General features: G+C 41.5%; 68 protein-coding genes and 7 long non-coding RNA genes across 123 annotated transcripts; 37 read left to right on the top strand and 38 right to left on the bottom strand.

Moving 5' to 3' along the window:
• Positions 1-5,893: 5,893 nt before the first annotated feature.
• Positions 5,894-6,577, top strand: LOC306972904. The gene is made up of 3 exons (XR_013793538.1): positions 5,894-6,000; positions 6,088-6,351; positions 6,465-6,577. It is a non-coding gene; the product is annotated as an uncharacterized lncRNA (long non-coding RNA).
• A 3,770-nt stretch (positions 6,578-10,347) lies between these two features.
• Positions 10,348-11,031, top strand: LOC306972442. Its single transcript, XR_013793502.1, has 3 exons — positions 10,348-10,454; positions 10,542-10,805; positions 10,919-11,031. It is a non-coding gene; the product is annotated as an uncharacterized lncRNA (long non-coding RNA).
• A 1,532-nt stretch (positions 11,032-12,563) lies between these two features.
• LOC306972601 lies at positions 12,564-13,295 on the top strand. Its single transcript, XR_013793517.1, has 3 exons — positions 12,564-12,700; positions 12,814-13,071; positions 13,150-13,295. It is a non-coding gene; the product is annotated as an uncharacterized lncRNA (long non-coding RNA).
• Positions 13,296-13,492: 197 nt separating this feature from the next.
• On the top strand, positions 13,493-17,198 carry LOC306972224 (fibronectin type III domain-containing protein 7-like; the record flags this gene model as incomplete). The annotated part of the gene is made up of 7 exons (XM_079568772.1): positions 13,493-13,745; positions 13,814-14,083; positions 14,178-14,429; positions 14,505-14,768; positions 14,979-15,260; positions 16,859-16,913; positions 17,017-17,198. 6 exons carry the CDS (start codon positions 13,493-13,495, stop codon positions 16,873-16,875), a joined length of 1,338 nt encoding a protein of 445 aa, XP_079424898.1. The 3' UTR covers positions 16,876-16,913; positions 17,017-17,198.
• A 575-nt stretch (positions 17,199-17,773) lies between these two features.
• prpf38b (pre-mRNA processing factor 38B) lies at positions 17,774-21,646 on the bottom strand. The gene is made up of 6 exons (XM_079568589.1): positions 21,221-21,646; positions 20,639-20,707; positions 20,367-20,518; positions 20,222-20,282; positions 19,038-19,273; positions 17,774-18,947 (listed from the first exon to the last, which is right to left on the bottom strand). The coding sequence occupies exons 1-6, from the start codon at positions 21,419-21,421 to the stop codon at positions 18,290-18,292; spliced, it is 1,377 nt and encodes a 458-aa protein (XP_079424715.1). The 5' UTR covers positions 21,422-21,646; the 3' UTR covers positions 17,774-18,289.
• Positions 21,647-22,091: 445 nt separating this feature from the next.
• On the bottom strand, positions 22,092-25,481 carry LOC306972434 (EEIG family member 2-like). The gene is made up of 11 exons (XM_079569033.1): positions 25,279-25,481; positions 24,482-24,602; positions 24,313-24,342; positions 23,937-24,053; positions 23,713-23,759; positions 23,288-23,391; positions 23,122-23,217; positions 22,858-23,059; positions 22,634-22,770; positions 22,469-22,532; positions 22,092-22,377 (listed from the first exon to the last, which is right to left on the bottom strand). The coding sequence occupies exons 1-11, from the start codon at positions 25,422-25,424 to the stop codon at positions 22,335-22,337; spliced, it is 1,107 nt and encodes a 368-aa protein (XP_079425159.1). The 5' UTR covers positions 25,425-25,481; the 3' UTR covers positions 22,092-22,334.
• Positions 25,482-26,141: 660 nt separating this feature from the next.
• Positions 26,142-28,995, top strand: LOC306973347 (mitochondrial adenyl nucleotide antiporter SLC25A24-like). Its single transcript, XM_079570258.1, has 10 exons — positions 26,142-26,516; positions 26,671-26,797; positions 26,889-26,976; positions 27,048-27,159; positions 27,531-27,689; positions 27,780-27,932; positions 28,019-28,126; positions 28,200-28,367; positions 28,441-28,588; positions 28,733-28,995. Exons 1-10 carry the CDS (start codon positions 26,346-26,348, stop codon positions 28,912-28,914), a joined length of 1,416 nt encoding a protein of 471 aa, XP_079426384.1. The 5' UTR covers positions 26,142-26,345; the 3' UTR covers positions 28,915-28,995.
• A 1,465-nt stretch (positions 28,996-30,460) lies between these two features.
• prkab2 (protein kinase, AMP-activated, beta 2 non-catalytic subunit) lies at positions 30,461-33,447 on the top strand. Of its 2 annotated transcripts, none has more exons than XM_079568629.1 (8): positions 30,461-30,575; positions 31,957-32,149; positions 32,212-32,369; positions 32,444-32,537; positions 32,724-32,754; positions 32,865-32,998; positions 33,081-33,149; positions 33,220-33,447. In XM_079568629.1, exons 2-8 carry the CDS (start codon positions 31,991-31,993, stop codon positions 33,295-33,297), a joined length of 723 nt encoding a protein of 240 aa, XP_079424755.1. In that variant the 5' UTR covers positions 30,461-30,575; positions 31,957-31,990; the 3' UTR covers positions 33,298-33,447. The 2 variants fall into 2 exon arrangements, with proteins under 2 accessions (XP_079424755.1, XP_079424754.1); XM_079568628.1 differs by having other exon boundaries at positions 32,640-32,754.
• Positions 33,448-34,479: 1,032 nt separating this feature from the next.
• LOC306972674 (myomegalin) lies at positions 34,480-67,700 on the bottom strand. 7 transcript variants are annotated; one of them, XM_079569374.1, is made up of 48 exons: positions 67,510-67,700; positions 65,320-65,363; positions 65,166-65,233; positions 59,290-59,400; positions 55,773-55,849; positions 54,750-54,873; positions 54,477-54,622; positions 54,250-54,406; positions 53,818-53,871; positions 49,386-49,523; positions 49,183-49,302; positions 49,016-49,108; positions 48,717-48,941; positions 48,487-48,645; positions 48,312-48,413; positions 48,034-48,171; positions 47,783-47,962; positions 47,498-47,692; positions 47,242-47,418; positions 47,079-47,174; positions 46,932-47,012; positions 46,751-46,857; positions 46,506-46,648; positions 44,813-44,928; positions 44,630-44,739; positions 44,222-44,450; positions 43,659-43,863; positions 43,478-43,594; positions 43,118-43,371; positions 42,824-43,038; positions 42,597-42,714; positions 42,411-42,528; positions 42,289-42,340; positions 41,226-41,464; positions 41,047-41,139; positions 40,274-40,510; positions 40,059-40,190; positions 39,862-39,978; positions 39,521-39,704; positions 39,309-39,430; positions 38,988-39,212; positions 38,766-38,867; positions 38,418-38,632; positions 38,207-38,350; positions 38,000-38,138; positions 37,873-37,919; positions 37,672-37,723; positions 34,481-36,805 (listed from the first exon to the last, which is right to left on the bottom strand). In XM_079569374.1, exons 1-48 carry the CDS (start codon positions 67,557-67,559, stop codon positions 36,687-36,689), a joined length of 6,486 nt encoding a protein of 2,161 aa, XP_079425500.1. In that variant the 5' UTR covers positions 67,560-67,700; the 3' UTR covers positions 34,481-36,686. The 7 variants fall into 7 exon arrangements, with proteins under 7 accessions (XP_079425497.1, XP_079425495.1, XP_079425499.1 ...); XM_079569371.1 differs by lacking the exons at positions 53,818-53,871; positions 54,250-54,406; positions 54,477-54,622; ... (4 more) ...; positions 65,320-65,363; positions 67,510-67,700 and adding an exon at positions 50,380-52,230 and having other exon boundaries at positions 34,480-36,805; positions 41,226-41,410; XM_079569369.1 differs by lacking the exons at positions 53,818-53,871; positions 54,250-54,406; positions 54,477-54,622; ... (4 more) ...; positions 65,320-65,363; positions 67,510-67,700 and adding an exon at positions 50,380-52,229 and having other exon boundaries at positions 34,480-36,805.
• Positions 67,689-71,684, top strand: LOC306972679. 2 transcript variants are annotated; one of them, XR_013793521.1, is made up of 5 exons: positions 67,689-67,822; positions 68,694-68,838; positions 68,911-68,986; positions 70,418-70,500; positions 71,546-71,684. It is a non-coding gene; the product is annotated as an uncharacterized lncRNA (long non-coding RNA). The 2 variants fall into 2 exon arrangements; XR_013793520.1 differs by lacking the exon at positions 68,911-68,986.
• LOC306972677 (uncharacterized protein) lies at positions 68,607-70,300 on the bottom strand. The gene is made up of 2 exons (XM_079569379.1): positions 70,036-70,300; positions 68,607-68,931 (listed from the first exon to the last, which is right to left on the bottom strand). Exons 1-2 carry the CDS (start codon positions 70,250-70,252, stop codon positions 68,690-68,692), a joined length of 459 nt encoding a protein of 152 aa, XP_079425505.1. The 5' UTR covers positions 70,253-70,300; the 3' UTR covers positions 68,607-68,689.
• LOC306972678 (uncharacterized protein) lies at positions 71,552-73,440 on the bottom strand (the record flags this gene model as incomplete). Of its 2 annotated transcripts, XR_013793519.1 has the most annotated exons (3): positions 73,196-73,440; positions 73,085-73,131; positions 71,710-71,835 (listed from the first exon to the last, which is right to left on the bottom strand). XR_013793519.1 is itself a non-coding variant. In XM_079569380.1 (2 exons), the coding sequence occupies exons 1-2, from the start codon at positions 72,276-72,278 to the stop codon at positions 71,552-71,554; spliced, it is 516 nt and encodes a 171-aa protein (XP_079425506.1). In that variant the 5' UTR covers positions 72,279-72,355. The 2 variants fall into 2 exon arrangements, 1 of the variants encoding a protein (XP_079425506.1); XM_079569380.1 differs by lacking the exons at positions 73,085-73,131; positions 73,196-73,440 and adding an exon at positions 72,047-72,355 and having other exon boundaries at positions 71,552-71,835.
• Positions 71,755-81,135, top strand: LOC306972676 (transmembrane 6 superfamily member 2-like). Of its 2 annotated transcripts, none has more exons than XM_079569377.1 (10): positions 71,755-71,848; positions 77,037-77,137; positions 78,799-78,896; positions 78,992-79,095; positions 79,163-79,245; positions 79,416-79,540; positions 79,615-79,716; positions 80,209-80,301; positions 80,459-80,578; positions 80,656-81,135. In XM_079569377.1, the coding sequence occupies exons 2-10, from the start codon at positions 77,056-77,058 to the stop codon at positions 80,863-80,865; spliced, it is 1,017 nt and encodes a 338-aa protein (XP_079425503.1). In that variant the 5' UTR covers positions 71,755-71,848; positions 77,037-77,055; the 3' UTR covers positions 80,866-81,135. The 2 variants fall into 2 exon arrangements, with proteins under 2 accessions (XP_079425503.1, XP_079425504.1); XM_079569378.1 differs by having other exon boundaries at positions 71,821-71,863.
• Positions 81,136-81,784: 649 nt separating this feature from the next.
• LOC306972135 (neurocan core protein-like) lies at positions 81,785-110,359 on the bottom strand. The gene is made up of 20 exons (XM_079568624.1): positions 109,944-110,359; positions 99,873-99,949; positions 96,887-97,090; positions 96,614-96,796; positions 96,115-96,289; positions 95,115-95,242; positions 94,576-94,860; positions 93,648-93,782; positions 93,234-93,323; positions 93,005-93,156; positions 92,788-92,935; positions 90,710-91,666; positions 87,897-88,019; positions 85,388-85,501; positions 84,248-84,299; positions 84,000-84,106; positions 83,817-83,899; positions 83,535-83,679; positions 82,928-83,110; positions 81,785-82,764 (listed from the first exon to the last, which is right to left on the bottom strand). The coding sequence occupies exons 2-20, from the start codon at positions 99,940-99,942 to the stop codon at positions 82,661-82,663; spliced, it is 3,438 nt and encodes a 1,145-aa protein (XP_079424750.1). The 5' UTR covers positions 99,943-99,949; positions 109,944-110,359; the 3' UTR covers positions 81,785-82,660.
• A 13,353-nt stretch (positions 110,360-123,712) lies between these two features.
• On the top strand, positions 123,713-144,294 carry LOC306973207 (uncharacterized protein). Of its 3 annotated transcripts, none has more exons than XR_013793552.1 (4): positions 123,713-124,013; positions 130,708-130,791; positions 137,208-137,950; positions 144,233-144,294. XR_013793552.1 is itself a non-coding variant. In XM_079570069.1 (4 exons), exons 1-3 carry the CDS (start codon positions 128,726-128,728, stop codon positions 137,416-137,418), a joined length of 438 nt encoding a protein of 145 aa, XP_079426195.1. In that variant the 5' UTR covers positions 128,663-128,725; the 3' UTR covers positions 137,419-137,950; positions 144,233-144,294. The 3 variants fall into 3 exon arrangements, 1 of the variants encoding a protein (XP_079426195.1); XR_013793553.1 differs by lacking the exon at positions 123,713-124,013 and adding an exon at positions 127,663-127,865; XM_079570069.1 differs by lacking the exon at positions 123,713-124,013 and adding an exon at positions 128,663-128,868.
• A 2,472-nt stretch (positions 144,295-146,766) lies between these two features.
• Positions 146,767-151,038, bottom strand: slc25a42 (solute carrier family 25 member 42). Its single transcript, XM_079569630.1, has 8 exons — positions 150,724-151,038; positions 149,967-150,123; positions 149,530-149,641; positions 149,396-149,421; positions 149,049-149,215; positions 148,855-148,971; positions 148,618-148,769; positions 146,767-148,542 (listed from the first exon to the last, which is right to left on the bottom strand). The coding sequence occupies exons 2-8, from the start codon at positions 150,045-150,047 to the stop codon at positions 148,220-148,222; spliced, it is 978 nt and encodes a 325-aa protein (XP_079425756.1). The 5' UTR covers positions 150,048-150,123; positions 150,724-151,038; the 3' UTR covers positions 146,767-148,219.
• Positions 151,039-151,671: 633 nt separating this feature from the next.
• Positions 151,672-153,809, bottom strand: armc6 (armadillo repeat containing 6). The gene is made up of 7 exons (XM_079569434.1): positions 153,507-153,809; positions 153,303-153,382; positions 152,675-153,230; positions 152,430-152,575; positions 152,216-152,347; positions 151,982-152,119; positions 151,672-151,895 (listed from the first exon to the last, which is right to left on the bottom strand). Exons 1-7 carry the CDS (start codon positions 153,667-153,669, stop codon positions 151,683-151,685), a joined length of 1,428 nt encoding a protein of 475 aa, XP_079425560.1. The 5' UTR covers positions 153,670-153,809; the 3' UTR covers positions 151,672-151,682.
• A 17,833-nt stretch (positions 153,810-171,642) lies between these two features.
• On the top strand, positions 171,643-177,598 carry LOC306973356 (transcriptional repressor p66-alpha-like). Of its 4 annotated transcripts, none has more exons than XM_079570273.1 (10): positions 171,643-171,888; positions 173,151-173,280; positions 173,347-173,475; positions 173,555-173,614; positions 173,682-173,801; positions 173,960-174,130; positions 174,440-174,695; positions 174,808-175,217; positions 175,295-175,421; positions 176,601-177,598. In XM_079570273.1, exons 1-10 carry the CDS (start codon positions 171,779-171,781, stop codon positions 176,738-176,740), a joined length of 1,653 nt encoding a protein of 550 aa, XP_079426399.1. In that variant the 5' UTR covers positions 171,643-171,778; the 3' UTR covers positions 176,741-177,598. The 4 variants fall into 4 exon arrangements, with proteins under 4 accessions (XP_079426399.1, XP_079426397.1, XP_079426400.1 ...); XM_079570271.1 differs by having other exon boundaries at positions 175,295-175,556; positions 176,601-177,597; XM_079570274.1 differs by having other exon boundaries at positions 176,584-176,769.
• Positions 177,599-178,061: 463 nt separating this feature from the next.
• Positions 178,062-179,323, top strand: ndufa13 (NADH:ubiquinone oxidoreductase subunit A13). The gene is made up of 5 exons (XM_079569417.1): positions 178,062-178,196; positions 178,647-178,725; positions 178,797-178,868; positions 178,949-179,018; positions 179,104-179,323. Exons 1-5 carry the CDS (start codon positions 178,103-178,105, stop codon positions 179,221-179,223), a joined length of 435 nt encoding a protein of 144 aa, XP_079425543.1. The 5' UTR covers positions 178,062-178,102; the 3' UTR covers positions 179,224-179,323.
• Positions 179,324-180,760: 1,437 nt separating this feature from the next.
• On the bottom strand, positions 180,761-184,504 carry LOC306972197 (cold-inducible RNA-binding protein A-like). 8 transcript variants are annotated; one of them, XM_079568730.1, is made up of 8 exons: positions 184,350-184,504; positions 183,664-183,773; positions 183,470-183,576; positions 183,147-183,291; positions 183,067-183,086; positions 182,909-183,033; positions 182,781-182,821; positions 181,551-182,405 (listed from the first exon to the last, which is right to left on the bottom strand). In XM_079568730.1, exons 2-8 carry the CDS (start codon positions 183,761-183,763, stop codon positions 182,392-182,394), a joined length of 552 nt encoding a protein of 183 aa, XP_079424856.1. In that variant the 5' UTR covers positions 183,764-183,773; positions 184,350-184,504; the 3' UTR covers positions 181,551-182,391. The 8 variants fall into 8 exon arrangements, with proteins under 8 accessions (XP_079424854.1, XP_079424856.1, XP_079424859.1 ...); XM_079568733.1 differs by having other exon boundaries at positions 183,168-183,291; XM_079568728.1 differs by lacking the exon at positions 181,551-182,405 and adding an exon at positions 180,761-180,847 and having other exon boundaries at positions 182,909-183,086.
• A 555-nt stretch (positions 184,505-185,059) lies between these two features.
• On the top strand, positions 185,060-196,042 carry cbarpa (CACN subunit beta associated regulatory protein a). Its single transcript, XM_079568941.1, has 10 exons — positions 185,060-185,287; positions 187,796-187,867; positions 190,804-190,949; positions 191,079-191,140; positions 191,232-191,394; positions 191,459-191,639; positions 191,711-191,848; positions 192,637-192,835; positions 192,920-193,118; positions 193,195-196,042. Exons 2-10 carry the CDS (start codon positions 187,820-187,822, stop codon positions 194,933-194,935), a joined length of 2,877 nt encoding a protein of 958 aa, XP_079425067.1. The 5' UTR covers positions 185,060-185,287; positions 187,796-187,819; the 3' UTR covers positions 194,936-196,042.
• Positions 196,043-196,426: 384 nt separating this feature from the next.
• stk11 (serine/threonine kinase 11) lies at positions 196,427-205,404 on the bottom strand. Its single transcript, XM_079570257.1, has 11 exons — positions 205,212-205,404; positions 203,757-204,571; positions 201,116-201,199; positions 200,933-201,022; positions 200,585-200,717; positions 200,363-200,499; positions 199,806-199,933; positions 198,864-198,921; positions 198,574-198,767; positions 198,019-198,235; positions 196,427-197,540 (listed from the first exon to the last, which is right to left on the bottom strand). Exons 2-10 carry the CDS (start codon positions 204,032-204,034, stop codon positions 198,033-198,035), a joined length of 1,305 nt encoding a protein of 434 aa, XP_079426383.1. The 5' UTR covers positions 204,035-204,571; positions 205,212-205,404; the 3' UTR covers positions 196,427-197,540; positions 198,019-198,032.
• An 809-nt stretch (positions 205,405-206,213) lies between these two features.
• On the bottom strand, positions 206,214-397,319 carry sugp1 (SURP and G patch domain containing 1). The gene is made up of 15 exons (XM_079568749.1): positions 397,314-397,319; positions 209,790-209,824; positions 209,312-209,480; positions 209,138-209,244; positions 208,795-209,031; positions 208,528-208,651; positions 208,340-208,440; positions 207,917-208,040; positions 207,545-207,834; positions 207,231-207,337; positions 206,984-207,161; positions 206,800-206,906; positions 206,588-206,733; positions 206,378-206,507; positions 206,214-206,293 (listed from the first exon to the last, which is right to left on the bottom strand). The coding sequence occupies exons 2-15, from the start codon at positions 209,806-209,808 to the stop codon at positions 206,267-206,269; spliced, it is 1,866 nt and encodes a 621-aa protein (XP_079424875.1). The 5' UTR covers positions 209,809-209,824; positions 397,314-397,319; the 3' UTR covers positions 206,214-206,266.
• Positions 210,046-213,937, top strand: rnf126 (ring finger protein 126). Its single transcript, XM_079569396.1, has 9 exons — positions 210,046-210,229; positions 210,896-210,954; positions 211,035-211,101; positions 211,184-211,422; positions 211,513-211,581; positions 211,662-211,731; positions 211,811-211,904; positions 211,993-212,108; positions 212,731-213,937. The coding sequence occupies exons 1-9, from the start codon at positions 210,155-210,157 to the stop codon at positions 212,878-212,880; spliced, it is 939 nt and encodes a 312-aa protein (XP_079425522.1). The 5' UTR covers positions 210,046-210,154; the 3' UTR covers positions 212,881-213,937.
• On the top strand, positions 215,440-238,136 carry LOC306972351 (potassium/sodium hyperpolarization-activated cyclic nucleotide-gated channel 2). The gene is made up of 8 exons (XM_079568940.1): positions 215,440-216,853; positions 218,526-218,949; positions 221,746-221,907; positions 228,308-228,526; positions 231,635-231,781; positions 231,896-232,136; positions 232,207-232,371; positions 232,654-238,136. Exons 1-8 carry the CDS (start codon positions 215,808-215,810, stop codon positions 233,598-233,600), a joined length of 3,351 nt encoding a protein of 1,116 aa, XP_079425066.1. The 5' UTR covers positions 215,440-215,807; the 3' UTR covers positions 233,601-238,136.
• Positions 248,869-253,234, top strand: LOC306972574 (spindlin-Z-like). 3 transcript variants are annotated; one of them, XM_079569237.1, is made up of 5 exons: positions 248,869-248,986; positions 249,640-249,679; positions 250,500-250,759; positions 251,590-251,823; positions 251,975-253,230. In XM_079569237.1, the coding sequence occupies exons 2-5, from the start codon at positions 249,660-249,662 to the stop codon at positions 252,178-252,180; spliced, it is 720 nt and encodes a 239-aa protein (XP_079425363.1). In that variant the 5' UTR covers positions 248,869-248,986; positions 249,640-249,659; the 3' UTR covers positions 252,181-253,230. The 3 variants fall into 3 exon arrangements, with proteins under 3 accessions (XP_079425363.1, XP_079425365.1, XP_079425364.1); XM_079569239.1 differs by having other exon boundaries at positions 248,949-249,085; positions 251,975-253,234; XM_079569238.1 differs by having other exon boundaries at positions 248,954-249,090; positions 251,975-253,234.
• Positions 260,218-264,950, bottom strand: LOC306973335 (fizzy-related protein homolog). The gene is made up of 14 exons (XM_079570240.1): positions 264,798-264,950; positions 263,881-263,954; positions 263,514-263,633; positions 263,292-263,355; positions 263,030-263,160; positions 262,829-262,914; positions 262,571-262,754; positions 262,429-262,494; positions 262,247-262,349; positions 261,860-262,044; positions 261,519-261,752; positions 261,289-261,393; positions 261,125-261,217; positions 260,218-261,038 (listed from the first exon to the last, which is right to left on the bottom strand). Exons 2-14 carry the CDS (start codon positions 263,947-263,949, stop codon positions 260,997-260,999), a joined length of 1,482 nt encoding a protein of 493 aa, XP_079426366.1. The 5' UTR covers positions 263,950-263,954; positions 264,798-264,950; the 3' UTR covers positions 260,218-260,996.
• On the bottom strand, positions 266,811-269,888 carry plekhj1 (pleckstrin homology domain containing, family J member 1). The gene is made up of 6 exons (XM_079570211.1): positions 269,543-269,888; positions 268,475-268,542; positions 268,324-268,390; positions 268,168-268,258; positions 267,594-267,657; positions 266,811-267,512 (listed from the first exon to the last, which is right to left on the bottom strand). Exons 1-6 carry the CDS (start codon positions 269,634-269,636, stop codon positions 267,420-267,422), a joined length of 477 nt encoding a protein of 158 aa, XP_079426337.1. The 5' UTR covers positions 269,637-269,888; the 3' UTR covers positions 266,811-267,419.
• sf3a2 (splicing factor 3a, subunit 2) lies at positions 270,148-272,325 on the top strand. The gene is made up of 8 exons (XM_079570068.1): positions 270,148-270,225; positions 270,617-270,861; positions 270,943-270,989; positions 271,071-271,180; positions 271,259-271,308; positions 271,385-271,525; positions 271,761-271,829; positions 271,906-272,325. The coding sequence occupies exons 2-8, from the start codon at positions 270,664-270,666 to the stop codon at positions 272,155-272,157; spliced, it is 867 nt and encodes a 288-aa protein (XP_079426194.1). The 5' UTR covers positions 270,148-270,225; positions 270,617-270,663; the 3' UTR covers positions 272,158-272,325.
• On the bottom strand, positions 272,825-276,640 carry LOC306972223 (uncharacterized protein; the record flags this gene model as incomplete). The annotated part of the gene is made up of 5 exons (XM_079568771.1): positions 272,825-273,163; positions 273,563-273,654; positions 273,727-273,970; positions 274,086-274,114; positions 276,553-276,640. The coding sequence occupies 5 exons, from the start codon at positions 276,638-276,640 to the stop codon at positions 272,825-272,827; spliced, it is 792 nt and encodes a 263-aa protein (XP_079424897.1).
• On the bottom strand, positions 290,508-290,975 carry LOC306973343. Its single transcript, XR_013793565.1, has 3 exons — positions 290,921-290,975; positions 290,785-290,838; positions 290,508-290,632 (listed from the first exon to the last, which is right to left on the bottom strand). It is a non-coding gene; the product is annotated as an uncharacterized lncRNA (long non-coding RNA).
• Positions 304,958-339,188, top strand: lingo3b (leucine rich repeat and Ig domain containing 3b). The gene is made up of 4 exons (XM_079570270.1): positions 304,958-305,351; positions 334,575-335,178; positions 335,278-336,021; positions 336,564-339,188. Exons 2-4 carry the CDS (start codon positions 334,630-334,632, stop codon positions 337,131-337,133), a joined length of 1,863 nt encoding a protein of 620 aa, XP_079426396.1. The 5' UTR covers positions 304,958-305,351; positions 334,575-334,629; the 3' UTR covers positions 337,134-339,188.
• onecut3b (one cut homeobox 3b) lies at positions 347,745-357,322 on the bottom strand. 3 transcript variants are annotated; one of them, XM_079569020.1, is made up of 3 exons: positions 356,052-357,322; positions 352,248-352,336; positions 348,498-348,713 (listed from the first exon to the last, which is right to left on the bottom strand). In XM_079569020.1, the coding sequence occupies exons 1-3, from the start codon at positions 357,094-357,096 to the stop codon at positions 348,615-348,617; spliced, it is 1,233 nt and encodes a 410-aa protein (XP_079425146.1). In that variant the 5' UTR covers positions 357,097-357,322; the 3' UTR covers positions 348,498-348,614. The 3 variants fall into 3 exon arrangements, with proteins under 3 accessions (XP_079425145.1, XP_079425146.1, XP_079425147.1); XM_079569021.1 differs by having other exon boundaries at positions 348,621-348,713; positions 352,243-352,336; XM_079569019.1 differs by lacking the exon at positions 352,248-352,336 and having other exon boundaries at positions 347,745-348,713.
• Positions 368,744-370,586, top strand: LOC306972900 (solute carrier family 22 member 4-like; the record flags this gene model as incomplete). Its single annotated transcript, XM_079569607.1, has 6 exons — positions 368,744-369,088; positions 369,187-369,290; positions 369,687-369,841; positions 369,980-370,151; positions 370,227-370,368; positions 370,479-370,586. 6 exons carry the CDS (start codon positions 368,744-368,746, stop codon positions 370,584-370,586), a joined length of 1,026 nt encoding a protein of 341 aa, XP_079425733.1.
• Positions 376,520-392,044, top strand: tcf3a (transcription factor 3a). 7 transcript variants are annotated; one of them, XM_079568719.1, is made up of 21 exons: positions 376,754-376,848; positions 376,945-377,065; positions 378,957-379,053; positions 379,275-379,344; positions 382,989-383,056; positions 383,269-383,344; positions 383,886-383,926; positions 384,024-384,159; positions 384,266-384,315; positions 385,250-385,351; positions 385,555-385,701; positions 385,776-385,926; positions 386,178-386,236; positions 386,333-386,411; positions 386,843-386,919; positions 387,024-387,197; positions 387,285-387,387; positions 387,470-387,593; positions 389,090-389,346; positions 389,650-389,778; positions 389,868-392,044. In XM_079568719.1, the coding sequence occupies exons 3-20, from the start codon at positions 379,000-379,002 to the stop codon at positions 389,769-389,771; spliced, it is 1,890 nt and encodes a 629-aa protein (XP_079424845.1). In that variant the 5' UTR covers positions 376,754-376,848; positions 376,945-377,065; positions 378,957-378,999; the 3' UTR covers positions 389,772-389,778; positions 389,868-392,044. The 7 variants fall into 7 exon arrangements, with proteins under 7 accessions (XP_079424847.1, XP_079424850.1, XP_079424849.1 ...); XM_079568721.1 differs by lacking the exons at positions 376,754-376,848; positions 376,945-377,065 and adding an exon at positions 376,520-376,612; XM_079568724.1 differs by having other exon boundaries at positions 376,752-377,065; positions 385,250-385,349; positions 385,571-385,701.
• uqcr11 (ubiquinol-cytochrome c reductase, complex III subunit XI) lies at positions 392,674-396,333 on the top strand. Its single transcript, XM_079569628.1, has 3 exons — positions 392,674-392,738; positions 395,126-395,256; positions 396,137-396,333. The coding sequence occupies exons 1-2, from the start codon at positions 392,689-392,691 to the stop codon at positions 395,244-395,246; spliced, it is 171 nt and encodes a 56-aa protein (XP_079425754.1). The 5' UTR covers positions 392,674-392,688; the 3' UTR covers positions 395,247-395,256; positions 396,137-396,333.
• Positions 396,464-401,058, top strand: mbd3a (methyl-CpG binding domain protein 3a). The gene is made up of 6 exons (XM_079568753.1): positions 396,464-396,642; positions 398,104-398,257; positions 399,072-399,209; positions 399,302-399,392; positions 399,838-400,015; positions 400,794-401,058. Exons 1-6 carry the CDS (start codon positions 396,629-396,631, stop codon positions 400,942-400,944), a joined length of 726 nt encoding a protein of 241 aa, XP_079424879.1. The 5' UTR covers positions 396,464-396,628; the 3' UTR covers positions 400,945-401,058.
• Positions 401,059-402,492: 1,434 nt separating this feature from the next.
• On the top strand, positions 402,493-409,753 carry LOC306972160 (RNA-binding protein MEX3B). Of its 2 annotated transcripts, none has more exons than XM_079568652.1 (5): positions 402,493-402,643; positions 402,784-402,912; positions 403,379-403,904; positions 405,001-405,242; positions 405,319-409,753. In XM_079568652.1, the coding sequence occupies exons 3-5, from the start codon at positions 403,430-403,432 to the stop codon at positions 406,507-406,509; spliced, it is 1,908 nt and encodes a 635-aa protein (XP_079424778.1). In that variant the 5' UTR covers positions 402,493-402,643; positions 402,784-402,912; positions 403,379-403,429; the 3' UTR covers positions 406,510-409,753. The 2 variants fall into 2 exon arrangements, with proteins under 2 accessions (XP_079424778.1, XP_079424779.1); XM_079568653.1 differs by having other exon boundaries at positions 402,529-402,702.
• A 985-nt stretch (positions 409,754-410,738) lies between these two features.
• On the bottom strand, positions 410,739-438,620 carry LOC306972786 (protein unc-13 homolog A). The gene is made up of 41 exons (XM_079569492.1): positions 438,232-438,620; positions 432,437-432,466; positions 431,887-431,986; positions 430,588-430,705; positions 430,006-430,129; positions 429,138-429,208; positions 428,984-429,038; positions 428,601-428,630; positions 427,746-427,959; positions 425,737-426,801; positions 424,656-424,758; positions 423,836-423,879; positions 423,277-423,382; positions 423,006-423,080; positions 422,606-422,825; positions 421,708-421,935; positions 421,484-421,625; positions 421,206-421,375; positions 420,800-420,915; positions 420,556-420,719; positions 420,309-420,462; positions 419,999-420,067; positions 419,793-419,882; positions 419,551-419,685; positions 419,340-419,467; positions 418,779-418,864; positions 418,573-418,699; positions 418,403-418,499; positions 417,053-417,196; positions 416,904-416,981; positions 416,227-416,304; positions 416,053-416,141; positions 415,827-415,970; positions 415,611-415,734; positions 415,109-415,165; positions 414,905-414,985; positions 414,676-414,823; positions 414,466-414,522; positions 413,678-413,764; positions 413,144-413,300; positions 410,739-412,801 (listed from the first exon to the last, which is right to left on the bottom strand). Exons 1-41 carry the CDS (start codon positions 438,251-438,253, stop codon positions 412,513-412,515), a joined length of 5,616 nt encoding a protein of 1,871 aa, XP_079425618.1. The 5' UTR covers positions 438,254-438,620; the 3' UTR covers positions 410,739-412,512.
• A 400-nt stretch (positions 438,621-439,020) lies between these two features.
• On the top strand, positions 439,021-442,870 carry btbd2b (BTB (POZ) domain containing 2b). Its single transcript, XM_079568715.1, has 9 exons — positions 439,021-439,579; positions 439,644-439,763; positions 440,039-440,195; positions 440,343-440,448; positions 440,526-440,723; positions 440,798-440,990; positions 441,128-441,215; positions 441,678-441,824; positions 441,915-442,870. Exons 1-9 carry the CDS (start codon positions 439,059-439,061, stop codon positions 442,074-442,076), a joined length of 1,692 nt encoding a protein of 563 aa, XP_079424841.1. The 5' UTR covers positions 439,021-439,058; the 3' UTR covers positions 442,077-442,870.
• A 77-nt stretch (positions 442,871-442,947) lies between these two features.
• On the bottom strand, positions 442,948-448,192 carry eef2b (eukaryotic translation elongation factor 2b). Its single transcript, XM_079568716.1, has 14 exons — positions 448,037-448,192; positions 446,872-447,086; positions 446,522-446,703; positions 446,241-446,452; positions 445,962-446,140; positions 445,784-445,889; positions 445,447-445,699; positions 445,178-445,373; positions 444,965-445,088; positions 444,619-444,861; positions 444,104-444,457; positions 443,854-444,036; positions 443,634-443,766; positions 442,948-443,549 (listed from the first exon to the last, which is right to left on the bottom strand). Exons 1-14 carry the CDS (start codon positions 448,037-448,039, stop codon positions 443,356-443,358), a joined length of 2,577 nt encoding a protein of 858 aa, XP_079424842.1. The 5' UTR covers positions 448,040-448,192; the 3' UTR covers positions 442,948-443,355.
• A 3,539-nt stretch (positions 448,193-451,731) lies between these two features.
• Positions 451,732-459,816, top strand: LOC306972207 (cyclic AMP-responsive element-binding protein 3-like protein 3-A). The gene is made up of 10 exons (XM_079568751.1): positions 451,732-451,816; positions 451,926-452,027; positions 453,107-453,386; positions 455,161-455,291; positions 455,652-455,762; positions 455,962-456,068; positions 457,990-458,058; positions 458,845-458,929; positions 459,235-459,328; positions 459,401-459,816. The coding sequence occupies exons 1-10, from the start codon at positions 451,796-451,798 to the stop codon at positions 459,559-459,561; spliced, it is 1,161 nt and encodes a 386-aa protein (XP_079424877.1). The 5' UTR covers positions 451,732-451,795; the 3' UTR covers positions 459,562-459,816.
• A 5,377-nt stretch (positions 459,817-465,193) lies between these two features.
• Positions 465,194-468,222, top strand: LOC306972727 (relaxin-3 receptor 1-like). The gene is made up of 3 exons (XM_079569433.1): positions 465,194-465,719; positions 466,721-467,164; positions 467,590-468,222. The coding sequence occupies exons 1-3, from the start codon at positions 465,513-465,515 to the stop codon at positions 468,193-468,195; spliced, it is 1,257 nt and encodes a 418-aa protein (XP_079425559.1). The 5' UTR covers positions 465,194-465,512; the 3' UTR covers positions 468,196-468,222.
• A 4,688-nt stretch (positions 468,223-472,910) lies between these two features.
• sirt6 (sirtuin 6) lies at positions 472,911-479,006 on the bottom strand (the record flags this gene model as incomplete). Its single annotated transcript, XM_079569491.1, has 8 exons — positions 478,869-479,006; positions 478,495-478,622; positions 475,605-475,787; positions 475,265-475,324; positions 474,599-474,694; positions 474,448-474,528; positions 474,250-474,373; positions 472,911-473,198 (listed from the first exon to the last, which is right to left on the bottom strand). The coding sequence occupies exons 1-8, from the start codon at positions 478,932-478,934 to the stop codon at positions 472,911-472,913; spliced, it is 1,026 nt and encodes a 341-aa protein (XP_079425617.1). The 5' UTR covers positions 478,935-479,006.
• Positions 479,007-479,898: 892 nt separating this feature from the next.
• cdc34b (cell division cycle 34 homolog b) lies at positions 479,899-482,204 on the bottom strand. The gene is made up of 5 exons (XM_079568901.1): positions 481,497-482,204; positions 481,311-481,397; positions 481,085-481,182; positions 480,709-480,843; positions 479,899-480,628 (listed from the first exon to the last, which is right to left on the bottom strand). The coding sequence occupies exons 1-5, from the start codon at positions 481,680-481,682 to the stop codon at positions 480,421-480,423; spliced, it is 714 nt and encodes a 237-aa protein (XP_079425027.1). The 5' UTR covers positions 481,683-482,204; the 3' UTR covers positions 479,899-480,420.
• A 614-nt stretch (positions 482,205-482,818) lies between these two features.
• Positions 482,819-487,963, top strand: cactin. The gene is made up of 10 exons (XM_079568994.1): positions 482,819-483,118; positions 483,435-483,963; positions 484,039-484,134; positions 484,273-484,418; positions 484,515-484,677; positions 485,834-485,948; positions 486,021-486,213; positions 486,291-486,413; positions 486,486-486,808; positions 487,213-487,963. Exons 1-10 carry the CDS (start codon positions 482,844-482,846, stop codon positions 487,701-487,703), a joined length of 2,454 nt encoding a protein of 817 aa, XP_079425120.1. The 5' UTR covers positions 482,819-482,843; the 3' UTR covers positions 487,704-487,963.
• A 72-nt stretch (positions 487,964-488,035) lies between these two features.
• LOC306972694 (semaphorin-4E-like) lies at positions 488,036-492,155 on the bottom strand. Its single transcript, XM_079569394.1, has 14 exons — positions 491,833-492,155; positions 491,601-491,746; positions 491,340-491,402; positions 491,173-491,271; positions 490,966-491,065; positions 490,761-490,871; positions 490,538-490,689; positions 490,247-490,425; positions 490,018-490,174; positions 489,691-489,913; positions 489,143-489,258; positions 488,915-489,072; positions 488,777-488,829; positions 488,036-488,660 (listed from the first exon to the last, which is right to left on the bottom strand). The coding sequence occupies exons 1-14, from the start codon at positions 491,939-491,941 to the stop codon at positions 488,074-488,076; spliced, it is 2,253 nt and encodes a 750-aa protein (XP_079425520.1). The 5' UTR covers positions 491,942-492,155; the 3' UTR covers positions 488,036-488,073.
• Positions 492,156-493,590: 1,435 nt separating this feature from the next.
• Positions 493,591-497,572, bottom strand: stap2a (signal transducing adaptor family member 2a). Its single transcript, XM_079570239.1, has 11 exons — positions 497,297-497,572; positions 496,606-496,677; positions 496,408-496,527; positions 496,272-496,328; positions 496,011-496,162; positions 495,801-495,932; positions 495,631-495,700; positions 495,409-495,511; positions 495,232-495,327; positions 495,035-495,163; positions 493,591-494,460 (listed from the first exon to the last, which is right to left on the bottom strand). The coding sequence occupies exons 1-11, from the start codon at positions 497,402-497,404 to the stop codon at positions 494,405-494,407; spliced, it is 1,095 nt and encodes a 364-aa protein (XP_079426365.1). The 5' UTR covers positions 497,405-497,572; the 3' UTR covers positions 493,591-494,404.
• A 1,257-nt stretch (positions 497,573-498,829) lies between these two features.
• Positions 498,830-506,905, bottom strand: LOC306972208 (endophilin-A2-like). The gene is made up of 8 exons (XM_079568752.1): positions 506,668-506,905; positions 505,280-505,348; positions 502,917-503,133; positions 502,667-502,800; positions 502,336-502,494; positions 501,556-501,659; positions 500,845-500,978; positions 498,830-499,664 (listed from the first exon to the last, which is right to left on the bottom strand). Exons 1-8 carry the CDS (start codon positions 506,710-506,712, stop codon positions 499,477-499,479), a joined length of 1,050 nt encoding a protein of 349 aa, XP_079424878.1. The 5' UTR covers positions 506,713-506,905; the 3' UTR covers positions 498,830-499,476.
• Positions 506,906-507,332: 427 nt separating this feature from the next.
• Positions 507,333-519,514, bottom strand: LOC306972344 (nuclear receptor ROR-beta-like). The gene is made up of 10 exons (XM_079568933.1): positions 519,086-519,514; positions 513,837-513,922; positions 513,609-513,750; positions 512,666-513,157; positions 511,779-511,900; positions 511,558-511,690; positions 511,010-511,117; positions 509,943-510,053; positions 509,475-509,587; positions 507,333-509,395 (listed from the first exon to the last, which is right to left on the bottom strand). The coding sequence occupies exons 1-10, from the start codon at positions 519,090-519,092 to the stop codon at positions 509,234-509,236; spliced, it is 1,476 nt and encodes a 491-aa protein (XP_079425059.1). The 5' UTR covers positions 519,093-519,514; the 3' UTR covers positions 507,333-509,233.
• A 13,070-nt stretch (positions 519,515-532,584) lies between these two features.
• On the top strand, positions 532,585-534,059 carry LOC306972433 (lysophosphatidic acid receptor 4). Its single transcript, XM_079569032.1, has 2 exons — positions 532,585-532,663; positions 533,155-534,059. Exon 2 carries the CDS (start codon positions 533,166-533,168, stop codon positions 534,015-534,017), a length of 852 nt encoding a protein of 283 aa, XP_079425158.1. The 5' UTR covers positions 532,585-532,663; positions 533,155-533,165; the 3' UTR covers positions 534,018-534,059.
• A 1,562-nt stretch (positions 534,060-535,621) lies between these two features.
• LOC306973154 (semaphorin-6B-like) lies at positions 535,622-564,850 on the bottom strand. Its single transcript, XM_079569983.1, has 17 exons — positions 564,270-564,850; positions 551,293-551,416; positions 550,321-550,432; positions 549,721-549,781; positions 549,566-549,628; positions 547,979-548,077; positions 547,575-547,665; positions 547,288-547,407; positions 546,371-546,459; positions 544,523-544,740; positions 543,348-543,479; positions 542,547-542,696; positions 542,292-542,468; positions 541,365-541,505; positions 540,971-541,048; positions 540,277-540,338; positions 535,622-538,934 (listed from the first exon to the last, which is right to left on the bottom strand). The coding sequence occupies exons 2-17, from the start codon at positions 551,411-551,413 to the stop codon at positions 537,928-537,930; spliced, it is 2,721 nt and encodes a 906-aa protein (XP_079426109.1). The 5' UTR covers positions 551,414-551,416; positions 564,270-564,850; the 3' UTR covers positions 535,622-537,927.
• Positions 564,851-565,643: 793 nt separating this feature from the next.
• Positions 565,644-571,364, top strand: abhd17aa (abhydrolase domain containing 17A, depalmitoylase a). Its single transcript, XM_079569368.1, has 6 exons — positions 565,644-565,819; positions 566,416-566,495; positions 567,086-567,567; positions 567,740-567,934; positions 568,539-568,718; positions 568,813-571,364. Exons 3-6 carry the CDS (start codon positions 567,089-567,091, stop codon positions 569,036-569,038), a joined length of 1,080 nt encoding a protein of 359 aa, XP_079425494.1. The 5' UTR covers positions 565,644-565,819; positions 566,416-566,495; positions 567,086-567,088; the 3' UTR covers positions 569,039-571,364.
• A 1,271-nt stretch (positions 571,365-572,635) lies between these two features.
• LOC306972125 (uncharacterized protein) lies at positions 572,636-577,099 on the bottom strand. The gene is made up of 13 exons (XM_079568607.1): positions 577,001-577,099; positions 576,592-576,711; positions 576,457-576,508; positions 575,493-575,562; positions 575,112-575,215; positions 574,941-575,027; positions 573,900-573,971; positions 573,760-573,822; positions 573,490-573,580; positions 573,349-573,405; positions 573,195-573,288; positions 573,000-573,107; positions 572,636-572,779 (listed from the first exon to the last, which is right to left on the bottom strand). Exons 1-13 carry the CDS (start codon positions 577,039-577,041, stop codon positions 572,749-572,751), a joined length of 990 nt encoding a protein of 329 aa, XP_079424733.1. The 5' UTR covers positions 577,042-577,099; the 3' UTR covers positions 572,636-572,748.
• A 3,022-nt stretch (positions 577,100-580,121) lies between these two features.
• Positions 580,122-654,414, bottom strand: ptprsb (protein tyrosine phosphatase receptor type Sb). Of its 8 annotated transcripts, XM_079568746.1 has the most exons (35): positions 654,220-654,414; positions 636,317-636,529; positions 630,411-630,556; positions 628,929-629,070; positions 620,713-620,901; positions 613,212-613,322; positions 609,068-609,337; positions 606,469-606,848; positions 603,570-603,771; positions 602,516-602,652; positions 602,152-602,296; positions 599,893-600,210; positions 599,599-599,792; positions 599,434-599,460; positions 599,168-599,285; positions 598,428-599,081; positions 597,646-597,740; positions 596,885-597,138; positions 596,668-596,755; positions 596,285-596,500; positions 595,266-595,423; positions 592,801-592,812; positions 592,279-592,391; positions 590,383-590,480; positions 590,002-590,125; positions 588,180-588,355; positions 587,943-588,062; positions 587,260-587,414; positions 586,652-586,937; positions 586,001-586,179; positions 585,547-585,673; positions 585,339-585,464; positions 584,452-584,606; positions 584,221-584,356; positions 580,122-581,778 (listed from the first exon to the last, which is right to left on the bottom strand). In XM_079568746.1, the coding sequence occupies exons 2-35, from the start codon at positions 636,453-636,455 to the stop codon at positions 581,710-581,712; spliced, it is 5,859 nt and encodes a 1,952-aa protein (XP_079424872.1). In that variant the 5' UTR covers positions 636,456-636,529; positions 654,220-654,414; the 3' UTR covers positions 580,122-581,709. The 8 variants fall into 8 exon arrangements, with proteins under 8 accessions (XP_079424872.1, XP_079424865.1, XP_079424867.1 ...); XM_079568739.1 differs by lacking the exons at positions 598,428-599,081; positions 599,168-599,285; positions 599,434-599,460; positions 599,599-599,792; positions 599,893-600,210 and adding an exon at positions 610,428-610,442 and having other exon boundaries at positions 592,801-592,815; positions 630,408-630,556; XM_079568741.1 differs by lacking the exons at positions 598,428-599,081; positions 599,168-599,285; positions 599,434-599,460; positions 599,599-599,792; positions 599,893-600,210 and adding an exon at positions 610,428-610,442 and having other exon boundaries at positions 630,408-630,556.
• A 2,380-nt stretch (positions 654,415-656,794) lies between these two features.
• On the bottom strand, positions 656,795-659,860 carry fem1a (fem-1 homolog a). The gene has a single exon (XM_079569099.1). The coding sequence runs from the start codon at positions 659,696-659,698 to the stop codon at positions 657,845-657,847; it is 1,854 nt and encodes a 617-aa protein (XP_079425225.1). The 5' UTR covers positions 659,699-659,860; the 3' UTR covers positions 656,795-657,844.
• A 1,443-nt stretch (positions 659,861-661,303) lies between these two features.
• Positions 661,304-663,414, bottom strand: LOC306972713 (C2 calcium-dependent domain-containing protein 4C-like). The gene is made up of 3 exons (XM_079569416.1): positions 663,133-663,414; positions 662,008-662,737; positions 661,304-661,914 (listed from the first exon to the last, which is right to left on the bottom strand). The coding sequence occupies exons 2-3, from the start codon at positions 662,713-662,715 to the stop codon at positions 661,363-661,365; spliced, it is 1,260 nt and encodes a 419-aa protein (XP_079425542.1). The 5' UTR covers positions 662,716-662,737; positions 663,133-663,414; the 3' UTR covers positions 661,304-661,362.
• Positions 663,415-682,270: 18,856 nt separating this feature from the next.
• Positions 682,271-685,530, top strand: LOC306972693 (phospholipid hydroperoxide glutathione peroxidase-like). The gene is made up of 7 exons (XM_079569393.1): positions 682,271-682,337; positions 683,621-683,709; positions 683,796-683,940; positions 684,040-684,191; positions 685,020-685,044; positions 685,121-685,180; positions 685,258-685,530. Exons 1-7 carry the CDS (start codon positions 682,272-682,274, stop codon positions 685,288-685,290), a joined length of 570 nt encoding a protein of 189 aa, XP_079425519.1. The 5' UTR covers position 682,271; the 3' UTR covers positions 685,291-685,530.
• Positions 685,531-686,028: 498 nt separating this feature from the next.
• Positions 686,029-703,532, top strand: LOC306972783 (phosphatidylinositol 4-phosphate 5-kinase type-1 gamma-like; the record flags this gene model as incomplete). The annotated part of the gene is made up of 18 exons (XM_079569489.1): positions 686,029-686,358; positions 689,072-689,100; positions 689,281-689,370; positions 689,511-689,641; positions 689,873-689,990; positions 690,805-690,957; positions 691,571-691,870; positions 691,944-692,152; positions 692,218-692,301; positions 692,468-692,516; positions 692,683-692,767; positions 692,849-693,007; positions 694,320-694,476; positions 694,576-694,644; positions 694,730-695,330; positions 695,678-695,752; positions 696,286-696,369; positions 703,341-703,532. The coding sequence occupies exons 1-18, from the start codon at positions 686,271-686,273 to the stop codon at positions 703,530-703,532; spliced, it is 2,673 nt and encodes an 890-aa protein (XP_079425615.1). The 5' UTR covers positions 686,029-686,270.
• Positions 703,533-705,189: 1,657 nt separating this feature from the next.
• LOC306972105 (ephrin type-A receptor 4-like) lies at positions 705,190-725,278 on the bottom strand. Its single transcript, XM_079568585.1, has 19 exons — positions 724,953-725,278; positions 724,362-724,429; positions 721,140-721,337; positions 720,961-721,071; positions 720,494-720,848; positions 713,114-713,269; positions 712,085-712,597; positions 710,859-710,983; positions 710,574-710,733; positions 710,205-710,316; positions 709,495-709,553; positions 709,259-709,372; positions 708,989-709,174; positions 708,744-708,805; positions 708,454-708,663; positions 707,642-707,818; positions 706,451-706,638; positions 706,163-706,348; positions 705,190-705,975 (listed from the first exon to the last, which is right to left on the bottom strand). The coding sequence occupies exons 1-19, from the start codon at positions 725,251-725,253 to the stop codon at positions 705,858-705,860; spliced, it is 3,399 nt and encodes a 1,132-aa protein (XP_079424711.1). The 5' UTR covers positions 725,254-725,278; the 3' UTR covers positions 705,190-705,857.
• A 9,500-nt stretch (positions 725,279-734,778) lies between these two features.
• LOC306972782 (C-C motif chemokine 20-like) lies at positions 734,779-735,559 on the top strand (the record flags this gene model as incomplete). Its single annotated transcript, XM_079569488.1, has 4 exons — positions 734,779-734,848; positions 734,927-735,041; positions 735,249-735,326; positions 735,406-735,559. 4 exons carry the CDS (start codon positions 734,779-734,781, stop codon positions 735,557-735,559), a joined length of 417 nt encoding a protein of 138 aa, XP_079425614.1.
• A 249-nt stretch (positions 735,560-735,808) lies between these two features.
• LOC306972692 (uncharacterized protein) lies at positions 735,809-736,574 on the bottom strand. Its single transcript, XM_079569392.1, has 4 exons — positions 736,445-736,574; positions 736,240-736,348; positions 736,081-736,155; positions 735,809-735,994 (listed from the first exon to the last, which is right to left on the bottom strand). The coding sequence occupies exons 1-4, from the start codon at positions 736,518-736,520 to the stop codon at positions 735,922-735,924; spliced, it is 333 nt and encodes a 110-aa protein (XP_079425518.1). The 5' UTR covers positions 736,521-736,574; the 3' UTR covers positions 735,809-735,921.
• Positions 736,575-739,575: 3,001 nt separating this feature from the next.
• LOC306973333 lies at positions 739,576-740,189 on the top strand. The gene is made up of 3 exons (XR_013793563.1): positions 739,576-739,747; positions 739,839-739,953; positions 740,049-740,189. It is a non-coding gene; the product is annotated as an uncharacterized lncRNA (long non-coding RNA).
• Positions 740,190-742,423: 2,234 nt separating this feature from the next.
• Positions 742,424-743,316, bottom strand: LOC306973304. Its single transcript, XR_013793560.1, has 3 exons — positions 743,057-743,316; positions 742,865-742,979; positions 742,424-742,786 (listed from the first exon to the last, which is right to left on the bottom strand). It is a non-coding gene; the product is annotated as an uncharacterized lncRNA (long non-coding RNA).
• A 12,763-nt stretch (positions 743,317-756,079) lies between these two features.
• LOC306972204 (ephrin type-A receptor 3-like) lies at positions 756,080-842,539 on the top strand. 2 transcript variants are annotated; one of them, XM_079568748.1, is made up of 19 exons: positions 756,080-756,286; positions 776,447-776,511; positions 783,781-783,981; positions 784,634-784,741; positions 785,177-785,528; positions 804,055-804,210; positions 805,421-805,756; positions 806,830-806,942; positions 809,837-809,999; positions 812,536-812,644; positions 825,876-825,943; positions 827,102-827,227; positions 827,319-827,504; positions 834,413-834,474; positions 837,764-837,973; positions 839,890-840,039; positions 840,122-840,315; positions 840,529-840,666; positions 840,750-842,539. In XM_079568748.1, exons 1-19 carry the CDS (start codon positions 756,175-756,177, stop codon positions 840,847-840,849), a joined length of 2,949 nt encoding a protein of 982 aa, XP_079424874.1. In that variant the 5' UTR covers positions 756,080-756,174; the 3' UTR covers positions 840,850-842,539. The 2 variants fall into 2 exon arrangements, with proteins under 2 accessions (XP_079424874.1, XP_079424873.1); XM_079568747.1 differs by having other exon boundaries at positions 756,081-756,286; positions 840,526-840,666.
• Positions 842,540-917,317: 74,778 nt separating this feature from the next.
• dnah9l (dynein, axonemal, heavy polypeptide 9 like) lies at positions 917,318-940,535 on the top strand. The gene is made up of 90 exons (XM_079569262.1): positions 917,318-917,436; positions 917,502-917,692; positions 918,192-918,387; positions 918,483-918,582; positions 918,673-918,884; positions 919,191-919,424; positions 919,503-919,670; positions 919,830-919,946; positions 920,032-920,169; positions 920,240-920,364; positions 920,438-920,633; positions 920,718-920,822; positions 920,916-921,107; positions 921,422-921,622; positions 921,697-922,032; positions 922,118-922,195; positions 922,266-922,321; positions 922,385-922,505; positions 922,572-922,741; positions 923,005-923,227; positions 923,303-923,419; positions 923,614-923,700; positions 923,788-923,946; positions 924,028-924,111; positions 924,191-924,349; positions 924,460-924,582; positions 924,662-924,784; positions 924,891-925,115; positions 925,179-925,397; positions 925,479-925,646; positions 925,724-925,849; positions 925,925-926,032; positions 926,099-926,230; positions 926,310-926,470; positions 926,827-926,983; positions 927,045-927,190; positions 927,230-927,373; positions 927,475-927,613; positions 927,759-927,851; positions 927,924-928,118; positions 928,194-928,271; positions 928,420-928,552; positions 928,693-928,820; positions 928,887-929,035; positions 929,108-929,258; positions 929,367-929,498; positions 929,582-929,755; positions 929,840-930,044; positions 930,114-930,279; positions 930,360-930,462; positions 930,828-930,965; positions 931,037-931,138; positions 931,215-931,376; positions 931,466-931,549; positions 931,948-932,057; positions 932,187-932,349; positions 932,441-932,564; positions 932,627-932,769; positions 932,845-933,006; positions 933,079-933,138; positions 933,223-933,396; positions 933,468-933,614; positions 933,708-933,821; positions 933,897-934,040; positions 934,193-934,375; positions 934,567-934,668; positions 934,773-934,907; positions 934,982-935,155; positions 935,233-935,365; positions 935,439-935,541; positions 935,647-935,769; positions 935,837-936,041; positions 936,127-936,291; positions 936,440-936,580; positions 936,659-936,829; positions 936,898-937,020; positions 937,097-937,290; positions 937,383-937,531; positions 937,707-937,834; positions 937,915-938,052; positions 938,205-938,294; positions 938,365-938,556; positions 938,630-938,749; positions 938,918-938,977; positions 939,063-939,245; positions 939,407-939,589; positions 939,668-939,783; positions 939,871-939,983; positions 940,081-940,221; positions 940,287-940,535. Exons 1-90 carry the CDS (start codon positions 917,407-917,409, stop codon positions 940,532-940,534), a joined length of 13,113 nt encoding a protein of 4,370 aa, XP_079425388.1. The 5' UTR covers positions 917,318-917,406; the 3' UTR covers position 940,535.
• Positions 940,536-940,646: 111 nt separating this feature from the next.
• Positions 940,647-948,791, bottom strand: map3k20b (mitogen-activated protein kinase kinase kinase 20b). The gene is made up of 11 exons (XM_079568583.1): positions 947,592-948,791; positions 946,675-946,762; positions 946,083-946,184; positions 945,938-946,003; positions 945,845-945,873; positions 945,629-945,766; positions 945,285-945,371; positions 944,397-944,471; positions 944,200-944,306; positions 943,025-943,202; positions 940,647-941,989 (listed from the first exon to the last, which is right to left on the bottom strand). Exons 1-11 carry the CDS (start codon positions 947,748-947,750, stop codon positions 941,051-941,053), a joined length of 1,968 nt encoding a protein of 655 aa, XP_079424709.1. The 5' UTR covers positions 947,751-948,791; the 3' UTR covers positions 940,647-941,050.
• Positions 948,792-948,886: 95 nt separating this feature from the next.
• Positions 948,887-968,259, bottom strand: LOC306972104 (rap guanine nucleotide exchange factor 4-like). Its single transcript, XM_079568584.1, has 29 exons — positions 968,014-968,259; positions 962,852-962,994; positions 962,620-962,708; positions 961,620-961,766; positions 959,020-959,092; positions 957,998-958,050; positions 957,316-957,422; positions 957,119-957,240; positions 956,527-956,710; positions 956,292-956,376; positions 955,560-955,620; positions 955,396-955,472; positions 954,530-954,676; positions 954,229-954,323; positions 954,013-954,098; positions 953,831-953,913; positions 952,557-952,703; positions 952,382-952,470; positions 952,275-952,302; positions 952,125-952,200; positions 951,785-951,931; positions 951,581-951,678; positions 950,888-951,013; positions 950,629-950,807; positions 950,455-950,545; positions 950,320-950,370; positions 950,157-950,244; positions 950,012-950,076; positions 948,887-949,935 (listed from the first exon to the last, which is right to left on the bottom strand). Exons 1-29 carry the CDS (start codon positions 968,079-968,081, stop codon positions 949,753-949,755), a joined length of 2,988 nt encoding a protein of 995 aa, XP_079424710.1. The 5' UTR covers positions 968,082-968,259; the 3' UTR covers positions 948,887-949,752.
• Positions 968,260-971,003: 2,744 nt separating this feature from the next.
• Positions 971,004-979,848, top strand: LOC306973153 (uncharacterized protein). Of its 2 annotated transcripts, XM_079569982.1 has the most exons (21): positions 971,024-971,102; positions 971,183-971,236; positions 972,377-972,483; positions 972,577-974,183; positions 974,743-974,875; positions 974,941-975,061; positions 975,130-975,234; positions 975,319-975,409; positions 975,477-975,617; positions 975,699-975,752; positions 976,153-976,253; positions 976,414-976,542; positions 976,623-976,719; positions 976,786-976,837; positions 976,900-977,036; positions 977,121-977,359; positions 977,648-977,713; positions 977,785-977,989; positions 978,144-978,242; positions 978,340-978,528; positions 979,404-979,847. In XM_079569982.1, the coding sequence occupies exons 4-21, from the start codon at positions 972,588-972,590 to the stop codon at positions 979,596-979,598; spliced, it is 3,750 nt and encodes a 1,249-aa protein (XP_079426108.1). In that variant the 5' UTR covers positions 971,024-971,102; positions 971,183-971,236; positions 972,377-972,483; positions 972,577-972,587; the 3' UTR covers positions 979,599-979,847. The 2 variants fall into 2 exon arrangements, with proteins under 2 accessions (XP_079426107.1, XP_079426108.1); XM_079569981.1 differs by lacking the exon at positions 972,377-972,483 and having other exon boundaries at positions 971,004-971,102; positions 972,579-974,183; positions 979,404-979,848.
• Positions 979,849-980,026: 178 nt separating this feature from the next.
• itga6b (integrin, alpha 6b) lies at positions 980,027-989,964 on the bottom strand. 2 transcript variants are annotated; one of them, XM_079568900.1, is made up of 26 exons: positions 989,723-989,964; positions 985,820-985,947; positions 985,657-985,736; positions 985,278-985,533; positions 985,072-985,203; positions 984,783-984,996; positions 984,516-984,709; positions 984,351-984,448; positions 984,110-984,237; positions 983,948-984,037; positions 983,703-983,764; positions 983,452-983,606; positions 983,224-983,364; positions 983,019-983,134; positions 982,659-982,815; positions 982,501-982,581; positions 982,335-982,414; positions 982,174-982,248; positions 982,005-982,107; positions 981,760-981,930; positions 981,591-981,680; positions 981,408-981,518; positions 981,236-981,334; positions 981,047-981,172; positions 980,885-980,959; positions 980,345-980,481 (listed from the first exon to the last, which is right to left on the bottom strand). In XM_079568900.1, the coding sequence occupies exons 1-25, from the start codon at positions 989,893-989,895 to the stop codon at positions 980,894-980,896; spliced, it is 3,126 nt and encodes a 1,041-aa protein (XP_079425026.1). In that variant the 5' UTR covers positions 989,896-989,964; the 3' UTR covers positions 980,345-980,481; positions 980,885-980,893. The 2 variants fall into 2 exon arrangements, with proteins under 2 accessions (XP_079425025.1, XP_079425026.1); XM_079568899.1 differs by lacking the exon at positions 980,885-980,959 and having other exon boundaries at positions 980,027-980,481.
• A 5,489-nt stretch (positions 989,965-995,453) lies between these two features.
• On the bottom strand, positions 995,454-997,887 carry metap1d (methionyl aminopeptidase type 1D (mitochondrial)). 2 transcript variants are annotated; one of them, XM_079569414.1, is made up of 10 exons: positions 997,839-997,887; positions 997,168-997,331; positions 996,846-996,995; positions 996,632-996,780; positions 996,515-996,557; positions 996,280-996,443; positions 996,109-996,206; positions 995,993-996,040; positions 995,789-995,867; positions 995,454-995,694 (listed from the first exon to the last, which is right to left on the bottom strand). In XM_079569414.1, exons 1-10 carry the CDS (start codon positions 997,873-997,875, stop codon positions 995,607-995,609), a joined length of 1,020 nt encoding a protein of 339 aa, XP_079425540.1. In that variant the 5' UTR covers positions 997,876-997,887; the 3' UTR covers positions 995,454-995,606. The 2 variants fall into 2 exon arrangements, with proteins under 2 accessions (XP_079425540.1, XP_079425541.1); XM_079569415.1 differs by lacking the exons at positions 996,515-996,557; positions 996,632-996,780.
• Positions 997,888-998,436: 549 nt separating this feature from the next.
• Positions 998,437-1,005,795, top strand: LOC306972190 (electrogenic aspartate/glutamate antiporter SLC25A12, mitochondrial-like). Its single transcript, XM_079568710.1, has 18 exons — positions 998,437-998,661; positions 999,257-999,310; positions 1,000,484-1,000,629; positions 1,000,842-1,000,957; positions 1,001,326-1,001,465; positions 1,001,569-1,001,715; positions 1,002,431-1,002,569; positions 1,002,654-1,002,747; positions 1,002,836-1,002,920; positions 1,002,998-1,003,079; positions 1,003,155-1,003,313; positions 1,003,386-1,003,438; positions 1,003,864-1,003,944; positions 1,004,027-1,004,167; positions 1,004,246-1,004,384; positions 1,004,494-1,004,652; positions 1,004,726-1,004,816; positions 1,004,893-1,005,795. Exons 1-18 carry the CDS (start codon positions 998,650-998,652, stop codon positions 1,005,104-1,005,106), a joined length of 2,052 nt encoding a protein of 683 aa, XP_079424836.1. The 5' UTR covers positions 998,437-998,649; the 3' UTR covers positions 1,005,107-1,005,795.
• A 126-nt stretch (positions 1,005,796-1,005,921) lies between these two features.
• Positions 1,005,922-1,011,232, bottom strand: LOC306972191 (dynein, cytoplasmic 1, intermediate chain 2a-like). 5 transcript variants are annotated; one of them, XR_013793488.1, is made up of 18 exons: positions 1,011,093-1,011,232; positions 1,010,206-1,010,314; positions 1,010,005-1,010,122; positions 1,009,537-1,009,672; positions 1,009,178-1,009,240; positions 1,008,870-1,008,991; positions 1,008,703-1,008,792; positions 1,008,415-1,008,577; positions 1,008,246-1,008,345; positions 1,008,048-1,008,173; positions 1,007,824-1,007,970; positions 1,007,629-1,007,742; positions 1,007,412-1,007,545; positions 1,007,188-1,007,332; positions 1,006,961-1,007,101; positions 1,006,774-1,006,899; positions 1,006,178-1,006,700; positions 1,005,922-1,006,146 (listed from the first exon to the last, which is right to left on the bottom strand). XR_013793488.1 is itself a non-coding variant. In XM_079568711.1 (17 exons), exons 2-17 carry the CDS (start codon positions 1,010,311-1,010,313, stop codon positions 1,006,599-1,006,601), a joined length of 1,935 nt encoding a protein of 644 aa, XP_079424837.1. In that variant the 5' UTR covers position 1,010,314; positions 1,011,093-1,011,232; the 3' UTR covers positions 1,006,012-1,006,598. The 5 variants fall into 5 exon arrangements, 4 of the variants coding, with proteins under 4 accessions (XP_079424837.1, XP_079424838.1, XP_079424839.1 ...); XM_079568711.1 differs by having other exon boundaries at positions 1,006,012-1,006,700; XM_079568712.1 differs by having other exon boundaries at positions 1,006,012-1,006,700; positions 1,009,537-1,009,621.
• Positions 1,011,233-1,011,983: 751 nt separating this feature from the next.
• On the bottom strand, positions 1,011,984-1,013,483 carry LOC306972899 (uncharacterized protein; the record flags this gene model as incomplete). The annotated part of the gene is made up of 4 exons (XM_079569606.1): positions 1,013,422-1,013,483; positions 1,013,301-1,013,345; positions 1,013,038-1,013,186; positions 1,011,984-1,012,688 (listed from the first exon to the last, which is right to left on the bottom strand). The coding sequence occupies exons 1-4, from the start codon at positions 1,013,477-1,013,479 to the stop codon at positions 1,011,984-1,011,986; spliced, it is 957 nt and encodes a 318-aa protein (XP_079425732.1). The 5' UTR covers positions 1,013,480-1,013,483.
• Positions 1,013,484-1,015,495: 2,012 nt separating this feature from the next.
• On the top strand, positions 1,015,496-1,020,165 carry pcyt1aa (phosphate cytidylyltransferase 1A, choline a). Its single transcript, XM_079568932.1, has 9 exons — positions 1,015,496-1,015,854; positions 1,016,948-1,017,061; positions 1,017,180-1,017,279; positions 1,017,368-1,017,484; positions 1,017,558-1,017,709; positions 1,017,786-1,017,864; positions 1,017,939-1,018,081; positions 1,018,159-1,018,347; positions 1,018,455-1,020,165. Exons 2-9 carry the CDS (start codon positions 1,016,948-1,016,950, stop codon positions 1,018,701-1,018,703), a joined length of 1,143 nt encoding a protein of 380 aa, XP_079425058.1. The 5' UTR covers positions 1,015,496-1,015,854; the 3' UTR covers positions 1,018,704-1,020,165.
• Positions 1,020,166-1,022,003: the final 1,838 nt, after the last annotated feature.

The raw sequence follows: 1,022,003 nt of genomic DNA, 5'->3' as shown, positions 1-1,022,003 counted from the left end.
ACTGTTAAAGGTTATTGTAATTAATAATGATGTTAGTGGCTTACATTTCATTGCACTTTACTAACCTGAGCTGACAGGCTTCTCAAAGTCCGATGCTATTGTCATTATTCATTTACTCCTAACTCAGTGCTGTTGAGCTGCTGTTATAGCCACAGCCACCTTGGGCAGACTGACTGAAGCGAGGCTGCCAATCTGTGCCACCAAACCCTTCGACCACCACCAACTCACATACCAGATTCACACATGCAGAGAGTGAAGTGTCTGGCCCAGTGACACAACAATAGTCTGCAGGATTAGCGCAGTGCAGTGCAGTTAGAGTTCATTGACTGAAGGATCTTAGTGAAACATGTCCTTGTCCTTTGCAGCTCTTGTTGATGTGTCTTTACGTAATGTTTTTATTGTGTATGTTTTACTGAATGAGTTTTAATGTGCTGAAAGACACATTTCTGCTCTATTGAACAGACAATAAAGGTCTATTCTATTCTAAAAGCACCCAAGTTCGTAGTAGTATTAGGAGTTATATCTTAACCATCAAGAGTACATCCTACTGACATCACCTTTAGGTTTCATATAGCTTGAAAATAATGATGTACTTGTAAGGTTTTTCTTTTCTTTTAAGTACAATACAAGTGCAGCAGTCACTTCCGACCCAAACACTGAAATATCCATCTGACTCGCTCCTCATTTTGCAGACATAAACCCAGTCACAACCTTGTCACAAGAGTACGACTGCACCACTGCCAAGACAAAAGTAACATGGGGCCACGTGTTCGGTGCCAACTCCTATAGGGCCACAGCTGCGGATGGCTCTGGGGAAAGCCTTAACTGCACGTCAAACTCCACCAGCTGTGACATTGGCATGCTCAAATGTGGAGAGGTGTACACGGTCCGTGTCACTGTGATATCGGACGACTGCAGCAGCACCTCCACCATCAGCAAAACATTTGACACAAGTAAGTTTCACCCCACACACTATATTTCATTTTCTCATGGCAAATAATTATTCAAAGTGTTAAATTTGTCATACACAGAATTGTATGTAGATCAGAATTGTAAGCAGGTCAGTCCTGAGCCTGTGTGGCGCTACAATGGACAACCTGATCTGAAGTAGTCTACACAAAATCTGCACAGGCAGTCACAGAGAGAACGGGCAGCATCCGTTTCAGAAATTGAATCTGGGACCGTCTTGCTTTGTCAAAATAATAAATGAAAAACAACACTTCAGTCCAGGTCATGAGACTCTATGTCCCAAAACAAACTCTAATAGAAATATTGTCTCACTCAAGCTACAACACCAGTAAGCCTCTAAACATTATTGTCGATAGATTGTCTCAAAAGTCAGTATCTGTCTGAAGAACTGACAAGATGAAGGAAACCAACAGAATCTCAAATGAGAAATGTAACAGCTCATGTAACTGCAAATCAAACTAATCCTCTTTTTCTTGTTTCAACAGTGCCCTGTGCCCCAGCAAATCCAACGGCATTTTACACGCCGTTTGAGAGTGTGATTGTATTTCAATATGAACCTACAAACAACACCATATACTATATTACTCAATCTAGAGACAAGAATGACGTGGTGAAAGAATGCAGAACAACAACAGATTCATGCTTCTTCACCGATGTGACCTGTGGGCAGATCTACACCTTCACTGTGCAGGGCAAAATGTCAGTGACCTCAGAATGCACCAGTGCATTCAGTGAACCACAGGTGGTCATAACCGGTGAGTAATATACAAACAAACAAACATATTTAATTCTAGCTTTTTTGTCAATAAAATACAGACACCAAGTTTAATATGATTTTGTCATATCTTTCCAAGCTCCTTGCTCACCAACACAAGTACAAACATCATCAGAGTGCACTCTTGGAAAGCTGATGACCTCCTGGGTTGCTGCGGCTGGAGCTGAGAACTACACAGTGAATGTCCTCGGTAATATCGGCAATTATAGCTGCACCACTTCAGACACATACTGTGAAGTGACGGGCATCCCATGTGGAGAACATGCAACTGTGAAGGTCACAGCCTCCAATGCAGTCAGCACAACCGATGAAATACTGGCACCGCCGGGTGCGACAGGTGTGTATTATTACTTAACTAGAATTAAAAAGGTACTTGATGACAATTCTTGAGTACTGAGCAACAGTTTAAGTGTTAAGTTGGACTTATTAGTGGTAACTAATTTATCGAGGTAACAGGACAGACAGAATTTCTAAATAATTCCATAGAAAATATATAAATATACGGTAATTATTTAGATTATACACACTAGGGCTGAGCAATATGGACAAAATTTAATATCTCGATATTCATGCCAGATATCTCGATATCAATACCATGTGATATAACTATGGGTTAGGTGAAAACCAAGCATTTTTCAGAAAAATAAAAACATAGGCCTATTAATGTTTTGAATTTTCATTTCTCTATATCAATACGATATATCTTTCAGCCCTACACAAAATGAATTTAAGTTAAACTTAGTCCCTTTTATTTGTCATGAAGGGAAGAATAGTGCAATCAAATGATGTGCTTAAAGTTATTGTTACTGTTCAAAAATGACATTAAAAAACTGTTACAAGATCTATTAATTACTGATTCTTCTTTTATTCAATCAGTCCCATGCACTCCCATCAACGTGTCTGCTTCGATTAACTGCTCAGACAATGCCACCATCAGCTGGGGCACCAGCAAAGGTGCAATTTATTACATAGTTGTCACAGAGGATTCCAGTGGGAGTGAGTTCAACGTTAACCGCACAATGGAAATCGACTATGTTCTTCAGAATCTGGCATGTGGAGAAACATACACAACTACGGTGACTGCGTCCAACTCTCAGTGCAACAACTCGGACATTGCCAATGCCACCTTCACAGCCGGTGAGTTAAGTTTCAAGAGGTCTGTTTGTATAATGCTCGTGTCTTCAGTTGCTGTTATGGACAAAATAATCTAAACAAAACTTATACAACAAATTAAAAACTTACTCATTTCATAACATGATCACTTAAAACCCTCGATAGCATAGGTGTCAAACTCTAACAGAGAAGGCACTGAAAAAGTGAACAGGCTCAATACAAAGATCTAAACTAAGTAAAAACTGCACCTATAGTAATCCACAAAACACAATGATGCTTTATGTGTTAAACAATTTTCTCTTGTAGCACCGTGTCCTCCCACAAATGTGGCTGCAGAAACAGATTGTAACAACAACCAGGCTACAATAACATGGGACCATCAGGCCACCACAGGCTCGTACATAGCAGTCCTGGAAGACAGCCAGAGTGGAGACAAGTTCAACTGCTCCAGCACCAACACAAAGTCCTGCATAGTCTCCTCTGCTCCATGTGGAAAAACATACGAAGTCACCGTCATCTACGACGACGGAAGCTGCCCATTAACATCTGCTGCAGTTAGCATGGTTTCAGGTAGTAGAAAAGATGTTGGCATATGTTTGCTTTAATCAGTTTGTGTCTAGAATCGTAGTCATAATGTCAGATGGAGGGCGGGGAAATACTGGATATCTCTGCGGGAGATTCACTGATTTGAAAGACAAAACCAAGCAGAAAATCCAGAAATGTTGAACTCAGTCATTATTTGTTAGAAACTGGTTTGAAAAATTTGCAGACAGAAAAAACAGAACATTTAAGAGATTTGAGATTGAGATTTGAGCCATTTGAGAGGATTTCAAAAATTATATGCATTTTTACACTCAAAAATATGTCTATACAAAAAAGAGATGCATCTTTCTTTTCATTTGACCTTAATCATCTGGGGACCCCACCAAGGCCTCGCGACCTTTAGGAACCACTGATGTAGACTTATCAAGGATTATCTTTTGTGCTTTGACACTACTATTTTGAGCTCATTGTCGAATGTGGGGCCTTGTCCATGTGTGTGCATATCCCCCCACGACTTTCTCTCTGTTGTGTCTGTTATTCATGTTACAAATTAAATTAGAAAATGACATTTGATTTTTCTGTGTGATCTAAAGTATTGGAGCTCTTTACGTTCTAGGGCCATGTGAGCCTGCTGGAGTAACTGCATCTCGCAACTGTTCTTCTGGCGATTTCACGATAACCTGGCAGTCCAGTGATGGAGCAGATGGATACACCGCCACTGTGACCTCAGGCAGTGGTTCAGAGACCTGCACATCTACTTCTCCTACTACTACATGCACTGTCAGCCAGCTGGCTTGTGGACAGAACTACCTTGTCTCTGTCACTGCCTCAAATGCAGTTTGCAGTGTAACCTCTTCAGAGTCAGTTACTCAGGCCACAGGTAAAAAGAAAATCTTATTGTATTTGTTAATGAAATGTATCTGTTGTGTAATGCTGAAAACTATCATATTTTTTATGGAAACTTACATTTCTTGTAATCTGTGTGTTTTGCAGCTCCGTGTGCTCCTACCAATGTCAATGCAGTGATGGACTGTACCGCTGAATCAGCAACAGTAACCTGGACCGCAAGCGATGGGGCAATTGATTACACACTGACAGGCCACAGCGCTCAGGAGACAGTTACTTGTGACGACTCTAGCCTCACTTGTTCTCTTACTAATGTTCAGTGTGGCGCAGAATACTCCCTTCAAATGGTAGCTTCTGACAGCGACTGCTCAAGTGATCCAAGTTCTGCTGTTACACTGACGACTGGTAATAAATATAAATGTACAAAAAATATTTCATCTTGTGGTATCCAAATATAATGTTACATATTTTTCGTTTTTCTAGCTCCCTGTCCACCTGAAAATGTGACCGCCATCATTGACTGCGAAACAAATGACCTGACAGTCTCCTGGACGCCCTCGGCTTATACAGAACGTTACTTGGTTTCAGCCTCAGCTCAAAATGGAGGTTCTGATGAGGCATGCAATGTCACAAGCAGTCCATGTTCTATTAGCAGTGTGTCCTGTGGAAAAACATATATTGCCCAAGTCACCGCTGTCAGAGGCTCCTGCCACAGCCAACCCAGTGCAACTGCATCAGCCATCTCAGGTGAGATCTCTTAATATCACTACTCAAGTCTCTCTCCATGTATTTACTTACTTTTTATACATCGGCCAGCCGATATAATCTATAATCTGGCGCACTCCAGTTCCATGTGTGCCAGAGAATGTAGCGCTACTTTGACTTGCAACAATAACTTGTCACAATGTAAAACCAACAGCGGATGGAATGAAAACACGTTACTTAGAGCAGGACAAGGATACAGATTTTAAACAATTTAAAGGATTTCCTTTTCAATGTGGAATCATTTATTTTGCAGATCCAGCATGTTTCACTGAAACTTTAAACTAAAATACCCTTGTGTGTGTCCAGAGCCCTGTGTTCCTCAAAATCTTGCTGTGGCCGCCTACACTGTGGGTGTCGCCCAGGTGCAGTGGAATGCAGCAGATGGAGCTGCCACATATTTAGTTGTAGCTGTGGCAGATCAGAGCACCTCTGTTTCCAACACCAGCACCAGTCCTCCAACTGAACTGTCAGGGCTGGTCTGTGGTAAGACCTACAACATCACTGTCACGGCCAACAATGACTGTGACCCGGGTCCGACTTCTCAACAAATACAACAAAAAACAGGTTTGTATTGGTGTTTTAAACAAAACAGTCAAGATGGTTTTGTTTCATCAGTATTTACTAACTTGAATTTAGGCGCATCGAGTTGCCTTGTGTACGAAATGCGCGGTATAAATAAAGTTGCCTTGCCTTGCCTAATTTGATTTAATAATTTTACCCAGAGCCCTGCCCACCCACCAATGTTCAAGCAACTGTGCAATGTGGCCAACAGAGTGCAATTGTTTCCTGGACTTCAAGTGAAAATGCTGAAGGTTATGTTGCTTTTCTCCAAAACCCACAAGGACATAATATTGTCTGTGATGCATCAAGTGCAGAGAGCTCTTGTGAGGCCACAGGGCTGCAGTGCGGTACAGAGTACACTGTCTCAGCTATAGCTATGGGCAATCCGTACAACAGCTCATCAAGCAGTGAATCTTCTGTAACAGCAGGTGAGATATAAATTACAGTATGAAATTGGAAAGAGCAGAAAACTGGCAGCTCCAAATGGGAACTGAAAATGTTTTTCCTCCCTAAAGAACCTTGTGTGCCAAGTAACATCAACATGTCTGTTGATTGTGAGGCTGGAGTTGCCACCGTATCTTGGCAGCCCAGCGAAGGAGCACAGTCATATGTGGCAGAACTTGGGTCATCAGACCACCTTGACACCTGCACCAGCAGCGGCAGCAGCAGCAGCTGCCAGCCGAGCCACTTACACTGTGGAGAGGAATACAATGCCAGTGTAACGGCTGTGGGAGAAAGTTGCAACACCACTGGCTACATGGCAGCAAACTTTTACACAGGTGAGCATAGTGAACATTTAAAATGTTAAATAGATAAATAATTATATGGCTAAAATGCCACAGACACAATCTGGCTTAGGCACATTAACAACTCTGTTCTTGCATCTCTTCAGAACCATGTGAAGTCACAGGTGTCACTGTGAACTACACAGTGGGTAGTGCTGTGGTTGAATGGGATTCTACCAAAGGGGCTACTTTATACTCAGCCGCAGCAGTGACTGACCAGGGAGCTCCTGCTGTGTGCAATAGCTCCAGTTCAACTCAGTGCACTGTGAGTGGACTGCAGTGCAGTGAGCTCTATAATGTGACTGTGTCAGCGCACAACCAGGCCTGTGACAGTCAGGGAGTCACCTCTGATACTGTGCAGGTGACCACAGGTGTGGCATACAGCTCACTCTGACCACCATTCACTACACACTACACCCAATTCAAACTGACATGTTTTTACTTTTTATTCAGAGCCCTGTCCGCCCACCAATATCCAGGCTTCAGTGGCATGTGGACAACTTCAAGTCACCATTTCATGGGATCTGAGTGTTTTCGCAGTAGGGTACATAGCCTTCATAGACGACACACAAGGTGGCATCTCTCACTGTGAGGGGGGCAGCTCAGACACCTCTTGTGTGATCACTGGACTTGTTTGTAGCTCAATCTATAGTGCCTTTGTTGTAGCAAAGGGGACACTGTACAACAGCTCTGACAGCAGTGTAATCTCTTTTACTTCAGGTAGGCATCGGCTTCATTAATGTTTTCAACCAACAGCATTGAGAACACACTAAGCTGTGAATTTCAAGCAACATTGTTTTTCCAGAACCGTGCTTGCCTCATACCATCGATGCTCAAGCGGACTGTAACTCTGATGGTGGAACAGTATCCTGGGTTGCCAGCGCTGGAGACAGCGTTTCTGTGTCACATGAAGTGAATGGGATTCTGCAGATTTTGTGCACTTCTGATCAAAACAACTGCGTTGTATCAGGTCTGAGCTGTGGGCAAACCTACAGCTTGAGCCTCGATGTCACCAACACTCAGTGCACCCACCCCACGCAAACACCGTGGAGCCTCAGCACGCGTAAGTTCACTGGTGCATGGGTCAGATTACCGCAGGAAAGTTTTATTATGTCACTTTTTTTTTTCCGGTTTGGCCCAACTACAATGTCAAACTATGATAAGGTTTCAATAGGTTTCCATAACCCACAAAGGTGCAGCTATTATCAGTCGCACAATTTGAGTCACAGTGTATAAATAACAGTAAACAACTGTGATCTTTGAAATTCTTTAGATTTGTTCTTCCTCTGGTTGCTGCCAGATGTAGACCAGGGGTTCCTAAACTGTTTTGGCTGGGAAACAGCCACTGGGAAACTGGGAAAATTCACACAACTCGAGACCCCATTACATAAAGTTATTCCCTCTTATGCTACTTTAGGGCAGGAAGACTACTTCAACTTTCTTCTCATTTCACCTTAATCATCTGGGGACCCACCCAAGGCCTCATGACCTACCGCTGGGTCCCGACCCCCCCATTGGCACCACTGATGTAGACTTACTTATCTTTTGCCCTGTGCAAAAGATGCAAGAAAATGACATTTGATTTTTCTGTGTGATCTAAAGTATTGGAGCTCTTTACGTTCTAGGGCCATGTGAGCCTGCTGGAGTAACTGCATCTCGCGACTGTTCTTCTGGCGATTTTACGATAACCTGGCAGTCCAGTGATGGAGCAGATGGATACACCGCCACTGTGACCTCAGGCAGTGGTTCAGAGACCTGCACATCTACTTCTCCTACTACTACATGCACTGTCAGCCAGCTGGCTTGTGGACAGAACTACGTTGTCTCTGTCACTGCCTCAGATGCAGTTTGCAGTGTAACCTCTTCAGAGTCAGTTACTCAGGCCACAGGTAAAAAGAAAATCTTATTGTATTTGTTAATGAAATGTATCTGTTGTGTAACGCTGAAAACTATCATATTTTTTATGGAAACTTACATTTCTTGTAATCTGTGTGTTTTGCAGCTCCGTGTGCTCCTACCAATGTCAATGCAGTGATGGACTGTACCGCTGACTCAGCAACAGTAACCTGGACCGCAAGCGATGGGGCAATTGATTACACACTGACAGGCCACAGCACTCAGGAGACAGTTAATTGTGACGACTCTAGCCTCACTTGTTCTCTTACTAATGTTCAGTGTGGCGCAGAATACTCCCTTCAAATGGTAGCTTCTGACAGCGACTGCTCAAGTGATCCAAGTTCTGCTGTTACACTGACGACTGGTAATAAATATAAATGTACAAAAAATATTTCATCTTGTGGCATCCAAATATAATGTTACATATTTTTCGTTTTTCTAGCTCCCTGTCCACCTGAAAATGTGACCGCCATCATTGACTGCGAAACAAATGACCTGACAGTCTCCTGGACGCCCTCGGCTCATACAGAACGTTACTTGGTTTCAGCCTCAGCTCAAAATGGAGGTTCTGATGAGGCATGCAATGTCACAAGCAGTCCCTGTTCTATTAGCAGTGTGTCCTGTGGAAAAACATATATTGCCCAAGTCACCGCTGTCAGAGGTTCCTGCCACAGCCAACCCAGTGCAACTGCATCAGCCATCTCAGGTGAGATCTCTTAATATCACTACTCAAGTCTCTCTCCATGTATTTACTTACTTTTTATACATCGGCCAGCCGATATATTCTCTTACATTCTCTGGCGCACAGTTCCATGTGTGCCAGAGAATGTAGCGCTACTTTGACTTGCAACAATAACTTGTCACAATGTAAAACCAACAGCAGGTGGAATGAAGATAAGATATAAGATAAACCTTTATTAATCTCACAAAGGAGAAATTCACTTGTTATAGTCGGCGTTACTTCACAGTCTTATTGTACAGTCTGACAGCAGTGGGGATGAAGGCTTTGCGGTAGCGCTCCGTCCTGCACTGAGGGTGTCTCAGTCTTCCACTGAGAGAGCTGCACAGCTCTTCTACAGTCCCGTGCAGTGGGTGGGAGGTGTTGTCCATGATGGAGGTGAGCTTGGCTAACACCCTCCTGTCCCTCACGTCCTCCACAGAGTCCAGGGGGCAGCCCAGGACGGAGCTGGCCCTCCTGACCAGCTTGTTCAGTCTGTTCTTGTCCCGCTCTGTGCTGCCCGGGGCCCAGCACACGGCAGCGTAGTGGAGAGCAGAGGCTACCACAGAGTCATTAAAAGTCCTGAGCAGAGGCCTGCTCACTCCGAAGGACCTCAGTCTCCTCAGAAGGTGGAGGCGACTTTGGCCCTTAAACACGTGAAAACACGTTACTTAGAGCAGGACAAGGATACAGATTTTAAACAATTTAAAGGATTTCCTTTTCAATGTGGAATCATTTATTTTGCAGATCCAGCATGTTTCACTGAAACTTTAAACTAAAATACCCTTGTGTGTGTCCAGAGCCCTGTGTTCCTCAAAATCTTGCTGTGGCCGCCTACACTGTGGGTGTCGCCCAGGTGCAGTGGAATGCAGCAGATGGAGCTGCCACATATTTAGTTGTAGCTGTGGCAGATCAGAGCACCTCTGTTTCCAACACCAGCACCAGTCCTCCAACTGAACTGTCAGGGCTGGTCTGTGGTAAGACCTACAACATCACTGTCACGGCCAACAATGACTGTGACCCGGGTCCGACTTCTCAACAAATACAACAAAAAACAGGTTTGTATTGGTGTTTTAAACAAAACAGTCAAGATGGTTTTGTTTCATCAGTATTTACTAACTTGAATTTAGGCGCATCGAGTTGCCTTGTGTACGAAATGCGCGGTATAAATAAAGTTGCCTTGCCTTGCCTAATTTGATTTAATAATTTTACCCAGAGCCCTGCCCACCCACCAATGTTCAAGCAACTGTGCAATGTGGCCAACAGAGTGCAATTGTTTCCTGGACTTCAAGTGAAAATGCTGAAGGTTATGTTGCTTTTCTCCAAAACCCACAAGGACATAATATTGTCTGTGATGCATCAAGTGCAGAGAGCTCTTGTGAGGCCACAGGGCTGCAGTGCGGTACAGAGTACACTGTCTCAGCTATAGCTATGGGCAATCCGTACAACAGCTCATCAAGCAGTGAATCTTCTGTAACAGCAGGTGAGATATAAATTACAGTATGAAATTGGAAAGAGCAGAAAACTGGCAGCTCCAAATGGGAACTGAAAATGTTTTTCCTCCCTAAAGAACCTTGTGTGCCAAGTAACATCAACATGTCTGTTGATTGTGAGGCTGGAGTTGCCACCGTATCTTGGCAGCCCAGCGAAGGAGCACAGTCATATGTGGCAGAACTTGGGTCATCAGACCACCTTGACACCTGCACCAGCAGCGGCAGCAGCAGCAGCTGCCAGCCGAGCCACTTACACTGTGGAGAGGAATACAATGCCAGTGTAACGGCTGTGGGAGAAAGTTGCAACACCACTGGCTACATGGCAGCAAACTTTTACACAGGTGAGCATAGTGAACATTTAAAATGTTAAATAGATAAATAATTATATGGCTAAAATGCCACAGACACAATCTGGCTTAGGCACATTAACAACTCTGTTCTTGCATCTCTTCAGAACCATGTGAAGTCACAGGTGTCACTGTGAACTACACAGTGGGTAGTGCTGTGGTTGAATGGGATTCTACCAAAGGGGCTACTTTATACTCAGCCGCAGCAGTGACTGACCAGGGAGCTCCTGCTGTGTGCAATAGCTCCAGTTCAACTCAGTGCACTGTGAGTGGACTGCAGTGCAGTGAGCTCTATAATGTGACTGTGTCAGCGCACAACCAGGCCTGTGACAGTCAGGGAGTCACCTCTGATACTGTGCAGGTGACCACAGGTGTGGCATACAGCTCACTCTGACCACCATTCACTACACACTACACCCAATTCAAACTGACATGTTTTTACTTTTTATTCAGAGCCCTGTCCGCCCACCAATATCCAGGCTTCAGTGGCATGTGGACAACTTCAAGTCACCATTTCATGGGATCTGAGTGTTTTCGCAGTAGGGTACATAGCCTTCATAGACGACACACAAGGTGGCATCTCTCACTGTGAGGGGGGCAGCTCAGACACCTCTTGTGTGATCACTGGACTTGTTTGTAGCTCAATCTATAGTGCCTTTGTTGTAGCAAAGGGGACACTGTACAACAGCTCTGACAGCAGTGTAATCTCTTTTACTTCAGGTAGGCATCGGCTTCATTAATGTTTTCAACCAACAGCATTGAGAACACACTAAGCTGTGAATTTCAAGCAACATTGTTTTTCCAGAACCGTGCTTGCCTCATACCATCGATGCTCAAGCGGACTGTAACTCTGATGGTGGAACAGTATCCTGGGTTGCCAGCGCTGGAGACAGCGTTTCTGTGTCACATGAAGTGAATGGGATTCTGCAGATTTTGTGCACTTCTGATCAAAACAACTGCGTTGTATCAGGTCTGAGCTGTGGGCAAACCTACAGCTTGAGCCTCGATGTCACCAACACTCAGTGCACCCACCCCACGCAAACACCGTGGAGCCTCAGCACGCGTAAGTTCACTGGTGCATGGGTCAGATTACCGCAGGAAAGTTTTATTATGTCACTTTTTTTTTTCCGGTTTGGCCCAACTACAATGTCAAACTATGATAAGGTTTCAATAGGTTTCCATAACCCACAAAGGTGCAGCTATTATCAGTCGCACAATTTGAGTCACAGTGTATAAATAACAGTAAACAACTGTGATCTTTGAAATTCTTTAGATTTGTTCTTCCTCTGGTTGCTGCCAGATGTAGACCAGGGGTTCCTAAACTGTTTTGGCTGGGAAACAGCCACTGGGAAACTGGGAAAATTCACACAACTCGAGACCCCATTACATAAAGTTATTCCCTCTTATGCTACTTTAGGGCAGGAAGACTACTTCAACTTTCTTCTCATTTCACCTTAATCATCTGGGGACCCACCCAAGGCCTCATGACCTACCGCTGGGTCCCGACCCCCCCATTGGCACCACTGATGTAGACTTACTTATCTTTTGCCCTGTGCAAAAGATGCAAGAAAATGACATTTGATTTTTCTGTGTGATCTAAAGTATTGGAGCTCTTTACGTTCTAGGGCCATGTGAGCCTGCTGGAGTAACTGCATCTCGCGACTGTTCTTCTGGCGATTTTACGATAACCTGGCAGTCCAGTGATGGAGCAGATGGATACACCGCCACTGTGACCTCAGGCAGTGGTTCAGAGACCTGCACATCTACTTCTCCTACTACTACATGCACTGTCAGCCAGCTGGCTTGTGGACAGAACTACGTTGTCTCTGTCACTGCCTCAGATGCAGTTTGCAGTGTAACCTCTTCAGAGTCAGTTACTCAGGCCACAGGTAAAAAGAAAATCTTATTGTATTTGTTAATGAAATGTATCTGTTGTGTAACGCTGAAAACTATCATATTTTTTATGGAAACTTACATTTCTTGTAATCTGTGTGTTTTGCAGCTCCGTGTGCTCCTACCAATGTCAATGCAGTGATGGACTGTACCGCTGACTCAGCAACAGTAACCTGGACCGCAAGCGATGGGGCAATTGATTACACACTGACAGGCCACAGCACTCAGGAGACAGTTAATTGTGACGACTCTAGCCTCACTTGTTCTCTTACTAATGTTCAGTGTGGCGCAGAATACTCCCTTCAAATGGTAGCTTCTGACAGCGACTGCTCAAGTGATCCAAGTTCTGCTGTTACACTGACGACTGGTAATAAATATAAATGTACAAAAAATATTTCATCTTGTGGCATCCAAATATAATGTTACATATTTTTCGTTTTTCTAGCTCCCTGTCCACCTGAAAATGTGAACGCCATCATTGACTGCGCAACAAATGACCTGACAGTCTCCTGGACGCCCTCGGCTTATACAGAACGTTACTTGGTTTCAGCCTCAGCTCAAAATGGAGGTTCTGATGAGGCATGCAATGTCACAAGCAGTCCCTGTTCTTTTAGCAGTGTGTCTTGTGGAAATACATATATTGCCCAAGTCACCGCTGTCAGAGGCTCCTGCCACAGCCAACCCAGTGCAACTGCATCAGCCATCTCAGGTGAGATCTCTTTATATCACAACTCAAGTCTCTCTCCATATACTTACTTACTTTTTTCTTTTTCTCCGTAGCTCCCTGCATGCCTCAGAATGTTGCAGGGATCATTGACTGCGTGAGAAACTCTGCCAGGGTGTCATGGAATAGCTCTTTGGGAGCAGATGGCTACACAGTGTATGCATTAGGAGAGCGAGACCTCAGCGCAAACTGTACCACGTCTACCAATACAACATGTGAAGTTGAATTGGAGTGCGCAACACACTATAATTTTACCGTTACGGCAACAAACAGCCAGTGTGAAGGTCCAGCAAGTGCTCACATTGATTTAGAGACAGGTAATCTATTTGAATACCAGAAATATGCATGTTTTTATGTCAAATTCATTATTTTGTTGCTGTTGTAGCTCCATGCTCCCTCACTGGCATCAGAGCGTACACCCAGTGCCACAATTCAACCATTCTCGTTGAATGGGATGTTGAGGACGGCGGCACAGGAGACACAGTGTATACAGCCACTGCCGAAGATAGCAACAATAACAATATTTCCTGCAATAGCACCGGGACCAGCTGCTATCTCCGAAGTGCTCAATGCGGCCTCCGTTACACAATCATGGTATCTGCCACATCAGACACATGCAATGACCTGAGGAGTCCACCGCACCATATTACTACAGGTACAGAATTTAAAGAAAGCTGTCTGATGCTTTTACTATACCACTATACTAACAGTGAAAAACAAACAAAAACTTTTCTGTCTTGTCTTTGCAGAGCCTTGTCAACCCGATGCTCCAGTCGTGGATGACAGTTGTGGCGACGCACAAGTCTCCTGGACCCTCTCCCCAATTGCAGAAATGTACCATGTGTTTGCAGTTGGAGATGATGGACATCAGCACACTTACAACACTATATACAATAACTACACTTTTCAACTGCACTGTAACGAGCAGTATATCCTGTATGTGATTGCGAGCCACGAGAACTGCTCCAGCCTCGCCAGCCAAAATGCCACCCTACACACCGGTAATGTGCTCTCAAAATGGTAATATTGTAATGGTGCGCTTTTTTATTAATTTAAGCTGTTTCCATTGTGACTAGGTCCATGCAAACCGGACAATGTATCAGCAACATATTACTGTGACGATTCCTCTGCATTGCTCACATGGAATGGCCAAAGTAACGCTGCATCCTACTATGCTTCTGCGGAGACTGAGAATGGCACAATATTGTATCGCAGCAGCAACACTCCCAACTGTACTTTTGATGGTCTTCAGTGTGGAAGCAAATACAATTTTACTGTGTTGGCCACAGATGGGACTTGCAACAGTTCCTACAGTGACCCTATTGGCCCTGTTGGTGCAGGTATTGAAGTGTTTTTTTAGGGCACACACCACTGAATATTACTATTATTTTTAAACATGAAGAAATGTAATAAAAATACTGATTAGAATGTTTATGATGCTGTTAGACTTTTTAGTTGTTGTTTGTTTTTATTGAGAAGCACTCAAGATCACTAATGAAGGTATATATCACAACTAAGAATCACTCATTTTACTTCTTTGCTTTGTTCAGTTCCCTGTCCTCCACAAAATGTCGCTGCAGATATGTTGCCGGATAACCAAACACTGTCTGTGAGCTGGTCGGCAAGTGGCTGCAGTAACCCAGAATACCTTGTGGAGCTAACCGGAAGCATGATGGGAGATTCCCTTTGCATATTTTTTATGTCATCTTATTGGACCAGAGCGACCTTCTTTGAGCTGCCTGTGCCCTGTGGCTCAGAGTATAGTGTCACTGTTGAGGCCAGGAACAGTGCTGGTACAAGTGACCCATCCGCCGCCATCAATGGGTTTACAGGTAAACATGTTTCTGCATTTGTTGACATTATTACAGGGGCAGGGTCAAGTCATGCCTGGGAACTTTTAGCAGACAATTAAAAAAAGCATTTTCTTCTTTCTAAGCAATACATCTTTATATTAGCTGTCATAATCCATTGTGGAATACAGAAATATGTTTTAGAAGTCCCAACTGTACATGCAAAAAATTGTTTAAACTTCTTTCTTTCTGTCTCGTGGTTTGAGTAAGAACAAAACGTTTTAAATATATGAATAACTTCGTTTTAAGGTATCTTTCCAAGCTACTTTGTATTCAATAATGCAAGTAGGCTCCACACTAGTCATAATAGTGAAAAATGTATAACATAGGAAACTATCATATTGTGCAATGCGTTTTTCTTTTGAGCCACTTCCGCCAAAAGCATTGAAGCAGAATGCAAAGTCACACCAGAGGTAGAGAAGCCAAAATATTTACTCAAGTGTAACGTTATTTTAAAAATAATTTTACTCAAGTAACAGTAAAAAGTACAGGCCCGAATATTTACTCAAGCGAGAATAAAAAAGTACTTGGAGTAAATGTTACTTGAGTAGAGTGAGTACTTATGGTCCAGTAGTGACATTATGGGACACAACACATGTGAATAATGCGAATACTGTGAATAATGCAATATTCTCAAAGAAAATACATTAAAAAGCATAGGCCTATTAAAAGAAATTAAGAATTAAGCAAACAAAACACAAAATAGATCTATTTTACTTGTGAAAATGAAGATTTGTCTTTTTTTACTCAAGTAAGAATACAGGTGGGCTACTTCATTTTAATGTTACTGTATGAAACAAACTACTTGCAAAAGTACAGTTACTTCAAAAAGTTACTTGAGGACATGGTCTTGAGTAAATATAGCAGAGTACTACCCACCTCTGAGTCACATTAATAACATTTCATACAGGTAAGATGGGGTCGTTTATCGCCCAAGGACACAATACTGAGTTTGGGGATTGCAATTGTTTTTTTTCCCACCCACATGTGAAATGCAGTTTTGTTTAAATCAATTTGCTGCTTCCCCAATAATAACATTGCAGAATCTATGCTCATCCACATTCAGTGTAACCGGGTATGATCAACCTGTATGTTTTTTTGAAGGAGGTTGTGCTTTTGTGCTGTCCACTAAGCTGACTTAGCGCCTGAACAAGAACCTGGTGAGTTGTTGTTTTGATGCAAAGGTCATAGAAGAAAGAATTTATTTTAGACCAAGTTCAAACTTTGCACCGATTATTGAACTTTGTACTTTTACCCCAACAGTTTCCCAGATGGATTACGGACACCAGCAGCCTCTTCAAGACTCGCTCTTGTTTCTGCAGTGGATTTAATTTTGATACACAGTAACATTTAACTTGCATTTCTGCTTTTGTATTTGTATAGTGGGTCAAATGGCAAATATGTGATTCTTAACACAAAGGAATACAATACTGTGCAATGTGCTATGGAATAAACTGAGAGTATGCTTCCACTTCTAATAAAACAAGCCAAAACACATGAGTCTGTTGCCTGTGATTGTTATTTCTCCCCCAAAGCAATTAAACACATCCTGCTTTAACAAATTCTTTCTTTTTATCCAGCTCCCTGCCCCCCCTAGCTGCCAGAGAGGAGAGGTCAGTGCGCTCACCTGGACTGGTATGTGGAGTCTTTTTATAAGCCTTTCATTGACTTACCATAGACACATTGTTCATTTGAGTCACTTGGACAGGGTCTCATTTTCCACTGTTTTCACCCACAGAGGAAGCCAAGATTCTTCTTATTGCAAAATGACAGTATCTCCGCTGAAACACACGGATACCTGGTGCAAGGTGGAAGCTCTGTCCTCTTCTGTTCCTTGTGGCTGCACTGCTGGATGAGGACACCAGGGGCCCCGAGCCGGGCGCTCCAACTGGATCTAAATATTTAACTTTGGTGCATGGTCACCCCTAACTATGTGATGATTTCTCAGTGTTTTAAATTAAGTTTGTTTTCCAATTAAATGTCAAGTGACAGCCTTCATTTACACTTTATAAAATGAAGATGCACAAATGTCTGTAGTGCATGTAATGTGTGTAATGTAATAATTAGCTTCATCAGTAACAATACCTAAATGCTTGATCTAATCTAATAGGCAACAGGTTGTCTTGAATGATCTTATCCAGACTATTTCTCTGTGCTAAAAACCTTTGTAATTTTAATGTAGTTTATAATTAATATATTAAGATAATTTAACAGTAAATACGGAGATGTACTATTATCTGCTGGTGTAGCCTTGCATTTTACTTTGAAAATATTATCAGAATAAAATAAACTTACAAAAGACAAAGCCTTTTACTGTCTCGTTTCTAGTCAACAGCAACCAGAGAAAACCTTACACTAAATGTCCATGTCTTTCCCCACAAATGGAACATAAGAGATATTTACTCAGAAAACAAGTTGGTCCATAGTTTGTTTTTGTCTTTTATTAGAAAACAAAATGGGCAATAATTCGGACACCACAATTTAGTTTAGTTGTGTACTACAATCTACCCTTTGCAGTTTGCTTTTGGAAAAAACATTCTCAGGCTGTCAATACACAGTAATGGACTGAATTGCAGTGCATCATAAATATAATGTATTATAAGATTAAAGATTCAGATCATGCCCAATTAAAGCGTCGGGGATCAATATCCGCACACACAGGTCTTCAAATATTTTAACCTGACATTACAAGGACTGCTTGAGGGAACAATTTTAACAATCCTTCATGAATATAAAAATACAGCAGGAAATGCAACTCAGACCACTCTAGAGTCAACAACCCTTTAACGTTATGTACAACAAACCCATGTCTTCCTTAAACAAACTGTAAACATTAAAACAAAACAATTTTACAGTTTTAAAAATAAACTTAAATTTTAGGGGCAGACGAATTGCAAAAATAAAGAGCAACAATCCACTGGGCCAAGACATTTCCAGATGTCTGACAAGCTAAAATTACAAAGGTCGAGAGAATGGAGTAAAAACAAAGAAAGATTTCCCGGGAACACAATTCAATTAATGCTCTGACTCCTTCTGCGTTCGCCGTGTTTACTGTATTCATTATTAGACTCGCGCTGATGATGGGATTTTTCTTTGCTGTGGCTGCGTTTGTGAGAGCGCGACTCTCCGTCTCGGCCTCGTTCCTTCTCCCGGCTGTGGCTTTGCTCACGTTTCCGACTTTTTTCTTCGTCGCTCTTGTGTCTTTTTTCCCTGCTTCGACTTTTGCTCCTCTTAGCTTTTTTCTCCTCTCTGTGCCGCTCCCTGTTGTCTTTATGTCTACGATCCTCCTTGTCCTCCCTGTTCTTCTTGTCCCGGGATCGTTCTCTCTCAGATCCCCTGTCTTTGTGAGTATCCCTGTCTTTCTTCTTGCTCCTCTCATCTCCTCCATCCCTCTCTTTGTCTCTTCGCTCCGTCCGCCTGTCCCGGCTGCTGCTGTGACTTCTTTTGCGCTCACGGCGGTCTTGGTTTCTGTCTTGGTTTCTGTCTGGGCTCCGTGACCTCCTCCTCTCTCTATCTCCCCTGTCTCGGTCTCGCTCTTTCCTTTGCCGGTCCCGCTCACGTTCTAACTCGCGGTCAAAACTGGGACCACGGCGTTCTCTTTCACGATGATGGCTCCTGCTTCTTGAACGTTTCGGTGACTTTCTTGGACTTGGTGACCGACGTGAAGACCTGGCAATATTAAAAAAAACAGATGTCCAGAGGTTTGGTTTGTTTAAGAATGACAATATGTTAAAAGCAGCGTTTAGTGAAATTTAATACCTAGAACGGTGACGTTCCCCTTGTCTTCCTGTTTCTGCATCTGTTGCCTCTTCAGTCACTGCCTCCTTCTGAGCAATCTTACGAGGCCTACTTTTCATCTGTTGATCTATATTCTTCTGCACAGGCACTGGGATACGCGGAAATAACGTGGAGAACCATTCCAATTTGGTAAGGAAGGAGCGGAGCATCTCTCCAATGGTCATGACACAGCCACCTCCTGCTTTAACATCAAGCTCCTGAAATTCAAATGAAGATAAAATAAGCAACTAAATGAATACAAACACGTTTTTATGCAAATTGATACATTTTGTGATGTTCAAGTACTGAACCTTCACCTCTGTTCATGTAGCTTAATATCACAACAAATACGTAAAACTTAAATGTATGCATTTAAGAACTGTTTTGCAAATTTGGATGTTGTGGATTCTGTGTTTACAAAGTGAGCCTTGAAAGCACACGAAGAACACGGACACTATTGCTGTTCTTAAATGTGCCAGGGAACCAAGTGTCACCGAAAAACTTATTGGGTTCAACACCAAACAGATGATTGCAGAGTAATTAAGAAATGCCCACATTGTATGCACAGAGATAGATTGGAAACATGTGCACACGATGAATTTTAATTTAAATAGTAGAGAACAGCGTCTTTGCACTCACACACACAAACCAACAGTGCTGAGATACAATATCCAATTCACCTGCAGGACAATGGATATCTAAAGAAAAACAAACACGGGAATTAACCATGTGGGAAGAATATGAAATTATTTGTTTAAAATAAAAGTAAGAATAACATTAAGGCCTGGTTGCACAGCTTAATGCCAATTGTAATAAAACTGTGAAAACTCAGTACACAGCATTAACAGACTTCATATTGGGATCTTGAATGTATAAATTCTGTGTTGTGTGCAACAAGTCCTTAGAATAAATAAATGCATGCTTGCTACAAAACTAAACAACAAGGTTAACTCATATGCTACTTACCAAGATAAATAGCAGGGACATAGCAGAAAGTAACCTAACTGCTTTAGTTTAAGGAAACATTGGAGACAATTAAGCCAAATGAAGGCAAAGGTGAAAATCAGCTATGAGCATCACAAGGGGTATGTGCTTAAGAATGGCCTGCAGCTCTATAAATAAAGGGAGGAGAATAAAATTTAATTGTATTACCCGAGTTGACATACCTCCTCATCATCCAAGAAACCATCATACCACTCAATCAAATCAGCTGGGGGCTGAGTGTACCTGGAAACAAAAGATTAAAGTGTTACTAGACAACATTACAAGCTGAAACATAAGTGTTTCGCATTCATTCAGAATAAATCATACCTAATGTACATGAAGCCAAGCGCTCGAATGTAAGGGGAGTCTGAATGTGTGATGAGACCCATCAGCTGTTTACGGGTGAGTTTCAATGTAAATAGTTTATATAAAAGACAGAAAGCAGTTGACACAATTCCACCCGTTCCAACTCCACGTACCTAAAATCAAAATAATGTAAACAAATTTAAAATACATTAAGCAATAGATTTGATAAAAAATGTATGACAGTAACGGGATGGCCTTTTAGGTATTACAAAAGGACGTACTTCTTAACTTACCCCTCCGCACATTCCAGTTTGGCCTGCGGTCTTTCTGCTTCCCTTTTCCCAAGGTTCAACATGAGTTACCTAGATAAAAAAGATGCATTTAATACACAACATACACAAGTGTTGACAAAGGAAAAACTACATACGCAACGGAAGTGCTCTCGTGGATTTTCATCAAACTCTACTTTGGCTAAAGGCTAACAACAGCTATTACACGATCAATCTATTTCCTTTGGAAAAGCATAATTCGCTTACAATAATTCTAGAAAAAAATGGCACATATTGTATTTTGTTTAAAAATGGGCCACTTCCGTAAGTCTACCCCAGGGTAGCTGTAGCCACTTATGTAGCTTACCACCACAGTATGGTGAGCATGAATCATAAACGTGATTGTAAAGTGACTTCGAGCGCCTAGTAAAGCGCTAAATAAGACTAATGCATTATTGTTACTATTATTATTCATAATACAAATCTTACGTCGATGGTACACATTAATGCATCCGACTCACAGTCATAAAAGTGCGCTAGCTACAACCAGTGTTACCTAATCGTGAGCAAACCTAGCATGCGGGTTAGCGACTGTTGTTGGTTTACCTTGAAATAAATTTCATCTACAACTTCGTGGTACGTCTTCAGCTCATAAAGCTGAACTTTGAAGTAGGGCGATGACAGCACATTGGTAAGAATCATTGGGTTTAGGTTCATAGTCTTTTCGTTGCCCCACAGGGGCAGTACATTTCCATGTTTTCCTGGCGCAGTTTTGCTCACGGCCTGTGCTGGTTGCTGGTTAGCCATGATTCTCGAGTCCCACGAATGGTCCCACGCCGATAGCAGCTCACTTTGCAGTAAGGGCTGTTTCCAAATACTAGTCCATATATGATTCAAAACGATATTTCTTTCAACCGCAATTGAATATTAACCAGACTTCAGCTAGTTGTAAAATGTATCGATGTCGATGAAAACAACTTCCCGCCGTCGTTCGTTACAGCCAGCCAGCCTGAAGTCCTCGTTAAACAGGAAGCTGAACCGGAAGCAGTGAACCACAAGAAGTCTGTTTCAAAATAATATATAACAAATAAAATATTTCTATGGAGCTCAGTGATGTCATTATGGGATTTGCAGCAAAAATAAACTATTTTTATTTTAAAAAGTCGTAGGGTAAAATCCAGTAGTGGTTGTTCACATTAAAACACTTACTAGTGTAATCACTCACGACTAACGGAGTTGTTCCGCCGCTATTTTCTTCACTTTTTATACTGTTTTTGGCTTGTTTGCCTTTTACGTAAAATCCATTGGTAAAGTCACACATTATCCAGAAATCAACTGTTTGACAGTGGTTTACAAAACAATTACTAAAATAACATTGTAGTGAATGAATTGCAAATGGCAATAAAATATGAGCTTATTTTATTTATCAACAAAGTTTACACACACACGTGAACAAGCTTGTGCACAGAGAACAGTACAAATATATAAATAATTAAATGTGGTCCACATGCAAACCAGCTATGTATAATTTAACATTATAACAGATGTATTCAAGTTTGAAAAAATAAAAATCATTTACAGTAACCCAAGACTGCCCACAAGAGGGATCCCATGTTTCCAAAGAAAGAGAAATGTCCAAAGAGTGAAGCTTAAGCAGTTTTCAGTGGCACTTTCACTTCTGTCAATTTTGTGACATTGCTTATATATGCCTTCAGAAAGCCTAGCGCTGGATCACCACCTGTTCAAAAGCTCCAACTGCAACTCTGAAACAAAATATCACAATAAATCACATGGCTAATTGAATATGGACAAGACTTACTGATACAGCAGTTTCATACTTTGGAACTCACATACCGTGTGTATTGACTTCCTAAGGTTGTACTCCCATCAGGTCCAACAAACAGGCTCAAACCTTCTTCTATAGAAACAGCATATACATCACACATGTTGTCAACTAGACAACCATAGAAAAAAAACTCTTTATTCTTAAATATTAAGCAAAGTATGTAGCATACACACCTTCTGCACTGGAGTCCAACAAGCCATGACTAAAATCCTGGCTCTGCAGGATTTTCTCTATTATGTCATCCGCGTTCACTCTTGTGGCATCAACTCGCTTCAACTGGTTCTCCACAGAGCTTTGCTTTACAGGCTGCCTAAAAGAGGAGCATATCGTTTCACGTGGTAGTAAGTTATCTGGCATTTCATTCATTTAAATAACCAAAGTGATTTATTTTTTTTACCTTGGGAATTTATTGGGAGTTGAGGGGTGTTCGTGATCTTTAAGACTTGAAAAGGTTTCAGGGAGTGCTGTTTTCCCGTTACTTCTATCTGAATACTGCTCACTGGGTTCAACAATACTCCCAATGCCTGTAGAGACTGAATCTCCAGAGGCGTTTCTTTGGTGACTAAGTTCTGTTAAACTGGAGTGATTGGAACTGTAACCTGGAAAGAAAGAAGTGTCAAACCGAGAGGGAATATCTTTTTTATCACGCACCAGATCTTACCAGAGATTTTTGAACGCTGACTCGCATGACTTGGAGTTCTGGAGTGACCATAAACTAGAAGACCCTCAGGGACAGAAACTGACTTCACTGGATTTTCTAAAAGTTAACAAAACATTGACAAACTGATTTGGCCATTCTATTTTGGAGTGAATTTTTTAATGCTTACCTTTTAATAACCGTGATATGTGCTGGTCCTCACCCTTTCTGTCATAAAGAAGGCTCTCTGCTTCAGCCTGTGGAATCCCTAGTGTCATAGCCGTAGATGGAGGACTGCAGGCAACATGAAAAGCACCACAATGAGTAGTGCAGCTTATTGGTATTGTTATAAACTTTCAGTGAATGGAAACTTATGGGAGCTTTGAGAACTCAATCATTGCCCTAACTACATTTACAGTACAGCACATTCTGTGGCAGCTCGTATGATGAGAAGTTCAGACTTCTTTATGTGTATAATAATGATCATCAGTGGATTAACATTGTATTAGTACTAGTAGTGTGCTTTTAAAATCGAAGCTTAGTTTGAAATATCCTTCTAATGCATAATATGCAACATCAACACATGTATCTACAATTATAGTTCAAGATTATTACGTTTTAAAACAAGGGTCTCCAGACAAGAGCTGTGTGTTGATGACGACCTGTAAAAATAAGGGGGGAAAAAACATTTTCAAATTGCATAACAGCTTCTAATATAATTTAGAATGGTTACTATTTGATAATGTTACTATTATTATTGAATGTTTATCAATCCATGACAGAAAATGTTAGACAGGTCATCAGCTTTTACCTCCATGATTACTTCTAAAATGTAGTACCTTTAATATTGAATTGTCCTGTCTGGTATGCTTTGTGTCATAGCCTTCAAGAAGACATCGTCGAATACTGCTACCAGACCCAGCAAATTCAGACAAGTTCAAGTCAGCAAAACCCAGCTGTGAATTTGGGACAGAATGAAACAAACAGCTGTCAATAAAGCACAAACATTAAAATCTTAACAACATGTTCTAAATTCACAGCTAAATTCACAATGAGGCTCAGAGATAGCAAAACCTAATCTTTAACAGAAGTTATTCTTTAACAAAGGAAATGACATTTGAAGGTAATCAAACATTACCTGACCTTGGAACTTAAACATGAAAAAGAAGATTGTCTAATATGGATAAAACAAACTCTGGTAGCTTATATCATTACCTTTGTGAAGCTTTTTCCACCCTTCATTTCCTAAAAAAAAGTCAAACAAACACATATTTAGTACTTCACTATTAAATCATTTAAAAAACTTTTTTTTAAAAATAATTTTGTATGAAAATGAAAGTCAACAGACGTCAATGGAACATGAAAATAATATTGGCTTTTATACCTTACGCACAGACACCCGAAATACACAGGGGTCCAGAACACCAGTTGCTGTATTAGCACTGATCTTGCAGACTAAAGAGAATCTTTTACACCAGCGAACACAGTTTGCGTGGACAGGTTCACTGTGGAGAAATCAAAATGTTTCATCATAAAATCAATGAGTGACACAGTAGTGGTACGGTATATAATAATTCATAGTCTAATTAACTTTTCATCCGTTGAAAAACAAGTGATTATGAAACACAGTAGGACAAATGGCTGTTTTCAGATTAAAAAATAGATGGCCTTATAGTTTGTGTTGTATTTTCAAAAGATATGAAAATAAATTCTGTGAAATATAAAATCTATCATTTAGTGACAGGGTCTGTCATCTCATTGTACAGATACTGCACTACAGGGTGTGCACATCTCTGTTAACCCTCAACATTGTAAAATCAAACAACAATTCAGACTCCTCTGATTTGACTCTGTTGCCTCTATATATACCATTATATATAATATGAAATAGTATGTTATGTTAAAAAGTAATTGAGATCGTAAGAAGCAGCAGGCTGCTGTGTTTGCAAACTGTTGTCATAGCAAAGTGTTGGCAGCCCGAGTATGACATGTGCTTAGCCAAGGACTTTTTTCCAAGTGAATCACTGAGATAATTATGCATGGCCATGTTACCACAGTGCTATAGCTTAGAGGCAGAATGGTGACTGTGGGTAACTTTTTGATTAAAAACAAAAAAACAAAAACCGCATTACCAATAGTTAATATTAAACTTTCACTCACACTGCAGAACTTGTTACTTACCGGGAAGACGCTTCAGAAAAGCCTCCATCAAGGAGTCTCACTTTACAGAATAATACTCCATTTACAAAGGGAACAGACGTTAGTTCCTCGAGGTCAAAGTCTACTTTAAATTCAAATCTCTTCTTCTTCTTCAGGAGAAACGACATAATGAGGTGTGGTGAGAAGGTGACAGACAGCTAGCACTCTCTCACAGCTGCGCACTCACTGTGGACCTCTCGATGTTGCAAGTTCAAACTTTTTTTACCCGCCCACAACACCCATGACTTCACCACAACTACGCCAACTTCTCACCAGCTGTTTTGTTGAAAAGGTCTCCCTCTAGTGGCCATTTGGGATATTGATTAGAACCAAAAAAGAATCAAGAGGAATTAAATTATATCCTCCGTTGTCCTTTTTTTTAACCTATCGTGTTATTATTATTATTATTATTATTATTATTATTATTATTATTATTATTATTATTATTATTATTATTATTATTATTATTATTATTACTATTATCATTATTATTATTATCATTATTATTATTATCATTATTATTATTATTATTATTATTATTATTATTATTATTATTATTACTATTATCATTATTATTATTATTATTATTATTATTATTATTATTATTATTATTATTACTATTATCATTATTATTATTATTATTATTATTATTATTATTATTATTATTATTATTATTATTATTATTATTATTATTATTATTATCGTCGTCGTTGTTATAAAATCATATGGGATTTTTTATTTTTTACATAGAATTATATACATTTTTATTTCCTGAACCAAGAAGTGGGCGGGTCTTTTGAGCTCCATTAGGCTACGTAGCCAAACTAGTCCCGCCCTTCAGTACTGCAGTTCCCATCGTGCCACCACCACCGATCACGCCTTTGCAAGGGACACCTTATTTAAAAACAGTATCCCTATTGCGCTTGTTTCCATTGGCACATCGACTATACATCTGTGTGGGATACTTGCGCAGTTCATGGATGCATAATGTGTGAGTGATCGTGTAACATCTGGGATTTGTGCAAGGAGACGCAAGCTCTATCTCTATCATGTTTGGAGCGGGTTTACTACGGACTGCTCGCTGCTTGGATGCCGACAGCGAGAGGTCATACCAGGACTTGTTTGACAGACTTGATACTAATAAAGATGGCAAAGTGGACATCGCGGAATTACGCGCAGGACTCAAGGCGATGGGCATTTTCCGCCACGGAGCTGCACAGGTAATGATACAGTATGAGGGCATGTAGCTGCTAACATGTCACAGCCTGTTGGCATGAATTTCCTCTAACGGGCTACTACCACAGCATAATAATTGTGTGACTTCTCTCTAGTGGTGAACTACTGAACCACTATGTTTCCTCCTCCTCTCTGCAGAAAATTGTCTTATCAGGTGATCAAAACAACGATGGGACTCTGGACTTCAATGAGTTCACTAGATATCTCAAAGAACATGAGAAGAAGCTGCGGCTCACTTTCAAAAGTCTGGACAAAAACAATGACGGTATTATTACATTCACGGCACGAGCTATGCAACAAGGACATGCGGAAAATGTCAAGAATGTTTACAAAACCACCACTCTGTGTTTTGCCAGGGCGCATTGATGCCTCAGAGATCCAGCAGTCCCTAGAAGAACTGGGCATTCATGTCAGTAAAGAGGATGCGAGGAAAATCCTACATAGGTTGAAATATTACTTAATACATTTAGTGATTGAGTTATCTCCCCCTTGATGATGTATGTTTGTTTCTTTAGCATGGACATTGATGGCACTATGATGGTGGACTGGAATGAGTGGAGAGAGCACTTCCTGTTATATCCTGCTCACAACCTGGAAGAGATTATTCGCTACTGGAAACACTCCACAGTATGTACTGTGTAGGCAGATCAGTGCCTGTAATATGGTAACAAAAATGACAATCTACCATAATGCAAGCCAACCCAGGGCTTCACTGATTTATAGAATATCCAATTTTTTGCGGAGGCACAAGAAGCACTTTTTATAATTAGGTCACAGGCTTGCAGTGACATCATCAACACCTGCCCTTCTGTGCAAACAATTGCTCTTCTCCTTATAATACCTTTGTGTCAGTGTTCAGGCTTATATAGGTAACATCTGTCATGACTTCTTTGACATACGGAGTTTACACCATTGCTTTCTGAAATGGATTACTCTAGATCTCTTAATCCCCTTTTCAACACAAAGAACACATTTAAAGACATTGAAATTCCTTCAAGGTTTTGGACCTTGGTGAAAGTCTTGCCATACCAGATGAATTCACAGAGGAGGAGAAGAGCTCAGGCGGCTGGTGGAAGCAGCTGATGGCCGGTGCTGTGGCAGGAGCTGTCTCCCGAACTGGCACAGCGCCTCTGGACAGAATGAAAGTTTTGATGCAGGCAAGTTTGTGAATTTGAAACCTTTTAAGAGCCAAAACATCTCAGCTCTAAGTGCTATTTAAATTAATCTTTTTTTTCTTTCAAACATAGGTACATTCTTCCAAATCCAACAAGATTGGTTTAGTAGGTGGTTTCAGGCAAATGATCGCCGAAGGGGGATTGTCTTCACTGTGGAGAGGAAATGGTATCAATGTTTTGAAGATCGCCCCAGAGACGGCGATCAAGTTCATGGCTTATGAGCAAGTACGATAATATATATGATTCTTTACATCCATGGTCATTGGATATATTTTCTAGAAAGATGCATTTCTTTTCCTTTTTCCCCCCAGTATAAAAAAATATTAACAGCAGAGGGGCAAAAAATAGAGACACACAAAAGGTTCATGGCTGGCTCACTGGCCGGAGCAACAGCACAGACGGCTATCTACCCTATGGAGGCAAGTTAGCCAAGCTACATTGTAATGCATGCCATACAGTTTATTTATTCATTTTCTGGCATTTACATAATAGGTATTGAAAACTCGACTGACCCTACGAAAAACAGGTCAATTCTCAGGAATGTTAGACTGTGCCAAGAAGATCCTGAAAAAGGAAGGGGTCATAGCTTTTTACAAAGGCTATATTCCAAACCTGTTGGGGATCATCCCATATGCGGGGATAGACCTGGCCGTTTATGAGGTAAACTAAAGTTCATTACTGAAAGATTATCGCCTACAGCACAAACTAATCTCATATTTTTATACCCCCTTAGAGTTTGAAAAATACTTGGTTGTCATACCACACAGACTCCACCAACCCTGGTGTGCTGGTGTTGCTGGGTTGCGGCACGATCTCGAGCACTTGTGGCCAGTTGGCGAGCTATCCACTTGCACTTGTTCGTACACGGATGCAGGCGCAAGGTAAACATTGAGACAACCCCTCTTCAAAAGGGATATTGTTATGGGGCATTGTTTAAACTTAAACATCTGTAGAAATATACATATGACTCATTGCAAAGTGAGCTTACGCTGTACTGAAAGTTGCACCTTGTTCCTTTTGTCCAGCCTCTCTAGATGCATCTGACCAGCCTTCAATGAACACACTTTTGAAGAAAATTGTGGCCAAAGATGGTTTTTTTGGACTGTACCGTGGCATTTTACCCAACTTTATGAAAGTTATACCCGCTGTCAGCATTAGTTATGTTGTGTACGAGTATATGAAAACTGGCTTGGGAATTTCTAAATGAAACACATTTTTTTTCCTGTTTTAGTCAGAACAATCAACTGAATTGAAGAAAACTGAGATATGGTATATATATATATTGCATTTGTCTTAGTGGATGGAGTGGGTATGGTTTGCTCCCATGCAAACGCATATGTAGCTAAAACAAATAATACGCATGCTTTACTACTGATAAAATCCAAAGTTGAGCTGATAAGAGTTCACTTATTTTGATAGTAATTTATTCACTACTGAAGTCCAAAGCTATATTTTATACGCATGTAAAACTGAGAAGCATTCACTCAAAGTCACTGTATTATATAAAAAATTACGAAACTGTGACCAAAAAACGTGCACATATTATGCAAACATATTCTGTCTGCTACGTGATAACTGTATCATCATACAGACTGTGTATGATGACAGATCACACTTCTGTAATGTGAAATTGTATATACTCCAACTTAAGTTATTTTAAAAGATTGTAATGTGCCTTACTGCATGTACCTGGTAAAGAATGCGAAACTATGGATGTTAGCACGCTGTTTGACATACAATCATTGTGCATGATAAATTCAATTCAATCAGCTTTTGTCAATTCTACTTCATGTGCCGAGAATCGAAATGTTGCTTTCCTCAATCCATTGAAAAAACAAAACAATAATTCACAGAACAATATCAATTAACTTATGTGCACAATAGGGGTCTAGGAGAGGGAGGGAGGGGGAGAGTTCAGCCTCCTGATACTGAACCATACACTGAACCCAAGGTGCTGAGGGTGATGCAGCCCCCACGGTGGACAGTTTGTGTATTGCAAGAAATATTAATAAGCACAGATAAAGCATTTCTGGGAGCAATCTTGTCCCTCAGCACCTCTAACCAATATACATTCCCACGGCTCAACATCCCGGTGGATGAAGTCAATTGATCACTGATAGAGAATCATGGATTTTTAAGCTCTTGAGTCTCAAACACAAACCTGTTCATTATGATTTTAAAATAATGAAATCAAGAAATCACTCATCATGTGCACTAAATGTATGCTTTAAGTTATTTACACACAGGACCCTTCGCTATGTTGGCATTATAGATTGTTGGCATTAAAGGGACTATACGGAGTTTAAAAATGTTAAAATTAAGTATTTTCCTCCCCCTACATGTTCCAACAATTCCCTAATGTGTAGAATGAGCTCAGACCTGTTCACCACAACTGCCTCTAATATCCTGCACTGTCAGGAGGTGTTACTTCGGGTCCGAAGTGTCATGCACGAGCTTAATATAGAAGGTGCAGTTACACGTATGACCTGAGGTGGCAGTAGAGAGTATAAAATCACAAACTTGCATCTAGCCCCTTTAAGACCAGGGCCATAGAGTGGAATCGCTCTGTGAAACATCCCCATCTGGTGGACTAAACGAACTGACGAAGCAGGGCCTAATGTACAAGTATGTAAATGTAAATACACCTATAACATATAAACCTATTCGATCCTATTTACTTGTTGCTCATTTATTATCATTAATACAGATCCTGACGTGACTGCTTGAGATGATTAATGTGTTGTTTGCTATAAAGCGACGCCGCTTGTTTTGTCCTTCTGATGCGCCGTACGGGGGGCACTAACTCCAGTTGTCGTGAAAGAGGCATTTTGCTGAGAACAAACTGCACGGAACAGACAGCAGGCTTTGGTAAGTCTGAGTCCTCTGATCACGGATAGTTTTAGCTGTAATGGTGGTTAATCAAACGTACAGGGCTGCCTCTTCGAAACTAACTCTTTACACAGAAAGCTAAAAATATTCCCAGAGGTGAGAGCAGAAACACTTGTGGTGGCAGTGACAGCTCGGGTGGTCTGGTCTGGCTACTGTAGGACATCCATTTTAAATGACTCACCGTTTGATTTAATATGAATTTAGTTGAATAATGATGCTGAGTAATGATCCATAATGATCCATAAAGATTCATAATGCATTATTTATTGCACAGCTGAATGGGTCTTGGACCATTATCTGAGTCTATCTTCTCATGATGATGCAATTATTTAAACATTTCACATTTTCAACAAGTTCACATTTGGTCAGTCACTGTTTTTATAGTTTTAGGAAGGCTTGTCTTTACTTGCGTTATGACTTGCAAATTATCCAGTCAAATGTCTCCCTTGTGCATTTCTCTTCTATATTATTTTCAAATAGCCTCTATCCTGTTAAAAAGAAACAGACTTGAACTGACTACAGATTGAACTGACTTAAAATGTGTAACTTATGTAATACACAGTGTTATGATGCATTACTTATATTATGTATTATATTTATAATGATTTTGTAAGGAAGAAATAAAGAAATAATAGGCCTATTTATAATTTAGAATAGTTCTTTATTGTCATTGCAAAATTAACACACAACACAATTATCTTTGGGAGCACACATCTCTACACATATCTTAAAAGTAATTTCAAGTGCTGGCCAGTGATTTATGCCTTGGCCTCATGACATGCCCTTCTCGCGGGGCTTCACTACCCTGTGGAAGAAGCTCCTTGTCTCTCCTTCTGGGCCTTGAGAACCCTAAGATGGCCAGAGGGAAGTGTTTCAAAAGGGCGCTGTCCTGGGTGAGTGCGTCAGTGAGAGGCTCTGTGGTAGAGCCCTTCATGTCAGGTCTTCGGAGAGATGAACACCAAGACTTGAAGCTCCTCACCTGTTTGACCTCTTCCCCATTGATCCACAGACTAGTCGGCAGTTCTTGCGATTCCTAAAGTAATTAACCAGCTCCTTTGTCTTGTTTGTATTCAGGAGCAAGTTGTCGTCATGGCACCAATCTGTGAGTGCCCGGACCTCTTCTCTCTCTGTAGGTGCTCTCGTCATTGTTCGTAATTGCTCCACCACGGCTGTGTCATCTGCAAATTTATACAGTATGTGGTTGGATATGTGAATAGGTTTACAGCCTGAGGTGTAAAGGCAGTACAGAAGTGGGCATAGTACACTGCCTTGGGGGACGCCTGTGCTGATATTGGTCTGTAGGAGAGGAAGTCTTTTCCAATGGCAGACATTTTTAAACATAGTGTTCATGTCTTTTCAGGTCAGCTGCTCTACAGTATAAATAGCGTGACACTATGGGCAACACAACGGACAGAGTGGCTGGAGATCGCCATGGAGTCAAGGCTCAGCGTTCAGACAGCAGCGGCAGCCACAAAGACCAGGAGCCCAGCAACAAGATGATGGACAGCACTGACGACCCCAACATCTTTAACACCCACGACCCAGAAAACAAAGTAAAGAAAAACATCCTAATTCTTTATTAAACCATAAACTAAAACTCACCTACATGTTTTAGACTTCAGGAGACAAGGAGTATGCTCCTGATCTGGATGACCTGGTAAAGACCGGTCCACAGGCTCGGCCCACTGTCATCCGCTGGGCTGGAGGAGGGAAAGAGGTTTACATAGCTGGCTCCTTTAACAATTGGAGTACAAAGATACCACTCAATAAGAGGTAGACATTTCAATCCTTTGGATATTTTCTGTCACTGTTCACGAACCTGAAATGACCCAACGTCTGCTTTGAAGCCATAATGACTTTGTAGCAATCCTCGACTTACCTGAAGGAGAGCATCAGTACAAGTTTTTTGTTGATGGCCAGTGGGTCCATGATCCATCTGAGGTATTTATTTATTATTTATTTCATTAGTTGCAACATTTTGAATACCTTTTAAAGAGTGCACACATACACATTTAAGTGCATACATTTTAAATTCCTTTGCAGCCCGTTGTAACGAGCCAAATGGGAACGATCAACAACCTGATTCACGTCAAAAAGTCTGACTTTGAGGTTTTTGACGCTCTGCAGGTGGACTCTCTGGAATGCTCCGATTCTTCAGGTCTGCTCCATCAGGATATTCGTTATTCTACATTATAGGAATCACTTCATATCGCTTTATGGCAAAATTGTGACCCCATAAACAAAGCTGAATAATAACTTTTCTTTCAGATTTGTCCAGCTCCCCTCCTGGACCATACGGGCAGGAACAGTACATATTTAGACCAGAGGAACATTTTAAAGCACCACCTATACTCCCACCACATCTGCTACAAGTTATACTAAACAAGGACACCAACGTTTCTGTTTGTTTATTTCCTCCCTTTTATAATTAAATTGGTGCATTAATGAATTTTATTTCTTTAATAACTTGTTTCCTCTTTACAGTGTGACCCTGCTTTATTGCCTGAACCCAACCATGTCATGTTGAACCACTTGTATGCTCTGTCAATAAAGGTAAGTGTACAGGAGTTGTCTGACAAACTAATATCCTTTTCCCCCTGACTCATAGTATTTGTCTTTGTAGGATGGAGTGATGGTGCTCAGTGCCACTCACAGATACAAGAAAAAATATGTCACCTCTTTGCTCTATAAGCCAATCTGACTCACCTCAGATCCTTTTATTATTTTTCTGTCCAATCTGTTTATTTAGCCAACTCATCTGCAAAGTTTACACTGAAAGTAAAAGCACTTTGATTAAAAAAAGGTTGCTCACGTGATCTAAAAGGGCTCAGAACCGAGTGGTATTGTGTAGGAGTAAAAGTATTATGCTTTGATTTTGACATCTTTACAGAGACTGATCGATTGTTAATTGCTGTTTGAAACAATTTGCATGTGTTATAATATGCATATACGAATGACTTGACCACTCTTGGCCTGTTGTATTGTGTTCCTTGTGTCATTTTGTCATGTTGGACTCCACACAGAGCAAGCTCAAGCTCTTCTTTGCCTTCTGCATGTAGGGCTGGAAATGTGCATGTAAACTGCCTACGCTGTTTTACCTCTGTGTCTTCTAAGAGATAAATGTGTTTATGAAAAAAGGCCTTTTATCACAGCATACAGATTTTCTTTCGGAGCCTTAGATTCACTGTTAGGATAAAGACTAGTAACATTTCATGCCTTTTTGACACTTTCTCAAGCACTTTACCATCCGTGTAGCAGGAGCTTCGATAAGCTTTGAACTATGCAGTCGACACCTCTTGTACTGAAGATGCATTTTAATTTATTAAGTTTGTGTGTGTGTTGTATTTATTCTACAGTATAAGAAGTCACTATTTCATTGAGTGGTTGGAGTCATGACTTTTGCAGTTTGTGGCATAGTCTTTTGCACTGATCTGTGGACTTGGTGTTTTATGGTCTATAGCTTTGGGAGAAGTATTGTCCTCACTCTGATGTGTTCATCCAAAGTTGTATTATGTAAGACGTTTTTTAAAGGAGTTACATGAATATATCACTTGTACCCACACATTTTGTCTAATGTTTTTAGATAAAATGGCAAGTGACGTGTGTGTGTGTGTGTGTGTGCGTGTGTGTGTGTGTGTGTGTGTGTGTGTGCGTGTAAACAAACCTTGATTTTTACAAGTGTTTTCGAATGTTTCAAATGCTTTGCTGAACCAGTGTGGAAAGGATTTTACTTGTTTTCAAATAAAGTGTTACTGTACGTTCCTAGATCCTGTTTATTACCCCTATTTTTTTTGTTCATCTTCAACTGTAGGATGGTAAAGGGTTGTGTGTGTGCGTGTTACACAGTTCTATGCACAAAATGTGTTTTAAATGTTTTATTTCTTATAGCAACATTGTCTCAACACAACACACTTTCATCAGAAGCGGGACCTACATCCTGCATCAGTTTCTAATTTCTTATGCAAAAACAACATTTTTATACATGTCACATAAAAGCTGTATATACAAACGCAACTCATGACTTGCTGCAGTACCATGTCCTTACTAAACATCAAAAAGGTTTTGTTTACGCTCTAACAAAGTGCTTAAATTCCCATTTTCATTCAATTAAATAAATTGCAATTATTTGGTATCTAGAAAATCCAACACTTTCAGTGAAATGCTTTGCAACAGTCATTACTGAGAAAACTTTGAGCGCAAACAAAACCAGACTTGGTAGCTCTGATTGACGAGCACCATTTCAAGGCAACTTCACCTCAAAGCTTGATGAAGCAGCTCTCCAGCTAAAAGCTCAAAGGCAAGCGAAGCAACATACACCAGAGCTTTCTTTAAGGTGGATATAGGGTAATATATTATGCGGTATCTGTGTAACATGAAGGTTTCAAATGTAAAAGACACACCCTATATTACACTTAAAAAGTGTACATTCCTACCGCACACTGCATATGAATCACATGGATGTAGCATGAGGAGATAGATGCTTAAAATAAAACCCTAACCAGCTATTGCACTGCTACCCAGGATATCAACTTTGCCAAAAAGCAAATGCTGTAAAAACACTCAACTCACACTCATTCCATTATTTACAACAAAAAAGGCAACAAAAAACAAAAACAGCTCTCACTTCAATACATGGTTACATGAGGACAGTGATCCCACCAGTAGTCTGCCAAAGTTTGTGACTTTTGAAAACCCACCTACATTATTACTTCCACAGGAATGCTTCAGTTTGAACCAAGAGAAATAACTCATAACGACAGTAAAAGGTTTTTCGGCCAAACACATCTTTACCACTAATCATTCCTTTAAACTCTAGGGCTCTTGGTCCAAAAAAGATCATTTTGATCCATTATATTTTGAAAAAACAAAAGAACGCTCATGTCTAACAGTTACCGTCTCTGGTTCTGCTTGTGTGTCATTCACATGGATGCGGCATGTCAGTGAGAAGTTCAAAGTTCAAACTCTGGCAGCTACTGGCAAGCCCCTGCTCCATGGTTTACCCATACTTTATCATGCATGGACACTCTTTGAATCAAACAGTGATGGACTCCATAATACTGTGATAATAATGAACTTGTGTCAAGGCAAATTCTAGTGTAGTTAAACAAACTTGTGGTGCAGCATAATAATTCATCAAACATAATTATTGCACATGCTCATATGAAAACTCCTTTAGAGAAGATACAATACGCAAGAATTAAATGCAACTGTTTTGCCTACGATGTTTTTTCAGCTCTCAAGCAAATATTTTAAGATAAATCTATGCATATGTTGTTTTTTGTCTCAATGCCAGTCAAAAGGAGACCAAATTGGCTACTTCTTAATTAATTAATTAACAATTGTCCTTTGGCTTAAATCTGTCTTGTTTGTCCCCCACAAATACATTTTCAAACATTATATATCAAGGATCTGACCAATAAGCAGTGATAACGAACAGACATTCCTTCACTGTGTTGTAATACATTAGGTTGTCATTGCATTGAATTTGCAAAACATTGTCCTTTTTTAATATATATAAAAAAAGCCAGAGAAAACTGCATTTCTGTGGCAGTCAGCCTTGAGGTTGTCTTTGAGTGGTCACTTTCACACATTGTATAGTTTGTTGTTGAGGTGGTGTGCAGGATTCCTTTCACAAGCCACTTGTAAACATGCACGAACATTCCATCCACAGGCTGGCTGGCTCTCACATGTGGGCAATCCTAGACAACTCTGGGTTTGGTAAGAAAACCTTTATGCTTACATGTTAATGAACCCAGAGTAACTTCAGGAGCAACTCCATCCAGCTCCTTGCATAGGACGTACGTCTCTGAAACCATCTGAGACACAAGTCAAACACTTTCTTTTGTCACTCTCATGGCAAGGCAAACTGCTGACTGATCACTCAAAGACAATATGGCTGACGTGGCATGGTAAGGCTTGCAAACGCAGAATATACTGGACGTGTATTGCCTGTAGGGACAAAGGGAAGAGAGGAAGCTCTATTGAGGCTATAAATATTGAACTGTTTGTGAAGGGTTTGCTGGTGAAAACCCAGGGAAATAATGGCTGTTTTTTTGCTTTAGAGGTGATAGCGTTGAGGCTGGTTTAAGTCTAAAGCAGGCATTGGCTGGTACGCTTCCTGGTAACCATGCGTCGACTGGCAGGAAAACTGGAGGTCATGACACCGCAATCAGTAGACCATTGTCCAGCGGCCTCTCCGAGCTCTTCAGCTGAAAAATATTAATTAAGCTTAAGTTCATTAACATTGTACGAAAATATGCATTTTAATTAATATAGTAAGCTACAAACCATGTTACAGTATTATAAATAGTGTTCCAAGATGCAAAACGGAAGATGAGTGATTAGGAAAGCAAAAGAGATTCTGCTAGACCACAGCAACCCAACCACACATGTGCATTATGCTGCCTATGCCCTACTACACTCGTGTATATTATTTACATGACCATGTAATACCAATACCATCAGACCTGAAGGTCAATTATTTTTCAGGTCTTGAGACAAGAACACAGTGTAGACTGAACTTGGAAACTATGCCATGAATGCACTGTGGATTTCAGCGACCAGTGTTATTAATAGCTAGACCTTTAAACTGAGGACGTCTAAACAACACTATGTTTATCTATGAGGGGAGATCAGGCCTTAGAAAACACCTTCAATCATAACATCATTTAATGTGTGTATGAGTTAATTGAATTCAGGCAAAATTATTACTGTACTTCATTTTCTCTGTATCAAAATAATACTGCTGATAAGGTAATGCTGAAATCCTTTCAATGAAAAGAAAACAATATAGGAAACAAAAAGAGCTGAATACAGAATCATGTAAATGTGTGTCAACACCACAAAGGCTTTTGGTAAGTCTTAACACAAATCCAAACATGAGTGAAAACACAATGAATGTGGGACTACAATGATAGTATGTTAAAGCAGTGAATCCAGCATGGTTAGACAAAGCAGGTCTATAAATGGTGTAAAAATAATCCAGAGTATTATTAAATCAATGATGTCCCTTTGCTTTATGAGTGAATGGCAGCGAGGACAACACTGCACAAGACACACGATGCCAGACAATTACCAGAGTAAGGAGAGGAAGAGGAGCTAAGAGCAGACAGTCTCAACTCGTTCTTCTGGGTATTTAAGAAACACAGTTTAAAATGAAGAAGGACTGACATGGATTCACAGAGCTACACCAGGAAACATTAAGGACAACACAACTCTGACAATTTAAAATGTAATTGATAATACACTACAACATATGCTTTTAAAATGTTATTACCTCCAAATTTGTCCGTGCTTTCTTCAGCACATCCCGAGTTCTTGACACTGTAAGAAATAGTCATAATTTGAGTACGGTTGAGTAACGGTACAGACCTACATTCTACAAGAGGGTCACACAAACTTACATTGACTGACTATGAAGTGCTCCATGCTCTCTTTAGTGCGACTGGTGCTTCTCAACCTTTGAATTGTCCCTTTAAGCACCTCTTCCTGCTCAGACACGCGCAGTTTGAGGGACAGAATCTCTTCTTGCAGGCACTGCTCCTGAACCAATGAAGCAACATTTTCACTCACTTTTTCACAAGCATTATCACACCCTGCATTTCACTGACCTTCTTAAGGCTGTGTAGAGAGGCATCTGTGCTGGGCAGAGCTGCTCTCCAAAACATCTTCAGCAGAGACGTAGTCTCCTCAAAGATTAGTCTCAGAGTTTTAGTGTTGGTGAATAAATTCTTAACGCAACTGTCGTCCAGGACCTGCAGAGGAGATATAAGTGTATGAGAATATCCACATCACCTTCATGGGGAATATTCGGTGCCTTACCATTTCACAGCTCTGTGTCTGGTGTTCTTTCAGTGAAGAGCAAAGGCAGGACTGTATTGTAGACTCTATTTGATGAACAAGACTGCAGCCCTCCAGAATCTGCTGCTGCAGAGCACTAAAGTCATCCACATGTCCGATGACGTGTCGGCCATTACGATTTGCAAATGATCCATCAGGGGCCTCTCCCTCCAACTCAGCATGAGGGTCAAATGTGTCTGTTGGTAAAAAAAAAAAAAGGGGGAAGTCATGATTTGAAATTGTAGCATATTTACAACTATTTGCATCAACTACAGCTTTTATTAATAACTTGTGAGTTAAGCAGCATGCGGAGCAGTATAAAAATCACACCAATGGTAGTGCTATGGCAGTCCTCCAGGTCTGTGTAGGGAGGACCAGGGGATCCACAGTTAAACAGACCAATGTCTCTGACTGGTGGAGACGGAGCAGGGTCTGTGGAGAACATACACACACACACACACACTCTCAGAGCAGGCTAGAGTTAGGCACACTGCACTAACAGACCACAAACAGACGATGCTGTTCACTCTGCGAGAGGCATTAGTGTCTCACCGTGCAGCAGCTGCCGTCTGTAGAAGCTGTCTCGCTGTGGGCTCGCGGTGAGGGCACGGAGCATCCGGGGCGAGCCCAGCTTCTGCTCCAACTGTTTGTGGAGCTCCAGCTGCTTGAAGCTGCTGTTCTCCTGGATGCTGTTCTGCAGTTGGGCACGAAGACTCCTCACCTCCCCTAACAGCTCCGCAAGCTCCACTGGCAGCATGGGAAGCTCAGACAAGAAACCTGTGCACAGAAAGATAGCTCCAAAATTTAATTGCCACCACATGGCACCTTTGTGTTTCAAGCCAACGAACAGAAAATGAAAGGATTTATAATTACCTTTGTTTGTCTTTGTCCTGGCACACACTTGGTCATAAACCTGCAGTTCACTCTGCAGTGAGTGGATGAGCTCCCGGCTTTCACAGAGCTGCTGCTGGAGAAGAGACACGTCATGCTCAAGTCTGAAAATAAAGATGACAATGTCAGGCCAGAACGCGATTAAGGCAAACAGCATTATAAGTCTCTCTGAGTCTAATTTTAATCAAACAAACTTGTTGGTTTTCTCGAGGTTCATCTGTCGCTCCTGTCTTAAGGCCTGTAGCTGCTGTCCCTGCTCTTGACTGTGAATCTGAAGACGCCTCAGCTCCTCTCTCCACTGTTCTGCCTCCAGTTCTGCTTGTTTTAGGCGAGCACGTGCTGTGAATACTGCATCCCTCAACTGCCTCACCTCTTCACCTACAAATAGAAGCAAAAAGATTTAACATATATATAGATTTACCATAGACATAACAGATACATAGATTTACATAGATTTAACAGATACATTTAACAGCATCTAATAAATATCTCAATCTCTGGTGTTAATGGTTGATGTTTGTTTGAGCAGTATTACCTGTGCTGGCCTGAAGACGTGACTGTAGGCTCAGATTCTCCTCTTTGAGGACTCTAATCTCATTGGACAGTTGAGTAACTGTGTCAAGTCCTTGAATGTAGATGTTTGTGGGAGCTCCTGGATAAAACAACATTTGCATGTTACATATGAATAAATATTCCTTAACATTGCTCAATAAATGAAGGTGGCATTAATACCTCCTTCACGCCCCGTGCTGGCCAGCCTCTCCTCCAGCTGTTGTCGAAGTCTCTCGTTTGTTCCTATGGACTCCTCTAAACGCTGCCGTAGGCACTTCACCTCCTGTAAGTGCTCCTCAATCAGATGCATTCCTGAAGAAAAGTTTCACTTATTCAAATCCATTTCCATTATCATCAGCTCGGTCACAGTCACACAGGTGTAGAACAGCTCTTACCTGCTTGGCTGCTGATGGCATGTCCTGGCAGATGTCCTGTTAATCCAGAGTAGCTTCCAACTGGCTGAGACATGCTCTCCACGTCCCACAGAGTCCCTCCTGTTACTAGACCAGAGTCCGTCTTCAGTGAATAGTCCTCTGGTATACCTCCCAACTGGTACTGTTGAAAGGAATGATGGGATAGCTGGCTGTAGTTGAGGAGGTTCTGTTGGTTGTGGTCAGCGGGAGAAAAGGATCCTGTAAACATTAAGTCCATAAACAATATCAAACGAGTTAGTCAAGTTTCTCTTGTTATTTTAACTCCACTCTTTGCCCCTCACCCCTGCTGTGTTCATTCATCTGTTTATATAGCACATCCAGCTCAGGACGAACAGCAAGGACAGACAGAGCCCTGGGCCGGGGGCCAGAGGGAGAGGTGAAGGAGAGCAGAGGCAATGGGGCTGGAGGAGAATGAGAATGACAGTGGGTGACGGACAAGAAAGGCGAAAAAGATAATTGTTTCTAGTACTGTCGGATAGGTCTGCATAATATCAGGTTATTTGATATTCATGTTTACTATTGCCATTGGGATATTATTTTCAAATTACAACTCTAAATTCCTAAATCAAACTAAGATTGGATCAACATGGTCAGAAAAAAAGATCTTAATATCTTTACAATATTTTTATGGTTTTTTTGCTAAACAGAAATTGTTTTGGTTCACATTGTGATATCAGTAATATTCCAATATATTGTGCAGCCCTTCTGATGGTACGTCTTTGTAACGACCATACCTCCAGCAAAACAACCCGAAGGAGCAGAGCAAAGCATGTTGGGACAGCTGCGGGAAGACTTCAGGGGGCGGTGCGAATAGGGAGATGGGAAGACTACAAGAGGGGAATGGTTTGGGTAGTATAAGAAAGGAAACATGTAACTGAAAAAGAGTTAAAGATGAATACTATTGTTGCAGTACCACTTTGCTCTGACGCTGGCGGCAGTGTGCGCCCCTCCTGGTAGTCCTGTCCGTCCGCCTCCGAGCACAGGTCCAGGTCTTCAGTGCCTCGGAACTCGTCCGACACCAAAGACGTCCGATCTGACTGGTCAGTGGTCTCAGACAGGGCATGGCAGCTGGAAGGAGTCTCTGCACGCTGCTGGAGCCTGGAGTGGAGGGACTCGATGATTTTATCTTTTTGCTGAAGCTCCTTACTGAGTCTATTTGGGGACAAAGAACAAATATATTAGCTTTAGGGTAACAAATAATAATATCCCCAACACCCCAACATCAAGTTTGAAATGTAGTCAAAAATAAACCCGAGACAAATGTTAACGCAGACAAAAAAAACTCCAAAAGTTAAATTCTATGTGTAAGAGGTTCTTACTGTTTCATTTTCTGATGCATAAAGTCTCGGTCTTTCTCTAACAAAAACCTCAGCAGATTGGCCTGCCTGATTTGGCTTTGACTTGAGCTAGTTGAAAAAGACCATAAAGAGTCTCTGTAGATCGGACTGCTCTTAGAAATCATGGTTTTCCACAAAGGAGCCATTTAAAAAGCAAAAATACCCTAGAAAAATGCACAACAAAAATTCTCTTGTAAGCAGTAAGTTGTTCCCACACAATCTCGCTGAGCCTCTTAAGCTCCACTGTGAAGCACCTGCAAGCAGTGCGTTCACCTCAAGTGTCTTAACTGTAAAGGATTCAAGCTGTGGCCTGTGAATGGATTAGCAACAATCCCTCTGGCTCTGAGCGCTGCAGGAGGCCACATGGATGGGCACAAACGTGCAACACTGTGTCACATGACAAGTAAATCACTTGTCCTTTAAATAGGACCAGCTAAAGAGTCATTGCTTCAACAAGGTTGAATTATTTAGTACAGATACATACATCATTTTAAAGACCCAATGTAATTGAGCTTCTGATGAAATTTCATAAAGAGCTAACTATGTTTGGCCAGACTTTTACATTCAGTCCAAGTTTGCTTTCTAAAGGGGCACTGCTGTCATTTAGGCAATCATATCCTGAAAATATAAATATCTCACCTTAAGGCAAGAAGTGTGGCTGTCTTATCATCACAGCCCTCTGAACAGTCTCCTGAAAGCATCATAAAAAGTTAACATGTATTCATTTTAAGGACAGTACAGTTTTGCGAGCGCTTTCTTACTTCCACTAATCTTTGCAACAACTCTCTGTGCCAGAGTGGTGCTTTGGGAAAGCTGCTCTCTGAAACTTTGGCCCATGTAATAGTCAATGTCATTGGAACGAAGTAGCTCTTCAAAAGTCTGTAAGTAAACGAAAAAAAGAGATAGTAAATGAGTCATTTATATTAAATAAATGTGACTGAGTGGACCTTTGTGGTGTCCCCCAAGTGTTGGCTGAGAATATGGCAGACTCCTTGGCCTTCTCTTATCCTCTGCCTCAGGTGGGACAGCTCGCGAGCTTGGGCCTGAATCAGGGAGTTGTACTTCCTGACAAAAAGATCCAACACAGGATTAGTATTTTCATCGATTTAAGTAATCACTGAGACTTTTTTATTCATTTATATTTGATCTTTTTTCTGTAGTTGATTGTGTTTACCCCGGCCATGTGGCACATTTTGTATCTTCTGATTGTCCCTTGCCGTCCTTCCTGGAGTTTCTCAGCTGTGTCTCCAAAGATGCCACTCTTTCCATTAGTTCTTGAAGCTCTTTGCTACGTTTAGACCCAGAGCGAGTTCCCTGTGGATCGGACATCCAGCCTTCATCCTCCTCCACTCCACTTGGGGCAGGAGATGTAGCCAATGCCCAGTTTACCTAAAAGAGGTAAGATCAGCAGTAATTAACTGTTAAAATAAGTGAGACTGATAAAACAGAGCAGATAAAAAGGCGACACCTTCCGTGGGGTTCTCTCGAGGCTGGACGCGTAATCACTTGTGGCTGACAAAGAGCGAACTCTCATCTGCAGCCCCCGAATCACTTTGTGACAGTGGGTCAACTGAGAGCGCAGATCCTGGACCAGATGCTGCAGGGAGCTGGGCTCGCCTCTCGTTTTATAGGACTCTGTATTACCATCGTACCAACTTCTGCTGTCTCCTTCCAAATCCTGATGCTGCGACAGCGCTGTGCACATCTCAAGGTCATCAAACTCTGAGAGAAAACATGAAGATGACGAAATAGCTCACAGAGTTACATAAACACTACTAAATAATTCTTATTATTAGAATGAATATATAAATTTGAAATTGCACTGCACCTGGACTGCTGGCATCTTCTCGCTCTGCCTCGTTCTCACTGCGACCACAGGTCTCATATCCCAGATCTTGAAGGTCCACCTGCACATGCTTACTGGCCTGTTTGACTGAGGTCTCAGCTGTAAAAACATAACATTGCATATTGCTGATGATGAGACGGAAACAGACTTCATTAAAACTCACTGAGCAGATCCCTGTAGTCTTTCAGCTGTTCGGCCTGAGCGTGGACCGTAGCCTCAGACACCATCAGCCTCTCCTGCAGCTCTCTGTTGTCCTGGCAACTCAAAGTCAGATCAGCTCGCAGACGGGACGCCTGTTCCTTCAAGTCCTCCGCTATGTCCTGCCAGCACTGATACGGAGTATCACTGCTGGTAGCAAGGGCTGCCCCCTAAAGGAAGTTGCATTTTTAGAGCATTTCACAAAAGATTAATTTAAATTTGTTTGTAACTACAGCAAGGGGGTCATTTATCAAGACAGTTTATAAATAGTGAGTGGGAGCTGGAAAATAGCATATACCGTAGCTATTTGTGGGCATGTTTAACCAAATTTATCATTTGAAATTGCATGTATTATAGTTTTTGGATCCCAAATCTGATATGTAAATGAGTGAATGCTGCGTCAGTAAAAAACTTTGTAAATGACTCTGCTGCTGATCCACTTTGACAGTTTTGCACAAGAGCAAACGATTGGTAAATGACCTCCTTAGGGTATTATAACATCTGTAGTAAGTAACTTTTAGCACTTACACTGACATCAGACAGATGGGAACAAAGGTTCAAAGTGTTGGGTCTAATCGCACTAACAAACGGAGATTGTTCCTCTGCATGATCCTCCTCTTCGTCAGTCTCTTCCTCTTCCTCCTCTGTCTCCACCTCGTCTTCAGTGTCCTGGCTGCTCAAACGCTGCTCTTTGTTGCTCTGGTTGTGGTCCTCTTTAAGGGCACAGTTTTCTTGCTGTAGCTTCCTTAATGTACTCCTGTAACCCAAATGAAAAACATGTGTCAGAGACGGCTTCGCTATTTCCATTTACAAAACAAACATTGATAAGAAAGTAGGCAGACGACCAGTATTCTGGCTCCTGGTTGCAATCATATTCTATATACTGTAACTGGAATCAAATGTGTAGCTTTGACCAAGGCTGAGTTGATGAAATACCTCATATGGGCCAAAGAACTAAACCCATCCCTCTCCAGCTGTGACTGAATTTCGTCAAGTTCGGCTTCCAATGTTGTCCGCTCTTCTTCAAGCTGTTGTATATCAGAAGCCTGTTAAGAAAAATAAATTTGTTAAGACTACTGTGAATAAAAATAACACATTGAATATAAATTAAAAAAACACCTGGATAGATGTAAAATCGTGGCCAGTCTCTTTGCAGTCCTCCTCTTCTATGCTGTCTGTGAATTCTTCGCTGCTGCAGTCATCATCACCGTCTTTGTCTTCATCTGAGCTGAGATCTAAAAATAACCAAACAAAAATGACCAGTGTTATTATTTTTCATGAGTCGTTCTGCGCAATTCTGTGCAGTGGTTTTCAATCCGTTGCCTCAGCTGTCCCGCCCGAGACTCACAGTAACATCATGGGGCAGAGGAAATGTTATGTCATGCACTAAACAGCAGCCAAACATATTTGAACCAGAGCTCAGTTATTTTGAACAGAGGTTTCTCTGTGACGAAAGGGTTGTGCACCCTTCATGTGTTCAACATTTCAGTGTTTTCAGGTTACTGAGCAATAAATGATGGGGTTAAACTGGATGTAGGAACACTGCTTAGGAGGGTTAAGTTTCAAACATAAAGTGTGACATATATATATGTCAAGGGAAAATAGTTAAAGGAAGGGCATAAATGTCAGCATCCTATAATGAATGCATGTGTGTGTGTGTGTGTGTGTGTGTGTGTGTGTGTGTGTGTGTGTGTGTGTGTGTGTGTGTGTGTGTGTGTGTGTGTAAAGGCCTGTTCACATAGCAATGTGCCGTTTTGTACAGCAGGTGCCTAAGGGAAGATATTTTGTGTTTAACATAAAAAATAGCCATGCAAACATGAAAACCATGCCGCAGGTTCATGCATGAACTAATAATATCTAAAGTTGTAGAAATAAATGTTAAAAAATTAGTGCATTTATTGTTAATATATGCTGTGTAGTGTACTTCGTAATGAGTACTGTTTGGGCGCTGGGACTGGGGGGAGGGGTTCATGTTCAAACACAAGTAAAATCAAAAACAGTGCTTTTGCCACAATGCCAGCACATTTATTGCAGTTTCATTTGTTGTACAGTTTGTCTAGGATTCCACTTCATGTTAAATGAGGACAAAAACAACCCCTACAGAGCGTTAATATTCATTGATTACGAATGATCGCTGTTTAGAACTATCTGAGCAACAGAGAGCAAGAGGCATACAGCAAAACTATGTTGGATCATTGAAAAGGACGCACACTTTTATGTGAAGTCGGGTAAACGAATGTACAATGCTAATGTGAGGGTGAAGACAGTGGTGAGGCAATAGACAGATATGTATTTGTTCTGAGGTTTTCTTTTTTTTGTTTGGTTGCTATGAAGATAAGAGCATGGTGAAGACCACATGACATGATGAACAGACAATTCACTAAAGGCATGAACTTTGCCCACAAAAAGAGTCACATCAGTGAAACACAAATTGCAAATACAGAACAGTGCAAAGCAATAAGCAGGCAGTTTTCTTTAACTTGTTATAAAATGTTCACACCACACACATAGATAGTTATTATAAATAAGGCTGAGTGGACTTCAAACTGTATTATAGGGGTTAACAAACAGTTTGGTTAATGAGAGTAGTGCTTGTGCAGTTTGGATGAAGCTGCCAATAGAATAACAGTAGGAATATTTACTATATTTAGCACACTTATGTACAGTATAAAACTGACTGTCACCACATACAGGCAGCTGCATCTTACATAACAAGTGCCAGTCTCAGCCTCAGTAATGCCGAGTTCAATTCACACATTGTAAGTGACAGAGGCCTTAGAAGGCACAGACTGTGGACCCTGTTCATCCCCACCTCCTAAATCAGCTGGCCTTTTAGCTGCTCTTTCCAGTGTTAAGGCCATGCTACGAGTGCGCGCCAGAACCTCCTCCAACTGGCCACGCAGCGCCTGGACAGAGTCAAGCTCAGTGTGCAGGGCCTGGACCTTCTCTGAGCTGCTGGGAAAAGAAAATGTGTTGGAAGGAAACAATACAGACAGAAATTCAATAATAGATCACAAACAAAACAGACAAACAAACACATAAACACAATCACTTTACCTGTTAGCCATTGCATGAATTTGGCTCAGACTTTGGTATAATCTCTTCTCGGCCCTCAAGGCATCATTAAGTCTGTTGTACTCTGACAGGAGCTGATCTAACGCACACTGTATGAACACAGCCATGTATACATGATTACTTTATAAATATTGGCACATTTTCATTAATGGGCATTCTCTACCTGGTAATTACTGGTGTCTTTGGATACAGAGTCCTGTGCCTGCTGTTGACCAAATGATAATCGCAGAGCAGAAAGCTCCTCCTGCAGAAGATATCACACATGAGATAAAGTGGTGCCATAAACATATGTACAATTACAAATCCATACCCGAGCCTCTCTCTCCTTCTTCAACACAAGCTGCAGTTCCTCCTGCAGAACTGATGTGTCTTTTGTAGAAGGCTCCTCTTGGCTCTGAATAAGCTCCTGGTGAACAACATAAAGTTAAGATCATTCACACAGAGACAGAATTAGTTGTATGTAGTAGTTGAACCTTGAAGAGAGATTCCTTCTCTTTGAGCAGACTCTTCAGATGATCTGTCTCCAGCCCAAGCTCCTTGTCTTGTTTTAGTTTACAAAGTTCCTGCTCTCTCAAAGACAACTGTTTGCGTATTTCTTGCAACTGGCCAGTTCGCTCAGTAATCACCAACGACATACGGTATGAATAGTCCTGTGAAAACAAGAAAAATAGCTGATAAATGCCCCATACTCAAATGCAGCCAGGTCTCTTCATTACAGGCAGGACATACTTGCAGATACTGGTCTTTGCAGCTGATGGTGTTGAGCAGGTCTTGAATCTGAGCATGATGTTCATTTGACTGACAGCTGCGATCTGAGAGCAGCTCCTGGAAGAGCTTCTCTTTTAGAGAAAGTCGGGCCTTTAACTCCTCGATGACTTCATTGGGGGCAGTTTGAACTCGAGCAACAAGAGCTGCAGTCAAATCCTACACACACACCCACAAACATAAGCCTCAACGGGTTTTCAAAGCTCTCATCACAAACTCAACGCTTCATAACACTAATATTTGTATTACCTGCGTCTCCTGGAGGCGTGCATGAACAGCTGCTTGTAGCTGGCTGATGATGGAGTCTCTGTCTCTCAGAGAGTTTGTGTCCTTCTCTTCACAGTGCTGTTTCAGCCACTGCAGGTTTCTGTAAGCTTCTGCTGCCTGCTCCAACTCCAAGTCTTTACTATGCACCAAGGAATCCAGACTCTGACACACAACAGAACAGGTTTTAAAAGTGCACCACTGGAGAAGGCTCATTTTGACTGATGTAGTAGTACCGTGATGGTATCTTCATTATTGGACAGGATGCACCGGAGCCTCTCGAGGTCACGCTCTTTCTCCCTGAGAGCCAACTGAAGACTCCTCACTTGCCCCTCATGCTCCTCTAGACAATGAAACTTCTCATCTATGGAGTGCTGTTGGACGAGAAACATAAAAAAAACATTGAAATAAAAAGTAACACAGACAAATATGTTGATGCTTACATACAGTATAATTAACAATATATTATAACAAATATTACAACTTGTCACTGTTTAAATATTCAGTATTTTACCTCAAGAGCTTTATCTCTTTCTTTAATTCGTTCTCTTAACTTCTCCACAAGAACATCTCTCTGTTTGCATCTCTCTGACGATTCCAACATCTCAGAGTACTCCTGATTGGGTTCATTTTAGAGCGCATGAGTACAAAAGTACATGTTTAAACAGACATTTGCCTGAATTTGTTACCTGTAACTGCCTCTCCTTCTCCTCCAGACACCGTTTGAGCTGTGAAATGGCTCTTTCCTTTTCTTGCACCACACTGTAATGTTCAGCCTCAGACTCTTTCACAGCAGATTCTTTAGCTTGAAGCTCAGAACAGGTTTTTCGTAGGGTGCAGTGGAGACTCTGTAACAAAAGCTATTCAATTAAATGGTAAACTTTCACAGCTTCTCTCACAAACAAACTACCCGACAAACCTGGTTATGTTTTTCTGTGACCTCTCTGTGCTGCAGCGCTTCTTGTAGATCGGAATTGAGTCTGTCTTTGAACCGTAGCAGGTCCGCCTCTCGCCTCTGGCTCTGCCTCAAACTCCTCTGGCTGGTCTCTAATTCAAGACCAATTGAAAACAGCGAGTTCTGCACTGCCACCAGCTCATCCTGCAGCTGGCCCACTGCCATGCGCCCACTGCTACCATCTGGAGCCTGGAGAGGAACAGACCAAGGTAAGTAGGTCTTGTCAAGTTAGACGAGAAAAGGTTTAATGGACAAAACATCACCTTGCTTTGACTCATTTGATTGCGTTGCACTATTTCTCTCAGTTTGCAAAGGGTAGTATTTTGTCCCTCAATCATCTGGTACAGCTCTTGAGCCTATGGCAGAAGTTTACTTTTTAAAACGAGTGATACCCATACAAACATATTTAAGCAGGAAAACCGAAACCGACCTCATTATCCTTGGTGTTGATGGAGTCGTTCAGGCCCTGGATCGTTCGTTCCTGGCTCTGGGACGACTGACGAAGTGAACGTAGCTCGCTCTCCATCTCGCTCAGCTTCTCCTGCAGTTTCTACAGACAAAACTCAACAGTGTAGCAGCTATGCTGTTTGTATCTATGTGTGTGTTTATCTCACACAAGAGACAAAAACATACCATGTTATTGGCCTCGCTCTCGTGGAATTTGGCTTGGAGGGACTGAACCTGGAGCTGGGCCTTCTGGAGTTCACTGACGCACTGCCCGGCAGCACACTCATACTGGTTCAGTTGACTCTGCTGCTCCTCCACAAGGCTCTGCAATAAGGAAAATGCCTTACTATTAAATGCCTATTTGCTTTCAATTCTTGATGCCCTTATAGAACCCTTCCTTGGCTCATACATACAAGCTATGATGCAATGTATGCAGTTCTGCTTTTCCTGATGATAACACACATACAGTGAGCCTCAGTGCTGGTGTGCAAGGCTGGAAGTGGTTAAAGTGCTCATTACGTAACTAAACTACAATGCCAACCATTTGTCTTGTTGCTGCTGGCTGAGTGTCTTTGCTCTCTTTCTATCCTCAAATTTCACCATTACAAACTTTAAATAGGCTCTCAATCGTCCAGGCCTGTTTCATAGTGGCAAAGATTTTAAACTAAGTCATTTGAACTAGGTAATTTAGTTGGAGATTTATTATCTTTCAGAGGCTTAGTCCTTTTTGACAATTTCTGAGGACGTTAAATAAATACTGCTCTGAAAAGTTCAGACATGATGCTAACAACTGTATACGATTAGACAGCACTATAGCTGTCCTTAGTGTATTAGACACAAATATCATGTCCAACAATCGTCCTCTAAGAGCAGTATTTATCCGGCTTCATAATTAACATTAGAACTGAGACAATGAGAGTCTTCCAAATAACCAAGTCCATATGACTATAAAGCCTTTGTGATTGTTATTGGTCTAACATGGCATAGTTCCTTTTGCCTCAAAGGCACAGACTGAAATCAGCGAAGCAGGCTTCTTTATCTGCTACCCCCCTGCATCTGACCTATTTCAGTCAACAGAAGATCACACCACTCTGAGGTTGTTTATAACAAAAAAAAATCTCCATAAAAGCTCGCCAATAGTCACGTTTCATCCAAGAGGTTTCTCCTGCTTGATTTATACCTGATGAGGTGGTGGCTGAGGATATTCTTTGTACAAATCCTCCAATGACTGCCCTAAACTACTGAGGTCTGCATCTATATCAGCCCCAGCATTCAGCCTGATGACCGGGAGATCTGGTGTTGTCATACAGTGTTCATGTTCTGCCTCAGGAGTGGTCGGAAACATTCCCAAAACAGAACTAGTTAAAGATATTGGCAAGTCTCTGAAGCCTGGGCTTAGTTTGACCAGCACTGGCAGTTTGCTCCCTTTGTGGCTGTGGACGGGTCTGTGGACAGCATAGGTCTGCAGCAGTGATAGTGCCTGAGAGAGGCTGTGGCCGTGTGCAGCTTCCATATGCTCCTCTAAGAGAGAGTCAGATATCAGCTCGTCTCCGGGGTCCCGCGGGTTCCTCAGTGCCTCTGTTGGCTGAGTGCAATCTTCAGTTGGCTCTAATGATGCTACAGAGGGGCTAGAGCTAGCTCGTCCGGCCAGAGTGCGATCACTGTCTGAAGTTCGGGATGGGGCTTGGGAGCTCGGTACTAAAGTTACAGATGATGGGGGTTCATCTGTATCTTCCATGTCTTTGTCTGGGTCCTCTGCACCTCCTGCCATTATGCTGCCTCCAACAACACTGGCTGAATATCGAGTGGAGGGCCCACAGGAAATGCTTCTTGCCAGTTTCCTGGGAACTTTGCAGACTGCCTCATAGTCTGAGTCTGCCACTCGCAAATGGGAGCATCCTCGACACCTCCTGGACGAACAGCGGTGTGAGCCGGCTGTGGTCACCTCTGACCCAGAGTTGGCTGGACACTGTGACTGCTGTTGATGACTATCAACACCATCTTCAGCCCAGGATTCGTAAAAAGAGTAAACCAAGTCCTCCTGCAAAAGTGCACAGTACTTGGCATGGGTGAGGCCTGAAATGTCAACAATCCCTTCATTTTCCTCATTTTCAGCAGTAATTGTCAGGGTAGCCTGTCCTGAATTGTTTTTTCTATAGAGTCCACCAATGCACTGTCTGAGCCTATGTTTCTCTTGGAGAAGTCGCTGCAGCCTTTCAATGGAGAGAGCTTCCACGCGTGCTATCACTGTGTCAAAGCGATACATCCGATCCAACATAAAAGTGCATTTGGAGCAGGCAAACTCCCCTCTGCCATCGCGCATCACCTCTTGTCCCAGAGCATGAGAGAGCAGCACCTGTAGGTTGAGCTTTGCTGTGGGATGGAAGATCCATCTGCGCTGGTTACCGCAGAGTTCTCGTCCACAGATGCGACACGTTTCCTTCATTTTCAGATCAAGCATGGCGATTCAGAGACCAGTAATGAGCTCACTGTTCAGAGGACAGTGTCTTTAGAACTAATGTGTCTCCTATTAACACAAATGTTGACATTTAGTTTCAGTATCATTTGTGATCATCTTTTTCTAATGCAGGTGCTCTGGAAATATGGCGCAAGTCCCACAAGACGCAGAAGGTCTTTTCACCACGAATAAACTGCAAAAAAGCACGTTTATAGTAATGTCCCCACGGTCAGCGGCATCTCTCCATCAGCGTCTCTGCACCATCTCACGGCGGACACACGAGCCAAAGGCTTCAGAGCAGCAGTGAGTCATGATGACCAGAGAGCAGCATTATCCGGGACAAGACGGCAGATAATTCCAGCTATTGTCCTTAAAACGATTCAATGTCAGTGCCGATGTTCCGATGCCGAGGGAGGATGTCTGAGCGGAGTCGCTTCGTGGTGCGGGGAGACAGGCTGCTGAAAAAACCTGCAGCGATGGAGTCAACCATTCAAGAAAGAAAGGGGGGGAAGGGCCGGGCCCGCGCACTGCAGATCTCTCCAGTTAAAGCACACCCTTTCATATAGACCTAATTCAACATTTAACAATCACGCGAGTATCCAAATGGGTCACGTATTTTGTCTTTCTCTCAAAATTGTGAATAGCATAATGATGACGTATCGCTACCGCCCCCGCTTGTCGCTTATAGCACTGGTGCGCTCGCGCTCGCTAGTCGGTGAAATGCTCAGTGGCACAGTCACATTAGTGACGCTCTGTAAAGTGCACACACGAAAGAGAGCGGTCAGAGATTCTAATCATTCATTTAATATAATACCGATTCCAATGACAAGATTAAACTGTTCAAAGATAATGAGAACCAGCTAATTTGCAAAACACAGCAGCATAACATAATCGTCCATGAGAACAGCAGTAGTCACGATTCAGTCTGGCCATTTTGTTGTGCTAAATGGAGTTGCCATGGCAATTATTTCACTGTAAAAAAAAAAAGGCCTCATTCACGTATTCTCTTTTCTGAGGGCAGATCCAATGACCTCAATTGCTTTTCTAAAGGCACTGAGTGAAAGGACCCTAGAGCACAGGGAGGTAACCCTGATCCTACAGACAAACTGCTGAGGCCATTAGGCCCACCGAGTAAACAGCAAGTGATCAGGAGATATGAATGCAATGTAAAGCACTGTACATCTTGGGAATGTGCTGCTGTACAACCACATACACAGCAAAGAAAGTTGGTGGCACAGGAGTGTTTACCATCGAAACCAAAAAGAAGATGCCACAACATTTACTGTGTACAATGCCCTACTCTGTTCTGATAATGATGAAGTCATATGATAATTATTACCCAAGAATGTGAGACTCATTTAACTTCATGGTGTGAATGTAGGTTGTGCATAGACTTCTACAATGGGGAATCCAGGGCAGACATGTATAGCCTCGTTCCAATATTTGCATCCCTCATGCAAAACTGATTTACAAGTGAAAACATCAACAGAGCCAATAGACTCAGCAAACCCTTGCAGATACAGTATACGGAAGTGCAGCATACTATACACAGAAAAAACTGCAAACATGACAGTAATATATTGTGGGTGGACAGAGCCAGTGTCATGGCTCCATTTGTGGCTTTAAATCAGGCCCAGGAGAGTCTATCCTTGGGGGTGTGAGAGGTAATGAGACTGTGGTACTTAGAATGATGAGGTAAAACCTTTTACAATGGATAACCATCCCTTGATGCCTTCCTTTTGTACAGCAGGAAATAGAGCAGTTTTGAGGTTAGCATTAGTTTTAATGTAGCTGCTTACATTTCACGGCTGTAGTCTTGCATAGGTTGTATCTGTTTCTATTTTTTTCTTTTTGAGTCGCTTGCAGAAGTGTAAGAATGAATTAAATTTGGCAATATTTCCAAGCCCCTCCTCAAACTGTCAAATTAACGTAGTGGAGGGGTTTGAGCACCCGAATGATCAGGGCCGACGGCTGCCCCCACCGCCCGGCAAAAATAAATAGAAGAAGAATGGATGGATATTTCCCAGATGTATTACTGTCGGTAGTTCTAAAACCATAAAATGACAGGCCGACATAGCACTGATACCAGTGTCCTTGTGCTCCTATGACACTCAGTGGAGAGTTTTAAAATTGCAATGCTGAAAAAAATGTTGTTCATACCTGCATCTCTTCCTCAATCCGTAGCCTCTCGCGACCAAGTTCCTCCTGATAGAACTATGTGAGAGACAGAGAAAATAACAGCTCCTTATCCATGGTTCAAAGGATAAGAAAATAAACAAAATAATAATAAAGTAGTTTTTTAGTTTTTGCTTGAAAATATATAGACACGCATATGTGAATCTTGCTACATCTATGTGTCTTTGTAGAAGGTTCATACTGTCTTCCTTAAGTTAAGTCTATTACAGTTTTGTTTCTTTTAGTAAGACAGAGGGTTTAGTTTTACCTGCTTGACTAGGTAGTTACTTGACTAGTTTTTAGATAAAACTAAACCCTCTGTCTTACTAAAAGATACATCTATATGTGTAACAAGGGAAAAAAATATACATATTTACATATACATATATTTATTTAAAAAAGATAAACCATACATACATCTACGTCTTTATCTTTTTGAAGCAGTGTAGAAGACAGCTCTTGGACCTGCCCTTCGAGATCCCCCACTCTGCGTGTGAGGGAGCTCCTCTCATTGGTCAGCTCAGTAATGAGAGCCTCCTTGGCAAGAAGCTCTTTTGTCAGCTCTTGTATCATCCTAAAGAACATTACACATGCATTATGAAGCTGCTAGTCATAGTTTAGGTGACCGTATGGCCTGTGCATACCGGTCTTTGCTGGTGTTGGACGGGGTCCACTTTTCCAGTGAACTATCCTCCTCCGGGGCGTCGTCCATAGGGGTGTCGAGCGACAGGAGCGAGGCCTGGGACTGACATTCAGTCCGATCGTCCTTGCTGCGTACTAACTGGGCTTCCTGGTGCACAACGAAACACACACACTTAATATTTGTTTGTCTGTGCAAACATCGGAATAATCTTATATGAGCCTAAACAGACAACAACCTCTATTTCTTTAAAAAAAAGTATGTCTGATAAACCCACCTCCTGCAGGAGCTGTATTTTGGTCTCGAGCACTTGCTGCATTTGGTCAATTTCATGCTGCCTCTCCTGACATCGTCTCTGCAGCTCTGCTTCATTGTGATCCGTCAAACTCTCAGCTGTTTTGCTGTAAAGTTAAAAAGCATCTCACTTTACGACTAATATAAATGTAATCCAGCATTACATTCATCATGCTTTTAAACAAACATCTTTTTAATTCCACCTGCTGACTCTAGCAACATTTGTAGAATAATTAACTCATCACTCAAGTACAAGAGTGTTACAATTTACTTGTAACACTTGGGGGGTGACTTTAAAAACGAATGAGCATCTGATTTTCATACTTGGACAGTTGGTTTCCCAGATTTAGTTCTCCCAGAATGGCACACGCCACTGTGTCGCCATCGGTTCTGTTCTGGACACAGTCTATGTATGTTTTTAACTCTGACAGACACATGCACAGCTCAAATAACTGGGTTATTTTGAATTGCTCTGAGTGATGCAAATGTTCAGCACGACAAATGTACAATGGGAGAACAATGAAAATATCTGCAAAACAGAACAATATTTTGAAGCTTAACTTGCATTTACTTTTCTGTTATTTCATTTCCAATTTTGTAAAATTAAACAAAACTAAATTTACAGGAGTAATTACTGTTTTCAACTATAGACAGGACACAGACTGCTGAAAGCCAAATTGATTTGTTAAGTTTTTCTTTTACATTTTTGTTGTTATTTATGGTATATTTATAGTATCATTGTCTATTTTGTGGAAGCCCGTCGTTTGTTTGTCATGACTCTGAGGTCTTTCTGTTCATCTGCAGCTGCTGCGTGACACATGAGCTAAAATAAGAGGTGTTGCTGCCGTGAAAGCAGGTCTGTGGGAAAAAAAACATTGCCTGTGTAGGCGTACTGTAGGTATATACTTTAGTGCAACCTCAAAAAGATTGGCCTAAAACTACAATTTATACACTAATAATGCACATAAACAATAGGGCGTTCTTTACATTTTACCAGTGGACTTACAGAGCTTTGTCGAGAAGCTGTTGTTTCTCATGGAGCTCCTGCTTCAAACTCTCTACTTCCACCTTTAGCTCAATGTTCTAGGTAAGAAAAAAGACACAATTAATAATTATAAGTCAAACAACAGCTAAAAAGGATCTATAGATTTAAATGGAGACAGAATAAACTCTGCAAAGAGAATCTACAACAGTCAAAAGTCAGTAAAAAATGGCTTACATTACAGAGGCGTCATAAGTGGGACTAGACAATATAACAACAAAAACAGATTGTGATCAAATTCGTGCAACAATTTATCAATTTGGAGAGATTGTCATATTGTGATTTAGTGGTTTTGTGTTTACTGCAGCTTATGCCCAAACAAACACTCATTGTTACCTTATTTGTCAGTCTCCATCATACATTAATCGAAGAAGTGTAAACATTTCCAAACATTAGCTAATGTAGAGTAAACACTCTGAAGCAGTAGATGGCCACTGAAACCTCTAAAAGGCAGTTCACAGATTCTAATGGGGTAATCTATCAGGACAGGTGCTCAATAACAACACTGTAGCCACTGCTGAAGGACCAAACACATCTAATTCATCAAAGTTCACTAGTTTTGAGTCCTGAAGTTCTGATGTCTCATTAGGTTGTGAACGCACTGTACCAAATGTACCTTTCAGAGCCTCATGTTGAACTGTCATTAAAGCTCTCAGTTACAAACGAGAAGCTCACACTCAGCGCTGTGTATCATCCGTGCAGAACATGTGAGAGCACCTTCAGCGCTCTGCTAGTATTTTTAGATCAGATATTCAGGGCACCTCAGACACGTTACCCCGAGGCCACGGCTCCTGCTTCACGTTTGTTTATGTCCTGGGGTTCAAAGGAAAACTGAAGGCCAAATATTACTTGTTTAATCATTTTAACTCTGAAGGATTAAAAAGCACAAATTCTCTAAAAGTCAGGAACTTAAGATTGAATACCTGCAATCCATATTTATCTTTCTGTCTCTCTATCATGTTAGTTTGGCTTGTGTTTACTTACAACTGAAAACCGATGCGCGATCTGCAAGTACTTATGGCAGCGTTTTAATATCCTCTTTCCATGAGAAATTAGCATTAATGCTTCAGTTAAATAGCTAAGAGGCACATCTGTACCGCACAACCTTATTGCAATCAAACTGAATCAACAGATTGACTCATGTCTCCTAATTTTGCTAAAATCTTCACAGGCAAAATAAGAAACTAACTGTTTAATTTTTCATTAAAACAGCTATAAAAAGCCGATCACAGTGCCCCCGCTCTTCTAGCTCCAGCTTGACCGTAGCAACAGAGCCACTTATAACCAGGCAGATGACTAATGCATGAGACTACCACGAATCACAAGCACTGCCTCAAAACGTTCAGACTGGTCTAAAGAATAGAACCAGAAGCATTGCGACCATTGAATTTATAACACATGTGATCTGCGATTTTACAAAGCTTCCATGTAAATATCCTAAAATATGAATCACGGCGCAGTCACAAAGTTAGTCCAGGTTAAAATAATCCAAAACACAACGTTACGCCACAAAATAATAATGATACAAATAAAACAACAGCAAACATTTGCAAATAATAAAGAAAAAAATACTAAATCATCTTGTATCTGTAAATGCTATCATTGTATTTCATCTACTTTATATCCAAACAACTAACCATTGAACAATACAAATGGAGCCGATTCTGGAATGAATAAATAAATGGGTCAGATTATTACACAAATTGTAACCTTGTAAACCCAATATCTTATTACACTTAAAGGGGCTAGATGCAAGTTAGCCATTTTATACTCACTACTGCCACCTAAGGTCATACATGTAGCTGCACCTTCTACATTAAGCTTGTGCATGACGGCACTTCGGACCCGAAGTAACACCGTTTTGAGTGACTGCAGGATTTTAGAGGCAGTTGTGGTGAACAGGTCTGGGCTCATTCTACACATTAGGACATTGTTGAAACATGTAGGGGGAAGAAAATACATAATTTTAACATTTTTAAACTCTGTGTAGTCCCTTTAAGGAAACTTAACAGTTTCAATTTCATTTGACAACAGCATCCTACAGTCTAGGGGCGTACTAGATAATAAATCAGTCAAACACTCACTAATTGGAGTAAAAGAGCTAACAAATACTAACTCCATAACAAATAAAAATCCACAGACATGTCGCACTCTAAATAAGGGTTAGTAATAAAACAGATTAGGGTCTGAGAGACGGCGAGGGCGATTTAGAGTCACTTGTTTGTGCGACACAGGCTCCGTTTACTCAGGCACTTGAGGAATGCAGTAATTGTCGGGGATAATAAATGTCAGCATTAGAATATCCAGTTATCAAAGAGGTGCTGATCATGGGCTGAATTCAAAGACAAGTGACTGGAGAGTTTAAGCCTGCTCTCATGCAAACAAATACCAGCTGATATGAGAGATAGCGGTGTACTCTCGGTATGAGCCAATTCAAGCAGGGGACGGGGCCACCAGCAGCAAGACTGGGCGTGGTTAACTGGAAGACTAGCACCAACTCGATTCAAAATGACTGAGCATTGCACTTTACATTTAAATAACCCAAGACAAGTGCTTTCCACAAATCAGTCAAATACCAATGACAGCGTACATGTTATATATGACGTTCCCAAAGAGGGGTCCGGGGCCCTTTGAAACAAAATATTTTGAAAGGAATAATTCATTTATTTGCTATAATGTACTACTGAAGACCCGTAATCAGTTTACAGTCACTACCAGATGTAGCTTTTAATATTATTAAAGCAGTAAAATAATAACAAACTCCTTTGAATAAAGCAGGCAGTAGGGAATTACATGGTTGCATATCAAATAAATGAAATACGGATAATAAAAGTAACATGCAACACTAATAAATAATACTGTGCGCTCAACATTTGAACAAAACACACCAAAGTTGTCATAATTTCATGTCACATAGAGCATGCAACTTAAAACATCAGCACAGCAGGCAGAGCTCTCATCAAATGTAGTATGCATTTGTCTCTCACATTTAACAAGCCTTTAGTAAAACAAACGCATGGCCACCGCAGACATCACCTTTAATGAGATTAGCACCACAGCAGCTGGGTCAACAATGGAGTAAAGCTTCCCTTCAGTCTCTAAGTACACAGTGTTGACAATCGCCTCGCCAAATATGTATTCAATTTTATTAACAACAGCCTCAAAAGGGTGTCACTGTGGTGTTTCAAAGTAGGACTGCACCAGTCATCATAATCCCATCAAAAAAGCAACTATTAAGGCAGCATAATGTCCTCAGCAATCAACAAAATATCCAGTCTCCATGAGGTCTTATTAACTTTGCAGACCCTGCCGTTTAGTTTGCTACAGACATGTTCAGTTCATAATTCAGTATTCTCTCAGATGATTAGATTCATTTTCAACGTCACGCAGCCATCTCCCAAAACCTCCCTTGATCACAAACAAACATAAGCAAGCCAGAGTACTTATTTAGGCAGATAAAAACTCAGTTACAACGACTCACCGAGCGGTAGACGTCTTCAGTGCTCTCCTCATACTTCTGTTGGATTCTCTCCTCCAAGAAGTAGATCCGGAGCTTCAGGCTGAAGTTCTCCTTCTTCAGGTCATTCAGATGCTGTGATAGAGTACGGTAACCGTTAGACATGACCGCTATAGGGCACGGACTGCTCCTGACATGTCCCTTAGAGGTCGAAAAGTCCTTCTCTCTGTTTTTTCAGTGACAATTCATCTTCACGGACAGCGACACTGTGCATGTCCTCTGAAGATCACAATTTTCCTCCATATCAGCAAAAGGAAAATACAGTTCGCACAGAGACATAACTCACACACACACACTAAAACTAAGACATTCACACAGTCCACACACACACGGGTTTAGAGACGCATCTTCAGTGCAGAGGGTCACTCTGCATCGCGGCCGGTCAGAGAAGCAGCCATTGCACCTCCATGGTGTGCTCCGGACTGCCGCGGGACAAGCACAGGGGTTATTTTACTGTGAGAGATATCCCAGGAATCCCACACTGCCAGGGGAGATGGGTGGAAAAGGAGAGGAGGCAGGAGAAAAGGGGGGAGGGAGGGCGGGACGTGGGGTGTGGTGGAGGCCGCAGACTCACAGCCACTTGTGAAGTGACGGGAAATCTCACACAAGCGATAAAGCGAAGGGAACAAACAACACGCGGACAAGAGGGCACAGCATAGGACCCCCTTACACCACTGTCTGCATTTGGAATTCATTAATAACTTTTTGAAAACTATTCTTGCATGGCTAAGTTTGTGTCACCCTGTTGTAATAAGCGAAATAAACTGTGATAAGTTCATCCTTGCATGGCAACGTTCTCTCAGCAGCCGATTTATCTTCAGAGTTGGACTCCGGTGATCACTGACCAAATTATCTGTGACATTTGCAATATCCTCAAATCTTCTTCTAATGAACAAATAATGACGTTGGCATGATTGTCTAATTAAGACATATCTCTTGGTAACGCGGTAGGATGATGACAGAAACAGGTGAAGAGAGCGGAGTCGGGTGTAATTCAAGCACAGGGATCACTGAGGCCCAGCTATTAATAGAAAGGCACCCAGGACAGGACAGAGCAGTGATTCCCTGCACATGAGAGGAGACCACAAAAATATGAATCAGAAAGGACAACAGGTCACCTAGGCTTGTTGATTCACTGGGCCATAGCCTAACAAAACATTAACGATAAATAGAGCAAAACTAAACCAATTCACGTCATATTCCATACAACAGTCACAAAGTTATATTTACATCATCTGCAGTCAATGGTTTCAGTCAATGTGCCCATTAAAGTGTCCCGTTACATCCTGCTGCTAAATAATTCAGGATAAAGATAGAAGAGGCGCCAAAGCTGCGTCTCTATGTAATATTAGGGATGACATCATGGACACGGTGTGTTTTACAACATATTCACACATAGTCAACACTTTGTCGCTGACTTTATTTACAGTTCACAATAACAAAAGGAAATCAGGGCAAATACGTTATTATCTTGTCAATATTTTGAGTGAGATAAGAAAAACCTTTAATAAAATCACATTCTGCGAGCAGCTAAGCCACACATGCTTCGCTCTTCTATCTCTACTATTGTTTAGGCTAATGGACGTTAATTGGAGAATTAAACGGATTAACTGCTGAACTCTTCCCAGAAGATGGTGAAAGACTGTTGAGCTGTGCAGGAGGAAGAGGAAGGAGGAGGTGGAGGAGCTGACAGGACACCACGCTCTAAAATAGGGACAAACCCAGGAGGCACTGCACCGTTTCAGAGGAGGACTTAAAGGGGGTATTATGCAAAATCGACTTTTTCAAGCTTTACATCATGTTTTTATGTCATTCCCTCATTAAAAACATGCCTGAAGTGTTGCCTTGGCACATTCATGTATTTTTGAGTAATCGGTAAAAACTCTGGGGACAGGTTTGAGTCCTGAGTCCTCCTAGGAACGCCCCCACCTCCTGGAGACGCCTCCGAGCTTTCGTCACCAGCCGAGTAACCAACCACTGCTCCTCAGCAGAACCCCCTCCCCACTGATGCCACAGACAGCGTGTGGAGGGGGCGTGTCGGAAAGGGTCAGAGATTCTTAAAGAGACAGAGGCCTATTTCAATTCATTCGCTACAGCCATTTTGAGAGAGACATTTTATACAAGGCAGTTTACAGACCAACAGAAGGTTTGGTCATCATTGTCGTGTGCTATAGACTGGTGCTGTGTGTGGGGCTACGGTTTCTCATACCTCCAAAAACATGCTGATCAGGTTTTGTCTGGAAACTAGACTCACCGCTGTACCAGTGATTGAGTCGGGTGACCGTGACATCAACTGAATTTCCACCGAGGTACATACGCAAGCAAACAGGAAGCGAAGTAAATCAGTAATCAGTCAAGGGCGTCTGCTGTTGATGTGGTGTTATTAATATTCGCACAGGATTATGAATCACGAAACTCACCTACTGTCTACTGTATTTATGGGCATTTACCGCCGATTGGAGAACACAACAACAGCAACACAAAATATGCTCCTAATGACCTAATTCTTGAATCAAAGAATGGATTTGTGTGAGGACCTAACCCATTTAAACTCATATTTGGCTGTCTTTAGTCAACATCTCCATGGAGACGAGCTGGAGTCGTTCCAGTCTAGTCGGGTCTTAGGAGAGATGAGCCGCTAACAACAGAAAAAGATGTTTGCTTTTTTTTTTAAACGAATTTTCAATGATAAACATAACTGTAATAAAATAAATCCTTGTATTTTTTCTGTTTATTGGGTGAAATGTTGCGCGGTGTGGCTTTAGCTTGACTAAATTGGAAAAACCCCTTGAATAGAGCCGGCACAGTTATCTGGACTAGTCATGCAAAAAGGAAAATAGGCTAAATACAATACTTCACCTGATTGACATAATAAAGCGTTTTTGAGAGAGGCCTGAATATTAAAAAAGGTTTAATAAAAGTCTAAAAAAGTTCTAAAAAAAGTTCAATCTGCACCTTCAGGCTATTTTACAAAGCACAGTTGAAGTGTGATTATCACACATTTTCCAAGACAACGGTGGCCTACAGGTACATTTACTTGAATAGAAGTGTGTTAAGAACTCATAAGCAAATAATGTAGACTGATTATGTTATTCCCTAAACCTGCGTGTGTTCAGTCAAACTAAAGCGCTGCCTTCCCCGGCTTGTCTCCGCTCTGGATGTGGCGGAGCTGGGTGCATGGTGGATCATTAGAGGCTGTCTTTTGATTAATTTAGCTTGCGCTTCCCTCTGTCCTTCCATAATATTTCAGTGGTGAGAAAATTAATCTCCTTTATTTTGCACTCAAAGCCACGTGAGTGCAAAATGTTGTGCAGCTGACACTGTGGACAGAGCTGGATAAGGACACTGATAAGTTTTGCTGCCTGTCTGAGTTATTGTGCCTTTGAGTGGGTACGTCCACGTGACACTTGCACGCCTGCACTCCTATTGATAAGGTGATATATTAGTAGTAGTAGTTTTATTCGGTCAGTTCATTCCTTTAAACGTAAAAACATTTCCAATTCTTTGTGTACAACACGACCGAAAGGGTTTAGGCTGAAGTGTAAACGCCTAACCCAGTTTACAGACTTCCACGAGAGAAAAACAAAACACAAACATTAATAATGAACAATATCAAGTGTCAAACAGAAGAGAAATAAGCATGTATCTGAAGTTAGTAACATAAATTTCAATATTCCAACAAATATGTATACATACATTTGTTTTATGTTAATTTAGTTGGAACTAAATCATGTCATCATTATTATTTTTTATTTTTCTTACTTTATTCATCCTAAGCTTATATAATGTTGAATTTTAGTAGCTTTAAACAACTTTTTGAAAGCTTTGACTGTTTGGGACTGTTTTAACTGATCTTCCAGGTCGTTCCACAGATTAACTCCTCTTACAGAAATACATCGACTCTTTTTGTTCTTTTTAGCTTTTGCTTTTTTGAAAATAGCAGTTCCTCGGAGGTTATACTGACTTTTCCTGTGTTCAAAAAGCTCCTGGATGGGAGGAGGGAGAAGATTATTATATGCTTTGTACACAATTACTAACGTATTTAGATCAATAAGATCATGGATTTTCAGTAGGCTTAGCTCTACAAAGACAGGGTTCGTCGGTGCATAGAAATCTGCTTTAGTGATAATTCTTATTGCCTTTTTTTGGAGTAGGAAAATAGGATGAGTATTGGATTTATAATTGTTTCCCCATATTTCCAGGCCATAATTTAGGTAAGGAAGTATGAGGGAGTTATACAGTCATAGAAGAGATTTTTTATCGAGTACAGATTTCAATTTGCCAATTACAGCAATAGTTTTTGCTAATTTTGTTTTTAATATACTTATATGCGATTTCCAATTATTCATAATTATGAATAATTATTCATTATTCATAATTTTTTAAATATCTGATAATTCTTGTTAATGCCCGAACTTTTAAGACACAGCCTGGGTCGGGCAAAAAAAAAGTCTGGTCATGATTCTGCAGCTGCAATGTCCCATGTGCAAAAAAACAAAACAAAAAAAACACCCGCTGAAATATAAGGCAACTAAAGGCTTCCTGTAGCACTTAAAAAGTAAACGTGTCAGATATTCCAGTCACAGAATAAGCTTTTCATGACAATGTCCAGCAACGGCAGCTCATGAAACGAGTCTTAGTACCTTGGCTTTGAAAGGGGAAAAAAACATCATGCTCCACTATTTTCTACGGCAAGACGAGATCAGGAGAATGAAAGCAATGCTTGCTGATTTATGTTTAGGACGGGGCTTTGCAAAAGGTCTTGTAACAAGATGCTCAGGACAATTAATGATACATTTTATTTACTCTATGATTACTGTGCTCTCCAACTGAATGCCTCTCCTGGCAAAGTGCTCTTTACTTATTCTGCTTCAGGAAATGAACATCCAGAAGTACATTTTTGAACGGCAATAATGCAATCAATATAAAAACCCAAGTAAAAAACCCCAAATAAACTTCATGAATAATATATACAATACAACACACTTTAATCTTTCTATTCAAAAACGTACAGACTGGGACTCGTGGTCAACTCAGTGGCTACTGATGGGGGTAATTGACAGGTGGGTAAACGAATCAGAAAAACACATGGTCCATCCATTTCAAAACAAACATGGAACTTGCAAGAGTACGAAGGAAAGAAATAGAACTCTTAAAAATCACACAGAGAACAAATAAACCGGCTCAAAGCACTGTTAATCCAATGTTAATAAGAGCAATTGTACAGATTGTTCTGGATGACAATCATAAGCCACATTTAGTCCTTATATACTGTGACAATTTTTCTATGTAGTTGCTCTATGACACAAGCGCAAAATACTGTGTAAAACATATGTTCTTTTCTTAGGAATGGCACGCAACTAAAGCCTAAACACTTGGCCTGAAGTCTGACATGTGCTGGCAAACAGGCTAAACTTTACTACCTGAGAATCCCAGAAATGTCAAGTATGTGCTCAGCTGCACACTATGACACATGGCCATAAGCTGAACAATACTACAGCACATTCTAATTTACATTTACAGCATTTAGCATGAGATAAATCACTACTATTTCCAAATGACAGCAGCATTTCTCTTACTACAGTGACCTTGAAAAATCTTCCAGATCCAACTAAATGAGGAGGCTTGGAAATAGGTCAGGTTGTAGCTACAGTCTGGCAACACAGAGCCTGCAAACTGATTTTCCTTCTAACAGCTAAACAAAGCGTAGTTTGTTCTGATCTCACCAAAAACCGAAACAACATCACATTGATACAGTCATTTATGAAACCACAGGAGAGCACTGTAGGGGACCAAAGTGCGACGTTTCAGGCTTATTTACATCATGTAAAAGCTCGTACCTGTTCAAACTGCTTGAGTGTGTGAAGCTGGAGAGGAGGACCATTGTCTTTTTCATCGCCACGCAAGTCTAGACGGAAACAGTTGGTTTAATTTCCACGTGGAGGAATATTTACATAAATGATCATAGGGGTTGTTAACTGCATTGATATTTACCTGGCATGTGACTTGTGATGTTGGTTGGTCCCTCATCCACAGCTCTGTAAACATATAGATTTGTCAATGAGTCAAATTAAGCAGGAAGAAAATCAGTCAGAAGAATTTGTGTTATTTTATGTGTATTTAATTTCCAGGCAAAACCAGTGTTAATTTAGACAACATATTTTTATTTAGTTTTAGTTTTAGTCTTTTGACGAAAATGTAATTCGATTTTAGTCTAGTTTTAGTCAAAAAAAAAAAATCTTCAATTTTAGTCTAGTTTTAGTCGACTAAAATTGCAAGTAAATTTAGTGGACTAAATTTAAGACGAATTTTGTCGACTTTGCATTGATAATATTGATTATAATCATATTTAATCTTGTTCCTCTGGTTCATGGAGCTGCTCCACATGAACAAAGCTCAGAGCTGATCATTTGGCAGAGAATTTACATGATCTGAGGCTCTTTCAGACGCTCAATAGAAGTTTGGATGATTTTAGTCTCTCCTTTTCATTTTTATTTAGTCTTATTTTAGTCGCCTAAAATATCTGGACATTTTAGTCTCATGAAAAACTTTTAATTTAGTTTTAGTCCAATTTTAGTCGTCAATAATAACACTTTGACTAAAATTAAGACTAAATATTTTAGTCGACGAAATTAACACTGGGCAAAACATTGCATTTGTAACAGCGCTATTATTATTGGCATCCAAAAAGTGATATAAGCTACACTCAAAGGAAAAGGGCTCCTGAGTGCTTAAGAACGGGCCATTAGAGGCTGTAGCACTTAAATCCCATTTGCAAGTCTTTGGGCAATTCAAAGTCCCTGGAGAAACTCAGCAGGAGAGAAGGGAGCATTTGTTGGAATGGGATGAGCCCTGGGGGTCACAGGTCATAATGGTAAATGGACTCAACTTATGTAGCACTTTTCTACCGTCATCAGGCCCAAAGTTACAGTAAGGAGCCAGTCACCCGTTCACACTCTCATTCATACACACTGGAGGCAACGAGGGTGAAGTGTCTTGCCCAAGGACACAACGACGGTGGGCATTCAGGTCATAATATTGAACAATCCAAACAAGACAAGTTACCCTTGTTTTGATTATCTGATTAAGGGTGTAGACAAAGGCACTGCAGATTAATTGTTATGCAGTGCTAAGTTAATTGCAGTGCAGCAGCTCTGTCAGCGGTCTGTCACATTTGGGATGCCAAGAGACAATTGTAACAAAAATACAAGTTTGTTTATGTCTAATCTGTAAAGAGCTGCAACCAGGGGTAATTAGCTAAATAACAGCCACGCCAAGCCCTAAACCAGGACTAAATGAGGTCAAAACAAAGACTGACATCTGATAAGACCCGGACCAATGCCTTCACCAAATCATCTCCACTCAAAGCCACTGAGTCCCAGAGCAAGAGCTGCGTGTGGCTGTAAAACCATAGGTTGCAGATGCCTCAGCTGTCACTCTTTGCCACCATTAGCTCTGACATGGCAGCTGCAGGCCTATAAGGAGCAAGTCAGGTCTTTCAAGATTCTAGACACAGGTGGACAACGCGGTCACACAGCAGGTTTCTGTGACAGAGCATTTCACCACTCCTTTGTCATCCCTGCCACACCAGGAGGAGGGACCGGCTGTAGCAGTAACCTACATGCAGTGTGCCAGATGGGAGAATGCATTTTTGTTTGAGGATTCACAATCATGTTAAATAAAAGACAATAAATCTGCTAAATTCTGAGAAATAGCAGGTTAGTGTTTTATACAGGCGTTCACTGCTCTAGGTCTCCTTAATGCTGCAGAGTATGCTACACTATATGTCACTGTAGTAGCCTATGTCTCACTGTATGTCCTAAAAGCCTGAACGGACGGATGGAGATAAGAGGCACTATCAACAAACAGTATGCAAAGAAAGCACTGGGCTGGTTTGGAAAGCGTGTCAGAGCTGACCTCGATAATACCCCAGTACATGGATCAATAGTGCAGTGACAGCAGCCCAGTATGTCCTGATGTAAAGGCCTTGAATCAAACACACATTCACGAGTTATTTTCAAAGGGCAATAATCTAAGACTCGGTACATGCACATCTGTTATCCGGCCTGAGAAGCATCACCCCAAATTAGCCTCCACACAGCAAATGCCGCGACAGTGCATTGTTGTAGCTAACATCCAATGAGCGCATCTGTTCCGCTGCGGTGTCCCCTCAGCCACACTCACCTCTCACTCTCTCCCCGCGTGGGCTCCGACAACGCCGAGCTCCAATCCATAAGGCTTATCCTTTTGTCAAAAAATAGCCATATCCACTACCTCCAAATCATCCGTCCATTTGTCTTTACGCAGTCCCCGAGACTCGCGGTAACACGGAGTATGTCCGACTGACGCTCAGGCGCGGAGGGGGCGTGAGTCTGCGCACCTTCACGCAGCAAAACCTCCTCGAGGGTCCGGGGCCCCCGGCGCTAATGTGATCTACATCAGAGCTCAAAAGGTGATTAAAACATCTGATTAAAAGCACAACAACTCAGTGTTGGTTGTAAGTACTTCAACCTTATCTTTGACATTTCATAGTTTCATTGTTTTGTAAGAAAGCGTGGCTTTCTCATTGATTAATGGTTGTCCTGGGCCTAAACTAAAAAAGAGGGAAAGAACTGGTGCAGGTAATGGGATTAAGCCGATATGATTAAACCGACTGAAAACAGCCAAACAGATAAGATGACGTCAGTCTTCTGAGGAGATTATTATTCTTTCACACAGAAATAAAATGTTTTTCAGTGTTAAAGAAACAAAGTTCGGCCAATTTTCAGCGATAAGAAAGAACAGACCGAATCTGTCTCTGGCACCGGCAGTAACAACGTACTTTGATCACAGCACCAGTAGAGGGCGCAGGAGAGCTATAGATATACAGTATGTCCGTGTGGTTTGCTGGCTAAACTGTATATCATAGACATGCTATGGGCAACAACAGAATGACTTAATCATTTTCACTTACCTTTTTGAGTCATGTTTTAATAATAGTAATAATTATAAACAATAATAATAATAAATTCGCTTTCGATTTTTAAATTACATTAGTAAATGTTTGTCTTTGTAAAATCTGGAATCTTATGTTGGTTTACGTTGCAGCACTACAATGGGAACAAAGCGCAAAAACAACACAATAGTCTGAAAAGGTTTGATGTGAACTGTTTTAATAATTATAATGGGTTTCCACAACATTCACCCTTCTTAAAAAGAAGAGAAAAAATCATAAAGTGTAACTTGCCAATTTAGAGACAGAACTGATCCAAAAAGTAAGACAAGTGACAAATCTACTAAAGAGTGGAAGATAAAGCAAATGTCAGTTTTAGTACATATAGTGAGTATTCACACAATTGTATTTTTTTTTTTACTCCAGTTTTCTTCAGGTCCTCTTCCCAAACACCACACGAGGTGAACTCCTGCCGGACCGCGCTTCAGGCATATCTGGGATGACCCAGATGGCTGGAGCCCGGAGAAAGTCTTTGTCCAGTGAATTTTTCTCTTCAGCCCTGGCCATGGCCTCCAGCTCAGGTGACGTGTCTGGACACCAATCAACCATGAACTTATCTTTTGCTTCACAATAGTTGATCTCTATTTCCTCAGGCTGAGCCCCAAATAGCCAATCTGGATGTATAAAAATGTACAAAGTTAGCAACGGAAATCCCCTTCATTTACAGAGGTGGGTAGAGTTTGCAGTAAAATGTTAATGGTCTAAACTTATATAGCGCCTTTACCCAAAGAGCTTATCATCAGGGAACCACTCACACTCTCATTCATACACCAGTGTCCTCGGGAGGCACGATGGGTGAAGTGTCTTGCCCAAGGACACAATGAAAGTGTTAGCATTACTTTAATATTTTTTTATTTTTTTATTTAGTTAATAGGGACAGTGCATATGCATATTCATTCATTTATTTCTCCCCGAGGGGCAGTTCATTTGCAGCTTCCCAGCCAAACATTCGTCCATCTCATAAATACAGTACATAGAATAATAGGCCTAACATAGAAATAAATAAAATAAGTCAGCAAGATGACAAAAAGTTGGAGCCTTAATTGACCTAAGACGACACATTAAAGATTAAATGATTATTGAACCATCTACTTAAAAATTGGACTCAAGTTGAAGTAGGAAGTAGTGACTGTTTGGGCATAAAAAATGTAATTATAATATAATAGCCTATGTATTCATGTTGATGTAAGAAGAGGACTGGAAAAACATAAAATAATGTGAAATTCCATACATATCCAAAGAATATACCATGAAAATGAAATTAGAAATATAATTCATCAAAGAGAATAACTACATAATGATTCTGACAGTAGAAAAAGATCAATCTATCAGAAAAACCTCATATTGTTACTCTTAATCAACCAACATGGGGAAAAAAAACATTGTGTATTGTGTATTTAATTGTAATTTAAAACACTAGTAAAGTTCAAATTAAGTAAAATTCAATATGTCGACATAAAGCTTTTGTCACATCAGACTCACAGTGGAAAGAGTGCCGAAATAAAACTACTCTGTCAGGGCCGTCGACATGGGGGGGGACAAATGGGTGTGTTGGACCCCAATGAAGCAGCCCTTATTTCTATTATGGGGTGTGGGAGGGGGTCACTATGAAACCTTGTTGCTCCGGGCCCCAGCAAATCTCTCGACAGCCCTGAGTACAGCTATTTCAAAAGTACATGTAACAACATAACGCTTCTGTTTATTAACACTCGACTCACCTGCGAAGTCGTGCACGAGGTCTTTGATGAGGTGTCCAATGATGGCATAAAGGACGCCCAGCACGACGAACACCGCGATGAGCAAGTACAGGACGTATGTCGGCATGTGGACGGCATCTCGAGACGGGGGGACGTAGCTCTCGAAAAATACTGTCCCGTCCTCTTCTTTGAAATGGACCTTCAGGTTGTTCACCGGTACTCCGAGGGTCTCCGACATCTTTGAAAGCTCCGTGTTTTAAAATCCCTGAAAAAGACACGTTGACAAACTCCTGACAAACTAATGAGTAAGGAGAGAAGCTTACCCACAGTTATGAAGTTGCCTCAACGTTTCATTAAGTCTAAACCTAGAACATGAATCAAGCTGTTACATTTTTTATTTTAGAGCTTCCAGAGCACTCTACTATTGTGCTCATCGAGTCTGCGCAGATGGAAAAAGATAAGCCCCGACTACTGGGAGTATTCAAGGTCAGACAATCTACACAGTGAGCAACATTCGCCTGTTAGATTCTGATTATCCTACACTTCAATGCATGGGTACTTTAATACTTATGGAGTAAGGTTTACTAAATCAATATCTGCTTAGATATTCATTTTATATATTAAATTGTAACAATGTTTTTTCCTCTGTTGGTTGATTAAAAGTATCAATATGAGGTTTTTCTGATAGATTGATCTCTTGTTTCACCAAGATCTTTTTCTACTGTCAGAATCATTATGTAGTTATTCTCTTCGATGAAAATTAGACTATTCCCAGACCCAGAGAAACAAATACGTTGACTTAGTCCAGTCGTTCCATCTCATGACCCATATGTTTATAGTAAGTACGAATCGTTCTCTATCAAGTGCATGTAGCTTGATTATTATTACCAACGTTATGTGGCTCTAATGATTATGTCTCTATGATTGTAAATACAGTTAGGAAACTTTCATGTTTATTAAGTGTAAGGAAGCAATCCAGAGCATTTACAAAGAAGGTCACAGCAAATAACCCGAGCAGGTATTAGAGAAAGGTAAGATGGATTAATCACAGCAGACAAGCCTCAGTGGTGTTATCCAATTGTTTACTGAAGGGAAGATTAGTCCGACACCAAAACAGGTAAATGACAAATATTTTCTGTTGGAAGACATTCAGCATCTTACATCAAGCTATAGCATTTAGACCCTACACCACATGTAACCACAACTCTGGGCTTCATGTTGTTCAAACAATCAGTGGGTTCACTATTCACACACCCCTATTTTATGAATCCTTGTTATTATATTGAAATGTGTAATTGTATAAAAACTCAGGATTATACAGAAGCCGTAGCCTTCTTTATTGTGGGCAGTGAATGGAATTGACCATAGAACTTAGGGTAATTCATGTAATTTTAATTATTTAGCACTAATAATAGTAATAAAGGTCTACAAGCGCTTTGAACCCACTGTAAATGTTTGACATACAACTATTTGTTCCTAGGCATCATCACTGCATGGATACAATGTAATACAACAGGGTTTGCACTGGCAGGTGGACTCAGAGAGAGGTCGCCAAAGGGCCGGCTGGGACAGCGAATGACACGCTGTGAGTGGAGGCGCGCTTGGATGCAGGGTACGAGGATATGGCGCTCCTCAGGGGCAGACCGGGAGTCGGCGGATGCTTCTGACCGGCGTCTTCGTAAGGAAAGCCGGGCAGCGGTCCGGACATTTCCTTCTCTATACACACAGGGCTGTTGTTGTTGGACACGCTCATGTGACGCTCCTCTTCAATCTGTCCCATCTCTAAATCATCCTCCACTGGTTTGGGACCAAAGAGCCAGTCTGGGGGGTAGAGGTAAAACGACACAGTGTAAGTGTATGTTTTCATCATCACATTAGAGCAGGATGGTGCACAGTCAATCACCTCATGGATAGGAGCACTGTAGGAAGGGTATTGATGCCTTACATAGCCACACAAACAATAATCAGTGACGGTTCTGGGTTCAAGGTCGGAAAAAAGTCAGAAACGACAGCAACCACCCACTGCTGTTACCTGCCAAGTCATGCATCAAGTCTTTTATGAGGTGCCCCACTATGGCGTATGTGGCCACTATAACCAAGACCGCTCCGACCACAATATAGATAACGTTGGGTGGGAGAGAAATGCTATCTCTTGCCGGTGGGATGTAATCCACAAAATACGCATCTTCCGGGTGTTGTTTTGGCAATTGCAGGAGCTGGCGGCGGCGGGACAGGGCATTCAGGGACACGCCACTTGGGTCCATAGTGAAGTTTTTTTGGGTTAGAGCTGGAATACTCCTTTATGACACTGTGGTTGCGAATTATGGGGTGCATACAAAGGAGGGGTGGAAGAAGATTTACAATTTCATTCAGTTTGGCGGATTGACAGATGAGAATTTGATCAAAAGTCATTATAAAAAAAGTCTGTTTGACGTTTCAAGTGAACCGATGCTACTTCTATGCTGCACAATATCAAATTGAAACTGCAAGTAGCATTATTTGTATTTGTAAAGGTCTCTGATGTTTAAAGCAGGCTCAGTTCTGAAATGTGTATGATTCGTGTGTTCGTTAAGCAGTTCGTATTTCAATCTTTTCTCAAATATTAATGCAACAGAAGTTATTCAAAATGTGCATTGTGAACCGAGTGTACTAGCCTTAGGAACTAGTCTTTTGTCTAGACTCAATCGGGCATTGTTTTCTTGCACAAGTTTCTTCGGGAGCTTGTAGGGAGAAACCGTAGAGGGTTTGAATATAGGACAGACACAGTTAATAGGATTGAGTCTGTCACAAAGCAATATCAGCTTTCCATCTGTAGGGATTAGAGCTACGGTATGAGTGAGGTGAGGTGGACAGTAATGCTGCAAAGAGGCTTAGGTCCTGTGTAGCATTTACTGTATCACAACACATCGAACGCACCTTGTTACCGTTACAACGCGCTATCAAAACATCTTAAGCTCACATTAGATTTATCACGAGACATGAGACTATTTTGAACGCTTACATCCATCTTGATGAGTAAACCATCATTGTCGAACGCATATAAATACATATAAAAGCATCATTTATTTACCTTGTATTGAGGGTTGTGACTTTTCAGTGAATTGCTCTGACTTGTTTCTGCAGATAAAAACAAACGCATCAACATGGCACTTTTTGTGTAATGACAGAGCAGAATACATACCATTTCTGTGCCGTGGATTTGTTAGCAGTTATCATTTGCCTCCAGATGCTCCTGGGTTGTTCTCAGTCTTTGCGTCCTTCTCTGCGACTGTGCTGCTCAACCGTCTAATCTCTGAAACAATAAACTGCCATTCGATAAGAGTGATGGCGACATTTACAATAAGGATGAACCAGGCCATAGGGTGCATCCCCAAGTACAAGCGCTCGTGTTCGCCCCATTGATCGGCCATGATGCAAGGAGTTGTGTCTCAGTGATGGGGCGGAGGGGACTGTTTGGGAGGGTGGGACGCTTGTGCCTATGTCTGTCAGTCTTCTGCATAAGCCTTGAAAAGATTTAGGTGACACACGCCAGTGTCACGCTTCATTGAGTCAGCAAACTGTAGACCTGTTGATCTGTGGCCCAAAGCTTATACTTTTAAACAGGATGGAAGATGTTTTTTGTTTTTGTTTTTTCCAGTTCTATGCTCGGCATTCATCTCCTGCATGTGTTGTCTGGAAACATTTGTGTATAGGAAAACTATGGATAAGCAAAACACATGGGAAGCCACTAGGGTTGCACATTATTGACAAAATACTGTTATCACTGCATTAGCTGGTGCAATATCTAGATCATGAGCATTAAGAAAATACTACAATATTCACACTGCTTTTTTCCTAACAGTTTATAAGAAAACTGGTAACTTTAATTTTAAACTTTTATTCCGTCTTGGTTCTGTTTAAAAGTAGTTTTTAAGTAGATGGATTCGCATTTTTGTTTAGCTTAAAGAAACTTAAAGATATTGATATTTGAGATATTGCAGTTTTCGTGCAGCTCAACTGACCATATCGATAACATTGAACTTGGAATACCTTGTGTCTTCGGGTTCACTCACTTCAGTAAAAAAAGATAATTACTCTTGGGCTCCCTGTCCAAGTCAGACGAAGCGAAGAAAAAAGTTAAGACGTAGACTAGTCCTATGCAGAAGAAAACCTAAAAGCATTGAAACGCTCAGACTGGCAGCTCCATAGAGTGTCCGCTAGGCCGCCGGAGTCACCACTTTCTTGGGCTTGTCCTCAGGCTCCACCAGCCATTTCAAGTAGGCATCGCCCAGGAGGAAGGTCCAGTAGAAGATGGTCAGAGAGGTATTCACAGTCACAATCCCAATTATTAAAGGGTTCAGCATGATGACAGATTGAGCTAAAAGTGTGTCACCGCAAAAAAAAGCTGTGTGCCTGTGTTCCGCCGTGTGTCCGATTGGAGCTCACGGGTCGTCTTGTAGTCCTCCTCGGCCCACCCCTCGCTGCGCTCTGCTTTCCACTGGTCACTAAGTTTCTGTGGCAGCAGAGCCATAATCCTCTTTGTTACAGAAGATAAAGGTAGGATAAAGTTGCATTATATGTAGTTCCTTTCATCACCATCCAGTGTCGTGTTGCATAATAATATATCACGCATATGTGCCATGCTGTACGTAAACATGACATGACATGATGATCTATAAATAGCCTGGCGTGTGTGGAAAAACATGAAAAAAAAACATTGAAGAAATTGTAATCTTGCAATGGACTTTATGCTCTGTCGCAAATATAATCCTGAATTTAATCATCATTGGCACATGACATGAAAGAATTAATCTGGAAATAAACAGTGCAGATGGCTTTGTTGGAAAAACTTCTGGGCCACAGCAGCCGCAGGGCTCGACATTTTGGGTTGGTTGCACCGGTGCACCCAAGTTTTTTTATTAGGTGCACTGAGACATGCATTTTTGTTAAAGTGACCCTGAAAAGTGACCCTGCAAGTTGTGAAATGTGCTGATAAATTTGGATGCTACAAATCACCACCACTACCATATTAATTTAGTGGCTTCCTCTTTCATTGTTTGCAATCAAAAAAATCAGGTATAGGGCCTTTACTAGACACAAATAAGAATATCTTATTACTAGACGATCACTCTAAACCGGGGTCTCCAACCTTTTTTTCAATAGGCGAGCTTTTTTTACACAACAAAAACGCTGGAGAGTTACTTATGCTTCAAAGACACTTAAGTAAGATGTGATTTTGATGGAGTTCACCCTGCAGAATTAGTAGCTAAGGTGAAATGTTTATGTAACACTTGACATAACTGACCCAAATGTAGGCAAACTGTGTTCAGCTTGTTCAAAACAAAAAGAAAATGCATTAAAATGAGAGTCATTAAGCATATGTAGAAATGTAGAAAGATCCCTGCTCTAAACTCTCTAAATTCAAAACATAGCAAGTCAGAACTAATAACTATACGACTGGTCGCACGTTTGTATTTAAATATTGTTGGTACAATGGGCTCAGGGAACTTATGTACTCCCAGGCTTAGTATGTGAATCATCAATAAATGGAATTAACCACAGAGCATAATTGTGATGAGAATCAATAGGTCTGGAGTTATAGTGTTTGAATACTTGTATTTTCCTAAACATTTTTTTTAAATCATCAACGGATTTTCAGCATGGATTTAATTTTTATGTAATTTTTTGCCAATAGAAAAATGAAATGTATAGTATTTTAGTTTCAGAAGACCAAGAGACACATAGCTCTGAACCAGCAGGTGTCAGTATAAGCCCTAAATAGTCCACTCTTTATACTATCAAATCAAGTCCAATACTTCCAGAAATTCATATGATCATATATGAACTCTATGTTATAATAACAATAATAATTATTATTATTATTATTGTTCCATAATAGATTAATAGTTAATCATTGACGCAAGGGCGGACTGGGACTGAAAAACAGCCCTGGACTCTGACCAGTCTGGCCCAAATTAGCGTAATAGTATACTTCCACAAATACATATTTTAACCTCTTACCACCCGCCTAAACCAAATGCATAATGTCCTCTTTTGGCTGTGTAACACCTCATTTTTCCTCGCGCTGTTGCTGTGTTGTGTCACCTTTTGTATGTTTTTTTTTTTCTTTTTCTTTTCTTTTTTGTTACATTTTTGTTGAATTTTTGTCACATTTTTTTTTAATTTTTGTCACATTTTTGTTGAATTTTTGTCACATTTTTGTTGAGTTTTTGTCACATTATTGTTGAATTTTTGTCACATTTTTTTTTTAATTTTTGTCACATTTTTGTTGAGTTTTTGTCACATTTTTGTCACATTTTTGTTGAGTTTTTGTCACATTTTTGTTGAGTTTTTTTGTCCGTGTTTTTCTCATGTTTACATCCTTTTTTTCTCGCTATTATGATACTTTTCTTTTTAGCTTTTAGATTTGGGTGAAGCTCGGTGGAGGTGGGACTGGTGGCCCTCGAGCCAGTGGCCCTTCTGTGCTCTTCCAGAATGGACATATGGCCAGTCCGCCCCTGCATTGACGTGTGGTTTAGTCCCACTTTAAGATCCGCTCTCTGATTTGAACTTTGAGACCGAGCCAGCAGATAGTGGCCTGTTTCGTCACATATCAAAGGCACATTCCAGGTTCTTCCTTTGGAGTATAGGCTTCAGCATGTGGCAGATTGCCGTCTAGTTGGGAATAGTCAGCTCTGGACTTTACTTTAATATCACACCTTGGCCACAGAACACTGCAGGATGAGGCCCCCGGCTGAGTTGTGTGTTTTTCTGCTTTCTCTGTCAGCGCCTGGCGTCTTGTACATCATGAACAATGTCACGGTTCTTCAAGAGTAAGTGTGTCATTCATTCTTTTAACTACCTGCACTCGTAAAGCCTCACAAAATCCGTCTGGGCTTAGATGAAAAGAGTCCTAGTTCTTGTATAACCACATTTAAACATAAGGATTACTGTGGCCCACAAAACAAGTGTGTGTGTATGTGTGCATGTGTGTGTGGTGCTTAAAGTTAGATGGCTTGACAGAATGGGATCTTGTCTCTTAGACCCTTACCAATCCTGGGAATGGGGATGGTTGTCCTGGGATCTCTCCTGCTTATCCTGCTCCTCATTGTGCAGCATAAGAACGTGGACCCATTATTCTATGGTGCGTCACACAAAGTAACACTGACCTCAGTACGTTGAACTGTGGAGTGCTAAATTGTATTGTAATTGTATTTTTAGGCCCGAGCGGCCTGCCGTCGCAAGGGCCTATTGTAATCGCAATCACAGCGCAGTGCGCGCAGCGCACTGAACCTAAGTGCGCGGAGCGCACAAAAACAGCGCGAAGCGCTGTCCCCATGTCAACCGTAAACTCACCATGTAAAACAGTGAAGCCCACACCAAAGGTGTGGGCCCTTTATACTTATTATTGTATTAAAATTAATGGGGGTATATAGTGTAAATGGGGGTATATAGTGGATGACGAGCGCGAAGCGCTCGTCATCCACCCAGGAACCCCACGGATGCGTGCGGATCGCTTAGAGCTTTCCAAAAATGTATAATATGATATCGTCGCGAAAGCGACGATATTGTTTTTCTCGGAAATATTATTATTCTTTCTTCTTTCTTCTTCTTTCTTTCTTCTTCTGCTCTTTGAGCAGGAATTTGACCCCCTGAACATTGTCGAAAACTCACCAAACTTTGCCCAAAATTCAGGTTCGGTGAAAAATTAATTAAAATGTGTGTTTCATATTGGGGGAAAAAAAAATGGCGCGATAGCGCCACCTACAAAAGTGAAAATACATTACGCCAATGGGGGGGGGGCCGAAGTAAACTTTGTCGTAGAGCGACGAGATTCGGTACAGATATTCGTCATGTGACGACAAAAAAAAAATATTATTGTGGCCACGCCCCCTGACAAACCGGAAGTCCGCCATTTTGACAGGAAGTCCGGAGAATGCTGAGTCAGCGTTTTCGCTGACGTCGCATTTTAACGAACTCCTCCTAGGGCGTTTCACCAAATGAGCTCAAAATCGCTCCAGCTCATGTCGAGATGTGGGGCATCAAAAGTTATCCAAATTTTTTGGCTATGTTTTACGGTTTGTTTGCGGCGAAGCCGCAATCTTTCCGAAGTATTTTGCGATTCATCAAAAACTAAAAATCGCTCCCATTCGCACAAACAAACTCCGATAAAAAATCGGAAATATACATTTTATTGACCTTTCAACCCTGGACGCAGCAAATGTGAAAAAGTGACATTGGGCGCGATAGCGCCCCCTCCAGGTGCAGAAGAAAAAATGCATTATGGGAAAAAAATTAGTTTGTCGGAAATGGATGAAATTCGGTACAAAAATAGTTGATGGCATCCCGATCCAAAAAGCCAATGAGACCCATATCGTATTTTGTACGGTGTTGCCATGGTGACGCCCGGGGCCCCCCATGTAATTCTAATGGGGCTGACACATGAATCTCACATTATGCAACATTACAGCGCGTTAGCGCCCCCTGTCAGGAGCTTGTGGACAGTGGTCATGGAAGTACGGCCCGTCAGGGCCGTCTGATGCTAATTGTGAAATGAAAAAGATTACGGGCGTGCTAGCGCCCTCTGCAGGCTGGAGCCATTATTCACATGGAGAGGCTAAAAATGTTGTTTTGATGTTTACTAACAAAGATTAATGGCACATGGGGGCAATAAAATGCAGTGTGGCAACGCTGGCGCCCTTGGTAGGGTTGTGGCACGGATAGATAGAGGCGCTAAAGGAGGCACGGCCCGCGAGGGCCGTTCGATGCCGCTTGCGGCTTTAATGTGTATTTGTTTTCTGTTAGTTTTTGCTGAATTTGCCTTTACCTGCATGGTGGGTCTCACGAATGCCCTGGAGCAGGATGGATACATCTCAGGCTTCATGGCTTTTTACCTCAAAATGGTGCAGTCATTACATATATATTAAAACATGATGGTTATATTGTGCTGCCTTACTTGTGGCTATAATAACTCAAACCTTTGTGCTGTTCCATATAGGGTGAACCACATCTGAGTGCTGCCTATGCTGTGATGATGTCCTATTGGGAAGGCATTGTCCACTTTCTCCTGTTCATAACAATTATTCGCCGCATGTTTAATGGGTATTTAGAATTTTTGTCTATTTACTTTGCTTATTTGATGTACTGATCATTTCTACTTCCAAAACAGGAAGTCCTACCGCAGCCTCGCCCTGCTGTGGGCCGGGTCCTCCATCGCCCATCAAGTCGTCCATGTCGCGGGAGCTGTCATTGGTGAGAATTTGCGTTTCAACTTCTTTGCTCTGGTGTCTGCCCGTTAACCGTCTGTTGTCCAGACCTGGGGCTGTATCTCAGACTTCATGATGATAGTGCCCCACAACATCCAATGACAAAAATAGGGGGATTATTTCAAGAACTGACTATTCCGTGTCACTCTATCACAGGTAAATACGGCTCTAACATCAGACCTGCTTTTTGGAGGAACACCCCTTTCTTCCTGGTACCCTTTGGGGCTGCCGTTGTGCTCTTTAGCCGACCCAGAGAGATTCCAATTGTCACTGCAGACAAGGTATTGTTCTGAACTAAGTGTGAAATGTGCTTGATAGACAACACTTTATTAAGCTCTTTTGTTTATGTGTCTAGATTGCAGCGGAGCAGAAAAAGAGCCTGCTCTTTCGGCCTGTTGACTTCATTCTGTCTGTTCTATTACTGGGATCTATAGCCTTCACTGTATTTAGAGGATTTGTAAGTTAAAACATACACTACAAAAAGTAAATATCAAGCATTGGCTTAAATGACTTGAATTGAGGAAATGTATCTTGTTTTGAGCGGTCTTCACTCATTTAGACACTTTTCCTGATCGTACCAAGTTTACTTTGCTTGTTTGAGGACATTTCAGACCAGTTCTAGGGTAAATCTCACTTGAAATAAGAAAGTAAAATTGCCAATGAGATAAGACCAATTTTCTTACCCCATTGGCAAAGAAAATTACCTGAAATACGGACGAAATGTATGAAAACGAGTCAGAAACATCTCAGAACAAGTGAAATAATCCAGGACAAATGCCCAAGAACTTCTTAACTAGTCAAAACAACTAAAATTTGGATTATTATGCTCAAATTGAGATGTTTATACTGATCTAGATAAATACTTTTTGCAGTGTACTTCATTCTTCTTTATCACTCCATGCAATATCACCTATTACTAACTTCTGATGGTTTTTCTCTGATGTTGTAGGTGGTCTTGGACTGTCCTCTAGATGCCTGTTTTAACTACATCTACCAGTATGAGCCCTACCTCAAGGACCCAGTGGGCTTCCCCAGAGTTATGGTTAGACTTGAACACTTATTCTTGCTGCAGTTTAATTTCTATAATGCAACCACAACCTTGTAATGTCTTTACAACTTTGTATAGAACATGAATATGTGTATGATAGTTGTATTAACCACCTGTCTATCCATCTGCAATAATGCTGTTTTTGCAATAGATGCTGATGTACCTATTCTACGCTGTTCCTATGATGGCCGCTCTTATTTATGGCCTGACCTTGCCTGGCTGTGGCTGGATGCTAGACTGGACTATCTTCTTCGCCGGAGCCATGGCCCAGGTATTTAATGCGGTCCTTTGTAACTTATCCCACTGCTGTATGAAAAGCAAAACTACCTCCCGCTCCTCTCCCACCAGGCTCAGTGGTGCCATATCGGAGCATCTCTGCACTCCCGCACTCCCTTCACGTACCGCGTCCCGTCAGACAAATGGTGGCCCGTTATCAGCCTCAATGTGCTGCTGGCTGCCGTGCCCTCTCTCCTCGCCCTGCGCTGCCTCGCCAGCCCGGCTTATTTTATGAAACCTGTTCTCAAAGGACAGACCAGCAACGACAAGAAGAAAAAGTAGACCGCACAGCAAGCACAGGACATTGGAATACTACGCTGTTGCTGTGTGCAATGGGAAGCCACTTTGTTTCAGCCAATGCACTCCCTGTTTTTACTGTTGGACTATTGGACCCTGATAGAGACTGTTGATGAAGATCAGTGAGCTCAGCTGTCAACGAACCAGGCCGCAGATCCTGTCACTGTAAATGGGACTTCTGTAAATCACTGCTCAGGGCACACTTTGATTACCAAACTTCTGTGTTGTGGATTTAAAAGACATTTGTTGCATTAAAAACAGTAGTGTTTGATCATTGAGCCATACTGTGTAACATTTCACACAGTAGAATAAAAGCATTCATCGCATGACGTTTTCATTGGTAAAAATAATCTCAAAAAATGCAAGTCTCTCCTGTGAACGTGCTCAGCTCTCCTCCAAACTGATTGGTAACTTTGCTGGGAGCAGTTCATCACCACCTTGTCTCCATGGAGATGTTGCTCCTTTGCTTTGACTCTAAGAAATTAGTCATCAGCTCCTCTTCCAAACGCTTTACTTTGATAATCCACCATGAAAATAGCATTATTGGATGTCTGGCTGAGGTTGATATTGCGTTTATGTTTATGTTTTCACTTATTTGTGATGTAGCTAAACGTAACCTGGAATGTTCAGCAGTGTGGCTTTAAAGGAGGTTTGCTACTGGAGCAGATTAAATGTTTATCAGTTGTCTGTGGGTGAAGTCATCACCGCCGTCAATGGCCTAGTTCCCTTCAGCTCAGAGTGATAAGAAATGAACCCTGGCTCTGTGTGACCACAGACACAGCACAAATGACACATCACACTGGCATTAGTTTATATGGGGCTGCAGTAACACCTATTGCACATCTTCACTCAGATAATACCAAACTCAAACGGAGACTTTCAATGTACTTCATTATGCAGAGCATTATTATTCAAAGTCATGTTTATTTTTTCTCTTTATTAAGAATGAAATACAACAACAGGACAAAAAGTCTTAAGAACACCAAAAGTGGACGATGGTTCAAATATCAAAGAGTCAAAGACAAAGAGAAAGTGACATTCTACTTATTGTGTAAAAAGCCGTGCAAAGATCGAGGGGGTTCAGCCATTCAATTACAATCAAGTGGTTATCTCAGCACAGTATCACATAATCTGATCCAGACTATTATTCTGAGATATCTTATAGGGATGGGGATCTATCAGATTGGACAAGGTCCATCTATGGATAAGAGCAGCCAATGACAATCAACACAGTATTTACAAGATAAGGAGAAGCAATAGTTAATTACGTCAGATTGTTGAACAGTTCATAGAAAAATGATGTTACATCTTGTTAAGTAAAAAAGAATGTACTAGCAAATGATTTGAAATAAATAGTTCACAAACAAAGCAATATTAGAAAAGCATGTCAGTCATCGGGATTTATGCTCTTTTGAAAAGCAACACATGGAGGACACATGGAAAAGCCTAGAGTTAGCCATATCTGAATGCTATTTGCATCAGTAACATCTGTGCTTTGTGAACTAAGAGGAATCTTACAAAAAGTGACTCAGCAGTTCGCTCTTCCGCACACACAGTCTGTCAGTCGAGGGGGTTAGTATCAAAGGTTGGGATCTTATAGGATGTAATGAACATTAGTGTTCATGTGGACCTTTGTTAAAACAGATAACAAAAAATCGAAAACAGTGAGAGGAGTTTGTGACGAGCAGGAACTTGTTTCAAAGCAGGAACATAATGACTGTTTAGTGGGTGGTTTTCCTTTATGGGCTATTGTTAGCACCTAGACAGTGTAGTATTTGGTTCAGTAGTAGCTGTGTGGATCGTCCCGAGCCCTGTGGCCATCTCCGTGCCTCCTGTGGCCGTGATGGTTGTGATGGTGGCGTCGATACCGGTGCGATCGTCGGGCTGTGGCAAGGAAGAGCAGGTTAGTGTGCTGATTACGCATGAAAATAAAATATGATCCTTTTATGTAAGTTTGTTTGGGGAATCAATGACACAGTCCTGCTTATGAACTAAAATGCAGTAGTTACAGCCGCTCACGGATTAAATAAAAATAATAAAAACTCACACTTTGTGCAGATGATTCTGGGCCTTTCCCAGGTGCCATCTGCCCGACACCGAGCCGTGGGAATGTGGCGCTGGTAGAAGCCCTCTACACACTGGTAGCGCACCACGGCATGAATGTCGTAGTGAGATTTCCTCCGGCCAATTAAATGAGCATGCTCCACAGCAGGCGGCGTCCCACACAATACTAAAACACAATTGAACCATTGATTTAAAATCCACATGAACTACATCGGCCTAACACCATAGTTGACCATATGCCTGTAGATGGCAGCATTGTACACGTAGGTAAGGAACACGTTTTATTCACTGCACCAAATGTCCAATATATGCATAAGTAAAAATCATTACACATAGCACAAAATAATAAACCAAATCATGTTTATATTTGTGATAGCAGCTGGTGGTTACAAGTTTGTGATCAGCCGGAGATATATTCTACACTTAGAAACATGTTGGGACTGAACAGGCAACAAGGATCTCCATTTAGCCTGAATGCTGTCCATATATTTTTCAGCCTCTGATGGTCAAAAGTAGTAGGTGATTTTAATTATCCTCAACGTAATGATCTATTGCCTTTCAGCTCCTAAAGCTCAAGTCAATTTTTGTACCTGTGCCTTTTTTGCAGATGTAGGGCAGGTTATAGTTGCAGGGCACATCGTTCCACTTGCCGTCCTCATGGGCGATGGTCACGACACAGTCCTCCCCGCCCGCAAAGAAGTTGTCAGGCTGGCTCTCCCTCCAATTCTCATACACCTGCACAAAGAAGGTTGACATGAAAACAGACAGATAATAAAAACTGTGTAACTCTACCCTGGCATTGAAATGTCAGTGTCAGTCGTTTCCCAAACATGACGAGAATGTGAACTATGCAACAATGACGGAAACATTACCAAATCGTTAGTATCAGTCCACTGGAAGTCTTCCTCCACAGTGCGGTCATTGAGGCCAATCCAGGCATTGTCGTGACCCAGGCCTGTCAGAATATCAGTTCACATATTACAGCATCCCAGCATTATAATGTTGCATCTCAAACCTGGCATTGAGTTATTCAACAGTACAAAGCAAGCACATACCATTGATGAACTCTTGCTCAGTGGCTGATATGATGCTGGAGAGATGGGCGCTGTGCTCTCTGCAGTCTTTCTCCGCATCCTCCCATGTGTGTCTGTGGGTAAAGTACCTGCAGCGCAGCACAGAACATATTCATTCCAGTTTTATGGAGCTTGACAGTGTAAGGCAGATAATTCCAGAATAACGCACATCTGTGAAATACCTCTGGAGGTGAGTCTACGTGTATAGTGGTTTGATTTATTTTTCCTACCTGTAGCAGTGGCCGTGGAACTTTCTCCAGCCATGCTCACAACCTTCAATGTCTGAAAGATGAATATAGAGAAGATTTTGAGTGGATGAAGGCAATTCTCTGAAGTGCTTATTTGAGCAAAGGATAAGATTGTCAAGGGACAGCAGAAAGAAGAAAGAGGTGCCCATTGCATTTGAAAAACATAATCTGTCTTTTGGGCAATAACTATAATATTGGCATCTTATATAAGGTAAATGCATTATGTGTTGCATTGTGCATGTTTTCAGCACATATGGCCTTCTTCCCTGAAGCCTGCACCGGTGGTATCCATTAATAATAGCCAGACCTGTGGATTCATTTATAACCACAAAGGTTAGGTCTCCATTCATTCTCATTACTCCTGGTCCAATGCACCACACACACAGTGGAGGCAGAGTCAGGCTGCAGGGGCTTGGGCTGATGATTCAGCAGAGCATGAGTTTGAGTGAATGTGCCAAAAGTGCCACCTACAACAAAGATCCAGTGACAAAACAGGATCTCTTCAATGAGAAGTCCTACTGTGTTAACAGAGATGGTTTATATGTTAAAAGATTTGTAAGTAATTAGTGAGTATATAAAGTTATTTGCATAGTCGTCCTCTACTTCACAATGTAGAAACGATGCTTTTACAAAATATGTAGCAAAAATGTAGCAAAACCTGGTAAAGTACAGGCTATTTTATGTTTCTTCACCACTTGATGGAGCTCTTCTAACCCATGCTCAATAAAGCTCAACACCTATGGGTTCAGGAAGAAAAAATCCATTTCATTTCATTTTCCATCCATACGCTATTAAAAAACAACAAACAAAACATATAATATTATCAAGAGATTAAAAGAATAACTGTGGCTAGTAAGCTATGTGGTAAGTCACATATTCATTATGTGACACTTTTTAAAACTGAAAAATATTTTGCCATATTTTCAAATATTAGTTCAGTCTTTTAAAATATTTGCTATAGTTAGTCGTTATCACAGTGCTGATTAGTGTCTGCTGCGCCTTTAAATTCTCGTATTCTTTTTTCTACTTCTGGACTCTGAGCTGGATTCGAGAAAATGTGGGCTTTTCCATAAGAAACTCAACATTGCACTCCTTACTGCCACATAAGCGCAATAATCTTACCTTTTTCACACGTGTCACCCCCGTAACTGGGCAGACAGAGGCAGAGGAATGAATCAATCTTGTCGACGCAAGTGCCTCCGTTTTCACAAGGCTCGGACTGGCAGTCGTCAACATCTGTGTGAGAGAGAGCGGCAGAACGATGAAGAAGAAGTGTGGCTGCCAATCTTATCAGGACAAACTGAGAAACAGTGTACACCGTGTAGAGAGATGTGGGTGTTTGCCATTCAGACTGGAGCAGAAACCTTGGCTGCGGGGAATTTGGGTTACTGTACTGTAGTATCTCGCTTTAAGCATGTAACATCTAGTACTTCTTTACATTCTAGCTGTAATACTGATAACTGGGTTCATATTCAAAAGCTGATGATGCCAATAATGTCGGATGGACTACAGACAGTGCTCGATGAAAATCAATGGGAGAGACCAAACATGCCAAATTACAAATCTTATTAATAAAACTACCAGCTTTGTCACATGGATGAAAGCCCATTCTCTGATACTGCCTCAATTGTGGAGTGACAAAAGCAACCCCAGCAGCTCTGTAGATACCGCCAACAGGCAAACTCTCCATCCCCAAAAATCACCCGAGAGGAACGTTTTCCTCCTAAATCAATAAAGCATCACTTTATTGTCATGAGTGGAGGGCCCGCGCAATCTTCTTTTCTTTGCTGTGGGGATATTTCTGACCCGGAGTAAGAGCTTTACCCCAGGTCTGCAGAAATCTATTAGCGCTCACAGTCGGAGGGCTCCAAGAAAGCCACTTAAAAGTTTCAACTTTGCCTCAAAGTCGTCTCAGATTGGGACGGTTTTCTAAGCAAAACGAGGCGAGCCTGGAAAGGTCACTAGCATCACTGGCTTAAAAGTTGACCGACAAATCAAACCGCAGTAACCTTTTAGAGCTGCAGAATATGACACAGTCAGAGCCGCATTGTCAGGTCTGTTAAATACCAGTTTATTCCAGAGACACAAGACGCTACCTTGGAACTAAATTTAGTTTTCTATCCTCAGAAACACCACTTTTTGATCAAAACTTCCTTTTAATGTGACACAAAGAGTCTGTTTGTATGTCTAAAAATAGATGGAAACAGTGAAAATGTGAACGGTTCTTTCATATCATGTTGCTGATGCTGAAGCCGAACACACTGGGAAAATAGAACTAGTGCTGTGGAAATATCGGAGCACAATGTTTTAATCACGATCAACACAAAGCAATCTGAAAGAGCAGAACTTGAAATGCAGAGGCTCATCCACTGCCTTCCACTCAATTTCCATTCTCTTGTACAATCGATAAAAAATAATCTAACTATTCAATTTTAATTTCCTATTTATTCTCTTTTCTAAACTCCACGGTTAGCCAGTTTAATTCTTCATAAAGCTCAATGGAGAGATATAACTGACCCTGACTCTTTTATGACTATTTCATACAATCTTTTACATTTTCATATCACAAATTAAAGATAGTACAACCTGCAGCAAAAGCAGATTTGAAAACACCTCAGACGACCTTGTAGCTCCGAATCTCCATCTAATCTATAGCTAATAACCCACACCACAAAGTTCCTCTTAAAAGCAGCCGGTCTTTGTTCCTTGATTAAAAACAGCCTGATCTTGTTGTGCATTTCATGCATTATTCAGAGGGTGAGTTGCCCCTTTGAGAGATAATACTGCAAATTCTGCAAATCCATACTTCAAGCAAAGTGACCCAAATGAAGCTTGGAGCTGTCAGTTTGAACACACTGTATCTTCTTCTACAGTGTTCATAACAGCACAAGTGTGAATTATAACCTATACATATGCAGTCTTCGTACTTTTTATTTTTTGCACATAAAGAGTTCTTCCTAATGAGCTGAGCAGGTGTTAATGGTTGTTACGGCTGGTTCATGCCTCTGTGTCAGAACAGGGAGCAGTGTTTAGAGGAGCACAGGCTTCGCTTCACACTTGCACTGTTATACATAACTGTCTCACAAATGTCACTGCAGTGGAGCTAAGCTGAGCACTTCAAACATAATAATACTAACCTTATCCATTGTACAACACACATTACTTAATTCATGGAATAATGATTATGGGAGAGCATATATATACATGTACATATATCTCATAAATTACATGAGGACAACGAAATAAGTAAATGAGTAAATCCTTTTGGGATGTTTTTTATGAGGGTCTTTTGCGTTAATGCTTAAAAGCCATAACCAATACTATTCATCACACAAGTACATTCATATTTCCCATCAATATCAAAATCATCAATAATTTATGTGGGTCCTTTAGAGTGGGCCCAGGAAAATGCACTGGCATTAAGTTGATGAAATGACTGATTTTGCCTTGACTCTTTGACAAATGTCAGTCTGAATCATTGGTCTGACCACACATCGATTGCTATTCAATCTGTCACTGTGAGGAATAACATGACCTCTGACCTACCAATGGGGCGACTGGACACCTCACGGGGTAAAAGCCCAGATGGATCATGTCGGAGCGTGTGGGACGTATGGTGGGAATCACTCACCGATCTCACAGTTCTCTCCCGTAAATCCTTGTGGGCAGTAGCAGCTGTAGCCAGTGCCCTGAGGAAGGCACTTCCCTCCATGCAGACACGGGTTAGTCACACAGGGCTCCACCTCGGCCACAACTGGGACAGGTGCAGGGAAATTGAGGAGACAAAAGGATTCAAGGTCATTAATAGTGTGCTAATGATGTGCTTTTCAAAATTACATGACAGACATTTTAATTCATTTCTAGTATAACTCACAAAGAAAAACATCAATATATTACTCACATGGAGGGATTCACCTCATTGAGCAATGTTTCGAGAATATTATGATGTATTTAATCGTAATGCTCTGGAACTATTATTCTTTTGATTGATGAGAACTTTTTATTAACCATTGGAGAAGCATTTGACTAATAACTCATTTTAAGCTTGTAACTTAATGACATCTTTTTAATGTTTGTTCAACTCTTTCTGCACCCGGTTTCGCAAAACTATGTCTGTTGGGGAATCACAAACACAATACCCTTCAGGAGAGAAAAGGCATTTCCATCTGATTAAACGCAAATGTCAGCCTCATTTTCCACCTCAGCCGCTCAGCAGCATTTACAGCACACGTAGTATCCATTCCCTCGGCTTCCTTTCAGAGAGATCAGAAGCCACACAGACCCAACCTCGCCTCCACTCAGCGCCTCCGTCGTCATGGTAACCATACGGTAAAGCCGGCCTTGGCTGATTGGGCCGGGCGTAGTGGGCAGTGTGAGAACTTCAGACATTAGGCGCCTGGATAGAAACGAACTATTCAACGCCTAAATGTGTGCATGTGTGGTCCCCGCCGCACAATTAGACATTTCCATATCAATTGAAACATCACCATGTGTTTCTCCCCTCCGTCGCTCATTAGTGCAACTTGAGCTTGTTCTGAAAAGCAGCAATCGGTCGTTTGGCCCGCTGAGCTCAGCTGTGGGTGTCTTTGTTCCCTGACACCAAGGAGCATTTAAAAAGAAGGGGAGGCAGCGGCTCAAGAGGCGCAGCAGGTTGGTATGTTTCTGTTTACATGGTACAATAAGCAAAAATCAATGCACCGCCATATTACCCTGGAGGCAGATCCTGTCCAATAACTAACCCCAAGCACACATCAGAATTATCACCGCGCTGGCAGCTGGATCGAACGACAATGAAAATATGCTTCAGCACTAAAAGGAAAAAAACATCGAGATAAGGCTCCCAGGAGTGTGTGACTTTGAACTTTAAACTTATTATAAATTCCCCGCGCTAATCCTCCCCTCGCGCTTGGAGTTGTGCTGAAGTCAGACGCAGGAATCAGCCATGCATTTCATTGGATGCACATCAGTCCGGCGCGTCTTCCGCCCCAGTCAAGGTCACGGTCCATACCAGGCAAATACGGGGCATTTACGACAGCCAGATTGAGAACTGTGGCTGGAGGTGAGTGTACGTGAAAGATAAACCTGGTCCGATTGGTCGTTCATTAAAGCAAGTGGTACGGAAAAATCAATAGCGTGTAGAGGGAGCGGACAGGCCAGACAGCCCCCCCCCCCCCGCTCTGCTCCTGACACAAGCAACTGCTAACAATAAGCCAACGACAGCCAGATCCAACAACAAATACTAATCCATATATTACAGGCAGCCTACTGATGGAGAAAGCACTAGAAATGATGTTTGAACTTTGTCCGGCCTAATTCAGCAAAAGGTGAAATCTTCTCCGAGATTCGCTTAGACTTAATTTATCCCAGGAGATCTGGTACTGACACATGTTGTTCTCCGTTTAGACAACTCTAGCCCTGCCTTAATCTCAGTTTTGTTAAAGCCTATATTCAAGTACGTCAAGGCGTAAAGTTGTCTATTAAATACTTGTTAATGTTACCAATTATGCATGTATGTTGCTGTGAAAATTGTTTGTCTTTTCTAATCTTACATGAGACCACAGTATACATGTGTGTGGCACTTATTCCAAGTGATATCATTTCCCTCTAACTCAGGCTGTAAATCGTAAAGCCAGTGGTCTCTACACACTTAGCCTTGGCTTTGTGCTGACACAGTTTCCATCATCACAACAGAAAGGCAGGTGCCATCGGGACAAAGATAGTATGGTTCAAAATCCCTTGGGCGGAGTCCACAGACCAGAGATAGGACGCTTCATGGGTATGTTCTCATTATCGCGCAGAAATAAGGGGTAAACCAGGTGGCCAGCCTGAAGCCACGGTCCTATGCGGGTCCACGCAGCGGACTTCATCAGCATATTGCGTTCAAGGACTGCAAAGTGCACTCACGGCGAGAATAATGCAACATGGAAATAGGAATTAACATAGTCAGTGGCCAATAGACAGCACATGCCATGTAGAATGAATAAACTGTTTATTTAAGGGGACAATTGCCAATTTATTTTATTTAAAGACTAAAGGCTAAGAGATCTATTATGCTGACCTGTTGGTGAATGCTATTTTGACATTGCTTAAATTTTGTATTAGCTGATACAAAAGTCACTGAGTTCTGACTGAAATCTACACATTCTTTTTACCAACAATGCCAAAAACAAAAAGGCATGGTAAGTTACAAATGTGAAAAAGTTCAGTGCTGGTCACAACCTTCCAAATTTAGCTCCAGATTAGCCTTGTTTCGGTTCTTGTTTAATTAATTTGCAGATCATTTTTGTTAACATTTGTTGTGTTAAAATGATATAGTAAAATGTTGCTATAATGCAGTTATTTTGCGAATATTGTCCAGCCCTAAAAAATCGAACTGATATTGATACGCTTCTGGGCTGCTATCAGTGTTTCTGGGTTCATCGGAACAGCATTTATGTCACTCACCTGTTGTCGGACTCAGCGTAATGGCACTGATGTTATCTGCTCCTCTCCGACTCTCCTCCTCCACGTTGCCAGGTAACAGGGCACCCGACCCGACGGCATGAGACCAGGCGGGATCTTCCTCATAACGCGGGCTGGGCTGCACTGAGGGGGGGTTCTCCTGAGAGCTGTTTAACTCTAAAGCGTTCACCGGGACCCATTCAGGAGAAGTGGTGCGGTCTGTGGATGAGCTCTGGACGGGGGTGGAGGAGGGAGTGGTGGGCTGTTGTTCAAAAGTGGATGACCGGGTGTGCGAAGTGGAGAAAGATAAAGATGTTGGCGATGTTTCAGACAGGGAGTGGTGTTTTGTAGTCCGGGAGAAGGTCGGGGAGCTCGCGTCGGCTGCAGTGGTCGACATCATTTCAGTCTGTTTGCTACTTTCAAATGTTGACAAGTGTGTGCTTTCTGACCAATTAGTGGGCTCCTGCGGGCTGGTGGTTGTGGTGGCAGTGTTTTTGGTGGAATGCCCTCTGCGATGACCCCTCTCTCTGTTCCTCTCCCTGGACCTCTCCCTCGGTTTGCTGGTGCCCGATGGTCGACGTGACATTTGGATCTCACCTTTCGCTTCAGCCCCCGTGATTTCTCCACTGCCCTCTTCCTCCGCTTTGGCCTTCTCTTCTCCCCGGTGCTTCTTGCCCCTGCCCCTCCCTCTGTGCGCTCTCGTGGTCTCCTCCCGCTTGGTGCTCGATGTTGTGATGATGGTGTCTGGTTGAGTCTTGGTGTCCCGGGTGGAGATGGTTTCCTGGGGCTCGGGACTGGGGGTGGTGGACATGTGATTCTCTGTAATCTCTATGTGTTTGGAGCTGCCTGTAGTTAAAGGCTCAGCAGAGCTGGACAGATGAGGAGGTGTTACTTCGCTGGACGGTGTGGGATCCTCACTCGAGTGACCACCGAACCATAAACTTCCCCAAGAGAAGATGCCTGCAGAAATACAGAAGAATGTATACAAACAAAAGTGGAGTCAGGCAAAATGACAAAGACAAAAGTCAGACAAAGCCAGAAGCAACAAAGAACAAAAGCTGTTTAACTGATTCAAAATGATTTGGCAACAAACTCTTGAAGAGTCTCAACTCTTTGTCTTTTGTTAAAACATGCGATGGGAACAATGGATAAAGAACAGCTGTTTATAACAATTTATTATAAACAGCTTTTACCACAGCTATGTGAGCAGTGGTGATACTAATTTAATATCTTTGTTCATATTATTTTTGGAAATAATTTGCTGCAGGATGTTACCATAGTGATGGTTGTCATGTGACACATATCAGTCGCACAGTCATTGATACAGTACCACCAGTCGGACACATATGACCATGTGATGCTAGCTGAAGTGAACTTTATGATCATTTAAACAGCAAATGATATAATTTGTCAGAGTAAACTCTGGTCTCCTCTGTTCAGTGTAATGGATATTTTCTAAAAAACTTGAAAAACTGTTATTACTCTCGCACTGACGATGGTGTTGCTGATGATAAGTGCATTGGGACTTTATTTGTGCTGAATATCTAAGAGCAGATGGACGCTGAAAACATGAAAAAATTCGGCTAGTTTGTTCACTCCCTATTTACTGCCAGGTTGGATAACAAGAACATTCTTTTAGGGAGTACTTGGACATGTCTTTGGATTAGGAGCTGACAGGGAGCTGTCACACCTCTGTCAATCTCAGCTGGTTATGAGGACATGACGAGAGGGAACAGCGCACTAGGAAGCTCATGCTACTTTGTTTTTATAATGACATTTAGATTTCATTCAATCACTGAATAACTATAAACAAAATGATGTGTCAACCAAAAATACCATAGCAATTACCAAGATAATATCACAAGATTACACTCAATATTGGTGTAGCTCATTTCCTTGTTGGAGAAAATGTGGTTAATGAGTCAATTAGGTAAATCATTCCTCAATCTTTACTTTCTTTGTAACATTTGAAATGCTTTGCTACATTTTTGTGATGAGACGACAGTCCATAGTGATATATTGGGGCTTCTTGCGATACGGATATTGCTTCAACACTAAATTGGTAATATATTGTAGCGCACCTGTTGATGCAGTGGGTTCTTCAGACTCCTTTGCTTTCGTGTCCTTTTCCTCTGCTGGCTCTTTAGCCTCGGGTGCCCCTCCCTCATCCTCACCCCCCAAAAGGTAATTCCACGGCTTCCACATGGAGTTAACGATTTCAGACATCACCTAAACAAATTCAAAAACATTATATTAGACACTTAAAGAAGCATTTTAATGACTATTTCTGATGCCAACCTTTTTCTCAGCTGGAGTGGGCTTCACAGGAGGTCTGAGAAACTCCTCTGAGTCAGGCCCGGGCTCCAGCGGCTCCCCCCAGTCCAACTCAGCCTGTCCCGGGACAAACTTTAGGGTAACAAACGACCCTGAGGATTCTTCAGACCATGGATCTGAGAAGATGACAGCAGTGGAAAAGGCATCATCTGACTGATGTATTTAACATGCTATTACATACAAGACGTCTTACAGGCTTCTGAGCCGTTCTGTGCGGCCTCATCCTCGATTTCAACCAGTCCGGTCCAGTTTGTTGTTGGCACGTCACTTCTATCAAATGATGCTTAGGAGATGGAAAAAAATGCATGACTTTATTGACTGGTTATTCTGAATAGTGGCACATTGCTTTGAATAACCAATGGGTGGTGAAACACTGGCGACTATCAAATTAGTGCTCACATAAACATATAAGACACAATAGTGAGTTAGATACATATTATACATATATCACCAGTAGTAACAGCTGCTTAGTTTGCATTTTTATACCAATTTGGCCAATGTAACACCTGGGCATTGTTACTCCCTTGCCACAAACACGGTGAAGTTTGCCTGCAAGATTCAATTCTTTGGTGCTTGATTCTGTTCTTTTTGTTTTTGTTTTTTTTACCTGAACTTGTGGCAATGCTCTGTCTGGTCACAGCAGGGCTTGGAGTCCCAGCTTCAGTGGCGCCCGTGAGGTAGCTCCAGGGCCTCCACAGGGAGGAGTAGATCTGAGAAATGGATCCTGAATCCTTCACTTTACCTGGGACACACACACATGGAAATTTAGATGTTATTCTGCAGAAACCTGGAAGCATTGGGCTCACTCAACATAACTGGTATGTAAAAACTATAGTTTCAAAGGAATCTCTCTCACTATATGTGAACAGTCACAAACCTCCAGATCAGAGTCAAAGAAAGTCTCTTTAAGTTCATGATTAATTTAAAGATGCATTTTGCAACTTTTTCTGTGGAAAAAACCCAAACCTTTATATTAGTGTGTATTTGACCTTTTAATGACCCAGCGGCTGCATGAGTGGTTAACATGGCGCCTTTAATTTCCACCAGAGAAGCTCCAGGATCAATGATTTTTTTTTTTTAGTTTCTGGTAGGTTTTCACTGCTGACGGAACCTCTCACCAAAAAACCTACAAAACAATTAATCCTGGAGCGCTGTAGAGACCACTGTGATCGAAAGTAAAGGCACCGTGCCCGTAGAGCCATTGGGTCAATTCCGCACAAATATCAAGTTTGTTTTTTGCAAAAAAGTTCCATAATGCACCTTTAATGTTTTCTGTATCTAACAATTGTTACTGTTAATCGTTTCATCAATAAAACACATATTTGTACATATACACCTCATATCTGCGGACACAGACAACGTCTGTAAACTACATCCATCAGTGAAATCTGTGTTGCCATAGCTACAACAGAGACATTTTTGTCACCACTTCAGCACTAAAGGCTCAAGGTTCCCACAGCTCCAACATCACAAGTGTGAAAACGCATTGATCTAGAATCCACTTGGAATAAAAGATTGGTTTTGGCCTGACTTGCCTCTATAGCAGTAAGCGTCATATAATGCCGTGGTGTTGTCCATGGTGCTGTTGGGGGCCACTGTGTGCACTCCGGGTTGGTTCCCTCCGCAGTTGGGCCGGGGCCAACTGACGGGGTACCGCACACTGCCGTCAGACAGCCAGCCTGGGGCACAGCTGTCCAGGCCGGCCTTCCACGCCAAGTACAGCTGCCCCACAGTCGCCAGCTGCCCCCCCAGGGACACGCAGCGGTCTGAGGCGGACGACAGCGACAGGCGGCCCGGGACAGAGGAGTGGAACACCTCACCTGCAACAGAAAGGTTAGATAAATGCAACATGGGGCTATGCTGGACATGTCAACTCAAAGTGAAATGCATTCAAAATCTTCTATTTTACTGTGATTGGGAAAAAACATCTACGAAACCATCTACTTTCCATGTAAATTGAGATACTTGGTCAGTCACAGAGCAAAACCTTCACTCTTCCATTCACTAACAACTAAAAAAAAAAATAATAGTAAAAATATAAAATACGGATCATCTTCAAAAAATCTGTACATACCATCAAATTTCTCTGCAAAACAGTAAACATCGAACAGCTCTTTTGGATCCCTCTTCCCATAGTTCCTCACGCCCGCCGAGTACTCCTCGTGTCCATAGCAACCAAGCTCTGGCGACTGGACAGAGTAACTGTGAAGACATCAGGGAGTCATCCAAAGAGATCCACCTACTTAGTACTCAAGTCATCATCACAAGAAACACGACTGATTGTAGCAAAGTGCCCATGCCTATGGTTCAAGTTTAGTCTCGTGTACTCCTGACTTTTTACCATCCAAGACAGACAGTGCTTAAGTCGTCGTCTGTGCTGTTGAAGTTTCACCTTTCACCTCAAGAGGCTTTGTCAGCATTAATGATCTTTTAGCTGTGGGCTTAATGCATACTGATCTAATAATTGATGACACTCATTTTTATTCCAAGAAGCCTCTCTAATCTCATTCAATAGACTATATTGTATCACAACCCTTCCCTACTAGACTGGTTTATATTGAGGCTTCTGATATCATCAATAGAAAAATTTATTCACAAGTTTATCAAGGCTGGCTGACCCTTCTTTTGCAGCAATAACTGCTTTCCTGTAGTTGCAGATTAGACGCTCACAATGATCAGGATGAATCTTGGACCATTCCTCTTTACAAAACTGCTGCAGTTCAGCCATTGACAGTGAGTTCAGCGAGATTCCTGGGTTCACTTACTTTTTCCTCCCTGTCCTGTGAATGTTTGCATGTTATGGCCAATAAAAATATAATAACATGCAATTGTTTAGGTGGTGTTAGTTTAAGCAGACACTGTTTACTCATTCTAATGATTTTGATGAAGATCAGACCATATTTTATGACCAATTTAGGCAGAAATGTGAGAAATTCCAAAGCGTTCACATTCATTTTCCTCCCACTGTAAAACAAGGCAGTTCTCAAGTTCAAATCAATTATGATTTTCCAGCTGCAATGCTCAGCCTCATAGAGCTGTCTGTAAAGAAACACATAGTGAGACAATCTCCTCACCGGACTGTCTGATCCTCCAACCAGCCAGCTGCACAGCTGGAGAAGCCATCGTAATAGGCTGCCCACAGCTGGGCCGCACTGGCAATATGAGCGGAGCTCTCCGCGCAGGCCTGTTGTGCTTCGGTGAATGACAAGGCGTATCGTGTGCCGGGAGCCTGATAGTGGAACACCACACCTACAGAGGCAGACAGAGGTGTGGGATTTCTCTATTCAGGATATTTAAAAGAGTCAATACATCGGTGAGGATGAAATGTCACTGCAAATGGACCAATCCAGCCCCGTGTGAGTTTCAGATGGAATTTCACACTTGAACACTTCTGAAATGTATTATTGACATTTGAAGAATAGAAAAATAATTGCAGTGGGACTGAAGTGGAAAACCAAAGACAGAGCAGTGTCAGTAAATAGTGTGCAGACCTATTGCAACACTAATGAAGAAAAAATCATGGGAACAACTCTAATGTATTATAATGAGCACTTTTGCATCTGCAGAACGTACCAGAGACCACCAGAGGCACGGTGTCCCTCTCATAGGCGTCTCCCTTGACAACCTGACAGTGGTAAGTGCCTGAGTCGTTGGTGCGGAGACTGGAGATCTCCATGGATACATTCAGGTGACTGGCAGTGTATCCTGGCAGACTGACACGGCCACTGAAAGCCTTATTCACCTTGATAACATCACCTTTGATAGATAAAAGAAGTTGATTTAGGCTCAAATGAATTAAGAAATGCTGTTTAAAGTTTGCATAGCGTTGTTGGGGATGTCTATTACCTTTAGCGGTGAGAACCACCTGCTCCAGAGGGGGACCTTGGCCATCGGCTGGCAGCCTGACTCGAGTCCACACGAGGTGAGGAGCATCGTCGCTGGAGCTGGGCTGCAGCGTGAGCACACAGGGCAGGACAGCTTTCCCTGCCAGCTGCTCTGTTACTGTACGATGAGTGACCCGCCTCATGTTTACGACTGTAGAGACGGCGCCTGAGTAAATAAACACATTTACTGTTATTATTATTTACTTTAAGTCAGCAATGCCAGTGTGTCTGTGTGATAAGTGGAGCAAGTGCACAAGAAAGTGGACTGTAATGAAAGTTTAGTTAAAGTCCTCTAACAAGTCTCCAGGGATTTAGAAGCAATTAATTCACATAAGCAAGGCAACAACAGCCAAAAAGCGGCAAACCATGCTTAGAGGTCATCGCGCGTTATTTTGACAGTAAACCCTAAGCTCTCCTCAGTGGACAGTGTAAGACTGTAAGACAGTCCTGTGCATGTAAAGTGTCCAGCTACTGGTCTATTGTTGATGGATATGGATGAGTAGGGAGTCTGATTGTTTTTTAAACACAGAAGGTTTTCATGCTTGGCAAATTTGATCAGAGATCTAATAAAAGTCGGGTTCTTGGAATCATGCAGAATTTATAAAAAGCCCAAATGGATGAACTCTACTGGATAAGACACGGCATTTGATTTGTATTTCATCTGAAGGCAGCGAGCAATGGTGAGTGTGAAATCACAATGATGTTGTTTATATAAGCCAGTCTATTGAAGACTGTTTTGTTCAGCTGTTGAAGCAGAGTGTGGTTTTGTGTCAAATCCAAATCATAATATTGAACATAATGTATGTTTATGAAAAGAAGCAGGAGGTGGGAGCTAAAATAGTCACAATGTTCGGTATCCATAACTCAGCATTGGGGGAGCGGTTTTCTTTATTTTCACACTCTCGTTAGCAACTGCCTGGAGTAAATGAACTCCAACACAGTATAACTTAATGAAGAACGTTACAGATGCAATAACGGTGTGCTGTTATCCAAAGTAGAGCTACCGAACGCTGATTTTTACTGCAGAAGATAACAACAAAATATAAAACTTAAATCTCTTCGGTCTAACAGAAAAGGCGAGGCTAAATCCCTGGTCGAAATTTCCATCTGCATTTAGATGGAACAGCCTTCACTAACAGAGCCTCTTGAGAACACCTGTGAGTGCGGAATAAATCCATTGCGTTTTCTGAAATCAGATGTAATCACAAAACCACACATACAAACTGAGCGACTACAAGGGAAAACAATGAGAGCAGCAACACGAGGCATGCAAAGAGAAGCAAAGAGAAGCAAAGAGAAGCAGAGGGAGAGAGAGAGAGAGAGAGAGGAAGAGAGAGAGAGGAAGAGAGGGAGAGAGAGAGAGAGAGAGAGAGAGAGAGAGAGAGGAAGCGGTGGGATTTGGAGCTGGAAATTGGGGGACTTTGTATGACAAGTGTGGCCTAAAGCGTGGCGCTGACAGATGGAAGTGAAGAAAAGGCTCTAAAGGAGGAACAGAAATCTGCACGGGACATGAAAGGACACTCGCTGTCACTCACACACACTATCTCGAACTGTCCCCTGAGCCGCCGTATCAGTGCAGAGCTGACACAGGGGAGCAGGTTTCTTAAAAGGACTTTGACTTTTTACAGCAGATGTTGCATTATCTACATCAAACGATTTACAAAATAGGATTCTTTTTCTTCTTAGTGACTAAACCTAACAAATGCAGATCTCTGACCCAGACTCATACCGTCAAAGTGCGAGTTCTGGAGAAAGTTAATTTTATTTCCATGTAAAGTATCTCCACTAGCCAATCTTTGTGGCAATTCCAGACCTCACTAAATGCTTTATTTAATCAGAAAGGGCATCAACAATAACAGAAATCACCAGAGGAAAAAGATGTGCACAATCAGTGTTACTTTGTTGAGTACTGTGGTTTTACAAAACATAGATTCCCAACCTTTTTATGCCGCGACCCCCGAAATGACTATGCAAACATCCCAGGACACCCACAGTAAAAACTAATAATATAGATAATAAGAAGCAAAAAACATACAAAGGTGGTTTAGATGTGTTTTACATCCTTTGCTTTGTTATTTGACCTGAATTGACATGTTGTTTTCAATAAAAGAATGAATATTTTTCTGTTTTATACCTAGAAATCATCTTCCTCCGCTCAGTGCTCCAGCCCCTACTTTGGGAACCACTGATATAAAAGGAAAAAAAAAAGGTTTCCCTTGCCCCATCACTTGACAGGAAGTGGATATGACTCTTACTAACCAAATTTATCCTTTTCATTAGGCCCATCCTTCCTGTGTGCAGCAGTGCATCCAGGGACCAATCTCCAGACCTTGAGCTCTTGTTTTGCACCCAGAGGTGACCCACCCAGACACAGGGAGAACATGCAAACTCCATACTGAAAGCCCAGGACTCTTATACAAGTCAAATGACTGCGAACCCTCAGCCATCATCTTGTTAACAGGATAGAAAATCCAGCAAATGTAATTAAGGACAGGACTGCACTTTTTCCAGACGAGACATTGACACCGTACGTCTTGTGCATAAAATTACAGGTTTAAGAAGTTGATATAATGCTGGATTTTACGCTTGTATTATGCGTGCCTGTATAATTGAACAGATGGCTGGGGAAACGGAATGGGTTTGGAGAAGTTGGAGCTCGGCCCCACTGAGCATGTCGGCAAACATTTCTGTGTGTTGTTGTAACACTTAAAGCCACACTGCGGAACATTCCAGGTCGGATCAGCCAAACATTAGTGCCGTAGAAACAAAGCAGCAACATCTCCTCGGAGTTGAGCTGGCGCTGTCCCGCTCCCAGTCAAGTTATGGGTCAAGTCTGGGGTTGTTTTCACACCCGTGAGGAAATAACTGCTCACATTTTAAGTTTGTTTTTTGCTGAAATGTGATGCGTTTAGTTCAGTCTGAAGCAGAAAATGTTTTATAAAACTCACCTGTGTCAAAACAGATCAGCAGCAGAGACACAAGGACACGGTGACCTGCAGCAAACCGGCCTCGCCACATCCTGGACCTGACGCAACACAAAACAAGAGGACTGTTTAAGAGAGTGTTTCTGTTCCTTTTTGAACATGGTCTTAATCATAACAGCGTCCAAAGAAAATGGAGTGGAATCAGGGCTAATTTAATCTGCAACGGGCATGTGCTTTATGTGCTTCATGTACATTTCCCACATGCATACATTTTCTCAGGACACTGTGGGCTCTTTGTCTCGTTTAGGACAACACATTTTACACTTCATAATTAAAACAAATACCTGTCTTTTACTGTTTTCCAACTGTTAACAAATATTATGTTTTGGAACTTTCCATTCGCCCTTCTGTATATCCTCAACACTTAAACGTGTGGAGCTGCCGCACACGCTCGGCTTCACTGCGTCTCTTCAAATATCTCCACATATTTGGTCCATTAAGTGTAGTCAAATCTAATCAGATGATCTCAAATGTGCAGCAATGAGAACAGACTGCATTCCTTCAAAAAAGACAGATGCAAACCGATAACGATAAAGGAATGAGCAAACGCGACACTTTTCTTCATCAACTCACCAACTTCTCAAAAGGATCAGCCTCAATATAGTGGACTTACAGTAAATGAAGTAAGTGGGACTTGATAAGGACGTTCTGGCCGACAACTTTTCAAAATAACACGCATTTGATCTATTTGTCAATTCTGGAGCACTGTGTCTAAATGTAATGCTGTAAAATAGGTCTCCTACTACAGTGACTCTCAGCCCGGATTGCTACATTTTGGCACTTTATAAAAGGCTGGTGCCTGACAGTCAAACACATTTCTTCCATGATGAATATAACATAATTTCAATAAATTATATCCACAGCTTCAGTATACAGTGTTAGTGTATTCTAGCTTGGAGGTTGGGTTTCTTGATTTATTCATTAAAAAGTATAGGAGACTGGGTTAGAGAAGCTGCAGCAGAAAGTAGTTTTTGTTTGACAGGCAGCAAAGCGTTACATTTGTACACATAGAAAACTTTGTTGTTTATGTTGTTTCTGCAACCTGCTACAGCATATAGTCCTATAGGCTCATAATTATTAATTAAGGTTATTTGTTATGCACTTATTGAACTTAACCTGTGAAAACATACAACACACCGATCCGTTTTTGGCACGTGAACCAACTTTTCCTTATTTGTTGACCACACAGACCATTTTGTGGCTTGGACCAATTTATCTTGCTTCTCAAACTTGCTTCACCCCAAACCCCATAGCAATCCCTCTGCTCCATTAAAAAAACAAAAAAAAAACATTATCTGTGTTTTTCATTTGATTGGTGATAATGCTACGCCCTGTGATTATGCATCTATCAATACATTTTGAAGTAAATATGAGCCAGAGTTTCAGGTCCATCATGTGCGTCTTCTACAGAGGGACAAAAGAGAGCATCCTGTGCCAGCACCGCATCCTGCTGAAGAAGCTGAACTCGCTCCCTGCCCTTCATCTGCTTCAACCTGCATTCGCAAACTGTGCTCCCCTCTAGGACACTGAACTTCTCCCATTACTGTAAATTGTGCATATATTGTGTGCTTATTTGTAGATTTGGCTCTATGCTGTTGGCAATGAGCGATTAACATAACTGAACTAACTTTGACTTGACTTTTAAGTGTATAAAGGTATAGTGTACAACATTTGAGTGTGATGCAGTGAGCTGATTCTGGTGCCGGCTTTCACAATAGCACAGTGTGTGGAAATGCTTGCTCACATCAGAGATGAGCTGCTGACTTTGCCAGAGGATTTGGCTCAGGTCCTGTTGTTCTCGGCTCAATAGCAAGACGCCTGCGACAGAGTTTTATTGGCCCCGCGCTGGTATGAAGCGCAGGAAGAGAAAACTCATGCTTTGTGTTAAGATGCTCCACATTGGATGGATCTGAAAGAATTCTGACAATTTAAATCAGACAAGGAATCATTTTGTGTCCAAGGCTGAGAGATAGCTAAACGCTTTGGAAATCGGAGGATGCTGGCACAGCAGTTAAACTTTTTTTGTTGTTGTTACATAAAATTAATTATTTATCAAGAAAAACAGCCTCTTAGCATTCACCAAGGTAACTACAGCTCATGCCAACAGCATCTCTGACACTGAAAAAAAACATTACGCAACTAGCCTTTATAAATGAGAGGAATAATGGCGGCTTTCTCTCCGGAGCTTGTGGAAGCTCAGTTAGACCTCGACCTTTAAAAATAGTTTCTGATAAAAAAAAAACACAGCCAGCAATTCATTAAACCATACTGAACAAGATTTCCGGAGTGCTTTGGATGTAAGCTGATGACTTACAGAGGGTTATGGCGTGGGTGTGACCCTGGCCCGCCACACACTCGGAACAGGAGTTAGGACCTGTGATGGGCCATGACAGATTGGGGTCGAGGCGCTGGACTGTGGGCTTTGGTGCACACATTTCTAAAGGCCTGGAGAGGGTCATGACACTGAGGAGTTTGCCCAGTCTGAGGCAGAGCTGAGATCCTGGGACTGGATGGGGCCCAGCTGCCACAGAGTGCACCAGCAGAATACAGAGCTCAGCCTGTGGACATAACTGCGGACGCTCTACCACCAGACAACAGCGCGTCCTATAGACAGCACTCTTTCAAAGTTTAACCAGAGGGCCTTTACAGCACACTACAGTGGTCATCCCATAGCATCAGTCGCATATGTACGCCTCCCTCTATAAATCTCCCCACCGGTCCTGACAGGAAAGAGCCAGAAGTCCCACAAATGCTTCACTGAACATCAATGTGCGTCCATTTGACACATCTTCACTGTGCGGCTTGAATAGGACACATTCCCGGCTCATTGTAAACACCCGTGGTGCAGTGACAGCGAGGCAAAGAAAGCCAACAGACCTGAATCTCCTCATCTGCTAAGGCACCACGTCAGCTCCTCCCGCTGTGACTGAAATGGTATTTATGAGGACACTGATATGACAGCTTTAGGCCAAAACGTGGCACAAATAATAAACCTGGACGGGATACGTTTGTCTGTAAAATAAACATCATTCTACATTCTACAATCCAAAACATGCATCTCAATACAAAACACAGTACATCCAGCGGGCCACCTGTTGCAGGGTCAGTGTGATGTTAACATTTTGTATTGCACCTCACACTTTGTTCGCCTGCTCACCTCGGCAGGTATAACTAGCGTTCTTTAGTGACTAATCATTTGGAGCGGCTCATGACTCATGCAAGCGTCGTCCGGCCGTCAGATGTGAATGGGATGGAAAGGACGCTGCCTCTCACAAGAAACCCTACGCACTTTTCTCCTCTCACACTGACACCATTGATTCCACTGGGCACAGGGACAACAGGGGTTATTCAAACCAGCTACGTAACACGCTCAGGAGAGACACACGATGGGTTCGGTTTGTGCGCAGGGGACTGGGACTGGTCTTTAAGTCTGGACATTTGATAGACACGGTTAGGGGAATGCATACAAACAATCAAAGTGCAGAGAAAATTGTAAGTCTGATGAGATTGATTGTACAGAATCAAGTCAAAGGAAAGTAAAAGATAAAAAATCCAGCTTTGAATCAGACTAGTCAGGCACTTGTGCTCCAAAGTGCCCATTAAAATGATATATTTCTGACACAACATGATCGTGCCACTGCAGGTAAGAGCAGAGGTTTGTAACAGATATCTTTTGATGGAAATAGTAGCCTGGCTGCGTGCAACACCAGAGAGCGGCTACTTTGGAATCAGGCAGTATTCATTTCTGTCAGGCATCACAAAAAGATCAAATAACAAAAGGCGGCTTCAGTGCGTTTGTGTGAGTAATGTAAGAGGGCAATGTAAGAGGGTTTACTTTACATCATTGTCATTCAAATGTGCCATCATACATGATAACACAGCAGCAAAGAATAATATATGTCACAATTTCTCCAGGCAAAGCGAATGTTTGTTTATATTGAGAATAAGCCTCGATTGTGTATTTTGAGTAATATTTTGTTAGTTCATGTCAGAAAAGTATTACGAAAGAAAATCGAGAGTAAATGTAATATTTCTGTGGATTTAAAGCAGTACTAAGTAACTCATGCCCCTAGAGGCCATAAGTGCCACTGCCACAGGTGTCATAGCATGTTGCGGTTTTTTACTCATTAATTGTCCATGAGAGTAAATACTACGCTGACAGAAAAGACAAAAGGAGAGAGGGACATTGTACCTCCAGTTACACAATGGAGATAATGTTTTTCACTCAAACTTGGCTGTAAACACTGTTTAAGTGGTGCTAGCCCACAGTTAGCTTTGCCCGTTAGCCTGTTAGCTTCTTCTTCATGATTCCATTGTGAAGTTGCAATTGTGGTTTTCTGGACAGAGACACCAGGTGGAGATGAAAGACCTCTTAATCATCCCATTGATACTTGTATTCCCCCCAGAGAAACTAAAAGGATTTATGAAGGTAAACAAGTTACTTAGTACTGCGTTAATGTTTAAAAAGAGCATTGTACAAAACTCAGCTAAATCCCATTTTACTGAGTAGAGTATGTATAATTTTGCAAATAGTTCGATTAAGGACAGAATGGAGACATATGGCAGTGTAAACTGAACTCTTATGTCGTCCTCGCAGTAGGTTAAATTAGCAATACGTAGGGAAGCAAATGTTTGCTGACTGGTTGAAGTGCAAGTCGATCACTAACTTGCAGTTTGAATAGGGCTGCTCTTCGTCCATTTATACAATTTTCAGCCTGAAACACTTTGGGTGACTTTTGCACTACAAATTGCGCTACCAGTGCCTTCACAAATACTAGTATTATAGCGTTTTACCCCAGTTTTATATAATAAAAAATGTGCAATATACAATAAGCATAAATGATGCAGGTGAGGCAAATAGGTGATGCCTTGTTTAAACATTGGATATTTACATACACTTTAAAAGAACATGTAAAGACATTATCTTTAAAAAGTATGCTAGCGAAGTATCATAACTACTATTACATTCTTAGACAGGCAGACACTTGCGTTTTTGTGTGTGGTTGCCTGGATATGAATATGAAAATATAAAGAAAGTTAAGACCCTAAAGCATTATTTTGCATCGACTACAGTAAGTTTTGTGCGTTTGGAAATCATTTTGTGTGAACTCAAAGTGAGGTCAGCTTGTTAGTTCAAGTTTACATGACAATGGACAAAACACATGTTTCCAATATGTTCATGGATTACATATACGTATGTAAACTTCAAGGATGTTTACATGTCTTTTTTCTTTCCCTTTCCCTGTCAATCTTAAGTGAATGACTATGGACAGATAGTTTCTATTTCTACATGGTTATATGGAGCTTGTACATTTGGGTATAGTTGGTATAGCAGGGCTGAGCAATATTATATATATTTTTGTAAGATCAGAACGAAAGATCATACAAAAAGCCTTGGTATAACTCTTATGTACCATATGGTGTATTTATTTATTTACGACTGTAAATGATAAATCCTTTATTTTTATTTTTTGGTAACTGTAAATGATGAAATTCTTTGACATTTTGTACGGTCATAAACGATTTATATCAACATGTAAGAACAGACTCATGCATCGGTTTCCTGCATGAGTATAGCGGAAAATTAATGTGATGATTACTTGAATGTGAGATAAGGGGTAGGTTTACTATAAGTTCTTTGAACTTCTTCCTACTCCTTTTGAGCACAAAGTCTTGTTTTGTATTTTTCTTTCTGTAAAATGTTGACATACTTTTCTGCTCAAATGAATAAATAAATGAAATTAAATGAAATATTGTGTCTAATCTTTTCAATTCACGTGAAATAGTGTGCTTGCGTGTATAATGTGAATTTTATTCTTTCTTTGTTTTAATAATGTTCAGAATAAAATGAACTATGAAACTATAGCAACCATCCCCTGCACAGCCACACCAAGGACAGCTCGCACTCTCCACATTGTTGAAATTTCTTGCAGATAGCTCCATCTCTGCGCCGCTTCTTGTTTTTGTCCTTCATTAACATGTACCAATTTCCCTTGGCATAGCATTGGGCATGTCTCACAGAAGCCTTATGTTATGCACTTATCAATAAGCCTTTTCCATGTTGTCTCATAGAAACCTTGCTGTCATCCCTGGTTCTTTATATGGCCCTGCTCCTTTTTAAACCTCCATCTGTTGAAGCATACCCAGACTTAAATACCACAGCATGATGAGAGTCTTCACATTCATTTCTCCAACAATATTATTATTACACTGATGTCTTACAATGTCTTGAATCCTTTTTGTGTTCATTGTTGTGTATCACTTAAAACAATGTATTTCTTTAAGTATACAGCTGTATTGCAAGAAGTATTGATTGATAGGCCAAAGGTGATGTATAAATTACATGAGGGGGCGGCTGTGTTGTCTAAATGGTCTCTACACCCGCTGTGAAAGATCATGGGTCAAAGGTGAAAGATGTGGGATTATTCTGAGTAACAAAGCCAGTGATGGATCTCTGTTTTAACCACATTAAAGACATCTTTCATGCCTCACAGTGTTTGCGGCTGACCGCTGAATGTCGGTCTCTACCGAAATAGGTGATGATCAGAAATTTGCATCTGTAAATGAAAAGAGATTATGGAGGCAAACAAAGCTGCGCTAGAGGGGACTTTATCCAAGAATTTCTCGTGTTTAATGATGTGCTGAGTTTGCTGAATATCAACTAGGCAGCACTGTCCTTCAGTTTTTATTACTGGTGTCAAAGCAAGAATGGCAATGCAATGTTAATAACAGCATATATGAGTTAATTTCGTCACCACCTTAAAGGATCAACCGGTCAAAGACAAAGAGGGGGACCTTCCTCTTTGTGTTGTCATTGCGTGCTGCGGTGGTCTCATGTGCGCTCATAATGATTGGTCTAGTACTCCGCTTAAGTCCCTCCCAGGCTAAACAATCAACTTGATGGATAGATGCGTCCATCCAATCTGTTTTGAGTTCTGGCCGGCTGGAGATTTACTCGCCGTGGAGCAAAAGAAGGAGAGAAGGAGAGAGAGAGGGGGGGAGAGAAAGAAAGAAAGAAAGAAAGAGAAGGAGAGAGGGAGAGAGACAGGGGGAAGAGAGAGGGGGAGAGAGAGAAAGAAAGAAAGGGAAGGAGGGAGAGAGAGGAGAGGAAGAGCGAGAGGGGGAGAGAGAGAAAGAAAGAAAGAAAGAAAGTAAGAAAGAAAGAAAGAAAGAAAGAAAGAGAGAGACAGGGGGGAGAGAGAGGGTGAGAGAGAGGGGGAGAGAGAGAAAGAAAGAAAGGGAAGGAGCGAGAGAGAGGGGGGAGAGAGAGAGAGACAGAAAGAAAGAGAGGGGAGAGAGAGGGTATTTCTATCACGGCAAACTTGTGCTGCTGTTTTATCCTATTTGTTAAGTGCATGCTTCTAAACACACGCATTGGGCATCCTTTGTCACACTTTTGTACTCACAAACACTCATTCATCTTGGCCTATTGTAGATGTTTTTAAGTGGTAGGTGAAATGTATGCACACCCGGGGGAGAACATGCTTGAAAAACACCATGGAATCAAACCTAAAACATTCTTGTTGTGAGGCAAGGGCACTAACTGTTGCGCCACCTTACCACCTTTGGCATAAGTGAGTGGTCAGGTTATCAGAGCTCTGGGAGCTGTCCGGTGCTGAAAGTGTGGACGGTCAAAACCCGAGTCATTGTTTGTCCTTTTGTAAAGTTTGTGAAGTTTAGAAATGCCACGAAAGTCTAGGTTCACCCCAGAGCTTTGTGCACTTTCTCATTGTTTGAATTCAAATGAAGAAACAACAATAGAAGTGCCTCATAGCTTTGCTGCAGTCTCTTTTTCCTATACATTTATTCTAGGAAAACATTACGGATAAAAGAAAGTGCCGGTGGCTGCGTCTGAGGTGATGCTTTTCTATTCAAACCTGAGTGCTGTAGGTGAGAGCTGGCACTTATTTGCATTTATATAGCGCCATTCTGTTCACTATTAGCACCGTATTAGAGTGAATATACCCGTAATCACCTGAGTGACACATTACGCAGGGCACTTCCACAGCGCACAGGGCAGCATCAAAGACATATTGAGCATTATCATTACTGACAATACAGAAAGATACTGTACATCCAGGAAATCAAGACAAAAGCATATGTGGATCAGTCCAAGCATCTAATAAAACATTATTCAAGTAAAATGACTACTGTAGACAAGTAGTCAGCGTGATCGTCTCAAAGCACTCGGGTCCACGGGTTCTTCCAGTTTTACTCCAGTGTATTTGTGAGGGTCTATCTTTCTGAAATATGAGCAAAAGGCAAATTCTCCAGCTTGGTTCTCCTGACTCTGGATCTCATAAAGGTTTGTCTGAGGACTTTCCACAATCCTCAAAAGATGGCAGAGGCAATAAAGTATTCCTCAAACCTTAATGCAGTCTATATTTCCAATACAGTCATATAATGGGAAAACAAACCCACCACAGGATCACATGATGACCCGATTCAAGGCATGAATGGAGTGGTGAGGTTCTGTTAAGTGGATGACATCAAGCAAACAAGAAGATATGATGAGATGTTGCAGAAATCTGTTTCCCCGGACAGTTCATGAGATCTTTATTGCATGTCCACAAGGTGTCAAGGCGAAATAGGAACATCACAACATACTGAACACTATCAAACTGGGGTTGAAAGTGTATCACATCAAAGTCGTTACTACTTTTGCTCTTGTCCAACTAATCAATATTAGATATCGCCTGCAGTGCTTCATCGTCTGAAGCGTCTCACATTACTCTTGGCCCGTCTTCCCCCCCCCCGACACACAAACCCACCGCTAGGATTGCAGACAGCTCAAAGCCAGACTTGATAAACAACGCTGAGGCTGATTGAGAGCACTTTCAGCACAGCGAGCCAACTCTTCTCCTCTATTTTAGCATCCGCCATCCCTGCTGCCGTCATCTACATGCATGAAGGCACCAGTTTGTCAGACTTGTAAAAGCTTGGACACACAACCGGGCGACATGAAAAATGCATGCTGTAAACTTTCAGCTGGTCTCCTAACCCAATTTCTCACTTTTCAGCCCACAGTTCTTCATCTATAGCGCGAGGTGTTGCCTAGTTAACCCCAGCTTGCTTTATGAGGCTGACACACAGTGGGGGGTGGACCCGCTAACAAGGCCCGCGAAGGGGGGAAGAAAAAAAAAAAGGGACTTGAGAAAAGCCCAGCACTAAATAGTAACAGAAACTGGTCTCTTTTAAGAGGCAGCAGGGGGCTCTCATCTCCTCGGACAAAGTGGCTCGTTTGTCAAGGTGACCCAAAGTGTTCTCAGTGATTTGTATATGCCCATGTTTGTTTAGAGCATGTGTGACAGACGTATTCACCTGAGACAAGCCATTAATCATTTCCAACGCGTTTTTTTTTCCCTCAAAGTTTCACAGGAGATGCACAAGCCAATACATACCATTCATTTCAAGTCCTTTTTTTTTTTTTTTTTTTTTTTGTGACTCTGCACATGCTGACCATATGATTTACCCTCCAGCTTGTCTCAACATCTGTGTAAATACTGCAAGACAAAAACCCTACTGTCTATGCCGGCCTTGTGTATAGAGAATGCACTTATGGAGGGGGCACCTGGGTATATTTGAAAAGGGAAAAAAACCCATACGTGGAGATGTTCTCTCTCCTGGGCCATTTTGCAGCCGTGACCTGGATGACAGAGAATCTAAAGGGAACGCACACTGGAAACTTCTCCACATGCAGCAATGACTTATTATGGATACACGCTCAAACAAGGTTACTTCGAGAACTGATGATTTATGTATGCTCTAGGCACGGCTTGTGACTATAGACCAATATTAAAAGCTTTGACCTGTAAATAATTCACGCTTTCGTGAAACGAGGGCGATTTGTGCCTTTCAGCTGCTTCGCTTTTGTGACTGTATTGGAACCGGACCGATGATTGAAAACTGACCAATCTGCAGGGTGGAAAAAAAAAAGGCTGATCACTTGTAATCGCAGCAAGTCATTAAATCATTATCCTCCCTCGAAGTAACCAGTGTTTCACAAAGCGGCATTATACAGCCATTCAATCTTACCCTGTTTGATGCCACGAGGTCGTGAAGAAGAAGAAGCCTGTCCGCTGGAATGTGAGAGCAGGAGCCCGGTGTGCAGGTGCTGAGGCGCAGAGGAGAAAGACGCCAAAGCCACAAAACGCAGCGGAACAACGGCGTGAAACACTTTGCGGGGAGACACGAGGCGAGTGGCCGGGTTTGAACGGACTTTACGCTGCTTCCTCTCTTTCCCTCCGCTCTCCTCCTCACGCAGCAGCGCCGTTCATCCTCATCTCAGACGCCGATGCATTAATGTGGCGAATCGGAAGAGACGCACGGAGACGCAGGGCGCAAGGTGCTCGGCTCGCCCCCTTTCCTCCCTTCCTCGACAGAGGCGACACAGTCAGAGAGATGAGGGCAGAGTGAACAAAGAGGCAAGCGATGACAGGCAGACGGTTTCAGCGCCCCGTTTACAAAGGAGGGGACTGGGGCTGGAGGTGTGGGGTGGGGGTGCACCAGAGAGGGTGTCCTTTATGGGTCCATAATCCGATTCGTCCATAAACCTACATCGTTGATCCGGTGTGAATTAAATATAGACTTAATGACAGTCTGGGGCCACCCCCCACAGCAGAAAAGCCAGTGGTTCTCTATTCACACCAAACATCACCTCGTTAAATATTTCATCTTCCAGGTTCCACCGGGCCTAGATTGAGATCAAATCAAGACTAAAATTGACCTAAATGATTGAACTAATGATGTCTAAATGGAATATAAAGTTTGTTAACATGTCTAAGCCAGAAACACACCAAACTTAAATCCAATAGACTATTAAAGCATAAATGTAATCATGATACGTAAAAATTGAAAATGCCTGAAGAAGCCCAAGTACCACCAGTGGTACGGACACCGCAGTTTGAGAACCACTGGGCTATAGCATAAAGCCTCCTCCTCTACTGCACTAAAAGTAAAGCTAACTCCTCAACTCAGTCCAGTCACTTGTGTTAAGGCGGTACAACATCAAGAGGGAAATATTTCTCAAATCAAGGCTTAACAGGTCTATAGGCACAGAATGCTTGCACGCCTCCACCAAGGCACTAACCCCTTGATCCCATCCTTATATGTGTATACAGTGTTTTCAGTGGCTTTCATATTGTCTTAAAGGGACTATACGGAGTTTAAAAATGTTGCTGTCACTCAAAAAGCACAAAAAGTGCATTAGACGGTTATAATGCCCGACGCGGAGTCAAGAACACCACGACGCGCAGCGGAGTTACTCTGCATGTTACTCCGCTGTGCGTCGTGGTGTTCTTGACTCCGCGTCGTGCATTATAACCGTCTAATGCACGGCTCCTCGTTGTTTAATCCTTACATAAACATTATAATGCATTATCTAATTGTAATTATGCCATAACATTTGACTGATGGCTCATCCATCCTGCAAGCAGCACATTCAACTTCACCAACATATCTGGGCGCATTGTAATCACAAAAGTGCAATTTGTTGTTGATGATTTCCTGACCACAAATATCAAACTTACACTGATCGTCTGAAATATAGAGAAAACATATAATTTAGCTGTAATTATGCTTTCAAGGACCATGCATTTGGATGTTTGCACAAACAGGAACCAGGCTTCGATTTCCTGCTTATACTAGATCAAAAGACTTACCACTTTGAAAATTTTAATTAAAAGCTTGAATACTAATGACATAATCAATGGAAGCAGCTCCTTAGTGTAACACCTTCCAGGCAACATGTTTTCATAGTCCATCTATATTACGTACAATAATGTTGATAGATCAGTCAACATTACTCTGAATATCAATTTACAATGCTATACGCCGGAGGCCCAACCCTGGAAAAGGCATTTTGATGCACACGGCACACTTGAATTTGTCATATTCCGAATCAACATTGTAGCATTTACCATCTAATCCCGCTGTGAGTCGCTCCTCTTGGCTGCACAGCTTTGGCATGCCACCCCATCCCAGAGCTAAGACTGAAGGATGAAAATCTATGCAAATTGCAGCTGCTGGTGCACAAAAGAGAAGAGACTTAAGAACAGAAATACCAGTAGTAAAGCAGTTTATTCAGACGGCATGTTTACTATGCAGGCAGATGCATTTATACAGGCCAGTTTGAGGATGGGGCCATGGGAGTGATGAGGGAAACAGAGCACTGGGGGATTGGACTCATTTCTACAACATCTGTGATTCCTTCAGAACTGAACGCATTGAGGAGTAAAGGAGTGTTTTACTGTATACAGCCTGAGAACCACAGGGAGCGGCAGCATCGCGGCTCTAATACAAAGATAAAAACACACCCACAGATCAGACGCAACGTGAAATAAATATGAGATGCTTGTGATCTGTGGTGGTGGTAAGACATTTACTCTAGTTCCTACAATTGTCTACATTTCTGCCAACTGAGCATGTTCTTCAGAGTGTATTTCAACGAGATAGACTGTCATTTGTCAGCCCCCTTGGCCTTTACTCATCATCTCGCAAACCTTTCATTCAGGAAAATGCATCCTGGACACACATACGACACATACATGTAAACACGCCACGTCAGATCGAGTCACTGCTGCCCATTTTCACCATCAGTCTAAACTTCTCCTCCACTTCGGAAACACCCGTGTCTGGGGAAGAGATAAGAAAACCTGTCTTACTTTTTTTCTCAAGTAAAGATAGTGAATATATTGTTGATCTGATGCTAAGGTTTGAGCTGTTGGGCCGCAGACCAAAAAGCATGAGATGAGTGAGGAGTTCGGTTTCAGAGAGACTATAGGGGATAGATTTAGTTGGAGGCAGAGGGAGAGGAAAATGTATGAAAATTCGCAAATAGTGCATGACTGAGAGGCTCACCGAGCTAAACTTTATCTTTCTGCATCCAGAAGAAGGACTGCATCACATCGACTTACACACAGAAAGACATAAACATTTTCCCAGGCTCGGTGCTAATGTGAGCGATGACTTTTTCCAAATGTCAGGCGCCTCACCAAACACGCACACACTGTCAATCACCGAGCGCGCAGCCAGCTTCTTCACACAATGGAGAACGCAAAACTACACCGAGGGAGCGGGATAAGCATGACGGCAGAAAAATGACTTCTACCAAGCCATTATAAGATTCTAAAGGGGGACAAATTAGGCAGTGCTCTCAATGGGGAACGGAGAGTGCAATGGGGCCTTCAGAAGCCTCAGTTCCTCCATGCTGCATTATTTGGAACTGGCTGTGTCAAATTTGGAAGGGCTCAAATAACCTGTCCCTCAGAACACATCGGACAGTATTTACTTTTATTTTGTAGGAGGGTTGTGGTGACATATATTTCATGGAATCTCAACGTCAAGTCCAGAATCAGGCTGTAAAATTAAACTCGCTGTAAGAAATACTTACCACCGCCATTTGGACTGATTCACCAAGCTTCAATTTTCACACGAGCCATACTTTGGACACCCCTCCATTAGTGCATCATGTACACTTTGTAAAGTTATAACCCCCAGTGATGAAATATGATGACCATATCATAGCAATGAACCTGTTATCAGCCAGTTTAGGGTTAGCAAATGACTCAATGACGCCGCCCAAGAAGTGACTTCCTGTTTCGATCCAGAACACCAAAATAAAAGCACTATCTTATTTATTAGTTCAACTTTCTTTCTGAACAACTATTAAAGCAGTACTAAGTAACGTGTTCGTAACGTGTCCCTGTGGGGGTAATACAAGTGTTTATGAGATGATTGGAGGGTCTTTCATCTCCCCCTGGTGTCTCTGGCCAAAAAACCATGTTTGCAACTTGACTGCCACCGGTGCGGAGAAAGCAATACACACTAATGGAATCACGAAGAAGAAGCTAACATGCTAACGGGCAAAGCTAACTGCGGGCAAACGTCACTTTAAACAGTATTTACAGCCAAGTTTGAGTGAAAAAAAATATTTCCATTGTACAATTGGATGCACAGTAACCCTCTCTCCCTTCGCCTTTCCTGTCAGCGTAGTATTTACTCTCCAAGACAATTGAACAATTAAAAAATTGTAACTTGCTACTACACCTGCAGTTGCGCTTATGGCCTCTAGGGGGAAGAGTTACTTAGTACTGCTTTAACAGACAAAACACTTAAAATGTGTGTATTTAATTAAATTCTTGTACTGTATACCTGCTGAACTAATCTGTGAGATGAGCTGTGTGCTTTTATTTTGGCATGCTGAAAACAGGAAGTCACTATTTGGGAAGCGTTGTTATGATTTGAAGTTATACACAGAGTCAATTATGCATAGCCAACCCTCAAAGTGTATTGAGAGTTGGAGAGCCAAGACCTTCTAGTTTCTTAAAATAAGTGAAAGTCTGTGTGAGTGAAGCACAACTACATCATATTTGCCGTCCCTTTTACCGTCCATTATCATAACCAACCACAACCACTGACCCTAACCCTACGTCCCTGTGTTTGTTCAGAAGTGAAAAGTTGAAAAGGTTTTGTGACTGAAACCCCTTTTCAAAAGGCAGGACATCCCTATTTTGCTCCTATGTGTATAACCAATGACTTGTTAAAGAAACTGTATGACCACATTTTCGTAGTGCTACTTTTAAAGAGGGAGATAGATCAAACGGGCCTTTACCCTGGCCACATGAGAGGAGAGGAAATGCTATATTTCCCTGTAGACGGTAGCCCAAACTAAACTTTATAAAGTTGACTGCATGTGCTGATGAGGCAGTTATTGGGCCGCCACGCAGTGTCTGAGTTCTTCCCAGCCAGAGGGGCCCCATCTGGACTGCAGCAGGGGCAGTGGTGGAGGAGGAAGTGCAGGAGACGCAATGGGCACCGGGACTAAACCACCTCTACACTGTCTAACCACAGGGCTACTCATTTATGTATGCTTTGGCCTCCTTTTTCCATTTAGTGTGTCTAAAATTCATGGGGTCTTTTCACAGGAGTCTCCACTTACTGTAGATTGTCATTAAAGGCACAGTGTGTTCAGTGTCTTTTGGTTTGAGGCTAAAAAAGGGGCTGCTTGGAAACGCTGACATTTGTTCCATGAGGGAAGCAAAATGCTGAATAAGTGCAACGATTGTTGTCTTAGAATTCCAAGACAGATCAGAGTCCCATGGCAAAATTATAGACGTACATTTGTGATGTAGATCAGTAGCTCCCAATCTTTTTTGACTTGTGTACCCCTTAAGTCATTCATGTATAACTCAAGTAGGTTTATGCCTCGAGAGTGCTGGCTGTGATCAACTTCTTCAGATGTATTATAGTGTTGTGTTCGAAAAAAAGAAAACACTTTGAACTCTGAAAACATCAATAAAACTCATGATCAAAACGCTGTTCAGTTCCACTCTCTTTATCTAATCTGAAATAACTGCTCAAAGTTAAATCCTCCATCAGTCCCAGGGCAATTGTGACTACATCAATGGCTTTCCACCACTGAGTCTGAAGGGAATGAATAATAACCACAGTGTAGTGTGTTGAGAAGCTTGTTAAGCCTGTAAAATGCAGAACAAGATCTCTTTATTTACAGGTATCTATTCATTATTTCGTCACCACTTCAACCATCTGCTCCATTTCTATACTGCAGCAGCGGGACCATAAGCCTCCTCAGTCATTCCATGCACTTCTGTTTACCATTTTCTCTCATCTTTGAATGGCCATAGTTGATCTATTCAATGAATTGTTAGGTTGTTTGTCTGTTGAGCCTGGCCAGAGGACATTATTCTATTCTATCCCTATATCTGCATCCACTCGCTCAGTTAGCCAGGTGTTTGAAATTCAGGTCATGTGTGAAAGAGCAGCTGTGTGTGCGCTGTTGTGGATAAGTCTCGTCAATGGGACGATTTCTGATTTATCTTCAAAGGGAGACAGTAATTTGGCTGTGGTTGTGTTTTTGTGTGGGGCATCAAAGTAAATAGCAGTATCCTAAATGCAATGTAAGAAGACTTGAGAACGCTTCAAATGAGTCCTCCAGCGCAGTGTCGCAAGTTTGGTCTTATTATCTAATGTGGTTGGCAAAGAAAACCCTGTTGTTCTAGCAACATGCACATTTGATATACAACATGCCAACATTACAAAGAGGCACTGAAATAACAAGCAGACAAGTGAGAGTGAGGTGCTGATGACATGAAATGGATTAGGTGACATGTTTCTTTTGCTGCTGGTAAAACGTGCCCCGATTGCTTATGATAAAAGCCTTTGTTACAGTCTGTGTCCTCGTGCTGTTTTATAATTGATCTAGATCAGTGGTTCACATATGGTGGTCCAAAAGTAGGTCATGGGTAAGTTGAGGAAACAGCCTCTATAATCATAGTTTTTAAACGTTATTATGAGAACGTATTATGAACAGGCAGTGAAATATAACTTTGCAGGCCACAGAAAAATAATTTTGATCCCAATTTTGCACTTATGAACCACAGTGTGGAACACCTTTAGGTACTGTCACATCGTGTCCCATGCTATCCAGATCGACTATATTTATAATGTAGCCGACAACAGCAGTTGCTTAATACTGCTGATTTGATCTAAGACAAACAAATGTATTGTCCAAACCGTCTGCAGTGAAGCCAGTCAACACATGACCACTGTAAGATCCTTTATTCTGGAGGATTGAGGGCGTGCACAAACATGTAATCATTTTGAATACAAATACACTTGAATGGGAATATTGTACTAAAGTGCCAATAAAGAATGTCACAAGTGCTCAGAATTTTGGCCATAGACTAATGTGCATTGTATCAATGTTCCGGACTGAGTGTCAAAACATATCAATCAATTTGCAGAGTGGACCCTCATTTGACTTCTGTTGCCATGCTGTTGCTATGACATCATCTGCATGAGACCAGGCAATAGCTACAGCGGGAACCAAATATGTTTGCATACTTCATAGAAACATGAAACCAGATTTATTTTTCATTTTTTTAAGGTCAATTAGAATTTATAAAATTATTTATATTTGTCAAATTCCAGAAGAATGAGATAGAATTTTCTTCTATTTTTTTTTACAAAAAGGTTTACATACATTTCATTAATATTTTGTAGCATTGCCTTTAAACTGTATATTTTGGGTCAAACTTTATGGATATCCTTCCACAAGCTTCTCACAATAGTTGGTAGGAGTTTTGGTCCATTCCTCCAAACAGAACTAGACACATTTGTAGCCACCTTGCATGCACATGCCTTTTCAGCTCTGCCCATACATTTCAACTGGACTGAAATCAGGACTGTGATGCCCACTTCAAAACATTGACTTTGTTATCCTTGAGCCACGTTGTAACCAGTTTTGCAGTTTGCTGAATTGTCCATTTGGAGGACCCATCTGCACCCAGGCTTTAACTTCCTGGTTGATGTCTTGAGTTGTTGCTCCAGTATTTCCACATAATGTTCCTTCTTCATGATGTCATCTATTGTGTGCGGTGCACCAGTCCCTCCCGCAGCAAAACAACCCCACAGCATGATGCTGCCACCCCCGTATTTCACAGTTGGGATGGTGTTCTCAGACTTTTTTCTCCAAACGTGACGATGGTCATTATGGTCAAATGTATTATTTTTGTCAGACCACAGGATATATCTCCAAAAAATAAAGTGTTATCCTTTTTTCATTTGCAAACTCCAATCTGTCTTTTTCATGCTTCTTTTGGAGTAAGGGCTTCATCCTGGCAGAGTTCCCTCTCAGCCCATAATGACAAACTCTTCACCAGGTCTTTTGCATTTGTTTGATGTTCACATTTCAGACCACAGCAGTTCATCTCTGGGAAACAGAACCCGCCTTCTGCTTGATCTGTATGATGGCTTGACATTTCCATCATTGTTTTAACCAATGGATGTGGCATCTACAAGTGTCTTGAAATTTCACCCAAGGATGAACCAGACTTGTGCTTCCAAGGTCACGACATCGTCATATGGGCTTTCCCAAAAAGAGTAATCTTAGTGTATGCTATGTAAACTTTTGGTTTTGTAAAAAAGTAATTCACAATTCTATCTCTCATTCTTCTGACATTTGAAGTAGAAATGATTTTTTAAAATTCTGATTGACCTAAAAAATAAAATAAATAAATCTATTTTCATGTAAGACAGTGAGAAAAAATGCAGGTGTCTTTTTATGAAGTGTATGTAAACATATGGTTCTCGCTGTATGAGCCTATTTACACATGTCTGTTTTTGCAACTTGGATAAAATAAAATATATAGATATGTTTCCCCCAGCACTGCCAGGACATTCTCTTCTGCACTCAAAGTCACCATCACCTTGTCCTTGGACGTGATGCTCGGAGGCAGAGACAGAGCGCATTATTGTTTTCCGTTTGTTTGACCTCCACACGCTGACGCACCGGAGTGAGCCTCTGCTTCCTAAACTGCTGGATAAAGGTCTGGCTCTAATTGAAACCCGGCCAGTGCTGAGATTGTGCTGAACTGTCACCCTTATTCCAGGTCGTGCCTTTTCACCCTCTGGGTCCTCCCTCTGCGGCGCAGGACTTTTAATGGTTTCAGTGCTTCAGTGCAACAGCTGAGACTCAACAACAAAGTCCACGGTGGGCTACTTACTTGGGTTTGAAACGATTTTTATTTCTTTTTGCTTGGTCGGGTATGTAATCAATAACCTCTTGAGTGATACAGAAGGCGTGGGAGGCTAAATAGAATATAGGCAACCCAGTCCAGTCGACCAATTACTGTGAGCTGCAAGAGAAAGCTTTAAAGCGTCGTTGCATGACTTTAACGCCATCTAGCGGGTGAATGCGGTGTCACAAACAGCACAGAATTTTAACACGAGTGACAGTAAAGACGTCAAATATGGAGGCAAGTGAAGTTAGGCAGCCAAAAATAATAATATTATTAATAATGTTAACATTTATGATAATGATGATAATAATAATAATAATAATAATAATAATAATAATAATAATAATAATAATAATAATAATAATAATAATAATAAATAATAATAATTTAAAAAATAAAGAAGAAGAAGAAGAAGAAGAAGAAGGAGAAGAAGAAGAAGAAGAAGAAGAAGAAGAAGAAGAAGAAGAAGAAGAAGAAGAAGAAGAAGAAGAAGAAGAAGAAGAAGAAGAAGGATGACCCATTTAACTACATCATATTTGTATCAAACTGATAAAAATACTTATGCACATGTCTTAGTCTACAATATACTAAAGGAGGACAACACATATTTCTAAGCTACTGACAGGAAGTGACATAGCAGACGGTAACATGCCACAGCAGTTTGACTCACTCATTTCTCATTGACTGCAGGTTGCACGGCAACAGCTTAAAATTATTTACCTTCTTTTATGTCACTTCCTGTCGGTGTTCAATAAGGAAATGTAACTATAAACATCACAAAAATGGCCAAACTAAAGAAATCTGGGTACAATCTTTAGCAAAATCTTAAATATAATCGTATTAACTATGTTTTAGCAAACATTGTGTCTAATCTGTCATATGCACTTTAAAGGCGTACCGGATTTAAGATAGGCTATCTAATCTTTATCTATATAGTCCACAGACTGTTGCAGAAAAACATGTCTACCCTTGTGTTTAAGAGATGTCTTCCAGCAGGGGTCGCCTTGTTCCCTGCACACGGAGCTGCGGTCTCTCTCTCATTCATCAATCTCCATCCTTTGCTCCCAGTGACAAAAGAGACGTCACGTGAGAACAGTGGGAGAACACGACACCGCATAATAAGGCATAAACAACTAGGCCTTTATTTATTCTTATCCTTTCCCTTTTTTGTGATAGGAATGTTCCCTAAAACGTGTTAAAACGATCACACAGTCGAGCTTATTTCAAGTCTTTCCGAATCTGCATCCGCAGCCAAATATTTCATCTGAAATCAAGTGTCCCCAACAGAGTGACTGCTCCGTGGTTCCCACCCGAATCAAAAAGGCCTCCTCGTGGGGGGGTCATGTCTGGTCACCTCTCCTGAGAATAAGGGGGCCTGTGTCTGCCCCTAACCCAACGGTCCTCCTCTGTCCCCATGGCAACCACTGAGGAGGCTGCGGGCCCAGACTGGGGCGTCCGAGCCGAGCAGATGCCCATAATTAACATGGCGGTGCGGAAGTGTCACCCCGCAGTCTGCCTCACACAGGCCTCTCAGACCTGTCAGCGGCCCATCGGCGGCTGAGAAATGATGGCCCCGAGGTGGGATCCCGTGAAGTTCCTCTGTGTTGCGGGGTGCGACCCATGTGAGATTTTGTTATGACTATGATTAAAGAAAAAAAAAGTGTAATGCTTTCAATCTTGTTTGAAATGAATGAATCAATCAATGGGAATGACTGACCAGAGCAAAAGCTTAAGCCACTGTTTTCTGTGTGTGTTTTTTGACAAACACATAAATACATTTTGAAAAAGACCTTAGTCTAAAAACTAAATATTGAGTGAGAAATATTTGACAAAGAAAGCATTAGTGTTATGTTTTGTATCTGATATTTCTTTTCAGGGGGTGGGGGGGCCTGGCCCTACACAAACCGTCTGTGACACCGACTGAATGTCTGGTTTACACGGCTGACTGAGGCTGAGATTACACTTAATCATTCATTACATTCAGCCTTATCAAATATCAAGTCTAGACAGGAACTGTGGTGCTCGACTTTACGATTTCAAATTTCCCCAAGTCATTGCATATGTATCATCTAATTTGTGTAGACGTAAAGGTGCATAAAGCAACTTTTTATGTGAAAAAAAAGTAGTGGTAGACCTTGTAGTGACTCAGGGCTGCATGAGTGGTCAGCATGACGTCTTTACTTTCGATCACGGTGGCCTTTACAGCGCTCCAGGATCAATTGTTTGGAAGGTTTTTTGGTGAGGATGTGAAGGGGTCCGTCAGCAGTGAAAACCTTTAAAAACAACTGATCCTGGAGCGCTGTAGAGACCACTGTGATCGAGAGTGAGTGAGCAGCATCACCACTCATGACAGCCGCTGGATCATGATCAAATATGGACAAATATCAACAACTTAGCAACTTTTTCTCATAAAAAGTTGCGAAATGCACCTTTAAAGGGTGCATAAGACTTTTTTTTTTCTTAATTGTCCCATTAAGCATTAGAGTTTCTAATAACAATAATGTTGACATACAAAAATCTTAGGCTGTATGTAAAAGTTGTTTCTATTTGCATTTATTGTTTTGGTTCTCAGGACAATTCTCCAATTGAAAATCACAGTGAGACCTATACACTTATGTTGCCAAGTCCTGAGACCATCTTCAAATGAACATAAAAAGACTCTTTTCATGTTCTTGCACAATCTGTCCCCAGTTGTGCAGCTTCTTGCTCAGTGAATTCAGGTGGTGCTTTCAAACAAGGAATGGTATGTTCACATGATGAAACCAGTGCTTCTGTCTTCATGTGCATAAGGCAGTGGTTCTCAAACTGTGGTACGTGCACAGTCATTTTTAATCAGAGATTATTTCATTTATGATTTAAAAATGCATTCAATTGAGGTATTTTTTTCACCCAGTTCAGACATAATTTATTCCAATTAGGGTCTATATTAGAGCCTATTTAGACCCGGTTTAGTCCTGATTTAATTTGAATCTATAGGTCTGGTGATACTTGAAATGTCAACATTTTTATGAAGTTGTACTTGGTGTGAAAAGTTTGAGAACTACTGGTCTAAGTTCAGTTGTAGCTGTCGTGCCCTTTTCTAAAGCACTGAGAACATATCAAACATGCCTTTGACACATTTAGCCTCCCCACGGACAAGTCAAGGGATCAATATTGGACAGAGTATAGACGCGTGTGGGGCACTCGGCCTCCAGAGGTCACCTGATGCACTGACCGAGAGTCCATGAATGTGTCAGCAGCAGCCTGTGGTCATCGGCACGCTCCCCTTCACCCCTGACCTCTGACCTGGCCGGCCGGCTAAGTGGCCACAACACTTCCTCTCATGTGGATCTATCAGCTTTGAATTGGGCAGACTTTATTGGGTCTCTTAACACCCCAGACCACAGTGGGGTCAGAGAAGGGGAGCTGGTAAACCTGCAGAAGAGCTTGTGAATGCACCATAATCCACGACCAGTGGGTTTAGTGGATAAGCACTGAATTATGAGAATACCTGCAGTCTCATATTTCAATTCCTCGTTCCAAAACGCAAAGCACAAAATGTGATTTGCAGAGGTGCATAAGACTGGGAATTACTATACTTTGTTTTTGCACTATTATTTTGAAGAATACTCTTAAATGCAAGTGTGTCACCTCATCCCACTCCATGTGAGTAGCCTTTCTAGACATCATTTACATTTTTTTGTGGTTCATTCGCTTTAAATACCAGGATTGATTGTTTGTATAACATTATTATATCTCAGATCATTCCTCAAAATGAAACAGTGAATCCAGAGATTTCATAACTCTTCATTCACTTTTTGCTTCACTTCAGTATCGTTATTTTTTTCGATTTGTCACTGCTCTTACTTGAGGCAACAACAACAACAAAAAAACATATTCTTGTGCCTTATCAAATGTTATATCTTGAAAAGTTGCAATTTAAATTAAGGATGTTTTACCTAAATTTGACTCATTTTAACATCTGAGAGTGGAATGAGTAATATTACAAAAAAGAGAGAGAGAGAAACATCTTAATAAGTAAACTGAGATGAGATACTGTTTCCTTTTTTTAAGTACAAAAATATTAGTTCCACGGCAGATTGTTTTCATTACCTACTCAAATCAAATATTTCACTGTGTATCACACAATGTATGACTTTAATAACTTTACTGTTCCTAATTTTTGTTTGACTTGAACCCACCATGTACTTTCATCTACAATAAATGCTGTGAGCAATTTGTTTATTCAAAGATGCATAATCTAAATGTGCCACTTAATGCTCCCATTTAAATGATCACACACAAATCTAAATCCTTACATTTTGAGCGAGGGTGTGATTCCCACAGGGTCATGGGATCAGTGAGCCAGACACCGGTTTATGAGCTGAAGGGCTGGAGCATGTGGGTGTTGTACGAAGGGGGAGTCTCAGTCTGAGACGGCCAATTATACTATGACTAGACACATCACACTAAACATACATGTGGGAATCCTCCACTTGGGACGTCCTGCAAGGACTGAGCTGCTGAGCATATGCACACGCACCAGGCCACATATAAAGAGTTTGAACAAAGACTGGGCTCAGCAGAGAGAAAATACTTTTAATGCAAGACAACTTCATGCCCAAGCTGTAAAATACTCCAAGATTACTCCATGGCCATGTCTTATATCAGTGAGCTTAAAGCCATCCTCTTAATACAGCTTTCATAAACTCTCCTTCTTTGCTTCATGTTTGTTTGTTTCGTGCCCTCTGTAAAGCATCTTTGAGCATCTTGAAGTGCTATTCGACTGTTAGTGTTTTATTATTGTATTATTATCATAGTTATTGACATATCGGGCATAGTTTTATTATTATAACAAAATGGAAATATTATTTATTAGACATGCAATATATTTCTTCAGGGATGTTTCTTTGACATGGGAATTTTCAACATCTAAGTGAAGGTAGTTTGCAGAAAACTATAATCTATAACATATATTTACTATAACCGAGTATATGATGCATATCAATAACGTGAGGGGCATAAGGTTTTACAAAACAGAAAATGATTAAGGCCAAAAACTCCCTAAAAGGCTTTCTGAAGAGATGAGGCCTTTCGGCTTGTTTCAAATCTTCCATCTTTCTTACTTTCATTTAACTGCGTGGCTAATGACAATGGGCCTACCTAAGGAGGCCAGAGTGAAGTTACCAGCAGCAGCTGCTGTGGTATTGGTTCCTTTAGTAGCCAATAGGCTAGTGTGTTAGCCTTCATTCTCAGAAAATCCATGCATTTCCGTGTAATTCGGTGTTGCACTGTGAGGACACAAAATAGTCTCTCCCTGGGCGCAGAGCACTTGCCTTTTTGGGATTAGCCACGCGGCACGCCTCGCATATTAATGCGCACAGGCATTGAGCTTGAACTTGACCGGAGGAATGCGGCTCGTGGGAACGCAGGCTGTGGCTGTCCGTCCCTTTCATGGCGCACAGGTCGGTGGTCGGTGTCAGCGCGTATTTGCATAATGCCCACCCGCCTCAAATGAAGAAACGAGCAGCCTCGTTCCCTCTTTCACTTCGGGATCAGCAGAGGACAAGTCTGCCCATTGCTGCTGGTAAGAATCTGCTTCATTTTGCCTTTACAGTTGATACAGTTAAGTCTATAAAGTTTGGATCAAGTAATTACAGCCTATTATTGTTTCGTTCAAATCCGGAAAATAACAAAACAAAAATAGCCAACTGTCCAAGAGATTTGGAAAAGTTGGCGGAGGCCGGATTTATTCCATATTTTAAGACAATGTCCAAAGGACAACAGAGCCTGCAGTTCAGTTTTCTTCTCCTTCACCAAAGCCTTTTTTAAACTTTTAATATTTTAACACGAGCCATGTGAATATGCGAATACATTTGGGATAGAAATTTGGTACTGGCTTTTAATGAAATCCCCGCAATGGTCAAATAGCAGAGTATAGGCCCATATGATACAGTAGAGCTGCGAAATTGTGTGTGACTGTGTGTCAAAGTTTACCTTCAGGTAAAACACATTTTTATATGTGAAGAAATTGATTAAAAAGAAAAGGCTTTGCATTTACAGGAAGATTAATGATTGGATAATTCTGAGGGAAATTAATTAGGCTTTTTTTTTTTTTTTTTAATCCTTCCAGGTTGTTACTAAAGGTTGGATTAACATTTATACATATGTTTATTCATATCAGTGAATGAAAATGTAACAGTAATTGTAAAAGTAACATGAAATTGCCTTTGTCCAACTTTGGTTCTTCAGTAAAGTTTATAACTTCACAAGTTACAGGCCGCTACAGCTCCCACAAATCAACCTACACTTAACAAGTTTAAAATGAAAAAATAAAAATTACTCTGAAACTTTAAACATGAATTGCTGGTTTCTATGAGGACTAAATACTTTTCAAACCATGGAATTCACCAAAGTGAACTTCAACCATCAGCATTCTGCACTTATGAGAGCCGGGCTCGGAATGCTTAGTTTCATTATAAATATGTATTTTTTCTTATCATTCCAATTTTCAAGTTTATAGCAAAGGAAATCTAGAATTAAAGAGCTATAATTGGCCTGAATGTCTGAATTCTTCCTTAATTCATCGTATATGTTATTAACAATCTATAATGTTTGTTGTGCCAATTATTTGATTTAATGAACTTCATAATATGCCATGCTGGCTGGTTGATGTATTGCCTTTCCTATTTTTCTTCTTTTTTTGGCAATAAATGGACCAGAAAGGCAATTGCATTTTCCTCACTAGTGCCTCAGTCTCACCAAAGAGTGTCGCTGTTCGTCCTGTGACTGATTTGACTGTAACTCCAAAGCACAGGTGCATTTTAAAAGGAGCCTTGCTGCGGCATATCGTTAATGTAAGGTTCATATCGTTACAATTCATCCTCTATCGTTGTGCGTGCCTTTTCTCCTGTAAATGGCCGGTCCGACAGCCAGTCAAACCTGCACTAGTGTCATTGTAAAACCGTACACACACAAGGCACATTTTATCCAGAATACGACTCACTGGTTAGAAAAATAGAAGCTAAACAAAAAACATAAATCAAAACAAAATGTGCTTGGCTGTCAGTGAACTGCTTCCTTCGGGACTGGGTCATCTCTGCATAGTGCGCGTGCTCCGGCACAGCGGCCTGACTATATTTATGCTACACGCGCAAGCGTTCATCCAAACACGTGATCAGTGGCCTAGTGAAGAGTTGGCAATGTGTAGCATTTAACAAACGTATGTATAATATGGCATATTTGTGTACACTTAGAGCAAATCTAATTAAATATGCCAGTGCGTAATTCAGCCTGGGCCTACCACAAATGAAACCTACAATAAGCCCATGTGTCATTGGACTCTTTATGCCTATGCAGTTATAGTAACGGTGCATAACCCAACACGGTTATCTGTAGCCTAATGTACATATTCGGGTTTACTCATCTTATTGGGCCATAGATCTGCACAACCACGTGTCACACAGAGGTAATGTTGCAGCAAACGCGCGGGCTAATTTTGGACGTCGGTGGCCTCTCAATCGAGTTTGGAATAATGCAGCGCGAGGAATATTTAATGAGTGTTGGCCGTGTGTGCTCATCGCACAAGTATTCATCTCGCGGTGTAGTGGAGGGAGGAGGCGGAGGACAGAGGCCCCGGGCAGCGCTGCAGTGCAGAGTTCAGCAGGGGATATTGTTGTGAGCCTGGGAAAGTGTAGCGGGGATGACGCCAGACTCCGTGAAGCGGGCTTGGGGGGACGTGGGGGATCCCAGACCCGATTGTCATGTAAATCTTACTCTGGCACGTTGTTGAACTTGATGTTGACTTCTTCTTTTTTTTTCTTCTTTTTTTTTTTTTTTGAGGGGGTGGGGGGCCTGGGGGCGACTGCAGACGAGGGGGTAAAGTATCCCTGTCACTTGTGTGTGGGAAAGTCTGGGCATTAGCAGCACGCCTAACTTTGTTTTAGCTCAGCTTTGTTTGTTTCGCACAGGCTTAGCCTCCCATTGTATGAGGTGTCACGTTTACTTCAAATTATAAGCACAATATTTATATTCATGTATTTGTTTTCATTTGAATTTAGGATTTCTTAATGTTGTGGATGGGAAATGTCCTCGTGGCTTATCACTAAATTATTCAAAAGAAGCCTTAGGCACACCATCTTATTTTTGGACTGGTTAGGCCTTTTTAGATGTTAGAGCAGTTTAGGTTCAATTACAGCACGATAGCAGCAGGGGCCAGCGCAGATTACATCTGTTTATAAATGATGCTGAGTTGAATTGGAATCCGAGTCGAGTCAGACCTGTGTTGCAGCCTGACAGGAGAGCCACATCTCCGTGATTCTAACAGATTGCCCATGCGCAAAAATCAGATATGTAGCCTAACGCTTATCTGATGCCAGCTTGGTTCGGAAATCCACAGCAGGCCTTCTCTGTTATTGGTTTACCTGCTCCCATGCTCAGACACACCAACCTTTAAACATCCTTTCAAACTTTGAGAGATATTACGAGTTACTATTGGTTGCTTGTCTCTGCTGGCTTATTCTTATCACACGTACTATCTCATCGTTTGCGCCCAGATAGCACTTATATCTCAGCATCACTTTGGATAACACAGCATATAAGTGGAATTGCTGGAATGGCGAGGCACAGCTTCTTCTGCACTGAGACTCTGTAAGCACCTTAAGACTGTTGTCTGTGCTGCTGGTTTTATTATTTTTATTATTATTATTATTATTATTATTATTATTATTATTATTATTATTATTATTATTATTATTATTATTATTATTATTATTATTATATAATATATATTATTATTATTTTAATTCGACTCAGTCACTTATGAACAAAAGGACACATAGGCGAGTAGCGCGTGCGTTATTATACCATTTCCAAACGAATGACGTTCACAAACCCTAACCTGAGACCATTGCCCAAACGTGTGGGCTCGTGTTTAATGCACTAGTGCCTTTAATGGCCAAGGTTAACTTATTTTTTCCAAGCCTCAAAACGTAAAAGTCTCAAAGAAAGAAAAAAAATCTTCCGAATTTTTGGCAGCAGAATTTTACGCATGTTTTACGCACAACGTGCTGATCAGAATTATAGGTGAATATGGTCTAAACACATTCATTTTCAAAGTACTTTCATGGTGCTATATTCCCGCCTCTCTCGCTCTCCCTCCCTCTCTCTCTCTCGCTCTCTCCCTCTCGCTCTCATTCACTCTCTTTAGGGCGGGGCTACCCTTACATTCGCCGGCACACGCATGGACGCGCTGCACTTGTCAGTCGCAGTCCGCGTGGGTGAAGGCAGGACTCAACATACATTGTGTTACTTTTTAAATTTCTATCTGTTAACTTTGACAAAACTCAAAACCAACTTGAAGCAAAGAACGGCGTGGATTTGACGGATATAGCCTTGTGGACATTGCCTATAGTCGAGAGGAGTTTAGTCTGCTGTTCAAGTAAGTGAAACATGGAATTGTGTAAATGAGCAATCTGTGCTGGTTTGGGACTGCCCGCTGTTCAGGCTACGGTCTTTTTGGTAGATCGTAGTAGTGGAATCAGAAAGTACTGCGATGACGTGGAAGGCAATTGAACCATCCGGATGAAAATCAAAAGAACCATTATGGATTGGCTTGTTTAGAATATATATATTTTTTGAATTCTTTGCTGGTTTGTTGTCGAAACTTTTGTCCTATTTTAACATAGGCCTCACGGGCAAAGGTTCAACAAAATTAGGCCTATATGGATGGAGGATGACCAATGCGAAACGTTTCTTTAATACTAACAGTTTTATTGGTAATTACACTGAAAAAGAAGAGACTTTTATGCGACATCACAACCCCATTGGTCTGAGGGAGGGGTAATATCCTACAGCGTTTTGTAAAGTAATATTGTGCGTTATTGCCTGTCACTGTTGAGGTTACAGAAGAGTATAGGTTATAACGATGATCTTTCACTAGATGAGTATTTCAGTAATAATAGTTTTTTTTTTTTTAAAGTTAATTTGGGGTCATGCAGTTGTTGGCTCAGTTTATCCTCGTTTCTCCAGCCTGTGCGTATGTGCGTGTGCGTAAGAAGCGGTAAGCGCAATGTGACCAGGCAGGCAAGCAGGCTCTCTCCCTCGATGCTTCCCTGTCTTCAGCCTCTCGTGCGAGAGTGAGCGAAGAAGCGGCCCCTTTAAGAGACCATGGCTTAGTTTGTGTCTTTGGTTATCTAGCTGTATGAGTTTTAATTTCATAAAGCTAGAGAACCGAAAGTACGAACTGCAGCCGACCACTTCGGAAACAGGGGCTCCTTTCGGCGTGGCGGAGAAGGAGAAATGCCGGGACTGAGCGGAGCCGAATGGATGATGCTGGGGATGCACCTCGGAAAAGAAGCTGAGCTGGAGCAGGGAGCATTCCGCGTCAGCCCGAAACAACAGCGGCGTGAATGTAGTTCATCTGCACCTTTCATCTGTCCCGGGTTTGTGTGGACATATCCAGAAGAGCCCTGCTTAGCCGCGAGGGCGTGAATGTTGATGCATTTATTTGTGCTTTTGGCATCGCCGTGATTCTGGGGCCTGCGGAGGAACGACAGAATTACAGTTCGCTCAACTTTATGAAAGACGGGAGCGATTTTAGAAAAGCAATTTCACTACAGGATACTTGTCACAACTGTGTGGGTGTACAAGTGTAATATCTGGAGGGTAGAACAGAAATAGTTAAAGCTCTCCCGTGATTGGCCAGTTGAAAGCTCACGTGACGGCGTCAACGCTGGAGCTTTCGATGTACATTGGTATTGTTACTTTTCAGTGGTTTTAGTGTCTAATCAACAGCCAATATGCTAGAGTCATTTTTTAGACCTCTGTCTATTTCATATCCTGTATTTATCCTTTTGGATTTGCCCACTTTTACTTCCAGACTATTATTATAGGTCTTACCTGGACCAGGTGGGGCCACTCTGTGGAGTTTGCATGTTCTCTCCATGTCTGTCCTCTGCCACTATACACATGCACAGTACAATAGGGTTAGGCCAGAACGACCCTGAAAAAGAGATTCTCAGTGGGACCTTGCTAAACAAATTGTCTTAACATTATATGTATTGAGAACAACACAATGTTTTTTCAAACTAATCAATTGTCTCTCAAGAAAAATCACATACCTTTGTCCAAAGCTTGAAGATTCTAAGCCATTCACACATAATACTGGCCGTCTTCACAGAATCAGAATGTTTTTTATTGCCATTGTTCAATTGTTCAATTGTGCAACATGAAGTGTCTCGTGCTTAGTGCAGTTAATTGCATAAATGGCTCAGGTGTATAAAGGTCTTATAACCAGAAGATTGTCAGTTTGATGCCAGCTCCGACCTATGCAAACGCTCATTGTGTCCTTGGGCAAGACACTTCGCTTTTACATGAAGTGGTGAGACTGAGAGACTGTTGGTGCAGACTGACAGCCACATTCTCATCAGTCAGCCCCAGGGCTGTGGCAAAAGTGTAACTTACTGCCACTATGGACGGTGAATGAATGGCCTAGCGCTTTGAGAAGCTTGTCAGAATTAAGTCAAGTCATTTTTACCATCATTTTTTGTGTGCATTCTGAACATTTTGAGAAATGCTGCTGGAGCCTGAATATTACTTTCCAATACAAAACACTTGTCAGTTCTGTGAGATCTAAGCTGGATATGGCGAATGTGTTCACATTTGTGTTTTAGTTAAGGTGAAGTATCTTGAGATTGGGACTAGATAAAACTAAAATAGGACAGCAGCTCTGAGTTTGATCTATTCTGGGAGCCGAATCAGCAAGCCTTAGAAATGATTGAATATCCCTGATGTCCCATGCTCTATTTAGACCGTGACTGACAATATTTGACGTGAAGCGTTAAACAACATCTTGAACGGTGTGTAACTGTGTGCCTATGTGTCCCCACTCATGCTATAGTTTATCTCTCCCCCATCTCGAAGATATGGCCTTGATGTCCCTAAAAATACTAATAATACAATAAAAAAAACATTGTTGCTCTACATTTTTATTCATCTTTTGTCTTTGTGCTTCTAAAATAACCCATAGATTTGTTTTTCATCCATATTAAGTGTTATACAGTGCACAAATATGGAAAAACCTTGGACTGAAGTACAAAAATAATGAGGAGTGCCTAAAAACACCAACTTAAAACATTGTTGTTAGTTACAAGGTCAGCTTGATGCACTTTCCATTCTGTTGTCTGTTCCGCCTCAAAGCTTTTTAAAGTAATGCTTGGCGTTTTATTCAAATGTATTTGTGCTTTTGCATTAAGATATCTTTCCTTTTTTTTTAATTTAAGGAATGGTGCGGACTTCATCGATGTTGCAGCTTTGGTCACAGACATACTCAGCACAGACCTGTCCAAACATGAGCCCATTTACAGGTAACTAAAACACATGACACATGCAGTTATTCAAAATCTGGTCAAAATCTCAATTGGCTACATATCCTGTCTCTGTTGGGTTTTAGCCATTCATGTTTCAGTCTCATCTCAAATGTTAATGCTCCTGGACATGTTTAAAATGCGCACTGTGGACAGAAGGACTTTTGAGTGCAAAGGGGACCATTACTTTCTTACTCTCACATTGTTGCTTTATAGAGATTTTTATTGGCACGACTACAGTACGTTTTATGTCACGCTGAATATGTGTATACATTGCACTAGCCTACAGAAACATATTAAGAGCAAAGTGTGACCTCCTTGTTCAATTCCATCATCCCCTCTTTGAAGTATTAACCTTTTTTTTTTCTTTTTTTTTTTTTTTTTAAATTGTACAACCCACATACCCCTCCTCTTCACACAGACCGCTCTCTTTCATTCTCATACAGAGCTTTTTATCCCTTTAAACACTATGATCCTATTTGTCAGGTAGAACGTGTGCTAGGTGCAGGGGAGGTGGCCGTGTAATCTTGGGTGTGCTTGCTTTATCCCGTTACAGCACAGGGCAGGCACCCATGGGTTTGCCCGCCCGGGGTTTGGGAGCCGCTCATGTGGAAAGAGCGTTTGGGTGGCTCTGTCCTTTCAGACCCTAAAGCCCCACCAACAGTCGGGCAGCGCCTCGGGATTATTGAGAGTACGGTTGTATTTTTATGCATATAGGTATGACAATATTGCAAAGGCAACGGCGACATAAAAATAAAAGAGAGGACGACCTATGTATTGCTGCATTTGTTATGTAATACGACTTGATGTTATACTATCTCTTCTATTCCATTTGAAAGACATTTGTTCAAAAATACAATAGTCTCAAACATTTTTGCTAATTTGTAAGCCCTAATTAGGCCACCGAGAGTTCTTTTTTATTGTTACTTGCATATTTATCAAGGCATTAATGCTGCTTAATATAATGAGCTATTCTAGATTTTTTTACATTCAGAATGAATCAAAGTAAACATCCTTTCACGCTTTCACCGATTCTTAGTGAAATAGTGCTGTAATTTCACATTGTCATTGTGAGTGCACTGTGTCAGCGAGGTCACATCTTTGAAACTCAGTTTTTCAAATTCACTATGGACTTCTTTGAATCGTCCAGATTTTCCCAAGCTTTATATTAGCATATGCAAGGACTGGCCTGTGCTGCTGATTTCTAAAGTGGATGTAAATTATAACCTCAGTATTATATGGACTGATGGGAGATAAATCTGGGCAGTAATGTATTGCAGTGAATGGGCGAGGGTGCAGGGGGGGGTCTGTGATGCGTGTGTGTGTGTGTGTGTGTGTGTGTGCGCGTGTGCGTGTGTGTGTGTGTGTGTGTGTGTGTATGTGTGTGTGTGTGTGCATACTGTACAATAGATGGTGGCAGATGGAGAGGATTTAGCATAGAGCTTGCTTAAAATTTTGTCATTACAGGTTTGCATTTCGCAGAACACAGGGCTGCAAAACCTAGCAAGATCACTGAAATCAGCTCCGTAAAGTAAGCGCTCTCACATCTTTTTAAAACAAATATTAACAGAGGGAGATTACGAAGTCGAATTTGCTCTAAGGGGCTGAGGGGCTTCAAGCTTCAGGAGCAGAGTGGAGATCTTTTTGGAATCCCTATGCAAACTAGGACTTGAATAATGAGATGTATTTATGAAGCACAGGGAAGGGGGTCCCGCTATTGAAAGCTAGTAGTTTTGAGCCTGAATGGGACAGAATAAGAAGGGAGGGGGTGAGCAGGACGAGACGGGTGTGTGCTCAGGGGGCCCCCCAGCAGACCAGGCCTCAGCCAAGGCAGCTGTGAAAAGGGCTCCCGTCTTTTTCCCACGCCCAGCAAGACGCGAAACAGTGCCGCAGCCCGCGAGGGTCAAGTCCTGTCGCTAAAATATACACACACACACATATACATGCATGCACGCACACATTACGTGCGCGTAAGAAAGTGCAAATTAACAAGCTGTCTGGGAAACGCGGTGACATTGGGGGACACCTGCTAGTCCCCCAGAATGCCACACTTATCAAGGACCAGCGAGTTTGATGGGACAACAAATAGGTCATAGCTTCAACTTGAACTTAGCATCGAGTATGGGCTCACAGATTCACAGATAAACAATATTTGAGGAGATTTATAAACATCATAATCTTTACGTGTATTTTGAGTTGGAGAAAACTTGGTCTTGAGCTTGAGCTTAGACCTTGACGTTCATAGATGTCTCTTCTATGTAGATGTTCCCAGGCAGTTTCATCCAACGGATACAATAATACTGAATAAATATAAATAAAAACAAATGAGGAGGTTTAGGGCAGAGCTGCGTAGGCCTGTCACAATAACAAATCTGAAGTTCGATATATCGAGGCGGGAACGTATCGCGATAAACGATATTATCGACTCTAGCGATACTAGATACTGTCACCTCTCAAAGGCATAAACATGGCAGTAAACCATTGTTCTAAAAGTGCATAATCATATCCTAAAACACCACACAAGCTGCTATAATCATGAAATATTAGGAAACTCAATTTGCTTCAGTTGAAAATCAAAGTTTTACTAAGGAAGAATGAGGGAAAATGCTAATAAATGTACAGACGATAAAAATCGAGCCCAAAAATGTATTGTTTATTTATTTTTCATTGAACGATAAGTTAATATAGTATTTATCCTGACAGCCCTAGAGCTGCTTAATTAATTTCAATTCAATCTTCACCACAAGTTGAATTGTTGCCATTAACCAATTGCAAATACTACAGTTATTTAGGGATGATATCCTTCTAAAATCTACTAAATATCCTGGCTCCATATCGTCTTCTTATGTCTACCACCTGCTAATCCTGTAGTTTAAGCCTCTACAAACATGTGCTTCTTGGTTTCGCCGTTCTCAATTGACCCTGAATTGCTACTGCTCCTGAACATGTTCCAAAATTGTCCATTGAGCTGAAACATCATAAACTGCAAATCTAATCACAATACAGTTGGACCAGCCCCAGCTTGAGGTGATTAGCTGACGACAGTTATAAAACACCATTACCATCATGCGCTGCTTCTTAAATGTAGACAAAGTTGCTCTCGTCGCTGTTGCCACTCCATCCCGGTTGCCTCTGCTCCAATCACATTGAAGCCGCTCTCGCCTCAGTCCCACATTACGAGCCACAGAGCGGTGTCGCACTTATTCGAGTTCCCCTTTCCCGCGCAGCCGCCTCTCTCTAATTCCACCCTGAAAGACTGTGCCGCTGTCTCTCTTTAAGTTTATTAGCAGCGTCCTTTCTTCTCTTTCTCCTGACCTGACTCCCATTGCCGTACCCTCTCCTGCTCCCAATTCCCTTGCTCCAATGTGGCCCATCCCGTCTCTGGCTCGCTCCCTCTTCATTATTGGCGCCTTCCCTATTCAGATGAGCTTTAAATAGAGAGGGGACCTTTCTAATTAGTTCTGTAAAGATGCTTTGTTGTGGTCAGTGTGGCCACCAGTGTGTGCATTGAGAGGGGATGTGTGACAACTGCTGCAAGCATTGAGAAGATGTCTATTGGCCGTTAATGAGGTTTGTTAGCCGAGTGTGGGTCCTACTGTTTGAATGCGGCCTCGGACTCCTTTGAAGGAACAGAGATGAAGAGAGAGCTGTGGCAGGTTACAGAATGCAGATGATGCATTGTGTTCTCCGCGGTTGTTGGATTTCGCCAGCGCGAGTGTAGCGGGAGTGTAGCGTTAGTCGCTTGTTGTTCATGGAAAAAAGGTCATCGTAGCGTTTGGTCTTTATGATGATAAGGAATATGAGATACGAAACCGAAACATTGTATAAAAATGCATGGTTACAAGAAGTGACACACTATTGAGCTTCTTTTTTTTTCCAAAGCTTTTCTAATTTCAGTCAATCATTTCTAAATATGTAATTGCATCATTATATGTTGCCGTAGTAACACTGTCTGGTTATGCAGGGGCTCAGAAAAGGATTTGTTCAGCCACTTTTGTGCTCATAAACAAATGATGGGGATTGTAAAAATGATGATTTAAGTTTTTATCAATGCTTTACAAATGCTTAATAGTACGCACGCGTTCTTGTTACAAATGTTTTTCAGGAATTACCGCGGCATACAAAATGCAAGCCTTAATGTCTGTGACTATTCGTACTATGCTTCATTTTATCAGCTGATATAAACTGTACTTCAGAATAATAAAAGAGAGACTAAAGCATAAAAGCAGTGGCAGAAAAGGGGAGATTAGAAATAGCTGGAGTCAGATGAGAGCCGGAAATGTGGGCTGAAAGATGAGAAATAGGTTAGGAAATTGTGGAAGGTGTAAAGCCAAAACGGCGTCCTGCTGGGCCTACCTGCTGCCTCTGAAATTGTAAACTGTCACTCAGGATGCAGACAGACAGGCGAGACAGGCGTCATTTGTCCATATTATGCTCAGCTCCTGCGCGTAAGCCCAATGCCCATCTTTCACTCAGGTCTAGCACATTTTTGTCCGTGCACTTGCATGCGTATGAACTCCCTTTCCATATTCCCGTGTACTTACAGCTCCTCTGCCTCTGTCGCCTGGGCGTTTGTCACTGATGAAATGAGCCAGCTTAAAAGAGACTCTGGGCGCATGTTGGATGCTTGGTTGGCTCTCGGCAGGAGGCGCCAGTGTTTGGTCTCATTCCCTGTTTTACCAGTTTACCAGCGTAATCCTTTACACGGGCACAATGAGCTCACCGTCCAGCCACAGGATTCTATTAGGCTCCCAGAGAGACACTGGATCTCCATAAACACTTCCCTCCTACCACTGTTCCCGGGCCGCTTTACCGCTGTGCTGCCTCATCTCCGCACGCTGAACCACCTCTTCCCCTTGTACATTTGAAATCGCTTTGTTCGCCTGACACGAGTGTAAAGATCTTACCAAAGAGAAATCCTAAACCTTGTTAACCCGCGCTCACGCAAAACCCCCCCAAGATGGTTGTTTGCGGAAAGGGAGGTGAAGCATGTTTGTTGGATTGTAGTTGCGGTTTTTAAAAGCCACAGTGCGCAACATTTCACCAAGCGAGCAGAATTAATGTCGTTTTATGTTTACATTGGTGAATAAAAGCTCGAAAAACCGGCCTTGCCTTTCCCTCAGACCTGACACTCAACTTTGTTAGTGGGACATCACCAGCTCGTCTCCATGGAGATGTTGCTGTTTTAACTATGTGCATTGTGGGTCCTTGTGACATTGCTGTATATAATCTGGACTGTTGCGCTGTGTGGCTTTAAATTATTAATATAATTTTTTCATTGAAATCGACATGCATGAGAGTTCACTAAATTGTTGTTCATCTGAAATGCGAAATAGGAGCCAAAACATATTCTCATCTCTCATTGAAGACTTTTTAAAACACAGAAGCTGTTATATGCGTCTAATCATTTGAATAATAATAAATCACTGGGCATTCCTCAGCACTGAGCTCATAATTTAAGCCTTTTGGGTGTCTACGCCTCTATGTGCTGTGTTTGTGTCTGTTTTGTTCCTCAAGTCCAAAGCCATGGGTCACAGCCAACCCCCCCCCCCCTCACCCGCTGCCCTCCTTATAACATATTTCTTTATCTCCCATTCGTCTCTGCGCGCACCCCCAGCCATGCCTCTCCTCCCATCTTGATAATGCAGCTCTATTCTCTTGCTGGATGGAGGGCTGCCCTGAACTAACATTGTCCCCTGCGCGGCGCTAGTGGGGGGCCCCATTGTGTGTGGAGGAATGGGGAGTTAACACCCATGTCGGAACCCTCTCAAAGGTTCCATTGTGTGTGAATCTTCCTCCAGCTCGCCCACTCACCCAGCGCCGGGTTCGGCACAGGCCACGCCATGGGCTTCTCGGGGCGATTCCATTATCAGTGGAAAAACCATCTCCCAAACAAGACCCTGCTACGACTGACCCGGGACTTTCTGACTCCCTAACTCTGTCTCTGGTTTATTCATTTCTCACAACAGCATGTTCAAGTGGATTTAAAAGCTGAGAGGATATGCACTTGTGGGTTTTGAGGTGCTCAAAGAGGCGCATTAATATAATAACAGGGCCAACACACCGAAACAACTGCGCCAAAATGAGTGTTGTTCTAATGAGTTCTTAATTCTTAAAAAAACAAATATTATCGCAGCGCAATACAGGCTTCATGCAATTATTTGACAAAAATGTTACAATATACGCCCCCGATAAATATGTTTGTGCTCCCCACCATAGGCTGAGCATTTTCATTTGTTTTTGTATCGCCGTGAGTGCCTTGGGGCAGGTTACAAAAGAGCAAGTTGCTGTTTTCTTCCCACATATTTTTAATCAAAGTGTTAGTGTTTACATTTGCATTTGCATGGAGCAGAGGGAGGCTGAATGCCAAAGGTGAGATTTTGAAAAACATTGTGTGTTTTCCTTTTTTTTTTCAGATGGAAACGAGGGTGGGTGGTTGGAATGGCGGATAAAGGCTGGTGGATGACTGAACTCGGAGACCTGGTGCGGCTCATCATCATCGCCATGGGCTCTACATGCTCTGCCTCTCCTCCGTGGCCCATAACTCCATCCAAGGGTCTACTGGAGCCAGTGAAGCCCGAGCAGGCAGCCAGTGAGTGGGCTGGGAAGCACGGAGAAGGTCCCTGAAGGCATGAAGCACCTCTAGAGCTACCAGCTTTCAGGAGAAATCAATACGAGGCAGCGAGCAGGCATGGCTCTGGCTGGGGTCTCTGTGTTCGTCTGTGGCCTTGGGGCCCGGACCTCCGAAGGACTAACTGTGCCCCTCTGAGCGGACCTCCCAAACCCCAACAGCTGTGTGTGGTTCTTTCCCCAAATAATCCTCGAATACTGAGACTGCCATGAGGGAAACTGCGCTCTTCTGTTGGTTTTTTTCCCTTCATAAGATTGACATACCCCCCACCTTCTGCCTCTGGCTGTTTTAACACTACACTGGAAGTTTGACTTTAGACTCCCTCTTCATACAAAGACCCGCCATTGTTTATTCCCAATCCAGTTTTTACATTTGACAAAGACACAGAACCATTTTTTTCTCTACTTTCTCGCTCGGGTGGCTGAGTGCATCTGCTAAAACACACAGTCCTTGAAGTGCAATTGTTGTTATTAGTCCCTTTTAAAAATGAACCCGTGGATGTTAAAGCAACTGAGAGAGGGTGAAAAGGCAAGTATCTTTTTAGGACTAACACATTACTGTCATTAACGGTGCCCCACTGTATAACATGTATGCATGTGCACAGGAAATCATCCCCATCATTCTATGTAAATCGTGTTAGATTTCGAGCACGGTAGAGCACAGGCGCTGGTCCCGTGTTGTCTGTACATTATTGAAACAAGGATTTGTGTGCATTTGAATGGGTTGTAGAGACCCACTTGGCCTTGAATGCCGCCTTCCATTGAGTTACAGGAGAGTGCACTATAGAGCCCCACTCTCAAAACTGCTGCTGTCGTCACGGGAATGCAGTGTACTTGTTTCCAGATGGGCACCGGCTCAGACAAAATGGCCGACAGTCTCCCTTTGTGCCAAAAACACGTCAAGCGTGTTTTTTTCCCCCTGTCGTGTCCGTTAGCTGTCGTCGGATGCAAATCGGCGCTAATTGCATTTGCATAACCGCGAAACCAAGTGTCTTTGGCATGTGATGATAATTACATCTCTGAAAGCGATATTGTTACGCGGCGAAACTGGGATCTCGAGAGTAATGCAGATTTCTGTTGATATTTGCCGTTTAATGTGACATAAATCTAAACATACCTGATTGGCGCTCACAGGAAGGCGTGATGTGGCCCTGTACGGTGCCATATGGTGCATCTGTTCGCATGCGTTGCTCAAGTCTCACATGCAAATGCGGCACTGTACAAAAGAATACGCCGTGGCTTTTCTAAATCAGATGGCACTTTGTCACACACGCGCTGTTGTGCAGACATAAATGATGCGCAGATGAGGCATTTGGCAAACAAAAGCGGTGACTTGGAAGACTCTAATTAAAGAGGGATGCATAGGCCCCACTAAGTCCAGACAGACAGGCTTTAATAGTCTAATTTTTATGCGCAAGGGTGTCTGTGTATCAGTCACTGACCAGCGTAATCTCATTTAACGGCGAAATCAGATATCAGAATCACACAAATACATTTATGTACTAAAGATATCCGTTGAAATGATCATAAACCCTAATTGATAGAACAGTGGGACTTACTGACGGTTAAGTGAGTAATTGCATTTGTGTATAACTCATTTCAGATCTCACAGCCCTCAGCCTATTCTTTTCTTATCGCGACAGCGTTGATTTGGGATCCTAATAGATGCGCTAAGAGTTGTTTTAGCCACCGACTGAATACGCATTTGCATTGTCTGTCCACGCAGCTGCCGTGCCATACAGTTGGGTCTTTACAGTGGGGAGCAAAATGGCGGTCACGCAAATCATAGGTCTGTCTGCATGTCGTGGGAGCTCGGGGAGAGGATAGATAGATGGGGGGGTTTGAGAGGGGTGTCTGATTCGAGTGGGTTTTCGGGTCTAGACTGTGGAGTCGTTTGTTTTTGAAGGGGGGTAGAAGATGGGTTATTATTTGAGAGGGGGGGGGTGTCTGGATTTAGAAGGAACCATTAATGAGGGACTTGAAAAGGGGGGGGGGGGGGGGTGTCTGCATTTGCGAACATGTGTCTGTGCGTCTGACATTTGCATAGAGCAACTGGGGTGCCCATATGCTCTTGTCTATGTGGCAGACAGGCAAGTGCAGCTCTCCAAGTCCAAGGGCCCGGCTCACTGACCGCGTGTAGCTCACACCCATGTTTTCTGCCCCAAAACCCGGGAACACGCTCTGGATTACGTGTTTCTCGCAATAACATTTAACACTGCTACTACTACACTCGAGCCTCGTGTTTGCTACATCACCATTTCTCTACATTAGACTGGCCAATGAGGAAATATGAGGCTGCTTGGGGCCAATGGCAATAGGACCGAGAATCAGGAACAGGAAGGAGGTGGTAATCGTGGGTTTACCCTTGATGTGCCGGCTAGAAACCACTGAATAATAATGGCCGATTTGAGCATTTGGAAAGTGACATGTCAGTGGTGAAAAATTAGCAAATCCTATGTGCTATTTTTGGTCTTGGATTACCACAGCAAGAGTAAATGTTTGTAGAGATCGAAACTACAGGTTTTAGACACAATTTTAAGACAGAATTGAAATGTGAGACTTGTTTGCAGATAATACATGACCAAAGCAATTGCTGTCTTTGGTTTTGATTGTGGTTCGTTTGGCCGCCCTACTTGGGACTATAGTACATAGTTGTAGCTTGTGAAATCGTGGCTGAATTTTTAAAATGTACCAAATTGTAATCATTATTTGGCTGCATTTCTTCATTAGGCATGGCAAGTTTATTGGTGTAGTACAGTATAATTCATACACAATGTACACAGTAATTTAAAGTGCTTTACAAAATTAAAAGTGAAGAATGCAGATAAAGTACAGAGCTGTCAGAGCCGTTTATTTCTTAATGAAGACGGTAGCTGACTTTAGAAACCTAAACACAGCCTCGTCGTGTTTAGTCCTGACACTGGTCACAGGCAGGAAACCATTCCCTGAGATTAGTGAGACAATAAAGGAAATGTGGGCTATTATTCTGCGCTGCTTCTGATAAAGCTGGGTCAACTAAGTCAGACGTCCAGACACTACCACATTGCACTTTTGCATAATGCCCCCCATGAATGCCGTCGTGTTTAAAGAGCTCATCATTTCCTAGTCTGGAGGTCTGAGTGCGGAGCGTGGGAATGGGTGGAGAACATATGTAGAAGGGTTAGGCCACTGGCGAGACGGCGCTGCAGCCTGAATGCAGTTGTAGCAGGTGAAAGAGGAGCCTAGAGTTCATGGGTCAAGGCCAGTGGAGGGGCTGTCTGGCACATATGTGTGGGTGACTGAGCAGCCGCGCGGGTTTGCTGTCTGGGACTAGCCGGATGCTAATGAAGTTGCTAGGCTGTTTGATAAGCACTGCTGCCTTTGGTTGGCTCAGTCTGGGATGCTCGGAGAAGGAGCTGGTGTGTAGGCTGCGACTTGGACATCACAGACAGACAGACAGACAGACAGACAGACAGACAGACAGACCTCCCCTGCTGAAAGTGTGATTGTGTTGTCGGAGAGCCCCCCCCCCCCCACATCTCTGCTGTCACTGACATTTCTGCTCTGACTGACGTGTTGGCTATGACTCTGTAGCACTGTCTGCCTTTGTTTCTCTCCAAACTTATGTAGCGCATCTCACTGACAGCCAGCGGTAGAATCGCTCCAGGGCTGCACATCCAGGACAGCAGCATTGAAATTGTAATGTTAGTGGTTGCAATTAGCAAATCGCAAAGGCTGCAATTATTTTGTTTGCATAAAGGGATCTAACACAGCACTATTACCTGTCTCCATTGGGATGTATGAAAAACCTGCTAATCCTGTCTTTTAGACCCAATGTTTGAAAACATTAGTTTAGCAGTTCATGTTTCAGTCTTTACTTTAGTGCTTCTGATCCTCTGAACTGATTTGAAAACATAATATAACTGCAGTCATGATAATTAACAGAAAAATCGCTATTAGTTCTAAAATTATAAATGTAAAAATGTTAAGAAGCACAAAACATAACAAACTGCTACTTCTTTGTCCTATATATAACCAGCAAAGTCTAAAAACCCAGTTCCAACTTGACCGAATGAGTGTGCAGGTCCCGATATATTCAGTGTAAAGATCAAAATGAGGCTATATATGGAACTGAACTAGGAGGAACGTGTCAGAAACAGAACTTGAACCAAAAGTTTCAGCAAACTTAGGACCTCAGTGTATGTTTTAGCTTCATGCGATAGGGAAATTACATCAGCTTCTTTTGCGATAACAATCATTTGCCGATAAATTGCGCAGCCCTATATGAAAAAGCCATAGTTTAGTTTCCAGTGTTTTATTTTGCATGCTAATGGTCTTCTAAGGGCGAAAGCATTACCTCATCGGGAGCAGTGTGAGGAGAGGAAGCGTGTGAATGGGTGACAGAGCACAGGGCTTGCTCGCAGCTCCTCAATGCCTGAGGGCGCAGGCTTCATTAGCTCTGCAGAAAGGGACCGCTTCTCCCAGACCTTCAATTGTCCCATAGACCTGTCCAACCGCTTCAGTCCAAAATGTTGCACTTGGGCCTGTTGTTACCAGATGTATTGTGTGTTTTAATGACGTATAGTTTGGCAGTAAGAGGTTTGAATTTGATGGGTATTTTTTTAGCTTCATTTTTACACAACACCCAACTAAATACAAATCAGAATTTAGCTGAGGACTTTGCAAATCACTCAGCACTGCAGAACCTCCAATTACGGGGTACTCAGAGTATAATTGAAAGGCTAAAGGGGTACGCAAGACAAAATAAAAGGTTGGAAACCACTGGTCTACGTCAAGAAGGATTTTAAGTGCACAAAATGGCTCCTCATTATTAGAAATAAACGCAGCAATAATAAGCTTGTGTATATATGTATTGTTACCGCATCTTCCTCCGGGCATGAGAAAAAGCTCGTCTGTCTCCAAGAAGTCACAATTCTTAGCTTAAAATCCGTTGGTATCGTTTGATTCAAAATATATTGAGTATGACTGCTTCACAGAATTAACAAGCAGGGCCTTAGCTTGATCGTAACAACGCAAAACATTAAACATAGCAGGAGATTAGTGAGACAGGAGGGGGGCATTGATATCTCACTGGTCACATCTCGAGGGTTTCGCAACTACGAGCGGGTGAATGGGGGAAAAAACTTTGCTGCACCCAGGAAGAAACAGCAGCTTTGCCTCTGAAATGGAGAGAATAGATGAAAGCACAACACTCTGCCCTGGATTGTGGTTCCAGAGGGACAGGGACACTTTTCCATTTTGTCGACAAAATGAGAGCTTTTTATAAAAAATAAAAAAAAAGCACATACACCTCGCTCCCTCCCTCCTCCTGCAGCGGCCTGAGCTGTGTGTGTTTTTTTTTTATATTTCTATGATTTTGTTGTTGAGGCAGCAGGAAAAAAAGCATTGGCCCAGATTCGGTGCAAACCTCGTTCACAAACTGTTAACACACTTGAACTTGAATTGCCTTTAAAAAATAAAATAAAAATCGCCCCTTTCATTTGTTCGCCGCAGTACAGCGCACACAATATATCCACATTGTGCAACAGCGTACACATGTAAGAGACAGCGCGCCCCGTGACCCCGTCCCACCGCGAGGCATTCATTCCCATAAGCCTGGAGCTGCTGTCTATTGGTGTAGTTGTCGCCCGGCCACCCATTCAGGGCTCAGTCATGGCCACTTAGAGCGCAGCAGACTCAGGGATTCAGAGGAGCTGTGATCCAATGACATGTATTTATAATGAGGGGGCTGCGGGGACGTCTTTGTTGGACGGACACAATGTCGGCAGAGTACGGGAGTGTGAGAATCGAGGGGGGTGTGGGGGGGGTGCGGGGCGGCCTTCTTCAGACCACTCAGCACTTCAGATTCTTTAAGTTTCCATTAGAATCTGTGAAGCCCATGACTTTAGGATATTGTTGTCGTAGCGCATTGTCTGAAGTTAAAGAATGGGAATGAGGTTGTTTTTAGTGTGATATTTATAGACCAACTTAAATAACATACAAGTTATATAGGCCTGTTTGTAAAGGGGCACAATGGCTATTTGGTAATCTTTACAGAATTGAGGGCACACTACTTGTATTTCTGGACCTCCCAAGCTTTAAATTGCTCCCCCATTTTAATGTCGATTGTAATGTTGTATCTTGAGAGTTCCCCCCCCCCAGCTCACTATCAAATATTGACTTGTTCTTTACCAGTGGTTTCTAGACGTTAAGTGGCTCCTGTCTCAGTTCAGCAGTGGTTGGGGCAATGCAAGGTCCTCTAGAACACCCATATGTCATCTCTCCCACCTCCTACATGGGTTCAAAAAGTTTCCGACCACCTAAATTATTTCTATTTGATTATGCTGGCTGATGTTGAACTCATATAGTTATTTTTTCATATTGTAAAAAAAAAAAAAGAACCTCTGACATTCTTCATCTGCAGGCCCAGTCTATTACCCTCTTTTTGAACATTGTCCATGATACAAAAAACTGCGGCCTCTAGATCAACATTTTTAGTATTTCTTCACTTCAGTATGTGAGGGGTATAATACTTTGAGAAGTCACTCACTGTAAGAGACCACTGTTTTCAATGCACTGGTTTAACGTCATAGGGCACTATAGGAGGAACCTCCTCATTCATGACGCTGCAAACAGGACTGTCCTGTCCAGGCCCTGTCCCGGACACAGCCCTGAGGCAGGACAGCGCTTTCGCAGAGGTTGGAGGACAGACAGTTGACAGGACCAAAGACCAAAACCTCCTGCCTCTGTTCAAACCGCAGTGTCCGAAGTTAAAGGTGGTTTATATGGAGAGTAAAATGTTAATTTCCTTGTCTTTGTTTTTGTTTTACAGATGGAGCACTGGACATTGGGAAAAGGCAAGGAATTTGCACTGACTTTTTACTCTGGTTGTTTAAAAAGTATATTATTTTTAAGCTTTTTGGGCACATTTTTATGTTTTGCGTCTGTGATGAGTAATTTACATCTTTGGAATTACATTTTAATGCACTTCTTTATACTTTTGTGTATGAACATACTGTATGTTTTTATTATAAATGCAGTTACTTGAATGTATTTACAAAAATGTTAATATTGTGTTTTATGAAGATAATCTGGTGTTTGCAGTTTGTGAATAAATAAAAATGGCTTCTCATTCACATTTACTTCTCTGCTTATTTATTGTAACATATGTTTCATATGAGTTCAAATGCCACATCAGTGTAGTTTGGGCCTATACAAACTAGCCTTGGGATTGAGTTTCTCTTGCAAAAGGAAATATATTCATAATAGATACAATTTAATTTATTAACACTTAAAATAATAATAACAAAAACACCAAGTACAATGGGAACAAATCACTGAATACAGTTCATTTACGAGAATACCATGCGGCCCTTTGTAATGAGCAAATATTTATTTATTTATTTATGAGACACAATATGGTCAGCATTTACAAAAATACTGTATTTTACTGATGTGTCTAAAACACAATAATCATTAATAACTATGCCTCATTTTGCTTTTTTAAATCTGTCTAAATAAAGTTAAAAAAACAACAACAACAACAACTCACAAAAACGGATTAATTAATAAGAATCTCTTCTTAAAAAGCACAAAGGAATAAAAGAAAGAACTTTCTGTTCTTCTAAAATGGCATTTAAACGATTGGATATTTTAATTGCAACATTATTCAACACATATGATACTTTAGGTCTGAATCAATTAGGGACTATATTATTATTTAGGGATTTAATCTTGAAAATTCACTTAAATTATGACCATAGCCTGTTGTTTTGTAATAAATAAAAAAAGAGCGGGAGATGGAGAGATCCTCCATCTGAATAAATGTAAATTGTGTGTGCCTCTACCTGGCATCGTGCCAAGTATCTATAGCAACCACATCTTCTTCAACAGCCTCACCCCTCCCTCCTTCACACTCTAATTAGACCTCTATCCTCCCTACAGCCCTTTCTTCCCTGCTCTTTTCAATTCTCTTTCTGCCACGTTCCCAGAATATATGCCATCACACAAAGACTTGACTTCAGTCTAAGCTAAATTAAAAACAACCAAATAGTAGGCCTTCCTTTTTCCTCTCAAATAACAGTTAGGCTATACAGTCAGAAAGACTATAATACAAATAGGTCCCTGTCGCCCATAGGCTGTGATATAATTTAAATGTTCGGTGTATTCATTGAGTTTGTAATTGATTAAATGTGTGCTCTCGCTGACAATAAAAAGGAGCGGGAAACAGAGAGAGCTCATTCTTGTATATCGATGCCATAGCGGTCACGGCCAAGTTCAACGCGCTCTGATGCTCTGACGCTGAAGACTTTTGCCCCGTGTGGCCCTCACGCGCGCGACTTCAACACTGCCCTCTGCCGCCCTCTGCTGTTCAACTGTGTGTAACGTCCTCTGCGCTCATTAGTCCTATTTGTTTGAACGCGGCGCCATCGTGTGGTTAACATGGGCTACGTCAACTCCATTTCTCAGCATTGGCCAATACAGGGAAATAAACTACAACAAAGGCAAACCATTTAGGGTGATATATAGGCTGACGTTACAGAAAATACAACGCATGCTATTAATTTGTGATCAAACTTTTAATTTATTCACTAAAACTGCCTGTGGACTTCCAGTCACAATCAGAGAAGACATTAGTACATTCAGTTGGCACATATCACTAAAATTAACAAAACGCCCGTTTCACTGCAACAAAACAAATGAGGTTATACAGCATATAAAGAGAGTTAATACAAATGTGTCTGCTGAACATGGGTGACGACACTTGCATTTGTCATATTTCCAGGCTCAGCTTATTGTACACACATACACAAGTCCAGACCTTTCAAGTTTTGGTTCTGGCATGATTGTTTTTCACTCTTACTCTCTAGTGTTTAACAGCCACAAAGGCCAGAGTTGCTCTTTATTCAGCAATATATAGAAAGGCAGTTTTATGCATAAGATATTCAGCCTGATTTCACACATTCAGTCAGAACTCTAAGATTGAACAGTTACATGTTAAAAAGAAGTAGCTTAGTCATAGTAAAACATGATCTCATTAGGCACTTAATAGTTAGTCCATCGCATGTTCTACATAGCAGCACATCTTGGGCGCTTGTCAGAATAATGCCGTTGTTTCATGTCTCCTACGGAACTATGGGGATTTTAGGACTATATTAACTGTCTCCCTACGAGACATCACAGCTGTGAACTGGCGTGAGAACCAAGGCAGGCTGCTCTGTTACAATGGTTTCAAGTCCATGAGGTGAAACCAGTCACATAGTTCTTTGTGAATGATCCACATCTGGCCAAATACATTGTTAGCGTTATGTGTCCTTAATGTGCCAGTGCATAACATTGTTCAAACTCTGTACTTGTATTATTAGCTTTCTTTCTTTTTTTAAATAAACAACTGTGTTCATGAATTAGCAATTAAAAAACATAACGTTTGTAAGAATTAATTTAGAATCAATAACAGGATTTGCCCTTGTGTTTTTTCAGCTGCTGTTGCTGGGCCTGAGATGCTCCCTGCTTTTGTGGTCGGACATTCTTCAGTGCCCTCTGCTCCAATTGGCTACACACACAGTTTGTGCGGCCTAATTATAGACTATTGACACTCCTCTAGCCCCAACGACCATCAATACAGACAAGGTTCTGACTTACATTTAATATCTGTCCAAACACAGATAATGAGGTAAAATGCTACACAATGTTTCCACATTGTTTCTGCACGTACGTCAGTATATGTCATTGATAATGGAAGAACATTTATGTAACATTTATGTTCTTACACTAATAGTGAAGAACTACACACAAAAGTTACTGATAGTACGATGTAGCCCATACCTTTACGTCAATAAAGTTGACTTATATCACTGTGGCAGTGTTTTTTTACTCCCATCAAGCCCTGGCAAATATAGGCTTATAAAAAAAAAGTACCTTAAACCACCAAGTTACTTAAAACTAGAGTAAAACTGGACACTCCTTAAAGGCGCTACACCTGATTTTTTTTTCTAGTAATGGAACGAAATTTGTTTTGTCCTCCTTTGGTATATTGTGAACTCGGACAGTGTTTTCCCCCCACAATTGTCGATCTCGTTGTAAAGCATTTCTATAAATTTCATGAAACTGCAGGCCAGTTTTCTAGCGTTTCTGTGAAAGTGACCCTGATAAGTGACCCTGCAAGTTGTGAAATGTGCCTATAAACTCGTCTTTGTAAAGAACGGGGACGCTACAAATATGTTAGGAAGGCTAGGAATAAGTTGGGACCACAAATATCATTTTAATTTAGTGGCTTCCTCTCTCATTGTTTGTTATAAAAAAATAAAAAATAAATCCGGTAAAAGGCGAGTTGGCACAAAATTTGTAATTCAACTTTCGTATATCATTGACTTTAATATATTATTTGCTCTCACAGAATGCACTTGGATTGGGGAGAAAAGGCAGCTTTACCAGAATGCTAGGTTAGACATTTTATGCTCAAATACTCTATCTCCCCTCATACTCCTGCAAGGACATTGTAAATAAAATAAGCATGATTCCGAAAATGGTCGGGAAGGTGTCGGTTTGAAGGCAGTGGGCACGAAATCTCTGCTGAAAAAACATGGAGGCGCCACACACCGCAGTGATGACTTTGGCATATTGCACTTGCTTAAAGATACTCTGCTCTCATATTGATATGGAACAAGCATCACTTTAGCGCACACTAATAAAGTGAGGGAATACATCAACAGTATCCATTGCTCCTGAGCCAAGGTGTGCTTTCGATTAGTCACTGTTCGATCCATCAGAGGGAAAGGATCATCTTGTGCTGTAAATTCATGCTTCCCTTCACTCATCCTTATCTTGTGTAACCCAACTGATGGAGCTTCCTCAGAAGATTCTGAGTTAAATCAAAGGTAGTGAAGCTGATTCCCACTGCTATAGGCCCCTTTACCCAGTTCATACTGAGACCTTTGTAGAGTCCACGGATGACCCCTTCTTCGGCTACAATCTCCTTCATTGTGCTGAGGATGGTGCCATAGGTGTGCCCTGTGACCCCTGCCGTCTGCATGCGTCTTCGTACCACATCCAGGGGGTAAGAGGCTGACTGTCCGATCAGCCCAGCACAGGCGCCAAAGGCCAAGCGCTCATAGGAGTAAGGCTGAGTTCGCCCGCTGTTCTCTGTAAGATAGAAGAGCGGCGTTTATTGTTTCAACAAAGACGTACTGGCTAAGCGGAGCAGAATGAGGGCAGTACCTGCATGTAGCTTTTTTAGTGTTTCATAGGTGAAGAAACTCAGACCAGCGTACGGCACAACTCCCAGCAATGTGGGGGTAAAGCCTCGATACAAAGTCTTCAATCCCTCTTCTCGGGATATCCGGACAAACACGTGTAAAATGTTACTGTACCTGAACAAAAGATACATACAAATATCAAACTATTTGCAAAATGAAAAAAAGAAAAGAATGAAATGAAAATGTTCACAGGCCTTACATTTCTTTTGGTGTGACTGCCATTCTGGCACGAACCATGTCTAGAGGATATGTGAGCATCGCTGCAGTCGTCCCAGCCATCGCACCAGCCAAGAACCTTTGAACTGGAGGCAGAGCTCTGAAATTATAAGGCAAGGTATTTACATGTGCTTGAGCCAAACGATTGCAATTATGTAATAATTTTAAAGTACTTACTTCCCCTGGAAACCATAATACCCTCCCAGCAGTCTCTTGTACTGCTCATGCGCACAGAACTGAATGGCAGCGTATGGTATGACTCGTACCATAGTGGCAGAGTTTCCTCTCCACAAACTGAAGAAGCCATCCTTCAGGTAAGTGCGGTAAATCAGCCTGTAGGCTTCCTGAACACAAAGATAAATTATGATGTTGGCTGTATTTACAAGCATAAACTAAACCAAATTATGCTAGAAATTATTATTTTGAGCATACGCTAGTCATTGTGCATCATAATGCGATAGTCAGGCTTTTTGTTTTTATTTTTATTATTAATGGAAAAAGAAATAATGCAAAAGATGGCTCACCTTGGCTGAAAATCTTGCTGAGGAGACTGAAAAACAAACCATGTGTGGTATTACTAGAATGTTATTAGAGTCTCACACATACTTTGGAGAGATTCTTATTTCTCGAAAATCCCATGGGATGCAACACCACTTGCCTTGAAAGATGATTTTTGTTCTATCCAATGGGGCCACAGCCGTTTTGGCCACTGCCCCAGCCAAGGCCCCAGAAAAGAGTGAGTTGAGCACAGAGCGGGTCTGCTTTAAGCCCTAAACACAGTGGACAATAGATTAGATACAAAACCAAGATCTGCTGATGAGTAACTAGAGTTATACTGGATCACTAATCACATATGTGAAACCATTAAACTAGGGCATAGACAAAGCACTGATTATCTTTAACTGTAAACTTGTACAACCTGGAGTTCAGGACCAAGGTAATTTTGGGGGAAGGGTGGCCAGATCATATGGGAGGCATAATTTCTATGTAATTTGATTGCAATACATGCCCTGTGGGAGAAGCGAACCACAGCGACTCTAATATATTAGGGTTTGCGACAAACAAGGTTCAGAATAACTGGATGAGATAACTTGCCTCGGATGTGGAGGAGGAAGCCAGTGGTAGCACTTCTCCTTGAGTAAGTGATGTCCGCTGTTCCTGAACACCAGTCCCCATCTCTGCAGACTAAACACGGCAGACACTGCAGGTGCTCAGCAATTCAACAACAGGAGCCCACACACAGGGACTTGCACTGCAAAGCAAAGCAAAGAATTGGAGGACTTCAACAGCAAAAATAAAGAAATACATTTTACAATGTAAATTCATTGGTTAATCAATTGCAACTCTATTTGGAGTAACTGATCTTAGTGTGCTAAGTAGTAGTAGTAGCAGCACCTTTTTATGGCACAAAACAAACTAGGGCTAAGTTGAGGACTTGCAGGTGAAAGGTCTTAGCCTCAGCAAACCTTGTGATACACACTACATTGCAGCTACACAGATACACAACAAGAAGAACTTGGTCCAAACAGGCAGATTTGGTTTAGATTATTATTCGGCAAAGCTCTATGGTTTGAGTGAAACCTTTTTACTAATAATAATGAGCAAACCTATTTTCTCATTTAACTCCACCCACAGCAGCTCTTTATTAAAAACGTTGTTACTAATATAAGTAATAAGCAAATGTGTAGAGGAGCCTGCAATGGCACACACTGTGAGTGATGGCCAATGCAGCACGTTCAACTCCAATAGTCATATTCTCAAGGGTCAGCGTGTCCCAGGGGAACTATCGTAACACGGCTGCCCTGAACAGCCAAAAAGTGTTTGTTGTCTGAGAAATAAAGAGATTTCTTACCTTGACGTTTGGGTGTAAACATAGATTTCTTCATCACTCCAGAAATGTACTAAACATTTTTGACACTCGGATGTTTTAATTACACGAGGATAACAAGTTAGATAACGTTTGCTAACGGCTAGCCACCATAGGGTTATAAACATTTAAGAACTATTATTCTTTTCTGAAATAACCTGAAGGCTTGTAACAAACACTTGACTCCACCACTTTAAACATTTTCCTCATTTTGACGAGACTAGATTTGTTTATAAGAAACTGTCATTGTAGGTGCTGTTTGGGTCGAGCTGTAGGCTGTCAGCAGCGCCCAGCCGCGGCAGCTAACCTCCTGCTTTTTTGACAAGGGCGAGCGCACGGAACTGTGGGTAATGAAGTCCAAAACAATGTGGGCACTTTGATAGGTCCGCGGGAGAGGCGGCGACAAGAGGGCAACTGAACGTGTTAAAGACAAAGTCACTCACTAACTTAGTTTGTTTTTACTTCGCCAAAGTGGTGCCAATGATTGTGGAACAGGAACATGTCTTTTTTTCCTATGTTTTCGTATCTATCTCTATGTGAGTGTAGCCAAATGTCTTGATAGTGAGCACAGCGTTTACAAAAAACACAAAAAGTTCCCCTTTCTTTCCCAAAACATTCTTTTGTCACACTTAACAGGAGTGCCAAAGTTTCTTGATGCACAGATTGTAAGTCAGTCACCATCATTTTATGTATTTATTTGACAGAAACATTTCACAATGCACAATTCAGAGATGGCTACAAACTAATCTTTATCAGTGGTCCCTGGGCAGAAGCAGTGACAGCAGGTTTACAGTGTGCTGGTAATCCATAAGAAAGTCCATGCAACTAACTGGTAAAAAAGCAACCAAATAACTTGTAAGGCAATTATGCATTTCGTACACAAGGTAACTCAATGCGCCTGTAATGTAATAAATTTGTGAAAAATTGTGTACTTCTTTTATTACTCAGTTAGTTATGCCACCATGCTTGCCAGTCCACAGCTCCCGTAGCTCTACGTGGCAGCCCAAATCTCGAAGTGCTGCTTTACCAACATCACTACAGTCCTGATGATTCTGCAGGGCTTGGGCTATGAGTGATTCTGCTCCCATCTCCAGGATTGGTTGGCTATAGTTTTGCATTCGTGCAACAAGGTTTCTCAGTAGCATACATGATGATTTCTATGATTGAAAAGAGAAGGAAAAAAAACAAAACAAATAAGGTTGGGAATGCTCTAACCTGGTTCGTTTTACCAGACAAACTTTACCTGAACATTGACCACTTTGGGATGTGTCTTCATAGCTTGCACAGCAGCCATGGCACCACCATCTTCCATGATGATTTTACAGTTGTTGGGCTTACGAAGAGCAAGCATTGAGAGGCATGCACACCCTTGCTCGCACACCTAAAACAAATTGTTTGTAAATGCAATCAAATCAAATGTAAACAGCCTCTTTTAAAGACGCTCTTGATAAACAGTCAATGAAAATGTTACACTCACCGCAGCGTTGCCCATGTGTCTGTTCATTGCCATGACAATCAGTTGCACTCCACCAGCATTAGCAACGGCATCTTTTACATCATCATTTCCTGCAATTGCTCGAATTGCACTAAGAACCTGTCGAACCAACTCCTAAATTGGAAGGTTAAAACAGTGTAAACATAGCTGAAAAACACATTGATTACAGCATTTGGCTTTTTTAATTGAAGTCTACCGGTGAGTCATAATTGTCCGCGATCAAAGTCATGATGAGTTTCAACCCTCCCAGGTCACAGATGTCTTGACAAAACTCATTTCTTACAGCCAGACGAGACAAAGTTGCACAAAGTTCACTCAGTACCGTGGTATTATTGATGTGAGCTATCAATAAAAAGAAAGGTAATCATATAGCTGACCAGTGCAAGTTAAAAAGCACACAACATAGCTTTCATTCTGTTGTTGGTTCAGTCGGAGCCTTACCTTTTGCTGCATCTATTAAAACCTTTAGGCCATTATGCTCCAGGACAATCATCTTGGCATGTTCATGAGCATTTCCAAAGGTAACTCGGACATCATCATCAAAGGTCATGACCCTTAGGGCTGCAGAAGCTTCTTTCAGGAGTTCAGCACATACACTGTGTTGTGTAATTGCTCCAGTGAGTAAAGGTAGAACACCACCTTTGATCAGGTTCTGTCTGTTCTGCTCATGTTTCAAACAGCAATGACGTACAGTCCGAATAGCTGCACACATGACGGATGAACTGTCCTGGTATTTTTTAAGGATGTCCAACAGGAATTGATTTCCATCTACATCAAGCAGGTCTGGTTGTCCATCAGTTAGGGCAGCTAAAGCTAAAAGACCGGCCTGTATTGCATCTTGCGTTTCACTATTTTTACAAAATGAAAGAATGACAGCGTAGGCACCTTTTTGTGCAGCCAGGAACCTTTGGGCAAATCCCAGGGAACACTGCTCTGTGAACAGTTTAATATCTGACAGTATCTGCAAGTCATTTCCAATGCGGATGGAGTCCAATGCCTATATGTGGAACAGGACAGCATGATGTAAAGTTTCAAATCTTTGAAACCTAAAAATGACAGTAACACAGACCTGTAACACCTGGTGGTCTTCTTGCTGGTCAACAGATGATTGTGCTGGTACAGCCTTGACTATACAGCTAAGGTCCACGCCTGCATCCATAAAACAAGGAAATAAAAGTACTGGACAGGCAGGTCTAATTAAAGCATCCTACACTCCTACACAACGCAAAATGCAATCCTAACATATCACAGCATTAAATTCATGCGTTACTACCTTGAGACTCGAACTGCTCCACAGCTTCATTGAGCGCCTCAGTGGAAGCCATCTCAAACTCCTCCATGTTTTCCCTCACAGCAGCATCAAAAGTCTCTTGAGTAATTCTTCTCAGCGACATGTTTTTTCTCCACCTTAAAATAAAACGAGAATTAAACAGCATTCACCTTTTCTCCAGAATGATAATCGCTGTAACATTAGCCCAATTCTGTACGTAGCATGCTATGAATGGGGTGATGAAAACATGGCAAACATCTTGCTTTTATCTCAAACTGAAAAGATGCGCGCACAAAAAACAGAAAGATGCTTAACTGTTGCCACCGCCCTATGTCAACTGGCTCTTTATTGACTGAACTGCCACCACCACACGCTCTTTGCGTTAACTAGTTTGCTACACAAGCCTTATCGACACGGGAAATTATTTCCGTAACAGCGTTTGTAAATAGCAAACCATAGAAATATTAGCAAACCCGGAACAAGCTACGCTTACTGGTTCTACTTGTAAAAGCGTCCGACCAGAAACAAATAGTCCTTCAACTCGATGTCAAAAGTGGTTAGAATCACGTCCCGTGTCTGGATCCAACGCAAAATATCACATACATTTTTTGCATCGATTTTTCGACAAATTAAAAATATTAAGAGTTAAACAGCACGACAACTGCAAGTGTTTTCATTTGGCTTTGCTGTTGCCAAGCAGGAATTCCATCTGCATAACCTCTCTTTAAAGTTTTACTCTGTCAGTTTGCCTAATAAAACTGTCAGGTGATCAGTGGTTCTCACACTAAGTATCGGGACGTTTCAGACGGTGTGGGCTCCTCTGGAGATCATGTTTAATTCAGAAACCAATTTACTTTTACTTTGCATTCTTCTAGAATTATTATTTTAATATCCTATTTTAGACCTGATTCAGCCTAAGTTGGTATAGTATCACTTGACCGGCTTAAAATATTTTATAGAGAGTACGGACATGATGTCTAACAAAACCAATAACCCCCCCTGGTGTCCAGGGCGACTCCAAAAGAAACCTTTAAAAATGGATTCCAATGGAGACTTTACACCTCCCAAACACAGCTTAAAGCCCACCTCCTAAGAGTTTTCTTTTTTCTAAAGATTGCTATGACCCTTGGGACAATGCTGGGCCAGGTAGGCTATCATATTTTTACCCACGCTGGTTTTTGTTGTGTGGAATTAAAAGGTTTAAGCCTGTGGCTTTGATTGGCCCTGGAGCACTGTGGAGGCAGGTTGTTGCCATTGACTGTCCATTGAATCAACTGCAATAGTTGCTGCTCACGGGGGCGGAATTTTCCTTTTTTTCGAACATGCTCTGTAGGAGGAGCCGGCATCGTGGATTTTCTTTGAATGGAGTTATCATGCCGGGGGAGCTGACGTTGCTGTAGTGCCACCCCCTGATGGCCTGGGGCGATCCAAAAGACACTTGGTAAACTGCATTCTTTTCCACTTTGACCTTCCCTGGCACTGTTTAAAAGCCTGGCTCCAAAGAGTTTTATTTTTTCTAAAAATCGCTATGACCCATGTGAAAACGCTGGGGTAGGTGTCATATTTTTAACCACTGTTTTTTGTACATTAGCACTCAAAAGTGGAAGCCTTTTCAGTGTTCCACAGCCTGATTGACAGGCTCTGGAACACTGTGGAGGCTTGTAGTCAGTACTTGAGTAACTTTTTGAAGTAATTGTACTTTTGCTAGTAGTTGTGCTAGTAGTTTTTTCTGAACGTTTTACTTTTACTTGAGTAGTATTAAAATGAAGTATCTGTACTCTTACTTGAGTAAAACCAGGGGGTGGCAAGCACAGTCAAGGATAATTTCGGGGGTGGCAACACATTTTACAATGTCGAATGTTTATAACGGGGGTATGCAAGTAAGTAGGGGGTTTCTAACTCAGGTAAAACTTTAACTTTTGTGGGGGAAAAAAAGAAAAACAAATGATCATCTTGGGAGCCACAGGAGTTGGCACATGACTCCTTGTTTAGCTATAAAGTTGTTATAATTCTTTGTCCTGTCAATACATATAATAACTGAGAGAGCCTCTTTAAGCACCCAAGTAGCTTCTAGAGCAGATATGAGACATAACATTGGACCAAAAATACTATTAAATGAATCAGGCTTTGAAGATCTGGATTGCAAGAAGTAGTCCTTGAAACAATGCATTTATAATGTGCCAGGTTAATTTAGAATTTAGACAGTTCCAGACAAGGACAAAACCTGGCTGAAATATATGCGGTAGCAGCTGGGGTGGCAATACCTTTAAATGGGGTGGAAGCAACCCCCCTGCCACCTCTCTAGATCCGCCCCTGAGTAAAACAAATAGTAACTCATGCCACTGTGAGTAAATCTTTAAGTGAGAAATCCTCATTTTGATTCTCAAAATTCAAATTCAAATTCAAATTCACTTTATTTATCCGTTAGGAACTTCATTTGCAGGAGAAGTGCCAGTACGGGCCCGATAAAAACAATACATCCACAGACATTCAACAACATACAGCAATAATAAATACATTAAAAAACAATATAGTGGGCCTTTGATAGACCAAGGTCCACACAGTCATTTATTCAGCAGGCGGATGGAGGTCGGGAGGAAAGTGGAGGTCGCCCTCTTTGTCCCCAGAGGGAGGGACCTGAACCTGCGCCCTGACGGCAACAGGGCGTAGTGAGAGTGTAGAGTGTGTGAGGAGTCTGTGGAGATCTGGGTTCCTTTCCTCAGAACTCTGGAGTCATAGATGCTGCTGAGTGAGTCCTGCTCCTGACCAATGATTTTATTGCTGATTTTGATGATTTTATTGAGCATGTTGCGGTGGGTGAGAGTGAGTGAACCAAACCAGACAGTGATGTTGAATGTGAGGATGGATTCAATGAAACAAATATGTATGCCCTATGCCGTCAGACCTTGGAACCTAAGTAGGGAAGTTCCCATTTGGGAACACCAGGAAGCCTGGCGAATGGAGTGAGTGAGTGAGTGAGTGAGTGAGTGAGTGAGTGAGTGAGTGAGTGAGTGAGTGAGTGAGTGAGTGAGTGAGTGAATGTAAAGCGTCTTTGAGGGTCCAGAAAAAAGTGCTCTATAAAACCGATGCATTATTATTTATTAAATTATTTATGATTATTTCTTTTTATAGGTTTTTGCGGTATTTCCTAACATGAATCAAACTTTTATGCTCAAACAGTTACTCAGTAACTGTTTGAGCTGCAACTTGTCACATCGAGATGGTCCCTTTCTGTGTAGAGTTTGCTTGTTTTAAATTTATTCATTAAAAATCCATATCAACCAGTAAAGATTTAAATTTTACAGGAAGTCCATTTTGTACCAGGAAAAAATAGACCTATTCATGATAAAACTGGAACATGCAACATATAGGCCTATAAACCACTAAAGTACCGTGGTCATTGAAGTGACCGGCTCCATACAAAAAGCAGCTTTTTTTCTCCACTTGTGCTCTATTGTAACCCTTTATGGTCACTTTCCGCTTCACTTGAGTCATAAACTCAGTGACCTCAACTGCATGAATACAACAGATTGTTTTCCTGCCATTAGAAAACCTCAACCACAAAATATTACACTTGTGCACAATATGCAATTTCAGATTTTGAATATGTGAGTGGGATATCATATGAGTAAAAAGTGAATAAAAAATTCTGACTGTGTCTTTTGTTGGCAATTAAGAGCATACAGCCATACTACCACATACCCTTAAAATATGTGACTTTCTGACCAACAAAAGCTCTAAGCCCAGGTCTAAACTGGTCAAAACCAGGTGTAAAATGGATCTAAATTAGGATTGTACAATATATTGTCAAATTATCACAATATTAGATGAGATTTATGCCTTTTTTACTGTTACTTCAAAATGTACACAACAAATAGTTCAAAAGTAGTCATTTGATACAAGAAAGTAATACAAATTGAAATTAATTTACTTAAGTAGCTACTGAGTAAATGTAACTGAGTACTTGTCTCTGCTCCTAGTCGTACAATCAAATAAATCTTGTTCATATAAAATGTTTAACTATGTAAAATGAATAGCCTATTATTGTCATGTCATTTATGATATTAATAATAATATATGTGTAGAATAATGTCATAATATTATGACATGTGTCATAAATGTCATATTAATCAAATGCCGTAATGTTAAGAATGATGCAGGATGACGTCAATAGGAGCTGAAGCAGTGCACTGCTGTTGGACTTCTCAATAAACAATTTAACTGATTCAGAGGACACAGACGACAACTTATGACCTCAGATACTCGGCACCACCTGTCACAGAATAAACTGTTGTTTGTCAAATAGCCCATGTCTCATGTGTGAGAGTGTCTTTACTGTTTGTGGATAAGAAAGGATTAGTTTAGCTCACAGAGATACTTAAAAAAAAAAAGGATGCAAGCCCTGTCATGAGAGAGACAGCCATCTGGAGCTTTTTGGATGGTGAGCCTATTGTGAAACCTCTGAGAAACCCTGTTGCATAGAGCCACATGACCTTGTAACTCATCGTAACTAAAAGTGACTATAAGTGTTTTAAGTGTAAATGATAAGTACAACTGTGGCTCAGATGGTAAAGTTCAATCCTAGCTCCCACTAATATTTTTATTAGGCAATTTGTGTCTTTTAGTTGGCTGACGGTGTTGGGCAAGTTACTTTAATAATGCAGTATTGTGGAGAACGAAGAAATAGACAAGTTGAGTTGCTCAGTCAATTTATTATTTCAAGATTCAAGTTTTTTTATGTGTCAAACCATGTGAATGGTTTGAAATTATATTTCTCTCATCCTTGATTATGGCGCGGGGGGAGGGGGAAGAATGTGGGATGGAGGGCAGGGAGTTCAGCTTCCCAATTGCCTTGTGTATGAAACTGTTCTTCAGTCGACTGGAACTGACCCTTAGATTCCGCAGTCTCCTCCCTGAAGGCATAACCTTGAAGAGACTGTGATGGGTTCGAAGGGCCCCTTGCGATTTTGACGGCTTTCGGGTGAGACGGATGGAGTACATGTCCTCAATAGAGGGGAGGGGGCTCCACAGATCTTCTCCGCTGCTCTCACGATGCGCTGGAGGCTACTTTGGCAGGAGGCAGTGCTGGCGCCGTTCCACACAGTGATGGAGCTGGTCAGGATGCTCTATAGACCCTCTGTAGAAGTTGGATATAACGGAGGCTGGGACTCATAGAGATGCTGATTACTTTTCTTGACCAGTGATGTAGTGTGCATGGTCCAGGAGAGCTTCTCTGTGATGTGCACACCCAGGAACTTAGTGCTGGTCACCCTCTCCACTGCAGCACCGTTGATCGTTAGAGGCCTTTATGTGACACTTGTTTTGAGACACTTGGTTGACTTAATCCAGTAACTTTGTTTTGTGCACATTTTGGTTTTCTTAGGTTTAGTTACCTTCTTTAAAGTTGTATATATTGTAAATAGCCTTTGTTTGGTTATTTTTGTTTCACTCCTTTACCTTTTACACTCCTCCTTAAATCAAATTATTGTTTTTTGTTGCAACTTTTATCTAGCAGAGCCGGGTCGTAACACAGAGTGAACAGGAGGGGGCTCAGCACACAGCCTTGGGGAGTCCCCGTGTTCAGTGTGATGGTTCTGGAGGACTTGCCGCCGACTCGTACAGCCTGTGGTCTCCCCGTCAGGAACTCAAGCAACCAGTTTCACAGTGATGTGTTGAGCTCCAAGTGGAACATTTGTGTATTAGCTGCTGTGGGATTATCGTGTTGAATGCTGAGCGAAAGTCTAAAAGGATTTTTCTAACGTAGGAGTCCTTTGTTTCAAGGTCAGTGAGGGCTGTATAAAGAGCTGTGGAGATGGCATCTTCAGTTGAGCAATTGGACTGATAAGCAAACTGGTATGGGTCCAGGGTGGGAAGGGGAACAAACTTGATGTGGTCCATGACGAGCCGCTTGAAGCACTTCATAAGAATTGGAGCGAGTGCTTCTGGGCGGTAGTCAATAAAGCAGGAGGGTGGTGACTTCTTTGGCAGCCTGCTGCAAAGATGTGTTAAAAATGTCTGTGAAGACTTCAGTGAGTTCATCAGCGCAACCTTTCAGCACACGACCTTATGTTGTCTGGACCTGGTGCTTTGCACGCATTGACCACCACACAGGCCCCCCTAGAACACACAAAAATGTAATGCAATATAGGGGCTGTCACTGTGTGAAAACTTAACCTCGCAGTTATTATTATTATTGCGGTATTTATTTAAAGTATGTCAAATATGTTGAGAAAGCATTGATCATCCTACACAAACTGTTGTTGATTGTTTCGAGGGTATTACATGTACTAATTATAGCACCAGAAATGTGTTATAACATTTTTGGACAACTAAATAAACGCTCTATATCAGGAAAACATTGTCCACAGTTTGTGTCCTTCCAGTTTGCTTTGCAGATTTGGGAAAATGTCATCAGACAGTAATCCTTGTTAAATTCATAATAATGTGGCGAGCGAGAGTGAATTTATTCTTTGCAATCTGTCCCCTGGGAGCCCCGTAATGCATTGTGCCATTTCAATATGGAGGCATCTGCGACACGGCTTATATGCTGGCGCTGGCACTGCGACTGCACTATGGGGCAACTCGTTGCTTCTCCCTCAACCCAAAGTCCCCATATCATGCATTTCAGCTAAAACTTAATTGATTCAAGATTTTAGTTTTAACTTTTAGCGCGTTTCACAGTCAAGCTCCCAAATATGTCTGACCTGCTGTGCCCCTACTCCTCTGGTCGCACCCATAGGTCCTTGGGCCAGAACCTCCTCACTGTCCCAAGGACCCGCTTTAAAACCAGCGGAGACCTGTCCTTTGAAGCTGTTGCTCCTAAATTGTGGAATGACCTTCCTCTGTCGTATAGCCGACTCTGTTGATTCTTTTAAACAACAGCTGAAGACATGGCTGTTCGGACAAGCTTTTATTTGACAAGGCTGTAAACTGTTTCTCTGTACTTTTTTCTGTTGATGTATTTTGTGAAGAACTTTGTAATTTTATCTGTGAAAGGTGCTACATAAATAATTTCTTCTTCTTCTAAAACGTTAACTTGCATTGGCTATAGAGTTGTGGGTGCCGATCATGCAGATGAGTCATGAGGTTCAAAGTATTACTGCATTTAGTAGACACTTTTTTCCTGCACATTCTGAAAATGAATAACTGTTTTCTATCAACTGTCCCTCAAAATTCTTAAAATACCCAAAATATGCCCATACATCAGACTTGGTCCTCTTTGAAGGCTGATAGATGTCCTGTGCGCTGTCATCTCCTCCTTCGGGCATGAGTCCAGCTTCGAGAAAGTTCTGTTTTGGTTGTAACTGTGCCTGTACGGCAACTTCAGCAGATGAGACGGCTCCCGTCCTCCTGGAGCACATGAGCAGGCTTAAAACAATCCACAGAAACCCTGTCCTGGCCATTCCCCATCTGAATCAGGAATGAATCAGGAAGGACTTGTGCCCTGCTTCCAGTACATGAAAGGGACCATCATAAGAGGCCTGCAGTGGAGAACAGTGTGCATTGTGTCAGATAAAAAAATACTTGGCCAACATAAGGTCCTTGGGGATGTACGACTGTGGAAGACAGTGGTGCGCTACAACAGGAGAGAAAAACCTAGCCTCCCCTTGGACACCAAACCTCCTGACAACACCAGGACCCAAACCCGAGACATTAGGCAAGAACTCCCCTGGCACTCTCAAGGACTGACCCAGAAATAACTGAGCCGAAAAGGAGTGCAGGTCCTCCTTGGAGATGGAGCGCAGGCCCAACAAAACCCACGGCAGTCTGTCCACCCTGCCAATGACCACTGGAGACACACGGAGGGCGGCTTTCATAGTGCGATGAAACTGCTTGCACAGTCCGTTGGCCTGAGGATTGTAAGCAGTGGTCCGGTAAAGTTTAACCCCCAAACTCCCAACAACCCCATTCCACAGCTCCGAGGTAAACTGCAAGCTCCGATCAGACATCATGTCCAAAGGCACATCGAACCACGACACACACGAATAGAGGAACGCTCAGGCCACCTCCGGTGCAGTAGTAGATGACAGGGGAACCGCGTCGGGCCACTGCATAGTTCTGTCGAAAATGCCTCTCAGGAATGGAAAAGGGATCTAAAGGGACTTTAATGTAATGCTGCACCTTAGCACACTGGCATGCCACACACATAGTGGCCCACCAACTTAACGGAAGCTTTAACCCAAGACGTGGAGAGCATTAAAAACGCATGTCGCAAAGGAGTCTTGAAAATGTACATCCTCCAACTTCAAACTAGAGTCAGCTGTGTGCAGTCCCTGCACTTCCAAATCCGTCAGCTGGTCCGCTGCTCTCTTTGCGTAGTCTTTTCCTAAATGCCTAAATGCACAGTAGCAACCGGTATATGCAAAAGGCCGTCCATGACCAGGTTGTTCTTCCCAGCCACGTTTTGAATGTCAGTAGTAAACTCGGAAATAGCAGAAAGATGCCGTTGCCGCCGAGATGACCGTGGGTCAGAAGTTTTAGCCATAGCAAATGTTAGAGACAAACGCGGTGAACTCCCGGCCCTCTAAGAGGAACCTGAAATGGTGTGTGGCAAAGATGAGGGCCTAGGGTTCCCTGTCCAAGGTACTGTACTTTCTTTTAAAGGTAAGCAACTTTCTGCTGAAAAATGCCAGTGGCTGCCAGTGTCCGTCCGACCACTGTTTGCAAACTGCACCAACAGCATAATCAGACACATCACTGGTGAGGGCGATGGGCCAAGAAGGCAGCCTTGGCAAGCGCCGTTTTAGCTTCCTCAAACTTTTAGGTCAGCTTATGCTCGTTTCCAGGAAACACGGTGGGACAGGGCGGCATTCCTTCATCCATCGCGACAACGGCGACATCCACATTATCCTCGCTATCAGGGATGCATGGCAATAGAGTACGTATTAATCTGTGGGTAGTGGCCGAATCCAAAGCAGCGGCAATGTGAAAATACTCCATGTTTTCTGTGGTGATGCCACGCAGGTGGAACTGAGCCTCAACAGGGTCATGTTGCCAGAAGTCTGGGAGCTAAACAGTAGCTGCGAAAACATCAGTGCAGCTGCAGCGGGAGCAGACGAAGTTGCGTCGGTTGGCATGAGTTGAGTTGCTGAGTCTCTGTAATTTTGCATTCTTTAATAAAGTAAAGTAAAGCAGGAAAAGCTTGCACCAGTATCATAACGGAAACCTACGAAGCTCAGTAAGGGACATGAATGAGATTACAAAAGGGGGTAATTATGTCGGGATTCCGATTTAGTAAGTCGGGGGCATGAGATAGTAACTCGGGGCTCGATATTTAAGTCCATAATTAAGTCAGGTCCCGAGATAATTAACTGATGGGAACGAGATACTCGCCCAGGCGGCTGAACACCTGTGCACTGTGTAGTGCACAGCGATCTGCAAATATGGCTACTTCAGGTGAAGAGGACGTTTTCTCATTTCTGCAAATTCAGAGAAACATCTCAGACAGTGTCATCAATCGACTGAAAGAAGACAAGGCAAAAGACAAACGCGTAATGTCCTTACATTGGAGTCCTAATAGAGCTTGATTTGCTCATCAGTCGTCATGTTGTCGTGGATGCTGCTTGAGCATTTGACGGTGGTACAACAAGTTGTGTCTCTTTAGGATCACTATCTCAGGCCCCGACCTAATGATCTCGACCCCCGAGTTAATTACCCCCCCCTTTTTTTTTTTACATCTCATCCATGGAGGACGTTGTTTGTTATGTATATAAGTAGTGACACACCACAGTATATTCTATATTAGTAGTTACAGATTTAAATGAAATGAAATAATATGTTTGTATTACATATTACTGTTTCAAAAATGTAGCTGAGTTACACTACATTGAGTAACTTCTGGCAAAATGTAAACTGTGCCAATGCAAAGTACAGTCACAGATTTCCTTTTTCGTAACTTTCCCCATTCTTCCCCATCCAACTTGAATTGCTTCAAGCACATTTTCTCCAGTTTTACCCAAATCTAAAAAGCTTCTCAACCTCTCAGCCTACAGACTATAGGCCAGTGCAACATATCTTTTGAAAGCTATGATTTATTTGGGTAAAAATGTAACTCAAGTTACAAATGCATTTAAATGGTTTGCATTGAATGAAAAAAAATCCAAACTCTCCCAAAAATAAAATGCAGCACCAAATCAAGTTGGATACTAGTTTATAAGGTCTGCAGTTTGTTTGTCGTTAATGTACTCAAAACACACACTGGAGAATGGGGAAAGTTAAGGAAAAGGAAATCTGTGAATGTACTTTGCATTAGCACAGTTTATATTTGTAACTGGTTAAGCCACAAAAATTTGATCAAAACGTGTAAAAAAAAAAACACAACCAAAAGAACGAAAACTTGACGATCGTAATGAGGAAGAAGCTTATGGGTTTTATTGGTCTTAGCTTTCAAATGAAGCTGTAAGCGGTGGAGAAGCTTTTGGATTTGGAAAAAGACAAACTGGAGAAAATACACCCTGTGAAGGTGGGGGTTAGAGGGTAAATTGTAATGACTAATGTGTTCCTCACTCAGTTACTGAAAAAAAGTATATCTTATATCTATTTTTGTAACTTGTTTCTTTTATATAGTAGTACGCTGCCCCCTACACTGATGGCTGGATTAAAAAAAGTTTTCCGCTAGTTTAAGTTTGATTACAAATCGTAGAGAACCGACCTCAGCAAGATTTTATAGGCTAATTAAATAAACTGCCATAAAGACATAGAGGTCTAGCCATCCATGTGGAAGCTTAAGTGATGCTCCTCAGAATGGTGATGCTGTTTTGGCCTTCATTTTAACCCTACTGATATGAGTATGTCCCTAAGGTGAGGGCTGTGGGGACACGGGACACTCTTGCACCCTGACAAGCCTTGGCCTGTGTGGTCAGTGGGCTCCACAGTGTGATCCGGTCGCCCTGGTATGCCGAGGTGCGCATGCCCACGAAACGGACGCAGCGGCTCCATGTGTGTTGAGGCGCATTATTTGGCAACAGACGCGGCAGTGGGGAGGGCCGAAAAAAGAGGATATCCCTGGATTTCAAAAAAGCAACGATTTATCGAGGTTAACTACAGATTAAACAATCCGTGATCTTCCATCGGCGAAGAGGAGGTGACAAAGCGACCGAGTAAGTTGACTCAAAGGAACTTGAAGTTTTTGTGAGTGGAACGAGGGAAGCTTTTTATTCGGACGCGTCGAGAAGAGCCAGGTCTTCCTCCACCTATCTGTGACGATAAAGACGCTGATGGGCTGGTGAAAAGTAACACTTCGCCGCAGAGCCAAAGGTCGAGCAATGGGAGGAGAGGGGGCTTGTTCTGACACATTTTTTATATATTTTACGTTCAGTGCCCCCTTCTAACTTTGATGTTAGGACTAGATGTGTTTCAGTCGGGAAACGGGGTAAGGATTAGGACGTGCCATCACCAGCGGCTCGACGGCGGCGAGCTCAGTCCGTGGCCCAAAATATATGAGTTCCGAAGCAAAGGTTTTACCTCTGGAGGGGAAAGCCAGGTAAACAGTTCCGCTGGTGTCTGTCAGCAGCACTTTATGGGCTTAAGGGGGAAAGTTTGCAGCTACCCTTTACGAGACGGAAAATGTCCCCGCATCACGGGGCAGCCAGGTCAATGATTCGGGCTCGGTTCTAGTCTCGTGCGGGTCATCCCGGTACAGAAGCTGGGAAACACTTTTGATGGTCTATATTGGCTGAAAGTCTATAGGAACATTTATTAATGAGCTGTAACGAGTGCATATTCAAGCCAAATGAGTGTTTTTGTTTGTACGATCCAGCTAATGTTAGCTCGCTAACTAATAACATGCGGAGCCCTCTTGAGGCGGTGTCAATAATAAAAAGCCGGCTGGCTGCACATGTACTGTGGGCTGGCTCAGCTTTAAAGGGCTGGCTCGGGTCTAGATGTTTGCTTGTTGTGTACAGAGTGGGTAACGGTGGACGTGGCTGCCCGCTGCCCGCCTGAAGCCCCGTGGCACCAGTGTTGGTGCTGCTATCTCGGAGCTAATCTTCCTACTTCGCTATGTGACAACCGTAGTCTTCCTCCTCTTAAAGCTGAACACACCGAAGACCAGAGCGCACACTCCTCCAGCCCAGACAGGCACCCACACACACACTCAGCCATTCACCGCTAGGGCCCAGCCAGAGCGCAGTAGTATAATATAATATTATTCTATAATATCATAATAACATCATATTTGACACAATGTGGCGGTGACATGCGGCGAACTGCAAAAACAGACCTATTCCAGAAATGAGTTTAGACATAGACATGTTAGTTGGTAAAAAAGTGAGCTTATACGAGACACACGAGTCCTCTGAATTTCTCAGCACTGTCTAGTTGTAGTCATTACACTGTAATAATAAAACAATCAGCAGTGATATCTATTTGTACTAAAGTTTTGATAATGACTCGCCTTGTCATTCTTCTTCCCCAAATGACACAGTTCCTTTGTATAATTTAATGTGATAGTCTGTAAGTTTGCAGGGTAAGGAGAGTGAAATCTGAAAGTAAAGGCCTTCCTAGTTTGCAAAATGAGCAGTGTAGGAACAGAATTTTCAAGTTAACAATCAAGCTCCTCCCTCTTCTCTCCTGATTGGACCTGACAGCCCGGTTCACTGGAAAAGCTCGTCTCATTGGTCAACGTGGTATCCCGGGGATTCTGATTAGGTGCTGAAATCAGCAAAGGGAGGGACTTTAGAAAAAAATATTATTATTTGATAATACTTGCGTTACCTTACATTTCAGACCCAGGCGGTCAATTATACACAATCTATTAAATTTGTGAAATATTTAAACTTACAGACTGTCACTTTAAGAAAACACATGTGCCACTGTTCTGTAAGGTGCTGGCCACTTTTAAGCTGATGCACATGACTAGACGTGTCACAGGTCAAGTGTTTGGTCAAGCCTCTCTGACCTTATTAAAGACAGATCGGTGTTATCTTGTTGCCCTTCACAATCTTTCTAGGGTTATACATTATGTTAAAGTCTCAAGACACTGACATTGGTACTGAATTATACTTCAATTCTAATAATGTCTATTAGGTTTGTGTGTCCGTGGCAATATTAGGCGACTGTGGGAGGTAATGCGGTGCTCATACACTGTGTACAAATATGTTTTGTGAAGGTATAAAGGTCTCTCCGAGGGTAAATAACCGACTCAGCACATGAGGCTCTGAGTCTGTCGGCTCAAATGAGGGGTAACTGACAGTTGACTGTCCATGAGCTGCAGACGTATAAAACCACATGCAACATGGAAAACAAAAAAAGTTTGGGAGAAATAACTGTTTATATTAGTAAGCTTTGGGGACCACTAAACCAGAAACAGAATAGCTGAAAAAACAAAAATCCTACAACCAAGTGTCCCTAAATTTTAAGGGCATCCATCTGATCAAGATTCACACATTGTTGACAGGTTGATTATTGAGATTGACCAAATATTTGATACAAGAAAATTATTACTTGCTGAGCCCTCGGGTTCGGCATATTTGTTAAGCTACATATGTGTAGGACAGGACTAGAAGCAGTATGTGCATTAAAATGTATTCATTAAATTGTAAGTGACTGAAATATGAGTTGATGTTTTCAGCATGTAATCCATCATGTGGTAATAAAACTGGTGTGATGTTTCAACATGTAGAAAATATATTTTCTGCCCCCGCTATGAACAGAAACCTGGCTAAACCATGTTACTATCAGGGTTTCTGGACCAATTGTCCAGAAATGTGATACTATTTAAATCCAAATGACTTAACAGAAGTATGATGAAGATTAATTTTTTGCTTTAAAAGAATATAGCCAGACATTGATAGGGGCATGAGATTGGTATACATATGATTTGTTTACTGATACTGTTCATATGGATTCTTTTTATTTTACCTTACATACGGAACAAGACAAATGTCAGCATGTGGTCGATGTGTACAGTACAGTTTGGAAGTTTGGAAACGCTTTATTATGTATTGTTTTTGCTAAGCACACTTTTGACATTTTCTCAATGGGCTTCACAATATAGACACCAGAAATGGTTTGGACCTCACAGACTGCAAACCATTTGAGATGACTACTTTACGAAGCTTGTTCAGAAAATGCCAAGAATAAGGGTTGGCAAATTTGAAGAATTCAAAATGTAAAACATACTAGCTGTAACCTCCGCTAGTCTTCGAGCTTATGAGTTATTACAAAAAAATGTCCACCCTAGTCCTTAACCCGTCATTCACTATATCAGCCCACATTTCAAAACAGAAGAAACATGGCCAATGGCAGTGTTATGTACAAGAACCTTTTTCCTCCAACCAGGCCTGGAAGGGGCGAGGGGTGTTGTGGGGGGGTGAACATTTGCATTTGTTTTGTTGGTGTTTACGGCCAAGCAAGTGCTGACCCGTGCCACAGCTGGACTGGCATAGGCTACATCTCTTTCTCTCGAGACTTGAACATTGTTTAGCTCATTGTAAACCACGCCTCAGTTGACCTAAAAGTGACGCCCTCCTGCAAGTGGTGCAGGCACATAACGCAACAGCAGCACCACTCGCAAGATATGGTGCGTTCCATTAGTCTGTTATAGTTTGACTAATGGAAGTTAAGTTATTTCACCCTTTTTTGTTTCCTACATAATCCCATGCGTTCATTCATAGTTTAATGTCTTCAATGAGAATCACAGAAGTGTTATATACAGTACATAATCTACATATATATCACCCACCAGGCCTTCTCCAGCTCTTCTCTGATTACCATTCTGTCCGTCTGTATCTGGAAGTCCCACAGGATCGGTCATTTTCTGTTTCCCACTTTGAGCCCATACTCTGCACACATGTTCCTGTACATTATACCAGCCACTTGGTTATGGCTCTCCATGTAAGCTTTCCCTGCCAGCATCTTACACCCTGCAGTTATGTGCTGGATTGTCTCATTGGAGTGAACGAATAGTGCAATGTAAAGCGTCTTTGAGTGTCCAGAAAAGCGCTATAATTAAATAACATTATTTTTGGTCTTAAAATCTATTTGAAAATAATTTAATTTCACAATACAAAATGTGCAGGAGTCATTTTCTCCTACTTGAAAAAAATCTGATAATGGGCCTTTAATGTGGAGGAATGTCTATGTTAATGTTTGCTCCACATTTATTACTTATTTTTTAGGCTACTTCTGGTGCACACAGTCATTAATTTTTAACTTGCTTAAGTGTTTTTTACTTAACCGGTTGCCGGTTTGAAGGTTTGTGTGCACGGCATTGTACATTAGGACTGCTCTATATAAAGACTTTTTGTCTTCCGGTGTTTCCTTGAGCATCTCAAGGGTTAAAACTGGCTTCAGCTATGTCTCAGTCACACACACAAACACACACATAAGCCAACCGGTGTGAGCCAGTTCTCCAGCAAAGTGCTTTGTGTGTCCAACTGATTCCTGGGAAAGGTCATGTCATATGTGTCTGTGATGTCAAGAAAAGAAACTTATTCAACTTGCTGATATTAGATGATTGGCTAGCAGCATCAGGACTCTGTATGATGTGCCTATAACGTAACACAGTGTGCTTTGTTTGCCTTCAAAGCTATGTAGAAAACAGGAAGGGGAGGGAGCACTGCAGATGCACGTCAGTTAAAAGGGTTAATAGTGGCCCTTTTCCCCCAGACTCAAGTCACTTGGCATAATGTTGTTTGGGTGTTTCCAGTATAAAGTGGCCTGAGTACATTGGGTCGATGAACTTCAAAGCAATGTCATAAGATGGTGTGCGCCTTGTGAGTCAACATTAAGGGTGATGTAAGGTAAAATGGGCCATCAGGCAAAATGGGCCATTTAAAGTTGGAGCCCCCTGGCTCTTAAAATATTCAATCCCAGTGTTTGCAAAAGGCTCATCTGTCCATAACAATGTACAAACATTTGATCGGTGTGGAGTGGATGATGTGGGCGGGACAATGGTTTTAGACGTAGCCTGCAGAGAAGAAGGGTGTGCAAAGTGGACTGGCAGACAAGATATATTGTACATAATATTGCTGCCTTAACCCATAGAAATGATTTTGTGTGTCTAGTATTCTCATTCTTTTTGATGGTGGTCCAATTTACCTGAAATGGAATCAGGTAAATTGGGCCATGCCTTTCAGCTAAAATGGACCATCATTTTTAGTTTACAAAACTAATTGTTGCATGATTATGGGAATGATAAATGGCATTTAATTGCATTTGCATGCATATTGTTGGAGATAACATCATAGATCAAAGCCTGGGAGTAGCGCCATTTACCATAGAAATAAGTAGCTGTTTCCATTGTTATAACTTTCACTGCCTGCTTTACACTTACTTTTTGAGTCAATACTTTAGACAGTTGTCCACATAGTTGGGTCATCACTTTTTGCAAAAACAAGAGGTGTGCAATGACTTTGCCTCTTTTATTGCATTTTCCCATTAGCAGTAACTGGCACTGGAGCTTATCTAAGTAACTATGGGCCTTAGGTGGGTGTCCTGAACATGTTCCCAAAGCTGACAACCAACCCAAGATCTGGTGCTGGTAAAACTAGGCTTTGAGGACTTGGTTTGGTCACTGCTATGAGATGTGCAGGACGGGCTGCAGGAGCGGCTGAGCAGAGCCATTTGTGGGGTTCGGTTCAATGGGAACTGTGCATAAACAATTTATTATAAGATGTTCATTTAATGTGTCATATATTCATACAGATAAATCTGTGAAAATATGCTCTCACTTTAGCTGATGAGTGGCCCATTTTACCTCAACACATGAACCGATTTGCCTGAAGATGATTAATTTAAAAAATGTGAAAAGGCGAAGTTTTAAAAAGGTTTAGGGCCTAAACCATTATATTTTAATCGTCAATTTCATTTGAAAATATATGTAATAGTCCATGTTACATATTATGACCCCATTCAATGCCATGCATTGCTTTCCTATACTTTCCCCGGATGATTTTCCAAAAAGTGGCCCATTTTACCTGACATCACCTACCATAACCTGAGTTACCTTTGCTTGAAAGAGAATCTTCTCTGTAATAGATCTGTGCTTCTAAGGCATTTTGTCCAACTGATACAAAACAGCAATATACTTAGCCTGGGGACCCGTCTTCTGAAATTCCACCAGGACAAGAAGAGTACCTAACTGGATGGACAACAAATATATGGCTATGACATAGACACCAAACTTGAGAATGGGGTTCATGCTAAGCATTAAAAAATATTAAATGAAATGCGCCATAGATAAGCCTTACATTTCAATAAAAAAGCATTATCATGGATTTGTTGCATTTGTGGCATTTCAAGTATTGTTTCTTGGCATTTAAAAGCATTAAATTACTGCTACCTGCATAAAACTGTCTAATTTATGTGTAAATTCTTTAAAAAAATGTGATATGGTGAATTGCTGTAGATGTCAGATTAAAAGCTGATCTTTAGTCCTGGAATCAGGCTGTGCCCAAACTACCTGACTTACAACAACATTCAAGAACTCAAAATAGTAATACATATTTTAGAAAGTACTATGCAATTTTTCTGCGCAAAATAACCCTTCAGTCAATCATAAAATAGTTTTTATAATCTGATTAATATTGTGTCTTTCTGTATAGGGGATGTCTGAGGAGGCGGCCCGCCAGACTCGCAGCCAAAAAAGGGCGCTTGAGAGAGACGTCACTTGTGCAGAGTCTTCTAATATTGACAATGAAAGCAAAAGGCCTAAATTGGACTCCTTGGACGCTTCGCCACAGACACAAACAAAACACAACTGTGAGTCCCGGGACGATCTAACTGAGGCCCAGGACAGTCACACTGAGCCCCAGGACAGTCACACTGAGCCCCAGGACAGTCACACTGAGCCCCAGGACAGTCACACTGAGCCCCAGGACAGTCACACTGAGACCCAGGACAGTCACACTGAGCCCCAGGACGATCGCGCTGAACCCCGGGACGATTGCGCGGAGTCCCAGGACAGTCACACTGAGCCCCAGGACGATCGCGCTGAGCCCGGGGACGGTTGCGCGGAGTCCCAGGACAGCCACACTGAGCCCCGGGACGATAGCGCTGAGCCTCGGGACGGTTGCGCTGAGCCCCGGGACAGTTCTGATGAATCCCGGAACGGTTGTACTGAGCCCCCGGGTTGCGCAGAGCTGGTCACGGAGCAGAAGGAAGAGCAGAGTCGCACATCGTTGTCTTTACTTTTACAATTAGCTCATTCAGGAAAGAAGGAACATCCACAGAGACAAATAGATGAAGCCGGCTCAGACAAGCGGACTGAAAGCAAGGACACCCCCTGCAATGAGAGGACAGAGGTCACAGGTACACAGACCCGGGTGCGACAAATGGAGCCAAAGGCGATTGGTGGGATATTGGCTGCAGGGGAGGTTGAGGCGACCATAAAGGTAGAAGTTCAGGCTCCAGACCAGCCTGTGGATATGACCACGTCTAAAGGGTAAGGAAAAGTGTGCTGTGAGTGAAAAATGTCAAGTGGCCTGGTAACCTAACCAATACTTTTCAGCGTGGCATGGCCAAAGATAATTCCTGACTCAAAAACATAGATCAGAAATAAGATAATTTTGTTGTGTAGCTACATGTGTACTTCTCCATGTCAAAGGCAACATGTTTTTTTTTACACTTTTTCACATACAGTGGGGAAAAAAAGTATTTGGTCAGTTTCACATAGACATTCTATTGGATTTTGGCCAAATACTTTTTTTCCCCACTGTATTTGTAAGGAGGATCTGCTTGATCTGTGGACTTGCAATGTGGCAAATTGTGTTTTTTGGAGAAACTGGTATTGGAACAACACTACCACCCATATAGCTGCTTGGTCAATTATTCAATTCATTATTAATTATGAATCAGTTATTATAAAAAGTCTAAACCCAACTGGCCTTGGCCTCAGATAAACATTCCTTTTCCCATATTAAACATTACTCATGACATCACACCTGACTTTGGCTCTCTGGGTTTCCTCGCACTGCAGGCTGGGTAGTTTTGGGACTTGGATCTCAGGTATGATAGTGGGGTCTATAAACATGAAATTTAACTATCGTTCCCCTACATTTCTCTCCAAGTCACTCCCTGAACCCCCAAAACTTCCCAAAACACAAAATTAAGCCCTGTGTCACAAACTGGTTCCAGACGGTCGTTACCATGGCTTCTACAGTGGAAAGAGCTGTGAGTGGAGAGAGTAAAAGTGAGTGGTCACATGGCGATGATTCCTGCATCACGTGACTTCTGTGGAAGAGTAGTGAAGATTAATCCTCAGGAAGTGATGGCACTAAGCCCCAAAGAGAGTCTTCAGTGCACTCACAAACACACAAAAACGAAACATCAACACTCTAGATCGTTTGTCTATCATTGGTGCAAATTTGTTGTACAATATTTACATGCATGTCATTAGTAGAAGTTAAACAATCAGACTGAAAGTTGATATAGTGCTGTGAGGTATACATATATATATATATTATTATTTTTGTGTGTGCAAAAAGTTTGGATGACATTTCCATCTGTAAAACAAATAATCTTTGACTACTGTCAAGCTGCAACAAACTGTTTTGCCAGAAAATGTGGGGTCATGCCTTGTTTCGTGATGCTTTTTCTGCACTGTCGAAATCCATGATCCAATACCAAGGCGTTTCAAACTACTAACATATGATTAATAGTTTAAAAAAAACTTTTTTTCATAATTATAAATTATTTCCCTTGTAGGATTAAGAAAGAGAAACGGCCTCCACCCCCCGAAGATGATGATGTCATCATTCTGTCAGATAACGACTCACCAAGCCCACCAATGAACGGACTGAGCCACTTGAAAGAGTTGAACACAGATCTCCTAATGGTGAGCACTTTTGAGTTATTTGTCGAGAGTCTGCTAATACTAATGTTATGACTTTTTTGAGTATAGAAGAGTAGTCCGGAGGAAAGGGAGCACATCATTAAACAGCTAAAGGAAGAGCTGAGGCTGGAAGAGGCCAAACTGGTTCTACTAAAGAAACTCAGACAGAGTCAAATACACAAGGACACAATTCAAAAGGCAAGTTTCCATATTAACTTTATGTATCGTTAAAACATATATTTCGATAAATTATTGATTTATTCTTTTTCTATTCCAGTCCTCTGCTCCTCCTCCTTTGATTCGAGGACCTATGACAGGCAGCAAAGGATCACAGCAGGTAAATGTGACACGTCCCCCTTGCTTTAGTCACGTATAATTAATGTGTAACTCTCACATTGTTGCAGATTTTGGCAGGTCGTAACTCCGGCACTGTTATCCCACCACCACTAGTGCGAGGTGGGCAACAGACATCATCAAAACACAGCTCCCAGGTTATCATGCCACCTCTTGTGAGAGGAGCGCAGGTGAGTTGACACCACATTATTACCAGGATAGCATATTTTATTTGGCAGATGTTGTGACTTGTTTCATTATTGAAGCTGCTAAACACTCTTGTTATGTCCTTGTCCTCCACTGTGTGTTTGCAATGTTCCTCTGTGATGTCCCTGTTTTTGTTCCACAGCAGATTCAGGCTCTCCGGCAACAGCAGCAACAGCAGTTATCTGCTGGAAACTCAGGCTCAGGGCCCCCTCCACTGCTGCTTGGTCCTAGAACCTCAGTACCAGCTTCACAGAATCAGAGGGGTGTGGTCCAGTCCGGCCTCATCAGAGGGGGTGGTAACATCGGTGTATTGGTAAGTTTTTTTCATGTAGAAATTTTACTGGCCAGACAAACAAGCAAAAGAAGCTGGATAAAAATATGCAGTAATGAATTGAGTATTAATACTCAAATATCAAAGTGCACAGAAAGTTTAAATAAGAACCATAGTTATTCTATGGTAAAGGTGCTCTTTGTTGTTTGGGCATCAGAAACTTATGATAGATTCTCTACATTAAAAGCCTTCATTTAAAGGGATTAGTCAATCTAACATCTGTAAAGTATAGTGTGCACTCGCTTGTCTCAATACAAATATGAGTTATTTACCATCCCACATGTTTTTCAGGCCTCGTCAAGTTTGAAAGTCTCTACTTCAGGAAGTGGCCTCTCAGTGATAAGTGTGAATGACTCTCCTGCCAGTCGCCAAGCTGCTGCCAAACTTGCTCTGAGGAAACAATTAGAGAAGACTCTCTTAGAGATACCTCCTCCAAAGCCTCCAGCCCTGGAGTTCAACTTTCTGCCATCAGCGGCCAATAATGAATTCATCTATCTAGTGGGACTTGAAGAAGTAGTGCAGAATCTGCTTGATACTTTCCACAAAGGTATGCATTCAGTATACTTTTTCAGTTGTTTTGATATAGATTACATACAATCATATTTAATCAATAAATGAACAATTTTATGTCAGTTAATTGTCTTTATCTTCCCAAACAGGAAAAACAGGCACAACATCATTCAGACCTATCGTCCGAGACCCCTTCATTTGCACCCAATGCAAGACTGACTTCACCTGCCGTTGGCGTCTAGACAAAGTTAAAGGTGGACTGGTCTTTTGTGAAGACTGTATGTCATCCAATCAAAAAAAAGCTTTCAAAACTGAACATACTAATAGGCTGAAAGCAGCTTTTGTCAAAGCCCTGCAGCAGGAGCAGGAAATCGACCAGTGTATTATTCAGGCCTCACCCACATTATCCCATAGTAGTTCTTCATTATCATCATCACTGAAGACGGGGCATCTTGCATCTCAGCAGTTAAAACAAGCTCAGGCCAGAGTGTCATCCTTACAGCACCATCACCAAACAAGTCGTACTGCCAACCTGGTACAACATCACTCCATTAAGCAGGTGAAACCTTCTTTTTGAATAAGATAAATATATGCAAAGTTAGTATTATTTATTTACTTTGTTTTTCCTTTTTGCAGAGTTCACACAGCCAGCTGTCTCATGGCAGTGTGTCCTCAATCAGTGTTAGACGGATTCCCCACTCTTTCTCGTCCTCCTCTCATCTCCAGAGTGCAGTGGCAGCCGCAGCTTTGGTCAGCAGGCCAGGTAAGAGTTCTCAGGCTTCTCGTCCCTCTGTCCAGAGTACAAAGGTGCACAGCAGTGGAATCAGCGGCGGCAAGAATTTCAGCGGTGGTAGTGCATCATCCACTGCATGGAAGAAGCAAAGCAACAGGCAAACAGGTATATCTATAGTAATAGCACAACCATGAACCTGTCAAATTAATGAGTTGCCCAAAAGCGATCCTTAAAGGAATAGGCCACCGTTTTTACATACTAAGATATGTTCTTACCTCACTTTAGACGTGTTAATATATCCCCGTCTGGTCTTTGTCCGTGCGCTCTGTCACGCAAACGGAGCACATACGCAGCCTCTCCCACATGTCACATAGCTCCAAAAAAGCTCACGATAGAAGCTACCAAGCTCTTCCACGTGTTCCCTATTTAAATAAAGTTACGTGAAGTGTTTTCATGCGAAGTATATTTACACAGAAATGTAACATGTCGATTTTATAAGCAAATAAAAAGGGGGACTATATTGTGAGGCGTAATGATACGAGGAGCACAGCGTCCGCGTAGTAACTCCTAAAGACTTCCCCCGCTCACTTCCGTCAATAACCTTTAGGAGTTACTGCGCAGACGTTTTACTCCTCGTATCATTACGCCTCACAATATAGTCCCCCTCTTTATTTGCTTATAAAATCGACATGCTACATTTCTGTGTAAATATACTTCGCATGAAAACACTTCACGTAACTTTATTTAAATAGGGAACACGTGGAAGAGCTTGGTAGCTTCTATCGTGAGCTTTTTCGGAGCTATGTGACATATGGGAGAGGCTGCGTATGTGCTCCGTTTGCGTGACAGAGTGCACGGACAAAGACCAGACGGGGATATATTAACTCGACTAAAGTGAGGTAAGAACATATCTTAGTATATAAAAACGGTGGCCTATTCCTTTAATGGTTTAGTCTGTAAGACTACACTGACTTTATACTAGATGCCATTAAACACAGCTGAGCGTTTACATGATTTCAGACAAGGCAATGCCACTTCACTGTGCCGGCCAGTTGTAGAGTAGATGTTTAGTGTGGTGACTTTCCTTAGGTTCACTGGTCACCGTTTCTCCTGTTACTATTCTAGTAACATGCAGTTAATTTTAGTTTGTGCAGTTACATGTAAATAGCCATACTGCTGTTTTTTCACACAGCTCTTGGACATTTACAGGAGTCACTATGGCCTACGTAAACCCAAGCTTGACGGGACACAAGACCTCAGCATCTGTGGATGCTCGTCAGAGGGAGTATCTGCTGGACATGATCCCCTCTCGCTCATCCATCTCCCAAACAGCCAATACATGGAAGTAATAAAAACAGCTGTGAACATTCAATTAAGGATTTTTTTTTTGTTAATAATGTGGCCAGCTACAGCCCTGGACAATTAAGATTTACAATCCTTCAAAGTTATTTTTTTGTATGTTTAAGTTAAGTGATCATCACTGTTGTTGGCACTGCACAGAAACCAGTAGACTTTGACTGTGGCAACCCATGTAAACTACTTGAAGGGCTTCCCTGGAGAACCTCCAGATGGGGTCCTGAAGTGATCATTTAAAAAGTCAGTTTGTAAAACAAGAACTCATTTGAGAAAATGTTCTTTGATTGTCCTTTTTCTACCATGTGATCCCAAAATGATCCAAGATGTTGATGCTTGAACTGTTAGTCATTCTGTTTTAATAAAACAAGTAAACGGGGTTGTAGAATTTTCAGTAACACAGTATCAGTAATTTTGCAGTAAGTTATTTTATATTGACAGAAGTTTAAAGATACTCTGTGAAATTAAAATATTATTTTATTTTTTGTTTTTGGCATGCGTATCTTAAACCCGTTTTGTCCCTTTTTTGCACCTTAGCTGATTATGTGTGGTGCTGTTTGTTATTATTCAGTAACTTGCTAATTTTATATCAACGACAACATTGTAAAAGTTTTGAGTGTTATGTTAATGCTGATAATTGATGCTACTCAGTGCAAATGCAACCCTCAGTACACGACTGAACCCTTACTGTCACTGCAGTTCACTTAAAAGTTACATTATGTTACATATTCTTTGGCTTAGCCTACTTGTTTTCTTTGCTCCATGAGAAAAAATAAAAATGTACACCCTGACACCATGACTACTTTTCTCTCACAGTTACTTGTTAAAAGAAAACAATGTTATATTTCACAGTGTGTTTAATCCAATTAAACCACTGAAATAATTAAATTTTTGGTGAAGTTACAGTATTAGGCTTTCTATTTTATTATGGTGATAAATAAAAATAAAAATCAAGGACTTTTGACCCATGTAGCGTTTATTGTGGCACCTTGCGATATGGCTTGGAAAAACAGAACCAATTGGTTTACATTTGGTTTAGGCAAAGGGTTGCAGAAAACAAAACAAAAAACATTGAGTGACACATGGCACAGACATTGGAGACACAATCTGGCTAAACAGATATGAGATCTGATGAATCAAATGGTGGCAAGGTAGCTTAAATAGTGTTTTTTCACGTTACCCTTCTCATACCATTGCTCACTCTTTCACTTTGTGCTTATAAAATCACGTTTGTGTCATTCTGTTTTATGGCACAATGTAATTTCATACTCGATACAGTAGGTGGCAGCATGCGCCATACATTGTCCAGTTAAACTAAAAGAAGAAGACGTGCTGTGCAGCCTGGAGCCTGGAGAAAGATGGCGGGGTCCAAGGTGAAGCAGGACATGCCTCCACCGGGAGGTTATGGCCCAATTGATTACAAAAGAAATCTACCAAAACGGGGACTTTCTGGTAAATGTGTGCTCATGTTACGTCTTAATTTTTTGGTCACTTTTAAGCAAAAGCACGTCTGCAGTCAGCCACTTAATGACAGCAGCTAACTAGCCATGCTAATAACATACAAAGCCACACAGAGCTCACCATTTGCCTACATGTAGCGAGAAATGATCGTGTTATTTAAGAAATGGCGTGTTTGTAATCCACAAGGCGGGAGGAGACCGAGGATGCTTGTTTTGTGAATTTGGTTAGACATCGTTAGTAAAGGCTCTCATTCGTCCAGGAAGTATTCATCGTAGTGAGGCTAAATCGTCGACTGGACTGTGTTGATGGAGTTGAGGACTTTTCGCTTCTCAAGAGCTAAGAAGAAGCATCTGTGAATAGAAACAAAACGTCGACGATTTAGCCTCACTACGACAGGTTAGGCATGATTTGTGCCTCTTATACATTGTGTGTATTTGACAGGATATAGTATGTTTGCCATTGGAATTGGAACCATGGTATTTGGCTATTGGAGAATTTTTAAGTGGAACAGAGAAAGGAGGTGAGTTATGAAGAAATAAATACTTTATATTCCATCTGTAAGTTGAGTCACTGTCTGGTTGTTTTTTATAGGCGTTTGCAGATAGAGGATTTGGAAACAAGAGTTGCTTTAATGCCACTCCTACAGGCTGAAAACGACCGCAAGTAAAATGCGATATAGTTAATATCAAAAGCACCAGTCAACATTAACCTTTTGCTTTAACTGAGCTTTTTGTTTTGGCTAGAACTTTACAGAAACTACGGGAGAACCTAGAAGAGGAGGCAATCATCATGAAGGATGTCCCAGGCTGGAAGGTATTCTTTAATTGCTCTGTTCTGAATGTCGAAACAAACGATATTCAAATTTGAATAATATACATTTACTTAATCTCGTGCCTAGGTCGGCGAGAGTGTGTTCCACACAGACCGCTGGGTCACCCCTCTGCCAGATGAGCTGTTCAACCTGCGGCCAAAGGAAGAGCTATTACACAAACGTTTTGGTTTCATGTTTTACGTTTAGAACTTTAAAGGCTTTTCCACACAGTCCCAGTGGACCTCAGTCGTTATTCAATTCCTCTTGTAAATGGTACATATTAAAGTATATGATTTTCTGTACATAAGAATTGGTTATATTTTTGAGTTAATTGTAAACACAGCACAAAAATGTCAACAGATTTGACTGAGCTACAGCAATGATCCAGCTATTGATGTCTCAGAGCAATTAAATTGAACCAATCTGACACGGTCAGTTAAATTCTTTTTATGGGGATAACAGGGACAACTGGACTAAACCAGGTCTAACCTATACCTTATTGGGAATGTTTAAATCATAATTGTATGGTAACGGCAGCAGAAACAAAAAAGTCAGGTGAAATGCATGAAAGAAACAAATTAAAACGGTCTAAAATTACAGATGACTGAGTACCACCAGTAACCTGGCTAATGCCATGCTGCTGTGTGCACTCAAATCATTTTGAACTGTACAACTTGTGATTTTAGTCTGGCGTCAGCCCGGCTATACCACCAGTGGAACACAGGTTTGTCCATGTAGGTGACTGAGCAGAGCATTGCGCCCACTCATGTCAATAAGTGGTGCTAAAGTACTTAATTTCATTATTCCTAGTACAGAAATCATGACTTAAGGACCAAACTTTTCCTTGTGTAACTACCTGTACAGCACTACTCGCTGTTCTTTGTGATTTAGGCTTTTAAAATTAAGACGTGAATCATATTCATGGCCCTTTTTGAAATGTAAAGTTGAAAGTTTTTCAAATTTACAAATCAGATTCAGGGGGTGGATGGGAAATATTTACAATTAAAGAAATTTTACTATTTCACATCTAGCAATGACTAGGCTAAATACTAGTTTTGAAATGGTACAATAAGGCTATGACAAAATATCGGATCGGACTTGGATCGCAATACTTTGTGTTGCAATACCAAGTTAATAGATTATCGCAGTACTTTCAATACTTGTGTTTAGAGGCATTTTTTAATCACATTCCTTTCCAGTTAGTTACTTTAATACTTTCCAGTCTTAACAATTCAGTAAATGGCATTCGTTTCTATGACTTGACACATTACTAATCGCAATACATATCGGCCCGAGTATCGTGATGCGTATCAGGTTGTGACAAAACTGGATCACCCCAGCCCTAGCAAATAAATGTATCCTATCAAATCAATTTTTAAAGTTCTGGTTTTGTAGATAAGGTTTGGGAGCCCCTCTATGTAGTAGCTGGGGCTCCCGGATCCCACTTTGAGAACCACTGCACTACTTTACATTTACTCAACCTGTGGGAACACTTCTGTTCACATGTCTAGTCTCATTGGATAGAAATAATTTGACAACCACAATGATTCAGAAAACCACTTTAATAAATAAAAATGAATGCAACCACTGAAGGAACCGTGTGAACTAGATGAGGCCAGCTCGGGCAGTCATGAAATCTCTCGATCTTCACCAGGCGCCATTGAACAGAACCAGCTTAAACCTAAAGACAGTTCTCTTATTAATATAAGACCACTAAACAAAAAGGGCAGAGTTAGACGAAATGTATTACCAGTTCTGCAACAATGCCACATTACGGGCTGGTCTTCTGGACTTAGGAAATCCGGTAAAGCTGTAGGTCACCTTGCTCATCCTAAAAAGAGAAAACCAATTAAAACTTGTCCATGTGTCAATATTTTACAGATAAATGCATGCAACAGAGAGGTTTACATATCACCCCTGATGGTTCTAGAGCAAATGTGTATATATTTATATATATAAAAAAAAAAAACTAGGCACCTTGCATTAGAGTCCTGAAAATATTGACACTAATGCAGTGAACAGTGACTTATCCATAACTGGGAAAGCAAGTCCCTGGTGAGCTTTAGTGGAGGGAGAAAAATGAGCCCAGAAACGCTCCTTAAATGCTTAAGGATAATCGATATGGCCATGGCATATTTTCACTGAACACCAAGGCTAGAGAACTTCATGGAGTTAAAAAAAATGGGAACTTGGTTGAAGGATGTGAGCAAAGCAAAAGGATTTACCTCACGTGCATTGGCCTACTCTCCACATTTGATATAGGCAAGAGAGCAGCTTTCATCTCTGAGCAGCAAAAGTTGGTAGGCGCAACAGTTCACTCCAAGGACTTGTAGAATTGAGATGCAGCTGAATGTAATGAAGGATTAACATGACCATACACCAGTGTTATTTTCGAGCGGCTGAACCATTTACGTTTAACTTCAAATATCGTTGGAAATACTATATCGAGCAAGCTTAATCAGTACATTTCGTCAAAGGGCAGAGCAGTGCTAAGGCCCATGGCAGTTTTATCGACAGTCAGAGAATCAAGATCATTTTCCACAGTCTGTTTAATGGGCTCCATGAAGCCAAACTGACAAATAAATCGATCATACAAAGAACATAAAGTACAAAACGGTTCCCGGTTTAAACTACTTTGAGGAAACTAAGTTACATTTTTTTTTTGGAAACAAGATTCATCCATTTCACAGCACATTTAAAAATCCAAATGTTGAGCAGAGCACAGGAGATACCTTGGGCAAACTGTGGCAAGGTGCATTTTGCAACTTCATTACGGCCGGCCACTTCGGATGAGTAGTTCACCAGTCTGAAAGGAATTCACTTTTTTGGGAAATTGAACATATAGGACCCTCAGCTGCTTAGGTTCAGGAAGGAAAAAAAAAAAAAAAAAAAACTGCCATAAAATCTCTCAAGCCCGTTTCGAGTGTCTTTCCTCAAATGGTTTAAAAACAGGACGGACATAATTCGGGGAGGGCGGGGGGTGGGTTGTAAATGCCCCAATATTACAAATTAGAAAACCTGCAACTTTGCTGGACAAGTCGTCAACAAATGGGGCTTTTAAGAATGTGGAAACGTTAATCCGATAACTAATCAAAGTATTGAGTCACAGGTATCTGAGGAATGGTGCCTTATCAGCAAATTTAATTGAATGGCCATGCGGTGGCCTTTAAAACATGGTTAATTTGTGCCATGTCAAATCGTTAAACATGGTTAGTTCAGGAATGACCAGTATGTATGGCTTTAGTCTTTAGATGCTTGAACAATTACAACAGAACTACAAACTAAGGTCAGCAATAACATGTAGACATTTTTTCCATGAGGAGCGCATCTTTGCAATACAGCCAGCCAAGTGATGATCTTGAATCAGGGAGTTGTTTACTCGTGTGAAGCTGAGGATAAGAAGTGGGCACAAGTAAAGACACTGAAAAGTTTCCAGTCAGAAGAGTTCACAACAATTCACTGTACCCATCGTGAAACCCTCCCTCACTTTCGGAAATGACCACTTATCAATGTCAACATAAAGCGCTGGTGCTTCTTGGGGCATGACAGGCTTTTAGTCCACCAAGGAAAAGGGCGGCGCAAATGACATTCAGACTGAACCACATGGACGCAAATATGTATTTCTACATATGTTGGGGCATAATTTGTATTGGCATGGCAGGATACGAGAAGAAAAAAAAAGGCAGCTAAGTGAGAGCTGGTTTAAATCCATCGTTGTGACTTACGGCCCCAACATAAATGTTTAAATTTGTTTTAATACTTACCATAACTGTCATATCCGTCACGGTATGATCCGCTCTGCCCCCTAACCATTGTGTAGAAACAAAGAAAATAGTGTAAGTATTACAATGCTACAGAAACGAGTGAATAATTAAAGAAATTGTGCTAGTACCTATTGTCCCTGTAGCTACCGCCACCGGAAGAGTAACCTCCTCCACCACCACTCCTGTATCCGCCGCTGCCGCCGCCGCTGCCAAAGCTCCTATCGCCACCACTAAAGCTTCTTTCACCATAGCTCCTTTCGCCGTAGCTCCTGTCACCACCATAGCTGCGCTCCTGGTATCCGCCACCTGGAACAGAAACACGAGTAAACAAGAAATTCACACATTCGACACATCATAAATTACGACCTCTTGAGAAGCCACGTCCACCTCTTCCTCGTGAGCCACTGTTGAATCTGCTTCCACCGCGAGGTCCAGAGCTGAATCCTCCACCTCCTCTGGATCGATTTCCCTTCCCAGCTTCATCTACGCGAATTGCCCGACCATCAAGAGTCTAAACAGAGTGAACATGGGATAGTAAACATCACAGCAACTCGAATTATGGTTCAGCATGACCATCTCAAATTGGATGTGCGCCAATTACACAATGGTTGAAAAAAAATAATAATAATAATAATAATAACAAAAAAAGACTAACGTAATAACGGTACGCTTACAACACGAGCATTTACCTTGCCGTTCATGGCGTCCAAGGCGTCCTTAGCATCTTCGACATTGTCGTACTTAACAAAGCCAAATCCGCGGGATCTTCCCGTCTCTCGGTCTCTGATTACATCAACTAAAAGAGAACAAAATACAAATTTAGTGTCAATTGCCATCGTTCACTGCCATGCCCACGCAATGGAGTCCAAAATGGAGTCCGTACCTTTTTCAATGGATCCATATTTTCCGAAGGCCGCAGCCAGGGTGTCCTCATTCGTATCGAAGCTCAAGCCCCCGATGAAAAGTTTTCCTTCGTCCGACATCGTTATCGTTCTAGAAATAAGACATCGATTTACAATTTATTCAACTCGCTGCAGTCATATTGGATGGAGGCTGCAACACCCACAGAGAGCGTGGTCTGCCACAGAGAAGTAGGTCAGTAGGACCTAATTCCAGAAGAACCAAAACACAATAATCGTGCACGAACCAACTCTCGAACGTTTGATTGAATCTGTAAATGCGGTGGTATTAATAACTTAATATATAAATGCAAAGCATCCAGTCGATTTGCGGCCTCGGGCCTCCACGCGTGGTAACAAATGGCTAACCGTTAGCTTTTTATCTTCGGCGCCATTTTACTTATGTCGTCTTTTCTTCACCCAGTCACTCGATAAAAACACAGATCAGAGAAACGTTTCGCATTATCGATTCACAAGAGAATTGTTTGCGCGGCTTCATTATTTTCTCTATTCGTGCAGTTTAGCGACATGCAATCATTTTGGTCCCATTTCATCGCATTAAATTAAAATATTACAATTAACGATCGTAACGTTGTAGCAAATACATCAATATTTCAATATACACAGGTTCATGGGCTAAAATCAAACCATAAACCCCAAAGAGCTTTACCGTTACTCTCGCTGTGGAGCTGCGCGGTGGAAGGAGGGTTGAGTGGAACTGGGACGAGCCTCGCGCCGCAGCTGCTTTTATTTTAACACACTCGCTCTTCTCCTCCCTTTGTTCTCCACCATGTGCCCACAGCGCCACTTACCGATGAGACACAGTATTACAATTTGGACCTGACCAGGCGAGCCAGTAGCCACGACCACCTCAGTTCAGGGGTGCACAAGGGCTTTGCTTATTTTGATATGTTTACTTTACACCCACAGCTTTAACTGAATAACTTTATTTACAAATGATCACAGGCAACATTCTCAAACGTTTGACACCAAGTTACCAAGGCTATACCGTCTCAATCAAATAGTTTGTCCTTCCACCAGACCCAGATCATCACTAACTAAAAAGGGTATTGGACTAAATAGGTCGAGACACTGTCTTCAAAAACAAGGCCAAGGATCAACGCTGTGAAACAGCCCCTGTTGTTTATAGCCTGTGATTAGAACAATATTTTTCAGTGCAACACTGACACTTTTTGGTCAAGCTCTGTATTACACAGACCACAGCCATCAGCAAAACGCTCTCACAAAGCCGCAGCTCCATGGTAACAAGTATTTCTGCAAAAAAAAAAAAAAAAACTGCCTCTGTATCGCGCCTCCAATCAGATTACAGAGAGCTCCATTCATGAGTGTGTGAATGAGAAAGGGCCGGCCCTGGGGCCGACTCCCACACACCACCACCACCACCACCACCATGATCAGCGCGGTGCGTGTGATCACGTGACACGGCGGGAGCAGGGCGGTGGGAGTGTCTAAAGCGTGTGGGTTCATTCATAACTATACAGTCTTCACAGGGCTCAATTTAAAGTATGCGGACTGGTGTGGGGGGCGCGCGAAACGGAGTCTGTCACCACAGGATGGTCCTCGTTTAGGCCTCACTCTCACACCCAGGTAAGATCGTCACTCTCTCCTGTTACTATTTCATTATGTAAGATGTGAGACAGAAAGCTGACACAGCTGGCTCTATATCATTATCATCTGAATTCGCGAGACACGGTGCGCGTGGAAGTTCCGTGAACGAGGTGTAAGGCTGACTCTGATTTATAGCCCGCAGGTTGAGAACACCGAACAATGATTGCAGGGTTGCGCTGATTATCCGTGACTTTTCTGTCAGGAGGAGAAATGCTTCTGCTGTGAAGAGCCGCCAGCTGCTGCTCGTCGGTGCGTAACCGTACACACAGCAAAGAGGTGATCCTCTACACCGCGATACCCGTCCATGTTGAGACGTATGAGCAGCGGTCAGTCACCCTGCTGCAGGCGACGTCTCTGCACATCCTTGACCGTGTTCCAAAACAGCCATCGGCGCGTTATGTCGAGATGGCAGAGTCTAATGTCTAAACATGCAAGCGCACGGGGATCGGGATTAACAGGGAAGGGAGAACTACATACATGGGCCGGCTGTTACACTTTTTCCTCCCAAAAACGACATTTTCTAAAATCAGTCGCCAAAGCCTACAACCCTGAGTCATAGCTGGCATTAGATGACGTAGGCTGTGTATCTTTTTCCGTCTAATAATACCAGCATTTAAAATATATTCATATATGAATAAATAACAGCATTAAAACTCGAGCACAAAAAACAAAACAATCCCACTTTTTAACGTTTCAAACTAATGAAACAAATTCATGATATGTCCCAGCTATTTGTTTATTTTTTACACTTTATTTTTTACACTAATAATGAAGATGTGCAAGATTTTGATTTTCCAGAACTCACCCACAGCTTTGAGAACCAAAAACACTCAGCCTCACAGAAAATATAAATATAATATTTTTTTTTTTAATAAGAAAAAATATTAAGAGATGGGGATGGAGGGTCATTTACCAAGACAAGTGCTAAAACCACTGGGTGAGGATAGTGCTTCTCTTTGGTCTTCATGGAAGGGAGCTGACATTGCTGCAATTCCACTGGCCAGGGGCAACTTCAAAAGAAGCTTTTTAAAATGGAAACCAATGGAGACTTAACACCCCCCAAAGCTAAAAAAAAGTCTGACTCCAAAGAGTTTTCTTTTTTCTAAAGGTTGCTGTGACCCACATGATAACTCTTGGAAAGGACTTTTGGAATGAAAAAACTTTAAGCCTGCGGCCTTGATTGACAGGCCCTGGACTGTGGAGGCTTGTAGCCGGTCTGCCTTTTATATATGCTAAATATGCTCTTTTGGAGGAGTTAGGAGCGCCATGTTAATGTTACAGACCACATGGCCCCATTAAGTAATGTATCTGAATGGCTATCATCTATGTCCTGTATATAATACTGTATCTGTGCCTAAAACGCAAGTAGTGGGCATCATGCACCAAATTTACAATTTGAAATTGCCAGTATTCAGAGGCAGGTAGTCAGCAACATTTTGAAGTAATGTACTTCTTAGTGTAGTTTTACCTGAGATACTTTTTACTTCTACTTGAGTAATATTATAAAACAGTATATGTATCTGTATTCTGTACTTAAATATAATAGTTACTCTTTCCGTGGTGAGTAAATCTCTCAGTGAGAAAAGCTTCATGTCACAAATAAAAATATTTTTTATTTGACCTTTATTTAACCAGGAATGTCCCGCTCAGATAAGAATCTCTTTTTCGGGGAGTCCTGGCCCCAGAGGGGAACCTATTGTACTTGTTTTTTTATTGATGTAGTTTGTGTTTCATGTACTTTATTCTTCAGAAAAAAATATTTTTGTATATTTCTGTGGCATTTCTTTTTTGTTTTTTCATAATTTATGTCACTAATTGTAAATCAGACTTTTATTCTCACAAAGGTTCTCGGTACTCACAGTACTAGCAGTTTCCCCAGCTACCTTTTTACTCTTGAGTAATAATTATATAGTTGTGTTTGACCACCAGCCTCCCTCTGCATGTTTTTGTTATGGCGACAGATAAGATCCCTGCTGCTTTTGTAAATATTAACGTTGTCTTCTGACTCACTGAGTCTTAAATAAACAAAATAACAATGAGACAAGACAACAACATGTGTGTGACTGATCATCTGTTTACGAATAATATATTATGAATAGAAAAAACTAATATATGCATCACGATAACTTAGCTAACTAAGCTACCAAGTGACCTTAAAGGCCCTATACTTGATTTTCTGATAACAAACAATGAAAGAGCAAGCCACTAAATCGAAATGTTAGTTGTACTCCCAACTCATGCCTAACTTTCCTAACATATTTGTAGCATGCCAATTCTTCTCAGGGATGGTTTTACAGGCACGTTTCACAGCTTGCCAGGCAACATTTCAGAGTCAATTACACTGAAACGCTAGAAAACTAGAAAATATGCTTTATAATAAGATGCACAGTGCCCACAAATGGCCAAGTTCTTCAGTTTTTATTTTAAATTATATAATTATTATTCTATTATCTGTTACACAAAGAATACTCTTGTGCCTTTGTGCAGGGCTCCCTCACATAAACCTGGACCATGAGCAATGATTTACCGGTTCTGAAGAGTCTGACTGAAAACTCCACGGTGAGTGTGACACCACCCCACCCTTTATCCATCCTCTTGGCCGAGCATCACCTCATGCACCTACTAACACTTTACTGATTAAACTGAAGCTCAAGCAGTGTAAAAAAAACCAAGACTTGTGACCTAAGTGAGTGGGCGAGGTAGAGTGTGTCGCGACCCGGCGGGTGTGGGTGGGCGGCCACATCTATTTTTGCTAGAGCACTGGTTCTCAAACTATTCACACCAAGTAGAACCTCATACAATAATAGCGCCAGTGTTGGGCAAGTTACTTTAAAATGTAATATATTCTATATTAGTAGTTACAGCGTTAAAAATGTAATATGTTTGTATTACATATTAATGTTTCAAAAATGTAGCTGAGTTACACTACTTTGAGTTACTTCTGAGTTACTTTTGCCTAAATATAAACTGAATAAAGTAATAATGACACAGAGTAAAAGTACAGTCAAAGATTTCCTTTGCTGTTGCTTTGCCCATTCTTGTGTTTTGTTTTGGTGATGGTAACATGGTGTGTAGTGTGTATATATACACCAGTATCCAACTAGATTTGGTGCTGCATTTTATTTGGAAGAGTTTGGTATTTTTTGGTTCGTGCATAAATACAAACCATTTAAATGCACTTGTAGCTTGAGTTACTTGAATTGCAATGACAAATATACTACAGTATCATGTAATATGTTACTTTCCTTAGTTACTGAATAATGCAATATATTTTTGTAACTTACTACTTTTGTAATACGTTGCCCCCAACACTGAATAGCACCTCATATAGTAGGTGACCTCCAAGTACCAGGCCTCGATCAAGATCCAATCTAGATGAATCCGGGTCTAAAAGGATCTACACTAGACATAAATTGGAGTGGGCCTAAATTATGGATACATTTAGTATAAGCCAAATCTGCTCAAGAAAAATACCTATTACTAAAAAAAAAAAGAAGGCCATGGATTTTCAGAAATACTGTTCTAGAGTAGGGGTCGGGAGACACTGAGGCGGGGGTGGGGGAGATGTTTTTTTAAATTCTTAACAATGAACCTGATGGATTTTTGATTTAAAGCAGCATATTTTAGTGAAATGTCGTGCACCTGAATTTAGGATAGGATAGGTCTTTAATGTCATAGCGAAATTAATCACAACAAAATTCACTTTGAGAGCACTCCCTCGTAAATACTACAGTATTTATATTTTACAGTGGGGGTCCCGAGATGTTGGTCTGGAACCCCTGTGCTGGAGGCCAACTGTATATGTGTGCATTTGCATTGAGAAAGGACTATAGTGCGCAGCCTCTCTACTCGAGTCGAGCTGATTGATTTTGTTATTGTTGCTGTTCAGCTGAACTTGTAGAAATAGCAGATTTTGTTAACTAACAAACTGAATCGGTGTGCCCTGCTGTTATTGAGGCAGTAGTTCAGTTCAGTTCATTACAGCCGTAAACAAAGCATTGCTCTGTGCCATTACAATATCAGTATGTTCCTCACATGATTTTGCAACCAACAGAACAAACGTAAAATGCTTCTTGCTTCTACCTCACTGTCACTGATTAGCTGAAGGGATAACATGAATTGACTGGACAGGAGGAGCAGTTTTATTTCATTTGGACTTGGGTATAAAAGACATGTGTTGCATTTGAGAAAGTAATTGTGGCATCATCACATTGTTGCTGTTGGGTCTTGATTGGCTTTGATAGAGGTTATGCAGATGACATCCCAGCATTGTTTTGATGCTCAGTCCGGAATAGTGAGAGTTCTGTTTAGAATTGAAAAAAAAAAAGGCCTTTATAAAAGATGGAGTTTCCTTGTGCAGCCAATTGAGGGTAAGCGCATACATCAGTTTCATTCTGAACTGAACCCTAATCATTTTTCGTTTCATGACTGATCCGTGCCACTCAGACAAATTTTGCCTTCCACAAACTCAATTTTTACCAGTTCACTTGTTTTGTAGACAAGCTTTAGGGAACGATAAGGCTGCTGCACACTGAACAGTGCTCGGTCCTCAGTGTTGTCCCGGCATTTATTATTTTTTGATGAATGTCTGTTCTTACTGTTAACCCCCTTTCACCCTTTGCTGTCCTATCGAATACAGCCTATGGACCAAAAAATCCTTTAAAGAAAAAAAAGGGGTTTTCAGTGATTCCAAACTCTAAAATATCTCAGAAAACAGCTGCTGAATACACCCAGCCAATAAAGCAGTTTTGTGCATTTGATTCCCAGCCTTTACTTTGGCACTGTATGACTAAATATTCAAATGATCAAATAAAGAAAGCATTACTTTCATAGGTTATTTTATTTACTAAGATTGTATTGCATCACTTCCCTGCTCTACATCATGAGTTAAGACGAGTGACCTTGAGTCCTCTAAAGATCGTAGTGTGGTTTGTGTGGCGGTTCTTATTGAGTTACTTTGGTAAGTTTCCACATTATCATTGATTATACAACACTAAATGATGAATATTCAACCAGAGACCGTAGCTCTTTCCAATCACTTCCACTCTCCACTAGAGAGAGTGGTGATTGGAGTAGAGCTGGGAAAACCTGGTGTGGGGATTATATTATTACTCGTGTGCATCTCTATTCTCCCTCCCCCTCCCTATGAAGCATTTTAGCTCGCAGTGGCTCTCATTCTGAAGAGCTAGGAAATTAAATTAATAGTCTTTCGATTAGCATCCTCACTCACAATGAATAATCAACCAGAGAACTGAGGAGAGCAGTGTTGCGACACGCATCACGGCTTGTAGTTGGTGAATCTTAAAAGGACAAGTTACAGTACCTCGAGTGCTAAGCTGTCAAAGTGATGTCTGCCGATTTAAACCATGTCAAGCATAAGGAAACCAATAGAGGCGTTCTGTTGTGTAATCATGATACATATGCATGCAGCCATGGTTCATTAAATGTGACTTTTGTCCCATTCTAATGCACTGACACTGTCTTGCTGTTGCCAGGATGTGCCAGTGTCAGCGGGCCAGGTGGACAACTATGTGCTGTTGCTGGTGGTGCTGAGTGTGTTTGCTGGGGGCAGCCTGGTGCTGGTGTCTCTACTGTTGCTCTTCTGTCACCGCTGCTGCATGGGGGGGCGCCGCTACTCCCGGTGAGGACCCACTAGAGCCCAAGATTTGGAATAAAGCCCTGACATTTTGGACCTTAAATCTCAATGTTGTTGCATAATGTCAATGCATTTTTAGAGAATGACAAAAATGATTACTTATGTGTTGTACAGAGCGAGCGATGACCCTGAAAAGACAAACACCACTTATGTAGAGGATTCTCAGCCCACCCAAGGTGAGACGAGAGACATAACTTTTGTTCTTCTCTGCTGCTGATACCAACTCCTTTATGGCTTTACCTTGTCCTTGTCTCCATTGCCTCAAAGAAATCACCATTCGTTTGGATGACTCAGACGCTCTTTCAGCTTCAAGCTGTCACGATGGGGACTCGGAGCGATTTGTTTCCACAGCCACCACTGGCCGTAGAGTTTCCTTTAATGAATCTGCACTTTACGAACAGGAGAAGGCTTCTCAGGACAAAGGACGGAGGTGAGGTTACAGCAGAAATATGTGATTGTTAGTTCAAGCAGTTCATGAGGGTCTTGTTCCTCAGATATACTCTGACAGAAGGAGACTTCCATCATCTAAAAAAGGCCCGTTTGACTCATCTGCACTTGCCTCCAGCTCCGTGTGATCTGAAGATACTGACCATTATGGAGTGTGACTCAGCTGAAAGCAGCACAGTGAACATTAATGAGGCTCCAGCTTCTAAAGTGCCTCTCAGCATCTATCAGGTCTACACTTTAACTTCAAGTAGGATCTCTCCTCATGTAATACAGATCTCTGAAGTACTTGATCTCTTTAGTTAAGTGAGAGAAGAGTCTTTGCGGATCCTCTGGACTGGGTTGGCGGTTTGCCAGGGGACCCTCATCACTCTGTCATAATGGACCAGGGGACACGGTCTTCCTTAGTCAAGAGACCCCCACACAGACGCTCCCAGACAGTACGTGCACACTCTATCCAGACTGTATTGATTGTTAACTCTGCACTCTCAGTTTTAACCGTCATATGTTTGCTACATTTATCTTTAAATGTAAGGCTAAAAGTTTGCGGAAGACGAAAGCTGTATTCATTCAAACCTTTATTTAACCTTGTTCACGCTCACCTGTCCTGAACAGGTCTCAACAGCTTTGTTCTCAATGCAAACAACCCAGTACAGTTGATGGAAAACATTTGGGCTTCTGGGCACAAACTTCACACCTATTATTTTATTTAAAGGTCACTGCGTAACATTTTGGACTATACTGTTGAACATGCTCCTAATGACCAGCTCAACACAGAAAATGCTATTTCTGCAGTGGGTAATCAAAGAATGGAGAACCTCACCTGTTCAAATCTCAAATTCTAATGCCTTTAGTCACATCTCCATGGAGACGGGAAGGAGTCGTACCCTCTCCCGGTAAAGTTACAGTCATGTCTTAGGAGAGGTGAGCCGCTCACAGCAAAGGCACATTTGTTTGTACATTTATGAGGTATTTTTCAATGATGAAAATATCTGTCATATAACAAATGCTCATATTTCAGTTTTATTTATTGGGTAATATTCTACGCAGTGCAGCTTTAAAAGAACATCATACTGCATGAAGTAGTCTCCATGGCACAGTATGCAGAACGTTCAGACAATAAACTAAGACACAAATGAGTGTCTTGAGAGCTTATTTTCTGTTCTCTACCTTATTCACACAAAAATGATCCAATAACACCTACTTTGTTTTACATTCATTCTCACAGATGGAGACTTTTGGGAACAGGGGTGAGCCAGAATCTAAAAGAGGCCAGGAAAGTGCCTCATTTCAAGTCCTGGGGCAGGCATCAGTTCTTAATTTCTTCTCAAAACTGCGGCGCCATGCTAGTCTGGAGGGGGCGGGACCATATTTTAAAAGATGGAAGTTTGACTCAAGCCATCGGGCAGCAAGCCTTGATGATAAAGGTCTGCAAGGTTTTTAATTTTATTAAACATATCAAATCATATAATAGCCATATGTGGTTTAATGTAGCTTGTTTTTCCAATTAGGATCACCCAAAAGACGGCCCTTCCAGAGACAACGAGCAGCAAGTGAAACAACTGATCACACAGAGGACTCTTCCCTTAGAGATGACACAATTGAATCTTTCCCACAGTCTCCCATTGAGAGCAGTGGACTCCAGTCTTTGTCTGCAGAGTGTCTGACCCATCCAACTACTGCACCCACCCCACCAGTCTTCTTCAGCAGGTACAGTATGTCACCTTCCACAAACTTTCATGATCAACCAGTGATGATCAACCAAGTTTCATACCCCTCTATGCAGGCTCAAGTTGGAGGCCATGATGGAGAATGGAGTAACTGACAACACAAGCAGAGAAAAAGTCTGCTTGTTTCCCCATGATGGGGGACAAGAAAAGGCTCAGGTGAAAGATGAGGAAACAAACCCTCTTCAGACAGCCGTTCACACGGAACCTGCTAGTGTAAGGCATGACTTTATTGAAGAGGATGACTTGTTTGAGTTACAACATGAGGAAACAGTTCAAGAAAGTATACTCAAAATGACAGATGGACAGGAAAATCTAAACAATAATCAAGCAGAAATGGTAGATGGAGATGGTGTGCTATTGGGAGCTATGGTGAGGCAGCGCACGCACTCTGATTCATCGCAGTCATTCATCCACCAGGAAAGCACAGAGGCACCCCCCTCCCTTTACAGAGACATCTGGAGTTTACGCGCCTCTTTGGAGCAATATGCCTCTTCAGACCAGAGTAGCACAGACCGGGAGTCAATCCGCAGTGACGCAGATAGCGTCTCATCATTTGGAGGAGCGGGTGCTCGCCCTGGTCTGGACACAGGCTTGTCCCAGGACCTGGACGATGAACCAGAGGGTGAAGGAGTGGGGGAATATGGAAGGCCCAAAGGTCCCAGTGGTAACAGCGATATTAGCAATGGAGCAGTGGGAGATGGAGAGTCAGGAAACAGGAAGCTGCTGCAGATGGACAGTGGATATGCCTCCATTGAAGCACCCGCCAGAGCCCCTGAGGACATGAGGCTTTTTGGAACATCTGGGGCATCACGGGGGAAGACCGCATCGGAGAGACGATTGTTCTTCACAAACTCTGGACGAAAGGGTTCAGTGTGTGAAAGCGTGGAGGCCAGGCTGCTTCAAGAAGAGCTAGAAGACGACCTAACAGAAAGCAATGAGATGCTACAAAACAGCTCCAGTCAGTCAGCTGCTCTACAAGACTCTAATACAAAATCCATTCATCCACAGGTGCCCGAGCCTCCATCCCATCTTGTGTCTACAGTAATGAAACCGCAGCCAACAAGTCCTCATAGGCCTCGCCTCCGTCGCCGTGACTACAGCATTGATGAGAAGACAGATGCCCTGTTCAATGAGTTTCTCCGCCATGACCCGAGGTTTGACCAGCAGGACTCTCCTCTGCGCACAAGGCGGCGCTCTCGAGTCCACTTGAGGAAACAATGGCAGAGACACAAGCAATACAGCGATCCAGGGTCCAGTTCAGGAGGAAGGTACTCGCCATCTTTGGAAAGGCAGAGGTTCACTCCACTGAGGCGTGGGGACAGTGCAGGATACCCCCTTGACACTCGATATCACAGCACACTTTCAAGAATAGCAAGTGCTGCCGATGAAGAAGCCAGCGAGTCTGCAACCAGTGAGGAGGCAGCAAAACAGAGCAATGAGAACAAAGAGCCAGTTGTAGAAGGAACTACAGGGGAAATAGGAACATCCTTAGAAGATGCAGAGGTGACGGGATGTGAGGAAAATACTGAGTGTGTTTCTTCAAACATAGACACTGAAAGCACAAGCAACTCACTCTTGGCCACAGACCAAACAAGCCACATCAACCCAAGAGTCAATAGAAACAATAACAGCAGTCAAGTTATTCTATCAGAGAGCAGTCTGGCAGACAAACTGGTGGTGTCAGTGGAAGAAAGACTCTATGGTGGTCTGAGAGGCAGAGAGAAGCTTAACCAGGGCAGGACCGAGGGTGCTGTAGCAACTGCTCAGACAGCCTCGCCTGACTTTAAACCCATATGATATGCTTCAACATACTGTATACAAACACTCATAAAATGTGTGTGGTTATGTTTACACAATATCAAATGCTCATATCAACATCCCTAGTATTGTTTCAAACTTGTGCTGTGAAATGTTACGGCCCTTATATTATTTCCGCCATGATTCATTTTAAATACTGTAGTTGAATACTTTGAATGAAAAAAATATGTTTACTGTGAATTTGCAGCATGCTACCGTATGTGACTGTGTATGTCAATAATGTACAGTTTTAACTTAAAGCACTTTGAGGGGAAGAAACAAAACACTGGCAGTGTCAGACACTCATTATTCCCTTGTGAAATCATTCCTTAAGTGTCCTTTTATTCCACCATCAGGGTATGAATATGTATTTGGTCAGGGAGCATAATAAGAATTGTGAAGAGAATTTTGACAACAAAAACAGAGTGGTAGGGGTACATCAATATTTTTTATATTCATATTTGATCTATTTTTGTCACGTTTGCCTGTTGGCCATCTGTCTCTGCATAATTAAAGAGCTTTAGCAATAGATTGCCAAGCAAAAACAATGTAAAACAGGTTAACATTTTCAATATGGCACAAGCTTATACATTTCAGTGATTCTTGTGAATGACCAAATCCTTCCACATCTCACAAGGTCATGTCCGTACCGAAGACGTCAAAAACAAGTCTGAATTATTTTAGTTGCTGAAATCAAAGCTAAAGCTCTTTTTGTTGTGCAATACCACAAAACCTTTTTAATTATGCCAGCTTGTTCCAATTCAGATATAGAAACTGATACTGCATTCATTACACATTTTTATTGTGGATAATTTAGATGCATGTTAAAGCTAGAGAATTTCTGGCATTTGGAAAACTACAAGTAATGAAGATAATTCATGGGCACACATTCAACATCTCTTTCCTGCACTACACTGGTCTGGGACCATAACAGATCACTGCCCGAATCTACATAAACTATTTGTGTCAGCTCTGAACACCCATGGTGTAAATGCAAATGTCATGCAGCCTTTACGAAAGGCAAAACAATTGCCCACCTTCTTTTATCATCTCTGAATATTTTTCAAATAAAGAGAAGCCGTATAACTTGTACAACTTTTTCCTGTCATTTGTGCTAAGCGTTGGGAGAATACTTGTATTCATGGATTTAGTTACAGAATACTTGCCTCAAAATGTATTTAACGTTCCGTTACTTTGTCCAATGAGAGTACTGTTGACTTGCATAATATTAAAGCATAAAAGCGGTGTTTGATAAAGAGGTTTAGGCTGTATTTGTTGCACGCCTGATATGAACTTATTTACCACCATTTAGGAACGAAAAAAGCACTTTGCAAACGCCCACAGCTCAGAAGGACAGAGCTAAACTTTACTCAGCTGTTTTGATCCTTTCTTTCTCATTGTTATGAATATGAAACTTAAATTTAAGGATTGAGTATATGCATTGCTTTGATCTCAATAAAGTAACTGTATTCTAAACACCCTCAAATGAAAGAGTAACTGTACCTGAATACAGTTACTCAAAATGAGTATTCTAAATACATGTATTCAGTTACTACGCAACACGGTTTGTGGTAGCTGTTGAAGAGAATGTGTCAAGCATATCTATTATTACAAACCCCCATTGTGACGCAGAAAAACGAGCTGTGCCTTTCTTTTTAAGTGGAGAACCTCACAGTGGACCTTGCTGACGCAGGAAGTGCTACTCCCTCCTCCCTCAGAGCTGTGACTCACCTGCTCTCTGATCTATTCCCAGCCAGGGACTGATGATGCGTAAGAGGAGAGGCAGTGCTTCAGTGGATGTGATGGGCACAACAAAGAGCCTTCAATGCTGCTGCTGCCTGCATCCCACCTGCATTAGCTCCAGATACACACCAAAGCTCTGGGCAAATCTGCTCTGAGCAACCACCCACGGAAGAAAGTACAGGACTCAAATGTCAAACACCAAGAATGACCACATAACAGTAAATAAACAACTGACTTGTATTGCTTAACAAAAATAGACTCAACTTAAATGAGTAGGATCATTCAACAAAACGACCTGATCGGGACACATTTTATATAAATAATAATTAAAAATTATTTTTTGAAAAAGAAAATATCTAAATGGAAATTAAAAGCAGTGGATTTCAAGGCTTCAGTTGATCAGTCTCTTCACAAAGCAAGAGCTTTCCGGCTCTTCAGCGCTGTACGGCATGCAGTGTTGGTTGATGGAAGTTAAAAGGACTATCATCATTTATCAATGATTTAAATAGAGAATTTTAATATTTTTCTTTAACTGTTATAACATCAGAATATGTTTAAAATGGTCATTAGGGTTCTGTAAAAAACAATGTTGTAAAATAAACAAGAGTGGGTTGAACTCAACAGTGGAGGTGAAACTTTAAAGTCCGGAGCAACACTGACTTTGAAGAGGATGCAGAGTTGACTGTATGACTGAAGCTGAAGGAGTCCGTTTACGTTGGGAGAAATAGGTTTTTCCAGGGTTTTAAACATTGTACGTTGTCCTTTCATGACTGAAATGTATGACTCTGTACACTGGTAGTCCACAAGGATTAAGCGGGAACCAGCGTCAGCAGGCTCATCTCCAAACTTGGACTGGACAGATCTGTGGAAAAAACAACAACTTGATAACAAAAAACTGAGAACTAATCTATTCTAAATCGCAGACGAGTCATTGGAATAAAATGATGGATTAAGTTTCTAATAAAAGGACACCAACTCCAGACTCTGTTAACAGAGCAAGGTTAATTGTTCGTGTTGTGTGTGCACATTTGAACACATTAGCGGTGAGTCACGGCACTGAGTATAGACCTCAATCCTTAACCTATTCAACAGCATCATGTTGAGGTTGTTTGAGGTTCAACTAGAATTGGCGAAAATTCTTGATCAAATAACCAAAGAACGGTTTGCTTAAAGTCCACCCTCTTCTCCTATAACTTCAACTAGAGTTATTCAGTTTTTTTTACACCGCTATATCAAAATGTTTTTTTTGCTGGAATAGCTTGAAAATAGACCTCACTAAAAAGCTTAAAAAGCTGTCCCTATTTACAGACTGGTGTCTCGTCTGAAATTCAAACACTAACCGATGGGTTAGGGGTCACTGTTGTTTGCAGGTGGAGAGCTTGCGAATCTTGCTGGCTGTGGAAACCCCTTTTCGTGAGGGGTTTGATGAAGAGGATGATCTGCGTTCGGCTTTGGCTTTGTTGTTGAGAGATACTCCTTCTGTTCCATTTGCACAAACTGGTTTAGCCATAGCAGGACTGTGGTCTGCTTGATCATGATCTTCATCAGACACTTGTCCTACACAATTATAAAAAAAAAGCAATGATTCAGTTGAGTTATAAACAAACTGTTCACATATCACTTAAAAACACTATTGTGCTATTACAACAGACTTAAGCACATAAATCTAAAATGAATTGTCAATTCAGAAAATGTAATAATCATTCATACTCTCCCTGCAAATCATTGAGTGTTTTTGACCTTCATCCACCGACTTTTTAATATAGATTGTTGCCAAGCAACAGACAAAAAATGGAGACAGAACTCAAGAATAAATGAAGGTATTAGGGCTCTAGTTTTTAAAGATAGAAGCTGTGCTGATGGCATAGAAGGTAGATTGTGGCATTATTATTCACCTGGCACTGTGAAGTCCTGAGTGTATATGATCTCATCTTCTCCATCATAGAGCTCGTCATCATCGTCCTCTGTGTAGCCGTGCAGGTCCTCCAGATAGGGTACCACAGTCATACTGCGCCAAGGGTCTCTGCTCTCAGCGCTGGCCGGGATAGGCACCGGGCGCTCAGATGGGGGGTGTTTCTTACGCACCCAGCTATGTAACAATTAAGAAGCGAAATGCACTCAATGACAAATTACGCACTATAGGGCGATGGTCAATGTTTGTATAGGTAAAAGTCAAACGACTCACTTGTGTTGTCTAATGCTCTGTATAGAAAACCTCTTTCCAGGATCATACTCCAGCATTCCTAATAAACAGGTTTAAAAGAGACAAATTACATTTAACATTTACTCACCAGTCTTCTGAATGTTGTCTTCTCATGCTACAAGGCGCAGGCTAAATGCACGAGGCCAGTCCTGGGTGCTAATTTTAATACGAGCTAATAGTGTTGTATACATATGTTTTGGTGAATGGTCAGCAAACAACTGATGCATCCTAGCATCAAACGCTGTTTTTAAAATGACCATCTATCTTTTACAGCACAAGGGAAGCAATGTCCCACTTGTTAATTTTTTTTTTGGCCAATCACATAATCATTTAATACATTAATGTGTGAAGCGCTTTGGGTGACTTGGGTGTCATGTGAAACGCACTCTACAAAAAGCTACCATTCCATTTATTAATGGACCAGATGTGATGACATTGCAATCACTTATATAATGGACTTCATTTATGGGCAGGACTTATTTTGGCTATGCAATTATGGAGTTACTGTATCATATGAACATCAAAAACATTTCCATTTTATTAAAATGTAAGTTTTAAGAATTGATGTTTGGATTTCATCAATGAGATGAGTTGTATTTTTCATCCTTAGGCATCAATGGATCCTCCACACAGACAGAGCTGTGCTTGAAGCACTTATGCTACTGCTGTTTCCAAATAAAGTTTTCAAAATTCCTCGTTTGTGAACCTGTTCAGTTAAAATGGCAGTAAAACCAAATCTGATTCTGATCAAAAGTTTTTCCAATGTTTCATAACTCAAGACACTTTGGTGTTATGGTGCCACCTGCTGGGCCTGTTCCTCAAAAAGGTTTAAGTAAGAGGTCTCTTGACATCTTACTTTTCACCATTCATACTGTATATGTGGAGAACAAATGCTTTGAAACATTGTCACAGAGGCACACGCACCTTGTAGCAGATCTGAAAGCAGAGGTCCGCACTCCTCGGGAATAGTGTAATCTCCTTTTCCAATGTTTTCAAAAAGCTTATAGATATTGTCACCCTCAAATGGATAAAGACCTGTTGTAATGTTGTATCTGAATGAAAATAAAACAAATACTAGTAACCAAACATGAAATTACACCCCTTTTCTGAAACATCCTGACAAAAGAAAACAAAGGTCTCTCATTCGGACATTTACGGCTAATCCCTTGACAATTCACTATTTTTAGACTAGCAGTTCGGGTCGCAAGTCAATCAGAGCCAGAGTATAAGTCAAGTAGTGTCTTTTTGAGTGACTTAAGACTTGAGCCGAGTCAAGGTTGGCTCTAAGGCTTCAATAGGGCTAGTTTGAGTCCAAGACTCAGTAAATAAAATAGTTGGTTTTGAGTAATGAACATACTATTTGGACTCAAGCTAAGTAACTAAGCCACAACTCCAGATTCCTTAAAGAACAGTTTAACTACTACCTTTGAATCCTCAGTCAGTATCATCACAATAATGCGTTAGGATGCTACAATACTAACAGTGTTACTCCTGCAGACCAAATGTCCACTTTAAACCCTGAAAAGGTATCCAGCCCATTAGCAATTTCTGGAGGTTGGAAAGCTGGAGAGCCTTGGCTGGTACGACATGTGTCATCCTCTGCAAATGGGTGAAGAGCCTGCAAATAATAAAAGTATTTTTGTAATACATTTCATAAATACATTTCATATGAAACATATAGATAATAATTAAATATTTCTTACTTCTGCTACACCAAGATCTGAGATCTTTAGTGTCCCATCAGTGGTCAAAAGCAGATTGCCAGGTTTGATGTCTTTGTGGACAATTCCCTGGCTGTGCAAATATTCAAGGCCATCGATAAGTTGACAAAAATACCTGCAATTAGTAAAAGTTGTTGAATAAACTGGAGACTCAACACTGGTAGTTCTAATCAAATTCTTGAGTCTTCAGACTGGTTATTTCAACAGTAAAGGCTGTGGTGTCTTGAATCTAAATTTGGGCCTGAAGCAGAGACTGCGGAGTGAGTTGGACTAAATATATCCAAAGGCCAATAGAAAGGCTGGGGTGAGGGAGAAAAAGGAGACACTTACCCGTGAGCTTGAAATACTGGAAACCTTTTCTCGGGGACACTGTCCAACATTTCCTGCATTCCGCAAACGCAATACTCCATCACCATATACGTATGATTAGTCAAGGAAAAAAAAAACAATACTTGTGCACATAACAAGAAAAATACAGCCAACATGCCACAGCAAAAAAAATTGCAAGGATATATTTTTTGTTTCTCCTCATTGTAGAGCACATCTACGAGCTGAATCACATTCTTGTGTTGAAGTCTTCTTAACAGCTGAATTTCCCTGTGAACAACACAAATTTTCATATTTGCAAACAGATTACACAGAGTTGAAAAATAGTTAAATTATGCATTTTCCTCCCCCTACATGTTCCAGCAATGTCCTAATGTGTAGAATGAGCCCAGACCTGTTCACTACAACTGCCTCTAAAATCCTGCACTGTCACTCAAAAAGTTGTTATTCGGGTCCAAAGTGCCGTCATGCACAAGCTTAATATAGAAGCTGCAGTTACACGTAAGACCTGAGGTGGCAGTAGTGAGAATAAAATGACCAACTTGCATCAAGTCCCTTTAACAAAATTGAAAAAGTAAGTGCAAAACCAACATGTATTACAGTGTGTAGTTACACACTACATTAACCAGGAAAGCATACAGGGAGTTGGACTGGTTCAGTAGGGATTAAGTGGGAGATAAATGTAGTTTTGATTATGTAGCCAGTTTGGTTAAAGAGATGGCATTCTTTGACAAATTAAATTACCGGAGTACAAATGCAGTTTTGCATCATATAAAACACAGAAAGAGTGTTTTACACAGTGTCATTTTGAAACTATTACTCAGGTGCCACTGTTAGGCGGTAGGAGGGATTTATTTTGGCACACACGAAAAACATATTTTACAGATACTTCAAAATACATTATTAATATTTTTTTTATTTTTATATAACAATCTAATCAATTTTGGAGTAAGGCTGCAACATAACACAATATGGAAAATAGTGAAACTAAATTTATATCAGAGCCTTGTTATAAAACATTAACACAATGTACTTTACATTATCAGTTTACTTAGCAGCTAGTTGTTCATTGTATCGATGCAGATGTATAACATTGTTCCCCACAAATCCAACTTTTAAAGAAAAAATATATAAATAATGTTTTGCTACAATTTGAAGGCTGGAAGCCAATACCTTCCACTGCAAGGTATTGTTGTTTGTTGTCTTTATTTACAGAGAGAATTAATCGAATTGCATTATTGCCTACTTGTGTTTTGCCTCAAATACAGAATTTTCAATTTGCGAGAACAATTAACAGAAAATGTTATGTGACGATGAAAAACGGATAAGGCAGAGATTAGGTGCCTCAATGGGCACATCAGATGGGCAGTCACTCAGATTGAGGATCAGCTAGTTTCTATGGCAACCTTGAACGAACTTCGTTTCAAAATTATTGTCAGTAAACATTGGAAAAGACCATAGATTATGTCAGAATAATGTATCAACTCACACTGCAGTGGAGAAGCACTTTTCTAAATAAATTAACTGGTTGCCTAAACAAATTATTAAGGGATGATTAATCATTAACCACAAAAAGTAATTATGTTAAGCCAATATGGATTTTAAAATGTAAGTGTCCACACAAAGGTATTTTGATGCTATTTTAGAATTTTGTGCAATGTTTGAGATTCAAATTCAATCTCTGTAGAGCAGTAAGATTCACTGCAATGAAATGGAAATCGTGAATGGTCGCAAATTACTCAAGTAGAATATTATGCTAGCTACTGAAAAAAAAAAAAAACTACTCAGCTAGGGATTGATCAGATGTAAAACAGCAGAACCTCACTATATACACGTTATAAAATGCATGTACAAATATTTTATAACATGAATATAAGAATGAATGAGAATGTGTTGCCATGTGTGTGCCAGTGTGAGTGATTGGCAGCCACAGTCCTGTGCAGGGATTTCTGTAGAGATCATCAATACGTTGTTAGATGATGAGGTCATTGCTCTACTTCCAGGTCCAGGGGAGCTTTAACCCTCTTCACTATGATGGAATTTTGTTGATTTTAACCTGCTATAGAGCTGACTACCAGGCTCTTTTCAAACATCTGATCACAAAGAAATATTACAGTTACTCTGGATTTTCATTAGTAATGCTTTTCTGGCATTAAAAATGGTGAGCTATATTGTTCAAATTAGGTGTAAAACACTTTTTGGCATTTTATCTATTGTTATTTCAGCAGGAGATTCAGATAAAGTTGCGTTTTTTTTGCTGTGTTTATCAGTGGAACTCTCAACAGTTTGAACCCGGAAGCAGATCATTATTGTGTGTGATGTCCCACTTAACAAACGTATTTTAGATCATGTTTGTTAAATATTTGGTTTAGTCAAAAAAAAAAAAAAAAAAGTTTTTCGTAATAGTAAATAACTCAAACTTACAATCGCTAAAAATAAATATTTCATTTGAACATATTTAATTCATTTTAAGGGAATGCAGAGAGGTAATGTTTATGAAATGATAAGACAAACTGCTTTAATCTAATAGAGGGTATGCAGGGGTTAGGTTTGAAGCAAATGGTAATTTCACTGTACTCACTTGCCTCTGTTTGCCAATGTGATTTAAAACTCCACAATTTAAGCTAGAAAAATATTCAAAAATGCTGACGCTTCAACGGTCATGAAGTGGTAGAGTAGTGGCATAAGCCACTAATGTAAAAGAAAAAAGATACATAGACTGATTACTTCAAGTGAAAGCAGTTCTATGTCACTGAGCATTTACTTTACTCCTGAGATGATGTAATCAGCACTAGTCAACTGAATAGTCATAACACGTTCTACTCACTTTTTTACATTAGCTTCTCCATTTGGAATTCGTCTCAGCTTCTTCTTCTTCAGTATTTTAACAGCTCTGCGACAGAGCGTCTCCGAGTCCAACATTTCTTTCACTTTGCCATATGATCCCTCACCCAGTAGATCACCCATAAGATACTTTCCTATTAGCTTAGCCCGCTTGCGCCGTGGCTGGTAGATCACCTCAGTGGAGTCAATACGGTGAATAAAAGTATCCATCAGCTCATTTTCATTGAGATAGTCCAGATGATGCACCTCACCAGTACTCATGGCAGATCACTTCAGCTTCAGCATTCAGTGTAAAAAAATATTTGCTGCAGGTAGTTTTGATTGCCACTGGATATTTCTCCTGTGAACTTTGTTTTGCAAATGGTTTATCCAAACAATGGAATGCAGGCAAAAACAGAAACGAATAGACCAATGTGACTACTGGTGCCAAATTCATCCAGACTCTTTTAGTTAGAGAAACGCTGGATAGGCAGGTTGGATCCTGTTCAGCACTGATTCAGCAGGATCTGCATCCTTACAGGGAAAACAGATGAAAGAGTAAAGTTTGCTTCTGTTTGCGCTATTCCACTTGCAGATGACTAATACTTGTCAGCTGTTGAAAAAGATGTACAGCACATCTTTGAGAACATGCAGCAGTGCATTTCTTTCAAGAGTTCATGCTCCACAACACACTTTTCCTTATGGCGCATTAGTATGTTGTATCAATCTGTATCCGGACAAAAATACAGCCAGACCATTCAGGAATCAGGTCAGCTCCTGTGGGTCACTGTTCCATAATGGTGCATTCTCCAAGAGTACCTAACAACATACAAATGAATACAGAGTTTTATGAAGCAAGCGTTATTAGAACAATGAATCAACAATCAATCAATGAATCAACGTGTAGGCAAGCCAATATACCTTTTGCAGCATAATGTGCACTACAATTGATGAACATTGAACAAACATTTCTAGCACTACTGATGAAAGCTATTAACTAGACGAACTGGTGTATCAGCATTGATTTTGTGATATGTCTGCATCAAACGTTGGCATTACAGCACACACTCATGTGTCACTATCAAAGCTGTCTTGTTAAAAGTTTGAGAGATATATGATGAACTGTGACGTTCAGCAATCGCAGCAGCGGTGTTAGCTTCTTGGTGATAGGCAGCTGAAGCTAATCAACTTTGGGTTTGACGTTACCATTACTATTAGCCTTAGCTAACTTAACATGCTATCACTGGCTAAAGCTAGCCATAGTAACAGTTTCTCGGATGGAGTTGTTTTTTCCCAGCATGACCACGAAATATCCGAACCTGCCCGCATATAAGACACCATCCCAATGTTTCAAGCTAGGTTATGCTAACCGGGCTGTTAGGGTTAGCAACCGCTCAGAATCCCCTGTTTAACTGGAGGCTAATGCTAACGTAAGTCTGTAGTTGATGCGCATACATACCTACTGTTGGATGTCACTTTATTATCATTCACGATGAAAGCTATATGGATGACACTGATAATGCGAACTAGTGTTTCTGGATTTTTGCTTCGCTCTGCTACTCAGGTTGTCGCCATCTTGTTTACCTCCCCTTCGACTCTGACAGCCCCCACGTTACTGCGTCAATAGTTCCATGGTTAGCCAGCCCTGGTCAAACCAGACTTTTTGGGATGGGATTATGGAACTATTATGAATACTTCGATGGTAGGAATGTAGGCGTGACTATATTTTTCATCAGTCAAATGCATCCAGCTTACTTCACAATAATATTCTCAAAAAGAGTGCAATTTGTAGTCGCGTTGCATTTCTGCTGGATTCATTAGTGAAAAAAGGTGTCATGGTGTGCACGACAGATTCAGATTGAGACGTAATTGTCTATTCTAATTCTGGGGAAATGTTGCGCAAGCTTTGTCTTCACTGTACATGTAAATTGTGAATTACTTTATTGGGTGGACTGCAGGGGTGTCCAACATGTTTTCATCGAGGGCCGCATAAATGTATAGTGTGTGGAGCCAAAGATCCGTGATAAGTGTGGTGAAACATTCCCCCGGATGGTTCAAACCGTGCCCCACACCTTTATTTAGGCATGGGACCAAAATGCCAGCTCTGTCTCACAAGAAGATCTTTGAGATCTGAATTGTATGGAATAATGAAACTTGCAGTACAAATACTATCTCTGGAGATGTGTGCCAATTCAACAAAAAGCCTAAGGGTCACCAAAAATTGGTCTGAGGGCCGCACTATTGGGTACCCCTGGTGTAGAGCAAATCAGTTCATGGAAATTATAAATATTTTCGTTCTTTTGTTTTGTCCTTTAAAAAAATAAATAAGCTAATGATACAAACATGCCACCACTAGGCATAAAGGCAAAATAATATTGCAAAGTCAATAACTGAATTTTAAGAGTAGAAAAAAAGTAAAAAACAGTGACAAAAACAAAGAAGATACATTTTGAGCAATCCAACATTTATTTTTTACAATATGAACTTTCTTGATTGACTTTTCTATTTTCAAATTCAGTAATATGGTCTCCGTGGATTGTTCTGTGAAAAAAGGAAGAAAGACCATTATTATAAGTAAGTCTTTCTGTTGATGCGACAGAAAAAAGGTAAAAACAAATAACTTACAAGTGGATTAGGCCTGAAGCGATAGGCAAGCATCATTCTCTTTCGGAACGCATCATATTCATCATCACTTTTGGTGAGCTCTGCTGGACGGTCAATTCCTAAACCCGCTCCATCTACAGCTACAGTTCCCCTTAACGGAAATACATAAACACCGTTAAAATAACATTTCACAGTATAACAACTAATGCTTTAACCAGTATTTTTAATTACTTGTTCACTGGAGCCTTGATTCCTTGCCCCTCACTACCAAGACCTTCTCCTTCTTTCCAGCCCATCTTCATAAGCATTTGAAATCCAAGATTTTCCACTGTCAACTTAAACTCCTTGTATTCTGAATAGTCAGGATCTCGACCCTCCTGTGGACAAAGATATTTTATGTCACATTCACAGAAAAAATATATAACTAAAATAAAACACGCAACCTTCAGTGCTTTGAATGTTTCCATAAATTTGTCAAGCTCCTCTGGAGGCAGAAAGTCCCCTATAAAGTGTTTCCCTTTGCCCATTTCAGTGAGAGACTCGGCCCACTCTAAGGAAAGGAAACATAATTGACGCAACTTAAAACATGTTCACCAGGTTCACAAGCAAATTAAGCATTTGACTAACCTCGTGTTTTCTCCATTTCCATTTTCCTGAGGCGATGTTCCCAAGTACCTTCAGACTGGTCTACTTCTTCATCACTGTCATATTCATGCTGATGATCTCTTATAGCTTTCTCCCACATCGCCTGCATGTCTGCCATTGCACGCTTGTGTTTCATAATCATATCATACATTTCTTGCATCTATGAAAGAAACAGTTGCTCAAAATGTTGTATGTTTAGTCTTAATGATGTGTTTATTAATATTTATACTTCTTGCTGTTCTTTTAACTGTCTCTTCTGATCTTCTGATAATTCAGAGACTCCAACCAGGCCAAGAGGCTTTCCCTTGTTATAACCAAGTCCCTTTAGCTCTTGAGCTAAAATGGTAAACAGTATAGTTAGTAGTTGTGTTGAATTGCATCATACCGTTTGTTTGAGACAAGTTTATTTTATAATAGTCAACTGGTTACCACTAGCTGAAACTGAAACGTTAAGGGAATTAAAGATAATGCCAGAGGGCGCACCTTTTAAATAGTCAATATGGGAAAAACAGAATTAAAACACTGTGTACATAATTTTAATACCAGAGAGTGAAGGTATGTTGGGTTGAGGGAATCCTACATCTTCTGGAATAACAATGGGTGGAATGGGCAGTTGGACTTTATCATCTTCAGAACCCCATCTACTCTTTCTCTTTCGTTTGGCAGGTGGATCTGGATCCTGACTGGGATATGGGCCATTCGCAGCTAGTGGAGGAGTTGGAAGTTGAAGCTCTGTTGAGGCCAGTGATGATGTATGGGAGGCTGCACCACTATGCTCCAATAATTTCTCCTTGTAAAAGCGATAGGCTGGACTTTGATGATCATACAGAAAACTGGAGAAAATAAACTGTTCACTAATGGTACAAATAAGATTTGACTTTGATTTTATAATTTCCATTTGTGACTCTGACTGACCTGAAAGCCGGGTTGTCTCTGTTTCGTTCCACAGCGATGGCTTCTACCTCTGGTCCACCTTCAGCCACAAACCTAGCCAGCTTCTCAGCCACTTGCTGGGTTTCTGGGTCCACTGGGGGGGAGACTTTAAGCATCCTATCAGTACTGGACTCAATTCACACTCAAATACTGCATCGTATTGAACTTGCTCTCATACACCACCATTCTAGAGCCAATAGAGTATAAAACAAGGAAGAAGTCTGGTAAATGGGCAGCTGTTTTAACTAATATAAAAAGCTTTCTTTCAATTTAAATTCCATAAGTAGACCCACAACAATATATGAATACATTTTTCCATCAAGCTTCTGACATACAAATACAACAATTGTACGAAAAAGTAAAGAGAAAACAAAACAAAAACAGAATGTTCAAACTTCTACTTACCACTATCAAAAGTATTGTCTGGTTTTTGCACATTCCTTTGAAGTTCAGCCACTTTTCTTTTAAAGTACAGATAGTCTCTGCTGTCTTTATCATATAAAAATCTTTAGGAGGCAAAAGCAGAGATAGTCTTTAGATTACAATAAATGCTTTGATTGCTAATTTTGTACAAAATCGACAAATTGACATACGAGAAAACCGGGTCATCCTTATAATCTTCTTTAGCTCTTCTTTCAAGCTCTGGTCCCCCTTCAGCCACAAAAGAGGCCATCTTGTCAATAATGAGCCTCGTGTCAGAATCCTCTGGAGGAGAGACTTTAGGCAGGCCATCAGAACATTTGTTTAGGGCACCAATATACTGCCAGTTGTGCCACAGCAGTATTGAGAAGATGCAAAGAAATCTCTATGTCTTCGAGGATACCCAAATAATGCAAAAAGCACAGGTATTATTGAGTTACCTTTTATTTCTAAAAATCTTGAGTAATCTGCATCCTCATCCTCATCGTCTGATGAACAAAAGGCACTCGGTCTTTGATTCACAATAGGGTTTTTCTTGGACTGAGAAAAGCTCTTGTATTGACTAATCATGCTACTGACTCCGAGTCCTGGGCGCTTGCCAAAAAGAATACTCTTTTTTTGCTGTATGTTTCCCACAGCTGAAGCGGACGCAGAACTGTTTATCTCGCTTGGAGGGCCTAAAAACATGTCAACGTCAATTTATTAGATGGCTAATTCCTCTGCTTTAGATCATGCCCAGGAAACCTTTGCATATTTCTTATTTGTTAAGATGAATATACTGACCAGAAATAGTGGTAGCTTTGTCTTTCTGCATCTTCATAAACTGCTGAAAAAAGCTTCCATCATTTACAAACTTGTTTGATGAGGCCAAATCAGGTATAGGAGAACGACTGAAAGACAGAAAAAGTAAATTATGCTCACACTTCCATACAAATTAGTACCTGAATGGCTTCTTACCTTGGCTGTAGTGACTTGTTAGATGCTTGTGCATTCATTTGTGCCTGTCGTGCCAGTTTTTCCTCAATTTCCCGTTTTTTCTGTGCTATAAGCTTTTCTTGTAGGAGGATATTCATGTTCTGTTTATTTTTCTGTGCCTGAAGAGATTTAGACTTCCAACTTCCACGTCCTAAAACGAATTACATTTAACGTTATATGCCAAAATATGTCAGATGCATGATACTACGGTTTGATATTGGCCTGTGCGTGAATTCTCTCCGTGCAACAAAAAAAAAATAAAAAAAAAAATAGTCAGAGCTTTTTATGTGTAAGATGGATTTATTGAAGGCTGAGATAGAATGCTAGCAAATGAGCTAGCACTGCGTTATGCTAAATACTAGTGCGGCTATTTCAATTTCCAACAGTTAAGGTGAATTGAGCAAAACGTTTTAAATGTATTAACAGATTTGACAAGTCATCATTAATTAAGGCAATTTACCTGCATCGCTGGAGTCCATGCCTTTGCTTGTAAAACAAAACAAATGGTCCAGGCCTTACGCTGTCGATTGACACAACACAGTCACAATAAAGCTTCCGGTGAGCTACACAATTACAGCAAAATAAAAGTAGCTAACGGTACGTTTTTGAAGCCCATTTATCTTCGTGGCTATTGGTCTTTATATTGATCATAGATTAAATAGATGGGATAAAACTATGCCAGTGTGATTTGTGAACTCCTAGGTGACTGGAAAAGGTCCTGTTGACGGTTTCCCGTTTTCGCCATACGTCTTCTCTGCGCTCTTTCCGAGGTTTGTTGACCCTTGTTGCTATCCGTAGCGTACGAAAAAGAACTCCCTGCTAAAAATGGCAGAAGCTCCCCCTCGACCCAGCCGGTTCTTCTGTCACAGATGTTCAGCAGAGATTTGTCCGCGATTACCGGTAAGAATGGCATCTGCTATTTAGCATTTTCTACCAAGATGAGTAAACTGAGCTTACTTGAGTCGGTAGTAGCGTACCTTTGGTAACATTGCTGTAGTGAGGCTATGCTAATTAGCCTGCTCCATAGACAACACGAAGGACAGTCGTGCCATTGATGTGTAATGTTATCTATTTTGTTTCAGTATACTAAATAGTAACTTCTACTGTGTTACCTTATGTGAGTGGTTTTGTTTAGGGTGGTTTGCTTTCGTTATATGGCGGACTGTTGCGAAAACAGCGTTTGTCACAGCATCTTTCTTTGATACGGATTGAAATATACATAGTTCTAATGTTGAGTTTGTGTTAAGGAATGAAACTTCCCACACTGCCATTTTTTCCTCCAATAGCATCAAATCAAGCTACACAATTAATTGGTTGATCAAATTATGCCTTCTTGTAATATAAAGTAACAAAAAAGGTTAAATAGAGGAAATAAGTTGTATGCCTTAAATAAAATAATCAAAGTATTTCACCATAGTTTTATCAGAAGTTTGTACAAAACTGCTTAGGATGAACAGTTCAAGGCCATTTCTGTTCTATCAGACACAAGGAAAATATAGTCTTAGGGGAGCAATAGATCAAATGTATGCAAAGGTGCATTTAAGCAATTGTTGATTGAACACACAGGATTACACCTGTCCAGTGTGCGAGTCAGGGTTCATTGAAGAACTACCAGAGGAAAGGAGGTATGTGCAGAGAGACTATTAGTTTATGTATTATTTTCAACCATCATACACAACAAAATGTGGTACTATGTTTTTTGCAGTACTGAAAATGGGTCAACGTCTTCATCCTCTTCCTCCTCCAGTGACCAAAACCGCCCTATCTTTGAGGTGAGCCATACTTTTGTCAAAAATATAAAAAGTATATTATAAAATGTCTATTAATTGATTGTTTGTTTTTATTTAACATCAGCATATGGATCACCAACACCTTTTCACATTTCCCTCTGGTTATGGTCCATTTGCTCTTGGTATTTTTGATGAAAACTTTGATCTTCGAACACGACTTCCACAAGAAGACAATAGAGAGACTGAAAACCGTAGAGAGCGGGAAATGGCGTCACGGCAACGATACAGTGCTCGGCAACCACGTGGCCGACATGGGCCTCGACGTCAGGGGGCGCGCCATGAAGGTGTACCTACATTAGAGGGGTGAGGCTTTTTAATTGGTTTCAAGCCCAAACTGCCTTCAGTCTTCTGACGATATGGAAGCAAAAATAACTCTTTTGGTTTGTCTTGCAGAATTATTCAACAGCTAGTTAATGGAATTATTGCACCTACGGCAATGCCTAATATTGGTGTGGGACCTTGGTGAGTAATAATAAAACATGTTGCGCTTTGCTTTTCATTTATTTGAAAATGTGTTTTTTTATATATACTCCAATTTGTAGGGGTATGCTACACTCAAATCCAATGGACTACGCTTGGGGTGCCAATGGACTCGATGCAATAATTACTCAGGTATTTGTGTGTGTGTGTGTGTGTGTGGGGGGGGCGGCATCATTAATTTGTTGAGTCAATACCCCCATTTTTCTCTTAGTTGTTGAACCAGTTTGAAAACACTGGACCTCCTCCTGCCGACAGGGAAAGAATAAAAAGTCTACCGACAATTGCCATAACTGAAGAACATGTTGGTAGGAACATTTACATTTTCTGATAATTAATAATTAAAATAACACACACACATTGTCTTAAAACATTATTTGTTTTGCCCCTTTTCAGGTGCAGGTTTAGAGTGTCCTGTTTGTAAAGAAGACTACAGTGTGTCAGAGAGTGTCAGACAACTACCATGCAATCATTTATTTCACAATGACTGTATAGTACCATGGCTGGAACAGGTATGGATTTGCCTTCACATCTGTATTCATTCTCTAATGTATAATAGTACCCATCAAATGTTTGGAAACGCTTATCTTATGTGTTGGTTTTTCTTTTATTTCAAGGCCATTTACATGTAGATTCTCAATGAAGGCATTCATTTATGAATTAACACAAAATTGAATTAAGTTTTAAACAAAAAAAGTTGAAATATATTCTTTAAAATAGTTTTTGCTTTGATTACTTGCTTTGCACAATTTTGACATTTTCTTAATTTTCTCTAGTTATGGAGTTTGAATGAGACAATAGAATATTTTGTATTAAATGATACTAGAGGAAAGCATGTTTTGTTGTTGTTTGAGCTGAGGTTTGTATAAAAGATATGAATCAGCCACATATTATTTTTTTTTATTATTAAAAAAAAAAAAAACATAAGATTGAAATTCGAGATTGAGCAGTATGAGAAAATAATTGTGATAAAGCCCTAATAATAAAGAAATGCCAATACATTAAAAGTGTTTCCAAGCTTTTGACAGGTACTGTACATGACAGTCATTAAAGATAAAAACGGTTACTAAATACTGTACATCTGCAAATGTTCAGAATCCTAGATGATGTTTGCTTGTTATTGCCTTCTTGCAGCATGATACATGTCCCGTGTGCCGGAAAAGTCTTAGCGGACAGAACACAGCCACTGATCCACCAGGATTATCAGGAATAAACTTCTCTCCCTCATCATCATCCTCATCTTCCCCCAGCTCACCAAGCAATGAAAATGCTGCCAATTCTTAGTTTCTCATGACAGCCTATGCCTGATAAGAACAGACTTAAACTGCACTTAAACCAAGAGCGCTATCTTGTCCTAAGGGATGTGTCAAGATGGAGCAGTTACCATTCCTTGTGCTGGACTTGTGGATGGTTCAGCCTTTGCTGCTGATGCTGCTTTGCTTAAGTATTCTAGAAGGTGGGGCAATGGACAGCTCAGAAAGCTTGTGAATTTAAACTATGGACTGGGAGTGCTCAGAAATGTTTATGTCAAAGACAAAATGCTTTTAAAACATTGCCTGGGTTAATGCAAACTGAGATGAGACCATTGACGTGCTATAGGTTGCGTTCATGTGACATCAGAACATTGAGGTGGAGGGCAGCTGAGAATTATATGGCATAACTAACTGTCAAAATGCAGATTTCTAGTCTTAGTTTATTGCCTATTTCTCTGTAATTCCTGGGCCAATTCACATAAAACAAAACTGGTACTAAAGTTCAAACTCCTCTCTTCCAGCACATGGACTATGGTCTAATTATTGCCTCATAAAGGCATATAGACAATATTCAAAACGTGTGTGAAGTTGGCCAGTAGACTTTAAGCCATACGAATGAAGTGGCAGGTTTGTGAATCCAATCACTATCAAATAATGATCAGGGAAAACATTTGGACATTTTCTTTTGGGAAATTTCTTTCCAAATCTCTTCCTGTCCCATAGAGTTGTATTGGCCCCTGTCCTCCCAATGAAATGGAATTCTGTAACATGAACGCAACCTATTGGGTAGCCATGAGAGTGTATGCTTATCTTATTTATTTGCACATTTGTTTTTTTACTTTGCACAAAATGTTTTGTTTCATGTTAAAATAATAAATTCCCATAAAAATATTTTCAAATGTTAAACTATAGCTTATAAAAATGTTTTATGATCATTTCAGTAGTTTTACTTACAAATAATGCAGTAATATTTCATCTGCCACTTAAAGAGTAGTGAATTGGCCAAATATATTTGAAGACTTTATTTTGACTTGAAATGAAAAAACAAAACAACAAGAACATTAATAGCAAAAATGGGCATTTACTTGGTGTTTTAATCTGTGCTCCGTACAAAGTACAGTATAATCGGATTAATATATATTTTTTACAATTAGTATAATACTAAAAGTAACAGCAAACCAAAAGTATCAACAATAATCCATGAGCAGATGTTTCCAGGGTGCTGAATGTTCGATTAAAAAACAACTTGGATTATATGATTCCTTTTTTTTTTAATTCCCACTTTATGATTTCAGTGTATTTTAAATCCTAAATAAGTCTACATTTCATGTGATAAGATAATGTATGGTAATTTATCAAACTAGTCTTTAAAATACACAAATAAAAATCAATTATCTATTTGTACAACAAGTTTCCAGACTTCTTCTTATCCTAGCAGTATGTAGATAATAACCTATTACTTCAATGGCAAGAAGGGTGTGAAATATAACATTTCTGAAGAATATGAAATTTAATCTGTAAACCAACCAGATGGTTTAGTTTATTTGAGCACATTCTTAACTGTTCACATTACGCAGTTATAGAAGCTCAAAATGAAGCAAGAAAGTTTATATACAATATGTCTACACCTTGTCACTGCAGACTGGTGTAATTTACAGGACAATGTCTGAATTGATCATAAACTGAACAGAAAAGCAGCATAGCTTCATGATACACAGGGGCGTAGTACTCTGCTTCATTTACTCATGTACGAGTACTTGAGTAACTTTGAAGAAATTGTACTTTTTACTTCTGCTTTGTAAAATTATAATGAAGTATCTGTACTTTATCCACTGTGAGTAAATATTTAAGTGGCAAATGCTTCATTTTGATCTATAAAATGGACAGAGGTGGGCAGAGCAGCCAAAATAGCAGCCAAAGTAACGTTACTTTGAAATAATTTTACTCAAGTACAAATAAAAAGTAATAACCCAAACAATGACTCAAGTAAAAGTAAAATGTACTTGGAGAAACTGAGTAACTGTTTGAGTGAAGTCTGATTTATTTCAATGACGCCATAAATTGTGTGAAACAAAACACAAAATGATGTGGAAATTTGCACCCTTACTTGAGTAAATATCTGGTCACTACTTTTTACTTGTACTTGAGTAAAATTATTTTAAAGTAACGTTTTTCTTACTTGGGTAAATATATTGGCTACTCTGCCCCATCTTGTTTCTGAAAGCGGTAAGATACCAAAACCAACCATTACTGATAGTCACAAAACATCAGTTGGTTCACAAATGAAATGATCTTGCACAATAATAATAATAATAATAATAATAATAATAATAATAATAATAATAATAATAATAATAATAATAATAATAATAATAATGATAATGATAATGATAATGATAATGATAATGATAATAAAAGACTATAGGCTATACTTAAAAACGATTTAGTCACCAGCAAACAATTGGTCAATTTGTCCAAGACTTTTTCGTATGCTATATTTTAAGTGACCACTACGTGTCGCCAAAGATTAATCTAATAGCGAATCCTAATAAGATGAAGGTTGTCATTGAAAACACCCTCTAAAACAAATGACATCATGCGAGTGTTCATTAACACGTGGTGATTAAACTTATTTTAGTCCATTTTTCTCCATAAATGTGTCCCCTTGCAATAAACCGAGGAGCGTTCTCTGTCTAAGCCCAACAAATCCAGATTGGTGAAGCCAAGGATATAGTTTGGTGACATTTGACGTAGAGTAATTTAACTTGAGTGGTGTTCGTTCGAGGCTTTATGACACAGTCTGTCAAACTATAAATCATTGGCTATAGTTAGCAAAGAAGTCACGTCCAACCCTCCCTCTCTCCGATTCTCTCCCATATTTTTTCTGCCCGTCTACCCTCTGTCTCTGATTGGTCTTCCCCAAAGATAATTGGAGGTAATTTTGAGGTGCTCAATGTCATGGAAAGGAATGAGCCATCGCTGGCGTCTGCTGTTGCTATGAAAAAGAAGACGGTGGGCGGCCACATCAGCGCGTCCAAATGCACGAGAAACAACAGCAGCCAGAACTGTGTGGACTCGGCGTCTGCGGGGGCAGCCAGCCCTAAGCAGCCCGGCGTGGCCAGCAACGTCGTGATGGATGAGACAGACGACGGAGACGAGGAGTGTAAGTTTGCGCATCCACGGCCGCGCCGAGCAGCGGCGAGTGGAAGTGGCAGCATCAGGATGAAGAACTTTACGCCTGGGCCAGGAGGGGGAGCCGCGTCCTCTGCTTCTAGGAGAAACTCAAGCAAGGAGCCCATCCTTACGCACGCAGAGGACGCTACCGCCGCCCCACGGCCCATTTCTGCCTCCAGAGCCTCGGATTGCCACACACCCTGTACGGGCGATGCTGGCGAGCGCGCAGTCAGCGCCAAATCTGGGCTGGAGGTGTTGCAGTCCGCGGCAGTGGCCGAACCCATGAGCGCGGCAACGGCGGATGGTCTGGCTCCCATTTCAAACATGAAATGCACCAAAAACGGAGAATGCAGGAGGGACTCTGGAACTGGCAGCCTGCGCTCAATCATCTCCAAAGGGAGGGCCGAGGACGCCGGTAGTGCTATGCGAGGTGCCCGAAACTCGACCACTGCCAGCATGGACGGCTCTATCACACCAGGTGGCTCCTTGACCGGGGGCCATGGAGCAGACGGAGGTGTCCCCGAGAAGAAGGACTCTAAGGTGTCCTTCTCCAACGCACCAAGCAGGAAAGCCTCTTCCCAGGCACAGCAGCCCAGGAACTCAGTCACTTTCCAGAAAACTGAAGATGGCTCGCAGATCGTGCCAGCTGAAGATGCCGAACCCAGGGGTAGTCAAGCCAGCTTCATGCAACGACAATTTAGCAGCATGTTACAGCCGGGAGTCAATAAATTCTCCTTGCGCATGTATGGAAGTCAAAAGGCGGTGGAGAGGGAGCAGGAGAGGGTGAAATCGGCGGGGAACTGGATTATTCATCCTTATAGTGACTTCAGGTAAGAGCAGGAACTTGTGGCTGTAAAGAGAGAGAGGTAGGTCTCTCACGTACCACTCACTTTTCAGGTGGTCAGCAAAGAGATTGAGAAATATAACACTATCTTCAGTATGTATGAGGGGTTATAACATGCAGCATTAGGCCTATGATTTCTTCTAACAACCTGTTGTCAAAATAATGGACTTTTCAAACATTGTTCTATAAAAGTGGTAAACAAACGCTGCTCAAGTACAGCACTATGTTTTGGATGCTCAACAAGCCTGGCCTGCTAACTGTCTGCCCATAGCTACATCTTAGTGGCGTGTTTAAACACTGCGTTAACATAGTTCAAACGCTTTCTTCAAAACCCACGGTTTAACAGCACATGTCTTTGCCATCACAGCCAGGACAGGATGTAGGCTAAAGGTGTGCGCGGCTCTAACGGAATGTCACCTTGAGCCAAGTGTGCGAAAACCTCAAGCATGCTCACTGGAGACATATTCGCCCGCAGACGGCTCCGCACCCTGCACTGTCAGTGACGGATATGCTGTGCCTCAAAGCCTGCTGATAACAATCTCTGGAGTCGTTCTTGTGGTTGTAATGTTCAGTTCACCAAAGCTTTTAGAATTCGTAAATTTAACACTTCAATCCTTTTTTATAATTATGTTTTTAACTGAGACCAGATGCTCAATCAGGGGCTACTTTTGGCTGCGTGGTTTCAGCACCACGGACAGCGCCAGCACATCCACACAGAACGGTTTGTATTTGGCCCACTCTGTGGACCACAGGAATTAAACTTGAGCTGTACTGAACAGGTGGATGTAATCTGACCACTTTGGAGACCTTTTTTCATCAGTCTCCCACTCAATGAAGACCCTTGCAAAATCCTCCTGCTTAAAGTCCTGCACTCCATAGCCAGTTGAATGCAGGGGGATTTTGATACTGTTTTAAACATTTTTTAATTATGTCTTTGCAATTAAAGAAATTATATGATAGCCTTCATACACTAGGCTATATTTTCTATAATAATTATTCTATAATATGTTTATGTTGTCAAAATGTATTCACATTGGTAAGAGAATGGTCATATGAGAAGATTGCAAAATTTAAAGCATAAAAGTGTGCATACATCAGTAATTAATTTATATCTCCGATATTTAAGAAACTCCTAACACCTTTCCAGGTTTGTAGGAGTCAGAGCGCATGTTGCATAAGTCACAGGAGCAGAAGTGAGTCAGCGCTGCACCTGTCCTGCAGAGAACTCTGGGTTCAGACACCATGACCTTATAACTGTCTGCCCCCACCCCCCAAAATAAACATCAGGTATCAAAAGCCACAAGACCTGTAGGTGAGAAAAATCTAGTCTACTTTGATCAGTTCAATGTAATGATTTAAGAACATTTGAGAAAGTCACAGCCAAGGCTTTTGTTAATGTCCTTGTCTTAAGGCTGGATTTTCAGTCTGACATGGTAATTGTTGGTAAAATCGAGAAAAAAAACAACCACCCTGTTTTCCTTTTATGATAAATTATCCAAATGCAAAGTAATACTTATTTGGCGATCTTTCCAATTTCCAAGTTTGTCTCTTGTGGCTATCTCATTTCCAACTCTATTGTCTCATCTGACTCTATTTTTGTCTTTTACCCCCACTCCCCCTTCCTATTTTCCGTCCCGTTTCAAAATCACTTCTGCCAGGTTCTACTGGGATTTCACAATGCTGCTGTTTATGGTGGGCAACCTGATCATCATCCCTGTAGGCATCACCTTCTTCAAGGAAGAGACCACCACGCCCTGGATCATCTTCAATGTGGTGTCTGACACCTTCTTTCTCATGGACTTGGTTCTTAACTTTCGCACCGGGATCATTATAGAGGACAACTCTGACATTATTTTGGACCCTGAAACGATAAAAAACAAATATTTAAAAACTTGGTTCATTGTAGACTTTATCTCTTCTATCCCAGTGGATTACATTTTCCTCATTGTAGAAAAAGGAATTGACTCAGAGGTATACAAGACTGCTCGAGCCTTGAGGATCGTCCGATTCACTAAGATCTTAAGTCTTCTGAGGCTGCTGCGACTGTCCCGATTGATACGCTACATCCACCAATGGGAGGAGGTAAGGCTTACAGTTTGCACCAGACTTTTATTTGACCAATTTAAGGTTTGGATTCTAGATTAAAATCTCGACACTCTAACCTCACCAACAGCCGTTGATTATTTGCACCATGAGTTTATGGCCCAATGAGTATTAACAATGCAGCCTGTAAATCAAAAGAATACAATGAATGAAACAAACAAACAAACAAACAAACAAACAAACAAACAAACAAACAAACAACAATGTGTCATGTTTTGAAGAAAAAATATTCTTAGGACCATTTAACTGTCTTCAACTTCCTTTTCCCCCAGCAGAAATTGTGTCTAATCCATTGCAATGCACTGCAGAGACATATGTATGTGTAGAGTTCAGGATGGAATGTCATGAATGTATTGTCACCATGGAAATCTCCATGTTAGGGGGCACATGTCATATCTGTAGACTAATGTAAAAACAACACCGCTCATAACTCCACTGTTTTACATGTTAAAAACTCCACTGGCATTTTATTTGACATCGTCTACATACCCTCCGTGAAGGGTGATTTGGCCTTGTTTTCTGCTCTTAGCCGCAGACAAAGTAACAGCCAGTCTGGAGCCAAGAGGCAGAGAAAAAAAAATCTCACTATTGTTTACAATCTGCTGGTGCTGGCTCCGGACCAACCTGAGGCCTCAGTAGTGTCTCCTCCAGCTGCCTGCCCAATATGAATGCCCTCACGTGCCGCTTCCCATTGAGATCCATGTGAAGAGAGCACACACGGCACAAGCCTCTACAAACTTGATGATGGCTAGACAACTAGGTCAGAGCAATTCCAAACTGCAGCTTTGGTGGAGAGCAAAAAAATCAAAATGTAGCCATGGAAAGAGTGATGAATCGGCAGCTAGTGACGCATGTGGGCAGTGAAGGCTGGCTCATGTGGTCCGCTCTCTAATTGCTGAAGCCGTTATATCTGTTTGCGATAGAAAAAATGTTAACTTCCACTAAAAATAAGTAAAACATGTAGATATATGACTTCCAACGCAATTGGTGAGCATGATTATTGTTTTAATGGGTCATTGGAAAACCTGTTGAATGCTTACTTTGCCTCTTATTTATCATTATCCAACAACTGTACAGCGAAATTTGTCCTCTGCATTTGACCTATCCCTCGACGCCACTGGACGACCCGTGAGGAGCAGTGGGCAGTGCAGCGCCCGGGGAAGCATCTCCAGAATTCTTGCGTATAATATTAAAAATATTTAAAAAACTGGAGGGATGAAGTTTGTTTAACCATGTTCCCACCAACCACGAGTCTTGCGAGAAGTAGCCAAAGAGGTGAGAGGTTCAGAGGGGTCATGAGGTCACCCGACTCCCCATTTGTGCCCGTGTATGTGGCATTTTGCAGTGGTGAACTGTGCAAAGGGGGCTCCGTTGCGCACTTGACCTTTGGATAATTGGATTTCTGAAGATATGATGTGATGCGTACACATACGGACTCTGAGTGGTGCCTGATGGGAAGTCAGACTTGGCATACAGTGAGTGAGAGCTAAGACGCAGGAAGAAACACATGCGACAATGATCCAATGTGTTTTTTCTGGTAATAACCCCAGTTTGACCCCTGGCTGGAAACAGTGAGAATAGCAGAAAACACAGGATTTGGAAGGACTTACTTCTTGCAGCTGGAGGAAAAATACTTGTTTGGACTTTTAACACAATAATACAAACAGAAAAAAACAGGTCTTTTATCACCCTCACTTTCTATTTTAACTTTATCACTGTCCATAGTAAGCATTTAGGTTAAGATATTTCACTGTCCCCCATCTGCATTTGACTCATCTCCAGATCAGTTAGACCTACCTTGCTGGAAGATTCGCCTATACACCTCGCCTATACACCCGCAGCTCAGGGCTGCAAATTCATGTTTTAAAGAGCAGGCTCAAGACCCACCCTTTTAGCTTAGCTTCTAATTGACTAATCTATTTACTTAATCCTAATATATAATATATATATGGGAGGCTGTGCCAGGCGTATTGTTTTGAATGTTGACTTTGTGATACCTCTCAGTATGAAAAGCGCTTTATAAATAAAGTTTGATTGAAGTTTGATTGATACACAGTATACGGTTTGAGTTGGAACATGCTTGTAGTACTGTAGATGTTAAAATTCATACAAAGTACTTTATCCAAGTTAAGACAAGGTAACCAGTCTTGGCAGCTCAGATGACAAGCTTGTTTGTCGTTCTTCAGCTTTTTTCATTCGTAAGGTGAGATAATATTTATAGACAGTTACTGAATGTGTTAGCAAACATATTTAATCCATTCTGAGCACTCCTTTTGCCTGTGACCTTTTGAATCACTCCTAATAATAGCTGGAACTGGATGCCCCCCCCGACCTGCGTGCTTAATCAGACATCCCTCATTGTAGAAGCAGCGTGAAACCAGTAAGGTGATTGGTGCCTGACCAGAGCCGCTGTCCCGTAGTCTGCTGTGATTGATGTGCGAGGCGGCAGAGACTATCAGTTGTTAAGCGCCATGACTATGTCTGTCTATCACTGCTCCTGAAGTTGTGTGCGTGATGTGGCCCCGGGGTTGCGTGAGCACCTCTCTGTATGACTGAACCATGATTGATGTCCGGACTCTGAATCTAACAAATACTTGACTCTGCTCCCGTAGAGTTTGCTGAGGAGATGATGGCAACCTGTCTGTCCCATTAATCAAGTCACCCAGAGCAGGGTGGCTCTTAAAATATCAACAATGATTATCACGCACAATTGTAACTCTAAATTTCACCGTATTCGCCAACCTGTCTTATATCTGTGTCCACTCTGTCTGCCAGATCTTCCACATGACCTATGACCTGGCCAGTGCCGTGATGCGGATTTGTAACCTTATTGCTATGATGCTGCTGCTGTGTCACTGGGACGGTTGCCTACAGTTCCTGGTCCCCATGTTACAGGACTTCCCCTCTGACTGCTGGGTGTCCCTGAACAAGATGGAGGTATGTGTCAGTCTTCTTCTTGCCCTCAGACTAAATTATGCCTTTTGTTTTTCTTTCATTTGAAAGGGGATTACCCTGGTCAGGAGCTATCGATAAACATGTTGTGACACTGTTAGTCAATAGCTCCGGGCCATAAAAGGTTTTTGCATGCACGTGCGCACACACACACACACACATGCGCACGCACGCACGCACACGCGCACACACTCACACACTCACACAAAAGTCTTGAAACACGTGAATTATTTAGGTCGAGAGATGCTCTAAATAGCAATATAGACAATAAATGCAGCCCTCCGGATAATACTGATTAATTCATTATGTTTTCGTTATTATTGAACAGCTTTCACCATCAACCTTATTGAAAGCTATTTGTCAGTTGGAGAGAAGCACTGTATGCTGTTAAGGAACTTACCATCTCCTGCACAGCCTTTCAGAGACCCTCTCAGTGACATTCGTGGAGGTCAACCCCATTTATGCCCGGCATCTTTATGTCGACTTTCTCCTGGACCAATCTTCATCTGTTTTCTAGCCATAATAACATTGTGTCACTGAAGCCTACAGTAACAATAATATGCCTTGACCAATTTGCATCATTCAAGCCTTTCTGGCATTTTTGGCTCGATGCCGGTCTTTTCAAACCTCCTTATGTGGAAGCATGATTAGACTTCAATGTCCAATGCCACCACAACCACAATTATGTTCCGGTTTCATGCCTGCGTTGTTTGACTCATAGGAGATGACACATTTCTTCAACACATATAAATGAACATAAAATGTGCAATGTGAAACTTCTCCTGTGGATTACTGACATAAAATGTATGTTACCCTTTGTTTTTTAAAGGAACAGACCACCGTTTTTCCATACTGAGATATGTTCTTACCTGAGCTTAGACGAGTTGATGTGTACCTGTCTGGTCTTTGTGGGTGCGCTCAGTCATGCGAAAAGACCAAAGATGTTGTTATCATTTAGCCTCTCGTTTTCTTTATGGGGCCAAATGGGTTGAAGCTCTTCCACGTTTTTAATATGGTTACATGTATAGTTACACGATCCAAGATGTACAATATCCCTCTCTCCCTTTGTCAGTGTAGTATTTACTCTCACGGACAATTAATGAATGTTAAAAAAACGTAGCATTCTACAACACCTGCAGTGGTGCTTATGGCCTCTAGGGGCACGAGTTACTTAGTTCTGCTTTAAAGGGACTATACAGGGTTTAAAAATGTTAAAATTAAGTATTTTCCTCCCCCTACATGTTCCAATGATGTCCTAAGGTGTAGAATGAGCCCAGACCTGTTCACCACAACTGCCTCTAAAATCCTGCACTGACATTCAAAAAGGTGTTATTTGTATGACCTGAGGTGGCAGTAGTGAGTATAAAATGGCTAACGTGCATCTAGCCCCTTAAAGAAGCAAAATCTCATGAGAGAAAGGGGAAAAAACAGGGCACTCTTCTGTATCAAAATTATTATTATTATTTTTTTACATTAACTGATTTAAAAGGCTTTAAATAATATTGCATGCTGAGTTTCCCATGCGTAGCGCCCGACTTCCTTCTTCAGGGTTTGTAGACCCTGAAGAAGGCAGTTGGTTGGCTGCTTCATGTGGGTTTAATTTGTTGGCATTAGATACAAAGACTTTCTTCATTGGTTATTTTTGGCTTTGAGTGAACTAGGTTTTACTTGGGGGGAATCTGTAAAAACTCAACTTTGAAGGAAATAACCCAGGCAAGAACTTAGATATTGACAAATCCCTCAGAAAAATGCATGAGAAAACTACCCGTGAAGTTGATTAAAGAATATCCAGGTGAAAGCTTAAACATGTTGTGTGCTTGCAGTTTCTCCCATTTAATAGAATTTACCTGCCTCAATTGTGTGGCACTAAACAAGTGGGCAGGATGGCAGAGGAGAGCCACTGAACAGGAGATTGGAGCACACTTCTCAATGCTCCTGGTTGGAAGGGTGATGACAGAGAAGATAAAAGGGGAGGAAACAGAGGGATGGGAGGGATGGCTTGGTGTGGCAGCTGGGCCCTTTGTTGCCATGTCTTTCTCACAGAGATAAAAGCTGCTTGTTTATAGGTCTGTCTGTCAGTGTAGCTTTTTACACAGTGAGGGGAGAGAGCCATAACCCAGGCAGGAGGCACGGGTCCAAACAGGGTTATAATTGAATGCACTCGGAGAATGCTGGGCCAGATGAGATGGCATAAATCCGCAGAAAAGTGTAGCACGAGAAAGGACTGGAGCTATTACATCTCTTTTTATAGCTGTACAAAGTAATTACTGACTGTAAATCGTTGGAACTGGAATGACAATATTATCGCTTTATTTTATTATATAATTAACCATTTCAGCAGTTTGTTCTATTCAATTTAAACAAAACAAAAAAAGAAAAGAGTGTTTTTTTTTATACAGTGTAGCTTAGTAATATGGATCATCAGCATCTAATATTACAATGAGCCCTACTTTATTCCAACATCAATGGTAGTATGTAGGGGGTTACTTTAGCACTCCAGACATCAGATCTCCTGTACTCCTGCTATTTCCCACAAGGTTCCCAAAATGTATTGTAAAATATTGTGAGTGAATAATAGTCTGATTCTATGCCTCTGAAGGTCTAGATGTATAGACAGACATTCTGTTGCATGGTGAGTCCTGCCTTTTGGAAATTATTTTGGGATTATCTTCATAGCAAAGTCTCTCCACAATTTTGCTGTTGAACCGCATGTCTCTCAAATGACATCTCTGATCAAATATCTCTCAGCACAAACTCCTCTCTCTCCTATCTACCTATGATCAACAGTGTTTTGTTCTTTTGAATTGGCATTCCACGCCATTTCTCAGTTCCTTGTATGTTAGCATAGGCTCACAGTCGTTCTGGACCTTTCCACTGTAGTAGAGTTTTAATATTGTTGACTGGACTGGACCTCTACAGGTCGGTGGGGAGTCCTTACCTCAAGTGGAGGAGTTCAAGTATCTCGGAGTCTTGTTCACGAGTGAGGGGCGGATGGAGCGTGAGATCGATAGATGGATCGATGCGGGATCAGCAGTGATGCGGTCGCTGTATCGGTCTGTCGTGGTGAAGAGGGAGCTGAGTCGGGGCAAAGCTCTCGATTTACCGATCGATCTACGTTTCCACTCTCATCTATGGTCATGTGATTTGGGTCATGATTGAAAGGACAAGATCGCGAATATAAGTGGCTGAAATGAGTTTCCTTCGCAGGGTGGCTGGGCGCACCCTCCGAGATAGGGTGAGGAGCTCAGTTACCCGGGAGGAGCTCGGAGTAGAGTCGCTGCTCCTTCACGTTGAAAGGTGCCAGCTGAGGTGGCTAGGGCATCTGTTCCGGATGCCTCCTGGTCGCCTCCCGCGGGAGGTGTTCCAGGCATGTCCTAGTGGGACAAGACCTCGTGGAAGACCCTGGACACGCTGGTGGGACTATGTCTCCGAGCTGGCCTGGTGTCGCCTCGGGGTCCCCCCAGAACAGCTGGAGGAGGTGTGTGTGGATCGGGAAGTCTGGGCATCTCTGCTGAGACTGCTGCCCCCGCGACCCGGCCCCGGATAAAGCGGAAGAAAATGGATTGATGGATGGATGGACTGGACCGGGGTGATTTACTTCAGAATGTTTCACTTTAAACTTCGGAAGTTTCTTTTCGGTCTCGTAGTCAAATGTCAGGCTGGCTAAGCACACAAGCCTATTTAAATTCTAGGACTGCCATATCGCCACCAACTGCACTTCTTTTGCAGAGTTACTCTAATTTCAATAGCCATTGTCCTGGGCTGGGGAGACAAATTGTGTCTGAGGCCATGCCCATGATTCAACGCAAGTTTCTCTTGCTAGAATTCATACCTCATTGTCATCAAATGTATAGTTAGTGGCTTTAAGATAGAGGTGTACAAGTGACTGTGGACCACAGCTGCCCCCCTTAGACGTTGGCACATCCTGTTGAAAAGAGGCTGCTTTGTTTCCACTTGGTACTGCTCACTGCACTCTTACTTACAGTTAGTCTAATACACTACATTGTCCATCATTGTTTGTGACTGGGGGTCTTGTCTTTTGAATGCTTGAATGTCTATCTCAAAGTGTTGAAGTAAACTGGGATTTTGTTTTGTCTAAAAACCCTCTTCCCCTACTCCATGCACATACGGGATAGCCACGCCCTTTCTCCTATAGGCTCACTTTTTTGACTCTTTGGGGCCTTTTGTACTTGAGTGTCATTGCTCTGTCCCAGTGTCTAATCAAAGACACTCCCGGGAGAGCTGTCAGTCGTCCTAGTCTGTGCAGCCCGAGAGCCACCTGAGACCACTCCCCTTTTGAGCAGTCAACAACTTGTAACACTAGCTATTGTGCTGTAGCCTGGCGATCAATCACACCTTGCACCCTTACAGTGGCCCTGGTACAGCAGAGCCTACGGGCAGGAGATGTGGAGGGCGTCCCAAGTACTCCCAATGACATCCACTATATCAGTAATTGGACTTTGTGCAAGTTGTAATACCTCAAGGAATTTGTTTTTAAACAGCTCCTGGTCATTACTTTTCCTGTTTAGTATTAACTGGCTCAATAATATTTGAGGAGGGTGACATAGTGTTCATGAGTCAGGGTGATAATAGCAGTGACAACAGTGCTAACTGACAGACAATATATAGTTTCCTCTGTAATTACAGTGTGTGCACTGCACAAACTGTACACACAGTGTACCTCCCTATTATCCTGCTGTGACACCCGCACGACCATGCTGCCATGGGAGAAGATAAGGCAGTAATCACTGCGTAAAATTAAACCCAATGCACCTCATCTAACCAAACACTATCATACGACTTCTGACATACAGTTGGTTCAGGAAGTATTAATACCACTCTATTTGAATTTGACTATTTGATTTTAATTTGACTATTCCAATGCAAAGTCTGATACAAATAATATGCACAATTTGTAATCCTGAAAAAATAAAACATGGATTTTACTACAGATTAAAATGGGAAAGAATGTGAATGTTCAAAAACAGCTGTGATCAAGAACATATGTACAGGTCTGCAGATATATATTATATACGGTCTGATTACTGTCACTATAAATATTATATATTTTTTATCTACTATTTTCCCAACACTTTTTATATATTAATATATGATTATACTAGGAGGATAATGTGCAGAATTTCTACAATTACAAACAAACTGCACAACCAAATGTTTAAGATTTTGGTACAGGACAGCTGCCTATTAAAACAGAAATAATAATAAAAAAGTTTGACAACATGGTGACTTTGATTTGAGCAACTCGCCTGTAGACGAACAAGGTGAATGCTACTGTCCCAGCTGTGTAAATCACTACCACTGGTGTTTGTTTCTCGGGCGAAGACAGTGGATTGTGCGGATGTGATTACACTAGTCCCAAAGGAACCTAGGTGTTTTTAGACTGAGTTAAAAGCACTGCAATAACATCCTCTAAAAGCGCACTCTGACGCTCCATTCACTGAATATTTTTTCAGTCATTGAGCTGTCGTAGAGGGGCATGGGGTAGCAAGACACATTTCTTAAGTCATTGCATATTTTAGGCGTAGGGCACATTGAGCCTACCATGAACAGATTAATAACATACTACACATCATTAAGAACAATCACAGTTGGCAAGGAAGAAAGGCACGCAAGTGTGAAACTGTAAACCCCAAATTGACTTTTCTCAACTAATGGAGACCATGATTAGTAACAAGCGGTGGATAGTTCCCAAACAAAAGTCTCCTGGGGGAGCTGTTGAGACTTATAAGGCTGGACTCCTTGTGTTTTCCTGTGCTATTTCAGAATCAAAGTGCTCATCATTCATCTATTATTCAATCTGTTTCACTCTACTGTTTCTCTGTCTGTTTTCACATTTAGTCTTTGCCCACTTGGTGGAGCTCTGCTTATTTTCTTTGCTTGAAGTTTAAATTATTTTTTTTTACCTCAGTCTTGCTTTGTGTTTATCAATGGTATTTTTCTGTCATTTCTTTACAAAATCTAGCCTGCCATCAAACCTTCAGTTTGTATTGTAGTTAGCATACTGTGGTTATATATGGTTATATAATTATTTGGTGCAATTAGCCTGTGACTGTGGGCTACTGTCAGACTGTAGTAGATTCCCATTCACTCAGCACTGAAAGGGTATACTTAATGACCTCTCATTATCATTTTTCTCTGTGGAAATAATTTTCAAACCACTTCTACTTTTCCTGATTAGGCCTCAAAGGATTCCCCTGGTGTCGGTTCCTCTTCCTCCCATTATTTTGCAAAGCAGCTCTGTCCCAGGAGTTCTAATTTGTATAAGTGCTATTCATGACCCTGCTGTTTCCAAAGTCGGTACTAGCTCTCTCCTTTGTCCTCCAGCACATTTTAACTCCTTGTGTCCCTTGTCTTTTCTCTGCAGAATGATACCTGGTCAGAGCTCTATTCCTTCGCTCTGTTTAAGGCCATGAGTCACATGCTGTGCATTGGTTATGGCCGGCAGGCCCCCGAGAGTCTCTCAGACATCTGGCTCACCATGCTCAGTATGATCGTAGGAGCCACATGCTATGCTGTTTTCATTGGCCACGCCACAGCCCTCATCCAGTCCTTGGACTCCTCCAGAAGACAGTACCAGGAAAAGGTAAGCTCAACATTTCTCTGTCACGTAAGACTGGAGCCACTCCACAATGTACATCAGTGAATCGCAATAGACAAACTCGTTCACAAACAATTTGACACATGTTGTCAGAGGCTACCCTATAGCTAAGCAGTTAAGGGCCCTCAGGTTCATTCCCAAACATGTGGGCCTTTCTGTGTTTTCATGTTGTTTCCATGATGGAATGGGTTTCCTTCAGGTGTTCCCCAATAGACTAATCTTCAAGCTGAACATTCCTGACCATGAACCCAGCTCCAGGTCTGGTGATGGGTTCCCTGGCACTGCACCGCCGCAGCACACTGCTCATAACAGGTTGCCCTGAAGGCATTGAAGCATGGGTCAAATGTAGAGGACAAATTGACTTGAATTGACTGAAATCTGTAACAGAGGATGGCACACACTACCGTAAACACTGGACTATGAAATTTCCCACCTGTTGTTAACTTTTTTTCTCGAAGTCCTTTAAAACCTAGAACAATGACAGGTTGTATTTGGGCTGGCTCCCCAGATGCAGTATATACAGTAGACATTCTGTCAGGACCTGCTCTTAAGAGGTGCAAGTGCCTCGAACTCTGGAACAAGTGGAGTGGAATGAAAAGTCCTGAGAGCAGCAGGGAGACATAGATCGCACTCTGAGTATCAAGGTTTCCTTACTTATACTTTTGCACTTAAGTATACAAAAATGTATAGTGCTATGGGAACATGAAATGTAATTGACAAACAGAACAATCAGAAATCTGTTGCTAAGTTATACCACACTTTCTCATTCTTGTAATAATACATCTTGTGTTCCAAATTCTATCCATTGTACTTTCATTCGTATGCAGTGATCTACACTTTGAACACTTTTCTTGTGGGATTTATCGGATTTTCTTTCAGCAAATGTCAGTCCAGTCATGAAATTGAAATGTGATGCAGATGCAGAAGTAATGGGGAGCAGTGGTGGTGGCCTGTAGTGGTTGTCAGTGAGTGTAGCCGCTCTGTATCCAAGCAGAGTCTCACCGGCTGGAGAGTGAGGAGAGCAGCCAGCTCTCATTGGCCAATCAGAGCATGCTTTTGTGTTGGGCCAGGTACAGCCGCGTCGCCATGGGCCGGGGGTATGAGGAGGGGCTGATGTGGGAAACAGAGAGCAAGACACAGGCTGTGTGCGGTTATGTCCCCTTGGGCAGCATAGAATTGATGAGGCAGCAGACCTGTGTGTCCTGCCAATGTCATCCTGAAGGTGACGTAAGCACCAATGGCTGCCTCTGGTGCTATGCTCAGGATCAGCTCACTACTCCTCTACAGTCTCTGCTTACATCCTGACCAATCAACTGTTATTACATATCTACATTTACTGCCTCTTGTATGGCTCTCTTCTCTATGTCGGATCTTTTTCTCCCTTGTTCTCTGTCTGCCACTGCAATGGTGATGTCCTTGAGAGGTGCAATGGTATACTGCTATGCTAACTGGCTGCCACATCATTGGAGCTGAAAAAGAAGCACACAGAAGGGAGGGGGAACTCATGGAACTGTGTGCTATTACCTATTTCTGACAAAATGTTCTTTTTAGGACAAAGATGCTCCAAACCATTAAACCAACAAAAAAAGACAAAGGATATATGCAGACTTCACATGCATGAGTTGGCATTGATTTACAAATACAATACAGACAGTAACATAAAGAGCCTAAAGTAAACAAAATCTATTTCATTTATGCACTGCCCTGGTCAAAACAGAGCAACAAGTTGGTATCAGCATAAGAGTTTGTGTTAATATTGCAAAGATATTTTTTTTTAATTGAAAAAATATATATATAAATATATATATATATATAAATATATGTGACCCCCAAACTGGAGGAGTGGCTACAGCAGATCCCAGGAAATACATCAGACATCTCGGTCCAGAAAAGTGCAGTTCTAGGAACAGCAAAGATACTGCACAGAACCCTCAAGCTCCCAGGCCTCTGGTAGAGGACCCGAGCTTGGAGGAAACGAGAAACTAGAGAAATACCAGGGGCTCAGAGAAGAGCTGGAGAAAATGGTCATTGGGGGACTCGGGGAGACCGCCCGTGGAGGGTGAGGAAGAGTTGTTGTTTTTTATATAGTTTAGTATATTCATCCTCTGGAGGAAATGTGCAAAATGAATAGAGTCTTCAATTGTCTGGTCACTAATGCACAATAAATTCAGCTTTCTATTTGTGTCTACATTTTGTGTGATAAGGCTATGCAAAAGATATTTCTTTTTCTCCACCGTTTGCTCTGTTTACTAACAAATCTATCACTCTGTCTGGAGCATTGCCAGGAAACTTTGGCTTTCACAGTGGTTGCTTTGGACGGTTTTCTATTTAGATAACTCTGTAAAACACTACATGTTTTTTTTCAATATTCACAAGCTTTACACGTTCAATAAAGAAAGAATGACTGTGTCTGGCACATTGGCCATGTTTGTTCATGTTGAGCGGAGACTGAGCCAGCACATTTTTTGTATGTGTAAGAAATTGGGCAGCAAGGTAGCGCTTGTGCTTCACAGCAAGAAGGTCCCGGGTTCGATTCCCACCTGGACGGGGCCTTTCTGTGTGGAGTTTGCATGTTCTCCCCGTGTCAGCGTAGGTTTCCACCGGGTACTCCGGTTTCCACTGGGTACTCCGGTTTCCACCGGGTACTCCGGTGTCCACTGGGTACTCTGGTTTCCACTGGGTACTCCGGTTTCCCCTACCATTAAAAACATGTACAATAGGTTCTCCTCTGAGGCCAGGACTCCCCTGTACTTTACAAACACAACAAAATTGCATCAGGCATCAGTTTTTCACGGTGTACTCAATACATGAAAATCAAGTAGATTTAGTGAAATGGGATCAGCCTCATTAAGGTTTGAATTGGCTGTAGGTCTGATGGATCCTGTGTTGTAATATCGGATTTTTTTTTTTTTTTTTAATATTTTGTCAATTTTTAAAAATTACTTATTTCTCAATTTATAATAATAATTCATTTCAAATCAAAACTACTAAGTTGAGTGGGGATAATTAAAATTCATGAATTTATTTTTTTGAGTATGTTCAAATAATACATCTCAAATCAGATGAACAATACAATGTTATATCTTCTTACAGTATAAACAAGTGGAGCAGTACATGTCCTTCCATAAACTACCTTCCGACTTCCGCCAAAAGATTCACGACTACTATGAACACAGATACCAGGGCAAGATGTTTGATGAGGAGAGCATCCTTGATGAACTGAGTGAGCCGCTTCGCGAGGTAATACTTCCGAACAAAAAACATTTAAAAAACATTTAAAAAACATTTAACAATGTGTGATTATGTTTTTTACACATATATTGTTAACACTTGTATAATGCCTGTTTATTTCAGGAAATTGTTAACTTCAACTGTCGCAAACTAGTAGCTTCCATGCCACTGTTCGCAAATGCAGAGCCTTACTTTGTGACAGCCATGTTGACCAAGCTGCGGTTCGAGGTGTTCCAACCTCACGACTACATCATTCGAGAGGGCACCATTGGGAAGAAAATGTACTTCATCCAACATGGAGTCTGCAATGTCATTACCAAAGGGACTCTGGCGATGAAACTCTCCGATGGTTCCTACTTTGGAGGTGCAATATTATTTTGAAAATGTGTATTAATTCAGTTGCGACATTACTTTGAGCTTGTCTTTTTGTGTAGAGATTTGTTTATTAACCCGAGGAAGACGCACTGCCAGTGTCCGAGCGGAGACTTACTGTCGCCTCTACTCCCTGTCTGTGGACCACTTCAATGAGGTGCTAGAGGAGTATCCCATGATGAGGCGAGCCTTTGAGACTGTTGCCATAGATCGACTGGACCGTATAGGTGGGGAACAATACATCACATTTTGTACAGTAGATTCAACAAGGAAACATGATTTTATGGAAGTTGTATTGTTTTTAAAAGATTACTATTATTGAACAACTGTGACAATGCCCAGGGGTTTCCCTTGTGGATCAGAGCTTGCAGTCCGTGCAGTTCATCTGTCACTAAAACCGGTATAACATGCCAGAAAGAATGAGTTTGTTTGAGATAGCGGGACAATGGATGGAAACTAGAACTTGCAAGTCTGTAATTTTCTAATTTCATGTTTTGCTCTGTTTTCAGGAAAAAAGAACTCCACTCTGATGCACAAAGTTCAGCATGATCTCAACTCTGGAGTCTTCAATAACCAGGAGAATGAGATGATCCAGGAAATTGTGAAGTATGACCGAGAAATGGTGAAGCTAGTGGATTTACAGCGGGAACGGGCCATGTCTATGACACCATCCATCGGTGGGATGTTTGCCCACCCTGGTCAGGCGCAGGCAGGATCAGCTATCGCCACCCTGCAGCAGGCTGTTGCCATGAGTTTCTGCCCACAGATGGGAAATCCTCTGGTGGGTCCTGGGAACCTACAGTCTCCTCGCATGGTGCGGCGCTTCCAAGTGATGCAGAACCTGGCCAGTCCAGTGTCTATGTCCCCTCTCCAGGCTCAGCCCCCTCAGACTTTTGGTGGGGCGTTTGGCTCCATCTCCAGCCCACCTGTTCAGAGCCCCCTTGCAGCCACTGGTCGGACTTTCCCCTACTTGGCCAGTGCAGGACCCTCTGGCTCTCAACTGTCCTTAGTGCAGCACCATGTCCACAGCCCCACACAGATGCAGCAGCGGCCAGCTTCTCACAAAAGCACCCACTCCCTCCACACAGGCAGCCTGAGCCAGGACACTAGAGCTCTGTCTGCCTCTCAGCCTTCACTCCCCCAGGAGGGAACACCACAGGCTGCCTCTGCTGTTGCCAGTCCGTCTCCCTCCACACGCACCTCCAACACCTCCATTGGCCCCTCGCAGTCCCCCCACCCAAGTGTGCCTGGGCCATCAGGAGTGCCAGGGCCCTCAGGGGTGGGGCGGCCAGGAGGCTCTCAGCAAAGGGTGGCTTTTGCCTCAACGCCGCCCCCTGGTGGACCAGCGGTGACGGGGGCAGTAGCACCTCCAGACTCTGGAGTCCCCAAAAAAGATTCAATTGTCAGCCTTCCAGAGCTAGACTCTGCTAGATCCCGGCTGTCTTCCAATTTGTGACCCTGGTGAAGTTCAGGAAAGAGGCCTTTTAGTGAAGATTCTTAGTTCTTGGTCTGTCCAGCTGCTCTGTCAGTAAGTGACCAAAAAAGTCTTGGTCAAGCCACAATTGCTCGACGCCAGGATGATGCTCAATATTGGTGTCCTTACAAGCAAAATGAAAGTCTGACATTTTGGTTATAAGAGGAATCTATCCAACTGACTTTGTGACTTAAGGTTGAACTGGTTCAGTCAGCTGGGCCAGCACCCTTAGTATCACTCAACACTGCTTCCAAACACCTACTGTATATTGCTGTCTTGTAAAGATACGAAGAAACATACTGTGTAGAATCCATGCAATGCAATCTAGCTGGAGCTGGAATTTCTTTGAAAATCAGGGATGTGAGGTTAAATGACAATGAATTTTCAAGTGTTTTGAGTGTATTTTTCCATACAAGCTGACATAGCAAAAGAACCATATCATCATATTGTTTTAATGTGAGCATAGTGTTGCAGACCGCTGGTCGATCTTACATAGAAGTGTACATAATTACTGAGGAGAGAATGAAGGATATTATATTCATTGTATCTATTCAAACCAAAGGTGAGCTTAAACACAAAGTCTGGTTGTGTCAACTAAAAAAAGAAAGAAAAAAAAATAACATGAAAGAAAATGCCATTTATTTAACTGCCTTGATTCAAAGTTAGAAGCCATATATTTGGTTTGTGTGTATGAGAACATGTGGGAGTGTGACTGTATGGGAGTTTATGTTATAATTTACAGAGAATGGACTCATGCTCACTGCATTGTTGAGCATGACTGGTCTGACACAGTGACCATGAACCATCCAGCAAACATTCCTTTGTTTGCTCAGCGCACTGATTGTAATCCCTGGAGATGAGGGTGAACTATTGGGAGGCAGTAGGTGATCAGAGCTTTATCGAAGGGATACATTTACAGCCCATACTGTATACTTGCTTGTTTTTGTCTAGGTTTATATTGATTAACACATGCAATATAATTCTGCAATACTCTACCCTGCCTAAATATAAGATAAATAAATATAAATATCTATACATAATATGCTGTACAGGAAAGTGAACTTTTCCATTTATCTCTTCTTGTGAAATCTTCAAGAGTCCAGCAGTTTTGTGGCCTCATCTAAGGTTTTGTCATCCAGTGACCATGTTGCTAACCAAAAGCATTGTGAGAAGCAAAAGCAATTTAAAGTCCTAAAAGTGTCACTTGAAGAGTAATTTTTACAATGTGACATAAGGATGCAATTAATCTGGGCAACATGGTACAAGAATGGCTGACTAGTGTAATGTACTCTACAACGTACAAATAAATCTGCAACTTCCTAGTAACATCCACAACTCAGATGAATGTGGCAACAAATACCATAACATTTGGGGTTGTGTTGAAGATGGGTTAAACCTTCTCATCTTCTTGCTGAATGTATGCTATAAGAGAACTGGAAAGCCAATCAGAAATAAACTGCCATGTACCTAAAAGGACAGCGATCCTTTTATGATGCAAAGGGAAGGGTTGTGTGTGTGGGTGTTGTTTATTCAGCTGGGGGGGTCTGATTGATTTTGACACAAAAACCTACCATTATGGAGGATACATAATTAGTGATTTTTAAAAGGTAGTGAGTGAGTTGTACAAACTCTGGACTCCACAGACCAAAGCGAGCACTGAGGTCATGCAGTAAAGCACTTTGTGATGCACTACAACCTTCAAAATGAAAATCAATGTACTGTTTTCTCAAATGGACGCAGCACATCTTACACTATCTGGTTAAAAACGAAAACACAAACAATAAAAAGGAGACTGAGGATAGGTAGCTCAATCCACTTGTCAAATTACAAACGCTACACCCAACTCTTGGGGCGATCCAGAGCTAAACTGTAAAATCAATGCGATGGACATTTCACTCAGGTTTGATACCTTTACAGAGGGTTTAATTGATTGCCGCAGCATAGTTTTATATTGATTTTAAGAGAAACTGTCTCCTCCAACTTGTCTAACACGCTGTATGATTATCCTTGAATTTGATTGGCCTCGAGAAGCAAGTATAATGCGAGTCTGAGTTTGTTGCTATCGTTTTGAAGTGGTCACTTTTCCTGAGAGCTGTTAAACTCTTCTACATAGTAAAGGTGATTGTTTTTAATAAGGGCTTAAGTGTATGGCTTGTAACCCCAGCTCCTGAACATGTTCATTTTCATAGATGCACTAAACTTGTTCTTTGTCTTATGTGGGTCACAGTGCTGCGACCCGAGTCATCAGCAACACAAGAACTCTATACTGCTTTTTTCCTATGGGAAAGGTATGCCAAATGCCAATATGATTGTGAATGAACAAACTCTATTTGAATCAATAGCTGTTGTATGTCAATGCTGTTTCAGTGCAATCAGTTGGTCCTATTCCAGTTCTTTTGTGCTAAAACCAGAGTTTGCCCTAATAAGCTGCTATCAGGACTGTGCTGATATGGTTTTAATGTGTCCACAGTCAGTGAAAGCAAGATGGAGAGAGTTTAAGAGCTAATGTTTCAGGCAATATCAGGCACATCTCTGTTCACTGTATTCTAAAGTTTGTTGTGTAAGTCATGCCCGCTCAAAGGATGGTCTTGTGGGCACTTTGATCAGTCCTGCTCTGCCATAGACCGATACAGGCGGCTAAGCCCATAGACTCTGTCAGTCTGTTCTGTGTCCACGTCACAGTTTGTTGGCTCGCAGCCTCACTGACATGTTCTACAGGGCTGCCTCTCCCTGATGGCAGGAGCTTAGTGTGATTGTTTTATGGATCTTTTCTGGACCTTGTTCTAGAGTGGGTCTGGAATCCTGCGTGCATGTTCGCCACTGACTGACCTGAAGTGTATGTCTGTTTCAAACCTCTCATTTTCACAGTACCAGATATAAAGGTACAGATTGCCTTGGTGTGATATGTTAGCAAATCAGGGTATATTTTTTGTTTTTATGTGTCTTTGTATTGACAATAAGTTTGTTTTTTGTTTATACAATGTGCCCATTGCACATAGACTGTATATACCTTGTGCCTAGTATATAGTTTCCACATAGTCTATTTTTGTGGTATGTATGTGCCTGTAAAAATGCAGATAAGTGTTTTTATTTAATAAATTGCAATATATATGTAACAAGATTAGATATTGATTAGTGAATTAAATTGACAATGTCAGTAAATATATTTTCCCTCCTATGGGAAACACAAAATTGCACATTTTTGTTGGTTTGAGCCTTCCAACATCATCCGCGCTGTATGTCCATGTCCTGTACATATGGTATACACAGACATGTGGGGCACATTGTTGCGTTTTTACCACTAACTGCTGTATAGAAACAGTTCATACCAGGAGAAGTGAGCTATGACGGCTTCTGGTGGTTTCGGCAGTTTAAATGTTAGCTTATACTATTAACCTGCTTACTGCAACAAGCCAAACATCAAAATAACAAAGTGATAATGTGGGGTAATGCACATCTGTAAGCAACATTATGGTCTGAACATGAAGGAGACTCTTTATAATGCCAAATGTTACACATGTCTTTAACTCTGATGCTGGTTGCACACTGTCCTGGTGTCTGCCTTTGAGAACATTTTGGGGCCGGAGAACACCTCACTGAAGTCTGACTCCTGGTTGAGTTACCCTGGCAAATAACAGCAGAGTGCATGCTTGTATTTTCTTATTTAAGCAGAGTTCTGTGTATATTTCTTAGTGGGACCTTCAAATCTAGACATTGTTGTGTACAATGATTTATTTAGTCAGTTAACAGTTATACCTTTGTGTCGTAGCTACTGTAGCCTGCTTAGCTTACCTAAGCCTTCTCTGCTTCAGGACTCTGTCTCTTGTGTGCTTGAGTTTGTGCGTGTGTGTTCCTGTGCCTTTCCTTCTATAACATTGGTCCCACTGGAGAATATAATGCCATTAAGGGTTTGGATCCCACATGAAGCCGAGAGAGACGTTGGCACAAGCTGCAAACAGTTACACTCACCACTTCATCACATCTAAATAAAATGCTAATGCTCCAGTAAAAGACTAGCACATCTCCATACTTAGTAGCATTCCACAGCCTGCACCAGCAGCGTCTGGTGTGGGCCAGACAATACCAGCACCATGTGGACTACAGCACAGATGTAAGACACGTGTACTAAAGTCTGCCACCATCTCAGGCTTGACTTTTAAAGTCTTTCAGACCTCTGACTAGACCAAGTTGATGTTTATCAGTAAAGCTCAAATCAGCTCTCCGCCTGAGTGCAGCAACCAGCTCTGAAAGAATCAAAGTGACCCTTGAATATTGATAACAGGAGATACATTTGATAGTTTAACTATCCGGCTGTTGGCCGTGCGGGCACTGAGCTGATTTCGACTTTTTCCAAAAGGCTGTCCACCCCTCAGCTAGCTGAGAACATGGAGCCACACCCTGGTCTCTCTCAATAAGCCGGTCTGTCAGTCAATGGCAGTGTTGTTTAAGCATCAAAAGATGATACATTGTTGTGCAATAAAAAGACGAGCGCATTGGCATACTAACATTGTGTTGAAGTGAATTTATTGATCTTACGTAGTACGTACTCCCAGCTACAGACTACACGAATGCAACGGTGGGTGTGACTCACACACAATACAGAACAAAAGTTTTAGAACACCCCCAAAAAATATGATGTTTAATTAATGTCTCATTGTAGTAGTAGAACAAAGAACCAAAAATATTATAAAATAACTCAATGTATAAACCAAAATATATCCTAAACCTTGGAGAGAATACAGCTGAAGACACTAAAGGCATTCTGTCTACACTGACAATATACTACACTTAAGCACGCCACACAATGGTATAAACCTGATCCAAATGAGATACAATGTGTCCAGTCAAAACCGTGTCCCACAGCCAGCCTCAAGACGAGATATTGTGCAGATACAGGCTCTGCATTTCATATGAGACATCTGAGTGCTCAGATTGAGATAAACCCACAAAGTGGTGCGTATATATACAGCACCTTCTTACAATCATGAACACTAGTAGTGCTCCACTAACTCTGGTCTGAATCTGGGACTAACTGAAGGCGTGCAGGGTGTGTGTTTGTGCATGAACGGCTCGGTGGGTGCGTGCGTCACAACAGAGGGCAGCCCAAGGACACTCTCCTCTGTCCTTCTTTCCTTCACACAGTCTATTTAGTCACTCTATTTCATTAGTTCAGCGGACATTGTATCGACTCCTATTCATTTTCTGCTAACTAACCTCCACACCATTATCCGATAAAATAGTGTCTTGCTATGTTTCTCCAAATGTCTTTCACTCACATCATTAAGCCTCACATGTTTAGTCTATTCTTTGTACAGTTTATTTCTGCCGATTGTGTAAGATTGTAAGTTTATCATAGTCAGTGATGATGTAGTGTTCAGTACAATCACCAGTGTTGGCAATATGACTCATGTCCCCATTAAGTAACGTCTGCCGCTCACACCGGATTCTTGGTGATTATGCATAGTGCAGATAGCAAGATTAAAATTACTTTGAAGGTGGGGATTTGAGGTGAACACCACAGCATTGGCGTAGCCTCCCTATTTCTGGCACAAATGTGGGTGAGGCCATCCGCAGTGCGTTCAGTCTTACCTTGATGTGACATAATGTCCTCTCTCTCTTGTTCAGTTTCCTCCAATCTGCTGTTAAATGTTCACATAATGACAACGCAAACTCGACTAAAAGCACTGTACATTCTGCTTATCTTGTATAGTATGGGTTGTCCTCCGTTCCATTCCTCTAGTCCCGGTCCTCTTCAACGTCCCTGGCCGTCCTACTTCAATTAATCATATCTCCTGCCTCACCCCCCACATTGTTGGCCTCCAGAGGGCAATTTGCTTATTTAGCTTCTTCCTGGTATACTCAAACCGTTCCCATTAATCTCCACGCAGTTTTCCAAGCCCAGCTCTGGGCAAGCCCAGCTTTTGTGTCCCCCAGGTGTTATACAGTAGGTCAAATATGCTTTTTCAGTTTTGCAGGTGCACTATGTTTTTGTTTTGAATGCCTTCTCCAATTATAAATGTTTCATGTAGGCTGTCTGGACTAAGGGAGAAAGACACACGCCAGTAAACAAATGATCCTAGCTTAGAATAATCAGATAAATTGGCAAAAATGGCATAAATACAGTGAATTATCCTGAAACCATGGAGATATAAGATAAGACACATGAGGGATATGGAGTTCAATACATTTCTGCATTTTACCGTTTCATCCCTGACAGTGTGTTGTTTTTTCTCATTAGGTCTAAAACAGTTATCCGTCTGTGCCAGATCAATTCAGTCTTTACTCAAGGACGCTCAGCGGTTACAAATCATGTGACCCTGACCAAAGTGTATTTCAATCTGCTGTTAAATGACACACACTGGCTGCGCACAATAAGGACCAACACACATCAACCACAGCATTAACGCTCGAGCCCCACTACGGCTAAAAATCCAATCAAGGGCAGAGCAAAGTAAAACAATCATTTTGTGCTCATGTGAATATGTGAAAGCATAAGTCATTTTCAAGAAAGTATCTGTTTCCAGTACATGACAGTAGCCTTTTCTGCTCTACAACAAATTATGTAATGGACAGCATCCTCTTGGGAAAAAAGAGGAGGAGGAAGAGCGAGAGGAAGATGAAGAGGGCAAAGACAGAGCCAGCAGCAGAAACATGCCGTGTTTATGTAAATCATCAACCCTTTTCCAGTGTTGCTACATGCGTGTGAAAATGAGACAGAAAAGACAGGGCGGTCTAAAAAAACAGAACAACCCATTGTCAACTTGTTTTGTCATTTATGTGGTAAAGCATTGCCTGATGTTTGTTCAATGTTTAGTTTTGTTCAGAAACTTGTTGAATTCTCCAAAAGTGGTGCTATAAGGAACTGGCCATGTCTTGATTAGCCTTGGAGTAGAGATGTCTTTTTTTGTTTGTTTTTTTGATGCATACTGGAAGTTAACACGCTTCTCCCACCTTTACGTCTCTTGCCCACTTCCACTGATTATATTTGCACTGGGCTGCCACAGAAGTAATGAGAGCGAGGACAATGCTGTGGCTTCTGAATCATCTCATCTGTTCTGCTCCGTCAAGGTCTGCACTCGCTGACATTGTGGTTATTCATCAGAGACTCGCGTCCATAGAGAGGGACAAAAATATTCTCCATCTGAACATGGATTTTTTTTTTGTTGCTTTTTTCCACTGCTAATAAAAGGACAATGTCTGGCTTTTAAAAAACTTTCCAACACCTTACTTTCCTTAACAGCTATTATATTTCAAAAGTTCAATAATGTAAACTGCAGATAAAAATCTTGATACCCCACTTTTCCAGGTTCAAAGTTTAAATAATGTCAACCGCTACTACAATAACTTCAGAAAGTTCTTCTCAATTCCATAAACATGTGCTACTTGTCGGTTGTTTTGCTTTCATAAAAACACCAGTGAAACAGAAACACCATATGAAAAGAGGAGGAAAAGCTTTATGCCAACGCAGCGGCTGTGGTTTGACATGCCTTTCCCGAGCCCGGGCATTCGGATCAGAGGAACTATACGCTTCAATAAACTGAAAACACGGACGCAATAAAGACAAATATTAAAAAAATATCCAGGAGAGGCAGGCGGGATGAAGGCGGGGCCAGGTTTGCATTATGTGTCAAGTGTCAGAGAAAGGTAGTAAAACATTTCCTTCCACTGTCACCAAACTACAAGCTAAGAATCAGGAATTAATAAGGTATTAATAAGCATTAATAATGAATAGGCCATGAATGTGATTGTATAGAAACTAATAAGATGCTTATCGATTAACATACTAATAATAGGCTATTCATGGCCTACCCTAATCCTAACCATTACTTTAATCTGAAAAAGTTTATTAAGCTTATTACGAGCACACCTTAATATAAAGCAATACACACATTTCATTCACAACTTAGTGCTCAACAACAGAGCGTGGGAAAAACCCAGAGGTATCGCGCAGCAGTGGCTCCTCCTGAAGTGAACACATGCAACGGTTTAAAGCGACCAAATAGAAGCATTTTGACCGGTTAGCGGTGTACGCACCTTTAGCTCTGATGTCGCACTGAGTAAAGCCGAAAGAATGGACTCAACAACATTCAGAGAATTGTCTTTGTCATACAAATAGACAATAAAAAGACTCTGTGACTATGGAATGTAACAGAGAACATGTTCAGAATAAAAGCTAAAGCCGTAAAGCGGAGAGTTCATAAAGCTCAAGCTGTCTGTTCTAATATCTAATAAAAACTGCTGTTGGTGTCGATGTCACCAAAATTACTAATATTACAAGTGGTGCAAAGAGTGTCCATTTTTAACAGTGTCTAGCTGTGAGTGCAGGGTCACAATTTCCCAGTGGTGATTTTAAGTGGCCTTAGAAATAGATGGATGAGTTTGTGAAGCAGGCCTTAGTCTCCGAGTGTAGAGGAGAAAGGCTCTGACAGTTTAATTGTCAGGGGGATTGGGAAATCCCCACCGCATCCATCACCTTCATACAGACCAGCATTGCGCCGCTCCAACTCTGGGCCTTTTATCACTATAGGACCTAATGTGTCCATTATCTCCAAGAGAGAGACAGATATTTGGAAATGGGTGGTTTGCACTCACAACACAAGGGAATTCATAACATATTTTGAATAGTTTAAGAAAGTGGTCACAATTGAAAATGGATTAAGCTAAAAAGTGCATTCTGGATTTACATTTGAGTTATGCATGTTATGTACTTTGTACAACCATTAAAATATACTTCCTTTTACAACACACATTGCATTGGCTTCACCATTGTGTAAGCTGTTAGCATAAGAACATATCAGGCAAGTGTTAATTGTTACTGTACTGCAGATGATACTATTGTCTGAGTTGTAGTTGAGTTGTAGTCAGTAAAGTTTTTTGTGACCCTACCCAAAAGCACCAGTTTTTGACCCGTTGCACACTAGCGCCTCTCCCCTTCTACTATTCTATTCATTGTCTTCCGCATTAAGTCCCAGAGCACACAACTGGATTGTGTGTTATCTGGAATGTCAGAATACCCAAGGCTTCGCTCTCTTCCTCACATATTGCTGCATAGTCTATTTCTGTCCTCTGTCTTTCTTTGCTTTCAGCGAAGTGCCTCTGACGTCTCCAGGCAGTGATGAGTTTGCTACGGAATATTGGATAGACGCTTTGACACTTCTCAAAATATAGTAATTATAAGAAGACAGCCTCTTTTTGGTCCATTTTCTCCTAATTGAAAGTCATTACGTCCTTCTTCAAAAGCTATTAACTAATGAGACATTCATAATTATGTCACGTCTGCAAAAACAGGGCCACAGGGGGATAAGAAGTAAAGAGGGGATTATTTACAAAATTCATTGGTGAAATTGCTGAGTCACTGGATGAGCTAGCAACGCAGCGCACCACCACTTTTCAGCTCCTTCTGTCTCCTCTGACAAACACAGCCACCCCCCCATGCTGAGACACGCAGCTTGTCCACAGCCGATGCCGTCATCACCACACACACAAGGAGGAAGCAGGAAGTCTGTTACTCCTCGTGACCCTGTGGAATCGAAGCAGTGCTTTCGTCATAAGCTCAAAGAGGGAGAGTGCATGAAGAAGAAAACTGGGCACTTATTTACTACTGCAGCAACAGTTTTGTACCTGTGACGTCAGCGCGGTGTACTGTAGCATGAGCAACATCCCCCCAGATTGGAAAGCACTGCACAACACTACAGTCACCGCCTGTTTTGTCTATTTTGTTTTCGACTTGATCAGACAGTGTAAGGATGTTTTGTCCTGCCCTTATCTTTGAATTGTCAATGTGATGTTCACAGTATTATTTATGTGTTGAAATAAACTAAATATATAATAAAGTATATATAACATGAGTGAGGGCCATGTATTACAAATATGCATCAGTACATGCACTATGCAGATGTAAGTGGACTGATGAGTACTGTGGCATGTCTGGATGTTTTTTAGGATAGCACATCGTCAGTCGAACACTGCTCACACAATACACTGATTCTTTTGAGAAATTCTATTGGGAAATATAGTTTTTTATTATAAAACTATATAAATCTTCAACTTAATATGCTTTTCTCACCAATACGAGTTACTTAATAAATTGTAATATGACAAGTATGACACACTTCCCCTCTTCCGAGCTCTCACTCCCCTGCACACAGCCTCATAATCACATCTATTTCCCTGTTCAGTGAGCAGAAAGCATTTGTTTGCTTACACTGAATTATGGTGCAATGTGCACAGTATACGATGACTAATTGAGAAACGTTGATGACAAGTTACAGGACATTTTGTGTGACAGATATATTGTACTAATTGAAGATCAGAATTTATGCAGCCATTATCAAGCTCATGGAAAGGAAAGGAAACTGGAGCTGTAACTGTACACAATAATACTATAGGCAGCACTATACACAATGAAATGTAGTGCATCCAGTGTCAATTTTCATATACTATCATCTTGTGTGTTTCAGGGCACAGTTTATAACATCTATTTCAAAGCTGTTTGCACTATAATTATCTCCAGATTTGTGTAAAAATAGCTCATGTTCCTACGGAGAGCATATCACATGCACTTCCATGTAAATGAGCTGCGATTTCGACGAGTGCAGTACCTCCCGCTGTCTGCGCCCTGGCGACGGGAAGAGCACACTGGGGAGAAATACAGAGGGAAGAGCAGTCTGATACAGTATGACTCAGGGCGATGAAGTCACAGTGGGTTTATGCAGAGATTAAGGGATTGAGGAACAAGGCGAGAGAGCGTGGGCACAACTACTCGCCACATTTACGCCGGACTCAGAAGTGGCTCTTAAGACGACTCGATTTGACACGTCATGTGGAGAGGTCAAAATCAAGAGAGGACACATTTGATCGATACCATTTCTATTTGGTGCCATAATGTGGTGGGCACCTGTCAACTAAGTATTCATAACAAACTCGCATAGCAACATCATAGCAACTAAAGTAATAACCGTTAATGAGTTATGTTATTCATTATCATTTGTTTTGACAGTCAGTCCGCAACATAGAGAGTTCAGTTTAGTATTAAAATGAAGCCACATTTTACCATAACAGCTCAAGGTGTAATAAAATGTTACGTTTTTTTGTTCTTATTACAAAATGTGTTTTTTCATAGAGAAGAAGTAGGGAATTTTTAATTACATTTTTAACTGTTACGACATAATACAGTGTTATTACTCTCTTGTTGTCAGGTTTAAGCGCACTCGCTGCTGCCAGTAAGCCAACAACTCACAGTAACCAATAAGGAAGAGCGAGTGTGTGCTATCACTGATGTCACCAGTCTAAGTATTGTCTGATTTGTGTACGTCAATAAAAACTAATCCATCAAATCACACCTTTGATCAGTATCGCAACCAAACACTAAGACAGACGTGTTAGTCCTTGATCACACCACATTGTAATCACAGTTAGAAGCCAGATTTGAGGGTTGCTGAGATCAATATATTTGTCGGCGTATTATCTCAGTGGGGAAACGGAGAGCTTCGGTGCTTGTCTGCGGCGTCCTGTGGTGGCAGCCTCGTAGTGAATGAGCCTATCCAGTAAAAAGACAGTGTCAGATTGCATCTTCAACACGCCGTCGTCAATAGCAGGGGGCCGAGTGCCCTTGACAGGGTGCGTAAGGGACCAAAACGGACCATTACGTCCCAAAATATGACCACTTTTATTGCTATTATTACACGCACATAGAGTTGTATAACCGCAGCTGTCTGACTTGAGTAATTTATACGCTCTTGACCTTATATGGTAGTTGTGTGGACTAGATTAACCTTCTGGAAACTGCATTGCACTATTTATCGATATATGATTTATATGATATAGTCATTTAACTCTTTTGCATCGTACTATTGTGGGCAGTGTTGGTTTTTGTGTCAGCTATTGGGCATCGTACCCTGTCTACAGCTCAGTTGCAAAGAACAGTCAACAGTCCTCACAGAAACAAGTGGTGAGTAAGGTTTGGTATATTTTGTCCCTGTTCCTGTAGGGAAATTTGTCATTTGATCCATCCTTCAGCGCCACTGGGGACCTGTCAGGAGCAATGGGCGACCGCAATGCAGCACCCATCTCCAGATTATGGAAAAGTTTTGATCAGGCCTATACCTGACTGAAGTATTTAGAGGGTGTGCACTTACATAATTTTGTGCTAAATCATCATTCCGGACTGAGTGGCAACATCATTGACACATTTAAATTCAAAACGGATTTTGCCATTTGCTGCAAAATCTTATGGCATCACGCGCATGCCCTCTGTGCATTTTTTTTTTTTTTAGATATTGCGGAAACCGAAGCCCCCGGAGGGAGAAAATGCAATCTCCACATAGAAAGGCCCATCACAGTCCGGGAATTGAAACCCTTTGGCTTTTAGCACAAAAAGAGAAACAAATATGAAGCAACAGCTACAGGTGCCAAAGACAAATGTATAGAGTGGGGTGTGGAAGTTGTAATCTATTAATTTATAATCTACATAAGAGAACAAAATGTGAGAGCTTTATGATGATAGAAATGCCCAGAGTAGACATCTATGTACGCAAAACATTTCCTTCATTCGGTCACACTTGGTTAATTGAGGTGAAAGGATTACGTACCATAGGACAACAAGGAAAACTAAATCCTTTCCGAGATTCTCTGCAACAGTTAATTATAGCTAAGTATAAATTATGCTCAGCTCCATTCTTCAGGTCAATTAACTGTGACTGTAACAGCCCCATGTCCTTAAGCCCAATTAATGAAGGGATTTACTTACTACCACACTGAATGAACACTTCCAAACACACACACACCACTTAAGCATGATAATAACATTAAAATATTATGTTGAGTGCGGATTCTACAACTCCCTTCAATGGCAGAAAACAGTGGGTCGACTAGGGATTTTGTCTGAACGTTTAACCTGATATGGACCACCTAATTTGACTTACTCTCATCAGGAAAAATGTGACTGTAATCTCCAAATTAAAAAGTCTATTAAGACTAGAAAGAGCTAAGACATACCTGACCTCTCTCCTTACTTCAAAACCTCATGTGCTCCTGACAGGATATGAAATATGCTGACAAAGGCATTACTTACGGTCAGCCAAAACATCATAAAAAGCCAGAACAGGAAAACCCTCAACTGGCTCATTATGTATAGAGTATGCAATGAAATAGTCAAACTGGAGACGCTCAAAGTGCCAATGTTGATCTTAGCATCACCATAAAACTCAGATGGATACAATAAAAGCACCAAAAGAAATTGCCCATAGAGCTCCACTAAATCTGTTTTCTCTTCCTAAGTAGCATTTGGACATTAAAGCATGCTCACGATAAACTGCAGAAACTTGAAACACATTTTGTATATTCATTGTTCAACATAAAGCGGTGATCCATGTTTTTGAGTAGACTCTCTGAAAAGCCTCTTTGTGTTTTGTTTGATCCATGTTCTGAGGTGAACTTAAAGGAACAGTCAGTTACGATTCAGGAAACAAAGCGGCTCATCATGGTTCTTGAAAGCAATATATATATGCTATCATTGGATTTAACCTACTATATAGCTCAGGTTGCATGGAGGATGGACAATCAATGGACACTCACAAGACTTTCTTCATCTGTCTTCTATGTAAACCTCTCTGGAACACTTCGCAGCTCTGCTAATTATTTGTCTGCATGATTAGTGCATGTGCTCTTGTTCCATAATGCAAATCAAAGTAGATACCTGGAAGAGTGGGTTGGAAGTCCTCTATTTTTGGAGGAGGTATTCTCATGATGTCCCCGGACACCAGGCCACCGTTGGGCTACCCTGCTCCGATGATGAGTCGAAAAAAACTAGAGTACAGACAAAGCATGGATAACTCTTGCTAACAATAAAGGGAGATATTCTGGGTGGTGGAGTAAAATTCAGGTAAGTAAAAGTCCACACTAGCTCTTAAATTTGAAAAGGTACACCAATTAACTTGATCATTTTCAACAGTACTTTGTACTGTTGTACTGTGCCTTTCCTTTTTTCAACATGCAGGTTTCTGTTGCTGTGACAACATGAACAAGAGGAGAAATCCTTGGATGTGGGGCTGATTTGAGTAGGTAAAACGCCTTTCTAATAGTCTGTATGTAAGCAGTCAGAATTGAACTTGTCTGTTTAGCACAAAAAAAAATGCATTGTCAACTCTCTCTCAGGACTTTTACAACAAAAAATTGCAGGTAATTGGGCTGTCTGTGCAGTGTCGGAAGTGTCTGTGACATGACAATGACAGTTTCAAATTGCATTAGTGATTTGCAGAGAAAAGACGCTCCATTTAAACAGCTATACGGATGAGAGAAGTTTTTTACCAAATCTAGAATGAAGCTGAACAACACAAAACATATCTAAGTGTCCCAAAATCTGCTATATAAATGAATACATAAATCATCCTCATTATTATTATTATCTACATCATCACAATAGTAATCAACAAATCAAAGCAATAGCAATAGCTTACAATGAAGCATCGGCACAACGCACTAAATCAGACTTGGCACACGATAAAACAACACTTTCAAGCGGACAGACAGGCACCCAAGGGTACAGCATCACTCACTCGCTGCACGGGCCGGGTTCATCGTCAGATGGACGGCTGCAGACAGAAAAGAACTGTGTTTAGTGTGACATCTTGTGGTTAAAAACAGCACAACACCATAGACTACACATTCTCACATACAAACAATAGCAATGCAAATTATGCACACACACATTTGCAATATCGCTTCTATTAATTCACAATTTCATAAAGTAGTAGGTTGTTTCAGAACAGAAGTAGGCTACTCCTTTTGTTATCACCTTATTCCGGAAGTTCGCGTAGGCGCCGCCATGAATTGTGCCCGCCCCTTTTCTCCTATCTGTTAACATGGGAATAAATAAAATCAGTTACTACACGAAAAAAAGCCGTTTTTCAGCCGTGCAGAGAAACGGTGCAGTGTTGACATGTTGGTGCAAGTGAACATTGGACATTTTACACAAATCAATCGACTATACATCAGATTTGAAACGATCTTCGCGCTCGACCGGAAGTGTCTGTACAACGGAAGTGCCGAGACAAAGCAAAAAGAGGCAAAAGTGGGCGGGGCGGGATATGGTAAATAATGTAGGCTAAGCTTAAATTTAGTAGATTTTAATTGTCCAGAGCACAAAAAGACTATCCCTCGCTATAATGCCTAAACATTTTGCATATAGAACAAACGCAGAAAAATGCTATTTAGAAAACCTGGACCTTTACCTTTGTATCCCGTCGTGCTTTGCAGAGTCGAGATTGCCTCTGGTAGTTGTAGTTCGCTCCTTGGTCATCATTTCCGTATCCACAGCCTTCAGTGGAATCTGATCTGGAAAGACAAACACATGTGAAATAATTGATCAGGTAGGACAAACAGCTGATCGCGGTGGTCTCGAGTCCTTCACAATGGCGACTGCATTCAAACCTTGATATAATCGTCTTTCGTCGGTCTTGTTTTCTCTCGTAAGGTACCTTGTTACAAAATATACGCTTACATGGCGATGCGTTTTCTTTTGTTCGGTTAGCTTATGTCTACAAATGCAGCACCCACATTCTTCGGCTTTTTTTCTGAACCCTTTTCACAACTGAGCCTTTTTTTAACAAACGTGTAAGATTCGAGTGCATCTGTTTTAAGGTTTTCTGTTTAGATTTTTCTTGATCACATATGTGTATTCCTGTCTTGTACGACTGTCTCTGAACTTTGCTGTTTTAGATTAGCTAGCTTCCCTGTAGATGCACATTTATTAGCCGCATAGTTATTTGCAGCTATAGATACAGTATGTAGCCTAACCAAGAGTGGGCTACGTTAGCGTGTTAGCTACGTTACTTAGCATTAGCATGTTGCCAATTTGTTTACATCCGGTTAAAGCCAAATACGTGTCCATCAATTTTCTACTGCTATGCCATTTGGGTTGTGTTGCAGGTTTCTTGACGCTGGCCCTGACAAAGTACATTTTTGTAGTGTGTATGTTCTGTGTCTTATGTGCCATACAAATATTTGTTTTTCTTTTTTCCAGTGCTGTGAATTTATGGGAATATGTCAAAGAAACGGGCCAGGTAGGTTCACCCACAGACCTACATGTCAGTTCATTATTTATCAGCATAGAGCTAGTAATGTTTTGCCTATATTGGTCGTTTTCAATATTGCGTACATTGATATCTAGGCCTGTCACGATAACAGATTTGAAGTTCGATATATTGAGGCAGGAAAGTATCGCCATAAACTATATTATTGACTCTAACGATAATAATAATAATGCATCGGTTTTATATAGCGCTTTTTTGGACACTTGAAGATGCTTTACATTGCATTATTCGTTCACGCCATACTCGGTGGTGACTCGAGGCAACCAGTCTGCGCCATCGGCCCCTCCGACCACACTCACTCACTCACACACTCACACACTCACACACTCACTCACTCACTCACTCACTCACTCACTCACTCACTCACTCACTCACTCACTCACTACAGTCACCAAGGCTTTCTGGTGTTCCCAAATGGTCTCCCATTCAAGTACCGAGCAGGCCCTTCCCTGCTTCGCTTCCAAGGTCTGGCGGTATTGGGCAGAGCAAAGGTGGTATGGCCGATACTAGATACTGCCAACTTTCAGGCATAAAAATGACAGTAAACCTTTGTTCTAAAAGTGCATAATCAAATCCTAAAATACCACACAAGCTACAATAAACATGAAATATAATGTAACTCAATTTGCTTCCGTTTGAAATAAAAGTTTTACAAAGAGAAAATAGGGGGGAAATGCTAATACATGTACAGACGATAAATATCGAGCCCAAAAATATATCGTTTATCTGTCATTTATTGAACGATTAAGTCGATATAGTAATGATCATGATGATTGTCTGCTGCTTTCAGAAAGCGTAGCAGTGGAGAGTTGAGTGAAAGCTCAGCATCAACTCTGAGCCCAGACCCTGACAACCTCCTGGGACGCAGGATCCAACACACCTGGAGAGAAAAGGGCAATGTAACTAAGTGGAAGGGTACAGTGCTGGAGCGCCTCACCGTCAACACTTCCCTCTACATGGTTAAATATGACGGCTTTGATTGTGTCTACGGCATTGAGTTGTTTAAAGATGGACGTGTATCAAACCTGCAGGTCCTTGCAGAAAAAGTTGGTAAGTTATCATTATTATGTCCAACCCATGTCCCAATAACTAATGAAATTAAGCAGGTTAATCATTTGTGTATTTTTTATTTTAGTTAAAAAAAACACACACTTAACCCACACCTTAGCAGAGTGCATTTTCTCCAGTTCAGCTTTATAGACCAGTGTAACGCCTCATTTGAAAGCTCACAAAACTGATTTTTCCTTGCGTTGTTGCCGTTTTTTCATAATTTTTTCAGTCACCAGTTTTGCTGCATTTTAGTTGCCTGTTTTGCTGCTTTCTTCAAGAAGCTTTCAGATATGGTTGAAGTGGAACTGGAGAACATTTGCTCAGTTAAGGCAGGTTAAGAGGTTAATGTTTTGTTTTGCAGAATGTGATGTGATATGATGTCAACTGAAACTTAGACTGACGCACATCAAGACACAAAGACACACATCTAATCAAAACCTACAGCATAATATTTGCAACCATGAGCCTCCAAAATCATAGGCTGTGTTGTTGGACTCCCATTTTAAAAGACTAACTGTATCATAAACATTCTTATTTCCCCTCAATGTGCCAAAATGTTTCTACTATATACATCATAGGCTTTTTATTTGACATCACTCCTGATTAGTGCATACGCAATTTCAAACCTCATTAGATGAAACGCAAGTACCATTTCTGCACATTAAAGTCGCTTTCATGAGTTATGCCCCTGTTGCTCTGGGTTGGTTCAGGTGGGGAAATTTAAGGCCATTTTTAGGGTCAAGTGGGTTGAGTTTAATTTCATTGGGTAGATTTGGACCGTATTTTGCCACTGCTTATGAATGCATTTTCTGTCCTTCCCTCTTGTATAGTGAACAATAAAATCAAGGTACCACCTGGGGCAGAGGAGCTGGTGGGTCGAGCAGTGGAGCATCTGTTTGAGAAAGAGGATGGTGAAAAGAATGAATGGAGAGGAATGGTGCTGTCCCGGGCGCCCATCATGACCCACTGGTATTACATCACCTACGAGAAGGACCCAGTGCTGTACATGTACCAGCTCTGGGATGATTACAAGGATGGAGATTTACGTGTTCTACCAGAGTCCGGTATGTCAAGTTTATGTTCACTATAAAACTTCAGTATTATATTGTGTTTGCAGACTTCACTTACATTGAACATTGAAATGGTAGTTCACCACCATCTTTGATGCTGCATTTACTGTTTAGTCTAATGCCACCCCCACCTTTCTTTCTTCAGAAAACAAACATTTGCTTCCAGCGGACAGGAAACCTGGTGAGGAGCCAGAGAGCCTGGTGGGAAAACAGGTGGAGTATGTCACAGATAATGGTCTGAAGAGAACGGGTTTGGTGATCTACCAGGTTCCAGCCAAACCTACTGTGTACTACATCAAATACGATGATGACGTGCATATCCACGTGTACGATCTGGTGAAGACCACCTAAAACTGAACAATACTGGTCCTGACCAGTCGTTACCTGACTTAGTGTTAAACTTTTTTTGAAGAGCAACACCAAAGGATAAAAATCCTGATCCTGATCATGACCAGGCAATAGTCCACTAATTATGAGATTTAATTTTGCCCCAACTGTTAAGCTCTTACTGTATATAAATAAGGTCCGAGACAAGCTGTATGCTTAGCAAGTGCGTATGGTTCAAATTCAAACAGAAATATTTTGTAAACCTTTGTCAAACTACAGTAATCAGCTTTCTGTTCTCTATGTTGTACTTTTATTTTTATATACCTGTGATATTTATTTCAGCCACTTCACTTTTGGATAAAGTATGGCTTTCTTTCTGTCATCTGCTAGGCCTCTGATGGGTTATAGAAATAATCATTTGAGCTGTGATATCATATTTTGCCATTCAATTCTGTTTTTAATTGTTTGCCTAAACAAAAACAGTCTCACATTGCCAGTGTAACTATACTTGTATATCTTCATGTAAAAGGCATCTTTTTACATTGCGTTTATATTTCTAATGTGATGGCTGTTTAGCTGGAGTTTGTGCTACACGCTAATGCTATCTTAAGAAGTTTTTAAATTGGCTTCAAACCATTTTGAACTTGATTTTTTTTTGCCAATGCGTACTGAATTAATGTACTATAATATATTGAGGCCTCAAATTTTGTTGTTTGTGACTCATTTTGTAAATATAATCCTAAACATTTTTATGTGTGTAAACAAAGATGTTTAAAATATGTGTTGAGTTATTGTGATTTACTGTATAGTGATTTGTCCTGCATTAGCATGATCTCAGTATGTGCCTGTATTCTCCTGGTGATCAGCTTAAACTTACATTAACCACAAAATAGGCATATTTCACATAGGTAAGGAGCTTATGTCTGAGGGCCTCACAGTTTAGATTGAGGCCCCTACCTTTTTTACCCTGAGCCACTTTTTTACACCAAAAATGGCAGAGCTTCTTAAACAGTATACTTCCAAGATACTTGTGTGACTGAGAAATGGGTGGTTTTCAGCTTGGAGATTAGCCCCCTAAGATATTTAAAGCACATAATTAAAGAAAATGACTTGGGTGTCCATTTTATACTCTTATTGGTATTTACATTTGTGTTCAACATGTTCAGAGCAAATGTAGAAAGTCTTAGGGGAGATACTTGTATATCACAATAGGGCCTGACCGATACTGATATTGGTGTGATTCATTTTTTAATGAATAGCCCATAGTTAAACATTTATTATTATAGTAATGGTTTCATAAAACCATTATATGACTGAAACCATTACTATGACCTCTCCTAGGTCATTCTAGCTGTCGGGTTTTACTGATATTTCTGGCCAGAAATATCCCTGAGGCTCTTATCACTTTCGGTTCCGGAGATATCGATAGCCGATATTGTTCACTCCCCCCATATCGGTCGGGCTCTATATCACGTTACAGAACTTACTGAAATCTGGTAAAGTCATAAAACACGGTGTGTTTGATTTTAACCTATTGTACTTGTTAAAATTAACAGACAGGGTCTTGGTGGCAGAATTCCAGCCTTTGCTTCAGGAGCTATTGGCCTATTCACGTGGACAGCAAACAACAATTTTGAAGTCAAAGAATGAACATATTTTAAACCAACGTGAAGCACTTTGGGTGACTTATGTCATGCTAAAAGTGCTATAACTTCCATTGCAATGTTATTTCTTTGTTTGCTGTAGGGTTCTCAATGTAGTGGCACAAGTAATAGGCCTAATCACAAACTTGTGGTGCGGTAGACTATCCTTGCAGGTGATCCCATCTACTGGGAAAGAAAAGCATAAAAACCTGTAAATTCAAAGCTTGATTGGTAATTAAAGGTTTGGTGCTTGTTTTATGAAAAGAATAATGATAATGAAATTGTGCAATATCATTATCATCACTATTCTTTTTTAGCTACATGACAACTACTTAATTGTCATGAAGCTACTGCTTCTCTAAGACAGTCATGTTTGCTCACCAACAGCACCCTTGACCACACTTGCAGTCACACAGAGAGGTCGATTGTTGGTTTGCGAGTTCAGACATGGGGAACAGTTGGCATACCATAACGCTCGGCTAGATGCCCAGTGATAAGAAGTGAATATGTCCATTAGTTCAGGCCTGCACTGCCTGATATTTTTCACATGTTGTGCACTTACTTTGCACATCATCTGTGTCTGTTTCCATTGTTCAGACATAAGAAAGGACTCAACTATGTTATACTGAGCTTTGCTTACAAGGTCATCACACTGGTTCATTGAGTCTCAGAGGGAACTATACTATATTACTGTTTTTCTGTGTTATCCTACCTGAAGCAAATTAAATATTTTAACGGCCCTTTGTGCTATTCTGCATGGCCTTGTAGGCTAGTTGAGAAGTGTCTTGATATGTGACATTCTCAGTCAATAAATAGACAATGCTGCATTCAATAAAATCTATGCATATATTGCATTGAGTGAATAATAATAATAATTTTAAAAAAAACTACAATATAAGGACCTTCAGCAGAGGTTTGAAACTCTATCTTCTGCAGTCTTGGCCAATAAACAAATGCACTTGACTCTTTTGAGTTGCTTAGCAACACACACCAGCCTCTGGTCTTATATGAAAAAGCTGCGGGCTGCCAATCAGAGGCTCAGAGCTGTGATTGAGAGCAGACATCAGGCATGGCTAATTAAGTCACTGCATTTATTGCTGTTTCAATAAGTGAAATTATGATTTATGTATTCATTTTTATTTGACTTGTCATCAGCTTAAATAATTGTTTGAAAATTTAAATGTTTTATCAATTTAATAGATTTCTAGAATTTACCACCTGGGTCTGAAATTTGACATAATGTGTAATGTTAAACAATAATAATTTTCTGAAGTCCCTCCCTTATCAGAACACCTGGGCATCATTTTGACCAATGAGACAAGCTTTCCTGTGAACCTGACTATGTGGTCCAATCAGGAGGGGAGGGGAGGGAGCTTAATCATTTACGTTTGAAAGTTTGTTTGGGGGAGAGACTTATCACTTTGGAATATGGAAGCTTATTTGTATGCCGCTTATTACATGACACAAAAATCACCCAAAGCGCTTGTGTAGGGGATTTGTTATTCATTCACTCCACACACACAGTGGTGTTCAGCTGTAGCCACAGTTTCCCCTGGGCTAGACTGACAGAAGCGTGATTGCAGATGCCTTGAAGAGTTTGTTCAAATCCTGAATGTCTTCTCACTTAGACTTTTGACTGACTGTTGCTCCTGTCATTTGCCAGGTCTATTTTCAAAATAAATTTAATCTTAGAAGAAAGGTAAAATACAAGCATGTATAACGTTGAATTTGGGCAGAAACACAAGAGAAGAGTTCATTTGTTTCAGGTCTAAAAAATGTCTGTTCCCGCTAGATTCTTTACTACTACATCAGAGTGCATCACCACTGCTCTGCTTAGACACTCTATTAACCACGCTATATTTGGATGTTACACCACTGACATTCATAAGCATAACTCATAAGCTGCTGTGTACAACAAGTTTAGCTTGCCTTTCACAAAGAGACCTTCAGCCTCTTCAACTCCCACATTAGTGGAAATAAGAAACTCTTTGAACGAGGCTTTTGAAAGCTGAACAAGGTTCTCTGAAAGAAATTACTATTACATTAAGACATCAAACTCATGGAGCTCAGGTCAGTGTCTCTGGCAGAGGGCATCTCATCGAAGAGTATATACTGCTTTTTTGGGGTCAGACAAGTCATATTTTTGACTGTATAATAAGTTAGACATTGGTTAACAGAGATTTGGGATGGAATATACACTGGCTTCGGGCTTACCTCTTCTGAGAAGGATTCTGATCAATATAAGCTACGGACTAATTTAACATTATTTTTTGAGTTATTGACAAATACACCAGAATCTACTTTTGTTGTTGTTTATTTGGTTTGGTAAAAAGTAAACAAGCAAATCATATCAGCAGACAATGAATAATTAACATAAACGTTTTACTCAGCTGGCATTATTTATGAGTAGTACACCATGATAGTATAGTGCTTGAAAACAATCATTGATCCAACCTTGAAGTACATGAGTCAAGCATGAACCCGGGCCAGGGTCCATTGTTGCATCTTTAAGCGTCGTTGGAGAGCTGTGCAGCAACATTGGAGAATATTATGTGAACACACGCAGACTGATGAAAACTTGTTTGTGCTGAGAGGCAGACTGGGACTTGTTGTTCTTTGATCAATGTCACAACAAAATCACTAGTCTTCCATTCAGCACTACCAAAATATTTCCTCCTGTGCCACAAATGCATCCAGCCTGTAAAGAAAGAGGCAGAACAAGCCCATAGATAGTACATAACTTGCTTTCGCCATATTCGGTGTAGAGACATGTCACAGGTGTTTCGGGTAAAACTCCTAAAAATTCCAATTATATCCAATTCCCATCTCCGTGTCTCTCATCTCTGTGAAGTTTGTTGACATTCCATCCTTCCTTTGTTGTTGTAATGCCAACCTTTCAAATGCTCTCAAAAGCTGGAGACAGCAAGAGGAGGGGAGCGAGAGAGCGCGAATCACAGCCACAGCACTTAGAATAAACCATATGCAATGAACAAAAAGCTGTCACAATAAGCAGTGCACAATTTGTAATTATACTCAATTTGACAGCGAAAACACATAATTCAAATGCATAACCGTCATCTGGGTCATTTGTGTTGTCTCTCCAATAAGTCACATTTGGACTGGAGAGAGACGGCTGTCCTGCGTCTCCAGTAAGAGCTGGTAGCTATGCAACAAGACTGGAGTCAGTGGAAAGAGGGGGGATGGGTTAGGAATAAGGGGACAGTTTAGACAGAGGGAGCGACAAGGGAAGGGTCTTCGGGAGGAGGCAAGTTGGAAGCTGATTACAGGGGGGGGGATGCGTTTTGACCAAGGAGTGACCCCATTGAAGATGTTAGGGTCATGCACTTGCCTTGTATCCATGATTACACGTCTTGTTGTGCTGTATTCTGATGTAGTTAGCTTTATATGCGCACAATGCCACGATAAATACACACACACATACACATTTTTTTTTCTCCTGGTACTGTGGTTTTCCCTTCTTGCAAAAGGGGGAGCTGACAGGGAAAACTGGCAGTGGGAGCTGTCCAGCGTCCCTCGGTGCTGAATGACGCCCTACTTTTCGCCACGTCCCTCTGAATCTCGCCTTGATTCCGGCCTGGGAGAGAGAGAGAGAGAGAGAGAGAGAGAGAGAGAAAGAGAGAAAGAGAGAGAGAGAGAGAGAGAGAGAGAGAGAAAGAGAGAAAGAGAGGGAGAGAGAGAGAGAGAAAACATGCCACCTGTTGCTACACTGAAGTTTGGTCTCACTAGGTTTGAAACGCCTAGATTTTTTTTTTAATCGCACGCACAATAAAATTAAACTAAATTTGTTTCTGCAGAGTTTGTGTTTTCTTCTATTTTTTCCCCGGTCGCAAACACAGCAACGTGACGACATGATAAACATTTCGCTCGGGCGAGGCAGGAAGCGGAGCGCTAGAAAAAAAACGTCTTAATTGTATCAAAACCCTCTTTTGCAATTTGCTGCGAATATTCCTCGTCATTCTTTTGTTCTGAAATGAAGGGATAAGACAGGAAAAGGGCTACTTGCGCGCTGATGTTATAGATAACGCTAATGGCAGTGGAAGACTCACCATTGAGGGGCGAACAACAGGTGAATCCAGGGTGATGCGCTGCCGGAGGATGAGAGGAGGCGAAACCTCTGTCACCGTAGTGCTTTTTTCCTCTCCCTCAGAAATCGGCCAAAATCTGAACCCGAGAGCCCGCCCCATCACTCTTTCACGTAACGCTGGCGATGATGTTACTGGGTAGGCTGGAGACAGATGGGTCACTGTGTTTATATACGTCTGCTGGCCGGAGGAGACGAGCAGAGGCGGGTCCGCGGCGAGTGACGACACGCACGGGCGGCACTTTACGTGATTTTTCGCCTAGAATTGTTCTGGGTGCGGCCAAGTATAAGGTTTATAAAAGCATTGAGTTCAGCTATTGATAATTGCCGAGGCGTGCGGGGTTTGACCGTGGATCAGCGTGGCATGTAACACCACAGTGCATGCATCGCCTGTCTGTAACCTGTTGCATGCAAATGACTCTCCATCCGGCAACATATAGGCTGGATTTGAGCAGATTTCAAACAACCTGGTGTAGGGGGGGGGGGGGGGGGGGGGGGTTGCCTGTAAACTAAACTTGAAGAGAAGTCAACATTTCCTGTGATTTCAAACATCCCAAAGGTTTTCAGAAAGCCACAATATAACCCAAAAAAAAGTCTAAAATTGCAGATGACCCTGAGTGCCACATAAACGTATAGGCCTACGCGTCACATTGTGAGAACCTACACAGTGATTTTTTATTCTTTTTTCCTTTTAGATCTGGAGGCGACCCATAGGCCTGCCTTAACATTTTGCTTCAAGTGTAGTCAGAAGAACAAAACAACAAGCTTTACACATTCCCAGTGAATTGATGAAGCTCTGTTTTGGATATGAGCAATCATGAAGCAATAACACACAGATGCTTGAATCTGCATGACACATAAATGCCCAAATCAACAGTAGGATTGAGACAGCCTTATACAAATGTGCCTTTTTCATAAAATAGCTTATTAGTCACATGATCTTTCATTAATTGTGTGTAAGTTTAAATCATCTCTAGTGTATACTGTATTTGTACAGTATACTGTCAGCAATGCATCCGGTGACACCTGCCCTTTGAGAGCTTGTTGTTACAATGTACATTCTGCGGAAGAAACTCTCCCTTCCCCCATCTGTGCGAGCCCCTGTTCGGCTGAGTGTCTTTTTGTAAATAACTTACACACAATACGTGACCCTCTTTGTGCTGAGGTCCTTCTGACTTAATAACAAAAAAAGAGCCTGGGTGGGCAGAGTTATTATGTGCACAAAACCTCTACTCTTTCATATTCCTCACAAATACAACTCAAGAACTGAGCTTAGGGGAGACCTGAGGAAAATCTTGCTCGCTGCCTTGTAAAAGCTTTCATTGTATAATGAACATCACATTCTGTGCCTCTTGATAGAAACATCAGGAGGTAGGATTATGCATATTAGCTGTCCCTCTCTGCTCTCTCCTCTTTCAGAGCTTAATGTTAACATCTGCCCACCGAGATGAGCTAGAACACTATTTCAATGTCCCCATTCAATTCATTTATCTTATTATTGTCATGGACCTTGCATGTTATTTAGATTACATTAAAATGGAGTGTGGAAGAAAAAAAGATGCTTCATAATGCCTTGAATCTGAATCTGAAATCCAGGTAACAGCATTTCCACCAAAGAGAGTAACATTAAAAATCTACGCATCCCTATTTTAAATGTTAAAGGCAAACACTTTTTGCTGATATATTTTGAGCCTTTTTTTTTTTTTACTGATTCGTTGGATCATATTGAGTTAGGCTGGGATTGAAAGCGTAATTTTCCCTGCTCTGGATCAACACTGCTTGGTTGTGCTTGTGAAGAGATGGAAGTTCCAGAGGATGTAAAATGTAAGAAATTCATTTTTAAAAGCCTGACTTAATGCAGTCAACAATATTCTTGAATAGTTTTACAATGAATTGTGTGCAATATTTCATTACGCTGTCTTTTTTGTCAGGTTTATTGACTGAATATAATCTTGGAGAAGCCCAGCCTAACAATTTACATGCAGCAACATATGAAATAAAAACTATATACAGTATTTATAATGTACATATTATAGCTAATATGTAAGCCTCAGTCAAATGATGCCTGATGTGGGGAGTCATTTGAGACCACATGATTTCAGTGCGTGTATCCGCACCCTCTAGTGTTCAAATACGGTATTACACAATGTTGGCTCGTTCATTTAAAAACACATGCTCATACTCAGTGTCCAACCAACCAAAACCTCAAGTCACAATAAATGATCCACTTGTGCTTCAGCATCTGAAACTGACAATCACATCTGGCTCGATCAACTGGAAATCTTAATATTTAGACATAGATCTTTTGTTTTTAACAATACTGTTTTTTACTTTACTCCCTCCCAATCAAGGTTTGTCTGTGAACCAGGCCAAGTGCAACTTGCTCCTAAAATGTAATACTCCAGTTCTACATTGAGCCACGTTACTACGTGGGCCACATTGTTCTGATATTCTAGTTATCCAAGTCAAGACCTTTGCTAAAATCAAATGGTAAATGATACATTTGCATGTACATTTTTCAAATAAATAACACACCCTCGATCAATTTTAAAAATCCTTTACAGATTTTTTTTCACATTAACATCACGTAATACTTGCATAAAATAAATGTTCCATAGAGATTAGGTCTATTTTGCTTCAAGTCTTCTTTACATATTGGCAGCTCTTGTACACATTGTTTCAGCTGTTAACACAATTAGCACTACAAAACCCATCTCTCACTTAGAAACCAAACATACTCCACAGACCAAACCAAAAACTCCATTCTCAAAATGTATATTTTACATCAACTTAGACGCACTAGATTAAGAATAATAAAAACAAAAATAAATAGACAATCAAATGACAAACGTGATATTTGGCAGATATGCACAACGTTAGTCTGTAAACATAACATTATTGTGCCTCTTTTTAGGCCACTGTGTACAGTGGTTCCATCACTGATGTGGAACATTGTCCGCCCCAGCTACAACTTCGCTTCACATGCGTGGTCCTCTGATAAACAGCTGAGTACTCAATGAAAGCCCATCAAAACCCATATTACTACATGTGTTAGATCTTCAAACTGTTAACCACAAGGCCAGAGATCTTGCTCACTACCGAATCCTGGTGAAGAGGTTCAGCACAGAGACTGACTCCTAAGAGAAAGAAATAAAGGAGATATTCTGGTTAGCATCTACAAATACGAAGATATAGATGAACAAGTAATAAAAGCATAAAATACCTTTGTTGATCTCATTTTACTAAAAACATTCCAAAAGCGAAGTGTTTCATCCCCTGCTCCAGTCACTATAGCTTCACCATCAGGGGACATGGCCTGTGCACAGATTTAAATGCATTTATCATTTTTGTTTATTTATATTTCAAACTAACAGTAAGGATACTGACCAGGTATAGTACCCTGTATGAATGTCCTGTTAGTTTGGCAACTTGGGTAAGAGAAGGATATTTCCACACCAAAATCTGGTTTTGGGAATATCCATGTGTGCTAACCTGCAAGTGGAGCAAAAAACAGTTCTGAAAACACAAACTCAGCTCATCGCTGATCCATTTCTCTTTGAAACGGACAAACAGTGAAGTAAACAATTACTTCTCTCAGTAAAAGGTGCTTTACTCACCAGTTCATTGGTGTGCTTGGACCAGGCCAGATTGCAGACCTGAGAGCCAGTGTCTGTGCACTGCAGAGGCTGCCCTGTGAGAGTGTTCCAGAAGCGGATGCAGCGATCTGCTGTGCCCCCTCCAGAGGCCAGCAGCCCATGTTGATGTGGGGACCATGCAATTGCCTTCACTGCAGCCAAGTGCTCTGTGTACTGCTGCACTGGAAGGACACTCGAGTGGTTCCACACCAACAGCTTAAAGCAAATAGAAACCACATTTATTGGTATAATGTTTTACTATTTATGTTCCTTAAATTCTTATTGTGTTTTAAGTCAGTATTAAATGGGACAATCATATGCACCTTGTTATCATTGCCACCAGAGGCAAGGAGCTGATGGTCAGTGCTCCACTTGAGCCCACACACTTCCTGTCTATGTCCTTGGAGGCGTCGCTCGGATTGGAGAGGTGGAGCTCGAATGTCTCGCTGTAAAATCACACGATCACGACTGCCAGATGACAGCTGGTCTGCATTCCAAGCCAGTGCACCTGGCAGAAAAAAAAAGTCCCTCACATCAACATCTGTGTACATAATGTAATTACAAAGAAAGGCACAATATTCTTCACAAACAATAAATACAACCAAGGGTAGTTTGTTTGTGTATCTTTATACACAGACTTGAAAATACCATGCAAGTAGTGGACATGTGTACAAAAGCCCCAACCTGTATAATTCCCCAAGTTTACTCACCAACTCTGGCAGTGTGTCCTTCTAGTACAGACAATTTTTTTCCTGCTGCTGCATCCCATATCTGCACATAACCTTTATGTGTGCCCACTGCAACAAGATTACCCTAGAATTAAAAAAAAAAAGTGTTTATATCTGTTACCACTTACACTTAATAGTATTGTACAAATGGAAAACAAATGTACCCTCTCAGACCAGCCAACTGATGTTACTGAATCTCCCTCCACAGAAAGATCACACAGACGAGTCACCTGAGATGAATTAAACAAAAATACAAATAAATAATACATAGATTACACTATTAATACAAAGAACTGGTAATCAAACCTGGCTGGTGCAGGCGCTCCATAGGTAAACACAGGTACCAAGACCAACACTGAGCACATTTAAAGAAGACCAGTCCACTAGATTGAGATAGAAATCATCTTGAAGTTCAGGAGCATCCAGAACTTTGAATGGAATTTTTGAAATTTTGCGTGTTGGTTTTCTTGGTGACCGTAACAGTTTCTGGCTGCAAAGTTAAACATAGTCAGGCTAAAGCTGTGAAGTTCAAAATTTAAACAATGAAAAATAGAATGACAATACCTGTTGCTACTGACTGGAGAAAGGGAATATGGAGATACAGTGTTTCCATCATCCTCCGACAAAGCCCTTTTTGTACTTACAGAATACTATGTAGACAGAAAAATAACTTTACATATACGCTGGTTATAATGTAAAAAACACAAGACTAAAGGTAAATTACTGCATGTGATAATTAAAGTTCCACATTAAAATCATATTTACACTGAAAAGGCTTCTCTTAGCAGGACTAGATGGCAACAGACGGCGATCTTCTGACTGGGGGTCCTGAACCTTTTCTATGCCAGCTCCTAAAAGCTCATTTTTGAGCAGAGCTGAATAAGCCAGGCCATCCGCTAAAAGGTTAAGGGAAAATAGTTGGGATCAAAAATCAATACACAATACAAATACTCTGTTTCTCTGAGTGAGAGTTACTGATGAACAAGGAATTAACACTGCAAAACAAAAAAGAATATTATTGCATCACCTTTGTTGCTGTCTGTTGTGCCATCTTTAGTTTTTCTGTTCTGATTGTGTGACTTTTCAATTTCCTATGGAAAAAATAGTGCAATATAATGTTAGAGACAAAAAGAGAACATTTGAAATTACAGTAAGTAAAAGCACACAATCCTTTAGTGGGAACCTGGTAAAAACCATGGAAAAAACATACATTTTATGAACAGCAATTTCTTTGTTACAGCATACTGACATTGATTCGGTGAAAGTTGACACTCCAGTTGGCTCCTGCCCGGGAGGGAATGAACCTATCGCCATGCTTGCTGGGAGAGGACAATGGGGAGCTGGTGGGTGTCAGAGCACGTACCAATTTCTACACATAACACAAAAAAGTATTTTAGCCACAGTATAAAAGAGAGGCCCATTTGCTTGAAGTATCAACAACAGGAAATCCACTCGCAATCTGTGCCACCCGGCATTTAAGCGTTGACTCAACTCTATCTGTCAAAGATGGCCAGCAATGGTTTCTATTTATATTGTGTGACTTGAAAAGACACTTCTTTGTGAACTGTGAAGTGCGACAATTAATAATTTCTTTCTTGTGATAAAAGTCAACTTACAACAGGGCTTGCATTCTCATTTTGGATGTTGATCTGCCTCAGCAGTCTGCTTTCATAGTCTTGATCCATGGCACCTAAAAAAAAAGAAGACATTTGTATTCAAGGTAGCCGTTAAGATAAAAACGTAATATAAGGTTAAACATGTGTGAAATATGAAATATCAGAAAGAACAAATGTAGTCTTGGATAGCACTAAAGCATAGAATATTATCCTATTTCATCTTTACAAATCGTAATGGCCTAACTGCACATCCAATCAGCTGCCAAAGCTCTTGTTACCCTGGCTAAGCGCAACACAAAATACATCTAAATACTAATGTCAAGTGTCTGACGCTGGACGGTTCTCTGCCATTATACCGTCACATGTGTTTGATTATGTACAATACTGACTGATGAAGGTTAGGGCCAGGAGTTGGGAAATGTTTGCGTTTAAGAACATAGACATGATTAGTTAGTGGTTTTCCTGTTACAATACATCAAATTTGTCCAAAAAAAAAAGGAATTTTGGTTTTACCTTAGAACATGCTGAACACATTTACGACTAACACAAAAGAACAAGCTCAGTTCAAAGGAAAAAACGCTGCGAACCCTTGGTTATTGGATGTGTCTTTGCCAAGTATATAATATGGAGACAGCAAAATAGCAGAAAAGGGACTTTATTGTAGCCGTCGCGCACTGTCATCATAATCGACATTATAGAAAGCGTGGATATAGAAAACAAATTCGCGTTGGAGGAACTCTTCTATATTGGGGTGATAACGTTGTCAGAACAAACAACACACAACAATCACAACAAAATACACAGGCAAAATGCTAACTGATGCTAACATTGGATGGGCCCATATAAATTACATAGCCGCCCGGCTAAGTCTTTAGCAACATCGTTTGTTCAAATACGACGGCCTTGTCTCAACATACCGTGCACACGATGGACGCTCTCTGCGGTATGGTGACGACAAATCGCCTGACTGTGTAAATTGTTCTTAAAAACACCCAACCAATTGGTGTTATTATTGATAAAACAACACTGTTCTACTATTTTAGTTTTGTGTTAATCTGTGTTCGCAAGGCACCACGGGAATGATGTGACGTCACAGGTTTTGAATCACAATTGCTGTTACCAAGGAAACGTGTCACAATCTGCGGTAAAGTTTGCTCCTGTGGCCATAGACTGTAAAAAATAAATACTGTGTGTAAAAATACTGTGGCCCATGCGATATTATAAATGATTATTAAATTATTATAAATGTATTGATCAATGGGCCCGTGGGTCAGTCACAGTAAACTTGCGGGACACTTTAGGATGGAACGTTTGCCTGCGTATCATTAACCTCGAATCCGGAATTCCAAGGGGTAAAAACAAAGCATCAAACTTTGAGTTAATGCTGTGACATAGCTGAAGAAAATTAATAATAGTAATGATAATACATTTTATTTGTAACGCACTTTTCATTCAGGGAATCTAAAAAAAATAGCCCACACATTTAAAAACATCAACAATTGAGCTGTTGCCGGCTATGTAATGTCTGCCATATGTTGTGTTATTTTGATTCATCCCTCATCTTATGTCATTTGAGGTTCTAGAAATGGAATCTGCAATTGCAAAAGAAGATGTGCAGATGGTGTTCCAGCAACAGCACCACATTTTCACCCCAAAATAGAATGCAACCCAGTGTCTGCGTACATTGGTGTAAGAATGAGTGAATAGGTGACTGGTTCCTTACTGTAAAGCGTTTTTTGCCTGAGAAATGTGGAAGTCCATTTACCATTTACAATAAAAACATCTATTTTAGTAGCTACAAATATTTTAATTGTTGAAAAAATACCTACAACAATGAACTAACGTGTGTTTGCCAAGCGGCACTCCTCTCAGACCTTTACTGGGAGCGGGACGTTTCCATGGGGATGTTGACCAAGGGCAGCCAAATAGCGAAGCATCAACCAAATCCATACTTTGATAAGCCACTGCATACATTCTTTTTGTGTCTAGCGGTTCTAATGAACATGTTTTGTATTGCTGGCAACAGTATAATCCAAAATGTTGTGTGTCGTGCCTTTAATGAGGCAAGTCTGCATTGTTATTTTTGGAGATTTCATGTCATTTGATTTTGTTAGATTTGACACTCATTATGGACTGTTGAGAGGCCTATTTAGAATGAAAAGAACGCATGTGCATACCCTCAATGCATTCAGTTAGAGAGCCTTACACATTTGCTCAACAAATTGACCCTTTTTTTTTTTTTTTTACCATAATGTGTACAAAACGAACATTGCATTAAAAGCTTAATTTGGCTGAGAATCATGTCTGGCCTATGGGTGTTCTGCTATACTTTTTAAGGAATTAACAGTATTTTTCATATTTCTGGAGTACTTTAACAAGCATTTGATCTCTGATTTGTGTAATCATATTCCTCAAAATCATCTTTTATGATGAAGGGCCGGTTTTGGCCCCAGGGCCTGACATTGCACACCCCTGCCATAGAGGTTACAACTGGATTAAATAACTCGGATCTGTACATTGCAAATTTTTAAACGCACTTTGCAGAGTAAGACTAAACCAGGAATAGGAGTTGAAAATTATCACTATAAAATCTACTTCAAAATTAAGTCTTGATTCCATGTTGTTCACTGCACTGCTCCTCCTTTTAAATGTTGATTCATTTGTTTATTTGGTCTGGACAGTGCATGTTAATGAACACACATGTTTTTAGTGGTAGGAAAAACCAGCGTGGAAGAAACATACAAACTCCACACATCCCTTGGCCTGGGGATCAAATCTGGGACCTTCTATCTGAGAAGCACAAGCGCTAACCTCTGCTCCACTGCCGTCACCAGTAAAACTAGAACACATGTTTATTATAGCTCTAAAACTTCTTGTATAAGAAACTTCATTTCAGGGCAATATCATATGACACAAAATAAAAGGATTATAGAGAAATCATATTTATTATAGTCATACAAGCAATTGCTTTGCCTTAAAAGTTCCAGTGAATTAAACCCAATTAAAATATAATATGACAGATCTGCGCAAACACTTTAAAATGGAAACATTCAGTGGTGTTTTCACCCCCGAACACCAACACACACGAAAAAATATGTACAAGGCCTCTTAGAAAGACAAAAAGTGCAGAATCAAACGTGCAAATGAAATTTGTCAAAGTTATTATTATTTTAAACTAGGATAAACAAATATATTAAAGGATACAAGAATGTGGCTAAACTCAATTCACATTCGAATGAGCATTGAAGCTCATGTGCACACATCACTTTGTCACATTTTGGGAAAAAGTTGACTCGATTTGTTAACAGCATTTATATAAGATTGTGTCAGAATAAAATGTGTTGAAGGTTAAGAGAAAAGTGAACAATAAATTGACAGAAAAAGAGAACATACACTGTTCTTAACAGTCTAACAAATGCCAACATAAATATATAACTCAACCTGACCTTGAACAATGTTGAGGCAGTGTAGACATTCAGATGGACAATATTTCAGCAAGGGGTGCTTATAGATTGAACTAAAACATGAAATTCAACCGTCTATAGAGAAGAGGTTTCTCTCGCCTTAAGTTGAAGGCCATTACTCACTTGAAAGCGAGTTTCATCTGATATACCGTACTGTTCCAATGGATCCTTTGGAAAATACGATTTGTAAATACATGCACATTTCACTTTAATAAACCACTCAAATGATCTACAACATTATTTTCTCACCTTGCCCGTAAGTTTGTGGATTTCAGTACGATAAAATATAAGATTCTTCCTCATGAACTCGTAACTGCAAAAATGACAGCGAGAATAAAACATTATTTACACCTGATTAAGATTAATTGAATATGTACAATATAGGGGTGGGCCATATCGTATTGTATATCATTACCGCGATACAATTTTTTATATCGTTGTTGACACCATATAATTTATGTAACACTCAGCTCCATCAGAGCAACATAAACACTGACTGTATAACACGGGGACAGGTGCTTAAAAAGTAAAATGAAAATAAGGATGTAAACGGCTTGAGTAGATCATATTTGCGAGGAAATAAGTATGGCGCTAAAAAACCCCACTAAACTAATCTTCCCAAAGGGCGGGAGGCTGGCATTTGGAAGGAAATGTCCATTTGTCCAATTATATCGTCAAATATATCGTGATTGCAATATTTCTTTTTTATATTGTGATATAGATTTTAGGCCATATCGCCCTGCCCTGGTCCAATATTTAGATTATCTATCCAGTCACTCAAGGGCAAACAAATGACATGATGCAAAGAAAGCAGGATGCAAACCTGGCCTTGATGATTGAGTCTGTCCACTCTCCACATTGCTCCTCTGTATCACACTCAAACTGATACTTCCTTTCTGCTTCATCAAGAAAAACTACAAACAGGAATTAATTAAGGCCTATTCAAAAACAGATTGAATGTATCCAATTTCAAACTTACTTATAGTGAAGGTCAGGCTGTCCTCCCTTTCCACTCGACACTGTTCCAAGAGCAGTGCTCCAATTGGCTGTGAAAGACACTTGATCTCAATGATTGTTTGTATAATATGAGCATAAATTACCATTTTAAATTAAGTCAGAACTCTTCTCACCTCCTCCTCATCCGTCCGGAAATAGAAGAGAAAATTAACCACAAGTTTCACAAGCCTCTTTTTGAAAACTGTTAAGATAAAACAAAATCATATTTATTGGTTATTTGATATAAACATACAAATGCATACAATTACGTGAGCCTATTTTTGCAATTAGAAAAGAAAAAAAAAGATTAAAAGGGATACTAAAAAGTCATTAATTCTGTCAAATATTTGTATTAATACAGACTGAACGTTGACATTCAAGTACATAGTAAAAGTACTTGCAGTGGCATTGCCGTTTCCAAGTTACTTTTACTACAGGAATGCGTCCCGGACAGTGAAAAATGCAGACTTTGAGAGGATATTTATTATCTATGATGATGATGATTGATTTGAGAATTTGAAGAGTAGCCAATGTTAAAGCAAATGTTATTTTAAATTTACATCTGTATTTTAATCATCATCATCATTAATATTAATAATATTAATTAGGGTTGGGACAAAATATTGATCGGACTTGGATCACAATACTTTGTGCCACAATGCCAAGTATCGATACTGTATCAAGTATCGCAATACTTTCAATACTTGTGTTTGGAGGCATTTTTATCACACACTGCTTTGTTTTTCAGTAGCTGTTATACAGCACTTTGTTACTTTTTGTGTTAATGCACTTTTCAATCTTAACACTTCAGTAAAACTCAAACTGCATTTGGTTTATAACTTTAGACACATGACTTTTTAAGGTAAACATATCCCTTATCATAATTACTTACTATATCGCAATACATATCGGACCCTGAGTATTTGTGATACGTATTGGATCGTGACAAAAGTGGATCGTTCCAACCCTAATATTAATCATTATTATCTTATTATTTAAATAATGTAATAGTTTAATTTACAGTTTTGTTCTAATCTGGTACATTTACAAACAGTGTACAGGCCTATATGATTGTTAATCACAAATAAATAAAAGGCCCGTTTCTAAATTTTAGAAACATTGGGCTCAAATAGGCTTCCATAAAGTGCGCGTGTGACGTTTTACGGAAGTAAACAGTAACAGGGTTAAAAATGAAAGTTTACCATCTCCCTTCTTTGGTCCTCGCATTGTCAGCTCAGATGCCATCTCAGAGGGTTGGCGACTCAAGGAAATCAGCTCTTTCTCATTAAAACGCATTATGAACGTGTAAAAAAACAAAAAAAACAAAAAATAAAGTCTCAACGCCAACACGGTGGCTCAACTACAGCGTCCGGTCAATACAGAGAACATCGTAATACATCCCGTTAATACTATTACAACGTGTACACAGTATGTCTAAGGGCAACTGTGTGTCTCAATGATACAGAGAAAATACTGGCCAAATACGACTTGTTTTACGGAGACAAGAAACTGTCGCCACACTTCCCGACCGACCCGTGACACGCCTATCCTGGTTATTTGTACGGTGTGCCACGAGGCTCAAGACAGGCAAAACGCTTTTAGACAGTAAGCCTCATTTTGGCCTGGCATGCTGTGTCTAATGCGAGGTTTATGGGTTTACTCCATTTTGTATATGTAACCAAAAGTTCATCCACGTGGTGACTTTTGACTTTGTAGAGAAGGTTTTATTCCCCTGTGCAGTTCAAACTACAAAGCTCTATGACCAGTAGATGGCAGTAATGCGCCAACATGCGCCGCTATCGACTTACAAAGAAGGACAATGAGCGCACGCGCAGTACGCACTCACACACAGTGTTGTTAGCGTGATTGCAACGTTTGGGTTTTGGTAAGTGTTTTATTTGAATGACTACGAGTTGCCAAGTAACTATTTTTATGATCTCTTGTGTCACATAATACGTATTTAACTAGAATAATTCAGACATCCATGTTGGCCTTTCGCTTATCAAATAGGTAGCGTTCAGTCATTGTAAACTAGCTACCTATTAGCTTACCACGGTGCCTAATCGATGGCCACAGTGCATGGATGTAACCTAACCATCGCGTCTGCTATTTCCAAGATATTTCCTTAACTGTTTTGTTTTTGTTTGTTTCTTTTTTTTGTGGTAAACTACTCAAACTAAACATACATTGATTTGGAGTCTTCCGCTTTAACAATTTGAAAACTTTTGGCGAGAACAGTGTCCTACAGTTACTGACACGTTTGTTTTCACCCCAAGGTCCTCTGGAGACTACTTTCCAGCGTTGAATTTACCCCCCTGCAAAAATGGATTTCCAGCATCGGGCTGGTGGAAAAACTGGGAGCGGAGGAGTGGCCTCCGCTTCTGAAAGTAACCGGGACAGACGGGAGAGGTTACGCCAGCTGGCTCTGGAGACAATTGATATTAATAAGGATCCCTACTTTATGAAAAATCACTTGGGGTCATATGAGTGTAAACTCTGTTTGACTCTGCACAACAACGAGGTACACATTACATAGCAAATACAACATGTATGAAATATTGCAAGACTTGCCTCATTTATACGCTTGTTCTTCTATTCATAGGGCAGTTATTTGGCTCACACTCAAGGAAAGAAACATCAGACCAATTTGTAAGTAATGGTTTCAAAGTTGCGTTCCTTCTGTAATAGCGGGAAACTGCTAAGTCTTATTTTGTGTCTGATTTTTATTAGAGCCCGAAGAGCAGCTAAAGAAGCCAAAGAAGCGCCTGCTCAACCAGCCCCAGCAAAAGTTAAAGTTGAGGTCAAAAAGTTTGTTAAAATTGGACGACCTGGTTATAAAGGTATTATTTAAAGTTTTTCCCTCTTCTTGTGATTTATTCATGCAGCAAGTGAATGTGTCTTTTTTTTAAACTATTTAGTAACCAAACAAAGGGATCCAGAAACGGGACAGCAATCTTTACTTTTCCAGGTAAATTGTCGCATGTACTCCTGAAATGATACATGCACATGGCCTTGTTGTCATTTTTGTCAATCAATATTTTCAGATTGATTACCCCGAAGTAGCAGAAGGCATTGGTCCCCGGCATCGCTTCATGTCTGCGTATGAACAACGCATTGAGCCTCCTGATCGTCGTTGGCAGTATTTGCTCATGGCAGCTGAACCTTATGAAACGATAGCCTTCAAGGTAGAGAATCAAGAAAATTATCAATTATGTGACTACTCCAAATCTAATCATCTAACACCTTAGTTCTCTTTTTATAAGAAATAAGGCCTTTGATATCAATTTCATTGCTTTGCATAGCTAGAACCATAAATCTATCATTGTGACGGCCACAGATTTAATTGAAAACTAACACTAACATTAAAATCAGAAACATCTCAAAAATGAAATACATTCTCATCAATTTCTTATTAACCAGGTGCCCAGTCGGGAAATTGATAAAGCAGAAAACCGCTTTTGGACTCACTGGAACAAGGAAACGAAGCAGGTACCCTATAAAGACCTGACACCTTTTTGGTTTGTAAAGTCTGCTCAGTTAAAATAACTACCTCTGTTCTGAATAGTTTTTCCTCCAGTTTCACTTCAAAATGGAGAAACCTATTCCTCAGTCGGGACCACCACCTCCAGGTGGAGTTAAGCGACCGCCTCCTCTAATGGGTGGGCCGCATCAACCCAACGATGGCCTCCCCCCTCCTCCACCTGGAGGCATGACTGTTCCTCCACTGCCCCCTGGAACCCCTGGTGCCCCACAGATGCCTCCGCAGATGGCAATGCCTCCAATGCCTATGAGGCCACCACCTCCAGACAGCCTTTAACTGAAGCTGTTATAGGCTTTGCTTTTGATGATAATGTTTTTTGTTTTTTTTTATGTTTTTCTTTTTAAAGAGGCAGTATTATGCAAAAATATTTAATTACCATGTTACTGTGTTTTTCTCTAATCAAAAACATACACGGAGTTGTGAGCCATTTATTGACCACAAAGTGTAAGATGGTAACAAAGATGTGTTTTAGATTATTATCTAATACCCCAAAAAAGCAAAATACCCCCTCTTTAAACTGAAGTAAAGGAATTCCATTGTGTACAAAATGTTTGTGTACCAATGATTTGATGCAAATTTTATTAATTCGTAGTCTTTTGTAATAAACACTGCAGAAAGATGTGTTAAAAATGTTTATTTAGATTAAAGACAAATTTGGAACAGAAAATCCATTACAGTGAGTAAAATCAGCTGCAGCAGCAGAGTAAATGTAGTCATATCATTGACATTATCAACTAAAAAGCAGGAATCACATCCGCAGACCTATGAAAGCCAATGCAAACTTTTTAACTCCCATTACTGGACATTATGGATGGGCGATAGCCTAGGTTTTAGTTTCAATCTGATACCGAGTAATACTCGGACTAATGGTCTCCAGTATCAATATTTTGATGTAGACCCACCGATCACTACTGGACAGATTACCAATGAGAAGTTTTTTGCGTTATATTTCCTTTTTTCCCACTGTGCTTTTCTTTGGTTCCACATTGGTTACACCCTCATCTTTATCATCAGATGCTTCAGTTTCTTCAAAGTCCAGTGTTTTGTGCACCGACTTCTTGGCCGGTCTGCCTTTTAATTTCTCATCTCTTTGCTTCAACAACTTCTTGTCTGGCTGTGGCCTGTTCCTCAGACCACTGAGTGTTTTTACTAATCGCCGTCTTTTAGGTTTTCTTTTCCTTATTCTCACGTCTCCATCCTCGTCATCTTCATTGTCTTCGTCATCATCATCATCAAGGTCCGGCAGCCAGGAGCACATCAGTTCCCATAAAGTTGTCTCAGGCTATATTCAGAGAACACAATTTTGTGTTGAACTCTGCTATGGCAGTGGTTCTCATACTTTTCACACTAAGTAGTGCCTCATAAAATCTTTAACATTGTCAGCACCACCAGGCCTAGATTAAGATCAAATCAGGACTAACTGGGTCAAAGGTTAGCCAAAATTGAGTCTAAACTGTGTGTAAACCTTGTCTATTTCTATTTAATACATTTTAAAATTGCCAGAGTGCCACCTTTAGATGCTGTACGACCAGTGGTACATGTGCCATAGTTTGAGAACCACTATACATGTTTAAACTAGTATAAATAACACATGTCTTTTTATGTTTCAAGGAACAACATTAAACATGGTTAAAACCAAGCAAAAAACAAAACAAGAATTACCACTTGAATGGGCTTTTACCTCTGTTCGGTGTCTCAGTGCAGATCGCCTCATAATAAGCCCATAATTTTCCTCTTCCTCATCAGGCGGCTCTTTGTAGCCATGCAAGGCTTCTGCATTTTATAAACGCAATTCAGTTAGAAATGCCATATAAGCGTTCATTCTTAATTTTTCATATGTGCTACCATGAAGTCTTTGAATTCCTGAGGTGAGCACAAGGATTGTTATTGCTATGAACAGACAGCGGTTTAAAGTCACACTCTCCCACGGGACACCTGGCTGGGTCTCAGTCTGGGTGTAGACGGGCTGGGACGTGGATGCTAGAGAAGAAATATACACACTTGAAATGCAGTACTTTGTTATGCCCCCCAAGACATTACTTACTTGACCTACTGAAGCTCGGCTCCCGGGCCAGAATCTTGGGCTCTGCTTTAATTTGCAAAGGAACTGAAGCCATATCCTACATATGACAAGAGAAACACTTTTTTACCAACTAATAATGATGAAATATTTGAACAAAACAGTAGACTTGGTTTCATCTAACCTCCTTGAGTTTCCTTGTTGCATACAGTTCTGCAAACAACAGATGGGAGATTTACTCATACAACATACAAAATACAAACATCTTTACCCATACGCCAAACATATACCATATAACCATACAATGGTGATCAGACACAATCAATGGGATTGATTATTATGTGAGCAGGCACATCTCCAAACCACCTTGCCAAACATACTGGCAAGACCAGAATTTAGCATTAGAAGCAACAGGTAGAGAATATTTAGGCCATACAGTAGGAGGACAAGAAGAGTGCACCCTTTGTAATTTCTTACATTTCTGCCTAAATTGGTTATAAAATCTAATCTTTATTAAAATCACAAGAATGAACGTGTCTGCTTAAATTAATACCACCCAAACAATTACCTGTTCATCCTAATTTATTGGCCATAACATTCACAAGACAGGTCGGAAAAAGTGAGTACACCCCCTGGCTAAGGATGCTCCAAGATCTAATAAGACAAATTTATGAGGACGTTTCAAGTTCAAGTTTAGTTTTATTTGTCACGTGCATCAAGTACAAGGTACCAAAAGCAATGAATAGAGTTTTGTCCTGGCGCTCACTCCGCTGAACAGGAAACTAATCTACATATAAAAACATCAGGACAACACAACACAACATTCCAGAAATAAAATGCAAAAAACCTCAGCTCCCCTTAAGGCTGATGTTCATGATTTTAGAGTCAGGTGTGAACCAGCCTGAAGTCCAATCACTGAGGTGTGGCTTGAAGTTGCCACTGAAAACACACTAGTTAAGAAGCGTTTCTTGTTGAGAAACATTGTCTGATGTGCACCATGCCTTGCTCAAAACAGCTCTCTGAAGACCTCCATAAAGAATTGTTGATTTGTATAAAGCTGGAAAAGGTCTTGATGTTCATAAATCCACGGTTAGAGAAATTGTCTATAAATGGAGACAGTTCGGCGCTGTTGCCTCACTTACAAGGAGTGGCCACCCTGTAAAGATGACCTCAAGGGCAATGACCTCCAATGAGGTTAAAAAAAAAAAAAAAAAGCACCCTGGAGTGTCAGCTAAAGACCTACAGAAAGCCCTGGCACATGGAGAACGCCACGGAAGAAGGAGAAGCCATTGCTGTCTAAAAATAAAGAGCACTTGGATGCTCCACAGCACACTGGCAAAATATTATGTGGCCTAACGAAACCAAAGTTGAACTGTTTGGGACAAACACACAACGTCATGTGTGAAGGGAAAATGGAACAGCACACCAACGTCAAAGCCTTATCTCCGCTGTGAAGTGCTGGTGCAGGAGAATCATGGTGTGGCTTTATTGCCTAATGGCCTGGACAACCTGCTATCATCAATGGAAAAATGAATTCACAAGTTTATCAAGATATTTTGCAGAAAAGCTTGAGTCCATCTGTTCAACAGTTGAAGCTCCTACAGAGGATGGTGCTGCAACAAGACAATGACCCAAAGCACAAAAGCAAATCCACTTCAGGATGGTATCAAAAGAACAAAAAAACATTTATACTTCTTGACCTCAAGAAAGCCATTCACACCAAACAGCCCAGGAATCTCGCTGAACTGCAACAGTTTTGTAAAGAGCAATTGTCCAAGATTCATCCTGATTGTTGCGCACGTCAAATCTGCGACTACAGCAAACGTCTGGATGAAGTTAATGCTGCCAAAGGAGGCAACCAGCTTTTGAAACCAAGGGTGTACTCACTTATTCCTCACTGTCCTGTGAATGTTTACATGTTATGGCCAATACAAATATGATCAAATGTAACTATGTAAACGTTTGGGTGGCGTGTGTGTGTGTGTGTGTGTGTGTGTGTGTGTGTGTGTGTGTGTGTGTGTGTGTGTGTGTGTGTGTGTGTGTGTGTGTGTGTGTGTGTGTGTGTGTGTGTGTGTGTGTGTGTGTGTGTGTGTGTGTGTTGAGGCACCTGGTCTACGGATCGGTCGACTTGGTCTCTGTGGAGGATAATCTGCTCGATGTTGGACTACACCAGCTTCAACTGTCTCATATCTCTCATCCATAATGTGGAACTGCTAAAATGTACAAAGTTAGGCTATATTTTTTTTAAAACATAAAAAGCCTACTTTACTGTTCATATCAGAGTCCATTTTTCAAAAAGTGATTGATGTGTAGTTTATGTAGACTTTGGGGGGGGGGGGGGGGGGCTTTTTGGAACCAATACTATACTGTCAAGTTGATATGTTTGGAAAAATGCATTACATTGGTAAAGTATTTGCTGAAATGAATTGATGAACGCAGACAGCCCTAATAGCCTTCTATGACATTTCCAAACAGAGCTAATGCCTTAGAAGGGCTATAAATAGACGAACCAAGCCAGCATGGATGGATAGGGCCTACTCCTGTCATCTAAATTCGCACAAAGAAACGTCAGATCCAGAAACACCTGGTGAACACATGCTCTCCTGATGACACATGACCTATGACCCTTGATAAACTAGAGAAGGGCCTACCTGCCCGGGCGTGGAGCTCCCTTGGGTGGGTTTTTGGGAAGCCTTTGTCACACTCCCGTTGTTCCCGGCGCAGCATACAGTCTCTCATGGGGGCAGTGAGTGACGGCTCGGCACAGGTGCAGTGGCAGACAGGGAAAAAAAACAAAAAGCAAATACTCAGGCCTGACATAGAGCAGGGAGCGCTCTCCGCTGTCACTGGGGAATACAATGTAGCCAAAAATAATGAAGTCGTCACATCATTCATTTTGAGTAATGTGAACTATGTAAGAGGAAGACATGTAGCCTATTTGCATTAATTATTTATTATTTATGTAGCACAGAGTGTATCCGGGCAGTCTTGTCAATGCTAATATTGAACCTCGTAAATTGTTGTAGTTTCGTTCTTTGACACCATGTGAACAACAGAGGGCGTCAATGCACCACTTGGGGGGGCCCTGTTTGAAATAAATAAATAAATACATCTTCCCTCTCTCTCTCTCTCTCTCTCTCTCTTTCTCTCTCTCTCTCTCTCTCTCTCTCTCTCTCTCTCTCTCTCTCTCTCTCTCTCTCTCTCTCTCTCTCTCTCTGTATGATGTGTGCATAGGCTATTATGTTTACAGTCTATGGTGTGTATAGGCCAGCAAAGCAATTTGCATGCGGCAAAAATAAATGTGGGTTTATGTATCATGTGAGCGTAACAACCTAAGATACTAATGCAGACCTGTAGCCTTACGCTAATCTTTTCTGGATTATTTTGAGTTCGTTGTCACACTATAGCCTATATGCTATTTTAAATGCATAGGAGAGTACTTAGCAAACAGCATTATTGCAAACAGCATACATGGTGAAGGATTGTTGAAGTAATGGCATTATGCATCTCCGCATTCAAGCTCAGGTTCTCTCTTAATGGCCTGTGACCTTCAGAGCTCTGCAATATATAAATTGTTGCTTACTGCCTTGGTATGCCTGTGAACTACATTACATTTATTAAGGCTACAACAAACCAATACACTGTCATCATGTGCAAATTATCTTTTATGAGGCTTAATTCAATGGAAGTACTCAGTCAGGTCTGTCCGCAACATAATTTGCATTTGTGCATATACTTTGGTATATCACTTACTTGTAGGTGGCACTAAAATAGAACAACACCCAATATAAAATATATATTTATATCTGATTTAGAGGAGAATCAATGATAAAACAAACAAACACAAACAAACAATCAATCCCCAGCATAAAAACCTGACCTGATACAGAAAAACTGATGTCATTTTCAGATTCTGTGTTGCAAAAATGCTCTAAAATGTTTAGACAGCTCACAAAATGTTTAATTTATTCATTTTCTCTTTAACCCAGTGCAATCAGAGACCAATAAATCGAGACAGACAGCTGGACAGTTCTTGATGCAGAAGGCCAACATTTCATGATTCACCAAATCCCTTTTCCAGGGCCGTTGCCGGTGACTAACTGAGTCCCCACACGGTTGCAAAGTGGGCAGAGACACACAACAGTGCACAGGTGTTAAAGATTGCTCACACCAGTCACCAGGCAAACTCTACCAAATTCTAATTCAATATAATAAATAATGAGGCCCTTTGGAGGCTTAAATGCACATTCCTGGTTGTGAAATATCAGTGCTCATTAATCAGAAGGACACGACCTGTGATAGATGTGACCTGTTTGAAGATTACAAGTCTAGACTGGAAGATAAACTTTGTTATCCTCAATGGGAACAAAAGTGAAAGTCTTAAAGAAAATTTGAAGGACGTGACATACCCCGATGGACAGTATGTGCCTATTAGAGTGGGCAAACAGTGCTGTCGGGTAACTGTGCTCCCAATTCAGACACTGAAGTCATGCAGGTTGGATAAGATTTATCCTTCTGTAATAGGCCAGTGCTCGAAGGACACGCTCCTCAGTGCCCAGTTGGAGCTAAATAAATATAAACTCCACTCTATAGAGAAGAGTCTGTCAAGCTGCCCATCCATAATGTATTCTCTATGGCTTCCTCTTCTCAAAGCAATTGGCAGAAAGTGTTATATCTGTTTGTGTAGAAGTATTTCATTCATCTGTTTCTGGAGCAGTGTGCTGCAGTGGATCCTCAGAGGAGCAATGTCAGCACTTCATATTCAAATGATTCACACTGAGGACCGGCCTAATGTGGGTTACATGTGTGTGTTCAAGGCACAACTATGCCAGCTGGAGTCATTACACCACGGTCTGAACTACTCTTTTTTGTTAACTTTTCTCAACTATGAGCTAATTAATAACACTATTTAACAGATTGAGGTAGATGTCATTATTCAGATATTATTCAAGCATGTTTTGTGGCAAGTGAGGTTAAACAAAATAGCTTATGTGTATTCATAGGAACTGCTAAAATCATACTTTAGCAGCTGGACTCAATGACATCAGCCTTCCTTATCCAGTTCATATATAATCCCCCTCTGGACCTGCCCTGAAGTGGGCCTTTGGTCTGGCGCTGTGAGTGAGCCTGATGTTCTGTGGCCTCAGTGGGTCTCGTGTTCCTCTGTCTCACCGCTGCAGCTCCACTCATCCTTTGATCTGAGCAAGGCTCTCCCATGTAACCAAGCCGCTCCCGAGCCGAGGTTCACCGTAGCAGTGTGTAATCCGGACTGTTGCCCTCAGGCAGATAAATGTTCTCCACTCCCAACAATGTGATAACATGTCCCTCTTGTCTTCTTCGTAACAAGAGGCAGCAGGCAAAGTAGCATTCAAAATGGAGCCGCATTAGAACGCTGCACCTCTCTAGATTTTCATCATGTGCCACATTTTCTTCTACTGATCTTGTCCCCAGAATCTTGGAGCCTGGTTTCGTCATGTGCAGAAGATAAAACAAGACGCAAGCACATCATTTCAAAGCAGCTGTGATACCTAATGGCAATAATATTTTGGTAGTTCTTAGTCTTATTTCTACAGGATATTCATACGTTTTCATAAAGACAAACTGACAGTTTGTCTGACAGTGAAATGATGATAAATTACTATATTTTTTTTCTTAGTTTGTTTAGTTTGACTTGGAAAATGCTGATGTGCAGAATAAATTAGTATACCCAAAGTGCTGGGTGACTTGGTTAACTTCATGCATACTTTTTTGTCCCTTCAAAAGCGTATGCCTCTTCATTTTAATGGTGTTAGGAGCTGGTGTGGTCTGTGGAGACAGTGTGTAGGGTATGCACACAAGCAAGTCACATTGTTAAGTTTTAAACTTGTTTGAAGCAGATAAGTCTTTGGGCAAAACTCTACATAATTAGGCTGCTTCTCATCTAACACCCCAAGCACCACCTTCTGTTTTTAGAAAGCATGATTTCACAGTCTTCATTTTTCTACTCTCTTTGTCATTCGTTGCAGCTGTGGGCGATTTTATTGATGGAACAATTTGCCCTGAGATGGTGCTACAATTTTCCTGTGCACTGTGTATTCATTGCAGTCTGTTGGCCAGCTCTTATTTTGCCTTTCAGCTCGAGAGCAGAGGATTGAAGCCAGCTCTCCACTGCTTATGCCATTGCCCTGCTAAAGCCCAGAAACCCTGTGAGTCCTTTGCACGCAGACACAGTGATTTATGACTACACCGCCATTACCACGTTGGTGCCTTCTACACAAGTCAACACTAGGCTGCAGATTTGTGCTCTGATTGCCTTTTGGCTTGTTGGAGAATGTTTATGGGGGGTTAAATGCTCAGGCCACAGATCAATAACTCATCGCTTGTTCTCAAAGTAATTGGTGAAAATTCATTCTCTGTGCACAGGAAGGACATGATAGGAGAGAAAAATTGAGATGGATGATACCGAAACATTATAAAGATGAGGCGAATGCGTTTGAAGTTGCTGACTGCTGCAGCAGGTCTGTTATCTGTGGACTTTTAATACAAGCAGTGCCGGGAAGCAATTTGCTCTCTCCATTTCCACTTGACTAACACCATCACTCTGTACTGCCTTAATAAATCTTTCAATGAAACTGAAATATGTGAGGAATAAGTGACAGATTTAGTATTGATTATTATGATATAAATATTCACAAATGAACCTTCCATAACACAGGTGCCCCTATTTACTCTATAAACCTCAATGAATGTTCCCTACTCTCTGTGATGGTAAAGAGGACATGCAGATGTGACATAAAAACTCCCATGCTCGCTCATCCATCAGCGTCCTCCGTTTAGACGAGCACTTTCAATTTGCACATCTAAGCAGCAGCCATTCAAGCTACAACCACAGGATACGGAGATAAGTTATTCTGCCCATCCAGCAGCTTTGCTTGTATAAGAAACTCGCTTGTCGTTCAAGGCTAAATTCTGATTTGAATCTTGAACCAATATGGAAAAGCATTGGGACAGTGAAACTCAGGGAGAAAAGAGGAACAACTGTAGCCATTTCTATGACTATGGTTACAGTGATTCTTGAGAAGTGCAGGGACAGAACATGTCGTCTTCCTTAAACTGTCCTTGGCATCATATTGTTGTAAAACTATCATCATTGAAGTACATAGAGAGTTAAATCTAAAGGATATCTGTATAATGAAGCTATTTACAAGCACATACAGTAATGCAATTCAGTGAAAGACTTTACCTGGACCAAATCACATTTGTGCAGTTTTTGGTGGTGTTTTCCGGTTTCCCCCATTAACCGAAAACATGCACAATAGGTTAATCCTCCAGCAGGTGATACTGCATCCGCCTGGCTCCACATCTGGAGATGGGCTCTCGGGGCCCCCCATGGGTCAAATGCAAAGGACAAATTTCCTTATGGGAACCTTAACCATGATCTATAGTGGTTGGCTCATTGTTTGACTGCGGAATTTTTCGCAGTCAATTATTTGTACCTGTTTCTTTATGCTTATTATTATAGCATATTTTTCTGGATTTTCTGCATGTTGAGGAGAATCCTGCTATTACTTTTCGGACTTCTGCAGTCTACGTTTTTTTCCGCAATCGGCCGAAATATCTGCAATTTTTTGCATTGACTTATAATGGGGCTTCCGCAAATTCCGCAAAAATTCGTCTTTTTCTGCAATTTGTGCAATGTGTGCATGTTCAGCTTCTGCAACTTGTGGGTTTTGAGAAAAAATGGCCGTCTGCAGGTTTCCATTTTTTTCTACAGGAATTTGACATTTTTGCATTGGTGGGTATGTGGGATCTGGCCCATTAGTGTGTATGGGGGAATCCAGCCAATGCATTTTAATAGGATTTCAGAGACTCCAGCCATTTGTGCAGCTTCTGCAATTTCAGCACTTCTGTGATATCAATCGCCTTTAATTTGAAAACGTTTATGCAATTTACATAATGTGTGCAAATTAACCATGCATTTGACCAGTTTATGCAGTTTATACAGTTTATGCAATCTTAAGTTAACATGACAGTTTATGCATTTTACCTGTTTATGCAAATTAGATTACGCAAATTGACCAATTTCTGCAATTTCAGCAGTTTATGCAATTTGAACACTTCATGCAATTTCTGCATTCACTTCCCGCAATTCCGCAGTCAATCACAATGTTGAAGCAATGAGAAAAGATAAAACACCACTTGGTTGTTAGGCAACCAGTCTTATTACTTTAATGTTCTGAGGAGGACAGCTGCTCTGGAGAAAACCCTGATCATATTCACATAGGCAACATTTGTGATCTCAAATTACTGCATGTTTTTCTCACAACCTTGGTGCTTGATTTAGGGACTCACTGCTATCTTTTATTTTGTGCCACATTTTCGCCTCTGCGGCCCTCCAAGCTTTTTTCTTGTCCATTTTCAGTGATGTTTGTGTGTGCGCAGCCTTTCAGCCAGCCCTTGGTTGTCGACTGATTGTACATAATTACAGCTATTTGACTGCAGCTTTCACAGCCAGTTCTTTCTGAAGGCACTTACAGGGGCAGAACATGCCAAGCTCTGGCTCTTAACTGCCTCCTACAGAGAGAAGGGCAACGTAGCAGAAATTACATATCCCCAATGTGCTGGGGATGTGCTACATGTACGCGTATTTTACAAAGCAGTTCGAGCTGGAGCGCATTAGGGATAGAGTACATTTTGCACAGTTATAATGAGGAGTAAAAGAACGTCAAACAGAGCTAATGTGCTGCTAGTCTCAACGGATTGTCCCTTCTTTCTGTTTAATATTGGGTGACGGTCCTGCATTATGAGCCTAAGCCCAAATGAGAGATGTAATTGTTCTCAAGCTGTCGTACATTAACTGCATGTCTTGGACCAGGGTGCTGTAGCCATAGCCAAATGACTCTTTACAGCGACATCCAGGGTTTGACATTGATTTCAGACAAAAAGTCAAACACTGTTTTTTCGGTTAGTAACTCTCACGAGCCACTTTGGCCTGTGGAGTGGACTTTTTGGATATGGGAATTAAACACCGTGCACAGTTATAACAACATTATTTTTGGTGTTTTTTTTTAGATACATTTCCATCTAACCATCAATAGGCTTTTTGTTATTAATTTTAACCTTTAATTTAGGTTAGTAAGCATTTAGGGGCAATTCACATTTCAATAAAAAACAAGCCACAGTGACCAGTGAACAAAACAAGTCCTGACAAATTTCCTCTGTGACGCTTTTTACTTTTTGATGTGCTTCCCTTTCCTTGTTTCGGATTGGCCTTGCTTACAGGCACACAGGGGAGCAGACCTCATTCAACAGGAACCCCCTTCGCCCTTGTTTCCTGGTGAGCTATGACAAACGAGGATCAAAGCACGTAAAGACATCACACAGAGACACTCCGATACTTTGAAATCCTCACATGCTCGGCAAACTTAAAGTATTCCGCTTTGATTCACACTTGTCCTTTGTACTGAGGTTGTTTTTTGGATGAATCCCCTGACCATTGCTTTAAATAGTAACAATCAAAGCCCCATTAAGTGCAAACCTCAATGCTTTTGGTTCGCCATATGGTACTGTAGGGCGCCCCAAGAGTGAATGCTGGATCTCTTTTGATTCCCATTTCCCAAATCTTTGTTGTACTGCAGTATCACATGGGGATATACAGACCTTTTCTCAAACTGTCCTGTCTCTCTGCTTTATCACAGACATGGCTTTCTTTTACGAGTTGAGAAATGAGGCACCCTTAGGTAAAAGAGTACAGATGGCAGTAAGTAAACTATAATTGAACTGAAGCGCAGAGGAGTCCTTGGGGCTTGTATTGTCCTGGTTGGTGGAATACACTACAGAAAGCACACACACACGTACACACGGACAAACCAGGGAGCTGTGTTTATCTCTTCACTGCAGGCACTCTGATTCCACATGCAGCCCTCACATATGTGATTGTTATGCCCAATGTGTTCGCTGGCACCTGACAGCACATTACTAACTGTCTGTTTGCTGTAGCACGTGCCCGGGTATTTCTGTGGGCGCCGCTAGAGTGTTTTATAGTCATTTCAGGTCAGAGTTCAAGTTGTTATGTTTCTTTGTTTTTTACATGTGTGAGTTTTCTCTAACCTGACTATATTCCAATGCCTGTAAGTGCATAATGGCGAAGTCTGTGAGAGCTTCTGCCTGTCGACTAGAGATGTAGGCCAGGTCCTGGGGCAGCCGGCAATTATCTCTCTAACTGACTCTCAGAGGGTTCCTAATTTCAACCCACATGTTAAATACATACAGCTCATGTATGTGGTGGAATGGTGACTCACAGCTAAGAAATATGAATTTCATTTATTTCGTTAGGGACAATGCACAAAAGGCATTAGTCTAAAAAAAGAAGAGATGTAACGTGCCAGGTATATTTCCACACGCAGGCGCAGGACAGGTTGATGTTATACTGATGTTATAACATCAACCTTAAATAAATATTCAAGAGGTATGCAAGACAAAAAGGTTGGGAACCACTGGACCTGTACTCAGACTTGATTTAGCTCTCATGACCTTGGAACTTCTGACCTCTGAGCATACGCTTTTAAAAACAAGTTTTAAATGATGGTTTTAAGTTGAAAGGAAGTTCAGTGCAATCAGATTCATTCATAGGATGGTTCATTGAGGTCACACTAGAAAATAGCAAGAAATCTCATCCTAAATAGGCTGGATTGTGACTTGGACTTGCACATTCAGTACTAAATGTAATATTGGACTGGGACTTGGACTTTCTAGTCCTAAATTACGTTTAAATGGCTTTAGACAAATGAATTTAATTTAATTAGAAAAATTGTGGCTCAATGATGACAACATCTCCAAACCTCCTTTTAAATCTGTTGATTGACATCGAACTGAGCCGGGGTGGTTGTTTCATGTATATGTGCTATTATGATATTGTAAATACTTGTAAATCCCTATGTGTTACTGCTCGTGGCCTAACGAGCTCTCTATAGAAGTATTTACATGATCATCTAGGATGAGAATTTATGCACATTGACCCCAAATCACACAATAATTGCACTGTATTTGCGGTTGTGCTGCACATATGGCTGACAATTCAAATTCCAGTGTTGATCCTGTTCCTGGCTATATTCTGCAATTTGTAACAATAATCCTGAGACGTCGCTATTTTGGCAATGTGTGGGAGTCTCTACTGTAATGCAGGTGTCAAAATAAAATAATAATGCATTTATATTCTGACAGCTGCAGAGTGTGATAATTAATGCAAACTTAATCCTCGTTTATCAGTGGATTCCGCTCTGTATGCATGCCAATGTCCCTGCTCTCTACCAAGCCCTTGTTAATTTGCTAATATATCACATGGTAATTGGTGCCCACTGTGGATCAAAAAAACACCTCTCAAAAACTTGTGCCTTCTGCAGAATCCACCATTGTAGAATCCAACCGAGCCAATGGCCTGGCTTTTGGCAGGACGGGCAGCGTGTCAGTGTGTGCACTTTATAACAATGATCCTGGCTCAGCTGCGGCCCTCTTTGGTCTCAGGTGTTCGCTGGTTGGCGCCAGGCGGGAGCAGCTTGGCCTGCATCAGCGCACATCATCTATCCCCTGTCCGCTCGCTCTCCGCTGGGAAAATGGCCTCTCATCACTCAGCCCTTTCCATCATGGCCCGCTGCTGCTGATTGGCTTATTATCAGATGCCCCACACTGAGGAAGAATAGGCCATGCATCGGTGAGCGCATACACAAGAACACATCAAAGCATCTAAAATAGAAGCACATTTCTTCTGATATCATAACTTGGTGGGGTGCACTTGTGAATGTGATCAGAAGGCTGATATGCAATGATATTTAAACTGATAGCTACTAATGACTGCAGAGATATGGGTTCAGTTGAAATCTGTGATGGGAAACCCTAAATCTTTTTCATTGTATCATAAAAAAACACAGAAGAACCTCTTTTGGTGAATTCTGTTACTTGAATTCTGTTACTTGCCTTCTGGTTCGAGGCTTAGGGCTCCATTGGTGGGGAAAAACAGATACAAATATTCCTTCATACCTGTAGCCATCTCCACTCTAAACGCTGAGTATAAAAGGAGTTTACAGGCACCAAATTCAGTGTGAGGGAAAAAAAAGTTGTTGTATACTCTTGTTCTGTTGTAAGGTTTTGCACTTCGGCATCTTGCTTGTACTGGTGAATGAATGAATTTTTATTTTTCTTGTCTGTTTTTATGTATCTATTTTTATGTATCTTGTGCTGCAAAACTAATTGCCCTATCGGGGACATGAAATAAAGTGAAGTGAAATGAAGTGAAGTCTTTGTCTTATCACAATCTTGTAATAAGTCACGTTTACAATAGATCAATCTCAGCCAAGAGACAGAAAGTACACTCTCGTCTCAATCTCAATGGGAGGACACGTTCCAATTTCCAGTTTTCTCTCTTAACATATAATCTTCCAACAAAGAAGTGTAATTTTATGATTATATATATATATATATATATTGATACATTTTTCTCCATGTGGGAAATTGCATTGGGAGGGACAACATCTCCACTTAAAATCTTAAAGAGACTAGATGCAAGTTGGTCATTTTTATGCTCACTACTGCCACCTCAGGTCTTGAACATGTAGGGGAGGAAAATACATGAAAATGCATATTTTTTCCTTTTTTAAAGTCCCTTTAAAGTGGCACTACACAGACACCACATTTTCCTGACTTGTCCCATGCACAGCCTGATTTATTGAGCTTTGAATCAAGGAAAAAATATATTTTTTACTGATTTATTTAGGAGAAAGTAACTCGACGGCTAAATGAGATATCCAAAGTGTATTCTAAAATCTTAAAGGGATGTTTCAGGATTTTTGACATACACTAGGGCCTCAGTTATGTTGGTGATTTCTGGAGATTTTTTTTTTCATTCCTGCAGTCCTTATATTTGAAGAGTTTAGTGGTGCTAGGCTAGCACATGTCTATGATAACTAGCCTGCTTTAAAAACCTCTTCAAAATCATCAGGTAGTCCTCCAAACATTAACATAAGGGTTGCCAGGTCTGGGCAGCCAAACCCGCTCAAAAATATCTGAAAAACCGCAGACATACATTTACTACTTAACAGAGCCCATGTGCTCCTGCAACGATGAGAAACTGCCCCTATCTCCCTCCCGTATTGAAAAACCCGCAGACAGTTTTTGTCACCCACGGACTGGCTCAAAAAAACTTCCAATTCTGGTAACCCTGATTACCATATCTGATTTGTAGAAAGCTTTGTGAATTACAAGCGTAGTAATGCCGGCCGCAGGTAAACATACTACTGTAGACCCGGTAACCGAGCAGATCACTCCGCCGCTGCGTAGCAACAACCAGGAAGTTGATGCTGCTCAAATATAAGTTATTTTACATTTTAATGCAGGCTACTAGTTACCATAGACATGCGCTAGCCTAGCATCGCTAAACTCTTCAAATATAAGGACTGCACAAATTAAAAATATATATATCTTCAAAATCAACAACACTGGATAACTAGGAAATGAGGCCCTATGTCAAAAATCCTGAAATATTCCTTTAATAATATTTTTTTTTAAAGCTATTTTTTATTTTTTTGTGTTTGTCACCACAAACATTTTTTGCTTGAAAATGAAATTAGAGTGCCGCACTAAATCATTGTATTTCACATGAGTAGCTAGTCTGTGTTCTTATGCGTCTGTGTCCTCGTGGAATGGACAACAGCAGCAGAAAGGGTAGGGGATATTGCTTGTGATGGATCTGCGTGTTTTGGGTGGTCTGAACTGCAATGTGCTGATTGTACGTGTGTTTCAGGCCTGGTTTCCCGTGAAGATCGTGATAGACGAAGACAAGGCGAGAAAGCGCGGAGGCACGAACTCTTATGTTGGAGACACAATAGGAACAGCACGTGGGAGTTGTTTCGCCCGGAGCAGAACATATACAGCACTTTCAGCAGAGGTCTAAATGTGTGAGTCGCATGGCTGTAAAAAACAAACAAAAAACAATGATGCTGAAGTTAAAAGTGTTGGAAATACATACTTATTAGCTTCAGTGTAATTAGACATGTACATGACATTTTTACCTCCGATGTTAAGAGTTTTGTGTCATCAAAAACATTAAGATTTTTGGGGATTCCTGGACTTTTTGCATTTGGACATTACAGTGTAAAGAGATATATACCAATAGTTATCCCACAGCTTAAGGAGATGTTCCACAGCTGTAAATGTTATTTTGTATTGTTTTGAGCTAATGTTAGTCTTCAGAAAACTGACACTTCCCTGGTGTATACTTGTAATTAATAATGAGGGAAAACCTAAAAACCTTCCACTGACCCACAAGTAAATTATCCCAGGTTACACATTTTCCCCCAAAAACGTATGGAAATGCATAAGTGTAATATTTGCAGTTCATCAACTCATCAACCAGAAATCCTTCTTTCATATCTTCTGGGCTCAAACCATTTATCTTTTGCCCTTCACGTCTCAAAATGGACAGTAATGCTGCAACCAATTTCAGAGTCAATTTCTGCCAGTGCCACACTCTCCCATCACATCTACAGACTGATTTGTCAGACCTGCACTGCTTCACACTCATTTCCCTTTGAATGCACCCCTGCAGAATCGCTCATCTGTGCAGTCCACATTTTGGGCCCACTGATTCTTTAAGATAAAAGGTTTTCAAAGTATTATATTATATCCTGAACTCTTCCTTATTCTGGACGATCTAAACTAATCGTTAAACAGACAATATGCTTTATATCTGGCGTTTTGTGATCATCTACATTACACACATAAAACATTTTTTCACTTTAAACATTGCAAAAGGCTTAAACAACTGAAACATAGAAACAAGTCATTTATTTACAGTCCAAAGCCCGCAGAATTGATTCAGACTTGCCCTTAAGCAAATGTCACCAAATCATAGTGTCAAGGCTTAAATGTTACTTCCAAACTATCTCACAAGTCGCCATGAATGTATAACATGAAGAAAGCAATTCACGGTGAAGAAAGCGCACACTACCCTCTGTCACAACGCAGACATGAGCAGAGTTTTGTAGCAAGTTTATGAGACATGTATTCACATTATAAGAAGTAGTCAGTGAACCTTCAGCCTCTCAAAGCCCATTACATTTCCCACATGTAACCTTTTCACCATAGTTCGACTCGTCGTCTTATCTGGGGCAGCAGCGTCTTACATCCAATGTTGGGCAAAAATCTTTAGAAGTGGAATATATTCTATATTAGTAGTTACAGCTATTGAAATGTATCATGTTTATTACATATTACTGTTTCAAGTTGCCCCTCCCAGAACCGCCACCTTAACGTGGTGGGGCCTGAATGATCCTGGGGGCTCTGTTGTCGGAGGCTTCGTGCCCCTGGTAGGGTCTCCCATGGCAAGCAGGTCCTATAGGTGACGGGTCAGACAAAGAGCGGTTCAGAAGCCCTTTATGAGAGACCAACAGGCCTGAGAATGGAGAGGCCGTCCTCCCGTGGACCCACCACCTGCAGGAGGAGCCATAGGGGCTGGTGCAATGTGATTCGGGCAACTCCAACAGCTGCTCCCACGACCCGGCAACAGACAAGTGGAAGAAAATGGATGTTTCAAATTACACTACTTTGAGTTACTTTTGAGCTACTTTACAAAATATAAACTGAAAATATAGTAATAAAATATAGTAATAATATCCAATATTAACAATATCCAACTTGCTTCATTTTATGTGGGGGGAGTTTGGCATTTTTTTGTTCGGACATCAATACAAACCATAAAATGCACTAGTAATATGCAATATGTTTTATTCCTCAGCTCCTGAAAAAAGTAATATGTTTCTGTACCTCGTAACACTGTAAATTCCAACTCATTGCGCTTACTTGGGATAAGTTGTAAACCCGATGCACAATTATTACGCCCAATGTTAAGCCATGATTATTAGTAACGCTAGTATGATTAAGACGGCTTTCACAGTATTCATTGCTTATGATACAAGTTCTGATTACTAGACATGTTAGTACTGACAACTGGTAATTCCGAGTACTGATTACTTTTGTTACTTAATATGACTTTAACCTGTACTATTATGCTTAGTACTGGTTAATGGAATATTCCTGTTCCCTTTATGGTTTATTTGTTAATCCCATGAATGAAGTTTTATAAATTTAGTACAAGATATAAATGTTGTAATAAAGCAAAACAAAGTTATTTAACATTAACACAGTGTAAAACACTTCCATTTTTAGGCGCAGTTAATGATAGAAAATCTCTATTTCTGCAGTTATAGTTCACATCAGTCCAAACAGGTGGATTAGTCTGTACTGAGCCGATGAAGACGAGGAGCTGAAGTGTCTCAGAAGGTTCCACAGACTCTGTACATGCAGCAGGTTCTGCAGACTCTCAGCAGGAGGAAGGGCATCTTTGTAAATCACCGTCAAGCCTTCATCAGCATGGTCAGATTTCTGTAAGACATAAAAAGAACAAAAATACTTTAGTTGTGAGTCCCTATGGTAAGACCAAAACCTACAGGTAAAATGTTGCTTTGTCTCATCCAAACATCTCAGCTCTGACTCTGTCTCACCTTAGTGTGTTCAGCTTCAGCCCCAGCAGATCCTTCAACAGTTGCTCTTCAGTCTGACACTGGACACACACAAAAGCATTCATAAATGTTATTTCACATCCAACTTCAGGCCAATTTGTCCAAATATAATGATTAGTGCTGTCTTACCAACTGCCTGGATGCTGAGATGGTCTCAAAGTTTTTACAGCAGTTCAGATTTCTGTAAAACAAAGAATTACAGTAAGTAATCACAGTAAAAAGACTATGAACGTCCTCAGAGTTTTATCACAATAAGGATAAAAAAATCAGGACTGATAAAAGTCCAAACCACAGGTAAATGTTTTTGACACAAACATTTGAGTCCCGTCTCACCTCAGTGTGTTCAGCTCCGTCTCATCAGGTCTTTCCACAGCTGGACTCCTCAGTCTGACACTGGACACACAAACCATTTAAAAGATTATTTCACTAAATGACATGCTGTTTAAAACACTGATCAGTGCAGTCTTACCTTCAGCCTTGATGCAGAGTCAGTCTCTAAATCTTTACATTTGTCATTGTCTGGGGAAAAAATAAAAACTTGTTGTTGTTAAATGGTGAGTGCAAACATAATATGCCATTTTGTGGACAGGCTGCACTTGATTTAACATTTGAAGTAATGAGTATTACAGTAATATGGCCAAAGCTAATATGTAAATGCTGCTTGAGTTAAAAATACAAACATGACTGTACTGCTGCTGCACTTTTGCACGAGAACACTTAGTAAATTACCCTTAAGTATCTATTTTCTGTCTTTAAATGACAGGTCTGGAGCTTTACTACTTAAATTTGTATCACTAATATTAGACAGGCCACTGTGCGGTCACCAAATTAAATAACAAATGTGTTTTAAGGTAGAGTAAGAGCGTTATTGTATTTTTCAAATATAAAAAATTACTGAAAATAGTAACAATACATCAAATCTGTTCCATCGCTCGGAAACTTGAAAATGGGGCTTTTCCTTGACATCCAAAGAATCATTTTACTTGTTGAGACCTTTTACTAGTCTAATCCAAAACGTTGTGCAGCGCAAAAAGTTATCAGCTCCTCTCATGCACATGGGAAACATTGATGGAGCAAAGGCAGTACAAGATAAACGAGGAGTGTTAAAGTAAGATTTTATTTCAGTCGACTGTTGCCAACTGGCGACTGGCGACCCCTATAAGAGTGATGAAGATGAACTAAAACCAAACAAAGTATTTGAAAATCAATGGCACATAGTTAACAAGTCTAAGTCATCGACGGGGGAGTCAGGAAGGGAGTCTGACATTAAATCTATGTTGAAAAAAAAGAAAAAGAAACACATCCCTTATGAGTTTAGCAGATGGTTTTCTGTGGTGTAATTATTTTAGTTTCTCTTCCCTATTCTTTGAGGAACTGTACATTGTCACAAAAGCACTGCGCTGAATCCTCAATGTCTTTGAAAGGAAATAATGGGTGCATGAATGGCAATTGGATAAGGCTGTTGAGGAAATTGGTTCAGGCGGCATGACTGCAGGTTATGCTCGCTTATAAAGGCACATGCAAAACTGAGAATTAACTAAAATCTCCATCTCTTGCATTTGCAACCACTCAGCACTACAGGGCACAACAGCGTCAAACTGGGAGGACAGAGAAGAGAAATGGAGGGGATGTACTAGTGCGACAGAGAGCATGCAGTGCTGATGGATGGCAGTGAAAGATTAATAACAGCCTGGTTCATAGCTAGCAGGCAGCCAGATGTATGTATGCAGGAATGTACTGTACAATAAATGGAGCGTATATTTCGAATCTGTTGAATTTTAAAACACCAAAGCGAGCATCTGGGAATATCCATCTATAGGCTATACTTGTAGTGTGCAATAAATTTCAAGAGAAAAACATGATTTGATGTTTAAGGCTACACTCAACCTGGCTGGAGGTGATATTTGAACTATCTTGAAGGGTCCCTTTACAACGCTTAGTTCTTCACAGATGCTTTACACATAAAATGAGCAGATCAGTGCAGAAGTGGGCAGGAGTGGTGGCACGTTGTCCCTGGTTCCGGTTTGGTGCTTCAATCCTGTATGAAAAAGACAATTAACACACAAATGCTGAGTTGATTATTGGCCTTGCCAGATGTGGTGTATTCCCTGAGCAGTAGGTTCCCTGTCACCCGCTGCAGAAGTTTATTCCTGTTCAGTTCAGGTTCATTCGTTTGGCCATGTTTACTTCCGTCGTTTTGTATTTTTCTGCAATTGTTTTGGAATATTACATTTTTAGTTATGCATTTTTGCACTTTATCTCCTTGTTTTTCCCACCACCCGGACGCCTATCAACAACAGGCGTTATTTCTCAAATCACAAATATTGAAATTTGGGGCTCCGGTTCAATTCAAAGCAGGTGCAGAAAAAAGAAAGAAAGAACCTCGATTCTTTTTCACACACTTCATTAAAATTAAATCTTGTTACCATGAGCATCAATCTGTTATTGCTATACTATTATAGCAATAGCAATATATATTATTTCATGAATAAATGAAATTTTATACAATATAACACTCACTTATACACTTGATATAAAGTGTAACATATTGTGAATGTTGACTTAAAGGTGCATTATGCAACTTTTTATGCAGATTTTTTTTTTAAATATTTGTGCGTATTTGACCTTGTAGTGACCCAGCGGCTGCATGTTAGCATGGTTAGCATGTACTTAGCATGGTGCCTTTACTTTCGATCAAAGTGGTCTCTACAACACTTCAGGATCAATTGTTTTGTAGGTTATCTGGTGAGAGGGTCCGTCTGTAGTGAAAACCTTCCAAACAATTGATCCTGGAGCGTCCTAGAGACCGTGATGGAAAGTAAAGGCACCATGCTGACCACTCATACAGCCGCAGAGTCACTACAAGGTCAAATGCACAGAAATATCAACTTTTTTTTCCTCATAAAACGTGCATAATGCACCTTTAATGTATTGGATTGTTGCATTTGTTGTAAATAGGTAATCAACTTAACTACTATGTTATTGTAGCAACCACATTATTGTTTAAATATATGAATCGGAGGTGGAAGTAGGAGGTGAGTTAAAATGTTTTTAGTTTTTTTTTAAGTTTTTTTTTTCAATTATTGATGCAAAGGCTGTATGAAATTGAAAGATTTTGCCCAAATTCAGCATGTACCTTGTCTCTGCATTTTTACACTGTCTATACTTATGTTTATATGAAATAAAATATTAAATTCAAAGTAGCTCAAATCTTAATTCAAAACACAAAAGTCGCTTCCACAACGTTTATTGAATGTGGTCTGTAAAAGAGAAGTTACAACTTGAAAGATCATGTGAATTACAGAAACAGTTCTCTTGTAAAGTATGCGTAAAAGCCAAGACCAACATTACTCAGTTTTGAAGAAGAAATAAATTGAATGTGACCAAACAGTTGCTTTTGAACTCTGGAGCTGGAACACAAAAATTGGTGGTTTAATTTGGGTTAAGGGTCCGAGAAACATCTTGATAAAAGGTTGCTGTTGTTTGGTGTTTTCTTTTTCCTTTTTGTATAATTGTGCACAATCATCAACAAGTACGAAATATGTGTAACTGTACATGTGTTGTGTACCTGTCAAGGGTCTGGGAGAGCTTAACTTAACGTCTTCCAGTTTCTCCTTTTCTTGTAGGATCATAAACAATGTAGTTTCATGTTTTGTTTAAAGGGGTGGGTCTACACAAGTTCTGTAAACTTCGACATGCTCCCTTTGGTGTGAGCAAATTCCTGTTTTAATCGTTGTTTAATATGTCTGTTTAAAACTACTCCAGCTAGAAAAAAAAATGGTGCACACATCATATAACACAGAAAAGAAAAGGTGTAAATGGCAAAAATGTGGGTTTTGCAACTCTGGGGTATTTCATTGTGATTTATTAAGACTGCTGATGAATAGTTATTAAGACTTGAATTGTTATTTATAGCAGCTATTTCTTTTTAGCGCACCAGTCATGCAATATTGTAGCTGGCAGTCCTATTCAAAATCAAGAGAAGTAATATCTTTTTCCTCAGCAGGCTCTGAAGGTGGGTGTTCCGCCTCTGATCGTCTTTATTGGGTTTTTAATCAGGACGTCACGCTCACAGCCCCGATTAGGTCTCTCCAGCCGGCTACCTCTGAACAACAGCCGGCGCTTAAAAGTAGATAACGGTCTCACCCCAGAAAAATCAACAACACTCTCTTTTCTGCCACGAAAATCAATTGTGGAGAAATTGGAAGTCCACAGAAAAGTATAGGAGGAGCCGCGGGTCTGAAATGTGTCATGTCTCTCCAAAACAAGATGGGGAAAAAAGGAGAAAACAGGAGAATCTAATATGTGGAACCACTAATGTGATTCAGTGTTGTGTCCTCTGGCCCTCCGCATGTCACAATCCATTTTGAGAGAAGAGCACATAAACATAGACAGGCTCGATGTAGTGTTACAATAATTGTGTTTCGTGTTTGATGGTATGTGATGCTTTGCTTGCATTTCATCCCACATGTCATGAGGCGTTACTCTTGCTGCCTCCCATGAGTTGACTCATCTGTCTTTACTGATGTTGCTTCATTCGGGACGTTTGAACAAAACATGCAGCTGTGCATGAGGGAAACACCAGCAATTCAGCAGTCCTGAAATATAGATATGCATGAAGAAAATAGATAGAGCTCCGGATTTGTTGGTCAAAACTGTGCACAAAGATTTTGCCGTTTTTTTGCTGTTCATAATGGAAATTATGGAAATGTTGACATGTAAAATGCTGAAGCTGTTTTTCACAGAGACATTTGGACACTGCATTGTATCTGATGTAGTTAAAACCTGGCAGCTAATTCTGTTCTAATGTTCAATTTACAACATTTGATCCTGAACATGAAAATGGAGCTGCCCTTTACCTGTTTTCCTGACACCAAAAAGAGGTCTAATGGAAAACCAATGACGAAACAATAATCACAGCTTTACGTGCACACAGGCACTTACAACGAGTTACTATTTATACTTTTGGCATGTGGTCATATGCAGATTTAACAGCATATGGGTAGATGAAATAGCTACAGAAACAGAGATGAACGCATATGGCGTGTGTAGTAGCCTCATGTGAAAAATGTTGATGTAGAACTGCTTTGTTGCTAAACAATTCACCAATAGGTGTTTTTTTGTTGTTATTGAAGTTTTTAGTTAGTTTTTGTAAAGTACTATCCCTGCATCCTGATTTGGCATAGGTTATGACGTATTAGGTACAAAGTCTAGTGACCCTTTTTGGCCATATGAACAGATTTGTCTTCAGAACAAAACTAAAAAAACTGTACAAGGATATGCACCATTATTGTCATCCTTTATATGCACTGATTCCCATGGCTGATTGCGACTATCTTCATTATGCCTCTCATTGACACTGTTGTTACATACATACAGCCTACAGGCCGAATGCTGCCTTGAACATATGATGCAATGTTGCATGAGCCGCAGTGACAGGTGCCCTGTTATAAGACACGTTGAGTGGATGCCTCCTGTCTGCCTCCTGTTTATTCCACACACATTTAGCGGTGGCACGGTGGCACAGCAGTTAGTGTTCGTGCTTCACAGCCCCAGGTTTCTGTGTGGAGATGTGGCTCAGGTGTCTGCACTCAAGGGTCTGTCAGTCCACACCAGAGGAACCTGTGTGTGGAGTGAATGAAGTACATATCCCTTAAAACTGTGTGAAGTGCTTTGTGTGACTTGTGCCATGTGAAAAGCGCAATCAAAAATAAGTTTCTATTCCATTTGCGATCATGCGGGTTTGTCAGCAGGTGATACTGACTGCTGCACGAGCCCTCAGTCTCCTCAGTCCAGTCCTCAATCCCAGAGCGAAAACAGTGCTTCACTCATGACCACAAATGAAATCCAAGCCCTTGTCCAGAAGAGCACTTTGCCTCCACTGCGGAGCTGGAAGTGGTTTGGAGATTTTATACTAAAGTTTTAATTACGCTGTAAAAGGTCTCTCTGGGTCTCACTCCATTTTCAGGCGAGTGCTTCATTATCTGAGTGAGAGCACCCTCGGGAGCTCAGAATCCCAGGCCTCTGGAAATGACACTACACCGAGGGGAGGCAGCAGTACAGTTGTGTTTTTCATCAGACTCATGACTGTGTGAAGTTTAACCTGTTCTTGTTTCACAGATGTGAAATTTTCCCATGCATTATAACCTGTTCAAGAACATGTGTTAATGGGCTGGTGACAACTCCAGATGAAGTCATGTCATCTCAAATATCTTACCCATGTAAATTTAGTCATGTGAGAAATCCAAGTCAATACAGGCTAACCTGCATCGCACTGTGCCCTATGCCTGAACTAGATGCTCCATAATTGGCCTTGTCAGAGCGCTTTCGGTCTGTGGTATGTGAATCTCTGAAAAATGACAGGTGTTCCGGTGGTATTTGGGCCTTCCAAGTTGTGGGTTTAGCCCAGTGCCACACTGAAACAGATGCAAATGAGCTTTTAAGCTGTGGCCAGTGAATAGGCATCCATTGAAGCCACCTCATTTATCCCCTTATCCCCTCCTAAGCTGTGGACTCAGACAGACAGTGGAGGCTCGTGCTCGTGCCTTGGAGTGGCTGGAGTCATTTGGGACACTGGTCTGGATGCCTCGATTTGGTGCCTGTGACGTCTCCCTGGCCTGAAATATGCTCATCTCCTGAAGCCATGACTGTCACTGCCAAGAATCTCCATGCCCAAGAAGTTTATTCCCAGTTGCACAACTCGTGAAAGATTTCAATAGCTGTTCTAAAGCTGGATTTGGATTGTATAATTCCTACAACTTCTGTGCTTTGATTTAAAGGCACATTCCTCTAACCCTGACTGTATGTTTACCTTGTGTTGCAAGATGGATCGTTACAAGATATGAGTTTTCAGACTCATGGTCATGAAAGGCTCATCTTGGTTTTCCTTGAATTCACTGGTGGTTTAAGCCAGATGTGTGGCAATATTACTGCGAGTGAGCGGGAAAAGGGACATGTGCTGCTTTACTTCCAAATGAAATTAAAAGTAAACACATGGATCATCATGTTTACATACTGTATACTGTACTTTCTGTGCCATTGTCTGAAATAAATGAATGAATGAAAAAAATGAATGAATTTGCCAGGTTATATACAGCATACCTTATTCAAACGTCTAATGTGTATATGAAGTTCATAAATTATAATCTGGTTTCTTCAAGATTCAAGATTTCTCATTGTCAAACTGATCACTGTAGTTGCACTGAATGGATCCTGTGAATTATTGCTATTGACGAAGGGAAAAGAAACTGGCAGTCTTTGTATATTGTTCTTATCAGCTTTCCAAAGTCTCCTTTTCCCGTCTGTCGCTGCACTGTCACACCTGATATTTTGTCTTGCTTCATGGTGAGGCTTGAAGGATTACAGTTGCCATGGTTTCTTGTTTTTTTGATCACCCTTATATAATGTTATTGGTGGCTGGTTGCACACACATACACACAGGCAGTCAGAGAGTTTGTGTCAGTAAATGTTGCTTTCCACCCACACGTCCTTGTCCTTTCTGGAGGAGCCTGAAGACAAACAACATGCAGCTTGTGCCTCCATTCCTCCTTTCCACCTCTGTAAAGCACTGGTTCTATCCCCCCATTTTTGCACCTGATTAATTGTAACTCTCTGTCATATCTTCCAATTTTCAAATTTGCATCTTTTCCACCGTGTTGGTTGGTTCCCTTTTCTTCTAAACTCAGTCTTCTAAGCACGTATACTGTCTTGCCCTTGGATACGATTATTCCTAATCTCTTCTTGAAAAGATGCAGTGCGCTAACCCCCGTTAGCTGTGTCCCACTCAGTCTTTAAACACACGGTTGGCGCTTGCTTTTATCTGTCTGAGCGTTTCATGTCCGAGCCTTTACTGGTCCACCAAGTAGCACCTGCACAGCTTCACAAGTATCTCATGTCTTCGTGACCAGAACTGCCGTTTGAAGCTCCATGTTTAATGCACTTTAAACGAGTTTGGAGGGTTTTTGCTGCTTTGGTGGAAACTGATGGTTGAGCAAACTTCAGCCAAATAATTGAGGCACAACAATGTTAGCATGAAAAATCAATAAAGTATATATCAGTTTAAAATCACCTTCTGTCAAAAATCAATATGTAGTACTCAAGCACCTGCAGGTTTAGTGGGTTTCAAAGACTATTTTTCTCTCAGATTGCATTTTACATCCTGGAAGAATAAAGTGTATACGTTCATTGAAGGTTTAGTCATTTATTGTATAAGCGCTTTAGTAAAGCAGTGCAGGGTGATACATTGGCATAAACAAACTGTCTGTGCTCAGTAATTAACACATCAATAAAGATAATAAACCACCGCTTTGCAGAACTTTTCATTAAGGGAGATAGTAAATGGCCTGCAGACTGTACAGCTTTAGCATTCCTCCTGACATGTGTTTTTCTGCAATAAACAATGCAGATTTATTCTGCGCATTTCTGAAAACTAATGGAGTGGTATCAGAAGCAATCAGACTGATAGTCCATAGGGGTGCCCAAAGTTTTATTGTCTGCGGCGCAAATCTGATATGTAAATGAGTTTGCTCTATTGCCTTTTAGCGTTTATGAAAGACGAAAATCTCAATTGCACCTGCTTTTTGCACCACGCACTACTGAGTAAATCAGGCCTTCAGTGTGCAGCCAAGCAACCTCAAATCCTTTCCAAAGAACGCTATTGTTCAGATATTGTTTTATTATTGAGTGAACCATTTTACACTGTGCGCAGGGGCATGTCCAGGAGACAGCTCAGGTCACCCCTGGAATCTGATTGTGCGCCCCGCTCAGACACATATACAGGAGAATGGTCATAAATAAGAGCCATTTTAGCCATAAATAAATGACAGTGCGAGTTCTGAACCCTGTCCTCAAAAAACAAATGTTATCAGAAAAACAAGACACATTTTGGATGGCGCTATATTGTATCTCTCTTGAGGTTGGATTCAGAGGAGCCTTTTTGAACACACGCCTTGTTTAAAGCTTTGAAAGAGAGTGTTTTTGTATAGCTTCTATCACTCTCTTTTAGTCCGCACAGACCACCTGTGAATGTTTCCCTGCGCGCAGAGGCAGAAGCACTGGGCTTCAGGCAGGTGAACATAAAATCATTACCCTGTTGAGTACTACAACACAGCAACATGCTCGACTTTATTTGGAGGGGAGGTCATACAGTCAATAAAGACAGCGCTGAATGGATAAATAACTGGATCGAAGACGATTTGATGCAGCTGTAGTTTGTGTCTTAACACATCATGGGCAGGAGGGTCATGTGTGCCATTTTGCTACCACAGAAATCATACAATAATGCTGTAGAAGGCAGCTAGAATAAGCTACAGCAGTGCTCTCGAAGCCAGAAGTGAAGCAGGGATAGCAGCTGCTCAGACTCCACACACTATTACTCTATCAGAGAATGGGATTCAGAATGAAAATTATTTTTTAATCAGCTTTACTCAAGACTTTATTCATCTGCCAAGTCAGTACTCATGAATTAATTTCACGCTTTAGAGTCCAAATACTTTCATGTAAACAATAACTTAAATTTTGATCACTTTTAAATCTCTGTTGTCTTGTCCTTAGCTACATTATACAGATACAAAACACGCACAGTCACTTTCAATTTGCTACTTGTATTTCTAATTACATGCAGCCCCTCTTTATTCTTCTATCCTCTGCTCCTACATTGTAGCGGTGCATTATTGTCCTTTGATATCCGTCCACCAAGGCTGCTGTCACTGTCACATTTCTTTCCTTATCCTACTATTTTACTGTTCCCTTCAAACCCCAGCCCGCCCCCTCCCTCCTACTCACTACCCCGCTCACGTCCAGGTCTGTTTCCACCGATAAGGCGCTCACTTACACACTCGCAGGAAAGAGAGATAATGGCGTTGATAGTTAACATCACGGCTAACCGCTTCCTCACTCACATATCATTTCTAATAAAGCAGTTGTCAGTCTTGGCTTGATGTGGGCTGCAATGCATCGGAGAGCGGAGGGGAGGAAAAGGGAGTGGAGGTGTGAATGTTGCTGGCTTCTTTCGAAAAATCCATTTTGTTTGGAGACGCATTGAAAGCAGAAATATTACCTGTCATTTCAGCGCAAATAGAGAGTGCAGATTATTTGCCTTGTCTGAGTGAAATCTGAAATGTAAGGCTGAATTTGGAGACCGGCAGAACTGCAAATATAACTGGATCAATAGTTCTAAATAAACTTTGGATCACTAAATTATTTTTTGTACGTCGCCTTTAATCAGTAAATGAAAGATAAATTATAATAACAAAAGAGTAAGCTGGTATATACATATTTGGGTATTGTGTTATATTAAGCATCGTCTGGGTGAATACTCGATTCTGATTGGCTGAAGGGTGTAGGTTATTTCTGATCATCTACACCAACAGTTAAATCACATCGCTCCACTCACTGCAGCTGTTTCCATAGTAACGATAAACAATTGAGCTGGAACTAGTATCGGGTAAAACAGCTTAAAAAGTGAAAAACAACTCCTGCCCGGGACTTTCAAGAAAAGCAAACAGGCCCCGAATGAACAGTTTCAGTTTGTGGGACCATGATATAAGCGGGATAATGCACTCCAAGGTCTCCATTATCCGCAGTAGCAACAGTCCGACGCGACCGCCTCCGCCTCCCTTACGGAATTAATTAGGCCATTAATAATAAGCTTGTAAAGTATTAATAAGATGCTTATTATACTTTTGTCTATTAACATACTAGTAGGCCATTAATAATAAAGTGGGAGGAAAAAGTAAGTACACCGTTTGGAATCTTTCACAATTCGGCCAAAATTGGTCATAAAATGTGGTCCGATCTTCATTAAAATCATAAGAATGAATAAACAGTATCTGCTTGGACTAATACCACCCAAGCATTTACATTTTATCATTGTTTTATTGGCCATAACATGTAAATATTCACAGGAGAGGGAGGAATAAGTAAGTACACCGCCTGAATTTTGCTGAACTCCAACAGTTTTGTGAAGAGGAATGGTCCAAGATTCATCCTGATCATTGTGAATTTTTAATCTGCAACAACAGAAAAGCAGTTTTTGCTGCAAAACAAGGGTCAATATTTGACATGGGTCCATCAGTCCACTGAATATTTTTCCAGCAGTGCTGTGGAGCATCCAAGAGCTCTTTCGCAAACCAAAGTTGAATATTTTGGGAGGAACACACAACGTCATGTGTGGAGGAAAAATGGATCAGCACCAACATCAAAACCCTATGCCCTCTGTGAAGTCTGGAGCAGGAGCATCATGGTGTGGGGCTGTTTTGTTGCCTCAGGGCCTGGACAATGTGCTATCATCAATGGAAAAATGTATTCACAGGTTTATCAAGATATTTTGCAGATAAACCTGAGACATTCACAACAGCGTGGAATAAGTGAGTGAACCCCTGTATTAAATATCTAGCTGACTCTTCTTTTGCAGCAATAACTGCTTTTCTGTTGTTGCAGATTAGACGCTCACAACGATCAGGATGAATCTTGAATGTTTACATGTTATGGCCAATAAAAAGGTGATAAAATGTAAATGTCTGGGTGACATTAGTTTAACCAGACACTGTTTATTCATTCTTATGATTTTAATGAAGATCGGACCACATTTTATGACCAATCTAGGCAGAAATGTGAGAAATTCCAAACGGTGTACTTACTTTTTCCTCCCACTGCATGCTTATAAATATATTAATAGGCTGATCATTATATTGTTGTTAACCACCATGCTAATAGGACATGAATACCATGCTTTTTCATATAGCCTACCCTAACCGTAACCCTAACCCTAACCCTAACCCTAACCCATAACCCTATCTTTTACTCCAAATAAAGCTATACCCAGTACCCCCAATGGGAAACATTGTGAAGTTTATAATGTAGTCTATATGTCCAACAGTATACTGCAAATTTTAAAGGAAATTTGTAAGCAAAAAAAAAAAGACCAACTCTTTTTGTGAGCCCCTGTGCATCTGCTTCACTGGCTGCTCTCGCCTTGTTTACCTTCCCTCTTGTTCTTCTACTGCTCATGGTCCGGACTTCTGTCCAGATTCAGTCAAAGCGAAAAGCCACATTTATGGGCCCCTTTCATCGGGTTCAAGTCACAGTTGGAAAATAATGTGAAACTAATCAAAGCAGAGGCCCATTACCCGCCTCGGAGTCTTTCATTTTGTTTCGTCATTTTTGCCCAAGATGAAACTAGAGTTACATTGTGCAACAGGAGGACACACTGTCTGTCACCAAGCAACTCCTCAACTCTTCATGAATACTTTAACCTCAGCATTTGCCACATTTAAAAATACAATGTTGAACGTAGCGCCCAGTATAGTGCTGGTATACTCAGTGCCAGCATTATGCATGTTCCATATGAGGGCTCACATTCCCAGTTTAAAGTTACTGGACGAGGAATAGCTGTGGTCATACGAGAAGTGGCTGGCATTCTTCCGCCTGTGAGCGCGGATAGAGAGGTAACTTCACTTGGCTCTGGGAGTGTCTTTTAAATTGGCCAAAATGCAGGGAAGCTGCCAAACACAACAGGAACAAACAAGGCTGTGATTAGTGCGATGGTGCGGCCAACTGTCTGCGACAAAATGAATGGACAAATCCAATTGTTCATAGAAAGCCATAGATAAATTATTTCAAAATTGCTCTGCTATGGAGTAGTCACATTGAGCTACAGGTGATTATAAGACAGTGTTTGTGGCAGCCCCAAACATGGATAAATAAAGAGAGCTGTATATGATACAATTGCCATTTGCAGTATAATAGATACCCCAGAATGTAATATCAGAAGGTAAAGTGGAACATGTACCAATAACACTCTTCAAATGATTACTTTTCCTTTACCATATCAAAATTATAAATGAAGTACTCATACAAAACATACAATTAAAGTCATTTGTGCCCAAACTATACCTTGGGCCAAATTCATCAGATTTTATTTTTTACCAGTTTTATTTGATCAAGTGTTTCTGATAGTCCCATGTCTGGCTTCGGTCCTGCCAGCCCACACTTCTCAAATGCCATCCCATTCTGTCTTAAATGTCACTTCAACTCAAAGCCCCCCCCCCCCCCCCCCCCCCCCCCCAAAGTCACACAAGGAGGCGAGAGAGACACTGACATTGCATTATATTTCCTCCCTTGTTATAGATAACTGGGACAAGGCGGCGCTCAGAGTCTCCACTTTGAGAGAATTTATTCAGACTTTAAAGGTCCTATGTTTCATTCAGCTTTTTAACTCTTTTGGACACATTATGATTGGTGTTTAAAGTGGTGTAACTTCAAGAAATTACACCTATAACATGAAAAACGTTTTTAACTAGCAAAACATCAACAAGTGGGTTTATGTGAAAAGAGATTGTATTGTATCTTCGAAATAACTTAAGCGGCCCATGATGCAGCATGATGTTTCCTTGGAGACGGCTTTCTATTGTATTTCTCAGTCATGTGATCTATATGGCAAATCAGCTGTTTTTATGATTTGATTTGTCCACTCATTTCAGATTGTGTTTTCATTTATATCTACATAGGCACAGTTCCAAACAGCTGATTGCCAACCAAAAGTCACATGTCAGAGAATGGTCTATAGAGGACATTATATCACTAAACGTAGGCCTTCTTTGCCATTTTGATTTGGATTGTGATCGTTGCGCAGCTTGTGGGCAGAATAACTTCAGCCTCACTGTGCTGTGTACTGTTTACAGGAGGCGGTCTTCCCGGAGCATCATGACACACCTGCCCCCCGGCGTCAGAGGTCAAAGCTCAGAGCCCTGTGATGAGCTGCTAACTGACCTCAGGGGCACATCATCAGTTTTTCTCAACATGATCTGACTCTATGGGACATGGAATAGTACTGAACATGCTGTGTATCACTGGATCATGTATGAAGTCTGAACGAAACATTAATAATGACAGGGCATGTATGTATTTTCATTCAATTCTAAACATTCGTGCTAGAGATGCATGCGTCATCGCGCTCTGTAAATTACCGTGCCTTACCACCATGAGGACGCTTGAGTAACTATATCAACACAAAGAAGGAATGTGAATCTTGTCTATATGTGTGTACAACATGCTCGTGACTCAACCCAGTCTGTCACTGAAAATGGAAATATAGCTGGAAGGCTGTGACTGTGACTTCCTAGGTCTGTTGTGTCAAATCAAGACATGCGGTGCTGTAAAAAGCCATTCTACTCATTGCAGGAAAGTGTTTATGATGGGAAAAGCTGAAAGAAATTGAGATTTAGCCTATACTGTTGGAAAATAATCCTGTGGCAGCTACACACTCATCCCACTGATCGTTTGAGGCAGTTCAAACGTGTTACTCAAAAGGACTTGGTGTTTAAAGTAGATCCTTGTGCTTATTATTTGTATGATTTCCCTGATGTCTATTTGGAGCGTGTCCCTTAAAGCATAAATTCTCCATGGGCGAAGAGTGAATTTAAGCAGCCGGTGCTGAGGCAGATAGACAGTGGAGTGAGTGAAAAGAGATGGAGGGGGTTCAGAGGGGAGGGAGGCGCGAGATGAAAGGCATGCTAAGCGCGGGAGAGAGAGCCGCACACAGAGAAGGAGGCTGCGAGCGACGGCTCCAGCCAGAGCGCGCTCTTCCCCTTCCCTCCCCTCAATATTAACACTCCGAGATTCACGACAGGGAGAGATGGAGGGCGCCGTGACCCTCTAAGGAGCGCTGTACGGGGGGGGAAAGGACAGCGTCTCTATTCGCCCTGAACGGATGGACTCAATTTCGGAGACGTCAGGAGAGAGGGAGAGACGGGCATGAGTGACAGGTTTGATGCCAGAGAGTGAGACACACTGATGTGCGGAGGAGAGGCACGTGCGGGCAGCAACTTGTGGGTCACAATTTTGTAAATCAACACCGCTGGACAGATGTGGAGACGCCAGGCAGCGCGGTTCAATTCTGGGTACGTATGCGCGTTTATTGCCCGTTTGCGTGTGTCGCTAGATTCGTGTTTTTACAGTGGAGAAGCAACAGCGCAGATCTCCCGCCTTGACGACTACCCACTCTGACAAGTCTCCCTACTTGCCCTCAGACACTCCAGGCATTGCCATTGTATGTGTGTTAGTAGTTTGCCGGCGCATGCCTCATGTCTTGCATTATCGTTGCGCACCATTTCTCTACGATGTCACATTGATGCTTGTACACAAGGTGGAAGGTTGCAGCACAAATAAAACGCTGGTCTTTATGGCTGTAACATTTGCAATTACATTTGCTTGAGTTGTTTGCTGCGCGCAGAGCGTTGAGTCACAAATCGGTCTTGTGTAATAAATCTAAAAGGATAAGTTGTGCCCATGGGAGTTGTTTTGGAGATTTGTGGTTCTCAGCTTACCCACGCGGCTCTGCGGGATGCCACGGTGAAACATGACATGTTTGGCCATGTGTTATGTCACGTTGTGGCGGGGTGCATATGGCTGGCGACAGCAGGTATACGCGAGCTTCATCAGTCTGCTGCCGCTCGTGCTCCAAACCCTATCGTCTGCCACCTTTGAGTCTCAATCTTTTTCACCAATGTTGTTTTCCTCGGCATGTTCCTTGTGTTTCCATTCCTGTAATGTCACTCACCTCATGCAGATCCTATCTTGTGTTTTATGTCTGGCAATTACCTTTTCCTGGCTCTACGCATGGCGGGCCAAGTGAGAATTCTCTGGTAACAATAAAAGAGGAAGTTATGTTGCGCAGATATGTAAATATAGAATAGATGTTTTTGCCTCTTCTCATGCTAGAAGCTAATTATTTCCTGAATCTCATTATTTTGTTTGGGTTTATACATTTACAGTTTGGCCTCTCAAAACAAACGGTGTCACCACATTGTGTAAACACATTGATGGTGGCTTTAATTGCAGACAATCAGATAAAAAGGAGTCTAGGGAAGATTATGGAAAATAAATAAATAAAGAAGAGTGGTGTCAAAGTGGCAGCAAGTTAAATGGCAGATTAATGGCTGTGGAGCAGTGAAGTGATGGGCTGGCGCTGACAGATGCTGATGTCTTTTTCCTTGAGTGGACACAGAAGAAGCAAAGTGGTCATTCTGAGGCTGCCCTGCAGGAGGACAGCACAGGGAGAGAGAGATGGAAAGAGGGAGAGAGAAAGAGAGAGAGCGAGAGAGAAAGAGAGAGAAAGAGAAGGAGATGGAGAGAGAGAGAAAGAGAGAGAGAGTGAGAGAGAAAGAGAAGGAGATGGAGAGAGAGAGAAAGAGAAAGAGAGAGCGAGAGAGAAAGAGAGAGAAAAGGAGAGACAGAGAGAGAGAAAGAGAAAGAGAAAGAGACGGAGAGGGAGAGGCTTTGCACCTGTAACAGCACATCAGTATTTTCCACATAATGGGCATGGGCCCCTGTTTCTTTGTGTCTAAACCTCCACAAACACTATTCCATAATATTATAACTCGCCAAAGTATGTAAAATAGCTTCTTGAATGTGATTTCTGTAGGCTTTCTAAATATTGATTGCACTCTTTCTGACAACCCTCTTCTTTTGGCATCAACACTAAAGTGCACTGGAATTGTCTGTGGTCAGAAGAAGCAGCTCAGTTATATTTATTGTCAAAACTACCACATAAAGCACAAACAGACAATCAAAATTGGCTGCTCTCAAACCCTTGGTGCAATCATAATCATAACAATAGGACCACACCACATGTGACGCAATATAAGACATTATGTAAACAACAATGGGCAGCTGAGGGAAGAAAGGAGAGAGTTCAGCTTCCTGATGGTAAAACTGTCCTTCTGTCAGTTGGGCATGAAACGGATTGAGATCTGATTTTGTGTTGAAAAAACATTACTTGCTATTTCTGTTTATTAGACAAAAGTGTGTGTTAGCTGTAACATGTTTCAGAGGTCGGACGGTCGCCAGAAAATACTTTGAGTATGTATTTAGTTACAGAATAGTTGCCTTGAAATATATTTTGTAACGTATCCCATTACTTTGTCCAATCAGAATACTTTATTCTGAATACTTAGAATACTTTCGCGTTGACTTACACTATATTAAAGCGGCGTATTAATAAAAACATGCAGCTACACACTGCTACTCGCCTGTTACATACTTATTTGCCATTAATCCAGAAAAGTTCAACCCCAACTGTTTTGATCTTTTCTTTCTTATTGTTTTGAAAATGAAGGGTCTAATGATTAAGTACTGGAATGTATTCCTTGAATATTAGGAAAGTAACTGTAACTCCAAATGAGTGATCTAAATACATGTATTCAGTTACTACCCAGCTTGTTATCAGCTGTTGTTTACAAGTGCCACTGCATGGTGGTCTCTGAGCGTATCGCATTTGTGAGAATGTGAAAGTTCCCTCTATTGATAGAAAGAGATCCTCGCATCATGTTTTTGACTGCAAAAAGGACTGCTACTATACCAGACCATAGTACTGTACAAAATCACTTCATCGTACTTTTTAGAGGACTATATTCTACAGTTAGAACTAAAGGTTTGTGCGCTGATAATGGTTGATTGAAGTAAGTAAAAAGTGCTTTACAACTGTACAACAAAATGTGTGGGTGTGGCTGTAATCTAAACTAAACTGTCTGTAAATACTATCTTAAAATGATGCCTTCAGGGTCAAATATTTAGGTCAGGGTCACGATGATGGCCAACAGTGATATTTTAGTGATAAAGCCCAGCTTTCACAGTGAGCTCTGAATAGAGATGAGATAAGACGCTTCTACCTCGGGGAACAGGATCTAAGAAGGAGGTAAGCGCACTTGATAGTGAAGGTGACCGAGGATGCATGGGCGTGTTGGAGGACCGTTTGATCTCAGTGCGCGCTGATGTGTGTGCCTCTTTCAGGACAAAGTTTGACCTTGACAAATCCTTTTCTGAAGGACATCATGCTTGGAGAGCATTGGTGCGATTAGATTGCTGCAGAGCCTGATTGAGGTGCAGCTGTGGACAAGGGCAAGGGGACGGGTGCACCACAAAATTGCCCTGAGCTGTTCCTCGTATAGCTACACACCAACACAATAAAACAAGTCTTTATTAGAGAGTGCAATTACGATGCCTGCCTGGCTTCAGTGGTCAATCACCAAGCTGGTCTTCGTGGTTAGGCTCGTAGTATTGTTGACGGTAGAGTGTTCATCTTGGTTGGAATGCGGGGCCGAGGAAAAACATTGGGAAACACTGTATTTGGCCTGAACTGTGTTGCATGGTACACAGAGGGGGTAATTTATCAAGGCCAGATGCTAAATAGCTAGTGCAAATGTTCCACCCAATGTATGGGGTATGTGTATAAGGCTGTTGAGTAAACAATGTGCAAATAAGTCTACTACATTTGCTTGTCGATTGTAGGTGTTTTTGATAAAGTATCTGATTGCTCTCTCCAGCCAGTGGGGAGATCTGTGATTAGCAGAGATAATAAGCTTTTAGGTGAATTGTCTGCTGGTGGTTGTGATGCACCTATATTCTAAACCTAATGTTGCTGGAAACGTAATGGCCGTGAAACTACCTGAGGCAAAATCTGAACCAGGTAAAGTCCACCAGTCTCCCTTCCATCACTGTGATCACCTCTGACCTCCCACCTCCTCGTCTCTCTGTCTCACTGTTGCTATGGATTTCTCTTTCTCTCTCTCTCTGCCCTTTTCACTTCCTATTTTACTTTCTTTAATTTACTTTCTGCACCGCATTTTCCCACAAGTGACCCCAGGCCTTTCAGATTGTGTTGTTCAATTTGGTGTAGCTTTACCGGGCCGCCTGCTTCACTTTACCTCACTCTCAGTTGGGCCTTGGGGGAGTGATGTTGGATTTAGGGTCACCTGATATCTCTGCCTAATCCTGCTAATTAGCTTGTGTGGATAGATTGGCTCATTTCTTTCGCTGCTAAAAATTCCACTTCAAATGTGAAATACTTGGTTAATCAGTATCGTAAGGAAGTCAGTTCTTTGTGATTTTGTTTTGGGTAATGCCACAAGCTTAAGGTGCATTCTCTTTCACAGGCACAACACAGGGTTTGCGGTGCATTGAAAAGTAAAATCCCTGTCGGGTTGATGACTATATTACATCATGCTTTTTGATTGATGGTAATCTTCACCAGTGTGCCAATATCATTCGAGTTCATAAGACAGGAATGATCAAATTTGACCTCCTATTATCAAAGAGAGTTTCCTTACACTGGCTGTGCCTGCGGAGTTATAAAGTTGTTTCACAAAGTCTGCGTTGGCTCTCATCCATCCAGGAAATAAAGGAACAGGCCACCGTTTTTCCATACTGGGATCTGTTCGTACCTGAGCTTAGACCAGTTGATGTGTACCTGTCTGGTCTTTGCGCACACCTCTTCCAGCGAGACGACACCAGCTTTAATTTTGTGTAACTATACTTGGATCATGTAACTACTCATGTAACCGTATTTAAATAGGGATAACAGGGAAGAGCTTGGTCGCTTCTAACTTGGCCCCATAGAGAAGAGGAGGAGAGGTTAAATTCCAACAACATCTTGTCTGGTCTTTTTTGCATGACTGAGCGCGCGCACAAAAAACAGATACAGTAGGTACACATCAACTCGTTTAAGCTCAGGTAAGAACATATCTCAGTATGGATAAACGGTGGCCTGTGCCTTTAAACATCGTCCACTGGACTGGGGTGTCCAGTTATTCCATGCATTAATTAGAATGGTTTTAGCACTTAATGCAGGTATTTGACAAAGTTGGCTAAAATTCAGCAATAGGTTGTATTCACGTGACATCACAACATTCTTAACAGCCTTTAGTTTAAGCTTGAGGTGGTGGGCAGCAAATAATGATATGAAGAAAACTATGGTAACCGTGGCGACGATCTATATAGGCACGGTGGCGCAGCCGTTAGTGCTTGTGCCTCACAGGTTGAAGGTCCCGGGTTCGATTCCCACCTGGACGGGGCCTTTCTGTGTAGAGTTTGCATGTTCTCCCCGTGTCTGCGTAGGTTAGTGGTAGGTTATAAAAAACATGTGCAATAGGTTAATCCTCCAGCCAGGTGTTTCTGACCACCAGCCTGGCCCCACATCATGGAGATGGGTCCCTGAGCGCCGGCCCATGCTAGCAGCTCACTGCTCCTACAGGTCGCCCCATGCGACACTGAGGATGGGTCAAATGCAGAGAATTAATTTCTCTACAGAGATTTCTCTACAGAGATTAATGCAGTATAACTTATTATCTCGGTCATTAATTAACCTTTTCACGTGGAACAAAAAGCGGCGTTTGATGTCTTCTCTGTCAACACAAATGAACTACCGGTATGTCCTTTTTTTTTCTTTCTTGATGGTGTGAAAAAGTGGTGACAATATTCAAAAACACAGGCCAAGAGATGAATATGGCAGACACCTAATCCCACACAGATAAGGATCAGTTTCAATATTTCCTGTGAGTAGATTTTCTAAAAAACTGTGTTGCCCCTGTAGAGTTACATTTACCCTGTCCGCCATCTGAGATTATGACATCATGAACGTGAAGGCATTAACATATTACACACACAGTTAGTAAGCATATCTACCCATTGTTCCACTTATATCTGAACTCTTTTAATCTATGCCTCGGTTCAGCCACCAAGCAAATAAAGTAATTAAAGGGATGTGCTGCTTTAACTTTGAACACTGCTCCGTCTCCTGTTGCGTCAGTCGACTGTGAGAGAGCCACCTGCCCCTGGGTCTGCCTCTGTCACGCACCCCGCATTACAGGCCCCCGGTTGAATAAAGCGCTCACATTTCCCAGACCTTATGAAATGTTGATGCGGGTCGTGAAGTTTTTGGCCCCATATCACCTGCGCCTCGCGTCCCTTTGCAAATGTTAATGCAGGTCAATGAGATTACCCTTTGTGCGTGAGTGAGCACATGTGTACGTGCGCGTGTGTGTGTGCAGTGGTTGTCCGACTGTGCGGGTATAGCTAGCTGCTGCTGCTAATTGAATGTTAATGTAGGTTAAATTGTATCACCTTGCATTTTAATAATGTAACTCAATTAATTGCTACACTCAAACAAAGACTTCCCTGCTTCCTCTCCAGTCCCTGTTATAGAGATATGGCTTTCAGCATCTTCCTGAAAGTGAATAATCATGCACTTTTTTATGGTTGTTGAATTTATACTGTAAAAGATATCATGGTGCGCTTCACGTCACAGCACCATCATAACATGGAAGTTGTACAGAAGAAGAGAGGATATCACATTGTCAGAGTTTGGGTTTTGAATTATAAATTGGTAACTATTTAATTACCAAAACCGTAATTACCATAGACTTTTAGGCACCATGCTCTTATTGCAATGCTTTTACTGTGCTGAATGAAGTATATTGCTACTACCATCCAGTCTGTGTCCAGGTGTTTCATCTGCACTCCCTTGGACAAATATAAAAACTTAAAACCACAAAAAGCGACAGTTTATAGTGAAGCTTTGAGTCTATTAGCATCTGGGACAAGGGCGGTGCAATATGGCCCGATGTACATATCGCAAGAAGACACCATTCATAAGGATAAGGATAGGCATAAATAAGCATTGCTTCAGCCTGTTCCTTTTTTGGTTGAATATTTGGAAATTGTATTGCATCAATCAACCAAAATAAACCGTTCATTAATTCATTAATTCATCGTATTTCATCATTTGGGTTGCCGTCTAAAACACAACATAGTATTTAGTTTTAGTCATATCTTATATCAGGATCAGAATGGATTTTATTGCCACTGTCAGTGAACAGGATCACAAACTATAGGAATTTTGTTTGGTGCAAATATGCAACATGAAGCAGAACACTAGTGATAGAGATAAATAGTAAACTATAAAAACTTGAAAACTATAATTTAAAACTCGAAAACTATATGATAAAACTGAACTTACTTAGTTCAGTTTTCGTTTTGTTTCTTTTAATTTGGTAGAGCGAATCGTCTCATGATCAGAAGATGGGCGTTCGAATCCCGCTTCCTGAAGGTGCACACTGGAACTGAGTTCCTAGCTGTGAGACCATTTACCATATAATTGCAACAATGACGTTATCGCAATATTCAAGTTATTGAATATTACACTTTTCTTGCAGTACAGCATCGCTGGCAGGAAACCATGCCAGCCAAGGTAATCTGTCACCCTAACCTAAGCCAGAGGTAATGCCTGGCCCTGTAGTATCTCCTTGGGACGCGATGGTTCTATAATTCAGACTGGGCAGGTGCAGGGTACTTTGTCTTTGAACCTAAAATTAGCTTGGTTGCTGTTCAATGCCGCTGTTTTTACAGTCTCAAGAGTGCTGGAGTGTCCGAGGAAGGAAATTATTCAAAAGTAATAAGGAGCTTGGGACATAATCTAAAAGAAATCAAAAGTCCCCAATGTGAGACATCCAGCCCACTAAAACGGTTTAGTGGTTACAATTAGTGTTACGAAATGATCACGACTGAATCAAAATGGCTACTTTAGTCGGCATACTTCGTATTAACAATTATTTCAGTAATTTACAATACAGTATATATTTGATTTATTCCTATTCAGCATCTTCTGAAGCTTTATTTCAGGCATGCATTATTTTAACTATTGATTTTTGTTTACATCCAAGGATCTTATCAGTCGACTGTCCTGGTGAAATAGGCTGTAGCTTTTGTCTGTTACAGTAACACCATCTGCACAACAGCCCTCTCAGGCAGGGGACATTCATTAACTGTAACACACACGACTCTAACACACACACATGCACACACAAGGTCAATCACCCTCACTCGTCTGATTCACTCTCCCTTTCGTCACTTTTTCATCTCGCTACACCAGTGGCTTCCTAATACGTGCCGCTAATAACTGCTATATTGCACATCGATTGCTTCCCCAGTTGTGTTTGGTTTAGGGCTAACTGTTGGAGTGCGCAGCTGATGCCCGTGATGGGAGAGCCTTGACCCCGTCCTGCAAATTGGATTTTAATGATTCAAATATCATTTCTGGCCCCCTGCCCGCGCTGAATGTGTCTTGTGAATGTGTGGCATTTTTATGGGTTTCTGTGGTTGGCGGTGGTGCATTCAAATGTACAACCTCCGTTCTGACGTGGTTGATGGACGCAACGTTTCTTTCCGGTTATAGCATCGAAAACCACTGTAGAAACTCCACCTCCAAAATGAGCACCTTTTTCCATACAAATATCAGTTTAGACATGTTGCTTTTTGTCCTTTACAAATATAGATGGATTTTGTTCTATTTTAACCCTCACTCCCTTCCCCCCAGGATTTGGTTTGCGTATGTTTGGTGCATGGGCTCTCTCTCCAGATTTTGTGATAGTCCTTGAGCGCTGACCCCCACACCCTGCACAGATATACAGTACATTTGGCTCAAAGGAAGCACAGATTCAGACATTACTTCTGCCTCGCTGCTGCACAAACCGCCCCGCAGCCTGGGGACTTAGCACTCTCTCAGAGCCACGCATGTGCGTCACCCTCGCTACTGTATCAGGAAGTCACTTGGGAAGGGGGTTGGGGGCCACGGCCATGTGTTCCCCTTTCATGGTGTCACTGTTCAAATTGGGCAAAGTCAAAAGCAACACTGAGCACCAATGGGGTTTCCAACTGAAGGGTTTCGACTGCAAAGACAGATATGTGCCGATGAGAAAACAAAAGTCAACATGCTTTAACTTCTTAACCCCCACCTGAACCGAGCACATTTCCCCCAGTTTCCCAAATCTGAAAGCTTCTTGAGCAAAGTGTCAAAATACCAACAAAAAGCGATAAAAATGTGCCAAAAATCTCAACAAAACCACTGTAAAAAAAAAACTAGGAAAACGAGCCATATTGCAGATCCAGTGACCTACAATAATGAAGACCACCAACTCACAAACTATATAAAATGAAAACGTTATTGGCCTGCTTATTTGGTTGGTAATTCATTGTCAACATCATCCAGCAAATGTCTTTCTGATTCTCTGGCAGTCTTTTTGCACGTTCCACTTCTGTGACGATTTTGTTCCATCCATCCTTTGGTCTTTCTCTTCATCTCTGTCCTGATTTGCTTCCAGAAATCTCTTCTCATCACTGTTATGTCTTATGTGTCCAATGTAGGTCAAACCTGAATCTTCATCAATTTGAGCAACCATTCCACAGGTTCTTTTTTTTTTACTTCATTTCGATTGTCTCCTTACCACAGCTTCTTCAAGTCTAGTAATAATGCTTTTAAACTCTTTGCCAGTCTGCTGCTGACCTCTTTTTGCTATTATCTCCATACCTTTAATAATCTCGCTCCAAGGCACATGTTTGGATCCACTTGTTATTGATATTTCTTCGATTGTTTGTGCTGTCCAATCTTGTAGTCGACATTTTAGACGTACTTTTGACTCCAGCCTGTCATGGCCTTTCAATATTGAGTTTTTCGATATTCTCAATATTTATGTTGCAACACCTGCATAGCATAGTACAATTAGAACAATTGCTTTGACTGTTGGTTATGAAGACTTTACATTTTCAGCAGGACACGTTTGAGTTTATAATCCACTGATATGTTTCTAGTTTGTGTCGCTTTGTTCCCGTGGAAACTCCCATTACTTTCCAAAGACCGAAAGCGTTTGGTGACTTTGTTGGGCACATTTCCTTTCAAGCACAAACTTCATTCCCATTATTAGCATATTTTTCAGTCCTTTGCTCCTGGGCTTGTCATCTCGGCCCAGGTTAATTGCAGTGTCAGTCGTGGCCTCATGCGTGGAAGCTGTTTTCCTCTGATTTTCTGCGTCTGTTTTACCATGCCACGTCTGAGTATTTCCACACAGTCTGGCCCTACATCCCCGAGTGCCTATCCCCCCCCCACCCCCTCCCCTTCCTCCTCCCTTCAGAACAGGCAGTCATGAATTTATTATGGAAATCAAAATAGAGCAATGCCTCTTTGTCCCCTTCGCCGCATGTCATTGGTTCACAATAAATAATTCAGTCACAGAGGGTTGAAATTAGGATCAGTCTGGGAAAAAAAGGAGGGGGATTTGTTTGGAAGCCATGCGCAATTGAAGCTATTTCGGAGCGGGGAGCTGTCGACACCTTTCCCGCGGCGCCCATTCTCTTCCTCATTCTCTTGTCTGGATGTATTATGCCCCGCACCAGTTTGCCTCCAATCTCGCAAAGATACTGCAGATTCCTTGTCTTTGTCTCTTTCCTCTTTTGATGGGACTGCACGCTAAAGCAGAGAGAAAGGGCATTTGCACGCTATAGCTGCACGCAAAGATTTGAAAGAGCGACGCTCCTTTGTCAATCATAGTTATTGTTATCGCAATATTGGCTGATTGTCCTTCATCTGACTGAGATTCATACATTCTTTTGTGAACACAGCCTATACAGAAATCCCTGGTATCTTAGGGTTTTCCAAATTTACTTCCATTTTGCTTGTAGCCTTTTGAAAAAAACAATGCTATAGGTTTAGTTATAACATATACTGCAGTTTCTTCAAATAATATTCAGCTCTATTCCTTGTCTATTAGCTCCTCTCTACCTGTGAGTTTTGTCCTGGTGCTCTGGTGCTCTGTTCCCTCCTGATCTTGTTGCCTGTCAGGCGCAAGACTTTCTTTAAGTGGCGATTAAAGGTGCCGCTTGCCGCTGATGGCTTTGATGGCGGAGGCAGGAGACAGCTCACGTCAGCCCCTCTCTCAAAGACTTCTCCTGATCTTATCACGGAGCCGTCGCAGTCTGCCGTTTTGACCTGAAACTGGCATTTTAGGTTAAATGAGTGCTCTCAGACCATTGATTTGACTTTGCTGCTCCTCATTACCCAGCTTTACAGTATATGTGACTGTGAGTAAAACGTATAGGGCTGCTTCATAGAAAAATGGTTATTGCATTATACAGTGGGAAGAAAAAGTAAGTACACTCATTGGAATTCCTCACATTTATTCCTAAATTGGTAAATAAATGTGGTCTGATTTTCATCAAAGTCATAAGAATAAGTAAACAGTGGTGTCTGCTTAGACTTATATATTAAAGAGGAATGGTCCAAGATTCATCCTGATCATTGTGAGCGTCTAATCCGCAACTACAGGAAAGCAGTTATTGCTGCAAAAGAAGGATCAAGGGTACTATTCAACTTTGGTTTGTGAATGTGCTCTTGGAAACTCCACTGCACTGCTGGAAAAAATATTCTGGGGACTGATTAACCCAAAGTTGAATAGATTGGGAGGAACACATGTCATGTGTGGAGGAAAAATGGAACAGCACATCAACATCAAAACCCTATCCCCACTGTGAAGTCTGGTGCAGGGAGCATCATGGTGTGGGGCTGTTTTGTTGCCTCAGGGCCTGGACAATCTCCTATCATCAATGGAAAAATGATTTTCAAAGATATTTTGCAGAAAAACAGAGACATTCACAACAGCATGGAATAAGTGAGCGATCCCCTGTATCTGTACCCTCTTTACAAAACTGCTGCAATTCAGTGAGATTCAGGCGGTGTACTTACTTATTCCACGCTCTCCTGTGAATTAAATGTTTACATGTTATGGCCAATAAAAATATGATGATTTAAAGCAAATCACTGTATTCTTAGTTTGGATCCAGCACACAGGTTTCACTGCCTTTGGATGTGCGTGCCTATTTCTTTTTAGCCAATAAAAATATGATAAAATGAAAATGTTTGGGTGGTATTAGTTTAAGCAGACACTGTTTACTCATTCTTATGACTTTGATGAAAATCAGACCACATTTAGTGTCCAATTTAGGCATAAATATGAGAAATTCCAAACGGTGTACTCACTTTTTCTTCCTACTGCATTGTATCAATGAGCCTTAACAGAACCCGCCCAATGCCGATCATATCATCAAACAATCTCTGTAAACGACATTTTTACGGATCTCGAACTCACCAAAGCAGTGCATTCTTTTCATGCTTCTTATATGCCAACCGCCCACGTTATATACATAAGATCTGCACAGGCACAAAGACGCGCAGACATGTGGACATAGGGTCAATTATGCGCTCGGATACACACTCACAAAAGCACACACTCGAGTGATCATTCTCCCAGGGTATCGGTGAAACTTTCCAGCCGTGACCCTGTGGACGCACACATGAAGACATCATAAAAACTAATGACGAGTATCTGCCCCCCCTATGCCCCGCCGGGGAGGTGTGTGTCCCACGGCTGTCTCTAAAGCGGTCCTCCTCTCAGCTCCTCATCCCCCTGGGTAAATCTCACTCGAGGGGTAGATGCTTAAGAGAGAATAAAAAATTGATTAATCGGTTGTGAAAGGCGCATTTGGCTCCGTTTTCTTAATGTTAATGATAACGACATTCTGAGGGCTATGCTGCAAACATCCAAAGCCAAGAACACACCAGAGGACAAATATCACAGTTGTCAGTAATGAGATCATCCGCCCAGCAGGATTTTTCACACTCTGTTCCGCCAGAGTTTGGACGCTACAGCTTTCAACTATTTCTAAAAATCATCGGACTGGCAAAATGCATGGTTTAGTGAATCCCAAGAAAACATGAACGTGTATTTCTTTATGTGCCACTTTATGTGAGACAAACTGTATGCAAGTGAAGTGGGTGGCAACAAGAAGGGCATTTTGTGTGAAACGCTACAGGTGGTTTGCTATGTTGACCCAAAAGATTACAAGATTTAACGCTTGGCACTGTGTAGATTTTGCAGGCACGAAGCATAATGATCTGTTTTCAGATCATTTCTTAAAAGCATGATCTTCACACAATGATTGCATGAGCTATAATGTTGTTTTTCTGCTTTCTCTCTCTCTCTCTCTGTCTCGCTCATTATTATTCACACGCTGGCAGAGCTGTGAACCCCAGATGTAGACAGCATTACGCCACATCGCCTGTCAATCAGCGCACTAACCCTGAACTGTCCCCAACCTGCCGAGTGCTGCCCAGCGCTGTCTCTTCTGTCTTGTGCTCGCTTTGATCTTGCTCTTGTCCACTCTTATACATCTTTTTCATCATTCTTTCATAGGGTTGGACAAGACGGCCCCGGAAAAAAAAACTAATCCCAATCTTTCCTTATGCTCCGAGATCATGTTTTTACACTCTGGACACACAAGAGTTTCCGTTTGATCCCTCCGAAGTCCAAACAAACGGAAAAGCGACCGTGGTTGGATCGTGATCTCACAACTGCAAAGCCCTATAATCTTCCATTCTCCTCTCCTAGCCGAATATTTGCTCTGCCTGTTTGGTGACCTTTGTCGAAACCCTTGTCCCTTATGACACCTCCTCCACACAACGATCTGCTTCCATCCCGCCTTTCCTGTGCGGCACTTGTACGAAGACTTCACAGCCTTTGCGTGTGAGCCGTACACGTGTAGAGGGAGGTATATATGGGCTCCTGGGAGCATGGGAGTGAGAAGAGGATCTTGGTTAGTCTTGTTGTGTCTCCTTCTGTCCTCTGTAACACCCATCTTCTTTCCTAGCGCTCCTCGCACGCTCACTAGCGCCTGATTGGTGAGCTATACACCACTTGCTCAACAGCTTTATCAGTGCTTTGGGGGCCACAAAAGATCCTGACTCTCATTCTTCCGTCCTCCGCTAACTCACTCGGGCTGCAAGACAATTAAGACTATTCACTATCAAATATGAATTGCAGTTTGATTGACCATATCTTACAGCTTTTGTCTGGAAAACATCCTGTTTCCATATGCTTTACAAACAGAAAACACGTTCCCTTCATGATGCACTTTTTCTTTCTCTGTTTCAACACGATCGTCTCTCCTCCCCTTTCCCTTCAATGTTGAAAATAGTGATTATGTTTTGACCGAATCAGGCAAAGGGACTTTTCTCTGTGAAGCTGTGAAATGACTCTCCTGTCTTCTTCCCGGCCATGTTTGCATATGCAATTCTCTTTCGTTCCCAGAGCCCATATATCTCCGACGTACATGAATATACGCAGTGTGCATGTTTTATTCACTGCAGCTTGGCTTTAAAAAGGATTCCGTTGGTGTATTTTGAGCAAGCAAGACACATAGATATAAATATATTGTGCATTTTGTAGTAGACTTTATGCATCCAGGTCAGAGCAATGTAATTTTAATTATAAAGTTTCCCCCAAAGTAGATCAGGCCTCATGCTGCTCTTCAAAGACTGTAGGAGAAGTCTGTCGCTCCATTTCTCTCTAAGACGCCGCCCTCTCCTCGCTCTCCGCTCACTGTTGACAGAAGGGTGTATTTTTATAGCACAAACAGGTCTGTCACACTGCCTCACATGTGCAAATGATTTGAGGTTTTCAAGTTTATGTTAATGTGGTCATAGAAATCCTCACATTGTCCTACGGTGCATATTCGAAGGCACCACAGCGCACACCGCAGTCTATTTTACTGATGAAAGTCATGTGGCTTTCAAAGCAAGCAGTGCTTAATTTACAACACGCTTTGCAGAGCGATTTTGATTGAATGCTGTAGATGTTTTTATTTATTAAGACAACAGCGTAATCCTTCTGCACAAATCTGTGGTGCCGTATCAAGGAGGCAATACAGAAATAGTTTTTCATTATTTACCATTGTGGAGTTTAATCAGACATTACTTTCTGAGGTTGTAATATAAGGCATTCAGTGTTGGCTGACTTTCTTTATAATGAAGAATGATGTCTTCCCCTAACTCAGATTAAGTTCATTTACATATTGCCTCAACTGCAATTGGCTCAGATTGAAGACATGTATCCTATTTGTTTCTTATTGCACTGCTGTTGTTGGGCAGCATTTGCAGACTGTAACTTAAGTACTTAGTATGTGGCATAAAGGCCGCATAATATGAAAGAAATGGATTTTTAACTCTTTAATGTTCCATTAAACTTAAATTAGTTTTTTATGAAATTGTGTCACATCAAAACTAAAAAAAAAAAACTAAAAAAGGACTAAACAAGGCCCGCGATACATTGTGTCACCGGGATAACAATAATTTAGCTAATTTAAACATTTTTGACAAATATCAAACGCCTTGAATGATCATTAGATTGATTGCATGATTATTAGATTGCATATTTAGTAGCACTGCATCCCTGAGACGTGCTGTCTTACTCGGCATCCAGCCTAATTTGCATCATTACATTTCTTCAGCTGAAAGAGCTTTGACCTTCCTCCATCATTAGTGACAGAGACACACTGGCCCTTGTGCCTTGCGCCCATGTTGCCTTTTCCCTGCTATTTTCCATCCATCACGCGCACTTACTGTCCTCATTGTCTACCGTGGCCCTCCCGATGCACTTATCCATCATAATATGCAGGCGCTTCTTAGCATTTCAATATTCCTTTCATCTCCTTTTTCAGATGTGCGGTTATTGTGGTTTTCAAAGAGGTGCTTCAAGATTTCCTTCATTTGCCTTTCACTTATTTAACCAAACGGAGAATTGAATTAATTTCCTGCGCACTGATACAAAAGTGATCCCTCCTCTACCCTCGTGCAGTGGCTCTCATTGGTGTTGCTTCGGGAGCTTTATCAATCCAAATCACGACCCAAAGAAAACTTTTCATGACAACTAACATTAGCATAACAACGTTTCCCGGTCTGACCATGTTATAGTATGAAGCCAGGTGCTCATGCCCCAACAATGGAGAACCACAGCTCTTGTCTATACGGTAAATGGTGACATCTCCAGAGGACTGCTTTTCCTTCTCAGACACAGCCCAGCTATTATGAAGCGAGTGAACGTGCTTCACCTAGCAAACATCTGCCCCAGGGATTGCCCCACTATTTTCTTATCTGCAGCTCATTAACCTCGAGCATGGAGCCGACACCCCGTACTCCAGAGCCTGTTTACTGCCTTGCAATCAGAGTGGGTTGTTCGCCATCTTTTTTCCTTCTTCTTCTTCTCCTTCTTTGCAACTTCCCTCAACGGCCATGACCTTGAAACAACACATACAAAAAGATGACACAGTTTTGAAGTGCAGACACCTCCAAATGTGGCTTCCACTGGTTCCTGACAAAGTGGCTGGAACGCATGTGTGAGAAAGATGGCTAATGAGTCATGCTAATGCCGCACCAGTAATAAGGGCACTCAGCGCCGCAGGGCAGGGCTAATTCCAGACTCGTCACTCACTTGTCAAGCTACATGCCACTCAAACTCAATGTTGTAAAAGATTTTTTTCCACCCCCCTCCTTCGAGACAGGTCAACTTTGATTAAGTCTCGAATGCTAGTTGTATCTGTGTAGTGTAGGAACGTTTTTCAGGTAGTCATCTGAACTGGGTTTGAATTGAGGGCATGTTGCCTCTCATCCCAGGAGCTTCCTCAGTTCAGCAGTTCATCAGGTTGCAAACGGCTGGGGCAAACGCACACATGCCATTGGCTCCAAATTGGGGAAGGGGGTTAATCTTAGGCCTCGATTGTTGTTCATTCTCACGCTTCACAAAAATAGCCTTTCCTACCCTACTGTCTTCTGTTCAATCTGTATCTTCCATCCTGTTTTGCAATGTTAAAGGTGTGTGGTAAAATTTTAGATCCAGATAAAATAAAATAAAAACACATTTACTCAAAAAGAAAAAAAGCAACATTTGCATCTTGCTGGAAAATTCAATGGGCTGGAGTATCTGCTTAATGATGTAACCATCTCTATAATAAGGGGGGGTAAACAAATATACCAAAATTCTTTCAGGTCTCGGGGGTGCTGGTTTTCAGGAGGCGTTGTGTTTCGTAATATTGATGTTTGAATGATCACACCTGTCACAAGAGTTTTTGTAATGTGATTGAGCTTTACATGCAGTGAGAGTCAGTCACCTCCAATACTGTTAGCCTAAAATGTTTCTTAAAATAACCTTAACATAAAACATTGTTTGGTCACGAAAATACTGTAAATATGAATAGCAGGTATAACGGGCATGTCCAAATATGGACAAAACTAATTAACTTTAAGTGAAGAGGGAACAAGATCAAATATGGTGCCTGCCTTTTTCATGCTGTAATTTCACTCATTTCACTACGTCCTCCAAAACCAACATATATATATCATCACTGAGCACAATTATACACCAATAAAATTTTGATTACCATGGTTCGTTTTCCAGTTATGTAAGGAAATGTACCATTAGTTGAGAGCGCGAGTGGTCTCTGCTGATTGGTCAAATGCCACAGTAGTGGGATCTGTGATGTAGGGTGAGCTCTTCTGATTGGCTGAGGGACGACTACATGCTTTTTTACCTTCCTGATGTGCAGCATGGAGGCCGTTAAGTGTGCGTAAATTGCCAAAAATAGTCACTTGCCCTATAAAGGGTAAAGGATGCTTCTTTTGTTTGGGCATGTTGATTTCTCATTGGTAACATTTCCACATACTGGGCCAATGAATGCTGGCCTCCGAAAACAAAAGTCCGCTACTGCTATTTTTACCCGTGTGTAACATGCTGCTGTTGCTAATAGTTTAGTAATCCCTGCACATGCTGGTTAATTACGCCCCAGGAAAAACAAAATGAAATGTGTTTATAAAAAGCCATGCAAATAGAGGCTTATTTGTGCATTAGTGGTACACATAGCCGACTTAATGGAGTGTAAGTCGCTCACTTTGTGGAACAGCTGGCGCGTGTCCAACCCTCTGATCCGAAGCGAGGCTAGCTCCTCGTTCCTAAAAAAACATTACACATCGAGAAACGTGTGAAGACATCAGAGCGACTGGGCTCAGAGCTGAACCGAGAAGAGAAAGGTGATTCTGGTACATGTTTCAGAGGCAGAATATTGTCTGTGTTGCACCTCCAGCCTGTTCATAATGAGGCTCGTCCTGCCTAACAGTACAACACTGACTGCAACCTTCTGAAAACTGGAAAATACATCTGAATAAGGTGCGAGACACTTCCCGCAACGTGAGGGAACCTATTCTCGATGAGACACATGAACCTCAGATACTGTATGGCATCTAGTTCTTAGTCTAGTCAACTAGTGCTTTGTTTGTTCATCTTTTAGTAAGATAGCAGTCTCTGCAAAGGTCAGTGCAAGTGTTAGGAAAGAGAGTTAACAATTAAACAGTTAGTTATGTTTATATTTTCTCACATGTGAGATTCAGTCACCCATGACATAATGCATGTTTACGAAACAGGCCTAAAATTAGTGATAACGAGTGGGCGACTCACGGGAATGTAAACCAATCTTCTCCTCTTTTAGCCGGGCATGCTACTAATGCCAGAGGCCTATAAGCTAAAATGTCCAGCGCAGAAGAGATTTACAATAACGCTTGACCTTTGATCTGGAGATCACATGACCGTATCTGGCTTTAAGTGGGGAACATGTGATGTCATGAGTCTGAAATAACCACAGTTTGCAAATACTCTGAACTCCCTCCTGAACTGAGCACATTTCCTTCATTTTGGCGTTACCCAAAAGCTTAAAGAAAAGAATGGCAAAAACCGACAAAAATATGACAAAAAAGGCTAAAAAAAAAAGTGACAAAAACATGGCGACAATGTGACAAAAGAAGGTACGATCACTTTTGTAGGTCTTAGCTTTCAAATGAGGCAGCACACTGTTGCTCTGCAGTTGAGAGGTTTTTAGATTTGGGTTAAACCAAACTTTTTCTTTGTTCTCTCTGTAATTTCTTTTGTACTATAGTATCGAAGAGTGGTGTCTGTATACAATCATATGACCGGGATTGCTGTCAGTTGAAGGAACAGTTTGTTTGACATTACAGTATGTTCCGTCTCTTTTGTTATTAATTTGTAAATCCACTTCCCGGTAATCTCTAAAATAGAAACAATCCTCCCCATTGCACCACTGATCATGTTCTGTGTCTGTCCGCGTCTTCGGGAGTGTTTGCGTGTGTCTTGGTCTTCACGCTCTCAGTATGCCTCTCCACATGCTTTGTTTGGAGCCAGAGAAAAACAGGTCAAAACGCCGCTGGGTGTGAGAAAGATCAGAGGGAAAAAAACTGCAGCTAATTAAAAATGCCAGGCCTCCAAGTGATACATTTGCTTGTATTTTCCCAAATTCATCACCAAATTGTTTGAAAAGTTACAAACAACACACGCTTTTTTCCAACGGCTCAAAGGATGGAACTGAAACACCGTGAACACATTGATATTATTGATATACTATGTAAGGATTAAACAAGGAGCTGTGCGTTATATAGTTTTAATGCACGACGTGGAGAACACTGTTCTTCCGCGAAGTGCATTAAAAGTCTACAATGCACGGCTCCGAGTTGTTTAATCCGTTTATACCATGGTCCCACAAACTGAAACTGTTCATTTGTTTGTTTTTTTCAAGTCCTAGGCAGGAGTTATTTCACTTTATAATCTGTTTTACATCAAGCTATAGTTCCAGCTCAATTGTTTGTCGTTTCTATGGAAACAGCTGCAGTGGAGTGATATTTTCACCTTAAGGTATTTTTAGGCCATGCGGCGAGTGATAAAACGTGTTGTTTCCAAAGAAAAATTGGCTATTTCTGTCTCACATTTGATCAAAATCACTATTTTGAATGACAAAATCTCAAATCCAAGGCTCCGTGAGCAGCTTTTTCAATACGGGGAGGAGATAGGGGCGGTTTCTCACCAGCGCAGGAGCACATGGGCTCTGTTAACTAGTAAACAATGTATGTCCACGGGTCTTCAGATATTTTTGGGCAGGTTTGGCTCCCCAGTCCTGGCAACCCTACACTGTTTTGTGTAAAATGTCCATTGTTCATTTGCACCAATAAGTCAACACTGCACTGTTTCTCTGCACGGCCTAAAAACGGCTTTGTTTTTGTGTAGTAAGTGGCCCTTATTGAACTAGTGGAAAGAATTCACATGGCTTTGGATAAAAAGGAATTTGCAATTGGTGTATTTTTAGATCCATCTAAAGCTTTCGACACCGTAAACCACGATATTATGCTTCAAAAACTGCATAAATACGGATTCAGGGACAATGTCTATATCTGGCTCTATAATTATTTAACCAACAGTATGTCTGTGTGAAAAATTATGAATCTAAAAGGAATTCCGTGGAGTATGGTGCACCACAAGGTTCAATTTTGGGACCGCTATTATTTATTATTTATAATAATGATTTTGCTTTTATTTCTACGATCACCTTTCCAGTTCTTTTTGCTGATGATACCAATCTATTTATTTCAGACAGGGATTTAAAGGCTCTGATTCAAATTTAAATCATGATCTTCAAAATTATTCCGAATGGTTCAGAGCGAATAGATTGTCATTAAATGTTAAATCTAATTTTATGTTATTTGCTGGTAATAAAACATGATAGAGATTAAAACAAAATTTGTATTAATATAATATAATGAAGAAATAGACAGTGTGTCATCTACATGTTTTTAGGAGTTCAGATTGACGATAAACTATGCTGGAAGTCTTATTTATCCCTATTGAAATTATGGTAATATTGTTTGGAGAAATACATTCACCACTTACCTAAACAACATTTTCAAAACCTAACACCAAACCTGATGCTCCAAGTGCACCAGGTTCATCGTTATTCTACAAGGCAGGCTATAAAACGGCACCTTCATCTGCCATTATATAAAACATCTTGTGATCAACGGTCAATTGGATATGTTTGGAAGAGACATATCCATCATCAACTGTGCAGTTTTAACACACGCTAGTTAGCCAATCAGAATTGAGTATTCACCCAGACAATGGTATAAACTATTATTAATATACTTGAATCTCTTTCTTCCAGATTGTGTTGTCAGACTGTCGGAAATGTTTGTTCTACTTTTGAGATTTTTTTTTTTCTTTTTTTTTTTAAATGATCCATTTGTGTGCAGCAACTTTTGTGATTTTATTTCCCCCCCTTTCCCCCTCCTACTGTGCATATTTACCACAACCGTCAAAAGCGGTGCTCGCCTTCAGCTGTCAAAATAAATAGGATGAAACGCACCGGGAATTTCTCATTAAGATACTGATACTCTCAAAGCTCTGCAGTGTGGGTAGTTTAGATTTGGGCGCGCTTCAATCTCTTGTTTTTTCTTTGTAGACGGCGCTTTGGACATTTTTGGTCCGGCAGGTGGACAGCACTGAGCAAATAATTACACCAAGAGGGGCCCACACACACGCACACACACTCATTTGAAGTTTGTCAGAGATTTGATGACTGGGGGATTGCTCACAGCGTTGGCTTATTTTGAAAGAGAGAGAAATAACAACCGCTGTCTTTAGTACGAGCAAAATGAAGACACTACAAAGGAACGCAGTCTTCAAAGAGCCGGGAAACGCCGCACTTCTATCAATATGGATGTCTCGCCTGCATGTTTGATGATTGCTTGTCTTAAGTCCCAACACACAAAGCGAAATGCTTGATTAAGAGGTTGCAGATATCTGTAAATACTAAACTCTTGGATTGAGTTGCCGCCTTGCGATTTTCCTATCAGCTGGATTTCTATCTTTGAGCAAAAATCTTTATCCGATGGAGTGTATTTTTATTCATGTAATGAGTGAGGAAGAAGGTCCCAGGTTCAATCAAGTCCCTGTTACTGTGTAGAGTTTTCATGCACTTTTCATTTCTGTGTGGTTTTTCCTCTGGGCACTCTCTCCCGTTTCTCCAATAAGCCAAAAACATGGGCTGCACAATTAATCATAATCAGATCTAAATCTCAATTTTAGTGGCTGCAATTAGCAAATGGCAAAGGCTGCAGTAAATGTAAGGATATAACGTTTTCGAAAAAACAGAAGATTTGGCTCATCTTCTGCAGAGTCGTTCTTTGTTCAATGCGTTTCAATTTCAGTTTACTTAATCAGGAAAGTGCGTGATGTTAATGGAGACAGTTTGATTGGAGCCAAAGCCTTTTTTTGTATCCATTTTCTCCTGAAGTGGTTCTACTTTTGTTGCATAACCCATTGCGTTTCATTGTGCTGTTTGATGCTCTAATGGCCCTTTCTGTTTTGGAAATTTTCAGTGTAATGAGGAACCTGGGTGTGAAAATGATACTCCTCAGTACTATCGATGTCCTGGGACTCTGCAGTCAGACCCCTGCTGCGCCCGCCGCCCCTCGCTGTGCTCCCAGTGTTGTTCAAAGTGAAAACACACACACACACACAGATCAAACGACCTTTCAGCTCATGTGCACTTCTAATTCCATGTTGTGCGCCTCCTCCTGTAACCACATTTGAGACCAGATCAGTCTGATGTAACTCGTCTGTTATAGCTGAAGCGAAGTCACAATCTAGTCCAAATCATGAGCTGAATCACTATCACAATCGTAGTTATTAAATCAAAGGCTTTTCTCTTCAGACCTCTGTAAACATGTTTTGAAATATGTGTGATTCATGTATTAGTTTACCAGTTCATATTACTGTCTTCATCAAATGTTAATACTCATGGGAATGTTTAGAAAGTACACTGAACAAAATCTTGAACTCTAACTATTATAATTGTTTTCCAAAATTATTCACTAGGGTTGGGCGATGTCCCCTTAATTGGCCGTTGACGATGTTTACAGTGAACCATCGTGATGGACGATGATATCGTGATGATATATATTATTTGCATTTGCTCAATTTTAACGTAATGTTTAAGAAACAGTGGGTGAACGGGACAATATTTTGCAGTTTGCGTCGTAGCTACATTTTTGAAGCCGCTCCACGCGCCGCCCGGTCCGTGTGCTCTAACCTCTTAACTCCTGCACCGCCTTTCTCTCTCCTCTCTCTTTCCTCTCTCAGTCCTTCGTGAGAATAGTTCACGCGCTCAGCTAGCTCCGATGTGAGAGCCATCTCATTTTAAAACGGTTTAAGTTTCAATACGCAGCAAAGCAAAGCAAAACCACGCGCTGTTAAACTCTGAGCTGCAGAGAGAGAGAGAGAGAGAGCTCCGCGCATCACAAATAGAGCAGCTGCGTCTTTACGTTAATAATTACGGCTAACACATCGTGGCTTCTGGCAGGCTACTGACGCTAGCGCGCATATTAGTTACATCAGTGATTTAATTTACAGTGCAATCCCTGCAAAGTTTGTAGGTTTGCAAGGCCTACAGAAGACCAGTGCGTGTTTTTGACGGGAGGGGGCGGGGGCGTGGCATCACGATGGTGGCGCTCCATCGTGATGTTGCTCATCCATCGCCGATGGACGATGACATCGTCCATCGGCACAACCCTATTATTCACTTTGCAGAGACTGTTTGGCTTTGTTTTTTGGGTGATTCTTATTAAAGCAGCCTCCATAGATGTTGCGGTGGTAGCATGAGCAGGACATTTTGGTTGATGTACCGTGGTTTTGGCGTGGCTGTTGAGGTAGTAATGGAGCATGAGTGGATCTGACTAGTAGGTGCAAGTGCAGCAGAGCCCTGTCTCTCTTTGCTGTAGATATTCAGCTCATGTGAGTGTTGTTTTGCTGTTTCTTTAGTTGGCATCGTCTCCTCTGCGCATGGATCCTTCCTCTGGGCTGAGCTTCAGTTTGCTTTGAAGCACTTACAGAATGAGTGGAGCTTCTCACCTGGATTCACTTGAGTAAACAGGACTGTTCCCTTGAGGCGGTGGAGAGGTATTTTTAAAGAACACCTGGGAATCAGAGTAACAGTACAGGTTCGATCAAAACTTTACCCATTTTCATACCATATTGCTTCACATGCTGGAGTTTGACTAAAACCTTTTAACTGCCACTGATTTTGGGTGGATAATATCACTGGGAATTCTGATTACACTCGACTATCCAGTTGCTGACCAAACCTGCTGTACGTTAAGCTTTCATGCGACTACTTGCCTATATATGAATCATGGACTCAGACCTGAACTTAAACAGCCACATCAAAGCAATAACATCAGCAGCTTTTTACCATCTGAAAAGCATTACAAGTCTACAAGTACAAGTCTTTTCATGGTTTAGGGCCAAAGTACATCTCTGACATGTTACAGCCGTATGAACCATCTCGGGCCCTGAGAACCTCAGGTCAGGTCTCCTGGTGGTTCCCAGAGTCAATAATAAACACGGTGAGGCTGCGTTTCAGTTTCATGCAGCTAAAATCTGGAACAGTCTTCATGAGGATGTGAGGCCTCAACTCTGACAATGTTCAAATCCAGGCTGAAAACTGTTCTTTTTGCCCATGCATATGACTGAAAGTATTTTATCCGCACTCTTGCCTTTTACTGTCATTGATAAATTTGTTGATGTTTTTATTGATTCTACTTGTTTTCCTGTATTTATGCAACTGTGAAGCACTTTGAATTGCCTCGTGTATGAATTGTGCTCTACAAATAAACTTGCCTTGCCTATATAGGTGCGAACGAGATGCAAGTACAAGTCCAAGTTCAATGCTTTGAATTTCAAATCCTTTCAAGTCTTACACTTAATGCAATCAGATTTGGATCAACTTTTTCGGATGTTGGTGATGATGATGAGACAGTTTGAATGTTTTTCTGTAGGTTGATGTCCCTTGATGTGAAAGTGAGTTGAATAACAGTATTTTTTAGGAGAAGCAAGTCCAAGTCAAGGCCCAAGTCTCAAATATACAAATTCATGTCTCAAATCTAAAATTTGTGACACAAATGGCGTGAGTCCAAGTCACGACCTGCATGATCACGCCTCTGCTTCTTCCACATCAGCTTGGTATTTTCAGCAGCTTGTACATCCCACAATACATTCAAAAAAATATGCTATTGCCAAAATTAATAGTGATTTAAAACAAGATTTTGTCCATAGTTTTGCTGGATGTTTGTGCAGTACCTAAAACTCATCCAATCCTGAGTTGGAGGAGTCCCAAAACAGCGCAGTTGTTCATAGAGGGAAGTATTTTTGTCAGTGGCTGTTGCCTTTTTAAGATCATTATTTCTACACGCTGTCACAGGCAACACGACAGCAGTGGTCTAGTGTGATGTTCACACTTTGGTCTGTAATCAGCTAAAGGTCAGAGCAGGCAGCGTGTCAGTGTCCATCAGTTCACTCGAGTTGCTCCACTGAATCACAGTTGTTAGAAGAATATGTACATACAAGAAACCCCAGAGCCACTGTGCTACAGTGCAACATTTACTCTACTGTGCACCCATCAAACTGAGCAGAAATGTGCTTTTTGTCTTGGCATATGCCTTCTGCTTCCAAGATGGGAGTTGCCTGTAACAAACACTTTTTTCCCCCTTTCAGCTGCAATCTTTTTAGGCTATTTTTGGATTCATTACTGTAACTGCAAGAGCAACAAGTCTGCCCAAATTATATTACGATGCATTGATAATAAATGCATCAGGTGCCGATGTTTTTTTTTTTAATCTATCTTAGTAGAAAAAAAAAACGAATGCAAAGGATCAAACTGTATTCCCTGTGTGAGGCGCTTAAGGTGACTTAAGGCTATACAAATACTTAGGCTTCCATATTCTAGCATTACTATCTTGTAAAACACAAATAATCGTAATGCAAAAATACAAATTATCACTATATAGAGAGCAATTTCAAAATATATGTATGCAACATGTTTAGGGCATGTTTTTTGTGGATGTTTTACTACTATGGACTTGAGAGCATCATTTTGCTGAATCTGACTTTTTTTAATCCAAGCAAAAAAATCGTGAGATAACCTTGTCTATTTCTGATCAAAAGGGCCCTGTCCTGATCATTGTTTTGCCAAAGTCAGCTGCACTTTTGCACAACAGGAATCAGGACAGGGCCTGTATGATCAGAGACGGACAGGGTTATCTCACCCCCATTTCAATCCTGCCATCAGGGACAAATGCTCTTTGCATATCTGGAAAGATGGTGGATGAAGTAGTTGGACCTGGCATGGAACAAGACTCCGCCGTTGCCTCTTTGTTGGCAGGACTGAAGACTCTGCGAGATGGGGGCTCGACTCCTCCCCTTTAAATATCCCTGACCGGCACTGTCCGAACTCATATCACAGTTATGCGAGTCATCTTTCATTGCCCATGCCGTGCCCTCTCCCCCCCTTTTACCTCCCGGCTGGAGCTGTAGCATAAACGCACTAAGCCATTCCACACTTGACTTGGGTTTTAAATGCGGTGACTAAGCACAGATTTAATATAGGATTTAAAGGTACTTACTTAGCTCTGACAAGCACAAACTGCCAGCTTTCCTGTGAAATGCAAAATCCTGTCAGGTTTGCTCTGCAGTTTGTGTGGAAACAGTAAATAATGATAACCTGCTGACTGCCCGACTGCTCCCCATCACCGCTGCTAAACTGTGTGTCTTTGAGGAGAGAGAAAGCCACTTTGCGACTCAAAAAGGGGATGCTGACTCTGATGAGGTCCACGCTCCGTTGGCCAAACACAGAGACTCCCAGTGTTTATGGATGACCTATATACCGCCATGCACTGCCACTGCACAACTGCACGTTTTTAATTTAGGAACACACTTGAAACTAGGTGAACCTGCCCGTACAGGCGGAAACATCTGGCTGTCGTCATCGTGTTAAAGGATGCTGAAGCCACTAATGATGTGTGTGTGACTTGGAGGGGATTGTGTTTGCCCAACATCTGTCCGTTCATTAGGTCAGCTACCAAAAACATGGTTATTTTTAGCTTCTAGGCTTGTTTTTTTTTTTTTTTTTTTGCCATTGTTCTTCATATCTCCCTGGACATCTGTTTGCTTTGGCTCTTTTGGCAGCTGGAAGTGATTTGCAAGTGTTGCTGCCGTAGCATCTGGTCAATGTTAATTTACAAGTGTTATGTGTTTATGGAGTCCTGCTATGATTATTTGTTTTAGAGTCTGGACAAGAGGTTGTATTCCTGACATTCTGGTGTCTTCTTTTCAGATGGAGGGCAGGGGCTTGTTAAGCTAATATCAACTTTCTGAAAAGAAAATTCCCATTATTGGGTACCCTGGATACATTGTATCTAACTCAATTTAATACAATGTAAGGTGCTCTGTAGCAATTTGTAATAACTTGTACGTATGGCTTAGATACACAGTGGAATAACATGTATTTGTAGTTTGTAGGTACATAATGTAATAAGACATAGCTCTAACCCTAACCTTAAGCCCTAACCTTAAGGATCTTGTGTCCTATCACACTATGTACCTACAAAGTACTAATACAAGTTATTCCATTGTGTATCTAACCCATAGGTACAAGTTATTACAGACTGTTACAGAGCACATTATATTGTACTAAATTTAGTTAGATAGAATGTATCAAGGGAACTGTAAAATATAGTGATACCCATTATTGTATCCACCAACTTGCCGTATATTAAAGTCTTATCCGCGCCTTAAGTGAGTTCAGTTTTACCCAAATCCCCCAAAAATCAAAGATTTTCCTCACATTGTTGTCACTTTTTTGTTGTATTTTTTGTGCTTCTCTCTCACGTTTTTTTTTTTTTCGTTTTTGTTGCTTTTTTTTGTAACCGTTGCTTTTGGATAACTGTTTTGTCGCTCTTTAGCAAGAAGCTTTTAAAATTTGGTTAAACTGTGGAAAATGTGCTCAGTTAAGGCGGGGGTTTGGAGGTCAAAGTCTTTTCAACTGAGTCATGCCTGTGTGATTGAATAATGTCGCATTTTGTTCATTTCAGTGGACAGAGCACGTAGACCTTTGTGTTGTTAAGGTTTCATGCAGAATGACCCAGAAATTACAATAATATTACACACATGTCAAAACACCTGCGTTTGGACTGTAGAAATGCTAATCCTACCGCATCCTGCATATCTTCCCCCTATATATTAAACTACAGACCCTACAGACCGTTGTCACATGACCCCACCCTGTACAAGCTTTAGGACAGTACCTGTGAACAAAACCCATTGACAGCCCTATTCATGCACCCACTCCCTGGATGATGGTCCTCAGGGATGTGTGCTTGATGGACTGTGTATTTTAAGAGTCCTTGGTCGCCCTTGTGTGACTCAGGCCGTGGCTCTGCACTGAACCGTGGGACGCTGCGAGGCGAGAGAGGAGACAGGCGGCATCCGTCATACACCTGAAGAGACACATTACTGACACTATCACTATGCTTTATTTTCTACCTCAAATAAATGATAGCAGTCCAAGATCTGTTCAATCTTGTTTTGTCACACGCTCCCTTTTTCAACCTCTAGCCCACATCGCGAGATGATTTAATGTGGCCCTTTGAGGAGCATTGACATTCCATTCATTTGAAAACAACATAGATTTATGAACTGAGGCAAAATGACAAAATAAGCAATGTAAATATCCCTATTCTGTACTACTCTGAGTTTCTATTTTGTCAGGTTTGTGCTGATTATTTTTGGTGCTGAGGATTTTGTTTGTCTAAATATTTTCAGCAGATGGCCCATAATTCCATATTTATAAACCCATCCACAATCTTGCAGTTGATTTTGTTTTAAGGGCTTCCTCTTCGCTCTGTTCCTTAGAGACAGCGGTGCGTCGTTGTGGTCATGGTGAGGAGCTGGAGGGCAGAGTGAGTGTGGGCTGTGGTGAGATTTGTGTCAGCAGTATAGGAGCTTTTTACATCATAATTGCCGAACGTATTTGATCTTCTGTGTTTTCAGTCAGTGTGGATCTGTGACAAACAAATGTGTTAGACATACTGTAGTACTGTAGTATCCTCGTGGATTGATCAACAATGTCCAGTAAATTGTAAGGAATAAGGGCACAACCAGCCAGCTTAAAGAAAAATGTTTGGTTCAGCTCTCCAAGCGTCTCGCGCTCTCAACTCACATTTACACAAAGCATGCATTATTAATCTGTTTTGCTCTGCCACCATCCTCTGCCAACTTGAGTGTACACATGATACTCCCTGCTGATCATAAGTGTTCTTTTTTTTCTCAAGGGGGAAAAAACGAGAGAAAAGGAGGGCTTTGTAAATTAATGGACCTTCAAAGTTTTGTTAGAAGTAACCTCTCAAAGTGTTTTCTTTCAGAATCGAACATCTCCACTTTGAGTTGAGTGGAAGAGGCGGTAGATTTGGTGCCAGGTGCTCTTTGACTGTCTCTGAGTTAATGGCATGTGTGGGAGAGCTGACAGGCTTCCTGACAGAAAGCATGTCAGCTTCTGAAAATCTTGTGTAGTTTCTGAATTCATACTTTCTTTAAATGTGTGTCTGTTCCACCACATTACACCACTTTTTGTTACAGTACTTTATTGTCCTCGTCGCGAAATTTTCCTCTGCATTTGACCCATCCGATGATGCTGGGGCAACCCGTTAGGAGCAGTAGGCAGGGACCCATTTCCAGACGTGGAGCCACTATATTCTTATTGTACATGTTATTAGTGGTAGGGGAAACCGGAGTGGCGGGAGGAAACCTATGCAGACACGGGGACAAGTACAAGTGCTCGCCGCTTTGCCACCGTGCCATGTGAATATGATTAGAGCATCACTAATGTGACTCACTGTTTTGGTATAGAATGTCTTTAAATGTATGTGAAAATGATTCTGAGCCTGTTTTCTTTTTCTCTTCTTTCAGGTGGATGGTGTACTGACGCTGCCTGTTACAGGCACAGTGTCAGTAGCCCAGGGCCATGACTGGCTCCCCTGGCCCTGGCGTGTGTGCCTTAGTGCCATGGCTGAGGGTGTGGCGGTGGGTACAGGTGGTGTCGCTGGTGGCCACAGTGGCTCTAACAGGGAGCAGCCTGGCCTGTCCACCACGGTGCGAGTGCTCGGCTCAGCTCAGGTCCGTATCATGCCAGCGGAGACGCCTCACCAACATTCCAGAAGGAATACCCACTGAGACACGCCTCCTGGACCTCAGCAAGAACCGGCTCCGCTGGGTACAGGCAGGCGACCTGACGCCTTACCCGCGGTTGGAAGAGGTTGACCTGAGTGAAAACCTTATTGCCACTCTCGAGCCCAATGCTTTTGCCACCCTAATCAACCTCAAAGTGCTCAAGCTCAGAGGAAACCAGCTCAAGTTAGTGCCAATGGGAGCCTTTGCCAAGCTGGGCAACCTGACCAGTCTGGACCTGAGTGAGAACAAAATGGTGATTTTACTCGACTACACCTTTCAAGATCTCAAAAGTCTGAAACATCTGGAGGTGGGAGACAATGACCTGGTCTACATTTCTCACAAGGTAGGTTGTCAAGGTTTTTGCAGGAATAATACTATGATAGCGAACTATAATGATAACTGCATACAGATTACTCATAGCAGTAATATTTTTCATCTACAGGCGTTTGCTGGACTGCTGGGGCTGGAGGAGCTCACAATAGCACGCTGTAACCTGACATCCATATCGGGCCAGACACTGTCCTACCTTCACAGCCTTGTTACCCTCCGCCTTCATCACCTCAGCATCTCAGCCTTGGAGGACCAGAACTTCCGGAAACTGTCCAACCTGCGCGGACTGGAGATCAGCCACTGGCCGTACCTGGAGTATATCTCCCCTCTTAGTTTCCAGGGCCTGGATCTGCACTGGCTTTCCATCACTCACACCAACATTACATCTGTCCCCTCGGCCTCTTTCAAAAATCTGGCGCATCTCACTCATCTAAACCTGTCATACAACCCTATCTCCTCTCTGGAGTCCTGGGCCTTCAGAGACCTGCTGAGGCTGAAGGAGCTCATCATGGTAAACACGGGGTTGGTCACAGTAGAACATCACGCCCTGGGAGGTCTGCGTCAGATCCGCGTCCTCAACTTCTCCTCCAACCACCTGCAGACGCTGGAAGAGAGTTCCTTTCACTCGGTCAACAGCCTGGAAACTGTGCGAGTGGATGGGAACCCTCTGATGTGTGACTGCCGTCTGTTGTGGATCCTGCAGCGTCGCAAGACCCTCAACTTTGACGGCAGAGTCCCGGTGTGTGCGGGGCCGGTGGAAGTGCAGGGGGTCAGCCTCAGCTCCTTCACCGACTCCGCACTCTTCGACCACTTCACATGCCAGAAGCCCAAGATACGCAACCGTAAGATGCAGCAGGTGGGACTTTAGCAAATTCTTATTCATTTAGAACTGTACTTTGTGAGCTAGGGTAGGAGTGTCCAACCTTTTTTAGCCAGTGAGCTACTTTTATGTAACAAAACAGAGAGTGACTTATGCTTTGAAGATATTTGTGTAACTATGCGACTTAGGTGGAGTTCACCCTGGAGAGTTACATAGTAGTATTTAAGAAAATGACTTGAATTTTGTCCTTAACTTTATTCACTTAATTGATATGTAGATTTTTTCAAAAAGTTTAGAACTAAAAGACATGGTCAATGTTTAACGCACAGAGGAATAAGGTTTGTAGTGTGTCCGGTGAGAGCTTGTAAAATGCTAAATGTCACACTTTGCAATGTCACACTCATCTGCGCTAACACTGTTGTTAAGTGTGTAAGCAAAGTCTGTATGGATTATGGATCATGTGTTTGCACTTGTGTCCTTAAAGGAGATTGAAGGAAATGAATGAATGTATTACTATTGTGCATATGATATACACATAATATGTATAACTTGTATTGTTCCTCTATTTGCTGTTTCAGGTCGTTGCCCGCGAAGGACAGCCAGTTCATTTCCTGTGTCGAGCTGAAGGAGAACCTACGCCTGCTATTGTGTGGATTTCCCCACAGAGGAGGCGCATCACATCGAAGACTTCAGGCCGCATCACCGTTCTCCCCAGTGGCACCCTGGAGATCCGCTATGCCCAGCTCACGGACAGCGGCACTTACATCTGCATCGCCAGTAACGCCGGGGGCAACGACACCTACTTCGCCACACTCACAGTCCGGGGCCAGCCTCTGGATGCTGCCTCAGCCTTCTTCCTCAACCGCTCACTATACAGCGGAGAGTTCTTCAACGATACTAATATGAACAGCACACGGGTGTTTCTCAAATTCACCTTGGACCTGACCACCATCTTGGTCTCCACGGCGATGGGCTGCATCACGTTCCTGGGAGTTGTGCTTTTCTGCTTTCTGCTGTTGTTCGTTTGGAGCCGGGGGCGTGGCCAGCGAAGGAATAACTTCACGGTGGAGTACTCTTTCAGGAAATCTGAGCCTGCCACTTCTGGCGCCTCAGGAGGGACCAGGAAGTTTAATATGAAAATGATATGAAACAACGCAGCCAGGGGTCCTTCGGGGGAGGCATGAGCACGTCCCATAAACGTGTTTGACACACACAAACCCACACAGCCACAACTTCAAAACAAGTCTGAAAATGTTGCTGTCAAGGCTCGGTTTAATCATTGGAAGTCACTAAAAAGGAGCCATGACCCAAATTAGTTTAATTGTAAAGAAATGACCCTAATTTCTCTGACTTGCTGTGATAGATGCAGTTTGAATCCCAAATACTTGGTAAGATTATGAACAGTTTTAATTTTAATTGGCATGAATTGTATCGAGGTTGCCATGCATCATGCTGTACTTTAGTCTTCTTTTTTACCAAACAAAAGCCTTAGCTGGATGTTTTAGTTATCATCCATAACTCATATGTAGCTCTCATCTTTCAATGTCTGCCTTGTTATGAGTCATATGCATGTAGCTCTGTAGTTAAGTTGTGCAAATCACGGAATAAAACACATTGTAGGTATTGGCGAGCTTTATTTATTCTGACCACTGCTCAACGGTAAGGAAGGTTGTGCCGGGTCCAAAACACTGCTAAATGCATCTTGCATGTAATAAAAGCCACATAATTTGGCATGTCTTGTTCGAGCATCGCAACATTTGCTGTGTGCGTTTGGGACGAGTGCACTGGCCAACAGCCGTGACCGCCGATGTCCCAGTGGCTTTGGTGAGAAGCCCACCGGACATGGACCGCTATGGTAACCATAGTAACCAGGGCAGAGGAGAGAGGAGGGGTCCAGCTGGTGGGCCCACGAGTAAAAGAGTTGGAGAAGAACAAAGAAGTCGGTGTGACCTCTCCCTCCAATTGCCTGAGTCACAAACACAGATCATGGGCTTTTATCAAAAGCAAAGCTCCCAGTGTGACCTGCCACTCTCTCCTCGGCGCTGGTCAATGCCTGGCCTTCAGCGCTGCCCAGGGGGAGCAGCACGGAGAGTCAGGCCTGTTCAGAGGTAGACAGGTGACTGCTCAGTCTGTTAGCATGAGACACACAACCATTCCAACACTAAACACACATTCAAAACCCTTTTCTCAGGAAAGGTGAAGTCACTAGCCACAGAGTCCATTCGTGTAACTCTGATAGACGACATTCCAGCAATACTCTGTGAGAGCCATATAACCAAAATGTCTTTATTTGTGACACAGAAGCCATAGTATGTATAGGTAATTTTCTAAAATAGATTGTGCATGATTTTGTTATATAATGATGATTGCTACTGCCATCTGTCATGAAGACTAAAAGACCATGTGCTGTCTCTGGGCTACAAACAGTAGTGGCCCCTACACTCACAGATGCTTATATAATGCACACGATTTAAATGCATACATAAGTATGTTACCACATGTGGATAGACTGAAATGCTGTCTGCTGTCTGTCTCTGAGACGGCCAGTGTGCAAATGTCTCTGCCCCCCTAGCCCAGTGCATCCCCCTACTCACCCCATCCCCGCACGCCCCCACTGGGTCCTCCTTTGGGAGGGGTCCCTGGCTGGAGACCGAGAATTAAATGTAAATGAAGTCGTGTAACCCTACCCACGCCATGTGCATCGTATAGTGGAGAGTAGTACTGTGATTTTCAACAAAAAAAATACTAAAGATTTGTTTGTGTTGCGTTGCTTCTTGTTTGTCTTTGATTTTGTTTTTGGGAGTTGTTCTCTGCTACCTTTTGGCTATTAAGCTTGTTGTCCTCTATGTGGCGCTGTTCTGTTCTCAACACATCAGGTGCGCATGTGCATACACTTGTGCATTCAGTCTGCATGAATGCCTGTCTGTCAAAAGCAGTGGGTAATAGGATATAATCAACTGACAGGTCTATCAAATGACTATTAACCTTTGCTCTAAGTACTCAATTATCCAAATGAATATTCATGTAGGCTCCAAGTTAAACCCTCGCAAACATTTTCTCAGTTTTGGTTTTATTGCAATTCTTGGTGATATTAGACTAAACCTAATGCTGATGACTCCTCTGGAGACTGCTGTGCACTCTCTAAAACCGTTTCTCCAGAGCAAAGGTGAACGCTTCCTTTCCAGGGCATTAGAACTGAAGGTTTCTTCATGCACAAAACAGGCACTCGACGTCTACAACTGTGTTTGCTGCATTTTGCTGTGATAATTTACTTTCCTATTACCCCACGGCACTATTGGCAACTGTTGCGCACATAAATCAGAGAAATTTAATCATGTAACTTTTTATCCCAAATGTAGGGCAGCAGGAGAGAGCTGATGAAACTGGGATGCCTTTACCTAAATGAATCACAGAGCGACTGTTAAACATTCATAACCACTGGGTAAGAATAGAAGAACCAAATGGCCTGGTTTACACTGTTTCCCAAAGTGTTGAGAGCAGAACATAAGCTTCATGGACTTTAGTTCTTAGGCTAAGCCCCTCTGTCTTTCCATCCCTGTATTTCTGTATTAGGCTTAGAAGACGGTGAGAATGTCTGTGGTGATCGTTGATGCTGTAGTCGTGTAAACATCAGTCACAGGTGCTTTGGATGGAAGTGTCTTTCGTTTGATTCATTTTTCTCTTTCTTGCAACTGTCTTCTGCACTTTCTTTAACCCCGTCTTTCATTTCCAAACCCACGCTGCTCCTGTTCACAGTAGACTAAACTAGGCGGGATTATGGTTGTGTGGTAGTAGGCACGTAATAATGGGTGTTGTTATGGTGACATCAGCTGGGACAGTGGAGATTTCTACTGACAAAGGGGTGACCCAGGTACCTTGTAGACATTGATCCCCAACTTCATTGTTCTTATTTCATGGATGGACTTTTCCAGCTCTTTATAGTATATGGATTCTCTCGTAAAGTGGAAAGGAGTACGTTTTGATCAGCCAGACATTTTGCAAAGCATCTTTAGATATATATTTAGTCAGAAAAATGGTGATGCATCCAATTCTCACTTTGCCCGCCATATCAGTCAGCTTTCAAATGTTTCAAGACAGTGCAAATTAGACGTGTCTTGAAATTAAGCATATTTGCCGGGTATGTTGGTCAAGGTTAAAAAACAAGCATAATCACTGGTATATCCGTTTCATTGAGTTTGTCCTGCTCACTTTTCCTTCCATTATCAAAGGCCTTTACGAATATTTTAATTATTACTAGTGACGTGGTGCCAAACACTTCTTTTGCGGCTCCCGTCACAGGAAAACGGTGCCAGCTCCCACAGCTCTGGTGCCAAGACGTTGGCTCTGTGTCTTTATAGATTTTGTGGAGCTCATTCTGATTCATCTGTGAGTCTTAAGAAACTAGGCTACAGATCCCTGCCTGTGTTTTTTTTTTCTTTTTTTTTTACCATTTGTCCTTGCCAAACTCTATGCCCTAGTTTACACTTTTGTATAATTAAATGGGGTACTAAAGCAGTGGTGGTCCTTATTCGTCACCACATTAATAGACCTACTGACCCTGGGGTCTCCTTACCACCGGTTGGGAATCATTGTTACCAAAGGACCCATTACATGATGCTACCCAAAAGCATTTTACCATTTTGAATTCTGCAGCCATGTCTTTTTTATGTTTATGTGACTCCATATTAGCCTGTAATGAATCCATCTTCTGCTTCAGACCAACAGCTGCCTGTCTGATTGGATTAGACTTGATTTGAATTACCAGAGCTGAGAGGAGCCGTAATGGGATGAGGGAAAAGTGAGCGCGCCTGATTGGGTGATAATTTGGCTTATTAGACCTATTTCCAAAATGCACCTCTAAAAGCCCCTGTCAACAAATATACACCTGCTGTCTGATCCAGACAGAGTCTTCTGGACGTGCAGCACATTGGTTTCATTTGTAAAGGGATTTAAATGCACTTATGTTCAACATTGGTTTTCGTGTATTTTATTAATACCGGTATTCGTTTGGAAAGCAATGTTTGTTTTGCCTTTTCCTTTGTAGAGAAAGATCTGTTTTTCTTTTTTTAACCTTGACCGAATAAGAGTGTCATTTGATTTATGTGACATTATCGCTCTCCAGTGGTGGCAGTGAGTAATTGCAACAAATGAGTGTTGTTCATTGCAGAGAATTCACACTCGCACAGTGAGCGCAGAACAAGCCATAGGCTAAACCACGTAATATTATTATTTTTATCTTCACAGTTGAACAAGCTATAAAATCTACATTCTTGAGCAGGAAAGGAAAAACATGTTTGCCTCACGAACAAAAAGTAGTCATTGATTCCTTCTGCGTCTATTCCAGACATTTTATTGATCATAAAAATGGCATTTGAACAAGGACCCTGTCACAGTGTTACTCTAACTGTGTAATACTGAAGACATGCAGTATCGGAGATTATGCCATTAATTGGAATTAATACATTGATCACATTTTAAAACAGTAAAATAAATGCATTGTCTTGTACATTTTCATGCTATTGTAAGTAAGTATTATTTTAGTGTCTGCTTTCAGTCGGCATAAAAACAATATGACAAAAACATTGACAGCAGCTCTCTGGGGCTCTATCCTCAAATCCGCCACTAAACACTTTTACATTACATCCAAGAGTGTCAGCTCCTCTTTTTCTGGTCTTAGCTGATATAATCTATGCATGCATTTTATATATCAGATCAGGCTGGCTGAACACATTCACAAAAATGTATTGACAACAGATGCCATTTCTGCTGGCCATGGGACTGCACCAAAACGCGGTATGTGACAACTGCAAAGCATAGACTGGTATTTGTTTTGGGGTTGTTGTTTTTTTTTTTTTCACATGATTGTACTGACCCTATACACTCGGCCGATCTGCTCCTGCTGCCCTGTGCAGTGATTGATATTCCAGGCAGGTCGGTGGGACTGATCAATGCTGTGTGGTGATAGGATTATTAATGGCAAACTTCTATTGATCCGTCATGAACTGTGTCATTCCCGGAATCCCTCAGGAGGAGGAGGAGGAGGAGGAGGAGGAGGAGGAGGAGGAGGAGGAGGTGTGCACTGCTCTCAGATCTACAACTATCTGGCACTCGTTCCTGGGTTTGCACTTTTGCACAATAAAAACGAGATGGTGCCGAAATTTGCTCTTTTTTCAGATCTGAGAGTCTGAGAACAACACTGATTCCACCTGTACTCCATAGAGAAGTGTCACATGCCCTGACGTAATTGGAGTCTAACTAACTAACTAACTAACTATCTATCTATCTATCTATCTATCTATCTATCTATCTATCTATCTATCTATCTATCTATCTATCTATCTATCTATCTATCTATCTATCTATGAATCTATCTATCTATCTATCTATCTATCTATCTATCTATCTATCTATCTATCTATCTATCTATCTAGCACCAACCTCGTTAAGAACATTTTATTTTATTTAAAGTCTTACAAATCTTTCAAACCCAGGAATGAGTGCCGAAGACTCCAACTAAGTGCAGGGCAAATGTGATGTAGTTGTTGACTGTCACAGAGACTGTTATATAGTGAATTGTTCTCTCTTAGTAAGAAGTTGAAAAACGTGCAGGTTCTTGGATGTGAAGAGCACAAATGTACATAGATCTATTAGCCATATCACGTCATCCGATCTGTGTAGACCTTTTGCCATGTCTGACAGAGGAAATGACTGTTTAACTGTAAATAGTGTAGTAATAGTAAATATAGGATTTAAGTGCTGCTTCTTCTGTCCAGGGATCGGCCCCAAGTCCCGGTCAGTCCCATGGCTGCTTGGTGTCAGAGACGGAAAGATAATACTTTCTTTTTCTTTTCTTTTTTTTTAATACATGTTTTATATACTGTCTGTCTGTAAAGGAAAGACTTTTGTCATAAAAGCATGATGTGACTCGCACACGTGTCCTGTCTTATTGAATGTTTACTGTTAAAAGGTCCTAAATTGTTTCTACTGCGTCATTCTTTTTAATATTAATGTTTAAGTTATCTTACGCTAGTCAAGCTTAAAGTTAAACATTTATCAAGAGTGGATAAAATACATGTCTGCGTCTTGCCTAGTAATGCATATGAGGATAAACAGGACTGCATTTATATAATGTAGATAATTAATGTCTAGTTTAATGTCAGTAATGTCATTTTGAGGTCCTGCGGCCCACAAGGACCCCAGTGAACAGGAGGACTTTGTATTTAGGGGTTGATACCAGAAACTGTCCAGAAACCCCAAAACAATTGATTCTGGAGCGTCATAAAGGCGCCATGCTGCACCCATAACGCCACCAAGTCACTAAAAGGTCAAATACACGCAAATATGAAGTCTTTTTTTTTTCACATAAAAAGCTACATAGTGCACCTTTAAGGCCCACAATTCAGTGCATAGTTGCATATATTATTGCAGAGTCAAAGGCAAAGGATTATTGTAAATAATTTAACTTTCTATTCATATTCATTTTACAAGACTTTTATTTCAGATTTTGAGTCAAACACAATTTTAGACCAGCCTATGAGGGTATAGCTGTGACTGTATACGGGAGAAACTCGTGAAATTGAAATTATCATTCAAAAGTTCATTTATTTCTGTAATTCAATTTAAAATGTGAAACTAATATATAAATAAGACTCATTACATGTACAGTGACATGTCAAGCCATTATTTGTTATAATATTGATGATTATCGCTCACATCCATTTTCAATTCATTTTCATTTCAATTTCAGTTTTTAATTTGTTTTTTTTACAAGCTGAGCCACAATAATCAAAATGATAACAAATAAATGCTACATATCTCACGTTGCATGTAATGAATCTATGAATCTATATAAATTTCACAGATTAAGTTGAATAACAGAAATGAATGTACTTTTTGACGATATTCTAATTTTTCTCCTGTATGTTTGATTGAAGTAATACATGAGAGGAATATAGTACTTTAAATTGTAGCGTTTGTTACTACATATTCATGATACACTCCAAAATTAAAGGTGCACACAAGCCTCCCTTGTCTTTTGTTTATAATCTGCCGCCAGGGGGCAGCAGAGAGTCGCCTAGCAACAAGGTACGGTCACAAACAGAGAAACCAGTTTGCCAATTGCTTGTTTCTTTATTTAAGTCAAAACACACATTTTACCCATACTGGGTTTTCAAACTTATATCATTAGTTCCAGTTATTACTTGATTCACTCTCCATCTTGCTGAAGGCAGAACGATTTGACTGACAGACACACAGCATCCTGGGAGAAGGAGGAGGAAGGGTCTTTGTGTGAAGCCCGGGTGGACCTGTGTGGACATATGGGCCTTAGTGTGCAGGCATTTGATCAACATCTTCGATTAAATGTCCACTTAACAAGTCTGACCCCCACTAGCCCCTCCCTGTGGCCCCGGGGAGGGCGCAGGTTGCTTGTCCTGCACCTCCTGAGGTCACTCTGCAGAGGTCATAGGGCACCACTTCTCTGACGGGACCCTGCTTCCTCCTCCATCTCTGGGCGGTGCGTATCTCTGCCACCCTCCTTCGCTCTCTGTCCTTTTTTGTCTCTGCTCTATTTGAAATTGATTGTCTTCTACCATCACAAAGACACTTGGTTCTGATTGATTGATTGGTAAGAGAGAGGGAGAGAACTGGGGGGGCTGCCGTGGCTCTGAGGTCTCTCTGAAAGAAAGAAAATGACGCCATTTTGACGCTGCACAGGGACAGAGCTGTGTTCTCAGCTGCCTGTCTGCCTGTTTGTCCAGGCGACTGTTGGCGTCTATAAGGCCGGCAGACAAACACAGAGATCGAGTTCAGCAGAGGATTAAACACAGCGGAGCCGCAGCACATGGAACTCAAGACAGTGCACAAACAGGATATCACGTAGCGGCATCTCAACAAACAAATAAATAAATATGAGACACAACAATCAGAGAAAATGTGGAAACCAGAGCCATTACTATTCCCATCTCTCTCCCTCTCCTCCATACCATTCGAGGTACAGTTCATCCTGCAGTTATATACATTTATATAGGATCCATGCATAAAAGAAGCTCACCTCAAATGTCTAAAGTGTTTTGGTAAGTTTTCCTTTTTTTTTATATGAAAATTACTTTAACACACGTGAGAGAGAAAAGCTAAACGATGGCCAACAGAATCTTTTGATTTGCGTCGACTAGAGCTGCACAAGCACAGTTTTTACTATGTCAGTAATGTCCATATCACACTCAGAGGATATGGTCTTCCCTATGATTATGTTCAGTTGTTTTATCTAATCCTTTGAATACACTGAAAAACAATCCAATGAAATAAATCGATACATATTTGAAATAAAATGCCCTAATTCTGAAACTGAAATTCAGAGTTGTGCAAATGTTTAAAACATAAGAAATGGATTGTTGTGCAGCTCTAGAATCAACATCCTTGAAAACTACCTCTGCTGTGTTTCAGTTCTTAATGGGAGATTTTAAGTGCACAAAGGACAGCGTGCAAAAAAAAAAACTACAAACAAAACCAATTTAGAGAAAACCTAACGCTAACTCAGCTTGTGTCATGAATTTGAAAATAAATTCAATATCAGAACAATCATTTTGCTGCAACACACTGTCATTGCCATTATTGTACACTACTCTTTACAATAAAGATTTGAGGTATATCAAAATGAATTGTCTACACATGCCCTCCTTCCTCCTACCCTGGACAGAGTGACCAACGAAGAGGTTTGGAGTGTGGTCATTGGCAGGCATCATCATCGGTGATAATGATTAGTGAGTTCAGCTGCCGGCCAATGACAGAGCGTGATCAGACGGCATTGTAAACAACATGGTACACACGAGCGCATCTCCACTCACATTACAAATTACACAAAAATATCTCTGTCTGGAGTGTATGCTTGCATGTATCATCAAGACTTGAACAGAGGACCATAGCTAACTCAAATGGTGGTAAACACTCAAAAATAGCATTCTTTGTGACTGTAACTCAGATTAATAGTTATTAAGGAGCTACATGTAGTGCTTAATCAGTGAACAGAATGTTGAAACGTTTCTATTTTTTATGCCAAATATATCAATGATAAATGTACAGCCAAATATTACATTTAGCATTAGTTTCACAAATGAGAATGTTTTTGCTGATATACTACATGTAATCCCTTAAATGATGAGGAGCACTCCGGTGCTGCTCCTGCTGCCGCAGAGTGTGCCGCTTCACTGTTCTGTGTCTGTACGTGTTCAGAGCAGTCCAACCCCTGGTTGAAAGAAAAAGGCACTCAGCTCTTCCCACATAACAAACACTGTGTGAAATGTCTCTGTGCATGTGTCACTGATGTGTCAGCTGTTGAATGTGTGCATGTGCCAGGTCCTTGTATCTTTGGTTTGGATGGCTTTGTCACAGTCAGATCTACTCTGTGAGGTAGCCATAAGCACAGTTGTTCCCAACACACATCTCTGCTTTGGATTTGAATGCAACACAGAATTAAATATCGAGGCTAAACGTTTACAAGGTTTTCCCTCCTCTGGAAGAAGTCCTAAATGACAGCTCCAATAGTGCACTGCATACGGACTGGACCCGCTCAATGGAGGAACGCCTTTTAGAAGATTTCTTCCTGGCCTCTGGTGCTCAAGCCCCACTTGTTCTTCTGCTGGATGTCTTTAAGATGATTATCTCCCGCTAAAAGATGCTACACAAAATGTGGCTTAAACCACCAAAATAAGACCGACAAAAGGAATGAGAGGGTTCTCAGTGTAACCATTACATCATCAGCAGAGGAGTGCAGCAATAGTCCAGGTCTAAGGGAACATTGTTCAGAGACCGAGGAAGAGGTCCTCCGCATCCACAGTCCCATACTAATATTCACAAATACGCACAGTCTGTCTTATCCCTTCCTTTTCTGTGCATAGGATCCGTCTGACGTTTTATTTTGTCTTTTTTACTCTAAATTATTTTACATTTTGTCAACAAGGTGCTTCTTTACATATAGTTTCAGCACAACATAGCACAATAGTCACAAGAAAGAAACTATGTGTCTATGGTACTAATTTTACCCGCATCAATATTGAAGAGAGGAATGAGGGGAAGACACAACAAGGGCGTAGATAAATAGGGAATACATCGACAGGGGAGACAACGCTTGAAATTAAGGAATATTTACAGAATACATTTTTCCTTGTGTCTGTTTTTTTTCTGAGGTATGGCGTAGGCAGCGTGCCCCTGGTGCTTGCACTGTGAAGGTGGTACGTCAAATGGGCGGGGCAGGTGTCGGGGAGGGTGGGCTGCTCCTGTTCTCTGATTATCATAAAGAGGCAAACATCATTGGCACTCAGGATCATGTATTGTGACATTTGACCTCTGCGTTTGGCCACTAGAACAGGGCAGGACCCTCGCCACACAAACCCCGCTCTGGGGAGGCAGGACTAACGGTGTCGACCCCCAGTTTGATTGTTCGCTTTTATTTAACCTGAAATTAACCTCTCCATACAACAACACTGTCTTAGAAGCAACATTTAAACGAGCAGCACTGTGCAAAAGGGGCAATTTAGAAGAAAGGGACTGTGCACAGGGCCAGATCTAAAACCTGTGAGTGAACATTTTGAGATTTATCGATTTTCCAATTCCAATTCGTGTGGGACACAATTTTATCCTTTTTTTTTCTCTTTTTATTTATTTTGTTCATTATGTGGATATTGTCGGTAATTATTACAATGTTTTTGTTTTTCTTTTCGACTGATAAAGCTACTTTCTTTTGCACATCGTGGCCAATATTTTGATGAGTGGCATTTTTTCTCTCCTTTGGTTAAAAATAAACATTCATACTCGCGTAATTTACTCACACTAACCGCTCTAGCCACACCGTGAACATGTCCACGCACGGACAGCAGGTGGCGCCGCATTACGGTTTCCACACGTGACTGACTGAGGGATCGGACGCGTTTGAGCACGTGGGAGGGTTTTACGAACATGCACGAGCGTGCTCGAGCTCTCGGGGTTGAGGGGCGGTTAGCAGGTCAGACACGCTTCTCAATCAGCGATAGCAATTGTTGCCTCTGGCGCCTTGAGATTTTCCGCTGATTTCTGCAAATTGGTTAAAGCTTAAGTGGTTCTTTGGTGTGACGACAGCAACAAAAAAATGCTCTTAACAACACAGTGTTTTTGTTTGTTTGCTGTTAACTCATCTTTGGAATCGTAGACATTGTTCAATTTAAAGCTACCAGATCTTTGGTGTAGGAAGAATAGCCTAAAATGAAAAAGAAAACATCCAGATTCATCCGCGCGAGTTCAAATGAATCCAGATGTGTTATGGTTCACGGCTACGCACCCTGTAACCTCTGGATAAGACCTCACTGTGAAGTTAGCACGTTAATGATTGGAGAGCAACCTTTGGGTTCCTCAGGCCTTGGAGAACGTGCTCGCGGTTGAGGTCCCGGGTTGGATTGGAGAGGCGCTGTTGTTGTTCCCGTGAGTCGCGTGTACGTGGCCGTGCACCCCGTGTCCGTGCTCGTCCGCGTCCCAGCGCTCCGGGCAACGGCGGCGGGAGTTCATGAAGAAGTTGGAGACTGTGGAGAGCTCCAGGCCCAGCTGCTGAGAGATGGTCAGCTGCATCTCCTTCGACGGGCGCCGGTTCTCGCGGAAGATGGCTACCAGGGTGCGACGCTGCAGGTCTGTGAACACGAGCCGCTGCTTCTTGGGCACCTGGCTCCGCTCGCGCCCTCGGTCCTCCTCTTTACGTTTGCATGCTGCAGACACAGAACAAGACAAATGCGTCACAGTTAGCAATAAGCGGAGAGACGACTTGGATAATACAGTTAGGCCTGCTACACACACGTCATTATGGCGTAAAATGTATGGAGATGGTGACTTTTATTAAATAGGATATACAGCTTCCCCCTGCGTCTACAAAACGGAACTAACAAAACTAACAAACAAAAATATTAACCCAACAAAATCGATAGGCTACAGGCTATAATTCTGGAGACGGCGAACAATGCGTAATCCTGACCCCTTCACACAACAGCCAATAGCAAGATGTACCTATGTGTAGTCCTCTGATGATAAATAGCTCGTTTTACTGTAAACAGTCTGTGGATAATAGATCTGAGATCCATTGTGGCCTGTTTCATGAGAGCCTGAGAAAAAAGGGGGGGAAAAAGAAAGAAGCTTGGAAGCCATCAACTGATCAATGTGAAAAGCTTGCGTTAAGACCGTGCTTTGAAGGAAGTTTTCAACATTAATTCCATTAAAATATAAAATCTCAACTTTGAACATGTCTTTCTTGTTTTTCTTTTTTACTTTACTCTTGCATCCGACTCTTCCACATTGCTATTGTATTGAGCTCCACTTGCGCGCGAGGCTTCTTCTAATATTAACGCAGGTTCGGGAACATAAAAAACAACCTCAAGTTCAAAAAGTTTTGTCTCGCGCACATTCTCTTCGTTTGTATTGAATATTAAAGGAAAGAAACGGAGCACATGTTAAAGCAACCATCTCTAACAAACCTGTCCAGTTGTTTTTTGGCCTAGATGTAAACCTGAACTTACATGAATAAACTGAGTAGGTTAAAAGCAATGGGCTACACCATTAAATCACTCATTTTGATTTTTCCAAAAATGATTTGGCCCATGTAGCCTATTCAGCAAGCCTAATGTGTTTTTTTTAAAGGGCACTTATACATAGTATGACAATGACTTGACACTTAACAGGGCTAAAGATTAAACATGGCCTGCCCTACAGCATAAGGATCAGTTAGGGTGATTAAATATAAGATATTATGACTTGGATGCGCCTGTATCTCTAACGAGTTGTTTTGAATGCGTTGCTGCCTGAGGTAAACACTTTGCACTGTGTCCGTGCGCAGACCGTGCGCCCTGAAACCGGAGGAGCGTGATGTGAAGTGCTGACAAAGAGGCGCTGTGCCGTGGCTGCATGCGCTGTCAGGAGCCAGGGCTCTGGCTGTGGAGACTGGAGGGAGTCCGTTCTGTTCTGCTGCCCTAAAAAGCTGCAATGATCGATTTTCCGCGGTTTTCTCTCGAACACGTGGTCCAGTAATCAGGGCTCCCTTCCCCACCATATTGATCCCTATCGATCCGCGAGACCGAGGTGTGTGGACGCGCGCGTGTGTCTGTGGCACAGGCGCGCACAGGGGAGTTTAGCCTGGGAGCGCGCTTTGTGACAGACAGACGTAGACCTAATTGTTTATCAGTGGAAGAACAAAGAGATGTGATAGACGAATGGCAACAGTTCAGCTCTGACTGTCAAGAGTTCTCCTTAAAACACATGTAGGCCTCTAATGTTCATGTTGAGTCGAACACTTTCTACTTTCTCAGGTTCAGTAGATAGGTAGGTGGTTGTGTAGAAAACAGAAGTCTAAAATACTAATCTTGGTTTTTTTTCTCCTCTAATTTCATTTATTGATTTTAATTTGGTGGCATCTTTAAATCAGATCAGGTTTGGTGGTGGTGTAACTGTTGATGTCCCCCACATTCTGTTATGTCATGTTGTAGGGACTTGTGCTCCTAAACGACACAGAGCCAAAGGCTGTTTTACACCAAAGGCCAGGCATGTCACAATGAAATAAAACATTATGACATTATGCGACTTAACCCATGCTCTGTGTGCGATGTGTGGGTGCACAGGCGGAAAAGGGTGGCGGTGCTGTATGCAAATGATTGATGACTTTACAGCAGGTTTAGACAACAGCAGTAAACAGATTTGGCTGTGAGGGCTGATCAATAGGAAAGCGTGTGTGCACATGTGGATGCAGGGCTGTATGTGGGCATGCATTGTTCAACCGGCAAACAAAGGCTCATCTACAAAACCTATATGGATCTGCCACTGCGTCATTTTGATTACAACATCACCGCTTCCTTCCGCATCATTCCAAAGCCTAGACTTCCTGCACCGTTTCCCTCTTGTTGTTTTCCTCAATTGTTTTAATTTGCCCTCAGATTGATAGCCCTTACATTGATTGATCTGCACTTCAGAAGCATTTCATGGAACGTTTATTCAATTGGTTGAGGCTCGGCCATGCCAGAATCTCCTCGCGGCTCTTTAAGTGCCGCCTCCAACCCAACTCAATACTCCCTAATGTAATGACTGAATGGTAGTGCTAATATAGTGATAATTTAATATGTAATGCTTGTTTCCCCAACAAGTTTTGCTACTGGCTATTTTACAATGCCAACACTAGTGCAGTGGGACGTGCTCCAGCTCAGAGGCGGACTGGGCAGTGGGAGCGAACACAGCCACCTTCCTAACCGAGTGAAAGCCAGGAGTTAGCACCGGGTCAATACATATTTCAGATAATCAATAGGTCTATTTCAAATGAGGACCCTGAACGCTTCCCTTCATGGCTATGAATTGGACCACAGGGAGGAGAAAGAGGGAGCTGCTCATTAAAGCAGCCTCTCGTGAGACCGAAACCAAAGCAGTGCTTCTATCTTTCGTTGCCTCATTACCAAATGGGCTTTTCTGAGGAGACACGTCGCACGGCCCTGGCCTGTCTCAAGTGGCGCTCCTTCAGTCACGGTGCATGTTTTTATACAGTCTCAACGGTGCTATAGGTATCACACAACTGCCACTTGACTTCTTTGCGCAATTTAACGATTACCAGGCAGCATATTAGAGCAGCTCTTTAACACTTAAGTGCCTGTCGTTTCTGCCCCCTTCTGAAGCGGGTTGGCCAGTGGTGATGATGTTTAGTGCTTAGTTCTAGCTCGGCCGGACACAAGTAGATCTAAAACGCATACTCATCTTTCAGTCATCTTATATATGGCAATTTGGGCCACCTATTAACTAGGTAAAAGAAAGTCTGGAAGCGTGTTTTAGTGCATCTTCAGCTTCACCAAAATCAAAACCAAGGCACTATCCATTTGGTCAGTCTTTCTGTCATTGATTTAAGAGTATTTACATGTTGTTATATGAATAAAATGAACAATATAGACTCTAAATAAAAGCAATTGTGTAAGTTAGTGGAGAGATAGGATGGGGATAGCATTTGAAAAAACGTAATAAATAATCATCTAAATTTGTGACTTTTAACACTGGCTGACTGTGTGGTTTAAATCTCGCTTGTGAAGTAATGAATGTGTCTATTGTGAGTGATATGAGATTCCACAGTGTCTATCCTCTGATACGTGCAGCGGTAAACAACTAAAGTGACAGGAGGCTTGGACATGAACAACAGACATTTTCACATTTCGCTACTTCTTCACAGTGTGAATGGATGTGTGGGGTGGGAGGGGTATGAGGGGCAGACGGTGAACTAACCGCACCGTGCTGCTGCTAGCCGTCGCCTGGACAGACAGCTGAGATCGGGCTTTGTGTGCGGTGAGACGGGCCCTCTCGCGCCCCGGACGGACTACTGCAGGCGAGAAACAGTTTGTGTCAATCACTCTGTGTCACACCTCTCCCAAGATGTATGCTCATTGACTGTATTGATCATATTATAGGCCTATTCATTGCTGGGGGACGTAAAAAACGACTAAGTCACTCCACCCATCCCTTGTTGTTTCACTCAGCACACGAGATACAAATGCAACTGTACCGTTCCTTTAAAATACTCCCCATTGATCAGCATTGGATTATTTGAGAGCTTTCTTTGAAATGTCAATGCTGGGCTTGTTTTGTCTTGTTGAGACGAGTGATCGGCAGCTTTACAACCAATTAGATAGTGTCTCAGTCTATAAAGTCTACAGCGCCTGTCAGAATAGGCCTACCAGGTTCAACTATATTTTTATGCAAACTTTATTAGGCTATCTCCTCCTTTAAGGGCATAAGATTTGAAAAGACAGCATCAAAGTATTGTATATTGTGAAAACACATTTTTACTGATAGCAATATGACTCGACTAACTATGACAGACTTTGCTATTTGTTAAATACGTGTGAAAATCTGGAAAAAGTCAGAATCAGTCATTAAATATAACATTACTATAGGTCAGTAAACCCTGCTTGTTTTGATGCCAAAGTCTCCAGTTTTGTTTTGTTTTTTTATAAACATGGCACATTTATTATAATGAATTCTCTGTGTCAAAACATCTTAGAGTAATGTGCCAAAATTGCCCCATGCCAAATTAGTTCAGTTTCAATGAGGCAGAAGTGGAGATGAAATAAGGCTGGGAGGCAGTGGCTGTGCTTTGCTGATGCTGGTGCAACGCCATGAGTGAACGAAGGAAGAAAAGGGGGAGCAAGGAGGGAGTGAAGGAGAGCAGGAGAGAGGAAATCAATACCGATTCAGAGCGAGTCAGATAAGCCTGAACAATGTATAGTGCAGACACACTCTATAACACAGCCACACACATGTGCACGCCACGCTACGTGCACATGCACCGACGGCCGCATGCCTCTATAAAGATGCATTACAATCCCCATAAAGCATAGCAACCTCTAAAATCAAGTGACATCACAACCTTGGATTGCTTGAGGATTTGCTGACATGGACAGAACGCACTCATTACTATTGCTCAATAGAACGCCTTGATCTCGGCTTTGTCTGAGATGTGGGAAGGCAGTTCTAGACATTTATCAAGGAAATCGGTATATTTTGACAAAGCTATGTGGAAAGATTATTATTTCATAGCATTGTAGAAGTAGCGAATTTGATCATATGGAATCACAAAATGATCAAAACAGAATATACTTAAAAGTAGCCTAAGGGTATGCTGCCAATGCTGGAAAGACTACAGCTTACTTCAAATCTACTTTCAGTTTTAAAGTACATTCCTTTCCCTTCTTCATCTACGCCTTTCTGTTGTGAATTATGAGTGTGGGCTTCTTTTTGAACCTCATCAATAAGTTCTGATGTAGGTTGGGAAGTCTACACCTTCCCCGTGGTCGTCGGTTGCATGTTATTGACGTTTCCGTGGATGTTTGGGGTGTAAACAGCGCTCTTCCAAAACCGCTAACATACTCAGCGCTGTGGGTTTTTCAAGCCAGTGAGACGTGGGGGTGTGTGGTCCTCAACTGTTAACCACATGATCAGAGTTTGCTTACCTAGGAGCTGCTGTTACAAGCGCCAACACACCAGCCCCAGCTCTGCCTCTGGCTCTCTTCACTCTCTCCTCCATCTCTCTTGGACTTATCAATTATTAAGGTAGATATTGATCCTTTCACTAGCCTGCCTCTATCTGGCTGTTCACACAAAGCCCAAACCTGCCTTGCCCTCACTCAATCAATGGCATCTCCCCAACTCTTCCAACTCCTTTTTCCACATGTCAGTTTGGCTTTTCTCGCTTTTGCACTTAAGCAGGGTCGACTGAAGTTTTGTACGCGGTGATTTTTGCCCATTTGTGTTCTTTAGAAAATATGAGAAGTAGCCGACTGGTATGAATCTTTTATGGGGCGTGAGGCAATTTTGATGGGCATTAAAAGAATGGCTCGGGAAGGAAGGAAGGACGGAAGGGAGGAGGGTGGAAAATGGCTGCATGCATTGGTGAATTTAATGTCCACTCTCTTACTGTAGTGATTTTAGCTGTTGCCAGGATAACCAGAGATTTTAGTTATATCTTCTTGCAAGGGGAGAAAAAAAAATGTGAAGAGAGTAAAGGGGGTTGGGGCAGGGAAGCGGTCTTATTGATCTCTTATGTGCAAAGCCAGGCAAACATTGGGAGGTTGGAGCTACACTATTAACGACACTCACAGCCTCAGCTCCTAATCCACGCGTTACAACCATTTATCCACCTGCCTGTATTCGTCAATCTCATTATTATTTTATTATTATCATCATTATTAGTATTAGTATTACTCTTATTGGTCGCAGTAATTAATATTTCATCAGAGCAGTAGCATCCAGCTCTCCTTACGCAGAATATGTTTGTGTGCCGTTATAGTGCTGGACCATCTCTCCATCCACTAATGGTGCACTTAGTTTGAGGTCATGTTTTTTGTGTATATATCAAACAAGGAAAGGCGCATCCCCTGTTAAAAAAAAAAAAAAAAAACGCACTCCCTTCATACCTTCACTAGCGCTAAATTTAGAGCTTTTACTATACTAAATGAAAAGCCAGTGTGTGTGGTTATTGCGCCTTTCAGCTCCCGATACCAAAATCGATCTGTGCGCCACATTTAAAAAGGAGAGTGGGAACTGGCGTATTGATTAGGCAGCCTGGGGTCACCCGCTTTTCCAGCGCGAAACTTGCCTCCCACCACATACACACACGCACGCACGCACACACGCCCACACAATACACACCGAGGCCACTACTGTTTATAATGGGAAAGCGCAAGAAAGAAAGGCGTCAGGAGAGCGGAAGTTTTTTATTGCAAATCAATAACGATTTATTGTGTGCCGCTCAAAAATAGACCCACATGGTTTGCGTAAATTACAACAAAAATAAAATAAACGTGTTTAAACCCTAAAACGTAAATATGCATGTCCTCTTTCACTGCTGCTGCAAATAAGTCAATTAATGGCTAATTCAATAGCTAAATATTGAAAATACGGGACACTTCTCGCAAATTTTTCCTTAGTCACACATGGTGTAGGTGTTCGGTTACTCAGGGCTATGCCTTTATGATTTATGTGGACTTGTTACAGTAGATGGATGCCACTTTGACTGGGGAGAGTATTAAATGACTTTCAGGTTTTTGTCGTTGCTTTCTCCAGATGTTATATTCTAACCTACAAAATGTAAATTTAAGCTAATTGGGAGCAAGCTCTTATTTTGGCGCAAACCCGTGTGTGCAGGGACTTCTCCCCGTGCGGAACTGTCCATGGTGCTGAAACGGTGAGGCCTGCGGAAAGTTCATTGTCAGCTTTTACGCGCGCATGCTTCTGGAAATAAAATGGCGTGTTGTCTCGATATGGCCAGAACAGAGATGTACCAAAGGTCTGAAACTATTTTCATTCATAGTGAAAATGCCATTCTTAAGTAGATGCCATTAAGGGGATGATTGTAAAAATCTATCTTATTTATTTGTGGCAGTGCATAAATATCAAACTGTAACATTTCAACAACAACAACAACAAAACGTATTTAATCAGCATATGGATTGTTTTTACTGCCCCCTGTTCATTTTTAGTATTTTGACAGTGCTATACATTTCTGGAAGGAAAATTGTTTACAATAAAAATCTTACCCGCCAAACGGAGAGCAGACATTCTTTGAAACTCGGGCTCCTGTAGCCACTTCCACATTCTTCTAAAAGTCTCTCTGCCGGACTTAAGTTTACTCCAAGGCTTGGGGTTCCGCAACAGATCAGAAAGTGTTCCCTGTGAACGACTCAGGATCCTCTGTGCGAAAATGGCCTGTGGGATGGAGTACCTCTTTAGCTCTGCCGTTATCCGCTGCGCTACTTCCTTCGTATTGATCTCTTCTGCTTGGATCCCCGACCCGGCTGTCCCCTGCCCGCCTCCGTGCGTGTGGTGGTGCCTCTCCATCACCGCTCCATTGGACTGCGAATGGAGGTGGCTGTGCGGATGGTGGTGCATGCCGTTCAAGTTGGAGATCATGCCGTGGCTGTGGCCGCCTAAACTCCGAGCCAGGTGCTCTTGGTCACTTCGGGACAGCAAAGACGCGTGGGACTCAAAGCTCGGGGAAAGCATCTTTGCGTCTGAGGAAAGGTGCGTGCTTGGCCCATACGCCGAGAGTGGCTGCTGGGCGTTGTGCAAAGAACCCAAGCCGCTGGAAAGAGGCGACAGCGAACTGTGGCCCATGCCCGTCATGTCTTTGGGGTAGTGGCTGTAGAGATTGCCCATGGACGCCAGCCCTCTGTGGTCATCCCGCATCAGGGTAAAACTGCCGCTCACGTTGCTGGACAGCCGTTGGTGATGGTGGTGGTGGTGCGGGTGGTGAAACTTCTCGGACACCGTGGAGATCGGAGGCAAGTGCTGGAGCGGGGTAAGTGTGGTGTAAGTGTTGCTCAGGCTCATGCCCGAGTCGCACATGCTGATGGACGACCCGTGGATGTGTGCGGGCAGCGCGGAGGGGTCAGTCCTGTAATCGCTGCCGGAACCCCCTGCATCCAACAGCGAAGCCATCCCGGACACCATGGCCGAAGAGCGCGCACCGTGCGATACCAGGCTCCGAGGAGGCGGCGACGGGCGCGCGTGCGGGGAAGTCATGAGGTCCCCCGTCTGTTGCGAGTGAAGGCTGTCCATGGTGAGCTCCATCGCGGAGAGCATCTACAAGTTAGCCCCGGCCTGCCCTCCCAGCCCGCTCCCCGGTCTCTCCTCGTTCTTCTTTTTTCTTTTCTTATTCAGCCCAACACCACCACGCGGATCAGGCGCCAATCCATCGATCACAGAACTACAGATCAATCCAAATTCACTCCAGTGCTGTGGCTTCAAACTGTATCAGCGCGCTTTGTCCTCCGTGCTCCGCGTTCATGTGGACGTGGTCTCTCCTGGGCTGGGTCTCACTCTCATCTCTGCTCCAACAGCGCTTCCTCTATGAGCTGATCGAGCGCGTGGCAGAGAGATGGGCGCGCGCTCCATGTGTTTAAAATATGGGGCGGGTACAAGCACAGCGGTGGTCATTGTCAAACTGTGATTTGAGGGGTCAGTGATGAATGAGCTATTTGCGCTAAACCTGTTATTATAGTGGGCTTTTATACTATGGACCTTTAGCTTGTTATAGGCTAGAGGCTAAATTGAGCACGTTTTGTAGTTTGGAATTTATTCCTCATAAAATTGTTTTATTGACTGTTGTATCTTTTAAATGGATTTTTGCAGAGATCTATATGTTCAAGTTGCGCCACGATTCACTTTGATATACAGTAGCATACTGTATTTGAACTTGGATTCAGGTGCTTAAGCGTCTATCGCATTTCAATAACAGCGCGCAGTTCCTTTCCTTTTACGGGCTTTCTTATGTACCAACACTGTGCCTAAATTGCGTCAGGCTTTACCTCTGACATGGGCCGGTCCAAAGAAGTCAGTCGTGGATGTGTGCGCGGAAAAACGATGCCCATATCAGGGCCTGAGCCGTGAAGTGCTTTATCTAAACTTAGTTTTCCCACGGACTGTATGGTTTTGCATTTATGCGCTTAGTGATAAACCTGGTCGAAGTATTGAGTGACAGAGATTAATGACACGGCGCGTGCCTGAGGGGGCTGGGCACGAGGGATGAGGCAGGTCACAAAGTTAGGATCCCAGGCTTGCATCAGGACCAATGAGTTCTCCACGTGCAGTGCAGGCGTATTCTGCAATAATAATAATAATAATAATAATAATAATAATAATAATAATAATAATAATAATAATAATAATAATAATAATAATAATAATAATAATAATAATAATAATAATAATAATAATAATAATAATAATAATAATCTCTCTTCATGTAGAATTGGGAACGCCGGTCATTGATGAAGTGAAAACCGTCCGGATCGGTGCCGTAATACAACCATCAATAACGCTGGCAGAATGACTCTATTCTAAATTCTAAAATGAAGTCACAGTCTTTTAGTTGTCCTTCTGAATAAAATATAGCATATGCTCGGTTAGCCTATATTTCAGGCTGCATGTAGGCCTATGTTACAGCAGGCCATAAAATGTGTGTCCAAACAAACCGCGGCCTTGCCAAAAAAAAGAAAGAAACAGGAACAGAAAAATACAGACGCATGACTTGTTTTTGTTGCCGTCTAAAGACAAAGCGGTAAAAAAAAAAAAAAAAAAAGTTTATTGTAAAGAACGTAAATAAAATAGCACAGTTCGATTTTTCTTGCTACATTATAGGTATTGGTTCCTTTTTTATTTTTTATTTAACAAAACGCCGTTTCACGCAAACGCTTCACGGTTAGGCTGTTGAGAAATGCATCCTTGATCGATATATGGATTGTCAATCGTTTAAATCACGTGACTCATCGTCGTTTCATACTGCGAGCACCCACATGGCCTCTGAGTGCGCACGGGTCAACATCTGACCTGTGGCGTGGTTATAGTTTACACCCTGTGCTTATACTGTGACTGTCCATAGTTTTATTATTTAGCCTAACTTTTTTGTGCACGTAAAATCGTCTGAAAGTGTTCACGTTCACCCGCGTTTCCATGCCTTAAGTTAGGCTATTTGTTGTTGTAGTATATATTTTTTTCTAATTAATATATATATATATACCTTGACCTATTTCGACATATACTAACCAGCCTTCACTTAGGCCTGTAAACTTCATCCAATTCGTTTTAATATCATGCGATTGTGTAAAACAAGGGAGTAAAATACATTTAAAAAAAAAAAGAAAGAAAAAAAGAACCACAATTTTGCGTCTGTGCCGTCGCGTAATGGTGCAGCACGAAAAGGGTTCGGCACAAAGTTTCATGCTGAAGTGCGTTGCGTGCGTCATTAGCGCCTGAATGCGTTAACTGTGCGCATTGCAGTCTTTGCATGTTTGGCAAAATGTAAAAAGTAGACGCAGATGAAATATATTGATTCCAGTGTTTCGCGAAAATGGTGACGACGGGGCCTGCATTGAAAATCGCCTGTCTGGAAATTAAAACATAAGGAAGGAAACATTGGTCATCTGTAAATGTAATAATCAAACGAGAGTAAAAAGTTTGTGTCCAGGATGAAAGAATTCAAAACCATATATAGGCCTGCGGTCTGAAAATGTATTGATATTATTCATAAATCTGGCATCATATTTTTTCATTGTGTAACTGTTGTCGTAAAATCGGTCAAAATGTACTTGTATTTAGAGAGTGTCGGCTAAAATGAATAATGGTAAGTAAAAAAACATTTTAAAATCAGGTGGAGTCACTTTATTCCACAAACGTCCTGTATATCTCCCCTCAGCCCCATTTACAACTTTAGAAATAATTATAATTAGAGATCTATTCAAGTCACCACGAATTGGGGACATAAACATAAAGCACAATTCAGGCTTGTAGTTATTTTAAAAAAAAAAAGAAAAAAAAAAGTAACATGCCTGGGCATTTGAAGAATGTCTTTTTGACAAAAATCTGAATAAAAAAAAACCCTATAAAACATTGATTTATGTTGTGACACACAACGATAAACTGAACACTGGTCAGAGCCCGGGGCAGGGGTTTTCTCTTAGACGCAGGTGACTTTTGCATCCTCAGACCTCTTTATCAAGTGAAAATGAGTGGTCCAACTTCAGGCCCGTTCTCAGGTTGCTAAGTAACAGAAGAGAGATGTATAGAGACAGAGTCAATCAATTCTCCTGCAAGCTGTGTGCATATGTGAGGGCTGTTTGTCTTCCTATTGCATTGTTGCTGCCATACAAACTCATTATGAGGGAGTGTAGTACTTTTTCATTGAAATATCAAGTGAATATCACTTAACATCGGCATTTACGGAATTGCCCCTGTTAACACAAAAGTTGAAGGAGTAACAAGATTATGTTTTGTTTTTTTAGTTTTCATTATTTCTATGTTTGACTGCACTATCTAATATTTTCTGTAGCTTTTACTCAAAATAACTAGATTTGAGTATTTTGCAGCCAAAACATAGGTCCACTTTCTGCAACTTCATTAACACTATAGCACCTCCCACAAAGCAACTTAAAGCAAATGAGAAGTTCCCGGGTTTGATTTCCATGCAAGTAGCTTATCTGTTGCTGTGTGACGTAAACATGTTCTTCACATGTTTGCAGATGGCTTGTTCATGGCTCACGTTTCCCCTAAAACTAAATGAAATGTGTAGCTATTGGGCCAGTTCTCCTTATAAAGCAACATGTCCACGGGCTCTTGAAAAGCATTACGTAGATACACCAACTTAAAGCCCCTGTAGAGTGAAAGAGTGTGCAGGTTGTTTAAACTGTTGGCCCAAACCGATCCCCAACTATAATACTATAATACTTCTCCGGGATGAGTTTATGATCACGTTGCACAGCTTTCAGGCGACTCAAAGGGTAGATTTACTGTCGAGCTAATGCTAACAACAACTCAGCTGCTCGGTCACAATACTTAATTTTTTTTTTTCCCCCTCCCTAATTTCTGCTTGGCAATACCGAAGAAGGACAAATCTATTATTATTACTATTATTTAAAGAAAAAAATGGTGGCGTCACATTCGGGGAACCGCCATTAATAGGCCGAGATCAGCGTCACATGACTGGCATCCACAATGGCGACTTTCATTACTCACGTGGTTTCATTTGACCGATATACACTTTACAAAGCTTTGGAAAATGTCTTGGAAAGGTATAAATGAGACTTTGTTTAGCGTTAGCGCTGTTTAGTTTCTACATGTAAAATTAAGTAGTCGATAGTAAGTAAACAGGGCCTCACTGCAATGAAACGTAAGTGTTTTCTCACAATATCTGTGTTGCCATTAGCCAAAAACACACACACCGCAGACAGGTTTTGACACAGCAGTGAAATGCAGAGTTCCGTCTAAACTTTCCCCCTGTCTGTTGGCTCCATTTCTCCCTCAGGTCTCCTTCATCGGGAGCCGGAGAAATATGCTGCTTTCATACACCCCATTGATTTTGCCCTGGAACAAAGACGGACAGAGAAAGATGGAGGCAAGCGAAAGGAAACGAACCCTGGATGGAAGAAACCAATGGCGGCTATGCTACTGCAGACGGCATGGATTCCTCGCACTTATCGGATTGAGGAGGACAATGAGCGTTTAATTTAAATTTGCGTTGAGGGCGATTCAAATGTGGTAAAGTGCGGGGCATAGAGCAACAGAGGTGGAGAGGGGAGCAACAGGGAATAGCGGGGAGGGATGGAGGCAGAGGGAGAGAAAGAGTGGTGCTGGTGTTAGGGTGATTAGTCTGGTGGGTTGGCGATAGAGAGAGTTGATCAATAGCCTATCGATCTCCCATTGCGAGTGTCAAGGGGGTAGTGGGAAAGTGAGGGAGGGTGAAAGGAAGGATAGGGAGGGTGTCGCTTCGAGCTTGACTTTTAAAAATCCTTTACTTTGCGGATGACAAATAACCCGTTAGATTGCAGGGAAAAGGTGGAGATTCGTTTTGCTTTCCTTAGAAGTCAAATACTACATTGTTTTGCAAAAATGTAAAGTGAAAAATCTTTTAAATAAGGCTGTGAATAAAGTAGAAAAGGGGGAGGGGGGTGGAAATCATTTCAGTAGGCAAAGGTGTGTGAAGAAACATATCGAGCCAAATGCGGAGAAGTTACTTAGCGGACCATTACTTCAAATAGTTCCTCAAGGCTGAAATATTCACTGAAGCAGTTCTCACTCAATACTCTCCCCCCCCAAAAGACTTTTTAGATGTTCTACAATGGCTGTGTTAAACCAGGTGACAAATTTGATGCAAACAAAGCTTCGTACAAATTTTCTCGCAGCCATGAAAAGATAAATGCTCGACGCCGTCTTAACTGTAAGGCGTCTCCAGTGATTAAGAGGCAAACAAAGCTGGTGAAAATAATGAGGTGGTGACAAACACCGCTATTAAGTGCACAGTCCCCATGGCCTCTTTCCAACGGAGAAAAATTAATAAACACAGGTAAAATGACTGCAAGTTGTGCTAACAAATAAGCAGACCCTCCAGCCGCCATTTTGTCTTTGCACTTTCAGCTTATTGACACGTGTGGGGCAACAAAAGAGGTCATGGTGTTACGAGGTTTGTCAGTCCCCTGTGTAATCGGCACCAGTGGTGGTCAAAGTGAGGGGCAATACCAAAGGCAAGTGAATGTGTCTGTGCGTCTGAGTTAGGGCTGGATGATTTGGAAAAAGACATTTCTGTGATGGTCCGAACAAGTATCACATTTGTGATTTATGTTTCGAAAAAAAGATGATCCTTCAGTGATGCATTTACGTTTTACATCTGGTTGAATAATAATAATGGCTTACACTTGTTTTGTGCTTTACAAGTTGCTCAAAGCGTGGTACATGTAGTTACAGCTGCCCTGACGTAGACTGACGGAAGCAAGGCTACCAGTCTATATATTTTTATTTGTTGATTTTCTTTGGTCCCCTCCTGGATCTGCCACCTTAACGTGGTGGAGGGGTTTGAGCAACCGAATGATCCTGGGATTTCTGTTGTCAGGGCCTTCGTGCCCTTGGTAAGGTCTCCCATGGCAAACAGGTCTTAGTTGACGGGTCAGACAAAGAGCGGTTCAGAAGCCCCTTATGAGAGACCAACAGGCCTGGTTTGAATCGTGAGACCGTCCTCCCGTGGACCCACCACATGCAGGAGGAGCCATAAGGGGCTGATGCAATGTGATTTGAGCAGCTCCAATCCAACACCTGCCTCCATGACCCGGCAACGGACAAGTGGAAAAAAATGGATGGATGGATGGTTTCTTTGGTAGGGACAGTGCATGTTAATGAACAAGCCACTCCGGGTTGTCGCCTTGGGCTCATTTGCTCCGTTGTCCCACACTCGCACTCTCAAACACATTCTCATTCATCCCGGACTATTCTACATGTTTTTAGTGGAAACCAACGGAGACACAGGGAGCATATGCAAATTCCACACCGAGAGGCCCCCTTCAGCTGGGGATTAAACCCGGAACCTTCTAGCCGTGAAGGACGAGTGCTAACCGCTGTGCCACCATGCTTACACTCAGTTTAGTCATACAGTAGTTTAATACATTTTAGATCTGCTTTGGACACTTTTTGTTCCCGGTTTCGTCCCGACTTGATCTTGATCTCGAATTATGTGCTAATCTTTAGCAAATATTCCCTCCTGGAACCGCTACCTTAACGTGGTGGAGGGGTTTGCGCACCCGAATGATCCTGGGGGCTCTGTTGTCTGGGGCTTCATGCCCCTGGTAGGGTCTCCCATGGCAAGCAGGTCCTAGTTGACGGGTCAGACAAAGAGCGGTTCAGAAGCCCCTTATGAGAGACCAACAGGCCCGGTTAGAATCGTGAGGCCGTCCTTCTGTGGACCCACCACCTGCAGGAGGAGCCATAGGGGCCTGGTGCAATGTGATTTGGGCAGCTCCAACAGCTGCCTCCATGACCCGGCAACGGACAAGTGGAAGAAAATGGATGAATGGATGGATGGATGGATGGATGGATGGATGGATGGATGGATGGATGGATGGATGGATGGATCTTTAGCAACTACTTGAATGCATGTGAATATTAATTGCTGTCTCAGTGCATCTGCACATTTCTCTAAACAAGTTTTTTTAGAGTCATAAATAGGCCTACTTTATCGAGTGTTTGACAGTCATACAGCTAGATTTTTAAGATACAACATTACGCTGCTTTGAAAATGCAATGACTGAAGACCTGACAAGACGAGGCATCACTGGCAATGGCGAACCCTCGACAGAAACACAGGTTAATATCAGCCCATCTTTTTATTTTCTATTTTTATTTAGATTTGATGATTGAATGTTCTACAACCTATAGTCTTATCTTTCAGCATTCACCTCTAGACCTTTTTTTGCAAATTAAGGTTGTCTATCCATTGTAGTGGGGGCTTTCTGTATAAAATGTTCTGAAGACACTCTTCTCACTTCTATGTTTTACTTCGTTCATCTTTCCTTTAAAGGCAGAGATTCTCCTTCTCTTGCCCTTGTTTGCTTTGTGGCACAGCGCTCCATTCCAAGCCTGTGTCTATCCACACAGCCCTGCCCCCACAGCACGGCTCTGATGCCGCACAGTCCCTCAAATTAATGTAAGGATATTGACAAGTGATGGACCTGAGAGGCATACATCATGAGGATAGGTAGAAGAATGCACAGGACTGTCACAGTTGCTGTATTTGCTACATGGACATTCAAAAGTGGACCATCAAGTTTGGATAGATGAGATATGAGTTAAAAGATGATTACCACTACATTACTGCTAAGAATCGACAGTAATGCTGTACTTTTCATGTGGAACTGAGGTAGCACAAGTGCACCACTGAGAAAGTACAGGTAAACATTGAGAGTAATTGTTGAAAAAATGTGTTCTTTGTCTTTATCTCAGAGTAAATGTTTGCATGTTAAGAAACTGACAATGAACCAGGAACGGTGTGGATGCAGACCTACATCTGGGGTCTCCAAAGATCAAACTCTTCCTTAAACCACTGCAACAGAAAAACCTGTAACCATCTCACTCAGAAATCTTAGTGCTCATGTGCAGAGGCAGTTCATTTGCTTCATTTTATTTTATGAGTACTGGTCACATATAACCAATTAAAGCAAAGTTGCTCGTTCAAATTGTACATTCAAGGCATACACAAAACGTGCTCGACACAGAAAAGTCTATATTTTTACTTATATTTTTGCGGTGGATAATCAAAGAATGGATTTGGATGAGGACTTGACCTATTTAAATCTCATATTTGGCTGCCTTTAATCAACATCTCCATGGAGACGAGCTGCAGACGTCCCGCTACAGTCAAGTCTGAGGAGTCAAGAGGCATTAACAGCAACGGCTCCTACAGTTCTGCAGTGTGCATTGTAATAATAATAATAATAATAATAATAATAATAATAATAATAATAATAATAATAATAATAATAATAATAATAATAATAATAATAATAATAATAATAATAATAATAATGATGATAATAATAATAATAATAATACATTTGATCTATTTAAAAACAAATGAACGTTGCCATTATAAAACAAAGCAAGCACAAGAGCAAAACAAATGAGTCAAAGGCTATACGTACAAACTTTAACAGACTATAACAGGCCTTTTAAATGAATGCGGTTTCAAGCCTTTTTTAAAGTCCTCAACACCCTGGGGAGCCCTCGGGGACTCTGGCAGGGCGCTCCAGAGTCGAGGGGCAACTGCCTTAAAGGCCCTGTCTCCCATTGTGGAGAGCTTGGTCACGGGCTGGTGAAGGGTGTGGGTGTTAGTAGACCGCAAGCACCTTGGCAAGGCAAGGCAAGGCAAGTTTATTTGTAGAGCACAATTCATACACAAGGCAATTCAAAGTGCTTCACAGTTGCATAAATACAAGAGAGCAAATAGAATCAATAAAAACATCAACATAAAATTAATCAATTACAGTAAAGGCAAGAGAGCAGATAAAATACTTTCAGTCATATGCATCGGTAAAAAGAACTGTTTTGGACATTTGAACATTGTCAGAGTTGAGGCCTGTCTCACATCCTCATGAAGACTGTTCCAGATTTTAGCTGAATGAAACTGAAACGCAGCCTCACCGTGTTTATTATTGATTCTGGGAACCACCAGGAGACCCCTCCCTGAGGTTCTCAGGGCCCAAGATGGTTCATACGGCTGTAACATGTCAGAGATGTACTTTGGTGCTAAACCATGAAAAGACTTGTACACAAGCAGAGCTGTTTTAAATTCTATTCTCTGAGTGACAGGAAGCCAGTGCAGAGACCGGAGCACTGGACTAATATGGACGTATTTCCTGGTTCTTGTCAGGACTCGAGCAGCAGCGTTCTGGATGTACTGTAGCTGTCTGACAGTGAGCAGGCCGTTACAGTAGTCTAACCTGCTGGAGACAAATGCATGAATAAGTCTCTCTAAGTCCGGTTTTGACACTATTCCTCTGATCTTAGCAATGTTTTTCAGGTGGTAAAAAGCTGCTGATGTTATTGCTTTGATGTGTTTAAGTTCAGGTCTGAGTCCATGATTACTCCTAGATTTCTATCCTGATTTTTTGGTTTTAGAGAGAGAGACTCAAGGTGACTGATAACACTTTGTCTTTGTGCCTGTGGGCCAAAAACAATGATCTCAGTTTTGTCTGAGTTTAGTTGGAGAAAGTTGTTTTGCATCCACAAACTTGTTGGATGCAGTGACAGAGTGTATCTACAGGCCCATGTTCACCAGCCGTCAGTGACACGTAGATTTGAGTGTCATCTGCATAGTTGTGGTACGACACATTGTTGCTGTTTATTAGCTGACCCAATGGTAGTGAAGTCAAGTGAATAAGAGGGGTCCCAAGATTGACCCCTGGGGGACTCCACAGGTCATGGCAATTTTGTCTGAGACACAGTTGCCAATTTCAACAAAGTACGTCCTGTCCTCGAGATAGGACTTAAACCAGTTTAGAGCAGTACCAGAGATTCCCACCCAGTTTTCTAACCTGTGAAGTAAGATCCCGTGGTCCACTGTGTCAAAGGCAGCGCTCAGGTCCAGCAGAACTAAAACTGAGACCTTACCTGCCTTGGTGTTCATGCGGATATCATTTGTCACCTTGATCAGAGCTGTCTCAGTGCTGTGGTGGGGCCTAAAGCCTGAGTGGAAAGTATCAAACACATTGTTAGACAGGAGAAAGTAAGTGAGCTGCTGATATACTACTTTCTCTAGGACTTTTCCTAAGAATGGCAGGTTTGATATGGGCCGGTAGTTGTTCAGTACCTTGGCATCAAGGCTGCTCTTCTTTAGAAGAGGCTTAATGACTGCACTTTTCAAGGCCTTTGGAAATGCTCCAGTCTCGAGTGAGATGTTAACTAACTGAGCAAGTTGTGGTAACAAGCTGGTCAGCACAGACTTCAGAAATCTACTGTGTAATTCATCAAGGCAGCATGTACATGAACTCAGACCGGAGATAACCTCTTCCATTGTTTTGTCAGTAACAGGTGTGAAATGTGTCAGCTCAAGGTGTTTATCTTGTGGCAGAGTTTCTATTTGTGTTGTGGAAATTATGGCATTTTTAATGCTTTGGACTTTGTCATAGAAAAAATATTGCAAACTCATTGCACTTAGATGTCGAGATTAGTTCTAGGGGCAGTGAAACTGGAGGGTTAGTTAATCTATTTTCTGTGGAAAACAGAACGCGAGAATTGTTTCTGCAGTTTGCAATGATTTTAGAGAAGTACTTCTCCCTTGCTCCACGCAAAATCTTGTGGTGGTGTGTGGGGTAACTAGCTCAGTGAGGTATGCCGGGGCTGTTCTATGGACTATATGTCTATGTTCTATATGTATGTGAGGAGGCAGATTTTTTTAGTGGACTCTGTAATGGATGGGCTGCCAATGAAGGGACTGGAGGACAGGGGTGATGGGGTCACATTTGCGCCTCTCGCCAGGATCCTGGCTGCACAGTTCTGGATGTGCTGGAGCTTCAGCAGGCGCTTACCAGGGATCCCGACCAGGAGGGCATTGCAGTCATCCAGGTAGCATTATGATTCTTTTATACTGGGCAAAATATGCTGCCAATGTCTTTTTTTTCTTACTTTGGGTTCTCTTTTCTTTTTTTTTCTTTTTCTTTTTTTTTTTTAGAAATGTGGTGAGTGATGCATTCCTTTAACATGAAGAGTAATTGTTCCTTTATTTAGCTACCATACGCCACTGCAATGCAAAGAATGGCATAAAACTCTAAAACCAGTTTGCACTTGTTTGTCTGCTGCAGGCCATCGGCCACAGGCCTATTTTATTTTATTTTTTTGTAAACTAGGTAAATGTGCTAAAGGACCACATTGGTCAATATGCACAGATGAGGATATGGAAAGGGCAGATGATGGCCAATCACTGAAGTGCTTTTACTCTCCTGTAGAAAGCGCTGACCCCCTGACCTCATCTGATGACCCTGGCCTGGGGTCACTTACTCAGGAACATGAGTCACAATAGAGAGGGTCTCTACGGAAAGAGGCCAAGACATTTAAGCAAAGTTACAGACCATTCAGTCTCACCTAAAACAAGAATACATTTGAATCATCTCTACTTTTAAATGAATGGCAGATGTTTAAACAAAATGTGCCAAAACAACCGGTCGAACTCTTGTTTCAGCTTGCTTATCTCATTCAAGACCTCAATAACCTGTTTGTGTGCTTACACGCCTATAACCTAAAACGACCTCGGATAGAATAAGCAACGCCTGCAGAGCACATGTTTACAGCCTAAATGCAGCGATGCCTTTCTTTAAAGTGATCGTCGACTGGACTGAGGTGATTTCTTCGAACTTTAAACTTTCTTTATAGAACAGAACCAGCTAGGCCTTATAGTCTTCTGCCTTCAGCCCACAGCATGGCTGAAGGAAAAGCTAAAGATTTCGATGATGTGACTTCGTTCCTCGGTGACTACGGCCCTTTTCAGATAGCTATAATATCTGTATTGAGTTTATGCGTTATTCCTGCTGGGTATATGGCAGTGGTGGTTGTGTTTGTCTCGGATACACCGCAGTTTCGCTGTAAAGTAAACTCCAATTGGACCGACGTAAAGGAGCACTGCAGCACCATTACACTTGACGACTGCACTTTTTACAAAGAGAGCCTGAACCTGACCAAGGCACCGCTCAGCAATGACACCGAGCCCTGTGCGCACGGATGGGAGTTCAGCAATGACACGTACACCGCCACTATTGTGTCCGAGGTAACGGAAGTTAGTGGATTGTAACTACTATATTTATATACTACATACTATAGTAGTATATATACTATATAAAAATATTGAAACGTGTGTTATTGCAGTGGAGTCTGGTCTGTGGCGATGCCTGGAAGGTGCCATTTTCCACCTCGTTATATTTTGTTGGCGTTTTGATTGGATCTTTCATCTGTGGAAACCTGTCAGACAGGTAAGCACATTCTTTAAGCTTTCAAATGTTTGTCTTAGGGTGCAATATATGTTATGTCTTTCTTTCTTTCTTTCTTTATTCATTTTATTTTGTATTTTTTTACTTTACTAAATAAGTAAGACACAGAACATTGCCTACCAAAGAAATCCATGGCGTAGAAGTTCATATCTCTATATCTTCATATCTCTGTCCCTGCCTTCATATATTTAAATTAAGAAGTTGCTATTGATTACAGTTATAAAGAGCACTTAGCATTTAAAATGTTCTTATTTTGTTTGATTTGGTTGTGTTTGGGTTGTAAAAAATGTCAATAATATGTAGAAAATGTTAGGAAGCAACAAGCATGTTATATTGTATTTGTTAAACTGTTAGTTAAACATTTGTACTTGTGCACAGGTTTGGCAGAAAGCCAGTCTTCTTTTCAGCAATGGCCATGCAAAGTGTTGCTGCTTTGATCCAGGCTGCATCCATCAATTGGGCCATGTTTTGTGTGCTGAACTGTATGAGAGGATTTGGACAGACAGCCAGCTACACTACCTCTGTTATACTCGGTAGGTGGAATGCAAACATACTGATGATGATTGAAGAGTCAGCCTGAAACGCTTATGTTCCATAATATGATTCAAAGAACTGTTTAATCAAATACACAGCTGTTGTGTGTAGTGCATTAACCCGTTCTGTCTTGTTAGGAACTGAGATACTGAGCCCCAAGTCCCGGATGACCTTCTGTCTTTTGGGTCAGTCCGTGGGGTTTGGAGTCGGTTATGCCATGTTAGCTTTGTTTGGATACTTAATAAGAGACTGGAGGATGCTGCTCGTGGCTTGTGCCATTCCTGGTTTCTTGATTGTGCCTTTGTGGTGGTGAGTGAAACCTGTTCATTTTAATCTACAAAATTATATTATGCCTATTTTAATAAACATTTCACTTTGGTCAAGGGTGATTCCAGAGTCTCCACGATGGCTTTTGCAGAAAAAAAGATTAAAAGAAGCGGAGGCGATCATCTGTAAAGCAGCCAAAATGAACCGTGTGCCTGTCCCTGAGATTATATTCAAACCAGATGAAGGTTTGGGCCTAAAGGTAATGCTTTATTTAGAAGCTTTAAAAAACTAAGAATAAATAACTAAATAAAATAGAAAAGACAAGAAAAGTAAATTCTTTTATTCACTTGCTCTGTTTTTCTACTGAAGAAATCTGATCATGAAGAAATCCCAAAAATCCATTCATACACATGTTTGGATCTGCTGCGCTCATCAGACATCAGGATCATGACAATATTCGGATGTTTTATATGGTAACAGTTGCTACGTTTATTTATTGATTACCGTTTGTTATTTGCAACGTCTTTTTCTTTTGCAGGTTTGCATGCGTCACAATCTTCTTTGGGCTCTCTCTGAATATGAATAACCTAAATGGAAACGTGTATCTAAACTGTCTTTTCTGTGCAGCAATTGACATTGTAGTTTATATTGTGACTTGGTTCCTGGGCAACAGAGTGCCCCGGCCTGTCTTCCTCTCTTCATCTATGTTTTTTTGTGGCATTTTGCTTCTAGTAATGCAGCTGGTTCCTGATGGTGTGTATTGCATTTCATTTATATTGTTGTCAATCGAAAACATAAACCTCCCACATATTTTCTAATCTTCTGTCATTTTGCCCATTGCAGACATGGATATGACGTTCCGGGTGCTTGCCCTGAGTGGAAGGGCTGGGACAACTGCTGCATTTTCTTTCGTCTACGTGTTTTTTATTGAGTTGATACCCACAGTTGTCAGGAACACTGCTTTAGGAGTTTTTGCCACTTTTGGGCGAATAGGCAGCATGATATGCCCTTACATAGTTTACTTAGGTAAAGAATACTATTAGTGCGGTGTGAAAAATGTATTAATGTGAGGTTATATACCAATATTTATTGTATTTTCAGGTGTACACAACAAGATGACCCCATACATAGTTTTTGGTACAATTAGTCTCATGGCGGCAGCATTCTCCGTGTTTTTGCCTGACACAAGAAACAAAAGGCTACCTGACCTGATAAGTCAGGTGCCACCAGTCCAACGGTAAGTTACATTACTACTTATATCTACTTTTATTGTGATTATCCAGCATTCCTTGAATTCACAGCTAATGTTTTACTATTGAATGTCTGGTGCAATTCTATGTCAAACTTGTGGTTATTGATTACTCTTAACAATACAGCACCCCGAACAATACCCTTTGGAATTTCAGATTTCTGCATAAATTGGTCATAAAATACGGTCTGATATTTATTTAAATCAAAAGAATTAATAAACCATCTGCTTAAAGTAATACCACCCAAACAATTACATTTTATCATATTTTCATGGCTATAACATGTAAACATTCACAGGATGGGGAGGTAAAAGTGAGTGAACCTCCTGGCTAAGGATTCTCCAAGAGCTAATTAGTCAAGTTTATGCAGACATTTAGAGTCAGGTGTGAGACAACCTGAAGCCCAATCACTGAGGTGTGGCTTAAATTTGCTGTTTTGCTTGTCATTAATTCATTAAAGTTGCCCTTGCAATTGAAAAACACACACTATTTACCATTGTCTGATGTGCACCATTCATAGCTCAAAAGAGTTCTCTGAAGGATTGTTGATTTTTATAAATCCGGAAACGGCCACAAAACCATCTCTAAAAGTCGGGATTTTTTTTAAATAAATTCACGTTTAGACAAATGGAGACAGTTCAGCACTGTTGACCCTCAGCACTAAAGCAAATCCACTTCAGAATGGTTTCAGAAGAAGAAAATACGTGCTCTGGAATGGCCCAGTCAAAGTCCTGACCTAAGCCCGATTGAGAAGCTGTGGCAGGACCTCAGGAAAACTATTCACGCCAAACATTCCGGGAATCTTACTGAACAGTTTTTTAAAGAGAAATGGTCCAAGATTCATCCTGATCGTTGTGCACGTCGAATCTGCTACTACAGGAAACGTCTGGATGAAGTTATTGCTGCCAATAGAGGATCAGCCAGCTATTAAATCCAAGGTTCACTTACTTTTCCCTCCCTGTCCTGTGTTATGGCCAATAAAAATATAATAACATGTAATTGTTTGGGTGGTATTAGTTTAAGCAGACACTGTTCACTCATTTCTGTGATTTAATAAAGATCAGACCACATTTTATGACCAATTTAGGCAGAAATGTAAGGAATTACAAAGGGTTCACATACGTTTTCCTCCCACTGTATATTAACTTCAACCTTACGTGTTTTCTTATTTCGCACTAAAAAAAAGACCCTGCTGTCCAAAGGAATCTACACAGCCCGAATCTGGACAGTGGAAAGAAGTGGAGAAGTGCTCCCCCTGTTGACAGAACACGACAGCACCTTTGGTACATTTTTATTTGGTGTGTTGTGATTAGGGTCCAAATTGGCTGGTCGAAATTACTTGCAAGATTAAAGTGCATGTTAGAACTATTATTATGATTATGATTATGATTATTATTGTTATCATTATTATTATTATTATTATTATTATTATTATTATTATTATTATTATTATTATTATTAAGTTGACTTTTTTAAATCGTATTTTGTAAAAATAAATAAACAAACATTAAAACATTTTTTTAAAGTATATATGTTCATGTAAATTATATAATTATTTTAGGTTTTCTCTTTTGTTTTGGGGGTCTTTATATTTGAAATATATATATTTTTTAAATCTAGTTTAGAATAAACAGAGGTGAATGTGTGCCATCAATGATCATCATCAATAGAATTTCCTATAGCCTATCACAGATAAATAGAAACTCTGCAAGCCGAAGAAGGCGACGTTTGCGTAAGAGAGGAAGATGCTTAACTTGAAAAATAAAGGTAAGCTGTCACTGTCTCACTTCTTCCTTTTTTGGGGGGCTTTCATTGTTACAACGTGTCGGTGAAGGTCAGTGTGACCTTCATCAAGGGCTTCATCAAACCCTAACCTAACCCTATAGCCTATCACAACAACCAAAGAGATCATAAATGACACATGTAAGTTACGGAGTTTTACCACTAGAGGGCACTACTGCACCATAATGAAACACTTGACATGCGCTTCCCACAATAGTTGTTATTTAGTTTTTTCCTTCTTTTCTATTTTATTGTTGCCTAAACACTTTATTCGTTTTTACAAAGAAAAAACATGGATATATGCTCCCTTGTATAATTACTCTTGACTAAATAAAGAAATCATTTAAAAGTCCTAATTATATATATATTAATAGTAGCTATTATTATAGAAGCCTGATAATGAGTAGTGTATTTTTAAATGAAAAAGTGTCGTGACCAAATATTTGTGACTAACTCAGTATCATCACAATAATGATTCCTGCAGACTGTGCAGCTTTCCTTTTAAGACCAATACAAGCTTTTTTAATATAAAGCCAATCGACTGCCGCGTTTTTCGAAATAGCTATGTCGAGTATGCGCTGAGGAGCATCACACATACTACAAAAACACTTGGCCTGGCAAGTTTAACTGCAGAGCACAATTCGTAAACATATTAATTCCTACCTACTTTTAATATATTCTTGTTCAGTGTTACTGAACAATGATGTATTAAAAGTAGGCCATATGAGACACTTAAACAGACAAATAAATTAAATAAAACAGAAATATTTGTTATATAGGAGGGGGGTGTCTGTGCTTTTACAGTACAATGTACAATGAATAGACAACTCTTCTTTTTTCATATGTTTACCACTAGGGGGAGGATTTGTAAGAGATGGAGAAAAAAAAACAACAGTGTCAGTGTTTAGATAACAGCACAAGGATTTTAGTGTTTTGACCCAAATGAAATGTCTCCCTCTAGTATGTCTGTAACTTCGGGTGATAGTGACCGGCCTTGAGCATTGGGAAGAAGATGCAGTTTGTTCAGTGTGAGATGCAGTGTGAGCGCCGGTGATGGTGGGGAGGGGGGTCTACTGCAGCAGAAAAACAGCAAAGTCTGCAGTCATTAATATGCAAATATGCAAATGAGGCTGTAATTAAGATTGGGCGTTTGTCAGTGGCTCTTTGATTGCTAATGGATTCCAATCTGCAAGAAAAGGGGGGAGGGGATGATAAGCTCAAAATTTGGAAGAACAGGAGATTGTGCCTGGGTTCCAAAAGTGTGTGTGTGTGTGAATGAATGAGCATATAAAGAAAAAAATAATAATAATAAATGCATAAAATCAATAAATAAATACTTTGATGCAAATGTGGGTGACACTTGGGAGATGCGTTCGAAGCATAGTCACTCACAATGCGCACTAAAACATTTATTGCACAATGCACTGCCGGCTAAATGTAGCTGTGTGATGCCAAGGCACTACCTGCATTGTCAGTGAGCGTTTAGAGTGAATGGAGCCAGAACCACGGCGTGAAGCCAGGATGATTTGGTGTAATTAAGAGTGATGGAGCTGACCCCTGTAGAGAGGAATGTGCAGGTATCTTGGCAGGTGGTGTGCGCCAGCAGCATGCAGCGTGTCACAGTTATTTTCATTTCATTTTTGGAAAAACATAGCTACCATTTACACTTGAGCTCACACTAGTGTTATTACAATTTTAGTACTCCCCCGACAGTTGTACATCTTCCTCTCTGGCGTATAAAAACAACACTTTATATGTGAAAAACGATTAATTATTTGGATGAATGGGGGAGAACAGCTGCTTTTGACATCTTTGGCCCAATGACATGCCATTACAGCGCACACAGCTCTGCAAAACCTTTGTATCACCTTCACAAGCCTGGTCTTTACCTTTGGAAGGGGGATAACTTTTGTTTCTATCTGTATGCGAAATTAAAATGAGGGCAACAGCGGCAGACACCTAATGTTTGTAGTGTGTGACGATTGGTGTGTGTGTGTGTGTGTGTGTGTGTGTGTGTGTGTGTGTGTGTGTGTGTGTGTGTGTGTGTGTGTGTGTGTGTGCGTGTGTGTGTGTGTGTGTGTGTGTGTGTGTGTGTGTGTGTGTGTGTGTGTGTGTGTGTGTGTTGGGGGTGGGGGGTGTATTTTTGCAGGAAACAGGAAACTAGCAGTCATAACAGGATGCCTTAGGTTTTCATACTGTACCTGATGCGTGGGTGGCTGTTTGGGGTAACCCATTTAAAATGCTGCAGTTCTATCTGAGGGAGCCCAGGAAAGCGTGGGTGGAGTGGTGGGTGAACTCTATGGGGTTAGGGAAAAAGGAGTTCCACCCTAAAAATAGCTCTGATTTTTTTTTCCTTCCTTCATTTGTCCTACTTTGTAAACGGCAACAACCATCCACTAGTTCTATATTATGTTGTGATGATCTTTTACTGCATGCCCTGTTCCTTATACACGAACGCAGAAAACTGAGTTCTTGACAAAGGAATAATAATTAGTCTTGCATGTGTTTAATGACAAACAGGTGTGTGCCAAAATGCATGTGCAGGATGGTGAGCACGTGTGTACTTGAGTGTGTTTGTGAACCACAAAGTAAATGGCTGAGTTTTCTCGTAAAGGCCGGCACAGATGTTATTTAGGTTGTTTCCCCTCAAACCAATTGAGGTTTTCTCTTGAAAGTCTTTCAACAAATACATGACATAAACTTGAGTTCTCACTTAACCACAAAGAATGAACATGAATAGCTTGAATGCGATGATCTGTCACTATCGTATTTTGCATTGGATAGCCGGTTTCTCCAATTCATGTGTTTTCGCTCTAGTAAGAAAGTCATGTTTATTTAAGTGCTGTACAAAACATGAGTGAATTAAAACAACACAAGAAACAACACAAAATAGATGACAAAAGTAAATAAATAAATAAAATAAATACAAAAAAAAAATAGCTTTCTTAAATAAAATCGTGAAATGCTTCTTTTTTTTTTTCCCGGTTGTGGATTTGAACATAATCTACACAGAAATGAATACCCCACCCTTTAGTCATGTTATGTGCATGTCTGCATAATAACATTGAGATATGCCACATTCAATTTGCGTGAGGGTTTCATTTGGATATCTTTAAAATGCGCAGGGAAACGTAGGCCAGTTTTGAACTTTACACTAATGTAGATATTTAGAAGGAAAAAAAAAAAAAAAAACGTAGCCTCACTCATCTACTATAAAAAGCAGCAAGGTAAGACAAGGGATTACGGACGGCCCTGAAAGTTCACGTCAAAGTGTATTTGGGCGTTTCACGTGCCACTCAAAATTTGGCCGCATCCAATTGGCCCTTCCTCCAATATATCATTCCATCTTCTACTGCTCCGCTGTGCTTTCCGTAGTCTCCATCCGCGGAACGATATAGTGCGCGTCGAGCTTTCAGCGACATTTGTTTGCATTTTGACGACTGCCTTTCGCCGGAAAAACCATGACATTCGGTATGTGCCATATTATCGTACGCATTTCAGGAGGCGCAGTCGAAAGTTGAAGTGTACGTGTCGTGTTAGCTGAGAGTGAAATCGGACACCGCTTGTGTTTTAGCGATCATGTTCTCCAGTAGGCTGTGCCGCGGAGTGATACTCCGTTGGAACCGACAATGTGGAGGCTGGTAATGTCTACTTGGAAAATGAAACGCTGATAAATTAAACTATAAGGGACAGAGCGACTCGAAACGGTATGAAACGAGTAAAGGACGTAAGTTTAGTTTTGTGAACACGCCGAAACAACGGAGGACTGTTGAACTTGCTTTTTTTTTTGTCCTCATCCGAAGAGCCCTAGCTCACTCCGGAGCACGGGGGGGAAAGGACGGATCGTATCCATAACTTTGTTGTCGTATCTTCTCCAAACTAGCTCGTTTTTTTTGCTTTTGAATGCGCTAAAGCTGAATCCAGGTAATTGCATTTACACGTGTGTGTTTGTTACAAGTTTGTGCACTTCGATGACCGCGTCTTTGTGGCGTTGTTACCGGAGTAATAACCAAGTTGAGCAAATGGTTCAAGTCCTGCTTGCTACGGCTAGAGCGGGGTCTGGGATTAACGTGATAGTTTTTCAGCCTCGTAGCATCAAAGGATATTCCACAGTAATCCACATTATCGTGTCGTATTATAGTCTTTTTATTTGGGCTATTCGTGTTACCATCTACCGTTGATGCTCGCCTTAGATAAACAGCTCGAGAAATGCCCATATTGTATTGAATCGACGTTAAAGAGGGTCTGTTTAATTTATTCACGTTTTTATGTCGACGTCGCTGTCATTTTATTCAACTGCATCGTCAAATATTTTTACTCTAAAATGTTATGTTTTGCCTCAACTCTAAACATCTCGTTATTTCACACTGTGTTTGTTTGTTTGATGAATGTAAAAGTTGTTGCTTGGTTGATTTAGTCTACCTGGGTGGTACGAACCGGCCACATTTAACTGCTGTGTTTCGACGTCTGGCTGAACTTTTGGGGGCCTAGTCTTTGTGTTGATCTGTGACTCTCCCATTCTCCTCAAGACTTGTGGCAGTCAACAGGTTACACTTTTACATCTGCCTGGCCTTTCTGTGCTTTCTCATCGTAGAGGGGGTCAGTGCCGGCGGTAAAATGTCTATTTAGTGATTAAAAATGCTGCTGGAGATGTAATGTTGTATTGGTATGTAGCCCCTGAACTCATACGGGCTGTCCGGGCCGGGGTGGGGGTGTTCACTGCGAACTTCCATTTGTTAGGAGGGGCTAATCCCCCATTTTGACCTCAGCTCAGCGAGACGCAGAAAATGCAAGACTTTGTTGTGTCAAAGGATTTAGTAGCGTTTCATCGGGCTGAAAGAGAGAATTAGTCATCCGTTTGTATCAAGATTTTTATGACTTTTTACCTTGACGCGACTTGTAGTCACCGGCCATGTAGTGCTATTAACGTGTAATTATAGTGTATTTGGGCTGGTACACAACTCCATGCCGGACAAGCCATCACTGATAAAGCAAGGTGTGCCAAACACGTCTACACACACTCAGTTTCTGGAGTTTTTTTTTTTTTTTTTTGCACAAACACTTTAGATAACATTGAATAATTGTTGGCATCCAGATTATCTCTAAATATTGGCTGCCTGGTGTTAAACATGGACTTTCCCTATATTTTATTTTATCTTTGAGGCCCTAATGTCAATGTGGTCAATGTTATAGTAGGTCTACTTTAAATTCTTTAAATTAATAGTTTGTTTTGCAGTAGTTTACATAATTCCCACCCCTTTTTAAAAAAAATTAGGATTGTATTTCCACTGGCCTCAATCTTCCCAGTGTGTATTAACCTAAAGATGAGAGGCTGCACTGCCACATGTGTAGCTGCCCTGGCCATAGCAGGTTGGTTTTGAGGTGGAGACTGCAGCCTGTCCTCAGAAGGTGGCTAACAAGGAGCCCACTGTGGCCTGTGGCGAGCTCTGATCCCCTTAGATGTGGCTTAACCTTGAAACTCTTGCAGCTGGTGGACCTTTAGGGCTCAGAGTTAACCTTTCCATTTGCATGTCAACATGAAAACACTTTGTCCCGGTTAAATCATACATTTGATTATTATTATTCCATATGTATGTGTTTATATGCACCCATTTGAAATGCTTCTGAGTAGCATCTAAGTGCTAAATCGATTAATGCTTGTTTTGATCAGCATGCACTAAAGGCTTACTGGTTTAGCTTTGGGGAAAGTGTGCTAAATGTAATGCCATGCAGTGTGGCTTGATAAGAGAGAATGTGCCTCTGTTGTGCTTTTGTTATTGGGAACGACTGATGTTTTCCTTACGTCTGTCTCCAGTCACTTGCTGAGACTGAAAGGGCCCAGTGATCAGCCGCGCAGAATGTCTGCGGTGGGAAATGACAAGGAGCTCAGCGATTTGCTGGATTTTACTGCGGTAAGATATTGATACAATTAGCATCTGTTTCATGTTTTTTTTTTCTGTGAATGGCCTTTAATAGTTTCAGTAAATATTCATAAATGTGTACATCATCAGAAACAAGTGACTGTGTATTTGGGCCTACTAAACACTGCTATTTGAAAAAAATGTATTGTTGATTTTTCAAATGTTTGCAGAGATTTCTTTTTAAAACAATTCATTTCTGTTTGTATTTTTAGATGTTTGAGCTTCCAGTTTCAAATGGTAAAAATCGTCCAACCACACTCGCCAGCCAGTTTGGGGGTGCGGGTAAGATCAAATAAAACATTTCACTTCTCCTTCTCTCCTTTTCGGTATTCTTTCCTTTAATATCCTAGTTTCTAATGACAAGCATGTACGCGTCCTTTTGTGAGACATGTGCCTCCATAAAGACGTAAAGACGCTGTGTTTTGAATACCAATGGAGGTCGTTTCAAACCGTGTCAATTCACAGATTCTCGAGCAGCTTTAGAAATGTCGCCGCATCTTCACTTCCTCGTCCGTGCCTTACAGGTGTCCCTTCCCTCACCTCCTCAGCTGTTGTCATTCAATCACTAACGACAGAAACAGAGCGGGGGATGATGGGAAAAAAAAGCCCAATTCATCTTTTTTGTCGACACCGTCAGCGAGTGTGTTTTTCGCATTATTTTTCTTTACATTTTTTAAAAGCCCAGCCCCATATTGTATAGTATGCGTTTCTCTTTTCTCACGGCTTTTTGAATTTCTATTTTTAATGTTTTATTCTACGGTAAATTGTGTAGAATTATTAATAGAAAAGAGATGTGTTACGTTTGAGATTAGATCTGAAAGTCTCTAAAGCCACAGTTTCTTTCTGCACTACATCCAGCTTACAGATAATATTGTCCGTCATGTTCGAAAGGTAATGCAGGTCTCACTGATGGCAATAGGAGTGAAACAGGATATTAGGGCTGAGATGAAAGACAAGGCAAGTGGTGGCAGGGTGGGATACGGCAGCTCTTTCTCTTCTATTCACTGGAGGCCACTCGCGCAGTCTTTTGTATCAGAAAGGTGTTCACTTTAAAAACACGCGCTGATGTTATCCACCGCGAGCCTGTTCACCGCTTTTGTCTTTGGAGATTAAGTTTTACACCCCACCCAGAGGTCCTGGCTTGGCTGGCTAATCTTAATTTTAAATCACAATGCATTTTTTATTTGTTTCCTGCTCTGTTCTTTTTAATTCTTGTTTGTGCAGCAGGGTTTTCTTCACAAATGTCCTCCTGTCAGCGCGACTGACAGTTCCTCGTACACATCACTATTTGACATGTCGAGAGCTTGATTGAGACTTCGGTTTTTCATCCCGTAGCTGAAAGGACATCCATTGTTTAATTTAATTACATTCCCTATAAGGCTGTACAATGGCGTTTGAATCGAAATCGCCGTTTGAGCGGTCGCAATTAGCAAATCGTAAAAGCAGCAATTATTAGGTAGTGTAAAACAACAAAACGATCAGTCTTCAATGGGATTTATTATGTGTACAACCAGCGGACACTGTACTTTAGACCTTTGCAAACATGTTCTGGGGTCCAGTCTTGTCTCACACACGTTAACGCTCTGGGACGTGTTTAAAATAAGATATTAGTTCTTTCACATTGACCGATCAGTTCACGAATCTATACTATACTTTGGGACGCCATGTGAAATCTTTGTGCGCGCTTTCATTTTTCAGCATCTGGAAACCGAGAATGGTGAGGCATATTTTTAAACGCTGCTATGGCCTGAAATGCAGAAGGAGAGAACTTAAAAATTTGCATGATCACTTTCAGATACGGCTTTAAAACACAGCAACTCAATTGGTTTAAGTCCATCTTTTTTTTTCTTCTTTTTTTTCTTCATGATCAATCACTGTATTGATTAATTGCCATCATGAGCTCAATCAATAAAATAAAAAAAAACTGTTATGCTGCATAGATGAGGAAAATAAATACCCTTAAAATTCAGGGCAAATAAATGTGAAATGAAGCAACTGTTCTCCTCCTTTTTTAATTAAATGTAGTTTTCCCCAGTTGTTCGGTGCCTCTCGTGACTCACGGGGTTCAAATGGCCAGACGTATAGTACATTGTTGAGCGCTGGGTCTCCTGAGAGCGGGCTGACATCATGCTTTGTGTCTGCGTGAGTCACTTGAGCGAAGGGAAGGAAGCAGGAGCGTAGCCGTCCTCTCTCCACAGCCCCGCAGTTAAACGGGCGCCCGGGGCAGTGTTCGTGTTAGGACCCACAGCCGTCTGCGGGTCCGGGCCGAGCCTGCGCCGCACTTTCTGCTCGTGAAGCGGGTGACTCAGGCCGCCCGTCTGTTTCCAGTATCTCTTCCTGTGTAATTATAGACTAGCGGCGCTGAAAGGGGCGTTGCATGCTGGGAGAGGTGCACTGGGGTTCACCAGAGGGTTTGTCTCACGTTACTCACCCTTTTTCTGCATTTTTCTGTTGAAAGTCCCCATCGACATCCTGAGCACAGCTTATACATTATGGAGAAATGTGCAATGGTGTTTTTCTGACAAATAATGTGCTCATTTTAAACACGAGAGAACTATAGACTGTGAAATCTCTTAGTTTCTGAATATGTTTGTAGGAGTTTAAACTACAGTGTCAGCAGGCTTTCGAAAACCCCGCGGAGGCACGATATTTAGTTGTTTGCAAAGGATTTTGTTCAGTGTAAATAATTGCAGTCTGCGAATCGATAATTGAAACCATTAACAGTGTGACTTCATTGTTCGACTCTATTCTACGGGTTTAGGTTTTTGTTAAACAACATAACCAAGATCATTCAGTGCAAAATTATATAATGTGGTCAGACGGAGACTTTCTTTTTCATTCATTTCGTTCAATTTGTTTGTAAATACATTTTCCCGCTTTTGAAATGAATTCTACAAAATATTCACATGTAAAAAAAGTGGGTTGTTGCAAATGTCAATTGATTAATGAACATGTGGTGTCTATATTTGTGGCGCTCACACAAAAAAGTAGGTGTTATTTGGTGAGATTGTGTTTGAGTCATTTTGCAGCGCTTGACTGTGTCGTCTCAGTGTGGTTTGCCTGAACAACATTTGACACGGGCCGTGTTTGTTGTGAGACTAAGTTGGAATGATTTCTACTAGCGAGAATAATTCAAGTGTCTTCAGCGGCGTGTTTGATTGACAGGTTGAGTGACAGTCAGCCGTAGCGATAAAACAAGGCGCTGTCTCCATCTCCTATTCCTTTGCCATCACACGTATAGATCATAGTTGTCACAGCAATCGCACTGCTCTCCGCACTGTGGACCTATTATTCTGTTCTACTGCTGATCCTGTCATGATTCAAACCCCTCTCCCCCCTCTCTTCTCCCATCTCCGCTTTTTAATTAGACAACAAAACAAAAATATGAATATTCATAGAGCCTAGCTTCATTAATATGCACAATTATGCAAATCAGCACGCAATTAAGCTTCAGCTTTCCCCTAGAGATGCTGTGTTGCACTATGAGAGGAAATTGAGGAAAAGAAGATGGGCAGAAATTTGTGCTTCGCCAATCTTTAAAATCTCTCCATTCAAACACTGCTCTTTGAAAGCTGAAGTGCTTTGGCCGGAGAGGGAAGTGTCGACTGCGTGATTGAGACGCAGTGTGTCTGATAAGCTAAAGGTGATAAAGCCAATGTGAGAGAACGGGCCCTGAATGACTGTTGCCATGGCAAACGTAAAGGAGTGGGAGAATGAGGAGTGTTAATTATTCAAACTTCCTACAGCTCCTAACCTCCTCACTGTCACTGCGGCGTCACACTCATGTCTCTGAGCGCGCTCTTCAACACCGGTTACCACATTCACAAAGTTGGATCAAAGCAGGTCGACTTGCTGATAGAAAGTTAAAGCTAACTTTGTGAAATCTGTATTTGGTAACGGGCCTAACCTAGTTCTTTGTCTTTTAGATGAGAGGAATGGGTCCAATCCTTGGGGACAAGGAGAGCAGAGCAGTTCATCTTTTAACCAGACACGGGTACGCCTAAACAAAACGCTTCTTCACTGTTGTCATTATGAACTGCACTTTGTTCTGGTTGACTTTTCCAAACTGCATTTTTAATTCTGTATTTTATCTCATTTATGTTATACACAATATTCTCTCACATAGACAGAGAGAATAATCGGTCTTATTAAATGCCTAAAGTTTAATTTGATACAATTATGTAATTCAAGAATATATATTTGCAGAGTTACGGTGAAGAAAACCTTTACAGCGGGCAGGAAGGCATTAATTCAGCGCCCCATTTTGGCCCTGGAGCTGTTGGTATGTTTTCGTTGAATTTGATATTCTAAAAGTACATTGTTTCTTAATATTTTTTCCTTGTACTGTTTATAATGTTCATTTGTGAGGCAGAACAATAAGTTTCCTGTTTCAAAAAGCAGCCTTCACAAGTTGGACACCACTCGGGGCAAAGCATTCATGGTTAGATGGCAGTGGCTGGAGCTTAATGGGAAAGGGGGGCACGAAGAGGGTTTGTTTGTGTGCTCCTGATGGAGGGGGTTGGGTGTAAAGGGCACCCATGCACAAACGAGGCTCCCCCCTGGGATTACTACAGCCTATGGGTCTTCTCTGTTTAACTGTCAAGGGAGGGGCCAGAGGTTGGGGGAAATCGCCCCCAAACCATTTATAATGGGGCAATTTGTTGATGTTTTTCTGTCCAGAGCCATAAATACCATGATCATATATGCTCATACAGCAGATGGCGTGGCCACAAACTGAAAATGGGGCTGGACTTGCTGTGATTTAACATTGACATAAAATATGTTTTATTATCATGACCTGATTAGGCCCTCTCTCCTCACAGGGAAGGTGGATCGTGGAACATACTCTTCATTTGCGACACAGGTAGATGTGCGGAAAACACATGCACAGCATTCAGCTCATGTGACAAAACAGCTTTGTGTTTTTACATTTCATAAACATCCATCTTTCTCTCTTGTAGGGGTCCTTCATGACCAATGAAATGCCCCTTCCTAATCCTGATGCTCTTTCCCCCGCTGGGCTTAAGGCAAACTCCCAGTTTTATGCATCGTATGGGGGAAGCAACCTTCGCCGAAGACCTGCATCAGACCCCATAGGTAAGACTATGTTCCTTTAAGTTAAAGTTTTACTAGCAATCCCCTTTTATGACGCTTATTGCCATTGTTTGTGTGTCTTTGCTATATCACATTTTTTTGTCATCAGAAACGCAGCCAAAGAAGATCAGGAAGGTCCCACCTGGCCTGCCATCTTCTGTGAGTATTCACGTCAGTAAAAAGTGTGGGGTCGGGAGCTTAACCAGTTTATAATTGTCTGTTTTCAAATGGTTTCTTATTGCACACACCATTGAAATCATAGCCCTCTCTGCTTTGTGAGCATTTAAGTAAGTGAAGCATATGTGACAGGCTTTTGCTGCGGCTCAGCTCAAAAATAAAAGAAAAGCAGAAAACCATGCCTTGGCCCAGTCAATGATTTGGGGCTTGTATTTATAGCTGTATTGGTGCAGCCTTTACTTTACGGCCACATTTCGGTGCTTGAGCCAAGCGAGATCACTGATGGTTTTCGCTCCACCTCATTTTTTTCCTCCCACTTCGTCGCTGCACCCTATTTCCTCCTCTTCGGTTTCTTCCTTTCTTCCCACCCCCACCACCATGAACAACAGCCCTCCCCTCTCCCTCTCCCTCCCCCATCTCTCTATCCCAGCTGCCAGTGGAGTTGGCGGCTGTCCAGGACTCGGCAGATGGTTCAGTAATTAGGAGTGCATCTCTCCGTTTGCTCTACTCTTCCTTCTTTTCCTCTTCTTTTTGTTTAATCAAATTACAGAAGAAAACTTAAGTCCATTTGAGTTTAGTTTTATAGACACACTTTGTCACTTGTTGTTTATTTATAATAGCGTTGATTGAAGGGGAGGTGTCGTTCATAACAATGGTTTTAAATATATGCCCCCAAATGCATAGTTATGCATCTCTTCGAAATATATTTCTCCTGTACATTTTTATTTCACATTATGTAAATTTGTTTAACTGACTTAATGATAACAACAACAAAAACTCAAGCTCATTGTTGTCCACAACATACACAGCAGTGCATCTTAAAATTAAATATTATCCACATTTGTTTGTGATTTTACAGTTTGACAGTGATCATCACTTTTTAAACTCTTAATTACATACTCCGCACTTCTTACAGGTTTATGCATCTGCAACTGGAGAAGAATTTAACAGAGACAATGCTGCGTACCCAAGCTCGAAAGCAGGAAGTGTCTACCCTTCGTCATACTACATGCAAGGTTGGAGAAGATTGCTTGTGACCGCTCGATTATAACTTGATTGGAATAAATGTAAAGCTACAGTTATCAAATATATTGATTTATTTAGATTATTATTATTATAGGTGAATGATTGTTTTGAGCTGTGTGTGGCATCAGAATGAAGTCGTCAGATTGTGACATGTCTCGTGGCTTTATTGGTCTGTGTTCCTCTGCTTCCACTGGTGGCCTCATGACAGAAGGACTCCATCCTCCATCAGACCCATGGGGCTCTGGGTCGATGGTTCAGCCTGGTTACCCTGCCGGAGTAGGAAACAGCCCTCATTTGAGCCAGCATGGCCCCTTCTCTGCGATCAACCCTCAGGACAGAATGGTGAAGGCATAGTCCCATGTGTACTGTTCCCATGTTTTTAGTGAATGTATTTATTAATTTTTTATTTTACACAGAAACGGCAGCCGCTGCCCCTCTCTCCCCAGAACTACCCCCTGCATGGTAGTGAGGTCAGTGGAGCTCATCCTGCTGGCTTCCAATCCGGCTCCAGCAGCTTTGGAGTCCCCAGCCACACGCCTCCCATTGCTGGAACTGACACACTATTGGGTACATGTTTCACTGGATTTATTGCACTCCAAGCTAAAGCTCGGGCCAACCAGACTTACTGATTGTAATTCTGTAAGATTAGGTGTTAAGTGACAGAGTAAGCAATAGAAAGGAAGGGCTCAAGGTGCTCAGTATGCTCAGTATTGTTCTTTGTAAAAAGCTAGGTTTGTGTGAGTGTCATGGTTACGTTGGTTCCAGAGCGTTTGTTGGTCAGGATAGTGCACTCTGATTAAAAGCTGATTTCTCTTTAGGCAATCGTGGTGCATTTCCTGGAAGTTCAGGTGATGAAATTGGAAAAGCACTGGCCTCTGTAAGTAATAAAAATGTGTACTCTGAAACTGAGGAAGACTGATATTGTAGTGGTGCCTGTGTTGGTATTTAACAATGTTCAACTCCTCCTTTACAGATCTATCCCTCAGACCCAAACAACAGCACCTTCCCTCCGTCCCCATCGACTCCCTCGGGCTCACCCGAGGCTGTATCAGGTGAGTGCATAGCTCTGCTCAGCTTTTCCTGAGGCCCCAAGGTCATCAGGCTTTCTGTATTTGGGTGTTTTCTGCTTTTGATGGTTGCAATACAATGTTATTATTTCATTAACAATGACAAAATACCACATTTGCTCCATCTATAGGGTTTCAGAGGAAATTTAGTATTTCACAATAGTAATTAATAATTTAGTATTTCACAATTGTTTTAGAGTACGGTGTTTTAAACATGGATACAAAAACACTGTCAAGCACCTGGAATGGTAATGGTTTCTCTGTTTTTAACATTTAGCTTGTTTTAGCTTTTGAGTTTCATCTGTTTGTTACACAAACGTTACCCGTGTCTTTGGCTTGTGCTCTACTTATAGCTCATGTTTTCTGCCCCGTTGAAGGGACTTTGTGAATGAGGCCTTTTCTCTTTGTGTTTCCAGCTCCTGCTTCACAGTGGACTCGGTCTTCAAGCCAAACCACTCCTTCCCCTAATTTTGAAGAGGCCATACAGCCCATGGTAAGATTAGATAGCATCCTATTCTGCTGTATGTTGTTATTTACTTATTTCAAAATAATGTTCTTGTGCCTAAAAATATGGTTTATTTTTTGTTTTTATTGTAGCAAAATAAATTGGAGGATCGCCTGGAGGAAGCTATCAACGTTCTTCAGCGTCATGCCAGTGGACAAGGGGGGCCAGGACTCAGTGAGATGCACAACCTGCTTTCATCTGGATTAGGGTTAGCTCAGGCCTTTGGAGGAACAATGCTTGGACTCACTGGTCGCCTTCCTGGACTGGTACACATCACATTACATTACATGTTTAATTGTATTTTTTTGTACTAATTTTTAACAAAACAAGTGACATTTTCTCTTGTTCTGAAGGCAAGTGGTCACCATGAAGACTCAGCTGGTCTGCCCTCTAGTGGTGGTCTGCTGAATAGCCACCTTGGTCCTGCATCTTGTTCTCAAGCTGAAGGTTTTACCAGTAAGACCAGTTGCTGTGAATGTAATTTAAATTGCAGGATGTGCTGACTGTTTAATGATGTTTGGCCCTTCTCTCACGACAGGCGGATTAAGTCGTTCGTCCTCTGAGTTGGTTAAGCGAGAGAGGAAAGAGGACGATGAGAACTGCTCTCTTACAGATAAGTCAGACGATGAGAAAAAGGACTACAAGAACCGCATACGAGCAAGGTAATGCATTTTAGTTGGAACAAAACTGCTCTGAATGCACAGTAATAACGCATATTAGGCTCTTTACCACATCGTGAAAATTAGACCATTATTGTGATCACTGTAGATAATTATATTTTTGGACTGGAAGTGTTGTTATCCTCGTTCTTTTTAACCTTTTTGGCTATTGGCTCTCCAGTAGCCTGGATGGTGAGGAGGAGGAGGAGGATGATGAAGATCTGCCAGTGGAGGTTAAGGCTGAGAGGGAAAAAATACGGAGAATGGCAAACAACACACGCGAACGGCTCCGTGTGCGGGACATCAATGAGGCTTTCAAGGAGCTCGGCCGCATGTGTCAGCTCCATCTGAGCTACGAAAAACCCCAGACCAAACTGATCGTACTGCATCAGGCCGTAAACGTTATACTCAATCTGGAGCAGCAAGTTCGAGGTCAGTGGGCGTCCAGGACCAAAGGAAACAAGGGGGCAAACCTCTGAGTAAAAACACCCACACAGCTTCACTCTGTAGTATCGCCATGTTTAGAGTTAGGGTATTTTTATGAATTAACTTATTTATTAAATCAGAAAACCTCACCAAAATACAGTGTTATCTTAATTAACTGGCACCATATACAGAAATGAAGCTGTGTTGTTGTTTTTTAGTGTCCACATACTGCACATTTATAGAACAGTCTCTGTGTCGCCTCGTCAGTTTGCAGTATTTCTTTCTGCCTGTATACCATGTTTTCTTTAAAACTGATGTTGAGTCTATTCACTATATTTACAGCTTTTGTCTCATCTCATGTTGTAAATACTTTTCAACATGCTTTGTGTCATTTTGACAGAGCTGCTGTAGCCGCTCTTGTCTTTACTAACCTCACTAATGTGTTGTAGCCTCTGTGTACTGCATGCCTCAGCCTTTCAGGCATTAATTGTTTTTGCTGTGCTGTTTCATTTCCCATTGCTTTTATTTCCCTTCCACAGATGGCAACAGAGATCTTCTCTCCTCTCATTCAAATAAATACATCGCCCGCTGCTGATGTATTTAACACAATGGCTTTCTCTTGTGGCTCTGTCTTTGTGCTGTACTTGGCAGAGGGCGCGCTTCCTTTCTCTTTCCCTCCCTCATAACTTCTGTTCTGTTGTATTTTTATGCCCACGACTTTCGCCCTGGACCCCAATGACCACTGAGGTGAAATGAAACAATCATCTCCGCATTTGATCCATCTGAAGTTTGAACAATTACTTTTTTTTTTTTTTTTTTTACATTTGGCTCAATATCTTGCTGAAATTAAATTAATTAATTTAAAAAATATATATATTAATAATGCTGAAAATGTAGGCGCTCAGTTTCTGACCCACAAGCCCACTCCACTGGTATTCTTCATTTATCTTTCTTGATCTTGAAAAAAAAAAAAGGAAAAAAAAAATAGTCAAATTGCCTCCCATTGGTCATAATCAGACAAAACTGCAAAGCAATTACCAAAGCTTTAGTCAGACTTGTCATCTGGTTTTCAGCCTCCTTTCTCCTGGCAGCAGCGTGGTCTCAGTGACTGATGAGAACCTGACTGCTGAGGAGAAGGAGCAAAGGGAACGAGATCGCCGCCTAGCGAACAATGCCAGGGAGCGGGTGCGTGTGCGCGACATAAACGAAGCCTTCAGAGCACTGGGCAGAATGGTTCAGGTCCATCTGCAGAGCGACAAGGCCCAAACCAAGCTGATCATCCTGCAGCAGGCCGTCCAAGTCATTCTGGGCCTGGAGAAGCAGGTGCGAGGTAGGTCACTCGGTTGAAGAAAGCCCCAATCTGTCTCCGATGAACATCTCAAAGCTCAACAAATTTTACTGAAGTAATTTCCCCTCCTGAACGTTTCACTTGTGTTGCTTCCTCTTCAGCTTTCCTCTCTGTAAATAATGGGACATGGAAAAGAGAGAGGAAGTGCCACTGCTTTTCTGCCAAGTTTTTCCACTTACTTTGTTTTTTGTTTTCATTTCTGTATGACATGCTTTTTGTTGTCACACTGTTTAAGTATTGCATTTCTTGCTATTCTCATAAAGCTTTATCCTCTGTTTTCCAAAGAGCGAAATCTAAACCCTAAGACGGCGTGCCTCAAAAGGAGAGAGGAAGAGAAGGTCACAGGTGTCGACCCACAAATGCATCGAGGGACACACCAAGGTCTTGGAGGGGATGGACATATGTAATTCTCAGGTGAGGTTCAGTTTACAGTAATGATCCTACAAAAATAACATTCATTACTTTATGTCTGTTGTAATGTGGACTTCTTTACTCTTTTGCAGCTCTGGTTGATCTTACAGTTGTGAAAACTTGTGGCCTTAATATATCATTAACATGCATCTCAGTGTGTGTTGATCAACACGTATACTGACAAAGCAGTTGGCCACATTCCTTGTGGACTCAAATAAAACATTTTGTTTCTTCCGTTATGAACGAATGACTAAGGTTTTGAGAAAAAGACAATGATGACATTCTGCAAATTATGTTGTTATAGTGTTTTGGTTGATTAACATGCTGGGAGTAAATGTTACTTGGATCAGTTGCTTATGTAAAAAAGTGAAGAAATATTTTGGATCATTTGATTGCCATTCCTAACTTAAAGTGCGGATTTTGATCAAGATAGTCATTATTGTTCAATATGACTGAATGAACCTATAAAGCAGGTTTATTATGTACAGTCACGCTCGCAACTGAGAAGGTTATCACTGTTTGTTTTTTTTAGTTCAACTGTTGCGCTGGCTGTTTTTGACTCACTATGCGTGAATTATTTTGTACTGTGGATCCAGAGTCTTACCTCGAAACATCCTGTACATCTGTTAATGTCACTGCCATGCAAGTGGAAAAGAAAAAACGATACCCATGTTAGAAACAATCTTGAGCAAAGACTCTTGGCACATCGTGTGTCTAAACCGTTGCTGAGTCAGATGTATCAATGGATTTCCAAACTATCCCTCTGTGAGGCGTTTATTGGACTCCAGTGCAGACGTCAACATTTCTGCCTCATCTTCACCGCCATCATGTCAGCATGCCATATATAAATCCACTTTATTTGACAAACTTCATGCAAGCTTCACAACAATTGTTCTGCCATTTTAATACCAGCCCAAGTGTGCATTGATGAAAGGGATCATAAGTTAACGTGCAACTATATGGACAATTTAGTCAATGCCATAGACTGACCATGTGGTGGATTTCGTGTTTTTTTTATTATACTTTTGGAACAATAGCCTGTATAAGAATCTTCCTTTTGTAAAAAAAAAAAAAAAAAAAAAAGAATGAAAAAAGAAGAAAAAAAAGTGTGTTATTTTTATTTGATTTTGTAAAATAATTGTGTCAAAATTGCGTTGTTTTTTTTTCCATCCAAAAGGATTTTTTTTTGTAACATGCTCTGCCTCGAAAATACATTCTGCCACTTATGTCTTATTTCAATATAAGAAATTTGCAAATATGTGAGTTCAATAAACCACTCAATTGGAGCTTACATGTTTAAAGCATTGTACGTGAACTCTCCGTTGAGACTACAAGAACAAATGAGGTGCACAGATATGAATGTGGCATGATTACCTGGCTGTAACATCTAAAGGTTTTATTGGTATTTTAATCATTTTTTTTGTGGCCAGTTAATTAAATTCTTGTGATAAATTACATAATCCTTCTGTATAAAAGGGAACAATGTTTGTTTTCTGCACTGTGTAAACTTCCCCATCGTTTTTTACATACTTTTGTGTAAATTCGTTTTTTTTTCCCAGGAATTGGCAAAATGGCTGTAAAACTGCATAACCTGTGGCATGCTACTGTATGTCGTAACTTCATGAAGACAAACGAAACATGAGGGTGGCCTTAGTCTTTGTTCTGGTGTTAGATGTTTTCTCATATGGATTACTCACCAGTGCCTACATATCTCTGCTACATTGTAGAGGATGTTGCAGTTATATGTACTCCATTGATATGTGACAGTCTCCAACTGTCTGATGGAATTCACAATACTAACTGTGTCTTCGGTTTTTCTTTAGATATTAACCTCTTGTCTCTTTCTCAGTATGATTCGAAAAGATTTTCCCTAAATCTGGTGTACTCATTTTGTTTGATATTTTGTCCTTGGCATTTGTTTTGTTTTCTACTATACAAGTTGTTCGATCAGCATTACCATTGTAAGCTGGCATTGCTTTGACAGTATTTGGCTTACCTTTATTCTGCTCAAATTTATTTGAATTCAGTTGTGATTTCACTCATCACTACTAAAGAGATATACATACTTTTATGTAAACGACTTTGGTTATCATGACTTAATGATGGATGCCTGCTGCAGATTAGTGTCCATTCGTATTTGGGGACAACTTCTACAGGCTATGTCCTCAAAGTGCCTCCAGTTTCTTATTTTTTTATATAAAGTAGTTATTGAGAACTGTTGTGTATATACCAGTAATGTAGCAATAAATGTGCCATTTTTTTTCTCCAACTGTTATCAGTGTTATTGTGTTTTACCAGGCGAAGAAAAGCTATAGAATAGTTTTCTAAAACTTAAAGTGATAGTCTGTAAGTTTAAATGTTTTACAAATGTAATAGATTGTGTCTACTTGACTGCCTGGGTCTGAAATTTGAGGAAGCATAAAAAATAGATAATAATAATAATAGTCCCTCCCTTCGCTGCGAATCAGCAACTAATCACAATCCCCGGGAGACGAGCTTTTCCTTTGAACCGGCCTGTCAGGTCCAATCAGGAGGGAGGGGGAGGGAGCTTGATTGGTCACTTTTGAAAATGCTGTTCCTGCTCGCCTTCATTTAGCAAACTAGGAATGGCTTTCTGGTTAAAGTGGGGAGGAATTTGATTGTTTCCTTTCAGATTTTATTCTATCTCTCCTCACTTTGCAAACTTACAGACTATCACTTTAAGACCCAAACCGTGGAACTTACCAAACCTGTAAATAATTGTATTTATGTGTATGTGCCAGACTGTAAGACTGTAAAATTGTGGCACGGTCATCTGTGGTGCAATAAGGTCTTTTGCTTTGTAAGAACCGGATGTACAGACCTGCGCATGCGCCGTACGCAGTAACCGGCGAAGCGCTGCCTTTTAGCATCAGCTGTCGTGTTTGAGCCAAAATGCTAAGCAAAGTGTTAGGGTCAAAATATGTTTCCATCGCCAAATCGTGGTAAGTTATTGTATGTAATGTTTATCATTCCGTGTACAAAAAGGGATATATGTCCCTTTAAATACAACCTAATGAGAGTACGACAGCTGAGCATCAACTTGTGTCCTCAGTTGACGTTAGCCTTTAGCAATTAGCCAAGACGAGGTCACTGCGAATATTGACAGTAAAAAACACAAGATGAATGTGGTACCTTTTAAATGATGTACTATATGCTCTGTGTATGCAGTCTGTGAGTCTAGCCAGCCTCCTTATTTTATTGTGTGTAATCATAGCCAGCTATAACTAATTTATACTTTTTAGTTCCAAGTTAATACTTCGACTGAATGGCTTGAATGTGTATATGGCTTGAAATCCATACGGGTAATTTACTCCAACATTGTAGCAAGGTTTAATATTGTCAAATGATAATACTGAAGGTGTCACACTAATTGCTAATGAATTATAACCTGTCAGAGCCATTCAATGGGTTTGACTTATTCTGTGGGCTAAACAGTCATGAGGAAGCCCGCAGACTACATCTAAATTGGCTTCTACCAACAGGACAGCATTTGAAAGGATTGAAACAAGCTTTTCTGCGTTAGTGGCGACCTCTGCTGCTTCTTTCTTGGGATAATCCACAGAAAATGTTATAGGTCATATATTACAATACAATCTAAACTTTGAAATAGTTGGTTTTTTTTCATATTTGACTAAAAAGACATGTCCTTAACGAGTTGTGTTTTATACAAGTCTGATATGGTTGTTTTATGGAGCAGCAAAGAAACCGGACAAGTGTCTTTAGCAGCCGGTAGAAAGGTCCCAAAAACTCCTGCCCAGTATCTTTTCATTCACAAAAGCATATCAAAAAGACTCTTGTATAGTTACAGAAACGGTCCAGATCTCAACCTGTCATTTGTGTAATATAGAACATGGGTGTAGATTATCATTGGAGCGGCATCCCTGTTTTGTAGAAACGACCACAAAGACTGCTGTAAATGGGTCTTTGATAACTCTTGAGCACCGTGCTTTTGACTGTCCCAAAAGGCCCATTCCCATTGTGAAGAGAGCAAAGACATTTTTGACATTTCTGCAATTTTACTTTCCTTTTTTAATTTATTTATTTATTCATTTAATTAATGCACATGACCATGGAGTCCAAGTTCACAAAATGAAAAACTGAACCCAGTTTTAGCAACACTTTTCAGCTGCTGCTTCAGAGCGGGTACTTTTCAGTCGGCCAAGAAAGATTTTTTAAAATGTCAGTGAGTTTATATTATGGTACGTGTAACAGATTTCCCTGTCCAGTGCCTTCTTTGACACAGCAGTTGGTTTGTAATATCTCTGTGTGGAAAGGTTTACATATAATTATTCAGAGCAAAATGGTAGTCACAGCTTTCAAATGAGCCCTTCCAGGCTCCCACAACTCCCTAGGCTTCAGGGGAACTGGGAAACATTGTTTGGGGGTAGGGGTAAATAAGTTTTTACTTCTCCCTACTCCCTTTCGAGCAAAATCTGTATCTATGTAAACAGTAAATTTATGTGCGATGTATTACACACCTGGTATGCTATTGCTCGAAATAAACGAAATGTATCAAAATCAGTCACAAGTTTGTCCACCAATTTCATATTTTTCATGCTGCAGACTTTTGTGTATAATTTCACAATCATAAGAGAGGGATTTGCCTTTTTATATTTTGGAATCTGCTGATTAGTACCAACTAACCATGAATGTCCTGAATAAATCAGCCCCTTTATACAGCGCCCCCCGCTGTCACAGTTTAACACTGACACATTTAGAAGCTTCATACAGATCATTATATGATATAGATGAGACATAATCCTCGTCTGTAATCCTAATTTAAATAGTGGCCAAACATATCAGCGGTGCATATCGGCATCGGCTTAAGAAAAGCCCTCTATTAGATGTATTTCTATACAGTGGGGAAAAAAAGTATTTGGTCAGTTTCAAATAGACATTCTATTGGATTTTGGCCAAATACTTTTTTTCCCCACTGTATATGTCTATATTTGAAACCTTTACTTTAATAATACATGTTTAACTATTTGCTTAGATATAAAAAATAAAAAAAAATACATCAAATTAAATGACTTAAAATATCGGCTATGTGACTCCCTTCATGTCGGTATCGGACCCAAACATATGGGTCGGGCCCTAGTGCATATGTGAAGGTCTGATATAAGTGATACGCTGATAAGATGATGATGATTTCTGTATCATGGTCCTGGGTCAAGGGAGGTCCATCATGGTGCCCTCTCTGGCAGCTGACAATCGCAGGCTTTTTGTCTCTACCTGGTGTTTATATTTCAAGAGGCAATGGCTTGAATATGAATTGTCTCTAATCAACTTATATTGTTTTTACCATAAATGTTTGGCTCTCTATTTCCAGGGTTCCAACTCTAGCAGTATGGGGCACAGCTGGAGGTGTAGCACTGGTCCACTTCACAGACTGGCGAATCATATTGGACTATGTTCCTTACGTCAGTGGCAAATTTAAAAAGGATGAATAAACGCATAAAGGTTAGTCAAGTTAAACGCATCTAAATACTAAAATATAACTTTATTTTTAATAAAATTGTTAGATCATTGCAGTAAAAAACGTGATATTCGTAACCTATGAATAAAGGTGCTCTTAGGAGGAGAAACGATTTGAAAGGTAAGAAGAAGCTGGTGTACACTGTATATGTAGGAACGTTTATTATAGACAGTGCCAGTGTTAATTTTGACAACATATTTTAATTTAGTTTTAGTCTTAGTCTTTTGACTAAAATGCAGTTTAATTTTAGTCGAGATTTAGTCAAAAAAACCTTTTCAATTTTAGTCTAGTTTTAGTTGACAAAAATTGCATGTTAATTTAGTCGACTAAATTTAAGACTAATTTAGTCGACTTTGCATTTATAATATTCATTATAATCATATTTAATCTTGTTCCTCTGCTTCATGGAGCTGCTCCACATGAACAAAGCTCAGAGCTGATCCTTTGACAGTGAATTGACATGATCTGAGGCTCTTTCAGACGGTCAATACAAGTTTGGATGATTTTAGTCTCTCCTTTTCATTTTTATTTAGTCTTATTTTAGTCGACTAAAATATCTGGACATTTTAGTCATAGTTTTAGTCTCATGAGAAACTTTTGATTTAGTTTTAGTCCAATTTTAGTCGTCAAAAATATCACTTTGACTAAAATTAAGACTAAATATTTTAGTCGACGAAATTAACACTGGACAGTGCCTCAGCTTCTTCTTACCTTTCAATAATTGTTTTTTGTTTTTTGCTGTAGTGCTAAAACAACAATGACCAAATCTATCTGTCCATTTTGTGTGGTGACAGGCTGTCGCAGCGTCATGCTTCTTGTGATAATTATTATTTACTTATTTTATTGCTTTATTTAAATTTTTAGGGTCTGAACTACGCTGCTTGAACAACTGTTGAGGTCCAACTCCATCACAGACTTCAGAGGCCATGCAACACGTGACGTCAACAGGATACAACGCTGACCTCTCAAATCTGTGGTTAATCATCCAGATCATGTAATATGTCATTGTGTTTTATTATTTGTTTTGAAATAAATTTTATGAAAGAAGTTGAGTTTGTTTTGTTTTTTTACTAAATTTGCAAAAAAAAAATGCTACATGCAAATATAAATGTAGCCACAATAACAGCACACGTGGAACCAGTCAAAAAGTCTTGTGGACTATATTTCAGCGGAGGTAGACGCCGCATAACCGCGGAGTAATGCGGCATGCGGAGTGATTGAGTGGGGGATGTCCCGCGGGGCCATTGGAGGGGCACACAGGCACATAACAAAACAAAGTGCTTAGCTAACTTTACAAACACGCTTTGAAAGAGCTCGTATTTGGGATCAGCGCTGACTTTAAGGATACAACAGACCATGGAAAGAAAAGGGTACGCTCCGATGAACGTCTCGTATGTTGCTTATTATCGCTGTAGTAATCGCTGTACTTCAACATAAGTAACCGTGTATTGTTAGTACCAATGTTTTGCCATGTTCAGTCTGCATTACCACATTCAAACGCATCAAACTACTTACATGTGAGCTCGAGTGTGCCGATCCTATAGACTCGCGGCTCCGTGTGTTTGGCGTGGACGGTTTAGTCTAGTGTGTGAAACCCCTCGTGCACCGTGCTACTGTTCCGCGAAACTTGTACAGGCTTCCGTGGCTTCTGGTCACAGTCTTGTGCTGTACAGTAGGCCTGCCTCATGAAAATATGCATGCTGCAGGAAGGGACGAATCGGAAGGGGAGCATGCGATGAACTTAATATCGGAGCATTTCCGCATGCAGTGTCTTAAATCTCTCAACAAAGGGGTGTTTAAACTCAGTCCGGTGCCTAGTGTTTTATTTAGCAATTGGGTAACCGTAAGATGAAGCAACATTCACTTTTGCAAAAACAATAGCAGTCAATCAACAGATGATGATACTGCTCAGAGGGCGGTCCATCCAATCCACCTTCTATTAAGTCTTATCTACAGCTGCAAAGTGGACGCGAGAGTAAAATGATACAACCCAGCTATTAGATCCATGGGAGAAGAAGAGACGACTTTTCTGGCCACCTATTTACAAAACAAAAGAAAGGGTTGAAAACAAAATTGTGTGTGGAAAACTGCCATCACATTTGTATTGCACTGGAAAAAATGCCATCTTATCTTAGAAAAATAGCTTGATTTGTACTTGAAATAAGACTTTTGATGCTGATTTTGACTAGGTTTCGACTCGTCTTGGAATAAGATTGCCAATGGAACAAGCATTAATTTGCTCAAAATAAGACAAATTAACTTGAACACTTAAAACAAGACAAAAAAAACCTGAAATGAGACAAAATGGTCAAAGACAAGGAAAATCTGTCTAGTTCAATTGGCAATCTTGTTTCAAGACGAGTCAAAACCGTATCAAAAGCAGCATTAAAAGTCTTATTTCAAGCACTTTTAAGTCATTTTTGTCTAAGATAAGATTTCATTTTTTCCAGTGTGTGTGTTATCCCTTGTTTTAGGCTACAGGGATCAGACCCATTGACAGATTAATTACTTTGTTGGGCAAAACTGATTTATCAAACAATTATAAAGCAATTAATCCATGTTTTGTCTTTTGTGGTGTCGCCAGTAGGGCATATACTTCCAGTTCTGCGTCAAATATAGTTTGTGCTACTGCAGACACTGTTAAGAGGGAAGCCGTTGAAGAGAGGCCCTGACAGCCTCTGAACAGTTCATTCATTTTTTGGGGGGAGAATTCTTGATTCAATCCCAAGGCAGCGCAGACAAAATATCAATTAAAATATTAACTAGTATTGAAGCAAATATGGTTCTGTTTAATTACACTGAAAAAAAAACATAATGTGTTGCTTTTGCAGTGTGCCTGTGAAACATTTGAACAGATCACAGATCATCCATGGTTTAGGAAATACAGATGTTGACAGCAGCAGCCATGTTGGGACTGGACGACTCCTTCATACCAAAACACAGCACTACAGGCAGAGAAATGCCTATAACACAACCCATTTAAAGGTGAGTGTTTGAAAAAGATGTGCATATAGCCATTCCGACAAATTTTCCTTTTTTCTTGGTCGAGATTTTTGTCTTTTACCAAAACTAATTGACACTGGGAGATTTTTTTGCCTGGAGGGATGCCTAAGTCTCAAAATATAATTGAGAAGAAAATGATTATGGTTTCAAGGTTTAAGTCAAGATTTACTGGGGCACGTGTCACTGAAAAAATCTGTTCAGTTTATGCAGCTCAAACAAGACAGAAATGAGTGTATTTAGGGACAGGACACTTCTATATTGATAAAATAGACTTAATTAGTTCCAAATTTTACAAATTAGTTTGAGCTTTTTAAAGGATTTTTTGCCCATAGGTTTTATTCGACGGGACAGGACAGGGGGAAAGTGGGTGAGAAGCAAGAAGAGACATTCAGCTAACACAGACTGGAGAACTTTGTGCAGTAGACTTAACCACTAAACTATTGGCTGCAAACACACAAGGGTTTTTGAAACACAAATTGTGATTACAGTACTTTACAGAAGAGTTGCAGTTGACATTGACCAAGATATTAATATTGAATCTATATCATGTTGGCCCTAAAACACTGGTATTGCTTATTGGGTGCACTGGATTTTATACATCTGCATTAGCTATGAAAAACATTCCTTATTCAACCTTTATTTGTACAAATTATTTACGCTAAGTTATATTTATTCAATGTGATTCAGTTCATGACGTTTAGCTGAATATGAGCTTAGTGGCCCATTTTCATAGAAATGAAGTGACTGCTTTTTTCCCCATAATAGTAAACAAGGCTGATATAATTGTATTTTACAGCCCAGACTTGACCTAAACACAACACTACCTGTGCGACAGACAGCATCCATCTTTAAACAACCAGTAACAAAGGTGACCAAACACCCCAAAAACACTGTGAAGACCGATCCTCGCAAAGCCAGAGATCCACCAAAACAGGTGCTGTTGCTGCTCGATGCATCATTATCGTATAATTTGAAATTGTATTCCCCTATAATGGTGTAATTGTTACTTTGCTGATACTCTTTCAGTTGTTCTGGGAGAGGAAGCTAAGTGGGTTAAGTGCCTGTAATATTGCCGAAGAATTAATCCAAACTATGGATCTTCCTAAAGGTTTACAGGGTAAGAACAAATATGAGTTATTGCTTCAAATAATCCCCTTTCATTTAAACAGGAGGCTAAACACATTTTCTACTGACAATTGTGTGTGAACACGTTTCAGTCAGTCAGACATAACTGCAGGGAAGTAAACTATTAGGTATCACGTAAATACTAAATTACACAAAATTATGTTTTACTTGGTAGTCATTAAAATATTAAAAGACAATGTGTTTTTTAATGACAATCATGCTGTTTTAACTAGATTGTTTCATGTTCTTTAATTTACCCCTACAATTAAAACCAATTGCCTGAAATGTATTTATACGCAGTTGACAGCAATATGCTTTTGTTGCCTTTTGTTTATATGAATGTGAATTATTTGAAAATGATGACAGCTTCCATACAACAGATGCTGTTCTTTCTATGACATTTGTTTAAATTTGATGGTGGTCCATCTTTTCTTCAGGGGTGGGGCCAGCATGTTCAGATGAAACGCTGCTCTCTGCCATTGCCAGTGCCCTTCACTCAAGTGGCACACCTATCACTGGGCAGCTGACAGCAGCAGTGGAAAAAAATCCTGGAGTCTGGCTCAATACTACTCAGCCACTTTGCAAAGCCTTTGTTGTGACAGATGAAGATATCAGGTACCATTTGCATTATGTTCCTTTAATTGTTTTACCTTCCCAAAAGTTGAGTTTGCATGTCATCTATTCCAGCTGTCTGTGATGGTTTCTGTGTATTTTTATTTTATTTTTCATTTTTATCATTCATATCAATAGTCTGGCGTGCTGTTTGGTTCACTCCTTTCATTCTTTATAGACTGCTCCAAAGAGATTCGGGGGTTGTGTTTTGAAAGAGTAACTATATATTTCAAAAATAAAGCTTTTTTGCCATACTACTATATTAGGAAATCATCTTCATCTTTCCACTTGTATTAAACAAAATTAACAAGTTATTATATTTCTCTGACTGGTTTACTTTGCACCTGCTGGTCCCACATTCATACCGCCTCTGCTATGCCCAATCCCGTCAGACCTTGGAAGCTAAGCAGGGAAGGGCCTGGTCGGTACTTGGATGGGAGACCGTTTGGGAACACCAGGAAGCCTAGCGAATGTAGTGAGTGAGTGAGTGGTTGGTGGTGGTCGGAGGGGCCGATGGCGCAGACTGGTTGCCTCGCTTCCGTCAGTCTACCCCAGGGCAGCTGTGGCTACAATAGTAGCTTACCACCACCAAGTATGGAGTGAACGAATAGTGCAATGTAAAGCGTCTTTGAGTGTCCAGAAAAGCGCTATATAAAACCAATGTATTATTATTACTCTATCACCCTGCATGGATTATACTTGGAAATAAGTTAGCGGCTAGTAGCCACACTATTAGACAAATGTACATGGAGATAATCTCATTGTTCTGTTTGTGTGTTAGGAAACAGGAGAACCAAGTCCAGAGTGTCAGGAGGCGACTGGAGGAAGCGCTCATGGCTGATTCCTTGGTTCATATAAATGACCTCACCTCAGAGCAGGCAGCTGACACGCAGGAGGAGACCGTGATGCATGTAGACCAAACAAATTCATAGCCAGAATGAACAAATTCTAACTCATATATTTTAATGTTGCCGTATTCCTTATAATAACATGCAGTGTCAGTCTATACCAGTGGTTCCTAACCTGGGATGGCAGGGGGGGGGCCCAAAGCTTTGTCTCGTCTGAGGGTCAAGTCATGAGTGATGTTGTTTGAGCAAATTTCATAGTTAAAAATCAGCAAATAAGACTGACAAAGGAGTACAAGTGAATGTTTATGTTATTTTGTAGGTTTTCTCACATTTGTGGGGCCATGGTTTTGGACTTGGAGGGGCTCAGACTACAACATGTGCAGGGAAAAAAAGTTGGGAATCACTGGTCTATACTACCCAATTCACCAGAGGGTACTCTATTGAAATAGGTTTCTCATTTCAGTTCTCAGTTTTGTATATCCTGTAATTTTAGACTGTAACATTTATATTACTGTATCACTCTTTGCTTGTTTGTGTACCCAGTCTTATTGAATGGTGCTTTTTTTCTAATGCAGTTTGGTTTACGGATTAGATTATGTGACATTTGTACAGAGGTGGGTAGATTAGCCAAATTATTTACTCAAGCATGAGTAACGTTACTTTGAAGTAATTGTACTCAAGTAAGAATAAAAAGTTACCAGCAGGAGATGTTGCTGGAGTACTGTGAGTACTGAGTAACTGTTTGAGCGTAAAAGGTAAAAGAAAATACCATAAAAACATTTAAAAAATTAATCATTATGAAAAATTAATAAAACAAAAAATGCCAAAATGAAGGTTTGTCACTTAAATATTTACTCACATGTTTTTTTATTCAAGTGTGAGTAAAGATGCTTCATTTTAATATCACTCAAGTTGAAGTAAAAAGTACTGCATGAAAAAACCCAATTGCAATTACTTCAAAAAGTTATTCAAGTACATGCGCTTGAGTAAATGTAACTGAATACTACCCACCTCTGCATTTGTATGTTGTCATTATTCCACTACATAAATGCTGCTGCAGTTTTCATTTTAATATTCCTTTGTCATAACTGTAACTGTTGAGTGCTTAGATAATTCTCAAATGTGCACTCCAAGTATCGTTTTGAATAAACATTTGGCTTTTCAAGTAAGATATGTGAATCAGGTCTATAACAGAACTATACCAGGTCTAAGTCTGGATCAAACCACGGCTGAAGTGGTTCAAAATTAGCACAAAAATAAATAAATGCATTTTTTCCCCCCACCACCTGAAGCAGCCTGTGCGCCACAGTTTGAGAAACACTGATATGAAATCGCTTATGCAACTATAGAAAAATGTAATTCTCCACGCTTATACTCTTGGTTTGTAGATTAAGTGTAGTTTCCCTTTTTTAAATTATTATTATTCTAATACCAAATAACAGTCCCAGGACAATGTGTTTGGCGTGAACTCACTGCCAGGTAGCCATGATGAACACACCCTTATCATTGTCCACCCAGGATTGCCTGATCAGACTAGTGCCGTATTAAAGACCTGGTGACTGTGTTGTTATTGACACAGTGACAGTGACAGCGGCGGGAATATGCTGATGCGCTCCGTGGCTGCAGATGGCCTTTGAACCCATTGTTGTGTCGCGGGTGACGTCAGCGCCGTGTGCGGAGCTGGAGCGGCGTGCGCCTCTTGTGTCTAATGTCTATGGGCGAGACAAAGGCGGCGGACCGGGGTCAGGCAGCGCACAGCGAGAAACACCGTTTTAAGTAAAAGGTAACAGCTTCTCATGGATCCCTGTGTAGTCTGGGGATAGCCCACTAGATGGTGACCCAGCGAGTGCTCTATTTTTTTCAGTAAGTGGAAAAAACAACAAAGCCGTGTTTAATCGTTCTTCTCCTACGCCCCCCGTTTAGCTGCTAGTGGCTACAAGCTACTAGTGCTGCCCAGCACTGATCGTCTCCTCCTCCTGCCTCCTACTTCACAACTAACTCTTAACTTGACTTCAAGCTGGAAAAGGACTTTCTTGGAAAAGACAAGGCGAGGTGAGTTTGAGTGTCTTTCACCTCTGTCCGATTAAAAATAATAATAACACAGCCTTTGTAAGAAAGAGAAGTTCGGCGTGCTGTGTATTGCTAACCGCTAGCTCGAGCGCTCCCAAACAAAGGGGCGACAACGTGACTGGAGCCGACTCTGTAGAGCTAACAGCTAGCCCTTTTTATAACCGCGGAAAACTCAATTGTTTACATTTATAGTATTGCTAAATCGTCCAGGCTTGTTAATTGTCTTGCGCTGTGTACGATTCCTCCATCTCACGAAGAAATCACATCTTTTACCACTAAGGAGCTAAAGTGAACATGCTGTATCAAACAAAACAAGCAGCTCTTGGATGGCTCAGTACTAAAAGCAACACGAACAATACAAACCGTGTTTATGAACACAAGACAGTGTTCAAACCAACACTGTTTTGCCTTTCAACTTGTGAATAAAATGCATTGTTTTTCATTTAAGGGTGACCCATCCACATAGGCTTTGGTGAGCTGATGTGAGATCCCGGAGACTATGCCTAGCCCTTTATTCCACCCCGAAATCATGGACCACGACGTGGTGATCAGTAGCCAGCACAGCGGGGACCAGGAGTCCCGGGAAGAGGAGCACCAGGAGGCACTCCGCTTTGCCCTGGACCAGCTATCACTTATGGCTCTGGACAAAGTGGACTGTGGAGGTGGGGGCAGCGGTTTGGATCCCTTGGATGGGACCACGGCTCCTGGCTCTGAAGGCTGTAATGGAGTGGGCGGAGGGGGCTACGTGGATCTGCAAATGCTGGAGCACCCAAGCGGATCACGAGATTCACCCACATCTTGCTCTCCTTCTCCGGAATATTATGGGTCTGGTGGATACCACATGGGTGGCTCTCACACCATGCTTCACGGAGAACAAAGCTCCGTGCTCTGCAACAGGAAGAGAAGTGTAAACATGACAGAGTGTGTCCCCGTGCCCAGTTCCGAGCATGTGGCGGAGATAGTGGGCAGACAAGGTGAGCTCAGTTTATAGCTGTTTCAGTCATGTTGTGTTGTGGACAGTATGTACAGTCGCATGCAGCCGCATGTCCTTTGTTTGGGTGGGCGATGTGCTTAGCCCTGAACTTTTTCTTGTCTAGTAAACAATGTATATTTTTGTTTATGTGTTTCATATAATTGCAAAAAAGCTATGTGGTCTAAAACAGCGCATACATTGGGCATTTTGCATGTGGCTTTAACACTATTTAGACAATGGCTTGGAGAGAAGGGCTGAGAGAGTGTGGTTGATGAGTAGGATGAAGGGGGAGGGGAGGGAGAGGGTCAGACAAAGCGGCAGATTGTCGGGAGTCTGGACATGTCTCGCAGCTTGCGCCAAACAAAGAAAATGCTATAAAACATTTGAGGAGTTGTGCACTGGAGGTTGAAGTGGGATCTGCAAAATACTAACTAGCACTCGTGTTGAAGTCGGTGCGTTCGCTACACTCGTGTGTTGTTTTGGGTGTATTTGGGATGAGCAGACAGTAAACGCACTAACACAGGATTGGGCGGTGTAACGCCCTGCTCCCACCGCCGTCTGTCGATGCTGCTGCTCGCGCCTCAGATGCTTGTTTAGAATGAGCGGCTCTTTGTGGTTTTAAAGTTATATCCTAATGAGCAAGGAGAGGGTTGCATTTTTATTTAGAAAGACTCATGCCGTATCAACAGCCGTGCGGCATTGTTCTCTTTGTTTGAAAAAGCCATGCTTTCAGCTTCCCAGAATGACATCACAGTCAACGCATCCCATTGGTCAATGGAAACGACGCGACAGTTTTTAAAGGAACAGAACTCTGAATGTTCACGCAGGCAAGATCTTACACAAGCAGACAGCCAGACACCTGCCTCTGCTGCCTCAGTCTAGTGGAGGATTATATTCATTTCTTTAATACTAATATACACCCGGTTAATCTATAACTATGGCTGCACATTAAGAATCGGTGCATCCACAAGCTTATGGTCAATTCACTTGACAGGTATTTGTTATTTGATGTGGAAAAACAGACATCTTAGTATTTATAGAATAATGACCAGTTTTTCCTTTTTTATAAGCCTAATGAATTGTACATCTGTTTGCAGGGTGTAAGATCAAGGCATTACGTGCAAAGACAAACACCTACATCAAGACTCCAGTTCGGGGAGAAGAGCCTGTGTTTATTGTGACTGGACGAAGGGAAGATGTGGAAATGGCAAAACGGGAAATTGTGTCAGCAGCAGAACACTTCTCCATGATACGGGCGTCACGCTGTAAAGCAGGGGGACCAGGGGGTGGAGGCTCGCTCCCTGGACCACCCCACCTTCCGGGACAAACTACCATACAGGTGAACTACTACATTTGTCTCTTTGGTCCCACTGTCTTGTATCAGGTCTTACATAAATGTCCCGTGTTCCCTGCAGGTGCGGGTGCCCTACAGAGTTGTGGGCCTAGTCGTTGGACCAAAAGGAGCCACCATCAAGCGTATCCAGCAGCAGACACACACCTACATCGTAACTCCGAGTCGAGAGAAGGACCCGGTTTTTGAGGTTACTGGGATGCCCGAGAACGTGGACCGAGCCCGGGAGGAGATCGAGACCCACATCACACTGCGGACTGGAACCTTTGTGGACCTGCAAGGGGACAATGACTTCCACACCAACGGCACTGACGTCAGTCTAGAAGGCCTGGGCTCCTTGAGTGCTGGCCTGGGAGCCGCACTGTGGTCCCGTGCAACTGGCCACCATTCAGGCCCCACACCCCCCTCGCCTCCTCCAGCCCTTTCCATGGCCATGCAGCAGTCCACTGGCCGAAAAATGTCCACCTCTACAACCTACCACACGCACAATGGCTCCCTGAACTCTGAAAATTTTAGTAACAGTCGCAAAGCCAATGAAGGGGGTAGCCCCACCAGCCCGTTTAGTACAAGCTCTAGTAGTGCTGGAGGGGGGCTCAGTTTTGGGGGTGACTCTACTCCTGGTTTGCCATCTGATGAGCTGGGCTTTGAGTTCAGCACTTCCAACATTTGGGCACCCTTTGTGAATGGGACGGCCTCCAAATCAAGCTCCTCGCAACAGCCTCTGCGCAGGAACAGCAGCGGTCTGAGTGGAGGTGCCATTACCCCTCGTCTGTCGCCTACTTTGCCTCAGGACACAGCCATAGGATCACTCGAGCACCCGCTGGCCCGTCGCGCCCAAAGTGACCCACTCAGCACATTGTCCTGGCTCCAGTCGGGCGGCAGCAGTGGTGGCTCCTTCTCAGCAGCGTCCAGCTCCAGCTCAGGTGCATCTTCCACTGGATACTCATCCTGCTCTGCCTCCTCACTGCCCGGGGGCTCACCCACCGACTCTGAGGGGGGCAGCAGTGTTGGGCTCAGCGCCGGGATGTTGAGTAGGCTGAAGGCCGCTGGCCCAGGGGTGGGCTTGGTGGGCATTGGTGGGGCGGTCAACAGGGACTGCTTTGTATGCTTTGAGAGTGAGGTTACAGCCGCTCTGGTACCTTGTGGTCATAACCTCTTCTGCATGGAGTGTGCGGGCCAAATCTGCCAATCAGCGGAAGCAGAGTGCCCTGTGTGCCACACCCCCGCCACACAATGCATTCGAATTTTCTCTTAATGCCCAAGGGGAGACGGGGATAACATGGGGGCAGAAAGAAGACTGGAGAGGCACCATCTGTGGATGAAGAAATGGAAGGATTGACACTAATAATCTTAAACAACTAAAATAAATGCATTATTATATATGCTATACAAACATTGACATGTCGCTGATAATATTAACAGTAATAATGACAATTATTTTCAGAATGAAGTAAATTGACAGTTGGGATTACAACAGTCTTTATGGAGTGAGCTTATGAAAGAAACTAGTGTCTTATCTATATTCATGCCTTCATTTCATCTGGACTGGCCTATGCATGGCTCTGTCTGGACAGTTCACCATCTGGCTTTTTCAGATTTCTGCCTGCTTTGTCTCACAGCCTTTCCTTTTGACACTTTTGTACTTAACGTATTTTTGATGAAGCTGACAGTGAGACCTGCACTTTTTCTATTCTTTATTGTATTGTTCCTGAAGGGACACAAACTGTTCCTGCAATTCTCCACTTTCTTCTTGACTTTCTTACTCATGCCGTTTGTGGTGTTTAGTGGCAGTTTACTTTTTTTCTAAAAGCTCTGAACTTTTCTTCAAAGGTCAGCATGTAGTCAGGCGCCTAGCAGAACAACCCAAACACCCAAAGGACCTCTGAAGGCTACATTCCTTTCTCCTTTTGCCACATGAACATGCACTGAGCTTAGCCGGTGGTGATGCCAAACAAATGCTTGTGAAAGAGACCAAGCATGTCCTTAACCAACAAAATAACACAAATGAGTGCCACTGAACATTGTAACACCCAAGAAACTAATAATGAAGGCATGTCTGATGTTAGTTTCTCAGTTCAGGCTTCAGACAATCCCTCTCCATCGCTGTTTGTTTGGGGTTGTAGGAAATTGGAGGCCTGTTTTGTCGCTGGCATCACTGTCCTCAACACTGAGAGGTGTGGTTGCTGTCCTGCAGCCACTCTGCTTTACTCTCTTCCTTAGAAAAGCAATCCATCCACATTCAAACATCCCTCCACACTGTAGATTCTGTCTGTTACACTTAGATCTGTGTATTTAGTCTTTTCTACTAGTTTTATGACTATTGACTGTCATGTGTGTGGCTTACAGACATATTTTGATCTTTAGGATATGATAGGGCTTTCTGATGTCACACATGAATGTTTTGCCCAAAACGGGGTTTGATTAGGGAGAAGTGGCTGCCTCTCTATGTGAAACCATTTCAAGGGACTTTATAAACTATTTTTCTAATGCACTGTAATTTCCTGCCCCTCTAAATGTAAAACCGCTCTTAACTGTTACTCTTAATTTACGGTCTTCCACCCCAATTTCACAGCTAAGCTGTATGGCACTCTTTTCTGATTATACTTGGTTCTCAGAGCTGCTGTCCTGGCCAAAAGCAGCCACATGAGTGCATTTCGAGACCTGTCCTGTGTTCCATAGCATTACTAAGTTGGGCAGTTACAGCTGTTTGTGTTTATGTGCGTTGTGTTTTTTCTTGAATTCTGTGTGAGTTTGCAGTAACTGCCTCAATAGTGTTAATACTTTTATGTGGTCTGTATGATTTGAGTGACATTGATGGTTGGTGTTAGTTGCCACTCTGAATTTACTGGAATTAACTCATAGAATGAGACAAGCCATGATACGCGAATTAAAAATAACACCGTTTAAGATTAAGGGCTTCCTCTGACTGCACAGATTATACCAACTTTTCAGCCTCTCAATAGGAATATCCATTTCCTTTATGGCAGCTAGTAGCTAGGTCATCCAGGGCTTCCAGACACTTTGTGTTCAAAACCCAGCAGCTACACAATGACCTGCCTATTTTCTCCACAGTTGTTTTTGAATTGGTCTATCCCTTCGCACATTTTCACAAACCCTTATTTATAGGACTGTAGTTAACGTGTGTCCTTCTGTGGACATGAATGCACATAAGGAAGTATTAAAAGATGTTCGAACAAGAAATGAAGGGTAACTACACAAGTAAAAATGTTGAAAGTAACCCAGTTTTGCTGTGCTTCAGAACTTGGCTGATTGTGCTTTAGCTCCTCAAGGTGTCAGACTGACAAATAGAGACCCTTCGTTGCAGAGCACAGTTTGTCAAGACTAGCTGGTTATGTTGAGTTGCGTTTGAAACAGGGCCTTGGGCACAAATGCATTATAGACCAGACACAGACATCTGTGTTGTCGTGGGAGTGCTGTGTTGATACTGGCAGCGTGAATCATTCATGCACAGAGGAATACTGAGCAGTCAGGACTGTTGTCTGTCGAGGCCAAGCTGAAGCCGAACATGTCAAGTTAATAATGTCCAAGTTAATATGTAAAAGAATCAATTTTGTTGTTTGACAGATATTTGATACTGATCCAGTTTTGATCTGGCTATTGTGTGAATGTTAGGATTTATTCATGTACAGTAGTTGTTGAAAAGGTACTTTTTTTAGAACACTTTTTTTTAAGCCAAAAGTATCTCCTCCCCCATTTCCTTTTTAAAAATTGAAAACAGGGTTTCTTGAGGCACGCTAGCCAGTGACCTCTGACCTTTTTGTGACTCGTGGGGGGAGTGAAGAGAGCCACAGTTCAGGGGTGACTGATCCCCTCCAGCCTCTGCTCTCTGCTTTTGCTTTAATTCTCTTTGTATGCAGAACCAAACTAGGGATCAGGCCCAACCTGTGTAAATACCCGTAATACAATCATTGGGATCTTGTTTTCAAAAGTGTAGTTTCTAAAGAACATGTATCATTATTTGTAAGTTAACCATCTGCATGTCTTCAAGCCATCTGGCTTTAGCTAATAATTTTTATGATGTACAAAAAAAAAGTTTTTACATTTTATTTTTTACAATTTATTTGCATACCTAAATATCCCAGACAATAATGTGACCCTTTTTTTATTACTTCAAACTTATTTTTATTTTTATTTTTCATTTTTATTTGCTTTATTTGTGTACTACATATAGGCAATTTATAACAAAATGAGAAAATTATTGAAGACATTTTAAAATTGAAATATATTTTATTTGAAAGTTTATGGACCTTTTAACCGTGAGCCGGGAATAATTGTATAATTATAATTTGAGCTGACTTTACGGTTATGAGAAATGTATCAAGAGTTTTATTTTTTATGCTTCTTTAATAAAGTCTTGTTTTTTGGTTTCATTTTTTACTGTAAAAAAAAAATAAAAACCGTGTAGTGTCATTCTTCCATACGAACTACATGAACTTTTTGACCACATGGGGGCAGTGGAGGGGGAACATCTGCAGTATGACAGTATGCAGCATCTTACCACACCTGGACATAACCCGTTTACCAGCTATAGTGAGGAGTTATCGCGCCAGTGATTATATTCAGTTCATATTAGAACATTTAAAAACAATACAGAAAACAGCTTCGCAACTTAGTATGTTTAATCGAAAGCAAATTACGATTAGCATTCCAAATCACCTCATTAAGAAACAAATTCTAAGTATCCTTAGTAGAAAATAATTTCTCATGCGAATTTTCTGTTTACACATTCAAATTGTTTACAAATGACAATTTCACAGGCTGAACAAAAAGGTAGTTACACAGTCTCTGAGATTGACACGGCAGAAAAAAAGTATGTTACACCAAAAAGAAAAAAAAGAAAAGACGTTGCCGGCACAATAAAGTTTCCCATCATGCATTTATAGTTGACTCTATTCACAGGTCGGGCATCACTGGTCTCCACTGGTGTGTGTCAGTGTGCATGCATGGACAGAATCGTCTCCTTACAAGTGCCCTATTGTGCTTGAGCTCCACTGCTGTGAAGGTTCGTCCGTTTAAAGCATGTGCGATTATGGTATGGCATTGATTCCAAACAGTTTCAAGGCATGACTTAAAATGAGTGATACAAATGTGTTGGATTTAGACCAGTGTTTCCCAAACAGGCTCCATGTTCTGTGTTTTCTCTCGTGTTAAAGGGGCTGGATAAGCCAACTATGAGCCTTAGGTGGGGTCTATCCCAGATAATGTTGACAGGCAGTGTTTAGTTTGTAAATGTATGGTGTAGAATTGGTGTGACAGATTAGGAAACACATTACATACTTTTATATCATCACTGATTTGTCATATTCTCTGCTAAATATTTCCCAGAGTGAAAGGTGTCTATACATTATCACAATATCTCAGACTAAAAAATAACATTTCTTTGGACAGCTGGAGCTCGAGTAGCAGAGAATTGTGATTCAGACAGTCCAGGAATTGAACCCAAGACCTTGTGGAAGGAGCTTTTTCATCTTGAGCTTTACCAAAACCGGGACTTGGGGAAACACTGGTTTAGATGCCAATATCAAAGGCTGGAGTTGGTATTGTTTTTAGTCAGTCGTGGCTCTGTTTGGACAACTTGTTTATTAAGGAAGGCTCTGCTGAGCGGAAATGACATTCATAACAGTGTTTTTGGTTCGATTCAGCAGTACTAAGGACAACATGTGACCGACCAATCACGCTGTCAACCCACCAACATGGCCTAATCATTTTTAGCTCTACAAGGTAAAGGGATTGGTTTATACCGCTAATACATACAGTAATCTATAATGGACAGTGACACAATGGCTTTTTATATTTGTTAATACCCCAAAGGTAACGCTTGTGCAAATTTGGTCCTTCTAAGAGAATTTTTTTTCTAGTCTTCCTGTATTGCAGTTAATGTACATAATGTATGTGGAAAATAGAGTTTATGGGTCTATCAAAAAATAATTTCTTATAAATAAAGTTTCCATTTCCAGGATATTGCAGTTTGTTCCAGTTACTGACAGCGCATACAGTTGATGGGTATAGATAAGATATTGCTCTTAATTCTTAGATAACAAAGACAACCAACGCAGACAGCAACATAAGGCAAAGCAGTGTGTATGAAACATTTAAACAAAAACTGGCATTAATAATGTGCAAGCTAAATACTTTCTTAAGCTGTCTTCTTTTCCTGATGTAAGAGCTGACAAACCTCACTTGACAAACTATTGTTTTGACAGGACTTAAACATTTCACGAAGCAAACTGACAAAAATGTCCGATGATATGGCTTTGATTAGATAATTACCCAGCTCAACAACATTCCCCTTGCAGAACAATCCAAGTGTTTGTATTGACACAACAGAAAGATAAAGTGTGTGGTCATTTTGCTAGCAAAAGCATGGCAGTACGCATTTAGTGTAAACAAACAACTCAGTCCACCTCCCCATAGCCCTTTTCAAAGGTGATGCTTGCTCAATGAACGTGTGTATCAGGATATGATGTATTGCTTTGTTGCAGTGAAGTGAACTGAAAGAAAAATGACAATTTCAGTATGCTGCTTGTTGTTGATAAGGAAGATAACGTTGGTTATTGTTAAACCTTCTTTTTCCAGGGTTATATGCACCATGCGCACACATATAGGAGACAGCACACCCACCTTTCATAGTAAAGGTAAGTGGTTGCCAATTGCCAAGTAACTCACAGTGATCCTGGGGTCTACATGCAGGACGCTTGTAACGGGACAGACAAGCAGTGGCCATAGAGACTGATCAGTATTGTGGTGCTTCCCTTGTGAGGGCCTTGACTTACAACACAGAGTCAATAATGACGAAAGAACATCAGACCAAAGACGCAGTCAAGCAGGCAGGCAGACAAACGGACAAAGCATCGCTATAGGCAAAGACTGCTCTCCTGACACCAAGAAGAAGCAAAGTGCAAAGTGGTCATTCTGAAACTATTCACATGGTTTTGTAGTTATCAGAGTTGCATTATAGCACATCTACATGTACAGCGTATAAAAAGTGAGATGTCTGGTGTAAGAGATCAAGTGAGTGTTAAATGGAAGGCTCAACAAAAGCCTAGAGGTCTGTTGAAGGTATTTCATATGAACTTTTATAAACATGGTTTATGTTTGCATTGGTAACATTGCCATGTATGAGCTGTATTTACAATAGTGTTTTGTGTGTGCTTATGATTGCACATATTTATTTAGTGACCTTCTATACTATAATACTCCGTGTTTAGTCTCTTTTGTTTTGTGCCTGTGAGCCCCTTCAGCTCCGCCCCTCGTCCGACGAGCGCTGGTCTGATTTGAGCTTTACGAACTCTTTGGCCACGTCGTCGTTGTTGCGCTGAGACAGGATCCGCAGCACTGTGAGCCCCGTCTCATCCATGTACACACGTCTGTCCAGAGGCAGCCAGCAGGTGATGCTGTTCTTGTTCACAATGTCTTTGACCTGAAGGACAGCCATTCCCACACAGCGGTCCTCACGGGCAAAGCAGTAGTCTTTCACACAAACCTGCAACTCGTAGTTCTCCGGACCCAGCTCTGTGCCCAGGGAGCTGCACAGGGAGCAGAGAGCAGGCACTCAGTCATTTGAACATACTGTAGGACCATTACTGAGGCACTTATGTGATCATTTCTAATCAACTAAAGATAACATACAGGAAAAAGTGATCTTAATAAAATGTTGATACTTCTGACATGAAGAAACTTTGGCAAAGTTAAAAACAGTGTTTTTGGTGTGTTTTGGGCTATCACAGGACCAGTGCCAAAGGTCCATACTTTCTTCTTTCTCTGTTGCAATTTAAACTAATTTTCCTTAATACATTGTACATTATTGTGACTTGCACAAAAGCCTGTTGAACACTTTAGTGCACACTTAGAAATCGGCAGATACGTACTACTGGAAGCTCTCGCTGAATTTAGGAGACCAGCAGTTGTTTTTGGATTTGGTTGCAAATTTCCTCTTCTTGTCGCTGAGGTGAGGCCCAATGATGTAGACCTCCACAAACGGTCTGAATCCTTGTGCCTTCCACTTCAGGTCATTCGCCGCCACCACTGCAGGACAAAAGCTGTGTTAATCCCGCACAAGGAGCAAAGCCGCCTTTGCTCTACCCGATCCCATCACATTACAATTGACCGGAGTTTAAGGCCAGGCTAGGAGAATCAGGAAGCCTGTGTGAATGTAGTCAGTGAGTGGTTGGTGGTGTTCGGAGGGGCACAGACTTGTTGCCTCGCTTCCGTCAGTCTACCCCAGGGCAGCTGTAGCTACAGAAGTAGTTTACCACCACCAAGTATGAAGTTGATGAAAAATGCAAGAAATTGTAAAGCGACTTTGAGCGTCTGGAAAAGCAATGTATAAGACTAATGCATTATTATTATCATTATAATTATTAAGATGAGATTTTAATACAGCGCAGCCTTTTCCTTTTTACCTTTGATGCCAATCTTATGTTCTCCATTTGGTTGGGGTAAGATGTCCACGTGCATGATCACTTCGCCAACGGCATCCACTCCAGCAGCTGCAGAGACACACACACAGAATACAGCAGCTCACAAGGAGGATCTAAGTCTGCTTCAGATGGCACTGAGGTTTCTCTGCACATCTTTGGTGCACCTGTTTTGCATCTGTGGTTTTTAGGATGCCGAATATTTTATCAAGGCAATGTAAGTAAGTAAGTGCTTCACACTGTAAAATTACAAGGCAGATATAATCTATCCAAAAAACATAATCATTAAAGGTGATTTAACACATTTAGCCAACAGCAAAGAGATGTTGGCTTCAACTTTCCAGGTTTGATTCAGATGGTGCAGCTTTAATTACCTACATTAACAGCGAATAGTGCGGATAAAATGTTTTCTGTGTCATATGCACACCGAAAATAAATCTGTTTTTAGTGGTATTTGAACATTGTCAGAGTTAAGACCTGCCTCGCGTCATCTGTAACGCTCTTCCATATTTTAGCTGCGTAACACTAAAACGCGGCCTCGCCGTGTTTAGTCCTGGCTCTGGGACCAGCCGGAGACCACTGCATGAGGATCCCAGAGCCTGAAAAGGTTCATATGGCTCTAACATGTCAGAGATGTACTTTGGCTCAAGACCATGGAAAGACTTGTACACAAGCAGAGCTGTTTTGAAGTCATTTCTCTCTTGTAGTTAATAAAGCCTTCCATATTGCTGTGTAGGGGACAGATCTGGCGGGATAGGAATGATATAACTTACGTTTTTCTGGCGGTGTGTCCTCATTTGCTGTGTACCTGATCCCTTTCCCTCCGTGCACTGCAGAGGAATGGGGGAAAAAAAGTCCTGATTTGCATTTTGTTGCATTGTCAAGGTAATGGAGCAGTAAATGAAACATTTTAACAGACTCTATAAGCCTATTTCTCTCATTCTATTACACAAAGAGATTTGCATTACAATTTATGTTCCTACCCTGAACGTGTTGAGAAAGGATAAACTTTCTGATGAGTTTGTCAGTGGCCTGTGTGTACAGAGACAGAGCGTAACGCAGTGACTGCAGGTCCGGACTCTTCTCCAAGAAAGTCTTCTTCAGCCCCACTCCACCAGCATGGAAGTATTGCTATGGATGTAGAGATGATTGTGAGCTATGTAAGATACAAACAGACCAGTGGCCATTTAAATCTCTGGTTAGGAGGAGTACCTTTATAGACTCTAGAGCCAGCTCAATGACAGCACACTGCTTTGGAGTAAGAGCTTTGGCCTCCTCTCGCCCCATGTGCTCCTGCAGGACGACACCGTGATTAAACAAAAGGCAGCTTATCATTTTGGGTAGACTTACATTACTCTTATAATAATAATAATAATAATTATTATTATTATTATTATTATTATTATTTACTTTTACCTTTAGTTTAGAGAGCTGGCCCAAATCCTTAGCAGCATTGAAGATCATCTGAGTTCCCTGTAAGAGACACAGAGGTTAGTAACAGAGGGAAATGCAGGTCTGGACTGTGGTGGGACGAGGTGAAACCAACCAGTGCGTGAAATATGACCAGTACAGAAATATGACAAGACTAAGTGAACCACGGAAAATATGTATTCAAACACATCTTTTTCCTGTAACAAAATTACAGCTATGATCAGAAAGGTTGTTGACGACATCTGGTATCTAAACTTTAACATAGAAGATTGTTGTGCCCTTTGTTGCCTAAACAGGGTGATCATTACTTCAACAACAGACCTGTGTTCATGCTAAGTGATGTTAAACACAAACATATTAGCCTGCACAATACTTACTATGACCTAAAGCCGGGATGGAGAGAGAAATGAAGCAATGGCGACATTGTCAATGGAAGGAGTTTATGAAAATGAGAGGCATTCTTAATGTGTGTGGTTGGTTTACACACCGTCTGGTCTGTGAGTGTTGGAAGCACAATGATTTTCTCCATCGTGTTCATCACTAGTTTCCACAGCTCTTTCAGCACTCTCTTCAGCACCGTCTTTTCACAGATCTTTGCAAACAACGACAGACTGAAACACACAAAAAAATGTTTTGATAAAATGTTGCTATCTACTAAGTAAAAAGTGCAACTCCAATAATCATTTCATCGTTTTCAACTTACTTGCTGTCCAGGAAGTCCATGATGGGTTGCAGAACGTTGTCAGCCTCCTGAACAACACTGCCATTGGCTGGAACAGTTTGACCTTTGACTTGTGCCAGGATATCGCCCATCTGTCTCACATTGTCCGTAATTTGGGGCTGGAAACTGCAAGACCACACACCAATGACGTCCCATAAGAACAGATCTGTAAGTGAACTACTGCTGGCTATGGGATGGCTTCACGTACCTGACAGAAAAGATGCGGCTCAGATCATCCATAACATTATTGAGTTTGTTTTGTAGATCCTTGAGGAAATCACTGGCTTCAGGGTTTAGCTAAAGAGATGTGTTACAAGTTATAAAAAAAAAAAAACATTTCACTAATAAAGCTGGATTTCATTATTTGGACATTTATACTTACGTCCTTGCCTCCCATGGCCTCAAACATTTTCTCCAACTGAACCCGCAGCTGCTGAATGTTATTGATGATGATGCATGGCTGAAAGACAAAGCAGCAGAATCATTACACTCTTTTCTCTCAGTCCCTGCCTCAGGGTTAAACCACGCTCTATCAAGATTAACTGCCAAACTTTTTAGAGGGGTTTGGCATGCCTGTTGGTGGTGCAGAACAGGGTGCTTTCAGTAATTACTGCTCCTCAGAGAGCCCTGGTCTCTCTGGGAACAGCCTCTCTCCTCAGGCCTACAGCACTTTCTGCTAATTAGCTAACCCTAATTCACTTTGAAACTCTACAACCTGAGCACAGACACTACAGCAAAGAGTGGTTTATTACACTGGAATAAATTAGACTGACCGGCTGAAGTTAGCTGGTATTTAGTGTTGATTTTAATCAAATTAGTTCTCAAGGAAAAATATCTACTTTAAAAAATGAGGTGTCCTTTAAAGTAAATTACTACAAACGTTATTTCTCACTTCTGTAGGTTTGGAATTCACTTTAATTGTTTTTTTTTTAAATAAAATGTCATTAATACAGTATTTTTCACAACATCCCTGACCCTCAACCCACTTTTAGGCCCTTCAGTTCAGAAACACACATTTACTTTATATTAAAATGTGCATTCGTACCAGGTCCTACTTACCACTTTCTCCTTTTTGAGGTGATTTGGAAACTCCTTGGCGATGATGTCAGCATAAGCCAGAAGTACATTCCCTATGGTCTAAAACACAATGGACAGTTTTAGAGGAAACATTTTCAAAAAAGTTTAGGATACGCCTTTATTTTAATTACTTTTGCAAATCTTTTCATGTAGTTTCCAACAATCTGGGGGTCGGGACACTCGAGCTTGCGAATGATCTCAAAGCTTTGGTTGAGCTGGGAGAAGACGTCCACCACGGAGCAGGAGAAGAGAGCGTGCTCCGACGTGACCTGGAACTGAAGTGACACAGAAAGGCCAGACATATAACTCCTGCAGGACGTAGAGCAACGTTATGACCACTTGCCATTAAGGATTAGAGGGAGATATTTTCAACATGGCACCTTCTCATGTGTGGGAGTATAATAGGCAGCAGTGAGAGTTCATTCATTTATGTAAGCAAGAAAATGTGCTGTTCTGTAGCTCGATGCCTTATCAGAACTTATGTAATTCTACGGGCTAGGAAGTCAACTTCAATGCACCACCATTGCTTGAGTTATTGTTGTATAACTTCTGACTGAACCTGTAATTGGAGGATGCGGGTTGTGGAAATTGCCATGGCTTTTCCAAGAGAAAGCGATCACAGAAGTGTACAGTCTAAATCACTGCTTTTGATGGGCTCATAAGAGGGCTATGATGGGGAGTAGGGCCTTATTACCCGCCCGGCCATTAGCCCGGTAGTGAGTGGTGTTGTGTGACTGGGTCTTGGGAGTGCTGTTCCGCTGACACAGGAAGACAGAGGTGCTGGAGGCGACGGTAATTGGGCCCGGAGGATTTCTGACATACGAGTTGGGGAGAATCTTCAGCTGCTTTGTATCGACCTTTTTCGCTGTGCGGCTATGCAGGGATATGCAAACTGTGAGGAGTGTGGAAAGTGTGTGTGTGCCGCCTCTTCTCCGTCGCACATTTTTGCATTTGCTTCTGGTATTGAGTCTTCATTGATTGCCTTGAGGGCTTCAAGCTTCTCTTCTCTGCGTGAAACCTGCTGAGTCAGTTGCACAGATGCTAGCGGCCCATTTGCATGAGAAATGCATGAAATGTGGGATTGCTGCAGGTGGGGGGTCAAAAGCTCCCATCTTGTATTGCTGTGTGAGCAGAACTGAATTTTAACTTTAGTTCCATTTCACTACCAGTTCTTTGCAGGTCACTTCCTATCCAAAAGGCAGAATGTGATGAGGCATGGGCTCATGGTACAATCATAGTGAGCCTCGTAGCATCATTTCCTTAGACTGAAAGGAATAGGCCACCGTTTTTAAGTACTGAGTTAAGAACATATGTCAGTATTTAAAAACGGTGGCCTATTCCTTTAAGCCATACATTAAGGTTTTCAGGTGAATAGAAAACACATTCACACCACCATAAAGTTGACAGCATGTTATGTTTAAAGATGCAGGAGTGTTTGGAGAAAAGAAAGAAAGGCACAAACACAATTTAAAAACAGTTACCCCATCCTTTTTGTCCCTCTCCAAGGCTCCATGGAGAAAATCTCTGGACACTTCCTCATTTTCATCCAACCACATGATGACGAATGGCTCAAACCAGCTGCAAAGAGACGACGAGTTTGAGCATCTACATCCTGGGTACATCCAGGTATTGCAAAAATGAAAATATTTACGCGGGATATTCAGGCACGTGTTTCTGGAAAGTGGTCAGCTCTTTGCAGTACTCATTATACAGCCATTTCACTTTGAAGTGCAAGTTCATATAATCTGCACTCTTACACAGACGGTTCTTTTCGTGCTCTGATGTGACAAAGAACACGATAATCCAGGTTAGGTTTATTGTTACCATGCTGGAAAACATTTATTTACTCAAACTCACCTTCCATAGCGTACTTCATGTCTTGTGCGAACATGTTCCACATTACCTCTGCACTGATCTTGCCCACGTTCAGTTCTTGAGGAAACCTTTAGGGGGCAGAAGAGAGTTTGATCTTAAACACAGCTCTGTATTTAGTAACGCTGTTCAATTATTTATTAACCCAGCCCACTTTATATAATCACAGAGCTGCATCAACAGCTCTTCAACATCCTTAGGATCTGTGGACAACTTAAAAAAAAAGCTAATATTTAATACTTAGGCTGACTACCTGTCCCTCTTTTGTTGTAAAGCAAGACCATCTATTTCTTTGTTACCCCACACATTTAGATTTCAATTTTGCCAAGTGATTAATATACAAAATGATTGATTTACATAACAAATGGCACACTCCTTGTCTAAAATGTTCAACAACCTATTGTGTGTTTTGTGACAAAGCGTTTATCAAACACATCCCTCCATGTCCCGCCACATCTTACAGCTTGTTCTACTTTTACTGCTTAAGGTAAACACTCTCCTTGTAATGCTAAAAACCTTGGTGTGTCTAGTTTAGTTTATACTTACTGGTTAAGGCAAGGTGTGTAGGAATTTTTGTCCTCTTCGATAATGGACACGATGAGAGTGATAAGTTTGGACCAAAAGTCCAGGTTTTTGATGCTGGGCCCCTGCTCATCGGGGGGGACGGCCTTTGACTGAGTAGAAGAATTGGTAAGATTTGTTATTCAGCTGTTAAACACTACTGTATATCCAAGATAAAGTGATGCTATGGCCTTACGGGGTCTGTCTGGTATTCCCTGTTGTACAGATCGTGGCAGTTGTTAAAAATGTACTCATAGGTGGAGTTTAGGCAGGCCTTTACACAGTCCTTCACCACTTGACTGGCCCTGGGGGGACTCTGCAACTCCTGGACCTGAACGCAGTCAAAAACAATGAAATTAGCGACTATTTAAACAGGGTAATGATGTGCCGGGTTTTCAAAATGTGCCGGAGGTTGCCTTCGTAAGTACAAACGTTTACCTTCATCCTGAAAAACGTTATGCTTGTTAGCAGATCTACGGTCGACTTGAGATCCTGGAGTCTTTCAGGGCTGCTGGCAGGAAAATTATTCTAAAGATAGAAACAAGATCATTTGAAATATATGGAAAGGGTTAATCTATAAATATCTTAACATAGAAAGGTGCAACATGGAGAGACAATAGGAAATTATGTCTAGAAAGGCTTACCCTGTACATGGACAGGTCAATCCTTAATGAGTTGTGCAGCTGATCCAGTAATTTGACAAACCTCTCCTTCTGCAGACACACAAATGAGAGAAATTTTTCAGCAACAGACATCACAGTTACAATAAGTGCCTCCGCAAACCAAGACTGCAAGACTTGTCAGTGCCACTAGCTTGTGTCAACAGAACAAGTAAAGAAGGACGGGCTTATTTTACAGCTAGAGGCAATGTAGGCTGGCAATTCATATTTCAGGTTTTTCAAGTGTTACATTTGAATCTCCACAAAACACAGCAATTAACATTATTATTCTTACTCCAAAGTTGGAGGCTGCAAATCGATCTGAAGCAGAGACGTTGTTGGATGACTGTGTTGTGTGGGCGTAGTAGGCGTTAATGTTGGCAAGAAGGGTGCTCATGACTGCCGGTACTCCAGGGCACATGTACTTCGAAGACAAGCAGGCAAAGTGACTATTGTGGAACCAAAAAAAGAATCATTTAGTCAAGCTTTTTTTTTTTTTACAGAACAAGAAAAAGGGTGTTATGAAAGTTTTAGGGACTAACGTCATCGCCTGATATATAGACTCCACTCCATATCTCATGGCAAACTCGTCCACTAACTCCTGAGCTGTCTCTTCATAATAAACCTTCCAAGCATCGTCTCCTTTGGCGTCTGGGATCTTCACCACGCCACCATTCTGCTCCTCTGTCGTGTACTGGAAAATATGCTGAAGACAATGCAAGAAATGTAAGAGTTAACCGTTACATCTGTATGTGAAGAGGCTGTTTCGTCGCCTTTCAGACTGACCTCATGTAGACAGGTGTACTGCACACTGTACGGTGCAACTGTCTCTTCTCCTTTGATCTCGACACTTATGTGCATCCGAATGGCGCCTGATACAGCAGATTTATCTGTTCTCTTATCTGTCAGACAAACACAGAACAAGTATTGAATGTGATTTGTAGGTAATGTTTAAATAATAATAATAAAATACTAATACTAATAATGAGAATAATATTAATGGTAATAATAACAACAACAATAATAATAATAAATTGATAATAATATAAGAACAATAGCTTACACTTGTATTGCACCTTACAAGCCTGTGTTTGACAAGTTTCTCACAGTGCTACTCTGTCGTCACTCAACTGCCCTGGGGTAGACTGACGGAAGCGAAGCTGCCAATCTGCCAATCACATTTCAAACTCACCTAGGTTGTACCAGACGTCCATCTCTCCGCTCAGAGTACGGACTTCGATGATGGTCTGACCCAAGAAGTCATCACTTTCACGCTTAAACCTTTGTTTTACTCTGGACTTTATATCGTCGTCCTCATCCCAAACTCGAACCTTGATGCGGTCAGATGAATTGTGGCATTCACTACGAGAGCCACAGTCAGAAGAATGATCAAAATCAGACTGACTTTACGATACTTTTAGTGGTGACAAACACCATACACAGTCACCATACAATATGTTCTGTACTTACAAATGAAAGAACTCATCCCAGACTGGGTTGAGATTGCCATAAATGGTCTTGGTCCTCTTTTTGGTTTTTCCAATTTGGACAGTAACATATGGGTCACTGGAGCCTGTTTTATCTTTTGCCTGCAGGCCCTGGGCACATGCAACTAAAACACACATTTAGCGCAGCTTTAGAGCATGTAACAAAAACATAACAATGTTATTTTCATGTGGCACCATTCCTGTTACCTGTAATACTGATCTTCGCAGACCATTTGGATGTCCCATCCAGCACACTTTGCTTAATTTGCTTCATTTGTGCGGCATGTGCAGTCTTGTCCATCCCAAAAACTTCTTGAATAAGCTCAAATATCTCAGGTTTGTTCCTTTCACGAATCTTCATCCGGTCTTTCAGGACCATGATGATGTTTTGTGTTCGGTCCTCTGCACCATGCTTGGAGCTTTTCTCAGCAGCTCCTAAAGGTACACAGATGTATTTTTAATGTTACCAATTAAATGTATATTATTGTATAAAGTATACATTCATTTTGGTTGAGGAGGAAATAGCAAACAGAAGGAGGTGCTTTTCTTAGTAACAGGATCTTTCAAGTCTCTTTAGAGACAGGAAACCAATGAATTATACATCGCATGGATTGCCTCTAAAATCTGTATGGGAAATAAGTCTTCCCTTGTGGAGCTGAATTAGACAAAGCCGCCTGAATGCAAAGACCATAAGAGAGGAAAGAGGCAGGAGTATGACAGTACATTACTCAGGAGATAAATGGGAGCGGAAGAGGGAGGAGAAAGTGAGAGACGGGAGAGGACAAGAGTAATAGGACGTCAAAGGAGAAGAGGGAGCCAGCGGGTTTACATTTTTGTAATAGGACAGAGGCAACAAATCCAGTGGGGGGAATTTTAAATTGTACTTTTAATTTTTTACTAATTATCTTGTTGCAATGAAGTTTAAGAATACACAACTCTGTTCTTCTGAGGCATGATCATCGGGGTAATCAATAGTCCACGCTATGGCACATTGAGCTACCTTGTGTATCACTGTGCAGTATAAACAAACATGCCATGCCATACGCTGTACGCTAAAGTAAATATGGATATCCTGGACAAATGAAATAAAAAGATGAAATCTTACTCTGCAGACAGTCAGCATTCAGCAGGTCCTGACACTTATCGTGACATTTTACTCCACATTCGGAGCAGCGCATGCCCTGTCGAGCGATGCCCCACAGCAGACCCTCACACTCATAGCAATAGGTTGGAGTTGTGGCTGTCCACACTTCAAAGTTGTGTGGCGTTGTGGAAGAGATGGGATAGACGAGAGCCTGTAGAGTCTTTTTATAAACGTGGCTCTTCTGCAAATACAGCAACAAGCAGCGTGTAATTGCATATTGCACATTTCCTGGTGTTATTGAGAGCTGATAACTCAGGTTAATTTCTAAATTGAGATATTAATAAAGGCTTATCTTATCTTATTTTAAATGGTTGAAAAGTAACTCCTAAAACCAGTAAGTTATAGATATACTGAATCTCACCAGCTCCTCATTGCCCAGTGTAGTGGAGGCCATGGCAGAGGTAATGCCAGCTTTCCGAGAGTTCTGCACTAAAGACTAAAACATTAAAGAGAGATTTTGTTATTAGGGTGACATCTTCAGATAAATAGATCGTGCACATGAGAAAGCTCTTACCATGGCCTGGTGTGGTCATGAAGGAGAAGTCACATAAAGGAAAACGAATAGACAATTTTAACACACAGTATAGGCATCATAGTGTTATAACTGTCTTTGCTTACTTTGATATGTGTGCGTGTGTATGTGTGTTGTTGTTTCTCACCAGATCTCGGACCAGAGGAATAGCCTTCCTTTTGCGAAGGTCAGGCATGCTGTCGATACTGAGAAGAGCACCGCCTATTCTGAAGACACAAATACCAAAACTGTAAGATGACATGACTATAGTTAATATTCATGTGCTGCCTTCCCTACATGTGTAAGGGAGCCCTCAAGGGCGTCTGTCGGAGAACTTATTTACAAAGATTTCTGGAATGAATGATGTTCCTCCCATCAGTGTATCTGCTCAGTTTATTTCTGGCCAACTTCCTGTATGCAGAGTTACAGGAGGCTTTCCTCATCTACAAAATGACCTGCACCACCGCTCGATACGGACTGGCCAAATGCCATCAAAGTAAGTCTCTGCCTCAGACCCAGCCAAAGGGAGGATTCCCGGGAAACACCGCTGTTCTAAGTCTGGCAGATGTGGCGTCTTTACAGTAAGTTGTCTCTGCTTAGGTGGCAAGTTTTTCTATACTAATTAGCATTTATTTACTCTCAAAAGATATAATTATTGTTTAAGAATAGCTGATACGTACCCTCCCTTACCAAACCAAAGTGAGTTGGAAGTCTCTCCACGAGCCTAAAACAAACACAAGTGTTTTAGTTCATCGTTGCCTTTGCCTTTGTTTATAATTTACAAATGAATGTCATTTCTTTACCCCCTTTTAACATACAGAAATAAGTGTTTACAATCCGTAAATTCAAAGAGCAAGAAGTAAAAGCAAGAGGTTAAAGGCAGGAGTTAAACCATGCATTACTTGTAATATTGAGTTCAAATTTCACATAATGCCTTTTTCTTTTAGCTTTTACATTGTACCCACCTCTAAGAAACGTCTGGTGATGCTCGTGCAAGGTGCATATGAGTGTCACAATGGCAATAACATAAAACTGTAAAGAAAAGCAAGTGGAGTGACCAGAACAGAACAAAAAGGATGACTGAAAATGTACAAAATGAATATACATAAATATATACACAAACGGTGAAGCAAATGATTATTATCAGCACAACATAAGGAAAAAGCAATGAATATCAAATTAATGTGTAAAATTGTGTATGACGAAAAATGGTATTTCCATTGATGCATCAGGAGCAACACTTTTTTTTTTCTTGGAAGTGATTTCAAACACTATTAATTATACAACATGAAGCACATTAGCAAAGCTTTCTCGACGCTCAAACTCTGAAACACTATCAAAATAGAAGCCACTGTATGCGCCCCGTCTTTGATGATAAATAATGCAACACATGCATTTTTCAAAGATGCAGCAGACACTTTTAGGACCTTTTGAATTACACATCGCACAACTTCAAAGCCTAACTGTGCTTTTCTGTGAGACAACTCAGCACAGACTTACCTCCCGAATCTGCTCTAAAACTTTGTTGTAGAGTCTCAACCAGTTTTCTTTGGCTCTGACCGCCGGGTCCACAGGCTCTTTGGGTTCTTCTACAACAGGAACACTGTAGGAGAGGAATTATAGTGTGAGGTTTAGTTTACGTTGGATGTTTATTACATATTTTACTTTGTAACTTTAGTCTTTTAACTGAACGATATTTTTTTCGATACCTATGCTAAATTATTTGTCATATAGAACCATAAAACGGAGGAATAATCATTTATTCCTTTTCCTTCAATTTAATTTCTTTTGTATTCGTACCATTTGCTTGAGGTGAAACAACCAAGAAACTTCCTTTAAAGCAGTACTAAGTAACTCATGCCCCTAGAGGTCATAAGCGCCACTGCAGGTGTCGTAGAATGTTACAGTTTTTTACTCATTTATTGTCCACTAGAGTAAATATTACGCTGACAGAAAAGACAAAGGTAGAGCGGGATATTGTACATCCAATTACACAATGGAGCTAATTTTTTTTCACTTAAACTTGGATGCAAATACTGTTTAAGTGGCACTAGCTGGCAGTTAGCTTTGCGCGTTAGCCTGTTGGCTTCTTCGTGATTCCATTAGCATGTATTGGTGCTCCGGGTTAGCGCAGGGAAAGCTGCAAGGGTGGTTTTCTGGACAGAGACACCAGGGGGAGATGAAAGACCCCCCAATCATCACATTAACACTTGTATTACCCACAGGGGGACTACTAAGGTAAACAAGTTACTTGGTATTGCTTTAGCTACAAAAGGGCGGAAAAAACACTTTCCAAGTTCTTCTTATTCCACTACATAATAATTCATGTGTGCATCTGAGCCAAATTTCTGCCTGGATCAGCACAGTCAACACAGATCAGCTTTACGTAAGAACCAGCTACAGCTCATATTAAAGTTTAATGTGTGAAGAACATTTTGTCTTCATGCCGTTATGTCTCACTTTACACTTATTTTGAATGTGTCTAGTTTCATCATTAAGTAAATCTGGATTCTCTTGACTTTTACACCATCTGGCATTAAAGATATCAAGTCAATGAAACGCTAAGACCAAAGCCTTATACCTCTCAGGCGGTCTCTCTTTCTCCTCCACTGGTGTGAGCGGCCTGCTGTCCTCTCTGCGCTCCTCTGTCTCCTCCATGAGAACCGTCTCCTCGATGGGTGCTGAAGGTACCTGGACTTCCTCCTCCATCTTCATCATCTCCTCTTCCCTCCAGGCCTCATCCTCTCGCAGCAGCAGAGCTTCCTCTTCACTGACTGTGGGCTCCGTGGCCCCTGGACCGGGCTGTGGCTGTTGAGCACTGGACACGGCCTGCTCTTGGCCCACTGTAGAAGATGGCGGTTGTGTGGTTGCTAAAGTGGCTGGGTGGGATGGAGGGACAATGCTGGCAGCGTTGGTCTTTTGTTGGGACATATTGGAAGCGGGAGGCTGTGGCTGGGTTGGCTGAGCTGTCGGGACTGAAGATAAGAAAGAGGAGGCGAGTCCTGTGACGGCTGATGTGAAGGGTTTGGCCATTGAGAAGAAGGAAGTGGCAGAAGGTGCTGGCTGTGGCTGAGCTTGTGGCTGTTTCGGAGGTTGCGTCGCGGCTTGATTCGCCGGTGCGGCCGGTGGCATGTTCGGAGGATGCGCCTGGTTAGACGTTTGGTTAGGGGGCTGCGCAGGAGGCTGCTGTTGGTTCACCGATGACTGTTTCTCCAACGGTGGTCTACTGCTGGGGGCATCCAGGGACCCGGGCGGGGCAGTTGACGTGGGCGTGGGGGTGAAGGGAGGCTCCATGTCCTCACTCAGAGTCCCATCTAAGTTATACATATCTTCATCGTCGTACATCATCTCGTCATCTTCATACAGCCCCTCCTCTTCTCCCTCGTACAGTTCGCCTTCTTCCTCCTCGTACAGAGCTGTATCCTCTCCGCCATCTTTGCTGTAGCCCCCCTCGTCACTGTATGCCCCCTGCGTCTCGTCCCAGTCCGGGGAGCCTTTGCTGTAGCTGACGGAGGAGTGGCACGAGTGGTAGGAGTCGTTCTCGTCGTACGGGTCCCTCTCCCCGTATTCGCCGCCATAGTCCTCCTCACTCAACTGACTGCTGCACCGGCTGAGCTCTGCTGAGGACGCATAGCTCCCAGTTGGACTGAGAAGACAAAAAGAGTCATAGAGTGAATTAAGGATTAGACATTCATACAATAATCTTCTATTTCTGTTTCTTGAGGACCTAACCCTGGGAACTACTGAGCAATAACTTCTTGACCAATGTACCAACAAATGAATTGGTATCTTGGTATATTGCTGGGTATTGAGAGCAGAAAGATGGAGATGGCGACAAATTGTTGGGAGTTTTAGGAGGTTGCGTAGTCCAGTACACTGGCTGCTAACCTTGCAGTACGTAGAGTATTAAGAAGAAGAAGAAGAAGAAGAAGATCTTTATTTATTAACCATTATCATTTCAGATGAATAATTCATAGAGTGGAAAGATGCAACACCTACACCATTAGGCCTGAAATACACACACATGTTTTTTTAAGTGAAATGAGGAGCGGATCAGTCTGCACGAGGACTCACAAAGCTTCAATAATTGTCCTGTTTAGCAGATGGGAAAGCGCTGAGGCTGCGCAAAGCCGGGGGGTTCTAAGCACAGCTGTTTCTGCTGTGTATTTGGGGAGTTTGCATTTCTTTGTTTATTTGGTCGGGACAGTGCATGTTAATGAACACATATGGGACTCATGCATGTAAATACACCACGCCGGATTGTAGCCATGGTATAACTTCCCTCCGTTGTCCTCCACTCTCAGCGCTCTCGAACACACTCTCACTCAACCTGGACTATTGTACATGTTTTAGTGGTGGGGGAGACCTTTTAGCTGTGAAGCACAAGCGCTAACCGCTACGCCACCGACTTTCATTTTTATTTTCGTAAAAGGCTTGAACTTATCAGCAAACTCAGAGGTTGCATTAACACCGTTCTCTACGAGGCAGCTCAGCCGCTGAGGGCCCTTGGTTGTGGGATACAGCTGCGGTGTATTTGAGGCGTGCTGACTAGTGTTTCTTCTGGGTGAGCACTCACACACAGACACCCACCTGACTGTCCTCTGGTGTTGGTAGTCGTGCTCCTGGCTTCCGCCTGAACGGGGATAAGAGTAACTCCGGGAGCTGCGGTTCTGCTGGTTGATGGGATACTGGTGGACAGAGGCGTTGGGCTGTGATGTGCTATAATAAGGAGGAGGGATGCTATTACTGGTTTCACTTCGATAGTCACTGTCTCTGTCATCCACAGCGCTGTCTTGGTCATCATCTACAGAGGCACAAAAAACATCCAAAATTTATGACAAAGGAGAAATTGAGCAAAATAGTGAATATATTGAAAGTGAATGTATTAGTTGGCTCTGTGTCATGTGGTGCAGTGATAAGAGGCACTTATCAACAGTGAACTAATCTTTTGTTCAGTAATTATGGTGGATAATATAGATGAGCTGGCTGCCTGCCACAGCTCAGCTCTTATAGCGCACACAATGGGTCACACAGAGTGCATCTATATATGAAACATGTAATGACGGCTATAAGAGCTCCTTCTCTCGCTCATCAGAGATGAACATAAATCCATTCCCTCTCCTGAATCACACTTCCTCTTTTCACGTGTTTCAACACATCACGAGGAGGGCAGCATTAGCAGTCTTACAGGCTTATTCACTGTTCACCATCACGGCTTCATGACAAAGGACAGCCCATGCTCACTTCCATCTGTGTGGGTGTGCAAAACACTAATTGAATGCACTGGACTGTTTCTCACTTGAAGTACTGTATGTCCCCACAATCCGCATCCTTCTTTCTGCAGTACACTCAGCCCTTCAGCTCTTTCATTTACAGTAACGCCATCTGCTAAACACTGCGAGAGAGGTGTCAAAACAGCCCGTCACTAACACCATGTGCACTTACTTTGTTGGTCTCCCCACAGACTCCAGTTACCTGCAATAAAACACAGGATGAGTGATTGACAGGACTTCTCTGATTCTTCTTCAAGGTTGCCTAAACTGGCAACCGGAAAGTTGTCTGCAAGAGCACACCGGGCCTCTCCTTACGCTCCCCAGACAGCTCGCTCAGCAGGACAGGCAGACAAGGGCAATAGTCGAAAGGAGCATTTCAGAAAAAGCTAAACACTGGATATGTGATCCTAATATTGATCTTACATGGTGCAGACGAGCAGTGTCTTTACGCACACTAGTGATTACGCACACATTTCTCTCTCTTAAGTAATATAGAGCATGAAACATGATCTAATGTGAAGAAAAAACAGGCGAGTTGATCGAAACGGTACTTACAGCACTGACTTCCGGGCACCCGTAAGGGCCGCTCCTGCTCTTCCTGGTACGAGTACTGGAATCACACAGGCACCGCGCATTAACCATAAAGCCTCATTTGTGTAACTCTAATTCATATATTCTTTAAGCGCACAGAAACACTTTGGCATCTTACATCTTGGTCCCTCATGGCGTTCAGCTGCTCCAGTTTTTTCGCCCAGTAGCGTGCCTCATCCTCAGGGATATCTAAACATTACAAAACAAACGGTAAAAAAATAAAAACATACGCAGAAACCAGCAGCTTAAAATAGTTTCCAGCGAGCTATTTAATCTCACAGATGAAATCCTTGAAAGACTGTTTTAGCAATGTGAATATCTCTCGGAGAACACTGTGGCATTGAAAATTGGCGTTTACACAAGGAGCACTCAAGCGAAACCTCTATAAATAGGTCAGTCGACAAACTGGAGAGTCAGGTGTGCCGTATCGACCCCCGGAAAGAAACAGTGGGAAAATGAGACTGAATCAATGCTCAGAGGAACAGTGAGAAGAAAAGCACAAACTCCTGGTCTCTGACGCAATAAGAAACACAAGCAACATTAATTAAATACAGCAGGTCACTTAATCAGTCAAGTATTGCTGTTAAGTAACGCTGTATGAGAATGAATCGCAATATTCAAGAACTGTTTTCAATATCGTGATATCCTTGCAATTATACCAAAAGTTACCATACAATTTTGTTTGAGGCTGCATGTGCTGAAGAGGATCAGCAGCTCAGAGTCATTTATGCATTTTCAACTCACACAGAATTAGCTCATTTACATATCAGATTCGGGGCCCTAACACTGTAATACAGGCAACACCAAATTAAGTGCAATATGCCAATAAAACAGCATATTGCATGTTTCAGCTTGCACCCGCTATTTAGCACATGCCTTGATAGATGACACCCTTCGAGCGTTTCTGATTCCCATTCTCTGCCCTGTATTGAGCCTGATTTGGATTACACATTGATCTGGTAGAAGTGAAGGATTAGTGGTGTTACCCAGCGGTAGTTCGAAGCGCGTGTCGAGCAGCACCAGGTGCAGAGTGGGCTCTTTGGTGCCGCAGATCTCGTTGTCGGCCATGATGACCTGAGAGTCTAGCGTGAGCCACTCCCCAGGACCCTCCTGTCAACACCAGACAGACAGGTCAGGAAGAGCAACAGGAAAAATGACATTACTGGAACAGATTAAGCCTATTGTTTTGGCCAACATGTTTATGCTTTATGATACATGCTTTATTATCAATGGACCTTGTTTGTTTCAAAAGGTTAAAAAATCCCATATAAAGAAAAGTTCCAATGATACCTGCAAGAAATTGCAAAGGGGTTGGATACCTTATATCTACAGTATATTTTGCTCACTTTTTTTAACTGCAACTTTTAGTTACAGTTTACCACAGCCCATAACAAGGTCTGAATCATATGTTCCAACTGAGTCTCTTTAGAGCCTGCTTAGTAAAAGGAATACCAGGTCTGGTGTTTAAAAAAGAAAAGAGTATTGGGACACATTTTGGCGCTTTCTAAAGAGAATAATTTTGGCCTAGTCTTCTACACAAGTATATTTAGCGCCTATCAGTTGTGTACCTCGTTTGACTGTCGGATGCTGCGCAGCGGTATCCACACTGTCCCAACCATAGTGTCCCAGATCAAGCCTTTATTCCACACTTCCACTGTCAGGCCCAAGTCCAACCGGTTGATTTCACTGAAGAGAAAACCGAGAGGAAAAAAATTCATTATTTGGGCTCGACAGTATATTCAAGTCAATATACGTCTGATTATGGCAATGCCAACACAAAAAACATAAGCCACCAAACACAATGTTCTTGACATTTAGCTTGTAGCCTCTTACTGGAAAGCACAGTAACAGCATGAAATGAGGTGTGAATCACTGAGAGGCATTCAGTAAATTGTAGGAGCTGGGTTTCAAAGTGTGCACTGCCACCTACGCAATAGGTCAACTGTTTGTTTGTTTTTTTGGCACATTGTCACATTAAAGACCAAATTGTAGATATTTCACATTGTAGTTGCATACAATTTAGTTATAATGATCACAATCTTCATCAAATGTAATAGCATCTCATAACTTAACATGAGACACACTCAAAATGAATGAGGAGCTAAACTGCGGTAAATCCCTGGACTCAAGCCAGGGCATATCAAACACAGAGCATTTACAAGAGGACACAAAGTGGGAGTGAAAGGGCTGTGAATAAGAGTGTGACGAAGGCATTGGAGGAGGTGATTGTATCGCGAGCCCTGAGGAGAGAGTGGGAACTTTAATTAAGAAGTAGAACTGGATTTCCCATCTCAGTGGTGGCGACTCCTCTTTGGAAAAGTGCTTGTTTGATTCATAGCTTCAACAAGGGGGAACCGTGAATTTGTGGGAGGGGGCCAATTGCTCTGCAGCCCAAACCTTACGTAACATTGGCCTGACTGATGCAAACCCAGTGGAGTGCTCAACGCCCCCAACATGATACGACTGCACCAGGCTCCGCATCCCACACGCCCAGCGATACTCACTCAACATTTATTATTACCCATATGCCACTGCACTGTCGGCCCAAACAATACAGTTATATAATAGTTATGAGGCAGCAAATGATTATTATCAACTGAACAGAAAGCCCAAAGCTATGTTTATGTGCAGACGAATGCAAAGCGAAGGCTGGGGTAAAGTCATGTCTAGCGTGGGGTGAGGAGTAGCTGACATGATAAAGATAAATGAGACATGTTTAAGGGCTGGGACCGAGCCAAGGCTGAGGAAGAGAGAGGCTGAGGCTGCGATTAAAGCGGCTCAGAAGTTGGTGAAACAGAGCCGGGAAGAGAAAGGTCACAGGGGATGGAAGTGGTTCAGAAACAACTATAATGGTTGGTGTCACTCACAACATGAAGTCCTGCTCCCAGCTGGGCAGGTTGCCCCTGACAGCGATGGTTGTGCTCTTCACATTTTGTACCTTCAGAGTCACATAAGTGTTGAACTTCTCTGTGGAAGAGACATGGGGTCAGCAAAGTGCTTTAGGAGATAAACAAACAAGTTTCAATAACACATGATATTGACCAAAGTTCTATCTTTTGGGGACTTTATGGTTTTCTTAAGTTTATGTCATTGTGTTACTCAAAATGAGATAAATAATACCATACTGTTTTTTTTTTTTTAGCTTCCAAACATAAACAATGGATATGATCTGTCTCTCAAACAGTGTGAATGAGTTTTTGTCATTAGCTAAATGCAAATATATGGTAATCTTGAGGTACTGTATTGTATAAGAGTGCGCCGTTAAAGCTTTTCCAACAAAACACTTTTCACAAAACCTTGCAATGTTTTTGTTCTTGACTTTGAAATAGACGACTGCCTCCAAATACAGCGACATGTCTTCATCACTCGCTCTCATGCATTGTCGTGCCTGGCATGTTTTTGGTTCACATGTCTTACCTTGGGGTCCATCCAGCTTGGCTTTCTTCACTGTGAAAACACACAGAGAGGCAAACAGTCACACACAGAAGCGCCATCTGCTCTGTTTCCTTCACCTGCCGCCTCTAGCCTATTTTCACACAGCCACGTTGCTAATAATAAAAGAACCAAACACACAAACAAAAAGAGGCTATGAAGAGGGTGTACTTAAATACTGCGGTACTTGCGTGTTAGTGGAGCTTTTGGGTAATACAGTAAATGCAATAAACACTCCTAATGTAACAGACAGTGTTTCCCGCCCTGCCCAAATGCACATGTGCGAGTGGGATGTGTCAGGATACAGTTAAAGTCCAGGCTTCCCCACTGCAGCACCTTTTACCAGCTTTGACGAAATGCGCACATGCATTTTTAATGGTGTACTACGCCTGGCTCTTAAGGTCCAAACTGCTCCCTCAGACACACGCGCTCCAATGCACCACATCCACATCCTTCACCCCATCTGATGCCGCAGCCGCTCGGATTTTGTTAATCACTTTCTGACGAACAGCGCGGGTTTTTGTCAGTATTCCCCAGTGGCCGGACAAGCTGGGTTTCCATGGTAACGGGAATAAAAGAGAACGGCAGTGTTGAAAATGGCCTTACTCAGCAGGAGTTGCTCTACAATCCAAACTTAGGACGTTACGTCACACGGCACAAAAGCAAGCGGTGAAAGGATATATGGGTATAAATGTTAGAAGCCCCTTAATGTTTTCAAATTATTCTATAACGTACAACAAAAACATGGCAAACCTAGGAACAGTTCTCATCAGTGTTTGGCTCAGTAACGTCAAGCCCTGGATATCTTCAAAGCCTGGCAAATCATGTACAATCTGAGCATAAATGTAATATATATATGTAATATATTCATAAAGCCATTATACAACTTCTGTTTTCTGTGTCACTTCAACATTCATCTACATCGAATTTCCCAACTTCATAAATGAAATGAAAGTATCAGGGCCCACACTTTGCTAAATAAATGAAAGACAGAGGGATCTTGTGTTTCTAAATACAGACTATAGGGTAACATTTTGTGCTTAGTAGGAGCGCACTTTCAGATCTTGCCACTCCAGACTTAACGCTGTTAAGTGGGAAGTATGTGGGGTGGAGAAACACTCATGACCAACGGCGATGTTATGTACAACAGCCTTGTCCTCCAACCAGGCTCCACGGCCGGAAGTGGGCGAGGGAGAGGGGTTGTGGGGGAGTGGGGGTGAACATGTGCTTTTGTTTTGGTCATGTTAGCACAATTACGGACCAGCTGTAGGCTACATCTCTCTCTCTCAGGACACGAACATTGTGTAGCTCACAATAGGGTTCATAAAGTTTTTAGTTTTTAGCCTATAATGCTTAAGGAAGAACGCAAGGCAGTGCGATGTAAACTGCCATCAGAGACCGCTTTCAGTGCTGCTTGTAATAAACCACACCTCAGTCCTCTCTCTTTTTTATAAGCGACGCCCTCTCACAAGTGGCACAAGCACATGGCAGTTGCGCCCATGGAAGATAACCATAGCGCTTAAAGCTTGCGCTGTCCTTGCACCAGGCACAAGATCTGGCCCAGAGAATGCAGGTTTACTCCCTTTACCCCGAGTAAGTATTAAGGTAGCCTGCTGTTCTTGCAACATATTTATTCCCTGAAAAAAACATAATAGCTGCAAATTTTACTCAACAAATTTACAAAGGAAGTTTTAATGTGGTGATGAATGTCTTTCTTCCCAGCCACAACCTGAAATATATGTTTGAAGATGCTGCGCTGATAGAGAGGGCTTAAATAGCATCACAGCCCAGCGGGTTCTGCAGAGATACAGCTGATTTATCACTGAGCCTGGAGAGATATAGGTTATAGAGGACCGCTTCTATTTTCAGGCACTGGAAGAGATTCAGAAAATTGCAGTGACGGTAAAAATGCTTTCTACTACAGTGCGCTCAGAAAACATCCTTACCCCTCGACTAATTCCCACTTTTATCACACAGCATTCTGATATTGGCCACGTTTACACACACTTTTTTTTCTTCTACACTCTCACTTGTGTCATTGCACTTTACCAACAGCAGACTATTATAAAGGTTCAAATTAAAGCAGAGTAATGGAATGGGTATGTGCAACTTGTTTAAGATCTGTAAAATGTATGGAAATGTGTATTTGTTATAATGGAGTGTAGTGCAGTGTTTTTACTAAACATAGAATAAAATACACAATATGGGTAATAACAAAAACTGGTAAATTGTAAGATCACGGTGGGCGGGGCAATTTGATGATAAAAATCTAATGGTGATTCAGTGCTTCTGTGTTTAGTGCAACCCCCTTGGGATTTTTAGGTGAAGAAAATCGTGATATTATTTTATTGCCCACCTTTAGAGGTCTCTCATACTACAGTACTTAATGGCATTTTAGACTTCCCTAAACCAAAAGTGTGCACAGTGCAGAGTGTGTGTGTGTGTGTGTGTAGTTTTTCTGCCTTAGTGAGTACGGCCTTCAATGTGAATACAACGTTATGAGCTTCTACTGTTCGGAAATCCAACAGACACCACTTGTAAGTTCACACTCTGATTAAAATTGAAGCAAAGTCCGAGTCACAACACATTCTGCACCCACTGAATGGCTGAAAATGCACTGCACCGGAACCTACTGCCCCCTGTGGTACTTGAGCCTGCACCAAAAATAGCCCTGGTTATATATAGGGATGTGAAGGGGATCAATAAAAGGCAATTGGCTTTTTGACGGCTGAGAGTTGAGGTTTAATAATCACACTTGGCCATAAATCTTGAAGACTGCGTGAGTTATGGAGGGTAATGTCCATAAGGCTCTGCAAACATCATTTAGTCACCACTACACACGTGTATCCGTCCACAACGCAGACAGGATGACCCTTTGCTCACACACATGTGCTATACAGCTAAAGCTCAATAACTCAGGCAATAAACCTGTTACAGGGTGTCAAATGGAATCAGGAAATGGGTCATCAGTGCAGAGGCTTGGAAATGAGGGCAAAGCCATAACTAAACACAAAACCAATCAAGTAGTGTTTTTAATCAGAGGATCACCGCACAATCTCAGCCCTTACAGTAAATCTTCAGCCTCTTCGTGACCATACTTCATCCAGGAAGTACCTCTGACACAGCACAGCGTGACTCAGGGGAGCTAAGGAGGCTGCCAAAAACTCACAGGGAATCAAGACAAGACTGCTTACTGAACTGTCAGGAAATGTAAAAGCTGAGTTCAGCCGCCCCATGACAAATAGAGCAGCCTCATCCTCCATCACTTCTCTGTGACGGTGGCATTTCATCCCTTTAGTTCAGGGGTGCCCACAGTGCGGCCGGGGGGCCAAATGTGGTCCTCATACCCATTTTTGGTGGCCCTAAAGCACATTTCCTTAAGAGACAGAGCTGCCTTGAGGGTTCCAAGCCTAAATAAAAGACTGTGGCCTCTCTTAAAGGCACCCAGAATGTTTTACTGCATTGACCACCGATCTGTGGCCATCCACACCGTACTACACACCCCTGCTCGAGTTGTTCCAGCATATTCCACGCAAACAACTAATCACTGTGTGTCTTTTCTAAAGCATGGGTAATGTAGAATAGAATATGGGGGGAAACTATAATAATTTGACAAATATTTTAAAGCCGGATGGATCCTGAGAGTAGTCCCAGCTCAAACAGTCCTTACAGTAACATTTTTCAACATTTCTGTTTTAGGATTCTAGATCTCGGATAGCGTCTTTCTACCGCCACTAGGCACTCAAGGCGCTTTACACCAAGGAACCCCTCCCCAAATCACAAATAACCACCTGCATGCTGGTTTGATAGACTTTTACCCAAGATGCCCATTGTCCTTCCAGTCACAATCAGTTCGAGTGGCCTTACCCATCCTCAGAAAGCTTGAGTCACTGGACCACTGCACCACTCCCGCCCCCAGTTTAATACTGCCCAACATAGTGACCATGTTGGTTCTTTTAAGAGAATAATCTTGAGCAACAACTAGGAAGATATAAAGTCAACAACACAAGGAAATTGGATTGCACAAAGAATTGCTGATATGTATCTAGCAGAGACTGTCATTCCCTGATTCACCGCCCAAATAAAGACGCGTCCTGAAAGCGAGTAAATATCCACAAGACCAAATAAAGTGCATTCTGTGCCACAATTGTGCGCTGCCTGCGGATAAAGAAACGCTGGCTTTTTGAAGAGGCGGGCGGTTGTTTCTGAAGAGGCTGTAAATAGCTCATGGTCAGGTAGGATGAATGATGTAACAGGAGCAAGAGAGAAAGAGCTCTTCGCTAAGTGAGTCTGGCAGTCCACGGCACTGACAACTGCAGTCTGTGTTTATGAATGAATGAGAATGCGAGTCTTCAGGGCACCAGGGGCTGACTCAGAGCACAGGGACAGACAGTGGGTGGACCTGCACTGGCATTTACCAAGGCACTGACGTATAAAAGGTGCCTTTGAACCACTTTTATTTCATCCTCCTTACTTGGCTGGCTTGTACAATTTGGAAGGCTGTAGGTTGGTTGATCCAAACCAGGGTAAATACAGCTGGTTGTGTCAGATGTTGAAAGCCAATCGAGTAGCAACAGTAACAGAGTTTGGGAGTGAACACAATGAATTTGAATGGTACCATAGAAATCCGCCATTTTAGTGGAAACGTGAGCTAAAAACAACATAAAAGTGGAGGAAAGAGAGGCAAACAAATGTGGATATGTTGATGTACTATTTTACATAACATGTCCTTTGATTTATTATGAGGGTTCCCAGTAAGTGGTTTTGACAACGCAATCCCGAGCTCACTGGCACTTTAATAGAAAAATGTAGCGTGGGATAAATGTAAAATACATGTCCCTGCTTATAGATTATTTCTGATTGCCTCTTTTTTGCCTCTACCTCTGATATTGAGCAAATGTCTGGTATGTTTCCCTTAATGAGCAGTTCCACCCAGCTCTTGTAGACCCTAAAGGTGCAACAGTCTCCTCATTAGCAGGGCAGCAGCATCATGTGATACTGGGTGGTGGGATAGATAAGATAGATAGATGCTGGGGCGGTGACGCATCGTTTGGGGAGTCAAGAGTACACGCCTGCGAGTATTCCCTCACGCCTACGGTGAAGAGCCGCGGTGGAGGGGAGGCAGACACACAGGCAGGCAGGAAGACAGGGGCTTTTCCTCGTCCAACTCCTCCTTCGGGCTGCCCACGCATGAATGAACACGAGATGACACACTCACAGCATCCGCAACAGGACCAGCCAGGAAACAGTGGCATATTCACACCTCCGATAATATACCTGTCCACTGTCAGAGAGCTGATCATGACAAGGAACATCATACAAGGTCAAATAGGCAATTTCACACGGTGTCACTAGTGTCTATAAACACTAAACGAACAATTTCTTTATAAAGACTAAACTATCTATATACAATACTGACAATAGGAGGCTACACTGTCTGGACTAGCCTGTACACATGGTTTTTCACTGTGTAAAAGGCTATAGGACAGCATTTTACAATCACACAGCGAGAGAGGATCATCTTCAAGGCGGGAAATCAGAGCACAAGCTCAGGTTTAAATGACTACTTTCACAGAGCCTGTCACTTTTTGTCCATAGATAATTTCACACCACTACGTCTGAGGGAAACGAGTAGGTTTCCGCTCTGGTTTAATTTGGACTATTCAGCAGAAAACCTGAGCTACCCAGGCGAGTTTCTTTCCAGGCGAACAGCTGTCAACCCACTGCTGCAGTCGCAGTGATAACCAGGGATGCATTTGACACATAGGACGTGTTCTTACCTCCTACACAGAGCAGGGACATCTCTGTTAGCGGCGTGAGGCTCCCCCGCTGTCCTCTACTGCTCCGGGATGTGTTTGCTCAGACCGTCCGTGGCTTGGTGAAGGGATAAACTCAAAAAAATACCAGCCCGTGTTAACGCAAACTAAAGTCCTCTCCGTCCAAGACTGGATTCCATGCCTGTCTGTTTCTACGTGGGGCTGTTGCTCTTTTGGCAGTACGAGACGCACACACTGGAGTAAAGCCCTCGCCCCCTCTACTCTCCCTCCTCTGCATTGCCTCAACTCGCTTTGCGCTCCGCCACTGCTCCACCTGCTCCGCACACAGCCATCTTGTTTGAGCAGCAGCACCCCGAGCCGAGGACAGCTCCCCGGTGCCCGGCCCTGACGTCACGGTGATGAGGAGCAGGAGTCAGGGGGTGGGATGGGCCCAGGATGCTCCTGAACTCAATGAAGAATGAATGAGGAATTTTGAATCAGTGCACTTGGTAAATGTGTATGCATTACGTTACTAAGTGCACATCATATAGTCCTTTATTTTATTATCAAAATAAAATGTAAATAATAAAGTAGGCTAATCATTCATTATGCAGTCATTATGGTTATAATTTCATTCTACAATGTGTGGTACGATGAGAAATATTCATTTGCAACTCTAAGATTAACGATGTTTGAAAAATGTGATGATTGTTATGACAGGTATATTCGCCTTAGCGCTTCGGCAACACCAGCCAATACCGCTAGGGGGCAGACTCCGCGTGCACACTTAGTTGAACGACTAAAAATCACCAACAACGAAGACTGCTGTTTACGCCTACGTTAGGATCAAGATGGCGACAGGAGACAACAGTGGCAGGCCTCCCTGCCTTAATTTCTCGGGCCCTGGTCCTTTGGGAAACAGCCAACCGAGCAACAGCGTTTTCTCGATGCCTGCATCCAATGGCGGGGCTGTGGGCGCTGCCCCGGGAGCTCAAGGTGCAGCGAGGCGCCCCAACCCGCAGCTGGGGCCTGGCGGAGCAGACAGCAGCGGTGTTTCGAGCGGGGCCCCGCCGCCTGCGCACAACTCCCTGCAGCAGTCCTCTGCGACAGGGGCTGCGGCAGCAGGAGCCATGGCTTCCCCCGCGTCAAACATGACATCCAGCGTAGCATCAAATGCTACTCCGACAACTGCACCAACAGCCACGATGGCAGCCGCTTCCGTGTTGGTTTACCGAGAGCCTGTGTACAATTGGCAAGCGACGAAAAGCACTGTCAAAGAGAGGTTTGCGTTTCTCTTCAACAACGAAGTGCTCAGTGACGTGCACTTTTTAGTGGGCAAAGGCATGGGGGTCCAGAGGATACCTGCGCATAGGTGAGTTTAAACGTGTGTATTAGTGTCATTATGAAAATGTGTAATGAGCCGTAATGCCTGTTAGGTTTGTGTTGGCTGTGGGGAGTGCCGTGTTTGACGCGATGTTTAACGGAGGGATGGCCACCACCTCCACGGAGATCGAGCTGCCTGATGTGGAGCCAGCTGCCTTTCTGGCCCTTTTAAAGTAAGACACATCTCTTATTTACATACGGCACACTGCCATTGAAACGTGTGGGCGTGGTGGTTTTGTCTCAAGTTGCAAAAAAACAAACAAATATTAGACCCCAGACGTGTCCAGGATAAGGATTAAGTTGTGAATCTGCAATGCTTATTAAAGGAATTTATTTGCAATAAGTTATATATATCTTAAAAAAAGAGTAAAAGATACATGGAACTAATGCTCAGGATTTTGTCATGTCAGCATTGTTTGAATAAACAATAATTATTGCTCTCATGCAGGTTCCTGTACTCAGACGAAGTGCAGATTGGACCCGAAACGGTCATGACTACACTATACACAGCTAAGAAGTACGCAGTGCCAGCCCTGGAGGCTCACTGTGTGGAATTCCTTAAGAAAAACTTGAGAGCAGACAATGCATTTATGCTACTTACACAGGTCAGAATAACTGTTGTTGTTGTTGTTGTTGTTGTTGTTGTTGTTGTTGTTGTTGTTGTTGTTGTTGTTGTTGTTGTTGTTGTTGTTGTTGTTGTGAATTTCCCCAAAACAGCAATGGGTAGCTAATATGTGTACACATTGTTTCAGGCACGATTGTTTGATGAACCCCAGCTTGCCAGTCTCTGTCTTGAAAACATAGATAAGAACACAGGAGATGCTCTTGCAGCTGAGGGCTTCACCGACATAGACCTTGGTAATGTGCAGACGTTTAAACATTCTCATAGGTACTTTTTATCTTGCTATGTCTCATGGATGCCTCTTTTACTTTAGATACACTGGTGGCTGTGCTGGAGAGGGACACTCTTGGAGTGCGTGAGGTGCGTTTGTTCAGTGCTGCAGTGCGCTGGGCAGATGCTGAAGCTCACAGACAGCAGTTGCAACCCACCCCAGAAAACAAGCGCAAAGTCCTGGGAAAAGCACTGTCACTAATTCGATTTCCCCTTATGACCATCGAAGAATTTGCTGCAGGTAAACAATAGGTCAAAAAAGTCATCAAGTTTGCAAAATCATCATTAAGTCTGAGTTATGCGGTTTAATTGTAGGTCCGGCCCAGTCCAGTATTCTGACCGACAGGGAAGTGGTCAGCCTCTTCCTGCACTTCACAGTCAACCCAAAGCCTCGAGTAGAGTTTATTGACCGTCCTCGCTGCTGCCTCCGCGGGAAGGAGTGCAGCATTACACGTTTTGCACAGGTGGAAAGCCGTTGGGGTTACAGTGGAACAAGTGACCGTATACGGTGAGGATTAAAATATAAATCAATAAAGAGACATTTTGTTTGCATTTGACTCACAGCATCGAAGTATATTGTACATGTAATTACATTTGATCTGTCGTTTCATTTTTTTAATGTTTTTTTGTTTGTTTTATTGCCAGGTTTTCTGTAAATCGAAGAATATTTGTGGTCGGGTTTGGTCTTTATGGCTCAATACATGGGCCAACAGACTACCAGGTCAACATTCAGGTTTGTTTCCCTCAATTACCAGATCATTATAGTCAAAGCCACACCGTGTAGAATTTTACCCAAATAATAAAATTAAAATGCAAGCATATATTATTTTATCATGGAAAACTACTGCATACATTTAGAAACAAACATGTGCTTTTGCTGTGAGCGGCTCAGCTCTCCTTAGACAATGGGTACGTCTCCAGCTCGTCTCCATGGAGATGCTCACTAAAGTCAGCAGAATTTGAGATTGAGATTATATATGTTAGGTCCTCATCCAAATCCATTCTTTGATTACCCACTGCAGTAATAGCATTTTCTGCATCGAGCTGGTCATCAGGAGCATGTTTTGTTTAGCCGGCAACAGTGTAGTCCAAAATGTTATGCAGTGAACCTTTTTAATACGCAGAACTATAGTCTGAACAGGCATATGAACCACACACATTTTAATTGTTTATTTTGTGTGCTTGATTCCCTCAGATTATACACACAGACAGTAACACAGTGCTGGGACAGAATGACACAGGTTTCAGCTGTGACGGATCGGCCAACACGTTCAGGGTCATGTTTAAGGAGCCGGTGGAGATACTTCCTAATGTCAACTACACTGCCTGTGCAACACTTAAGGTTTTTATTTGTCAATTACAACTCTTCTAATACTCCTGTGTAAGTGTAGGTGTTATGTCATCGTCATATTACATAATTGTTCTTTTGCAGGGCCCAGACTCCCATTATGGCACCAAGGGAATGCGGAAAGTTACACACGAGTCATCAACCACAGGCACAAAGACCTGTTTCACCTTCTGCTACGCGGCAGGGAACAACAACGGCACTTCAGTAGAGGATGGACAGATCCCAGAGGTCATCTTTTACACATAGTCACCCCCAGTGTGCTCACGATCCTCCATCAAAGTTTGACAGCACAGGGTCATGTTGAAGCTGCCGTACTGGAAGCTAATCTGTCACTCGCCATTCTTCATAAAGCAAACTGCTGTTGGCTTTACATGAGGACAAAAGAGTCTCTACATGGGCATAACATGTTACTTGAGATGCTGTCTCTTTTGTAGTCGTTTCCTTTAAAACCTTTGTGTCGTTAACAAACACTGTACAAGGCACCACGAAGGTAGCGGGATGTGACAAAAGAACCTCGATCACAGTATCTCTGTCACTGCTGTGATTGTAACTGACAAAAATAACTCTGAATTCTGCAGATTATCTCCCATTAGAGTAAAGGCGGGTCACCACTGTTTGAATGTACAGATGAACAGATTTGCCAAGAAGTGTGTCCGCCTCTACATTGTATGCAAACCTGCATTTAACAGCACTTGATCACACTCAAACTGTAACTTGCGACAACTCAGACCTCATAGGCTTTTGCGCATAGTGGCAAAGTTGTATTATATTTAAAACAACATAATCAACAACAGGAATCTGGGGTTTCTACATAAAGACCAATGTGATCTCATGTGACCTTGCTTGGTAGCTGCCTAAACTCAAGATAACATGCATTTCTTTGCCTTGCATATGTTTATTCATTTGTTCTAAGGGCACACACCTATTTTGTTGCTTTGTTCTTGAAGTATGGGGTAAAGAGAGCATTCCCTCTTGCTTTGGAAAGGGTTGTATATTATGTCATTTAATAACATGTATCTTTAAATTACTATTGATTAAACTGGAGAAAATTCGTTGTCTTGTCTGGGCTGTTGACTGTTGTTAAAACTCTCTTCATACAACGATATAAACAGGACACTTGTTTTGATGCATTTATTTGTCACATACACAAAACAACGGTGCAATTCAGTGATTCTAATGGCGTGAAGTCTGTATCGTACATGACCTTTATTAATGAGAAATATTGCAGCTATGTCACAGTGCACTGTACAGGCCCGTTATGGCTGATGATTTGGAGAAATAGAAATAGGAAAACAATATTACAACTGCTTTAATCCAATTCTCCAAAACCCTGGCCCTAGGCACTTGGTGTACTGTAGCTGTGAAATGAAATAAGAGAATCTAGTGCCCACTACTCAAAAGTAGAAGCTAATGATTTCCGCTTCCAACAGTTCAAAAGAATATGTGCAATGTATTCTTAAGCCTGTGCAAATTTTGAAGTGGGGATAGGGTTTAGAGATTGATTTGGCATTTTCAAGAATAGTGCTTATAATTTGTCCAAGTAATTATCAAGAGCAGGAATTCCCTCTTTAAGGCCTTTTCTTTTTCTGATCTCAGCAACGACCTGTGAGGGCTTGGCGGTAGGATCACTGGGGTCACCTTGGAGGATCTGCCAGTGGTCAAACACACACTGAGGAAAGGCCTGGCCACCAGTGTTGCTGCGCAGGTCTGCAGTAAAACCTACAAATGACAGATGTGGTTCTTATTGTAGAAAGCACAAAATGGCAAAATCATAAACCAGTGTTAAACCATTTTATGACTTACCAAAAGATTCATTAACAGGCAGGTAGGCCTTCACCACAAACATAGGAGTACCTATCACTTGGGATTCTTCAAATACATGGCCTCGTTTTCTGTTCAACACACCGTAGATGCCACCTACCACCTGCTCAGGACACTGTAAAACAGGAAGTAGTGAAAAATATATAATTTTCTTCTCTCAGAAATTAATCTAAATGTAATGTAAAATAAAACTCTCACTCACCTGTATCTCCACCAGGTAGACAGGTTCCATAAGTCTGGGGTGTGCAGTGAGGTGACAGGCATACAAAACCCTGCGCGCAGTGGGAATTATCTGTCCACCTCCGCGGTGGATGGCATCTGCATGCAGTGTCACATCATGGATGTCAAAACGAATGGCACGCATATTCTCCTCACACAGAGCACCCTAGGAAAAGAGGACAAAGTTTACAAAATGATTAAGAACTTATTATATTCCCATTAAAGCTGCGTACCTCTTTAGTTGCCCACTGAAAGCCAGCCACCACACTGTCCTTAATCTCGTTGAGGTACTGAACACCTTTTGTCATGTCTATGACCATGTTGGGCCCGCTTCCATCTGGACCGAAACACCAGATCTTTCTGGCCTCTGTTACCTCCCACTCGTATTTGTCGGCAAGGTAACGTGCACGGGCCTTGAGCTCCTGCCGAGCTGTGACATCCCCTTTCTCGATGTCCTCAGCCAGGCCGTCGGGGAAAGGACGAGCTTTCATGAAAAGTCGGTTGTGCTTGTTTGGAGACTTTGACAGGCACATTTGATCTGATTCTTCGCTTACTGTTTCTCTGTAAGATACGACTGGGTCTGATTTCTGTAAATAACAAGAGATAAGAGATAATAGACTTATTACTTACTAATAGACTACACACAAAATGATTATCATGTAATGAATAGAATGGATAGAATAGAATGAATGGTGTATAATACACTGTATTCTTTCATCGTGCTCTTTACTCCTGCTTGTATCCTCACCTTCAGTGGAATGCAGGCATGATCCTCCTCCAGGTCCTTCAGGCAAATCTCCAGGTGCAGCTCTCCGGCTCCGGCGATGATGTGCTCCCCAGATTCCTCAATGATGCATTGCACCATTGGGTCAGACTTAGCCAGCCGCTTCAGCCCCTCCACCAGTTTGGGCAGGTCAGCGGGGTTTTTGGCCTCTACTGCCACTCTGACCACAGGACTCACACTGAACTTCATAACTCGCATGTTGTGGGCCTGTAGACCAAGAAAAAATTATAAAATTAGTTGTTATTTCTATCATAGAATGCAACAAGCAATGAATAAACAATTGAAAACCAATAGAGGATTGTCTTTTCACCTGTTCATAGGTAGTTATTGTCCCAGTTTTAACCAGGTACTGGTCTACTCCCACTAGACCCACAATGTTGCCACATGGGACATCCTCAATAGGCTCTACATAGCGACCCATCATGAGAATCGTTCTGCACAAGAATAAATTGATATAAAAATGTTAACTGTTAATGTTTTCCGCATATCACACAATATGACTTGTCTTACATTGCAGACTTGCCTTTGGATGGGTTTAATGTAGAGGTCCTCCTTCTTGCCTGGAGTGAAGTTCGGCCCCATGATGCGCACCTTCTGGCCTGTGGCCACAATGCCAGAAAACACGCGGCCAAAAGCATAGAAACGTCCCTTGTCACTGGTGGGAACCATCTTGGAAATGTACATCATCAAAGGAGCCTTGGGATCACAGTTTTTTACGCCTAACAGAGAGACAAAGACTTGAGTTGAGAACATGCAGATACTTTTATAATAATAGTTTAGTGCTGTTCTGACCCATTGCAGCCTCGTCATCGCCCGGGCCTTCGTACAGCAGTTCACAGCGGTATTTCTGAGCCGTCACTGGAGACGGCAGGTGAATCGTGATCATCTGCAGAAGAGCTTCTCCAGCAGGAAGCCAGCGTCGCATCACAGCCTTTAGCAGAGGCTTTCCTTCTTTGTCTTTATCCTCTGAATCTAGTTTGACATCTAACTTCTCTATTAGTTTGGCTGTTTCTTCTTTTTTAAAATTCATGATGGCATCAAATACCTACAGTAAAAAGTAAAACTTTACTTATTTACTTAATTAAACATAGCTGACAACAAAAATTATGTGAAACAAATTTAAATTTACCTTAAAAATAGGGTCAAGCACAAGTTGGCAGAATGTACGTGGATATTTCTGCCCCTCAGGACCTGTGGCTGTTTTACTAAATTTTCCAGTACTTGGATCAAAAAATCTAAAAGAAACACAGAATGCCTTTATAGGTTGCTAAGTATTTCTATAACTCTATAGGCTACTGTTGGCTTACTTATCCCCCCATAGTTTCTTCATCATGTCCTCCACCTTCTTGCACCTGTCTGCAGGGCTCATTTTAGATGCTCCTTTAGAGGCAAATTTGGCGACATACATTTCAGCAAACTGTTTCAGGGTGAAAGCCCAGCCGTGGAGTCCAGAGCCAAACCCAACAGTTCCAACAACTGGGTCAATCTAAGAAGGAAATCAGACACTATTACAAAGTAAAATGATGGTAAATGTTAAAACGTTTACATTTTTACTTTTTTATCTCTACTGGGGTCTTGTCACTCACCATGATACTCCCCATGGGCCCTCCTTCGTCCTCTCCATAGGTCGAGATGATAACGTTAACATTCTCAACGATTCGCTGAAATGTTGAGTACAGTTCATCTGGCTTCAGCTGGAGCTCTAACAAAGCCCGGTCCATCTTGTTCATCATCAGAACGGGCTTAATCCGCTCTGCTATGGCCTGACGCAGTACTGTTTCTGTCTGCACACACACACCTGGGACAGAGTATGTACATTAAGTCTTGCAAGGTTATAAATCTTGTGTCTGTCCTCCCTTAGTCCTACCTGAGACACAGTCTACCACCACCAGGGCTCCATCGGTGACTCTGAGAGCTGCTGTCACCTCAGAGGAGAAGTCCACGTGGCCCGGAGAGTCTATCAGGTTGATTAAAAACCCATTCCCATCTTTGCACTGTTTGATAAATGCCAAGTCATTGTCTTCAAGTTCATAGTACAAAGAAATAGCCCTGAGAATGAATTCAAATGAAAAAGACAGGTTAACGAAATGCTAATTTTTTTTTTTTTTTTATGTTGTTAGAAGAAAAGTTCACTTTGATCTGTGTTAGTTTAGTTTAGATATGAATGAAAGTTGAGATGTGTAATTGTTCCATACAGGTTAATGTTTGGTGACATACGTGGACTTGATGGTGATGCAGCGCTCCTGCTCGTCCTTTCTCGTGTCAGTGAACCGAGTCTCTCCAGCTCGAGATGAGGCGATGATGCCAGCCTTTGAAACCAGGGAGTCCGTAAGAGTAGACTTGCCATGGTCCACATGGGCAATCACGGACATGTTCCTGATGTTGGACTTTTTGTCCATGATGGTTCGGATCTGGTCAACTGTGAAGTTCACCTGAGGGGAGGGGGAGGATTTGAGTGAGTAAGAGGTTACATTCATTCATTACAACCAAGAGTTGGATTAGCGTTTCATGACAAGCTTCTATATATTTATGCACTCTCTAACTCTGCAAGCACAGTTATAAAAAGAAAGGCATGTTGGAAATTGAATCTAGCAGCTTGGCTCTGAGGTGAGCACTCACTGTATAAGGAGTTTACCTTCTGTCTCCTCAGTGGGCAAGGGATCACAAAAAGACTGAGTCACCATTCAGTGAATGCAGCTGAATGGCCCTGCATTGCACAATTACACCTCCAAAAAGGTTTCAAAATTTAGAAGGTGCACAAGCAATCTCCAGTTTCCACTGTTAGAGCTAGTGGTGTGGGGCTGAAAGGCTTTCTCATTGTAAAGTAGCTTTTGGGAAATGTATGTAATAATTAAAAAAGTTTATAACTATATTGTAAGTATAAATGTACATAATTATTATTTTTTTAAAAAAATCTGTAGAATATACTATATTTTATCAGACAAAAATAATTGTAGCAAAAACTGACTCAAGGCCATAGCCATAGATTTTCCCACTTAGATTCAATCAAAGCAAGGGCACGATGGAGAGAGGATTGTTGGTAGAAAAAGCCTTTTCGTGTTTTATCAGCACTTATTAACATGGCCTATGCGCTTTCTTTTTAGGGTACGATCTGCATCTCTGCGACACGCTTTCCCAGCCTCTAAGAGCTGGTAAACAGGCTTGTACAGATGGATTCAGTGGCCGTCCATGGATAGGCCTTTATTCAAGTGTATATAAATAATGACATGGGTGACAGTGATAATGCACGCACTGCCAGACAGTTATTTCACATGCACCTGACCGTGAGGCTGTTCCAAACTCAAGCTGAAGGTTATTTGAGGATGACTGCATACATTATGTTTAAACCTGTTACATATGTGAAGACTAGTAGTTTACTCACCATTTTGACCGCTCTCGGTTGGTCTTCACGTGTTGGGGTTTATTGCTGTGAGCACTGCCTCTGAGGACAGCCAGTCCCGGTGGTGACAGGACAGAAGAGACAGTGATGTTGCTGCGGCGGCCGTGTAGCTGCTGGGCGGTGCAATAGAACCTATTCTCCAAAGGGAGGCGCTGCTGCGCGCGCCCTAGATAGTATTTCAGACAGTTGTGGCGTGCCAAAACAGTGTGGGAGGGTGTGTCAGGCATACTCGCTTCAATGATAATGATGGACCATGTTCTTAAATTGACTGCAATTGATGTGGCATGCAATTGTCTGCAGCTTGTGTGCACACAAAATGTGATAAAAGTGAGACAAACAAACTGTTTCAATGTTAACCTACAATATACCGCATAGGGGTAAAAGTAACAATCCAGAAGAGGGCAGAATAGGACCTCCATCGAGATAATAAACGCACTTTAAGGGAAAGAGCGGATTTTTTTTTTTACTGCATTGAAACAGAAAAGTAATGGGGCCTCTTGAGAGAGACGTACCTGACATGGCTGAGAGAGTATGAGAGTATCTGCGTCACAGCGTCATTTATTTAACGGCATAAATTATGGAAAAGCGCCGAACCAGTTTTGTACTGCATACCACTACTTTTAGGATTTGTTTAAGTAGGGGCGGATCTAGAAGAAAAAAAAGCAGGGTCAGGGATCATTTCTGGGGTGGCAACACATTTTATGAATGTTTATAGCGGGGGTGCGCAAGTTTTGCTTGATTGCGAGGCATTTTTTTCCATTTAGATGCAGGCTGAATCTACCCAAATTAAAATCAAATAGCAGCATTGTCCATGATGTAAGTACCCCCTACTTACATGATGGGCAATGCTGCTATTTGATTTTAATTTTGGTTTCTAACTCAGGTAACATTTAAACCTTTGTAAAAAAATAAAATAAAAATAAAAATAAAAAAACATCATCTTAGGAGCCACAGGAGTTGGCACCCGGCTCCTTATTTAGCTATAAAGTTGTTTTGATTCTTTGTTCTGTCAATAAAGGCTCACTGAGAGTGAGCCTCCGTAAGCATTCAAGTAGCTTCGAGAGCCGATGTGAGACATCACATTGGTTATAGACCAAAAAATATATCAAATCAATCAGGCTTTGAAGGTCTGGATTGTAACAAATCTTTGAAATAATGGATTTATAAAGGGCCATGTTGATGGCGACGGTAGGATTTAGACAGTTCCAGAAAAGGACAAAACCTGGCTGAAATCAATAGGGTGGCAGCTGGGTGACAAGACCGTTACTGGGGGTGGATCCGCCCCTGTGTTTAAGTTAAGCAAATCAGAAAATAATAGGCTATAAATTGAGAGCATTAATAATCCAATTACTCTGCGGTCAGAGGTTTTGAGGCATTTGCCTCAGGTATTTCATTATTGCACTGATTTAGTGTTTCTCCATAGATTTATGGGAAATTGTTACTTCAAGGGCCATTAAATGTCTTAAAATGCATTTTTCTCACATTGTTGCAAAAACCTCCACTTAAGTAGCATTCATTTTTAGACTTAATAATACTCTGAAGGTTTCTTCAAAAAAATATTTCAGTAATCTACAGCAAATGTTTCAAATTGATATCGTAAAATGTATCACACACGCACACACACACACGCACACACACACGCACACACACACACACACGCACACACACACACACACACACACACACACACACACACACACGCACACACACACACACACACACGCACACACACACTGCTTGAACGCACTGTGTTGTGGAGCTTGTTAAATGTCTGCATTGAAAAACAGGCCGCACCAGGGAGCTCTTTATCAGACATGTGAGCGCTGGAGATACACACAATTTGTATTTTGTTGGAAACCCATTTTCCAAAGTTCCAAGATGTGAGGAGAACAGTCTCCAATATTAATGACCCAGGCAAACACAGGAGAAACTGACCTGAATGCAAGCTTCTAATGAGCAAAAAGGTTATTAAGGGTCACCCACATAGAGACCTTCAAAAACATGAAAATGTGAAGGAACGAAAATCATATTGATGATTCAGACAATGCTGCAGGAGGGGGAAGATGAGCTTTTCCCTCTGAGGTTTATGAAGCAGTGGAATTTCCCAGGTGCCCATTATACCTATCACTCAACTCGAGAAAACAGTCACTCACTGTGTATTTCATGACTGGTGGACCGATCAGTCTGAATGGAGCAGCTACGGTCTGCCCTGAAAAGTAATCAGCAAATTCACCTGAATCTCACAGGTGCTTAACCACCGGCTCTATAGCTGGTTTCAATCGAAAGAGCCACGTTGTAGCAGAGCATTTGACATATAATCCTTTTAAGCCTCATGCTTGTCGAAACTTAATTGCTAAATCACGTTTGATAGGTTTATTATTATCCAGAAATATGAGGACAGGCCAGTCAGTAACAACAACAGAAATAATTACAAGAGATAAATGAAAAAGACCTCAGTAGCCCGGGCCACCAACTGTAATTTTGTCTTTCAATATATCTTCCTTATTGAGGAAATCCATGTTCTTGCCTGCAGTGATTTATGAGTTTTTCTAAATGAGAAATGAATAAGTCAAAAGCCTTGACTCCTCTGTTCTTTGAGAAACATCATAATATACACATTGTATGGCAGTGCCTTAGTTCCCTGGAGAACTTTTAAGGTACATCTAGGTAAGAATTTGATGAAAATGAATGTGGAAGCAGTGTTCTGAACTCCACCCCATTCTCAGTATGAGATGTGTTCGAAATGTCCCGGGAAGGTAATCACTGTGTACTTTGACTCAGTAATCTTAAAGGATGGAACAACAATAAAGATAGCAGGGTTGTACTGCCATGCAATTAAACCATTACAACATTTACAGTGATTTGAACACTCCAGAGGCAGTGGACACAATAGTCAGTGCTATTAGATTATATTATCATTGGATTATTTCTCTATTATGCCACATAAAGCTAAGGCACCTTACAGTTTGACAATGCAGGGGCTTCATTGGGACAAATAACATTACTGTAAGGAAATTAGTATGTTTCATGGTCACTTAAACTGGCCTTAGAGTAGAAAAAATGCATCTGTCATGTTGTTCAAGTCTTGTCAGAGGTGTAAAAAAGCTTCGAAATGGAGGCAGTTCTCATGCTGATGGCACTCAGAGACTAAACGTGCAGAAATAGGTCCTCCCCACCAAGATGACACCGGGACAATGATGAATGTCAAATAATTGATCCTGTTTTGCCATGTTTTGTACTGCAAGCAAACTGGCTGTTATGTAATCTACTGATTTATGATGGGATTAGTGCAAACAGGTGCACATATTTATGGTGTTGAAAATGATAAGTCGTGATAACGCAGCAAGTTTCTGTTTTCAAAAATCCCCATTTCAGCAAAAAAAAAATATTGGCGTTAAAATCGTACACGGCAGATGTGGCAGAATTTGGTTTCTAGATGTGAATGATTTGAGCTGGAATACAACAGCAGTACTTACATAAACTGAATGTGAACCTATTCTGAACACGTGCATACGTCCTGACATGTTTTGATGACATCTTTGAGCATTGATTGGTTATGCAGAGTTTATCTCACGCCTCATTGGACGGTCATCATCTGGGTTGGGAAAGTGCAATACTGAGATATGGCTTTCAACTTTGTCCTCTGAGACATACTCGGCCATTCCTCTCCAGACAAGCAAAGAGTGAGAATCTGAGGTTGTTGTTTTTTTTGCTGTGCCATTTTTGCTCCTCAGTTTTGGGATGACACTGACGACAGCTGAGGTGAGTCTGTGAGGAAACAAATCACAATTAGCTGATGTTTTTTTTATTATTTTTTTTCGATTTGATTGCATTGATCAAACTAAGGAATCCGTGTCTTGTCCTGCTTTAGGTTCAAGTTGGGATGGACGTCATTGACCTGCTGCTCAGAGGTCCAGACGAACTGGCCAGCGGTTACCATAGCAACCACATGTGGACTATCAACAGCGAAGACGTGAGTACTGAGAACCTGGTCCTTTTGTCAACACATCCTGGCCGGTTCGTGTTCTGATGATATTGTTTTGAATCGTCCACGTCCCAGATGAGAAAAAAAGAGTCAAAATCAAATAATCGTTTGACAGATAACAATGGTTTATTTACAACACTGGCGGTTGATTGGCTAGAACCAGTTAGCAATAGAGGGTTTCACATCTTGCCATTGCTTTTGTAGAGTCATTGTATATGCGCACATGCAACTAAAGCAGTTTGTTTAACCTCTTAACCCCCACCTAAACTGAGCACGTTTTCTCCAGTTTGGCTTTACCCAAATCTAAAAGCTTCTTGGGAGAAAAAAAGCAAAAAAAAACATGACAAAAAAAGCGATGAAAAGGTGACAAAACGTGTGACAAAAGAAAGCAACAAAAAAGCCAAAAAAGAGCAACAGAAAACTAACAAAAAAGTTATGAAAATGTAGCATAAATGTGAAGAAAACCCAACACAAAAAAAGTCACCAAAAAAAGGGACGACAACACGAGGAAAAAGATCCATTTAGACAAGTTTTGTAGGCCTTAGCTTTCAAATGGTGGCGTTACACTGGCCTAAAGGCTGTGTGTGACCTCGTGGATTTGGGTGAAGCTGAACTGGAGAAAATGCACTCGTATCCGAATCTAAAAGCCTCTCGACTGGAGCTTAAAGCCTCTAGGCCAGTGTCACGCTTCATTTGAAAGCTAAGTCCTACAAAACTGATCCGAACCTTTTTTCTCGCGTTGTCGCCCTGTTCATTCGTCACTTTTTTCTGATTGTGTTATTGTTGCTTGTCCGGCAAGTTTGTACCGCTCTTTTGTGGCTTTTCATCCTCGTTTTCGTCGGCATTTTGACCCTTTTTTCAAGAAGTTTTTAGGTTCTGGGTAAAGCCAACCTGGAGAAAAAGTTGGAGAATAAGTGCTCGGTCCAGGTGGGGGTTAAGAGGTTAAGTAGTGACTGTCTGAAGAACAATTTGTCCTCAAGTGTGTGAGAGAATATAATTATATGATTAAGTCAAGCCACACAGTCAGGGCGGTGTCATGTGTTTACTGACAAATCCCCCTGGTTTAGAGCCCCAGCCCCGGGGAAAGCAGTGCTGATGACTTCCTGGAAAGCCTGCTGGGTGGCAGCGATTGCTCCTCACCTCCTGCCTCCCCCCTGTGGTCACCCTGCACCTCCTACAGCGCCATCACTGAACACCATGCAGGACGTCCCGCCGAGAGCCCGGATTCATTCAGGCCTACATCAGAATGTTCAACGGCATGGACTTCCGAGCCTCCCCAAACAGTGACCCACCTATCTCAGGGCAAAGTTAAGATGGAGAAGACCTGCGATGTTGCAATTGATCTAGGTAAGACCACAGCCTGCTGTTGGATCACAGAAAAATAAATAGCAAGTGAAGTTTTTCCCTAATATATAACACTGAGGGTAAACAAGATCTTTATGACGCACACAATACAAGTGGTTTGCCCTAGAAAAAGTAAAGGCAAAACAGGATTGAACAGAAGATTAACAGAACATTATTTTGACTTATTTTTCCTTTGACTTATGAAAGTAATGGCTACTTACTGGGCATGTGACTGTAAGAGTCCTTTCAAGGCCATGCATTTGAACCTTTTAAAAGATAAACGGTACAGTGATTGTCATTTATCATGTGTGAGTCGTGTGAATCACTAGGGAAATAGACTTTTGACAACAGCTCTTTGGGGAAAAGGTTTTTTGACCTTCGCTCTTGAATCAAAAATAAATGAATATGGAATCGGATTTGACGCACAAAAGGGGGATTGTGAGTGACATACAGTACATGTAAAGGAGCACAACAAGCTGTGACTGGTATGTCCTGTACAAAAAGGTTTGGTGTACTTAATTAAACAGTAATATAAACCGTGCTGGCCGCAGTAGCTATGGTCACATGGCCAGAGAGATCACAACTGCAGCAATCACATGCAGGGCTCAAAATTGCCACCAGTTTTTACTTGTGCGATTGGCCACACCGCTACGCCTGTTCTGATGATCCCCATCACAAACCCGTCACTTTCACCAACTCTGATCACTTCAGACACTGATCCAGATGTGCACAGCTCTAAACCGAAGGAGAATTTATACGTAGATGAGCATTTTAGGATCACTGCAGTAATGAAAGCAGACAGACTCGCGCTCCCTCACCTGCTGCTGTGTTCTGCTCCAGTCTGTCTCTGAAAGGCCTCAGACGCACGGGCTCAGGATGAAAACTAACTGTCCAGACCTTTTGCTAAGTTTTCTTTATTATCAGCAGTTATAATCTAGACAGGTGTTTATTCAGAGTTCCTGTACAGCTAATTCAAAATAACTTTATTTGGTAACACTTTATTTTGCACTGCCTTGATACATTGTAGCAAAATTTAGAACAACGTAATCTGCTTTGTAACATTCTGTAATAACTTGTATCTATATAACACATTCACGATGGTGCAGGTACATAATGTAATAAGACATAAGACCCGAACTCTAACCCTAAGCCCTATCCCTAAGGGTCTTACATTACTACATACTGTAGGTACAAGTTATTACAGATTGTTACAAAGCAGATTACATTGTTCAAAATGTTGTTAGGTACAATGTATCAAGGTAACTGTATTTGTTTATTTGAGCAGTTGAAATTCTGCTCATAAGTAGTGAGCCGAAGCAAAAGCTTGTGAGCGCCCACCCCAGAAATCATTACAATAAAACATTATATCACAATAGCACAAAAGAACATACCACAAAGTGCAGCATAGGAACACAGCATGCACATGTACACACAACATACCCGTTTCTGATTTAACTTTACACATTATCAATCATACATTTAACAACATCACATTTTGATTTGCCTCGTTGGCAAAAAAGAACCTGTTACACTTCAAAGCGGCTTTTTTAACACGGACCACACTTACAAAGCATTGTTTGAAATGTTCATAAAATTAACAGAAAAGAATTACAACAACGGTCCCGTTTCATTCATTGTATCTTGTATTCTTGTATTTAGAATGACACTAAAGTCTCATTAGATATAACAAAACAAGTTCAGAAATAACCGGTTGTGTCGATCCGTTGTTTAGCTGTTTCCTTTATGATTTTGTTTTACGCTTTTATTTTATTCATAGGTTGTGATTGCACTGACCTCGAAGAGAAATTTGGATTAGCGTACTACCTCAAAGCGAGCCATCCGCCCCTGCGGCCATCCAGTCAACCTCTCACTGTGAAAGACCTTCTCCTGTCCAATCGAGGGCAAAAAGTGAGTACAAAGACGGGCTGACTTATTTTTTTCTTAATGAAAAGACCAGCGTCAAACCTTTGAATATGAAGCCGTTGAGGGAAGACTGTAAATTTACATTGAAAAACCTTTGGTCTGCACTAGCAATTGAGGAAAAAAAGCAGCCCAAAAAGCAATATTCAAAATCTGGTAGCACGTTACTCTAACCCCGTATAAACATAGATTATAAGGCAACATGCTTCATCTTCTTTAATAATAAATAAATAATACTGGCTGCAAAATGTATCTTCCCCGATTTGTCCCAATTTTTTTGATCCATTATTGTATTACTGTGCTGTAAAGTAAAGTGCACACTGCATTATGCTCATGTGCTTTATCCAGGGGCAGAGAGTCTCACAGCATTCACTACAGGAGCTGTTGCTTGATGAAGATGAGAAAAGACTTTTGGCAAAAGAAGGCGTGAAGCTGCCCTGTAAATTACCCCTGTCTAAGGTAAGCAACATCATGCTGTATGTAGGGCACACGCAATTATTGCCACTAAAGCATTGTCTATCTTTGTCACAAGTTTAAAAAAAAGGCTGTCAGCTCCTTCCTCTTTACAACCCAGTTTCTTCCTAACTTACACTCCTTTCTCTTCGCTTCTGTGTTTGCCTCGCCTCTGTCCTCCTGGCTGCTTTATCTCCATGACAAGTTTGAAGAGAGGGTTTTGAAGAAGATCCGGCGGAAAATCCGTAACAAGCGTTCTGCTCAGGAAAGTCGGAAGAAGAAGCAGGAGTATGTTGATAGTCTGGAGGGAAGGTACGATGAATTTCTTGCATCTCATCTGCGTCTCAATCGACGTCAGCGCAAACTTGTAAAAGACCTTTAAAAATGTCTTCACCATTTCTGCCGACTATGGAACAGAACATAACAGAACATAAGGCTTCCCTGCACAGGACACACAGTAATGAATATAAAGAGACACCAAAAGTTTTCAACTTACTTTGAAGAGTTGCTTGAACTCTGTCCCACAAAAAAAAAAAAAAATGTTTTATGACTTTATGATGAGGTTTGACTTTATGCCTAATTACAACCTCATTACAATTTGACTACAGCATAGATACATATAATAAAGGTTGCATTCACAATCTAGAATGTGGTGACGTCAGGTGGAAGGCGGGAACCAATACAATTCTACGGGAGAAAGAAATCTCAGAACAGAAAATATACAAAAGGATTAGTTCTCCACTCATGCCATATTAATTTTTTGTGTTAAAGTCCTTTCAAGTGACTAATAATTCTTATGAGAGAAAATAATTCAATTCAAAAGTCATTTGTGCGGACAGAGAAGACTTTGAACCTTTTGCCAGTTTCCGTTTCATGTGGATAGGCCTTGGAATGACAGAGATATTAACCATAAAACAAGCTGAAAAACATCAGCATTTTCACGGTTACCATAGTTACCCCCATCCATAGCTACAATTAGTATACTACCATACTCTAGATGCGTCGGGGACCTGCTGGCAGAAAACATTCAGCCACCTATAACAACACAAAATATTACTGTGTGTGGTCTATTTTCTCTTCCATTGTCTGTTTTTAGGTTACCTGCTTATAAAAAAAAATCTCACAACTCGGTGAAGTAGTAGGAGTGATCAACACATAAAAAATGTGTGTGGAAGCTCCGGTTCACAATAGATGCATTATTTTCCAAGGGGACGCAGTTTTATATTCATGATGTGCTTCACAACTGGATGCTACAAAGTGGCTCTCCCTCAATGGCTCTCCAAATAAGAAGGCCTAATATACAGTTGATTGCTAATAATGGGCGTATATAGTGAGCAAACGTGCATTCTATATTTCCACTCCAATCACTTTGAATTTGTTCTCGGCTCAGTTCATCTAGCTTCATTGTCAATTCTGCCACACTGACAACAACAAAAAAACAGTGGGCAATAGTTAACATTATATACAGTTCAGCATCAGCAATAGGGTGCAGCTGGGGGAGTTCAGCTTTCAACACATAAGCCTTAGTTCAAGAGACTGTTTTACTCTATAGCCAATGGAAGATTTCCAGGAGGCCTTCAAACAGCTTAAAATAATTGTCCGTGTCTAGGCCCACATAAAGCGTACATACTGCAGGTGTGATGACCAGGTGCTGAAAGGCTTCACTGGGTTTGATTTGGACACATGAGTCATACAGTTCAAGATTAAACAAGAAGCCACATATGTATGCGATCCAGTCCTTTGCTCTCATTGTTGGCCCCTTGATGATTTCAGAAAGTAAATAACCTCAACAATGAGTCTCACTTGGTTTGATCCACACTTACTTAGCTGCACAAAAGTATAATCGTGAAAAAGAGACTTCTCCCACTGTGCGACATCAGCATTTGTTGGTTAATTAAGTCGTTCATACAGATTAGATCTGTGGGGAATCTTATCACAGTGTCAGTGGTTCTAAATACAGTGGAAGATGAGTCACAGCGGCGAGAAAAACAGAACAAACACAAGCCTGGACAGAGAGAGAAGTCTTTATCAACGTCAAAAACCAATACGAGCTAAAAGTCAATAATATTTCAAATACAAAGAAAACCTATTTACCTTTTTGTTTTGTTCATGCTGAGATGTGAAGCCAGTAGATGAATTTCCTTCTAAATTTGGATGCTTAATTTGTCAATCCATTTTTTTAGTATAATGACTATTTTATTTTGTCTATTTATTTATTTATCTATCTTGTTAGGATGTCAGCCTGTAATGCTCACAACCTCGAGCTGCAGAAAAGGATCCACCAGTTAGAAGAAAATAACAGGTGAGTGTGTTTATTTACTTCAGTTAAGTTTTACATATTGTCAATTCTACCTCACGTAACGCACATATTAAGAATTGAAAGGCTAGTAAAAAAATATATATATATATATATATATATATATATATATATATATATATATATATATATATATATATATATATATATATATATATATATATTTTTTATATATATATATATATATACTTTATATAGACTGGTACTATTTCAGACCTGGGTTGTTGTTTAGACCAGTGGTTCATAGATTTTTTTTCCGTTGAAACTGCAGTTGGAGTGTTTACATGCAGCTGCACTCCTTTTGTCAGTCATAAATGATGATGTTTTCTTTTAAAACCATTACATATGCTCATATGACCTGACCCTCTGACATGACAAAGCTCTGTGAATCCACTTGCACGCACAGTTTGTCTGCAGAAGAAGTCTGAGCATTTCATTGATCTTTGTTGATTCTCGTCCTTGTCCCCTTTCTCCAAAATGCACCCTGCGGGTACTTTGCTTCCAAAAGTTCTGTTTGTTATGAAACTGCAGCAGTGCATTCAGTGTGTAGAGCACAAAAAAACATCCTTTTTTCCTCTTGATGCTGTGATGTTTGATGTCTTTCCCATAAGGGAGAGCTATTTGACACAAGTTGGACCAAGCTGTATGTGTCTGACGGTGTGCTGGATTTTTGTTTTGTGTTTTCTTCCCTAATGCTAAATGGCGCAATAATCCTTGTGTAAAGAATGTTTTGTCAAATGTCAAATAATTTTCATTATTTACTCACTATAGGGAACTCCTGGATCAGCTAAGCCAGCTACAGGCTGCCCTTGGTAACAACTCAAGGAAACCAACACACAGGGGAACATGCATACTGGTAAGAGATGCCGTATATACCACTCGATGTTAAGATAATTTGCACCATGGAGGATTGTTCAGCCTTGTCTATCAATATGACAGTCTAATAATAAATACCCAGAGGTAAGATTTGAAACTGAGCACATCATTAAAAGGTGCAGATTGTGTTTCTCTGCCGAATACAGCTGTGTTTACCTTGAGGGCTTAAACCCTGTCTGTGTTTGAACATTGCATTATGAAAGATGTGCCTCCCTATTGGTTTTCCTCTCGCATTCCTTCCCGCTGCTGACCTACTATTGGTGTCTCTTCTCCTTTCATGACCAGGTTTTGCTCTTGTCCTTCTCCCTGCTCATCTCCTCAAATCTGCGGCCATACCCTCCCACTCAATTCAGCGAGGGAGACTTCACAGAAACGCAAGGTCTCGGGAGTCACAAAGTATCTTCTTCCCTTCAAAGGCACATGTTTTGATGCACTCTGTCTGTTTCCACAGTGCCGTCACGTTCCCTGCTGTCCACCGAAATGCTGGACACATCCCCTCGAATGCGCCCATCTTTCCTCGGGGGGGTAGAGGTTGTGCGCAGCGGGATCGGGAAGATTTGGTCATGGGCACAGATGCCTACGGCGGATCACAGACACCGGGACTATGTGTGATCTCATTGAACTCCACCCATCCACATTGCCATCCAAGGGAGAGTCAGAGTGTCAGAGCGCCTCCTAATGCAGATACTGCGTCCAATGTGTGCAGTGTGATTACATTTCAGAGCCTGGTCCTCGAGGTGACTCTGAAGAAACATCCAGTAGCTCAATATTTGGGCAGTTTACAATCTCTGACACTATTTATGATGAAGGGCGAAAACACACGCATTTTCCTGAAGACGTGTTGTAAATAGATAATATTAATGCTCATAGGAAGCACCAATTCTCTATGGTAAAAATATGTAATAAAAGTTATCTTGCTGAAATCCAGATGCTCCAAGAATGCTCATTAAAAACACAGACTTCCATAACTTCTAAAGCCAGTAATTAGCTTGGTATTAACAATGTTTTGACACAGGGGCATCAGGGCTCAGCTTTGTTGGATCTGATTCCAAGGATGTATTAAACTTAAAGCATCTGTTCTCGTTAAATTAACATACTTCAACATAAAGATAGATTTACTTTTTTACTTTATGTCCAATCAAGTCTGGACATTTTTCTGTGCATCATCTCAATCCACGTAAACAAATGCAAGAAAGATCAAAGGTCATCCTCATAGATTAGCTCCTCATGTAGATTTTTTTTTTTTTTTTTTGCCAGAATTGTTCACTTGGTGGTACAGGTGTGAAATTCGGAAAAAAGTGCTGGTCACTTAAAATTCTCCTTTGTCTTGTACATAACTGACTTTTTTCAGTCAGTTTAACCCGTAGATCTGCTTCAGTCTAGGTTCTCTGGTACATGCCAATCTGTTATTCTGCCTCAGTGTAAATCAACATCAATGTTACAAACCTGTAAGAAAAGTATAGTACACAGTGACCCAGGTTTAGAGGGGTCATCTTTCTGTGAAGTCTAACCACAATATTTAAGCTGCCAAAGCTGTCAATTATTTTATCAAGTTTGGGGAAAGCTTGTTTGCCATTTGCCTAACAGCATTTTGTGTTGTTATAAATGCTGTTGCAGTTTCCTACAACAACACAGTAGCATCCTCACTCTCGGCACAACCACACCACACTGAACACATTTCCTCTCATGTATTAAGCAAAGCAAGTTGTATTACATGTATTAGCAAAGTTTATTTGTAGAGCACAATTCATGCACAAGGTAATTCAAAGAGCTTCACAGTTACATCAAATTAGAGATAAAATAAATCCATAAAATGCATTAATTGACAAAGTAAAAGCAAAAAAATTTAATTACTTTCTCCTGTCATATGCACGGGTAGAAAAATTGCTTTCAGCCTGGATTTGAAAATTATCACAGTTGCATTATCAGACACGCGGCCTCGTCCTGTTTATTATTGACTCTGGGAACCACCAGAGGCCCCTCCCTGAAGTTCTATGAGCCCAAGGTGGTTCATGCGGCTCTAACATGTCAGAGATGTACTTTGGTGCCAGACCATGAAGGGTGCACGAGCAGAGCTGTTGTAAATGCTATTCTCTAAGCAACAGGAAGCCAGTGCAGAGACGGAAGCACTGGACTAATATGGTTGTATTTCCTGGTTCTTGGAGTAGCATTCTGGATGTACTTCAGTTGTATAACAGCTCGTTTAGAGAGGCCAGTGACCAGGCAAGGCAAGGCATGTTTATTTATACTGCACATTTCGTACACAAGAATAGAACAGAATAGAATTTTGTTGTCTACTGAGGTCGATCTTATGCAATACAATCAGGTTAAGTTAAGGCAATTAAAGCACATACATAAAAACATAAAAACATGGGAAATACACAGTACACGTGGTCATATGCTGGATTTTTTTCTTGGGGACAGGAAGGATGACTGGCCATTGACTGGGAGATGGGGCTGAGGAAACGTGTTGAGGGAGGGGTATGTGCGTGCATTTGTTTACAATCCATGAAGTCAGTGTTAGGCAAAATATGAGCCTGAGACATCAGTCCATATCTGGTTTAGCTCCGTAGCTTGGCATCAAAGGTAAAGTGTTGAATGCATAGGAGAGATAAGCAGTCCAGCTGCTTCAATCTGCTCTGTCAGGAGGAAGAGAATTATTCCGGAATAGTTCATAAATTAATAGCAAATAAGCTTTGACTTGGTCTCAGCATTAGTTCAGTTCTCCAGAGCAGGTATCTCCCTTCACAGTTCATCCCATTTCCTCCCAAAATATAGTCCACCTTTTGTCCATCTCCACAGCGAGCTGCCAGGTCGCATACAACAGTCCATCGTTGTGCACTACTTTCTTGTGTAATTCCATCACTCGGTCACTCCCTTCTCCAAAGTGCTTGTTAATCTGCTGTCATCCGACAGCAGCGAGGTGCAAGCTGCTCAGCCATTTTTCTGATAAACCAGGGCAGCGCCTTATGCTATAAGCAGGTACCCTGTTATCAAGATTTCAAATAAGTAAATATCTTTGATGTCTCCGACCGACAGGACCGCAAGGCAAGCGACAATCCACATACTCCACGTATTCATTGCAAACTCAGCTGTGAAAATCCAGTGACGGAAGACGACCTCCTCCTCCTTTGTGAAAAAATCGTATCAATAGCACTGAGAGACCAGTTAATCAATTCCACAGTTAGTGATTCGGGAGGACAGTGAGCAGGGGATCCAAAAGGAAATAAAAGTCAGACAAAGACACTTGCAGAAGCAGGAATAAAGCACGAAAGCCAAGCATATCTGCACTCGAAGGAGACAGTAGCAGACCGTCACAGGTGTCTATAACCTGGTGAAGACAAATCCATGGATAAGTCTCATAAGTCTGGGTTAGACACTGTACCTGATCATGGTAAAAAGCTGCTATAGTTATTGCTTTGATGTGGCTCTTTAAGGTCAGGTCTGAGTCCATAATCAATCCTCGTTAGAGACGCTCTACTTCAAAGGTGTTTACTCACAGGTGAGAGTAGCGGTAGTTTCTGGGGAGGAGCCGGGCCTATCCCAACTCCTCCCTTTTGGTCTTTATCTAGGCTGCGGCCTGAACGGAACCTTACTTTGCTGACGAAGCCTTTTGGATGAGAGGCGAAACGTTCGAGACTCCAACCACTGAGTACAGAAGACGACTCGAATACCTTCATTGAAGATGGACAACCCCTGTACGACTGAGAGCTTACACAGACATCCTGTCCTAGAGATAGGACTTGAACCAGCCTAGAGTGGTTAGATGTTAAATGTGCTTATTTGCGACTGACTTTTTGTCATGCATGAAATATTTTGTTTTGACGTCTAATTTCTACAGTAAAAGTCCACATTTTCCTCATTGTAAAACCCATCTACATCCCCACAGGTAGTCAGAAATTAAACATTGATCTTGCTGCCAAGACAGAGAGCAGCAGTGCAATGATGGAAAGACAAAAGCGTTTGATTTCTTTTCTTTTCAATCTTTGCTCAAATTACACCCAATCATCTCCCCTGAGGTTGTTTAATGTGTTTGTTAGCAACATCAAAACTCAAACAATGTATGAGACGGTATATGATGAAATTATAGTAGTAGTATCTTTTTTTTCATTTATATAATTTATTATTAATTTAATACGTACTACAAAACACTATAGCTATAACTGACTCGAGTTAATTATAGAGCACTTTGTTAGCTGTAACAGGATGGAACTTTTTTTCTATAGACAACAAAGAGGAGAAAAGAACAGCAAAAACGTCAGTCCACAAAGATCATGAATACAGTAAACTGTATAGGCAGAATAATATATGTTGAAAGATGAAAAAGGCAAGATATTTGTGAGAGAATGTTTTGTGAACAAGCAAGACAAATACTATTAGCCCTCCACTGTCATGAGGGTAAGAAGATGTAATGGATGTACAGTATATGGGCAATTTGAGGGATCTAATCCAGTTTTTTAATGGTTTGCATGTCTCTACCACCCTCTGTCTTAGCCATGAGAAGTCAATCTTTGAAAGATCCATCCATCCATCCAGCAGCCGTTGGAGCTGCCCGCATCACATTGCACCTGCCCCTTTTGGCTCCCCTGCAGGTGGTGGGTCCACAGAAGGACGGCCTCACGCTTCTCACTGGGCCTGTTGGTCTCTCATAAGGGGCTTCTGAACCGCTCTTTGTCTGACCCGTCACCTAGGACCTGTTTGCCATGGGAGACCCTACCAGGGGCATGAAGCCCCCGACAACAGAGCTCCTAGGATCATTCGGGTGCTCAAACTCCTCCACCACGTTAAGGTGGCAGTTCCAGAAGGGGATCTCTCATAAATCTGAGAGGTTTTTGAGTAAATCTTCAAAGAAATAGAAGGTACAGAAGGTAAATTACAGGGCTTCAGTTGGAAGAACAGCATTAATTGTTTAGTAATAAGGGATTCATTGCAGACCCCAATGATTGTTTTATGCTTTTGTTCATTACCTATTGATTATCATTGTCTCCTATGATCCAAATCTCCTCCGATGTCATCATTGGCGGAGATTTGCATCAATAAAATGATGGTCGCAGTGCAAATCCTTTGTGTAAATACCAGGCTGCAGCAACAAAGGGCAGTCTGTCATCAAAACAAATTACCATTGGGATTAGCTGTTGCATTGTGTGACAGGATCAAACCAGTCCATATGTTGCTGCATGCTTGGGCATGACACTGACCTCACCAATGTGCTCAAAAGTTTACATACCCTGATAAAATGTTTGATGTTTTTGCCAATTTTTCAGATATGAAAGATAATACAACAACTTTCTTTTCTTTTTTTCCCGCTCATATTTAGTGGTTGTGTGAAGCCATTTATGGTCATATAACTGAGTTTATTATTTTGGAAATCAGAATGATGATGACCCTGATAAAATGACAGCTTGGATTCTTTTGTGGTAGCTGTGGATGGGCCTCTTTATTTCCTCGGATGGTAAAGCTGGCCAGGAACTGGAGGCTTTTTGCCAAAAAGAATGGCCAGCCCTTCTCATCCGCGGCCCATCCACAATTACCACAAAAGAATCCAAGCTGTCATTGATGTTAAAGGGGCCAACACACAATATGTTGTTGTGTTGTATTTCATAATGTTTTGTTTTTAACTATGCTGTTCACGGTAGCACTTTGAGATTTGGTGTCAAATGTAAAGTGCATTATAAATAAAATTTATTATTTTTATTATTACAATATTAAAGGGACTATACAGAGTTTAAAAATGCTAAAATGATGTATTTTCCTCCCCCTACATGATCCAGCAATGTCCTAAGGTTTAGAATGAGTCCAGACCTGTTCACCACAACTGCCTCTAAAATCCTGCACTGTCACTCAAAAAGGTGTTAATTCGGGTCCGAAGTGTCATGCACGAGCCTAATATAGAAGCTGCAGTTATGCGTAAGACCTAAGGTGGCAGTAGTGAGTATAAAATGACCAACTTGCATCTAGCCCCTTTAAGCAATGGGGTATGTAAACTTTTGATCAGGGTCATTTTGGTCGTTTCTTTTGTCATTATGATTTAAAAAGAGCAAACTCAGTTGTTTGAACTGGCTTTGCACAACCACTGACTATGAGTGAAAAAAATGTGTTCATCATTCATATTCTCTGAAAAATTGCCAAATAATAAAAATAAATAATAGTTAATAATTCTGCCGGCCTATGTCAACTTTTGAGCATCAGTCCTGTTCAAGATCCTCCTCCGCTCATTTCAGTTGTGTGCTCATCATCGCGCACATCCAGGAGTCCTGGCGCGTGTCCGATGGCGCGCGGTGGTGGAGAGCGACTCTATAAAAGGCTGAAGCGTCAAAAGGATTGTGGGTGTGGATGCGAAGTTGCAACCTAAACTTCATGTCCTAGACTCGAATGTAGCGTCTGTAAAGGGATGTTAATTAGAACAGAGATCAGCTGTAACTTTAAAATGACCTGAGAGCACAATGCGTTATGCCATTTACGCAGCTAAACAACGCGACTCTGTGGGACAAAAACAAATGCGTTATTTTTCAATTTATTCATTTTTCTTCTGCATTTTGAATGAGTAGGTGTCTTTGCGGAGAATGCAGAACAACATCAGTGGATCCGCGGTGTTCACAGATTATAGCGCGTGTGGAGGAGATGGGGATGAGAGCGAGATCTCCAAACTGATCAACCCCAATGGCGCAGCAACCAACCTGGCCGCGCTCAACCTGTCACTCGGCTGCTGGCTTCAAATACTTTCGAAGGAATCCACGGTGGATCTTCATGGAGACAGCGCGAACCTGGTGGTGGGTCACTTTCAATGTTAATATGAACAAACAGCGCGCGTGCTAACTTACTAAAGTGTTTGGGTTATAGTTTGGCAAACGTCGTGCATTTTGGACACGATTCAAAAGACGCCTAATGGTCGAGATTTTAATATAAACTGCATCTTCAGGTACAAGTCAGACATTTCAGATAACAGCGTTTCCTATAGGATAACATAAGGAATAAAGAGGCTAATTGTTCAAGTTTCACAAATATATTTAATTTGGGTGATTCAGCATGTCAAAATAATCTACAAAATGATTGAGACAAACTTGCAAGGGAGCTTTTTCCCCCATCGTTTTTTTAGTCGTGAAAAACATTTTATAAGCCATGGTAAAGAATATTAGGCTACAGGAGGTACAGGTTGTGTTAGTCCTATGGCACTGCAAAAAGAAGAGATTCTTGTATTAAAGCTGGAGTACCTGACTTCTTGTTGTTGTTGTTGTTGTTGTTGTTGTTGTTGTTGTTGTTGTTGTTGTTGTTGTTGTTGTTGTTGTTGTTGTTGTTGTTGTTGTTGTTGTAGAGTAAATTTATTTTTGTCACCTAAGTCACCGAGTGTGTTGTAATCACGGCAAAAAACAGACCTTGGTGCTATGTCTTCACCTAAATGTTTATCGAGCAATGGAAGATAAAAGCATAATTTAAATGAGTGCAATTTATTTTGGGGGTGGTTCCCTCTGCTTCACTTTGCCATTACTCAAAGCTGTACACTGGCATGAAATGTTCATATATTTAATTTACTTGATCAATTTGGTTATACAGCAGGGATTGTGACATAGAAATTAGTTTGTGCCAACACTAAAAATTTCAAATTTTGAACAGGAAAACTCAGGTACCCCAGCCTAACATTAATGCCTTTAGAGGCCTGGTTATTTGTAAGGAATGTGTGAAATGATGGAAGGGTTTGAGTGAAGTGTGACACTCAGTAAACACTCTCTGTCAATCAGATCAGAGCAAACACAGGTATTGTTATGTGTGACAGGTGCGGGTCCTCATTGCCATGGTCTACCTGGTGGTGTGCATTCTGGGCCTGGTGGGGAACTCGCTGGCTCTGTTCCTGCTCCACTCAAGACGTCGTGGGCACCGTCACTCCTCCATTGACAGCTTTGTGATGAGCCTAGCTCTGACTGACCTCCAGTTTGTCCTGACTCTCCCATTCTGGGCTGTAGACACAGTGCTGGATTTCCGCTGGCCGTTTGGCAGAGTCATGTGTAAGATCGTGAGCTCAGTGACCACTCTCAACATGTATGCAAGTGTCTTCTTTCTTACTGCCATGAGCGTGACCCGCTACCATTCCCTCGTGACCTCTTTGAAGATGGAGAGCCCCAGGATCGCCGTTGCTCGAGCCAAATGGGCCAGTTTGGCCATCTGGGCAGTGTCAGTGGTGGCCACCCTGCCCCATGCGCTCTACTCTACAACAGTACAGGTAGTTATAAATATAACACATGAAAAGAACAACAGCTTGTCATTGATATGCAATATTAAAAGTCATCATATATGACACGTCATATATCTCAACTTTTTTTTTCTTACATTGACAGAAGCCTCCTCTTTTATACAGTATTCATTTTAAAAGGGCTTAATCTACGCTGCAGCTTTCATGAAAATGCCTCTTTATAAATATGTAAAACTATAACTTCAAACACAAGCTGCTGCCTTCTAAACATCCACTGTTTTCTCTATCACAGTCTTTGAGGTTGAGTTCATTGTGCAGCAGAGATAAAGTTAAAGCTCAATAGATTAAACAATGATATGTGGTCCATTTTCTACTGTCCATTATGATTATTACTTGCTTATAAATGTAAACCTTATTGTGAGACTTCTCAAACTGACTGTGGTCCTTGTGCTCAGGTTTCTGCAGAAGACGAGCTGTGCCTGGTGCGCTTCTCAGACTCAGGACAGTGGGACCCACAGTTCTTGCTTGGGCTTTATCAGACGCAGAAAGTACTTCTGGGATTTGTAGTGCCGTTGACTATCATCAGCGTGTGCTACCTTCTGCTGCTGCGCTTCATCTTGAGAAGGCGAGTCGTGACCAGTGTGGTCAGTGGGAATGTGTTTGAGAAGACAGAGAGTGAGAGGGGGCGTCATCGCCGTCGCTCCAAAGTCACACGCTCTGTGACAATCGTAGTGCTGTCTTTTTTCATCTGCTGGCTCCCCAACCAGGCACTCACGCTGTGGGGAGTGCTCATTAAGTTTGACTTAGTTCCATTCAGCAAGGCCTTCTACAACACGCAGGCCTATGCCTTTCCCCTGACTGTGTGTTTGGCTCATGCCAACAGCTGTCTCAACCCAGTGCTTTACTGCCTCATCCGTAAGGAGTATCGTGCTGGATTGAAGAATATGCTGCTCAGTGTAACACGTTCTGTCCGCACTGTCCTGACTCTGGCTGTGAGGGGCAGAAGAGTGGAGGGGGAACCACCTAACCAGGACATGATAAACAAAGACATTCAAATGTAGGGCATGGAAGGGACAGGCTCCACTGTGGACTAACTTAAGTATTTGTTTTACAGGTGTCACATTTATTCAGTATTGGACAAATGATTTTGCTTGTTTGTGCTACCTGCAAACAAGCCCAGAGGTGTGTTTATGTACAAAAAAAGAAAAAAAGTGTTGAATGTGTTGACAGAAATTTAAAATGTAATCCTGGGTTGGAGCTGGATTTTCCATGTTCTGAATAATAGGAATATAATTTATGGCTGTACTGCTGGGCATGCTCTTCCTCAGCAGAATAAAATAATGTTTAAGCTAAAGCAGAGAGATGCCGCCTTTGAAGTTGGCACATTCTTACTTTGTGTATCAAAGTACCCAATCAGGGGTCTCAAAATCCAGCTATGAAGTAGGTCTGTACAATCAGGCAAACTACAACGGGTTGATTTTTTTTCATGTGCCCACTCTTGTAATCACTACATCAGCAGAGCATTCTCCATAAGAAAAGTTAGTTGTTTGTGTGTTGATCTGATCTGTTTTTTAAAGAGAACATTTCCATAAGGGCATTATTTGGTGCTACTCTAGAATGAGCTGTTTCTTTTATGAATGTGTTGTGGTGTTGCACTGGTGTTAATATCTTGGGAGACTGGTTTACTGTACAGTGGGATTAAATACATTGCAAGGACACTGCATTTTGTATGTTTTTTTTTACGGGTTTATCGGGACGCACATTTTGTCTTGGCACAAAGACGGTCACCTTTTTGCCCTTTTACAATCTTTCCCTTTTGAAACACGGATGAGCAAATGTCACATCTGCTCTTTTATGGGCTGTAATTACTAAATGGAGATAGACTGGTGCTCACGAGCCCTGTGCTAGTAGGTCACATTGTCATGGAGGAAATCACATACAATCTCAATCCATACTGCAAAGAAAACTATTTGTTGCAAAATTTGAGTCACAAACAAGGCTGCACGATGGTCAGTTAAATCACATGACAATATAACCACTATTAACCACCATAATATCGTGCACATATCCAATAGGTTATGTACATCACAACATTCTAAAGAGCCTACACTTTAAACCCGAGGAGGAGGGCAGCTGAAAATTCCATGCTGGTAACTATGGTGCAGATTTCTTCTCTGTAATTCCTGGGCCAATTCACATCAAACCAAAACTGTCACAAACTGTCATAGCCATAACAATAATATGACAAGTTTGTGAATCCAATCACTATCAAATAATGACCATAGAAAATGGGATACTCGTGGAAGGCCCAGGACTTGCTGGAGGGACTATGTCTCTGAGCTGGCCTGGTGTCTGCCTCTGGGTCCCCCAAGAACAGCTGGAGGAGGTGTGCATGGATCAGGAAGTCCGGGCATCTTTGCTCAGGCTGCTGCCACCGTGACCTGGCCCAGCATAAAGCAGAAGACAATAGATGGAAAACACATGAACATGATCTTTTTGGACATTTCTTTCAAAAACTGCCTGTCCCATAGAGTTGTATTGGCACCTGCCCTCTAACTGAAATATGATCCTGTAACAGGAACGCATTACCTGTCATTACAGTAATTATGTCTCCCTCTTTCCTCCAGGGAGAAGCAGCAGTCAGATAAAGTGCCTCTGCCTAGAAAGCTAAAACAGAATATACAGAAACTATAAATGGACCGTGCGCAATTACAGTACAATGCGCAAAGTAGGTAATTTGTCAAAATGTCAATGACTTCTAGAGAAAGAAATATTAAGAGCGACAAATGACTAATCTCAAGAGCCCACAGTTGGTCTATTTACACTAATGCACCAAATAATAGTGTTTTTTGTGGTTTATTAGTGGTTTAGAGTAGAATCCCAACACTTTCTATATTAGACTTTAAAAATGTAAAACCTATATTACATTTAAAGATAGCTACATGCTCATTTTACAACAGTTCACAGTTATAAATTCTTCTGATATATTTGAGTGGCTAAGCATCTAATGAAGTATGATTGGTAACATTTCAGAGAGGTACATCCCATCTATGATTCACTAATATCAGCTTATGATGTCCAGTTCATGTTGAGCCGTTGAAAAAGAGATGGTTTATCTGAATTCCTGAATCCTTTATCTGTTTTGAATGTGAATGCCCTCATGTTAAAGCTGAGTTTCAGTGTAAATGGGCATCTGAATTCAATACCATTACAAAGCAACCTGCAGAACGGCCAATGCCATGTCATCCTTTTCTCTAATAAGAATGTTGATGTTGAATTCCGGCCATTCATGATTTCTGCAGGGGCATAATGACTTTTTTAAGAGCACAGCAACTCGTGACAGACCCAGTGTGAAGCTGCCACCCCCTGCTCCACTGCCGAGCCACTGTTAAATGGTTAATGACCTGCTCCGGTTTTCCCACTCACGCAGCACTTGAGGAGTTTGATGCTGATTCTGCCCAAACTACAGAAGGCTTTGAAGCAGCGTGTTTGGCCAGATTTGTAAGCTGCTCTGACACTGGTTGTGCGTCAGTGAAACGCGGCAGCAGACACTGATCTCAGCTTTTTTCTTTTTTTTTTCATGCCATCCCATCAGTGAGTTTCTTGACTTTGCAAGAAGATGGGAGCGGAGTTTAAACAAGCTCATTTGAAAATCTCTGCGGAAAATTCAAGGAAGACTGAGCTCCTACACAAATATAATGACAATGTCTATGGCAATCGGTTTTAAGGCATCCACACCATAAATGTGGGCTTTTTGATGTTCAAGTGTCCATTTATCCGGACATGTGCTAGTGAGTACAAGCTGGAAAGTAAAATATAGCTATTTATGGGCATGTTGTACCTTATTTACCATTTGAAATCTGATGTATTATAGTACTAGGGCCCGAAAGCTGTTTTATAAATGACTGCTGTGTGAGTTAAAAAATAGAAAAAAGGTCAGATGACACTGCTGCTGCATGTGCTGCTCATATTCCACATGAGCAAACACTTGGTAAATGACACTGTGTTCACTATTGAGCAAATGGTTTGGAGAAAGACATGCATGGCAAATCTTTGTTAAGTGTCATCAAAGTAGTTAGACTCAGACCTTATGGGGCCTTTATGCCGCAGGCATCTGGTCTCCCATAACAGCGCAGTAAAATGGATATGACAAACACAAAGAAAGCCAGAAGAATAAACCAACAAAAAATATGAATGGAATCAGCATGGGCAACAAAAAATAGTGTCTACCAGATCTGACCTCTCTCATCTGGGCCCCAGGAGCAGTGTGAATCATTCACAGGGTATACAATAATAATGCAATATATATATGGTTACCGCCATGATTCATCACTTTAATTATTTCAACTACCAATTTATTAATGTTGTTGCAAATGTGATTGCTAAATGAGTTTATCAGTCTAGTTTGCTGGGAAAAAATGGAGGATGTAACAGTGAAGGTCACTGTAATATTGATGAGAAATGGGGGTGGGATTAAATAAATATTCTTCTTCCCACTCCCTTTCGGGCAAAATTGGAGCTTGCTTCTTTTTGTGTTTAATGCATTTTTGATATGCCATGTCGTGAACCATGTGAAGTTTTTGTCTCCCTTGTGCTCCATTGTGGAATGACTTGCCTGAAATGAATAAATGAATGAAGAAATAAATGTTACATCAAGTGCAGCACACCCGCACAATTGCCCATCTTCTGCTTACACTATGAATTTAGAGCTTCTCTTGATGAATTTCCCCCTTTGAGTATTCAGACTTTGCTTTCAATGCAGTTTATCAAAAATGTTAATTCTATTCTTAAAGGCATGTTCAAATAAACAAGTATTCAGATGCCTGACACTACTCAGATGCCTGACACAAGTGTAGTTAGACGAGTATTTACTGGAGATTGTACCTTGGCTCAGAAGACTTGATTCTGGCTCGACTTAAAGGCCCTATACCTGATTTTTTGACTGCAAACAATGAAGCCAGTAAATTAAAATGTTAGTTGTTGTCCAAACTCATTCATAACTTTCCTACTATATTTGTAACATTCAAATTCTTTACAGGGACAAATTTATCGGCACATTTCACAACTTGCAGGGTTACTTTTCAGGGTCACGTTCACAAAAACGCTGCAAAAATAGCCTGAAAGTTCATGAAATGGATACACATGTTTTATCATTTGGTGCACGCTGTTTCCCCACAAACGTTTGAGTTTACAACATGCTTAAGGAGGAAAAAAATAACTTCATTCCACATCTAGAAGTAAAATCAGGTATAGCTCCTTTAAGGGAGGTTTGAAGCAGCAGTCAGCTACACAGATTAAGAAAATATTTTTTATTTTGTAGAAAAAACAGCAGGCATTGTGAAAAGGCCACCTGAAAACAAAATAAACACAGCTACAATACATACCAAATGAGTCTATTGTTTTCTCATGCTGCATCTCTACAGGCATCAACATAATTTACTACTAGCCCCACACACAAAGTTATAAGGCTTAGACTTGGCTAAATTAATATCATCTTGTGTGAGTGTTTAAACAATAAAAGGAAATTCCATTTAAAAGTAGCTTTAAAATCAGATTTCCCATGTTCATGTTGATAGCCTGTAGTTACTGAGGAGCCTTAAAGTCGCTCATGTAGCTCCTCTGACTTAGTTTTGTGACATTGCTGAAAACATTAAGGTAAAAAACAAAAATAGAAAAATGTCCAGAACGTTATAAAGACACAGCTTCAGTATAGTCCTATTTTTTTGGGTTGCCCCACACATTCACAGCCAACGTCAGAGTCCATTAACACCTGAGGCTATTTCTCTTCACCGGCTTCCACTGTGGCCGGTCTTTCTCTCTTTACAGGCACCGCACCCTCTTTAACGCTATGGTCCTGCTTTAGTGCCGCACAGTCCCTTTTTCGTTCATCCTTGATTCCGAGTTTTGTCTCCGCTGGTTCGGGTTTGACCTCCCTGTTGGACTCTGTTGAGCTCTCACACACAGTTGGCCCCTCCCACTTTGGGATATCGACCTCCAGCAGCTCCATGAGTGGCTTCATGACTTCATCCACATACCCATTGATGCGCAGATTAGCATGTTTGTCCTGTGGAAAAGGAAACGGTATTAATATAGTAAAAACGGTTAGTAAAGTCTGCACCAGCTCATGTTCATGTTCAAATTCAAGATAAGTAGTACTGAAAACATTTGCTCTTTTTTAATATTGAAACAATGAATCCACTACGGCTCTGATCTGCACAGTTGCACACAAGAAAAGCCCATATACTAATACTGATACTAAAAATGGCTTTTCTAACTTTTTTCAACTTTTCTCAGACGTTTACGACTTTGATCAACATAACTGTCAAATACTTGCACATCAGAAATAGACATGGGTGAATTTTTTCAACATAAACCTGATAAATATTCACTTGATATAGTCCTTTTTGACTTCAGACGTAGCAACACAAAAGATTTTCTTTGTTACCTGCATTGTTTGAGTTATTTCAGTAGTATTTAAGTTAGTCGCCTGTCCCCTTGTTATGTCGCATCCTGTTTTGCTGTACCCCTATACATTTTGGAGATCCCCCTTTCCTCTTTCCCTTTTGCCAATTCATTGTTTTTGTTGATTTTATTAGAAATCTTAACATGCATTTTTAGGTTATTGGATTGTCTAAGTGTCACTTATCTTCATGTTTATCATTTATGTTTCTGGATGTCCTTTTTGTTTCTTGTAGCAGTACATGTGGGCCAGGGCTACAGTCGGGGCTAATGACAATTAATTTTGAGTTGCCAGAATAAATGGAGTGCTGTTGTCCTTTTCCAAATTGCATGCCGAGTCCCTCGAGTCCTTTTCATGGTAAAACTCAACGCAGAGTCCAAACCACCCTAGCCACAAATGCATAAACCTGCAATTGCCAACTAAACCGCTTATGGCAAACAGTCAAAGCATAATGCTCTCAGTTGTACTCACACAGGAGATAATTGGAGAAATTTACACAATTCAGTACAGACAAAAGCAGACATGGGAGGAACATGAAAACTCCTGGTTCGGGATCTGAACCCACCAAGTACTTGCTGTGAACCAGTAACCACTCAGCCACCGTGTCACTTTTGATCCCCCTTTAATATCATAAAACGATAATAATTAAACTTACATGCTTGGTAGGCTGCAGGTTGACAATGGCTAGTTTGCCTCCTTTGCGTTTGGTGAGGAGTGGAAGATCTCCACTTGGTTTAATTTGCATGGATGTGCCAAGTGTGAGTGCCAAGTCAGCACGTCTGCAAAATATACATAAATCCATAATTGTGCATGTCCAAACTGTGGGGTACCGGATGCAGAGTGAATCGATTACCTGCTGGCAGCATCCGCTTTATTCAGGGCTTGGTCGGGAAGAGCGTCCTCCCAGTCCAAGATGGTGCTGATCAGCTTCCCCCTGTTTCACACAAATAGGTTTATTTCTTGGGGCAAGTGGCGGTGTTTTAAGTGGCTCAAACATGCTTTACCTGCAACCTCTCAGTCCTCTGGAGCGAACAAAGTCACAGTAGCGTCCTGTCGGCTTCAAACCCATAACACCAATTACCTTCTCCCTCACGTACTGCCTGCAAAGTCACATGTAGAGAAAGATTTGCTTTTGTATTTTAACAACCATTTTGAGACGTCAACAATGAACAGGGCAAATAACTTGTATTTTTGATTTTATTATATTCCACCGAAAGTAGGTCAGTGAGGCAAATAAGGGAATAAAAATGTTGTTTTTTTACGGTTGTTCACCCATAGAGTCAAAACGTGTTGCATTTTACTATACTACTGTTTATTAGTCTTTTGTGTCTGCAATGCATTTTCAACGTCATATAAGAATAATTTCTTCTCTTCAGTGTCTTAAAGAATACAGTCTCTGATTTGCTGCAAGACTAGTAAACGCGTTTTGCGGTGCTTTACGACTTTTTCAGGTTACAGTTTCAGAAATGTTTGTAACCTAGATTTTGAGCCAATTTTTCTGATGACTGATATATTACGCACAGGGCCGGTCAAGCCATTTTAGTGCCTTGGGCCCGGGCAAGATTGGCTTTTCTGTTTGATGCTAGGATTTACCCAAACATAATGATAGAACAACACTATACACTAGAGCTGCATATTTACAAATAAAAATGCACTGAGCGGGAACTTACCTGCCACACTTCTCACACTCCTCTATGAACATGTTTCCATGAAGTTCAGACAGTAGATCCCTAGGACACACAACACGTTGAATAATGTCACATAATACATGCATACAATCCACAAATGATTCAATTATTTAAAAAGTTGCTTGACCATTTTGCACAACCACTAACTATGGGAGGGGCCTTACAGAAGCAGAGTCTTGTACAGGCCTGTAGCAGTAAAGTGATTACATTTTTTTGGGGGGGCAAATTTCTTCTGTTTTTCTGTCAAATTAAATTAAATTAATCAAATTAAATAAAAGGCTAAAGTGGCAATCCTACAAAATTCACACATTTAGTTGGTTACCTTGGGAAACCAGATCGGACATGGATGCCATCCACATTCTGGCTGATCAGATATTTGAGGTAACCAGCTCTCTGCAGACCCAGCAGGGCCAGGTGTGTGAAAGTGGGCCGAGCGTCTTCAAATGTTGTGTCAAAATGTGGTGTCTCCCCCTTCTCTTCTAGTGTCCAAACACCCTTTGGACCTCTAAAATTAAACAGAATTTCAATGTCAATTCTAAAATGTACATACACAAATTAGCATTATAAAAATACTAAAGTCAAGTAGTCAGAGCACATTTCTCGCTATACTTGAAGTTACAATATCCATCCATCCATCCATTTTCTTCCGCTTTATCCGGGGCCGGGTCACGGGGGCAGCAGTCTCATCAGAGATGCCCAAACATCCCGATCCACACACACCTCCTCCAGCTGTTCTGGGGGGACCCCGAGGCGACACCAGGCCAGCTCAGAGACGTAGTCCCACCACCGTGTCCTGGGTCTTCCACGAGGCCTCTTCCCACTAGGACAGGCCTGGAACACCTCCCGCGGGAGGCGACCAGGAGGCATCCGGAACAGATGCCCGAGCCACCTCAGCTGGCTCCTTTCGACGTGAAGGAGCAGCGACTCTACTCCAAGCTCCTCCTGGGTAACTGAGCTCCTCACCCGATCTCGAAGGGTGCGCCCAGCCACCCTGCGAAGGAAACTCATTTCTGCCGCCTGTATTCGCGATCTTGTCCTTTCGGTCATTACCCAAATCTCATGACCATAAGTGAGGGTGGGAACGTAGATCGATTGGTAAATGGCTTCTGGCGTTCGGGACAAGTTACAATATGACTAACCTAAATGCCATATTAGAGCCTCACCTTTGAAAAGATAATAAATATAATAAAATGAGATAATAAAAATATAGATTTGTATCATTTTAAAAGTAGATTTATGTCAAACAGAGTATACTTTAAACCGTGGTTCTCAACAAGTATCAGGAGTCGGGACCCACCATCACCATAAAATGACATAACTAAATGTATTTTGTTAGACATAATGTTCATGAATAAAAATAATAATTCTGGCACACTACCTACCTTGCTAAAATAGTTTATTTGGATAAAATCAACGTTTTGGTCCCGAGACATTCATCAGGCAAATTACATGAACACTGGGATTTTCCCTCCTCTCCTATGCACCTGTCGTATGTGCTTTTGTCCTTCGAAGTTAAACGTAATGTAAAATACTGTATTTTCCTAACACAATATTGTTGAATAGGCATGCAATTAGCCTAAAAAGCTGAAATCATAATAAAAACAATCAAATAACAGTCATTTTAACAGACTTGGGTAATGTTTCTATGTATTTTCAGTTGATAAATATTGAAAGAATGTTTTCTGGAAAAGGAAAGGGATTTATTTGTATAGCGCATGGTTACAAAGTGCTTTTACATAGGACAATTTACTTTCACTAAGCTACCATAGCAGCCTCAACTGCCCTGGGGTAGACTGACGGAAGAGCGGGTGCCAATCTGCACCATCGGTCCTTCTGACAAGCATCAGCAACTCACTCTCACATACACACATACACCCTAACGTACATATTTTTAGTGGAAGGGGAAACTGGAGGAACCGGGGGAAACCTACGCAGACACAGGGAGAACATGCAAAATTTGAACCTGGACCTTCTTGCTGTGAGGCACAAGCACTAACCGCTGCATTACCCCAGGCTCGCAACTCTCTTTTGAGTTTCAATCCACCAGTTGAGGAACACTGCTTTAACCAGTGGTTCTTAACCAATATTGCATTGGGACTCAACATCACTCTTGGGGAACAAACCATGACCCAAAGAGGAATGTCTATTGAACAGGCTCAGGTAGTGTTTTCCTACTTAAAAGATAAATATTGAAAGAAATAAAATGAACCCTCAAGCTCCCAGAGGACACGAGCTTGGAGGAAAAAGAGACCGCCTGCGGAGGGTGAGGATGAGGTTTTTTTTATTTTTATATTATTATTATTATTGTAATTTATATTAGAAAATTATATGTAGAGAATCTTTTTACACTAAATAAAATGTTTCAAAAACAATCATCTACAGACAAGATAACTGAGAATGGTCTGTCATTACATGACATGACAGCACCCTCATCTGTCCAAATTCAAATACTACAAGAGGGAAATGTCTGTATTTCTACAAGACAATGCCTTTAAAGATGCCACAGTGTGCAGCCACACATGACACAAGAATATTATGACAACTGTTGCGTCACATATCTCTTGCCAGTTCTTTCTTATCAGAACAGGCATTAGTTGTAGAAAAGGTGAGCTTAGCCCACCTAGATTTGAGTCTTGCCAACCCTTGGCTTATGGGCACCCGGGTGTCCTTTGGGTTTCTTCAGTTGCCCATTGGACTTGTCCAAATAGTTCACTCTCTTATTAACTCATTGATTGAATATGTAGAGTTGTTTCTACTTTTGTAACTCACTATTTGTTTAAAGCACGTTCTTGTGTAGGGTATATTTGGTGCAACAAATTATTTTAGGTTAGTTTTTTTGAGCTGGTGCAGCCATGAGATGTTCTTGTGTAAGTAGAACCCATCAAACCAGGTTGATGACCTTGATCTAGTGCTATATCCTGTAATCTGCTAGCAGCCTAAATTTTCGGTCTGCCCACTCAAATTCAGTGTGTGTAACCAAACCTTGTTCTCACCAAACCATATGAGAAAAGAGGAACAGTACTTCTTTACTTACTTTTTGTGTTGTTCTTAATACATGTCTCATAGATTTGTCTTTATTCTAATCCATACTTTTCCATCAAATTGGTCTAGCAAAACGTGACAGGGGGTTGTACATGTGTATGTTAATATACAGTAAAGTCGCATGAATTGCAGACTAGTCCTACACGTTTCCGCAAATGAATATGTTTTACCTGAAGTCGGGGATTCCAGCAGAGGTACTGATTCCAGCTCCGGAGTGAACAACCAAATATTTGGATTCTTTAATCATCTTGGCCAAAGTCTCTACTTTGGCCTTGAGCTCTTCGGAACTATCAAATGACTGACATAAAAAAACACACAGAATGAATGAAATATTACACATAAATTAGTCAAACTGCAATGGCTGCAATTAATTCTAACATTGAAACGCAACATGTTTTGTTATCACGTAGAAAGGTAAAACCGCCGTTAACGATGAATTTAAAGCCACATGGTTTGCGTTTCATTTGTTTGCTGCCTAACAACAACTAGCTTTATGTTGCTACGCTGTTAGCACTGGGAGCATTTTATTAAATGTTTGTTTTACCTCAGGGAGTCCACATACACCTTTGTCCGAGTAAGGTGACAATCCAGCTGCATAATTCACAGACATTCTGGAGGTAAAGATATTCTATGAACTTAAATGTGTGATTTTCCCAACCCTAAATCGACTTGGGAAGGCTTTCGAATCTGTGTTTTTGATGTGACGTCATAATTAGGCGACAAAAGGAGACGCCAGTGACGCACTCATGGACGCGACGCCATTAGATTTATGTTTATCGATTATGGATGATTGTATTCTAAAACTATCCGATTTCTGAAACAGCAGCAACGGTTAAAATAACGAGAATATGTAGTAACTTTTCCTCTGATAATGGACTCTTCTAATAGAACAACCCCACATAGTGTAAGAAATATTAACTCTTCTATGCGTCTGTGCTGTAATAAATCTTTATTCATCAGTTAAATAGCATAGAAAAAGGAAACAGGAAAATAAAAGTGACCATAGTGATCATTGATATAGCTACATGTATTGTCTTGAAATTGTAAATAAACCCAGAATGGCTACACAAGAAAATATTTTATCTTTCATATGCATTTCATCCTGAGAATTTCTGTATAGCCCAAATCAAACTGCGTAACAATCCATATTGCCAAAGCAATATTCATAAACACATTCTGATATCTGTCCACAGTTTTTAAGATTACTGTCACTCCATGATGATCATGGCTGAAGAACTTAAATTTTTTGACTTTTGCGTATCCACAAATTTAAGTGGTATTTACAGCATATAGAAAACAAAACAAATGAATAGCATAAAAAAACAAAGAAAACAAAACAAAAACAAGGTCATATCTGCAAGGAGGTCATATCTTTGGCTCCATCAGATCTCCAGCCTGGCCAACCAGAGCAAAATGTAGTATTTTGCTTAAAAAGAGAATATTTCAGTTATTTCTAGCTTAAATCAGCATTAAAAGGACACAACTTAAAAAAAAAAATACAAAATTTATTTTAATGTCAAAGATTTTGTTATTTGCAAATACCACCCAAATTCTTCTAAATAGCCTTTAAAAAAAAAAAGAAATTCATAAGACATTTCTAAAAATCACCAAGCAAATAGTCAAAGACTAAAACAATATAAGATGATATACATGCACAAAACGTTTGTTAACACTGTCCAGTTAAACTTGGCTCACGTTATATCAGTCAGATAGCCAGATTGTTTGCCTTTTCAACAAACGTGTTGTCCTCTGAAGCAATTTGATGTTTCCAAACCAGTATAGGAGCATAATACAGGCTTGCACCAGAGCAAAGTGTACTTTTGTTTGACAGTGGTTTAACCCAAATGTACAGTAAGAAAAAAAATTGATATAGGGTTTAGGTGATAGTGGGGTGTAAAAGGTAGAGAGACTTGTGCTGGTGCAAATCTTGTCACACTGACCATTTCAAAAAGGTGCACCGATTACTGCCTCGGCCTTAAGGCTGACAGAAACTGCTCTTGTTTTAAAAATAAAAGGGCTTCACACCATTCCTGGTCAAGGACCTACGTAGAATATCTGGCCACTTGGGCAAATGCTAGAAAAGATGAAAAAACACGTCAGGACTCCTCATTGCCCGAGTCATCATCATCATAGCAGCAGTCGCCTTCAGCATCCACATCATCGTCGTCGTAGTAATAGTCATAAAAGAGGTCAGAGCCTTCGTCTGGAGCTGGGGCACGTGTACGAACACAGTATTCTGCCAATGTGGTGGGCACTTTCACACCATCACGCTCTGCTTCGGCCTTTGTTGCCAAAACCTGTTTTCTGAAAGCAACAATGCAAAAAGGACTATGATCCACTGACAGTCTAGAATGGTTCTTACAGTAGAATGTGTGGCTCTTTACCTGATGATCTCCACATATTCACGGTCTTTGCCTTTACTATCTCTCCATTTGCGGTACATTACAGAGGCATCCACATTAGCAGGTGAGAAGGTGTTGGGCTCATTCAAAAGTGAGATCACACTCAACAAAATGGTTCTAAAAACAAAAGCATATGGGTGACAATAAAACAACTGAATATTTTGTGTCATATTGTCAAATGTAGTGAGTGATGTTATAATCTTAAAAAATGCGATGCGCAAATCTGGACAAAGTACGCTTCAACAGTAACAGCGTTTTACAACTTGAACATGAAATCATTTATTAAATTCACCATATTACTGCCTTTGTAAATGGTAAAGCTAGATATGTATTTGGTGGTGAAAAAAAGTGAACAAACCTGACATTCTGAGTGGGATTCCACCTTTCAGAAGGCAGTTCGCCACTTTGTGGATCATCCACTGGAGGGTGCAATATAGAGATACACACATCTCCATTCTGGAAAATAAATACATGTTAGTGTTTTGAAACTTTACTACATCTACTACTAGAGAAGGACGACAATACTTGCTTTTAAAAGCACACAAAAATATAAATAAATAAACTTGTGAATATTGATTCTTCACCTCATAAATATTTGGGTGCCACATCTTAGTGAGGAAACGGAATGCAGGTGGAGAGTATGGGTAATCTATTGGGAACTTGATCCGAGCCTGGGAGACAAAGCAGGTTTCACATATACTTTAGTGAGATCATTGAACATTGATAACCCTCCCACACACATAAATAAAACAATTAGTTAATTGGCTTACCTTAAAATACCCCCCTTCATAATGGGTGTTTGGGGGTCCAAAAATGGCCACCTCCCAGTTGTACAAATCTGCCTCATCCACCAGTGTTATTTTGAATCCTTCCACGGGCTCTTCTTGGAGGCTCTTCATTTCCAGCATAAGTGCCTTTTGTGAGCTGGCTACATGCGATGGGTCGTGTTGCGCCATACTGAACTAAACCGGGTATTTTTCAAGATTAACTGTAGTCACCGACTGAAAAGTTTGTTTACAAGGACACCGTGTTTGAATCAAACTCTAAACAGACTACAGACAGGCCAATCTACACAAGCTGCGAATTACCCAAAGAAACCCCGTACAATGTTGTCCTTGATATCGGCCAATTGACTGTGAATACAATTATCAAAAGACCTGATTTAAAGCATTGTGACGCTTCCAGTTTATGCTGGCTCACCTAGCAGAGCGGCCACAAATAAGCCGTAGGATAAATCTACAAGTCGGCGCTGGTGGCTAAAGCTAGCCGACCAGTTGTGCCAAGTCGAAATAAGGTACTGTCTCCGACTAGCAGAGGCGTCTTACCTCCAATATTCTTCTCTGGTAAATACCTACTAAAATATAACGATTCAAACGACAAACATCAGCAGTGAAACGCAATCGCCCTGGGCAAGGGACTTGAACAAGAATGTTGCTGAAAAGGAGTCTCTTCTCTCAAGTGCCACCTCCACGCCTGTGGGATTTGTAGTTCAATATTTCTTGGGAACGTGCATGTATAAAAAGAGCACGATTAAAAACCCAACTGAGCAATACCTTTATATTGGTAAATACGAATATTAAATAAGGCCAGTACATGTAATGATCCACATTCCACATGACATACTCAGATTGGGTTGTTTCATAAAAACAACATAAACCAACTGCAAAGATGTGTTTGTGTTTCGCACGCAATACTATTCACTATTATCCTTAGCAAAATACGGAGATTTGCATTTTGGATTTTATTTGTACCCTGGATACACACACACAAATCACTACAGATGGGAGCATAGACTGTAATAAACAAAGCCACGACTAATCTGGATTTTGTAGGCAATTCACACACAACGCTTGATGTGACGTCATATTATGCGACAGATAAAAGGGCCGTTTAGGTATTGATTTCTTGCCTGAAACAAAATTAATTCAATAATTTAGTCACCGGTATTAGACTGTATTGTCTCTGCTTTCCTTCAGATACATTGTAATATGTTCAAGTAGATCATACCTTATCCCAAACCTTATGGACATGGTTGGGTTATCTTTGTGTTTTAGATACCTCTTATTTACGCGACAGGCAACCTCAAGGACCCCACGTCGCGGAAAGAGAAGTTCGTGATGAGTTCGAAGTCTCGACGTCGGTCTTGCTCCAAATCCAGAAATCGGAGCCGAGATAGACAAAACAGATCCAGATTGAGCAGATCAGCCTCTGCAGAGTCTAAACGACACGCTCGGGCCCGCGAGAGATCGAGTAGCAGCGTTTCTAGCGACGCGTCTACCGATCGACGGCGACGGCTTCAACACAAGCACCGCGCCGAATCCAAAAGTGGCTCCGAAGGCGACAGAAGACGAGGCCCTGGCCAAAGGAGCAAGTCCAGGGATCGAACATCGAGGTAACTTCCCCGGATCCTGAATGATTATTTTAACCTTCTAGGCCTCTCGTCTCGTGCAATGATTTATACCAGGGTCGAATTTGTTTGACACATGACCCTTCCATCGCTATGTTTGGTGTTCAAGGCTTAGGGCAAAGTTAGGTCAACACTGCACTGCTACACACATCAATTTCCTGTCTATTTGCACCCCCTGAGTGTTTTTTGAGAGCTGTGGGCTCAATAAAGGCATATCTTTCTTCTTTTTTTGGCGATCATGGACCAATTTGATAACAATATAATATGTCAATTAATGTTTTTGTTTTGTTTTGTTTTCTAGTATGGATTCTGATGACTCAAGAAGAGGAAGAAAGAAAGAAGTAGAGAAAAGGATGAAGACAACATCACATAATAGAGGGAGGGAGTCCAGTTCAGGCTCATCTGATCGTAGCAACGATCGGGAGAGACGGACCAATACCAGTTCTGACAGACACAGACAAAGGAGAGAACAAGGAAGAGAATCTGAGAGGGATAACGGCAGAGAACGATGGAGAAGAAGTGAAGAAAGGGAACGAGGAAGGAGAGAGAAGGAAAGAAGGAGACCACGCTCAAGTTCAGAGTCGTCGAACAGCTCAGGGACCAGGCCCAGCTCTTCAGCCAAAGAGGTAGTGGAAAAGAAAAATCAGAAAGAAATGATGAAGGCCCTTGAAACTCCTGAAGAAAAACGAGCCAGAAGGTTAGCCAAGAAGGAAACCAAAGAAAAGAAACGAAGAGAAAAGATGGGCTGGAGTGAGGAGTACATGGGGTACACCAATGCAGACAATCCCTTTGGTGATAACAACTTATTGGGCACATTTAAGTGGCAAAAGGTAAGGTTTAATAAACTGGAAGTAAGGAACACCTTTGTAAAGTTGGTATGCTCGGTTAACATTTATGTTTTCTAGGCATTGGACAAAAAAGGCATTGGCCATCTTGGAGAAAAAGATCTTAAAGAGCGAAATAAATTAATCCAAGAAGAGAACCGCAGAGAACTTCAGAAGGTCTGATATTATGCAAATATAATAGTATACAGTTATGGTTTAATTAAAATGTATGCACTAGTTATTACCCAACCACTTTCTTCTAAACACATTTTATGTTAATCTACAAAATAAATTTTCCTTGTTGCTTTTTTTTAGGTGAAACAGCTGCGACTCGAGAGAGAACGTGAAAAGGCCATGAGGGAAACTGAGCTGGAGATGCTCCAGAGAGAGAAGGAGGCAGAGCATTTTAAAACCTGGGCAGAGCAGGAAGACAATTTTCATTTGCATCAGGCCAAACTAAGGTTTGCTGAGAGTATTGTGTTGTATAGTGTACATTTTACCTGTCTTTTTTAAAGATCACAGAGTAATCTCCATAATTCCATTTGTTTTGCATTTAGGTCTAAGATTAGAATTCGGGATGGCCGGGCTAAACCCATTGACCTTTTGGCAAAATACATTAGTGCAGAAGATGATGATCTTGCTGTGGAAATGCACGAACCCTACACCTTCCTCAATGGACTGACTGTCACTGACATGGATGACCTGCTGGAGGACATCAAGGTCTGTGAGAAACATGAAATGTTTGATAAATTAAAGCCTTGGTGATTTTTATCAAAGGGTGTATTCAGACCAGAAAAGTCCTTTGCTCCGCCTGTTTGTTCCGGATCAGAAGCGAACTTTTTTTTTCGTTTGGTGCAGTTCGTATTCAGACTGTACTTTTTGCAAGAGAACTATATTTTGTAAACACATACACGTGTGTGACGATCGAGGCTCCCATTGGACAGCAAGGACCACAGCAAATTAAATAAAAAGGAAAATTTGATGCTTACTATAATAATAGTAAGCAAATAATAATAAAAGAAACGTGAGAGGCTAAACCACCTACCATTAACCTCAGCTTCACCGGAGCAGCTGGAGGAAGAGGTGTTTTGTGTGGATGAAGGGTCGTCTGCTGAGCCGTCCATTATGTCCACGGGACAAACTGTTGGTCTTGATCCTCCTCTCTTCTTTAATGCGTCTCGTACTTTCATTTTAGTTTGGCAAAGTTTTTTTCACTTTGACACCGCACTGCGACGACCGCGGCTGTTCAGGAGACGCTTGAAGCCCGTCTGCTTCATTTTCTCGCTAAACACGAACGCAGTTGGGTTAGTGCATCTGCCCAAATATCCAGGAGGCTCCAGGTCTGTCCACGGCTCATTGTTTGTAGCATCCATCCAATATTAGCGTTAGCAGCCGCGAAGGGATAACTTTTCTCACGGTGCCTTGCTACGGTGGCTTGTTAAGCCCAAAAAGGCACATGTATCCCGCAGTTGTTTCGGATCAACAGTGGTTTATATTCACACCTGGACCAAACTGGACCATAGTCCGTTTGGAAGTGGACCGAGACCACCTGAAAAAATGGGTCTCGGTCCGGTTCTTTGATCCGCAACAGGATTCGTTTGTTGTATTCACACCTGAATAAAAAATCCGGACCAGTGTTCATAACGAACCGTGATCCGTTTAAAGTGGACCAAACAGTGCAGGTCTGAATACACCGTACTTTGTGAAAGAAATTAGGACTTGAATTAAGTTTGTGTAACTTTAATGCTAGCACAGTAGATGGATTCATTTGGCACAATATGACACCAACGCTATGCTTTTTATTTGAATACTTTACTTTAGCTGTTATACTACTTAAAACTTCTTGTAAGATTAATACATGATTATTCTTTTGTAGGTCTATATGGAGTTGGAACAAGGCAAAAATGTAGATTTCTGGCGAGACATGACTACCATCACAGAAGACGAGATAAGCAAACTGAGAAAACTTGAGGCCTCTGGAAAAGGACCAGGTACTGTTGAGGGGAATACACTTTTTGCATTAACATGTGGTTCTTGTGTAATCTTGCTTGTACGTGGTCCAGGGGATCGTCGTGAGGGCATCAACACAGCAGTGAGCACAGATGTCCAATGTGTTTTCAAGGGAAAAACCTACAGCCAATTGCAGGCGCTACATCTGAACATAGAATCCAAGATAAGATCTGGGGGCTCCAATCTTGATATTGGTTACTGGGAAAGTTTACTGCAGCAAGTTAGAGTCTACATGGCCAGGGCAAGGTATAAATCTTACAATTACTGACCTTTAATGTGATGTATGTTTTGTGCTTAATGTATATAACCTTTCATTTCATCAGGTTAAGAGAGCGACACCAAGATGTGCTGCGTCAGAAGCTGTTCAAACTGAAGCAGGAGCAGGGAGTAGAAAGTGAACCCTTGTTTCCAATTATTAAAGAGGAGCGAGATGATTCAGATCATGAGTAAGTGTTAATGAAATAAAATGAGAGAATATTTGAATTTAGCAGGCCACTTAGATGTGTTTGTTTGATCAGGCAGGAGAGGGTGTCTGAGGAAAGGCCAACCACATCCAGTGAACCGCATGAAGCTGAAGGAATGGGTCCATCCACATCTACAGCAGAAAACCAACAGGAGGGGGGAGAGGACAACAATGACCAGAAGGAGGGGAATAAAGAAGAGGCTGAAGCTGTTTTGACGGAGGAAGACCTGATTCAACAGAGTCAAGCAGAGTATGATTCTGGACGCTATAGTCCTGTACTGCTCACATCTACAGAGATGCCCCTCGACACACACACCATCACACCTGAGGAGGACCTCCACAGGCTGCAGTTGGCGCGGCGACAGCTACAGGTTACCGGTAAGACGACGCACTGCCAATACACAACATTTTTGGATTTGACGTCATCATTTCATATGGAAGACTCATATTATTTTATAGCTGAAATATAACCAACATGAAATGTCCTTATGTTGAACAGAAACATTTTTGTCAGGGACCACAAATTTAGCATTGCTTCAAAGTCCTCTCAACTGTCAGCAAATGTGCTTTTGCTTGGTTACTTTTTGCTGATAGACAAGACGCCAATCCATACCCGTTTGATGTGGATAGAAATGTAGAGATATGCACCGTAAAGCAGGTCAAAACGCCTGAAGTTTGACTGTTAAGCAAATTCTGACCCGCACTCCACCTCAAGAATAACATTCTGAAAAGCCTATAGATGTTGAAATATCAACACAAGCCTCTTCCTGTGTCTATTTCAGGTGATGCCAGTGAGAGCGCAGAGGACGCTTTTGTACGTCGTGCCAGAGAAGGAATGGGCAACGACGAGGCCCAGTTCAGTGTTGAGTTTCCGGTCACTGGAAAAATGTACCTGTGGGCAGATAAATACCGCCCCAGAAAGCCACGCTTCTTTAACAGAGTGCATACAGGGTTTGAGTGGAACAAGTACAACCAGACTCATTATGACTTTGACAACCCTCCACCTAAAATTGTCCAGGGTTACAAATTCAACATTTTTTATCCAGATCTTATTGATAAACGCTCTACTCCTCAGTACTATCTCGAGCCATGCCCAGACAATAAGGACTTTGGCATTCTGAGGTTTCATGCAGGACCTCCGTACGAGGACATTGCCTTCAAGATTGTGAACAGGGAGTGGGAGTATTCCCATAGACACGGTTTCCGCTGTCAGTTTGCCAATGGAATCTTCCAATTGTGGTTCCACTTCAAAAGATACCGCTACAGAAGATAAGGCCAGACTGACCATTGCTCTCTGTGTGAACATTTTTTATTTGAAAAACTGTATTGTAACGTTACATTAAAAGGTTTTAATGTAATCACAACATTGTTCTAATTTTACATTAATATCACATTTCGAGATCCCCAAATAAAACAAATAACAGATGTCATGTCTGTTTTCAACATTTACAGTGATCGCATTCTTATATAAAACTCATTTGTAGAAAAATGAAAGTATGGGCCCATTTGTCCATTGCAAAAGAAGAAATTCAGTACACACACACACACACATTGAACTATAAAATAAACTAAACCATTTCTGAAATATTTTATCCGGAACTCATCTGTAAAAACTTAAATGCTGATTTTTCCTCTTCGTAACATTATGTGGCTCCTTCAATGTTGTGGTTGTTATTACTGCTGCTACGACTGTTTGTGTCAGACACTAGTGGCTTAATTTCAGCCCTCGGTTGCTGCTTGTTGCTGCTGGAGTCGATGGCCATCTCCTCGTGGACCTCGGGAGACTGCTGTCCACATTGGAGTCTGCGTAGGCAAGGAAAGTGGCCATTGTAAATATTCCATGCCAAGAGGGCACATAGAGCAATCGTTAAAATTGCTATTGTAGCATGTAGGCCTGCTACAGATGGACCGTCCCGGCGTGCGTAAGGATGCAGGATGTCATCCCCTTTACCATTTCCAGGGGAGGCAATGGTTACTTGGTACTCGGCCACAGTGCTTGTGTACTTGTCTGTTTTGGACCGCTCCACTGAGAGGCAACAGTATAGACCAGCATCGGAGTCTGAGGCATTTAAAATCAGCAAACCATCTTTTAAAAACTGATGCCTGAGTGAGGGGCTCAGTGTTTGTCTGTCCTGTTCCCAGATGGTGGCCGCACGATTGGAGGGGTTAGTGCAGTGAAGTTTCAGATTTCCACCAATCCAAATGGAATGGTTAACAGGCGTAAACGGGGCTGAAAATAATAAGAACAAGAGTTATATACTGTATACCGGTGTATATATAATATGCTAATATGCTTCAAGCCAAGAAAATCACTTAAAAACACAAATGTGTGGTCATTTGACTCACCAGCTTTTGGGCAGAGCGATGCATCACCATCTTGCACACTTTGAATGAGTTTACTAAAAAAAGAAATAATGCATGTTTGAAACACACATGACATAGGCTACCCACCATTTCAAAACATACAGGAACACTGCTCCTTACTTTTGAGATTTTGAAAGAGCAAGACACTTGTCAGTGCCTTTGTCCCAGCCACAGTATGGGTCTCTGGTGAGCACACAGTCCATACAGGTAGAGGATCTCTCACATGTAGCCAGTGGTACCTGCACTACTCCAGAGTCTGAGCCGGCATACAGCTGATCCTGCTCAAAATTAAACACATTAATCTACTTTAAGTTTCAAAGCGACCAACACTGACGAGCCAGAACTTACAGTGACGTTGGAAAAACGAAGGATCTTGATGGGCTGTGGTGACTTAAAGACATGCACTTCCTCAATGATGAACATTTCTCCATCATAGTTAACTGCTTTCACAATAGTGCCATTTTCTGAAACAAGTGCACACACATTATACTGTGTTCTAATTTAGCAAGTTAATATATTGAGTTTTTGAAGCTTAGAGTAGTGGTTCTCAAATGGTGGTACTTGGGCCTCTTTCGTGGTCAGGGTCATCTGCTATTTTAAACATTACTCATTTAAATTAAAGATCATTTTAGTCAAGTTTACACCCAATTTAAACATTGTTAGGTAAATGTTAGACCCATTTTATTCCTGATTTGATCTTGCTCTAAACTTGGAGGAAGGCTGTTATTTTGGTATACAGTGTTAAATGCCTTGCCCCTCTAAAGACCTTTCAAAGAATTATGTGTAAAAAATAGAGGGAAGAGTGCCAAAGTTCTTCTTTTCTTTCATAAATTCATGAGGTGGTACTTGATGTAAAAGTTTGTGAAACACTAGTTTAGAGAAATGTAATCACAAACCTGTGCCGATAAACATGACTTGATACATTTTGTCGTCAGCAGCCTGCACTTGGTTAACAACGATTCGTGTGAACATGGCCCCCTTCCGTACCAAACTGGGTTTCCCTCCAACAGGCTGAATAACCTGGTCCATGAGAGGCCTGTTTTTGACAAATTGCAGTGTCTGGTCTGGGAGGTCTAAAGTCTGATTTATGCCTGCTTTACGAGCTGCATTGTCGATGCACTGGCAAAAGGAAAGAGAACAACACAGGAGACAACAGGATCAGAGAACAAAAACAACACTGCCTGGTAAAAAATCCTTTTGAGGAGTTTTTTAGCTAAACTCACAGCTCCAGGCCGAGGCAAAGGGATTTCTCCACTATACATCACCCATTTAACAAAAGAGGTTTCTACAGTGACGGGGGTCTTGTACTTTCCCTCTGAATACGCTTTACTGACGGTCTCCACACTGTACACGCACACAGCCGACAGGTCTGATGTGTCTCTAAAAGAAAACACACAGATCATGGACAAGTGCCAAGATCAGCCATGAACAAAAACATGTTTTGCAACATACGACTGCGGAGTGAAGATAGTGTAGAACAAGCAGTCACTCCAGGGCTGCTCGGGGTTACACCAGCGGTAAGCATCCTGTATGATGTAGGGAAGCTGAGACTCTAGGACAGGACACTCTAGTCGAGCCTTCAAAAAGGATGTCCACTTTTTCTGCAGAGTCCTCTCCCCACCCAGATCACCCTGAGGGACAGCAAATAGAGTCGAGTGCAAGCACAGATTTACAGATGTGGACAGATAGGAGCCATGAATGAAATAAATAAATAAAAATAAGTGAAGGAAGAGTAAATAGTACCTTGCATACACGGGCCACACGGGACACCACCAGTTTATTATAGCAGTCACACTCAACTGCAGTCTCACTGAAGAAAAGGTAAATCTTGTCATCATCTCCAGTGGCACTGTTGACACTCTCCGGCAAATGAGCCATTGAAACAAAGTGAGGTTCTGTAGTAGACATTAGCATACAATGTTCAGTGTAATCTTGAAAAATACTACCAACACAAGCCGTCTCTTACCGTTAAGCCACGAGGTTTTGAACTCGGTTCGAATGGAGACCTCGGGACTACGGATAAGGGCAGGCTCTGAACCCAGGAAGTTCATAGAAGTAGCAGAGTACAAATTGTCATCTAAAACAACATGAACAAAACACAATTCACAAAATGAAAACTTGCTTTGTCCAAATGTTTGGGCTCACTGTATCATGTAATGAAGGCCACATACCAACCATAAGAGAAGCATATTTCTGATACGGATCAAAGGGACATTTGCCTTTCCCATCTTCAGCTTCATTTTCAAGAGTCAGTTTTCCATCCGTGTAGGACTTATAAACACAATGATCACTTAGTATTTTATCAAGCAACTAGCATGCCAAGCTGATTATTTATTGTTCATAATACAGATAACATTGACCAGTGTGTGAGATCTCACCATGAAATTGCACTCGGGGTCAAACGCATTAGTCCCACACACATACATTCTGTTGTCTTCCATCTCATGTAGGATGCGGATGTAGTTCTTGCAATCAGTCTGTAAAACAAACATTTCTAATGCAATGCACCGCACCAAGAAAAGGAACAAATAGAACCCTATCATACCTCTGGGTTTTTCCCTTTATTTTTACAGTCATCTCTTTGTGTTTGTGTCACTTCCCATTTCACCTAAAAGCAGAGTAAATTCATGAACGTGGCTTCAGTGGTTTATTGTTTCAAAATATTTCCTTCGTAGATCAAGGACAACTTTTGCAATTTCCTTGTGTGTAACAACATGAAATGACGCACTCCACTTTTGATGTTTTTTCTTTGCCTCAGTTATTCCATTATTTAGTCACTGAATGATATTATCAAAGGCTTTCTTACTGATGCAAGCTTTTGAGAGACATCGTGAAGATCTAGAGCATAAACTGCCTCCCTGGCTCCAATGACCAACAGGCCCAAGTCTTCTCTTAACAACATCGTGGAGTAGTTGAAGACACCCTCCTCTTGAAAGAAGTACGCATTGTCCCCTTAAGGCAAAACATGATTAATTTATAGGCATAACAAACAGTGGCTGAAACAAAATATGGCTCAACAAATAAAAAAAAACACTCACTGTGATAGAGGACAGTTCGACGGGGTAAAGAGTCCACTGGAGAGTCTTCTTCCAGTGTCAAGGCCATGGGCATTAGCCAGATGACACAGAGGGACAGCAGCGGATGCATTGCTCCTTTGTTTGAGCGGGGAAAATGTTCGCTTTATTGTTTCTCATACAGGCAGCGAGTGGCATATGTGACGTGATGAGCTCTGTGCCGACTGAATGCCACTGGCCCCAATACAGGCCCCGCTCAGCAGGCTGCCCATTGCGAGATGGATGACATGGACCCAAGAGACCAGGTTGAGGCAGCCTGAAAGGAGACAGAGCGTTGTAATATTACACAATGTTAAGGCAAAACTGAAACGCAGGAGATTGAACAACCAACAGAAGAAACGCAACCACAATTACAGGAAAGGTGCTTTGAAACAGAAAATAACAAAGTGAAAAGGCACAAAGTGGGCAAAAGTCAGCCCGGCAGTATTTCTGTCAGTGGCATAGTTATGTTAATGCAGGGCCATGAAAGGCATTCAGCAGGGCGCAGGGATGTCAACTTTAACTCTCCTACACCACCAAACACAGGCGCACAAAGGACGCTTCATGGAGAATGCCAATGAAACAAACTCTTACCTCCAGTATGACGCACAGATACAATCAGCATACAAACTGTCCAGGTCACAGAGCAAAAGCACACAGCCAGAGCTTGGCAAAGTGAACCCTGTAAGTGTTCTGCACCCGATAGTGCGGATTCTACGAGTTGGCAAGGAGGTGTGTGAGGTGGTGAGACTTCTGCTGGAGATGAGCTGCAGCATGTCTAAGAATGCAGCGCGAGATGTTTCACATTTTAGCCCGAGGACAAAAGCACAAGCTCCTAATTTGACAATTGCACTGTAGTTATTCATAAGCCTCAGGCAGATATGAAAAAGGCCACGAGCAAGAGCCTAAATAAACACGTAAAAGGTCGAATAGTTCAGGCAAAGCAACAAACGCACGAGTTTGAAATCACGAACGCCAATTTTGAATATTAGTTGCAAAAAACGCGCACATGCTAGCGCGGCTCGTCACAGCCGCAAAGGGTTAACATAAAACCTGAAGTTAAACAGTTACCTGTGTGCGGGAACACACCCAAACTACTCTACTTTCAAAATCACAGGCACTTGCCAAACATGTTTAACTCAGCCATGTCAAACGCTCAAAAACAATCGAGACAATACGGACATGCAATTGTTTTCTCTCAGCGAGGATCAGGTTGTTAAATTAAACAATCCAAGAAACGCCCTAAGCTTCGTTACTACTTACAATTTCCGCTTAAAAGTTGATGCAATATTGACAGACGGCAGGTTGAGCTCTTATCCTCTGGAGTCCCTGTAGCTCTGGAGCGCTCCAGCCACAGCCCTGGTCTCAGTGCACGGTGCACGGCTGCTGCACCTCGTCACCTCCGCTCTGTCCCGGTGCAGTCCGCGGGTTCACCACTAGACTGCACTTGTGTTAGTGTGTTTCCTCATACACGCTCCATAAAGGTACGTTTACAAGTTACAACCGAAGCAATGTCGAAATTCAGAGCTCGAGACAAGTTGAAACAAGAGGTGTATGCAGGACTTTGTCGAGCCAAAATGGTAAATAAATGAATGGAGTAGGTAAAAAGCCTAAATTCATTTAAAAAAAATAAATGAAAGAATAAAAAAGGGGGGGAAGCCAAGTCAGATACATGCAAAACAATTTAATGCACTTTCTACATTAAACACAAGTGACAAAATATAACGTGTTTGAACATAGTTTATCATAAAAATACATGATCAGTCTCCATTCATTAGGCAATATCCTACTCATATCTCTCCAAACTGACCAACCTGGAGAAACACATGTAGAAACTTACAGTGTATAAATAAATAAAAGCTGCCATTTGATATAAAAAAGGATATGCTTAATAATACTAGTTATGAAAAAACTGATGGGAACATAAAAAAAACAAAAAAAACATTTGATTGATCATTGCATTGCTTTGTTCTTTTGTGCTCTGATCACAAAGCAGGCGCTAATGGTTTTACAAAAGCTAATCCACAAGAGGGCGCCTTCACATTCATCACATTGGCTTGAATTACAAAATGAGTTACTGGATGCTGGGTTTGAGCACAGATTATCATCAGCCCACACAGCAACAAAAAAGTAAAGTGTAACAAAGTAGCACCGGCAGTACCATGGCTCTGTAAACAATAAGGAGTCACACTTACAGTAGTAACATTATCACACAATCAGCAGTTGGAGCAGCAGGCAGACTTCGTGCAAGAAGACACTGGTACAAATTTATAACGTTCGTCATTCAGGCTGCAAGTGTTGAGAAAAATGATTTGTTGTTCTTGACAATCTCTGTTATGTTGATTGATTAGTCTTTGCTTTTGCATTTTGGCAGAGTTCAGACAAGAAAGGCTTGAGGTTTTCAAAGATGTTGTTCCAAAGACCAAAAGGCCTTTTATGAAAACACTTGTCCATTTTAAAGGATAAAAAGTAACTCTACTTCATTTGTGAATGCAGATTGTTTGACCGGAACAATCTTCATGGGCAAGAGTCATTTTTGAACTGACATTGATGTAAATCAGTCCTCACTGGCTCGTCTTTTTTCTAGCTTCATTTTCAGCTCTTCGTTGAGTGCTGTAAGACAAATACAGTTCATCGAGATTTATTTACAAATGCTAACACACACGATAAGAGCCTTTACTCCAGCGGTGGAAAGTAACAGAGTAAAACAAAATTATAGGTACCTTTACCTAAATATATTTTATGATGAAAACATTTTACTTTACTACATTTTAGAGCCTGTATCTATGCTTTCTACCCCACTACATTTTTAAATTGGGTTAAAAGTAAAAATATTTAATTTTCAAAGTGACCTCTCTACGATGAACTGGTTTAGTCCCAGTTTAGACTTGGTTTAGTGGTTTACTGCTTTCGACCTTGTTTAGATCTGGTTTACACCTGGTTTAGTTCCTGTTTTTGACCTGAGTTTGTGGTTTACTTGTTTAGACCTGGTTTGATTCAAATGATTAAAAAAAATCCTGCAATACTTACTTTCTACTTATAAAATACAAGTACATTTTACAATGCATACATTTATTCTTTTACTTAAGTAAAAATGTTATCAGATACTTTTACTTAAGTGGACCTGTCTCTGCACTCTTACTTAAGTAAGAATACTGAGTACTTCTTCCACCACTGCTTTACTTACACTGAGTGAGAGGAGAGGGAGAGAGGATGAGTCGTCTCATTGGGTTAGTGGGAGAAGATGGCACTGGTGAGGTCAGAATCCTCCGGTCGGGAGCAGGAGAGCGAGACAGGGGGCTTGTGCACCATCGATCTGCACAAAAACAGATGCAGTTCACACGGCCGTGTGCTGTTTTTACATCAAAAGCTTTGGAAAAGTACCTTGTTTCGGAGGGAGAGCAGGGGCCCTTGGCAGAGGACTAGTTGGGGCTGTGTGCAGCATGTGCTCTCCATTCTCATCATTGGCAGTAACATAGGCTGATAACACAATGTTTTTAATTTATTATTTGTAAAACAAATTAGCAATATGGCACAACATACAAGTGTACAGCTACTCACTAATGTTCTCTTCATAAGGCTCTTCAAGTAAAAAAGGCTGTAGTGTTCCTGCTGTTTTTTCAACCAATGCATCAATCACTTCATGTAGAGTAGAACATGGGATCTAATACAGAACAATAGAGAATATCTCTACAATCACTGCTCATATTTAGTCCTCAGAGTGATGAACTGTGGCCAATTAATCTATGTTTTGTATGATTAGATTGGGGAGATAAAACTTACTGGATTTTCCACATCAATAACATATCCACCTTGGTCCCGCTGAGTCACTCGATAATGTCTGAAGACTGACCTTTAATAAACAGAACAGTTAACTAATAAAGTTTACTAGTTGCAATACATTGCATAGGATTGATATTTCAGTGATTATTTTAATGTTAGTGTTGAATTACCCATTCAGGTCCTGTCGTGTTGTGACAGCCAGTGAGCACCCATCTCTGCCTGGACGCAGTAACATGTTTCCACAATCTGGGTGTCTTTCCAGAAGCACTTCTGCCTCTGTTCGGGAGACTGGTCGAAAGCACCTGTGAGGCACAAACAAGAGTATGAGCTCTGCTTGTAGTTGAAAGCAAAACATTGTCTAGAAATACAGCAGCACTTACGCTGGGATCTCGCCAACCAAAGGCACTGAGAGGGGTGAGGGAGGAGCGCGCGATGGAGTACGAGTTCTCCGTCTGGATCTTTCTTTCTCCACAACTTCTTTGAGCATCTGCAGCTGACCTGGAAGTAACGTCAGACAGGACGGAACATTCAACTGTGGGAGAACAGAGGAAAACATGGATTGCATACTAGGGCTGCAAAATGTTTCAACTGTAATAGACATATAAAATATCCAATATTCCAAATCAAAAAGGAATAATTACATCTATAACAGAGTAAAGAAACCCTTTCCAAAGCTCTCTTGATTCCAAATTAGGGGCCTGAAAAACACATTAAAAAAATATTAAATATTAATCTATACACAAAATAACAGTTCAGTAATTTGTAAATAAAAATTACAGTAAGTTTAGTTTCTCCATCCTTCATCCTCAGGATGAGACGAGCTGCCTCCAGATTTCTGTCACGACCGCAGTCATCCTTGAGTGACACAAATCCTGCAAGGTCCAACTTCTCTATAAACTGTAGTAAACATCAACACCATCAGTCAGCTGTCTATAGATCAGAAGTCATTTATTGTGTGATTTATTGGAAACGTACATGTGTGTCCTTGGCATTGTTGAAGAAGTAAAGACTGTTTCCACACAGACAGGTCCACAAGCGCTTAGAGGCCTATCACACATCAGAGAAAGACATAAGTGTATACACAATACAATAGAGCCTTTGATAAGATTTGTACAATGCATAGTGTCCTATTATGGCCCCAATTCTGTGTCCCATGAGATGGACAACTGCTGTCAATCTGTGACCACAGAGACAGAGCAACATCCAGCACCTGAGTCTGGCTCAAGTTACAATACAGAAATTAAGCTATTTGAATTTCTCTATGGAGGGGTAAATAGACTACAAGGCTATTGAAAGAAGAAGAAAAACATAACATGAATCTAATTATTCGTATAAACCAGAGTAATTCTTCACTGGCAAAGAGAGTAAGACACCACTTGACATGCAGCCATCGATAAGGTGCTCGTACCCAAATTGGCTGACGCACGTGAGTTCATCATCGTGTAAAATTACTCCACAAAACCGCAGCGCAATAGTGTGATAAGTGGCATAAAATAATCCTTGGCAGTGCCACTACAGAGTCGCCTCGCCCATTCTCACTGAGAGGAAGTTGACAGCTCATTGGGAATGGGGGGGATCAGCCGGCATAAACCCACACCGACCACCACCACAGCGCGCAATGCAACAACAACATGGCACTCATCCTTCGCTCCCCGCCCCGACATACCTTCTCTTTAGGTCCTCGCTTCTCTAGGTAGCCTTCATAATAGCACGGCGGGAGCTGCGCCCGGGGTCCCCCTGGCCCGGAGCGATGCCTGACGGGTGCAGCCGCCATGAGTGTCTCGGGCTGGGCATCGACCGAGGACAAAGGGGCGCTGAGTAATTCGGGGAGTGACACGCCTTCCCCGATGAGATGGTGCTACGGATCCCAACAGCTGGACTGGTGTAGTCTGTTACATCCCAGGGTCATTCACAATAAAGGATTGAGATGAGATTCAACACAATACAATTTAGATCACGCAAATGTTTTAGGATTATTCAACTGCAGTATGTTTTAATTGTTTTCAGCATGTGAGGATTATTGTCATGAAGATCGGACAACATAGTGTTGTAGGAATAAAATAGAAATGCACTGTATGAATCAATGAACAGTCTTTTGGGGGTAGTGTAAATTGCAATATTTATTAAAAACTCCCATTTACAATTATGTTACTACATTAAATACAGAGGTAATCTCTTTCTTGTATAGATAATCCAGAATAATCCCTCGCCTCTAACATCAGAGTTACAAAAAACAAAAAAGATGCGCTTGAGACTGGATCTTGATAGCCTGGCCAGCCAGAATACACGCTTTTCCAATTCTTTACAAAACATACAAAAAGCAGGAGTGGATGGCTGGTCAGGCAAGGACTTTGATGCATGCAAAGCACTTTAAAGTATCACATTTGTGCAGAGAATATTTAAGTTTAAAGCTAAATACTTCATTTATTCTAGCAAAACGTATAATAATATTACATTACATCACTTAGTGTTGCTTGCTGCAGCTTTCACACAACAATTTTAACTGTGACAGCCGCAGTCAAATTGGTCTTACCCCCTTTGTTCAACATTGCTTTCTATCAATATTATACAAGGCGGGTAATAACCAAAGCTGAGCCCCTGCTGCCCTCTCTCTCCCCTCTGTATCTCTAGGCTTTTGATTTAGTGTTAATGAGGCATGTAAACGTACACCTGAACCACAGCCATTACTTGGTATGAGAGGCAATTCCTGATCACAAGAGACACAAGAGGAAAACCATAGCACACCAAGAAAGAGGGCATTCTAGAGATGGACCAAGGCACCATGGGACAGGGCTGGGGTGAATAATGAGACAGGGGTTAGGGGTACAGAGGCAGGTGGTGAATAAAAACTAGTGGGGGAGGGCATAATCCACTGAGATGTGCCCTCCTCTGCTCTAAAGGCCTGTCTGTTCCACTTTCTGTCTGAATAGTGATGTGCAGGATGGGAGGAGGTCTAACAAGGGGATCATGACAACTAAACAGAGATACCATTTTAAATGGTACTAAAAACTCTCACAGTTCCCTGCGTCTCTTAAGGCTTTATCAAAAGTGAAATCCATTATTCTGAACCTTTGTGTCAGAAGAGTCTCTCTACCTCGTTTCAATCTAATAGTGACAAAAATGCTGTCATGCTAGAAAACGAGAAGTAGGATGTGAGAGTTATAAATTCATGGAAAATATAAACACTGCCACCAGGTTTAGTTGGCAACACAGATTTTTTACAATAACATTTTACAATTGTTTAAACCGATAGCATATTCTAAATATACAGAGATTATTCGTATCCTAAACCACCACCAGGGGGCAGCACATGACCACTATAAGCAGCCAGATCGCGCCAGCACAATGAATCTGTATACTTTAAAAATGCATACACATATGTCGTACCTCAGGCGAACATCTTTAGACATTCCTAACCTTAATATACACTTTGATCCCTCTTTTAATTACAAGTGTATTTTTTTTTAAATATACCATTTAATATCTCTGGTCTTAAACTGAACAGGGTTCACAAAGCACAATACTTGAATTAAAACAGCATAATATTATATATTATTAATATGGTAAATTGATATGATTAAATAATTAAAAGAAACAGCACTATTGCTGGAGTGTCAAAAAGACTGTAGTGTACAAAGTGCATGGAAAATCTTGGCATGTGATAAATGACACCTGAAAATGTATAGCCCTTTATGACCAAATTATATCTAATAAAACTAAAATTCCACTTTTGCCAAGCATGGTCTCACTTAAAGTGTTCCCATTTAGTTCACCATTTGTCCTTTGATATGATGATTTTGGTATTCAAGTCATTGGTCCTCTTTTATTCACCAAATCTTTGTTCTTTCAAAACGGTACTGCCCCCAATACTTCAACATAGTTTACTGGGAAGTACCCTGTTTTCCCATGAAGTCTTCCTTCCAACCAGTTGTCATCAATTCGATTGGTCAAAGTGATAATATCGCCTTCCTGGAAGCCGAGCTCTCCTTCATTTTCTGGTTCAAAGTCATACAGGGCTTTGCATGATGGCTCCGCTGCACAAAAAGAGAAAAAAATAAATCACCGTGGCAAATAAAGAAGCCGTTTTGATAAAGAAGACACCAAGACCCTTTCTGAACAAGTAAAAATAGCTACAGCAGGGCCCTAAATGTAAACAGTTACCAAAGGAAGTAACTAATTCACCTTTATCTGGGGCTCAAGAACAAATCAGTAGTACTCAAACGATAAAAAAAGTGATATTAAAGTGAAATATGACTCTAGATCAGGGGTCCCCAACTAAATCAGCTTGAGGTCTGCAAACTTTACTTTCGTGACTTTCGACATATTTCCAGGGTCCTCTTAAAAGTTTGTCTAATTTACTTAGCAGAACTGATTAATGAATCAATAACTTTGCCATTACATTTTATCTTATTTAAACGTTATCATAATTGTTAATTCATTCATTCAGCCTTAGATATTAGGTATATTTTGTATTTATTTATATATTGGTAGGAAAAGGATGAAAAGGCTTTGGGGTCCGGTCTAAAGCCTCTGGAGGTCCGGACCTGGACCCAGGTCCGCCAGTTGGGGACCCCTGCTCTAGATGTTCCCTCGGTTCAGGCCAAAGAAGGTACTTCTGTATATTGTTCTTGAGAACCAGAGGGTTTAAACAGGCACAAAGGCACAGAAGTGACCAACTAAGTCCAGTTAGTTAATACTCAGGTCCCCTGAAATGAAAAGGCTTTGATGACTCAAAAGCAAGAATTTCAAACAATGGTGGTGATAGAAATGCAAAGATGTAGTCTTTGCCAAAGCCTATATCTGCTTGTCTCATAAGTCTAACTTGTTGTAGACCTGCACATACTGGCTACCCAATTATGCAATTTTGACAATACTGTGCAAAAATCTCTGAGGGGTTTTTCCCCCCATAATTGCATAAAATAAAAACAATGTAATAGTAAATATAATATTGAGATCATATAGTATGTTTTGTCTCACAAAAACCTTTGCACAGCATTGTGTTTTATATTGATAATAAGATCCCAAGTTAATACACTTGTTTTTATCTGTGTCGCTCACGTGGTCTGTTCTTCAACGACGGTCTTTGGTAGGAAATACCTGCAGGAGCTACTCAAATGTTACAAAATAACACAGAAAGAATGATAAAGGGGCTGACACGCCTCCACTTCAGGTGCTTACACAAAAAAGCTCTAAATAAAACAACATTAGGTTTACCAGGAGAGTAGGCAGGAGGGCTGGCAGCAGGTGGGGAATAGCCTCCATTGGAGTTGTTCATCTCTCCATAATCAAAGGTGGGTCGTGGTTTGGGAGTGTATTCACGCCTTGGTCGCGATGCAGCCTCGTCCACCCTGTATGTGGTCAAATTAACACTATAAGACTTTTTTTAATTAAAAGAGACAAATCATGCACAATTCACTTTTTTTTACTTCCCAATTAAGTATTTTGCCCCATTAATTTAATTTTTCTAATCTGTTTTTCCTTGATTGCGTTGTGTTATGTTTAATGTCTCCCCATTGCCTTTTCACCATCACTAAACCTGTTCGAAGTACGGTAGTTTTCAATCTACACATAGATTTTATTATTGGCCACAAGAGGAGGCTGTGAGAGATGAGATCGAGTTGCCGACTTTTGAATCCACAGATGAGTTTACTGCTTCCCCACAGACACATTAGATCTTATATCAGTGTAAAATGTATTGGTAAACATCATCGTTAAGGAGCGCCCATCATCACAGAGCACAGAGCCTCAAAAGGCAGAAAAGCATGTCTTCTTCAAAAAAAAAAGAAAGAAGAAAAAAAAAGAAAAGAAAAAAAATTGAAAGCATGCCTTCTTCTTCTTCTTCTTCAAAAAAAAAAAACAAGAAAGAAAGAAAGAAAGCATGCCGTCTTCCACAGAAGCATTCACAGCGGCAGTAGAAACACTGACCTCTGTGTGAGCGTTTCCTGGAGACCCTCCAGGATCCCCGTGGTCTGTCTGTGGTACTGCAGCATAGACTCGACAAAGGACTTGAGCTGACTCACCTGCTCCACCTACACACAAACCCACTTCTATTTAAAGTTAGAAAAGAAGAGGGAGTGCGGCAATACTGTCCTCATCATATCATTTATAGTGTCATTTCTCTTTATCCCTTCTAATATGTAACAGTTAATTTATGCCATGTTCCTGCATGTACAGTATACATGTATTTTAGGGAAAATACAAAACAAAAAACTAGTTTGACAACTTGTTTTGCAAGTCACAGTAAGAGGAAACAAGGTGTGTCAGCCAACACAGGCTCCACTGTATTTTGCAGTGGGTTTATTTATGTTCTATCCAACATTCCAAACTTTTATATAACAAAAAAACGTGTTAATATATCAGGGGGGTGGCATGGGCCGGATGTTACTCAATGGGCAATTTCAATTTTTGAAAACTTCAAAACAGAAAATACCCATACCTATAAGAAGTCTGGATCACTACATGTTTGGCATTTGGTTAAAATACCTCTCCTTAAGATCAACTCTCACACCTTACAAAATACACTCTCATCTGCCGGCCCTGCCCCGTGTCCCCAGGTCTTAGCTGCTACAGAATTGAATATGTTCACAATGATAATCAAGTTTCTCTTAATGTAATAATTTATGCACATTACATGGCTGTAAAACTGTACCAGAGCCTGCGCTAATTTGCACTAATTGTGTAGTAGTGAAGGTTACTGAAACTCACATCAGTTTCAAGGAGACTGTGCATGGATCTCTCAGCCATTTCTTTCGACTCTTGGAATTTATCCATGGATTGTCTGATCTCCTCATCAGGAATCTTCCCTTGACGTTTCTTTTTGTAGTCGTAGTCCAAGCGCCGACTTTCCAGCTTTTTCAGGTGAAACTGAGGAGTAATAGCAAGAAAAATTAATAGTATAACAAACATATTAAGACTAAAGCCCTTCAGTTGGTAGAGGTTAACATAATTAATTATAGTAGGTTTGGAACATCATAAATTAAAAACTTTAGTAACACCATGACCCTTTACTGCCACATGCAGAAGTACATGTCTCTACCTGAATATCTTTGATGTCCTTCTCAGCAATGGCCTGCAGAGGATCAAGAAAGTTTTGTTTTACATCCATGTCCAAGGAATGCTTGACCTCCTCTATCATTTTCATTGATTCTCCAAAGTCTGTTAGAGCCCCACCTGGAAATACAAATTAAAAAATATTGTGCTTCTAATATACCCAAAGGTGTGTGGGACATGATGTGAAGTTGGTGGTTGTATGTGTAATCAAATGTTTGTCCAACATGTCTTCTTACCAAAGTTACTGTCTACTCCCATCTCACGTCCATATCTAAGCATGCAGTCGCCCAGCACGCCCTCAGGCTGTGGATACCCAGGGTTTTTCTCCTGCCCTCGAATTTTGGACACTGTGTTTAACATTGTCAGCTTTGCTCTTGTAGCTGGATTTGGCTGGAGGTACTCAGAGGTTTTATTGAGGACTTCAACCACAGCTTTGCTGGTAACATCAGATTTCTGGGAAACAAGAATCCAACATGTGAAAAACAAACACATTTGCTATGGAAAATCTTGACTTCAACTTGTCTCTGCCTGTTTTTAGGTCACTTTATTATTAATATCTATTTTATTTTATATATTTATTTCTGGCAAAGGTATTCCACAGTGAAGCACAAGGATATCACATTCAGTAGTTTGTGACATATTGTGACAACATTCATTTCAACACAAAGAAAGCAAGTTTAAATTTTGCCTGAAAGGGAGCGGGATGAAGAACATTTATTTAAACCCACCCCCGTTTCTCATTAATATTCACACAATGAGCTTCACTGTTACATCAGTCTGTTCCGTTCCTTTTCTTCTGATAACGAGAATCCGCTATATATATTTGCAGATTATATATTTGCTTTAGTTTAGTTTAGTTTAGTTTAGTTATATATATATATATATATATATATATATATATATATATACAGTGCCTCTCGTAAGTATTCATACACCTTGAACTTTTGCACATTTTGTCATGTTTACAACCCTAAACAAAGATTTTATTTAGATTTTTTTACTGAACGTTCACACACAAGTTACAGACAACTGTGAAGTGAAAGCAAAATGATACATGATTCTGTTATTTTTCAAAAAATAGAAAAGTGAAAAGTGGGGCGTGCATAAGTATTCATACAGCATTTTCTGAGTGCATTAAATTGCCTTTATAACATTCCTAATGACTCCAGAATGTTCACTCCTTGGCCTAACGGTTAAATAGAGGCCACCTGTGTGTAATCTACTCTCAGAATAATTTCAGCTGTTCTTTTAGGCCCTCAGAGCTATGGTCGGAGTGTATTGGTCACTGAACAGCATAATGAAGGTCAAGGAGCACCAGAGAGGTCAGGGATAAAGCTGTGGAGAAGTTTAGAGGAGCGTTAAGTTATACAAAGATTTACCAAGATTTAAACATCTCCCGGAGCACAGTTCAATCCATCATTTGGAAATGGAAAGAGTATAGCACCACTGCCAACTTACCAAGGCGTGGTCGTTCACCTAAACTAAAAGACCGAACAAGGAGGACACTGGTAAGAAATATAACCAAGTGCCCCAAGATAACTCTGGAGGAGCTGTGAAGTCCTGCCGCTGAGCTGGGGGAATCTGTACATGGGACAACTATAAGTCGTACTCTACACAAATCTGGCCTACATGAACGAGTGGAAGAAGAAAGCCATTATTGAAAGGAGGCCATAAGAAATCCTGTTTGAAGTTTGCTAGAAGTCATATGGAGGACACAGCTCCATGTGGAAGAAGGAGCTTTGGTCAGATGAGACAAAAATTGAAGCATCATGCTGTGGGGCTGCTTTTCCTCAGCGGGGACTGGGGAGACTGTAAGAATAGTTATGAAGACGGATGAAGCCAAATACAGAGACATTTTGGAGGAAAACCTGCTGGAGTCAGCAAGAGAACTGAGGCTGGAGTGGAGATTCACCTTCCAGCAGGACAATGACCCGGAGCACAAAGCTAAATCTACAATGGAATGGTTCAATAAAAACATATTAATGTGTTAGAATGGCCCAGTCAAAGTCCTGACCTAAATCCTATTGAAAATCTGTGGAATAATCTGAAAACTGCTGTTCACAAACGCTCTCCTTCTAATGTGACAGAGCTTGAGTTGTTTTGTAAAGAGGAATGGGCTAAAATGTCAGTCTCTACATGTGCAAACCTTGTAGAGTCAAACCCCAAAAGACTTTCTGCTGTTATTGCAGCAAAAGGGGGTTCACAAAGTATTCATGCTGTATGAATACATATGCACACCCCACTTTTCTGTTTTCTATTTTTTGAAAAATAACAGAATCATGTATCATTTTGCTTTCACTTCACAGTTGTCTGTTACTTGTGTGTGAACGTTCAGTAAAAAAAATCAAAATAAAATCTTTATGTTTAGGGTTGTAAACATGACAAAATGTGCAAAAGTTCAAGGTGTATGAATACTTACGAGAGGCACTGTATATATGCATTATTGTTACAATAATGCGTAACGTTTTTACGCATTATTGATTTTGTATATATTTGTGCCTATGCATTATGTATTATGTATTTTGTGTGAGACACTATGGCCAAGCTGTAAAGTTTTTAAAGTGCTTCATAAAGTTGGTATGGTTAAACATGGACTAACTCTCTCAAGTTCCAGGAAATCTTCTTCCAGCTTGGTTCCTTCAGCTCCGCCAACTTTCTCACTCATCATCTGGGGGAAAAAAAGAAGAAAACTTTACATAAAACAAAACAGCGCTTATAGTCAGCTGATCCAATTAGTCTGCTTTCTTTCACTTTAAATCTTGCATGAAACAGAGAAACAATATTTTCATGAAGCACAACATAAAGACACGGTATTAGTCCGGGCTCAATGTTGCACAGATGTTCACTTTTTATGTCAAAAACTACAGTTGATATTTGTGCATATTTTACCTTGTAGTGACACAGTGCCAGCGTCTGTGGCCAGTGCCTTCACTTTACATCAATTGTTTTGGAGGTTTTCTAGTGAGAGGGTCCGTCAGCAGTGAAAACCTTCCAAATAATTGATCCTGAAGCGTCCTAGAGACTACCTTGATGGAAAGTAAAGGCGGCATGCTGACCACTCATACAGCCCTGGGTCACTACAAGGTCAAATACGCACAAATATCATCTCTTTTTTGTACATAAAAAAGTTGCATAATGCACCTTTAAAGTCCGCATATTTATTGTATGTAAGTTTCGCCTAAGCAAAAACAATCTAGCAAGCACAGTGAAAGGGCAGGCTGTAACTTTTTTCACCCATAAACACATAAAACTAATAATATTTTCTAGCCTGATCAGAAGTCAGTGAGAAACAGTTATAACGTCACGCCTGTCACATTGAGGCAGTCCTTACCTGTAGGCCTACAATGAGTAGCCAGTTAAGGTTTATGTACTGTGATTGTAGGTACGGACTGATTTCTGCGGAGGTCTTTTCTGCATAGGTCATCGATAGAAACCTGTTTGGGTGTACTATCCAAATATCTAGAATACCATGCACGCCCAGCTTCAGGAGTCACGATCAGCAGGTTTCCACTTCGCACAATAAAGAGCACGTCAAAAGCAACTTCTGTCCGTCACGTAATCAAAACAAGAGGAGTTCAACTTTTGCCGAGTTTTTTTTTTGCTTGTTTGTTTTCAATGAAAATAACACGACATGGTTACAAAAAGTGTACGAGTATCACAATATGTACGATGTAACATGAGTGGATTTCTGTTGAAAACCAGTGCTGTATGACACGAAGACAGACCACAACAGATCACAACAGAAAAAGTAGCGACAGACTTAATTATTACTAAACTGTCATTGAAATCTTTTAAAGAAGCCAACTGGCAATGTAAGAAGTTGTGTATTAGTCAAAAAAATACGTTAAATGTCACAGTGAGGTCAAAAGATCATGTAAATCCTAATGTGGAAAATGTAGAGGCAGTTATGCTGTTGCCCAGGAGAAGAAGAAGTAGCAGGCTAGTTGAGCTAGCATGAAGCTAATCTTTAAAAAGTCGCGCGTTTACCTGAGTCGCTTTGTATAACTGCTTCTTTATACCGGCGACAGACATCTTGCAGCCTTGGTGTCAACACGTAAAAGTGAATTAATTCGGAAGGTATTTCCACACGGAGCCAAACAGAGATCAGAAGAGGAGCGATGCGTCTTCACTTTGCACCGCGGAACTCGCCAAGTAACCACAGTTTCCTGGACCCAACTTCATGTGGGAGGCTCCATAACGTGCAAACTGGGTCACCAAGCACATTTTTCTGTGAGTATGAAAGTGGTTCAGGTGCTTATCTTTATATTTTAGGTATTTCGCTATGTTTATTGGATCGGCATTACTTTGTGTCACTTAGTTGAGTCTAAATCATTGTGTCTTAAGTTATAACGTTAAACACTGATAAAAACTGCCACATGCACATCCTTCTGGGACAGACATTGAAATATGTGGCCTGCTGCAGATATTCCTAAAAATATCAGTATTACTACTGTTTAAAAAAAAAAGAAAGACAAATACTATTGTAGAATCAGTTTAAGAGAAAAGGAAACCATTTATTACATTCTTAAAACCACATCCCATTAGACGATAATATATAGAGCTGTGAGACTCTTGGACTAGTTCTTGTACATTTTGTCATACAGAAAAACAGAAGGGAGACAAATTATTCTTTGATGTGTGTTTTCTTCTTAAAAAAAATACTGACTCTAAAGAGACAAAGTCGTGACAAAGAAACTTGTGGAACAAAGACTGACAATTAGTCAAAATCACAGCAAAACAAAATAATCTCCAATGATGAAATTTATCTTTTGCTCTAAGTGATTTATTTTTTAATTCCTATTTCTCGTAAATTTCATTTACAATATTAGGACAAGAGGGAAAGGGCTTTGACACTTTGTGAGTTACATTCACAAAAATAGAGCTTACGTCCACAGTGATTATGGTTATGGGTCTCATCTTAGGTGCAAAAGGTGTGAAAAGTACAAGGCTAAAAGACGACACTGGTTATAAAGGGACAGGAGATCACAGCTAGCTCCCTGAGAGGCAGACAGCAGGTCTGAAGACTCTGCTCTCAACGTCACAGAACTCAGGTAAGACATCATCATCTTGGAACCTTCAAAAAGTGTGTTGTTACATGTACACAGTGCATGATACAAAATCAAATAAAGCAAAATAAACATTTACTGAAGTCTCACTAGCACTGAAGCCCAACACAGGGGGCCGCTGGTAACTCTGTCGGGTCAAGTGTCCACTGAGAAAGAGGGGTTGAATAAGTGCTTTGCATTTGGGCAAGTGTTGGGGTTACGGAAGAGGAACAACAAAATGTACAAAATAATACAGTTGCTCCAACCAGCATGGATGGTTTATGATACATATTATGGACCAGTTTGTTATGGCAACAGAAACAAGTGATAGACAGTTTTACCACCACACTGACATAACTGAGAGCTGGTTAGAGACTAGCAGAAGATGCCATGTTTTCACATCTACCCTGCAGTCCATGGAGTTTGAGTTTGTCCTACTAGTGTCTTTCTTGTCTTCTTTCCACTGGGGCAGCAGTGATGCAGTCAGTCAAAGCTTGTTTTGACGCAACTTGCCTGTTTGTTTGTCTGTATGCACACTGCCCCAACAGCTGTATCTGCAACAAATGTCCACCCATCTCTTGCTTGGCCCGGTTGGGTCACCCTCGGGAAAAGAGGGGTTGTTGCCATAGAAACCTGAGAGTACTGTCAAACAGGAAAGTAGTTCATAGAAATAATTGTGTCCACAAAATCCGCGTCCTTGATCCGTCTTGGTTCTTCTATCTTACGATTTGCTCTTCCCTCTTTTCCACTGAAATCGCTCACTTACTCTATACACTTATATAATCATTTATTTACATTCTTACTTAAAATATTTGTCTATAAATGTGTATATAAATTAAAGTTAATTTCATCTTGTCCTGTCTCTAAGTGGCATTTACAAGGGTAGGGGTGTGAGGGACTGAGGTTTCTCATTGCATTACAAGAGCCTACAAAAAAAGGCAGCACCGAACACTGTTAGTGAGCGCTTGTGTCAGCCTGAGCTGTGCGTCAAACTATAGCTGTATTCTCCACAGAAAATGACTTGATATTGGTCCCTATGATGGTCAGTACAAACTATGGTTGCATGGCTGCCACATTTTGCGTTAACAAATGACTTTGCAATTTTGTGATTGACTAAGTTCAGTTTGGTACATTCACGGTTGGTGTAATCTGGCTTGTGCACTGGTGCTTATGACTGAGGTACATTCAAATGGTTGATCTGCAGTGGATCAAGTTTGAGCTTGTCTGGTGCTATAAAGGGCTACTATATTATTATACACATGCCCATTGACTTATTGTTAGTGCTACATTGCAGAGGACCGTGAGTATGTGTGGTCTGTAGTGTAAGGTGCTTTTGCCTGCTGGGAAAGTGAAGGACTACTTTGGGATCATTGAAGAAGGATTTTTCAAAAGTCCTGGATTGTCTCTGAATTGCTGGTTGTTGAACTTCAACATCTATGTCCTTCTTTGCTTCACCTTTCGCTTCACTACCTTCTCCTTGATACACTTTCTGGTCTCTGGCTGTCCCTCTAGCTGGCTGTAGAGTCCGGCAGAGACATCTCGCTGCCAAACACTTCCCGATAAAGCGGTGGGAAATTGTAGGCAGTCTCTGGGTGGACCAAACGAAAAAACTCCAGTTTGTCAATATGGAGGTTGCAGATGGACTTCATTATAGGCAGCTTGGACACCATCTGAGAGAAAGAAAATACAGTATTTAGTAACTGTGTGCTGAAATCTGTCAATGAAAAGCCAGGGCCAGCTAATTCTTACCTTGTCCAATTTTTCGTCAGGGGCTCCACTTTTGTTGAGACTATGCTGTAGAGCAAGGTAGACTTTCTCCTGAAGTTTCTGAACCTTTTGACCTTCTGACAGCCAAGGTCGATCTAAAAAAGAAATAAGTATAAAGAAGACTGTAAAATGCATTCAGATTTTATATATGTTTTATGATCAATTGTTTATTTGGTCTGGAAAGTGCTTGTTACATAAGACACTTGCGTGTAAACACGGCTTATTTAGGTACATGCAAATTTTCTTCTGTGTGTTGAATTTGTTTACCAGAGTACAAAGACACTGGAGGGACAGGACTTTATTCTCCACATATGTTCGAAACAGCTTCACTATTTTGTTAACACATTTATTTTATATATATATATTTTTTGTCTCATAGAAGACTAAGTGCTTCCTGAATAACATTTTGTTTTAAACAATTCAGGCATAAAGAGGAAGATAAATCATTACCTGGCGATAAGAGAACTGCTGCACTAAATAAAGCCATCTCTTCATCTGACAACTGCAGGCGACACAGTCCTTTGCCGAGGTCAAAAACTGCGCTGACCAGATCATCACAACCTGTGCAAATACAAAAGCACATCCACAGTGACGATGATGACAGTGAAATGTTTCAAGCATACTTAAGTCTCTAAAATACTAATGTTGATAACAAGAGCTGCTCTCAGTAATGAATGTGGGACAAAATAACAGGTCTGAATGTCCATGGTGCTTTATTTGTTGGCATTGTTTAAGTAAAGGTTTTCATTTCTGAAGAGATGCCAGACCTTGGTCTCACCAGTTAAACTGCAGCTGAAGCAACTAACACCCACAAAGTTACCGAGCTAGCCCCGTCTAAATTGCAAACTAATTTAGAAGAACAAACTTATTTTATAGGCGCATTGAGTTGCCTTGTGTACGAAATGCGCAGTATAAAGAAAGTTGTCTTGCCTTATTTATATTAGGTGTCATGTTTCCTATAATTTGTAATTAATTTTCTTTTGTGTAAAGAATTTCAGTGGACTGCTAATGCAGCACTACTGTTGTACAACTCAAGTATATGAGTTTTTGAAATATTTTTTTATTAACGGTACATTGTAAAATAGTTTTATCACACATTACTTTTAATTTGAGTAATATTTAGCTACTCGTCCCACTGTGACTTAAGTGTATCGGTGAAAAAAAAGTTTGTGGTGAATATGAAAAGTTTGTGTTTCTACTTTCTTGTACCTTATCTTAAAAAAAAAAAAATTCTTTCATCTATATGGGGTGTGCTTTTGACATTTTGACATTTTATTTTTGCATTTTGTTTGTGGGATTTCATTAGCTCTTAAACAAAATAACTTTCCAAGCACGTTGAAAAACTTTCTGCCAAAATGGTTAGGAAACCAGGGATTCTGTCATAAAAAGTGCACTAAAATAATCTTTGCAATAAAGATTTGCAGCTATAAGCACGGCAAATACAGGAGCTGAAAATCTGTATCAAACATTGAGTATTGTGTTGTCAGTAACAAGTGAAATTAAATACATGTCCTCACCAAGTGCTTTGAAGAAGTGTGCAGGGGCGAACTTCCCGTTGAAGAAGATCGTGCTGTTGTTGACGTTGAAAGCTCGGCACATGCGGATGAGCAGCACCTCCAAGCAGCCTAAAAGCGGAGCCATAGATAGAGACGTGGGGGAGAGGGACAAGAGAGCAGGGGGACGAAGACATGCTCCAAACATGCACACAATACAACAGCAAAATGTAAATAATTTTGACCCAGATTGGAGCATATAGAAGACATTATTGAACCATTTAAAAATTGACAAATAACAGGATCGCATGTATATCCGTCAAGTTTTGGTAAGTTCATAGCATTTTTAGTAAGTAAACGCATTGTCAGATATATGCAGTTCATACCAGATTTTATGTTTTGAAAATAATGTTTTTTTGGTTTTTTTTTCCAGTTTCAAAAAATAATAAAAAGATGGTTTAAAATAGGTGTAGGTAGAAGGTTGGAGACAAAAACAGGAGGGAACTATAGTTAGCATCTTTCAGCTTAGTTTTTACCATTTAAGAATTGATCTAGCAATGAGAAACACTGACCGGCTTTGAGTAGAATAATCTGATCATTCTGGCACAGGTCCATAAAGCCAGCAATGCGCTTTGCAAACTCTACCACATACTGAATAGCATTGGTAATGTGGTGTGCGCACTGCTGCCACATCCACTCTGCAGACTGGTGAAGAAACAAAATACAACAGTTAGACATTTTAGTAATCACTCTTTTTGTATAAATATGTATTTTACTTTGAAACTGTATCTACCTTGTTTTGGAAACTACGTGATTCCTCAGGTGTATATTGTGCCCAGGTGAACCTCTTCATGTCCTCGGCACTGTACTGACATGTCTCTAAGTGAGACTTGACAATGCTCTGAGTGATTCGCTCTGTGAAGAACACAAATAAGTACACTGATTATGACACGGTGAATACCAGAAAGATCTGCCGCTCAGACATAGGTGGCATTATAGAATCACCTAAATAATTGGCGCAATGCTTGCAATGCTTTATAATATGAGGGAAACCTTTGCATCGCCTCCACAGTGACCATGGAGATGCAGCTTCATATATAAAATACAGTGTTTATCTCACTATCGTTAGGTCCAGCTCATCTCCATTAGTTTGTTCCTACATTCATTCAAGGCTTTTTATGTTTCACTCTAAGACTGTCTGTCTCTGCACTTAAGCTCCATTTGTCACCACAAAACAATCATTTTTGGCACTTACATCACAACTCCAATTATTGTGTCACTTACAGAAAATAACCAACTCAGAGTAGTTCACTCTAATACTGGCAGAACTTCAGAATAGAACGCCACGCTCCAGCTGATCCTTTTTAGAGGTTTCCACTACCACAGCTAATTATGTGCTTTTGTGGTGGTGTGTACAACATGCTCTTTTAGACACAACTTCCCATATTAATAATAGTGTGAACTTCAGGCTTTACTTTGATTGATAATGACAGGGAGAAAAATTCAGCCTTCCAGATTATGCATCATTTTTCTGTTATGAATTGGGAACATTCAGTACTTTGTCTTCGAACTTCCCTTTAATGAAATAGATCCCCAGACTCAAGAGCTCCTTGTTTTGAATACAGTTAGCCCTTGCACCTCTATTTCACTTCAAGTCTGCTGTGCCCACTGCCCACTCACCGAGTTCTGCTATAGAGCAGTCGTCTGGCAGATTGTCCAGCAGCGAGTGAGAGTGCATCAGCTGGATCCCATTGCTGTCTGGGCCATCCAGTAAGGTCTGCTGAGGAGAGTTCTGATTGGACAGGGACGAGGAAGAGGATGAGGCAGAAGAGGAGTTGGAGGTGTTGCCCGTGCTGCCCCCTCCACCTAGCAGCTCTAGACTGCAGTACTCGCTGGCCTCTTCGGGCGTCAGTGGCAGGTCGAATAAGTCGGGCAGCGTCGCGATGTCGTCCAGGTCGCTGAGTGTGGAGCTCGAGCCACCGCTGCTGTAGGAGCGGCTCAGGCCCTCCTCGGCGTCCTCACCCGCACTGTTGCACACTCCGTCCTCTCGGGACAGGGGCAGGGAGGTGGTGCCTGCACCTCCCGAGTCTCCTTCCTGGGACTTCTGGTGCTTCTGGACCTCAGCGTATAAACTGTCACGCTGCTTCTTTGACATACGCCCGAACTTCACCGCTGTCAGGAGCAATGACAAAAAGACATCATTTTAGCACCAAGAGAAAAACCTAAGTGTAAAAATTTTGTATAAATAACAGAATGCCTAATTTCTAATAGTTTCGTATTAGACCATGTAGTCTTACTACTTTGGATAAGGATAAACCATATTAGGACTACACAGAAATAGACCAATTTCAGAAAGACACCTTTACTTTAAGTATTTTGGTGTTGCCTCAATAAACAGCGGGTCAGTAATATGTCAAATAGGTTTTTACATTACATGCTCTTTCCATCCCTCTGGTTGGTTGTTTCATAGGATATCAGCACAGCTTTGACTGTTTTTGACATCATTACCACTTCCACTTGCTATAATTGTCATTATTTTTGGTTTCTTTAGCCTATAGTTTTACTTTAGACTGCAGCCACATAGCTCCAGTGGAGAGATTGAATTCTTTGCTGTGTAACTTACCATCTCGGCTCATGCCCAACGCCAGACACTTCTGGAGGCGGCAGTGTTGGCAGCGGTTACGGTTGGTTCGGTCGATGAGGCAGTTTCTTTGCCGGGAACATGAGTACATAGCGTTGTTTTGCTGGCTGCGACGGAAGAAACCCTAAACAGAGACACAAAATACTTATATGAAACAATTGAAGCTACTTGATGCCCAAAACTTAATTTTGATCTGATTTGTTTCCCTACCTTGCAGCCTTCACAGGTGATGACTCCATAGTGGATGCCTGAGGACTTGTCCCCACAGATCTTACAGGGGATGACCTCAATCTGGGCTGCGCGGATAAAACACAAAAGATTCAGTGTTATTACTTCAGCATATAGTGCAACGTATCACTAAGGCTTTTAAGAATAACCGCGCTGATTATATCTTCTTTTATACTATCTTGGACGTTTCTTCATTTATCAAAATCATGGCCATTGTTATCTGCCGTGGCCTTGCCAGGGTCACAACGCTCAAACGACAGTGAGACTTCTGACACTCTGTACTCATGGCTTTATTATTAGAAAGCCAAGTGTTTTGACCAAGTGGTTCCCTCTTGCACTACCAGAAGGGTCATCTTTTGTCATTTTTGGTCATGTTTTGTACTGCAGTCATAGGTCCAATTGAGTCATTCTGATCATGGGTGAATGAATGAGTGAACCCTAGCACATCTTTCAACAAGGTCTTAAGGTCTTACTGGTTTCTTCTAGCTTATGACCAGTTCTGTATTCTGTCCCCAACATACACGTGAACCAAAATATGTGGTCATGAGCTTCGGGGTAAAAAATAAATGCACACTACTATTACTGTAATTTCGTTGATGGTCTTGACAATCAGAATATGAACTTGATACAGAGTTTGGGTGTCTGTCTGCCCTGTGTGTGGCCCCCACAAGGAGTACACAGTGTACAGATAGACAATCACATGACAGCAAGCACAGAGGCGCCTCTCTCCTTCCCTAATAGAAAACAACTGTATTATCGCTGATTATTGCTGGTCTGACTGTAGTAGAGTAAAACTCTATAAATACACCTTTATAGCCTTTATTTGTATTACACTAATGGAAAGAGGAGGGAAAACTCATGTCTGGGATTAGTATAGCTTTGTTCTGAAGCACTGAAATAATAGTTTCCATGTCTTTTCTCTCTTTATAAAGCAGTCGTCTGTTTCTCCAAAAGCGTTGACTAAAGTGCTCTAACTGATGCGGGCAGCTGCAGGCATGCAATGGAAAATTAGCTCCCTCCCTTCCTGTCTTTTTCTCAGGTTCCCCTTACCCCTCCCGCACCTCATGATTATATAACTCTTGTCTGTGAGCATTCCTCACAACACTCATTCAGCAAGCTCACTCTAGCAACACAAAGTCCCCACCCTCCTCAGAGTTTAGCTTTCCAATTGGCACAGCACTGCTCCGAGTCGCTCTGCTATTGGCTGACTCATATGTCGCTCGGCTGCTGTAGCCTGTCAGCCCATGTGGACATTCTGTCCTACTGACACACTTTCCCACTGCGGGGGGAGTGGGAGGAGGGAGCCAGGCGCAGTCCCGACTTCTACACCACTTTTAAGGTGGAACTGATGACAGACAATGCTCAGACTGACTGTGGAACGTTTCACTCAAGAGCTTGTAGCCTGAATCAGGAAATTGTTTTTTGCATTATGTGAAAATATTTTTATATTATTATTATTATTACGTTTTTTGTCACTTCAGCAGGTTTTATACAAGACTACCTATGTCAATATATTGCTGCACTGAACTGTTGACAGTTCTTATTAATTTAAACTTCCCTTTTTTACTGGCTGGCACCCAGCTACATAATTCTTAACTCAGGACATGAATGTCAGTTATTCTGCAGCTACCCATCTGTCCGAGCTGTAACACTGAGCCTTTTCATGGACAGTGTCTATTCTTGTCTCTGCTGTTAGACAGAATAACACAGATGCCCACCCAGCCGTCCCCAGTGCCGCAAGCATCCTCCCTACGTCTCTGCATGTCCACCACCTGATATAAGGAGTGATGTTTCAAAAATAATGTTCAGCATTTCAGCAGTATGTTATTGCTGATACCATTGAGTTGATGAAACATATCTTTAACCTTGCTGAAAGTCAGTGTTGACCTGGACTATAACATCAACTTCAGCAATCTGACCTCTGCCCTGGTGTGCGTTTCTAGAGCAACAATCCATCAAAAACTAGCCATGTCTATTTGCCCTGAGTCCACCAAAATTCAATAAGTTTATCAAAAAACAGACATTTTGTTAGCTGAAGAGAATGTTTAAACAAAGCTTACATGCCACACCCAAAACTTTTCACAAAATCAGACGGGCAGTTTGTTTCAGCTGGAGCCCCTCTTCTATCAGGCCGTTACCAGTATAACCTGTTATAATAACAGATGTGGTCGTATGCAACACAGAGAGATCACTTTATGTTGCCTACAGCTCACTTTGCTCTGTGGCAATAACTCAGTGCAGTCTCTGAACTCTCAGTGTGTCAAGAGAGGTGACCTTTGACCCTCCACATTCTCACTGCAGGAGTGGGCAATATTGGCAAAAAATATGTACCTGATTTTTTCGATTTTCATAATAGTGATGGCCACGCAATTAAAAACATCAGAAATGTGTATTGTATTACTTAGTTTAAGTTCAAATTGACTTTACAGTAAACATAAATATCCATTTAGTCTATTTTTCCAGTTACACTTTGCCTTGATACATTGTACCTAACTAAATTCAGTACAATGTGTTCTGTTTTGTAACAATCTGTAATAACTTCCCTATGTGTATGTAGTACATACACAGTGGAATAATGTGCATTATTACTTTGGAGGTACATAATGTAGTAAGACACACGACCTTTAGGGTTGGGGCTTAAGGTTAGGGTCAGAGTACTGGTCCTATTACCTTATGTTTCTCAAAACTACAAATTCATGTTATTCCATCGTGTATGTATCTCATACAAGTTATTACACATTGCTACAGAGCACATTGTACTAAATATGGCAGGTACAATGTATTATTGTAGAATTAAGTGTTGCAATTTTTTCTTTTCCTTTTGAAGTTTTTGTAGCTTTTTTGTTGGTTTCTTATCACTGACGACACATCAGGGGTTGGCAACATCAGGCCTGGGGGCAAAAGCCGGCCCTCCAGCATAGACCCTCTGGCCTCCAAGATGCTTTTGAGAAATATTATTACACACATCAGAGATTAATTAACTATCCAGGTACTCTAAAATGCAGACAATACTGTCAATTCTTTTAAAAAATATATAATGTTTAACACTTGGACTTTGAGAAAATCGTGCTTTACTTTACGCCATGGTTGGGACTTGGGATGTTTGGATGAATATTGGCTCACCACAAAGCAAGCTTTCTATCCCTGATATACACAATGTTGTAATTGTGTATATCTCTCAAATATGACCAAACATTTAGTTTGATCAAATTGTCTATGTTCATAATGATTAAAAAAAATGAAGAGCACTACTTAAGAATAGCTATTCAGATGTTTTTATTTGTTTATTACACAAGTGCATTTAGCTTTAGCCTGCAGCAGGTTGATAGCACACACTGTTCTATATTGAGTTCATTTAGTCATCAGTAGAACGACAGTCTGTGGACTACAGGCTGCAGCTCCTGACATGTTACACTGAGCACTTGTTAAATCATGCCTGTCTGTGGTGTGTATGCTCAAGGAGAAGCATGGGCCTCTTCTCTGAGGTCTGCCAGTCTGTTGCAAAGACTGGGTGAAAGACTGGGGGGAAAAACATCATCAGTCATAATGACTTGGGCTTGATTCAATTAAGGTGATTCAATAGATTGTACTGGGCCTTTTCAGAAACAAGTGTTTTCCACAATAAATTCAAAATTCTACATTGCCTATAACTAAATTATTTGATCCTTCTATACTTATCACAAATCCTTGTGTTTTGAGAGAATCATGTTACAGAAGATATCACGATTCTGAAGACCTGACGGCCAGCTGCCACTGCATTCAAATCAAAGAGCCTTTACTTTCACAGATGCAAATACCAGCAGAGGCCAGGCTGGGGCCCAGGCAAAGGGATTAGGAGAGGACTAAGAAGTCCATGGGCCTCCTGTACAGGGGCTTGTCTGTGAGAACAACAGTCTTGTGATCTCTATCCCAGCTCTTATAGTCAACTGGTCCCTATACTCAGTCTATAAGAGTGACTGATAGTGACTCATATCTGACTAAAATCGTAAAGACTACTGTGTGGAATCACGCTCCATTTGGGCAGAAAATGCTAATTCACATTCTAATAAAGAATGGCTAGAGCTCAGAACGGTGAGCTCAGACCAGACCTAGGTTTGTTTACATTTGGATATCCTCCTCTCACCAGAGGCCCTCTCAGCTCTGCCTTCAAATATTCATCTCTTTCCTCCCTCTGACAGGATTAATGGAGCCTCTCCTCAACCAAAGACAAAATCTTCAATTTTAGCATACGACATTCTCCAGGTATGCACCTTATCTGTGCCTGTGATTTACACTTTAATGTACAGCAGAGAGCAGATTTAATCCATGCCTTTTCTAAACTTATTTCTTTTTTCTCCATTCATAACGGAGAGCCACACACTCTCAGCACATGGCAGTGCACATCGTTCGGCTTGGCGCTTCCCAAAGCTGCCCCCCCCCTCCCTCCGCTACGAATGCTGTATAATGTTTGGTGACATAACTAGGTCAGTGGAACAGCCAGTCTCTCCCTCTGCACTCACACTGTCGGCCATGCGGGCACAGTCTCACCACCACATGACTACGGCAACTTTCCATCAAAAAACATATACCAGAATGACTGACTGTATTATCACATTTGATTAAAAAGCAACAATAAGACCCGGTTTATGAGTAAGGCTAAACATGCTTATAGAGAATTATTCTCCTTGTGTTACAAACGTGAAAAAAGTTATTTAAGACACACAGATGAAAAGGCTATTCTGTGGTATTCGAAGCAGAAATTAAATCTTCTTGAGTACAATCATTTCTTAATTACATAATGCATGTTTTGGTTAACAACAACCTCCTCTTATGCCCCTCCCCTCCACGTTGCATAACACTTGCATGGATCCCGTTGCAAATTTAGAGAAGCAGCTAAAGCTCTCTGGGGATGAGGCAAATCTTCAAAGACTTCAAAGATGTGTCTCCTTTATTGTAGGCTACTTATTCTTATTAGCTTTAGTAACTAGTAAACTATTGAAATGAATAATATATTTTGAATGAATGCACAGCTTTGTGTGAGAGCATGTTGAAGTCAAACATACAACCAGAAGCTCAGAGCGGCACTAATCCAGTCATGCGGGATTAATGCGCACTGAAGGAAAACAGGCGCACTCAAAGCCCCTGCGCGCACACATGCGGTCATTCAGACACATGCACGCACTGGAGGCGCTACAATAAACACCAAGTTCAAATAAACACTCACAGGTTCAGTACAAACAACACAGACTTACCTCGCATGGTGGTGTGTCTTAAGTGTGATCCCTTACGACGACAGGAACTACATGTGGTTAAAGATTGTTCGATACCGTCAAAAACAATAAGAAGAAAAAAGCGTGCTGGCGTTGTACACTCGAATATTCACTTCACGCCGGCTGCGGATATGTGGAAAAACTACCTTCAAAGTGCCCTTTATCGCTTGGTCAAGTCCAAGCGAAATAGTAGAGTAAGGAAAGACACTGTAGCTCGCATTGTAGCGTGGATCCGCTGCGGTGTCGATGTGGGTGGAAGTCGTTGTTTTTTGTGTATAAAGGAATAGTCCCACGGTAGTCGAGTGGTTCGCTCAGGCCCCCCTCAGTGATGTGACTCTCCGCTCGTTCTCCTCCTCAGTCTACCCTGCTAACCTACTTTCTCTCAGCGTGGACTCTCACATGATCTCACTGCCGACAGCTCCTCGCGCAGCTCTCGGGAACGCGCGCACGGGGGCGAGTTTAAGGTGGCTCTGAGTCTGAGCAAACTTCATTTCCCTGAGAGAGGAAATACACTGATCAATTACATTTTGCAACATAAACAACACTGTCGCCATTTAGCACTGTTATACAGGTAGAATCATACCTTCTCTCTTGTGTCTTCGTTATCAGAGCCATACATCTTTGTGAAGGTCACAGCATGACATGTTACATCGTCAGCTAATTTACTCCATATCTTCATCACACTGGCTACAATACCATAATCATAACAGGTTATGTCAGTTTCGCCTAATTGGTTACATAAGCTGCAAGTAAAACTAGCAATTACTAGTAATGCAGACTTCATCCTGTTCAAAACAAGAAACCTCTTTACTCCCCTAGTAAGAAATACATTTTCAATTGTTGATGTTTGATATTAGCAAAGTTCTCTCCGCAACACATATTTTCCATATCCAGTGGTTATTAGGCCTATTACTTAGTGCACCGTGACTACCCCAAATAGAACTTTGTCAAATCATCCATTGAACATTACCTAATCAACAATCACTTTCTATTGTTGTGCATCCTTCCTCTCCAGATCATTGTGTTATCAGAAATCCCAAATTAGGATGAGGAAGAAGTCAGTGTCACGTACACAATGTGTTTGCTCATAATGGAATAGCAAAATGTTTCGATGTCTGAAAGTGCTTTGCCTCAGAGAGTGAACCACTTTGGAACGTACGACTTGGAATCATCCTTAAGAACACTAATCTTGCCCACAGCTGAAATAGCAGGAGGAGTTTAATTAGCAGGTCAGTTTAGTTCAGGGAAAGTCAGAGCAGGATAGACCAGTGGCTGCATCCCAATTTCATTTTGCACTTTTTCTTCATTTGCCCTCAGTCACATTCTATAGCTGGTCTCCTACAGTCCCTGTTTCCGAACACGCGTTTGGATTATATCATTTGACAATATGAGGTTATTCTTGGATCTTTAATCCCATATCTCTTGTTTTTGTTGTGTACTGCAGCGGGCCGGTTTTGCTGGTGAATAAGGAGATTTGGATTACGCGTGTTCTGGGGACAATGTGTGACTGTGATTGCCGATGGTGAGAGGTGGGTGGCTCGATGTGGTGTGAATGGGGAGAAGGAGAAGGTGTGTGCGTGTGGGGAGGGGAGTGTGGAGTTGGAGCGGCTGCCTTTTATGATGCAATGTTCTGGCAGCGATGTTATGAAACAGCGCCCAGGCAGAGATTACTCAAACTAGGTTAGTGGAGCAGCAGTGCACGGAGGCTACAGTCAGGCATTCTTTTTCCGCCCGCCTCCCACTTTTTTTAGACACACTTACAGTCTTTTGTTTTCTCTCTCTCCCACATGACTTTGGCTCGCACACATCTACTGTAGCTTTTCTAAATTTCATAGCTTAACTCAAAGGCTTTCCACCACAATTATTTCACGCACTTTCTCCACCTTTCTCTGTTCTATCCCCAGCATGACTTACAGAATTACAGTGCATGAATAAACATATTAAACCCATTGGGCTTCATAGTCTTAAGTTTCTTATGTGTTCCTATACTATACTGTGGCCCTTCCTCTCTCTCCCATAAAGCCCCTCTGTTCAGCGTCTCCCTTGACAACAGCACTGACACTTTGACCTCAGCTCTTACGTAACCGCAGTCGAGCCGAGCGGGACTGAGAGAAAAGAGCGCAGAGGAGGAGGTATGAGACTGGAGCAAGGCTTGTACATGGCAGACATTTTGTTTTTCCTCATCATAAAGTAAAAGGGGAAAAGGAAGAGCCCAAGAGGGGATTTTTCCTGTCTTTGGGTAGATGCCAATGACAGCATAACAGGATGAGGGTTGGGAGCAGATGGGGAGGCCAGGAGACTTGAGCATAAATGTTCGGATGTTTGGATCACAACTTCTGTGACCATAAGCAGTGCTGTCCAGTTTTATGAATTCATAAGTGCACTGTAAAAAGCATTACTATCGCAATCAATGCACTCAATTATTGCCGTACTCACATATTATTAGTTGGTACTGTGCATGTTCATGACAAGTGAAGTCAAGACAAGTACATGGGTAAATGTGGGGGATTGTAGCCATAGTCTAATAATAATAATAATAATAATAATAATAATAATACCTTAGTCTTATATAGTGCTATTCCTGACACATGCATTATTTATTTGTTCCTTGCTTCCATATTTAGCCACTGCTGCCCTTGGATAGACTGAAGGAAGCTAGGCTGCCAATCTGCGCCAATTTGCATCCAATCTGCGCCATCCGATCACCACCACTCACTCACACACTACATTAACTCAAGATTCCTGGTGTTCCCCATCCAAGTACCAACTTGGCCCTAACCTGCTTAGCTTCTGAGATCTAACCGGATTGGCCATAGCAAAGGATGTAAGACCAATAATTTCCATCCATTACCCTTTTACAAATTCATGCTCACAAAAGCATTCTCATTCATACATCAGTGTACTCAGACACAGGGTGGGTGAAGTTGAGACAGGGGCAAATGCTCGTAACACCAGGCGTAGCACAGCGGTTAGTGCTCGTGCCTCACAGTTACAAGGTCCCGGGTTCGATTCCCACCTTGACGGCGTCTTTCTGCGTGGAGTTTGCATGTTCTCCTCGTGTCTGCGTAGGTTTCCGCTTAAAACATGGACAAAAGGCCAGGATGAGATTGCGAGTGGGGGGATGATGGATGAAAATAAGCTCAAAGCTGCAATCAAGTGTGTTTACATGCATGTTTCCGCACTGTCCTGACCAAATGAACAAATACATAGAAAAAATAAAATAATGATGTAACTTATGAAGTTTGCAGCAGTTATTGTTTTGATTATTAGCGGATATTGCTAATACGGCCACCTTCCAACAGAAAATTTGAAAATCAATAATACATACACTTTGCAGGAATATAAGACTCAAACATGTCGGTAGTACTAAAATGCAGTTGGATTGAGGCATGTTATTGTCCAACCTTTAGTATTTTCAGTGCCTCGAAAGTTATATTTCTTTACTTTATTTTGTATGTATTTACAATCCATGTAAAATTGCCCTAGATTCCCTTTTAGCCCAATTTTCCCCCTCTTCCATATCAAAGTGAGACGCCAGCATCATTGACACTGTACAGTCCTCATCTGGACACATGCAGACAGGGCTTTGCTCATCACATTTGTGCAACGAGGACTGTTTACTTGTTCGGCACCTATTTGTTTTTCTGCCCATCTGCGTTTGTCACTGATTTTTCTCCAAATGTTGTTCAGCGTGTCCCATCGTCATGAACAGCACACGGTCCTCCTGACTCACATCAAAGCGGCTGCAGCCTTGTGACTCCCGCGGCAGATTGTAAAGGCCTGACATGAAAGGGCCTCTGTGGGGAAGAGGGAGAGACTGGAACTGATTGGCTGCACATGGTTTAATCTGTGCGCTTAGATACTGCGTTCACTTCTTCTTCTTGCATTTCTTCATCCCCTTGCATGCCATGTTACCAAAACACCCATTCATATCACCATACACTAAATTACTTTTAATAGCAGGCAGCATTTTTCTTGCTGTGCGGTGGTCCGTGGTTCCATCACTCACTCTGCTTTGAGATTATTTCAGATCCATCCACGGAGCGGCTAATCTCCTTGTTTTCTCTTGCACAGAGCGTGCGCTAATCCATGGCCCCCCCCTTCCCTGCCCGAGGCTTTTGTAATCCTGGTTTGGTGATCTCTGTTGCGTCACTAGGTCAGTGTGTCAGATGGACTCGAAACACCGTCCACTGTCACGATCCACTCGACCTCCTCCTTGGCTGTGCATCCCCTCACTGTTGGCTTTTCATACCTTTTGTAGCCATTCCTACTTGTTGAACTGTTTGTCTGGGCAGGCACATTGATCTTGTACATGTCATCTCTCATGACAATCTTTATTAAAGCCTCAAGGAAGTTATCAGAAGTGAATTGTGAGAAGCGTGTTGTGAAATACAGTACTATTAATTGACAAAATACCGACACTGGATCATATAGCTGTTAAGTGGTGCCACTTGATTTAAAAAGGTTGTAGGTTTGTAGGTTGTAGGTATCCATACAGTATGCAAGATACTTTGATTCCCTATATAATACTTTAGTATAATACACGGTATCAGGAATTGTGTGGTAACAACATGGTATGTGATAGTTTGGCATTTTTGTATGTTTTTATGATAATATACCAAACGGGGCCTATTCAATGTCTTCCTTTATTTCATGATAGTATGATTAATCAAACACCTAACCCAGTATCAACCAGGAAACATGGCTATTACTGGCATAACATGGAAATTGGGCAACAAAATCCCTCGATACCCCTAGAAACCAAGCTATATTTTCACCCAAGACCTATAGCCATATAATTACAATACGGTCGTATCGTGACAAAGTGCATGTGCATGTACCAGACCTACTGTATATGATGGATCTTTATTGACATATGGTATTGCATGTGAGTTGTGATTTATATTTACTACTGTCCAAATGGAAACCAGAAAGCATTAAACACCTGTCCATATACAGTACAGTGGGATGTATGGAAACACTCAAGGAGGAATGTAAAGAGACTGTTTCCTGCCTTTTTTGGACCTCTTCCATTGGAACATACACGATCCTCCTCGTTGGAATAGTGTGGGTCAAAAGAGATTCAGTGTTATGTATGCTACACTCTTAAGTAATTGTACTGCTATAGTTAAACTTGCTAAATATGTAATTAGGGTTTCATTATGTTTTCGCAGGAACAAAGAGAAATGACACCGAGGGGAAAAATTAGGAGTAGTCAAACTCCAAGTAGTACTACAGGAGAAAGCCCCTCACTTCTCAGGTACAGTAAAAGTGGGTTACAGGGAACAGGTGACAGGTCGGCAGCTTGTTACTGTTAAAATCAGTGAAGAATGCAGCTCAGGCTCACCTCCGCTGGCCTCCCCGGCGTCAGGCTCCATTATGTAAAGTCCCTACAAAATAGCAGATTATGTGAACTCAGGTTCAACCGGTTTGCGATGGCGAGACAAAGGTTTTCTCATTTTTGTCCAAAGAAACTGCACAGAAACTATCCTTCTTCACTCCTCCACTGTTAATGCTGCGCTTTGTTTTCCTATTCTGGAAACACATTGTAGAGCGGCCAAATATATCAAGAAAGAGTTGTGTTACTGTACAATGACTCGAGTAGAATAAATAGAGGAAAATGAGTACTGAGTTGCTGTTCGAGTGTAAAAGTCCGACTAGTGCTTTTGTAAGTAAGTAAGTAAGTAAGTAGGTAGGTAGGTAGGTAGGTAGGTAGGTAGGTAGGAAAGTAAGTAAAATCACAAAGTACTGTACAGACATAGAATTCAAAAGAATAATTGAGAAAGCATAATTGACCTTTATTTAACCAGGATAGTCCCACTGAGATTAAGAATCTCTTTTTCAGGGGAGTCCTGGCCCCAGAGGGGAATCTATTGTACATGTTTTTGGTGGTAGGGGAAACCGGAGTACCCGGAGGAAACCTACGCAGACACAGGGAGAACATGCAAACTCCACACAGAAAGGACCCCGTCTAGGTGGGAAAATGTGATATTTCCAAATAATATTAAAACTAGATAATGAAAATAGTTCAAAGTTCTTAACAGAAGGTACCTTAAGATTTAAAACCTTTCCTTCAGCCATTTATAGTCTTACTCTGGCGAGAGAGGTTACAATATTTACTCAAGTAAGGGAGCCAGTAGTAGTAGTAGTAGTTTGTTACATGCAGCCAGAGCCTGCATGTACCTGTTTATGTACACGTAATAAGAGAAAGTAGCAGCATTGATAATGACAAGCTTTTACATTTCACAAGATGAAAACCTGATGAAATTGGTATGGAAGTAGAACGAGAATAGAAATGTATGTGGTTACTAATAATTATTATATATACGTATATATTTTTTCATTCATCATTACTTACCAGTCATCATTCTATTTATGTACTTGTTATGTAAAAATATAATTAAAACAATATAATATTTTCTCCTTGCTGTCATTCCAATTTCCACTGCAATAATATTGGCTGTAATTGTTTCATTAATTATGTATGATTACCTTTTTTTTTCTCCATCTTTTCATCTCTTTTCCTTTTTCTGTCCATCTCCACACACCAGGGATTTCACATTTGTGCAAATCATTGTTATTTTCAACCATCATATTGCTAGTTTCACAAAATGTCATCTTCACACTTTCTTATTTGCTTAGGGGAGCCACATGTTTTGATTGCCTGTGCAGGCAATACTTTACATCTAGGCAAATGTCTCTTTGCACTACATACTGTAAATGCACCCTTTCCCACATGTTATATCTTGTGCACATTGTGGCTTATTCCAGTGTTTGTCCAGGCTTGTCTTGACCAGCACACTCAAGCTGACATCACCAACCCCACCCTTTAAACTTCTTTCTCTCGTCTCGTCTTTTATTTGTTGCCACTCAGGTTGATGTGCACACTTTATTCCTGTTTGAATAGAGGGCGTATTCTTTTACATCTTATACTATCCAAATAATCCGTATGACTTATTTGTATTGTGTTGTATGGTATTATTTAACACACCAGTTCACAAAGGATCATCTGTTTTGGCGTAAAAATATGATGCAAACACGAAATATGCCGTCGGTCCATGGGTCATGGCGTTGTCATGACAACAGTGCGGTGTTTATCTGAGGGTGAATCGGCGTGTATTGCCATGTGACCCACTTTTCAGCTCGTACATATGTGCAATTAGAAAAATAAGATGCTTACGTAAAAGAGGAAAGACTTGTCCCATCCTTCCGCGCATTTCACTCAATAACAAGTGCACAATTTCTGCTTCCTGCCGTGAGTCACATTTGGCCCCTTGACCTACATCTTTGGTTGCCGGTCTGTAGTCACCGCTGGACACCAGAACCTGCTCTTACATCACAGTGTGTAACATATTTTTTATATAAGGCATTACAAAATACCTAAATTGTTTACGGGAGCTCTGTTGTCATATATCACCTTTTAGATTCAGAAGACAAAACTCCAACAAGGCGGCACGGTGGTGCAGCGGTTAGCGCTCATGCTTCACAGCTAGAAGGTCCCGGGTTTGATTCCCACCTGGATGGAGCTTTTCCGTCTGGAGTTTGCATGTTCTCTGTGTAGGTTTCCTCCGGGTACTCCGGTTTCCCCTACCATTAAAAACATGTACAATAGGCCAGGATGAAAGAGAGTGTGCATGGGGGACGACGGAGGGAAATTAACATGCAATAACAATAACATGCACTGAATGACCAAATAAACCAATTAATAAATAAACCAAAAGCTGTCACACAGCCTTTTGTGGACATGCCATTTCCTTACTTGAAAGAAACTCTTATGACTCGATTCGGAACAGGCACTGAGATTGTGTAGCCCAAGTAGAAGAGATCCCTTTATGTTTATTTCCAAATGTGGGTTCATTCTGCTTTTGAATTGGATAATTGTCCTGCGAACCAAAACACACCCAAAAAAAGTCAACTTAAAATGCTGTTTGTTTGGGATTGACATTTAAGTTGTTATCAGTGACAACAATGTCTGATTTGAACATCTACCATTGGGGACGCAAGTTATGGTTATGAAATATTCATAATAAAGAAGAAGAAATTGTTGATAATCTATCTTTAAGTTGCTCAGAGATTAGGACTAAGATCAGCTGAAATTCCTCACCATGCTGTAATATCACACATTTTTATATTATATCCCAACAGACCGATATCGCACAAATTTCTTGCACCTCTCGTCTTCTCATCCGCTTCCTATGACGCGTTCTCACTTATCAGTTCTCCTGCTGTTGTTGAGGTAAAAATCTTGCAGGGAACTTCAGCATCCATAATACATTGTATTGGTTTGTGAGCTAGTTGATGCAGAGCCCTCTAGTGTTCATGGTGTAGCATAGCAGGCTCGACTTATGTAATTCACAGAGCCTGCTGTGGGTTCAGTGTTTGTATGGTTACTGGTTTGTAAGAGTCGGGCATATAAATAAAAGGCTGCTGTATGTAAGGGGTAATTAGAGGTTGTATTTGTTGTCAGTACTGTTCAAAAGTCTGGGGGACTTTTTAAAAAGTGACTGCAAGAGAGAAAGAAAGACAGGTGTGTCTGAAATGCACTGTTCTCATGCTTGTAATTCAATGGTAAATTCTTTCTGTTAAGCCACAAACTTTCTTGTTTCTTGTTTTAATAATTGCAGTTGATCTGAATATAAGTGAGAAGCCACAGATTGTAAATGGTTAGTGCTCTTCCCTCGCAGCAAAAAGGTCCCAGGTTCGAGTCTTGGATTCCCCCGTGAACGCAAAATATCTGCGCTCGGTGCTCCTAACCATGAACCTGCCATATGATCTAGAGATGGGCCCCTTCTCCTGACAGATACTGTATCCCCAGAGGCATTGAGGAAAGGGTCATATGCAAAGAACACATTTACCTACAAGGGACAATAAATGATAAGTTAACTCATGAGAAAATTAGAATCTAACTCGTGGTCTGGATACACAGTCTGGTCCTTCGTTGGGTCATTTAGCTTTTTTTGTGACAAGAATTATTCCGTCTTTATTGAAGTACTCTTATTTCACCGGCCTGCATTTTTGTCCCTCACAAAATCTTCTGCGCATTACTGTATATTGACACGGGACACTCATAAGCATTGTTTCTTTACTGTACAAAAGTCTGTTTCCAAAGCAAACAAACCCTGGGAAGGCGTGACACACTTTTCAGCTTGTGCCTCTCAACAAAGTGTACCACCACCGGCGCATATCCCTGCCATTATGCAACAAGAGGACATTATGTAATCCCCCACCAAAACGAGAAAAAAAAGCCTTTGCCCAAACATGACTCCAAGCTATCTCCTCATTATGCCCCCCAGATGGCAATGACTGGTTCACCAAGCTTTTTGTTGTTTGTTCATGGAAAATATGGTGTTTTGCAGAAGCTGAGAATGTCTGCATTGCGTCACAGCGGGAGAGAGCAGAGGGGGGAGAAATGGAGGAGAGAGGATAGCAGGGGCACCGCAAGGGGAGAGGGGTGTGTCTTCTCTGACCTACATTCAGACACCCCACCCCATCCCGTCTTCACGCACCCCACCCGCCCCAGCAGCATACTGACGTGTAAAGAGCACTTTGAACCGCAACTGCAGACATGGTAAGAAGTGAACCGGCAAGACCGAGCACATAGTACCCAAGCAGTACATAAAAGCTGTACAAAGCATGAAATAATAAATCTGTAATATCACACTGCTGTGTCATAATGAACTAAACAAACTCAAGCCCATGCTGAGCCTTCATAAATAATTATGCAATTTTAGCTGCGAATAAGATCCAAGTCAGCTGAAATGCTCTCATCCTGAGTTTCAGCCTTTATATATGTTTTTGCACGGCTTGAATCTTAGTTTGGTGTTTGCTTGGTCATTGGGACCCAAAGGCTGTACTGAGTTGTACTGTTATTGCAACATTTGCTGCTATAATCACATATTGCTTATTTCTCTATTGTGCAGCTTTACATTAGATCAGCTCAGACCTGGGAACTATGTGAGTGAAAACAGCAGCAGCCTGGAGGGATCTCACAAAAATTCAACAACAGACTGTGCAGAAACACTTAATCCTCTCATTTCCTGTGCTATATTACATTCTGCCCTTCATGCTGAGGACAACGTAGATGTAGTTTTTAATAAAGGGGGCTGGGAAAGCAACAAAAACACAAGCTGAGATTAGTAATAGGAATGGCCTACACTAATAGTGCTAAAGCGACATGGTTTTATGATGACGTATGATCTTTTTCCACCACGGAGCAGTAAAGGCTTTGTAATGAAACAGATCAGGAAGGAATATTTACAAAACTGTTTTCAGCGATTGCTGAATGTTGCATTAACAACATAACTAGTTACATGATTTTTTTTTGTGTCATTTAGTGCAGTAAAGATATACTTTGATGCACTTAAAAAAAACATCTTAATTAGATTGGACAGTTCAGAGTAAAAGGCTTGCACTAGTGTAATTCTTAAGCTTCACAAGGTTTTCAGGCATAGGTGATTTTGCAAGTCACGAGACGAATTTTGTCCCATGTTGGGAGTCTGAGTCGCCCCATAGTGGCCAAAGCGGTTGGTAGAGCGCCCACACTGCCTTTACCACTTGGCCATTGTGCAGCTCAATTGAGTCAGTGATTTTTATTCAATGTTTTTAAGATAATAACTGGTCTACAGGGGCATAGGTCTAAACCTGAATCACTGATGTTTTCGCTCCAAAACGCTATATGGAATGTCCAATGATGCAAAAGTTCTCCCCAGATGAACGTAATTACTCTTGCAGTCAGTCCGTTTCCAAGGATAGCTCAAAACAACAGATGTTAGCATTGTAATTTTCCTATTACTCAAAGTTCCACTTTACAGTGAGTGCCTGCACCCCTTGTATGTTCATCAAAAAACCTTGTGGGAGTGTATTCTTTTTATGTATTTCACGAGTTTGCAGTAATATATGTATGAGAGAGAGACTTACATATATTATTATACATTTTGCAAAGTGCAGTTCTAGGAACTGCAAAGATACTGCGCAAAACCCTCTCTCTCTCTCTCTCTCTCTCTCTCTAAGATAAGATAAGATAAACCTTTATTGATCTCACAAAGGAGAAATTCACTTGTTACAGTCGGCGTTCAAGAAGATCACTCAGAGTATATATATACTCTCTCTCTATATATATATATATAGAGAGAGAGACAGAGAGACAGAGAGAAAGAGAGAGAGAGAGACTTACATATATTATTATTATACATTTTGCAAAGTGCAGTTCTAGGAACTGCAAAGATACTGCGCAGAACCCTCAAGCTTCCAGGCCTCTGGTAGAGGACCCGAGCTTGGAGGAAAAAGAGACCGCCCGCGAAGGGTGAGGTAGAGTTTTCATTTTTTTTATACATATATAATTTTTTCCCCCTCATTAATCTACCCCCATAATGACGAAGCGAAGTATACTTTTTAGAATATTTATTGCAAATAAAACTGAAATATTCCATGTACATGAGTATATTGCTGTGATACTCAAAACTGTGCTCAGGGCCATCCTTTTTTGTAAATGTTTCACCTGTGGTAAATCAGAACCACCTCTTCCTAGAGCCGGCCGCCTGCCCAAACTGAGCAATCAGGAGAGAAGAGTCAGGGAGGTGACCAAGAACCTGATGGTCACTCTGACAGAGCTCCAGCGTTATTCTGAGGAAATGGGAGAACCTTACAAACGGACAATCTCTGCAGTGTAGTGGCCAAAATGTACCACCTGGCCTATAGGTGTCACTACTGGGTTAAGGGCGTGACCTCTGCCTATTTAAAGGGCGTAATCAGGCTGTGATGGGTTGGACCTGTGAGGAGAAACAGTCTTTTGACCGTGTTACATGAGGAAATAATGGACATTTTGCTGCACATATGAGTATTGGACTCATTTAGGAAGGAAACACGCGTCTGACACTTCTACCAAACTGATGCATCCTAGTGGCTTTGTGGCACAGGGCCAATGGCTTCTACATGCAGCATTCTACCATAAAGGCCTGATCAGTGGAAATGGATGCACCTGAGCCCAGTTTTGAGTGTCATAGCAATATACTTAAGTACATGTCAGAGTTTTATTTTAAATACTTTTGCTAAATATTCTAAAAAGTTTACATCACTATGTTATTAGTAGGGGTGTGAATACTTTCTGGATGCACATACTGTATATTGCTATGAGAAAGTTACTTTGCTCTCTTCACCTTCCGCAATTGTGGTTATGCAATAGCTGTTTCCTGCAAACCTTTTTCTGTTAAAGCCACATACTCAAAGGAAACCACAACTTTCAGTGACAGGTTTGTACCTGTAGGCTCTTTTCGATGTGGATGTGACACCAACACATTGTAAAGATATGCGATAGGCTGCAAATAATTTCTGTGTCTGCGTCATGACTCATTTGGGTAAACACATGAAGGGCTTCTGTCACAAACACATGAATCAGAGCTTGACAAACAACACGCAATTACTGAAAGACAAACAGTGAGACAAAACGGCCGATACAATGTTTCACCAGTCTTTTGCGCAAATGCACAAAGGGCAGACAGATGTAAAGACATCTTCTACACTTAATATTCTCAATACGTTGCACTTTTATTATTGCAAGATAGGTCAGGGATTCTTAAAATGTGTCATTGCAAGACAGCACCAAAAATACAAAGCCTAAAACTAAAATGCATGCTATCTTAAAATAGCGTAAAATAATTTCCCCTAAATTACTTCCATTTTAAGCTTTTTAAGTCTCGTTTATTGTCAAAACAAATGACTTTGGATTTTTTACTATGTTGTGATTTGAGTCAAGACTGAAAAGACAGGTCTGCGGAAATGAGTCCTCTCTGCAGAGTGGTTCAATGATTCGGCGCACCCTTCGAGATATGGGCGAGTACAGTTACCCGGAAACACATGGCACATCCCATTGGGAAAGACATAGGACACATTGGAGGGAGAATATCTCTCTGCTTGTGTGGAAATGCCTCGGGATCCCCCGGTAGGATAGGAAAGTCCCCCGGGTAGGATAGGAAGTCGATAGGAAAGGGCATCTCTGCTCAGACTGCAGCCTCCTCAAAAGAAGATGGATAGATACTGCGTTGAAATGGTTAGTAATACAAATATAGTTTACAAATATTGCATTTTTTCTAATACTTTGCAGGTCTAATCACTACCATACACACAGTGCTATTGAACCAAGCCTGTGTAATAGCATTAGGTAGTTTAAGACCCACTGGCCTCAACAGCTTAAGACATTTATTATTTCCCCTTGTGCTTTGGCAAAGTTTTGGCCTTCCTCAGTTATCCTGTTGACACGGAGAGTATATAGAAATGACCCCCATTGTCTTTTATAAACACTGTAAATTGATAAGAACATTTCTTCAAAAAGTGCTCTATAAGAATTGTTAATACTTGTACATGCAAGATCCATTGTGAGAGTTGTGAGGGTAGCGAGAGTTTCAGAGGAACTATTGACTGGGGTATCTGCTGATTTAGAACGTTGTTGTGACGTTAACCAAACAGACGGAAGTAGACCAGTGTATAATGCAGACCACAGTCTCTATTTGAATAAGAGTGAAACACTGTCATTCAGACCACAGCAGGGTTCGGAGAACAGTTATGGTAAGACTAAGTTTTGTTTGCTTCATTTTAGTTTTTATATTTTACATTTATTTTTTATTTTATGAACTTGTATGAGTATTCAAAATCTATATACTGTATGTCCCATTTTCAAGAGGCCCGCAAACACAGATGGACAACGTGAATGATGCACATGGGGTTAAGTGATTACATTTTTTTAGATTGTATTCTTTATTTATACAAGTGGTCTCTTGATATTCATCGTCTCATTCACAAGAGAGACATTGTAGACAACATAAACAATCATTGAATTAAAATAATACTTAAAAACAAGAGCATACTCCTTTATAAGAAATTTAAACTGTTGAAGGGTCAAAAGACTATCCACTCACAAAATCTTCTGTGCCTCATTCCAAACATTTGGTGCAAAGCAGCTAATTGCAGTTAAAGAAACAAAACAATTATGTGTGATGAGAAAATCCTGGTTAACTTTAAGTTTATTGCAAATAATAACACGTTGTCATTTTGAGCAGACAATTGCACCATGTGCAAAAACAACACCACCCTTGAGTGTGACCCGGAAATTCTGCAGGGAGTGGGTTACACTCTGCTCTTCATCATGGGCCTCCTGATCAACATTGCTGCCTTTTGCGCTTTCATCTCCAGACGGCACTCCTGGACAGACACCCACATCTACATGTTCAACCTGGTCCTGGCCGACTCCATCCTCATCCTCTTCCTCCCGTTCAGGATCTATGACGACTTTCGGTGCCTGCCCATCAATAAGCTGTGCACGTTCCTTTTCATGACACATTACCTGAACATGTATGTAGGCATTCTGACCACGGCGGCCGTCAGTGTGCACCGCTACTTGGCTGTGAGCTTCCCCATGCGCATCAGGGCTTGGAGGAGGAAGAAAGGGACTGCCGTTGTAGTTTGTCTGCTCATCTGGGGGCTCCTGCTGACTTTTTGTGTGATATTCAAAGAGAAGAACTATCCGGATAAACTCTGTGCTTGTTATGAAAGACACTCTAAGAGTCCACTCGATTTAAAACTTGTTCTTCTGCTCATTATTCTCGGCTACATTCTTCCTCTATTGATACTAGTGTTTTGTTCAAGCCAGATCATCTATATTTTACTCAAACACAATGATACATCAGAGGAAAAGAAAGGCATCATTGGAATAGTGACTGCAAACCTGGTTGTCTTTGTGGTTTGTTACACTCCTATAAATATTGCCTACATAGTCAACAACATAGTGGTGCCCAGGGACTCGCAGTATAGTATATGTGCGGACGATTATCTTAAGGTTTCGGAGTGGATCGCCTCTTCAAACTGTTGCTTTGATTCAATCAGCTATTACTTTCTTCTGAAACATTTTTACTCTCAACGGTAAATTACATTATGTTGATTTAGGACATTTTAAAGATGTAAAGTTGATGAACTGTGAAGTATTTTAGATGTTTTTGATCAAATGGTATACAGCTACATCGGGTTTAGAAATCCTTCACACATCATTTTATTACTCTACTTTATCATGTATCAGACTGTTTATTTATCAGATCATATAAGTAAACATTTTATTATTATACTCTATAATCATTTATTACTTTAGTAACTAAAATGTTTTGAACTTTCATGTGAAAGATATGATTCAATGTATTTCTTTATATAAGAATCATAAGTAAAACAACGTTATATTTGTGTAGGCTCTCTCCAGGAACATGTTTCACTTCAACTTTAACTGAAGCTTCTTGCTCTTGAGGTCAATATGCTAGAGCTAGAGGCCTATTTAAACTCTGGCCACTTAACTCCGATAGATTGAAGCAAAAACGTCCTCAACTCAATCAGTCCATTCGATGATATTTATGTTAATATGGTATAAATCATGATATTTACATCTCCACTATGATAATATGGTATAAATCTAAGGATACAGAGATTGAAAGCAAGGGTCCGCACATCAGTGAAAGCTCCCAATGTTTTTGTGATATGTATATGTGACGTGTCAGGCCTCATGCCCTTCATCAGACAAGACAATTTATATAAATCTAAGGATAAACAGAAGCCTATGAAAGGTTTCCGAATGCAAATGTTCTTCTCTGAAACAAATAGCCATTTGTTATGTTGCTTACTATAATCCTGCATTAAGTAATTGAAAATAAATAAAGTGTCAGCTCTGCCTATTGTTTTACTTTCTTTCTCTTACAGTGTGTCTCAATCCTGCTGCCACAACGTGTGTTATTTTGAAATCTGAGTCGGATAGTGACTTGTAAATATAGACTGTCAACCTTTATCTGACCTCTCTGCTCTGTGTGAGATGTTCAAAGCACTAAATCAAAGCAGTCAGCTAAAGGCCATCCTGATTTTAACTCCGGTTCAAACAGTGGTCTGGCTTTAGGCTCAGACGGTGTCGAGCAGCCAATGCCCACAGACCCCCGCGGGACATCTGACCGTCTGAGGCCAAGTGGACCAGAGCCAGTGTGCTACTCCCTCTAGTGGCGAGGATATGAATGGTTTTGTATCTGCTGCGGTAGTAGGCTACATGGGGGCTGGTAAAGGAGTGCTCATATACACTAAAAAAATGTTACCAGTCTAAACATTAGTATTGCAACTTCATAATCGTAATACTATGATATACTACTTACTCTTACCTTGATTTCCATCCTGGCCAAGCCAATACCTGCAGTTTGGAAGTTATACTACCATGCTGCTAATAGGGAGAATTAGATAAAGGCCTATTCAATGTAGAAACGGGTTTTAATTAAAAGTTGTGTACTTTACTAGTAGTAATAGCCCTTTACCCCTTATGGATCCAGATTTTCAGTACCAATGTAGTGAGTGCCCTATTATATAGATAATAAACTGCCCTAATGACTAACACGTTGCCTTGAGGTTTGTGTAAACTTCAAAGTGTCAGACTTGTTAATTTATGTGTGCCGATTAAGAGGGTGATGGGTTTTCCTACTTAGCAGTAGATATGACAACATTACCAGTCAATTAGATAATGCCATTTAATAGCAATACTCCAAAGATTGATGATTATTATAACAGCAGTATCTTAGCAACTGTGAATGACAGAAAAAAGGAAATTCAGCAGGCATCATTGAAATGAGAAGACTCAGGTCTGTCTGAGATCTCTACACTATAAGAACAGGGAACAGCTGAGCTCAGCGGTCAGTCTAAATACTGTACATACATCTTATTCACAGCCAAATAAAAATGCACTCTTGGACCAGAGTTCTATCCCACGAGAGCAAGAGTGACCCCCTGAAAACCCAACAATGACACAGATTTCTCCTATTTACACTATTTACAAATCAAACAGAACAGCCTCTGTTACAATGCAAAAATAACAAAATGGTTTTGTGCTTTTGCTTATTACTGCACAGTACAATGACAAAATCAATAGGTACATTCATTCACTTGAGATGTTGAAAGATCCCCCAGTATGGCAGTACAATCACTGGAGTGAAAAAGATGACTTTATATAAGACATAATGATACACAGTGTTCCCTCACAGCATTTCAATCAGTCTGAAGGTTTGCTCAAAACATTTTGACTTAGAAAAAAGAATGAAATATTTCAAGTTAGCAGTAAATAACGACGCACTATGGTTATGGGCATTTACAGTCTCTAATACATCGGAGCAGTTATTGAGCAAACCTGCAGACACTAGCATTCAGCGTCGTTGACGTAAGGACAATGGGAGCTTAGATGAGAGTTTTAACAGTACAAGCTGGTATTCAGGAAATCATGGAAACAGTCCAAAGGCATATATAACAAATACTGCAAGTAGTGCTGTGGAAATTACAGTTAATGACAGGTACACTGCAAAATTCAAATGTTTTATGGCACTTCATTTCTAAAGGAATCAGGCAACAGTCACACATCCGTGATCATTTTGGCACACATAAAAAAGGGAAAATTAACAATGCTTGTTAGTACTTATTGGCCATATAAATTATCTAACGCTATAATAATGACATGGCATTTCTGTTTGCAAGCCAACGCCTGATATGAAAGTATACTTGATGCTATATGCTTACAATATAATTTCATCTAACGTAAAGTGTATATACAGAAAAACATATATTGCTGCTCACTATTAAAATCAAGCCAGCTTGTAGCTCCTCATCCATGGCCCGATTTGCTGCTCGTCTCTTCTTTATGACTTTCATCTCCACAGACTGTTGTGTTGATCTAAACATGCAGCATTTCATACAGTACTGGACACTTTGATGAGCTCAATATATAGTCCTATTTCTCTGCTGGGAACACTTCCATTAGCTTTATTGGCTTCATTGGCTTAAAAACCAGTGGCTTCATTCTCTAACATGATACTGCCATGGCTCATCAATCTTATGTGTGAGACCTTGACCCACAGTGTCTTGTAATGGAAAAGATGAAATCCGTGTTACACACATTAAGACAATGAACAAATGTTTACACATATAGCTTTCTGCAGCATATGACAAAGCGTTCGCAGTACATTGCAGAAGATCCTTTTTGTGGTTCCACTTCAGTCCAGTACTTTGTCTGATTTCCACATGTACATGTGGAATTACTAGTCTTTGAAAAGTCTACGGCGTGGAAACAGCGATTGAGGCACACAAAAACAGAGATGGAGGTTTTAGATGTGAGTGATGTACAGCAGCAGAAAATCTGCTGACATTTCAGAGCTGCAGTTAGCTCCCCGAAGAATTACAGCCTCGCATCCCCAGACAGGTTAGAGGCAGTAAGAATGTGCACCCCTCTACAGTACATACCTGTGTACAAAGGTGTATAAAGACAGGGTTTGTAAAACAACAGTTTGAAAAGCATTCCATATTTTAGGTAACAGCTCACAGGAGTTCAACATATTTCAACTTAATTTGACGATTTCCAAATTACTCATTTAACTTCAAGTAGCTACTTGGAGACTATGCCAAAGGGGCAATACTACGGAACAGATGGGTGATGTTCTAGTTAACGTTATCCGCAAAGAGAAACACATCCCACTTGTGCCTCTGCTTCCATACTTTATCTACAGAGACCGAGGGCTTGAACGTCTATCCACATCTTTATATCCTCCCCTCCCTCACCCCTCTCTCCTCTGCTGCTGGAGCCTGGGAGAGTGAGGCAGCTCTGCAATGCAGACACAGCAACAACCCCGGCCCATCTGACCAATTAGTGTGCGCCTGGATATGAGTGGCAGAGCCGGGAGCCAGTCACAGTCATGGAGCGATACAGGAAGCCAGGGGCTGAATGGCAATGACATAAACAAAAGGAGGGGTCAGAGACGCTGGACAACTCCCTCATTAAGTCACTGTCCATTCTGAGTCCTGTCAATACAGCTCTTCTTCATCAAATGGCTCAAGTCCATAAAGTCAGTAAGCTCTCCCCGCTCTAGCGCCCCCCTTATGAGGGCTCTGCTCAGTGCAGGAGTGTGTTGCTGGGACACATAGGCTGGGTTGCTAGGGGCAGGCATTGAGGATGGCGGCAGGGGAACAGGGACCATGCCGTGACTGCTCAGGATGTATCCCTCCTGTGGCCAACGCAGAGGCAGGGGCTCACTGTACTCCATGGGGCTGGGAGCTGTGGGAGCCATGGGAGCACTCGGGGCACTGGGGGCTGACACCACCCTGCGGCGCTCAGGGGAGTCCTGGGGAGTCATGGGGTACACATATTCACCTGCAGACTTCCTGAGTGGAGCTTTGGGGGTTCCTTTCAAAGACTTCTCCTGCTTACTGAGACAGACATAATGCTGGCGTGGTGTGTCGTTGCCTCGCCCCTCACTGCTGTGGCGCCCCACCCCGCCCTGTGGGAACAATCTGGTGGTCAGGTACACAGATGGTGGCATACGACAAGGGGACCCCAAACCCACCGAGCCCCCTCCCAGGTACGTCTGGCTGGTGTCCCAGCCCCCAGAGTTGGAGTCGGAAAGTCGTAGTCCGCGCCGCTTTTGCTGAGGCGTGTGTTCTGGTGTGGGCAGAAAACCAGGGTCCAGCTCTCCAGATTTGACCCACCCATTGGGCATGACGAACAGGGTCTCCCCACCCTGAGAGCACTGGCGTTCACCTCCAGCCTGGCGTGTGACACTCAGGACTGAGCCTCCCATAGCACTGTTGATCAGGCCCCTGTCCCGCCGCTGCAGAGATGACTGAGACCCAGTGTGGTGTCTCCGACTGGACGGTTTGTGAGCCATGATCCAGCAGACCGCCAGACCAGACAGCGCCGCCCCGATGGTGAAAGCTGACACTGCAGATGCCACTAAGAGGTTCAGCGAGACCAGGCTCTCCGGTTCGATCAGCAAACTCTGCTGCAAAATACCTAGGGAATGGATACATGTTCATGGATTAATCAATCTTCAACTCACAATGCATAAAATATAATAACAAATACCAACGAAACAGTGCAATACCATAGTGTTAATACTGTATTATTCATTGTCAGCAGTCAGGAGACAAAGTTCATAATAACTGAAATTGCATGTAATGGAATCGTGCTGTGTTAAACTACTCTGAATGTCAGTCCGTAGGGTGCACTAAATGACCATTAATACACATGGTGGTATGTGGCAGCATCTTCTTAGTACTTTACTCCCACAAGGCTGAAGGTAGTCGAAAAAAATCAATATCTACAATAACACTTATAATTGGCGGTCATAACGTTGACCATTAAAAGTCCATCTAGTGGAATGAGTGTAAGTAAGAGGGTCTCTCCACTCTTGCCTTGAGGCTCTACAGGCTCTACTTTGTACCGGCCTGCAACTGTCATCAGCTCCGCTCAGACCACAGCAGCTGACTCCTCACTCTTTCCAGCCTGCAGCCGGTCACTGAGTCTGTCTCTCTCTCTTTCTCCTCACATAGGGAACCATTACCTCAGTGTTTCCAGCAGGGCTTTAATCATTCCCATCTGCAGACACAGCAGCAGCATGCACCTCCCTGGTCTGTTGTCCAAGTCCACAGGCCACACTGTAGTGCAAGCAACACTTGCACTACAGGCCTATCACTTTTATATTCACGATAAACACAGGCAGGCCATATGTTGTTTTAAAAGACATTGAGGATGGCCCAGCATGTGTTTTAACTGCGTTCCCAAAGACTTGCAGGGCACAAGTCTTTGAAATGGACTTGCAAAAGCTGTGCTCTTAATGTTACTCTGGTGACAATAGAGGCTCTTAGCAGAAATTACATCACCTCCAGATATTTTTAAAACTAACCTTGATCATTCTCTGCACAGATTTTTCTTTTGTTTTGACAGAACAAAGACTTGCAGTGGGAGGATGTTGCGTTTCCAGTCACACAGCGTTTTATTGTCTGTGCTTGACGTTGCTCCTCTTTTATATTGTCTCTAATTAAGCTGTCTCATACTGTACAGAATTTGACCTGCAGGACTCAAGATCTAAATTGATTCCCATCAGCCACAGTGACACCTATTTCGTTTTATGGCATCTAACCAACTTGCTATTCAAGATTCAAAAGTCCTTTGTGCAATTAAAACTTGTCCCATTGTATAAGTTGTCACATAGAGTAATTCCTGTGCTTTAGAGCATGGGATTTGGAGAACACAATGTTCAGCAGACAGGTGCAGATATCTATGTAGCCACTAGGTGGAGCCTGCCCTCAGTCCACCACCACCGCTAAATCCATGTCATAGTACTGCAACATACCATCACAGTCTCCGAGATGGGAGGTGGTGTTCCCGTACTCCACATCTTGTTGAAAAGGGAGCCTGCAGTCACAAAATCATGCATCAGAGATTAAGTGCCAGTAAACAGAGATATACAGCACCGACACAAAATATTATCAAAAAGAAACACTGAACAAACTAATCATGTTGACACATTCTGAATGAAAGTGAATATTGATCCACATGATTGTTTTCTCGTTTTGCTTGTAACCACAACAATAGGTTAGTGGGTGGGGTTGTAAAGGGTGACACTGAATATCAATATATTTTACTGTCAATCATTGTCATGATGCAATGCACTGACTTCATTAGCTAATCCTAGCAGTATGCTTTATCGATTCACTTTCATTCTTATCTGTTATGGGGCACATTGTTCAAGTACTAAAATAACCTTAACTTTGCCATTGAAGTAAGTAAGTACTTTATTTGTTCACTGTGCAACCTTACAACAAAAATTGTGTTCAGGTGTTAGTTCTGAGCTGTTGTGACTGAGCTGCGCTGACACTGTGGGCCAACCAGAAAAAGGCAAAAAACGCTGCTGTACCAAGAGAGAGAGGGAAGTTGCTGCTTGTTTACATGTTGCCTTACCAACCAACCCAATCATCTTTGCATCTATTGTAGTGCATTTCAAACGTGACTTTTTAATACTGTATAAGTGTGTGACTTTATCTTACCTTGTCCCTGGTCTCAGAAAGGAGCAGGTGCTGCCTCTTGTCCAGCCACAGTACGGATCCCTGGAGGCCAAGCAGCTCCTACATAAAACATTACAAATAAAGACCGAGGGAATTTGCAGAATCCTGGCCTCATTTTCTTACCACTAACTAGATCATAAAACGTTGGCCACCTGTACTTCTTATAATACATGGAAATTATAATATGCACATGTGCTGTAGCTGCAATCTCCTCCCAATTGTGCCCTCAAAAACAAATTTAATTGTTAACCAGCACACAGCTTTGGAAAAAAAGGTTACACTTCTAAATATAATTCTTTATTTTCTTAGAAATCAAATGAACAAACTCCAGTTATTGACAAATATGTAGTTGTAGTAGGTTGAAAAAAGCACTGACTTCATGCAGCGTGAGTGCAGATGGCAGCGGGACGTGGGCACTCTGACCAAACAGGAGGGGAAGGCCAGCAGCAAAGTGTGGCTGGTTCTGTCCAGAGACAAAGACAGGAGCTGGCGAGCCTGAGGAGAGTCCTCCCCACACCTGCACATAAGAGAATCGCATTTTCAAATAGTGAGTGTTGGCGTGACAATAAACGAAAGATACAGTACTTCTTATTTGAGATGAAGGACTGATTAGACACTTAAAGTGGGAACCTGTCCTAACGGCTATAGACTCAAATGAAGTACTAGTGGCTTTCAGACTTTTCACACCAAGTGCCAACAATGTCTTTTTCAATCCAAGTACCACTGGATAGTACCACCTGTTCTGAACCAGGTCAATTAGAGGACTTTAATAAAACACCAGGTCAAAATGGTTAGAAGTTGTAGACTTCATTAAGCCCAAGATGAAATAAGGCCTCAACTGCAGAGCTGAAACAGGTACAAACTTAACAAGGACTACGCTAAATGAGGACGGATCAAATTCCCAGTCCGTCGAAACGCGTAAGGTATATTATTTAACTTGTTTGTTATACCTAATGTCTTTCTAAACTAACCTTATAGACAATAAATGAGGACACACACAAACTAGACCTAAAACGTCCGCCTGAAGCAGTGGCACCTGCGCCAAAGGTTTAAGATAAATGGCCCCAGACAAAGACAATGTCAAAATGTCAAGTTCCTTGCCAGACTTATTGTTCACTCACCCCCACAGTGAGGCAATTTTATCTAACCAACTTACTGACATCTACAGTATTTGTGAAACTGTAATATTATACAGTTTATAAACCTTACAGCACACAGCAAGAGTCATAAACATGAAGATTTGTCTTTAATATTCTCTAAAAATCCTTTTAAACAAACAACCAATCACATTTACACTACTCACTTCTCAGGGTTGAAGCCTTCTACCTCCTCCAGAAACACACTGTTGTGGGAAGCTAAATCCCCATTGGGAATCATTAAAAACTTCAAGATGGTTCCTCGGGTGGAGCCCAGGAAAAGCACGGTCCGGTTCTTGTGCGGACCTGCTTCAGTGTCCACCACCATCGCCGTCAGCTGGTACCTAGTACAGACACACACTTAGCCCCTGTAACTTCACACTAAACTGCATCCATAATGTTAATAATATGTTATAATCTACCTCCCCATAGTCTTGACCACCCAAGGCCTGTGCCCTAATAGTGGAACGGTTTCATCCATCAGGGGGTGTGTCTTCACGAAATTTAGCACCTCGTCTGGGAGTGTTGTTGAGGTGCTGAATTTTGATCCTTGTATTGCGCATCCTCCTGGTCTGAAAGTGAATATTTGGAGAGAAAAAAGTTAGTTTTATATTATTATCAATTGCTATACAGTGGGTTCAGGAAGTGTTCTAGTTCTTTAAGAAAACTGAATCCCACACTCAGGCTTATGTGGAGACTGTAACTTTGTTTTATGCTATTAAATTTAAGTTTCTTTTTTCATTGTCCAGTTTGTCCATTTTTTTTTTTTTTTTACATTTACAGTATTATTGTAACACAGGGGTGTCTTCAACGTTTTGCAGACCCATTGAAGACGACCAACTTTCATGCACTCTATCAAAGGATGTTTCTACTTCTGCATGTTATTGTATTTGATTGTTTTATTGGTGTGTTATCCACCAAATAAACCAAACGTAGAATAACAAACTGTTATAGTTTGTTTAACTGTTCAAACAAAATTAATGTTGAATATGTACAAATAGGCGAGGAATTTGCGGGATTTTATTTTATTATTATCTAGGGAAAAAATGAAAAAGGCCTAAATCATTCTGAACCCTCTGTATCTGCTGAACTGTGTAGAAAATGCGGTGTGAGTGACAGCCGGGATTTTCAGAGAGAGGAGTAAGCAGGCTGAATATGAGACACTCCATAGACCAATGGCCCATTCTGCCAAAGCTGCTTACACACTCTTTGCATATGAATACCTGGGTTTAGGCACGGCCTCATCTGGTACAGGAGTCCAAATTGACTCAGGGGATTTTTGCTCCTTAAAACGTCCCTCGAAGACATGTGCCAGCTGCTGCATGTCGAACACACACACTGCGGAGCCGGGGATGCTAATGGCAAAGAGAGAGAAATAGAAGAGGAAGAATTCTATTTTCCAATTGTCAAACTCAGTGGTTCTCAAATTGTGGTACTTGTATCACTGGTGATACTTGGTCTTCTCCAGGTGGTACACAGGGTCATCTGTAATTTAAGACTTTATTCATTTTGATAACAGATATTTTCCGTTTCATTTATGCTTTAGTAATGTGTTGAAGTTTGGTGTTTGTCTGATTTACACCAGGTTTAGATGGCAGGTTACGATAGACCCTTTTCAGCCTGGTCCTGAAGAACCACCTTAAGAACCACTGATCTATCCATTATCAGAAATGGGTAGTAATCATTTACATTTACTGAAGTACCTTGCACTTGATATTATTTTGATGTACCTACCGACACTCTTACTTGAGAATAACATTTAGTTACTGTTCACACTGTGTAAATCTACCACGGACAAAAGCTTCATGTTGTCATCTTTTCTTTTCTTTTCAATAATATATTTTCTTTTTCTTTTCTTTTTTTTAGTGCCTTAAGGCAGAACTAAGTAACTCATGCTCCTAGAGGCCATAAGCACCACTGCTCATTAATTTAATCATTAATACTCGAACTTGGCTGTAAATACTGTTTAAGTGGCGCTAGCCCGCAGTTAGCTTTGCCCGTTAGCCTGTTAGCTTCTTCTTCGTGGTTCTATTACTATTGCGCCGCCCACCCAGAGGCAGGAAAGTTGCAATTGTGGTTTTCTGACCAGAGACACCAGGAGGATATGAAAGACCCCCAATCATCCCATTAACACTTGTATTACCCCCAGAGAGACTACAAAAAGGATTCATTAAGGTAAACAAGTTACCTAGTTCTTCTTTAATTGAAAATAACTTAATTTTCCCATTATTTTTTGTTTTGTCCGTTGTATTTTCTTAAAATTAAAACAGAACTTTAAGCCATGCTATGTAACATTTCACCCTTTAAATGAAATAAAAATAATAATTTCATTAAGTCAAATTAAATCAACCCTAACAATTATCCTACTGTACCTGCCCTGTCTTGTAAGTGTATGTACCTGTTGGGGGGAGTAGAGAAAAGACCCAGGATGACATCTCTGCCCTGCATGTGGATGATGTTGCTGGTGGCGTGCAGCAGGTTGAAGTAGAAGTGTGAATCTCCGGGCACAGAGCAGTTGAGTCGAGCCTTCAGGAACGTGGTCCACTGTTTCTCCAGGACGCGCTGAGAGCCGCCCAGGTCAGCTTTACACACACGAGCCACGCGGGAGACCATCACCTGCAGCCAGACCGGGCAGAGTCAAGTGAGACCAAATCATGCATAGAAATGATGTGAAAAAGAAGAGTTTCTGATGTATTGCATTACTAAAAGCAATTCAAAATTCAGGACACGCACAAGGCACTGCTTTCAATTGTACGGCAGGGCTCTTGTGATAAAAAGGCCTAATGTTCTTGTGACTTAAAGTATCATATAAGAAGGCCATATTACTAAGATAAGACAAATATAAAAAGCCTCTTTCAGCTGCTCCCTTTATTTAAGGCTTTACTGCAGCAAATGATTCGGTACTTTTGATATGATATTGTACGCCCTTGCTGATGCAATATAGGCGTTATTTACTCTTACACACCTGATCTGATAGACATAGAGATTGTGTTACCATTAGATTCCCTTGTAATGTAAAGATTTTACAATGTCCAATACTTCAGTTGACATTCACATCATACATATATACACATGGTAGGGGTTGGAGGGGTCTCGAACTTATGCTCCTAATGAGTTACATTTAGTGGATAAAAACAGCTGAAGGCTATTCATGTTTTGAGTATACTTGTGTAACCATGGGCCTTAGGCGGAGTACACCCTGGCGCCTCATCAAAATTATGTAGAAAGTCTTTGGGGAGCTACTTGGAAGGGGCTGGCGGGCTACATTTAGCCAAGTTGTTCCATGAATCTTGTCTTTACTGTTTTTTTAGGCAAGGCATGTTTATTTATACCGCGCTTTTCGTACACAGGGCAACTCGATGGCCGTTACAAAAGAAGATATTCAAAATTACAATCAGGTTAAGTTAAGGCAAAGCACATATGTAAAAACATCAAGACATGGGAAATACACAGTACACCAGGTCAGGTGTTTGAATTTTTTCTTGGGGACAGGAAGGATGACCGACCATTGACCGGGAGTTAGGGCTGAGGAAATGTGTTGAGGCAGACGCAGAACGACGGGGCCGTGGTTAGGGAGGGGGTATGTGTGTGCAGTCGTTTACTTTGAAAGTCAGTGTTGTGCAAAATATGAGCCAAGGAGTTCAGTCCTTATCTGGTTTAGCTCCATGGCTTGGCCTTGGCCTTGAAGGGAAAGTGTTGACTGCAAGTGAGAAATAAGGTCCAACTGCTTTAACCTCCTCTCAGGAGGAAGAATTCCGGTATTAGTTCATAACTTTGTAATTTATTCGCCTTTACTTGATCTCAGCATTAGTTCAGTTTTACAATGTTTTTAATGGACAATACTTCCTGCATGCAACAAAAATGGCACATTTTCTCCATAGGTGCACTGGTAAATGAATATAAAATGTGTGAGTGAAGGCTTGTCTGTCAGTATTTGTCAAGTGGTCTTTATTCAAGATGCATCTGCATTGAATGTTCTGTTTTACTCTCAGTATCATGATATATGCAAAGACAAAACATCAGTGAGTAAATGTCTTCCATTTAATCAGAGCAATTAAGTTGTTCAGATATAACCACATACTTTTGTTGCTTCAAGAACAGCTTACCATGAGTTGTATGTTGTTTTGTTTATCGTTTTATCATAATTTCTTGCAAATTTTTTCTTTACCCATTATACATAAACCTAAAGTGTTAAAAGCTTGTGTTTGATGGGACATTTGCAATAACTGATATATTGGTTAATCACCTTTTCAAGATGGTGAAACTCCATGGCCATCTCCCTGAAGAAGAAATAAATATGCGGCCCATACTCCACGGCGCTCACAAAGAATGGCTCTGCAAAACAACATTATTATTGTGAGAAAATTCCCACACTTGTTCTTATGCATTCACTGCAGGAGCGTGAGTCGGGCCCGGGAGCAAAGAGCGAGACTGCCATAGTAATAACATTCGCATCAACATGGACCGCTGCCGTCTACTTGGTCTCATTAAATATACATGCGCGGTTTAATTTATCATAATGGACAAGTGGATAGGCATTATTTATCATTTATTCATCCTGATGTTCTTGACTTGACCTGCGTGGCTTGTTTTTCCTGGGTGAAAGATAGGCATGACTGAGAGGAGTCCAACTAACCTCAATACATCAATCTGTGCAAGAGGCTCCGCTTAGAATAAATGTGAAAATCCAGTGTTCATTTGTACCACATATCTTAACTTAGTTTAAGGCTTGTTGAAATTTGTTTTTTAATTCAACCAAAGTATCTGGTGATTTAAATACCATTTAGTCATTATGAACAACTTTTTGAAAGAGGTGGCACTATTCTATTTTGCAAGTATTTGATAATAATGTTATACACATCTTTATCACTACCATGGTTAGAAAATGATATAAAACTGCTAAAACAAAATATCCAGTAGCTTCCTCATCCTCCATGTGGTCCTCCAGGAGTAGTAGGCTTAGTAGCAGACGTGGGTAGAACAAACCCAGATCAAACTCCACACAGTAAGACCTCACTCAGCTTGGCTTCGAACCTAGGACCTTCTTGCAGTAAGGTGAAAGCCGTTGTGCCCACCTGCGATTTTAGCCAGATTCCTACGTCCTAAACCTTATCAGCAGTTGTTGTGGTGAGAAAGTCAGCTCCAATTTCAAACTCAAAGTACCTCGAAACCACTTGGAGTCGTGTTTGACGGTGCGTAGGGCAGGGCTGTCTCCGAGGCTGCGATAGATCACGGCATCGATGGCTAAGAAGTCTGTCACGGTGCCGGTAAAGAGACTTCCATCTGAGAGAGAGGAGGCGCACACACACACGCACATGTGGTCAGGGGAGATTGAGACGAAGGGATGGAGGAGATATCACAAGGTCAGGAAGATTAAAACCAAACAGGCGCCGCATGGAGGGGCCGCTCCATAAATCAGCAGAAAAGGTAAACACAAGGGCAGTCTGTACCTGCGAACACAGCCACGTTGGCGTGTCTCGGATCATACGGGCAGCGTGCCATCCCACTCACAGGCTCGCCCACCAACTCCAATGTGTCTCTCTGCAACGAGAAGCGAAGGAAGTTTAGGCTCACGAACTAGACATTTTTCTTCACAAGTTTCTTTTTTTACCTGGCAAGTTCCCTCTCTAATTACAAAAGCGAACAAGCTTTCTGTGGAAAATGGTATTATGTGGTCAACACCGTGGGTCAACATCTATATTGTTTAATTTTATTTCTTCAACAAATCAAACGATTATACTGTGATTATACTGTGTTTTGAAAATGAACCAATATTCAACGTATTTGCTGTTCACATACAGTATATAAAATAATGTCATCTGTAAACAGGCCTACAGATCTACAGTGTACTTACAGTGTAATTTGCACAGAGCGGATTGAAGGCGTTTGTTCCACACACAAACAGGCCGTCGGTCTGGCTGAGCAGCACCTTGATGAAATTGCGGCACTCGCCCTTCAGGAATGATAAACACAAATGAGGAATTAAACACAGGCAGATAATTCTTCGCTGCACATAAAACAAGGCTATGATGCTAAGCTTTAAACTACCAGTTGGAGACAGCCAGACCACCGGGCTGAACAAAAATATGGCTTAAAACAGCAATCCTTAGAGGAAATGGCACTATCAAACACACAGGAACAATGGGACGCGTTTTACAGCTGGCATCAAAGTGCAGAGTGGAGATCGAGAGGAATTTTAAAGCTGCTCCCTGGGAACGTAAAAAGTTGATGAGAGCGGTTGCCACGGTAATCCCTTTGTGGCGATATTTCACAGCCGTCTGATCACAGAGCTGCTGTCAGACACGATGCTCAAACCTGGAGATACGCCTCTGTGCTATAGATAAGATGCTCCCCTGAAGAATCATGGCTAATATTGAATCTCCCTCTAAATGTTTGCAAATAGGCCTACACCTGACAAAGCTCAATTTTTCCCAGAGAATCCTGTCTGTCGGAACGAGGGGTGCTTTGCATAATTTTGATTTGCAGATCATTTGATTGTTTGACAAAATGGCAGAACAGCGCTATTTTGTGTTGCTGAATTATTCATGCTAAAATATGCCCGCATGCATTCGAACCGCACCGCCTAATCAGGCATTAGCATTAAATGTATTTTAAATCACACTCTCTAAGAAAAAACATTTTTCTTTCAAATGGGGAAATTTACTTCTGACACTATGCTTCTAATTATAATAGTCATTTTTACAGCTGCCGTTTTAACACAATAATGCGCCGGAATCGCATCCGTAATAACGTTACATTTCGAGGGACATTTCTAGCAGTAACAGTTAGCTTCTGACTTTTTGTTGTCTCCTGCCATCGCTCTGCCTCCAGCCAAACTCCCACTCGTTTTGCCTTTTTATTAAAATTGTATTTTCCCCTTCAATCATATGATCGTATCTGTTCCTTTAAAGCCTCAGATCTCCCGGTGTCCTCAGCTTGTTGGCTCCATCCACCTACACACATGTCCTGCATTTAGCTCCTCTCCTCAAGTGATTTCAATTACTGTTTGCTCCCGAGGGCTGTGTGACTCTCTGCTCAGTTTGGTCTCCAATGTTTTCTCATTGCCTTTTTCAGTATTTAGTCCAGATTGGATTTTGCCTTTGGCACTGTGCGATTTATTCAACATATCCTATATATGTATACATTTCCTATTGAACCCCAATGAAAGTGTAAAGCTCTCATATCATTCAGCTCTGGTCTAAACATGGTGTCATAGCCGTGTAAAACGTATTTCAGGCTTCACAGACATGTCATTGAGTGACTGTGATTAGACAGGCTGGTTTCGTACCAACAAGATCAAATTTGTGTAAATACCGTACGAAGGTGTGCCCACAGGAAATAAGTTTTCTCCGACAGCTGTGGTGTTTGTCCATGCGTATGATAGCATAGATATAGCGGCTGCATAAGAGTGACTTTCAGAATGCTGTTTATTGCAATATACCTCATGTTTGCCCTTCATCCGGCACACTCGGATGTCGTTTTTATTTGATTCCCATGTCCGCTTCTAACAAAAGAAGAAAGAAAATCACTGTCATATATTTTTATAGTCCATATATATTTCCTCCATTGAGCCAGAAAATGAGTCCTATAGCCTACCTTACTGTAGAACATTTCATCACCAGCCATGTTATCCAGCTCCACTCTGTACAAGTCATCTCTGTCCAACAAATATTACAATGGTTATTACATCTCTCATGAGAACAAATAAGAAACACTGATAGTGAAGTGTCAACTCGGGTCAAAAGGTGAATTCGACACATCAACTACAAACAATTTTTTACAATTAATCTACATATAAGTGTATCGTTACAACCACTATTTTTCATACAGTTGACTTATATCGTCTACTATCGTCTTACATCTTCTCCAATGAAGCCTAGGGACCAATAAAAAAGAGCTATGCATAATGAAATCAAGATAGTTCTGCTGCATAAGTATAATCATTAACCAACTTTGATTTTTGAGACCCTGGAACACATTATGACACATTATGATCAAGCAGACAGCTCCGCCTCATCTCTGGGCGCGAGTGTGAACAAACAGCTTGACATTTAGCAACAGCACTTTCGAAACATCACTCTGACAACCATCGTCCGCAGAATGACAGCAGATGGAAGCCGTGGCATAAAAGAGGAATATTAAAGCGAAGACGTCAGTAACACACGGCTGGAGGTGGTTGCGGTTGCCGTTGGTTACCTGGCTCCTATGTAGAGCGTGCGGTTGACTTGAAGGACTGTCTGGATGTGCAGCTCCTGCCTCTGAGCCGAACGGTGCGCCCTGCCCAGAAACACCGGGTACCTCCTCACCACTGGCAGATCAAAACAAAACAACAAATGATGACCAGCGGGGACGAGGAGGCGGACATTTTTAAGTGTTGTCCTGAGGCGCGTCAGATGAGGACAGAGAGAAGGCGGACTCTTCCATTTAGATTTCTCTGCATAAATTATTTCTGCTCAGCTTTGTTGATCTATTGGCAGGATCTATGAGTTGAATTTTGAGTAAATTACAATTACAATATTTTTTTTTGCTTTTTATATTCAGTTTGGATACATTTCAGGTCCATGAGAAAGTGCAATAGAAATTTCCCAGGCAGTCCTAGCATAAATAACAATTAAACCTGAGGGCTTTTGCTTATACAAATACAAGTTTAAGTGTCATTGCCATGGTGGATTTTTGCTGTCTAAGGGATGTGCTACAATAGTTGTACATAAACAAGAAATAAGTGGATGCGTCACTTTGCAGACTGTGAGGAAGTTTGTAATGATGGAGGACGCCGGGCTCCACAGGGAGCATGAGTCGCCTGGAGACAAATCGTGAAACGCTCGTGTTGTCCTTGACTGCAGGGGAGGCATGGAGGGAGCGCGGCTATCCATCTCCACCTGCCCGTCTCCTCCCCTTCCCATCCCCACCCTCGGCCCTCTCGTTTGTCATCCGCATCGCCCCGTCCCACCTAATTGTCTCTGCATCTCCCTCGCAGACATCCACAGTCAGAATTTGCTTCTCATTTCCTTATTAAAAAAAGGAAAAAAACTGGCCATTATTTTAGCGTTCTAGCTCTAAGCCCATCTCCACACACCCGGGCTTTGACCTCTGACCTCTGATTTCCACTTCTAGCATGGAGCCATTCATCAACCGCACACACATTTTAGGCAGGAAGGACACACATACCCTCCACGGGGACGTAGCTGAGCGGGTTGGGCTCCTCTGGGAATGAGCCGTCAGCCATTTGAAGCAGCAGAAGAAGAAACGTGAGGGGAGGAGTCACGGTCGCCATGGCAGCAGGACACATTCACTGTGATCAAAAGGAGAAAGGCGGTCAGAATACTCCATTGTGTGCATGCATATGAACATGATAGCGTACAGTGTGCATTGGCATTTTGACGGATCTCTTTGTGCGCACGACTTGACAGTGGTGTGGAATGGGGCGGGGTCAGCAGAGCAGCAGGGTGGCTGCTTGCGCTTCGTATAAAAGCTAATGTGCTCCTTTTCTCCACGCATTGTTGCAAATGTCACCCCATTGTCAAACTGTGTGTACTAAAAGGGTCTCAAAAACCATATACCACACAGAGAGACCAGGCATTCAAGTATTATACAAAGACAATTGATGCGTTTCAAGTCAAGCATGCAGCGGCTGTGTTACGGGCAATTACATTTTAAAAGCAAGAGGTGTTCCCTTAAAATGTGAGAGTGTGGGAAGAGAAAAGGCAAAAACTTAGAGCAGATGGACAATGTTATTGTTGTGGTCAATGGTTAACAAAGCTTTCAATCAAGCATGCCCAAAGTATAGCTCAGGGCCCATTAAGATTGTATAAAGAGAGTGTCCAAAATGTGCTGTTTATGGACCGAACCCTTTGCAGTAGAATTGCCAAAGTACACAGTTTCATAATAAGATTTCTTAGTCCAACAATCTCTGATAGCCATAAAGTAGAAGGAAAGAAAAGGATGTCTCTTTCAGCATTTGGGATATGGCCTCATGCAAAGTGGCTTTGGTGCACAAGTTAAAGTGCCACTTTACTGGACAAATAAATGCCCTGGAAAATTGTTTGTGGTCAATATATTCAGTATATTCTAGGATTTCAAGATACAGTCGGCTCAGGAAGTACTGGTCATACCCATCTGAGTGTGTTATGTTGAAGTCTAAAACAGTACAGACACTTTTTATCAAAAACTGCAGCTGTCATTTCGGGCCTGAATTGTTATGTGACAATTTGTATTCATTTTTTCTATATCGTTTTTTGGTATGATTGCAGGCTTTTCGCCAATACTAAAGAAAATAGTACCTTTCAGTATCAAAACTGCTATTCAAGAAAGGATCAATCCTTTGAAGAAGTCTGAACCTCTGCAGTTGGGTTAAACACCACGCTCCACCCTAATCCACGAAGGTTAGTTGAATCTTTAACATTGTTATATTCAATTACAAATCTTCAAGACATGATCCCTTCCCTATATTTTAAAACTGCATAATTTATTGCCCCTGAACAATCAAACACGTGTTCAAAATGTGGAAACTTTCCCCCCAAATCCTGCGAGATCGGTAGGCGGGTTGCTTGTCTTTGATGTGAGGATAAGCGAACTTGTAATAAAACGGAGAAGATGAGAGGAACCAAAAGGGCGGAGTGCTCTGGTTTTTGGTCTGTACAAACTCCTGGCTGATACGGACTTCAATGAAGAATAAATGAAAAGAAAGGTTACAAATCGGTGAAACAGTGTGTGTGTGTGTGTGTGTGTGTGTGTGTGTGTGTGTAGTGTGAATGCTATTATCCCCATCCATGTTCAGGTTTCCCCGGCCCCCTCGTTCTCCCTTTCATCCACGTTTCTCCATTAAGCCACCACCTCTATTCATTTCTCTCCCTATCAGCTCGTCATTTCTCTTTATAAAACAACACAGTATTTGTGGAAATAGAAAGTGTTGTGGTAGGAGTTGCTAAGGTGATGGCGACTGCTATTTCTGCACGCAGCAATGCACCGAGCATATTCACCTGCATGGCCCGCCACTTGGGATTTCATATAAGTTGAAGTGACGGGCTGTTTGAAGACATCAGAGGCGTCAGGAAACACTCGGGGGATACTTCAAATGAAATGCTTGCCTACAGGCTGCAGGTTTGACACAACTAAGTAGATCTCCTCATCAAAAGCATTGGAGGAGGCGGAAACGGGTGGGGTTGTTTCATCTCCTCTAATGGTGATTCTTCAAAGTCGCTGAATGCTGTACATTGGGGTGTGAGAGATAATGACCAAAACATAAACAGTTTCTTGAATCTGGAATTATTTGCTTGGCTAAAATGAGAAAAATATGAATAAATAAAGTGTGTTGTATGGGCAGGGCTTTTATCTTTTTGACAAGCTTTGTCTCACGTTACCTTTCTTTGTCAACTCCTACAATTGTCCCTCTACAGTATAACTCTTTTTGTGAACAAATGTATTTCTGTTGTTTAGAGGACAATGGTGGCGATTACCTTAGAGACAAGCTCCATTTCAAGGGTCTGCTAAACATTGAGTCGCACTAATCACTTGTGTATCAGCTCTAGTTTAGATTGTGCTTTTTAGGAATGTAACCCCCTCTCTAGCTGTATCAGTCCCACACCAAACAAAGGGTCAGGTTTGAGGAAAGAGAGGCGAGTCTTCTCATAGTTAAGGCACATAGGTTTTTTAGTTACATCATTTTGTATTCATAGATTTAATTGAGTAAAAATCAACCCAAGAGACTTTAGAATTTTAGCTGCTTTTCCCAACATGGCCAAACCCTGGGGCCAATCATTAATGCAGCCTCCTCATTAGAGCACATATTGATTAAGATTATTGATTCAAAAGATGAACCATGAAATCCGGGCCAAGGCCGACATATGAGAACTCCGCTGGTGACCGGTCTCATGACAAGGGCAGTATTTTTTAAAGCCTCCAGCTATAAAGAGAGGTTCAATGCTTGCTCTGTGTTGAAGCTGCAGATATCAAAGGTTGTGCGATTCCCCATAAAATGCAATCAACGGATAAAAGGTGAGGCTGAATAGTAGGGCTGCAAGATTAACAGCAATTGATTCAAAATTGCAATTTTAATGGTCACAATTAAAAAACATTCTCACTGGTCACTATTGTGTTCTTCAATGTCCTTTGCCAACAATACATCCAATCTTCATCGCTCTTATGTAAAATCTGTTAGCCCTGTTTTAGACCCATAGATATATAAGAAAACTCCAGCCAGTATAAAACAACTATTGCCATTTTAATTGTGCTGTATTTTACACCACTTTTAAGCATTTAACTCAGCGCAGACAGAATAGACAATCAAAACATGGCCGCCTGAGCTGGACTAGTTCCACTGGATTACCATTGCCCTATCTAGAGTTTTATTATTGTTCTGTGTGTAGACTCCTCCAAACATGTTCTGTAATGCATGTGATTCTTGTATTAGTTTATCAATCCATATGTCATCCTTCTCTCAAATGTTAATGTTCCTGGATGTGTTTAAAATGCACTGTGAACTGAATCTTGACTGTAAAATACATATCCTGCAATGAAATGGTCACCCGAGAATTTTCTTTTCTTAAAGTTTTCAAATGAGGGACTAGATCGAGGTTGGTAATTTTTATGCTCACTACTGCCACTGCCATTGCTGGAACATCTGTATAGTCCTTAGGCTTTCAGCAGGTGTTATTTTGTCTTCTCTTTTAACTTATGAGCGCGAAGAAGCCTCTGAGGAAGTAGGTGAAATGTCCGCAACTCAAAGACCCCGGTCCAGATGACAATATTAGAAACATTCTTCTAATTCAAGGTCAAGGTAGCTTTATTTGTACCAATGGTAAATTTGGTTGGCAAAGAGCGAGACAGCGCCACACACACAGACACAAACCAACATACAGTGGGACAGACATAAGTGACATCTGTGCACAGCTAAAAGGGCTGGAAGCCAGTTATAAAAGAAAGAGCATTTTAAGCCCATCCACAAAAGACAATATATAAAATGCAGAAATAGAACAACAATCATCATGAGATACATCGGATACAGAAGGTGGAAAAAGGTCACTTGTTCAGAGTACACAAAGCTGCTGGAACAAAACTATTTCTATAACGGTTAGTTCTGCCGACTGGGACTTTGAACCTTTTCCCAGATGGGAGCGACTGAAACTCGCCATTCAGGGGATGGAGGACATCTTTGGATATGGAAGACTTTGACTTTCAAATCAAGTGGTGGAATTGGGATTTTATAAGATCAGCCTTGCTCAGAAAGGTAAAAGTGGGGAAAGCGAGGGGCCCTTATGCCATCTGTGGCCGTACCTTGCACCACTGTATCACCCAGCTTAGTGTTTTTTTTCGCAGACAGTTCCAAAGCTGTGTAGAGCTTGGTCAGATTCCCGCTTTGTGGAAAACTTCAACCCGTAATCCTGATTCCCAAATCAAGTATTTCCAGTGCATAAACAGGATCCAGAAAGTGTTTGTAAATGGTCAGATGTCCCCAGCATCCATCTTCAACACAGGATCTCCTCAGGGGTGTGTCTTGTCACCCTTCCTGTTCATACTGTACACGGACAGTTGCAGGGCCACTCAGAAGAATAGGTTCTGGTACACAGTCCTGGTGTCCTTACTTTCAGGATCTGAAATGAATCATGGCCCTGCTTTGACAGAGTTTGTCCAATGGTGTGATGGTAACTAACCATGTTGATTTAAACAGACAAAAGACTGGTTTTAGACGCATCTCATCTTCCCTTGGCAGTGTCATTCTTGGCAAAGTGGTTGAAGCTGTTGAGAAGTACAAATATCTTGGCACTTGGATTGATAGCAAGTTGCAGTTAAACAAAGAAACCTGCATTCTCTATCTGAGGAGCGGGCGCTAAAGAACACTAAATGTATCTTGGGTCAGTACTTTTTGTCAATACCTTCTGGATGTCGTGTGTATGTACCTTCTCGGAAAATGAATTGTCTCCAACTCTTTTGTCCCCTCTGCCACTGGATTGTTGAAACGTGTTCTATCTTATAATTGTTATAGAACTATTGTCGAACTTTGAGCCTCTACTCTTGTGTGAATTGTTGGAACTGACACACAGTGACTGTTTGTGATGTGTTCGTGAAATGTTCTGAGGTTTGCTACAAATGAATTGCCCTTTGCGATCAGTAAATCTTTTTGAATCTACGATCTAACTGTGCAATTAGATATTTTTCTAAAATCACACAGCCTTACTGAATAGAAAAGAGCCCGTCAAGCTTTAAAAATAGGCTGATGGTGATTGAAGTGTTTGACAAAATGAGGAAAACGGAGAGAGGGATTCTGATTCGTGTCCGCTTGTAATGTGTGATTGGATTAAATGGCGTGACATGGCTATTATGGGATGTAACTGACAGACCTGTGCCACAATCTGGACTCATCAAGTATCCATTAGCAAAGCATCTTCTTACATGCACACCATTAAACAATCAGTGGGTCATCAGAAAACATAATCACCCACCTTTCTTCTGTTCATATGTTGTATCACAGGATCATAGCCTGAACAAGTCGGCTACACAACAATACACACAACCATCTTTACTGATTTTACAACTTATGTTAAGTTATTCAAACTTCAAAAACATGAACATTGCGCCTCATGTTATTTTACAACATTTGAGAGACGCTTGAAACATGAACAGCACAGCTAACACAGAAACCAGCTGCATTTGAGAAGATCTTGTTCAAGAAGAGTTTATAGAGGTGTAAACACTTTTTGTTGTTTGCAGAGAACATTGCAGTTTTTGCCATTTTTATTCAATTGTGATTAATTGTACAGACCCACACTTTTATTGTTGTAAACCTATTAAAAGGCCAAACTTTATGTATAAGGGCTTTGTTGGACAGGACAAGTATAGTACGAAAAGGGACAAAGTGTAGGGAGAGACATTCATCAATTCAGAGATCTCTCGGCATATCCACAGACTATTTTAAGCTCTTTCAACTTTTCAAAACAAATATACAGCTTTTTGCTCACACAACCTGAAACAAAAACATAAATAATAAAAAAAATACTGTTACCCCATATCACAACCTTTTTCACATACCGGGCAGCGCTAATAAAGAACACTGTCCTTTCCATTTTGAGACCTCTTGGAACTGAATAAGTATCTCTGCCTCACATTCTGTATCGATTCGTTTGGCTGCATCCCATTGGTCACTGATTCATGACCAGCGTCGCATTAAGGTGCGTCTTGACATTTCATCATATGTGCCTGCGCTGACTGTCATAGTGATTAGGTCTACGGGGCCCTCGTTCACAGACTCACCCTTCGTTTCTTCATTGCTTTTTAGTGGATGCTGCCACCGCCATACTCTGTGCTGCTGTTACCGTAGCAACCAATAGCAAAGCTGGGCAGAGATGGTCCATTGCAGTAGATGTAAAAGCAAAGAAGGGTGGGATGTCCTCCAAGGCATATACATGCACATAAAGCATAAACCAAAATAGTATGTCGTAGCTGTATGCTAATATATACTACAGGATATCTCTCTGTCACAGTGGTATCGGATATATGCTTTGGTTTCTTGTTTAGCAATGATAAGCTACTAATCTGCAAGGGTTCCCTCTGAGCGATGAGGGGGATGGGAAAGATACTACCCTCATAAATCACACGTTTTAAGGCACATTTGAGTTTTGCTCAATGAATGGGGGTTCAGAAAAGTTCAGTAATTGAAAAGAAAAATGAATTATATTTGGATCAATTGTAGAATCAACACACGCACATTCTTAAAGTCTGTTGGGTGTCTTTTCCCTTGTATGCAGGTTAAAGCCTTGAACAAAGTGAGGCGCAAAAAACAGACATGGGCTAAACTGGGAGAAGTGGGTCACCTTCACACTCCGCCGCTGCACCCTACAAGCATTGTAACTTCATTATTGGTCCAAATCTGATTGAACAAGAGGAACGAATGAGAGTTTGTCCCCTGTGTAAGGTAGTTCTCCCATATCAAGTTCCAAATCAATCTGAAACTTTGGAACTAATAATATTGATATTTGATTTATATGGGTGTATTTGGGTTTCCATATAGCAATGCAACATGAATAAAGGACGTTGTTGGGCAGCAAGATCAAACCAACTGAATAGAAATTAAGATTTATATAGAGACACTGCAAAGTTTTTCAGTTGTACAGGAGTTTCCACCGTAGACAAAGGTTCTTAAGCCTCCATCTGTAGTGTAATAGTTGGATGTTTTGCCTCACACTCAAGATGCTTCGTCAGCAGGACTACTAAGACTAAAAGTACAGTGTACAGATTACGGCTTTATCTAAGGTAATAAAGTATACTGTCCTGTAGAGTAGATTCCTACAACAATGTCCCCAAATGCATGTAGTTCTTACATTAGATCAGCAGCACATACTTTTCTGTCTTTTCTAAAATGTTAATGCTCCTGGAATGTACCAATTTAATATGTAGATGTCGTGCATGTGATCACTAATAGCAATTTTAAGTCACTAAAATATGCAGTCATGAGATGAAGATTCGCTGCAAGGCTGGAGAGAAGATATCTCGACATTGCTAGAAAGAAACACATTACTTATCGTAATCTCATCTTATTGTTTTAGCCTTTTTGCTGTCTAAAGCTTTATTGCACTGCACTATATTATGTCACTGATGCTTGAAGGGAAAGTGGCTGGTGATAAACCATCTCGGTGGATCCAGCTCATGTATAAATAGTGATACAGTAAAGGACAAATAGGCTTGTATGCAAGACACTCTCCCCATACACTCTTCTCTGGTCTAAAATCAGTCTTTATCTTATCAAGGCTAGACACGATATTCTCTAAAGAGGCCTTCTGTCTACCGGGAGCTCCTCTAATCAAAGCTAAGGGGATCTGTCTTTTGCTGTTAAATATCCTAAAACACTACTCAATCTGTGGGGTCGTTTATATGCTAATGCAGAAGGTTACATCCGCACAGACCTTTGATGCAGCTGCGCATATCAGGTTAAGTGTATGGAGGTGAGAAACTGAACAGGAAGGAGGAGAAAAAGAAGGGACGAAGAGGAAGAACAGAGGCATGAGGGAAGAGAGATATTCCCCTGGGCTTGTGCCATAGGTAATTAAAATAGGATGGACAGAGCAGGGAGTGTAGCCAGAATGCTCCCACCAGACTTCGCATCTAATCAGACCTCCTGCCTAAAGCCCACGGTGACAGACACATCTGAGACACTATGGATGGCATCGAGCTTATGGATAATCTACACAAGCTAGAACGCAATCAAAACAGCTAAATCCGCGCCATAAAACCGGCGATCTATCAATGGCGGGATATAGGGGGCGAGACAGCGCAGGCACAGTATATTTATGGTGCTGTACGAGGCTGCAGCAGCAAGGGCAAACGTTACTAACCAGAGTTTGACTGCAGTAAGCACATATACATTCAGCGCACACAGCCCGGAGTCAGGGGCTGAGCACATGAGTATGCAGTGCACACCCTCCGACACACGTGCACGGCCAGCCACATACGAGCAGCAGCAGTGATGCAGTCTCCCCACCGCGACGAAGCGATGTGGGAATGGACTCCCATCAGTGGCCCTTACAGTGCACTGGCGCAGTCTTTGGTTTATTGTTGTACTACAGTAGGATTTCAGTTATGTAATAGCGAACTTTTTAATGAAACTAGACTATGCTTAGTGGGTCAAAAAACCTCTAACTTGCAACGTGCACTATCTTTTGTCAAACGTTAACTCTGCACTTTCTTGCGCTATGTCTTTGTATTTTGTTGTTGGCAGCTTGTGTACTTTCAAGTCAGTTATGAATTTCCTCTGCTACAACAGTACATCTGGAAACTAGAGTATTTCACCTAATAATATGATGCCAAGTTAATGAAAGTTGTATTTTGTTTTAAGATTTGAATTACCTAAAGACTTTATGCTGTTACTGACCGGTATTTTCATGTTTATTTCTCTATTGATAGAAATTTAAGTCATTCAAATCCACTGCGTGTTTTTCTTTGTGCACTGTGATCGCCACAAGCAATAAATATAGCTCTTTGGGAGGGAGCCTGCTAGGAGGATCACAGCTCTCAATAGGAGGTCTACACACATCTGAAATCAAAATGCCAAAGAGCTGCCGCGAGATTGACATCCCCACACACATGCCTGCTCACACTGACACACAACCCGCGCTTCTATTCCTCGCAGGTATAATTGTGTTGCCGCTGCTTTGCTCCAGGCAGCTTCAGGGACTGCGGCCCCAGATGAAAAAGCATAATTAAAACAGAAAAGTTGTGTTTGCGTGGGAGACGGGAGGGTAAGGGAGAGGAGAGGATCCAGGGGAGAGGGAGATTTACCCAAACAAAGCCTCATTGGGAAATAACCATCTCAATGAGCAAGAAGGGTACTTCGGTAAACCACCTTAGCGTACATCTTTCTTTTGACTTGGGTGCGTTTATTTACTAATCAAAATATGTGCAAAATATAACAAAATTGAATCAAGAAAACACATCACTGTTGTTACATATGTGAAATATTTGTTGTGAGAAACAGCATCTAGCTTTGGAGTTTGGACAAGACAATTGGAGATTTTGGTGTGTTAAATGAAACTGGAGGAGAGCATTTGTTTTGGTTTCACCTGAGAATTGTATAAAAGGTCTGTGTAAATTCACGAATCAACGACATCAGTGGTTCCCAAAGTTGCGTCCGGAGCCTCAAAGGCACTACGGGGGGCCCCCAAAGCTTGTCTTCTTAACAAGTACTTTGTTTTGGAATCAAAAATATATTTATTTGCTAAAACATACTACTTTAAACCAGTATTTATCTTACAGTCCTTGTTAGGTGTTGCTTTATATGTAATTGTACCTGTAAAAAACACAAATAGAATATATTATTATTTTGTATCGATTTTGTATCGATTAGGGGGCCACAATGTCCTGAACTTTGGGAATAGATGAGCTACATGTATTCATTCTCGGTATGAAATAATGAAACTGAATCGAAAGTCGTGATCGATCGATATGAGAAAACAAAATTGTGCTTAAATTCTTTTGCCATATCGTCCAGCCCTACTGGTATGTGTCTAGCCTTATGCTTTATTTGGCAGGACAGCAGGAAATGAGGAAGAGATCATTTCCCACTGTTATTTTCAAACCTGTGGGAGATCTTGCAACTTCAAGGTGGATTGTGAAGGAGCTGAGTTCGCTTCGCTTCTCTATTTAGGGTTTTGGAAAGCAAACTGCTGTTACAAATAAAGACTTGTGATTATAGTACAAATGCGTGTATTGTAAATGTGATGTGTATTGTTGCCTTTACCCAGCCCTGATATCCTAAAAGGTGTATTATGCATGCCGTAAGAGCCAAGGAAATAAGAAGTGGCTTAACAGTGGCATTTGGGAAAGGTCACTTTGCGATGTGTTTTCTTTGTGGCTGCCTCAAGAAACGGAACGGTCCTGTTCTGACTCTGCAGTTTTTTTTAGGTGAATGGGAGCCAAACATTTTTTTTTTTAAAAGGCACGAAAAATCCAACTTTATATCTTCTTCAAATTGCAATGAAATGTGTGTGGTTGTTGGGATATCTGCCCATTTTCTCTATGATGGCTTCATTGGCACTGTCTGTCCTTTTATGTGTCTGAATATAAAAGGAAGAACAAAGCATATAGACCACATAATGTACACGCTAGGAGGAATGACTAAAAGCAGGCACACATTAGCATGAGACGTATGGCTATTATAATATAAAGCTTTGTAACAAGCACCCATTACAATGTATATGACCTATACCGTACTCACTGCACAATTCTCAACCACAGAATCATAATGTTATTGCCATAGTATTGCGCAACCAAACCGATTTCTATAATAAAAACAAGCTTAAAGGGGCGTTTATAATTCTAGGGACGGCACTTCGGACCGAATTAACACCTTTGTGAGTGACAGTGCAGGATTTTAGAGGCAGTTGTGGTGAACAGTTAACATAAACATTTTTAAACTCTGTATAGTCCCTTAAAAAAAACAAAAATGAGGCGCATACTACTGAAATGTATGATTAGGATATGTGCTTATTGAGGAACGAGATAACTGGGGGATAAAATCTGTTCACCTGCACCACATATATTAGCACTTTATTACACTCTTAATAGTACTTACAGTGGTGGCGCTGGTGGTAGGCGCCAAGGGTGAAAGCTCTGCAATGAATTTATTTTTAGACATCTGAGCATTGCATGGATTTCAGAAAAGTGATTCTCGAACTGTTTTCTGAGAACTAAACAAAAAATACCTGAATGATCCCTAACCTGTAACCTCACAATTCTGCACTTTAAAACCCCCGTGAGCCTTAGCTCAGAGGGTCTCGATGCAATAGGCCTCTCTTCAGATGCCTACACAGCTTGAGCCCTCTGATCTCTCTGCCCTGAGGTCCAAACTTTCACACTTTCTTCGACATGTTGAGCTGAAGTTTAAGATAAACACTGGGCTCTGTAAGAAAGTAGCTCCTGCATGGATACGTGGATAATGGATAGCAAAGCCAGAGGACAATGGCCAACCAACATGAAGACTGAGTGAGCTGGAGGTTTAGTCCGTTCAGATATACGACTATATATTTCCACAACTGCAGTCTTACGGCAACTAACTTAAAACATGAAATGGTACATTTTTGCAGATTACAGCTCGGCAGTGTTCAGAAGCAGTGAGTCTGTGCTTCATGCTGTGTACTGGAGGTAAAGAGAGGCAATTTGTCGCCAGTTGCTCGACACAGTCTCTGGGTGGTAGGAACAGGAGCTGTTAGGTTATATCACTCTATTTTCAGAATATTCTGCTTGTTCCATCTCACTCTAACACAGTCATTTCTGCCATTTCTAGAGATGCGCTCCTCTAGCAATTCAAATGTACTTAGCTCTGGCTGTTGATAGCCTAATGGCATGCAGCTATCCTTTCCTCTTACACCCATGTCCCAAATGCCCTGTTTGCAACTGTGTGATTGAATAGGGAGCTAGCGATCAATAGAAGTTATTAAAGGTCCCGTGGGTTGTCATCCAACCTCACAGCCATCTTTTACCTGCTTCTGTTACATCTTATCTTGTCAAGAGCTTTTAATTTGTCCAATTAAAGCAAATAACTGTATCTGACTAGCTGGACTTTATGTCAGGTATACAAATCGACCCATGGAGGTTTGAGTCAGAGTTTCAGCCTAGTAGCTGCTGGTAAAAACAGTAACTGCACCTGTTGTTCCTTTGTGGTTGGGTTAGCACCTGCTCACAGGGCTGCTGTGAGGCTGTCTGTGTGGGCTGCGCGGATAACAGGGAGACCATTCACAGCCTCTCAGACTGCTGTCTGCAGGCTCTGCTTTCTGCTACACATTTTTGCTTCTGTCACTAATACTCTGCCTTCCCCTGTACTCTAGCTATTTGACAATCGCCACACTCCCCCTGTTTTCTGTCCTCTGTCTCTCTTTTGGCTGAAATGAACACAAAAACACAAACCAAATCAGCCTGCCTATGGGGGTTGTTGTGACTCTTCAGTGGAAATGTTGTGTGAAGGATGACGTTGTAAACAATAAACGACATATAAATCACTACAGGCTGAGCTGGTCCAGTGCACTTTCACATAAACTTGGCCTACAGGGGTTTTCATGGGCCACTGTTTTTATTCTTATGTAAGTTCACTTCATAACATGAACATTGTTGGTTCTGTGGTTTTGTAATACCAGTCCTGTCACTCAGATTGAAGTAATTGATCACAAAATCAATGGCCCTGGCCCCAAATCACGACAGCAGACCTTTCCTCTCCTTGAAAACCTGAATTAAACTTTGTTTTTTTAAACAGTCTGAACAATAATGTTTGACCAACACATTTTGCCTGCATATTTCCTCCGGGGTGGATTTCAGTGAGGCTTATTGCCCAATGCCCATCAATGTAGTGCAGTGTTATTGCTGAGGCATCAATTTAAATATGGGCAACCTGATATGAGCACTGAGCTCCGATGCAACACGTGAAATATATACAACAATATTCAGGTTTAACGTACAAAAAGAGACTGCACCTTCCTGCCAGAGACACAAAGAGCACTTCATGCAAGTTCCAGACGAAGCTCGGCACACATAAAAAGAGGAGGGGTGCATATAATGCAGCAATTGCGTTAGATACTAGCAACACAATGCGCACACACCAAGTATCTGTCATTTACGCCCAGTGTTCCCTTCACCTCCCCATGTCTGTAAGCCATTGGCTCACTCACCTCAGCAGATGGCCAGGTACAGGGAGGCTGAGCAGGTGCCCTCTCTGCGCCTCTTTCTCTTCCCTTTCTGTGGTCAACGCCAAGGCTGATGGGGAGCACGGTTCCGGCGCTATATCCAATGTTTCTCTGGGACAACGGCAGGTCCACAGCCGCACCTCACCTGTCTCTCCGTTCAGCGCGTCTTGCGCGTCGCGGTAGCATCACTCTTCAGTAAATGAGTACAAATCGCCCGGGCAACCAAAACCGCCTTTTTAGAGAGAGGAGGGAAGAGAGAGAGACTCCTTCCAGCGCCTATGAAATTGCAATTTTCACCAGGCGTTCTGTCCCTTCGGCCGCGTTCCCAATCCCAAATCGTGCAATAGCAGACTGTGATATTTCTTCAGTCAAGGGGACCAGCCAGCCGCCAATTGTCAGTACTTGGTCAGGCTAAAGGCTTTTGAAGTCAATAGTCAGCAAAATGTGGTCTAATCCTCTTTTTAAATTTACAGTGGCGAGGTGAATGTCCAACGCAGAGCAGGCACAGTGACGGCAGGGGCCCATAATTCACACCCCCGAAACAGTCCTGCAGTGGATCAATGATGAATAGACTCTCTCACTTCGTCTCTTGCTCTCTCTCTCTCTCTCTCTCTCTCTCTCTCTCTCTCTCTCTCTCTCTCTCTCTCTCTCTCTCTCATACACACATACACACACAGACACACGCGCGAATAGACAGATTTGTTCTTCCCCACAGACAGTGACACTATTTTAAATGATATACCGAGCTCTTTCACATAAAACCCACATTGTTAATCCATAATATTAGGATTTGACAATTACTGAACAATGATATGATGATTTTTCTTCTTCTTCTTCTTCTTCTTCTTCTTCTTTTCTTCTTCTTCTTCTTCTTCTTCTTCTTCTTCTTCTTCTTCTTATTAGCCTTTTATGCTTAGATAGACGTTGTTGTGAGCTATGTTTTATGTGGACACAATTTGAGGTTTTGCCTATCAATTATATGAGACACTCAAGCCAACACAATTTACACAAAGTTGGCCTATGGGTATAGCTATAATGTTGTTCATTTAATCCATCAGAAGGGCAGTAAGGTCTATACTAAAATAACTAAAGGCAACACGTCAAGACCAACATGGCCCCAATGTGAAATTAAATAGGCCAAGAAAAGACATTGCTATAATTAATATAAAATATTACCATGCAAAACAAACTACGTCTTTTAAGAATCTCGATATTTTGAAAGTAACTGCGCTGCAACAAAAGTTTACAGTTTGAAATGTACTCATTTACTGCATGAAAAGGTGAGCAGACGTTTTGTTTAAGCGCTACGTCTTTGCGTCATTTCCGGGTCTCGTAGGACGCAGTTGTAAAAAAAAAAAAAAAAAAAAATCGAGTTGCAATGGATTTTTAGCTAGCCACTAATAGCTGTCTATATGCGTGGAAAAAAACACTAAAACACATCCATGTCAAGAAATACGCCGTTTTTTCGAGGTCAAGTGCTGTTCGTGCGCACCTGTAGAGACACACAGGTTTGTCAACAAAGTCATTGTAAATCGGTAAGTAAATAGCATTTTGGTCAGTCCGTATGCTACCGTGATATCCGCCGCTAGCTGAGTGCCCTGCTAGCCACAGCTGACGGTAAATTCGTCTTGATGCGGTGTCTTGTAACTATAATGTTTACGTTTGAAATGTGTAATAGCTACAACGGCTTTAATATACCGTTACGTCTGTGTTGATCAAGGGAATGTAGGAGGTTTTATGTATCATGTAGCCGCAGTTAGCTTCTCGATGTTCCTGTCGCTCTCAGCCGAGGGGGTGTTAAATTAGTCATTCGTGATCAAAAGCACTTTGGTAAAGCTTCAACGTTTAATTTGATAAAGGGTAATCATTACTTTGTTTTTCATCCGACCGTGGCATCACGACTGTATCTCGATAGGAGAAATACGTCGCCCCCAGATGTGGAAACTTCTTTTTTTACTATTTTTTTCTATTATTTTTTTCTGTTGTTTTTTTTTCCAGTGTCTGCGTACATTGGTGTATGAATGAGAGTGGGAATGGGTGACTGGTTGTTTGATGTAAAGCGCTTTGAGTGCCTAAAGCAGGCAGAAAGGGGCTTTATAAATGTGACCATTTACCATTTATTTTTCTGCAGATCAAACCATTCCGGTGACTGTGGAGCCTTGAAGCTCCTGCTTTGTGCCCATTTTCAAAATCTAAGGATTTCAGATTCAGGTACAGCATCAATAATGTCTTTGGCTTTAGACATGATAGGCTATACTACAGCAAGCTGATGGTGATACTTGGTGCTAGGGCCGAACAATATGGACAAATTTCATTTCTCGATATTTATGCCTCGATATTTTCACTATGGGTTTGGTGAAAGCCAAGCATTTTTCAGAAAAGCAAAAACATAATACTAAAGAGTGCAGTTTTATTGATGAAAATCTATATTGTTTATATCTTGCTTTTTCGATATGAATATCTTGAATATTCATATATCAATACGATAACGATATATATCTTTCAGCCCTAATTTTTTCGATATCAATATCTTGAATGTTCATATCTCGATATCGATGCGATAACTATATATGTCTTTCAGCCTTACTAGGTGCACTGGACAATTTTAAGCAGGAGAGTAAATAGTTCGATTCATAGAACTTCTAAAAGTACAAAATCGTACTGTATCTCTCGCACCAACCACTAAATTATTGCCTCAGTGTGTTATTTAATTTGATCTGTGGGGTAATTTCACACTTTGCACATTTGACCAAAAACATCCTTTTTTTTTAACTTGTCTGTGCATTTGATTATTTTTTCAGAAAATGAACGGTTTGTCCATACGGGAGCTATGCTGCTTATTCTGCTGCCCGCCTTGCCCAAGCCGCATTGCTGCCAAACTGGCATTCCTTCCTCCTGAGCCCACATACGCCCTCATCCCAGACCTGGACCCCACTCCAATCTCTACAACTGAGTCGAGCTCTGGACCTGCTCTGCCATCACTGGGAGCCCCAGGATTGCGAGCACGTTTGGGAGCTGGTGGTGGAAGTGAGCGAGGAGGCGACAGGGGTGGAGGGGGAGGAGGAGGAGGCGGAGGAGGAGGAGGAGGAGGAGGAGGAAGCACTGGAGGTGCAGGCGCCACTAGTGGGGTCATAGGGGAGCCCAGGTGGAAACTGCACCTCACAGAGAGAGCTGAGTTCCAGTATTCACAAAGAGAGCTGGATGTGACTGATGTGTTCTTGGCCCGCTCCAGCAGAGGCAACCGTGTTGGGTGCATGTACATACGCTGTGCTCCTAATGCCAGGTTAGTCCAAGCTGTTTATGTAAAGTAAATGTTACTTATGTTTTCAAGTTGAAAATTATAATTTTTTTTAATCTATAGCTGTGATAACTATTGCCCTGTTCTTTATGAATGTACCCGCTCTTTTGTGAAAACATTTAACTGATGTTTATATTACTCTTCCTCCACTGCTCAGGTTCACTGTGCTGTTTTCCCATGGAAATGCTGTAGACCTCGGCCAGATGAGCAGCTTCTACATTGGTTTAGGAACACGCATCAATTGCAACATTTTCTCCTACGATTACTCAGGCTACGGCGTTAGCACTGGGAAGCCCTCTGAGAAAAACCTTTATGCAGACATTGATGCTGCCTGGAATGCGTTGCGCTCACGGTATGAATAGATATAAATGGTGTTGCATTGGCACTTTTTGATAAAATGTTTATGGTGATTTTTACAAAGGTTGTTTATATATACTGGCTGGCAAATGAAAGCCTGGGAGGTATTGATATAGTACATTTTCACAGGCACAAATAACCCTAAGCCCATCAAGGGGCAATTATTCAGTGGCGATAAATTACACATGTAGCCACAGCAGTAAACGAAAAACACTCACCAAACTACCTGGCATGTCCCATTCTGATACTCACCAGACCCAACCTGCTTAGCTTCTGAAGTCAGATGAGATTGGTCATTCGTAACGTGGTATGGCCACAATTTAAAGCTTAATACATTGCATGTGTCTAATTGCTGAAGAGGTTTTGATTGAATTTCCTATCTTCTAAGAGAATTCTGGCTCTGCAAATTCCAGCATTATAATTAGGACGAATGGACAAGCACAAAACTCATTTTAATTGTTGGCAAAGTGATAGATCATGCAGGCACTACTTCTGTGTCTATAAAATCTAAAATGTTCTATATGTTTGATTCTTATTCTTAGTTATATTTTTTAAACATTTTGTGCATACTGTAGCTATATGTTCTGTTGGTGTTGCAGGTATGGTATCAGCCCAGAGAACATCATCCTCTATGGACAAAGCATTGGTACAGTCCCTACAGTAGACCTGGCCTCACGTTTTGAGTGTGCTGCTGTGGTTCTACACTCTCCACTCACCTCTGGGATGAGAGTGGCCTTCCCTGACACCAAGAAAACCTACTGTTTTGATGCCTTCCCCAAGTGAGTATGCTGTCTTTTATACAAGTCATGTAGCAGCCACATGACCATAACAGTGTTCATGTAATGAAAATAAATGACGTATGCCTTTTTACAGCATTGAGAAAGTGGCAAAAATCCCATCACCAGTTCTGATCATACACGGTACAGAGGATGAGGTTATTGACTTCTCTCATGGCCTGGCGCTGTTCGAGCGCTGCCCCAAAGCTGTGGAGCCGCTGTGGGTAGAGGGCGCCGGTCACAACGACATTGAACTTTACAGCCAATACCTGGAGCGACTACGACGTTTCATCAACCAGGACCTGGCTGCACAGCACGCCTGAAAAATAAACTGCAGCCTCTGCATTTTTACAACTCTGCGTGAGACAGGATTCTGGTATGTTTGGTAAGCGTGAATGCCTAAAGGGAATTCTGCTTTATTTGTCACATCTGTGTGTCTTTAAAGTAGCCTGTTATGTTACTTAAAACAATCTCCTTTTAAAACAAGTTTTCAATATATATTTACACTAAATCAATTTTCCACTACTTTCATGGAGCATTTGTCATCTCCATAGCAGTAAATTACAGCTTTAATGTATGGTAAGTAATGTAAGTAACAAAAGCTTTGTCCAAAGGCACACAGATGTCCTTTTCATGAGTGAATGCTGCTGTGAATGGAAGTATAAAGTCATATCACTATTAACTGTAATGTGCTGATGTTATGTGAAATGAAGGACATCCTGATGACTTGGATAACTGCAACAAGGGAAGACGTAATGGAGACTTATCAATCATGGTGTAGTTTTTTATTTTATTTTGATTATGTTTGTTCATATGTATGAAGAATACCTCCATAGCTTGACCACTAAACTCTGTGCAGTGGACTAACCTTTGGTCAGGCATGTGTCATCCTTGCCATTTCTTTACTTAAATCAATATTTGACACTCAAGGTGACTTGTAGACTAATTTAATTGTGGTCCTCTTTGGCGTTGAAGCAGAAGAGAAACTCCTAGCTGGTTGGGCATCTCTGGCTTTTATATATAATTACTAACTTCTGGGAACAAACCCACAATATTTGTTGTCCTTGACTGCTTGTTATTTTACACCAGTTGTAACAAATTGCTCCTTTGCATTATGGATAAGTAGTCCAAGGTTCTTCCAGCATGGAAAGAGACACAACTCTTCATAGATATTGTGTGTATTAGTTTTACAAAAGAGTCACGGCTATTCATGTTTGAGACTTTGACGACTGCTGTCTTGGCAAACAAAAGACCAAGTTTGAGTCTCAAATGCAGCTTCATTTAAGTTGTTGCTAAAGTCTGAAACAAATTTGATCCTCTATTCTAAATTTGTTTTTGAAGGTTTTTATAATCCAAAATTTGTGACAATTTCTCCCCCGCTACTGTCTTACTGCACATTCTCCTAGTTGCACTCATATCTGTCGAGCATATTTCTTAATGTAGGTATTCATGTTGTGTGTTTGTCGTAGCGTAGGGCCTTAGACTGATCGTTTAGGACCATACATGTTAATGTGATGAGTATCAATGTGATTTCTGAGTGGCCGCCAGGACGGTAACATCATAAAAGCTGTGTGGCCCTAACTGTACGGACGCTCTCATATGTACCCATGTTTGAGCCCGTCACGGTTGGTGTGGTGCGGGTTCCACCACACAGACCTTTGCACATCATCACATGCATTCAATCATGTACACGCGCATACACTAAAAAAACGTATACTGTAATGTGCAGTATATTTACATGTTTATATATATTGGAACAAGCATGAAAAAGCAGGTCTTAAGTTCAGCACTATTGTAAAAAGCATCCAAAGTGTAATAAGGGTATAAGATGTAAGTTTGTGTGTTTTATCATTGTTATTGACTTATGTGGGCCAGCAGAGCGGATACTCCATGGATACCTCCCATGGAAACATTACTAACATATGTGTAAACTTGAATACATGTGGTCCCGGGACATCCAGCAGTGGTCATATTGAGGTGACACGCATTAAACTAGCACTGATCTGGCTGCTCCGTTTCTATTGGGGCACTGTGGGTCTTAGTAGCCTGTCACCTATGTACATTTTCTCTGCTCAATCCATCCTCATTCTGCACTATGTTCAAGAAATGGAAATCTGTTACCATCTTTATCAGGGAAACCACTGGATCCACCTTTTTATGGGGCTCAGAGAAAGGGGGGTGGGACCTGGCGTTTTGGCGCACCACTACGGTTATAATATTCTCTGGCCCTGAATGTCTCTTCGTGGGGTTGGGGTGTGGGCTAGAAAAGTAAAAACAGTATGCATGTCTGTTGTGTTTTGAAGAGCAAGTAAAAGGTGAGGTGTAAAGCTCTAATATGTATTCTATGTGAGGGTCAAACTAAACTCATGGCATTGGAATAATAATGCGCTTTTTAAAATGGGACGTTCATTTGAATTTTTTATTCTGATACTAGGTATTGTTGAGTTTTGTGCTAGAGTTTGACATGGACAGTGGGCAGGGCTAGACTACATTAGTGAGCTGTTTATATGGTTACTGTACTTACCTATTCTATTCTTTGTATTATGATTTGTAATTTTTTGTTGCTTTTTTGAACTGAGAATATGATGTAATATTAATGGGACTAAATCTTGACCTTTTTATTGACAAATAAAAAAAAATCCACTTATATACGAAAGCATCGTTTTGACTGTTTTAATTATGCTCTTATGTTGGAATAAATAAACAGGATGAGTTGAATACATTCATATTACAGCATTTAACAAGGAGGTAATTGCAGTGAGGGCAGCAGTGCTTTTCAGTGAAGCCCTCGTTTTAAAGTTAAGTGACTGCCCTCTGCTGACTTAAACATGTCATAACATTTAGAAAAAACATAACTTACAAGACTGAGCAAGTTGATCTATTTCACAAAATCCACAGACATATTACCTTCTGCCTATGATGATTATAAATACTCTGTCCATCTAAAACCATTTATAACCTTAAGTTATAAATGCTCTTTCTGCTTGCTGTGCTCAGTCAGCATTATTCTGGCCAGAAATGGACAGGCTTTCAGGCTGACTGCTTCCATATGGCTAGGCACAGGAACAGGCACTGACATTTGAATTTTTTTTTTTTCAAAGATTCTGTCAAATATGGCCTTTGAGATGTCGATCTAGTTCAAGGATTCCCAAACGTTTTGGGCCTTGAACCCCAAAATCATCAGACCAACAACTCCGGGACCCCCCACTGTAAAATATAATTAGTATTTATAATAAATTTAGGTGCACAACATCTAAAATCTGTTTTAGTAATGTTTGTTTTGATCGTATGTTTTAATATTTGGCTTCATTTCACTAAAATACACCGCTTTCATTCAATAATACATCAAATTCATTGCTATGAATTCTTTTTAAATATTGTCTTGAAAACATCCCACCCCTGATCTAGTAAACACATTTTTTCCATCAGTAACAGTAATCTCAAATTCATGCAAGAGCAATTTGAGCAAAATCTAGATTTCTGCTGGTCAATTTCTCATACCAAGTTCCAAAATTGATTTTCTTCAACAATATTTAGAGCCATGAAGGAAAGGAATAAATTGCCAATCAATGTAATATAAAACAAGGATCTGTATTTAAGAAACAAATAAAAATGCATTTGGGAGGGTACATACTTAATCAATGAGATAACATATAATACTGCATATGTCAAAATTATGCCAATGTTAGTTGATGCTCTCTGATATGCTGATGCGCTAGTGCAGAATGAACTGATGGAGTATGAACGGTCAGCTGTAATGAAATGTTGTGAATTTTACTGGTGCTGATAGTATGTTCAGATGTGAAACATTGTAATTGTTTTTTTGTTTTTTGAAAGGGCCCCAGGAAGATTAGCTGGCCCGCGGATACAGCTAATAAATAATCAAATAAACATTTAGTTTAGATCTTTTTGTGTGGCAATAAATGGGTTGCTGCACAGTGTTTCATGAAATAGCTCAGGATTACAATACTTGAGAAAGACTGTCTAGACACTGATCGATTATCTTAAAAGGGCGACTTCTTTAAAGATTTCTTCACTGTACACCACTTGCTGTTTCCTTGTACCTAAAAGAGACAGGGGAGGTTATATATACATTAGATAATATGCAAAAATGTGCACATGACGTCCATATTAACAAAAGCCGCTGGGTGTGACCAGTGGAATGTTATCTTTTGTTCTCGAACCAGTAGGACAACTCTGTTTATCTCATCAGGATGCAATGGTTTTCATAAAAACCTCAAACCAGTTTAAGGTCATGTTCATTTACGCAAGAGTGAGTCTTACTGTGTGTGTTGTAACGTTGGTGCAACAGAGCTCAAAGAGGTCAGATGTTCCTCCAAAGCAAAGATCCTCATGCCAATGTAGCCGGACACCAATAGCAGCAACAGCATTCTTCGAGTACAAAGAAGGAAGTTGAGCAAAAATGACAAGGGATTGGCTTCTCTTGTTCTATGATCGTTCATGTTTTATTTCACTTACAGGATGATGTATGTATGAAAGAGGACTTGGATATTTCTGAATTCGTTGTCGGACAGCAATGACGTAATGTGATTACTCACTCTCCTAATCCAGCCTTCAGATGATAAAAGATTATTATTATTGCTCTGGACCTGTTTAGTCACTTTAGCCATACCTCTGTTGTGGCCTTCATCTCTCACAGCACTTTGTCTCAGAGAAAGCCTTGAGTGAACTATGACAGAAAAGTGAAAAAAACAAAACAAAAAAACAAGCATTTTGAAATGAGATTTTTTTTTCATTTCAAAGCCTGAAGTACCTTCACTGGAAAACTGTGGAAAGCCCTCATAATTGACACTGCTCTGTTGGCTTCCATCATAACTGTCTTCCATACTTGAGTTAGAGGAGGTCTGGGGCAGAAAGAATATAGTCATTAAATGTTAAATACAGGACTGCAAATGACTGTATTATGGCATACACTGTGTTGAAATGGTTAATCAATATATTGCAATAATATCAGCATTGCAACATTCAAGACAGTTCTTTGCAGTCCTAGTTTGATATATACAAAATAAAATGTTATACTCACCATATCAAACTCCATTTCATTTTCTCCAGATGAGACTTGAGGGCTACTGTTCGTGCTCTCCACCTGCCATGGTATTGCATAGTTATTTATATTTCACTCTTTTATACTTTCCTTCCTAATGCCTAAATGGATGGACTTACTTGTGCATGTGAACAGACAGTTTGGAGGAGTTTGTAGCACATCCCACGGTTCATAAGGGACACGAACAAGTACTGGCAAGAAAAGAAGAAGCAGGAAACAGGTCAATGTTTGGCAGAGTGAACATAAAACAACTTTCTCCTCACTTCCTTCTTTCCTTTGGGCTGTAGTTCTTAAGACTTGAAGCCATATGGGATTACTTTATCATGGCAACTGCACAAGGTAGATTCAACTTACCGGTAATAGCAATTGTCCCAATTCTACAATCTACAGAAGATCAGTGACAACATTTCTTTGCTCAGGATGGGTATAGTAGCCAGGAGACAGTTATTCAATTGTTGTAATATTTCTGTAGTAACTGATCCCATCCACATGGCATAATAATAGATTTTATTGCCATTTGCACAGGAACAAAAAAGTACAAGCACATTGGAATCTGTGTGCATTTCTTTTGAGTAAATAAAAAAAGACATAAAAAGTTTAATAAATACATATATCTAAAAAGGCAGTAGGTTAGGGTGCAACAAAAGTAATGGTCCATTATCATTCTCCCTCTTATATATCCTGTGCCACCTGTCGGACTGAAACTCTTGTGGAGGCGGCTCCTGTGGGCACTAAACAACCGCTCCTCTTACAATACAGAAACGAGAATGGGCATTTTGATCTAATCGCTTTACTTTTCAGTGTCTTGGGCACACGTGTATTAAAGGAATCAGAGTCACGAGAACTCTTGCTAAAACAACACGTGCCTTGAAGTCGCTTATCAGACAACACATATTTTTGAAAGAACACCAGTCTAATCTCTCATCAGCTTCACTGGCTACGTCAGATGGTCACAGGTCTCAAAAAAAAAAATTATGCCATGTCATGGGAGAACTCTTAGTCAGGATGAGAATGCATACAGTATGTCCTGTATTTTAGGGTACTAATACAGGTATTATCAAACAGTCAGTCTTTCTAGTGTTGAGCTGTCAATCCACACAACTATTACCTTTCTATTATGACCAATACAAATGTGCCCGTGTGTCATTGAAGTGCAGTACCTTTTCCCCATCAGCAGTTTTAATGGTTAAAGACATGGCAGAGTGGTGCTTTCTCACTTCTCTCACAGTTGCCAGAGGAATGACCATCTGTTACAGCAAAGTCAATTTAACATTATTGTTATGATTATGATTATTATTATTGTTATTATTGTTATTATTATTATTAATTACCTTTGTATCTTTCAGCAACACGGCCGAATGGAAACAAACATGGTTCTCTGACAAATAAAGTTTCCCCTGAAAGAGCCCGTCTTTCTGCAAGGCACAGGTAAAGGCTGCAAACAACACACACTCTTAAGAAGCAAAATTTTTGACGAAATGCCGCTCCCAAACAACAGAAGGCATTCATGTTGAATAATTCACACCGCCACACACACAAAAAACATTGTATAGCTCCTTATCCGGCTCAGGCCATTAGGCATACAGAGCAGCTTGTAGCACTTAATCAGTCGGCAAAGGCATTAGGGACAAACAGCGAGAAGGACACAATGTGATGTGAATCGATATCAGCGAATAACTAAGGAGAGAGTGGGCGACCCTGCCCGAACTCACCGTGTGTCAGGCTCTCCCCGTCAGGAATTTCCGGGAACAGTTTGTGGAAGCTTTTGTGCCTCGCATTAATCTGCAGGGAAAACAAAACTGGGAATAGGCAACAAACAGCTTCTGGCTGATGATAAGAAAATAGATTTTTATAAATATATCATTCATTTAGACTTACAGCATTTGTTTCAGAAATGGGAAATAGAAGGTGCAAGAGAGACAGTGATCGCACTTTCAAGAATTCAGGGGTTTCCAATCTTTTATTATTATTATTATTATTATTATTATTATTATTATTATTATTATTATTATTATTATTATTATTATTATTATCATTATCATTATCATTATTATTATTATTATTATTATTATTATTATTATTATTATTATTATTATTATTATTTATTTTTATTGTTGCAAGTATTCTGTGACATAGGCCTACTGTAAATATGCCCTAACTCAGGTGTTTGCTGTAGTGACAAATTGATATTTTTGATAATCATTCATATTCTTAGTCATAAAATCTACAGCAAAGTAATATTAATTGATTGACTGCGGAATCCCTTAGCCATTTCTCTCCATTGATTTATAATGGGGCTTCTGCATGTTTCCAGCATTTTTCCACGTTTTCTGCAATATGTGCATGTGTTCAGCTTCCGCAATTTGTCCTTTTTCAAGACAATTCCACCTTCAGCAGTTTTCCCTTGAATCTGGCCCATTTATTTGTATGGAGAAGCCTCCCAATTCATTTTGATAGGACTTCAGTTACAGTCTTTCAGTGGATTCAACAGTTTCAGCCATTTGAACATTGTCAGGGATTTATGCAATTTTAGCAGTTCTTACATTTTTACATCTTCGGCTTCTGCAATTTGGACCTTGTCAAATAAATAGGGATTTTTTCCTCAATAAAGCACCACAGCACAACTAAAGCATAATACAAGAAGTTTCAACAAAATATAACCAAACTAAGTCTTACATTACTGTTGGCATTGTGTCCCTCAGTGCTCTCCTCTGCTATAGATGGTTCCCTGATGATAGCACATCACATTAATTGGATTTAGCGTTTTTGAACATATTTTTTTTCTCACATTGTTCTTTTATAACTGTGTACCTGGCTATGGCATTGGCTGGGAAGTTGTGGTTCAGCTCCTGAATGTGTTGCCGAGCTTCATCCACACTCTTCTTCCCGCTGCCTCTGCGTCCTCTGGTGAGACATGCTCCCTCCAGACAGCTGTCTCACGAGAGCAGTTTGGTAGATTAGTCACTTAACCCATTGTGAGCATTGGTTTGACTCAAGTGAGCGTGGATATAAAATAAGAGACGTCCTTTTATGTCCAGTTTAACAGTATTCAAGTTAGTCATTGAGACGACCACAAGAAATATATTGGCTTGCCCTGTACACATTACTTTGAGTAGGACTACTGCAGCATAAACAGTATATGGACAACCATTTTAAGAGATGGATTGTTCTTTCCTTAAAGACAGATAATACCCACTAAAGCCAGTGCACAGATACTCACATAGAACTATCCAGAGAGAACTTTCTTTTCTTCAGACTCATACAGCTGTAAAAGCAATAAATGTAAGGGTTAGTAAATGTAGGTATAAGCACGATTGTAAGCCAAGTTGGAGTAACAGGGATTACAAACAAAAAGTGAATGTGTGCATCATGGTACACTCATACAGACCAATAGACTGGGGAGGGGCGTGGCCTAGAGTTCATCTCACCAATCAATGACAGCGCGAGGGGCAAGCGCCTGCATTTCGTGCAAACGGATGCCATCAGTGACAGCTCTGACCTTTGGCATGTGTGCGCACATACACACAGGTATGCAGTGACAGGCGCTCGGTTCACATCAGCAGCAGACATCAGAGAAACACATGGGGGCAGTAGAAACACTTGGTATGGTGCAGTCAGTTTCAGTTAGTAGCCTATATGTCGGCCTATACTAAGATGTGTGGGCCTATCATCAAGGTACCGAACACAGCAGCTGAGTCACCAAAAACAAAATATCAACATTCACTGCATGACAATGATATTTGTTAAACAGTGTCACTGCACACTCAGTTTCATCTTTGCGGCTGTTTAAACAGCTACTGTTTGCCCATTGTTGTTGTAATTAAATAGGTAGGCCTATAGATGAACGGTGTGCATTAAGAATGCACACATCCTCAAAGGTCAGTTTCCTTGTTTCTGGTGCAGAGACCTCTCACTTTGAACAGCTGTTGTCAATGTCACCCCAGGGCCAATGACTGATTATGCCCTTTACCATCTCGGTCTGCAGCAGATCAAATGAGTTGGTATGTTCAAATTAAATATTTAGAAACGATTCGAGGGATCGGAATAGTCTTCAGAAATGTGTAGGCTGTGGCCTACAGGTTTATGTGACTTTTTTGTTGTCAATTTTTACCCTTTTAGGACTTTCTTTATCATTGTTATTTTGTTTGTATTTGTTATTTATGACTATTGATTTATTACAGTAATAATACAGTAATTAATACAATATTGTTAGAGAATAAACATAAACATATTGGGTCATGCTGTCTTTATAATATAGCCATAACCTTGGTTCTCAGGGTATGTTTTAGCTCACCTTTCAGTATAACACACAATGGCCCTCATGTGGAAGCACAGCCAGACTTAAACGGTCAGACCAGTACAATGTCTTGAGTCTCTGGGTCATGCACTCATGGCAGTTAACTTCTCCTGCATTTGACATCCGTCCTGTTTTCAACTACACCCTATCAGATAAATTAGTCTAATGTCTGTGTTTGGGGGATTTGTTTCTCTTCACCATAGCAATGTCTGATCAAATTATATATGAATAGGTGCCCTTGCCTGTGTAAGATGATCATGCATGTTTAACAATAGGAAGGATAGTGGTTTAAAATACTTTTCAGGGTTGATATATTCTATTCTGTTGGTACAGTATGGAGATGCCATGGCATTTCGTATTTTGCCCTTGACCAACGATGACAAGAATCACACATCAGAGTCTGCTGTTGCTTTGACTAATCGAGATTACAAAAATAAAATACATAAAAAATGTGGAGTTCCCTCTGTTTCATAAGATAACTCTACACCATCTAATTTCATCCAAGTATGTGCATTAACTTCCATCATCAACATCAACATCAACTGGATACCAAACAGCATTTAAAAACAAAACAAAACTCTTTCATACCCAAGCTACATCTATTTGAGATCTTTGTTGTTGTCTAAATCAGTGCAGACACATGCAGTTTACCTTGAGCGGTGCTGTACCACTGGTACCTGTGCCACAGCTCCCTAAATCAATGTGGTGTTTGTTGATTTTGTCTCCCTCCAGTGGCCTGTAAATGAATAACACCCACAGACACGGTGCGCGTTGCTGTATATCCAATCATCCTGCTTTTAATACAAAGTCCAGGTACAATATCTACATGATCCAATGGTTGAAAGGAAAGAACAGGTACAGAAGTGAAAGGAATGGCATCACCAGAGCGGGCCTTCCACACGTCTTATACGCAGCTTTATGCGTGTGCGCCACAATAGTTCTCTTGACACAATAATTATTACAAATCGAAGAGATAACATATTTGATATATGTCACACACGGTCAAGACTTCTGGACCACACACAAGTTTTTATATTAGGATAATTTCAGATTTTAAACAAGGGATGTAAATGTGGGCACTTCTCACCCGGTCTCTGTCAGAAAAATACACTTGCTACCATGTGCTTCCCAGCAAACTAAATATCAACATCTCGTCAAGTTTTTTTTTTTGACCCACAAGTCTCTAAACAACTAGCTTTTCTGATGCCCTTGAACACCTCAGGTACTGATGAAACAATGGTGAGGGGAGCGTCCATGGGGCACCATTGTAAACTACTGCAAACCTTCCTCTAATGTACACACCTCTTGCTAACTAGACAGACATCAGTATCAAATAGCACCCTGCACAGAGGGCATAGCAAATAAAAAAGCACCAAAACTAGCCATTAAAAAAAATTAAAAAACGATAATGACAATATACTCCCAACAATGGCTCGCCAATTAAACATGTTATTGGTTATAGTTGCTCTATTTCAAATAAATTAATAAAAACAAACACAAAATAAAAGCATAAATATCAAATGTATCAAATAAATACGACAAAGATAACAATAAGGCTTTTTTTCGCGATGATTAGAACTACAACAGAGCTGATCCCACGTACGGTAAATCTTGTGCTCAGACAATTGTACTTTTACTGTAGTGTGAGGGACTTGAATGACTGTACAAAAAGCTGACCAATGTGCTCGTAAAACACCACGTGGGACCAACCATACACCAGTCAGGTATCAACACTGTGACCAACTGCCTAAAATGTAGCCCCATACCTCAACACTGCAGACGTTACAGAATCGAAATATCAGATGGAGGACAGGGGCCAATGTAACGCTGTTGACAATGCACTGTTTATAACCTCATGCACTGTGTAAATAAATAACCAGAACCACATTATTCATTTGTCATAAGGCCCACAAACCCACTAAATTAGTCTTGAGGCACAGTTTTCTCAGCTGACCAATATCACACCTGTATGATTGAAAAATGTTAAATAATAACTGTAATGTTGAACTTTGCGGCAGTTTTTGTTTTGTGTGGCTCACTCAAAATTAAAGTCTATTCTTCCATAGAGATCTGGCATGTCCTCCACCTCTAAAATTCAACAATAGGCTGTTTACAATATTATGTGAACACCGCATATTTACCCATTGGACCTTCACATATTAAAATTACAGACAAAATATCGATTTTGCCTTTGTCAATCCACTCGTTAGTTCCATGAGATTATCTGTGTTTTTCACTCCCTCTGTGGTCATAATGTTACTCCTGAGTGGTGTATGCAACATAACACAGACACGTAGCAAAAGGATTGTGCAGTGGTTCAATAAGAAAGGGATACATCAACTGCTCTGAGTAAAGATTTGGGAGGGTAGGTCATTTGAAGAGTATTTGCAGTTACTAATAAATGTCCTACAAAAGTGGCTATGCTTCACATGATAACTCTGCGACATATTGCAGACTGCCTCCGATGAGATACTGTATGAGGAAAAATATTGCACACGACACAGGAAAACCAGTAAGCAGCATGTGTTTTGAAAACAAAAGTCAGTCGGCGTAAGGCAAACAAAAATTACGGCAATGTCTGTATAGGCTGAAGTGCTTTTTTTTTTCTTTTAAATTCAGGAGAGGAAAGAAAACGTTTATTTGGAGTTGGAATTGGTGATTTTCATTAGTCTCTTTCAATTAGCCCCCACTGGAATGATACAATGGGACTGACATCAAGAGCTGGAGGATGAACAAGGACAAGCGCAAAATAGCAAGCAAGCGAATGACGGAATAGAAATGGGCTACAAATCGGAGCCCTATTGAGGATATAATGGACTTTTAACGTGTCCTCCAAGGCCAGCTGTTTTGGCAGGGACCTAGTGTTGAACAGATTTCCGGGCCAGCTTGAGTTGTTGTGAGTCTGGCCGTGGGGGGTTGTGTTACGGTGGGGTGATAGGGGGCGACGTCTCTCCTCGTAGGCCACAGTTCGTAGTAGGGTTTCTCTTGGCACTGTGCTGTAATTAAAAGCATCCTCTCTCTGTCCTCTGTCCTTACGGCGGCGAGTCAGGGATCTTCTTCTCTGGCTAGTCCTCTGCTTAAAGAGACACAGACACGTCGAGAAATGTTCACCTCTGTAACCCCTCGGTACACCAAAGATACAAAGTTTAAGGATAAAAAGCCCATTGAGGGTGCAGCAAATATCCAGGCTCTTTGTGTTTTTTGTTTGCTTTTTTTTTATACACATATTTCCTGTTCTGAAGCCGCTTGTAATTTCACTGATTCATATTGTAGATAGCTGACCACAACACACATGTATTATAGTACGTCCTTCACACTGGAACACTGAGGTAAGTATATGGATTACACATGACAGCCTCGGCACCCACGAAAACCCCTCAGTGGATGCCCCCTACTGGAAGCCGCCTGACGAGCGTGGGTGCTACACAGAAATCTTGTTGCTTGTTTTTTTGTGTTGGTGCTTTTTGTCCTTGGTTGGTGTGGAATTCATCTTTGATTCTCTGCTCCAAGAAGTTCAATGTTCGCAAATGTTGTTTTGTCTTTCTTTCATTCTCTCTCTCTCCAACGTTTTTTTTTGGGGGGGGGGACCACCCTTCGAAGCCGAAAGATAGACGGGTCTGTGGTCTTTTTGCTTACGTTGCATAGTGGTCAAAGCTACCCAGGTACTCCAGAGCAGCCTGATAGCAGAACTGGTATTCATCCTGTGGGGACAGAGGGAATAGTTATCAGCAAGTCATTCATTATTGATAAATGGCGATGTATATTAATACGTGTTAAATGTAAATGAGTGTTAATGTGTTGATTTATTTTTAATGAAGCAATGAATCGAGTATTTAAAAGATTGAAAGAAAGCAGGGCCTGGGTAATTGGGATCAACTAAAAGCAAGCTTAAAAGAGGTAACGTTTTTTATACATGAAATTGCTTTTTACATTGTGCATTCACATTCATATTACATTAGGATATTTTGGGAGCAGCACAAGGTATTTATAGTTCATTGGCCCATTACTCCTGACTATATTCACCTACGGCATGTCCTTAATAATTCATGTGCAATGACGACACATTAGTACAGTGGTTCCTTAAGAGGGGTGTGCAGCTCCCTGGTGTATGTGTTGCCTGCTTAGGGACTACAGATGAAAACTAGCATCTCTGCTATAATATGTACAGTGCAGATGTGCAACTGTTCATTAATATGCACTGTCCCTATCAAATAAATAAATAAAAATGGTGGGACACGCTTTGGGGTCCGAGCAGTACATTAACCTCTTACCCCCCTGCCTTAAAGCAGAACTAAGTAACTTGTTTACCTTAATAAATCCTTTTTGTAGTCCCTGTGGGGATAATACAAGTGTTAATGGGATGATTGGGGGGCCTTTCATCTCCCCCTGGTGTCTCTGGCCAGAAAACCAGCATTGCAACTTTCCTGCCTCCGGGTCGGAGGCGCAATACACACTAATAGAATCATGAATGAGAAGCTAACAGGCTAACGGGCAAAGCTAACTCCTGGCTAGGGCCACTTAAACAGTATTTACAGCCAAGTTTGAGCGAAAAAAATTATCTCCATTGTGTAAATGGATGTACAATATCTCTCTCTCCCTTTGTCTTTTCTGTCAGCGTAATATTTACTCTCACGGATAATTAATGAGTAAAAACTGTAACATGCTACGACACCTGCAGTGGCGCTTATGGCCTCTAGGGGCATGAGTAACAACAACCTATAGGCTAGTTTAACATCTCATTTAAAATCTGTGACTTTTTTGTTGCATTGTCACCACGTTTTTGTCACATTTTGGAGGCATTTTTGTTGTGTTTTTGTCATTTACAGGTGTTCCAGCCATTGTGTGTGCGCGGTGGTGGGCATGAATTTATGAATGAATCGTATGTCATGAGTGAGCGTGTTGTGGGTGCGGTGTGGTGGAGACTATATCGGTGGGCTCTCTAGTGCAGGTGTGTGAGTGACTGGGTGAGCACACAGTTTTTGACCGTGTTTGCCATGCCCATTGATATAGTTATTTGTTGTCAATAAAGTTTATCAAATGAAAGTTTGACATACGCGCGTCAACTACACCTTGCCTGGCCTGCCAAACTACATGCTTTTTTTTCATAGATATTTCAAAGACATATAGTCTGGGAGCAAGCATGATCTCAACGATTTCCCAGTGGGCGTGATTGAACGGCATTAACCAATCAGAGTAACACTAGATACGTCGCAGCAACAAGTCTTTCCTAAAACGTCCTTATTTACGAGGAACGCTTCGAACACTGTTTCTTGCTCCGGTTTTAGGGATTACATTTTTTATTTTCAAATGATTTAAAACAGACGAAAGAGCAGAAGAAAACAGCGTATCACCCGCCTCTCGGTGCGTGATTGGACCGATGTGGGTAAAATCGTAAAATGATAGGCTGCGAGGAGCTGTCCAGACGGTTCTTCTTTTGAACAGAAAGGAGGAGTGTCTGGCACGGCAGGCAAAACTACACCCAGTCAGATTAGTCAGAACAACAGGTATTGTTGCTTTCTTCATTTTTTGTCCTTGCTTTTGTCTTTTTTTTTTTTTTGTGGCTCATTTTTTACTTTTTCATCACTTTTTCATCATGTGTTTTGTTGCTTTTTTGCCCTTAGTATTTTCTTCCTAATTTTGGTCGCTGTTTTGACTATTTGTTCAAGAAGGTTTTAGATTTGATTTATACCAAACTGAAGAAAATGAGCTCGGTTCAGGTGAGGGTTAAGAGGTTAAAGACAATTTTGTTTTAAATCAAATGTATGAATATATGTTCAATTTACTCATTTACTATTAGCTAACAGTCATTGTAATCTGTTTTTTGTCTGTCATTTTGAGCAGTAAAACATTCCATTAAATAGTTTTGAGTAGAGTGAATTATTTTTATTATTATTATTATTATTATTATTATTATTATTATTATTATTATTATTATTATTATTATTATTATTATTATTATTATTATTATTGGGGTGGCCCAAGCGATCTTCAGATCAATAAGAGGCTACAACGCTCAGGACTAACTGCATTAGCGTATCTGCTGCCTTCAGAGTCAAATATAAAGAGCACTCACTGCATTATGTAAAAATTCACTTGAGCACACGCTAAATTATACTGATGAAATGCCTTGTGACTGTGTTTACCTCAGTCTGCACCATGGCTGGTCTCTGAGTGCGCAGCATTTTGACAGTCTGAAAGATGTCCACGGCCCCTTCGTAGCGCATCCTTTCCAGAACAATACTCAGAGTGATGAAGACACCTGTCCGCCCCACGCCAGCACTGCAACAAGCACCAAAACAATCAGCAGCTGCTTACGGTGGGCCATAACCCAGGCACAAATATGATACATCCTGACTGCCGGTCTTTGACGTTACCTGCAATGGACAGTGATGGGACCGTCCTGCCCAAACTGCTCCTTTGTTTTGTGCACCTGACCAATGAAATCTATGAAGCCTTCTCCCGATTTGGGCACACCTTGTTCTGGCCAATCTGTGAACTGGAACTGACGTACTGTGCGTGATTGGCCGTCCTATGGGATAAAGAATAATAAACATCGTAAACATATGGCAATGTTTCGACAAATATATCATTAAAATATATCACACATTGCACCATATTCTAGTTTGTTTGCTTCTTCCACACCTTGTAACTAAAAACAATCCTTGAATAATTTTTATGGGGGGGTAATTATCGCAAAAAGTCCATTGAAAGAGCTTTTTCTTGCCTTATTGACTGAGAGAACGACTGCCAGGCAATATCCGTGCTCCATCTAATGATTACTGTTATCTGACCCTGAATCAGTGGCTGTGGTTAACTCTGAGCTGTAACGTCTCTTCGTCTGCTACTGTCAACCACTCAGTAAGCAATTACATTTCTTCTTTTCGGCTCAGCCTTTCTGACTCTCCTTTAATGGGGATCAATACAGCATCTGTCGAAGTGGCGTCAGGACAGGCCTGGATTAGCTTGAGTTATCTCTGACTGGCGCACACATCAGCAAACACAGGCACAGTGCCGTCAAGGTTTTCTGGAGACAGCACAATGAATGAGTGATGTTGCGACCGCCTGTCGATAGCACCGGGCTAACCTGTTGTGCTGCACATATTCACCTAAATAACCGACACACAGGGGTGGTCGATAGGACATGCCTTGCACTGCTGCCTCCTAACAATGCTGACAGAATGAGAATGGAGCAGGAAAGTCACACCGTGTTACGTTACATGAACAACAGGAGCCTTTAAACACAGGGACACAGTTAACTTACTCTTGCGTCTGTAACTTTGAACTCCCGCAGGATGTACTGAGGCATGTTGTACTCTGCCATGGGATCGACCACAAAGTACTGGTAGCGGGCCGAGCGCTCCGCAGGCCAGTACTGGTGGCACTTCTCCTGAGAGACCACAACAAAAAAAGCCTCATTAGGAGCTACAATGGAGGAGAAGTGACATAAGAGAGCTTGTTTGTTTACATACCCGTCCCATTTCTCTCAGTTTAGTGAGCATGACCACTATAGTGGAGTTGTGCTCCCACAGCATCCTCCAGAAGTCCTCTGTGGTCTCAGCCAGTGGACCCTGTGTGGCGATGTAACCTCTTTGCTGCCTGCACACACACATAAGACACACAGTATCAAACCACCTACTTCTTACTTCTTAGTCAGGACTTAAACTGAACCAGAGTTAGGCTTGAGGCCAAACACAGGGGCAGTCAAAACACGTGTGTGTATAACTGGACTGTGGAGCTGAATCATCATGGGCAATGCCCCATACGTCCCTTCGCTGAGGCTGTGGGTGAAAGTGTGCAGTGATGACAGACATGAGTGGACAAGACAGGTGGGAGCACGACAGTGAAAACCTATCCAACCCAGTCACTCATCAAGCCATCATAAGAGAACAAAGAGGTCAGGTCGTATTAGTGTTTGCAACATACCTGTATCCATCTATGTAACTGGCGTTGACATAGTCCGAACCCTCCAGGCCCCTGATTGGCTGCAAGCAGACACGGGTGGTCTCATAGGGCATGATGTTGACGAGCCGATTCTTGAATTTGTTGCAAGGCAGGTTGGCTGTGACAAAACGGGATGTGTGGGCTTTGGTGTTCGCCAGACGCTGCAAATGAGAACGAGAAAAAGCGTGTGTGATCACAGTGGCTCGGCGGAGAAAACTGATTATGCTTGCTGAGATGCAGGTTAAATTAGGCTCATTTGCATGTGTTGGCTAATGTGAAATGGGGCAATATATCTGAGAGCTCGCAAAATGATTGAAAACAAACTGTTTAAAAATCACATTATGTAATCATATAATTTTAGCACTTCAGAGGATAAGCATGATGGGTTTAATGAATTGCACACAAATATTAACGGCCTGTGTTCATTTCACAACCATGACCAATCCACAGAAACTATTCATGTTCTATACTGTATATAGTTCTGTTGAATCTGCCAAGAAGCAACGTTCACATTCTTCTTTTGTATAGCTAGTTGTGTTTTTTTAGCGAGAAAGAGATAACTTCGTCTTTTAGCATCATGGGAAGGATGCTAAAAGGAACACACATGAAAAAACAATCACAAATCACGTTCACCTTAAACTCCAGCTCCATGCCGGTGACATGCTCGCCGCTCTCCACCTTGGACAGCTTCTGCATGTAAGAATACAGGCTCCTGGCAGCCACCTCGGTGTTACCGCAGGCCACAGCCTCCAGCAGCGCCTCGTGGATGAAGCTGTACTGGTCCTCTGTCTGCACCATGTAGTTCCTCTGTGACCTCATCAGAGTCACGTGGCCATATATGTCCACCGTGCGCTCGTGTCGAATGCGCTCCAACATGCCGTCGATGACTATAAAACATCCGGTCCGCCCAACGCCCGCACTGACGGCACAAAAAGTTTAGACACGCTTTAGTATCATACTGAACAAAAACAAACATTGTGGGTTACTATATTTTGGCACCTGTGTCAGCAATCATTTTCCCTAATCCTAATTTGTTTTTATTTTAAAAACATGTACAATAGGCCAGGATGTATGAGAGTGTGCATGGGGGATGACGGATGAGAATTAGCCTAAGGCTACAATCCGGTGTGGCTTGTTCATTAACTTGCACTGTCCCTACCAAATAAATATAAAATAAAAAATAAATAAAATAATCTATCTGAATTTGTTCCATGATTTTATACTGAAATATCGGCACTTACCTGCAGTGAGCGATTATTGGTCCCGCGTCAGGAGGGTTACAGGATTTAACTCTACGGAGGAAGTTGAGGAACGGTGTGGGGTATTCTGGTACACCGTGATCAGGCCATGCTGTAAACTGGAACTGCCGCACCTCTCGCCGCTCACTATTACCACTCTAAAACAACAGAAGTCATTGGTCATTAGAATCAACCTCACTGAATTACATAAATACATGAAAGTTAACCATACACATCATCACCTGCTTAGATAATCCAAAAGTCATCCAGCAGATTGACATTTATGTTGGTAATGATGACTAGCTATATATAATGCATTCAAGGTTGTATTCTCTTCACTCAGGATTCATAATATTATTTAGTTTATAGCTGTTGTATTCTATCTGAAATGTTGCAACAACAACAAAAAATCCAGTGCATTGTTTTCTATTAGATGTTGAAAATACTAATTTGGGGAACTTGTTTCTGCAGTTGCAAGCTACACTTGGCCTAGTTTTAGTGTTTGTAAGTAGGCCACAGCCTGACGGACCTAGATTAGCCGCGGTTTGTATGAAACGGCTGTGCCTCCAACAGTGATCCAATCTCAGGCCAGCGCCGGGCGGCCTGTCTGAGCTGAGGATTGGTGATAGCGGGGAACGAAGAGCTAATAAGGCCATGTAATGTAATGGAAAAGTGATGACATTTACCTTATGCAGGGAAAACGTGCGGATGCAGAATGTGGCGAGCTCCATTGTGTCCAGCAACGTGACTTGGATCATCCCGTAGGTCTCTGTGCCTCGACTCGGCCAGTACTGGTCACACTTTATCTACACGAGAATGAAACAGGGCTTAATTTAGTTCGCAGATTTATTTGCAGTGGCCGCGTCCAAGCAGTTCCAGGTAAATGGGGCAGTAGGTAAAAAAAAAAAAAACAGCTCCCTTACCCTAGACTTCTCCTCCAAACGTGTCATCATAACAACAGAAGCAGCTCTCTGCTCCCACACCATCCTCCAGAAATCTCCAAACGTTTCAGCAAGCGGTCCCTGGGTGGCTATGTAGGCGTTCTGCTTCCTGTAGCCGTCGATGTAGTTGGCATTGATGTAATCGCTCCCCAAGATACCTGCAAATGAGACACTTGTAAGGGGCTCGAGACACAAATTAACCTCAGTGCGTGGCATCAAACAGCCCGAACGAACTGACGTCGGCTGCTGGATGATGTGCGGGCGACAACAAACAAACCGGAGTCTCGGGGTAATTTTCTAAGAGCCAGATCAAACTCATTCTCTCTTCTTGTTCTGGGGCTGGCTGCACTTGAATGCACCCATGGTTTTGTCAGTCTCATGCCGCTGCACTCAGGCGCCTCTCAATGCGGTTTTGCTGTCTCGGATTTGATCCGTCACTGTGCGCTTCTTCCTCACGGTTTCACTGAGTTAACCCAGCACCAACCTACTCACACTTATAATCCGTAACGAGGGTTTATCTTATATCAGCTGACTGGAATATAACTTTTATATTGGCCAACACTCTAAGACAGAATATGTTCTCTTCGTTGCATAGGTGTCAAATCCTTAAATAATAAAGCATACTATTTTTTTCCAACTAAGTTTACCGGCAAATAATTTTGAATTCAATGTGTGGTTATAATAGATGAACTGAAATGGCAAACAGTATAGACCAGGGAGCTACTTATGCTTCAAAAAACACTTGTGTAAAATGCAACTTAGGTAGAAAGAAAGTGACTTGAGCAGTCCTTGTACTTTACAACATTGAGCCAACTGTTCACAGATTGTGTTCAACATGTTCAGAACAAACAGAAAAGCTCCTACAAGTTATCAAGTGTGTAGAGATGTAGCTACTGGTAGCTCCCGAGCTACAGGTTTGAGATCCCTGGCATCGACGGTGAGCGTATTGTTGAGGGATTGGCATTGCAACGCTTTTGTGACATTTCTAAATTGATCGCCTCAGTTATGTCTTAGTGCATCTAAATGAAAAACGTAATGTACAAAAGTAGTTGAAGCCTTAATAAAATGATATTTATTAAGAACAAGTAGTGTATTTTCCGGACAATAAGTCACACTTTTTTTCATAGTTTGGCTGGGGGTGTGACTTATACTGTTATTTTCATACTGACAACTGCGAGAGGACGCTCTAGGCTTGTGTACCAGTGTCTCCTACTCCTGTACCACCGGTTTAAAAAACGGTAATTGAGCAGCAGAAAGAAAATGTGGAGTTAGTGAGAAACTTGTGAGGAACTGGCGAAAAGCGGAGGTTACTCTTACTGCAATGAAGAAAACAAAAAAAGCTAATCACAGGCGAAAAGCAAGATGGACACAGCTAGAGGAACGAGCTCGCAAATGGGTGCTTGAACAACGTGCTGCTGGGAGAGGATTGTCAATAAGCAGTTGCGTCTCCATGCCCAGATAGTTGCCAAGGCTGGTGCAACTTATAGTCCGGAAAATATGGTAAAAAAAAATACCAGCATTTTATGGTCAGAAATGAATTGGCTGAATCCAATTCATTTCTGACCATAAAATTGCGTTTTTTAAATTTTTTTATTTTTTTTTAGCAAGGAACAATTTGTAGTGGAGACGATTTGAGTGCAGAAGAGGAGGACCATAGAGGACCCTCACCTCAAGACATTAGCAGATGGGGGCAAGCATTTTGTGCCCTACTAACTGAGGAAATAGCGGCTCTAACCCTGTTAAAATGGAAACACCGACACAAAATTCTCATACAATTCTTCTCATATAATATGAAAATGCTCACCTTCAATGGGTGCCAGGACCACTCTGGTATGGTCGTAAGCGATGACATTAGCGTAGCGGTTCTTGGGCTTGTTAACCTCCAGGTTGGAGTGCTCCCAGGTAAACTGCTGACCCGGGTCGATAGACTATGGGGAGGAACAACAGCGCGTGCTTTGAGTGTGTGGAAGCTATTAAGCGGCGCATTTGCAGATAATGGATCGTCTGCTCTTACTCCATAATGCAGACAAGTTACACAGCAATAAATTACAGCACTGAATTAATCATGAACATATAATCAGCACACGGATAAACAAAAGTTAAATCATATTTGCGTTATGAAGCAGAGGCTCAATGATTAAAAACCCGCTCCGTTCGCTCCTACAGAATGCTGATGCCTTCCCACCTCGTACTCCTGGGACAGTCTCAGGTTGTCATTGGCTTTCAGCAGCTCGATGTGCTCGGCCAGCTCACTGATGGGGATGGGAGGATGGCTCATCATGCCTGTGTGATAACAAGGATCGCAGAGTTAAAGGGTAAAGTTCAAAGGTGAAGCCGGCAAGAGCTTGAACAGCCTCAAATGACAGCAGATTGACAACGCTCGCATGCAAAGACATGCTGATGATTATAATCAGGCAGCATCACATATCATTAAGGGGGACACTGAGGCGGAAAATCAATTTTGATCCATGTGCTGGGACAAAGTGAGGCTAGGCGCGTTTGTTTGTAAATGTGTTTTTCTTTGATAAATTGCTGGCGGTGTGATCAGAGGAGCAACAACTTTTCGAGAAAGCAAACACAGACAGAACGCTAATTAGGAGGGCTGCACATCGGCGTACAGGCGCCGCGCTCGCAGAGGAAAAGGACCTGTGCCTCCCAAAGTCATTTCTCTACACAGCTGGAGGGAGAGGAAAAGACAAATATCTACAATGACAAATCAAAGGCCCCAAAGTATTACTGCACAGAGAAACGATACAATTCACAGGAAAAGAGGAAAGTTATAATGTGCCTCGGCGTTCGATGAAAAGAATCTGTTGCATTTGTCTCGCAGTTCCCATTTCAGTCTTACCCTCATCAAATCGCAGTTGTAATCCTCATCAGGAAAACTCCACTGCCTACCCTGAATTTTCGCCTTTCCATTTTTGCTTCCTACTCAACAACAAAAATGTCAGCCTGCTTTCCTATACTCTCATCATTAGTCATAATCGTGCGCCCTGCTACTATGAAAAGATTACATTCCGTTGCCATAAAACTTCCACATTGACCTGCCAAGTGTGGCTATTCTCTGCAGTGCTGCACCCACCAGTAATCACGACGAAACACAACTGTCACGACCGCAATGACCTGAGATAGCATCAGGCAGGATTTTCTTGGAAACAAATTTCATCTTTACTGAGCATCTCAAAAGCACCCATCTCTGGGGAGAAAAAGTGGTGGTAGCGCCAGCTTCAAGGTTGCTGCCACGCGAGAGTGAGAGAGAGAGAGAAAAAAAAAAAGAATGATAAAAGGGAAAAAGCTGAGGTATTTTTTTCACTTCGGTGGCTTTACTCTGCTTCCCGGGATCACGTACTTTCATCTCAGGATTAAAATGGTTCAGGCTGCGACAGGTAAAAACTAAATCTGTTGCCGTGATGATGAAACGCAACACCTTTTCCTGTGTGATTCTATAAACTATCTGCAGGAATGCCATGAGAGTAAACTGACACAGGATTGTTTTGAAAGCTATTAATTAAATGAGGGGAAAATAAAAGCATGGCAGCATCAGCCTGGTGCCGTGACCACAGCAGCTGTGTTGTTAGATCTGGCTCAGTGGGGGGCGATGCGCGGCAAAACCCTGTAGTTAGTTCACAGTGGGGTTTTCAGTTGGCAATGAGACACACGAGCGCTGATCTCTGCACACCGCGACTATTTTATGTCCAATTTCGAGATATTCATGATTTATGAGATAAATCTGCTTAACGGCCGTTGTGTGTGTTATGTGACGCTGGGCATGTGGAAGGTGGGCGAGCGGAGATGATCAGATTCTGTCACTAAGCTCTGACTCAAGTGTGACTAAGCACTGACTGTACTACCTGGGCAGCAGCCATTTTGATCTGAGAAGATTCAGGAAGCTGCCAGGTACAAGGCAATTTATGATGCGGAGGAGTACTTCCTCAATCTTGTCTGCATAATCGCAGCAGGGATAAAATTAGCCTAATGAATATTTCATTATCGAATCATGAGCGATTGGAAGTACACTTTCTTATGCAGATACCACTGCTGTGTGTTTGGGTGCCCGTTTCAGCGTGTGACTGAGACATACCTGGTGTCTGGAAGTTGATGCGCCTCATTTCCACGGGGTCTGTCGGGTGGTGTGCCATCATCTCGGCGTTGCTGAGGAGACTTTTGGTTCCTGGTTCAGAGTCTTTGCGCTTACTGCTCAGACAAATACACAGAGGTACATTTGTGCCAATAATCACATCCCCTTCATCTACATCTTCAAACACTTCAAACATTTAGATTACTATTGTTGCCACAAATTGTACAAAAGTCTATATCATTTAATATTTTGTGATTGATTTGTGTACACAGTATAGATATTATTTCAGAAAACTAATACAGTTAAATTTACATTGACATTGTGGATGGTATACTGGTCAACAGTTAAATTATGTATTATTATTATTTTTACTACAGATTTTTTTTTTTTCATGTTGAAAGGAAATAATCAAATTTACCAGCAAGTAAGTAAATTTACTTACTTGCTGGTGCTTGTAATTCCCTCAGTGAGTGTAAGTGTTGTAAGGTAAAATGAACAAAGAGGCTGACACCACTTTAATCTTACCTGTCAGGTTGACTGCTTCCAGTGAAACGGGAGCAAAGAGGCCAGGAAGAAATAATTGGGGGCCGAAAAGGAAGGAAACAGACAGATTGTTAGAGAGAAAAATCAATACACTGCATTAGTATTCAAAAGCGTGATGGCTTCTGCAGATATGCAAGGCCTAGAGCAGGGTCAGGCGGCTTGATGGCTGTCTGAGAATAGAGCTAAGTCTAAAGTGGAACAAATTAGCAGAGAAGCAGCCTTAAAAGGTCAGCGTACATCGAGCTTCCTACTTTTTGCAAAACAACACAGCCAAATACGACCTGTGTGTGTATTTATTTATTTATTATAGGGACCGTGCATATTAATATACATTGTTGTAATTATGCCAGAATTAGCCTAAGGGCTGTTTTTTCATCTGAAGTCCCAAGACAGGTGTTATGTGTCATCCTGAAGGGAATAAAATTAGATATATACACATAAGACAATCTGATAACATACAACACAGTAAAATATTTAAAGAAAACAGCACTCTCAATAGCACAAACCAAACATGACAGACATTACAACAAGACTCAACAACAATCGAGACAAGTCAGACTAACACACAAGAACAAGAAGCCAGCAGCGGGTAGCGTGATATTTTTTTTATCTGTATTTTAAATTAGTTACATGTATTGTTTTTTCTAATAGTTGTGTGTTATTTTCTAGATGAAGCAGAGATGATAGTATTTGACCATGTATTCCAAACTGAGTAAATTATGCTTTTGTAATAGTGGACAGTGATGATATGAGAGTGGTTTGCGGTCCAGAATTTTTATGGTGCGTTTATACAGGGACTGGATGAGTTTGAGAGTTGTGACATTGGCATGTGACCAAGCAGTTAAACAGTAGGTTAAATGTGAGAAGATCATTGAGTGCATGTGCATTTTTGCATTTGTATTTGGTGCCGGATGTGAAGTTGCTGAGGGTAAACTTGAAGCGATTACTGATCATTTTAACAAGTGGTTTGAGTGACAGTTTTGAGTCCAAAATGACACCAAGATATTTATACTGGGTTACAGTCTGCAGCTGTTCATAAATACGACTCACGTGAGACTTAGTGTTACTGAAAAGCATTTAAACTGTTTTAGATGTGATTAACTGCAGTGCTTCAGCTGTGATGTGAACCATGGCCTGGGTGAGTTTTTCAGCCACTTGGGAAGCACTGCTGCCATGAACATATAGCCCTGTGTCATCTGCATACATTTGCAAAGGGGGCAGGTGGACGGGAGGTCATTAATGTAAAGTTAGAATAATAAAGGCCCCACGATTGACCCTTGAGGCACGCCAGTTGAGACAGGCAGGGCAGAAGATTGGCAGCTTTGCACTCTGACATTCATTCATTCATTCATTCATTCATTCATTCATTCATTCATTCATTCATTCATTCATTCAGATATGACTGAATCCATTAGTATTGATGGAAAAATTAAAGTTGTGTAATTTAGTCAGCAGGATGTTGTGATTTACTGTATCAAATGCTTTTCGTAAGTCAAGGAAGACTGCACGAACAACCCCACCCTTGTCCAATAACCCTTCTCTTATCGATGTTCTCGATAAAGAAGCAGGTGGCAGTTTCAGTCGAGTAACTGGCTCTAAAGCCAAATTGCATCAGGTGTAGGGCAAAGGAGGTGGTGTTGAGGTGTTCAGTTATTTTATTTGAGACCAACTTTTCAGCACCTTTGGACATTATGGGTATACTTATGGGTCTGTAATTAGCCAAAGACAGAGGGTCACCATTTTTAAATATTGTGACAACAACAACAGATTTCCACATGCTTGGAAACATTCCCTGCAACAAAGAAAGATTGATTATCTTGGCAATGGGTTGTGTGAGTGATGTACGTAGCCCTTTAAGCATCACAGTGTCCATACCAAAAATATATCTCGTTCTAGATGGCCGCAGAGAATTGATGCACTGTGTAAATCATCACTGTCCGAGACACTCATTAAACTGTGAACACTTTCATCCACAGAGTAAGTCATACTATGTGAGGTTTCCGGTGGAAAACAACTTGCAATATTAGCCAAGATTAGCAGAATCTACAACATAATGGTTAAATGCTTAGGTCATTTATAAAATTTGTTCCCATCTTGATTCCAAGAGCTTTATGCACTCTGGGGTGGTCGGGAGTAAGCTTTTTAATTTGATCCCATATTATTTTGGAATTTCCATTTGCCCTCGCTATTATTGACAGAAAGAAGTCAGTCTTAGCTTTCCGCAAGGATATAACCACTTTGTTTCTTAGCATAGTAAAACGACCCCATCATGTGTAGATCTGATTTTATTTGTTACTTTTCGGACTTGATCTCTCTCCTTCATAAGTTTTAATTTGTCCGAGTTTATCCATGGAACTATATTTTTGCGCTGTTTATGGCAAATTTTCTGAGAGAACTCTCTTATGGTTTTATCTAATGTTTTGAGAAGTATATTCTGTAGCACTCACTTTTTGTACAGGAGGATCGCAATCACAATGCAAATGATGAAAACCACGGCCAGGACGGGTCCCACCACCCAAATCAGACCATCCCCAGCGTCCAGAGGTTGGGGGTCCGAGTCCGGGGCGATCACTGGGTCTGTGTATGGGCTGGCGACATACATCTTCTGTAAAACAATGTGAAGTGAAAGGTTAGCACTACTTCTTTATACTCTTCTCACTATCAAGATTTGTCGCTCCTCTTTTAAATGAAAAAAAAAAAAAAGAAAAAAAAAAAAGAAAATCCGCATTGCACTGCCATGTGGCCCGCGATTACGCTCATGGCACCCTTCTGTTCAATAAAAACTATGAGCCAAAAAACCAACACATTTTGCACATATAAAAAAAAAAAATATATATATCAACTTTGATTGAATTAAATAAAGAGCACAATTCATTATCATTCCTTGTGTGTCTCTTTACAATTTCAGTAGCTGTGGCAGAGAGAGTTTTGGAAATAGATTGCCAAACAGATGTGCGTTTCTAATGTGTTCAAATGAAATCATCCCATAATAAACATGTCCAATCTGTATAAATTCAAGCTCCATATTTATGTCCAATTCAGCTCCATTTCACACACAGCGCCGGCGTAAAGGCCAGTTCATCTTCTGGCAGAGCTTTCTGTGCTCCCTCGCTCTTTATTACCATTGGTGATGAAAGTACATGAGGGTTATTGCCTTGCTTACAACGCTTTGACTGGCATGAATTTTATTGTTTTAGCTGCAGGGTTAGAGCACTGTGCAATAGTCTCTGGCAGATTTTTATAAAGGGACTCTCTGAACAAAACGGCAAAATACTCAATTTGCAAAGAAAGAGAAGATGCAAAACTGGAAAAAAGTATAGACCTATTTCACAAGAATCTACCATAACCTTCCCCAGTAATACTATTGCTATTACCTGTTCAAAACTAAAAATAAGCTAAACAGCTAAAACGTTCTCTCAGTATTAAAGTTATTCAGAAAGGTAAAGGCTGTGAGATTCTGTAATACCCCTGTTGTGGAGTTGAGTTCAGCCAAAATAAAGAAGACGTATTCCTGCCCCGGCTCGAGGGCTCGGTTCTCAAAGCCTCCGTAGTCCAGCTGGTCCCCCAGGGTGAAGAAGGCGGGCAGAGTGGCAGGTGTGAAGCGGGCCGTGATGTAGGCACGCCTGAGGTCCACAGTCTTCGTCCGAGAATCTCTCTGCTTTTGACTGATATCCTTCAACAGCTGTGGGGAGCGGGCCATGCAGACAGACAAGAAAATGCATGACTAACACTGGGAAAAACATACTGCATTAGAAAAGGGTAAGCATTGCCAGGAGTTTCTATTAGTGGTATCATTATGCTTGTGTTTGTATAAATATATCCAATACACACAACCGTAATTTCTCTCACCTCCTCGAGATCCATCTCGTCCGGGCTCTTGGGTTGTCTGATGACGCCGCGGGCTCTCTTTAATGGGACCACTACCACATAAACGTTCCTGTTAAGACAAGCCCATACAAACACATTAGATAATCCTCATTACCACTGTGTTGTTGTTCATCATAGTTTAGTCTTTGGTGCCTTTTGGCCTCTAAACATTGACATAATTAACATGAACAACTCTTACTTGACGGGTGTCCTCGTCTCCAGTGAAGGCAGTATGATGGTGACTGTGGCCTCCGTGTCACGGGTGTGGTCGATCTCCGGGCGCCGGATGGTGATTGGTGGTGAGGTTTTGGCAGTGATGCGGTGGCGCAGACCCCCCATGTTCCCCTCTGGAGACGTGATCATGAAGTCGTAGCTGGTGTCAGGCTGGAGGTTCGTGATCACTGCCTTTCTGAGCCGGGCGTCCACTTCCATCTTTCGCAGGCTGTACTCCACCTAGAAAAAAAGGGCAGTTTGATTAATATCTGGTTATTCCTGGTATCAACTAATTCCAAAATGTTTTGAATTATTTAGAGTATAGTCTGTGTCAGAGTGATGAATATTTTATAACTTCAGACACCAAAATACTGAATGAGAGCATAATGAATTTTGAATTGATTATTGTTGTGAAATGATGAAGTCATAGACGCATACGATGTACTTGCTGTTGGAACTTGGTGTTTTATCCCACACAGTGAGTGCTTGTATTATACAGATCAGCAATTCAGGTGGTACACAGGCTCCTCAAGACTTGATAAAACTACCTACTGATACCATCCACTACCCTAATGATGCTGCTTACGTGAACCAGTTTAGAAGTATTAATCTACCGTAGTCAATCACAGATGATTGGTTGAGTAATTTGGTACATTAGAGACATATTATGCAGACAGTGAATAACATTAAATAAGCAACACAGCGCAGCCAGCGCTGTCATTTTAATTGACAATTCTACAGACGTACCGTGAAGCGATAGGAGTTGCTGCTCTCGGGAAACTCCCACGTCAGTAGGACACTGGTTTTTGTGGCCAGATTGACAGAAAAATTCCTCGGCACATCTACAATGAAGACAGATAAGACACAGATAAGTCTCTTGTGGAAAGGATTTATTTATTTTTTATGTGTAGCTCCTCAGATTTCCACTACGGTCCTGTTGAAAATGTGACAAAGACTGAGAGGACAGAGAGCATGACGTTGAGGAGGATGAGCAGGTGAGGAGGCGAGTGGACGTCAGAGCACATCAGAGACAGAGCAGCGTTAGGAACGTGACATGCCCCATTCTCACAGTGTTAGTGTTTGTAACTCTGGTTTCAGCATGTCAGCGGAAAGGTTTGTAAAGGTGGCTGTGGAGGTCTATCAGATAAAAAACGCTTACCTGCAGATACAGGCCCAGATGAGACTCTTTCTTTAATTCACTTTCTCCACTTACCTTGTGCATTAGAAACTGTATTTCCAGGTCTTGTATTGACTTTTACCTGAGGGTTTGTGATAAGCTGTGCTCTTGAAGCAGACATCCATTAACATTCAGGCTGCTCCACTGGCGGTGAAGGAGAGGTGATGAAGGTAGGTGAGTGAGGGAGATAGGGGGAGCATGTTCCTCTGGACTGTGCAGCTCTCAGCCTCGAGGAGCTGCACAGGTTTGACCTGCAACAACTGGTCCACACTTCATTTGGTGTTTTGGGGGGGGCAGAGCTGTGAACTGGGGCCAGTGCGTAGGAGGTAAATGGTGTGTTAAACTGCCCTACCTGTTTCAAAGGCCAGTGTCTGGCACAGCCGTGGTGGGCTAAATGGCCCCGGCCCTGCCTTGTTGTGGGCTCTGATCTGCACCTTGTAGGCTGTGCTGTGATTGAGGCCAACTACGATGTAGCTGGACTCAGTGGCTGGTATTGTGACAAGCCATGGGGGAGCAGAGGGCACAAGTCCTGAAGAGGCACTGGGGACTACAGGGGCTTTCTGGCTCACTGCCTTTTTATAAGCTATCGTGTACTCAATGATGGCACCATTACAGTCTTCTGGGACAGGGGGCTGCCATGAGAGGTGCAGAGAACAGCAAGTGGCATTCACAAAGTCAGATATTTTGGGGTGTCCCGAGGGTGGGCACATTGGAATGGATATTTCCTGCTTTGACACAGCTCCATATCCTGCTCTACTCTTAGCAGAGAGGACGAAGACATAGGACGAGCCCGGGAAGAGAGTCCTGACAGAGTAGTTCCTCTCCTGGGGAGTGAAATCTACCGAGGTGTTTACAGAGCTGTTCTTCAAACCAAACTGCAGCCGGTATCCTTGGATTTCCAGAGGCCGTCCCTTTTTGTCAGACTCAAAACTTTCCGGTGGTGCCCACTGCACGGCCACTGATGCACCAACGCCAGGAGTAACCCAAAAGGATGGAGGGCCAGGCACTGCCAACCAGAGGAAATATGAACATCCGGGTACAAATAATATCTAGACGTACACTATATACAGAATGTAAACAAAACATCCTTACCAATCCCAGAGGTCTGCACCAGCCTTGCTTTACTGTGTGCTCCATCCCCTTTGGTGGTATAAGCAGCCACTGAGACAGAGTACACAGTCTCTGATTTCAGCCCACCCAAAATCATCTCCTGCAGCACAATAATCGTCTTGTTAGGAGTCATTACAGATTTGTAAATTAATGGTCAAACATCCATAAAGTGTTGCAAAGCAGTGCATCAGTAAATGTCAGGTGGTGAAAGATTATAAAACATGAAGAGGGGATCAGTGCAGACTCACATACTGAGTGGAGTCAGTCTCCTCCATCTTTCCTCAGAGACACAGCGCGCCGCAGGCAGCCAGACGAGACCAGAGAAGAGAATGAGTAAAAGCACCAAAAGAGATGGGGGTGTTTGAGAACTAAATAACATTACACAGGATTTAAATATTCAGACATGGAGTCACCTGGGACTCGTCCAACAGGAGGTCCTTGATGCGGGGCAGGTTTCGTGAGTCACTGGTCCCGGTATTACTGAAGTGCACCTGGTAACCTCTTATCTGGCCTTGGCGTAACCGTGGTGACACAGGTCGCCAGGTGACACGTAGCGCAGACGAGTTCAGAGGCTGCACGTCGACCTGACGGGGTGCTGCTCCAGGAACTACACACAGAGTAATTAAATGACCAGTGAACTGGCCACTAAATAATCAACTAAACAATCAATGCTGATTAGCTGAGAGCTACAGCTCTGTCTGCCTTACCGTCTTCATCAGTTCTGCACAGCACAGCCGGGCTCTTAGGTCCCGTGCCTCGAGCAGTGGAGGCAGCCAAAGTGATGTTATACCAGCTCCACTTGTCCAGCCCTTCTACCACTGTTTGCCCCTGCTGAGGCGGGATAGTCAGGCCCTTCTCTTCCTGGCCCTGTCCCCAGCCCTCAGCTACTGACACTTTCTGGTAGTTCAGCTCATAAGCAGCTAACTCTCCGCGCTGCTCCTCCACTGGAGGAGGCCTCCAATTGACTCTGAGCGAGGTGGAGCTCACACTCTCACAGGACACCGCCTCAGGAGGAGCAGAGGGCTCTGATTGGATAGGGCAACAGTTTAGGAACAACCAGAGAACAGGACAGGAAAATCCAGAGGGGGAAGATGCAAACCAAAGGAAAGAGCAGGAACAAAGGGAAACGACAAGAAAAATAATCTGAACTGAAAAAGTTATAACAAACAGAAAGATGACTGAGGCACAAAGGGAGCAACCACAGAATGTTAAGACACTGTTAGGCACTGAGCCTAATGAAATAAAGCAGAGACAAGAATATTGACCTGATTTAGACAATGTAATTATAGGAGGACCTGTGCCTCTCATACACAGCAGCTATATTTAAACATCCATCTTTAAGAATGAAAAGAGATAAGACTGTTTCAATGGGACAGGATCAGCTCACAGCACAGCACTACAGCAGAATATATACATTTCACAGACTTGTCCAGCGCCCTGCCATAATCCCCTACAGATAATACCATACAGCAACAAGGCTTTCCACTGCTGACAAGGAGAAGGTCTGGGGCTTCGGAGGGGAAAGAAAAACAAACGAAAACAGATCTCACACAGAGCTGAAAGGATTTAGGAGGCAATAAAAGAGAAACGGGAGCCCCGGGAGAGAAAGGCACTCAGATGGATATTGGGAAGTCAGGCTGGAATGATGAATTGAAGACAAGAATCGAATCAGGGACAGTTCTAGTCTGACTGGAACACACAGCCCTTGAATCCTTAGTATCACCACCCTCTGTTTTCCTCAGGCCACACCTGTAAAATGCCCACGTGTATGCAACATCTGGACCATATGTGCGCTTCCACAGCTTCATAGAGTTGTGTGCTTGTATGGGGGTGTAATAGTCATAGCTGACAGGTTCAAGTATCTCTCCACTCAACCGTACAGCCAGTGTTCTGCTGGCCTCAGGGGACAATCTCAATGTGCAGCAAAGCTTGGCGATAACAAAGCAGTGTGCATTACCTCCCCAGGAAATGAATTCTGCTGCATGAAATAGTCTGCTTATCTGGCAACCTGCAAACTACCCCGCTGCACCACCTTGGACTCCACTTCATTTTAGAGGTAGAGTAGGAGCGCTGAAATCGTCCGTAAAACTGATATGGAAACGGATCCGGTGTGCGATTACAAGTGCTTACCTCTGAAGCCACACAACAACATGGACTGAACTTGATCTCATATGTGACTTGAAACTTGTACCTTATCCTTTGTTATCTCTGCAATGTTTTCTTGTTTTGTTTGTTTTTTTGCCTGTCGTGAAGACGTGGAGTAATTTAATCTGAATCTTAAGAAAGTCACATAATTCATATGCACGTACTTGTATGTTGACTTGAAATGACATCAATAACTTTACTGTGAAATGTTTTCTTTCAAATCAGTTGCAAAGATAGCGCCAATATCTTAAACATGCACTTTCATTTTAAAAGCAAGGCAGTTATGGGAAAACTACGTGTAATGGCTGTGTTTTAAAATGAAAACACAGTAGTTTAGACATTGAGCCAAAGAATAAGGTACGACACTGATAATGGACTGGCTGTTACTTACCTGTCAACACAGCAGGACAACTGCAATTCTTTAATGCTCCCCTCCACTGGCTGTTTGCCAGTAAGTAGCACACACTTTTGCCCTTTCATAGACATTAGACACTGATAGAGTGGAAAAAGTGAAAGGAGGGCAAGGAAAAGGAAGAGTGAAACATTATTCGCTGCTTCGTCTCCATCTGTCAGCATGCCCTGCTCGAGGAAAAACGCCAGTGAGAAAGGCACAGTCAAACAGCGATGGATGTTAGGGAGAGAGGCTGATGTATGGTTTGATAAACAAGATAGATGGAGAGTTAGGAGGATGAATGCTGCCAGATTCAAGAAGCAAAGCTGTTATTTGTGTAGGCCAATCGCTCCGGTATCATTTTACACACAATTCAATCAGTGCTCGAACCGTGTGCCTGCAGGTATAATCCAGTGAAATTGAGACGTACTGGCTTGTGACGTCCTCTGCACCAGTTCGTTGGTGAAAGCTCCCATGCCTTTGTTGGAGGTGGCAGCCAGGGAAAAGGAGTATTCTGTGTCTGCCTGCAGGCCCACCACTGTGTAGGAACTCCTCGGCCCGAAGGTCAGTTTCTCCTGTGAGAGCAGTGGAGGGGAGCAGAGGACAGAGGGAGAGAGGGGCGGCTCAGTGCACACAGATACAGGGCTTATACACAGCGGCAGATAAGACAGTCACCGCGCACTCCTGTGGCTCTGGAAACTCCACATTAATCTTTCAAACTTCTCCTTTTATCTGCCCTCGGCCTTGTTAAGCAGTCAATCCACATACACACACACGAAAAGATCAAGTCTTACCACGCTGCCAAACTTCACAGGTCTGTAGAGGAGCTCGTAGTTGACTATGCTCTCCTTGGTGAACGCAGGTTCCCAGATAAGCTCAATGTTAGTGTCCGTCACTTTGCCCACTCGAAATTTACCGGGTTGGCCTGGAACTAAACGCAGAAAGATTTAATATACAGATAACTGACCATCTCTGCCCCTCTTATGCCTCTGCACGTAAACGTATCTATCCAAAAGCAATAGATGCCTTCCAACTATTAGCAAGACATGTTTTGCACTAGAGAATATCCCTTGCACTTGAATATCCCTCGTCCAAAGCACATGTGGATGTTCATGCGCCGCCCTAAATACAATGACAATAACAAGCTAAACCGTATTTCATCTAAAAATAACTACAGGACTAAGTGAATTGTGCAGTATTTTGGCAGTATGTAATCCCCTGCGCTGTGTCTTCCACGTACAAAAGTAAATCAAAAAAGCCCATATTAGTATTTCCCCTATACAAAACAGCTGTCACGACACTGTCAGGAGCAGTGGAGGGGTAGGACATTTTTAGCTCTTAATCGCTCCTCTGTGTTTACACCAAAAGGATTGAGTCCAAACAGGTGGAATTAGTTCATTTAAAGGGATTAATGTTGTTCTGACAGGATGAGCTGATTTGGAAGCATTTCACAATCCAGCGCTTTGGACAACTTGATGTAAGTCGCTCAAATTAGAAGCTTAGTAGATTGCTTAGAAGACCAAATGATTTATTTCTTCCTTTTTGCTTAGCGGTGCACGCAAAAAACACTCATTTGCATTTTTTGTTTCTAATCAGCGTGACTACACCACAACTTGATTTCCACCATGCTAACTTTTGGAGACTTTTTATGCAATTTTCTTCTTTTTTATGCTCTTTACAGTCTATAAATGTGCGTGTGCTTGTGTATGCAGGTTCACATGTGGTTGTATTGTCCTTTTAAATCATTATTTGCACATTGCCTTTAATTTCAGGGCTGTCCTTGTGATAGAGTCTGCCTGTGGACCGTTTATTGATGACTAAATGATTGGGAAGTATAGACGTACGAACCTCCAGGTGTGACTTTAACGTGGACCGGGTCGGAGGCGGGCCCATCACCTACAGAGGTGAAGGCCAGCACTTGGATGGTGTATGTCTCCGATGCCACCAGGTTCTGAACGGTGGTAATGACGCTGTCCTGAACGTTGTGAATCTGCCACTCGTTCATCGGGCGGGACGGGTCCATGGTGTAGTAGACGCGGTACCCTTTCACCTACAATGGAGACGCAGACAGACATATTAGCGGTGATGAGGCGGGGAAACAATTCACTTTGCTAGGATTGAAGCTGGATTGGAGTGGCCGTCGGTGACTGGGAGGGGGGGGGGGGGGTATTATGTGGTCATTCACGTAATCCCACTGCCCCAAATGCCCGATAATCCATAATATCTTCTTACAACACGTAACCATACGAATTTATTACAGCCAAGGTCGTCAAGTATAAATGACAGTTTTGCCTGGGTGCAGATGGAGCCATGGATTTGCTGTTTAGTGGAGGTCAGCATCCCAAGGTGATGTCGCTGCACCTGACCGCGATAGACAACAGTGGTTTCCCATAAACGTGGATGAGCCCCCTGGTCCGTCCTAAAGCCGAGACCTCTGCAAACCCCAGCACTTCAGAAACACTCACTGGGCATTACTCAATACAATAACCATAAAGGATTGTGCTCTGTTCGCAAAACACTGCAGTCTGAGAATCACTTTAACCTTTTTCAGCAATTATAACAGTGGTTCAGCTGATAGACTGGACCATACACGCCAGCCTTCACTCCCCCAAATTCAAGACCTGCCACTTGGTAATTAGATCCTTTGTCTACTTCTCCTACCGACTACAGACTGCTGCAGACCACGGACACACCGCGAGATCTGTGGTTTTCTTGACCATTTTGGCCCTTTTCGCCACAATGATGGGAAATTGCTGCTGCTCGCTGGCCTCACTGTGTCAGACATCAGGACTTTCTCAGACCCACTACCGCTGCCATCGGGGACTGTGTGCTGCCAAAGTTCAGAACAACTTTTGGCTTTTGGCAATGGCTTTAAAATGGGCCACAGTCGTTAACATGCGAAAATGTGTGTGTCTTTGTTGTTGTAAACATTTTACTTTTGAAAAGCCTCATATGGGCATGTTTGGAAATTTGAACACATTTAAAGCAGTACTAAGTAACTCATGCCCCTAGAAGCCATAAGCGCCACTGCAGGTGTCGTAGCATGTTGTGGTTTTTTACTCATTAATTGCCCGTGAGAGTAAATACCACGCTGACAGAAAACACAAAGGAAGAGAAAGATATTGTACATCGAATTACACAATGGAGATAATTTTCTCCACTCAAACCTGGCTGTAAATATTGTTTAAGTGGCGCTAGCCCGCAGTTAGCTTTGCCCGTTAGCCTGTTAGCTTCTTCTTTGTGATTCCATTAGTGTGTATTGGGGCCTCCAACCCGTAGGCAGCGAAGTGGCAATTGTGACTTTCTGGCCAGATACACCAGGGGGAGATGAAAGACTTGTATTACCCCCAGAGGGACTTTGAAAAGGATTTATTAAGGTAAACAATTTACCTTGCACTGCTTTAAACATTTTATCCAATGGTATCATGCCCATATTCAAAGGAAATAATAAAATATTATCCAAGACCCGTAATAGAGGCAGACGTCACAGCATGACAACAGAAGCCAAATGAGTGTCAACGGTGAGCATGAACGTGGTTATTTGTTTTTGTTTGTGTTTTTGATTATGTGCACACCCTCATCAGTATCTGCTCCAAAAGTCCATAATTGGTAACTTGGATCCAAATAAAAATCTTTTGTCATATTGTTATGCCTGATATTAGCACTTCCCAGGGATCTTTGTGTTTCAGTAATAACCGCCTCACTCGCGCTTCTTTCATACCCGTAATCCTTATATGCTTCTAATTCGATCACACTTGACTGTATAGTGATGGCCAGGTGGCTCCTCGTCCTCTGAAGGGAGCACTTACACTTTGAGAGGACAGTCCAATTACCTTGTCTTTCTTTAGACTGTGAGAGTGGCCTGGGAGTTACAGCAGGGAAATCTCTCTAGCAAGAGCGAAAGCAGCAGAGGACACAGAGCCGCTCACTGGAAAAACGCTCCCACTGGAGAGTTTTATTAAGGCTTTAAAGTTTTAACCTCTCAGGCCTTAATCAGAACGACTCTCACGATGCTATTTTCAAGTATCATCAGTCCGGCGGCAGTTCCCGTGCTATAAATGTGTGTATGCAGTCCGGTTTCTTTACACACTGAAAGAAAACCATTATGCGCATAATGGGGTTTTTGTATAGGTGAACAGAAAATGTGTATTTGGATTTAAGATGACACACAGTATATCAATTTGCACTACAGCAACGTTCACCCATTCTATTTGCCCAAGGACCAACATCTTGGCAGGCAGCTCCAGTGAAATTAACTCAATTATATTTGTACAATGTTACAAAAAATAATGCTTGCACTTTTGCTTTTTTTTCTCCAACCATTTATGAGCAAAGATTAGAAGCATGTTCACCATCATTTTTGATTAAAAAAGGCAGGGAACAAACTACTTTTCAGAAATGTACACATGAAACTAGAGCTTTGCTTGGGATTGTTTAAGGGCCAGATGGGAAATAGTGGGACTGATTTGGCCCCTGGGCTACCTACTGCTGATTACTACATGACTGTATCTGTATAAGTGTTCTCAAACAAGAAGGCATTCACCTATAGACCTCCACCAAGGCATTGCCTATCTCGTAACGGTGAAATTATACGGAGAGACTTGATAGATAGTTCAACACTTTAATAAAAAAAAATCTTGAAATTTTGGAAATAATACTATGTTTTGTGAAACTGGAGGCTGGAGTAAATCGTTTCCACTCTTTAAAGCTCAGCTATACTCATAGGTCAAAAGAATCTTGCACACACCTGTCCGTTGGGCTCCTCCGGCTCCTCCCAGCGAACCATCACTGTGTTTGCAGAGATGATGTGGGCCTGGACGTTTCGCGGTGGGCTAGCTGGCGCCTGCTCCCCAGTACGAGCATGCACTTGGGTAGAAGGGGGACCCTGGCCGATACTGTTGACCGCTGACACTCGTATTTCGTACTCCGTGTTGGGGTAGAGTCCTCCGATGCTGTAGCGTGTGGTAGTTATGCTCTCCACTGTCTCGTACTTGTTGTCCGGTCCTTTGGCCCGATACTGGATGATATAGTAGGACACCGGGTCTGGATTACCAGAGTCCCAGGTGATGGTCACACTGGTGGCCGTGGTCTCCGTCACAAGGGGAGTGCCAGGAGCGTTGGGCAGAGCTAGAGAGATAGTGAAAAGATGGTTTGAATCTGAAGCCCCATTAAACTCACCATTTCACACAGGCTAAAACATTAAGTGGACGGAGTATGCACAATCTCCAATAGAATAAGTGGTATAGAAGCTACTACTACTACTACTACTACTACTACTACTACTGCTGCTGCTAGCTGTAATGTTGATATTACCCACTTTTAAATCTTCCCCGTAGAAGCCTAAGACTTGCATGACCAATATACCACCATAATGTGTTGTCTCTGTGTCCCGAAGAAAAAACTCCCCTGCGCTGAACATCCACAGTCTCCTGCCTCTCTCTCTTTACAGCTCTAAGCTCTTGTTAAAATAAGTCATTTCTCCAAATCCTTGTAAAAAAAGACACCGATCGAAACATATTTTTCCCTCATTATCTGCTTGTTTGGTATAAGAGCACATAAAGGAGTGAAAGCAGCATACAGTACTTTTTAATCATGCCAGGTGACACTGAACAATACCCCAAATTCAAGGCTTTTTCATGTTTTACTGGCATTTTTGATCTACAATAGTTTCGCTACCAAGTGCACCTGTGCACGACAAAAGAGAATTCTAGACTATTATCAAAAGCTACACAATTGCTAAATCATTGCTCTTAGTAATGTTCCCTGCTTGTTACAATATGAGTGTGGTAAAAAAAAAAGAAAAAGAAGGAGGAATAAAAAGAAGACGCTAAAATTAGAGAGTCAACTCCTGATCTCTTGAGCTACTCCAGTCGTCAGTTGTCAGTGTCAAAAAGTAACATCTTTGAACAATTGTCACGCTTCTCCTTTGTTACTGCCTAATTACTCCCCTTCTTGTACTGTGGTTGTGATTAAATACAAAGTAGGGAACAAATAAGTTTAGCTTGTGCAGTTTATTGAACATTACCTTAACACTTTCTCTAACTTGATTTAATAGTCTAATCTTATTTGTGCTTTAGCGTTTATACTTTTGTAGTATGACTTACAATGATATGAGAAAAAATACCTAAAAGTTTTGATGTAAAATGTAGTTACACAAGCCACCAGCAGGGAGTGCTAACCCTGCTAAAATTAGCAAACATGCTAATCTGCAGAAGGACGAGAGCTGGACCACAGACACAATAAGAGCAAGTTTTGTGAATGTGTTTAGAGACTTCAAGGAGCAGGCCACAGTTTTTCCATACTGATATATGTTCTTTCCTGAGCTTAAACGAGTTGATGCGTACCTGTCTGGTCTTAACACGTGCGCTCAGTCATGCAAACGGAGCACAGATGTTGTTAGCAAAAGCCTCTCCTCCTCTCCACTATGGACCCAAACTAGGGAGAAGTTAGAAGCGACCAAGCTCTTCCAGGTCTTCTCTATTTTAATGGGGTAACATGAAGAGTTACATGATCCAAGTATAGTTACACAAAATCAAACATGTCGATTTTCTAAGGGGTACTATATTGTAAGGCGTAATAACACCAGAAGCACTTCGACGTCCACACAGTAAAGTCGAAGTGCTCCTAAGGTGTTATTACGCCTTACAATATAGTACCCCTTTTTATCCGCTTATGTTTTCACTTTGGGGAACTATACTTGGACCGTGTAACTCTTCACGTAACTGTATTTAAATAGGGAAAACATGGAAGAGCTTGGTCGCTTCTAACTTCTAAACCGTTTGGCCCCATAGAGGAGAGGAGGAGAGGCTTTTTAAATGTAAATTTTAAATCTGATGTTTTTATGTGTGACTTGATTGTGCAGCTGATGAACTCAATTTCCTTTGGGATTAATAAAGTGTAGCGTATCGTATTGTATCATATCGTATCGTTTTGCTAACAACATCTGTGCTCTGTTTGCATGACTGAGGGAATTGCGTAAAGACCAGACAGGTACGCATCAACTCGTCTAAGCTCAGGTAAGAACATATCTCAGCATGTACAAATGGTGGCCTGTTCCTTTAAAACTCAGAGAAACGTAATTGAAAACTCTGGTGTTTTGAGCACAGAGCAGAATTACCAAAACACACAAAAGTGAAACAAAACATCACTCAAGGTATGTTTTTAAAAAGGGATTAAAAGCTTTTTTGTATGATACAGGTCATAAAAGAAATATGCGGATTGCCTTACTTAAAGTGAAGTTATTGTAAAGTACTTTCTAACAATCATGTAGTTTTCCCTCCAAATATCTCTGTTAAATCCTAGTCTGAAACATCCAAAGCACAGTAGTAACAGAGATCCCTCCTTACATTTGACCAGGACCTGGGCTGTGGCCTCGATGATGCCCAGGCTGCTCATAGCCACACAGGTGTAGTTGGCCGACTCTCTCACTCCGTTCAGCTCCAGCACGTTCCTCCCGATGGGCATCTCATCTTCAGGGGTCAGGTCCTCGGTGCCCAGCATCCACTTGACGTATGGCATGGGCGATCCCACGGCCACGCAGGTGATGTTGACGCTCCCGTGCGGCATGATCTCGTGGTTGGAGGGGAGGATGGAGAAGCGAGGGGGCACGCGCCGCACTGGGAAAGCGGGACAGGAAGTCGGGGAGGACAGAGCGGGACGGGGGGGCGAGGGAAGGAGGGGCGGGCGAGAAAAACAAGGAGTGAGGGGAGAGAGAGAGAGAGAGAGCGAGAGGGAGGGAGAAAGAGAGGCAGAAAGCAAAAGGAATAGATAGAATAGAGAGAGAGGAGAGGTAACAGGAAGGAGGAGAATGAACTTCAGGGTTTGTACAGAAAATTACAAAAGGGATATTTCAAGTTTAGTTCCAATTACTTTATGGTACTGATGGTTCCAACAAAAAGACACAAATCTTGTGTTGAGCTCAAGTCAGTCCTCATCAAAAAAAAAAAAAGTGACAAACTCTTGAGTATCACGCAGACCAGGACATGACACCTATAGTCAGTTTCTCAAATAAACGGTGGCCATTTTGAAGTGATATGTAAGATAACTATTGAAGTGAAACTTTGGTGAAACTTTGTAAAATTTCAGTGCCTTAAGGTGCTTCCGCAGTAGACAATCATAGGGACCAATCAATAGGCCCTGCATTGCTATTTGTGTCTTGTGAGAACTACAAGCATACTGGTGAGTTATATCCAATAGTGCACTATGTGGACTATATATTGGGCTGTATATTAGGAGTGATGCATTGAGAGACTGAACTCATAGGTCACTTGCATGCCTGGGCGACTCAAGAGGGATAAAATGGTGGGTAACACAAAGAAGAGAGCGGAGAACTGAAGACTTAAGAGACAGAGAGAAGCCAGAGAGAGCCAAAGGGACGACAGGCAGAAATAGAGGCAGCTCTGCTTCTCTTCGAGACAATGACAAGGCAATGTAGCAAAGGACAGCCACATTGTACAACAAGGTACTGTACAATACATAGGATCCGGAACTAATACAAGTGTCGTCAGAAATGAATTGGAAAAAATGTGGACAGGAAGTGTGATTCTTATAGGGAGCAGTGGCAGTTACAGAGTGATCAGTCAGACACAAGTAGTTACGTAATCAAAAAACACCAAGACAATATGAAAGAGGCAGAACGGGAGAGTGCGAGCAAAGAGAGGTATGTGAGGTAGTATGTGCATGTGGATAATTAATAAACTTATGTACATGTGTCTGTCGCTCCTACATCAGGGTGCGGACAGAATGCAAGAAGAAGAAGAGATAAACAGGGGAGAAGGGGAGTAACAGGGAAATAAGGGAGATAAAGAGAGGGTTAGAAAAGGGTTCAAGGGGGAAGGAGGGGAGAGGAGCCAGGAAGAAGAAAACACATGGATCTATTTAAAAACACTGCTTTATCAGAATCAGGCCCATTCCAAAGTAACACACAAAAAACTATAAGAGCTACAAACGTAAGACGGGAACAAAATGCTAAATTTTGGATGTTAAAAAACAGAAGAAAGAAGAAGAGGGAACAGAGAAAGACAGATAGAAATATGGCATGGACATTTCTGGATGAAAGGAATGTTAAGGGAGGGGCAGAGCAGAAAAAGAGTCTAAAAACTCGACTAAAGCAACTCCAGGAAGTTATAAACAAAGAAAAATTATAAATAAGTAAATAAAATAAAATAATAAAAACATATACAGAATTAACAAAGGAAAAAGTGCAAAACCTGCACTCCTAAAGAAATCTGCAAAAGCCAGGCCTCTACTAAAAAATAGATTGTATAAAAATTAACATGTATTTTAAGAATTCAAATCCAAAATGCAACGGCTATTTCCCTCACAAAAATGCTTAATGCATTAGAAATAAAAAGCCAAAAGATACCCAGAATTGGATACGCAAGTTGAAGCCAAGAAAGAGACAGAGAGACAAAAACAGTACATCTGTTAGACATGGTTAGGCAAGCACCTCTGTCTGTCAGCATGCAGCAGACATGTCATGTGTTCATGCACACAGCACACGCAGCAGGTGCAATGCAGCATGACGCAACACTATCGCTTTCATTCACTCTGTTATTGTACACCCAACACTGCAGCCAAAAAACAAAGGGAAAGAGTCAATTAAGCACATGGATTAGTTTGGTAATATGAGCCACGACAGGATGGAGGTGAAGGCTGGATGACAGTTAGGAAGCTGAAACTTGACCTTTGCAGTGTCAGTGCAGGTTATGAGTGTAGAAATATAGAGACACAAAGCCAAACAAGGCCTCTGCTGGAACTTAGCACTTTACAATTAAGTGCGCTCATAACAAGCTCTAATCCTTAACGCACTCACAGAGCCACTGGCTTAGAGATAATCGTACTCAGCCGCATCGTTCCTCTGCATTTTGAATGGAGCTGCACCGAAGCAGGAGCTTCAATCTTTATTAGTAGACATAGAGTGACTGGCCTCCTCTGCAGGGAGTCTGAGGCTGTAGATGAGCCAGACCTTGGCACAGTGGAGAGGATTACTGAGAATCTGAGCACACAAGTCCTGCTCTGTCCCTCAGCTGACATTTACGCAGCTCCACCCAGTCTGTCTGAAGGACACTGCTTTCATTAAGCACTGTAATAACAAGAAATCATTAATATCTCCCTCAATATCTAAAACACGCATGGATATGATTAATTTTAAATGTCAGACAATACACCCATATTGGCTTGTTTGGAACAGATAGGAAATACTAAGGAAGGTGCAACAATGGCAATCTGCTAAAACTCAGTTTATAATGAAGGTATAAATCTGGGTGTGACGCCACTGACGATATGCTCATAACTGTGAAGCTTCTCCTACAAGCTGTGAAGCCCATATATGTCACAGCAGCAGGCGTGTAAAAGCGTGAATGGTGTGATCCTTTCTCAACAAGACTAAAATTTTAATAAAAGCAATGAAATGGAGAAAGCGTCTCATATAATGACATAAAAAGATTAAAACAGCTGAAGAACATGGCTTGACAGTGAGTTCAATAATGCTGCATGCATTTCAATAGGTGCAAACACACATGTACCATGCGCTTGAGTCCCTGACTTGACTGACACACGTGCAGTGGTGCTCCTCTCTCTTTCTCTCTCACTCCTTCCATGCAAACATCGCTCTTTTTAATCTTCCAATTCCTGGGTCTCCATGACAACAAGATCATACCATGCAGAAAACATTGATCGGGGAGTGAAGGCAATACCAAGGGTTCTGCACACAAGGCCTCACAATGCAGTCAATGCAATTGCTGCGTAGGCAGACCACTCTATTGTACATTTCAGCTGTCTTCATTTTGGAGCCATTTGACTTCAAATCTAGTCCACTTTATCTTCATGATTTCTTTCTGATTTAGAGAATCTTTCTGAAACAAAGGAGTAACAAAAGAACAGAAAGAGCGCACCAACCTTCTCGAAGCTCTGAGGGATGGAGGGGGTTGATGCGGAACACAATGACGTGAAGGAAAAGAGAGAACGAGGAAACACAGAGAATAAAAACGGCCAGCGCAAAGCCACAGCACCAGACTCTCAAAACCAGCTGCACCCCATTCATCTCCACACACTCCTGTATCTCTGACTTCAGACATACTGTACATGTGGACAGCTACTACTAAACATACAATACTTTGGTCATAATTCTGCTATAATTTCTGTCAGGAAACATTTAGCTAATTAATGTTTAGAAAGGCCTATGAGTCTGCCTCTTGTACAGAAACCATTTTAGTAAACAATGATGCTTCCATGCAGTTAAACCGAGGTGCGTGTCCGACATGTAGATCAATTGGACCATTATTACTGATTAGAAATGGCTTAAGCACCAGGGTTTAAGTTGGACTTATTAAAAGTGGCTGAGAACACCACACAGTCAACATACATTGTAGACAATGAATGGGTTAGTAATATTAAATTACAGTAAAAAGCACATGGAAAAGAGGTAGTTCACCCCAATGTGAAGATTTCTCTGTTTTTTGTGTGCGTGTATGTGTGTAGTTCCTATACCTCGCACGTATAGGTTAGCAGGGGAGGAGTAGCGCACGCCCTGAGAGTTGGTGGCCACGCACTCGTACTTTCCTTGGTCCGTCTCCTCACTGTTCTCAATCTGCAGCGCTCCTGCAAGAGAAAATAATATTACAATAATAAATAACACAAGAAAGGTGTATTATTGTGTATTATTTAATTGCTACAAATACAAAATAAAATGTGATTTAGGTAATTAAGCTATGTGACTAAATAAATGTAATATAGGTTATCTGTACGTTGAATAGCTTTTGAACCATGACATGTGATGGAGTGTCGGTCACTTTTTCGTTCCGCAGACGCCATCTTGATTCTTCCATTCAAAACACATGAAATGTTTATTGCTATGTCCTTACAATAACATGGGTTGCTATATAGTGGTGGTGAATATTGTTTGTAATAAAAGTGATAAATATGTGACATGTGTCTAACTCCTCTTACGCTCTTAAGTCTCGCCTTGCTATTTTGTCGCATCACAGTTTTTGAAATTCAGACTTTCTTCTTTCCAAAGTTTGCAAGTCAAAACACAAGTCATCTAACTAAACTTAGCTGACACTCTTTGTAGTCTGGGAGTGATTCCTGCTACAATTGGCTGACTAATACTGCCGTGAAGAAAGCCAGCGCTATCTCGCTGCTACAGTAACTGGCAGCAACAACACACAGCTCTCTTCCCCCCGCGGCAACGACCCACACATGCTCTTTGACTTGTCATCCTGCGTCTTTTACCTGCCCTGTTTTCATACTCCCATCCATAGCCCGCTGTGATAAAGCAAGACTCCCTAAACACGCTACAATTACACAATAGTACTTTGCATCCCTTTTCTCACAGGATATAATTATTTTTATATAATTTTTTAGATGAACCATTTGGGTTAGCGACTGCTACTTCCATGCTCTTCCTGCCTGTTCTCACATTTATCTCATCCGAAACTGACTTTGACGTGGAGCCTGAGGAAAGAGGCAAAACACTTTGAATTACGCTCGGAACAGTGGGGAAAAAAAGACAAATATGGACAAAACCATGCAAGCAGAAAAAGACCTGCACTCAAAGAAAAGAGCATGTCACTTTGCATTTCATTCCCATCAAGAAACCCGGTGAATAGGATCTATTAAAGTAATGGATGTGTGATTTTATATCTCCTTGGCAAAAGCGGTTAATAGCCACCCACTTCAGTCTGCTCCTACAAACAGACAATGAACAAGCTAATTACATAATGAGAGTACACAGCACACTTTAAACAATATTATACATGTAAATTGTCCACTAATTGCAATTCATTACTGGATTGTACCATGAGAAGTCACATTGTTGCCTTTTAAACGTGTCTACAATGGCTTTTAGATCTCATTGTGTCACTACTGTACATGTGAACAGAGAAAATCAGGAATTTATTTTCTCAGTTCTGATTTAAAAGTTTGAAGGACGACTACCACACACTAAAAGGCTCAAACTCAACGCTGGTAGAAAACAGTGAAAAATGTACCACACAGCTACAGGAGGTATGGACACCATTACGGCTGCTCCATAATTGTAAAAGCTCTAACCTCTGCCCCATAAGATCAACACTGAGGGCCTCCATCTTGTGCCTGATGCAACAGCAGCATTGGTTGAGATGAGTCTGTTATCTTGCATGCACACAACTGCTGCGCCAGTGAGGTCGACTGAGGCATGGTGTGCTGCACAAGCGCTAAATCCGCTGCTTCCCCTTTGCAGCCTCTCATCATCTCTTTACATGACGCTACAGCCCCATTCACTTCACTCAGCATTTAGTCTACATCCTTTTAAGCTCTCCCAGGACACGCCAAAAACAAAAGAAAGAATAGAGAATATACCGATGGTCCTGCTCTGGCGCTGGTATCAAAGAACGCTGGGCTCTGCACGTGGAAAAAACAAAATCAAAGCACCAGCACGTGCCAGACACCCCACCCCCCTTCCCCAGCCTGCAGAAAATATATTATATATAAGTCTGGAAAAAGGTTGGGGACCACTGCTCTATATAAAGTCATAGTTCACCATGAGTGTCTGTCTAGCCCTTGTCCAGCCCAATAACTGCGTAAGGTCTCGAGTAAAGTCTATTCGTATACACTATTCGTAAATATCTGCATCATTTTCCTCGCAATATAGAAAAAACAAACACTGAACCTGGGTGCATTGAGCGAGGTTTAGTGCTGCTAAATAGTACAAAATTGCTTAAAATTGACTCTGAGTCTTTGAAAGCTTATTAGTATGAAAAACACAAAGTGCTGGTAAGTTTGCGCTAAATGGAACAGCTAAGTTGGCAAAAATGACCATATAATTGCGGTGAAATAAATGCCTCTGTAAAATTGGATCCCCATTAGTGTAGAGAATAACTACAGCAAAAAAAAAGACATTAGCTGAGGGTTAATGGACTCCAAAGTGACAGCAGCATACTGAATAGATAAGAGCAAAAGCAGGGGTATCCTTTATACCACTAAATTGCTTCATACTGGTTTTTGTGACCATGGGTCCCTAGATAGTTAAACACAGTTACAAAGTGATTTATTTTACTGAGAGGAGATGTATGTATCCTGTTGCTATTTTATTGTGTCCTAAAAAATAATCATTTGAAGAACATAATAAACAGAAGTGTATTATTTGCAGTAGAATAAGATGGCATGAGCAAGAGATGAGGCTGGATAAGTGGAAACGTAAACAAGACATCCACTGACAGCTTCAAGCAGCTCCGATGGTCGTTTTAAATTGCCAATCGAAATCTTTCGCATGCAGAACATGCCGCTTCACACATAAAGAAAGGCAGATGTTGGGATTGGAAGCAAAAAAGGTCACCAACAGCGTACGCAAACCAAGTGAGTAGTGAAAAAATAATGAGCGTGTTTTGAAATGGCTGGGACAAAATGTGTAAAAAAGGAGAAAAAAAAGGGAAAGTAAATGGTATCCAGAGGAGCAGGAGAAAGGCGGCAGTTTGTTAGCGAGCCAGGAAGCTGCTGACAACCCCAGAATGAGATGTGACTTGGGTAAATTGAGCCGCTGTGAAATGGTGGAGGGTGTATTATGTCGGTCGGGCTGAGGTCCAGGAGATCGGATGACACTGATGCTGCGAACCTGAGAGCGCTCGCAGAACATCTAGGTCAGCCTCATCACAGGAGTCCACCTATGAGGCAGGGACTTACTTTTATAAGTAGCCTGATAAAAAAAAATTAAAAAAAATGCTTAAAACAACTCATGAGAATATTGTAGTGTTCTTAAAATGTTAATGTGTGTATCCTTCAAGAGTTTCAAGAAAATGAAGTCCTTACCAGCAATAAAGAATCAAAACTGTCTTCTGAATGGACCAAAGTCACGTGACTCAAACATGAATAAAGTAGGATATTCCATATGTAATTCTGACCTTTAAAGCGCATACATAAAGCATTTACTTCTGAATATTAGCACCCTCAAGCGCACTTTTTTTAATTGCAAATTAAAAACATCCATATCTAATTTAATGGGTTTAAGCGTAATCTCAGGAGAGATGCATTAAAATGGACCCAGAGATATGAAGCATGCCTCCAGCCAACACTGGTTAAAATAATTTTGCATAATTGTGTTGACTAAGAATTTTAACCAAATGATAATCACATTAAACAGCTGTGACACATGCTAATGAGCTCCATGAATATTTTATTTATAAAACATCTATCAACAAGACAAACAGGGCGCACAGAGGGAGAGAGGTGGGTCTTGCCATTGCCGCCTCACAGAATAAAGGTTTTGTCCCCACACCAGATTGGCCTTCCGTCCTTGTTTAACTTTCTGAAACTTTTGAATCATTTTTTTCTTTCTTTTTTTTCATTAGTCCAAGCATTTTGTGTCCTCAAACTGATTTTATGAAGTGGAACTTAGAAGGTCGAATATTTTATGAGGTGGAACTTGGTGTGAAAAGTTTGAGAACCACTGCCGTTGAGAATGTAGTTTTCAGTGTCGGGGGTAACGTATTACAGAAGTTACACAAATATATTACTTTTTTCAGTAACTAAGGTATATAACATGTTACTTACTACCAAATACGTGAATACATCAGTCATTACATTTCAAGTAACTTGAGCTACAAGAGCATTTAAATGCATGAACGAAAAACTGACCTCAAACAACAAGAGCATGGGGAAAGTAAAGGAAAAGGACATCTCTGCGCTACACTTTTGCTCCCTGGCATTATTACTATTTTCAGTTTATATTTTGCCAGAAGTAACTCAAAAGTAACTCAAAGTAGTGTAACTCAGCTACATTTTTGAAACAGTAATACGTAATACAAACATATTACATTTTTAGTGCTGTAATCACTCATATCAAATATACTACATAATAATAATAAACAGAAAGGGACACATTAAAGGTAAAAAACCCATTTCTCCACTGTCACAAACCCCATGATGAAAAAACAATCTATTAACCTCTTAACCCCCGCCTGAACCGAGCGTATTATCGCCAGTTTGGGATAATCCAATTCTAAAAGTTTCTTGAAAAAAAGTGACAAAAACTACAAGAAAATAAGGATGAAAAGGCAATCAAAAAGTGACCCAAAAAGCCACTAAAGAGCAAAAAAAAAATAACAATAAAAAAGCCACAGAAAAACAACAAAACAGTGGCAAAAATGAGATGAAAAGAAAATGAGAAAAGTGCCAACAATGCAAGGAAAAAGATCAGTTTATATCCGCTTTGTTTGTCTTGACGTGCTACACTGGTATAGGCTGTGAGCTTTGAGATTTGGGTAAAGCCGAATTGGACAAAATACACTCGGTTAAGGCAGGTGGTAGGAGGTTAACCTACATTAGCAATTTTGAGCTTCATGTTTGCCCTGAACTGAATTATATGTGACCAAGACCATCTCCCGGTGATCTCTGCCAAGGAAGGTGCATCCATTACCTCCAGTCACCTTTGGGCTCCATATTGCCTGCCATCTGTTGCATATACTACTGTAGGCATTGGGAGGCTCGTTAATGATTCACGTCAGCCACTAACTATTAGATTCCAATCGCGCATGTCATAAATAGATAGATACCTCCCCTTAAGTTGTGCATCAAACACAGGGGCAGCAGCTGGCATTCAAAACAAATGGGTGTTTTGTTTGCGGTTTAAAGATGTCAGCTAAAGTTCAGATCCATCTTGTGCCATATGTTTGGAGTAAATGATGGTGTGTATTTGGCAAATCTGAGCTTGACGCATTGGAGAGAGCGAGTGGGAAGGCATTGGCTGCTGATGGGTACTTTAAGGCCATAAAACAGCTACTGTATATGTGCCATTGTTCGGGAGGATCTGAGAGGAGTCGTTTTCAATATCGTTTTTCTTTTTCATCCTCAAGAGCGATAAAAGGACTTTTGAAGACCCAGCGACAGACATGAAATAATGGCCCAAAACTGTCTGGCACAAGCCCAACATCAAGAACTTGGCAAATGTCCACCGAATCACAAGCTTTTACTCCAAAGGTGGCCCCATTAACGATACCTTATAGGCATCTTAAAGGGGCGTTTCATCTGTAACACATCGCAGAGCAATTTTGGTACCCGGCACCGGTGTAATTGATTTCCTCCAAGTCATTTCAGTGCGCTGTTTGGGTCATTATACACTGCATTTGGTTGCTCTGCTTTGGCGATGCCAGCGGTGATTTGAAATCCCATTAAGAGCCGGCAGACGATCCCGCCGAGCCATTTGTCTTACTACTGTTTCATTGATGCGATGTGGCTTTATATATATATTGTATTGGTGAATCAGCATCACGTCAGAGCCGGGCGCTACAAAGGGAGTAACCAGGGCTGTGGGAAGATTCGGAAACTGAATGTGATAAAGTAGTTATTTATAGACTTGACTGCAATTTTGAGGGATCAAAAAAGTCAAAACGCATCAAATCCAGATATCCTATGGTTCAGGAGTATTTTTTTTAAAATAATTTTCCTTATAAACAACAACAGAACCCTTATGCAGTCAGTCCACAACAACAAAAAAAGGAAAAAAAACAGGCCGCGTATTTCAATTGACAACTAACCCGACATTTCCTCGGAGCTAATTACACCATTGGACGTCTTTGTACCACCCGCTAAGCATCAATAATGTGAAGGAAATTACACTGGAATTGGCATCTAAAATCAGCCCATGTGCATTACAGCCTATACTCACTCTGAGATGACTCTGCATTAGTTTAAACATTGAAATTACAATGAGGGGTGAGTAGAAGACGCAGACAGGAGGTTGACAAAGGGCGGCAGTGATCGGTGAAGGATATTGGCTGCCAGCGGGGAGATATCTGGCCCGGCAGCGCGGCACACAGAATATGGATGAAGCTACAACAGAACGCTCTCGTCTCAGCATCCCTTTTATGCTCCCGGAGGACGTCTGGGGGGAAAATGGCTGGGAAAATGTGTGGTTGCCTACTACAGGTGACAGTTTATCATCTATATAGAAGATCATAAACAACGCTGAGCAAACCAGCTCACGAGAGATTTCGCTTTATTCTTTTTCCCTTTCCAAAGATGTAGAGGCCTTTCATCTCTAACCATCTCTGTCAAAAAGATCCTTCCCCTAACGTTTTTTTTTTTTTTTTTTCATTCACTGCGTGTATTGCGCTGATTTTCAATGGGGCGTGTAAAAAGATAAGAGGAACATCAGTTATGCCTTTAATAAGCTGACTCCTTTCTCCAAAGCTATTGATTGAGCTCTGCCAGAGCTAATATATGGCCGCTATGGTCGGATTTATCATTAAAATAAAATATGATACACTGGGGGACGCTCTCTCTTTTAAATAGCTTTCGTGGCTGTTTGTACCAGGCATGCGGTACATCAATAAATGAGAAAAGAATGTGTTTCAGAAGTTAATTTCTAAAGCAGATACGGCATTATTGAGATTTCATGAACTGTGAAGTATTTGGAACAGATGATCAAAGTATTGAGATTTTTCTGATGTATTACAAAACCATAAATGTGTGTTTCCTAGGATTGTAACAGCACAGTGATTCATTCATGTATGTCTCACACAAACTGTCCTCTTTTACTGATAATATACTGCATCACATGAACATCAAATGCCTGTATACCATCAATGTATAGATAGAAAAAAACAACAACCACCAAATAACCAAGTCCAGACAAATGAATACTGTTAAATCAGTCGCTGAAACCTTTGGAAAAAGCTACAAGTAAATCTGGCTATACAATTGTCTTCTTTTACTGTTTGAAGCAAACACACAATAATGATTGGTCCATTTTACTGATGGGCACCTGTGGTCTATTCATCTCAAAGTAAATGTCAAAAGTGGAATAATTTCTTCCAGACTGGAAAAGCTGCCTATTCATGAACAGCAGCAAAAGATTTCACAACCCCAGAGGATTTAGATCAAGTCCAAATCAGTGTAATCTCACTCATTATAAGAAATTAAGATAATTATCAAATTGCAACTTGCAGCGATTACACCTGCTTTGATCCGTCTAATTGAATGATAAAGTAAAGGTTCGTGCAGAGCAGTGTGTTACCTGAGCGGAGCTGCTTGATGCGGCCCAGGCTGGTGCCGGGGTCGACCGGGAGGAAGTCCTTGAACCAGGAGATCTCGGGGTCCGGGATGCCACTGGCCGCACACAACATGGTGGCCGTCCTGGTCCTCTCCACCACCTTCAGCTGAGGGCCCATGTCGATGCTGGGGAAGCCGAACGGCAGGAGGTCCTCTGGAGGGCAGCACACAAGGGCAGAGTCAGGGAGGAGTGGGTGTTTGTTTGCTTATATAGGGATTTTCACAGCATTGGCCAAGACTGAATAAGTGCCAGTTTTATTTATTTATTTACAGATAAACCCGACTAGATGGCTTTGTTTTGTTGACTTTGCTTTAAAACTATGAAAAGATCTATATCACCGATTCGAGGACTATTGAGGTATTTCCACATTGATTTATTCTCATGCTGTTGTGAGTTAGATTTATTTGCGAGCAGTGACTAAGTTGTTTCTGTTGCATAATTGTTAACTTTGTGAATATTGTTTTGTATAATGTTATACTATGGATGTTTTTACAATATCAGACAGTGGTGCAGTTGGTAGAGTGAGTTGTCCCATGATCAGAAGGTCGGGGGTTCGATTCACAGCTCACACTGTCGTTAGCCTGGCACGAGCCAGACTGATCCTCTATGTTAAGAGATGATACATGGGGATACGGTCTGGTGTTGTGCCAACCAACACACGGGAGGCGGGAGTTAACAGTGCGTCATCATGCGCCAGGATTTCCCATAAAACACAACAGTGCTCCTCCCATAACCAAAAACAGTAAAGATGGCGGCCACGACACAGCAAACTTTTACCAGCACCCTTTCTTCTGTTTTAAATGAGCTGGACTTAAAGCCACAGCAGGAAGCTGCTCTGAGGGCTTTCACCGGAACATTTACTCAACTGCATGTGTGGACCAAACAATCATGGCAGAGGACGTAAACGCAAAGTATATGTCGCTTTGATTGGTTCACTCTCGTTCACCCTGCGATCGTTAGCCCCGCCTCGAGTCTCGATTTGGAAATCGTGTCCTATTACCACAATTCCAGACTGTCTTTTTATGTATAATAAAGTCAGTCTGGCTTTATGCCAGGCTACACTGTTGTTGTGTCCCACTTCACCCGCCTTGATTGATTGATTGTTTATTCCGAGTTCAATGTACATTACAAACACACGTATTTTTTACATGAACACGTGCAGCTTTTACGAAATTTTAACATGCGTTAACCTCGAAAAGGTCTCCAGTGTTTGTGTACATCGGTGTACGAATGAGAGTGTGAGTGGGTGACTGGTTCCTTGTTGTAAAGCTCTTTGGGCCTAATGAAAGTAGAATAGCGCTATATGAGTTGAGACCATTTACCAATAAAATGGCGGATTTTTGGCCATGCAGTTCAATTCATTTTAATTTATTCCATTTCAAATTCTATAGCTGACACTGAATTAACTTATTAGAAAACTTTCTGCAGCTGAAACCTGAAAAGAATATTATTTTTCTGTCGTATATGTAAGAAATATTGTGACCACGGCCACCTGCAACAAAGCCAAAGGGCACAGCTGCAAATTACTGTTAAATGGGACATGATTTACTGTGGCAGCATTAGAAGAATAAGTAAAGAGAACACAATGCTGCAGTCTCTTGCTAAAACATTTAGAGGTGAATTTAGTGAATTTGAATTGCGATAAGGACACATCGAGGAGACATAGGCAGTGGATTTGCTGTGAAGTCAGACAACTTATCTCGCGCGGAAAAAGCATTTAGCTGAGCCGCGTTTCTGAGCTCACACACATGCAGCGCAGTCACCCCTTCTTACCCTTCCCCATCTGCCGCCGTTCCTGAAAACAAAAATCCCTTCCACGACAGCCCTGGCGCTCCGCTCTCCCCTCATCAAAGGCGTGTAGCGCTTCCTACAGCTAGTCATTAGGTGATTCAGTCGGCAGGTTTTTTAGCGAACGTCTGACAGGCACCGCAAACAGACCGCCCAGTCAGCAGGAGTCACTCAGGCGCTCACGCACACACATGTACACACACATAAATATAGGGAGCTGCGCTTCTAACCTACAGGTGCTAATCCGTGAAGTGACTTGCTGTGTCTAATAACTATGCACAGGCAAGAAGTAGCAATTAGAAAGCGGGATCAAGAGGAGGGGCAGGGCATTGGGGGTAATAAGGACTTGTTAGCCGTAATTGTCTAAATGTCTCGCCGATTAGGGAGACCGATCAGGGATGTGTCTGCAAGCGCTTGTTTTTTTTTTTTTTGCCTGATTACTTTGAACGGAGAATATTAGGAGTTTTGGTCTGTACATAATTTTGCATATTGAGAAAGGTGAGCTTCCTCCACACACACATAGAAAGCAAATGGGATTAGGCGTCTCGGTGACAGCGGTCCAGATGGCCAGACACGTAATCAAGCATCCACGGAGCCCTCCTGCTTCCTACCTCTCCATAGCCTTTTGCCCACTCGCTCTGTCACACGTAACCACGGCGAAACACCTCCCCCATACCGGCGAACATAATTACATATCCCGCTTTTTTCCGAAAGCGATGAAGTCATTAACGCGGGCAATTTGCTCGGACAATAAATCAGGCTGGCAGGGGATATACACACAACAGAAAGTTTGGGAGCCGTGACCAAATAGTTCAGTGTGTATACGGTGTGTAGGTGGTATATACTGTAGGTAAGGGAAAGGAAGTCTTGCAGGTAAAAAACATTCCAGCACTTTGTGAAGCACTGATTACAGGTTAAACAAAAGTCTGGGCTATGTTTTGACGTATTCTCATCAGAAAGAAGTCGATGTGTTGATTTGTACAATCATAAAATTCACAAACTATCATTTATTTTTATTTTTATCTAGGAGTAATGGTGTTGCCAGTGTTATTTGGTCATTGGCTTGTATCACACAAAACCAAAACCAGCAGGAGACGTGCATTACAAAAGCAGGAAGCAAAGCGACAAAGCTATGCGGTGCAAATCCAACATTAGTCGAATCAACTGTGTGTGTTTTCGCTGGGTTCCTCTGCTCCTCCGGGCCCCCCGCTACCTAACCACATGACGGGCGTGTGCCATCTGCTCGCGCGCACTCTGGTGATGGGGAGGCAGCGAGATAGGATCTACGGCCTCGTTCTCGCCTTTCCACAGTCATCAGCTTTAAGAGAGCCTTTCAGATAGGAATGTCAAGGGTTGTTGATGCAGGCGCTAAGAGCAGGGGAAGAGAGGAGGGGGAAAATGCCACCCTGCCAAGTGGGGAGTTAAGTGCGAAAGCTAAGTTTGATGAGGATCATGTTTCGCTGCGACTTGAATTTGGGGAAAGTTGAGGCACTGTGACCAGAATGCTACATTTCGAATTATTTGCAAGAAAAGAATTTCCCACACAGGACAAATAACTATTTTTATTGTTGAGTTTTCACGGATTTGTAAAAACGCAACAATGAGAATAGTTATTGAGGACTTCATGACCTTCAGTGCTTTTAACAAAAATTGGTACATTTTAAGTCCTGTGCAAAAAAATAAAACTCTAATCCCAGTCTTAATTTTGGTCAATCTAAATTATCATTATCCTAATCGTCAGGTCAAAAGAAAATTTTGTGGCAGTGACAGTAAACTTTGAAGTTAAATGATCCTTGAGTGGAAAACATTAAACATTAAAGTTTATCTTATCCAAAGTCAATAAACTATATTAGTCAAATGCATTTTAATAGGGCTGGGACAAAATATCAGATTGGATTTGGATCGTAATACTTTGTGCTGCAATATTAAGTATCGCAATTCTTTCAATACTTGTATTTGGAAGCATTTTTATCCTGCACTCCTTTGTTATACAGTAACAGCGCTTTGCTAAATTTTGTGTTAATGGTCTTTCAATCTTAAGTTCACTAACTGTCAAATAGTATTGGGTTTATAAACTTTGGACACATGACACATTTTCTTTTTGTTTACACAATTTAAGGTAAACATAATACAAATCATAACTACTTACTATATCGCAATGTATCGGATCGTGACACAAGTGGATCGTCCGCGCCCTATTTTTTTTATTTCCTTTAAATGTGAAAAAATTTATAATTCAATTGAAAACCAATTAATTAACATAAAGAGATTTTTATATTGTTATAATTCTTTGCCATATCGTTAAACACTAAACACGTTCATACACAGACATTGAAGTGGGTTACGTGTCTTGCCCAAGGACACAAAAACAGTATGCAGTGCACTAGCTACAACAGCTGAGCTAATGCCTTTCTAAAATTTATTATACTTGCTTCTTTCCTGACAAGAATGTGTTCAGATTTCTGCACCCCCTGAGCTGTGTTTTATTTACTTCTCATCCGCCCTTTTTTTTTATGTCGAGGTTGTACAAATCAAGGGAAGGTCCGCTGTGAGGGGAATCACCCTGACTCGACCTCTTCCCCCTAAACAAAACTGCCCTTCCACCAACAATCCCAAACCAATCAATGCTAATGATCCACCCCAATAGAGCTCAGTGGCGTTTCCATTGACAAAAAAATAGAGGGAACGAAAGGAAGGCGCGGGCGAGATCAATAAGGCAGGTCACAAGGCGATCTCCCCTGAGGCGTGGAGTAAGCTAGGCCCACATCTGCTCTTCCTCTGCCCCCACCCTGAGTAACACTGCCCCCCCCCATCTCCTGAGAGGGTTCAGATGGTCTTTTTTATCACCCGCTGGCTACCGTTACATGGACTCCCTAGCTGTTAATTAGAGGACAGCACTGCAGTGGTCCGGGGGGCGGGACTGAGTGCGTGTGCGGTTGTGTATTCTGCTCAGGTCTTTAACATTTCTGAACATGATGCAATGTGACGGTGGACCTTGGACCAAGTCGTTGGGGAGAAGCAGGGGAGGCAGAAAGAAGGATAAATGGTCTTAACCGTGGCAAAATTATAATCACAATGGAGGATATTGCATTAGGACAGACACCAAAGGAAAAATCGTTGTGTAAATCGCTGCACAATAGGCAGAGCGCAGAAGTAAAAAGCCACAATAGAAATAAGGACACAAAGAATATGACTCTGGGGTGGTTTTAAATAGGAGAGCATTTCGCCTCTCATAAAGACAGCCCAGTGCAGACAAAAACGTGAGAGCACACTTAATCACCCAAAATGACACACATTAATATATTAAGTGCATGACTGTGCCCAACATGTGAAGCCCATGTGAAATGTCAAATGAAATGAAGCCACAGCGCAGTAATGGCGTGTAGACTGCTCATTAACACAATACATAATGAGAGACATAGAGAACGGCAAATGGCCCTAATTAAAAATTCAGATAATTGGAGAGTTTTAGTGCGATGTATGTAACAAATACAGCAGTTTACTGTGTTGGACAAAGGGGCACCACAGGTATACAGTCACAATACTGGATGACTCAGACGCAGCTTAAATACAGACTGCGGGTATGGCCTTCATAACACTTTTCGGCAAATGAATCATTTATCAAACACAAACAGTTCGCTGAAGCACTGCTGATTTTCCATCTCCTGGTTAAATTGATAAGACAGGCTATGGAGAAATGTGTTATGTGTATATATAAACACAGAGTGTGTCAACAGCATTAGTTGGCAGCGGGCGACGGCATTGTTCCCCTGAGCTTTGTGTTTGTGTGTTTAGTGTGTATCAAGAGGTTGGGAGCGTTCATTTTGGCCTGGTTATGTTTGCAGAAGGGCAATCAGGCCTGATGCCCAAAAACCAGGCAACGGAGCCAACCAGATCTGGGCAAATATGCAATATGTGCATGAGCGTGCACGGGCAGAGACACAAGTACAATGGACACGCGAGCACAGTCAGACACACAGCGCAGACCATGCAAACAAACAAACAAACAGGAGTCCAGATTTCCTCTCCCTCTATCACCCGCTCACAGACACCATTCGACTAAACATTGATATAACACACATCAGCGCGGCCCCTCTCTCACTTTACTCCTGGTTTGGAAACAGGTTGCCAACTCATCTTCCAGGTTGGTTTCGGAAAGCGGCGGCTGCGCTCATGAAAGGGGCTTAAAATGGGGGAGTCTGATTCAGGACTAATCTGGTCTGCTCAGCACTCTGGAGAGTCTACGGACTACAGGAGGGCTGAGGGGGAGCACTTTAAATGCTAATGGACCCTTTATGATAATTGATCACAACACAGAACACAATGAGACAAAGCAGCGTACAGCGGTGCCTCCTAAAACCCGGCCTCCGTAATGGCCCTGTAACCCCTCATGTCGACATGACGTGGGGCCACTTTCCTAGGTATAAATAACAGAGGAAATCGACTCCAAGGAAGAGAATAAAAGCGCTGTGGCAATAAAGCAGCGGCGATGAGGTGTGTGTATGATGAAAGAGCCGCCTCTCTGCTGCAGAAGTGTAATCCGCTCAGTTGATATTCGCAGTTGTTTCTCCACCAAAACACAGCCTGAGCCCGTGGTCTGCCAGTGCAGCCGGGCGCCTCAGGGGAATCTCTGATCTGACTGTGTTCTTATGAAGGCTGTTCACCGTCATGGCAACACATCTCCTCCTCCCTGCCTCACCCTGCCTCCCCCATCTCTGCCAGCCTTTCTCCTAAAATGGGACACTGGGAGGTGAGTATAATCAGGATTACGCTGCCTAAATGAGGCGCACAGCTCAGATATGAAATGAAGAGATCTATGCAAATACACACAGCACTGCAGTGATGAGAATCTCTGCCCACCAGAGGTTTGAAACATGCAGAGCTGCAGAATATCCTGCTCCTCGAGGTGGAGGAGCTGTGCTGCAGTGTCCGGGAAGAGCTGGTTTGGTTTGTGAGGCAACAGAGGCACAAGAGGATAGCGGTGGCATCCACAGAGGGCCGGCCAAACGCAAAAGTCAGACTTAAGAGCAAAGTCCAGACAGACAGGGAGGGTCACACAAAGTAGATGACTGGAAAATGAAAGAATGAATAAAACAAGAGAAAAGAAATTACAAACGGACATCGCTCTGGGCAAAAAAACTGAGGCCACTGAAGTCATAGATAAAGTGAGGAGAGGAGAAAGGAACATGGGACAGTGTGTGCTTTTTTAAGGATATTCAAGGCTAAGACTAAACTTGACAAATGATTAGCATGTAATACACCTCATATCTGAACGGGTAAAACAATTGTCACATTGCAAACACAGCATGCTCAGAATCTTCTGCGACTTCTAAGCTGGCTCTCCATCCATTAGGTGCCCTGTAAGCCATATCCTGTGGGCAACCGCATACTACACATTGCTGCTATTAGTCAACCATTACGCAAACCACCACTATAGAAACATTATGAGGGTCTGGGTTTGGAAAGAGTGCTTTTGGTGGAACTGCGAAGGCCTCAGTGTGCGTAAACATATTGTGAAAATGTGCACATTCAAACTATGAGAATTCATTTTCACATTTTTCGCGTTTTTTCTTTTGAATCGACTTTTTGACCCAACAATATCTCACCAACAATGGCTCGTTTTAATTTTCCCGAATAGGACAGCAGTTGCACAGTACACAGCGCTCAGAGAAAAGGGTTTACACAAGCGGAACAGCCTCACAGACTGGGAGCCGCCCCGGAGCTGCCGTTCTGAGCTAATGTGTTTTAGACTGGGGCTGAGTGTGCGCGGCGAGGGCTCGGGGAGGGGTGGTGGTGGGGGTAGGGGTGTTGTAGATTGGCAGGACTCTATACCCTGGACGACCTGCCTTCTGCTCACCACACAGCCTCGCCAAATCCACACTCCTCATCCATCTTCTGTTCCTGCTTCTCTGCATCCCCTTCCCGTTCATCTCTATTGTTTCACGCTGCCTCCCCCCCCCCAGCTCAATATCCCCTCAGCTGAAATGGCTTGTTGACCAAACTCAAGCCTTAATCCCTTGGTTTTCCTCCATGTACAGCCAGAAAAGGGAAAAAAAAACATCCTTTTGACTATGCTGTTTGTGCCTGCTGTGGCACAAACTCTCATCGGAGCACATTAGCAAAGTTTGACCGTATGGAAACGCGGGCGTATACATTAAATAAAGACCCTCGATAGTTGGCCAGGAGGCGCCGTGGCTGCGCTGACCCGGGCAGGAGCGAAAAAGCGCTGCTCCTGTGGCTCGATCACGCTCGGCTGCACTCAAAGGGACTATAAAAAGAAACGCTTCGCTGCAGTCCGCTGCGAAGGCTGCTGGGTGTGGCGCGGCTCCAGTCATTGTCACATATGCCATCGACAGCGCAGAATGACAATGGGGAAGAGAGGAAAGGTGTACCTCTGATGATGGCCAGCTTGGCGGTGACAGACACCTCTCCCTGGTTGTTGCGTGCCACACATTCGTAGATGTTCTCGTCTCTCGGGGCTCGCAGCGGCTGGATCCTCAGCACGGCTCCTGCCCCCTCGTCGAACTCTATGGTCTGGGCAGGCGAAAAATGCACAGACGTCAACAACAACAAGTAAAAACAGACAGAAAAGGAGATGATGATTTTTACACTAGTTCTTTTATTGAAGTAAATGTATGTTATGTTTGTGTGTACAGTATGAGAACTAGTAATAATTATGTTTTAGGAACTATGTTTTACGATTAAATGTATGTATTAAAATGTATGTATTAGATGTAAGCCTATATTTAAATCACAGCATATCATATCATAAACAATCTTCCTTTTTTACTACATTGTCCACTTTTTCAACTTGAGGAGAGAATATAAGCCGCCAAGGTTAATTTGTGCATTCATTACTTGCTTTTCTTACCGTACTTCATCAACAGTGTGAAATAAAATACATACTTATAGCAATGGCCCTCACTACATTTGCCTAAATAACAATGAACAGTACAACGAATACCGCTGGCTAAAAACGTCTCCAACTGTCCTTTATTAGCTTGTGTTTTTTCCAAGTATCTGAGTCAGTACAAGCCAGTGCAAGTATCAGCTCTGACACTGATATCTGATTGCTCATAATCCGAAAAGGCCATCTTGGGTTCACAAACACTGAGCAGCGTGCCCCTGTGTAGCTGCAAGATTGAATCTCATTTCCGTTTGATGCAGAGATTTTATCATCATCGACACACTTGCATTAATAAATCACAAGTTAACACAGTAATTAAGCACTCCAATATAGCGACGGCGTAGGAATTCACGGTACAGGATGCATACATAGCCTGCATTCAGATAGGCCATGTCGAAGTAGCAGCTCAACGAAGAATGTGATTTCAAATGCTCTTTGGTAATTACGGACGCATTAGAATCTTAATGCCCCGCCAGGACATTGATGTGATTTAAGAGGATGAGACAAGATCTAAAGAGAACAGATTCTCAAAATAGCATCCCTATATGAAGTAATATTGATCAGTCTATTAGTTAAGACCTGTAATTAGCTTGAGCTGTATGGGGTGATGTAGACCCACGTGTTTGTAAACATAAAAGCAGCATCCAAAGCTGAGCAAGCTCCAATTCGTTTTAATAGGGAGCTGGCAAATAAAACATTTTTTTTTTTTTGTGACATCTAAAAGCAAGAACTTTTTCCATTGTTTTTGTAACAATGAATGGAAAACATGTTTCGTGCACAGTTTCTAGACAATGCTTTGGGAAAATTTATTCTGTTTCTTACTAAAAGCTAAGCTATTGTGATCAGTCATTCTACTGTTTTCTTCTTCTCCCCAACATAAAGTCCCTCAGTCCCACAAAAGAACAAACATGTATAGATTATACGGTTTGTTTTGCTTGTCCATTGAACCGTGCACTGTGACAACCACCTCGATACGCTGGGAGTTGACCTTCTTGCCCTTCTTGTTCCAGTAGACGACCGGCTTGGGATTCCCGATGGCCTGGCACACGAACGACGCCACCCCTCCCGACACCCCGATCTGATCCGTGGGAGTCTTGGTGAACCTTGGGGGCGCTGCAAGAGCAAACAACAACAGGGAAATCAAACTACACGACTTGACATTTTTATTTCTTTGCTCACAGAGCCCTCGGACCACGCCCTTGTCACCGGGGCAGTCCGGATGACTTGTGCACTGGCGACTGTGTGTTGCTTCCTGGGTATCATCTAGAGGACACGCTGAAGGACTTCCTGCGGGTCATAAATAAAAGATGGGCTCGTGCTTCAGAGGAACATCTCCTCCTCTCTCCTCTGTGTCTCTGTGTCCTGAGCGGCGCGTGCCATGGCCAGCTCTGGGGCAGACTGGCTTTGTGAGCACAAGCCGCTGAACCTGTCACAGCGCATGAGTGTTTCACAGGTGGGAAAAGTGTTGGCTGCTCATTCACAGCATATAATTGGTCTCAATGTATTCTTATCAGGAGGTGTCATTACAGCGTGCGGTCTTTCACCATTGAGAGGCTTTGTACGCAGCAAGGAAAAGTACCCGGTTTGTATTCTGCATCATGCAGGTGCTTTTTTTTTTTTTACATAAAAGCGCATTTGTACCTTTGGCAACTTTTACCTTTTGCAAATTGTTTTAGTGTTTTAGCATTTTTTTTTTTCTTTTAAGTTCAAATGTGTTTCTATGAACAGAGAAACAAACACTTTAAAGGTGGTGGTGCATTTTTCATATCTTAGCTCTGACTTTTTAATAATTAAGTTACCAGCTCTTTTTAAAGCCACAGCGCGTAACATTTCACATGAATAGAACAACATACAAGCATTTATTCAAATGTAGATGGTTTATCTATGAAAAACTACCTGAAAAATTAACGAACTCCAAAGTACTAACTAACTTGGAAACTTCACTGGGAGCGGGCATGTCCACAGCTTGTCTCCATGGAGATGTTGGGTAAGTTGTTGACTTAAAGGGGGGTATTATGCAAAAATGTGTTATTCCCTCCTTAAAAACATACCTCCAGTGTTGCTCAGATTGATTCATGTATTTTTGAGTAATCTTTGAATCTCCTGCCAGCAGCCCTTTTCCTGCTGTGTTGCTGGAGGGGACGAGGCTCCGCCTGGGGACGAGGACCCTCCCATGTTCTCATCCTCAGTTCAGCCCACAGCACCCGCCCCTGCAGACGTAGCTTTTAATAAATCTATTTTAAATACTTTTGTAAGAAACCCCTGGCTTATGTGGTCGGCACTCATTTATATACGCATAAAAAAAAGAAGAAATAAAAAAAAACAACAACGTAGGGGGAGAGGGAGTGCTCATGGGCGTGCCGGACAGGAACAGAGTTTCTTAAAGAGACAGAGGCGAAATCGCAGCATCAGAAACAGTGTTGCTATGAGGGTAAATTATTTTAAGTTGTTTTTGATATTTGCTGCATTATCCAAACAATTTTGGGTGGCATAGTCATTTGAGTATAGAATGGTACTATGTGCCTGAAAAAAACATAATACCCCACCCCCCCTACCCTTTAAGAGGTTAAGATGTTGACTTAGGTCCTCATTCAAACCCATTTGTATATTTCTCACAGTGAAAATTGCATTTTCTGTCTCAGCTGGTCATTAGGAGCATGTTTTGTATCGCTGGCAGCAGTAAAATCCAAAATGTTTCGCAGTGTGCCTTTACATCAGTGCAGCATATATTTAAGCCAAGGAATGAGTATTTTTTGGCATGTTCTAGTAAAAGTACTCCCATTACTTGAATCTACTTCTCCTGTCGTCTGTAACACCACCACTCAGACTCTGTAACTGAAGAGCCGTCCTTAACCGTGTAAATCTACCTCTCTCTAATGTCATGTTTGAGGTAGCCTTCAGAACGTCGGCCAAAACAGTCATTTTCCAAGCAGTGCCAAAGCTATATTTTTCACAGCGGCTGAGTCAGATCAGTCACCAACTTAAAGCACCCACCCCTTTGCTACGTGTCTATGTCCTGTTGCCATGGCGCTGGGCTTAACTGCAGAATCCATCAGGGTGAAGTCAGGATGACCCTTACCATGGCAACCTGCATCCCTCCTCCCACTCCTGCAGCATCTGGGATGGCGAGGTCCCACTGTGTCGATTCACTCAGGAAACGAGAGAACACCAGCTCCCTATCAAGCGCTAACAAGAAAATCCTGAGGCATTTTTCATACAGTCTCTGCACACAATCCATTTTGTAGTTCTACCACAGCACCTTGACACTGGTTAAACAGACCAGTGTTTCTCAAACTGCATCAGGAAGTACCATAGGGTGGTGTTCAGGCTTCTATGCAGCTCTTGTCTCATTTTCGAGATCAGTATATTTACCTACTACGTACATGTTTCTGCCTCCATTGGGTTGTGCTCAAGAGATTTTGTTGAGCTAGAACTAGTCTATGGTTCATAAAAAAATATCAAAAGTATGGATTGTATTAGATCATTCATAATGATTTTGCTTGCAATCAAAATTCTCTAATAGCATAACCACTCTTCAGAGCTGTGCCATAATGTCTGACCCCGGAATAAAACAAAGATAAATCACACAAATGGTTGTGTGGTCGGGTGTATAGACTTCTGCCCTTAAGCCAGGTACAGAGCTCTGAATAATAGCTGGATGTTTCTCCTCACTCTTACCCGGGGATGTCCAAAGTTTTATCACCGAGGCCCGGATGTTGAAGTGTATACAGAGCGGACAGCTGCAGATCGGTGGTCAGTGCAGTCAAATATTCAACCGGGTGCGTTTAAGAAAGGTTTATTTCAGCTTGGAACTCTAATGCAGCTCTGTCTCTCTGTGAAATGTTACTTTTTCAGGTTTTAATCGAGTGAAATTATTAAACTTCCAGTAAAAAAAAGCACCATCTCCGGCGATGTGTGCCAAATCAATTTTATTAGTCTTTTATTGGGCGGCACTTGGGGAACCACTGCGTCTCACCGCTTTTCACTCTGTCCCGTAATAAATATGGGACAGAGAAATGAGTGTAAAACTTCCACACACAAAAAATGTCTCCACAAGTAGTGACCATGAGAAGCCTGCACCTACACTCCTTAACCACGGTTTGCGTCTGCTGTTCTATAGCCAGGCAGGCAACCGTTTTCTTCCATCTCTTGCCACACAGCCCATTCTGCAATTTCATCACACTGCCTTGACAGCAAATAGAGTAACACCAGTTCAAAATTGCGGCGAGTGTATATTGCCCTAAAGTGGTCTCCTTGTGCCATGATCCTCAATAGCGGAGAAGCGAAACAGCCACGGTTTTCTACAGTACATTCACTCTGAGCAATTTTATGCCCACCATTTTAGCGCTCAAGAGAGGGATATTTCCTGCCTATTAAGCTCACAGAAAGCCAGACAGAGCATCGAACAAATTGCTCCTCGTTCCCTGCCAACAATATGAAAATGTGAATGAAAAAAGCCACACAAAAAAAAAGATGTCATAGCAAAAGAGGAAGTGTCTACTACTTCTGGCGATGGGATTAAAAACGAATTTCACGTTGCTATGTGGGACTTTTACACGGCTTTCACTGGCTTTCGGGTCGGGGGCCAAAATGTTGTCTGTGTTCTCTTAAATACTTTCCAACACCAATCCGTGCGAGCCCCACTGGCGGTGTTACCACTTAAGCTGCTTCGGAGAGCCAAGTAAAGGCAGCGGCTCTGATGGATTTGCACCCAGCGCTGACGTGTTATGATCCGGAGGCTCTATGGAAACGCTAAAATAGGAATAAAAGCAGTAATGAGGATCGCGGCGTGTCTTAAATGTGCAGGTTGGCAGTGCAGGGCAGGCGGGTCGAACCCTGATGCAGCACTCGCTTCACTTTAATTAAACACCTTTGTAAGCTGTAATCATTCCAAGTGACTTACTGACTCCTGCTGCGCTCAAACAGAACCGGGCCCAGTGGCAAATACTCATGCGCCACTCAGGAAGAACACTGTGTCTTCAGCCAATCTGTCAGAGGTGAATAAATCAGCTTTATACAACATTCATGTGCTTCCTGAAAGAATTTTGTTTTATTTCAAACCTTTTAATTGCCTCTAAAAATAAGCTTGTTTTGTTCATGTGGTCCTCTAATGAGAATCCACTGCAGAAGAAGGCTCTGGTCACTGTTGCACATTTGGGGAAATAAGGCACTACAATTGTCTGACTAAGGATTTTGTCCACACTGATGGCATTAATAAACAATGCAGCGTACATAATATATCCAAACAAAATGCCTAAGACTAACTTTTTATATGATCATTGTCAGTAACGTGTATAGTTCCAAACGTTGGCATACTTTCTCTGTTGATTTTGTTGTCAAAATAGGAAACCACTGGTCGTCTGAATGTGACAGGCCTTGAGGGCGCCTTAATAATGTATCTCTTCCAGTTTGTCTTGGCTGTCCATTTCACTTGTGTTCGCCAAGAACCCAAGAATATGATGGAACTGTGCTGCCATAAGGATACACATTTATTGATGATTTTCAATAATAAATATGTTATGATTCTTTGTAGATGAATCAGCTATTTTGTGATAGCCAAAAAATGCATAGAAATTGTACTGCAGTTGTTAACGCAGATTCAGAAATGACAGGCTCTCTGCTAGTTTAATTAGGCAACGCTATAAGAATGAAGACCGTTCAAACAAACCCGCAGCATCTTTTAGGGATGCACCGATCCAAAACTGGTATCAGCTATCGGAGCCGATAACAGAAAAAATACAATATCGGGTATCAGCTACAAATATCCTATACTGAACCGATACCAGTTTTGACTCTTTAAAAACAACTTTCACCAACTAAATCTAAGCTGTTTTTTGAAGTGATTTTGTGATTTTGAAGGGCAGAGCCTGGAGAATTCAATCAGAGAGTTAGTTTTATCCTCCGCAAACGCATTTTTGATTGCCACGCAAAATGCCGCGGCTAACAACAGAATACTAAAGCTAGCGGCAACATCCTAATGCTAATGCCAAATAATCAAGACTGGGACAGAAACCGTGATTTGAAAAAAATGTGAGTTGTTCATATTAATGTAACTTTCTTTATCTTTAATGTAGAAAAGTCCAGTTATTCTTGGTTAAAGTTTTTCATTACAGTTTATTAAAGGGACTATAGATACGTGTGCTATACGGACTATACGAGTTTAAAAATGTAAAAAATATGTATTTTCCTCCCCCTACATGTTCCAGCCATGTCCTAAGGTGTAGAATGAGCTCAGACCTTTTCACCAAAAACTGCCTTTAAAATCCTGCACAGTCACTCAAAAAGTTGTTAATTCGGGTCCGCATTGCCGTGTTGCACGAGCTTAATATAGAAGGTGCAGTTACATGTAACACCTGAGGTGGCAGTAATGAGTATAAAATGACCAACTTGCATAGATAGATAGATAGATAGATAGATAGATAGATAGATAGATAGATAGATAGATAGATAGATAGATAGATAGATAGATAGATAGATAGATAGATAGATAGATAGATGGAAGCAAAAAAGTTGGATCGGTGCATCTCTAGTATCTGTTATCTATGACTGTGTACTGCATTAAATCCCATTTGAACTAAGACTCCTTTCAATTATCATTTGTCCAATTTGTTTATGAAAATTGAAAACATGCATTGCTGCCTCTTGCTCAGGGTAGAGTTGTTGCCGCTTAAGTCTGTCTCTGTTTGATCAAATATAAACATGGTGGAGCACCGAGGCAGCAAATGCGGGGAAAGGCTGTAATCAAGACGATGATGAGGAACATGCTGATGGGACCTCCCGGCTTATTAACACATATTAGCAAAGAGGCTGCAGCTACAGGGATCGCGGTTAAAGCCAGCAGAATCAATGTATGGACCGAGAGGGATGACGTACCGAGCGCAGCCGACTCGGAGCACAGCGGACATGTAAGCAGGACCATCACGGGCAGCAGCAGCAGGCTCAGGGAAGCGGGGCGGAGGCGAACAGCGCTCCGGGATCGGACCAGAGCACCGCCCGTCCTGGTCCCAGGCATGGTACCGCGAGGGGTCGGTCCGGCGTCTCAGGAGAGAGAATCGGGTAGGGCTTCAGTCAGTGGGGTTCGGCACTCTGCAAAACACACAGGAAGAGAAAGGTCGGTCAAACGGGCCGCCGCGAAAATGTCACCAGACAATGTGCCGGCAGCGACACACGCCACCGTGCGTTTACCTAAAGTCTGTCACCTTATTTTGCCGCATGAGATGTGCGTGACAGGAGCCAGTAACTGTGGGCCTTAGGCGGGGTAAATCCTACATTGCCTTTGGACAATGATGATGAAGTTAACAATGTCACACGGAGGTCACGTAGACTCCCTGGGGCATCACGCCATATCAAATGTGCACGGTGAACTGAATCGTTCATTTTAAAACAAACACAACACAATCTTCCCAAAACCGTGCAACCCCGCTCCATTCAGAGACGCAAGAGATCAAACCTACAACAATCCCTCCATTGCTTCATTTAAATATTGTTTGAAACACACAGATGATGAAAATTTTAAGACAAATTTATGCTAATGCAGGATTAGTTTTTTCCCATTTTTTTTTTTTAGTCAGAGCACTTGTGACTTGGGATTAACAGCTCAAGCGGCGCAGCTCCAATTGAACTAATGCCAGAACAATAGAGCTGCTGCCTCCAAACGAAGGCGAAGAAATGACAGAAATCATTGCCGTATACTTCCTCAGCATTAACCTCTAAACCGTGAAATGAGACGCAATAACACATTTTTTAAGTTATTTTATTCCCCCCCTCCCATAAGACTCCTAATAATAATTTCATTTCACTCTGGCCTAATTCCTTCTTAGCAGCAGGCGTCGTGAGCGTTTATGGTGGCGATGCAATAATACAGCTCAACTCTGGGTAATAGAAAACACTTAAACACAGAGGATTGAAGGGTCAGCATGAAATCAAATTCAATAAAAGGCTAATGTACAAGAAACGGCTTTATTATTCACACGTCTGCCTGATTTACGGGGGATTTCGGCGGCCATTGTTGCGGCGCCATGTCTGCTCGTCAATAACTCCTCAGCGGAGTCCAGCCCCCCCGCCCCCTCCTCTTTCTCTGTGTAGTGTGTCGGAGCGCAGGTGGAGAGGCCAAATGAGAAAGCCGCCTTTGTTAACCTGTCATGCATCACACACATAACATCGCGCTCACAAATCACTACACTGGCCGACACCGATGAGGGCCGGGGTGTTCAAGGGTGACGGGGCGCAAGGAAAGGGTGACGTAAACTCAGAAACATCCTGGAAAATGGAGCAACACCAAGAAGTCTTTCCGCCGTTATTTAATTGTGATGATTTTGCTGACGATTCAATTCAAGTTTAATTTTATACAACAGACTCACCTAGGCTATACCTATATTTTTATTTGAATTATATAGCCTCCCAGGTCTAGGTTCAGCCATTTTTAATGATTTCATTGAGGTCAGCTGACTGCATTCCCTGATGGTGTCTTCAAACATGACATTGCCAGGATTCTAGATCTTGACCCCATTGAGAATTAGCCGACACAGTTTTCCTCTTTTTTTACAAAGACATGCAATCTCGTTCCCATTATCTCTGCATACTCTGACGGGTGTGACAGTGGCCGCTGGTTGCTGTGCTTTATGACCACGACGCTAGGGGCAGCCATTGCCCACCATTGCTGTAGTACCTCCATATAGGGAGCTAAAAGCTAGTTTACCATTAGAAAGCATTGCACTTTAGACACGCTCTAAACAACTGTAAAGCCTGGTGCCTAATTTTTAAAAACTTTCTACAGCTAGATATTATAACGCTGGGTTAGTTACAATTAAAGGGACCAGGCGTGTTTTCATAAGAAACATTTTAGAAATCTTGTATAGTAATGAGGGCCGGACTTTGATTGACAGGCCGTTAGCATGAGAGCTAGTTGCGCGGGTGTGGTTACGATCGATGGTTACGGTCATTATGGCAAACGGGGAGGAGTGAGCAGAAGCTGACTATGGGCTGAGTATGGCAACATGAATGATAACTAATAAAAATTAGCGTTGGTCGATAATTTAACTCTACCCGTATAAATATTACCTATCATAAGAATTTGTGTCACTCCAGTATAGATGAAAACTCACGTGAAGTGATGGCATGAAGAAAACAAACTGGAGCGCAGGCAGCAGCGGAGTGGAGCTGGTCCAAGCGTCGTCAACTTTGACACAGATTTTGTCACTTTTTGTTTTAGACTATTCTAAAACAGGGCAAGCAACAGATGTTGTGCGACCCTCCAATATTTTAAGTCACCATTGCGTCCTGGATGTTTTCTTAAAGCACATCGAGCTGCTCGTGCAGGTAAGTCCCACACCTCAAAAGAACTCATCTGATATCGGCGCGAGCTTCTAGTCTTCTATCGATCTTGTTTTATGACGGATCCCTAACACAAACACGCCTATGCTTTTTACACCAGGAAATAAATAACCCAAAGTCCGCATCAAAGCGAAAGTAAGAAACACTTTCACTGACAGCAATGTTCATAGACTTTGTATGAAAAATCGACAACAGTAAGAAAAACTATACTAACACAACCAAAGAGTGATGGAGGCCTTGAATTGTTGGACTTTACAGTTTTAAACAATACCTTTAAGATCAAGTGATCAAGCATAAATCTTGACTCATTATGGTATCTTATCCCCATCAATATATTCAAGGAAGTTGGAGGTTTACAGCTGGCATGGGAGTTGTGTCATACTGTCTCCCATCATAAAACCATAAAGGCACCGTGGCTGTCTGCATGGAACTCTTACATGCCCCCCACCATTTTTTTAAGGCTGTGTTGTCACGTGAACGCATAACTGTAATCATAGACAACAACAAAAAATTCTGTCATTGCTTTTTATTTCTTGGTTATTTTTAATGAAAAGGACATTGAAGAATCTGTATTGCTAAAACAAAACGTGTGTCATATGTCACCTGCTGTTGTTTTAAAATATATACAAAAAAAACTGACAGAGATGTCATGGTTCCACTAACAGCAGTGAAGCACTTCCTGTTGCCCCTACAAAATAAAAGTCATCACTGTTCCAGCAGCTGAGAGAGCTTTATCGTGAAAGAGTCAGACTGAAGAATATATCACTACGATAGCAGCAGATTTAGGCCTATTACAGAGAACAGAGCACCTCACTCACACATGGCCAAGGGAATATTTGAAATGAACTTTAGTGGCATCACAGCAATAGGCCTAACCATGTATGGTGGAAATGATTGTCTTAAAGCATGGGTTGTAATAAATAGTAATTTTTATATAGGATGTCTGTCCTAATTTGCAACTGCAACTTAAAGATGTACATGAGCACTGAGTTTGGAGGATGCCATACTGTGTTGGATTCAGATTTTTATTTTTCAATGAATCAATATCGCCCATCCCATCTTTTTATACCAGGCTCCATTGAATTAAATTATATCATATTGTGATACATGACAACAAATATTGTGATACATGTTTAGGTCCATATCGCCCAACCCTTATAAAAATCACACAGAGGACAGGCGAACAGTGACCCCTTTGCCAAATCAACAGGCGAACCACAAATCTCTTTTAATTACTATTAAAGTGTGGCATAATCAAAGTTGAAAGTATAAGAGTGTGTGACCTTTTTTGGTCAGGCAATATGTATTTACAATCAGAAAGATAAAATGATTATCTAAGCTACAGTATTTTTTTCGAGAGCTCTAGTGAGATTCTGTGCTTGACAAAATACCTCTCACAGAAAATGTGTGAAGATATTATACAATGCAGGGTCCCCAGAGCTCAATAATATGCTTTCAAAGGTGACAGGGCACAGGGAAATGGCGACATAGATATGAGGAGCCACTCTAAAGCACCTTTTCATCCTGACGTCTTGGTTGCAGCGACAAAGCGGCACCGATTAGGCAACCCCCTTATTGTGCGTCAGTAAATGAAAGAGGCATTTCTGGTGAGTTACATATTCAACGAGTCCCGCAACCACTTATTGAGCTAATGACCTGCTCAAACACATTACCGTCTGCCAGTCCCTTCTCTAAAAATAGCTTGTGTAAAAAAAATGAAGAAGAAGTTGTGTCTATCTGATCCTGGCTCTTTTTTTTTTCACCACTCTGCCCTCGCCGTATCTGGTGTAATAGACGTCGCAGAGAAAAGCTTTCAGCATTCCCCTTTTCAATTGAACAACGCGATAAGGCAAATCAGATCAGGGTTCTTTCAAGCACCATTGGCAGCATGTTAAGTAAATTCTCCTCTTATGGAAACTCAATTTGCCCGCGCTAATCTAACTACGGCTGCTGCTCTGCGTGGAGCCACATTGCCGCTAAAATGTTCGAGGTACATTGCTCCGTCTCCGCTTCTAGTTTGGCGTGGACTTGTTGGGGCCATTTTATATCTCGGTGACCTCAGTCTAACCCCATCTATCATCTTCGGCTGATCCAGCAGCCCACCCCTTTGTCTGTCACCTGCTGACAAAGCCCTGTCTAGTCACACTCTGAGAAGATGTCGTCGAGTAAAAGTAACATGGTTCGAATTATGATATTATATTTAGTTAGTGCTTTATGTCTGATAATAATAGATACAATTACTGTCTGTCTGTCTGTATGTTTTTTCAGCAAAACCCTTAGCGGATATAGAGATGTGTTGTTGAATAAAATAGCAAAGTCTGGATAGGCCACTGACATCATCAATATCACTCCAATATATGACTGTTTTGGCAATTCAACATACTATAGTCAGGCAGGATGCCCGATATGTATGATTTATTTTCAAGAAACATTAAACAGAGAGATAATATAATAATAATGACAATAATATTTCCTAAACATCTTTTTGTCATTAATTTAAGTGACTTTCTTGTGACTTTCCAGTTTTCAACACCGTTTATTTTCCAGATACCAGTAGCTCCTTAACTCATTTTTTTTCTTCAATACCATCATGGTAACAGCCTTCCACTGTTATGAGGAGCTAGGACAAAGATTACACTAAAGAAGATTAACTGAGATAAGTCATAAAACTACTCAATACAGGGAAATATTCTGAGAAGTAGATTACAGATAATACAGAGCACTGAGCAGCGGTTCTCAACGTGTGGAACCATTATGTGCGGGCGTCTTCTAATCTCCATATTGTATTCAATTCTTTGGACCCAGTTGGTTCTCCTTAAACTTTAACACATTATTCTGTGTCAATGTTTATTTGTACGACTGGCATGAACAATATTCAAGCCGCTATACCTGCAAAAAAGTGCAGTTTTAGTGTGTTTAAAAGCGGCTATGTAGCTTGGACTTCTAAAAATGTGTTCTGAAATGCATGTCCTTACTTAGCAGTTCTATAATTTCAGTCTTCTCTCATTTCTTAAACCAAAAGGTATTACTAATTACACAAGATTGTGCAGCCCAACAATCCATCTACTATCCATGTCTTTATTACAGCGAGCATGTTCCTAACTCTACTTGCTTATTCCTCAAATCTCTGCTTCCTCTCGCCTCTCCCTTTCCCTCCCATCTTTAACCTTCCCTCCCTCTGCGCCACTTCCTCCGTGGCGCCCTATCATTCATCTCCTTGTCTTTTCGGCACACTCTAACCCCGGCTTGTATCTCCAAATCCTCTCCCTCTCCCCAGCTGCCCGCCACCGGCTGCTCCAGCTGTTGTTGGTCCATTGACACAGTTCAAACAAAAGGGCTTAGAGCATCCTACAGCTGTGAATTTCCAGCGCGCGAGCCAAAACAGATAGGCGGAGGACGCAGCGGTGCACCAGGCGCGTCCGGGCATGCAAATCTAATAGCGGTTAACTCCGGTGAACGCGCTCGTTTCCTGAGTGTGGAAAAGGGAGGCTTCCGTATGGACTTGGCAACTGCACCACGGAGGCTTAATGAAATGATTACAGCTTAAATACAAGCAAGATGTTTACTCATGATCTAAACGGACTGTTACCGGTTAGACCATATCGAGAAAAGGAGTTGTACAAAGCATGAAACACAACACGCTTCCCTTTGGTTTTTATTTGAATAAGAAATGACGACCATCCTTTTCAGTAGCCCTAATTAGATGACGAAAATAGGCCTTTTTGTACGTGCAGCGTTCAGGACATTGCGAATAAAACCGGATGAAAAGTCTGTGAACAAGATTAACGAGGCTGAATAAATTAAAAGGCTAAAATTAAAACCGCCATTAGCTCCTGTGCCACATGAAGCTTCTCAATACGGTTAAAGGGCTGTATCCTGAAATGCAATACTCAAGTTGGAGTAAAAGTACGGAAACAAAATGATCAATCAGTTCAAACGTATTGAGATTTCAGCCACCATCACTACTGTCATCCCAATCTGCCAGTGAGCAAGTATCATTGTGCTATTCTCCCAGTCTGGCACTGACTCAGAATAGCATCGCATTATGAAGCTTAGGGGATTGGTTTAGATTGCCAATTATATCCAAACAGAAAGATGACATGACTTTTTATTTCCAAGGTTGGTAACTCAAATGATCTTCCTCCTGGTGCGCGGTGCTTTGCATATTGATCTGCCTTGGCTTTGTAGGATGTCAAATCCTGATGCGCAAACTAAAGTAAAGCTGCACGATGCACCCAATTTAGAGCCTCTTTAGTCCTGCCGCCATGGAGAAGAGTGCGGAGTCTCAAACATGCTCTGATCTGCACCTGATTCTTTTTTTAGTTTTTCATATTTCTTTCAAAACTAATGCTCTGTGTTTACAATGTGCACGGAGAATATTAAGCATAAATCGCCAATCAATCAGCAAAAGCAATTACTTGTCAGAAAGATCACATTTAGATGTTATTTCCAAAGACGACCCGCCACAAAGTCTACACTGGCCCCTCGCAGCTTCCAACATAAGCTGTTTCCTTCTGCCCATTTATTATGCAGCATGCTCTCTTCCATATCCTCTGCATTTGTACATATTGCATACTTGCTGGTCTGACTGTGAGGGTCTCTGATTACCTGTTCCCTGAAACAACACAGATGGTCAGCCCGACACAGATTGATGGGCATACACGCTCACTTTATTGGCTGGGAGCGGGTAATGGCAGCAGTAGCTCAGGTGGTGAAACCAACACCGGTTATTGTTCCCTATCAGACTGATGTAATAAGACTGCCGAGGATGACATGTTTTGTTTTTCTCACCTTGTCCCCGCCCCGCAGACACCCGCCCACCCCTCCGTCGTTACCCGCGATGCTTTATGGCCACGAGTGGGCTGTGGGGCAGTCTCACGGGGCAGACGTCTCCATAACAACCGGGGCTCATAGACAGATAGGCTTTCTGTTGGGATGAGTCGACGAGGACGATGAGCCCGCTTATTCTTGTACAAAGTCTGGCACTCATGCGTTTCATTTTTACTGCAAGGGCCAAAATCTGCAGAAGAGAACTAAAACAATGAATATTCGAATGTAAAATGCAACTTTAAATAGGCCTTATATGATGGTAAATGGTCTCAACTTATATAGCGGTCTTCCACCTACATAAGGCACCCCAAGCGCTTTGCAGCAAGGAACCAATCACCCATTCACAAAGGGAGAGAGGGATATAGTACATCCAATAACACAATGGAGATCATTTTTTTCACTCAAACTTGGCTGTAAATACTGTTAAGTGGCGCTAGCCCGCAGTCAGCTTTACCCGTTAGCCTGTTAGCTTCTTCTTTGTGATTCCATTAGTGTGCATTGCGCCTCCGACCCAGAGACACCAGTGGGAGATGAAACCCCCCCAATCATCCCATTAACACTTGTATTACCCCCAGAGGGACTACGAAAAGGATTTTTATGGTAAACAAGTTACTTAGTTCTTCTTTCAGTCATTCTTCTTGCTTGTTTGGGATGCCAATGAATAGACTGGATTATCCCTAGTTAAAGAGGGTTGCTGAAATATGTCAAATACTGGGCTATTGACCATGTTATTTAAACCAATAAGATGGGCTAAGAATGCAAATATATTTTTCCAAGTTCCATCCTTTTGCTCCTAAAGATACAGGAGCTGTCCGTGGTTCTGGAAGTCTCACAAACCGCCTCGAGTTGAACAAACTTTTGGTGCCAGTTTGCTGTAGGTGAAAGTTTGCTCTGGCATTAGTCACATCATGGGAGGGGCAGGCTCCTGTTTCCGGTGACCCCAAGCGCTGTAGGCAAATGACACTTAGCAAACACAATGTACACCCACAGGGCAGCATTACGCACACATCCAAAAGAACAGAAACGCATAAAAACATGGCAGATGGCACAGCATCATGGGGGAGATTGGCACTTAGTTCCTCGCTTCCCTTCTCGACGCACAGCCCACAGACACGCACATACACACGCGCGCACGCACACGCAAACACGCGTTCAGGATCAGAAGCACAGGATGAAGCGCAGCTTACTGCAGGCATGAGCCGTGCCGCCCTGGTTACATTTTTAGCTGTGGAAATCAAATATCTGAGGCTTTTCTTCTAACAAGGAAACACACCTGTCACTCAAATCTTGGTGACGCTTTGCCCTGAATTTCAATGAGCGGGGAGACTTGGGTTCTTGTGTAAGACTTGGCTTTAAGGCAGGATGCTGGAGTCAGGGCTGTGCTGATGCCCCACAGTGCAATGGGCGAGAAACACTGACAACAGCAACATTCATGACTACGCTCCACTATTTTGCTCACAAGAATATGGAGACGCAGATAAAGATAGCAGCGGAGTTTGAAAAGGTGCTGGGAGCCAAATGAGTCACGCAAACAGCAGGGAGGTAATCTTACACCTCAACTGTCAACCGCCTCTATTCTTTGTGCTGTAGTAAATATAGCAACTGTTCATTACCAGTGAATCTCATTATTCTACTACATTTCATGTCAGGTGAATTGAACAACTCTGCGATTAGGTTTGTGTGTAAAAAAATAAAATAAAAAGTTTATGTCCAGGAGCATTAACATAACAAAACTGAAAGATGAACTGGTAAACTAATACAGGAATGAAACGCATTTAGACACAATAAAAACCAATAAGAGACAGTTGTGGTTGAATTGCGAATTTACAAGAATGAATGTTGTAACACAATATAATGGTATCATATTTAGATAATCAGTGTTTCCTTACACACTGGGCATACTCTTAATCAGAAAACCTGATACAGTATCTGCATAAAGGCATCAAATTAATCAAAAGTCAGTTTTATTCTCAATTTCGCCACATACAGATAATTGACATATGCAGAGCAAAATCTAATAATATGCGCATATTATAATGTACATATTTAGTGGTGGGGTGAACACTGCCTTGAGGGTCTGGAGTGGACAAGTTTTTAATGTAGGTGCAAACAGAAAGGGAAAAGCGGAAGTTAATTGTAACTTGCCTACATTCACTTCAGGTGCATCCCAATTAGGGCTGGATACCATAATAAAAAAATAAAAAACGTTTATACCATACTGGGATCGTTACGGTAGGTACCCAGCACTAATCCCATGTCGACTGTGTACTTCATGCATTCATATTATGACTGCAGTTATTCTTATTCCACTAAGTGGCATTTTGCTTAAGGTCAAATCTTAATTAGTTGGAAACCTACAGCCCATGGCACAAAAGTACAATGATCTGCTTGTATAACAGGATGGCTTAAGTTTGGGCTTTAAACAACACAACTTAACCACTTTCTAAATAGCTCCCAAACTCTCCTTTTGACCTCCTGTTCAATTCGCCCCATTTTTCTTGACTTGAACAATGACAACCGAACAATCCACCCACACACCTCCAAGGTCAGGCTGACTGAAGCTGCAGCATGCTCACGCGGCAACAGATGGACAAGCCGCCGCTAAGAAGGAAATGTACTAGCAATGCCATAAAAGTACATATGAGGCAGATTATGGGAGAGCGGGAGGAAATTGACGTGGGCAGGTGTTTATTGGCGGAAGTAAAGCAAAGCTGCGGAAGAGATGAGTTTGTGAAGCTTTAGCAATAGCACCATCTTCATATTGGAATACCATAATAAATGAAGCGGCAGTAAAGTATAATGCTCGATGATTGATCAGCATAAAAGAGGGTTAGCACTGTATGGACACAATTTCATTTCAACATCATTCTTTGGATTGCTGTGCTGTCTGATTCAACAGGATACACAGCTTTAATGCTTTAATGCACTTTGAAGAATTACACATTTGCAATCTCTTTAGAGGAAACCAAATCACTTCTTCTTTTGACTTTGTCTTTCAAAATATATATCCTGGCTGATTGCAAGTAGCTTCAATAAATACAGCACATTTTGTAAGATTATTTTGGAGGTTAAGAGCGAGAACACATTTTGGAGATATGGATGTCAAGATTAACCGGTTTTACAATAATAAAAGGAAACGGTAAGAATTTTAGAAGCCAGGTAATGGCCGCTGCATCCCACAAACAGCGAGCAAGGCAGAAGGACGCGCTCCTCCACAGTTGCATCCACCCAAAAAATGAGTGAAGTCAGCAATGTGGGACCTCTGTAGGTAAAGAGGTACATGTCCAAGTCAAGGTAACGAACTGCGTAATTCCCAATAAAGCTGTCCAAAAGTTCAGAAATAGCTCCGCTGCTCATGTACAGAAGGGAAAGTGAAAGCACGTGATATCAGCCATTCAAGTGAGTTCCATTAGTCACTTTAGAAACACATTTCCTTCATCTATTCATCAAAACATATGAAAAATAATTAACCTAGGCAGCATAAGTTTTGATAACAAAAAACCCACCCTAGATTGTGGCCTAGTAATATATAATAAAATAATTGTCATAATTATAAATGTGTAAATGTGTTGTTTGTATTATTCAATGTAGGCTATTTCTTTAATGCAAAGGAGTCTTAAAGTATTTTTATTTTTAGTTTCTCAATAGTAATCATGACTCAAAAAAATTGAAATCGTGACACCCCTAGTTGGAGTTGGTGCAGGCAATGTGGTTGTCCAACCTCCAGCCATAGTGCAGCACTAAACGAAATCTTTAGCATAAACTGTTTAAGGGTAATTGCCCGTAGGCTTTTTATCTAAACAAGAAAGTACAGGACCTGACTCTGATGCCGAAAGAGTGCCAAACATGCGAGAGCCTTACCAACAAGGCTATTGGGGCACACTCAGTATAACTTTACTAAGACAACCATAACTTTTTGAAAGACCAACGTCTTATAGAAATGCATTTCATCACCAGCCAAACACCGCCCAACCCACAGATGTATTTTGATCAGGCAGGGGAGGATTCCCTCCAGCATCCCGCGAAAAACAAGACTCCTTCTTGTCCGCAGCTACGCAAACATCTCTTTTGGAAACACCTTACACGTTTGCTAATTCCCTTCTGCGACCTCGCCTCTCTGTTCTCTCATCTTCACATGCAGCACATCTCCACCGCTCTGCCTCATTACTGTGCCTTATTCCAGAGTTCTTGTCAACTCACTGTCCTATTAGCATTTCTGAGGCCGGCGGTTGACTCTTATCCCAGCGGGAGATTGGGGACTGTATGTACATACTGATGGCCACTAGTTATTCAGTTGCATGTGCAGCCTAATTGTTAATTTGACGTATTAGTCCAGAGTTTATATCACAAGACGCTATGCATAATTCACATTGTCTCTAGATTTGGGTGTGGCTGTCTGGATGAAATGATGGATTCAAAGTCAAGTAGAGAACAGACATGCACAGTCCTGAGCGCACAAAGGTCTCACACTGTCATGTAGCAGCCAATTAGCGTGCTTCTTGTGCGGCTACAGCTCCCTGACAACACTGCGCACCTTCATCTCCCCAGATGTTAGCACGGCCATCATTCCATTCCACGCCATCTTCGTGTTTCAATGCAGACTTCATTAATGACACGCGGAAGCTGTTTTTACCCCCTGTCTACAGCAAATCACCACAAATCGAAAACCAAGGCAACCAGGATACAGCCTAAAAGAACCTGTGTTACAGATTCTAGAGGAATTCTCCCTGTATAACAACAAATATTACTCATGTTTTATATCCAAAAGCTAAGCATTCACTAAACTAATTATTCAGCCCAGAAAGAAGATTGTGCATGTTGGGTACAAAAGGTTTAGGATTCTACAATGTACACAGAAAAATCAGGCATTGCGACATAAGTTGTAACTATTTTTGGCCTATAACAAATTGTGTTGTTTCTTCTCAACTGAACATAACTAACACCTTGAGCTTTCTCATCCTTCGATATGTGAAGCGTCAAATAACAAAAGGAATCCACAGCCAGAACCGCTTGGTGTTTTCAAATACTGTAAAGGTGTTTTTAACAGGATCACACTGCCCTCAAACAAAGAGGCAGCAAAAACACCTTACACTTTTTCCAACCGAGCAAATACGAGAGAGAGAGAGAGAGAGAGAGAGAGAGAGAGAGAGAAAGAGAGAGAGAGAGCAGCGACAGCTGTGGCCAAAGTTACCTCAAGGAAGGAATCATGCACTCCAGTTATGACTTTGTATGGCACACCTGATGACTGTGATAGCTTTATACACTGAATAATGAAACAATGGGTAAAATGATCATGTTCTATGTGCAGATGTTTGGAAACAACCTATTTCATCTGCAATAGAAATAACTCCTTTCTGAATCCAAGACATCAATTGGACAAGTCATGATTTAGTTATTTTCTTTTTGTGGCTAAATATGCACTGTACTTAAAGATGTTTGGTCCAGGTCCGGCCACTACCCGTGCAATAAGGATTGGAGCCAAAGTCAAAAAATGAACAAATCAATGATGTTTCATGATGACATTTATCACATGGTCTTCATATATAAATAACTTGATGTCATCTTCCAGTTTACACATCCTCGTTGTTCATTCTTGTTTCATGTGAACGACGCAGGTCTCTGTGGGAGGTGCTAATTAATTTCCTTGAGAACAGTGTTGTGTTTGTTGAGCAGACAGCCTCTCCTGTGTATTGTGCTGCTATGGTATCACCTGTCAGGCCTGGTCACATGACTCAGGTATGTGTCCACAGAGAGCTCATTATCTCCACAACATGGGCCCACGACAACACTGAGATCACCATTCAATCTAAACCTCGACACTTCCGGTGTATACAGTCTATGTGCGCGTTTAAGAAAAGGCAATCAACGTGCAAATTTCCCTTGGAGACCTCAGAGCACAGGTTGTTTTACCAGTTCCTTGATAAGAATAAAAAAAAACCTCAAGCAAAAGTAAGAGTAAGTACTATTTGACTGCATATTTAAATATCTTTGCCAGCAAGCTACTTGGAGTGTTGCTCTGTTACCTGCAAGGCACGCAGCAAAAAAAAAAAAAAGGATCACAAATGCTTCCAGGTCTTTAGGGCTGTCAAGTAAACATTACACACCACTGAAGAAGAACACTTTTCCAATAGCTTTAACAAATAGTATTTCCGTGCCACGCAGACAAGCCAGTGCCATTCTGTCAGTAACCGGCCAGCGCATAACGTGGGGATGGAGATGAGATTTGTGACGCCAGATGAATCTGTCCCTGAAGGGCAATAAAGTTGTGAATAGAATTGAAAGTCAACGTAATGGGCTAGAAAAACTGCATTTGTCCTTAGTCTCGCTGCCAAAAACTGCCCCAGTAAAGCGAGAGACGAAATGCTTGTCAAGGGTAACAGATTCGCGCACGGATGCTTTCCCCCAATGACTGGCCATTATTCTCAACTCGCTCAAACGAATTGCACGGTGGTGCTGGCATCCTTCAGCTGATGTGGAGACAGAGTAATCATGAAATGCCAAAACCAAACACACGGTGTACCAGAGTCGTCTGAGCCACCTGCAGAAAACTCTCAAATATGACAGAGAGCAAAAGGCCACCACTGACCTAGACCTTTCCGATCTTTGAGCTTTTTTTGTCTCGCTTGTCTAGCCTGAATGCTGTATCGCAACTCAGCACAGTAAAGGTCTTTGAGCAGAGAAAAGCTTTTTTAGTGAAGCAATAAAGATGTTTTTCATTACCTGCCACATGGAGGTGAGAAATAACCTCGTCTTTGTTTGTTTTGTGGACACTGACTGCAGCGAGCACCCTGAGCATAGTGGTGGGAGGTGGGAGGCAATGGCTTGTCTCTCTTTTGCTTTTGATTTGGCGCCTTTGGAGCCTGAACAGAATTGCGCTGCGAGTATTCAACTCGGCTTTAGAAGAAGCTGGATTATTTTGGTATGAATCTGATTAAGAGGCACAGTTCTGTTAGAGATGCACTGAATCAATCCAGCTATTTCAGTCCCAATGTCGATACTTGGATTTGGAGTATCATCAAAATAACCCAAGTTTGCAAGAAAATATATTCTTTCATATTTGTAATGCTTTGCTCAAACTAAAATGCAAACATTATATGATATCCTGACACTAATTAGTCTTAGTGCATCAACTGATTGGCCACATCTTTAGCCAATATTCAATAGTAATAGATTTTTTTTTTTTTCTGAATGCATCCCTAGTTCTGGCACAATCTTCACTTCTATGGGTGCTGCGAGTCATCTTCTACTTTCTTCAGCTCTGGCTTGCATCCAGTCCATAAGAACTGCTCCAACTTTCTATGCAAGTTTTAACTACAGGCTCGATAACACTCAGGAGGACTGGCTGGAAGCGAGGTGAAAGGAATACTTTGAACATTCACCGACGGACAGCTACACACACTTCAAAGAGGGAGATGCCCACTCTCACCCTCCGAGTTCTGATTAGGCACTTTGTGTTTTTGCATCGTCAGCCATCTTGTCACTCAGTACTCCCGTCCTAATCACTGCTGTCAGTCAGGGTTGTTTCTGTCAACACATGTCAATGGCACCACTTCCTTGACTGTGATTGGATAATGAGCCATGAGCCCCAGCGGTGGGACATTTTCAAAAAAAATAAAACCAAATTAGAAGCAGTGTGTGGCGAAGTGAATGATGTCAGAGCTGAAGAGTGCGAGGTTGACCAGAGGACAATCCAGTCGGCAGCACAGGGAAAGCCATGCCCTATTTCAGAGAAGAAGAAGAAAGAGTGGGTGGTGGAGGAGGAGAAGGGTGGAGAGGGTGTCCTCAGATGTGGCAGCGCTGATGAAAAGACGGCCAAATGACTGGAGACAAGAGGTGGAGACAGAGGACGGAGAAGGAGAAGGACTGAACTGCTGTGCATTATTCATCCCTGCTGACACATCACAATCTCTGATTCATCTGTAGAAGGGCATCAGTCAAGTCACAGCCCATCTCCGAGGCTTCGCTCATGTGCAAACGGACAGAGGGGACAGCTGCAAGTGCACACAGAAATACATACGGGGAACAGCCTGCTCGAAATAATTCATGCTCAAAGACGTGGCATCCAATGAATCATCCGAGAAATTAAATATCTGTAGCATTTTATTTACACAATCACCATAAGTTGCAGCATTGGCATCTTATTTTATTATTGAAAGTGGTAGCCGTGAACACTGTAACAACTGTAACATAACATTCAGGGACAGCAAAGTTACTTTTCAAACAACATTAATGCCACAATTCTGAAGCAGTGAGATCATTTGTGAACATCATCATCACACTAGCTACAGCGCACAGGCTGGATTATGAACGTACATACAATGATTTAACTGAATCATCTATACAAATCAACTGTAAGGAAAGAATCTATGTGCAGAGATCCGCCAGCGCCTCTTACACAACCTGTTTTTTAATCATGTTTGCATTATGTAAATTCCATTCAGTGTGAAGCGCAGACCTTGCTCTATAAGGGACTCTCATAAAGACACACTTGTAGTTCCAACATTAATATGCAGCTAATGTGTATGTTAACTAATGTGGATATTAGCGCTATCATAGGTAAACAATTCAAGATCCGTCTCTAGAGACTCCCGGTGTAAACAAATGCTGAATTCAGACCATTTTGAAGCATTCATTTCTCATCGTTTATTTTTGCTTTTGAATGAAATTACCGAGCCTAAAGGAGTTCATTTTGCATTCCTGTGTTGCACTGTCTCCACATCCTCTGTATAAACAGCCCTTAGACGCTTGGCCAGACAAAAGCTTTCTGTTTGGACGACTTTGAAAAGGTCAATTAATATCAATGCCTCAACAACAACAAACGTTCTGTCTGCTGGTGGTACAGGTGGCTAAGATCGCTGCACCAAAGTTAAATGCACTTTTTTTTTGTGCCCGTCTACCTCTTTTTAGACCAGTGCACTCACATTTACATATAGATCTAGACAAATCATACATACGAAAGACTGCAAAGTGAGAAAAGTGGGTGATAGGGATGCTACACTCTGAGAATAAGACTTCAAAAAGGACCGTTGACGTGAAACCAAAGCCACTGGGAGAAGACGTCATCAGGAATATTCATGGATCATACACGACAAAGAACAGGGAGCTTAGAGGCCTGTATTTGAACTCTGCCGAAAAGCTATTCAAGGTGCTGTGCGTGTGCGTGCGTGCATGTGTGAGTGTGTGTGTGTGTGTGTGTGTGTGCGTGCATGCGTGCGTGCGTGCGTGCGAGTGTGTGCGTGTGTGTGTGTTTCGAAATTTCAGATCACAATTCTTAAGCCAATATGTGCAGAATAAGGAAAAATGCAGCAAGCTCGCAGCAGCTAGAGCTTTTGTCTTGATATTGTTAGTTCTAGCAGAGCCCTTGATTAATCCTGTTTGAGAATGAACTTCAAAATAATCCCATAGACAGAACTAAATTAGACCCCAGTGTTAAAGCCTTGAAAACCTTTAACTTTTCACATTTGCTTCAATATTAGAGTTGCACTTTAATTGGCCTGAACACTAAAATTGTACATATATGCCTGTTTGTTTATGAACAGTTATGAGAAGTAGGAGAACCATAACATTTTTGCACTTCCCCACTGCTGGTGGTGCTGTAACATATGAATTTGGGCTGGTCTCATATTTTGCAACCCTTTAAAAACGTATATTTTGGAGGCGAGCATAGAAAATACCGTATGTAATCATGTTGTGGAACCAGCATTGAGCCCTGGGTCCCATCTGTGTGGATGATGAGACCAATTCCCCTTAAAATATCATTTCCAGTTGATGTGGACTAGTGGATCGACATGAAAGGAAAATATGTGACATGATAAAGACCTGAGCATGGACAAATATAGCCTGTGGAATAGGCTGTGTGTCACTGAATAGACGCATCGTTAAAATGCACAGAGCCCTGTGTGCGCATGAGTGGACCCATTATTATCAAGTCGTGCTGTGCGTAATTATGGACATATGAGACTATGCTGAAGAATCTGTGCAGATGGACATATTAGAAGCCAGATGCAGAAGCCTTATTTGTCTCCAAAAAGTTTATTCGCTTTGCACCTGTGCATGACCCCTTTCCTGCAAATAGGTTGGAAACGTAAACATTTGGAGACTATGTAAACAAAGTGACCATATCATTTGCATAAAAACGTGCCTTCTGGTAACAAATGTTGCTTCCTCTGAATTGTCGCAAAAAGCCAAGTGCTCAAGTGTGCGAACACAGCCTTTCACTTGGCCAGATCAGCAGGAGCCACTTGCAAAGAGTGGGATGATGAACAAAGGCTCCACCAGCGTGCCCAGGTACCCCGCACTGCCCAGCCATCACAGATAAAGGTGGGGGTTGGAGACGGAGGCGCACTCTCGCAGGAGTCCGCGCTGTTACCAACCAGTCTGGCAGCCCAGCATGCATAAAACAACAGTTCCGGAAATTATCACACCCCAAAATAGTCTATCTCTGCAAAGTCCCGAGAGAAACGCGCCATTTAGCTTTCAGCACAAGCTAACGACGCTTCTGTAGCTGGTTCGATAAGGTAAACCGACAGGTGCAAAAACGCTACATCGGGGTGGGGTGCGCGTCTCTCTTTTTTGTCTTTTTACGTAGAGTTTATAAATGTATTTTGTGTTACCTGATGTGAAGTGCTCCAGTGTCTTCGTCCCTGTCTGCTAGATGCATGTGGGTGGTTTTGCAGAGGGGAGCATCGGAAACGGCGAGGCGGAATCGGAATGTAATCCAGGGGCTCCCTCGGAGAAAGCGCGTGTGCCTTTGTGGGCTGGAGACGGCATCTACACCTCGTCTTTTTTTCTCTCCTTTTTTTCTTGTAGTTTTTTTTTTATTATTTTTTTTTATTTTACCGGTAAATTTGGATAGAGCTGCCTCGGCTTCTGCTGCTCCTCGGCCGGCGCTTTTGTCAGGAGCTCATCGCCGGTCGGACGGCCTCACATCCAGCCAGTTGATGTCATTGATACTCCCCTGCCTTGTATCCTTCCTTAACGCCCTCCTCTCCTCCTCCTCCTGCACTCTCTCTCTCTCTCTCTCTCTCTCTCTCTCTCTCTCTCTCTCTCTCTCCCTCTCTCTCTCTCCCTCTCTCTCTCCTCTCCCCCGCTCCTCCCCCTCTCAGTTGCCATGACGTGATGCAGGCGCTGATCTCCAATAGCAACCGTATCCCCCATCACCCCTATTGCCCCCATTACGCGCCAACCCCTTACTCCCTCCCTCTTCGTCTCTGCCAGGCTATACCACTCAGGTTTTACAGCGCTTCTTGTGCGTATACGCTTGATTTTTGGTTCCCCGTGCCACACTCTGAGCGCCCGGTGGGCAAACAGGGGAGATAAGCACCTTGAAACCATGTAGATTCCCATAATGTACTGACTAATTATAGCTGTCGGCAGGAATACAGACTTACAGAGCTTGAGCTGTCAGCTTGAGCAGTTCAGAAGTCACTAACTAAATTCAGGTTTGCAGTGGAATCTACAAATAAATATTAAAAACATTACCGTATGATCATGGCAAACATCTTACAAGAGATTCCAGAGCTGAGGACAACAGATGGGTTTAACGTTAGAGTAATTAATACAACATACAGGCGTGACAGGAGGTGATCTGAATATTTAGTGCAACCTTGTCTGAACAAATGCACAATTGCCCTTGCCGTTATGAATTTATTTTCATATTTCACGCTATTCATATGTGGATGCCAGAGTGAAGGCCAGCGCAGAACATGTCTCTCAACAAACGCTCCCGACCAAGGACGCTGGATGCAATATTAAATCAAATGGATGCGTGAAGGACTAGCCTTTGGAAATACAGTACAAAGACCGCGCTGGTCGGTGGCAGTAAATGCATCCAATTTGTCTTCTAAATCTGAAAAACTAATTGGTTTTTAACTTCAAAGAGTGTGCCCATATAAGCAAAAGGTTTATGCCATAGATGACATCGTTGGCCTAGTGTTATCTGGGTCAAAAGCGCTCCCCAGCAGTGCCCTGTGAGGTGTCAGAGAGTGGTGGAGCAGTGCTTTAGGAGGTTTCATTCGGTTCATGCTGTGCAATGCCCACACACTTATGCGGCAGTGTCAGAAATTCAGTTCATGAAGATTTCTTACTCAGTCTGAATCAATCAAGGACAGGATTCTGTTCAGAAACTCGTTCTTTCAGTTGTTTTTAGCTGAGTGGCAACATACATTTGTATCACATCAAGAAAATGCAAACAAAGTATCCACTTTGTCTATCATGGAACAAAGGCTTGTAGCCGTGGGTGATTTTCTTTGTTACTAGTGCCATCTAGTGGAGGCTCAAAGCAATGCTGCTGGCTTGTATGGGAATCCTTTGAATGTCTTGAGGAAATCAAGAGCTTTTTTTAAAGCCCATACTTCTTGTGTAAATATATTAAGTTTGACTTAGACTTTAGCTTGATTGTCACAATTACAGTAATTATTCACCAAACTCATTATGTCAAAGGTGGGATTTGTTGGATAGACTCCACAGGCATAAGTGATCATCAAAAAGTAATTAAAGTGATGGTTTCTGTCCAAACCAACTGAATTGCACCCTGAAGATAGTGAACAGGTGGTGAAAAGTTTGCATTGCTTTAAGTAAACTTGTTTTAATCATGCTTCTGTTATAAGCCTCTCCTATTCCTGTTAACCCGCTGAGTCGCTGGCCCACCTGACTGTAGCCTATAGCATTACAGTATTCCCATTTTCAGAATTGAAGCTAGGGCAAAAGATCCCTAAAATTAGCCCAGTAAGTACCCAGTCGCTGCCGCTGCCCTGCAGCAGTGACGTTAATTGCACGCTATTTATACTTTAAGACTTCACAACTTGGAAAGATCAGATTTCTGTTATGCTTTATTTTAGCATCCTCGCTCTGAGGTGCGCAGAGGAAAACCCAGTGGGATATGCTTAATGCTGTTAAGGCTGAGGGAACCTTAGTTTGTCAGTGGATTTAATGGCCTTCTGTTGCATTAAAGTTGGTAAACAGTCTTTAGTGGATCATTTTCTAAATACTTGTCAATCTTTTCATTTTTATCTTTACTTTGTCCACATGCACACACATTTTCGTGTTGTAATAGAAAACAACTCACACTTTAAAACATTCATCCCTCAAGTCAATAAGACAAACAAGCTGGCAAGTGTGCAACATGTATCATTGTGCAGTTTTTCAGTATTCCAATGTATGCAAATGAAAAGATCAGATGACCTACAAATACACTCTGTTGGGGGATACTGAATTTTATTCAAGTATCTCAGATACACTTGTTCTTGAGTTATCATCTGTTAAATGAATCAGTTGAGAGAGAAAGGCAGCTTCAGTCCATCAGCTGTACTCTTGCCTTTTCACACTGCTATCCTTTCATACCACAAGTCCAACAAAAAAGATGTTTATAAAAATAAGACCAAGATTCAAAAATGGCAAAGATGACCATATGGTACATTTTTGTTGACTACATCTGAGGTCTAAGGGAAAATTTACCCAATTAAAGAAATGAATTGAAAGAAATGCATGAATGTTTGCGTAACCTTGCATGTTTTGCAACATTATAGTTTATGGGAAAACAGTCATTAATAAGTTGCCAACCATTAAAGGTGTAGGCACAGTTAGACCACATTCAACATGGTTTAGACAAAAGTACAAGGCAGCAAAATGTATCTAGTAAATATATTACACATAAACCAATTTCTAGTAAAAGGATTATACCAGATTTTAGACCATCGCCATGCCATGAAACTTATCTGAACTAAAAAATAATCCCATTTGTTGGCGTTTTTTAGTTTTACCTCTGATAGGATTATCAACCTGCATAGCGCTACAGCAAACAATCGTGCTTTATACTTTACAGACTTCACGGTCGGAGACCCAGGGACCTTGCCGCAAAATGAGTAGCACCTGCCTGTCAAAATAGCTTTGTATTCCCATTTAAAAAGTACAATATAATCAGGACCAATCGTTATGGTCTACTTTTGGCACAGTAGCTCATTCAACAACATATCGTCATCCAGCAAACACCATGAAAAAAGCACCTTGTCCAGCTTGTTACCAGGCATTATTTCATCTTGCATCATCTACCTTCTTCATGCCACTCCCATATCACTCTAAAACAATTCATTTTCATTACGTTTTAACCTACAGTCTGTGACTTAATGAAGCAATAACCGAGCAGATGTCGTCACACAGGTGAGTTTAAGAACAGGTGGTTTATTGCTATGCTGCTGTGCAGTACACTAGAAGAGCACGAGAAGTGCAGGCGCCATGTAGTCAGTGGAGCTCAATGAAAGCCTCCATCTCTTCAGAAATAAGTCCTCTGTAAGGTAGTCTGTGCCTCTCTATGGCCCGCGCTGCTAGGCACTGCAGGGTCAAATAGTTTAGAGGATAAAGTGCTGGGTGTCCACTACACTGCTCGTCTAACAGCTCATAGGCGGTCTTCCTCTGGGCATTTGTGGCATCGAAATGGGCTCCTGCTTTCATGAGCTGAGCCATAATCTCAGCACAGCCGTTTGCTGCTGCGATGTGCAGGGGTGTATTGTTCTCACAGTCTCGTGAATCCACGTCAGCGCCACACTCCAGCAGCAGGGAGGCTACGGCCTGAGAGGGGAAGCGGCCCACAGGGTAGCGACCTACTGATGTGGTCTCTTTGTCCACAGCCATGTGCAGGGGTGTGAAGCCATTACGTCCTCGAGGATTTAGTTTAAGCAGGTGGTACACTGTGTGCTTCTTCTGATGCTCCTGCTCTGGTGTACACTCCAGTTTTTCCAGCAGAAAAATGAGGTGTAAGATGATGGACAGGGCTTTAGTGAACTGAGGTGCCTCTGGAGGGTTGTCTCTCTGTGCAATAGCCCTCTCTACCTCTCTGACACTCTTCCCCAGGACTGTCATCAGGTCATGAAAGGTGATTCGCGTAGACAAAGTGCCTTTAGCGCGGTCCTGAAGCACAAAAGAAAAAAGTTCTGCAAAGGACAGGAAGCTAGAGGCAGTCATGGGACTGAGGGGGTCAAGGTTGCTCTGTTGCATGTCCAAAGCATACTTCCATAGACTAATGCAGCGTTCAAAATTGCCTGAATCTGCATACACTGCCCCTCTGTAACGAATGTAATAGGAAGTGTCCGGGTGTGAAGGACCTAGGATCCGCTCTCGGACTAATAAAGCTTGCATTCTCATTTCATCAGGATCTGTGATCAGAGCTTCCAGCTCCTCTGCAGTGTTTACTTCTTGAGCACAGCCATAGGCTGGTATTGGGGGTCCAGGTGGGGGTTTGGCCAGAGAAGAAGCTTTATCACCTGGCTGCCGCAGCTCCATTGCTCTCCTCCAATATTTCATTGCCCCCAGAAGATCACGTTTCTTGTCCACAAAAGTTGCACCAAGAAGTTCAAGAGCATCTATGCGTTCCTCCCTGGAGGTGCGAGGCTGGTAGGCCAAATACTCAACTATGTTGGTGTGACCCGTAACACTGGCAGCCAGGAGCGGGGTCATGCCATAGCCATCCCGCTCCATTCGGGCGTTACACTTAAGCAGCATTTTCATAATATCTAGACTGCCGGACTCTGCACAGTCATGAAGCGCCGTGTTTCCCTTTACGCTCTTGCGGTTCACGTCAGCGCCTCTGTCCAGAAGAAACTTTGCGATCTCCTTATGGCCCTTGTAGCAGGAGATCATGAGGCAGGTGTGGCCGTGGCGGTTGGCCACCTCCATGTCGGCTCTGTGCTCTACTAGGTAGCGGACGATTTCAAGATGTCCATCAAAACAGGCGGCTCGGAGTGGCGTGGAGTTCGTTAGAGTAGCATTATTCACAGAAGCCCCATGCTTTAGCAGCGTTTTGACCACAGGAAGGTGACCCGCTGCGGAAGCCGCCCACAGCGGAGGAGCTCCTTCTATAGTCTCGCCGTCAAAATTAACCGAGCCCCCGAGCTCCACATTGGCCTTACAGTGCTCTATGAGGTAGTCTACAACCTCCAAGTGTCCGTACCGGGAGGATATGAGCAAGGGCGTCCCGCCTTGGGTCTTCTCCTCAGCTAAAGCCTCCAGTTCCTCTGGACTTTTGTTGCTCAGCAACTTCTGGATAAGTTTTAGCTTACCATCTCTGGCAGCATTGTAAACAGCCGTCGTTATATCCATTTTACACACGGTGTGCTGCCGCGCTGGAAACCAACCCCATAACCACCCGATCACAGAAAACCGGACGAATTTGAAGGCGAAACGCCGAGAGACGAGTTCTTTTTAAGACTCGGTTTCTGCCTCTCATCTTTCTGCCATTTTGAGGCTGCTGTCAAGATGGCGTTTGTGTTGTTTGACAGATCTATGTTTACGGATTTGGCAAGGCATTATGGGCTGTGTAGTTTAGATTACAATACAGAATACATATGCGATGCATTAATAAACTACATTTCCCACAATGCAATGGCCTGCGCAATGCCCTTTTGCTTCAAGAAGGCGCATCCCTCTGTCAGGTCACTTCATATTATTAATATTTTTATTGTGTAGTCAAGTCATCATCCGTTTTAAGCAACTGATATCATACATATATAAAGACGTAAATACATAAATAAATACTTGTATACTTTTATCCAAACGACTCGTTTAAATAGTCAACATTACTAAGAATCATTATTATTATTATTATTATTATTATTATTATTATTATTATTATTATTATTATTATTATTATTATTATTATTATTATTATCTCAGCATTTGAGCTGGTTCGCCAACCAGGTCCTCAGGTATGGCTCAGGTCTTCAGCCAAGGACTCTGCGGGCAGTCCCTAACAGCACCGTCTTATCATTATCATTATCATTATCATTATCATTATCATTATTATTATTATTTCTTTAATACTGTACTCCCTTGTACACATTGACAGTAGATGTACACAACCATCTCATTATAAAATGGTCAAGACCAAGATGGTCAAGTGCCACAGAAATATTATTATTATTATTATTATTATTATTATTATTATTATTATTATTATTATTATTATTATTATTATTATTATTATTACCATCAGTGCAGCTTTCTTACCACTAGAGGGGGTATTTGAGTCAGGCTCGTGTGGAACCTAATGTGAGCAGTGCACCATCACTTTTGGCGTGGAGAAAATTTCAAATTTGCATTATTAAGTTATGTCAGTCGCTACCTTTATATTAAACGAGTATGGCACTTTGGATATGGACCCATAGCTGTAGCCCATATATATAGTACATGTGCACAACCAATAATTGACTCACAAATAACACTGCTGTCTCAGAGGAACACGATTCTTACTTGTTTGCAAAGCCAGGGCAGATGAGTTCCAGACCAGCTGCTATTCTGTTCTTTTGGCTACAGCTTATTTTTGATCCCTGGAATTATTAAAAGGATTTTTTAATTAAATCACTGCTTGAAGAAACAGCCACAGGCATTTTTTTTTTTTATTCACAAGCATCTCGCAAAACAACAATAAAACAAATGTCATTTCAATCAAAAAGTTCTTCAAGTACACGGAGGCTTTCTGAATTTTAAACAGAAGTGCAAAAACCCACAGCTGTTCAATACAAGGATACAAGTGAGCATTTGGGTCACAGCAACATCAGAGAAGGCAACAGGTTTTGAGAAATATGTCCACAGCAACAGGTTAGCATAATGTAATGTAAGCTTTAAAGCAGGACGAACAATATATGGAGCCATGGTGTCCTATAAAGAGTGTGGGTCACCTTTGCAAAATATTAAATTTGTGAAGTGGAATAAAAATGTAGAAAGGAAAAGGGCATTAAAGTCTGAGCGCTCCTGACAGGTATTCCCTAGTGCCTTGCCAGCAGCTCACTCAAGAGCACTTCTCTCTCTCCCAAAAGGACGTCTCTCTTCAGACTTGTGCCTTTGTTGACAACTTTCATCTTCATGGCCAGATTCTTGATTTGAGATTGTGGGAGCGAATCAAAAAAGAAGTCTTCGTTAAACACTGGGTTCCTGCTGTTCTTGATAATAGTGCTTCTTTGCTTCTGGTGTTTACCCGGGTTTAGATACAGTGCCACGCAGCAGTTTATACTCTTAACATCAGTCTCCCTGCTGTATAGGGCTTCGGCTGCCAGAACTCGCACCCTAAGCCTTGCCGCCTCAGGGTCATAGTGGGTGCTGAGGCGGAGAGTGCCCCCCTTGTGCAGGTTGATGGTGTGTTCTCGCTGTAGCAGGTCAGCTGCAGCGCCTCTTGAGCCGCCGGTCTTAGATCCTCTGAAAGCAGGGGAGGGGGGGCAGCGATAGCGACGCCTCTGCATGTTGGGGCTGTTGTCTGCTGAACTGCACTCATCCGTGGACATGGAGCTGTGGCGTGCAAGAGAGCGCTTAGCACGAGACACCTTTAAGAAAAACAGAACATTTTAGTAGCACCTTTAAAAATAGCTTCAGCAACACCTAGGAGACAATCAGATGTGTAGAAAAAAAAAACGCACCTTGGCTTGAGTCTCCTGTGTGATGGAACGCAGTAAGGATGCTGACCGGGACAGCAGAGGAGAGTTGAAGGGAGACGATTCAGCAGAGGAACAAGTATCACTCTCCCCTCCACTAAAGTACCTGTAGGGGTTAGAGTCGGCAGGGGCCAGCAGTGTCCCACCTTGGGAGCGCCTTTGAGAGTTGGGGGAGGTCAGGGGACTGCTGGGGTCACTGTGAAACAGGCTCTCTTTCCTTCGGGTGTGGGGCGACTCCACCAGTGTGGAGAAGCCATACGAGGTTTGGGCTTTGGGAACATATGGCAGAGACATGGCAGTCTGGGACTGAGGGTCTGCATTGGTGTTGACTGGCACTGATGCTTTATCTGTGGCTCCAGGCTCATCAGCACTCTCAATTTGTATGATGTGGCGGTTGGCAGACTTCTGCAGACTGCGGGGAAAGAGGCGGGGGCTGCTGCGGGCTCGGGGGCTCTGACTGCAGATGGCATGGTCTGAGGAGGAAGGTCTCAGAGTGGAGCAGGGCAGAGGCTCAGGGCTCAGAGACTCATCCGGAGGGCAGCAGATAAGTTTCGGAGGGATGAAGAAGTCAGGGATCTTCTGTGGGGTCAGCACATTGGCATAGACGGCCACAGGAATGGCTTCTGTGGTGTGAGGAGGCTGCTGTGCTCCACTGCTCTCCACAGAGCTGCGCAGCTTTTCCAAGAGCCACATGTTGCACACAGCGCAGCAGCCACTTCAGAATCATTGGAAATACAGAGCACAGACATTATCATGTGTGGAACACTTTGTAAACATACACTTAATGGAATCACACAGCTCGAGGGCTTAGTCAACAAACTGACCCATGTCATAAAATGAAATGTAGCCGAGACACTTCAAAAGCTTAAACCGCTTCAACATTATTCAAAATTAGCGTAAATGGCAATTAGTTGTACTTTTTGCCACTTCACTTGAACAATATTTAGTTGCGCAGAAAACAACAGCTCCACCGCGAAATCACCGATTAACAGTTGCCTATAACCAGTACCCCATGACTGAAGACTTTTTTTCTTACTCTAAATAAAAACACAGAACAAATGTTTGATATTTTAGCATGATAAACCTTCTACCATAAGTTAGTTCACATACCTGTTGATAGAGAAACTCTTTGTCGAGCTGCTCGCGCGCTCCTCTCCAAGCGCTCTGTGCGTAAAAGGTATTTTCCCGCTCGTATGAGTCCCGGTCTGATCAGGGCGTTTGGCAATGGTAAAAGGCTGTTAGTTGCGGTACACTCGCTTTATATAATGAGGTCTGTGACTTCTGAGCCAATGAGATTGTTGTGTAACCTTCCTGAAACATGCACCATAAAACTGTGCGCACCACTGAATCATCATCCTCTGCATCTCCCCAGAAAGTGTTGGGAGTATGGTCTTCTCTCTCGCCTCATTGATCTTGAAGAAAACGTCACAGGTTCGTTTGCCATTCACGTGCTCTATATAGTAGTTCCGAAGATAATTATAAGTATGTACAAAGCTTCATAGATCACGTTTCCTGAGATCCTTTAGGCGAAGTGCAGCAAAAGTAGGCTATAGATGCACTTACTGAAGTGCAGTTGTTACTCCATTACATGTTTGAGATTTGCATCATTGCAAGCAGCCACAACAAGACTGTGACTTTTTCCTTCTACCCAAACAGCTTCCAGTTAGACTTATGTCAATTCTACCTGCTCTTTTTTAAGGCATCAGTGAGCTGTTTTTTGTTTTATATGTTATAAACACATACACCCAAACCTTTACAAGAGACAAACAAAAATAAGAAATGGAAAGATGTTTTTTTTTTCCAAACCAGGTAATAGGATCCAATTTCACTGACATTATTTCTAAAGGTTATGCGAAACAATGTTTTGTTTGTTTGAGTTCTTTCCTTTGCCAGGTGTTAAAGCTGGAGGTGGATTTGTCATGGCAAGAGCAGCCATCTCGTAGGAGTCATTTGGACCAATCTCTGTTCTGAACATTTACAATGTCCCAGCAGATATACTTCACTCTCACCCTCAACCACTATTGCTTAATATTCCTACTCTCCTATGACCGAATATTTCATTACTCATCCATGATATAAATGAGTGTGTGTTTGTATGCTGCCAAAGCCAAGCTCATTAGGCTGGAGAGACTCAGTGAGGAATCCAGCTGTCCACTGTAGCAGCAAAACTTCCTTTCCTATTTGTTGCTTAAAAAGGGCTCTATTAACAAGAAATGCATATTATGTAAATGACATCTCAGAATGTCACGGTCTGGAAAGAGCAGTTAGTATCACACTAAAGGAACATGTGCTGAGATGACACAGTTCCGGGGAGTATTTACAGTGGTAATGTCTCTCGTTCTGCTTTTGGTCAGGTGACAAGCGTTTGGTGAGGAAAACAAAATTATGGGCGCAAAAAAAACAGACTTAGATTCCTGAGACAATGTTATCTTCCTAAGTTTTATTCTTATTTTTGTGTTTTTAACTGGACAGAGATGCCTGCTCTGCTTTTTCAATGAGGGCCATGACTTGAACCTATTGTTTTTTTTTTTTATTGTTTCCCTATACCTTCATCCATACTTTTAGAACCAAGCTCGACAGCTGTGGCTCCACTTCCCTCTTTGGTTCTGTATATGGATGTACAGTCGACATGTGGAAGCAGCGGGCAACTGTTGACAGCATGTCACATTTGACAGATGGATATAATGACTGTAATTCTAGATTTCTCTGTGACGTGTGCTGAAATTCCTTTTCTAATAAGGCATGTTATGTAGTTAGTTAATGTGTAAATTATTTTGTTTAGCTCTGCATGATGCCCCCTCAAAGACTTAAAGGAACAGGCCACCATTTTTCCATGCTGAGATATGTTCTCACCTGAGCTTAGACGAGTTGATGCGTACCTGTCTGGTCTTTATGTGTGCACTCAGTTACGCAAAAAGAACGAAGATGTTGTTAGCATTTGACTCTGTTCCTCTCCTCTATGGGGCCAAATGGGGTGAAGTTAGAAGCGACCAGGCTCTTGGACATTTCCCCTATTTAAATACGCTGAGTACGTGAGTAGTTACACGATCCAAGTATAGTTACACAAAATTAAACACGTCAATAAAGTGAAGATATTACGGCACGGACTGCTCCTACGGTGTAATTACACCTTACAATATAGTGCTCCGTTTTATCTGCTTAGAAAATCGAAATGTTTAATGATGATTAAACAAATCGTTGAATATATAAAATCATTAAATTCGCCTTGTTATTGCATGGGTGAGGGGTTCCCGTTAGACGTTTTTATTATCACGACCCGGTACATATTTGGTAAATTAAGCGAGCAGAATACAAAAAAGAAATGCCAGCAATTTTTGATGTTTGCAATGTTTTATTGTCTAATTTTGCACAATATTTCAAATATAGTACATTGTTGAATTTGTTTACCAAAATTCCACACATACGAATGAATTTGGGAATGTGTCAGCTTGTGTCCATTGTGTCTATAGAAGCAACAAAGTGTCAAGTAATGTCATCTTTCCTGCCTAAGGCTCATTGTTGCTCTCATGTTTTGCCCTATGTACAATATACCCATTCTGGAATGACCAGAAAGAGATGAATATTGCAGCCTAATACTCTAGTATGATTAATATTGTAAGAGAAATAGACTGCCTGCCATATTCTCCATAGCACATATCTAAAAATAGAGTACTGACTTTATACAGTTCTGTCGATTTCACTCCTGTAATTTTCACCCCATTGTTGTAAACCTTACTGCCCTCCAATTCTACCTGTACACGTGCACTTACCTCATTATGTGCTTGTATAGATCCACTTCTTAGTTTACATTGCAGCAGATGCAAGAGAGGCAATAGCCATAAACAGGGCTATGGACACATTGGGCTGTAATGTTATATACTCCATCTACCAATTACAGACACAGGGATTAAGGACCGTATCAGGAAAAATTGATCCAGCATCACAGAGAAAATTGCAGCACCCATTCGTCCAATTGAGCTCTTTTTCTTTCTATTTTTGCCCCATATGTAGCCAACGTGTAATGGGAGAGCGAACGGCTGCCAGAACCCATTGATTTCAGACCTCATTACTTGCATGGGGCTGTGTTGCCATTGTTTGAATTTATATGAGCAGAGGAGTACAGAAAAGTAAATGTCAAACCAAATGTCACAGGGATTAAGCCCTCTATACTATCTATGCACCCGACCAATGTTAAGGCGCACACGCGCTTGACTTTTTTGGAAAAAACAACAACAACAAATGGTTCAGGTAAACACTTCAGATGCAGGATTTCGGAATAACTGTTCTATGGGATAAATGTATTTTATTATGATTAACAATTCTTTTTTATTTCAAAATTGTTAGGATACAGCATTATTTATACAGTCTATGGACACAACAAACATTGGGGCAGAGAAGTCAGATTTATGAACGACTGGGCACACAGCCTGAGCTTCTGCTGTATTCTGTATATGTGGTGTTCTGTGTACATGTATGTGAGACCTAGAATAACCCAGAATGGAAAAAGAGACGTTTTGAAACAGTTTTTTTACGGGTTGGAAAACAAACCACAGCATATTCAGTGGTAACTTAAGATCAAACCGTTAATGGGTTTTTAAGAACAGAAAGTACCAGAAAGTGCACAATGTAAATCTAAAGAAAGATGGGGATTATAATCTAAACAAATTAGAAATCGCAATAAGGCACTTGAATGACGATGTATGATCATAAAATGTATTTAAAGCAGACATCTCACACCATTTTATATTATAATAATGAATATAGAAGGCTGTAAACATAAGTAAACATGAAATAACAAAGAAAAAATGTAAACCATGATTCAAAGGAATACTTTAAAATGCATTATAACTGTAATCATTGTACTAGCAAGGGCAGTCATGGCAACAATAACAAGTTATGCTTTATTTATAGTTTATTTATTTTTGCCAAGGAAATATACTAAAGATATTACTGTAAATCAAATATAATGACAGGTTCATAGACCCATATTTGTGCGGTCGGCTCATAGGGGATTCAGACCAGTAAGAAATCTCATCCTGTGTGTACGTACGTAGCAAGTTTGTCCAACTTAGCAAAATGATGCTGAAGTCTGTACACGCAGGAAGAAATACATCTGACTCATACTATTATACAAGCCGTTTACACTTTATTTCTTTCACACACTTAACCTTTGTCTCAATGTGGAGCCTAATCATTGCGAGTTGGTCCACACAAACCTGGCCCCCTTAAGCCAGTGATTCTCAAAAGGTACGGTGCTGGGATCCACCGACAAAATATTATTGAATCATCATTAAAAAGCCTAAAATACTGAAATACTGGTTCAAAACAGCTCAATAACAGTCCCTTGAATAGACTCTGGTTGCGTTTCTCAAGGCAAATTTTTCAGTGTATCAATATTGAAAGGGAAAAGCTCCCGGCCCACTGCAAGCGGTTCTGTGACCCACTTTTGGGTCCCAACCCAACAGTTGACGACCATTGCCCTAAGCTCGACAGTCAAACAGAAATAAAATAATGCCATAATGTTGTCAAATTGACATCATATTTGGGCATCATGGTTGTGCAGTGATTGGCACTCCCAGAAAAAAGGTTCTAGTTTAATGTGGATAGGTCCAGTAATTACCGAGATATTAAACATAAACCCGGTCAAACATCTGCAGTTTAGACGCTAAGACTAAACCTCTATTTTAAACCATAGCCTCAACGTGATTGCAGCCTATTTCACAGAAATCAGTTTTTATTTAAACAGCTTGCCATTTGTATAAGCTCTATTTGTTATTCCCAGGACATGGATATTAATTGTTCAAGTTTCCTGCCGTGATTATAGTGCCCTTTGAGTGTCTTGGCATTAGCGTTCACACAGCCAAAGTTTTTGGACGAATCAGCCCCTACTGTAGAGCAGCGTGTAGAGCAGAAGCCATGAGTGTACAGAACAGAAGTAAACAGGAGAAAAGAGAAAATAGCACAGACAGATGGAGAGGGGGTGAAGACAGTTCGAGATTGAGTCTGTACAAAATGAAGAGTGGACCTGCACCATCTGTAAAACAGTTGGGAGAAATGGCTCAGAGAAGATGGAATTCGGAGAGAACTAGTTTTGATTCAATTGACATTTACGTTTGTTTTTTGTGCACACATAAAAACAGATGTCTCAGTCTCTGTCTGCAACCATACAAGGCTGTGTGATGTCAATACAGCCTTGGTAATAGTCGAGATATGATATGATCTCTAATTCAAATGGAAAAAGGAGCCCTAGTACCACCATGGTTTGAAAACCATGCCCTATGGACATACCTCTGGAGTATTTTCTATTTTGCTATAGTTTGTCTTCTTAGATTAATACAATAGATTAAGACAAGACAATAAATAAAAGTGCAGCATGAGTGTGTTGTTTTGTAAAAACGCTGATTAATTTGGTGCATGTTCAGAAATGAGGTCCATAGAGGTTAACCTTAGCAGACGGTGCAGTTGACGACCCAAAAGAAGATTTGTGGAGATGTTAATTTGATCAAAGAAAGTGAGAGTGAAAATCCATTTTAATCTCTAATCCTCTTCCGGGTGGATTTGAATTTTAGCAGATGGGGTCTGGAGGGGTTTGATACAACGTGAGATCTTTAGGGCCGGTTCTATTTGTTTTTTTTACTCAATAAATCAATGTTTTTGGTGCTAAGTGTCAAATGATGATCTTAAAAAGTTTTATAATATTTGTAGTTGCATTTTATTTGTCTTAATTTAAGCAGATTTTAACTATATAGTTATTTGCCAAATAAGAAAGCTTTTTTTTCACAATACAAGATTTTTCAAGACAGTGTTTGTTGCCTAGAGACCATTAAATCAGAATACGTACATACAGCATATGTTTTTAAATACCAGCCACGCTCTCTCTCCTGATGCTGTGCACTTTTTATTAGAACAACATGCGCTGCTGGCCTCTCCGCCCTCCTGCATTGAAACTTGTGTTGTGAGCTTGTCACAGCTGTCTCTTGTGACGGCCTGGCATTTTGACAAGTGTGTGACAGTCGCAACTCCTTCAACTATTTCAGCGTGAGGAATCTTTACACAATATGTTGGCACTGAGCGGCGTCTGACAAAAAAGAGAAGGAACCACCAACTGCTCCCATCACCATTTTTTTTTGACAAGATAAACACAGCTGTACTAAACAAAGTGAAGTGAATCATGTCGGACACTGATGGGCCGTGAGACAACAGGAGCTGATTAGGTCCACAATCAACATGTCAATACTGCTGCTAATGACTAAACGTCCACTTTATCCCTCTGCCATTTGGTCACGTCATAGAAAAGCCCATTTTAATTACAGCGTCATGTCAAGACAGACTGCCCTCCACACTGCTTCAATTTTGACGATAAAAAAACCCAAAAATCCTAGCCGAGAGCAAAAAGAGAGACGATTCAAGGTATTCATTTTAATAATACTGTTCAGATACTGTTTAGATCAGATGTATTTCCATTAGGCATTTTCAAATAGGTGAAATAGGTGTTGCAGATGTTGGCACTTTCCCTGAAGCAGAAAGGGAATAACTAACCATGCAGAAGACAGACGCTTGACCCGTTGTGTGCGAGGCTCACACGCCATCCCTGCCTAATCGTGTAAACACTGCGCTTTTGAGTGGGATGAGAGATAGGTTTCTTGATGTACAGCTCCTGGGCCCAGTAGATTTCAAGTTTTCAGTCTTTCGGAACAGAGCTTAATTTTCATAGTTGTGTGTTTAATCATTGCAACAATTCACCGTGTTTCTCCATTGATTTACAGTAGTTTACTGGCCCAATCCATTAGCCTATTTATGTTTTGTTAAGCCTTCTACACAAAGGCCAAATGTTCATCCCAAAGAAGTTCATTTCACTTTATCTCCACTAGAATACTTTTGTCATACATCCCAAGCATATACAGTGGATCATAAATACTGTTTATGATCCTCAATCCAAAGAGATGATGCAATTACGCATAAAACACACCAAAATGTAGATATTTCTCCTATTTGGTCTCAAACACCATAACCAACAATAGTAAGAACCTCTAATCTTGGGCAGATGTAACCACCAAAAATAGCCTGTTTCTGTTCCAACGATGCCCACACAAAGCACATGGCTAATTGTGATTCCTGCCAGCCTACACATCCCCATCACAGCACTGACCATACAATACTGGTCCAACAGAGGCTATGCATATTCAGGTTAGAAATATGGGAATCTTTTGTTCTACAGCAGCTGGAATTATTTAAGTAAAGAATGAAAATAGCCTTAAGTGACAGGGCTGCTCATGAGCCGCAACAAAGGAAGCTGTGGGAGAAAAATGTCTTTTAATAGAAATAAATTCAATGAACCAAGTGTGGAATCAGCAGAGGTGAGCTTTTTTTTTCTCTCCTGCTAATCTGTCTTAATAAGGGCAACACAAAGCAATGACACACAGCAAGGTCTATAAATATACTAGAATTGCTGTTATTCCATGGACAAAGGTTGTGAAATGTAACAGCCAAGAGTGGCGGCGGCTCAGATTGTAATTAGTAGGTGCATGTACAGCGGCAGTCACAAAAATGGCTGAGTGGTCTTTTTGATAAATGCATGTAATGACACACTACGGCACCGATTCAAAGTTTAAAAGTTAAAAAGCTTTATGTCGACAGTATGCACTTTTCCGTTTGATCACTGACTTTAATACGAAGACAAAATGGTGAGAGGATATATGACTCTGCCGAATACAGAGAGGAAGTGAAGGAAGTGTCTGGGATGAAGGACGACTGGGAGTCTCTGAAAATGGATGTATCAAAAATTTCACAAGTAAAGTAACATCTGGAACTCAATTTAATAGACAGAGATTGCCGGCCCGCGCTCTTTAATACTAGTGCTTCTTTCTCTCGGGTTATGGACAGTGTTTAACTCACAGTGGGAGAAATAGTTTGTTCTGCAAAAGCTTAATGACATGCTGCCGATGTAAATGAAGCTTATGCGCGAGTTCCACATGGAATCCCTACCAGCTGTATTCATTCATCAACCTCATCACCGGCAGCTTTTCTCCAATCATCCAATCATAGTCCCAGCTCAAGACGCACCTTCACGACAGCCAATTACCGCAGGGCCTCATTCCAGCTTCAGCCACTCATCGCTCAGGATCCCCTTCGTAAGCACACTGGTCAATCACTCAGCCGTTTCCCAGCTGTGCTACAACCCTCCTCCACCCCTTCCTCCGCCTGGCCTCTCCTCAGCTCTGCTTGTCATTGACTGGCCGCCCCGGGTCTCGCCTTCTACCACCACCAGTGTCCAGACTCCGGAGGAAAATTCTGGCAATTATACATCAATGTGCATTTAATATAATTAATTCAAACTTCTGAGCCCCTATCATGATTCATGTTCAATAAACTTTCTTAATGTCATTCTAGCTCGTTGAAGTCAGCGCTGCTTGTAGCACACCACCCCTCAGGCGACCCTTTTTATTCCCCCTAAGCGACGCCCTCATCGCTGAAAGCACTGGCGCACCATTGTTTGTACGCAAGATACCAACTTTATCTTGAGAAACGCTGTTGCTGCGCGGAAGATCGGGCCCTCAGTCTTTAATAGTCCGTGATCTTTGACCTATAGTTTGATGTCATGAGACACTTGCTTCAGTGTTAACGCATTACTGTACATTTATCTCAAGCAAGATATAAAGAAAAAAACTAAAATACTTGGATTTAATGCATGAATACAAATGACTTTACAATCCCTGAAACAAATAATCCCAAATTGCATACACATTAGATAAGTGCAACAGAATGGAAACCAAAACTTTTTCATCTTGATTCCAAAGACTTAGCAGCACATCTGTGAAAAGTGGCTGCCAACGTGCCGGCTTTAACATGGCAGCTCTGGGGAATAGACACTTAATCACAGCCTTTTTTTTAATCAGACACCAGTGTAAATGAAGCTGCTTCTGTCCCCATACAAAAACAGGTATATATTTCTTACTCACAATCAGAAATGGACTACTAAAGAGTCCCCACATCCCGAAGACCAGATTGACATTACATTATACTTCTTGTTCTTTGTGAATGACAAAGTCTTATCTTAAAGCTTTTGTGTGACCAAAGCAAGCCTCCTCTCTTTATAATTGTTACGGGTGAACCCTGCCAGCACACTGCCTGTGTTCATAATGCAAGCAGTAGTACTTTATTAAGTGGTGCGAGGCTCCGAGCAGCATGGAGCTTCACTGGTTTGTGCTGTGACTGAGATGGAGGTGGACTAAAGGTGCTGAGACAATGGTTATTTATATTGTTAACACTCCCACCTTCTCCACTCACAATTATTATTCCAAACAGGCAACAAACATATATGTGATGATAATATATTTGGCAATAGCTGTAGGTTTTAGGCTGGTAAACTTCACGAAGAAGCACAATTACATGTCTCATGTGACAGTATAAACAGCATCTAGTACCATCCTCTGCCTTTGATCATCCGTCAGTGCTGCACATAACTTATCATCAGAGGAGTCTTCTTTATGTTATGAGTGACTGTTTTTTCCGACTGATTTCTATTTTTATTCAATACCAGCAAAATTGCACTTTAAATATTTCCAGTGCATCAACACCATATATCAAAAATCCCCATTATATCCCGTTCATATATTTACTCAATTTTGATGTATCACGCAATATTCCAATCATATTAACAGTGTGTAGAATAAGAGCCGTATTCTGTGAATACTATGAATTAAAATTATAATTGTGGCTCCACTGTATTAAACCAACATATGGTTTTCAGAGCAATAAGGCAACACCCTCCCCTGAGTCTTTCTGATATTTACCGAGCTAATTCAAACATAAGGTCACGCTGGAGCAGGAGAAGATTTATTAGGCAGAGATGACATTCCCTCGGATTCCTTCCTCTTGATGTGTGGAGGGAAAACAAGCAAAGTGAGAGATGCTTGTGTTGTGAGGATGTTAAAACTGTAAAGGGCACGTCATCATACCAGAGCTCTCCAAACCTTTATCCTGGGATCAATCAGTAGCTCTTCAATCCTTTCCAAGTAGCTCCTCAAAAAGAGAGATGTCAGACTTGACTACCGTCTGTGCAAAGTGGCTCATGCATGTATCAAAGTCATACTTGTAGATGCACAATAGCAACGTATATTGATATGTGAACATATTTCATCCTATTTGGCTTTTTTCTGTAAGTTTTTATAGATCTTTTTCCAAGTGATTTCTTGCTCAAGCACCTTTGCCTGGTTCTAAGTGAAGTGGGAAAAATCCATAAGAGAGACAAGACAAATCCATCGTGATTGACAGGAGGGCAGGAAACACAGCAGGGGGCGAACCTGGAACGAGGACAGAAGAAGAAAAAGTCTTAAACACAAACACAGACACACAACCTGGCTGTCATAAGGCAGCAGGTGAACACAGCTCTCTTTGCCTGCCCTTTGTGATATTGCTGATACACTCATGGTCCTTTTGAGAGCACTTGTGCTGCTGGGGTCGTGCCTGGCGGCACACAGCGCGTCTTAATAGTCCAAAATGACTCGAATTCTAACAAACATGTCCCCTACTGTGGTACAGCTCCACTCTTCATTTGTTGGCCATGCATGACTCATGTGCTCTCTCTCATTTAGCTCCTACTGTACTTCCCCTAGGACTTCAAAACATCTGTTGAATGGCCATAATCCCGCATTAATTGGGTTTTCTAAAATAGAGTCAGCCCTTGTTCTGGAAGTCAATTTTCTGTAACAAGCTGTCGCCGAGCTACCATTATCTGAAAGCTTGTATCATACAGTGTTTTTCAGGGAGGGAATAGGCAGTGGCTGCACTTTGCCACATGGTTGTACAAATCAATGCTCATTTAGGTTGGTACATGCAAGGATAGCACAGCCGAGTGAATGTCACAGTGTTCTAAATGACACAAAACAGGAAAAACACATCAAGTAGAAGAGAAAGATTTTTATTTTATTTATTTTGTTCATTTGCATGTACAAGACCTATTGGTTAACCTCTTGTTATTATTTTGGGAGTCATCACAGAATCCCCTGTCTCCATCTAGCCTTATTTCCTCTGCATGATTGCATATATAAATAGTTTACCAGCAGGTTTGCATTTCACACTCTAAAAAGATGATAGTTGGCGGTATGTGGAGATGTAATGTAATGTGAAGAAATAGTTGTATTGTGTATAATGCAAATGCCAAGATATGCCTTGGGAGGCATTTGTCATTGGAGTAAATATGTTGCATAACTGAGCTCATAGAACATATGCCAAGAGTGCAAATAGAAGTTGGCAAAAATATAGTATGCAGTACAGAAAATGAAAATGTGAAAAGGTGCTGCTATGTTACAACTGCTATGAACTGCTTTGGTTGACCCCTTCAAGAAAGTAGCTGTGAGGAGCTCAGAGTAGAGCCACTGCTCCTCCATGTAGTGTAGGTCCAGTTTGGGTTGCTCTGCTACTCTTTGTGGCCCCGGGTAGACCGATGCTGTGATGGGACTACATCTCTACAAGATCCCCCAGATGAGCTGTTGGAAGTGATAAGGAGGTGATAAGGAGTGCAGATCAAAGTTCAGTAAACTACTCCAATGAGGGTAAACCTTCTTTCTTATTGTGGGTCAGTAAACATGCTTTTGCACAGCCCACCTGTTACAGAGTGTACCTATAAGTAAACTCTGTAACAGGTGGGCTGTTACAGAGTTTACTTATTTTCCTTTGGAACTGTTATGCAATGGAAATTTGGTGGAATAACAAGTATTTTTTATAGTTTTTTTCAAATAGGTTCTCACCAAAAACACAACTCAAGTAAAGAACAGATCCTCAAAAACTGCAGAAGGCCAGTAGTTCAGTAAATTTACTGGCCACTTATAGGTACAATGCAAAGCACAGGATTTGGGATAAAGCCAGCACTTCCATGTTTCTTCAACTATTATTATAACTGCTGTTACTATATTGCGATACTAACAGACACAGGACACAGACATTGATAAGCCTAGACAATGTGAGATTCTTTACAAATATAATATATGTGAAACTACTTGATCATTGGGAAATTGTTTGTAACTTTTCTTTATGTAAATTGTAAAATTATATTAATGACATCTCCACTAGTGTAAAACCTATCACTACTGTTTTTCTCATATTGATAAAAGTCAGTTCAATTACTCTTTTATTCTTCAACTTGTCTCTGAAAAGTTTCCAGTCCTGCTCTCCTTCCCCGGCGCTGCCCAGTGATATGGCCCTAGTCTCTTCTCAGCACGCTGCCACTACCTCATTGCTTCACAGCAGGATCACGTTAAATGGTTAATGAACTGTACCTGCGCTCTCCCCCACATTGCACTTTCAATCACGGCTCGCCTTCCTTCAAGCTTTTGTCTAATGCTTTGCCATGATTTCCTCAATAAGCCTCTGGGACTGACAACACATTTAAAATCCTTCTTATTTGGGAGCTCGGAGAACCTGTTACCCCCACTGAGAGTCATTTGTTTTCGGTGCAGATTAGGCCTGGTAATCTGACAGGGCTCAAATACAATATGGGATTGATTGGAGGCTGAAATGAACGTGGCGAGGGCAGTGTGGTGGTAAATTGATCTGGTGGAGGGATTTGAGATAGAGCCACAGAGCTGCCAATTGCTTGTCAGTGACGCTTCAAAAACATACCTTCATCGTATTAGCTGTAGGCTTACACCCCCCCACACCCCTCTCTCTTTCTCTTAGACGATGCAGCGATAAGGAGGCTGAGCTGGACTGTCGTGGAAAGACGAACGGACCAGCCGAATGTGTTGCCGTGCCAACCAAGCCCCATCAGAGAGAGCAATGGTTAAAACGTGAAAAGACCCAGTACCTATGCCAATATAGATTTCCATCTGTTTTCATTATTTGTTGCTTTTGCCTGAAACAAAAGTGCAGAGGAGGAGAGGACTTGTGTGCGGTATAATGAGGTCAAAATGCTTGAACACTTGGCCACTGAGAACCTTCTGTACATTTATTATTAGCATATTTGCATAGATGTGAACAGTCTCATTGTTTATAAAGGAAGTATAGGCAACTGGCAAACTATTTCTTCAACATGGTGCCTGTCTGTGAGATCCCCAGTGTGACATGGAAAATGATTAAACTCTTTTTCATTTTTGTTCTATGGAAAGTGGCCAATTATTATTATTATTATTATTATTATTATTATTATTATTATTATTATTATTATTATTATTATTATTATTATTATTATTATTATTATTATTATTATCATTATTATTATTATTATTATTATGGCCAATGACTGAAATGTAACAATATATTTGGTCTACAGATGCTGTGATAGGATCTGATGGTCACAATGTGTGCCTTTGTTTTGTTTATTTACCTGCATTTAGCCTGCGGTGTATTCTTAATTTGTTATTGTGGGTGATCACTAATCAGTTTCAATTATTTGAACTAATAGAAAGGGAATTGAATTTCAGTGCCAGGCTGCAACATAATACAATAAATAAATAAATGATCAATTTGCTGATATCTGAAATCACCATTACATGACTCGCTGGTATTCCGGTTTAATGCAGCTCTATACAGTCCTCACTCAGTCCTCCTATTGATCAGTCTTTGTCGAGCGAGTGACGCACTGATTTAGCCAGTCACAATGAAGTGTGATTTTTCAGGAGAAGCAGGTGCCAATATAAAGATGCTAAATGAAGTGTGAATGAATTGTGATAAAATTCAAGAAAATCGTCATATACTATATATATTTGGGGGCAGAGCTTATTGTGGGGTGTTCTTGGTTTTCAGTAATCAATATAGGGCTTTAGCAATTACTGAAATTGACTTTATTTATTTTCCCCAATTATCTGCTTCCAAATGAGCTCTTCGAGTGTTTGATAAAATCTACTTTGAATTAGATGCAGCCCTTCAGCACAAGTCCCCAACAGTAGAATGTGGGGAGGAAAAGTTCCTTGTTCTAGAGCTCGAGATCCCCCAATGCTGATTGAGGATTTCTATTGTGTGGTGGATGACTGATGTATACCCTTTTAATTGAAGAATGAAAATCATTCTTTTCTGCCTGAATAAAATGTTTTAAGAAGCTTCTGCTGAACTTTGCCTCCTGAAGACTGACTTTGACACACAGTGAAAAGTTTTTGTGGTCAGCTTAATTTCTCTCTTTCAAAACTATTCGTTTCCAGACAGAGACAGATAAAACCGAGGCAAGAAAACCGCCGACATGTTGCTTAGGAACAGTGTGGAATAATCGTAACTTTTTCTTGAAGCATCTGATCTTATCTCCCATGGCGCGAGCTGTTAGTGTTCCTCATTGGGCATGTGCACGTGTAGGGGTCTGTGTGTGTGTGTGTGTGTGTGTGTGTGTGTGTGTGTGTGTGTGTGTGTGTGTCTGTGTGTGCGTGTGTGTGTGTGTGTGTGTGTGTGTGTGGTGGTGGAGCTGGGGGGTGGGTGCTTTCATAAGTCAGGTTTAGCAGAGGTTGTTCCTAGGCAACTGTTTTTCCCCCATAAAAGTACTTTGTTTTTTTCCCTCCCTTCATTTGTGTTTTCATTGGAAGTTTCTGAACAAATAACGTTTGTGGTCTTCACAATCATTAAGGTTTAAAGAATCATGAGGCACAGTATAAAGCACCCTTTGATCTGTTTGAAATAACAACAAAGGAAGCATATGCAGGCCGATACTTTGCTTACAGTTATTGTTTAATAGAATTCAACTTTGTGGGAAAAGTCTCAAACCAGCATTTAAGAAAGAAGGAGGAACAAAGAAAAGTTTATTGATGTAAAATCAATGCACAAACTGAGCACTCAGAGCATATAGATTGCTGTCAGAGCACATAACAAAAGCTCCGAAACAGACGTGCAAACTTCATTTGTCTAGGCTCTCGGTTGTGCAAGAATGATCTATTTTCAAATACTGTTGACTGGACTAATGTCTGTTGATTGAGAGGAGGACGTTTCACTTCCATCATCAGAAGCCTCTTCTCGCTCGTGTTTTCAGAAGACTGGTTCAACAAATAGACCTCTAGCGTTTGTGTTGACCCAAGATGACGAAACGCCCTCAAGTCAATCAACAAGCCCGAATGACTGTATTTGAAACACGTGACTAGAATAGTTCCAGCACATTGGAGAAGACTTTGGAGATTGAATAAAACCATACAACAGAAAGCATACAAGCATCAAGTTATATTTTTCTTCCGCAATCTGGATTTAAATTAAAGGGCCAGATTAAATTTATACACTTTGTCAAGATCTCAGTTTTGTTGTTGTTGTTTTTTTTAGATAAGAAGATTTGGTTCTAATCTTTTGGCTTTAACTCATTTCAGACACAGAATATAGCCACCAGGCGATGAAGTTGAAGTAAAACAATAATTTGAGCTGACAGAGGAGACCTTTGAAACAATGTTAGTTGTATGTGGATTGGCCCAAGTAATTACAGAAGTTTTCAACTATAAGCCAAGCATAGACTTTAATTGCAGATGACAGGTTTTAATGCTTTTGAAAATATGACTTATTAGATCAGCTGCATAATTATCATTTTCTTTTCAGTGAAGCAACATTTTTAATGAAGAAATGTTGGGCAGAAAAGTTATTTTTAAACTACTGACAGGAAGTGACATAGAAGAAGGTAACGCGTTTTTCTCAAGCCAACTGAGCCAAGCTGCATTCGGAATGCCATCCAAAGGTTGGGTCATGGCTTATGGTGCATTCATGTGGACTGGGGGAGCTCATTTTCCCGAGATGTGACGTCATTGTCCCCAGTTGGTTTGTGTTTATTTGGTTTAGATGTGGGAAAGTGGGGATTTTGATGTCAAAATAAAAACGGTCTTTCATCATTTATTAGCGCTTAGCTGAGCTAATCATGTAAATGTGTTAGCGTCTCAAAAGCTAAAGGTTAGTGCTAGATCGAACGCTCGGGAGGGAAGGTCTGCTGTGATTTTGTATTGATCTATGAGTTGGTTTGTCTAAAAATACAAATAATCCTAATCCTAACCCTAATCCTAACTTTAAGGTTAACCATCTCCCTGGCCCTAACCTTAATTTGTGTCATGACATCTCACATTTTCACAGCACACTGTCCCTCCGGAGCATACGATCTAGCACAAACCAAAGCTAAACGTTACTTTGTTAGTTAGTTAGTTAGTTAGTTAGTTAGTTAGTTTGTAGTTTAGTGTTTAACTAAAAATCTCACATTAGACGATCAGCTGATTTCCGCGGTCAGGTGCGGAAGTCGGGAAGCTCGTTTTGACCTGAGTTCCCCAGTCGTTTTCCTCAGTTGAGCGAGCGTTCATGTGAATTCATTAACTCAGCTGGAAATCAGAATTAGGCAGAAGGTAACATTCCCGAGCAGTTTGACTCACTTAACATGGCTGGCACAGCAACAGTTTAAAATTGTTTACCTTCTTCTTTGTCACTTCCTATCAGTGTCCAATGAGGAAATGAAACTATTCACCTTATTCTGACCCGCCCACTTTTGCCACTTTTTGCTTTGTCCAGGCACTTCCGTTGTACAGACACTTCCGGTCGAGCGCGAAGCCCGTTCATTTAAACGGAGAACGAGGGGAAATATTCTCCGCTCAAATCTGATGTTTAGTAGATTGATTTGTGTAAAATTGCCAATGTTCATTTGCACCAATAAGTCAACACTGCACTATTTTTCAGCGCGGCGGAAATAAACGGCTTTGTTTTCGTGTAGTGACTGCTTTAATGTGGACTTCTCCAGTCCCATGTTAACACATAGGAGAAAAGGGGCGGGCACAATTAATGGCGGCGCCCACGCGAGCCTCCGGAATAAGGTGAATAAACAACATATATAATAATAATAACCACACTAAAGAAAGCTGGGTACAATCTTTAGCAAAATCTTAAACATAATTGTGTTAACTATGTTCTAACAAACATTGATTGTATAACTTTACCACAACAATTAAATGTAATATTGCATTTTTTACTATTATTATTTTTATTTATTTATTTATTTTTCATTTTTTTAATAGACTATTTTCTTATTTTTGGCCAGAGGACACGAACACAAGTTACATAATATATTTGAGAATACATTGATATAGGCTTGGATGCTTGTACAATGTAATCAGTCTTCAAACCGCAACAGATTGAAAAAAGACACATAAGGAGAAATATTATCGCATCACTACTTTATATATTTACATTTATGGCTCTGACTGTATAGGCTGAGCTGCAGCTAATCACAGCCCCCCACAGTCGCCCCCACACCGACACAGTGCATTGATTTGCCTGATGCCTGGTACAGTAGCAGCCTTTTGATTCCCAGTTAATTGGCTATATACATGAGACGTTTAATTAGACACTTTGAACTGGGATGTTGCAGGTGAGAACTCCTGGCAGATTCACTGATATTTGTCATAACCTCATTAAAAGTGTCTTCCTCGAGAAGACACGGCCCCGCGGCGTTAGGCAAACACACCTGTTGCACGTGGCCCGCTCTGTGTGTGTGTGTGTGTGTGTGTGTGTGTGTGATGTGTGGGGATGTGTTCAAGAGACAGCCCACTGATCCCACTAACAAGGAGGGCCACACAACTCCCTATAATTACAACAGAACAGCAGTCGTTAGGGTCATACAGACAGTGCACGTTACTTTAACTTTAATAAATCATTAAATGACCTGTCCTGGCTTCAACATTCTCGCTCCAATCAAAACTCAGAGGTATGAAGATGGTGTGGTGCGCTATATTTAAATCAGTTGCTATAGTGTTCAGTGACATGCACATTGACTTGGCTTATGTCGTTTGGCCCGTCATCTCCAGGTTTGGGACCGGCACAATGGTTTATACTGTCTTCTAACGCCTTAGTAACAGGACTATTAATCTTTTATTCAGTGTGTTATTGTTGGTTATAAACATATACAGTAGTAGCCTAAATTGACAGGCTATGTAAGATTTTATTTGAATTGAATGAACACTTATTGAGTATTTTGATGAAAATGTTTTTGTTTTCAAATAATTCACATACGTTTTATTCTACATTATTTTATTGAACATAAATGTGATGTAAATTCAGTCAACTAAATATATAAGAGGCAGCATTTAGTCTTCTACACATTTGATGTTTTTTTATTCGAACATATTTATACGTCTGATGAGCCTGTGAAGAGCACCAGACTGAGCACTGGATGTAAATGATGTGTGGCTGTCAGAGAAAGTTTGAAGTTTTGTTGTATTAAGTCAACTTTTATTTTTTATTTTTAAATTGACGTTTTGTAGTTGATAAAAAAAAAAAAATCTGGAGGTTTCAGTCATAGTTTCAGTTTAAACAAACTAGTTTCACACAAACAACAAACATTAAAGACAATAGACCTATTAAGTCAGATTATTTGTTGAACAATACCTTGACAATTTATAAAGTAAAGAAAATTCTATTTCCTATATCTTTATGCTAAGATATCAAAATGATCAAGAACCTTTTGTCCACTTTATAAATACCATGACATTTTGTGTGCAATATGTAGAAATTGAAGTGTAATTTAACATAGGTGTTGACTCCCAAGTCCTGGCAAAGGCTATGCAATAAACTGAAATGTGCATGTAAATGTTTGGGAGCTTCTAGCTTTTCCAAATGCTTTACTAACATCTTTTTTCCTAGTTTAATAAGTGTTTTCAGCAAGGTTTACACCCAATAAAAGCATGAGATTGGATCCAGTTTCAGACATTGCAATCTTATGCCCTGTCTCCTGAAAACTAAATGATAGGAGAGCCCGTGGTGCTCATCCTGGTGCTAACAAGTGGAGTATTAGCAGAAATATATGAAAGACATTGGATTTTTGATGGAACCCATGTACCTCAAATAATTCAGCAAACAGTCCCAGTCGTTTAATTGTAATTTAAATTGTAAATTGCCTCATTCCATAATTTCTTAAGAACGAGCTATAGCTGAACAATTTCAGCTATATAGCGCCATCTGCTGGGTCAATCATGAAAATACAAGGTAAACACATCCTGCAAATTATTTAGGCTGCACAACTTAATACTTTCTCAAGAGAATAAAATATAATGAGCGTTTCCAAGGAGGAGGATGAGTGATCATTATGTGAACATGGAAACACGTCACGGCCAAATGGGCGCTCGCACGGGAATCGGTAGGTTTATGATCTGATAGTTATGTCCTACAGCATAATTAACATGATTCCTTAAAAAAGAAACCACATATAAATATATTCCACATAAAACACAATACAAATTACTTATTAATTATTAGTACCGAACTTCCGTCGTTACGCACTCAGTGGGCGGGGTAAAGGTCACGTGACAGCCCTGAGAGCCGCCGCCATGTGGCTCTGGAGGTCTTCACTGTTGTTGGGCATCGTCGGGAGCAAAGGCGTTCTTAGAGGCATGGTAAGATGATTATCACTGTGTTTATGTTTTCATACTTAATGTAATGGTCGTCAATTACTTGTCTCAATGTTATCCATGTTAAGAAGACGTGGGTCAGTGAGGCGTCTATTTTTAAACGCACTGCGTAACAGTGAGTGCAACCTGCAAACCGGTCCGATTTGTTGTGCTAGCTCAGTGTTGCTTGCATAAACTGTAAGTGATCTTTAGATGTAGTATCGAATGAGGGGTTACGTTGACAAAATGTAAGCAAAGTATTCTTCAGTCAAAAGCAGAACGATAGCTAAAACAGTGGCGCTGATGTAAATGCTTTGCTAAGGGCTAACTGTTATCATCCCACCCTTAGCTCAGCCTGAGTCTTATCAGTCATATTATAAGGGATTAGAAAGCTGTCAAACACAGAGATGTCATCACCTAAAACTCAAAACGTCTTTGTTTGTGGTTGTTGTTTTCTTTTTTTGGCTTTTTGCATCAAGACAAGCAATTGAGTGTGTTCTTATGTTTTCTTTTTGCGGTAAACAAAAAGAACACTGACTACAATAAGACATGACACCATCAGGGAGTGTTTATGTCATGCAGTAGGACATGAGTCAGGCGTGTGCTGATGTTGGGCTGAGCTGGTTCCTGCCCAAAGTGGACTGTTGTTAAGCCAGCAATATTTTCTCCTCGGTCTTTTTTTCTGAACAGATGAAACAAAGTAGCATAGTATGGCTCTGGTTGTCTAAAGCATTTATGTTCATATGTGGGCACAAACTGATCAATTGTAAGTCAGAGTTCACTGTGGGATGACGCAACAAGTAACTTCCTTTAATTCTATCTGCACTTTGAACCGTCTTAGACCATCGCCCTTTAGACTCCTCTGGTCCATGTCTCTATGGCAGCGGATATTCAGCAGGGACATGCTTTCAATTGTTTATGCTATTTGGCCTAACTTGCACCTAATTCGTCAATTTATATCACGTGGTAAATTTCACATTACTGCCTGTTGACATTACTACCTGTTGTTGGCTGGTTTGTCACAAAATATACATAACCCAAACCCTAAGATTCACCATTTCCCTGTTCCTAACCATGATTTGTGTCATGAAGTCTTCAGTGCAGGCGTCCCTCCTGAGCAGACTCTCTTACATAGAGCCATGGATATTTAGCACTAATCAAGTCAAAAACAGGTAGATTTAATCATGTGATACAAATGGATGAATTAGGAGCAAGGCACTGTAGCGTAAACAAACGAAAAGCCAGTCCTGTCGACTGCCTATGTCTAAGAATGTCTTTTGTGTTTTCAGTGTGCACAGGTGGGAGAAGGGCAAAAGTCCATCTATGAGTTTTCTGCTAAAGACATAGATGGCAATGAGGTCTCTCTGGAAAAATACAGGTAAATTTGCAAAAACATTGATCAAAATGTGTTCATTATATGTATCCATTGAAGTGTTAATAATGAACTGTGTGTTTTTATTTCAGAGGATTTGTTTGCATCATCACTAATGTAGCCTCTAAATGAGGAAAGACCAGGGTAAACTACACTCAGCTAGCGGGAATGCACGCCTCCTATGCTGACAAAGGTTTACGTATCTTGGCCTTTCCATGCAACCAGTTTGGTGGGCAGGTTCGTAATTGATAAGCTTCTCTATTTGCCTCCTATATACATTTTGCTGATCTTTTTAATTGTTAGTTTTAATTCGTTTTTCTCAAATGTTTTATCCAGGAACCAGGAACAGACGCAGAGATAAAAGAGTTTGCGAAAGGCTACAAAGCTGAATTTGATATGTTCAGTAAAATTGATGTGAATGGGGACAATTCACACCCTCTTTGGAAATGGATGAAGGCTCAGCCAAAGGGCAAAGGAACACTGGGGAAGTAAGTTCAGTGAGCACCAGATGACAGTGGGTAAAACAAAGAATGCAAATGGCATTGTTGACGCCATAATATTATTTATTCAAACAGGATGGATCGATCAAATATAATATCTTCAGGAGGTAGTTGGATAGATAGACCATTTCTATCCCACAGGGGAACATTTGCTTTTACAGTCCAATACATGCCTCACAAATAAGAACCTTAAAATATACCAGCCATTTACACAGACCCCGTCCCGGAAGCCCCAGTTTTCTTTGTCAATTCGATACAGAGACTGTTGATGTCTGTGGGAGGGCACTAAAGCACCCATGTGTGCACAGCGACACCAATGTTCAAACAGGTCCTTTTGGACACAGCCCGCAGCTGAAAACTCGGCACAGCTCCTTTATCTCTTTCTGCACAGAATACAGGCAGGTCTCAGGTCTGTCATGGACGCAGAGATTGCTGTTGTAATATGTTTGTAACATGAGTAGAATGAAGCAAAAACGGCAATTTGTTGTGGCAGAAAGAACAAAGTTATGCAATTTAATGTGGGTATCTCAGTGTTCTTGGCTATGGGTACGCAACTAGAAGGGCTAAATAACCAAAATGTGTATTAAATTAATATACGCATTGAGTTGCCTTGTGTACGCAATGCGCGGTATAAATAAAGTTGCCTTGCCTTACGCAACAATGATTACGATGATCCAAAAAACAGAATAGCATAGAAATCCATAGCATCAACACTCACTCTCCTGTCTCCCTCCCTGCACGTCTTTACAATGAATTAAGTTTCTTTTCTATTAAAATTGGATTTATATTTTAAGTTTTATTTCTTTGTTTCCACAGTAACATCAAATGGAACTTCACAAAGGTAATTTCAACCCAATTTATACAGTAACTAAATTTATGCTTCTTAATGTAGTAACTAATGTGATTTATGTGAACAGTTTCTCATTAACAAAGAGGGACAAGTGGTGAAGAGATATGGCCCCACAGACGATCCAAGTGTAAGTTTGTAACATATTTGAAGATTTTGATGAATTCTTGATTATTGGTTCAATCTAATGTCTTTCTTTTTTCTTAGGTGGTGGAGAAGGATCTTCCCTCCTATTTATAAAACACTGTTTGTGTTAATGGCTCTCCTTATGAACTTCTAGGTGCAGCAGTGTGTGAGTCTGACCTATGACGGCCTGTCTGTAAACCTCACAGTGGGGAGGACAGGCCTGAATTTAAGCGTGCAACTAAACCAGAAACCACCTGTATCAACACCTGAAAGGCCATATTAAGGACCGCCATTTCTGTGCATTCCTTTCTCTAAATGCAGAAGCCATCCATTTCAAATAAGATCTTAAGTTCACTGTTATATTTGTTGTTGATATATAGATTTGACATTAGCTTGTTAAAATCATGTTTTGTGAAATGTATGTTATTTATATTCAGTTGTAAATCCATATGTTTCACTTCAACGTCAATACAGACAATAAACAAATAAAACTTCAAGTTGTATTTTGTACCGAAGACGCAAGTAATGTGTTTGAAATACCAAGGGAATACTGTACATATATAGGCAATGATATATTCTAATCTCTTCCAAGTTTATATGTACCGTATACTGACACTATTTGTTAATATAGGCTATAAAGCTTTAATTTTGATTCTATTTGAGTCGCGCCTACATGTTCACATATTGATCAATATGACTAGTTCTGTTTCATGGGTTTCTTTAGCTTAAATTACAAATATAGTATGAGTTGACATGGTATGATTAGTTTGGCTCGACATACAGCTGTTCATTGGTTTTTCCATATGACGCGCTGTACGCTGCAGCGGCAGGCGCCTCAGCGTGTGACGTTGACGCGCAGCGGCGGAGGAAAGATGCGGAGCAGCGGAACCACTTTGTGGCTCTGTTCGACAGTCGTGAGTTTGAGGTTTTCCAACCTAAACTTTCAAACATGGAGCTGCGTTTGCCTTCTGTGAATTTGGCCGTTGTTAGGAGGCGAGATGGAAATATAAAAGATACTCGCATGCAAATTGTCTCGTGAACTGAGTGATCACTGAGAAGAGCTGGCTGTGTCTCCAGCGAGGACGCATCCAGGGATGGACGGAAGGACTGCGGACCTCAGGGATGACGGGAGCCAAAGCGGGGCGTCTGGCTTCTGCGTGCAGCTTGACCTGGGGGACACAGGTCTGTATGCTTTTTTTTGTGTGTGTGTGTCAATTTCATGTCACCATGCAGAAAGATTTTTATTGTAAATTATGCGCAAAATCAATGGCCTTGCCCCAGCCAATAGAACATTACATTTGCCACATGTTTAGTGATTACACTTGCCTCTTTCTTTAAAGGTATAGTAAAATCAAGTGAGAAAAACACACAGCTCCAGAAATCGTAATTAGTGGAACCCAAGACGTGGGAATTAATAATGAATCAAGGTTAGATAACAGTGCCAAGATGTGAAGCCACTGCCCTCTGATTTCAGGCTCAGGTTCACTGCAGTTCATCCAGTTTGTCTGGTTATCAACCATTTTTTACCCCCTTTTGTTATTTCGCCGCGTTCCTTGCTACAGTGCATTTCAATTCCCCTTTTTACACTTAAAATTAGATACATGCATAAAAAAAGGCGTATTTGACCAGATTTTTATATAATCCGGTAGCCTATGGAATTATAGACCATTCTAATCCTTTCTGGTATCTATTGCTGTGGTCACGCCAACAAACACATTGATATGCTGGCACATCAGTCCACAACACATCAAACAATCAAATGAAGAAACCTTATAACATCAACAAGTGTGCATGTTTACCTCTGGATGCTTATGTAGAGATTATTATTAATTCTAAATCCAAACAGATTATAGTTGCACACAGGGAGTGAGATGTTCCAAGCCTGTGAAATCCACTTGTGTGTTCATGAATGTGAAAACAACAGGCCACATGCACTTTCATTGGAGAGATCTAATCCTCTTTACACAAACTCATACACATCTTAAGCATATGCTCGGCATATATTAATGACATTATTTCAAACATACCTTTGGGTTTCATGTTTTATGAAACAAAAAGACGGTACATTTCATCCATGCTTGTGCCCCACTGTCAATTCATTGTGGCTTGACCTTAATCCCTTAGTGATTCATTGTGCGCGTCCCAGGATAGTCCCAGACCTGCTATTGTTCCAACTGTTAATTCAGTCGACACATTACAGGAACTGTCCTCACTAAAGGAACTGACTCGGCTACAATATTAGTTGCCACTATAGCCTGTAGCCTACTTTGTCATAAATTGCTGTACATTGTGGGCTAAATGGTGAAGCCGCAGAGCAGATGCTAGTCTGTCACTAAACCATGGCACTGGTGAAGTTGACTGACTCAAACACAATATGTGATTCAGGGAGTCTTGAGGTGGAATGCTCTCCCTGTGTAAGTGTCCTCCTTATTCTCTGGTTTCACTTGCCACTAAAAACATGTAGGCTACATAGGGTCCTCTGGGGCCAAGACTACCCTAGAAATTGCATTCAGTAGGACTCCTTACTGACTAAAAAACAACTTATTTGGTGCAGGTATTAAATGTAAACAAAATAACTTATAAAACATTGCCCAAGGCTGGGCAAACTAAGGCCCGGGGCCAAATGCAGCCCGCCTAGCCTTTCAATCTGGTCCGAAAAAGATGAAAAAGCCCAACATGCATGGACGGGGGAAACACTTTTGTTTTCATTGACATGACAAATAATAATGCATAACTGCACCTTTTTTCTTGCTTCTTAAAATGTGTTTTGGCAATTTCAGTCTATTTGAGATTCATACTTGTTTGAAACGACCCAATTGTTGCCCTGGTCTGGCCCTTTTGGCAAGTTCAAAAATCCGATGGGGCCCCTGCATCATATCTGCTGTAGACTGTCATTAGGTAAAACACTTCTTCCACCTTGCCAGTGTGAACGTTATGGGAGGGTGAGCCTTGTTTCCATATGTCTTTCACAGGGGAGCTGTGGCTACAACAGTAGCTTACCACCACAAAGTGTGAAGTGAATTAATAAGGCCCTATAAAAATACATTGTTATGATTATTATTCTAAAACTGTCTTTGACAGCAAGCTTTCCTTACCATTCTTGATGTTCTCTTACAATTCAGCGTTTATCACTCCAGTTAACAGCATTTCACTCACCTCACTAAAATCTTAGCACAATGTTGTCCATCATTTAAGCCGGACTACATCATTTTCAGTGCATTAGTGTCTTGTGTGGTACACAGTGCTGGAACATCTGCTACAGTATACTGCTTCAGCCCGTCTTTAACATGGCTTAAAGGGTATTTATCCCTGCCTTGTCCACAGGCTTCCTTAATCTTTTCCCCTCACACGACCGGAAATTTACCACGATTATAAAAAATACTCCCAATTCTCAACCACAGCTCCCGCAAATAGCATATACATAGTCGATTTTGATCTTGATGCCCAGAGAATAACTGTTGATTTTAACAAATTCTGGTCAGTTTATGCACCGGCTTCTTTTAATCCTTGCATCTGATTGGTTTGCTGCCTGATCTGGAGGAAGCAACCAATAGCAACACTCAGAGAAAGTCAATCCAATAGACCTTTGATGTTTGTCTGACAAGAATAGTAGAAGTAAAGTGCGCATTGAGTTTGGAAATATATAGAGAAAGCTAACTTGCTTTGTTTAATTAAGGAACCATATGTACCAAAGCCTCTGTTGGTAAGTGTTGTAACTGTTATATATAGCAAATTGTAGCTGTTATATATAGCAAATTGCAAGTAACTGTGTATAGGCTTTGTGTCCGTCAGAATCAACACCAGACCCAAATTTGTAGACTTAATGCTTTACATCATAATTATTAATGCATTGTAGCACAAGCTTTGTAACCTCTATTTCTCGCTCTATCCACAGATCCAAGGAGACAATCTCAGATAACAGAGGTGAGAACTGAGAGCATATTTGTGTGCCCCAATCCAAGGCCATGCTGTAATAGAGTAGACATTTGTGTGACATTAAGACATATTTTTGTTGTAAGTGTAAGTTCAACATGATGCAAAACTGCTACACCTACCTGAAATATATAAAATAGGTCTTTTAATAGACATGTTGTGTCTTTACAGATGCCTTCCCCATTTGGAGCAGGCCCATCTCACGAAAAGAAGATCGGTCACAGGAGAGTCGATGCCTCTGGGGAGACGACTTATAAAAAGGCACTGTCTCTTTACCAGCCTTATCTACTGCATTTGCACTGTTTAGCTGCATTTGCTCTTACTTTACATAACGCTTGTGGGCTCTCGCTGCTCATCTCATCCACGCCTCACTTTGTTCTTCTGCTATGTGCCTCCCACAGACCACCTCTTCAGCGCTCAAAGGGGCCATCCAGCTGGGCATCGGTTACACGGTCGGCAACCTCAGCTCGAAGCCCGAGAGAGATGTACTGATGCAAGACTTCTATATGGTGGAGAGCATCTTCTTCCCCAGGTATGAGGAGAGCTGACTCCTCCAATAACTTTAGATTGTATTCTCGAGTGGCTCCAAAGCTTTGTGCTATACTGCCAATATGTATCTCAAGTGTTTTATGCTTTTTTTTATACTTTTCTTCAGAAACTACACAATGAAAATCAATTATCATTATCCCTATTATAATCATATTTTGTTTTCATAATCAACATTTAATTGTGGAAATATGCTGTGCTTCTTTGTTCATTATAGTGAAGGCAGTAATCTCACCCCAGCGCATCACTTTCCAGACTTCCGATTCAAAACATATGCTCCTGTTGCCTTTCGCTACTTCAGAGAGCTGTTTGGGATCAGACCAGATGACTACCTGGTATGTTACCGTCTTTGTAGCTGCCAGTGTTGGCTTCTTAGTTAAGTGGCTTTGCTCGATATCAATTGTTAAGTTCTGAATGATACATGATCATTTAAAGCTGAAAAAAAAAAATACAGGACCCTCAAGAAATATTGAAAGTCTTGGTAAACAGGCCAAAGAATGTTATAAAATGTTTGGCTGCGTCAATTTGAATAGATCTACAGTAGACTATATGTATATTTATTTTTTCTTCCCCGCAGCATTAATTTCTCTTATTTACCCCATGTGCCATTTTTTAATGTTGCATTTGTATTACATTGTTGGGCACTCTGTCTCTGTAAGGTTCTAGATGTTATTACCTGGCTCGATGTGATTTCATTCATCTTTACACTGGAATGAAAGAAAAGACAACCTTCTAAGGGGCTCATTTTAGTCCTGGATCTTCACCTCTGTGCAGAGATTAGCAACTTCCTTTTTTAACTGGAGGTGTGGCAATGGTACACAGTAAACAAATGCATGCAAACCTATTGCCACCATTCAAAGAAAATGTAACTTGTTCCTTACTGTATTTATTTATTCACAATAGGTAGTTTGTAAAGGTTCTGTAGTCTGTGAGGACGATAGTGTGCAGGGTGTAAAAACACACTTTTCCAAAGTGTAAAGACATCACTTTCACACAAACACCCACAAAGCCTTTTGGTGAACACTGGTGGGAAAAAAACACTTGAAACTATTTCTTTTTGATGCAGCAGTGGAGACACATGTTGAATGAGTGGGTCTGTAAACCTTTAAAGTTGCATAATCGTATCTATTTATTGTATCTTCTTTCCAGTATTCGCTTTGCAACGAGCCTCTGATAGAGTTGACAAATCCTGGAGCCAGTGGATCAATCTTCTACGTCACCAGAGATGACGAGTTCATTATTAAAACTGTGCAATACAAGGAAGCTGAATTTCTGCAAAAACTACTTCCAGGATACTATATGGTAAATCATGCCTTCCCCACATTTTCACTACAATGAACATTATTTGTTATTAAGAGAAATTAACAATAATGCTTTCGTCTTTAATTAAGTCTTCAAATACTCCTCACATGTAGCGCTGATTTGTTCAAAGCTGCAAATTAAAAAACAAACAAACAAAAAACAGTGATTGTAAGTGCAATGGTTGGATGAGATCCGAGCATCTCAAAAAACTCCCTAAAATGCCATGAGCATCCAAGGAGGGGAGTGTCACAGGAAGGAACTTTTTTGAACCAGTAATAAATTATCAAGGTCAATTCAATGAATAAATCAGCACTAATAGGCATGTAGATCATACTTCCTGGTTGGTACACAGTAGTTCCACATAGAGACTAACAGAGTGGAATATTTGTGTTCAGAGTGTTGGGAGTGCTTAATCTTGATCCTCTTTATCCTATCACTGTTTTGACCCTGGTCAGTTGTGACGCCACCCCCTGGCAGAGTAAAACATAAGAGTGGTTTACCAGAGCATTGTCTGAGCCAAGTGCTCCTTAATTGCTAACACATGCTCAGTACAGTCAGGTGTACTATCCCCATCCCCACCATTTCACTTTATAGCTATGTCTGTCCTTTTCAGAACTTGAACCAGAACCCAAGGACCCTACTGCCAAAGTTTTTTGGACTTTACTGCATTCAAAGTGGAGGCAGAAACATCAGAATGATTGTGATGAACAATATTTTACCACGCTCAATACGAATGCACCTTAAATTTGACCTAAAGGGATCAACATTTCAGAGGTGTGCGTCTAAAAAAGAAAGAGAGAAATCCAAACCCACTTTCAAAGACCTGGACTTCCTCAGTGATGTCCCTGAAGGCCTCTCGCTTGACCAGGACACGTACAGTGCACTAATACGAACTCTTCAGAGGGACTGCTTGGTAAGAATAATATTTTGAGTCATAATAACAATTAAACAGCCAACATCTTACATCACCTTTATTTTATTCTCAGGTCCTGGAAAGTTTCAAGATCATGGATTACAGCCTTCTGCTGGGCGTCCACAACAAAACTCTGTCCGAAAAGGAGATTCAGTGCCAGGCCTCACCAGCAGGGGGCACCGAGTCAAAGAGGCCTGTGCTGCAGAGAGCCTTGTACTCCACTGCTATGGAGTCTATACAGGGAGACTCAATGTGCCGGGACACACTGGACCATGATGTCACGTAAGACACTACATTCACCTTATTGTTTTGTCGATAGAGTATGCTAATATTTGATCTTTTTGCAGAATGGGAGGTATCCCAGCATCGGGTCCAAAAGGAGAAAATCTACTCCTTTTCATAGGAATCATTGACATTCTGCAGTCTTACAGGTGTGTTATTATGAATGCCGGTAGTTCTTGTCTTGTGAATTGCACTGTATGAAAACTGACACTCCACGCTGCATAAACAGGGCTTTGATTTGCCCGTGTGTTGCCAGGGAACAGGCGTAAATTACTGTTGAGAGCAGCTAAGCGATTTAATTGTCTTCTCTGACAGGCTGATTAAGAAGCTGGAGCACTCTTGGAAATCGCTTATCCACGACGGGGTAAGTCATTCCCACGCATCTGTTATGCAACCGAGCAAAACATCTCATAATGTAACATCAATAACTGCAAGTGAAATCCTGTAACAAAAGTTGCATAGCTGTGATGAATGAAACAAAGCGAACAATAATGCGTTGCTCATAATGTTTCCTATCGTGTCACTCTCAGGACACCGTGTCAGTTCACAGGCCTGGCTTTTACGCTGAGCGCTTCTTCAGATTCTGTAGTACCACAGTCTTCAGGAAGAGCTGCTGTGAGTGCTCATGTTTTAAATGCTACTTTTGAATGCGTTTGTGTGTTTACAATACAAAAACTTTTAATATTGTTGCTTCAGCTCTTCGTCCATCTCCGTCTAAAAGGGGACGAGGAGCACTGTCCAAGTTTAACGCAGGGTCAACATCGCAGCGCCCCTCTCTGACCGAGGACGAGCGGGAAAACCTGGACAACCTGGAGAACCTGAGGGGAGCACGCAGCTTCCCAATGCTGGAGGACAGTGGTAAGTGACTCTCTAACAGATAACAGATCACAGCTTTAGTGATATATGAACTCTATATGAACCCATTTGAAGGTTTGTGCAGGGGCCGGTGATGGTAGGGGGTGGGTTCGGAAGGAAGAGTGCGGTTGCTTTAAAAACCATGTGTTCACTGGTTTTCGGATGCTTTTGTGTTAATTGGCCACAGATACCTCACAGACCTTGGATAGATTCAATAAAGCCGTCTGTATCTACAGTTTTGACAGAAAGTAAATGACAAACTTTAAGAAAGAGAAGTTTTTGTGTTTCGTCTAAGTTGTCAATGAATATTAATAACATTCATTTATTTATTTATAACAGGGACATTGCAATTCAACATAACAAGCTTGTAGCTGATGCAAAAAGAGTTTATTCACCTTATTCCGGAGGCTGGCGTGGGCGCCGCCATTAATTGTGCCCGCCCCCTTTCTCCTATCTGTTAACATGGGACTGGAAAAGTCCACATAAAATCAGTTACTACACGAAAAAAAAGGCGTTTTTAGGCCGCGCAGAGAAACGGTGCAGTGTTGACTTATTGGAACAAATGAACATTGGCCATTTTACACAAATCAATCGACCAAACATCAGATTTGAGCGGAGAATATTTTCCCTCGTTCTCCGTTCAAATGAACGGGCTTCGCGCTCGACCAGAAGTGTCTGTACAACGGAAGTGCCGAGACAACGCAAAAAGTAGCAAAAGTGGGCGGGGCGGAATAAGGTGAATAGCTAGTGCTAATTTCATCCTAAAAACTTACCTATATACACCATATAAATCATTTACACACACAAACTCAGTGCTATTTACAAATGGGTGCATTTCTGTTTCGATTTCAGCCAAGATTTAACTTGAGAAGTGAATATTTTAAACTCAGTCGTGGTTTTAAGTTCAGTGGGTAATGAGTTTCACAACTTTGCACTTTTATACGTAAAGGCAGACTGTCCAAATGCAGTCTTGCTGTGAGGAATTGTACTTTTGTTGTTGATGGAGCCTCTGGTGACTCTGTTTATTGTAGATAGAGATAAGTGTATATGTTGTATTTAAGTGTTGTATGAGTGGCTCAGGTGCTAGATTATTTAGACATTGGAAAGTTAGTTTGAGAAAGCATAAATGGCCAACAATTTATACTTCTGGAGAATTATAGTTTGTATAATGACCTAATGGTAGCATAGAATAGGCTGAAGTTATCAGAAATGTAATCTCAATATGTTCACTTTGATAATATATGGTAGTTTTTTGTAAAAAGCTGGGTACTTAATTTTTTAATTTCTATTTTTTGTGTAATTGCTCCATTAGGCAGAGAGCCACCTTGCACACCCCCTTCATTTGAGGATGCCACCACTGCTTCTATCGCCACCACACTCTCATCTAACAACTCATTACCCACAACCCCCTTCGATACGCCCGAGCACCCTCGCTACCGGAGACAGATGCTCTCGCCCAGTGTGGCCAGGTGTGTCACTCAGCCATTAGTCCGTCACTTCACTCTTTATTGTGCCGCTCATTAGATGTAATTGCTTTCTTCTGTCTGAATGTTTTCATGTGCACACAGGTCCCAGAAGGAGATTGTGGAGATTCATGAAGAAAAGCAAGACACTATAACAGTAGAGGTTGAGCTCAGGTATTCATAAAATGCAGACCTCCACCAAGGCGTTACATTTTGACACTGTCGAGTTTTATTCCCACGGTTATATTTTGTATTTCAGTAAAATCCCTAACAGCACGGAGCTCACAGAGGCAACAGAGAAGACCTCACCGGACCACCATGACGAGGCTACACCCACATCCAGTGCCCCAACTCTGAGCCCCTGTTCCTCCACCACTCTGCCCCCTTCACTCCCCTCCTCTGCCTCTCCACTCCCTACCCACTCCTCCTCCACTCTCCCCCCTTCACTCCCCTCCTCTGCCTCTCCCCTCTCCACCCACTCCTCCACCACGCTCCCCCCTTCACTCCCCTCATCCTCCTCTCCCCTCTCCACCCCCTCCTCTTCCATCACTGTCGCCACCTCCACCATACAACCTTCCACAAAGCCCCTGCACTCTCCACCAAACTTACAAGTCCCAATGTCAACCCCAGTGTTAACCCCGACTACGTCAGCACCTTCACCTGCATCGGCTTTTACTCCCATCCACCCGGCGTCCTCCCAAAGCCCCGCCCCCCAACGGCCCTCCACCCCACCCACTTCGATGCCCTCGAGTCCTCAGCGTCCGCCCCGCCGCCCTCCACTCACGTCCAGCAACCATGTGTCCGTGTCAAGTAGCAACAATTCTTTGGATGGAGAAGTGCAGGTGTCCGACATCTATTTTGTGAGTACTGCATTTACAAAGTGTTGCTTGTATCCATGTGATCATATCAGAGTGAAGACCAAAGACCTTATTGTTTGTCTGTCTTCAATCTACTGGGAGTTTCACTGTGGCCCAGTCAGGACAGCGTGGTAGAATTGTGATGGTGAGAGCATGAAAGAGTTAAATGCTTCTCTCTGTAGCACAAGGAGGATGCTCATTTTCATGCTTTTGATGAGGGTGTCTCTTGCATGTTTTTGTCAACCATCTATGTATTTACACATACACAAAACCCACCCACTGCATGCAAGTCTGTCCGTATGTCCATCCAACACTCATTCCCATTTTGTGTCTTTGTTTGGACCCATCAGTATGCAGACGGCAGATACTGGGTTTACTCCCCAGTTCTGGGCCGTCGCAAACTCAATTCTAGCTCAAGCTACAGTGTAAGTCAATGTAGTTTTCACTTTAGAAAGTGCTGGTCGTGATGATGTTAACTTACGCTGTCAATGAAGTTAATGCATGTTAGTACATCTTTTCGTAGAGTAGTGTGGCTGTCTTTATATCAGCTGTACCACAGTAGTAGATATAGTGGATGTAGAGTTGTACTCATCATTGCTGGAATAGTAGTAATACTGCAAGTGATAGTAAAAACCCGTTACTCATGGACACTTTTTTCGAGTTAAGTGACATTTAAACTGTTTCTTTTATAAAAGACTACTTCCTCCCCCTGTGTGTTTGTGGGACAGCAAATAGAGATTGCTTGGCTGAATTTAACTTACTGTGATTGCTCTTGTTTCTAATTCACACACAGTAATTGCATTTCTTCTCACTTTCCTCATAGGCATCTTGAGTTTATTTTGTTTGTTCTTTCAGTTTGTTCTCACAATAATACTCCACTGTAAAACCTTTCCCTGATTTATTGAACGTTGTGTGTTCCTTGGGCTGCCTCTCTGCTGGCCGGACTGTGACACTGCAGACTCAGGACGACCAGAGCTGGGTGTACTCTCCTCTTCATCACAGCTCAGAGTCCAGAAGAGGGTCTGACGGGGAAAGCGAGACTGTGAGATATACTATTCTATTCCCAAACGTATTTTCGCCACTTCAAAATGCAAGGATATTCATATATTCCTCTTTACTTCCTCAGTAATGCTGAACTATGGGGCTGTTGGAGACGACTCAGTGATTTACTGTGATAACCGGTCTACTCAGGCTGTGTGTAAAAGCTTGACCTGCACCTGTGGCATGGTGAACTTCAACGCTAACAACACTATTATCTACCTGAGAACTTTGAAAATTAGATGCAATCAGGCCTGTCTGAGTGACCTTACCGATTGTATTTTTATACCAAAATGCTTGCTTTAATCAGTGCGAGTAAAAATGATGCTTGCCTATGCAATATTGATTAAATTTAAAACTATTTCCGTTTGGTTGTTAGCACTTTATTATGTACACACACACGCGCACACACACACACACACACACACACACACACACACACACACACACACACACACACACGCACGCACCCGCACACACACCTGAAATTCAGTTAAGTATTCTATGTATTACCTTCTTGAGTCCTCCATCCATACCATATTTGGCAGTTCATGGATTTGTCCTGTATGCCTTATTTAACTAGTCACCAATTCCAACTCAATAAATCTACATTTCAAAGCACTAACACTCTTGGGAAGAACTATGTTTTGTAAATGTCTGCACAGCTGTTGTTTTGCATGTATCCATTTTCACGTATCTACATTATGTGTTCATGTTATGCATGCATATGATGTGACTGGGGTTTTCAGTATCTGTCTTTTGGTGATTGTTAAGGAAGAAGCCTGCTGCCAAAATGTCTGACGTGAGGGAAGTACCATGTGTTTGTTTCTTTTTTCATATTATGTGGACAATTTTGCAGAGCTTCTATATTGCATTTAGATTCTGGTCGATTCATGTACAAAGTGTTTTTTCAGTCTTGTATCCGGTCTATTTGTGGGCAACAGTGCTTGTAGCCAACCACTGTGAAAATAAAGATTATATTGTATACAAATGTCATGATGCGTTGTCTATTATTATTATTATTATTATTATTATTATTATTATTATTATTATTATTATTATTATTATTATTATTATTATTATTATTATTATTATTATTATCATCATCATTATTGTGTTTGTTGTTATTACTATTTTTTTTATTATTAATAATAATTCACATTAGTGGTATAAGTGCAGATTAATATTGAGTGGTGGCTGTTTACTATGGTTTACTGTTATGTTTTACAGCTATGTTTACTCCAAAGCTCCACTAGATGGCAGCAGAGCATCTAAGAGAACGTGCCTCTCAATTGCCTCTCAATTTTAGGCCCATACTGATCATTTTCTTAAAAGAAACAACTTCCAATTTTGACACCAGCACTGAAAAATACTCTCCAGTGGTTTTAGTTCCATTTTCCATGACTGTGTTTTCTATTGTCCTGGTACATTGTGACACATCAGCCTTCTTAACTGCGTTTTTGCACAGCACAACGATAAAAACGTCTTATTTTAAAGACACGAAATAAGTCGCAGCCCAACTTGCTGAGATGTACAGAGCTTTCCACATCGACACGGCCGCTGAAGATTGGGAGATTGGAGATATTCAGCAGGAACAAGTGTGTCGGCGCGATTGTCTGATAGCGCTGTGGATCTATATTTGAGAGGTTTTCTCAGGTATTCGTGGAGGGATATGCGCGACAGATGGAAAAGTCACTCAGGGTGACAAGTCAGCCATGTCGCTCTGTGATGGAATGTGTGATGGACAAGGATCAGCGGACACCCACGCAATTGTTTCTCCTCACCTTTCTTTTCACTGTTTTCTCCTCCAGAAAGTGTAAAAATACATATATCTTTGGTTATCTTATTCAGCGATTTTCGAGTGCACTCATGGCGAAGAGTGACTGCGAGAAAATGGCACAACTTTCTGTGGTGACAAAGCTCTTGAGCAGGGCCAGGAAATGTTCGTATAGTCTCACGCTGGAATATAATCTTTGCTTTAGTTTTTGCCTTCACAATTAGTCTATGTGCATTTTTCTTTGTCAGCTTATTGCTCTGCTACCTCTCCTTACAGGGCTGCACATACAGTACATCTACTCAATGTAAAAATGTCTCATGGTTTTCACCAATAATTTTTGTCTATAAAAGCTGCGGGCGACAGAGTGAGTTTCTTGTGGTTTACTCAAACATAAAAGATTGACTGGGCTGATATAAATGTCACATGTGTCAGATGTAAAGAGTTGAATAGCAGTATTTTTCTTTCATAAGGTTCACACTTTCTATTTGTGTACTGCCCATGTGCTGACTCCTGCCTCACACACACACCTTTTAGAATAATGAACATGTCAAAGAACTACTTTCTGCACTGACATGGTTCACTCAAGACTGACTTCTACACTTATTCACCTAAAAATAAATGTGTCTTTCAAGTATAGAAAGCATGAACTAAGACCATGCAATATTTTTCTTTGTGGACAACCTTTTGCTTGCACTTAATACTAGATCCCTATGTTGGACTACATTGAAAGTTCAAGAAATCCAGTTTCACATATAGGATGATGAACCCGTGCACATCCTTGGACCTTTTAATCATGTTAAAATACGTTGTGCGTCTTTGAGTGATCCTATTTTCAGTCCAATACCGGGGGTTCCATTCTCAGCTACTGAAGGTGCGCACTGTCGTTGTGTCCTTGGGCAAGACTCTTCACCCACATTGCCTCCAGTGTTTGTGCGCACATTGGTGTATGCACGAGAGTGTGAATGGATAGAAAAATGTATATAAGTTGAGACCATTTACCATTTGTGTTGTTAAAGTGAATTCATCTTGATAAATTAAGTGTTCAGAGTAGTTTTCTCAACTTACGGCTGGATTACTTGCATACTACACTTTATTTAAAGCTGAAGCATCTGATCTGACAGGAAAAACTAGTATTAGAAGTATGAAGAGTATAAGCCTGACTCCAGTGTGTTATTGGACATTCAAATTTCATGACTAAAAGATTTTACTGTCAAATGTAAGCACGTACTTAGGGCCAGAGCAGAGCTGAAATGGTCCGTGTCGAAATTGAGCTTTCATCTACGGCAAATGTAAACAAATATCTTTGTTCTTTTCACGGCAACCAGGTCTTTGTGAGAGAGAAAGTGTGAGTGTGAGAGAGTGAGAGAGGAAGAGAGAGAGAGAGAGAGAGACAGAGAGAGAGAGGGATCAAAGTAGGAGTGTTCCTGCCTTTGTGTGTGGGACGTGATGCCTCACCTACTACCCAGAATCCTTTGCCTCTCTCCTTCAGCCCACTCAGCATCAAGTATTCTGCTCCTACATCTTCATCAGCCAGGCCAACTTCTCTCCTCCACATGCTTCACTGTTGGACGTTCAAGAAATTTGTTCCATCAAACTCTTACACAGTTCTGATGAAACCGCTTATGTAACTAAATACTTTTCCACTGTGTTGTGTGTGCTGCTGCATGGTTAATTGTTATATCTCGTAGTTATAAATGAAATAATAGTGGCCATAGTGGTGTACTGGGCCCACTCATGGATGCTGTGGCCAAGAATAGTGGCTGTCGTCTCTCCCCCTGACAGTATCTTAAGGCAGTGTTTATCTGTGGCAGGAGAGAGAAAACAAAGACATCGATTTCTAATCCTAATCCCCTCCATAGCCTCTCTCCTATTGATCATCTATCCATCCTTAACAGGGCGCAGGGATGCTGAAGGACAAAAGTTTCTCAGCCCATATCGTTTCAGTCTGTCTCCTTCACTCCACTGACATTCCTTTTAGTGGATGAGACAATTAAATTAGCGGCACAGCTCCTTTATGCAGAGGTGAAAGAAGTGCAAAGAACCTGTATAGACCTATGTTTGAGAATGAGTTTTATTAATCCAAACCTAAAGGGGAGCATAAACAGAGCAATTGATGGAATGTTATGACTAGAAAATACTGTATATTGTGCCAAAATGGTCCTAAACAAGAACATTAAACAGCTAGTTAGTTGTGTAAGTTAGACCTTATCTCTTGAAATTACACTTTTCTCAGCAACTCACACAGAAAAATGTTCTCACAGCAAACAATGAGTGGGGTTTAACCTTAATGATGTTTGTGTAAAGATCAGGTAGTTGAAGGAATAATCCTTGCGTTATGGATGGAGAGGAAACGGGTCATTACAGGTTAATATGACAAGCCCACACACACAGAAAACCATTACTCATGAGTGTGGGCTAATACGTGTTCTCTGTGTTATGTATATTCACTTACTGATTGTGTTTTTGTTTTCGTAAAGGAGCATTTTAATAAGCAAGTTGGGCTAGTGGGGTATGCTGTTGCGTTGTTTAATTTTTTGGTATTACTTTGTGTTGAATTTTTTCTGTTTTATAACTTAAAGGTTTCACTGGATAGCATTTCTGACTGTGCCCGGCAAAACAAAACATGCTCCTACTGATCAGTTCAAATGCTATTGCTGCAGTGGGTAATCAAAGAATGGATTTGGAAGAGGACCTAACCTGTCTCAAATTCTGCAGACTTTAGTAAACATCTCCATGGAGACGGACTGGAGTCGCACCCACTCCTGGTAAAGTTACAGTCAAAACTGAGCAAAAGCACATATTTGTTTGTACATTTATGAGGTATTTTTCAACGATGACAATATCTGTCATAAAATGAATGCTTGTATTTCAATTTGATTTAATGAGTAAAATTCTACGCGGTGTGGCTTTAAAATAATGTGTGTGTGGATTAGGAAAAAGCCGCTTAGATGAAGCTGAAAACGGTAGTTGCTGTTTGAAAGGGATGTTCTGTAATGGTGGCAATTTGGGAGCAGAAATGATGCGACGTGTATGGAAACACAGAGGAGCACCTTCAGTATCAGCAGTTGAAAGTTATATTTAAGTCAAACTACTTTCACATATATGAGTATTTTTTTAAATTTATGTTAGACTATTTCTTAATATTCTCCTTTTCAGATTATAGCACTGCACAGTCCCTCTCATGCCAGCTCCCTATGTTGGACTGCATTGAAAGTTTTTTTTGCTGTTGTATTCCTGATTAAACAAGTCCAGTCCAGTGAACCAACACCAAGTCACAATCAAGACTTTCTGGGTTTAGAAATCTGTTTTCCGACTCAACAATCTCTAATTAAAGTTGTAACACACATTTCAGTATGGAGTTCTCCAAGGCTGTGTTTATGCTCCACACATTTTCAACGTGAATGCAACTGATTTCACAAGTGGGCCACGGTTGTCTGTCGTTAAAAATGCCCAGGGACATAATCATTACGCTCTTATCCTGAGCCATGTCGAGACAAATTGTCAGTGGGAGCAGGTATTTGGTTTGGCTGAGGCGAGAGATTTCAGACGTGCTTGTGTTGTTTGCGCTCAGACTTGTAGGATTAATGTTAATCACAGTGGTATTCCCGGGGGATTCTGCTCTACAAAGGGCCAGATGTGGGGGGTCCCGTGGCCACACCCCGCTCTCCTCATAGGCACCTCTTAAAGCAGACAGAAATACTGGTCGACTCTAAATCCCAAAACACACTAACAATAGGATGAGTCCTGCAGTCCAGCGGAGATGATAAGGGCCCCTGACCACCCTGATAATTTCGCTCAAACAAAAGATGTCTGCATGCTCAGCTTTATATAAAATTGGATGGATTTAAAATAATTCAACAAAGGTCCACCACGAAAAGCTTGTTAAAGTATTATCACTTCAATGCAGGGTTGTCAAAATGATACTCACTGATCAATTATGAGACAAATATTTAAACTGGATACTTAAGATATCAAGTCCAATGGCAATATTTAAGGACTCTATAGTACTTCTACTGCTCACAAATAGTGCTGCAGCTTTTCCAGGCCAATTATTGCTGACAGAACTACACCTCTGTTGTTATGCTCTTATAAGGTTAAAGGTATACCGTATTGTCCCACTGAAAGAAAATTTGACCTTTACATTTGTCCAACCCTACAACAACACACAGCACTTATGGTCTGAAGCAGTGAGCGATTGCAGGGCTCTGGGACCCTCTTTGGCCAGGTTTTCTCTGTGATACAGGCTCAAGTTGTAGATCGTTGGAGGAAACCAGAGAACATGGAGGAAAACCATGCACTATATTTTCACAAAAGCTTACTTCTCAATGAGTTATGGTAAGTGTGAAGTTTGTAGGTTAAAAAAGTAAAGTACAAGGACTGCCAGAAACAGTAATATTTGTATGTGCATGTGTTTATCTGATGTTTTCTTGAATAACTAATGTGCTATCGTATTTGTTGTACTTTCAAAACCAACGCTAAACTTCCTCAGACTAAAGCTGACCCCTTTCAGGATGGATTTACCCATCACTCTAAACAAGACACTTGCTTGCTCATCTCTGTGTAAAGCGCGGTGCTTTGCTCGGCAGAACGCGTGCCCTGGGGATGTTTGTTTCCCTGTGTGTGGGGAAAACAGCTGAGCAGAAGTCATTAATAGTGGGGTAATGTGTGTCAGATGCTACCTGTCCACCGGCAGACGCAGCAGCAGGGGGACAGAGCCAGGACACGAGTGAGCGGACACAATAATGATGGGGACAGAGCCGGCCAACTCGGACAGCTGCTCCTCTCAAAACACTCGCAGGCCCTTTGAGTGAGTCTTTTATGCAGTGTTTTCTGGAACAAATACTACAGGATGTCCTCTAAACTGTTCATGTCAGGATATAAACACTATTACTGTTGCTACTTTTAGGATGTTCTTCTAAGTTATTCAAAAAAAGTTGGTGAAACTATTTAAAATGTAAATATCATAAATATTTCATGTGTCCCAATACTATACTATTTGTGTTGCTGTAACTTATGATCCATTATGTTCAGTGGCTTTTGCTGCTATAAATTGGTTGCTTTTTGCCCTACAGAAGATTTGCAGATCTCACATTTGGTTTGGATTACATTTCACACAGGGGTCTCAACTTTTTTTTTTTTTCTTCAATCAGGTTTGTAAAACATGCTCCACCCGGTCTGAGCTGTCCTGTTGATGTTAGCGTGGGAATGCCTGCAGCACTGTGTCACCCTCAGAGGTGCGGTGTGCTAATCCTGAACCGGGGGCACCTCAGTTGTTGTGGCTCTCCAGCTGTGACCGAGAGCCGCCCGTGCGCCGGCCTTCAGCTCACGGCCGGCCGCGCACCAAAGACGCCCCGCTGCCACTCCCACAAGGAAGAGCGGGGCCGGATTAGCCTTCTGTACGCCCGCCCTAATCTGGACACAAAACACACAATCGCCTCCCACTGAGACGCCGAGACAGAGAGATTCAATTCGGTTTGCCCCTGCTCTATATAACAAGAGTGTCTTTTAGGGTTAAAATTACTGGTGCTCAGGATACCATGAGTCAATGTGGACTGAAGGCCTAAACTGTGTCTCTTTCATCCTGTTAAATGATTCCTTCTGCTGCTGTGCCTTCAAGGAACCATAGAGCTCTGGCTAAAGTGGTATCAGTTTTGCCTCCGGAACATTAAAAACAATATGATAATCGGCTCAGGTGGTCATCTCGTAAGTGGAGGGTCTGTAGTCTGAAACAGCTCCGACTGGTGCATGGGCAAGACACTTGGAGTGTGTTGTTGTGTCCTTGGGCAAGACACCTCACCCACCTTGCCTCCAGTTTCTGCGTTTGCTACATTGGTGTATGAATGAGGGTGTGAACGGGCGAACAGGTTCCCTTGCTGTAAAGCGCTTTGGGCCTGATAAAGGTAAAAAAGCGCTATATAAGTTGAATCCATTTACCAATTACCATGGTAGGCTGTCGGTGGACTTTGGCAGACACAGCTCTATCAGTCCGACCTGTGGCAACTGTGGTCACATAAGTGGTGAGTGAATGAAAAATCCAATATAAAGAGTGTCCACAAAGAGCCATATAAGACCAACGCATTGTGACGGAAATCCAGAAGCTCCAGAGGGCTTCGCTTTGATGTTTGCCCAGTGATTGACCTTAAAAAGGGAAAATATGAAATCACACAATTTTGTACAGAGAATCCTTCAGAAGAAAAAGTTATTAATCCCATTGTAGCAGGAGTGAGAATTGTTACTGCCAACAATTGACAGTGTATCCCATAATTCCTGCCAGTTTCCTTTGATGCACTGTCACAAAAGGCTACCTGCCAACTGTGGAATCAGCGCCTTGTTATTTGACAGAAGCTGCAGTTTTGATTGCTCCAGTCCAGAGTCCTCTCCTCTGTCTCTCGCACAGTCAGAAGTGGCTCATTAAACCCCATCAGTGTGTTGTGTTTGTGCCGTGTGATTTGAATGTAGTGGAGTGAGGGAGGAAGGCAGCGCTCATTAGGCTGAGGGGGAAAAAAACACTGACATTTCTGCTGGAATCATATCTCCATTTGGTTCATGTATCAAAGACGTCCCGCATGTGTGTATGTGGGCCTGGATATTGGTTGGGGGAGACAGATGTTTGCTGATTCAACAAATATGCACTGCACACTCAGCCCAATTTAGCAGAGGAGAAAACAGAACGCCATAGACTCTCACTCTGACAGCCCACTCCTAATTCTCTTCGTCTTGATCCTGCTTGGTCGTTTCAGTTTTCCTCGAGGCCTCCGTCATTTGTGTCTGCCCCGTCGTTCACACGTTCTGATCTAACGCCGGCACAGTTTTAACTGGCTGTTCTCTCCGGACTTGTTTTCCTTGTCAAGGCGTCTCTGACTAAGTCGCAAATTTCACACAGAACACATTCTCCTGCCACGCTAAAACTGAGAATAGCACATCATTTACCTACAGTTATTCAAATTATGATTTAGATTAAATACGATGCATAATGTCAATGCAAATGGCATTTACAGATGTATACAGGGATAGTGTTTGGCATTTATTGCAATGCAACAGAGCAATAATTACAATTCTTCAGTGGTTCTATTTTACAATGTACAAACTAGATAAAAAAGGCCATAAATAAACAAAATGTTCCTGGAAGCTAAATATTAGCATCAGACAAAGGCTTACATTGGACACAAAGACAATAGGCTAATCTAGTTTCTACAACTCACAAATAAAAGACACAAGCAAATCATTCAGGCTGTTAGTATAGTCCAAGTATAAAGTTGTAATAATACATTCGGCCCAGCTCCTCCTTTTTCTCTGGGAACTTTGCATAATCAAAGATACTGACATCTTAACAAGAGAGATCCAATATCATCCACTCCACATTCACAACACGCACGCACACAGACACGTGACTTTTTTTTCTTCAAGTTAAGCCCAAAGCAGCAAATGAAATTGTTGGAAGCCATACAGTGTATGCACAGCCTTACATGTCAGCCTTCACAAAACAGTTCATAAAATAATGTTAGAAACGGTGGAGCCTGAATCTCCCAGTAGCTGAATGAGATCTGTGGACACATCCACAGCAAAGTCTTCCAAGAAAGTTCAAAAAAGTGCCGCTTCTGCCTCTCGCGTTATATACGTTTCCCCAGTAATTGTAATCCAACAGTTTTAAAAAGTTCCTCTAAAGTGCATGGATGAGGTAAAATGAAATTGTTCTCCAGTTTCTGTTCAGTGGTTCAGACTGGAACCATCGTGTGTTGCATGTGTTCCATTTGGGACAACATTTCCTGCTGGACACTTGTGAGAAGTATGTCCTGGTGTGAAGGCGTGATTATCCCAAGTCTGTCCATCTCCCTGTGGAGGCACAATTTCATTCATGTCAGATATAGAACATTTGTAAAGCTTTTAACATTTACCTCATTGGACACAGTTTTCTATAATTGTTTGCTGTTATCTTCCGTTTAGCAGTGAGCGCACATAAACCCAGCGTGTTTGAGGAAGTTGCTTCAAACACCTGTACATTAGAGAGGGTGAAACTTACTGGTGTGTGAGTGTGAGGAGGCTGTCCAGGCTGCTGTATCCTGCTGCTGCCAGTGTGTCTCTGTACCTCTCCAGACCAATGGACTGGAGCCACGCGCACACGGACCACTCTTGTAAACACACTTCAGGTATGACTGACACACACACGTCTGTGCCAAGATCTGTCTCCAAAATGTGAGCCGAGGGTCTGGATGAGATAAATAGAAGAGTTTGCTTTTGCTACATGTTTGACAAATGTCTAACTACTCTTTAAAAGACAGTAGAGGAAAGAGTGCAAAAGCGCATGTACCTGTCTCCCCCCGTGCGGCGCAGGGTCCCTGGGTTACGGATGAGCTTATCTAACATGTTGAGGATCTGGCTGAAGGTGGGTCTCTCTGCACGCTCCTTCTCCCAGCAGTCCAACATGAGCTGGTGCAAAACTACAGGACAGTCCATAGGGGCAGGGAGACGGTAGCCCTCCTCTATCGCCTTGATGACCTACCAAAACAGAGTTACGATGTATTTACACATTGTATTTGGGTATTTTGGGTGACACTGAAATGAGGAACAGGATCAACTACTAATTAAAAATCCCACAAAGGGCATGAAAACAAGTACTTTTTGAAAGATATATTACTGTTTTGTGTTTCAGGCTCCTCCCAGTGCTGTCTTACCACAGCCACAATTTGACTTTACATTTCACAGCTGTAAGAAAATAGTGTGGGACTAGGGCACATTGGGTAAACAGCCAAATAAGTGGAGTATCTCATCACAAGAGCCTCTCATAAGCACTGCAGATGAAATCAATCACGTCTCAGGCATTTCCATATGCCACAAAGGCTCTTTGACCCACTCAGACTTAACCAGCTTTGATAGCAAAGTGATTGCAAATTTGCTTAGAAATGGGATTTTATTTAGAACAGTTTCTAAGGCGTAAATTAAGCCTACATTTATATTGTTTATGCTTGGATGGTGAAAAGTACGAGGCAGCAGTTTCTATTGGCTTTAATAAAACGTCAACATTTATCTTCAATCAAACATCCTGTGTGTGTTGAACCCATCTAACTTACCACAACTATTGCTCAAAAAGCAATTTCTGCAGTTCTGTAAACGTAGACAAAGGTCCTGACACTGAGTCAACCGAACCAAAACTGAGTCAAAAGTTCATATCTTTATTTCAGAAAAGGTCCGTGTGAAGTGCCTTTTTTTGTAGCACTTTAGAAACTTTTCGAGCGTGTCTTGTGGCATGTGTGTGTTCATTTTACTGAAGACTAATCCATGCACAATTCACAATTTTAACGATGCTTTTTCTCTGAGTTTCAGGGCCTTCAGACGCTGCTTTCATTAAACGTTAATTTGAACAGCGAGCGTGACAAGAAACAAAAAAATAATTATCAGCGGCAGTCATTTCACTTTAATTACACGTGGAGACGAGACCTTTTTCTTTTCCGAGGCTGTTTTCATGCTTTAAAATGGAGCAAATTGGAGCGCAGCTACTCACGTCTTGGTTGTTCATGTCCCAGTAAGGTCTCTCTCCATACGACACCACCTCCCACATGACTATGCCATAGCTCCACACGTCACTGGCTGTCGAGAACTTCCTGTAGGCGATGGCTTCAGGAGCCGTCCACCTGATGGGGATCTTTCCCCCAGGGGAGAGGTATGTCCCCGTTGCCTCCTAAAACCACAAAGAGATCTCATAAATATTGGCTTTTATTGATCCCATTAGCTAGCAAATGTAATGATCAATTAGTTAATGTGGCCTAGTGTTAAACAGGCCAGGAAAAAACTAAACCAGACACTGACCTCTTTAAATCATTTCTATTTCACTATGTAGCAGTCTGACACAAAATGAAAATATATTTCAATGGTAAAATCCTACACTGATGATGCAGCAATAATACATAAATGGGTTCATTTACCAAGCATTTGAGCAAAACAAGTAACACGTGGATAAGCAGCAGAGTCATTTACACATACACATATGCAGTCACACAGCTTTCTCTCATTTACATATCCGACTTGGGGCCCTAAAAGCGTATTACAGGGCATTTCAAATGATAAATTTGGTGCAACATGAACCACAAATAGCCATATGCTATTGTGGAGGGTGAAAAAAAAAAAAACACGACTCGCAGAGGTAGCGGTTTTCAGCTCGCACTCGCTATTTAGTACCTGTCTTAATAAATGACCCCCAAGTTGTTTTGTTTTGTTTAGAAAATAAAAAAAACTTAATAGTGACAAGTATTTAAGTCTCTGTACAACAAAACAGCAGACCCAATCCAACATAAGAATAAATGGTAGCGGTCTTACCCTGGTTGTATAAGCCGCTGTCGGGTCGTCCTCCAGAACTCGACTGAGGCCGAAGTCGGACACCTTACACACCAGGTTACTGTTGACCAGGATGTTGCGCGCGGCCAGGTCTCTGTGAACGTAGCTCATGTCTGACAGGTACTTCATCCCCGAGGCAATGCCGCGCAGCATGCCCACCAGCTGGATCACCGTGAACTGACCATCGTGTTTCTGCACAAAGAATACTTGTGTTCGGAAAATAGCAATGTGTGTTTGTGTATTTGAAGGAGAACTGAAAGCAAAAGGCTTACTCGAAGAAAAGCATCCAAAGATCCATTCTCCATGTATTCTGTGATGATCATTAGCGGCTTACCTAAATTAAACACAGGGGTAAGTGAATACAGAAATGAGAATCAATCGGGCCAGTAGTCAAAATGCAGAACAACCACCTCATCTGATATTCTTTATCTGGGTTGCAAACTATGAAGACCATTATATCATGCACTAAATATATTGTAATAAGCTAAGCTGCTGCACATTGAACTAATAAACTCACATCTGGTGATGACCCCCTCCAGTCTGATGATGTTGGGGTGCTCGAACTGTCCCATGATCGACGCCTCCGCCAGGAAGTCCCTCCTCTGCTTGTCTGAATATCCAGCTTTGAGGCTCTTGATTGCCACGTAGATCTCCCTTTTTCCTTGTAAACGCAGGCGGCCGCTGCACACTTCTCCAAATTCTCCTACGCGCAGGAAGAGAAGAGAACAACGGCGTCAGTGCCATCCGAGCATGCATGAGTGGGTTTATGCGCTGAAAACAGCCTTACCCATGCCAATGACCCTCTCGATGTGGATACTGTTGACGTCGATCTCTTTGGTAAACTCATGTATAGCCTGGTCGGGATCTTCATAGGTGAACGGATCTACATAGATTTTCACTCCTAATGTGGGGGAGGAAAGGTGGGAGGGAGGATTCGTGAGAAATATTACTTGTATAATGGTTGTATGTTATGTAAATGTCCTGAACTGTGCAGGTGGACAACTGTATTTGACTGTGTTCTACCTGGATTAAGATGTTTCTCTTCTTCCGATTCCTGCTTGGTCTTACTGTATTTGCTCCTCCTGGTGGAACATAACAGTGGCAGTTAACAGGCATGCAAGTAAAAGTAAGTAAACTCAATTATTTCTTTTCACTTTTGATTATGTTTGGATTATACAGTCAACAGTGCCAATAATAAGCCATCCGGAATTGTTTTATATTCAGATTTCCTTCTGTTTCTTTTACAGGGTTTTCCAGGATTTGCAGTAATTCAAAGTAAAGACAACGACAACAGAGAGGAAAGCTGAGTGAGCAGATGAAAGCTCTGAGGGAAGTGCAGGAGGAGGGGCCAGGCCTCAGGTAGCAGGAGATAAAAGGTGTTTTCCATTAAACAAAGAAACTGTCACAAACACCTTTGTGGTGGAGCAGGTGTGTGTGTGAATGCCTTTGTGTGCCTGTGCACGTGAGCGTGCACGTTTGCTATGAAGCGGACACACAAGCCCCACTGCAGAAGAGACAGTAATGACAAGTCAGGGACAAAGGGATTATCACTGTCTCCACTCTAATCCCCTTTAAAAGCTCCAGGTAACACTCATATTATTTAGATACACAATGGCAGCTTAGCAGAAGAAATGCATATTGTTGACATCACCGGTTTGCTCAAATTGCATGATGGGAAAGAGTCTTTAGGTGATGTACTGTACAGCTGATAATGAGAGGAAGGGTGTGTGTACCTGCGGGTAATGATGAAGACAGCTGCAGATATCAGGACTAAAATCCCAAGACCACTGATTGACAGCAGCAGGAAGGCCGAGTTCACCCCTTCTCCAATCAGAGGGAACGGATCTGAGCGGAAGACACAGTAATGAGATGCTGAAATACAGCGCAGTCCGTAATAAACATACTGCACTAACAGGATAGTAAAATAACAGGAATAGAAGCTGTGCTCAACGTATTTTGCAGGTCAGTGAGAAGGCAGTGGGACTAGCTTTGCTTCTATTAAAAAATGTAGTAAGGCATGATTTTTATGATAGCCTTTGTCAAATACTCTGTGTCTAAGTCTGAACAGTGATTTGTCTCTTCTGTGTACTCATTTGAAATACCTGAATTAGTGGAGAACTCAAAGGGCGTGCTGAACTCCCCATACCCAGCTGCTGTGCGGGCGCGCACATGAAACACGTAGACAGTGAGTGGGCTGAGACCTGCGACATCCACGCTCTGGGAGAAAGTCCTCATGATGCGGTAGGACCTCTCCTTCTGATCCTGATTAGGGGAAAGAGAAGAGACTGGTGTCGGTGCCTGACTGCAAATCCATCGGTAGCATCAGCGAGCCAATATATTGACATCTCGACAGGTGAGCGAGTTGCTTTAACCTTTGCCTGCATCACCTTTTCGTAGAACTTGACCTCGTACTCAAGGATGACCCCGTTTGGTCGATCAGGCTGTTGCCACGCCAACGCCAAACTGTGCCTGGTGACATCGGTGGCTTGGACAAACGTCACTGGAGAGGGAGCTGGCGGAGGCAATGGAGATGCAGTTAGTATGACAGAGCAGTGAGAGTGTAGTGACTATTCCTGTGGAAGTGCAGTGACAGTAAACACAGCTGACTGCAGATTCACCTCCTGCCTTTTTATCAACAATCCCATTGACCTACTGTACTGTGAGCTGACCTAAATCTCGTCGTCCTCACTCCATTATGGGACTTTCACTCTCCTCTCGCCTGCTACATTCTCTGGCCTTCAGAGCAGTTTGTCCTCTTTTGCGGCTGTTACGCGATACCGGGCCATATGGCGGTGCAGCTTGGACTTGATATATGCCAGACACACTTCGGTGCTGTGCATGAAGTTATTTCCCCGGGGCACCTGAACCTAAGCAGGTGCGCAGGCGTCTAATGGCACTTAATGCTTTCGTACAATGACAGTTGAGATGTAGCAGCATGTGAAAACAGCGGCCCATGAAACTAATGAAGAACGTATGTGACAACTGCACATACACCATGTCACCTCCGCAGCCAAAATGAAACACGTAATAAAAGCTGGGTCTTTTTTTCTTTCTTTTTTTAAACACTTCCGGAGTCTCCAAGTCTCACTTTGACTTAATTTCAAGTCAAGCCTTTTTGAAAAGCAGTCAGGCTATGCTCTGATTTTTGACATACATATCTGCGTTTTTCACTAACCACGTTATTTGCATTTCGTGATTTACATCTTTTGCCACTGACAGCCTCCGTAGAGCATCCATGTAATTAATTCAGCAGTTGTAAGGTGTAGGAGGACAGAAGAGTGACAGACTGTGATGGCTTGATTAGAAGCTTGTGTTTCCAGCTGAGAGATTTCACATAAAACATACTTTCTTCAAACGAAAATACAAATCATTTCCATTTGCAACTCAGGTTATTTATAGATGCCGTGTACTCTATAAATGTACATTATCTACTTCAAAGCATATGAGCTTATCCCCCCTCATGCTTCTTACAACGTCACACAATTTACCCACGTGGACTTTTTCCCCACGGACCCACACGGACTGAGCAGCCGCTGCAGATGCCGCTGTGCTGACCCACATATGATTTTAAGCAGATTTTGCATTACGGGAAAGACAAACGCATTCATCTCACCAGCTTGGTTCGTGGTGACCGTCACGGAAACACTCTGGGCTGCCCCTGCGTTGCTGACTCGGGAGACCCCGTTGAGCGCCTGGACGATGAAGGTGTAGTGCGTGTGCGCCCGGAGCTCGCTCACCACCACCCTCGTCGTCGCCAGGCCCGTCTGTCCGGGAGCAAACAGGACGTCGGAATCGCACGGTAAGCACAACTGGGACCCCGAGTCTGTGATGGACTTGGGGTATTCTCCGCTCAGCCCGCTCTGGTAGATGCCTCTCCCTGGGTGCACATCCGATCCCACGAAGCCCTGGTCGGACTGCATCCCCAGGCCGTTCCTCTGCGCCTCGGGCTGGGAAACGTTGCGGTTCCTGGACAGCATTTTGTTCCCCTTGGAGTTCTGACAAATGAGGCATTCCACACTGTAGCTGGTGTCGCTGCGCCCCCCCAAACGGCGAGGGGGGCTCCACTCCAGTACGACAGAGGTCTTGTTGACCACAGAGATCAACTGCTGTGGAGCGGATGGCGGCTCTGTGTAAAGAATAGGCACAGTCGGTATAATTGCTTTGCACATAGAGGAAATGGATTGTATCAAAGAGGAGGGGCTGCGGTGAATTTTGGCGTGGGTTAAATTGTAGACATCTGGGGATCTTATTGAAAATGTTTTTGATGTGTGTGACTCTTTTCCTCTCTGCAATTTCTCTACAGTGCCTATATATGTGTGTTCATTTTTTTTTCCCAGGCCGAGAAACCCATGCGCCGTATAAAGGCATAATTAAGTTTACGACACAAGACTTCAGGCCTCCCAGTCAGCGACACTGGACCTTCTCATTGAGCAGGCCTGTTCACTCATTGTCTGTAGTTACTGCTTTCCAAATTGGATGTAGATGGTGGCTTAGTCATAGTTTCAGAAAACAACACTGGCATTCTGAAATAGTTGTGTGTTTCTGTTCCGATGAGGGTTTTTTTGTTTGGTTAGCATGCAGGGCTTTCACTTGGAGTTCTGTTTGCGCACGAGTGATAGGAAAAAAGTATATGTTTACTTACGGGTACAGGCCATGGCGGGAGGGTCAGTTTCTGCACGGTAGAACCCAGAGTGGCATCCACAAACTGCCGTGCCTTCCGTGAGCGCGTAGCTGTGAGGGGGGCACTTAGCACATCCCGGGTCAGGCGATTTGGCCTTGTAGAAGCCAACGGGACAGGCTGCAAGCAGACGTGAAACCAGAAGGAAGTCTCTGTCAGCACTGGGATGATCCATGACAATTACAAGACCTGGAATTAATTGCTCGTTTGCATATTAAAAGCTTTTATGGCCAGTCGTAATAACACCCATTTACAAGGGCTGTTGAAATGCTAATGCTCACATACACCCAATAGGACCACCAAAAGAGTGGTACTGTGACTTAAACATAATTTGCAATTTCTCAATCCTTATGTGTTCCAGTGTTCAGCAAAAAAGAAGAGACGATTATAGCTTAATAATGTTGTAGAATGCTATTGTCTACAAGCATGACACAAAAATAATCAGGCTTAAAGCGCGTTTGACACTTAAGACACATTTTTTGCTAAAACATAGTAAAAAAACAACAACCCAGATTTCTTTTGTTTGGCCGTTTTGTGATGTTTATACAGGAAGTGACATAGACAGAGGCAAACAATGTTTAACTGTTACCGTGCCGACCATGCTATGTCAATGGGAAATGAGTCAATCTGCTATGGAGCTTTACCTCCATCTATGTCACTTCCTGTCACCAGCTTAAAATTTTAAATAACAACTTTTCTGCAGAACATTTCCTCATTAAAGCAGTACTAAGTAACTTGATTACCTTAATAAATCCTTTTTGTAGTCCCTCTGGGGGTAATACAAGTGTTAGTGGGATGATTGGGGGGTCTTTCATCTCCCCCTGGTGTCTCTGGCCACAAAACCACAATTGCAACTTCGCTGCCTACGGGTCAGAGTCACCCAATTCAGACTAATGGAATCACGAAGAAGAAGCTAACAGGCTAACTGGCAAAGCTAACTGTGGGCTAGCTCCACTCAAACAGTATTTACAGCCCAGTTTGAGTGAAAAAAATGTATCTCCATTGCGTAATTGGACATGAGTTGGAGGGGCATGAGTTACTTAGTACTGCTTTAAATTGCTGCTTCACTGAAATCAAATTACTTGCAACTGATGTGATCCATCTAAATAAGTCATATTTTCAAAAGTATTAAAGACTGTCATTTGCATATAAAATGCAATAGGTTGATATTCTTGAAGTGTGAAGTTGTACATTTTTTATTGAATGTTAAAGCTGCAATGAATGCCCTATTTTAAAAAAATACTTTCTCTGACACATTATTAGGGAGAATACTGAAGTTCACCCTGCAGTCTGGTTCAAAAGGTCACCATTGACCCAAGTCGCCTGCCCCCTGACCTTTATTGATTGGTGCAGACAACAAGTTAATCAACACATGGAGCAGCATGTTCAGTGGAATCCTATCCCCAACACCGAAAACAGTAATAAAAACGAGAAATGCCCACAAGCTGAAAGAACCTCTACTTTTTTTCTTATCATTTTGCAAGAAGAGAACCCCCCCCCCACACACACACACACACACGCAGCACTGAAAACATAAGAGGAGAATATATTAAAACTCCTGTGTCGACAGCCCACACAAATATAATTGACATTTTAATATACAGAGGCAGAGCAACAGAGAAGAAGAGAGCGCAGGGAAGAGGAGGCTGGAAATGTTCTCTCTGTGTACCCATGAGTTATGCATTGACAGAACAACAATACGATAAATGAGTGCATAATTATACAGCTTGACATCCACTGGAGAAGCACAGGAGCTTGGCTGGTTCGAGACATTTTCTTCCCCCTCCCGAATTCACTTGGAAATCCTGCGTTTGTTTCCCGAGCAATCATTTTCTTCGCCACCTTCTTTTCATCATCACTCCCTATTCATTCATTCTTGCTTCCACCAATTCAGCCATCCCCGGTTCTTCCCCCTTTCACATTTCCAAGGAGATGGAGACATCCCAGTAGGAGGAGTGGACTGGAATGTGGGAATGCTTTATGACACTCGTGAGCAGATGAGAGGGAGGAAGTGTCTCTCCTCTGTAATCTCCTCGCAGCGACCATCCTGCTCCATCTGCACGGAGTCGTCATACGTTCACTCTTTCACACACACACACACACACACTCATTTAGCCCCGCAGCTTTTCACACTGTTTTTTTCACAGAGTTCGCTCCCAGTGCGCTTCCTCCTTCGACCTCTACTTACCCGCCTTTGTGTCTCTGATAGCTCGGGCGCTTTCGAGATCTCCCTATAAGCGTCTTTTGAGTGTCAAGAAAAGCTTTGAAACTAGCTTTTGAAATGTGTCAGTGATGTGAAAATGCACTGGATTGAAATCAGTAAATTGATTAAAGCAATTATAGGTAATCAAATATTAATCATCAGACACAAAATATCATCATATATTAAACAGTAACTGCATTAGGGCTGAGCGATATGGGGGAAATATCTTAATTGCGAATCTTGTCTTGAGTATTGCCGTTTCACAGTGCACATTCAAAACATAATGACAGCCAAACTAGTGGGGCAACTGTGGCTCAGATGGTAGGGCGGGTTTTTGAATCCCAGCTCCCACAGGTGTAGTCACCTTCACCCAGCTTGCCTGAGTGAACGTAGTGCGTGAGGGACTGAATGGTGGTCGGAGGGGCTGATGCGCAGATTGGCAGCCTCGTTTCTATCAGTCTACCTCAGGGCAACTGTGGCTACAATAGAAGCACATTACCCCTGAGTGTGGAATGACTGAGACCAGTGTAGCGCTTGTCAAGCTTGTAAAGTACAACAACAGACATTTAACATTTCGGAACAAGTTGGGGCGTAAACTACAGGATTAGCAGAGCATTATAATGCCAAATCCAATTCCAGCTTTTGTGATTTGCCAATTGCACCATTAAAATCGCAATTTCGATTAAATTGAGATTCATTCTGCAGCTCTGAACGGCAACTGCAATTTCCGATCTACATAAAAGAGTTAACTGATTATAGGACTAAACTGAACTTTGCCAGAGGGCAACACGCGGCTTTGTCTCAGGCCGGGCCACTCCTCTCTCTCTGTCCTCAACACACAGCTCTGAGAGAATAAAAGAAGCCCAGCATTTGAAGCCATAAACTTTCCTCACCAGCCTCTCATGTCTCTATTGGGCCTGTTGTCCCTGAGCTTTTGTGTGTCTGAGCGAAGAGCGGGAGCTGAGTGTTGACCTGGAGTACGAGCTCATGATGGTGTCATTAACCCGACATTAACCCTGCTATGAGACTGAGGGCCTATTCTGAGCTTAGGCTGGATCACTAGGCACAGATTTGTGTGTTCTGATAAGGTGCTGTTTTTTTTCTGTTTTTTTTAAAATAAAAGTGCAAGATTGCAATCACAAACAAACTGATGTTCATACACTAGTAAATGGATTATCACTATAAAAAGAAAAAGAAAATCAGGAAGCACTTGGGCTTGAAGATAAGATATGACACTCTAGTTCGTAATGAAGATATAAAGTTAGATAGATATTACGTGCCCGGACATAAACTCACACACAGGGGCAAATTCTCCTTCGACTTTTCACTTTAGCTAGTAAGTAGATGCTCAATTACGTGGACCCACACTGACAAATGAGTGTTTTAACATTTACCCACCACTGGTCAGTTTTCCCAAGAATGCCTGTTGCTCCTAAAATAACACTCCCAGGCATCACTTCTTTAACAGTATATACAGTAAAGATCGCGTATGCTACTGTATCTTGTGCACACAGCGTAATCAGCAGTGGAGAAGGGAAGTGGCTGATTGGGGAAGACAGCAATAAGCAAATAGATGGGAAAGATAAAGTAGGAAGGAAAGGAAGGTGCCCTTTGATTACTATCAGCACCGTCAGGATTTACATATGCTGCTTCTCAGTAGCTAAAATGCAAATGTAGCTTTTTTGTCTTCCCCTTGCATCCTGGTGAGTCTTGTTGGTACACTGTATGCAGCTGCGTGTGTGTGTATTCCCCTTGACCTGATGTTATCTGTCATCAGGCCTTGTCCCCCTCAGCCGAAGAGGAAGTACCCCTGACCGCTCCACTGTGACACCTGCCTGAGTGATGGATGGAGGGAGGGACGGATTGACGGACGGTTAGACGGATTGATAGACTGTCACTGGAGTAGGAGGGGAACAGTTAATCACCCGGGTCGCGCCCTCTTAATTAAAAACACAGAAATCCTAAAGGCCAAACAACTTTATCTTTTTATGCATCGCCTTCAATTAAAACAATTAGCAGAAAGAAGGCCGATAAGGAATTCCGACACAGCTTGATACTAATCTCATACGTGCACAAACTCACAGGAAGCCTCTATTTGCCAACATTTAAATATCCATAAGCAAATATAGAGGTTTTCTTGTGAAATCAGTGTGGATTTGTCTGCGCTAAGCCAACAGTGCTAGCATTAGCATGTGAATACGGTCAGTAACAATGATCTCCCTCCCAATGCCACAGATCACCCCCCCCACCACCACCACCACCTCCCTGCCACCAGCTAACACCCCCCCCTCTACTCTAAACCGTATATCAGGGAAAGGAGTTAGCGATAATGAGAGGAAAGCAGAGTTTGGCCAATGCCAGGCGACCAAGCGGAGTTGGCAAAGCTTTGGGCTGTGCAGAATAACCTGCGAGGAGAAGACAATTACGTTTGAATGTGGAGTTGGAACTCAAAGCCATTTTCCCCCCACCAGGGTTTGGCTTTGGCTTCTCCAGACAATCCCACTGCACTGTAGCCCCCCCACCCCCCGCACTGTCACCTGCCATACGTGAACATTTGCACACACAGACACACTCCCCTGTTCTGCATGCTCCTGATCTCCAGGCATTCCCGGGCAGCCCTCCAAAGTGTGAGTACACGGGAAGAAGGGCTTTGTTAGGCACAAATTCACAGATACACTAAATCAGCCTCCAACATGTCCACCGTCCAGAAATGCAATAATTAGAGGGGCTGAATACTGCGATTATGCAGCCTATTCTATCATCTGTTCACTGCTTTTTTTTTTTTTTTTACTTCCGAAAATCGCTCTTTCAGTGCCACTGCTTTATACACTCCTCTCATCCAAGCATTCTGCGGTTGACGGGGCTCTGCAGGTGCATTGGAAAGATGAGCAACCATGAAATCTCTCTGGACACGGGGAGCGGGGACGCACACACATACGTGCACGCTCATATGCATTCCAGGCCTCCCAAGGTGCTGAGCAAAACGCAGCCCAGCCATCCAGCCAGCACAGACGCGGTTAAACACAAAGCTTTCATTCCGCCTCTCCAGCCGTTCCCATTTCTAATTCCCCGTGTTGTTTCTTCTCCACTCGCCTCTCGTCTCTCCTCCCTCATTTCCGATCCTCCCAGACGGATCGCAGCTGTCAAACTTTTGACGTCTTCATCTCTGCCGGTCGTGACCCCGCACTCGGTGGCTAAACTCCCGGTGTATATGCGAGCGAGCCTGTCACTCACACTTTCTGACATCTTCATCAGGCACAGTCGTGACCTCGGTTTTAACCAGGGCTTTCCAAAAGAGGGGTGTTCCCTCTCTCTGTTTCCCCACTCGTCCCCTTTGCACTCGGTGACGAACTCTCAGCGGGGGAGGGGTCGGGTGGCCATTGATGCCTTCTGCTGTCAGCGGCCTTCTTTCAAATAGTGATCCCCCATTCAGCTCCAAACCCCATCTTTCTCTGCAGAGCTCCTGACCTGATCCTCTCCTTCCTCAGCAGCACTCGACGTGAACTTTCCACGGTTCACACACACACTACTCCGCTTTAGTTTAGGGTCCATTCCATTTAGCTCGAGTGGTTACTCACAAAGAGCAGTTAAGTTAAAATGCGGACGCAACGAGGGACAGAAATGCATATTAGAAATACTTCTTATCACCAGCATGCTCAGACAGGTTTGTCTTGAATGAAACAAAAGTATGAAGGCTAGTCTGCCTTTTATTTGGAGTCATAATGAAGAGCTTCCTATTCATCTTTCTCTCAAAGGTGTCTGGGACGCCTGACAGAAAAATCTTTGTTTAGAGCACCCTTTTTTTTTTAAAGGTCTTAACATTTGTATTGGTGACTAATGTTTTTTACAAGTTAAAACACTCAATAACTTCAGTGCTTGTGCTTTCTGAAGGACTTGTAAGTGCTGATTAAAAAGGCCACCTCTTTTTCCACTTATCTGAGACTGCACATGTAGCTCCACATAAAACATCACTTAATAATTATGTCAATATTTTTGTAGTAGCTGTACTCCACTCAACCATCTGTCAGTGGGTTCAGTCTGTAATGCAGCCTGAGTGATCACACATGAGTCAACAAGATCCATACACCTTTTGACCTCCGTGGCTCTGAGCAGTCAGAGCTTCTCAACACCCTTTCCAATCTGTCTGCAGCAAGTACCGTTCCGTCTCTAACACAAACTTTTAGCTTCGAAAACGGAGGGAGCGTCGAGGCACACAGCCAATAGTGCGGGGTCCTCAGTATTCATCCGGAGTTTGATGGATTTCCATTCGAGGCAGCTGAGCCCGGCCAACAACCTGACAGGCAGCGGGAGTAGACTAGCCAGAACACAGAGCGGCCGATAGATAGATGGCACTTCACATCTGCTAGAGGTTCAGCCGAGTCAAGGGTCTCTCTTAAATCTAGTTGAGAAGAAGCATCTTTCAGGCCGCTGGGACCACCCCAAAATCCTCCTCTTCTTTTCACATGGAACAGACGGGGCAAACGGGGTGAAGGTTATGCTAGACGTTTATCACCGGTTTGGCCACTGTTCCAGTCAGTGCTCAGGGAAAGAAGTGCTTTTTTTCAATTTGAAAAGCCAACTGGCACCAACAGTCTTTATGTCCAATCGCGCTGTTTTGTTCTCTCTTCTCCCCTGTTTGAGTTATGGCTGTGTTTGTTATACAATTAGCCAGCCGGATGAGCCTCATAAATGCGGAGATCACTGAGCAGCTCCCCTATGTCTGTCTATGGCTTGGTCGCTGTCCATCTGCGAATGTTTTGCTTATTTGGCCCTTTTTTCTTTTCAAACGGCCCACTTCAGCCGTTGCTTAGCTATCCTCTCTGCCGCACACGGGGCCACTTTCAAACATTACACGTCATGCCGGACACATGCACGTTGGTGAGGTGTGAACAGCTTGCATTTCGGTAACAGTAAAGTTCAGGCCAGATTTGTTAATGGGGGAGACATTTCCATCCAGATGGTTTGTGTTATGTCAAACACCCCTCACTTAGACCTGTGAGGTTTTTATTTTTACAAAGCCTTTACTATGACTGTAAACGACATATTAGCATAAGACCATTTGCCAACACTGCGTTTCATTTGAAGCACATTTACTCCGACACAACACAACATGTTCAACTTCCGGCACTAGCAACACGTACCTTTACACGCCCCATTCTTCTCCTCATATCCCGGGATACAGAGACAGCCACCAATGGGAACCAGCCACTCTCCATCCGCGCCGCAGTACATCTTGGGCTCGTCTCTCTCTTCGGATTGGTTGACGCAAGAGCCCCGCACCTCCACCAACGAGGAAGTGTCTGCCCCGGTGACCGTATCCGGGAAGGTGGCCAGGTTGCGTACGGTGAGCGGGCAGGTTTTGTAGAAGACCCTGACCGAAACCAAAGCGATGCAGGCGCCTACATCCTGAAAGGCCAGATAGAAGCCCTTCCGGGTCGTGACCTTTACGTCCCGCACCTCTGTGTTCAGCTTCATAATGCGATCTCCAACATCAACCTGGACGGGAAAAAGACGTGGGAAGAGACACAAGCACACGTCACAATTAAAGATAACAGCTGAGTGGGACCCAGAGGTGTGGGACTGAAATAACGCCTGTGTGAGCTGTTACCTGGGTAAAACTCTCATCTGCTGCCACTGTGTCAACTTTAATGAAGCTGCTCTCCTTGATGTAGCTCTCTTTGTCATCGTTTGACTCGTGGTAGTACAAATTGAATGTCTCCTAAAAGACAAAAGATTTAGCAACAAAGACAAGAGATATTCTTTTTTTTGCTGTTTTAGTTTAAGTACCTTGCAGGTGCCGGTGACTCCTGGCAGGCTGTTGCAATCTCTCAAAGTGAACTTGACCTCGACGTAAACCCTCTGCGCTCCGGACCGTGGGATCCAGTCCGTCCTCAGCCAGTTGTTCTGACTTGGTTCGAGGACATTGCAGACTTGGTATGTTCTGATAGGGATGTTCTTCTCATCCATGATGCTCACTTCCTCCCACTGCCATCACAAAAACATCGATTGTACCACACAGCCAAGCAGAATCGAAACATCTTAGTGCACAGTCTTCATCTAGTTTGGGAGGCATCTGCAGCTTTTAACTGGGAAATTGCGTTGAGATCAGGTATTTGCACAGAACGCGCATAGACACCGGGACATAGAAAAACAGATTGACTGACTTCAAGCATAAATATTACAGAAATCTCTCTGAAAAGAATTGTGTCAAAGGAAAGGAGGCGGCTTAGTATCCACATCTTGCATATGGCTGCAGTTAAAATGATTATGTGTGCGTCTGCTGTTTGGCAACTCTCACTCTCAAGTTTCAGAAGCACTTGAAAACACAAGTGTAAAAAGGATAGGGTTTCAAAACAGTAGCAGATAAAAGCTGCAGCTGATAGACCAACTGTTGCAAAACTTAAGACAAATAAATTCTTTCTAATATTCACTTCTCTTTCTTTACACAGCAGTGGACACAGATGGCAAATGCCTTTGAGACCAGGCACCTAACACAACTCTTACTTTTGCACGCTACAAATTCAATCTCACTAAAGCCGATTGTAAATAATGGCTTTTCCATTTGCAGATATTGTGTGGTCATAAATAAAGTGAAGAAACAAGTAAACAAGTCCCACTCCCACGCGTCTGAAACACTATTGTGTGCGCTAATGAAATCTATACAGGGCTAGCATTGGCTCTAGCCTCTGTGACATATCTGCAGGTTCAGATTATACTCTCTCTCTCTCCAAGGTTTTATTTTACCAGCACATTTCCATACAAGTGAAGGTGGCTCAACCTTCGCCGCACCATCCATCTCAATAGAGTCGCCTATTTGCCTTGTACTGTGACCCTTTAAATGACCGCCGAGCCTGTCGATTCCAAATTGGCTTTTTATTGCCACTGAATAATAATCTGCTCCCTTCCCTACTGGTGAGAGTTGTATACACTCCAAATGTGGCGTGTCGAAAGAGGAAGAAAGAGTGTTGCTGAAACGCAATGATGAGTGTTTGAAAGGGAGGGACGTGTGCAGGGAATATGTAGCCAAACGAGATCAATACGTCACTGGGCCTTATTGCATTGCCTGGTAGTGCTTAATGCAGACTTTAAAATGTATAGATGGCTAAATGTATCTTTTATTGGAATATTAAAATCAACAAAATGGTAAATGGCCTATCCCACCCACATTTAGAACTCCAAGCGCTTTAACATATCATTTCTATGCATTTCAACATATTTTTAAAATTAAGTTGCATAATGAGACACTTAACAATGCTGCTTTCACAAGTATGAAGACACCTCTCTTTAAACACTTTAAAAAAATCTATTTCTTACAAGTGAAAAAATTAAGCTTTACTGCAGTGATTCTCAACCAGAATGTTGAGGCCAGTCGTTCTCAAATTGTCTAACGTGTATCACTGGTGGAAATCGTGCTTCTTCAGATCAGATCACCTGTTTAAACTTTAAATTAAAGCTATAATTCCATTTATGCTTAAAGGCACTATACCTGATTTTCTTCTTGTAGTGGAACAACATTTGTTTTGTCCTCCTTTAGTATATTATGAATGCAGACATTTGTAGGAAAAACGCCACATCTAATTACAAAGTATTTGTTGCAATTTTATGAACTTGCAGCCAGGGTTTCTAGCATTTATGCTAAACTGATCCTGAAAAGTGACCCTGCAAATTGTGAAATGTGCCTATAAACTATAAACTCCCTGTGAATTGTGTGCAACAAATATGTTAGGAAAGTGATGAATGAGTATGGATCACAACAAACATTTTCATTTAGTGGCTTCCGCTTTCATTATTTGTAATCAAGAAATCAGGTATAGGGCCTTTATGTATATGGGTACACCCAGTTTAGCCCTAATTTAGTCTTATTTACACAATTTTGCCCTGATTTGATCTTGATTTAGACCTGGTGGTACTTGGAAGCTCAAACATTTTATGAGGTGGTAATTGATAGGAAAGTGAAAGGTCCAAACGTGAGTCAAGGGAGATTAAATAACACAGTATAACATGGTGGTTTCTGATGACGTAATAGATTATTTAAAATCACTGCATTTTAACTATGAAATAATTGGGATAGAATTTGTACCTTGCGTCCAGAACCTTTACTTATTATTTTATTTTACTCAGTTTGTCCACCATGTTTGCCTGCATCATGAATAATAATTGCACATGTTTTGTTTAGGAGCCTGATCAGCCCTTTTGACTGTACTGTATCCTGCTGAACACAAGCAATGCAATATACATGCATATATAGAGCCTATAGGGGGAATGCTTTGAGTGTGTGTGTGTGTGTGTGTGAGCACGCTTTGTGTGTAATGAAGACGAGTGCTGTAAAGGGTTTGATGGCTCCTTGTCTGGTCCCCCTTTGGAGTCTTTGTCAGCGCACAGAAATCACAGCTGTCAGAGGAAAAAAGGAGCAATGCACTTGCCCCAACCGGAGAGGATGGCTTTCGGTGTCTGTGCGCGGGTCGAAAAAGTGTGTGAAGCTAAAGGATGTAGAAAACTGGGGGGTGCCTGTAATCAAAAGCTCAGTGCGTGCAGACCAGGACCCTGTCAATCAAGCAGCATGTGAGAGAAGGAGCTCGCCATGACTGAGGAGGACTAAAGAAGAAAGAAGAGTCAAGTTCGTCCGCTAACTCCTACGTCGACAAAGGCAGAGGGGATGATGTACAGATGGCACATACACTAATAAGTCATAAAAGAGAATATATTGCTGGGAGGCTTTTTGGCAAATGTTTGGGACTAAAAATCCCAAAAAAAACGACACCCACCACCAAGCTGCTTCCTACTTTTTGCAGTTGCCAAACACAACGCCAAAAATCTCGTATTAGCACTTAAGCTGAGCTCATTTAAAAAAAAAAAATCTGTGGGATGATTATTTGCAGTCTCCAAACCAAGTGTGATTTATTTCCAACGAGAAAACAGGTTGTAAACTGTGTGTCTGAGAAAATAAATTAATAAATAAAAAAAATAAAAAAAACAGGAGAGAGAAAGAAAAAAAGAGCTCCCACTCACCCCTCCCTCGGAAGGACTGGCTGCCCATTTCAGTTCTCCTGGCGCCGTCCTTGTATCCAGAAGGGTCACTGAAACGCACACATATGCAGGTGGCATCAAGAGAAAGCAGCCAGTACAGCATTTGACCCATCGCTGACAAATATAGCTTTTTGAAGCAGCGCCAAAATACATGGTGACATTGCTGTATCACAGAGGAGGGCTTGGAGAAGTGTTTGGGAGAGATGGATGCCAGATCTTTAAAAGCTTATATCAAACTGTTCGCGCCATTGAAATCCGTTTCAAAGCCATTATAGTTGAACATTGCATAGATTAACTAAATTGGACCATATCAAGTTCAATAGCGTACTTCCATGTTTTCAATTAGCTTTATAAAATCCCTTTCACTATTATTATTAAACTGTGAACTGACAAATGCGCATCAATGTTAATCAACTGAAAAAAGCTTACTAAAAGTTCAACAAACTAAACATTTCTAGGTTGTATTAGAATCCCATCTATTCCTAGAACGCACTCGATGCGCACAGCGCAGCACCCAAAACACGGAAACGTTTAATAAATCTCTCCGCCAGCGACTCCACGTTTTCCCCTTACCTTCGTTAGCTGGATAAACCCTCGTCCTCGCACTCGCCACTGTGCCAGTTATCCAAATAAAAGTGCAAATAGTTCTCCATTTGCAAGCCATGTGTGCCGAATAGAAGCGTGCGTAATTCCTGTTCGTTCTTCCGCGCGCTGGCTGAGGCGCTTCCATCCCGGTGGGAAAAGTGTGTGTGAGTGAACCCAAGTGTGGACGTGAGAGTGGGACGCGGCGAAGGGGGAAGCTTCTGGGGCGGGATCTCACGCCCAGGGGCTTGTGCGTTAGTGGTAAATTCAAATGACACGAGGCGAGTGACATACTACGCTACATCCCTAGAGGCGCGGGGACACTGTTAATATGCGCTGATAAAGACTATATCCTGTTACCAATGACTGAATGAATGATGGTGATTTCTAAACGTCCTGGCTTGACCTTTAATGAACGAGATACACGTTATAGGCTCGTTGGAAGAGGGGACTGCTGAATAACTGACTATACGCATTAAAACAAGCATTTCATAGGTGACCACACAGAATGATCAATACTTTATTATTAAGACCCATAGCCAGCACCGCATTCCGATAGACAAGAGTCAATATAACACCTGCACCTTCACTAGTCTTGCCGCGCGCACGTCCAAAGTAACACCCAACTGAGATAAGTGTGCGCAATGAACGCTTGAATAAAAGGAGCTGTTTATAACCCATATACAATCTGTCAACAACGTGACAAAAGATGAATGTGCGAGCATTTCCTGATAGAATCTGCTGCGTCTTTTTATGGCCGATCAGGCAGCTGCAGGTTCTTTGTCCTGTGGAGGGACAGCGCGACTGCAGCGCCGCCTGTTGACGATCGGTATAAAAGCTGCTGATCAGAAATCAGAATTAAAGAGGAGAATGATACAAGGGCCATCCTCTCACTTTCTGATTATAGCCTCTTCATATTATCTCCAGCTGGGGGAAATGCATTATTTCAATAATTACGGGGCGCCTGTGAACAAAACGGGAGTGGGACAATGGCCTGGAGTGCGGTGGATCAAACAAAGAGCCAGCACATGAACTGTCCTCCTACACTCTGCTTTTTAAAGACACAGTGAACAATCGTTTTGGGTGAAGGCAAAGCTTGCAGAAGAAACGTGCTCTCACATGCTGTGATATGGTTGTTTGTATCCGAACAACAGCACATATCATCCATGGTCTTTTAAACTGTTTGGGCTTGCAAAAGTCATAGATACTGTATAAGCGCCCAGTGGTTCTCAAACTTTTCACACCAAGTACCATCTCATGAAATATTTGACTTTACAAATGTCACCAGGCCAAGAATAAGCACAAATCAGGACTAAACCAGGTCTAAAAGGGTCTATAATAGACTTATATTGAACTGAATTATGCCTTAACTGATAGCCGACCATTTCCGAACCCCCCCAAAATAGGATAACTTAAATTAATTATTAAAATATGAGGGAATTCAATTGAATAAAGGTTCAAACTGGCTTCAACACATATGCTGGTCACATTGCTGACCCCCGTGTCATGAATTTACCTCTCAGCTCCATCCCTGCTATTTAACGCTTGTCAAAAATGCCTGCAGCCCCCCCAAAATAAAAACAGAAGAAACAGAAACAGAAACAACAGAATGAATAAATCACTACCGGGTAAATATTTTAGGAGCAACATGAGATCTTTCATTGTGGGTTAATGGTGTAGCCACATTTTGAGGCATATTCTGGTGTAGGGAGCTTTTACAGTCGTTTCCAACTCGCTTTGTGTCTCAGTAGTTGCTATGTCGAAACCATCTCGATCCCCTGTTAGGCATCATAATGGACCCAGGAAGAGCATCTGGCAAAGTGAGCCGCCCAAAACGATTTCTCCACTTCGACCTGTCACTCTCCCCCATCCACCATAATACCGTTTTCGTGTTTCATTCTCAACCAGCTCCACGAAAGACTGCGCAAGTACAAAGGCCCAATTAGCTAAAATGGGATTATGACTTCGCCGAGGGACCAACGGACCAATCGAGAGGAGCGGCACAGGTCCTCAGCCAATGGGGCGGTGGCGCAGGTGGGCGGGACATGGCCGCCGGGGCGGAGGTGACATAGTGACTTGGATGGAGAATGGTCCTGTTGTTTTTGGTCATTTGTGTCACCAAAGTTTTGATTGATGACCATCGAGATGGTTTCCCACTCTCCCTTGAGAATCTCCGCTCTCTAGAGGAGGTTTCGACATGCGCCCCCATCGCCGAACCTCCATTTTAAGCCTGGTCCTTAGCCTTACATGGCACCAACCTACACTTTTGTCCCGTTTGAGGCCCCAGATGGCTGCTGCCCACACATCTGTATTGTTTATCACTAAATATAGGACGGCCTGTCTGTTTTTTGTTTGTGTGCCTCCACATGTCAACTAATGTGTTGATCTCAAGGGCGTAACAATGATCAAGACAGTGAAGGAATAAAGAAAGTACACAAAGTAGCCAAATGTAACTGCGCAAGTGTAAAGAAGAAAAGCCCAAGGGACGGTAGGTGAGTGGGCGGCTGAAAGAAACGAACAAAAGAAGCAGAGAAGAGAGATGAGTGTGGATGTGATTGGGCGGGTGGGTGGCGGCGACGCACAGAGGGGGCTGTTGGGTGTTGGAAAACGGAGCTTTCCTCAAAGCCTCATTAAGATATTCCTGGAGCGAGAGTTTTCATTTGGCTTTCAGTCCGATACAGAGCTGTGCCATCACACTGTGAGCAAAAACAATTTCATATTCATAGCACTAGACTGCTCTGTGGATTCTTGCACAAATGATTTGCAGATATTCTAAGTCCAAGTGTTGAGAGAGTGGTCAAACTCCTTGGGTCGGCTGAGCGTCATTAGCATGGCTGAGGCATTTGATCAGAGCCCAGCTCACTTCTTAGCAGCTGCACAAGTCTGCTTAAATGACTTACCAAACCAGTGTTTATGCATGTGGACGTCCCATTGCCAGGCGTGTGTGTGTGTGTGTGTGTGTGTGTGTGTGTGTCTACTGTACCAACAAAGGAAGAAGCGAACAGAAGGTTTCCTCCAAGCCACCAAAACACCAAAAGTGTTTTGTCGACTGAATAAATCAATGACAGTCGCGTGCTTTGAGTGCATGTGAGTGTGATTGTGTGTTTTTGGAGATGTGTTTGTGTGCTGGCGTCTTTGTGCGATTGCATAAACACTGAGCTGGAGTGATGAGATGTTCTTTCAATCCATCTGTTCGGCTGGCATTTCAGAGAGCAGCATCTACAACAGAGAGAAAGACAGTATGTAAGGAGTACCGTTAAGACTATTTTTTGTTGAGATAACAGAACAGTGAGGGTTCAGTTTTGTGTTTTATTTACCTAACTAAACTACCAAATTTGCAATTGTTGTATTGAAATAACAAGTTACCTCAGTGTCACCAAGCTACATACTGCATATATATACAGTATCAACTTTAAATTGGTTTGTTTTATAAGCTTAAATACTATCTTCAGCATTTAGCTCTGCTAACCCTTTATTGCTCTCTAATCTGAACCTCTTCTAAATGGCTGCAAAACTGCCTTACATAAGTACAGTTTTTTCCTGAAGAAATATATAATATATATCATGTACAAATTTAAAGGCACACTTGAATCCTCTTTTTATGGTAACAAGCTACTGAAGCGCATTTTTCACAATGCTATATGAAGTATAATGTGGTAAACACGTGCCTCGTTTACAGACTCATTCCTGCACACTCTCCCAATCATGAGCACAATACTAGAACATGACACCTTTGTGTAAAAAGCGTAAATGGAAATATACCAGTTTCAGTGTCACACATAATGGTCCAGTGTTTTTGGAATGAGTTAGAAAATTCAATAAAACCATCACCATCATTAAATATCTTTATAAAAAAATGTAAACATAAATTACAGCTATTTGATGCTGCTAAATACTAACCCCATACACTCTGACCGCTTTATGTGACTGCTTGGATGTGAGTCATAATGAGTTGAATGTTCGTGTAACACCCAGACTTACAATGAATGTAAGCTCAGTGTTTTTGTTTTGATTTTACAAGACTAAACTTACCAGCTGGATGACTAAGAATTGACCTTGTTGTTTTATTGTTGTATTTCTTTGTAAAATTGTAATTTGTATGTGTTGTTCTTGTCAGCTTGGATACTCATTATATGCTGATAATACCCACTGCGGTGTCCCACTCAATGAATAAAGATCAAATTGATGATGTGATATGATGTATTTATTAGCTGTATTTATTTTTGGTGCACAAAACAAAATTGGCTTGATATGGGGAAAACCAAGGTTGCACAATTTACATGATAAAAGCTTTACTTGGGGCATCCCTCAGGTTTATGAGGGTGCCCCTTAATGGTTTGTGCCTTTTCTTCATCTTTGACCAAATTGAAATTGTCTGTAAAACTCACTAGATGAGTGATATTTAAAGTATTTCATCAGACTTGCTTAGAGTTTGTTTCAGAGTATTGTGTTCGTGTACGTGTGAAGTGTCTTCCTGTGGATGTGGTTAGTCATTGTTTTTGCTTTGAGCATCACAGGCCACATTTGTACAGCTCTTCCTGCTTACTATCTCTAACTGGCGCGGCTTGTAGCGCCTTTGCCCTTCAGCGCTGTTGACCCTGCTGTGATACTCATGCCCTCGTCTCCACAGATAACAGACCACCCTAAAAATACCCCTCTTTCAGCCTCCTTCCCCTCCGCTCCCCTCACCTCTCCTGGCTGACTCTCTCCTTAACAGTCAGCGCTGCCAGACTCCACCACTACCTCTGGGCACTCCCAAAAGTCGCTGAGGTCCAATTCTATATTTTCACCCCCTTTTCATCATTTGCTTGCTGGATGGAGGCTGGAGATGTTTGTGTTGTCGAAAGTGCAACCCAAGACTGTTACATCACAAGTTTTGTTTCGCTTTTTTCTCCACGATGTTTCGCTGCCTCCCCCTCGGCGAGCTAGTTCACTCACCCACACTCTGGACACAGGGCAGATGGGATGTAGGAGGAGAGACAGAGGACCAAATCTACTGGGTTCTTATAGTTCTGCATCAAGCTATTTACCGTGGCTCTCCAATAAAGCGCCGCGCATTGTTTGGCGTGCCTTTACCGGTCTGACAGTCTGGAATGGTGCTAATTATGATAAACTACACTATTTTTTAAGATCACTCACGCAGCCAAGTGCTTTGAGAGCTTTCGCAATTTCGCCACTGCCTCCAAATGCCGCCTTTGTTGTGGAGATCTTTAAGGCGTTCATCAACCCCACCACTTTTCCGTATAGAGCCAGCAAGCAACTTTCGACTCATTTAAACCTTTGTTTTTATTTCAGGGCGTCTTTGCCATTTGGGGTTAGGAAGTGGTTTTGTTCATGTGTGTGTGTGTGTGTGTGTGTGTGTGTGTGCTTCCATTGTGTTCCATCGTGAACATACATCACTTGGGTGCTCTATAATAGCAGTAAAATCCATGCTCTGTAGTCATTTGTTGTATACATATAATTCTAAACACAATCATCACTCATCTTTGCCCAGCTAAAAGCCTTTGGAAACAGAACGCAAGTCAATATCCTGTCCCATAAACAGATAGAAATCGAATCTATGCTCCTTACTCCTTGTGGTGTGTTTCCTCTCCTTTCTCTTTGGCCTACACCCACACAGGTGACCAGAGGGTGCCTCGAGTGGGTGGACAACTCAATACTGACCCCCTCCCTTTGCCATCAAACCCCCCCCCACCCAAAATGAGAGCCGAAAGCACAGCAGACAGGGGGCCCCCGGAGGAGGAAGGGTCTGCCTCACTCCCACCCTCATGCAAATGGCCCGAGATTTTGCAAACTGCTACGACATGAATACAGCGACAAACATTTATCTCAAGGCTCGGAAACAGGTGCAAGATGAGACAAAAGGCGCCGTGGTGTAATGTTTAAGCCGGCGCCCCGGAAAAATGCTGCGGTGCAAAATATTTAAAGGGGGTTTTTAACAGCTAGACTAAATTCATATTAAGCATATTTGACAAAATAACTAATGACCACGGTGAAGTTCTGGTTTCAAAGGTGTCTCGTCTCGCTCGGTTACACAAAATTTTACAATTATTACAATAAATCATTACATCAAAAAAGAAAGACCAAAGACAGCTCATTTACTGCCAACAGGATACAGAATATTCAGTGTCGATTTTCACTACTGTACAATTTACATGACAAGATTTAACAATGACATTAAAGCAGGATAAGTCAAGTTCTAATAATAAATAATGTTTATATATAGAAGTACATATAGTCTAAGATTGTAAATAAAACAGAAGAGGGAGCATGAAGTTGCTGTTTTGCAGAGAGAGGTAATGCAGTAATGCCATGAATTATCCCTGTGCATTGTAGTGAGTTTCTGATTGTAATCATTTACATATTTCTACTTTGTGAATTTATAGAGATGCAAATTACTATTATGGATTTCCTTCAGCTCTCTAAAGTCTCTTTCATTCAATTGCTGGGTTGCAGGTGACATCACAGCATTCTAAAGGCTACTATTATATAGAGGAAAAAATATTGTGTTTTTGAGCAAATTTTTGGTGTTAGACAGAGAGATCATGGACCCAGTGATTGATATTAATGATCATTTTGCTAATTCATATATTTTCTTTTTAGCTACGACTTGTGAAAGTGTAATGCAAAAAAACTGGCTCCTGCCCCCTGTTGGGTCCGGTGACATCATCATATTCTAAAACCTGCAACACAGCAATATTGAGGACAGTTCATTATATGTACTTTATAATGTTACTGATGAGACGATGTGATTTCGGGAGCATTAGCGGGAATAAGGCCTCTCACCCGACAATTGCCTAGTTAATCACTTCACTTTTGTTTTATCTGCAGTGGCGGGTCATATGACAGACATGGGCAGATGAGAGTCAAATAAAACCCACTGTGGAAGTTTAACATATCACATAATATTTAACTGTAGAGGCAGTATCTAGTATAGGAAGTATCTTATGGCTACACATAACTTAAACTGAATCAGGTCACTGTTTTGTTTTTGCCTTGTCAAGAATTTTAGCAACCTGTATGTTTCAATAGAAAGAAAATATTACTATTGAAATTGCTACAGAAATATTTAACAGGCTCCTAGGCAACTACTGCCTTGTAAAGGACCAAGGACTACAGATTAGAAATGAGCATGGTGCTAAATCTGTTGCAGCCATCTTTTTAATGCACAATGTACTTCAATTAAATAAATAAAATAAAATAAACAATGTGTAGTAATTGACTATTTATAACAGAGCCCTGCAAGATTTCAAAGTCCCCTATCCTAATATTCTAGATGCCTTTTGACAGCAGCTACACTGGTAAATGCTCCGATTCATCCATTTCAATCCGTGTTGTCACAAAGTGTTTTCAGGTTGAATTTAAATGTGCGCTGAGGCCGAAACTCCATTTCATCGACATTCTTTGTTATGTCCAGCCCAATATCCCTCAGCGGACCGGACCGTCGCGGCGTCGCCCCCTTTTGGAAGCAAGTTTTAAGACAAGTGTTTCCAGGCTTTGTTGTCAAGACATCAGATGGTGTTGTGCTAAATTAAGATGTGTGGGAGGACAGAAGGATTCGAGGAAGACCAGAGTCAGATCGAGAGTGAGATTAGTCAAAGATCTGAAAGTTTTGTGGCGTAGTGAATATTGTGCACAGTGCTGGTGGTTTGACTTGATCAGATAACACGAGGTTAACCAACTCATTGGGAATATGAATTAGTTAATGTTTATGATGAATTTGTAGAGCAGGTGAGCATTACAAGTATTATTTTTTGCCCCATTTAAAGGTTTTTTTCTCCATTGTATATAAAAATATCTCCATCTACTACAGCGTGTTTGTACATTATCATGTCTCGATTGCACAGTTTCCTGTCTTGCACCCCCTGAGTGTTTTTCTTGAGAGTTGATGCAGCAAGCGAATTTCTCCATTGTGAGATCAATAAGGTCTTATCTAATCTTGAAAATAAAAAAACTCTCCATGAATCTGAAAATGTTTGCCCACAGAAGGTCAGGAAACAGGGGTATGAGGGCCAGGGCTCGAGAGTGAAATACCAAGAAATACCACCTAAACCTTTATTGGGTGTAGTCTGATAAATATATTCCTGGGTTGTGGCCGTGACCAGTTGGAAATCTGATCATATAGATCAGGGGTCCCCAACTAAATCCGCTCGAGGTCCGCAAATCTTTCTTTCGTAACTTTCGACATATGTCCAGCGTCCGGACATATGCCATCATCGCTCTTGAAAATGTTAAAACATGAATGGTTGTCTATTTACATAGCATAGCTGATCAATGAATCAATAATTTTGCCATTTTCTATCAATGTTATTCAAATTGTTCAGATAATTTCTAATTCAGCCTTAGAAATTAAGGTATATTGAGAGAATGAAAAAGCTTTGGGGTCCGGAGTAAAACCTCTGGAGGTCCGGATCTGGACCCAGGTCTGCCAGTTGGGGACCCCTGATATAGAGTATAAATAAAGAAGTGGTCATAATAATACTATTTTATCTTCAAGATGCAAAAATATAGCAAACTAAGTACATGGTTATAATATACTTCTATTATTGTAAAACGTATGGGTACACTGAAATAGCAAAGAGATGGTGATTCTATTGTTCAAGGATTGGCACTGAACCCGGTTTTAAGGATAATTTTGGATGTTTTCAGGATTTCGTGGTGCAACTATCATTTCCACCTTTTCACTGGGAAAAAAACAGAAGTAGCAACTAACCCATGATGCTAGTTGGGGTATGACAGTGGAGGCCAGCATCATAGACACGGCCCACTGAAGAAGAAAGCTTAATAGATGTATAGGATGGTGATGATGATGATTTTTTATCATTGTATTATGAAATAATGTACTCTATTTTACCAGGTTCTTCTCTATACGTTCCTAAATAATGTATGTAATGTTAAACTACATAGGAAAGGTAAAGCGCTGAGTCCCCGCATCAGGCAGGCCAAAAATAAAAAGCAGGAACAACACAGTCACGTTCCCCCACGTTCACTGGGCCCATGGTGAACTCGCTCCAAACGACTGCATTCTATTTAAAGTTCTGTTATAAGCTTCATCTTACATGATAAAGCACTAGGGGCTTTTTTAAGTATTCTAACTTTTTTTCAAACTGTAGTGTCTAATACGCACGCGACACTTTATGATATCATACTGTATTTCATTTGCATATCCAAAAATGAATGCATTAAACTCTCGTAATAAGTAGCAGATGGTGCACAGGTTTTTGAAATCTTCAGTAGGCGATGCCTTTCTAGGTCAGGTACATCTGGAGTCGTCAGCTTTCTGCAGACTAAATAGGTCAAACCACCAGCGGGGAATGAGGTGTGAAGCCTATCTCACCTCATCTAATTCACCACACAACAATAGCAAATTTGCTGATAGAGCAAATATGATAAGGTCTCAAGTTAAAGGCTATGGGGCAATTGAATAATAAAGGACAAAGGCACTTGACTTCATTCAGCAACGCAAACAATATAGTGACTGTATAATAGTAAATACGCCTGCTGAAGACCGTTTTTCTTCCTAATACAACAGTTATTCCGATATTTTATAACGAGGAATGTCAAGAGATGGAAAAAGTTCTTCTGACTTTTGAGCGTCTTTAAATGTCTCCGTACTTTCCATGAAAAAGGTACTATACAGATGCACAGGGAAATTCTAATTCAAAACCAGTTGATTGCCGTGATGTAATAACGAGCTTCCTGTCCTCAATTTAAGAACCGCAGCCAAACCTGAAAAACAGGAGGAGTGGGCTCACGACTGCATATAAATACAGGGTCAGCCAGCGCCGAACACTTCACTTAAATCTTAAATCTAAGCATGGCGTTTATGGGTATGATCACTGTGGCCTGTGTGGTCCTCTGCTTGGCACTGTTTGATTCAGCACATGGTGAGCTTTTCTTTTAATCATTATTGTCTAACACTGGTAATACAAATTGTCATATTATACTGTACTTATGTCTGGCAGGTTCTGTGGGCCGAACGTGTTGTACAAGCTACACCCGGAGCCCTGTGCCCTTCCATCGTATAACAGGCTTTAAGAAACAGACCATTAAGGAAAACTGCGACATCGAGGCAATCATGTAAGACAACGCTTCCACATAATACACAGGAGAAACTTGGCAACACTAAGAGAATACTGAAAAATGTACAAGTAATATTGATAACTGACCTTTTTAATCACATCCGATGATTGAGCATTAATAAAGTAATTTCTCTATCACAAAGGTTGAATTTTTAAACTATTATTCAGGTTTTTACTAATATATTTGTGCGTTGGTTATGTTTAGTTTCCATACAGTAAGAAAGATTCCAGTATGTGCGACCATACAAGACCCGTGGGTGCGGAGAACTCTGAACTTACTCAGGTAAGGGATTAAGCAGCTTTTATGTTTGTAAATTGTAATGAATTACATTGTAATTAATGAGCACATTATTTTTTTATAGTGCCCAGCTCAAAAAGATGGCCAAAGGGAACCCTGCTGTTGGAAAAAAGTTGAAGGTGACAAGCAGGTCCAGCGGAGGGATCCCCAGCACCACGGAAAGCTCACAAGATATCATGGAGAGCTCCCAAGACACCACTGAATCGTTCATCTACTGAGAAGCTTTAAGCGGCTGAATGTTTCAAGTTTTGTTTAGAAAAGCTAGATTTAAATGGCAGTTTCCACTTTTTCTTTACACAGAACTCAAATCATTATTTCTTGTACTGAGTCGAGTCACTTCAGCCTCCACTAGATGGCAATATTGATCAGTTAAATCTTTTCTGCTGACATTTTCTGTCATGAAATTATGATGATTTTTATTGGTAACAAATAAAAAGCATGAACATAAATAAATGTATGGCTTCATTTATTGAGGACAAGATAATGATACACATTGTAATTTAAATAAATATTACAATTAATAAATATTAAATATTCTACACGTCCCCAATTTAAATATTCAAGTAGTCAAGACAAGTATTCAAAACAACAGATGAAGAAGGCTTCTCTTCTTCTGGCGTGGTGTTGCAGTAGTGTTCCCCTTGCGGACCTCCCTGTTCACACATAAAGCAGTTCAGTGTTAAAAATGTGTTAAAATGACAACATCAGTGTGTTAGCATGTGTATAACCATGAACTCACTCTAGCTCTTTAATCTTCCCAATTACCCAGGCCTGTCTCCAGTGGCTGCAGACCTCACCCTCTGTGGTCTCAAATCTGTGAAGGAACCGGGCAGTTTAGTAGGCTACTCAGTCATTTTGTCCAATCAACTTTCAAGCAATAAACTAGACTGGCCCTTACATAACAGCGAGGACACACGGCGGGCTCTTCTTCTGGATCCTGTAGCCGAGGATGGGAGCGGTGACATTGCTGATGCTGACCTCAGTGCAGCACTTGGTAATTTTGTGTTCTGTCAAAATAAAAAATAAACAGTCAAAATATATCTGTTACATTTCAAACAATACAGAAAGCAGTTTATTTGGAGTAAGTTCTCATGTAAACGTACCTTGAGCCAGTGTGACCATGGCCAGCACTCCAGCAAAAACAGCGAAGGTGACAAGTTTTCTGCTGCACACGTCCATTGCTCTGGGGGAGATTCTTCTCTGTGGTGTCTGAGCTTGGCCGGAGAAATTAATGCTTTCCCTTGGTCAAATTTAGAGGATTTATACCATAAAAAGAGGAACCGGGGAAATCTAACCGCATGGTTTATCCTGAATGATTGCAAAAGACCATTTCTTGGTAGTGATGACGCTACAATTATTTCCTTTTTTTCCCCCTTGCAAATGTATTGAGACATTTTAACCAGATACTGTATGCTTAGTATGCTTTCTAGTTGATGTCCTATCCATAAATCCAAATTATACATACTTTAAAGAGAAATAACTGGAAAATAATAATAATAAATAATAATTTTACAATGGAGTGCTAATCCCACTTTAAGTTGCCATTTGTTGAAGTAGAGTAAATTTTCTTTACTTTCTATTCTTTAACTATATTCCTGTATTTGTGTGGGAAAAAAACCCACTGCTACTATCTTATTAGCACATTTTACTTGATTGCTAATGTGGAAGTAAGAGTCCAAATCATCGTAAACTTTTCAATGGCATTCAGCACTGCTTCTCTTTGTTTGCCTGACAAAGCGTTACATTCACCCAAAACGTGCATGTAATTCATTCAAATGAAGCATCGAGGTGAGCAGGAGGTATTGCTGATGAACAGAAACAAGTAACTCTGACTTTCCCGCTGGAAAAGCGTTGCTATATACGTCTTATTTTTAAGTGGTGACCTAGAGGCAGTTGTAAAGGTGTTTATGGTGGGCTGAAAGTGAAATGTTGAATGTTACTTTGACGTTCTGTATTCTAACTAGTAGTATCTGCCAATTAGCTGCATGAGCAGGATTTATACTTAGGTCAGCAGTATGAACAGGAAAGACCATGACACTTGACACTGAGTCAGTACAGGAGCAGAATGAGGAAGGAAGGATCCTATGCTAATGACATCCGCCCAAACCACAACTTTCCATACTTCCACCTACCAAATATGGACAACAGGAACGCCAAAAGTGCAAAATCAACTGATCAAAACGACACTTTCATTTCTGACCATTAATGCTAATTGTGACTAAAAGGAGTTTATGAAATGGCAGAAAAACAACAAAACAATGTTGAAAATTAGCTCAATAATATTAAATTAAGAATCAACACATGGATGCCATGCACATGCATGGTTTTATTCTTTTGGACTCTAGTAAGTGGAGGGCAACTCACTCACTGATGGTAACGTAAGTCGGTTCATCAGATAAAGTAGAATCATGAAGTTAGAATATCCTATGCTATAAAACATGTCCAACTAGCCTGCCACATGCAACAGTAGTCTTTTACCTGGACATATGAAGTCTTTGTTGGGAATGGCCTGCTACCTAAAAAACATAAAGCATTTATTTTAATGATTCATTCATGTATTTAAGTAGGGATGGTACATATTAATGAACATATAAAATATGTAAATATGTCAGATTTAAGCCATAGGCTAATTTCCATCTGTTGTCCCTTGACAGGCTGACATAAAACTTCTCATTGAACATTTAACAACATTTAACAACAAGACACATCAAAGTCACAAAACAATACAGGAAATACATGTACAATACAGGAAGATACACTAAGATTCACATACACTGCATGAAGAAACATTAGGGATCTCAGGCAACTACAGTGACAAGAGACTGGACACAAACCCAGTGGAAGTCAGTTCATCACAGAATTACATTATTTTTGATTTAGGCAACTGCTACAAATATATTAAAATCTAAATAAATGTATGTTACATTTAATGAAGTTCTATTTTTCCTTAAAATAAGAACTAATTTAAAGCCCTGAGGTGCATTTCATGTGATCGGTCAATTATTTTGGCATAATGTTGTGTTAAGGAAAACAGAAAAACTCCAAATCAGACAAACTTTATCACATAGTCATAAAGTCTCATCTGTTATAATGGAGAATTCCTTTATTTCAGGGCCAGAAAATGAAGAAGCACATTCCTGAAGAAGGACATGGAGACTGTTTCTATTTTGTACATGATGAGTGCCAGGAGTTTATCTTATATCTAATGAACCGCCTCTTTCACTGTCTGTTTGCTGGATACCAGTAGCTTTCTGTTACAAATGCTTTAAAGAAAACATTTTTCTGTTGTGCTGCAATTCAAGCCTCAGTTGTAACTCAATACCTGAAAAACAACATCTGCATTCACACGTGGGCTGGTCATGTTACCACATAACAGAGCAAAAGAGAATCCAACCTTATAGAATCCTTAAGCATAATCGCTGGACGTGATTTGAACTGTTCTAAATTGTGCCACGTGGTTCTCTAACTCTTGATTCTTCTCACGATTTGGTAAAATGTTTCTTTACATAGGCCGCCATCTAGTGGTGATCAGAACAGCTGCGTTATAAAGCTAAAATAAACAAAATATGATTTTGTTTCAGTGTTAATTTCATCGACTAAATATTTAGTCATAATTTTAGTCAAAGTAATATTTCTATTGCCTGAAATTGGACTAAAACTAAATCAAACGTTTTTTATGGGACTAAAACTATGACTAAAATGTCCAGATATGTTTGTTGACTAAAATATGACTAATAAAAATGAAAAGAAGCGACTAAATGAAAGAGAATCGTGTCATTTAAATTCACTGGCAAAGGAACAGTTCTGAGCTTTGTTCATGTGGGGGAAGCTCCATAAAGTAGAGAACCTTGATTAAATATGATTTCAATAAATATTTTAAAGGCAAGTATCCCCCCAGTATCTCATACTGTATTCAGTTCTCTTGTCAATGTATTACAAAACCACAACATGCAAACGAGACATATTGTGCACTGCATTGTGGTTTCAGAGAATAGTTAGCACAAGCTACTGTTAATTTATTATATATTCCATGAATATCACAAGACAAAGTCACACTACTATCTCTTATCTCTTTTTAGACTTTTTGTTTGCATTCATAATATTATTTAACGTCATACAGTGTGTCAGATATTGCTATTAAAGACCCACTTCCTGTGCTGGTGGAACACGTAATATGTGCACCCAGACCCCTGAGCGACACGCTGCTGAACTGCAGTGGAAGAAGCATATTTTTTTTCCATCCATGTGATGGTGTGGGTGCTGAAATGACATGATCTACATGAATGTGCATTTAAGAGCATACCTGACACAACGCTTGTGTGACAGACAGGACTTGACAATGGCAGGGCGCATGATTATTTTGCTCATATTTGTGACCACACTTGTGACTATGGCCACAGCACAAGGTAACAATTCTTTTTCATTTGACTTATCTTTGTAGTTCTTATTGTTGCAATATAGTGAATGATTTAGTTATCATCTGTATTTTTCCATCAGGTAGGATTCAAAAGTGCTGTCGTCAAGTATCAAGTTTAAACACTAGTTTTCCCAAATCTATGTTGAAGAGTTATTACCTACAGGGGCGTCATCCTTGTCCTCTGGAGGCAGTTGTGTAAGTTATACTTTGAACATTCTGTTCATATACTGTATTTATAGTATTTTGCAGATATTTTGCTTAATGTTTTGTTTTCCATATATTTCAAACAGATTCATTACATGGAAAAACAAGAAAATGTGTGTCAACCCTAAATGTGAGTGGGCAAAAACTGGCATGGATTACCTGGATAAAAGGAGCAAGAGACAAAAGCACTGAAAGGCATGTCTGGAGGACTCTGTGCTGCGACATTACATGCATTCAAGTTTTCTTAATGCAAAATAATGATTCTATCTGCTTTAGTATGTTATCTAAATGTTGTAAATGTTTATTTAAAATTCCTATCATTAAATAATATTACTTCACAGTTGGTCTTTGATTTCTGTCAAGGTTAACATATTTAACAATAAACAGTTGATTAATGAGTCAGGGAGTAGCTCTGTGTTCATTAAAGGTTGCTTACTCATTAGAGAAGACCATTTTCCACCATACAGTCTCCAACAGCCCTCTGTGTTTGGAGCGTTGGTGGTACTTTGCTAAAGGACAGTTTATATGACCTTTATTGTTTATCTGACCTTTATTTAACCAGGAAAGTCCCACTAAGATTAAGAATCGCTTTTCCGGGGGAGTCCTAGCCCCAGAGGTGAACCTATTGCATATGTTTTTAGTGCAATGCAATAGGCACGAACAACACTTACATCTGGCATAGACAATGTCACAATGTCAACATTCATTTCTGACAGACTGACGACACCTCATGTTTTAAGTACATGTTAAAGGGGTTAGATGAAAGTTAGTCATTTTATAACTCTGTATAGTCCCTTTAAGCTCCAAACTGTGGGATGGACTACAGAATGCACAGACTTAGTAGTATTGATGGTGTTTTAAAAAGAATACTGAGTTTTAATTTGCTTGCAGCAGATACCAATGCAGCACTGAACGATGGATCAAAAATAGAGGATAAATGTCCCTGCACGAACAATAAAGAATCCTTCCATGGGAACAGGGCAAAGATGTCATTTACAGATTGAAGGTGTTGCACATACAGACATAGATTTCCACAGATGTGTTGCTGTGCAGGTGAACAAACAGAAAATATATAGTTTGAGGGACAAGTGATTTCCTTTGACGAGTAACTTGAGGTTTTGATGAGTAGCTTGAGGTTTTGCTTGAACCACAGTGCAAAAGGTTGTTCCCCTGCCTTTATTGTCTACGGGTCTCCAACTTTGGAAATAGTGGTCCCTTGTAAGTTCAATTTTATAGTTATTTTATAATTATGCATGACGTTATCAAGTCAATTATTTGATTAACTTGCTTAGCTGCTCTATACCCACTCACCAGAACTGCGGTTTAGGAACATTCACACTGTGGGTTTGAGATGTACCCGTGGACGGGTGGGCTCTGTGGGAAATGAGTGGAATTAAAACAAGTGATACGAGAGTTTATTTTTCCTCTGTGGTTCACCACATAGACCAGTGGTTCCAAACCTTGAAGCCCCCCCCATGCTGCAGTTGGCTGCACCCACGAGGGAACCACTGACAACACTGTACATCATGGTCACAGCATCATAGCAATTTTGAACTTGAACAACTGTAAAAAAGGAAAAAAGAAAATTATAAGATGTTCTCCTGCATAACACAAGCTTTACTCCTTACTGACAAGACTTTATCTCTTCATTGTAATTTGAATACAACTGTGCAGTCAAATGCCGACCACGTGGTTTGCCATATACTATAGACTGCCATATTTGCGCTCATGTTCGTTTCTAAGAATCAAGCAAACATTGTTGGGAGGCCTTCTGTTTACCTCAACCACCCCATCCTCTCTCTGCAGTTGAACCAAAATGTCCAGGAAGTGGCTGCAGCAGTGCCCAGAAAATAACACCTCCAATTTGCTTTCTGCGAAACAGTGGCCGGTACAAGAAGTTCATGCGGCTGCTTTGAGCATGACATGGAACTTTATATTGAAGTTTTTAAGTTTGTGCATGTGAGAGAGACAGAGTGACACCTCCCCCAAATGCGATAAAAGGAACATTGAAAAAAAATAGAATTGTGAGGCAGTCATTCAGCACGTACTGTCTATAGATTAATTGTGTATTTCGATATTCTGAGTTCAATGTACATTACATATATATATATATATATATATATATATATATATATATATATATATATATACGTGCAGCTTTTACAACATTTTAACATGCTTTCATCTATACATAATACTTTACGTACACTGGAAAAGGAGTCAACACAGTAGCCAGGTTGTTTGATCCTTATGCCAAGGAATTGACTCGAATTGACTAGTACTGGACTTACAAACCAGAGCACTTTATACTGTTATAAAATGATTCAGGATATAGCTTATATCTGTGAAACATGTTTGGGGTCTTGATGCATCATAGCATGGATTTGACTCATTTCATTTTGGGCAAAGGAGAAGCAAACAATAAACAGATGTCAATAATTGAAAAAAAAAGTTTATTTGAAACATGTCAGGGAATTCATATATATTCATATATTAATGCATTGGTAATAAAATGGTAAATATCTGAAAAGTAGGAGCTTATTGATTCTTTTTCGGCCGTCTCTCCTTCCTCCTTCTTAACCTCTTCTTCCCTTTTCCTCTTGAGGTTTTTCTTGGCCTCGCCATCTCCTCGCTGTTCCCTATCTGAGTGGAGTTGCTTCTGCTAAACGGCTCAGTTGTGGTTTGACCAACGGTAGCTGCAGTGACAGTATCAACATCTTTCCGTCTTTCTGCTTCTCTGATCTGGTCCACTCTCCTCATGGTCTTCTGTGCATATGGCTCCTGAGGATCCCAGCATATCTGCTTGTTCAGCTTTGTCAAAAACCTAAAAAAAAACAAAAAAATCATTAGTGACACTGGTTTAGGCAATATAGTAAACGTGCCAGAACTTTGAGGGACTTACGCAACAGATGTGATGGGACAGAAGCCTTGAATCTGTACTCTGTAGCTCACAATGTTTACTGGAGGGATCCTGGTGTTGCGATTTTTTAAACAGCAGTTTGATGCGTCACCACTGGCTAAAACAGAACAAACAAAGTCAATAATTAGTGCACAGTCATTAAACTACACAGGGAAACATGTTTGAGACACTTACTTGTATGGAGCGAGGACATCCATGTGGTCAAGCAGAGCAGAGATGCCAGTCCCATACCGTACGCCATCTTCACAGTGGTCTTGATTAGAATGGGGTGGACTGGTCTATCGAGGATGCGTAGTGCTGCTCTTATAGAAGTATGAGCCTTCCGTTATAACCCCCCGCCCAGTCACAACGGACGGAGACAGTCACGACACGAGGGGAAATTTGAAGTCACCAGTGAGGAACCGCATCTCACCCCACAGCAACTGCTGCAGCCGTCCCACCTGACGCAGTGCAACCACACCACGAGGACTCTCACTTTTACACAGAGCACCGAAAGCTCTCTGCTGTGACTGTGAGGATGTGAAAGTGTTTAGAATACACTGAGGCCACTGAAAGCTAATGAAATGTGGGCTTTTTTTCTTTTTAAGGTATTGGGGGACTGTTGTGGTTTTCCTACATCATTCTAAGAACAGTGATGTCAGCAGAGAACAGCAAATGTTAAATGGATGCCATAAATGTTCTTAACCTTATACACTGAACAAAAAAACTGTTAGGATCTGGGGTTACTGCAGTTGGTCAGGTCTTGGTTCAGCAACACCATGTGACCAAAGAATGACGACTGGAACCTGACTGACCAGGTTATTCCATTAATGGGCTTCTTCTTTCCTGCAATACGGGAGTATTCCAAGATGACAATGCCGACAATCATTGGGCTCACATTGTGAAAGAGTAGTTTAGGGAGCATGAGAAATAATTTTCATAACAAAACAAGGATTGGCACAGAGTCCAGATATTAACCACACTCTTCCATCCTCAATACAAGAATCTGGTGAATCTTTTGAATTTTTTGTTGTCTGGCAGTGCAACAAACTGGTATTGGTATTCAATTATATTTAAATGTTTAAAATCAGTTATCAGAATCAGAATAGTTTTCATTGCCACTGTTTGTAAACAGGTTCAAAAACTAGGATTTTTTCTTGGTGAGACGTGCAACATTAAACATAAAAACATATAACACAGATAACACAGAGTTTAGATAAAAATAAGCTATAAACTTTAAACTATAAGGCTTTAGGGGCATGCATAAGAATCTAAAAATAGGATAAAAAATAAGAGGTAAAATATGGTAGACAACAACAATTGACAAAAGAACGTGATTGGATTTACATATTGTGTAGGTGTATAAAGTGATACAGTGATAAGTGATAGCAGTGGTTCTAAGTGCGGACATACCACATAGTGCAGTATAGCAGATTACAGTCTGTACTGAGTTATTAGGTCTCTTTATCGTTCATGAGTCTGACGGCGGTTGGGAAAAAACTGTTCAAGTGGCGGGATCTATGGGCCTTGATAGACCGTAGCTTCCTGCCTGAGGGGAGGGGGGTGAATAGTCCGTGTCCAGGGTGAGAAGGATCAGTAGTGATCCGACCCACACGCCTCCGGGTCCTAGAGGTGAACAGGACTTAGAGAGATGGGAGCTCACAGCCAGTCACCTTCTCAGCAGCAGCACAATGCGCTGCAGTCGGTGCTTGTCCCGGTGTGTAGCGCCAGGGAACCACACGGTGATGGAGGAGGAGAGGATGGACTCGATGAAGGCCGTGTAGAACTGCACCAGCATCTTGGTCAGCAGCTTAGGTTTCCTCAGCTGCCGTAGGAAGAACATCCTCTGCTGGAGCTGATGGTTGTCTCCCATGTGAGTGATCTCAATTTACTCGGGGACTTTCTTGCTGTAAAGTGACAGTATCCACAGATGTCATCTACACACTAGTACACTTGTACAAAAGATATCAAGCAAGCTCCTTCACGGACTTTGAGACTGTAGTTGAGCTTGAGCTTTAAGTTCTCAACTGACCTGGTTATTCTTATAGAAGCCCCAACTGAAGTTATCTACAACCAAAATCCCAAAGCTCATTCACACCCCTGTGTTAACTTGGTTGTTGAAGAAGAAATGCTTGTTCAATAGTTCTGCCGGACAATTACTCTCCAAATAAAGGCAAAGCAGCATTTAGCGTAGCAGTAAATTACAATCAATACTGACTCCCATCGCCTCATATTGACTGCCAATGAAGAGACACAAACACTAACTAATGCAAGGAAGAGCAAGATATAGGGTTTACTCAAAAAAACAAAAACTTTGCAGCTTTATGAGCAATTTAAACCTTCACACTTACCAAAACCACAAAAGCTGCAAATACGCTGTGCATTGCTCTCATTGGGTACAATGTATAAAAACTGCTGAACTTGGAACCACTGCATGCATGTGATTTGTGTACATTTAGCAGTTCACATTTTCCTGGAGGTGTTTGAATATAGACTGAAAATTAAATTGCAAATCTATCGCAGTTTCCAGAAAGCTTCCTATCCAGGCACACTAATAATCGGAGTCCGGTAAATCAATACAGCTAGACATTTCTTCACACAAATGGCTGGTGTTTCAAGATTCAACTAACTCGTGTCCACTGTGATTGCCGTGGTGACTGGGAGGTAATTTTATCACCAGTGCACGGCAAAACTCTTTGTGGGTGATTGAAACCACCTCTCACACTTAGTCATAACATGCAGATACTGTACCAAGTGTTGTTCCATTCTCACTGAGGAAGTGAGAACTTCCAAACTTCAGCTCACGTTAGAAAACTATGAGGGAATGTAAGCCGATCGCTCTTTGTTTCGATGACTGCATCGAATGATCGAAAGGTGCATTATGGGCCAAAGTTTCATCAGTGTGCTGGCCTTCATATTGGCTCTATTATGCTGTGCTGTTTAGGTTCGCTGTAGCCTAACATGTGTCGTGGCAGTTTCTGTGCATGTACCTGGGAAAGGGACCTTCCGCTGTAGGCCATTAAGGTCTGTGTGCTCTGATATTTAACAGCAGAGGCGTATAGGCAGACCGATCGATACCACGACCTTTCTCACAATGATTGCATGGTGTTCGTTCACCTTTAATAAAAGAACCATGGCTCTACTGTTGTCAACATCAGCCCCTTAAACACTTAAAGAAACCACCACTACCAAACCAAGACCACAGAGAAGAGGACGCATTCTTTTGTCATATCTCTGGACTCTTTTTTGTTGTTAACACAGGGAGTATGTAAATTCTCACAGGCACATATCATTTACATTTCAATTAATATTTCAATTAGGACAAGGCTACATCCTGGATTTACTTCCTGAAATGACAGTTGGAATGAAACTGACCCTCTGGCCTGTATCTCGATGCTATTGACCCTCACACAAAGCTTCAATTCTAGATCAAGCGTCCATTTAGAAATATGTCAATAATCGACTTCAACCCAGGGCCACATTACCATAGAGATTAACATTAGCACATTAGCATAGACATTGCTCTCGTGGCAGAGGCGTCTGTGCGTCAAAAGTGAATGACCGGCCGCGCGCGCCTACCACGGTCCACGTGCAAGGGGGTGTGTCGAGGCGAATCGATACGCGCTTTAATTAGTGGAGCTCCACTTCACGGTCCGGAGGAGCGCAGCACTGCAGCTGATCCCCACTAACCAGTCACTTTAGCCAAAGCTATTATAGATAGAAAATTGTCCATGGCCTCAAAAGGAGGGTTGACTTTAAAGTGAATTTATATTAATACGACAATCCTCCATGATCTTCCAAAATACTATTGAGTGGAGTCGACTGTAAATATATATTTTTAATCAAGGCACTGTAGGCACAAGATTGGAGGCCCAGGACCTTACAATTTCAGGGAAACATGCTTTAAGTTTAGCTGCAGTGTATCTAAAAGTCTCTCTTTCATACCGTTTTATTATTATTATGATTATTATTATTATTATTATTCCACACTATTAATAATAACACAGATCTTGCAGTCACTTCCAAATAAGTGGGAAGCTTTTCCCATCACAGTAACACTATAGCCGACTATTTTCTACGCACATTCCCAAGGTGTTTCTTCTTCCACTAGATGGCGCCCTCTTCCTGCTCTGGGAACATGAGATCATGTCGGGCTCTAAGAGAGTCATCCAAATTTAACCCAGTCCTCTATGGAACGAAAAAAAAAACAGTAGTGCTGCAGCCCCTGTTACAATGACATTTGTGCGCTTCCTGGCCTACTAACAGGACTTTGATATACACCTTTTGAGGCTTAGGCCACAGGAAAAGTGTGTGGGGTCTACCTTAGATCCCCAAAGTCACTGAATTCCAAAACAATCACAACAGCTGAACAATTTTGCCATGTCTGAATGAATGGCCTATTAGGGCTTCCCAACAAATGTATGTAAAACAGAATGCAATTTTAATGACTGGTGTGATAGAAGATTGCAGAAGTGAGCTGAGTGAGAATTAGTATGAGGTATTGTCGGTTCATCAGGACTCTTCTCCAAATTGTGGACCATCCTGGTTAGGGGTACAGGGGTAGAGTGTGGGAAAGGATTGACATCACACAATCTGGGAACCGAACTCTGGACCTGTTAGAGAGCTCCCCTCAGGAGTGGTTACCAGTGTTTAGTTGTTGCAATGGCACCAGCTAAGTACTAGTTTATATCAAATTAATGCAGAAATACTTTCCGGTCTTTAAGTAAATTTTGCCTAAAGGCACCATACTCTTATTTAAACCGCCCCTTCAACTTCTCCCACTGCTCCCCCACCTCTGCTTCCTCTTTGGGTTAATCAGGGTCATATCAAAGTCCAAATCCCTAACTTGTGTGTGTGCGTTTTGTGCGCCCCGCCTGGTCCATCCATTGTCCCCCTGTTTGAGCGAGATTATTCTGAGTTTCTGACCTCTGGGTGCTGAGCGGGGCCTGATGTTTGAAAACACAGCCACTTGTCTTTGTCTCGGAGAGCCCAGCAGGGGAGCTCCAGCGGGGGCCCCATCTCTCTCTCTCCTCTCAGCCCTTCAAAGAACCCTGCCAGTTCTGTCTACTCAAACTCCTATTATTATTATGAATATGCAGCTGGTTCCCTGGGCCCGCGCACACATACAAACACACAGTTTTGGCTAGCCAGAGAAAACATTGATCCCGAGTTGCCTCACGGTGAGTCGATTCGGCCCCATAAGGCATTGGAGTGTATCAGCTTGATCGGATGTTTCCCGATAAGAGTGATTCCTCCCAGGGCGTGCATACGTTTGGGTCCAAGTTTGTTTCCAGAAAGATATTGATTGCTGAGTGACACAGCACTATAGATCCAAGGCAGCTGTTAAGAGTTTCAATTAAGGACGAAGCAGCATATCATTAAATCTTTTGGCAAGTGCTTAAACGCGGACAACTGTTTTTCCTTTGGTCAAAAGTTCTTTATTTTGTTTTGTTTTGTAATACAGCTTATAATATAGTAAAAGCAGTGAGGTCTAGTTCATGGGTATATGCTAAAAACTGGGGATGAACGGGTTCAAGAAAAGATACAATTGCATTTTATTTCTGACATGTATTCCTATTGCAATTTAATAATAAGGCATAAGGTTAAGGTGCATGATTTGTCATCATACAACAACTGTGCAATGAAATTTGTCCTCTGCATTTGACCCATCTGTCCCACTGGGACTTGCTGTAAGGAGCAGTGGGCGGTGGCAGTGCCCAGTGACCCACCTCTAGATATGGAGCCAGACTGATGGTCAGAAACACCTTGCTGGAGGATTCATCTATTGCACATGTTTTAGGAGAGACCGGTGTGGTAGGAGAGACCGGAGTACCCGAAGGAAACCTATGCAGACATGGGGAGAACATGGATACTCCAAACAGAAAGTCCCGTCCAGGTGGGAATCAAACCTAATACCTTCTAGCGCTAACTGCTGCACTACCGTGCCGTACCATACACTTGTATTGGGCTTTACAAGCCTGTGTTTCTCAAAGTGCCACACTGTAATCCTTGACAATGGGGTGACAGTGGCGTGGATGGTAAAGCGGGTCAGATGCACCCTGAGAACATGCAAACTCCACACAGAAAGGCTCTGGCCGGGATTTAATCCGGGATCTTATGGCTGTGAAGCACGAGCGCTTTATTATTATTTGATGTACCAAATTAAGATTCAGTTTATAGTAAAATCTAAACATGTCCATGAGAATTTGAGAGGAGATTGAAATATGTTATGATACAGTAAATGCCATTTCCCATGTTGTTGTCATATGAACATGTATTTGTGTATTTGTATACAGATTCTTCAGTGACACAAGTCAAGAAGTCAAAATTCCTCCATCTACTTCCGCTTGTATTGTCATGAGTTTTAGTCCTCACAGCAAGGTTAAGAGGTGGTTAACCAGTGGTACGGAAGAGTGGGGTCTACATAGATCAGGACCTTTCAGATTGGAAACTGTGGCCTTCACCTAAAGGTTCAGGGCCATGGCACGGTCTGATCTCTGTGCCTCCAACAAAAGACGCACATTTGGAAGTTAAATCTGCATCAAATGCCCATCTCAAAGCCTGCCATCAGTGAGAAGACTGCACCCCCAGCTCAGAGCCTCATCCTGCCATCAGCCAGAAGACCCAATCGAACAGAAGGACAGATTCATCCAAAAGGCTATCAGGAAGCTGAACTCATCCCTGTCCTCCCTTGCCTCCCTTTCCCTTTTGGGGACACATATTTTTTCATATTGTTCTGTATATAGTGTTTATTGTTTTGTTTTTTTGCAGAGTTTGAGAGCAACAATATTTCAGTCCCCTATTACGTACACGTGGTAGAACACCATACACAAAAGGGTGTGAGTCAGAACACAAAAGTGGGTCACGGAGAGGTTCAAAATAAAGAAGTTGCCTTTGTTGCCATCAATTCAACATACAACTGTTCTAAAGTGGTCTACTTCTGTGAAATAAAATAGCCAGGAAAAAAAAAAATAGGCCGATCATCATTAAGCTTTAAGCGCTATATAGATAGAGACCATTTATAATTTATTAAGACGTCAACATTTTTCAATCACAAAAGCAATTCCATGGTGACTCTATCCTCTCTACAGCGAATAAAAACTTGCCTTATTTGACTAGCAACTGCTGAGAAAACAATTCAAGGCCATGGTGGCTTTACTACTGCGAATTGAAGTAAAATCTTAGCCTCTGCCTCTTTGCCTGCTCATGTCTGTACAATGGAGCGTTTCCTGATGGCATAGGTGCTGCGGTTATGGCCAGGTAATACGATCACGGTGCAGACAGAGTGATGCCTCCACGTCATCAACAGCGAAAGAGCCAGGGAGGTAAAGGGATTGCAAGAAGAGGTGAGCGGCGCAAAAAAGAAGCAGATGATGGGATAGTCTTGTCCATCAAATTACAGATCAATCATTTTAAGGTGGATTGCTTTGACCTAAAACCTGCTGGATTGTATTATTGTTTGGAGCATGTCTTGGTGATGCACTCAGCCTCTGCACAGCGGCGTATGGAGATGGATGTGTGTCTCTCTCTCTCACGTCAGACCGGTGTTAAGTGCCCATATTAAGCGTATCATGTATGTGCAAGGAGCGGCTCTATGTGTGTCTGAGAGTAAGTAAGTGAAAGGGTCATAAGTGAGTGATGGATGGACCATAATGCACATTTAGCCTGTCTCTGGAGGACACACACACAGACTAAAGATGTCTTGAGTGATGTAACACGTGCTCTCCCATTAACATGTATTCAAACAAGTTCACTCATCAAGACCTACACAAACATCTGAAGCTGTTTTACATACGGAGGTTTCATAGTTACTCTTGTAGATATAGGATTTCTTATCGCGCATCTCTCTTGCACTCTCTCCCTCGCGCCCAAGCTGTCTGTCTCTGGGTAATGGAGCTAATTTGTTTAGCACACGAAGAGTGTCTGTCCATTAGTGCTGGCCTGTCTGTGCCAGGAAACATGGTGACAGATCACACACATGTAGCGGCTGCACTGGGTCAGAAGGGGATAGACATACACAGGAAGAATCAGCACTACATCATGTACAGTACAGAGATGTGTGTACTTTTGCATTATTATGCAACAAGTAGTTTGAGAACATTTTAAATCAATATGCACTATATGTACTATACCACGCGAAACAAAGTTAAATTAATCATCATCTTGTTATATCACAAAGGATACAATCTTTGGGTGTCTAAAAAAAAGTGTCAAGTAAAGAAAAAGGCTTTATTGTAGTAGCTCTTGTAAATTATACAAGTAGACATATGGTTTGCTGTAAACAGCCAAATGTAAAAAATGTGTGCAACATTGCACTTTGCTGTGACTATTTTTCAAGCTCTGCCTTATTGCTATTTATTTATTTATTTATTTATTTATTTATATATTCGGCCTTTATTTAACTTGAAAAGTCGGACTTTCAGAATCTCTTTTTCAGGGGAGCATGCTTTTAATGGTAGGGAAAACCTTGCTTTGCACAGCTAGACTGAGTTTGCCTTCTATTTTATGCAGAGCAACTCGTAATCTGGCTGTGCCAGGCAAGGGGAAATCATGCAGACATGTGGACAACATGCATATTCCACACAGAAAGTCCCTAACTTCACAAAACCGTCTTGAGAGATGAGATGAGAGCTGCGCTGTAATAATTTAAGGAGCCATTAATATGGATATTTGGCTAACATTTTAGTTGTCTTTAACATGTCTAAACACTTGGTAAGCAGGAAATGAGTGAGTGGTGATGAGGCAGCGCTTCCCTCTGTCTGTGCCAACAGACTGTCACTGTTGTTGTTCTGTTCATCATCAGTCAATCCTTCTCTTTATTTCTCCTGTATGCCACTAACAGTGTTCCCCTTAATATCTAACGCTGTAGTGCTATGTGATGATCACTAAACCAACATCTAAAGTAAATATGTATTTGATTTACTTATTTACAGGCACTTACAAATAAGTCAGCCATGAAACGTAGATATTCTGTAATACTACCAAAGTTATCGTAAAGTTTTAGTTGACTGGAGTAACACAATATGTGCCACGTTTCTATATCACAGGACGCTTCTTTCATCCCGTCTGTCTGTTGTCTGTCTGTTGTGTTTGTCGCTGGCTCCAGTGGTCCAGTGTCCCCTCCTCTCATCACTTGCTGTCTGTAGTGGACAGAGCTGTCATGGCCAGGGTCATCTTCCCTCTGAAAACCTGTTTTATCTCTCTCACCTCCCCTTTTCTTCCCATTTTTTTCACTCATCCTATCCCAGTGTGCAAGGAGGAGCAGTCTGGACACACCCCTTGTTATTGAACTGGAGTCAAATATTATGTTGGTCCTCAAATTCAGTAGCATTGTTTTTATTGAAGAAATCTTGAAAGACAGAATAAGAATATAGGAAAGCTTTCACAAGATACAGGGCCCGGACACCCAGTCTCAAATGTATTTAGTTATTTACTGAGCCTTAGGTTTATTGTCAGGACAATCTAGCAGGATGATTCATTCATTCATTCAGTTGGTTGATTGGGCAAACATGTGGAGACAAATCCACACAGAATGGCCACACACACTGTCTGGGAATTTAATCTTCTTTCCATGACATCAGGGCGCTCCTTAACAAATCAAATCCACCCTGAAATATCTCAAACCAAATAAAATATATAGGCCTCTCAAAAAGCTATACAAGTCAGAGCTACTCAACTCTCAAGATAAAATAAAAGCTACAATCAAGTCCTTGTAACTATTGTATTTTTCGACTGAAGTTAGAGCGCTGATGAAGTGATAAGTGAAGTTTATTGTTCGCTCCCCCAGAAAGAAGACATGAAATAGCAAACCGTAGCCTAGTGACACTCGTGCTGCTCTGGTCCTTGTAGTCTAAAGAGTGGGGGATGCTGCATGGTGAGTTCCTGGTCCTATGCAGAGTGAAGGCAGAGGCAGACGGGGGCAGAGAGTGCTTTGTGCACCAGCCCTTTCCCACACTCCCTTTCACCTTTTGTTGTATGGCAGCACCGGGGCTGTCTGACATGACGAATCACTGTGTCTGCCCAGAGCACAGACACACACCGCTGGACCTGAAGAAGAGCTAACAGTGGGATAAGAAAGATGTTGCTCTTATAATTGTGTCCAGCCTATTTCTCTCTCTGTCCCCTCTCCGCTAATAATCAGTCATTGAGTTGCTCGGAGCAACACATGGGCAGATTCCCAAAAGAGGATGAATCAGCCAGCGGACACAGGCTTGTATCCACACGCATGCCTTTGCCCAAATGCCAGCACCATGCACCAAGCCGCTGCCCAAAAAGTGTAGAGCTTGTCACAATGGAGACATTACCACATGAGTGAGTGAGTCTGAATGGGGCAGGGGGTGTGTGGCTATAGAGAGAGCAGGCGGTGGGGGTGTTCCTGTCATCACCTCTGCCCCCTGTCAAACACGCTGCGGCTGCCGATGCCACATGGAGCCAACTTGAGCTTTGGTGTCTATACTCAGGAGTACTGCCTTTCAATCAAACATTTTCCACCAGTACATTTTTGGAGTTTATTGGGTTTAAGATTGGTATTCAAAATAAAATCCTAATATGCACTGGAGACCACACAGCATCTAACATAGCGCTTGGCACGGATTCCTCAATACAAAGAAACTTAAGATGTTTTGAATAAAGTGCAAAAGGCACTTTACACCCTTTGCTCAGTCCAGACACTGTATGAGGCTGATTGAGACAGAAAGGGCATCTGGTGTAAAGTTTATTATACACTTGAAAAGGAAGAAGAGTCATGTTTAGATTTCCTATTTTTTGTGCAACTTGAAATATTAGCCAGCACTCATCATAGTTTCCGGAATGACACGTTTCATTTGCCTATAACCCGTCAGAGCCTGTGACTGCACTGTTGTGATCTCTATGCAAAGATTAGCCAATAGGTTAATGAATGTGCCATTTACTTGTAAAGGAGCAATACTGCTCCTTAATGAGCAGCTGTGTCTCTGTTGGCAGGGGGTCTGAACTGAAATCTGAAAGTGAGGAGCCAAAATGGACGACGGACAGGGTTAATGTGTGACCTCAACTGGCCACACAGGGTTAGAGGTGAATTTTCAGAGCAGGGAGAATGACCTGAAAGAGGTCTTGCCCAAGTGAAAGGGAATGGGAAGAAACTGTTTCCCTTTTGCAAAAAGCAGCCAAAGAGTAATTGGGTCATTTTTAAAAAAGCAGACTTGACATTGTTGCAGGCTGTTGTCGCCCGTGTAAATCTGACTGACGTGCAAAGTGATGCTCTGCACTGCCAGAGTCAGTGAGCCACAGAATGAGGGTGTGGCACATGTTGGGGGCATGTACAGAGAGTTTGTAAGTGTGCGATGGGGTGAGCAGGATTTAAGTCACATTGTCACTTCTGGAATGCACATCAGCCATGTTTTGTCAGCACACGCATGAGTGCAGTGTCATGGCAGCAGAGGGAGAACAGAGGAGGAGCCAATAAGGAGTAGTACTTTAGCCCACTTTACATAGTCGCGCAGGAAATTAGGTCACCAAGAATAAAGCCATTGCATAGAACAAATCATCATCATAATTGGACTCTTAACAAATGGGAGAAGGTGCAGGCAGTGGAGACACACATGTACGTCGCTACACACAGGGCCGCGAGGTGTAGCATGGGACTGCAGCATAAATCACAGTGCATGGCTGACACTTTTATAGCTCTTTCAGGAGCCTCATTTGGGACAGAAGCGTGATAGAAGAACGTTACCGGCGGTAAATATAATTGTGGTCGTGATCTTTCCATAAATCATGATATGGTTGAATCACGTTTGACTGCTGACGGTACAGATGTGTCTCAGTGGATATGACCTAGGGCCAACTTTCGAGCTGCCACTTCATAAAAAAACAATTAAAAATGATACAAAAAATCCTTTAAAAAAAAGTATTTGCTGTGTACAGTGGTTGAGATGATTTTTAATAGTTTTCAAAGTTGTTGGTAGTACATTCCATGAATGATGAGGGCTGTGCCAGGAAGTGTATTTGAAGTACAGTCTATACAAAGTCAGTGTAGAATTGAATGTTATTTGCATTTATCCAAAACCGAATCTGTGAGGAAATCTGGTCAACACTCCAAAAGCATCAGCAAGGGCATCTGGAACATATTACACAATATTAAAATCAGGACACTGTAGAAACCAGATGATTTGTTGTGGAAATGATCTAAAGAATAACAGCTTCCGTTTGTGTTATTGACGATTGATCTTGTAGCTCTCGACTCTTCTATGCTCATTTTACATGACCGAATGCACACATCACGTATTCATGTCTGAAGAACAACACACAGGATGCAGGATCCTGCATCTTAAACCCAGTCAAATACATGGCACAAAAGCAGAATAAATCTCCATACAGCATATTTTATTGGATTCTCATGTGCATGTCAGCTACGGCTGCCTCCACCACATCTGCCAGACTAAGACAAAAGGAAGCCTGGCCAGGCGCTAATCCAGTAATTGCCATGTGCCTTTGTCGCTTATCAAAATAATTGACAGTATTTTAGCGCAGTATAGTGATGTGGGAGTCTTTATCTCACAGTGATTTAAAAGACTAGTGAGTGACGTGGTTTGTGGTGAAAAATAATGGAAAATAAGTGGCATTGAAGAATCTACTCTATATGAGATGAAGCACAACACAACTCTACCTGTTTCCTTTATGAAATACATCGTCAATGACTGAAGAGGCTATGAAAAAAATACATCCATCCACTTGAACAATAAAAGCAGTACAAAAGACATTGAAAGTACAAGTAACTCTATAAAGCATGTTCAATTTATCCACCACTTTACTCCATCAGTTCATCTGCTAATCAGTGATAAATAACAACTATGAATTGATAAATTAATTAGGAAACAAATTGCAATGTTGCTCGTGTTATAACTAATAGTAAAAGTTACGACACAATATTGAAACTAGACTGTTTTTTCCTGTAGCCTATAAGCCAAATTTCGCACTGACACCTTTTGGCTGTAGTTTCATGATTAGAAAAAAAAAAGATGACAATTACTCCACTTCAGTTGTACGCTACATATTTTAAGAGCTGTATTTTGAAACAGCAAGACAAAAAGGCCAAATATGTGCATCTCCAAAAGCTCCAGCGTGCAACCTCAGTGCCAAACCCCATGATTGACACAACTTGACTGAGCGCGCGGTCCCTCCTTCCTCTCCTCTGGCTTCTCCACCTCTCCTCTCCTCTCTCTCTCTCTCTCTCCCTCGCTTCCCACTTGCTTCCCTCCTCGTCAAACGCCGGGCTGCGCTCACCGACTCGACACCGCGAACCAGGGATGCAGCGAGGGCGCAGCGCAGCCTGAAAAATGGCACCGCCAACACCACAACAACGCGTCCCGTGGATCTATCCCTCCTTTTACTTCTACTCCTTCCTACTCGCTTCTTGCGGAGCTTTACGGAATTACCCAGACAATGAAGGTAAGGCGAATCTTTTTGAAGTGTGTTCCCCGGGAGTGTGGCAGTTGTCACGGGGCGTAAAAGGGACCTCTATCCCTCGCTGTTTGACGACTCCCGCTAAGTGCTCGGATTCTTTATAAAACATGCAAGGGGAAGACAGTCACGTTTTTCTTTTTCCCGGTGCATATCCCCCATTAAAATTGCATGACATATACACAGAGCCACGCTGGAGGAGATAGCCCCGGCTCGCTTTGCGTTCCCTTCTTTTCATAGAAGTAGTTCAACTTGTAATGATTAGCATAACGAAATCAGCGTCTGACACGTGCGTATTAATCTTGGACGCACAAAGATGGACTGGTGGTTTTCTGATTTGGATATATGTACTTGAAGAGCTGCAATTGCGTTTAATTTGTCACACGCTGCCACTGCGCGTCTCGCACTTATTATATTAACATTGACGCCTTGCTTGGAACGAGCCAATGAATTTACTTACTAGCCAAACTCTCCTTGTCTTCTGGGCACTTAACTGTAGTTGCTGCTCAACTTTATATATATATATATACACACATAAAAAAAAGAGTAGAGGTCCTTATTGTTTTATATTATAGGCTATATGGAAAACTTTGTGCCTATTGTGACTTGAGAGGTGATTGTCACGCACTGCTATACATCTTTCCCATGGCTCTATCCAGTTAGTTTTGTTCCAGAGCAAGCTATTTCTCCACGGAGCAATTGCCAGTGGGAAAGATACAGCGATCAAATCAAAAAAGTGAGCACAGACGTGAGGTGACAGGCCACACTGGGGCTGCTGGAGCTCCTGCCTCTGGGATGATCTAACAGTGTAACAGTCAGTTGTGTACATATAGACCATATACAGTGCACTGAATGTATGTCAGACAACCAACCCCCCCACCACCACCCCACCCCCCCAGGGGTGGCAACCAAAAGACAAAGAGAGGAGAGGATGGAGAGGCAACAAGCTAGGGAATGTAGGAAGTAGGTATATTTAATGGGTTTGAAATGACGGGAATGAATGAGCTGAATAAATGATAACCAAAACCAAAAGTCAATTTACACCAAATGGATGAAGCTACATGAGAGATGCATTTGCAATCAGCCCACTTTGGAGTTTGGAATAAACACTTTAGAAAATGAATGTGAGGATACTGCAATTACTAAGCACATTTTTTATCTGACATCACCGACATCAAACTTTCAAGGTTGATGCTAAACGATTTTTTTTAAAAACATACTTTTTAAATAATTCATGTTGTTACTCTAGTATTTGAATTCCGTTTCTCGTTCTTCGCCGTTTGTCTTGCCTTTCCCTTCTGGAGTCACTACAGCTCGTCGGTGGCCTTCTCGCATGAAGTAATTTCTCTGTTACTTAGTGCTGACTGTTTTTATTTGTTTTCTTCACTCAATTTTCTTTAACCCTCAATTTATCCGAATGTGGGACTGGCACAAAGCAGGCACTAAGACGAACCCTATTCAGAATGAGTATTTGATGTTGATTTCCATTGTCAAATTCTGGCTATGGCACACACTGGTGTAATTGGAACAGAATTGTTATTGCTATGATCACACTAATTAGTAGTTCCTAATGATTTTGATTAGCTTTCTCTCTTGCTGTTACGGACTGGTCCTAATTGGCACTTTCGAAGGCTCACTTACTGCATGTGTGTTTAGTGCATGTCTCCAATGGGGCACAAACCAAATAACACCCCTTTGTGCCAGCCACTTCACACTGTCTTTTTTACCTTACAGCCTCCTATCTCTCCCTTCCCCTACTGCGACGAGAACACTTAGCTCGAAGATTGCTCTTTTCTTTGTGCCCGCCTTTGTGTATATGTGCCTATCACTTTGTGCATCCTCCGCCCACTCCCTCTACCAAGCCTTCAGTCTACCTAGTGTCATAAATAACCTTATATTTCTGTCCGAGCTCACACCAAAAGGCTTTCGGATGGAACAGATAGGCTGTCCATGAGCTTATAGTAGTTTACCAGCATGACTATTGATCGGCTGCAAAATTGGGGGCATTTTACAAAGAATGCTTTTATGAGAGGTGGTTTCGAGATATTGATCAAATTCGAGAAAATTGCGGGTGACTGGCAAATCCATAAAGGAAACAGGCTTATTTATTAGTGGTAATAAAGAGGATCCACTGTATGGAAGAGATGAGGAGCCTGGATGGTGAAGTTGTGTTGACCAGTAGAGGGAGCTCTTCACATCCCCAGTTTGCTGCCCGAGGCGGTATGTCAGCGCAGGCATGATGCTCTCTGCCGCCTCTGGTCTCTTTTGTCACAGTGCCCTTGCCTTTTGGGGGCCTATTTTGGGATGTGCATGTACGTGACATGAGTGTTATTTTTTTCTCCCCTCCAGAGGTTTTATCACACGTTTTGCTTTTTAGTTTTTTTTACAACAAGCAAAAGTACAGCATATGTAAAATTTGAGCTTGTTTCAAAAGTGGAATAGCGGGTATGCTAAACAAATAAAAACACATTTCATAATTCAGTGTTGACACTTGTTTGGCTTCTGCTGTCAGGTTGTGACATGCATATTCTCTATTTCTAGTATTAGCTAATAAGTGCTGTTACTAGTATACACAACATAACAGAGCTCATAACGCATATTTATACTGATATGTATTCTTTAGTAGAGCGCCATTTTCTTCATGTAAATACTTAGTTTGAAAATTGTAACATGCAAGAACATGCAACAATCTTCTTTCATAATATAAGTGCAAACTTCTGGCCACATCGAACAGGATTTCAGTAATAACAACCTTTCTCCAAGAAACAGAGTGTCCACAACTTTGATGACAGACGCTGAAATTCTGTGTTCTTGTCTTGAGCGTGCATTAAAACACGCAGAATTTGATTTGAGAGCAATTCAGAGACTTGCAAAATAACTAGTTAGCAAAATGAAAGACACTTTCACAACGCCTTATCTGTCATCACAAAACGAGATAATTCCTACCACTCCACATGCTGAAGCTAAATTGACTATACTGAGTCTGTAATTTTCATCGCTTGCTACCTTTTCCGATATATATAGTACCGGTCAAAAGTTAGAAAACACTTTTTATATAACGGCTTTTCTTTACACTATTTGCATTGCGTGATTCTTATGGAAGACTTTAAACTATGAATGAAAACATGGGATTATGTAGGACACAAAAAAGGGTGAAATAACTCATAATATGTATATACTGTATGTTAAATTCTTCCTAAATACCACCCTCTATTTTCACAACACAATGAGCTTCATAAGGTCGTCACCTGAAACGGTTTTCAATAGACCTCTAAAGTCAAAACCATTTCTGGTGACTACATCGTGAAGCACATTGAGAAAATGTCAAAAGTGTGAAAAGCAGAATGTGGCTATTTTGAAGAATGATTTCATTAACAGTAAAGCAGAAAAACAAGAATGCCACAAGACTGTAAAATCATCCTTGGACCGCTGCTTGTTTTATGGTCTGAGGCCTTACTGTAATCTCCAATTCATCTTGAGACTACACATTGAGCTTTTCATTGGATTGGCCTCGGGGTGCTGCGGTGGTGATGGGTGGTGCGTGTGTGGAGGGCTGATGGCTTATTGCCGGCGCAGGGTGAACATGAGGGTGAGCCGTTTAGTGCAGAGTCAAGCACTGTATGTAAAGCGTGCCCTGTGTCTTATGATTCACACAAGATCTGGTCTATACGCAGTAACGTCGGGTCATAGGTCGCCTCTACTTTAATTGCTTTAATCTATAATGGTTGCTTGTAGTTATCGGCAGAGCCATACCTCACTGTGTGCGTGTGGGGGATTGTAGCGGCCGTGACCTTGGGCAAGAAGACGATATAGATCTAGGTTCCCATCTGAGCACAGGGAGCGGGGCTGGTCAGAGCACCCTCCTGTTACTGCTTTATACTTAATCCCTGCCTTCACCGCGGCCCCCCGCCTCACTGCCTTCGATCAGCCTCCCCTCCGAGGGTCCGTCTCATAGTCCGCTCCAAAGCTCCTTCTCAAATCTCGGTGGTCATGTTTCCACCTTGAGTCTATAATGCATTCTGTGATGGTATTTGGTCTTTCTAAATGTTGCTACGCATTAATGAGCACAACAGGGACCCGGAAAGGCCAGAAGTTCAAGTTCAGAACACCTATTATAAAAACTTTGAAGATTGCAATGTGCCAAACGTGTGTTTTGTTATGTGTCAAACAGAAAACAGGGGTTCTTCTAGGCTCACAAAGACCTATAATAAGGCCAAATGTAAAAAGAAAAGGGCACACTTCAGTGGCATTTTTTGCAAAGGAAACTATGCCACTTCCATCCATGCTAGAAAGTGAAATAGGTGGAACTAATGTTAGAATAAGCACAACAAAATGGCACTACGCACAGCTTTGTGACCTTAAGTAACAGTATATTGCCAATGCCTGAAGCCTCTGTATGTTTCTGTAATGAGCTGTAGATCCTGTATGCTGAACACAGCCTTGTTCTGCTGCTCTCACACTCATAGGCACGCACACACACACACACACACACACACACACACACACACACACACACACACACACACACACACACACACACACACACACACACACGCACACACTCGCACTGGTCTAATGTTTGGCTGGGGGGCACTTAGGTGGTCTTGGTCCACAGAACACAGCCACGTAATTCCCCCTCCTGCTTAATAGATGGCCTTATAAATACACCACTGTGACAGAGGGGGATCCTGCTGCACTGGGTTTACCTTAAGGATTAGTGCGTGAATGGAAAAGCACAATGACGAAGGGGGACTGTTATGCACCGATGCCAAGTTTAGCTGGAATATAGTTTTTTGGTTAGTGTAAGTCCACGGTTAAACCGAGAGAGTTGTGTCAGGAAAAAAACTATGTAATAGTGTAAAATATGTGAATCATACCAACCAGGACGTCGGTGCTTCATTTGTCCTTCAATCACAATCACTGGAACTAACAGTGTAAGATGAATGTATCTTTTATAACTGTGTTCAAGCATGTGTTCCAATTCAACAACCTTCCATTAAGTGTGCTCTCCTACTGTGACCTCCAACCATAAGCACCAGTGATTTTCTCTTTAAAACAAGGCTTTGTATTTGTTATGTTTAGTGCTTGAGTGAGTCCTGTCGAGGTCCATTTATGTCAGGGAGATACTCGCCTCATCATGTGCAGTGTCCTCGTGGCGTGGAGTTTGATCAGAAGACACAGACCCTCCCCCCTCTGCACTGGCTCTTACAGCTGTTCAGATCGCATGACTACGCCGGTGTACCCCAGTCCTGACCTTTCAATAGTCCAGATAGAATTGCGCCTCTCAATTTCTCAGTGTGTTTCTGTTGTTGTTTGCTCCACTCCGTTCGTGCTGCGCCGCTGAAAGGCAGCGCTAGGCTGCTCCGCAAACAGTACGGGATTTGGGTCAGGCTCAGATCTCCAGTGTTTGCTGACCAAAGCTTCAATCTTCTTTCTCTCTCCTGATGAAAGCCTGTGGAGTTAAGAGAGAAGCTCACTACTGGAATTTCCTTACTGTAATGTCATGTTGTGAAGCTGAAAAATAGACATTTCTTTTTTGAGGATAAGTAAATCTAGATCTAAAACGCACAATACAGCCAACTCCCCCAGCTACTGCTGGCCTTTTCCCCGGTAGCTGCCTTGTGGTCGCCCTATCCCACAATTGCAGTGAAGAATGGACGAAATACAGAGAGAATGGATCAAATACAGAGATATAAAGTAACTCACTCCCCGAATCTTGGTACCAGCATAGCTATTACACCTAAAGCAAAATGGAATGTTGATTCAAGTATTTTTCTTTATTTTTTACATTAGAACTAAGTAATATAATTCATTTAAGCGTCACACATGTTCTGCAAAGACAATCAACTCTTCATCCGTGTCATTAACAATTGTTTTTTTAAGATGATTTAACCAATGGCTCTTGCCACTGTCACACTGTAGAGTTTTCTTGTACACATCTGCTTGTGTTTACTGTGCACCAGATTGCTTTATGTTTGAAGTGACGGGGCCCTGCAGCCTCCTGATAATTAGCCTAGGTGTGCTATACCTAAATAAATGTGTGTCACCTGTCGAAGCGCACTTTTATGTGACAAGTCTTTTCCTGCTCGTCAGCGGCACCTCACTTCACTCCCAAATATTCCCCTCCAATTTTGCCAGCTCTTCCAACACCTGCTCCTTCAATCTCGCCACGCCATTGTAATTCATGTCTTTAAATGAATGATAGCGTGCGTCACGGTTTGAGTGCAGGGGCTGTGTGCAGAGGCGTACACGCAGCTCCTTTTAGAGTTGTAGCAGGATTCTCAAGGTCGCAGAGTGTGCTTGTGTGCGCGTTTGTTGCTAATGATGCTTAGGAAAACATAATATTAATATTGCTATAGAGCACCAATACACATACATATGCATGTATCGCTTCAAACAACAAACCAAAGTGACCATGTGCCAGAGAGTGTGATATTTTCTTGGAAGTTAAGTAAGCATTTGACTAGACAAACTTGAATATATAAAGATTATGATATATATTCAGAGAGTATGCTGTTTTCATGCTATTTGTGTGTGTTTCATGCCTAACACATTTTAGGGTGCATGATTTATCGGTAAGAAAACAGCTCGCTTAAGCTTTTACAAATAGTGTTGTTTTATGTTGTTTTTTAGTTAGCGCTTGAAAACCGTAAAGTGCACAGTTGTTGTTTCACCAGCGGTTTGTGAAATAGTCTCCAAAGTTCAGAGCTCAACTCCTTCACTCCATCATCGGGCACTCTGGTCCACTGGTTGCCCTTGACAACAAACAGAGTGACTGAAGAGACAGCTCTCAGAGGACCGCTGGGCGAGAAGTCTAATGGAGGAGTATGGTGCATGTGAGCAACGTAAAATTGTCCTGTCACAGAGCAGAATTATTGAGCAATCAGGGAGGCAGGCTCAGTCAATGCACCTATTGTTAATATAGAGGCACATGCAGCAAGAGTGGACAAGATGTACATAGAGATATAGCCTGTTTTTGTTGTTTTCTTCCCCTCGAGAGCACACATGATACATTTTCAACTTGTTAAAGCAGTACTAAGTAACTTCTTTACCTTAATAAATCCTTTTCGTAGTCCTTCTGGGGGTAATTCAAGTGTTTACGGGATGATTCATCTCCCTCTGGTGTCTCTGGCCTGAAAACCACCCCTGCAACTTTCCTGCCTCCGGGTCAGAGTCACCAATACACACGAATGGAATCACTAAGAAAAAGCCAACAGGCGAGCGGGCAAAGCTAACTACGGGCTAGCGCCACTTAAACAGCATTTACAGCCAAGTTTGAGTGAAAAAAATTATCTCCATCATGTAATGGGATGTACAATCTCCCTTTGTCTTTTTTGTCAGCGCAGTATTTACTCTCATGGATAACTAATGAGTAAAAAAAACATACATGCTACGACACCTGGAGTGGCACTTATGGCCTTTAGGGGCATGAGTTACTTAGTGTAAAAAAAATTATGATCGTCATAATGACAACAATAATGACAAAATTCGACTTAAGTATCAATTCTACTCCTTACTCACATTGCAGTCATTTCAGGTAAATATGGAAGCGTATTGGTAGCTTTATTCAATTTGTAATGCAATTGTCAAATGGCTTTACATTATGTTATTTTGGCATGCATTTTAGATTTGTATTTGACATTTGGCCATGCAATCTTTAATTTCACTGTGCAATTTGTCTTTGCAATATGTATTATCAACATGCATTTTACATTTTAAAAATGTATTTTACATTACAAAGATGTATTTTGCATTATGGTTATGCATTTTGCCAATACATATTTCATTTATTTTTTAAATGTAAATGTTTTGATTGCATTACATATTTGCCATGGGATTTTGGTCTCTTTATTCATTTTACAATGCAATTGAGAATCATGCATTTGACATTCTACATTGTGTAATGCATTTTACTTTTTGATAATGTATTATGTATTTTTAGGTGACTTTTGAGAATCATGCATTTTGATATGCAATTTGCTTTTTGATAATGTATTATGTATTATGTATTTGTATTTGACTTTTGAGAATTATGCATTTTACTTTTTGATAATGTATTATGTATTTGTATTTGACTTTTGAGAATCATGCATTTGACATTCTACATTGTGTAATGCATTTTACTTTTTGATAATGTATTATGTATTTTTAGGTGACTTTTGAGAATCATGCATTTTGATATGCAATTTACTTTTTGATAATGTATTATGTATTTGTATTTGACTTTTGAGAGTTATACATTTTACTTTTTGATAATGTATTATGTATTTGTATTTGACTTTTGAGAGTTATACATTTTACTTTTTGATAATGTATTATGTATTTGTATTTGACTTTTGAGAGTTATGCATTTTGTTAGACATTTTACTTTTTGATAATGTATTATGTATTTGTATTTGACTTTTGAGAATCATGCATTTGACGAAAAAGAATACATGGTGAAACAGCACCATCTTGTGGTTACAATATTGCGGAATACAAAACGTCTCACGCGTCGAAGGTTGCTAAATTCAATGTGAAAATGCAATCCGCTCCTGGCCAATCAGAGAAGAGTTCGCCTCAGCAGCGCAGGCAGCGCAGGCAGCCGTGAACCAGAGCCAGGCACTGGACAGGCTCTGGCGACGGTGACTTCTTGCTGGTGGAAAAAAATGCAGTCCTGGCATATTTGATGCAACTGATCAGACTTCATGAAGATTCAGAGCTAATCCTACATTTTGGTAAGTATCTGTCTTGTGGGTGACAAAAAACAAAACAAAGCAAAAGGTGCTAATGCTAAGCTATCATGTAGCCTCGATTCAGTGTTTATGACCAACCTGGCGTCTCTCATCGATGTCTGTTGAACCACGGTCGTATAGCGAGCTTTGTGTACTTTGTTTGTAACCTTAAATAAAACGTACCGTTGTGGTAAGGCAGGATAGGCTAGATGCGCACTAGGCTAGCCGGAGGTACAACATTGCAACTACAGTCCGTCCAAAGCTATGCTATTAGAAGTGAGAACATTGTATGTTCAGGAGTATATTACATTGGCGTTATGTGTGGAAAATAGGCGTTGTAACTAAAACAGTGATTGCTCCTTTGCCAATGGTCAACAGTGTATGCGCGTTGTGCCATCACAAGCACAACAGCGGCCATTGATGCGCACTGCGTCGGCCTGAGCTCACGACCAATGGTCCTTATGCCCTGATTCAGTATGCTAGATATATAACTATGTCCTTTGGTTTTGTTTTGCACAACACCTAGGTGCACAAGTTATCAAAATAGCCAAGGGGCAATGACAACAAGTCTAGAGGTTTTAGAGTTAAGCTATGTTATTAAAAGTAATAAATCCGAAGGGTCAGACATGAGACACTGATTCAATTAATATAGGGAAAACATTACATAAATATCCATAGACACTTTGCCACGTTTTGACGGGTGTTATGTCAGGCAGCAAATTAAAGAGTCCTTAATTTGGTGTAATTGCTGATTATGTGCCAAAAAAGTTACTAAAAATTCATGAATATGGTGGAATGAGATGTTTTGGATTTGACTGTTTATTTTTGCACAGGTTGGTCCTTCACCCTATGTGGCAGACGAGTCGCAAAGGGATGATGCCCTCCTTCCAGAACAGATGCCCTCCTTCCAGTGCAGCAGTTTCCAGTGTTAACAAAGACAGTGGATATTGTGTTTTTATATACTGTATTGCGCCTACTATACATATTATGTAACTAGTTTCCAGATGCCCATTGTAAGCCATAAATAACAAAAATACATTCTAATTGAAGACTAGTATAGTGAAAAAAGGTGTCTTTCGATTACATCATGATAGAAAACTACAGAATCTAGTTACAAAATCCATGTAAGAGTACATTTCTTTCTTTGTCTTTTTTTTTAACAAATATTTTCCAATTTTTCTGCCTATTAGTTTCTTGGCCATCATTTAGTGTTGTAGATGTTACCTGAAAATTAAAAATATGACTATCATGACTACTATTTAAATATTTTTTTCATCCAGTATGATTGTCAAAACATTCTACAATTAACTGTTGCGACCTGTTACTGCGTGTTACGATTAATGGCACAAATTATTACGCACGGTCACAAATATGCGTCCCGCACTGCTGCTGCGGGCTGTTGTGCGCTGCTGCGAGTTATTGGGAATTGTCGCGTTCTGTCAAAAATCTGTCAAGAATTGGGCGAATGTGGACAAGATCGCCTGCCGCGCACACCGGGTTGGAGGCGGAGCAGGGACGTCTCGCTCCGCCGTGCGCCCCTGACCCGTTGGGCTCTCGCCAAATCGGGTTAAACAAAAAGCAAATAGACCAGCTCATCGTCGGGCCTGTCCATATACTGAAGAATAGCAATAGTTTTTCAGTCTATGGGACAGTCACACCAGTTCAACCCCGCTCCTGTCAATGTGTAACACGGGCAAACGCATCAACAAACGCACGCGCTTCATGTCAGATAAGTCAGTGCAACAGCCGCACAGTTTGGGCTGACTTTGCTCCACAGAAGAAGCATAAAAACACTACACTCACTGTGCACTTGATCTTCTGAGGATCCGTCGTCGAACTTGCTGCTCTTAAACCTCTTCCATGATTCTCACTCGTCTGGTCAGTCATCAGCTCCAGTTGGAAAAACTTTATAATCCACAAACACAGACGCGTGTCTTCACCTGCCTCGCGCCCACCGCGGGACTGGCTCCTAAACATCAGGAGGAACGACCGCAGGAGGAGGAAAAGCCGGCGGAACAACTTCGGCACCTGAGGAGCGGCGACGGCAGGTGCTGTCCTGGGCCTGGAGCGCGGACTGGCTGAGTTTGTGTGACTTTTCTTTTGCTGCTGCAGGTACGAAAATGTACTTTTCGGCGTAGTGTGTGTTCTATCAATTTTGTGCGTGAAAACAGTGATTCTGCTCTACGAATGCTGTACGAATGCTCTCACGCTGAATTACGAAGCGCCACATCACGAAAGGACACGCTCCGCTGCGAACTCCACGAACAGAGGGTGATTCGTGACATTCGTGGAAGATTTTTTGACAGACAAAAACTTTCTCCACAAATGTCACGAACTGATGCGTTCTGTTAAGAATCCCATTGAGACGCGTTAAGTCATGTTACGAATGTCACGAATGACGAAAAAATGCCATTCGTAACGCATCGTGCCTATGTGTAAACCCAGCATCGAGACAGTGGAGTCAGTCCACATGATCTTCTTCAGGTGCCATCTTCACCATTCAGCGCAGATGTTATATACTGGAGGCAGTAACAGCTGCAGTTCAGGCTAGTAGCTGTGTGTGCCAGCATAATGCTGGGTTTACACAACTGAGCGTGTCCTTTCGTGATGAGTAGTGGCGCTTCGTAATTCAGCGTGAGGGCATTCGTACAGCATTCGTTGAGCAGAATCACTGTTTTCACGCACACAATTGATGGTACCTGCAGTAGCAAAAGAAAAGTCACACAAACTCGGCCAGTCCGCGCTCCAGGCCCGGGACAGAACCGCAGCCGCTCCTCAGGTGCTGAAGTTGCTCCACCGGCTTTTCTTCCTCCTGCGGTCGTTCCTCCTGATGTTTGGGAGCCAGTCCCTGCCACCCCTATTGCCCCCCCGCTGGAGAACCCCACTGTTGTATATTTGTCACGATTTTCCCCACGTTTGTGGGGAAAAAAAGGGACAGTAAGAAATGCGCCTTTCCCGCTGTCCCTGAATGCATCTCGCACGCTGCCTCGCACCAAAACAACAGCGCGTGGTTGCAGCAGCTACACCACAGATAAGTTAAGGCTTATTTACAACCTTAAACATGTAAAACAAGCGGCGGTGTTCGCGGGGCAGGTGAACACAGGTCTGTGTTTGTGGATTATAAAGTTTTTCCAACTGGAGCTGATGACTGACCAGACGAGTGAGAATCATGGATAAAGAGGTTTAAGAGCAGCAAGTTCTACGAAGGATCCCCAGAAGATCGAGTGCACAGTGAGTGTAGTGTTTTTATGTTTATTCTGTGAAGTAAAATCAGCCCAAATTGTGCGGCTGTTGCACTGACTTATCTGACATGAAGCGCGTGCGTTTGTTGATGCGTTTGCCCGTGTTACGCATTGACAGGAGCGGGGTTGAACTGGTGTGACTGTCCCATAGACTGAAAAACTATTGCTATTCTTCAGTATATGGACAGGCCCGACGATGAGCTGGTCTATTTGCTTTTTGTTTAACCCGATTTGGCGAGAGCCCAACGGGTCAGGGGCGCACGGCGGAGCGAGACGTCCCTGCTCCGCCTCCAACCCGGTGTGCGCGGCAGGCGATCTTGTCCACATTCGCCCAATTCTTGACAGATTTTTGACAGAACGCGACAATTCCCAATAACTCGCAGCAGCGCACAACAGCCCGCAGCAGCAGTGCGGGACGCATATTTGTGACCGTGCGTAATAATTTGTGCCATTAATCGTAACACGCAGTAACAGGTCGCAACAGTTAATTGTAGAATGTTTTGACAATCATACTGGATGAAAAAAATATTTAAATAGTAGTCATGATAGTCATATTTTTAATTTTCAGGTAACATCTACAACACTAAATGATGGCCAAGAAACTAATAGGCAGAAAAATTGGAAAATATTTGTTAAAAAAAAAGACAAAGAAAGAAATGTACTCTTACATGGATTTTGTAACTAGATTCTGTAGTTTTCTATCATGATGTAATCGAAAGACACCTTTTTTCACTATACTAGTCTTCAATTAGAATGTATTTTTGTTATTTATTGCTTACAATGGGCATCTGGAAACTAGTTACATAATATGTATAGTAGGCGCAATACAGTATATAAAAACACAATATTCACTGTCTTTGTTAACACTGGAAACTGCTGCACTGGAAGGAGGGCATCTGTTCTGGAAGGAGGGCATCATCCCTTTGCGACTCGTCTGCCACATAGGGTGAAGGACCAACCTGTGCAAAAATAAACAGTCAAATCCAAAACATCTCATTCCACCATATTCATGAATTTTTAGTAACTTTTTTGGCACATAATCAGCAATTACACCAAATTAAGGACTCTTTAATTTGCTGCCTGACATAGCACCCGTCAAAACGTGGCAAAGTGTCTATGGATATTTATGTAATGTTTTCCCTATATTAATTGAATCAGTGTCTCATGTCTGACCCTTCGGATTTATTACTTTTAATAACATAGCTTAACTCTAAAACCTCTAGACTTGTTGTCATTGCCCCTTGGCTATTTTGATAACTTGTGCACCTAGGTGTTGTGCAAAACAAAACCAAAGGACATAGTTATATATCTAGCATACTGAATCAGGGCATAAGGACCATTGGTCGTGAGCGCAGGCCGACGCAGTGCGCATCAATGGCCGCTGTTGTGCTTGTGATGGCACAACGCGCATACACTGTTGACCATTGGCAAAGGAGCAATCACTGTTTTAGTTACAACGCCTATTTTCCACACATAACGCCAATGTAATATACTCCTGAACATACAATGTTCTCACTTCTAATAGCATAGCTTTGGACGGACTGTAGTTGCAATGTTGTACCTCCGGCTAGCCTAGTGCGCATCTAGCCTAATCCTGCCTTACCACAACGGTACGTTTTATTTAAGGTTACAAACAAAGTACACAAAGCTCGCTATACGACCGTGGTTCAACAGACATCGATGAGAGACGCCAGGTTGGTCATAAACACTGAATCGAGGCTACATGATAGCTTAGCATTAGCACCTTTTGCTTTGTTTTGTTTTTTGTCACCCACAAGACAGATACTTACCAAAATGTAGGATTAGCTCTGAATCTTCATGAAGTCTGATCAGTTGCATCAAATATGCCAGGACTGCATTTTTTTCCACCAGCAAGAAGTCACCGTCGCCAGAGCCTGTCCAGTGCCTGGCTCTGGTTCACGGCTGCCTGCGCTGCCTGCGCTGCTGAGGCGAACTCTTCTCTGATTGGCCAGGAGCGGATTGCATTTTCACATTGAATTTAGCAACCTTCGACGCGTGAGACGTTTTGTATTCCGCAATATTGTAACCACAAGATGGTGCTGTTTCACCATGTATTCTTTTTCGTCAAATGCATGATTCTCAAAAGTCAAATACAAATACATAATACATTATCAAAAAGTAAAATGTCTAACAAAATGCATAACTCTCAAAAGTCAAATACAAATACATAATACATTATCAAAAAGTAAAATGTATAACTCTCAAAAGTCAAATACAAATACATAATACATTATCAAAAAGTAAAATGTATAACTCTCAAAAGTCAAATACAAATACATAATACATTATCAAAAAGTAAAATGTATAACTCTCAAAAGTCACCTAAAAATACATAATACATTATCAAAAAGTAAAATGCATTACACAATGTAGAATGTCAAATGCATAATTCTCAATTGCATTGTAAAATGAATAAAGAGACCAAAATCCCATGGCAAATATGTAATGCAATCAAAACATTTACATTCAAAAAATAAATGAAATATGTATTGGCAAAATGCATAACCATAATGCAAAATACATCTTTGTAATGTAAAATACATTTTTAAAATGTAAAATGCATGTTGATAATACATATTGCAAAGACAAATTGCACAGTGAAATTAAAGATTGCATGGCCAAATGTCAAATACAAATCTAAAATGCATGCCAAAATAACATAATGTAAAGCCATTTGACAATTGCATTACAAATTGAATAAAGCTACCAATACGCTTCCATAGGTAAATACTGAGCACATATTTTTCACATTCCCTTCCCACAACTAGATACTGTTTCCTAATGAACTTGTTAAATATGTCTGTTCATTGTCTTCCCTTTCCAGTATAACATGAGCTCATTATGTAGTCACATATTGTGCGAGTGCGTTTGGTGGTCTTATTCTAGCGGCGTCCTGGCCTCTTTGTGTGCCATTCCGGCTGCTGGCAGCGCGGTTTGATTGTTGGCAGGTGGATCACAGCTACTCACTGCTCAAGAAGTGGATGCTGACCAACGAGAGAGAAAGAGTGAGGGAGACAAGCCATTATGCAAATAGAAAACAAGCGAGACCTAAAAAACAAAGCAGAAAGTGGTGGCCGAAAGATGCAGAAATGGTATTGACTTTTTCGCTGCTCTGATGGAGGAATTTGTGGTGAGGAAATGCAGGGTCTTCCTCCTCTCCTCCTCGTGTTACGCTCAGATGATGTGAACCTGAGAGTTTGGGCTGGATCAATAAGACACTGTGTCTCTTGTGTAACTGTAAAAGTCTCCCAGTAACCAGGTCACATGGGTGTAAAGGCTAGGATTCAACCAGTAAACAGTGCTGTATCCCCCTTGAAGCATTTTCTTTTTCATTCACTTACTGCTCAGTCTCTTTATATTTCCACACATTGCATTGATGTCGTGACAGTTCTTAAATCAAGGCTTGTTTTTACACAGATGTATGCTTAAGTCTTTTTGACAGACTTGTGTAGGAGGAGATCAAGGCTTGCCATTAGCACTAAACCAACTGTGTTACACTCACTTTGCCCTATTGAATATTATGCAACAGTCCAGGTTGTCTCTGCTGTTTTGTTGGAGTACAGTACCACTAATACAGTTTAAAAAGATTATTGTACAACCAAAGTCAGTTCTTCAGAATAAACAAAATAAGCTGTGTCTGGTAACAACACAATCGGACTTAAGAATAGTATGTTTCAAAGTCACATGGTTGATTGACTTGACTTTGTATCATTTTGAACCATACTTTAACAGCGGCGAAGCGTGGCGCACATCCTTTTAATTGTTTTAGTCAACTTTTTCGGTCAGATATTGAGCACGTCAGCAGACGGGAAGCCATAGCTGCTACATTATGGATGAGGTGGCTCATTGATTACAAGTGATAAGTGGTATTGACAGGAGGTGTGAGAGGGGCGCAGAAAAAGTGTTGATGCACAGGTTTATGGTTGCACCGGTGTTTTTCCCTGCGGACCGGGGCGAAGGCAGGGAAGATCTAATGGTTTTAGTCACACATTAGCATAGGCCGCTGTTGTATCGCTATGCACTGTGTTTTAATGAGAAACTCTGGGACCCTAGATGTAACAAAGTGAACTAAAAGATTCACTTTGGCAAATGGATGCAGCTTACCTTGGGCTAACTGCTTTAAAGAAATGTCCTAATGAAATGTAAGGCTGTGCTGTTAACACCGCAGTGAGAAAGAAAGTTGGTTAAAAGAAGTAGAGATGTTGACTGCTTTGTTTCTGGCTTGTGAAGGACACGCTTAAAAAATGTATCTCTCTTTATCTCCGTTTCCACTTGATTTGATTCAGTTTGAATTGTTTCCCTTTTATATAAAGCATTTATGGTCTCTAGGCTTTATTTTCTTTATTTTCTTTTTGATTAATTGCACAGCCCTATACTCAAAGTTATATATTTTATGTTTTCATTTCATTAGGTAAACCTTATTATTAACATTGGGCACAGTAATGTTTATAGATCAGCCCAGTGCCTGCCTTAGTGACCCTATTTTAAATGTCAAAACTAAAGACACAACAGAAGGGATGTTTTGTTCCATATTGTTTCAAGGCATTGTTGCAAAATTGCCCGAGTATGAAAGCATAATGGGCCGTGTTCGTAACAGACAATTTAGCTAATTCACCAGACGCCATCTCTGTTATCTTTTTATCTGAAAACACTGGTGCTCTCCATCGGATCCTGAAATCATGTTATTATGCTATTATGTTCTGCTTGTGTACGCCACTCAAATGCCAATAGACTAGAGTTAACGCGCTCATATGACTGGCCCCATCCCTGACCTTTTCCCGTTTCCTGTTTGCATTACCCGATCTCTGCTCTATAGCATTATTCTCACCAACACAACCTACATGTCCTAATGCAGTCGTGACGCTGCTCCTCTCTGTCACGGTGCGGTGAGCGGTGGATAGGATTCACTTAGAACCCACAGAATGAGAAAGACAGACCAAGATGTGGGGGAATGAGGAGAGGCGAAGTGCTCTAGTTAGTGAATACCTGCAGGAGACGCTCAGCTCCAGAGGTGATGGTAAACACGCCACACTCAACCGCTTTCTATTAATTGATTGGTCTCATTGGAATTCAGTGTGGCGGTTTTCATTTGGCTTTCCACGTTAGTGCTTCGGTTGGCTCATAAAAAATGGATGGAATATGAAAGTGTAGTAGTTTAAATGCTCATAGATGCACGCGGCTAATAAGGGATCGATCAAATGTGCTAATGCCCTTCAGAAGTGCGTGGTAAAAGTTGCAGAGCAATATCATGGCTCATGGGCAGTTTATTTACTGGTCAGTCCTCCACGATGCAAGCCAGAGTGCCAAGTTTAGCGTAAAATATAAATTCGCAAGTAAAAATACAGATCTGCAGCAGACCACTTCACAGAGCGGTCTCCTGCTGGTGCACAGAGTCAGGAGGACTAAACACTGTGAGACTGAATTTCAGTTTTGTGGAGCTAAAATCTGGAATATTCTTCCTGAAGATGTGAAGTGGGTTATTCAATGTTCAAAACCAGGCTGAGCAGTTCTAGCTGTGCATACAAGTACTGACAGAATTTATCTTTTTTACTTTTCATTTGACAGATTAATATAATTATATGTTTAATGGAATTGAATTGCCTTGTAATCTTATGTAGCCCCCTGCTCTGTGAATTACAAGTAAACTTGTCTATTTACTTACTATTTGTAGTAACAGGTATTTGATTAATTAGATTAGAATTTGAGCAGATCACTTGTTTCTATCAATATAGTCAATCTGCATTTTGAGGTGTTGGTGCTCACCAGTATCACATTTCCTACAGTTCATAACATACTTAAGGTTGCCAGGTAAAACAGATACATTTCATCATGTAAAACTGCTGATCACATCTGCAGCATTGCCATGTCAGCCCTTTTGTCATAAATGTTATGGATGTTATGGTCTGTTTAGTGCCTTGGGAGACTCGGCTGGGATTGGCTGTGTTGTCTGTGTTGTCTGTGTAACTATCTATGTATTTATCTATCTATAGCAAGCAGTCTGTAGTACAGTTCGAGTGCTGCACAAACAATCGTAATAAATGTGCAAATCACAAATTATTTATTCAATATAATGACCTCTGTAAACAGTGAATCTAATCCCTGTATCTAAAACAGCTCATGGACGGACACAGGTGCCTTCACCTTTGCTCCACTCTCGGCAGCCTCCTCAATATGCCTCCTGCAGTCTGAACCACATCTCCTCTTGCTTCCTGACTTTTCATTTTCACCTCGCAGTATCCTTGTTCCACTTCCACCTGTCACCCTCACACTGCCAGCAGGAGACAGCCAGGGCGGCCCATACACAAGCACCTATGCAGGGTCACGCTGCCTTACGTGATCCTGCCAGTGCAAAGAAAATAATGTGTCGAACTTAAGGTACTACTAGAGGCACACAAACATAAGTCAACAAACACCCAAAGTGACAGCTTTTGGCAGGTATTCTGGAACATGTACAATCTGTGGCTTGCGGGAGGCAAGAATAGTCGTATATGCTTGATTCAGATACATGATATACTACACACTCCTGTAACCTTTTTTTCCTTATAGATTTGTAAAAGCAGCAGTTTGTGGGAAAAAACAACTTTGCTGTGTGCCTTCATGATTGATTCAAAACTCAGAATAAAATGCTGATGCACTGGAATTTGTTGGTGTTATTCTGACGGTAAACGCCTCTTTGAAAACGGAAGGTTGTGAAAGTGCAAACAATTTATTCCGGTGAAATATTGGCATGCGCCTTCCTCAGCACAGCAAATGACAGTCTTTAGAGCAGCAAGGCAATACCAGCAACAAACTATTTCATTTGTAAATTAATGGCAATAAAAAACAAAGCGTATTCAGGGTTGGAGTAAAGAGTACTTTCATGCAAGCAATGGTTTTGTTGACTGCTATCCTTGTAGAATATTCTGCTTCACTTCTACAGTGTACGGTAGAGATGCGCGGGTCGACCCGAAACCTGCGGTCAACCCGTGGTGCCCGCGGATTCGGTCGGGTCGGGTACCTCAAAATTACGGCAAACTTCGGGTGCGGGTGGGTCGGGTTACAAAGCGCACTTTTTTGGTTTTGTCCTTATATTGTTGGCTTACTACATATAGTGCATTCTTATCCATAAATGCCACAAAAGTCGACTGTGTTTAGTTGAATGTTTAGTAGTTTTATGGGGTAAATGTATCATTAGTAGGTTATGTTTAGATGTCACCTGGCCTATCGCTTCTGTATGACTTTGATCAGCTCTACAAAAGCGTCACAATAGCCGTGCCCAAGCACATAATGACACATGCATGTGATGAAAGTAATGCATCAACAAGAAGCGAACTAAAATCAAAGACACAGCATCTTACTGACCTGAGCACAGCAACTTCTTAGCGTCAGGTAAAGCTGCTCCAGTTTAGCCCAAACTCCGTTTACTTGACAGAAAGACTCGTCCATGACGTGGTGGAAGTAAAGCCTCATGATAGTTTCTGCTCCTTGTTTCCTGATAAGTCCATTCGCGATTTCAAAGGTTCCTCAGTGGTTCAGTAAGTAGCAAAACAAAGCATCAAGTGCTAATTCTCCTGTAAACTCGGCGTCACGTGACGCGCTCCCCTTTGAGTGATATCCAGCTGCAGCGTGACTCATGCAGTTTTTTTTAATGTGCACGGGTCGGGCCGGCAAACTGAGAGGCTTTTTTCCGGGTCGGGTGGGTCGGGTTTAAATTACAGCGGGTCGGGTTGGTGCGGGTCAGAAAAAAAGCCGACCCGCGCATCTCTAGTGTACGGTCACTGGAACAAGCACAACTTTATTTGATCTTCTCGATAGTTTTGGCCCTGAAACAGCCCCTCTTATTTCAGAGCTGTTTATGCTCCCGTGTTTGGCTCTTTTATATGTTCTCTGTTTTCCATTTAAATGTAATGGCCCCCCATAATTCGTCTGTATGTCTGTGTCTATAATGCTGGCTCATTTTCTCGCACTTTTGTTCACTTGTAAGATAACAGCTGCGACTATTGTAATCTCCAAGTGAAAATTATAGGTTTGCTGATTCTACTGCTGTCATATACCACAAACAACCCGCCCGTATAAGATTTTATAATGTATTCAACAAAGCGTAGCCTAGAAAAATGGTTCTTTTGAAGTAAACATGATTACAATGCTTCTGTGTGTGGTTGCTTATGCATTTTGTTCTCTTCTTTTTGCAGTCACATTGTTGGATTCTATGTCTGCTTTGGCCGACCTGGGCTGGGAGGCATATCCAAATGAAGGGGTGAGTAAACAGAGCTAAACACATCAGAGTATAATGTGCGAGATGTTTTCTATGTCACAAAACTATCATGCCATGTGAATATCTTAATATCAAGATATCATTCCTAGTTCAACAACAACGGCATTCAGAGCTAGAAGTCTGGGAGGCAGAAGAAGTTGTTTTTAGGCAGCGCCGGCTTGTTGTGCGGTCTAAATCGGGACTCAGCGCCCGGGAATTCACAAATTATTTCCAGTGTGCTGAAAACGCTGTGCCACTGAAGACGGCATTTATTCACGGGCCTCGATTTTTTTGGGGATGGAACGAACGGAGGGCGCAGGTCTAAATATTACTTATGTAACCTTTGCAGACTGGTGTTGCTCCGAGCGGGTTGCGTAAGAAGTCTTTTCGCAGGTATATACGGGTTGAGGGAGTTCAGCCATATCACATCAAGAGACAGGAAGCCCAAAGCATTCAGGGCATAAATAAGAGCTCGTTCTGTATGTCAGTCTTGCACTAGAACCGTTGAATGGGACGGAATTAATTCTATTGCCCCTTGAGTCACACTTTCATTGCGCCATTATGCTATATACTGTGGTAAATTGCAGGATGCCACACAGAATTTCATGGTTTGGGTGCAGCAGGGAAGCAGGGCTACGGTGCGCATGGATTCAAGGATATCAAGTTCGCATAATTGACAGGGTCTGATTGTGTAGCCGCAGCGTGTTTATTTGGCTGCAATGGCGTAGGTGCTTTCGGAAGAACAGAATCCTTTCCATCTGCGCCTAAGAGGGTCAATCTCATTTTGGACCAACAAGTTATTTATGGGAAAAATGGTACTTGTGCACGGACAAAGGCCAAACATGTGTTACGAGTTTGGCCCCTATTGAAATATACAGTGTGTATGTACTGTGGTTTCCAATGTGCAATGCCAAACCTTTACTTTGGTTGTACAATGACAAATAAAGAACTTACTTACTTACTTACTTACTTACTTACTTACTTACTGTACACTGAAAATGAGAAAAACGATCAAGTTTGGAACTTGTGAGGGACTGGCGAAAAAGCAGAGGTTATTCTAACTGCAATAAAGAAAAGGGAAAAAAAATAGCTAATCACGGGCTAAAAGCTAGATGGCCACAGCTAGAGGAAACGGCAAATGAGAGCTTGAACCACATGCTGCCGGGAGAGGCTTGTCAACGGTGCAATTACGCCTGCATGCCTAGGTAGTTGCCAAGGCTGGTGCGACTTATACTCCGGAGCGACTTATATATCTTTTTTTCTTCTTCATTATACATTTTTTTGGCTGGTGCGCTTATACTCCGGAGCGACTTATATATGTTTTTTACTTCATCATTATGTATTTTTTGGCTGGTGCGACTTATACTTTGAAGCGACTTATAGTCCGAGAAATACGCTACATCACCACCTCTGACTATGGAGTGAAGGCAAAATGTTCCTGGTGTATTGCTTTCTGTGACTTGTGTGGTGTGAAAACCGCTATGCAAATGTTTCCCTTCACCTCACAATCATTGAAAGGAAATTATACATAAATTGCTGTGACTAGTAATGACAGAAGCTGGTACGCTTTGTGTCAAACAAAGCCCTGAATAAACAGATAGTGTGTCATTGTTGTGTTCAAAGTTTACAGTATGTCTAAATAAAGGCTGCAACATAATGTGAGGGGAAAAAAGTGCAATAACATAATGATAATATTATTGAGGCGCGTTTGCATAAAAATTGTAAATCTCAGTTAGATGAAAGAACTATAATGGGTTCTTGCAATATGGATATGGCGTCAACCCTACATTGCGAGCCTATGCTTTTTGTGGCCATTTTGAAGGTGAAAGTGCAAACAAGAGAACAAAACACAAACAGCACACAACTAAACAAAAAGATCAAGATACAGTATTTTCCCACAATTAGTGCCACTCTGTAGCCAAGGGTTTCCTCCCTGTTGGTCCCGGACTAATTCTATCAGCTACTTAATCTGGACACGGAAATTGCTACATTTAATAAAGCTGGTTAAGTCTGAGCTTTCATCTTTGTTGTCATTGGCTTTTGCTGAACATGAAAGTAATGCTATCAGCCCAGATAAGAGAAAGTGCTTTTGTAGGGTCAGACCACAAGCTACAAAACACAAATAATATTTCGAATTATTTTAACAATAGGGTGCTGTAATTTATATATTAATGGAATAAAAAAAATAGACAGGTAAAAGATACCAATTGAACAGCATGACAGGAAATCCTAAATATAAAACAATTTTAGGTTCAGTTGTCAGCTTGAATGGGTGACAGCTAAATCTAGAACTGTTTGAAATGACGTACCAAAAGTAGACTGATATGTCAAAATATTTCCATAGATTGACTCCTGGGGGGCAGAAAGAGCACCAGCTGAGAGAGGATGTTGACAGGACAAGCTGTTCTGAAGTTTCATACAAGGAGGGATTATCTAGTTGACCTTTCACATTTCAAACCACAGATTGGGCTAAACAAGAGCCAACTCTGACCAATCACAAAGTAATGTCTACCTGAATTAGCCCAAACCCAACACTTGACCCCTGGAGGTCAACTTTAATCCGAGCCATGCAGCGCCGGATATGGCAGAGACAGGGCAAAGCGACCCACTTCTGTCACTGGCCCGGGAGTGTTCCCAGTGAGGGACATAAAACAGATACGAACTAATGATGCTTCAAAATGCACGCCCCCCCGCCCCCTCCCTGATTCCTCAATGTTCAACTTCTTCTTCTGCTGTCACCGCTAAAGCCATTCCAGACTTCGCAGGCCAATTATCCTCATAGGTGAAGCCATCGGATGATTGCAAAAGCAGGGATATTATGCTAAGCTGGTTGAACTTAGACTGATTCGACATCTCTGCTTCACTTCAAAGCAATCAGGCGAGCAGCGTGCTGATTGGCTGAGGTGATTGAGGGTTCAGGAGAGAGGGGTTATTTGCTACATGCTAATTAGAGCTCGCCAACACAAATGTCAACAATTTTACCAAGAACAAAAACGCTGTATTTTTGACATGCCCCTTGAGGAATGTGACATTTATGCTCATTTTGACAGCTACAATGCCCAAACTCCTGCTTTGAGATTAGTGCTGTCTATTCATTGTTTTCAGATAGGCCAAAATTTAAAGCATTTGCTCACAATTCATTAACAAACATTTCAAGCACTGTGCTTTATATTAAATCCATACATACAAATGCCTGAGGAGAAAAAATATGTGACTTTGATTTAACTTGCTACATTTAACACTGCAGCCAAGCTTCTTCTTTTTTTCTGTAAAGTACCTTGGCAAGGAGGAGGAGTCAAAACGTACTGTCCTGATCAAACCTTCAAGACGAAAGGAAAATAGATCATTATAAACAAAACCAACCCTACTTTAAGTCATAGGGCTCACCTCCTTTGCAAGATGGTAACAAATGATCATCGGTATTGTTACTATTGTTGTAGGGTTGTTGTTATTACTACTATTACTACTACTGATGAAGGTGACATCATATTTCATTTTTCTCCCTTTTCTCCTCTGAATGCTATGTGCATAAATGTCTTGGTGAAATTTCAGCGTGCTGTGAGCATAGCCTGAATGGACTGGTCTTCAGGAGGTGGTCCAGGGTTCGCTTACTGGGAGCCCTTGAAGCTGGGAAATACTCATCCAGCTTGCCATGGTCTGGATTGTCTGCTGGTCGTGAGCCAGTGAAGGCTGGATGGATATTCTGTATTATAGTATCTTGGTATATTGGCCACTGTGTGAACTTGGAGCTGTGCTATTCAGATGGTGCCTCTCTCCTCAAGTGTGCATGCCCGTGTGGGTGGATGTGTGCGTGTGTGAATGCAGAAAGTGTGTGAGTGAGTAAAGTTTGTAATCCAACGTGATTTTGAAGTCGTGTTCACGCATGTCTCACGGGGTTTAACCATTTGTTTAAGTCCAGGGATAAATGCTTTAATGAAAAAAATAATCAGCTAAAACTATCTACCAGACTAGAGCAATGATGTATTATTGGCCCATCCCCAGCAGCAACCACGCCACCTGCTTGCTACAGCTCAAGGTACTGATCCTCACAACACACCTGTTCTTCTATGACCAGCTCAAATAACAATAAACAGACTTGCCAACTAGGGCACCAAAATCGCTCACCAGGAAGTGGCAGTAATCCAGCCACTCCAAACTGGGCCCACAAAGAAATAAACAAAGACATCATAAAGCTCTCTTTATCCCTCAATGACTATTCCCATAACTGCCTTAATCACCACTCCCCATGGACTGGCTTTTGTGTGTGCGTGTGACCGTCCTGTGATGTCCGACTGGTCTCAGCTCTGCACAGATGGGTCCATTTAGCTGCCAGACGCGCTGCTCGTGATTTTCCAAACATTCATTTTTCTCCCTCCTTCATTTTGTTCTCAGGTCTACATACCACCTCTGAAAATATTTGGTTTACAAAGTAGACCGGACTGGAATAATCGCAGGTCAAAATGAAGGAGTAAAATATGGACTAATGCAGACACAGAGCTCAGTGATGACTCAATCGGGCGAAAATTACATTTAAGTGAAGATTAAACAACTTCTTTAACAATGGTAATCCAAGTAAAGACAGAAGTGCAAGCACTAAAACTACTATACGTCATATACTGTGGCAAGAAAAGGTAAGTACACTGTCGGAATTACTCACATTTCTCCCTAAATTGGTCATAAAATGTGGTTTGATCTTCATCAAAATCATCAGAATGAGTAAACAGTGTCTGTTTAAACTAATACCACCCAAACATTTACATTTTATTATATTTTTATTCGCCATATCATGTAAACATTCACAGGAGTGCGTGGAATAAGTGAGTACACCACTGGAATCTGGCTGAACTGCAGCAGTTTTGTAAAGAGGTCCAAGATTCATCCTGATTGTTGTGAGCGTCTAATCTGCAAATACAGAAAAGCAGTTGTTGCTGCAAAAGAAGGATCCGGCAGCTATATAATACAGGTCTTTCTGCGAAATATGCTGAATTATTTTTTCTATTGATCATAGCAAGTTGTCCAGGCCCTGAGGCAACAAAACAGCCCCACACCATGATGCTCCTGCACCAGACTTCACAGTGAGGATAGGGTTTTGATGTTGGTGTACTGTTCCATTTTTCCTCCACACATGACATTGTGTGTTCCTCCCAAAATATTCAACTTTGGGTTAATCAATCCACTAAATATTTTGCCAATAGTGCAGTGGAGCACCCAATTGCTTTTTCGGAAGCCAAAGCTGAATATTTTGGGAGGAACACACAACATCATTAAAACCCTATGCCCATATGTGAAGTATGGTGCAGGGAGAATCATGGTGTGGGGCTGTTTTGTTGCTTCAGGGCCTGGACAACGTGATATCATCAATAGAAAAATTAATTCACAGATTGATCAAGATTTTTTGCAGAAAGTTTGGGTGATATTAGTTTAAACAGACACTGTTTACTCATTCTTATGATTTTGATGAAGATCAGACCACATTAAATGACCAATTTAGGCAGAAATGTGAGAAATTACAAACGGTGTACTTACTTTTTTTTGCCACTGATTATTATAGTTACTCCTGCTAAACCAGAACTACAAATTACCAAATCAGCACTTCACTATGATTGTACAGACTTAAATCAAAGCCTAAAACAGGATCAAACCAGGCTCATTCTTGTGTGATGAATGACAAGGATGTCAAGGCCTAAACTTTGTGTGAAAACAGGGCTATGTCAAGACGAAACCTCAGGTCTCAGGTGTGAATCATTCTTGTAGTACAGTACTATAAAACTGTCATTGAATTCTTCCATCCTTTAAGTAACTGTGAATAGGCTCAGTTGTATTTCTTCCAGCAGAGCGTAGTGGTAGCCTTCTTTCTTTTCTCCTTCTTCTGACAAAGTACTTGGGCCAAGATCAAGGGAGCGGTGGGCCAGCGAACAGTGGAGGCTGCGGTTCGACGTATAGAGATTATAATCAAGAGCGCTCGCAGAGAAGGAGGCTGTGAGGTTCTGTTTAAGCGCTCAGGATTTGGAGGTGAAATGTGACATGCTTTTGCTTGCGTTGCTGGACCATCACATCAGATTAGGATCAAGAAAGCAAACGCACTGCGCTTCTTAAAAACTTTTGAAGCGGCAGTCATTTCAAACTTGTCGTATAGCTGTATAATTGTGCATCATATTCTTAGAAGTGTGTGGTCACTGCAGGTGCGCTATGGCTCATGTCCACATGTTTTCCAACGGCCGTAAGATGAGACGCGCTCACCTCTTTGCGTCCTAAAGCTTCAGTCTTAGGATGATGACAGGAAGCTTGAAACAAAGATGGTGGTCCACTCAAGTTTGACCACAATTGAGGGCTTTTGTGCCTTCGTACAGCTGTAGAGATTTTTATGCGCTTTTCCAAAAGGAATCCGGTTAGCTTCCCTTTAAGTGGATCAGACGACATCGCAAACCGCAAGCGTTTGTTTTCCGTTTTTAAGAAAATGAAATCGGATTATTGTGCTGGACGTGCCGTTTTAAGTCCGGGCTATGTCTTCATGTGAAAATGTGTGTATGTGGTTGTGCAGATAGAAATGTTTTCCTGGTGCAAGAAGTGTTCTCAATTACGGTCCTAGTCAGAAGTGGAAACAGATGGCGGCAGATGACGGTAGACAAAGTAGCTCTGTCCTACCCAGTCCTTCTTGTTCTCTGGCTTCTCCTTGTACCACAAACTCCTATAGAAGTGTTAAATATCGCATTGGCTCTTGGAAAATATACTCGTGCACGGAGACAAAGGCAGTCCTTCAGTCACCGTGACACGGGCCATCACTCATAATCAAACTGACATGCTATACTTTTTCACGGCCTAATGAGGCGCACTTCAGTGAACTTAAACTAGCTTCCCCTGAGCCCTTGCAAGTATAGAAAAGATGCTCTCTATTCACTGATGATGAACAATTTACTGATCCACTTGTGTTGAAGTGACCATGCCCACGATTCAATCGCAAAGCAATAATCATATAGATTCTCAGTTTTAAGGTGACATGTAATTCTAAAGCGCTCAAAATTACATGCCACATCAGAATCATATGCCTAATCCTGCAAACCCATATGCAACAACCGGAAACATGTACAATAACCTCCTCCCAGCTCACAAAAGCTCTTCACGTCTGGCACGTCTCATAAATAATGACTTCTGTGCACCGAAAACATAGAAGGCAATTACTCCCAAACTCATTGTGCAGTTTTAGTTTGTGTTAAATTGGTGTATAATACATTTCATGCCGTCTTAACCTGTCCAATGGCTTTGTGTCTTCAGTGGGAAGAGATCAGTGTGATGGATGAGAGGAACACACCCATGCGGACGTACCAGGTGTGTAATGTGATGGAGGCAAACCAGAACAACTGGCTGAGGACGCGCCACATCAGCAGGGAGGGAGCACAGCGCGTCTACATCGAGATCAAGTTCACTCTGAGGGACTGCAACAGCCTGCCCGGAGTGCCCGGCACCTGCAAGGAGGTCTGCACAAAATCATGCCTTCACAAAATCTGAAATAAACATTAAACATAAATCAAAACATTAAGCAGACCATTATCATCTGTAGTGAAAGACATGTTTCCAAGGCTAGGCATAAATATCCTTGCGAAAACATTTGGTAGTGTTTTTTAGATATTTGAAAGTAAATGTAGTATACTGTATGCATATTAATGTACACATTTGTTCTCATTTCTTGCAAATCTTTGCTTTGTAATGCTTCTCCTTACAAACCAATTATTGTTAAAACATATTAAAACAACAACTTCGAAATTCATTTGACCCCCCCACTGTTCCCCTTTGAATCATTTCGACTGTAGTGCCTGGTCTCTCGTCTCTGTAGTACGCTCCTCAGTTTTCACTTGCCCATCTGTGTGTGCCCCCCTGCCACTTCACTCTCTCATTACTTCTGCTGAATGAGCTCCACACAGACTCAGGCTTGAACGCGGCTCACTGGCCGTACAGACAGATGGGCCCGAAAACTGAGCAAAGGCAGCAGAATAGAACTACAGGAATATCACATTGGGTAGATACTTATTCCCACTGTCGGCCCCGGCTTTACATTGTCTGCGTTACGGTCTTGTCTGATAACTTCAATTTCGCAAGTTTGACAGGAGTTACTTTCTCTCTCTCGCAGACCTTCAACATGTACTACTACGAGTCCAACAATCCCAACTTGTGGTTCATCAAAGAGAGCCAGTACGTCAAGATAGACACCATCGCTGCGGATGAGAGTTTTACACAGGTAAGGGGCAACAAAAGAACTGATCAGTTACGACATATCATATTTTTAGAACCATACTGTCATAATAATTGTATTAATCTTCAATGGTACAAAGTTGGAAATGACTTTACTGTCATTTAATGTGCACCCATTCATTTACTTTCCCACACAGAAGGGCCATAATGTTTTGAAATATGTTGCCAGCCAATTCTACCCTATTTGTGCATTATTTTTGTTGACAATTTTATTTGCTGACTGCTATTAATGGAGAACGTAGTCTATGCCAAAAATCATGAATTTGGTTATTTTTAGTTATTGTTAGTTATATTATTTGTAAACTGAGAATGTGTTTTTTGCTGGCTGTCATGCCAACACATATTTCACCATGTTTATATCAATACACTTGCCTCCTCTTGCTCCTCTGTAGTAATGCTCATGCCCATGCTCTGTCTTCAGGTGGACGTGGGCGACCGCGTGATGAAGCTGAACACTGAGGTGCGGGACATCAGCAACCTCAGTAAGAAGGGCTTCTACTTGGCCTTCCAGGACTTGGGGGCCTGCATCGCTCTGGTGTCCGTGCGGGTCTTTTATAAGAAGTGCCCCCTGACTGTGCTAAACCTGGCGCAGTTCCCGGACACCATCACGGGCGGAGACACGGCGCTGGTGGAGGTGCACGGCGTGTGTGTGAACGCATCGGAGGAGTTCGAGGTGCCCAAAATGTACTGTAGCGCAGATGGAGGCTGGCTCGTGCCCATCGGGAGGTGCGTGTGCAAACCGGGCTTCGAGGAAAACAAGGACGTCTGCCAGCGTAAGTAAAGCTGTGAGGAGAAACACGTGGCCATGTCCAGACTACGTGTTAAGATTTGATTTATCCTGTTTTGTCCAGTGAACTTCATCACATTCAGACATCACAAAAGCTGCAACTATGTAGGCAACAAACATCTCTATGGGGTCTATTTAAGTATAAAACTTGCAGTAGTTTAGACCTATATACATAAAAGATGTTCAACAATGAGCATAGAGAGAATGAAAGTGCAATTTCTTAACCTTGAATGTGCCAGTAATCCCACATTGACGTTAAAAACTTTAGCTCTGAACATGGCCAGTGTTAGTGAAATATAAAAGCATCATTTTAACTGCGCTTGATGGTGTCCTTGAGTGAAAAGCGAGCGCAGCGTCAGAGCGTTACTGTACGCTTACGTCACCGTTGATCCGGGTGCATCACATTGTGTTGGGTGTGAGACATTTTATCCGGCACCTGGATTTGCGGTTTATTTTGTGTCACGGCTGAACATTTTTCTGGCTCTCTCCCTCTTAAGTGCAGGATGGGTATGTGTGCGAAAAAGTGCCTATTGATGTGCACTTGCCTTGGGAGGAAGTTTATTGAGTCATAAGCCTCCACTGACGGAGCATGCATACCCCAAGTGCGTGTTTTTTGTGTGTGTTTCTACAGCGGTATGGATTTGAGTGAGCAAGCTGTAATAGAGTCCTCCTAGCACGGCCTCACCTGTCCCCACAGGCTCACTTTCTCCCAGAACAGGGAAAACACATTCACAGATTCATCACTGCAAACTTCGGAATCTCTGGGCATAATGCAGTTTGAGTTTTTTTTTTTTGGGGGGGGGGGAGAAAAAGCAGCACCAAGACGCCTCGAAAACTTGGCACTCGGGCCTTGGAGACGAAGCGAATAGGAACAGGCTGTACCCGGCAGACTTTGCATACTGGTGGTATAATGTGCACAGATTGTGGTTGCACTCGGGCTGCATCTCAATTAAGAAAAACAAGTGCGCCTCGTAAAATAACATGCCCAATTACGGTTGCTGCTCTTCTGACACTGCAGAGGGGCTGACCTAAGACCTCTATGACCTCATCAACGTGCGCAGCCAGTTTTCTCTCTCTGCGGTGGATAAAAAAACGATGTAAGCATGTTTAACAAGCTAGCATTTACTCAATAAGGTCCGGCTTGTGTGCATGTGTGCAGGGGTAATGATGGAGTCATCCCGGCAGGCCGAGGGCAGAGGTCGTCAGATTTATGTGTCTGCCGCAATAACTTATGGTCAGCACATTGGAGCAGCAGTTGCTTTGTGTCATTACCATAGAAAGGGACAGTGCACTTTCAAAGGAAGCGAGTGAAAACAATAGAATGTAATCCCTTTGTAATGAATGCTTAGCTTCGGGGAAATGCACATCTAAGGATTTGCATACATATTATTGTAAGTTGTATTAGAACACTGTCTGTATTTTTAGATCATGAATGTTTCTTTTCTATATTTTTGAGTCATTTTAATTTCCCAAACTCCCCCACATTTGACATTCATTGTTCGAATTATGAAAACAAATTATCTATCTATATAATTATTGATTAGTATATTTACATATTCTTAAAGTATATTGTCTTATATATAGTATATTGTCTGTTTTTTATAGTGTCCAATGTGTGAATAGAACTGTCCAATTTAAAGTAGGTACATGTGTATTAAGGGTTTAGATTGAGCTTGTTGATGTGTGTTTTTTTTAACCAGAGTTTTGTATGTAGCAACAAACACAGAGATCCTTTCCCTTTACACAGACTAAAGGGCCTCCATAGGGTAATCATGCACGGCTGATGCTTTTAAAGCACATTGTTGTCGGTCGAGGTGTCGGGGTGAAGACAGGATGGCAGGGGCATTTGTAATTATCACCATTGTGCTCACGGACAAGGCTTTTAATAGCACCCTTACATCCTTTTGTGTGCCTGCTCTGACGCTAACACTGTTTCCTACAGAGTTTATCCCAGTGTACTGTGCTCTCTTTATTTCTCTCTCTCTGTCGGCGTCAGGCGCTAATGGAATCATTACTACTCCGTTAGACAAACACCAGACACCTCCAATTACGGCCATTTTCTCCCCCTCTATCTTTAGCCTTTCCCACTCTTCCTCCTTCTGTGATTTTCTGACCCCAGAGTCTGCCCAACCCCCATTCAACACAGTATTTGATTATTCTCAGAATGTAATATTCTTGATGTTTTAATCTATTTCATTGTGAACTTTAGGAGTGTTTCTAACTCATCTTAATTCATATAGTATTTCATTATGGTTAGTTGGTAAACCATAGTTAACACTCACATACAGTAAATACATTGTTATCAAAAAGTATAAAAAACACAGAAATACTAATACTTTAATATTTTGAATAATAAATACTCTCATGCTTGTAAAACATTTGCTTCACTCTTTCCACTGTGAGTAAATCTGTAAGTGACAAAAGCTTTCTAACATGTGAAAAATAATTAGCGCTTGTATTTCTTGTATATTAAGATTATTTCATTTGTCAGATCACTCTTGCCTTTACTCTCAAACAGTTATACTTCCAAAGTTTTCACACCCAAATACATTTTAACTCTTTCGTCTTAAAAACATAATATTTACAATAACATTTCTCTTGAGTTAAACTTGGGCTTCTCTAAGCACTCTAAAACCAAAGTGTCCTAGTGCTCGCGATCTAATAGGACTTTGTATTCCTTTGCATCTCTCCTTGTATCCTCTCAGGCCGCCGTTGGCTGCCCTCATCTCCTCTGTTGGCGCTCATTAAACTTGTATAAATCACGGGTCGGCCCTGCTGTTTGAAGGAGCGCGCACGTGTGAGGTTGCTAACAGCAGCGGCAGAGTGACAGAAGCACATGAGTCATGAGAAATGTTTTCGGTTGTGTTTCTAACCTGACGAGTTGTGAGCTGCCGACGAGGATTGTGATTGGAAATGAGACGCAGTTATTGCTCTGGGCAGTGACATAACCTGGCAGGCAGTTAGCAGCGCTGCTTTGATATGGCTTTGAAACGGTGAGAAAGGCCCGGGGCTCCGATGGATCAGCGTGTTATCATGTAGCGACTGTATTTTTGTATATTTTCCCACAATTTCAATGCATTAATATAACCTTTCAGCGACTGTATGCATTCAAATAACCTTTCAGCAACTCTGCATGCCATGGGCTCATCAAAAATAGATAATTTAAGTTTGCTCTGCATAGTTATCAGCTTCTATTAAATGAATAATAGTGAAGAAAAAAAGAAAGTGTCTTTGGTTAACCCTTGCATTATCTGGTGGAAAGAAATCCCAACATTTTAATTGGCACATTATCCTGTAACACCTGTACACAAATCTCACTCCTCACATTTGCCTACCTCCCTCATCAGTTCTCTAAGTTCCTCATACCTCCACCTTTACCCCCTCCCTGCTGTCTCTGTCTTCAGCTGTGGACCATGTAGTGTCCCATCTGACTTCCCCAATTACAATTACAGTTGAAGAAGGAGGTGAGGGATAGACACCTGACTCCCCCTCCTCGCATCCCAGCCCCTTCGATCTTTGTCTCACAGCGGGCAGGAACCAGAATATAGGTCAGCGTGATATTATTTCCAGGTGGTCCAGCTACAATTTAATGGCCTACTTGGAATCTCCTTTTCTCTTGTTGTTTAAGGAGGTGATTATAAGGCGAGAACTTGTATTCTTGCAGAAGGCACAGTTACTACACCACACTTCCGATATTGCTTGCACTTAGAGAACAAGGACAGCATCCACCAACCCTTGGAAACAACTTGATGGAAAGTTTGTTCCCATATGGCTGGATTTTCAACATCTTTGTTTGAAAAGAGTTTAAAATGTTGCAAATAACAAGACATGGTCTATCGGATTTTTAGAAGCTTGTTGTAATTGGCTAAAACAAAGCATATTAGGAGGTTTCAGTCCCTTCATCCAACCTTTTTGGTCATGGATACTACATACAGTAGAGGCATTTCCTTATTGCTGTGTTAAACTCTGGCAGAGTCGTTTTTCCAGGTTAATTAATTCTTGCTTCACATGCTTAAATGTTTCCTGGACAAAGCTCCCTAGCAAAACCCGTTAGCCACAAGAAAAATTGAACAGGAGCGTTAAAGGCCTGAACACCTCAGCTTGTAAAACACCATGTAAAAAGTGGGGAAAACCTGCTTTTAGCTCCTTTACATGTTTGAAACTTCAAATGCCACCACCATGAGATCAGGCAGACTGCGGAGCACTAACTAACGCCTGGACAAACTCACATTGAGGAGCCAATATATTTTTGGAAAAGCTCACCATAGTACTTTGTGTTTCTGTCTCCCGGTGACAAGTGGGATCAAAGGCCTGCTGTTTAGCCATTCACTCAGCTCTGGCCCCGACCACAGTCCAGCAGGAAGGCATTTCGATTTGTTCAGCGTGGGGAAAAAAAGAAAAGAAAAGTATGACACATGTCCTGAGGCTGGTTCCAAAGCACGCTGAAGGAACACGTTTGTAAGAGGATTTGTGGCCTCTGTACATAATAAAGGGCTGTAGTGAACAGATGTAGGAAAGGCTAATCTCTGCACCTGTGAATAAGAAGGAGCTCATTTAGAGAACAGCGCTCCCAGCTCTGCAGGGGCCCGGATGGTCTTTATTGCCTTTCCAGCTACGGAGCCTGATCTGTGCCTTTGTTTTGGTCTTTGCAATTTGTTGTGAATGTGTTGAAACATGGGTAGTGTTGACAGCAAGGGTTGTACTCTGAAAAGGAGTGTTTGACCTGGTTAAGTTTTTATTTGGAACACATTTTGTTGCACTTTGGAACTTCTCTAAGCACAATGTAACACTCACTTGTGGTATAGAGCTAGTGGAGACTTGTTGTAGACCTGGTCATAGTTTATTACTGAAGAGTGTGTTTTAAAGCAGTACTATGTAACTTGTTTATCTTAGTAAATCCTATTCGTAGTCCCTCTGGGAACAACTGTTGATGGGATGATTGGGGGGGTCGATTGGGGGGGTCTTTCATCTCCCTCTGATGTCTTTGACCAGAAAACCACACTTGCAGCTTTTCCTGCACCGGGTTGGAGGCGCAGCACACACTAATAGAATCACGAAGAAGAAGCTAACAGGCTAACGGGCAAAGCTAACAGCGGATTAGTGCCACTTAAACAGTATTTACAGCCAAGTTTGAGTGAAAAAAATGTATCTCCATTGTGTAATTGGATGTACAATATCCCTCTCTCCCTTTGTCTTTTCTGTCAGCGTAGTATTTACTCTCACGGACAATTAATGAGTAAAAAACAGTAACATGCTACGACACCTGCAGTGGCGCTTATGGCCTCTAGGAGAATGAGTTACTTAGTACTGCTTTAAGCCCAGTTTAGTTCTGTTCATAATTTACTTGATTAGCCTTACATTAGACTGCCTATTTTGGATCTGGCTTGTTCTGGTATCATTTTAATTTTCGTTCAGGTTCAGTTATATTCAAACATTAACTTTATTGCTATATCCAACACTGCTCTTGGATGTCACATGTGTTTTGCTAACGCTGCCAAGCCTGCCTCGTCTTTGCCCAGATGCGTGTGTAAACTCCAACCAGAGGAGATGCGTAAAGCGAGTATTTTTATGTTGATCACATCCAGACTGCTGAAGGTCAAGGGCTCCCTGCTGCACGCCTTCCTTCAGCTCTTCTCCGTCGGCGTGGCAGCTCGGGGATCTGGAGAGGTGATGGGAGGCAGGCAGTAGGCGGCGAACACACGGATTTAGACAGCCAGTCAAGGGCTTTGTGGATGTACAGTACAAGAGGTGAATGAGCGCCCGGCATTAGGGTGTTAAGCTGCTCGAGTTTCGGAGGGCCAAGGTGATATGGTCAAGCAGATGTTAGCAAAGGACAAATGCTGGTGTGGAGCTTAAGGCTACGGTAGAGCATTTTCACAAATGCTGTGTTCAGCTTTTCAGTTCTGGAGTAAAGTACACCCAAAAGCAAGCAATAAACTATTGCTGTGGGGTACGAATTTGTAGTTGTTTACCCTGCAACACAAGCTTAACTTATGAAAATCAATAGCTCCTTTAATGACATGGTTCAACTTTTCAATATAAAGTTCAAATAGCTAAACCATAAAGCTTAGATAATCACTGTCTAATGTGTATGGCTGTAAATAGCTTTAGCTCCAGGCTTCCACACAAAGAACTTTCATTCTATTTAACTGCAACATGTGAGTGTATGCCTTTACATACAGTTTATACTGTCTGAAGGAGGCCTGAGGAGAATATTTATGTTGCGAATGTGGCCCTTATGAAAACCTACCAAACAAATATTATTTCATTTTATATGTTATGTTTACTTATTGTACATAAGATACCTCTTTTTTTTTTCTTCTTTTTTTTTCTTTTACTATTTAACTGTTTGCACATTTCCTGTCTATTTTGTACACCCTGAGCGATCTTATTGAATGCCGAATGTAACAAATTAATTTATCCGTTGTGAGATCAATAAAGGATGATCTTATCTTATCTTATTTTAAAAAGACACTATAGGACATCCAAGCCAGCTGATAGAAGCCAATAGAACAATCCATTCCTTTTCAGCTTGACTTTTGGACTTGATCTTTCCCTCTCCTTCGCATTTAATTCATGTGGGTAACGACAGCCAACCTTTTCCTATTCATTTGCCTTTATCTGGATTCTCTCACATGTCCTCACAGCAGATTTCACCCCTTCCCCCTTTTCTTCATCTTTTGAGGTGTGGAACAAATGACACACAAAATGGCAAAAGGCTCAAACCCTCGACATGGTGCACAGTGTCTATTCTACATACCCACACAGCTTTGACCCAGATAATGTCTATTCACACAAAGAGGCTCTCAGAGCCTGCCATCGCCGATCACCTGCCAGACTTTAGCCATGGACGCCCGGAGTACTCACCAAATACACCAAAGCGCCAAGGTGTCTACAGTACCTTCACATGCACAAGGATATGCTGTGGTAGAGAGAAACAAGACTAGAGTTGTTTTTTACATTTTTGTTCAGGTTTAGGTTAATCAAAATTGACCACAGATTGCTTTGCAAAAACTACAATAGAGGCCTCATTGGATGTGGTCAGCTGGATGCTGACGCAGAGTGTGTGTTTGGTTTAGTACAATCCAGGTCAACTGCATATAAACAGCTCAGAAACAACTTTAATAGAGTAGAAATGTGAAAATATTGGTGAAAAAACACAACGAATCACGCTACGGATTTATGTGCCTCAATACAGTCTGTCAGCGGAGTAAGTAAGTAAGTGAGTGCATTGTTTGTCATTGTACATTTGTACAACTAAATTGTGTTAGTCCTGAGCCACTGCGACTGAGCGCACCACCTCTGTGGGCCAAATTTACCATGTTTCTGGAGGTTTGGGGAAACCGTAGCACGGTGCACCGCCTCCTGGGTTTGTTCCTGCTTCAGAGCATGGTGTCCTGCACTAGTTAGCTCCTCCACCTCCTCCTTCCTCCTGTGCCGCTCGCTCCGCTCTGCAATAATAGTCTATTGTTCATGTTTTTTGTTGATGGGGAAACCAGAATTTACATACATATGTGATAAAAGGATAGAATTATGAAGTTGTATGTGACACAGTGGTCTTGTCGTGGTAAAGAAGAGCAGATGAAGAAGCTGACGGTACTGCTGCTGCGGCGGTGACTGAATGCTTGGATACAGAATCAGGATTTGTTGCTATAATTGAGCATCAGCACGGGGCAGCCCAGAGTGCAACTCATTTTGATCTGTTTTTAGTATTTTTAACCGCGACCAAACACAAACAACACTTTGAGTCGTGCAACTTTATAAGAGGGAAAAAGAGGCCAAGGACTCTGAAACTGTTAATGCACGTTTCTACTCTTCAGGTCTGTTTATAGCAGCAGTATTCCCCGCAGAGCCCAGTCAGGAGAGTGAGGGCTGGAGAGCAGGGACTCCTCTGGGTACAGTTGCTATTAATTGGCTGTGCTCCATATGCTAGTTCACTTCCACTCAGGGATAAACATGCACACACTCATGGGAAACTTTTTCAATTCTCTCCAGTCAAAGTCAGCTTAAGATTGCTCTATTTAAGGTCCCCAGAATTTGTATGCACGGGCAGGCACAGACCAGCCAATCCAACAGGAAGCTTGGCTAACAGGAAAGCGGCCATTGACCCTTTCGCCTCACTCCACTTCACTCTTTTGAGTCTACGGATAGCTTCCAGATGTACAGTGAGCATGTCAAAAGACTGATTGGGGGCCCGTCCACACACACATGCGTTATTGCTCACTTCTAAATTTATCATACAGATGTGGTCGCAGTCCAATTTGTATGTGGTTTCAAAGAGTACAGCTGTGCTATTGTCAAAGAGGAGGAAATGCACAAGACAGCTTCAAGGAAAGAACAAAGAAGTCATGAGAGATTTGGCAGATTAAATGTAGGTTTGTGATACCATGTTTGCAGCTGCACAGAGATTATTGATATGTCCTAAGTAGGAAAGTAGGAATTACATCATCAAATCAAAACAATAAACATATGGGTAGTGTTTTATAATGCGCTGAAGGGCTAACGTACTCATTAAAGTTTCATTGTTCTATATGGTGGCCGTTGCAAGGAAGTTGAAGCAGACATTAAGAAGAAGATTAAGATGGAAAGACCTATAAAAACCTGACGTCAAAGGCATCGATTTGTCAGATAAGTAAGATTTGAACACCAAATGTAACCAGAAAATCCACGAGATAATCAGAAAACATTTTTTTCTTGACTTGTTCTTGACAACAAAGATCAGGAATAGCTCTCTCAAAAGCTATTGATAGAAAACATCACTCACAGCAACAGACTAAGTACTTATTAAGTACATGGGACCTGGGCAAGTTGTAAATGGTTGTTTTGTTGTGTAGTAATGCAATTGCTTTACCTTTCTTTACACTGATTTATGTCACAATAGGTTTAGAAATCTATATGTACATAACAAAAATAGATTAACTTCACAACTATGTAGTGAATAGAAAAACTCCATTGCAACATGTTGCTGACAGGACACATTCTGACAAGTATCTGCCTCCCCCCTTTAACATTTGCTAGTTTAACCACCGGGTGATGGAAGTTTCCGTTAGCTCTCATGAATAAGAATAACACGGGAGGGGGAATTTTCTTTTTTTTTTGTCTGCGGCTGCTGCTCAGTTTGCTCAGAGGTTTGACTGACAAACTGCCCACCCACCTATACAAGTCGGAGACAATCTGGCCTCCCACTTGACAGCTACATCTGCATGTTTGTGTAAAAAGATGGCTACTGTGTGAAAGAGAGTGGGGAGGCACGCGGCTTTGCTTTCTACTTCGCTGCTGCTTGAGAGAATGAATTATTGAGAGTGATGAACTGAAAATACCGCGCGGCTCCTCCCAAACACCACTCACTGGTCACAGGGCACGTTTACCGCTGCGGAGCGTGCGTCTGAATACATTTGATATTGTGAGGTGTATGTTTAGGCTGTGGGTTGAGTTTAACATGAGAGAGAAAACAAGGTTGTACTTCAGTGTCTGTAGTAAAAATAGCTACTGATTTTGTTTGTTGCTATGCGTATTTGTTTCAGTTACCGACATGATTAAGCTCCAAAATTCTGCCAAGGCGGCAACTAACTTGTTGGATAGTTATTAGTTCAAGATTTTTGCCACATCCTCAATTCAAGTCCTGGGATATACTGTAGGTGCCAAACTAAGTGACAAAAAGACTTTGATTGGAATCTAGGATTTATAATAAATTAGTTAATAAGACTTGCCTTCCAATGCTGGCATATTTTATGCGGTGCTTTTGCCAGCACGTGGGTTTTCTCTGAGCTCCAGGCTCACAAAAGGTGTACGAAAGGCCAGCATCCGGAGGAGGAAACCTACGCAGACATGCAACATGCAAACTTCACACAGAAAGCCCTGGGTTTTAATACCGGGACCTTCTGACCGCGAGGCATGAAATCTAGCCACTGCGCCACTATGCCACCCAATGATATGTCAATAGATTAATTAATTAATTAATTAAAGCAGTACTAAGTAACTTGTTTACCTTAATAAATCAATTTCGTGGTCCCTCTGGGGGTAAGTGTTAATGGGATGATTGGGGGTCTTTCGCCTCCCCCTGGTGTGTCTAGCCAGAAAACCACACTTGCAGCTGTCCCTGCACCGCCCCGGAGGCCCCAATACACACCAATGGAATCACGTAGAAGAACAGCCAAGTTTGAGTGAATCTCCATTGTGTAATTGGCTCTACAATATCCCCCTCCCCCTTGTCAGCGTAGTATTAACTCTCATGGAAAATTAATGAGTAAAAAAACATAACATGCTACGACACCTGCAGTGGCGCTTATGGCCTCTAGGGGCATGAGTTACTTAGTACTGCTTTAAAAGAAATCAATTGTGGCTGGTGATCATATTGAGAACAATTGTAGAAAGATGCTTATGATGATGATTATTTTGATGAGCCCATAGGTTAAAAAACCTTTCTTGAAATCTTTCTGTAGGAGCCTCCACTTGGTACATTTGCACTGTTGGTCTTTTTTTTTATATTGATGGCAAAGCAGACAGACAAGAATAAGCTATTCAGAGTGTGAGCCCTACTCCCAGCAGACTCTATCCACAAGCCTGTCATGCTCTTTCCCTCTCCCCATCCTTCGCCCCTGACCCCGGAGGCACGGACACACACCTGGTATCTATTTAATGTGTTTTTAGACCTGTGGATAATCACCAGCGCTCAGCGTCGGAGGGTCATCAACCTGGGTTACCCCGAGAACAGTGCTGGTGTTGGATCTAATTGCAATGAATATGACACCCCCTTCTTCCACATTATTTTCCCCGTTTTGGGTTGGTGTGTGTGAACGTGTGTGTCAGAGGCTGTCAGTGGTAGAGTAAATATTTGTGTAGGAGCTCTGGAGAAGGTCAGGGTCAACGTATGACAGACAGACCGCTGGGAAATGACGCGCACAGAGAGAGAAAGGCATAAATACAGGAGGGAGATGGTAAAGGAAGAATATTCAGAATAAAGTTGTGTGAAATGTGCATTTAAAAGTCTGTTGCTTTCATGTTTAAACTCGAACGGCATCAGATCTTGAGAAATGCAAGATGACCAATTACAATTTTATTATTTATCTATTTGTTTACTTTTTAGGCTTTTTCATAGGCTATGGTACTGGGTAGCATACAGCGTGAAATGGGATAAAGAGCAGGAAGAGACACTCAAATTGTTAGGTGTCATACTCCAATTGCACAGTGATGCCATTGACCATTGTGCAGCATTCTATCCATGTATATTTACTACATTAACCACATCTAGTTTGAACTGGGGCTGTAGCAAAAGAAAAAAAAAAAAGCTACACGCTACGATGGAGTGAGTGAAAGTGGGGATTCATCCCTTAGTTCCCCTTGGACGCTCTCGGTAATTGGCTGATATCAGAAGGACAGTCAGTAGATCAGAAAGAGCCCTGTGTGTACTCATGTGCTTCATGTAGTGGACATCGCCCAAAACATTTCAGATCTGCTTCCATCATCATGGGAGACTGGAGATGCCATAGGAGGCCATAAATACACTAAGGGCTTCTTGTGAGCTGTCAGTCACTGTGGTGTGTGTCATCGTCTGGTCACGGCTCATATCTCATGTCTGCGATGTAGCTACTAGATACTGTCAAACTGTCTGGGCCAAATAAAAACCGAAAGCGAGGAAGTTTCTAAATATACCTCAGTCTTTTTTTCTTGTTTTATTACCAATATAGGTAACTTTGGTCTCTGCGGTGACTGAGAATGGAGTAGTTTTAAACTTGATATAAGGCAAATCGATTTATCCTCGTTTGGGACGTTGATGTTTCAGTTTCACACATACACACACATCAACATATTAAGCTGGTGGGAGGTAATAAGGACAATTTTTTATGTAAAACCGAGGATTGGGGAAGTGTCTGGGGAAATGAAAATCTTCAGCTTCCAAAAAAAACTTGCTGTGCGGTGATAAAATATTCATGATTCAACTTGAAAGTTTGTTTACTGTCACTAATAGAGCAACACAATGTTTTTTTTTTATGTGTACTTGTGTTACAGCTGCTGACTATCTCCTGCTGACATTTTTTAACAGTTGCTTAGGTGATCCATGAATAGCCTTAGTCGGACTCATCGTTCAGGCGTTACTTACTGCAGCATCATTCTTCTTCCTATACTTCGCGCTCGATCGACGCGTATTTACAAGAAACATTACCTTGCTAATTGCCTTTAAGCTTCGTACAACAGTTCCCATTGTGTGAGAGTCGCCCAATTAAAATGACTGCAGTAATAATTAAAGAATGATTCCTGGCAGTGCTTAATGATCACAATCTCTGGATTTTGTATTTCAATAAAAGTCAGTGGCTCTGCGGTGAAAATGGGTAATTATCGCTGCTTAAAATTTAATCTGTTGGATTCTATATTTATTGCTATCTGGCCTGTCAGAGAGTTGATTAAGAAATGGTAGGATTAGATAGATAGATCAAATAAAAAGTCGTCATCTAATTGGTACTAAAAGGGCAAATCATGTTATTCTGTTGACAGTGGTTCTAGCCAAATATTTCTGAAATGGATTTTTTTTAATTGAGTATCTTTGTAACATACAGGTATAGTGGTTGAGTGGAGCAATGGTTCTCAAGTTTTTCCATTAATACTTGGCCCCACTCGACTATCTTTGTACGTGCCCCGCTGTGCTCTGGCTGGTGCTTTTTATGTTTCCCCCCAACTGTTTGTCTTCCCTGGTCTTGTTCTTGATATTAACTACTTCAGTCGTGGTTCAGTTCCAGTTTAGAGCTGGTATAGCCTTGTTAAGGATCTGTGTACATCTGCTGGTTAAACATTTCATTACGTATGCGGTGTGAAATATTTTGTGACGCATTGAGAGAAAAGATTTATCAGTGCATTTTTGGATTAACTGTGGGATGATGAAGGACGTGAAAATGCTAATTTTGTTCACCTAATGTGGTAAAAGTATGTATTTGAATGAAAATACAAGGGTTTTTCTCGTAATTGTATGATGTTCCCCTGTACACAGCGTTACACAGTTATCTTTTTCTCGTCATTTGTTTAGCTTGAAAACATGTCAATTGAAGCCGGCGCATGTTTCACGGACATGTACACACGAGCGCAAACACACAGGCAGATTCGACCCCGGTGGCCTCAAACATGTCACCTCCAATCTCGTCACATTTCTCCACTGACGCCTGATGTATCAATTTTTAAGGAGCCGGTCTCAACAAGCCCATGCTCTGTGGCACTCCAGGGGCCGTCCACAAGAAGGGCTTCATCCTGAAAGCCTGTTGCCATGGTGACCATTACAGAGTTCATCTCCCATGGGCCAGCGAGCTTTACACAACTTTCCTCTCAAAAGAGCACACACAAACACAAGCTCTATCCCAGCAAACACTTAACACAAGAGCAAGGCCTCCCTCAGACCCAGCATTTCAATCTGTCTCCTCTCCCACTCTTAGAGGACACGTGTCCCGGTCCACTTGTGGTCACACAGGCTATTTTCATCCATCCTCCAGAGACAGTGGCCATCGCCACCTGTTATTGGATAAATTCTGATGCCAGGAATGTGATAACTATGCAATGAAAGAGACATAGTACTATTGAAATGTACAAAGGCACTTTTCTCACTGTTGAGCATTTCATTGCAGAAAAGCAGCTGCAGCAACTTTCTCTTTAATGAGAAAAGTTTCTTTGACTTTCAGTAATGTGTATTAATGAGCATAATATCAAGGCTAAAAAAAATCAAAAAAGTAATGAATGGAAACAGTTTCTGTGTGTACTGATCTGAATATTAAAATTTAGATTAATCTGCATACCTTACTGTTGCTCATTCAGACAGTATTCATTCAACTTGTGCCCAAGAATTTGAGATGTATGCACCACTTCCCATTTGTCCACAACATCAAACGTGCCATAGCATGAAGGAGGTTATATCCTTGTGATTTTTATAAAGAAAAATAGGGGGTTGTGGTCATTTTTTTTGTTGCCATCGTTGGACATACAGCCTTTTCAGTCATAGACTTCTTCAAAGGGCAGTTCCCGTCTCAATGGGTGCGTGTGGTGACTGAGGGGAGTGTCTGGAGCAACAGTACTATATCATATCTAAGAGCTATCGATTGGCACAGATCCACTCTCCCGTGATGAGATGAATTTTTAATAAGACATCTGACGCCACGCTTTGTATTTAGTGGGAACATATACACACAGACACACACACACACATGCTAACATGCTTACACTGCCACTGAGAAAATAATACAGGAGTGCTGAAGATTTATGAATTTATCCCTTTTTTGTGTCTCGGTATGTTTATCAGGCTGCTACGGAATCTTTTCGCCTTTGCCTTTTCCATATCTGTGCAAAATCATTAATCATAAGGGAATCCAGTCAAAGAGCCCGTTCCCATGAGGTAGCGACTAGGAGTATATCGCTTGAGGAAAAAGGAGGCAAGTCAAATTTGGAGCAAAGAGAGAAAAACAAGTGAAAATTCGAGTGCAACAGAAGAGACCAGGAGAAGGAAACAGTTGGCCCGCCCGTAGATCCGAGGTTGGCACGGGCGTCCTTCTGTCCATCTTTGGGGTCTGTTTTTTGTGCCTGGATGAAAAGAGCCCCAGAGAAAAGCTAGCTGCTACGTCCTCGCCAACACACATGGCGCAGCACAGGCACCCATTACGCTGAACCTGACAGGAAGGAGAGAGCGGTAACCCTTGGAGAGTTATCACCCGCTTTGCTTTCCTTTTGGTTTCGACTCTTTTTACACACATATCCCCCTCTTCCCAGTGTTCTTTCAGGCCCATGGGGGATTGAGCTAGTGGACTTTGCTCCCCTATGATGAATGATTTGCCTAAAAATACTGTCTGCTGTATTCGAGCAGGCGCAGCAACCAGGTGGAGGGAGTAACATCGCCACACTGAGAAATCACTCTGCTTTTAGGCCACTATTATAGCCGTGGGTTTACCACTGCCATGACATCAACACCTCACCTTCAAAAACCATTAGCATGCAGGCTAAAATGCGTACAATGACACAGTACACAGCATCAAGAGCTGTTGAAACATGGCAAAAAAAGTTATAATTCTGTTAGCGAACATTAATATTAATTCAAAATGAGCTTTGCTGTTTTTCTGTTTTATTCTGTTGTCAGCAAATTTCTTATCTGACTATATCGAATCTAGCCTGGCTAACGCCAGACTAAAATCACAAGTGATATTTAGTCTGGGGACCACCAATTCATTTTCTCGTAGGAGAGGTGTGGTTTACGGGGCGCTACGAATGTCTATCATGCGTCTGCACGAGGCCACAGCCAATCGTATCATTGTATCCGATGACATATGATGTACCCGCTGTAAACTTTCGAGCTAAACTATTTAGAACATGGCCTAAAGCTTGATCGAAAAATACCATCGCGTCTGCTGCTGTCATGTTTGATCCGTAAATAAACGTTTTATTTTTTAATCCGTAAATAAACTTCAAGCTTCCGTATATCGAATAGCTCATCATCATCTTGCCGTCCCTCCTCGTTCTGTGATTGGTTCCCAAATCTATGCGAAAATTTCGGCCATGGCCCCCAGGCTGTTGTGCAGTTCGAAATGATTCGAGCGCACACAGCAATCTGGTGTTAGCCAGGTTATATCGAATCATGTGCAGTGTCCAGTGTTGGGCAAGTTACTTTAAAACTGTAATATATTCTATATTAGTAGTTAAAGTTATGAAAATGTCACATGTTTGTATTACATATTATTGTTTCAAAAATGTAGCTGAGTTACACTACTCAGAGTTACTTTTGAGTTACTTTTGGCAAAATATAAACTGAAAATACTAATAATGCCACCAAGCAAAACTGCGGTCAAAGATTTCCTTTTCCTTCGCTTTCCCCCATTCTCTCTGTTTGTTGTTTTGATCTTACACACCAGTGTTGGTTATTTGGGGGGAGTTTTTTCGTTGATACGTTTAAATGCACTTATAACTCGAGTTGCTTGAATTGTGATGACTAATATATTCCGATATGTGTTATGTAAGTAATATGCTATATTCCTTACAGAGAAAGTCCTATATTTTTGTAGACATTTTGTTTACCCTCGCATACATGCTATGAGACTCTTTACTTTTGCAATACGTTACCCCAAACACTGGCAGTATCTGTTGTGTTTCGCAAATTAATTCAATACAGACCAAAAAGTAATTTGTAAAGTTTTTTGTTGTTGTTGTGTGTAATGGGGTCTGGATTGTAAAAAATGTATCCTCATGGACAAATGTCTTTGAAATTAGTTACTCAGATCCAGGGCAAATAAACGAATATTTGCTTTTTGTAGTGTAAAAAATTTACTACGCCTGTACTTACCTGCTGCAACCCTCTTCATCCACGGACTTGGGACTGACACCAAGAGTACACTGCCCTGATGGTTATATTGCCAGTGATCTTGTGTGTCTAAAAACAATAGATGGATTTAAGAGCTTGAGTACCGTCATTTTTTGTGTCGGGGGTTGTTGTGTGTGTAATAATTTACAGCCGCTCTGGGCCGAGTGACGTATGGCTTGATTAAATCCCTGACCTTCAGATCCAGAGCAAGCAATCAGCACTCACACACACACAATCAGTGCATACTTAACACCTCTGTGCACACCAGGGGCCAGCGCACCAACAGGCAATCAACACCTGGAGCATCCTATCACTCCACGGATCCAAGCACATACACAGTTCTCAAGGGCACATCCTGAAATGCATTTAGCCAATATCCTTTTTGTTTGCAAATTTACTACAGTGTATATTGCAATTTAAGGCTTTTGAAGTGGGATTAGCAGCCCTATGATAAGAATAACCTGGAGTAGTCAAAAAAGTACTGGCTATCTACCAAAACAAAAGATTAAAAAACTGCTAAAATTATGTTTGATGAAGGTTCTTGAGTCATCATCTGTACTCTGTAATCACAGAAAACGATTCAAGAACCTTCATTGAAGATGTACAACTCCTGTATGACTGAGAGCCTACACATGCTACAATTATGATATTTCCAAAGGATTCACTATGAAATGAGACAAAACAAATTTTTAAGTTTTTAGGTTGAGCGAGTGTGTCTGTGAGTGCAAGTGGGGGAAAACGGATGGAAAATATGAGTACTCTTACGTCAAAACAATATAAAGTAGACTACAAAAAGTTACTCAAGTGCTTCAGTAAACCAAACAGATACAACTTTATTTGAAATTCTTTTGGACCCACTGTATAGTAAAAACAGAATGCGATGAAGGCATAAATAATATACCTATTGTAAGCATCTTGCTGTTTTGTTTGAACTAATTGAAGATATGTTACTGGCGTGAATGTCAAACCAAGCATTTTATGGAAATTAAATGCCTAATCTTCTGTATTTTACCATATTCCGCCGTATTTGGAGCTTTCTGCCAGTATTCAGCCACACCCAAGGCACATATTCAATTGTATTTTTGAGCAACCCTAATTTTCCTTACTTTAGCTTTTGCACACTATAATATTGTTTACCGCTTGAGGCAGGAAAAGGGCTTATGAGAATAGGAGCAGCAGCCCCATGAATGTATAAATAAATACATGCGTAATCTATATTCAGATTACCAAAGAGGAAGCCTGGATTGCATTTTACTGCCAGGAATGCAAAAGGGAAATCACGCTGGTCCCCAATCCATTTTGTTGCTGTGCTGTTGAGCAGGGGCACACATTTGCCTCCGCAGTTTTATGACTCCACATAATGACTAATACGCACCCGGTGTAACAGCCGAAGCACTAGTCATATTATGTTATTGGTGTATTTGAGTTCCCCACAAGATCTTATATAAGAGGAATAACATTGGCACGGCTGTTGCTGTGTTATTGTTTGGTCCGATCCTGCGGTGAGACTGGTCGTACGGGTCTTTCACGTCACGTTGTATTAGATCAGGCTTTGTTTTTTGCCATTGGTGCTGCTTGACACGGACTTATGACCTCGCTGGATCTGTTATACTCACTTTAGCTCAAGCTACAGGCGTTATCTTCTGTACCTTGTATGGGTTTATACAGTCCTGTTTTAGCAGGTCAAAGTAGCATATGTGTCATCATTTTAGAGGATTATCAGTGTTAAGCTGTCAGAATGATGCTATTGACAGGGTGCTAGCGATGGGAGAATCTGAGATACAGTGGGACACTCATGAGTGTTGATATTACAAGTCCTATAAGTATCCCAGTGGTAAAAGTACAGAGTGGTACAGTAAACACGCCACACCGGATTGTAGCTATGGGCTAATACACAGACACGGGAGAACATACAAATCCCACACAGACAGGTCTCGTCCAGGGACCTTGTTGCTGTAATGCACCGCGCCGTACTTATATGGCTGGGCATACTTATACGGCTGTAGAAAAGAATAATTGCTAATATTTTGACTTTGTAGCAGAATAGTCACAGATTGAAGCGTTGATAGGCCTATATAAGTTTGCACAATATTGTGCTCTAACACTGATCAGCATTGTTCTTTCCTGTTTAATTATTACTCATGCTAATATACTTTTGAAATACTGAACTCATATTTTTCCATCTTTCTTGCAGCGTGCAGACCCGGTACATACAAGGCCTCAGCCACAGACGCCTACTGCACCAAATGTCCTCCTCACAGCTCGTCTCCTCTGGAACAGGCCACAGAGTGCATCTGTGAGAAGGGCTACCACAGAGCGGAGAGTGACCCACGCTCCATGGCCTGCACACGTGAGTCATACTCAATGATGTCTTCAAGAAAAATAAGTCTTAGAAGTCATAGAAGGGCATAATCTGACAGCATATTTTTATATTAAAAAAAATCCACTGCAGTGAGAGAGAGCAAAAAAGGTTGATGAACCATTATCAGATTAAGAAGAGAGTATATTATTTCATTGTTGTAGCAGGTGAGAAGTGACAGGTGTTATGAAGTGGAAAGAGCTTCATTCGAGTATGTTGGGGCGAAGTCCGTCTCTCCTAAGCATTTAGGGTGAGATGGTGGGAGAATTAGGCATCAGCAGACAAAGGAAATGAGACTGAGAACGAGAACAGCGGGGGAAAAGTGGACTATCAGTAGAAATATCCCAGTGTCATAAAGGGCCAATCAGCTGTGATTATGATGGACAGTTAAGTGTGGCCTCGTGTATGGAGCAGGGGAAAGGGTTGTATTAGCAGGATCAGAGAACCTCTATTCAACAGATATCTGAGTGACAGCTTCAATTATCCACAGCCAGGCCTCCGCCCCCATAGCCAGAAAACCCCCATCTCCTCTATTCTTCTGGGGGCTGTGCCATGGGGAGGCCTAATCAGGAAAGTTGCAGGCACTGCCAAGCCCCCCTGGGGCTTAGGCTCAGCCCAGCCTGATGACATGTCAGCCTTAATGGGCATCCACTGACACATTTCCATAGATACCTGCTCTGCAGCATGCAGCAGGGACCAGCCATAATCAGCACTTTTCCATATGAACAGCTCCTATAGACGTGGCCATCATAATGACATACATGGCATGTGTGAGCTTTGTGGGTAACCCGACTAACCAGCCTGAATGTAATATTTAGCACTACTCTTCCAGTGAGTCATAGACACTAGATGTATGGTTTACAAAAGTTGTGTTGTTGTTTTTTTTACAAGTTGCATTTTATAAGGACCTGCAGATATGTTATACATGTACTCAGCCGTGGTTACACTTTTGTAAAGTTGTCTTTTGTCAAATTTGCTAATGTGTGTGTAAAGAACAATGACCACATCCCACTAAATTAACTTTAAACAAGAGAAGGTGGCCCAATGTACAACGCAGTTAAAACCCGATGTAAAGAATAACCCAGGATGGTTCAAAGATCAACTGTGTGGCACTTGCACATTTGTTGACAAAGACAATCCACGTAAACGTAAAACCTCAAAGGTACTGGGTCTCACTTCAAAATATATTTTATCACGGCAGGTCCTCCCTCTGCCCCTGAAAACCCCATCTCCACGGTGAATGAGACGTGTGTGACCCTGGAGTGGTCCTCGCCCCGGGACACTGGGGGGCGGGGCGATGTCACCTACAGCCTCCACTGCAGGAAGTGCTCCGGCGATGGCAGGAAGTGCTCACCGTGCGGCGGCAGTGTCCACTTCATCCCTAGACAGTTTGGCCTCTCCTCCACCACTGTGCTCATCAGCGACCTGCAGCCAGACTCCAACTACAGCTTTACTGTGGAGAGTCAGAACGGAGTGTCCGACTTGAGCCCCACGCCCAGGGGAACAGTGGTCGTCAACATCACCACCTCGCAAACAGGTATGCAGCATTTTCTTTGCCATTATTGTCAATATTGTTCAGTCAACGTTATGATCTTGTCAGTCAAGTATTTTAAAGACAAAACAGCCATGAATTTGCTAAGTTAGAGCTTATAAATGTTATTTTGTTCAATTGTTAGTTAAGGCACATGTATTGTAATTCAGTTATTGTTCAAGTACTGGTACAGAAAGAACATGAACACTGCTTAGCCTCACTCAGAAATTCGTCTTTACCTACAAAATGACACCCCCGGGGATATGTACATCTTTCCTTTAGTGTGGCGTAGCAGGGATTTGTGTCGGATAAGAGCGAGTGACAGGTTGCTGATGACTAATAGGGCTAATAAGTGTGAATGTGAAATAGGAGGAGGTGGTGGTTCATGGGGGGTGGATGTGATGAACATGACTGTTAACCTCATTACGACCGCACGTGTCACAAGTTGCACTCTTGACTCCACTATATGCTCAGATAAAACACGCTTTGAAATGCACCGGCACATGCCCTCTTGTGCTAGATCTCTGAATATTAATATGAGCTGCCACGGCAGGACATGCTTCACATGTACCTTATGCGTACACCTCCTTACCAAATAGAGGCACAGCTGTGAGAAGACAGAGGGTCTCAGTCAGAATTCCTCTGACGAAAAACCTGCTGAAAATCAAGCCAGGAATGAATGGATGTGAAGCTTTAACACTGACTAAAACTTATTGTGCACGAGAGTCCAAATATTTTTTAATCAAAAGCAACATATTTCAAAGACTAAAGACTAAAGGTCATTGCCGTGAATCATTCACATTCAAATCGATGCGCTAGCAAAAGTTTGATAGTGCCACCACTCCTTTATTCAGACTTGGAACCCTAATGTCAGCTTTGTCACACACTAAATTTATTGTTGTTGATTGTTATGAACGTATAGGATTTTTAATAAAGACTAAGAACTCTGGGGGCCAGTCAGCCACTTGAACAAAGTTGAAACAAACAACTTTATCAGGATCATAATGAGGTTCAGGGAGGTCCTTTGAGGATGTAAGTTTCTTTGACTTTGTGGATAATTCTATTTTTGTTTCATACAGTAAGCGTAGTGTTGAAGGAGAGGCGGAGCAAGGATAGCGTGACTTTGGCCTGGCAAGGTCCGGAGCGTCCCAACGGAGCCATAGTGGAATATGAGGTCATCTATTACGAGAAGGTGAGACTTTTATATTTCGAATCTCTGTTGGTTGAAACTATCTTGTGGGATTACAAAAACACAAGGTTCAGTGTCTGAGTTGTTACATCCTTCAATCAATTAAATTTTTTGCCTTGTTTACTACGCTTTGGCTGCCTTGGCCTTGAGGCATCCAAGTAATGACTATATTGAAAAAAACAACAACTAAATGTTCTTCATTCGTATCTCCCGCATTCTTTATCTCCATCATAAGCCATCCCCTACTGCTCCCACCAAGCCAATTACCCGCACATCTGTCGAACAAACCTTGTAAAACACAGCCAAGGTGATGAAATTAAGCCCGCCTGTATGTGCTGACGGTGATTAGCAGTAAAATAGTGTTAATCCGCATTGTAGAGAGGCTTCCATTAGGTAGTGTATCAGGCTCTCTGTGGGGAATCAGCTTACGGACAGACACACACTTGTTCTTTATTCATCCTCCCACACGCACAGTTGGACACATGCACACCTGGGGGGTCGGAAAAGAAACATGGCAGGAGGTGAGTAGCGACATATTGCCCCAAAGTGTAGATTTGGCAAGACTAAGAATTGGGACTGCGCAGATGCTCATGTATAACTAAGTGCTGCAATCATGAGCAGATGAAAAATGTCTGTGGTGAGCTCGGCCGACAGGAAGGTCAAACGCACAAGTTATCATTATCTCATTCTAATGCAAAGAGTAGATATGCAATAGAGTTCAATCAATCAGCCAACGTTTATGTGTAGAGCCCTTTACAACAATCCGGGCCAGATTTTGTGACTGGCGCAGTCGGTGCGCAACTCTAAACGCAGCGTGGTACACGCGCGATCTTGCATGATCTTGCCTTGTCTTCTTCCTTAGAATCGATGTCAAATTGAAAACAAAAGCAAAATTGCCTTGACAAGTCTGTTTGAGCGTAGGTTAACACGCAGGCTTACTTTGATACAGTAGATCAACACGCACACCCCTAACACCAAAACAACACCAGTTTTCCATAAATAAACCACACATGCCTTCAAGTGCCACAACACCAATCTTCCAATTTAATCTGCGTTTTAATGAGACATTTCCATCGTGTGTCAGTCTTTACCTCCTGATGATGCTCCTTGTGTAGCCACAGCTTAGTCCAAAAGAAAGAAGCACATTTTACAGGGAGCATTGCAACTTTTTTTTTTTTTTTAACCAATTCAGCCGCTCCAAGAATCCTGCAGCTGTAGCGCAAATGTTCCAATACGCTACAGTTTTCTTGCAACTGCTGCATTACTCTTCAACTCATCTGCAGCTAATATGTCATCTGATCAATTAAATCCTGTACATTTCGTAACTTTGCGCATTCAAACGGTGTCAAACGCGAGGCTGCTGCCTCTCCTTCCCCGCCCGCTCATCTTTAATCTGCAGCGAGTGGCTTCACGCAATTTCTTTAATCTTTATTAAACATTGCACGCTGCATCACGCATGTTACGCGTGTACAAGAGAACCCCCCCTCGCAACCCACCGCCTTCCGCAGGTCTGGGGAAAGTATGGGGAGGGGGCGGCACCACAATATCGCAATGCGAGTCTGTCCCCCCCTCCTGTCCTGCCCACTTTTTGCGCCAGGTATGACACTGAAGATTGCAAGGAGCGCCACCCGTCTGCGCACTCGTCTTCTCTACAGCCTGCGCCATGAACCACAAGATCTGGCCCTCCTTGTTTTCAACATGTCGTGCCTTTTTGCTTCTTTCCAAAAAAGTAATTCAAATAGGCTATTTTACTACAACTTTTATGGCACATGTCACAGTATTCTCTCAAAGGAAAACAATAATTAGGCTTCAGATGTACTGTGAAAAATGTTTACCAGATATGTACAAAACAACCCAAATTTGGTTTGCAGCTTTGAGCAATAACAGGCTGAATCTTCCCGTATTTTCCAGACTATAAGTTGCAAGGCAAGGCAACTTTATTTATATCGCGGATTTCGTACACAAGGCAACTCAATTCGCACTTTCTATCATAGTTTGGTTGGGGGTACGACTTATACTGAGGTGCGACTTATATATCAAAATATAAAATTTCACAGCTGACAGCCGTTAGAGGGCACTCGAGGCTTGTGTACCAGTATCTGCTAAGACTGAACACAAATGCCCCCAAAAAGAAAATCTGCAGATTACAAGCTGCAAGTAGTGAAATGCAGCCGAAAACGGTAATCGAGTAGAGGAAAGGTTTGGAGTGAGCGAGAATCTTGTGAGGGATTGGCGAAAAGCGGAGGTTACTCTTACTGCAATAAAGAAAAGAGAAAAAGAACCTAATTACGTGCTAAAAGCTCGATGGTCAAAGCTAGAGAAACGAGTTCGCAAATCTTGAACAACATGCCGCCCGGAGAGGCTTGTCAACGGTGCACCAGGGTGGCTGGTGCTACTTATGTGTTTCTTAATTCTTCATTATACATTTTTTGGCTGGTGCGACTTATACTCCGGAGCGATTTATATGTTTTTTTGTTCTTCATAATGCATTTTTTTAGCTGGTGTGACTTGTACTCCGGAGCAACATATATTTGTTTTTTGTTCTTCATTATGTATTATTTGGCTGGTGCGTCTTAGACTCCGAAGCGACGTATAGTCCGGACAGTACTGTATTATGCCCAAAAATGCCCCAGATTAACGGTTATATAGATGCAGGTTTAGTTTAAAAAATATACATTTAAATACATGGTTAAAATTCCATTATTTCATTTTGTTTACAGTTTTGTTTTTTAATGCACCATTTTTCACTTTTGCGAGCGTTCGCCACCCAGGCACAAACACCCACAAAGAACGCAAACCCATCATATTTTATCACTTCTGCTATTGCAAATTTCTGCAAAAATATTATTTGACCCCAGACAATTTCTTGCATACTAAGTGGTCTTTCCTTCTTGCAGAACCAGCGTGAGCAGAACTACACTGTTCTGAAAACTCGCTCCAACATGATGACAGTGGACGGTCTCAAACCGGGGACCACCTACGTGTTCAGGGTCAGGGCGCGCACCGACGGGGGCTACGGCAGCTACGGGGGAGAGATCGAGCTCGAGACGAGTCACGAAGGTACGCTGATTCTGTCCCTTTATTTCACTCCCCAGTGGCTTTTAGTCCGGAACAAACAATAAAGCACGCGCCTGACAGGATAGATAGAAATAGTTTGCATGCCAGTGTGTTAGCTGTGATGCTCACAAAATGAATGCAACATAAATTGGTTGCTGAAGGTCAACAACAAGGGGAAAGATGAGTGATTGTATCTGGCTTAATGTATTCCTGCTGCAGATTAAAGAGTTCACTGGCAGAAAATAGCCTTTATATCAGCCCAGAAACTCATTTACATTTTACTATTGAAAGATGATAATGTAGAACAATGTTATTTTATGTTTTCATAAATTCTCTGGACATAATTTTCACTTTTTGTCCTTTCACCACACAATATCACTGGCCATGAATTTTGGGCTAGATACTAAAACTAGGCGCAGAGTCATTCATCAAAGTGTCTGAATCATTTTGAGTATTTTCTAACTAATTAGTAGCAATGGCTATTCTGTGAACACTGTAGAGTTCTAACAAAGTAACATAGGCTCTTCAATACACTGAACTCCAATACTTCCACCTTCAATGTACTGTCACAGTGTCACATTTTTGTCAAAACAACACTAAGCAGGAATAAAATACATAAATCAATATGACACTGGGTCCTAAGTAACATAAAAAGTGCAGAAATTGCTCTGATGCTGGAAACATTACACTGCAAATTGCTCCCTCACTCTCTAACAGTAGCTGCCGCCATGGAGTAATGATCTTTCCATTTTCGGTTATAGTGGGAAATGTTTCACAAACTGCTGGTGTTGTACCTCTGTCTTGTTATGTCGAGACCCTCTGTTAACCGTCTCTATTGCCTTTGTATTCTGTCACACCCGTTTCATTATTGTGTCATGTTTTCTTCTGGAGAGGCCTGTTGTACGGCGCTAAAGAGAGCATTGATTCTCACACTAAAAGACAGTAGGGGTAATCATTTAACGTACATAAAAGTGCTGGATTTATTTTAGTTGCCTATTGGAGCGTAAAACATATACATTAGACTATCACCCAATAATCAATCACAGCAGTTAAAAGGACATATTTCTGTGGGCGCATGGTGGGTGAGGGTTCGCTCTCTGGCTTTGAAGAAGTGAGGAGTTTCTGCTCACTTTACATTGCTTTACTCGGGCCTTCTTTGTAACCGAAACAAGTGTGTTGCTAAAAGGACAATTAGAGTAAGGACAATTAGAGCAGAAGTTATGGTGAAAAACGTGGCTGTATCCGTCAATATTTGACAGGAACAAACAATGCCCCTCCCCTCAGGCAGGAGGCTACGGTCTATCCAGACCCACACCTCCTGCCACTTGAACAGTTTTTTCCCCTCCGCCATCAGACTCATGAACGGTAACAAGATCAAATAACTCTATATCAGACTCATGACTATAATAACCTGTTCCAGCCATTTGCACTGCTCTATTGCATTATGTGGTCTGTCCACACTCATATCTGCTGCTAACACTTAATATACCTGCACATCTATGAATACAGTACTGCTGTAGTTCTATGTCAAATTGTTGTTGTCCTATCATACTTTACTTTTTTTTTAGTATTTATTTATTTTAATATTCTTTATGCATACCCTTATAGTCTTTCATAGCTTATTTTTATCTAAATTCTGTGTTCAAGTGTACCGAGAAAAATTCCTAGCTAGTGAACCTGTTCTCAAAAGATGTATTTTACACACCAATGTCCTAATGTGTAGAATGAGCCCAGACCAACTATCTCTATTGTCCTGCACGAGCTAAACAGAGAGACTGCAGTTACGCGTAAGACCTGAGGTGGCAAGTAAAAAAAATGGCAACTTCCATCTAGTCCCTTTAAAGAGTACGAATAAAGATTTTACCATTTAGTATGTCCTACTGCCGATTAAGTAATAACAGGGGGAAAATGATGTGTCCCATGTATATAACACCTGCTCCACTGTCAAGTTCATACTGTATTTTGTGCCAGCCGCCCTGCCAGCAATCATATGAAGGTTATCTATTCTGATCAATGCTATCGATCCCTATAGAAGTGTGTGTGCGCGTGCTGGTAAATGTAATAGGAGATCAATGTTTATCTGTGGCAGCCTCAGGGCATTCACTGGCTTCTTCACATTGGGATATATACACACACAGGCACACGCGTCCGCTCATGCTTAGCTAAGCCAGATAAATGGGGTATTTGTTTTGAGTAATGGCTCGATCGGTGTGGCGTAAAAATCAATGTGTCTTTGCAGAAAGTTCTCGGCAGTAAGCCTTGTTATGTGCAATGTTAACATATCCATTCGGACAGCGAGGCCGAACGGGGAACGTGTTTCACGTCAGCTCTCAGAGGCAATACACACCAAAACTGAGAGGGCTTTTCATCAAGAGCCGTACTTGCTATTCAGTCCACTTCCTCAGCTCATTTTTGTTCCTTCTCTCTAATTGTATCTTTTATTTCAATTGCAATCATCTGCCACAAGCTTCTGCTCCCTTCTCATAGTCTTTCCTTAGTATTTAAGGTAATTATATCCCTCTTTCTTTCTCACTTATAGATGTCCTGGCCATTGGGGATCCAAATCAGTCCACGATCCTCGCTGTGTCTATTGCTGGGGGCATTGTGCTACTCATCTTCCTGGTGACCTGTTTTGTTGTCAGTGGAAGGTAAGCTCTAAAACAAGTACAGTGAATGCATTTTTTAACATTGTTATAGTGAAACTTTTTCAAAATGTCTTGTTTTCTTATGACACAACTTGATGTGGTGCAATGCATAAAACAGTAGCTTTACTTAAGGCAGAATTTCCTGCATTGTCGATTGCACAGTTGAAAAGTTCTTATGATCAATGCCTTACTCTCGTGTTCACCGAGCGCAACTTCATTTTTATCAAGAGCTGCAGGAAAGAAATTATGAATTTATGAAATATTAATTCTAGTCTGTGGAATTCAAAATGAGGTACGACTTCAGACCAAAAATACCTTGGTAATAAAAAAAGAAGCTAGGAGAGCTCGAGTCCTCATATCATTCTCCGGATACGACAAGTCGGAGAGCCAATGGCGGACCAGGGTCACTTTGAGGTTCAGACACTGACAGGTATAATCTTATTGGTCATGTAGAGGAAGGTCAGGAGTTAAGACAATTATAGAGAAAGTGAATTTTGAGTGCAGCGGCTTAGTGGAAAGGGAAGTCAGATGTAGTGTTTGTCGTACCGGAAATAAATAGTCTCGCCGCTACTTTTAGATATAGTGGTTTATACTTAAAAATATATATAATATAATTTCAAATTGCATGGAATTGTATTTGTATTTTTGGGGCATCATCAGCTCATCTTTAAATCAGGGAAGGCTGTTTACAAGCGTTGCTAATTATTAGTCATTCATGCAGCATAAGCCCAAAATGAGAAGCCCTTCAGTTCTCTTTAGTGCTTGTAAACTTGAAGCAAGCATCCGTAAAATGTAAATTAATAAATAGCATGAACTCAGAGTAACTCCAAACAAAGCACAGACCCCACTTTTAAGGTATAAGCACAGACCGCGTGGTGAGTACAGGCTCCAGCGAACCGCGCACACTAATAGGATGAATTACGAATGTCACTGATTTGCTGTATGTTTTACTGAAAGAAAAATCTCTCCACTTTGACATTTTATACGCTGCTAGATGAACCAAAGCTTGCGCTGTTTTGTACGTGGCAGCCCCTCTATAATGCGTCTCTTTGAAGGTTAATGCTGTGTATCTAAAAAAAAAAAAAAAAAGAGGCCAAAGTGGCGGCGGAGATGAGAGGCAGAGAGGGGAATAAAAAAGAATACAGATTGTTGTGAGAAGATGAAAGGCCGCTGAAGCTCTTTGGAAGGGGACGACAGCCTGTGTAATTCACTGCCGCTGTAACTGTTTGTCTACAATGGGCCCAGGACTAGATTAGCCACATGTTAAAAACTACACACACACACACTCCCTAATGCAGGCAGGCTAAAAACATTAGTATTGATTCAGGTGATTGCTTATCAGGCTGAGTGCTCTATTCACTATTGACTCGGAGGGATGTAATCAGCAGAGACTGTCCTCCCTGCCGCACAAGTGACTGTTGTGTGTTGTGAGTTTTTAATCAGTGGGGAATTGCCGTATAAGCCTCAACATATATGCCGACAAAACAACCTGTTAAGCATATCGTCCCATAGTGGCAGACACTTGACTGAGCAGGTTTTTAAGTAGTAACTAGATTTCACATGCAAGGGTCAAAGTATTTACCCCTTAACTCCCACCTTAAAGGAACAGGCCAACGTTTTTCCATACTGAGATATGTTCTATGTAACGTGTCACTTGAAAGACCTACAAACTCATGTAAGCTTCTTGTTTTTGTTTTCAAGTTGTAGTAGTAGTAGTAGTTGTAGTTTTGTTACTATCAAGTTTTTGTTGCTTTTGTTCAATGCTTTTTTGCCACATTTCTGTTGTGTTTTTTTTTTTTTTTGCCACATGTGTTATGCAACAGTGATCAAGCCACAAAATGTGATGAAAACACAACCACAAAGGATGAAAACGTGACAATAATAATGAGGAAGAAGCTCAGATTAGTTTTGTAGGTGAGGTTTTAACCTGGCCTACAGTTGGTATGCTCTAGTCGAGAAGCTTTTAGATTTGGGTAAAACTGGAGAAAATGTGCCCGGTTTGGGGGGGGTCAAGAGGTTAAAGGGGCTGGATGCGTGTTGGCCATTTTATGCTCACTACGGCCACCTCAGGCCATATGTGTAACTGCACCTTTGATATTAAGCCCGTGCATGACCGCACTTCGAAGTGACACCTTTTTGAGTGACAGTGCAGAACAGGTCTGGGTTCATTCTACACATTCTACATGGCTGGAACATGTAGGGGGAGGAAAAAACTTAATTTTACATTTTTTTAACTCCCTATAGTCCCTTTAATATTCCATTGAACTTTTGATACCGAGTTGTTCTTTATAGTTAAATTGACATCGAAATTAATCCTGTTCAAACAACCCGGAGGGGGAAACTGTAGGCCTGTTTTCTACACAAGGGTGCACACATCAAGAGCCAAGCCTTTCTTCTTGTTGCTTTTGTGTCTATACCACATACAGGTGAATGCACTTGGGAGGAAGCCGAGTTGATTGCTGTTTCTGTTAAACAACATGTGAGAGTGGTTGGAGTGGTGTGGTTTGGCACTGGGGACTAGAGCGAGAATCAAAGGCAATGATGATGACGGGATGGTATAGATACTAGAGGAGGAGGTGATGATGGAGACAGTGATAGAGATGCTTGAGTGGAAGATAGAAATGCTGAAGAAAGGAGCTGTGAAAAAGATGAAAAGAGCGAGGAGGGAAGATGGCGTGTGGCCGATTGCACCGTCATATGCAACACAAGTGTTATTCGGTATGGTTTCGGAGGAATTTAAAAGACCCAAAAAAAAAAAAATCATATATCAGGATGTGTTTTTTCTGTCTAGTAGAGCCCTCGCCTCCTTTTCTTCATCTATCACAGCTGCCGTCTTATCCGTCAATCACACGAGAATCCATTTTTCTCAACATGTTCTCATTTCGCTCCCTCCTTCCCCGCTCTCTAACGTGTCTGTCTGCCTTTCATTTCCTGTACTGTTCCCGAAATTTACTTTTGGATGAGAATTTGCGGCACAATTCAGAGCCCCGACTGGTGTAACATATCTAATATGAGATGCATTTGCCCTCGATGTGAATCCTAATGAGATTCAGGAAGGAAATTGACAATGAGTGAGTTTGGCCTTATTGAACTTTCCCACTGGACATTTCAAAGACATTTTTGTTCAAACGTCAGCACTTTTAATCGTTGTCCAACAGCCGGATGGTTGTCTTGTAGTTAGATATTTTATCTTTAACTTTGGTAAGATGGAGCTTGATGATTTTGAGAAGAGGCCAAATGAAAGCTGTACAGTAAAATTGAGAGCTTAAGGCATTTGACCAACACTAAACATAACTACACCTGCAGTGGGACACGTTAATTTGAAATAAGATTTTGTTTTTATTATGCACAGTTGTTTTGGCTCAAACAAATTTGATATCTGAAGAAATATACTTTATTTTGCTACTCGCAAGTCAAAAGCCCATGCAAAGCATGCCGTTTTGTGGTCTAACAATTCCCCAACAATCACAAAAGTGCTCTTTCTGCGTCAACATTATGCTCTCTTGCAATTTTCTTGCTGGTTTTACATCCACTTTGCCTGGGTGTTGGCGGGATCCCAAACAGCTCCACCTCATAAACGGCCTGATTTGCGGTGCCTCTCTACTCTGTCCTGTGTGCTTTTACTACACCACTGTTATGCTATTGTTACCGCAGGAGGGAAAACACTCAAAAACATCAAAAACCTCTTCAGACGCTGTACGCCACTGACAAATCACTCTAGTTACAGCCACACGGTCGTCATTATTGCCCTGCAAGCGAGTGCCATAGCTGGCAATGTGCGCGTTAGAAGTTTGTCCGTCCCTGGGCTGAGACTTGGCAGGTGCAAGCTAAGGACTGGCATTATGATGGATCCGGCAGATGGCCTTTCACTCAAAAAGTGCTCTCCTCTTGTTCCTTGTGAAACACGTTGCAGCTTCTGCCTCACAGCATCTGTGTCTTCGGATGCTTTTGTCTGCTGTCTAACGATACTGAGTCTTTGTAATAGCTGGAGGCTTTGGGAGGATGCCAGACTGCTGTGTATGCGTCTTCCTTGGTTTATAATGTGTTTTTGGGTGACACCATTTGCATCTATAACTTCAGAACTGTTTTTTTTCTCTAATGGAACCGAAATGTAACAAATACAAGCAATAAGACCTTAATGGTAGATTATGTTACTGCTTTAAAATGGCAAAACAATAATAAAGCCATGCTGGAATCGTCCACTAGTTTTACCAATGGATTTGCCTGGCCTGCCAGACACTCCTTTCTGTTTACAAGAAGAACTGTCTGGACAGCGGTCCAATCACGCACCGAGAGGCGGGACTTCATTCCCCCAAGAGGCGGAAGCCGTCACCACACTCTACCAAAACCATAGAGATGGCGTGCGCGCCGAGTGATGCAATGTTTTCTTCTGCTCTTTTGTCTGTTTTAAATCATTTGAAAAAAAATGTTATCCCTAAAACCGGAGCAAGAAACAGCGTTTGAAGGGTTCCTCGTAAATAAGGATGTTTTTGGAAAGGCTTCTTGCTGCTTGTTGCTGCAACGTATCTAGTGTTGCTCTGATTGGTTGATGCCGTCTGTCAATCACGCCCACCGGGAAATCGTTGAGATCTTGCTTGCTCCCAGACCATATGTCTTTGAAATATCTGTATGAAAAAGCATGTAGTGTGGCAGGCCAGGCAACCAATGGATAGCATGACAGGCAACCAAAAGCATGTGCTGTGGTGCTCTGTGGGCTGTCTGCATGGACAAAACTGTGGGTGGGCTTAAAAATAACAACACATGGACAAATAAACAACTTCTACATCAAGCCAGAGCAGTTTTTAATTGTTACCAGTTATATTAATTGTTTGATGTGAAATGAATGTGATTAATATCCATCTGTAATGGCTCCTGTTTGAATGATTCATGCAGCATGCTCAGGTGCAGACCGGATCAAGACCTCCCTTTAGCCAATCACTCTCCAACAACAAAGTGCTGTATTTAGTTTTGACTAATGTTATAATTGTTTGCAAGTACGTATGAATAGATCTCTTCTATAAATTAATATCAATGTGATTGCTACAAAGCATAAGTAGATTCAATGCAAGCGTATCAGTTTGACCTTTACAAGAAGGACTGAAAGTTTAAATCTTTTTTTATATAAGACTCTTTTATCTCCTTGATGTGGACATAGTGGCAGAGTGGTTAGTGCTTTGAATAAATTGTGAGTGACTGTCTGTTTAAACTAATTGTAATTGTAAATATATAGATTTCAGTTATGTGTGTGAAACATGGTTAATACAGTACATCCTTTGTACATAGCGACTTTTTAAATATACAAGTCAAGTAAAATACATATCAAGTAAAATGCAAAAAAAACATTACTACTTTTTTTTGGGGGTGTGAAGAGGGTGTGAAGCTGTCCTGTTCATGTTATTCCCTCTCATCTGCTGCATCTCTTTGTAGACTTACATCTGCTGTCTAATTCTGAGACATCCAACAGGAGGTCAGGGCCACAATCTGTTAATGGAAATGTCTGGAAATCCTAAAATCAAAACAGAGTCTTTAATTGAAAATGAAAGATAGTTTCTCATTAGTTTTCCATAAAGACAAAGACTTAGGCATTACAAAGCTTGCTTTTGTACAGCGTGAACAAGGGCTGTTTAAGTTGAGCACAACAAAGGCACAGAGTAAGACATCCAGGAAAGTGAGACGTCTTCAGAGTTGGGAGGAACATCAACTAAAAGAAAAGGGAGCCGTTTTGCCTTAAAATGTCTTGTCGATACATGTTAGCAGAGGTAGCATCTGTTGCAGCCTAAGGTTATTCTTAAAACTTAATGACTGCATTGAGAGAAGAGCATTGTAATGACGACATTTGATGAAAGATGTGGTGAAAAGAACAAGCAATGAGAAAAAGGTAATGAGAGGCTGGAATGAAATCAAACAAATGCTCCTTTTTGTTTGGAACAGGAACTGAATAAAGCATTGTAAAGGGCTTCTGTGCACAGTAACTAATGGTTCATTGTGAGATTAGTGCACTGCGGCTGTAAGGTAGAAGAGCGCATGATATTTTGGATGCTTTTGGGGTTTATAGTAACTGTTCTTTAGTACAATTTTGATAAGAGAAAAAACAAAGAAAACAAGGCACTCTTCTCGACTATGTCTGGGATAAAGAAACTCCCAGCATTTAATTCATTATCCCCTTGGAATAAAGAGTTTTTTTAGATAATGCAAATAGAGAACTTTAGCATTTATTTTCTCTCATGCGTTTTTGCTCCCTGAACACCAAACTTCCAGAGCGCTCTGTTTTTTTTTTAAATACATTATTTATATTCTGCACAATGACCTTTAAGAAGTGGCACTTTATGTTAAATGTGCAAAACCCTTCCCCTATTTCTGTTTACTATTTGGAGACAACAAGAGCTAGTAAAACACAATAGCAACAAGATAACATCAATGCAAGATGGCACACTAATGAAAACATTAAAAACGTGTTAGAGATTCGGAACATTTCTTTTAGGATTTTAGCTGACATTTTTGTGATATCAGGGTTGTTGACAGTAAAAGAGCCTTATTTTCTGTTCTCTTCATAAAATAGCTGGGTGTTGTTCTAGCATAAAGCTATTTAAATCATCGGTTCTTAACTTTGATTTTATTCACTCTTTATCCTGGCACAACCCAAATAATGCTTTATTCAGCTTTTTTTCTTTGAAAAATATGCTCATCATATTATGTTTTCTAAATATTACATTGGGGTATGCCACATACTTCTGTTGATTTAATAATTGATAAGGCTGACAATCAAAAACAGTCACTCTTGGCCCACAGAAATGGTCCTTTTGGTCACAAGCCACTGGGCAAGAGCCATTGCATAAATAATTCAGACTCTGAGCAAATCATGTATTTGTACACCCATTATATTATGTGTTTTCCTTGTAAATCTGTTGGTTAAAAGGAATTAAATAACTAAAGTCAACAAACTAGAAAGTGCACTTTAAAAAAATAATTATGATTGATCGGTTTTCTTCAAAAGCCTTGGACTTAAGCTCAGATTTACACCTCTTGAAAGTCTAAAAGCTGCTCAAACATGTTCACAATAATAGTGTGAAGTTAGACATGCAGACAATAACCGCATTGTGCAATGTGCTTAAACTAACCTACAGGCGGCAAAAGGGAAAATATCTGCAACAACAATTGATGGTGCCAATCTGTATTAAATTTATTCAGAAATCCAGTCAAACTTGTTCTGAAAGAGGGTGAAAACTGAACAGCATAATGGATTATATTTTGAATAATGCCGAAATAAAAAGTGGAAAACACAAACAATGGCCGGCGTCTTGCCAAATGACTCGCCAAATGGAAGTTGGGCTGAATTCGCGAGAGACAGGACTGATCCAACATATCCCTGTGGGTGGTTTCTGGGTAGTTTGCTTGATAATAACAGTAATAATGCCTTCGCAGCCAAAACAGTGACACAAAGGCGGCTCGTGCACATGACAATAACGTGTGTAATGCTATTAGACACTTTTGTATGTGTCGCTTATGGGCCGCTACTTTCAATTAAAGTCGCTAAGCTGCGGGGTGTATCCGAATCGAGCTTTGTCTGCAGAAACGCCTGGAAAAGTAGCTTATACAAAACAATGCAGTAATGGCCGGGCGTCGCTTCAGGTGCGAGAATATTTGCCAAGGATTTATGCAAATGCACAGATGTTTCCTTGGGATTCGTCTAATGTCCTGTAAACACCACATGCACACTTTTTGTTGCCTTTTCAAACTTTATGGCACATGTTAGCACCGCGGCCTAATCAAGTCCAGTCATTACGCTGATTGGTTTCACGCCTCGCTATTAGCAAATATATAGATACACTCGAGTTAATTACACTAGACACGCTCCTTTGCTTCCTTCCCTTGTTTCCTCGTGACCTTTTTGCCAGGTCGTAAAAAAAAAAAAAAAAAAACTTCTACGTTGCACCATTTATGTACCTCTCCTATTTGATTCTTTATGGCTTTTTTCTCTTTCCCTCTTTATTATCAGCGGCGGTAACGGGACGCTCTGAATGAAATGTTTCCAAACAGCCTCCTAATGAAACAAAGACAGATTTACTAGTCGTAACTCTGCGGCTAATCATTCCCGCTCATGGTCACGTGGTAGTGCTGTACCCAAAATGTAAGATGGCGTCGCATTCATTCACTCGCTCGCACCGCACCCCCACCCGAAATTAATTATCAGCATTTACAAAAACCACGGACCTTATTAGCGTCCAGACTGTTTTTTTTGTTTTTGCAGCGTGCTTTAATAACATGGAATGATTTCAAAGCATTGATTTCTGTTGCAGTAATTATATATTATTAAATGGCTTAACATTAAATGAAATAGCCATTAATATTAGTAATGAGCAGAAGAGATGGGCACAGCGGGGCGCCGGGTGTCATTTTATTGTGTTGTGGAGCAAGGGTGACTAATGATGTAGTGATTTTTTTTTTTTTTTTCAATTTCATTAGCCCTCAGAAAGTGCAGTGGAAAGAAAGGGAGAGGAGATACAATATTCTGTCTGTGTGAGTGATCTTACGTGCCCTGTTATTTTCACTTTTCTACATTTCTCAAAAGCCTACTTTGGTAACAGTGGATCCCATAATGGCACCGCTGTACCACTTTGGTACAAATGTGTTGTCATTGTGTTCAATATAGACTCAGAGGGAATGGTTTTCTTGCAAATTGTTACTAGCTCTTAAAAAGTCAATGTTAGGAAATATCTTGAGTGTTGTCTCAAAGCAGAACTCAAAGAAAGTAACTCATGCCCCTAGAGGCCATAAGCGTCACTGCAGGTGTCGTAGCATTTCACGTTTTTTTACTCACTAATTGTCCGTGAGAGTAAATACTACGCTGACAGAAAAGACAAAGGGAGAGAGGGATATTGTTCATCCAATTACACAATGGAGATCATTTTTTTCACTCAAACTTGGCTGTAAATACTGTTTACGTGACGCTAGCCTGCAGTTAGCTTTGCCTGTTAGCCTGTTAGCTTCTTCTTCGTGATTCCATTGGTGTGTGTGTATTGGTGGCTCCGACCCAGATTCAGGCTAGTTGCAATTGTGATTTTCTGGCTAGAGACACCAGAGGGAGATGAAAGACCCTCCAATCATCCCATTGACACTTGTTTTACCTCCAGACGGTCTACGAAAAGGATTTATTATGGTAAACAAGTTTTTGCCAGTTTTTGGTGCATACTGGTGTTGTAAATCGTGTTTACAATGTTAAAGTTCCCCTGATTTTTGACTCTGTATGTCTGACATCTTTTTGTTGTTGTTCCTTTTTGGCTCTATGGACTATATGAAGATTTGAGAAGGGACGTGTTGTTATTAAGAGGAGCCATGCCATTGTACAGAAAGAGCAGAGGAACATGGCATATGTGGATTGTGGGCCATTGGACAAAAATGATTTAAGTTAAAGCAAGGATTAACGCTGGATATAACACCCCAGGAGAGATAAAGGGCAATGGGAAACAGAATGGGAAATGACCGGGAAGTATGTGTGTGTGTGTGTGTGGGGGGGGGGGGGGGGGGGCTGCGGTAATATATGGATATGGAGCTCTATGAAGGTGGAATGACAAATGGGTCTCGAGTGACAGAGTCTTATATTAAAAAGTAAATTGATATGCAAATGTGGAGTGTGTGGCTTTGGAGGACGGGGATCGCCTGTTGTCCGCGCTCAAGTGGAACAGAATAAAGAAGGAGAAAGTGAGACTGATATAGCTGGGTTCGATTTGCACATGTGTTTTTGCCCAATGTGTGTGGAAATAGAGGAGGAAAAGAGCGCCGTGATGGTAGCTCAATGCAACAGTGGTCTTCTAATGACGAGAGAAAGGTCCGACTTCACAGCGCAGCAAGGCAGTACAAAGTATCATAGTTGATGGCAGATGAATAGGATGCTTGTCAATGTAAAGCAACATGGGATGCAAATCAATGATCCCAGCATACAAGTGGCATTTAACGGCTAAGTGGTAATAGATATAATATGTAATGAGTAATGAATGACTATAAAAGTATAATAGGGCTATAGAAATCTATAAATCTAATCAATGTAATGTCCCGTTTTCATTAACTGTGGAAAATGGAGTCACTTCACAGATAATGTACAAAACAATCGTACCCCCCGCCTTGAGAGCCCATTATCTCCCGTCCGACTTTGCCCAAATCTAAAAGCTTCTCAACTGGAGACCAACATTGTAATGCCTCATTTGAAAGAAAACTGGTTGGCATGGTTTTGTCACATTTTTAAAGCGCTTTCGTCATGTTTTTGTCACTTTTTGTCGTGTTATTGTTACTTTTCGGGCACGTTTTTCTCGCTCTTTAGTCACTGCTTTGTTGTTGTTTTTGTCACTTTTTTGTTGCTTTCTTCCTGTTACTTTTGTCGCTCTTTTGCTACATTTTTGTTGCGTTTTCATCCTCGCTATTTTGGTGCTTTGTTCAAGAAGCTTTTAGATTTGGGTAATGCCAAACTGGAGAAAGTGTGGACTCAGAGGTTAAAGTAGCTTAATAAAGCATTTGTTTATTATAAATAGGGATGCACCAATACCGATACCAGTATCGGGTATCGGGCCGATACCACATGCTTGTACTCATACTCGTACTCATTCATGAGGTCCCGATACCAGAAACCGATACCATTTGACGTGCGGCCAGCGCACCTACGAGGCGCACCTCTCAGCTGAGGAGAGAAATCAGAGTCTGTGCTGGATTTAACCAGAGCTTAATGTTGTTAGTGCTGCAGCGTGGAGTCTGCAGTGTTTACAACATACAGGCTACATGGGCTACATACATGGGCTTTTCTGTCTATGATGGACAGTGCAATAAAAATATATTGAATGAAAATAAAATAAATGGTATCAGCACAATTCTAATATAACTGCTCTTAAATGTGTCGCCTCCTTTACTTAAGGAAATGTAATTGAGTAAATCAACTAATTACTAACCAACCTGCTGTGACAAAATCAGTTGAAGAAAATGCCTTGTACTCGTATCGATATTTGCTATCGGCAAGTACTTAAATCCAAGTACTCGTACTCGTATCGGTTTTAGAAAAAGTGGTATCGGTGCATCCCTAATTATTAATATGGGGAACATATTGGGAGCTGGGAGGCACATACCTCTGATACACCTTGAACTAAAGATTCAACACATGTTGGCTTTTGAGATATTCTTTCTGTTTCGCGATATTGGATCAGATATGCAATACATAGTAATCTACCAGTAACCTGTCCTCCACATGCTACCCCATGGACTGATTGTAAATTACAGGTCATGCCATTTCAAAGATACTAAATAAGAAAAATACATGTGCGAGACAGACAGAGGCGCAGCTGTGGAGGGGAAAACAAAAGCCAGCGCTGTGTCAGGGGTTCGCGCCACGTTTAAGACTGCAGCGCTAATGATTCATGACACTTCTAACTGGAGAGGAGAAATGAGTCGCTATGTAATTACTATGGAAATGTGTTCATTCCCCTTCAAACGCCCACCCCACCCGTAAAAACCAGCACCATGACGACACCCGCTAACACATGCAGCCGTAGCGCTAAAACACAGATTCTGATGATCACGCTTGGTGCAGAGGTGTCACCCGAGTCCCTATTCCCCATATGTCGGTGACACATGTCCCACGTGTGTCAGGGGGTCTAATGATCGTCCCGTGGCCATGGCCCCAGCTGAGAGCCAGGTGTAGTCCTCACTCAGATCCCCCCCCCACCCGCTTTTATGTCCCTACGTGGGTGTCTGGCTGTCTATTCCCAAGACGCCATATTGACGTCTGGTCGTGGTCTGGTTCTGCAGTCAGCTGTGAAAGGCAACATGGGATTAACCACCAACAGACAGGCAAAAAGCATTTCTCATTCAGACTGTTATATTTAAAGAGGTGATTATTGATAATGGTGCCATACATTTGTATAGAAATATAAGTCAATTTTCAGATTTGTTTCATCTTAAGATAATAGTAATAAATAGCAATGCTCATCTTATCGAAGTCCAACAAAGACATTTTAACAATTTTGTACCAATTGAAAGATTCTGGCTATGATTTCTCTGGGTCAGCAAGTGTTCAGTGGATTCATTATTGTTGAGAGAGGATAAAGGATTCAGAGCTTTCTTGACATCACAGTTTAAGTACAGGTCTTGCAATGTATTTTTTCTTTGTGAAATAGGGTCAATGTTTTGCACTCCAACTGTGCTTCCAGTTTTTCATACAAAGCCAAACGGAGAGACTCACTATTTAATATTGCTGCCAATTACTTTTGGCCAACAGCCAGTCTCTGGTACAAGTTACAACCACATAGGTGCATATAAAATCTGCATATAAAACCTTAATTAAATTAGCTTCACCTTTATATTTGCCAGTGGAGTGAGGAATATTAATGGTGGGGATATATCACACACTTAGGCAAATACAAAAGGGAATGACTGGTTATGATTCTGGTGGGTAGTTTTATTGGGGACCGCCTACAATCTATTTTAGTCTATTACTCACTTCTGACAGTTAGTCTTTGCATACCTCATAATGTCATCACAAATAATCTACCAGAAATTGGGAATCTGTTTTTTCCTCAGAGTTTTCTTAGTTCTGTATTTAAATTTAAATTTCATATCATACATTTAAACTACAAGGTTACAACTACCCGGCATGGCAGTATAAAACCAAACTAAAACCCTCACATACTAAAACAAAATAAACTGTGGTTATAAATCTCATGGACAGGGAGATTTTTTATGGTTGATTGTGGCCATTATCCTCTTTCACAACAAAAAGAAAGAAAATAGACTTGAACATATGGTGCGCCACATTTTCTTTATTCCTCTTGGTCCTTCATAATAAAAACTTCCTTTCAGCCTGGAGCCAGCGTATCAAAGAAATCAATTGGTCAATACTTTGGTTTTGATCGCTGACCTATGCATGCAGATTAGCTGAGTGACCAGGCCATAGCGCTGCAGGCCGTGGTTAAGGGCCGCAGGGGTCCACAGATGTGGTTTATCGAATGTGTAAAGCCCTTTGGACAAGTATCTGTGGACACACGCCTCACTCGACCCGCGGCATAAAGCAGCGCAGAGTGAAGTGTGGAAGTGACAGGCTGAAGAATAGAAAGGGAGTTGGTTGATTCGCTCCAGGCTTGTCTTAGTAAGAGACAACAGGGGAAGATCAAGATAAAAAGACATGATGCAGACTCGAGCAAAAAGCATCGTATAGATTGGCAACAATAATTTACTCTTTTTTTTTCTTTCCCTCCAGGCATTGCGGGTACATCAAGGCCAAACAGGACCCAGATGAAGAGAAGATGCAGTTTCAGCATGGTCGAGGTAGAATAAGTAAATCAAAGTGAAAAATACTGTATTAATAATAGAATAGCTCATTACACTGGCTATCACGCACTCAACACGTTTCAATTAAAAAAATACTCAATAGGTCAGATATTTAACGTTACAAAGTTAACAGAGTAACGTTTTCTCAACCAATTCATCTGAATCCATCAATGTTGAAAATAACCAAAAGTAGTGCTGCATTTCTATCACTAAAGAATTTACAAGTCATCAAAATATTTTCACATAGACTAGAATATTTTATGAGTATTCCACCTGTGTAAAGACACAGATGGAGGATTCCAACATAGTATGTGACTGCACATACACAGGTGTACACTAGGGCTGCAACTAACGATTATTTTGGTAATCGATTAATCGACCGATTATTTTTACGATTAATCGATTAATCGTTTGGCTGTGAAAGGTGCATGGAAATTGTATTTTTTTCAATTTTTTTATCACATAAAGCTAAAGTGGCACGGGTTGTGGACACGCGGATGGAGTAAACTTAAAGTAAATGTTTGTAGGAGGCTCTTTATGCTAATTCTGCTTTGATTGGACGAGACAGATATTTATGAAATTTACGATGTACAAAACACTGCAGACCCTAACTTTAAAAAACAAAGTAGGTTTTCATCCAAAATACATAATTGTCATGTCTTTTTGGCTCAATTTTAGTCTGTGTTTACTAGAAAACGATTAATCGATTACTGGAATAGTTGACAACTATTTTAGTAATCGATTAGTTGTCGATTAATCGATTAGTTGTTTCAGCCCTAGTGTACACCAAATTTAAATGACTGCTATGTTTGTTTGTATAAATGATGCATATTTTGTTGACATAAAAGCAAATATATAACAAGCACGAAACATCATGCAGCTCACTTTTACTGGTTTAGTTCTTCACACTGTTGAAAATCCACATTTGCCGGCAGAATGTCGCACCTTATGGGTTCCTGTTAAAATGTTGTATCATTTTTCATGCATACAAAGTACTCGGGTGTCACATTATGTAACTGTTAAGGATGCCACTCAAAACACAGCCCCCACGTTCTCACACTATATGAATGTACCAGTTAGACGTACTACAGTATGAATACTGTAGCTACAGTACACTACAGTGCGTTTTTCACATGTTCTATTATGTTCCTACAGTGAAGCTGCCAGGAAGCAGAACCTACATTCATCCTCACACCTATGAAGACCCCAACCAGGCTGTACGGGACTTTGCCAAAGAGATTGATGCTTCCAATATCCGCATAGAAAGAGTGATAGGAGCAGGTGAGAAGGGAGAAAAATCTGTTAGCTCACAAGTTCTATTTTTTTCCCCACCTTGATATATTGATTAAATCGTTTCCTTTGTGTGCAATAGGAGAGTTTGGAGAGGTCTGTAGCGGCCGGCTGCGAGTGCAAGGAAAGAGAGAGATCTACGTGGCCATCAAGAGCCTCAAAGCAGGATACTCGGACAAGCAGAGGCGGGACTTCCTGTCAGAGGCGTCGATCATGGGGCAGTTTGACCACCCCAACATCATCAGATTGGAGGGGGTTGTCACCAGATGTGAGTCTTGATAAAAGCGTAACGTTATGTATGCAAATTGAGTGAATATAAATTCTGCACCACATTACCGTACACACTGATGACTCAGTAGAAAAGCCCCCCCGACATGACCACTTGCTTACGCCACATGATTATGTCAGCGACTCTGGAGCAGATAGCAAATCGGTTATCAGTGGATCCGGGTCTCTCATCAGAACCTCCCACCCCTTATCGTCATCTCTCGTCCTCTCCTTATATCTCGCGACTCTCTCTCTCTCTCTGTATCCATCTAATGTCTCAACCTTGTTAACCAAGCCTTGCGGTTGACACACTATATGATACTAACTGTAAACAACCTCCGCCAAGGCAATATGTCTATATAAAATTCTGACCCACTTTAAGACACAAGTAAAAGCTCCTCATGGACAGATAAAACTGTATTGGCTTTGTTTAATATGATATAAAATAAAATAAACATCAGACCATTTCTGAACTTCAAAACCAAGTAAGCGACCTTTGTGAACTCCAAGCATTAAAAAGTCTATTCTCCAAAGACTCTCAGAGAAAAAAGATTTCCTGTCCACCCACAATGGCACTCTGTGGCACTTAGGCCCACAACAAAAGAGCAAATGCATATGCATAGGCCTCTCTAATGAATATTAATAATTCATAAACTTAATTGGATGTGTTTTAGACTCATGAATATGCAGAGGCCAAATGGCATATATGCATCCCCGCTGTCCCCGTGTCTGCTTGTGTAAATAATGTTTTTTGATGTAAACGGTGACCTTTGATTTCCTGCGGTTTGTCAAGAAAGCCGCCGCAGCTAAATATATTGTGTTACTCCTGACAGCCAGACATGCAATCACAGGACACGGGCGATTCTGATGAGGATAACCAGAATCCAAAACAAATTCAGCTGTAACTGTCAACAAAATCCTTCAATATCTCAGGACAGGGGACAACTGTCGAATCAGCGAAACCTGGTGTAACAGCTACACAATGCGCCCCGGCGGTTCTATTGTATGAATATAAAACACGTTTGCTTGTGCTTTGTTTTTAGGGCTACGTCTTCCCCCTCTCGTCTTTCTTTGTCTCTCCTCTCACCTGTCTTTACGGCACATTGAGAAGCTGATAGAGCCCCTCAGAAACAAATCTCACTAGCAGAGCAGTAATTTCACAGGTCACAGCTCCGGCTAGATATGGGGTGAGAGTTGAGATGGGTCAATAATTCCTTCAGGACTTTTTTTTCCCTTTCCCCCTGCTTCACCAGCTGGTCCCTTCACGCCGGGCCTTGGTCTAATCAGGCGGGCTGACCCTGACTGCTCCGGGCTCAGATGGGACAGGGGCGGGTGGGCTACGTGTGGGGTGTTGCTGAGGTATTAAAAAGTGACGGTGTATTTTAACCACTAAGCACGAGAGCTTGTTGACAGTCGCGTGCGTAATAGTATTTGGCAGTGCCGTACATAAGACGCTAATTGTCAGTGGCATTTCTTGATTAAAGATATTCAAAGCTATTAAGTGTGTGGAAATGGAAATGTTACGTGACAATTATAGTTCAAGTAAGAAAGAAATAAACTGGCAAATGGAGAAATTACCACCGAGGAGCACTCGTCCACGGTGATGTGCTCAGATTAGGGTTGCACATTGTCAGGTTATACTTCTATCTTTTAATTGGTTGGAAATGAAAACTTCTTCGTCCAAATTGTACAGTTTTTTTTTTTGGGTGTTGGTCTTTGCGTTAGAGTTTAATATAAAGAAAAAGATACTGAATGCATGTCTCAGTACATCCGGCTGATGGTCATTAGCATATCAAAGGCAGAAGTGTTGACAATGGCACTTCTAGGTGCTTCATAATTGTTCAGAAAATGTGTTGAAAAGTGGCGGTGACAGGGTTAGGGAGCTCCTAGGTTTATTTACGCCGACATTTGTGCGAGGGGAGCATCGAGCGCGCTTGCACTTTAAGAGGCCCCTGCCGCGTGCCATTCCAATAAATTTCTCTGCTGTCTGTCACCTGATTGTCGCTATTGTCATGCTAATTACAACCCCACATGCAGGAAAGCAGAAAAAATATATCTTTTTTTTTCTTTTTCTTTTTTTTTTGATTCTGTCGCGCCGCTACCCCCACCCGCTCGTATCTCTGCTTCATCTACCCCATCCCACATTCTCCACATAGGTCCTTTATGCAACCGCGGCAGCTATCGGCTCATTTAAAAAAACCTCAATTACCCGCAGCCGCACGCTTCCAAACACCCATCGAAGGTGTTGTTAAATCAGGGTAAAAAGATGCTCGCGCGCACTTCCCCATTCAGTTTTATCCGAGCTGGCAAGAAAGTAGTCATTAGTTCTAACTGCGTGTCTTTGTCCCAAGAACAATAGTGTTGCTTGTCAGAGTGATGTACAAGGAGCGCGCATGCAGATGTGGAGATTGAACAGTTGAGACAATGGGGGAGTAAAGACTGGGAGAAGGGCAGAGAAGGGAGAGGAGCCAAGCGGGGTGGGTGGAGAGAAGACACACAGTTTTTTTTTTTTTCTGAATTAAAACATGACAAAATACTTCTACACTAGACGCGCTTTCAGGACAAAACTTCTCAGTCCAAGTCTTGGGGAGCAGCAGATCGCTTGAAATTTCTAAAAAAAAAAAAAAAAAACGGAATTTACTGTCTCCATCAGCCGTTACGATATCATGTATGAAACTGGCCAAAAAAACAGAAAGTCTAGACCTCCTCATGCACTCTTGTGATTATTGCAATAATTTAGCTCTCAATTTCTCAGTCGTCTCCCAAGTATTAATTAATTCAGTGCGCCGCGAACTTTCATTCTTGATTTTTACAACTTATCCCCCGAAAAAGTCTAGTTTCAAGAAAATGCTGGAAAAAAAATAATGCAATTAGATATCTCAAAATTGTGCCGTGGAGGATATTGGAAAAAGCTATTATGTTGTCTGGCTGTAATAGGAGTGATTCTGAACGTGCATGCCGAGATTGGAAGTCAAGACAATAGAGGGGTAAAAGGTTGTGGGATGATGGGGGCGGCAAGGATTGAGGATAGATGAGATAGGATACAAGAGGGGAGGAAATGAGGGAAGGAGTCAAGAACAAATGAGTCTGAGGAGATTCATGGTGTGGAAGGACCTGAGGAGGCACGGGCGAGGAGACAAACGTGAGGAGATGAGCGGAGGAGATGAGGAGCAGGGGGGGGGTGTGCGCGAGGGAGATAAGGTTATTGAGTTTCTGTCCGTGTGTTCCCAACGCATGCCACTTCCTCCAACCGAAGATCTGCCCCGTGTTAAAAGCATTGTATCATTTAGTCCGGACTCTTAGCATTAATCAATAAAGCAGTTATTTCATTTTCTCATTTGTACCTCGGGCCGCCTTATTCAATAACGCGGTAATGCTGCCCCCACAGATAGCCGCTCATAATATGATTGTCCTGTGTTGTGTACAGTCCCTACCGCTTCACACCAACACGCCCACAAACAAACAGACACCCATAACACACTCCCATAATGCCGTTTAGCAGCTTTACCGTGTAGACTTATTTTCAAGCCACGAAAGATCCACAACACTTTCAGTTCGACCTAATGAAGAGCCGTTTGAAGAAAAAGAAGAAAAAAAAAAGTCACAAACTCCTCTCTGATCTATTCCATAACACACTCCACCTGGCACAACATCAATAGCCAATCTGCGCACACATCCATTCCCATGGAGCTATATTTTTTTTTTACGCGCGGTGTTACTGTTATTTCTGAAGGCGATGTAATGCAATAAATTTGAATGAATACGAATGGGATTAGTTAATTACTTGCTTTCAGGGAGAAATCGAGGAGCACTTGTTTTGTGGTGGGAATTCTAAGTGGCTTCTCCGTAGCTGTTTACTGCGTTTGAAATGTATACACCACGTGATGGAGCCTGCTGTGCAGTCCGTGTATAGCAGCCAGCGAGTGTGTTTGTGCGGGTTATTATGCGCTCGATACAAAGGGACAGAACAAGTTAAGATGTGGCGTGCATGTGTGTGGGGTGGCCTATATTGGCAGCATCTGTTATCTTTCAGTGTTGCGGGAATAATTCTGCATGGCAGGTGTCCAGGGGATGGCCTTGCGATAGGACAAACGGTGTGTCAGTTAGTACATGGGAGGTTTGCAGGGCTCTCCAATAAGAGACAAGGCCATGAATGGTTTTCATAGAGAGTCTTTCTTGACTTTTGCTTCCCACAACCTGGGATTCGAGGCTATATCCTATTCACACATGGAGTACACGCAACACACAAGAGTCTACACTGCTACACTCATGTAGCAACAACATGCTCAGACATGTAATTGGTTTTCAGTGGCTGTTTTTTAAACATGGTTTCCATTTCAGGGCTGTCTACAGTGCCCAATATGATGTTTAGATTGCCCTGTCCATGTTCAAGATAAACACATACTCTCTGGATAGAATGGCTTTCTATGTGGAGCATGAAAAAATCCCTCAAACCATTTTACTGGATATGTCAACAAACTTGGTGAAAGAAACCTACATAATACAAGAAAGCAATTGAGTAAAGCGCAGAAGGACTTTTCTATAGTCGTGGATACTCAGTTTAAAGCATTACTAAGTAACTTGTTTACCATAATAAATCCTTTTCGTAGTCTCTCTGGAGGTAATACAAGTGTTAATGGGATGACTTTCATCTCCCCCTGGTGTCTTTGGCCAGAAAACCACAATTGCAACTTGACTGCCACCGGACCGGTGGAGAGTTACTTAGCACTGCTTTAAGCGTTTAATTCATTATAAATCAGACTGCCGAAATTGGGGCAAATATCACACCAATACATTTCATCCATCCATCCATCCATCCATTTTCTTCCGCTTTATCCGGGGCCGGGTCGCGGGGGCAGCAGTCTCAGCAGAGATGCCCAAACTTCCCGATCCACACACACTTCCTCCAGCTGTTCTGGGGGGACCCCGAGGCGACACCAGGCCAGCTCGGAGACATAGTCCCACCACCGTGTCCTGGGTCTTCCACGAGGCCTTGTCCCACTAGGACATGCCTGGAACACCTCCCGCGGGAGGCGACCAGGAGGCATCCGAAACAGATGCCCGAGCCACCTCAGCTGGCTGAAATACATTTCAGTGTATGTAAAATAATGTATAACTGTGTCATGGAAGTTTTCAAACTTGCAGGTGGACCGGGTTAATTGAGATGTCATTGCAAACGTTACACTTCTCATCTCATGTGATTATTTACTACTAGCCACTGAAAAAAGATGTACGTGAAGGCGAGAGGTAAAATGTCCAATTTTCAAGCAACCTGGTCCAGTCAACAACTATGATAACTTATACTACAATGAGAACCCGCTGGATGACTGAGAGCTTACACAGACAATTTCTTAGAGCCTTAAAACACAGATTCTATCGCCTGCTTTAAAAAGACGAACGCATCTCTCGCGTGCCGTGGAAGATCCTCACAACAAAAACAACTCCCTGCCCACCGGCCGCCTCTGTCTGTCCCACACACACCGCCTGCAGATCCACGGCACACAGAGCCTCGTGTGGAGATAAATGCAGCAGCAGTCCTCACCCGCAGCACAAGAAAATCCAATTCTCTTTCACTTTTATCCCTGAGACTAATGTTACTGTCACAGGCGACACCAGCTTTCGGAGATCGGGCCCCTGTGTGTGTGCGCCTGACCCCCACTGTTGTACGTGTGCTGTGGGAGATAGTGAATTCATTTAGGCTGATGTATTGCCGTCTTTACCCACAATCTCTCTGTAGACCTCAGAGCTGTTGTTGTGTCTTTCCAATGACAAGACTCCGACCAGAGCTCACCGATTTGAGTTTGTTTTCTGGATACCTGCGGACACTATGGCCAAAAGTCTTAACATTAGAAGAAGAAGAAGAAAAAAAAGACCAGACTGTTAAGATGTGGGTGGTGGATTTTTGTGTCATGCATTGGAGCACTTACTTCAAATCGAGAGTTCTGCCAATGATGCAGAACTTCAAATAATTCAACACAAGAACTGTCGTGTTGCACTTAGTCAAGCTTTTCAACAATCAACGCTTGCCAATCAACATCTGAACACAATGCAAGCAATATGCATAGAGGAAGTTTGATCCAATTCCTCTCTGTACACATTTAACTCTTTTAGATTCTCATTTTACAGACCCTAATAGCAGTAATTCACAGATGGAGTTTATATTTTACCTGTTTTGCCAGCAATGACACAACACTTCGCTCAATCCCATGAGATGATTGCATTCGAATGGCAAATTAAGTGCACCATCACCCAATTCTTGCTCAAAATGTTGCACTCAAGGGAATCCTGGCGCGCTGTTTGGTCCTTTAATGTCCCAATAAAGCTTCCCCCTTTTGAGCATCTCTGCGGTGCGATTGTGCAACTGCAACCAATTCATCACGTTTGTCACCATCTATGTCTCTACCAGCTCCCCTCTGACACGCGCGCACCGTCATTTGTTACCACTCTTACCCATTTTGTCTCGTCCCTCGCGGGGGGATGGTTCCCTCTCTTACCGTGGCTACACATGTGACCAGGTATTTTGTTATCATCATTTGTAAGCCCTGCCAGATGCTGGAGAGTACAAGGTGGCTGTCAGTCAACACAAACAGGTGCAAAGAAACCACAACACCCCCCAACCCCTCGCTAACCCCCCCTAGCGGCTGATTAGTATTCATGAGATCTCTGGAGGGCCCCATGCACACGCACACACATGCACACTGGTGTGGCTCGGTCCATTCTAATTATCTCGTGGCGTTTATGGCAGGGGCTGATTAGAAGCTGTCAAAGTGACTGATGACGACATGCTAGTTATCCCAAGGGAGACACAGACAGCAGCTGCGCAGACTGGCCTGGCCTCGTGGATTTATAGTTGCTGCTTGTAAACTCTATCGATAATGTTAATAACAAAGTTGTTGTGATCTTCCACAGGTAAGCCGGTCATGATCATCACCGAGTTCATGGAGAATGGGTCACTGGACACGTTTCTCAAGGTGAGTGTGGATTCTCCTAACCGGAGCCGGGAGCAACACGGAGATGACATTGGAGGCAAGGTTAAGGGTTTGGGGAGTGGTGGGGGGGGGGGGGGGGGGGGGGGGGTCGGTGGACAAAAGCCATGAGGAAAATGGTGTTCCAACTGTAAAAAGGAGGGGAAATTGGAGGTTTTATTTGACGTCTTAAAAGTAGAGGAGGTATCTAGTTATGGGAAAGAAAAAAGATCAAGATATGTTCAGCTCGGCACAAAACAGCATCAATAAAATATACTGTATATCTCAAACTGCAACCTTATAACTTGCTTATGAATTCTACTACAATTTACAAGCTTGACTTCTGCCCTATCTTCTCATGCCCAACAGTTGAACCATTAATATTTGAGGATTTTCAAGAGTAAAGCGGCTATAGGTGGCTTATTTTAGGTATAGCTTTATTCTGCAAACAAATTACAAGTAATGCTCTGACACACTTTTTGGTCGAGGTAGCACACACGTTTCTTTCACTTAAAGCAATACTAAGTAGCTTGTTTACCTTAACAAATCCTTTTCGTAGTCCCTCTGGGGGGTAATACAAGTGTTGATGGGATGATTGGGGGTCTTTCATCTCCACCTGGTGTCTCTGGCCAGAATTGCTATAATTTCAACTTCCCTGCCACCGGGTCGGAGCCACCAATACACACTAATGGAATCACAAAGAAGAAGCTAACAGGCTAACGTGCAAAGCTAACTGCGGGCTAGCCCCACTTAAACAGTATTTACAGCCAAGTTTGAGTTAAAAAAATGATCTCATTGTGTAGTTGGGTTGTAGCACAATGTACATTATCATGGATAATGAATGAGTAAAAAAACGCAACATGCTATGACAAATGCAGTGGTACTTATGGCCTCTAGGGGCATGAGTTACTTAGTTCTGCTTTAATGGAAAGACACTTATTTATATAGTCTAAACTTGTTAGATTCAATACCAAAAGTCAGACATTGGATACTGTGGAGGTGAACGTCCAAAGAAGGTATTTCTGTGTTATTGAAATCGACAAAATGACTGGAGTTAGAGGAGACTGTCGCTCAATACGCCATTAACAGAATTGATGTGTTGAAAGGAATTAGTCCTTCAAGTCTGGCTGATCAGAGAGCTTCAAGACAGACTATAAGATAAGATCATGCCTTACTTCACGATGATGAAGGCTTTGATAGTTATGTCTGCCTATTCTTTTGACTGTCTTTATTCTCAAATAATAATCATTTCTTTTTTTTTTTACAACTTTGCCCTGGTGTTTTGCAAGTCACCCTGATTCATATTCAGCGTTGTTTGTCTGCCAGTAAAATCACTGCAATGCTATTAAGCCGGTGATGATAGCCCCGGCGCTAAACAGGCACCAATCCCATCAGCAGCACTGAGGCAAAATAAAATGAATTCTGACAGATGAAAACAGCCAAAGAATGTAGTGTTGAGATACACAGCCACACGCGAGAGGTGTGTGTGTTAGCATAGTAAAATTACTCGTAAAGAGAGCGCAGTGGCTCAATATAATTATGGAAACAGTTCATAGTTTTACAGCCAGTCAGCGCTACTGCCCACCATATGTGTCTTTAATTAGACACACTGTTTATTAAGCAGCCGTCCCACAGAAATAACAAAACACTAATGTGCGACAAGCCTTCTGACCCTGCTCAGATCTCATGGTGCAATATAATGTAATAATGCATTGTCTGAACATTTTCTAAAAGCACAAATTATGAAGACAGCAAAACCTACGGAGAACTTTACAATAAACTTGTATTGAGTTCACTACAAGGCTAAAATGTTGCAAAAGGCTTTTTTGTTTATCAGCTTAATTGTTTATCATGTTAATTGATCCATTAAGTTGGCAGACCCTCATATTCCACATACACTGCATGACCAAAATAAAAAGTTGCCAAAAAAAAAGGTCACACGCTCTAATATTTGATTAAACTGAAGAAGAAATCCATTGATGGAATTACCTGGTCATTCAGGATGTTCAGGTAGTCAGCTGATCTCATTGAATGAATGTCCCTCTTGGGGAAATTTGTACTGGGCACATACTGCAGATGCTGCTGACAACATGTATGACAGAGACGAACAAAAACAACAATTAGTGCACATTAATATGAAATTCATAATAAAATGAATAAGTGCAGACTTGTACAATGGAATAAATAAAAACATTTACCATGGGCAAACTGGTAATATACATGAGTGGAACCAAGGGGATGTTGCAATTTCAGATGAAATAGCATTTAGAGAATCTTCTTTGGGCACTTAGTGTTGCTGAACCTAGACCTGACCAACTATAGCAACCCCAGATCAAATCAATTAGTTAAATCCAGGTGGTGACATACTTTAATTGACAGTAAAGCTAAAAACCTAGAATAGAAAAAACATATTCCGTCATGAGCTTTACTCATCACCTTGTTGGACCTTGGTGCCCTGCTCTTGTCTCCGCTCTACCCCTACCTCCCCCTCTCTCCCCTCTCCTTCCTGGCAGTCCGGCGTGGTGGGCAGATTGATAGAGGAAGTCTCTAGGTTTGTTAGACAGTCCAATCAATCAGCATCTCACAAAAACCACGGGCTAATTAACTTACTCCACAGCTGCCCAGTGAGAGCGACTGTCCAGGACGGGAGGAGAGGCGCCCGTACAGACAGAAAGAAAGAAAGAGCAAATCAAAGACAAAGATGAATGAACAGAGTGTAGCAGAGATGATATATAAAAGAGAGAGGGTGACTGATAACATGGATGGCTTTTTAACAGAGACCGTTGGCCCGGGGCTGAAATAATTGGCAGGAGAAGATGAGGCGGGCAGTCATTGATCAGACAAACGCTACTCTCTCTGCCAACTCGAATCTGAGGTCTAGTGAGCGCAGCGGGCAACGCAGGCAGGAGCTGAAAGGAAAGTTTAGCCTAGAACCAATTCTACACATGTGGGTTTCTTTCAGATTCATGCTCCATCTTGTGTTGGAGAAATTCATCATGTTGCCTGTTACTGCTTGGAGGTCTGAAGAATAAAAAACAGGCAGAATTTAGAATATCATTTTTTGGTGGGCTTCACACTTCTGTTGTATAGTTGGCTAACAAACTCAGCTGCAAGATATTCATGTTTACAATTGAAGATGAATTTGCACAATGAAAATGAAAATACCACGATCTCATTAAAATGTTTGATTTAAAGCTTTAAAATGTCACTTTGTAATCTAAAATATCACTGTTAAAGGTCATTGTTTATTTTACTCTAATCCAATGCACTGACTGGCCGTTCTCTTTTTGTGCAGAAACACGATGGTCAGTTCACGGTGATCCAGCTGGTGGGCATGCTGCGCGGCATCGCCTCGGGGATGAAGTACCTGTCAGACATGAGCTACGTTCACAGAGACCTGGCCGCGCGCAACATCCTGGTCAACAGTAACCTGGTGTGTAAAGTGTCTGACTTCGGCCTCAGTCGAGTTCTGGAAGACGACCCGGAGGCAGCCTATACCACCAGGGTAAGACTCAGCTGGCATTGTTCAAAAAAACTCCTCATGCAAATCCATCTCAAACCACGGCTGCTTTATATTCGATTGAATGTGTTCAGGTAGAATTTTCCTTTAAACAGTGCATGTTGTAGGGCTTAGAAATGTGAATAATGAAAAGACTGAAGAGTGCAGGGAAGCGTAGCTGAAGATATTGCATTTGTTTATTGAAGTGAGAAGGATGTAAAGGTAGCACTGGGTACTGTTAAAAAGTATCACAGTGGAACTGAAAAAAAAGAAAGAAAAAAAACATTGTTCTGTTGATTTTGTTTTAAAAGCTGGTCTAGCCTTTAGCCTAGTCTTTTATATCATGCATGAACATCATTAATACCGGTGGTACAGTGAAGTCCCAATACAGGGAAAAAAAATGTCGCTACACACCCCCCACGCATGAGATTGCATTGCAATTACAGAAAAATAAATAACAATATACATTTTAGAAAGATTTAATGACTAAAAGGTCAATTGGTTTTGTGAAAGAAGTAGCAAAAAAAGTTAAGTTGAACAAAACTCTATGCTCCTCCACAAGAAAAAACTAGAACACTCTCCAGAACCGCATGCCTTATATTGAAAACTAAAGCCCTTTCATAATGCTAGAAAGTATTGAAATTCTGCCTCCTCCCCCACTGGCCTATTGTATTATGGAAAAGTCTTTGGTAATATCAGTATCCCCGCGCTGAAACTCAAACGTCAGTGAGTTAAACCACAGCGGAGTAACTCATCTAAAATGCCCACGAGGAGTTGGCATTATTCATATTCATAGGAAGTGTTGGGGATGTTATTTTTAATATGGCATTAGCATTGCCCTGGGACGAGTGTATCAAGCGCTGACTGCTCTATTGCAATCGCACGCGCGCACACACACACACACACATATACAGGCTGATGTCAGGAGACCTAGATGGAGAGCTGCAGGCGCTGTGGGGGTGAGGTGGAGATGGGGAAGAGACAGAGGATATCAAATAAGATCCTGGGATGAATAGGAAAAAGCCAGGGGAGGATTCAAGCCAGCGTCGCTACAGAGAGAAGAATGGGCAGTGGTGGACTGGGGGTGATGGAAGTACAGCGTTGAGCAACTTGACAACTTTGTCTTTTATTTGACTTTGAGCAGGCAGACTCAGGCCGCGCTGGGTGCTGCAGAGTGGGCCGCGGCATGTTAAAAAGCAAGCCCTATAGGTACAGTGACAACACGGCGTGTGCGTGTGTTGTTGTGTGCGAGCCTGTCAGACAAAAAGCCACTTTAGATGGAAAGGGGCCTGTATTGTGTTGCCTGTTGAGACCATACAGCGAGCTTTATAGAATCCTTTTTGATCTGCGCATCGGCAACAAAGGCGGGGGTTGAGCAGCGGGAAAGGTTAATAAGAGTAATGCTAGGAGAAGAAAGCCGCGGGCAAGACAAAAGCAGTAGGCCAGGGTAAGCCTCCCTATTGAGTGCGCTGGTTTGTAAAGTTGCTGTGTAATCTCACTGCACTCCTATCACTTTATAATTAACATTTTCTTCTTTCAAGCCTGTGCAATGCGTTTTAATTATTACTATTTCTTTGCATAGCAGGCCGTTGAAATATAATCATAGATACTGTATTTTCATTATAGTGTTTAAAAAATAATAATACATCCAAAAACAAAAGTGAAAGAGTTGAGAACATGTGAAACAACAATAAAGGAAAAACAAAAAATTCTTAGTTTTTATGAAGGTTTCAATATAATAACTGAGCCACCTCTAACTATGTGTTAACTTTTTTTTTTTTGCTACTAGAATTGTTGAGTAAATCGATTTGATTTGTGTGTATGTGCTTTTATAAAAGAATAATTGAAAGCATGCCGGCATAGTAATCCACCTATTTAACAGAAAAGTCGAGCATGCTCTGACAGCTTGTGTCTATCTACAGGGAGGAAAGATTCCCATCAGATGGACGGCCCCTGAAGCCATCGCCTACAGGAAATTCACCTCAGCCAGTGATGTGTGGAGCTACGGCATAGTCATGTGGGAGGTGCTTTCATATGGAGAAAGACCCTACTGGGAGATGTCCAATCAGGATGTGAGTTACCTCATGCATTTATACAGTGTTGATTTACATACTGTAGTAAATCATTGGTTATAACACTGCTTTATCTTGCTAGGTGATAAAAGCAATAGATGAGGGGTACCGCCTTCCCGCTCCAATGGACTGCCCAGTGGTGCTACATCAGCTCATGTTGGACTGCTGGGAGAAGGGGCGCAGTGAGAGGCCAAAGTTTGGACAGATCGTCACAATCCTGGACAAACTCATCAGAAACCCAGCCAGCCTCCGAGACCTGGCCAACAGCTCAGTGTGGTCAGTATACAAGTTGTTTTCAATCTGTTGAAGAGGATTTGAGTCAATGAGCCTGTAATTATATACAATGCGAAACTAAAAGACCGCTGCCAAGCCCCCCAGTGTTCCAGACATTGACCTGACATTAACTTGTACCAATTCTATGTTCCACACAAAGAAACACAAATTACCCTTCTATGTCTGGGCTTGACTGAAGTGCGTTGTTTCCAGCAGGGAGGACCCGACCACTCCAGAGTTCAGTGTGAGCACAGTGGACGAGTGGTTGGAGGCCATCAAGATGGGCCAGTACAAGGAGAACTTCTCTAGTGCAGGATATGTCAGCTTAGATGCAATCCTCTACATCAGCGTGAGGTGAGTGGAAGGACAAAAGCTTTCTTTTGTTGTCATTTCAATATTTGTCACCATTATTGAATTTTTTTGTTTGTTCTTTTCAGTGAGTTGTCAAAGATGGGCGTGACTCTGGCGGGCCATCAGAAGAAGATCCTGTCCAGTGTGCAGAGCCTGCAGGCGTCGGGGACACATGTTCAAGTATAACAGTTTCCATAAAAACACAGTGGGACAGAGCCTAAACGGAGGCTCCTGTGAAGAGTACCCCGCTGAAACAGAGCTGTGATGGATACTCTGAACTGGGGCCACCATTGATTTAGAGACACACCACTTCGGAGCCAACATGGACGCTTGACTCCTTCACCTTCTCCCTCCTGCAGTTCCACCATTGACACTTGCTCCGCAATAGCACTACCGGCTTTAGCACTCAAGACACCGTTCTGAAGCATCAGAGAGACACTTGCTCAGCAACATGGCTTTTACTGTATGTCCTTCTATTTCACTTCATATCCACTTTTGCAGAAGATTTTTAACAAAAGCAAATACAAAAATATGTAAAAGACTACATTGATCACTGTCTGTGAGGTGTACAGTTGGCCCCTGCTGTTATTTTGAGTTCTCACTTTTGGAGTTGAACAGACCAGACCATATGTACTACGTGTAGATATGTGTTTATATGGGCTGTGTGTCTCACAAGCTAGAAATGGACCTAACGTTTGTATTGGTGGTGAAGTTTATAAGCGTGACAAGAGTTATTACCTATTACATGTATAGGCCCCCCGACATTGCTCTCTGGGTACAGATAGCTTGGGAAGGAGGCGAGTTTCTGAACGATGAATGTGTTGAGTACTGGGGACACAGGACCTTCGGAGGTAGAGTGGGGTGCAGCTCCAGAATGATTTGTTTAGTGGATTTGACAAGGACAAGGGCTTCCCATTCCCAGTGGCTGCTCTTCTGGACACTTCCTTATAGAAACTAGATCAGGGGTGCAAATAAAATTGCTAGCACTACTCTTCCACAGTTATACATAGCGGTAAATCCCCGAACTCCTGTGTATAAAAAAGATGTATGTATTATGTTGCAGGGAATTTGCCAGTGCGGGTGTTTCTATCTTTCAGGTGTAACAAGAGAGTTTAAGTGTTGTGAAAAGGTGATACAAAATGGTCACGTTAGAGTTGACACTGTTAAGAACGTGTAGCTGTTTTTTCAGTGTGTTGCCATGTACAGTATCCCTCAAAACTACCATTCATGCATCATCCAACAGTTCCCACAGCTTTCACAAGGTACAAGGCCGGTCAGCATACCGTTCTGCAAATACTAGATGAGTAGTTGTAATCAACCTTACAACCTGCAGGCTGAATTTGAAAGCTGGATCTAAAAGTGTTTTTGAGAGCCTAGTACTCTGCCTGACTACAATGGTTGTAATTTTTCAAAACAAATAGCAGTTTCCGGTTTTGGTTTTCTCCCGCTTTACAAGGTACAATACAATGTTTTGTGTGCACTGCGTCACTAGCACTGAACTCGCTTTGAGTTTCTCTGGTACCCTGTTGGACCAACAGTCGCATAAAGTACAGTATATATGATACATGTATTATAGTGTAAATTCTGTACAGTGTTGATTCCAATGTTAGAATGTTTGTAATGATGATGATGATGATGATAATGATGATGATGTACTTTAATTGTGAAAAAGAGATTTTGAGGTTCAGGGTTGGGTCATGCTGGAGCGTAGTGTTGTGATTTCATTTGACTGAACAATGGAATGTAGCATGGTTGCAAAGCTTCAGTATTGACTGGCAGGTGACAGTGACTGCAGTTTCTACCATAGTGTTATGAAGAGGAGAATAGATTGTAATTTAATTCATACTAAAGGAAGGTCGTGAGATTACTATTATTACTATTAAAACAATCCTGAAATGGAACTAAACCTCGACATCTCTCCGCATGACCAAAGTTTTCAACGTTAAAGATTTAGACCTTGCTTCTTGCAACAATGATAAATTATGGACCCAAATTTAAAATCTGTCAGAATCTCAGCAGTAAATACCACCTCTTTGCGCTGGGAGTTTGTATTTTTTTAACATCCTTACAGATCTCCTATCTAAACTTCACAACCTACATCTTCCTTGCACATACATTTCTCAAAGGGAACAGTCCATTCTACTCTTGCTAACACTATGACTTCACTCTAGCGGACTTCCTTTGTGCCGCTTGCCTTTTAGATGCCTTATTTACTAAGCTCGTGTTCTTTTCTGTTGCCCTCCGGAGGCAATATTAGGAGTGAAGAGTATGTACAGGTAGTATTTATCTGTGTTGCTTTAGGCGACTTCACATCCACACAACCTGGTTTTGTAACAAGCCGGCCGCCCAGGCTTTAAATAGCACCTCCACCACTCTGCAAACTGAAGAAAGTGGTTTGTAAAATATTCATTAAAGCGATGGACCATAAAAGATGATAGAAAACGATGAAGCTCTTATTTATTTCAGTATAAATCAAGACAAAGTGGTGATGCGATTGGCTTCACTTGATATTGGTTGCACAGTTAAGGACACAAAAAGTAGGGGTGTCCTTTCAAACCTTCAGGAAATCACAAAAATTGACACACTAAAAAGCTTGTGCCACTCCTCACCGTTTCAAAGTTTGCTGTGATCATGAATACAGTGTTCTTGTCCGCCATTTTTGCACAAAGGTCAGTATTGTTCATGAGTGATTCTCTTTGAAGAGCTCTTTCTGTCCTTCCTTTTGCCACATCTTCTGACCATACAATACTTATTTGTTTACTCGCCAGTTCCCTCTGCGTTGCCTGCTGTAAAGGGTGTAGAAACTCTAATGTCTTTCATGTTGCTGTAATAAATATGCTAATATTTCTAATTTCTCACCTCCAGCCTGCCGTGAGTTTTCTTTCACACACTCACTATTCCTGTAGCACACCTTCGGTGAATGACGGAGTTTAAATTTGTTTGCACTTCAAGCAGCCAAGAGCTTCCAATTAGTGTCTAAAAATAAACAAAATAGTTGAGGAGTTCTTGAAATAAGAACTTTTCTTTTTGATTGCATGTATTCAGTTATTCAAATATGGTTATAAATGTAAAGTGTGATCTTTAATGCAGCACCTACTATAATTGGGCAGTTTTTTTCTGTGCATTTTAGATGCTGGGGAAATCCATGCACAAAGATATGAAAAATGTGACGACCAGACTGTGTCCGAACATCTCCACAAAAAAAAACAGCACTACTACTTTTTACAGTGAACCAATAGTGAAGAAACTGGAGTTACATATTTTTTAGACGCAAGAGATGTGTATCAAATATTTCCTGTGTCCAGATCAATCAGAGCAGGCTACTTGTGCACTATGTGATTTTATTTAACATTTATGCAAATCAATTATTAGTACTGCAATAAACAAACAAATAACTCTGCATCTGTTACATATATATTCATAGGTCTATCAAATATTGTTGATTCCATTCACAATTTCGCCAGACCCAATATGAAGTTGCATATATTCACTCACTGCATGCATGACTGGGATTTTTCGTTCCCAGCTGGGATCAGGTTCAGATAGTGGTGGTGGTGAAATTCCCATCATAACATTCACAAATGGTAAAATATTACCTATTTTTGCAACCACATCGCCATTATCTGTGTGTGTGTGTTCCTTTCCCTCGGGCAGATAATTCTCTCTCTGGGGAGGGGCTGAGGTCAGTGACTCCTGGCCTTGGTTAACCCCTTAATGCACTGCTCCTCTCGCTGTCACTCTATGTTAGCGCCATTACACCTCATTTAGCCCATCATGTAAGGCCCCATATTCCCCTATCACCCGCAACCACACCGACCGAAAAACCTAGTCTCCATTTTGCAATATCTACCCCCACTGCTTTTCTCTTCATCTTTAGGCTTACTTTCCCAGACAGACAGAAAGGTCGTGACTACCTCTGACCTCTCTTCTATCTCCCTTCCCCTCTGCTCACGGCTTTCTAATTTCCCTTACCGCCATCCATCATTCCAAAAGTTTTCCTGACATGAAGCTCACTCACTATTGACTGTAGCACTTTCAAACAAAATGACACAGCAAAGGCAGAAAAGGCTTTTCTTTTCTTTGTTCTCTAAATATTATGCATTATTTTACCTCTTAAGCTACTTTTGTATACCTTATTTGGTAGTTCATGTTTCCTAGCTTACGAATACAAACTTTATTAAAAAAAAGCATATACAAGACACATCAACATCCAGCATCAAAACCACAGCATATGACGTGGCACTACATTTCTTGTATTACCCCTGCCAAAGTCACTTAAAACTTAAAAACATTAAAGGCCCAATTTTGTGTTTCTAAACTCAGGCTGTAGACTAGACTTTGACGCTGATGAGGAGTGCTCTGTGAGATCTTCCAGCTCCCGACCTGCCACATTTCGTGGGCTGTACGTGGGCTGGACAGACATGTAGAACAATTATGTAGAACAATCTTTTTTCTCCTACCAGACTCGGCCGGCAAGGGGCGAGGGGCTGTTGTGGTGGTGGTGCGGGGAGTGAAGTGCTCTCGCTTTACAGCTAGAAGGTCCAGGGTTCGATTCCCACCTGGAGTTTGCATGTTCTCCCCGTGTCTGCATAAGTTTCCTCCAGGTACTCCGGTTTCCCCTACCACTAAAAACATGCACAATAGGCCAGGATGAATGATGTGTGCGAGTGAATGTATGGTGGTGGTCAGAGTTGGCGCAGACGTGTGCAGTCGCAAAAGCGCTTCTGTTAGTCTCCCCCAGGGGAAACTGACGCTACAAACGTAGTTTACCACCACCGAGTATGGAGTGAATGTCCAATTGTCTCATGTAAAGCGCTTTGTGACTATGTCTGTGAAAGGTGCTATATAAATAAAGATCTTCTTCTTCTTCCAAATGGCAGGACCTGCACTCCTTCATACCACTGCAACAGTGGGACCCGCCTTATATTCTCCTTCGCTCGGGACACGTACAGTGTTTAACTCACGGTGTGATAAATAAAGCTTGTTGCCTCAGTTGACCTCTGCTTAATAAGCAACACCCTTTTTTGTCACTGGCCGCAGTCATATCAACCAAAAACATGCACAATAGGCCAGGATGAATGATGTGTGCGAGTGAATGTATGGTGGTGGTCAGAGTTGGCGCAGACGTGTGCAGTCGCAAAAGCGCTTCTGTTAGTCTCCCCCAGGGGAAACTGACGCTACAAACGTAGTTTACCACCACCGAGTATGGAGTGAATGTCCAATTGTCTCATGTAAAGCGCTTTGTGACTATGTCTGTGAAAGGTGCTATATAAATAAAGATCTTCTTCTTCTTCCAAATGGCAGGACCTGCACTCCTTCATACCACTGCAACAGTGGGACCCGCCTTATATTCTCCTTCGCTCGGGACACGTACAGTGTTTAACTCACGGTGTGATAAATAAAGCTTGTTGCCTCAGTTGACCTCTGCTTAATAAGCAACACCCTTTTTTGTCACTGGCCGCAGTCATATCAACCATGGCATAATTGTGCAAGAATAAAGACAGTCACACTCAATGGTAGTAAGCTAGTACTGCCCTAGCCTGATAAACCACACCCACTTTTTTTCTTCGCAAAAGAAGGTGGGTCTGGCCATACACGGTAAACAAGTTGCTGATTGGTGGCTAAGGCCGAACTAATCACGGCCGTCACAGAGAAATGACAAGGCTACGTCACTCGCTGCACCACAATGTTGCTAGCTCAATTACCATTAACATTAGCCAAAACTAATCATGGATGAAGTAGTCGAGGATTTTGCCTCTGCGTTCTCCGCGAGTTCTCAGAGTTTATATTCAGTTGATATTTTGTGAATTGCTACAGCTGTCGTCCCGTCTGCTAATTGCAAATTGGTTTATTTTACTGAGAACCTGTGCGCGTTAGGCCCGCCCGTTCAAACTGCTCCAATTGCTCCGTGACTAATTCCCTGCGTGGAATGGACAGGGAATAGTATGGCAGAGCCAGGCAAGCACTGCACTGTAGCCACAGTTGCCCTGTGCTCAAGGATCCAAAGGCAAACTCTCTAACCGCTAAACCACAGTCCCACTGAGCTTACAGCGCGCGGTATTACAGGAGGACCACCTTATGCATAACAGCATTATTATATGATTAAAGTCAGTTTACTAGACTTTGAGCCCAAAAAAGAAGCATGCTTATAACACAACCCACAAGAGCACATCTCCAACCACCAAAAAACAACCTGCTATTTTGCTCAGTATGGGAAATGTCATTGTACATATTTACTGGAGGTAACAGAGAGGCTTCAGGGAGCTAAACACGTATGCGATTGATTCATCATACAGTCGCTATTGGCATCATGTGAAAAGGTCAGGTGTCCCCACAGAGAGCACTTTAAAAGGCCATTGGTGACTGATGAGCCTGTCATGTTTGGATCCTTCATACGGACAAGCACCCCAGCGTCCGAGTGCGCTTCTGTGCCTTCTGTTTGCCCACTTTATGACACACACACACACCGACAGACACACACACACAGACAGACACACACAGACACACAGACACAGACACACACACACAGACACAGACACACACACACACACACACACACAGATGGAGACAGTCTCGCGGGGCCAGTAATTGGGGCCCTCAGTCATGCTGTCAGGTGTGGCTTTGGGTGTCCCCTCATGTGCAACACCAGACATTAAAATAACACAAGAGACCCGCGGACCATGGATCCAATGACCTCCGCCGGGTCAGCCATATGTGGACGGACTGAGTAAAGTGTGTGTTTGGGGGAGTGTAACTGAAAACAAGGCATGACCAATATTTAACAGCAGTAAAGATACTACACGAGACGATCAGTGTAGAGTATTATTAAATCAACAACATTTGTCTGTGTGTTTGAAAACCTTGAATACATAAAAAAAAAAAAAAAAAAAAAAGCCTGGAAAATCTGAAGAACATGACAATGAAGAATATGACAGCTGCATGTCCCTTGTCCTGGCCATATACATCATTTTGAAAATAATAAATATAACTGTTCACTTTAAGCCTTCATAAGTAAAACCACTGTACCAATAACATTAAAAGTAACAGGCCACAGTTTTTGCATACTGAGATATGTACTCACCTGAGCTTAGACGAGTTGATGCATACCTGTCTGGTCTCTGTCCGTGCGCTCAGTCACGCAAAAAGACGTTGTTAGTATTTAGCCTCCCCTCCTCTATGGGGCCAAACGGGGGTGAAGTTAGAAGCGACCAAGCTCTTCCACGTTTTCCCTATATAAATATGGTCACATGTATAGTATAGTATAGTATAGTTATAGTGTGGAAAAAAAGTATTTGGTCTGTTCCCCGTAGACTCTCTATTGGATTTCGGCCAAATACTTTTTTCCCCACTGTACACAAAATTAAACATGTCGATTTTCTAAGCAGATAAAAAGTACTATTCTGTATGCCGTAAAAATACCTTAAGAGCACTTCGACGTCCGTGCAGTAAAGTAAAAGTGCTCCTAAGGTATTGTAATGGCAGTATACACCACGCATACTGACACACTGTGGCTGCTAAAATGAAAGGTTCCCGACACGTGTTCCACTTCTATATAGTATTTAATTTGGCTCAAAAACCCAATATCCACATCCACATGACACGGTCAAGAAGAATTGTCCTCAATTAACAGCACCTGGTTACATCAGGCCACGCCTTATATAGGCCCAGGGGGGACAAAAGAGACACAGTGCCATATAGAGGCAGGGAGTTAAATAACAACAACAACTCATAAATGGCTCCTACAACCGGCCCCTAATTGTGTCTGTGAGAGCCAAGAACAATTACAAAACTTAAATTATGGAGCCATTGTACCGTTCTAACAAAAAAATCATGTCTCAATATATCAAATCAAATGTGGTTCAACATTAAATCAAAAACAATTCAACATATGTTCACTTTTATGTTTCTCATGTCATATTCTACATCTACGTTTTACAGCCCTTTAATCAATCCTTGCATTGTCCAACAATCAAGTAACCTTCCATCGCTTTCTCTTAAATTGTGTTCTCCTTTTAAGAAAGACAACAGTTTCTGCTTTGTTTTTGCCCAACACAAAAACTTTATCTTTCTTGATCCATGGCAAGGAAATCCAGTTGGAGCTCTCAGAGATCAGCATGATGAGCCGTTTGTCCTGGGAGGACATCATGTTTGCGCTTTCCCTCCTGGTTCCATGGATGCAGTTGTCATCAAAGACCCACTTGCCGGCCCCTGTTTCGTTCCTTGGTTCCACCAGGGGAGGACAGTCAGATGGAAGTGTGGAGTTATTTTCCCCATAGGGCTCAGAAGTGTCTTGCTCGTCAAGACTTGCTGGATCATCAGGTGTTGTAGAGGACCAATCTTCTCCATTTTCTTTGTCAAACATTTCAGACATCTCATCTTCATCTGGTTCACAAATGAAATCCTCAGTGTCGGCGCCGTCTTCGAAGTCCAGCCATAACTTTATTCCACTTAAAAACTCAGAAGAGTTTTGTGTCGTTGAAGTGAACCAGTTGCCATTAACTCCCCTTTCATGGTCAGAAAGAGAGTTCCACAGTTTCTCTGCTTCATTTGCAAACCCTTTAAATCGGTCATAAAGACACCTGAGAGTCTCTGTACATTCGTGCACCATAGCTTTAATAATAGAGGGTTTTAACTCTGATGCTGCATTGAAGTACATTTTAACCTTTTCCGCCATGTTGGATCAACCAGTGTGTAGTTCTGGTAGGTTGGCTACACACCTGTCCAGCCAAGTGCAGCAGGGCTGCTCAAACTCAGCTACTTCCCAAAATTCAGCATGTGATTGTCCAAACGAGCAGATTGCATGCAGGTTGTAACAACACAACTGCAGCAGTTCCAAGTTCCAAGTCCACCAGTCAAATCCAGATCTTCCAGGATTGAGTTTCTTCTTGACTAATGTAATGGCAGTATACACCACGCATACTGACACACTGTGGCTGCTAAAATGAAAGGTTCCCGACACGTGTTCCACTTCTATATAGTATTTAATTTGGCTCAAAAACCCAATATCCACATCCACATGACACGGTCAAGAAGAATTGTCCTCAATTAACAGCACCTGGTTACATCAGGCCACGCCTTATATAGGCCCAGGGGGGACAAAAGAGACACAGTGCCATATAGAGGCAGGGAGTTAAATAACAACAACAACTCATAAATGGCTCCTACAGGTATCATTACGCCTTATAATAAACTGTAGTACCTTATCCACTTAGAAAATCGACCTGTTTAATTTTGTGTAACTATACTTGGATCGTGTAACTACTCACATGACCGTATTTAAATAGGGGAAACGTGTAAGAGCTTGGTGGCTTCTAATTTCACTCCCGTTTGGCCCCATAGAGGAGAGGCTCAATGCTAACAACATCTTCGGTCTTTTTGCGTGACTGAGCGCACGCGTAAAGACCAGACAGGTACGCATTAACTCATCTAAGCTCAGGTAAGAACATATCTCAGTATATAACAATGGTGGCCTGTTCCTTTGACAAAGCGAAAGGCCACATTGTGCCTACACAGCCCAACCTCCCAAAAATTTGCCGCCAGGATTTAACTTACTGTTCTGATTTGGAGGTGCTGCAACATTAAGTGCCTAAAGATTGAGATCTTCTGAGAAACTGAACATCCTGAAAGACCACGATATTCAAAGATGACAAAGCCAGAATACATCAGGCTCATGTTGCGATTTCCTTTTTCTCTGGCTGCTGCGAGCACAGGCACCAGAGAACAGTACATGACTCAAAAGTTTGGTCAGGACATCTGAACTTAAGTTTACTACGTTTGTGAAGGGGCCATGCATAAAGTCTCCTCGTGTGGAACAAGGATTACTACAACCGTTGTATCATCGGTCGCATTGGCACACACTTCCCATTGTTCTCATTATATGCAGGCCGCTTTTTCAACAGCTGCCCAGTCACCTCTGGTAGTGTGTAAACTTGCTATTCCACTATTGATCAGATATACAGCATTCCTGGCCCTGACCTGCACATTTCCCAGTCGTAGCGAACACAAAAAAAAAAAAAAACACATCCCTGCTCTACCCTCTCCAGGGGTTTCTGTTTGCTATCAGAGCGATTTCCTGTCTCAAATTTTCATCAGTAATCAAAGTTCCTGATTGAATTTGAAAAGTGAGCCCGGCTCCATAAATCACATTATATGCCTCGCTCTACTCAGCCACAGGAATGAGACGCCACCCCGTGTGCGCTCACTGCCGTCCCAAACACGCCTGAGTGTGTGTTGTTTGAGAGGATAAATGGAGGGTGGCACAAGTGTGATTCGATCCATGTAATTTTGGGTCAGGACATAATTGAGAGCCCAGAGATATAGATAACACATGTGGAGATGGTTGTCAGCGCTTTTCCTTTGTTGTTGAATGACCTCACACTTTCTATCATCGGATCAAAGTTAAAACTGCAAATGTAGAGATAAATCTGAGACATATAACGAATTAAGAATTGGAGTAACAGGCCGTTAATATTTGGTGTCATCACTTCTTAAGCAGGACAATTCTCACAAAACAAGAAACTCTATTTATCTTTACCATTATCCTGTTGAAAGTGAAACGTCAGCAGATATGTCTTGAATTAAACCACCACCATTTTTGTGGTGGTTCTCAAATTTTGGTGACACGTGGCTGCCATTAAATTCATTCATTTCTAACCTTTCTAACCTTTCCTAACATCCATGTTTATAAGCACATGTCACAACTTTCAGGGAGTAGTGTTGCCACGGTAATGTAAATAACGACGAGCCTGCTATTTCACAATGATAAAATGATTTACAGTTACACGCACAGCAAACAAGTCTTTATTCACAAAATAATATGTTACAGGTTCTTTAATCAATCTGTTCTGTCCAGACTAGTATATAGCTAGACATTCTTGTGCACTGACATTTAGACTTCCAACTTTTAAATGTTTTCTTCTCTGTTTTAACAGCAAATAAACAAGATTGATGGAACAAAGACATGAGAAGAAAAACTTGGACGCTGCAGAAATTCTGACATCGCATTGACCACAAAATCCCTTACAGATGTGCAGATGCCAGTCTAATGCCTCGAAGACATGACATGCTAGATTGCTTTTGCCCGACTTGAGGTCCAGATCTTTTATCGGGGGCTAAATGTAGACCACAATCAATGGCTCCTATGCGCCACATAAACTGATGCGTCGGTTCGCAGTGTCTTCCCAGGCGATTCCTATATGTTCAAAGGCATGCCATTCATTTGCAGAGGGAAACGCATGGTGACAGCTGATTGCAGTGCATTGCGTGGTTGTTGCCTGTTGTGTGTCAGTGTGTACACGTGTAGAGACCTGTTCCTTTGTGTTCCTCCTGTGTGGCTCCTATCCGCTATAATCAAACGGTAGCTCCTCAAGTGCCATCAGTCAAGCTTTGATGTTACCGAGGAACAGTCTCCAAGCCTTACCGCCATTACTCAACAATGCGCGGGGTTGATTGGATATGTTGTGGGAAGAAGAAAAAAGGGAAGGATTGAGTTGACATTATGAGCAATTTAGTAATATAGCACATAATAAACAACAGTACAGCAGCCGATGTCCCTGAAAGAAAAAGAGTGAAATTTGGTCATAGATGAGGGATTCGGTTTCGAGGCATATACAAAATGTTTGAATACATCTCTATTTGAGGGATGCAGACAATGGAAAAGTCATTATGGAAAAAAATATTAAATAGGTTAAAAGTTGTTTGAAATTGGCCACAACAGAACATTTACAGCTTTCTCACAAAACTAAAATACAAAAAATGAAAAACATAATCTCATTAATAATAACCAGGCTCTGGGTTTAGTTAAAAATGAAAAGCTCATGATTTTGTGAAGCAGCCAAGCCAAACAATAAATCTACAGACACTCTGCGCTGTGGTCTTAATATCCTCCAGAATTCATAATAAAATATCTTATTACTTCAATATAAAAGATATTACTTACTTTTAAATAATACCGGGATTATTGAAGTGTAACGGCCAAAGGAGACTCCTAATAACCTAAAGTGCGTTTCCTCCTCTACATCTTTAATGCGTCCACTCCCTCCGGCCATTTAGTCATGTGCTTAATGCCCAGAGCTGACATGTGGGCATGGCTGCTTGGCATTGATTGGTGAAGGGCCCCGGGGAGTTGAATTGACATGCAAGCTTTGGAAAATGGTCGGTCAGGTTTGCATGCGTATGTCTTCACTTTGCATTTAGTGGCGGCAAAGACAGGATATTAAAGTTCTAACATAAATAAAAAGGGCTCTACACTGGATTACAATGAAGTAAAAGGTTGGCAGAAGCGACTGAAGTAGAATAAAAGATGGTGTGTGACTGAGTGTTCAATGAGCTGAGGGTGACGGGCGGATCACGGTGGTCAGGGGTCAATAACCCATTCACAGAGTTTCCCTCTTCATCTGAATTTCTGCTGGAAACATCTGAGCCACTTCTGAATATTCATTTAGAGCTTGTGCATTTTTATTCCAGTCGATATTCCAGTCTATTAACCCTTGGCCAGGGAAGGGAAAACTATTTTTTTTTTAATCAACTTGACACTTGAATCAATTTATGTAATGAATTGAACTTTAGTAATGCTTTATTCATTAAAATAATTAATATATGTGTAATATATTATATATATATATATATCGCCATTAGAATGTCTATCCTGTCTCCATGTTATCTTATACAGGTTTAGGCAGTAATGCATGTGATTCTCGTATTAGCATCAAATGGTAATGCTCTTAGACATTTCAATGTCAAAAGTAGTGTTTTTTAATCAAGTTAATTATGGCCTTTTTAATTAATTAATCGCATTTGAGCATAATTTATTTTATCTTTCATTTTTTTTAGGTATATTTTAGCGGCTGATTTGTAGTTTCCTTCATTTTAACTTATATTATTGGAGAATTACCTTTTTTGTTTTTGGCTTTATGCCGTGATTGTTCCCAAGCAAGGTCCGTCTTGCAATATAAAGGAAACTGAAAAAGTGTCTGTGCCACTAAAGTAAAGTGTGATTAATTCATATTTTTAATTGCACTAAACCTTTATGCCTATGTAATTAATTATTTGGATGTTAATTGCAAAAAGTCGCGGCCCAAATTAAAACATACATTGCAAGTGTAATCACAAAAGCAACATTTGTAAGAAAAATTACAAAAACCATTAACAAAAGAACATAATCTAGACTAGCCGACACAAAATGATTATCTAACTACAATTAACTATATATTAACTATAAATGGGTTGAAAATTCCATTCTCACAACATGGGCTAAAGCTTCAGGACCCAAAAAATGAGAGAAACCGCAGTGAAACCACAGCGGCACGGCTTGTCGAGTCACATGGAAAACTAATACCATCTTTGGATGAGCCCCAATACCAAGACAAACTTCCCAGACGACGCGCTGTGAGGCTGACGTCTGACCACACAAGAGGAGTGAGGGAGACTCGCTGTGATGTCTACAATCACACAACACTTCTGCCTGTCGTTTTGTTTTGTTTGTCACACAAACAAAACAGCAAGAGGGTTGTAAATATTCTGAAATGACAAACTCTTACAATTATAGAAACAAAAACAAAAAACACACTTCAGTTGGTGATTTATTCATTGTATGTATCACCATCTCCTCAAGCTACACCTTATCGTGGTGTAGGGATTTGTTCGAGCGCCCAAATAATCCTACATTCTGCTATAGTCGGGGACTTTGTGCCTATGGTGGGGTCTCCTATGGCAAACAGTCCTTGAGAGACAGGTCAGACTAAGAGTGATTCAGTTCAAAGTTTTTTATAGTGAAATATGAATAATAGGAAGTTAAGAACTATATAATAAAGGAAGAAGACCTCTGCCAAGCCTTTACAATACTAAACTATGCAATGGCAAGTAACTCCTTTGTATTGACCAGACACTGACATTATCCTGGGATCTTGGACAATGACAAAAACATTGATTTGGCGCTGTCGCACAGTGTTGCACAGTCCTGAATGCAATTCTTTTTGTTTTGTAATGTGTCAGCGCCGACTGAAACCCCACGGCGGGTGCAACGTTCAGGCACTTCTGTCTGTCACCATTTCTGTGTCGCAGAAATAAACGCGTCCAAATCTGCAACACCCTGTGACATAGTTGTTATGCATATAGCTGTGTGTATTTGTGTGCATAGTTACGTACAGTATAGCGCTAAATCGGAGCTCTGGGCAGCCACTTGGGGCACTAAATCAACCACGTGCTTACTAACAGTGGTTTGACCCAAATAACAATGTAATTTATGGAGGCTTTTAGGCTCCCAGGCAGCCATGGAAATAGAACAGAGAATAATGGGCAGTGTGACCACGACTGTTTATGTCCTAAGTCTTTTACTAGGACACACGTCTGCGGTTCTTAATGACACACGGGACAGTAAACGCACTGTTAATGGAGGCTGCAGGAAGTGGCCCGCTGGAGAACCCGATTATGGGCGAATGGTAAACAGGTGCAGGTACTGACAGAGGCAATTACAAACAAAGATGGCGATCAAATGGAGACACTGTGCAGTAAATGAGGGGGATGTGGAGATAGTGGCGGTGGGAGATGTGTGAGTAATGGACACTGGGGAGGAGGAGGTAGGAAAAGTTTGCATGTGAAAACGCTATTGAAATATTAGACTTTCCATGGTAAACTGAATTGCAATTTCAGTGGCCGGTTACAAAATTGCAAATACATAAGCAATACACTGTATATTGAGAAGCGGGAAACATACCTCAAATCTGGCTTCTTTCTTTCCACCTCACAGAGTAGTGTTGTTTGGTCCTTTTTAAACAATATTTGATTGCTATCAAACTGATCCACACTTGTCGTAAAATGTGCAGTTAAGTAAGTCTGTGTTTCAGTCATCATCTACACAGTATGGAATTGAATGTCCATACAAAACGGCTGAGCTGAAGAGATCATTAGTATTGGGTGTTAGCTCGCCCCGGGCAGGGTTAGAGGCTGAACTGGACTGTTAGCAGCAGCTGGAGGAGATGACAGCGTGGGCAGACCCAGAGGAACAGTTAAGACATCCTCCTCATGCAGGCCTGAGTGGAGCTGTGTGTGTGTGTGTGTGTGTGAGTGTACGTGTGCATGTGTGTGTGCGTGTGTGTGTGAGTACGTGTAACGCGGTGCACTACCTTCTCGTGGCGCGGCGGGTCATTTGCCTCAGTCTTTGAAGTGGAGATGTAGGCTTCTGTCACTGCTCTCCAGATCAGAGCGCCGAGCGACAAGACGCCACCGGGGAGGAGGGGAGGCCACCGCCACACAAACCAGATGAGAGCAGACCTTTGCCACACACATGATCCTTTTAGAGTCTTTCTTTAAGCTTGTATTTTCCCTCCGTCTTTCATGGAGGGACACAGAGCCAGGAGCTGTAAGCCCCGCTTGATTCATCTAAAGTAGAAAAACAGAAAATGAATTATTAGCAGAGAGTCTGCAATCTATTGGTCGATTGGAAGAAAGGTTCCAATATTGAAGTATTTTATATCTGCAAGTATATACAACCAGAACTGTGCATATACGTCTAGAATATCAAAGCATTTCTGTAAACCACGGACTGGATGATAACCACAGACAAACCTGTAAACCATTTCTTGGTATCTGAGTGTGTTGAAATGCCAAGCAGTAGTTTGACTGGTGACACAAAAAGCACTGACAGAAAAACAGCATAATATAGACAACATTTTGTTTGGACACTTGGACCGTTATTGCAAATAGCAATGAGCAAATACTACAGTATTTTTGTCTCAAATATTGGTATCTCTTTAGATTAAGGTGTGCTCATTAAGTATTAATAAGCATTCGTAATTATTTTAGGGTTAGGGTAAGGGATAGGTTTAGCGTTGGCTCTGAATAAGCGTATCATTAATGGCCTACTAGTATGTTAACAGATAAAAGTATAATAAGCAGTGGGTTAATACTTTACTTTAACCATATTATTAACGCTAATTAGTGCCTTATTAATATGTACTGAGCACACTTTAATATAAAGTGTTACCCAAATATTTATATCTTGCTCCAAGGTATAAACATAGTATTTTTTTTTTTTTTTTTAATACTATTTCCAGTAAGATTTCATGGCATGTGTCAGCATCACTCATTAGGAAATTGGTAACTTCTGTACGCTCTCCTTATCAACTAAGTGAGGCTGCTCACTAAAATAGCTGCACTATATCTGTCTGTGAAAAAGCAGAAAAGTTTGTTACTTCAACTGGCAGTGAAGACGTTCAAATATTGGCCAGGATTTTCATTTCCAACCGAAGGAAGCAAACAGATTTTGTAGGAATACTGTATGTACTGGCACGTTTTAAGGACTTTCATGGACACTGGTAATTGTAAGTATAAATAATGTTGGAATTGCATATTTGGAATGATGGTTGGAATGCTGTCTTTCTGAAATACTTAATATAGAGTAAAAAGTGACAATTGGTTCTTTAAGTTTTAGACAAGTTTGAGCATCACGTTAACCCTATCCTAGCTTGAATGCAGCAGAGATTTGAGAGTCATAAGCATTGGAGATAATACTCCAATGCTTATGACTCTCTTTATCTCCAAAAATAAATGTCCAATGTTCAAAAGAGTTGACAAATGAACATGTCAGCAGTCACCTGAAACAGTTGAGATAATTTATTTTTCACACAGCATCTGGACAGACAGATAGAAAGGCAGACAGGGGGCAGTTATGGAAGGAACTAGGAACAACCAGGGCCAATTTGCACTGTGCATGTTTTTCTCAGACTTATCATCACACAAATTAGACTCTGCTTTTTGCTGATAAGGTCAGCTGTCAGTCTAGGCCTAGTTAAAGGAGCGAGTAAGCCAAAACTGCCGTCGCCTCAACACATGCTGATCTAATACACTGATTCTGCATCATTAGAACACTTGCTAATTTTGACTCCACATTACAGCATGATGTAGCGCCAGCTCACACTGCGCATGCATAAACAGCACTGCTTTATTACCGTGTCATGTTTGTGGTACAAATACACGCACGCTAATGAGTCAAAACCTGCAAATTTAATTAATCCTGTCTTTGAAATCCCTAATGCGGGCGCCGCGGCTAACAAACTGATGCTTTAGTGCAGGAATTCACAGGTGCCAGATGCTGTCACCCTGATGTATTTATTCAAAGGGGCTGTATAAAACTATTGCCAAATGTTGTTTAAATGAAGATGAATGCAGCGCTTAAGACTGAAGGTGATATTTTATTTAAGATCAGACGTTCTGTGTTTTCGTAATGCAGCAGTCACTCTACAAACAACACGACAGCCCGGGCAAATGGATATTGATTAGCAAAGGTTGATGCGTTTTTTTGTGCGTGTGTGTGAGTGCTGCTGCTGCCACCACCATCATCCCTCCCTCTCTCTCCCTCTCTGAAGTACTTTTTTTTCTATATTGAGCATGGTCCTCTCTGTACTGTCAGGCCATAATAATACATGTGATGTATTATAAGCCAGATGGATGGTTGGGGCCACTTTTGATGATGAAGCTGCAGAGGGGGAACACCTAATCGTATTTTAGAAGTGTCATTCTGGAGCAAAGGAAGACAAAAAAAAAGTGGTAACATGGTCTACTTATGTACAGCACAAATGGGTTTTGCTCTATAACAACCAGATTGTATTGGTTGTATTTGTTGTTGGATAGATGGGCAGCATCAGGCCACATAGGGAAGCGATACAAAAAACACCAAACGGAATATGATTTGCTATACATTCTAAATTATTGTAGCAGTTCACCTATTTCAATGTGTTAAATAACTTCCATTGAAATTGGATGTTGAGCCACTTGAGGGTGAGCACTGGACAACAGGAGGCCCAGGTGGCGGCATCATTAAGATTCCAGCCACACACGTTCACTGGCCGCAGTGATGTGTCCACAACGGCAGCCGCAGACAACACAAACATCTGAGCTTTATCTCCTGTGGCCATACTGCCTCATTACATTCAGCACTGATCCGCTCAGATAAACCACACCGCTTAAACCGCCAGTCCCAGTAACACAAAGACTACATTTATGCAGTTGATTACACAATCACTGGCAAAAGTTATAATTGTATGAAGTTGAAAGGTTATGGCGCACATAAAAAAAACACAAGGCAAACCATTCATGCGCCATTGTTTGCCGTTTGTGCAGTTGAAAGGAGCTGAAGTGCGCACATTATTTACTTATTTTTCTTGTCAACAGAGACAAATAGAGGCTTCAGTACCGAAGTCAGCAGCATTTAGATATTATTGTCATCAACACTGTTTAATGAATAGGTCAATCAGCAACAGTTTTTCTGTCCTGTTATTGAGTTTGTTTGTCCAACAGCACTGTAATTAAATTCTAATACCACAGTTCTGTTCACATGAAATAAATGTGTCTGATTCTGTATCTTAATGATCTCTTCAACGGCTAATGTTTCACTGTCTCCTCGTGAGCTCTCAGCGAGCCTCCCCTGCAGCTCTCTGAACTGATGTGCGCTCTCTCAAGAACAAGATGAAGACAAAGGAAAGCGACTGGTGCAGGGCATGTTGCCCAGTGCTGGGCTTTGATCAGGACAGTGAGTCAAACACACTTGAACACACAGCGGCTGTAGGGCAGGGTCCACCCAGGTGTGCACCCACTAACTTCTCCTGCAGCAGGAAAGAGCTGCAGTGACAAAAGTACTTCAAGGATGAGCAGAAAACAATGATGCATATGATCATTTTATGAAAAGGCTTTTGGTTTTACTGCTGAATAGCTGTTTGAAGTATTGTAAAACAATGGATCAAGATGAAGTAAGCGACAATTATCTCATAACATTGTCAAGTCCAAACCATTTGGCATTGACTAAACGGTAAATGTATTTGTTTTAAAGGAATATTCAAATGTCAACATGCAGTTCGGTATATTCTTAGTTTTCCACATAGAGTCTGCGTAGCTGTACCAAAAGTCCTCCGTACTTTACTGCAAATGTTCCAGTTATATTTTAAGCCAAATGGAAGTGCTGTAAGAGCATTTGTCAATCTATGCTTATATATTTCCAGTACCTAGGTGATTACCCGTAATGTAAATGGGTGTATGCACATACAGGGTCCCATGCTGGCAATCAACCAGTTAAAGTGCTCTCAAAGTGAATTTACATTTGCAAAAGCTTTATGCTGTTGATTTATTCTCTTATCCCAGTTTTCTCTGTCGACTATTCATCTTTGCTTGCGGCTCCTCTTTATCCATGCATGTTGAGTGGCTCTGTGTGTAGCTTGTCAGAAAAGGGCAGGCAGGGTCCGGAGGTGTCAGAGGGGACAGCGGGCGACACAGAGAGGTGATGCTGGGAGGACACTCGGCTGACATTTACCCAGTGGGAAGTGTCATGGTGTGGGGCGTAATGACCAGCATGGGACACTTTTATTAATGAGCTAAATATCAGTCGACACACACACAAAAAACAGAATTTATATGTTTCTGCACTATGACGATTGTAGTTTAGCATATATATACGAACAGGTACAGGAAATTGTAATAACAGTTCAGAGAAGCACCGACATGTTTTCAATGACACTGCAGACGTCAAGGCAATTAAGACAAGAAAGCCTGTTGCCATAGATCCTAAACAAGGCTGCTGCAACAGAGCAAGAAATACAACCACCTTCACTACCCTATCACATAAAGGCATTATGCATGCATTGGGGCTCTTTATTTTTTTCTATTTGTCATCCCCTTCGAAATATACAGTAATTTACCTGTAGTTAGTTTAGTTCCCTGTCTTAATATCTGATTGTGGCGCTACAAGGTTACCCCTGCAGTGCATGGCCAATGAGTTTAGTGGGCTATGGGGATCTCTCAAAGTGGTAGCCTGATAAAACCTGTTGTCCAAACTTGCATTATCTTCCATGTTTGATTTAGTGCAACGTAAGGCCAGCCACAATCAACATAAAGAAGAGTACAAGACAGTGACTCATCCAGTCAAAACACTGAAGAAAAGTGCTTAGTTTCCCGAAGGTGAGAAGAAATCCACTTATATAGTTAATGCAAACAGTTGGAGTTGGCAGAGTCTATATTTGGAGCAAGTGTCTGAATATCACATGTCCCAGGGCTGTTGATGACTCACTGAGAGACGGTGCTGAATAAGAAAACACAGTGTGACCTTCTCTCTGACGGATGCTCCACTGTTATGTTTATTTGCAAGGACTACAGTACAACACTGCTATTATTTGAATTTGTCATTAAACTTGTTGCGCGTGTTTTACTCAGGTGATGTCACACATGGAAGGCTGAAGTAGTAGTTTGATAATCAGTTTATTCAGACCCAAGGTCCAATTAATTCAGGACAATATCTCAAACAAGAAAGAAGAAAACTAAACAAATATGAAATAATTTTGCAAATCAACAATATATCAAACATTTAAAAAAAAAAAAACAGGAAGTGCAGTCCCGATCAAAAGTTTAAGACCAGTTTTTGCATGGTTGGATCTTAAAGGGATATTTCAGGATTTTTGACATTCAGCCTCATTTCCTAGTTATCCAGAGTGTTGCTGATTTCTGGAGATACCTTATTTGTAATTCAAGCAGTTCTTATATTGGAAGAGTTACGTGGCACTAGGCTAATGCAAGGCTAGCGCATTTCTATGATATCAGCTAGCCTGCATTAAAAACAGTCTGACCCGCTCCACAGTGCACCTGAGGCAAATCACGTATAAGTTATAACGCCAGACTAACAATATAAATGTCTGTGTCGATAGAGTAATTTTAACCATTTTGCATTTAACATACCTTATATTTGAGCAGCATCAGCTTCGTGGTTGTATAAGCTACGCAGCGGCGGAGAGATCTGCTAGAAAATAGTCTCTCAAAATGCGATCATTCATGTGATGCAAGGTCAGTAATATTCAAAAAATTATTCTATCTACACAAACATTTATATGGTTAGTCTGGCGCTATAAGTGATTTGCCTCAGGTGCACTGTGGAGTGAGTAAGACTGTTTTTAATGCATTTAATGAATTACAAAAAAATATATATCTCCAGAAATCAGCAACACTCTGGATAGCAAGGAAATGAGGCCCTATGTCAAAAATCCTGAAATATCCCTTTAACGAGGTTCCAAGTATATCTTCAATATGCAACAAGATTAAATGGGAGTTAGACAAAGAGAAAAATAAATAAATAAACTGAAGTTTTTTAAGTTTTTGCAGCTGATCAAAGGTTTAGGACCACAATCTGTGCAAAAATGTGGATTCTGTGCCATTTTCTGTCAAGTATTCATGGCGGCTGTCCCTCAAGACACTGGATGATCCTCGATCCAAATGAAGGCCGTAACTGGAGCTGACTTTGTTCCAGCTCGGTTGTATGATCTTGTCACTCTGTATTAGTATTATTAGTATTATTATTCGTAGTAATAGTAGTAGTAGTAGTAGTAGTAGTAGTAATAGTAGTAAAAGTAGTACCATAGATGTCTTTTACTTGTATACAAGTCTTGTCCTCTACCATAGTGTGTTACTTAATTCAACATATAAAAGCTTTTTTTTTTTAATTTCTGCAACACTACTTTGTTAAAATCAATCATAATAGCGACTTAGGAGGCAGCCTCTTATGGCGATGTTCCATGTGCTTCAAGAATCCTTAGCTAACAAAAGGACAAACAGAATAATGGCCCCTTAGATACAATGTTCAAAGAGCGCAGTGACTCTGGATACCTCCATTAAAGAAAGCGTGTTCATTCAGATGGATGTGCTATATGCATGCCTCATTGTTGTCTGTCAGCTGGCTTTGTTGGCCAAATGGATAAACAAGCAATTATGGAGCAAAGGTGTTGTAGAGGTTGAGGGAGGCGGGGACAGTGGGGACCGCGAGAGTCCATTTAGGGCTGTTTGAGTGGCTTTGAGTGGTAAACAGGAACACAGGACAGACAGACAGGACAGGCAGGCAGAGGAGCCAGTGGCTGCAGGCTGAACAGCAGTGAGACAAGACCCGTATTGATCTTCAGTTTGAGTTTCTTTGTGCAATCGGATCTGAACACACCGAGCGAAAGCCTTATTTAAAAGTCTCCTTATTCCCATCCATATCTATTGATCCACACACACTTTTATGCAGCTTTAAGTAAGTCTCTGCTTCCCTGATTCCTTTCCTGAGCCGTATTTTGTAGCTATCCGGCCTCTAAGGATGCTTACCGCTTTTCTTCACATCATACTTCTGGTTTATTCATGTCCCGTGTGGCGCCTGTTTAGGTCTTATCTGGTCTTTTAGGAGCATGCACTATTTCCCAATCATGTTTCTATGCTTTTTATCTTTAAGTGATTGAAAAACTGGCTCTTTATATTTCTAATGTAGTATTTCATATCCTCTGAATCCCTTATCTCCAACACGAATAAATTGCATGGATCAAGTCAATATAGTCCTGTCAGATGCGCCGTGGTTTAAAATGAAAAGGAGATAACAACTTTGTTCTGGTGCGTATGTTGCTCTTGTCAGACTGTAGCTGTAAAATATGGCGGTGGTTATTGTGTGCTGTCATAACTTACCCTGTAAATCTCTCCACAAGTCAGGGCACAGAGCAGGAGGACAGCCCTGATTCACTCCTCGTACTTCATCTTTGAGCGTGTGTGGCTGGTGCAGAGCCAAAGGCCGTGGAAGGCGTCTTCATTATGTCCCCATCTACAGGAGCAGATAATGTTAGCGGCGCCATCATCTGATGTCAGTTTAATTAGCCTGCTCTCAGACTTAACATGCCGTTGGCCTCCTTTCCTCTCCCCGCTTTTCATTTAAAGCACCTTCTACCCCTCGTGAACTATTTAGATCCCTATTATGCTGTGTCAGTTTTTCTTTTCAATTTTATGTGAGAACTCTCCAAACCTTTGTCTTATTAACTTTCTATTCTGGCTTTCTGTTCCTTCGTAATGCGATCAGAAAACATGTGAGAGCTAAGTATGGTGTGTGTAGGCTTATGACTTTGCAAAGTGCCATTCCCTCGCTGCCTCAGCAGAATCTTAATGGCCATTTGAGGTAATGCAGAAATGTAATAGCCCAAAAGGAATTATTCCACTTCTTGCAATTTAGAGAGAAAACACATGTAAAGTTGAAGCACTCAGAGTATTCTCTATGGCAGAGAGTACAAATGGAGTACAGTATATAGTAGGGCTCTATGATTTGGTGTTCTAAAGTTTAAAAAAAAAAGCAGCACACTGTCACGTGTCGGCCATGTTATTTGTTAAGGTTTTGGTTTCACTTTTCATAAGCAGCAGTTAAAACATGCCCAAAGCAGCGCATTTGATTTGAGGCTTTTTAAGAACCAAGATTTGTCTGCGCATTTACAATACGCGGTGCACTGGCTCTATCCCTTACCTGGTCATCAGCAGGAGAACCCATTACAAAGCCATGAATATTCCATGTGTTTTTGGAGGATGCAACTTTGCAGGTCTTGAATGTCAGCAGCCTTCAGTTTAGCGGTAAGTGATGATAATGACACACATGCGCTCTGTTTGGTTGCACGCATACTCATATGACCCGCACCGCGGAGCTTAGTATAGGTCAAAAATATGGGCAAAAACTTGCATCGCGGTGCATCTCAGCACGGTGCATTGTTACGCCCTTAAGTTCTGCACATAATAATATACTATTCAGACAGTGTTACAACCACGCTGTGCTAGGGTCGTGGGAAGTGGCAAAAACCATGATGGAAATAATGAATAAATAAAGCTGTATTTAATAAAAGGAGTGCAAAAGGTAAGGTTTAACAAAGTAGTAACAAAAATAACCAAACCAAGGCTATTTACAAAGGTTAACCAAAACAAGGTTACTAAAACTAAACCAACAAAGTAAAGTACACAAAAGTAAACAAGACTAACAAAATTGGGCTACAAAGGCAGCAGCCCAGAATGTTCCGAGGTGTGGGCTTTTATAGGCGTGGCTGCAGCAGGTGGCTAATTAGGTGGCCAGGTGTTTGATGCCGCACCAATCAAGACAGGGGACGAACAGCCAATCAGAACAGCGATGGAAACCAGTCCTCCAATCTAGGGCTGAACGATATGGATAAAATTTCATATCTCGATATTCATGCCAGATATCTCGATATCGATACGATATAACTATGAGTTAGGTGAAAACTAAGCATTCTTCAGAAAAAAAGAGCAGTTTTATTGATGAAAATCTATATCGTTTACATCTTGCCTTTTCGATTTTAATATTTTTAATGTTTATATCTCAATATAAATTCGACAATATATTTTTCTTTTGCGATATTGATATCTTGAATGTTCATATCTCGATAACACTTAACACGTAACAGACAGGGAAAAAATGATAAAGTCTTAGTAACAACTGTCTTTACTATTTGATTTGCAACAATTCAAATCCACACAGATGCATTGTTACTGCAAAATGTGTTGTATTCCTCCTATCTCACATATGTTTTAATATATGTTTTAGTACAAGTATTAGGAGAAACATTTTCTTCCTGGGAGTCCTTTCAAACAGTCGCCTACAGTCTCTATCCCCTTGTCCCTTGTCGCTCATGCCCCTGTACTCGCCAGTGGTTCAGAGCGGACCTCCTCCGTTTAAACAGGGGAACACTGATAACGTCAGCCCCACTGCGGCTGACTGACAGCTGGGTAAAGCAGCAGTGGCAGCACACAGAGCCACGGAGAATCCATTTTCAGGCTGCACTGGGCCTCCATCTGTCTACCCAAAAAACAGGAGCAGGGAGCAACCGTCACAGCTGACCCTCACCCGCCCAACCAACACACTGGTGAGAGAGGGACAGAGACCATAAACAAGCATGAAGATCCACAGACGGGACCTTGTCAACCTTTGCTCTAATACAGCAAATCATGTTTGATTGTCATGTCCTGGCATGAAGTATGACAGAAGAACTTAATTGATCCAAAAACAGGACGGGGAGAAAGATGTGCTTGGCATTTTACATGTTTTTCCCTGTTTGCTTCAGCCCATTTCTCAGTAACACAATTTCAAAGTATTACAATGAATAAGCTGTTATGGCATTACACTTTGAACCATTTTTTACCACGCACAAAAGAATCAACACGCTGCAGTTCGCTAGTATTCAGTGCATTCGTCAAGAGGTTCAAAATGTGCGTATTTAGCCAAATGAATAGTTGTTGTTATCCAAAATTGGAACCAGGTCCTGTGAATATCCCGTATATTTCATTAGATTTTATATTAGACAGTGAAAAGTGTTCCTCATTGCAGATCTCTGAAAGGAGCCTCACTGACACCTGTATTTTTCACAAGCCAGGACAGTGTACACGCACAGGTAAAAAGCCTGAATAAAATGACAAACAAAATCATGCCAAAATGATTGTGGCGCAGTTGAAACAAGCTTTTACATAATGTCAGCTGTACAAAATCAAGGAAAAAAACACAAATTGTCGTGACAGCCCCTGCCCCTTTATCAGTTTTCAGAGCTGTCCCTCTCCCACTACCTCTACTTTACCCCACGCACTGCTCGGATTGCCGCCATTACAGTCACTCCATGCTTTCTCGCTCTGTAATTGGAGGTGCTGCGAGTGAAAGCAGGGCCCTTGATTTTCAGACTTTGAAGATACTGATAGCTCCCAGTGCGACTGTCGAGGCGAGGTTGCCATGTACTATTGTGTGTGGGCAATGTTCGGCGTGAAAAAAAGCATAATAAAGTGAGCAAATGTTTCGATAAGCTGAGAAGTCCAGTGATAATCGGGCTGGAAGAGCTGCACAGATTTCTCTCACCTCGCTAATAACGCGCACGCTACCCAAGAGACGTACCGCTTACACGATCATCCGAACCCCCTCTCCAGCCCATTACGGATGTAGGTAATTCCAGCTACATGTAAAAGTGTGGTTCTGCTGAAAAGGGCAAAAATGTACAACAAGAAGCAACGGGGGAAAAAAAAAAAAAATCAATGTAGCAATTTAATTCAGAGCGGTGCGAACACTTTTACATATTAAGGTACAAGATGCAAATGAGATTCTCTACACTTGAATAATCATGTGTCTAAAAGGCTGCAGCTCGCCGGGAGGTAATTACACAGTACTGATCATTAAATAACCCCTGTTCTCACTTTCACACTCACTGTCTACGGACTCTTCTTTTTTCAAACCACTATGCAGGCACCGCAGGCAGGTCAGAGGCAGCACTACTCTCAACCAATTGAGAAAGGGCCTGCAATTACATTTAATTTGCTCAAATCGTATGAAAGGGATAATGGGGTTACTGTTATAATAAGAAAACTTTTTTGGAACTTTTTTGACAGGATCTAAATAGGACTTTGTTGGAGATTAATTCAAACAAGTAAGTGGATGCAAGACCACTCTTGAAATAAACAAATTGTAAAAAGTACTTCTTAATGATACACTCAGACGGCGTCAGGCGTGGGAACATATTTTGGTTAAGGGGTGCTAAAGGACCACAAGATTGCCCCCAATAACAATTTTTAAATTTAAATTCCCACACTATCCACCAGGGGGTTCTGCAGCAGCCTCAGCACTCTTGATTCCCGTGACCTTGGATACACTCATTTTCTGTTACTGGACAAGACAGGTCAGTGTGAACGAGAGTGAAGAGACCATATGTGCAATGCTTTAACCCCTAGGCTATTAGCAGACACAACCCACACACATTTAAAGATTGCGGTCACAGACACTGAAAAAAGTTGCCAATGAAGCAACAGCCGTAAGGGAATAGCAAGAGTCAGACCATGAACCCTGTGGACATTCTCTACCTTCTGAGCCACTGTCACACATCAATAACTGTGAGGGCAATCTCTGTACTGTATCTCAGGCCTCACCTTAAGATAACGCAACATTGGCAATACGTATTACTCTTACTAAAAGGATGAGCTCAGTTGGGGTGTGAGCTACCCACAGATCAAAGATTCACCTAAGTGTCTGCATCTCACTCACTGTAAACCACTGAAGTGTGTCAACGCACAGCTGCTCCATCTGAATTCAGCTATTAGACAACTATATACTCAGACACGTCGGTGACAGGACCAGCCTGACAGGAATGGGACTGATGCGATCAACAGCTGTGTGGATTTGACATGCTGTAATGAGCCGCACTCTATTTACCTTTTAAATGAGCTGGTTTTACTATTTGTGCAAGTCTTAAATCAGATAGCGGTGAATAGTGCAAAGCAGTTCAATACAGTAATTTGAAACTATGATTAACTGTCACTGTGATCTTCATGCAAGAATCTCTCCCTAGCTAAGACAACAACCCCAAACATGGCATTTGTCTCTAAACCTTGGTCACAATTTCCCTTTGTTGTTTTTCTAGATACTCAAAGACGATCTACAATGGGTGCATAATCCATTCACTACTCTGTCACATTCACAGTGGTTGCTTCTGACACTCCACTTGCACCGGGGCAGAACTGAAGGAGTGTGGCTGCTTTTCGGAGCCTATGGCCTCTCCAGTCTACAAACGCCACCAAAGCACACACATTTACACATAAGATTTAGTTGGGGAAGGGTCTGCGAGTGAATTTTTACAGCTCCAGCCAAACCCTTGAGTTTAAATAAATATATCTCGGATGGTTGCAGGTTAAAAGCATGTCTAAAATCTATAAAGCTCAAACAGAGAGGATTGCTACCTTGCTCATTCCAAAACCCATTATGGCGGTTGTCAGGAGAAGGTCAGCACTACGGCTCAGAGCTGCCTGAAGGAATTTAGTATGGATCACCTTTACTATGCAGGGCTCCATCCCAGCTGTCATCGGGCCCAAACGCATTACCAGGCAGGATAATATGCTTTATTATATAGCTTATATGCCAGCTCACGCAGCCGCAGGGCAATAAGAAGAGCAATTACAAGGACAGGGATGTGTAGTAGCTTGTGTCTATGCAAGCACCTGCTGCATTTACCTCTTAAAGCCAATAAAACGCCTAATGTGTTATTTTCAAAGTCGCATCAATGTTTAAACAGTTATCAGTCATCAGCCACGCCTCACTGCTCACTGATGAGGACATTATACCTGGCTGACCGCTGGGAGGCAAACTCAAGCATATTTCATACTCAGCAGCATTTTAAATTTTCAAAGTTTTATCAACACCATTACAAATAGCCGGAACTGTATTGGAAATAAGGTTGAATCCCAGGGAAATGGGATTGCTTACTGCTTTGTGTCCTTGAGCATGGCACCTCATCCATCACGTTTGTATCATGTGTGTCGGCGACAGTAGCTCAGAGGTTTGAGCATTCGTCGACGGATTCTAAGGTTGGTCGGCTTGAATCTAAGGTTTGACTGGTCGTGCTGTATCTTTGGCCATGACACTTCACCTTGAAATACATGTGAACATTGTGAGTGGTGGTCTGAGGAGATGACGGTACAAATTGGTCTACCAGTCGTGGTTACAATAATCGAGGGAATGAACAGTGTTTTGTAGAGCCCAGTACAAACATAAGCCATTATCATTGTTGTCGTCCAAAAATGTACGAGATTTATGTATTTTCTTGCTTATCTACTGAATTTATGTTGCAACTGCGGTAACACAAGGCAACGGCACCTTTCTCTATTCCCTTCATAAAATAATCCCAGTCCAATTCAGTGTTGAAGGCCCTACCCTTCACCACTATAACCGCCTAATGTATTTGCAGATAAGCAAATACCACCTAGGCTAAATCAAACATTCATTCTGTGCTATAATCTAATCTCCTTTTCTCATTCAAAGCCTGTTCTCTGATCTTTTGCTTCCCAGCTTTCTGCATACACTTGTTCAAATATGACTGTTTGACGAGGTAGCAAGAGTAAAACTGGGCGTAAAAGGCAAGGTGACAACAATGGACATGCTACATGCTATTTATTCACTGTCGCATGCATGTTTACAGTCTTAAATGCTCAATGAAAATACAGCTGATGTCATTTTTCCTTTTATCAATTCCACTTGTGGCAGCTCGGGATGAAAAAGCTTGTTCACACCAAAGACACAATGACTGTAAACGATTTTTCAAAGGCAGCGTCTCTACTGGGAGCTGACTGCAGGCTTGTTCTTGTTAGCACTGATAACTCGGGATCATGTGTTCAAGTGTGGCCCCTGCTCGTACAGAGGGCTTTGGACTTGATTGGATCCTCAACAGTCCCACATGCACACACCGAGGGCTGACCTGCTGCTCACTGCTGCACAGCGAAGCACTTTCTCAACTTTTAGATTGACTCGCCCTAAAACTAGCGCACAAGTCTTCCTATTCATTAACGTGCATAATGAGCTTTTTTAATTCATAGGAAAACACAGAGTGAACTAATTCGATTCAACTTCAAATCTGTATCTGGGGCAGGCTCCGACTATGTGAAAAAATGTTGATCAAAATGTAATAAATAAAATAGTCTTTCTGCATCAACTTGCTAAACGCTATTGATTATTTAAAACAACCATTATTTACATGTTTGAATACTAACTGCCTTTTCCAAGTGTCTCCATCCCTGCATCATTCCCTGCACTCCCAGAGGTAATTACGGCGAGTCTCAGACAGTGGTTTTAGATACCTGGGATTCTCCTCACACTATTATTCTCCAGATCAATTGCAGTGGACTGGACTCACGGACCCTCTCTGAAGCACTGGACAATTAAAAGTCAATACAGGAGAGAAACCCTGCACACTTTCAAGGGCACACGCCAAACAACTCTGAATAAAATGTGAGGATTTTCCAGGAAAGAGGCATTAATGGTAGGTAATGTATTGGAAGGCGAAAGTTTTGACATTTTTGATCATTGTGACCGATTTCAAACACAACCATCCAAAATTTTACCACATGTTTATGCATTGATCGGTCATTATCTAAAATCCTTGTATTGGCCTTTTCTATTTCTATAAGTTAGGGTTAGGCTGATCCCTGTAGAGTGAGGACAGACGTTTTGGCAAAGTACAAATCCTGGGGGCTATTTCATAAAACTGGCACACTTCATTACAGGCTTATTTGGCCAGACTGGTGGTGCCATTTCAGTTTTATGAACCGGGCTCACCAGGAGTCTGGCGGAGTTGCAATGGAAATTTAGACAGAGAACATGGTCTAGAACTTCTTCTGGCACGGTGGTGCACCTCACAGCAAGAAGGTCCTGGGTTCAATTCCCACCAGGATTTTCTGTGTGGAGTTTGCATGTTCTTTTTCCACATGGAGTAAAAATTCTGATTAAATGATAGATAATATGAAAACATGAAATATGAAAAATGAAAATATATTTACACTGATGTTTGTATTTCACAGATAGTTAGTTTTTACTTTTCGTAAAGATTTGTAAATACATACAAACATGAGGAGCACTTTAATATCTTGGTCAGAGTGGGTCTTATCAAAGTGTCTCTGTTATTTATGCCGGTAAAATATTTGTGCAAGATGTGATTTGAGTGTTATTGCGTTTTTTCTCTAACAGCGACAAAGTTTGTCCACTGCTTGGATTTGCCTCTTGAGTCTTAAAGGGACTTTGATGAAGTTGTTTCCTTCTTCACCAAGCCAATGGCAACCACAAACTAACCAATATTAGCAGTGGGCTCTTTCACAGGGCCTTAGTTTTAGACAAACAAGCCTTCTGTTTGGACTGATCTGCCCTCGTCTTAACATTTGCAAACAGGGACCCTGTCCGTCTTGGTCAAACTGTGCACCATGCAGATGATTCCGCCCTTTAAGTTTTGTTGGTTGCACTTAAAGCGTTTCTCAGGACACTGCCCTGGCATTATCTAGTGTTAAACTAAGAACAACAATATCTGCTGCAGCTCAATAGAGGGAGTAGATAAGACAAACATAGTTCATAAAATCCTTTTAAGAGACAACTGTAGCGGCACCAAAGGACTCCAGTTGCACGACAGCTACCATTAAAAAACTCAACACTGAGCACAACAAACCTTTTCATGTTTTTTCTTCAAAAGGATCAGACACTAATACACCGAAGTCTTTCTCATCTAAGCTCTTAGACAGAAGCATATTATAAGCACACTGTTTACCCCTGGGTCCCTAACGCACAGTGTATTAACAACCAGGAAAATAGAAACCCGCAATCCTTAATTTGAATGAAAATAAACAGAGTTAAAACGCTTCATGAAACGCAACTAAAGTCATTTTTCATCAGTCTGCAAGGTCAAACCAAGGACATCCTGTGAAGCCGATTTGAAACTCATCTCATTAAAAGACACGGGAATATGGGGGAAGCAGCAGCTGGTGGTTAATCTGAGCGAAGGACATACCATGAAGTTACAAGGCTTGTGTTGAGCTTTTTGAGAAACTGTAATGTACTGCCAAGCCTTTGTATGCACAGTTGGATGCTGGGAATCTAAATATAGGAAGTCCCTGTCTTGCTGTGTGCGGACTCTCACTTAAGTCCCCCTCTTCTGTTCTCTCCGACTGGTGCATTTACGTACTCGTCTCGGGAGGACTCGGCGCTGAAGTAGGCCAGGCAGCGAGGAAAGTGGGGCGACAGGGGGGCGGTGACATGGGCCCAGTCAGAATATCAATAATGGATAAACATGATGCCATCCTCAGGGGGGACTCAAACTGAGGGAGACGAGGAGGACAAGGGAGACGAAGAGGACAAGAGCAGAATAGGAAAACTATAGCGTTAGAAGGGCCAGATGAGTCAGAGCCTGTTGTCTTTAAAGAACAAATTAAACAAAACAGCATCACGTTAAATCAACAGGTTAAGGCTGTCTACTACATATAGCAACAAGCAGCATCTCCACTGTGAACACTGTGGGATGGGCAGGGAAAGAAATCAGCAAGCTTGTTAGCTAGTCTGGTCCATAATATCCTCTCAACACCATTTTTTTAACAAACAAGCTACTGCTGTACAGTTTTCGGGCCTACCTTTATACTAACATACATACGATTTCAGGTTCTTCTATCATAATGGACATCTTATGCCACTGATGTTACGATTTGCTTGATGCACTGTCATGCGCAGCAACAGTTTGAGTGCATGAGTGCGCAAGCTTTCAGAGTGAGTAAATACTGGCTTGATATTGAATCCGAGGTGAGTGAGAGAACAGAGGTGGGGAGAGCGCGTTGGGAAAATGTACAATTTTTCACATTTAAGTAGGCAAACCGGTGAGAAAGGTGAGCCATCCAGCAGTGTTCTAAATCCATTTAGCCCAAGGTAAGTGATGAAAATAGGATCCACCGGGCTCCACACTGCACGCCATTGTCGCCTCTAATTCATACTTATGCAGCCTCTAGCATCACATGCACTGTGTTTGGGCCGCTATGAGAGAGTGTGAGTGCTTCTCTGTTTTTATCAGAAAAAGGAAAAGGGATTTTCTGCGGCACATTCTGACTCTTCGAAACTCTTGTCTCATCTCATGTTTGATGTATGCAGGGGATTAATTTGATGTTTCTGAAAATTCACAATATTTACCCTCGCTCCCTGAATCCAGTAATGAAGTAGCCCTCTGGGTCCGACTCTAAATGGTCCACCAAAGTCATATTTTAATGACTCTGGTTTTCAAAGACAGCTCGTCGCTCATGGCAACTCATACATGCCCGCTTCTTGGCAGAAAAGAAAAAGAAGGCTTATTGTATCCTGTGCAATGCTTTCAACTACCAAATCGAGGCAACCACATCTAAAAAGCATGAGTGTAAGCCAAAGTCAAAACATTTTAGTGAAGATTTAAATGAATTGACCAAGCAGGAACAAATCCCCCAAAATCCAGCATGAAAATGTATACACTATAAAAAACTTCCTTGAGTCCTCTGATTACTTGTTGTCTTTTGGAAAGTATGTAAACAGACTACCTCAGTCTCATCCCGGTCTACAAAGCTCCATATTATTCTCTTCTTATGACACTAATTAGACTGCTCCTTTTAATGAACGTGTCCTTCCTGTGTGTTAGTCGATCTGTGTCTGCGAGAGTGTGCGCGTGCTGTGTGCGTGTGCGCCACCAATGAGGCGTGATAATCAGACTGCTGGAGCCACTGATCCTAATACACCAGGAGTAAATGAAAACTTACAGCCTCTTCCTCTCGCTCTCTCTCTCTCTGACAAACAGACAATCATCAAGGTGAAGGGTGCGCAGTTCATTACAGTCTGCCAAATGAAAATAGATGGGTGCAATTGAGGATAAAATATCTGCAGGAATAAATATGCACCTCAGGTCATTTATTTGGGGGTGTCAACAAACTACAGATGAAAAAAATATAGGGAAAAATAAGCAAGTCCAATGACTATACTTGCTGCAGTTTTATGTGTTTTTTTTTACCCAAATCTACAAGCTTCTTCGACAATAGCGACAAAGCTGAGAAGAAAACACGGATGAAAATTCAATGAAACAAGTCACAAAAACAATGAAAAAGCAACGAAAAAGCAAAATGTGATCAAAATGAGATGGAAAAAGAGCATATAAAAAGTGACGACAACACTGCAACAACATGAGGAAAAAGATCTGCTAAAATCAGTTTTGTAGGTCGTAGCTTGTTTTCAAATGAGACACGACACTGTTGCTCTCCAGTCGAGAAGCTTTTAGATTTGGGTGAAGCCGAACTGTAGAAAATGCACTCGGTTAAGGCTTTAGTTAACTTTTAATTGTCATATTTATTGCTCTGTTTTATTGCCTTAATGTTTGGTGCAGCCCTGTGAGGCAACTTCTGTTGTGATATTGGGCTATACAAAACCATTAAACTTGAAACTTGAAACTAGTTAATATGAGGTTAAAGGCATCATGGCATGTAAACCATTGGAATACAGTACATGGACCAAACAATTCTAGTGTGTGTGTGTGTGTGTGTGTGTGTGTGTGTGTGTGTGTGTGTGTGTCTACAAAAAGGCAAATGTATCCTGCACAGACAAATACAACAAAACTACTCTCTTCCCCTCCTGAGATTTGCACAGAGCCAAGCTGTTGTGGGGCACAATGATGTCAGGCGGAGAAAGTTCAGAAGATTATTATTATTATTATTTTTTTTTTTCAAAGATAAAAGGAAAAATTCCAGAGCGCACTATGCAAATGATGATGTTTTTCTGTCATTACCTTGCACCCAGAGTCACTTAGGGGACGTGTAGCTGTCAAGCACTCATGCAAAAGGGACATCTCAACAAATATCCCACTTGGCTAAATTGACTTATTCGTTTTCCAGAAGTCCAGGTCTATGGCACAGCAGCTTCTTTTATGCATCCCATTTCATTATATTGAAACTCCCAATCGGCTCTCATCAGCGGATCAGGAGCGCGCCGTCTCACAGGCAAAGCGCGATATAATTACTTTCTAACACGAGAAGACAAAAAGGGGGTGAAGCAAAGAAATGGAGGCGAGATGAAGAAATGAGCAATGGGGTTTAATTATGCTTTATGGCAACAATTATAGACTGAAAACACAAAGTCAATAGGCAGAATCATTGTTTCATTTTCTTGGCTCTGGGTGGACGAGGTTTTTATATGGGGGCCTTGGGGCAAACCAAAACAAGAAACAGTTGAAGCGAAAACAAACGGAAAGGAGAAAAATAGTGGCTGGTAAAATTTAATGAGCTGAATTATTTTTCTGTTATCTCAACCAAGCCTTACGTGGCTCTTTCTCCAAATTGAATTGCACATTATTTAGATTTTAAGTTGGAAATTGCTCGAATGAGTTTTCTGGGGTAGCTGTGGCACAATCGTAGTTTTGATACTGTGACTTGGTCGTTGCTAATAGGTAAAGAGAGACACTAATGCCGAAGTACATAGGCTTAAAAATGGCTGTTTTCATGCTTTGGTATTCCAACCCACATCCACGGACGCTGCAGACACAGATAGATAAGATGTGTCAGGGTCTGATGCATTAAAATGTACGACAAACAGGCAAGGGGACAAAGGTTCTAAAAGAGAATGAGTGACAAAATATGAGATAGCTTATAGAGGCAGTAGCTGTAGAGAGTGAAAAGGCGGCATCACAACATCAGCATACAAACACCTCGGTAATGAAGCGCCGGCAGTCCTGAGCTTCCAAACATCTCAGACCTATCCATCTCCCCCATGCATTATTCACCGCGCACAACCATTTTACCGCCCAGCGCACCCGGCCAAGATTGGTTCCACTTTTTATTTATCTGTTTTTCATCCCCTCCCGCCTCCTTCCTTTCTGCAGCTTTTCAATTAAATTAAGGCAAGCGCGACACTAAATCCATGCGGCAGAGGCTACCCACATGACAATTAGACTGTCAGGCAGACAGAGGGAGCACAGGGGAGATAGCGGAGCAGGTGAGTAAGCACTATGCCCAAACGCTCATTTGGGGCCGATGACCCACACAGTACTGACAATATGCGGCAGGAAATGCTTTGTAGTGTAACACCAGGTTAGGGATTCCAACCGTAATATTCAGATATCCTTTTCAATTTGAATACAAGTTATTCGGAGTAGGCGGAGTTACACAAGTTCACGGAAGTTGTAAGAAAATGGGAAAAGTACACAGTGCTGTGCGTGTAAATCCTTCGTGAAGTTCTTAGCACCATGGACAGCGCTCTGGTCAGTCACATCATTTATTCTCTGGGATATAGATTTTTCTTAGATGAAATTACATTAAAAAGTGTTTGTTCATGCATCATTTATAGGCCGATGCTTGCTTGCTGACAGTCCAAGTCGAGAGCAGTCCACTGGGATCTCACAGTTGCTATGTATTTAACCCGTCTAATTGCTGGTACCTTGGTGCTGGGACGCTGAATTAGTTTTAACAGCTTGGCGCCGTATACTGTGCTGTAGGCGCACTTAATGAGCTTAATAAAGAGCAAGTTGATTAGGGACCGACTCCTGTGTGGTCTGAGGCAGAAAAGTGGAAAGTTCTACCTCCGCTACTTTCTCATTGGAAGGGGAGTGTACTGAAGCGGCAACTGTACCCAAGAAGATTACTGAAAAAAGATGGACCAAACTTCAATACTGCCTGATTGTTTTGACCACTATACATTGTAACTTGTTATTCAGAAGTTGTTATTATCCGGTGTGAATGCAGAAAGCTTTTGTGGAGGCACACACACTCCTCTGAGCAATTACCCCTAATTTCTCTCCACAAAACACAGGATTCAGCAGAACTCCAACCCAAATATTTCACTAAACTGAATAATGAAAAGACTGTGCATTCTTAATCACCAGCGGTTTATCGGCTGCTCACTTTATTACACATTAATCCCACCTGTTATTTTTGGGTAACAATGGTGTTAAACAAATGTCTGCACTAATCAGGCGATAGCAGCCGATAAACTCCTCGCTAAGCTGTGTGTCTGATTTGGCCCTGAAGTTAAAGCGGCACAGCATGTCTACACTTTAAAAGCAGTGGAGCATTTGCCTCGTGGAAATCACAGCTATTTGTGGAGTTTATGGCTTTTACTTGGAGCAACAGTCGGATAGAAAAACCGTCTGAGTTATTCTTGTTCTTGTACAGTACATTCACCTTGAGGCACCTTTTAAAACAATGGTGTCTCTTGCAGTAGCTCCTACTAGATTGTAAGGCGAGGACGATACACTTTGGTTGCGATACATGTCATTATTTTACCCTGAATTAAAAAGAGCACATTTTTTTTCACATGTTGTATTAAATATAAATCAGTGGGACAGTGAGTCGAATCTTAAAAGTATCCTCTTTTGTTTAAACCAATCAGCACCAAAACAGGAATTAACCCTATTAACTTTAAGTCAAAAACATTTGAATCATTATTTTTCTAGACCTGAGAAGAGTATCAAAATAGCGCTACTGCAAAGCGCTATTTGGTCCCAGCCAAACTGAATTGCCTAGATTATATCCTTTCCTTTTGGCTTGAGATTGCAAAAATACTGGCTTTAACTACATCATTTTAATGTCCAAACTGATCATAAAATGATTTTATGGAGAGCTATTTCATCTTCAAAACAAGCAGGGTTAAGCTTACTGTGTAACTGGACATACTCATAGGTTCTTTCCAAGCAAACACAGACAAATAAGTTTGTAAATGGGCAAGAGTGGATAATGCAAGAACATAAGCAACTTTTTGTGCACACCTTTAGATAATAAAAAATGAATAGCAAAACAGAAAGGTGTAAATGTTACAGTACTGTAGGAAAGAGAAAAAAACTTGCAGAAGATAAGATATGGATGAAAAAGTGATGAGATTTTCCAAAAAAGATACTGCACTGAAGTCTTTGCAGTGCACAACTGAAAAATGTTATTGGTGGAATAAAGGATGACACATTCCAGCAGAGACATTGCTCTCCATGTGTGGTTTACACCTACATGACCTTGGTGACAGTGAAGGACAAATCACCTGGTTTCCTTGGAGATAACAGTCAGATCTCTCCATGTCTTCTGCTCTAATTGTAAAAAAAAAATGCAGTTGTGTCACTAGGACAGGTAGAAACGCTTTTTTTGCCCCCATCCGAGACAATTGGGAGTCAGCAGTCATTTCAGGGCGACTGCTGTTCCTAAAATGAGCAGAGACAGAACTCGAACCAAGCAATTAAGGAAAAGGTCAGGCTGGATAGATAGTCTCCCATTTCACGGAGGAGGAGCAGCCGCACACTTACTCACATAGTAAGTGCTATTACTATGCTTGTACGGGATGGCGCTGAATACATTAAATCCTGCATGGCTAAATCTGATGTTAGCAGCTGACCCCGGGTGTCCTGAGCTAATGTTACAGATGAATTCCCCTAACCTTTTGTTATTCTTGTTAGCTCAGGATACACATGGAGCACACATATGTAGTCTGCAGGAAATTAAACAGTTTAGATTCAATAGCACACATGGGCATTTACTTTTCCGCCATTGAAAATTCCGCATCACCTATTGAAGGGTAGTTACGGGTGACATTTTCACCATAGCCTTTTCATGAGATGTGCCTGCTTCTTCCAGCCTATGACAGTTAACAAAACAAAAATGGAAGAGTTGGAGGCATCTATAGGGGCTGAGTTGATGTCTCATTAAAGACGACTTGTGACATTTAAACAGAGTATACAGTGGCCAATGCTAAAGCGTCTCATGGCCAGCATTTTACATTTAAAGGCACACTGCGTTACATTTTGGACTATACTGTTGCCTCAGTACAAAAAAAATGGATTTGGATGGGAACCTAAACTATTTAAATCTCAAATTGTGTTGATTTTAGTCAACATCACCATGGAGACGAGCAGGAGACGCACCCACTCCCAGTAAAGTTACAGTCAGGTCATAGGAGAGCTGAGACACTCAAAGCAAAGGCACATGTTTGTTTGTACATTTTTGAGGTATTTTTCAATTATGAAATATCTGCTGTCATCAAATAAATGCTTGTATTTCCATTTTATTTATTGGGTAAAATTCTACACGGTGTGGCTTTAAATATGAGGGGGAATGTAAAAATTAAACGTCGCACCAACAGGACTAGGCTGACTCTAAATGAAGCTTCAGCGCTAATTCAGCCAGGAAGATCTACTGGCAGCCTTCATTATCCAATCATCCAATCACAGCCCCATATCGAGTCGCACCTTCAAGTCAGCCAATCACCGCAGCTGCTCATCCTACTTCAGCCATGCATCGCCCAGGATCCTTACGCTCCCCGGTCATTCACTCGGCTGTTTACCAGCCGTGCTGCAACTCTCCTCTGCCCTTCCTCCACCTGGCCTCTCTTCGGCTCCGCTCGTCGTGGCGACCGGCCGCCCCGGGTCTCCTCCTGGTACCACCACCAGTGTCTGGGAGAAGATTCTGGCTATCATCCATCATTGCCATCCAATCATGATTCATGTACAATAAAACTTCCTAACACATTCTGTCTCTGTGAGTCTTTCCAGGTTGAAAAAAGAACAAAACAGTTCTAAAACAGAGCTGAAATGGACCTAAACCTGGACTAAAACATAGATACTGCACTGCTCTGTAAGATGGTATGAGGAGGTAATCCACACGTGTATACACCTGCCTCACCTCGTTCTGACCATTTCAGACTCTAATTGCCTTCACGACACAGCTGACCACATTCAAAGCTGGAAGCTTTTGTTTGCGACCTCTTTTGTACTGCTTCACTCCTCTGCACGAAGTAGAACTGTAAAAGGCAAGGACATGCAGCTCCCAGAATAAAATAGGTTAGCTCGGGATACGCTGTGGAGAGGGAGTCATTGAGGGAGCAGCGGAAAGAAGGAAGAGGAAGACAGAGCAGAGAACCGGGAGAGACAGTGAGCTGAGTAAGAACACAGAAAAAGTCATAACCCAGATTCAATTAAAGCCTGATTGCTGCTCTATTGCTGTAATATTACACAGCTGAGAGCGGTTTCATATTTCAAACAAAGGCCACGCGCCAGCCCCATTTACGATTTCCACTCGCGCACATTCAGCCAGCGCTTAACTCCCACTGAGGAGGAAGGCTAAGGCATTAAAATAGAAACAAAAGAAGTGATGACATCAGCAGGAAGTGAAGAGAGGGGAGATGGCACTCTGTCAAGCGCACTTTTGGAAGCGCTGACTGACAGACTATTTGTTTAGAATGATGAAGATATTTCCATGCAGGCAGCCATTTGTAGCGTCAGTGTCTGGGACGGGCCTGTCAAATCTACTTTGACTCTCCATCCTGTCAGGACGCTCTGTCTGTCTCCCCATACAAAACAACAGGTGCATTCCTCACCTCTCTGCTGAATTATTTAGACCTAATAAACACAGGCATACAAACTGCAATCCATTACGATGACTTTTTCTCTTGCCAGAAGCCTTGCACATTTACCCAGCGGCAAAACGCACCAGGGCTTTTTTTTTTTTAGTTAGCTGGTTAAAAGCAGTCGAGGAGGTAATGCGGTTTGGTCCGACACCGCACATCTTTCAAGGGTGTAATGGGAGGAAATAGAGCTGAAACCATAATGTCACAATGGGAGCTCAAGGGCAGGGAGTTGTAGGCAGACTGCCGGTGTCGGTCGCATGCGCACACTGTAAGCACACACAGCGATCGTCTCTCTGGGCACACGCGGTCATAATTTTGTAAGTGGCTTTTGGGGAGACCGGAGGCAGGGATTCAAAACGCACACACTGCACACACAAGTGGAGGGGAGGACGCTGAACTCTGGCTGAACTCGGGGTAAAACAGAGGTGAGCGAAGTGCGAGTCAACACATGCATGGTTGCGTGGTGTGGGGCTAAACAAACAAGAGCAATGGGAAATTAGATAAGAAATCCTGCCCAGAAGTATTGCTCAAAATTAAGAACAAAAGTGGATCGGTACCTTTGGGTGTGGAATTTATTGTTTTGAAATCTCCGAAAGCATCAAGGCATATTAAATAAGTATCTTTGTAGCACTGGCATAATCTCTCTTTTAACAGTACGCAAAGAACCGCGGCAAAACAATGCAAAATACTGCCATTGCTGAAGCGGTTGGACTAGAATTCCTTTCACTTTTCCCGACGTCACTTCCTCAAACACGGCCTGGCTTTTTGAGTCTCCTAAATCCATCCTCAGATCTTACAGCCAAATTCAATTTAAACACAATCGCTAATGCTGTACCCCAAAATCTAAGAATCTAATGTTTGATTTGAGCAGTGTGGTGGTCGTGGGGGAGGGAGGGGTCTGTGGTGGAATTTCCTGTACAGTGAAATAATGTCAGTCGCGGGGTTCCCTTTAAATAATTGATGTCCAACTTTGAGTGACCCCGGTTCAGTGCCTCGCTAAGTCTCATTGGCAACCTCGGCCCCACGGCGTGCACTGAGAGCTGTTAGGCACGCCTCATCACCCGCGGGCACACATGTGGAGCCAGACATCCATGAAGCCGCACAGACACAAACACAAGACATAATAGAGGCTTGCACACATATAAGAGCAGAGGATTCGCACATACTGGATAACTGGCGGTTGATCAAGCCAATCTAAATGCTAAACAAGTATCGGTCCGCGGAGTAAACCTCTAGCCACCGCTGTTTTTCTTCTCTCAAGACTCTTGACGTCAAATTGCGGTGAGCAGTGAAGTGACTTGACTCTATACTTTCTAGTTTGAGGAGCGAGACCCGTTTGGTCACAGGGGCAGCGTTCGCAGTTCTGTAATTGTTAGGTAGAGAAAGAAAAAATAACAGCGGTATCAAAAACAAAGGCGGCAGAGCAGAGGAGAGCGCACAAAAAGAGCAGTCAATTTTACTCCAGGTAACTCGGGCGCAAAGCAATATGTGCATCATAATAAAGGCTTTGATTCAACTTGTGGCCTCAAGTCTTTAAGCCTATATGATGAGACTCTTTCGCAAACATAGAATAAAAGGATCAAGTGTATACATGCATAAACCATTTTAGTATTCTGTGTGGTGGGCTTTACCTTCCCGCTAGGCCTCAGCTAAAGAAGAGAAATAACGAAAGCCTGACAATGAATATGAGGGGAAGCTTCAAGCCAAGAAATTTAGAATATTTATACACCTTCTTGTTTGTGGTTACTACAGCTTACTCACAGAAATAAAGGGAGATCTTACACACTGCCTGACCAAAAAGAAAAAAAGTCCCCACCTATATTAAAAGATATAGGCCACCGTTTTTCCATACTGAGATATGTTTTTACCTGAGCTTAGACGATTTGATGTGTACCTGTCTGGTTTATGCGTGAATTAAGTCACACAAAACGACCAAAGATGTTGTTAGCATTTAGCCTCTCCTTCTCTCCTTTATGGATCCAAACGGGGGTGACGTTAGAAGCCTTAGGAGTAGTTCAACGAATATCTGTCTTCTCTGCCAAACAATTCTGCAATAACCCAAACATACTTTATTATTGATCCTAAATTTTTAAGTATAGCTCAAAATATTATTTTTTCTATGTTTTACAATGTTATGTAGTCATCCAATTTGATTTTTTCAAGAGCGGAGACCTCGCCACTTTGGCCTTCACATTGACTTCTGCAGGCGCTCCTCCATACAGTGGCTTTGAGCAGTGGTCACACTCTCCCATCGTCAATACAAGATCTTAGGGAAACAATAGCTCAGCACTGGTTCTTTAGACATTACACAAGCTTATTGAACCAATGCCACATTGACAAGGAAATATAAGACCATTTTTTTGTGGCCACTTTTTTTGGTCAGGCTGATCTAATGCTAAACTCAGTAATTACATGTCACATGTTTTTATTATCTAGTAGTATGGCTTTTCTTGTCTTTTCTAACTTGTGGGGCATACACCTGTAAGAATCCAGGTGTGTGTGTAAGCATGTGTGCTTTAGCCAATCAGAGTACAGCGAGGACGCCATGATGAAGATTGACTTGTTGAGTAATGAAAACCCACTGCAGGCCTCCTCAGAGAGATAGAGCCAGCCCTGCAGAGGACTGAGGGAAGTAATGAAGTGATGAAGGAGCAAAAGGGCTCACAGGCTTCCACTTTACAGCGGTGTCTCCGGGGAGCGCCATGAGAGTGGCAAACATGGATAGCAAGAGAAAAAAGATAGCAAAGGTAGACAAAGGCGAGGAGGGATGATGGATTGAGGGATATTTGCATGCATTAGACATTCAAGATGGTGCCTGAGGAGTCAAGGAAAATCAAATAGTAGCTTGTGACTCATCTGTTTGGCAGCCAAGGCACGTGGTCACCCAACATTTTGCACGGCCTCACATCCAAGAGGAGGAGGAGGAGGAGGTCAGGTGTGTTGACTGGATGACCGTGGCCACCATCATAAATCCCCTGGTAACCCTGATCTATAATTCATACCAACAAATGGAGGCACAAGCCACGAAGGCGCTCATCCAATGTCATTCTTCCGAGCAATCTCAAGCAATGGCACAGTCTCGGGGGGGGGGGGGGGCTAAACACCTATCGCTATGGTGATGGAACCTGGGCTGGATGTGAAGAGACAAAGAAGATGATATATAGAGAGGTTCATTCCTCATAGATGGCCATGAGGGGAAAACACTGGCCAAATAACAGCGGCACCTGAAGGGCTGCAGGGCCTTTCAATTTGGGGGAAATTGTTGCTTGCAGCGAGCTACGCGGATATTTGTCACGTCAGGGGATGATCCAAGGCTGCACATCACAATCGATTTGGCATCCAAGTGGTGATGGTGCCGTGCGAGGAAATGGGAGCATGTGCAGCCAGTTCAAATGAACGGGGAAAAGGATGTGCAAATGATGTAATAACGCTTACAACTCCCAGGACTTTTAAAATGATCATAGCCAAATAAGACCATTTTTTTCCAAAAACAAGAATAGCAGAATAGAAATTTGTTACGGTTACAAATCAACAAAATGATAAAATTTAGACTTCAGTGTGCACCTATATCTTTTGATGCATCAGTACAAAGGGTGTGTAGTCTCTGAATTATAAAGAGACCACCCCCCTTCTTCTCCAGGCCCAGTGAAGAAGCATAGCGATTGGGGGGTGGGAAGGGTGAAGGGGGGGTATGATTTATCCCTCTCGCGACTTGATGAATCTGCTCTGGATGGCTAAACTATTTATGAACCTCGTAGCTAAATTCCTCCATGCGTCTCTTCCTTTTTCTCGCCTCAGAACCCAAATCTAATTCCGGCCCTGGTGAAATCCGCACAGCCATGTTTTTGGTCGGGCCTGTTTGCGTACAAAACTTAAGACTGGGAATTTACAACACCAAGCCGGTTGCACAACAACACGCAGGGCGATTAACATTTGTGCCCGTTTGTACACACATCAATATTTCATGAAGTATGTGGCTAAGTACGGCAGGTTCGGTTCTTGTGAAGAGCAGGGACCAGCAGGCGCAAGAAAAGATGCAATTACAATATCTTTGTCTGCGCTGGCTTCTCCTCGAGGTAATTTTTCCAACGTGATGCAAAATTTCTGAAAACACTGCCGGGATTGCTTTGTTTACCGATGAACAAACGTTATAGAGTAGAGCTCCCTCATCTGTGCAGCAGCGCTCACATTGGCTGCTTCGGTGTGAAATTAAAATCATTTATAGTGTGGAATATGTATGAGCCTGTTGCGTTAGTGTGGAAGAAGTATTCACTGCAGCAGAACTTGCATAATTAATTTACAGACTAGGTGCCGTGGCTCGGTAGAAAAAAAGGCAACAAACAGAAGCAGTAGAGAAAAAAACGTTCTACTTTATTAAAAAATATATATCTTGCAAGGGACCAGCTAGAGTTTTAGCAAAGTGCTAGAAGTCCTCCTTGTTCAGATTTATGTTATTTACATGGCTGATTGAATGCAATATTTTAAAAAGGGCAGCACATACGCATTCCTTTCAGTCATGTGACTTTTGTTGTTATGGTGGCCATTTTAAATACCGAAGCATAATTATGCAGTACTACAACATGTAACAATATCTCTACTCAGGATGAAATTGAAAGACATTTGATTGACAGTGACAATTTTATTCACTCGTAATCATTGCTCAAGAAGATAACAGTAAAAACACGGCCCCAGACAGCGCACATTTATGTGAAGAAACCAGTGAGTCAGTGTTTAAGACGTTAGCATGATACCGGTTAGCATTTAGCTTCAACAGCTCAGCTCTGACTTCTCCAAGAGAAAGCCCTGAATCACACTCCAAACATCTAGCCTTGGATACAACATGTGACAGGGGTCGGAGCTGAGCTGTTACTGGATTTCCTCAGAGTTCATAGATGTGAGCCACGCATGTGATTATCAAGTTGAAGCCACTGACAGTTGGTTGACAGCTGCTAACCGGTAACATGCTAACGTCTTGAGCAGCTTAAACACTGACTTAGACTGAGACTCTGTTGACATGACAAACTGTAAAAATCACAGAGAAAGGTTTTCTGGTTCCTTTTTGATGTGTTAATTTAGTACACACATGTCGTAGTACTGCATAAAGTTACTTCGGTATTCAAAATGGCCACCAGAACTATGCGTGATGTCATTGGAAACGCATCTATAATAAACAAGCAGTAATTCATACATTTTCTGTTTTTTGTACACACGGTTGTGTAGACAAAATCACCCACATCAACATTTCACTACTGTCTTATTCAAATCTATAGCCGTATGTGAGGTCCTGTTCAAAGTGTCAGTGTCAGCCAGAGATGGACTTTGCAGATTTTCCCACGCCCTTGACTTTGGAGATAAACAGCAGTACTAATACAGCATGCAGCCAGCGCCACAGATCAATGTGGAACAATAATACATACCAAAGAGCTCCAACATCCATTTCATAATCTCCTAATCAGCTCTGAATCAAAAGCATACTGTGAAAATCTAGCGGGAGAACAGAACATGCTTGTGATCAAGATTATTTTTGCTTATTGTGGAGAAAATACAATCAAAAAGGCTGTGCTGCGAAAGGGGATCTGTGCAGCGGCGTTCAGTTGCAGATATTTGACCCACAGCTGTGATCATTCCAACAGAGACTGAGCTGTTGGTTTAGACATGTTGAAAATGTTTCTTTATGTGGGACTGATTAGAGCTGATTTGTAAATCAAATGGTTTATGCCACAATGGGACTTTGAAAGCTCACAAATCCAAAAGGTCAGTGTAATTACTGTATGACTCTAACAGACTTGTGATGTGGGACACAGATGAACAGAAAAGCCAAACCAATCACAAATTCAGTCCTAGGTTCATAATATCAATAGAATATGTTTCCACAGTTCATGCTCTCAATCGGGGAAAGAAGGGCAAATGTACAGCTTCTAATTCTTTCTCCTAATGCCACACGTAAATGACATTAACACTAATTATACTGTACATATTGCAATGAGACAATATGAAAACAGATGGAAGACTTACTATTTATATTTTCAAACAAATATTTGTACCATAATAAGATGACAAAGCGGGGTAAAACAAGCCAGTAAGTAAACAAGGGGGAGTATTATTGTTTTTGCAGTTATTTGCCTGTAATTTCAAGCATATTTTGATCATTATCTTGCACTTTGTCAGTTAGAAAACGTTTTTGGATCCAATGCAAAATATTCAAATACTCCCTTGTTTTTCCTGGTTGAACAAGGCAGTGAGCCAAAGCCCCTTCTTCTCTCGCACCCCTTCACAACAAACCTCAATAGAGTACTGTCAGGACATGTTTGGACCAGCCTGTCGATGCTCTGCGATGGAGAGACAATGGTTATGTAGGGCTGAGGAGAAGCTCATGGAAAACAGCATTGTCCATGTATGTTTTGTTATAAACAAACTTCATTGTAAAAAGTTGATTTCGACTAATATCCCTCTGTAATAGTACTGCCAATAAAAGCCAATTCACTGCCTACACGTATATTGTCACCCTGTATTGTTTTTTAGCATACCAAACCCTAGTCTTTTGTAACATAGAAACACAGTTTACAGGCTCCTTATTCATTGTGTTGATCTTGTGTTTATATGATACGTATCTGTCCATCCAAATGGTTGATATCGCATTTGCAGTTTGTGGAAATACACAGTAACCACTGGCGACTGGACTGGGAAAATCTATAGGCCATGCACGCGTGTAGACGAACAGGCGAAACTGGAGCCAGCGTAGTGGTCAAAGTGGTTAAAATATGTAATGATGGAGAAAATGAATCTGATACTCTGAACTGTAATGAGGCCTACTGAGGAACAGACGGAGGAACAGAAAGTGACTGAAGAATTAAAGGGATAAGGAGACTAGATATAGGGAAACGTGAATGTGAGAAGAAATGGTGGTGGGAAAATGACAATGCCAGGAAAAAAAGGTGGATAGCTGTTCTCCGGGGGGCATTGATCATGTTGGAGAGGTCATTAAAGCCAAAAGGAGACGGGGCAGTAGACAGAGGGACAGGCAGAGGGCCGCACACTGGCTCCCTTATCTGCTGTCTTTGTGTCTTCATCTGCTCTTCACTCTGAACGAGGGGCTTCAGGGACACTTGGCAGGTTGTGAGACGTGGAGCTGAATTTCAATCAGTGCTGTCTTAGTTACCGGCTGCTGGAGAAGAGAGGGGACGGATGGACAAGCAAAAAATGATTTCTGCCTCTTAAGCCTTATCTGTAATATGAAGAAGGGCTACACACAATATATTGCCCAGAAAGTAGATGTTAGGAAAGTATTATTTGATTCTCTACATAGATTTATATAGGTATATTTCTAGGGACATAGAACGTGAAATGTGTCAGCGATGTGTATTGTTTTGTAACAATAACGTGTTGTCGTTAGCCAAATCCAGTCATGCTTGTTTATTAGGGTACTTTCAAACTGAGTGAAGGTCTCAACAGATACATTGCTTTGCCATTAATCAATATTGTATTTTTTATGATACTATGCAAGCAATTTGAAGACATTAATAGTAAATCTCACAGTTAAATTCTGCAAAATAAAGACAAGCTTCTTGTATACAAGCATATTTGTGGAACCACAGGCCCCACCCTTTACAACAGAAAGTGAAAACCACTTGTGTTGCTTGTTACTTATTCCTGGTTTCTCCCATGTTACTTTGTTGCCCTCACATCCTCTTCATCATCAGCATCACACGTCCCTGCGCCCGTCCCGTCTACTGCATTTGCCTCTGTTGCTTTGAGCCCCTTCCTCTCCCTCCCACAGGAACAGTGGAGTATTTGCATCTCAAATATTCTAAACGAAAGGGTGTTGTTTTTATTTGACAGGTTGGGCTTGCTGGCGGGCATGCTGCGCTGTATGAGTGCGCGAAGCGCGAGGAGGCAGAGAGGTAATGAATTCCTCAGTGAAGCAGCGACACACAACAGCTTGCAGATCAATTTTTAATAAGAGCTCTGCAGTTCACAGAAAACGCGTGCATGTGTGTGTGTTTGATAAGGAGCTTGCAGTCGCGCTTGCATAGTCATAAACATATTGTAATCAGTGGCTTCTGACCACAGACCTAATCCCTGTGTCTCATATGATAGTGCACCAATATGGGGACACAGCCTTGTCTGCTTTTTCACCCCTTTAAGGATGATATTAATATTAAATGAGCTTTCATTTAGTATGGTGTGCTTGTGAATTCCCTAGGCCGGTCCCAAGTAGATGAAGCAGGTTGCATCAGAAAGGCCTACTGTAGTAACGCCTAAGGCAATGAATAAGCATAGTAAGAGGCAGGTGAATAGTACACTTTTTGAACAACTTGAATAAAATAAAAGTATCATATTGTAAACCTCCATATTCATGTCTGGAAAATAATCCTCAATAATCACTGCTTCTACACTGTAGAACCGTGTAGCCCCCTTTTAAATTATAAATATTTAAACTATTGAATAACTTCAGATTACAAAAAATGAACAAAAAATATTTGAACAGGTTCATGATTATTCTGTTTATTATATGCAATTTGATAGTTTCAATCTTGAAATCCATTTCTTTGTTTTCCAATAGGCAGCTCTACAAACATCTAAAACATAATTTTTCCAAGCACTGAACCTGCTATAACAAATCTAATAGAGTACTAAAACTATAAATATTTTATTCACACTGACATTTCGAAAGTAATAACCACTATTCACTGCACAAAAGTAAGTAATGGCCATCCTTCTCTGCCAGTGACCTGTAATAAGTTAACAGAGTGGGCCTAATAGCCCCCCTCTAGAAACAGCGACTTAACATTCTGAGCACACCTTTGAGGTGTAAGTATAAGTCTCGTTCAAGCCAGGTGACTGCAGGGAAGGCCATTCATATTCAAGCCTAACACAGGCCCTCTGTTCACATCCATTATTCATGAGAGCACACACACCAGCCTCTGTGCATGGTCCTGCGCACTAACCCTCTCCCAAACACACATTTGCACCTGAACTAGCCTCGAAAGTGGTTATTGGGTGAACATTAGAGAGACTGAATGTGACCAAAAGCGCGGGGGAGGGAGGGGCACAGGGGTTTCAGTGTGGAAGCGCTGTTGGAGGTGCTGGACTCATGAATCACCTCAGAGGAAAGAGCTAAAGAGGAACAACCCTGACACAATCATCTTCTCGACTTTTCTTTGTGCTCGCTTCCCACCTACAACAGCTGCAAAAGAGATGCAACCCCTGCAGTTCATACAGTATGCACACTCAAATGTGTGTTATTTTTAATGCTTTGTCTTTGAAATGCAATTGTACGAGTGTTTTTTTAATTATCTTCATTTATACTATTAATGCCCAATGAGAGTATGAGCCTCTTTTTCATCAGCACCCTGTTGCAGAGAATAACAGTACAGTATTTACATGAAGATATTACACACATCAATTAAATCAAGTACAGATTTCTTTATACATATCTAATACTAAGCATTTCAGATGTGAAAGAGGCACTAATGAGTTCAATTGTCTTTGCAGTTTGTTCCAGTCCATTTTTCAGAGCAAAACAGTCATGTGACCTGGTGTTGCAGCTACTTGAGCTGTTGTTTAGCACACATGTGAGATAATCAGGAAGCTGACGTTTCGCTATTATCTTCTGAAGCTTCTTCTTGGACTGACTACAAGAGCGATAAGAAACAGCCCCAACCAATTGACAATATTCAAAAAGCTCTAAAATGGAAAATTCCAAGATGAGTCAGAGTGAACACAAACAAAATTAAAAACTGAAATATGTCCTCTAACTAACTTCCCAACCTTTTATCCTTGAAGCCCTCTACGCGTGCTGTAACTGTCAACATTAATCCACAAAAGATCATAAACCAATGTCTTTGCCAGGAACTGATAAACAGGGTAACACTGGTAGGGCATCCATTTAAAGCCCTTTTAAAATCATAATAAATCTTCAAATTTAAATTAATTAATCTAATAGTATCTGGTCTGATAATAAGCACCTTTTCGGTCAAATGTGGCTTCACAAACTCTTCCGCCCTTCACACAATAGAAGTTGTTTAACTGACTACTAAGATCAATTGGAGAAATCAGAGACTAAATCACAGACACTTAATCAAAGAGACAACAAAACAGCAACACTCATTTATTAGCTCCACAGAGCGTAAAGAACATTGACGGTCAGTTTATGCAGAGTGTGGTGAATAAAGCTATCAGGTAAGCACATTGCACAAAACAAAGGCACTGAAGGGAGCGGAGATCCGCAGCTAATCACTTAAAGCACCAACCATAATTGGCCAACATTGATTGTGCTTATCTAAGCCTCCATAACATCAGGTACGCCCTCACCATATACACAGTTCCCCAGAGTATTTGTTCTATTGCAATGTTTAATCCTAAGTTTAATAGAAAGAGGATGACTGAACCCATACAAAGATTGAAACATATTGACGAAGGACACAGGAAGACAGGTTAAGGATTAAAAAGAATGTGCTTGTTACATTGTTTTCTTTTCTTCAGGTTGCTTTCAGCTAGATTTTACCACCAATTTGAAGCATAAAACATGAAGATTGAAAAGTGGAAGCTTTGCCTGTCTGTCATACACTGAATTGATTGAGGAACAAACTTGCAATTGAATTCTCATTGAATTCTCAACAGATTGCTAGCACAAAGCCAGTGCGATCATGATTTAAATATAAAGTTCAAGTGTGCCGGGATTTGTTTCAGCATTTGCAGTCGGGCGAGGAACCAAGGAAAATCAATTAGAATGAACGCCGGACTCCAAAGACGTCCTTCTCTCTCTTCAGACCGAATTGAAAGTCTTTGCTTTTTCTCCATTGCTTTGTGCAAGAGCAACAAATAAATTCAACAGACTCTCAACACTTCTGCTCTGGTTCACAACCAACAATCAACTTTGTCTAGAAGCTGTGGAGATAGAGGGGTACATCTCAGGGCAGCTCATCTCATCCACTTTTATCCAGGAGCCCTGTGGACATAAGAGCACTATCAAAACAAGTCTGTAGCACACATCCACTGTGAGCTAGATGAAATAAAACACTGAGCGGTACAACTGTAATCTAATTGATACCCACCTCAGGCAAGATGTTCACCTGCATGTGTTCCTGGATCTACCATAAACAAGCTGCCAGTTGGTGTTGTCAAAAAAAGCACTGTTTGTTTTGGTCTTCATAGCAAATAAAAGGTTAGACCTTTGCATGTAGGCTGACAGCAATAGCACAAGTGATACAAAGATGCTGATAGTGGTTACGAAAAACGTCTCTCAAACACAGATCTGTGTGTTATTCTTTCACTTTGTGATTCAAAGATAATATGCTTAATTTTTTCTACCCTAATGATTAAATGAAGAGGAACAATACAATAATAGCATTAAAGTTACTATTTAAAGCAGAACTAAGTAACTCATGCCCCTAGAGGCCATAAGTGCCACTGCAGGTGTCGTGGGAATTTGCGGTTCTTTTACTCATTAATTGTCCATGAGATTAAATACTACGCTGGGGAGTGAAGGATATTGTACAACTACAGACACAATGGAGCTCAAATACTGTATAAGTGGCCCTAGCCCGCAGATAGCTTTGCCTGTTAGCCTTTTAGCTTCTTCTTCGTGATTCCATTAGTGTGTATTGAGGCCTCCAACCCGGAGGTAGGAAAATTGCAATGATGGTTTTCTGGCCAGAGACACCAGGGGGAGATGAAAGATCCTCCAATCATCCCATTAACACTTGTATTACCCCCAGAGGAACTACGAAAATGATTTATTAAGGTAAACAAGTCACGTAGTACTGCTTTAAAGTAAGTGTAGTGGCATAGCGCCAAACGAGGGAACTCTCTGCAAGGGGTACCAAGCATCTGACACTCGTTGCATTAAAAGATGAGTTGTTAAAATCCGTTGCAGTGGCACATACTGCAGGTAAAGTCAATACCTTATTTATTTTTTAGCTTTCCTTGAGACACAGCCTCAGATTGTCACAAGCAATATTACCATATTCTTTTTTATATAAAGGATAGCTATATCTTATGAAACTCAAACAATGTTTACATTTTATTCACAAAATAAAAACAATATATGGACATTTAAATGAGCTTGTGTGATGGAGATTTTGACGTAGCAGGTACTAGTTTCCTGGGCCTGATGCTCCAAAACACATTCCTCCTCCTTTGGGGCTCTAAACTGTACTGTGCTGAGCTGAACTGAACTGATCCGAGGCCAGCGGAAAGTGGAAATCTAGTTACAAAAGCAAAAACAGGCCTCAGTAAGGATACAAAACAGTTCCTTTTATCCAGATGAGAAGGCTCATCCCAAAGATACTACTGCATTTTCATTTTATTTTCTATGTCGAAGTTATAGTTAAAAGAATGTACCTCTTGATTAACCCTCTTGATTAACATAATCTATTTTGAATAAACCATTGTATTATAATGGTCTGCACAAGTTGTTCCTCTTCATCTAGACATATGCATAATGTAAGACGGATTCTACAGACTGAATGTGCTCTACCTAAAATAACCCCAGCCATAACCTCACAGTAAGCAAGTCGGAAAACAAGTTGAGCTTTGGAAAAAAATAAAAAATAGCAGCCTGTCTAAGATGTCCAGCCAAACACAAGGTTAAGAGCCCTCAGAGGGATGCCTTAATGCACATGTGGTTAGGTGTGGGAACTGCGGCCCACAATAAATGCTGTCCACACTTACACAACTCAGAGAAGTTAGTGGCCAGTTGATGTGAGAGGAGCCTAAATAAATAATGACACAATTAGTTCTGATTTACACCACACTTGTATAACTGTGCCTATGTTCAAGATTAATCGGTCACTTTTGGGCTTTATCATTAAAACACTAAACAATATTGTTATGCAGCATTGAAGAGAAAAGACAGTACAAAACTGAAGAGGTAGTAGCTCAGTTGGTAGAGCGCCCACTTATTGCGCCAAAAGTCGGTAGATCGTTCCAAGCTCTGAACAGTGATGCTGATGTGTCCTTGGGCAAAACAATAAAGCTACCTTCGACCTTCCCCACGGACCGTGTACACACCTGAACATGCTGTGTACACTACAGGTACAATATAGAGAATATTGTTTATATAAAATGTAACGTACAGTGACTGACAATAAACAGTTGATTGATAATCGTTTAATAAGGCAACAAATCTATCGATTAAAGAAACTGAATCTCCCTCCCTTTATAGCACATCAAAATCACAGCCCTGGGGGAAAGAACGGAGACCTTTTCACAAGCAGCCTGTGTTTTGACAGATCCCTAGGTGATCATGACCTATATTAACCAGACATTCACACACTCAAACACACGCACATATACCTAGGAGTTGACTGTTACTGGAAATCTGTGACCACGGTTTAACTCAGAGCATCATGGGAATCCTGATGACCAGAGATGGCAGTTAACAGACTTGTCAAACAGGAATTGCCCCCTGGCTCTGTAAACTGTCACTTTTACATCTATTTTTGCTCTGAAAACTCTGCTAAGACTTCGCCTGCTAACAACATGTAAGATCCAGTGCTGGGAAGCTATTTGCTGATACATATTTGTAAAATTTTAAGTGTAATAGTTTCAAATGGCCCATATTAGGGAGAAGCGGGACAGCATCACTAAGCCTTTGCTGTTTCGTTTTCAGCTTGGTACAATTATCTAATGTGACAGATGACAAACCATCTCACCAGCTCATGTTGTTGATTCAACCATTTCACAATGCAGTGCACCAGAAAAGAAGACGTATGCTCATATGTGAACAATCATTCTTACATTAATAAAGCACCTGTAGTCCAAATATCAACAAGAAGAACGTGCTAAAACCAAGCTGAATCTCATTGTTTGTGTTGGGGCAGATTAACCCAAACTAGCTGTTTAACAGTTTGCAGTTAAATGCACATAATGGAGCTGCCTGACTAATGGCTTATGATAGACTACACTACACATGCTTAAAGGGACTATACAGAGTTTAAAAATGTTAAAATTATGTATTTTCCTCTCCCTACATGTTCCAGCCATGTCCTAATGTGTAGAAAGAGCCCAGACCTGTTCACCACAACTGCCTCTAAAATCCTGCACTGTCACTCAAAAAGGTGTTAATTCGGTCCGAAGTGCCTTCCTGCACGAGCTTAATATAGAAGGTGCAGTTACACACATGACCTGAGGTGGCAGTAGTGAGTATAAAATGGCAAACTTGCATCTAGCCCCTTTAATGTTTAGGCAAGTGAATTGTATTTTTCAAATTGCTTCTGCTGGAAAAATGGCAACACTGTCTCGACATATAATGCTCATGTGTGTTTTCTGCACGATGTTGTGCTTGTTAACAATGTGCTTCTGAAAACATTGACCTTGAAGACAATAAGTGGTATATGTTCAGCAATAGCTATTAGTGTGTGGGAGAGGTACAATGTATACATGGGAACAATTATTCACGCTGCTTTTTAGATTCCTAAAGGACAACAACTTCAAGTAATTACACCAGCAAAATTACTCAAACAAATCACTTCTATACAACGTTAATGCAATGCCTGTTTTTTTTTTTTTTCACATTCCCCCGATGCCAAAAACTCATTTAAATTTAGTTATTTCCATTGCATTAATTATTTTCTTTTTCTTTTGTAGTCGAAAAAGCTTTTAGACACTATCCATCCTTGTGAGCAATCCATTTCCAGAATCAGTCTTGAATTATGTAGCCCACAGAGGGAAGGTGTTGATGGGGAGAAAACTTGACGAGCCAGATGAAGTTTAAAACCCGTCATTCTCCACATTAACATGGTCATCTCGAGCCTCCATGCAATCACACACAGACTGCTAATTAACAGCACAGAGGTGAGGGAGAGAGCAGGAGGGGATGTGCGAGACTGCGACGACGTGAATGAATGTGAAAAAGCGTCAGAAAAGATGGAGGGGTTCGAAAGGTCCCACTGCAGAACCCTCATTAACACATGTTATCTGAACGCATGTGAAAAGAGAAACATTGATGAGAGAAAAGTAAAGTAAAGTCAAGAAAAAAGGGACTTTGGGTGACTTTTTGTTTGAATTGACATATGGCTCGTTTCCACCAGCCCTACCCTTCTCTACTCTACTTGGTTTGGTCCTACTCTACTTGGCCTGGTTGTGTTTCCACTATTCTGTAGAATCTGATACTGTATCCATGGTTACCAGGGTGTATCCATGGATATGGCTTTGCTTTTGACTGTGTCCATTGGAAACAGTACCTGCTTGGCCTGGTTAGTACCAGGGCCAAGCAGGTACTAAAAAAAGTACCAGTTAACTGTAAAGTGGGCTGATGGAAACATTTCAAATGCTGGCAAAGTAGAGCAGGGTAGAGTAGAGTAGGGTAGGTGGAACCGAGCCTATAGTGTCCACACAGCACCGCTCGAACTAGCATGCAAAAGAGCAACACACACACAGAGGGAGAGAGGGAGGGACAAGGTAAAGATGGAACTGCGGACAGACAGAGTGAGGGCCAAAGGTCTGGAAAACAGTGGTCATTAGCAAGCAGAACATGAGCCCATAGAAACACACAACCACTCTTCTGAAGGCCAGGGACATTGCCTTGATAGTGCATTGTGTAATAAATATTTCATGGGCTGTCTCGAGGAAGTGAAGAAGTAAATAGTTAGAAGATTTAAATAGTAAACAAGGGACGCAATAGATTCATTATGAATGAGAAGCACAGGCGTAAATGTGGACTCACGACTCTTGACGACGTGAATTATGGCATTGAGACGTTCAGTGGCAGAGTGCAATGAATTAAAGGCAAGCGTTTTACAATGAGATACAGGTGTAGGGGCAGCAGTGGCTCAATAGCAGAGCATTTGCCCACCAATCCAAAGGCTGCCCTTTCGATCTGCTGCTTCAGCCTGTGCGTATCTTTGTTGGGTTCTTGGGTATGGTACTTCACCAGCCCTAAGAATGGTTGTGAGCACGAATGCGGGACAACAGATGCAATTCAGCTTAAGGCTAAAACACCGTCATAAAAATAAACAAATAATAGTAATAACATTAGCATAAGTGTGTATCTTAAGTTCCGGAGTAGGACCACATCTTACGTCAACCCTTTTCCAGTCTTTGTTCTTATTTAATACACGTATGTCAATTTTGAGGTCGTTGTCCTTGTCCGTGAACAGAGGTGGGTGAGTATAAAATCTTCACTCAAGTAAGGGTGACTTTACTTTGAAATTGTTTTTTACTCAAGAGGAAAAGTAGAGTAAAGAGACCAAAACAATAACTAAAGTAAGACCAAAAAAATACCTGGGCAAAATGCAACTTTACTACTTTGAGCGTAAAATTCTGATTACGATTCAGTAGTGACATAAGTAATAAAAAACAAGACATGAAGTAAGGTGAAAGTCCTCGTATTTCTAGAGGAAAATGCCAGGAAAATATACAAAAAGATTTTTCTTTTACAGTACAGTACATGAAACACAAACTACACCTATTTTTTTGTGTCAACATGAAGCTGTTTGTGAGTATGCATCATCACAAGCAAATTAAAGCAGTACAGTACTAAGTAACTTTTAGAGGCCATAAGCACCACTGCAGGTTTCGTAGCATGTTGCTGTTTTTACTCATTAACTGTCCGTGAGAGTAAATACTACGCTGACAGAAAAGACAAAGGGAGAGAGGGATATTGTACATCCAATTGCACAATGGAGATTTTTTTTTTTACTCAAACTTGGCTGTAAATACTGTTTAAGTGGTGCTAGCCCGCAGTTAGCTTTGCCCGTTAGCCAGTTAGCTTCTTCTTTGTGATTCCATTAGTGTGTATTGGTGGCTCCGACCCGGTGCAGGGAAAGCTGCAAATGTGGTTTTCTGGCCAAAGACACCGGGGGAGATGAAGGACTACGAAAATTACTTAGTACTGCTTTACTGCAGAAAGAAGTTTTATCTTATCATGAAACATTTCACATTTGTCTCTCAAGAACATATTCTGTGTATTAGGCTGTGAGCTTTTTTTAGTTGGCGATACTTTCAAGCCAAACAAGGTTTTCCTTTTGGTCTGTAAGCTTTATTAGACAGAACAGAGGTTCAAATGGGGTGACGAGCAGGGAGAGACATTCGGCAATCTGTCAGAGCTGGGACTCCAAACCTCAGCGCTGAACTACATGGGACAATGTTCCGTGTAGATTTGCAGCCTTCCCAACTATCAGGGCGCAAGTCAAACAAGTTTTCTTAGTTGTATATCTATATTCCTTGATTTTAAGAATATTGTGAAGCTCCCAAATGGGTTCTTTTTTCTGCAGCAGCATTCATAAAAGATTGACACAGTAGAAGTGGCTGAGTGGCACTGGGTCTCCAGAGCCACTTAGATCAATGGGGACCCTTTGAGAGTTGCTCAGTTTTTACTGAGGCTGCGGGACCCGAGCAGGGAGGAGTAACCAGATTACCATAACATTAATAAAACAAACTGTAATCTGAAACAAGAGCAAAAACAAAAGGCTGCATCCGTGTTCTCCCCCGAGGAAGAGTCTGCGCCAGAGCCTGTGTGCACCGCTCACACAGACACACAGCAGTGGAAGGAGACAAGCATGCCAACTGCGACGCATCCAGGCTTGTAATGGCATTGTTTCTGGGAAAGGTTAATTCATCCCAGTTCAGCATGCTGTGATGGATGGAGGGGAAGAGACGGGGCAAATGGGGAGGTTAAAGAAAGATGGCGGAGGTCTGAAAATGGAGTGGAAATACCAAGGCTGCATTTAAAACTCCTGATGTAGTGAAAGCAGCGAAAAGTGCTTGGAATATATGTACAGCTTAAGGTAAGGCCAGATTGACAATAAGGCCGTAATCAATAGAGAGTTGGTGAATGGCAGGGAATAAATGAGAGCTAATGTGAAATCAAAGGAGCACAAAAGACTTGGCTTTCACATTTTTAAGCGCAATACAGACAGGTGGGATAAAGAGGAATACATTATCAGAGGGGGTGTTATCAGTCACGAGAAATCAAGTCGCACTGCAATCATTATCAGCAGTTATCAGCAGTTGTTATGGATTTAAATAAAAAAACATGAGCAAGAAACTTGACATCCACCCAGAGATGAGTTTGAGAATGTTAACATGCTTCTGTGTAGATGTGGAGTTCAAATGAATGACTAAATATTAGTCTGTCTGTGTGCCAAAATATAAATCGTATCATTTATTCAATTGATATCTGCTTTTCTTAATGACAAGCGAGAGAATACGAATTAACTTGCCGTTAATAACATTTAAATGAAGTATTTGGCACATATTTTAGGGATGTGGTAAATATTGAATATTCACTGGGTGCCAAGATAATAATAAATCTTTTCATAATCTTTTGAACATTTCTGACACACACTTGAAATACATCTGCTAAAGATAATACTGTGGCACAAGAAATGCTATATTTGTTTTGTTTTCAATTTTGGTGAGATAACAAATGTAAGTTTGTGTAGGCTTTCAGTCGTACAGAAAATACAAAACAACTCCTCCCGACTTAATCTGTATAAAATTGCAGCTACACTTGTAACTTCAGGGTTGACAAAGCTTTTGTTGCGAAATGCCCGTTGCCCCAGAAAAGGTGGAGTCTTTCCCTCTACAATGAACATTCATCAACATGTTTTTGGATTTTTACCAATATGACTTGAGGACAGAGACCATATTAAATCTTGTCATTGTGAACCTTGATTAAACATGTGCTGTCTGTTCCAATATCCGGTTCATCCTATGAGGAAAATGAGAGTCTTCCCATTGTCATCTAGAGTCATTGTTTTCTTGGTCATATTTTGTGGTCCTTCACTGTGACCGTGACATATGGCCTGGCTTAATCAAGATTGTCTTTCCTTTATTGTCAAATACGTGCAAATACACACAACACTGCAGTGCACACTAGCACATACTATATGATGACATTAATATACAGCTAATCATTGCACAAACTAACGGCCTGTGGCATTTACTCCTCAAACTTGGATGATATTTTCTTGCGTGACTTCGGGGACCATCGAGGGACCAGGCAGATGGCAGATCTAATTGTCTGTGCTGGATTTCATTTGGTAGCCGCCTTGGACTTAATTTGGAGTTAAGAATCACATATGCAACAGCCGTAAGTGGGTTATCCAGTAAAATAGGCATGCGAGGAGAACAAGGAGCTTTTGCAAAGAAACTTCCGAAACATGTAAATTGCAAAAGCCCGAACCATACTGTAGCCACCGTCCCCATCTTTGTCTCGTGCTTTATAATGGAAATGATGTGCAAATGGTTTCCCATGAAGCCCAAACAATTACTGCCTTCTATCCTTTGCTTCTTTCTCCCTGTGGCAGTTGCTACAGTTTGAGAAGCATGTCAGCGCCACTGTTCAAATCAGGACACATCTCAGTTTGGCAAGCTTTTGAGGTGGGAAAAAAAAAAGAAAGGTAGAAAATCAGCTTTATCATATGTAAGAGGTACAAAAAAGCAACAGGGGAAAATACATTGGTCAGACTGCAGATAGGGAGGGGATTGAAGAGGGAGTGGAGCGTTTGGAAGCAAGGGGAAATTAATTTAGCCAGGAGTGGGCTGTCAGAAGTGGAGATAATGGCGTGAGGTGAGATGATGATAGCCCTGATGGAGAGCACCTACTGTGGGCTGCCGGAGCATGCTCCCCCACACACACAATAACACAGATGAGTTGACTTTGGCTTGGCACGGCGGGGTGTAAAGACGTGCTCCTCAAACTCACAGTGGAACAGCTAAGAGGTCATTGTTCACAAGTGCATCCTTGCTGGGAGGTGCTGTTGCTGCCACCATTCACCGCTGTGTCACAAATGATTCTGGTCAAAAAAGGTAAATTCAGTGTATTATATTATAGGTATGAATTTGCTTTTGTCTCCTGTTGTTTACTTAAAGCAGAACTAAGTAAATCATGGCCCTAGAGGCCATAAGCGCCATTGCAGGAGTCGCAGCATGTTGCATTTTTTTGTACTCATTATTTGTTCGTGAGAGTAAATACTACGCCGACATAAAAGACACAGAGAGAGAGGGATATTGTACATTGTGCCACAACTGAATGACACAATGGAGATCATTTTTTCACTCAAACTTGGCTGTAAGCACTGCTAAAGTGGCGCTAGACCGCATTTAGCTTTGCCCATTAGCCTGTTAGCTTCTTCTTCGTGATTCCATTTGTGTGTGTTGCGCTTCCGACCCGGTGCAGGGAAGTTGCAAGAATGGTTTTCTGACCAAAAACACCAAGGGGGGATGAAAGACCTCCCAATCATCCTATTAACACTTGTATTACCACCAGAGGGATTTATTAAGGTAAACAAGTTACTTTGTTCTTTAAATAAAGCAATAAATATTACAAGTGAAATAATAATGGCCATCCTGCATTTGGTAGCATTGTAGCTGAATGGCTCGCACTTATGCCTCATAAGTAAGAGGCACTTATGCCCTACCTGGCCTGGCCATTCCCAGGCCAGGTAGGGTCTTTCTATGTGATGTTTTCATGTTCTCTCTGTGTCGGGTGCTTCTTCCAGGCACTCGTTTCCTCACGCACCAATAAAATAGATTCACTGTCGGCTAATCCTCCATCTGGTGCCACAGGATCCTAGCTCAATCTGGGTATTGGTGAAACACTACAATATAGAAAATTAAAAATAGATCTAGATTTTTCTCAGAAGTTCAATAGTGACAAGAAAAAAGACTCACAGGTTTGCAACGGGCATCGGTGAGTGAAGGGTGACAAGTGAAGAGACGCAGTCTAGTTTTCCAGGTCATTAGTAGTCAGCACTGTGGGGAGTAATGTTGCGTCTCTAATGCGCACAGAAAAGTCATGTACACTAATGATGTTGAATCACCACCCCAGGGCGCACCATGACAGAAGTGTAGTGCAAGTGTCCATGTTTGTCACAGCCACATTTAAAGGCAACACTTAGAGGGTAATTACTGAAGAGGCAACACTTACTGCAGGTGTACATCTGTTATTGGAAACCGACACGACAGATGGGATTTCCGTTTTAGGATTGAGGTTTGTCTTTGCATATTGTAGTTTGACACTGCTGTTGGATGCTTTGTCTATCACGTTAGGGCATGATGTGCACAGTTCAGGCGCCCTTTAGCCTATCTCACTGATGTCTTTAATTACCCAGACAGACAGCTTTCCTCACACCTTTTGTCTCACTTCTTTTCATCATTTTAAGTCATTATCTACCCAGTGTTACGTCTAACATCATTCTTTATCCCTTTCAGTTCCCTTTTCCAAGGCGGTAGAGCAGAAGATGAACTCAGGTAGTTTCTGAAGAAGCAATGACTTTGGAGCTGAAAGCCAAATCCCAAAATGTGCTCTTCAAAGCCCAACTTTCATACTCCTTCCTTTTAAGTTGGAACTAGTAAAACCGTCATAAAGTTGGCACTTACATCTCTATTTCCTCCTGACAAAATGGATATTAGTTTTGGAGGGGGAATAAAACGATTTACCTTTCACTTTTCATAGGAACCACACCTACTACCACACAGAGCATGACTTTATGTGATTGCATTATTTACAAGGTAAAGGGGACATGAGGAAAATAAAGACTCTGGTGTTTTCACTTTGATTTCTTTTAAGAGCCACTCCCCAATAGCTTGTCCAATGTTTTTTTTGTTTTATAGAGAAACATACTTTTTATTGTTTTGGAGTTATTGTTTCTAGTAAAATAAAAAATAAAAAACCTCTAGCTCCCTTTTAGCTTCCCTTTATTAGTTTTTTATAAGTGGCAATTACCCTTTAAAGGTCAAACAGCCAATCAAGCCATGTCTCTTCACTGCCACTTTTAATGACCTTGGTGTGACATTCACGATCTACATATCAGTTTGAGCCCTTTCAACCTTTGCACCAGCATTTGAGTTGCAACGCTGGTGCACTATGTGTAAAGTGAGCACGTTCGTATCCCACAAAAAACAGAAACATTTAAAACTCTAAAATGCCAGTAATTACAGCAAGCAGTTGGTGGTACTCTGTCAAGAAACGCAGACAGAAAACATTGTTCTGTAATTAAACAGCAAACTGGCCTGTGTATTATTCATGCCGGGAAACATTGGGGGTGGGGGGGGGGGTAATGACAATGGAAACGTTCAAAGCTAACTCCCAAAGGTCACTTCACCGACCAAAGTATTTCTTCCATCTGTTTGAACGCACAAATTGTAATCACAGGAAAGCTTTAAAGACAAGGGAGATTGCGTACACCACCGTAGGGGTATTACGCACGGCCGCATGAACACAACTCCAGGTAACGCTCCTCGCCCACGCGCCTGCCAATCACGTCGCTGACAGCTCTGTAATCAGCTGGTAATGACGGGACCCCCGCGGAAAAGGGGCTGGAGAGCTGGAGGAGAGGCGAGAGAATGAGCTGTCAAGCGGGCCCTTCACAGCCAGGTAGGGGGGCCCCGCGTTTGAATCAGATCACGGCGTTTTTGCAATGAGAGCGTGTCAGGAGGACCAGGTGCCCGCTGAATGCCGCCCACGCCACCTGGCCCGGGCCATCTCAGCCGTCTCCTTTTTCTTCCTCAGGCCTCAGGATGCGAGCGAATTGGCGGGTAGGGGTACATTTACACTTCATCAAGCGCCTTTTCACTTACAGGCTGCAAAGATCTATTCGCAGCTGAAGTCCTCGGCTGATTGGAGCGGGGGGACACATGCTGGGTGAGATCGGCGACCAATAAAGATATGCCAAAGAGACATAGGCTGCAGTTATCGGCATCACATTTGAAATGCGGTAATCATAAAACCAGGGAGAGAAGATGCTGCAGCTGCTCAGACGATATTCCATGGCACCAATGGCTGAATATTAAAATCAAACTTTAAGTGCATATTCATCTGCATATGCTGAGACTTGGCGGCGCAAAACCCCATGTCTCATTTAACCTGAGCTACATCAAACATTCAAGAGACACCAAAGTAACGTGGGGAATTAATACCTGATTAAACTCATAATAACTGGATCATGATCTAATCCTGGGTTCTTATTACCTTTTGGTATCACACTATATCATCATCTATCATCAAACAATGGCACAAAATTATTTTTACACCACAAAATTACAATTGTATCTTGTAATATGATTTACAAGATAGAGAAGGTGCATACCTCTATCCCTTGTCTTCACCCCAAGCCCAGATAAATGATGCTGTTCTTTCACAATCGGGAGTGTAAGTATACAAAATCAATGGCCATTTCCCCAGAAGGACCCTTAAAAAACAAATGTAGTAATCTTAAATGACTCTTCAACAACAACATAACACACACACACAAATAACTCCTTCTGCGTTTTTTAGTATGTCATTTTTTCATGTAAACTGTGTGGTTTTGAAATTGTCCTCCTCCATGTGTATTCCAGCCAGTGGGGGACAATGGAATTGATTGTGGCTGGACAGGAGGCAGGCAGGCAGGCGTGGAGTGGTGCCCGCGGGGCCCGGACAGTGCTGAGTGAGCAATACTTCACCTGCACCTAGGACAGCACACACACCACACACCACGCACGCACACACACACACACACACACGCACACGCAACCATTAAGATTTACCCTCGTCATGCAGCTCATTGATCTGAGGCAGGAACAGGGAAAAAGGGAAAGAAGAGAACAGCAGGAAGATGGACAGACTGAGGTGTTGACAGAGATTTCACCTTCAAACAACAGTGTAAATGTGAGAGGAAACGGATCCCTCTGGTTATACAGTAGGGGACACAGCGAGGTCAAGCTTTTTGAATTGGCAAAATTTAAAGGAGAAAACTTGAGCAGTGTGTGATGAGGAAGCGACATTATAACATGATTAAAACCAGTTAACCCCCGCCTAAATCGAGTGCACTTTCTCCAGTTCAGCTTTACCCAAATAAGGTCACAGCCAATAGGCCAGTGTAACGCCTCTTTGAAAGCTAAGACCTACAAAATTCAAAAAAGCTGTGCAATGGAAATTCTATGACAATTACGATTATTGCACCACGTGATTACAAAAATAGCCTAACTAAAATAAACGTTATTAAGGGGGCACTGACACATATGTGCGGAGAGTCCCTTAAGCTTGTTTAAGTTTGTTTGTGTTGTGTGAGTTTGTTATAATTAATCTTTTTTTTTTAATTGATAGATTACTGACCCTGCAATTAATTTTTAACTTCTTTAAACAGGATGGAGATACACATAACTTGAAATGAGTTTATTAGACATTACATCGGTGTGTATAGCTGTGTAATAGCAGACAACTTTTCAGTTTAAGAGATGTTTTTTTTCCCCCAATACCACAATGTTCGATGAGTGCATGAAGAGTTCTTTCAATGTCAAATTCAGACCTGCATCTCCTTGACAAAAAGACTTCTAAAACATGGAAGAGAGACAGTGCTTTTCACAGGAAGCATATATTTGCATTTTAGGACATTGTGCTATTTTCAGTAATTCTCCGGGGACACGGCTGTAAAGTCAAGTGACGGATTGTTCTCCTCAGCCTCGTGAATGGCTTTGGCAAAGAAACAAGTTCATGTTGAAAACTAAAATGCATTTGGCGATAATAATAATCATAGCTAACTGAGCTATTGATTTTTATTTATGTGACAGACGAACATTAAAACAGCCACATATTTAAGCTGCGAATGAATCAGGACTAAATGATGTGTCATTGGATTTTAGCGATATTGCTTTTTCAGAGACTTGCTAATCGCCGTCGGATCATAACTCACAGGAAAGGAAGGAGGAGTTGGCAGTTTGACAAGTAGAGCTCTTTATAAATGTCACATGCATCCTCTCTCTAACAAACTTCACACACAACACAGCCGGAAAAATGTTCTTTACTTCCAAACTTTGCCATTTCAACGTAGTTATCGTCAGGTCAGGCAGTCAGGTTTTCTCATAGAAAGGTTTACAATACATGACACAACTATAGAACAACTAGTAGGTACAGTATTGCCCCGTTTCCACTTTTCGCACGTTTCAACCCTGCAAGGTTTGGGCGCAGTACATGGCTTCGCCTGGTTTTACTCGTCTACAATTACAATTAGAAACAGAACAAAGGAATAGTGGGCGGCGCTCCCATTGACAGACAACACTGGAATACACATTACTGAAGAAACAACAGAACCACAATGAAAGCTTTGTGAGCCGCTGTGGAAAAATACCGCCTTTTGATGGAGTTTATAAAATCCTTCAGAGGTAAATCATTCAGAGGCAAAAACTAGAGAGTAGCTAAAAGCCGAATTAAGAAGCTAAGCTACATGCAGCTTAAGTTGTGCAAACAGTGGCTAAAGTTTTCATTTGCAAAATCACCTTTTTCAAAAACATTATTGTGTTGTGAAATATAAATCTTTGGTGGGACATTCCTGTTTTAGAGACTACCCGGGTAGACTTGGGCAGGAAGTGTCAGTGGAAATGAGGAATATGATGACCCCAAAATGCTTAAGTTAATGTTACCTCTTTTGAGTTTAGTTTTAAAGGTGCCTTATGCAACTTGTGGGAAAAAGGTCGATATTAGTGCGTATTTGACCCAGCGGCTGTATGTGTGGTCAACATAATGGCGCTTTCCATCCCAGTGGCCTCTATGATGTTCCAGGACCAATTTTATTTCAAGTTTTTAGGTATTCTGGATGGAATGAAAACTTAATCATGGACACAGATCCATCAGCAGTGAAAATCTAAAAAAAAAAAATTTGATCCTGGAGGCCACTGTTAAGGAAAGTAAAGGCGCCATGTTAACCACTCATTATTACATAATGGACCTTTACGGTTCCTATGAATACAAATGTTTGTGTTTAAAGCTACTTCATTACAATGAGCCTTATACAAACAGTCTGTGAGATTAAGAGAATGTACATGCAACAAAAAATTCTATAGCTTGATCACCAGATTAAAATCTAATCCTGTTTAATGCTAATGCAAGGTTGCTACAAAGAGGGAAAAAACAATTATGACAGACTGCAACAAGTGGCCTATTGTTGCTTATGCTAGTTCCAACAAATAAGTCTATTACACTTCTATTGTTCTATACAAAAGCCGCAGCATGTTGAACTTCAAAGCTCCTTTGCTCCGCAGCCTACACCGATACACCAGCTGCGCTAAGCTACAAAAGGAAACTGCCTACACAATAACAAGAAACAGAAGCGACCGAGGAAGTGTAAAGCCCCTGCTAATGAATCAATATGCTAAGTGCTAATAAAGCCTGGGGAAGGCATTGTGATGCGACGCTTCTGACGCAAAAACAAGAAATACATTAATCCTTCGAGTTATAAAACACAAGATGATTTTATTTTATTCTGGACCAATGTGTGCTTGAATTAGGGTTGATAACTCTGATATGTGTCCAATGGATGAGTATTGTGATGTTTTGACAAGTCTGGCTTTGAATTGTTTGAGTATTTATATTGTAATTAAATGACATGGCAACAGCTAAAAATAAAGTACAAATCTATGAAATAAACAAATAAACAGCAAATCTGACTGTGGCATCCTATGCAGACAAATGGGAACTTGATGGATGCAGATGAGATGCAAAGACGCATGACATCAGAGGGAGGCGTGCAGGCAGAAAGACGGAGATGGCAGCATCAAAGCAAGAATAATGCCAAATTTATGCTCGTCCCCCCCCCCCATCAACAAGAGTGCATGCAGCTCTGCATCAACCTGAAGATGAGGTTTATGCCCTTCCTGTGGTCACTGGACTGATTAACTGTTATGGCCTGGTCAATGGGACAAGGAAGTGTATATTGTATTAGGCAAACCCCAAAGAGTCTTAATAAACAAGAAAAATGCCTCCACTCACTCACTGCATGCTCTATTCATCTTCTGACATCATGTGTGGCACAGTGTATTGTAAAGCTTCAAAGGGCTTTGTAACACTCCCGGTTTGAGCTCTATTATACGAATTAGGGGCACAATAGCACGCCATTTGGGTTTTTTTCTGTCAAACCAGCTTTGGATTTCACAAATGCAACTATTATAATAATTAAATGGCCTCCCACTTCTACAGTCAGTCTGCATGTACATCACTCTTTGTGTGGCAGTGCTGTCTTAAACAAGTCAGAAAGATGCGCATATGTCAGGGAGAACAGAGCAAACAAAAAAGTTAAAATGAAATACTGGGTTTGTGCCAAGCAATTAAGATCAATGACAAAGTAAGTCATTTCTAAAATAGATGTATAGAAGTGTCTCTTTTTCATACAGGAAGTTCAAAATGAAAGATTGTATGATCAAAGGTCACTTCAATACAAACAGTGCCACAGTTGATTTTGCAAAAGTGATACATTGCTTTACTTAAAGTAAATGTTAAACATAACATTTGGATGCTATATGAAACTTTGAAGCTGGTTTAGTGTGTCCAAAGAGGCCTAAGATGGAGAGAGTCGCTTGCCGCTGTAGTAAATCAGAGCTGACGAGTGACCTTTGATACAGAAAAGGTTACATGAGCAGTGGAAAAAGGGGTCTATCTGTCACTTAACAGAGACCTATGATCCTGGTGGAGGGTCTGTATGTATGCATGTGTGCATGTGCCCAGTCCTAGTAGTGAAAAGTGCGTGTGAGTGTCTGTGCACAAAGCATGAACAGAAAATTGTTCTCTAAGAGGCAATTTATATACTGCCCTTATCATGCGAAAAGGAGATAAAGCATCGGTGATAAATGCAGTGCCCTGGGAAATAAACAGTCCTTCACATGTAAATCCAAGCAAACAATATAGATCAAAGCATGAAGACCAGGATGATCAAATAAACACATTGTTCACTATAAATAAATGGGTTGTGGGTTATATAAAACTGAAAACTATTTGTCACTTTTATTGAATAGAGGAACACAAGACTGTAAAGCATGATTGTTGACCAATTTATCAAAGTCCAGTGGCATTGTGCTGTTATAGGTTTCATAGGTCTTTGCATCTGTTGCATCGTGTGCAACTGCTTCATATAAAACAGAACATAAAGCAGTTGTATTCTCTTGATTGCAAAAAGTCCCTAGAATGTGCAGAGCTCATTACTGGCTTGCGGGCTGTAGCACAAAATCCGACCCCTAACACACAGTCCAAGTGAGCCGTGCAATGATAAATAATGTTTTCTTGAAAGGGCTTGATGGTCAGACTCAACAGCTTTGTGATTCTTGCTGGCAACAGTATCTTATGCCTCCAGCCCCGCCGCTTGTACATGCCCTCGGTAGTTCCGCTTAGTTCCCCTATGCCCTGCAAGTGCCAAAAGTGCTAAATTAAGCTCAGTGTATTCTACAAACCTCAGCGACCCATGCTATCTAATAAACTACTAATGGAGGGAAACACAAGCCTCTCATTAGGATACTGCCAGAAGACACGTGTGCATTTTACACACCCACACAAACACACACTTTGTGCAACTTTTCTCTCGCTCTGAGCTGGACATTAATGATGTTACAGATGCTTTTAACAACTATTTATTTTCTGAGGGGATAATTTTGCAGAGGAGGAAACCTTATGAAGGTGTTTGGAAAATAGGGGATGCATTAATTATTATTATTTTTTTTATTTTTTTTAAGGACGAAAGGAGAATTGCAAGGGTGAGACTTTCACACAACTCAGTGATGCACCCACATCGTCAGCCAACTTTTCCCTTCTGGGGGCACGCTTAATCAAGTCGCTGCTCGTGTGTAAGACACTTTGGAATATTAGTATTTGCACCAAATGTTAATCTTTCGGTTTTTATCCAGGCATGTGACAATCACTTGTGACTAGGGCTGTGTTCAATATACTGTGGCGGCCACAGTGTCACACTCGCAACATGCATCATATTGTGAGGTTATCAATATGCAGTCTAAATACACACAAACTGAATACTGTACAGACCACTGTATTATTTGGCTTTACCGTCATATAAGAACACACATTTCTAATCTGTTTACTTATTATTTACTGTTCATACTTTTGTCCCCATAAAGTCCTTGGTAGTCATTGTATATAAGATACCACTATTTACTATTTAATTGTTGTTGTTTCTGAGAGCTGAATGTAACAAGGCTAAAAAAGAAAGAAAGAAAGAAAGAAAGAAAGTGAGCGAGAAACTTGCAAGGGACTGGCGTAAAGGGGAGTGCCTCACTTTTCTACTGCAATGAAGAAAACATAAAAAGCTAATTGCGAGCTAAAAGCTAGATGGCCATAGCTCGAGGAACGAGTTTGCAAATGAGTGCTTGAACAATGTGCTGCCGGGAGAGGCTCGTCAACGGTGCAGTTACCCCTCCATGCCCAGGTAGTTGCCAAGGCTGGTGCGACTTATACTCCGGAGCGACTTATAGTCCGGAAAATACGGTAGTCACTTTAAAGAGTTTTTTTCTGTGGATGAATCAGGGTAAATAACCTATTTTTGGAGTTGCATGTACTCAGCCCTAGAGTGACCCTTGCTCAGAATAGCCAATTCACAAATAAACAAGAAGAGGTATAGTTTTTTTTGACTGACAGCTCAGAATAGGGGCTGATGCGAGGAGGTCTGGTTGCCACTGATAAAACCTGACAGGCAAGTGACAGACAGAAAGTTGCATAGTAATGAAAGAGCTTAGCCAAAGCTAAAATCAGTCCAAATCAAGGCTGGTGTCACCTCTACACTTACTGCTTATGGAACAACATACAATAGGTGTCCACTGGACCCTGACACTGCTCAGTGGCCCAAATGACAAACACTTATTAAACATTCGCCCGGGTGAGATTTGGGTAATGAACGGGAGTCAACAATGAATTATGGATCATATTCTAATGGTTGACTTACCCCTCTCATTACTGCCATGCTAATGTGAATGGGAAGCAAATGATTATCTGCATTATTAGTGAAGGGGGGAAAGAGCAGTGAGGAGTGTCTCATGATGGCCAAGTCACCAGCACATCCATTCGGCTGGACACACTGTGGAAAGCACAGCTATTATCCACCGCCGATGTTTTATTATAGTGGAAATTACACTGTGTCAAGACAATTTCAGCTCGAGACAATATTTTTCTTCGTATAAATGAATTGAAAATGCCAAGAATTATCCAATCAAGTAATGAAATCCATACTGCAACAGCAAAAGCATTTACTAACAGCAGTTCAGCGCCAATCTGCACTGGCGTCCAACTGCTGTAATACATCAGAGTGCATGCATAGGCTCCCTGCAGAATTTATCACCGCACTGGTCAAGGTGGAGACATCTCTCGCAATCCATCTCCGGGCTTATTGGCACCAAAAGACTGGCTTTTATGCCGTGCCCAGAGATTTATGAGCAACTAAAGGTGCATATTTGTGAATGCGCAAGGATGCATAAATTAGCAACCAGAGCGCGCCTGCTGCTCTGAAAGGGATCAGGCCGGTGTGCTTATTGACACCTCACCTCCCTTATAGTCCTTTACGTATCTATCCCTCCATCCATCACTTTCCTTTAAAAGCCTGTTAGGAAACCCAATACCTTTCATTAGCACAAAAAGATTAGCGTTTTAGCAGGCAGGGTGTTGGTGCACGAGAGGAAGAGAAAAGAGCAGCAGGAACAGTGAGCGGGAGGGATAAATAAAGATAATCAGAGGCGCAAGAAGCCAGACTGCCACTTAACTTAACCGACAGCACAACAGCAGAGCATTCAAACACATGTTTACATAACGTTACAAACCATTAACAATTACATGGCAACGAAAAAGTACTTCTACACAATACAAATATGAATACTGGGGTACTGCTGTAGAGAACATAAACTGATGGATCCATTTTCTTTATTTTTTGACATTTCATATTTAACACTTGGCCAACGTTTTACAGACGTAGTTCTGATTGAATGTCTATAAGAATGATGTTGGTCTACCTTTTGGGTAATTCAAAAACATCCCACTATGATTAAGATTGAGATTGCTTATTTACGTCGAATGACATGGACTTTAAATATTTGCACGAAAGAAAGCGTACGTCTAAAACTTTCAAGTCATTGGACAGAAGGCCTTTAGCAAAACTTCCAGTCTCTTGGGAGCAATAGAGCATTTCATTCATTCATAACAAAGCAGAAGTGGGCTCTCATTAACCACATTTTGATTAATCTTGAGGGTTTGCCAGCGGTACAAACAATCCAATTGCTTCTCCCTTGAGAGCACGCTGCATCACGTATAGTCCGAAAACACACACTTATCTCACCGACAATTTCCCAGGGGAGATGGTCTTTAGCAAAATAAAACATTGTTCAATCACTTAAATGTTTTACCAAGTGGCTCCACCTTACAGCAAACAATCTACAGAACAACATTACACACACATTTTAACCTAACGCTCATCAGCTTTTGGGACAGAGGAAAAAATCTATACTTCATCTTAGGAGCTGAGGTGTTTGTGCGCACGCTGGGTTTGTTTGTGATTAGGCCAGACCCCTGCGGCTCCCCTAATCAGGTTGCCGTGGGTGTACGTCTAATTCTGAATATGACTACGTGCATGTGATGGTAAATGACAAGTGCAGAGGTGCAGGGAGCGGCAGAGGCAGGATCGTGCCGACACACACTTGCGGCGGAATTAAAGTTATCGATCGGCCCGTGACATGCTCTCACACCGAGATCGGAGCTTAACCCTGATCAATGTCTCATCTATTTGTTTGTTTGTTTGTCGAGCGTGCTCTTTTATGCATGATCTCGATTTTCATCTTTCTCTTGACAGTGCCGTTCATTTTCTCCAATTCGCACAGATTTATGCCCATTAGGCGATCGTCTGAAATATGCCACGCAGGTTGCCTTCACCAACGTTACATGAAGCCTTCAACTTATAAGAACTGTCCTTGAGCTAAACGGTTTTCAGGGGAAGATTATTTTTGCCGTGCAGTACTGTAAAAGCTGACCCACATTGAAAGATTCTAGTTAAGAGGTGAATGCTCTGTAGCCAACGTGACTCCCTACAATAAAAACTCCCTCCATTCATCCTGCCTGCTTCATTCCCACTCACACACCAGCTTTACATGAGAGCAGATTGTTAGATACTAGGGTCAGACACTGAAGGTTATTGCTGTAGTTACTATGATGGTGTGTCTAATGCTCTACTTTTATATTTTAATTTAGCTGTAGAGTGCTGCGCCTTTCACCGAATCTGGAAAGCCAGCCGGTACAGAAGACCATGGTGTTGCATTAGTTGTCCAAACAAACACATAATACAAGAGTGAAGCTGTATGGGATATCAGCAAACTGTGAAAAATCAAATATTTTTTATTTGACGCATAGTGTATACTCTTGAGAGGATTGTAGTATATTGATAAAATAATACCACGGCAATCGAGGGAGCACTCACTCTATGTTTACTTTCTAACACTTATAGATTTTTTTTCTTTCATTAGGTCTCGAGCCCAACTGTCAGCTCCTCGCAAATCCAATCCCACTGTTAATAAAAGGCAAAAACAAACCTCTACTGCAAAGTTAGACAGTGTTAAGAAAAACAAAGTCCTGATTGCAAGGTAATTCCAACTTGACAGAGAAACAGCCCCACCTACAGGACAACACAGTTAACACAGACAAACATAGACACCCCCCACCCCCCACCCCCCACAGAGAGGGCGAGATTTTGTTTCCAACTTTAAATTCTAGTGCATCTCTTTGTCTCAGCACATCTTAATGAGCCTCTTGAGAGCGGGGCCATGTGAAGCTGCTGTAAGAGGAAACTACCTGTGTCTACCAACAACGCTGCTTTTTTTTCCCCCCTGCCCAGAAACACTGGATCTGCAGATTTTAGAGGGGGACTGCGGTACTTTGCCGGTGAAATAACGGTGTTCACTTACACTGGGTTGACTTGGTGAACACTACACTGCAAGTGGTCAGCATGGACTCAGCAAAACTGGCCATGAGCAGCAACATTCGCTGTCCTAATTGATGGCGTTGTAGTAGCCTAGACAAAGAGGTAGAAGCAACTGTGTTAGTATAGTGGTAGTTTGATTATATTATCCTGTAGTTGTATTTAAGTAGATACAGTGGGGAAAAAAAGTATTTGGCCAAAATCCAATAGAATGTCTATGTGAAACTGACCAAATACTTTTTTTTCCCCACTGTATACTAGTAATAATAATAATATACTAATAATAAGAGGGAACAGTGCGGCGTTAAGTGTATCAGATACTTCTGTTAACTACTTCTACTTCAGTAAATACTTCAGCACTTGTGATCACTTGAGTCCTGCTCCATCTCTGAAAGCTACAAAGCACCCTGACCCTAGCTCCACTGAGACGAGATGACACAAAACAACACACGGTGGGAGATTGGCCGTGCTCTCTAACCCCTTGCTGCACATGAACTTGCCTCTCAAATATCACTGAGTCCAGTCCCAGCAGGAAGACCTTTGCAGAACAAAGGAGGGCTCTGATAAGGGGTGGCTCGCCGGTGACATGCAGCCTTTTCCACCAACACTACAAAGACACCACATGCCCCGCTGGCCCGCCTGGATGGTGCCTCGCTCTTGACTTGTCCCTCAATGTTGAAAAACACAGGTGACTGGATAAAACGAGGGACATGCGGCTGTGGTTTTGAAGAGGGTTTCGCTCGAGTAATGGAAAAAGGGAAGTCATGGAGAGTGATGGATTTCGAAAAAGATTGAGTGACTGAGCAGGTTAGACAGAATAACCTTGACAGGAAGGGTAATATTTCATTCAAACTCAGCCAAGTGTCAACCTAAGCCCCAAATGCTGGAATATAAGAATGCATCATGAAGAGTGAAATAAAGATTCTCTAAATCTGTTTCACCAGTTTGTACAAGTACATTTACTTGTATCAAGGTTTACAAGGTGAAGTAGTACTACTGATATGGAAAAAGATTTAGTACTGAACAAGTACCAAAAAAATATTTCTTTAGATCCTGAGTTTTTAGGTTTCGATGGGCCTGAAGACTAAGTTGTGGCCATACCGCCTTTGCTCTGCCCAATCCCATCAGACCTTGGAAGCTAAGCAGGGAAGGGCCTGGCAGGACTTGGATGGGAGACCATTTGGGAACACCAGGAAGCCTAGCGAATGTAATGCATGAGTGAGTGACTGGTGGTGGTCGGAGGGGCCGATGGCGCAGACTGGTTGCCTCGCTTCCATCAGTCTACCCCAGGGCAGCTGTGGCTACAATAGTATCTTACCACCACCGAGTATGGAGTGAAAGAATAGTGCAATGCAAAGCGTCTTTGAGTGTCCAGAAAAGCGCTATATAAAACCAATGCATTATTATTATTAAGTTGTCCTAATTATTGTAAAAAAGAGGGAAAAAATACTAGTTTTGCATTACAATGTGCATATTCATTCTGCTTCATTATTGCGCATACTGAATAATATAAAAAGTTCAGGTGCCGTAACTATTAAAGTACTGGTACCGGATAAAAATGGAAAGGTACCCAGCTCTTTTTGTGTTTCACAGCAAATGTATGATGAAAATTCAGCCATGGATGCCATTTCAATGCACATGAATGAGTCCAAAAATTCTCAGCCAAATGTTGTGTGCGCAAAGTGCTGGCAGAGACACAGAGGTGCGAGACAGATGTGCGGGTCATTACTGTAATCGCTCCATTTACTTCATCTACCCCGGGAGGGACGGCTGGTCAGCGCCATCTGGACATGCAAACACCAGTGTATACACGGCCATCGCCAGCCATAGAGGGCTTCAGGAGTCGTCAAGACAGTCACTGAAGGGAAGCCTCAAAAACGATCATTATGTGTAGAAGAGTGTCTCCATCCGTCCCCACAGTGACAATTTTCTTTCCCTCTTTCATCAATTCTTCTGCACATTCCCTAAAGCCCATCTGCTTCAGAAATACAGGAGTGTGGCATTTTCCCCCCAAAGACTACAAGAGGAAAAATGAAAAAGGCCGTGGTGAATGGAAGGCTTGTTCCAGTCAGCCAGTGTGCCTCCTGGGATTGGTCACCGCGAGCCAGAGTGCCGGTGTGCGCGAATGGTTAAAAGATAGAGTCCGTGAGCTCATCTACATGTAATTTCCTGTGATGGCTGGGGACGAGGAGGAAGGTGATGAGGAGAGCGAGCGGGAGAGGAGCGGCTGACAGAGTGTGAGGCTCCGGACTCAAGAGCGTGCCATGTGATTGTCAAGCAACACGTCGTCATAGCAACGGCACACACGTCGAGAGACAAGACAGAGAGATGGGGAGTAATTGAGGGAGACGCACCAGGTTTAAATTGTAACATTGGGGAGATTAAACACCCGTGTAGTTTCTCGTCAAATACACACACTGTATGGGGTCCCTATTAGTGACAGGCGAGCGGCAGGTGTAAATAAAAGTGTCGAAACAAGACTATGACGATTTTACACGCAGGCTTTGAACAAGGTTAAAGGAGGATTTTACTTACTATTTTTTCACTTTAACAATTTCGTAACAGTCTAAATTTGAAATAAAATTTGAAATAAAATAACTAATCCTGAAAGGCCACTGGTGTTGCTTTGTGTGTTTTCTCATTTGTATTCTATGTGCTTCATGTACTTCTCCATTTCTCATCCATGTTCTTTTCCGCTTTGTCTCTCGATTGGCTCTCTCTCCTGCTCCACTTGTCCCCCCGTTGTCCAAAGATCTCTTTTTCTGGCCTTTCTCCCTCTATCCCCAAAGAGCCGTGCTGACATTGGGCAGGAGGTCAGTGAGATGGGCAGACATGCTCCTGCTGTCAGCGGGCTCAAATGGGCTTAGATACAGTGTGCGGAGACCCCCATGGGACACCCTCGACTAGCCCTTAGCATAAGACAGAGACGCTAACTCCTTGAGTAGGCATGGAGAGACACAGGCATCAGGCAACACACAAACTTACAATGATTGCAATCTTAAATGTATTTGACCACTGCCATACGTATTATTGTTAGAGCTAATAACTGGGCGATGCTTTTTGCTCAGCAGTAGTAAACACACAATCTTTAAATATTCAGCTTACAGTACACATTTAATAAACAATGTAAAAAAGTAAAGGTATCTGACATGTGTAATGGCATGGATGAGCAGAACATTATCCATTAGTAGGAAAAGCATATTCATATTCAGGAGAAAAGGTTAGCAATACTTTTAAATGTCACACAGTACAACATAGTGGTTATTTTTTATTAAGATATTATAAGATCAATGTCTAAATATTAAACTTTCAAAAGGGCAATCATAACTGTGGTATTTGAAGTAACATGGTTAGAAAAAAAATCTCTTTTTTTTAAGTTTTCATATGAACAGCAGAACATCTCTAATAGGATGTCATGGCTAGGGTCACTTTGGATTATCAATGAAAAACGCAGCTGTCCCACCAAAACTGTGCCACAGTACCCCCATGTGGTGATGAGACATATTACAAATTAGTCGTGCAAAACTTGAACTTGTTGCATTTGTTGTAATATTTTTGTCAGGGCTGGGATGTGCTCACTAATCGAATGTAGAGTTGGTACCTGTCCACATATTCTTGTCTTTGAAAATCCAGCCGTCAGCTCTGGTTACAGGATAGGGTTCCCAGGTCATGCGAGCTGCCCAAATAGCTTCAGTCACACAGGAGCCGTATCACTTTTCCAGTCTGCAGTTGTCTGCGCAGAAGAAAACAGATGTAACACAGACTGTGCTTGAGATGGTAAATTGTATTTTTCACTGTTAGATATTTGCACTGACAGGAAGTGTTCAGGTAAGGCAATGTACTACTTTTTACTAAATGCCTGAGGCACAGCCATCATTGTACACTGTAAACTGTACCATTGTTTCCAGTGGTGTTTTCATGATGGCCGAAGCTCCGAGCAGTGGCAAAAGCAGTGCGCGTCTGGGCAGCAGTGTGACTGCAGGAGTCCGTGTTCCCCAGGAGCCCTCTCTCAAAGTCGGAGTGGTCTTAGATGAAAGGGTGGACTTCCTCCGGGAGCAGGCATTCTGCGTGCTGCGGGTTAAGACGGATAAGTGGAACCGCTTCATTGGAGCAGAGGAGAACCAGAAGATTATACTGGATTTTCTTGACCACATCTGGACCAACCGCCTGTTGCTTTTCACTGGACCTGGGGGGACACTGCACGCAGGGGACGCTCAAGTAAGGCAAATGAAATTGAAGTCTTTGATAGTTTTAATTCTATCCTAATGTATTTTAATAACAAGTTAGGTAACATGCTTTATGTTTTCATCCTGGTAAATTGTCAGTGGCTATAATCAAACAAACAGTAACATGTATTTACTGACATACTACAACAGAAATTAAAATCATATTTAGCACATTGAATCTGCTCCCCATCTAATGTAATTGTTTTGAAATAAGTCACTACTTATTTCCGGTGCTTTCAATGCTGTTGAAAGCATACCCACTGTTTTTTCATCTGTGAAGACGGCCCCACCATGGAAGACCAAAATTTTGTGTGTGATTAAAAGAGGAGTGAAAAGGGTCTCTCGTGATGAGTTCAAAACTCAGCTGAGGCTGGGGGAGGTGCCAGGATACCCGATGGAGCATCTTCCACTTGTCATCTCAGAGGTTGGTCTGAGTTATTCAAATGGCACCATTAACACGCGTGGAAATGACAGGAGTTATCTGCATAGGTGCTGGTCTCCGTACTGTCCAATGGTCTAAACCACGAGGACTGGCCACGAGTGGTGTCAGAGGACATCCACAGACATCTGGAGAAGCTGAGGAGCAAAGTAGTGACGCTACGAGGGCGCGCGGAAGGACGTACGCTCCTGCCGCTGCCGCTCATAGTGGAGAGGGCCCACGCGAGGGACATCGCGCTCAGGTGATTTGTTCAAAGTTAGCGATCTATGTGACAATATATATCCTTAAACAATAGAAAACATCGGGACTTACCTTTTTCATTCTCTTTGTTCTGCAAGTTCAACTAAAAGCTATTTAAAACCGGTGTAGCAGCATACGAGCAGCACGTTGCCGCGAAAATAGCGGATGTTGTCACATTGACCTAATTAGCATAATTTAATCATGCAATTTTACAGTCATTCCATTTGACCAGTTTTAACTATTGCCTTTAGGTTTAATAAAGTAAATAAAAAATAAAAATAAACATGAGTTGTTGTTTTTTGTTTTTTGTTTTTTCATGTTGGCTGCAGAAAGGCCTTCAACAAAGCACCCGACTGCCATTCTACAATTTATTTGTCTGTCTGTCTGTCTGTCTGTCTGTCTGTCTGTCTGTCTGTCTGTCTGTCTGTCTATAAACTCATTCATCCATCAACCACTGTGACCACTGTGTGTCTTCCTGTCTTCCCCTGGTCTTCCCCCAGTCCGACTGGTTGGCCCGTAGACCGCAGCTTGTTATACTCCATAGAAACTCTCATTATTCAGTGGTCTGGGCAGATATGGAGCGTGCTGCAAAAAGACTCTGGAATGATGCTTCAAGGAGGAGACTGCCCAGTCCCCAGCGCAGAGCTCCACTTCTGGTCCACTCAACGAGAGAACCTTCGGGGCATTCAAGCTCAAGTACTATACTGCTCTTACACAAAGCTTTGATACTTCTGAATGGAAGTGTGAACTATTGTCATGTTCTAAAATAGTATTGATTAATATTGTTTCAGATCCAAAGTCCAAAAGTGCAAAAAATCATGGACATCTTAAAGAGGGTTGAAAGCAGTTACTTCTACTCTTTTCTGGATGTGTGCCATAAAGTCAATGATGGTGATATGTTTAAATTAAAAATGTTGACACATGTATCATAGTGCATAGATGCATTATTATTACTAATAAACTTTACATTTTGAATTGTAGCTGTGTTGGAGGCAGACGACATAGACCTGTATCTTCGGCCTCTGAGGAGGATGATCAGTAACTTAGAGGAGAGGAGTTTCCCCCACACTGACGACCTGCTGCATCCTCTTTATCACACTCTCTGTCTCATCTGGAGCCACTCCAAGTATTATTGCACTCCACAGCGCATGGTGGTGCTTCTGCAGGAGTTCTGCAACTTGATCATTGAAAAGGTAACCATCACGGGTGCCCAAAGGGCTGTCCGGGGGCCAAATGCGGCCCTCAGACCAATTTTTGGTGGCCCTCAAATCTCAAAAACTAACATTTTTATTGTGAGACAGCTGCATTTGGGTTCCAAGCATAATCAAAGGTGTGGAGAATGGTTTAAACCTCTCTTAAACCTGGTTGAATATGCAGCCCTCCACATTGTATACACTTCAACATGCGACCCTCTATGAAAAACGTTTGGGCATCCATTCTATATTAAGGGAAAACTGTAGATCTTGTATTAACTTCTCAAATATTTATGATTGTGACAGGCGTTTGCATACTTGATCCCTGAGGAACTTTTTAAGATGGAGCTGGAAGAAGGAGTGGAACGTGTCCAGATTACAATCTCAGTCCTGCAAACATTCAAGCAGCTGTTTCATACCTACAGGACGCAGGTGCCACAGTATTACAAGTACAGCCACTTAGTGAAGCTCTGGGACTTTCCTGCTTCACTTGTATTTCAGCGCACAGATCGCATCATGGGGAGGCTGCACATGATTGAGGTCTGTGTTTTGTAAAATAAAGATATCAATCTCAAACGATCTATATACGAAACTATGATTTTTGTCTCTCACCCACAGCGGTTATTTGCAACAGCTTTGGACTTTCTGAAGTTGGAGAAAGTTGAACTTGGTGGATCCAGAGGGAAGGTGTTAAATGAGATGGTTTTCACCCTAAGTGAAGAGTTTCATGACCGATGGCGTGCCCTCAGAGAAAGCAAATATGACCCTTTGGACTACACTAAAGATGTAAGAATCTGTTGAAATAGTCTGTGTTTTATAGACCGACTGGGCTGAGATCAGCTTACAAGAAATAATATAGAAGCTATTTGCTGATCAGCAGCCCATCACATATATTGCTGAATCACCTTTTTAGATATAATCACTTGATTTAAAAACTTTTTCTAGGGTTTTGTGCAGCACTACAAATTATTTATGGAGCAGACTAAAGATTTTGACCAGAGGCTGGGAACAGTTCTTAATCTGGCTTTCCAACACTTCCAAAACCTCCAGTCCACCTTCAAGGTTTGCTTCTTACAAACTGTTTCTGTTACAGTGGTGGTTTCGGCTATGTGAATTTACACCGCATTTCATTCTTTTTCATGTGAAGCTGTTGAAAATCTTTGGAACGCTGCTTGACAGACCCAGGATCCACCAGCTGTTTTCTCCAAACTATAATGTGGTGTTAGTTTTGTTCTGTGAGGAAATAGATCAGTGTCAGCTTATTCTTGATCAGCACAGAGATCAAGTAAGACCAGACATGATACAGTTTATAATATGCTTTTATAGTTAGATTCTTCCTTACAAGTACATTTCAGTTGCAGTCTGGCACAGTCATCTTGGGGAAAAACATGCCTTCAGTGGCTGGAAATCTTGAATGGTCTCAAGAACTAAGGAAGCGCATACTCACAAATAGGACCAGCCTTTGCCAGTTGGCCCAAATGTATGATTTATTTCTCTTTTGAATGTACATAATATATGTTCAAACTGAAATTAATTGCTGTTAATTTGTCAAGGCCTCTCGGAAGTGCAGAGGCAGATGATGTTTTACAAAGGTGTGAGCGGATTCTTTCGGCTTTGGACCAGCACGATGAAGAGCTCTTCCAGCAGTGGACCGTGGGGTTGGAGGAAATGTGTCAGAAGCATCTGAGTGATCCACTGCTGACTTTAGACAAGGACACAGACACGTTCCAGGTCAACTTCAGTCCTGTGGTAGGTGACTTCAAATGCAAAGAGTCATCCAAGCATTCTCCGTATTTATGATGCTTTTTCCTGTGCTTTTTTTTAAATCTCAAGTTAACCTCTGTACTGAGAGAGGTGAAGTATCTGGGAATTCTAAAAAATCAGAACATTCCGAAAGCAGCCCTGCTCCTTTACTCAAATCGCGAGCGTCTCCACATGGTGAGCATTCTTATTTGTCTCCAGCTGAACATACTAAGAGTCATATTGTTTTTGCTGTGCATGATTCTGACAGCGTTCGCCTCTGTCCCACAGTACACACAGACACTGACGTTTGTGACGCAGTGGTACAACCAGCTGCACAGCACCATCCTGGCTGTGGAAATGGGCCTGGTCAAAGAGGAGATTAACGGGGCGAGACGGCAGTTAGAGCCAGCCATACAGGACTTGACATGGGCCCAGGACGACCAGTGGTCCTACATTGAGAGCACACGGGACCTTGTTAAAGTATTGACTATTTGAGCTGCACAATATATCGCCAAATTATCTATTTTGCAGTATTAGCAGAGGCAGTGTCCACTTAACACCAAGTGAAACTAAGTTATCTATATCATGTTACGTGAAAGCCCCTAAAGTTTGTGTGTTGTGTGTAATCGACAACTTATTTCTTTAGCTTATAGTGTTCAGTAGAACTGATTTGATTAATTTGTAGTAATTATTTAATTATATTACATTTAATTTCACATTCCACTGTGTGTAAAAGGAGATGCAAAAGACTGATCTAACTGATGTAAATTAAGAATGTTCCTCACTGTTTTCAGAGCCTCTCCAGTCGTGTCCAGAAGAGCAAAGCTAATGTGGAGGCTGTCCAGGCTCTCATGGGGAAATTTAGTCACCGTGCCTTCATCACGAGAAAGAGCCGCATCTCGACTCTACTCAGCTTTTCTGACATAGAAGAGAGCGTTACCAAGCATCACACACTCATCACCAGTACTGGAGAAGAAATACACAAACTACTGCAGGTGGGTTTGCTTCCTTGTGTCTTTGTACCACAAAGAAATGCATTTTAAATCAGCTTTTTTTTTTACATTTGCAGGAGAACCAGTCTCTGCTGGGAGTGACTGCTCTAGAGAGCTCTGAATGGCAGGCCTATACAGATTATGTGGATCGTATGATCCTGTCAGGCTTCTCCAGTGCAGTGCGCTGCTCCCTGCAGTACTTAATCGACAACACAGACTCAGAACAGAACATTATGCCTCTGTTCGGCCTCCAGTTGGTCCTAAACAACAATGAAATGAACTTTGACCCCTGTCTTGACTTTGGACAGACTGGAAACTTTTATGACATTGTAGATAAGATGGTCACTAACATCACCAAAATTGCATCTTTTATTCCACGTGTGGCGAAGCATAAGATGTTGGATACTTATCAGGTATACTTTTTTTTTTTTTTTAGTTGAGTAGTTCCTTTCTCGGGCATGCTCATAAACTCCTTTGTATGTCACCTTGGTTTTGTAGCGAGACATCAACGAAATGGAGGATTTGTCTGAGATGTGCCGCACAATCCGTTCAAGGGCACGGGCTGCTATTGCCAAAGTATGACAAGGTTTAGACTCAGATTTATCAGTCATTAAGTTTAATTCTTTAAAACTGTAATGATTTATAGGTCAGGGAATACCAGGGGTCATTTGCTAGCTACCGTTATCTCTGGACTGATGACAGGTAAACTATTTAATCCTTTTTACATCCCCTTTTTGTAATTCTCATGTTTTGTTCAATCATCAGGTCCGAATTTATGAGGCAGTTCTTGCTCTACGGCCATGTGCTAAGCACTGAGGAAGCTGAACTTTATGCTGACTATGAGCTGAAGAAAAATCCACCCTCACTGGACAACTTCAAAGAACAGGTAGGCATGTCTCTCTTGGACCTTTGAACACACTTAATCTTTTTTATTATCTCCATCTGTTCTCAGATAAACATGTTTGAGTCTCTGTATGAGCGCGTCAGCACGATGGAGGACCAGAGGGTGTTTTGTGGATGGCTACAGCTGGATATTTCACCCTTCAAACACACTCTGATGAATGTGATTAAGAAGTGGAGCTGGATGTTCAAGGAGCATCTGCTTAACCATGTGAACCAGAGGTTAGCACAGTTTGTTCACGAAGGAGGTCATTTACCACAAATATGTAAATTAGAAAATGCTGCATGAGTAAAAAATGCACAAACGGCTCGACTCGGCTCCACTTGTGTTCATGTTACTCTTTTTGCACGTGAGCAAACGCTTTGCAAATGACCCCCTTAGTAATTCTCAGAGCTTTACAGAACTAGAGGCTACATGAAATAATAAGAATGCAAATGTATCAGTACATGATCCCATTTTTTTCTCAATTTGTTCTACCCCTCAGTGTGAGGGAACTCTCTTCCTTTGTCCATGACACAGCCCGAGGTCTTTCTAAAAAGGTCTCAGATGGTGACTATGCTGGACTTGTGGACATAATGGGGCACCTGATGGCCATGCGAGACAGACAGATAAGCAACGATCAACACTTCAATCCTCTCAAGTCCACCGCTGAGCTACTGAAAACCTATGGACAGCAGCTGCCAGAGAGTGTTTACATCCAGCTTGAAGTATGTACTGCATGGGGCAGTTTAAATCATTTTATATAATAAATAAATCTTATGTAATGTTATGTTGGATCCCAGGAGCTTCCAGAGAAATGGAAAAGCCTCAGAAAAATTGCATTTACTGTCAAACACGAAGTGGCGCCTCTCCAGTCTAATGAGGTTTCAGTGATACGCAGGAAGTGTGTCCGGTTTGAGGTGAGACTGTGTGTGACCTGTATAGGATGTCACTGTAGCTGCCCCTAACAAAGAGCTCAATAGCTGACATGTAAACCCTCTCATTTTCTTCTATGCATTATGTATGACTGATAGCCCTGACCCCTGATAATGTGAACGCATCTTCTATGCGCTAATTATTGTGCAAATGCACTGAACCATACCTTTTCTTCTAGGTCAAGCAGCACGAGTTCAGAGAACATTTTCGAACTGAATCTATTTTTAGGATTAGCGTGGAGGAACCTTATAGAAAAACTGACATTGTAAGAAAATTACTTCTTCGTTTAAACAAATAATTTTCCAAACGTGAGAAAAACCTACATATGAATGTAAATGTGAATTCTGTCCAGTGTCATCGGTCTGTCGCTGTGATGGAAGCTGAAATGAAGAAGCTTCAGGACACTGCTAATCTGTTTGAGGTCAGCTTTCCAGATTACAGACAGCTGCGCCAGTGCCGCTCAGACATTGTTTTGGTTAAGGCTGTGTGGGACATGGTTTTCTTTGTTAAGGTATAAATTCATTATTATCAGTTAAAATATTACAAATTATGCCAAGTTCTCATTGGGACTTAGATGATTCTTACCCCTTAGACAAGTATAGAAGACTGGACTAAGACTCCATGGAAGGAGATCAATGTGGAACAAATGGACATGGAGCTTAGACGTTTTGCTAAAGTAATGTTTGTTCTTAATTTCATCATTGTAACTATTTAATTTATTGTTAAATTTTGCGATTTAATTTTTTTTTCTGAAGGAGATGAAGCTTTTGGATAAGGAGGTGCGTGTGTGGGACGTGTATATGGGACTGGAGTCCACTGTGAAAAACATGCTCACTTCTTTAAGAGCAGTAAATGAACTTCAGAACTTGGCCGTGAGAGAGAGGCACTGGCAGCAGCTTATGAACACCACTGGGGTAAGACTCTTTGTCCTTAACCTGAAAATTCTTGTATGACTTTATTCATATAATTTAATTTACTCTTTGCTTTGATGTACATTGTAGTATTTGTTATTTTTCACTTCCAGGTAACTTTTGTGATGGGGAAAGGCACTACCCTTGGAGACTTGTTGGAGTTGCAACTCCATCGTGTGGAAGAGGAGGTCAAAAATATAGTTGATAAAGCGGTAAAGGAAATGGCTATCGAGAAGGTTTGTTTTTATTTTTGTATTAAAATGTATTGACATTTGTAAATATATTTACTGAAAGAAAATTGTCGCTTTTGAAAAGGTTTTGGCAGAGATCACCCAAACATGGAGCATCATGGCATTGTCCTATGAAACTCACAGCAGCACAGGGATGCCTCTGCTCAAAGCAGATGAAAACCTCATAGAAACCCTTGAGGACAATCAAGTAATCCTATGTTATCTGCTGCTCTTCTGGCTGCAGATTTCCTTTCAACTCTGTGACTGAATCATTATGTTGAGAACATGAGCAGTATTTCCCTGTTTACCTGCAGGTCCAGCTGCAGAACATCCTAATGAGTAAGTATGTGGAGTATTTCCAGGCCGAGGTGAGTTGCTGGCAGAGGAGGCTCATGGTGGCAGACCTGGTCATCTCATCTTGGATGTCAGTACAGAGAACATGGGCTCATCTCAACAGTATCTTTACAAACAGTGATGACATCCGCTGCCAGTTGGCCTCTGATGCCGAGCGCTTCCAGGGAATACACAATGATCTTAATGTAAGACATACATGAGTGCAAACACATAATCAGGGCAGGTAATTATTCTCTTGTTTCCTGCAGTCTTTGATGACTAAGATGATTGAGAATAGTAATGTGGTAGAGGTGACCAATCTTCCTGGCTTTTTGGAGAACCTTGAAGCCCTGCAGCAGAGACTGTCTGTGTGTGAAAAAGCTCTGGCTGAGTATCTCGAGACCAAAAGACTCACATTCCCAAGGTTTTATTTTGTGTCTGCATCCGATCTCCTGGAAATTGTCTCAAAGGGGACACAACCCAAGCAGGTGATCTTTACAATACTTTCCACTAAATCTGCTGTTATACATGATCAGATCAAATTTTTGTTATATCTGTACATTTTGTAGGTGACGAAGCATCTGCTGAAGTTATTCGACAACATAGCAGACCTTCGCTTCACAGACTCTGAGCGAGGTGGTGGCAAAGAGGAGGAAGGAGTGGCAGTGGCGATTGGCATGTACAGCCGCGAGGGAGAGTATGTTAACTTCTCAGAGCCCTGTGTCTGTGAGGGTCAGGTACTGGACATGTTTGCCAAGCTTGACATCATTACTGTGGATTTCAGCATCAACCTGACCTGCTACTGTAATTTCAGGCAGAGTCATGGTTGGGTGCATTGGAGAGCACCATGCGTAGTACTGTTCAAAAAGAAATCCAGGAGGCCGTGGCTGCATATGAAGACAAACCTCGAGACCAGTGGCTCTTTGATTACCCCGCTCAGGTGGAAACAACATATTTTTATATTTTACTGTGTCATTTTGATTGAGTGACACCCTCTGTTTTGTTCCGAATGTAGGTTGGATTGACTGGCAGTCAGGTGTGGTGGGCCACGGATGTAGAAATAGCCTTTGAGAGAGTAGAGGAAGGTTTTGAGACGGCTTTAAAAGACTACAACAAAAAACAGGTAACACTTCATGTAAAAATGACAAACTTCTTGATAATCTAATTACAAATGTTTATTTGTTTTCAGATTACACAACTAAACTCTTTAATCCACATGTTACTGGGTGAATTAACCCCTGGGGACAGACAGAAGATAATGACTATCTGCACTATTGATGTCCATGCTAGAGATGTAGTTGCGAGTCTGATAAGTCAAAAGGTAAACCACACACAACAGAGCATTGATACACTACTACACTGCAAATATTTAGAGAACAATCATCTTTTATGATTGCCAGGTCACAACAGCTCAGGCGTTTTCATGGCTTTCTCAACTGCGCCATCGATGGGATGATGAAACCAGGCATTGTTATGTGAACATCTGTGATGCCCAGTTTCAGTTCAGCTACGAGTATCTGGGAAACACGAACAGACTGGTCATCACCCCACTGACAGACAGGTACATCTCGACTTTGTGTTCTTATCAGACAGACTAGTCTTCTTATTCTAGACATCCGACTGTGGAAATCATTGGCTATGAGCAAGATTCCAGATGCTTTTCTACTCTATTTTCCAAATTTTGTCAAGGAGAAAAGGTTGGGCAATTAATTTAAATTTAATCAAGATTGCAATCTTTACTCTGGTCAATCTCAATAATTGTCATGGAAATTATAATGTATAGTTTTGGAGTTTGGACAATGGAAGATTTTTGTGAGTTAAATGAAGCTAGAGGAAAGCATTTGTTTTTGTTTGAGCTGATGTTTGTATAGAAGGTATGTTCAAGCTGATGTTATGTTTCTGATTTCTTTAATTTAGGTGTTACATAACTCTGACCCAGTCTCTACATCTAACTATGAGTGGTGCCCCGTCTGGCCCAGCTGGAACTGGTAAAACTGAGACCACTAAAGACCTGGGGCGCTCCCTGGGCATCATGGTCTACGTGTTCAATTGCTCTGAACAGATGGATTACAAGGTAATATTGCACCACATTGTTGTTAGTTTATTTTATTTAGTTTACTTTTACTTTGATGCAGTCCATTGGCAACATTTACAAAGGACTGGCACAGACAGGAGTGTGGGGATGCTTTGATGAATTCAACAGGATCTCGGTGGAAGTGCTGTCTGTTGTAGCAGTACAGGTCAAAACTATCCAGGACGCCATTCGCAACAAAAAACACAGGTAAATAAAATCATTGGTTCATTATTCAACACTCAAAAGGCGACATGTTCCTTCTTTTTGTTTTAGATTTTATTTCTTGGGAGAAGATATTGAGCTGAAACCAACTGTGGGAATCTTCATCACTTTAAACCCAGGTTATGCTGGTCGAGCTGAGCTACCAGAGAACCTTAAAGCACTATTCAGGTTAGGCTGAAGATATATTTGCCTTTTGTTTTGTAGACAATCCTTTCCTCAATTGTTTTTAAAGCTACTTGTGTGACCAGGGTCAACTCTGTTTGTTACAGGCCATGTGCCATGGTGATCCCTGACTTTGAGTTAATCTGTGAAATCATGTTGGTGGCAGAAGGATTTATAGATGCTCGTCTTTTGGCACGCAAGTTTATAAGTCTCTATACCCTCTGTAAAGAGCTGTTGTCCAAACAGGTATGGCTACTGTCTGTTTATATAAATTGATACACACCAATGTCAATCTTTACACTGATCCTTGAAATGTAACAGAGTTGAGCTAAATGTTGCACAGCTTTTATGTCAAAATATCAATTTCTTCACTGTAACATGGATCTGTCAGGATCACTATGACTGGGGTTTGAGGGCCATCAAATCTGTGCTCGTTGTGGCTGGATCTCTGAAGCGGGAGGACAGAAGCAGGCCCGAAGAACAAGTGTGTAGCTACTAAATATGCACATGACATTGTGCATATTAAACTTTCAGTTTCTATTATTCTCCTTTCAAGGTACTGATGCGAGCTTTGAGAGACTTCAATCTCCCAAAGATTGTCACCAATGATGTGCCAATATTCCTGGGGCTCATTAGTGACTTGTTCCCTCAGTTAGATGTTCCAAGGAAGAAGGATCCAGAGCTTGAAAAGGCTGTTCGTCAGTCGGTGGGTGAGCTGGGGCTGCAGCCCGAGGAGAACTTCATTCTAAAGGTTCTATTTTATTTTCGATAAGTGTGAGAAAACAAGAGTGTAGCAAATATTTGATATTTTTATGATATTTCTAAGGTGACTCAGCTGGAGGAGCTGCTCGCTGTCAGACACTCTGTATTTGTTGTTGGTGGTCCAGGTGCTGGCAAGAGCCAGGTATGTCATCTAAAAACTCACACATACTTTGTATGTAAGCCGTAGAAAGTGTATGGATATTTATTGCATGTAATTATGATTAATGGTTTTAGAAACTAGGTTTGTTCAAGTGGTCATATACATTATACTGTGTTTTGGCTTTTTTCAGATCTTAAAGACTCTGCACAGAACATATTCTAATATGAAGATGAAGCCGATTTGGACGGATATTAATCCTAAAGCTGTAACCACAGATGAGCTTTTTGGTTTCCTGCATCCCGCCACAAGAGAGTGGAAAGATGGTAATGAGCTTGTGAAAACTGTCATTCATCAGGTTCCATTACAGTCACCTAAATGTGATTGTAATGTTCATTATTTTCCTCGTTGGATTAATAGATTATATCCTGTACTCACAAAACTATTTTCTTTGTCTTCGAAACAGGTTTGTTTTCATCCACTATGAGAGAACTCACCTCAGTGGGCCATGAAGGCCCAAAATGGATTGTCCTAGATGGGGATATTGACCCTATGTGGATCGAGTCACTCAACACAGTGATGGATGATAACAAGGTGAAGGTTAATGTGTATAATAAGAGGAATACGTAAGCATCTAAACTAGTACCAAACCTCCTCCAGGTGCTCACTCTGGCCAGCAATGAAAGGATCAGCCTTTCCTCCTCCATGCGTCTCCTTTTTGAGATTTCTCATTTAAAAGCAGCTACACCTGCCACTGTGTCCAGAGCTGGAATTCTGTATGTCAACCCGCAGGACATTGGCTGGAGCTCGTAAGGCAAAAGAAATGGTACACATATAGATGTCATTGTGTATTTGCTTGGTGTGAATTGTGTGTTTTTTAGTTATGTTGCCAGCTGGATAGAAATGAGACAGGCCCAGTCAGAGCGAGCAAACCTCACCATTCTCTTTGACAAATACGTCCCTTATTGTCTGGAGCAAGTTCGCTGCAACCTCAAAACCATTACACCAATCCCTGAAAATAGCATGGTTCAGGTATGTATTACTATAGTGGCAAATAGTATCTGCAGATTTGTTGTTCCCATACAATTATAACATATTTTTGACTTATTCACTCACACTTACATGCATATCGAATTATAGACACTGTGTTCCTTGTTGGACTGCCTTCTGACGACCGAGAACACTCCCCCTGACTCCCCCAGAGAACTTTATGAGATTTATTTTGTCTTTGCTTGTGTCTGGGCCTTTGGAGGGGCACTCTTCCAGGATCATGTAAACCTTTTTCAAATAAGTAACACACATTTTACGTGTTTGTTTCTATTTTATGCTTTACATTTCTTGCTCTTCATCCACAGTTGAATGACTATAAGGCTGAATTCAGCCGGTGGTGGTGCAAGGAGATGAGAGCGGTGAAGTTTCCCTCACAGGGCACAGTCTTTGATTATTACATCGACCCAGAGTCTAAAAAGTTCACTCCCTGGAGCGAACTGATGGTGCCATTTGAACTGGAGCCTGATGTCCCATTGCAGGTCTATTTGAATATGTATTGCATTATCATGTGCCCAAAAGCATTAACTTAATCACGTGTCTTGTGTTGACTTGATTTTTTTCAGACAGTACTGGTCCACACTGCAGAAACCATTTGTCTGACTTACTTCATGGACCTGTTGCTCCAGAGAGGCAAGCCCATCATGTTAGTGGGAAATGCAGGTGTGGGTAAAACCATCCTGGTGTCTGATAAGGTTTCTAAGTTAAAAGAAAACTTCATGGTGGCTAAAGTTCCCTTCAACTACTACACAACTTCTGTTATGCTGCAACGTAAGAATGATGCATGCTCAGAAGTAGTTCAGAATATTTTGGGTATTACAAATAAAATTTGGACTGCAGGAGTGTTGGAGAAACCCCTTGAGAAAAAAGCTGGTCGTAAATTTGCTCCCCCAACTCCCAAGAGACTCATCTATTTCATAGACGACCTCAACATGCCTGAGGTGGATGTTTATGGGACTGTCCAGCCGCATACGTTGATCCGCCAGCATCTCGACTACAACCACTGGTGAGCTCTGAAAGAAACCTACTGACGCTCTTCATGTGGGCACATAATCAGACCATTAATATGTAAAAACACAATTACAGGTATGACAGGCAGCGGCTGGTTCTCAAGGAAATCCATAACTGCCAGTATATCACCTGTATGAATCCAACAGCAGGGAGCTTCTCTATCAATCCCAGACTCCAGGTGAGCTGCAGGAAATGGGTTCAGGAAGTTTTTCACTTATTGTTTTTTCATGTTGCCATCTGATCCCAAAAATATGTTGGTTAAAAATTCTACACTGATTAATTAGCCAACAATAAACCTGAAAAGTTGACATTTAGAAAGTTTTGTAAAAAAAAAAAACTACAGACCGTTCCTTTGCTTTCAATCAAAGTTGTTTTGTTTTCTAAATATTCATTAAAGTTTAGATCTGCGGTCATTTCCATTCATTGCCCATGAAAGGTGCAAACTGTAATATTACCTTGACTGCACCCATACCTCCTGAAAGTTATTAACCTTGTGAAATGTTCTTTTTGCAAGCTTACAGTGGGCTCTGTTGTTGTTTGCAGAGGCATTTTGCTGTGTTTGCCGTGCATTTCCCTGGAGTCGATGCCTTAGCCACCATCTTCTCTAGTATACTGTCGGCTCATTTTCTCCAAGGAGGATTCAGCTATGGGGTTTCTCGATCAGTCGGAACTTTAATACAAGTGAAGTACACGTAAATTATTATTTGAATGCAGCTTTATTTACATTGACCGCTTTTTTAATGTTTTTTTAGGCAGCCATTTGCCTACATCAGAAAATAAGCCAGAATTTCCTCCCCACTGCCATACGTTTCCATTACATTTTCAACCTGCGAGACCTCACCAATATCTTTCAGGTAACAAGTTCTGCTTTTACATGCTGTATGTCTTTTACCAGTTCTGTTTGGTTAACCTGTACGTTGTGGTGGTCAGGGGATCCTGTTTGCCCTGCCAGAGTGCATTCGTTACCCCATGGAGCTGGTTCACCTGTGGCTGCACGAGAGCTCCAGGGTCTACTCCGACAAACTGATGGAAGAAAAGGACGTGGAGCTGTTCAGCAAAATACTCCTGGACACTGGCAAAAGATACTTTGAGGTGACGTATACGCAGACGGATGCTTAATGATTTGGCCAAAGCGTTTACAGTATTTTCCCCTGTTGCTCTCTTTTCTGTGGTGTCTGCAGGGAATCGATGAGTCTATGTTCATCCACCAGCCGCTGGTGTACTGTCACTTTGCACAGGGATTAGGGGAGCCTCGATATCACCAGGTTTGATACCAGCTGTGTGGACCCACCCTCCTCTGTGGTTCATAAGGTTTCTCTCTGGCACCCATTTATTTTCTTAATTAACAACAGTAATAAAGACAAAGTTGTGTAATTGTGTTGGACTTCAGTCTATTATCCGTGTGTATTATCTGACGTGCACATATTCAAAGACGTCACGGCTTCAGCTCTAATCTGTCAGTGCAGAAATGAGGATAAATGTGCTTTCATTAGAAGGCTAATGACCATTTGTTTCTATAGGGATTTCCAAGTGGAAATTAATCAGCTGCACTTCTGATAAGAGTTTAATTCCATTACATTATCTGGGCTTTATCTGACGTGATTTTCTGCTCTCACACTAAAAGCGCAGAGCCAGTTAGTTGTTTATTTGCTCATATTCTCAGGCCTCCGACTGGGAGAAACTCCAGAAGACGCTGGCAGAGGCGCTGGAGCATTATAATGAGCTCCACGCTGTCATGGACCTAGTGCTGTTTGAAGAAGCCATCCAGCATGTGTAAGATGCACACACGCTTCAGGCAAATGCCTAAAGACTGCAGATACAGTATATGAACTTGAGAGGATTAACGTAGACGCGCACAGGACTCACACTTCGGATTAGTAAATGTTGTTCTTTGTCTAAAAGGTGTCGTATTAGCCGTATTCTGGAGGCTCCGTACGGTAATGCCCTTCTGGTAGGAGTCGGGGGAAGTGGGAAGCAGAGTCTTTGCCGGCTGGCTGCCTTCCTAAGTTCACTGGAAGTTTTCCAGATCACTCTGCGCAAAGGCTACGGCATCAGTGATCTCAAGGTTGCATACCACATTTATTACACGCTGAAGGCTATTCTCTCAGTTCATTAAATGGCAGTCGATGTGCTTTGTTTTATTACCTAATATTCAGAGTGATATAGCAGCCTTGTACATCAAAGTGGGAGTAAAAAATATTGGGACAGTATTTCTTCACACTGATGCCCAGATTCCAGATGAGAAGTTCCTGGTTCTCATCAATGACATGTTGGCTTCAGGTATCTTTTCTCATAATTCTCCACTATTTTTTTAAATGTTATTAATACAACTTTTATTTTAGGTGACATCCCAGATCTGTTCAGTGATGAAGAGGTGGATATGATAGTGACGTCAATCCGAATGGAGCTGAGAGGCCTGGGCCTAATAGACAGCAGAGACAACTGCTGGAACTTTTTTATCGAGAGAATAAGAAGACAGCTTAAGGTCTGGTTTCATCACAGGTTTCAACGTGCAGCATTTTAGAAACGTTTATTTGACTTCACACCTTGGGTCCTCCAGGTTGTGTTGTGTTTCTCCCCTGTTGGGTTCACTTTGCGTACAAGAGCTCGCAAATTTCCAGCTTTGGTGAATTGCACTGCTATTGACTGGTTTCACTCTTGGCCTCAGCTTGCTCTGCAGTCGGTCAGCTCTACTTTTATTGAGAAGATACCTGGATTGGAGGTAAAAGTGGTAAAACATTGACATCTATATGCAATCCCCTTTAAGTTTACTTACTTTTATTGCATTCTGCAGCCATATGTAAGGTCCTCCGTCTGTGAATTTATTTCCTTTGCTCATACAAGTGTCAACGAGGTAAGCGTTAATTGGTCTGGTCAAGGCACTACGCCAAGTTCACATTTTATTCAACATCGTGTGCCTTGTTTAAATCACACAAAGGTGAGCGTGAAATACCAACAGAATGAGAAGCACTTTAACTACACCACGCCTAAGAGTTTCCTTGAGTTCATGAAACTGTATGGCAACCTGCTGGGAAAGAAACGTACGGAGCTGACACAGAGGATGGAGAGGTTGGAGAATGGCCTTCAGAAGCTCAAGTCCACCGCCGCTCAGGTGTGAAAACAATGACCCGTGAAAGCAGATAGGGAACACATCATTTTTTATTATTGCAATCCGTGTCTTAGGTGGAAGATTTAAAGGCTAAGTTAGCGGTCCAGGAGGTAGAACTGTGGCAAAGGAACAATGATATCGAGGCTCTTATTGCTAAAATAGGGCAGCAAAAAGACAAGCTCAATCAGGAAAGGGTTGTTGCCGATGCAGAGGAGCAAAAGGTATATTTCAAATGCACCTCATTCATTTATGTGATTTTTGTTTGGTCTCATTTTAGTCACTTGGCTTTGCACAATTGCACAATGATTTCCTAGGTGGCTGCTATCCAAGCTAAAGTAACCAAACAGCAGCAGGAAACTGAGGATGACCTGGCCAAAGCTGAACCGGCCCTACAAGCGGCTAATGCGGCCCTGAATACTCTAAACAGGGTAAAGCTTGTCATTCCTATGGACGAGCATATTGTTTCATCAAATAATCATGTGCCGTGCTGTGTTGTGATCTAGTTAAACCTGACTGAGCTGAGGACATTTCCCAACCCTCCAGCCATCGTCGTCAATGTCTCTGCAGCTGTTCTGGTGCTTCTGGCTCCCCAAGGACGAATACCTAAAGATCGCAGCTGGAAGGCTTGCAAGATCATCATGAGCAAGGTGATATTTCCACTGACAACTTGTAGTGAGGCCGCGATTCCCTTCACAGCTGAACTCGTGCTTAATTTACCAAATGATATGTATCAAATATGTAGAGCGATTGCAGTTAAAAATGTAATCCTCATATGCCGCTTTACATAAATGCATTGCAGGTGGATGATTTCCTGCAGGGTCTTGTGAACTTTGACAAAGAGCACATCCCAGAAGCTACAGTGAAGTGCATTAAAGATGACTACCTCAGTGACCCAGAGTTTAGCCCTGACTTTGTGAAGCAGAAGTCGTCAGCTGCAGCAGGTCTGTGCGCTTGGGTCATTAACATCGTACGCTTCCATGAGGTACAAGAAGGATGCTCAGATTTATACAGACATGCATTTTAGATCACACAAGATTATAAGTCATTGCCTTCTTGCTTTTTTCCCCATGATTGTGCTGCGTGGTAGATTTTTGTAAGTACAAATGTGTTGCACTTTTCCCGCTTGATTAAAAATGGTGTTGATTGGACGATCCGAGTCTCCTGTGTGCCTAGGTTTTCTGTGAGGTTGAGATGAAGAGGATGTGTCTGTCTCAGGCCAATGCAGATTTAGCAGAAGCCGCTGATAAACTCGAGGTTATTCGAAGGAAACTTGCTGTGAGTCTCTTCTTTTCTTCTTTTTTCCCCCTACATTTATAGTATGTAGTTAAAAGTGTGTGCTTGTCTTTGTTTTGTTGAGCATCAATCATGATTTTTTTCAGGAGTTGGATGGCAGTTTGGAAACTCTGACTGCAGCCTATAAGACTGCCACATCAGAGAAAGTCCGCTTCCAGGAAGAAGTCAACAACACAAATACGACAATAGAACTTGCTAATCGTCTGGTGAAAGGCCTGGAGGTACTGGAAATGAGAAGCCTCTTAAATAAAATAAATGCATTTCGTTTTAAACATAAGTTATTTTCTTTTTCTAGAGTGAGAATGTGCGCTGGGCCCATTCCGTGGCCCAGTATCATGAACAAGAGGAAACCCTTTGTGGGGACGTGCTTCTGACTGCAGCATTTATCTCTTATGCTGGATCCTTCTCTAAAAAGTACAGGAGAGAGCTGCTAGACAACCTGTGGATGCCATTTCTACGGGAACAAAAGGTCACTTTCTAGAAAAAAATGTTGTGTGTAATTTTTTTTTTTTCATCTTTTTCTCTACTGCACATTTTTTTGTTCAGAAAGCCATCCCCATGACACAAGGCTTAGATCCTGTGTCAATGCTGACGGATGATGCAATGGTAGCTCAGTGGAACAATGAAGGCTTGCCAGGGGACAAGATGTCCACTCAGAATGCCACCATCCTTACAAACTGTGAGCAAAGGAAAACCTTCAAAGTCCCATTCATTTATACCATTTTCACAACAGCGCATGTGTTTGCCCTCAGGTGAGCGCTGGCCTCTTCTCATTGACCCTCAGCTACAGGGAATAAAGTGGATAAAGAGCCGCTTTGGAAGCGCACTCAAGGTTGTGAGCCTCGGGCAGAGAGGGTGAGTGATCAGTTATTATTATGGTCTTTAATATCTCCCCATTATATGCTAAAAGTAGCTTCTGGGGATAATCACTTTGAACCAATGTTTTTCTTTTTTATTAAGCTATGTGGATGTAATTGAGCAAGCTGTAGTGGCTGGAGAAACCGTCCTGATTGAAAATCTTGAAGAGACAATAGACCCTGTTATAGACCCTCTGCTGGGGCGGCATACCATCAAGAAGGGCAGGTAATAAATATTTGACAATGCTGTATTGTCAAAGCTAAATACTACAGAACATTTTGCTTTTTTGCAGCTGCATAAAGGTTGGGGACAAAGAGTGCTTTTTCCATCCAGCTTTCAGACTGATCCTCCACACAAAGTTAGCGAACCCTCATTATAAACCCGAGATACAGGCTCAGACCACTCTCATCAACTTCACTGTGACCAGAGATGGGCTGGAGGACCAGCTGCTGGCTCAGGTGGTCAATCAGGAGAGGCCTGACCTCGAGCACCTGAAAGTGGGTTTGTCTGCTTTAATATTATTCTCTGCAGTCCTAACATGTCTACTTCTTTAAATGACTTGACACTGGTCCTGCCCTACAGAGTGACCTGACCAAGCAGCAAAACATGTTTAAGATTGAGGTGAAGCTTTTGGAGGATGAGTTGCTAATGAGGCTGTCAGCTGCAGAGAGCAACTTCCTGGGTGATAATGTCCTGGTGGAGAAGCTGGAGACCACCAAGCACACTGCAGCGGAAATAGAGATGAAGGTGCCAGTGGCGAGATACAAAATGCAGTACATAACAATCGACTTTATTATTGTTTATTTGGTGCTGCATATTTATGACGTGACGCACATGAATCGGCCAATTCAAGGGACCAAGCGAGAGTATTCACTGTGTCATTTCTTTTGTTCAGGTCCAAGAAGCCAAGGTGAACGAGGTGAAGATAAATGAAGCCAGAGAACACTATCGGCCTGTTGCAGTCAGAGCATCCCTCCTATATTTCATTATGAATGACCTGAACAAAATCAACCCCATGTACCAATTCAGCCTCAAGGTTAGAAACTACCACTGTGTAAACAAATAATCACTGGTTGTTACTGAAAATATTTGTATATATTTTTGTTTTTGTCAGGCCTTTAATGTAGTGTTCCATAAGGCAGTGGAGACAGCAGAGAAGAGTGAAGATGTGAAGAGCAGAGTGAACACACTCATAGACTGTGTAACATACTCCACTTTTATCTACATCAGCAGAGGACTGTTTGAGAGAGACAAGCTCACCTTTACTGCCCAGCTGGCGTTCCAGGTGTCCAGTTGTGTGACAGCTCAGTTCATTATTAGAGTGTGACTAACATAATGTTATTGTTTTCTTAGCTTCTTCTATTGACTAAAGAAATAGATGTGCGAGAACTAGACTTTCTGCTACGCTTCAATATTGACCACATGTACAACAGCCCCCTGGAATTTCTCTCGAACTCAGCATGGAGTGCTATTAAGGTTCACAAACGTGTTGGAGATAGAAGTCCTTTCATGTATTTCATAGTTTATACTGATCATTCATGTTTTGGTTCAGGTGATGAGTTTTACTGATGAATTCCGAGGTTTGGATCGAGACATTGAAGGGTCACCAAAACGCTGGAAGAAGATTGTGGAGTCTGAGTGCCCAGAGAAGGAGAAGTTCCCTCAAGAGTGGAAAGGCAAAAGTGCTCTTCAGAAACTGATCATTATGAGAGCCATACGACCAGATCGCATGACCTATGCTCTGAGGTAAAAATGTCTTGATTGATCGCAGTCATCAAATTACTTTTATGTTCGTTTCATATGGGTTATGTACCTTTTGTCTCTCTGCTGCACAATAGGAATTTTGTTGAGGAGAAGCTTGGTGTTAAGTACACAGAGGTGCGGAAGACAGAGTTTGCAAAGTCCTTCAGAGAAAGTGGACCAGCCTCTCCAGTAGTTTTCATTCTCTCTCCTGGTTTGGATCCACTTAAGGATGTAGAATCCCTGGGTATGTCATACGTTGAAGAGAGGAGACATAAACAAAGATACAATCTTTAATGCCGATTAAGTACCAAAACAATAATTTTAATATGAAACATTCTACCGCTTCGACAGTTGGGTTTATTTTTATCTTGATGCTGCAGCATGTTCACCCAGTTCTTTCTAATGTTTTGTGTTAACAGGAAAGAAACTGGGTTTCACCATTGACCTTGGGAAGCTCCACAATGTGTCGCTGGGTCAGGGCCAAGAAGCTGTTGCTGAAGTTGCCATGGAACAAGCTGCAAAAGAGGGACACTGGGTTATTCTGCAGGTAGAGACGGAAATCATAATTTAAAAGTAGAATCCAAAAGTAGAATTATACTTAAAACTGTTTCCTCCTTTTCCCTGAAGAACATCCACCTGGTCGGGCGCTGGCTGGGCTCCCTAGAGAAACTGTTGGAGCGCTGCTGTGAGGGCAGTCATCCTGACTATAGAGTTTTTATGAGTGCAGAGCCAGCAACACTGCCCCATGAGCATATGATCCCCCAGGTACAGAATGGATGCAGTGCAAGTGTAGAACTATTTATCTTTGCGGAATACAAGCCATAAATATATTTATGCTGCTCTGTGTATTGAACTGTCCACAGTAATGTGCTCTATTGAACATTAATACATCATTTTAACTCACTTTCTTGGATTAGGGCATTCTAGAAAATGCTATCAAGATCACAAATGAACCCCCCACTGGGATGCATGCCAACTTGCATGCTGCTCTCGATAACTTTGACCAGGTAATCAGTGAAACATATTCTAAAAGATGATATAATGCCCGCTTCATTGATTGTCTGTATTCTCTTGAAGGATATCTTAGACCAGTGCAGCCGTGAACAGGAGTTCAAGACTATCCTCTTCTCCCTGTGTTACTTTCACGCCTGTGTGGCCGAGAGGAGGAAATTTGGGCCCCAGGGTTGGAACAGAAAGTACCCCTTTAACACTGGCGACTTGACAATATCAGTCAGCGTCCTGTACAACTATTTAGAGGCTAATGCACAGGTGAGAGGTATATCTATACTACATACACGTTTTTATACAGTGATAGAATAATAGTGTTGTATTGTGTTGGCAGGTGCCGTGGGAAGACCTGAGGTATCTGTTTGGAGAGATTATGTATGGGGGTCATATCACTGATGACTGGGACAGACGCCTTTGTAGAACCTACCTTGAGGAATACATGCAGCCCAATCAGGTATGTGTCCACAGAAGAAGAGCACCAAACTTTCCAGTCTGCAATGGCTCACACTTTGGACTGATTTTACTTGTGATTGTCCAGCTTTTAAAGACTTTATGGGTGGTTTTCCACAAAGCCCTGAACACCATTGTGAATAGATTGCTGATTATTAAACCTTTTATTTAGTTCGACAGGAAACTTTCATTAGCACCTGGATTTGTTGTACCTTCCAATCTGGATTATCAGGTATAATATTGGTCTATGCGTAAAAGGTTTTTAATAATCATACTATAAATTTAAAGTTCATAATATCTTTTTTCCACAATTTTAGGGCTACCATGATTTTATCGATGAGATGTTGCCTCATGAGAGCCCAGTGCATTATGGGTTGCACCCCAATGCTGAAATTGAGTTTCTGACGGTGACTTCTGATAACCTTTTCCATACTCTGCTGGAGCTGCAGTCCCCTGACGCAGTGATGGGGGAGGGGGCCTCACAGACCCTGGAGGAGAAGGTTAATGCACCCACCTTTAGTAAAGCAATCCTGCACCTAAAGTGTGCCGTCATGCCAACATTGTTGAGTTTATTTTATCCAAAGCTATCTCTCTAACTTTTGATATTGTAAAAAAAAAAAAGAAGAGAAGTTGAATGAAATAACATCAGTGTTTTCTGCAGGTAAAATCAATTTTAGACGAGGTGCTGGAGAAGCTCCCAGAAGAGTACAATATGTCAGACATCACCTCCAAGACAGCAGAGCGCTCCCCGTACATCCTGGTGTGTTTCCAAGAGTGTGAGCGAATGAACACTTTGATCTTAGAGATCCGCCGCTCGCTGAAGGAGCTTGACCTGGGACTCAAGGTAGACATTCATCTTGTCTCTGTGTTTTTATGTAAATCGGATAAAACTCACCTCAAGTCTATGTAACGTATGAAACAGGGGGAGCTTGCGATTTCCTCTGAAATGGAGAAAATACAGAGTGCTCTTTTCTTTGACAATGTACCTGATACCTGGACCAAACTGGCTTATCCATCTATCTACACACTGTCAGTATGGTGCGTACACTTCCATTTATAAACAGTATCAATCAACAGAGCAGTTTCTCTATTTTAGTACCTGACACACATGTTACTGTGTGCTAGGTACAATGACGTGCTGCAGCGCTGTAAAGAACTAGACAGCTGGACTCAGGACCTGTCCCTGCCCAGTGTCATTTGGCTCTCTGGACTTTTCAACCCGCAGTCCTTCCTCACTGGTAACAGCTTAAAGCACGCAAACAGCCCGTCATCCTTTGACTGAAGTATTTCTCACTCAAACTAAGAATGCTTTTCTGCTTCGCTCTTGTTTTCCAGCTGTGATGCAGTCTCTGGCTCGTAAGAATGAATGGCCTCTAGACAAGGTGAACTTAACAGTGGATGTGACCAAGAAATTTAAGGAGGAGTTCAACCAGCCAGCCAGAGAAGGGGCTTATGTTTATGGACTTTTTATGGAAGGTAATGTCCATCAGACAGCCATCACGTAACCACTGTTTTAAAACGCATTTTGCTCTCTGTTGTAGGAGCCAGGTGGGACATTCAGGCTGGAGTGATCACAGAGGCTCGACTGAAGGAGCTGACTCCACCGATGCCTGTCATTTCTGTTCGAGCTGTTCCCAATGATCGCCATGAAACCAGGAATATTTACGAGTGTCCTCTCTACAAGACCAAGATCAGAGGACCCACACATGTGTGGACATTTAACCTCAAGACCAGGGAGCGACCTGCCAAGTGGGTCCTGGCAGGAGTAGCTTTACTTCTCAGTGTGTGATTTTTATTAATATTTCTCACCTGTGTGGACTTGTAATAAGGGAATTAGGACACCTGTAGATTTCTTTCTATTTATTGAAAAAAAAAAGATATAATATACAGTATTGTAATCAAAAAATGTCAAAAACACACACTAGATTTATAATCAAGACAAAGCCCTTTTGAAACAATTCAAGACTATAACCTAAACATACAATATGTTAAAGCAGGGACATGAATTACCACAGTGCTGCCTCATTAGAGACATTCAAGTGTGTTAATCTGTAACACTTGTACCTCTTACAGTATACATTATGCAGCAGGTTTATTAGGTATTAAATTACACAGGTGAAGTCAATCTGACAAAATATATGACAACCGTGTTGTCCCTTTGTCTTCTTTCCACTTCACAGTACAGAAGGACATAGTGTTCAGCGCATGAATAAAAAATAACAAATGAAATGTGTTCAGCCCAGCTTTTTACTTCTGAGATGGCCACATGTGCTTACAAGTCAACCGCTGTGTGCATGGAGTACGTTCAGTCACTGTCAGACCAGTCCAGCTCCATCATGTCCATTGCTGCAGAAGCCATCTTAATTTTGGATCCTTGACGCACGCTGCAACTTTTGACAGAGTTCTGGTTGGAGGAGGCACGCATGCTCACCTGCACCCCCATTTCCCCTCTGATCTTTTGGCTGATGGCCTCACTGAGGTCACTCCGTACTCCATGGACCACAACTCCCATATCAGCCCTGTGCCCTCTGAGGCCCAGCTCACTCCTGACTCCTCGGCCCGTGACTTTCATGACACCTAAGTCCCCCATGTTCATGTCCATGTCGTTCACATCATCTATGTCTAAAGACAGCATGTCCCCCAAGCCTCCCAGACTCCCTCCCAGTCCTTTTAACATTGTCGGGAGCCGTGACACTTCCACTGCTCCCTCTTTCCCTCTGTCGTCCAGTCGGTCCTCTCCTCTGTCTATCTCCCAGTCTCCCTCCCGCTCCCTTCCCGACTCCCCCTCTCCAAAGCCTCCTGAATAGCCCTTCCACATGGTCACCCTGCTCCTCTGCAGTCCCCCCGTGTCCCTGTCCCGCTCCTCCCAAGTCCTCTCCTGCCTCTCCACTACCCCGCCCGGGAAGCTCCTCAGCGTCACCTGCACCCTGCCCCCCTCCGAACCGCCCCCGTCGTTCTTCTGCACCCAACTGTTGTCATTCAGGGTGCCCTCGTCTTCCTCCTCATCTTCATCTCCAAACCGGCCGGACAGCCCGCGGAGCATGGCGTGCAGTCTGCCCCCCTCCAGAGACGACATGCCACGGTCCAGTGTGACACTGCTGCTGCTCCTCTCGGTGTCTCCGTTACTGAGGGTGCGGAAGAGCGAGCTGACCCCCGCGCTGCTCACCCCCGCGCTGTTGTTGGAGTCCTGAGAGTGTGAGCGGAAGAAGGAGCCAGACGAGCCGATGGACAGAGGTGTGAAGAACTAGAGGAAGGTTAAAGTCAGACTCAAAACTCTTTTAATCCCTTTTTTTTCTTAAATCATTTTAATCATTATAGTCGCTAACTGTACTTGGTAGTTTAAGTTTTTACCTTTGTTTAACAGCAGGCTGAATATCTACCAATCCACTTGGAAGGGTTTAATTTGTATTGGTCCCACCCAATCTATCTATCTAGAAAACGATTTCAGTAAACAATAGAGGTTCAGAGTTGAGAGTAATCTTGTAGAATAAAGATGGGTTGTTCCGTTACAAGTTAAACCCCCTCTTCTGGATCAGTAATATTGATCCTGCTGTGTAACAAAGATCGTTATTTCAGTTGGTTGGTCTATTTTGGTAGGGACAGTGCATTGGCATTCGTTGTACCACAGTCGCTTCATTCATCCTGGCCTATTGTACATGTTTTTAGTGGTAGGGGAAACTGGAGTACCCAGAGGAAACCTACGCAGAGATGGGAATTGAACCCGGGACCTTCTTGCTGTGAAGCATGAGCGAAGCAAAGCTGATGAAGCTGCTTGGATGAAAGTCTAAACCTCCTTAAACAACTCTTAAACTACCAAATACAGACAACTAAAGAACCTTTGCCCACAACGGAAACATCCTGTACAACTTAGAGCTTGCACAATCTTCCTTATATTTTGTTGTTGTGTGATACTAAAACCATACAAAATTATTTTCTATTGGTCAAAACTGTACGCTGATGATGAAATTGTACAATGATAAAACTGGAATGAAAATAATAATAATAATAAAAAACATAAGTAAAAATATAAAATAAATAAAAATATCTTTGTGATATAATTCTCAAGGCCTTAAGCAAGACCCATAATGCATTGCTCTCATTTGTAGTATTTTTCTTTTACGTTCATAGAAGTTTTTGTTTATTTGTGCTAAACTCGCTCATGATGAGTGGCGGTGCACCCTCTATTTAAGGCTGAGTGTAGATTTTTAAAGAATAAATAAATACGCTTTTCAGTCTCAGACGTAGACATAATAACATTGTAATAAATGGCGGCACTCACAGGTGAGATGTTAGAGTCCATCAGAAGAGAGGTGGGGCTGGGGCTCATGTTTGACCTCTGCATCAGCCTCTCCTCCCATAATTTGAGCCTCCTTTCTCTCTCTTCCAACTCTTTTTCTTTAGAGTAAAGTTCTCTCTCAAGCTTTCGGAGGCGCTCGAGGGTTGACTCAATTTCACACCTAGGGAATACATATTAGAAAAGTCATCATTAGTATTATGCTTACAACAATATAAAACTTCAACTATTTTAAACTGTTGTAATGAACGTAAAAGAATTGTTCATATTTGTTTATTGCTCATATTTTATACTTTCTAATTTGCAGTAAATTGAGTTGCAGATACTGGCTTCTTCCACTAGAGGTCACTGGAGACTCTGTAGCAGACTGCTTTACTACATTTGTCAGATCTGTTTGAAGCTCAGCAGTATTGTTTATCCCACAGTATAATTGCTCCGCCCCTTCACCTCTCTCACACCAGCACATCCTCACTGCCCTGGGTCCATCTAACTTTCCGCCCTGACCAAAACCTTCACTCTCAATAAATTACATGGCTGTGGTAAATATGCCCACAATTTCACACCCCGTCTTAGTCTCGTAGCTTTCACATGGCTCCAATAGATTTCTGTCCCTGCTTCCTGTGTTTACAGTTGACTTTAATTCTCATCTGCCTCCCCTGCCCCAGTGCCTACCCCCCTCAGTTTTTCTCAGAGCACTGGAGTGGACCGGCAAAGGAATCTCTTCCATGGACACTTTCCAAAGAGCTTAATATAGACTGAAGTAGAGCACAGGGTCACACATTCTGCTTCTCCCAGGGGCAAAAGACTGAGTTTATTGTGCCATAGGCGCTTTAACCCATTCACAAAATAAATTTTATAATACAGTGAAATGGTTCTTAACTGTGGTACTTAAATCACTGGTGGCACTGGGGCTTCTTTAGGGCCAGGTTTCAGTTTCAGAAATCATTGCATTTGTAATTTAGTAACACATTTAAGTTATGTGTTTATTTAGTTCAGACATGGTTTACACTCAGTTTAAACATAATTTAACCCAAATTAGGTCTAACTTAGACCCTTTTGAATTGGTCTTAATCTTGACCTGGTGGTACTTGGAAGGTCAAATATTTTATCAGGTAGTGCTTGGTGTGAAAGGTTTGAGAAGCCCTGATACAGTGACATACCTCCACTGATCTTTGTGGTGAAGGAAGGAGTTGCACTGATCCGGTAGCCTGCTGTCATTAGCCATTGTCTCTAGAGTTTGCAGCACTTGCTTAAAATGTGGCCGTTCCTAAAAGGGAAAGCATATTGAAATATGAAGTGATAATGCAAAGGCTGTGTTTACAAATCATTTAGTGATATCTGCATCAATAACACTCACCTTTGGATCTGCTTGCCAGCATTTTTTCATTAGCTCAGCAAAGCTTGCTGGACAGCTGGTTGGGATAGTCAGTCTCTAGGAAAGCAAAACATACTGGGAAGTTAACTCTGTAAGAAAGCCAGACTGACTACATTTTGCACAAATAATACAACGATGCTTGGTAATGTGCATTGGTTTGTGCATGAGATTCCAGTCTTCTATATTGTATCCACATTTAAAAGTAGTATATTCATCACGTAATAACTTTACATAATAACTTCTGCAGCAAAGATGACTGAATGATTCCTGACAGAGCCAAACTACGGGGCAGAAAATGGAAACGGCTTTCTCTGGGGGATTAATCCTAAAATATGAACGAGTGGAGAGGGGGCATGCAGAGGGGTCAGCGCTGAGGTGTAGTGGTGGAGACTGGGAAACAGAAAAAAGACACACACAGACGAAGGCAGTTATTTAGGGAGAGTATTTGGAGATTAGCCAAGAGCTACGCAGGAATCATGTTCTCTGAGTTGTTTGTTGGCCGTACAATGTGGCTGTTAGCATGAGTGTTCAAGGGGCTCTAGTTACAGAGTGGATAAAAGTCAGCTCTATAAACCACTATAATCAGGCCCCTATCACAGTGTCCATTCTTCTCTGTGTTTGTGTCTCGTAAAGGTTTTTGCCAGGGGGAGTCTGGCCCAGCTCCACTGCTGTGTATCCAGGCCTTACAAGAGCAGAGAACTGACATCAGGACTAAAAATACCCCGTGGCCCACCTCACCAGCTCGCAGTGGAAATCATGAGAGCATCGCATTGTTTCTCCAGCTTTCAAAGTTTGCACATGGCGCCCATGCTGTAGCACGTTCGGAGACTAATGTTTGGTCTTTTTTTTTGTACATTGTGTGTACTGTACCTCTTGCTTTTCTACCACCAGCCACGCAACCTGCAGCCCTTCAAAGCCTTTGAATGGAACCTCGCGAGTCAGCATTTCCCACAACACCTGCAAAGCACAGCGACAGAGTGGCTCGCGTCAATAACAAAGTACTCAAGTAAGACACGAAATGGAAATGCTCTTATCGGCCATTACAATAACAGGTGAAACTGATTCTCTTTTCATGTTAGTAGATGGGATTAAAAAGAAAGTTAGCAGATGGTGCAATGACGGTGTTAAATTGGCTGTTGGCTCTTGTATTATATAGTGCAACATGAAGGACGGGGTCATCATTTTTTAAGGTCGAGTGAGTCCTGTGAACATACCACTCCATAGGAATAAGTGTCACAGGTCTCAGACACAGGCAGACTCTGGATGACCTCAGGAGCCATCCATGGAAATGTCCCCACGACTGTCATGTGAGTGGTGTGGGACAGGAACTTGGACGCTCCAAAGTCACAAATCTGTCAGACAAACAGGAGAACGCGGTGTGAAAAAGGGTCCGCTTCAATCAGCTGTGCTAGGCTGCCAGGGCTACACACCTTGAGAACTCGGTCTGTCGTCATTACCACTGAAAAGGATGAATAAACTAGTTATAACATAGGTTCATGTAATCAGGAGACTGATGTCCATACCATTTCGTGACTTGAGATCTCTGTGAATGACTTTGATCGGAGCCTCAGCATGGAGGTAGTGCATTCCTGCAACGATGACATGTGGACATGTTTTACGTGCACATACAAATACATGAACAGATTCTATTTTTCTTTCTTAATTCACCTTTAGCTATCTGTATGGCCCAGGTCATGATCTGTTCCATGTCGATCTGCTCACTCTGCTCGCTGGACAGGAACTCATACAGAGACCCCCCATTCGCATATTCTGCAAAACAACAGTCAGACTTATCCGTAAAAACAACCACGTTGTGAATAAGCATTCCTTTAAAATAAGCATCAGGCATGTTGCTAACAATAATGATGATGCTGGTTTATATTAAGCAGTGTGCAACATCTAAACCGTGATTCCACTCTAAAGTACAGCTACATCTTGACTTTTGAGACTCAGTTACAAATGTCCTGCCAACACATACAACTTGAAGTATCGTACAAGAATATAAAGTGATATTGGAAAACATACACCCATCAACACCGGCCGTGTGCTAACGTGTCTCTGACTGACATCACGTGGATAAAATGCTCCCCAATAAAACGGTTCACTCTTAAAGAGAACATGAGCTCCTCTTATAATTGTTGAGCTTTACTACAAGTTTCTTCAGACAGAAATACTATAGATAGAATCTCATGCATGGACGTGTCTGAATGTACTTATGGTAAAGAGTAATATTTCTGATCAAAGGATGTGTCTCTCAGACCTGTGACAATGCCATAGTTGGGCGACTCCAACACAGCTCCATAAAACTGAATGATGTTCTTGTGACTCAGGACACTGAGGATCTCAGCCTGTTCAGAGGAAAACACATACCGTGAATATCATCGCCTCCATTAGCCCATTGCCAACATGTCTTATGGTTAGTATATTCTCCTCTTAATGTCTGGGAGAGAACTGAGCTCTGGACCTTTAATAACAGTCCAGTCTCTGACACAGTCCCTCCTTACTGTGATAAACATGCCGTTAATCTGAATGACATATAGGTAAAAGCTCTGCACATGTGAAATATGTGAGCGTTGCTCAGCAACATAACGGATCTTAATTTGTTTGACATCACAGAGACTCTGCACTCATCATACCATTATACTGTTCAGAGCTCAGGGCCTGTGCACGTGCAGGCTGTCTACAAACATTAAACACTTAAGACATACTATTAGAATCAGGCCTTAGTGTTACTGCAGCAAACACAGCTCTATATTGTTTTGCACAACTTTTCTCTGTATGCTCATTATCTATTTATGGAATGTTTCTTGTCCAATAGTGTTTTTTACATTTGTGAGTATAAGTTTGTGATGTTTTCAGGTCATTCTCATGAGGAACCTCTCAGTCTGATTTTATTAACGACTGACCACACTGCTCGTCTAATGCACACTTGAAAGAACAGGAAAGTCTTGGCATAAATAAATGGCTCTATCTACAAAGGGGCGACTACATGAGCAGAGTGATCAGCCGAAGAGGTATGTTCAAGATAAACACAAGTTCGCAGACATTAGGGAGGAGGATTGGAAATCAGTCAAACCAGTAAACTAAAAAATCTATGACTACAAAGAAAAGAATGGAAAAAACATCACAACATTTCTCAAATGCAGACTCGTTACTTGGACCTGTGGCTTGACCTACCTCTTTGTCAATCTTTAGGAGCTTCTTGACTGCCACCTCCTTGTTCTGGGAAATCCACAGTGCTCTATAGACACTTCCAAAGCTGCCGCCTCCACAGTTCTCATAGAAAAGCAGGTCTTCATGCTTTATCTGCACAAACGACGATCCGGGGGACGACATGGCATACTGACTCAAACCTTCACTAACACACTCATACAAAGACACACGGCTCCAACCTCCACGACTTTACCTCCCAAAAAATAAAGTCTCAAAATCACAGCATGGATAACAAGTGGTATAGTGGAGGGAAGAAGGAGCCTGTATAGTTTCCACGAGAGGGATAAGAACTGGATGTTGTCAGTCAGCAGAGCAGTGTGTCAGAGAGAACTAACCAGAAAATACTGGAAAGAGAGAGAGAGAAGTGTGTGACTCAGTAAGTTCAACCTCCCTGCAGACTTGGAGGTACCACATTGCCCGATAGTGGTGGCCCGGTGATACTACAACGGGGAAAGATTTTTACAAAGAGAGGCTGGATGTGATGAAGAAGTGATTTGTGGTGTGAGTGTGCAGTCTCCCTGCAGCACACGCTCTGTTCAAATATGGTCACTGGCATTCAGGGCATTCCTTCTTCCTGGCTAAGTGTGTCTATATAAAGCTCTCACATACACACACAAGGACAACGCTCCACAGGCCTGTGCAGCAAGTCAGACATTGTAAAATGACGGAGCAATGAGGGTGACAGACGCGGAAACCTAAATCTAACCTAGATCACCAGCGCCTCCGCTAAAAAACACATGGTCACTGGAGACGTACTGGACAGAAAGACCCACTGACATCACCAAGGGCCATCGCTGTTGCTTACATCAGCTGTGGGAATTTAGAAAACACCTCACTTGTTATAGTAAGTGTAAAACGAGACTTGTGTACGGATGACTGCAGGGCAACAGGAGCCAGCATCAATCACTGCTCATTTGTATTGGGCGCAACAAACATTGTCCCGGTGATTTTGGTATTATTAGACGGGTTGGATGGACATGTGGCTTCAGGCTGGTGTCACCAATTGAGTAAGAGGCGGTTTCTCTCAGATGTGCAAATGGTTTTCGGCAGTCAACTAAACCATCAACACCGACCCAACAAGTGGAAAGTACAGGGTTAGGCCTCTGCGCCTGCTGTCCATCAACCAAGCAGCCGTAAAACAAGGACCCCCCCACACAAAACCCTGTAGGTAATCCCAATACCAGCTGTGGCCTTACAAGTGAAATATTAACTTCTGTAACAAAGAAGCTAAAAAGGCATTTGCACTGTTAAATGCACTGTTTGTTTTTTTTTCACTTTTATTTACAAGGCAGACTACACGTACAGTACAGTCACAAGCCGCTCCAAAAGGGCAGCAGTTCTCAACACGCACCAAAATCACAACTAAAGCTCCTGAGGTCAAAGGAAAAGTAATGACACTTGGCATAAACACTCAGATTCTACGCACATAAGAAAAACAGTTCCCCTTGACACACAAGTCGGATCTGTAATGACTCGCTGTCAAGATTAAGGACAATATAAAGGCAAGACTTAGGTGGAGACACCGTTAGGGCTCAAACCCAGCTAAGAACCTAGATTTTTGGGAGTGTCAGACTAATTGTAAGACACAGATATTCACCCATAGGACATCGAAGCCTACATAATCTATAGATATATCCTTATAGATTAATGAAAATATGCACTTTTATATCGTATACTGAAAAGGGATAATGTAAAGTCTGGATTATTATCGTGACTTGTGTTCTTTATGAAGGATCTTAAGTGTAAACAGGCTACACAGGCAGGTACAGTAGAACATTAAAACCATTTTTTTCCCCAAGTTGCACAACATGGACAGGACACAGAGATAGAAGTCCACTGTATAGAACAAAAAGCCAATCCGGTTCAGCCATGCAACATTATTCAGCCAAGTTCTATACATTACAGATCTATCTCGCAGGTGTCCCCAAAACAGTGACAAGTAGTACGGTCTAGCGACGAAGTATAGCAGCTTTCAGACTGTCCAGGAAGAGGAGGTTTTTCATGGCACAATACTGAATGAGTCCAAAAACAGTGAGATGCTACTGACCCTCTGATTATCCGAGTGTGTGTTCTTTATGCAGGGTTAAATGTGGTGACGATGGAGGCTCTTTACTGTGTCGTGGTCTCATGTCCTTCTCGGCTCCAGCCTGTAGGAGAGCTGCGTGAGCGCCCTCTGGTTGTCAATCACGCACAGTTTCCTGACGTAGCCGCGCACCTCGGCCTGGTTCTTGTTGGGCTGGCAAATGTCCGGGTTAAAAGGGTGACTCCGGCAGTGTCGCACTTGTCGCATTGTGTTGGCGATAATGCGCTGAATGACACAGAAGACGCCTCAATTAGAACCTTTTTTGAAGCGAGTTATATCAACAAAATGACCATGAACTCACCATTTTCTCAAAGTTGACCATATTGTCAATGCATGTTCTGTTTCCTTCGTGTGTGAAGGTCATGTCTGTAAAGGAGTAATGAGGAAGGCCTTGATTATTGCAATTCTATATTGGACCTCTTGACATGTTTAAGATTATGTTGCACCTTTGAGAAGAAGAGGCATGAAGGGGATGATTGGTGGCTCCAGTTTTGTGACAGTAAGTCGATACGACCGGTGGTTTCTGGAGGGGTCCTACAAATTATATTGAATATTTTGTGTTAATAATGCTATCATGATTTTTCATTTGATTCAAGAAACGTGACTTGCCATCATGCTCTCAAACTCAGCATAGAACTTCTTAAACTTGGTAGGAAGTTTCTGTAAGAAAAGTAGATATAGCAATATAAAGATCTTATAATCTGTTTACTCTGTTTATTGTAAAAGTCTTTGATGTAGTTTTACCTCCCATGTTTGACTCAGCCTGCTGACAGCTGGGTTGCTCATCCCCATAATAATGGCGAAGAAAGAGTTGAGGTTCTTGAATTCCCGACAGCTGCAGATGAAAACAGACAGTGTTGAATTTTACACAGACCAGTAAAATATGGTCTCGGCATAGAGTCAGAAAGATCAACTCACTGTGCTGCGATCTTGATAAACTTCTTGAGCAGCTGCACTCTCTTGCTCAGCTGCCCACAGAGGCACACCTCTGTGACCACCCAGAGCTGGACTTGGTTGAACCGTCTCAGGAACAGGTCCAAGTTGGCCGTGGTCCTTCTGAAACTCTGCCGGCCAAATGTGTGGTAGAGGAGCTCGTGCTAAAGAGAGATGTGACATGTAAATACCAACAACAGAGCGTTTGTGCTGTTGTCATGTGTGGTTAGTATGAGGGTGCTACCTCATGCATACAACTGAAAAGCTCCCAATCGAACAAGGTCATCTGATAGGCCAGGTCTTTGGAGCTCATTAGCTCAAAGGTGGACATGGAGCCTGCAGTGGGGCCCTCCTGGTCTGGGAGAGGAGACTGCAACAAGAGAGATGGCATTCACATTTCTTTAGGAAATTTGTTCTTTACATTTGACCCCTCTTGCAAACTGTGCCTCAGGGCAACCATTTAGGGGTTGGGACCCCTTTCCTTAAGCCAGGATCTTGGTCAGGATTACCTAGCTGGAGGTTTTATCTTACTGTGAAAGGCCTCACCAGGGGCCTTGCTGTGAGCCAAGATTGTTAACCACTTTGCAAGACTGCAAGGCTTGCCTGTTGTGACTGGCCTGGTAGTTTTGGTGACCAATCAAACCCGGCATTACATTGCACTGTACATACATGTGCAGAGTCGCAGACCTCGCTAATCCCATAATTGAAGCTCTGGGCTCTTGTAGTACGAGCTCTGTCAGGTTCACATCTAAACTGTGGATGCACTGGAGAGTCTGTCTATTTGTTTGTCATATTGTAAAATGTACATACATTGTATTGTATTTATCATCTTATTCTTAAATTTTCTTTCTCTATGGACCATATTTTGGGGTCCTTAATAAAGTCTTAATAATAAAAATAATAATAATAACGATAAGACAAAAGAAAAGATATTTACAAGAGTAGAGAGCTGCTCTCGGGGACATGCATACAATCGTCCGTTGATGCTCAGAGTGGAAAACACTGACACATCATTTGGCCTCAGGATTTGTTTTTCTGTAACACACAGATTATGTAATTAATTAGCTAGCAAGATCATTACATCATAATTAAAATCATGCTAAAATGGTAAAGTACAAATAATTTCGTTTTTTTTTCTTACCGCTAGCAGAGTTAAGGTGAACCAATAATAACTCTTCCGTTGTGCCGATTTTTTCTGCCACAGCACCGACCACTTCTCTTCCAGAGGCCGCAACAGAAATTCTTATAGTTGTGTAAGTCTGATCACTGCAGTACACCTTTAATAGGACTGAATAATTAAGCAGGTATTAAAAAAATAGTAATTTTTTAACAAACAGCCATGATACATTTAACATTTAATTCACACTTATCAACAACATTTACAACTAAAAAGAAACTCAAGTATAGTAAGAGATTGAGACCTGGACATGAGAGATTACAGACATTTGTTCATCACGTCTCCAAAGTAAAACAGTACTTACTGTCATCTTGATTCCTTATTGGTTGTTTCTTCTGTAATCGCTCTTCCCCATTACTAAACTGTCTTATGAGGGTTTTCTGCAGAGGAAACATTTGGTTAGAAAACAAAATGTATGTTTTACTAATTTATGTCCCCTCCATTAAACATTTACCTTTTTTGCGGCCTTTGCTTCTTCTGAGCTGTAAAAACAAAATTGTTAGAAAAAAGTAAAATTGTCACTGAGTAATATTGAGGATCTGGCAAAAAAAAAAAACATACTGCATTTTCACCACTTTCTCAAGGTCAGCAGCCAGGTCTTTGAGAGCTCTCAGAACTCGGGCATCATTTGACACGCTTCCGAACAGCTCCTGAAAAGATCCCACACCAGACACGAATAACAACTCCATAAACTCTCAGATATAAATGTAGGACTTCCTGTTTTCAGATGTTTTACCTCGAGGAAGGAAATAGCAGCGGGCTCCTCTTGCAGCAGGTAGGTGTGGGCACTGGCCCAGCGCAGGGTCAGTATGAGGACTCTTCTTTTACTGTTGACGGCAAACTCCAGCCTCTCCTGCTCTGAGCCAGGGGGGGAGGCCGCATGGTAGGTGCACACCAGGTTAAGGGAAATAAATGATTGTTGCTTAAGATTAATTTGCTCCATAGAATATATACCTTCACTTGATCACCTAAAAGAAGTTTGGCAACAGGACATTGGAATAAACATCACTGCATTTCATTGGACTAAAGCTCAAGAAAATATCCATTCATCTTCAATCTGTGCTTGTCATGGACTGCTCCAATTCACAGTTCTAAACAGGTTACACCTCTCCAAAGTACAGCTTTCCAAAATGTTCCATAGGGTGAACACAGCTTGTGATCAGTCCGGACAGGAACAGGCTTCACAAACTCACACTTTCTTGAACTGTCCTAACATAACCGCTTACTGGACTAACATTTTAAAAATTGATGTTTGTGGAACACAGTTACACCCTGACCCTGTGCTTGCACTTTATGGAGTACCCCCAGTAACAGCTAATCTTATTAACATGCAGAAAACAAATTTGTTTCAGTGCTATCGAGAAGACTGATCCTATTAAATTGAATGTCAAGATTGATATACGCCTCCATTAGGGCTGCACAATATATCTACAAATTATATAAGTTAAGTACACATACAGTATGAACTTACAGTAGTTTAGTTATGTTTGGGAAACTTTGTGTGCATAAACTGTTTTGTTGAATTATTTAGTTGTGTGATTTTGCAGAATCATAGCTGAAATAAATGTGACGTGTGAGCTCATCATAGAGTAGACCTACGTTTTTTTTGGGAGGGTTTTGTTATGCATTTAAATGAGGATCGAGCTCCAGATGCAAAGCACAACTATGCACTTTACAGTTTTTACGGGCATCAGCACAATCTAATTCTCCCCATTATATAGTGGAGTAATCCGCACAGGGCGAGGGCATTAGGGAAAGCCCTCAGAGCCAGCATTACCAGCAGTTATTTTGGTCAGAGGAAAGACAGACAGTATTTCATTAGTGCTCAATGATCAACTGCTGCTTCAGCTTTTCTTGCTCAAACACAAGGAGTTCTCTCACCAGAGTATTGGCATTTAGCAAACGATATACATAATTCTGCTCTGTAAAACGGCTTACTGCAGTGAGTAATGTCATAGGTAGGGGGGGGGGGGGGGGAAGAGTACCCTACACCCTCTGAGCAGAGAAAGGATATTGAGCCATGAGGAGAGGGCACAGCTGACTGTTGGGCATAAAAACACAGTGCATGAGGACAAAGTCATCGAGTGCTGGGTCTAGCAGAGAGGACAGAAAGGAAACGAGAGAGTAAGGTTACAGAGATAAAAGCTAAGGGAGAAAAGAATGTGAAAGTCAGATGTAATTGTTCTGTAAACCTGGTTCACTGTGATGTATGTCCATCCTCATCGTCTCCAGGAAGTGCTCAAGAATCTTCTCTGGAGTTCCCGATATCACAGTGTATCTGTAAACATAAAAAAGTATATATAAGGATGTACGACGTGGAGTCTTGAACACCACGACGCACAGCAGAAGATACTAATGTCAATCAACCTGAAATAGTTTATTTGTGAATATTGTAGGTATGCACTTACTTGATGCTTCCTAGTGTAGAGGCACGCGGACTCTTTTCCAGCACTAGCACAGCTTGTTCATGCTCTTTTAAACGCACTGTATTCGCTTCAACATCCTACAAATTATCACAAAAAGATGAATTCTTCATAGTGAATTACAACATCAGATGTAATATACTATGTTAGCCACTAGAGGGAGACAAGCAAGCATCGTACCCGTGCTCATTTATCACAACCTTATCATTGGCCAACTACCTTGTTAATTATAGTCCTTTTTCTATTCAATAGGAAGTTGTAGGTGTTGGTGAGGTGCAAGTTATACCCTGAGTATCCTGTTGAAGTCCTCCTTGTCCACTCGTAAGAAGTGGCAGTTGTCCTCTCGCAGCACTATAGAGGCAGCACGTGGTGAGTCTGTGACAAGGGCCAGCTTCCCAAAGTCGTCTCCCTCATGCAGCGTGCACACTACGCCCTAAACGCACAAGCAAAAACATGTTATTAACCACGACAAGAAAAGGAGACAAGAGATATGAGTCTTATATTTAGAATCAAATGACTGTCTACATCTGGAGTAGCTGCTGTGCTGTGTGGCGTGAATTTGCTTCTGTCTGCAATCCCTTAAGCTAATTATTCATTGTGTTGAGTCACGGTGCGCTGAGCAGTCGCCAAAACCTACTGCTTGTGTTTTCAGGCTCAGAGGGATACTATTGTTAGGCACGCCACACGCCTGTGATGTAAATGTATTATTGGCAGATAAACATGGTCATTGTCTCAAACCAAAAATGACCTTTTTGAACCTCAAGACATCTTACACCCTTTGACATTTGCCGATACAATAAGAAGAATTTAAAAAAATGACAACAAATAATGAATTCAGATTGTAACGTGACCTTGATTCATGCATGTTTGAGAAATCCTGCATATTCTGTCTGTCTCCTTCTCAAGAGCGCAGAGGTTATTGTTCCACCAGCTAATGCAAGGGGTGCAACCAGGTGAAAATATTGACCTCTTTGATTCGTCTAGGGAATATACACTCACTACAAAGAAGCATGTTTTTGTAATCGCAACTATTGTTTTTAGCCTCATTTCAGCAGTTTCACTCCAATCCATGTACTTCAATAAACATAAAACAAATGGCAGACGTACAGTAGATATGATAGGGAGTGGATGTTGTTCCTAGTGGTTTCTTACTTTTCCATAGATGACCACATTGACAGAGCCCTTCTGAATGATGTACCATGAGGTGCCTTCTTCTCCTTGGTTAAACACTGGGAGCACAACAACATTTTATCATCGTTTCGCATGCACGATCTATGGCAAGGCATTGACTAAAGAAACTAGGCGATGACACTTACACACAGTTCCTGCTTTTGCGTGTGACTCGAAAATCACCACACTCGCCAGTTCCCTCTTCACCTGTAAAACAAATTAAATCACATTAAAAGATTTGTCATCATTCATTTGTGTGACTGCACCAGTATACACAAGACGACCTCAGCACAGACATTAGATTTAACTACTCTTCAGTGTGAGGCTTAACCAGCTTACACTGTCACCATGGCACTTCATATTAATTTAAAAGTGCTTGGTACCAGTATTTCATGAACAGTGGCACTAACAAATGTTTTTTTTTTTTTTTTTTTTTTTACGGTCTTCAACACAGGCTTTAGGCAAATTTAATCATTTTCAAACTCAAACAATTTTAAGCTCTCGTGTTATGGCTAATCAACTGAGCTTCTAAACTGTGATAATGATGATTGCACTTCCAAAAACAAATCTGACGCATTAGTATGTTTTTAATCACACGTTTGAGTAACCCTTTAAGCTGATACGGTCATGTCGTCAAGCGCTTCAGTGTTCTTCAATGTTGCCATTAGAGAGCGTTCTCAGGGGTAACGGGAGTAGCATCCTAAATATTTTATAGATATTACAACATAATAAAAATTGTCAAATGGTAATATATTCGGATAGTATTCCAGCATTATAGTAGTTTAGTAGTAGTAGTTTAGTTTTTTTATACACACTGTAGTGCAGACATTTTGAAAATCTCATCCGAAGCAGAGGAGCAGAGAGTGGGTGTGACTCACAGTGTTGGAGAGGTGAGCTAAGGCCTTGATGTGCAGCAGTTCATCATAGATGATCTCAAGGTCGTCTCCTGTTCTCTGACCAGGCCTAGGGACACTCAGGTTAGTCACAGTCACCGGTCACACTGTTACACCACTGCTCTTTTTAACTGGTACAGACACTTCCAGCTACGCAGGGGCACTATATTTAGTTTCCCATTAAGATCTATTCCACGTAATGTGTTAAACCCATACTTACGACTTCCTTAGGATCATGCGGAGCAGAGCGTCGGGGCCGATCTGAGCGAGGAAGAGGATGGTCTCGGGCAGCTCTTCCTCACTCTCTCTCTTCTCCTCTTCACTGGGCAGCGGCGTCTCTTCATCCTCGTCATCAAGGAAACGGTAGAAAAGGTATTTGTCCTGGAAGCCCAGTTCTTGATCCACTGAGAAGAAATATAAAAACAAGACTGAATACTATTCAAGTTTACAGCGTATTTAGTGAGTACACTGTAAAAATCGTCATGTTTTCCACTTGTGCTGCCTGATCCACATTTATCAACTTTAAAGTTCATAAAATCTAATTATATACCATAAAAGAATTAGAATACTTTAGATTACAAGTTATATCTAAATATAAGACATGTATTTTAACCAAAGTGCTTCATTACGTAAACAATATCCAAAGAAATTAATATACGCTTCATTCAAGACAGAGACATCCAGTGCAATCAAGCAAAACAAATGAATACATCTTATTTATGAATAGAACTAAATATGCATCCTTATTTTTTTTAATCTATTGAAGTAAGTATGTAATAACACTATTGGTATAAACAGAGTGTTTTTCTTACCATGGTTCAGCACCCCTTCCTCCAGCAGAGCTTGCCACATCCCAACAGCATGGGAGCGAGTCAGGACACAGGCACTCTGCATCACCAGCCAATCCACTAGCTCTGTGCCCACACAGCACTGTCTGCCATAAAAATGCAGGTTGTGAGTATTTCAGCTAAAGCCATTCTGAAAGCTCGGGTGTAAATAAAACATGTACCTGTAAGTCTTCAAGTGGTACTTCCTGTCTCGGATCATGTGTGGAGCTCTGGATAGAATAGCGTTGCGCAGAACCTTCCCAGCTCTTTGTAGCTTTTCTGAGGGAATCTACCAAAATAGTGGGCCAAAACAATCACAAACCACCCATACACTGTATGCTTCTTTAAATGGCAGCAGCACTAGCAGTGCTCGACATTAATGCTAATGTGTGTATTAGTAAATGAAGCCACAAACACTCCACAAAAGCTCCTATATCCTTTACAGCTCACACCTGCAGACAGTGAAAGGGCAGTGTGCAAAAAAACAACACAAGAAAAGCAGGCTAATTGGCCAGCTGGGATCATTCTTCCTGGTGAATATATTATCTGTGATTTGCATAACTACAGAGGACCACATGTGTGAGTCATCCTCAAATCCACTCAGAAATCACACACACCTATGAAGGCTGCGCATTGTGCTTCAGTCCATTCACAAAACTCCAGTTACAACCACAGTCTGTTTATTATTACCGCATGGCGTGAAGTAAGTCGAAAAGTGTGATGTTGTTTTCACACAGAATCATTAAGCCAGCTATATTAAAAACACAGTTGAAAACTTGCTAAAACTGGCAGACTTAAAGGAATGTTTATTTATTGGTACTGTCCCTGTCCAAAAAACTAATAAATAAGCATGCTTGTATTTACCTTGTGCCCTTTATTTGCAGAGTCTGAGTTCATGTTATCTTTGTCTGTGAGTCCTGTGAAACAAAAGCATTTTATCAAAAAGTGGATCTATAGTCGAACCTCTATTCAATTTTCCTCCATTGTTCTATCTTATCTTATCTTAAAGAGGACTGACTGAGTTTTATTTAAAGACGGTAAAAATGCAACACTCTGTTTGTGAAATGTCATAAAATTTGCACACATTTTGTCCAGGTGTTTTTTGAGTACAAGCATTGACCATGGCATTAATTCAAGTACCTAAACAACTAATCAACAGTCATCATTTGAAAAGGCCCATATGACTGCTCCTGACCCACCAGTTGAGAACCACAGTGTTAAGGGGCCTCTTTCGTGTTATGAAATATAATAAACTGACTACATCATCACTTGTAGGTCACCTGGGCAGCCAGCCAGCTTTCTGTTTAAAAGCCGGAGTCTTTATAAAGAAGCATGTACTTGTAGGTTTAAACATCCAGAATCCTTACACAGAAGTACTGTATCTTTTGCCGTGCCATACGGGAAACAATATCGTTCTATAAGAGCTACAAGCAACCGATGCAAATAGTCCTTTATTCCAGTATCGGTTGCTCTTCTTAACAAGCGCAGATAGCACTTTGTGTTTTTTTATGTTCAATTTATTGCCTTGATGAAACTTTGGGCAACATTGTGGCCTTAATGTATAACACATTCTGTTGTACTGTGATTGTTATGGCACATATTCCACTGTTGAAATTATGCCGAATGAGCTGATTGTTGTCCTTTTGTATGAATTTCAATCCACTGTCATATATTGTTATTGTATGAACCACGGCATGTCAAGTCCAAGACAAATTTCCCTATGGGACAATAAAGTTTATCCTTATCCTTACATACAGTATAGTGCACTGCCCTATAACTCAACTGTGATATGTATGAGACCTCTGTTACGTAACAATCTATCATGACTCCCTACTTTATAAGTTATCAAGTATTCAGACAACTATTAATCACTGAATGCCACTCACTGTCATTGTTGGATCCGCTCTCCATGGCCCCATAAGGAGGAGCCAAAAGTCCAGCGAGGCTCTGGCGATACTTCTGCACAACACAAAGCAAACACCCATTGCAAGACATAGCAATATACACTTACAAGCATATTGTTCCACGAGCAGCTGTTCTGTGCATCCTGCTTCTGCACCAGAGCCCTTTGTAGCACTCGGATCGTTTACATGCATAACAACTAACATTATGTAACAGACACAGTGAGGCTTTAAACACTGGGTTAATGAGGACAGATGGGATTTGTGCAGATGTTGAACTTAAAGCTAAATTACAGTGAGATGTTTTTTGGTTTACAGAGTCATCATCAAGAACACGTTGTCTGCTCAAGTGTGGGGAGAGAGAGCCACAAGGCAGCTCCAATCAACCGAAACAACTGCATCTTCTGCAGGAGACTGAAGCTGTAAATACTATTTACGAGACAAACCAGCACGGGTGATGTTTTTATCGATCTACCCAGGAAAACATAATTGGCCCAGATCCATAAATGTGCTTAGGAAGCAACTGGTTAACGCAAAACAACAGATCATAATTGAGATTAAAACAAAACAGAAATATTAGAAACAAATACTATAGAATATTATTACACTATCGCACTGAAAACAGCTATAATGCAACAAAAACAGATATCTGGATAAGTTACTCATGTTAGTGTCTGTTCAACTGGCAGAATTGCTATATATAACAGACTCGAACCACACGCAAATATACTTATATTCAAGAAAATGTTACTTATTTCTTGAATACTTTTGCAATGTATCTGTTCATTCTTATGTATAACATAATGAGGCACTTGAATGTTTTCTGTTGAAAGCAGAAGTTTAGAGCAGTTTTTGAGATCTGCAAATTGCAACCAGTCAAATTGAGATTTTTTATTAGATTGCAATTGATTGTGCACCCCTGCATCTAGCACCATTTTCAGATACTGTAGTTGCTAATAACAAAAATATAGAAAGGCCTTTGTCACTCATGGAATTCTTCATCAGATCAACTACAGCTGGAAATAGCCCAATCACAGTTCCTTTATGCAAAGATATAGATAGGCAAGATAGTCGTCTCCAATCATCCCTAGTGCCCACAACAGTACAGTGTAATCTTGCCCCAAAGTCCCCACTCACCTTAAGAAGCACACTTACAGTCCACAACCAAAGCCCCTTGAGAAGTGCCCTATGCTCCTCTGCCCCTCTAACACGCGCTACCGGGCAGCATCCCACTCAAAACAAGCCACGTCCTTCCCTCCCTCCTGCCTCTGACACGGCCGCTCTGTGCCCCTTCCTCCTCTCAATGGCCCTCTCTCGCTGCAACGATGGAGAGCCAAGACACCAAACCGCTCTCCTTCACACAGGTTACCACGGAGATGAGAGGCTACTCCAGCGGAAAGTGGTTAGAAACGGGGGGATAAAAGAGAGAGAGGAAGAACAACATGCCAAGCTCTGAGCGAGAAAGGAAGTGTGCAGAACGACGCGATGAGGATGTAATTAGTTTCATTATTTAGAAAGTCTTAATTATATATAAATCAAACACAACATATTACTGTAAACTAAATACAAAATGAGAAGGAGAAGGCGGGAGCAGAGGATATAAGGGGCAGGACCGGGGACATCAGAGGAACGAGTTACAGAAGATTGAAAATGCACATGTAGTGAATAAATACTGCATATTTAAAGGGATGAGCAGACGTTTAAAGGGGAGAAGAGGAAATGGATGGATGGCTAATGACTGGCTGGTTTTCAAGTAGACCTTTTCAACACATCCACTTCAAAGACATATTGATGAATAAAGATACATTACTGCCTCTTCCTGCACCTGCACTATTATATTATACATCATTTAAAAAAAAAAAAAACTAAATAAATAAATGCTGTTCATCATTCCCTCATTTTCAGTTTTAATCAAATCAATACGCCGTAGTAAACTTAAGTCTACATTTCCCTCTGCTCTGCCAGTTCTTACTCCTTCAGAGAGACCTATTGAATGGAGTGAGTAACCTTAACAAGGAGGTCCACAGCAGGCGGCTCGTACTATACCAGCACTCAATCAGAAGGTGAATGACCAGCAAAACCCTGTTATTGGCTGAATGTTCATCGTCTTTCTGAGGGGAAAAATGCACCAGCTTTTCTACTATACAAGTACAAGAAAAAAATCAAGGTTGAAAGGAAGTTTAAAAGTATTTCTAAATGAACTGCTTTAAATATGTATGAAGCTCACAGTCTGGGCTTTTTGTAATTGTATAAGCAATTGTAATTTGTGTAACATATCACAAGCTCTTTTGGAGTGAGTGAATAATTGTTATTGGAGAGCCCAATTCGATCATGTATGTATGATCATTTTAACAAATAAAACTGAAAAGCTATTAAATCATGTACAGAATTCAAATCTTTTTTCATCAAACTGTCATTGTAAATTACTGTGTATTTTTATACTGTGTGTTTCTGCTTTATGCACCTGAACTAGGTGTCAGGTCACTGCTGTGGCAGAGTGCCCTCTGGTGGTTGCCATTGAAACAACTACTAAGCGTGCAAATACACATGTTGGTAGAACCGAAAAGTTTCATCGGGTCACTTACTTCCCAGAGGCTTTTAAACTCCCTCTGTTCGATACGGAGCAGCTCACTGGTCTCTCTGCTGACAATGGTGGCATGGCGTGGCGTGTTGTCCAGGATAGACTCTCCAAACGCAGTCCCAATGCCAAGAGTACAAATAGTCACTGCATCCTGACCACAGACATTATATGGTCAATTAGGCAAGGCAAGGCAAGGCAAGGCATGTTTATTTATACCGCGCATTTCGTACACAAGGAAACTCAATGCGCCTGTTTAGAGTTGCCCCTTTATTCCATTTTTGAAACAACCATTTGCTAGACATTATGAAACTAAAATGATTCTTCAGCACTTAGGAATCGGTATTTTTATATTCTACAAATGAGCACAGACAGTTGCAGCCAGGAGACGGATTAGCATTCTTATTAATGCTAATAAATTCATATACGAGGAAACCGCTGAATGGCATTTCTTGAAGGATTATGTCTCCTGAAGCATGATGCAGCTGGGCACTCCACGTCCAAATCAGACACATGCAACATCACCCACACATTCATACGCTACACTCTGGTCAAAGTGACATTTCAAATACAGAAACTAGGCCACCAACAGCTCCTTAGGGCCGCAGCCATGGTAGGGACATTTCATAATAAAGGGGCTTTTTATCACTATCATTCACCATAGCAAATCCTCTCTCTTTCTGAGCTACATGAAGGCACAAAAGGCATCATGGGAAACTGTGGCGCACATCTCAAAGGAGGAGCGTTCTGTGGAGCAGCAGCTTTACTCTGGCACACTGAGGCATGAACTAATGCACCAGAACAATGTCAGAGCTGAAGAAGAAAAATAACTCAGAGACTCAAAAAAAAAGAAAGAAAAAAAAACAGGACATGGGATTAATGAAAGAGAATTTTAAGACATGCACCATTTCTTCATTTTCCCATGTCTACTATAGTAAGTACACATCTTTGTTCTTAGCTTTTCATAGGAACCCGTCAAAACACTAGAATCACCAGGAAAAACGTACCTGGTGGTTGGCAGTTTCTGACACTTTGACGTCAAGCGAGCCCGAGAGAACAGCGTACCAACTTGTTCCAATGTCTCCTTGACGAAATACTGATAAAAAGAGAAAAATTAGACGTTAGAGACGTTACAGCATACAGCCCCGCAGGACAGCTGTAAGAGTCGTGCAAGTGTGACTACATGTTGCGTGTGATATGGTATACAATGAGCCTGTCATGTTGTGTGTAGATACATACATGTGATGCCTTTCTCCAGGCACTCATAAAAGGCACAGCTGCAGATCTGCACGAGCAGCGGAGGCGGGAACCTCTGGAAGGCCTTGACCTCCCTCAGTCTGGTGAGAATGATGTCCACGTCCTCTCCAGAGCGCTCAGACGGCCTGTGCACACACATTAAAAGCCATTAGTTGCTTAAAAAACATACCCATATTATCGTTCTTTAGGCAGGTCATGAACCGGAGCTGGGTGTTTTTGTGGCCCATTACGCTGTTGTTGCATCTACTGTCTTAGTACAATTTCAATGTTTTTGTGTGCGCCTTGCTTCGGAGTTTCTGGCTTGCATCTTTGTGACAAGAGCAGAGCTGCAGGCGTTACTTCTCTCATCGCAGACCTCCCGCGGGGTGTGTGTTCGAGCTCATTTGTACTGCTGCTGCATCTAATACATTTACATCAAGGCACATGTGCACACACTTACACATATATGCACAGTTGTAAGCCTGTGCCGAGGTGACAACAGAAAGCCTGAAAATGTTGGGTTTTGTGATATAGTTAATAAGGAACACACAATCATTACTGTGCATCTTTATGTCTACATCGTGACTCATACTTACTTTCTTCGCTCAAGGCAGCCTGTCTCTCTTTTCTTCAGATTTTGTTTGCTTCCCTACAAAACGTTTCTCTAATCTGCATCCACTTTTTCCCATCATCTCCAGAAATGTCTGTATTTTTCTTAAAAGGGAGATGAAAGACTACATTTATCCTTTTTTCCCCCCGTTGAACTATACATTGCTGCGCTCCATTAACTGCACATTTTTCCGACTACCATTTAGATGACCTCTTCATATACAATGATTACCACCCCCTTCAGCACTGCTTTGCTAACTCCCAGGCAAGACCTCTCCAATACAAAGCTGTATTTGTAGTTAACACACACATTTACACCTGCGAGGAATAAATTGTCTTGCAACCATGGATGTTTCTCCTAAATAAACCCTTTGCCTTCAGACAGACATCTTCCAAATCCACAACAGCTGCTATCGGCTCTGATTTACAGACGAGCTGGAGCCCTCCCTGGTTCGTGTGTGTGACTCATCCTCCACCAGCCACCTACAGTTTGGCCTGTGGTGCACTGACAGCAGCCCCATATCCCAGAGTGGGTTGGGTTAATACAGTAGCCAGGTAGACTCCCACATGCTGCACAGAGGTTAACTTGTTCAGGTTTAAATAGTCTGTTAGACAAAAAGAATTTTCCTCCACAGCACTACAATCCGATAAACGTATAAAATGTGTAATGTGACAAAGTTCTCTAACACGGCTCACTGTGTTCATTTTGCGCAAATGTGTTTTCAAATGAGTAGGTTTCTTAGTTTAAAAAAAAGGTTATTTCATGCTGTAAAAACAAAATATTACCGCATTGGCATTGAATTGTTTTAACAATTTCAGACAACATTCCTTATTTTTTCAATTCAGTCTAATCTTACTAATATGACATGACAACATGATATTAAACTAAAGAGTGCTCTTCTTAAAAGATCAGTGAACTTCCTCCCCCCTGCAAGATAAAAAAAAAGATTCATTTAATTTGATACATTCTCTTTATAGTTCATATTTAATCTTTGATATGCGTAGATACAGAATAATATATGTTGAGTAAAGATAAAATCAATACGTTTGGTGCGGCTTGGCCATCTAAATTGAGGTCTTTTGAACAACTTCCTTGTGCATCTCACCATATTGGAGTGCCTGGGGTTTCATTCACAAGAGCATCCAACTGTTTTCAAATATATTGGACACAGCCTACATACAATATTTGGTCCTGCGATAACAATGTATTTTCTAACCGAGCTGTCCATGCTCCTTTTACACATCTCCATTGCTCGGCCCTGGCCTGTCCACAGAGATCAGCTTCCTCCTTTCTCAGTGCTATGGATTTGACCTGAACGTTGTTACCTTATCTCCTGCTCCTTCCACTCCTGCAGCTCCTGATTCCCCCTTTCTCAGCCCTTTTTGCCCCCATGGATCAAGTCAACAGCCATCTCTGATTTCAAACACTCACTCACACAAAAAAGGCCGGCTAGTGAACGCTTGCATTTAGTATTGAGCCTGCAATTAGATTTGAAATGTCTACTTTTTGGTTAGAGCATGAAGTGATGATGCAGGATGTGCACATTTAAAGACACGCTGCAGCATTAAAGTTTGAAAGAAAAACTGAAATATGAAATGCTAAAATGAAATGTAAAGCAGTCAATCTCATCTATCGTCATGGGGCTACAGCCAAGTCTATGGCAGTAACAGCACCTGGGTTGGAGTTTGGATGGGTAGCATTGAGAGTTTTCTTTTTAAATGGCACTGAAGGGGAAAGTATGCTGCTTCAAAAAACAAATAAGCTATATTTATGTGTCTTGAATATGAAAGAATAAACTTTGATTGAAAATAGAGATTGATCTTTTTTGCCAAATCTCCCCATCCTAGAATCAAACGCAATTCAGAATATATTACATGCAGATCTTATGCATAAAAATGGATGCAATCATTTTTATGTTTCAGCCTGAGCTATATGTATATTACGACAGTAATAATTGCAATTTGAATTTGATTGGGATTTATCTTGCAGTCTTACACAGACACAGGGGCACCACCACAGTGAACGCCTCGAGGCAAATGATGAGGCTGCAGAAGGTCCGACAGACTGTTTTAGGAAATCTCCATCTGGAAAAGCATCTCTATTTCCACACAAATATGTCATAGGTTGATTTATGGCAGAGGACCAACATGTCAGACAGCGTCAACACACAAACAGATTTTTCCCGAGCGGCGAGATGAATATGTAACTGTTGGGGAGATATTCTTGACATTGTGTGTGCACAGTTCTCTCAACACCCCTTCGCTGTACTGCCAACAACCCCCCCGACTTGCAAAAGCGCTGAATAATGAGCATAAACAACATAGTAAGGTCATTAATAACTGAGCAATGGCTAAAAAGGTCATGCTAGAGGCTATCGGTCTGTGTGCTGGTCAGATAACATAACATTTCAGAGCCTTTTCCTCTCTCTATGTATAAGCCAGCAGTGCCCAACCTTTTTGAGCTTGCCAGCTACTTTTAATGACAGCATGGTCTGGAGATCCTTTTTTGTCTCAACTCTTGCTTTACTTTAGGCTGAAGAGGTAGGTAGAGGGAAACATAGAACACTATCAAATTGATAAAGGAATAGTTAATTTGACAATTGTTGCTTATATCATTTGTAAGAGATAGCCTTTATGCTAAAAGGCCATCATCCATTTTGCATGACCTTCTGGCGGGCCTTCTACTGGCAATTCTGCCTGGTATTCTTTGTCCTCATATCAAAGCTTACATTTTCTCTATACAAGTAGTATTTACTCTCTTATTCCGCACACAGTACGAGGATGTGGAATTCACATGCGATGTGTCAAGTCTCGATCCATGCCAGGTTCAACTGTCTAAAACTAAACGCCCCCCTTCCCTGGGTATGTACTTTTGATTTTGCTCCATATAGTGTTAACTAATGTTTACTTTGCTCCAAGGGTTTGCGAGCAATGCAGTTTTGTCTCTGTGTATGTGCGTTACAAGTGCTGAAAGTGACAATATTTTAGTTTGCAAAGAAACTTTGCTGAGACTTTAATCAAAGAGCTTCAAGTTTCGAACTAAAAAGTAAGAAGCAATCCAACATGAGAAAATCTTGACATTTTGCTGTCACTTAAATCAAACCAACAGTTTAATGCCACTAATGTGTTGACTTCTTGTCAGCCTTTCCTTGTATGAAAACCAGAGAATTGCATTGTCTTGCTAGCAGGCTAAACTAATTTACTAACTTGATTAGCATCTAATAGGCTAAATGTGTTAACCTGACAATAGCCTGTCAGCGTAAAGAATTAACAAAAGCAATAAGATGTGTTCTCACCACTTAACACTGTTAATAGTGCAACGATAAACACAATAGACCCCAACCTGTATCTTCCTTTTCCCCACATCAACAGAAAGATTGGAAAAAGCTCTTAGACACTTAGTGCAAAATATTGATCTAATAAAAGGTGTATGCCCTAAGAGCAGGGAGTGCCCTCGTCATTCCCCTGTCCGATCTAATCTACAATTCCAGGCCCAAGTTACAGTAGACAGCCATTATAACCAAATTCCACTGATCATTTGCGACTTTTGTGGCAAATTACTATATCTTTTTATTTCTAAATTACTGTCTGATGAATCTGTATTACAAATCCTGTGTGAAGAGACAAATGCCGCCCAAGTATCCTCCCATCATTGATCGAGAAACATGATAATTTGTTGAGCGTCAATATAGCGATCTACAGGATACAGGATAGGATGTCTGACCAAACAGAAGGTAATTGCATTTTCAATCACTTTAAAATTACAATGTTTGCATGCATAATGACAAATTAAATTATCTGTCCAGTGTCCACATAGGTGCAGTGTAGACAAGAATGGAAATGCATCTTTTCTGTATAATCATAAATTGACAAGGTTCCAGCTTCAGGTTGCCATTGGTAACATACAGTAAAGATGTGTCATCAAATGTGTAGGTGTAAAGGGGGTGCAGTCACAGAATGTAATGCTCTAATTACTATATGTGCCCTTTAAACGTTCTTAATTTATTAATGCCAAAAGCCTTCAACATATTAAGAGTGGATATAAGAGAGCAACATAGTAAAACTCTACAGAGGTAGTGATATAATCTGCCATCTCAGGTACATCATTTCTGTATCACCTCATAATAAACCTCAATCTCAATCAACTAAACCTCAAGGCAACAACATAATACATGATGTATGAATGATTGTAGTCTAAGCAGAATAACAAGAGGAATAGGCTATAATAGGGCGTCCATCACATCCCATGTGCTGCAGAGACATCCCAGTGAACCTCGAAGCCACCAACGCCTTTCTGAGGATACAATAACCGCTGGTTCAGGAAGGAGGATGTGATGCACCGCTGGCGTTGCCGTTATCAGATAAAGAAATGCCAGATGAACTATAGACTTATATTTTTAAGCAAGCAATGCGTGAACAGGGTGACACGCAGACACAGTGCACATGCAGCGTTAGCCGGTTCTAATTAGTCACGTTGACGCGGATGAATGAAAGAGGGCAAAGCAGACACGGGCATCGCGTGGACAGCACGGTGCACTGGGGATGCGTTTACGCACCTTTTATCCAGACAGCAGATCCACTCCGCAGATGGAGACAGATTTGGGGACGTCTGAACCGCAACCATGTCGTTGCTACAGCGGTGCTACCGGAGCGGGCTCCCGGTGGACGGCGTTTGTTAATGAATGTGAGCTTTGGCTGTGCCTCGTCCCCGCCCCTCCGCCGCCGTGACTCTACTCCAGCTCCAGATGATGCTGAGCCGCTGCCTTCTCTGTGGCATGCAGCATGTCAGCCTGAGCCTTCCCTAATGGGCTTTTAGAGGGCAACAGCAGCACAACATCACTGTGCCGTGAGAAATACACATTTGCATAAGCTCTGCAACACATCAAAATTCAGTCTCATCATTGTAGAATATGCAATTAAATCAATTCTCTGTTCATTGATTTGTGAACAAGTCAATTGAAGCTTTTCAAGACCCTGCCATAGGATTTATTTCTTGTGTAGCTTGTGCTATAAATAATAGGATCTATATGTTAGCTGAGATTACACATTCAGCAATGACAATAAAGTCATAGGCTATACTATCAAATCAAATTTATTTATATAGCACATTTAAAACAACTGTTGTTGACCAAAGTGCTTCACAAAAGGTACTATATAGTATATACTATATAATGGACACTGTGTTTGGTTAAGAACTTAATTAACAAGGAGTTTAATCAATGATCTGATCCTTTTCCCTAAAGATTCTAAGAGCTCCTGAATAGTATTTCACTCAGGTCATGTTATAATATATTCTGAATGGAAAAACTCTCATGTTTGAAAAAGGAACTGCAGCTTCACAGAGGGTGTGTAATGGGAGATAATAGTAGTGTGAACACATCATCCGAATGATGGGACTAAATACAGATCAGTGACAGTGCAGCTGTGTCTGTGCAACATATCACCATACTGTACAGTGTACATACAAATAGAAGAAAGGTTTTTGCGCTCATACTATTTAGATATATACAGCTAATATAAAGTCACACAATATGTTTATGATTTTTGGTACAGATAGAGAGAGCATGGACACTTGTTGAGATAGTGAAGGTCCTCCTCTTACACTTACTCTTACACGACTTCAATTCAGCTGCTCAGATGTGACTTTAGCACGCATGGATGTAAGGCCCGAGGGCAGAGGAGTACTTCTTCACTTTGAATAAAACTGAAGTCTATTTTTGTAATGTCAACACCAGATGTCAAGAGAAGTCTTTGGCATTTTAAATGTTAAAGGATTTCACTGAGTTTGTGGTTAAGATTTGTAAGGGGAACAACATTTTTCCACAACAGAAGCGAATCATTCATTTACAGATTGGCCACTACCAGGCTCAAACATCACCTCTTCATTACAATTTGCACCAATCATGTCTACTCTGATTGAAAAAAAGGAAGTATAGTAGTAAGGTTAGGGCTGGGTACTGTTATATATTTTTTTGATACTGGTGCTTTAACGATGCTTGATTTTAGATACCGACACCTGAACGATACTTATTTCGACACCTATACTAAAATGTTTGTTGTCTCAAACCATAAAAAAGAACAATAATATACATTTATTCTATAAAATACTGTATCATTTAAGCCGCACGGTGGTGAAGTGGTTAATGCTCGTGCTTCACAGCAAGAAGGTCCCAGGTACGATTCCCACCTGGGCCAGGCCTGTCTGTGTGGAGTTTGCATGTTCTCCCGTGTCTGCGTATGTTTCCTCCAGGTACTTAGGATTCCCCTACCACTAGAAACATGTACAATAGGCCAGGATGAATTATGTGCATGAGCGAATGATGGTAGTCAGAGGGACTGTTGGTGCAGATGTGTCTGTTCGCCACAACACTTCTGAAAAAACTGCTTAAAACGGACTAATTCCCCAAACTTCTTCTCATGTTTTAGTCTTGATCAATAAAGCCTATTTGAGTTTCTTTTGGGAAACACTGCTTGGCTCCCCTTAATTACTAAAGTGACAATAATATCAAAAAGGATCCTCATGCAGATGTATTTTTGTATGTATTAGTGCCACATCACTGTCTTGCCACTGACTGCGTGTGATGTGAGGGAAGGAGTTCGGAGCCTACATTTCTGTATTCAGAGGACTCAGAGCTATTCCCCCGTGAAGAGGAGAAACTCTAAACACGGCCGACTGAACAGAAAACCATATGGGGCTTGTGTATGTGCCAAATGCAGCCTACGCAAACCCACTTTCCAATAGAAGTGCTTGACTAATAGTGCTTAGGTGCTGCAATTAACTAATACATCATGTCATTGCATACTGAATAAACTTGTAAATGCAAGCTGTAATAGTTGATATTTTATATTTCTGTTTAGGAAAATTATGATTGTAATTGTAACTTCTGTCAAGCAAATGCTTATATGCATTATAGTCTATATTTTACTTGAGTATAGTTGTACCTATTACACAGCAGTATCATTTGCATACCAACTCTGCACTCTTGTGGACAAACCCTGTACTGGTGACTCACACTTTTGGAAACTTTCTAATGTTGGTGCTAGTTCTGAATGTTAGACAAGTTAGACTTTGTGTTCCCAAGTTAAGAATGCCCAGTTCTGGATTCAGCCAGTATTTCACCCTAAAAAGAAACTGAAAGAGAGACCCTCCCCATAACTACACAAAGATATCAATGAATATAACTTGTATTTGCTTCCAAATCTACTACGTGTTTTCACAATATGCAAAGACTTTTAGGCACTAGTACTTGATACATTTTTAGACTTTATGATGAAAATAATAACTTACATCTTACGATCTTTCACCTTGTTAAATGCCCTCTATATCTCCTCATCTCTGTCTTGCTCTCCATTATTCAGCCTCTCTAAACTTCACCACCCACCCCAATAACTCCCTCCATCCTTATAATTTCGATTCACTTTCCGTCATCCCCTCCCTCACTTACCCTCATTCAAAAGAACACATGAATGCGATTGGCCAGTATTTATATCAACTAGGTCCCTGTGCCACCTGGGACAACAGTCTCCAATCAGAACCAGGTCACACTGAGCAGTACCACTTTGTACCGCTCGGTTTGGTCCAGTACGGTCCGGTCCACATACCACACCAGCAGCTCTGTGGTCACCAGGCACTGCACATGCACAGGTAGGCACAGGTTCCTGCAGGTGATGCAGCATGCTCGTGTTGGCATCATACATAAGCTTGCCATTTGACTTATGCTGCAGGAGTTTTTCATGGCTGATATCACCAGCAGCAGTGATCCTGAAAGACAAGTAAAGGTAAGAGCATGATGCATTATGAATGAATGTTTGATTATTGTAAATAGTAAAACAAATGTAGCCTATTCTTAATAAGCCATTTCAAATGTAGCTATTCTGAAAAGCTAAATTCTGAAAAAAATCAAAGCCACTCAATGGTTAGGATAGGCCTATAGCTTACTTTATGTCAGATGCCCTTCCTAGTGCAATCCAGTTTTTCCAGGCATGGAACTGGCACAATGAGTAAGTCTACATTGGATTGTTAATCGATCATGTGTCTAAAATGTAAACGGTTGCCTTGTAGCCTATGATAATTCGCTCGTGCATATACTGTCTAAATAATTGTTAGTTTAGTATATTATTTGTCTAAATTAGTTGCTCAATGTAAATTAGACTAATCTAACCTGTGGCAAGATAAAGCAGATCATAAGAGGTTTTGGACAAGTTATGCTACAGATATCATCAATAATTATTTGACCTTAATTTATTTGCCCGGCGTTAACTTGTACCCGCTCGTCGGCGATGCTTAGTGGAGTAGTTTACATAGGATTACGCCGCCGTAATCCATTTACAGTATTTAGGGACATGAGTCGCCATCTGCCTGTAGTTTATTTATCACAGCAAGGGAGCCGTCGGCGCAGACAACGCTTTAGGTAAGAAACTAGTCGTAATAAACTGCTTTAGTCGATTTATGATCAGTTGTTTAGTCAATTAAAAAGAGTCGTGAGCGGTCGTAGCCATTTTCCATTTTGCGATTGTAGGCTTCGTTCATTGGAAAGTTCTCCAAATAGAACTTGGCCCCAAGGCTCAACTAAATTAGACTGGGTACAGAGCGACGTGAATTAAAGATTTGCCTGATGTTACTTAGTGACGTAGTGAATTGAATTTTCATACTTCTCAGTAACTCGCAGTAATGACAGCTGGAAGTCAAATTTCCGAGGTTACTTGAAAGCCACTGTGTCATTGACACACCTGTGGCATTAGGTGCTTCATTGTCTGCTAACTTAGTATGCTGCAGTCTTTGAATTTGGGAATTTACTCACTCCTTTATTTTAAGTAAGTATGATTTGAAAAGCAAAAGGTGTCTTAAAATAGTTAGTGTGTGTTAACAAAATGTTGTTAAGCTTGCCTGCTTTGATTGTACTCTTCTTTGTTTTACAGGTAACCTCATGTCAGTGTTAAAAGAGAAGCTACAGGAACCACTTCATTTCATGTCCTGCTGCCATCTATAACAGGGAGTGACATTTTATCGCCAGTTGTCTTATGAAGTGTATTTTACCATTTTACCGCAGTTAAGCATTTAAAACATTGAGAAGTTTCCTCATTTTCAAGCTTTTTCAGTTTATAGTTGTTTTTTTTAGAGATTTCCCAAATGATGCGAACTGACAGCAAAGGCCGGAGTTCCTCCCCTCACCGGATAACCTACAATTCTGACTTCCACACCATAAAATGCTCATTTGACTCTGGTATCACATTGAAAGCAGGTGCCCAAACGTCTGCGGTGCCCCCCAGCCTGTCCAACTCAATCATGTCTCAAACCAGCAACACCCCCCTGAGCAGAGGTAGGGTTGGCAGCACCAGAGGGGCCAAAATTAGTCAAAACATCTTTCTGCAAATGGATAGTCAGCAGCTTAAACCGGATGGGCAAAACACTGGAGGCACACCACTGCTTTCTCCTCAACGGCAACCAAATCAAACCTCACCTTTTCCTGCAACCCGGCGTTCATATGCGAGTACTTCATCTGTTCTGGGCACTGCCACAAGCCTTGCCACTCCTGATTCCTTTACACAGGACAAGAGCAAACCAGAAGAGATAAAGGACATTGACAGGGCAGCTCTTGCTCAGAAGTTCAGCGTAACCCGCAAGTTGTTCGAAACTAAACTAATAGCAGTGCCCAGCGGTGGTTCCAACGGCATCAGTAGAAACAGAATGAAGGAGGACGCTGTTTACCCCAGAGGAGGTGACGATGATAGAGACATGAAGCACCCGGAGATGGATGGCTCGGATAAAGACAAATTCATAAACCTACCCATCGTAAATATTCCCTTGGCTAAGCCTCATGCCCGGGACACTCTGTCAGGGCACCATAAATCTGTGGCCAGTGATCCTGATGAAGAATCCATCACCCCCTTTATCCACCATGACCCACCCGATCACAGTCTAGCGTCGCAAAGTAATGACATAACAGAAGGGAAGCATTTAGAAACTGAAAAACTACATCTAAACCCCGAGTTGAGCAGTGAGGATCCGGTTAGGGCTGAGCTGGTTGACCTAAAGAATGAGTCCTCTGAGAGTGAGGGGGAAACTGAGAAGAAAGCGGAGGCGGAATGGCAAGACACGTCAGTAAATTACTTTGCTCCGTGTATAGTGCTGGACTTGGTTGATGATGTATTTGAAGAACTTAACTTACAGAAGCTAAATGCATTACCAGAAAGCATGCCATGTAACACGCTTGATCAAAATTGCAGTGCAGGCGTGTATCAGCAGGTGACTGAGCAGTGGGAGGGGCAGACAAGGGAAGAGTGCATTAAACCAGCGCAGATGTCGGCAGTAGTGGACCACGCTACAGCAAAGGAGAAAGTGGGCATGCAAGCTGAAATTATTGAGCAATATTCAAACCGTTTGGTGCAAGAAAAGGATGACGGTGAAGGGGAAGAAACCAAGGATCAAGAAGGTTCAATGTATGAAGACAAAAGTGAGCGTGGGGTAGAAGAGTTAGAGGAGAGGTGCAGAGACGGGGATGGCACAGAGGAGGAGGAAGAGGGCAGACCTGCAAACAGTGGGGGGATTGAGAATAAGGATTTTGTGAATGAAGAAGATTTTCAGACCACAAGCCAGGAATTGGACAGGTCTACAATCGAGCCTGCACGAGAGTATGAGGAAGTCCCTGGAATCCCTGAGTTGAGCGGTGAAGACGAGGCTGAAGATGGAAAACGGAAAGTCAAATTCTCTACAGCACCAATAAAAGTAAGGATATTTAAGGATAAAATAAGCTTACATCTTTTGAGTCTTTTGCGTTACATTCCTAGTGCAAACATGCATAGTGTGTGCATTGCAAATTTAACAGCTTAGAGCTTCTTTGGTTTCTGAAGTAAAAACTGTTGCCGAGAGCAATGTTTAAAAGCCACATGGAACGAGGAAAGACAGGACCCCACATGTTTCAGTGTCAGAGCTGTCTATTCAAAGGCAATGAAAACATTCCTTGCAATATTATGTTGCAATTTCAAATTGTTACTCACAGAATGTATGGAATGAAAAAAAAAAAAAAAAACTAGGACTCGGATCAGTTTCTGTAAACTCTATTAATGTGTTTATTCTGCCTTTCTCACACGCGCCAATTCAGATTTGGAAGCAAAACTTTTTTGTGTGTTGATTGCTGTAGACAGATGGCAGTATTTACAGTAAGAAGTGAGTAATGCTGCTTGCTTTGATGTAGATACAAGTCTTTACGTGGTGTGAAATGTGAATGTGAACTTTTGAGGTGTGTTTTGTGTAATTAAAAATATGTTTATTGTCCTTCTTCTAGGTCTTCAAAACTTACTCAAATGCCAATTATGACCGACACAATGATGACATTGACCCCGTGTCTGCCTCTGCGGAGTACGAACTGGAGAAGCGTGTGGAAAAGATGGACGTTTTTCCTGTGGAGATTGAAAAGGGTATTTAAACATTTTAGTTGGTTACTCGTTTAATTTGTTACTACCACAATCCCCCTTTGTTTTAGGAGAAGAAGGTTTGGGCATCAGCATCATTGGGATGGGTGTAGGTGCTGACCAAGGGCTGGAAAAGTTGGGAATCTTTGTCAAATCTGTCACAGACGGTGGTGCGACGAAGAAAGACGGACGGTATGTGCTTTAATTGCAATTACTGTGCGGTAAATTTGCTAAAAAAAAGAACATAACTGTTGTGGTAGGATTGAAGTAAACGACCAGATAGTGGAGGTGGATGGTATCAGTTTGGTTGGAGTCTCCCAATTGTTTGCTGCCACTGTGTTGAAGAATACGTCAGGCCTGGTCAAGTGAGTTTTTTTTATGTTGTATATAGTAGCACCACATGATCTTTCTTTCTTGGGACATTGCATATTTTTTTGTAATTGATGCAGGTTTTTGATTGGCCGTGAGAAGGAGGGCGTGGAGAGCGAGGTAGCACGGCTGATTAACGAAAGTTTAGAAATGGAGAAGTGTTCCCAAACCGTAAGCTGTTTGCATTTTAAAAGTTGTTGTTTTTTCTCCGCATGTTAAGCTAAATATATTTGTGCAGATATTGCAGGGCCATACATGCAGTGAAGGTGAAGCCGACACAAATGATATTGAATATAACTCGTTTGAAGATGAAGAGGAGGAAGATTTGTCGCTGCTTTCAGGCCTAGACAACCACCAACTTTGCCTCAAATACCAGCAGGTACTTTACATAGGCAAGCGCGGATATTTTAACTCTGAAGAACAAACTGTGGTGATCCATTTTATTTTTAACTCTTTGTAGCTCCAGGTTAAACTCCGAATCAGAACAGACCAGCTACAGAGCACTCGGGAAAAGGTAGGTCACTCCACTAGATTGAAATCTCACCAGCAGCTTTCACTAAATTCACTACCTTTGGATCCACATTTGGAGACGTCTGACCCAGTTAATGGTGTATGAAAAGGCTCAGTTTATGGGGACACAGCTTTTTGTTCCAGCACTTCTCACATCAACCTAGCTTTATGTCTGTGCATGAAGTAATCTGTGACATAACTGGGTTGGTGATGGCTTTGGCACCGTGTTCAGCCTTTATTCCACTTTGTTTTGCGGTGAATACAAAATGTGTCATTGCAAAACTTATATAAACAAGAATTAAAAAAAACCCACATGAAATAAAATAAATGTGGAGCAGATTTTAGGACTGCCCCTGTTTAAAATTGGAGCCATGCATAATATTGTGCTTTGTTGTGTTTGGTAGCTGCGCTCACGGGAGGAGCAGCAGGCATGTTGGCAAAATGAGAAAGCTGATCTAGAACAAAAACTTGAAGATGGAGAGGAGAAAGCTGATAAACTGGAGAAGTATACATTTTTGTGAATATGCTTTGATTGAACAGTACATTTATCTCTTATGTGTTGACATGGTATGAATAGAGACGATATGTTCAGTTTTCCCCAAATGTGTATATTTTTAGATCTAACGGCTTGAAAAGTGGGTAATTATCTCTCTTCTATTTTCTAGGTATTGGCAGGAGGCCCAGACACTTTGCAGAGTTATCAGCCAGAGATTGGCTGATTCCCAGAGCCAATCCGAAAGCCTAGAGATCAAATACAGCAAGGCCAAAAGACTTCTCCGGGAATACCAGAGCAGGTATTGAGGGATTTATCAGTATTATTAGCCCAAGACAACTGCAGTTTGTTGTATGTGTTGACGAAGTTTGATTGTGGCAGAGTGGAGGAGGCTGAGGAAAGTCTAGCAGAACTGAAAAGAGAGCTGGAGCAGAAAGAGAAGCAGCACAATGAGCTGAATGAAAGACTGACTATCCATGTGAGGAAAAAAAACTTGGTGAAAATGTAACAGAATCTGCACATTTTAATGCCTTATTTACTACAGTTACAGAGAAGAGGATCTTTATCAGGAAGGAGTAAGAACACCACTGAAACAGGTTTGTATGATTTTTATTGGTTGTATGTTTGAGGATTAAACATCAGTTGCCGTTTGTCTCAGATGGTGAATGGTATAGCACAGTCCCAGATACAGGGCGTCTGGACTGTAGCGCTCATATCGCCAAGGCTCAACTGGCCCAGAAATCCAAGCGCCACCCTCCCTCCCGGGACAAGCTGAGGGAGAGCTTCCGACGACAGGTCAAACGGATCTTAAACACTTTTAATTGGATCCTTCTGTGATTTGTTCGTTTCTAACTTGGATGACCACACTACATGTTTTAGGAAGACGGAGTGCAACAAAACTCAGTGGATACGCAGTCACTGCCTGCTTCAACTGCACTACAGCAGGCCAGCAGAAGTGACCTATCCAGTACCTCGTCGTTCCCCACACTCAGCCATCAACCTCCCTCCATCTCAGTATCCACTCCTCCCATTTACATCAATGACAATTCCAGCCCTTCCCCAAACAAATCCTCCTCCTCGTCATCTCGAAAGTCTAAGAGGAAGTTTCCTAATTTCAGGTAAGGTTAATAGTGCTGCCATCCATTTTTAGAGAGTAGAGTCGCTAAAATAAGACTCACATTGGAGAAATTAATTACAGCAGCTTTATCATATCATTGCTGCGTTCATAAAAATCTGATTGCTCAAGTGTCGACACATTAGTACTAACAAAACAAAATAATGTGGATAATATTTCTGTTACTTAAAGAGTAACAGTACTTTGCGTAAGTCCTTCTGTAAATGTAAGGGGAGCACCCACCTCTGTCCCTTTTTAATCATTTATATTGTCTAACTATTGTGTCTCATAGTGGGCTTCGAAAGTCTCTCAACAAAAGGCGGAGTGAAAAGAAGAGTAGAAAGTCTGTGACAAACAGGTATAACTCCAGCCATAGAGCCCACCAAACCTTTGCTCTGGAGTTGAAGTTCTTGGACTATTTTCCTGCAGGAGTTCTTGTGACAACTTGGCAGACGAGCCTGCTGGAGACTCTCCAACTGCGTCAGTCACCTCCATGCCTTCTTGTTTGCCGTTTTCCTGGTTTGGGGATCGAGGGCCAGAGAAGGAGGAGGAAGCGGAGACGAACAGAGAGAGACTTCGGTCTGTGTCCAGCAGCAGCTTGCCCTATCTGACCACCACCGGAAGAATCAACCAGGTTAGAAAAAAATCAGTTTGATACTTTGAACTGTAAGTCTCTTCTCATGCATGACGCATGGCTCTAGAATTGCTCTGTTGAGTAGACAGACATTGGTGTGCATGCAATTATGTCAACTATAGGCAACAGCAGAGGACTTTTTTGTTGGTTGCAGAGTATGGGCTATCCCTTGGGAAGCTACAGCATAAAGCGTCACGTCTCTGATCACTCTCTGTGTGGGCACTCTTACACTTTTACCTTTTCATCCACTGAGGTGAGGCTGTTTTCTTCTTCCTTTCCATCACATGGAGCATCTTGGCTTGCTGTTTGTCATTCTAATAGTCACTGTTGCCTTTTTTTCCCCTTGTCAGACCTTGGATGACGACGTAATACCTACCAATAACAACAACCAATGGCAAAGTCGGCCAGTGAGTGAGTGGAGCAGCCAGCAGGTTTGTCTGTGGCTGGTGGCGATGGGCATGGATCAGTACGCAGCAGAGTTTACTGCCAGAGGCGTAGACGGCGCGCAGCTTCTCAACCTGGATACTGACAAACTGAAGGTGACTTTACTATAGGAACACATTGAATACGTATGGCTGGCTCCACACAAAAACTGCAGTTGTTGATGGCCTCAGACACATTTGCAGAAATATCCAAAGTTTTCATAAGTCAACATATTGATTTGCAACATTTTTTTTTTTATCAAGCACTATTAAAGACTAACATGGTCCTTAAAGAGGGGGTATTATGCTTTTTTCAGTCACATAGCACCAGTCTATAGCACACTACAATGATGACTAAACCTTCTGTTGGTCTGTAAATGCAGTAAATTAGAATAACTGCCTTGTATAAAATTGCTCTCTCAAAATGGCTGTAGCGAATGTCTTGAAATAGGCCTCTGTCTCTTTAAGAACCTCTGACCCTTTCGGACACGCCCCCTCCACACGCTGTCTGTGGCATCAGTGGGGAGGGGGTTCTGCTGAGGAGCAGTGGTTGGTTACTCGGCTGGTGATGAAAGCTCGGAGGCGTCTCCATGAGGTGGGGGCGTTCCTAGGAGGACTCAGGCAAACCTATCCCTAAAATGGCTGCCATCAGAGTTTTTACAGATTACTCAAAAATACGTGAATGTGCCAACACTTCAGGCATGTTTTTAATGAGGGAATGACATGATAACGTGATGTAAAGCTTGAAAAAGTCGATTTTGCATAATACCCCCCTTTAACAGAGCATTCTGCTTCTGAAGGGTGTTAAGAGACTGGAGTCAGAGCACAGGATTAATTTTCTTTGGATAAATTGCTAGAAGCGCTGAATCACTGTATCATGTATTTTTGTATTACTTATGATAAAGAAGAATCTGTATTTTAGTAATGTTGGTATCAGTACTTTTCCAGCCTCTGTATTTGTAAATGTCATAGTTTTGTCTTCCTCGTGGCAGGCTCTGGGTGTGTGCAATCAAAATGACCGCTCATGCTTAAAGAAGAAGCTCAAGGACATGAGAAAACATGAGGAGAAGGAGCAGCGCGAGAGAGACAAGAGGCTGAAGGAGGTGCAGGACGCAGCAAGGACAGTGGAGAACAGATCCCAGAAAGAGTCCCGGAGGAGCACCAGCAGGACTGAGTCACTATTGTAAATGAAATGTCTTTTTCACCAGCATGAGGGTCAAATAATGCAGAACACTGACCTGAAACTAGACTCTGAATCTTAAGTCCGCTTAGATAATCTGCAATAATAGCATAATTGTACACTGAACCAGCTGCACCAGCAGAACCTAACTATTTATAGAAATGTTTAAATGTTTTACAATGTGATTTTAAATTATGATTTTAATAATAAAGTATGCTTATTTATTTTTTGTTTTGTTTTTCTTAATGCCAATAAATATTTTCCCAAAACAAAAACTGTCAAGTCAACACATACTTTTTTTATTCCAAAACATTACATTATTTACAGCTGCAATATTTGGTGACACATTTTGTTCTCTTGAAATGAAGGACATATTGCAGTTATGACATGTTTTTGGAAGTTTGATAGACTATTTTAAATGTATAAGGTGTATGTACTTGCTTTGCCACCGATTGCCCTGTTGAGAAGTAACAAAGTGCCCCTAAAAATAAATACAAGGTACAAAACCCACCCTCCCGGTCAACACTGAAGGTACCAATAATACAAAAAAATCTTGTGCTGGTTAATCTTATCTTACAACACAGGTCCCTTCCACTGAATTACAGACTTAATGCTTGATCGTGTGGTTCAGTCCTACAATGTTGGAAAATACAGTTCATGTGTTTACAAATATGTGCAAAAGCAGAGATGTAAAAATGTATTCAATTTGATCCATGTGCAACTCATTGGTTTTTAGGAATACTGTCATTCCAAGTTGTCATCCAGGGCTTCTTTTCCACGGTTTCCCACGTTCCCTGTTGACTGTTTATGTCCCTTTCCTCCCGTCTGATCCGGACTGCACTGTAACTGGGAATTTTGTCTTCATGTTTGGCCCGCTCGAAAAAGCCACACTGGAAAAGAAAAGCGATACAATATTAATGTTATATAGTGGCTTTATGTTTAGAGGTGTTATGAAAGGCTGGAGTCAAAATGTCAGCGGATCAATCCAATACAGAAAGAAGAACCATCAGACCCGTGCATGGAATTAAACATAATGGCAGCAAAACCAGAAGTTTGCAGCAGAAAACAATACACCATGTTTATCAGCCATCACCCCCTTAGCCATGCAATAAGCTCTAGTCATTCACACGTTTTAATCTATGTGTGAAAAACATTCAGCATTCATTAGAGAAAATAAATGAGTAATGAAACATTGGCTCTTTATCCCCAAAAAGCAATGGCTTTTTCAGCCAAATGGCAAGAAAGAGTTACGGTGTTTTTAATTTTTATTCATTGCAAGCTGGGTAATTTTACCCTTTTCTTTTACGCATTTGTCAGTCTCTCTTTTTCTGAAGGATCCTCCTTATTCTTTTTGTCAAAGACTCCACACTGAGGAGAGGAATATTGTTATGTTTATATGCTGTAATTTCACCGACTTTAGCTGTATGTATGTTCTAGACTGTTTTCTGGCCCTACCTTCCAAAGAAGAAAAGCCAACAGGGCCAACAAAAGCAGCCCGAATAGTACAGACAGCAAAATGATCCACCAGGGCACTCCTCCATACCGGGCCGACCGCCGCTCTGGGAACACCGTCACACTCACCTGGGGACAGGCACAGTTAGTGTCTTTTTATTTTTAAAGAAAATTGTTTGTTGGTTCATTCACCTCTGTATCCGCCTTCTGGAGCTTAGTGTTCTTTAATGTGCTGGAAATGCTCAGAGAGGCCTTCACTTTCACTTCCACATGATGTAGGTCAGAATAATCCTGAGTAGAAAAATAAAACTTAACCCCCACAAACATTTTTGTCAAATATGACGTCTAAATCTCACAACTTTACCTCTATGAAAGTGCTGTTCCAGAGGCGAGAGCTCAGGGTGATGACTGCATTACTGTCAAGGCCCCGCAGGGGGCACTTGATCTTCACACATTTTGCCCCATTGCCACAGGACTGGAAACACACACAATTTAGTCCATTTCCAGCACATGGACAAAAACACACAAATGATCAAGATTCATTTACCAGAGTTTTGTATTTCTTATCACTCAATCGAGCAAGTGTGGCCTCCTTTTCATTAGTCACTGCTCTTCTGCTTCTGCTCTTACTTGGTTCCTGATGTGAAAAAAACACTTTGTTTTATATATTGTACAGTTGAAAAATAAAGTCATTTTCCAAAGAGGTTTCCACTGACCACGTGCAGGTGGTTGATCAAATGCTTTGGAGAGCACTCGAGGTTGTCCAATCCTGTGGCGCCTATTTTCACCAAATATAGAAGCCATTTTTGATCGTCTGTTTCCTTCGGCCAGTCAATTTCCAGATGCGCAGTGCCAAAGTCTGTCAGTTGCTTCCCAAGATTTATAATCTGAAATGTACAACAGAACCAATCAGATCCCAGCTGTAAAAAAAGGATACGCTGGACATTACTGTAGGGCTTACTCTGAACTGATGAGCAATCGGGCTGCCAATGTCACTTTCTGACTTCATAGCACTTTCACCTTTGACCTTTCCGGTGAAGTAGACCTGGGATGGTTTGGCCAGACTAGAATAGAAGAGGTTTTGTGTGACAACAGAGTTTGTGAGTATTTTATAATTGCATGCCTCTTACCCTGATACAGACAGCTGCAGTAGGAGGGCCACCTTTGCCTTGGCTTTTACAGGGACAATTGCCTGACCACTTGTTCTTTTAGAAAAAAAAAAACAGTATTCAAAAATTATAACTTGGATCATGAACATGAGCGTTTTTATTTTATTTTGTTTTTTTCTTACGTTTGAGGAAGAAGTGTTATTTCCACTTCAGTTGTGTTAAGAGAGATTCCTGCTGTTCCCAGGATGATGTAGAAAGTTGTCTGTTTGATCAGTTAGATATCAGAACATAAATAACATAAAAATAAAAATGCAATGTCAATGTTTTGTTTTTCTTTTCTTTTTTTACCTCTGTGTTTCCTTTTAAAGGATTTCCAAGATCGCACCTAGCTTCAGTTCCTTCTTTATTGGCTGTGCATGTCACAGGTTGCTAACAAGTAATTTGAAAAACTGTTAGACGGCCACATTTCAATGCAAATGTAAACATTTACAGCATATGAGCCTTACATCAAGTGAAGGGCGGTAGGTTGAGTAAACAAGAGTTGGTGGTAAAGTGGCATTCAAAGTGGCTTCATAAGCATCATCTCCATCCTTATTGGAGACGGTCACTTCTAAAGCAATCTCCTTCTGGTCACTCATTGGGATCACTTGCACATCACCCTCACTTTAACAAACATGATATATCATGACTGAAGTGTGGAAATCATTAAGTTATAGGCCAGGCATATCCCTTCTCAAATTGTTAAATTTGAATTTGAGTTAGTATTTTTTATACAAATTGTAACCCTAACGCAGAATATCCCAAATATGCAATGATTGGTGCTATTAACCATCATCTATCTGTGGCCATGTTGTGTTATTGCTTACCTGTTGAATGGAGTAAAGGTTTCTTGATCAATTGTTCTGCTACCAAATCTATATTTGACATCTAAGTTGCTCTCACACACATTGTCTTTGCCACATCCTTCTTTCAGAAAATGCACCTATATCATAACAGAAAAACAATACGCTTGCATTGTATTGTTGCTTCTAAAGAAATGATTAAGTCTATAGACTACAGTTTTTATGTTACCGTAGAGCGAGTTGTACTTAGTTCATCCGCATTAAGGACAGGTGCTGGTGGTCCTGTGCTCTGTCTGCGTTTACGTTTAGCATCTTCGATTTCAACAGAAACATCAAAAGGGATACCGTTCAGCTTGTCTCGAATATTGTCCTACAAGATACAAAACTAAAACATTAGCTTTTGTACAAATAAGAACATTAATGTTGCACATGCACCAGATGGAAAGGAAGGGACTACCTGCATGACAAGCTGACGTTTTAGACACTTTTTCTTCCCTTTACCGTCCAAGGTCATGGTGCCTTTGGATTCAAAGCTGTTATCAGGGAAAGTGACCCTCGGGGCCAGGCGGTTATTCCGGTGGTCAGCATCAGCCTCCATGGAGTAACTGACCGCTAAAGACACAAACCATTGAACAGTACAATAAAGATTCTTTAAGCATTTATGGTTCCACATAACAGTTTGCATAAGAGTAGTGTGGAAATGCTTACTCAGGCTGGGAGAGTAACTGGGAGGGTTGGCCGTAAATGTGAAGCAAGCCTCAACATTAAGGCTGAAAATAAACATGTAATTTGTGAATAAAAAATTACAATTGAATGAATCAATGAACTTTTAGTGGTTCAGATCCAAAACTTGCTGTCCTTATTTTTCAAGTACAAATGATCAAAACCCAAAGAAATGGTTGAAAGAAAGAGCTTTTAATTTGTAATGTCATGTTCTTAAATTGAAGACTCACCAAAATTTGTCACCACAATTCTTCTTGGTCAGATCAATTTCTTTAGGTGAAAATGTAATTTTCTTGTCAATGCTGATAACTGGTCTTGCCCTGATACAACATACAATATGAATGTTAACAGACATTTAAAAAAGCAGTGTAATAATTGAGTATTTTACTCACCTGTACACGAATACAGCATCAGACAGGGAGCCCACAGCAAGGTCAGGGTACGAATTCTTGTCTAGATCCATGTTTCCAGCCAAAGAATACCCAAACATTTTCATCCCCAGAGGCTCCCCTGACAGAATCTAGTGACGAGAAACACTATCAGTGCTACAGTATGTGTACTCATGTGGGTAATCATTAGAAATTATAGTTAATAATTCATAAGTTATTACATTCTACCAGAATAAAGATCTACCTGAGCTGCTTTTACGGACTTTAGGCCTGTGGTAGATCCATGGTATATGTAAACACTTCCACTACCATCGTTATGATTGGGAGCTCCAACAGCAAAATCTATTATTAAAGAGATGAAGTTAAGAGTATCAAGGAATTGGTTGGTTACCAGGTTTTGATATCTCACCTTGAAAACCATCTTGATTAATGTCACCAAGGTTTGCAACAGCAAGGCCAAACATTGAATCCTGAGGTCCATCGATTCTTGTGGGTTTGGCTTTGTTCCATTTTCCAGCCTTGTTAATGTATACATAGACAGCTCCTCCAATTTCCCCATCCTTCTCAAAATATTGAGGGGCTCCAACTACAATATCCTCCCAACTAAGAAAGTAATGCTTTATTAGAACTAGCATTTGAAACACAGCACATGTTGTAAGATCTCTTTATCACAAACCCATCTCCATTGAGATCAAGGACAGTGACATCATAGCCAAATGATGAGGCCAAGCCCTCCCCCCTCAGGGTGTACACTATCTCAACGAGCCTGGTGGTCATGCCCCCTGTCTTTAGCAGCATCACCGCTCCGCTATGGTAGGCTCTGGGAGCTCCGGTCACTACAATCAGCTGGTTCTTGTCTATCAGATTCATTCCTGAATCCAGAGAGAAGCCTGAAAGGGGAAAGAAGATCACTAAATAAATATAAAGTTGCACATGAAACACAAGAAGTAAATGCTGTATTTTACCCAAGTAGCTGTTGGCAGGAGCAGGAATGAGGTCTGATTTTTTCTCATTTTCATCTCCAAGCTCATAAGGACCATCTTCAAAAATACCCATCTCAATTAAGCTTTCATTTCTTTGTTCTAATCGAACTATGCCTAGAATGGAAAATGAAATGGTTTGAGGACTGTTTCTTAACAGCAGTTTAAGAGGCCACACAATGCATACACACCTTTCCAGTTATATGCTCCAGGAGCCCCGAAAATAACATAGCGAAAGTTATTATCAAAGATGGCAGCCATGCCCTGCTGACAGGTGCCGAACATCTCGTGTCCTCTGAGGCGGCTCTTACAGAAGTGCCAGCTCCCAGGGTCGTCCTCCTCGTTGATGCTCAGGTCCTGATTGAGCATGTAGCAGCGGCCCGTGATGTCACGAGACTCTCCTGGCCTGTTCACTGCAGCTCTAAACTGATATCGGTGTGCACATGTCTGCCAAGATAACCAACAAAGGATCAGGAAGGCAGCAGTGGGTTGATATCAAATGATTCTTCAATCTGGTTATATAATTATTATGATTGACGTATATTAGCTATCCAACACATATATACATACCACAATCTTTCCTCCTGGTCCCTGACTGCTAACCGACACTCCCATCCATTGGTTTTCTTTGCTTTCACTACTCAAATCCTCTGTTGTAAAATTGGTCCATAAAAGTATGAGTATTATGCAAACAATTCCCGCTCAAATGAATAAGTCTAATGCGGCATCTGACCTTCATTATCAAATATGACCCTGTTGCAGGAGGACGATGTGGAGGTCATGTCACAGCTGTACAGTCCTCCAGTCACCTTAGACTTCTGACCGCTCAGGGCCTTTGCTCTGGGGGCCCCAACCAAGAGCCTGCAGGAGAACCACAGCAGCAAGGTTAGACAAGTGTGCCACGGGGGGGAAAAAATACTTTTGAAAAGCTAAAAACAATGCAAGAACCAACATTTCTTGATTTTACTGTGTATTTTTGGACTGCTTGATTATGTCAATATGATATTGCGGAATTATTACTTGGTATACATAAAAATCAATTCTGTGCCCTATTTGTCTGATCTTCATGACTTCAAGAATGAAACACACAATTATATATATATACCATATATCATATATCAACTCTCTCTATCTTAATGTTTTGATTGTAGGCTTCGGGGCTGCATTTGAATATTTCTGTATTACAATAAAAATAGTAGTAGTAGAAAATAGTAGTAGACAACAATGACCACAACAAACAAATCCAAACATTGACGACATGTGAAGAATGCCTCAGCTCAAACCATGCCCCATCAACCTCAATGTCTATATTATGTTAAAAGCGTTACCTACGTTCTTTAATAGGCCTCTCTGACAGACCAGCTGTACATCTCAACTGGCTATGTAAGAAAATGAAAAATAACATCATCTTTGTTTGTTTAATTGTAAAATGACTTGCTTCCACAACACATTGTGAAAGACGCAACGTGAGCTACAGTTTCCACAGAGCATTACTATTCACACATGGACAGATGCCTCCAAAACCCATGTTCCATGTCCACACTGAGCATTAAAGTCAAAAGGCCCCTCTTTCAACTGAATGCTCTGCTTCACTGGACCAGGATTTCTATCTTTGTCCACACACAGACGGCCTTTGTGGACGACTACAAGGTTAAAGGCCACACCCATCTTCATATCTCCATAGGCATCCAGTTCCCAGGGTTTACTACGCCATAAATCAGGAATGTCATCGTTCTCACACTGTAAAACTGATGTCAACACAAAATATTTTCTTCAGCGCATGTGGTGACACACAAGTCTGAATGAAATTACATTAAGCAAAGCCAAATGAGACAAATGAAGCGTTCTGTACAGCTGATGGTACGCCTGTGGGAGTGTCATTGAAATGCATTTTGAGTTATGAATCTTCAAAATGTCATTGTACTGCGATTAGTCAAGCCGCGGAGATGAACGCATCTGTAGCTTTGTGCAATAGAGAAAACTGCTTTGTGAAAAAACCACAGATGGCTTTGGCTTCTCAGTGCTTTGAAATTTAAACCCCAAAACAGTTTGATCCAAAACAACAAAATATCACACATGCATCCATTTAACAGTTGTGGTGTGTCATTTGCAATAAGAGTTTTGAACTGTAACCCATCGATAAACGTACTTGTTGAAGTAACATTACTCGGCGGCTGGTGCACCGTCAGCAACTCTCTCCTTTGGCACAGGGACAGTGAGCCAGCTGTTTGTTTTATCATGTGCCACCAGGCTAGGCAGGACTTAGTCTGCAGGAAGCGGCAGCACTACTGTGTGCATGTGGACTTACAGCACTGTAGATACGGTGTCACTGTGTCACTTGTCTGAGTCTGGAATGCAATGGTTCTCAGACTGTAGTACATGTACCATTGGTGGTTCTTGGACTTCTTAATTCCTAGTTTGTGAATCTGTTTACAAACAATGGCAATAAAAACTATTCTGATTCTGATTCTGATTCTGCTACCCCCGTCTTAACCGAGCATATTTTCTCCAGTTCGGCTTTACTCAAAACGAAAACTTTCTCGACTGAAGCTTACAGCCTATAGGGCAGTGTACCTCCTCATTTGAAAGCTAAGACCTACGAAACTGATCTAAACTTTTTCATCGCTTTTTTGAAGCGTTTTTGTCTCTTTTTTGTTTTGAGTCTGTTTTTTGTTGCTTTTTTATAATGTCATTCTTGCTTATCCGCCGTGTTTTCTTCTCTATTTTGATGCGTTTTTCAAGAAGCTTTTAGATTTGGATTATGTCAAACTGGAGAAAATGTGCTCGTTCCAGTGGGAGTTAAGAGATCAAATCTGCAATTTTAGAATTCATTAGTCCTTATGGAGATCAATTGACTTACTGGTATGCTTTTTTCCCCCGTTGTGGTGGTACTTGAAAGGTAAAATATTTTATGAGATTGTACTTGATGTGAAAGGTTTGACTGGTCTAATGAAAGCATGTTATTTATCATGTTTGAGACATCAGAAGTGAACAAATACTAGAATGTGCACACATTTTCAGTCCGTTCCTTAAAATGTTTTGTTTTTACTGTAGTTTTAAAATTCGTCAGGAATTTTTTTTTGCCTGTGTGTCTTTTTTTTTCTTTTTTTCTTACCTTTGTACAACTATTTTCATTGATACCTTTTGCTGTTGTGTTCTACACTTTGGTCAACGGTTGTTTTTAAAGTGCACTATAAATAAAGGTTGGGCAAATTGTGTCAGTTGTGTGCTTACTCAAATGACAATGATCATAAATGTAGTACTTATCCACCACCAAAGGCAGAGCATTGTAAGAGGGTTCTCCAAAGCTTTCCAAAACTGTCATCATGAGCTCCATCTGCAGTTATGTCTTGAACCCTCAGAGTCTGACTGGAATTATACCAGACATAAAACCGATTAAAATGTGTGTTGAAATATCAGATAGAAGTTCTTTCAAGTTTATAGTATTTACACTATTTCTATATTGATGTCACACATGCCTTTTTCATCTTCATATTATGGATTAAAACCTAACGTTATTTTTTATGTATTTATGTGATACATAAAAACAAATTGAATTCCACTGCCCTCAGGACCACAAAAAACAAGCTCCCACTATCACCTCTTGTAGCAAACAGTGCCGCAGGCTAAAAGCAGAGGCAGCTCAGAGTCAGAATCAAAGTTGGCAGGCACCACTGGCAAACCTCGGTGACTCACTCTGTGCACACCCAACAGCTAGGATCCATACACAAGAATACACATGTCAGGAACATAGTGTGATGATGAGTCTCTGTGGAAGTCAAAGAAATTTACTGAAGCCTCGGGTTATGCATAAGCTGACACTCCAAATGACTGAAGCCATGCAATCAACTATATAGTAACAGCATGGTTCAGACGGCGCACAAACTTAAAGCAGGGCTACTTTGCTTCTGCTTGTGCATCATAAGGTGTAAAACCATCACCATGGCTTCTTGTCCTAACATGTACAGTGTATCTGACAGTACATTAGGAAAAATGTATAATACTATTGAATTTGGTCCATGGTCCATTTCAATGATTCAACACTTTATCCCAAATCTGTTAAAGTAGCTAGATCTACACACTACAAAACTCCTCCACTACTCCAAGTCTTTAAAAAATAAAAAACAGAACGTAGCCTACTTGTTGTGCTTAACTATATACATACCACTATTTCAATTTAGTTTAATAAATTTCCACATATAGAATAGTTGTTGACTTGATAGCACTTTGCGTTTCATTCACTGACAAATGCGTCAGATTGAGTGCCCATTAAGACGTCCATGTAGCCTAAGTTATCGAATTGTTTTGAGACTAGAGGCAGAGCTTTTAAATTCACCCGACAAGTTAACCCGTAAGACATTGGACAAGCAACAAGAGCCAATAACAGTGACTTTGTAAGACGCTTCAAGTTCAAACTGCCCTGTACCTGGATGCTCAAAACTTTACCGGAAAATAATTAACTACCTGCGCCTTCAGCAGTGGTTCAAAGGCTGTAAATAGGCAACTTTACTCAAGGACTTGAAACAGAGAAAAATACTTGAGAAATTGGCTACTTGGTTTAAAACAACCAACATGTAGATACAATATCGCCCTGGCAAAACATTAAACGTTCTTGACGCATTACGCGCGCACTTACATTCTTTGATCCACCGGCTGCAGTTGCCGATGCATGGCGAGGGCGAAGCCGAAAAGACTATCCGGCTCCCCGCTTTTCCGCAGCACATTTTCGGTATCCAGGTTAAAGGCCCACAGTCTGTCGCAGGCCAGCAGAAAGCAGAGCCCCACTGCGCAGGTGATCCGGACCTCCATGAGAATGTGCACTGTCCCTGCCCCTGCGTGTCCTGGGTCTGGAGAGCAAAGCGTTACTGACGGTGAGGGCCTGAGTGTTGCTCTGTGTGTTGTCGCTGCTCCTCCCACCAGCTCCTGCTACTTATTACACTGTTATACAGTTAAGCTTTATCTCAATAGGCTCCACGGGTGGGTGAATGTCACTGTTAATGCCAGCAGATAAAATCTTTGTATTGCATCATCACTTCATCATTTCCGATGAAGCCCGTTGCTCTACTTGGTGTCAGGTTTACAGTGTAAACTTAAAAGTATTTATTGATTAATCGAATGAATGCTTGGATTTGAGACAGCTGTGTGGTGTGCATGAAGTAGATGTAGCTAAAAGGTCATTTGTGTTTTATCTTGAGCATATATAGTTGGAAGTTAGGCCTATAAGATGAATGACAGACTCAGAGGGACCCAGTGGCTCTTAAGACATTCCAACAGAGACTGACCCAGAGCCAGTCCTCACATCACAACACTGGCTTTGTTGCACACAGGGAGGGAGAAAGAGAACGTCCCACTACTGTATAAAAGGCACAATTAATGGTCGCACAAGGAAAAGGCCAATACAAGAATGTGCTCTCTGTGCAGGTCTCTTATCTCATTTAGGCCGTATAAATAGACTCTACAAGTGTAGTTTGGCTTTAATGAGTCATTCAGAGGGAAAATTACATATTCTTTTAAGAATTCACAAGTGTATTCTATCTAGATGTTCAAATAACCAGAAGATACACTAAAGATGCATTAAGATTTAGAGGTCGGATGAGATTTATCAATGATCAGTGACATTTATCAGTCTACAAAATCATGGCTTTTAAAGGTCACTCTCAGTGAATACATGCGGAGTCATGCGGCTTAAGTTAAACATTAGTTTGATGACAATAATGCTAGATTTGAGAAAAACAGTAAAAAAGCAAGTACACAGACTGAAGGTGTATGAGGAACATAAATGTAATTTATCCAGGACAAAGAGAACCTTAAATTCTATTTGGCTAAACTACAAGTGGGCTCTAGACCAAACGAAGTTTTAAAACTCTTGACTAAGTGTTCATAAGAGATTTGTGATTCAACTTGAATCACCCTGCAAATAAAGTGCTGCTATCATTCATATCAAATGACTTGGAGCTCGTTCTAGTGCGTCAGTCATGATCGTAGGCTCAGTGATGTGGCCTGAGGTGCACAGTGAAAGTGCCTGGACCTGCCCACGCAGTCCCAGCCCGTGATTGTTCTCAAAGCTGCAGCTCCACTCAGAAAAAGCCTTCACCTGAGGCCCGAGGGCGTGGTGCACAGTACTCAGAGCGAGGCGTGTCTTTACAGCCTGTAGAAACACATAGCCTCTGGGCCCGACAAACACGCACATGCACATTTCACAAGACTCAGCTCCAGCCCCAAAACATTTCATAATCTCAGCCACTGCTGTTGAGCTCTGTGGCTTTTGTTGACGTATGTTGCTCATTTTGAAGCTACAGCAGACAGCAAGTCAGATCTAAAGAGGAAAGCATGTCTTAATATTCTTTTCTGTGTTAAATGACACACAAATTATTAAATAAATAGAAATAAAAATCTGCATCGTTAATACTTTTTAAGCGTACAGTGCCTGCAAATAATTCAGTAAATATGTACCTTGTCCTGTGGAAAAAACTTATTTACTCTTAGCAATCATAACTTATCTTCAAATGTCGAGAGTCTGTTGAGTTACATTTCATGCTTATATGGCCTCACATGACTGGTGGCCAGTGTCCATAGCGATTCATTTAAGATTTCATTCCAGAACAGATGCTATCTTTGAACAAGTTGTTTATAAAATGCAAAAGTATAGCTTCTTTGCCTATGCCACAAGGGACTAATGTCTGACTACGCCCAACAGAATAAATAAATGCAACTGATGAGAATATTGATTACAGTCAATAACATGTAATTGGTGTCTTTTTTTTTTACTCTGGGAACGGCCAGTGCTTTTGTCCATTCTTCACCTGAATGAGCCGTTTAGAGTCAGCCCACCCCAGAGGTTGAAACATGATCTGGAAGAATCTGAGGGATGGGTCCTCTCAACAGTCAGGTGTGCCTTAAAACGCTACATGCATGCACAAAATCAAGTCTGCAGTTACTGTATAGCCTACAGATTGTGCCTCCATTTTTCTTTGCTTATTGCTGGCACAATCACACAATGACCTTGTGACAAAAATATGCCAAGTTACTAAGGTTAAGGTGTACTTTATTGTCCCGGTAGGGAAATTTGTCCTATTTGACCCATCCTGCCAATGGGGCTACCCATAAGGAGCAGTGGGCGACGGCAGTTCAGACGTGGAGCTAAGCTGATGGTCAGTGTAACCTGGCTGGAGGATCCACATATTGTACATGTTTTAGCCTCTGGTTCAAATGCTAAAGTAAGTAAGTTAGTGCTTTATTTGTCAATGTACAATTGCACAACAAAATAGCATTCAGTTAGTCCGGAGCCGCTGCCACTCTGCACGCCGCCACTGTGGGCCAACCTGACCAGCATGTTTTTGGAGGTTGGGGAAACCAGAGGCCCCGGAAGAAATTCAGCTGGTTGCCTTCAGTGCTCCTCTGAAACAGTGCACCGCTTCCTGGGTTTGTTTCTACCTCAGAGCATCCCGCACTGGTCAGCTCCTCCACCTCCTCCTTCCTCTTCCTCCTGCGCAGCTCCCTCCACTCCACAACAGTGTTTCACCATCTTCAAAGCCTTGTCCCTTTTTTGTTTCCCATAATGCCTCCACTGTGCTGCAGGTGTGGGGGGCTCTTGGTTCCTCCTCATTGTTTCAGAAGAAGAAATGTGTAAGTCTCACATGTCTTCTAGCTCATACGCTAGCTGTTTTTACTTTTAAAAAACCTGGGTCTTTCATGGCTTGTACGGACTCTGCAGTAAAAATCCCACTGAACCTCACAAAAGCACAGTAAAGATTTACAAAAGTATCCGGCAAAACGAGATGGAACACAGAAAATACAAATGCAGTTCACAGAAAACAATTGAAGTTTGCGTGAACATATGAGCGTGAATATGTTCATGTTTAGAACAATTACAGCATTTCATTGTATCATAGTGAAGAAGCCTTTTTGTGTTTCTAACATCAAGAGGTGACCTAACATAGAGCATGATATCCTAAGTGAAAAATACAACGAAACTAGTTCTTTTCACAGTCTTATCTCATATGTCCAAATGTATGCTGACCTGAAAAACTGGTTTTCCCTTGCCCATAAGAAAACAAGGGATTACAGTGGGCTAAACTTGCAGGTAAATACAAAACTAAGAAATATAACACTTAAACACCTCAATAGTTTAAGATCAGACAATGCCTTCAACTGTGAATATTTCCAAGTGTAAAAAAGAAAGCTTTCCACTAGTGAAAGTGTCAGGAGGTCAAAAAAGAAAGTTTTCCAGCTTGTTAAGTGCCATTTAAAAGGAGACCCTCCCTTTGTCGATCTGGTGACTCAAATTGTACTTGGGTCGACTCCTGGCTCTCTCACATGCATTCTTTCAGATTAACTTAACTTCATGTAACTTGTGACATGATAGCATTCTCTTTGGCCTTATTAGACTTTGAAAATGTTCTTGGCTTAACGGCCAGAATTACCTACAAGTAGCCTAGTACACTAAATGTAACTTAAAGCCTTTACAGCAATATTAACATTTCCTTCTTCCCCTTTATCAAAACCTGTATGGCTCACTTGTGGTATGCTACACATCTGTACACTACAGAGAAAAAAAAAAAATAGCATTGCAAAACAAAAACAAAATAAAATAAAATAATGTGCCTGTCTATTTACAATATATTTGTGTGTTAAAAACCCCTTCTCCCTCAAGAAGGCTGCATTTTCCTATTTTTTATTTCATAAATGCAGTTGTAAGCCTGCCTCCTTCTGGGACACTTACTGTTTCCTGATGAATGAAGGATTTGCCTCCACAGGTCTGAAAATATTGTGTGACCTACTACTTTACCGATTTTACAGGTCTCCATAGAAACCAAGAATTTGAGGTAGACCGCAGTGACATCTCATGTAGGTGCGATATATCACACTCTCGCACAGAGGCAGGTGGGCAACACACAGACAGTCACCTGGACATGTTCGATTATGTTACAGATGTGTTCTGCAAACAACAATATATTCTTTCAGTGGGTTTATTATAGTACAAATTACACAACATCCAAATATGCCATATATGCCCATAGACCTGACAAAAGTAGATTTTACTTGTGGATAGGTTTTTAAAAAGTGAAATTTAAAAAGTGTCAATGGAAAATAGAGTTCACATCATTTGCTTTCTCTGTATGTAGATTTTTTTTTTAAAGCCCTGTACCTGATTTTTTTTTAATTCTATTTTTTTATTGAAAGAGCAAACTTATTGTTAACTTTCCTGTCACACTGCATTTCTGCCGTCCCAATTTATTAGGGACGGCAGAGTTTTTATTAGAAGTTTTTATTAGAAGCACGTTCATCTATCATAATCGTAATGCTAAACAACAACTAGACAATCATTAAAAATGTTGTGTAAATAGAAGCACACAGCACAGTGGTCTTTTTCCACAAATGTCTGCCTTTTATAACACACTGAAAGGGGTACAAAAAATTCCAAATTGGGTACAAAAAATCTAAATGCTAAAACTCCAGAAGTAACAGACAAGAGTTAGAAAAACAGCAGAGTGAAGGGCGAGGAGGAGCAAGTCTGGACGTGTCAAAGAATGAAACAAATGAGAGAATTCATGACAAAGATCCAGCGCCTCTCCCAGCCACTCCCTGCTCCTCCCACAACAATCTCCTCACCTTACTAGTCACAGGTGAATGATCGTACATGCTCAAACATTAAGACTGACACATTTAAAAGAGAATCATTTACTGGTATGTTGTGTCCCCTCAGAGCAGCTGACCCACCTTTGTTTGTGCAGTTCTCTGCATCCCACCCATAAACTGGCACTCACAGTGGAGTGCATTGGCAGGAAGTTAAATCCCGCCCTGTACACTGGATTAAAGCCAAATCATCTTCATAAATGTTTTTTGTCTGACACATCGTCACTTTGCCATACCCACCATCTAGAAGGCAGTGTAACTCACAAATATTCAAAAGTATCTTATTATTATTAAGAAGACACACTAAAAATGAAGATAATAACCCAGATGTCCATGATCTCTCAGACACATGTAACTGTATTCACTCCATCTGCAGATAAAAAAAGATCAATTGAAAAAAGATGTGCCCAGAATATTATGCTATGCTTGGAATTTATACCTGGCTGGCACATTTCTTTACGGAGTCTTAGATTTTGTAACAATTTGAGGGAAAAAATGTAATATAGTAGAAAATAGTATTGATATACAGTAAGTTAACAATAAGAAAATAATGAATAATGATATACATAATAATTTTATACACAGCAGGCTAGAACCCGTTTGTGTCTTCTTTAACACAATCGAGAAAGTTTCCTCGTGAAAGCTGACATCTACTGGCCATTAATGTCATTGCAAGGCAATTTCGAGCCATTTAACTTTTCGTAAATAAAAATGATGCCTTGACTAAAAAAAGTATCTTCTTTACATTTACTGAATAATAAATATACATAATAACAAGAACATCAAATGCAGTGGGCTGTACTGGTTGCATAATTTAATTACCAAAAAACTTTAAACCATTAATGCAGCATTTTACCAGGAGTAAATCAATTGTGATATTTCAGTCATGACAAGATGTCCTCCTCAGGCAGTTTGGTGAGAATCTCCACTCCATCAGCTGTCATGACAACTGTGTGTTCAAACTGAGCTGACCTGTACAGAAGAAAAAATGGTAAATATTGTTGTAGTCTCATGCATATGTCGATTCTATATTATATTTGGAAGATAATAGAGGACTAAAAAGTACCTTTTATCATCTGCAGAAACCGCAGTCCATTTGTCTTTAAGAATCCTAAACTCTGGTGACCCTTCCATTAGTATGGGCTCTATAAAACAAGCATTCATAGTAATTGTTAGATGTGACTGACAATTATAATACATAAAATGGGTGTAAAAAAGCTTAATCAAATAAAGAAAGTGAAGCAGGCATCTGGCCAATGGAGCCACATACCTATAGTGAAAGCCATTCCTTCATCCATGGTCATGTCATTGTCATTTGCTTAAAATAACAAAGCGATAAAATTAGTAAATATATTCTGCAATTAAAAATACAAAGCACAAACTCACCATGGTGCCAGATCTCAGGATGGCAATGAAAAATGGAGCCAATTCCATGTCCTATAAAATATGGGCACACTTGGAAGCCACTTGCATGAGCTATTTTACTGCAACCAAAATAGAGACGTTTCCAAGACAAGGGTTTAATGAATACTTGTGACACAGGCGTGTATAAAATACCTAATAGTGTTTCCGATAATACAGATGGAAGCTCCAGGTTGGCAAGCAGCAATGGCCTCATCTCTGCAGCGTCTGGCGGTTTCCACTAACTTTTGTCCAACCTCATCCACTTGTCCTATCAAAAAAGTCTCAGATGTGTCGCCATGGTAACCATCTAAATATACCTGCAAATGTGCAAAAACAAAGTCATATTTACGTTGCTGTAATAAACATAATAGTATATTTTCTTACTAACAGTGACATCAATGTTAATAATGTCTCCATTTTGAAGTCTTCGACTGAAAAACAACAATAACACAATTTGATGAATTCTATAAGAGGAACATTTAATGTCGAATGAAATCTATTTTACCTGTCAGGTATACCATGACACACCACGTTATTTACAGAGGTGCAAACCGACTTTGGAAACCCTCCGTATCGTAGAGGAGATGGGTAGGCGTTGTGCTTGATGGTCTCCTGGTGCACGATGAAGTCTATTTCATCTGTTGTCATACCAACCTGAGAATCAGGCCATACATGTTTGGGGGTTCTTAAAACCACATCTTGATTTTCAGGATACATACCTTTAGGCTCTGCCCAGCTAGTAAAAGCACATGTCTGGCTAGCTGACAGGCCCTGGTCAGCCCCTCAATTTGCTCCTGGTTTTTTATCTCTATGTAGTCTGGCCATTCTGGGACTACTCCGGTACCCACATAGCCAGGACGCACAATATGCTACATAAAAGAAGAAAAAAAAGACGAAGAAAGTGTGGGAGTGAAAAAAACCCTGCAAGTTAAATTTCTAACTACTCAGAAGTACAGGTTATTTTTAGTCAGGTGATATCTGAAGGCTTGTAAATAAATAAAAATGTCTGGATAAGGCATAGTCCTAGGTGTACATAAGTACCTTTGGAACCGCATAGGCAGGTCTAACGGTCTCTGGGCGCACTATACTGTGAGACTGATTCTTCCCCTTTCTCCAGAAGAAACGGCGGCTTTGCTGAGAGAGGTAGGTTGTGTGGGGACCATAGACTTTAAGAGCACACATACTCTTCAGAAAACCACCAAGCCCTGTGTAAAAGAATCCCAGACATTACCGAGCATCGCATATAAGATAAGCCTTTACTGATATTAAAACAACAGAGAAATTCACTTGTTATTTCAAGAACACTCAGGGGGGCGATAATAGACAGAATCTTCTATACAATGAATAAAAAGCTTTAAGGGGCAAAAGGTACAAAGAATAACAATTAGGACAGAATATAAAGTATATATAGTTGATCTTTATAGTTGATCTTATATAAAAATGATTCAAATAATGCAGTGCGGGTTAAACACTATTTAATAAAAGGTGTAGTTTGTTTTTGTTTGCTGCTTTCAGGCACTACACAAAGCATGTTGTTGTAATGTTGAAAGTGCTCTGCACCTGTCATCTAACCTCAGCTGTCGACACAACGATTCTTTCTTCACAGACATATCAAAAACTGTCGTTTTGCAGTAATGTATCAATCTACATATTCATCAATATTCCTACAGATACAAACTATGAAAAGTTCTGTTTACAAAACAGCACACTACCTCTTGATGCAAGTCCTGCAGAGCAGTGGGCCGCCATGACACTACAGATCACGTGATACCCCTGTCACGTGGTGCAAATTGGAATTCCAACAGAAGGAAATTTACAGTAATAGAGAATGCTGAGAAGAAAATATATATATATGAATATATATGTGCTGAAAATATATATTTATTTTTAATGGAAAGTAGTATCATTATATGAACCTTATCATTAAAACGCTATATTTTAGTTTTGTGGTGTACAACTACAGGAAAGACAATAACCATTGTTCTTATTAAATTTAGGTTAACAAACATTAACCCATTTGATCATAAAAACAACGTTATGCACAAAGTTATGTAACAATACAGCAACAGAACATGTAACAACAGTAAGGTCAAAGCCTTATCAATGACAGCAAACATTGTTATCTCACAGCGACACATCCCCAAGGCCACAAGAGATGAACCATCTCTAAATAGACGGGCTATCCCTAAAACATGATTTTGAGGCAGGGGACAGCGTGGCACTCCCAAAAAATGTGCGATGGGCGTGTCTGTTGTACAAAAGCCGTGAGGACTAAAGTAGGACAGGCTAACATATACCACGTGACTAAGGAAAAGTCTATAAGGGAAAATACTACACGCCCTGTGGCTGTGGAGGAGCGAGTGCTGCTGCAAGGGCGTCCAATTTCACAACAACATATGCCTACACACATGATCATGTCATTGGATTAGCAAGTGTGTGTTTTTGTCTCAGCAGCCTCCTTGGCCGACCCTGAGTTCTGTCGTTTTTGAGGACGCTCTGGCGTGTACGTGACGTCAAACCAGCATGGCGGTCAAGGTGACTTCGGCATCTCTTTCCTTACGCGTTTCATCTAATATTTCTACCATTCTTGCACATGTTCTGTCCCAATTTTGAGTGGGGAATGTCTCAGTTAGATGTTTTCTCATGGATCGTGAGGTTTTTTTGAGGATACGACATATTCTGAGTGCCTCGCATCACTAGGTGTAATCCATGGCCTTGGTGGAGGAAGCTGTACAATGAAAGTTAGCTTGTGTCTGCTAACCGGCAGCTAATGCCTTTCTGATAACCTTACATGCTAAAGTTGGTTGCATGGACCTTGCTTGCCCTAAACATCTTTCTAGCCAAAACAATCGGTAGCCTTAATGTTAAACCATCTCTGTCCTGTTTGTTCCACGTCCTCGTTTTTACGTGTGCGTTTCAGGAGTTGATGTTACTGTCATAGCTGCAATAAATGAGCGATTTGTTTAACTATAATTAATGGTGAAATGCAGTGGATGAAAGAATGAGTGAGTGCTTTGTCTCTTCTGGCTAGTTTGGCTCCAGGATACTATTACCCTACACACGTATCACTTTAAACCGCGATTCATTTTCCATATAAATTGCATCAAATAAATGTTGTATTTTGTTGTAGGTGCAATCCACTAAACGAGGGGATCCCAATGAGCTGAAAGGAATCTTCCAAAAGGTACCCCTTGTTCTTCTGCTCACCAAAACCAGGTTTATTTCTTACTAAACGTATCATTTCGCATGTGCATTGTAAAGTGTTGCTGTCATGGATTTGTAGATGAAGAAGCGCAGCCGACAGAACAGGTTCAGGTAGTATTGGGATTATGCTAGATTTGTCAGTCTCTTATGTTGCATCATAGGGTTTAAATTACCATTAGCCACAGCCTTGGGTTGACCAGGGCCAGGGGTTTTGAAGACTGCATTCAGGGCCAGATTGCATTAAAGATTGCTGTACAAACAAATATAGTAATATGTTATGAGTTTGTAGTTTACAAATGTATAAACTAGAGATGGTTTTCTCTTTGCATATTATTTAAGGGAAACTTGTGTATCTGAGGGTAGACGAGGGCTTTTGTATGTTCAAATCCCATGAAAATTGGTACAGGTTTGTGTTTATACATGAACCGATATACACAATTTGTACAAGGCTATCCCTATATAAAACATGAAAACAAAAAATTACCAAAGTCAATTTTCCCATTGATCATCCACACTGATGGGCCAGTCACACTGTTATTGTAGCCTCTGTGATTTATGAAGTGATTTCATTAGAGAAAACCCCTTCACACAAAATGAAGTAGTTAATATTTGAAAAATGTGTAAAGCATCAAGAAACACATTTTGTACAAAGCGCCTAAGTAGCTTATTCTTTAAATGGTGCTCAAGGGTTAATGGACACAGTTATGTTACTTTTAAGTAGATAGTGATATTTAAATCAATATAATCTTAAATCGACTGTAGTGTCCAGGTTGTTGTCTCTTTTTTGCTGTTTTGGGATCAGCCGTAATATTGCTTTTGTTTCCTGTGCACTGCTCTGTGCTGCTGAGTGTGTGTGACTAGTATAATGACTGTTAATCATTTCACTGTAGTTTATAGTTAGATGAGATCAAATGCTGACAAACTGAAGAGTTTTGCTACCTCATGCTCCACTGGCAATTTTCAATGCTGGTGAAAGGAAAGGTGACATTGGTTAAGCATTCATTCCAATGCTAATGTAATTCAGAGGGTCCTATTTTGTCTCACAGTGAAAGCAATTCCTGATTTTCATCATTTTGAATGGGCTCCGTGCTGTTGAAGTACTTGAGAATAGTCAATCAATGTGCATTTTTAACCCTGTTGTTTCTTTGTTTAGTATGCCAGTGTGGTGGAAAAAGATGGAGAGAAGTTTATGACCCCTGGAGATTTTGTCCAGAAGTATCTCGGATTACACACACAGATCCATCACAACCCCAAGACGGTTCAACTTATTTCTGCTGTCGCTGACACTACAAAGGACGGGTATGTTATTTAATTGTCACTCTGTCTATTGTTTATTGAACTATATCAGATTTGTACTACTGTTAGCGTTGCTTAAGATTAGATTACACCTCTAATGACTTGACTGTTATATAATATTAAGTTTGACCTTGATGTGTGCTCTGAAAAAATACAATCAGTAAAGTTGTTCTGTTAATTTTATTTCATTTTTTCCCTTCTCAACACAATGGCAGGTTAATCTCTTTCCAGGAGTTTCTTGCTTTTGAATCGGTATTGTGTGCTCCGGACGCCCTTTTCATAGTAGCCTTTCAGTTGTTTGACAAAACTGGCACCGGCAACATTTCCTTTGGTAAGTCACTCTCTGTGTTTTCTTCTTCACTGTAAAAATATAGTAGTGTGTCCACATGCAGGAGGAATTTCAATGTTGCTAACCCGATTAGTCAACAGGGTAATTCGCTGCACATGCAAAGGCTTTACATAATTGTTCTTGTGGATTTATTCCTTTTCGCACTTTTGTGTATTTAACTTCATTATTACGTATTCTATTTTCTATCTGAATTAATGTTAAGATAGGTTAATATCTTAACATTAAAGGGTCACCTTTAAAGATTCAGGGATAACATTTTCTTTTAGCCAGTACTGTGCCACATATATATTGATGTGTAACTAATTTTACTGCCATTATAAAAAATTCTATGAATACAATTTCTTGTGCAGAAAATGTGCGAGACATTTTCAGTCAGACAACAGTGCACCACCACATCCCCTTTAACTGGGACTGTGAATTTATCCGGCTTCACTTTGGCCATGACCGCCAGAAATGTCTCAACTACCTTGAGTTCACCCAATTTCTTCAGGTACACCCCCTGTGTTATACTCTGTGTTTTAACCTTTAGATATTGCTGTTCGCAACTTGACACTGTTTAGTTCATACTATATTAAGTTGGTATTTGTTCTTAGGAATTGCAGTTGGAGCATGCACGGCAAGCATTTGCCCAAAAGGACAAGGGCAAGAATGGTGCCATCTCAGCGATGGACTTCAGTGACATTATGGCCACTATTCGACACCACATGCTCACACCTTTTGTGGAAGAGAATCTTGTTTCAGTAAGTCTGTAAATTCAAACAACTGTCAAACATGTAGTACAGATCTGTAGCCAGTTTACACAATTTAAAATGTATTGTGTATTATATATACTGTATATATCTATCATATAGGTCTTTATCTATAATATACCATGATTTATCTCAAACATTTCAAACATCAAATGTTTGAGATAAATCAAACCCCCTTAATTTGACAGGGGGTTTGTATTTTTCTTAATTTTCTTTAAAAAACAGCTGAGGCTGGTTGTAGGTGATAATGAGCCTGTGGTAAATTACGCCAATAGCTCCATATTTCCTTGCAATTTATTTTATTTTATTTATTTATTTATTTGAGCATACATTTTGCTCAAAGGGAGTAGGCCGAGCTTATGAGCGCCTACCCCCTTAACTAATGTTATTCATTTGACAGGGACAATGCGCAGACCAGAGATGGCTACAAGCTATAAACATTTTCATCTGGAGCTTTACATTCAGACACATGTATCTCTTGCACTACAATGCACATCATGTCCTCTATTAACCTGCTCCACTGATAACTGTGGAGGAGGTAGTTTATCTCAGATCTGCGTATTCCTGGAGATTATTACCGCGTAAACGGCCCCTTACTGAACTGTCTGTTACATTTTCTTCATTTACATCATTAACAGTATTTGATATAAATGTGTGTGGACATGTGTAGCAGTAAATATTGACATAAACTCTTCTCTCCATCTAGGCTGCAGGTGGTGGGACATCCCACATGGTCAGCTTCTCCTATTTCAACGCTTTTAACTCGCTCCTGAACAACATGGAGTTGATCAGAAAGATTTACAGCACAATGGCAGGGTCACGGAAAGATACTCTAGTAACAAAAGGTGCATTTATATTGTATTATTGCTAAAAACATTTTGACTAGAATAATGACTTCAATGATTTTTTTATTTTTTATTTTTTTTTAGAGGAATTTGTTAATTCTGCCAATAAGTTTGGTCAAATTACTCCAATGGAAATAGACATACTGTACCAGTTATCAGGCCTGCATACTCCATCTGGGTAAAACTATTGACATGTTTCTGATTTGATATTTATTGTGCAAGTGTCAACATTTACATTATCGCTGACACATTTGTTGTTGTGTTAGGCGACTGAACCTCGCTGACATCGAAAGGATAGCTCCATTAGAAGAAGGAAGTCTGCCCTACAATCTTGTTGAATCACAAAAAGCTGTAAATAGCTAGATTTATACCTGAAGTTTATAATTATATCTGATTCTGTGTACTTATTTTGATTTGTCTGTTTCTAGGCTCACGGGGACGGTTCAAGGCCTATATGGCTCCAGGCTGCAGAGTCAGCATACCGGTTTACCCTTGGCTCCATTGCGGGCGGTAAGTTACTCAACATTCAATGAGAGCTTGTTTTCTTCATGAGGTACAAAAAATGTATGTTTATATCTTTATTAGCTACGGGAGCGACGGCTGTATATCCCATTGACTTGGTCAAGACTCGCATGCAGAATCAGCGGTCTACAGGGTCATTTGTTGGTGAACTGATGTACAAAAACAGCTTTGACTGTGCAAAGAAGGTGCTGCGTTATGAAGGATTCTTTGGTTTCTACAGAGGTGAGATTTCAGTCAAATCTTTGTGGGTATGTTTTCTTAGCGCTCTTGCATTAATATTTCTAATTTCCACAGGCCTTGTTCCACAGCTTATAGGAGTGGCCCCAGAGAAAGCCATCAAACTCACTGTGAGTTTTTTTAAATACACAATGTGCACATTGAATGCAGAAGGATCTATTCGAACCATTTACTCTTGTTTAGCATTGGCAGGGGGCTGCGTGATATGAGAAAAAATTTGGATATACTGTCTTGAATATTGCAAAGACAGTATTATTGTGAGATTTTACTAAACCATTTCAGTTTGTAAGCAGTTTGTTTATTTGTAGTCAATAGTGTTAAAAACAAAACATAAATAAATACCAATTTGGGACCAAAAATGGTAACATTATGACAAGCAGAACTTTTGCACATTCTTACCATGCATTATTTGGTTTTTGGTTGTGTTATCAAAAAATGCATGCGACTTCTGTGAGTTTGCTCTATAATGAATATTGCAATACTGTAGTGAACATGTTTTGTGCAGCCTTAATGCATGCTTGTCTTTGTGTTTCAGGTAAATGATTTTGTGAGAGACAAGTTCACAGAAAAGGGTGACTCCATCCCTCTATATGCTGAGATACTAGCTGGGGCCTGTGTAAGTGTTTTATGTTGTGACACTTGATTGATATCTCATGAGTCAGACATTTGAACGGTCGCATTCCTGTTTTCTTTATTAGGCTGGTGGCTCTCAAGTTATCTTCACCAATCCTTTGGAGATTGTGAAGATCCGCCTGCAGGTGGCAGGAGAGATCACCACTGGTCCTCGAGTCAGTGCTCTGAGTGTGGTGCGAGACCTGGGTTTCTTTGGGCTATACAAGGTTTGTAAATTATTTGGGCAGGTTAAGTTTATCTTTGACTGTTTCTTTTTTTTAATAATAGTCTTAATGTTTTCACAGGGGGCTAAAGCATGTTTCTTGAGAGATATTCCCTTTTCAGCCATTTATTTCCCTGCGTACGCACACCTCAAGGCCCAGATGGCTGATGAGCAGGGCAGGGTGAGCCCACTTCAGCTGTTGTCAGCAGGAGCTATTGCAGGTGAAAATGACAGCAGCATGTCAAGTCTACACTCATTCCATTTCCCCTACAAATACACCGTTAAAAAGAGGTGCGCAGCATTTTTCATTTAGTTTAATGTGTTTTTCAGGTATTCCTGCTGCCTCACTGGTAACGCCTGCCGATGTAATAAAGACCCGCCTGCAGGTGGCAGCGCGGGCTGGACAGACCTCTTACACTGGTGTGATCGACTGCTTCTGGAAGATTCTGAGAGAGGAAGGCTTCAGGGCTTTGTGGAAGGGAGCTGGGGGTCAGTTTGAAATGTCCTCTGTTTGTGTGTAAATAATAAGGTTAATATTTTAAAATCCATTTTCTCTCCACAGCTCGTATGTGTCGATCCTCTCCCCAATTCGGTGTGACGCTGCTTACGTATGAGCTCCTACAGAGATGGTTCTACGTCGACTTTGGTGGACAGTAAGTAAAGAAACCTGTGTCACTTTTTGAGATTTAAAGATTTTCTGACTCTCTCTCTCTCTCTCTCTCTCTGAAGTCGTCCAACAGGATCAGAACCTACTCCCAAATCTCGGATTTCAGAGCTCCCTCCCATTAATGCAGATCACGCTGGAGGATACCGCCTGGCTGCAGCCACATTTGCAGGAGTGGAGAACAAATTTGGACTTCATCTTCCCAAATTTAAGTCCTCTGGGGTGGTCTCCATACATCACCCAGAGCCGGCTGCCGCCTCTCCAGCTCAGGGACCATAGCTTGTTTTATCATGACATTCTATTTTTATTCTATACAAAGAGCAAGACGTATAGGTAAAACACAAAGAAAACGCACAGTAAAAATGAGTGTACCATCTGCTGGGGATCCTCTGGGGCAGTGGTTCCAGCCACAGAGATGGAGAGTGGGCAACACTGGACCGACAGTACTGGGTCTCAGAACACTCTGACATTTTCATTCTTTGGGTTTTTCTACTGCATTTGCAAAAACTAAAAACCTCAAGCTCGCTCTCAATAGCAATGTTTTTTTTTCTCTATTGTTTTCTGATACTCTGTGAGTAGGACTTCCTTCAATGGACAAATATTTAATTGTATGCTATTTTAGAAAGGTTATCATGGTGAGTGAAGCTTGACTCTTGTATTGAAAGAGGTAACAGTGCACTGTTCATTCTATTTAACTACTGATGCAGCTAAAAAGAAAGTTATCGATGAACACTCCAAAGTAACTAACTGCAGTGGTATTATAGACACTGACCTGTCCTTCAAGAATCACTTTTACTGATGTACAGAAGATTTAAAGAATTAAGACAATTAGCTAATAATAAATTGACAGTATCCCAATTATGTCATTGTATTTTATTGAATAAATCATGGTTTTAATTTTACAAATGCATCGAATTTTTTTTTTTTAAATTGCAACCAATGACTTCTCTAGAAAAGGAATGTTGTACAGTCAAACAATGCTGAATATTTTTCAGTCAATAACATTTATACATTATACACTGGACGGTGTGGTGCACCCAATTAATCTTGCTCAAATTAAAATCCAATCGTATGAACAGTATTCTTCTGAAAATTATGGAGGAAAAACATTTATGTGGCCCAAAGATCACCTTAGGAATGCTGCCGGCGTTTTTAGAGTTTAACTCTTGCTTTTTAATTTGTCAGGAAAAAGGACTCTCTCCAGATGGTAAAACAAAGAAGTTAAAACAAAGGAAAGCTGATAAATTTATGTTTGTACTTTTAATAAGTGAAATTCTACAATGAAAGTCAAATAAAACATTTATAAATAAGTGCAAAAACTGAAATAAATACTATCTTGTTAAAAGGGACACACCGTTACACACATTGGTGTATAGGTCTTCAATACTTGTTCACTCTTGCGAGAAGTGTAAAACCATTAAAATGAAACAAAATGGTTTGCACAAGTTAAAAAAGCGGTTTAGTTCAAGCCGTAGGAAAGGAGTAGCATGTAAGGTCCTGAGGGTCTCAGGCTGACTCTTTTGCACTTCATTAAAATTACACTTTTTAATGTGTGATTCATTACTCTGCCAAACTGTGTTTTTCTTAGCAAGGTGCACCCAAGTATAGTCAAAAGACACATTTAAGAGTTTTTACCATCAAAGCTCTGGAACTCCTCAGGCCAGTTCAAAGTAAAGCATAAGGTCAGATAGTGAGGCACTCCTGCTGCAATGTTAGCATGTAGTGTGCTTAGTGTTTGTTTATTGTACATGGCTACTATTGTAGATCAAAACTAGGCGTTGGCCAGCTCTTCTGCTTCATCTCGATTCTCATTGATCTCAGCCAGTGTTCTCACAAACCGTGTCCATTCGTCGGCTTTCGGCACACAAATTTGCTGCAAAAGCAAGAAATATCAGTTTTAGTTGTATTTTTGCTCAATAGTTTTACCAACCAAATCTCTTGCTTACCTCTCCAACATCATAAACCTGCACCCTCCCGTCAGAATCACCAGTAGCTATTTCTTTGCCTGAATAAGACCATCTCACACGATTGAGGGCAGGAGCTCCCTCTACAGACACACTTGCAGTTGGGACCTGAAAAGGGAAGACATTTACACTGTCTAGCTCAGATAACAAGGAAAATATTTCTCCATACTTCAGTATCATTGTTCAAGTTCCAAAGATCTAGGCGTCCAGACAAGTCCACACAAGCAAACAGTGCTGGATGAGTAGGTGACCACATTGCATCATAGACGTAATCACAACTGTCCTCAAACGAGTACAGAGGCCGAGTGCTCTACAACAGACATAAGGGTAAACGGTTATTGTGTTAATAACTAAATGCAGTGAAAAGAGCAGTCAATATGGAGGTGTGTAAGGCACCTTGGTACTCCACAGCTTGACTGTCCAGTCAAACGATGAGGATATGAAGAGATGAGAGAAATCTACAGGTCCAGCAGCACTGTGACAGCTCAGGCCTGTCACTGGGCCGTGGTGGCCCTCAAACACCTCAGTGATGCCCGCCTTACTGTAAATCAAAATCATCATAAAAATGTTGAAATAATGAATGATGAAGCTTTCAATGGAGGGGAGAGATATTATCTGACCTCCCATGACGACAGGCAGTATAGACAGAGCCATCTTCACTTCCCACCACAAAATTATTGACATCTCCCAATGGAAAAGCCATGGAGGTGACAGCCACGGCTTTGCTCTGTTTAAACACCAGCTCCAAGCTGTCCTGTGGAATGCAACCCCACCAACAACAAAATGAGTAGGCGGCACTATGATCATGCAGCTGGTCTGTGACTAAGCACACAGTACCTGGGGCTGAGACAGCATGTCCAGGCTCCATGAGCACATTTTGCCATCCGTGGAAATACTGATTAGATTGTTAGCATTTTGTGTGCCCACTACATTCACACAGTAAACTGGGTGCTGCACACAACAGAGTTGAGAAATGAATGTGCAGAAACATACATGACATAGGTATATATGAAGTAAAAGAAGAGGGCATACGGTGTGAGCAGCTGCAGACAGAGGTGTCCTTTGGACTGGTGTACGCTTGTTGCTCCGGTTGTCCCACAGAACAATCTGTCCTGAGTATGTCCCACCCACCACCAGGTTGGGATGAAACTTGGCAAACCCAGCAGACATAACTTCCGACTTTAGGCAAATACAAAGGTTAAGAGAGCAAATCATCAAAGCATAAAACAAATATGCAAACTCAGTCAACACCACACCTGACAGTGGAAGATGTACTCCGGTGTCCCCTTTTTGTACTTCATATTCCAGACCAGAGCTACACCGTCAGGCTCATGAGGGGCATCCTCGTTGTTGTTGTATGAGGCCACAAGCAGCTCAGGATACTAATCAAGATTTTGTTTTATTATACCTTTGAACATAACTCGAACAATTACTTGACAATCGATGTTCTCTACCTGAGGGGACCAGTCAAGACATGTGACCACTCTGTTCTTTGTCCAGCGCTCCTCTGCAAACTCTCTGTTCACAACCAGCTTTGCCCCGGCCTGCAACTCACTGTACAAAACACACCAATTAGGGTAATGCCTCAAATTAATTTAGTCATTTAAAAAGGTGTCTTCTCACCCCTCCTTGTCATCCAAGTCCCTCCCACTGTAGTCAAAGCAGACATCGACCTGCTCAGCTAAAGCTCTCTCTACAATTCTGCTGCCTCGCTCAAAAAACGACAAAAACTCCTCTGAGTGCATGACCTGCAGCTTCTCCTCCTCAGTCAGTTCTTTAGGAATATCTTTAAGCAAAATAGAGGATTTAGGGCATACTATTAAGTAATGGATCAGATAGATTGTGATCCTAAACTGGTCACTCTACAAAGCAGCCTGAATAATGTATATTGTAAGATTTATTATATTGTACCTTCTTCTTGGAGATCTCCCAGGTCACCTTTCTCCTCTTGAGTGTCCTCTGTCGTCAGAGGAGCTGTTATCTCCTCTTCTTCATCATCTTCTGCAATGAATATTTACATACATTAAGCTTTTTAAATGTTTCTGAGTTAACATTTTAGCGCTTGCAACTGGTTTTACCTGCTTTTTGATCAGTATGTGATTCAGTTGGAGTCTGAGTTTCTTTAGAGTAGGACACCATTTCTTTAGGAGCAAAGTCCACTTGGGTCACTTTGGACATACCCAGTCTCACTGCTCCACGTCTAAACATTAAATAAAACTTATGCCTCTAAAAGTGCCATTTGCATTACAACTATTGTAGACAGAAATGTACAGATAAAACACGGGTACAGAATTAACAACTGAGGACACTCAGACAATATAAAGATGAAACCACACAAACTGAATAAAGCTAGAGGACACGTCAAAGGAGAGAGAAGGAGCAGTACCCAATCAGCTCAGAGTCGGAGTGTAGTTGCAGAGTAGAGGGGTCGGGATCCCAGTGCAAAGTCCTTATACAGCCAAGCCATCAGTTGGTGTTAGTAAGATATTGTCAACAAAAACAGAACAAGCAATAGAGCGCAAGAAATGGGAATGGAAGACGGGATAGTTGAACAAAAGACAATGTGCAAATAAAAAAGATAAAAGACAGAGAGAAAGAAACAGCGGAGTCTGTGTTAATTGACATTATTGAAACAGGTCAAAAAGACAGGTCAGATCTCTTTAGGTATGGCATACGGTACTTATGTTGTTTCACTTGTTATTACTTAGCATGCACATTCTGTAAATACAAACAAACTTTACAGACCTTGGTCCCGCATTGCCATCTGCAGAGTCTTGGCTTCCTGCATCGCTGCCCACTGATTTGTTGGAGGGAGACATGGGGGCAGGGACTAGGTAGTGAAACAGACATGTATCCTCTGTTACTACCTGCAGGGGCTGAGCTGTCAGTGGTGTGTTTTCATGAAAAATCCAGTGAATGGAGAAGAAAGGAAGACATTTGTGCGTGTTGGAGTGCGCGTGAGTGAGCATGCCGTAAGTGGGACAGGACAGGACACACAGAGGGAGACAAAGGGGGAGAGAAGAGAAAATGAAAATAAATGGCAGGCAGGTTTAGGAATCATGCAATCAAACTGTTATGTAAAAATGTACACAAAGGTGATAAAGTGAAATAGTTAAGGGGAAAACACTGGCAATTAATGAAGCCAACAACAGGTAATGAAGGGGGATAAGTAAATGAGTTAACACCATGCAAAGCTGTGTGTCAGTGTTTTACCATGTGGTATATCAGGAGTGATGCCAACACTCTGCAGCAAAGCCTCTGCTTCTCTCCTCTTCCTCTCAAGGTCTGAGTCTTCATGGCCAGATCCCTCAGCGCTACGCTTTGAATCCACCTGTGTTTCGATTTATTATAAGAGGAAATAACTAAGCGATTGTAATTGCTGGTAACATAGTTTAGTAATAGATGATAACGCACATCCTTCTTTTTCTTCTCTTCTTCTTTTCTCTTTTTCTCCTCTCGAATCTGTGCAATCCGTTGCTTCTTTCTCTCAAGTTCAGCCTTCAGTTCACTCTTGTCAGACATTCTGCCAAATGAAAAGGGGCTATTAAAGCCAATTTGAAAGATTTTACACTTCTTACTTTTCTCTCTGATGCATTTTGTGCAGAAATACACAATTGCCCTGAGCATGTCACATTCAAACCATGTGAACACCAGCCAGCTTCTTGTAACAATGCCTGCTTTATATGCTCATATAACGCAAATATATCATAATAATAATTATAATAATAATAAGAGACAGAAAAAACCTGTAAAGCAACATTTATACATACTTTATATATTAAAAAAAAACAACAACAATCTGTCCGATTCATTAGCTGTTATTAAAATACTATTTACTGGTATTTTGGCCCATGGTTCAAGAGGAATGTCAAAATAACGAGCCTTGAAGGCACCTTGGGACTCCACAAATAAGATAAGATTACGCGTAAATACTTACGAATAACAATTATTACCATGTTATGACGAGTTTGTAATGATGGGTGTTGACACCCATAACCACTCTAACAAAAATCAGCCAACTCATTTCCACTTCTCTGCACTTATCGAGTCTGTTTAAATATTACAGTTTAATATGAATTGATTGTTTGCAAACAACATCGTAATGTGTCTTGTTTATCTTGTCTGTCGCTGTCAGAGGGCACAGCTAGCCTGGTTAGCAGCTAATCCGTATGGACGCGCTCAGGCCCGAAGATCCCGGTACAATAAAGGACTAACGGGAGCGTCACCGCACAACGCCCAGCATCCCCAGCATTACGGTTTTAACATCACGGCCAAAAGTCACACAGTCATACGGTAAATACCTGCCGTTAGATGTCGGTACAAGAGAGAAAATATGTCCTTAATCCAGTTTGGAGTCAGCAGAGGAGAGATGTACTGGAAACTGATGATGTTGGAAGAGAGAGACAGGACAGCCCTTCTTCCTCTGCTTTTGGCTGGTCACCATTAGTGGAGTTTTTGCGCCCCCTATAGGTCTCCCTAGTCTAGTAGAGGTGGTCCCATGGTCCACACAAAGTGTACGGTCCTAACATCAGTCAACGTCTGGTCCGAAGAAAACAAAACAAACTGATGTAAGGCCACTTTTAAGTTAACAAAGGGGCAGATATCATGACTCTTGTCTCGCCTCCTTTCCACTCACACTGCATTAACTTAGAGGTTTTGTTGTATATATTTTAATGTAACAGAATGAAATAAGCAAATCAAAAAATAAAATAAACCGAAAATATAGTCATTTGAGCCCACTCTGACATGGGATGGCAATGTTGCACTGGGGAATGGGGAAAAGAAGAATTTGGCCAAAATCCAATAGAAAGTCTCTGGGGAAATTTCCAAATACCTACTTTTTTCCCCCACTGTATATGTAAATTGTAGTAAGAGTCTAGGGCCGGACAAAAACGCATGGGGGCCGGATGTCTGCCCACATCTGTTCAAGTTTTTTTTATTTTTTTTTATTTTGTGTATTTGAGTGTTTAAATTACTATTTGGCTTACATTCTAAACATATATAACAGAGCTCGCATTATACAACAAATACATTTTAGAAACTAAAATTAGAAATAAGAAAACAAACACACTTTGATTATATTTTATTTCATGTGGTGATAGTAAATGATTGATTTCCAAATTGTTCACATTGGCCAACTACATCAAATATATTTTTTAAAGTCTGGTGATGGTTGTTAAGATTTGTTCAAGCTACTCCTCTGGCTCAGCTGCTGGCATGGCATAGGCAAAGGTGTCATAAAGATCACGTTTGAAATCATATGGGTCAAAGAAGGGGTAGCCTGTTTTCTCAGTTTCTGGTGCAGGTGGGGCGCTCTCCTCTGCTTTCACCTCTTCCTCATGAGCCACTTTCCCTTCAGCAGGTGTCTCTGGAGCTGCTGTTGCCTCTGCTTCTGCCTCTACTACAGGCTGTGGAGGATGGTCGACGAGGCAGTCAGGGTCCCAGTAAGGATCACAGTCGTACTCCATGCCTTTGATGGTAACGGCAGGGGGCGGAGGTGGAGGCGGTGGTGGTGCAGACTTTTTGGGAGCAGGGGGCGGAGCAGGTGGCTCTGCTGGAGCAGCAGCTTTAATCTCCTCCTCAGTCCTGGGACGGCAGGCAGGGTTGGAGCGGGGGTCACAGAGAACAGGGACTGCGCCTGTTGGAAGGTACACTACCTGGGGCTTACACAAGGGATCTTTGGGGTTACACAGGTAGATCCTCTGAGCACTGGCCAGGGGGTCTGGTGTGGGGGCCTGGGTGGTGGGAGGGAGAGGAGGCTGTGTGGATGAGGTGGGGGCTGCAGTGGTGGTGAGCACACCCATGGCATTCTGGTAACTGGACGCATCAGGACCATAAGTGTCCTCCAAGGAGCGCATTTGTTGGTATAGCATCCTGAGTTTGTCTATCTCATAGATCTGACGATATAACAACACAAAGAGAAAGAAAATGAAATATAACTATCCCTTTTACAGTGGTCTATTTTATTATTTCATTCTTGTAGATAGATAGGTAGAACTAAAGTTTCATAATTCAGACCCTTAATTCATCATCTCCATTCTCATATGGAGCATATTGTCTTATAACCAAAAGATTCACAGTTCGAATCCCCAGCTCACAGATGCTGGCTGTTGTTGGACAAGAGACTTTACCCACCTCTGCTGTGTTGTGTATGAATGGTGTGTGGTTAGTGATCAGAACACTAAATAGAGGGATAGGCCTATGAAAACCTTCCACTGCATAGGTTGATCAAAATAAAAATCTCACCCCTTCAATGTGACCAATGCTGCTGTAGAAACGGTAGTAGGACTGAAAGTTTGGATCTGCACGGTACCACCTGGGGTCAACCATCCTCTTTGGTCGGGAATCGGTTAAGAAACCATGTGCTTGGGCAGAGCCGATACTAAAGGGAGTACCTAAAAAAGATCAATACAATAATTACAAAATCTAAAAACAATATACAACTGATCTGACATAGTAAAAGTAGACACAACTATCGCTTAAAAAAAGAGGGAAATAAAAACACTTACCGGTCAATCTCTTCATTTTCTCCACAGGTGTTGCACTTAGCAAAGCTGGACAAAAAATGTAAAAGGATATGTCAAAATGCACAAACAGATGCTTTTGTCAAGAAATTATTTTATAACTAACCTGGGATGAAAAGAAGACACCCTACTGCTTTCATCAAAGTCTCCTGAGATCTCATCATGACCACCTGCATTCAACATTAAGCCATTATATTGTAAGTCTCTCAGATGAAAACAAAACAAAACAAAACAAAACAAAAAGAAAAGCGTAGCAATTGAAAATGTCAACATTTAAATAAAACTACATTAATAGCTAATGTATTAAATAGGATATCAACCTATCTTTCTCACCTGCTCCAGCATCCTTTGACTTGGTCTAAAGTGATGTTGCCCTGAACAGTTCATAAATAGTGTAATTATCACAGGTTGCTTCCTATTGGTCCCTGAACTGAAAGTAAGGCTGACCCTCCCCAAACATGTTCTGGACTGACGTGGACAAGCTCATTAGTCCAGTGAACATAAGGCTGCAGTAAAGGAGCACTTCAAACAAAATGTCACTCCTTGTAAAGCAACAGGAGAGACTTCTGTGACAGCAGGCCACCGTTTGTTTGTGCGACCACTCGGTTTTCCAGTTTGCCTGTGTTGATTATGCTTTATTATTTACATGCTTTATAAACGACATGCACTGATAACCTCAAGATGTAAAATGTTGGTTTTTGCAACACAAGAGTGTTGACAGTAGACATTCTTGACTAACCACGTCTGGAGGTTAAAAATTAGCCCTTTGTCCCAAAACAGCTGGAAATGTCCTGTAACTAACTCCTGGATGGGCAAAAATTGAGGGGAAGACTCTGTCAACTGCTGTTAGAAGTTCCAAGAAATATGCAGGAATTATGGACCAGCTTGTTCAAACAATGTGTGCCGTGTCAGTGTGACAAGGCTTGGGAACTCAGGGCCTAAACTTAAATTATGTGTAATAATCAAAGGGTTTTGTCTCATGTAACATAGCCATACACTGTGGATCAGGGGTCAAACCTTTTTAGAGCCACGTGCTATTCAAGAGCATTACAGGCACTGTACCTGCTTTTTTCTACTGGTGGAACAGAATTTGTTTTGTTCTCCTTCAGTATATTGCAAACTCAGACATCTGTGGACCTTCTCTGTGCATCCAATTATAAAGCATTTGTATAAAGTCACCTCTGCTGTAGATAAATGCTGAGTAGAGTTTTGCATAAATATAATAAAGATACATATGGACACATGATATAAACTATAGGGCACGACAGTTCTCAGGTTTTGTAGTTCTTGTTTTATTTTAGGGTGTTGAAGCCATGTCAACAGAAAGTCAAAGCCTATGCTTTTAAAAAGCAGCAGGTAAACCATCGATCAAAGAGTACAAGGAGACAAAGAGTCTGCAGGCTTCAGCCAGAGGGCTAATGATCAGAATCATGTCCTACTGCTCTTTCAACAGGACACAAATGCATGGGTAAGGCAACGGGATATCTTTTACTTTGAGTTGCTACCTACACACACAGAAGGCAAAACCCCACATATTTCTAAAGTGATAAAAGAATTTACATTGCAAACAAGTCCAATATATCTACTGCTTTACACATTATAGTGTGTCAATGATTCACCAACTTTCTTTCTTTCTTTCTTTCTTTCTTTCTTTCTTGTTTATTCCTAACCCTTTTTATCTTCTTTTGTATCTTGGGCAGCTCAGCCTTCAATCAGCGCAGCACCCAAGAGACAGGTTAACTGATTTCAAAAGAACTATCAGTTATAATGCAATGGAGTATTAGTGCCATTTAGAAACAGGGACAAAAAAGACTTTTGAGTTTATACATGCCAATATTGGAGAGAGAAGTGACAACATTGTGAGAAAAAAGGTGCAAATTTATGACAAAACATAACAACACAGTTAAAGCCACACTGCGAGAACAGGGTTAAAGTTAGACTGAGGAACATCATAGGCTACTTTGTTTCTGAAAACGTACCAAAAAAATTGGCAAATTTACATGAAAAAGTGGCAAATTTGCGAGATGTAGTAAAGATGCAAATTTGCCATTTTTTCTTGTAAATTTGCACGTGAAAATCCATTTCCTGAGTTAATAAATAGGGTCTGTTCCCAAATGTGTCCAAAAGATGGCAGTACAGAGAAACCGGAAACATATATTTCTTGTTCAGTTCCTCTTCCTACAAAGACATTTGTAGTTCCTGCGCTCTTGATCTGTCAGCGTTGTAATCATGGGGTTGTAGTACAAACTGTCATATATAGATGATTTGAAATCTCTTTGTTGTTAATTTAGTTACAAGGTCAGTGAATGTGTCCACAGAAGAGTCGTGTTACCACAGTGGAGGATAACTTATTTCAATCGCAGAGCGCTGAGGGCGGTAAAGGCGGGGTTAGCACACAGTGGAAAGCCAACTTGACAACAGTCTGCTAGCTGTTAGCTCATAGCTAGCAGCTTTAGCCTCTTCTTGCAGCTGCTGACAGGCTACAGTTTTAGGAAACCGCCCACTTTCTGCAAAGCAGCATTCCGGGGAAGGGTGAACGGTAAGAAAGAACAATCTCCAATCAGTGTTCTTTATTCTGTGCTTTACAGAGACAGTTCTATAAGGGTTTACTCTTGCTTATAAACCTGGTATAAGGCGGTATTATCTGTCACTACCGCAACTCCCCCGTCAACTGTTTTAATCACTTGTCTCTTCTGTCTTTGGACCAGATATGCTGCTAAAATAAGCTACGAAACTACGCACGAATCCCGACGTCTTTGCCCTTTAATACACCAGCTGTAAACTTTATGCATAATAACTCGTACAGTTGATTTAAAATGTTTGGTTCTGCTTAGGGAGTCGTTAGAAACTTAAGTAAAGTCTGCTCAAAAGTTTAAAGAACGTTTGAATTTGGTTATTTCTCTTTTGTTCGTCATTCAGACATTGTTCTAATTTGCTGTTAATCAAAACTAAAGTTTGTGACATTGAGTTGCTTGTTTTCCAAAAGACAACAGAATACATGTATTAGTTTCCTGTTTTAGCAGTCGGTTTAATTTCTGATGACGAGCTGTGGGTGTAAATCTTGTGTGTCAGTGCAGTCCCCTCTGGGCTCAGAGCACAGCTGCAGTAGGACAGTCAGGGGGGAGGAAGGCCTTGCATAAGGATCCACTGTTGGATCAGGTAGCTGACCCAGCTGGAACGTCCACGGCCATAACTTGGCACTCATTGTACCAATACACAGGCACCGAACAAAAGGGCAAGGCCCGTCAAAGGCAATTACATCTTAAATCCGCAGCAGACATGACATAGCCTACATTTAATAGTATTTAACCATTTCTGGAGACCTGTGGCATTTTTCCTTTTGGATAGATGGTATGCATGGAATGGAGTAGTGACACGGGATGTGAAAGAAAGAAAGAACAAACATGTGTCTTTGAGCTTTAAATTCACAAATTTAGAGAATGCATTCATATATTCTTGCTTTCCCCCCCCCTCTCATTTCTAAATGTGTGGTGAAATAGTAATGTCTTATATATTGTGTTCTGTCAGAAGGCATTCTGAATTCCATGTGATGTTATGTGTATACCTTTAACATGCGTCTATGGCGAACATTTCTTCGTAAAAATAAATAAATAAAATGACTTGTTATTTAGATGGAGGCTCAAAGCTCCAGTGGGCTGTTGCTGTCGAGAAAGAGAAGAAGAGAAGGATCCAATGGAGAGGCTGAGGAGGGTGAAAGGCTTGGGAAGATACCTAGATGCACTGTGGTGAGTTAGCTGTAATCCATATGTATGCAACAATATTGTGACAATGTATCTCATTTAAGAATCATAGTAAACAGTCTGTTTTACTTAACTATTTATCAGTTTATGCTGTTGCTCTTAGGGATTAAAGCATCCTGCTCCTTTTGCTGATGAGCTTGTACCAGCTGGCAAGAAACCATACGTGCGAGTCACTATGGAGGAAGCCAAGAGAGGGACACCTCGTGAGTGTGACACAATACTAAAACATTACTGGAGCTTCTTTCACCGATTACATTTTTCGCTAATATATGCTTTCTCGTGTGTTGGCAGCTGAAAGACCAGTGCGGGTCTATGCAGATGGCATCTTTGACGTGTTTCACTCAGGTCATGCCAGAGCACTGATGCAGGCCAAATGCCTTTTCCCAAACACACACCTTATTGTTGGGAGTATGTGTTAAATCAGTACTGTTTGTATTTAACACATCTGGAGGAACTTTGCTTATGTTTTTTCTGTTTGAAGTTTGCAGTGATGATCTCACACACAAATACAAGGGATTCACAGTAATGAATGAGGATGAGCGCTATGATGCAGTCAGACACTGTCGGTATGTGGATGAGGTGGTCAGGAACGCTCCATGGACGTTAACGCCAGAGTTTCTTGCAAAACACAGAGTAAGCCTAAGGATCACAGTATTACATCTTCTCCAATGTTATACATAGAACTGAGTTAAGTTAATGTCTCTTTCAGATTGACTTTGTAGCCCATGATGATATCCCATACTCCTCTGCCGGCAGTGATGATGTTTATAAGCACATCAAAGAGGCTGGTGAGTGACACAGCATGTACTTTGAATGTCACTGGCTGCAATATCTTGCAACTGACACACTGTTGTTGCACCAGGCATGTTTGCCCCCACCCAGCGCACCGAAGGCATTTCTACTTCAGACATCATCACTCGCATTGTACGAGATTATGATGTCTATGTGAGACGTAATTTGCAGAGAGGTTACACAGCAAAAGAACTCAACGTTAGCTTTATCAATGTGGGTAAAAATCTAAGATTGAATTTGTAAAGCTTTTTTATTGAACTGAATACTCAATCTTGGTGTTCCTGGTTTAGGAAAAGAAGTACCACTTGCAGGAGCGTGTGGACAAGGTAAAGAGGAAAGTGCGTGATGTGGAAGAGAAGAGCAAAGAGTTTGTGCAAAAAGTAGAGGAGAAAAGCATTGACCTCATCCAGAAATGGGAGGAGAAGTCTAGGGAGTTCATTGGGAACTTCCTACAGATGTTTGGCCCTGAAGGAGCCCTGGTAAGATATGTTTCTATTCTAATTACAGCTACCGTCGCTATAACTGACAAAATGCTGCACTTAAAACCTGTGTTATTATAACGATGTGCTTGTTTTGGCACTTGTAGAAACACATGCTGAAGGAGGGCAAAGGGCGGATGCTCCAGGCCATTAGTCCCAGGCAAAGTCCCAGCAGCAGCCCGACCCGTGATGAGCGCTCCCCCTCTCCCACTTTCCGCCTGCCCTTCTTTAGTAAGACCTCCCCTCCTCCTTCTCCCCCGCCCCACCACAGCGGGGCGCGGGGATACCTCATCAGTGAAGATGATGACGAGGATGATGATGATAATGATGATGATGATGATGATGATGAAAGCTAGAGTGGCAGATGAAGACCTGTCAGTCATAGTCGGGGTAGGTTTAGTTCAGTGTGCTGTTAAAGTGCTTCATGAAGCTCCTGCGTGTTTTAACATATTGTTCACTTTTGTTTAAACATTAATGACTGTTAAGTTGTAAACAACCACTTTCACCTCCAGTTTTCTGAAAGCCTTAGCAATTGAGTTTTGAAAGTTCTTTACATTAGATTAAATCTCTTTTTAGTTGATCTGTTTTTAGTCAGTCACTATTGTTATGATTGGTTGGGGCACACACTTTGTGTCATGGATTTCTTTAGCAGGACTTTAGCACTCGGTGAAACAGCACATATGGTGAGGTTTGTGGGGGAGAGCAGCCCTGCTGCTCAGCATCCTTATGTTTTATGAGGTTTTAGCCTGATCGTGTTGGGCTAGGTCTTTTCACTAAGCATTAACCTCATCTTTGTTCACAACTGAAATTCAGTTGATTTTATGGCAAAAAGCTCCAGATGACATGCAGTATTCGGAGTTAAATCTTGAGAGTTCAGTGTTAAAATGTCTGCTTTACAGCTTTTTCTGTGTATGCAATGTTTGTGCAAAACGTTGTCAGCATGTTTCACGTGTCTCCTGACAGTTTTATTTATTGACAGGTCAACCTTTGCAAATTTAGTAACTTGATTATATATATTCCTGCTGAAGAAATGAGACATTTTAAAAGGATAGAGGCCTTTCAGTGGCATCTCACAACTGTGATCCATGTAAATGTTATTATACAGTAGAAATATTTTTGTAGAGTTCATTTTCCACAGCATTTTCTGTAAGATTATGATCATCAGCACTGAACAGTTTATTTTTGTGACGCAGGTTCAGGTCTTATACTGTCTGTGGAAACACTTGGTTAATCACAGCCATGATTCCAATTGGGTAGAAGTATGTATTATACAGTACATTTTGAAACAAACCATGCCACTCATACTAATAAAGCTACTCATTTCTGAGACTTGGAATGAACTATTAGTTTTAAAAGGAGCACAACACAAATCTGCATTTTCCGATTTTATCATCTCCTCTTAAACAGTAACTGTAGTTATCCTACTTATTTAACGAAATAATGCAAAACTTTGTCAACCTGCTCAAGGCTGGTTTTCCAAAGGGACGTAACATTTAGAGGATACTAAGTAAATGCGGCAACAATCATTCCCTCTGTAGTGGAGGATTTAATCCTATTTTCAAGTGGCAAAAGGACTAAAACACTTTCTTTATAGTGAATAAAATGGTGGGCTATATGTTGCATAAAAATTTGCTTTTGGGAAGCTTGTAGCCTGGCCAACCTACTTAATTCTATGAATGGTCAGAATTAGCTTGGACAGTGTTGCTGTCAAGGGGTTTGCAGGTGGCACAACAGTTATCCAATGATGTTTTAATCATGTCATTTTTAGTTGTTTCAATCGTCTTGTTAATTGGACAATGTGAAGGTGTAATAAACATGTTGGCCAAAGGCTTTTTTTGTTTTATGTGGGTGCTGTGTATCAGTAATACAACACATTAGAAAAACATAAACTCCCACTGTTACCCAAAACCATAATATTGTTTCATTCAACGCAGGAGACATCTGTAGCCACAATCGGTATCCTGGTTGAGAACTTTAGGAATTCATGGCATCTTTGACAACAATTTCAAATGGATGCAATACTGCTATTAATGTCATGACTATCAACTTCTAGGTGAGCACTGTTTAATGTCTATCACGGTTAACCAATTTGCAATAAAACTATTATTTGTGAATAAAGCAACGTTAGGCCCCGGGACCAGAGGTAGGGTAACCAAAATATTTATTTAAGAGTAACATTACTTTAAAATGATTTTACTCAAGAAGTAAAAAAAATAGCGGCCTAAATAATTACTCAAGAGTAAAAAAATACTTCGAGAAAAAAATTCTTGAACTGAGTATTTTGTGAGTAAAAGTTTGTTCATGTTTCAGTGACAAACCATGAGAAACAAAACATTAAATGTGAAGGAAATAGGCTACCATAAAGTATGAAGTAAAACACAAAATGTATCTATTTTACATGTCAAAATTAAGATTTTCCATGTACTGTAACAGTACTATCTGCATTTATAGTGCCTCTCGAAAGTATTCATACACCTTGAACTTTTACACATTTTGTCATGTTTACAACCCTAAAAAGATATTATTTTGATTGTTTTACTGAATGTTAACACACAAGTAACAGACAACTGTGAAGTGAAAGCTAAATGATACATGATTCTGTTATTTTTTCAAAAAATAGAAAAGTGAAAAGTGGGGCGTGCATAAGTATTCATACAGCATTTTCTGAGTGCATTAAATTGCCTTTATAATGACATGCTGTGGGGCTGCTTTTCCTCAGCAGGGACTGGGAGATTGTAAGAATAGTTGGGGAAGATGGATGGAGCCAAATACAGGGACATTTTGGAGGAAAACCTGCTGGAGTCAGCAAGAGAGCTGAGGCTGGGGCGGAGATTCACCTTCAGCAGGACAATGATCCTAAACACAAAGATAAATCTACAATGGAATGGTTTTAAAAAAACATATTAATGTGTTAGAATGGCCCAGTCAAAGTCCTGACCTAAATCCTATTGAAAATCTGTGGAAAGAATTGAAAACTGCTGTTCACAAACGCTCTCCTTCTAATCTGACAGAGCTTGAGTTGTTTTGTGAAGAAGAATGGGCTAAAATTTCATTTTCTAGATGTGCAAATCTTGTACAGTCATATCCCAAAAGACTTGCTGATATTGCAGCAAAAGGGGGTTCCAGAAAGTATTCATTCATGCTGTATGAATACTTATGCAAGCCCCACTTTTCGGTTTTCTATTTTTTTTAAAATAACAGAATCATGTATCATTTTGCTTTCACTTCACAGTTGTCTGTTACTTGTGTGTGAACGTTCAGGAAAACAATCAAAATACAATCTAGGGTTGTAAACATGACAAAATTTGCAAAAGTTCAAAGTGTATGAATACTTTCGAGAGGCACTGTATGTATTGAAGCATTTGCCACTTATTTACTCAGTGGAAAAAGTAACTTTTTACTCAAGAACAGATACTTAATTCTAATTTTACCTAAGTAGAAAGTGCCGTATGATAAAACTACTCTAGTACAATTTCTACAAAAAGTTTCTCAAGTACACGTACTTAAATAAATGTAAAAAAGTACTACCCGCCTGTCAACCGGCTTGCAGGATGATTGAGAAATATCGTTGCACACACACTAAAGGAGATATGAAAACATTTCCTGAACGTGTTTGGTGAACCAAATCCCTGGCCAATTGTATGACCATTTTCAAA

The sequence above is a fragment of the Gobius niger genome (genome assembly GCF_951799975.1).
Source record: "Gobius niger genome assembly, chromosome: 13".
In the NCBI taxonomy this organism is placed as follows: domain Eukaryota; kingdom Metazoa; phylum Chordata; class Actinopteri; order Gobiiformes; family Gobiidae; genus Gobius; species Gobius niger.
The sequence above is the reverse complement of the archived record's forward strand: the minus strand, read 5'-3'. Positions and strand labels throughout refer to the sequence as shown.

Excerpts from the sequence above, each read along its gene's own strand:
- lingo3b (XM_079570270.1), top strand. The coding sequence starts at position 334,630 with ATGACTGGCTCCCCTGGCCCTGGCGTGTGTGCCTTAGTGCCATGGCTG. Across the intron at positions 335,179-335,277 it reads TGGTCTACATTTCTCACAAG|GCGTTTGCTGGACTGCTGGG; the intron begins GTAGGTTGTCAA and ends TTTCATCTACAG. Across the intron at positions 336,022-336,563 it reads GCAACCGTAAGATGCAGCAG|GTCGTTGCCCGCGAAGGACA; the intron begins GTGGGACTTTAG and ends TTGCTGTTTCAG.
- LOC306972344 (XM_079568933.1), bottom strand. Across the intron at positions 513,751-513,836 it reads TCACCTGTGAAGGCTGCAAG|GGTTTCTTCCGTCGCAGCCA; the intron begins GTAGGGAAACAA and ends GTCTCTGTTTAG. Across the intron at positions 510,054-511,009 it reads ACACTTCTTCAAAGCACTTG|GTTGTGATGATCTGGTCAGC; the intron begins GTGAGGACATGT and ends GTATTTGCACAG.
- LOC306972207 (XM_079568751.1), top strand. The coding sequence starts at position 451,796 with ATGACACTGACGACAGCTGAG. Across the intron at positions 456,069-457,989 it reads GTTGATAGTCTGGAGGGAAG|GATGTCAGCCTGTAATGCTC; the intron begins GTACGATGAATT and ends CTATCTTGTTAG. Across the intron at positions 458,059-458,844 it reads CAGTTAGAAGAAAATAACAG|GGAACTCCTGGATCAGCTAA; the intron begins GTGAGTGTGTTT and ends TACTCACTATAG.
- LOC306972104 (XM_079568584.1), bottom strand. The coding sequence starts at position 968,081 with ATGGTTGCGGTTCAGACGTCCCCAAATCTGTCTCCATCTGCGGAGTGG. Across the intron at positions 951,679-951,784 it reads TCACCTTAACTCTGCTAGCG|AAAAACAAATCCTGAGGCCA; the intron begins GTAAGAAAAAAA and ends TGTGTGTTACAG. Across the intron at positions 950,245-950,319 it reads CTGAGTTTGAGAGCATGATG|GACCCCTCCAGAAACCACCG; the intron begins GCAAGTCACGTT and ends TATAATTTGTAG.
- LOC306973347 (XM_079570258.1), top strand. The coding sequence starts at position 26,346 with ATGTTTGGAGCGGGTTTACTACGGACTGCTCGCTGCTTGGATGCCGAC. Across the intron at positions 27,160-27,530 it reads GCTACTGGAAACACTCCACA|GTTTTGGACCTTGGTGAAAG; the intron begins GTATGTACTGTG and ends AATTCCTTCAAG. Across the intron at positions 27,690-27,779 it reads GAATGAAAGTTTTGATGCAG|GTACATTCTTCCAAATCCAA; the intron begins GCAAGTTTGTGA and ends TTTCAAACATAG.
- metap1d (XM_079569414.1), bottom strand. The coding sequence starts at position 997,875 with ATGGCGGCCCACTGCTCTGCAGGACTTGCATCAAGAG. Across the intron at positions 996,444-996,514 it reads TTATTAACATTGATGTCACT|GTATATTTAGATGGTTACCA; the intron begins GTTAGTAAGAAA and ends GCACATTTGCAG. Across the intron at positions 995,868-995,992 it reads AGGAATGGCTTTCACTATAG|AGCCCATACTAATGGAAGGG; the intron begins GTATGTGGCTCC and ends CTTGTTTTATAG.
- cdc34b (XM_079568901.1), bottom strand. The coding sequence starts at position 481,682 with ATGGCGCAACACGACCCATCGCATGTAGCCAGCTCACAAAAGGCACTT. Across the intron at positions 481,183-481,310 it reads GGCACCCAAATATTTATGAG|AATGGAGATGTGTGTATCTC; the intron begins GTGAAGAATCAA and ends TTTATTTTCCAG. Across the intron at positions 480,844-481,084 it reads AATCCCACTCAGAATGTCAG|AACCATTTTGTTGAGTGTGA; the intron begins GTTTGTTCACTT and ends TTTTGTTTTTAG.
- eef2b (XM_079568716.1), bottom strand. Across the intron at positions 446,141-446,240 it reads GGCCCATGGGGAGTATCATG|ATTGACCCAGTTGTTGGAAC; the intron begins GTGAGTGACAAG and ends TTTCCTTCTTAG. Across the intron at positions 443,550-443,633 it reads GCCTGTTAATGAATCTTTTG|GTTTTACTGCAGACCTGCGC; the intron begins GTAAGTCATAAA and ends TGTCATTTGTAG.
- cbarpa (XM_079568941.1), top strand. The coding sequence starts at position 187,820 with ATGAGCAATGATTTACCGGTTCTGAAGAGTCTGACTGAAAACTCCACG. Across the intron at positions 191,640-191,710 it reads TGCCTCTCAGCATCTATCAG|TTAAGTGAGAGAAGAGTCTT; the intron begins GTCTACACTTTA and ends TGATCTCTTTAG. Across the intron at positions 193,119-193,194 it reads CCACCAGTCTTCTTCAGCAG|GCTCAAGTTGGAGGCCATGA; the intron begins GTACAGTATGTC and ends CCCTCTATGCAG.
- LOC306972197 (XM_079568726.1), bottom strand. The coding sequence starts at position 183,763 with ATGTCGGACGAAGGAAAACTTTTCATCGGGGGCTTGAGCTTCGATACG. Across the intron at positions 183,292-183,469 it reads TGGACGCCATGAACGGCAAG|ACTCTTGATGGTCGGGCAAT; the intron begins GTAAATGCTCGT and ends CACTCTGTTTAG. Across the intron at positions 183,087-183,146 it reads TGGACGTGGCTTCTCAAGAG|GTGGCGGATACCAGGAGCGC; the intron begins GTCGTAATTTAT and ends TTTCTGTTCCAG.
- LOC306972105 (XM_079568585.1), bottom strand. The coding sequence starts at position 725,253 with ATGTCACTCGCCTCGTGTCATTTGAATTTACCACTAACGCACAAGCCC. Across the intron at positions 710,984-712,084 it reads GGTCACCACGAACCAAGCTG|CTCCCTCTCCAGTGACGTTT; the intron begins GTGAGATGAATG and ends TGCCTCCGCCAG. Across the intron at positions 709,554-710,204 it reads GTCTTCATCATTACCCGCAG|GAGGAGCAAATACAGTAAGA; the intron begins GTACACACACCC and ends ATGTTCCACCAG.
- LOC306972677 (XM_079569379.1), bottom strand. The coding sequence starts at position 70,252 with ATGTCGGAGACCCTCGGAGTACCGGTGAACAACCTGAAGGTCCATTTC. Across the intron at positions 68,932-70,035 it reads CCTCGTGCACGACTTCGCAG|ATTGGCTATTTGGGGCTCAG; the intron begins GTGAGTCGAGTG and ends TTATACATCCAG.
- ptprsb (XM_079568746.1), bottom strand. The coding sequence starts at position 636,455 with ATGCCTGGGACCAGGACGGGCGGTGCTCTGGTCCGATCCCGGAGCGCT. Across the intron at positions 629,071-630,410 it reads TCAACTCCCAGCGTATCGAG|ACCATAGAGTTCGACGAGGG; the intron begins GTGGTTGTCACA and ends TCGCCTGCCCAG. Across the intron at positions 603,772-606,468 it reads CGGAGGAGCCCAACGGACAG|GTGAAAGGGTACCGCGTCTA; the intron begins GTGTGTGCAAGA and ends TCTCCATTGTAG.
- stap2a (XM_079570239.1), bottom strand. The coding sequence starts at position 497,404 with ATGGCGGCTGCACCCGTCAGGCATCGCTCCGGGCCAGGGGGACCCCGG. Across the intron at positions 496,163-496,271 it reads TTCTTTACTCTGTTATAGAT|TTGAATGTTCCGTCCTGTCT; the intron begins GTAATTATTCCT and ends GTTCTCCCACAG. Across the intron at positions 495,328-495,408 it reads GCCTTATGAAGAGAACATTA|CCTATGTTACTGCCAATGAT; the intron begins GTGAGTAGCTGT and ends TTGTGTTATCAG.
- rnf126 (XM_079569396.1), top strand. The coding sequence starts at position 210,155 with ATGGCAGAAGCTCCCCCTCGACCCAGCCGGTTCTTCTGTCACAGATGT. Across the intron at positions 210,230-210,895 it reads AGATTTGTCCGCGATTACCG|GATTACACCTGTCCAGTGTG; the intron begins GTAAGAATGGCA and ends TTGAACACACAG. Across the intron at positions 211,102-211,183 it reads AAAACCGCCCTATCTTTGAG|CATATGGATCACCAACACCT; the intron begins GTGAGCCATACT and ends ATTTAACATCAG.
- LOC306973153 (XM_079569981.1), top strand. The coding sequence starts at position 971,192 with ATGGCTGATATCACCAGCAGCAGTGATCCTGAAAGACAAGTAAAG. Across the intron at positions 976,838-976,899 it reads TAAGAACACCACTGAAACAG|ATGGTGAATGGTATAGCACA; the intron begins GTTTGTATGATT and ends CGTTTGTCTCAG. Across the intron at positions 977,714-977,784 it reads AGAAAGTCTGTGACAAACAG|GAGTTCTTGTGACAACTTGG; the intron begins GTATAACTCCAG and ends ATTTTCCTGCAG.
- ndufa13 (XM_079569417.1), top strand. The coding sequence starts at position 178,103 with ATGGCGGGGTCCAAGGTGAAGCAGGACATGCCTCCACCGGGAGGTTAT. Across the intron at positions 178,726-178,796 it reads AAGTGGAACAGAGAAAGGAG|GCGTTTGCAGATAGAGGATT; the intron begins GTGAGTTATGAA and ends TGTTTTTTATAG. Across the intron at positions 179,019-179,103 it reads AGGATGTCCCAGGCTGGAAG|GTCGGCGAGAGTGTGTTCCA; the intron begins GTATTCTTTAAT and ends TCTCGTGCCTAG.
- sugp1 (XM_079568749.1), bottom strand. Across the intron at positions 209,032-209,137 it reads CAAAGCTACCACTATTTCTG|GCCCTCCAAGCGAGATAAAC; the intron begins GTCAGTATATTC and ends ACATGTTTTTAG. Across the intron at positions 207,835-207,916 it reads AGAGACAACCCGGCTTTCAG|TTTTCTGTATGATCATCAAA; the intron begins GTCAGTCAGAGT and ends TATTTTCTCCAG.
- itga6b (XM_079568899.1), bottom strand. The coding sequence starts at position 989,895 with ATGGAGGTCCGGATCACCTGCGCAGTGGGGCTCTGCTTTCTGCTGGCC. Across the intron at positions 984,238-984,350 it reads AGTCCGTAAAAGCAGCTCAG|ATTCTGTCAGGGGAGCCTCT; the intron begins GTAGATCTTTAT and ends TCTCGTCACTAG. Across the intron at positions 981,931-982,004 it reads CGATTGCTCATCAGTTCAGA|ATTATAAATCTTGGGAAGCA; the intron begins GTAAGCCCTACA and ends TGTACATTTCAG.
- LOC306972433 (XM_079569032.1), top strand. The coding sequence starts at position 533,166 with ATGTGCAAAAACAACACCACCCTTGAGTGTGACCCGGAAATTCTGCAG.
- uqcr11 (XM_079569628.1), top strand. The coding sequence starts at position 392,689 with ATGCTAAGCAAAGTGTTAGGGTCAAAATATGTTTCCATCGCCAAATCG. Across the intron at positions 392,739-395,125 it reads GTTTCCATCGCCAAATCGTG|GGTTCCAACTCTAGCAGTAT; the intron begins GTAAGTTATTGT and ends CTCTATTTCCAG.
- LOC306972208 (XM_079568752.1), bottom strand. The coding sequence starts at position 506,712 with ATGTCTGTCGCCGGTATAAAGAAGCAGTTATACAAAGCGACTCAG. Across the intron at positions 501,660-502,335 it reads ACAGTCTCCTTGAAACTGAT|GTGGAGCAGGTGAGTCAGCT; the intron begins GTGAGTTTCAGT and ends GTTTGTGTGTAG. Across the intron at positions 499,665-500,844 it reads CCCTCCTGCCTACTCTCCTG|CGGAGCCATCATGCAAAGCC; the intron begins GTAAACCTAATG and ends CTTTTTGTGCAG.
- LOC306972713 (XM_079569416.1), bottom strand. The coding sequence starts at position 662,715 with ATGTGGCTCTTGGAAAAGCTGCGCAGCTCTGTGGAGAGCAGTGGAGCA. Across the intron at positions 661,915-662,007 it reads CACAGGAGACTCAAGCCAAG|GTGTCTCGTGCTAAGCGCTC; the intron begins GTGCGTTTTTTT and ends TTTTTCTTAAAG.
- tcf3a (XM_079568721.1), top strand. The coding sequence starts at position 379,000 with ATGTCTGCGGTGGGAAATGACAAGGAGCTCAGCGATTTGCTGGATTTT. Across the intron at positions 387,198-387,284 it reads CTGGTCGCCTTCCTGGACTG|GCAAGTGGTCACCATGAAGA; the intron begins GTACACATCACA and ends CTTGTTCTGAAG. Across the intron at positions 387,388-387,469 it reads TCAAGCTGAAGGTTTTACCA|GCGGATTAAGTCGTTCGTCC; the intron begins GTAAGACCAGTT and ends CTCTCACGACAG.
- dnah9l (XM_079569262.1), top strand. The coding sequence starts at position 917,407 with ATGGAGCATCTTCCACTTGTCATCTCAGAG. Across the intron at positions 921,623-921,696 it reads AAATACACAAACTACTGCAG|GAGAACCAGTCTCTGCTGGG; the intron begins GTGGGTTTGCTT and ends TTACATTTGCAG. Across the intron at positions 922,033-922,117 it reads AGATGTTGGATACTTATCAG|CGAGACATCAACGAAATGGA; the intron begins GTATACTTTTTT and ends TTGGTTTTGTAG.
- stk11 (XM_079570257.1), bottom strand. The coding sequence starts at position 204,034 with ATGAGTACTGGTGAGGTGCATCATCTGGACTATCTCAATGAAAATGAG. Across the intron at positions 198,922-199,805 it reads GCTTTCAGATCTGCTACAAG|GAATGCTGGAGTATGATCCT; the intron begins GTGCGTGTGCCT and ends CCTGTTTATTAG. Across the intron at positions 198,768-198,863 it reads CAGAGCATTAGACAACACAA|CTGGGTGCGTAAGAAACACC; the intron begins GTGAGTCGTTTG and ends ATTGTTACATAG.
- onecut3b (XM_079569019.1), bottom strand. The coding sequence starts at position 357,096 with ATGCTCTCCGCGATGGAGCTCACCATGGACAGCCTTCACTCGCAACAG. Across the intron at positions 348,714-356,051 it reads GTCTGCTCTCCGTTTGGCGG|CATGCAAACGTAAAGAGGAG; the intron begins GTAAGATTTTTA and ends CTGTGTCTGCAG.
- LOC306972692 (XM_079569392.1), bottom strand. The coding sequence starts at position 736,520 with ATGGACGTGTGCAGCAGAAAACTTGTCACCTTCGCTGTTTTTGCTGGA. Across the intron at positions 736,349-736,444 it reads CATGGTCACACTGGCTCAAG|AACACAAAATTACCAAGTGC; the intron begins GTACGTTTACAT and ends TTATTTTGACAG. Across the intron at positions 736,156-736,239 it reads CCGTGTGTCCTCGCTGTTAT|ATTTGAGACCACAGAGGGTG; the intron begins GTAAGGGCCAGT and ends GTTCCTTCACAG.
- armc6 (XM_079569434.1), bottom strand. The coding sequence starts at position 153,669 with ATGCTGTTTAATTCTCGTTTTATTTTAAGGTGGAGAAAAAACATGTCG. Across the intron at positions 153,383-153,506 it reads GGAGCAGTTCGAGTCTCAAG|GCGTGGACCTTAGCTGTATA; the intron begins GTAGTAACGCAT and ends TTATGGATGCAG. Across the intron at positions 152,348-152,429 it reads CGGACAATTATGACTCACCG|GAGTTGGTTCGACAGGTTCT; the intron begins GTAGACTTCAAT and ends CTTCCAATTTAG.
- pcyt1aa (XM_079568932.1), top strand. The coding sequence starts at position 1,016,948 with ATGGAGGCTCAAAGCTCCAGTGGGCTGTTGCTGTCGAGAAAGAGAAGA. Across the intron at positions 1,017,280-1,017,367 it reads AGCCAAGAGAGGGACACCTC|CTGAAAGACCAGTGCGGGTC; the intron begins GTGAGTGTGACA and ends GTGTGTTGGCAG. Across the intron at positions 1,017,865-1,017,938 it reads TAAGCACATCAAAGAGGCTG|GCATGTTTGCCCCCACCCAG; the intron begins GTGAGTGACACA and ends TTGTTGCACCAG.
- LOC306972676 (XM_079569377.1), top strand. The coding sequence starts at position 77,056 with ATGGGGATGGTTGTCCTGGGATCTCTCCTGCTTATCCTGCTCCTCATT. Across the intron at positions 79,096-79,162 it reads ATTCGCCGCATGTTTAATGG|GAAGTCCTACCGCAGCCTCG; the intron begins GTATTTAGAATT and ends CTTCCAAAACAG. Across the intron at positions 80,302-80,458 it reads TGGGCTTCCCCAGAGTTATG|ATGCTGATGTACCTATTCTA; the intron begins GTTAGACTTGAA and ends TTTTTGCAATAG.
- LOC306972694 (XM_079569394.1), bottom strand. The coding sequence starts at position 491,941 with ATGCATCCGCTGCTGTCCCTCTGTGTCATCTGGCTAATGCCCATGGCC. Across the intron at positions 489,073-489,142 it reads TTCGTTTTTCCAACGTCACT|GATCAGCTGTATGCCGGCTC; the intron begins GTAAGTTCTGGC and ends AATTTTGAGCAG. Across the intron at positions 488,830-488,914 it reads GCTCTTTCAAAATCTCAAAA|TAAACTCATTCAAAGTGTGC; the intron begins GTAAGGAGCAGT and ends TTCTTTTTTTAG.
- sf3a2 (XM_079570068.1), top strand. The coding sequence starts at position 270,664 with ATGGATTTCCAGCATCGGGCTGGTGGAAAAACTGGGAGCGGAGGAGTG. Across the intron at positions 271,526-271,760 it reads ATGAAACGATAGCCTTCAAG|GTGCCCAGTCGGGAAATTGA; the intron begins GTAGAGAATCAA and ends CTTATTAACCAG. Across the intron at positions 271,830-271,905 it reads GGAACAAGGAAACGAAGCAG|TTTTTCCTCCAGTTTCACTT; the intron begins GTACCCTATAAA and ends TGTTCTGAATAG.
- mbd3a (XM_079568753.1), top strand. Across the intron at positions 399,210-399,301 it reads CCAGAGATCCACCAAAACAG|TTGTTCTGGGAGAGGAAGCT; the intron begins GTGCTGTTGCTG and ends ATACTCTTTCAG. Across the intron at positions 400,016-400,793 it reads GTGACAGATGAAGATATCAG|GAAACAGGAGAACCAAGTCC; the intron begins GTACCATTTGCA and ends TTTGTGTGTTAG.
- prpf38b (XM_079568589.1), bottom strand. The coding sequence starts at position 21,421 with ATGGCTAACCAGCAACCAGCACAGGCCGTGAGCAAAACTGCGCCAGGA. Across the intron at positions 20,283-20,366 it reads CTTGGCTTCATGTACATTAG|GTACACTCAGCCCCCAGCTG; the intron begins GTATGATTTATT and ends TTTTGTTTCCAG. Across the intron at positions 19,274-20,221 it reads GTTTCTTGGATGATGAGGAG|GAGCTTGATGTTAAAGCAGG; the intron begins GTATGTCAACTC and ends TTTGAATTTCAG.
- prkab2 (XM_079568628.1), top strand. The coding sequence starts at position 31,991 with ATGGGCAACACAACGGACAGAGTGGCTGGAGATCGCCATGGAGTCAAG. Across the intron at positions 32,150-32,211 it reads CCCACGACCCAGAAAACAAA|ACTTCAGGAGACAAGGAGTA; the intron begins GTAAAGAAAAAC and ends TACATGTTTTAG. Across the intron at positions 32,999-33,080 it reads ACAAGGACACCAACGTTTCT|TGTGACCCTGCTTTATTGCC; the intron begins GTTTGTTTATTT and ends TCCTCTTTACAG.
- LOC306972190 (XM_079568710.1), top strand. Across the intron at positions 999,311-1,000,483 it reads TGAAAGGAATCTTCCAAAAG|TATGCCAGTGTGGTGGAAAA; the intron begins GTACCCCTTGTT and ends TTCTTTGTTTAG. Across the intron at positions 1,003,080-1,003,154 it reads CCTTGGCTCCATTGCGGGCG|CTACGGGAGCGACGGCTGTA; the intron begins GTAAGTTACTCA and ends TATCTTTATTAG.
- LOC306972204 (XM_079568747.1), top strand. The coding sequence starts at position 756,175 with ATGGCACCGCCAACACCACAACAACGCGTCCCGTGGATCTATCCCTCC. Across the intron at positions 827,505-834,412 it reads GGAGGGGGTTGTCACCAGAT|GTAAGCCGGTCATGATCATC; the intron begins GTGAGTCTTGAT and ends GATCTTCCACAG. Across the intron at positions 840,667-840,749 it reads ATCCTCTACATCAGCGTGAG|TGAGTTGTCAAAGATGGGCG; the intron begins GTGAGTGGAAGG and ends TGTTCTTTTCAG.
- LOC306972727 (XM_079569433.1), top strand. The coding sequence starts at position 465,513 with ATGCAGAACAACATCAGTGGATCCGCGGTGTTCACAGATTATAGCGCG. Across the intron at positions 465,720-466,720 it reads GAGACAGCGCGAACCTGGTG|GTGCGGGTCCTCATTGCCAT; the intron begins GTGGGTCACTTT and ends TATGTGTGACAG. Across the intron at positions 467,165-467,589 it reads TCTACTCTACAACAGTACAG|GTTTCTGCAGAAGACGAGCT; the intron begins GTAGTTATAAAT and ends CCTTGTGCTCAG.
- map3k20b (XM_079568583.1), bottom strand. The coding sequence starts at position 947,750 with ATGTCGTCCCCCGGATCGTCGTTTGTGCAGATAAAGCATGAAGACCTG. Across the intron at positions 946,763-947,591 it reads TCCTAAAGATTGACAAAGAG|GCTGAGATCCTCAGTGTCCT; the intron begins GTAGGTCAAGCC and ends TCCTCTGAACAG. Across the intron at positions 945,874-945,937 it reads AGATCTCAAGTCACGAAATG|TGGTAATGACGACAGACCGA; the intron begins GTATGGACATCA and ends CATCCTTTTCAG.
- LOC306973154 (XM_079569983.1), bottom strand. The coding sequence starts at position 551,413 with ATGTGTCCTGCTGCCATGGCGACCGTGACTCCTCCCCTCACGTTTCTT. Across the intron at positions 541,049-541,364 it reads CTGCACTCACGCTGCATGAA|GAGCTGCTTGGCCTCCAGGG; the intron begins GTCAGTGCTTTT and ends TGTTTTATGTAG. Across the intron at positions 540,339-540,970 it reads TTTCTGAGACCAGGGACAAG|GCTCCCTTTTCAACAAGATG; the intron begins GTAAGATAAAGT and ends TTGTGACTGCAG.
- btbd2b (XM_079568715.1), top strand. The coding sequence starts at position 439,059 with ATGGCGACAGGAGACAACAGTGGCAGGCCTCCCTGCCTTAATTTCTCG. Across the intron at positions 439,764-440,038 it reads GCCTTTCTGGCCCTTTTAAA|GTTCCTGTACTCAGACGAAG; the intron begins GTAAGACACATC and ends GCTCTCATGCAG. Across the intron at positions 440,991-441,127 it reads GGAACAAGTGACCGTATACG|GTTTTCTGTAAATCGAAGAA; the intron begins GTGAGGATTAAA and ends TTTTATTGCCAG.
- LOC306972786 (XM_079569492.1), bottom strand. The coding sequence starts at position 438,253 with ATGTCCCTGCTCTGTGTAGGAG. Across the intron at positions 431,987-432,436 it reads CAAGCTGGATGGACCCCAAG|AGAAGTTCAACACTTATGTG; the intron begins GTAAGACATGTG and ends TCTCTTCCACAG. Across the intron at positions 427,960-428,600 it reads TCTGTGGGGAGACCAACAAA|ATGATGACCAAGACAGCGCT; the intron begins GTAAGTGCACAT and ends GTGCCTCTGTAG.
- LOC306973356 (XM_079570271.1), top strand. The coding sequence starts at position 171,779 with ATGGAGCCAAAGGCGATTGGTGGGATATTGGCTGCAGGGGAGGTTGAG. Across the intron at positions 171,889-173,150 it reads GATATGACCACGTCTAAAGG|GATTAAGAAAGAGAAACGGC; the intron begins GTAAGGAAAAGT and ends TTTCCCTTGTAG. Across the intron at positions 174,696-174,807 it reads GCTTGATACTTTCCACAAAG|GAAAAACAGGCACAACATCA; the intron begins GTATGCATTCAG and ends CTTCCCAAACAG.
- LOC306973207 (XM_079570069.1), top strand. The coding sequence starts at position 128,726 with ATGCCGGGACTGAGCGGAGCCGAATGGATGATGCTGGGGATGCACCTC. Across the intron at positions 128,869-130,707 it reads GCACCTTTCATCTGTCCCGG|GAATGGTGCGGACTTCATCG; the intron begins GTTTGTGTGGAC and ends TTTTAATTTAAG. Across the intron at positions 130,792-137,207 it reads AAACATGAGCCCATTTACAG|ATGGAAACGAGGGTGGGTGG; the intron begins GTAACTAAAACA and ends TTTTTTTTTCAG.
- LOC306972135 (XM_079568624.1), bottom strand. The coding sequence starts at position 99,942 with ATGTGGCGAGGCCGGTTTGCTGCAGGTCACCGTGTCCTTGTGTCTCTG. Across the intron at positions 91,667-92,787 it reads AGAACCCACTGCATCAACAG|GCATCTTCTCTTGGGGAAGT; the intron begins GTGCGCTACAAT and ends GTATTTCTGCAG. Across the intron at positions 83,900-83,999 it reads TGAGCAAGAGTTCATCAATG|GCCTGGGTCACGACAATGCC; the intron begins GTATGTGCTTGC and ends ATATTCTGACAG.
- LOC306972574 (XM_079569239.1), top strand. The coding sequence starts at position 249,660 with ATGTCAAAGAAACGGGCCAG. Across the intron at positions 250,760-251,589 it reads GGTCCTTGCAGAAAAAGTTG|TGAACAATAAAATCAAGGTA; the intron begins GTAAGTTATCAT and ends CCTCTTGTATAG. Across the intron at positions 251,824-251,974 it reads ACGTGTTCTACCAGAGTCCG|AAAACAAACATTTGCTTCCA; the intron begins GTATGTCAAGTT and ends TTCTTTCTTCAG.
- LOC306972434 (XM_079569033.1), bottom strand. The coding sequence starts at position 25,424 with ATGTCGTTTCTCCTGAAGAAGAAGAAGAGATTTGAATTTAAAGTAGAC. Across the intron at positions 24,054-24,312 it reads GTGGAAAAAGCTTCACAAAG|CTGGGTTTTGCTGACTTGAA; the intron begins GTAATGATATAA and ends CCAAATTCACAG. Across the intron at positions 23,760-23,936 it reads AGGACAATTCAATATTAAAG|GTCGTCATCAACACACAGCT; the intron begins GTACTACATTTT and ends TTATTTTTACAG.
- slc25a42 (XM_079569630.1), bottom strand. The coding sequence starts at position 150,047 with ATGGGGACTGGTGTTCAGGAACAGCGGACATCACTTACTCAAGGAGAA. Across the intron at positions 149,642-149,966 it reads CTTCCTCCTCCACATCCGAG|GGCTTAAAGCAGACCCGCTC; the intron begins GCAAGTTATCTC and ends CACTGTGTTTAG. Across the intron at positions 148,543-148,617 it reads ACTAAAAAAGCTACATGCAG|AGAACAGCGGGCGAACTCAG; the intron begins GTACTGCCCTCA and ends TCTATCTTACAG.
- LOC306972191 (XM_079568711.1), bottom strand. The coding sequence starts at position 1,010,313 with ATGTCTGACAAGAGTGAACTGAAGGCTGAACTTGAGAGAAAGAAGCAA. Across the intron at positions 1,010,123-1,010,205 it reads AAGAGAAGAAAAAGAAGGAT|GTGGATTCAAAGCGTAGCGC; the intron begins GTGCGTTATCAT and ends ATCGAAACACAG. Across the intron at positions 1,007,971-1,008,047 it reads AGTACATCTTCCACTGTCAG|TCGGAAGTTATGTCTGCTGG; the intron begins GTGTGGTGTTGA and ends ATTTGCCTAAAG.
- abhd17aa (XM_079569368.1), top strand. The coding sequence starts at position 567,089 with ATGAACGGTTTGTCCATACGGGAGCTATGCTGCTTATTCTGCTGCCCG. Across the intron at positions 567,568-567,739 it reads CGCTGTGCTCCTAATGCCAG|GTTCACTGTGCTGTTTTCCC; the intron begins GTTAGTCCAAGC and ends TCCACTGCTCAG. Across the intron at positions 568,719-568,812 it reads TGTTTTGATGCCTTCCCCAA|CATTGAGAAAGTGGCAAAAA; the intron begins GTGAGTATGCTG and ends GCCTTTTTACAG.
- fem1a (XM_079569099.1), bottom strand. The coding sequence starts at position 659,698 with ATGGATATAACGACGGCTGTTTACAATGCTGCCAGAGATGGTAAGCTA.
- LOC306972125 (XM_079568607.1), bottom strand. The coding sequence starts at position 577,041 with ATGAGTCTGAAGAAAAGAAAGTTCTCTCTGGATAGTTCTAT. Across the intron at positions 575,028-575,111 it reads TGTTGCTGAAAGATACAAAG|ATGGTCATTCCTCTGGCAAC; the intron begins GTAATTAATAAT and ends TTGCTGTAACAG. Across the intron at positions 572,780-572,999 it reads CCAACGTTACAACACACACA|GTACAAGGAAACAGCAAGTG; the intron begins GTAAGACTCACT and ends TGTCTCTTTTAG.
- LOC306972351 (XM_079568940.1), top strand. The coding sequence starts at position 215,808 with ATGGAAAGGAATGAGCCATCGCTGGCGTCTGCTGTTGCTATGAAAAAG. Across the intron at positions 216,854-218,525 it reads CATCCTTATAGTGACTTCAG|GTTCTACTGGGATTTCACAA; the intron begins GTAAGAGCAGGA and ends CACTTCTGCCAG. Across the intron at positions 231,782-231,895 it reads TGAGTGAGCCGCTTCGCGAG|GAAATTGTTAACTTCAACTG; the intron begins GTAATACTTCCG and ends TGTTTATTTCAG.
- cactin (XM_079568994.1), top strand. The coding sequence starts at position 482,844 with ATGAGTTCGAAGTCTCGACGTCGGTCTTGCTCCAAATCCAGAAATCGG. Across the intron at positions 484,135-484,272 it reads ACCGCAGAGAACTTCAGAAG|GTGAAACAGCTGCGACTCGA; the intron begins GTCTGATATTAT and ends GCTTTTTTTTAG. Across the intron at positions 486,809-487,212 it reads GCGACAGCTACAGGTTACCG|GTGATGCCAGTGAGAGCGCA; the intron begins GTAAGACGACGC and ends TGTCTATTTCAG.
- LOC306972674 (XM_079569369.1), bottom strand. The coding sequence starts at position 51,660 with ATGCTTGATCTGAAAATGAAGGAAACGTGTCGCATCTGTGGACGAGAA. Across the intron at positions 46,649-46,750 it reads ATTCATGCAATGGCTAACAG|CAGCTCAGAGAAGGTCCAGG; the intron begins GTAAAGTGATTG and ends TTCTTTTCCCAG. Across the intron at positions 38,633-38,765 it reads CTGCCATAGCACTACCATTG|ACACATTTGACCCTCATGCT; the intron begins GTGTGATTTTTA and ends TTTTACCAACAG.
- LOC306972160 (XM_079568652.1), top strand. The coding sequence starts at position 403,430 with ATGCCTAGCCCTTTATTCCACCCCGAAATCATGGACCACGACGTGGTG. Across the intron at positions 403,905-405,000 it reads GGAGATAGTGGGCAGACAAG|GGTGTAAGATCAAGGCATTA; the intron begins GTGAGCTCAGTT and ends ATCTGTTTGCAG. Across the intron at positions 405,243-405,318 it reads CGGGACAAACTACCATACAG|GTGCGGGTGCCCTACAGAGT; the intron begins GTGAACTACTAC and ends TGTTCCCTGCAG.
- plekhj1 (XM_079570211.1), bottom strand. The coding sequence starts at position 269,636 with ATGCGTTTTAATGAGAAAGAGCTGATTTCCTTGAGTCGCCAACCCTCT. Across the intron at positions 267,658-268,167 it reads GACTCAATCATCAAGGCCAG|TTACGAGTTCATGAGGAAGA; the intron begins GTTTGCATCCTG and ends TCATTTTTGCAG. Across the intron at positions 267,513-267,593 it reads TCCACAAACTTACGGGCAAG|GATCCATTGGAACAGTACGG; the intron begins GTGAGAAAATAA and ends TATTTTCCAAAG.
- LOC306973335 (XM_079570240.1), bottom strand. The coding sequence starts at position 263,949 with ATGGATCAAGACTATGAAAGCAGACTGCTGAGGCAGATCAACATCCAA. Across the intron at positions 263,161-263,291 it reads CACAACAGACAGCAACAAAG|CGGATGGCCTGGCTTATTCA; the intron begins GTGATGCAATAA and ends TTAACCTTTTAG. Across the intron at positions 262,045-262,246 it reads AGGACACACTGCCAGAGTTG|GTGCACTGGCTTGGAATGCA; the intron begins GTGAGTAAACTT and ends TTTTTCTGCCAG.